This window comes from Acomys russatus, chromosome 8 (assembly GCF_903995435.1).
Source record: "Acomys russatus chromosome 8, mAcoRus1.1, whole genome shotgun sequence".
Taxonomy (NCBI): domain Eukaryota; kingdom Metazoa; phylum Chordata; class Mammalia; order Rodentia; family Muridae; genus Acomys; species Acomys russatus.
The window spans coordinates 35,560,367-36,713,799 of NC_067144.1; the positions used below are offsets into that span (position 1 = coordinate 35,560,367).

General features: G+C 35.6%; 3 non-coding genes and 2 pseudogenes across 3 annotated transcripts; 4 read left to right on the forward strand and 1 right to left on the reverse strand.

The window, feature by feature from the left end:
• The first annotated feature begins 46,321 nt into the window (after window positions 1–46,321).
• Window positions 46,322–47,108, forward strand: LOC127192977 (high mobility group protein B1-like; annotated as a pseudogene).
• A 9,689-nt stretch (window positions 47,109–56,797) lies between these two features.
• LOC127193514 (U6 spliceosomal RNA) lies at window positions 56,798–56,904 on the forward strand. Its single transcript, XR_007831155.1, has one exon. It is a non-coding gene; the product is annotated as a U6 spliceosomal RNA (small nuclear RNA).
• A 556,873-nt stretch (window positions 56,905–613,777) lies between these two features.
• On the forward strand, window positions 613,778–615,066 carry LOC127192979 (ubiquinone biosynthesis protein COQ9, mitochondrial-like; annotated as a pseudogene).
• Window positions 615,067–678,540: 63,474 nt separating this feature from the next.
• On the reverse strand, window positions 678,541–678,650 carry LOC127193520 (U6 spliceosomal RNA). The gene has a single exon (XR_007831160.1). It is a non-coding gene; the product is annotated as a U6 spliceosomal RNA (small nuclear RNA).
• A 95,173-nt stretch (window positions 678,651–773,823) lies between these two features.
• LOC127193486 (small nucleolar RNA SNORA17) lies at window positions 773,824–773,952 on the forward strand. Its single transcript, XR_007831134.1, has one exon. It is a non-coding gene; the product is annotated as a small nucleolar RNA SNORA17 (small nucleolar RNA).
• The last annotated feature ends 379,481 nt before the right edge of the window (window positions 773,953–1,153,433 follow it).

The following is a 1,153,433-nucleotide window of genomic DNA, read 5'->3' on the forward strand; positions in this document are numbered from 1 at the left end:
CAACTCACAACCTGCTTTGAATATTTTACTTAAGGTACTTTAAAATACTTATAAATATTGAAATAAATATTTTGTAGATAATAAAAGTAAATTTATAAATATTAGAGGCTGGAGAGCTGTTTCAATGATTAAGAGGACTCAATGCTCTTCCAGACGTTATGGGTTCAGTTCCCAGTACCTATATGGCAGTTCATAACCATCCGTAACCTCCACTCCAGGTTATCTGATGGCATCTTCCTACCTCCTAAGGCACCAGTCACACTCATGATGCACATACTTATGTGTTGACAAAACAGTCATACAAATAAAACACAATACATCTAACTTTTGAAATAGAAATGTATACAAACCAAGAATCATTAGTCCAAAATGTTAAGTCATTCACTAGTGAGATGGCTTAGCAGATAAAGTCATTTATCGGCATGATAACCCTCACAATGGAAGGAAAGAAGCAACCTTGGAAATTAATCTGTGTTTTCCATGCTTACAGCATGCGCATGGGCACAGCCCTCGCCACCACTGCCCCTCTCTCTTTCACACACACACACACACACACACACACACACACACACACACACACACACACACACACAAATAAACAAGAAATAAAATTTAAAAATAAAAGTATTAAGCCTTTACCATAAATTTGGCCCCTTGCTGTGACTAGGCATATAACAAGCAGTGCGATCTCAAACAGACTCCCATTTATGCTGAAATGACAAAGAGAGTCGTTAATGATTATCATTTGTCCACAAGGATCTGAACTGACCCCATATGAAGAATTCTAAAAGAAATCAAAATGTGGATTTTCATAAGATGTGAGGCACAGTGCTCATTTAGAGTCACTTAGGGTACATACTGCGAGATAGAAGACAATTTTCTCTGCATTGATACAAATGCATTTTTATAATAGAAGGTACCAAGACAGTTGTAAATGAAAGTTTTCCTGGCTCAATGGGAGAAAATTAAAACTATGCTAAGTGGACCACTAAATTAAGCTTCTAAATATAAATATAGACTTGCTAAAAGGCCAAGTCACCCTCTACCCATTGAGCAAGCAAGACATCCAAGAGGGAAGCTGCACTTTAGAAGAGCAAGGAAGAGGCTGCATGCTGGCTTTGAGTACCAGTGACACACCTCATGACTCATGAAAAAGCTCAAGGAGGAATATGCAGAAAACTAAAACTCAATCAAAATCAGGCTGGAAAAAATTCTGGAATATAGACAAGTGATGATTTAGGACTGCAAGATAAAGGCATTTGGGTCATAATAAAAAAAAAAGTGAAAGGGGAGTGTTTGGGACAAAAATAAATTCCACATTTTGGAGGTTGGAGTTTCAAAAGTTGACATTTATTTATTAGGTAACTAAAATTTTTAATATGCTTCCTAGTCAGTAATTGTTCAAATTCACCTTGGCTTCCTATAAATATGTGTTTATTCCTTGACATTTTCATACCCATATATAATGTTTTAGCCATATTGCCTCCAACTCCTCTCTAAATCTCCAGTTACCTTCCCATGTCTTCCTCCTAAATTCATGCTCTCTCCCTTTCTGCCTCCCTCCCTTACTTTCTATGGGTATAGTCTATCCACTAACGGGTGCTCCATCTACCAGAAGCTGTACCAAAAGCTGACTTCCCCTCTCCTACCAGACATCAACAGCCAATATCTCCTCTGCTTCTACTGGTAAATTTTTGTGGCTATCCATGCTGAAATTTGATCTTGTGTACATCCTATGCAGGCAACATTATCTTCTGTGAATTCATGATTGCAATACCCAGTCATTTCGTTTCCAGAAGACATTGTTGTGAATGGAATCTCTTGTGTCTGTGGAACATCATCTGTCATTAAAAGTCCAATGGCTTGTTAGCTGAGTCAGAAAAAAGGATGTGGGTGTTCTGGAAAAGAGGGGAACTCTTGGAGATAGTAAGATGTGTCAAATTTCCCCGGGATTTTGAAGAAGATAGACATATTAAACTGAACAGAGATAACCAGCCTCATGGTAGAACTAAGAGTAGAATAAACAGGATATCAGTTTGTATTAAGCCAGAGAATATGTCTTCCTATATTGACTTAGGATTTTGCAAATAAATCTAACTCCCAGATTTGTTATTTTGAGAGCTGGGGTAGGGAGGAATACATGCATTTACAACCGTTTCAACCTATTTCTATTGAAACTTGGATTTTATAGTTTTGTAATACTCTGATGTGGTGTTTTCTGAGTGCTGTTGGTGAGGGTGCATTGATACAGATGACTCCTGGGTGGCTGATAACACCACAGACAGATTATCTCTGCATTTTGACCAGTGACTGTATTAACTGCTGTCTACTGTACAAATGGGTTCACTGATAAGTGCAGAAGGATGCAGTAACCTATAGATGTAGACAGTTGCACTCAGAAAATAATTTGGTACTACTTCCATTTACAAAATAAAAGCAGCAGTTTTGCTTCCTATGGACTTATGAACACTCCAGCCACAGGTACTTGGCCTTAGCTTGATCAAAAGCACAAACTATGAGTTTCTTTTTTTGGGGGTGGGCCTTAAATCCAACGAGAAATCAGCTACTTCCATAATATTCATATTTAATTTGAGGGCTGGATTTCTAAAATTCTGGCTCTTCTCATCTTTCATTTTGCTTCTCTTGTTTTTATGTTCTATAGTGTAAAAAGTAAAATGATAAATATTAATATCATAAGTACATTTTAGCATTATTATAAATTAGGTTTCCTTAACCAGTAAGCCAAAGGTCAGGTTTTTTGTGTTGTATGAGGAGTCAGTATTTTCCAGTCCTGTGGGATGATGTGATAACTAGTTACACGACATGTTCTTGTGTTCTGTGAGTAGCAACAACCAGTATCACATACAATACTATTATGCCTGCACAGTTGTGCTGTTCTAGGTAACAGCGGTCAATCACACATAGTTAGCCTCAATTTAAATGGACTATTAGTGTAAAATTAGTCTATATTTGACATTGTTATATAAAAATAAAATAAAAAGGTTACAAATGTCATTAATGATTGTTTACAATAAGTGTATTGAAGTGATGGTATTTCAAGTAAATATTGTTATAACATGTTTAAAAATTAATTCTAAAATTAATATATCTTTCCTCATTTTACTGTTTTATTATGTCTACTAGAACAACCCTAAAAATCCTAACTTTTGATGCCTTTTTTTAACATTTGTAATGTACATTATTATTCTCTCAGATTAAACTTCAACAACATTCAAAACAATTATAGAAAAAAGAGAATTATATCTTTAATCCTGAAGATATTATAAAAATTGACATGAAGAGAACATTAGATACAGTGGGTTTTTGGGCATATACTAAGATATATTCTAAGACCTTTTATGTTTTCTCATCACTATTTCTTGTTTTATTGTATTATTTTTTCAGTTCTTACTTTTCTGTTGCTCTGATAAAACACATAATCAAATATAAGTTGGAGATGAAAAGGTCCTTGTTCATCATTTAGGGAAACCAAGGCAGAACCTCAAGCACTGTAGGAGCCTGGAGGCCAAAACTGAAGCAGAATCACAGAGAAGTGTTTTTAGATGCTTTGCTCAGCATTCCAAGGACCATGTAGCCAGAGGTGGCACTGACCACATGGACCTGGGTCTTCCCACATCACTCATTAGCTGTGAAAATACCCCACAGATTTGCCTTAAAGGCAATCGGATGGGAGTATTTTCACAAGTGCTAACATCACTGAAAATAATCTAATCATCACAATTGTAAAATAATAATTATATGTATTTTTTAGTTTCAAAATGACATTTCCATGTTGCATACATTGCGTGCTGATCACATCCCAGTGATTAGCATATCCATCAACATCACCCCCTACCACTTCTTTGTGAAAAGAACATTAAAAAGCATCTCGGTTTGCTCTTTTGGAATACAGGATACATCACTACTAACTATACACATTATATTTGTTGGCTATAACTTATGCAAGCAAGATGCTCAGTGCACTCAGATAAGTTTATGTATCTCAGTGTCTTAACAGGAAATTATCATATTTTGAGTCTTATCTATGCAGAATCAGAACTTCACGGAATTTAATTCTGATTGGTCAGAAAGCTATGAATTGATAGCTCAAGTGGATTTCGTACATTGGTGTACTAGTGTTAGCATCATCAAATCTGAAAGTCAAGGTCATCCATTTCTTCCATTATTTGGTAATTTGTTTGGTATTAGAAAAATAAACATAATTTCAGGATTCGCATGACCATGTTATTTGTACGTGGCTGTGTTATGCTGTGTGAGTTAAATATTGCCTGGAGAAGGATGCTAATTATTCTGCAGCAGCGTTTGACAGAGAGCTCATGTGTGCACTGTAAAATACACAAGCACCTAGAAATTTACATGTCCAGATGTTTAATATGTAGGGTCTATTGGATTGTTCTCTGTTGTGACTACTAGTGAGATATGGAGAGGGAGACAGAAGCTATGCTCCAAGGAAGCTGTTTACCAACCTGGTAATTCTGCAGTTCCCAGAAGGCAAATTGTGGTGTGAGAAAATCATGAAATAAAACTTGTTTGTCTTCTAAACGAGAACATGAAATTTTAGGCAGGTGGGTATTTGTGTGTCTCTTAAACTTTAAAGGCTAATATTTGAAATCACTTGCTACTATCTTATGGCAGTTCTCAGCTTATTGAAATCAATTCAGCAAAACATTTCTAGTTCCACAATGATGTACCTGCTCCAAGGTTAGCATGTCATGATACCCTTCTTGAAATGAAGTTGATCATTGATTTAGGACAAATTATTTAAGAACTCTTGAACATTAAAGCATACCACTTTCAGTAAAGGAGGATATCTGATTTTGAAATTGGGGTTTCTTGTATTTGATATAAATAGAACACTGCATTCTACTAATGGTTACAGCATACTGTTTCAGAGTTAAATAGACTGTGGACTACGTACGTTAAGAGATTTCCAGTTTGTGATAAGGTTTCTTAGATTTAACCCCATCATATGTCATGGAATATTTATATCTCAATCCAGAGCAAGGGCAGTGATAGGCATACAAACATGCACGTGGTGCATGCTCACACACACACACAGAGAGAGAGAGAGAGAGAGAGAGAGAGAGAGAGAGAGAGAGAGAGAGAGAGAAAATGAATCTGTAAGAACAGAAGGCAGTGTGTCTGCAGAGGGGCAAAAAGCCATGCATTGGGCTTCATAGATGTAGCAACCATGAAATTAAACATTGAAAGTTTATCACATATAAACCTTGAGGTTAGAAGGGGACAACCTGGATCCAGTCTCATGTCTTCTTGTTTTCAAAGTGGGGATTTAACTGATGGAACCATTTTCCCCAGTTCCTATTTAGGTATTTCCAATGACTTGAGGAAGAATTTTTTTAAATGACTCCATGTATAATTGCAATATTACAGTTCCATGATACAGAGCTTGTACCTATTACCTGGAAAGCAAAAGTAACCAGTCAGATAATTTCAACAAAATATGTATATGTAAATTATTTTGAAAATTACAATTCAGTAGCCAAAGATGGATTTTCAGAGCACCTGCATCGTTTGGTCAGTATGTATTCACTACTTATAAATTAAAAAAAAACTTAACATTTACCATATAAAGCAACAAATATTCTGGAGTATGTCACCCAGATTAGGTTTGGTGTGTTATGTGGAGTCTGGTAAAAGTGTCAATTTGAGATCATAAGTAAAAACCACTTGACAGATCGTTGTAGCTGTATGGGCATAGCTTCTGATAATGTTTGTAACAAAAAATGTCTGAAATGAGAAATTTTGAATTTGCAAGAGAGCAAGAAGAGTTATGTGATAGGGTTTAGAGGAGAAAGGGGAAAGAAAAATGTTGCAATTATATTATAATCTCAAAAAATAATATAATAAAAATACTAGCATCACCTAAGACTTTGCAAGTAATCATTGTTTCTTAGACCAACTTTTTCCATCTAGATCAAATCCTCATTCCAAACTACCTGTGCCTATTTTCTCCATCTTGATTGGTTTTCTGCTGCTTTCTCATAACACAATAAGAGGCCTCCACCTCTACAAGAAAATGCAGCAATTTAGAAAGTGGTTCATTTGATCTTGCTAATAGTAGGAATCTGAGGCATCAGTTGTGCGTTCTCGGCAGATTCTAAGTGGTCCAGTTGCTTCTTAAGTTGGTTGCATCGTTGGAACACAGTATGGGTATTGGTCTTCTTGCTTTCATGATTCATTTTGCCTAATGGACTATCAAGTGCTTGGATAAATCCATCAGAAAATCATACCATGACTCTTATATTTTTCTGAAATGCTTTTAAACCAATTTGGTAAATTACATCCACAATGTAGCTTTTCTGGCATGTCATACAAAAAAAAGCCAATTTTTTTTTTTTTGATAAATTGTCTGCCATTTTGTTTAAAGGCTTTTATGATCTGTTTAGATGTATTCTTTTGAAGGAGTATATCATTAGTATCTATCTTAAATGTTTATCAAATGTTTTAAAATATATACAAATTTAATAATGATTTGAACTAAGAAAAGATAAACATTACTTTTTTTCACAAAATAATCTGTCACCAGATTTTTATACAGTTATGTATGGAAAAAGGAAATAGATTATCAGTGTTCAAAAGCTTTTATGCGTTCTATAAAAAATGGTGCTGAAGAAATGGCTCCGTGGTTATAAGTACTTGTTATTGCAGAGATTCTGGGTTCAGCTCTCAACATGCACATGTGCTACTCACAGCTGACTATAATACCAGTTCTAGGAGTTCCAGATCTGTCAACTTTTCTGACCTTCTCTACCTCTGACAAGTATATAGTACACATGTATATATTTAGGCAAACAGGCATTTACATAATATAAAAGCTAAATATATCTTTAAAACATTTTTGATCTGCCTTTGTATGATTCTATGAAATACAAATATGTAATATATATTATATAAATAATTTAAATATCAAAATATATCCATTTCAGAGACTCCTTAGCTGTTTATTCTCCTGAAAATATCTATGAAAATTATTAATCTTGTAGGAAATTACCTTAAAAAGAACACTACACTATTTGTAGAGTGGTGCATAATTCTAATTAAACTGGGATATGTTCAGAGGTAAGAAATTTGGAGAATATGGAAAAAAGATGTAATACAGTTACAAAGGTCTGTGACAAAGTTATAAAATATTCTAATATGAGATAGAATGGATTTAACACCTGGATTTGATGAATGACCTGAGTTCTTCTATTAAATTCTGTAGTGAGGAATTAAGAGAAGCTCAGAGAGCAGTAACTGACAAGCCGCTGTATGGCCTGAGTGTGTCTGTGGGGTTTCTTGCTCCAACAATGGGGAGAGGGCAAAAACTGGTAAACTTCATGGCTTTGTGAGAACTGTGCCAGGTTTTGTGATTGGCATTATTAAACCCATGGTATTATTTATAAAAACATTTTTCACTATAAGAAAATTAAAATGCACATTTTGCCTTTGTCCTCATTATTTTTTGTAAGCACATGAGATTTAACCACATTTTTTTGTTTGAACAACGATAAGTACTGCATTAGTAATTGTTAGAGCTAAAGGGATACATTTCTGAAGTTTTTGGCTATCATATTTTCCAATAGAAAGACAAAATGTTGCCTTCTAAAGTTCCCAGTTAATAGAAACCCAAAGATCCAATGAAACTTAACTTATAATGGCTCACTGCATAGCTACTACAATTATGATCCAAAGTTCATGTTGGGATAAAGAGTAGAGTACACCATAGAATTAGTTTAAAATGAATTCAATTCACAGCAACTACAATCACCTACATAAGAACTGATTAATATCTAGTTACTCACAATTTCATCATGAGTGTGTTAGAATCTCCAAAGGCTCTACTTTGCAGGAGGAGCTATTGTTAATGCATAGCGCTGAGAAAGATATGGTCATTCATTTTTGAGGACACAATCCTTGTCATCTTGTTCGTGCCCAAGTGGACATCCTCAAACCAATGCCCATATGATCATTCAAACTAAGAGTGTAATGGAAGCCTACAGGACGCTACCAGACAGCTGCTGAAGCCAGGCGCTATGTGGCATGGTCGGTACTTCTGAAAGTATGGTACAAGAGGCCACAGCATAAAACTGTGAAAGTGAAACCTAAACTGCAATAAAGACCTCATTATGTCAGAGATACTAACACAAGAGGAAATGCTGAATGCAAGAAGAGGAGCCAGCCTAAGAGAAAGACTGCATGTGCTACAGGAGGCCGACTTCAGGAAAGAAATTGCTCCACCATTTGTAGCCCAGATAGTTCCATCACATTTCCCAGAACTGGACACTGGACTTTAGGCCAATGCTGAATTTTTAAAAACTATGGAACTATCTCTTAGTTTCATTTCTGGAAGAAACTTGGAATAGCTAGTCATGCTATAGCCACAGAAGCAGAGAGAAGTTAATTAATGTGTGCATGTTTCCTAGTGCTCAGCTAGCTTTTTCCACTTCTGTTCAGTCCAGGCCCCAAACACAGGGAATGCTGCTATCTCAATGTCTGAGTCCTCCAACGTAAATTAATGTAATCAAGACAATGTCCACAGAAATGCCTACAGGGAAACCTAATCTAGACAATCCTTTATTGAGACTGTCTTCCTAGGTAGGTGAATCTAGAGAGTGTCAAGTTGGTAATTAAAATTATGCATCATATGCTGAATCCATAGTGCATTATGATATCCATAAGCCTGTGGGGACAAAGCAAGGAGTTTTCAGGCCTAAGCAAGACATGTTTTAATTTCAGACTGAAAACAGGTTGTGTTGTATGGTGTCAACCGAATGTGTTCTAAGAGTGCCGAGGATTCTCAGTGTCTATGAGCGAAGTTGTAGGCAGAATATTTGTTCCTATTGGTCTCTCCATGGCCAAAGAAACTCATATCTGTCTGAAACCTCTGCATATTAATATTCAACCAATACCTTCAGAATGGCATCCCAAAATTCTTTAATATTGTTTTAAATTGTGGATCTTTTTTATCCAATGGCTATGTACTATAAACTCTAAATATCTCGACCCTTCCACACTGTCAGTTATGTATTTGCAGCTCAATGCACTATGAGAATGTAATCTGGAAACTACTTATTAGAGTAATCTGTGTAATGTAGTGAATGAATTGTGTGTTTATTATCTACTGTGTATTTCAAGCTATGATGTTATTTTCCAAAGTGTAAAATAACTACTTTCTAGTTTTCATCACAATTTCAGGTACCATTTTTTAAATTGTTTACTAAAAGATGGTATTAGATGGCACTTTTGAAGTTCTCTTCCTTTGTGACTCCCTAAAATTCTAAAATAGGATTTGTATGCAAGGAGAAATAATAATAGTTTCCAGATAATGAATCATACCTAATTTACTAAATATTCAAATGTAAATCTATTAAGAAGTTAAAATATTTAGAAGTTGTTTGTGTTGTTACTTTATTTAAATAGAATGAAATAAGGACAATTTTTCTTATTATTTCACCTTTATGTTAAATTAATTACCTTCAAATATAATATATTTTTATTTTTGATCAGTCTCATATATTTCCTTAGTTCATCAAATATCTAAAATATTTGAGAGCTCTAAACAAAATATTACATTATGAAAGTAGCTTAAAAACATTTTAAATGCACAAACAGTACATGCAATTCTCACAAATCACATGTGCATTTTGTCCCATCAAATATTTAACTATTTAAGCAACATGTACGAACTTCATTAAGTTGTTCCTATTCTGCAGGTGACATAATCACAAATCTGAATACCACTGTTAAATATTTAATTCAAGTTCAAATTGTATATTACTTAATATGATTATTATTGTTCATTACAAATCACTGTTGTACTGTTTTAGTTTCCTGGGTATAATTTAGTTTCCTTATTTAAAAATATTTTGGGGCTTAACAACTTAATTAGCCAACTCTGTAAAAATGTTAAGTGCCTCAAGTATATTGAGTCTCTCAGGCAATGGTTTGTGACCATCAAACTTAACCATCTCCATGAAATGACACAGCTTATTCAAGACTTGAGACAATGCTTAGACTGAAAAAATAGGGACAATTCACACCTGTCTTGTGACGTCTGAGATGAATTGACCTGCTAAACAATCTTTTCCCATAGACACTAGCATCTCATCTCATTTGCATATCTTTCTATTGTGTTTGTTTAAGCCATTATCAAAAAGTGATCATCTTTTGACCAATTCTGGTTAGCAAAGTTTCTTTATATCACCTCAGAATCTGTTTACTTATGCATAAGGTAAAAACTTTATATTTATTTAATAACATCATATCATAGATCCCTAGAAATTTATTTTATTTTCCAATCTCTGAAAGTAATGCTCTAAAGTTATGCTAATGAAACTTGTACAGGGCTATAAACTGTTCTAACTTTTCCTTCTAATGTGACATTTTTGATTTATACTCTTCCCTTTATTTTGAAAGCATTTACTTGTCATTAGTATTTTGGGAATTTCATTTTTCTTTCGCTATTATTCCTTTAGGCTTACTGACAGTTATTCTGAAATCATACCCATGAATTTATTTGGGAAGGTAGGATAAATTTTCTGGGCTTAGTGTCCTTACCTCACTCAAATAACTATATGTCTCTTCATACATTCATTACTTTAAAAAAAATCTCTTCAACATTTACTCTTTAGTTTTCAGGATACTGATGAAAATAGAAACAGTTCTTTTATAGTTTCCATATTTTTAGAACGTATTAACACTACATACTTTTCATCAGAGAGTAAATCTCACTCCTTCTCCCCAAGAATGTGGTGCATGGCACCCTCATGCTCAAGCATTGCTTTCTATTATACAGTTACTACACAATTGTAAGGAGCTATCAAAAAATTAACAAAAACTTCTTCCAACTTGTAGGAAAGCATGTAAAATAATTCAACCAACATCAGAGAGTGAAATCATATTAATTGTAATTAAATCTTTATCATACATGAGTTATTCTGTTGCAGTTAAAGTGAACAGTTTGCTCAGGGATACACATGTGATTTGTACAGCAACTATCACAACAAATCGTTATTGTGTTTGAAAATCTCCAACTCCCACATTTTTTCTTTTTCTTTTTCACATATATATGAATATATATAATATATATGAATATATAATATATATATTATGACTGCAATTTCCCGTCTCTATCCCCCTCCATACTTCCACTCTCCTCCAGACCCACTCTTCCTGTATTTCATTTCAGAAAAGAGGTCTCCCAGGATTTTAACTGAATATTGCCTAACACGATGCAATAAGACTAGGTACAAACACTCATGTCAAAGCTAGACATGCATCACAGTAGGAAGAAAGGCATCCCTAGAGCAGGCAAAGGAGCCTAAGACATCACCAACCCACTGTTTGGAGGCCCAGAATCACCAAAGCTAAACAACAATAGCTTCATGATTGCTGCGCCAGTCTCTGCGAACCCTTATGATCCCTGGCAATTGATTCTGTGAGCCACAACTGCCACATTTTTAAGTGGAATAGCCGATTATTGTCTTGTTCTAAGGAGTGTATTTTTCTAACTCTGGTAGCATGCATAACACATAACTTTAGTCTCTCATAATACTTGCATTTAAATATTAATTTTTAAGTATCAGTTGAATCATCAATGCACAATTAGAACAACCTAGTGTCAAAGGTACACAGTTGGGTAAGATAAGTTAAGAAACACATTGCAATGTAAAGATTTGGTTAGTTACCTCTCTACAGTTAGAAAAAGACCTCATGTTACTCATACAGAATTTTAGCTGTCTGACTGCAGTGACATGGCAATATTAACTGCTCATGGAAAACAATTTCTTTTGTATGAAGAAACATAATTTATCTTGCATAAATAAAGTTGGCAGGGATGGTTTTAATAATTTTCATGGTGAGCATTTTAATGTTAGAATGTTCATTCACAGATAGTTAACGTTTGAATCTATAAGAATTCTTTGATCATGGTTATATACACAACACTAAGTTATTTTGCTTGTCACTGAGAACAAAAATATAAACAATAACAGAATGAAACACCCCAAAACTTAAAGTATTTATTTATAGTGAGTTAAGAGGGATGGAATAGATTAGTATGCATAATATTACCCAAATTAGTTTTAAAATAAATGTTTATTTTTTACTAAACAGAAACAAGATTATTAGTCATATAGTGTAAGTATAATAATATTTAACACATTGAAAATGTTATGGCATAAAACAAATCTTAATAAATTATGCTTATGTATGCTATGAGAATTGCAAATGACTTTTTGAAAATATACTGAAAATTTACATATGCAAATAATACATTTGAGATACTCAGTGTGTTGCACCCTGTAATGAAATGTTTCTTAATTCTGATATTGTTCCACGGTATATCTTGTAGCAAGACACAGCACTGCCTCACTGTATTTTTGAAGATTCATGCTAGACTTTGTGAGCCTCCACTCATTCCTCAGTGCATTGCATATATGGTTAACAAAATTAAATGTGAAATTCAGACAGACTTAATTTTGAGTGTTTAGCTACCAAATTTAAGTACTTAATTTCCTTGCATGTGTTAGGGTGTAACAGTGTGTGTGTGTGTGTGTGTGTGTGTGTGTGTGTGTGTGTGTGTGTGTATTACATTTATCACATATTAAACATATTTCATAACTCCATGTTTCATGATACATACTTCAACACAACCCACTGAAGCTAAGTCATTGCACAAATGCACATTTTTTTTGTAGAGAAGGAAAATGTTATATTCATTTTACAGAAGGAATCCACCTTGTTTTTATAGTTATGGTCTGTTCTGTTTTGACATAAGTCTGACTATGTAGATTAGACTGGCTGGCCAGAGAGCTCTCAAAGTTTACCTGCCTCTCATAAATTTGTGTCCATGCATATTTCCAGTTTCTTTACATGTATTCTAGTAAATTAACTTATGTTCTTAATTGCTGGTATAGAAATCCTTCCATTGAGTAAAAGAGTTTTCCAAACCCTTAACTAAATGAATAGCAGTCACCGAATTATACTCCAGTTTAAAAATTAGTGCTTCTTCTAAGAGGGTTATGGAGAATTTTCTTCATATCACACTTTTGTATTAACTTTTATAAATAATGAACTATAAGTTAATAAACTCTGATCTATTTATATTTTAACTCTAAAAGTTGGCTTCCACTATTGCCTGAATTCAAATTTTTAATATGCTGTCTCATTATCAAGTCACTGATATTTGTTTTGAGATAGCTTACAAGGTAGAAACAGACATATATTCAAGAGAAATCCTTTAATAAGGAACAAACTATTTCAAGAGTCTGACTGCTCAGAAATCCTAATTTAGTTCGATATTTTTAAAGATGCATTACTTTTCATGTGTATGTCTGTTTGGTCTGCTTGTTTGTTAAAGTACCAAGTGCATGCTTGGGGGCTCTGCAGACCATAAAATGATGTCCAACCCCCTGGAGGCAGAGGTGGTGAATGTTGTGAGTCAATATGTGGAAACCCAACCCCATTCCTCTACAAGTCTAGAAAGTGCTCATAATCATTGAGCCATGGCCCTAGCCCTGGTTACATAGTTTTAATTTCTGTATATTTTTGATAAATGTGTTTGAAGATACAATTATATGAAGAAACCTTAGACATTTTAAGCATTGTATACGGACTATATTGATGCTACCTCTCCTAATAAACAATCTTGCCCATTTTAGTTGCTTGAAATGACACAAATCTAGCTCGTATTCTCTTCTGATGCAGATTGCTTTTATATTAAACATTTGAAAATAGTTTTCATTTGTTCAATAACCTATGCCAAAAATGTGCTACATAAACATTTTCAAATAGCCAGGCACTGTTTACATCTGGCAAAGATAACTCACTCATGAGAACACATTTAAACTGACATTACAAGGTCTCATATTATTGGGGTTAGAATTAATAATGTTCCCTGCGTATGGTAATTGGAAGAAGTCTGCTGCTTTCTAGTCTGTTCACCTTTTTTGTTAAGTGTTCTGTTGACTCCACCATGACTCCCAGGTGAACTTTAGGGGTTCACTGAGAAGTTTATTCATTTTGGCAGGTTAAAATAGCTGACTCCACGCATAGCTGAGCTTTAAGCTAGATTCTATTTCTTACAAAGCTATCAGCATTTTCTCCACAACTGGCTCTTCTCCACCTTTATAAATAACAAAAGTCAAACAAGACTTAAAGAAGTCACCAGAAAAAAATTTCAATTCTGGGAAAATGGATGGATAAGAGAACTTTTTCAGTAGAAAAATTTGATCATTTTTTCATTGTAATTATGTGATTGAAAGGGATTTTTTAAATTTTAATTTTTAGTTCCAAAGAGGATGATGTTGAAAACATAAAATTAAATTAAATTTAACTGTTGATAAACTTTTTTCTCTAATGGCATCAAAGAAACAAGACTAAATCCATTTCCAAATCTCACATTCATAAGGGGTGTTGGGTGAGTCAATGGTGCCTCTGACACATTGATAGATATTGATTTGCATTCAGAATTTCAGATGCACCAAGATAGGAAAGATGTTTTCTTTGAGGTTGCCCAATACAAACGTTACATTTATATAATACCTGATTGTTCCATGGTTCTTCCTGCTGTTGGTAATTTATTATAAATATATGTGTATAATAATATAAATGTATATGTAGAAAAGAAAAATTAAAAAATTGAACGGGAAAAACAAAAAATTTTTGTTTGACCATTCTCATTCCTGATATGTAATTATCAAAAAAGTTAAGCACAGCTCAAATTTAAAAGCTTATCTTCATATTTTTCTTGTGAGACTCTTTTGAATAAACTCAGTAAGCATGAACTATTCTCCTGAAAAAATTATTTGAAATAATCTAGTTTTGTCACATTCTGTCTAATCCTCTATTTATCCGTATATTCTCAGGAATCATTTATCATCTTGTGACTTGAAGGCGACTATGAAGATATGAAAAATATTTGGATAAATCAGTTAATAAATTCGTAAGATTTACTATAAGTCACAGTAGTTAGTTTTCTTATGTGTGGACATTTTGAACTACAGGGAACATATTACCAACCTAAATCTCTGATTGCACTTTCTATCTTCTAGTATAAAATTCAGAATTACAGGATCACTTATGTGTGAAGCATTATAAAAGAATATTGCCATGGAAATGAAATGGAGCTGATCATAGCATTGCTTTTAAATGCTGTACCATTCTTACTTCACATCAATCAATTGCAATCATTAATCAAGTTGAAAGCAATGGTTTGGGTGAACACTTAATATTGATTCTAGCTTAAATTTCAGTGCAATTATAACTTAATGGTAAGCAGTATGTGTAATATTTAAATATAATCTAGTTTAAAGTGTCAATTATGTTCCAGCAAGGAAAAAGGACAAGTCCTGTGACCTGGATGGAAATTAAAAGGAAATCATGTCTGAAATGGAAAGAAGCCAACGAGTCAAAAGTGCAAACGGAAATGGATGACTATTGACACGTGCAACGAGGATGCTGCTGCTAACATACCTTGTGTCAAAAGGATGGAAAAACAAAAGCGATTTGACGTTTCAAAATAATGTTGATTTCTAGTTTTAAAAAGTTTGAAAGTTTCTCTGTTTTTAAATTTTCAGATTTTTTTTTTCATAATTAGAAAATCCAAACTCAGCCTGGCTTGGTGGCACACACCTTCATACCAGCACTTAACAAGGTAGAAGCAGGCTGATCTCTGAGAGTTTGAAGCCATCCTCGTCTACAAAGTGAGTCCAGGACATCCAAGGCTACATAGAGAAACCCTGTCTCAAAAAAAAAAAAAAAAAAAAAAAAAAAAAAGGAAAGAAAGAGTGAGAGAGGGGGAGAGAGACAGAGACAGAGACAGAGAAAGAGAGAGAGAGAGAGAGATGGAGGGAGGGGGTAGAGAGATGAAGCAGATTCTAACTCTTATTTGTTGCAAAATTTGGTATTTTAAAAAGAATATCAAATCCAGTAGGTTATTTCCTGCCCAACATATATGTTCTAAAGTTTCCTCAGTCAAATAGCAATTATCTTTGAATAAGTGTCTTAATTCCTCTTAATGTAAATGACCCTACCAGATATTCATTTTAACCCAATAATTCATAGAGCAGTAGAAACTGCTTATTAGCAAATTGTCACTCTATTAGTCATTGTTCAAATGCTGTCAAGAGACACTATGACCGAGGCAACTCTTATAGAAGAAAATATTTAATTGAGACTTGCTTACAATTTCACAGGTTTAGTTCCATGTTAAAGAGAATGGTGGCACTCAGGCAGGTAGACAGCGTTGAAAAAGTAGCTGAGATTTCTACAGGTGGCAGAAAAAACAATAGCCACAAGCTTGTGCTTTTGAAACCTCAAGCTCACACTCAGAGACACACTTTGTCCAACAAGGCCATACCCTCTAGCCCTTCTCAGTTAGTGCATATGCACAATGACTAATCACTCAAATATCAGAATCTATTGGGGTCATTCTTAGTCAAAGCACCACAGCCACTTATCAATATACATGCTTTAGTTAATGTGACAGCATGAGATTCAAGGAGAGGAGGACCCTTCTTTCTAACATCACTTCACAGACCTGTATGAACACAGTTAATCTTTCATTTCAGAACACTGAGATTTTGTAAACACCTAGACCTTATGATGGCTGAGATTCTAAAACTGAGCCTCTCTGAACTACAGATCTGTATCCCATGGGAATTTAGTTCTAATGCCACAGCAAGTGTGGTGGTTATTTTTTACATGGTATCATGTCTTATAGAAGAGGTAGAAGAAATGGATGTCAAGGCTTTAAACATGAGCTGTTAAGGACACATTAAACACTTTAGCAGGATCAGTGAACATTTTCATCATATATTATATTCCAAGATCATTTCTATCCAACTATCCCTAGGCATAGGTTTGGAAGTTTCTTAACTGAGTATAATAGAATCTTCTGTAATTCTGGACCTAGAAGGCTTCAGCTTCCAGCCTACATCTGCTAACCTAGAATTAGAAAGTTTTCAGCCACTTAGACTTACTGATGAATGAGCCCATTCTTTCTAGTTATTTTCAACTCTGCCTGGCTTGTTTTGGCTCAAAACTCTTCTCAAAGCTGACTGATTCAAACTGGCTTCCCTTGGCTTCTGACTGAATTGTTATGCGTGGAAAAAAACTGCACCTGAACTCAACAAACTCAACTGCATTGTCTGCACAGACTGAACAGAGCTCCTTGGTTTTGCTTTGTTTTTGAAGGACAGCAAATTCTCCCTTGGGAGAGAGTCTGTGTAACTCAGACTAATTTTATAACTTGTGATTCTCACGCATAAGCCTCATGAGGAATTTGGAGCAGGTACTACAATTACCATATGTAACCCAAATAATTTTAACAAGCCTTTCAAATGATTTTTACATTGGTCAAAATTTGGAATATAATCCAAATGAGAGACTAGAAAGTGATAACATGATAAAAGGCATCAAAAAAGAAAAATAAATAAATAAAAAGGAAAATGTTCTCATGTGGGAAAAAACATGAGCAGCTGGAAACGTAGTTGTAGATACATGAGCTACTAAAGCTATTAACACATGATGCACACATGGGTGCACACATGCATAAATGAATGTATCCATATAGACGTATACATATGTCCTCAAGCCCTAAATGAAATTAAGCTGCCTAAAAATGAAATGATAATAGCAAATTAGCAAAACAAATGTTTAAGGATAGACCTTCTTCAGTTAAACAAAATTAAGGTTTTTATGAGAAAAGTAAACAAAATGGGCATGATTTATGTGTTTATATCATCACTTCAGACAAAGAGACATGTACAGGTAGAAATAATATGTGGAAGGGAAAAATAGCATGAAGAACTTAATTTCCTCCTTTAAAAGCCCTAGGGAATATGTTTCCTCCAAGGTTGTCAAATACAATTAGCCAAAACACCATGAATGTAACATTCATATAATCCCTAATTGTCTCATGGTTCTTCCTGCTGTATGTAATTTTTACTTATGTGTAATAGCACAAATGTGCATGCCAAAAATAAAATCTTTAGAATAAAAGAGAAGAATTTAATACATGCTATACAAAATCTTTACATCAACCAGTTTAAAAATATATCTAGTACTTTTCAAGGAACTGAATGCAATATATACTTTGTGTGTGTGTGTGCGTGTATGTGTGTGTGTGTTTGTGTGTGTGTGTGTGTGTGTGTGTGCGTGTCTGCCTTTCTGTCTGTGTGTGTCTGTGCACACATGCATTTATGGAGACCAGAGCTCAAAATCAGGTGTCTTTCACTATAGCACCCCTGTATTATTTTAAGAAAGAACTGCTCTCTCATTTAACTGGAGCTCTCCTCCTTGGGTAGACTCCATCACCAGTGGGCCAGTCATTCTCCTGACTCACATTCCCTAGTACTTGCATTACAGATGTGCAGTGTCACATCTTAGTCTTGTAAATTGTGTGCTATGGATATAAAATTATGTACTTGTGGTTTGGTCACAAATGCTCAAGTAGCTGAGTCACTGTCCCAACCATAGAAAGATATAGCCTTTTGATAAGGAATAAAACAAAATAATTCAGGAGTTGTAATAAAATATATGAAGAATAAGGGTACATTGTTCAATATAAATAATGAGAAGGGTATAAAATAATACTGTAACCACATTCACATAAAAATGTTTAATGTGAAGATGAAATGGTCAGTTTTCTGGGAAGCATACTTTTTTTGAAGACAAATTGTTTAATGACATCATCAGTTTTGCCCGAATATAAAATTTCTTCTTCCAATATCAGTGATTGTTAGTTTGAAATGTATTCCAGCATCCTCAACTTTTCATGGTCTGTCGAGGATGAATTTATTTTTCTTCCATTTTTTTAATTAATTTATTCTTGTTACATCTCAATGGTTATCCCATCCCTTGCATCCTCCCATTCCTCCCTCCCTCCCATTTTCCCCTTATTCTCCTCCCCTATGACTGTTCCTGTATATGCTCATAGGGTATCAAGTCTCTTTTTGGTAACCTGCTGTCCTTCCTCTGAGTGCCTCCAGGTCTCCCCCTCCAGGGGACATGGTCAAATGTGAGGCACCAGAGTATGTGAGAAAGTCATATCCAGGATGAATTTAATTCTCTACCTTTTTTTTTTTTTTTTTTTACAAAGACTAATGCTGTAGAAGAAGGAACTAATTTCATAGAAGACCACAATGAGTTTACTAAACTCTAGAAAAATTTCCAATTGTAAACCATCCTGTTTTGAAAATATTAGTCCATTACTACCTTGAAATCACTTTGCCATTCTGACAATGTCCACCTACATGTAGGTCTATTTCTGGAATCATTTATTGTATTATTTGAGTATTCACTGGATGTTATCCCTTCCCCTCATTTCCTATAAAGTTTCCATTTCATTAGGGCTATGTGTGATCATGGTTCCACAGTGGGTAAAAAGCTACCAGTTCCTAGAAAAAGAAGGCAAAGCAGAAGCATAAACTCTAACAGCAGGACACACATGGCAGACTCTCAGGAGCAAGTGGTCTCTGTAGGCCCTTCTCGAGCTTAGCAATGATTTTTGCATTCTTCCATCTATCTTTTCTTTTTGTTTTGAGACAGTCTCGCTATACATATTTGGTTGTCCTGAAAAGGTTTTAGAAAAGAGTATACTTTAACTCAGAGTTCTGCACATCTTTGCCTTCTGAATTCTGGGAATAAAGGCCACTATCACCACATACAGTTTTATTTTTATAATTAATTTAATTTAATTTTCTACCAGTGCCTTTATTTGTAGTATAATATCATTGAAATTCAGTATGGTGCCTGCACTGAACTGGAATTCGTTAGAACCTTATCTTAATATTGCAATTGTTGGTATTGAATGGCTGCACCAATCAGAGTGGCTCAACATCTTGCTTAGATTCTCCTTCAGTCTCTTTCAGTTACAACAGTAGTCCATGGAGGTTAGGCAAGTGGTTGCAGATATTCCTGATGAGCCTTGTCTCTTGGATGTGGGTCTCTAGGATTTATCAGAGATGATATTGTGGCAATGGAACCCCAAACATGATGGATGCTAGGAAAATCTCTAAAAGAAGAGATTAACAAGATTGGTTTGTGGGGTCCTTTTCGGGTCATAACAATTTTCACGTCATCCAAGGTACAATGTCTTTTATGTATTCAAGTAGGGGGTGCTATCACTGAGAATTTTTATATCATAAAGAGATACTTGTTGCCAAGTGCATATCCTGATGCATATAAATTGTAGAAATGGATACATTCTATCCTCTACAGAGTCACGTAATATGATTTGAAGACAGAAACTCACAGAGAGCTAGGGTTAGGAAGGTCCCCAAAGCAAATCAACCTGGCAGTAGGCAATGGTCCTGGTAAAATAATTTTGTTAAATCTAAAATGACATGGCTAGTTCGTTTAAAAATAAGGAACGATCCATTGTAGTAACTGTTACAATTTTTAATGATAAATGCCATTACTATGTACCTGTTGCAGGTGAGTGGCACCCAGAGTAGGAGATAGAGACCAACAAACATAAACTGGATGTTGTGGGGAAAGGCAAATTCAAGTACTGTGGAATACTGAAGATGGAGAGTCCCTAAGTAGGTCCATCTTAAGTGCTGTTGAAGCAGAATATAGTTTTGTAGTATGTCTGGAAGTGCTACTCAAGATTATTTCTCCCAACACAGGGTTTCTCTGTAGAGCTTTGGCTGTCCTGAGGTTAGTCTCAAACTCACAGAAATTTACTTGACTCTGCCTTCTCAAGTGCTAGGATTAAAAGCATATGCCACCATGCCTGGATAACATTATTTTTTTCAGAGTACATTTTTTTCTACGTTTCCTGTGTGGTAGGAGACATGATAATTAATTATTTTTCATTTAAAAATTTGAGAGAGTGATAATGTTGGCCCCAGGAAATATGTATTTTAATAATTTTGTTTGTAAATCCTTGAAATAGCTATTTATATGAAGCTTTTTTAACTATTAAGCCTGTTTATATTTATTTTCCTTATGTATTATGCTCTCTTTTCTCTTCATTTGAAGACTACATGATCTTATCATATCTAATAATTCATAACAAAGTAAGCATTAAAGTGTAAGACATATGGAGCATCATAAAAATTAATTCTTTTTATTTTTAGTGTTATTTTGCCAGCATACAGTGTGTTTACAAAAGTAGAATTTCTTAAAATTATCACATTTTATTTTTTTATCCTAACTATATAACCTTCTTCCCAATATCCCATGGAAAAAAAGTGTTCTTTACATGTAATGCTCAGCATTTTATGTAGGATGGAATTATAGTTATTTCTATAACAGTAGGGATGAATGTATCTTTGAAATTTTCTAGAACTGAAAGGCAAGGAATGTGTGTTAATTATATAAGCCTTTTAGGAGATATTCCGTTTTGACTGTATATTTTTCCATTCTGTCAAGATCAACCTAAAAAAGTTTAGAGAGTAGGTCATTACGTTCTGGGTGTATTTTGTTCACTAAACCGATACACATAACCTGGAGATTAGACTATATCTTGAAGCCAGCAGATAGTGAGAAAATTTCATGTCACTCAGGAAATTTGGAAGCTAGATGGCTTCCCAAGATAAAAGATTAAAAAAAATACCTAGTACTGTAACGTGGCTCTGTTGGATGTCCCCGGTTAAGCTCAAAAACAGCAAAACAAAAAGTCATGAAAACTGGATTGGAATTTGTAGGGAAGTGAATATTAAGAGAGTATGAGGCAAAGTAGAAAAAGTAGTCATGAGTACACTATAAACATATATATATATATATATATATATATATATATAATGTATGAATATTGATATGAAAGAATATTTCATAAAATAGCCAAAAATACTTCATCAAAAGGAAAGAATGAGAAACAAGCAACGGATACCAGCCCAGCTTTGTTCATTACTACTCTACTCTCCGCTCAATACCTAGAAAACAGGAAGAACCTACATGTTCTTCAACTAATGAACATGTGGTGTAGGTACACAAGAGACTTCATTTAGTTGTAAAGATAAGTCAAGTCATAAAATGTTTAGGTAAAGAGATAGACCTAGCCCAGAAAAATATTATACTAAGTGAGGTGGTGTAGATCCAGATAGACAAAAGCCTCTAGCTCTATTATTTGTGGTTCCAAGCTCAAAACCTTCTTATGTAGACAGATAACTTGGAATAAACACAGAAATAAAAAAAAGGAACCACAGAGGAGGAACTCTTGAGAGGGGAGTAGAAGAACACAGACAGTTCATATAAAGGGAGGAATGGAAAATAGGTGGTTTTGGGAAAGGAGATGGAGGAAAGTTAAAAAAGAAGTAGAAGAGAAATGGATTCTAAAGATATTTTAAAATACCGTAGGAAAACACTATTTTGCTACATAATTTTACATAATAATACAAAATTTCAATATTATATTCAATATATTATGTATAAATATATATGAGAAAGAGAGAAATATTAGGTTTAATTAAAGATATTCTTCTTGGAATAATGCCTACTGGCCTATAATCACGCCCCTCACAGGTACTAGTCATGGAAAAGGTCACTTTATTTTGTTGGTGAAGCTAGTCCAATATACTCAGCGAGCATGTAGACTACTGTTGTCATTGTGTTTGGTTTCTTCCCAGAATATATGACCCTATTTCTGAAACACCACAAGCTTTTACCACAGGGCTTGGAACAATGACTTGGGAAGACTTACAGGCTTCTTTTCTGAGAACTAGTAACCATCATGTCATGTTTTGAATAGGAACAGCCTCCATAGAGTCATGTGTTTGAATGCTTGGCCCAGAGATAGTGGCACTGTTAGGAAGTGTGGCCATGTTGGAGGAAGTGTGTCTCTGTGGTGACAACTTTCAGGTCTCACATGCTCAAACCAGGCCTAGTGTGGCAGTCTCTGTTTGCTGCCTTCAGATCAAGGTATAGAACTCTAGGCTCCTTCTCTAGAAGCTTGCTTAACTGCATGCCACTACACTTCCTGACAGGACGGTAATAAACTCAACCTTTGAAACTGTAAGCCAGCCCCAATTAAATGATTTTTCATTTTGTTTCATTTTTATTTTGTTTTGTTTTGTATAAGATTACTGTGGACATAGTGCCCCTTCTCACCAGTAAAATCCTAACTAAGGCAGAAATTGGTACCAAGGACTGGGTACTGCTGTGATCAGCCTGGCCATGCTTTTGTTTGATGGAATATGGACTTTGGATCAGAAAAGCAATTGAAGGCTTTAAGAGAGCCTTAATGAGTATGAAGGAGACTAGTTCTGAGGGTGATTTGAGCAGAGAGGTTCTGGCTCAAGAGGTTTTAAAGAAGAATATTGGTCTAGAGACTATTCTTGGGATATTTTGGTGAAGAGTGTAGCTGTTAAGAATAAAGTAAAGAGTTTTATATTAATTGTGTGGTCAGAGAAAATTTCAAAACAGTATAATACTGAGTTTATCTTGTGGTAATTAGTGTGAAATTTTATGCGTCTCTATAATGAAAAGGGGCAAGATGAGCATGGAAAAAAGCAAAATGTATAATTTAAGCAGAAAAGGGACACCAGGAAGTGGAATAGACCTAAATCTTGTGTTCAAGGAGATTAAACAGATTAAGAAATGGAAGAAAGGAATTAGGGACCTCAGGACAAGACCCTGCCCAGCTAAGCTTCCATCTTGTGAAAGAGAATTAAAGAACAGCTTAGGTCCAGGTGTGATGGTGCACACCTTTGATCCCAGCACTCAAGAAAGCAAAGGCAGACAAATTTCTAATTTCAAGGTCAGCCTGGTTACAGAGTGAGTTTCAGGAAATCCAAGTTTAGGCAGTGAAGGAAACCATTGAAAACACGAAGCTGGTAAAGATGTAATTGAAGGACCAGCCATGTTCCAGCCCCAGCAAGAACCAGAACTAGAAGCTTGGCCACATGGTTCTCAGTTTAGAGTCAAGAGAGAAGAAATCATTGTCCCTCTGCAACTAAGGAAAACTGCTGAAGCCAGGTATGTGGCATGGCTTTATTTTGTGGACGCCCAGAGAGGCCATCTATGTAGGAGAAGCCTGGATTGCCTTGGAGAACCCAAAATGTTGGAGGTTCTAGAACTATGGGATAACTGTTGAGGAGAGCTGCTAACAGAAAGTAGAACCCACGCAAGATAAAGAAGTGTGTTATGATCGACAAAGCTGGGAGGAGTAGGAGATTTGAATAGTGATTTGGCACCAGATATGGACATTCAGAGTTTGGAATTTGCCCGGCTGGTTTTTGGTCTTGCTTTCGTCCAGTATGCTCTTACCTTGTTCCCTTTTCTACCTTTTGTGATCATAATGTGTATCCTGTGCCACTGTATGTTAGAAGTATGTCATCTGCTTCCCCCTGGTAGGGCTGCCTTGCAAGTCCACAGGGGAAGAAATGTGCTAAGCCTGATACATCTTGATGTGCTGTGGTGAGTTCATGGGGGAGGCAGCCTTTATCTGAGGAGTAGGAGAGTGGAGATGGGGGAAAAGTGTGCGAGAGAGGGACTGAAAGGTGAGGATGGATGCCCTACAGTCGGGATGTAAATTGAATAAATAAATAAAAATAAATAAAATGAAAAAGAAGTATGTGATATGCTTTTTAATTTTGGTTTTACAGAGGATTACAGCTAAAAGACTTGATGAGTCTCAGAAGAGATGTTGAATTTTGGACTTTTAAACAGGGAACTTTCAAAATTGGACTGAATGCATTTCTGAATTACACTATGGTTACTAGCTTATTGGGCTCAGGGAGTGGAATGTGGTGGCTTGAATAGGAATGGCCCACCTAGACCCATGTATTTGACTGCTTGGCACATAGGGAGTGGCACTATTAGGAAGTGTGGAGTTGTTGGAGGAGGTGTGTCACTGTGGGAGCAGGCCTTCAGATCTCACATGCTCAAGCTACCCTATTTTGGCAGTCTCTTTGTTTAGCACCATGTCTGCCTGCACGCCACCATAAGCTTACCTCCAAACCATTAGGCATGTTCACTGAACAATTTTCTCTCCTGCTACCTATATAACTTTTGGGGAGGGCCATGTGACCTATTCAACATCCTGAGTTTCCTAAGTCTTGTAAGTTTTATTACATTCCTAAATCTTATGGACGTCCCTGCTGCCCCAGAAAAGTGTGTCCAATTAGATGGAAATATCTACGTATTGGGACATGGTTTACTATTACCCAAATTCATGTTGAAATGTCATTCTCAATATAACAATCAAAAAGAGTGCTGGGACTTTTAAGAGATCACTAGGTCTCTCCAGGAAGTGATTCATGTTTTTCAGATACTGAAGTGGCCGATACAGTTGAATGAGTCTTGACAGACTAGATTTAATCACCTTGATATGTTCTTATGGAGGAAGCTAGCACATGTTCTTAGTTTAATTACTTTGCTTGCACTTTTCCACACAAATGTTACATGTATAATTGGAATGCACATCATCATCATCATCATCATCATCATTATCAGTAGTACCACACAACAAAGAGTAAAGAGAAATATATGCAGATCCAATGTGAAATACAATTCAGTGCTCAGGTAACTGTCTCTAAGCCTATCCAGGTACAGGAATTCAACTGTTACTGTCTGAACAAAAGGAATCGGAGGTACTACTGATGAATTATAATGAGGATGTTTTTATTTTAACATTAACTCTCCTTAAAAACAAGATCAAATAACATCGTTCTAAGAAAGAAGACAATGGCTCATTTACATCCCATTTACCAGAGGCTGCCTACAAACTTGGGTAGAGAAATCCAGTGGGGGATGTACTAGAACCATAGTGCTTGGTTTTTCCTTTCTTTAATATTTTTTCCACTCAATTGATATTTTGCACATTAGTGCCTCTGCAGCTTAATAGATTAGATGTGAAGTTGATCTGATTCTACAATAATCATATTAAAAATAAATTATTTTTAGTTAAAATTTTTTCTTACCTGTGGTTAACATGACTTCTAAATTGTCTACTGTGTTGATTGACTTTGGCCTTTGGTATCAAATCTTACTAGGAGTAGAAAAATCTCACTGACTTTGAATAAATCTGAGTTAGATAGGGGGAAAAAAGACAATGCTCAAATATACAAAGGAAGTGCTTCAACAAGAACAAAAAGATCAGGCAAATTTAGCCTTGATGTTTGAATCATCCCAATTCAATCACATCAGAATAGTTATGTACAATTCAGTTTATGAATTTTAGACATGAAAAACCTCTAACTGCGAATATAATATTATGTTCTGGATTCTTTGCTAATCTAAATCATTTTTCTCATGTGACACAATAGCCCATGTTCACAAATTTGCTCTTGACTCAAGAAGAAAGAAAAACATAACTCCTAGAACAGCATGTGTTCTTTCACATCCTGATAGCCAGTTATCAGATAAGGAAACGTGGTGGCTGTGGCTCACTGAGGGTATTAAAACTATGTGACAGCACTTTTTAATACAAAGGATCCCTGAAGCCAAGCAAATTAGGATTGGCAGTTATCAGCATCAGCTCACAGTGGGGTAGATCTGCTGAAATGCTCTAGGTGGTCTTTATTCACTTCCTAGGAGGCAGTTTGTTTGACTAAGGGCAGAGAAACAGCCCTTTAAGGATTTTGAAATTACACAGCAGATAACAAAATATGAGAAAACTTGGATAAAGCAAAGCACTGTGAATTGAGGCTGGAGGTAAGATAACAAGACAAAAGTTTGGAAACAAACAAACAAACAGAGAACTAACATGGCCATTCGAAGACAACACCTGCAATTAAATTTATTCTTGCTTCTCTCTTGTTTAAATCTGAAGTGTATACTCTGTTTATTATATTTGTTCTCTTGGAGCTCCAGTATTCACTTGAACCTGCTTCCCTTTCCTAAGCCCAATCTAGTCACAGGGATATTACAAATGTGGAACCAGAAACTGATGATCCTTAAGATCACATGTACTGTCTATTAAAGTCCATGTGTAAGCCTGAAGCCTTCGCCGAGATGACTAGAGAGGGACTATTATCTGGCAGCTGTCTCTTGTGCATCTGGACCCATTACATGGATCTCAATAAATGCAGGAGAATAAAGCTACTTCCCAATTAATTTCAACCCATGATTTCCTTATCTGGGTAGGAAGAAGAAAGAATGACTGAACATTTTTTTTTTTAATCAAAATGGACAGTTTGCTTAAACATAAGAAAATAGTATTTTAGCCCATTCTATGAACAAAAAAAATCCACAGATGTATAAACATACAACAAATAAGGAAAGAATATTTGGTAGAAACATAACATACTACCAAGCATTGATCGAAAAGAAAAGCAGTGGTTAATTCATAGCATATTTTATTTCTTGTATACCTTAGGATTTAAATTATTACTAGCCAACATGGATTAACACCATGATCATCTTGACATGAATTAAAAATCCATTTTTTTCTTTTTGTTTTTAAGTATATATTTTGGCTTTTTAAAATGTGCTCATTTTACATCCCGATTGTAGCCCCACCCTCATTGCCTCCTAACCTCAGCATCCTCTTCATCCCCATTGCTCCCAGTCCTCAGAAAGGGGGAGCACTCCTCCCCTAACATCTCCCAGTCCTCAGAAAGGGGGAGCACTCCTCCCCTAACATCTCCCAGTCCTCAGAAAGGGGGAGCACTCCTCCCCTAACATCTCCCAGTCCTCAGAAAGGGGGAGCACTCCTCCCCTAACATCTCCCAGTCCTCAGAAAGGGGGAGCACTCCTCCCCTAACATCTCCCAGTCCTCAGAAAGGGGGAGCACTCCTCCCCTAACATCTCCCAGTCCTCAGAAAGGGGGAGCACTCCTCCCCTAACATCAGACCTCAGCCTGTCAAGTCTCATCTGATTTCCATGTATCCTGTTCTTCTGTAGCCTGGCAAGGCTGCCCTGACACAAAGAAGTGATCAAAACTTGGGGGCCAGAGTCCATGACAGAAGTAGTCCTTCCTCCCCATATTATGGGACCCACAAGGAGACTGTGCTGCCTGTCTACTACATCTGAGGGTCGAGGTTCACAGCATGCATGGTCCTTGGTTGGTGCATTATTCTCTGAAGCACTCCACTCTTCCACCCAGATTTTCTACTCCATTGGTCTCCATGTGGAGCTCCTGACCCCTCCAGTCCCTCTTCTCCCAAATTATTCCATAAGACTCCCTGTGTTCCACCACAACTTTGGCTGTGTATCTGCTTGGACCTTCTGCTGCGTGGAGTATTTCGGTGGATCTCTCTGGTAGGCTCCCTTCCTGTTCTTTCTCTTCAACTGTTTCCTGTGTTTATTCTATTTGCCCTTCAAAATGAGAATTAAGCATTCTCCCTAAAGTCCTCCTTGTTATTTATTTTCCTTACATCTGTGTATTGTAGTGTGGTTATGGTGTATTTTTTGGCTAATATCCACTTGTATGTGGATATATACTGTATGTGTCTATCTGGGTCTGGGTTACCTCTCTCAGGATGACCATTTCTAGTTCTATCCATTTGCTTGCAAATTTCAAGATTTCCTTGTTTTGAAGGTTGAGTACTATCAATTGTGTAAATGTACCACAGTGTCTTTATCCATTCTTCTGTTGAGGGACATCAAGATTGTTTCTAGATTCTTGCTATTATGAATAAAGCTGCTATGAACATAATTGAGCAAATGTCCTGGTTGTATGGTGGAATATCTTTCAAGTATATGCCAAGGAGTTGTATGGCTGAGTCTTGAGTTAGAACTATTCCCAAGTATCTGAGAAAGATCCACATTTGTTTCCAAATTGTTTGTGCAAATTCGTAATCCCACCAGCAATGGAGAACTGTCTCCCTTCTCCACGTCCTCACCAGCATGTGCTATTCACTTCAGTTTTTGATCTTAGCCATTCTAATAGGTGTAAGATGGAATCTCAAAATTGTTTGGATTTGCCTTTCCCCAATTACGAGGGACATTGAGCATGTCTTTAAGTGTTTCTCAGCTATTTCATATTCCTTTGATGAGAACTCTTTATTTAGTTTTGTATCCCATTTTTAAATTTGATATTTGTTTTGGTGGTGTTTAATTTCCTGAGTTTTTTTTTATATATTTTGGATATTAGCCCTCTGTTAGTAGTAGGGTTGGTTAATATGTTTTCCCACTCTTTTGGTGTCATTTTGCTCTGTTGATAGTTTCCTTTGCCCTACAGTAGTTTTTCGGTTTCATGAGATGACATTTATTAATTGTTGATTTTAGAGCCTGAGTTGTTGGTGTTCTGTTTCGGAAGTTGTCTCTTGTGTCAATGAGCTCAAGGCTCTTTCACAAGTTTTCTTCTAACAGACTTACTGTATCTGGTTCTATGTTAAGATCTTAAATCCACTTGGACTTTAGTTTTGTGTAGAATGATAAGGGTCTATTTGCATTTTTCTAAACATAGACATGCAGTTAGACCAGCAACATTTTTTGAAGATGTTATCTTTTTTCCATTGTATGGTTTTGTCTATTTTGTCAAAAATAATGTGTTCTTTTGAGTGTGGGTTTATTTCTGGATTTTTAAAATTCCATCATTCATCCACCTGTCTATTTCTATGCATGTACAATGAAGCTTTTATTACTGTATCTCTATAGTACAGTTTGAGAACAGGGATGCATATTGTATAGGATAGTCTTAGATCTTTGAGCTTTTTGTTTTTTTTTTAAGACATTGATTTTTCTTTCAAGGTCTTTAAAGAATTGTTTTGGTAGACTGCTATCCTTCCTCTGAGTGCCACCAGGTCTCCCCATCCAGGGGAAGTGGTCAAATATGGGGTACCAGAGTTCCTGTGAAAGTCAGACCCCACTTTCCACTCAAATGTGGAGAATTTTCTGTCCATTGGCTAGATCTGGGTAGGGGTTCGAAGTTTACTTGATATTCTATGAGCATATACAGGGGGAGGAAGTCCCCCTCAGTCGCAGTCATAGGGGAGGGGAGTAAGGGGAAAATGGGAGGAAGGGAGGAATGGGAGGATACAAGGGATAGGATAACCATTGAGATGTAATATGAATAAATAAATAAAGTATTAAGAAAAAGAAATAGGAAACAAAATACATATTATCATTGCAGATCTGAGGGAAAGATTTTTAAAAGTATTTCTCTAGTCTTTGGCTGATACATCACATCTTGTTATTTAAATCAAAAGTCATTGTATGTATTATTAAATTCTCAAAGCATAAAATAAAAAGAATTGTGTTTGTATTTTATGGGAACTGTGTTGAATATATAGACTGCTTTTGGTAAGATTGCCATGTTTACTATGTTAATCCTATAGATCTATGAACAGTGGAGATCTTTCTATCTTCTGATATCTTCTTAATTGTTTTCTTCAGAGACTTGAAGCTTTGTTCATACAAGTCTTTTTCTTGCTTGATTAGAGCTACACAAAAATACCTGTTTTTGTTCCTATTATGAAGACTGTTGTTTCTTTAATTTCTTTCTCAGCTTGTTTGTCTTTTGTATAAAGGAGAGCTACTGATTTTTTAGTTGATTTTGTATCCAGCCAGTTTACTGGTGGTGTTCTTCAGGTTTTGGAGTTCCTTGGTAGAATTTTGGAGTCTCTTATATAAACACTTATATCTCATCAAAGGAAAAATGCACCAAGATGATGTGTCAATCCTGAACATCTATGTCCCAAATGCAGGCCCCCCATACTCCTAAAAGAAACATTACTAAAGCTTAAATTACACATCATATTCCACACACTAATAGTGGGAGTCTTCAACACCCCACTCTCACCAATAGACAGATCATCAAGACAGAAACTAAATGGAGAAAGAATGAATCTAATAGACTTCATGAATCAAATGGACCTAATAGATATCTATAGAATATTTTATCCAAACACAAAACGATATACCTTTTACTCAGTACCTCATGCAACATTCTCCAAAGTTGACCATATACTTGGTCACAAAGCAATTTTCAACAGATACAAGTAGATAAAAATAATCCTTTGAATCTTATCAGACCACCATGGATAAAAGCTGGAAATCACAACAGAAACAACAGAAAGCCTACAAATTCATGGAAACTGAACAACTCATTACTCAATGACGCCTAGGTCAGGGATGAAACAAACAAACAAAAACAAAAAACAAAACCTTCCTTGGATTAAATGAAAATGAAGGCTTAACATTCCCACCCTTTTGGGACAGGACGAAAGCAGTTCTTAATGTTCTTAGTTATCTAATGCTTGTGATATTTTCTTAGCAATACTGGAAACATTAATTGTACTGCTTTTTAACCACAGGTGGGAAGAGAAGAGCTGTGTGTAATAAGAAGAGATAACAGACAAAGCAAAGCAAAGAGGAAGGTAGTATAGAACCTGAGTTTCCAAGTGATGAAGCAACACACTGAATTCATTAACTATAGTAAAGTGATCAAAAACCAAGCTCCTAATCTATAATACATGAAGAAGGTATGAATTGCAGAGGAATTTTAATTCAGAACATGGCTGCTCTGACAACAATCACATCCAAAGACCTTCTAACTCTGTGTGATCTGTCTGGAATACAAACACACCTTTAATCCCAGCAGAGAGGAGCAAAAAGCTTTGAGTTCAAGGCCAACCTTGAATAGGGCAAGTTACAGGTAAAGATAAACTTAGGTCCAGGCATGGTGGTACATGCCTTTAATCCTACCACTCAGGAGACATAGGCATGCAGGTCTCTGAATTCTGGTGAATGCTGTTCAGGCAGTTCAGTTGAGTCAGTGAGTTGAGAGGCAGTGTGGTGGTGTTGAGTTTGTGGCAGTTCAGATAGTGGAATTCAGAAGCAATTTTATCAGGAATGTTTTACAGATAGAGGATGAAGAGAGAACAAGCTAGATGGAGGTGAAAACAGAATGAGCCAGAGAATAAGAAGTAGGCAGAAGATTGGAAGAGATTGCCAGAGTTAGTTTGAGGCCAAGCAGAGTAACTCCTTCAGAAGACACTGAGAGGTCATATTGAATCAGTCAGTTTTGAGAGAAATTTGAGCCAGAACAGCTGAGTTCAACCAGGCATCCAGAGATCAGAAGCACAAAAATATGTGAGATTATTCAATAGTAAGTCTCAGATGCTGAAAACATTCTAGATCTAAATTAGATTGTACAGAGGCTAGAAGCTTCCAGGACTAGGCCTAGGTTAGTACATAGATGCACTAAGCGTCAGAGCAGAATGAAAGTTACTTTTACACATGTGTTTTGTGGTGTTATTTTACCCATGCTATATTTTATCAACTTATTTTGTGGAAGAGAGAATAATAACATTTAAAATGTTTAGACTATTTTAGAATTGTTAGATGCAATACACAAACATCACTGTAGAAATCATTACAGTTGAGCTAGTTACCTTTTTTTTTCATTCAAAAAGAGTAGCCTTCTATATTTCTAAACCAACACAACGTGTTATTTCTGAACACATAAAATTGTCTAGTAACAACCATAGCATAAGTAGTGAACATAATGTCATAGTTATCAATAACCATTGTAGTTTTGCTCAACTGTAATGTTTTCTGTTTAGTGTGTATGTCTATTGGAAGGTTAAAGATGTTATGTAGGCTTAATTTTTATTTGACTCTATTTATCCCTTGCTTCTAACATAGTATTTAATTATGGACTATTTCTGATGTTTATTGAGTAAAGTATTGATGTAATATTAAATGACCATAGCAGGGAGTGTGTTGATTGTTACTTGTAATCCTAATATGTGTGGGGCAAATGCAGGAAAAACAGGAACTCCACATCATCCTTGGGTACATAACTAATTGGAGGCTAGCTAGGGATCTGTGAACACTTTGTAAAATATACTAACTAAAAGAGATCTTTCTTGAAGTATTAATTGAGAATAATGTACAATGGTTATAGCTTGACTGAATAGAAATATAAGTGAGTAAGCTGAATGAAAAAATGAGGACATGACTGCCCCAAAGTGTGGTTGAGGAGATTTATTGTAGATATGGAGGAGAGCACAACCAGAGACATCTAGAAGAATTAAACACTGAGCTAGGCTAACAGACTTAAATGGACCATGACAGGAGAGAATGGGAAGAGCATGTGAAAGAGGAAGAGAATAAAGGAGGGAGGAGTCCAAGAGATGAGCCAGAAGACAATAGTTAAAGAGAGAGGAAGAAAACCAAGAAACCAAGAGGGTAAGTGAGCGCATAGCCAAAATGGCTAGGCCATTTAGGAGTCAAAGAAGATGAGAGGAGGAAAGGAAAGCTCAGGGTCTAGAGAGGTTTACAGTAGGGGGTGGGCATTTCAGCCAAGAAGACTCCATAGTAGGAACTAGAGATGCTGAGAGCTTTGTGGGCCATTTGTCCAGAGTTTCTTTGAGACCTAACATAAAGGAAGGTTAAAACATGACTCATCTTGTAATATTTTTCCAAGAAATACTCTATTTATTATAAAATGGATAGAAGAATTGAGAAATCTCAATACACTGCATATATGCAAGAATATAAAAAGAATCCTCTTGATATATTTTTCTTCCTATAACATTTCCAAAATTCAAGTTGTTCTCTCAAGCATCTGCTAATATCTACGTGCTTAATCCCTGTGACTTCTATCTCCAGACAATGACTATGACATAGTATAAAGTAACTCTTTCATCTTATTGCCTTACTGGTTATATATAATATACAAAGCTCCTTGTCATTTTAATCCCTTTGTAAAATTATTGATGAGGGAGTAAAAATAGCATAATCACAGGATATAACTACTTCAAAATCTTCTAAGATTCTCCTTGTTTTAATTTCTGGACCATACTCTAAATTGCTCAGTGTGAAAGCCATGCTAATCATAGTCATTAAGGCTGATTAAATGTCTGCTGTATATTATATTCAATTGACACTTTAAATCTATTTTGTCAATTAGTTTGAAAAGAATCTGTATTTATAGATGAGAAGTTATGTTTCCAAAAGAATAATACATTTATGATGGATATTCACCTCATGTGTAAAAAAGATAATTCTGTGATTTTCTCAAAACTTTGGTTTTTTTCCAATTTAAAATTAAAGGTGGAATTGTTCACTTATAATCCCAATTGACAATGTGTTATTTATAAGGTAATTTAGAATAGCCAATCAATTATCATAATTTCTTCCACACATTTACTTACTTACTCTTATCTTTTTAAAATATATTTTACTAATTTATTAATATTACATCTCAATTGTTGTCCCATCCCTTGCTTTCTGCCATTCTTCCCTCCCTTCTGCTTTTCCCCTTATTCCCCCTCCCCTATGACTGTGAAAGAGGGGGACCTTGTCCCCCTATATATGCTCATAGGGTATCAAGTCTCTTCTTGGTAGCCTGCTATCCTTCCTCTGAGTGCCACCAGGCCTCTTAATCCAGGGGATGTGGTCAAATATGGGGCACCAGAATTCCTGTGAAAGTCAGACCCCTCTCTCCACTCAATTGTGGAGAATGTCCTGTCCATTGGCTATATGTGGGTCGGGGTTTGAAGTTTACTGTATATCTTGTCCTTGGCTGGTGCTATAGTTTGAGCAAGACTCCTGGGCTTAGATATGCCCATCATAATGTTCTTCTTATAAGTTTTTAGGACCCTCTGGATCCTTCTATTTCCCCATTCTCCCATGCTTCTCTCACCTAGAGTCCCAATAGGATGTCCTCCCCTCTGCCCCACTTTCTTGGTAAATGAACACTTACCCATGAGTATATACCATTTGACTCTTTCTGCTTCTGGGATAACTCACTCATTATGAACATTTGCTCAACCACGTTTATAGCAGCCTTGTTCATAATAACTTCCTCTTATCTAATCCCATGAAAAGTTAAGAAAATAATTACCTGAAGAATGAATGAACACCTGTGCCCCCTAGTGGCCAAATAATAGTACCCATTTTCCAGTGAGCTACAACATTTCCAGAATTTTTTTCTACCTATCTGCCATGCCATCATTGAGAGATAGATAAGGAAAGGAAACAATGTCTTTATTTTAGACTGGTGTGAGAGAGCATTTATTCATGAAATGCTTTCACATTTGAGTATTTAGTAGGCATTTCCTTTTTTTGCTAGGAAAAATGTCAGCTGTAGAAAGAAATGCAAGTTTGGGCAAAGAATCTATTTAAAATCACAAAAGTTGGCAGATGGAACCAGAATGGTTAAAGACAAAGAGAAATATCTGAATAAATCAGGATTTTATTCATTATTTCTCCTGTAAATACATGGTTTTATTAAAAGTTCGCTATGTGACAAGGCCCCTGTCTGATACTACTGACTCAAAGGCAAAAGGGGGTTCCTTAGATACTTGGACTCTTGTGGGAAAAGGACTTTGTGTTAAGGGCTGTGAGGTATTCTGAAGTGGAAGGGAACTGTGGGAATTAGCTTTCATATTTTCCTAAATCTTTCAAGGAAGATGATGTAGAGTATTTAAGCTCTGTTTTTTTTTAAGATAAAATTTCTGAATAAAATCTTGCCAGAAGCTAAGGCATCAGCTGGGTGATGTTTAAACAGTCTCAGTATTGCTGAAGGAGAGACTGCTATGCTTGTAATGGATGTGAACAAAGAAAAATCTAAATGATACCTGATTATTGGGTGGTTACACACAATATACACCATGTAATAAGTATCTAAATATATTTATATGTAATACCTTACTGTAATAAATAGGAGATACCTGAACACTGAAATCTTAATACTTTTTTATTTTAGAAGAATATTCTATCAAAAATATGCCTATTTCAGTGTCACTTTAGAAAGGACTAATTTTTTAAAAATCCTCTTAAAAGATAGATGGAAAAAATTAAAGCCATTGGTTCAAGTAGTAGAACAAATCATCTGTATGTCATGATAAGGGACTAAGGACCATAAAATGTGATGAATTGTACTTCTTGTGTGAGGTTTGATAGAAACTATATTCACCATAAACCGTACCAGCAGTGTACCATTGCACAATCCCTTCATTAGGGCAAGGATGCTCACCAAATATCGCTGTCTATGGTAGGAGCTATCAGCTCAGTGGGCTCTGCTGTCTCTGCGCTCATGCTAAGAATTTATCTCAGTTCAAGACAGCCTGACATGGATTTTAGAGCTTAGAGCTCAGACTATGTCTTTAGGACTATTTGTCCTTCCCATATTGTCTAGTGCTAGACCTATATTTCTCTTACTTTGCTTCTAGTTCACTTACCTCTTGACCTGTCTCCCAATGTCTTGAAACTATTTCCTGAAAAAGAAAAAAAAAATCATTTGAAAAAACAGCCACAGCTTTTGTTTTTTCGGAAAGTGACCTAAGACGGCAGAGGTGACTCAGATTTCTATCCTGGCTGCCCTGCCTTCTTCTCTAGCTCCCCCTTTGCCAGGCGGGGTGGAGGACAGAAGACGATGAGCTATAGGAAGAAGCACTTATCTTTAGCACAGGACACCAGGACCTGTAGAAACTGTTTTATTTAGCTTTGACCCTGTTCTTAAATTGATTTTATTTGAAGCTCTGGTTTGCATTTGATTCTGAAATAAGCATCAGCCAGCTCTGCTTATGTGGCAAAAAGAGCCTTTATATACACATCCCAGGCTCTTGCTTACCGTGTGCCTTACACTGATTAACATTTCCATCAGATATACTTTGATCTTTTCTTCAATTAAGTGATTGACATATTTTAATTAGCATACAGAGTAACAGGTTTTATTGTGACATAGGTATATACACTGTGGTGGTTTGAATGAGAATTATCCCCAATGTCTAATACATATGAATGTTTGGCTCCCTGTTGGTGGAATTTTAGGAGGGAGGAGATGTGCCACTAGGAGTGGACTTTGAGGATTCAAAAGCACATGCCAGGCTCAGTCTCTCTGTCTCTCTCTCTCTCTCTTTCTGTGTGTTTCTGCATCTGTTTGTCTGTGTCTGTCTCTCTGTCTCTCTGCCTCTGTGTCTGTGTCTCTCTGTGTCTGTCTCTGTCTCTCTCTTTCTCTGTCTCCCTCCCTCCCTCTCTCTCTCTCTCTCTCTCCCTCCCTCCCTCCCTCCCTCTCTCTCTCTCTCTCTCTCTCCCTCTCTCTCTCTCAGATCAGCCTGTAAGTCCTCTTCAACTGTTCCAGCACTAAGCCTATCTGACAGCCACTGTGTTTCCCTCCGTGATGGTTATGAACTAACCCTTTGACACTGTAGGCGCACACTCAATTAAATGCTCTTTTCTATAAATTGCATTGGTCACAGTGTCTATTCACAGCAATAGAACAGGAACTAAGACACAATGCTTTACTTTGATCTCCTTCTCTATCCCTCTTAGTAATCTCCACTTGTTGGACCCTTTTGTGAAACCTCAATTGTCCCCCTTTCATTTTCATGCCATGTGTCTTGTATTAACCTTCTTGAATGCCTTCCTTAAAATTGCCTTTTCCCTCTGACCTGTCACTTCATAGTTCTAGGACGTAAATCAAATTCAATTCCATGTAAATGCACATATGTAAAAATTAGGAGCCAGGATCTGCATAAAAAATAGAAAACTCATGTTTTTTTGTTTTGTTTTGTTTGTTTGTTTGTTTTTAGCCTTGGGTTTTATTTGAGTCTGTCTTACTTCCCTTAAATTATACATTTAACTGCAAATCTCCTTATTTCAACTTTTCTTGATCATCTAAGAAGTTAGCTGTGTATTCATATTTTCATTATCCACTCATATTTTCATGGACAGCTAGGCTGATTTCATTCATTTGCTATTGTGAATTGAGGAGCAACAAGAAATGGGGAGCAAATATCTCTGTGGTATCATGTATAGCCTTTGAGTATATATATTCAAAAGTAATTGGATTATATGGTAATTCTGTTCTTAGTTTCCTGAGAATCCCCCGAAGTAATGACTTCTGTGGCTATAGCCTTTTATATGTTTACCAGCAGTGAATATTTGTCTCTCTTTTCCACATTCTTGCTAGCTTTTGTTATCATGTTTTCTTGAAGACTGCTTCCTCACTGGGTGACAGGAAAAATGAAAATAATTTTAATTTTGATTTCTGTAATGTCTGGGGCTGTTGATCTGTTTCAGAAAGTATACTTATTTTAAAAATGCTTTATTTATTTCATTTGCATATTTATTGATAAAATATTTTTGCTTCTTGTATTTTTTTCTGGCATTCTTATATAGTTTAGACATCAATACCTTGTCTGAACCACAGTTATTTTTGTAGTTTGCTCTTCTATGAATGGGTGTTTAAGTTTCCTAAAATCACCATTGCCAATGTTGGGGCTTATTTCCTTTGCTGCTGGGGTCTGATTCAGAAAATTCTTCCCTAGGCTTACGATTTTAATTGCTTTCTCGTGCAGTTTCAGCATTTCAGAATTTAAATTAAGAACCTCAATCCAATTTGAATTGATTTTTGGAAAGCATGAAAGATATAGATCTGGTTTAATTCTTATGAAAATATATATTCAGGTTTACCATTACATTTTCTTAAATGGGCTGTCTTTCATTCAGTATATTTTTTGACACTTTGACAAAAAAAATGAGTGTCCCTGTTGTATAGGATTAACTCTTGTTACTCTACATATTTGTTTTTATTCCACTTGCATGTTTTCTCTGTCATTATGGCTCTGTAGTGCAATTTGAAGCATGTTATACTATATCCAGCATTGTGCTTTTATCTTTTGCTTTGGCTATTAATGATTTTTTATTATTTAATTATATAAATATGTAATTTAGATATTTGTCTCGTATTGTAAAGCTCCTCATTGTAAATTTGATGGCTTTTATATGTAAAATACTGATTACTTTTGGCACTGTGTCTGCTTTCACAATAATAATTGTGCCATCCCTGGGATATAAAAGATCTTTCAAACATTTTGTGTCTTTTTCATTTTCTTTATATTTTTCATGTATTAACATTTCCATTGAAGAATTTTTTTTTACCTCTTGGGCTAGGTTCACTCCTAGGCATATTTTTAATTTATAGTAAATTAATGATATTCCCCAATGATATGTGGTTTTCATTGGGGTCTGTTGTAACAACTGACTTTTCATCTCATCTCTCTTTACTTTGTTTAGTTTGGGTAGTAGAGTTGTCAATCTCATGGACTTTGTACCAACTTCTGAATCTGAATTATTTTCTTACCATCTACTGCATCTTAACTTAGCTTCTTGTTTTTCTAAGCAATTTTTTCATTTTTTATTCTTTCTAATAGATAATTTATTTATATTACATCAATTGTAATCCCCCTCACTCTTATCTTCGTCCTTTCTAAACTTTAAGGTAAACTATGTCTATAATATTGGCTCCTCGAGCTCTGTCTCAAATTCTAACAAAACCATATGCTGACACAAATTGATCCTTCTATAATTCTGTCCTGACTCAGAACCGCCACAAATAGGGTGTGAACTGAGCCATCTGATACTCTTCACTTAGACAGTGCTTTCTCACCAGCACATTCATTCAACCCCCATGAATGAAGTCATTCTTCTTTCCTAGAAATTGTGTTGCTAGTGGTGAATTATAGATGATGCAGAACGAATAGAACTTTGTGCCCATTTCAAATTGATGGAATTTGATAAAATGACCAGGAAAACATAAGAACGGAAGTGCAGCAAGCTCCCAGCACCTAAGAGGTTAGTGAGGAATATAATGTGATGTGTGCTTTGCTTTAGTCATTGATTTCAATTTGAATATTGGTACCACCCCCAGTAAGTGCAGTGGGTACAATTATCATCTAAGTTCTTTTGGATATATGATGTAATGACTCACTAAGGATAGTGAAGTTTTCATTTAATTTAAGAGTGAAGAAGACATTTGGAATAGCATCTGGAATTGAATAAATATTTAATAATAACCACTGATAATGCCTATTGTTTACCCATCTCATTGGACTATATCACCTGATCATAAATAATTGTCGATGGAAGCTATATTTTCTGTTATGAAAATAATTTCTCAGAAGAATTTACACTAAAATGCAGAAAACATAAATTCTATTCCATGTTTCTAATTCTATTATAAACAAATATTTATATAATATTCTAAGATATGTGGCCTTTTTTAACTTATAAATCACTGGAATAAAGGGTTGACAAGATCAGCTTTACCTGAAAAATGAAATAAAAAAAAACCAAAATGAAAAACTAGTCATTTTTACTCTGACTGCTTATAAGAAGACAGAATAATAAATAGTGAGTTCCACACTTGGATTTGAAATAATAACAAATGTAGAGGATATTGGATAATCTCTCATATTTTCAGTAGAGGAAAGTATAAAGGACTGAGTTGATTTGGTAAACCTTGTGTGTTAGGCTAAAGAGGAAATATTTACAATTTTCTGGTTGAATGATGGAATGTAGTGTTGATTTAATAAAGACGATGAGACCAGATTTAGGGAAATAACTTACCTTCTGAAGTTCAACTAAGAGATTAAAAGAAGTAGGGGGAAATTGAGTATACATTTCAGGCCACAGACTTTTATTTGGATGAATCTAGATTATGTGGAAAGATAATATTGAAGCTGATCTTTATATCTCAATTATAGTTTCTCATATTGTAGGCAGAAGTAGGATTTCATGCTTCAAACAACTACTACTAAAATTGAAGCAAGAAGCAGTGAGATTGCTATGAAAACATTATATATATCCAAACACAGCAAGAAAAATTAAGTTTTTCATCTGAAACTGTTATCTTGTGATAGAACATCTCAATTCAGGAACATGATGAGCTATATAGGGTGATAAGCAGTCTTGATAGGATAAATCAGTGACTCCAGTGGAAAACTTTGGCATGAAGACTCTCCAATTTTTTTTCTTAAGTCTTAACAGCCCCATCCATTTGCCTGAAATTTTAAAGATTTCCTTGTTTTTAATAGCTGAGTAGTATTCCCTAGTATAGAAATGATCATCATAAGTTAGATAACGCAGACCAAGAAAGGCACACATGGTCTTACTCATAATTGCATATTAGGCCTATATGGATGTCTTCTGAGAGTCTTCACTCAATGGGTGGATCGAGACAGATGCTGGGACTTGCTATTGGACTCCAGGTAAGAGTGGTATGGAAGAATGGGGAGATAGCAGGACACAGAGGGTCCAGGAACCCCACAAGAAGAACATCTAGACTAGCAGATCTGGACCCAGGGAGTCCTGCACAAACTGCTATACCAACCAAGGACAATGCATGCAGTAAACCTAGATCCCCCACAACCATTCACGTTTAGCCAATGGACAACTCATTCTCCATGGTGTGTGGAGAGCTGGAACTGCCTCTGACATGAACTCTGGTGCCCCCTATTTTACAACTTCTCCTTGGTGGAGAGGCCTTGTGGCACTCAGAGGAAGGAGAAGCAGGCTATCTGGAGGAGATCGTGATCATATGGTTGGGGGGGTGGCCCCCTTTTGTCACAGGTCTAGGGAAAGGGAATATGGTGAAAAAGTGAGGAAGGGGAAACAGGAAGATATAAGTGAGGGGTAACAATTGGGGTGTAATTTGATTAAATTATTAAAAAAGAAAACAACAACAAATAGACAAAACACACTGATTTTTGAGTTTTGTGTTTCTTGTTTCACTGATCTAACTGAAATAATATCATTTTCTAAGTATGATAAGATGGGAAGCTAAAGAGACTTGATTTTTTTAAAGTGATTTGTTTTGTCTTGTGTAGATGGATGTATTTCACTTAGCACTTTACCCAGTCATATTCTTTCATTTGAGACTTATTAAACTTAGGAAGTAGACTGTAGTATCTTAACCATAATGTTTATTTATATAAAAAGTAAATTACTATTTTATAAACAGATTATTGAAACTTTTCTATTTACTGATGGCCTTCTCTTTTACACTTTTCTAATTACACAGCTTTTAAATGAGAAAAAATATATAGAAATACCAAACCAAACCACATGATACCATATAATAAATCACAATTTTGAATGCATGGGAACTTATTTGTAAATATATTCATAGTGCTTATGAATTGTTTGTTGATGTCTTGATCTGTAAATGAGATTCTATATTTTCATAGTAAGTATATTACACTAACCAAAATGTCTGAAGAAGTTTTATTTTCTATTTGTAATGACCGAATAAATGCAATTTGTTTTACAAAAAAAGAAAGACTTAACAGTCTATGAACACCAGGTCACTTCTATTCAACCTTCCCTATCATTATTCTTCATGTAGCCTCAAATTTATACTGAAGACCGGTGATTCTGAGTCTTCTCTATTTTTTCCTTTCATTTCCCCAATGCAGATTTTATGAGCGCTGTCACTATGTCCTGTTTCTCAATGGGAAAGTCTCTGCAGTAACACAGTGCCATGGAATAGAATAGCAGTCTTTTTAGGGGACCTAGTGTCACTACATGTCCTCTCCTATCACCTATTTTCCATTCTAAATTTTTCCAGCTATCATTTCTAGATCTAGTTGAGTCTTGGTGACCGAAGCTATCATACAAGAAAAAATGGGACATCTTAGTTTGCACACATTTCTCCTTTTGGAGTTGTTGCACTTGTCTAGTTACAATTGCAATGGAACAAAAGAGTCATAAGAGGAAGTGTCCAGGTGTACCATGTGGAATATCTAAATAGCCTTCTCTCTTTCTGGTACATAAAGGCATCCCTGTTTTATGATGCTTGTCATCAGATACCAATAACTATATAGGAAATGATGATTTTAATACAAAGTATATAGTTTGTAATTTACTGACACTATATTTCTTTTAGTAAAATATTGCTTCTTTAGAGAAATCTGAAACCTATATTTCTGTAGAAAAAAATGTAGGCAAGATATGATTCATAAAGGATCCTCCTACATTCCAGATACTTAGAATTGGGCAATAATTTCATAGCTAAAATAAGAATTCTTAAACAAGCAAGTAGTTGGAATGCCAACAAGAACAAAGTGACAAGATATGATTAAGATTATCAAGTGCGCATCTTGTCTGCTCAAGATTTAGTCTGTTCTGTTTGCTTCCTTGTCATTGTCCTCTAATATGAGCTAGCATTTAGAAAGAGCCAAAGAGAGCTACAATTTAGTGAGAAAGGATAACTCAATACACTATGCCTTTGGTGAGTCACATGTTCCCTCCTTACCTGAGGAATTCAAGTGTAACTTCCCAAGTGTCCTATGTAAGAAAAAAAATGTTGATGTCAGTGTTACATGAGAAATCTCCCCACTCTACACTCAATTTTGCTGTGCACTTAAAACTTCTTTAAAAATAAATTCTATTAAAAGATCTTTCCTGGTTTCTACTTGCATGTGCTTGCCAACAAGATGACTCTATCATTCTACCTTTCTTTAGGTTCACAGATCTCATGCAAATCTGTAGAAAAACCCACAGGTTAGGCTTCAAATGCTTTGTGGTATTTATATCTAAACTAGTGAGACTCACCCACTCAACAACGTTAGGCGGAGTTATCACTTTCTTCTGCAATGAGATGATAGCCCACCCACTAGCATCTGGGGTTATTACTGTAGTGATTTTTCTTCATCTGGGGACTATTTTTTCTATGCTGTCTACATTTAATGCCCTCCTATATGTAATCTTCTTTGGAGTGATTCAAGTCCGAGCCTGATGTCAACTCATTTCTTATTCCTTACTCTCCTATTGAGTATTTATATTGATACTCCTATTTCTGCTGCTTCTCGGGAACAGATGGCTCACACAGCTTTATCTGCAAAGCAGACATCTTCTCTGAGTGGCAGACCTAAATGCCCACTAGATTTCTTCACTGAAATGACTCAAGCCATACTTACACCAACAATTTGAAAAGATTAATGGTGTTTCAGCCTTCGGATCTACTCATGTACAAAACTGCAAGTATCAAATAATACACTTTCATCTGTCAACATGTTTTCATAAATACAGGAATCATGTGGGCACCCTTGAATTTCTCTTATTTTTCCAATTGTTATCAAAACCAAAATAACATTTCCAAACATTTTTTCTTAAAAATTCCTTCAATGTTTTAGGCAAGCAAGATGGCTCAACTGTTTAAAAGTGTTTGCCTCAAATATCTGAAACTCACATGTTGGAAGGAGAAAATCAATTTCTACAAAATGTCCTCTGACTGCCATTGTACATGGGTGCCATATATATATATATATATATATATATATATATATATATATATATATATATATAATTTTAATTATGAAAATTTATATAATATTTTTATTAATGTTCAACCCTCTAATTAATATTTTGCTCCAGGATATAGCATGTGGATTCTGTACTACTGCAATAGTTTTCTAATTGGTATTCTTCATTTACTCTTTTATTTTGTTCTGAATAAACTTATTTTTGAAGCTGGAATGACATATTAAAATTGCAAATCTTGGTTTTGAATAGATGGCTCAGAAGTTAAGAGAACTAAGTGGGTGGTATCCCAGAAACCTGGATTGGATTTCCAGTATCCATATGATGGCTCACAATTGTGTGTAACTCAAGTTAAGTGATCTGATTCCTTCCATAGATGTTGTATACAAGCATAATTGCAGGTAAAATGCCTATACTCATAACATAAAATAAATCTTTTAAAGAAACAATGCAAATTTGGTACAATCACATCCTTAATCTTGATCAATACTCATGAGATAAAAGTAAATTATTGACTAATGTTTAGTAAGCTGTGGCTGGTCTTATCTTAAAAAGCACAACTCATCAACCTATGTGGTCTTCTTTGCTCACTCTTCATAAGAGTTGTCTATCCATCTGACTTTATGCTCCATTATTTGTAAGTACAGAAGTACATTTTGTTCTATTCTCAGATTACATTTGTTATTCTTATTGTTTCCATTTAATTGCCCAGTCTGTAGGAACTTCCCAGACTTATCAGATGCCATCCATTTGCCTCATAACAATGTCAACTTCACATATTTTCACAGTGTTTTGCTTTACAGCAAGTTTTGTGACACCAAGGACAATTCAAACTTTTCTCTTGTTTGAGTTACTAGTACTTAGTACTCAACACTCAGTACATACCTATGAATAAGCAGGTAATATTTTATTGGTATTCATACTAATCATTTCTCTGTATAAGAAACATTTTACTAAAAGACTTCTAAGTTACTATGTTGGAAAGATGTTTTTAAATCATTGTTTTCAAGAAATAATTTATCTAACATGAAACAACGTTTTATCTGGTAGCTTATAGGCTCTGGAATGTGTTTATCTTTAGAATTCAAGAATATTCAGTGTGAGTTAAATGCTTTAACTACTAAATTAACTGATTGTAGTATTTGATTATGAATGTTGTTTGTCACTTTGGTCATTTAGCTTTGTGTCTGATCTTAGCCTGTGTATCAGGTTGATTAGGGATGGTTTGCTGATACTTAGTATTTAAAAAATATGCAATGGTACTGATTTAGCAGACTGTTAAAAAGAATTCTCAGCAAATCCTCTTTCACCAACAGTATCCAGTGTAAAGTTACATTACCAGCCAATTTGAATTGTCAATAAAGAATTCAGAAGCAGTTGCTTTTATATCAGGAGAATCCTATAGAATACAGAATTATAGACAGGTAAGGAGTGAGAAAAGGTCATCAAGTAAAAAAGCATTCCAGATACAGATGCCTATCTTATCCCACGGGTATAGCTTATATTGCCTTGTAAGAGCTATAGTGATGCCTCAACCTTGCATGTAGCCTAAGTATAGAGAACCTGGGATTTGCTAGCCCACGCTCTCTGATGGAGACAGATGCACCAGCAGTATGTTTATTTAATATATCTGAATTGGGGGGGGGGTAAGACTAGTCTGTAGAGCTGAATGAAAAGCTGGGATTATGTAGAGATGAACAAGAAGGCAAGCTAGTCAATTTCAGGCCTGGGTGTGGGTGTTGTCTCTGCAGGGGAGCTATTTTAAGCTGTAAATGTCATGGAAAAAAAAGGTATCTTTAACATGTTCTGTATCTGCTGCCAATATCTGCACATGGACAACAGAACTTTGTCACTAACGGTCATGGAATGTTTCTAGAATGGTGATTTAAGAGATTTTTGATGATAGCCGATTCCTGCACATTATTTTTTAGTGTTCATTTTTTTCTAATAGATTTTTTATTTTATTGTTTGATGTTTGTAGTAAATCATGCACTGTGGAATATTCATCATATCTACTTTTTCATTTTATTGTGCTACAATTATTTTATCATGTATCACACATCTCAATTAAAAACTCAGATGACAGCTTTCCTGCTTACCGTTTCCTACCAGGAGGAACAGCTTGGCCTAAAGATGGGTAATGATTGAGTTTATGTCTAAAATCACATGAATTGAAAGAATTTGCTTGAGTTAGCTATATGGTGGAACTCTAAACCATATTTTCTTGTTTATATTTCATAAATATTTTATTATTCAGCTGAAATAATAGTAGAAGATTGCCCAATAAAATAATGCATTGTGAACCATCGGAATATATTGATCTCCATAGAGACAACGCCAGGGCAAGAGCGAGCTAAGCAGTCACCGGGTGACTCTGATCCTTGGAGACGAAAATCAACTAAGCATGGGCAAAGGAGATCCGAAGAAGTTGAGAGGCAATATGTCTTCATATGCATTCTTTGCACAAACCTGCCTGGTGGAGCACAAGCAGAAGTACCAGGATGCTTCTGTCAGCTTCTCAGAGTTCTCCAAGAAGTGCTCAGAGAGGTGGAAGATCATGTCTGCTAAAGAAAAGGGGAAATTTGAAGACATGTCAAAAGCTGACAAGGCTCATTATGAAAGAAAAATGAAAACCTACATCCCCCCAAAAGGGTAGACCAAAAAGAAATTAAAGGACCCCAATGCATTCAAGAGGTCTCCTTCGACCTTCTTGATCTGTTCTGAGTATCACCCCCAAATCAAGGAAGAACACCCCAGCTTATACATTGGTGATGTTGCAAATAAACCAGGAGAGATGTGGAACAACACTGCTGCAGATGACAAGCAGCCCTGAGAGAAGAAGGTCGCAAAGCTGAACAAGTACGAAAAGGATACTGTTACCTACAGAGCTAGGGAAAAGCCCGATGCAGTGAAAAAGGGGTGGTCAAGGCTAAAGGAGCAAGAAAAAGAAGGAAGAGAGAGATGATGAGGATGGAGAGGATAGGAAGAGAAGGAAGAAGAGGTAGACGAAGATGAGGAAAAAAGATAATAAATAAGTTGGTTCTAGCGCTGTTTTTTTCCTTGTCTCTAAAGCATTTACCCCCTGTACATGTGAGCAAGGAAAAGAAGAGGAAGATGATGAAGATGAAGACCATGAGGAAGAGAAGGAAGAAGAGAAAGATGAAGATGGGGAAGAAGAAGAAGGCAAATAAGTTGGTTCTAGCACTGTTTTTTTCCTTGTCTGTAAAGCATTTAACCCCCTGTACACAGCTGACTCCTTTTAAAGAAAAAAATTGAAATGTAAGGCTGTCTCTCTTTTGTTTTTGAGTTGTACAATGTCTTTTTTCTTTCTTTCTTTCTTTCTTTCTTTCTTTCTTTTCTTTCTTTCTTTCTTTCTTTCTTTCTTCTTCTTCTTTTCTTTCTTTCTTTCTTTCTTTCTTTCTTTCTTTCGTTAATACACTACCAAAAATGTCTTTAGGTAGACTTATCTTGGTGCTGTTTTCAATGGCCACTGTTCTTGCCTGGTACAGTATGGGGGCTATAAATTGGCAGGGATATTTAAAGCAGGTTCTTGTTGGTGCACAGCTGAAATTAGTTGTATATGAAAGTGATAGAGTTTTTTGCTTGTTTGTTTTTTGTTTTGTTTTGTTTTCCATCTTCAGTTTTCTGTGATGCAGCTTATAGGAAGATAATTTTTGTTCTGTTAACTGAATGCCACTCTGTAATTGGAAAAAACGGCTGTTTTGTTGACATTCTGAATGTTTCTAAGTAAACACAATTTTTTATTAATAAATTTAAAAAATGTATTGAATAAAGTTTTAATGAATTAGAGACAATAGGCAGTCCCTGAGTCTGTCAGTAGACAGAAGACGTGAGAGAAAAGTGTGTTAAGAGATCTGAAGTGTATTTTGTGAAAAGACAGAGCAGGCTTAGACTGGATGTTTTAAAACTCAAGACAGAACTTTAAGCTAGTTCTCTGTCATCTGACATCTGAACATAGAGGGATTAGGCAGGAAGATGAAGACTCCGTGTGTGTTTGTCTTGAGTGTCCTGTTTATAGTGATATTTGGGGAATGGGCTGTAAGTTGTCTGGCTCATACATAGCAGATGCATGATCAGACACAAGAATGTCACCAGGAATCATCCCTGTGTGGACCGTCTCCCCAGAATCATTAAGGACCCAAACAACCGACAACAGATGAGTCGATGCACACTACACCATGTCAAAGATGAATCAAAGACGAATGTAAGTGCTACAAAGAAACATATTCATATACCCAACAATATGCAGAAATCTTATATTATATTCCCATTTGCTTTATTTTGACACTTTCAAATGTGGGAGCCTACTACTATTATTCTTCTAAATGAACATAGTAAAAAGCTGACTGCTGATCACCTAGTGCTACACCACAGATCAGCACATTGCTCAACTCTAATCACAGGAGGTTCTTGCAGTAGATAGTAATTTATACAGATTTTCACAACTAGACAATGTTCAGACAGTAAGAGACCTTGGACCACTCAGCTCTAAATGGGATGCTGTTATCACATTCCTCCACTCAAGGCTCAGCAATCTGTCTCTGTGGAATGGGAGGTAAAAATGATTCTAAAAGCCAAGGTTGATGAACAACTCCAAGGAAACACATTTTTTACGTGCTGATGCTCATAGGTACTCAGAGAGAATCTGAGAACATGCATAAACCTACATAGTGTAAAGACAGAAAAAAAAATCCTAACCTGGATAAAAGGAATGGAGCAAAAAGCCCCACCCCTAGTGCAGAGCCTTTATGTAATTCATAAGGGCTATGGGAGCAAAAAATACCGCATTCAATAAAGTGACTCTGGTTGTATCAAATGTAATCCATAGCAAGCCTCATGCACAATAGTAGCCACTCAACACAAATTGGATTCCATGTTTTTTTCTGTGCTTCTCTAATATTTATTTATTTATGAGAAAGAGCATGAAGTTGTGTTGGGAGGGAGGGTGGAGGATCTGGGAGGAGCTGAGTGAGAAGGAAGAATATGATCAAAATAAATTTAAAGAAGAAAAGCAAAATATGTAGATATAGTCTTTCATCATATTTTGTAGGAGCTTTGTACACAGGCAGCAAACAGTATCTTCTTGATACAAGAGAAGTGTGCCTACGAAGGGTTTAGATTGTGGAACTCTGGGATTTTGTTTCATTTAAAGGAAATATTGAGTTTGCTCTCAAGGAAAAATGACTGAATTAGTCTGATTTCTAAGATGGTCATTAAGAGAATAAGTATTAAAATGAAGACAACAATTTATTAAATGAAACAACAATTTATTAACCTATATTTATACCAGCAGACTTTGTTGTTCTTTTTCCATTACTTCTATTCTCAGTAAAAAACAAGTCTTGTCGCTAGAAAATATGTACACACATCTCAGAATCCATGGGGCAGTAAGAATTCTTGAATGAGTTAAACAGGCTTTTTGTTTTACCAGGAATAGTTTATCTCATTTTCTTTCTATTTAATTTAGGTGAATTGTATACTTTTGTGCACATGCATGCATGAGTAAGTTTGCATGCCCTGATGAATGAGGCAATCATAAAATTGTCCCCCATTTATTGTTGGTTGACATCACAGAGAAATATGCTAAGCTGCTGAAAAATGCATTCCAGGTAGAAACTTGTGTAGAAGAAGTTTAGGCTGACACAGTTGGAAATGTTTAAACACTCAGCACAATAAAGGCCACAATGGAAAAATATGAAAGACATTCTACATTAGTGGCAATGTGAGGCCCTGCTGAAATTAGCAAGCTGGCAGCATATGTCACAATAAAAGCACATTTCTGGAAACCGTGGAAAGAAAGCCAGTCGCCACTCATGGAAAATTATTTTTGTAATTGTGTATCCGTAACTCAAGGAAGAAACTGATGGAAACAGTTGTTCTTCTATTGTTGCCATCCATTTAGTTTTCAAATAGCAGTCATAGGTGAGCATTATGTTTAAGACTGGCTTGAATTGGGGTAGATTTTGCTGTAAAAAGGGGGAAAATGTAACACAAAAGCCCCTTTCAGTAATTTTGGTTCTGTGTCTCTGACTTAGATGGCAGATGATAAATGTTTGATTTGTTTTCACAGATAGTGGCCTAAAAAGCAAATCAAAGAACAGCTTCCTAGTATAAGAAAAGAGAGAAAGAAAACATGATCCTTTCTTGTACTTTTTCCAGGTAAGCAAGGATATTTCTGAAAAGCAATGAAATAACAAAGATGTCATCCCAGGCATTGTAGACACCTTAGCTTGAAAGTAGGAGAGCACATTTTTGCAAAAATTTACTTGAAAGTTATTCTTATCATACAAAAGTCTATAGATGTCTACTCAGATCTAATGGATCTAATATATGTTTACTCTATTAATACACATCAAATATCAATGAAAGGTCACCAGGCAGCACACGTTGCTTTGAAGTTTGTGTTAATAAGTAAATATAGAACACATGATCCATGTGAAAAATATCTGTGTATCCTGTAAGAATAACTTCATATTCAGCTTCAAAATGGAACCACTTCATAATGTTGGAAACAAAAAAGTCAGTAGGAATGAATTCGTCAGTATATCCTACTAGAGTCACATAGGGATTTCAGTTCAGTAGATCCTACACTTGTAGCTAACTAGGTTGTACTATACATAGGAGTCTGAAACAGAAGGATTCTTATAACTTGTAGTCCAGCTAACAATACACAGTAAAATCTACTAAAAGCCTGAGCTACAGAATGAGATCCCGCTTCAGAAAATAATTTGTCTGGTTAGCACTTAATATAGATTAAATAATGAAATAATATCTAAATTATTAAAAACTGGATTATTTTTCTCTTTTTTTTTGTGCTTTTCTCTTTTTCTTTTTTTTTCTTTTTTTTTTTATTAATTTATTCTTGTTACATCTCAATGTTTATCCCATCCCTTGTATCCTCCCATTCCTCCCCCCCCCCATTTTCCCATTATTCCCCTCCCCTATGACTGTTCCTGAGGGGGATTACGTCCCCCTATATATTCTCATAGGGTATCAAGTCTCTTCTTGGCTACTTGCTGTCCTTCCTCTGAGTGCCACCAGGTCTCCCCCTCCAGGGGACATGGTCAAATGTGAGGCACCAGAGTACGTGAGAAAGTCGTATCACACTCTCCACTCAACTGTGGAGAATATTCTGACCATTGGCTAGATCTGGGAAGGGGTTTAAAGTTTACCTCCTGTATTGTCCTTGGCTGGTGCCTTAGTTTAGATTTGACATTCTATGCTGTATATTGCCATAAATTTGTGTCTTACACCCTCAAGTGGTTCTTGGACATGACTCCCCATTATTAGCATCACCTTGGAGTTTAGGAATCATTCATTTTTGGGCTTGAAACACGTGGTTTGGGGTGCATTGTGGATTGAAGAATTATAAAACCTGAAGTAAATGTCATGTTGGCAAGTGCTTCTCAGGAACAATAGTTCACAGGGCACGGTCTGTACCAGTCCTTGTGCCACAACTAAAGCATAAAAGCCCTGAAGATAAAGCATGTGCTCTGTGCTGTAGTTAAATTCATTAACTGAACTTGAAAGATGTAAATATTTGGAAATCATTATGAGGAGTTGGAGATTTAATTTGCAGCTTAGTGAGTTGCCAAGTGATATTGACCATAAGAGTCCCTGTAAGGACACCACTCTCAATGACACTTCCACCCAACCGCTTCCTAATGCATCTGCTCACCATGCTGGGGTGATTCTTCAGAGAAACATGCAATGAATGCCCAGCATAGTCATTCAAGACAGTCAATATTTGATCTTGAGGTTCAATCATTTTCAGATTCATTGGTGGGAAAGGATTTAGAGTAGAAATCCACTTTCTAGTTTTCCTGTTTATTTCCGACTAGCACATATGCTTGACTTGGAGTATGAAAGGCCTTAACTTCTATTCCCTTAAAGACAAAACTAAGCAACCAAGTGTTGGGAGTGCAGAAAATGCTCCTGCCTCAGAGTCAGCTTTTGTGCTTGGCTTGAGGGGAGCTTTCAACATTTGCCAGATATGCTGACCACCTGTGAAATATTTGAGCAGTTTGCTGATCCAGCTGCAGTTTCTTGGTGTTGCGAATTCCTGCTCTCCTGTGGGGTGACGGAGGGTGTTTGGCTGCATGTCAGGACTAGGTGAGCCAAGTCACAAAAGGAGTTTACTCAGGTTTGGTCAGCACAAATAACTTGTTTGTCCCTAAAGTTTCTTTAAAGCTCATGTTTCAGTATTTCTAATCAGAGCACGGAATACTATTTTACTCACATAACATATAAGATCAAATCAGATAACTGAGGGTCACAGATATTCATTAAATGACAATTTTCCATTTTATACTTTCCTATATTTGCCTTCTTTTGATATACATTATACAAAAAATTAGACCAGAATATCTCATGCAATTTATCCTTTGTCTATGGATTTTATTATGATATTATATGTAGAATAAGAGAAAATTCAAAGAAGGGTTCAGATAACAACTATATTAATGTTGATTTAGAGGAAAAGTTGTGATGGATCTTTGAGGAGTTGGTGAAGGGTTTATATGATCAAAATATGTTGTACAGGGTCACTCCAAATGTTGCACATCATTTAATTACATAGAAAGCATCTACAAAACAATATAAAAAGCTGGAAATTAAAATATTTTCTACATATATTATGAAATATATAATAAATGCTAACAATAATTAAAAAAATATGTTGTACAAAATTCTCAAAGAAATAATAAAAAAGAAAAGGACTCGTTTAATATTAACGTGGTTTAAAAATCAAAGAATAGATTTTGCTTGCATTTAATGTTTACAATTTTTTTGAATTCACTTCCATATCACTTTTTGACACTTTCTTTTAGTTTTGAGATTATAAAATTATTACATCATTTCTTCCTTCCTTTTCCTCCTTCTCATCCCTCTGTGGTTTCAAACTCAGTCTCTGTTTTTATTTTCATTAAATATCTTTACATTCATATATATGTGTGTGTGTATATATATATATATTACCTCCATCTGAATAATGCTATCTGTATGCATGTTTTCAGGGCTGACTGTTTGGTACTGGAGAATCAATCGTTGTTATTTCTTCTCTGGGGAAGACTATGTCTCCCCTCTCAGCATTTCCTAGTTGCCTAGAGTTCTTTGTTTCTAGCTGAGGACCCATACACTTTGCATACTATGCATGTAAAGAAAAAAATAAAATAAAGCTGATTAAAGAATTTTGAAAGGAGGGGTCCCGCTCAAACTAAGGTTCTGGCCAAGGACTATACAGGCGGTAAACTTTAAACCCCCACCCAGATCTAGCCAATGGACAGAACATTCTCCACAGTTGAGTGGAGAGTGGGGTCTGACTTTCACATGAACTCTGGTGCCTCATATTTGACCATGTCCCCTGGAGGGGGAGACCTGGTGGCACTCAGAGGCAGGATAGCAGGATACGAAGAAGAGACTTGATACCCTATGAGCATATACAGGGGGAGGTAATCCCCCTCAGGAACAGTCATAGGGGAGGGGAATAAGGGGAAAATGGGAGGGAGGGAAGAATGGGAGGATACAAAGGATGGGATAACCATTAAGATGTAACAAGAATAAATTAATAAAAAATTGAAAAAAGAGAAAAATCTCTAAAATATAAAAATAGTGCGAAGACCTGGGTAATGTATGCTAAGCAAAGTGACTTTCAGGCATGCAGTTATTGACTCAGGGACAAGTTCTGCCAGTTTTGAGGGCATGAAAGCAACTACTCAAGCTTCTGGAGTGAGTTACAGTTGAACAAGCCACATATTATCATTTTAATTGATGATTGGGACTTATTCTTTGCCAGTGGGAGATTATCAAGACTTTTAAGCAAGTAATTGTATCAAATAATGTTTGTTATTGAGTTTGAATACAATAAAACAACAACAACAAAAAAAAAAGAAAGAAAATGAAAGGTAAATGTTATTAAGAGGTAAAAGAGAATTTTTTCTGAGGAGTGTTTTTTTTTTTTTTTTTTTTTTATTATTATTACAAATCAAATTAGATGTAAGGGTTCAGTAGTTGAATTAAAAGGTGAAAGAGACTTTTAACTTTCAAGAAAGGCCAAACCAGGAAACATGTGGTTACCAAGATGCCTGGTGTGAGTGGGAGGTACATCCCAGAAGTGCCTGAAAAAAAAAGTGGGTTTAGGTAATAATAAACCTACTGAGAAATATTGAGCGCTTGTGACATACCAGGCCCTGGGCTTGACCACTCACTTTGATTGATTACAAACCCACTGGTTTCCTGAGTACATTCATTGTCTCATTCCTTATGTGTTTTTATAACTCCTCAAGAGCACATCTTTAACACATCCTTCCCCTTCTCATGGCAGTTTAAGAGTGAGAAAATGGAAGCAAGCCACAGTGGAATTCCACTTACTTTCACCATCATCTCTGCTTGGTTCCTTGAGCTATCCTGTTTTTATTCTGGTCCCATGTTAACTTTCTACTTGTACTTTAGATTGCCAGTTTTGGCTTTTTATTTTTTGTTTTGTTTGTAATTTACAAGGACTTGTTCTGGTAGTTATACAGTGTTTCAACTCAATAACTACTACTGTTTCTATCTACTACCATAGCCATCATAAAAAAAACAAAACAAAACAAAACAAAAAAACAAGAAAAATGTTTTCAAGTAAACAAAGAGACAAACATAAAACTAAACTACCATGAGCACGTACCTCCTTTTAGAGTATGTCTGCCCTCTATTCTATGAAAAGATAAAGAAAGTTCCTCCAACCTCTAAAATATCATTTGGTGTTAGATCTATGCTCACCATCAACCTTTTATTAGTACTACTTGGAACTCACCAGCTAGCAGTAATGACCTCTTGTTTGTGTAAACAGTAATCATGATCAGTGGTTTTATTTGCCCTTTCTGTAGCATTTAATAGCCAGCAGCAACGTTTGCCTCCAAGGATTTTGTTCTTTTACCTTTTATAACATCTTTATATGTTTTTCCTTCATGTGTCATTGGTTACAGCTCTCAGCTTTGAAGTCTCATCATTTTCCAAAACCTTAAGCTGCTCTAAGGCTTATTACTAGAATCCTTCATTTCTCAGTCTGTATACATGGAATTTTGTTTTATTCTAATAGATTCTAAATGTACGCATCAAATCCCTATCATATCTTAGAATCCATGTGCTGCCAAACATTTCAGTGCCATCATCATTTCTTTTAGCTATAATACAGGTGCCACAGAGTATTTCTACCTCTAAACTGACGTCAAGATTATCCCTACACAAGATTAGATGCATAAGAAATGTTTCTTATGTGTGTTGACACTTTATTTTTTCATTTCTAATATGTCATCTGCATCAGTAGAGCTTTTGCTCTCATTGTTGTATAGTAAAACTTTACAGAGGATTTGTGATAAATGTAAACCGTACTGCCTTGTGGTTAATAGAATTTTCTCTTTGATATTGCATTTTAAAAACGACTTCAGATGGACAATAAAAAATATTTGGCATTTTCTCAAAAGTTACATATATAGTTACTACAAAACAAAAGCAAGTCCACAGCTAGTTTGTATTCAAGAGAAATGAATACATATATGAATCAAAGATACATAGCTATGTTTGTAAAAACGTTACCCACAACAGAGAAAATAATTGAAATAACCTTAACATCCACCAATTTAAGACTTAAAAATTATATGTCCATATAGTAGACTACTGTTCCACAATAAAATGAATGATGCCTGTGAAACCATGATTAACCTTGAAATAAATCACAAAAGGCTGACATAAAACAATCACAAAACCTACATATCATATTGCATGGTTCAACACATACAAAATATTTAGATACCAATACCAAGCTGATCTGTAAAAATAATGGTATATTAGTGACCTGCCCAAGCATTTGGTGATGAAAACAGTTTGCGTTTTTGAGCTAATCCATTAGAAGACTATACAACACAAAAGCTAGTGTCCTCCAAAGTCCAGAAATTTTTGACTATTTGATACCAGAGTGGAAAATATCAAATTTAGCCTTATATGATGGTTTACATTAAAATGTAGGTTCAGTAAATATGTTTAAGGTTATCACCTTCAGAATATGTGTTTAATGTGACTATGAATATTATTAATTTCTTACTTAGACTTGCAGTCCCCCACAAGGAATCTTATTATGTAGGTGCAAATGTACCACTATCTGATGGAATTATCTGAGGTTTGAAATACGTCTCATCTCCAGTAGTTCTGAGTAAGATTTTCCAACATGTTCTAAATTTAGATGTAAGCATTATATAATTCTGATTTTTCAAAGGAGCAAACTATATACCATAAATTGAATAATTTGATATTATATATGTTAAATATTAACAATCATTTCATGAGGCTTTAAGTTTTGTTTTATGGTGAATATAATTCACACATGCAAAAGCTCTTTAAAATTGTTGATAATTATCAATAGTTTAATATTTTAAGATTTTAATAATTCTTGCTTTAACTCCACAAGAAGATCAACTGAGTCAACTAACCTAGGCACATTGGGGCTCACAGAGGCTGAGCCTGGCACTAATCTAAGCTCATCCATTGAGTGGACCTAGGCCCCCTACAGTTATAATGATGATGGACAGTTCTGTATTCATATGGGTCCATTAGCAACTGGAGCAGGGCCTGTTCCTGAGATGAACTCCATTGCCTGCTGTTGAATCAGTATGCCCAAACTGGGCAGCCTTATCTGGCCATGGTTCTCATGTGAAATGAAAGGCCATGGTGGGGATGGATGGAGGATGACTCCAGTCTCTGAGAAAGAGAGGGGTAAATGGGGTAGAGGGTAGGACTGAGGGTAGAGGAGGAGGCTGCAATGGATGTAAATTGGATAAATAAAAACAACAAATTCCTGCTTTAATATTAACAAGAAATTCCCATGCTCTCTTGGGCAGCACATATACTAAAATTGGAACAATACAGAGAAGATTAGCATGGCCCCTGTGCAAGGGTTACATACAAATTTATGAAGTGTTCCACATTTTTGGAATGCAAACTTGTACAACCATTTTGTAAATCTATCTGGTGCTTTCTCAGAAAACTGAGAATAAGGCTTCCTCAAGACCCAGATATTGTATTCCTTGGAATATACCCAGAAAATGCTCCACCCAGCAACAAGGACATATGCTCAACCATGTTCATAGTGGCCTTGTTCATAATAGCCAGAACCTAGAAACAGTCTAAATGTCCCTCGGTTGAAGAATGGATAAAGAAACTGTAGTAGATTTACACTATAGAATACTACTCAGCTATTTAAAACAAGGAAATCCGGAAATCTGTGGACAAATGGATGGAATTAGAAATGGTCATACTGAGTGATTTAATCCAGAAGTGGAAAGACACACATGGAATATACTCACTTATAATTGGACATTAGTCCAAAAGACATGTCCCATGGAAGTCTTTACTTACCAGGAGATTGGGATAAATGTGAGGACATCCTATTGGAACTCTAGGTGAGAGAAATGTAAGAGAATGCGGAAATAGAAAGATCCAGAGGGTCCTAGAAACCTACAAGAAGAACACTATGACAGTGGATCTGGGCCCAGAGGTTCTGCTCAAGCTGTGGCACCAACCAAGGACAATATGTGCAGTAAGCATCAAACTCCTACCCAGATCCAGCCAAAGGACAGGCCATTCACCATAGTTAAGGGCAAAGTGAGGACTGACTTCCCGCGAACTCTTGTGCCCCATATTTGAACATGTCCCCTTGATGAGGGGCCGGTGGCACTCAGAGAAAGGATAGCAGGCTAACAAGAAGAGACTTGATACCCTAGGATCATATACAGGTGGAGGAGGTCCCCTCAGTCACAGTCATAGGGGAGGGGAATAGGGTACAAGTGAGAGGGAGGGAGGAATGGCAGGAAAAAAGGGATAGGATAACAATTGAGTTGTAATCTGAATAAATTAATTAAATAAAAAATTTAAAAAACAAAAAATATTAAAAAATCAAATAATAAAAAAGAAATCCCTACTTTGTAATGTTCTTATTCTAATAGTCTATATGTACCATTAAATAGGAACTTTTAAAACTATGTAAGATTTATCTTTCTTCTATTTAGAAAGCTATCGGGAGATATTAGATACAAGTCTTAGATCCTTCGTCCTGACCTGTAGAGTCCTTTTTATGGTCAACCTTGTCTTTTTCCATTCTATTTCTAATTGTAGTGATGCCTTCAGATATTGACATGTTATTATGTCACATTCATGGCAAGTCTTATCTCACAATAAGACCTCAGGATTTTCTGTTTACTTTTTTAGGTCACTCAAAGATCTTTTTTTTTTTTTTTTCCTGTCAATCCCTTACTTTATTCAAGATACTACTCAAACATGTCTTACTTATTGATAATTCATTCAAAATTCACATTCATCTCTGTAGCATGTTTATCGCTTTCTCATTCTTCTCATATGTAGAATGGATAGTTAATTCCTAGGAAGCAATTATGCCTAACCAGCATTCTTCAACAAGTGACTGATGAAAACTTATGAATGAGTATTCCAATATATGTGTCTAATGGGGGCTTATTTTTTAATATGCTCTAAATTGAAAATCAGAAATATCTATAGGGTAAGGTCTGTTCTATGTAACAACTTACTTGACAATGCATGCTGTATTGTACATTTCCCATTTTGATCTCATTTTTCTATATTCTTAAGAATTGTACTACTTGAACTCATTTTCTCTCTCATTACTACTAGACTTGATATTCTGTTGTCTTATTTATTGTTTAGTTACCCAATTGTTTTCTCTTTCACCCATAATAACCTAAATGTTGGGACGATAAGGATCTTGTTTGGTTTTCTGTGTTGACAGGGAATAGAACAATACTGTGAATACCATTAGCAATCAATAAATATTCATTGAAAGTTATGCAAAGCAGGTCATATTGTTTTATTCCTGTATCACACATGATGAAACCAAGATTTTAAATATTAACTGAATTGTTCAGGGGTACACAGAGTGAGAAAAAACAAATTCCTATGAATTCTAAACTGACTGTCTCACATACTAGTATGTTTTTACAAAATTCAAATCTAAGACATGAAATCTAAGACACACTGCCAAATTACAACAAGCAGCAGTGACTCACACAGTAAGAATCTATGTCTCTCTGAATAAGCCAAGAGTTAAGAAAGGTAAAGCTTCAAAGTCTATACAAGCTGGTAAAGACTCTTGAATATCTGAGGTTCTCCTTTCTAAACCTTATTCATATATTTGGCTTAATGGTTTCTTACTGACATAGATAACTGCTGTGGTCAGTTGTGTCAGCAGTAAACTTCATAACTGACTTATTTCTTGGTTGTGCCAGCTAAGAAATTCACCCCTGCTGTTCCAGGCTGCCTCCTTGCTCTAAGTCTTCAGTTTTAGACTTCAAAATAAAGCCACCATTTCCTAGACCCAGCCATTCCTTCGTCCAACTCCTAGTAAACATGCTGGGTGCTTGTAACAAAGGAATATACAGCATGCATTTGGATATGTGGCCTTTTACATGCTAGGCTACCACAGAGTTTTTTCACCCATCTTTATGTTGAATTTAATTAGTTACTTAATTAATTACAAATATTTTATATGCATGGTAATGGCATGTTTGTGGGTGTCCTCAGAGACAAGAAAAAGTTATTTTGTTTCTTGGAAGATTGATCTCAGATGTTTGTGCCTGCACCCACCCTTCTCATTTTATTATACAAGTGGTAAGCTATCTAATTAATGATGACTTCTTTTTTACTTACCCTAGAGTTTCTTCTCTATACAGCTCTATCTATATTTCTCCTTTCCCTAATTTCTTATAAAATTGAATCATGTTAAATATGTCACATAGAATTACTACCACACTTTAATTTAAATTTTTTTCAAAATGAGGATTATCTGAATACCCTCATTTTCAATGGAGGTTGGTGATGCAGATTAATTTAATAACAACCAGCAATTAAAGCCTTTCCTTCATTTAGGTGATTATACATACATATATATATATATATATATATATATGTATAATTTTGTTTCTGTAATATGTATGTGTTGTGCATGCATGCATGTGTGTGTGTGTGGTGCTCACACTCACATGTGTGTGGGGGCACATGTATGAAGACCAAACCCACCTGATAAGCCCATGGGACTTTTGCAACTCCAAAAGAAAGTCATTGTCTCACATAGAATGTTGGTTATAAGTACCTGGCTGACTTCTGGAGAGATAATTGCATGCCTTGTTGCCTGACACACTCACAACAATATACAATAGACAGAAATCCCAAGTCACTTAACTGCTCAAAGGAGAGTATGAGCAAAGATAAGAACTTGAAAGTGAAAGTCAGAAAACTTGGCATGGTGCCACTGCCTTAGCATCATATTATACTCAATATAAGACTCAGGAATATCTTTTAGGATTCCTGACAGATGAACTTGCCTGAGGCTGCTATCCAGTTAAATTCTGAACACTTGTCTAAACCAGAGAATTTTTACAACATGGGGATACCAGAACAAGTAAATGTACCAAAAATATATTCATCAACTTTTCCCAGGGCTATTAGAATTCATTCCTCTACTGTTGATGTATTTGGGATAAGAGAATGAGCTACATAGTCTTTGGAGACGTCTCTATGGAAGCCTTGATGGCCTATTTGGTATTATAATATTAAAGGCAAAATTAAGAAGGCTTACTTACATAAATATATTTTTATTATCGCTTATTCTTAATACATCATGCATATCTTTTCCCATGCCTAATCTTGTTTATCTTTAGAGTACCATGGGAAGAAAACATCCCCACAAAAAAAAAAGCAGACCAGAAGAAAGAGCCTACTCACCAAGCGGGAATAGTTTCAGTGTGGGCTTTTAAGTGGTAGTCTGTTCTCATTCCACCTTTACTTATGGCTTTGGGGTGTGCCCATAACAGGAAAGGATTATCTCCCTGGCAGTTATGTGTGGAGAATAGATTCATTGTTTGTTGTTGTACTTTGCTTGAAGTACAGCAATGTACAAATCCAGTCCTTGCCAAATCTCCTTGAGAGAGTTAGGTGTATATTAGAAGTAAGTTGAGAGTGGGGAGGTGAGGGAAGAGGATGGAAGCTGATAGGTACGCTTGTGTGCTTGTGTTTGCTCCAAACCTGGCAACAGGTTTTGCAAGTTCCAACACTGGTAACGAGTTTGTTCTCAAAAGAAGTCTGGGGCTTGGTGTGGATAAAACCAACATTTAAAATTGAAAATCATAAAAGAATAAAAGAATCAAAACATTCTTAGTCCCTCTCGAGGAGGGATGACAAGCTTTGGTCTCTGACAGGTGTCGTCTCTGAGTAATCTGGACAGCAGCCAGAACCTCTTGTAAGAATACACCAGGAAGACCACACCTGCTGGGGAAAACAAAACAAAACAAAACAAAAAAAACAAAAAGAAATAAAAAACACTGCCCTCTAACACAAGTGAATCTTTGCAGTATACACTTCTATTTTTCCTATTTTGTACATTAGCCCGTTTTCTCTAAACACAAGGCAATACAAAGTTCATAAGCTAAAGTTTGAATGTGGCCCTGAAATTCCTATGTTGCCTCTGTATTCTCAATGCAGCAGTACTGAGAGGCAAGGTGTTATTGTTTTTTTTGTTTGTTTGTTTGTTTGTTTTTATTAATGCTTAGCTTTGGTCTTACAAATGTAATTATAGCAGGCATGGATTTGTGACAAATGTAACACTGCTTCCCTCCTCTATCTTTCCCTCTCTACTCTTCCTTTTCTCTTCATCTCCTTTCTTCCCATCCTCCTTTGCCTCCCTCTGTCTCTCTATCTCTTTCTCAATATCTTCCATTATGGGATACAGAACATCACACAGAATTTACTAGATGTAACTCATAGATCTTATGCTTTTTATTCTTCCAAACTACTAACCAAGTACATTGCCATCCAGTCTGTGGTAGTCTATAAGATCAGCATACAACTAAGACAACACAGTTCCATACACTCCTCCTAATGTAGACTCAGAACACACCAGATTTCATTTCAAACTTTATTCAGCTTACCCAAGGCAGAGGCATCTGACACACTTAATTGATGAGTGGAAACAAGGATTCTGGGGGATTTTTTTTTGGAACAAATTCTCACTAACCAGGGGAAAATATCAGAATAAGAAGATCCTCTAGGGAAGAGTTGCCTGAACGGGAAATATGTGTGGCAGGAGCTAGCAGGACAGGGAAGGCATTTGGACCAAGGGATTTCAGAGCAGGCTACCAACATGAATACTGGCTAGTACTTACTCAAAATCTGTTTGAATTATTATAAATTTGTTTATCTATGTACCAAAATATCCCCTATTGATTTTCAATTATGCCATTTGTTTGTTTGAATTTTATAAATAAAAATTCTTCCTTATAAGGTAAAGATTGTAAAAGAACACCATCAAAACATCAGTCACATAGTTAATACTGGCATGAGAACTCCAAATATTTCTCCAACCATGCAAAAGGCTGTTTTTAAAATCTTATTAAATAGTGTTTGTGCTTAAAACTGCAAGTATGGGTGTATCCTTTCCATTTTTGTTTCTCCCAGATATTATGAGGTTTCATCATGTGAATCCACACCACTGGTTCTTTTTACGTTAGCATACTTTGTGAACAATATAGCATAACTTTTGCAATAAATCTCAACTACTGGCAAAAAAATATTTCTTTAGTGCACAGATAAAAATCCTACACTAAAGAAAGAATTGCACTAGAGTGATGATTCTTGGCTACTTATTCTTCATATAATCTACATACAAAAATACATTATATGAAAAGATCTTCTCTTTCCTCCTTCCCTCTGTGTCCCATAAGGTAACCAATGTCCATACAGTGGAGGAGCAAGAGTTCAGAAAAAAATGCATGTGACCTGATGTGCCTCATAGAAGGATGATAAATTAACTTTCTTTCCCTGTTCCCCAATGGAATAAACAGATTGCAAAACATTACTCTGTACAAAATTCTTTGAAAAAGCAGCCACAGGCATTAGCACCAAGATTATCTATCTTCCATAATTAAATGCTTTTCTTTGTTTTTTTTCCCCTGGACTTTCACCATATGATTTGTTAGGTCCTAAGAGCATGTTTTATACATCACCCTGTATAGTAACTGCAAGAAAAAATATAGGCAATTGATTAGAAACTCATAGCTCGTGGAATTTTGTTATTTGCTGTTTAGCAGAAATAACTGGACAATGCAGTTTGCATGCATAACCTGAGTATAGCATTGGTCTATGACCTTTACCAGGTACCCATGGCATATTTACTCTGGGAAGAGCACCACTTCTACACTTTTTAGTCTTCAACTGTTGTGCTACCAGCATTAACACCCGTATACACTTCCACTGTATCTTAGCACAAAGTACCTACATAAAAATATTTAGACTAAATTGTCATGGGAATTCTGGGAGCTCTTTGCATGGGCAAGATATGTATCAGCTAGTGAAAAGGATGGGTGTAAGGGCTGAGGAGATGGACCAGCTGTTAAATTGATTAGTAGTTAAACATGTGGAATATATTTCAATTCTCCAGCATAAACATAAAAAAGCAGGCATGGTGGTACAGCCCTGCAATCCCAGTGCTGTAGAAGTAGATATACTAGAAACAGGTAGGAACCTAGTGAGTTAACCAGATTAGTAAAATTAGCCATCTCCTGGTCCATCAAGAGACTCAGTATCAGTTTCAGAATAAGAATAAGAATAGGAATAAGACAGAGAAAAACGGAGGAAGATCTGACATTGATCTTGGCCTTCCACAATGACATTTGTGTGACTAACGCCCTCCCCCCCACCCCACACACACTCATGTGGATATACACACACATAGGGGAGGAAGACAGAGAGAGACACACACAGAATGACTTGGATATGCTTTTTGTCATGAGCTACCATAAATACATTTATAATCATATATCTCTACATATAAACTGATACTATTTTCTAAGTAGGTACATAAGAGAGAATCAAATTTAATAGGATGAAGAAATATCTTCACACAGAGAGACAAATTTAAGCTAACTTAGAGAGCATTAAAAACTCTGTACTTCTAATAATGAAAATTCTCATATTTTTTTCAGTCAGCATCAAAGGAAAAAAAAAACACACAAAACATCTTCCTTGAACACTGTATGGGTTAGGCTATTTGGCTTGGTCAGTATATCTAGTCAGCAGTCTCTTTGTGATTTGCTGGATATTAGGTGCCTAACTCCACCTGCTGGATGAATGGAATCTCATTGTTTGGGCATAGGCAGGCAGGCTGGCATTATGGAGTAAACAAAGAAGCTAAGGCCTGGAGGTTCTGACTTAGACTCTAAGTTTTGCCCCTTTCCAGCTGTCATAATAACACTCCACCACTAAGATTTAATACCCTAGGGTGGAAACTTCAGGAAGCTGAAAAGACCAAATGAGGGATGAGCTACTGGACTTGGCTTACTCTATGTTTTACATTCCTTATGGAAGTCTAGGCCAAGAGCTCTATTTGCTAGAATATATTTTTTCTTAGGTTGATTCCTGACACAAATAATCAAAGGCTGTCCCCAGTGTTCCTCTGTCTCATACAGGTTCTATTATGCCATAATGCTTCAGACAATAACATAAATGTTTTGGTCTCCATTTTCTTACAGGTAAGAAGAGATAATACCCCTTAACTCAGAGCAGTCCAATGCAGTTAGCATGACCAAGTCCTCTTTTTTGATGATCAATAACAACTGTGCCTCTAGGTTAAGAAGAAACATCTCACATTTCATGGAAGAGACGATTAATGAATATCAGCAATATAAAAGCAGTTTTCTAACAACTCCAAGACATATTGAAAAGAACAGTTTCTGCAAGAGGAAAAAAATCATAAACAAGAAAAGCAAACTCAGTGAACTGTTTCAGTACTGTGGCATCACCAATCACAAACAATTTCAGTAACATTAGCACTTAGAGAGCATGCATGTGATGAGTTTCATCCGATTGCAGTTCTAGCCCTGAGGCTTCTACTGGTATTTTGCATCATCAGGCTTGGGTTCTCAGTTCTTTATGGTTTCTCAGGTGAACATTAAGTCCAGTGTTAGATAGAGCATCATGCACAGACATTAAGAGTACTACTTAAATGTCCTACACTTATCAGATGAGGAGCTGAAGTATGAGGGCACTACATATTAAAAGGAATCCGAAAGATTATTCGTCAAATATGGAAAAGAACTTGATCATACTGATTAGTCTTGTTTTATCAGAACCCAAGAATGAAAAGAGCAACTTATAGATCTCCTCTCTTCCTCCATCCTGGCCCATGTGTTCAGAAATATTCCATTAGCTGAGTCCTGTCAGTATTACAAACTCTCACACTATCTTCCTCATTCTAATGGTGCATCTATTATTCTGTTCATAATAATTTAACTTGCTTTACCTTACATCTAATTTATTCAACCTTACTGTAAGTGTAACATATAATTTTAATACTTTAATTTCATACAGGCCCATTTTTAGAGAGCAAACCAGTCTTTGGTGATTTATTTTGGATATACATATTCAATGTTTGTTTTCATCCTCTAATATGAAAACTCACAACTTTTGCCAGTTACAAACAAATGAAAAGCAAGGCATGTTTTTTGAAGAAGGAAATCTCTATTTCCAACTCCTACTTCAAACCCAAACATTCATAGATAACATATCTCTCTTTGTAAGTGTGGCAATAGTGTTGAGATTTTAAAAGCAAAATGAAACAAATAAAAGATTCTCAACTTAAATAAATAATTTCAAAATTTGACAGGATGCATTTTAATGAAAATTTCCTTTTGCTCTGCTTATGGTACCACAGGCTGATCTTTAGGTTTGAGTAAGAGAGAATATGATGGTTTCAAATTTCAGAATAACTTATAAACTAAGTCTAGCTAAATTAGTGAATGTTATATTCCAATATACACACATACATTAATGTCCTAATGTACAGATCATATATTTAAATAACTATTTATTACAACATTTTAATTTTAAAATATCATTTAAAATTTATAATGATAAAAGCTATTGAACATAGGATAGTGTAACATGAAGAACAATGAAATCCAACAAATTTATTTTAGCAATATTGATAATATAGTTAAACCATATCACATCTGGAATAGGTTTTCAATGTTTGCATTAGTGAAATCACTAATAGAATCTGACAGTTTTTCTGGCTTTACTTCTAAGCATTATTGCAACCCAGCTAAATATAATCCATTTGCACCCTGTTCACATTTGCAACATTTTATAAACCATGATTTGTGGAAGTCACCAAGAAAACAACTCATTATTCAGATCAGAGCGCATTTCACAATTCAATATAAATTAAAAACACATCAGGCCTTCACTTCTAGTATAAGAATTATCTAGGGTAATGGTTCTCAACTTTCCTAATGCTGCAACCCTTAATCCAGTCTCTCATGTTGTGGGGGGCTCCTAGTCATAAGATTATTTTGTGGCCATGTTGTAAATGTAAGTTTTCAGCTGGTATGAGTTGTAATGTAAATATCTGATATACAGGATATCTGGTACCTGACTGCAAAGTGGTCATGACCCATAGGTTGAGAACCACTGACCTCAGGTATTCTGTTTCATCTTTCAAATTATTATATTTATCTCAGCAAACAAATCAACAATGGTTGAATTAGCTAGACTTTCAAATTATCTGATGGATACCTAAAAGAACTTCAAATAGGAAAGATTTATTTTGGTTCATGATAAGCTAGCTTCATGAGCTTGAGTATGAGACAGTATAGGTCATCCAACAACGAGGATGTGGTAGCACACTGATGTTCAGTGTATGGCAACCAGGGAGCATACAAAAATATCAAGATAGGGCTAGGATGCAACATTCTTTGGTAACCATGCTTCTTTTTAACAAACGGCCCTACCTTCACATGGCTATTGATGACCAGTAGTCCATTAATATGATAATCTAGTGAACTAAGTCACTGGATTAGTCAGGTCCCTTATGATCTAATCATCTCCGGAACTACATCAGTGAGTTTCACTAATCTCTCAGGCATGACTCTCTCTAAATAAGTAGACAGTCAATATTAAATAGCACAATGTTTTCACAGTTAAGTGAATATAACTAGTACCTTCTTTCCTTTGTGTTTTCTATTTGCATATTTGTTTATTTTTATATTTATTGATTTATTATAGCATCATCGATCAATGATTCACATAATTGATGACAAATTTGACAATGGTGTAAAATGAAACACAAAAGAAAAATTAGCCATATCTGTTGGAAATACTGTATGTTCAATCCTAACTTTAATGGTGCATTCCCTTACTATTTACTTGTCTGTATTATGATAAATGAGATATTTACTTCTAATGAGATATACAAGAAAATCAGTACTTTTTGCTTTAAATTAAAAATAATGCAGTTATGAGAATGCAGTTAGATTATGTAGAGAGCAAGAGGTTACAAGGGAGTGTTTGAAAGAAGAAAATGGAAAGTGAAAAATAATTTAAAATGATTGTATTTCCAAAAGAATATTTTTAAATTAAAATAGTACTACACCAAATTTTCAACATCCTTTCCTCATTCTAGTCCCTTACATTCATTTTTCCTCAGTCTTAAATGACATATTTTTTTCTTTGATTATTACTGTCGCACACACACACACACCACAAATACAGAAATATAGTATAATAAGTGGTGTGTGTGTGCTGTGTGTGATGTGTATGTGTCTGGTATGTGTGTGATGTGGTATGTGTGTGTGTGTTTGTGTGTGTGTGCATGGTGTGTGTGCCTGTGTGCGTGGTGTGTGTGTGTGTCTGTAGTTTCAAGGCTAACCACTTTGTATTGGATAACCAGTGAAAGGGTTCATACCAAGGAGGGGTTAATTCTTCCTTAGCCAGCAGTTATTAGTTATCTATTTTATCTAGGAGTGGGACCCTGGGAAAAATTTCCCTATTGCATATTATTTTATCTACTGATACTGTTAGAGGTCTGGTGTTGCTTAATCAGCCGTTTTCTTAAGACATACTCTTTCCCAGTAGACTCTTTTGATATTCTGGCCCCTACAGTTGTTCTTGCTTGTCTTTGGTGATGGTTCCTGAGCCACAGATGCAGGAGATGGAATGTGGATGTATCCATTGAGGCTCTCTCCCCATGGCTTATTGATACCTGAGTTGTGTTCAAATGTTCTGCACTTGCCATAAAGAGAAACTTCATTGATGAGAGGTGGTGTCTACACTTGTCTGTTGATATAGGATACAATTTAGAATGTATTCACAGATTATATTAGTCTAGCAAAGTGGCACTAAAAGATTCTTTCCTAAGGCCCATGACTTCAACATTCCTTAGGAAGTTAGTTAGGTTCCCAGTTCTGAGCATGATTTCCCTACCTTGAGTGGACCTTGAGTCCAATTAGACAGCTGTTTTATACCACAGAATGCCACTTACTGCATCTTACCGATGTATTGCCACGCTAGTCATATTTATGGTTTATAGATGCAGCTAAGCAAGACTATTAATTGCTTCTCTCACTTGATGTTTGAATAGTGTCTTCTGCTACCATGGAAGCTATATCACAGGAAGAATGCTTTCAAGTTATATACATCTCTCATCCTGTGAGCCCAAAGTCTTAAAGTATGTCCTCAGCAATAGGAACTTACCTTCAGCCTCTCAAAGACAACCAAAATCAGCGGCAATATGATACATTGTGTTGGTGGTTTCTGTACAGTTACAATAAGGAAAACTATGTACTTTTACTAGTTGATGCCATTTTACAGGATAAAGAATTTTAAATATTCTTTTGTTGACTACATTTTGTACTCTCTCTCTACATGTAACGTTGAAAAATAATTACAAAAAGAATGGCATCCTTTTTCTATTGAAATGGCTCAAAAATAAAAAATAGAAAGGGAAACAATCCTTTGTACACTTGCATGTTTTCTTGAAAACTGTTTTTATGTTCATGAATTTTCATAGAAAAAAATCCCATAACAGAAAGAGACTAGTGACTCTTTAACTTTTACTAGTCATGATGGGTGTGTTATGTTCACTGATGACACTAAAGCTGCTTGCAGAGTCGCAGTAACTCCTCTCCATCTCTCCTGTAAACCCGCAACAAGGTTCAACAGTAAAATTTGATTTGAGTTTGAAGAAAAAATTGTTATATTTATATTAATATGCTAGGTAACCAGTGATAAATCAAAAGGCAGAAAGTAAGTTAAATAAGAGAGTAATTTATTCCTCTGGAAGGGTGACTGGGGGAGAGGCAAGTGGTATATAGACAGGTTAGTTCAGATAATTTTCTTTGTATTGTTGATAAACACATTCAGTGTCGGTAGTTTCCAAGCTCACTCCAAGGCAGTCTTTGACCTCTGCTAGTGGGTTGCCTTTCCTTTTCATGTTTGGAGCAGTTTCTCTATGTTAATGGAACACATTATCTGCACCTCTTCTCCTTGGGTTTTCTGATGTCAACATTCACTGTGATGTTAAGTTTCCCTCTCCTTTATCAGGCCAGGGTCACCTATCTGTGTTAAAATTCTTTCCTTTAAGGGTGAATGGCTCAATTTTAATCTTAATTCAAAGCAGAAGACAACATACTTGTTCTCGTCTTCTCCATCCTCAGTAGCTATGGACATTTTCGAGCCAATTGATGTGAGCTGCATATACCTTTCATGCCCCTAGTTGCCCACTTTTGATGAATTTTTCCTTATAAATCTCATCTCTCTCTTTGATGGCATTTTCTTTAATGTCACCCTTTTGTCTTTGCTAACCTTTGGTAATATTTCCCCCTCTTATCCTTCCTTCATATTCAACACTGGTCTTTTTTAGCTGACTTTTATAGTTATATCCATTGGACATATTTAATTGTAACTTGATCTATTGATTTCTAAGATAATTGTCATAATTTATGGTTATATATGTATATATATATATATATATGCTTCAATGAAATATCATGTAAGTTAAAATGTCTATGGTTACATCATCAATGTATTTGCTAAAGTAGAATTATATGAAACTAAGAAGCTGTCAAGCATCTGAAGGGTTGGAAATGTCTTATAATACCTAATATACAAAGTGAATGTTTAAATAAAGTTATTCAAATAGTGCTGAGAGATCAATATCAACAAAAAGTTGAAACCTAGTTAAAAAATTATTCCAACATCACTCAGAAAGGCCTCAAAGTGTTTTTGATGTTGTCTTGTCCACTTAAGCACCTAACATTTGAAATGTTGACATCATCCCAAAGAAGTAATCATTTAGAGTATGATTAATTATCAAGGGTAACAACACGTATGAGCCAATTTAATTTTCATCATATCCTTATACAGAGTGAAAGTCTGGCTTAATTCACATTTGCATTTTGGCCCTAGTTTATTCACTGATATTCATCTTTTTAAAAATAGACGTTATGTTTAAAGTAATTTTAGGCTTAAAAGAAACTTCAGCCCAAAATATAGAGATTTCTTATGTGCTTCCATCTCAAATGCTTACATTATTATTTCTACCATCATGTTCTGCTTCTTTACTAATGTATGTATCATAATCAATGTGTCATGCTGGAAAGTGCCAGAGACCTGGGATAGAGTGGCCCTAGGAAGTCTAAGTGAGGCACCTATCTGGGACTCCTAGCAGCAGGGTACAAGTGTTTTAAGGAACCAGAAGAGCTTGCAAGTACTAGTCTTAGGACCCCTGCACATATGTAGCAGATGCTCAGCTTGGCCTTCATGTGGGTACCAAAAAACTGGACCAGGGTGGGGGTCTCTGTCTGACTCTGATGCCTATCTTTGGACCCTGTTCTTCTAACTAGCTGCCTTGTCTTGCCTCAGTGATAAAAGATGCTCTTAGTCCTGCAGCTACTTAATATGCCAGGGTGGGTTAGTACTCACTGTGATCTTATCCATTCTCTGAGGAGAAGAAGAGGTGAGAATGGATAGAGTGGTGTGGGGGCAAACTGGGAGGATGTAAAGTGAGAAAACTATTTTATTTAATAATCATACATGCATATAACATGTTTCAATAATATTTTCTCTAAAATTTAAAATTACCCATGTTTTTGATTATCTAAATTTTAAACATCTTTTTTATCATTTTATTTAATTTAAAATACTTTAACTTATCCTGAAATTTCCTATTTAACCACATTATTTAAAAATACTTTATGAATTATTTATATATTTTAATATTTTTCTATTTTTCTTTGTTACGTTTTCTGTATTTTTATTTTTGTCTAAAAATAGACATATGATTTGTAATATTTAAAACACTTTATGGTCTTATGTCTTCATTCCACTGTATGAGTAGTACTCCGCTTGATGCTTACTACCACATTATTTATTTAGCTAAGCATTTTATTTTTAACCTCAAGTATAACCATATATTTTTCAGTGACTTTAAGATAAAATTTTATCCTTTCTTTGAGTTTTTTTCTGTCCAGCAATTTATGTCTATTACAGCTTGCTCATTATATAACGACTTTCAAAAAATAGCATTTAGGTTATCATACAAAGTAATGGGTTTTATCAAAACATCCGTGAACATACGTGTTATTATACTTTGTTCGCATCTTCTTTGAGTTTCTAAAAGCAAGGTAGTTTAAAACCACAGCTGTGAATTCCTCTACAGTAACTCTTATCTAGTCAGTTCATGGCATTTTATTGTTGTTAGACAATCACGGCTTCCTGAGAGTGTGAGATGCTTTTTGACATCATGCACCCATTTTTGTAATATTTACATTTCCCCAACATTTTTTTGATATATGCCATTCCAGAAATTCTATATAAGCAGCTTGTTTTTCTAATCTACTTCTGTATTTCAGCACTGGGTGGCAATCAAGTCCCAGCATGCTCTGTTTCTTTTGTGCTCCTGTGGCCACAGACGTAGTACAGTTACGTTGGGAGTTAGTTTGATACGTGAATAGATGTTGAATGCCCCCTTACAGGAAGATAGACAACAGAGTGCCCAAGCCTCTATCTTGCTTTTATTGCAATACTGCCATGCCTAGTTTACATTTAGGCTTGGTGGTTTCTCTGAGACTGCCTCGTGTTTTTAGACTTTCCTGAGCCATGGCCAGTCTACTAAGCAAGTCATCAAAAGCATTTTTTCCCTATGCTACCTTGTTTTGTTTTGATGTCAAGTAACTTTTGGCTTCTTCAGATTTATCTCTTGTTGTTTTTCTTGATTATTGTTTCTTTTATAATATCTACTGTACCCAAAACAACCCTTAGGTTATTCATTATAATGGCCTTAAGTCTCATCTTTCATGATTTACTTTTTCTTCCATACCTGAGCATAATTTTGATAAATGTTGTTTCTCTTCAATAAACTACTATTATGTTTTGGTTATCAGTTGATTCATTAAGATCTGAACAGTAGGTAGTAGGTGAAGTGCACTGTATTCCATCAGCCTCATGTAGTACAGAAATAAATGAGACGGTTACAGAAAGAGGAGACATTCTCACAAGCAAAGTTTGAAGTCTTGAAAAGTTATGTAATTTTTCAAGAAAATCTTATAGTAGTATATATAGTTTCTGTTTCATACAGTAAATCCCTTGAAAATATGCCTACTAACCAAACTTTGTTTCCTTTTGCCAAGAGTTTTTCTTGTCTCTCAGCCATAGAGTTCTAAGTAATAACTATTTCACTGGTTGTTTATATGAACCAAATTGTTGAAGATCCTACATGGATGAGATCTTTTGTTAATAATTTTTCTGTGCTGGGTTTATGCCACTTAATAAAATTCTGTCTGAATTTTGGTGAATTATTACAAATGACACCTTCTCTTTATGACTTAGTGTGCATATGTATTATATATAAAATAATCTCTATAAATAAAAGAAAGGAATGGAATATATATATATATATATGTATGTATATATGATCCAGAGTGAGAACACATGTTCCAGAAAAGAGAAGTTATGATTGACAAACTACAAATCTGTTAATATATACAAGTTATAAATTATTTAAATAACAAAATAGAAGGAAAGTAAATAAAATTAGATTATCAAAAGAAGACATATAAATAAGAGTTATATATAAAATATAAAATGGAACTTTAAAAATAGATATAATAGTATACTAAACATCACTGATTATCAGAAAAATACAAAATAAACTTTTTAAGTGCTATTAGCATACCAATAGGTAAGGTATTATGAAAAGATATGATAACCTGCCCTGCTGAAGATATAGAGAAAAGCAAGTCTTGCACAGCCGTAATGAGAATGTAAATTAGTAAAGCCACTGTGGAAAACAGAATTGAGGTACATGAAATCATTATAAGTAGAATCAACAAATAATGCACTGACCTTAGCCCTTGGTTACTCTATTTTGCCTTATTAAGTTTGGCCTATTTATGCTAATGTGCACAGAAATGGAATAAACTGAGAGAATTATCAGGAAAGTACATATATAAACAGGGAGAGGACTTAAGAAATCAATACATTTGTATGAACTAGTTTTTATACTATATACTCACAAAATAGAAACAATGCTGCTGAGGGAAAATTCCACAGGGAGTCATGACATTCCCTCCTCAGACAATGTTTACGTTTATTACTTTTCTTGAACTTCACATCCATAATTATTAATGTTTTTATTTGTAAGTTTCAAAATATCTTAGAAAAAGATGAAAATTGCCTAAACATAATACATTTGCCTATATATCACAAAAGTAAAAGTAGATTTCTAGCTCTTATCGTATTGGAAGAATAAATATTTAAAATAGAACAGACATGGTTGAGCAAATTTTCTTGTTGTGTGCTGGAGCATCTTCTAGGTATATTCCAAGGAGTGGAATAGCTGGGTCTTGAGGAAGCCCTATTCCCATTTTTCTGAGAAACCACCAGATAGATTCCAAAGTGGCTGTACTAGTTTGCATTTCCAACATCAATGAAGGAGTGTTCCTCTCTCTCCACATCCTTGCCAGCATGTGGTGTTGCTTGAATTTTTTATCTTAGCCATTCTGATGGGTGTAAGATGGAATCTGAGAGTTGTTTTGATTTGCATTTCCCTGATGACTAAGGAGGTTGAGATTTCTTTAAAGTGTTTCTCAGCCATTTGATATTCCTCTGTTAAGAATTCTGTGTTAAGTTCTAAGCCCCATTTCTCAATTGGGTTATTTGGTTTGGTGGTGTTTAATTTCTTGAGTTCCTTACATATTTTGGATATTAGACCTTTGTCAGATGTAGGGTTGGTGAATATCTTTTCCCAGTCTGTAGGCTGTTGCTTTGTTCTCGTGACAGTGTCTCCTGCCTTACAGAAGCTTCTCAGCCTCATGAGTCCCATTTATTAATGGTTGGCATTAAGGCATAGCAGCCATATTCATAATAGCCAGATCATGGAAACAGCCTAAGTGTCCCTCAGTAGAAGAATGGATAAAGAAACTGTGGTACATTTACACTACGGAATACTACTCAGCTATTAAAAACAAGCAATTCCCAAAATTTGTGGATAAATGGATTGAGCTAGAAATAATCATAATGAGTGAGTTAACCCAGAAGCAGAAAGACTCAAATGGTATATACTCACTTATATCTGCATACTAGCCCAAGGGGCATGTCCCATGAAAGTCTTCACTTACCAGGAAACTGGGGCAGACGGGAGGACATCCTACTGGGACTCTAGATGAGAGAAGCATGGGAGAATAGCAAAGTAGAAGGATCCAGAGAATCCTAGAAACCTACAAGTAGAACATTATGATAGGCAGATTTGGGCCCAGAGGTCCTGCTCAAACTATAGCACCAGCCAAGGACAATACAGGCCGTAAACTTTAAACCCCTACCCAGATCTAGCCAATGGTCACAGCAGTCTCCACAGTTGAGTGGAGAGTGGGGTATGACTTTCTCATGTACTCTGGTGCCTCACATTTGACCATGTCTCCTGGAGGGGGAGACCTGGTGGCTCTCAGAGAAAGGATAGCAGGTTACCAAGAAGAGACTTGATACCCTATGAGCATATACAGGGGGAGGAAGTCCCCCTCAGGAACAGTCATAGGGGAGGGGAGTAAGGGGAAAATGGGAGGGAAGGAGGAATGGGAGGATACAAGGGATGGGAAACCATTGAGATGTAACAAGAATAAATTAATAAAAAAATAAAATAAAATAAAATAGAGCAGGATGCTATTCTAGTCTTCTGCTAAATTAAGCTTAAAAATAAAAAAGAAACCCTAAAAGCAAGATTAAGAACTACTGCAATTTATATCTAGTCAAGGAACAACTCCTTGAGAGTTTTGTAACTGACTTAAAGTGACATCGTGAAACTCTCCTAGCAATGACATTAGGCTTCGTCAACTTAAACTCCCAGTTTCACTTTTATTCCAAGTCACACATAAGTTCTCTTTACTTATTACAGTACACAGGCATGTGTGGACATGTCAGGAAGAAAGCTACAGAAAGTTCTTTTATGGTTTCATTCACATGAAGGTTTTGAGTGTTTCTCTGGCATTAACTCAGAGTAAGTAAAGACACAATGGAGCCTGACTTTGTTTTGGTCACTGTGGGAACAACAGTTGCAGTACCACTTTGGCATTCTTACTTTTTTTTTTCTAATTTGTGCTAGAATTAAATTTTAATCCGTGTCTATTACAAAATAGCATGAATACTGAATATTTAGCCATCAAAAATAAAATATCAGTAGGAGTCAAGAAAGCTGTTTTTTCCAGTGATAGTAGAAATGATGATGATGATGATTATGTGTGTGTGTGTGTGTGTGTGTGTGTGTTTATGTCTGTGTTTATGTGTGTGTACATTTATATGCCAGCACATAGTAAACCAAATCACCTGTGATACTAACAACATATTTACACTTAAATAATTATTCCTTTAAAATTCAAAGTTAACTGATCAATTTTAATTCTATTTGGCAAGTTCAGTCATATAACCAACATTGGCTTGTTAGTAGGAATCAGACTCTAATTTTGCAACCTTGAATGGTAGTTAGAAAAGTCGACATATACCAGAGCCCCATATTTTTCTTATAAAGGTTGTGTGTAGGCCTTGTGTTTTCTTCAGTGTTGTCCTTTGTGTTAGTATGTATTTTTTCCCTCCCTTCAGAAATAAGTTTGCACAACCACAGATGCTCAGTTGGGAAATGTACTTGCCTTCAAGTGTAATGACCTGAGTTAGGTTGTTGGGATTCACATGTTGGAACCAGAAAATTGACTCCTTCAGGCTGTATTCTAACCCTCTTCCACATGTACATGCACAAACACATGTATAACACACAACACAAACATACAAAATAAAGGTAGAAGCCCAGATAAAAGCTATAATTTCAAACAGAAAATGAGATACTTACGTTTAATAAGGTAATAATTTACAAATATAAAAAGTATGTAGAAGAATAAAAGTATTAATAATGAATTAAGGATAGTTAAATACAATAATAAAACAAATATTTAAATCCATCACTAAATGCACCGGTGTAAATTATCAGTGAATTCACGTCACATTATTCTTTTATTAGAAAATACTATTTAAAACTTCTTGCTTATTACTGTTTTCCTCCTAAAAGCAGATTTAAATGTACACTTATCACTAATATTTTGGTTTACTTCTATTAACCACTTGAATTACAGATTCTATTATATTTAAATATCTTCTATATGCATAGCAGCTTAAGCTTTTAACTCATACATTTTCAGGGAAAATGGGTAAATGTACAACAATTTCTTAATATTCTGTATTCATAAATATTGTAATTTCCACTTTTACTTAATATTATTAATTAGGAATAATATTATTAGAAATAATTATATCCATGAAAATCCCCTTCCATGTTTCATTCAACTGGACATCTATTAATTTTGTCTTTAAATATGGCAAGTATTGTTCATATTATCAAATTCCTTCATGAAATGGCTACAGCCAAAGTCCTACTACCTATGTATAATGTTTCCTTCTCTTCAACATCAGTAATACTATTTGCATATTTATCTTTTTATATATGTATATTAATGACATTTCATTTGCCATAATTTATGTTTCCATGAATACTAATGATAAACATCAAATGCTTTTCAATGCTATTTGTGCCTTCATATTTATTTTATATAGAATACTATGTTTTCTGTTGTACATTAATTACCTAATTTAGGACATATCCTCCATAAACTAAAACGAATAATGCTTTTACATTTACATTTGGAGCCAAATTCTTCCAGCTTAATATTTTGAAAATAATAAGAAAATGTTCTTTCTTTGCTTCATGATATTATCTTTTAAATTCCATTCAGAATCAGTTACGTTGTAGTTTTATACATCTCAAGTAGAATGTTTACCCACTCATGTCTTGTTTTTTCTTTTTGACTTCGTATTTCTGAATCTAGGTCTTTCATTGGCTTTGGTACAGTATTAATTTACATAGAGATTTCTTCTTCCATTCAGTCTAATTTCCATATTACAATCTGATTACATGCATACTACATTCCTCAATCTATCACATATGCATACACAATTTTATTTTATTTTTTGTGGTTATTATCCCCTTATAGTAAATTTTGGGCAATGTTTTGAGTTTCAATGTACAAATCTCTATTAGTAAGTGGTTTTTAATCTTCCATTTTAACCCCGCATAGATATATTAAAACTTCAGTAAGTGTAAACATTTTAACAACTATGTGAGTATCTAATGCTTTCCTGCCTATTGTTTCCAGATGTTTCACTCTCTTAAGGAAGTAACAGTTTCTTGTGCCAATTAAATGTGAATTGTTTGTCTCTGTTAACACTTGGACACTTTTAAAATTTTTCTATTTCAAAATCCTTAAAATATTTATTTTCATAGCATATCTATGATACTTTACTACTGAAGGCAAATGATTCAAAGTAGTCATTTTACCTCTAGAAGAGAGTCATTTTGTTTCCCATTTCTCTGATTACTTTTCACTTTTCTCAAAAGGCTACTTGATTCTTATGGCTCTGATTAGTTTAAGTTAACTTCCCTTGGTGAATTTGAATATGATGGAATCCATGTGTATCGATTGTGTGTTTTTTCTAATGGTAACAGCAACAAGTTCTCACAGCATGAGGAAACAATTTCAAGAGATAGAACACATACAGGAATCTCATATTAGATATACTGCACATCAAATGCTTACATTACTATTCAGCACAAAATTACAGTTATGAAGTAGCAATTAAATAATTTTATTGTGGGGGGGGTGACTCTATCAAAGGGTCACAACACTAGGAAGGTTGGGACCACTGTGCTAAGCAAAGGCCACACATGGAACCTTAATGTGTTTCAGAAAAGTCAAGACAGGTCTTAGGGCTCCTGTGTGAAGGAGGATAGGAGGAACCAAGTAATCAGTCTGTGATTCCATTATTTCTAGCCTTTCATATCCGGGATAAGGAGAAAACTGAGACATTCGGCTTTCAAAGAACTGTGATATTTTTCTGTTGAACTAAAAAATCCATTCCCGATTACAGCATACTACTGCTTGTAGTTCCGAAATTCAGGTGCCCACATCATTTAGGACACTCTGGTCACACTGCTACTTTACACATACACAGTGCTTTCTGTCCTGTCACTTCATATGACTGCTGTAAGAGTTCCTTGTTCTAAGCCTGTGATTTGTGCCAGCCAGGATGAGATGGGGACATAAGGATCAGAGAATAGAAATTGCTTTCTTAAGTGATTAATACTTAGGATGCTCTCTACTTTTTCATCATAAAAATATTAGCCGTTTTGCATAGTCTTTGATTCTGGTCTTTCAAATTTCCTACTTAAGTACACTCTGTAGTCCTTAAATATTCAAGACTAACAAGAAAACATATGGCCCTCTTATCTTAAATAGCAAGGCAAAACTCAAATCTGGCATAAAACCTCACCTTGGCATTCACTGTAATTCACTGTTGTTTTTCCTGTCATCACAGACTTTTACCATCACACACAAACATATTTTCACATTACTTATACGACTCTGACTAAAGAAGATACTCAGCCTCAAAATATGTCCTCTAGCTAATAATTCATCTTTCTGTCTTATTTACTTACTTCCTCTTTGTTCTTTCATCATCTCTTGTTTTCTTTAAATCTTCCTCTCTGTCATCATAGAAACCGCAGTGTATCACACCTGTTTGCCTGCGTCTTCCTGCATTTGATAGATCTAGCCAATGGTCAGGACATTCTCCACAGTTGAGTGGAGAGTGGGATACGACTTTCTCACGTACTCTAGTGCCTCACATTTGACCATGTCCCCTGGAGGGGGAGACCGAGTGGCACTCAGAGGAAGGACAGCAAGTTGCCAAGAAGAGACTTGATACCCTATGAGCATACACAGGGGGAGGTAATTCCCCTCAGGAACAGTCATAGGGGAGGGGAATAATGGGAAAATGGGGGGGGGGGAGGGAAGAATGGGAGGATACAAGGGATGTAACAAGAATAAATTAATAAAAAATATTTTAAAAACCCCAGTGTATATCCAAGTGTTCAACATGCTTTTATTCTGCATTTTAAAAATTAAAGTACACTTCTTCTCTTAGTTAAATCAACAGGGAATGCTTCTGTGCACTATCAACACATTTCTGTCTACATGCTTGGTTTCATTCAAGTTCTTTTCCCTTGTGCTCTTTTATGTCACCTCAGAGCTGGAGATGAAACAAACTGGGAGTTAGTAACACATCACTTATCATCCAGTGCAACTCAGGACAAATGCTCTGGAAAATGACAAGGAGGGACTCCTTCCTAAATAGCATTATTCATTCTTCAGTGATTATTTGAATCCCATAGAATTGCTGATCCCTATGAGGACGACTGAGAACAGGCTGGGCCTTGATTTGCAAATGGCAGCACATACAGGGAGCCATTTACTCCAGTTTTAATATCTGCTTTTCTTTGATACATGGGTAATTGTTTTGGTTGATACTTAGACATGTTTTTTAATATGAGAAAAATAAATGTATGAGATAATGACCCTTGATAGGCCAATGTTTTTCATGCATGAAAAAGTACTTAAGAAAACTGTGACACATTAATAATTCTCAAATTTTTTCTCCTTTTTGGTGCAATATGATTTTAAGGCTATGTAAAAATAAGAATGGAAAGACATTCATGCAACATTTAATTTTTTACTTTGCAGAGTCATAAATTACTATTTTTGTACCCCATATATCCTAGATACTGTGAGCTGAGATAAGCATCATGCCATCTGGGTTAATATGAATCAGGATATCCCAAACTACTAAGTATGATGTACAATTTTCTTAGAGCAATATACATATTCATCATGAGGTCTAAAAAATGGCACACCATTAAAGTCTTTCTGTATCTTTAATTGAACAAGGATCACAAAGACTACTGCAAAGGGTTCAGTCTCCTCTTATTTCTAAAGACGCACTCTTTTTATATGAACTTCTTTTGTAAAGACAGAAATCATATTTTTATTTTACATATTGCTATTGATTAGCAGCATGTTTTTTACATTTAAGTAAATAAACCCTCTTAATCTCTTAATACTGGTTTAAGTATAGTATAAAGAGTAACCAGAAAAAAACTTACTATATATATATGTGTATATATATATATATGTATATATATATACATATATATACAAGATATATATATATATGTATCTTTGTGAACTTTCTGATACTATATATACAGTACATATAGTTTGATATATACATATATAAATGAGAATTTATTTGAATATTTGAGGTCTTTTGTTTGCTACTGATATAGTTATTACCTTTAAAAAAGTTTTTTTGGAAGATGCAGAAATTGATTTTCCAACAATATCTGTGAAAAACTTCCTAATATAAACCCACTATTGTTATTAAACCACATGTACTACCACTTTGTTCTTAAATTTGTTTTCTATGAATATCACAACAGGATATGAATGAATCTAGAAAAAACTTAGAAGTTAGAATTTGCCACAACTGACTTGCACTATGAAGGTTTTGTTTTAGTTATTTTGAGAAATTTCATCAATATCTGGTTTTATCTAAGATTTTTTGCATAGCAATAAAGCTAGATCTCAGGTAACTTTTAAATCTATAAAATTAACCCAAGTAGATGTTATGAAGCATTAGAAATTTTATTACAGTTCATAGAAGCGCTCATTTTCATGTATAAAGCTGTCTAAATCATTCTTGCCAAATCAGAGAAAAAGAAAATGTCTTTAAATATTAGTAATCTACAAATCATTATTTTGTATTTGACTTCCTTTAGTCAGATGAAACACTGTTGATATTCAACCACAATTTATAAGACAAATTTTAATAGTTTTGTAGGATATGGTATTGTTTAGACTATCAGTGTATTGGACTTTGGTAAGAGAGAAGGGCAAAGGAAGAAAGTGACCACATGAATGAAACCATCACATGCTAAATACCAGCCGTCCCGATCATCTTTCAAATACTGCTTTTTACTATTTCTAAATTCACAGATATTCTCTAAAATATTAAAATGTTGGTATTGTTTCTATTAAACAATGATCAGCGGTATATTTACCATTATTATTATAGACTTTATTTGTGCTTTGTTTTAACATAGTAATGACATCATGAACCATTGTGATATACACTGTTCAATTTTATAGTACATTACCTAAGAACAAAGCAAGGGGCTTAGGGGTTAAGAGCACTAGATGGTCTTCCAAAGACTTGGATAGGTTCAATTCCCAGCATTTACATGGCAGTTCATGACTATCTGTAACTCCAGTTCCAGGGGATCTGAGACGCTCACACAGACACATGCAGGCAAATCAGCAATAAACCTAAATATAAATAAAATATTAAAAATTATTTATGACTGGTATGTTTTTAAAAAGAAACGTGGCATGGGGTTTGTATGTATGCAGAGACATTGATTTTTCTCTGCTCCCATATGTTTAGTGTTTTCATATGTACTTTGGCTACTCCCTAATAGTTTTACTGTCTTTATGGATATCTGTGCTCCTGAAACAATACATTAACAGATTAGTTATCTCTAGGTAGGCAAGTAATAACTATCAATATATTTTTTAATGAAACATACTATTTACCTTAGGTCAATGTCTTAAAGATTAGTATTTATTGACTGAATTATAAAAAGTCTATTTGATTTATTTGATACAATCGACAATCTCTATTAAGATATTTGATTTGGAAAGGACATAGACTTTTCAGAATTTTTCTTTCTGTATTGGATGTTTTTCATTCCATTAAAAAAAAATATGGTTCACTTCATTTTTAGGATGATCACTAAATTAAGACAATATTAAGCTTTTCTGTTTGTTTACGATAGCCAAAACACTAAGAATGTGTTCCTGATTGTGTTTTTTTCTTGCTGTAGGTAGTTTACTGTATATATGTGTAATAATATAAATTTTTATGTAAATATTTAATGAATATTCAAGATCAAAAATAAAATAAAATAAGAATTCATTGAAGATTAAAAAAAGTGTTTTTCTTTCACATAGTTTTGTCTCGGTAAATGTCTTCATGAGTCATATTGCCACCTACTGGCAGCCTCCAGTATAGCTGCCATGTTTTTGACCACACTACAAAGGCTGAAAGACTTGGTTGGTACTTGCGACCTTTGGAAAAATGCTCCAGTTCTTTCTCTAACATGTGTATGGTATACGAGAACAAATTACATATATGTGTTCTTAGTCTTCTTCATTAGTAAAATGTAGCCTAAATCCTGTTATTTTATTTAATTCCATGGGAATAGCTCTTATATTTTCATGTTACTGCCTGGCCTTTTCATATCTGATGTCATAGCTGAAAATAATTGTGTTTATTGATAAACAAGAATGTTTTGTGCTTTTGTGTATTTAAAATGGAAATTATAAAAATTAATGGCATAACCATTAATAACATCTACTTTTAGACCTTTTTAGTTTTTAAAGATTATCTTAAATTCATAACATTGAAACACCTGCCTTGGGAAAAAAGTCAGAAGTAAAGACAAGGCTAGTTTTTCAGAAAACGGTAAGCCACTTAAGTCCAAAATGAAGAATTTTATGTGTACTCTTTGAATCCATAAAAATGTATATGGACTACTTTTAAAGTGGTAGCTGTCTAACTTACACCATTCTGTAAATGCCTGAACTTCATGACGTTGCAGAAGTTTGAAGTAAATTTAAACTTGCCCAGAGAAACAGGCTGAATTCAATCCTGATGTGATTTGGTGAGCTGGGGTGGTTGGGTAGGGGGCTCCACTTTTCTGAGGTATAGGGGAAGATTGAGGAGCAAAAGAGGGTGGGACTGGGAGGAGAGGAGAGAGGAGGATATGACCAGGATGTAAAGCGAATAAATAAATAAATAAATAATTTTTTTTAAAAAAGAAAACAATTTATGAGCCCGATGTGATGGCACAAGCCTATAATCCAAGCACTTGGAGAGGCAGGCAGGTTTCTCTGAGTTTGAAGCCAGCATGGTCTGCAAAGCAAATCCAGGACAGTCAAGACTACATAGAGAAATTGTGTCTCTGAAAACAAAAACAATGAAAACAAAGCAGAAAGCAAAATAACCCCATCAACAACAAAAAGCCAAGTTCATTGGAGTAAATCTTCAGAGAGGTGATTTTAAATTTCTTATTTCTGAGATCTTTAGAATAAAAGTAATGCGAAACGCAATGGCTCTATCATTTAATCATGTTTCACTCTGTTCTACTTTTGTAATAAATTTGAAAATATATATTTTCTCATTGGTATTTGATATGCCAAGGCAAAATCATCTTTGTTCTAACAGATTATTATTTTCCAGTTTCTCCTACAGTTAAATGATTCCTTTATCTGAAGTTAAATGACACCATCTAACAAAGTTTTAGGTTTCAACCTACTCAGTTTTAAAAATAGAATTTAATTTAATTAGCTAGGCATTTCTGCTTCTTGACATTTTTCTTTTGATTTGCCTCTGAGTCATGACACACTTATGACATCCAATGACTACCTGACTTCTCCAACTTAGTCTTTCCAGAAACTTCTTTTTTCCCACTTCTAGACTTCCTTAGAATTCTATGATGGCATTTCACCTTTTCCTCTTATCCATTTCTTAGGTGACTGTGTTAATTATAGTGAGTGTGAGAACTTCATACAAACTAGTGACTTCTTAGGTCTTTATCTGTAACTCTAAACCACACTCAAGGCCTCTCGCCTACTCAAGGTGGTTTTTACTTAGTGATCTCATAAGGTTCTCAAACTCTGACATGACTGATATGAGAACTCATCCCTGAGCCCTCATGTACCCATTGCCAATGAATCTCATTCCCAAAGGAACATCAACATCTACACATTTTCTTAGGCTAGATATGATCCAATCATCTCTACCTTCTGTAGTCATCGTATAAGTAATGAGATAAGTGGTTTAGTATGTATAGATCCGACTTAAATCTATCCCAAACTACCACATTCAAACTCAGCTCTTCTCTTTCCAGTATATTCTCTAATCAAAATTTAAGTTAGCTCATTACCATTCTGGTTATCATATTGTACTGAGATATTAAAATAAAAAGAAGAAAATATAGGTCCTTGCTTTGACCATCATGGCCTTCGATGAAATAACCATTATTGATGTTTCAACTTCACTTTCTACTATTTCCTTCCATGTCTTCAAAATCTATTATCTCTGATATTTCTTGTACATACACCAATCCAATAACATGCATAGTTAAGGCTCATGTGTGTGTTTGTCATTTTTGGACAATTTTTCTCAAAGTGTTTGTGAAATTTGTTTTTCTCATTATTCAAACTCATATTTAGTATTAAGGCCATGGAATATTTACTCAACCATTTCTAACACTGTTAATATGTGTGTGGTTGGCTCATTTCCATCATCTCAAATATGAATGTGTCTTGGCAGTGTATCCCTTAACACTCACTCTGAACATGTGTCTGGCCATACTAGATCCCCAATACATGTTATTTCAATGAATTAGTGAATACTTTCTAAATATAAACATATTTCACAAAAGGAGCTTAATAAAGAGTATGTTGCTCTGAATACATAAACAATTTCATAAAAGAGGATTATAACACTTTTTGGTAGATTTAGTATAATAAAGTTGGCACTGTAAGCAAGCAAATGGCATGTTTGTGTGTGTGTGTGTGTGTGTGTGTGTGTGTGTGTGTGTGTGTGTGTGTGCGCGCGCGCGCATGAGTGCACCTTCTAAACCATTGTATAGATGTAGCACTGTTCAATTATAAGGCCAAGGCCTATAGCTGAGGCAGGAAATAGGAGGTGGAACATCCAGGATGCAGAAAGGATTCTGGGACAGAGCCATGAACAGGAGATTCACTACTAAGAGGTGAGAACAGGATGCATGTGGTAAATAAGGCCAGGTAACCAGCCACTGGAAAAATATAAATTACTATAATTGGTTACTTTAACTTGCAAGCTAATCAGAAAAGAGCCTAGCTATATAACCTAGTTATTTGTATACTAGTTAACAAGTCCAAAACCTCCTCCTACAACAATAAATAAATACATGCTAAATATGTGAATGACAGTGTAGACATAATTGCCTTTTATTGAATTACATGTTTGCAGTTTATTTAGGAAAATTGAATTAACCAAAAGTTCATGGCCAATACTTTATAGAGATTATACTGTTATCCAACCTTTTCCTATACTTAGAGGTGACATTTATCTGAATTATCTTATCACTTCTTCAGGTTAAATTGTGATAATATACATCATTAGTAGACATAATTATATCTCTTTAACTTTGACCCCTAGTGATATATTATATGTCAAATTATTTTACTAAAATGAATTTTTAGAAATAACTGATGTGACTCTTTGTTGCACAGAGTAGCTAACATAACCCGGGGTAGAGACAATGTATTTATTAATGTCTTAAAACAAGGCATTTTTCTTTGTTGGACTAGAAAAGCAAAGCAAAGAAATGTGGGAAAAGTATTGCTCCTGGATTGAAAATAAGCAAGAGACCTGTTAGAAGGACTTGGGCAGACTGAAGTGTCTGGACACCTGTACCCAAGAAGCTCTTATTCTTTTTTAATTTTTTTAATATTTTATTAATTTATTCATATTACATTTCAATGGCTATCCCATCCCTTGTATCCTCCCATTCCTCCCTCCCTCCCATTTTCCCCTTACTCCCCTCCCCTATGACTGTGACTTAGAGGAACTTTCTCCCCCTGTATATGCTCATAGGGTATCTTATTCTTATAGCTACAGGAATAGCTGCCATCCACAACCTCACTGTGTTTGAAAGTATATATTTTGCAGGGCTCTTAGTAGATGAAGCCTATTTTTTTTTTCAAGTAAGAGACAGAAAGGGAGTGGTTATGAAGGACAAAAGAGGAGGAGGAACTAGGGGGAGTAGAGGAAGAAGAATCTATAATCAGGATATATTGTATGAGAAAGGACTATATTTTCTTTTTTTTTTTCCATGCTCATCATTCAGTGTTTTATTTTTATTTTTTTTTATTAATTTATTCTTGTTACATCTCAATGTTTATCCCATCCCTTGTATCCTCCCATTCCTCCCCCCCCCCATTTTCTCATTATTCCCCTCCCCTATGACTGTTCCTGAGGGGGATTACGTCCCCCTATATATTCTCATAGGGTATCAAGTCTCTTCTTGGCTACTTGCTGTCCTTCCTCTGAGTGCCACCAGGTCTCCCCCTCCAGGGGATCTGCATACTAGCCCAAGGGGCATGTCCCACAAAAGCCTTCACTTACCAGGAAACTGGGACAGAGGGGAAGGCATCCTATTGGGACTCTAAATGAGAGACGCATGGGAGAACAGCAAAATAAAAGGATCCAGAGGGTCCTAGAAATCTACAAGTAGAACAATATGATAGGCAGATTTGGGCCCAGGGGTCCCGCTCAAACTAAGGCACCAGCCAAGGACAATACAGGAGGTAAACTTTAAACCCCTTCCCAGATCTAGCCAATGGTCAGAATATTCTCCACAGTTGAGTGGAGAGTGTGATACGACTTTCTCAAGGACTATATTTTCAATAAAAAATAATTTAAAAAAGAAATGCATTTGGGGTGGAGAGATGACACAACTTTTCCGTGCATTTTCTTCCTTTTAAGAGAACCTGTATTCAGTTCCTAGAAATGACATGGTGTCATAATCATCTATAAGTTCATTTCCAGAACAAACATTCTGTTCTGACCCTCATGGGCATGAGACACACAGGTGATCCACATACATACCTACAAATGAGCACTCACACACATAAAATGATAATTATTAACTAAATGCATTTAAAAAATTTAGAAGTGAAATGTACCATCCCTGTTAACTTACACTGATGTTAAAATGGTGATTAAATTACATAATGTTGTAGATATTTTAAACATTCATAATCTTTCCTATTTTCATGCACCAAAGAAATAGGATATTTTCTCCTTCCAAAGAATACAAAGTCTGTGTTATTAATCATTTGACACTGAGATTACCTTGTAAAATGATTTGACAAATATAAGACATCCTTACATTCAGCAAAGTATGATTCAGAAGACAACCTCATATTCATAGCAGTAGGATAAGAAGGAATTCTCACATACACTGGAATATGGTGCAGCAGCAGTCCTCACATATATGTCAATATTCCTTGGGGATTATGCTTACCTGTAGAGTAGTGTGTAGTACTGGAAGCATCGTCAAACTCAAAGAAGTGTACGTGTTTCTCTGTGTGTGTATGAATATATGTATGTGTATATGTGTGTATGTATATATGTATGTATTATGTATATATGCATGTATGTATATGTATGTGTGCACATATGTGCATATATGTGCATGTGTGTATGAATGTATGTATGAATGGAGGCATGCTTCTATGTATGTATGAATATACATATGTATGTTTTATACAGCCATGAGTGTATGTATGTATTTGTGTATGTATGTATGTATGTATGTATGTATGTATGTATGTATTCATGTAGGACGACTTGCTGAAGAGATGCTAATTGATGAAGTACCAGAGAATGAGAGCAATGCTACACTGCTTCTTTATTTGCTTGAAGCCATTGAATCAGAGATGGGTTGGAAGATAGCATAATATTAGAAAATTAAAACAAGGCTATTCACTTAAAAGGAAAGTAGCTAAACCTTGTTCATGAGGTCCTGAGGAGTTGTAAAACTCAGCTATGAAAATAGTGTTTACAAATCCCCCTCAGGAACAGTCATAGGGGAGGAGAATAAGGGGAAAAGGGGAGGGAGGGAAGAATGGGAGGACACGAGGGATGGGATAACCATTGAGATGTAACAAGAATAAATTAATAATAAAAAATAAAAAAAAAAGAAAATAGTGTTTACAAATGTAAAAGAAAATTTTATACATGAGTAGAATCCATCTTGTGGTAGGCTAAAAGTAGAAGAAATGACTAGGTCTGACAGATGAAACAAGTTCAGGAAAGAAAACTACAGAGGCCTCTACCACTGGGAATCATGAATTAGAAATAAGAAAATTAATAAATTAATAAAATATATTGAAAAAATAAATAAGATCATTGAGAATTTATGCCAAAATCACTGGGTAAGTTGTAACAAGAGTTTAATTTATAGTATAAACTCAGTGCCTTGGTTATTCCCCAACAGACATGCGCTATCACCTCACAATGGGACAGAAGGAAAGGTAAGTTTTGACAGAATTTAATAGAAAGCTGTGTGGAATAAGTCCTTTACCGTAACTTCTATGGGCTTTCCAAGGTTATAGAAGACAGGTACAAGTTCTCAAACTTTGGGCCTAAGCCTTTGACCTTTGCATTCAAGAACAAGAACCATCTATGGGGCTTTTAGTATAACATGGTCAATGTAGTCTGAAGTTCTAAAAAGATGAGTAAAATGTTTCACAGATCATACATTCTGTTTTGTTTTGTTTTGGCTAATTAAAAATATTGTTATCCTGGGAGAAACTCTTTAGGATTTCAGAGTTCAAAAATACTTACTCACACAGTTCTTGATATATGACAGTTTACTTAGTACAAACGTTTCAATTTGTAGATGAGGACACATTTTTTGAAGGGTTTTCACACTAGTCATTGACGCCATTCCAAGTAGAATCTAGGGCACTTGAATTCTAGTTCTGTGCTTTTAACAGGACTTGCTTTTGATGAGTAGCTGGTGGTCCAAAATTTGAGGACACGTCATCAGGGACCTCTTAGTAGACTCTGGAGCTGCCTAGCTTCATTAAGCCTACATCTAAAGCTGTTGTTAAGGCACAAGTCCTCCTGTCATTCAACTCTCATCCCACTGCTGAAAGTTAATAGGATAGCTAACAATGGACTTTATTTTGTGTGTACATGCTTTTCTTTTCTCTAAGTCTCATTACCAAACTAAAATAGTGTGAATTTGAAAAATCTTACAAATTCCAGGCTAGAACATCAACTACTTAGCATTGCTTTGCTAAAGGCCATTATAACAAGACCTCTCACACAACTCCTTTAAATATGACAGAGAAAATTATAAGCCACAGAAGGAAAGAAAGGAGAATATACATATTTTCAAGAGTTGGCTTTTGTACAGCATTCCAGGAAGTATTTTCTATTTAGTCTTTGCTATATGAAAAGCTTAAAAAGGAGCTTTAGGAATGGAACCCTGGACATTCACTATGCATATTTTGACATCTTACTGGCCTGTGTTTTAATGACAGATCTGGTCATGGTAGTTTTAACAGTGCCACATTCCAAATCACTAACTTATTTTAAACTCTAGTGTGGGCATTTTCCATTTTCAATTGTTGAATATTAGAATTTTTTTTTTTTTCTGTAAGGGATTATTTGAAGGAGAAAGCTTTTTTTTTTTTTTTTTTTTTTTTTTTTTTTTTTTATAGACAAGGCAGTAAATTCTTTGTTAAGATGGTGTTCATGCAAAGCCTAGACTACTAGTCTACACTTACTTGTACTCACTGACTGCCAATACAGATCTGTGTTATACCTTTCTTTTGTCTACCTTGTTATGCCTTGCTATTGCAATGCAATGGAAATGGGGTGAAGGATGGCCTTGCTTGAGGCCATTTCCAGTTACAGAGTTCTGAAATTCATTCCTTTCAGAGAGCTAGATGTGGACAGTGACACACTTTCAGTAAGACTGATGCATATAGCCCTGACTGCAAAGACGTCTGCAGAGCTACGAAGAGAGAACTTTGGTATTTCACATTCCTGTAGCTTTGTGCTTTGTGTATGTTCTGAATTCGTTACCAAATATAGCTTTTCAAAATCAACTCAAAGAGCTACCAAGGGATAATTTAGGGAGGGGAGGGGAAAACAGGGGGAAACACAGTTGTTTAGAGTTAAAACAATACTTCATTTTCAAATAAAATGTCTGCTGAAAATTACAGATGGCAGAGAAAAATGATTATAGCTCTGTGATTGGGTGTCTATAGACACAGTGCTTTTGTGATGAGATAGGGCATCTGCAGGAAACCTAAATGAAGGAGAGAATGAGAGGTCCATATGATTTTCTACTTAAGGGTGTTCTGTGCATGACTGTGGGAGTGTTTGTATGTCTGCCTATCTGTCTCAGAGAGCATCACTCTAATTGCTTGTATAGCTTTTCTTATTGGCCTGTCTGGGCCCAATTTTACTAACAGCTTGCTCACCTTTAAACTCCTTTAATGCTTCTCCCTGCTTTGTAGCAACATAAATTTGGCTTCCTCATCAAGAAGCTCATTTAGCTGCAGCCTGATTGCAAGTAATTTGCCCTAAGTAGCTCCATCTTTTAATTGTTTGTGCCTTTTTTCCAATCTATAAACTGTAACTTCAGGCAGGCCATTTTGCCATACTATTTCCCACTAGAAAAGGACATCTAATAATCCCCACTGCCTGTAGCTCCTGGCGTCCTTCACCACATGGACAGAAGGAATAAGATTTGCATGTAGCTCTAATTGATTTACAAAAAAATAAATTCACAAAGTTTTGAGGTCTGGAAAGAGGTAAATCGAATATAATCCAATAAAAGTCAATGCTGTGACTTTGGTTATTTTAAGAGAAAGTGATAAGGAGAGGGTACATCAGTCCTTGTATGGCTGCTGTTGTTGATAGCGTGTTCTCATCAATAGCAAAGACTATAAGCAAAGGTGGGGTTTTTGTTTTGTTTTGTCTAATACTAGTTTAGAAATTCTTAAATTCTTACTTTATTCTTGGACTTACCCAGTCCTCTCTGAACTAAGAGCATGTTGTTTACTGAAGGCATAACCAATTATGTCATAGCAACAAAACATTTTTAAAAGTGAATTTGTTGATAATTGGTATAATACTTTTTTCAAATCATTTATTTTTTAAATCAATCTCTTCTACTGTGCTGTGATGGTGTGCTCTTACCTATGCCAGCAAGATGAGCAGGGCATGCATTAACACATCCCTCATGGATAAGCTATTTCCTTTTGGTGTGTATTTTGCATATTTGAAACTTAGCTGATAAAATGTTCGATAGCACTCTACTTAAATCATGAAGACATTGCTTTTGTTATTAGCTCTTTGTAAGTAATGTGTAATCATGTTATTTTCTTCTTGAAATGGCAACTTTTCTTCTCTCTTCCTTTAGAGTTGTGTGTATATACATATATATATATTCATATATATATTAAAGTTTCCTGTGGCAGGATTTTGAAAATAACACAATAAAAAGTCAGGGAGCACAGATATGTAGTAGCTTAAATTTGATTCCAAAGAATTAAGAGTGTGATTAATATTTTCACACAATAATACAATCTAATTATACCTAATGAATAATGACTCACCACTTCTGCTACATTCTTTATAAAAATAAATGTTGAAAGAGTAAAAAGCATCCATGGTATAAAAAAAATGATACCATTTCTGTATTTACACAGTTCAGGTTACCAAATCAGAATGATTTGAGTGCACACTTTTATATGTGGTATCTTAGTCATATCCACACCCTCCTTCCTCCTTCCGGCTGTTGGGTCTAACATATTTCCAATCTTCTATGCTCCTCCCAACTTCATGACACTTTATTTTTATAGCAGCCCCATTAGTCCAGTTGGTGTTGCCCTTGAGAATATGTGTGTGGCCCCATTCACTTTGGCATGGCCAATATGGCAATACATTCCTTCCCCAAATGGCAGAGAAAATCACTGGACCTTCCTCAGCATCTGTTAACTGCTATCAGCTTCTTATTTGGGGGCGGGATTGAGGGATCCCTCCACATGCCATGGAGGATATATATTTTCCTGGCTAACTTTTGTGAAGGTCCAAAATCGAAGTGAATTTATGTGTGACACAATAATGTTCTGTCCAGAGAACAGAATTTCCCAGCATTCTTTCTGACCCTCAGGCTTCAAATTCTTTCTGCTCTATCTTTTATAATACTCCTTGAGACTTGAGTGCAGAAGATTGATGAAGATGTTTAAAACTGAGAGCTGTCAGTCATTTGTTCTTATACTTTAAAGAAGTATGAGTCTCTGATTAACTATTACTCTCTGCAATAAGATTATTTTCTGACCCAGATTGTGAGTACCACCTATTTATGAATATACACAAATATTTGAACAAAATTTTAAATGCATGACCTGCTAAAAGTACAGTTAGCTGGGATCCTTAGCACGGCACAACTGAAGTTTGAAGGTGAAGAGAAAAGAAGGCCCGAAGAATTATTTGAGGCAATGTTAATAGTACTGATAGCATCGTTTAACTTTGAGTTGATATTTTTAGATTTCAGGAAGCCAATATCCAGCCCCACATCAGGTCTTATTGTTTCAGCTTAATTCTCCCATCCTTGTTTTTCCCATTATTTTCCTTTCTTTTCTCCCCAGTTTTAATATTTAATGTACAGTAAAATAGTTTTAGATATTAAAAATGATTTATCTGTGGCTTCATGTCTCTACCTCAATATAAAATTAAAATTATTTGTTCTTTGATACCTGTTGCTCACAAATGGCAAGTGTCTTTTTGATAACAGTAGAGTCCAAGTCTACCTTTCCTCTGTGCCATCATATTCCTAAAAGGATTCACATTTATTACAAAAGGAAACCCCAAAACACTAATCTTTAGTTATCAAATCTATAAATCAATAGCAATAAAACAGATTAAGTAGGCATTTCAATCAAGGAATAATGCAGCTAGATAATCCATTGAAGTTTTTCATTTAGAAAGACTGTTACTTAAAAATACAAGTTATTTAAGTGAAAAATGTCATTTTTAGAACAGAAATTGGCCTTTGAGCTCACATTTTTTTCTTTTTCCCATGTAGATGTTCTTTCTGATCAACAGAACTGCTTACATGCTTGTGAAATCAGTCCTGGGGAGAGATGAAGTCTTTTCCTATTTAGCCTTACAGCACAGTTATCTTTGGACAAATGTCAAATGTTTGAGGATATTGTCTGTCTATTCAAACAACCTAGACAACAGGTGGTGGGCATGGAAGATCTTGTTTCCTATCTATTCTGCCTGGGATCATAATATCAAGAATGCAATAATATTTTTCTCCAAGGCATGCATTTCCCTATTAGAATCCCTTTTCATTTTATTTGTCTTTTACTTCTGTAGATCAAGGTATGCACCAACAAAAATTTAAATCTGTACTTGGTTATTAGTCTCACTCTGCGCAACAACAAGGATTCCGTTTTGGAGATATTTGAGCAGGTCTCATGGTGAGCTATAAAGTTATTAATGTTGCTTGATATTTGCTTTGACAGCTGGTCTGTACCCTCTTCAATCATCTTCACTGCGGTCTCGGTTTCCTTATTCCTCCATTTCACTTTTGCCTCTTCTGTTTAGATGAGGTGATGCCTGACCGATTTCCTTTTCTCCCCATTCCTCTGCTTTCTCCCTGATGGTTTACAGGTTTACCTTCACTTCTTCATTTCAACATTTATTCAGTATAAATTGAAAACTTCTATATGCATGCCCTTGATTTAAAGAATGCGATATTAGAGATCAGCACTTCGCAATACCTATGTATGGATATCTGTATCTATATATCTATAAACATATAACTAGCCTACAGGAAATTGACCAGCAGAGGCTCATGACAATACGGGCCCGCTGTGAGATCTTAACACAGAGGCTAAGTGTGAATTTCAGAATCAAGGGTCTGAGTTTGGCAGCCGAACTGATACTATACATACTTTTAAATTCGTTGACACCTACTCTATCACTGTCCTCAAATCTCCTTTTCATTCATAATGCAGGAATAAAAATACACATTGCTTTTCAGGATTAACTGGAAAGCTTAAGTCATAACCAAGGTTTCGTAAATGACAGGGGTGAATAAAGTATAAGTAATAATAATTACTATAATAAAATATTAATAGTATTGCGAGGTTCTATTGAATTGAGATTTAGAAATTGGAGAGAAACAACTTAGCATTTTCATGGAAACTGTGCCTTGATACATTTGGCAGTAGTGTTCATCTGTAGATAAATTTGCACAGGGATATAATGTTAGGCATGGTCATGTATATACAGAGGATGTTGTAGTTTTGCCTAGGGAAACATGTATGTTTGTACTGAAAGAACCACAAGATAGGAGAATCATTCACCATGTTTCTGGTATGTAGCAAATTGGATAGACCAAGTACTTGAATGGACCTCAACCAATAATCTCATATAAAGTCTCTAGACCAACAGGATAACAAAATTTATTGTATTAGAAAAGCACTCAGAGGAAGGACAGCAGGTTACCAAGAAGAGACTTGATACCCTATGAGCATATACAGGGGGAGGTAATCCCCCTCAGGAATAGTCATAGGGGAGGGGAATAAGGGGAAAAGGGGAGAGAGCGAACAATGGGAGGATACAAGGGATGGGATAACCATTGAGATGTAACAAGAATAAATTAATAAAAAAAAAGTCGTATCACACTCTCCACTCAACTGTGGAGAATATTCTGACCATTGGCTAGATCTGGGAAGGGGTTTAAAGTTTACCTCCTGTATTGTCCTTGGCTGGTGCCTTAGTTTGAGCGGGACCCCTGGGCCCAAATCTGCCTATCATATTGTTCTACTTGTAGATTTCTAGGACCCTCTGGATCCTTTTATTTTGCTGTTCTCCCATGCGTCTCTCATTTAGAGTCCCAATAGGATGCCTTCCCCTCTGTCCCAGTTTCCTGGTAAGTGAAGGCTTTCGTGGGACATGCCCCTTGGGCTAGTATGCAGATATAAGTGAGTATATACCATTTGATTCTTTCTGCTTCTGGGTTAACTCACTCATTATGATCATTTCTAGCTCAATCCATTTATCCACATTTGTCCCCTGGAGGGGGAGACCTGGTGGCACTCAGAGGAAGGACAGCAAGTAGCCAAGAAGAGACTTGATACCCTATGAGAATATATAGGGGGACGTAATCCCCCTCAGGAACAGTCATAGGGGAGGGGAATAATGGGAAAATGGGGGGGGGGAGGAATGGGAGGATACAAGGGATGGGATAAACATTGAGATGTAACAAGAATAAATTAATAAAAAAAAATAAATAAATAATCATTAAAAAAAAAAAAGAAAGAAAGAAAAGTAACCCCCACAACTCCATCATCATTCCATTGAAAAGACAATTGAGACAGAAAGTGCCTGTCCCATTTCAAATTACCCAAGTAGTAGTGAGAGAAACAGGAAGGCAAACAGTTTAGTTTTCACCTGTCTGATCTTCAGTGAAAGTGATGCTTCAACCTGCTCACACTCTAGAATGTGCCATTGTCACCACATTTCCTAGGTCATCAAAAATTTTCTCCATCCTCAAACTTGTCCAACAATCTTTGCAGATTTCTTGTTTGTTTGTAAGAGTTAAAGCTAGATGCCAAGTTAAAGATTGTTCTTTGTTTTTTAAGCAGTAGAAGTTTGGTGCATAGAGAGCTACTAACCTAACTGCAGTTCAGAAAATAATTGAGAAAGGAAAAACTGGTTGGTGAAAGTAAATTTAAAAAAAAGTCTCTTCACATGTGTTAAAAGATAAAAATTACGCTTTAAATAACAGGAAATAATAGTGGAGCTGGCTGTATAGAGGTTTGAGATGCTTTTCCTCTTCATAGAGTTAACATAACATTCAATGCTCAGAACTGGGACACCTGGGATGTGGTGCCAGGACTCAACTCTTGTTTACTGTGATGATGACCTGGGCTTGAATCACCAAACTACAAAAAATACTGAAAAATAAATCACAAAAGAACTTTGGCATAATATAGCCATGATAGAGGAAAGAATTATTGCAGCTCAAAAGGAAAGAACTTGTAATTTTAACCAGCTGACTTATGAAAATCCAGGAAATAACCAAATTATTGGCAAGTGTTTTATAGAGGTCCACTGAAGCTCCAGAGTAGGTTAGAGTTGAAATTGGAAATTTGAGACCTTCCAGTAGAGCAATGATATTTGTCAGGAACAATGGTATATACTTCCTTCTAGGGGCTCTTTATTATTGCATTTTGATTTTATTCTAAAATTGATTATTTTTTCTTTAGACTATGTCATATTTCTAAGGAGATATAATGGCATGGCTGCACTTGATTTCTTGGCTAAAAAAAAAGGTTTAAAGATCAAATATTCATTTGAGTTGTAAATCCATTTTATTTATTCATAAATACCCCCAAATCAAGGGTTAATCTTTTAAAAAACAAAACAAATAATGAGGTCTGGAAGCAGGGCTTGAAGCAAGTTCACAACTGACCCATATAGTTGCCCTTCCCACTGGGAGTGTTTGTATGTCTTCAGCTTCTGAGGTGACACTTAAGCAAGAGTAGGACTATGGGATGGACTCTGATTTTGTGATTATGAAAAAAGAAACTGTCTCCAAGCCTCATAACCCACAGAGCAAGGGTTCCCACAGTTACCTATTACATTGATTTGCGCTTTCCATAAGACATGCAAATCACTAAGGGAGCATGGATTGTAGCCACCGCTATATTTCTTCTTGCACAATGTTTCTGGTAGAAGGAATAAATGTCTCAGCTGAAAACAGCATTTTGCCTCTGAGGGAACAGATGTGTTGCTGTGTGCACAGCTTCCAGGGGGTTCTGCCAGCCTGTGAGTCTTCTTATGGAAAATAACACTGGAGGCTCTTTAAACCTCTGCTTCCTAGGGGTTAGGCTTAGAGTTAGAACACCACTTGTAACAGGATTTTACTGTGCGGAGTTATATTTTAGGAACCGTAATTATCCCCGGAAACTTAATAGAATCGGTTAAAGTGAGCTGTGTTCAAACAGAATTAAGGGAGGGCTTTAGATCTAATTGAAATTTTGAGAGATAATTTTCAGGTATTGAAATGAATAATTACAAGCCAAATATATCACTGCACTCTTCATTATCATGGTGGCAGACGCATAAAGAAAAAATTTATGATATTATGGGCTTCAGAAACAGTTATGGGGAAATATTATTATTTCTTCAAAGAAAACTAACATGCAAGTATAACATTTTGAGAAACTTAAAGCCTCACTCCTATGTTTTCATTGATATTAGGCACTTACTTAAGAATTATGGGTTTTTGGTGTGTTATTTTAGTACTTTCTTTAAGTTGCCTAGCTGTAACATACTCAGGGACACACGCACACACACACACACACACACACACACACACACACACACACACACTATTTTTTTATGAGAAATTTCTTTGGACTGTTTGCAAGACACAACCAATTAATATTTACAAGAAACAAATATCAGCGAGGGCAGAGTCTTTAGATTGGTGGATCTCAGCTTTCTCAATGCTACAAGCCATTAACACAGTTACTCATGTTGTTTGCCCACACCATAAAGTTATTTTTCAGTTATATTTCACAAATGCAGCCATGGTACTCTTGTGAATTGTTATGGATGTAGCTGTGTTTTCCAATGGTCTTAGGTGACCTCTGAGAATCAACCCCAAGAGTCAATACCCAAGAATTAAGATGTTTAGTTCAAGCTGGACAAATAGCCAAACCACTCTGAATGAATCATTTATAGAATTCATAATTCTCATGATTGTCACATAGTTCTCCCTGCTGTATGTAGTTTGTTTTATACAAGTGTAATAAAATAAATGTATTGTTTTTTTTTTTAAGAAACATTGCTCTACCATATTGTTGTACACAAAGATCTCCACAACACAGAACCAGGCTAATCCTGAAAAGGTTATGCTTTATTGTTCTAACACGTTTGAGACATTGCAGTCCTTACTGAGATTATGCATTATCTTGCCCACTACTTTCCTAATTAATGCTCTTTGTGCTCAGTACTTAAGGAGCTGATGAATCTGCGCAGAAGCTGGCCTGCCCAGCATTCCTTTAACTTTGAGAAGCTGGCAGAGCTGAGCACACTAGTTGGCTGTTGCACTTTTTTGTTTTGTTTATGTTTGTGTGTTTTGTTTCAGAGCTAAAATATCCCTGGGCTCTCTATGTTGTTCAGTCTCCTTCATTCTTTTTCAGAAATCCCTCATTTTATGTGATAAGAATATAAGGTATGACCCCCATTGGCTCATTTGCTTTTCAGCTACTTGGAAACTAATGCTCCTATCCACTAGGGATGCACATTTAAGAACTACCCAGTGATTAATAGCAGTGTGGCTCTGGAGAGTATACAAGAACATAGAAACACCTTTTCTCATTGTTTTCTGTTTTTAATACATTCACCAAATTAACTAAGCTTTATGCTCTCTATTTATTCCCTGATAAAAATGCACAGGAAGCACTTTATACAACCTTAATCAATATACAATTTGTTAGAGCCTCTAGTAAAAAAAACACCTTCAATGTGAGCCAAGAATATAAAACCTGCTATTACAATCTCCCTGGTAGTCACTTCGAGCTAGATAGTTCATTTCTACATAATTAGAGCCCTATTCCTCTTATCAGTGTCCCTTCCCCTGCTCTTGTCCCACAAATGGCTGAATTGGAGAATGAGATGTTTATAAATTTGTCTGAGTCACCTTTCTTCCTGCCATCAAGACATCAAATACTAACAAAAACTTGTCCTACAAATCCTACAACGATGGACAAGACAAATCATAATTTGAGTGATGGATATCATTGGGAAGATGCAAAGAAATGACAAGGATAATACAATTCTTTGCAAGATAACTGAAAGAACTTTCTATAGAACTACAGAGAGAGATTAGTTCCTCTTTTATCATTACTATTGTGCTTAATTATCAACGGAAATACCTTTTGTTTTGTCCCATAGTGTCTGAGGTTTTAAGCCACCATGACAGGGAAGGTATGGAGTTACAGTAGATGAGGTAAACTGAGAAGGAAGCAGAAAAAGAATCTGTCGCTTTAATAGTCTTCAATGTGCTCCAAAGAAATATTGATTTATCTCTATCATTGTATTTTGAGATCTGTAGATAGAATTGTTCAAGGAAGACACTGTACATAAAAAAGAAATGAGAAATGCCCTTGTATGACATAAGCTTTTCACATAAGTTCATATGGGATTTAAAATGACCTCCAATTTAAACAGTTGTTATTAAACACAAGTGTTAGGAAGCGATTACTAAAAAATCATTCTAGTTACTAGATCCTCAGAAATACTGTGTATGATGCAAATGCACTCCCCAAGACGCTTGCTTCTGAACCAATATTTTCACTGTGCTATGCAGTATAACTTTCTTCCAGCAAAGGACAACCTACAAAACACTCAGTAACTTGGTCATGCACTGTTGTCCTTTCCATCACCCACATTCAAAACAGAATTTGTATAACATGTGTCTTAGTGAGTTCAAGTTAAGAATATATATTTCCAACAGTTAATCTCATTCATGGAATTGTTTCTTCATATTTCATCCAAATGTGTAAATTAATAGGATGCCTAAAACATAATGATAATGCTCTTGCTTATTGTTGAATATTGTATAATTATTAATATGTAAATAATTGTATAAAATAAAAATTAATAATTAATAAATATATATTCTCTTAGTTCCCCTCATGGGTCAATTTTTAGCCTGATGAAAATTCTAGATGTTTGTTGTTTCATTATGTGCATTTTTTTTCAGTTTTCGAGACAAGGTTTCTCTGTGTAGCCTTGTTCTTCTAGACTCACTTTGTAGAGCAGGTGGCCTTGAACTCACAGTAATCCTTCTGCCTCTTACTCCCAAGTGCTGGGATTAAGGCATGTGCCACCACCAACCGGCATTATGTGCAATTTTTAAAAGGCATTATTGTTTCTATCCAGCTAACAAATAAGGCTATTTTATATAATTTATGATGCCCAATGCTTAAAAGTTACAGTTATCATTTTTTATTAATATTCTTAAACATCAGATCAAGTCAGTGCAAATTCAAAAACATCAACTTTGTATGTACAAGAGAAGATAGCTTTTGTAAATAATAAACACATTTATTCTTCCCTGTATTTGAGCAAAAAGGACAGATTCAAGTCTTTTGGATAAAGAACATATTAATGTAAAAACTAAGAACACAAAATTTGACCTGTCAATTTACTTCTTACAAAATGTACCAAATAATTTGAGAAAAATCAAGTTGTAGGTTGTACAGAGGAGGGGTTGAGAGACAAAATGAAAAGTACAAATGATATAATTATGATTTTTAGATTTAAAAAATTAAAATAATAAAAATGTCTAGCAAATATTCCTGTTCAAAGTTTCTTATTTTCCCATGAAGTGAGACAAAATTAGAATTGCCTCCATTTGTATTTTTGCTGCAATATAGGAATGCCAGCTACATGTGAAAAACATAAATGAAAAAAAATCTATGAGAGTCTTCTATAGGCACTGATTATGCACAGCCCTTCCTGTATGTTAGTATATCTTAGTTACTTTTCTATTACTGTAATTAAACACCATGACCAAAAGCAAGTGTGGAGAAGAGAGCTTATAGAACCAGAACCATCAACCCAGGTGGGGCACAGCCCACAATGACCTTTGACCTAATTTTGAAAATGCCCTATAGCTAGAGTTTATGTCGGCATTTTCACATTTGAGGTTGCCTGTTTGGGGATGACTTTAGCTTGTGTCAAGCTGACATAAAACTGTCTAGATCAGGCTGCAAAGGCCACTTCATGTACTTCCAGGGCAGAGTTTACACTGATGGCTACACTTAGTAATTCTTTTGCTTTCTTTGCCGACTGTAATAATTTGATAAAAATGATTAGATTTCTCATGAGTTTTCTGGTAATGAATTAGTAATGTATGTTAATTGCAACATTACGACCTGAAGTTAAAACCTTCAGCTGACTTACATTTTACACCTGATAGGAATTCACTGAATATCCAACGTTTCTTTTTTTCTTTCTTTCTTTCTTTCTTTCTTTCTTTCTTTTTTTGTATAATTCTGTTATTTGTAAAGTAGTGTAGCCTAGTATTCCACCTTGTATAGAGTGAATAAAACTGGAGTACTGACGGAGATGTGACAAAGAATACATATGGCTATGTGTTTCCCAATCAATACAAATGCATATGAATTATATAATTATTACTTAAATATACTTTTTGAGTTTCTAAAACTGTAAAACTATATATTACTATGTGATAATGTAGTACAATCATTTCATTTCTTCATAATGGTGAATTGTAATTCCTTGTAGTTGACTGTAACAAAGATTTTTGTACTGCTATTAGGGAAAGATTACTTACAAAGTGATACATGATTGCATATTTCCCTGCTTACATATGCATATTTATGGAGACAACAGATGCCCACATTCAGAAGGGGGTATCTACAAAGTGATGCCTTGTTGATTTTATGACTTAGAAGTGACTGTGATATTCACAGAAAGTGAAATTTTATAACAATAAACAGATGACTAAGCTGTTCTTAGCTTTTAGCAGTGATCTTATGTGCCATTAAAGTTAGAAAGTCTTTAGGTTGTACTAAGTACAAGAAGCTGACTTCTTGTAACTATTCATTTTCTTATCTTAATCCATTTTATATACAATGCTGAAACTATAAGGATTTTTAAGGATACTATAAGTATGAAGTTTTGTGTATGTAAATTTATGATCCTGTGCCTTCGCCTGGGTCTTATACATATAAAATAAAAATAATATATTTTTTATTATACCTTATTATATGACTGATGTAGTTAAAGTTTATTTAAAGTTGTTAGAAAACAAATATATTTTGTAGAAAAATCCCATATTAGATACCTTTAAATTTGCTAACATTCATCATCTCAAAGCATAAAATAGATATAACAAGATTTTATCATAATTATCTAATACACAACCAAGATTTATATATGAATAAATTTTTTATGATTTCATAATGCCATTTGAAATTTATTTACCTTCACACAATATGCATATTCAGAAACACATATACACACACCTACAATATACACGTATAAATATGCACACACACACACACACACACACATGTATGTGCTCACCAGTGTTAACTCTAGTGCATTGTCAGTAGAGCTCTATAATCACAGGGTAAACTTTGCAAACATAACTTTCCTGAGACTTTGTCTCTTGTTTACTTGCTGACAGAGGGTTGCTGCTGCACCTTCATGATATGGTGAAGTGTTATTTAGATCCTGACCTCTGCCATTCCTCCATCTGCTTCTAAGATAGGGAAAGTTTGCTTCATAATCTCTGCTACTAGTAAATCGGTGTAAAATAGAAGGAAACCACAGTTTAGGCTGTGGTGTTGTAAAGGTCACTCCGATGAGCCCTTTTCTTCAGTAACTGCAAGATACCTACGGAAAGCCCGATAGGTCGTAGTGAAATGACTCATTTTGATAAACTGATAAGGTTGGCACAGTCAAGAGAAAAATGTAAATGAATAGGGATGATGAAAAAATAGCATCGCTGAAATCAACTATTACTAAAATGAACACATGACAATATAAAAAGTCTCTCAGTTTATTTGAGCTCGACATTATTATATTTATAATATGTTTGAAAGTTTCACATCAAAAAATCGGTGCTATTAGGCTTTTCTAAATAGAAAATAAATATTACCATGTTCAGAAAAAAATATAGAAATGGTAGATCTGGAGATATGTCTCAGTGATTATCAGCAATTATTGTTCTTTAAAATGACCCTAATGGGGTTCCCCATACTCAATGATAGTCGACAACCATCTTGAACTCCAGTTCCAGTTCTAACATCTGTGGCTACAGAACATGCACATAGTGTTCGTCCATACATGTAGGCCAAACACGTGCACATGAAACTAAGTAAATCTTAAAAATATTTAATACGTTTTGGGTTGTGAACCTAATTGTCAAATACAAATAACCAAAACACCAAGAATGTAGCACTTGTACAATTCCTGGTTGTGTCATGGTTGTTCTTGTTATAGGTAGTTTCTTGTAGCACTTGTACAATTCCTGATTGTGTCATGGTTCTTCTTGTTATAGGTAGTTTCTTGTAGCACTTGTACAATTCCTGATTGTGTCATGGTTGTTCTTGTTATAGGTAGTTTCTTGTAATATGTGTAGTAATGTAAATTTATATGTAAAAATTAAAAAACAGGTAAAAAAAACTTTTTAAAAAGAAATAGAAATACCATCAGTAAGGAACACATGTTGCCAGAGATGCCTGAGACCTTTACAATGAGGTAAGTAAAGCAAAATAAATTATACATAGATGCAGTGAGGTGCTCTGTTAGTGGACTAGAAAATGTAATATTGCTGAGATTTCAATTCTTGCCAAATTTATCTATTAATTTTATTCAGTTCAATGTGTCCTAATTTCCCCTCTATTGCTACAATAAAATGCCCAGATAAAAACAAAAGAAATATTTAACACTTAGGAATGATGAATGTATTATAAAAATATACTGTGCTTTATTAGTATTAAAGTTATTTCATGTCAATTAACATTCCTTTTATTTCACAAGACTAGCTATTAATACATATATTTAAAATTTTTCAAGTGCTATCTGATGTAAAATGAATGCAAAAGTAATTAATTTTTGAGTTTCCAGCTAAACAATATAGTTTTGAAATATGTTTCATTTAAAAATGTGTGTGTAGCATTACAATATGAACTCAGTGCCTGCATCAGTCAAAAGAAGGTGTCAGTTCACACAGAATACAAATAAAAAGCACCTCTGAACCATGCCATATCAGTGCTGGAACTGAAATCCAGGTCCTCTGCAGTAGTACAACTCACTTTTTCTTAATTACTGAGCCATCTTCTAGCTTCTGAATTTGTTTTTTGATGAGTCTTGGCGAAGACTAGTTACTGCTCTTCCAGACAACTAAAATTTATTGCCAATCACCCACAGTGGTAACCTACAACCTGTAACTGTAGCTGCAAGTCTGATGTACTCTTCTGGCCTCTGGGAGAACTTATACAAATATGCCGTATACATATAGGGACATGCAGATACACCAAAGGGTTAAAATAACCGTTAGGATTAATTATTAAGGTTTTATATTCTACTAAAATTAGGTATTTATTTTAATCACGTTGGATCACTTTTCACTGTTTTCTAGGTAAAGCATGGAGTACTACATACAGATGTATATACATACAGGCAGAAAAACTCATATAGGTGTGTTTGGATATATTTAAAGGCACTTTGAATATAAAGATATTGTGGAGTTCCCTTCTTTAAAAGAATAGAAAACGGACAGACAAATTAACGCAGAATGAATAAAGAAATTCATACTTTTTCCTTTGTCTTTTAACAAATGAAAATATTTTATCTTCATATTGAATTCTTAACTTAAAAAAACAATAACTGTGGGCCATTAAGAAACTAAAAGATACAATATTCTATATTTTGCTACTACTAGAAATGAGTATATATTTCAGACTAATCAGATAGTTGAGCCTACAAATTGAATCTGAGGACTGGGAAGATCCTCTTAGCTGCGGCAAAGCAGTGCTTCTTCTCACACCAGTTTCACAGGGGCAGCGACACTGTATTGACTGGCTGCTTCCAACAGGTGCATCCAACGTCCATGGAAGTGAAACTAGCAGAGCAGAGCTGCAACAATGCTTGCCAGGTGCATCCCCAGGAAGGTGTTCACAGAACAAATCTCCATGATCCAGGGATAGCTTCTGGATACACGGCCTCTACGAGGAGTTTTCTAGTCTAAGATATTAAGTGGTTTTCTTAGTCCCAGTTTAATAATAAAAAAAATTCCTCCTTGCGAATTAGTTTCTTACGTTTGGTTTCAAATAAAGAAACCACAGTGTCTCAAAAATCACTGCCAGAAGGTATCACAAGCCACACCTCGATATAGCGTGGATGGAACGCAAAAGGAAATTGATGGAAATAAGGAAGTAAGCAACCAGAGTATGCAGGACTGAGGCTGTAGACTTAGGGCGATATAGAAGGCATTAAAAGATACCATGTATTAGATACCTTCCAAAAATGTTGAACAAAATTAAAAAGTATAATTTTTTTTGTGTGTTGTCAATTCTATGTATGTTTTCTTTTCTTTTTTTTTTTAATTTATTCTTGTTACATCTCAATGTTTATCCCATCCCTTGTATCCTCCCATTCCTCCCCCCCCCCATTTTCCCATTATTCCCCTCCCCTATGACTGTTCCTGAGGGGGATTACCTCCCCCTGTATATTTTCATAGGGTATCAAGTCTTTTCTTGGCAACCTGCTGTCCTTCCTCTGAGTGCCACCAGGTCTCCCCCTCCAGGGGACATGGTCAAATGTGAGGCACCAGAGTACATGAGAAAGTCATATCACACTCTCCACTCAACTGTGGAGAATATTCTGACCATTGGCTAGATCTGGGAAGGGGTTTAAAGTTTACCTCCTGTATTGTCCTTGGCTGGTGCCTTAGTTTGAGCGGGACCCCTGGGCCCAAATCTGCCTATCATATTGTTCTACTTGTAGGTTTCTAGGACCCTCTGGATCCTTTTATTTTGCTATTCTCCCATGCGTCTCTCATTTGGAGTCCCAATAGGATGCCCTCCCCTCTGTCCCAGTTTCCTGGTAAGTGAAGGCTTTTGTGGGACATGCCCCTTGGGCTAGTATGCAGATATAAGTGAGTATATACCATTTGATTATTTCTGCTTCTGGGTTAACTCACTCATTATGATCATTTCTAGCTCAATCCATTTATACACAAATTTTGGGAATTCCTTGTTTTTAATAGCTGAGTAGTATTCCATAGTGTATATGTACCACAGTTTCTTTATCCACTCTTCTACTGAGGGACACTTAGGCTGTTTCCATGTTCTGGCTATTATGAATAAGGCTGCTATGAACATGGTTGAGCAAATTTTCTTGTTGTGTGCTGGAGCATCTTCTGGGTATATTCCAAGGAGTGGAATAGCTGCGTCTTAAGGAAGCCCTATTCCCATTTTTCTGAGATAGCACCAGATAGATTTCCAAAGTGGCTGTACTAGTTTGCATTCCCACCAGCAATGAAGGAGTGTTCCTCTCTCCCCACATCCTCACCAGCATGTGGTGTCACTTGAATTTTTGATCTTAGCCATTCTGATGGGTGTAAGATGGAATCTCAGAGTTGTTTTCGATTTGCATTTCCCTGATGACTAAGGAGGTTGAGCATTTCTTTAAGTGTTTCTCAGCCATTTGATACTCCTCTGTTGAGAATTCTCTGTTTAGTTCCAAGCCCCATTTCTCAATTGGGTTATTCGGTTTGGTGGTGTTTAATTTCTTGAGTTCTTTATATATTTTGGATATTAGACCTTTGTCAGATGTAGGGTTGGTGAAGATTTTTTCCCAGTCTGTAGGCTGTCGCTTTGTTCTCTTGACAGTGTCTCCTGCCTTACAGAAGCTTCTCAGCCTCCTGAGGTCCCATGGTTGACATTAAGGCCTGGGCCGTTGGTGTTCTGTTCAGGAAGTTGTCTCCTGTGCCAATATATTCCAGGCTCTTCCCCAATTTTTCCTCTAAGTGACTTATTGTCTCTGGTTTTATGTTGAGGTCTTTAATCCACTTGGATTTGAGTTTTGTGCAAGGTGACAAATATGGGTCCAGTTTCATTTTTTTACACATAGACCTCCAGTTAGACCAGCACCATTTGTGGAAGATGCTATCCTTTTTCCATTGAATGGATTTGGCTTCTTTGTCAAAAATCAAGTGACCATATGTGTGTGGATTCATATCTGGGTCTTCGATTCGATTCCACTGATCAACCAGCCTGTTGCTGTGCCAGTACCATGCTGTTTTAATTACTATTGCTTTATAGTACAGTTTGAGATCAGGTATGGAGATTCCTCCGGAGCACCTTTTATTGTACAAGATTGTTTTAGATATTCTGGGTTTTTTGTTTTTCCATATGAAGTTCAGAATTGAACTTTCAATGTCTTTAAAAAATTGTGTAGGTATTTTGATAGGGATTGCACTGAATCTGTAGATTACTTTTGGTAGGATGGCCATTTTTACTATGTTAATTCTCCCGATCCATGAGCAAGGAAGATCATTCCATTTTCTCAGGTCATCTTCAATCTCTTTCTTCAGAGTTTTGAAATTTTTTTCAAACAAGTCCTTCACTTGCTTAGTTAGGGTAACTCCTAGATATTTTATATTGCTTGTGGCTAATGTGAAGGATGTGGTTTTCCTAATTTCTTCCTCTGCAAGCTTGTCATTTGTGTATAGGAAGGCTACAGACATTTTTGAGTTAATTTTGTTTCCAGCCAAGTTGCTGAAGGTGTTTATCAGCTTTAGGAGTTCTCTGGTGGAATTTTGAGGGTCACTTATGTACACTATCATATCATCTGCAAGTAGGGATAATTTGACTTCCTCCTTTCCTATTTGGATACCTTTGATCTCCTTTTTTTGTCTTATTGCTCTTGCTAGAACTTCAAGTACTATATTGAAGAGATATGGAGAGAGTGGGCAGCCTTGCCTTGTTCCCGATTTTAGAGGAACTTCATTGAGTGTCTCAAAATTTACTTTGATTTTGGCTATTGGCTTGCTGTATATAACCTTTATTATGTTGAGGAAAGTGCCTTGTATCCCCAATCTCTCTAAAACTTTAAACATGAATTGGTGTTGAATTTTATCAAATGCTTTCCCTGCATCCAAGGAGATGATCATGTGGTTTTTTATTTTCAGTTTGTTTATATGGTGGATTACATTGATGGATTTCCGTATATTAAACCATCCCTGCATGCCTGGAATGAAGCCTACTTGGTCATGATGAATGATATCTTTGATGTGTTCCTGTATTCATTTTGCAAGTATTTTATTTAGTATTTTTGCATCTATGTTCATAAGAGAAATTGGTCTGAAATTCTCTTTCTTTGTTGAGTCTTTGTGAGGTTTAGGTATCAATGAGACTATGGCCTTATAGAATGAATTTGGTAATTTTCCATCCATTTCTATCTTTTGGAGTAGCTTGAAGAGTATCGGTATTAGCTCACCCTTGAAGGTCTGGTAGAATTCTGCACTGAAACCATCTGGCCCTGGGCTTTTTTTGGTTGGGAGACCATCGATGATTGCTTCTATTTCTGTAGGGGAAATGGGACTATTTAGCTTGTTTATCTGTTCTTCATTCAATTTTGGCAAGTGAAATTGATCAAGAAAATCGTCCATTTCCCTTAGATTTTCAAATTTTTTGGCGTATATGCCTTCAAAGTAGGATCTTATGATTCTTTGAATTTCTTCCGTGTCTGTTGTTATGTCTCCCTTTTCATTTCTGATTTTGTTGATTTCAATACTGTCTCTCTGCCTTTTAGTTAGTTTGGCTAACGGTCTGTCTATCTTGTTGATTTTCTCAAAGAACCAGCTTTTGGTTTTGTTGATTCTTTGGGCTGTTTTCTTAGTTTCTAATTTGTTAATTTCAGCCCTGAGTTTGATTATTTCCAGGCGTCTACTCCTCTTGGGTGTTTCTGCTTCTTTTTTTTCTAGGGCTTCCAGTTGTGTTGTTAAGATGCTTATGTGCGATGTTTCCAATTTCTTTTTAAAGGCACTTAGTGCTATGAATTTTCCTCTTAGCACTGCTTTCAGTGTATCCCACAAATTTGGGTATGTTGTTTCTTCATTTTCATTGAATGTCAGAAATTCCTTGATTTCTTTCTTTATTTCTTCTCTGACCCAGGCCAGGTGTCATTTAGCAGAGAGTTGTTTAGTTTCCACGTACGTGTAGGCTTTTTGTTATTTCTGTTGTTGTTGAATTGCAGCCTAAGGCATGGTGATCTGATAGGATACAAGGTATTATTTCAATCCTCTTGTATCTATTGAGGCCTGCTTTGTGACCTACGATATGATCAACTTTGGAGAAGGTTCCATGGGGTGCAGAGAAGAAGGTATATTCTTTCTTGTTTGGGTGAAAGGTTCTATAGATATCTGTTAGATCCATTTGACCCATGGCATTGGTTAATGATGTTATTTCTCGGCTTAGTTTCTGTTTCCATGACTTATCCTTCAGTGAGAGTGGGGTGTTGAAGTCTCCCACTATTATTGTGTGGGGGATCGATGTGTGGTTGAAGCTTTTTTAGGAGATCTTTTAGGAATGTGAGTGCCCTTGTATTGGGAGCATAGATGTTCGATACTAAAGTGGCTATGCCTGCTTGCTTCTTGTGACCATTTGTTTGGAATATTTTTTCCAACCTTTTACCCTGAGGCAATGTCTTTCATTATGGGTGAGATGTGTTTCTTGAATGCAGAAGAATCTTGGATCTTGTTTATGCACCCATTCAGTTAGTCTGTGTCTTTTTATTGGAGAATTGAGGCCATTGATGTTGAGAGATATTAATGACCAGTGACTGTTAAGAGTCTTAAAATTGATGTTGTTTCCAGTCGAGCGTTTGTGTAGTTGTGTTTTTGCCATGGGATAGTTATCTATTTCCTGGGTAGTTTTGGTTGTAGCTTGACCCTTTGGGATGGAGTTTTCCCTCTAGTAACTTCTGTAAAACTGGATTTGTGGATAGGTACTGTTTGAATTTGTTTTTGTCATGGAATATTTTGTTTTCTCCATCAACGGTTATTGATAATTTTGCTGGGTAAAGTAGTCTGGCCTGGCATCTGTGTTCTCTTAGGGTTTGCAGGATCTCTGTCCAGGCCCTTCTGGCTTTTATGGTCTCTGCTGAGAAGTCGAGTGTAATTCTGATAGGTTTACCATTAAATGTTATTTGGCCCTTTTCCCTTGCAGCTTTTAATATTTTTTCTTTGTTCTGCATGTTTTGTGTTTTGATTATTATGTGGCGGGCAGTTTTTCTTTTCTGGTCAATTCTATTTGGTGTTCTGTAGGCCTCTTGTAAGTTTATAGGCATCTCTTTCTTTAGGTTGGGGACATTTTCTTCTATGATTTTGTTGAGAATAGTTTCTGGGCCTTGGAGTCTGATATCTTCTCTTTCTTCAATGCCTATTATCCTCAAATTTCTTCTTTTCATGGTGTCCTTAATTTATTGGATGTTTTGTGTCAGGAGTTTTCCAGATTTGGCATTTTCTTTAATGGTTGATTCAAGATCTGTGATTGTATCTTCTAGACGTGAGATTCCTTCTTCCATCTCTTAGATTTTGTTAGAAAAGCTCACCTCTGTGTTGCTCGCCTTCTTCTCTGAGGTCTCACGTTCTCGTTTTTCTTCTGTCTGTGTGTTTATCATTGAATCCATTTTCATTTTCAGATCTTGAACTGATTTTTTGATTTCTTTTATCTGATTTTTTGTATATTCCTGAGTTTCTTCCATTGCCTCTTTATAGGTCTTCAGAGCTTGAACCGTTTTAGTTATTTCTTTCATCTGGTTGTTTGCATTTTCCTGCAATTTTTCCAGTTCCACTCTCTGTGCTTCTTTTATGTCTCTCACCTGTTTGTCTGCATCTTCTTGCATTTCATTACGAATTTTATTTGTTTCCTCCATTATCATCCTCATTACTAAGGATTTGAGGTCATTTTCTTGTATTTCCGTTGTATTTGAGTTCTCTGGGTTGTTTTCTTTGGGATAGCTGGAAACTGGAGACGCCATGTTGTTTTGGGATTTTTTGCGTATGCTTTTTCGCTGTCCTTTAGACATCTTGCTGTCTTTGTTTTTGTTGGGTAGCTTCCAGAGTTGGATGGAGGGAGTCTGATGATAGGTTCACTTGTTTTCTCATGATTTCCATAGGCTGGGAGCTCAAAGCTTCACTGGTGTGGATGTTAAGAGGTTAGCCCTATTGTTCTGGTCTCTCACAGCCAGTGATCTTCAGCCCCCCTGTGCTGTGGGTCCTGCAATTGTTCTTGGTCTCTGAATGAGCGTTGGGTCAGGCCAAGGTATCCATAGCTTTCTGTGTTCCCTGCCAAGTCCAGCCAGGAACACTGGGCCCGAACCACAGGCTGAACTCAGCTAGATTCTCAGGGCCTGAACCGTCTGCCGAGCTCAGCTAGGGATTCTGGGCCCAAAATGCACACAGGGTCCAGCCAGAATTTTTGGGATGGGACTACGCACCAAGCTCAGCTAGGGCCTTTTGGCCCAAAGTGCGTGCTGTGGTCAGTTATTGACTCAGGGCTCGAACTGTCCACCAATCTCAGCCAGGAACTCTGGAGTCAAACTGCACACTGTGTCCAACCAGAGTCTTAGAGCTGGTGGAACCGAGCGCTCTGTCCAGCCTGCGCCACAGCAGGAGAACTGCGGCTGCTCTGAGTTAGTGCCAGTGGTGAAACCAAGTGCTCCACCCAGACTGTGTCACTGCAGGGGAGCTGCTGCTGAGCTGAGGTGGCGCCTAGGGTGGAACTGAGCACTCAGCCAAGCCTGCGCCACAGCAGGAGAACTGCGGCTGCTCTGAGTTAGCGCCGGTGGTGGAGTCAAGTGCTCTGCCCAGACTGTGTCACTGCAGGGGAGCTGCCGCTGAGCTGAGGTGGTGTCTAGTATGGAACTGAGTGCTCCACTAAGCCTGCGCCACAACAGGGGAGCTGTGACCGAAGCTGACTTAGTGCCTCGGGCAGAATTGTTTGCTGGGCTGGGCCAGTACCCGGGACTCTGGGGCCAAACTGTCCGCCGAGTCCAGCCTGGGTCCGAAGGCTCCACGCAACCCAAATCCTGCCCCGAGTTCCCTCTCCCGTAGCAACTCCCACCAGCCACCACACCAATCACCTCCACCGGAAGGCTATGAGCTGCAAACCTCAGCCACCGCCGCTGGTGCTGCTGGTGCTGCTGCCTCTGCCGCTTCTGCTCCGATCAGAGAAAATCCACGCTCCTCCCATGTGCAGGGGCACGCAGGTCCTCTGCACCCTGGTCCCTCTGAACCGTGGAGCACTCCCGCTGCCGTAATGTTCGGACGTCGGTGTTCCTGGCTCAGAAATCTGTGCAATTCCCTGAATTGTTCACTGGAGCCTCCAAACGCGGTCCACACTGCTCGCTGCCATCTTGGATCCCCCCAAAAAGTTTAATTTATACATTAGTATACGAAACAAAACAGGAAATATTGTTATGTTTGAAACAGTCTCTTATGAATGCCCCAGCTTAATAATATTTAATCAACTCAAAACAACTTCTTTTGGCAGAGAGGGGGGATTCTTCACTTTATTCTATTCCTGATATTCTTTTTTATTTAATTAATTTATTCAGATTACAACTCAATTGTTATCCCATCACTTGTATCCTCCTGTTTCTTCCTCCCTCCCTCCTTCACCCTATTCCCCTCCCTTAGGTCTCTTTCTTATGATTGAGAAAAATTTAGATTCTATTGAAAAATGTATCTTATGTAAATATGAGAGGAAGCATCTATGTGAACATATCGTTTATAGCACTGGTTCACTCAACCTTCCTAATACTGTAAAATTTTAATATAGTTCCTCATGTTCTGGTCACTCCCAACTACAAAATTATTCTCGTTGCTGCTTCATAACTGTAAACTTGCTATTGTTGTGAATAATAATGTAAATCTTTTTTGGAGGTTTGTCAATGGGATACAGACCCAAAGGTGGAGAACTGATGGTCTATGGGGTTGTGTTGCAGAGCGCCACTGTGTGGCCAATATATAGACAGAGGACATACAGAAACTCAAACATATGACAGCAAAAGTAGGAGATGTGAAAAAGAAAGTGATGGGTCCTTCAGAATACGAGGCATCAAAATTGAAATATAACTGGTTAACACCTTAATATACCAGGTAAGTTTGAGGCAACGAATAGATAAATAACAACAACAAAACATGTTTGGCCAGGCATGGTGACTAACCCTAATTTCTCATCACCAGCAAGGCAGGAGGATACCTGTGACTTTAAATCACCCTGGCCTCCACATTTCAGGCCAGGCAGGGCCACAGAGAAAGACATTGTTCAAATCAAAATAAGAAGGATATCTCATAACATCTAGACAATCTTGATTTAGTCTAGAGGCATGAGCCATCTGGTATGTTTCCTCTGGTGTGCTATTAGGCAGACAAAGAAAAAGTTTTCACTACTTAGAGCTGAAAAGTAAACAACGTTATAATTTTAAAATTATGTCCCAAATTCTTCCCTATACACTTCATGAACCGAATTTAAAGAGGAAGTAGGAAAGGGGAGGACCTCTGAATAAAAGAGAGGACCTGACACTAATGGAGAGTAGATTCAGAATTCTGTGAGACTCAAAGAGTAAAAGCCAAGAGACTGCGTTATCAATCATTAAAAAAGAAATCTCAGATGGTCCCAGGTATGTGAATCTGGAGACTGTGATGCTCACTTATGAATCTGACACACATTAATGGACTTCTCTAACATCTGAAAAAGATAATTATGTAAGCTTTGTGGGTATATTTTATACTCCTCTAGTTCAATATGAGGAATAATAGTTTAACAAGTAGGAGATATGATTATCTATATAGAATATACTTTGTCCCCTGGATTATCTACACATATTTTCATCCTTCCACACAGCCACACATGTATACACATAACTAGAAATTAAAATTAAAATTATTGATATATTTAAAGCCAACAATGATCTTAATTTGGGAAAATATTTTTTCTGTCTATAGGAATCAATGACGAAGAGTACTTGATAGCACCCTAGTGATGGCAGTTTACAGCTACAGTTCCAGGACATCCAGTGGCTTCCATAGGAAGCAAATATTAATGTGATATACACACATGTGTACATCAAAATTCTCATAATTATAAAGTAAATCAACACATATTTCAAAAAAGAAAAATACTTTTCTGTCTGTGATCATTAGTAAAAGAGTATGGATTTCCATGTTCACATAATTTAATCATTTCACAAGAACAGTATTGCAATCAGAGATCGTGGACTATCACACAAAATCTTATAAATTAACAGTGCAACCTCCTTGCTTGCTGTATTATAGTACAATGAAGTCATAACTATAAAATTATCTACTGGCCCATTTACAAAAGTTAGACTAGGTAACTCTTGTCATTACTGATAGAAAACAAACAAACAAAACAAAACCATAAACAAGCAAGAATTTTCTATTGTAGACACAAAAACTAGAAAGCAAATGTAACACTATTTCAAGTAATTCAGCCAATTACAAGATAAAATTAACAATCAACACATCATTAAGTTATATGTTATATGTAATAATACCAGTACATTGTAATGCATCTAAAGGATTACACAAATGTAGATAAAAATTAAACTTAAGAATAAGATGCTTTTGATCACTTCACCCTAATGGGGCTGCCTTGCCCAGTCTCAGTGGATGAAGATGAGCTTAGTCCCCATGCGACTTGATGTTCAGGTTGTGTTGGTAAGGGAGCTCCCCTTTTCTGAGAAGAATAGGAAGGAAATAGGGGAAGAGGGTTGGAGAAAGGGACCAGGAGAGTGGACTTCAATTGGTATGTAAGATGAATATATAAATTTTATAAAGTAAGATGTGATATATTATATTGTGCATATATTAAGATTTATGAACATGGGGATTGGGGAGAGAGAGAGAGAGAGAGAGAGAGAGAGAGAGAGAGAGAGAGAGAGAGAGAGAGAATGCATGCAGGAGTATATAATATATCTAAAGATAATGTTAATATACTTTAGAAAGGGAAATGTAGAATTTAAGACATGATTATTGTGGGTTGAAAACTCATAAATGTAAAATTCAATATCATAAATATAACAACCCTAAGTTAAGCTAAACATTTTCACATTCAATAAAAATTATTGAGACTAAGATATAGTAGACTACTTACAGCTAATGATTACTATAGAATAATATAAGTAGTTCACCTTTAGTGAGATCGAAAGTGGAATCGGATACATCCAAGTCATTTTAGAAATTAAATATGTTAACAGCAGCAGGGAGGCAAGGCCAAGAGGATCTCTATTAGTTCAAGGCCAACCTGGTGAGTCCAGGACAGCCAAGCTACACAGAGATATTCTGTCTCAAAAATCCAAAAAAGAAAGAAAGAAAGTAAGAAAGAAGAAAAGAAATTGAATACGTCAAGTCAAGGAGAGATCATATATAAGTTCAGCTTTATAATAAACTTGATTCATTTGCCAGAAAATCATTTGCATCTACACCATTCCACTGTATAGTCATTTCCCCAGAAAATAACAACAAAATAAACAAACAAAAGAACAAAAACACAGGCTATTTTTAGGAAAGGAATACAAGCCAGATCCAATTAAATGGTAGAATTAACAGAACAGATACATACAGGGTAACCACGTAAAACAAAACTGTACTGAATTGAGCACTAAACACAAAATATGAAAATATTACTTTCTCAGCAGTGAAAGTATATTTTATAAACTTTAATAACAAAGTTCAGTAATTACCTAGGCATGTTTAAAGAAACTATACATTTTATTAGCAAAAAATAGCTATAATAATTGGAAATACACATAATAGTCTTATTACCCAGAGAGACACATTCTCACATGTACCATGCAGTCTCTAGTATACGCTTACCTACGATAAATATTAATGTGCAGTTAACCACCATACTGCAAGACAATCAGCAACAAATTGTAAAATGCAGAGCTATTAAAATAATACAGTTTAGTAAAAGTTATGTTTTCTTGAGCTACATTGTCAACAGTAACCATGGAAATTGAACTGCACATAAAGCAGGTTTACAAAATCAGCTATAGCATTTCTTTCATGTGAAAACAGTACTATTAAATAGCAGTGTGGAACTGGATACTGTATATACATGTAAATGATTCTAAATATCATTATTTTTAGAGCAGAATTCCATAACATCATGAAGGAAGATAAAGTGTCGGCCAATAGCAAACATATGTGAAGCAAGCAATGACGAATGGTTTGTGCCTCTTTCAGTTAACACAACATAGATCAAAGGCCAGTGGACTGTAGAACTGACTATAAAAGCCCGAAAATGACCTCATAGATTTTATCATACAGGAATTTGGTGTTTCCATTCAGTGGTAAAGGATAGCTTACTTAGAAATAAAGCAATACAGGCTATCCATTGGAAAGCTTGCAAAATTGGAGTGCCATTTAAACCATTTACAAAATCAGTTCCAGAAACATTACAACAAAACCCAAAGATCAGTGATGCATACTTTAAGGCATGAATGATAAAATACATAAACTTGAAAAATAAAATATATCAGACCATATAATCTGAAATACATTGGTAGAAAACCATATGCATATCAAGTCAATAAAATGATAGATTTTTTTAATGTACACATGATAAAATTAAGAAGTAAAGATGCAGTTTGTCGGACCAGAGAGATGGCTCAGTATTTAATAACATTTGCAGCTCTTCCAGAGGATATGGGTTTGATTCCCTCCATTCGCATGGAAGTCCTCAATCATCTGTAACTCCAGGTTCAGGGAGTCTGACTCCCTCTTCTGGCCCCTATAGCACTTGATACACATACAGTGTACAAACATATATTGAGGCAAATGTACTATGTAATATAAAATTATAACTTTTTTTTTACAAATATAGAAGTAAATCAGAAGAGTTTATGAATACTGACATGGAAAAATGGTCAAAATGATAAAAAATATTTTGCTAGTTAAATAAAGGGTATACAACTGAATTAATAAGTAAATCACTAATATGTATAAACTGGAAAAGTTTTAAAATACATAAAGTTACCAAGCAAGAGAAAATGTAGTATTATACATACTATGTGAAAACAAAAATTGTCCATCCTTTGTAAAAGGTGTTTTTGTTATATAAATTAACAAATTTAATGCTTATCTCTGTAGTGCATAGATCAATGCTGCATTCAGCATCTAACTACAGGATAGCTACCCTTTAAGAAATAATATCTCAGTTGGTAATATGTTCAAGATTCTGGCCTGTGATGATAATAATTTAGGCAAAACATAAAAATAAAGAAAATGCATACTGTAGAGTGAACCTTAAGTAAAATTAGACAGCTGTTTGTAGGCTTTGAACTTTTTCAAGCCTCCTTTATTTGGGGTACTTTAATGCTTACACCTCCCTTCCAACTCACCTACTCTAGATAGGAGAGAAAAGAGGTTAATAAGAGCAGAGGAGATAGACATTTTTTTAATACTCAGTTCCTAGGAGTGATTCCATTTGCATAGTCAGCAGGAGTCCAATAGAACAGTTAAACAGTAAACCAGAAATTCAGCAAAGGTGATTGTAACCACAGCCACTGGGACCCAGAACAGCAGCTGTAGCCCAGAGCCTCAAAGCCGTTGCTGGAGTGCTTCTCTCTAGGAGCATCTTGAAGTGGAGTGATAAACAGGCAAGACCAAAAAAAAAAGCCCTGCCTCTTTCTGGGGGGAATACACACACACACACACACACACACACACACACACACACACACACACACACACACACACGCATCTGTCCTCCCAGAATCTGTACGAGGATGTTTATCAGTTAGCAAAGACCATGCCCCTACAAGAGATGTCTCCTCTTCCAGTGGACAAATATCACTTGTTCTCTCACTAGTCTTGTTTTCAGTGGAAAAACACCACACACCCTCACACAAGTCTATTTCTCATCCCACACTTGGGATCAAAACAAAAACATGTTTATATCCACTACAGGTGTTATTCACCACTGACATATTAGAGCCACTTAATGAACCTTTAGCGATATCTCAGCAAGATAGACCTTGCTGAGGTGCATAGGTCCTTGCCTCTGTAAAAGACTACTCCTTGCTTCCCTCCCTAGGGAATTTACATAATGATTTCTGTTACTGCAGGAGATAAATTGCAGAAAGAGATCTTTCAGGGTAGATTTGGCTGAAGGGCTACATCAATAATTTCTATTGTGTTGGGAGTCACTTGGACTATTCTGGCCAACTATTCAAATGAAAGTTTCTCATGCTTGGTTCCTGGTGTTTGTTAATATATGGTTCTTGTGGGAAAACATTGTCAGCCCAAGGGGCATTACTTTTTCAACCAAAGACCATGCATAATCTGGTCCTAGACTCTTTTCCCAGATGCAGTAGATAGGTGGCCTCACAGTCTCCCTGTGGGTCCCCTAATATGCGGAGTAGGGACTATTTCTGACATAGACTCTGGCCCCATATGTTGATCATCTACACCTGGAAGGGCAGCCTTGCCAGGTCACAGAGGAAGAGGATACAGGCAGTCCAGATGAGATTTCTTAGACTGCAGTGAGGTATTAGGGGAGGAGGACTCCCCTTTCTGAGGACAAGGGAAGGGAGGGAGAGAGTATGAGGGAAATAGGGTGGGATCGGGAGGCTATGAGGGAGGAGGCTACAATTGAGATGAAAATTGAGTGGTGAGTGGGATATGACTTTCTCACGTACTCTGGTGACTCACATTTGACTATGTCCCCTGGAGGGGGGACCTGGTGGCACTCAGAGGCAGGATAGCAGGATAGGAAGAAGAGACTTGATACCCTATGAGCATATACAGGGAGAGGTAATCCCCCTCAGGAACAGTCATAGGGTAGGGGAATAAGGGGAAAATGGGAGGGAGGGGGAAAAAAAGAAAATTGAACAAATTTAAATTTTTAAATAAAAAATCAATTATCTTAATTATTACATTATAAGAGTATGAACAAATTAGGGGGAAAAAAACCTCAAACTCACATGATGAAGAACTTTTCCCTATCAATGAGGCTAGAGATGTCGGGAAGCTTGGTTGTGTTACTGAATGGCAGTACAGTCATAAGCCACGCATGATGGTGCAATACAAACAGCACCTACAGGTTTTAGTTGAAAGTACTTTATTTCAATAACTAAATTTTATATTCTGTATATAGTGTGTATGCTCTATTCAAAAGAAGGCTGTGTTTGTGTAGAAAATATGCTTATAAATACTAAGTATAGAGATAATCTCTGACATTGACAAAAAGTACAAAATTTGCAAGGTAATAGAAAAGTGTAGGAATGGGTATAAAGAGTTGGGTAGAAAGCAGTGAAGGGTGGTGCTCGGGACCTAAGTGGGAGTGGAAACTTCTATTTGGGAACATCATCTCACACTAAATAATTCTAAATGGTGTTAAAAATCAGAGATTTTAATTTAGAGGGCAGCAATGAAGAACACATTACATTCTCCACGGATAGTTAGCAATGTGTTCTATGGTGTCACAATGTTGGTTTTAGTTTCTTTTTAGGAATACATATTTATTCCTTTTATGTGTATGTGTATTCTGCCTTCATGCATGAACGTATGGACATCACATGAAAGCCTAGGACCTGCAGAAGTCAGAAGAGGGCATGGAATTTCATTGGAGCCATGGATACTTGTGAGCTACCATGTGAGTCCTGGGGATCAAATCTGGGTCTTGGGCAAGAAAAACAAGGAATCTCAATCACTGAGCCTCAAGCATTTATCCAGCCCTGGTTTTAGCTTATTGCAATGAGGAAACTACAGAACTCAGTACAATGTCTATGCCATGGTTTTTGCTGTTATGTTTTCTTAAAAAACATACATATATTGAAGATTTGATGGGCCTGCTTAGTTCTTTTATGTCACTGAGAGCCAAAATCATCTTTGGGTATGTTGGTTGCCTCCAATAGTTATTCATCACTTTTCCTGAAACTGTCTATCATCTTATTCGTGTATAGGTACAGTTGTTAGAATGTGTTAATTTAGCTGACACAAGTTTCTACTTACAAGTCAGTCATGCCATAAAAATAGCTGCTGAAACCTATTGTGAGATTTCTGTGCTTTGCACCTTGTTGACATATCCACCTATCTGTTTGGTAAATATACAATTTGTGGATTTTTATCTGTTCTGGGGCGATAAATGATTAATTCAACCATTCCCATGGTAAAAATTGCTATCTGAATCTGTGTGCCCAGGGTACCGGCACTCGCTGGGCTCAAAATAAACAATCTTTTATTCGCTTTGGAGTAAAAGCTGTATTTTACAGAGTCTTTGTTTCTACAATCTGATTAGTTAAGCTATAGAAACTTTCTTGAGCCTCACGGATGGTGTATGGGTTAACTTGACTGTCTTGGTATGTATAGTTGAAGGTGCTGTACGTGAAGTACTTGTGTTACCTTAAACGTTTTGGGATATTCTAACATGTATAATGATTCTTTGGGAATAGGATTGTGAATCATGAAAACAAGCTATATATCCTGACTTGGTTAACTTTATACTAAGGAAATGGAAGTATTTTATTTTATTCTGTACTGAAAAAAAAGATTCTTTTCTCATACAGTATATCCTTATTAGACTTTCTACTGTCTACAACTCCCAGGTCTTTCCTACCTCTTCTCCCCCTTAGGATCTAGTCCTTTTATGACTTGAATTTGAAAAGAAGAGACTTCTAAGAAATAATAGCCGAATGAGACATAAAAATAATGAAATCAGGTGAAAACATTCATATTGATGTTGGACAAGGCAACTAGGCCCAAGAGCAGGTAGAAGAGTCAGAGACCCACATGCTCTCATTGACAGCCGTTCCATAGAAACACTAAACTAATAGCTATAATATATATGCAGGAGACCTGGTTTAGACCCATTAAGGCTCTAAACTTGTTGCTTTGATCTTCAAACATGTTAAATCTAATGGTGAGTAAAGATACAAAATATTATAAAAAACTAAAACTATGCTGGAGGTCAATTAACTTCATGTACTTTTCAGTGATAGGAATAAAAAATAACAAATCTCTAAGATCTCACCATATTCTTTTTTTTTTTTCCTGATCAAGGTTCAACTTTATTTAAGTAATCATGGCTTATATACCAAAACAGCAGAAGCTCTTGTATGAACTCAATTCCTTCTAGCTCCCTAGGCAGGCTTAAAAGAATATGTCCCTCTGAGTAGTTCCCTGTCAAACCTTCCTTGTTCCTTTCAAAGGTAGACAAAGATCAAGACCTCAAGACAAAGAGGAGAGTGTGATATGACTTTCTCACATACTCTTGTGCCTCACATTTGACCATGTCCCCTGGAGGGGGAGACCTGGTGGCACTCAGAGGAAGGACAGCAGGTAGCCAAGAAGAGACTTGATACCCTATGAGAATATACAGGGGGAGGTAATCCCCCTCAGGAACAGTCATAGGGGACGGGAATAATGGGGAAATGGGGGGGGGGAGGGAGGAATGGGAGGATACAAGGGATGGGATAAACATTGAGATGTAACAAGAATAAATTAATTAAAAAAAAGAAGAGAAAAATGCATTGTACAACTAACTAATAAACTTTCTAATAAATTAAAAAAAAAAAAAAAAAGAGTTCAAAGATCAAGAACTCAAAGGTCACAGCATGCAGCTTAGGCTCAGCTTAGCATGTCTCCCAGGAGGAAATACTGAAGTGTCTGGTAATTTTTCAAATAAAAATTTTAGATTTGATTAATTTGGCTGGAAAGACCCATCCTAAATGTAGTAACAGCATACCATGTACTGCATGCTCAGGCTGAACAAAAAGAAGGGATCTAGGTGAGTATCAGGACTGTTGTAACTCTGCTTTCTGCTCTCTAACTACTGATGCAATCTGACAAGCAATGTGGGACTCCTGCCCCCATGACTTCCTAGTCATGATGGATCAAGCCCCCCAACCAAAAGCCAAAATAAAATTTCTGTCCTTGAGTTGCTAATGTCATATATTTTGTTACAGCAATGAATCAGGTAAATAATACGGTGTGTTGTGGTAATGATTTCACTAAAATTGTTCCTGGTGGTAATGGTGATGGCACATCTTGATCGGTGTGTCTCAACCACCTAGTGCTGCTCATCTCGCCATATTCAAAGTCTAGGCAAGATAATGAAACATAGGGAGGTCTAAAAGGGTTCATACGAAATGTTACAATGTTAGTCCATTAGTCCATTGGCAGGGAGAAGGAAAAAACTCCCTAGGAGCAGAATACTAAAATCAGCTGCTTCCACTACACACTCTCCACAGAACCCAAGGGTAATTTGTGACTCATTATTAAACTAAAATGCGCAGCACCTGCTAAAGATTTCTGATGGTACTGAGATGTACCATACATATGTATAAACCAGAACATACAAAAAGATGGGGGTGATATCTAAAAAGATTTTGGGGGAAAATAATATAAAATTTTCAAAAACTAAACAAAAACTTTAAAAAGAGACTACATCACCTAATGGTAAAAAAGTCCATAGACCAATGAATTTACAGAGCACACTGAAGACCTGAGGAGAGGGGGAGTTAGGAAATAATAGGTGATGGAAAGCACACACACTATCAGAAAAAAATTCCTAGCCAGGTATAGGTAGGGACACAAAAAGTCTATGTCCGTGAAGTACCACCTACATCCAACATCACATTTATATATCACTGCCAACCATCACCCACTGTAGGGAATGGAGGAAAGGTGGCATGCATTTGATGACCAGAAATGACCAGAATTTCAGGTGTGTTTATAATGATTTTCCTACCATCTAGACGCAAATGTGATCAGCCCTAAAGAGGGACTTTTAGTGGCAACAGTGGTCACTGGTGTACTATTTTATCTCATTTACCTCCACAGTTGCAGTGCTAAAAGTTCTACACGGCACTACAGCCAGCTCCATTCCGTCAGTGCAGATGATGAAGTCTGGCCTGTGGAATTATGATACAGTTTACTTTGCAAAAATATTGAGCACAATTTAAAAATAATGTCTAAAGCAGACAGAACCAAAACAATCAGAACAAAAAGTTATAATCTGAAGATGTTTAGTGTAAATTAACAGAATTATTAGTTAATATTTATGTAAAACAATATAGGTTATAGGTAACTACTGTTTGAAAACTTGAACATAATGATAGATACACAGCAGCTAAACAAAATACATTTATAATGTGAAAGTAATTAATATCAAGGTTTAGAAAAATTTAGACATTTTCAAAATGCCTTAAGTAATATACATTTTAACAAGGTGTACATACTTAAAGATTAAATTAGTATTATAAAGTTGAATCACTTCTCATGAAATATTCACAAAGAGTTTTTTAAATGTAAAAGGATCATTTCAGTTTAGCATTCAACTTTTGCAAAATCAGCAAGAAATAGATTGATTTCACATTGAAAATTTTTAGTGAGAATTAATCAAATTGATTCAATTCATTTAAAAAGGTTAGCATGTCCTTATATCAAAATTAGTTAAGGGAAGGGTATAAAAACAAAATTAAACCCATTCCTGCCTAAAACCATAAAAATCTTGAATAAAATATTAAAAAAATTGAATACATCATTGAGGAAAAATAATAAAACAATAAACAATAGAATATTACCTTTTGATTTATTTCTCAAGTATTTGTTTGATATGTATATTATATAACAAATTTGTGCTATGCGCTGTATAATGGAAACATGTATGTTTGACCTGTTGCTTAACAAAAAAGCATTCACATCTTTTACGATATAAAATTTATGTTTTCTAAATTCATAATAGTAAATTGTCATTTTAGATGATATGAAAATACCCTCAATGCTTAAATAAGTCCTCAAAACGAGCATTAAACAAAAAGTAATCATTTAAAATATTCTATAGACAAGTTATTTGGTTTAAATAGAAGTTAACTTTAATGATATAACAAAGCACACTTGAATTGAGAAGACTGAAAACATTTTCCGGTTCGTGGCCTATCATAGCTAGTTTTTCCCTTGGGTATGTACCTTGTTATCACTCATGCATCACTAGGGCATTTGTTAATGCCAAAACCAATGAAGACCATCCCCAATTTTGTAAAACATATTGCAGTAGTCCCAATTCACACAAACAGAAAATGTTTATGAAGTGCTATCTACAGGAAAAGATATACTTGAACATGCCAAAGTTTTTCATACATAGAGGAAGCCTTCATTTAAGGAAAACAATGTGCCATCATTGTCTGATACTCCTTAGGAGTATGGACTGAAATATATAAAAAATAAAGGTTCCATTTTTACCAAAGAAATGATTTTAAATACTTCCTTTGTATATTTTTTAAAGGTAGAAAACTTTGTATTGGTTAATGAACTCACACAGGAGTACAGTCACATTCATTTCTTTTAGTTTATAAAGAGGTATTACTTTTCTCATATTGTCAGAGTTTCAAAATAAGTCACACATACTTAAGTAACAGACATTTATTGAATGGATTTTGTGTGGTATTTTCTGTTGTTGACGCTATGAATATAGAAAATGAATAACAACTGAGAACTGGTTTTCATTGCCCTTAATTTTTAAATATTTAATATAAATGTGTTGACAACATAACATGATATAGACTGAGATATTAATTTGCACTTCAGTTAAGAGAGGCCAAAATGGCCACAATGCTAACAGGTAAAATAGAGTTTTCCCCCTTCAGTGGCTTAAATGTAAAATGTAACAGTGAACGTGACTTTTTGTATTAATATCTGTGTCACTTTTTTCACCAAAATAAGACCACTAATTTTAGCTACTGTCATCATAAAAAAAAAAACCTTTGACATACAATTATTGTTTGAAACCTGGCATATACAGGAGGAGGAGATTCCACTCAGTCACAGTCATAGGGGAGGTGAGTAGAGTGAAAGTGGGAGGGAGGGAGGAATGGGAGGATACAAGGGATGAGATAACAATTGAGATGTAATATAAATAAATTAATAAAATATATATAAAACATAAAGCTTATTACTTGGCTGTGAGTCTTCTCATCTTGCATCTGTTTTCATAAGCTGTTGGATGAAGTCTCTCAAAAGACACTTATGCTAGGCTCCTGTCTGCAAGCACAGCAGAGTAGCATTAATAGTGACAGGGGTTGCCTCTCTCCCATGAGGTCGGTCTAAAGTTGGCTCAATTATTGCTTTGCCATTCCCTCCATCTCTCTTACATCTTTATCCCTATACTTTGTGTAGTGGAGAAAAATTTTTAAGTGGAAGGCTCTATGGGTGAGTCGGTGTCCCCCTCTTTCCACTGGAAGTCCCACCTGGCTACAAAAAGTGGACTCCAAGTTCCATAGCCCATGCTGCTAGGTGTCTTACCTAGAATCACCCCATAGTGACAGGAGCCTCTTCTCTCTCAGAAATGACCCTCACCAATTTTAGTTCTCTCTTCTGGTCCTCTCCCCCGAATGCTGTTACCTTCTCTACCCCCGCTCCGACCCAGTTCCATCCTTCCATCTACTTCAAATGTCAATTTTATATTCCCCTTCTAAGTGAGATTCAAGAATCCTCCCTTGGGCCCCCATAGGCCAAGCTTGGTGAATTTTGTGGAAGAGTGGGAAGAAGGATTGATGGACCCAGGGGCCTCAAGATCTACAGAGCAAACTTACTGGTGCCCATGGGGCCTCATAGAGATTGAAACACCAACCAAAGAACATATATTGGCCGGACCTAGACTCCTTACACCTATGTAGTTGATATGCATGTTGGTTATCTTGTATATTCCCTAACAATGGAAGTAGAGGCTCTCAGTTTCCTGTCTTTGGACCCCTTTCTCCTAGCTGGGCTGTCTTATCTGACCTCAGTCAAAGGGGATGCACTTAGTCCTGCTGCTACTTTAGATGTCATGGTGGGTTGGTAGCTTTTGGTGATCTCCTCTTCTCTGAGAAGTAGGTGGGAATGGAATAGGAAGGTGCATGAGGGTGGGACTGGGAGAATAGAAAGGAGGATCAGTTTGTAAAGTGATTAAGGAAAAAATTAATTAACTAATTAAGAAACAAAGTATCTTAAGTCACATAATATTTTTCTTTAAGACAGCTATGTCGAAAAATTGAAAGATATACACAAATACATATGTGTGGGTAAATAAACTTACAAATACACACACATATATATCATATATATGTATATATAACATATTACATGTGTATATGACAGGTAATATAATAATGAAAGGTTATAGTGTTTCTATTCATAACCTTTGAGTCTGTGAGATTGTCAAGTGAGTAAAGTAGAAGCACCTTTCTAAGACCAGTGATGTTTTTAGTAGCATCCTTTCCAATAACATACAATAAAAGTTATTATATATGCAATGGTGGAATAAATCTCCAGCATTGGATATCCCGGATGTAGTGACATGCAACTTCTAAATGAATAATGAAGCCAATCATGACTGTCATAATTCTTATAGTCACTAAATTACATGCATATTATTTTATATAATGACACTCATGTCATGGGAAAACATTTTAAATTCGCACTGTCATATGACCACAAAGACAAAATCATAACATAAATATTGGAATAAATTAAGTTTAATAAAATGTGACTTATTAATAAGACTTATTAATTAAGATTTCCTGATCAAGGGAGAGGCTGAGAAACAGTATCAGTAAGAAGTGTTTATGCCAGTTGATAGAAGAATAAGTCTACTCCTTGTTCTGTGTACAATTGTCACATAACGCCATGGAATGCCACTTCACACATAGCAGCAGAGGCAGCAACCAGCTGTTCAGAATTGCTCTAACTTTGGAGTAAAGCAACAAAGTTATTATTATAGTCTACCTAGTGTCAGAGAATTTTTAAAAGCATATTATTCCCTAAATCAAGTATGGTCCAATGGCAGATGAAAGTACTATATATGTGGCATGTTTTTAATAGTATGTTCTAATGACACAGTTCCAGAGACACCTAATGCATCATGCAGTATCAGAGATTAGTATTGTTAGAGATAAGTATATGAGAAGGAACTAAAAAGTCCAAAGCTAATGATTTCTTGCCCCATCACGAGCTTAAGCTTACAACTTCATAAATGTTGAGGAGACTTTATAGGTGTAGCTTCTGACTTTAGTAGAAAATAAAGTCTCACAGCAAACTCCTTGATATTCTGGGTCTTACATGAGCAGAACAAGGAAAACAACAAAGTGGACTAGGAAAAGCACACAAGGCCTCAAAATTATAAAAACAACAACAAAACTAAAACTATAGGAAACTAAGCAATGCTAAGCAGAGAGATTTTCATCTTCCACAGGGATAATCACAGCAATTGGTTGTCCAATACGAAATGATCAGACCTGCAAACACCTATACAAGTAACATAATGTAGACTAAGCAGGTTGTATTTAGGAATATTTTTGAATATATATGTATATAAGTGTATATAGTATATGGACACAATAGAAATGAATAAAAAAAAAGGCATGAACCTAAAAGAAAGCAAGGAGGCATATATGAGAGGGTTTGGAGGGAGGAAAAAGAAGGGAGAAATTATGTAATTATATCTCCAAAAAGCTTTTACAAATATATTTCTGAAGTAAAGATTTATATATGTATGAGAAATCTCATCTATTTTATCATAATAACAAGTTATTAATTTTAATAGAATGGAAATAAATTTCAGTGAAATTTCAATGCTTTAGGATATTCCTAAAATCATATTTTTGTTTTTGCTATTTAAATTCATGAACTGACTCAATATTGAAATCAGTAAGCTTTAGTGAATTAGGAATAAATCGCAATATGAAAAACCTTTAGTATTTACCTTTAGGAATCACTTGTGAATTTGAAGAAAATGTTAATAAAGTCTGTCTGGTGACAGGTGTCTTTACAGTATAAGTCTCCTAACTGTACTTTCCCTTTCTCATTGAAAGAAAAAGGGAATTCATGATGGATCCGAGTAACCAAAGTGATTTTCTAAAGTCTGTGCGTGAAAATCTACAGTCCTTTCCTATCTAAAGGAAATTCAATATCCCACTCAAGAAAAATTAACTTTAATTATATACACATCTAATAAGCTTGATTATTGGCATTACGTTCCCAGAACAGATATAAGCATTATAAGGAAACTGTAAATAGCAAGCTCAAAATGAAGCACATAGCTGGTTGAAGCTGTTTAACACTTATCTCTGTTCTATTCACAAGCACCTTTCATATGAAATTCTATGGTGTGGAACTTCTTTACACAAATCTTAGTAAGTTCAATTATTTCCATTCTCTATGTGGATATGAAGAGCAAACTATAATAAAACAGTTCGTATGAAACAGCAGTGTGATAGGCATGTAATTTACATTTGTATCTCAATTACCTCAAATAATATGTCTGTATTTAAGACACGTAAATAGTACTAACTCCAAAACATTACACAATATGTACACTACTAGGATATTTCTCTTATAATTTCTTTCTTTTTGCCAATGTTTTTGAAAGTAATTCATTGAGACATTGAATGCTCTAGATTTTAAGGTTTTCACTATTTCCCTATCATGTTGCTTTTATTATGCTTACTTTCATCCATTTGGTCATTTTATTTAAGCTAACTCTCCACTTGTTAATTCTTCAATCATTTATTTAATATATCTTTATTAAGGACTTAATATCTGCTTTAGTGTAAGTTCAGTTTGGGGAAAACATAAAAAAATGAAATGGGAGTAAAGGTGCCTTTGTGGTTTTTAGTTACTAGTGCTTAGTACAGCTGAAGTAAGAAGAAATTACGAAGAGGCAGGAGAGGGAAGTGGCTGATGAGGTGCTAGCAATGGAGCTGTACACTTTCAACTCGTGCTAACATAAGTGGAGTGAGAAATCAATTAAAGGCATCTGCCTGGGAACAACAGTGAGTGAAAACAACTAAAAAATAGAAAAAAAATAGAACCAATAATGAATCCGTGTGTAAGAAAGTGTCATTTTGGATGGTTGATGATTTAGATATGAGATTAGGGACAGAGGGAAGACCTGGGGATTCCCCATGTGTAAAGTTCAGAGGTGCAATAGATAGACTTCCAATCTAGAAGCAAGAGGAAACCCATAAGACAGCTTTGATAGTTCTGAGTCTGGATTGGTTGGGGTGCAATATCTTAACCTGAATCTCTAGTTCAGGGGGCTAGTTTAAAACATAGAATTCAGTGCTGTACTGTCATTTTTCAGTAGTGGCTTAAGTCACGAGTAGACATTATTAGGTCAAGAGGAGAGAAAAGCCAAAAAGGCAAAATGGCTGCCTGTGTAAAGACTTTTGTTGCCAAGGATGAAGGTCTTAGTTTCAGCCTTGAGACTGAGTATAAGGAGAAAGCAACATTAGTAAGTTGCCTCCTACTTCTAAAAATATACATGTACATATACCATGGCCTGTTCCTCACTCTCCACAACAAGAAAATTGACAAGTAAACAAACAGATAATTTAATAAAATCAAAACAGAAGAAAAGTACATTTAAAGCAACATTTATTAGCTTTAAATGATTTACTTTTGTGCCAATGCAAAACTGGCTATGTTCATTAGGCCATACGTGTACACAACTGCTTTTCAGATATGGAAAAGGTAGGCTTCTGGGAGAATACAGGGGTGAATTTAGTGAGACTCCTAGTAGTCATGGAGATTCAAGAGGCCATCTCTTAGTCAGATAGGACTTCTAGTAAAGAGAAAGTAATATCAACACACCAAAAAAAAAAAAAAAAAAACAAAACAAAACAAAAAAAAACAAAAACTGACCCAAAATCTACCCTACCTACAAGAAATGCAGGGATAAAGAGAGCCTAGATTGAGGAATTTTCCAACCAACGACCCGCCCAACCTGAGACCCATCCCATGTGAGAGAGACAACTCCTGACAACTATAAAGGATACACCGCTATGCTTGCAGACTGTAGCCTAGTATAGCTGTCCTCTGAGAGGTTCCACCAAGCAGCAGATTGAAACAAATGCTGTGATTCACAACCAAACACTAGGCAGAGCATGGGAAGACTTGTGGAAGAGTCCAGGGAAGGATAGAAGGACGAGGAGGGAAAAAAATTCCACAAAACGACCAACAGAATCAAATAACCTGGGCTCAGTGGGACTTATGGAGACTGAATCACCAACAAAGGACCACACATGGACTGTGCCCAGGCATGAACACATTGGTAGCCTATGTGTGGCAGCTTTAGTCTTGATGTGGTTCCCCAACAAGGGGAGCAGGGACTGTCTCTCACATGGATTCTGTTGACTGCTTTTGGTCATGATCCCCTTGCAATGCTGCACTGTATGGCCTCAGTGGAAGAGGATGTGCCCAATCCTGATGAGGAGGTAGGGGGTCTATGATTGGGATGTAAAGTGAACAAACTAAAATAAATTGAAAACAAAAGAATCATCTCACAGTTAATATCTCCTACACTATTCTTTACTCATTATACCATAAGTTTCTCTTTCTAAAGAAAAGCAACTGGATTGTTGATTTTTTACGATGTTACATTATATCTTTAAGAATTTTAGATTTTTTAAATTCTTAAGTATTATGTATCTTATAGTTTTTGTTTCTCTTATGCTTGGCCCACACAGACACCTGAGAACATTATCAGATGTTTAACTGAAGTTAAAGACTGTTGTACACTTCTATGTGGTTGCTGGTGACAAAACTCAGGTATTCTTAACTACTGAGTCATTTATCTAGCTCCAAGCCTTTTAGATTTTAAACTTAAAAAAGACTATCTGCTTCCTGTAGCTGAGACATGCTTTATGAAAATGATAAGATCAATTACATAACTTTTATTGGAATCTTGTTCTGTTAGATCTAATTAGGCATATTATTTTTTCTTTTATCTATAAAGATCTCAGTGAAGCAGATGGATTTCTAATTATCTGTTTTATAGATGAAGAAAGAAGGACCACAGCTTCTTCGTTTTTCAACTTCCTTTCTTCTTCTTTTTTATTTATATATGTATTTCTATGATGATGTTTTCGAGACAATACCACTACTGAGCAATGGATACTACATTCAAATACCTCCAGACTTTTGGCCACATATTCATAATTATGGGTTTGTGTAACATTTGCTCACCTCTGATATGTAGGACTAAGAGGTTTACATAAGAAATATACTAATATATTTTTCATAAGGGAAATAATCCAACATTTATTCAATGTGTTTTCAATATAGCTTAAGCAGTCATTGACAATAAAACATCTTCTTGTTACTGAGATTTGCAACATTTTTTATGTACATGCTTATGCTTCTCAGCTGCATGAATAATTTTCCAGTAGCCCAAACCCTTCCCTTTGCTAATGAAAACCAGCAAAGCTAAAGCACCCTGCGTGCTCAGCAGTGACAGTTTCAGCAAGCAATTAATCTCCAACAGTTCACCTACCATGTATGAACTTCAGAGCTGAATTCAGCACCTCATATGACTCTATGTCCTAATTCTCGCTGGAGGAGAAAGCCTATAAGCTAAAAACAGAACATTGGAAGAACAGTAGGAAATAGATGATGCAGATAAAAACCAGGATTGTTTCTTTTTCCAGTGTAGCTTTATCAAGAAAAAAATGTTTTACATTGAAACTTCTTGATTGGTTAGTTTTATGGCCCGCCTCACTCTCACCCTCTGCTGAATAGGGTTAATAGTATTTATGTTTTGTAGAAGAACATTATAGAATTTAATTAAAGTTTATAAAATGCAAAGGAAGCCTTTTTCATAATTGCCTTGCCGTTCACCTTTGTCACTTAACTTTCCTCAGGGGTCCAAGCTCTTATCAGTTGTAGTATAGAAGAGAAGCTGGCACAGGATGTACAGCAGCAGTGGAAAGAGGTTTATGCATTCCTCGATAATTAAAAATATGGGCTGAAGACACATACTGAAAATGGGTAGTTTTTCATGAGCCACATCTCTGAGGAAAATGCTGTCTCTCTCACAGCAGTCCTCAGTTTCCAATAACTCCTTGACTGGGGTGGTGGATTTCCTGATCCTCTTCTCCACCAGTGCTGGGGATTTTGTTGTCTTGACTATGTGCTCGGATTTTGTGTGCAGCCACAGTGACCGGGACCATGCTGCAGCTGTGCTGTTTTGTACTAAATATGCTGTCTTGTTTTAGTCATTCTGTACCTGAGGCCCTCACAAATGTTCCACTACGTTTTTCTATGATGATCCTTGAGTTTGGAGGAGAGAGTGCTTCATACACATCCCATTTAAAACTGAGCACACCACTGTCTCTTATGTGCTACATTTTGACCCTTGTAGGTCTCTGCGTTGATCCACATTTACTGAAAGATGAAGGCTCCCAATGAGGATTGAGAAAAGCACTAATATATAGTTGTAATCCATTTACCAGATTATTGCTCAGGGGTCATTCTTAGGCACTATAGCCTAGCTTGTCACAGGTTCTTGCCTTTCTGAGTTTGGATTACCTCAGTCAGAATTATTATTTTTAGCTCCATATATTAACAGCAGTTCATAATTCTATTTTTAACAGCTGAATTTTAACAGCACTGTATTATGTATCATATTTTTCATTATCCATACATTAGCTGGTGAGCATTCAGACTCTTTACATTCCTAGGCTATTGTGGATAGAGAAGCAATGGAGATGTAACAGTGTGCATTATTTTTTTACTAGGATGCAGAGGGCTTTGAGACTATTCTTATTAATTACATATAGCAGATCCCCTTTTTTTCTAACATCTCAATGTTTATCCCATCCCTTGTATCCTCCCATTCTCCCCCCCCCCATTTTCCCATTATTCCCGTCCTCTATGACTGTTCCTGAGGGGGATTACCTCCCCCTGTATATGCTCATAGGGTATCAAGTCTCTTCTTGGCAACCTGCTGTCCTTCCTCTGAGTGCCACCTTTTTAACTTATTGGGGAACTCTCACACTGATATACACAGAGGCCAATGCATTTCCATAAGCAAGGAATGAGGTTTCTCCTGACCCCACACTTATTCCAGAATTTTCCTCCTTTTTGTTTAAATCTCAGCCATTTTGACTGAGGCTAAGATGAACTATGAAAGTAGATTTAACTTACATTATATGCTTGCTAAGGATCCTGAACATTTTTACAATTGTTTCTCAGTAATTTGTAGTCCTTCTTTTAGAACTCTGAGTTTAGTTCCATAACCCAGTTTTTAATTGGGTTGTTTATTTTCTTGGTGTTTGCAGTTATTTGTATATTCTAGATACTAAGCCTCTGTCAGATATACATAGCTTACCCTGTCTTGGCAGAGGTTGGCCATTGGCTTTGCCTACATTCAAGCTTGCCCATTATTAGGCAGAATTCTGTTTGTGGCAGATATAAAAACATTTTCCCCACTGTCTTGTTTGCCTTTTTTGAAGCTATCTCCATAAGGATATTCTTTGATGCTCATCATCTTTTTTGAGGTACACTAGGTGTTGCCAGGAGTTAGCCTGTGTCAACGAATCTTTAAAATATTAAAAGCATCTTTAGATGCCATATTCAGTAGGCTTTTGAAGGTCTTAACTAACTGTTTACCCTATCGATCTATAGGATCACATCTATCTGCTAAACCTAGAATGCATATTCTTGCGATAAAAATAGACTAGTAATTTACATGCATCTTTTTAAACTTACAAGTAATACCACAAGAAAAGGCGGTGCCATGTCTTGTAAAGCAGAGGTGAAAAGCAAAGCAAAACAAAACAAAACTTTATGACAGAGATATTACTGAATTGTAACTTCTATATTCCTATTTCCTGATATTTTATCCATGCCTCAAGAGGTAGGAAAATTTGGAGGAGAACAAAAAGAGAGAGAGCACTAAATATACAAATATTTTACAATAAGAAAAATGACCAGTAAGTACTTACATGTTTCTTTAATTTGAAAGTTAAGTAGTTATGCAAATAAATAAACTACAAATATAAGTTTGTGTAGTTCTAAAATGGAACTCCTGGGAGTTTAATTTCACTCAAAGGTACTTGAAGTATATTTATATAACTAAGTATTACAAGAAATGATCCATGTAGGAGTAAAAATATTTAAGCATTTGTAGTATGTAAAAAAAATAGACATATGAAGGTACATATGAAAAAGAACATCAAACTTATAAATGTATTTTCCTGCAGTGAAAAGAAGTTTATTTATTTTTTTTTTTATTTTTATTTTTTTTGTTTTTTGTTTTTTGGTTTTTTTTTATTAATTTATTCTTGTTACATCTCAATGTTTATCCCATCCCTTGTATCCTACCATTCCTGCCCCCCCCCTATTTTCCCATTCTTCCCCTCCCCTATGACTGTTCTTGAGGGGGATTACGTCCCCCTATATATTCTCATAGGGTATCAAGTCTCTTCTTGGCTACTTGCTGTCCTTCCTCTGAGTGCCACCAGGTCTCCCCCTCCAGGGGACATGGTCAAATGTGAGGCACCAGAGTACGTGAGAAAGTCATATCACACTCTCCACTCAACTGTGGAGAATATTCTGACCATTGGCTAGATCTGGGAAGGGGTTTAAAGTTTACCTCCTGTATTGTCCTTGGCTGGTGCCTTAGTTTGAGTGGGACCCCTGGGCCCAAATCTGCCTATCATATTGTTCTACTTGTAGATTTCTAGGACCCTCTGGATCCTTTTATTTTGCTGTTCTCCCATGCGTCTCTCATTTAGAGTCCCAATAGGATGCCTTCCCCTCTGTCCCAGTTTCCTGGTAAGTGAAGGCTTTCGTGGGACATGCCCCTTGGGCTAGTATGCAGATATAAGTGAGTATATACCATTTGATTCTTTCTGCTTCTGGGTTAACTCACTCATTATGATCATTTCTAGCTCAATCCATTTATCCAAAAATTTCGGGAATTCTTTGTTTTTAATAGCTGAGTAGTATTATTTGTTTTCAAAACAATAAGAAAAATCTAAAAGAAGATATTCTCACTCTAAGGGAAAATGTGTCAAGAGCATGTCAGTCAAGAGCATGTCGTTGTCTAAAATGACATACCAGGGAGGTAGCTGACTTCATGCTACACAGTATGCTGCTATAAGTACTTCAGATTAATGGTGAGGGAGTATTGGAACAAAATCCCAAGTATTAAAATTGAAAACAAATCTATTAGTTAATATTCCCTTTTCAATACTGTTTACTACATAAAATTATTAATACATAGAAATACCATAATGCAAACACAGCTGTGTCCACATTTCTGGAATAATACATTACTTTTGTAATCCTAATAGTAATTTATTTAAAAGAATACGGGGCATAGAAATATTTTTTAAGTTATATAAACACACTCACTTCAATTACATTTCTGGAAATGCATCCTATATTATTTTTAACATATATGATAGCTTTGTTCCAAATAATAAAGATTTGTAAACCCTTAATATTTCTAAAATTACTAGATGCTTTAAATTATTCATCTAAATATTTGATTAATGTTTGAGAGTTAAAGTAACAGAAGAAAAATCTTAATGCTACATAAAGATATAAGTGTGTAGAAATAAGATGTATTTGTAAAACTGAATTATTTATTAATTCATTGACTAATAATATGGATAATATTGTGCATAATATCCATATCATATTTATAATAGTATTAGTAACATAAACTAATATCATTACACATGCATGATTTCTGCCAAGAGTCAGAGAGCACCATCACCAACTTATTTTGCTTCCATCCTTGGTTTCTTGAGAAAGACAAATTTATGAATGTGTGTCTTAAAGGCATTGTTTCCATCAACTATTTTAGAATAGAGTTGAAAGATTTAAATCACTAAATAAGAATTCTTTATAAAGAAAATCAATATTGTTAACATGTAAATTTAGTCTACAAATATATTATTAATTTTCAAACTGATATTTACAACAATAGGGCCTTGCTCTTTTTCCACTGGTTTGGAACACAGGACTACCTTAATTTGTTGCATATAGATTGATTTACTATATCAATGTTTGCTAAAGCATGAAGAATAAACATGGAAGCCCTGTCTGTAAACAAATATCAGACTGTCTTCCAAAATATTTACTGTCACCAACCCAATGATTTTGTTGTTGTTGTTGAAAATATTTATATTAAGTATATTAACGATTTATTCTGATTGGATATGAAAACAATTATTGTTCTCAAAATGACTCCAAAGTGGGGATGAATATGCATAATTTATGTCTTTGAGGAAAATATTCCCTTTTCAATATGTAGGGGTTTATCTTACAATTCAATCACATTGTTAATTGAATGATACAAATGACATATAAAATTACCCCTATCATTTTTAGTAATGAACTACTTTTGTAGGTTTGTTTTTATATAAGTCAAACATAAGCTAAACATGTGTTTTGAGCTCATCACAAACCCACTTAATTATGTGTAAAAGACTATGCCATGTTTCATAAATTCTTGGTTAAGTTATTGGACACATTTCTCTATAAATATTCACAGCTTACAGAGACATGTGAAAACCCAAATAGTATTAGTATGTCACATATATACATACATTCATATGTTTATGCTAACATAAATAACTTATAACTGCATATACACAAAACGGCACATAGAGACCATTGATCTATGGTCTTATACAAAGAGTTTGGTTCAGATGCACCCAGTTATTGATTTTTGCCTATTTTACTTAGACAAGAAAGAAATGGGAAGTGATTCAATTTCCTATTATCTCATTCAGAAGTAAGGAATTACTGTCAGAATGAAGAAAAAGAAAAGCATATCCTGTGTGAATACAAAATATGCTGTCTTGTGAAAGGAGATGAAGAATAGGGACTTTTCAGAAGAATTGGGAGGATCAGAAAAGGGTAAAACATCTTGACGAGGCCAGGTAATGGAATGGCTAGGAAATACGAGGAGTCAGACAGGTGCCAAGAGATGAGCCTTATCACAGGAAATAGAGTCTGCGAGCACATTCTTCACTCTTCCTAAGACAGGTACATTCTTCCCCGTCACAGGAGAGGGGTTTGTAAAAGGAATAAAGACACATCCATTTTACTCTAGAATTTTTACAAAGTCTGACTTTTCTTCTCTGTTAGGTTTTTAAATAGAATGGCCAGAAAAAAAGGCTGACAAGTCTGAAGAGCAGTGTAAAAAGAGACTTAAACTATTTGACATAAATTTTTTTTTTTGCTTCAGCAGAGTTCCTCTTTTACTTTTGTTATTCCTAGGCAACCATCCGGTAGCTGAGAACTTCATTGCTTTAATCTCTTTACTAGTAGGACATTTACAAAATTGTACTTTTTTTGTGGTATTCCTTTCTCTTGTTACAGGTGGTAAAAATGACACCTATTTATTAGTGGTAAATAAAATGTTTTTGTCAAACTTTTCCTCAGCCAAGGAGAAAGTTGTTAAATAGCCTTTTGATGATCAGAGTTAATATGCTCTCCTTTTAGTTGGATACACGTGGTCAGAGAGCAGAAGGAGAAAGATATTTCACTTCCTCTTTTATTTGGTTTTTGATTTGCAGTCATCTGACACACATTGAAGCTTGTGTCAGAAGTGCCATTGAAAGGAAGAATATTAAAATATGAATAAAGGTCATTTCTGTAACTGAGGCTAGAGCCAATATTCACATATCTACAAAAACTTGGAGGGAAGCTCCGGTATGATTGCATCTATACATGAAGTTTCTATAGTTATATAAAAGAAGCAGAAATTATAGGGCTGGGCTGCTTAATATTGAATAAATAAATAAGGCTACTAATCTTAAATGAAATAACTTGAATCATTTTATCCCACACAGTATTTATGCATATTTATGCATCTCATGATGTTTTGTGAAAATAAAGATTGTAAAGTATCTTTTTCAAATAATTATTTTGTTCATAAAAAAACCACACAACAATAACTAATACAGGTCTTAGTAATTCCCAACAAAACATGCAGCCAATTGTGACTTGACTACTTCTACAACAACAAAAGTTTTAATCCTACAGTGAGAATGTAAGTTACATTCTAGAGTCTTTCAACTTTATTATCATTCCAGTGCAGTCTAACCTGTGATTTGCATCATCATTCTTTCATATGAAGACACAAAAGTTAGCACTGAAAAGAACTATAATCAAGTAGTTTCATTTCTACTTGAAATGAAAAATCTTTACCTGCTGCCAAACTGTAAAATATCAGAAAAATAATCTACTACAAAATCATATTTTTGAAGCTAACATCTAATTTGGTAATAGAGCCAGATCGACTGAATTCCAGCTAGGACACACTACCTGTTGCAAAAGATTGTGGCAGTTTTAAGTTCCAATTTTACCAAGGACTTGGAGAAATAAAGTGTGAATCATAAAACAGAGTGGGTAATATTTATTCTGAAATGTTAACAAAATTCCAAAACTCAAATACGGACACATTTAAATTCCTCAGAAGGTGCAGAGAAAAATGAAAACATTGAAGCACACTGGATCACTTTTCTTATCTATGCCCATTAGAAACTGGGCATATTCATAACCTCTAGCTCTAGTGAGAGGCCACTAGTCATATGCCAGTGGTTGGATTTAGGTATAATATCCGGAAATCATATCATGCAGTCATTACACTGGATTTTGCTTGATTTCAAGGTAATGAGTGGCTGACACTGCATGAGAGGCAAAAACTTTACTTATAAACTTCTGTGGTGGTACATTTTTTTGAAAGACACGCATGGTATATACTCACCCATAATCGAACATTAACCACATAATAAAGGATAACTACACTACAAAACAGAGTCAGAAAGATCAACCAAGGACCATGTTTGATGTGGACCTAGACCCAGTGCTTGGATATAGTAGCACAGTCTTTTTGTGGATCCCAAGTCTAGAGGGGAGGGACTACTTCAGACATGCACTCTGGCCACCGAACTTAGATCATTTCCCCCTGGCAAGACAGCCATGCCAGGGTACAGAGTAAGATGATACAGCTAATACAGATGAGACTTGATAGGCTGAGGTCAGATATTAGCGGAAGAGGGATCCCCTCTCTGAGTACTAAGGGAGGGAAGGGGGATAAGGAGGGAATAAGGGAGGGGGCCTACAGTCAGGATGTGAAGAATTTAAACTGCAGAACAAGCAGGTAACTTATATTGCTAATCCCACCATATGGGACTAGCTCTGAGACTGCCTGAAACATGAATGTCTAGGCAGAGACAATGCTTCTTGTTGGCTACAGAACCCTTATGAATTACTATTAGATACCATTCTTCATATGGCATGAATGAAGATTTATAGATATCTTTTTTTCCTGCTCAAAGAGCAGAAATCCAGCCTTAATTTTTTCATGTATTATGCACACATTTTATACACTTATAATTCTAAATATACTACTCAGCTATTAAAAAAACAAGGAATTCCCAAAATTTGTGGATAAATGGATTGAGCTAGAAATGATCATAATGAGTGAGTTAACCCAGAAGCAAAAAGACTTAAATGGTATATACTCACTTATATCTGCATAATAGCCCAAGGGAAATGTCCCATGAAAGCTTTCACTTACCAGGAAACTGGGACAGAGGGGAGGACATCCTATTGGGACTCAAAATATCTTTTGATCACCTATGGCCTAAATTTTTCCCAGACCTTGAAGCCAAATTAATAACTGTGTCTTAAGATCACTTAAAACTATGTAATATTAACTTGTTTTCTATTTTGAACTCAGAATTATTAAGTTTAATCTTCCCAAAAGAGAACAGTGCAACTAACCTTCCTATGCCTTGGCTTTCAGATGCATTCAGGTTTTACAATTTAAGGAAAATGCAAAGCTTTAATCTTAAATCAGATACCCTTCCATTCCCCTAACTCAGAATGATGGTGTGTGTGTGTGTGTGTGTGTGTGTGTGTGTGTGTGTGTGTGTGTGTGTGTGTGTGTGTGTTTTGGTCATTATTTACTGAGGGCAGATAACAAGTTGAAGAGAACCATAAACAAGATAAATATCCCATATCCCATATATGTTGGAAACAACAAACGCTGATAGCATTTGCTTCCGGTTTTGAGTGTTATTCCGGGTCAGTTGAAGTCAGTAAAGTAACTTTCTCCCTTGTAAATCTCTGGTAGAGATTTCTATGAAGAATCCTTCATTTCTTCCCAATGCCAGGCTTTTCTGTTCTGTTCACTAAATAACATTAGGACAAAGACAGAGAAGAAGTAGAAAATTTAAATTTGCACATGTTCCTTCTCAAGCTACTTTTAATCTGTCATCTATGCAGACCCCATTCTTTGCCAGTAGAAAGCTGTATGTATCTTCATTGAGAGAGGGACAGAATGCTCTTCAGCTATTCTCAGAGTGCTAATGAGCAATCATAACTTTCACAGTCATAGCAATCATAAATTTAACTCCCACCCATGCCTTTTCTTTCATTGGCAGACCAAAAATGATCTGTCTCTTTGAACTTGCAGGAAAGCTACATTAATAACAAGTGTTCTAGAGCAACAGACATCAGATATATATTGGGTCTGTGGAGAGGCAATATGCTCATTGAGACCAGACTACTCTCAATGAGAAGACTTACATAACACTGAGAAGGTGCAAAAGCATTTTATCTCACTATCTACTGATAACAGGTGCACAACTCTGAGAGATGAAGTGAACATCATCTCCCTCAATTCCTCTGAAAACCTAAGAATGAGCTGAAAGGCCTGTAATCTATTAGACATTTGCAGACAGCTTAGTAAAATGATTCCTGTATTTTTGAGATGTGTACAGTTTAGGTTTATATGAAATAAGAACTTAAGAAAATTACAGTCATATAATACTGAAAAGGTTGCAGACATAGAAAACTCTTATGGTAACAATAACAGCAACAAAAAGGACTCCTACCAGGAAGTGTTAACATCACACCAAAGGATGCATATAAAAGGAGAAAGTCCAATTTCTTAACATAAATGGTATTATCTAAGATAATTATTTCTTTATTTACAATGTAAATTGTAGTAAATAACTGTGTGAAAGCACATGATAATTATTTGTTGTCAAAGGAAAAAGTAGGTGAGTGAAATTTATATACTTTAAAATGTCTATAATCAATATGGTAAAGAACCAGGAGAAACCTAACTGTATGAACTGATACTTATTAAAACAATGACAAACTATATGCAAGTGAAGCATTGATAAAAGAAAATTATAATTTGGATAGGTTTATTTCTATAGCTTACATTTCATGGAAAAGTGATCTTAGATAGAAATCTTATATAGTGATCTTATAGAGAAATCACTAAGAAATAACTCAAAGCAACAGAAAAATGTAAAAGAGGCAAAAATTGAATCTGTAGATTGCTTTTGGTAAGATGGTCATTTTTACTATGTTAATTCTCCTGATCCATGAGCAATCTCTTTCTTCAGAGTTTTGAAATTTTTTTCAAATAAGTCCTTCACTTGCTTGGTTAGAGTAACTCCTAAATATTTTAATTGCTTGTGGCTAATGTGAAGAGTGTGGTTTTCCTAATTTCTTCCACTTTAGAAATCTATCTGGTGCTATCTCAGAAAACTGGGAATAGGGCTTCCTCAAGACCCAGCTATTCCACTGCTTGGAATATACCCAGAATATGCTCCAGCACACAACAAGGAAATTTGCTCAACCATTTTCATAGCAGCCTTATTCATAATAGCCAGATCCTGGAAACAGCCTAAGTGTCACTCAATAGAAGAATGGATAAAGAAACTGTGGTACATTCACACTATGGAATACTACTCAGCTATTAAAAACAAGGGATTTCTGGAATTTGTGGATAAATGGATTGAGCTAGAAATGATCATAATGAGTGAGTTAACCTAGAAGCAGAAAGACTCAAATGGTATATACTCACTTATATCTGTGTACTAGCCCAAGGGGCATGTCCCATGAAAGTCTTCACTTACCAGGAAACTGGGACAGAGGGGAGGACATCCTATTGGGATTCTAGATGAGAGAAGCATGGGAGAATGGCAAAGTAGAAGGATCCAGAGGGTCCTAGAAACCTACAAGAAGAACATTATGATAGGCATATTTGGGCCCAGGGGTTCCACTCAACCTATGGCACCAGCCAAGGACAATACAGGCCATAAACTTCAAACCCCTACCCAGATCTAGGCAATGGACAGGACATTCTCCACAGTTGAGTGGAGAGTGGGGTATGACTTTCACATGTACTCTGGTGCCTCATATTTGACCATGTCCCCTGGATGGGGAGACCTGGTGGCACTCAGAGGAAGGATAGCAGGCTACCAAGAAGAGACTTGATACCCTATGAGCATATAAAAGGGGGGGGGAAGTCCCCCTCAGGAACAATCATAGGGGAGGGGAGTAAGGGGAAAATAGGAAGGAGGGTAGAATTGGAGGATACAAGGGATCGGATAACAATTGAGATGTAATATGAATAAATTAATAAAATAAAAATTAAAAAAGGCAAACATCTATAATATGGTTGATGTATCTATCATCACTATTCTTTAAAAGCCGATTTAGCCGTTAAGTATTATTTTCATGTATATGTGTGTGTTTCCTGCGTTATATCATTCTACCATTGCCTACGTGCTACCTGTGTAGGCCAGAGTTGTCAAATCCCATGGAATTGGAGTTTCTGTCAGTTATAAACCACCATGTGGATACAGAGAATTGACTCCAATTTCTTGGAAAAGTAAACAGTACTCATTACTTGTAAGCTATCCATTCAACCCCTTTGACTGATATACTTGAGATAGAAATTATAGAAAGAATTTCTTAAACATGTAATTATCCAGTTTTACTTGAAGATTGCAAAATAAGACCTCATTTCAAAGAATTTCTGAGTGTGAATGTAAGAAAAAAAAATCTATTAAACACAATATAAAAGTCAAAGCCCTGGTGCTTTGCCAAAGTGGAAAGCAATATACTAGAACAACTCATCACAATAAAGAAAAATAAATATTTCCAAGAATAGAATATAATTTCTAACAAAGGCTTTAATTGCCAATGGAAATACTAGGGTCAGAAATAGAAAAACAAAGAATAGTTTATAAATTTTCACCATAAAATATATTTGAAATTATAATTAAAGAAAATATTATAACTTATTTTTACCTTCTTCGAGTAAACTAAATATCTATGGATACAACTTATGAAAAAGGGATTGAATTGGGAGTGCAATATGAATTTATAAAGTAAATAAAGATCAAGAACGCTGGTAAAATTTGAATGGAAAGTTAATTTTCTGTATCTCCAACTTCTTAAAAAGAAACTAATTGCCTAAATAGGAATAGTAAAATACATATTTTAGATAAAGTACATTTGTTTCTACATTTAGCAATATAAAACAATAAATGAGAAAGATATAATAATTGTAAAGTTATAAACCTTTGTCATTAGGATGCTTATACTTAAGATAGAATAAGCAACAGATCTTCTAAATAAGTAACTCTAAATGAAATAAGGTGTGCTTCTAGCCAGTGAGTAATGTAGATAGATCACAAACACACAATGTATTTGTTTATTTTGAATCCCAAACAAAAGGGAAAACATGCAAATCATGGATGTTAAACTTAGCTCTGTCAATAATTCCATAAAAATTGTTTGTATAGAATTGTAATTAAAAGCAGAATTTGTAAGACTTGAGTCACATGCTCAGCATAATAATGCCGATAGCCAATCCTCTTTAAATGAGAGGCGATTAAAGATACCACCTCACATTAAGGAAGATCCTCTTTGTAGGAAATGTAGACCATCCCAGCAGAACACAACTGGACACAATACAGAGATGAAGGGACCATGGGAAGTTCTGTCCCATTGAACACATCTACATCACAGCTTTGAAATCTGTGGCTTATGGAATATCCGCAAAGAGCAGGCAGAAAGACTGTAAAACCGGTAGACGAAAAAATATCCTGTGAAAATAGCTTCTTCTAGAAACAACTGCATAAAAACGACCAATAAAATGGCAATCTTAACAGATATGCCAACACTAAAGTGAAAGAAAAAAACAAAACAAAACAACAACAACAACAACAAATCTTAAGGTCCCACTCACAGGAAACAAATTGTAGCCATGAGATGACTGTTGAGAGAAGAATTAGCTTCTCCCAGGAAAGATTTCCACAGTATATGCATATAATCTTAAGTAGATAAAATAAAAACTGTACATAATCGATATCCACTGGTTGATTAGAGATGGTAAAAGTAAATTAAGGAACTGATTTCAACTTATAGTCTTTCATTATGTTTGGATTTCTACTGAGTGGGTATAAGAGGAGTTATTTGGTCATTAGGCTAGAGGGTTCTTATATTTGCTGACCTTTAGTGAAATAATAGGCAGATGGATATGGATTCTGATAACTAATAAATTCCAAATATGAATTCTTGAGCTTTAATTATTAATTGCATTCAATATAATAAAGTAGCGTTTTCTGATAATTACAGCAGTAGGTGATGAAGTAAGCCAGAGAAAATATGAACTGTGAATACATTATTTATGAAATTCTCAACATAAAGCTGATATATAAGAATAGAAAAAAGGAAAAGAAACCAGCAGAGATAATCCTAGAAGAAAGCTGGAGTAAAAATGAACCAGGTATATGCAAATAACTAAGGTGATTAGAGTGAGGATTAAAACCACATGGTATCATTTCCTGGAAATATGATTGATTGTATCAAATGTTGCTGTAAATTCATCATAAATGAGACAAAAAATAATGCTAAAGTGATAGAAATGAATATTGTAGAGAGAAAGAATCAAGTTAGAGTCTGGCCAGCATTTCTGCTGCCTGCAGGGGATACAGCCAGCAGAGCTTCATAATCTTCCCTGTGAAGGAAGCCTGCCAGCCACCAGGTCATCCAGGCCTGTCTGTCCCCTGGAAGACCGAGGTTAGATCCCAGCCAGACTCTCTCCCATCTGAATGGGGACACAGACAGCAGAGCTCCATAACCTTCCTTCTGGTTCATCCTTCAGGATCATCTAGATTTGTGGGTCTCCATGAACAGCCAGGTTATAGCCCATCCAGGCTGTGTCCTGCCTGCCTGGGACACAGCTAGCAGAGGAACATCCAGGCCTTCAGGTGCTCAGGAATACCCATTCAGTAGAAGTCAACACCCTGCTAATCCCTGAACTCCACTATTAGGTTCAAGGCTCTGCCTCCTTCCCTGAGGAATCCTGTCAGCATCAGGAACATCCAAACAATACTAGGAACAATGAGGTGGCTAAATTGTCACCATAAAGACATAACAAGAACTAGAGAGATATGGCATACACAGAACCCAACTATCTGACCACAGAAAGCCCTGGATGCCTTTACACAGCTGAAGCAAAAGAAGATGACCTTAAAGCCAACCTTATAAAGACGATAGAGGCATTGAAAGAGGATATGAATAAGTCCCTTAGAGAAACACAGGAAAATTCAATCAAACAGGTGAAGGAAATGAATAAATCCCTTAATGGAAGATAGGAAAAAACAATTATGGAAGTGAAGGAAATGAATAAAACTGTCCACGACATGAAAATGGAAATAGAACAATAAAGAAAACACAAAGTGAGGAACTCCTGGAAATGGAAAACCTAGGAAAAAGAACAGGAGCTACAGACACAAGCATCACCAACAGGATATCAGAGATTGAAGAGGGATTCTATGGGGTAGAAGATACAATTGAAGAAATTAATATGTCAGTCAAAGAAAACATTAACCTAAAACGTTCCTGATATAAAACATCCATGAAACCTGAGACACTATGAAAGGATCAAACATAAGAGTAATAGGAAATAGAAGAAGGAGAAGAAAACTACCCCAACCTAAAGAAAAAGATGCCTATATACATATAAGAAGCTTATAGAACTCCAAATAGATAGGACCAAAAAAGAAAAGCCTTCCACCACATAATAATCAAACACATAATGTACAGAACAAAGAAATAATATTAATATCTGCAAGAGATGTTCAAGTCACAGACCTATCAGAATGACACCTGACTTATCAATAGAGACGCTAAAAGCCAGAAAGACCTAGGCAAATATCTAACAAGCACTAAGACACCATAAATTTCAGCCCTGACTATTATACCGAGCCAAACATCTAACCACCAGAGATGGGAAAAGCAAGCTCTTAGATAAAAAAATTTAAACACTATCTATCCACAAATCTAGCCTAACAGAAGACACTCTAAGGAAAACTCCAATCCGGGAAGGCTACACACAGGAAATAAATAACCTCACATTAGAAAAAAAAAAATAAAAAAGGAAAACACACACACACAAACACACACACACATCACATAAACTCTACCACCACCAACATCAAAATAACAAGAATGAACAGTCATTAGTAATTAATATCCTTCAACATCAATGGACCTAATTCCCCAGTAAAAAGACAACGGCTAACAGAATGGATGAGAAAACAAGATCCGTGATTCTGCTGCACACACGCACACACAAAACACAATTTAGCAACAACGATAGACATTGTTTCATTGTAAATAACTGGAAGAAGGTTTTCAAGAAAATGGACCCAAGAAGCAAGCTTGAGTAGTCATTCTAATATCTGAATAAATAGGCATTCAATCAATATTAATCAAAAGAAATGGGGAAGGACACTTTATACTCATCAAATGAAAACCTAACCAAGTTGAAATTTCAATTCTGAATATCTATGCCCCAAATGCAAGAGCACTCACATTTGTAAAAGAAACATTACTAAACCTTAAATCATACATTGAAACCCACACATTAAGAGTGGGAGACTTTAATACCCCACTCTCATCAATAAACAGATCATTGAAACAGAAACTAAACAGAGAAATGGTGAGATAACAGAAGTCATGAAGCATTGGCATAATATATGTATATATATATATATACATATATATATATATATGTATATAAAATTTCACCCAAACACAAAACAATATACACTCTTCTTGGCATCTCACAGAATCTTCTCCAAAACTGACCATATAGTCAGTCATAAAGGAAGCCTCAGCTAATACAAAATAATTGAAATAAGCCCTTATAAAAGCAAGGAATACTTTTTTTTCTTTTTTTAACTTTTTTGAAAATTTTTATTTTATTAATGTATTCATATTACATCTCAATGGTTATATCATCCCCTGTATCCTCCCATTCCTCCCTCTCTCCCATTTTCCCCTTACTCCCCTCCGCTATGACTGTGACTGAGGGGGACCTCCTCCCCCTGTATATGCTCATAGGGTATCAAGTCTCTTCTTGGTAGCCTGCTATCCTTCCTCTGAGTGCTACCAGGTCTCCCCATCCAGAGGACGTGGTCAAATATGAGGCACCAGAGTACCTGTTATGGCATCAGCCAAGGACAATACAGGCAGTAAACTTCCAACCCCTACCCAGATCTAGCCAATGGACAGGACATTCTCCACAGTTGAGTGGAGAGTTGCGTCTGACTTTTTTTTTTTTTTAATTTATTCTTGTTACATCTCAATGTTTATCCCATCCCTTGTATCCTCCCATTCCTCCCCCCCATTTTCCCATTATTCCCCTCCCCTATGACTGTTCCTGAGGGGGATTACCTCCCCCTATATATTCTCATTGGGTATCACTTTCACAGGCAATCTGGTTCATCTGTATTTCAAAGCAACAGAAATAAGAGAAAATTTACAAACTCATAGAAACTAAACAACTCTCTTCTCAGTGACCAATGGGTTAGAGAAGAAATAAAGAAAGAAATTAAAGACTTTCTAGAGTTCAGTGAAAATTAAGGCACAACATACTCAAACTTTGGAAAAAATGAAAGCAGTGCTAAGGAAATATTTTCATAAATAAATTGGAGTGTTCCCATACCAGCAATTTAAAAGCACACCTAAAACGTCTATAACATGAAGCCACAATTATGCTGATAACTAAACCACATAAAGACTCAAGAAAAAAAATAATTTTAGAACATAGATGAAAAATACTAAGTATTTACAAACTGAATCCAAGTACACATCAAATACATCACTTGCCATGATCAAATAAGCTTTACCTCAGGGAAGCAGGAATGTTTCAACATTTGAAAATCCATCAAAAAATAATCTGATTATCTCATTAGATGCAGAAAAATCCTTTGACAAAAATCCAACACTGCTTATGATAAAAGTCTTGGAAAGATCAGGTATACAAGGCACATACCCAAACGTAATAAAGGCAATATACACCAAGCCAATAGCCAACATCAAGCTACATAGAGAGAAACACAAAGCAGTTCCACTAAAATCAGGGAAATGTCTGTCTATTCTCTTCAATACATTCAATAGACTTCCTGAAGTTCTAACTAGCACAACAGGACAACTAAAGCTGATCAAGAGGATATAATTTAAGAGTTTAGGGAAATAACACCTTTCACAGTAGCAACAAATAATATAACACATCTTGGTGTAAATATAGCCAAGCAATTGTAACACTTGTATGACAAAAACTATAAGTCTTTGAAGGAATAAATTAAAGACAATATCAGCATATGCAAATAAATTAAAGACAATATCAGCATATGTAAATAAATTAAAGACAATATCAGCATATGCAAACATTTTCCATACTCATGTATCAGTAGAAGTACAATGAAAATGGCACTCTTACCAAAGGCAATCAACAAATTCAATACAACTTCCATCAAAATACCAACACCATTCTTTATAGGGTTTGAAAGAACAATTCTCAATTTTGTATTGAAAAAAAAAAACCCAGAACAACTAAAACAATCTTACACAGTTAAAGAACTTCTAGAGGTATCACCACACCTGATTTCAATGCATACTACACAGCTATAGTAATACAAATGGCATGTTATTGGCATAGAAACAGATTGCTTGATCAATGGATTTGAATTAAAGACTCAGAAATAAACCTACACATCCATGATCACATGATTTTTGACAAACAAGGGAAAACCATAAATTGGAAAAACAAAAGAAACCATCTTCAACAAATGGTGCTGCTCTAACTGAATGTCTGCATGTAGAAGAATGCAAATAGATCCATATTTATCACCCTGCATAAAACTAAAATCCAAGTGGATCAAACACCTCAAAATAAAACCAGAAACTTTAAAATCTATTAGAAAAGAAGTGGAGAAGAGCCTTGAAGTTGTTGTGATAGGAGACAACTTCCTGAAATGAACACCAACAGCTCATGCTCTAAGACCAACAATTAATAAATGGGACCTCAAGGATTCAAATAGTTTCTCTAAGGCAGAGGACACTGTAAACAGAATAAAATGGCAACCTACAGACTGGGAAAAGATCTTCAAGAACTCAAGAAATTAAACACCAGAGAACTAAATAGTGAAACTTAAAAGTGGGATACAGAGCTAACCAGAGAATTTTAAACCAAGGAATTTTGAGTGACCAAGAAACACTTAAGAACATTATGATAGGCAGATTTGGGCCCAGGGGTCCCGCTCAAACTAAGACACCAGCCAAAGACAATACAGGCGGTCAACTTTAAACCCCTACCCAGATCTAGCCAATGGTCAGAACAGTCTCCACACTTGAGTGGAGAGTGGGATATGACTTTCTCACATACTCTGGTGCCTCACATTTGACCATGGCCCCTGGAGGGGGAGACCTGGTGGCACTCAGAGGAAGAACAGCAGGTTACCAAGAAGAAACTTGATACCCTATGAGCATATACAGGCGGAGGTAATCCCCTTCAGGAATAGCCATAGGGGAGGGGAATAAGGGGAAAAGGGGAGGGAGGGAAGAATGGGAGGACACAAGGGATGGGATAACCACTGAGCTGTAACAAGAATAAATTAATAATAAAAAATTTAAAAAAGAGAAATATTCAGCATCATTAGATATCAGGGAAATGCAAACCAAAATGACTCTGAGATTTCATCTTACACCTGTCAGAATGCCTAAGATAAAAAACTCAAGAGACAGCAAATGTTGGTGAGCAGGTGGAGAAAGGGGAACTTTCCCCATTTGCTGGTCAGAGTGCAACGTTTGTACAACCACTTTGGAAATCAATCTGTCACTTTGTAAAAAAAAAAATTAAAACAACTCTACATTAAGACCAAGTTATACATCTCCTGGGCATATACTCGTAAGATGTTACACTATGCAACAAGGACATATGTTCAACTAGGTTCATTGCAGATATATTCATAATAGCCAGAAACTGAAAACAACCCAGATGTCTCTCAACATAATAATAGATAAAGAAAATCTGGTACATTAACATGGTGGAATACTACTCAACTATTAAAAACAAGGAAATCATTAAATTGGCAGGCTGGTGGATAGAACTAAAAAAAGATCATCCTGAGTGAGGATGACACCAGAAAGACACACATGGTATCTACTTACTTGTAAGCGGCTTTTAGCCACATAGTATAAGATAATCACACTACAATTCACAGACCCAAAGAAGCAATGTAAAAAAGGAGGGTCCAGGGGAGGATGGTTAAATCTCTGTCAGAAGGGCTAATAGAATAGACAGTGGAAATGGTTGAAGAGAGGCAACAGGATAGGAGAAGAGTTTGGAGAAAAATGAGAGTGAGGATCAGATGAGGTGAGAACAGGTGTAGGAGGCCACATAGCTATGTGTGTGTAGGCATCTCTGAGACACATGGATACCTAGGACAGGATACGTCCTGAGAATATATGACAGTGACTGTAGCTGAGACAACCAGTAGCTGAGGTCACGGAGAATTAAAGAGGCTACCTTCTAGCCAGACAGGACTCTTAGTGGAGGAATGGGAACAGCAATCCACCCACAACAAGATGTGCAGGGATAAAGATAGAGCACAGATTGAGGGAACATCCCATCAATGCCTGGCCCAACCTGAGACCCACCTCATGGGAGACAGGCAACCGTATTAAAGACAGTTTGCTATGCTTGCAGAAGTGAGCCTAGTATAGCTATCTTCTGAGAGGCCCTACTACCCAGCAACAGATCAAAACAAATGCTGACAGCCAAAAACCAGGATAAGTGCAAGGAGCCTTTTGGGAGAGTGGTGTGAAGGACAGAAGGAGCTTGAGTGAACAGTAGCTCCACAAAAAAGACCAAGAGAACCAACTGACCTGGGCTCAAGGCTGCTTGTGGAGACTGAAAAAACAACCAAGGACCATGCATGGACTGGACCTTAGCCCCCTGCACATATGTATCTGATGACAGTTTTGTCTTTGTGTGGATCACCTAATAAGGGGAGTTGGGGCTCTCTCTGACATGCACTCTGTTGCCTCTTTTTTTTTTTTTAATCACTTTCCTCTGAATATTGTAGTTTACCATTCAAATGTATTCCATACTCTAAGAGGTGTTGATTGGGAGCCCTCAGGTGGTAGAAATTTTCATAGATAGCTGACACAATCATATACTCTTTCTATGGTGGATCTAAACACAGTGGCTGGCCAGTGGGAGTATGTTTCCCTATACTTTTCTGCAAAATTGAAGACTATTTAGGTTCAAGAAACTTCACTGTTATTAGATTCAAAGTACATTTTCTTTCACTCCAAATCTAATTTTTTCCTTCACTGGCAAAAATTCCTGAATAAAATTTCAATAGGACAGTTTTACCCAAATGTCTGGTTCCAGAAAAACAAATGTGCAATTGTTGCTAATGATAATGACAAGGAAAGCAGACATCATGCTGGTATTTTGAAGCTGACTCATGAGTTGTATAGATGGTAAGAGCTTTTTACCTGGTGATTGTTGAGCATAGATAGACGATTACGACCTTACAGTTGTTATGTTTTCCACCCATGGAGAACTTGGATGGAAAAAACCTGCAGAACATAAAGTGGTAAGTGTGTCATTTCCATTCAAAAACTTAATAATAATAGATTGATGATTTTTTTTAATTGGGTGCCTTTTCCTTAGAGTACTCTCATGAACTTAGTGGAAAAATATTATGAAAGATTAAGGGTAATTAATAAATTATTAAAAACTAGATGTGAAAGCTAGCAAGCCTTCCTTGAAACTCATAAATATCATGTCTCCTGTAGGTAGGGGGCAGGGAGAGATGAAGATCGAGTTCGTGTTGAGCTTCTGCACGGCAGAGCTTCAAAGAATGCTTCAATCCCAGTGGGGACAGTTTCTCCTGGTCAAGGTCAGAAGTCTTACTGGGAAGGAATGTAACTCAAGTCTCTGAGAGGAAACATCTGTGTTCTTCTATGAAACTCTATTAAAGCCTTACATTCCTTTGAATTTGCAAGTTTGTAATAGAAGTTGTGTGCTGACCTTGGCTCTTAGAAATAACAAACAAATTCCTTCTCTACAGGATGTAGTAGAAGCCACTTTCTTGTGCAGGAGCTGTGAGCTTGACAATTTTCCAGAGCAGGTCAGTATTTCACCTTTACTCTTAAATAATATTGAGTGTTAAATGTCTACACAAAGAATCCTGACAACTCCTTTACCAGCTAAGAGAATTTAGGGATGATAAATTATGGTTTTTACCAATAGGTTACAAGAGAAGTAGGGAAAATGGATACAGAATTGAAGATATTAAGTTTAAAAGAGCAGAAATTCTATCAATGTGGAGAAAATTCATTCCTGATACTAATCTTAAAAATACAAAATAAGGTCCAAAAAATAAATCATGCAGCTTCTAAACACCTCCTGTACCCTTGCTGACCAAGACTACCACGTGGATTCAGGTGAGTGGTATGTGACCATAGTCTAACAAGCTCTTTATTTTCTATTCATAACAGTGCTATCTCTTGAGCATTAAATGACCCCTCAAAGACCTTTATTCCAAATGACATGGTGCCTAAAGTGGTACTATTGAAAATTATAAGATGTGGGTCTAAGGGAGAAGATCTTTTTATCTCTGCAAGAATGTCCTTGAGGGAACTGATGATTATCTTCCCGGCTCCTTTTAATTTTAATGTTTTGGTTGAACATGGCTTTTTTTTTAGTTTTGTTTTGCTTTGTTGTTGTTGTTGTTTTTGCCATTATGTACCCTTGCAGTGGTTGATGCTTCACTACAGACTCCAAAGCACTACAGTCAGTCAATCATGAAATAGAAATTTTAAAATCATGAGTCAAAACTATGTTTATGTAATTCTCTTATTGTATTATTTCTATTATATATATTTCTTATTATATTATTTCTATTATAGTTAACTGTTGATGACATACATAATCAGGGAAGGTAAGAAATAAAACCATCTAAATAAAAAAGAAAGATAATTTTCTATCTTCATATAAGTGATATTTATAGAGAAAATACTAGTCTCAGAATTGAAGAGATGACACAATGAGGAAGAATTCTTGTTCTGACAGAGGTTCTGTGTTCTGTTTCCAGCACCCACATTAGGTGGCTCATCACTGCCTGTGACTGAATTCTAGGTGATGACTAATGCTCATATTCCAGCTCCCTGGTCACCTTCAAGTATGTGATGTACATACAAACATGCAGAGATATACCAAACTCATTCACATATAATAAATAAATATTTAATACAAGATTATATTAAATTTAAAAGTAAAAATAAAAGAACACATGAAAGTCTTTACCAAAAAAAGTTGGTCTTCAGTGAAAAACCTGAAATTCAGGGAAAAATTTTGATAGAGATGTTTATACCTTGTAATTTCTACAGAGTCCATATTTCAGTCTTGTACCACATATTTGTGAATCAGTCTGCTGTTCCCTCATATCCACTATGTATCTTTCAAGGCCAAGTAACTACTAATGGCCTTAAAGCCTAGAGAAAAATCAAGGTCATCCTTTGTTACCAAGGCTTCCATGGCTACTGATGCTGCTGAAGGCTCAACTTTCTTACAGGTTCCAGGGGCTGATTTTCATACCCAAGGAATAGAAACACTGTGGCTATGATATGAGACACATTGTCTTGTGACCTAAATTCATCCCAGGTTGCTATGATTAATAAGCTACTTTATAAACAGAATCACATCTATAATATTATGTGGTTGTATGGCTGCTTTTATGTAATACTAATAAATGTGTGGGGCTGGAAAGATGTCTCAGAGGTTAAGATCACTTATTCTTCCTGCAGAGGACCTGCTTTCAATCACTGACACCTATATGGATGACAACCATCTATAATGCCGGTTTCATGGCATTCAATGCGCTCTTTGATCTCTGGAGTCATGAAGTATACTTGTAGTGCACAAACATGTATACACTCTAAACAGTCTCATACATAAAATATAATAAATACATCTGAAAATATAAATAATAAATTTGAGTGTTTGTAGACAAGCCATAATATAAAACTAAACAAATTTGTTATTTGGCCCCTTACAGAGAGATTTGTCATCTTCTAACTTTTGGAGAACAATTATCTTCTTTAGAAACTCACAAAACTGTATTTTCTCATTATAATAGTAATTTTTCTGACAGAAGTAACATATATTTTGGTAATGTTTATATCTTGTGCCTCAAAACATCATCTTTGATGCTTATGTTCTACAGATTTGAAACTTTGAATTGTTTTGGCCAAAGGGACAAAATTAACAAACAAGAAGAGATAGTCGAGGCCACATACACATTATTTTTATATCCCACCACTCTACTGAGTTTATGAATTTTAATTTTGATAAAGAGTTTGGGATTTTTTTAAAGACACGAATAGTCTGTCATCAAAAATGGTGGCAATAATGATTCTTCCTTTTGATTTGTACTTTTATTCTTGTCAGGCTTATATACTCTGCCTAGAACTTCTACAGCTTTGTTATGTAAAAAACAGTAACAACTACCATGCTATTTTTGTTCAGACTCATGAGTATGGTATTATCTATAGGTTTTTGTATACATGGCCTTTTATTGTTGGAATTGTGTTCCTTTCTATAATGTAATCTGAAGGCCCTGGAAAACAAGCTCCAGGATGTTAAACTCCATGGCATGACTGGCTGATTTGAAGTTTGTGATTGTAGAAGCAATGATGTTTCAAATCTAGTGGTGATTATCATTGGTTATCTTAGGATAGTCTGTAGCTTCTCAGTGCCCATCTTTTATGTGTGACATAGCATCGATTCTTCTCAGATTACCAGCTTCCACCAACACCAAGACTATGAATGCCATTGGCTAGTGTCTGCAAGCTACAGCAGAGTTTATCTTGCGTTGCTGTACCTCAATAACCCCATGATGAATGCAATTGTTATGTCTTTGTTTTGTTTTATATCTTTAGATACACCTTGGAATGGTGTGGCCTCTCTCTTGTGACAAACTGAATCCATGTTTCTAAACAAGAGCTTATTGACATTAGTCTAAGAATGAATTCTGTATTATTTCTTATATAGTTGAAGTTATATTTGCTTTAACAATATACTTTTTTAAGAGTTGTTTTGATAATAGGAAAACTAAATGTTGACACATAAGTTGTTGTTTAGCCCATTTTACTTTTGTCATAAAATTTTAAGTTTATTGGTAGTGTATAACATGATGTTTGAGAAGGGACAAATCTCATTCAAGCCATAGCACACTAATTTGCACAAATTATATTAGTATCAACTTACTTAATGTAGAATCATATAAAATAATTCTCATATTTCTGAAACATCAATATTCATTGTCTTTAAAGTTAATATTAGTTTCCATATTACATATTAACATACCACAAATTTAGTTTCCTAACACACATCATGAACCATAGTACAGTATGGCTGACCTAGGAATTTATTATGATGTAGTTGAGACTTCTTTGAAACTGTAATAAAGACAATGAATGGGACTGGTTATTGTTACAGGAACCTTGACTGACAGTATCTTTTCTTCCAAACTGCCTGGGGTTGTTGACTGCATTTGTTTTCTCCATACATGAGACTGTGGGCCATGACTTCATGCTACTGGCAGGTATAGGCAATCACAGTTTCATGAAATAGTCTGCATTTTATGGCATCTGAATCTCTTCATAATTTCATTCAAAACATGATGTTTTTCAAAGGCATAAAGGAAATCAGTCTTTTAAACAAAATCTTACATATATGACAATACAATAAGGGCTCACCCCATGCCCCAACCTCAAGAAATCTGTGTTGATTAGAAGTTTCCAGTTGTTACTCAAAATAAAGGATTGAAGACCATATACATGTGTGACTACTAGAAGGAAAAAACTGTATAACATATTTGACTGTGTTTTCTTTCCCCCAAGCACTTTCATGTGTATGGATTTTTTGCCAATATGTATGTTCCTGTACCTAGTACCCATGGCTAATGTCAATGGACCCAGAAGAGGCCTTCATATGCTCAGGGATGCAGTTAATAGGCATTTGTGAGTCACTATGTGAATCCAGGCCCCTTGGAAGAGCAGACAGTAAGTGTTCTTAATCACTGAACCAAATCTCTAGCCCCCAACTCTGAAATTAATTCTTGTCTCCTAATCTTCTATACATGCCAATAAGTCAAATGTTATGTCTTAAATAGTTATTATTACTTAATTTGTGTACAGAGAACATGAAAAGTATGGGGATGGCCTGTGTATGTATTCCTTGTTTTAGGAATTCAGAGGAAAATTTTTCCAAAGCAGGTTCTTTTTTTTTAATTTTTTTACATTGTTCCATCATGATTAATGTTGTTTCTTCAGTTCTGCATAATTTATGCAGTATGTGGCCCATGAAATCCTCTTGCCTCTACTTTTTCTCCAGATAAGAGGTTTGGAACTCCATCAAGGATGCACCAGTTCCATTTTTTGTGTGTTCCAGAGTTGAGCACAATTGTTCACTTTTGCATGGAAAACTATTTAACCTGCTTATTTGCCTCTCCACCCCTACTATGCCTTCTGTGGAAACCAGGATATTTTCTCTCAGATTGCATTGTGTCAGGTGAAGCACATCCATTCCATGCTGACAGCAAACAGAAGATACCAGCTTTTCATACCATGGCGTAGAGCAGCAGATGAGTGAGACTGTTCTCAGCCTCAGAGTGTCAATGACTGTTTATACTTTACTCAGTGGAAAAACATTTCTTGGTAGGAGACACTTAATTACTCTTTAATAAATTATATCAGGAAATTAAATTCTTGAAATTTTGTAGCATGGGCAGTTATTGTTCTCTCCCCATGCAAATTTGAATGTACAGAGGACAGGATAATAAGCCTGCAAAAAGGTATCTTAATTAGGTAATTAGCTGGTTGGTGGTGCACAGGCCTTTAATCTGAGCAGACAGGAAGGCAGAGATGGGGAGGTCTCTGAGTTCGAGGCTAGCCTGGTCTACATAGTGAGTTCTAGGACAGTTAAGGCTACACAGAGAAATGCGTTCTAAACAAACAAACAAACAAACAAACAACAACAAGGAAAACAAAGAAAAAATATAGAGTTATGTAATATTATTACCCCTCCAAGTGCAGACAGTTCTGCATGTTCTGGAGGATACCCCAGTTGCCTCTGTTATGCAGGCTCCTCAGTGTCACATCCTCTCCCTCCCCTTCAGGACCTTTCCACATTAGTTGCCCCTGCTTTAGACTCAGTAATAACCCTCTGTCTGCTATTCCAATATCTGAACTGAACCCCAATTTCTCTCCAGGTGAGCTTGTGCAGTTTTTCACCCATGAGTGCACTTCTTCCCTTTCTGCCTGCACAGCAGGCAATGGATCTTAGAAATGGGCTGAAAACTCCTCTCTGTCACACTCCAAAAGCACATCTATCGCTCCAGTGCCACCCACCTACTGGCCTGGTGCTCATCCCATGATCTGCTGCACTCTCTGCTTTCTGAGGATTTATGACCCATGAAGTCATCACAGGCTCCTTAGCCAGCCCTCAGCTTGTGGTATTGCATCAAACTGCCTTTGTAATCCTGCCAAGTGAAGGGACTGCATCTTCTCCCCAGGGAAGTCACATCTTTCTTGCTATTGATTTATTTTTTTAAAAACTTACCCTGTTTGGGTCTGAAAGCCATTACCGATTCTCATTGCATTTTTATCCCTATCTTTGTTTATGATGTTTTCTTTACCAATCACGCCTCCTTACTTTACCATTTTCTTATATGTATCTGAGTATTATATTGTTATTCAACTATCCTTTTTCAATAATTGATCAATTTACTTCCCAATCAGAACTTTCCCTTGACCCTTTCCTCTCAGTGCTATCCTCTCACCTCACCTCCCTCCAGCTCTTCCTCCTTCCTTTCTTGTCAGAGAAGGGAAAACCTTCCATGCATATCAACCCACCTTGGCATATCAAGTAGGACTGGGCACATCTTCTTCTGTTAAGGCTAGACAATGTAAACCGTGTTAAGGGAAATGGATCCAAAGGCAAACAATATATTCAAAGACAGCCACTGCTCCTGATGTTAGAGGTTCCACATGAGGACCAAGCTGCATGAAGTGAGGTTGGAGGTGGGGAGGGGCTGGATATCCCATGGATAATCTCTGGTTGGTTGTTCAGTCTCTGTTTATTCAGGTTATTTGATTTTGTCAGTATTCTTGTGGTGTCTTTGACCTCTCTGGCTCTTTCAGTCCTTTCTCCATCTTCCATATGGTTTCCCAAATGCTGCCTAATGTTTGGCTCTGGGTTCCTGCATCTGTTTTTATCAACTGCTGGGTGAAGCAATCAGATGACAGTTATGTTAGCCTCCTGTCTGCAATTATATCAGAACATTAATAGTGCCAGTGATAGGCTTTCTCTCATAGAATGTGACTCAAATTGGGCCAGTCCTGGGTTGGCTGGTTCAAGGGATTTGTGTGTGGGTTGATGTCCCCCTCGCTCCATATCCCCCACGGCAAATAGTCTCTGGTACTGTCACTCCCATAGACTCCCTGGAGTGTCCCAGTCCTGGAGATAACCCCCCCCCCAATTTCCATTCTCTCTCCCAGGCCTCCTCTCATTCTGCTACACCTGATCCCCCACCCTCTCCTACAAAGTTCCCTCCTTTCATCTACTTCAGATGTCCATTTTATTTCCCATGCTGGGTAAGATTCAAGCATTCTCCTCAGAGTCTCCCTTGTTGCTTATCTTCTTTGAGTTTGTAGATTGTGCCATGGTTACCTTGTACTTTGGGGCTATTATCCACTTTTAAGTAAGTACATATATGCATGTCCTTCTGGATCTGGGTTACCTCATTCAGGAAGATATTTTCTAGTTCCATATATTTCCTTGCACATTTAATGATGTCCTTGCTTTTAATAGCTGAGTAGTATTCCATTGTGTAAATGTAGCACATTTTTATTGTCTATAATTCTGCTGAGGAACATTTAGGTTGTTTCTATTTTCTGGCTATTATGAATGAAGTGGCTATAAAGATAGTTGAGCAAGTTTCCTTGTGGTATGGTAGAGCATCTTTCTGGTGTATGCCAGGAATAATATAGCTGGGTCTTGGGGTAGAACTGTTGTCAATTTCCTAAGAAAATATCAGATTGATTTCTAAAGTGGTTGTACAAGTTTGCACTCCCACTAGCAATGAAGGGGTGCTTCCTTTGCTCCTCACCAGCATGTTCTGTCACTTGAGCCTTTTATGTTAGTCATTCTTAAGGATATACAATGGTATCTGAGTCATTTTGTTTTGCATTGCCTTGCTACACAAGTGTCTTAATGAGGTCCAAATCTATATTTGTGTGTGTGTGTGTGTGTGTGTGTGTGTGTGTGTGTGTGTGTGTGTGTGTTTTGTTTGGCAATAGAACAAGATAATAAAAGATGGTGAGCTTTAAGGGTACTCTCCAATATTTCCTATGTCCCTCATAGTTTTCTAATTAGATTCTTATAATCATACTATCACACCAAGTCCTGCAAGTGATGGTTGGTTTGCCGTCATATCATGGTTGTTTAATTTTATGTGTGCTACATATATAAATAACACACATATGGGAATATTTACAGAACTAGGCTGAAATTTAGAGCAGTTCTAATGGGATATCATACAAGGAATATGGATGAACAGAGATATACAGTGAACTCCTAATATTTCCAGATCTATTACCAAAAAGGAACTTTAAAACCAGAAGCCTACTTCTGGAAATACTCTCATATGTGTGTTATTCATGTAAGGAGCACATTAAATGAAACAAACATTTTATGATGGCAAAGCATCACTTGTAGGCACATCAGGGCCTTCACCTCAAAGTTCTCAGTGTCTATAACATCAAAAAATATAATTATTTTCTTTTTTAAAAAATCTAGCATCTTACAATTTTCTTTTACAATAACAGAAAATAAAATAAGAGAAAGAATCAAGGCACTTGCACCTGTTATATTTACTTAATTTAAATAATGTACTATTGTTTTCATTCCATTTCATAAATCATGACTGCACATTATTACCCTGATAATGTATACCAGTAGGTCAAGATAATGGATATTTCCTCTAGGCATTATGGCTCATATTTAAAATACAATGAGACACTGAATTTTCTAGTGACTTGTTAAGATTGAAAGAGGAATGGTATAATCATTGTTTTAAAAAGTCACTGAAACTAACGTAAGTCAATCATAACATCTACTTATGATTTGAATATGAAAATTACTTTATGTTTGATCTTTAAAATACAGCATTATTGTTGTGGCTCATATGCATCCACATTGGGGAGAACTATGAATTTCTTCTTTTTCCTGGTATCTTGCATAATACTGTCTGGTATTATGGATGCTAGACCACAGAAAGGAGACTTAAATCTTGGTAGAATCATGAGCCCTATGATCTACATACCCAGTGTCTTTCCTGAAATGAGTGCACATTCAACTTCTGAGGTGCAACTAAGGTGAACAGCACTATCCAACATTGTTTTGAGAATCACTTAGACTGCCATGGTGAACCATTAGAAAGGAGATTTCTTTTGCCTGCTTTAGGGTTTTGGTTGGTGCAGTTTTTATGAGGAACATAGACAACTTTAACGGAAAAATGTATGTATGTGTGTGTGTTGTATAGAAATTTAGATAAATATAAAATAGTAATTATTGCTTAAGTCCTTATAATAATAATAAAAAGAAAACAATCTGTTATTTCACTTCATGCCTTATTTCTTCAGTAGTGACCTATCATTACTCTCTCCAGATAAGTGTAACTTCTTAACTTCTCATGAAAACATTTTTTTTTCCTTTTTGTAACAAATGAAGAACATCACAGATAGCCACAATGTTTCACATGCTCAGACCAACTGATACTGAGTGCCTAACCATAATTGTACCAACTACAACACAACCTTTACATCTTAGTTTTGGAGAAAATTAAGGAACAGAGAGTAGAAAGATGGCAAGAAGCAGACGACCAGGACATTTGCATTTGGTGTATTATTTAACATATGACAGGATAAGTTCCACTCATGAAATCTCAACAATATGGTCATTTAAGTAAGCTGTGAATCAGGACACCAGGTGCCATGCCAACATGATTGAAAGAAGTCTCAAAATGTTTCAAATCAATATTCCCCAGAAGTGAGCCCCTACTTGGTTATCCAATACCTGCTACTCAGCCTTAAAAAACCAGTAAATATTAGCAACAGTATGTTTATTTGTCAAGATATGTATGTATATATATGTATGTGTGCCCATGCATATGTACGTGTGTGAGTATATCTGTGTGCTACAATAATTTTTAAAAAGAGAGAAAAAAAGAAAACTAATTTAAATAAAACAGCACCAGAGGATCTGTATACTGATTGATTTTTATATTATTTTAGTTGAGAAATGACAGCTGCATAGATAAAGTTAATAAAGATATTTTAGGAGTATTTTGCTTTCTTGGGAAAGATTATACATTACACTATTTGTGAAACTTATTGCTGGCCACTTTCTTTTGACAGTTAAGAGGAGAACTGTCACAATTAAGAGAAAACATGAATGTATGTGCAGTAATTTAAAATTACAATATCAGTAATTTTAGACATTTGAGCAATGCTAGCTTTTAAGTTAAAATTTATGTTGAAACTTTACTAACTAATCAACTTTATATTAGGTAGATCAAAGTTTACAAAACAAAGACTGATGTACCTGAGAATGAGCTCTTCTGCGTGGCACCAGATCTTGGGGGCCAGTAATTAGCATTAGAATACATAGCACCAGATGAACCTCCAACAGAAAAGGTTGACTAAATGTATGGAGAGTTGAATACATACTCCAATCATTGTTTAGAAATCAACTTCTATGTATTTGGTGATTTGGAAAGGCAAAGTTAGGGAGAACACCACATTGATTGTTAATTTTTCTTGCTCAATAAATTCCTTTTCTACATTAGGAATTTATTTTCCACATTAATCTTATCAATAATCCAATGCATAATGTTATTGTTCTGCAGGCTGCTGGAGGTAGGAGTTCCTCAGCAGTAAATATCTTCCTGCCTCTCTAGAGTGAAAACTAACCTGCTGTAATTGCACAGCAATGATGATAAGTTTCTGAACTGTCTTCACATTTTTAGAAAACCCAGAGTTAATAAAACAGGATAGACCATTCAGTCATTTACCCATCTTTTAGCACCAAGGAAAAAAAAAACAGGTCAAATCTTAAACATTAGTGCAGTTACATAGGCAACATTAGCTTTTCAGAAATCCATATTGAGTGCTGTCAGAGATCATAGCACAAGCCCTGTGGTATCTGAGGGCCAAGGGAGAACATCTGGGTTTCAGCTTTGCCAATGCACTAATCATCTGTGCAAGTGCCCAAAATCCATAATTTGTGAATCCAGTCTGGATTGAAGCAATGAATGTAGGTTAATTATGGAAGTATGTTTTAGATATCTGGGGTGGAAGTTGATTTAAGTGTTGCCTGATATAGAACGCTATTTGAGATTTGTTGCTTTCTATTAATGTTTTAAAATTTTGGAATGGTGACACTCTTGATCACTGAGTCTTATTTAAAGAGCCTTTAAAAAATGGTCCAGCATATTCAAACTCTTATTTTCCAAAGGTCCTTGGAACCTCTTTCCTGGAAAGACAATGTCTCTTGGGGCTTGCGTCACCTGATAACAAAGCTTTGTTATCTCCCATGAACAGACCTCTAGTTCTTTTGTCATAGTGTCGGCTTAAGTCTTCTTCCAAGGCAACTCTCTTCCAAGCTTATAATTTTTACAGTATGAAATTCATCCTTGGGTATTCTGATAAAAGACTCCCTATATCTGATATATGCTTATTATCATTTTGTTTTGTTTTTTGGCTAATACAGAAATTTAGAAGCATTCCTGTATACTATATGTACTTCCAGGGTAGACCTTTTTCCAATAATGAGATATCTTTCCTGGTACTTTTATTTTCCTGTTTAAAGATTAATTGTAATTTTAACAGCATAGAAAAGAGTGGTTCAACTCTTTCCACTTGTAAACAGTGGATTTTTAAAAATCAAAATCAGATATTTTTAGGTGTATATTTGTAAATATTTTTTCCACACAATATGTTCATTGATTCTTTCGGAATTTCACATGATGCATCCTGATCATACTCACTTCCCAGTTCTTCCATATCTCCTTCCCCCATCCTTTTGAACTCCCTCTTCAAAAACCCCCATAAAATTTAAAAATAAAAAATAAAAACGGTTAAAGTCCAATTTGTGTTATTTATATAATCATTAGAGCGTGGTAAAACTCTCAATATGCTGTCCATTAAGTAGATCTAAATACTTTCCTTCCCAACTTTTTTCCAGAAGACATCAATTGTGGTGAGCTACACTTGAGTATCCTTATCATGCTATTTCAGAGCTCTCTTCAGCGCTTTCCTCTTTAGGCTGTTTCTCTTTTTCAAGGCAGCTACTTGAAGTGGTGGTATGGGCAATCATAGAAAACTTATCTGCCTCTCTTTATCATCTGTGCCTCTGTAGTCATCAATAGTAGTTTCCTTACCTTTTAAAGTCAGCGGGAGCATGGTTCATCAGCTTCTTTATCATTTCTGGTGATAGCACAGGCTATGAACATGGCCTCCAGCTGCTGTAGGACCACAGACCCAGACAAGGCCCTTAGAGACAGTCAGGACCACAAACATCAACATGGCCTCAGGTGGCAGTACAGGTCACTCTCATCAATATGTCCTCCTGCATAAGCACTGTGTGTAAACATTATGGCCACAAACGTCATCACAGATCCCAGCTGCTATAGGCTCAAGAAAATCAGATATGGTTTTACAACTCCGTCTCTACGTTTTCTTTGTCTTGGACAATTTCCTATCACATTCTTTATGATAAACTTTGCTTTTTCAAAATATCAAAATGATATATGAAGAAAATTCATTTAGCAAAACTGTGTGCTAAATATTTATTTATTGACATTGCTTTTCTGAGGTAGCATTTGCTGTGTAGCACAGACTGGTATAAAACTCATGACCATCTACCCTTTATGTCTGTAGTGTCGATGACAGGCATGTACTACCACACATGGCTTACTCTGTAAACAGCCCTGAAATAAATCAGTGATTCAGCTGGGAGTAAATATCTAACACTGATGGATAAGAAGATATTGTAATATAAAGGCATCTGCACAAAATTGGCTCTGTAAATAATAATTTGTGGAGAGTGGCAAGGAGATTTCTATTAGGGTACAAATCCTCTTAGAAGCATTATTTACTACTGAACGATCACAGAAAATGGGGCATCATTGTCTTTAGCTGTGTACCATTTATGAACCCATGAAGTTCCAGTGCATAGTTTTAAACCTATGGTCACACAGGTAGTCTCAGTACAATTTAGTGATTTACATAACAAAAATAAAATCATAAATGTCATTTTACATATACACATAAATTTTGATTTACACATATGTGTTCACATGATAAACTTTTTACAGAGCTACAGAATTCATATTATGAGCTACACTAGTACAGAAATAAAAACATAGAAAAATAGAAAGAAATTAAATTCTACAAATAAATTACCAAGTATAAAGTCATACACATGTTTTAAGGATATATTCACTCAATATGTTTAAGTAGGTGAAATAGTCTTTTTAACAAATAGATCTTAAAATATTAGGTATTTTCACACAAAATACTCAATTTGAAACCTATATCATACCCTATAAAATGAAGATTAAATATAAAAGAGGGAAAATTATGAACTAAATGCCTAAACTATAAAATGTCAGAAATAATTACAGTAATACAAAATATTAAAGTTTCTTTTATTTGACAATAAAGCCTCAGTAATAGAAAAGCTAAGAAAAATATTTAATAACCTGTTTCTTTCATTTCTTTATTCTTCAGAGGGATATTATATAGATACTTGGCATTGCACTATATGTCTATATTCCAAAATGTCATTACTTTGACTATTGAAGGCAGGAGGAAAAAAATTGTTAATAGCTTGGACTACTTAGTTGAAAGTTACTGTCCAAAAAATAAATAAATAATAAATAGAATTATTAAAAATAAATAATAACCCAGATCATGAGGTAAAGTTTTATAGACCCTTATCTGGAGCTATATGACTGCTAGATGTATCTAGACTATATAAATTCTAATATCTAAGGAATTGAGGAAAGAACTCAGGTCTAAATAGACACTTTTCCTAAAAAGGATATCTATGAAGCCATTGAGCACATGAAAACAAACAAACAAACAAACAAAAATCAGACAAAAACTGAACACTGTCAGTCATCAGGAAAATGTAAGTCAAAACAACAACAAAAGACTAAGTCTCGCACTAAGTGGCTGATTACATTACTTCCATGCACAGGTCTCTAGAATTGATCATAAATAACACACATGCACAATGAAAGATTACAAAACAAAAGTAATATTGAAAAATTTTGGAGACTTAAATCTCCCATACACATCTGTGAATCAAAATGGTGCAACTTCTTTGGAAACTAGTTTGAGACACTTTCAAGTGATTCAATATAGAATTACTATATGATTCAGCAATTCCAGTATATAATAATAAAACATATTGTTTGCAGTAGGGTACAGTTTTTTTCTCTCATCCCCAACTCCCATGAAAATGAATCATGAGACTTAAAATAATTATTTATAAACATTTAGGCCACACAGCTAGACTCTTCTCTGATTAGCTTATAAATTAGAAACCTACTTACTCTAATATACCTTCTGCCTCATGACTCAAGTATCATGTGTCTAACCTCCTCATATCTTGCCAAAGTGAATCTCCCATGCCTTACTCTATCCCAGAATCCTTTGGGCCTGCTAGATGTCCAACCTTTCTATTTCCTGCCTCAGCCATAGGCCGTTAGACCTACATATAGACAAAGGAGATTTCTTCTACAATGCTTATGCAAAACTTGTTCATAATAGGGAAAATGAAAAGATAATTCATATTTCAATCTACTATTGAGTAGATAAGAGAGACACATCATGGGATATTATCAGAGGAAAAATGTGGAGGGAGAGAGAGGCAAGGAGCTTTAGAGATAGCTCAGTGGGTTTAAGTGTTGACTAGGAAAGTGTGAGTACTTGAGTTAAGAAGCCTATGATTTTAAGGAACTCATAATTATGTTTTTGTAAGTACTGCTTTTTGTTGCCAGATGTAGTTGTTGTCTCAGAGGCTTACTAATGAATAACGGGCCCTTTTCTTGGTCTTTCTGAACTCTGGCTGGCTTGTTCAGTTTTTCTGGCTCAAACTCCTGCCTATGTTTATTGATTCAATCTGGCTTCTCTTCTCTCCACTTCGCACATTGGAGTGATGTGCTTGGAAAACTGACCCTGAACTCCACAAACTGAACTGCATTACAGTGAACTTCACTGTACCCACTCCCACCTGACTGCAATACTCAAGTGCTCTGACTAAACTGGGTCAACTTTCCCCTTTTCTCTATTGCTGTCTTAAGTCACCCTTCTTTCCTGTCTATTCATGAGAATTGGGCATAGCCTATCTCTGATTCATTTTTAAATCTTTCTCTGATTCATCACATTTTCTGCCCCTCAATTAGATATCACTTTCAAATATGGCTGCCTTTTCTACCAACAAACCACACCTACATTGTTTGGGATAAAAGGTGTGTACTCAGGGTATGTCTGTATTCCAGCCAGAGGTATTAATGGTTTGTGGCCTGACTGTATGCCAGCTGGATCACACAGACCAAGAAGGTATTTGGATGTGATCAGAGAAGCCACGGTGCTGGATTAATTTTTTTCTACATAATTTTAATGGCAGTCCTGAGATGAAGGGGTCAAGTAGTTTCCAGTAGCTTGTTAGCCAATCAATCAAAAACAAAAAATACAGATTGAGTGAACAAAGGTGCTTTAAAAATATAAATGAGAATTAAAAATATATCAACCTCTATCTTTATGAGCACTCAATGAAGACAGGCTCAAAACAATGAAATAAATTTCATGTTTTCTTTTTACCTAAAATTGAACTGCCTGTAATCTTCACAGAAGGAGTTAATGAAGGAATAAACTTGTGGAAATCACAAAATTAGTGAATGAACCCTATAAGACTCCAGCTTAAACTTCATACTGATGTCCACTGTAGGCTTTGAACTTTTTCAAACCTACTTTATTTGTGCTTCTTAAATGCTATACCTCCCTTGTAACTCTTCTATCCTAGATCTGAGGGAAAAGAGGTTATTGGGGGCAGGAAAAGTAGACCTTTTAGACTCAGGTCTTTAGAGTGGTTCTACTCTTCATTGTCAGGATTCCAGCTGACCTATTAAACAGAACACCAGCAATTCAGCACAAGTGACTGTAGCCTCAGCAGCCAGAACCCAGAGCAGCAGCTGGAACACAGAAACATTCTATGGAATGTTTCTCTCTAGGACCATCTTGAAGAGGAGCAATGAACAGCCAATAGACAGGAAGAGATGCAAAAACAAAAAGCCAAACCTTTCATTTGGAGGTCATATGTCTCTCCACCCAGAGTCTGTATTAGGACGTCTATCAGCTGGCAAAGGCGAAGCACCCACAAGAGGCAGTTCCTCTTCTAGGAGACAAGCACCATGTGTACTCTCACAAGTCTGTTTCCAGTAGACAAACCCTGCATGCCCTCACACAATCTGTATCACATCTGACACTTGGGATCAAAACAAAAGCGGGTTTACATCTACTCTGGTCTACAGTCTTGATACTTAATATAAACCTTGTCTTCTTAAGTGTTTGCTCTTAAATTAGCTGTCCAAATTTATACTTAAGATTTTGACTAGCCTCATTTGCCCATAAAGCACAATATCAGTGAAGCTCACTGACATTGAAATTTAGTGCATTTATTGCCTACATATGGTTTCTAAGTCGTTTAACTTACAAACCAATCAGAGAAAGTGAATCCATCAACTTGAGAAGGAGATATGGGAGTGGTTGGAGGAAGAAAGGAAAGGGGGAGAGTGAAGTAGTCAGATGTTAGTATAAATAGAAGTAGGCCAAGTGAAGACGTTATTTAAAAAAGAAATTTCAGTCCAGGATTTGGAGGCCAGTCTGGGCAATGCAGTCAGGTGATATCTCAAAAAATAAAGAGCAAACGTATCTATGTAAATCTACAAATAGTGCAGATGTTTTTAAATATTCAGTGTGATAGATTTTACTAATAGTATGCACATCCACACATTATTATATAGGAAAATACACAAAACCTATTCATTAGGTGTTATTTCCTAGCTCTCTCACAATCCATTGGTAAAAAACTCTTTAGAATTGTAGCCACTGATTATATGTAACATGCATTCTATCGTGTAAGAATGTCTACTTTCTGTATACTACTTATCCATGTTGTTGGGAGTTCAGAGGTTGATTTCACACATATATAAAGGTATTAAAAGAATCTGAGATGTAATTAGCATAGTCTTTCCTCATGTATGGCTGGAGAGATTGCTCTCCTGGAAAACAGGAATGGGAATCCCATAGAACACCTTTCCAGTTCTTCTTCAGAGGAGCAAATGAGACTATCAGAGTGTTGTAGTGCCTGAACATGGAAATCAAAAGAAAAAGCTGAAGAGAAGATAGCAATGGTTAAAAATACTACTGAAAAAAATCTTGGTGACCAGGGATTCATGACAAAGAGTCATTTAAACTCTAATTTGCTCATTGTGTCTGAAGAATGCTAGCAGACCTGGAACTATCCTAGAAGATATGACTACTTAATGAATTTTCAAGAGACTGTTTACTTAGTAGATTTTCTTTCTCATTAGAGGAATTTTATGAGCTTAGAGACTAGATCACTCAGAGGAATATTTGCTTATAAATGATTATACAAATTCAAATATATACAAGCTTCATTCCATCTTCACACAGGGAAGCATGAGAGTCAGCGAATGAACCTGTCACATTTATAATAATGGCATAAGTCATGTGAAATGAATAATTTTACACAGATATAATTTTATTTTTAAAATAATACATGCTATCTTATGACAGCCATGACAATCTAAATGGCTCTTATTGCCTAATAATTCTGAAAGTGGAAAATAAGTCTGCTCAGAGATATACACACATCACATAGTTATGAAATAAAAAATCATATTCACTTACTTCATGAATTAAACTAAAACATATAGTCATTTTTTTTTAGTTTGTTTCATCTGGTTTTAAAGTGTAAAAGTTCTAGATTTGTATATGACATTCAAAGGAATTTAAAATAGTGGTTGGAGAGAAGGCTCAACAATTAATAATTTTTTTTGATCTTGCAGAGGACAGCAGTTTGGTTCAAAGCATCCACATGTTGACTCACAAAGTTCCATAACTCCAATTTCATCATATGTGATGGATACTTATGACCTTTTTAAATACTAGCCAGACATGTAGTGTATAGACATAGATGCAGATCAAGCCCTCATATATGAAAAATAAACTAATTAAGATTACATTATATACGTATGTATATAATTAACAAAGGAATAATGAAAGAAAATGCTGTACTGGAGATTGAGTTAAGTATAGGGGAGAATTCTGATTTAATGCTGTCGTTGTTGTCGTCTTTAAATAATATATTTAGTAGGCAATGTACATGGGATTAGTGAAGTTCAGATGTGAAATGATCGCTTATGACTTACACATTGCATTCTGTAAAGGAAGTCATATGTTACCGTGAATAAATTTGGACTTTTAAAAGAAGAATTGTGTCAGATGTAGACAGCTTTATTAAGCATGGAGTAATGTTCCACAATGCATTTTAGAAAGACATTTTTTAAAATGTAGTCAGTAGTAGGCTCTTTTCTAAAATCTTAAGTAATAATTTTGGAAGATATAATGGTTCACTGATATATATATATATGTAATCTAAAAAGCTTTCAGACTGGAGGAAGAATAAAACAATTCCTCATTCATGTTGTTTAGTAACAACAAGAATCGATGACATGTACAGATAGCTTATTATCACTGAATGGAACTTCATCTCTGCTTGTCTATATATACCAACAAAAGCCATTATATAAAGAAGGATTTGATTATGTGATATATATATATATATATATATATATATATATATATATATATATATATATTATAGGAAACTATTTCAAAGAGGTCTAAGAATAAACTCTTCTAAGCAAGATTCTTTTATTTAGAGAAAGCTTGAATATGTATCACATTTTAGAAATGCCTATAAAATTGTAAATGGGTGCATGTTTTGTTCATTTATACACTAACAAGTGGTGTGCATTATTTTTGATTGGTAGCAAATAAATTCCCCAAGGTATTACAGACATTACATTTCAGTCACCCCTATAATGGTGAATTTATGCACATAAATGAAAATACACAGTTTTTATGGAAAACTAAATATTAAATATGTTTTATAAATATGTTATTCCCAGTGTTCAAAGGAAATCCTCCTTCCAGAATTAACATTCTCTCTTTCTCCCTCCCTCCCTCCCTCCCTCCCTCTGTCTCTGTCTTTGTTCCAATTTTTCCTATCTATCCATCTCTCTCTCTCTCTCTCTCTCTCTCTCTCTCTCTCTCTCTCTCTCTGTCACCAATGAAGTATATGTTTTCTTTGTTTTGTCTATGTTGACTCTTAAAGTAAACACCTGCTAGTCTGCATCCTATATATTATTTTATAATTCATAGCCACTATGTTTGTTTTCTTATGATGCCCCATGACTGATTTTTCTAGATCCTAATAAATTAACCTGGGATGCAAATATTCAGTGTGCTTTGCTTGTCTTTTAAATGTTTTAAACATTGTCTCCCAAATACTTCAATGAAAAACATAAAGCCTAACCATGGTCCGTCTTGCCTGTGCCATGACATTCTCTGATGCTCTTGGCACTTCTTGCTCTTCTTTATTACCTGGACCAGATGTTTATAGCTCCGTGTTTTCCTGGTGCATCTTGTCTTTGGAAATGTAGTTATCCAAATATTTCTTGCTCCCGTCTATAGTTTTTTTTTTGCTAAATATTTTATTCTCCTTATACTATCTACACAGAAGATTTTAATTGAACGAATTTTCTGCAAAAATACAGCTCTCATTCACATATCTTGAATGAAATGTTAATTCAATGTTTTTCTACTGCATGAAGAGGTACATGTATCCACATCCTTTGAATTTTGGGTAGAGATTGTCAGTTATTTGAAAGCATATCCATTGTCTGTTTGCATATTCTGAATGATTAGAACATTAGCTAGAGTACAGTACACATTCAGTGACCAATTGTGGAGTTATATTCCATACAGCATAAGTCTAATAGAATTTCTGTACCGTACCTTTTCTTAATAAGTTTTGCAAATTCATTTCTTTTTCTTTGTTCATGTTCCTATACATCTATCTCCTAAATACTAGTATCTTGACTATCAAACTCCTAAGTGACTTCTAAAATATACCCAATGGAAGAAGAATAAGAAAAACTTCAAAAAAGGAACATTAACATTTTTTCACTTCTTACTTGCTAGCTTAAGCTACTTATGAAAATGAAAATTTGAGAAAATAAGTGCAAAAACTAATTGATTTGAAAGAATTATTCTGTTGAGTTTGTTTAAATCTAGAATGTGAAAGAGCTAAATGCATTTTCATAATCTGATTTAAAAACCATGCATGCTATTTTAATGCAAAACTTAGTGACTTAATGGATCTTTTACCTTTAGTTTGAAAAATTGATGATAAATTTGGTTAATGCAAAGATATGAATACGGAAAAAAGAGTCCAAAGTTATCTCTATGGGAGTGCATATGAATAAATTTGCTCCTCAGGAATATATCCCACATAATATTTCATCTCTACCATGAGAATATGTTGCAAGGACCCATGTGACTGAAAGGCAGAAATGTCAGCTATGAAACTGTACACAATGCAAGTCACTGATGGGTATACGCAGAGGCATGCTTCTGTCTTGGAATAAAAGCAGTAAATCCTAATGACTTGAGTTAACGGAAGTGACATTCAGTAAATCATGGCTTTATACATGCTGGTTAAACTAATATCAAAGTTTCGGATACTGATGAGACCAAGGTCCATTGGGGAGTTTGACATTTCATTCTAATGGCTTTAGTAAAGTGGTATATTATGAAATAATTTGAGGAGGATGCACCCATGACAATTGTACCTCAAGATGGATCAGTCATGTGAAACCTAATACTGATATCCAACTCTTCTCATGACATCCATTATTTCATGTGCTGGTCTTCTTTCATTATGTGTCCTGGCCCTGTAAAAGTTTAGTGTGCAGAAGGTAAAGATAATTTATCTGATGTGAAAGTTTGATACACACCAACAGTAAAGATGCATGGATGAAATGAAAGAGAATCATGCAAACACATAACAATAATTGTCTTATCCACATTATAGCAATAGTAGTCAAACAAACAATTTAACACATCTCACAAAGATTGTTTACGATTAACAAGTGCAGCCATTTATATCTTCATGTATCATGTGACAAGTATACACGTTGCAGTTTATCTTGAAGGCACTGTCACTGGAGACAAAGATGAAGAACCTTTAAATATTTATGATCTCATAAATAGAAATAATTTTTAAATGGACTCAGAAGTGGACTCATGGACAGAGTGTTTGAGTCAAAGAGGGAAAATGAAAACCAAAACATGTTGTAGATATTAGCATCCTACAAGCAGAGGGATAAAATAAAAATGGCATCTTAAACATATACACTTAAAAAGAAGATAAACTGAGCACCACTGGATGTAGTTTTTCAGAGACTTTGTTCCTCATAAATGGTGGCTGAAGAAAAGACAACTTTTTCTCCTCTTAGTGTAGAGTGAGTCCTTAGCTGGTAAAGTGTTCTATTTATGCCAACTAAAAGAGAAAATATTTAGCATTAAAAGTGTTTTGATCAGATTTGTAATCAGCTAAGAGCTTCTGTGGGTGACCTAGAACTCAAGATTCATCTGAAAAATAGGCATAGCTAAAACGTAAATTGATACCAATTTTATTTCTTACTTTGAGGCAGTTTAAAGTTCCTGTCATTAGCTTATCAACATTTCAAACTTGTTACAAGAATCCCAATAGGCCATTGCTGTTTGAGGATGGGCCAGTGGTATTTTATTTTAAAAATAGTAATGAAAAGTCAGTCCTTGAAATGAGATTTTTTTTTAAAAAAAAACCTGGAGATTTCCCATTATTACTATTGAGATTTGTCTCCTTTTTAATTTTTAAAATATTCTATCTACTGGGAAATTACTGCCCACTAACCATACCATTTATCACAGATGCAGCTGACACATTCACAGCAGGGTCCTTTTTTAAATTTTTTATTATTAATTTATTCTTGTTACATCTCAATGGTTATCCCATCCCTTGTGTCCTCCCATTCTTCCCTCCCTCCCCCTTTCCCCTTATTCTCCTCCCCTATGACTGTTCCTGAGGGAGATTTCCTCCCCCTGTATATGCTCATAGGGTATCAAGTCTCTTTTTGGTAACCTGCTGTCCTTCCTCTGAGTGCCACCAGGTCTCCCCCTCCAGGGGACATGGTCAAATGCGAGGCACCAGAGTACGTGAGAAAGTCATATCCCACTCTCCACTCAACTGTGGAGACTGTTCTGACCATTGGCTAGATTTGGGTAGGGGTTTAAAGTTTTTCTCCTGTATTGTCCTTGGCTGGTGCCTTAGTTTGAGCGGGACCCCTGGGCCCAAATCTGCCTATCATAATGTTCTACTTGTAGGTTTCTAGGACCCTCTGGATCCTTCTAATTTGCCATTCTCCCATGCTGTTCTCATTTAAAAACATGTATAGAAAGAAGTTTACAGAGGAACTATTACCCCTTGTATTGATTTTTTGACCTCTATCAATTCAATAATTTAAAGGGAAAAGAGATTCTATGGAACTATTATTTGTGGTATCAAACATATATTGTCATGAACATTAATATTCTTATGAGTATTTAATGTTATGGTGCCAAGAAATTTATATGTATATATATATTGATCATCATGGAAGACTCAGTATTCAGTGCTAGTATTGAGGTCACCTTGGTATCTGGAATTTTTCTATGTTGGACATACATTATGACAGCAAATCCCCATATTGGGTTGTAGGAATTAAACTTCTTTGTGTTTTGAATGAGAAATGTTGCCTAAATTTTGAAAAAATGAGCATAGTTGTGTGAATAATATCATAACATTTCTAATAGTTCTACAACAGTTAAAAATAACTTCCTCAGGTCCCTTTGTAGACAACTTTGTATTGATTCTATATTGAATACAGAAAAGTTGATTCACTTCTGAGAATCATATGCTCAAAATGTATTGGAAGAAGTTTCAAGAATTCCCAAAAGATTATAAAATACATCTCTGAAATTGATCAAGAAGAAATATGAGAACAGGAGCTAAATGATATCTGAGAAAAGACAGATAACGAACTGTTAAGAAAGTGTTACTGGCAGAGCATGGACCTCAGAGGAAGGGATGAATGATTTATTCTGCACAGGGGAATATGGTGAAACAGTGTAATGGAGAGGAGATAGTGGATAATTGATGTATACACTCATTTAGAATGGATCTTCAGCGTTAAGAATTTTTAAAGATAAAATAATACTCTCTGTATATTCCTCTTCATTAATGTCAGATTGGGTATTTAGATAGAAATTTTCATTTGAGATAGTGAAAGAATGGTGAATGATTCCAGTATCTACATCTAGAACATTAGCCAATGCAATGGTAGTTTGTTTAACAGACAAGGAGTCTGAGATACCTCTGAAGAATTTGACAGCTTCCTTTAGTTTTAAAAGAAAAATCAAGAACTACAGTCTGATGTCCAAAGAATCATAGATAAATTTTACTGAAACACTCTTTCTTAAATTAAAAACAATTAAATGTGTATAGTAGGTATAAGAATGGCATTGGCTATACCATTGATAATTAAAAAATAGTTCAGATAATGATTTATTTATTCTCCAATTATCAAAGTGCTGATATTCTTTTATTTACTATTTCAAGTGACATCATATTTCACAGTTAAGACAAACATACATTGTTTCTGGCATGACAGGTTTAATGATTATGGTATGACCATTCTTTTTTGTTTGTTTGTTTGATATTTTGAGACAGGGTCTCTCCATGTAGCCTTTTCTGTCTTTGCTGTCCTGGACTTCCTGTAGAACAGGCTGACCTCAAAGTTACAGTGATTCACCTGCCTTAGCCTATCAAGGCTGGCATTACAGGTGTGCGCCACCACACCCCGCAGTATGACCATTCCTTTATGATAACACTTGTCACAGGTGGCACAAAGGAAAAGATGACAGGGTGAACATTGTCCAAGTGATATATTTCTTTCACAGTAAAAGAAATTTTAGTTTGAGAAATCTATTGCTTGTTTTAAATGTTAAATCTATTATTTGTTCCAGGAAAAAGCATTGCAACACTTCCAAATGATTGACTTCTCCAAAGGTAACTTTATGAAAGGACCTGGAGGAAAGATGGCCTGAAAATTCACTCAGTAGTATCACTATGAAAGTATGAAGATGTGTGTCATGAAATATGTTCGAATCAGCAAAATATCCTTGGTAGTCTACATGAAGAAAGAAATGAGTGAGGTAAAAATTTACACTAAAAATTTTCTATTCAAAACTCTTGAAAAAAAACTTGTTTCTAGTTTATAAATACTTACTGCTATCCAAGAAAATTGTGGTGAATTGTGAATGTAGCTTTGATTGAATTAACAATAAAAACTGATATTATTTTTCTGTTATTAATATATTATAATTAATTCTTTGAGAATTTTACACAATGATTTTTTTCATTTATGCTGATTTTATGGTATTGCTGTAGTCTCATCCAGAGTCCATTCTTAGTTCATTTATTTCTTAGCTGTGTATTTTTATTCTCAATGTATGTTCAAGTGTGTGTGTGTGTGTATGCCTAAACATTTTACCATATTATTTTCTTGTTTCCAAGACATGAGAAGCTGACTTAAAATATATGTTCTGATAAAAACTAATCTGAAGAGGAAGAAGTTGTTGTTGGTATGAATAAACAAGTAAGAAAAATAAAGATGCATGTACAGGGCTATAATTTAGAAAGATGGGAAATAACCTACTAGACAAGAGAAGAAGGTTGCTAATTACACAGAACACATGCATATGATGGAATGTTATGCAATCATGATAGTTGAGTCAGAGGCAAAAGATGAGAAAAAGTCTTGCTGTGATCTAGCTCTTTCTCAGTGTTCACAGTCTGGCAGCCAAGTTAGACTCTGTTATTTTGCATTCTTCTCCGTATCCCTTTTTCCATAACTTCACAATGATTTTTGATCAAATTAACTCCTCTTCCTTTTTACCAAGTCATATAATAAGCATATATCTGAATTTCACTTTAATATGATAGTTTTAATTGCAGATTACATTTTTATTTCAAAATTTTATTCTAATGAATAATAAATTAAGGTGTTGTTTAGTCTTTGAAATAAATTAATAGTAAATATATATGTACATATAGGTATATATAATATATATGTCATTAACTGCTAGTTATTGGAAGGCAGTTATTGAATATTTCTATAAACTTAATATGTCTAAAAGCAGAGATAATATTTTAGAAATTTTAGTAAAGAATAATAGCTAGCTTTCATAATAGGCCAAACTCTATGATAAGTTTCTGTGTCAGTGCTTCACTGAGATTAATTCTTCCTTTAACATTTCCCTATACATTGTAAACAAATTTCTAGATATCTTTGCAAATTACTCCCACTTAGTACTTAATTCAGTAATAGATTGTATTTGGAAGATGATCTCACACAGGAATAGTGGATCTGAAAGCTTAATATTATCTAATGACCTCTTAGTAGTTATACTTCATAGCACAATGCATTTCTTGAGTGTTTATGGTGGTACTGCTATAAATAATGCCAACTGCATAAAAGTACAACATACATAAGTACACAGGAGTGCATACTGCCTGATTTATAGAATAAAAAGATGGGTTGCTGGTTTATGCATTTCCTACTTTGTATTTTGTATTGTTATTTCAGACTATACTCCTATATATGAATAGCTTTACTGCAAAACAGTATTGTAAGACATTTTTGGATTTACTGATTATACAAAGGCAACATCCAAATACTGACCTTTATCACTGAAGTTTTTAATAAACCTACTTTATGGTGCTTGGACTATGTGGATGATGCCTAGCATTGTATTCTTATAATGTGTGCTGTTACCAAACAGTGCATGGTTGTAATTATAGACTTATTAGAATAAGATAACTCTTATTACAGTTTTTCTAATGAAAATCTTTGCTATGAATTGAAGATATAATTCATTAGCCATGCAATGTGATATATCCAGTGTTCTGGCAGTTATAACATGGAATTGTCTGAGAGAATTATCCTGTGTCATTTGGCAGCTCCACATCATGCTAGCTAGCTCATCTACTTGGTTGTACTTCTGTTTGTTCCATGCAAGTATCATATTTTGGTCTCTCCTTAAGGTCTATTCAGATAAAACGCAATTACCCTACTTTCTATGCTTTCCAGTTTACTATACCTTCTGTATAACATCTAAACTTTTCTCTCCTACAGGGTCTTATCCTACTACTACATCTACAAATATATTTTCTTCTGCCAAATTTAGTTTTTTTATAAATGTTGAGAAAAATGAAGTTTGTATTAGATGTTTTATTTTAAATTTGTGCCTTTCTTTTCTTCTTCTTCTCCTCCTCCTCCTCCTTTTTCTTCATGTATCAAGTTCCTAAAAGTTCATGAATCTTCTTTGAGTAGGAATCACTCTTTTATGTTGTTTTATACTACTCTTGCTTGGTTAAGCAATTTTTAGGAACTTTTACTAACCATTTTCCCATAACAAGATTCCATTTCATGGTTTAATAGAATAAGTCAATGCTACTTCTATAAATAGATTTGGTCCAGTAGAAGATTAAAAGTAAATGAATAAAATGATATAATATTAATTGATCAAAATACAATGTGGATAGGAGCTCCAACATTTATCATATTGATATTATGTATTCATGGAAATTCATACACAAAATTTTTAAGTTATACAAAAGAAGCCCAGTAATTTAGGAGGGAATAAGTGGGGAATGGAAGAATTGCAGAAATAAAAGTGGATCAAGGAAAATGACATAATACAAATTTAATCATTATTTGTTTTTACTGAAAAAGTATGAATTTCAATTTTTTTATTTTTTTTATTAATTAATTCTTGTTACATCTCAATGTTTATCCCATCCCTTGTATCCTCCCATTCCTCCCCCCCCCCATTTTCCCATTATTCCCCTCCCCTATGACTGTTCCTGAGGGGGATTACCTCCCATGAATTTCAATTTAATATTAACTTCTTTATTTAACTTTATTTATGTCTTCATTCTTTACAGATCCTGTAGGAAGAGCCATACATGTTTCTAGTAATTAAATAAAATATTTTTTCAACAAAGAAAATAATTTCATCAAGTATAAGCTACATAAATTGATTAATATTTTATCTTCTGGTCTTTAAGTTTTTTTTTTAATAATGAAAGTAGTCCAACATGTTATTTTGCCTCTTCAGTTGGTGTTTTCTAAAAGTGCCTAGGGGAACTATTCCTTAATGACTTCTGAACAATGCAGATTGATGCTTTATTTATTGTTTATCACAGGTATTTGCCTGTATACCATACCTCAATTGCCTAATCTTTTCTTTGACTTTATTTATAACTTTCTAACAGAAATTTGAGAGCTATATATAATATATATTCTACATATAGGCTCAAAAACACATATATTTCAGCCTAACATTGCAGGTGGGGTGTGATAGAACAGCACTGCATGGCTGGGGAGCAGGACACTGATCATATTCATCTTTACACAAAACTTGATGTGAGATGGAAAGAGGGGAGAAGGAGAAAGAAGAGAATAAAGAGAAACAGACAGAGAGAGAGAGAGAGACAAAGTGAGAGACAGGGAGAGAGACAAACACACAGAGAGAGACAGAGAGAGAGACAGAGACAGAGACAGAGAGGGACACAGAGAGAGAGACAGATGGTCCTGTAAAACCTCAAAGGCAAGTGATGTCCTCAAGCACGGTTCTACATCTTAAGACTTCCGTAAGGATTTGAGTATTTATATAATGGCACCATGGGAGATATTTAGAACACTTATCCATCATGGACATCAGAAATTTGTTAAGAGCAGAGAGAACCGAAGCTGCAAGTGCCTTATTTCACAAGCATTTTTAGTACTGCTTTAAAAGAGTAGAACATCAAAACTATGCTGATTGCTCATTTTAGCTATGGAGTAGAATCTCAAGGGGTCACCCTACTATTTAAACACAGAAGACCCATTTGTACCTATCTTCAGAGAAGGAACAATATTGTGTTTCAGGCTTTTAAGTTCAGTTTTGGACGTTTACCAACACAGGTAGTCAGAGTACGAGGCCAAGTGTCTCCAATTCAAATAGCTACACCCAAGCAAAGGTGGCATAAGACCTCTGCTCTCTATGCGTAAAGAGCACCAGGATCCTATAATGGTCCATATAGCTCAACTGAAAGGAGAGAAAAGAACTACAAAGTGTCATTTGCCTTAAAAATTAGTTTTTTTAAGTTGTTTATTTATAAAATAGACTTGTTTGTGTTTAAGCTGAAAATGGTCATAAGGGAATAGCTATAATTATTTAGAGATTTGAATAAATTAATAAGTGATGGGGTTTTTTTGGTTTTTTAAAAATTTTTTTATTAATTCATTCTTGTTACATCTCAATGGTTATCCCATCCCTTGTATCCCCCCATTCTTCCCTCTCTCCCATTTTCCCCTTATTCCCCTCCCCTATGACTGTTCTTGAGGGGGATTTCCTCCCCCTGTATATGCTCATAGGGGATGGTTTTATATTTTAATCTTTGTGCTGGTAATGGAAATACCTCCAATCATAGGATTATTGAAGTAGAAAATTAAGTTTAATATTAGGTTGTCTACAATAGCTCATATGTTATATTCTCTCTCTCCCTCTTCTCTGTCTCACTCTCTCTCTCTCTCTCTCTCTCTCTCTCTCTCTCTCTCTCTCTCTCTCTCTCTCTCTCTCTCTCTCTCTCTCTCCTCCCTCTCTCTCTTGCACACACACACATACACACAATCTGAATAATCTGGTTGCTATTAAAATGATCATTAAAATAAACATAAAAGAAAGATTACAAATTGTAGCTCTATTTCCTACAAAGATATAGATGTAATGTTTAAAATTTAGTATTGTCTAAAATAAAACTTTTTTTTTTTTTTTTTTTTTTTTGGTTTTTTGAGACAGGCTTTCTCTGTGTAGCCTTGGCCATCCTGGACTCACTTTGTAGACCAGGCTGGCCTCGAACCCACAGTGATCCGCCTGCCTCTGCCTCCCGAGTGCTGTGATTAAAGGCATGAGCCACCACGCCTGGCTCAATAAAACTTATTTTGTATTGATATACAAAATTTCATACCAGTGAGTTAAAAATAACATTGTGAGTGACAATTAAGGCATTGAGTTGAGTTGATTCACTAATCTTCTTTTTTGTTCTATCATATATATATCTCCCTTGTCTTTCTTTTCAACCCCTACCTCCAAACCTAAGAATGTAAGATAAAGGAAAAAGGAGACATCCCTGAACCCAACCTTGTTTTCTCTCTAAATAAGTCCAATAATAACTTGTAACCAACTCCCATTGAAAATAACCCTCTATAGCCCAAGAAAGCAACCAAAATGAACCTAACCCTGCTTAAAGGAAATGGGCCATCATTCTCATAAGGTTTCTTCTGCCTAATTTGAAACAAATAATACGTTTGTATGGGCTCAAATAAAATTGGGGAAATGGTAAAACAAGCTAATTATAGCATTTGTGGTCCATTTTCTAAATGTTGAGAGGTTCCAGGCTTAATTAGATTCCTGTGTGTGTCAGTCTGAAATGCTGGACCTATTTGAATTGGAAGCTTTCTTCGACGGTGTCCTGGGAGCTATCTTATTCTGATGAGGAACAGCAAACAAGCCACTGAACAAAATGTCCTTTTTTTGCCACAGACAGAAGACTGCCTAAAAAAGGGCAAACTTGGAAGCAGGCAGAGTCATCGGCCAAACTCTGCCAAGACAGGGTAAAGCAAGTCTTCAATAGTTCTTGCCTAACAAATATGGCTATCATATATATTGGGCCAGAAGGCTGAAGATGATGCTCCAATGAAGACGATGCTCCAATGTAATAGAGTTTGGGTGACTATTCAGATAGCAAACTGTTTCTGTCATCATCTCATTTGGGAAGCTGCTAACCTGCACCCCTGTATACTCAGATAATTAATTTTATTACTTCTCAACAAGTCTCTGATGGGGTTCAAGACCAGATAGTTTAGTCTTGTGATTAAGCGTAGTTGCTTAGGTGTTAAGATGTTTTTAGCTCTAGATAGATGCTTTAAGTTGATAATGATGAGATATGATAGCTATTCTTTTACATTCAGAGTTTTAGACACACCAAGATACGAAAGATGTTTTCTTCAAGGCTACCAAATACAAATAGTCAAAACACTAAGAATGTACCATTTATATAATTCATAATCGTTTCATGGTTCTTCTTGCTGTATGTAGCTTATTATATATATGTGCAATAATATAAATGTATATGTAAAAAAATTTTAAAATTAATAATAAAAAGTAAATAAGTAAAATTAGTATTTTCTTTCATGACATATGTCAAAGGAATATGACATCATAGATATATCAACAATCTAATGTTCATTGTGGTATTATTCATAATAAAATGTAGGTTCAAAATATAAAACAAAAATGAATAGATAAAGGCAATGGAGCACACACCAACAGTCAATAGTCCCTTACTTTTCAGTTTGTCATTTTGGACAATTATGAAATTGGAGGACATATAATAAGGAAAATAACGCAGCTTCAGAAAGAGAAGAAGCTCACTTCTATGTGAGATATTCTTGTCAGTATGGGAGGACAAACTTTGTACATAGTGGCTACCAAATGTACCTTTTAGAAGAACAAATAAAATGTAATTTAAATAAGCTTTTGTGAAGGATATGAGATGTTAGTATGCTTTGAGTAAAAACTGAGATGGTCAAAATGCATTGCAATATAAAATTTTATATTTTCCAAAGATGTGGAGTAGATTGTGAGTGTTCTAAATACAATAATTAAGTTTATGAGGTAAAAATGAAACAAAGTGTTCCAAAGAGCAGCATATGAAATACCCAGCCAGAACTAAACCTGAAGAGGAAGGGTTTCTAGACCCTGTCTTCCAGAGGGAAGTGAGGAATTATACCTATTGAGCAACATGAGCTCTTATGTCTTGGATCATGGGGTCTTGACCCTTAATCCCTCCATATGCTCCTTCCCACTCTCTTTCAAATTTATTTTTTCACAAATTATTAGAGCTTTCATATATGTATTTATACACACACATATGTATATGCATACACATTTCTAAATAAAACTTGATGTGCTGTGGGACCATGATGGATAAGGTTGAAGTCTGACTTCTCTGGATAGGCATTTTTGTACATGGTCTATGTTGGTAAATTCCCTTTTCTCAGCAGGGTTCTCACTCTAACTGATCTGGTAACCTCAGATTTGGCAAAGATTGTCACACAACCCTCAAGGAAGATTTCAGGCCTGACCGTTTCCTGATAAGGAACTTTTTCAACAAGCACAAGGATTTCCTGGAAATACTACACCCTATGCTGAAGAAATTCTAGCTTTCAGGAAATGATCCTTAGTTGTACCTAGAAGTCATCCTCACACATAGGATAAGTTCACCTTTTTGTGATAGGACCCCATGTTACTGTATACATGTACTGTACCATTGTATGTAGATGCAGTATCCTGGTACTCTTAGCCCTAAAAAATCGGACACATTCACCCTCAAAACCCCTCCCCACTCCCCAATGTTTATAAATAAATGCTGTCTGGCTTGCTCAGGGAAGTGCTCTTTCTTACTCACCGTTCCTCCACCATGGCTGTCTGAAATTTCATCTATTGGCAAGGTGGGAGGAGACTGCTGCTGGACTCCCCATGGTCAGCCAGCAATGGCATAACTGCCTTTGCAGCTGCCTTACCACTGTTCTTACCTTGGTGCTGACACCTGGTGAGACTGGGTACCTGCCTGAGTGCCCAGGCAACAGGCCTCACTCTAAAGCTCTCTAGCCACCCCTGAGCAAGAAATAGACTCTTGGGACCATTGATCCCAAGACCCATCCTTTCTCATCCAGAGGCAAATAATACCTGGACCAGCCCACAGGATGCTGGACCCAGGACACCCACCACCTGACTCTGAAGGACTATGTGTTACTTGGATGCATGTTTTCAGAAAGCTTATTTTGGATAATTATTGTTGCAGCTTTCTTACATTACAGAATATATTAAGATTTTGGTTTTTTGTCTTAGTTATTGAACATTCAGAAATTATCTTTTTGCTTGAATTAACTTGCATCATTTTGTCTCCTTCTAGGACTGTATTTGCATGAATATTGTAGCATATAAACCAGTAGACACAAGGCTCTACAGCTCTGCATTTTGATAAGTAGTAGTTTCCTATCTTGCAAAGAAAAGCTTTCATGATGAAGGTTGAGAAATACACTTATCTATAGATGTGAGGACACACATTCAGAGTGTAATGAGATATTTTGCAGGTTTATTGGTGGTGGGAGCTGATGGAAACAGATGCAAAGACCTAAGGCCAAACATTGGTGGAGCACAGAGAGTCTTGTGGTAGAGTGGGAGTAAAGATATAAAGACTCAGAGCAGAAAGAAGCTCCACAAGAAGACCAACAGAGCCAACTAACTGGTGCCCAATGGGGCCTGTGAATACTGAAGCTCCAATCAAAGACCATGAATGTGCCAGACCTAGGCCCTCTCTACAGATGTAATCGGTGGACAGCTTGGCCCTCATATGGATTCCCTAGTAAAGAGAATAGGGAAGACTCTGACATTGACTCTGTTGCCTGGTTTTGGATCACTTTCCCCTGGTGGTGCTACCTCATCATGCCACAGGGAGAAAGGATGAGCTCAGTCTTGATGCAACTTGATATCCTGTGGGGGGGTTAGGTGGGTCTCCCATTCTCTGAGGAGTAGGGGAGGGAGGATAACGAAACAAGGAAGGAGGGTGGGACCAGGAGGAGAAAAGGGAGGGGCTACTACTGGAATGTAAAGTGAATAATTAATAAATCAAAAAATGGTTAAAACAACAGATATATGAAAATGTGGAGAATGTCAGTGGTTGTGGGGACTGACACCCTTAAATTGCATTTTTCAGGAGAAATTTTTGGTGAATGTGTTCCATGGATCGTGGCAGAATCCTGAAAGATATCTATAACACAAAAGATTATACAGGATAGCTAAATGGCTCGGAAAGAGATTTGGCTACTCTTGCTGAGGACACAGGTTCTGTTCCCAACACAAACATGGTGGCACAATAGAATCTGTATCTTCAGTTTCTGGTGTTCCTTTACTCTCTTCTGATCTCCATGGGTTTCTGTACACATCCTGTGCACAAAACCTTTATAGGTATACACACACACACACACACACACACACACACACACACACACGCACGCACGCATGCACACAAATACATGATACAAAGATAAACGATAGATAGATATATAGATAAATAGATAGACAGATAGATACAAAAATATGCCCATAGTTGAGAAAGACCCAGATTTAGAATAATTTATACATTGTTAAAAAGGTACTGATATTTTAATATTGAGTTATCATAAATTTCTAGGAATCCTTCTATCCCCTTGATCACACACACACACACACACACACACACACACACACACACACACACACACATGCACAGAGAGAGAGAGAAGAGAGGAGCGACGAGAGAGAGAGAGAGAGAGAGAGAGAGAGAGAGAGAGAGAGAGAGAGAAGGATTTTGACATCGTCTTAAAATTTAAAATTTATAAATTGCTATTTTGGCCTAATACTAATTTAACTGTCTTCCAGAACAAATAGAAAGAGTAGGACAAATATCACTTAATCCAAGTTTCATTATTAGTACTCTATAGCTTCTTCTGTAATAAAAAAAAAAGTACTTTTTCAAATGACAACAGGAAGAAATGACATGAAAAAGAAGTTCTTGTTAATTATGAGCGGTTGTACATCCCTATTGGAGTTATCTCACAAGGTATTACATCTTAAAAGAAGAAAAAGACATCTAAAAATTCATATTGAAGAATATAGACAAGAAATGTGTGGGCTATTAAGGATAATCAAAACAAAAATAAACACAAATCTAAAATGAATGAATACAGTAGCAAATACAGAATTTGGGGGACAAAAGTCATAGAAAATGGTACAAAAATAAAGAAAGTATCAGTAAAATAATATAAAGAAATACAAATAAACACATCAGAGGATCTGAGAGTTATAGGAACACATAGAAATAGGAATTCTAATAAAATTGCAATTCTATCAGGGAAAAGACTCCTCTATAGCAAAATTCCCAAGATGGTTGTAAGATATCAACTTAAGATCTTCTTGAACTCAGAATATATATATATATATATATATATATATATATATATATATATATATGTGTGTGTGTGTGTGTGTGTGTGTGTGTGTGTGTGTGTGTAAAAGTACTAAAATTTACTGTGGAAATAATATACTGAAATCCATGAAAGAAGGCACATTTGGCTGCTCCATTTGTAAGACACGTTGGAAACCAGAAGTCCAAGCAATTAAGATTTAAACTGTTGAAAAAATAGGGCTGGCATGAAGTATTTTCTTTAAACCTGAATGTGAAAAATGTTTTTTATCTTCAATAAGAGTAAGTTGAGAAATAATAGTCAATTTATTGATGATTTGCCTTACATTGAGTGGGATAGCCTCAGGTGAAAACAGGATTAGTAGGAAGAAAAAGTCAATGATAGCCATAAAATGTCTGTAAATTATAAAATGTATGTTTAAAATGGTTTAAGATGATGTAGATAATTTGGGGTTAATAATAACACAATATAGTAAGATTTTTATGTTTACAATTACTATAAGTGAGTATTAGGGATAAGTAGAATTAATCAGTCTTTGTATTATTAAAAATCATGGGTTTATTAGTTTTGCAGGCAATTAGGTGTTGCTACAAAATTATTCCAGAGGTAGAGCTGAAAAGTGCAAGGACAAGGAAGCTAAGCAATTTATTTGTTTAAAGTACAGGCAAGAAAGGGAGAAGAGAGCTGTTAAGACAAATCGAAAAGAAACTCTGCACCTGCTCAGATTTCACTTAAATTTATTTAGCAGATAATGAGTAGCATAAAGGTGAGGACTCTTGATGCTCTTTTTATATTTTCAGACTTAAGATTGTAAAAGACTCCTATGTAGTATATTTTGAAATATAAGGCTCTGTTTGCAATGGACTTGAGCATCCTAGAATCTAAGCCTGGTGTGTTAGTCAACACTTCTGCCATAGTTGTACACCGCAGGTAACATATCTTTCAGTGGAAACGCATAAGCTCACTAAACCTAATATCTCACTGTTAAAGTGGATAGTGGCATGTTTGAAGACGCTTGAAGACAGGCAAAATTATTCTAAATTATATAAACTTTTGGACCAGTCAACTTTTGTGTTTGCATTTCATTCTTAGTGTTATTTTGTGATTCATATGAATGTGACTATATAGTAAAGTGACTTCAAAATTTAAAACACACAAAGTTGGCTGACTGCTAGACTTAGTGAATACATTATGGAAAATATAAAAACTGAAGGCATTCTGGTGTGTTTTTCTAGTACAAAACCCAATTTTCTCCTGAGATGTATGAGGGCTCGTGTTGGAGACATAAAAAAAAAAATGCTTCCAAAGTTATGTATTGAATTCTGTTCTCCTCACCACAGTAGAGAGGCTTTCTAGTGAGAAAATGGGAAGTTAATAACCTCAGTTTCAATACATCCTGTGTGTCTGCAATTCTGTGTTCCTTTAGCCATCTTTATTTCTAAACAAGAAGAAAATTGACTCTTTGGGGAAAAAAGCAAGTGCATGTTAGACAGGTTGTAAGCATCACCAGAGACTCGTCTCACTGGTCTATTTGTACTATTTTCTTAGAATAAGTAATTGAAATCTTCACTGCGTACACTTAGGAACTCTTTGGCTTTAATATTTTTTCTTTTAAATTAGTATTCTATTTCTTACATGTAGTCCTTGTCTGGGGACTTACCTTTGGGTGCTACTTATGTTAAGTGACTAGATGTATTTGAAATACTTGTTGGCTTACACATTTTTACTTGGCATTACTCTATTCTTTGAATTGAGGACATAGTACACATACTTTTTAAAAATTATGTTTCCTTTCCAAGTAAATTAATTTTTTCAAAAAAAAAATATCTTTGAAGGAATGCTCCCATAGCTACCTCTATACCTGCACACAACTTGCTCAGGTATAGAATGTATCAGGCACGGGTACCAGACTTTTGAAATCCATGAGATCTCCGGCAAGTCCCAGCTGCTGAGCTTGAATTCACTATTTCTTGCCTCCTGCTATAACAGCAGAAACATGAGAAACTACAGGTGATAATCTATAAAATCTCCAACACAGCAATTTGTTAAACATTCAGAATTCACCTATGTAGTAGCTACAAAAACAAAACAAAACAAAAAACAACAACAAAAAAACCCAGCATCATTCCTGACCTGTAACACACTAAGGCTGATGAACAGAATTAACTCAAAATATAGTAAAAAATGCATAACATCAGGTAGTAAAGTAAAAAATCCTCGGAGAATATCTTCGTGCATGAGATAAGAGCATATTGCTAATATGGTAATATGGTGAGATGTTATGTTTTATGCTGATCTTGTTCATTTATATTGCTTGAATTACTTATCAAAAGATGTAATGCATGAAATAATATCCACTCTTCACAAACATTTGTAAGTTATAAAAACCTCAGCATTTAGTGCTATTATTTCCATTTTGAAGTAGCCATAGAGAAAAAGCATAAGCCACACCCCTGGACATTTTCAACAGGAATTTCATGTATTAGGATAAAATAAAGTGAGGTTTTGATTAAATTAAAAAAGGCTAGGTATACATCTATTGAAGAACATCTACAGTATTAACAATATTATTATCGGATAATAGAATACAACTCAGTGTATACTGTCATAGAATAGGCACCAACATATAACAACAGAAACAAAAACAGAAAGAAAAAAGAATGAAGGAAGGAGGGAAAGAAAGAAAAGGAAATAAAAAAGAAGGAAGAAAAAAAAAAAAAAGCAAAAACTAGCAACAGTTTCATCCACTAAAAATTTGAAGGAATAGTGCTATAAAAGATCTGGTAACAAAAGATCCATGAATCTACAGCACTGCTTAGGCAGCACTTTACTCTTGAAGCCGTGTCCTAGGCAAAGGGCTACATGGTGTTTCTGCATGCATACGGTTTATGAGTTTCTCTTTTTCGTTTAACTTTTTATTAATTATACATTTTTATTTTTTACATATACATTTATATTGTTATACATGTATATAATAAACTACCTATAGCAAAAAGAACCATGACACAATCAGGAATTACATAAATGTTACATTCTTGCTGGGCGTGGTTGCACATGCCTTTAATCCCCGTACTCGGGAGGCAGAGGCAGGCAAATGGCTGTGAGTTCGAGGCCAGCCTGGTCTACAAAGCAAGTCCAGGACAACCAAGGCTACACAGAGAGACCCTGTCTTGAAAAACAAAAAAATATATAAATAAAAAATAAAATAAATATTACATTCTTAGTGTTTTGGCTATTTGTATTTGACAGCCTTGTAGAACACATCTTTCCTATCTTTGCGTGTCTAAAATTCTGAATATAAATCAATCTCCATCACATCTTGTCAAGGTTTATAAGTTTCTTCAAGGCGCGTGCACTGCTTCTCCTGGTATTCATATAAGAGACTGAGTTATCAAGAAATATTTTACTTCATAAAATAAGCTTGTGTCAGTGGCTGCTTTCTTGTTGTCCTGGCAAAGTTTTTGTCAGCTTGACACAACTTAGAGTTATCTGTAAAAGCAACCTCAATTAAGAAAAGGCTGCTATTAGACAGCCTGTAGGCAAGTCTGTAGGCCCCTTTCTTCCAGTGCCCCTCCCACCCACCCTGCAGAGGAAGAGTTTATTTTGAGAGACTGATATTCAATTTAATTTGGAATACACCGTCTTGGTTAATGATGTATGTGGAAGGGCAAAGCTCCCTGGGGCCACTCATCACTGGATTCATGGTGTGGCCACTGTTTCAGTTCCTGTCTCCATGGATCTGTCTTGAGTTCCGACTTTTTTGAATGATCGATTATAATCTGAGAGGTTAAATAAACCATTTTTTCCCTAAGATGCTTCTGGATATGGTGTTTCATTCCACCAATAGAAATATTAAACACTTATGATACAGTTTAAAGAAATCCGACTGTTTTAATGAGGGCTTGAACTGGCTGGGAAGAAATTGGAAAGGTATTTTGAAGAACTCAATTCAAACAACCAGTCATGAAAATATTAATAAAAGAATGAAAAAAAAAAGAATGTGAAGCCTAGTAGTCACATTATTGAATAATTATTCTCTCAAATGATTTTAATCCAGAGGGAAATCTTTTCCATAGCGTATAGCATGTCTAATGAATAATCATAATAAATAGTTGAGAAGTTTAGAGTGAAATTCAGAGAATGAACCCTGGACCTTTGCAGGCTTTTGGTCATAGAAAGAGGAAATCATCTGGAACATGTGCAAGGGGGAAGCACAAAACCCTGTTGTAAGAATGAACTGTCTGTGGCCTGGGGCTGAGTTTGAGATTCTGAATAGTGTCAGGACCTTTTAAATGTCAAACTTGAAAAGAGTTCTGGGCTCCTTCTGTCTGTCCTATAACAGCTATTGTAGCTGGAGTGCAGTAAATGAACAGCTCTTTCTTAAACACAAATCTCCTGAATTCTTCCATATGATTAGAGATGGCAATCTCCAACTTAAAAAAAAAAAAAAGTAAGAACTGGTGGTCAAGGGAGGTTAGAAAGTATGAGACCACTGGAAGTTTGGCCTTCTGTGAGTCTCATAATGGAAATACAAGATGGTCAAAAATCTTCCCAAACAACTATAATTAAAACATTCAAAAGCATCCACATAATCGTCCTGGCACAATAACCTTTGGACCTAGAAAATGGAGGCCTAGTAAGAGACAGTCCTTATGAATGCAGTGTGCAGTACACATTCCTATGTAAAATCAGAATACTAATACTTTTCAAGTTCTTTTATATGTTCCAACATTTCTCTAGGAATCAGAAACTCTTTATTTTTTGTTTAACTTTTGTGAGAGAGTGTGTCCTCGGAACATTGTCTTCATTGTGAAAAAGCAATGTCTAATAGAATAGAATAAGATGTCAGTATAAACATGAAAAAATAATTTATGCAATTCAATTTTAATATAAAAAGTGAGTTAAATTGAATATAACTTTAAAAGAGACATTTTTAAAATAGAATAAGCAAGAAGTGATACTCAGCTAAGAGTTTAATCTCTCAGTTCAGCAGCACTGAGTTCTGTCAGTAGCACATGGATACCTCCATGCCCAGTAACTATAAACTTAAACTATAAACTATAAAATTATTGAAATGGACACATTGAATTAGTATAATATTGTCTTGACTTATGACTCATCATTTGGTATGGAGAGTTGTTCTTTATCTTTGAAGTTTTCCTTAAAAGACATCACTTATGTGTTTTAGACATTCTGAAAAGTTTAATATTCTCTTGGTCTCTGTGTATGTCTGCCCCTCTATCATTTATCTATCTATCTATCTATCTATCTATCTATCTATCTATCTATAAATCTATCTGTTTCTTTTAAACAAGTAACAGCTTTTGAATTATTACAAGGAGCAGCAGAGGCTGGGTAGAAACAAGATCATTGCTGTCTCAATTCTCTATATCAAAATCAGTCATTTATCTTATCTTTCATAATAACTGTAATTTTGTGTGCATGTGCATTGTATGTGTGCTTAAAGTCCTCCTTATCTGTCTCTGAAGAGGCCATAATTCTATTAAATCTTTACAGTTCACTATATCATTCCCTACCAAGAACAATTTACTTTTATTATAGTCTACTCACATAGGTAAGTAGCTGCATATGTGAAGATGGAATCTAATACCATTCAAAATTTACTTCTATGTGTCATTTCTTGCTGTTGCCCTGCATAGCACAAAAGAAGAACCACAAATTCCAGCAAGGGATCTCAATGCAAACATCTTTCTAACTGATGGCTGGATCCTTCAACCTAATCTGTGACCATCTTCCCTCACCTGGTTGGATTGAGTTGACTTTTCTTGGGATGTTTTCAAGGCCTCTAACATGTTTTTAATTTCCTGTCATTCATCCATGCACTGTTCTTTTTGCTGACTTTTTTTTTTTTTTTTTTTTTTTTTGCAGGTTTCAGTATAGGAAGGAAACTAGCTCACAATACTATGTAATATTTGCTTTTAATTTTCAGACTCCTTCAAGACCATGTGGTTTTTACATGAAGTGTGTGTTCTGAGGGAGGAGGATAGTGGAATGACATTAATGGCTGGGGAAAGACTTTACACTGTTTGCATCCTTGCCCTATATGCAATCCCTTCTTTCGTCTTTTCTGCTTGTATGGAATGTGATCAGCTAGCTTCCTGTTGCTACTTAGGCATGCTATGCTTTCCTTTTCATGGGTTCTAGCAGTCTGGAACTATAAGTCAATATAAAAACTCTTTCTTTTGTAAATTGCTATGAGTGATGGTATTTTACCAGCCAAGGAGAAAAGCAAGCACTATACAGACTTAACTTGAAGCTTCCCGATTCTTGTTTTTATTTGAGTGAGTAAATAACATGACTGATAGGCTAATAGACAAATGCAGATAAGTTCTGGATGCCCTCTAGAAGAAGGCATTGAATATAAAGAAAGAAATGAATACAAAGCAGCTTAGAATCATTCAAATTAACCAGAAGGGATCCTTTACTCACACCGTATATTGTCTACTGCTGTAAATGACAAGTGTAGTTACATTTGTCTCTGAAACTGTTCTTTGTGAAAAAAGTGTTCTCACAGATGGAGGATGGGATGTGTGGTCCATGAAGCTGTGGAGAGGAGATAGTTCTGAAATGTGTCGCTAACTTAACATTCCATTTCAAAATAAGCAAAGTAGCATAATAAAGAAAGTATTTACCTCTAAAAACAAAACCAGTGTTTTCTTACAGATATCTACGTCAAAACACAGTGAATGTTTTTGTGTGGTTTTCTGACATTTTCCCCACTCATACATCTGTTATTGTGATCTATGGTTAGATTCCAGGAAATAGTCCTGTAATACTGTGGATTATTTCATTTCATTTTCAATAAGTTTGACAATTCCTGATGCATCATGTTGTCAATTTGTTGAGTTTTCATCCTGTGAAACCGAGAGAGATGTTTACCCTGGTGGGGGAGTTTGAGGATGATTAATTCTCAAGGAAGATTGTGAGGAATAGTGCCAAACCAAGTACAATGCATTATTAATTTGCTACATCACAATTTCCTTGATGTTCCTATCAGTGATGCACTCTTTATGCAGCCATAACTGATTCCGACTTCATTTAGAAGAAGAAAATAAAACCAACAAGAGAGAGAAAGAGAATTTATAATGCAACCAAGAGAAATTGCTACTGTGAGCTCTCACAATGTTGCATTTTCCATGGTCTGGTACCTTTTAATCTTTAGTCATAGATGGGGAAATAATGAGCACAAACTACAACTACTGTACAGAAAGCAATGCGGGTGAGGGTACTCGGAGTGATGAAGGTTCAGAAAAGAGAACAGACAGAACCCTTAGGCAAGGCCAAAGGACTCGGTGTGCTGGCTCAGAAAATGACTTTTATTTTCAGACAAATTATTTGGATTTTTTGTTTTTTGTTCCACGGCTTTAATTCTGGTGTTGTCTTTAAAACCAGCTCTAGCGATTGCATTTCATTTTACTGCTTACAAAAGATCTGACAGCATGACAATGTGTACACACATATGAGAATAGGAGAAAAACAGGTATGTGGAACAGCTATTTTCTTTTGTTTTCATAATAACTATGCTGGACTTTTTCAAGTTAAGTTTTGGTATTTGGTGTTTTATTTTCTTTTAACTGGGATTGAGGCCTGTAGGCATAGTCAATCTGGGAAACTATCAGAGAATAATGACACACTACTTAATCCTTCCCAACTAGACTGTTCCGGAACCTAGGCTAACATCTAATTAAATTATCTCAGAGCTATGCCAACTCTGAACCAAGCTTTAACAGAATTTCCAGTTCTTTTCATTTTCTTACATCTGTGAACTAGCAAGTAGCATTCATGCTTACTCTAAGGAAGTGGTACTCAACCTTACAAATGCTACAACACTTTAATACACTTCCTCATATTGTGGTGATCCCCAACCATGAAATAATTTTCATTGCTACTTCATAACTGGAATTTTTCTATGGTTACTAATTGTAATGGAAATACCTAATATGCAGGTGATCCGATATACAATCAGATGTCAAAGGGTCAGGTGACCTGTAAAGGGCTTGAGATCCATACCTTGAGAACCACTTCTCTAGGCCTTGCAAAGAATAAATGAAGAATCTTAACAATATATCATTTTAGCTAGGTTATTTTTATTTTGATTCCTTTTAAATGATTGTTCAGAAATCAGAGAAATAACAGCACACTAGTAAATAACTAGCTCTCTAGCTGACCAACAGTATCTATCTGCACACTGTAGTATGTAGACTGTGCTGCAGTCACTCACATGCTAGTAAGCAGATGACATACTTATTATGTTGATAAAAGAAGATTTTGGTATGTTTCAAATAATTTTCTTATATAATCACTTAAATTAAAATGTCAGTGATCCAACTTGATAAGTTGTATTTTTAGTGCAATCACTAGTTTTCATAAGCAGAATTGAGAGTTAAAGAAGTTATAATAGATTTTTATATTTTTTTTACTTTTTTGCAATAGAATTTTTTGCACTACAAATTCAGTTTATCCATAAAACTATAAGTACAATTGATTTTCTTTATAATAACAGAAGCTTAAAGTTTAATGGTCTGCATACTTATAGAGAAGAGATATAACAATGTGGTTTAGAGTCACAGAAAGTTTTTGACGTATCATTTTAAGTTTTAAACATTATACTTCATACAGTTTATTAATTTTATAAAAACCTTTGAATCATATAAACAATACATACTCAAAAATCATTGTCCCAATGACTGATAAAGGATTATGAATAATTTGAAAAAGGAACATCCGTCACATGTAGCAAACTTGATAAAAGCAGAAGTTGTTTGCTAGAAGGGCTATGAATGGTTCAGAAACAGAGCAAATAACTTGAAACACTCCAAAGTTTAGCAGCTACCTCTGTGCTTTTGAAACAGCATTTACAAACCTTACTAGAAAAATCCTCTCTTGAAAATACCCTTTAGGGAATCCTTTGTATATATTAATATTGCTTCAGAAATATCTGTAGAATCAGTTTTGAAAAAATAATGTTTTAGGATATTCTCCACCATTGGGTGGAGAGTGAGATCTGACTCTCACACGAACTCTGGTGCCCCTTTTCTGACCACGTCCCCTGGATGGGGAGACCTGGTGGCCCTCAGAGGGAGGATAGCAAGTTACCAAGAAGAGACTCGATATTCTGAGAGCATATATAGGGGGAGGAGGTCTCCCTCAATCACAGACATAGGGGAAGGGGGAAGGAGAGAAATGGGAGGGAGGGAAGAATGGGAGGAAACAGAGGAAGGGCGAACAATCGAGATGTAATATGAATAAATTAATAAAATTTAAAAAAATTTAAAAAAGAAAGGGGGATATAGAAATGTAGAGAAAAGATATATATGTGTGTGTGTGTGTGTGTGTGTGTGTGTGTGTGTGTGTATTTCTACTCTAATATGACATATTATACTCATCCAATACAACTATAATTCAAGGTTTATTTCCAATACCTTGAAAGCAGTGCTACAACCTATTTAGAATAATTCAGTAATACAAGCTAATTGTTAGTTGAACAAATAATGGTCATGTCAAATACTAGCCTAATTTCATCACAAGAATATACATCCTAGGTCTAACAGATAGATATGATTCTATAGATACATAAGGTAAAATAGTCAAAGAAAGTCTTCAAAAGCCTCAGAAACCTAGAGAATATGGCATTTTAAAATGTTTTTATTATTCTAAAGACAAGACAACACCCAGACTACCTCAAAGAAGATGACGAGCAACAAAGAATCTCCTTATGGAGATGGCTTCAAGTGTGGCAAACAAGCCACTAGGCAAAACAACCTCATTTCTGCCACAGAATTTTGCCTAAAATTGGGCAGGCTTGGATGCAGGCAGAGTCAATGGACAAATTCTGCCAAGACAGAATAAGCAAGTCCACAATAATTCCTGTCTCGCAAGTATGTCTCTCAGGTATGTTGGGCTAAGACAATGCTCCAAAGTTATACAGAGTTTTGGGTGACAGTTCAAGCAGTAAACTGTCTATGTAATTTTTCATTTCGGAAACTGCTAACCTGCACTTTGCTTTAACTCAGGTAATTAAGTTTCATTCCTTCTCAAGTCTCTGATGGGGTTGAAGACCAGATAGTTTAGTCTGACAATTAAGCTTAGTTGGTTAGGGGTTAAGATTTTTTAGGTCTATATAGATGTTTTAAGTTAATAGAGATGAGATATGATAGATATTGATTTACATTCAGAATTTTGGACTCACCAAGATAGGAAAGATGTTTGCCAAACACAAATAGCCAAGTCACTATAAATGTAACATTTATATAATTCCTGATTGTTTTGTGGTTCTTCCTGCTGTATGTAGCTTATTTCGTTTATGTGTAATAATATAAATGTATATGTTAAAAAAAGAAACATAATAAAAATAGAGAAAGCAGGCTCAGAAAACCAGGGAAAGCAAGCCAGTAAGCAGCACCTCTCCATGGCCTCTGCATCAGCTCCTGCTTCCAGGTTTGTTTCCTGTTTGAGTTCCTGTTATGATTTCTCTTGGTGGTGAACAGCAATGTGAAAGTGTAGGGCGAACAAACCCTTTCCTTCCCAACTTGAAAAAAAAAAAAAAAAGAAAGAAAAAATAATGTTCTACTGACCAAGTGATACTACAAGAACTGATAGGACTTACAGAGGAATTCGCAGAAGAGTGGATTAGAGGGGCCCTGCAGGTGTCATGCAGGGACTAGAACCAAGATAAAAGATAATAATAATATCTACTGCAGATGACTTCCTCAACCTGAATGAGACTCCAGGCACTCTAATGACAAATGGTTCACTGTCAGCAATATATAGCATAGTACCATTTGGAAAAAGGTTTCCAGGTAACATTCAGTCCAATAAATCCAATTCCAGGTGCAAAATAAAGCTTTTGGTGTGAATAATTAGAAACTCTTTTATAAAGTATGTGTGACCATGAGGAGGAGTTCTATAGCTTTGAATCTAGTTTGGTCTCTGCTGAATAGCACAGAGGTTAGCACGCCATAAAGTACTTGTGACATCTTCCTTAAGGATGGGTAAAGATCTAGCAGATCATGGGTGAGGTCTACCTCTGCAGATAGAAAAGAATTATCATCCATTCTCAGCTTTCAGGATGGAATGTGGGTGTTTGATTTTGTCTCCTCTATTGAAGAGACATTTGTAAGTGATTAACATTCCTAATTCTCCTAGTCTTTCTTTGTGAGTACAAAGAGCTCAATACCCCCAAGTGGAAACAAGAATCTAAAAACTAGACTTTTTTTTTTAAATCTGTGATCAGATTCACATCTGATATCTTGTCTGTTAATTTAACATTATAATTAATTTAAAAAAAGAAGTGCAAGTAGACTGTGGTCATTTTTAGCTATCTGAATGGATTATAAGCATAATAAACATTAAATAAATATTGAAACTACATTGCATTTAATATTTAATGTAAATTGTATAAATTTATAATTTACTCGTGCTATTGAAATTTATTTGGTTCTTACTAAATGAACAGAGAACTTTTAGTTACAAGAAAGAGTGTTGGTTAAAAGAAACAAGATGGGTGAAAAATATATTGTTATCACTCTCTACAAGAGCTCATTCTCCAAGGTAGGATATAGCAATTAGTGTTCTTTCTAACTGAAATAAAAATGTCAGTAAAGGAGAAGTAGTTTTGCATTTTAAGTCTTAAAAATAATACTATTAGAATTTCAGATTTGGTTTATTTGATTCTAAAGCCAGTGATGCATTATACTTTATTGATTACTAAGACAATTAAGGCCTTATACTGAAGAAACTTATATTCTACTGGAAATATAATTAAAAACACATGAAATGTGAAGGATTTCAGCACCAATGTTATATATGATATATAAAAGGGTACACAGAATGTACTAGACCATGGATGTTATGTTATAGAGGAGTTATAAAATGAGCATGGGGGAGAAGGGAAAGGGAGAAGGGGTACCCCAGAGAGAGAAAAAAAAAGGGAGGGAGGGAGAGAGAGAGAGAGAGAGAGAGAGAGAGAGAGAGAGAGAGAGAGAGAGAAAGAGGGTGGTAGAGGAGGTAGAGAGATAAGAAGTAGGGAGACCACCAGGAGGGTCTGTCCTTTTATATGACCTTGAGCAGGGCCATATCCCCATGTCAGGTAAACAATGACGTCATGTGTAGGCAGACTGAAGCAGTATTCTAACATTGACTGTACTGAACAAGCTGGAGATAAAGAGGGATAGCAGTGAAGTTGCAAAGGTAGAAATAATCATCCTCCTCCTACTTCATAAAGAGATGTTTTGAAAAATGAGGAATAAGAACAAGTATAATTTTTGCAGTAGGGATTATTTCACCAAATAGGGAATCATTTACAATGATAGGGAAAGTGTAAGTGTTTTGGAAGTCAGTTTGTATTATTTAAATTTTTAAAGAATAATTAAAATTTGTCAGTTGACACATTACAATTTCAAGTCAACTAAAATTATGACATAAACTATAAGAATTATGTAGGACAAAAAGACAGATAACTTATTGAGAAAATTGTTTAAAACAAACAAACAGAAGTACATTTTAAAAGAGCACATGAACTATTTATACTATATGCAGTATAGTAGTGAAATTAACTAGCATGAAATATGAGAACTGGGATAGCAAATATCCTTTGTAGAGTATTGGGATCTATTTATTTAGAAATTAGATTTACTTATTTATTGTATGTGTATGAAGCAAATATAAGGAAATAATCAATGTGTATTATGTGAAACTTCCTAATAATCAATAAAAATACTACTTGTAAATATAAATAAATTATGTGTTCTTTGTTCTCTTAACAGAAAGATCCTTAGCTTGTGCTGAACTTATTTTTCTCCTGTAAGATGAACATATATTCATCACAGTTTTTCAATTCTAAATCAGTGGCTTTATTTTGATTACAAGGCTCTCTATCTCTCTTTCTGTCTCTTTCTGTCTCTCTGTCTCTCTCTCTGTCTCTATCTCTATGTCTCTCTTCTGTCTCTCTCTCTCTATTCTCTCTCTCTCTCTCTCTCTCTCTCTCTCTCTCTCTCTCTCTCTCTCTCTCTCTCTCTCTCTCTCTCTCTCCACATACATATACAATTTATATAGAAGGAGCCGAAGGGAAAATATATAATTTAAGCTTATGGGTTAAGAGTCCCCTAGATTGGGACATACTGATATTGCTTAGACAGCATGCCATAGGATGAAGTTTAGTTTTTATTACTAGTATAATGATTAGTTAACCAAAGCTAGACAGAGTATCTGAGTAATCTCTCCCTAATCAGGTGTATCCTAAGCCCTTCTTGAAAAATAAATGGAAATATTCAAGAAATTAACCATGTAGTGATCATATAGTCATGTGTTTTGTGACACCATTCTTAGCAAGACATTCTTTAGAGGCTATGGTGAAGAGTTACCTACAGGAACAGCAATGACACACAGGCAATTGTATTGTAGAATGCCCACTTCGGCATGAGTGAAGCTCATGAAATTTGCTGATCTAGAGCTCAGTGAAAACTAGGAGGTAGAGCTATAGGTACAAGGATATCTTCCATGCAGATTAGTAGTTATACGACTCTTAACCACTCAGATGTTTTTTCTGTCTCTTCCATGTAGCCTGGATGGTTTGAAAACATCTCTTGGTTGCTGGCTGTCCTTAACATTTATTTTTTTTTTTTTTTTTTTTTTTATTAATTTATTCTTGTTACATCTCAATGTTTATCCCATCCCTTGTATCCTCCCATTCCTCCCCCCCCCCCATTTTCCCATTATTCCCCTCCCCTATGACTGTTCCTGAGGGGGATTACGTCCCCCTATATATTCTCATAGGGTATCAAGTCTCTTCTTGGCTACTTGCTGTCCTTCCTCTGAGTGCCACCAGGTCTCCCCCTCCAGGGGACATGTCAAATGTGAGGCACCAGAGTATGTGAGAAAGTCGATCACACTCTCCACTCAACTGTGGAGAATATTCTGACCATTGGCTAGATCTGGGAAGGGGTTTAAAGTTTACCTCCTGTATAGAACATGGAAACAGCCTAAGTGTCCCTCAGTAGAAGAGTGGATAAGAAGAACCTGTGGTACATATACACTATGGAATACTACTCAGCTATTAAAAACAAGGAATTCCCGAAATTTGTGGATAAATGGATTGAGCTAGAAATGATCATAATGAGTGAGTTAGTCCTTAACATTTATATACGTTCTGGGAGGTAGGGGTGGTGGTCCAGGTATTTGGTCAATTCAAGGAATGCATGGGGTTTTTGAATTGTTTGTTTCCTGGCTTCTTTTTTATCTTTTAATTGGCTCTCTGAGATTTTGTACAAAATGTTTTTGGACATATTCATACCTTCATCTTCTACTTTCAGATATATGCAGCACTCTTCCTCCATTACCTGCTGTACTTTGTTGCTTCTTTCTCTTCTCTCTTCTCTTTCTCTGCATCTCTCTCTCTCTACATCTCTCTCTCTGTCTCTCTCTGTCTCTCTCTGTCTCTGTCTCTCTCTCTCTCTCTCTCTCTCTCTCTCAAATTAGGTCCAATTGTTGTGCCATTATAATCTTGGATATGTTACCTTCCTTAGGAAAGTGGTTGACTTACAAGGAGGTGTACGCTTAACCAAAGCTGAAACTCTTTATACCAGCAGCAACCAATAGCCAATAGTTCATTGACTATGAACGGGGCAGTGTGTGCACCTTCTTGCTCTGTATTTAGATTTGGTCTTCACTGAATTAGAACAGGTCTTGACCATGCTGTATATCAGTTATATATGTTGTAGATTGGAAGTACATTTCCTTGTAGTCATCCTCCACCTCTGGCTCACATGCTCTTCTTCCTCCTCACCAATTATTCCTACTCCTAGGGAGGAGCAAGTGTAATGTCCTGTCCCATTTATGGCTGAACAATCTTATTTATTTTACCTCATAAGATTTAACATGGCTCCATTTAAAGCATACAGAATTAAATAATTTTTTAAAATAATTTATTCAAATTACATCCCAATTGTTATCCCCTCACTTGTATCTTACCTTTCCTCCCTCCCTCTTTCACCCTATTCCCGTCATCTAGACCTGTGACACAAGAGCACCTCCACACCCACACCATAGGAAGGAGTGTATCAACTTAGAAGGAAATGTGAATGGCTTCTTCAGAGTCAAGAGTTTTGACAGCAGTCGAATCCTATACTACAAGACAAAAAAATAGGTATATTGTCCATTTTAATCTTGCTGACTCAAGGGGAATAATGGAAAAATCTATATATCTTTAATTAAAAATACAAATCCTGATAGGCTGTGGTCAGATGGTGTGGGAGGAGGACCCCACCTGTCTGGGGTCTAGGGGAGGAGAATAGATTGGAGGTAGGGAAAAAGGTGGCAACAGGAAGATAAGAGCTAGGGAATTACAATCTGGATGTAGTGTGAATAAATTATAATAAAAAAGAAAAAGTTAAAAGAAAAAAGAAACAAAAAAGACTTACCAAATAATCACCCGAGGATAAATAATTATTTTAGTAAATAATCTGGGTTAAAGATATAACTCTTAGTGGAACTAATAACAATGAACATGATGATAAAAGAGCTTAAATACCACATACAAGTTAAAATAATTTTACTCAAATACTACTGGATTAAAAATTATAAAATTTAAGAGGACCATTGCAATAGGTTTAACCCATTGCTCTAAAGACCACTTACATTTATTCATGATAATCTTCTACAAATATATGTGTTATATTTGGAAATTAGCTAATCATACTATAAAAACATTGAAAACTAAGTAACACAAAAATTATATGACAATACGGCACTTATTATTATATGGAGAATTTTATTATATGATCATTGGGAGAGAAGGAAAGAGGGAAAGGGGTACCCAGAAAAAGGGAGGGTGAGAGAGAGGAGGGGTGAGGAGAGAAAGGGAGAGAGGGTGAGAGAGAGAGACAGAGACAGAAAGACAGAGGTGAGAGAGAGAGCCAAAATGACCCTTAGTAAACAACTTTTTTAAAAATCCCATAATATATTGCAGTATTTTTTCAGAAAATGTTATCAAAGTATGTCTTATGGGAGCATGATGAAAAATATCTCAGAGTTCCAAGACGGCAGCACCTATCATGGACTGTCTCTGATCTACAGCACAGAGACCAGAGACCAGACTGAGACCACAAACTGAAAGAACTAGAGAACACTAGGCAAGTGTGGTCCCATACAGTGCAGACCACAGGTGGGCCTGGTCTTGGGTCAAACAACAGCTCACAGAGGCCCTGAACCCACTCTCCAGACTTTAGAACGGAACCCACCTGCTGACTGCAGCTGGCCTCTATAGCCCAGGTGCAATGTGGGCTACGGTGGAACACTGGAGCTCCTGACCTGGGCAAGTCTCAGGAAAATAGGTGAATCTGTCCTTGGATGCCTCTACCCTCCCAACACCAGTCCATGGAGAGGTCCCAAGACCACAGGGAAGCCCAGGCAAAGGTGAACACAGTACCCAACAATAGCATGTGTGGTCTAGGCAGGTCTGGGCTGGGGCCAGGCAGCCAGCCTCAGTGGACAGAGCCTGTGATATTGGGCTGATAGAACCCAGCCAGGTCAGTCCCCATGGCCTGGCATGGACTCCCCCACTCGTGGGAGAAGCTGTACTGCCCTGAGGGTCTGCAAGAGGGTCTGAATTGCAGTTACAGCTCAGTGGGACTGAACTACCAAAGGTGCACACTCTAGAACGGTCTTCTATCTACACTGTACCTGACTGGATCCTGACTGCGGGCCACACCAATAATGGTCTGGACAATTGGGCAGCTAAAGCCCAGCCAGGACAGTCCCCATGGCCCTGTGGGAACTCCCATGCTTGTGGGAGAAGCTAGAATGCCCTGAGGGGTCTGAAAAGGGGTCTGAATTGCTGCCACAACTCAGTGGGACTGAACCACCAAAGGTGCTCAATCAAGCCTGGTCCACTATCTAGACTATTCCAGGCAGGAACCTGACTGCGGGCCATAGAGGTCGGGGCCTGGACAATTGGGCAATTAAAACCTGGCCTGGCCAGACCCCCTAGCCCAGCAGGGTCTCACACATGCTTGGGAGATGCTGGACAGCTCCAAAGGGTCAGGATAGACAATTAAATAGTAGCCCCCAGCACAGCTGGTCAGAATCCCCTCAGTAACATAAATGGAATCAGGCAGAAGCCTACCACTGCTGACCTAGCCAGGAGCTTAAGGTGTAGAGCAAAGTCTCCTGGAGCAAAAACCAGGTCACCTGCTAATTCCATGGAAGAGCTCCCTGATCTCCACAGGCAAGGACCAACTAACCACTATCAACCACAAGTGAAAGACACCAGAAGCTACCACCCAACATCAGATATAGCAAAATGACTGGGAGTAGGGCTTCCTCAAGACTCAGCTATTCCACTCCTTGGAATATAGCCAGAAAAAGCTCCACCACACAACAAGGGCTTATGCTCAACCAGGTTCATAGCATCCTTACTCATAATAGCCAGAAACTGAAAACAGCCTAAATGTCCCTCAACTGGAGAATGGATTAAAAAAATGTGGTACATTTATACTATGGAACACTACTCAGCTATTAAAAACAAGGAAATCCTGAAATTTGTTTACAAATGGATTCAACTAGAAATGATCATACTGAGTGAGTTAACCCAGAAGCAGAAAGACTCAAATGGTATATACTCACTTATAATTGGGCACTAGCCCAGAAGGCATGTCCCATGAAAGTCTTCACTTACCAGAAGATTGGGATAGATGTGAGGACATCCTACTGGGATTCTGGGTAAGAAAAATATAGGAGATGGGAAAACAGAATGACCCAGAGTGTCCTAGAAACCTACAAGAAGAACATTGTGATGGGTAGATCTGGGCTCGGGGAGGTCTGCTCAAACTATTGCACTAACCAAGGACAATACAAGTAGTAAACATCGAACCCCTACTCTGATCTACCCATAGATGGGATATTCTCCACAGTTATGCGGAGAGTGGAGATTAACTCTGGCATGAACTCTGGTACCCCATATTTGGCCACCTCCTCTTGGTGGGGAAGCCTTATGGCACTCAATGAAAGAACAAGCAGGCTACCAAGATGAGACTTGAAAGCCTATGCCCATATAGTGGGGGAGGAGGTCCTCTTCATTCTTAGACCAAGGAGAGAGGAATAGGGTGAAAGAAGGAAGGAGAGAGGAATGGGGGGATACAAGTGATGGGATAGCAATTGAGTTGTAATCAGAATAAATTAATTAAATAATAAAAAAAGAAAAGAAAAAAAGAGTGAGCACTGTCGGGGATGATGGTCTTGGTCTCCTTTTAAATGCCTATGTACAAGCTTTACAGAAAGACTGAAAAGGACTTTAAAATAAAATTGTATAAATCAAAAAAAAAATCTCAGTTTATGTTATTTGCCTGATTACATTGAAAAATCTGAAAGAAGCAAATTGGGTTTTTTGCATCATTATGAGGAAGATGAATTAAAGTTCATATAAACGTAGAGTAAATATTTTGAATAAAATAATATTTATGTAAAAACTATATGACATAACATATATGTAATTATAATCATTTTATTTAACATTGTAAATTATCTATCATTTTCTATTTTCTAGCTTGGAAGTCAAACAAACCTAGTTAAAGCCTAGACAGTAAAAGGCTATGACAAAGAATAAATTTGAGTGACACATGTATATATCCTGAGTCATATTGCATGGATACATTTCTAGCCTCCCATTATAATAGGAGCCATAGCTATTAAATCTGACCAAGTGGTTGAATTCACGTCAAAGGAAAAGTAAATTTAGATGTATCTGTTAGATAGCAAAAAGTAAACATGTCTTTTACAGATTCTCCTGTATTAAACATAAAAAGGTACCTTAAGTTTGTTCAGTGCCAAACAGTCATGCCAAAAAACATGCATATAGGTAACATTATAAGCCCTATTAGGATATATTTAGGAATATATGTGCATCCAATAATGAATAGCAAAAAAAGAGGCCATTAATTTGAAAATAAGTGTGGAGGGATACATGAGAGGGCTTGGAGAAAGGAAATGGAAATTATAAATATTATAATTAATTTATAATATTGAATAATACTGTAGGGACAATTGTCTAAAACAATGTTTTATTACATTATGAAGTCTATACACTGAAAATATGCACCAAACATGAGGGTTATGTCATCTTTATTCTTAAGCGCTTGCATATTTAGCCAGCAATATCTGACTATTGTGAGGACCCTGGCTGAGACCTCATCACACTGTGACTCCTGCACTCAGTGTCTGGATAATATTGCTAGTGAGGTAAATATTCAGATGAGGCTTTGGAGTAAAAATACTTCACTTTTCTCTCCATGAGACTTGTGGATTCACAGCATAGATGTGAGAGCATCCTAAGAAAAGCAGACCTAGCTTGTAAGGCCATATAAGGTACCACATCCTTAACCAAAAGCATTCCCAAATTTGAGGAGTAAAAGGACTTATATTCACCTCTTGATTGGAAGTAGGCCAACATCATATTTTGAGAAGATTTTGAGATGAGAAAATTAAATTATCAGGACCTTGCTGGAAAATATTGTTTGCCATGCTTTCCTATTCCCAGATGAATTCTTATAAAACTGGAAAGATCTGTCATGACTTACATTTATTGTTGACATGGATTGCCTTATTGATTGTTTACTGAATTGAGTCATTGCTAAGTTTTGAGTTTAGTGTTTTGTTTTGTTTTCGTTGGCAAAGTTTGGCCTAACTGAATTACACTAAATCCTAAAAAGAATGTTCAAAGAAGAGGAAGCAAAACACAAATTGAGATATCATTCAGGTGTTAATTAAAGTCTAATGTCCAGTCCAGGTATGCTAAAAAACAAAACCAAAAACAAACAAACAAACAAGCAAAAAACTAAATTGGCATATTGTAGGGACTGATGCAGGAGGCTTACTTTGAGATGATTATTTTTAAGTAAAGACATTTAATAAGTGACAGAATTATGCTCAACAACACTAGACTAGAGGGAACATAGGATTAGGGAGCTTTTGTAAGAGGTTCCTATATCTTTCATTGAGGCCGGAGTGAACAGAAGATTACTCTCAGAAAGTGAATAAAAGGTAATAATAGAATCCTTAAATAATGCAACTTGAGAGTCAAACCAAGAACTAAAATCTGCTGTGAGTGAGGAGACCCCATTAGAGGGAAGATGAGACTGGATTTTTTCTAAACACTATCGTTTCAGCTGTGGTGAGAAAAGACAATCTGAGGAGTAGGGAAGCACTGTTTCATTATAACACCCCTCTCCTGTAAGAGCCCTTGTTGTAATGACTCATCACTTGGAGAGTAATATTTAAAGTGGGAATAATAAGATGTGGTATCGTATGTATTATTTTCTTTGTATTTGCCTTTTATACTATTTTTAATTTCAGTGAAATATGCATGACATAAGTTGCTCTCTCAGGCACTTGCAGAGCTTTACTCAGTGAAGTTTTCTACATTCACATTGTGGGGCGTGTGATCCATGTAACTTTGTATCCTCTAAAATTGAAGACCTGTGCAGAGTAAACAACAGTGGAGATACATTTGAGTGTAGTGCTATCATAATTTTCAAGAACAGATGTATATAGAGGTTGAAGAAGAAAAGAGTGAGGAAAAGATACAAATGTTCTACATGACTAATACAGGTGATATAAGCTAAACAAACAGACAAACAATGTACTTGTTTGTGTAGTAAATGCTCTCCAGCAGATCATTTCCTTACTGTGAACTTCTGATTTGGGAATTTCTATTGCCTAACAAGGTAGACTTTAAATGATAAGTGTGTGTGTGTGTGTGTGTGTGTGTGTGTGTGTGTGTGTGTGTGTGTGTGTGTGCATGTTTATCATGATCTTAGCGAAGTTATCTAAATGAAGTTATACACTGAACTGCCATGAGAGTGGACACTACTATAAAGCATGCCTTTGGTGAAGCTTAGCAACAGACATGAGTAATGAACAGCAACCACAAAAGCAAAAGAACACAGCGCTGAGTGATTTTATTATTCAGAGCTAAGGGAGAAAACTGTCCAGCTGAATGTGCTGTATGTCCAAAGATTTACAAAAGGGGTGAATAAAGTTGTAAAGAAATAATAATCACTGTGCATTGTATGCATGTGTAAAATCATCAAAGAACAGAACTAATAAAAACAAGAAACAAGAGGTTAATCAATATTGTTTAAAGCTATGGATTGGACAAGTAAATTGTTGTTGAAAACAACCATGGGAGTAGGTGTACAAAGACAGTTATCACATTGAAAGAAAGTAGTCATAATGTATTGGTAGAATCAAAACCCTAACTAAATTTAGCTATGTAATTAAAAGGAAAACTTGGAAACACTAAGTGTCAAGAATTTAAGGGATTTTTGTTTTCAGAAGAAGGAGAAAAAGTTAAATAGACTGACATTTATATCGGTAGTACATTGGGTCTCAGATATGCACAAGATAATATGGGAGTTCAGAGCAATTTGAAAAGAGGGCATTAAAATATGTTATATATGAGAATACTCTGGACTTAAGAAGGGCAGCAAAGAGAGTGGTGTTTGTATTATTTAGTGTCTATTGGTGATTCTGTGCAAAGTTTTAAAAAGAGTTATTTAGTCTGTGATGAATTATGCATTTCTAAATTTGCTGACCTTTTCTCTGATGACAATAACTGTCAGTAATTTGCTACATGGCAGTACTTTAAGAAAATAAACACAATCTGTCCCTTCAGGGTAAGGGTGACATTTTAACAATAAATGAAAAAGTGGCTACTTCTTGAAATGTGTTTCTGCTGGATAATTCCTCTCCAAGGATAGAGAATTTAGCCATTCCCAAATAGACATGACACACATGGAGAGAAACTGCTAATAGTGAAAAGCATACTGTGAGAAAATAATTTGATAAAACATATTGCAAAACAATAACTACAAAATATGCCCTGGATGTGAGGCAGGAGCTCAGTCCTTGCAATCTTGCTTCCCAGAAAGCTTAAGCCACAGACTACCCACCTCAACCCATATAGTCCCCATTAAAACACCTTGGATGCTTCTAAATCTGGAATTCTTTTGGTGAAAGGATATCACATAATGAACGAGAGGGAATGGCTTCTTCAAGTGACCAACAGACACCGGGCACTTTAGAAGCAGGTCCCAGAGGCCTCCGAGCAGGAACTGTCCCTGCTATGGACTATGGACAATGGACTAACTTCCATTGTACTAAAAGGTATCATGCAAGCTTCCAAAGGAGGGAGGCAGTCAAATATCCTACCCCACTTTTAATCACATCAATGATCAACATGGGCAGATAACCCTAACGGTCAGTAGTGATATGCATACATGGATGGTAACCAACAGCTTTTTAATTAGACACAAGATACCCTCAATAAGGGTGAAACCACACCTGGAACTAGAAACCTAGCCAACTACTCAGTGATAATGAAGTCAGAGACACTGGAAGACAATCTACAACCACTACTCTATTAAACCAGCACCATCTCTACATACATTATATTTTCCTTTTCCCTGCAGATATACAGTCATCCCTTCATCTAAAAAAATTCTCTTCATAACAGAGACCACCACATAAAAATCATAACCATTCAAAGTACAGAATACTGAACAGAGATGCAAAGAATACCTTTACAAAATAACTCCAGCACCTGAGGCTCAAAGAATGCTGTTGAAGAAGATACAGAATGAGTGTAGGAACCAGAAGATCAGGGATTTAGCTATGTGGCTGTCTTCTAGTAATAGCAGAAGTCTCACCGTCATGACTGCCTAAATGAGTATTGAACAAGAATGAAACCAGTAGACAAATAAAAGTGGAGTAGAAAAAGCTCTCAGGCCTCAACCCTGCACAAATAACTATAGACAACAGACAGAGAGACACTCTTCCTTGGGGAAAGCATACCAATTGGTTATCTAAAACCTAATGGTCAGTTCTGAAAACACAAATGCAAGTAACATAATATAGACTGAGAAGGTCATAAGTAGGAATATGTATATGTTTATATACATATATGTACATGCACACACACAAATGCACACACATGCATGTAATAACTGTGAAAAAGTACAAGAGATTGAACTAGAGTAAAGAGGGTTTGAAAGGAAGAAAAGAAAAAGAGAGTGTTGAAATTATATTATAATCTGCAAAACGTGATAATAATAAATAAAATAACTAAAAAATGAAGATCTTTCCTAAATGAGAGTACAGAAAATTAAAAGTTAAGCATTTATGATTCCATTTGTATATGGTAAGTACAGAAACATCCATTTCTTTTATTTCAAAGCTGTAGTATTACAGCCGTTTTATGCAACTGTGAACAAACAAAAAGATGTAGTCTGCTTAATGAACATGCTCTGTCATAAGAGCTGCATTAAGTGTTATTTGAAACAAGACTTAACAAGCATCCCATGTCTATTTTATAGTGTCTGAGAGCTGTAGATAGGAATAATTGTGATGAAGATGAACTCTGAGTAATGGGGGCCTTCAAACCAGAGCTCTCACTCAGAACTGACCCTAGGATTCAACACCATCCCGTATTTTCTTCCCCAAACTGTGTACAGCATAGGCATGAATCTTAGAGGCCACTCCTCCTCTTCAACAACCACTTTCAGTGGCCAATGGAGAGTAAGCATTCTAACAACCAGGCAATCAAGGTTTGACTCACAGAGTTGAGTTGTGTTTAGAACTATCCTCAGCAGGATTACTTGACTCAGAATCGAATGCCAGGGGACTGAGAAGCCAGAGAAGCATCATGCTGATGGTATTGTGATTATGTTTATATCCTTTTGTTGGGGAGAGGCATCATAATGCCTCTGTGTGTTTGTGGAATCAATAGCGAGCCTGTTTCTGTACTTGTACTTGGGAGACTTCACATTTGGGGATGGAAATCCAGTTCTCTTAGCCTTGCCTAGAAAGAAGCTGGAAACCAGCTGGAAAGCCTCAGATGGTAGAATAGTAGTATGCAGAATCTGATGGGAAGGAAGGTATTAGGACAGAGGAATGAATACAGTTCAGAAACTAAGGCACATATTTTATAGTGCAGCTCATGTTCAACAGCCTTAGAGTTCTTTCAGGAGAGAAACTAACAAACATGCCTCACTATAGCTCATTTATGTTCTCATTTTGGAAGTTGCTAACCTGCACTTCCAGTCTACTCAGATAATTAATTTTATTCCTTCTCAAATCACTGATGGGGTTGAAGACCAGATAGTTCACTTTTACAAAATTGTAAAAGCTTAGTTGTTTAGGGGTTAAATGTTTTTATGTCTAGATAGATGTTAGAAGTTGATAAAAATGATATATGATAGATATTGATTTGCATTCATAATTTTACGTGCACCAAGATAGAAAAGATGTTTTCTTCAAGGTTGCCAAATACAAATAGCCAAAACATTATGAATGTAACATTTATGCAATTCCTGATTGTTTTGTGGTTCTTCTTTTTGTAGATAGTTTATTATATATGTGTGTTATAATATAAATGTATATGTAAAAATAAAAATATAAAAAATAAAAAAATAAAGTTGCAAACTTAAGTTGTAGAGTCAACATGCATTGATATATTTAATATGCTATACGTAAAATAAGAATGTAGAATACCAGCTGAAAAAGACTGAAAGTAAGAGTAATAAAAGAAAGATGTGGTCCTGTTGGGAATAGCTGCTCTAATTCCCTCCTTTCCAGGCATTGCAGTAGTAATGTTAAAAACTGTCTCTCTTACCAGCATCTCAGCCTACTAATTAGCAACATAATTCGGCCCTGATGTTCATTGCCCCGTAATGACTTTCCTACATTAACTCTCAATATAGGCAAGCAAGCATGAGGTATGGAAACATGCCAGGCATTTTCAAAGGTTTTTGGACATTACCTAGAAGTGTACTGCTATTGATGAATTTTAAAAAAGGAAATTAAATAGGAGGAAAGATCTCCACTCTACAGGTAGTGAATTATACACTGAGGCAAAAGAGGTAATAAGAGAGTGAGTGATTTTGTTTACAGACATGACTTGTTGACTAGCATGCAATTACAAGACCTGCTTTCAGTTTGTTCTTTGCAAAAGTAATTGTGGTGTGTCACACAAGGATTGCTCTAATAAATGGCTGCTCTCACACTGCAGAAGAATGACAGCACACTGCAATGTCATGAGTGCTATATGTGGTCACCATTAGCTACAGCATTTCTTATGACACACTAGACTGAGAACAACTGCTCATTCGGCATAAGTGGCACTAAAGGTAAATGGAGTGGCAGCTTGTAGTATCACAGGTCCCACTGAGCTAATTAATTAGTCTGCAGTAGCAGTGTCTTGGCTGAATCCAATGGAGCTAGAAAGATAGAAAACATGTCTTGAAGAGAGCCACAGTAGACAACAATCAGTATATAACTCATGAACAAAAGGTAATTTGAACATCCTTTAAGAGTAACCATAGACGACCCACTCCACACTTAGAACTATTTTGCCAAGTCTTTAGGTTTGTTTTGAAGCCAATTGCATAATTTATTTTTCAAATCTTCACATAGTGTTAGCTAGATTAATGAAATCCCAATGATCTCTAATGCAAACATAGGGACACTTTGAAATCACCAGGAAAAAATTTAAAACTGCAGATGGCTGGTTCTAAGCTTTAGGATCCTGACTTAATTGCTGTGGAATAAAGTCTGCCCGTGGGAACTTTTGAAAGCTCCCAAGGTATTTACATTGTGCAGCCATGTCTGAGAATAACTACTGTGTTTTGTTCTACCCTCTAACCAAAGGAAAGGCATCTAGCTCTGTTTATGTCTTAAAGTCCCTTGGGAAGATTCAAAAAGAAATCAGATTTTGATCAAAGTCAGGCCTTACTAATAGAAGTGTTCAACATTATAATTAACTTGTTTAAAAGGCACACACCAAGTTGCTGATCTGTATTAAGAATTCCACTTAGCAAGAAGAATTGAAAAACAGGATACGTAAAAATATTTAAAGTTGTCTGGGCATTATGTTACTATCTTCCTCATAGATTAAATATTATTGTACACTGAACTGTGCCTTTTTCCTTATATTATTCTCTTATAATGATTCACATGATAGTGAAAGCTCTTAGAGAAACTACGCTCTATAATGTTTTCTCTTTGACAAATTAAAAACCACAGAATAGAGCGATGGTGGCTAGCACACACAGGATAAGATTAGAGAGCTGTACTTCAGGTACCTATGAGTTGTCAAATTTCCAGTAAAATTCCTCTAGCCCACTCACATAAACACAGTGGGTCACAAGCTGAAAAAGACAAGAAAGCAGACGGGGTAAATATTTGAGAAAGAGATAGTGCTTATGTATGGGAATGGAAAGGCTTCAGAGGGAAGGCAATGGCGGAAAACAAGTTCCCAAAACACTGTATGTGCGTGTGAAATAGGCAAAACGTAAGTATTTTGAAAGAAGAAGTTTAACCATTCCATCAGCTAGTTCTGCAACTGTGGGAAATTTATTTGACTTCAAATTAAGAATTGAGAAAATAACATTTTCAAAAATTGCCACACATTATTATGGTTGATATCAAAAAATAAAGTAAAATAGGAGAAATGTAAATGTTTTAGACATCTTGTGTTTTCAAATTTGTGTTTATGATTAGCATGGAAAAAGTAATAAATTTCATACTAAATACCTTTTGTTCACTGTCTGCAGTAATGTCTCAAACAGGTAAAATTATCTATATTGTTTAATTTTGACACTTGTTTTTCATAACATGGGACAATTATCATGATTTATATGAATCTAATTTGATTATATATTAAATGTATTTTATTGATATAATCTAATTTTATTCAGGAAATTTAAATTTATATTTAAATTATATTGAACTTATTATAATTTAATAATCTGTAATTATATTTAAATGAAGTAGTTTTACATGCAGAGTACGGATATGTAAGCTAATAAAGCACCATTTAAATTATTCAGAGGCTACAGTGTATACATTTGCAACCAATATGTAGCTATATGGATGTAAGTCCCCCCACACATTATGTGTCTCTCATGTACCCAATTTTGAAATATGAAATCTCTGAATTTGGTATGAACTAAAGACCTGGAGTTGAAGATAAAATAGCTCTGTCAGAGATGAAATTATACAAAATATTTTGAAAAATAAGAAAAAATTCAGTAGATGGGAAAAGAATTTGAGGCACAACAAAAACATAACCAAAAGAAACAATGGAGTAGAAATGTAGTTTCTCATATGACCTCTCAGTTATTTGGATTTATCTGAAAAATATTCAGGTGAGTTCAATTGAACTCTACTGCCGCTTCATTGTCGTACAAGGTTTATCCTCTTCAAAAATGCATCACCCAAAAATTTACTCTAATTTAATATATTATTTGAATTTTTAAATTCTTGCTTTGAATCTTTAAAGTCTTCATTGTATGTTGGATGTGGCACATGTTGATAATTTGACCTCATGAACAGTTTTACTCATCTGGCAGAGCTTACTACAAACTTTAGGGTATGGAATGGTGGTGGTAGACACAGGTATGTGTGGGTTACACACTAGGCCTTATTTGCAAAAACAAAAGGGTTAGGAGAGTATTCCAGGGTGAATGGCAGAGTCTGAAATATACCTTGGGAAGGAAATGTGTCAGATTATTAACTCCATAAGGTAATAGTGGCTGGTTTTCTAGTATATAATTCAATGAGTTTGTATCTCTTCTCCTTTTTTTTTTTTTTTTTCAGAATTTTGAAAGGTGAGTGAGTGTAGTGGATATAAACATGTTTTTATTTTGATCCCAAATGTGGGATGAGGAACAGACTTCTGAGAGATCAGGGGATGTTTATTCACTAGAAGATGAACTACTTCAAAAGGGAGCTTGGTTTTTGCAAGCTGAAGCACATCTTAGTACAGACTCATATATATATATATATATATATATATATATATATATATATGCCCAAAACAGGAGAAAGGGCTTTTTGCATCTTTGTATTGTTTGGCCATTCATCACTCTACTTCTAGATGCTCCTAGAGAGACAGCTCCAGAGAACACTTTGGGGCTCCAGGTTCCAGCTGCTGTTCCAGGTTCCAGCAGCCACTTTGGTTCAATTGCTGATCTGCTGAAACCCCGCCAACTATTTACACCAGGGGAATTGCTCCCAGGAACCAAGTTCAAAAACGTCTACTCCCTTTCCCATTAGCCCCTTTTCTCTGCTATCTAGGGTAGGTGGGTTGGAAGGGAGGAATGAGCATTAAAGAAACTCAAATAAGATAGGTTTGGAAAATGTTGAAGCCTACTGGTGGCACCCAACGTGCTTTGGGCATAATGGGTAACAACTTCTAATTGTGTAGGAATATACAGGTCTTTATGATATAGACATGCTGTTTCAGGTGTCAGCAAAATCACAGCTGCTATTGCAAAGTACTTTCCTGCTATATATTGAGAGGGAATTTTCTATTTCTTCTTTCTTTTTTTTTCTTTTTACTGTATTACATTTTTTAAGATTGGAAGAAAGACTGAAGAGATACAAAAAACTGAAGGGAAAAGAAATTCTATTTTTCTGGAAGAGATTGAAAAGTTGTTTGTACAAGTAGAGAATTTGCTGGTAGAAGTTGAGGCATTTGGAAAACCAAAAGTGCCATTGGTAAAGGGAAAACATCTGATAACTGAGAGCCAGTGTTTCCCACAATTGTTGCTGCACCCTGCTCTATGTGCCAGGTGTTCAGAGCAACACCATGCAGAAGGGGGTGGAGAAAAATGGGCAGCTGGAGAGCCTGTAAAGATTCTAAAGGAACAGGAAAGCAGACAGACCAAAAGGGCTTTGGAGACAAGTGCTCCAATAGAGGAATTCTCTAGAGCTGCAAAGACACCATCAGCTTTTCCAGTCTTTGTGCAACATATCCCTGCTAATGATGGTGGTGAGGCTTATGATGAGATGGCATAGAGTCCAGTAGGTGTGCTAAATTTACAGCATTTAAAGAGGCTATAGTATCTTTTGTTAAATGTTAAGTGACTTGGCTACGCAGCATAGACTTAGTCCCTAAGATTGGAAGGAATTGGTGTCAGCTGTGTTAGAAGCTGCTCAACAGTTATAGTGGTTATCATGGTGGTGAAATGAAGCCACTAGAATAGAACAACAAAATATAACAAGGGGGATAAATGTTATGAAGATCAATTGCTTGGGGAAGGGTGTTATGATGCCTTAAGAGAACAAACCGTATCTGAAGATGAACAACTTCATTTTGCAGTCTTAAGAGCTTGTAACATGGTTGAGGAGCTCAGTATAAACAACCACTTCATTTGCTAAGCATTTCAAGGCCCTGGAGAGGCCTTCTCAGAATTCTTACAGAGATTGGGTTCAGCTCTAGATAGAGCCATACCAGACCCTGAGACCAGACAGGGATTGAAACTGATCATGGCATATGAGAATGCAAACACTGAATATAAGAGAGCAATTAGACCATTGAAAATATGAGGGGCCCCAATAGGTGAATGGATTAGAGAGACAGTTAATATTACCTCTTAGGAGCACAAAAACAATATCATAGGACATGCTATAGCTGGAAGTCTCAGATATCAAAATACCCAGTGCTTTAATTGTGGCAAAGTGGGCCATTTACAAGGAAACTGTAAGGTTAAGAGTTCCAAACCTCAAAATTACAGGTGCACTCAATCCAGAGTAAATGGTACTCATAGAAGGCTACAAGGAGCTTCCATCTGTGATGGTGATGATATGCCAAGACTTCAATAGTATCGTAGCCGCTGTGGGAAGAGAAAATATTGGTCTAGGGATTGTCAATCTAAGAAAAATGTATGAATTAATCTCTTGCCATTGGGAAATGCAAGCAGGGGCCTGTTAATTGGAGGCCCCACAGCAAACAAAATGAGTCATCTTTCTTTGGTCAGGAAGGAGGTAACAAACTTGCAGGAAAACGAAGACTAGGTATCAGTGATTTAATGCATGCTACTGAAGGCAGCTCAGCTTTGGGTCTGGCCTCAGATAAATCTCTTACACTATCACCACAGGTTTAATGTTACAAAATAACCACTGGTGGTCAAGGTCCTTTACTTCAGGGACAGTTGTAATTATCTTGTGGAAAAAGTGGATTAACTTCCCAAGGTCTTATTGGCATCCTGGTATTATAGATGGTGATTGCAAGAAAGAAATTAAAATAATGGCATATGTAAAGAAGGAGATGCAAATTAATGTAGGGGATGGAATTGCTAACCTGTTACTGTTTCCTTACATCAAGGGCAAAGCCACTCCAGTAGAAAAAACAGGTGCATTTGAAGTATTGGAGTATTGGAAGATGTGTGTTCTGGAAAACAATGGTTAATGATCAGAGAAATAAATTAATGGTACAAATGAATGGTGTTGAAATAGAAAGTTTGGTCAATACAGGAACAGATATCATGGCCCTTTCTCAATAGTATTGGAAGCAAGATTGGCCACTTCAGAATGTTTATACACAACTTACAGAAATTGGTAAATTATCTCAAATAAGACAAAGTAAATGGTGGATTAAGTGTGTGGGACCAGAATGGCAAATAGGGAAGCTAAGACCCGATGTGGCTGACATATCCATAAATTTATGGAGAAGAGATCTTTTACAACAACGGGGTACTCAAATTAATATTCCTGCAATCACAGAGACAGACAATGAAGAAATTAGGAGTGAAATGGTAGCTCATTCTGGGGAAGGTATTGACATGTGTAATCAAGAATAGTCACAAGCTCTGCCCATTCCTCAGTCACAGAACTTCACAGGTATTGAGTTTCCAAATTTATAAAAAGGGCTACTGCTAATATACCAACAGCCTTGTCCCTAAAATGGATATCAAGCAGACCTGTGTTGTGAGAGCAGTGGCCCATAATGAAAGAAAGATCGCAGACGCTTCAACAACTGGTACAAGAGCAGCTGGAAGTTCTCCGTAAAGAAAAGTCTACCAGCCCATGGAATTCTCCCATGTTTGTTGGAAAAAAGAAATCAGAAAAATGTAGGATGGTAACAGATTTAAGAGCAGTGAATAGAGTAATTCAACCAATGGGTCCTTTATAGCCTGGAATTTCTTTACCTTCCTTGTTACCTGGGTGATGGCTTATAATAGTAATTGACCTAAAAGATTGCTTTTTCACAATATCTTTGTATGAGCTGGATAGGGAAAGGTTTATTTTTCTCAGTACCTACTCTGAATAGTAGTGGTCCAATGAAGAGACACCATTGAAAGGTACTTCCACAGGGAATGTTGAATAGTCCAACTTTATGTCAATACTTTGTGAGACAACAATTAGAAATAATATACTCAGTTTTATCAATCTATCATTTACCGTTACATGGATGATATTTTGTTGGCTGATTCTGATGCAGATACTTTAGAAAAATTGTTTAAGGAAACATAAAGAATTCTGCCATGCTATGGGTTACAGATTGCTCCAGAAAAAAACAAATAGGACATTCAACTACCTATTAGGCTATAAAATAACTAAACAAAAAAATTGACCACAGAAGGTACAGATCCATAGAGACAAGTTGCAAAATTTTAATGATTTTTAAAAATTGATTAGAGATATTTAACTGGCTGAGGCCTACAATTGGATTAGCTACTTATAAGTTAAATAACTTGTTTCAGAAATTACAAGAGGGTTCATATTTAAACCATCCAAGGTGTCTAACAGAGTTAATTCTGGTAGAACAAAGACTACAAGATACACTTGTGGATAGAATTGATCCTAAGCCTGACTGTATTTTGGTTATTTTGCCTTAAACTCATTCTCCTACTGGGCTCATAATGCAAAGGAAAGATAAAATTATGGAATGTATTTTCTTAGCACATGAACAAAGTGAAAAATGGAAGATATACATAGAAAAAATTCTAAATTAATTATAAAACAGAATAAGACTGTGTCAACTATCAGGAACAGATCCGGTGGAAATTTTAGTGCCTCTATGCTAAGATTATGTCATCATGGGTAATCAATGAAAATTGGTAAAAAGCCTGTAGTTACATCTTGGGATAAATTAATAAAAAATACCCAAAAAGCAAATGTGAATAGTTTATAAAAAGAACTAATTGTATCCTTCCTCATATTGTAAAGAGAACACCAATTCCAAAGGCACCAGCCTTCTATACTAATGCATACAGGATGGGAATGGCAGGTTATAAGTCAGGTAAAATAACTAAAGTGATCAAAAGCCCATATACCTCAGTATAAAAATCTGAATTGCATGCAATCTTTATTGTACTGTTAGATTTTCCTGAATCTCTTAATTATAATTACTGACTCACAATATGCAGAATGAATTATTTTTCATATAGAAACTGCTGAATTTACACCTGATAACTCAGAGTTAACTTTGCTATGTATGGAATTGAGATAAGCCTTCAAAAGTAGAAACTATCCCTCTATATTACTCATATTCGGTCTCACAGGGGATTACCAGGTCTATTGGCACAGGGAAATGAGAAAATTTCACCAATTATTAATAGGAAATGTGTTAGAAGCCTCAAAATTTCATGAAAAGCATCATATTAACAGTAACGCATTAAAGATCCTGACTGTGATCCATCCCCCTCCAGTGCTTCTCTGCTACTTTACACCACGAGTTCAATCCACTCGGTCCTTGTGTCTCCCCATGTGTTTTTCTCCTTCAGTCATAGCATCCGTTCCCTGATCCCTTTTTCTAGAACTCTTTCATCTCCTGCACACCAATCATGTTGTTCTAATTTTGATTTCTATTCCTATGATAAAACTGTGCTGGGGCAAAGCATTTATTTCATCTTACAACTCCACACTACAGTCCATCCCTGAGGAAAGTCCATGTAGAAACTGAAACTGGGAACTTTAAGCAGAGGCCATGGAATAGTGCTGTTGACTAGTTTGCTATGTATGGCTTACCCGGCTTGATTTAGTATGTCTGCCAAGATTATCTGCCAAGGGGTGGGAAAGTGAGCTGTACCCCCTCACATCCATCATCAATCAAGAAAATGCCTACAGACCTGCCTACAGGCAAATCTTGGAGACAGTTTCTCAGTTAAGTTTCTTCTTTGAATATTCCCTAGTTCATAACAAACATCACGTCTCAGCACAGGTCTTCTACTCTCTTTATTTATATGGACACTCTAATCTATGCACTATTCTCAAACCTAAAGGTTCAGAGCAATGATGCTGAAAAAAAAAAAAAAAAAGAGTATATGGCATTGCGTTAGGGGCTTTGGATTATTTCACTCTGCATATTTTCTAGTTCCACCCATTTACCTACAAATTTTATGATTTAATTTTTCTTTGAAGCTCAATTGATTCTCACTGTTTATATGTACTATATTTTCATATCCATTCATGTGTTGATGGACAGCTAGATTGCTATACAGATCCTAGACATGCATCCAAAGTATTTTATATCCTAGTACGGATATATTTGCTCATCTATGTTAATTGTTACTCTCATTTTCACTGTTTGTGTGATCACTGTTAAGTTATCATATATAACAGTAGCAACTGAATCCCAATGTCATGAGCAATGATGTGTGAAACTATGGTGAGTTGTCCAAGGGCTGTAACAAATGCCCATCAGTGTTCAGCTTTTGTGCTTCCGGAGTTAAAATCCTTCGCATCTGGCCCTTTTGCCTGTGCTCCAACCTCATACTCTGTATAAGCAGATCCAGATGCCTTTTTGCATTTCTGAGTTCATTAGCATTGAGATTTACTTTGAATATACTACTATTTGTTAAATTTTATTAGCATATATGTAAACTTAAATATAAAGTGTAATTTTATAAGTTCTCCAATTTATTTTAAGCTACTTTTTGTTTGTTTAATGTGAAACTTCTCATTTCTAGATGACTAAACTGTAGTTATTCTACAGATAAATTCAGTCTTGACCTTCCAATAGTGAAGACAGAGAAAAATATCAGTTACATAGTCCACATAATACTTCAGAAGCAATATTTTAATATAAGTACAAAAGGCATCACAGAAAAGGCACAGGGATAATAGGACTTTGAAGATAAGAAGAAATGTATAAAGGGCATCAAGGTACAAAGGGCAGCCATAAAGAGAACAAAGGAAAGTGGATTATGAAAGCAGTGATGTGGAGAATTTTAGAAAGGAGAAAGTGGTCATAAACAATAACTCTCAGAATGTTTAAGTACATAAGCTGTTAAGAGAAATCAGAGTTTAGTGGCAGGTGTAGTTTTCTTTTCTCTAAAAAAAATATAAATAGTTGGGAATATGAATTACGATTCAAAGTTTATAAAAGATGTAGCATATCCAGAGTAGTTTGGAAAGAATCCTGATATTTAAAATGACAAATAATAAAAGATAGTGTGCTATAATGGAAACAGATATCAGAAATCCTCTTCTGGTCATTTATTTGTAATATTAGGTACATTAATGTCCACTTAACCACTTAATTAAAACAAATAATTTGAATATTAACAAATTAGAAATAATTATTAATACACAATTCAAACTTTGTCTTCAATGTATACCAATGACACACATTTCAAAGATAATGTTGGATAATACATGTTTTCAGCAATTAGCATACAACTGTAAATTTTATGTACATATATTTTGAGTATATAGTTTTATATACAGTTACCAAGTGGTGTGTGTCTGTGTGTGTGTGTGTGTGTGTGTGTGTGTGTGTGTAACTGGAACATGGTATGGCCAATGGAAAGATAAATAAACCAACAGAAAGTAAGACAACAGATACACTGAAGAGGAAATTAATAGCATGGAAGAGAAGAATAAGTATGGAAAATATGAGGAACAAAGTTAGATGTTAAAATTTGCAGAGATTAATTAACAGTTTTGTAGAACAAATCCATTTTCTGTTGATGTCATGTTAAATAAAGATTAGAAAATATGGATTATGTATGATATTAAAACAAAGGAAAATTCAGGAGACATATTAATAAGTTTTTACATGAGAAAATTAAAAAGAATAATCACAATTCTAACACTTTAAGGAGAGGAGAGAAATTGTGTGGATGTGAGTACTGACAAAATTGCTTTTAATGAATTAAGGAAGCAATAATGAGAGCAAGGGATTTCTGAATTTCTGATTTTTTTAATACAATATATTCTGTTTACAGCTTTCCCTGCCCCGACTCCTGCCAGTTCTTCTCGACCTCATTTTTTATCTTGATTCGCACCTTTTATATTTTCCATTAGAAAACAAAGTCATCTAATGAGTAATAATAAAATAAGATTTTTTTTATTAATTTATTCTTGTTACATCTCAATGTTTATCCCATCCCTTGTATCCTCCCATTCCTCCCCCCCCCCCATTTTCCCATTATTCCCCTCCCCTATGACTGTTCCTGAGGGGGATTACGTCCCCCTATATATTCTCATAGGGTATCAAGTCTCTTCTTGGCTACTTGCTGTCCTTCCTCTGAGTGCCACCAGGTCTCCCAAAATAAGATATTTTTAAATGGATCAGATAGGACAAAACGGACAAATGGAAGAAAAGGAAGCAAAGAAAAAGCACAGGAAACACACACACACACATGGCGCGCACGCGCGCGTGAGCTCCAAGGAAACACAAACCTAAAACTCATAATATATAACCAAAGGACCCATGTGTTTAAAAATAAAATGTCGTGAGTCAACATTATGAGACAACGAATCTCCAAAGATCCTTTTGAATTCCTTTTGTGTTGGTCATATACTGCTGGACATGAGACCTATTCTTTAGAATGGCTTGTTTCCTTAGTAAAACTTCCTTGGAGAAAACTAATGTCACATTAGCAAATAACAATTATCTATTGGTGATAGCTTTTGGATCAGGAATGGGGGGGGGGGGCATGTGTTTACCTCTCGTTTCAGTTCCAGTACCCCATCTAGTACAGACCCCTCCAGTCCCTCTTCATGCTATCACATTCTCTGTGAATTTATACATACTTGGGATTGTTGTGTTTAGAAAGCCTGGTTTCCTTTGTGTACATTTCCTCTGGCTCTTACATTCTTTCTATCTCCTCTTTGGCAGGGCTCCCTGATCCCTGCAAAGATGGATTTAATGGGGGCGTCATAGTTAGGGCAGAATGCTCCAAGGTCTGTACCTCTGCCTATTTTCTGGCATTGAGTCACTGTATTTGCTCTCATCTGAGTCAGGATAAACCTTACTTTTATAATGGTTGGGCAAGGCACTGATCTATGAATATAACACAATGTCACTGGGAATCTTTATTGATACATTCCTTTAGCAGAACATTACTCTTTAATTTTCCCCTAGATCCCTGCCATATATAATCTCATACTCTTTGCCTCCCAAGAAGCATTGGTTCTGGGTTCCACTTCGTGGAGTGGACCTTAAATATAATCAGACATTGTGAATTACTATCAAAGGGTTTTTTTTTAATTTTTATTAATTTATTCTTGCTACATCTCAATGATTATCCCATCCCTTGTATCCTCTATCTTCCCATGCTTCCCTCCCTCCCATTTTCCCCTTATTCCCCTCCCCTATGACTGTTCCTGATATGGATTTCCTCCCCCTGTATATGCTCATAGGGTATCAAGTCTCTACTTGGTAACCTGTTATCTTTCCTCTGAGTGCCACCAGGTCTCCCCCTCCAGGAGACATGGTCAAATATGAGGCACCAGAGTTCGTGTGAAAGTCATATCCCTCTCTCCACTCAACTGTGGAGAATGTTCTGTCTATTGGTTAGATCTGGGTAGGGGTTTAAAGTTTGCCGCCTGTATTGTCCTTGGCTGGTTCCTTAGTTTGAATGGGAACCCTGGGCCCAAATCTGCCTATCATAATGTTCTACTTGTAGGTTTCTAGGACACTCTGGATCCTTCTACTTTGCCATTCTCCCATGCTTCTCTCATCTAGAGTCCCAATAGGATGTCCTCTCCTCTGTCCCAGTTTCCTGGTAAGTGAAGGCTTTCGTGGAACATGCCTCTTGGGCTAGTATGCAAATATAAGTGAGTATATACCATTTGAGTCTTTCTGCTTCTGGGTTAACTTACTCATTATGATCATTTCTAGCTCAATCCATTTGTCCACAAATTTCGGGAATTCCTTGTTTTTAATAGCTGACTAGTATTCCATAGTGTATATGTACCACAGTTTCTTTATCCATTGTTCTACTGAGGGACACTTAGGCTGTTTTATGTTCTGGCTATTATGAATGAGGCTGCTATGAACATGGTTGAGCAAATTTTCTTGTTGTGTGCTGGAGCATCTTCTGGGTATATTCCAAGGAGTGGAATAGCTGCGTCTTGAGGAAGCCCTATTCTCATTTTTCTGAGATAGCACCAGATAGATTTCCAAAGTGGCTGTGCTAGTTTGCATTCCCAACAGCAATGAAAGAGTGTTCCTCTCTCTCCACTTCCTCACCATCATGTGGTATCGCTTGAATTTTTGATCTCAGCCATTCTGATGGGTGTAAGATGGAATCTCAGAGTTGTTTTGATTTGCATTTCCCTGATGACTAAGGAGGTTGAGCATTTCTTTAAGTGTTTCTCAGCCATTTCATATTCCTCTGTTGAGAATTCTCTGTTTAGTTCCAAGTCCCATTTCTCAATTGGGTTATTTGGTATGATGGTGTTTAATTTCTTGAGTTCTTTATATATTTTGGATATTAGACCTTTGTCATATGTAGGGTTGGTGAAGACATTTCCCAGTCTGTAGGCTGTCGCTTTGTTCTCTTGACAGTGTCTCCGGCCTTACAGAAGCTTCTCAGCCTCATGTGGTCCCATTTATTAATTGTTGACGTTAAAGCATGGGCTGCTGGTCTTCTGTTCAGGAAGTTGTCTCCTGTGCCAATATGTTCCAAGCTCTTCCCCACCTTTTCTTCTAACTGACACATAAACCTCCACTTGGACCAGCAACATTGTTGAAGATGCTATCCTTTTTCCATTGAATAGATTTGGCTTCTTTGTCAAAAATCAAGTGACCATATGTGTGTGGATTCATATCTGGGTCTTTGATTCAATTCCACTGACCAACCAGCCTGTTGCTGTGCCAGTACCATCCTGTTTTAATTACTATTGCTTCATAGTACAGTTTGAGATCAGGTATGGAGAACCCTACAGAGGATCTTTTATATTACAAGATTTTTTTTAACTACTCTGGGTTTTTTGTTTTTCCATATGAAGTTCAGAATTGAACTTTCAATGTCTTTAAAAAGTTGTGTAGGTATTTTGATAGGGATTGCATTGAATCTGTAGATTGTTTTTGGTAGGATGGCCATTTTTACTATGTTAATTCTCCTGATCCATGAGCAAAGAAGATCATTCCATCTTCTCAGGTCATCTTCAATCTCTTTCTTCAGAGTTTTGAAATATTTTTCAAACAAGTCCTTCGCTTGCTTAGTTAGAGTAACTACTAAATATTTTATATTGCTTGTGGCTAATGTGAAGGGTGTGGTTTTCCTAATTTCTTCCTCTGCAAGCTTGTCATTTGTGTATAGGAAAGCTACAGACTTTTTTGAGTTAATTTTGTATCCAGCCAATTTGCTGAAGGTGTTTATCAGCTTTAGGAGTTCTCTGGTGGAATTTTGAGGGTCACTTATGTACACTATCATATCATCTGCAAATAAGGATAATTTGACTTCCTCCTTTCCCATTTGGATGCCCTTGATCTCCTTTTGTTGTCTTATTGCTCTGGCTAGAACTTCGAGTACTATATTGAAGAGATATGGAGAGAGTGGGCAGCCTTGCCTTGTTCCCGATTTTAGAGGAATTTCCTTGAGTATCTCACCATTTACTTTGATTTTGGGTATTGGCTTGCTGTATATAGCCCTTATTATGTTGAGGAAAGTGCCTTGTATCCCCGATCTCTCTAAAACTTTAAACATGAATGGGTGTTGGATTTTATCAAATGCTTTCTCTGCATCTAAGGAGATGATCATGTGGTTTTTTTATTTTCAGTTTGTTTATATGGTGGATTACATTGATGGATTTCCCTATGTTAAATCATCCCTGCATGCCTGGAATGAAGCCTACTTGGTCACGATGAATGATATCTTTGATATGTTCTTGTATTCGTTTTGCAAGTATTTTATTTAGTATTTTTGCATCGATGTTCATAAGAGAAATTGGTCTGAAATTCTCTTTCTTTGTTTAGTCTTTGTGAGGTTTAGGTATCAATGGGACTATGGCCTCATAGAATGAATTTGGTAATGTTCCATCCATTTCTATCTTTTGGAGTAGCTTGAAGAGTATCGGTATTAGCTCGCCTTTGAAGGTCTGGTAGAATTCTGCACTGAAACCCTCTGGCCCTGGGCTTTTTTTGATTGGGAGACTATCAACGATTGCTTCTATTTCTGTAGGGGAAATGGGACTATTTAGCTTGTTTATCTGTTCTTCACTCAACTTTGGCAAGTGAAATTGATCATGAAAATCATCCATTTCCCTTAGATTTTCAAATTTTGTGGCGTATATGCCTTCAAAGTAGGATCTTATGATTCTTTGTATTTCTTCCGTGTCTGTTGTTATGTCTCCCTTTTCATTTCTGATTTTGTTGATTTCAATACTGTCTCTCTGCCTTTTAGTTAGTTTGGCTAATGGTCTGTCTATCTTGTTGATTTTCTCAAAGAACCAGCTCTTGGTTTTGTTGATTCTTTGGACTGTTTTCTTAATTTCTAATTTGTTAGTTTCAGCCCTGATTTTGATTATTTCCAGAGGTCTATTCCTTTTGGGTGTTTCTGCTTCTTTTTTTTCTAGGGCTTCCAGTTGTGTCGTTAAGACGCTTATGTTCGATGTTTCCAATTTCTTTTTAAAGGCACTTAGTGCTATGGATTTTCCTTTTAGCACTGCTTTTCTCTGTCTTTTAGCTAACTTGGACATTGATTTACCAATATTACCTATTTTTCAAAGAACCTACTCTGGTACCTTGATTCTTTTGTGTTATGGTGAAATGGTCTGTAAATATCTGTTAGGTTCATATGGTTATTGATATCTGTGAACTCTACCATGTCTCTCTTAATTTGTTGTTGTTGTTATTGTTATGTTTTTTTGTTGTTATTGCTTGCTTTTGTTTGGTTGCTAGGTTTGTTGTTGTTTTGGTCTAGACAACATATCTATTGACAAGAGTTGGGTATTGAAGACACTGACTATTACTTTGTGAAGGTCAATTGTAATTAAGGTTGTAGTATGGTTCTTTTAGGAACTTGGGTGCTCTTGTGTTTCATACACAGTCCCTAAGAACTATAATATCCTCATGGTGGATTTTTCCTTGGATATGTATGTAGTCATATTTCTCATCCCTCTGTTAATTAATTTTGGTTTGAAATTTATACTGCCAGAAATTAAAATGAAGACACCATCTTATTTCTTGTCCATTTGCTTGGAATATCTTCTTCCATCCATTTACCCTAATATGATATCTATCCTTGATATTGATGTTTATTCCACTGGAAGCAACAGAAGGATGATTCTGTTTTCATACTCTGATACTCTGTGTCTTTTTGTTAGGCAGTTGACACCATTGATTTTTGAGTTATCAAAGAGCAGTGTTTATTGATTCCTGTTATTCTTTTCCTTCTTTCTTTTGATTTGCTGGTGTAATGTTATTTATTACTTGTGCTTTCTTGGATGAGGCTGATGTCTTCAGGCTGAAGATTTTCGTTTAAGGATTTATGTGTGCCTGCATTTGTAGATAAACTGCTTCAACTTGGTTGTGTCATGTAATGTCTTTCTTTTTCCCTTTATTGTGGATTTAAAGGATTTTAGCATATAGTATCTTTGGTTGACTTCTGTGCTCTCTTAAAGTTTGTAGAACATCTTCCCACTGGTTTTAGAAAGCCCCTTCTGACTTTTAGAGTCCCCATTAACAAATGGGGTGTTGTTCTAAGTTGTCCATCTTCAAATGGCATTATATCTTTTCCTCCTACATCTTTTAATATCCTTTCATTGTCTTTAAATTTAGTGTTTTGATTAGTATGCACCAGGTGAAATTTTTCTTATCCAGTCTATTAGTATTCTGAATGCTTCTTGTATTTTGATTGGCATCTTCTTCTTTAGACTAGGGAAAGTTCTTCTATGATTCTGTTGAAAATATTTTCTGTACCTTTGACCTGGGCTGCTTCTCTCTCCATTACAATTCTCTGTAGATTTGTTTTTTTCTAGCTTCCCAGACCTTATGAGTATATAGACTTAATATTTTATTTGACTGTGGTATCCATTTCATATATCTTTTTTCATTTCATATGTCTTATCTTCAATGCCTGATCTTCTCTCTTCTATCAGTTGTATTGTCTTGATAAGGTTTGCCTCTGTAGTTCTTATTCAAGGTCCTAATTTTTTTCTTTTCAGTTTTCCCAATAATTTTTTCTTGATTGGTTTTATTTTCACTTTCCTATTTTTGAAATATTATCCTTATTTAATTGTTTGTGCTTACATAGATGTCTTTAATGAAGTTATTAATTTCCTCGTAAAGAGCCTTTAACATATTCATAAGTGTTATCTCTCAGTCCTTGTCTTGTTCTTCAGCTATGCTGCATTTTACAATGCCTACTGCTATAGGGTTGCTGGGCTTACATTGTCCTGATATTATTATGGTGTCATGATAGCATCTAGGTGTCTGGGTTTGGGATGATAATCCTCCACGTGCTGATACCTGGTCTTGACTTTGTAAGGTGATTGTTTTGTTCCTTGGGTTCTATTGCCCTTTCTGTTTCTTAGAAGAGTGTGATAAATAGAGCTTGATTGTCAAGTAATGCTTCTGGGACCCTGTCATGTGTTGATATGGTGGATTCTGGAGAAAATGTGGGTTTTTTTGTCTTTCTAGTTTTGGAAGGTAAAATTTAGAGTTAGCTTAGAGTGTTTACAAAGGGAGAAAAGAAGGAGGTGCCAACCAAGATGAATATTGTTGAAAATATGAGGGAAAAGAGGCCACAATGATGGTCTGGTATAGAGCAGAGTGTGGGATCAGGGATTGGATTTGGAGTAGAGGAAAGAAGCATTCACATCAAGTAGATGTGATCAGAAAATAAATTTCACCTAGCACATAGTGATCAAAACACTAAACTTAAAGACAATGAAAGGATATTAAAAGATGTAGGGGAAAAGGATCAAATACCTGATCATCTGATCTAGCTGGTTTCCATAAAAAACAGATTTTTGAACACAGATTTATCTGGTGAGTATTTTTTGATGCTTTCTCTCTGTTATTTATTTTCTTAAGAGTTAAAAATATGTTGGACAATAAGACATAAGTTGATCATCTAAAATTGTTTTAATTAAAATTGCTTAGGTGGTAAGATATATCTACTTATCAAGTTATATTTATATTTATTATTGAAAATATAATAAGCAGTACAAGAGAGAACACAATTCAAACATAATTTTGCTTTTACCCTTGGTGCATCCCTGGAGAAAGTGAATTTATGAAGGTTAATATGGTTCTTTCATGATTCATTTTCCAACATAAGCTGTACTTTGGTCAGAGGTTCAGGTCAGATATCAGTAATAATAAGAACTTTATGAATGGAAAGAGCACGGAGAATTGTTAACTCAGTGTTACATGTATTTAGTGACAAAATGTGGCTCTCTTGAGCCTTAAAGTCAGTCCTCATCTCATTTTTCTCTTTCTCTGCCTTTTACCATTTCAGAGGATGCTTTTTTAAAAAAGACTCCTATTATTTAAGTGGTTATTACTGATAAAGAGTGCTGTTTCTAACTGGATGAGGGCCAGCGAGTAATGGCAGTGAGGAACAATAGACCTCAGGGTATTTTACACTTGACTTTTTTGTTTCTTTCTTTGTTTGTTTTTTCTATTGCTCTGTATAGTTCCCAAACCTTCCTTTTCTTCATCTATTAGTCATGACCTTGCAGTTAATATTTAAGAAAAATATTATTTCAACTGTTTTACTAAGTCACTTGGGTACAAAAGACTATTATATTTTAGATACTTACTTTTGGAATTTTCATTTTAGTGTTTCCTCATTCAGATGTGTGTGGACAAAAGGGAATCCATGTGAAAATGTTAGGTTCCTTTTCCATTCTACCTTCTTATTTTTCACGTAAGGAATCTTTCTTACTCCATCAAGGGAGACAATAGAAAGCAGGTGAATGTGCACTTTTTAACACTTGTGTCCTTGGATTCCTTGGAGATGTCATTCTTTATCAACCAATCTATGTGTATGCTTGGTAGCTTTTTTTTTTAACTTGGCACACTGCATTAATCCAAATGCTTCTACATTGTAGAAGCATTTGAGTTCACACCACTGCAAGTATTTATATCTAATCTCCTAGATAGGCAGATTCTAGATTGTGATTGGGGGAGAAGAATTGAGGAAAACTGGTGGGAACTCAGTTGTAGTTTTGGGAGAAGGTGGATAAACTGGGTCTCTCTAGATCTATTGTGTATTGCTGCTGTGATACTGGGGACCCAGAAGGTGTTTTGAATAATTTTCACTTAATTTCATGTGTTTTTGTTTACAATGATCATTTGTATTCATTTATAACAAATTTAAGGACTAAAATGGTATGTCAATCACATTTCAAATTTTAATTATTTGCTTATCAATGGCGTTGATTGCTATCATATTCCTTATTAGATCAATTTGTTTTGGTTATTTCTTCATTTCTTAACATTTCTCTTATTAAAGTGTTCAACATTTTATTTAGATTAACTTTGTCAGTAATTCCTTACTTTTACTTCTGGTGATTTCTACAAAATAATATTCTAATCATAAAAATCTCAAAACTCTATTATATTTTTTTCATATTCTACACAGTGAAAAGTTTTCAGAAATACAATTTTTAAATAAAAACTATGGTTATTTAATTCTTTAAGACTTTATATTTATCTATGAATGTTTTTGACTTATCAATTGTGATTTATATGAGTAGATCTTATTCATGTCAGCTACTAGTAAATTTTTTATTTCTAATAAGTAATATATGCCTCTACAATACATTTGTCTATATCGTAAACTCACCTAACTAATCTTGATTTTGTATTCTAATCTTGTACTTGTAATCCATATGATATAATCAAGTGAGCTATAAGGAGAGCTTAGCATTTTGGAACGCTCTTGCTGTTCTAGAGGACTTAAGTCACCAGCTCTTGTATCTGGCAATTCACGAAAACTTAATTTATAAGCCCAGTACCAAAGGAATCCAGTGCTTCTGACCTCTGTGGAATTTGGCACTCATTTACACACACACACACACACACACACACACACACACACACACGCGCGCGCACACAATTTTAAGAACTTAGATAAAAACAGAATTTTAAGAATCTTTCCAAATTGTTTAATTTGTATTTACTTTTGAGATAAAAATTTGCTTCTTGCATTGATTATAATTTGTTCAGTTTATGGGGATACATATATTGAGGAGATGCATATGAATGTCACAATGTAATGAGCACAGTGGTTTTCTATGCCCCCCCCCAATCCAAGAAATAAATTAATTTTGAGGCTTTCATGAGGTCTAAGAATAATGAATTCCCATGTGGAGTACAAAGTAACTGTGGCTTTACCTCATGAGTGGAGACTTGGGTGGAAGCATAGGAAGACAGACAGGGATATAAGACATTTGGACAGGCTAAAAAGACAACTGAAATCTACCACGTGACAAACTAATTTGTCAAACATAATTCAACTGCATGACCTAGTGTCCAAATTTTATTTTAAGCTGCAGAGAGAGTTAGCATCAGAGAACAAAAAAAAAAAAAAAAAAAAAAAAAAAAAAAAAAGCAAAAATGAAAAAACAAGAGCAACCCCACCACCACCACCACCACCACCACCAACAACAACAACAATGAGCCAGGCACTTACCATACCATAAAAAGAGCAATTAAAATGTGTGTGTCTGGGGGTGAAATTGCCTTGAATGATTCATGTAATACATTAAAGAATATAAATGTATAGTGTTAACTTATTTTCTAATTAAACATTCACATTTCTGTTTTAAATTCCAGGATCTCAGGAGTTGCTTCTACCTCTAGGCTGTCACAGGTTCCCAGAATTCATTCAAATGATAATTGTAATTTTTATCTTAGGTCTCTGAAACATTTACTACATTTAAATAATATCTGAACTAATTAGTAATCTTTGTCAAAGTATGACAGATAAAACATGTTGTAAACATCTACGTAGCTCACTCCAATCTGTTTAAATAAAATGTTTCATTTTCTCATTGAGTCTGGGTAAAATGGGGAGGGTTATAAGAACCAGATGCTGGACATGGAGACGTGGACACTGGGGTGTGTGTATGTTTACCCATGATTCCTAAGAACATCTCAGTTGTCCAGAGCATGTTTTTGCGTCTACAAGAAGTTATGACCCTGTGGCAGCTTCTTGCTCTGAATTTGAGACTACATTTCTGACTAGTAACACATAGTCATACACATTCCAAGAGGTACAATTGTTTGTTTTTTCATCTTGTCAGCTTAGATTTTCTTGGTCAACTTGAAAGAGCCTAAATGTGTCTTGAAGCTATAAAACAATTGAAACTCCTAACCTGTGATTGAACTCCACAGAATAGACAGGAAAACATATAGTTGACAATGTGCTAGTGGCAGAAGTAGAACACAGAGTAAATGAAGGGAGGTCACTGAGTATTCAGCCTGCAAGAACAAAAATTACCACCCTTTAAAACCCAGGTAATGCTGTACGATGCATACTTCTGCTAAGAAAAAAAAAACAAACAAACAAATGCTTTTTTCCTTTATCCAGGTTCTTTCATGATCCCTGCATAAAATGAAAGACATTTATCATGAATTAAATAACTAGTAAAGAAGTATAGTATCGCTTCGCAATTTTCTTCCAGAAAACTTGTCCTTAAGGCCCCTTCATACCCTTTGTATATAAAACAAAGACCTAATGTTTCTTGAGACCTTACCATAAGCTGGTAAGTCCTCATAATATCTTACACTGGGAAATGCATTAGCTTTCAATTGCTCTTGATACAAATTGCTGTGAGTCTTGTGGTTTGCAAATTTATTGTCTTATGGTTCTTTAGTTCAGAAGTACAAAATTTGTCTTATAAGGTAAAATTAAGATGTTGGCAGGATTAAATTTCTTCTTGAATCTCTCACAGGACCAAAGGGTTTCTTGTTAGAAGCCACCCACCTCCTTCATACCTGGTTTTCTCCAGTTCAAAAGTCAAGAAGGGACTTAGATTTCTCTATATTACATTTCTAGTGTCATATGTTCTTTTTTTGTTTTTTTGAGACAGGGTTTCCCTGTGTAGTCTTGGCTGTCCTGGACTCACTTTGTAGACCAGGCTGGCCTCGAACTCACAGTGATCTGCCTGCCTCTGCCTCCCAAGTGCTGGAATTAAATGCATGTGCTACCACGCCCATCGATATGTTCTTTTCTAACTGTAATTCCTGTTTTTTCTTTTTACATGAAAGGAATGCTGTGAGTCCATTGTCCTCCTCCCCACAACAAATAATTCAAGAAAATTCCCTCTTTTTAGCATCTGTAGACTTGATTTACTATAAATTGAGACTTAAAAAAAAAAAAAAAAGAATGAAAAACAGTAAGGGCAAATGACTTATCATGGAAGTGCTGTGTGGAAAACAAACTTTGTTTAGGAAATGAGAAGAGATAAATGAATCTGATATAATCAAAGTAATAACAAGAAAATTCATTTTCTCTACACAGAAATATATTTTTCATTAATTATCAAGGTCTGAAATGGTGTTTAAAAGAGATTTGTCACATCATTGTCCACAAATTCTTTATTGCAAAAGGATTAGAGGTAACATTTTCCAAATTCATGGGGAATGTACCTTTATGTGATTAAAATGAACAATGTGTTCACATTAAAAACTGTGATTGCTAGAGTTTCAAAGGTAATGAAGTTTTAAAATGGAGTCAGAGGATCTAATTAAAGGAGACATGGTTATAGCTAATCTACAGGAACTACTTTGATCTCATTCATCTCTGGCTGTGACTTATATTGACAATTGATCTCAAAAGTAAGGGTAGCACTGTAGAAGTATCTAGATGTACCGTAGAATGTTCTGTGTTAGTCTCTTCAATAATTAACAGATATATCATTGCTTCCTGCAAAGCGTATCTGTTGGATTCCTCTTTATCTCCAGTGGGGTATTAAAGATGAAGTATTGAAGGGTGTCCATGTGCCCCATAAGATATCCTGACATTATCACAAGAAGTGAGAAGAGAATGAAAAAAATAAAACTTTAGGTCATCTATGACTATTAAGTTTAGTACTTTTAGTACTATTTTAGTACTAACTTAGTACTAAATTAGATTTAGTACTTTGCTTTTTATCGTGACACATGTTTAGTATATTTTCATAAGAGTAAAACGATGTAATGGTGAAAATGGGAATAGGGCTTCCTCAAGACCCAGCTATTCCACTCCTTGGAATATACCCAGAAGATGCTCCAGCACACAACAAGAAAATCTGCTCAACCATGTTCATAGCAGCCTTATTCATAATAGCCAGAACATGGAAACAGCCTAAGTGTCCCTCAGTAGAAGAGTGGATAAAGAAACTGTGGTACATATACACTATGGAATACTACTTAGCTATTAAAAACAAGGAATTCCCGAAATTTGTGGATAAATGGATTGAGCTAGAAATGATCATAATGAGTGAGTTAACCCAGAAGCAGAAAGAATCAAATGGTATATACTCACTTATATCTGCATACTAGCCCAAGGGACATGTCCCATGAAAGCCTTCACTTACCAGGAAACTGGGACAGAGGAGAGGACATCCTATTGGGACTCCAATCTTTTTTTTTTTTCAGGATTTCCTTGTGTTTAATAGCTGAGTAGTATTCCATAGTGTAAATGTATTGCAGTTTCTTTATTCATTCTTCTACTGAGGGGAATTTAGGCTGTTTCCAGGTTCTGGCTATTATGAATAAGACTGCTATGAACATGGTTGAGCATAATTCCTTGTTGTGTGCTGGAGCATCTTCTGGGTATATTCTAAGGAGTGGAATAGCTGGGTCTTGAGGAAGCCCTATTGTCAGTTTTCTGAGATAGCACCAGATAGATTTCCAAAGTGATTGTACAAGTTTGCATTCCCACCAGCAATGAAGGAGTGTTCCCCTTTCTCCACATCTTCGCCAGCATGTGGTGCCACTTGAGTTTTTTATTTTAGCCATTCTGATGTGTATAAGATGGAATCTCAGAGTTGTTTTGATTTGCATTTCTCTGATGATTAAAGATGTTGAGCATTTCTTTAGTGTTTCTCTGCCATTCAAAATTCCTCTGTTGAGAATTCTCTGTTTAGTTCTGAGCCCCATTGTTTAATTGTGTCATTGGGATCGCCTCTAACCAATCTTTTTAATATTCTAAATTATAACATTGGATTAGTACCTCGAATTTAGAATTTCGTATAAAATACTTCATTAATCAAACAACTGTATAGCATGCATATATTTTTTTCAAATAGGACCATCATTTTAGAAATAGCTTCATTTATGAAACTTGACAAATGAATACATCATAACAAACATTTCCTCTTTTATTGAACTAAATGGGAACACACAAAAAGAAGACAGAAAGTTCTCTTAATATGATGATAACTTAAATGGAAAATAACTTACATATTATTTAATGGTTAAATGCATTCATGATAATTCCTAGGGAAAAACGTAGTCATATTAAAGACTGTGCACATCAGGTAAAATAATAAGAAAAATTATTTTGCTTTAATTTTTGATTAAATGTCATATAAAATGTATAAACTAAGTTTCCAGTGGAGAGCATAGTTTAACCATTTTAAGCTGGAGGATAAATAAGACACAATACCTAAGAAACGATTAGTAAGAATTTCAAAGGATATTTTTAGTGCATGTAGCACTGCTTTAAGAATTATACTTAAAACCAGGTCATTTGTAAAGAACAGAGGTATTGATTAGGTGAATATATCAATATAGCAGAGCTAGATCTTGAATGCATATCCTGTAATACTTGACTGTCCCTGACCTCTGTCTGACTGTTTCTTCAAGTTGCAGGGAAAGGTGAGGAGAGCTCAAAGTAATTTAGAGAGGCAGAAGGAAGTACAGCATTCTCTCTTTGGAAACAATTGAGAAAAATGAGAAAAATAGTTGGAATTCCTACTGCAGACAGATGCCCAGTGCTGAGCAGTGTCCTCACACTGAAAATGTCAAAGTTGCTCACTAGGCTTGGAGTCAAGCTGCTGTGGCTTTCACAGTATGAAATATCTGGAGATTTTTCAAGAAAAGCGTCATGTGTACTACCTATCCAACTGGGAATTAACAAAGACCAACATACCATGGGGAAACTCTATTTAGGACAAAGCAAAACTGCATACCACTGAGCTTTGAATAAAAGCGAGTGTAATGAGTCCTGCCAACCCCTCAAACATGGGGCATTAGGAACCCTGTAGGAAGCAAACATTAAAACAAAATTGGAACCCTGACTTTGTGAAGTCCAATCTGTGTCCTTCTTCACTGACTTTTGCCACTTTTACTTTTGTTAGATTAAGAATATAGCTTGCTAATTAATTTCTATATGCTGCATTGAAAGGAAAATAATTGAAATATTAGTGTATAAAACTGGTTGAAAAGTGTATCTTGAGACAATTTGAGAAATATATATGCTGCTGAATGTATTTGCCATAATACGTACAAACAATCATCCACAGGTAAACACAGCACTAAGGAAACTTTTTCTTTTTTACTTAATTCAGAGGCTAGAATCTCAGCTTCAGGTGTTAAATATTTTGAAAAAGGTATTTGTTTTCTCAACAGAATAATGTTTCCTCTTTACCTATTTCTTTAAAAAATTAATGACTTTACAGTGTCTTTTTAAATTTTAGTGTTAATATATGTACCATACCACCATCTCTCTGTGAATTAGTGATGATGCAGAGGATGATTCTTTTCACTGTACAGTTCAATACAGTTTCATACTTTAAGATATTGGAGAGATTTATAACCAAGGTCCTAGAAATATTAATAGAAGGCAAGCACTGAAATTTAAATTCTCAAATTTTCACTTTAGAACCTTTGGATTTGGTGGAAAACTTACTATTTTTACCATGACTCATGTGGAAACAAGACCTGTGGTGAACTGAATAATCAGGGGAATGCATGGATAAATACCCCTCCATGTGCTCTCTCATAAAAGATATATGTAATAACCATTATGTGATAGTATGTCAGTCAACGCTGGGGGCATCAAGTGTTATAGCCAAGTTAATTGTTAAGGATCAAGAGTCAGACTGTGTAAAATTGCACATTGACCCAGCCATTTAGCCATTCTGTACCTTTAGGTACCTTAATCTGTATATATGTTACTGGGCATGTTTAAAATGCAAAATGCTTCTCATTTAAGATAGTTTTCAGGGTGTATTTCAATTTTAAAATAAAAACTTTTACCATGGACAAATGTTGAATTCATACTCTTTTACAATTATTTCCTACCATACTGCCATTGAACATACTTCCTCAGGAATGGAATACTATTAAGCTATTCAAAACAAGAAAATCAATCATGCAACCTGTAGGAAAATGGATGCAACTAGAAAAGATTATCCTGATGGTGGTGACCCAAGCCCAGAAAGCACCACATGGTAATTACTCACTTGTAAGCATATATTAGCCATGGAGTAGATGATCACTATACTACAACCCACAGAAGCAAAGAAGCTAAGTAACAAGGAGGGCCCAAAGAAGATTGCTTCAATCTAATTCAGAAAGGAACATAAAATAGATAGAGGAAGTAGATGCAGAGAGGGGACTGGGCAAGACATGGTGTGGGGACAGAAAGAAGGTGAGGTGCAGAAGTAGGAAGATTTGTGGGCAGGAGAAAAAAAAGTCTCGGAGAAAGAATGGAAACACAGGGGCCCCATCTCTGAGAAAAACTGGGGACCTTCAACAGGGTAGGATCCTGGGAGGAAATGGCATTGACTCTAGTTGAGACTCCTCGCAATGGGAACATGGAGACTGAAGTGGCCGCTTTCTAGCCAGACAGGCGTCCTAGTGAAGGAAGGGGGGGGGGGCACCAACTCACCCACAAAACATTCAACCCAAAATTTACCCTCCCTATAAGAAGTGCAAAGATGAAGATGGAGCAGAGATTGAGGGATTGCCCAACCAGTGACTGGCCCAACCTGAGACCTACTCCAAAGTAAAGAGCTAACCCTTGTCACTAGTAATGATACTCTGCTAAGTTTGCAGGTAGAATTCTAGCATTACTGTTCTCTAAGAGGCTCTACCCAGAAATGGATTGAAACAGATACTGAGATCACAACCAAACATGTGGAGGAGCTCAGGCAGCCTTGTGGAAGTATAGGGGGAAGGATAGAAAGACCATGAGGGGACAAAAACTGCACAAGAAGACCAACAGAATAAACTGACCTAAGCCCATGGGGACTCACAGAGACTGAAGCACCAACCAAAGAGCACGCATGGTCTGGACCTAGGACCTTTACATGTGGTAGCTGATGGGCAGGTTGATCTTCATGGCACTCCTTTATGAAGCCTGGTGGGGGCCTTTTCCTGACATGGACTCTGTTGCCTGCTATTGGAACTCTTTCTCCTAGCAGAGCTTCCTTGCCTGGCCTCAGTGGAAGAAGATTCACTCAGTCTTGATGAGACTTGATGTGTGTGGGTGGCTTGATTAGGAGGTGGGGAGGGCTTCCTTTTCTCAGGAAAAGGGGAGGGGGAAAGGAGGAAGAGGGAGATGAGGTAGGACTAGGAGAAAAGGAAGGAGAGGAAAGAAAGACACTAATGCTTGCATGAATATTTTCAAATGGAATTTGCTTTAAATTTAGTTTAACACAAGAGTACACTTTCCTTTTATATACAATTTAGAAAATATAATAAAAATGTGTCACAAGGTTTCTATAGTGTTATTGATATGTGGAAAAGGTTGGCTGATGTTTTAGTACTCATGGTCTTTGTTTAGATACTTGCCCTATTTCTCCAGTATGCACTTGAAGTTGAAACTCAACAGAAAAAATTGCTAGAGCTTATTAGTCAGTATTTTCTAAGCAACTCAAAGAAACAATGATTTCTTAGTCATAAGTGTTCAGGTAAATGCAAATTTTTCAAAAGCAATTTGGGCAAGCTATCAAGATAAAACAGAAGTGATATTTTAATACTAACGTCAGTAGAAATTTCCTTTCACCTAATTATCAGGGAAAAGTAATACAGCTAAAATGACACAACAATGGAAATAATTATATCTCAAGTTTCTGTAACAGAAACTATCTGTAAGTTACACAAAAAATCTCTAAATGCTAGTATCATATAACTGAGGCATTTGGTTTGACTCCCAGAAGAAATCACTACAGCTCATTGATTATAAATAAGAGGTGATACTCACCTCATAAGACATCTAATAAGAGGTCTAAATCTCTAGATGTCACTCATAAATTCTGGAAGACAGAGCCAAGCTAATTAAAGATAATATAGCACAGTGTTCATAACTCTTGAAAGACTTTGTAAGTAAAATAGCTAAAATATATTTTTTTCTAATCTCATTGTGTTGTTTCATGCTGCTCAGAGATCTGGCTCTCACAGCAGCTGTAGCCAGGTCAGCCTTGATGAGTGGAAGTCCATTTTATGGAGTCCATGGATAACCTACATCTCAGCCATAATGGCTCCTTCCTCATGGAGCTGTAGGGAAATGACAGCTAGAGAAAGAGGCTGATAATCAAGCTGTCCCTATCTACTTTATTATTGAACACCTCATCTGCTGAACTCACCTTTGGATGAGCACTTACACCAGACACCAGAATTTTTACATGATTTGTTCATTTGGAGAGAGCTAGCCACAAATTTCTCCAAATGAGTTTTCTCACAAATTTTCTTTCTTTATTTTCTTTCCAAGTCCCTGACCATTCAGCCAAAATACTGGCTATAGTCCACAAACAAGTAAACAATAGTACATCTGGTCATTTCTCCTTTCAAACAAAATGTATTACTCTGAGTACTACCAGAAGATCTACCCACTGTGATGATTACCTTTCACACGTTTCTTTCAGTGTTTCCGGGAATAGAATTGAATGCTGCAGTTGTCAAATTCTGCTACTGTATTATGCAGAACCATTAGCAAACCAGGCTCTCATCTTCTTTTCTGCAGTCAATTATTCATAGAACACACCCAATGAGTCCATAGGTGCATGCTTAGGAATAGAAAAATCTATAGCAGTAGCAGAACTCATAGACATTTTCATGTAACTTCTTTGTGTACTCAAGACTTGCTTGGGTTTGATGGAATATATATCAGAACCATTCAATTGTGCATTGTTGCTATGCATGTCCTAATTTATGGCATGGTGGGTCATATAATACCTAGGTCATGACGGGCAACTCAAGTTACGTGGTAACTTGGTGTCTATTGACAAATGTTCAGCTTCCACTAACTTGCAATAGCAAGCTAAGAGCTGTCTCCCCCAAAATATTTGTCTACAGGTCATGGTACAGTTTTGGATTTTGTCCAAACTCTCAAGGATGTGTGCTATGATTTCCGTAAACAGACTTGCCAAAGGCCCCAAGCAATATTCCTATCTGTCCCTGATATCTCAGGTGCTACACAGTGTGCTGGATGGTGTGGTCAGCCTATACAGGCATGTGGCTCTTTAAGGAGATATCTCCTGTATTAGCCTCTACACCAAGTCAGCAGTTTTTCAAGTCACTTGATATATGGGCTTGAGAAACACAACTAAATGAGGAATACGCTACTTCCATAGTTATTGCATGCCTATACCACTGGAAAAAATTCACACATGTTAAAGGACTTTGAAAATTTCATTAGATTTAGTTCCTATCCTTTGATGTGCATGTATGTTACCACCAAGTCCAATGTGATTACATCAAGTAGTCCAACCAGCATAATATAGTAATTGTAGAAGTATGTGATATTTTATAGAAAAGATAGATGACCAAGATTACTTTGAACTAAGTTATGGTACAGAGGCTAGAGCAACAGTTCTTAGTCTTTTTAATGCTGTGACCCTTTAATACAGCTCCTCATGTTGTGATGACCCCAAATGAAAAGTTATTTTCATTGCTACTTCATTAATATAATTTTGCTACTTTTATGGATTGTAATGTAAATATCTGTGTTTTATGATAGTATTAAGTGACCCTTGTGAAAGCATCATTTGACCCCAAGGTTGCTGCAACCCACAGGTTGAGAACAACTGGAGTAGAGACAAGACTCAGAAATTAAGAGGTAATGACAGGTGTTGGAGGTTGGTCTAATGCATTTAGATGCTAATTACTGCTTGAAGTCTTTGTGGCCCACTTTGTAGTACCTTGCCTATGAGTCTAACCTCTTTGAACAATAAAAGGCCACCACACCCAGGCAGGGCAAATGGCGTAGGCATGGCTAAGGTTCCTGGGCTTTGGGAAACAGAAGGAATCTTAGGAGGAGAAGAGACCGGAGGAGAGGAGAAGGCTACGTCATGAGTTAGGTGGAGGAAAAGCACATGGCCAGTGTGGATGGAGATTTGGCCCAGATGATGATATTTAGCAAGTATTTCGCATTATGGATCAGAGTTAGCTTGATAGAAATTATTAGAGGTGCCATGGGATTGGGGCAGGGATACCTGACCCACTATGTGAAGCAGTTTAGGGGATTAATATCTGTCCTGCTCTAGGTTAACTAAGACTATTTTAAAATAAAACCGGTGTCTGTGTGTTGGTTGGTTGCTAGCAGGTTAGAAAATATTGCCATAATATTAATTATAGGCCTAAAAATAAATGTTATTAGACCCTACCATTAAATTAACTACAACAGGCAGGTCTTCCAGAGGACCCAATGAACCTGAGGACTCTTGGCCCTCAGATTCAGAAAGGTCGGTCTCTTGTGAGAAAGTATTCTCTTCACTCAATGCAGAAGATGCCTCACCATGCCTCATCTTCTGTAATACTACCCTGTCCACTGTGTCTGAAGGAAAATGTCATACCACATCTATCTAAATTGCAGTGAACTTCCATTGTAAGGGATGCCAGTGGAGACAGTACTGATGTTCCTCAGTTCTCACCAGGTATTGTCTTTGGACCTACATCAAAACTTAAAGCTAAGCAGGCTACCAGATGGAAGATAAAGAAGTAGAGTCTGTGGGAAGACACACCACCACACCACACAACAGAGCCTTATGAATTTGCTAAATCACTCAAGCAGAAGTCTGGAGAATATGTATGAGAGTGGAATTTGAGGTCAAGGAGTAATTGTGAATTGGCCATAATACTGGAGTAGGCTGAGTGTATGGTAATGGAGTGGAGACTCTAGGTTTAAAATGGTTAAAAAGATGCCAAAAGTTGGTTTAATGGATTGGGTGAAACATTGGAAAGAGATGGCCTGATGAAAAGGAGTTGGAGATGCCTGAAGTCCCTGGGCTTAGTATTGATGGAGAGATCTTAAAGATTACGGAAATTATAAGGTTAGATTAGAGTGGGGAAGCTATTTAGAACCTGATCATTTACGAGAGAAAAACCAGGAAGACATGCCTTTCACTAGCACTATAAGACACAAAATGTGAGTGTGATACTGGCAGTTTTGAAGTGTTTTGTCAATGCTCTTCTCTTAGTGCCAGATGTTAGGGCTGGAGATGCCAGTGCACATTTAGGTGAATTAAATGTGAAGAGCTTAATTTGGCCCTGGAGTAGGAGCACCAATGGCAGAAGTGAATCACTGAAAGCAAGACATAGTTATTGTTATTGGCAGCACAAGAAAAGTGATTTTTTTTATAGCATGATTCATATGGCTAATCAACTATGATGTTGTCAGGGATGAAATGTATAAGGAGCCTATTAACAATTTGTTACATCTGTAGGAGAAGAAAATACTCTCAAGCAAGGGAAAGAAAGGCCACATTGGATCTTAATAATAAATTTCAGCTCTTCATGGGAGAGAAATATGAAAGAGTCAGGAATGTTCAATCATTGATGTTAACATACGTCTAAAAAAGAGTATTTGGTAGAGATGCTTCGCAATGAAGTGAGTGATAGAGAAGGGGGTATTTTTTTTTTTGAAAATCTAATAGTATTTACTTGGTAAACTTCACTTACACCATAGAAATCAGGCTTCATAAATGCCTGGCATGTGCAAAATTACAGTGAGATTCAGAGATTACTTTCACACATTAAATATGCTAAGCAGCTAATGTTTAAACCAAGATTTATTTTAATTGTCTCTGGCTATCCCAACCTAACCATGTTGTTTGGGTCAAACTCTCTGGAATCTGATAGTAAGATGACATATTGTCGGCTTACAGCTTTATGCTACAAATTGCATAAGACTGTAGTGACTTATATTTCCATGGTAAAAGTGAGTACATAAAAGAGCAGAAATGCTTATGTCCTGAAAGAAAATAAACAACAATCTAAAAAATAAATAAATGTAGTAGGAATTACGTAAAATGTAGAGTCCCAGTGGGCCCCTGCACTCACTCTCTACATGGAACTGCTGGTTTGGGAGATCTGAAGATGAAGACAGAAGACCTCAAGAACAAAGGGAAAACCTGGTCACATGTATAGGCTCTTTTGGAATAAAGTAGAAGCCTATAATCTCATGGTATTCCAGTAAAAGTACTACACTAATCACTAAAACAGAGACAACTGGAGTATGACTCTGAAACAATTTCTACCATTCATGAAAAAAAAATCCTGGATATCAGTTACTGAATGATTTGTTGGGACATATTATACAGTCCCTGCTTATCAAACCAACAATTGGCCTGAGGTTTGGATCAAGGCTGTAAAATGTGTTCCTTTCTGCTTTCTAATTAATTTCTTGCCTGAGCTTCCCTGTATGAGAAGGTGGACTCTACCTTGTAAAATGAAATAAATCCACTTTCTCTCATTTGCTTTCTGTCATCATGTTTACCACACAGGAGAAAATCACACCAAAACCTGTACTACATCCCTAGAACTTCCTTCCTTCTCTTCCATTTGGTTCTACATGGTATTACATTTATAATCAGGGACTAGAGAATTCTATATGCACTTTAAAAATTTTATTTTTAAATTTTATTTTTAAAGTAGTTTATAAAGCAAGAAGTAGGCTTGTTACTTTTTCACTCATATGTCCTCATATTTTTCTTTTTTGCAGTATGCTACTTTTAAAATTAATTTTATTAATTATTTATATTACATTGCAATTGTTATCCCCTTACTTTTATCTTCCTGTTCCTCCCACCCTGCCTCTTTCACCCTTTTCCCCTCCCATAGGTCTGTGACATAAGGGGATCTTTTTCCCCACCATAAAATCACATCCTATTAAGTTCAAATATGGGGCACCAAAGTTCATGTCAGAGTCAGTACCTACTCATCTGCAACTGTGGAGAATGTTTCTGTCCATTGGCTAGGTCTGAATAGGGGTTCAATGTTTACTGCATGTATTGTCCTTGGTTGGTGCAGTAGGTTGAGCAGACGCTCTGGGTTCAGACCCACACATCATGATGTTTTTCTTGTGGGTTTATAGGACCCTTGGGAACCCTCTATTTCCCCATACTCCCATATTTCCCTCACTTAGAGTCTCAATAAGAAGACCTTCATCTATCCTGAATTCCTGGTAAGTGAAGACTTTCATTGGACATCCCTTTTGGGCTAATTTCCAATTATAAGTGAGTATATACCATGTGAGTCTTTCTGGGTCTGAGTTTACTCACTCAGGATGATCACTTCTAGTTCCATCCATTTACCCATAAATTTCAGCATTTACTTGTTTTTAATAGCTGAGTAGTATTCCATGGTGTAAATGTACCACAGTTTCTTTATCCATTCTTTGACTGAAGGATATTTACGTTGTTTCCAGGTTCTGGCTAGCCAGAACAAGAAGACAACAAAAGGAGATCAAGGGGATACAAATGGAAAAAGAAGAAGTAAAAAATATCCCTAATGTACACTATAAGATTGTGTACATAACTGACCACCAAAATTCTACCAAAGAACTCCTACAGCTGATAAACACCTTCAGAAAACTGGCTGGATACAAAATTAACTAAAAAAAAGTCGATAGCCTTCCTGTACACAAACGACAAATGTGCAGAGAAAGAAATTAGGGAAACTACACCCTTCATGATAGCCAGAAGCAATATAAGGCATCTAGGAATAACTCTAACCAAACAAGTGAAAGTTGTGTTTGAAAAAAATCTTCAAGTCTCAGAAGAAAGAGATTGAAGAGGACATCAGAAGATGGAAAGATCTCCCTTGTTCACGAATCAGGAGAATTAACATAGTAAAAAACTGCCATCTTACCAAAGGCAATTTACAGATTCAATGCAATCCCTATGAAAATATCGATACAATTTTTAAAGACATTAAAAGATCAATTCTCAATTTCATATGGAAAAACAAAAAAACCCAGAATAGCTAAAGAATTTGTACAATAAAGAGTCCTCTGGAGGAATCTTCATTCCTGAGCTCAAGCTATAGTATAGAGCAACATATATTAAGACAACATGGTGCTGGCTCAGCAACAGGCTAGTTGACCAATGAGACCAAATTGAAGGCTGAGAGGTAAATCCACACACATTTGGACACTTGATTTTTTGACAAAGAAGTGAAATCTATTCAATGGAAAAAAGATAGCATCTTCAACAAATGGTGCTGTCTAACTGGATGTCTATATATAGAAAAATGCAATTAGACCCATATTTGCCACCATGCACAAAACTCAAGTCCAAGTGCATTTAAGACTTCAACATAAAACCAGAAACACTCAATCTGTTATAAGAAAAATAGGGAAGAGCCTGGAATGCACTGGCACAGGAGACATCTTCCTGAACAAAACCCCAACAGCCCAGGCCTTAAGGTAAACAATTAATAAATAGGACCTCATGAGACTGAGAAGCTTCTGTAAGGCAGAAGATAATGTCAACAGAACAAAGCGACAGCTTACAGACTGGGAAATGATCTTCACCAACCATACTTCTGGCAAAAGTCTAATAGCCAAAATATATAAAGAGCTCAAGAAATTAAACAACACCAAACCAAATAACCCAATTACAAAATAAGGCTCAGAATTAAACAGAATTCTCAACAGAGGATATCGAATGGCTGAGAAACACTAAAGAAATGCTCAATGTCCTTAGTCATCAGAGAAATGAAAATCAAAATGACTCTAAGATTCTGTCTTACACCCATCAGAATGGCTAAGGTCAAAAACTCAAATGACAGTACATGCTGGTGAGCATGTGGAGAAAGGGCAACATTCCTTCATTCCTGATGGGAGTACAAACTTGTACAATCACTTTGGAAATCAGTCTGGTGCTTTCTGAGAAACTGGGAATAGGGCTACCTCAAGACCCAGCTATTAAACTCCTTAGAATAGACCCAGAAGACAGTCCACCATACAACAAGGCCATATGCTCAACCATGTTCATAGCAACCTTACTCATAGTAGTCTCGTATTTTTTTTTCCTCATCTCCTTGCTCCATATCCCTCTTAAACTCATCTCTCTATAATAATCCTTCTTGCAAGCTTCAACTCTAGAATGGTAAAACATTATTTTGTTTCCTTTGGTATATTAACCTCACACTGAGTATTCTTGAATATATATTGTTTCACTGTACTGTATCACTTTCTATTACATTAAAAACATTTATTAGCTTGGTGTGATGGTGCATGACTATAATCTCACCACTCAGGGAGGAAGAGGCAGGTGCGTCACTGTGAGCTCGAGGCCGGCTTGGTCTACAAAGCAAGTCTAGGACACCCAAGGATACACAGAGAAACCCTGGCCCCCAAATACTTATTATAAAAGAATAAGAAACTTAATCTAGAAAAAAACATAAAGTCTGTTTTTTGTTGTGTAATGACCCTTGTTTTTAGATGGATGTGCATATATAACTTAACACTTCCTAGACTACCGCTTACTTAGCAGTTGATTTGCTTCTTTTTACCTCTGATCCTTTTCTAAACTCATAGGAGATAAAATATAAAATAATATACATGGTTTATCAATAATTTTAGGAAAATGAACATATCCTCCATAACCTCTCTAATATAAGCTTAACAAATTGCTTCCTATAGTGTAAAGTCATACTTTTTAAAGAACGCAACTTTAATTTCTATCTTCAGTCTCTTCCATCTTTTTAGCAGGATGAATAAATTACTTTCAGCTCTACATGATTAGCATCAGGCATTAATGTTCAATTCCATAGATTATACAGATGATATTAGTGAGAAATAGTTACAAAGATCATTATAACTTCAGGAATTCTGTGAATACATACCTAGGTTATGTGGATGCATTGTAAATTTAAGGCACAATTAGAAATGAGATGGTATATACAAAAGTCAGTGATGTATTACAGGTATCGGAAAAGAAAACAAACTGAAATGTTACATGAAAGAAGAAATCTGTCTTAAAGCAAAGAATAAAGCCATACTCTGAATAGTAATGAAGTAATTTTTATATTCTACTAAACAGAATTTAAGTATCCTATGCCTACTTCTTCAATGTTTACAAATTTTGGGATGTTTTAATATTGTTATTATTAAACACACACACACACACACACACACACACACACACACACACACACACACACACACACACGAAACAAACCTGTGAAGTATACTTCATAGAAATGTTAAACTTAGACAAGATAAACTGGATTACTAGGTGAAAATATGCTCAAAAGGGCAAGAAAATGATACAATTATCAATTGCACGGACCATGAACAAATACATTAACTTATGTTCAAGTGGTACCAAGTTGTTGAGCAGAAGAGGAGTAAACACAAGGTACACACATAGAGTCAGGAGAAGAGATATCAGCAGATATGCAAAAGCTCTTAACATTAAAACTGGAGGAATCCATGAATCAGGGAGTTTGCTGTGAGACTGTGTCTTTTATTAATATCAGAAGGGACACCCATAAATTCTCACCAACATGGCTGTCCAAACATGAACTGAATGGGAACCCTGGGCATCTATGGAAAGCTGGGAGCAGGAGAAGTAGTCCTGCGCTGGGAGGAGCATGCCAACTAGTTCTTCAATACTAAAGTGTTGGCCTTGAAAACATAGATCCATGTAATGTTATGCATACTGAACAGGGTCTATTTAGTTATATATACACATATATATGTGTATATGTGTATATGTATAAACATGTATATATAAGTATATGTGTATATATGTATATAATAACAGTCAATAAACATAGAGAACATAGATTTGAAGGAGAATGTGAAGACATATAGCAAGGTCTGAGTGGAAGAAAGGGGAGGGATCCATCTTGTAATATATTATAATTCTCAAAATTAAAATAAAAGATTGAGAGAATTTAAAGTTCAAACCACAGCCAATCTCCACTGTCTTCCCTTATTTCTCTCTTGTTTTTATGATGAGATTGAACTTATCTAAATTACTTTTTGTCAGTAAACAACTACATTAATCTACTTATGAAAAATGTTATTTGAAATCTAAACATTTGTTGTTATTTGCATAATTTGCCTTTAAAAGTTCTGAGTCTTTCAGACTTTGGAAAGATTTTCATATTTCTTAATATTTTTATTTTTTTATATTATATAAGTGGTAAGTAATAATTTTTATTATTTCAATATTGGGAAACTGTCAAAGAAATTATGGAGTCAGTCTGGTTTTCATTCTCACAACTATGTGTGAAGGACTAAATACTTTTGGTTGCATTATTTTCAAATGTAGGAAAATCAAAGCCATAAGCAAGTTGTTTATAAAATGAAATAATTAATATTCAGAGCTAAGAATGTCCTAAGACAAAAGGGCAAATGAGATGCGAGAAAAAATCAATTAGGAAAATCTGAATTTTTAAGTTTTTCTCTGATACTACAAATTATACCTCTTATACATTTTCTTCTTTCTCAGCTATCAATATACATTTTCCTTTTTAAAGTAAAATACACATTCTGTAAAAAGGAATACACTAAGATCAAAGTTTTAGATGCTTGTCATCACAAAGCCATTCATAACTGGCCTGTTTATAGTCATAAGAAGCCGTGAAAATCAATTTTTAATAGAGGACTTCAAATTTTATCCTGGAGACACATATATTCAGAATATAAAGCATATAAATTTTGCCCTGGAGGTTCTTGTTAAGACATCGTATGCACTTTCCATGGATATTATCTTTCTATGATCCTCCAGCCTAATTATTTTGTTATTGTTTTAAGGCACATTTAAAATGCAACAAATAGACATTTACAGAAACACAGTTTCTGGTGTGACAACAAAGCCAATTTCCAAGTAACCACAAGTGGACACCACATGGAGTGAAAAATGACTATTTGTAAGGAGCCTCTGCCAGATTTGTCCAGGAAGGCACCCATCCTGTTGGGGTCCTTCATCTGTTCTAGGGGTCGCATTCAGCTTTATCCTAAGGAAATAAAATACCTTCATCTGGAAAGCTGCAGGAGTAATCAAAAAACAAATTTAAGAAAGGGAGAAGTGATTATACAGAGTCACTGTGATAGAAATATTTTTATTTACTTAATAATTTATTTTCTATTGAATATGGATTCTTTTCTCATGAAATACATCCTAACCATGGTTTCCTTTCCCTCTGCTACTGCTGGCTCTGTCTCCCATCTCCCCTCTCCTGCAGATTCACTACCCCTCAGAAAAAGATAATTAAACACTATTAATTGTTTACTTAATATCAATAAAGACCAATGCTAAAAAAGATTATTTTAAATGTGAGTTACTCCTGTTCCCCTGTGATATAAGGGATAAATAATGTTCTGGAACATTTTGATAAATCTAATCTTTCTAACATAACTTGTACTACAGTTGACAAGGTGCTGTAAATGCTGTCTCCCATCCCTTCCACTCTGTGAAAAAAAGTACAGCTCTCCTTCAGGTAGTCAAGCCGACATTGGTGGCAACATCATATATTTTTGTGTGTGTCCTTATCGTGTATTGACATTTCTCTACTTAAGCTATTTGATCCCTATACTAAATTAAGCAATAAGCACAAAGGACCACCAGAAAAATAATTACGAGGCTGAACAAAAACCATATATGTACAAAACGAATATAGAAAGATAGCAGTTATTGACAAAAGATTATCTTTTTATAAATGACTTAACCATTTGAAATATCTGGTTAATTCTTTCCACATGATGTCAAAGACACATTTTGTTTATCAATAGCTGTGACTACACATATGCATGAGTATGTGGGTGTATGTGCCGTGGTCCAAAGAGGTTGTCAGATCTCTTCCGAGTGCTGAGATCTCAACTCTGGTCTTTATAATTTCACAGCAAAGCCATCCTTCTAGAGTTTGTTATTTTTGTTGTACATGTTGACCTTGTACAGAATCATAGGACAAACATGCCACAATCTGTCCTTTACATATTAGCCTACAATATACATTATTGTTTAACATTCAAACTTCCCCAGCTTACAAAAATGACTTATCATTCTGAGCTGTTTTCTTTCTAGATATATGAATAGTCTAGTTTCCGGTCATTCACAAATATTGTGTACGTGAGAGGAAACTGAAGAAAATCATTGGATTTAGTGAGACTGTAGATATAGGGTATAAGCTGAACTTGAATAATGGCTCTAGTCATTCTATCACCACAGGTTTGCTTCATAAAGACAAATAAATGTAGCTAATGTCTAATTATCATATTTCCTTAACAAATAAAATTAACAAGACTTAACTTCTCATTTGAATAGAAATGTACAATGTTTTATAATATATTTGCCTAAAAATTAATTTATTATTGAGTAAAGTAAATGGAGTAGATAATAAGAATGGGTGACAGGCAAAGAGTCAAGATGAAGAGAAAGGTGGAATAGGAAGTGAGGCTATGTTTGGGTCAAATCATACAGCAGAAGCACTCAATACTTTAAACATGAAATTTAGTATTGATGGTTTCCTTATCCCCACATATAACTGAATCTCTCACTTCTCATCCAAGAAACTTGCTTTCCATCAAACAGAGACCATTAATGAAGGCCTAATGTGGTTAGGGCACAACTAATTATGGGACTAGTCCCCATGAGTTACCAGTTCTGAATGCTACATATACAGCACAACCCTTTAAGGTTAGGCTGACAGTGTATTTCAGAACAGAGTTCAGAAGATTGTAAGAGCCAGGGGACCAGGACTGGGCTTTTACTGTGAAACATTTTATTCTACATATGATATGGTAGCTGCAACTAGTAATCTCAAAAACATGGTCAACTATATAAAACCTAAAGAAATACTCCACCAATTGGTGTGTAGAACCAGAACAGATGAGGAAATAATGTGGGGGCTTCAATCCTAGAAATAAGGCTAAAAGCAAGAAACTGATGGTTTCTGGGTAGCTATGGTGAAATCTATATTCTCCAGGAATGAGCCACCGACCCATCTGAAAGGTTGGTCCCCAGGGATCAGCAGTCACTTCTAAATACATATGAGCAACATTAAATAATCTCACATATAATATATACTATATATGGTATGTTATATATTATAATTATTGGCATGTATGCCAATTATCTCAATTATAATTAAAGAAATAGAAGACATAAATGTTAAGTCTTAAAATGTGAATAACTGTTAAATGGGACAAAGACTTTAAGGGATACAGAAATAGAGAATATTCCACAGAGATATTATGATTCAGCTCATCTAACAAAGATACATTCAGTCCCCATGAAAACATTTGCCAGATAAGATTACTCAATTGTTACTGAATGGGACATTTTGATCCAACATTAAATGCCATCCCTGGCATGTCAGAAAATAGAAAATAAAGGCTTTAAATGCTCAGATAGTTTTTGTCCTTAGTTAGAAATAATTCATACTGTATTTTACTGTAGTTTTAGAACTAATTAAATGTGTAAGATATATGTGTAAATATTATAGACATTAATATTTTTATATAGACTACTCATTTATATAATTTTCTTGCATATTTTCTTCTTTACCATCAACTCTTTTCAGTTCTATTAGTAAACATTTTCTTATTGAAATATTCTTGAAGGTCTTGGTATTTAAAATCAGTATTCCTGATTTAATTTTCTACATACTACTTGTAAATACTATTAACATTTAACTACCCTTCCAGCAACTTGTCTAAACCGTCATTTCATTTTAGTTAATAGCAATGATAGCTCATGGTGGTTCTAAAGTCTTGATTTCCATGCAGATTGATTAAGTTAATTTTAACAGGGTTGAGGAAACCATCTTCACACTGGTTTTGTAGATAAGTTTCTATCTGGCTTCTGATCTTACAAAATATTCACATTGCTCTTCCTTCATACAACTTTCAAACTTGGATGATTTTAGTTTGCTTTGTCATGGAGATAAAATTTTTCTTAGTTGAGTGACTTAAGGGTTCCATACCCAACCATTGTGGTAACACCCTACTCTTGGGGCATTATTTTGTTTAGGTCATTAAACAGTAAAACCAACAAACCATTTCAGATATGTTTATCATAGCACAGTAAGGAACAATGGAAATTTTATAGAGATTTTAGTGAAAATTTTATTCTACATCTTCTGGGAAAGGACTGTAGACTCATGATATTTAAGATTATAAGTTACATATGTCTATAGAGCAATAAACAACAGTCATAAAAAGGTTTCCTAAAAGAACTTATCCAGATAATATTTATTGAAGGCTTTAAATAGAATTTAAGACAATGCAAAATTTAAGATCTTAGTTTAGGTGTCTTTGAAGACCATGTGCCTGAGTGACCATCTGATACTGAAAGATCCATAAAAAAATCTGAAAAGGAATTAGAAGTATTTTCAACAGCTAGTCTTAAAAGAAAGCAAGGAAGTCACAGAGACAGAAATGTTTATGCTCTGTTATGTTTGTAAATATTTGAGATTCATATGTGGTTATCCCTTAGTTTCATGATCTTTCATTTTCTGGTTTTTAGAGACAGACTTTCTCTGGGTGGCCTTGGCCGTCCTTGCTTTTTAGACCAGGCTGTCCTTGAACTCACAGATTTCTGTTTGCCTCTGACCCAGGAGTGCTGGGAGGAAAGGTGTGCGCCGTCATGCCAGCTTAGTTTCATGTTCTTAAACGTGTATGTCTAGTTTCTCCAGCTGAAATTCCACAACATAATTTAGTGATTATTGAGACATATAACTTTATATTTAATTTCAGAAAAAGACAGAAAATGGCATATACAAGAACATTAATAAAAAACGAATAGGTCTATTAGATAACTAATGCCAAATGCAAACACAGAGGAAAAAACAACAAAAAACAAAACCACTTACTGAGAAATAAAACCTCTGTGATAGAGAAGGGTTACCTACAGGCTGGTAATGAAGGTAGAAATTGGATAACTTCACTGATTTGTATTTTGAAAATCATCAGAGAAATATTTGCTCAGGCTACATTCTGCTGCTCATTTTAATTACTCATTCTCTCATATAAGTTAATATGCCAAGGTCAGCTGCCATTAAGGCATCCTTCATTTGGAGATGTCAAAAGGATAAGAGGTTACACAGAGCTACATGGGATTCTAGAGACTTGTTTTGAAGTTATTATGCTATTATGTATAGCTGTATCCTATAGGCAAAGAAAGTAGCTTGGCCTGGCCTTAGCTGAAGAGAAAGGGAAGGACACTTTGCCTCTGTGATGGTCATATGAATCTTACTGTTAGAACTCTGTCTTCTTCGGTAGCCAGGGTCAACATTATTATAGAAAGTTCAATTACATAAAACACTGTCATTTAAAATGCAAAATTAATCTCAAGCCATATAAGTAATGTATAGTATAATAAAAGTAGCAATTTGTAAATATAGATTTTAAATGGTATGAGTACTAAGTATGGATCTGTGAAGAACACAATTCATGGCTTTTCAAAAAAGAGTAATAATACATTTGATCTAATCTGTGGGAAGTTCTTAGTATGAATATTTCACACTGTGTTCTCTGACAATCAGTTGATCCAACTTTGTTTTGGATTTTGAGTTTTCAAGGCTAGAAGCCATGATCACTTAGGTGATTGCTTTGGGTATGTTGCCAGCCACCTCCTGAAAAGAGGAAAAAGCATCAGAAGTAGCTTTCTTACCCTGAATCAAAGAGCAAAGAATATGGAAAAGAGAAAACTTTTGGTGTCCCAGTGAGAAAATGACGGATCCTAATACTCGGTCATCTACTCATTTGGGAAGCTGCTAACCTGCACTCCCTGCATATTCAGGTAATTAATTTTATTTCTTCTCAAGTCTCTGATGGCGATGAAGACCAGATAATTTAGTTTTACAATTAAGCTTAGTTGTTCAGGGGTTAAGATGCTTTTAAGTCTAGATAGATGTTTTAAGTTGATAATAATGAGATATGATAGATATTGATTTACATTCAGAATTTTAGGCTCACCAAGATAGGAGAGATGTTTTCATCAAGGTTGCCAAATACAAAGAGCCAAAACACTATGAATGTAACATATATATAATTCCTGATTATTTCGTAGTTCTTCTTGCTATAGGTAGTTTATTATATATATATATATATATATATATATATATATATATATATATGTGTGTGTGTGTGTGTGTGTGTGTGTGTGTAATAATATAAATGTATACATAAATATATTAAAATTTTGTACAAAAAAAATAAAACAGTAAAAAGTATTGGGGTCCTACAAGTTCCTTCATGGGAAAGCTCCAAAGTCCAAAGGATACACCACTGTGCTCAACCTCTCAAAAGTGACACTATTTCCCAATAAAACTCCCTGTAAACAAAACTATCCTTGAAAGGCCCAGGGGAAATATTGCATTTATAAAATATAACAGAAGGAATCATTATAAAAATAAGTACTTTTTTCACAAAGGAAACTGTTTCAGTGTCTCTGAAAATTGAATTTCACGCATATGTCATAAATCTTCTTTATAAATTTGGAGACTCAGATGGTCACTGATAGTCTAGCGTGGCACTAGGGTGACTGAAGTTATATGTTGTAGGTACAGATATTACAGTCATAGTACTTCATTTAAATTATCTTTAGTTTTTATGTAAGTACCCAGAAAGATTTCAAGGTAAAATACTGTCGCTGTAAACACACTTGCTTATTTACAACATTTTTACTCTGTTGGTAGTAGGAAAACAAATTTCTATTATGAGTTAGAAGTTCATTATTTTCCTTACTACCTGGTTTGTATTATTTTATTCTGAGTTTCCAAATGCTTTTATCTTGACAGCAGAACATTTTAACTGCTCTTACTCAGTCGTGATTATGGTGAAAGTTCATTTATTCTTAAACAGTGGATCCCATTTATTTGCTGTATGTATGGCTGCCTTCACAATTATACCTTTATTAAACCCACTGTAAGACATTTAAACTTCTTGGTAGCCTGCTATCCTTCCTCTAGAAGATACTTGATACCCTATGAGCATATAAAGGGGGAGGAAGTCCCCCTCAGTCACAGTCATAGGGGAGGGGAGTAAGGGGAAAATGGGAGGGAGGGAGAAATGGGGTGGTACAAGGGATGAGAAAACCATTGAGATGTAACAAGGATAAATTAATAAAAATTAAAAAAAGAAAAAAAGACATTTAAACTTTAATTTAAAACTTTCCTTAAAAGGCATTCATTTTCACTTCTGGAAAAGTCAGATATAATATCAATATGTAACAATAGCAGACTGACATGGGCTCCTACTTCACACTTAGGAAGTAAAGGCATGAGGATTGTGATTTGTGACTTGAAGATTTGTGGTCTAAGATCAACCCCACCTCAACAAAAATAGAATTAAACTAAAATTAAAATTATAATGTCTAAAAATTTTTAATTATGTATTTTTTGAATATATAATATAATGTCAGATAATAGGGTTTTTATTTGAAATATATAATACTAAATTATAATTTTATCTCTACCAGTTATGGCACAATTTATATTTATGTTTACAACAATATTTGCATGTACTTCAAATTAAAACATTCTGACCAATTATTTGAAAAGTATAATCTTTGTCCTCCTATGACAGATATGTCTGAATCCTCCTTATTTTTCTTAGTGTGCTGTTTCTTCAGTGTCTGTATTGTAGGGCACAGGGAGTAATGTGATGTTCAATACTGTGTGAATATAGACTTCTTACTTTTTTTGCTTAAGGACATTCTGATAACATATTGTTGGAAATCACCTCCTATAGAAAGACTGCAAACTTCAATGGTGCTGCTAGCTCCTGGAGCACCAAATTTCTGCATTATCTATCAGTCCAGAAAAATATTTTCTTTCTCTCAACTAAACTAAGAACACTTAGATTGCTATGTAGAATATATCTCTGAACAAACTTGTACTTCTTTTTAATAAGACAAGGTAAACCACTCATATGGGGCTAGTTCTACCCTAGGTCTATGGTCTATCAGGTCTTTTGTTCCTGGACATCCAATCAGGATCACATGTGGGTAGTTTCCCACTGGTGGCATGAGACACAAGTTAAACCAGATATTGGTTTGCCTCTCTGTGTCACCACTGCCCCAGAACATCTTGGAGGCAGGGCAGATTGTAGGATGAAGGTTTTGTGACTAAGGTAGTGTTCAGGTTTACCTTTCCATTTCCCACAGAAAACCTTCCTGAACCAAGGAGGTAAGAACATAGGAGTGAAGCTTTTATGCAGGTACCAGCTTGACCTCTCTAAGTTCGATGAACTCTGTGAACATAGTCATTGGCAATAGGCCCACTTTCAATGTTTAGCATCAGCTTCAGTTGTTTGGGTTTCCTAATGGAATCCCTTAGCCAACAACTCAATTGAATGCAAGCCTGGATCACTACTGGAAGCCTTGCCTGTGTACAAGAGACAGTCAGTTCAGATTCTGTGTCTTCTATTACTAGGCATCCTCAATAGTGTAACCTCATAGATTCCAGGAAATTTTTACTGTATTAAATAAGTACTACACACTATCTTCGATGTTGGTGTTTCAAATATTTTTTCACAAGAATAACACTATAAATGTGTCACTCATGACTATTACATATGACTAGATTATTTTTAATAATGAAACAAACTTTAATAAATATGATTATGTCAGTTAAATGCTAAATTTATATATTAAGCTATAGGAAGAAAGTGAACACGAGGAGTGGGGCATGTGTTGCAAGGAGTGGTCGGAGAGGAAACTGTGATTGGGATGCATTGTATGAGAGAAGACTATATATTCAAGTTTTATAAAGATGTAAAGAAAACATCTTAATTAAACAATTATCTGTGTGTTGATCTATCAGATTAAATATTGACTAATTGATTTTTAGAAAGCATTTTATTTTTAACTAACAGAACCTTTCACACTGCCTTCACTGGTGGATGTACTAAGTTTTTTTTTTCTTTCCAAAAATAGATAGTTTTCTGTCACATACCATTGATTACTTATATGCAAGGGTACTGACATTAATTCTACCTCTTTATCGTCATATCCATCACAAGGAATTGGTTAATGTTTCTAAGATGTTCATTTGTTACATTATAGTCACCCCATTACACACTAGCAGCAATACCATTAAATTTATTACTGACACTTCAGGCAATGGGCTATAGATGGTTTGACCCATAAAAGGGTACATTCAGCAATGAAGAATAGTGTGGTTGCAAGAAATTGAAGGACATAAAGTGTATGGTCTCATGAACTATATCATGGGTTTTCTTTTCATTTTACCTTCTATTTCTTCTCATCATATCTGGTAAAACAGACACTACAGTGAGGCCTCCCTTCTCTGAGAAGAAGGTGAGGGAACAGTAGGAGAAGAGAGTCAGACGGTGGGACAGGGAGGAGTGGAGGAGTAGCTGTGATCAAAATGTAAAGTGAATAAATAAAGATAAAAAAGGGGGTGCAAAAATAGTTTGGAAGCTCAGGGATAAAAATGCCCATGCCTAAATATAATAAATCAACATACAGCCAGCCAATAGCAAATATATTAAAAGGAAAGAAACTCAAAGGAATTACACTGAAATAAGTGACAAAATAAGGCTGTCCATGCTCTCCATATCTATCCAATATAGTACTTGAAGTCATAGCCAGAGTTATAAGACAGCTAAAGGAGATCAAGGTTATACAACTTGGAAAGGGAGAAGTCAATTTATTTCTATTCATAGGTGGTGTGATTGTATACATAAGTGACCTCCAAAATTCTACCAAGGAACTCCTACAGCTGACAAACACCTTGAGCAAAGAAGATTGGTACAAAATTAACTAAAAATAATCAGGAGCCCTGTATACAAATGATAAATAATCTGAGAAAGACATAAGCAAAACAGCACCTTTCACAATAGACACAAATAAAACAAAATTTCTTCATGTAACTCTAACCAAACAAGAGGAAACCCAATATGTCAATAACTTCAAGCCTTTATAGAAAGAAATTAAACAATATAGCAGAAGATGCAAAGATCTCCCATGCTATAGAACAGTAGTGTTAACATAGTAACACTATCTAATAATTAAACACAATTCCCATAAAAAATTTCAACACAATTCTTTATAGATCTTTAAAAAATAATACTCTTCTTTATATGGAAAATCAAAAAATCCTGGATACCTAAAAGAATCCTGTATAATAAAAGAACTTCTGGTGGTATTACCATTCCTGATTTCAAGCTGTACTATAAGACAATAGTAATAAAAGTTGCTGATCAATGAAATTGAACCAAGGACACAGAAATAAACCCACAAACTTATGGGAACTTGATTCTTAACAGAGAAGCCAAAACCATACAATGGAAAAAAGATAACATATTCAACAAAAGTTGTTGGTCTAACTTTATGTCTGCATGTAGAAGAGTGGTAATAGATCCCTATTTAACACCTGAACAAAATTCAAGTCCAATAGAGAATCAAGTAACTCAACATGAAACCAAGTATACCAAATATAAAAGAAAAATTGGGAAATAGCTCTGAACACTTTGGAACAGGAGACAACTTCCTGAACAGAACGACAGTCGAGGCACTAAGATCAGCAATTAATAAGTGAGACACCATAAAACTGAAAGGCTTCTGTAAAGTAAAGTATACTGTCAATATGACATAATGGTAAGGACAGAATGAAAAAGATCTTCACCAACCCTACATCCAACAGAGAGCTAATACCTAAAATATGCTAAGTACTCAAGAAATTAGATATCCACAAACCAAATACCCTAATAAAAATGTGATACAGATTTAAACAGAATTATCAACAGAGGAATCTATCTCTATTGCCCAAGAAAAACTTATTGAAACATTCAATGTCCATAGTCATGTGAGACCTACAATTCAAAATGACTATGAGATTCTATTTTACATGCATCATGATGATTAATATAAAAAAAAAAAACTCAAGTGACACAACATCTTGCCAAAGTTATAAAGCCAGGGGAACACTCCTCCATTGCTGGTGGTAGTGAAAACTTGTAAAACCACTTTGGAAATCAATCTGTCAGTTTCTGAGTAAATTGGGAATAGATCTACCTTAAGATCCAGCTATGCCACTACTGGGAATATATCAAAAAGATTCTCTGCCATACCACAAGGATGTTTGTGCAACTATGTTCATAGCAGCTTTACTCATAATAGCCCAAAACTGGAAATAACCTATAGGTCCCTCAACTGAAGAATGGATAAAGAAAAGGTAGTACAGTACAGTTACACAATGAAATACTACCCATCTATTATCATGAAATTTGTGGGAAAATGGAAGGAACTAGAAAATATCAACCTGAGTGTGGTAACCCAGACCCAGAAAAAGACACATAGTATGTACTTACTTAAAAGTGGGTATTAGCCATCATGTACAGGACAACCATGATGCAGGCTATAGACCCAAGAAGCTAAGTAACAAGGCAGGACCAAAGAAGAATGTTTGAATTTTACTCAGAGGGGGAAATTAAGTAGATATTGGAAGTAGATAGATAGAGGAATAGGAGTGGCCTAAGTGGTGGGGAAATGAACAGGAGGGGTCAGTTGTGGGGGAGATTGACGTAATAGAGAATTTATTTGGGTGCCGGTGTAGCGCTTAGATGAGCCAGAAACCGAGGACAAGGGGAAATCCCAAGAATCTATGAGCATGTCCATTGCTAAGACTCCTAGCAAATAGGGGATATGGAACCTGAAATCGTCACCTCCTGTAACCAGGCAAGACTTCCAGTGGAGGGATCAGGACTTCAATCCATGCACAAAAGCTTTGACTCAAAATGTGTCATGCATACAAGATGGACAGGAATAAAGATGAAGCAAAAATTGAGGGAATGACTAACCAATGACTGACCCAAGTTGAGACTCATCCTATGACAGAGAGCCAACTTTTGACACTATTAATCATATTCTGCTACACTTGAAGACAGGAGCTTAGCATAACTGAACTCTGAGAAGCTTTACCCAGCACCTGATGGAAACAAATGCAGAGACCCACAGACAAACTTTATGGGGGTCTCAGGAAATCTTGTGGAGAGGAGGATGAAAGATTGAAGGAGCCAGACAGGTCAAGATTACCATAAGAAAACCTACAGAATCAACTTACCTGGGCCCATAGGTGCTCACAGAAACTGAACCACCAAGCAAGGAGCATGTATGGGACAGACCTACGCCTCTATGGTTACCTTAACAACTTGAGCAGGGGGCATCTCTGACTCTGTTGTCTGCCTTTGAATGCTTTTGACCTAACTGGGCTGCCTTGTCTAACCTCAATAGGAGAAGATGGGCCTAGCACTAAAGCATCTTGATATGCCAAGACATCCTGATTTCCATCTGAGGCCTCTCCTTAGCTGAGGAGAAAGAGTGGAGGGGGGATAATGGGAAGGAAAGTAATAGGAAGGAGCTGAGAGGAGAGGAGAGTGGAGAAGCTGTGATCAGGATGTGAAGTAAGCTAATTAATTAATTAATAAAATGTCTACTTGGCTTGAACATTGTGATTTACACCAAAGTCAATTATAATAATAAAAACTCAGATTTTATATAAATGCTGCAAGTTTTAGGGAATTTAAAAGTAAGTCAGTAATAATATTTTCACTTAAGTAATACATATGTAGAGTTATATAATACATGTAAGTTTATATTCAATATATAGCCTATATATATTGATGATAATTTTAAAATATGTGACTGTAAATAGGAAAGAAATATGAGCACCATACTTTCTTCTAAATTAAATCTTCAGCAAAATGCTTACAAAAGTATTCTTCATAACATATGCACATAAACATATGCATTTTTAAGGGTTTTAACTCCCCAGTATTTTGAATAGTAACTGCCGCATTTCCCTTTGGCTACTATGTCTTATTTTGCACATGACTAACTAGAGTTAGTATGGCACTCTGGAGCTATTGAATAATATTTCTTATTCTTTTGAAACTTACCTTGAAGAACGGGCTTCTGTGTTTCAAGAAATGTAGCTTCTGCTTCAGAAGTTCAAGCTTGTGTTAAATAGATGTTCTTCTCTTTAGAAAATATTGGGATATGGCTAATTCCTATAGAGGAAGAATAAATTTCCTGGAAGATAATATTAACTATGAGCTTCATAAATTGTACTACATTATTATTGGCTCAGTCTATAATGTTCAACTTGCATCTCTAAAGATCAGAAATCTAAATGGGTCTGCATGAACTGATATCTCCCTGTTGACTGACTGCATTGTTCTAAGATATTTTATGAAAGAATTTCTTCCATTGTTTCACCAGCTTCAGGAATCTGATATTATTAGATTAATGGTGTTTTTCCACTATAATTTTGCTCTTAATATACATTTACATGTTTGTGAATAGTGTGCATGGGAGAATTAGGAAGCAATATTTTGAGTGACCACTATTGAGCTTTCTATATGTCGGTAAAGAGTTCAAATGGTTGAGAACGATAGAGGTAAGTTTCTTGAGAGAACTGAATAAAATAATGCTTAAAAGTATTACATATTGATAAAATATTTCTTTAATATAACAAAAATAAAGAATGAATTCACATTTAAACATACTGCAAATATATCATTACATTTTGTATATTGACTATAGTCAGGCAAGGAAGATACAATATTTTGAAAAAAATGGGTAAATGTTAAAGACGGTTAGCTTAAGGGAAAAGTAAATTCCCAAGGCACTGTAGTATCTAAAAAGGACAGGAGACAAATGTAAAATTAGTAGAATTAATAAATGGAAATTTACTTAGAACGTGGAAAGCATTTTTAAATATTTATAAAATATCATCATGCACATCAGTGACACTTAAATTCTTTAGCATAAATGACTGGAAGAAGAACAAAATGGACACATGGAGGGTATAGAGGTGACTCAGCAGTTAAGAATACATGTTGCTCTGCAGAGGATCCAGGTTATATTTGTACTCTGTACTCAAAATCAACTGTAACTCAGCTGCAGAGAACCTGTCCTCATCTGCCTTCCATAGCACCTGCACATACACACACACTGTTTTAAAATGAAAATACGTATGGGGCACCAGAGTTCGTGTCAGAGTAAGTTCCCACTCTCCACTCAACTGTGGAGAATGTCCTATCCATTGGCTAGATCTGAGTAGAGGTTTGATGTTTACTGCATGTATTGTCCATATGGTTGGTGCAGTAGTTTGAGCAGAACCCCTGGGCTCAGATCTGCCCGTCCTGATGTTCTTGTAGGTTTCTTGGACCCTCTGGATCCTTCTATTTTTACTTGGTGGGGTGGCCTGATGGCATTCTGAGAAAGGATAAACAGGCTACCAAGATGAGACTTGATAGCCTACAATCGTGTAGTGGGGAGGAGGTCCCCCTGGGTCACAGACATAGGGGAGGGGAATAGGGTGATAGCAGGAGAGAGAGAGGAATGGGAGTATACAAGGGATAGGATAACAACTGAGATGAAATCTGAATAAAGTAATTAAATAAGTTAAAAAAAATAAAATACAAATACAAATATTTTGTGACTTTAAAGCTGAGTCTAGGTTTTGGGCTAACTGTCAGTGTAAAAAGGAAAAGAGTAGAAACCTTGTGAATCAATTACTCAGGTATGCATGAATTCCGAATAACTATTGATTATCTAATGAGGGATCAATAAATAGGGTGTAATAAGGAGTAGTGCCAGTAAACAAGTGCCATACTTTTCTTCTACAAGAAAGGTTTGGACAAAGAAATTCACAGAATAGAAAGCTTAATTGAATGACTCCATATAATCACATATTAACTTTCAGTATTTCCTGAATTTTCCTGAATTTAAGGTAATAGAGTTATTACAGAACTAGGCATTAGAACTTCTCATGTGTAAATTGGTTTTTTTGACATCTGTTATTCATCACCAATGGTGGAGGTAAGAGAAAAATGACATGATTTCTATGGTGCAATCGTGTTTTGTTTTGTTTTTTTTTCATAATAGCCAGAACCTGGTGCAATTGTTTTTAATCTAAACTATTTTGAATGTGAAAAGTCTAAGGCTTCCTAAGGTGGCTCAGTGATTAAAGGTGCTTGCCACATGCAGCCTGGTGGTCTCTTTCTGTTGCTGCTGCCCATGCATAGGTGTGAGAAGAGATAAATACTCTAAAAAAGATTTCCTCTGGCCTCCACCAGCAAGCAATAGCACATAATTGCCACAGATCATGTGATTTTACATACAAAAATAATATAATTAAATGAAAAATTAACATAAAATAGTTATTAATCTTATTGCTTATTGCTTATTGCTTAATTTAGAGTAGATAGGAGATATAGACTCAAAGAAGAAAACACTAGCCGAACCAACTAACTAACCAATAAATATGTAATTCATAGGATTAAAATAATAAGAGTAGCTTGCATTTATTAATGGAATGTATTTGTATGAATGGCCATACATGTCTATGTGTGTATATATGTGTAGAAGTTGACTACGGCTTTATTTCTTTCTTGCTTCCCACTATATTATTGAGAGCAGGTCTCCATCTCCCCTGTGCTTGGATTACAGAGGCATGCTACCAAATTTAGTTTTTACATGTGTACTGGATCTCCAAACTCAGACCTTTATATACTAAAGCTGACCCAGAGCAAGTATTTTCAATGGTGAATTAATATGGACTTAACATATGTAAATTAATGACACAATTGTAAAATTTAAAACAAATGGTAAACAACATTTATATGGTATAAAAGTAAATATATTTTATTTAATGGGACTAAAATAACAACTCTGTCAATAGTTAGGGTTGGTGAAGAAAAAAACACCACAGTAACATTTTTAAGTCTGAATTCATTTGGCTATCTCTTTATAACTGACATTTAAATATTACATTACTTAAGGTATCCATTTGAAAACTAGAATGTTTAGTGTAATCCTAGGACATAAGTCTCCATGTCTTCTATATGGACAGCTCAGAAGTTTATCACCTCAGGACAGCTGAGAGTGAGAGAATGGGAAATGCAGAATGGGCCGTTCTCTTTATGACCCAACTTCTTCATTAGGCTTCACCATCTCTCATTTCTCTGTCCTAAAAATACCACAGTTTCAGAATCAAGAGTTCAATATAACTACTTTTGAGAGAAATTTCAGCAGGGAAGTACTCTTGTAGGTCATACTGGAACGCCAAACTCTTTCTATTTGTAATTTTATTTTTTAATCTGTGCTATGTGGTCACTGGATATCTTCCACTGTTAACTCTATTCCGTGATGTGCTTTCTCATCCCCAGCTCAAAACAATGGGGAAAAGTAACCATTGACTTAAACTATTAAAAATGTGAGCCAAAATTCTTTATGATCTCATCATCAGCTATTTGTTGTACTGATAGAAAGTTGACTGACACAACACTTCATTTTTTCCAACATTTAAGGCATGTTTACAATAAGGTTAGTGCAAGAAATACTTCTAAATGCAACAGTAAACTTCCATCTAAAATTTTAGCTCATATTTAAACAGTGATAAATTTAAAGAGTTTTTCAAATAACAGATTGCAGAAAGATGAGGAAAGTGTTTGCATTTCAAAGCTTTTAGATTTGTAAACAGAGGTTGTTCAAGGTAATGATATTTTGGCAAATAAGTAGTGGTGAGAACTATTAAAAACAAACAGGGATTTTGCACGCATAAATCAACCACAAAAAGACATAATTTCTTGTTTTTTGTGTACTTAGTAAATTAAGTATAAGCAGCAATCTGACAAATATGCATTCACTTAAGGAATTTGAATGTTTCATTATTTCAGTGGGGTTTAGTGATCTTAATAACATCTGCATAAAATTTAAACAAAGCTATTGAATATTCTGACTATAATTAATGACAGTAACTATCAATATGAAAAAGAAAGGGCAACAGCTCTTCAAAAAACTCTGCAATTTGACTTTTTAAAGACTTGTATCTATAGCAGTGGCTCTTAAATTTCCTAACACTGAGGTCCTTTAATACAGTTCTTCATGTTGTGGTAAACCCCAATCATAACATTATTTCGTAGCTTCATAGCTACTTCTTAATAAAATATAATGTAAATATCTGATGAGCAGGGTATGTGATATGAAACTCCTCTGAAAGAGTCACATGATACAGGTTGAGAAACACTGTAGATTCTTGAGGGATAGATCAAGAGTAAAAATAACAGTCTTCTTGCAAAGAACCCAAGCTCTGATCCCATGACCCATTTTATACTGCTTACAACTATTTAAGACTCTAACTCCAACGTATCTAACATCTGGATTTCATAGGCAGCTTCACTCATCCACATACATACAAACACACACACGTACACACACACACACACACACACACACACACACACACACACACACACGAAACAACATATTTTCGAAAAGAAAATTATTTTTAATCTTTAGAAAAAATTTTCAGATTAGTGTAGAGTGATATTAAGATGCAAAAACTCAGGTAGCTAAAGTATTTTGCTTTTGTTCCTGATTTTAAGCTTCAAAATTGAGAATGATAAAAATTAATAAAGCTTATTATTAATAGAGCTAATTATATATAGAACTATATATAATTAATAATATATAGAAAAATTAAACCAAATATTTTATCATGTCTTTTAATTTTGAAGGTTAATATAGCACTCTCCATTTCCTTTTCTTCCCTCTAAACCTTCTCATATGTCTCTCTTTGCTTTCTTTCTAAGTTATGGCCTCTATCTTCAATACTTGCTTTGACATACATGTATGTATGTATGTATTATTTGTTACATGTATATATTTTTTCAAAGCTGAACACTTAGAAATATATAATTAATTTAAATTTTTTAATAATTTATATAATGTACATGAATAAAATAAACTACATAAAGAAGGAAGAACCATGATACAATCAGAAGTTATAGAAATGTTACATTCATAGTAATTTGACTATTTGTGTTTGTCAAACTTGAAGTAAACATCTTTCCTATCTTGTCGGGTCTAAATTTATGAATGAAAATCACTATCTATCATATCTCATCTCTACTAACTTAAAACATCTATCTTCATGTAAAAACATCTTAGCCCCTAACCAACTAATCTTGCTTGTAAGACTAAGCCATCTGGTCTTCAACCCCATCGGAGACTTGAGACGGGATAAAACTTAAAGACCTGAGTGAACCAGAAGCACAAGTTAGCGGCTTCCAATATGAAAAAAATGATTCAGCCAGTTTACAGCCCGAGCAGTCACCCTACACTCTCTGTTACATTGGAGCATCATCTTCGGCCTTCTGGCCCATTTCCTAATTGCCTACAGTTCTTTGTGTAGGGTTGAGGCCTGTGGGCTTTCTCCCATGCCCTCAAGAATGCATGTTGTTGGTTGTTCATTTCATGTTTAGGTGGTCATATTATAGAGACCTTATGAGTGCAGTTTCTGACATGAAAAGGAGACATTGTCTCTTAGAAAACTTCCTGATCTTCTGGCTTTCCTCCTGCTTCTGTCCATTGTCCACAGGGTTCCTGAAGCACCAAGTGCTGGAACTGCTTTATGAATGTATCCATTTGGACTGGCCTTGCAACTCTGGTCTTTAATCTGTTACATTTTTTCTGTACTGTTTTCTCTGTGTTACAAAGAGAAGCTCGGTAGGTGAGGGGAGTGGTGAATCTCCACTTCTCTGTGAGTACCCAGAGATATATTTAGAAATCATTTAGGCATTGTACTGGCTTAGTAAAGTGATGGTTCTAAATGCACCAAGATGTATGACCTCACTAACCCTGGGTAGTTGGCTAGGTTTACAGTACCAGGCAGAGTTTCACTCTTGCCAAATGGGTGTGAATGGTTAAATATTAGTTGATTACCACCAACATTTGAGTGCTACTCCTGTACCTTTAGGGTTATTGTGCTATTGTGGTTCATAGGTTTCATAACTGGGGATGACTGCTGGTCATTTCTCTCCTTTGGAAGCTTGCATGGTGTCTTTTGACATCAGAAAAGGATCTTCAGTTCATACCTGTTATTACCTAAAATTTTAAAGAGCACTCTTATAGATGAAACATTAAACTAGTTAATAATTTAAGTAAAATATAAGAGGTTTGAGAGAGAGAGAATCCAATAGTTAACAGTATCTACTGTTCTTGAGAGAACCTAAATTGTTTTCCCAGTACAAATATCAGGAGGCACAAAATTACTTGTAGCTCCAGGTAACATGATATTCAACATTCTGGTTACCATGGATGCCTTCATTCACAAGGTACACTAGCAAACAAGTGTGAACACACACACATACAGAGAGAGAGAGAGAAAGAGAGAGAGAGAGAGAGAGAGAGAGAGAGAGAGAGAGAGAGAGAGAAGTTTAGAGTATAAATAATAATTAAAATCTTATTTTATCTTCAAAAATAATACAAAGATTATCTAAATAAAAATATTAACATAATTCTTGTCAAATAAATGATTAGTAAAATCGAAGAAGCCAAAATTCCCTTAATGGAAACATTTAATATTATTATTGAGAATATTATATATGGATTTAGAAAACTGAATTTAGAAATCATTTAATACAAATACATATTATCAGGAACACCCTGTTTGTGTTTTCTCTTCATTTTAATAAAATCAATATGTGAGTAGTTTGCAGGCAGGATTACTTGGTTTGTGAATGACATAGATTTTTCAAGGTATGAACTTCAAATGCATTTGGTAAGTGTTATCCAAATAAAGTAGAGTGCAGTGGTAAGAAAGTTGGGCAGATGAGTATTTGTGATGTGTTATACTGCACATATAACAGAGTGGAAAAGACCAAAGGCATTTATTTTATTCTGAACTCATTATTTTAATGGATATTTTGGTTTTTGTTTACTTTGTAATGTTAAGGAAATACTCAATTGTGCCTAGAAAAGAAAATAGAACCATGTAATGTCAAAGGCTGAATAATTCCATATCAGCCAAATTAAAGTTTATTTTAGATGGAATGAAACCAGTTTGCAGAGAAATAAGTAAAGCTAATGTAGACCAATAGAAAATTTTAAATGTATATTATTTCCTGCTTAGTCATATCTCTCCATTTTCAATTTTCTCCTGGCAGTGAGAGAAAGCAAAGCAAACCAGGGATATACAGTTGACTCTAATTTTCCCAACATTTTTTAAGAAACATATACACTTTCTTGCCATGAGATAATTGATTAATGCATATATTTTATTGTGCATTTAGGATCAATATGTGTAATGAGGAAAGGCTATGAGAAAAAAGAGAGCCGTGTAACATTAGGCACAACAATGCAGCCTTGTACTCTGTTGAATTCATTTAAATCTCTTTACAGAAGAGCTCTCTATGTGAGAAAACAGAGAGTTTGATCAAAATGGCTTCTACATTTCTCTGTTGCCCACCAGAACTTGTTCATAATCTTTCGGGTGTAGACAATTCATGCCTTGGTTGCAAGATGTAGACAAATTAATCTGGACCTGAGCTGGGGTCTCCCTCCATGCTAGTCAGGGAGTTTTATAGAGTTGGAAGGTGCCTCTCTCGGCTGCTGGGAGAGAAATGGGCATGATTGGGCCCTTGCAGCAAGAGACCCCAGATCTATAATAACAGCTTGGTAGGAAAGATGTGTTCACTAGTGAAATACTGCACTGTGGTTATAGGAATACACGTCTCTAACTAGATGTTAGGTGTGTTGTATAGGAGGAATGTAATAGCCAGGGCTGTCAATCTGGTCAAATGCCTGTGGCTGACCAAGCCTTTGGGTGTTGGGGGCAACCTACTACTGCTATTTTGCCAAACTGATACAGTATCAAGATGTCCAACAAAGATGCATATGTATGACCAGGGAAAGGGTTACTACCCTCAGCCCTAAGAAAAGAAGTATTGTTCTGAAATAAATTGTGGTAACAGCCAAGATGCACAAGACTGGGCCTGTCAGTACCTAATCATCCAATGGAGATCAGCTTATAATCTCCCTGCTGATGTATTGAATTCTGATGAATTCTAGTGGTGGCTGTTCCACAGTGTTCAGTTGTGTGCACCAGAATCAAATGGATAGTCTCAAATCCTTGTTAACCCAGGTGGCACTGCTTAAAAACTAATAGGTCACAAATAAAAAGACATGAATGAAGCTGCTAGGAATATAGTTGAGCAAGTGTCTTTGTTGTATAGTGGAACATCTTTTGGGTAAATGCCCAGGAGCGGTATAGCTGGGTCTTGAGGTAGTTCTATTCCCAATTTTCTGAGAAAGTGCCTGATTGATTTCCAAAGATGTTGTACAAGCTTGCACGCCCACAGCAATGGAGAAGTGTTCCCCTTTCTCCACACCCTCTCCAGCACATGCTGTCACTTGGGTATTTGATCTAAGCCATTCTGACATGTGTAAGACGGAATCTCAGAGTTGTTCTGATTTGCACTTCCCTGATGACTAAGTGTTTCTCAGCCATTGAATATTCCTCTGTTGAGAAATTTCTATTTAGTTCTTGACCCCATTTCTAATTGGACTATCTGGTTTGTTTGTGTTTAATTTAATATGAGGAGCAGGAGCTCTCCCTGACATGGACTTGTTGCCCACTCATTGATCACTTCCCCCTGGCCAAGGTGGCCTTGCCAGACCACAAAGAAAGAGGATGCAGGCAGTCCAGATGATATTTAATAGGCTGGGGTCACATGATAGGGGAGGAGGGCTCCATATTTCTGAGGACTAAAGGTGGTGGGGAGGGAGAGGGTGAAGTGAGGGTGGGACTGGAAGGAGACAAGAAAGAGGCTACAATCAGGATGTAAAGTGAATAAATTTAAAGAAAATAAAGACAAAGAGAAAAAGAAAGGAGAAATGCACATTAATGAAGAACAGGAAGTTAAGGGGGATATGGAGTACTAGCATGGGTATTAGTGGCAATAATAAAGAGGATTTTACACACACATGCACACAGACAGACACACAGGCATGCACGCACACATACATGTACAGAATTTCAAGAGGAAATTCATGAAAAAATTCAACAAAATTTCATGTCAGCTCTAGGTTTTCATATAAAAATTATACTACATACATTTTTTGAATTATTTTTTTCAGGAGTACATTTTGGCTGTTACCCAGTTTGGTCTTATACTTGCAATCCTCCTGCCTCAGTCTTCTTTGTGTTTAAACTACAGCTATGAGCTCCAGTGTTGTACCCATTATGCTTTAAAAAAACAAATGATCCTGTGATGTTATTACAATATAGTTATCAAGAAATTCAAGGGCATTTACATGATATGTATTATCAGAAAATTCAAGTTAAATTTTACTCATTATGATTCATTCACTTAATTTATCATCCACATCCAAATTTGAAGAATTATCAACATAATTTTGTTTAGACTTGCTTATAATTTTTATCATGTATAAGGTTGCAAAGTTAGTTTTCTGCTACGATAATAAAATACTATGCCATAGACAACTCATAGAAAACAACATTTATTTTGGCTCAAGGTAGCTTATTGAAGCAAGAGTTTATTTTGGCTTCAGATCCCAAAGGTAAGAGTCCATCATGGCGGATAGTATGGCAGTCATGGAGCCAGACGCTTAGGGAATCACATCTTTTCTCACAAGTACAAAACAGAAAGCGAGGACACTGGATGTAGGTCTGGTTATTTACTCTCAAAGCTCTCCCTCAGTGATACTTTCATCGAGCAATGCTGCAACTTATAAAACAGCACAAAATACTCAAGTATGTAAGTCATTTGGGGGACATTTTTCATTCAAATCAGCATAATAATCTAACATATCAAAGCATATTTATTTCATCCTAGTGCAGTTTTTAGCTTCCATTAGCTTGAAGGATATCTGTCTTTGTCTTGTAATATGGAATATTTATGTGTGTAGTGGGTAATTTTAGCCTCTCCTTCTTGGCATTTTGTTACTTTTTTCAGGCATAATTTCCCACCCTCTTTCCATATATTAGAAAACATAAAATAATCCTGATTTGTTGTAGTAGGGCTAAGGTCTTCTGTTATCCTTTGGTGTTATGTCCAGTTTTGTATAGTAAAACACACCTAATTTTCCCTCTGTGTTAAAAAAATACATTAGGGCAAGTTTTATTACTCCAATGGCCATAAACTATTGAGTCGTTTCCCATTTTAAGGAATTTTTAGCTGCTTATATTGTCAACTCAAATTTTCATATTTCTTCAAAGTATTTTATCATGAATTTTGATACACTAAGTTTGAACTCTCCTTGATTCATGAAAGCTCACAAACTAATATTTTTTTGTCATTTCAATTTATGCAGAAAATGCTGTCAAGAATCTCTGTGCTTTTTGTCAAGAAGATATTTTTAGGCTTAACTCATGTTGTGAGAATTAGCTTTTGAATTCAATAAATTTCCCAGGAGTGTGGCATCTTTTGTTACGTAATATTGTTTAAATGGCACATCCCGGTCTCATTTTGTCAAGACTGTCTCTATGGACACGAGAAGAGTTTATTTATCAGCGCTAAATTATCAATATAAAATATGGAAATGCTTCCTGTTTTCTCAGTATTCCATATATGTAACCTTTTTCTTCAAGACTTGGATTTAGCATTCCTGGTAGTCTCATCTGCTCTTGTTGGCTAAAGCTTGCCTGGCACTTAATATTTATTTTCTGACAATTTCTGTTGATATTAAGAAGATATGATTCATGTTTTCTAAAAAATATAATGTTTTCTATGCTATAAAATAAAATAAATGCAGATCATGAAAATATTCTCAGGTATTTATTCAAAGAGTTTGAAGGTGCCATGCTTTATTTTAGATATGATATCAAAGTTGATTTCTACAATATATGTGATATTGATATAAAAGTTAATTTTTGTACACTATAAGATATTTTTATCATCTTCTTGGTGCCACAGAACATTCCTAAAATCAAATGTGAGGTGTCTTTTATACAAAGGAAATATCTAATACTTTGTAGATACAATTAAGTTTTATGCCAATAGCCCCTAGGTAGGTTGGATCCTACAATTTACAGTTTTAGTCCTTCAAGACTGCTTGCATTCTCATCATCAGTGTTGGCTATTATATTCCAAGGGTATAGGCAATCTTTCTGACTTGACTACAATTCTAATTCTCACACAATCATCTTCTCCAATTGGACAATTTGGTATTGTGTGTAAGAAAGCCCAGGGAGATATGTTTGATATACTGAATTGTTATACAGGATGCCATACTAAATAAAAAATGAACACTGTATCAATGCACACAGATACTTGTGAAGGTCTTTAGCACAGGGCTTTCAATCCAGTAGAAATGGAGACGTACTGTTCTTCCAGCATGTGGTTTAATTCACCAGCTGAATGCTTCTAGTGGCCACTAGGTTAGAAATACTGATTTATTAAATTCCCATGGTATAATGTTAAACAAAAAATCTAGAGGATCCTCCTCTGGGGAGAGAATTGGGGATGGAATCTTGAATTAGGATCTGAAGCTACCCTGAAAGCTGTCAGGAGTAAAGTGTACAGTGTAGAGGCAGTGAATGAATTGAGGTCCCATTGTTATTTGGAAAACTGGAAAATCACTCTTTTCCAGAGGATTTGCCACAAACTCTACATGGTCTTCGGTTTGATCACCATCAGGAATCATATGTTCTAAAGTAACCATGTCGTCCGCACCACAATCTAGAACTTTAACCAAATTCATCAATTCAAGTACTGAATTCAACTCAGATATTTACAAGTGACCCATTAAAAATGAGCCTGTGACCTTAAAAGAGAGTTGTCAAAAGTAGAAAAAAATATTCATCATCCCTATCAAATAAGAAAACTCAAACAAAAATAAATTAGATATTTCATCTTATGCAAGTCAGAATCGCAATTGTCAACAGATCAATTGATTAAAAAAAAAAATCCCAATGTGTACACTGGAACCTTCATTCACTGTTTGATGGGATTGCCATCTGGTCCAGCCACTCTGTAAATCAGTGTGGAGAATCATCAACAGCCTTAAATATAGTGTTCTTTGACATATGACCAAAGAACTCCATGCAATAATGCTCATCGATGTGCATTGGTGCAGTATTTACAATAGCTAGGGAATAGACATAACATAAATATCCTTGAAATGATGACTGGGTAATGAAAAGTGAAATCATGAAATTTTCAGATAAATTAAAGGAACTAGAAAATATCTTATTGAGTGAGGGAACAAAAATCCATAAATGCAAGCCGCAAATACTGTCTTATTGGAGGGTCCTAGCTTCTAATGTTCAGTTGTTGTGTACTTCTTCTGAAACAACTGTAGAAACCAAAACAGCATTCATGGATCATCACTGGTGCATGAGGGTGTGAGAATAATACAGACAGGACTAGCATGGCACAGTGACCTAATTGGAAAATTTTTAAAAGGGAGGGCTCTAATTAGAGATGAGGAGGGAGTTAAGTGCATAAAAAGAAGAAAGGATCGTAAAATGAGTAAAGATTTCAGAATAAAGCATAAGATCATGTAATTAAATATCTTAAAAATTAATTTATAAATACATTAGTTTCGAGGTAAATAAATATAAATAATTCAAATAAAAGTTTCTCAACTAAAAAAAAAAAAAAAGAAATTTTGAATTACTCATCAAAGCCTTGTCTTTCAATTAATTACATGTAATCTTTAAAATATCCCTGAGCTCAACAAGTATCACCTAATGAGAACATCATAAAAGTATCATATGTTGTAGAATTGACTACTATTGATTAATTTAACATCCAGTCCTGCCCATTTTGTGGACCGTGGAAGTAGAGTTAAAAGTTCCAAGCTCTAACTACATGGATAGTGTTAGCATACTTGCCTCCAACATTCTTAGCAACCTATGCCATCCTCACAGCCAGCCACCCAGATTTTGGCACCAGTTATGATTAAAAATGTGATTGCTTGCAAGAGAGAGAGAGAGAGAGAGAGAGAGAGAGAGAGAGAGAGAGAGAGAGAGAGAGAGAGAGAGAGAGAGAGAGAGAGAGAGAGAGAGAGGAAGAGAAGGAGGAAGAGAGAGAGAGAGAGAGAAAGCCACACACCTGGTGACAGGCTGTGATGATGTCAGTAGTTGCTTAGCAACCTGGAGGCAAATATGGTAAAAAATAGTTACTCTGGCAACCAGTTCCTATCGTCAAAGTACCAGGGCCTCATGTGAAATTACCTGATGTTGATAAATACACTATGATTAAAATGAATTTATTTATTATATATATTATGTATTATGAATTATAATCCTCTTATCCTAAAACTCACTACATTAAAATGATTTAAAGACCTTTGTATCAGTTGTTAGGAACAAAAACAAAACAAATAATTATTATTTAATTATAATATTATTTATATAATCTTTATAAGCATTTTTAAATTTATTAACATTAATTTTTATGATGCTTTTAAATTTAACAATTTATTATTCTTAATCGTGAATTAATTTTCTGTTGATTTTCTTGCACATCATACAAAAATGAATGATTACAGAGAATAGACCTGCTCATGGATTTGGATTGTCACAATGAATGTTCAGTGATTAAAGCATTTCAATACAATGTTGATGTATTAAGGGCTATAGAGTTATTAAAATTTCTATGTCCTTCACTAACTTGATTTTATTTATCCATTTCAACTCATATTTATATGTGCATTTTAAGGACTAATGGAAATTAATATATTTCAAAAAGTTTTTGGAATTTATGGCATCTTTGCTTTGAATATATGTATTATTTTGGTAAGAAATCCTTTATTGACAATACCATACAGTTTGGATTTAGACCCACCATATATTTCTGTATGCTACATATTACATACACTGTATATAACAAAAATTTCTTAAAAATAGCACTTAGAGTTTCTAATAGTTACTTCAAAGTTCCTGTCATGCAACATGAAAACCTGCTGTCTCCCTGGTATTATTTCTCATTACTATTTTTTACGTATTTGAAGTCTAAGATTTCTACATTTCTGCTTTCACTTATTTTTATTTGTATTGTAGATTTTGTAAGTTTGTGATGTTTTAGAAAGTTTTGTTTTGCAGGATACATTTAATTTGCCCCTATCTCAGATTCATCTTACATATCATTCGATGTAGTTAAGATCTCTTACAGGCATGTCCCAAGGCTCATCAAGCTGAGAATCTGGGCTCTATAAAACTGACTAGTCACAGCAAGCAGAACAGTTATCATTTGTCCCCCTGATCTTCTGAAGTCTTGAAGGGTTTTGTGGTTTTGAGCTTACTTAGGAAGATTTGAAATTTGAATAGAACTACTGTTTATGAGGCATGGAATTGTAACATCCAACTGATATTTTTAAATCATGTACAGATAATAATACCAACCTATTTGTAAGTCCTATATGGCCCAGCCCTATTTTACGTCTTTCAGTCTGGCTGAGACCCAGGAATCACTAATTGCTCTTTTTTAAAAAATTTTTTAATTAATTTATTCTTGTTCCATCTCAATGGTTATCCCATCCCTTGTATCCCCCCATTCTTCCCTCCCTCCTATTTTCCCATCATTCCCCTCCCCTATGACTGTTCCTGAGGGTGATTACCTCCCCCTGTATATGCTCATAGGGTATTAAATCTCTTCTTGGTAACCTGTTGTCCTTCCTCTGAGTGCCACCAGGTCTTCCCCTCCAGGGTACATGGTCAAATTGAAGCACCAGAGTACGTGAGAAAGTCATATCCCACTCTCCAACGACTATGGAGAATGTTCTGTGTTGGGAGCCGAGAGACCCTGGCTGAGCTGAGAGACCCTGGTTGCGTTGAACTCCAGCTGACCCTTTCCAGCCAGCCTATACAGAAAGAACTTATCAAACATTTTGCCTGGCAACAGACAAACTGCAAACATCGTGCTTGGCCCCAGGAGAGGGAACTTGGCTCTGAGAAAAGAAACACTCAGTGTACCGTAGCTTTGTAGCCTTTCTCAGAAGTCACGGTACATGAACATCTGACGTGCTGTGGTCTCTGGGAGAGGACCGCGGGGCCACCTGTCTCCTCCCCCCGCCCCACACATTGTCCCAGGGGTTCCTACCCCAGAAGATTCTGTACTTTCCCACTGCTCTCCCTCCTTCCCCCGCCCTTCCTGAAGCACACTTTAAAAATCATACACCTGCTTTCAGTAAATGCCTCTTGATAAGACATCCTTTCTGGAGTCGTGTCTTCTCTCGCCCATTCTTCATTCACAGGCCACGACCCCCTTCGAGAACCCGAATAACTAAACCCACGGGACGGGGACAGTGGCGCTCAACGTGGGGCTTGTGGGATAGGGGTACTCTTGGTATGTTTAGGAAAAATTAAGGCTTGTTTACTGAGAAATTGAATAAGTTTGTCAGAGGGGAGATGGTTATCAATCTTTCCCTGGAAGGAAAAGCAATTGACGGCCCAATCATCGGATATTTGTAGTAGCCATTGGATTTGGGCGGGGCTATAGGGTTGGCTGACTATGTCTGGGTCTTTTCCAAATATTTTAAGGGCACTCTCTCTTCCCAACCTGAGTATTCTGGCCACTAGGAGGGGATATGGGGAAAGAACTTTTGAAGGGGTAGCGGGTAAATGTAACCAGTATAACGGTTTATTTTGCCATAGCAAACCTGTGGGCGAAAAAGTGGTGGGGAGGATCAGCAGCCAGAGAGGGGAAGAGGGGGAGTAATATGAAATGGTCTGATTTGAAATAGCAGCCTCAACAACCTGTAAGGATTTTATAGCCTCAGGGGTCAGTTGTCGAGGGGAAGAGGGGTCAGGATCACCCTGAAGAATAGAAAAAAGGGGCTTAAGATCTCCAGTGGTGAGTTTTAAATAGGGGCGCAACCAATTAATGTCCCCCAGGAGCGTTTGGAAATCGTTTAGCATGTGTAAAGAATCTCTTCTAAGTTCCATCTTTTGAGTGATAATCTTATGAGAATGTAATTCATATCCTAAAAACAAATAAGGGGGCTGAAGCTGAACCTTTTCTGGCGCAATATGGAGCCCAAGCTCTTGGAGTCTGGCTACTAAGGAGGACACAACTCGCAGGAGCTCTTCACCATTCGTTCCCACCAAAAGGATGTCATCCATGTAGTGGATAAGGTAGAGATCAGGATGTTCAAGGTGAAAGGGATTTGTGGCCTGGGCCACATACTTTTGGCAAAGAGTAGGGCTATTAGCCATGCCTTGGGGGAGTACTTTCCACTGGAAGTGAGGGGAGGGTCCTATACAATTAACCTTGGGTAGGCTAAAGCCAAAGCATTTGCAATCTTCCGGGTGTAAAGGGATGCAAAAGAAGCAGTCCTTAAGGTCAATAACAATTTTCGAAAATCCCTTGGGAATGGCGACAGGGAAGGGGAGTCCTGGCTGAAGGGCTCCCATGGGAATCATAGTTTTATTTATTTCTCTAAGGTCTTGTAGTAGACGCCATTTACCCCCTTTTTTTCTGGATGACAAAAATGGGGGTGTTCCAAGGAGACGTAGAGGGCTCAAGATGGCCTGCGGACAGCTGTTCCTGCACTAACTGCATTGCCGTGGTGAGTTTTTTGGTGGGGAGGGGCCATTGGTCGATCCACACAGGGGAGTCATTTCTCCAAGTAATCTTATCAGCCTGGAGTGCAGGGGGAGCAATGGCCCTTATAAAAAAGAAGTGCAGTAGCCCAATCCTGTTCGATCTAGTTTGGGAGTGGTCTGGACAGGGGTTGGGCATCCCTGACTATTTTTGCCCAAGCCCTGACTGGGGAGGAATCCCTGATCTAGCATTTGTTGTGTCACAGTAGGAGAGGGGCTGAAAAGGTAAACTCCCATCTGGGTTAATATATCTCACCCCCAAAGGTTAACAGGCAGGCCAGGGACGATGATTGGCTGAACACAGCCTGTATTGCCATCAGGATCCTCCCATGTCAGAATCTGGGAGCTTTGGAGGGTGTTGGTGGATACGCCTATACCCTGGAGGTGGGTTAGGGAGGGCTGGCATGGCCAGGAGGAAGGCCAGGAGGCCTGAGATAAAACAGTGGAATCTGTGGAGATGACTTGAACGCCCGAGTCAGGATTTAATATTGTGTAGGCGGAGGCATAGAGGCCCACCCCTGCGCTTCCGGGGGAGGCACGGCAAATGTTTGAGGCATTTGGGGCAGGGGCTGAGGGGGAGGCAACAGTGGGGTGGATTGGGGCTGGCTGACCCCCGAGGCCGGCAAAAATTGGACAGTCTGGGGAGCCCGTTGTGGCAGCTGAGGCTTTAACATGATGGCAGAGAAATTAAAGAGTGAGGGGAGAGGAGGGCCCAGGGATGGGCCCCAGCTGGAGAGCGCGGGAGCGTGTGGCAGATGGGGTGGGTGCAGGATCTTTGCTCACAGCCTCAGCTTCTCCGGAGGATGGGGGAGGAGCAGGATTAGATTGAGAGCGAGTGACAGGGAAAGTAAGGCAGGGAACTGAAGTCTGTGAAAGATGAGAAGTTTAAAAGCGAAAGCTTTTTTTGAAGGCGAGCGATTTCAACAGCATCTGCGAGCTGGGAGTGAAGATGGGCTTTTAGGTTACAAAGGCAAGAAAAATATCAGCAGGAAGGAGATTGATTATAGGGGAGGACAGGAGGCTGCAGTTTATGGGGTGAAGCTGTAGGAGGTGGCCACTCTTCAGAATGATCTCCAGCAGCTTTTTCTTCAAGGGCTGTGGCGTCGTCAGGGTTAAGGGAATCTCCAGGATTAACAAAAAGGACAGCAGGGGGTGCAGAAGACTTTGTAGTGGATGGAGAGGCAGTCTTGGAATTTTTACTGTTAAGAGGGATAACAGGCGCGCAGAAAGAGGAATAGCCGCATTCCATAGAGTAGGCAGGATCTTCATAACCAGGGAGAGGCAGTGAGGGGAGGTGGAAGGGTCGTTATAGGTGGACGGGAGAGAAGGATAGCGAGGGGCCGTAGAAGAAGGAGGCGGCGGCTGGGGAGGTTCCGGAGATGGGTCGGCATGGGAGTCCTGAGGGATATCTATGAAGGTGAAAGGAGAAGAGGCAGGAGCAGAGGTGCGAGAGGAGGAGTGAGAAGGCAAGAGGGAAGACTTGAGACAGTACTCCGCAACAGAAGGAGTTGTTTGTGTCCAGTCTCCGAATCGGAGGCTTGAATTATGTCACGGATGAGCCCCCAGTATGAAAAAATGTTGTGTCCTAGGGCCTCATTCCCATCCCTAGTTATGAGGACATTTAAATCACGACTGACTCGCTGCCATTTGTGTGAATCTATGGTCGGCCCATCAATAATGAACCAGTGACATTTCTCATCGACAAAAATGAAAAATTCAACCAAATGTTTCTTTTTAACCCTTATGCCTCTCTCTCTGAGGGCGTCTTTGAGGCCCTTGATGAATTCCGCCTCTTTAGACAAAGTTTTACCCATTCTGAGAAATTGGACAGATGACTCACCCAATAGTTGAAGTGGCCAGGCGAGCGGCAACAACCATGAAGTCACAGGGGCGATTGCGATCTTAATCTGTCCGTGGGGCGACCCGTATTTCAACAACCAAGTCTGGGCGCCAATGTCCCCGTCCTGCGGGTTTAGTTATTCGGGTTCTCGAAGGGGGTCGCGGCCTGTGAATGAAGAATGGGCAAGAGAAGACACGACTCTAGAAAGGATATCTTATCAATCATTTACTGAAAGCAGGTGTATGATTTTTAAAGTGTGCTTCAGGAAGGGCGGGGGAAGGAGGGAGAGCAGTGGGAAAGTACAGAATCTTCTGGGGTAGGAACCCCTGGGACAATGTGTGGGGCGGGGGGAGGAGACAGGTGGCCCCACGGTCCTCTCCCAGAGACCACAGCACGTCAGATGTTCATGTACCGTGACTTCTGAGAAAGGCTACAAAGCCACGGTACACTGAGTGTTCCTTTTCTCAGAGCCAAGTTCCCTCTCCTGGGGCCAAGCACGATGTTTGAGGTTTGTCTGTTGCCAGGCAAAATGTTTGATAAGTTCTTTCTGTATAGGCTGGCTGGAAAGGGTCAGCTGGAGTTCAACGCAACCAGGGTCTCTCAGCTCAGCCAGGGTCTCTCAGCCCACGCATGAGTCTAAGGCTCCCGAACAGCCCATAAGAGGAAAAGACTATGTCGGATGCCGCAATGATTTAGAACGAATACTGCTTCATAAGGCTTTAAGAAGACAAGGGTACTGGGGACTAAATGGAGGCCTATATGTTTGCCCTGGCACTTCTCATCGTCCCCGGATCAATAATTACAAGTGCGGAGGCTCTAATGATTTCTTTTGTGCCTCCTGGGGATGTGAGACATCGGGAACCACTTATTGGAAGCCATCTTCCCCCTGGGATTATATCTCTGTCACTAGTTCTTGGATACACCCTGAAGTTAATAATTACTATATGCCTGATGACTTAAAAAACCTTTGCAATAGCGCTCGTTCCCCCACCCTCGGTTGGTGCAATTCCCTATCCATCTCCTTCACCGCCCCAGGTATACGTCAAATTTGAACTGACAGAGGCTTTGAGTGGGGCCTACGCCTTTATAAAGTAGGTTATGACATGGGATTAACCTTTAAAATCAGGCTCTTAAAGGAAGTCCCCAATAAAAATGCTGCCTCTGCAGGCCCTAATAATATACTTCATGAGCCTGTAGCAGCCGCCCCTAAGCCTCCTGCTCCTAAGCTACAGCCAACCCCTCATCCTTCTGCCACCCTCCACTCTTCTTTCCCTACCGTGTTCCAACCCACCATCCCTGTTGGTCCCCCTAGTACTGCAGAACTCATTATTGATCTCGTTAATGCCTCTATCCAGACCCTTAAAAGTGCTAACTCCTCCACTTACCCAGAATGTTGGATATGTTTCTCCCCCACCCCCCCTTACTATGAGGGCATCGTGCTCTTTTCCACCCCCTCCTTTACCAATGAGACACCTCCCGCCCTTTCCACATCCGAACCTGACAACTCCATTACAGTTCAATCTATTTCTGGTTTCGGCACTTGCCTTCTGGGCCCAAATATGCTTCCCCCCAGAGACCTATTGGAAGTTTGCAATCAGACTCTTGTATTAAATACCACCTTCCAATTCACCTTGGCCCCTAATGGTACTTATTTTGCCTGCTCTTCAGGCCTGGCCTCTTTTCTCTTTACCCCTTTATTTATCCACAAACGTGATTGGTGTGTGATGGTCCTCTTATTCCCTCGCTTCTCTGTCCACAACCCTGAAGATTTCCTGAACTTTATAGATAAGGGCGTCTCCATCCACCCCGATCTATGAGAGAGCCCATTATGACCCTCACCATAGCCACTATTTTGGGCCTTGGTGCAGTGGGGGCAGGTACAGGAATTGCCTCCCTGGTGACCTCCAAACAAGGTCTTGCTGAACTCCAGACAATTATTGATAGAGATATTTCTAATATGAGAGATGGGATTCAGGAGGTAAAGGACTCCCTTGATTCCCTTGCAGAGGTAGTTCTTCAAAACCGCAGAGGCCTTGACCTCCTTTTTCTCAAGGAGGGGGGCTCTGTGCTGCTCTTAAAGAGGAATGTTGCTTCTATGTCAGTAAAACAGGCTTAGCACAAAAGAGCCTTGACAAAGTTTCCAAGGCCCTGGAGGAATGTCGGCGAGCCAAAGAGAAACAAGAATCCTGGTATCAAAATTGGTTTTCCTCCTCCCCCTGGCTCTCTACCCTCTTGCCCAGCCTCCTGGGCCCCTTTGTGGGGATCCTCCTCCTCCTTTCTTTTGGGCCTTGGGCCTTCCATCGTTTAACCACTTTTGTTAAAAACCAGGTTGACTCTGCTACCAAGAATATACAGGTCCATTACCACCGCCTCTCCTCAGAAGATCCTAAAAATAATGCCCCCAAAACAGAGACTTCAAGGGTCCAACAGCCTTCACAGCAGCCCTATGGACAACCCCTACATTTCCAGGCATTACGCGATGCCAAATGGAGGGCTCGACTCTGCCCCAGGCATTTCTGGTAACCTCATCAAGCCCCTTCCCATCATCCTCAGTTCTTACCTCACAGCCTTTTTGCCTTAGAGGTCAGATCATTCCCCCAGGCCTGGCAGGCTGCCTGTAAGTCCTACATAACTAACTTGCAGTGAGTCTCTCTCTCTTCTCTCTGCGTGGCCTTTGCACTCGACTGGCCCTGGTTGCCATTGCACATCGTAAGGCACCCTATATCTGCGTGCACCCAGTGGCCATTGCACCCCGCAGGGAAGCTTGCCCATTGCATGCGGGATGGCACTGAGTGGCACCTTTAAGATGGTCCTCGATCGGTTGGCTCTGAGACATGCTCCAGCCTTGATCGGACCATTTCCTTTTCCTAAGCTCACTGCCCATACAACACCCTATGGAGAACTGCGAAGTACTGCGCCCACATGCGGCACCAGTTTTCGCCTTCCGCCACCCCGACGGCGAGCGCTCTCGGGAATGTGTGAGACCTTCCTTGGCATGTGGTGTGCTGGGCCCTTATTAAATAGGGAAGGGGGAGATGTTGGGAGCTGTGAGACCCTGGCTGAGCTGAGAGACCCTGGTTGCATTGAACTCCAGCTGACCCTGTGTTGGTTTTTAAAGTTTCTTCCCCACTGGGATAGATTATTTTGGTATTCATATTCTGATTTGTTGGGCCTTTGTACACTATTTTGTAGAAGACAATAAATATAGCTTTTGAGTGAAATATGCCTAGATTCACAATTAGATTAAGGTATAGTAAATCCAGTATCAGCTATCCTCATAGTTATTCTCATAAAGGTAAACCATTTTGTTAATTATTAACTGAATATGTTAGATTTATAAAATGAAATAATATAAAAATATAAATGTACAGCTAGGTAGTGGTGGTGCACTCTTTTAATCCTAGCACCTGGGAGGCAGATGCAGGGAGATATCTGTAAATTGAAGGCCAGCCTGGTCTACAGAGCAAGTTCTAGGATAGCCAGGTTGCATAGAGAAACTCTGTCTTTAAAAATCAAGAAAAAAAAAGAGCAAAAAAAAAAAAAAAATCCCAAACAAAGAAGCAAATCAAAATGATGTAAAGATGTTATGACTCCCATAGATTTTTGACGGCATGAATATTTTAATTTACATTCTACAGATGCACACTTTCATCTTACCCTTCTTTACAGGGGTCCAAAGATCTAGGAATTAGAATATATGTTTGGTTAGTTCATGGTACACTATTCATTGTTCAATGCACACCTGGTCCTATTTTTAAAATATTTCTATAAAATATTATATATATTTATATTTATATTAATATACGTGTGTCCAATAAACTAGCTACAATAAGATGACTCATAAAACAATTAAGAATTATATATACATGTGGTTGTGTGTGTGTGTGTGTGTGTGTGTGTGTGTGTGTGTGTGTGTGTGTGTAACATTCATAGTGTTTTGTATATTTCTGTTCGGCTGCCTTGAAGAAAACATGTTTCCTATTTTGCTTGGTCTAAAATTCTGAATGTAAATCAATATCAATCATATCTCATCATTATCAACTTAAACCACCTATCAAGACCTAAAAACATCTTGACCCCTAAAAAATTAGCTTAATTGTAAAATGAAACTATCTGGTTTTCAACAGCACCAGAGACTTGAGAAGGAATAAAGTTAATTACCTGAGTATACAGGGAGTACAGGTTAGTAGCTTCCAAAATGAGAAGACGGTTGAGACAGTTTGTTGCCCAAATAGTCACCCAAAATTCTCTATAATGTTGGAGCATCATCTTTAGCCTTCTGACTCAATATCTCTGACAGACATATTTGGGAGACAGGAACTACTGAGGATATGCTTACCCTGTCGTGGCAGTTTGACCATTGACTCTGCTTGCATCCAAGCTTGTCCATCTTTAAGCAGAATTCTGTCTGTGTTAGAAATGAGGACATTTTGCCCAGTGGCTTGTTTTGCCACATTTGAAGCCATCTTCATAAGGAGGTTCTTTGATGCTCATCGTCTTTGTGGTAGGCTGGGTGTTGCCAGGAGTTAAACCATCTTATTGTAAGTGTCTCTTTAATTTTATTCTCTAAATAGATGTTTTAAATTCTATTTATCAAATAGTCATGAATGTGCACGTGAATGTAAATGTGCCTTCTACCAAGGAAATAACTACAGTGGTTAAGAGGACGACAGTGAGTGCTGCAAAGTAGAAATAAGGACCAACTGCTGAGTAAGTTGTTCTGAAGTATAGCCAGATTTGTCCATTCCAGGGGTGGGTGGGCATGCACCTTCATGAAGCACATGATCTCTGCCTTAGTTATTAACAAAACTATATGCCCTCTACTTATTATCATAAATGTTGATAACCTATAAAACTGTACATCATTTAATGTTCAGTAAATAAAATGTTTAGGCAATAGTTTGACAAGTCGCTTAATGTCAAAAGTAGTGACTTGCAGCTTAGGTGATATGATTTGCTTTCTGCAGGCAAAGGCTGAGGAATGACAGATATTAAGTGAAATCACACAGATTTTGTAATCAAACTCAAGCAAGAAAATCCACATTTCTGTGAAAATTATTTTGTGATCTGACTTGGTACATCAAGTGCTTTTCTTGCTTAGTGAAAAATGCTGTATTGAGTTTTAGCAAATAATTTTAATTAACCATCATATTATAGACATAACAAAATGGAATTCTTTATGTTTTAGCTAAAAACTGACTAACCATATGTAATAATTAAATTAAATTAAATAGGAAATATCCAAGTTGCTCACACAAAATATATTAAAATGTCATCTGAATTCAGTTCAAAATATTAAATAATTAAATGACTGAAATTGCACTATTAAATATTTATGGTTTTATAATGTTTTATATTGAGACAAGAGACAACTCTAAGTAATGGCTAAGTATTATTGAAAAGCTATTCGTGCCACCCAAGTTGTAAAACATATTACAGTCAATAAAAATGTTTCTCTAATTCATGCTTTTAATATTTAAAATAGATTCAGGAAGTACACAAGTAAGTAGTACAGAACGATTTGGACATTAGTGTTTATATCAATAGCCAGTTTTCAAATGCATAAATGAATAAAACATTGAAAAATTCCAACTTTCACTTTGAGTTAGGAAAACTTCATTGGCCATTATTATACAGATAAAGCAGAAGCCATATCACTGGCTGAGAGGTTGGGACCCATCACATTTACAAGCAGTTGCTCCTCTTAATGTGTAGCAGTTTTTGGAATATAATTTATATATATAAGGAGTCATCCCTTACACAATCAATTTGAAGACTATATTATAAATACAAACTCAAAGTAAATAAGAATCATCTGCATTAGTTCAGGTTAAACCAAAATGTTTTCTCATGGGAGAAAATAGTAAATACAATAACTGAAAAGAGTTGAAAATCAAGGGAAAATATTGTGCTCTAAAAGTATTATGTAAGTATTCCTGTACATAGAAATATCACTAGCTTTCTACATAGGTTTAAAATATAATTAAATGTATACACAGATTACATAAAATAATAAAACTTCATTTGGAAGCAAAAAGGCTACTGTTAAATTTCTTAGAAGATTGTATATTAGGTGAAAAAGCACAAAATTTCTTTATACCAAGAATCTTCTAGTAGACAAGCACTGTTTATCCAGTTAAAACTTTCACATTACATAAAAATGATTTTAAAGATAGTTTGAAACATTTCCCAAAATCATTAGGTGAATATTGAATTTTTTAATTAGAGCTCAAAACTCTTACTAGTAAATCAACTGTATCTTTGTAAATTATGATATTTCCATCAATGTCTTAGTTACGGTTTCTATTATTATGAGAAAGTACTATGACCAGAAGGAAGATAGGGATGGGTTTATTTCAGATTCTATGTCTTGGTCATGATCTTTCATGAAAGTAGTAAGAAAAGAAACCAGGAGACAGAAGTTGATGCGAAAAGCCCTAGGGGGTGCCTCTTACTGGCTTGATGTCTATAGCTTGATCAGCCTGTGTGCTTTCTTACACCATTCAGAACCATCTGCCCCAAAATTGTAATGCACACCATGCCCTGGGCCCTTTCACTTGAATTATCAATTAAGAAAATGCTTCACAGACTTGCCTGTAGGCCACATTGTAGGGGTATTTTCTCAATTGAGGTTCCCTCTTGCAAAGTATGTCTAGCTTGTATTAAGTTGACATTAAACCAGCCAGCCCAAATGACCCACTTGTCAATTTGGCACAAAAACACACCATTTTCCCACTAGAACTTTTCATTTCCTCTTTATCAAAAAGATAGTGTATTAATATCATAAAACAAAACATGGCAACTTTTGAGAGGTCTGCAGCTTTTTAAAAATTCAAATACTGTAGAAGTTCCATTTCTTTAAATATCCAGAATCTGCTTTATGGATAATATGGAGCCTGAACCAGCCGTCTTCTATAACCAGGGTACACTACCAGTTGTAGGACTGAACATCAACCCAAACACATTAAAATTCTTAGCATCTATGCCCCAAACACAAGAAAAACAAGATTTTTTAAACAACAACGTCAATAAAAGCATTACTACAGTTAAATCACATATATACCCTCACCCACTAATCTTGGAAGACTTCAAATCCCAGGAACTTTCTGGGTAGGATAAGTAAAGTACAGTTTTGGTGTGACTGGGGGCTGGCTGATGGGAATGAGAGCAAAAGGGATGCTGGGGAGGTGGGGTAAATGGAGTGTGTGCAGGGAGAGATAACTGGAATTGGGGGATATTTGGTGGATGGGGTGGAAACCTAGCAAACTGGAAACTTCCTGGAATCTATGAAGGTCATCCTACTAATGACTCTTAGCACTTGGGAGCACAGAATCTCAACTGGCCATCACTTGTAGCCAGACAAGCATTCCAGTGGTGGGACTGGGTTGCCTTCAATTGCATTGTTGACTAAAGGGATCCCAAACAAAACAGGCTGATGCTAAAACAAGGGCTGCTTTTATCAAACTGAGAGTGGAGTCCCATTGTTGGGGATGACACCCATACAACTCTTTCAACACAGAGAACTTGAGCATGTACTTACTTGGATCAATCATCTTTATGTGCTAGTCTCTTTGGTGCAGGAAAATACTCTGCAAGATATGAAAAGAAAAGCTGTTGACATATAATTTGTTTTTCCTGTGTATTATGCTAGGTAAATGGTGGCACAGAACTTGTGGGAGTAGCCAACCAATGTCTGTTTTACTTAAAGCCCATTTCTGGAGAAGGAATCCAAACTCAGGAAGGAATCCATCCACTTGCTGGATAACCAAGAGCCAGAAACTACGTTGTCCAGAGACCTAGAGTACAATCAAACAGTCAAGAAAAACAAAGCAAAACAAACCAAACCAAAACAAAACAAAAAATTAAAAACCAAAACAAAACAAGAAGTCTCATCATGATACTAGGAGTCATCAGTAAGATAACCTAAATAGATTCCAGGAATTTTCTAGTTTGCTAGACATCCACCCTACCCCCACAAAATGTCCCCCAATTCCAGTTATTTCTCCCAGCATGTTCTCTATCGAGCCCACCTCCCCAGGATCTCTTTTGCTACCATCTCCATCTGCCCCCTCCCACCTCTAAAATCTATTTTCTTTCCCATACCCAGTATGTACTACTTTCCTACAATAGTTAGTTAGAGCAGAGTGAAATATTGGTAATAATAATGGGTCATTTCCTCTTAATATTATACTTTTGTGTGTATATTATTTCTTTCTTGTGATTTTATTTTATATTCTCTTTTATTTACTGTTCCTTATATTAATTTATGTTTCTTTATAAGCCTGAAATAAGTCACAGTGGTAAACAATTTAAAATATCATTAACTCTTCATATAAGTAACCAATTAGAATCAAGTGGTATGTAAAACTAAGTATAGAGCTGAAAACAGCTGCAAGTAAAACTTTCAATGAAAACCATGCTCTCCCCTCTTGCTGAGTCTTTATTGAGTTTCATTGTCTCCATAGCTGAAGACAGCATTGACTTGTAAAGGTCATATTCACCCTAATCTAAGGCAGTGAAACACAATTTCATGTCAGCCACACCTACATGTGACTTGTTCATGTAACCTCTCCAGAACCCAGGTTGCAGGAGTGGCTGGCAAGTCTTAAGGCTCTACACTCTTTTTTTTCTCTAAAATGTATGAGAAATTGAGGGGATAACATTCATGATGTAATCTGAATAAATTGTAATAAATTAAAATTTTAAAAATAAACAAAATTTGATTTTGCCATGCCATAACTTTTTATATTTAAAGTATACATTTTAACTAGCCTTAACTTTTTAAAGGCTTATTTTATTATTTTTGTGAACTATTATATCCATACTTAAAACAAACCTTTTCAAATAGAAATCTGTTGGATAGATGCCATATTTTGTTGTTGTTTTCTTTTCATGAAGTTTAAATTATTTTCTATTAATAAGTTATGAATCTCCTTGCAGCTCCCTATCTCCCATTCTATTCTATTTTATGTAGTATTTGAACAATCCTCTTATTAACATTTGTATATTTTTAGATTTTTATTAATAAAATAATTTATCCATCCCTACAAGAGTTTTTATTAATATATGCTTTGAGATCATCTTTCATATATTTTCATAACACAAGTATTTTATGAACAGAGCTTTCATTTTTAAAACTCATTATTTATATTGAAAGGCTCATTGTCAATGTAGAATTCTAGCTTTCTGTGTGTGTTCATTTTCCCTCACATATATCCGTGCTTAAATCTCCAACTGTCAAAAACTATGGATATCACATGCCTGGCCATTGAAGAGACTGTGAGCATACAGGAGCTTTTCAAAACCTCTGAAATTCCACAAGGAAATGCTGACAACCCTGCTTTTTCTTGGTGCTCCCCAGGATTCAGGGACACCACTGCTGTGAGAAAACAGAAATCTTAGAGCTTGAGTTTCAATAACAGTCCCTTGATTTCACCAGTACAAAAATACCCATCACCTCCAAAGACAATCACCACATATGGATTTCATTGAGTGTGTGAATCAGCACATTTAAGGTCAGCATATTAATACAAAAATGACTGGATCTAATTAAATGTTTGCATTCATAAGAAACTGAATTTTTAAAAGGTATTTTACTCCATCTAAGAAGAGATAAAATAAAATTACTTTACCTTAAAATTACTGTTTAATTAGATATTCTCCCTTTGCTTTCTTGTGGTCCGTGAGAAGAACATTTGGCTTGATGCTAAGAATAATGAAATGATATGGACTGTATATTTGTTCACCTTTTTATTAAAGGAGAGTAGTATTCAAAATCATTACTATACTTTGTTTTATTACTTTTTAAAAATATTATTAATCTTCTCTGTCAAATCATTCCTGTTTTTACTACCCAGTTTAAAAAGTCCAATCCAGTCAGGCAGAATCCCATCAATTATACAGGACTTGATAAAGAGTGATTACCAAATCTGCTCCCCTGACTCCTTATAACCAGTTTTCCAAACATAAATATGAACATGTGTGAACACACATTTACACTTGTGTGTGACCAAGAAATATAGAAACAAATAAATGTACAGCAGAGGAGATATGCTCTCTGCAAATTTAAGATACCTGAATTTTTATCTCACATTTCTAACACCTTGAATTTGAAGACATGGTTTGCCCTATGAAACTGCTCTCCTCCATGCCACTGTCACATTTCTACCTGAGCATTCTTTAAGATCCCGGTTCCAATCTTGCCTTTGTTTATGAGAATAAGTATATATTTATCATTTATACTGCCTCAGTTGATGTATTATATAATAGCAAACTATATTAAAGTCTGCCCTGCTCACCATGTGAGTCTTGGCTCTTGAAACAATTTATGAGACATTGTGGGATAGAAAAAGGTGTCATGGTCTTTTCACATCATGCCCTTGAAATATGCATATGCTCATTTTAAACATATATGGTTTCTTTGTTATGTCTGTTGGGGCTAGTGGCAGGCTGCTTTGTAGCATTAAAAATTTTAAATGATATAAATCGGTATAAGTAAATGTAAAATCTATCATTTTTCCAGCTCTTAAAAAAATAGACTATCTATGTGATTGTGGCACAGATGATGAGATTCTAATATTTTTTCCATATTAGCCCGGTACTGTTTATTTGGATTGCTAGGGATTAGACATTGCACTAATTATATTCTTATTTCCTACTTTGTACTTTTTGTGGCATTGAAATCTAATTGTTCTGTGGTTGTAGATTTCTATCAGCTCCATGTGCATAGTGGACACTCATCATGTTAGACCCCAGATCAATCTCTTTGTATAGTTTCAATTTTATTTATGTGATTTCAGTACTGGTAATATTACACTAGAACTCCACTTGGCTTCTAAATTTCATACTATCATGAGATAAGTGAGCTAATCTCAAATATTTTTTTAAAGGTTACCTTTGAGTTTAAACATTTTGTGTGTGTATACACACACACACACACACACACACACACACACTGCTGTCTCTGAGTGAAATAAGGAAATAAAAGGTGGTAATTGGTAGACACCATAAAAAAATAAAAAGAGTGAATAAAGAGGGTTAGGAAAGAGGTCATTAGAGTTTTGCCTAATATTTGAAGATAAGAAAAGTGAGAGTAAAAGGTGAAAGATTTATACCATCAGAAGAGAAACCAGAGGTGCTTTCTCAGAAAAATGGGAATAGGGCTTCCTCAAGACCCAGATATCCCACTCCTTGGAATATACCCAGAAAATGCCCTACCACATAACAAGGACATATGCTCAACCATGTTCATAGCTGCCTTACTCATAATAGCCAGAACATGGAAACAGCCTAAGTGTCCCTCAGTAGAAGAATGGACTAAGAAACTGTGGTACATTTATATTATGGAATACTACTCAGCTATTAACAAGGAATTCCTGAAATTTGTGGACAAATGGATTGATCTAGAAATTATCATAATGAATGAGTTCACCCAGAAGCAAAAAGAGACAAACGGTATATACTCACTTATATCAAAACACTAGTCCAAGGGATACGTACCATAAAAAACTTTACTTACCAAGAAAGTGGGTCAGAGGGGAGGACATCCTATTGAGACTTTAGGCGAGGGTAGCATGGAAGAATGAGGAAATAGTAGGATCCACAGGGTCCTGGAAACCTACAAGAAGAACTTTATGACAGGCAGATCTGGGTCCTGGGGTCCTCCTCAAACTAAGGCACCAGCCAAGGAGAATATAGGCAGTAAGCTTCGAACCCCTACCAAGACCTAGCCGATGAACATGATATTCTCCACCGTTGAGTGGAGAGTGAGATCTGACTCTCACACGAACTCTGGTGCCCCTTTTCTGACCATGTCTCCTGGATGGGGTGGCCTGGCGGCACTCAGAGGAAGGATAGCAAGTTACCAAGAAGAGACTCAATATTCTAAGAGCATATATAGGGGGAGGAGGTCTCCCTCAATCACAGACATAGGGGAGGGGAGAAGGGGGGAAGTGGATGGGAGGGAAGAATGGGAGGAGACAGGGGAAGGGCTAACAATTGAGATGTAATATGAATAAATTAATAAAAAATAAAAATAAAAAAAGAATAGTGAGAGTAACTGCCACAATTTCTTCTTTAAAACACCAAAAAATAAAAAGGTTACGTATTTGTGTCTAACATGTGTCTTTTCATCATTTCTTTCAGAGATACTACCATGTACTTATTTATACATAAAAGTTGCATATCATTTAGACATTTACATTATTTAAAATAACATGAAAGTGCAACTAAAAAGATAGCTTCAATGTATTCACAGTACTGACTCACAGCAATGGTTGCAGTGTGGCATATCCATTTATTCCCAAATGCCAGCATTTGGGAGGCCTGTGGTACATATATAAATAAAGATATCATTAAATCATATATCAACAATTTCCCCCATTGTATAATATAATATCTCAATCTCTATACAATATAATACCACTTACAATTCCAGATAGAAAATATAGCATAACACAAAATCTAGAATTGTTAAACTTCACAAAATTTTAGACTTCAAGGTACTGCCAACATTGACTGACATTTTCACAAAGGTAAGATAATGAAAATTCTGAAATGAAAATGAGTGTGAAAATGGAGCTATAGACATACTTTGAGAAGTTACTTCTTGCTCTTTTAAGATTTACTGTTATTACAGCTTTCTGTGTGGGATTCACAATAGGTGCAAGAAAGTAATCATTTATAGAAAAGGGAAGAATTTCTCATGAACCTCCTCCAGGCTATTCTTTTGTAGTTACTTGGTTAATGATAAATTTCCAAAAGATCAGCATCATTATAAACATAGGATTGTCTATAAAGACTGAACAAACACTCAATACAAGGACTCGCTTAGTATTAAATATTACATATAGATGCTTACCAGGAAGGCTAGTGTTAGGATTTCTTCAAAAAACAAAACAAAACAAAACAAAAACAAAAACAAACAAAAACAAAAAACTAATCCAACTACTTTTCTGCTCATCCATGGGAGCTGAAAAATGTTCTAATCTTGTCAGAACTTATTTACTTTCTTTCTTTCTTTCTTTCTTTCTTTCTTTCTTTCTTTCTTTCTTTTAGTTTTATATTGTTCACTTTACATCCCGATTGTAGGCCCTCCCTTGTCACCTCCCTGCCCCACTTTCCTTACTTCATACTCTCACTCTCCCTGCTACCCTAGTCCTCAGAAAGGGGAGCCCTCCTCCTCTATCATCTTACCTGAGCCTGTTAGGTCTCATCTGGACTGCCTGTATCACCTTCCTCTGTGGCCTAGCAAGGCAACTCACCAAGGGGGAAGTGACCAACTAATGGCTACCAGAGTCCATCTCAGAAGTAGCCCCTATTCTTCATATTATGGAACCCATAAGGAAACCGTGCTGCCTACCTACTACATCTGAGCAGACGGTCCAGGTCCTCACCATGTGTGGTCTCTGGATAGTGCATCAGTCTCCGCAGCATCATCCTTCTGCCGAGATTGGTTGTCTCCATTGAGCTCCAGGTCCTTTTATGTCCCAATGGTTCCATAAGTCAGAACTTGCTTTCTTACAAAATGTATTAGAATCATGTACTATTGATTGGTGACTGTAGATCATTGTTTACTGTGTGCTCCTTGTTCACCCTACTTTCATTATTTATGCTATGCATATTCTATAACAGATCATAGGTAATTATATATTTCATAATACAATGGTCATTATGATTATAAACTTTAAATAGCTTCAGCAACAGAGAATGAATATAGACAATGATACTTTTTGTTTTGTGTTAATATCAGATCTTATATATGGACTTATAAATTAATGTAAATGGATGGATACAAACACATAATTATATGGAATTGTTTGGCTGTCAATTATATTTTAACTTCAAACGAGATGAACACCTGAATTAAACAGGGTAGGCACTTTTAAAATAGTGTGAATATATGAAAAATACTTTCACCCTGTGAAGCAGTATTTCATTGTCATTCTGTTCTGAAATGCTCTCTCTGTCTGATGCTTCTGTTTTTGTTCTATAATTTGAACCAGACAATGATCACTTTATGATAGAGATAACATCTATGTAGACCTTGTCCTTTTCAGTTTGTTTTATCTATGTTCATAATTTTGAATTAAAATATTTTTGTTAACATAATGCTCACAGAAACTCCATGTACATGTACAGCATTGTTAAGAAAAAAATTGATGTAATGGTTTTATTAGTTAATTTAGTTTTCTTGAAAAATCCCTTCCTCATTTTTGCTCTGTATTCACAAACATATTTTAGATAATACATTTTTCAGGAACTTATGATGAATTTTGAAAAATTACTATAGGTTAAAGCTCCCAAACATTAAATGTTTCTTAAATATTTTTCTTATATGTATATCTTCATTCAAAATTTCAACTAAATTGAGATTATATGTGTGCATCCATACATAAATATATGCATAATTAAGTGTATTAATAACCTACCTCACAGTGTGACACCTTTTAAAAACTGAACTACTTTGCTGCATAGGAAAAATATTAGAAATTTATACCAAATCTATAGTTTTGTATAATCTAATATGATATTCTGTAGCAACAGTTATGAACATAGTATTGTTTTCAGTTAAACACTACATTCTGTTTTCATAGATCTATATACCTTACTGTTGGTTCTGGATGGTATTTTAAAAATATTTGGTTTTCACTTTAATTCGAAACTTTTTTGTTAGTTCATAAAAAAATTTTGTGTTTATTATGATACATAACTTCTGATTTGCTTCATTTTCTGGTTACAAGTTTAATGACTTTTGCGTTATGTGTGTCTACTTATAATGGCCCAAAGAATATGCAATCTCAAAAACTAATCTCAACAGATATATTCTGGAGCCTTAAACATAAGAAACATGACTCTTAATCTTGTTGCTGACTTTAGCTGCATACAATAAACAAAGACAAACATGAATTATGCAAAATATTAGCCTAGAACTTTTTACTTTATTCAACTTCGAGAAATGAGGATGGAGATATACAGGTTGAAGAGAGAGAGAGAGAGAGAGAGAGAGAGAGAGAGAGAGAGAGAGAGAGAGAGAGAGAGAGAGAATCTATCAACTAGCGAGTGATGAAACCAATATAACCGAAAAGAGAAAAAAGTAAAATTAAATTTCCCTATAGAATTTGAAAATAAACTGAAATTAAACTATTCATGACAAAAAAAAAAGCTCATAAGAAAAATCTTATTTGAAACACAAGAACCAACGATATCCTTTTTTTTAAATAGGCAATTGTCTTTACTTAGTTGATATAGAGTAGAATTATTCCTTTATATTTGTGTTCAAATGGCATAAGAATAAACTAATTACAATGCTTAATAGGATGTCTTCATTTTTCATCGTAGTGTATATGTCTTCTGAAAATCATATTTAATGTCTTTGTGTGGATGATAAATTATCTAACTTTTACCAGAAAGCAGATGTAATCATCTATTCAAAAACTGAAAGAAACATAAAATTTGCAAGAGGACCAGGCAATTTTCTGGTGTCTTTGATAAATAAGAGAAGTTATTTACATGTAAAGGTATACTTCATGTGGTAATAAATTTTGAATATTTTTGGTGGTTTGTTTTTCTATGTCATAATTGTGTTTTTATGGTAAACCAACCATTTTGTTAAGTTATTTATAAGGCCTTAATTTTTTAAAATGTCTTTCTTTTAAAATCTTCAAAAGCCATTTTCTCAATGGGATGATATTTTATATTCTGATCCACAAATATAATTATTCTTGTCTTGGAAATTGAATGTCCCTTGCCAATAATATTTCAGGAGAGTGCAGACATTACCACTTTCAAAACAACAGTGCTTGGCCTGCGTAGACTATTACCATCTGCCTTAGAATGCAACTAGAACCTGGGCAAAACTGTTAGAGATACTAAAAGTCATATTAATATACGTGGATGAAAGAGTAAGAATACAAGTTTGCTGTTTAATTATCAGACAGACTAGAATGTTCCAACTGGAGGAGAGGAACAGGTGTATGAGTTGCTGTTACACATGGCGCACCTGTGTCTTTTGGTCTTTGATTGCATCTAAATATTCTTGCAATACTGACAAGTATATTTTTAACTAATGTCAGTATAGTTGTATATTCTAATTTATATCACAAAACCATGGCAAATAGTTTAATTTATTCCTATCTCTTTTAACTAGTGACAGCGAATGAAACTTATATTTTCATATATTACTATTTATGGATTGTACTCACAGTATGATTAAAGTTTCAGTAATTTTGTCACTATTAACTACTGTCTCACCACGTAACATTTTATTGAATCCATCAAGATATCTTCCTATTTTTCTTACATTTGAAGGTAGAAAAATGTAGTATTTATTATATTATTATTATTTGGTGAAGAGTTTAATGTTCCAGTACCATATATCCAGTGATTTAAAAAAAAAAAGTTTTCGATAGATAGATGACAGATAGATAGATAGATAGATAGATGATAGAAAAATATAAAGGAATTATAATCCAGCAATATTCTGTTCTGAAAAGAGATCACATCTAATGACATTATAGGTATATACAATCTGGCTGGAATCCAGACACACACTTAGTACATACAGTAAATCCCAAAAAATGAAAGTAAGATTAATTTACAGCAAGAAGCAGACACATGTGAAGGTGACATGTGATTGAGGGTAGAGAAAGTGATGAGTCAAAGAAAGATTTGACAGAGTGAGTTAGACACAGGATATGCCCAAAGCTCATGAGACTGGGAACAGGAAGGAGTGTTGAGTTCAGTACAGTTCTGTTGAATGCAGTTGACTTCCGTTGGGTTCCTGCAGTTCTATTTACTTCCAATCAGTTCATTGAGTCAATTCAGCTGTTTTTGTAATTCAGAGGCAGTTTTTTGCAGGCAGAACAATTTAGACAGAAGGAAAGAGAAGCAATAACAGCTAGTGAGAATTCAAAAAGAACTAGACAGGTTAAGCTTATTCAGCAGTAAGTCTCAGTGGTGGAAACACTCTAGGCCTAGGGAAGCAGAAACTGGTTAGATGCTGAAGCCTTCAAGGTCCATGCTTGCAGATGACTAGATTGTAAGCATACTAGAAGCTTCCAGGACTAAGTCTAGGGATAGTTTGATAGACGTGCTCTGGGTTCAGGCTTAGCCATGTATTTATCAGATGCGGCTACGGTTCTCACCTCTTACCTTCCTCTGGGGAAATAAAAACAATATTTACAGGCAGATATTAGAGCAATTAAAACCTATTGCTGATATTGTATAGGACCCAATTTTGATTTCCAGCTACCATATGAAGCAGTTTACAATTGCCTGTAAATCATACTCTAAAGGATTTGACCCCTTTTACTGGCCTTCACAGACACTTGTCCCCACTTGTTCATTCATGAATTCAGGCACATGCGCATATTTTTAAATTATCTTTATTGTGAACATGCACAGGCCTGCATGCCCTAGTGCATATGTGGAGGTCTTAGGACAACTCATTCATTTTGTTCTCTCCTCTCACTATTATGTAGGTTTCAAACCTTGAACTCAAAAGAAAAATATTGACTTCAAATAGATACAAGAACTTTTAACCATTGAGTCATTTTGCTGGCACACCAAAATGTAGATCTTTTATACATTTATTTATAAAATGCTTGACATGTCATTTAAAAGTACCACTTTCTCTTGTAGACAATTTTAGAAGTGAAAGAGAAAGTTTATTTCTGCCCACTGAAAGTTTTCTGTAATAAGATAACAATAATAGATAAAATAGGAGAAAAGCTAAACCTAAATATTAATAGAATACAACAACATATTATAGCACAAAATTATTCAGAAACATTTGCACTCTCAAATCAGTAAATGTAGAGGATACAGAGTCCAGGTAATTTTGAGAGATAATGAATTATTTCTGTGAAACTTTCTTAACAGAGGCCTGGGGCAAAGACATTGTTTCCCACAACCTAAGCCATGGCTTGCAGACAGCTCTCATGGAGACGGATGTGTGCACAGTTTGAGGAAGTATTTGCTAACACAGAAACAATTTATTCTTCTTCAGGTTGATTCACAGAGACTTGAAGGATGAACCCAAGGTAATTACCTTCATGGTTGGGCCTCCCAGAATTAAAACAGACAAGAAATACGGAAGGACAGTGTCATCTACTTCTGTTCCCTAATTATCTTTCTCTTTAAATAATTCACACACCTAGGGGCCATATATTTCAGTGACAGTTCTTGAGCTTGTTCACAATAAAAAGGTAACCCTCCCCCTTTTTTTTTTTTACAGTGCTAAACTTTTGCCATATTGGAAAATAATTTGATACTCACTAGTCACAAAACCAGTCTGTTTTAAACTGGATAAAATATGTTCTTATCTTAATTAAAAACCTGATTTCTTCTCAATGTCTACTGCCCGGGTGTATATCTTGGTATGGGTAGCAAATCATATCTTACTTACTGATCTTATGATGTTTAGGGTTTGATTGTACAAGATCATCAATTTTATTTCATTGCCTAAAATGTGTTATAATGGGATCAGAGCATGTATCCATGGTGTTGTTGAATTACGTAATGATCTGCAGATGCAACTGATTTCTGATCTTCTCAGCTTCAGAGAATGCTTCTGACAGTATCGGCCTCATGCCCCACAAGTCCACATACTCAGATATAAGCTGTTCACAGAGATGCTAGGTCATTTATGTCAGCGATTTTAGATTCAGAAGGCTGTCATGGCCATAAGTAACTCAGGAGAGTGGTTGGTTATTAATTGACATGAATGCACCTACCATACTGGAAGCCATTTTGATGTCTTTGTGGACAGAGAAATCTAATTTAGGATTTGGAGGTAAATGAGTCATTGCCATTTTATTTTCCAATTCATCATCTTAAAGAGATTTGGAGTTATATTTAAAATGATATTTTGTAACTAAATGAAGCACGGCATAAACTGTCATATCCTAATATAATAAGATGTGATGTGAAATCGTTTGAAACAGTCACTTTGTTTTAAGTTTGGTAGCTGCTATTGATTCACATGGATTTTTATCCTGAATAAATTTTGGTAAAAGTAGCAATACTATCAGCATGAAAATTCCCCTGAAGTCTTCATATGCGGACTGATACTTTTTTCTTATATTTCTTACACCTCTATTAGTCAATTAAATGAATCTAAAGACTCCCTGTTGAAGAAGTATGTCATATACATTCCCTTTTTACTTAACTTCTTCTATTGTGCAGAGTCACATTTTCATTTTTTGACTGAAACCTCAATATTTCTGACAATAACTCAACAAACAGAGTAGTGGTGATAATATCCAACATAAAAGGAAATAGTGAGACTCTGAATATTTCACTGGAATTAGGAAGAAGTGACCAAAGCACACATGCTATACTTACAATAACTCAAAATTATATTGACATCTTTTGAGGAAAAGTAGGACAACAATGCAACTTGATCCTGTCTAAAATTTTCAGAAAGAATCTTCCTGTATACAGTGCATGTGAAAACTCTTATCTAGGCTACTGCTCAGCATATTTCTATGAATGCCACCTGACTATTCATTTGAATTTGTGTTTCCTAAAAGGAATGAAGGTATGGAAACATCCTGAAAGGACAGGAATTACCTTTAGAGATTATGTTTTATCTGATTTTAGTTTTTGTTTGCTTTTGATTGTTGGTTTTTATGTACTTGCTATCAAGAAGAAAGACATCAGATTGCCCTTTGTGTGTGATATATTAATATTACTCAGCTATTAAAAACAAGGAATTCCCAAAATTTGTGGATAAATGGATTGAGCTAGAAATGATCATAATGAGTGAGTTAACCCAGAAGAGAAAGAGTCAAATGGTATATACTCACTTATATCTACACACTAGCCCAAGGGGCATGTCCCATGAAAGTCTTCAGTTACCAGGAAAGTGGGACAGAAAGGAGGACATCCTATTGGGACTCTAGGTGAGAGAAATATGGGAGAATGGCATAATAGAAGGATCCAGAGGGTCCTAGAAACCTACAAGAAGAAAATTATGATGGGCAGATTTGGGTCCAGGGGTCCTCCCCAAACTATGGCACCAGCCAAGGATAATACGTGCAGTAAACTTCAAATCCCTAGCCAGATCTAGCCAATGGTCAGAACATTTTCCATAGTCGAGTGGAGGGTGGGATATGACTTTCTCACGTACTCTGGTGCCTCACATTTGACCATGTCCCCTGGAGGGGGAGACCTGGTGGCACTCAGAGGAAGGACAGCAGGTTACCAAGAAGAGATTTGATACCCTATGAGCATATACAGGGGGAGGAAATCCCCCTCAGGAACAGTCATAGGGGAGGGGAATAATGGGAAAATGGGAGGGAGGGAAGAATGGGAGGATACAAGGGATGGGGTAACCATTGAGATGTAACAAGAATAAATTAATAAAAACAAAAAACAAAAAAAAAAAATGAAAGCAGTTCTCTCTCTCTGTGAATATGCTTGAAATGTGAAGTATTTTACAATTGTCTGACCCTCATATGAAATCAGTTGCCTTCTGTAGTTTTCAAAAGAGGAAGACCTGATGTCTATTCCCAAAACCTTGGGTGACATGGCCTTTGGCCTTTCTTCTTATGTTCATTAAGTTTCAAAGGTCTAGTATGTTCAAATTACAAATGATATTTTTCCTCTGTGTTTTGGTTCCTGTATGTTTTGGATTTTGATATGCACAGACACACACACACATAAACACACACACACACACACACACACACACACACTACTATCATAATCACCATCACAGACTTTCATCTATATATATATATATAGTTTGTAATCTAATAAAATAATATATTACAGACATGAATTGAATACTCTCTCCTTAATAAATAAACCAGTTAGAAAACTAATCCAGCCAGATTTTATGGATAAACTATCTAATGTTTCTTCAGGAAATTCTAAGTAATCAGAGCTTACTTAGGAACAGGAACTCTGGTGTCCATGAGTTGATCTCTGCCCTTTGGTGCTGCAGCCTTGAAGGCACACAGAGGAAGAGGAAGCAGGCTATCCTGGTAAGACCTGATAGGCTGTGGTCAGATGGTGGGGGAGGAGCCCCCTGCCATCCCCCCATCAGAGGTCTAGGGAAGGAGGGTAGGAATGGGAAGATAGGACTGTGTGATATTCACAGTGCAGTATGAATAAATTATAACCAATAATAAATTAATTTTTTAAATAAAATAAAATAGTAAAAAAAAAGAAACATCTTTGATGGGAGTAGGTGCAATTTTCATCTGTTCATATAAGAATAATTATTTAGACTATAGTTAGAAATTGTTATTGGTTAAGAAAATGTCAGGAGATTGTCTTTCTTTCACATCCTTGCAGTCATTGGATATTGGTTAAATTTACAGTACCAGGCATAATTCCCTTCCAGTTGATAGGTTTTTCCATTCAATATGACCGTTGTGGTTACCCACAATGAGCTAGCTAGTTTTATGTCAGTTCCTGACTTCGGGTTCCTGCCCTGTTTGAGTTCTTGTCCTGACTTTCTTCATTGATGAACCGTGAGATGGTAGTATAAGTCAAATAACTTCATTCACCCCTAGTTGCTTTGCTTTCATCTTAGCAATAGCAGCCCTACCTGACACACCCACTATGAAAATGCCACTATTGCATTTTCAAGATATGTTCCTGACCCAATAATGGTTGTGTTCAGAGGTCTTACTGCTGAATAGAACTACCCAATGCTCTTCTCTCTTGGCAGCTTGAAAAACACCTCCTAATAATCAGAGAATACGAGTCCTCAGGAAAGAGAGTTGCCCATCAGTTGCAGCTTGACCCCTAGGAGTCCTGTGTCTGAGGTAAGCCATGTCTTTAGGAATGAGGCCTTACATTCAGATTCTCAAACGTGATCAACAGCAAGAAAGTCCTAACTACAACTCTGAGACCTAAGGCTAAGGTAGAATCATGGAACACGTGGAAAAAAATATTCAAGCCTGATGAAGACATCTTCTGTGAGATAATGACTTCTCTATATGACAGAGAAGCTGCACCTATGAACATCCAATAGTAAGGACACCTGAATAAGATCATCTAGTTGATATGACAATCATAGACAGGGGAAATTCCACCTAGTCCCATTCCTAGATGGAGTACTACAGTTAAGAAATAAATGCTTGGATAAGGAATATGAATTCTCCAGAGATAAATACCCAGGCAGGTTCTTCAGTTCCAAGAGGTCACTTTGGGACAGTCATAAATAAGAGCAAAGCTAAATAGATTTAGTAAGTTATAAACATGTATGCAATTATACACATCTGCACATACACTTAATAATAATATTAAGTAAGAAGAGTTCATAAATTTGGGAAGGAATAAGGGAACACAAATGAGTTGGAAAGGAAGAAAGATGGGTAAAAACAATGTAAATGCAATACTCTTCTTTTGAATTCTCAACAAATTCAAAAATAAACTGAAAACGTGTTTAAAAATTATGGTCAGATGACATATTAAAGTTTTGGTATACATATTTGAACCAAATTGTTAGAGTTGGTTTTCAGTATGTTACACTACTGTATTAGAAGGAAAAACTCATTTTAAGATGACATCAAAGAGTTCTGATTTGGGCCTCTCATTAGGACCCTATAAAAAAGTATCTTCTTTTTCTAAAATACTAACACCACGAGGAAGGCACATTCAATGACTGATTCATGAAACATATTCATTAGTTTGACTGTTCTGTCTCAGTACAACTCCTTTCTGCTTTTATGTTGGCACCTTTACTTCATTGAAGATGTTGTCTTTCAGACTGCTATGCATTGAACTACAGTAACACAGACTTCCTTTTATGGCACATATCCTGTGTCATAATTGGTGACAGAAGTCTTCTGAAGAGAAATGCTCTGAAACAATACTTTGGAGCAGAAATACCTCCTAGTTACTTGACATATAGCAATGTAACTTTTAGAACTGTAAAGTTGATAAGTTCATATAGCTTACTAGCAATAGTGGGAAAATATATAAATAATCCCAAAATGTGGGTAAAAAGTTATAATGGCTAAAGAATTAGTTGATAGATACTAGGTATGATGGATGCTTTAATGAAAAAAATGGCAGAAAGCAACCATCTATTAAAAAGGATGTGAAAAACCCAGTGGGAATTCCTTGGTGACATAAAAGGAAATTATCAATTGGCAAACTAGACATTAGTGAAGTTGAGATTTTAAATAAATGATTTCATCTTAAAAGTAGCAAGATATTGTACTCATATAAATCAATTATAAAACAAGGTTTATTTCCAATACTTTTAAAGTGTTATTGCAGGCTGTTTAGAATAAATAAGTTATACAAGTTTAATATTAGCTGATCAGATCATGGCCATGTCAATTGCTGGTCTACTTTTATCAGAAGAATATACATCTTAGGTGTAAAAGATATGATTCTAAAGAAAGATAAGGTAGGATAGTTAGATAAGGTCTTCAAAAACCTCAGAGACATGCAGAATATGGCAATTAAAATGTTTTTATTACCTTAAAGATTCACAGACAATAAGACAGGTTAACTCCTGGCAACACCCTGTCTACCCCAAAGAGAATGATGAGCAACCAAGAACCTCCTTAGGGAGATAACTTCAAATGTGTCAAACAAGCCACTGGGGAAAATGTCCTTATTTCTACCACAGACAGAATTCTGACTAAGAGAGGGCAAGCTTGGATGCAGGCAGTCAATGGCCAAACTCTGCCAAGACAGGATAAGCAAGTCCTCAATAGTTCCTGCCTCACAAATCTGTCTGTAGGATATATTGGCCGGAAGGCTGAAGAAGATGCTCCAACATAATAGAGAGATTTGGGTGACTATTCAGGTAGATACTATCTCTGTCATCTTTTCACTTAGAAAGCTACTAACTTGCACTCCGTATATACTCAGGTAAGCAAGTTTATTCCTTCTCAAGTTTCTGATGGAGTGGAAGACTAGGTATATTGGTTTTACAATGAAGCTTAGTTGTTTAGAGGTTAAGATATTTTTATATCTAGATAGATGTTTTAAGTTGGTAATAACAAGATGTGAAGGAGATAGATTTTAATTCAGAATTTTAGATGCACCAAAATAGGAAATATGTTTTGCTCAAGGCTGTCAAATACAAATAGCTAAAACACTAAGAATCTAACATTTATATAATTCCTGATTCTGACATGGCTCTTCTTGCTACAGGTACTTTATTGTGTATATGTGTAATAATATAAATATATATGTAAAAAATGAAAAAATGTTTTAAAAATTAGCAAATCCAGTGCTGATTTATGGCTTATTCCAAGAGGCCAGTGGGAGCTGAAATACTGTGTACCTTAATAACATTGAGAATTTTGGCACACCATTTTCCTTAATCTTCTAAACTTGAAGTAGACCAATCTTAACTTTAGTTACCTCAATTTATTTGATTTTTATAGAAAAAATGACTATCAGTAACAAAACATCGTGTATTCTCCCACTCAGGGTTTCTCATATCAAAAGTAGGAAGAAAAGGAGAAGTTGTCATTCTCCCTGATCATCTGACCTTGCTCACTAGAATGCAATAAAAGTTCTATTACCTACTGAGAATACTTTAGTTTCTACAAAGAAGATTATTATTATTCTCTTAATACTACCCAAAGCTTAATGATGCATCAAAATATGGAAAATTATTGACTGAGAAGTGCATTTGCCTCACACCATTGAAGAATATAGTGCTAGATTACAGAGGAATTTTAATACAGAAGATGGCCTCTTTGGCAAGAGATCATATCCGAAGACCTTCTAGGTGTTTGGGAAACAAACACACATCTAATCCAAGAAACAGAGACAAGTCAATCTTAGTTCAAAGCCAGCCTGGTATAGAACAAGTTCCAAGTAACAAAATGCTTAGGTTCAGGTGATACACGCTGTTCATCCCAAACAATGAAGGTAAAGTTAGTTTGTAGAAGGAACCACCCAAGCTGGAAAGTGATGTCTAATTGTGTAGCAGAAAATGTGATGCATCAGTGAATATTAAACAGAATAGGCTATGTCCAACTCTCCTGAGAAGAGAGAGTAATGAGTAGCTACTTGAGGGGTAATACAAAGAGGAGAAACGAGGCAGTATTACTGGGAGAGTTTTATAGAGAGAGGTTGTGTGAGAAAACAAGCTGGACACAAGCTTGTGAGGACAGAATGAGCCAGAGAATGAGAAGCCAAAGATAGAGCAGATCACTGGACTTAATTTGAGGACAAACAGAGCAATTTAGGGGCCAAGAGAGAAGCCAGATTCAATAAGTCAGCTGGGAAAGAAGTTAGAGCCACAGTTAGGCTGAGTTGAACCAGCCTAAATCTCAGAAAGAGCAAGAAAGGGTGACTTATTAAGCAGTAAGTCTCAGAGGCTGAAAATGTTCTAAGCCTAGCTTCGATTGTATAGAAGCTAGAAGCTTCCAGGACTAAGCCTATGTTAGCAGAGAGAGAGGCAGCAAGCCTCCTGGACAACAATTAAAATAGACAAAAGTTCCTGGTAAAGTAGGTAAACATCTAAAGTATCCAGCTAACCTAGCAGAGATTCAGTAAGAAGGACACAGGAACCTAAAATAAATACTTGAGTACTTCCTAGAGAAATAGGTTACATCTCTGGTTTCATCAACATTTTGGAGAAATCTGTTTTTCCCCACTAATAGAGTTATTGCAAATTTCAGCAAAATTACAAATAAATTAAAACCCAAGAGTAGTTTTAGCCAGCTAATAATAAGCTGATACTGCAATGGTGATTTATACTTGAACTGGAGTCACTGCTCATATTTTTGTCCCCAGAACTAATTTATACTTCTCAGAGGGAGGACTTCCTAAAGTTGTCCTCTGACTTCTACATGTACATAATAAAATGTGTGTGCTCATGTGCGTGCAACTATACTGACAAAAAACACACACAACATACACACAAAAATAGATGAATACATATAAAGTCAAAATTTAATGTAGATTACATTTAAGCAAATTGGATCTAATATCTGCTAAAGACTTAATGACGAATTTTTAACAATATACAATATTTGTTTTCAAGATAAAGTTATTAATTCACACACACATTCACACACATACTCTCTCACACACACTCTCATGCATACTCACACACACAGACACACACAAAAACACACACACAAACTCACACCCACATACATTCACATACACACACACACACACACACACACACACACACACACACACACACACACACCATTTGTCCTGCAGTAAACAGAATCCTTATGTTTTACTAAATAATTGTCCTGGATGTCAGTGCTGTTCTTATTGTACACTGTCTGAAGTTTTTCTGAAATCAACTTACACAATATATTATCACGCCAGTTTTGCTTTCAATGCCCTGCACTGATTCAAACTTTTTTCCCTCTTGTTCCTTCTAATGATTTGATTGTGCACCATGTAGAGGTGAGGCTGTAATACTTCTTATCATCATTCCTAAACATGATCAACATTTGAAAATTGTAGTTATTTTGTGATATTGAAAGTTTTGTAAATAATTATGACCATAAAATATAAAATTATGCCAAATCCCACACAGCAAAGTTTTTTTTTAAGACTTGAAAAACATGCTGATCTAAATTTCTTCTCAAAACATCTTTACTCAGCATGCTACTTTTGAGTGGGAAACATTACTTTTGAGTGGGAAAAGCAAGGAAGGCTGTAAAAGAGCTTGGAAGAAGACTAAGAACATATAAATATTTTTCTCACATTTTCTCAACAATGTTTGGAGAAGGTAATACTTACGTGAGAACATCGCCATCACTTCAGGGAAGCTGGATAAAGGTTTGTCTGTAACAAGCAGATGGAGAAGTCTAAAGAGCAATCAGTAACTTGTGTTAAAGTTAAGTTAAAAATGAAACAAGTAGGAGATACAGATAATAAATGTAAAGACCCAACAGCCATAGCAACAAAAAGAGAAAGAAGAAGGAAAGAAAAAAAGATGAAAGAAAAAAAGAAAGAAGGAGGGGAAGGAAGATAACTTTTTAGAAAACTGTACATTTTTATGTGTTATTAAAAAATAGTCAGGTGATTGGTATACAGTAACTTTAAAGTACTCTAGAGGTAGCCATGTGGAAAGGATCCTTTCTGCTTGTTTCACAGTCAGTCATATCATTTCATAGTTCTTAAGGGGCCAAAAATACTTTTTTCAAGATAAATAGCTTTCAAGATAAATTATATTCTAGCAAAAACTTATTTTTCAAAACAATATACAATTTCCATTTGATCTTAAAATGTTAATGTGAAAATTCTTGAGGGTTCATGAAGAATTATGTAGGTTACATTGTCTAGAGGTTTGGTTCAGTTGGCTGGTATGCTATAAGCTGTAAGTTGGAATGACTGGCCAACACAACTGAAAACCTCCCTCAAGAAAAAATTAATCATGAGTTTTACTTAAAATTACTTGTCTCTTCATTTATAAAAAGCATATAACCATACCTACTTATCGATTATTGAGCCAAAAGTATTATTTTAGAAATATATTCAAATTATTCTTGGAGAAATGAATTTTTCCATTCATTTATAGTTAGTAATATGTGATTCTTTGTAAATCTAAAATGAATGGAATTTACAGGTGTTTATCATTTTAATTTGCAAAATTATGAACATAAATACAATATACCTTATTAAGAACAAACGTAGTTGTACCATGACCACATCAGATCCTAGAAACTAGACAGGGTCATGCCTGGTTAATACTTGGATGGGACTTAGGTAAGCCAATGCTAATATATGACTTATATATGCTAATATATATCTCATATATCAGAAATGAGATTTAAATATTTATTTGTATTTCATTTACATTTCTATGAATTAACTTAAAATAGCTTTCACTAGAAGTACATATCAAAGTAAAAAAAGAGAAGAAATACCAAAAATAGGTTGCAGGTTTATCTCAGTTTAGCTTTACCTGTAGCAATATCTTACCTATATTAATTAAGCTTGAGGTAGGTTTTGGGTTTTAGTGCAAACATCTGAGGAACCCATTTAACCAAAAAAGACATGACATCTAGGTTCTCCTAGGATTCTTCAGCCCTACCTGTATAGGGCATAGCTGGCATACCCCTGACCTCAACCCTGAACTTTCTAGTCCAGGAGATGGGATTTCTAATTTAACTTGTACATTCTCTCTCTCTCTCTCTCTCTCTCTCTCTCTCTCTCTCTCTCTCTCTCTCTCTCTCTCTCTCTCTCTTTCTCTCTCTCTCTCTCTTCTCTCTCTCTCTCTCTCTCTCTCTCTCTCTCTCTCTCTCTCTCTCACACACACACACACACAGACACTTTCTGCATCATCTCTCCTCTCTCTACTGTGAACTTTCTTTCTCTGCCCCCTTTCCACCCCCTGCTTTCTGGCCTGGTCCTTCAGACAGGTGAATTCCAAGATAGGTACCCCCAATAAATCTGCATTTATAAACCTTAATCAGTCTTGAACCGAGTCATTTCACCAGCAGAGTAGTCACACAGGTGAATAGAGCTAAGTTCAATTGATCAGGTTTCTTCATATATTAATAAATATGCATTCACTGCTCAGATTTCAAATTTAATGTGAAATGATAACAACCTTGATTTTCTTGAGAAACTCTTTAAATACCAATTGATGGTAAATGAATATCAATAATTAAGTACAGAAAATATGCTTGTAAATTTGAATATTAAATGAGCCAAATGAAAAATCAGTTATTTCACAGTATATAAAGTGTTTCAGAGAACATTTATATCATCTGTATTTTTACATTTTTATTTATGATCTATTGTGAATTTGCATACTTTTGTATGTATGTGTGTGTCTGTATGTCTATATATCCTGTGTGTCTGTGTTCACCATGTGTTCCTTTGGATATATGCTGTGTTGCACATGAGGTGAAAGAACATTGGTTGAGTTCTTTCTCTCCTGCTTTTATTTTTATGTGGATTCTGCAGATTTAATTCAGGTTGGGAGACTTACTTGCCACGCACTGTTACCCTCTGAGTCATCTTTCAGGCTCATGATTTCCTGATTTTAATATAAGTCTCACCGTTATAAACAGCCACCAAGCTGTTGCCAAGAGCTTTAGAAACTCATTTTTGGTCACTGTTTCTGTCAAAACAGACTATTGACTGAGGAAGGAAGCAGAATTCTTTATTGGAAATAAAAAAAAATTTATTTCACCAAAACTATGAAAAATTAACTAACAGTCAAATGAGGGTGAGAAATTTTCACTCTCGAAGAGGATGATTGATGGAGTTTTAGTAATATAACTAGAAAAACATAGTGATAAATAGATTACACAAGTCATACTTATCATTTTATTAATCTTATTTCATCATCCCAAATTTTTTCTCAAATTTGTCATTTTTAATTTTTTTTCAATTAGAAGGATTTTTTTCAAAGAATCAAAACAAAACATCATACTGAAACAACATTCAAAGTCAAACAAAATGATCCAAGTTTGACTATCTCAGTGCAGAAAGAAGCACCTCAAAAGGCAGTAGTTAGGAAAGTAAATTACATGTTTCATCATTTTCAATCTAAACTTAGTAACAATGAATGGATATGTATCTTCTATAAATTTGATACTAAATTGCAGTTTCCTTTTTTTGCAATTGATTCACTTTACATCCCTATTGTAGGCCCCTCCCTAGTTTCCCTGTGATTCCACCCTTCCTTCATCGTTTTCCCTCCCTTCTCCCTGAGTCCTCAGAAAGGGGGAGCCCTCCTCCACCATCATCTGTCCCCAGCCTATCAAGTATCATCTCATCTGGCCTGACTGCATCCTCACACTCTGTGACCTGGGAAGGCAGCTCCATCGGGGGAAGTGATTAACAAGTGGGTGACGGTATCCATTTCAGGAGTAGCACCTACTCGCCATATTATGAGATCCACAAGGAGACTTACTACAGGGGGTCTAGGTCCTCACCAGGCATGGTGCTTTATTAGTGTATCGGTCTCTGCAGCTCCCCCACCCCACCCAGGGCCCAGATTGTTGCCTACTTCATCTCCTTATGGAGCTACTGTACCCTCCAGACTCCCCCAACTCTTCCATAAGACTCCCTGCACTCTACCCCAAAGTTTGGCTGTAAGTTTCTGCATCTGCTTTGATCACCCACTAGGCATGATCTTTCCAAGGACTTCTGAAAGGCAAACAAGCCTGTAACAGAACAATTTGCTTTTATCTTCTGGCTCCTTCTTATTATCTGGTTTCAACTGCCTCTGCTGACCTGCACTGCACTGCATGAACTCAGGAACAATCTCAACCCAACTGCACTGCACTTACTGCACTGCCTCCCAACTGAATGACTAAACTGATGTTTGGGATTAAAGGTGTGAACAAAGAATATGCCCATATTTCAGCCAGAGGAAGTGTGGCATTTCTATGTTACAGACAGATCCCACAAACCTAGAAGGTCTTTGGATGTGATCAGAGAAACCATGTTGCGGAATATGCTTGTCCTCTTTAGAGATGCATGTCTCTAAAAGTCAGGGCAGCCTCTGTTAGTGCAGCTATGAGTAAATTTATACTAAAGACCTTAATCCAATGCTTCCACTGTTTTTATGCTCATGTTCTTTTCCCTGGATGATGTGATATATCCAAATCCTAGAGATGGAAAATTGTTTATTTCTGTTTCATCTGATCTTTATGTCTTTGGGGGTTTGGGGGAGGATTCTTGTGTCTGTTCTTTGTTCAGAAATAGCCACATACTGACCAGTTGAATACCAGACTCAGATTCATGGAAGTTTAGTGAACAAACACTGACCTGTCAGGGACACAATCTGGGCTTGCTCAAAGCCAGACTGTGATGCCAGTCCATTTCCAATGCAAGGTTTTGTTTTTGTTTTTTGTTTTTGTGTGTGTGTGTGTGTGTGTGTGTGTGTTTTATTGTTGTTTTGACAGAGAGTTTCCCTGTATAGCCCTGCGTGTTCTGGAACTCACTCTGTATATTAGGCGGGCCTTGAACTCAAGATCTACTTGCCTATGCCTCTAGAGTGCTGGGACTAAAGGCGTGTGCCAACAAAGCTAGGCCCTAAGGCAGGTAACTAGGTGGGAAGCACACTTGGTGGGGATAGGGGTGGAAGTTAACATTACATCATTTTGACTAGCTAAACATAATCAAATTTGTTCGGAGAACAAATTTAGGTAGTGAGACCAAGCATTTCAAGCTGATTGTAAAGGATATTTTAGTGTATAACACCAAAGAAAAAATATAAACCACAGTGATTACGATCTGAATCATATTTTCCATGCTCTCACCTTGGAAAACAATTTATCCCTAAAATTCTAGGGTCGGTTGAGATGCCTAACAACATGAGTGAGTGGAAGAGCCACAACTTTAGGTACTTGCTTTTTTGCTGCAGTAAACACTTGGCAAAAGCAACTTAATGGAGAAAGAGTTTATTTTGGCTCACAGGTCAAGGATATCCTCCAGCATGGTGAAGAAGGCATGTTGTCAGGAGGCACCTGCCAGTGTTGCTGCCACAATCATGAAGCAAAGAAACTTATGTTTTGATGAATACTGGTGCTCAGCAAAGTCTCCTCTTGTTTGTTTAAAAATTTTTAAGATTATTACATAATTATATAAATTCCTTCTCCCTTTCCTTACTTCGACACTCCCATGTACCTCTAGCTACTTTCTGTCTTTCAAATTTATGTACAGTTTTCCTTTAATTGTTGATAAAATTTTACCTTCTTCAGTTCAGAACTACAGCCCAAGAAATGCTGCTGCTAATAATTAGAGTGTTTCTTCCCATCTCTGTAAATCTAATCAGGAAAGTCCTTGACAGAATTATTTCTGTGGTGATTTTAATCTCATCAGGTTGCCATGAGTAGCCACCACAGGATGAGTTTAATAATCTATAAAAAATGATGATAAGCATTGGATTTTACATTGTTGTCCTTGTTGATTTTAGTGAACACAGAAATGAATTGTCAAGGATGACAGGTTTGCTATGACTGTCCTTGCCAACAGATAAACGATTAACAGAATTAGATGGAGAATGATTGAGGATGAGAAACTACCAGAAACTACAAGACACTTCGTAGTTTACTAAAAAGGAATACCAGTGTAATCACACTTCTACTAACTGGATTTCCCAAATAAGCTGAAGAACAGCATTCAAAGTAAATGTAAACATTTAAGTATCAAAACTTTGAAAACTGGAAGAAATTTAAGATTATAAGAGTGCAAGCATTAGAGAATAAAACTGGAAATTGGATAACATCATAATTGGAGATATTTGTATGGCATACAGAGGAGTCTGTAAGTAATTTAGTTAGAAATGCAGGGGCTTCAAATATTATTACAGGAAGAGGCCATAAAAGAATTAGAGATTGGCAACTGAATTCTGGCATCACTCAGCTTCATTATAGTGCAGCAATCTCTGGAAATTCATAGCCAAATCCCATACATAACTTAATTAGGCATAAACTGGGTAGAAGGATTTAAAGGAAGAGTTAGATTCAAGGGAAAAAATGTTAAAAGAGGAATACATGTAATGAAATAAAATGATAAAAAAAATGACTAAGAAAAATACTAAGTAGAATACAGAATGCATTAGCTCTAGGATGTAGTAGTAGACACCAAACTGTATCCACGCCCAAAGTATAATGAATAATTAATAAAACAAATATGTAATTTATATAAACAACAATTTCAAGCTTAGTGCTTATTTATGGCTTGACTCCCTTAGATTTGCTTATTTATTTGTTTGTCTTATTACCATATTACTTACTGATGAACTAAAAGAGAGTGATTATCTCTATGACTTTTGAATATTTCTCTTTATACCTCATGCAATTTCTATCTTATGATTGACTGTTGCTCTTAGGATAATTCATGCATGAATATTCACAACATCTTTATCTTTATCTTATGAATTAAAAATCTCTTGCCATTATCAAGTGCCTACATTTGTTTCATTTGTTGTCTTTGCTTCCCTTTGGTTAAATTTTTATTTTGCTGGTATGAAATTTGCTTTTTCTTTAATATTATAATTTTAACATTCATATTGGAATTATTCATGAAACTAGAGTTGCAATTTGTTTATTGCATGGCATGAAAATAATTTTCTGCATACACTAAGACATCTTACATTTAAACTGTTTTATATTTGACTTTAATTTTGTCATAATGTCTGTTTTATCTTTGATAGTTTCACAAAAGCCTGTCTTTGCTATTGTTATATGTGTTATTCAGATATTTAGAATATTATCCATTTTATAGTGGTGATTATTCATGTATTTTAAGGCGCTCTTAATTCTACATTTTATTAATTCTGTATGAATGTTACTGCATGAATTAGAATACTTCATCTCTTTTCCTCTTTTCCTTTCCTCCAACAGTATTAACTCATCCTTTTGCAGAAAACTATCTTAATAACGCTCATATTTATACTACTTCTCTCATTCCTATGTAGCATTCTATTTCAATATTCAGTTAATACAATACAATCAGTTAAAATGACTTGCCTCCCACTGTCATTTCACTGGACCAGATATTTGAGTCATGTCTCTGTATATATCCTATGAGAAAATAACAGAGGGGAAGGCATCCTATTGGGACTCTAAATGAGAGACGCATGGGAGAATAGCAAAATAAAAGGATACAGAGGGTCCTAGAAATCTACAAGTAGAACAATATGATAGGCAGATTTGGGCCCAGGGGTCCCGCTCAAACTAAGGCACCAGTCAAGGACAATACAGGAGGTAAACTTTAAACCCCTTCCCAGATCTAGCCAATGGTCAGAACATTCTCCACAGTTGAGTGGAGAGTGTGATATGACTTTCTCACGTACTATGATGCCTCACATTTGACCATGTCCCCTGGAGGGGGAGACCTGGTGGCACTCAGAGGAAGGACAGCAGGTAGCCAAGAAGAGACTTGATACCCTATGAGAATATATAGGGGGAGGAAATCCCCCTCAGGAACAGTCATAGGGGAGGGGAATAATGGGAAAATGTGGCGGGGGAAGAATGGGAGGATACAAGGGATGGGATAAACATTGAGATGTAACAAGAATAAATTAATTAAAAAAAAAAAAAAAGAAAAAACAAAAAACAAAAACAAAGAAAGCTCACTTTTACAAAATGTCAATCATCTTACTTTGATCACCTTAGAAAAGTCCAGGTCACCTTCCTTTCATTTTTAATAATGATCATATATGTTCCTTGGCCATGGTACATCCTGTTAGAATATACATTTGTCTTTATTTCTCAAACATATTTACTTTAAGAGAGACATCAACAATAGTTTGATTCATAAAGATTCTTATGGCATGTTAATTTTTTTGCAAGGCATGCCTAACCATTTTATTATCTTATTTTTTTATTATAATTTATTCAGATTATATCCTGATTGTTATCTCCTCCCTTCTATATTCCTGTATATAGTATTCCATTATGTAAATGTACTACAGTTTCTGTATCCATTCTTCAGTTAAGGACGTCTAGGTTGTTTCCAGATTCCTTCTATTATGAGTAAGGCTGATATGAATGTACTTGAACAAAGTTCCTTGTATGGTGGAGCATCTTAGAGGTATATGCCCAGGAGTGGTATAGCTAGGCCTTGTAGTATCCCTATTCCCAATTTTCTGAGAAAGGGTCAGATTGAATTCCAAAGTGGTTGTACAATTTTGCACTCTCATGAGCAATGAAGGAATGTTCCTTTTTCTCCACGTCCTTGCCTGTAAGTGTTGTCTTCCATTCTAGTAGGTGTAAGATGGAATCTCAGAGCCCTTCTTGTTTATATTTCCCTTATAACTGAGGACATTGAGCTTTTCTTTAGGTGTTTCTTAGCCATTTGATATTTCTCTGTTGAGAATTTTGTTTAGTTGTATACCACATTTTTATTTTTATTTTTTTTATTTTTTATTTTTTATTTTTTTTATTAATTTATTTTATTACATCTCAATGGTTATCCCATCCCTTGTATCCTCCCATTCTTCCCTCCCTCCCATTTTCCCAATAGCATTCTCTCTCTATTGACAATCTTTTTCATAGAGAACTTCTCTTTTTTTTTTTTACACTGATAAATTTTTTTTATTAATTTATTCTTGTTATATCTCAATGGTTATCCCATCCCTTATATCCTCCCATTCTTCCCTCCCCCCCAATTTTCCCCTTATTCCCCTCCACTATGACTGTTCCTGAGGGGGATTACCTCCCCCTGTATATGCTCATTGGGTATCAAGTCTCTTCTTGGCAACCTGCTGTCCTTCCTCTGAGTGCCACCAGGTCTCCCCCTCCAGGGGACATGGTCAAATGTGAGGCACCAGAGTATGTGAGAAAGTCATATCCCACTCTCCACTCAACTGTGAAAAATGTTCTGACCGTTGGCTAGATCTGGATAGGGGCTTAAAGTTTACCACCTGTATTGTCCTTGGCTGGTGCCTTAGTTTGAGCGGTACCCCTGGGCCCAAATCTGCCTATCATAATGTTCTACTTGTAGGTCCCAATAGGATGTCCTCCCCTCTGTCCCAGTTTCCTGGTAAGTGAAGGCTTTCCTTATATCTGCATACTAGCCCAAGGGGCGTGTCCCATAGAGAACTTCTTAAAGCTGACTGTACAAGCTTCTACAAGATAGTATGCCCTTTGAATCTTACAGAAAAGTGTTTTATGTTAAGACTTTCATCACTTCCCCCTAAGTTTTAAAGAATGTTGACTCTTGTATGTTACTTTTACCTCTTTATCTAGTGTATGAAAGCTCATGTGGTGCACGTAGAACAGTCATAGTTGTTTTAAGGCTTTATCTAATACATTATTCATACATAAAATCTTCACTGTTATTTTCTGTCCATCAAGCAGTGAAATAAAGCAAGTGGGAAGGTTTATCAGTGACATTATTGAGATTTATATGGCTAAGTAGTTCTCTAGTTAATAAGATGACACAGAACGGCTGCCAGATGACATCAAATTGAAATAATGCAGTGTGCCCATCATATTTTCCAAATGCTTCCTTAGTCCAGCAAAGGAATTAAATATTATTAAGGGAATCTGTATCAGATAAGCTGAGACCAGGAACCAGACATTCTGATATCAGCATCCCTGTTTTTCCAGTGGTTTGGACCTTTACCTGCAGCCCATGTGAAGAGCAACAACGACGGAAAACAAAACACAAGAAAAAAGTCAATCAAAACACAGAACAAGGAACTGGCATTAGTGATAAGTGAACAGGAATTTCTTTATAACTATCAAGTTAGTTAAAGTCACTTATTTACAGTTAACTCACAACAAAGACTTACTTCATTATGCTCTTGTTCGTGCTTAACAATGATTAAGATTGCATTATTTTATAAAAAGTATGGAGTAAAGCTGAGGTTACCAAGCTAGTTCTTGTATCAGCTGCAATAGTGGCTCTATATAATCTAAAGATCTTCAGGACTTTGAGGAGAAATTAATTTTGGATCATGTTGACCCAGGTGAAAAATAAAACAATACAATGATGCTATAACTTTAACAATTTAAAAATTGTTCAGATAAACTTTATATAGCTTGTATTTGAGGAACAAGAAGTCTGATGAACTTTTTTTTTTCTTTTGAAATCAGTACTCAAACAGCATGGAATAAAAACAAGAATAATGGAAACATTTTAAATGCCATATTCTGCATTTCTCTGAAGTTTTTGAAGACCTTATCTAACTATCCTACCTTATCTTTTTATAGAATCATATCTATCTGCCATACCTAAGATGTATATTCTTGTGATAAAAGTAGATCAGCAACTGACATGACCATGATCTGATAAGCTAATAATCAACTTGTATAAATTATTTATCCTAAACAGTCTGCAATAGCATTTTCAAAGTATTGGAAGTAAATCTTATATTGTAATTGTTTTATATGGGTAGAGTACCTCATATTAGCAAAGAAATATGTATATATATATGTATATATATATATATACATATATATATACATATATATATATATATATATATATATATGTATATTGTTTGTGTGTGAAAATTAAACTTAGATTTGAATTCTATACCACTCTATCTAGAACTTATTTTTCATCTATATACACAATTCTATATCAGTAAATTATGGAGATGGCTTCAAATGTGGCAAACAAGCCACTGGGGAAAATGTCCTTGTTTCTACCACAGACAGAATTCTGCCTAGAAAGGGCAAGCTTGGATGCAGGCAGTGTCAATGGACAAACTCTGCCAAGACAGCATAAGCAAGTCCTCAATAGCTCTTGCCTCACATATATGTGTGTCAGATACATTGAGCCAGAAGGCTGAAGAAGATGCTGCAACATAATAGAGTGTTTTGGGTGACTATTCAGGTAGAAAACTGTCTCTGTCATCTTCTCATTTGGAAAGCTACTAACCTGTACTCCCGGCATACTCACGTAATTAAGCTTATTCCTTCTCAAGTCTCTGATTGCTGGGGTCCATGCAAAAGGAAAAGCAAAACAGCTCTAGAACTCATGAAATGCAGCCCACTGCTTAGCAAACCCATGATGAGTGTGTCTTGGTGAGACATAACCCAGAGAACTGTGTGTTCTGAGGACTTCATGCTGTTATGGAGCATAGCTCTGCTTGTTATCTTTGTAGTCCTTATAATCCCCCTTAATACGTGAATTGTCTGTGTACTATAAAGGGGGCTTCCAGGCCCTTACTGGGCTGTACCATTAGCATATGCAATAACAATGCATGATCTCTTTCAGGCATTCATGCTAAAGCAGATTGATTCAACCACTCTCTCTGAAAACAACCTACAGATGTAGTTTGCTAACAATGATTACCACCCTTAGAAAGAATTTGGAAAAATAGATTGTTCAACTAGGTTAGGTAAGATGTTTTTGCTAGTGACTCTGATGTTGAAAGTTTTAGGGAAGAATAGATTGTTTAGAAAAGTAAGGTAAAGACATTTTTGCTGTTGGCCATGATGCAGGAAATCTTAGGGGACAATTGAAGTTAAGGAAAAGTACACTCTTATTAGTAAAGCTAGAGACTTTTTGAGATTGGCAAAGCAAGAACAATGGCCCATAGCAGCATTGGCTGAGGTGACGCTTTCAAGCTGGGCTGGTGACCGAGATGAGGATTGATTTCCTTATTCTATTTTTCTGCACTAAGCTTCCTGATATGACTTAATAAAACATATTAATGAGTAGATGAGCACCTTTAGGACTTATAATACGCATGGCTGATTATTTTTACATCAAAGTTTAGATTTGTAATTCCTTTAAGATCTTCATTAGATTACTACTTTAGATAATAGATTGCAGCCTGCTAGTAAAGAAAAGCTAGCTGGGAAATTCCATTGTTTGCTTATACTCTCTTAATATGTAACAAGTTGCTTATGTACAAATGTATGTGGGCTCTCAGAAATAACCCTGTTATTCGTGTTTTTTCCTTACCCATAATGCATAAAACACTTGGTCATGTGACGGTATTGTGGAACACGAATTTCTTATGTATATCCATTGTAATCATCTATCTATAGAGAAATAGAATGTAAGCAGATTGTGATTTTTGTGCTGCTTGAGCGGTTTTGTTGGGGTATACACACTGTGAGAATAAGGAGAAGAAGAAGAAGAAGGAAAAGAAGAAGGATAGGAAGAAGGAATTAAGATAAGGATAAGAAAAAGGATGAGAACATGGAGAAGAATAAGGATAAGGATGAAAATAAGAAGATAATAATAAAAAGAAGAAACAGCTGTTGAAAACTACCAGCTGGAGTCTGTCTTACTTCATCGTCTAGTGTAATTGTGTGTGTGTGTGTGTGTGTGTGTGTGTGTGTGTGTGTGTGTGTGTGTGTGTGTGTGTGTGTGTACGCGCGCGCGCGCGCGTAGGCACAATTACTTTCTCTCCTTCTTTCCCTTTCGTTTTTAGATGCTTGCCACCATCAGTGGAATACCCTGCTAGGAGCCATCAGCTCTAGCCCCAGCTTGCCACCATCAGTGGAAGCTATTGCTGGTAACTGTCAGTTCCGGTTTAGAAGGTTGCCCTCAGAGAAAATCTACAGGGTCAACAGTCAGCCAGCCACAGGATTCACGTCCCACCTCAGGTTCCCCTAGTTGATGTTGAAGCTGGAACTTCCATGTCTGATGGAGCTGAAGACCAGGTAGCTTAGTTTTACAATGAATCTTAGTTGTTTAGGGATTAAAGTATTTTTAGGTCTAGATATTTTAAGTTGATAATGAGATGTGATGGAGATTGATTTACATTCTGAATTTTAGACGCTCCTTCCATTGTTTCCTCCTGGTCCCTCCCTCCCTCCCTTTTCCCACCCTCCGTCTTTTTTCCTACCTCCCTTCTTTCTCTAGTCCTCAGAAAGGGAGAGCCATCTTCTCCAATCATGACATCAGTCTATCAAGTCTCTTCAGGACTTCCTGCATCCTCTTCCTCTGTGGGCTGACCTGGGGAAAGTTATCATTCAGTGGGCAACAAAGTCCATGTCAGCGGCAGCCCCCAGTCCCTATTTTATGGGCCTCACATGGAGATTGTACTGCCTATCAACTACGTCTGAGCAGAGGATCTAATTTCTCAAGTTCTTTGTATATATTGGATATTAGCCCTTTCTCTGATGTAGGTTTGTTGAAGATCTTTTCCCAGTCTGCGGACTCTTGTTTTGTTCTCTTGACAGTATCCTTAGCCTTATAGAAGCTTTTCAGTTTCATGAGATCCCATTTATTAAATGTTGATTTTTAGAGCCTGGGCTGTTGGTGTTCTGTTAAGGAAGTTGTCTCCTGTGCCAATGATTTCAAGGCTTTTCCCCATTTTTTTTCTTCTAACAGATTTAGTGTGTCTGTTTTTAAGTAAAAGTTTTTATTACACTTGTACTTGAGTTTTGTTCAGGGTGAAAAATATTCATCTATTTGCATTTTTCTACATGTAGACATCCAGCTAGACTAGCACCATTTGTTGAAGATGCTATCTTTTCCCCGTTGTATTGTTTTGGCTTCTTTGTCGAAGATCAAGCATTTGTATGTATATTTATTTCTGGATCTTTGATTTGATTCCATTGATCCAGCAGTCGATTTCTATGCCAACACCAAGCAGTTTTTATTACTGTTGCTCTATAATACAGTTTGAGATGAGAGATGAAGATACCTCTAGAAGATCTTTTATTCAGGATTTTTTTTTTTTTTTTTTTTTTTTACTTTTTCTAGATGAAGTTGAGAAATGTTATGTGTCGGCCTTCTGATAGGAATTGCTTTGAATCTATAGGTTGTTTGTGGTAAGATATTTATTTGCTATGTTAATATTACCTATCCATGAGCATGAGAGGTCTTTCCATCTCCTTTTATCTTCTCCAATGTATTTCTTCAAAGACTGGATTTTTTTCAACAAGTCTTTCAATTCCTTGGTTAGGTTAAGGTTGACCAAGATTTTCTTCTTTCTTTCTTTCTTTCTTTTCTTTTCTTTTCTTTTTTCTTTTTTTTTCCTCTATTTTAAAGTGTGTTATTTCCCTAATTTCTTTTTCTGTCTGTTTGTCTTATGCATACACGAGTTGCATTTTTTGAGTTGACATTGTATCCAGCCAGTTTGGTGAAGGTGTTTATCAGCTGTAGGAGTTTGGGGTCAGTGATGTATACTATCATATTATCTGTGAATAGTTATACTTTGACTTTTTCCTTTACAATTTGTATCCCCTTGATCTCCTTTAGTTGCCTTATTGCTCTACCTAGGAGTTGGAGTGCTATAATGAAGAGATACAGTTAGAGAAGAAAGCCTTATCTTGTCCCTGATTTTAGTGGAATTTATTTAAGTTTCTAAACATTTAGTTTGATGTTGGCTATAGGCTTGCCATATACTGCCTTTACTATATTTATGTATGTTTCTTGTATCCCTGATCTCTCTAAGTCTTTTAAAATGAAGGGGTGTTGAATTTTGTCAAATACTTTTTCAGCATCTAAGAAGATGATAATGTGGGTTTTTTTGTTTAGTTTGCTTATATGATGGGATTTTGTTACATTTAACCACCTTGGATGCCTAGGATGAAGCCTACTTGGTCACAGTGGATGATATTTTTGATATGTTCTTGTGTTTGGTTTGTGACTACTTTATTGAGTAATTTTGCACCAAAGTTCATAAGAGTAATAGGTCTTAAATGCTCTTTCTTTGTTGGGTCTTTGTGTGGTTTAGGTATCGAGGTGACTATGGATTCATGGGATGAGTTTGGTAATGTTCCTTCTCTTTCTATTCTCTGGAAAGTTTGAGAAGTACTGGTATTAGCTCTTCTTTTTAGATTTGGTAGAATTCTGCTATGAATCCATCTGACCCTGACCTTTTTTGTTGTTGTTCTTGTTGTTGTTGTTGTAAGACTTTGATGACTATTTCTATTTTTTTAGGTCATATAGAACTATTTTTTTCCGCTCTTGATAAACTTGGTACGTAGAATTTATCAAGAAAATTGTCCATATCATTTACATTTCCAAATTTTGTGCCATATAAGTTTTTGAAGTAAGACCTATTGATTATTTTGATTTCCTTGTTATCTACCATTATGTCTTCCTGTTTCTCTCTGATTTTGTTGATTTAAATACCCTCCCTTTGTCTTTTAGTAAGTTTGGCTAACAGTTTCTCTGTCTTTTTGGCTTTCTCAAAGAACCAGATCTTGGTTTTGATGATTCTTTGAATTGTTTTCTTTGTTTCTAATTATTGATTTCAGCCCTGAGTTTGATTTCCAGCCATCTTCTACTCTTTGATGTGTCTGCTTCTTTCCTTCTTCCTTTCTCTGGAGCTTTCAGGTGTTCCAATAAGTTGTGTGCCAAGATGTCTCCAATTTCTTTATGAAGGGACTTAGTGCTATGAATGTTTCTCTTGGCACTGCTTTTCATCGTGTCCCATAGGTTTGGATATGTTGTGCCTTACTTTTCATTAAATTCTAGGAAGGCTTTAATTTCTTTCTTTATTTTATCCCTGACCCAGTTTTCATTGAGTAGTGCATCATTCAGTTTCCATGTGTCTATAGACTTTTTCTTGTTGAAGTACAGCTTTAGTCCATGGTTGTATGATAAGTACAAGGTATTATTTCAATTTTCTTGTATCTGTTGAGGTTTGCTTTGTGACTGAGTATATGGTCAATTTTGGAGATTTCATGAGGTTCTGAGAAGAGGGTATACTCTTTTATGTGTAGATGAAAAATTCTGTGGATATGTTAGCCATTTGATTCACGACATCTACTAGTTTCATTATTTCTCTGTTCAGTTTCTGTCCTGATGATCTGTCCGTTGGTGAGAATGGGTATTGAATCTTTGACTACTAATGTGTGGAGTTTGATGTGTGATTCTTTTACGAATGTGGGTCCCCTTGCATTGGGGGCATAGGTGTTCAGAATTGAGACTTCGCCTTGATCAAATTTTCCTTTGGTGAGTATAAAGTGTCCTTCCTCTTCTTTTTGATTAATTTTAGTTGAAATTCTATTTTATTAGATATTAGAATGGCTACCCCAGCCTGCTGCTTGTGTATGTTTGCTTAGAAAATCTTTTTCCATCTATTTACTCTTAGATAATAACTACCTTTGTGGCTGGGGTGTGTTTTTTATATGCAACAGAAATATGGATTCTGTTTATGCACGTATTCTGTTAGTAATGTCTTCTTATTAGAAAGGTGAGACCATTGATATTGAGAAATATTAATGACCAGTGACTGTTGAAACCTTTTATTTTGGTATTGGTTGTGGAGCTGTATTTGTATTCTTGACTGCTTTTGGTTTTGATGTAGAAAAGTTATTAATATTCTGTGTATTGGGGGGGGGGGTTATCCTCCTCAGGAAGGAGTTTTTCTTTTAGTATCTTCTGTATATTTTTTGCTTGTTCTGGTTTGCTCTGTGTGTGTGTGTGTGTGTTTGTATTTTCATAACATAAGGACAGATAGGGGCACTATAATTTTAGCTTTGGTAATAACTTGTAGAAATTGTTTAATGTACAAGCAGCACTTTATCTTTCTGAAATAGTTCATAAAGCAGATCAACAGAGTACATTGACACATAGCAAAAGTTATTTTACCTTAGGAACAAAGTTATCTGATTAATAGCCATGTTAACTACATTAACATTTTCATATGAAAATAATAACTTTTTTCAATGTTTACCTTAAGCCAAATGTATGTAGGGTTTCACAAATTTTAAAGTTAGCATTTTTCAATCCACACAATTTTTAAAAGTGGAATTTTTTCAATATAACTTACTGTAATATTCACCTGAACTCAGTTTAACAAAGAGAATGTTCCTTTAGTGAAAGTGTATGGATGTGTTCCTTGACATTAAGCTAAACAATTTTTTTAACAAAGAATTTTTCTTTCCTAATAACAATAATTGAAGCAGACAAAGGTACAGTTTTCAATAAAGGCACAAAAAAACCCATCTTATTTACCATGTTATCACTGATACTTATTTTCTTTGTTATTCTTTTTAATATTTTATTAATTTATTCATATTACATCTAAATTGTTAGCCCATCCTTTGTATCCTCCCATTCTTCCCTTCCTCCCACTTTCCCCCTACTCCCCTCCCATATGTCTGTGGCTGAGGGAGACCTCCTCCTCCTGTGTATGCTCGTAGGCTATCAAGTCTCTTCTTGGTGACCTGCTATCCTTCCTCTGAGTGCCACCAGGCCTCCCCCTCAAGGGATGTGGTCAAAAATGGGGCACCAGAGTTCACATGAAAGTCAGAGCCCACTCTCTACCCAACGGTGGAGAATGTCCTGACCATCGGCTAGATCTGGGTGAGGGTTCAAAATTTACTGCCTACATTGTCCTTGGCTGGTGCCATAGTTTGAGCAGAACCCCTGGACAGAGATCCGCACATCATAATGTGCCTCTTGTAGGTTTCTAGGATCCTCTGGATCCTTCTATTTCCCCATTCACCCATGCTTCTCTCACCTAGAGTCTCAAGCTTATACTTATTTTAAAACATGGATTTGTGCACATATAGAAGGCCATAAAAATGTGTCATCTATATTTTTATAGAAAAGACAGGATATATAGTTGCACATTCACCAAGTTAATCTTAGTCTTTCCATTACAAAAAAATTGCATTTGAATATAATAACATAATGTTCTTTGTCATATTTATTAATTCAGGATAGCTTAATGTTCTAAGATCCAGTAGAAGACTGCTACAGAGCTTAAAATGGGTTGAGACAAATCCAATTTGAATCTCTCATTCCCACAGCTGATTCATGTCCTTCTGTGCTACTGTTTTGGTTGTTAGTGCTTTGTGTTTCTAGAAGACAAAATGTTCCAATTGCTGCCTGGTAAATAAAAGCGATATTGATTTTAATGAGAGACGAATTGTTCAGACTCCATGCAAGGACCAGAAATGAATACTATGATAGGTTTTGGAAAGTGACAGTCTCAGTCTGATCCTGCTTTCCTCTTCCATTCACAATGGTGTCATTCACAGGATCTCTTAGGAACAAAGAGAGCTACTAAATTTTAATGAAGGATTCAAAAAGTAACATTTTAAGTTAATTTACATCATGCCCACCAATATTAAATAATGTAATAGTCCTCCTTTAAAAATTGAAACTGTTCAAGGAAATATAAATATTCAAAACATGAAATCCATTAGAAAAATATTTATAAAACATATTTTATAAACATAATTTTATACATGAGGAACAAAGAGAAAAGAAATTCAGACGCATCATTATCCCAAGCTGAAGAGCATCTCGAAAAAGTTTCCCCCTCTCAGTACCCTTTGTGCTACTGAAAACTGCACTTTCAATTTTAAAAAAGTGGTTAGAAAGAAAGAATAAAAACAACGAGTTTCTACCAGCAGAAACTCCTGCTCTGCTTTCCCCATTGTTGCTCTCTGAAAAGGACTGATGGGTAAAATTGCTTATGAGATGGACTGCTTTGTTTCTTTTTCAGTCATTTAACCAGCAGGAAGTAGATAATGTGCTGTTTCACATTAGGGTATTTTAGCTGTAAAAATATTTTACAATCATGACTAAACAAATGACTTCAAGATACAGTTACAATCTCATTCACAAAGAACATGGCTGAACACCAGAATAGGCTCAGAACAAACTTAGAGAGACATGGTTTTGAAAGAAGAACTAGCCTAAAGAAGGAATTATTTTGCACTGGGAAAGCGTCTCAATAGGAAGGACACTTGCCTCATGACCTGATATAGACCCCAGGAAATCAGTAGTGAGAGGAGAGAACCAGTACCCATTAGTTTAAGTAAGTAAATGCCATTATGTTTTTGGCTTTTGGAGATTTTCGCTTAAAGTTTCTTTGAGTTTTAAAATAACAATCTTGAAAAGAGGTTTAAATTTCATTTAAACTCTAGTAAGGCCTCAGCTATCGGATGACTATTTTTATAGCATTCATATGTATACTGTCAGTTTTATATTCCATCAAGACTCACTGTATACGGCCAATTATCATCCAATAAGACAGTTAATATTGGATTTACTGTGACCATAGCCTTTGATTTCTGACAATGGTGTAAGAAACATTTCATTTCTATAAAAAGTGATACAACAAAAGTGAGAAAATCTTTGCTAGCTATTCATCTGATAGAAAATAAACAAAGAACTAAAAATCAACAAAGAAAAAATGAAAGATGGAGGAAATTAACAATACAATTGCAGAATGGGCTACAGAAGAGAACTAAAAGTTGTCAAAAGAAAAAAAAATTCAACTGGATAATCTACACTGTAAAAATTCCTCAACATTCTTAGCAATCAAGGAATGCAGACTAAAAATACTTTAATCTTCAAAACTATTTTGTCTTTTTTAAAATATATTTTATTAAATTATTCATATTACATCTCAGTTGTTATCCCATTCCTTTTATCCCCCCATTGCTCCCTCTCTCCCATTTTTCCCTTACTCCCTTTCCCTATGATGTGACTGAGGGAGACCTCTTCCCCCGAACATACTCATAGGGTATCAAGTCTCTTCTTGGTAGCCTGCTATCCTTCCTCCGAGTGCCACTAGGCCTCCCCATCCACGGGACGTCGCCAAATATGGGGCTACTTTAAAACTTACTTAACCAAGTCAGAATTACAATTACAAATGAGAAAACAAATAATGGCCTTCATGCGATATAATGGAATTCCTTACACTGTTGGTGGGAGTATAAATTAACATAAGAAGCTACTTTAAAGATTAATGTGAAGAGTTCTCAAAATGCTAAAAAAAAAAAAAAATCCTACCATTTGAGACATATCAGGTTTTGGTATACACCAAAGATCATGATACCCAACAATAGACACATTTGAACATCCCTTTTTCTGTTGCTTTATTCAGTATCTAGGAAGTAAAATTTACCTAAATGCCCATCATCTGATGAATGGACAATGAAATTGTGGCTTATGTACACAACAGAGCACTATTCAGCCATAAAGAAAATTTGACACTGTGAAATTTGCAAGTAAGTGGATGGAACTATAATGAACTAGAGTGAGCTATTTCAGACCCTGAAAGAATAACATGGTATATTTTCTCTAATGTTTGAATCATAGCTCCAAATCTTTTATTTTGGGAGATTGATAGAAAAAAAGTGGAAAACCTGAGGTTTTTTTTTTGTTGTAGTTGTTGTTTTGTTTTGTTTTGTTTTTTACATTAAAAAAGGTTTTATGTATTTATCATGTATCCAGTGCTTTGCCTGCATGTACACCTGCAGGCCAGAAGAGGGCATCAGATCACATTATAGATGGTTGTGAGCCACCATGTGGTTGCTGGGAATTGAACTCACCACCTGTGGAAGAGTAGCCAGTGCTCTTAACCTCTGAGCCATCTCTTCAGTCTCCCAAAAGCTACATTTTTAAAAGTTGTTGCCATCACAGGATCTTTTTTTTTTTAATTAATCATCTTTATTTTTCTTGCATTGCTATTTATTTTAATTCCTTTTTTCCATTTTATTATTTTATTCATATTACATCTCGATTGTTAGCCCTTCCCCTGTTTCCTCCCATTCCTCCCTCCCTCCCACTTCCCCCCTTCTCCCCTCCCCTATGTCTGTGATTGAGGGAGACCTCCTCCCCCTATATATGCTCTTAGAATATCGAGTCTCTTCTTGGTAACTTGCTATCCTTCCTCTGAGTGCTGCCAGGCCTCCCCATCCAGGGGACGTGGTCAAAAAAGGGGCACCAGAGTTCGTGTGAGAGTCAGATCTCACTCTCCACTCAACGGTGGAGAATATCATGATCGTCGGCTAGGTCTTGGTAGGGGTTCGAAGTTTAATGCCTATATTCTCCTTGGCTGGTGCCTTAGTTTGAGGAGGACCCCAGGACCCAGATCTGCCTGTCATAAAGTTCTTCTTGTAGGTTTTCAGGACCTTGTGGGTCCTACTACTTCCTTATTCTTCCATGTTAGTCTCGCCTAAAGTCTCAATAGGATGTCCTCTCCTCTGACCCACCTTCTTAGTAAGTAAAGTTTTTCATGGTACATATCCCTTGGACTAGTGTTTTGATATAAATGAGTATATACCATTTGTCTCTTTTTGCTTCTGGGTGAACTCACTCATTATGATAATTTCTAGATCAATCCATTTGTCCACAAATTTCTGGAATTCCTTGTTTTTAATAGCTGAGTATTAGTCCATCATGTAAATGTGCCACAGTTTCTTAGTCTAAAACATAGTAATGTAAGTTTTAAAAATGAGTTTGAACAGAATTAATTACAAGGGTAAGCAATACCACTCCAAGAATAGGTGGGTTCTTAAGTAAAAATTGCTATGCAAGGCACAGGGCACCTCTCTATATGTCTTTGTATTGACACAACCTGTTGCCGTTGCCTTTTTAAAGAATCTGACGTAACTACATGTTCATATCCTAATGCTGAAAACTTCTGTCTGTTTGACCAAATAACATAGGTAAATTAATCTCAAATGGATTGGAACACTTCTGCCATCTGTCTTGACTTCAAAAAGTGTTATTTGGGCTACTAAGGGAGAAATACAGACATGTTCATACTCAGTCCTGGATTCTATGTGCTACAACATTAATATGTCAGGCAAAGTACACCCATGAGTGCAGCATTTGCCTATTATTTAGAAACAAACACTTTTTAAATTGAATATGAGTCCTGCTCTATAGGAAAGAATTCATGTCTGATACTGTAACCCTAGTGAAAAACCCAGGTCAGTGGAGGATATAAGCTCCAGGGTACAACTTGGTATTACCATTTTAGTAAATTAATCCTATATCAAATTGCCTCATAAATACTTATGTTTATGCCCATAGGTCTTGCCTGCTCTCAATCTTGGTTTGAATAGCCCTTTGTAGTTGACTTCAGTCAGTGGAGAGATGATTAACTGGTCAGATTGCTAAGGGTTAAGGGACTAAGTCCTGAGATCTGAATGGGACATCTGTACCCTCCTACCACCAGGGCTCAGAAACCATTTTCACAGAGAGTTGAGAAGAATGTAAGGGCCGCAGTTATGGAGGAGTGCTGTGAAGTGCTGTCTTCTGAATGTGACAGGGCCATCATTCTTATGAACTCACAGCCACCCTGGTTAACCTACAGTAGATCTACAATGGATCAAGCCAGCCAAAATTTTGACACAAATGAAAGAATTGTTCTCCAGAGCACAGAAAGCCCTTATTGCCCCTTATTTGCGCTTAATACTTGCTGGAGTTAAAAGAGAAAAATTCTTACCTGGTTGATGTTCTATTCTTCAGTGGATGGTCCTATATTTGTACACATATGTACAGTACTAAGTGTACTTATAGTGTGCAAAAAAAAGTGAGGTTGGGAGCTGACATGCTAGGGAATCAATGATATGGGTTAGAAGAGAAATTGGTGAGTAGAATAAACTTCATATTTCATTGAATATATTTATGAAACACTTTAAAATGTACTATTTTTTAAAGATTTAATAACTTTATTTTAATGTGTGTGAGTTTTTGTAGTTATTGGGTTTTTTTGTTTTGTATGTTTGATTGCATATGTGTCTGAGTGGGGCCAGCGAGCCTTGCAATTGGAGGAGCCATCCGGGTGCAATAATGAGGTCAATGCATGTCCACACACAATGTGTGTAGCTTTCCAGTAAAAATTATGGTGATTTTTATTGTAATCATATTTATGTAAAGTAATAAAATATACATTAATAGCAATTAGATACAATATATTTGATTAACTCCTGAGAACTAGTTGCTCTAGCAATGGCTCCAGCATGTCAGAAGCTACTTGTTTTAGTTGCAATTTTAAATGTCACTCATAGATTGGAGGTAAAAGGCCCACAGAATCAGTAAACTAACATTCTAAACTATGCGGAATGCTATGGCAGAATAACATAGAATATAATGTTTAACAGCATATATTTATTACATACACGTGTGGAAGCTGAGAAATCTAAAAAAAAAAAAAAAAAAAAAAAAAAAAAAAAAAAAAAAAAAAAAAAGATACCCTCAGACTCCCTGGTCCAAAGAGAGTAGTTCCTTCCTGTTTCCCTGTTTCTCATAAGGTAAACAAGTAAGACTTTGGAGCTTCTTTCATAGGAGTATTACTTTAATTCATGAAGTCTCTACATTCAATACACAACCATCTCATAAGTGATCTCCCCCCATCACTGTTAGTGGTAGGATTTCAGCACAGAAATTGTGTATACAAATGGCAGTACAGCCTGTAGCACATTCCCTTCATTATGCTTACTGTAGATAATCTCATTTCATGAATATCTCATGTGACTAATAATATTTCTAGAAGTGAAAAAATTGCTTAATTTATTATGTAATCTGAATCTGCTGATCATTTTTTAGACTGACAATTGGCAAAGAGAGTAATATTACCTTTGTTCCAGTCTAGTGTATTTAATACATAGAAGTTAATGAACATTATTCTTACATTTCTCTACTTCATTCCATAAACTGAGGTCAGCTTTTCAAGCAGTACTGGAGTATTCAGTAGTAAGTAATTGAATGAATAACAATGAGTAATGGAGTATGTAGAAATAATCCCTCACAAAACATACATGTTCTCAGAATATACATATACCAAATAAACTTCAAGTTTCTTATTGGTTCTTATGGTAATTAAGAAACAAAGGTTAACATTAAGTCTCTTAAGAAAGGTCAGAATATTCTTGAGTATTTCTTTTCTTTCTTTTTTTCATTAAAATTGTTATTGTTATTGTTATTATTATTATCATTATTTTGCAGAACTTTGAATCACTGCTGGATTTATTAACTAGTTTTGGTGGATCACTAGTGAATTCACATTCTAGCCTGCCTTTTGGTTTCTGATATGATAACAATGTCCATTAAATTAAATGTTGTATTTTTATATTTGGAACCCAAATCATGTACAAATCCCATTATATTATGTTATTGCAATAAATGCATAGGTTCAGATTTCCCTGTGGCACTACAGCAATCATAAATATTGTGCCTTCTCACTAACTGAAGCTGTTTTTTGTCCACGGTTGAAGTATTGAACAAAGAACCTGCAAGATCAATCATTTATCAGCCTTCTCTGGCCTACTGTATTTTATTCATCAGCTAGAACATGCTGAGATTCACTGAGGCTATATATATGGAGTTTACTTAAGCCTCTACAATCTGTTACTAGTTTCAATGAAACATTCACTTTTAAGGATTATATAGAGCAATTTATTTAAAACAAAGGTTATAGAACTTGATGAGTTGAAGTTATACTGTTAACCCTCCACATATCTATGTAATGTTGTATTAGGTACTAATGAGATCAGTGGCAAAGAAAGTCTATTTTTCAATGGTAAGATGTATAAATCAAGACTCTCTCAGTAGAGACGCCTTTCTAGTTCATGGCATTAAAGAAAACAATACTTGTCTTGACATATCTATTACAATAACACATTTCGATAATGGAGATGTGACTACCTCATATAAAGACCATTAAAAAATTCACATTTAAATCCAAACCTTCACTTTAATGGCATCAACCAGATGACCTCAACAGCTTCTCAATACAATCTTAGTCACCATTATGGGTTCATCAACAGGGCCCGAAAGAGATAGCTCAGCAGGTAAATATGCTTACTGTCTAAACTAATGGCATTAATTCAATCCCTTGACCTACATGGAAGAAAGAGAAAACCAACTCCTGTGGCTGATACACTGTCCTCCATATGTATGACAAGAACAAAGAGAGAGTACTTGTGTGCAGCACATACACATACACAAACACACACAGAGACACAGACACACCATAATATAAACATATACCCACAGAAACAAATTAATTATATAAATAAATAAAATGTAGTTGAAAAAAGAACATGTTCTGAAAACAGTGAGTTGCATTTCTCTTTCATATGCCTAAAGAGGATCATTTCTTCTCCTGCTTAAACTAACTTCCCTCACATGTGCATATAGCTTTGGACTCAAGAGGAAGTTTAGACCATAGAATGTTTTACACTCTTTAACTTTTTGCTTGACTTTTCTGCATATCTATCACTGAAAAATAGTCAGGTAGAAGGATGTGCAATCATGTTTTACTCCTTCTTTTAAATCCTCCAAACTGACATATGGTAGATTTCTTGTTAAGAAACGAATTGGAGATGCCATGGATACAACAGACTTTTGATAGTTCATTATATTTATTTATTTATTTATTATTGAAAATAAAATCATTCATATTATATCTAGTTGCTATTCCATCCCGTGTATCCTCCCATTGCTCCCTCCCTCCCGCTTTCACCCCATTCCCCTTCCCTATGACTGTGACTGAGGGGGACCTCCTCCATCTGAATATGATGCTGGAGTATCAAGTCTCTTCTTGGTAGTCTGCTATCCTTCCTCTGAGTGTCATCAGGCCTCCCCATCAAGGGGTCATGGCCAAATATGGGGCACACCAAAGTTTGTGTGAAAGTCAGTCCCCAGTCTCCACTTAACTGTGAAGAATGTCCTGTCCCTTGGCTGGATCTGGATAGGGCTTTGATGCTGACTCAATGTATTGTCCTTGGTTCATGCCACAGTTTGAGCAGAACCCCTGGGCCCAGATCCACCCATCATAGTGTTCTTCTTGTAGATTTCTAGGACCCTCTGGATCCTTCTATTTCCCCATCTCCTATATTTCTCTCACCTAGAGTCCCAATAGGATGTTCTCACATCTATCTCACTTTCCTGATAAGTGAAGACTAACTGCATGGTACTGGCACAGCAATAGGCTGGTGGATCAATGGAGTCAAATCAAAGACCCAGATAGTTCATTATTTTAACATTTTATTTTAACTTTTTAACTTATTATTTTTACTTATCTAAAAGCATTTAACCTACTAGTGTTCTTGACTTCTTCTTGTATATCTTTTTATGGTCATATTTACTAGTTAAACATGGAGACTGGTTAAAATACAATTGGCTATGTAGCTCCACCAGGCATGGAACTCAGTCTTCATGTCTCAGCCTTTGAAGATTGGGAATTATACCTGCCTTGTGCCTGAGCTCATTCGCTGCTTCTTCTGACATAGGCACCCATGCATAGGTACAAAGGATTGGACAGTATGTTATAGTAAATATATTTTACATTGTCAATGCATTGTATTAACTGGCTGATCCTTCACAAATAATATGTGCACATGAATGAATAATAAACATCTGTCTATTATAATTCAATAAAAAACTATTAGTACCCTCCCAACATAAACATGGTCTTCTATTCCACAACAATGAAATCAACATTTATCCAAGTTTTATAATTTCTACATTTAGAAATATTATTTAGGTATTTGATGACACAAGAGCATAGAAAATAAAACTTTCTTTTTAACATGTAACTCTGATTTTGGTGTACATACACATACGTACGTACATACATACATACATACATACATACATACATACATACATACACACACACATACTTGTATTTGCATATGCTGTGGTGCTCAGAATTAAACCTAGGGACTCACACATACTAGGCAAGCACCTCACCATTGGTCTACATGCCCAGCTCACAGACTATATTTTGATTGATTAGTAGTAGAGTTTGTTTATATTCTCATGAAATAATTTTTATCCATGTGTGATAAGTTTCAGGTTATTGATCAGAGAGATCTTAAACCAACCAGAATCTATATCAAGGTCTGGAGCAGCATTTTCTTTTCCCTTCATCTAACTGTGATAATAATAATTTTGAACTTAATCGGCTTCTTACCATTTTATAATCAGTTACATGGCCAATAAACTAACTTCTTGGGAGTTGGAGCTACTAGCATGACCATGTTTAATAAGCCACTGTTACTTTTATAAAGTGAATGCAGAACAGGTGAAATCTGTATGCTAAGTGATTAGGAAATGATCCCATATTAACTATCTCTCATCTAGGTTACCCTTTTAGTCCTTTATCTTTACAAATCACATCTTTCTATGGTCTAGAAAAATTACACTCTTTGCAAAACTACCATGATTATGATCCATTTCTACTTACAATATTTGTGATGGAAAACTGCATTGTTATTCCACAATCCAATTCTGGAAGTCTTCAATCCCATTGTATGGTGACTCTGCTAATTTCTAATATGGGTTACAGAGAGATGACGTTGGAACCCATGTATTAGTGGTTAAGGACTTAGTTCTATCGAGATCTTTGATACTTATGAACAACTAAATATGAATCAAGTCTTTCCATGACATCTTCCTAAGGTCAGACAATTTGTTTTATTGCCTGGAAATGCAGGGAAACATTTGAGTTATATTTATTCTTTCATAAGTAAAAGCTATACAAATTACAGAGCCATACAACCAGATGTTATGCAATGAGCAAGGTCTAGAAAGGTCTATGGTAAAGAGCTTCTGCCACATTGAATTCTAGCTACCCTTCCATCATTCAGATGTGTTTAATGACTTAGAAGCCATCCAAGCTCATTCATGTATGATTTTATTAGAGGTTAGGTTATAGGCTGTTTGAATAAATCATTTAGGGCCTCTGAATAGTTCAATTTCCGGTTTCTCTCACAATCTTGCAACTAAAGAATGAAGCTGAGATTTCCAACTACTTAATCACATGATTGCTTGATCTGGCAAAAAGTCTTTATTCTAACGCTATCTGGAAACTTCACCTACCAACCCAGGTATAGGTGAGAGTGTTTATGGATAAATACAGAAGGTGCAGCTTATCATTTTGATTGTGCTTGGAGTTATAAGGGTTTCTGAACCTCTGTGCCAAGATCTAAGAATAAATATTGAATACATATTCTCTGTTATATAATATTATTATTCTCCCCCTTGATGAGGAGTCCTGGTGGCACTCAGAGGAAGGAGAACAGGCTACCAAAAGAGCCTTGATACCATAAGAGCATACACAGGGGGAGGAGGTCCCCCTCAGTCACAGTCTTAGGAGAAGGGAGTAAGGGGGAAAATGGGAGGGAGGGAGGAATGGGAGGATACAAGGGATGGGATAACAATTGAGATATAACATCAATAAATTAACAAAATATATAAAAAACAAAAAAGATGCATTTTAGTTAAATGCAAATGATTTGTTTATATAAATTAATTTGCTTATATACATCCAGGCATCAGAGTATTACAACCAATGTGATAAGCATCAAATATAAGTTATCAGCAATAGATGCTATGTGAGTAAATGAAAAGTGAAGGCTTTCATTTCTTTTAAAAATCAAAGCTAAGTCATTTTTATGTTGAAAGCAAAAGGATTTAAACACATGACTTAGTGTTAAAAATAATTCCTGCTCTAGTAGATGAAGAACCTGTGTTTAGTTCTGAATTTGGAAAGGAAAAGTACTGTCCAGCTCCTAAAAAGCAACAATAAGAAGAACCTGTTTAATTATTATTTTGTCAACTTTTACTTATTATCTCTGAGTTTTTATATTTCACATTATTATATGCAATATAGTATTATTATATGCCATGAATTTGTGAATTTACAGGGATTGAATTCCTAAATTTGGGGATTTAAAAAAGGCTCACACACACAATGGTAACTGGAAATTTCTATTTCATCCCATGGTTGCAAAATATTACAACACAGACAATAAAGCTGCTAATGATCATTTTTTGATCCTTAATCTAAAGGCTTAATACTATAATGTATGAAATGCCACTGTTGGGGAACAGTAATTTTAAGTTATTTCCTGTATTTACTTGATCTTATGCATCACTTTGGATCACACAGACATAAGTGATTCTCTTGAGACTCCTGTAGAATATTCTACCTCGTCACTGGGTCAAGAGAGGATTAAATGAGAGGTGTTAACTACTCCTTCACCTAGAACAGAATTTCCATTCCAACTTATAGAAGACTATTTTAAACATTTTTTATTTTTACATATATTTATATCATTACACATATATACAATAAACTACCTATAGCAAGAAAAACCATGACACAATCAGGAACAATATAAATGTTACATTTTTAGTGTTTTGGCTATTTGTATTTGACAGCCTTGAAGAAAACATCTTTCCTATCTTGGTGCATCTAAAATTCTGAATGAAAATCTATCTCCTTCACATCTTGTTATTATCAACTTAAAACATCTATAAAGATCTAAAGATGTGTTAACCCCTAAACAACTAAGAGAGGTCCTCAATAGTTCCTGCATCACAAATATGTCTGTCAGATATATCGGGCCAAAAGGCTGAAAAAGATGCTCCAACATAATAGAGAGTTTTGACTGACTATTCAGGTAGAAGCTGTGTCTGTCATCTTCTCATTTGAAAAGCTATTAACCTGCACTCCAGGCATACTCAGGTAATCAAGTTTATTCCTTCTCTACTCCCTGATGGCATTGAAGACCAGTTAGCTTCGTTTTACAAGAAGACTTGTTTTTAAACACAAAGGAAGGAGAATTATTTCAGGAAACTTCAAATCTGATCAAGCCACTGGCTAGTTCCTTCTACAATATTTTTATTTCCATGAAAAAAGTAATATCTATGTACAAAGTATGATTCTCAAATTCTTTCTCTTAAATATAGCTAACAGAAGTCCATCTGAATGATGGAAGGGTAGCTAGAATTCAATGTGGCAGAAGCTCTTTACCATAGACCTTTCTAGACCTTGCTCATTGCATAACATCTGGTTGTATGTCTCTGTAATTTGTATAGCTTTTACTTATGAAAGAATAAATATAACTCAAATGTTTCCCTGCATTTCCAGGCAATAAAACAAATTGTCTGACCTTAGGAGGATGTCATGGAAAGACTTGATTCATATTTAGTTGTTCATAAGTATCACTGGGTGCAAACAATCATGAAAGATGTGTTTCTACAATTCAAGAATTTCTTTACTTAGAGATGGGCATCCAGAAGAATTCTCCAATACAATGTAAAAGGTGAATGTTATTCATCTTGCCCTTCAGGAATACGGAGCATTTAAGTATACTAAACTTTCAAATAAATGTTTCTGTTCTAAATTTCCCCATTGAGTGTCAGAGTGGCATACTATAACTTGAGTGGGTTATGAGAAAGTTCAGATGGATGCAGCCTTCCTAGGGCAGTGGGTCAGGCGATAATCACTGTTAAGCACTGTCAAATGTTATTAAGTACTGTTAAATGCTATTAGGATTGTTAGTTTCCCATTGAGCTTTTACAAAACCTTTAATGAACATAATTTTAAGGCTTTCTTTGATTAAGTGTCAAGAGTGGGCTCTTTGATAAGCCCTTCTCTTAGGCCCACAGCCTGGAGCAGGAAACTGTCAGCCAAGCAGCCCCTTTATAGGCAACTAGTTGAACCCTCTTACAGGCAGTCCTGCTGCTGTGAACACTTTTCAATCACATTGAGGACACTTTAGCAGCTATAGGAACCCTTACAATCACAACCAAAGATCTGCTTCAGTTATAAAACCTCCAGCTAGTCTGTAATGACCGGAAAAGCAAGCACTGAAGTAAAATAAGTATCTAAATGACCCTGTGTCTATTTTCATCATTTGCAGAAAGGACTCTCCTGCCTTTCTTTAATGGAAGGAGTGACTGAAGCCAACTACAACACTTCATTTGCAGAAGAGCATTTTTTTGTTTTGTTTTTAAGATTCATTTGTGTATTTATTATATATACAATGTTCGACCTGCCTGTACACCTGAGGGCAAGAAGAGGGCACCAGATCTCATTATAGATGCTTGTGAGCCACCGTGTGGTTGCTGGGTTTGGCGTTGTTACTGTTGGCTTTACTGAGAGGCCTGTGATGGAGGTATAGGTTAAAATCACCACATGTGCACACTGTATCACTGTTATATCTCTCTTTGGCTATATAACTAAGCCATATATCTCAGGTCAGCAGAGAATAATTCTTTTCCACTGAGCTTGTGGCACAATACTTCAATCAGTATAAAGTTTCTCTCAAGTGGACTGGCCTTGTTTGCTTTGGGCCTTATTTTTAAAAGAGCAGGCTGAGCAATACAAATGAAAAGGAGATGCAAGAAGCAGCAGAGTTTTGGCAGTGATGAAGACAGCAGCCTCAGTTGTACTCCTGGTGGCAGCAGAACAGTGGGGTTGCAGCAATGTAGGTCTTATAAGGACAGCTGAAGACTCCCAAAGTGTCCAAAAGCTAAAGCACCAGGGGTAGGAGTAGGGGTGTCAACAACAATCTACAACATAACTAGAGTGGAGTAGGCAGAATAGATCCACAAGGTATAGAAATGTAGAAGGCTACGACTAGCCAGAGATGAGAAACGGAGGGCCTTGTTCACTGGAAAAGTTCAGTCAGCTTTTAGGTCTTCACATCCAAGGGCCCTGGCATGCTAGTTCTGAATGCTGCAACCATCTTTGTCATGGGAAGCAAGGCTCGAACCCTCACCATCTACTCAGAAACTGTCGGCTCTGGACACCTAATGCTACCTGAAGCCAAGGATTCTAATAGCCGGCACGATATAGAGTCAGGAGTGGCTAAACTCAGTTAAAAGCACCATCAGACTCATTATCTGGACCCATAAACTTATGGCTTCTAAGACTCTGTAGGGTCACAGCACTAGAGACCTGCAACTGAAGCCTCTGGATTAGCCAATCCGACGCATGACCATTCAAAGCCCAGGAGTCTATGGCAGCTGTCCCAGAATTGCTGCTCTTCTCAAATCCATTGTATCTAATTCTGAAAAACAAAGCATTCCCCAATTAGTAGACACTAGATATTTCATCAGATAGCTATAGGTATAATTTTGAAAGGAACTACTCTTTTTGTGAAACAAATTCTTACTTTCAGTTCCTTTTGTTAATAGATCAACTTAAAATTTTACTATGAACTGCTTGGCATAGTGGCACATGCCTTTAATCACAGTACTCATGAGGCAGAGGCAGGCCAATCTCTGTTAGTTTGAGATCTGCCTGGTCCACATAGTAACTCTCAGGACAGCCAGATAAATGTAGTGAGACCCTGCCTTGAAATAAACAAAAACAATTTAGGATAAACAGAGACAGTGAAATGGCACAGTCAGTAAATATGCTTCCCATGAAGATGTGACCATCTGAGTTTGATTGAATGGAACCTAGATAAAGATGGAAGGATGAAATGACTCCACAGAATTATCCTTGTTTTCCACTCATATGGTAGAATTTGTGCCTCTCTCTCTCTCTCTCTCTCTCTCTCTCTCTCTCTCTCTCTCTCTCTCTCTCTCTCACACACACACACACACACACACACACACACAACACACACACACACATGCACGCACACACACACTGGCATACAAACACACACACACACACACACACACACACACACACCAGACTCCCATGTAATAGGTAAATATAAGTGAGTTTAGTTCTATTATAAAGATCTGGTAATTTTAGTTATAGAAATCAAACTTTAATTTTTTAATGAAAAAAAAAAACAATTGCAAAAGAAGAATTTTGAATACCTGCTCTAGTTGGCTGTGAAATATGGCATAATTAGGCAGTTTAGTGTAAACCTAGACTAAATAATCAGCTCCATATCAGTTAATGCTGGACAGAGTCCAAGCTTGGGACCAGTTCAGAAAATGAACTACGAAGAACCTGAGCAAAGCTTTATTCAAAGAAAACACCTCTCTCAACAGATTCACCCTTGAAGGGCTTTTGAATTTACAGTTTTTGACAATAATAAATGAATGCTTTTTTAGACGTTTTTGTTTTCATATAATGTTTTCTTTCTCTAATATGTATAGCAAAAATAGGGTAGCTTGGCCAAATGCTCTGTAAAGCAGGTAACATAACTGATACGGTAATACGAAATTCTATTTCAATATACTAAATAAGAAATAAAGTATCTTTTTCTACTCATGTGCAGAAAATCTTTCACATATTTTAAGAATTTGTGGTGCAAACTGGAGATTTGTGGTGAAACCAGGTTTTATTAAACACAACCTTGGTTTATAAAATGTGATGTCAGGCTATTAGGAGAGCATTTTCCTCACAATGTTTACTACTATTTTGTGATATCTGATATTCACCAAGTAATTCAGATGTAAATCTGTTATAATGAAAATGTGTCTAGGATAATGATAAAGAAAAGCACCATTTCTTCTTCAATTCTGCTGAGAATGTGTTGGTACAGGTGTTAACTGTATAAAACACAACTTGAAAAGAAATAGATTTAACAGTGAGATACGCTTGTGGTCCAGAGCTTTTGAAGGACTAATTTGTCTTTTGTATGCAACTCAGGCTAAAGTGATGTCCCTGGTAGTTGTGTAACTATAGGCTGTTAATCCATAAAATCATGTGATTAAAACATTTGGCTAAATATTAGTGTATAAAATTTAATTGTGTAATGTAAAACAGAAAATAATAAAGTCAGAAAATTAGTAGACTTCATGTATTCTTTTCAACCATTAATTTAAAAAATGCTATGGATCATGTATTATGTAGTAAAACATTATTTAAGGAAGAGTATAAATATTTTCTTAATATTATGTGCATCATTTTGTGTTATTTCTCTACTTTTTATATTAACACTTTAGGCCACAAGAACTATTGATACTTTATTACAGAAATGAAATGTCTATTTTAGTACCATATTTTTAAACATAAAGTTTAATTTGGTTGATATATAGGAGAAATGCTTTCTGCTTTGCTTTTCATTTATTTATTAATTTTCTTTATTTTATTCCCTATTGCTCTTTCTTGGATTGGAGAAATTGTGGTTTTAAAACATCCCATAATTAATTATTGTGAACATTTCCAGTGACAACTTTTTAGTCATTTACTATACTTTGTGAATAATTTTTTAGAGTGTTAGGGAAATTAAGTGAATGTCTTAAGATCATGTTAAGTACATGTTAAAGCTGACTTCACAAACTTTAGTATTTACCCTCCGATAATTTTATAACTAGCCATTTCAACTCATTTTGACAGCACTGTAAGTTTAAATTGCTTTCTACACCTGAAGCTCAAATATTCACACAAATAAAAACTTTTATAATTAAACAATTCTGTGAAATTCTTTTAGAATTACCAAGGAACTGGCAAATTATTGTGTTTAATAACTGGTAATATTTTCATGTCCTCACCCTCCTTAAGATGTTGAATGAAGGGAAGGAATGTGTTTCAGGGTAAAAACTGAGAAAAATAACATGAAGTGTGGCCTCACCTAACCCCAAGGCACCGATTTCCAGACGTGAGTTATCTTCCATGGGTCAGCAGGAGGCAGCAGTATCCTTTTCTCTGGGTAAGGTCAGGTATATGAGTAATGAGGATTTTAATAAAAATTAGAACCAGCCCGAAGAATTAGAACTGAAGAAGTCTTAGATATAAAGTTATGTAATCAATTTTACATCTGTGATCAGGAAGGTTACATACTGCTATTAATGGGAGAATAGAATCACAACAATCAGAAGACAGGGCTGGCCTCATCTGGTACACAGTGTGTCAGTAGCATCCCTGCTGCAGGGTATCAGAAATCACAGACCTCTGCTCCTCAGCAGCTCCCACACAATGTCATGTGTGTGCTAACATAGGCAATAGTCTATGCCAAACAACTCCATCTGGTATACTCTGAAATTTTGCAACAAATTTCCATGAACAGGGATTTTTTAATAGTCATCTTAATTACTTTTCCATTACATATATCTATGCATCTTCTATAGAAAGATTGCGTCAATGTGTGGAAAAGCAGAACATGCCATCTATAATTAAAAGGATCAAAAATTGATAGATACAGAAACAGAGGACTCAGATACTTACATTAGTGCTTAAATAATGGTTATAAAATATACATTATAGCATCAAATGTGCTGATGCTTCCCATGACGTGGACTAGTGTCATGCCCTTTAGTGCTCAAACCCTCAGCAGGAACTAATTTTTTTCTCTCTAATTCAATTTCCATTAATTGCTCCACAGAAAGAGGCAAGATGAAGTCAAGATGGAAATTTTAGGAAAAAAAAAAAAGATACCTTCCAATGTGTTATACTGAAGGAGAGAAGGAAATGTACCTGGGCAAACAGATAAAACTCTGGACCTAAGTTTTCATGTCTGAAGATATTGCTTTACATATATCCACCTTTGTATAGAGGTAAAGCAAATAATCCATAAATTCTGGAAGAACAATATGCCCATAGGTTGAATATGTCTGTCCTTTTCAGTTCCTTTCAGCATCCAGTAGGATCATTAGAGTAACTCCTAACCTGGTCAAACCCTGTTAAGACCTCTGCCAAATAGAAACCCTGATTTCCTTCCCAAACCATGTTTTCTATGTTACTCAACAAATGCAGAACAAAGCTTCTTGTTAAGCACAGGCACAACACACAGACACAGATCAGAAACACCAAACAACAGCAAGTCAGTAAATCTCAAAGTACAATAAATAGACTACATAGATGGAACAAAGTAAAGAATCCAAATTTGGGTTCTATTCTGGTAAAAGGACCCCAAAAGGAAGTTGCATTTTTTTTCTGTAATGCAACATGGACAGATTCTTTTGTTGTTAGTCATGGTGGTGGATATTTTTTGGATTTTGTTTTTGTTTGCTTGTTTTGTTTTGTTTTGTTTTTACTCTGAGGTTTTCAAGAAATGAAAAAAGACTCAGAATCAAGAACATTTATGTCTCTCATGCTTCAGAGAAGATGATATTCAGAGTGACAAAGCAAGGAAAGCGGCAATGCCAGGATCCCCGGGAATGAAGATCTCAAGGCAAAGCACCCTCTGTAGCAGCAGATTTAGGGACTGCTTCTCTGTCTTGCCTTACATCTTGGACCTGCCAACATGGTTTGGAGGGAATGACCATGGGATGATTTCAAAGCAGCTTCAAAACAGATTCTGCTCACAAACTTAGAAGTGACATATTTTATTTAAACTTAGTTTAATATAGATATACTCTCTGTTATTAAAATACTTATGTCACATTAAAAATAAATAGAAGAAGAAATTCAAAATCAGTAAAAAAAAGAACATCATTTAAGTCTCAATGAAGCTTTCTAAGTGAAACAAAGTCTAAAGAGAAATACAGATATGAATCGTAATTATTTGAGGTCTATATAATATGAGTCATAGTTATTGAATACTTACTGGAATGGCTTTGGTCATCATCACTCACAAAATTATATTGATCTTTTTTAAAATTAATGATCTATCACTAGTGAAATATCTTCATGATTTTTGATCAACTTGTATAGTAAATTGATCAATCACTGATATGGCTACTTCATCAATATGCATATAAGTTCCACTTCAAAACAAAGCACAACCTACAGTAACACCCTCATACCAATAAAATATAGGAATAGATACATTCCATTTCATCTAATCACTTTATTAAAATTTCTACATCTAACATTTATATGAAAAGTCTAATAATAAAATAAGCACCTTTTGGTTTTAAAAAAAAAATGCTTCCTATAGTTAAAAAATTATTTTAAGGTCATTTATTATTGAAAACTCTTAGAAAGCCAAACTAAACATACCATTTTGGGTGTGGGCAATAGCTTATTTTACAGATTACAGTTTATCCTGGAGAGAACCAAGAGCAGGAACTCAAGCAATTAGGAACATTAGTATGGCAGGAACGTGAAGCAGGAACCACAGAACTCTGTTTACTGGTTTGCTCTCCAGCCCTGGTTCAGCCTTTCTTATACAGTCCATGCAAATGTGTCCAGGGATAAACTAGTGTCTTACCCACAGTAGGCTAGGCCATACTACATCAATTGCCGTTCAATAACAAGCCCCCAAAGCATATTTTCAAGGTAATCTGAAGGTAGCAGTGTTTAAATTAATATTCCCTCTTTTAGGAATGTCAAGCTGATAACCAAGATTAGCAATTATAAATATATTTAAAAAAAAAACAAGATTTAATAATAATTTTTGGCCTCTAAAGTAAAACTAACTATATTTCAAGTGCTATTCAGTTTATCTATAATTAGCATTGGTGTTAATTGTTGTTATAGAAATCAAAAAATTGATAGCATGTTTATGTGACCTAAACCTGTTTTTACATTTGTTTAGAACAATATGTTTCATATTATGGTTTTTGAAATGTTTCATTAGTTTTTATTAGCTTGTCAAAATTTCATACAATATGTTTTACCCATGTTTACATCTTCCTTCAAATCTTTTCCTAAAGGACACATTCCACTAGCGATAATAATTTGATAATTTAAACATAGTCACATTACAAAATCAGTAAGAAATTTAGAAAGTAAGGAGTTTGTTCTATCTGAAACCACACACACACACACACACACACACACACACACACACACACACACACACACCATATGTATACTAGAAACAGTAATTATGTAATTAATTACAATATGTCCTTCCATTAAAAGTCACATTAAAAGAACACAAGTGGGATGAAATAGTGATACAATAATGACAGAGATTATGATTAATATTTTAACATCCACAATAACAGAAATGTAAAGAGGTCAGTGACCTATTCTACTTAAAGCAGGCCAATAATGTGAATTTAACTGAAAGTAACTCATTATAATTTCTTGGGCTTATTTCAGCATCAAGAAATATGATCAGCAATTTTGAATTAACCCACCATACACATCATTCACATTCTTGGCCTCCTTCTGTTCCAATCTTACCTAGATTCAGTGACAAGTAATAAATGAACAAAACACCTCATAATGAACAATCTGTGCGAGGTCTGTCACTAACAAGCCTGCTCATGCTCAAAGTCTAATGTGTCCCAATTATTCCTGGAGTTCGCTTCAACATTTGCTCTTGATATGCTGTTAATGTGGTGTAAAGAGCAGAGCAGACATAAAGTATTTTGCTCCTTCACTGCTAGCACAATTCTTAAAGCATTGTATCGTACGGGACCAAATATTTGTTGCTTTCTATGGAAAAGAGTTTAGTGTCTGCGACGGGAGACTAACTAACACTCTTTAAATTGTTTTTTTTTTTTTTAATCTTTACATTTTAAAGATAAAGATATAAAATCAGGCTTTGAGGACCTAGTGAGTAGTTCAAGCAATTTGATCAGATGAATCAGATAGATCCTTAAATGATCTCTGTACCTTCAGGGAATCTCCCAAAACAAGTGCAGGTAACCTACTGTTCTTGGAATTCACAAATATTAGTATTTTTATAGCATGTTGCTCTCATTTTTATCATGTCTGCTTATGATAAAGCAATGTTTAAAGAAATGATCATCTGTTGTGGCTGCTGTTAAGGAACTAAAATCTGGGAGAGTGGTTTCAAAAGAGACAGGCATCAAAATATTCTGCCTGTAATGTCTATTGCACTAGAAAAGGACATTAAAGTAAAATAAGATTAGAAGGTAATTTTTTACATATCACTAAAAAAATATAACAAAATGATTTATGTTGTGGTTAATTTAGCAGTAGGGCCTAATGTTTATTATTAGCCCTATAGTTGTTATTATGGCAGTATTTCAAACCCACTAGTAATCAATGAAACACAGACACCTGTTATGTTTTTAAAATAGCCTTAGTTAACCTGGTACAGGGCAGATATTAATCCCCTAAACTACTTCCCTTATTGGGGCAGGTATCCCATACCCCACAACAATCCCGTGCCATCTGCTTCTAATGAGTTCTATTGAACTACCTCCACCCTTAATCCCAAAGACTTGCTAATTATCATCATGTGGGCCAAATCTCCATCCACGCCAGCCATGAGCTTCTTCCTGCACTTAATGCATGATGCTGCCTTCCTTCTTCCTCTTTTTTCCACTGGTCTCCCCTTTTCCTGTCTCTTACCTACAAAACCCATGAACCTTAGCCATGCCTACCCCATTTGCCCTGTCTAGGTGTGTTGGCTTTTTATTGACCAAATAGTAATACAGTTTTATGCCAGGTCACATAGCAATCTTAGGGCACAGAGAAAGCAAGCAGTAGTCAGCATCAAAATACATCAGAACAACCTCCAACAGATTTAGGTTTTACAATAAATGATTCATATTTCACATGGTATATATTTCACGAGTAATCATTTTATATGAGAAGCACTGACATTGGGTAGCAAATATCTGAAATGCTTGAAATGAGGAAGATTTGTGATTTTTAGATTTTCCCTGTGTTTTATACTATTATTCTATGTGTCATAAGGTATTGAGGATGAAGCCTATGATTCAAGAAGAAAAGGTCATATTTGCATGCATGTGATCTGAAGTCATAGTCACACAATATTGTTAGTATTTGCTTTTTAAGTGCAATTCATCATATAAGGTTAATGTAGTATTTCTCATAATAAGCATCCATTTGATGCTGAAAATTTTTTCTTCTTTTGGAGAATTTTCAGAATTCAGATTTTTCGATTGCAACATTATTAAGTGAATTGATTTACAAAGAAAAGTGTGTATAAAACATGCTGATTGAATGATATACATTGTATATACTCACTTAAAGTTGGATACTAGCCTAACAAAGATGTCCCCTGAAAGCCTTCATTTAGAAGGAGATTAGGATAAATGCTGTGACTTCCTTGTGGGACTCTAGGTGAGAAAGGTATGGGAGAATGAGGAAATGGAAGGACTCAGAGGGTCCTGGAACCCTAAAAAAGATCATCAAGGTTGGTGGATCTGGACCCAGGTGGTCTGCTCAAACTACTGTACCAAGGACAATGCATGCAGTAAACCTAGAACCCCTATTCAGATCTAGCCAATGGACAATGCATTCTCCGCAGTTGTGAGAACAGTGGGGACTGACTCTGACATGAACTCTGGTGTCCTCTATTTGACCACTTCCAACTTGGTAGGGAGGCCTGGAGGCACTCAGAGGAAGGGTAAGCAGGGTACCAGGATGAGACCTGATAGGCTGTGATCATATGGTAGGGGAGGAGGTCCCCTTCTGTCACAGGCCTAGTGGAAAGAAAAGGGGGAAAGAGGGATGGAGGGGGAAATGGGAAAATACAAGTGAAGGGATAACAGTTGAGATGCAATCTGAATAAATTACTTAAAAGAAAAAGAAAAAACATGCCTGATTTCTCACGTTATAAACATTTTACATTACTAGGGTGTAATTGTTTAAATTAATAGACTAATTATTATATAGTTTTGTAAAATAGTTACAACTAAGTAATAATTATTATTATTAATAGTATATTATTATTATTATTATTATATTTGTTATTATTTAGTTTACATCCCGAGCATCATAAACTCTTCCTCCTCCCCTCCAGGCCCCACCCTCTTCTCCCTCTCCCCTCTCCCTTTGTCCTCAGAAAATGTGAGCTCCACCCCCGCCCCCAAATCCACCCTGGCATAACCCTTTGCATCATAACTAAGCATATCCTCTTTCACTGACACCAGACAAGACCTCCTCGCTAAAAGCACGTGATAGAGTCCATGTTAAATACAGTTCCTGCTACTTGCTAGTTGACCTACATTAAGACCAAGGGTCTCATCATTAAGTTGTAGGCCTAGGTTCAGTCCATACTTCTTTGGTTGGTGTTTCAGTCTCTGTAAGCCCTCATGGACCGAGGTTAGTTGACTCTGTTGCTTTTCTTGTGGAGTTATTGTCCCCTACTTGTCTTTCTATCCTTCCCCCTACTTATACACAAGGCTCTCCAAGTTCTGCCTAATGGTTGGCTGAGGGTCTTAGTCTGCTGCTGTGTGGGGCCTTTCAGAGGATTGAGACGGGGTGTGGGGAAGGGAACAAGGGTGGGGATCAGATGACTGGAGAGCAGTGATGAGGGTGAGAGATGAGAGATGTGGGAAAAATAAGGGAAACTGAGGGAGACATCTTTAAGAAAAGATGGAGACCTGCGACAGGATAGGTCCCTGGGGGGATATGAGAGTGACTCTAGCTGAGACTCCTAGCAGTAGGGGCCATGGAGACTGAAGTGGAACCTCATAGTCAGGTTTCTGGGAAGGAGAGGACCCCCAATCCACTCACAAGAACTCCTACCCCAAAATTACCTTACCTACAAGAAATGCAGGGATAAAGTTGGAGCAGAGACTGAGGGAACAGCCAACAAATGACTTCCCGAACCCGGGACCCACCCTATAGGAGAGAGCCAACCTTGACACTATTAATAATACTCTGCTATGCTTGCAGATAGGAGCCTAACTATATTTAATTTTTTAATAAAAAGTATCCACAATTTTCTGATTCAGCATTTTGAGGCACAAATTACATTTAGTTATCCTCATTTCTTTAGGCTATTTTTGGCTGTGATAGTTTCTCCTATTTCTCTTATTTTAATGTCCTTGAGAGTTTTGAGAAGGACTAATGGGCTTTTCTTGATTGTACCCTAACTGGGTTTTGTGTTGGTGTTATCTCATTCTTATACTAGAATTGCATGTTTGTCAGGAAAAGAAGGGATGTGAAGGAAGGAAAGGGACAGACAGAGAGGATGGCTCTAAATTAGTAGGGGAGAGGTAAGTCAATACAGAAAAAGGTAAGTAGAAATGAGGAGAGAAGACACAGGGTATTTGGGGAAGCTATAGGGAACCATATCATTTTGCACTCACCCAAAGTTAGATATAATACGTATAAGTGTATGTATATACATTCATATGTACTTCAAATAAAATGGAGCCACTTTGGATGGCAATGCTTCCTAGAACCTTAAGGTATCTAACAAAACCCAGTGCCAGTGAGGAAAAATCTTTCAGGTTGTTAACAAGGGTGACCAAGAGACCTCTGAAGCAATATAGGCTGTAGGTTGAAGATGAGCCTGAGGACATAACACACATAGACACAGGACTCAGAGGCACTGAGCTGTAAATCCTCATACCTGAGGACTAACTTTCATAGTACTGGAAAGTATAATGTAAATTTCAAAGAGAGGAAACCAATCAATAATTAGTCCTACCTAGTTGCGGTGCTTGTAAACCATAAAGCATAACCAAATATCACTGGAAGTGCAATAATGACCCTTATATCTTTGTGGTAACTAATAGATAATTGACCTCAAGGTCTATTAAATAGAAGGGCAGTCATACATGGTACTGTAAACATAGCCAATCACTTGTGATAAATGATGTCATAGATCTCAGGTGAAAACTTACTGTGACAGTTTCCTAAGCCACTGTAAATTCTAACTGCGTTGAAAATACCTATTCTTATACATACCAGTAAGTGTAAATATCACTCCTTATCAAAGAAGTAGAGACCGTTAGAGAAAGACACAACTAGTCAAAACAGAGAGCAACTAACCGTGAGGACCCTTATTAGAGTTCTCTAAGAGTACAAACCTTATACAATGTAGGTATGTCTATGTATGGAAGATATTATAATGGCTTGCAGCCTATGAAGGGAGTAGTCTAAAATAACTCTAATCTTAAACAAAAGCCAATGTGCCAGTAGCTCTTTAGTCCAAAATATTGGGTGTCTCAGCAGTCCTAGTCTGTTCCTAGGGTCTTGGAGGATTCCATGAGAGCTGCTGATAGCCAGTCTATATTTTACTGATGAAGTAGATTCTAATACCAGTGAATAAATAAATAACCCAGAATCAGGGCAGATGAACCTGCCAGTGAGAGTAAAGGCAAATAGAAAAAAAAAAAAAAAAAAAAAACACTAATAGCCTCCTTTTCTGTGTTGTTTTATGTGTACTGTCACACACAAAAATGTATGGCCCAGATTTTAGGTAGGTCTTCCACCTCAAATAATGCAGTCTAGAAAATCTCTCACAGGTGTGCCCAGTTGCTTAGGTTTAGTTCATTATAGATAGCCACTGCAAATGTTCAAGCAAAACTGATACATCGTAGCACAATTTATGAAGCCAAGGCACAGGGAACATCAGAGAAGAGGGAGAGGAAATATTATAAACACCAGAAGACAATTAAATCTGGTGAACAAGTTTATCTTCTAGATACAAGAGAGAAGCAGAACCTATGAATTCTAGTTACTACCACTAACTATTTAAACACGACCTGAGCAATGCCAGCACCAGTTGGCATACCAGCATGAGTAATTCTCATCCCTAGATAAAGAACTATAGGCAGTCAGAAACAGCTGAGAAAAGACCCATTTGCTTTCCTAAGATATGAGCCCCCTAATTATCCAATTCCACTCGGTCAGCCATAAAATAAACTGTATTCTTATTATTTGGTTTTACTAGTAAGGAAACATAACAGCTAGCTTCTCTTGGGGCTTCATGTTTTATTCTACAGGAAATGTTTTTCATAAAGAAGAATTTTATAATTTTAATAAAATAATTTTTTCTTTCTATGATCTTTAGTTTGTCATTTATTAAAACTAATGAACAATCTCAGTATCAATTAAATTTTCCCTCTAAGTTATTTTTGAAAAACTTTGTAGCTCTGTTTTACATTTAACCTATTATTAATATTTGAATTAATTTGTATAATCTGTGGAAGTTTCTTGAAAAAAGTGTATGAAATTATTCAACATATCTTGCTATTTGCTGGAATGTTAAAAAATTAAGACCTCTTATTCTTTAATTATTATTGCTACACATATAAAAGTTAATAAATATATAAAGACAACCAGTTAAGTCAGTTTAGTGTTGCTTAATGTTTAGAACATTTACAGTATCAAATATGATTTTAAATCATATTGTCAAAATATTTTCTATGAGGTTCACATTTATTCCTAAGTTCACAGTGTTCAGTACTGAAACACATTGCTAATTTCATACAATATTTTTATTTTCCTTTCAGTGTCAAATTTTCTTTATTGAAATTATTTTTCATACAGTATGTTTTAGTCACAGTTCTCTTTCTCTCTCAGTTTTCACAGACCTCTCACCTCTTTAGGCATCCATTTTCACACTTTATCTCTTTAGGAACTAAACAAGCCAGAGAGAGAGAGAGAGAGAGAGAGAGAGAGAGAGAGAACAAAACAATACAAACAGATGGGAAAGAAGCACAAGAAACACAAACATACACCACAGAAACACAAACTAGGAAACCATAATAGTTAAGCAAAAACAAGTAAGATAAGAACTTCCCAAACAAACCATTTGTACAGTGATCTCAACCTACCTAATGCTGCAACCCTTAATATAGGTCTTCATGTTGTGATGACCCCCAATCAAAAAATTATTTTTAGTGACACTTCATAACTGTAAATTTGCTTTTGTTATAAATCATAATGTAAAGATTTGGGATGATATAGGTTTGTCAAAGGTATCCTTACCTATTAGGAAGTAAGACATCTTCAAAAACAGCATGGAGTTAGTTTTATTTTGGCCATCTGCTGCTTCATTGGAAAAAACTAACATTTCTTGTGAAATTGGTTATCACTAGAGATGGCTGCTGGGAATGAGTTGTGGCTTATGTCCATGTCTTCTCTCAGTGCTACAACCCTGTCTGGCTTGAACCCAAGCAGCCCCTGTTGATGCTGCCCAGTCTCTGTGTGTTCATATGGATGGTAGTCCTTTTTTGTTTAGAAGAGAGTTTCCTTGGTGTTTTCCATTCCACAGACTTTTACAGTCTTTCTGTCTCCTCTTTTGCATGAGCCTTCTCCTCTTTCTGAGCCATTAATGGAAGGCTATGATGAAGATGTCTCATTTGGACTTAGTGATCTGAGGTCTCTCACTCTCTGCCCATTGTCATGTAGTGGGCCCCTTAATCAATTCCTACATACAGAGGAATGAAGATCTAATCATGGTTGCTCAAGACACTGACTATGGATATTGCAGAATCTCATTATGAGCCATTTTACCATTCAGTTTCCTTAGTAGAACTTTTCCTCTAGGTCTCTGGCCTGTTTAGTTAGTCTGAGGTTCTTGGCCACATGAGTATTGTTAGACATTCAATCTCTTGGCTTTTATGCTTCATTAGGCTCTATTTCACCATGTGTATAGTTATTTATTAAAACTTTTAAAAAATAAATTATAATTAAAAGTTGAAATAGTACTCAAGCACATATGACATTTAAGGGTAACATGACAAGGTAGGGAGATATTTTGAAGAAACAAAATTTGCATTCCTCCAAAGAACATAAGTCATAAGAGCTCTACTGCTTGCCTGTGGTAGACTACTACATTCCTTGAGCCTGTTCCATATTCTTAGTGCAGATGAAGATGACCTTCAATGCCTGCCTGATAAAAAGAGAGATTGTTACTGGTAAGACAGAGTGATGTGCATGGAGATGCAATATGCATTCTTTTAGGACAACCATATGCTGGTTCTATGTAGGACTATAGTACCTAGAAGAATCCTAATAATTTAGCATACTCATTTTTTCTCAGAATTTATATATAAAAAAGAATTGCTTAAACCATGTTTCCTTCATAGTTTGCAACAGTAATTTATCGTGTATGTCTCAGGGCTTTATGTTTTCCATTAATTCTACTTGGTGCAAGGCGACCTCTTTGTTAGTTTAAATCAAGCTGTTCCTTTCTTTGAACAATTATTTCCTATTTTGGGATGTATTCTTATGTTCCATTAATTACGTTATTTTGTTCAGAAGTAACAATTAGCCAGAAAATATTGCTTTTACAGAATCTATTCTTTATCGGCTTCAGGGTCAGTTTGACCGCATTTAACTCAACTATTTAGTAACGGAGCCACCTTGGTCAAGTCCCTTAACCCTTCTCAACATCCAGTGTACAGCTCTATTGCCAGACTTGTGGAATTGCAGTAAAGAAAACAGTAGTGAAATTTTCATTAGAAGTATGTTTGAATGTCTGTTATAACAACACACACATTTTAATCAGCTTCCAAAAATGATAGTTAATATATTTTAGTTTTCTGTACAGTACATGCTCTTCCTTGCTTGAGAATATGTCCCTACATATTCTGTCATAATATCCCTGTCTCATCTATTTCTGTGTTGTTTCATTTTATTAAGGTCATCTAAATGTCTCTTTTACTAACAGATTTTGAAGATCAACTTGCTGAATGAGAGCCTCCATTTATTGTTTATTCTGTCATGCCTTAAGTTTCTTATTTCATAATACTTAACTTCCAACAGCTTTATTACTCAAATGAAGTTCAATGTGGTTTTAAAAGAAATGAAGTTTTATGAATAAAATAACTTTTATATTTTTTTATTTTTGTTTTCCTTACTAGTCTACTCTTACTTTTTCTTTCTCAAAACCAGTATCCCCATGAGCTAAAGCTCGTTAAAAACAAAGTTGTCAGTTAATAAATATGTAAATTAATCATTATAATTTTCAGTTAATTTTAAAACATCTTAAATTTACTCTCATAACAGAATGGCATGACAGAAACTTTCAGAGTCTCAACACTGGTCAAGTATATCATGTTAAAGCCTTTTTTGAATAGTAGCATGCAAAATTATAACCACATTATAATATATAAATATATACATATTCAATATACATCTATTTTTAATAACCCATTCATTCGTGTATCCCTGAAATCATCTACCTATCCACATAGTCTCCTAATCCTGAGGCTCTAAATTAAGAAAACACATTCCCAATTCATTAACAACGAGAATTCTGTATCTCCACTCTTATTTTCTCTAAGAGTTTCCCAAATCTATCATAACAAGGATGCAATGCAATTATCTTCTCTTAAACTTCACTTAAGAATCGTGGCAAGTTCACAGCTTGTATGTCTGCTGATGGTGTAAAATACCACCAAAATCAAAAACAAGCACAAAGCAATTGACAGCAACAGTTCAGGATTTCAGGTTTGAAATAGTTTTAGGAGAACGGAGACTATTCTAATTGTTGTGTATAAACCAAATCACCCTCTGTATTCTGCCATCTATCCCCCTTTGTCATTATCCTTTGTGTTTGAGTTGTGTATGCACAGATTTTAAAATGCTGGTTACTTGTCCCCAGGATTCTATTTGGAATTCCAAAGGAGAGTCTAGAAACATTTAGAAGGTGAAAGAAGAATGTAGTTTAGGAAGTTTCCCTGATCTTTTTCCATTTGATCACCTTTGCTCAGAGGCTTGTGTCTTTATGAGTGATCCTACACAGACTATCTTCAGACTTTAAGAAGCATACTATCTTCAGAGTGCAGATGACACTTTAATTCCAGTTCTCTTAGTGATTGTTTGAGGCCCTTTACCTGCTTATACTCAATTTGTTGCTCACAACTTCAGATGGCAAAGCTTGGCGTCTAACCTGACACCAAGGAAGTGAGTGCCTGTTGTATACCAGCCTCGCCATAGCAGATCCATCCCTCTTGCCTGGCAGATTCTACTGTGTTTGAGCCATGTTTTAACCAAGTCATAGCTGAGAATGTGCATCACAGAACTTGCTGTAAGTTATCTTCTCCTCAGCCAGAGTAGCTCATTGCAGGCCAGCTCCCTGCCATTTCGTACACATTTTGCCATATCTGTGCTGATAGACAGAACATGACTCTATCCATACAGTGTCAGAGTTGCTCTATGTCCAACAATTGATTCAGCTGGCTGGGGGTGCAAGGGGAGTGGCTAGTAGAATAGCTCTTGAGTGGGTGTACACTTTCAACCGTAGCCTATCTAAGAAGGCAGAGGGGACACTTTATTCACTTACAAGATCTTTACCGTTTGTCCACAAATTTCGGAAATTCCTTGTTTTTAATAGCTGAGTAGTATTCCATAGTGTATATGTACCACAGTTTCTTTATCCATTCTTCTACTGAGGGACACTTAGGCTGTTTCCATGTTCTAGCTATAATGAATAAGGCAGCTATGAACATGGTTGAGCATATGTCCCTATTGTGTGATAGTGCATCTTCTGGGTATATTCCAAGGAGTGGAATAGCTGGGTCTTGAGGAAGCCCTATTCCCATTTTTCTGAGAAAGCGCCAGATAGATTTCCAAAGTGGTTGTACTAGTTTGCATTCCCACCAGCAATGAAGGAGTGTTCCTCTTTCTCCACATCCTCGCCAGCATGTTGTGTCAGTTGAGTTATTGATCTTAGCCATTCTGATGGGTGTAAGATGGAATCTCAGTGTCGTTTTGATTTGCATTCCTCTGATGACTAATGAGGTCGCGCATTTCTTTAAGTGTTTCTCAGCCATTTGATATTCCTCTGTTGAGAATTCTCTGTTTAGTTCTGAGCCCCATTTCTCTATTGGGTTATTTGGTTTGGTGGTGTTTAATTTCTTGAGTTTTTTATATATTTTGGATATTAGACCTTTGTCAGATGAAGGGTTGGTGAAGATCTTTTCTCAGTCTGAACTAGAAATTATCATAATGAGTGAGTTCACCCAGAAGCAAAAAGAGTTAAATGGTATATACTCACTTATATCGAGACACTAGTCCAAGGGGTACGTCCCCATGGAAAACTTTACCTACCAGGAAAGTGGGTCAGAGGGGAGGACATCCTACTGAGACTTTAGGTGTGATGAGCCTGGGAGAATGAGGAAATAGAAGGATCCAGAGGGTCCTGGAAAACTACAGGCGGGTCTGGGCCCTGGGGTCCTCCTCAAACTATGACACCAGTCAAGGAAAATACAGGCAGTAAACTTCGAACCCCTACCCAGACTAGCCGATGGACAGGACATTCTCCACTGTTAAGTGGAGAAGGAGATCTGACTTTCACACAAACTCTGGTCCCCCATATTTGACCATGTCCCTTGGATGGAGACGCCTGGTGGCACTCAGAGGAAGGATAATAGGTCATCAAGAAGAGACTCGATACCTTATGAGCATATACAGGGGGAGGAGGTCTCCCTCAGTTACAGATATAGGGGAGGGGAATGGGGAGGAAGCAGGAGGGAGGGAGGAATGGGAGAATACAAGGGATGGGCTAACAACTAAGATGTAATTTGAATAAATTAATAATAAAGAAAGGATTAAAAAAAAGATTTTTACCGACTTTCCCTACCGGATTAGGCATTTCTGTGTTCCACTCCTGAGTCAGTACTTTGCAAAAGGTGGTCCACACTCCTCGATTTCCACCCATTTTTTACACTATCCTAGTAAAAATTCTGAATAAATTATTTTATAATAGAGGAAATTTAAACTACCACTGCTATGTTTGACTTTGGTTATATTCTAAATAAACATTGTTTATTTGTACAATTTCCTTAATCATTTCTGTCCCCCCCCCCCCGCCTGCCACTGCCCTCTTTCTTAATTAGAACTTTCTCATTATAATGTGGTTTCACTTTTGGTTAGAATCCTACACAGTTCCTTATGACTCATTAGAAACGCCAATATGTAAGGGGAAATCCCTGTTACCTATATATATCACTGCTATGATTCCCATATATTTTTGTGCCCCTATTTTGTCTGGTCCATAGAGATAAAGTGTCTCTCAGAATATGTATCTTTAGGTTTTCTATGTTAGAAAGTCAGAATTCCCTTGACCTCCATACACTGCATAAAATATTTTATGATGCTTGGGTTATTTGAAACAACTGTGGGGAAAGCAGTCAGATTAAATATAAGATACCCACACATTTTTTCATTTATTGCTGCTGTTATAGGATAATTTTGTTTTTCTGCAGTATATGTGCTTCTGATAGAATGATGAAGAGATGCCAATAAAATGCATTCACCACTAAGCTTTATCCTGTCAACCTCTTTGACCCCTGATCTTAGAGATCTTAATTTTTCTTATAATGATAAAATATGTGCTAGAATTCAAAGACCTTCTTCACCATGATCCTGGGAATAAATTCTACCCAGCAATATATTTTTGCTCTTCTGTAATTGCAATGATTGATAGATTCTTTTTCTGTTTTCAATCCTCATTTAAGGTACTCAACATTTTGTGACTGTGATTCTGATCTATATTTTTTTCCATTCTATGTTTATGTAAGTTGTTTAGCTTGTTTCAACTAAAAACTAAGGGATCAGGCAGAAGCAGAAAATGATTCTAGGCAAACACACAAAAACATCTATATGATCTCTAAATGGCAATTTATATGTGACGCTGCCCGTACACTTTAGAAATATAATGATTGCCTTCAATAACAAGGAGTCATAGAATTTTTAAAAAATGAAAATAATTGATTAGTTTACTTTCTGTATAATCAAATAGTAACTTATTATATAATAATATATTTTCTTGTGGATTTTTGTTCATAAAGTTATAAAACACTTTACAAGCATAGAATGTGTGACTGTAAATAGGAAATAACTTCATCTTCAACTTTACTTCCTTATAATTGTAAATGCATCATTTCCTTATACAATAATAAAGTTTCACAGCGTAGTGATTATGGTGTAAGGACCAAATTAATGCCATGTTCTGTATATTCTGTAACTAATTCCATGGTCCCTATTTTCTGTGAGAACTTGTCTTAGAGGTGACCCTTACTTCTCTCTGCATTCTAGAGTGACCAGGTACTGCTACTGCTGTAAACTGCACCTGCCAGCAGTCTCCAGGAACTCCACCAGATACAATCAGCATCCAATGTTCCTCTGAGATAAAAAACTTCCCCTTGAGATCCAGCCTCCACCCAACCTGCCTAAAGGTTGACATTCCTGTGACCCACAACTTTCCCGTTTATCTTTTTTCCCTTTATAAACCCATTACCCTTGAAGCTCCGGTGCCACTCTCCCAACCTGTTGCATCAGGAAGGACTGTGGTCCAAGCTCAAGCCATAATACAGGACCCTGTGTATGTTGGATCTGTATCGAGTCCTGGTGGTCTTTCTGAGGGGTCTTGTGATCTGGGTGATCTGAGTATTACAATGGTAGTCAAAGTAACAGAAAATTGTGGTTTCATAAATCTGTAGGCTAAATTGTAGTGAGGTAAGACAAGGGAGAGGATAACTGAACAATGTCTAATATATGTGCAGCATTTACATAAAACCATGCAGTTTGTCACATAAGTGAGTGTGGCATGTACATAATTACTCCATGCACCCACAGGACCATTGTTATTCTACATTTCACAAGTGAGACTTGATTTCATTCTCTTGTTCTGTTTCTCACTAGTCCCATCCATCATCCTCCTCTTCCGTGTCCTCCATCACCAGGCTCATCTGGAGATAAAATTATTTTTGTTCCATGTGTGCTGCTTGGAAGAAAGCATCATTCACCTTGGGAACTTATGGATTTTTCCCCCTTTAGGAGTTGAATTTAATGTGTTTGTATACATTACTAACAAGTGTTACAAAAACTCATTTGCTGCTCAAGGAAAGACCATATATTTCACAGTTAGAAATTGGAGGTAAATGAAGGACTATATTTCTTTAGAACAAATGAGCATTTAACCTAGTAATTTCCATTTATACTGATGGCCTTAAATTTTGTAACAGCCCCAATGGCTCTATCATACGATTAGTGTCAATGTTCAGACAAGAGATTTTACACACACACACACACACACACACACACACACACACACACACACACACACCAAAACAAAAAACATAAATCTTTCAAAGTGGTCATTCAGATACTTTACACAAAACTATAAATTGGCATTGATAATATTGTGTGCCTGGATATAGCTTACATCCATGGGTCTTTATCATTCAGGAACAGAAACCAAATACGCTACAGACATGGCAAGCACTGTACAAGTTACCCCATTCTCAAGAAGAAACAAAGAATCTGGAAAGCCTAGCAGCCTTCATGAGATGTGTGAGCAGAGCTAGGCTACAGACAAGAGTTTTTCTGACTCAACTATATGCTTGCCATAGGCAGCGCTGTAACTAAAGAGCTTTGTAAGTTCCACTGAGCAAACGAAATGCTAATTACCATTCACAGCCATGCTATGTGTTTCTATACCTGTGACATTTTCAAAGACAGTCATACATCATTTTGTTATAAAATCATTAGAGCATTTTTTTTTTACCTTAAATGCTTAACTTAATGTGTCATCTACATAACATCTATATTCAATATAATGCCCAAATTTCATTCCAGTTCATTCCATTATTCGTACAAAACATACTTTTTGGCAATTTAAATACACGAAGTTTTCATAATGACTTGTTTTACTTGCTATTGTTTAGTACATATCCACACGATACGAAAGACTCTCCTCTAGGTCTTTGATTTTACGGTCCTTATGTTGATGCGTTTTGGTGTGCTTAATTCCAAGTTGGTATGGATTAGGTAGTTTCTGGAAATTTACATATCAGTTTATATGACCTTGTTTTTGCAGCCATTATTTCTATGGGCACTGTCTTATCTAGTGTGGATTTTTTTGTTTAAAATCTTAAAAATTTCATTATATGTCCCCTTAGTATATGAGTTTTTTTGTAAACATCTTTTCTTTTACTGATTAATTTATTCATGGAGACCTAAAAATCATGTCTAAATTTAATTTCTCATAGCAGTGGTAGATTTGGAGTCATTGTAAGGGATAATTTGATACTCAAACATTCCCTCCTTAACCAAATGATTTTTTGTTGACTGTAAACTCAAGCTAAAACACAGAATCTTTAAAAAAAAATACTAGGGTAGAGGAGCTATCTCAGCAGTTAAGAATGTATACTCTTAGAGAATAGCAGGGTACAAATCAACCACCTACATCAGGGCCTTACACATGCTTTAGGTGTACGTAGCTCACACACAAAGAACAACCCGCAACTAAGAAATAATGAGACTAGGAAAATGGTTTTCCCCAGGGAAGAGCAGAGTGGTTGGTTATCCAGTATCAGATGGTCAGCCCTGAAAACATGAATTTTACCAGTAACATTATACAGACTGACTGAGCAGGTTGTACTTATACATAGGGGATCATATAAATGTATGTGTTTACATGCATAGTATATTTTATATTGACATATGAATATATTTACATGCATACATATATGTGATATGTTTATACATACATATATGTATTAACAACTAAGGAAAAAGGGCCATAAATTTGAAAATGAGTAAGAAGAGACATATGAGAGGGTTGGAGGAAAGAAATAAACTCAAAAGAAATAATTGTAAATGTCTATTAAAAATAGGTGATGTTCTTAATGATTCCCATCCTTAAATGAGTGCTTCAGTGGAGATAGTAAAGAATAAGGTGGTATTGAACAAAACTCTCAAATATAGTTGGAACCAGAGGAAATCTTCTCATTGATGCCAGTAGTTTTAGTTGATTATACTAATTTCAAATTAATTTGACATGTGAATCTGGTAAGTTTTTCACTAATTTTGCAAGTGAAAACTCTGAGTTAAATCTAGGCTCACATCAACAGTTGCAACTCTGAGATGAGGAAATACCAGTTCAACTGAGTCAGATCACTTCCTCTTGTGAAGAGGCACATGAAGCATCCTGTTGCAGATGGGAGATCAGGAGGTGGCATCTGGGCCTGAGTTGTTAAGTGGATCCTCAGGGTAGGTACCTCAATAACAATGGCTCCCAAACTCCGATTAAGAGGAGAGCTTTAAAAGGGGACAAAATGGAGGTCACTAGCAATTGCAAAAAGAATAGCTTGGCTATTTTTGTGAGAAATACAGTTTTTCCATTTAAGCTGATCGATGCAGACAATTCTGTGAGTTACGTGAATGGCAGTGTTTCTAGAGAAGTGACAAGTGCTTTGAAATCTTCATCACTTCTGCCATACTGAGAGCCCAACCTCTGTTTTTTTCTGGGGTCCATTCATCTAACACAAGGTCAGTATATCTGAGTGTTCTGTGGATGAGGAGTTCAGGTCGCTAGGTTGGTACATGCTATGGCATATAAGTACAGAAACTGTTCTGTCTATGTATCAGATGTCAGTAATGTTTTGTTGTTGTTATTCCTAGTGTATTAAGTAGGATAAAAATATCACTAAACATTTAGACTTCTTACGTCTCTCATATTCCACAGTTTACTCTAGGAAAACACTTTAAATTCACAAAACATAATGAGGTACATATTAAGAGTGTATAATAAACTATGACTGAAATATCATTACCTCATACCTCAAAATGAGTTAAATAAAATAAAATTAAATATAGGAAAATAAAATGTATTTGCTTCTCTTTGTACTATTGATTGTTTTTTCTTCTTCATTCTTGATCACCAAAAGAAGACTTAATTGTTAGATTCCTATTCCGGTTCAAAAATGTGTCTCTGTGTGCAAAGCTACATCCACTTAAGTGTTCTGTTTATTTGGGTAGTAAAATGAAATTGTTAGGAGAATCTGAACTGATTTGGTCATTATTTTATATCATATGTGTACAAAGTTACAAGGATTATATGTTTAAAGAACTGTGAAAGAGGAAAACTCTAAATATTTTTATGTATCCAGTTAAATACACCTCTTATTTTCCTTCATTTATAAAATGGAGGTGATACTTATTTGCATTCTCTGTGTTAATATCTTTAATAGTATAATTTTTCTGCAGTAACAAAATAAGGTGTTTTTACTGCATCATTTATTCACTTATTTGTTAATGGTTTATCAGAATAGGGAGAGTCTCAAATTCTACACCGGGTGGCCTTATATTTCAGGAAACCTTTCTGTTTCATTTTGCTGAGTTAGTAGGAATGAATAATAATGTAAGACTCTGATCTGGTTTTTTTCTTGTACTTAAAAGGGGACTTCTGTCTTTCCTTAGGCCATGGCCATATGCACACACGATGTCTTTGGTCATGAAAGGCCGTTCATGGGCCTATCTATGGTTCTATCTCCTGGCGGGTAAGGCGCAGTCAGTCCTTATGTGGAGACACCACGGGGCAAGCCGAACATGAGTGTACCTCCCTGACAAGACAAGTGTACACAAAGGAAAAGAGAAGAGGACCTAGAGGGCTCACCTCATGAGAGGACAAAGAACAGAAAACGTAAAGGGGCTAACTCACCCGTGAAACTGCCAACGGGGACACTCAACTGTGCTGCGGGAGAAAGAAGGGTCTGGGAGATGGGTTAGTGACATTCCATACAGTGATGAAAAAATAAAGTCTACCCAATGCAAATCCAATGCCCATGCCCACACAGGTAAGGAGACCTCGTTGGGTGCCAAATGCTGCTGGAACCCATGCCCAGGCCTCTTGGGGCAGAGGTGACCTGGCGAGGAGTCAAGGACACAGACTCGGAGTAATGTATGAGGCAGAAACAGAGTTATTTATTGCAGAATAGGTCATGCCTTATTCCCTCCTCCCAGTGTCCCATTTGCTCCCAAACTGTGAGCAGCTGCTGTGCTCCTCCTTCTCGATTCCCATAATAACATTAGAGTCTCTGGCATGTCTGGGCACGTCCAGGTAGGTCTCAGGCCAACGCTACATGAAGGCCCCCTTCTGCGCATGCGGGTTGTCAGGAATGCCTTGATCCTCCTGAAAGAAGGTCTTATTCATCCTACAGTTTTTTTTTTTTTTTTAATATGCTAAGAATTGACCTAACAAACATCACAGGGAATATTCATTTACATGTTTTTAAATGAAACCACTTATATTTGAACAGTATAATAGAAAAAGTCAAAATAGCTTTAAAAGAAAATGGTGAGCAAGTAAATCTAAAAAAAGAAATCAATATTTACTATAATAAGTAGAAAGGACAAAATAAATATAATTTTTTATCTGAATTTTAATTTTAACAGAAATTCTGATTTTTGTGTTTTTTTTTTTGTTTTTGTTTTTGTTTTTGTTTTTTTAGTATTTCTAGTAATACCAAGTCTAGGGTATCAAGGTCGCAGAATGAGGCCGGCCTCAACAGTGTAGTGGGGATCAGGCACCAATGAACTGTCAGTGAGTAGCTTATTTTTCAAAATTGCCTTGAGTTAATCTTCAATTGAGAAACATTCTGTTGTGATCCTATAACATATACATCTACTGGGTTCATATTGGTTTATGGAAATATTTTTTAAATTGACACAATCCTCATTACCCATTTAGCCTCAATCTTTCTTTATCTTCTGTCATTAGTACATTCATAGTATTACTTGTCTCTCTATAACAACTCATACTTACCAAAGTAAATCAAGGAACAAACTAAGACCATGTTCTGTATGTTCTGCAACTAATGCCGTGGTCTGTATGTTCTGTGAGAACTTGTCCTGTAGGTGACCCTTACTTTTTCCTGCTTTCAGGGAATGACCAGGTAGGTATTGCCTAAACTGCACTTACCAGCTCTCTCCAGAAACTCTACCCAGGTGAATAGATATATTCAGCACTCAATGTTCATCTGAGATTAAAAAAACTTCCCCTCTGATTCAGGCTCCACTAACCCTCCAAATGTCAACATTCCTGTGACCCAAAACCCTGACTTACAGTTTTTCCCTTTATAAACCCATTACCCTTGAAGCTCAGCACTGTTCTCCTATCCTATAGTGTCAGGAAGGATTGTGGTCTAAGCTTGAGCCTGTATTAAAGGACCCTGTGTGTATTGCATCAGTAGTGAGTACTGGTGGTCTTTTTGGGGGTCTCAAGACATGGGTACAAGATATTTCTTTATAGTAAATTCTGAGTTACTAAGGAACTAATCTATTTGAGCATTATTGAAATGTTTTGTATTTTTGTAGAGGTGGGATATAAGTTTTCATAATTTGTTATAAAGTGAAACACATAGTAGGATTTACTTGTTAAATATTTTTGTCATTTATTATATTTTGGGAAGAAGGTGTTTCTTTATACTGGTTTCCAGATGTTACATTTTCTGAATTGTAAACCTTAATAACTTTATTAATATCATATGAGGTTCAAATTATTATGTAAGATTTTTCTTTGAAAACTTTACAAAATTTATTTTCTTGATTGTATTATTCAGAAATCAAAGTGGATGTGTATTATATCATTATATTTATTAATTTATTAATCAAGTATTACATTAATTAATTAGTAATTAATATAAATTAATATCTATAAATAAAATATTTATAATTCTTTGTAAGTCAATTCAGGAGCTCTGCTTAACACTGCCAATACAGCAGTAAAAGAAATAGATATTACATTGGAGAAGATATGTTTTTTAAATGGCTATCAGCTTATGAATAATAGTGAATAAACTAAGTGGGTAAATATATTTTGCTTTAGATGTCATTCTACTAGAACAAAACATGAACCAGATATGAAAAATAGGAATATGAGGATGAATTACTGTTCCATTTTTATACTGCAATGGAAAAACTCACTTAGAAGTTGACCTAACAAAGATTAAAACAGTAGCCAAGTGTTTGCCTATAGCCAAGAGCCATCAGAGCATCTGTGAGGAACCACCTTTCAGAAAGAAATTGATTCTCATTGTGTGAGCATGTCTTGCTGCCCATGTCCAAAAGAGTTCAGCAATTCTGAAATGGAAAAAGCTGAGGAAGAGTAATAGAAGAATCTAGAAGAAAGCAAGACATGAAGCTGGCCAAAGAAGACAGTAGTGGATATTGAGATCACAATGGCAGATGAGATCTGTGCTAATGTACAGAGAGAAATCACTAGGTATATTGGGAACTACCTAAATTTTGTTAGATGACTCTGGAAAGATAGTAATGATTTGATAATAGAACATATATCTTTTTGTCTAGTAACCACTAAAATAAATGGCCTTCATTTTTCTTAGTTAACAGTTTTTCTTGAAAATATATGTATGGGAATTTTCTCAAAAGAGAAGAAAAACCTGGGAACTTCAATGATTCAGTTAGGTAAACTGAAAGTTTGAGGAATCCACACAGAGAAAGAAATAGGACAAATGAGCAAGAGTGGAGAGGATATCAAAATACTCACCCAAGGTGTGTCAGATTTCTCTTTGGTATGAATAAGAGATTGTGAACAGAAACAGAACTGGATGTCATGTCTCACACCTTTAATCCCAGCACTCAGGAGGCAGATCAATGTGAGTTTGAGGCCAGCATGGTCTATAAAGCGAGTCCAGGACAGCGAAGGAAACACTGAGAAACCCTGTTTCCAAAAAACAAAACAAAACAAAACAAAAACAAAAACAAAGGGAAAGACAGAAAGAATGAAAGAAAACAGAAACAGGAGAACAGTCATATTTGAGAAATAGGAAACAAGAGACACAATCATATTTGTATAGACTGAATCAAGACACATGATTCTTGTGTATCTATTAGTGTGTAGGGATATAGACTGTTGCCAGTTTTGATTTCAGCTGTAGGGATGATGATGGAAAAATGGCTGGAGGCCCCAGGTTATAATTTGCCTCTCCCAGGAAAGGAAATCATGCCCTATAGTGAACACCTCTATGGTAGAGTCGTGATTACTATTTAAATACTTGCTCAAGAAAAGAAATTCCATGATTGTCTGTATTGTTTCTCTTTCACTTTGACTTTCTTTGTTCAACAGTGGGAAATTTCAAGTTATTTAAAACCTAACTTATCTTAGTATATTTATTCTGGAATCATCTAGCAAAGGAATCCTGCACTATTTTCAACAGAAGAAGGTAAATGTGAGAAATATTTCTCAGGATATACATCTGTGTTTGCATGTGTCTATATATAGGTACAGACCAATTACATTTGTGGGGATATGTAGACATAGATATATAGATGGTTTAAGTTTATTAAATTGTAAAATTATGTCATATAATTATATGACTGGTGTACAGACAGATAGTTTGATGATAGGTAAAAAAAACAATTATAGGTCATTTAGAAGAAACTTATGCCAGGAAGTCATAAGTATTTTTCTTTTTATAGAAATCATCAGAAACTACTTATTGCATCTTTGGTAAAATCTAAGTTTTCATACTCAGACACAAAAATACCAAACACAAAATATGGAGGTTTAAGTGGTACTGTCCATTTTCTTAAATATGTTACACAAGAACATTATGTTATTTCCTCTTGTTTTTAATACATTCATCCTAAAAAGCAGAAAAACTAGTTTGATACTTAATTAAGAGCAGTAGCATTAAACATTTGATGCAGGAATTATGCAATTTGCATAATATAGACTCTCTAAGTTGTTTGCAGAAGCATTTATTACACAGAGCTTCTGTAATAGCAAAATAGAACGTACTGCACTGAAAACATTGATCCAGTCTGGTCTGAGGAATGCCAAAGAGTGTAAAGAGCTGAGTGCTGTAGAAGACTTAGAAAGTCTATTGCATGGTTTGAAAGACACTTGAGCTTCATGAATGTCAGCAGGGACATGATTACTAGAGCTCGCCGACAGAGTCTTAATCATGTTTTTACCCATAACTTGCTGGGAACTACAATTTTTCATAACTTTTATGCTTCAAAGGTATTAAACAAAAGCAATTTTAGTGGCCTTTAAAGAAGCTAGAATTTCAGCACTGTGCTTTAAACAAAGAAAAATTGTAGCAAGATTGCTACATGTCTTATTTCATAGGCATCTGTAACCCTTGGCAATAGAGTATTATCAGATTTCCAGAAGTATTCTAGTAGAACATATGAAAACATGACTGGCATATGTCTTTTGTAAAGCTAAACAATAAATATATAGGTTCTGAATGAACTCAATGTTTGTAACAGCAAAAGTCATGAATTTTGTTTCACTTGAAATTTTAAGTTTCTACCTCTGGCCTGATGAAACTAATTTTCATTCAGTGTATGATTTAACAATATTTAGTTTATATTTATTTTATTTTAAAATACCTCTCTCTCTCTCTCTCTCTCTCTCTCTCTCTCGTCTCCTCCTCGCTCTCTCTCTTCTCTCTCTCTCCCTCTCCTCTCCTCTCCTCTCTCTCTCCTCTCTCTCCATCTTCTCTCTCTTCTCTCGCTGTCTCTCTCTCTCTCTCTCTCTCTCTCTCTCTCTCTCTCTCTCTCTCTCTCTCTCTCTCTCTCTCTCTCTCTCTCTGTGTGTGTGTGTGTGTAAGAGAATATGGATGTGTGAGTCCAGGTACTTCTGAGGCTAAACAAGGGCAAAAAGTTCCCTGAAAGTAGAGTTACAGGCATTGTGGGGGCTCATGAACCCCCTTTTCAATCCATACTAAAATTGGCTCATTTGATCAGTCATAGATCTTTTACAGGGAACCACAATTTCTAAGTTCCTTAGTACAGTTGTTTATTCATACCTAGAAGACAATGTTTTCTTCCAGTCTTCCTTAACCTCGGCCTTTTAACAATCTTTTCATCCTTTTTTCCAGTATGGACCTTACTGTTTTGGTAAGAGGCATGATATGTATATGCTTCCTTAGTAGCTGACAATTCCACAGTCACTTGTCTATAAATTTCAACTAACTATGGGTTTCTCTTTCTTAATCATAGTCCGTTACATGAAGACAATTCTCTATTAAGGTTTGAGACCTACAATAAATAATGGAGGTAGTATTTAGAGAGCTGCACACCACACTGAACTATATCATCAGTATATATGCTTACTTTTACACATACATCATTACATATATACATATATATGTATATATACACAAAGATATGTACAAAAATATATATATACACAAACACACAAACACACAAGCACACACACACACACACAAACCCAGAAAATTTAAAACTACTAAAAATTTTAAATTTAAAATATTAAGAGAAACAAAAATGCAATTACAGAGGCCAGGCTCATTGGCACTTGCCTGTAATCCTAGCAGTGAGAGAGGTAGAGGCAGGTGGATCTCTGTGAATTTGAGCATCCTGGTGTACAGAGTGAATCCAGCATAGCCAAAGCTATACTGAAAAACCAACCCTGCAACCCTGTCTTAAAATACAGAAAGGGGAGGGAGAGAGAGAGAGAGAGAGAGAGAGAGAGAGAGGAGAGAGAGAGAGAGAGAGAGAGAGAGAGAGAGAGAGAGAGAGAGAGAGAGAATGCAATAATGATTAAAGGCTCTGGTAACTGAAGAGTGAAAGTTAAGATCAATCCAGTGATATGAGTAACCTTTTCATTTTGGTATATACAGGAAGAAGTTTTAGTATATTCTTTCCAAGAACTATAGGTTATAAACTAGATAAAACTGCTTAGTGAACAACTCCCCCGATTGCAATATTTGCTGAACTGTGAAACTGCACAAAGGAGGCTAACAAATTAATCAAATATCTATCAGTATCATAGCATTTCTATTTTCAGTAAATTATGCTGGATACCCAGATTACAAAGCTTATATGAAGGGGGCAATGAGATGGCTCAGCAGTTCAGAGGACAAAAGACACAGATGCGATTCCTAGCATGGTGGATCACAACCATTCATATCTCCAGTCCCGGGGTATCTGACACCGACTTCTGATCTACACAGGCAGCAGGCAAGCATGTAGAAAAAAAAAAACACATGAAAAACTGTATCCTGGGGTCTGAAAGATGGCTCAGCATTTAAAGATATTTTCTGTCAAGTTTAACAGCCTGAGTATAAACTCTGAAACTTATACTATTTTAACTGACCTCTGATTTCCACAGATATACCTTACAGAGAGAGAGAGAGAGGGAGAGAGGGCGTGGAGAGGAGGGAGGCAGGGAGAGGGAGAGAGAGAAGAGGGAGAGAGAAGGGGTAAGAGATATTAGGGAAGAGAGAAAGATTGATATTTCCACATTCACACAAATGCAAACAAACAATAAATAATATTGAAATATATTTTTCTAAAAAGTTATGTGTTTAACATAACACCTATAATTCAAGCATGTAGAGGTAGAAATGGGGCATCCAGAATGCAAGATCATCTTTAAATGCAGAGTTAGTTTGAGGATATTTTGTACATTATGACTGTCCCAAAAAAGGAGGAGAGGGAATACAAAGCTCATATTTGCTTAAGACATGTCCAGGCACTCTCCCTATTATAAGGTCATCTGCTTTCAAATGTTATGTTAAGTGGACTACTCTTCATAATTTGGATGATCTTCATCCAATAAGTTGAAAGGATAAGGGTAAAGACTTATGCTTTCCAAAAGCAAACCAAATCTGCCTCAATAATGTAATGTAGAGGTTGCACAGAATCTGCCTCCTGGTGCTACCTGATGATCACAGTGTCCGTAATACAGCATCAACTTACGCAGAGACCTCTAGCAGGTCAATCTGTTCACATTTAAGAGTCACTTCCAAAAAAAAAAAAAAAATAACACAGCAGAAGACTCATACTAGTTTCAGATTTAGATAACTTGTTTAATTTATTTTGATGATGAACCTCAAATAATACACAGCCAAAAAACTTAGTAGTTATTTTTAATGTAAAATAATGTCCTCAGTAAAACATTTCCAAAACCATTACAAGAAAAGGAAAATAAAAGAAAATTTACACATTTTAATCTACTTTAGAAACTCTATCTATTCTTAAAAGATAATTTTCTGAGAGGATGACTCTCCAAATACATATAGATTCCTTGGTGATTCTGACAGCACTGCACATGTGAAATAATGTCCAATATATAATCCTCTTCCCCACTTCTCCTGAGAAATATATATATATATATATATACATATATATATATATATATATATATATATATATATAAAAGAATAATGAATCTAAGAACAGAGTGATCTATTTTCAGTATCTCCTTTGTTTTAAAAGCAGAATCAAATCTTTTATGTAAAAGAAAAGCATTAATTCTTACCCCTTTGGGTGAAATCAAGTGTAAAGAAGAAAGGCATAATTTTTTCATGGAAAATTGTGCACAAAAACTTGATTAAAGGATAGGAACAGATACAAAATATAACCTATGAAAACTATGTTTTTTTTATCACTGGAATTCAATGTTACTTTAATGTGTGAAAATCAATCATCTTAATACTTGCACTATTCTGTATTTATTAGGCAAATAAGGGCAAAGAAATCATGTTATCACTCTAATAGAAAAGTGGAATAATCTAACATATTTTGAAGTAGACAAATTTATAATATGAATGTAAGCTTTCTAGACTGTGATGTATATATTCAATCAAACAGTACATTAGATGACATTATAGGAGTCTTGAAACAAGCAAACTGTCAGAGCTATTACCTTTTTTTTTTTTTTTTTTTTTTTTTTTTTTTTTTTGAGGGGGGGGGGCATACCAAGCAAGTAATGTGAAATCTTTCAGTTAGAAAACAAAGATAGATGAAATCAGTAAGTAAAATCACAAGAAGGGTTAGATAGCTATTGAAGATAGGTGATACAAGACTTTAGAATAACTTGAAGCAGACATCAGAGACAGGTGGAAAAATGAAGACCTCAATTTATATCTGACACTAGCCAAAATTTGCTAATGCACTGCAGCAGGAGACAGTGTCTACAGACAGAACCTTGTTGGAAAACCCTGGTGCTAAAGTTGCAGTCCATTATGACAGGAAAGCCCTGAGCTTGACACAGAATGGAGCATTCCTTTTTCTCAGTGGGGCTTCCTCTTCTCTGCTTAACAAGTACCTGGGATTCCTGGAATACCTTCCATGTTAATGAAGCATTCAAGCCCCCAACCAAGATCTATACCCATGCTGGATATCCCTGCCCTCTCCCACAATTCTATATAACTCTTGTTCACTTCAAATAAAATTGAACTACCTCTCTGAAGCTGGTCCTAGGAAGTATTGTCATACCACTTTCTGCTCATGGATCATCCGAATCTACTTCTGTGGACCAGTATCAGTCCACAACCCCAGGAGGATCTCAAAACCTCAGTGAAGCTGACATTGTAAACTCAATCGCATAATATCTGGAGAAGATAGTCCATATTTTCCCAGTATTACATTCATTAAATTATTATATGTACTACAAAGGAGAGTGCAAATACGGTTATTTACTATAAAGAGCTATGCAATGAATGTCCCACCCTTGGGCAATCCACAAAGGTCAGCATATCCTGAGAGGGATGGAGGAGCCAGACCACAGGAAAGCTGCATGTTAGAACATGGTACCTCACTTAAGCTAAGTACACCCTAACAGCTTTTTATACAACAGAGTCATGAGTTAATGATGTACCACTGTTTAAGCCTGAAAGAGTAATGATAATAAACCATTTAAGGGTAAACTGTAAATATTAATCTACTTTGAAAATCTCCATAAAAGTATAAACCATAGAGACATTTTAAAAGAGGCTAATATAGTTTATTGAAACATTCAGATCTTCTTTATTTTGTTCAGGAGAAAAAGTATATTACCCCTGATGTGTATTATTGTGCTGGAGTACCTAGATAGAAGAATAAAATAAGAAAATATGAGTTATCTTCAAGGAAGCAAACATGTCATCATATTAAATATATACACAAAACATTCAAAAGATTCAACAGAGAAGACACTATTACAAAATATAATTTATCTTCTGAAATTATTCAACCTGCAAGATTACACTACTTTATATATACCAGAAAAATATTATTAGTGTAAATGTTTTTAAAATGTATACATTTACTGGAAAACTAAAAATTCATTTTATACTGAATAGTAAATATTTCTACATTATTTGGAAAAGCTAAAAGTCAAATAAAATCAATAGAATATGTGACAATCATGCCAATGAAATATTTTAATATATATTTTACTAATTTATTCATATTACATCTCAATTGTTATCACATCCCTTGTATCCTCCCATTCCTCCCTCCCTCCCACTTTCCCCCTACTCTCCTCCCTTATGACTGTGACTGAGGGAGACCTCCTCCCCCTGTTTATGCTCATAGGGTATCAAGTCTCTTCTTGGTAGCCTGCTCTCCTTCCTCTGAGTGCCAACAGACGTCCTCTTCCAGGGGACGTAGTCAAATATGGGGCAACAGAGTCCATGTCAAAGTCAGTTGCCACTCTCCACTCAGCTGTGGAGAATGTCCTGTTACATTATGGAATACTACTCAGCTATTAAAAACAAGGAATTCCTGAAATTTGTGGACAAATGAATTGAACTAGAAATGATCATAATGAGTGAGTTAGCCCAGAAGCAGAAAGAGTCAAATGGTATATACTCACTTATATCTGGACACTAGCCCAAAGGGCATGTCCCATGAAAGTCTTCACGTTCCAGGAAAGTGGGACAGAGGGGAGGACATCCTATTGGGACTCTAGGTGAGAAAAGAATGGGAGAATGGGGAAATAGAAGGATCCAGATGGTCCTAGAAACCTACAAGAAGAACATTATTATGGGCAGATCTTGGCTTAGGGGTTCTGCTCAAACTATGGCACCAGCCAAGGAAAATACATGCAATAAACTTTGAACCCCTACCCAGAAATCTTAATACTCTAAAGCTGCCACTTCCACCCAGGCTGGCCTAGCAAAACAATGTAATTGTAATAGCAATGATCTTATTTAGGGTTTCAAGAAACAAGTTTAACTAAAACAGTTTACTCCAAAATGTAAGTTTATTAGTAATGAGCCAATCATGGAAAAGAATGGCAATGCAGATGAACTTTCATTATAAATGCCAATATTGGCCAGAATCTAAATGTACATGATCATTGTAAATAGGAGGGAAAACATAAAAATTGGTTAAAATGCTTTGGGGTAAAAAAAGAAAAACTCAAACATGTATGACCACTTGGTTCATGTAAAAATGACAATTCCGTGCTACAGGGAAAGTTGATATTTTCAGAAAATTACCATAGAGTAAATTGAATGTCCATGTATACTATGAGTAAATATATTTTGAATTACTTCGTAGAACAAATGGTAGATTATAAAATAATAAAAATTAAGACATGAATAACATGGTAAATTTTACTAGATCTTGAAATTCCCAAAGACCACCAGGAGTCTGAAGTCTTATGCAAGAGCCCCAAACTAACAGTGGGCTGATTTTTATTGTGGTTACAGCAAGGATGGGAGTTTCCAGTTTTGCAGTTACAGGATTGGGTGGCATTTAGCAAACTTATGTTGGTGATAGGGGATTGATTGAGCGTGACCTTAAAATGCTTAAGCAATCTATCTATAACATCTGGGGACCATAGGTGCTTTTCAACAATTCCCTGATTGGCTCAGTCCTAGGGTGGTTCTTTTCCTGGAACAGTTTGTGTTTTTTTCCAGCAACAGAAGTAAACTTGTGGACTGGCTCAAGATGGTGTCTGCTGACAAAATGGAATCACATTAGCTAGGGCTCTTCAGAGGTAACAGATTCTGACAAAACAATGACAGAATTTCCATCACATATTGTCAAAAGATAGTTGTAATGCCTATGCTTTACAAGAATTGATATCTGGAATAGATGAACCCTTCTGTGATAAATGAAAAGAAATATAATTAAGATACAGCTGGTGGAATGATTTCAATCTATATATTCTTGACAAAGGATGAATTGGCTAGTAATAAATGTATTCAAACCACTGCTTATTGTTAAAATCCAACTCTAAAGCATAAAAATCAACATGGCATGCACAAAAACATAAAATAAAACATAGGGAATGGAAATAATTACAAAGTATATTGAGAGTCTGTAATATCATATACTACTTATTTGAAATTTCCATGAATTTATTTGGGAAATCATCTACTGGTGCTAAAATAGACAAAGACTATAGTTTGGCAATTCAACTTTTTATTTTAAGGAAAACTTATATTACCTAGAGAAAAATACAAGTACAATAACTACAAATTTTATTATAGTCCAAATTAAATATATACAGTTAAATTTTGCAATAGACAATGTGCTATGACCAATGTACAAACTAAATTAAATAAACAGTCCTTATGGGAGGTTGACTTTAACAATATTATGAAGTTTTACCAGACATATAAATTATAGGAAATAAACATCTACAACTAACTCATACTATAAAATTTCATGGTTATATACAGCTGGGATATTCATAAATACTCCTATTTATAAAAAATTTAGTATTTCTTTTTTGATAGTATTCAATAAATTGTATTCTTATAACAGACATACCTGGCCAAAACTATGGTTTCTTATGAATAATGGTTATTAGTATGGAGAGAGATGGTTTATAAGTTAAGGGGACTACACTTGCTTAAGCTTATCTTATGAGTTATGTTTAGTCTGTGTAAATAAGTAAATTTATGATTTATGATTTTGCATTCATTTTAGCAATGCCATATCCAGTTTTACTACTGGAATTCTAGTTATATGCATTTTTAAAAGAGTTTGTTTAATGAAGTTTAGAAAAGATAATAACTTCAGATGTGGAAAATAGCAAGAAAGAATAGAAATTGCTACAGGAAGTAGTTAACAAGATTTGAAGCGATGCTTAGCTTGCACAGTTGTGGAATATAAAATGAGAAGACAGAAGTAAAATCAGGCATGATGGAAGTACAGATCTTGTTGGATGTATGTGTTATATAAGCATCAATTATTGAATACTCATCAATTTTCTACTTAACTTTTCACACATACTTTATATATGTTATGTTAAAAACAAAACTACAAACAAATATTGAGATTAGGTAATATGTTTCCTCCTATCCTAATACCCAACAGAAGCAATGTGAAAGAAATTTCTTTATTTACATCAGTCCCTCATGACGGGGAATTCACAACAACAGAGTTTGAGGGCAGCTGGCCACAGGGTCCACAGCAAAGCTGAAAGCCAACAACACCGGGCTAAGCTTACTTTCTTTTTTTTTAATTTTTTTTATTAATCTATTCTTGTTACATCTCAATGGTCATCCCATCCCTGTATCCTCCCATTCTTCCCTCCCTCCCGTTTGCCCCGTACTTTCTTTTTAATAGGACAAATGGCATTAAGATACTAACCAAACCTCAGGCCAGGGGAGGAGTTCACCCACAATTACATAATAAAGACAATCTCCGAGGAGTATACAGACAGACCTGTTTTCAAGATGACTCTAGATCAACTTAACAATTGACATTAACAATCATAACTTCTTTCACCAGTCTTGTTAGTCTTGCCATTACATTATATGTGGAGAAAAAAATGAAAGAATCTTCTCATGATTTTCAGGGCAGGTCCCCCAGTTTGTGAATGAATTAAGAAACTTGAAAGTAATCTGTGGTACTTTGCAGAATTATTATTACGTGGAAGAAAGACAGGGAAAATAGAGAAACATTACAGAGGGGGAGAGAGTGACACACCCACACCCACACACACACACACACACACAGAGAGAGAGAGAGAGAGAGAGAGAGAGAGGAGAATTTGAAGGAACATGGTGATAAAACGATAGATGTAAAAATACAAGTAATAAGCATATTTAAAATCTCAGTACTCCTTATCATTCTCCAGTATGTAGACCCCAAGATAACTGCACATTCACCAGAAAGAACATTTCTAGGACTCAGATATAACAGTAAAATTTGAATTCCATACTTCAAAGAACTGGTATTCATCAGTGAAAATGTAACATCCTATACTGTGCCTGGAAGAAACAAGACAGTCATAGACTATAGGCAATTTTTATTTTATTGAAAGTACATTCTTCTGTCACACTACACATCCTGGCTATAGTTTCCAATCCCTCCCAGCTTCCCCCCCACACACACACAACGTCCCCTCTAACCCAATCCACTCTTCTTATATTTTCCTTCAAAAGGGAGCAGGCCTCCAGAAGAGGACAGCCAAGTAGGGAAAAGCAAAACACAATAAGAGAAGGCAGAAGTCCTCATATTGAAGCTGGGCAGTTACCTAATAGAAGCAAAGGAGTCCTAAGAGCAGGCAAAAGAGTCAAAGAGTCAGAGACATACCCATTCTTACTGTCAGCAGCCCACAAATGCACCAAGCTAACAGCCATAACATCTACAGAGGACCTGCTGAAGACATATCCAGGCTCCCTGCTTGTGGTTTCGGTCTCCGTGAGTCCATATGAGCCCTGCTCAGTTGATTTGTGGGCCATGTTGTCCTTGTGTTCTCTATCCTCTATGACTCCGAGAGTCTTTTATTGCCCTCTTCCCCTGGGGTTTCTGATATCGAAGGGGAGGGACCCACTGGAGATGTCCAATTTATTCTCTCTCTCTCTCTCTCTCTCTCTCTCTCTCTCTCTCTCTCTCTCTCTCTCTCTCTCTCTCTCTCTCTCTCTCTCTCCCTCTCTCTGTGTGTGTGTGTGTCCCTACCTCTCTCTATATCTCTCTCTAATGTCTGGCTGTGTGACTTTGCATGCACCTCCATCTGCTACAGGAGGGAGCCTCCCTGATGACACCTGGACATGGCACTGATGTGCAAGTATCAGTGTAAGTGGATGTGCCTAGTCCTGCAGTCCAGATGGGACTGGATATGTCAGGGTGGGCTGGTTAATGGGAGAGCTCTCCTTTTCTGAGGAGAAAGTGAGGCGGAAAGAAGAAAGAAGGCAGGTGAGTGGGACCAGGAGAAGAGGAGGTAGGGGGCTGCTATACGAGGTAAAGTGAATAAATGTTTTAAAATTTTTTTAAAGAAATCTTTTGTTTTCTTGTTGTGTTTGATTCTATCCTAGGTATCTGGGATATCCAGTGTCTGGATCCTGGCCATCAAAGCCTATAGTTTATGGCTTTCTCTTATGTCATGGGCCTTAAGTTAAACCAAACATTGCTTGGATACTCCCATACATTCTGTATTATCATTGAATACAGCACATCTTACAGGCAAGACAGATTGTAGCCCCAAGGTTTTATGGCTGAATTGGTATCCGTGTTTCTCTATCTGTAGCCAGATGAGTACCTTCTCATTAAAGGCTAGGTTTACATGCAAAAATATTACATCCATATTAATGATCATTAAAATATTTCAAAACTGAGGAGACATACTAGCAATATGTCAACAAGTGTGTCTCACAGTGTCTTCTGGGTAAATTCGCACATTAAATTCAGAAAACTGATGTGTTTAATACACTAAGTAACTGGAAATTTATAACCTGAAAATAGAGAGAATAACAATAACAAAATATAGATGAATATTATTGATGAGAATAGAAAGCTATTAAAATTTATGAATACTTGATTTTTAAAATGAATATTCACATAATCTGAACTATTTCGGTACTAAAATGATTAATAGCTGGAATATAAAATGATGAATAAAACCAAGCAATCAATAGTAGAGAAGGAACACAAAACACTACCTTAACCATGTGATTGGAATTCACACTTTTCCTGGGAGTAAAACATATAACGTTGTGACATACCTTCCTACAGTGATTAACTTGTACTAATCCATGAGAACATGTGTCTTCACTAATGGCTCAGCAAGGAAAGGAACCTGCCACCAAACTTGATCATCTGAATGTGCTCTCAGGACCTATAAGCTGGAAAGAGAAAATGGAATTCTATTCTGTAAATTGTCCTCGGACCTTCACAGGCATGCATGTGTGAGTCAACCATCATACACATGTATGCACACATACATTACTAATATATTGCAGCTAAGGCATTTTAAAGAACTTGAGAAAATACAGAGGAGCATTACAAACAGGCCACCATACTCTTAAATTGAAGTGGACATTACTGAGATAATTGCTAAGACTACATATGGGAGTCAGAACACCTGATCAATGTTAATTTTGTCTTGATAATTAAAATTTGGATTTTACATTAACAAGTAACTAGCTCTTATATTTAAAGCAATACATTTGTATTACTTACAATTAAGTGCCATGTGTTTAGTATATTTCAAATTGTAAATCTTCCCACCTCTGAGAATTTCCTTCAGCAATCTTAAGTATCAAACACAAATCTTACAAATCTGCTAGACTCAGAACTCCTTCTGATTGGGTTTTGTCTACTTGGCACAGACCTCCACATATCTGAAAGGAGTGGAGCACACCTGAGGAAAGGTCTCCCTAAGTCTGGCCAATAAGCAAGACTTTGTACCATGTTCTTCATCAGAGATAGATGTGGGTGCCCCGCCTGGGCAGATGGATCTGGGGTATATATAACAAGGCTGAGTAAGCCATGAGGAGCAAGCCAGGAAGAATTCTATGGCTATGCTTCAGTTTCTGCCTCCAGGTTCCTACCTTGAGTTCCTCCTGCCTTGACCTTCCTTCCTTAGAAGCCAAAGCTGAAATAAACCCTTTCTTCCCCAAGTTCCTTTTTGTCCTGGTGTTTTATCACAGAAGTGAAATGCTAAATAAGAAACTAATTTTCCTGTTTGCCAGAATTTTTGTTAAATTAGATCTATAAATCTTTCCACATTAATTTGTTGAGCATGTACCCTGACTTCAGATCTTTAGATTGATATAAGTATAAACAAATTTATGCTTGAACTACTCTGGAAAAAGCAAAGTGCTCTGAGTATATGCTTATGTGTCTATATCCATGTATTTGGTTTATTATTTGTGCTAGAGAAAGTCACCAGACTACTTTTTTGGATACCCTCTGAGGTTGATAACAGTATATGGCCATTTAGGAAAGACCCCATATGGTTAAGAGAAAACAATTACTTTTACTGCCTGCCAGTTATGTAAGTTAAATTTCATGTACTAATTTTTTTTTTCCTCAGGAGAAGGTGATGGATGGGCTCTTTGGTAAATTAAGAAGGATCAAGGAATGCCACTTTGTAAAGCATTGCCCTGCTGTTTCTTCTCAAGCTCTAGTGCTCATATTTGTAATCAGATTCAAGTATGCAATTGGACAGAGCTTTGTCTGGATGCATAGCCCTACTTTACATCAAGAGGTTTTCTTATGATGGATCATGTACTGTCAGCAAGGCATCTGGTGGCATATGGAAATAGGGTAAAAAAAATTAAAACAGCCACATAAGTTACAAATCAATGACTAAACTGCTTTATTTTTTATTGGCATAATAAGAACATTGAACTCATTGCGACAAAATAAAGATGATGGGTGATTTCTTTTTCTTTTACCTGCTGAGAAACGGTAATGTGATTAGTGGGGAGGGCAATATCAGCTCTCACACGTATTCCTCTGTGTAGTCATGTCTATTGCTATAGAAATTATGGCATTTTTAAATGTATGTTTAATTTATACATTCATTTTATATCCCGATTACAACAGACTCTTCCCTTTTTCTCCTTTTCCCACCCTCCCCCTCTCTTCTCCCTGTTCCCCCTCCCCTTGACCTAAGAAAAGGGGAGTCCACACCCAACCCCCAGACATTGAGCATATAAATTTGCATCATCCTCTGAGGTCTGGCAAGGTAGGCCCGTGATGGGGAAGTGATCAAAAGCAGGCTAAAACAAGCAACTTTAATATTCGTTTTAAATCTATCATCTATCTATCTATCTATCTATCTACCTATCATCTATATATCTTCTATTTATCTTGTCTGAATTTTATTATCACTAATAAATAATGAAAATAGAATGTTGCAACACTTTAGAGTTCCCTTTAAATCTTATATTACAACCTCTCTTCAAAAAGTTCTTAATTAGATCTTTTTAAATTCAGAGTTGTGTTTAAAATTTATGGTGATTACACATGCTGCTCAATAGTCAACTGATTCTTTTTTTAATTAATAACTTAACTGTCTTTATGTATTTTATTTTTATTATAACTTATTCACATTACATTTCCATTTAATCTCCTTGCTCTTTTTTTTAAATTTTTTTATTATTAATTTATTCTTGTTACTTCTCAATGGTTATCCCATCTCTTGTGTCCTCCCATTCTTCCCTCCCTCCCCTTTTCCCCTTATTCCCCTCCCCTATGACTGTTCCTGAGGGGGATTTCCTCCCCCTGTATATGCTCATAGGGCATCAAGTCTCTTCTCGGTAACCTGCTGTCCTTCCTCTGAGTGCCACCAGGTATCCCCCTCCAGGGGACATGGTCAAATGTGAGGCACCAGAGTACATGCAAAAGTCATATCCCACTCTCCACTCAAGTGTGGAGACTGTTCTGACCATTGGCTAGATCTGGGTAGGGGTTTAAAGTTTACCGCCTATATTGTCCTTGGCTGATGCCTTAGTTTGAGCGGGACCCCTGGGTCCAAATCTGCCTATCATAATGTTCTCCTTGTAAGTTTCTAGGACCCTCTGGATCCTTCTACTTTGCCATTCTCCCATGCTTCTCTCATCTAGAGTCCCAATAGGATGTCCTCTCCTCTGTCCCAGTTTCCTGGTAAGTGAAGGCTTTGGTGGGACATAGCAGCCTTATTCATAATAGCCAGATCATGGAAACAGCCTAAGTGTCCCTCAGTAGAAGAATGGATTAAGAAACTGTGGTACATATACACTATGGAATACTACTCAGCTATTAAAAACAAGGAATTCCCAAAATTTGTGGATAAATGGATTGAGCTAGAAATTATCATAATGAGTGAGTTAACCCAGAAGCAGAAAGACTTAAATGGTATATACTCACTTATATCTCCTTGCTCTTATATCCCTAGGTTGAGCCTTAAGGTCAGAGTCAATGGCATGTGACACCTTAAGGTAGATTTCATTCATTACGATTACAGCAGGACACTTTTCTTGGAAACTATATGTTCAATTCAATAAGCTTTCGAGGTATTTGCCAGAAATTTTAATTCTTTTTATTCCTACGTTCTTTTCCTTTTGGCATCAATATATTTGAGAAGTGACAAACAACAAATAAATGTTTAAAAACATTTTTTTTTGCTTTTGTTTGTTTAATCAAAGACCAACAAGCAGTTAAATGTGTATGAACACTGCTTACCAAGATTAGCAGCACCCCTAGATAGCTCAAGACAAGCTGCAAGTGATTTGCTCTACCTGAGCATGCACACACAAGTCACAAAATAATAGAAAGAGATGTTTCTAAATTGTTTAAAGAAGACACTTGCGTTTCTCTCCCACACTTCCATCCTGTCTAAGTTGGCTGTTCCAGGTTCTCTCACTTGCCTCCTGTTTGTTTCTGGAGCAGGATAGTAGGAGCTGCCTCTAGAATGGTGGTTCTCAACCTGTGGGTTGTGACCCTCTGGGTGAGGGTGGGCCTGTCTAAAGGATGCTTTCACGGGGGATGAATATAAGATAACCTGTGTATCAAATATTTACATTACAATTTATAACAGTAGTAAAATTAAAGCTATGAAGTAGCAATGAAAATAACTTTATTTTTGGAGCCATGACAATGATCTCAGCATTAGGAAGGTTGCAAAACACAGCTCCAGAATGAGGGGTCCCTGGTACGAAATTATCCGAAGTATCCCAGCTATGGAATGATCAGAAAGCACCATTTCTCTTTCTTTTCAGCAAGACTAAGATTCTTGGGGCAGTTATTGTAAATTAACTGCTGTTGTGTTAATATGTTTTCCATAAACATAAAGTGAGTGCAAATTGGCGCCATTCACATTTTCTCTAGGTGAATTATGGCATATTGTAGCTTCGTCTAGCTAAGCTTTCTACATTTAAAACAATAATATTGTTACCTGAGGATTATTATCTATAGAATTATTTTAGTTGTTTTTAATTTTCAGAGATAATGTTTTTAAAGATCTGATTCTGTGTGTGGTTCTTGTGAACTTAGGTTAGAGGTCGTGATATTTAAAAAAAGGTAGTAAAAACAATGTGTTATTCACAAAGAATAATACCAGGAAGATAATAAAATCCTTAAGTTCATCTTCAAGAAAAAATGATTTTAAATTCATAAACTTTTTTTTTACAATTTTACAAAATGTCAAATATATGAGGATGAAAATAACCTCAACAACATAATTCTTTGGTCTCATGCCTTTAATATCTGTTACTGAAAATGTTATGTTTAGAATTAAAATGTATATGTTCCCTGTAGTTGGGATTTCGGTAACAGAGAGCACACTAAATGACACAGAAGCATGGAAAATGGAGAAAACTTGAAAGTAACATTATCCGTGCTTTAATAATATTTCAAATGTGTATAAATTTTTTCATTTAGTTATCCAAAATAATACTTGACCTTTACATGAAATGCTGTGCACTGTTCAATGAGCATGCCTTTTCTTTTCAGCTTTTATTGTCATAGCCAAATACCAACTCTATTCTTCATTTAAACCTTACTCTACATACATATTAGTAATTCTCAAATTTTAGTTAAAAATTTCACATATAATATTTTTTTTTGTTTTCTGGTTTTGTGTTAGTAGTTAGTAAAATGTGTAAATCAACTTCATATTAATACAGTATTATAATTATTAATATCTATTCCCCAAATCACTATGCGCATTTATTAATGAAAGTTACTTATATTATTGATTATTGTGTTAGGAATCCTTATTTAGTTTTACCAAACTTAGGTTTCTCTCTCTCTCTTTCTCTCTCTCTCTCTCTCTCTCTCTCTCTCTCTCTCTGTGTGTGTGTGTGTGTATGTGTATGTGTGTGTATGTGTGTGTGCCGTGTGTGTGAGTGTTTGTCTGTGTGTGTATGTGTGGATGCATGTGTGCAGATACTCTTGGAAGCCAGGAGAGTCTGTCAGGTTCCCTGGTGCTACAGTTGCAGACAGTTGTGTGGTAACTAGTGTAGAGTTCTGGGAACCAAATCCAACCTCTACAATGACAGCAAGTGCTACTCACTGACCTATTATCTCTACAGTCAAGGGTTAAAAATCTTTATATCTATGAAAATGGTTGAGCATATGTCCCTGTTATGTGGTAGGGCATTTTCTGGGTATATTCCAAGGAGTAGGATGGCTGGGTCTTGAGGAAGCCCTATTCCCATTTTTCTGAGAAAGTGCCAGATAGCTTTCCAAAGTGGTTGTACTAGTTTGCATTCCCACCAGCAATGAAGGAGTGTTCCTCTCTCTCCACATCCTCGCCAACATGTGGTGTCATTTGAGTTTTTGATCTTAGCCATTCTGATGGATGTAAGATGGAAACTCAGTGTCGTTTTGATTTGCATTTTTCTGATGACTAACGAGGACAAGCATTTCTTTAAGGGTTTCTCGGCCATTTGATATTCCTCTGTTGAGAATTCTCTGTTACGTTCCAAGCCCCATTTCGCAATTGGGTTATTTGGTTTGGTAGTGTTTAATTTCTTGAGTTCTTTATATATTTTGGATATTAGACATTTATCAGATGAAGGGTTGGTGAAGATCTTTTCCCATTCTGTAGGCTGTCGCTTTGTTCTCTTGACAGTGTCTCCTGCTTCACAGAAGCTTCTCAGTCTCATGAGGTCCCATTTATTAATTGTTGACATTAAGGCCTGGGCTGTTGGTGTACTGTTCAGGAAGTTGTTTCCTGTGCCTATGTGTCCCAGGCTCTTCCCCACTTTTTCCTCTAACTGAATTAATGTCTCTGGTTTTAAGTTGAGGTCTTTAATCCACTTGGACTTGAGTTTTGTGCATGGTGACAAATAAGGGTCTAATTGCATTTTTCTACATGTAGACATCCAGTTAGACCAGCACCATTTGTTGAAGATGCTATCCTTTTTCCATTGAATAGATTTGGCTTCTTTGTCAAAAATCAAGTGAGCAAATGTGTGTGGATTCATCTCTGGGTCTTCGATTTGATTCCATTGATCCACCAGTCTATTGCTTTGCCAGTACCATGCTGCTTTAATTACTGTTGCTCTGTAGTACAGCTTGAGATCAGGTATGGAGATTTCTCCGGAGAGTCTTTTGTTGTATAGGATTTTTTTTTTTTTTTTTTTTTTTTGCTATTCTGGGTTTTTTATTTCTCCATATGATTTTGAGAATTAATCTTTCAATATCTTCAAAGTATTTTGTAGGTATTTTGATAGGGATTGCGTTGAATCTGTAAATTGCTTTTGGTAAGATGGCCATTTTTACTATGTTGATTCTCCCGATCCACGAACAAGGTAAATCCCTCCATCTTCTCATGTCATCTTCAACCTCTTTCTTCAGAGGTTTGAAGTTTTTTTCGAATAAGTCCTTCACTTGTTTGGTTAGAGTTACTCCTAGATATTTTATATTGTTTGTAGCTATCGTGAAGGGAGTAGTTTTTCTAATTTCTTCCTCTGCCTGTTTGTCATTTGTATACAGGAAAGCTACTGACTTATAGCCAGAACATGGAAACAGCCTAAGTGTCCCTCAGTAGAAGAATGGACTAAGAAACTGTGGTATATTTACACGATGGAATACTACTCAGCTATTAAAAACAAGGAATTCCCGAAATTTGTGGACAAATGGATTGATCTAGAAATTATCATAATGAGTGAGTTCACCCAGAAGCAAAAAGAGACAAACGGTATATACTCACTTATATCAAAACACTAGTCCAAGGGATACGTACCATGAAAATCTTTAGGGGGAGACCTGATGGCACTCAGAGGAAGGACAGCAGGTAGCCAAGAAGAGACTTGATACCCTATGAGAATATACAGGGGGAGGTAATCCCCCTCAGGAACAGTCATAGGGGAGGGAAATAATGGGAAAATGGCGGAGGGGGGAGGGAGGGAGGAATGGGAGGAACAAGGGATGGGATAAACATTGAGATGTAACAAGAATAAATTAATAATAAAAAAAATTCAAACAGAAAAAAAAAAAAAGAAAAGAAAATCTTTACTTACCAAGAAAGTGGGTCAGAGGAGAGGACATCCAATTGAGACTTTAGGCAAGAGTAGCATGGAAGAAAGAGGAAATAGTAGGACCCACAGGGTCCTGGAAACCTACAAGAAGAACTTTATGACAGGCAGATCTGGATCCTGGGGTCCAGGAGAATATAGGCAGTAAGCTTCGAACCCCTACCAAGACCTAGCCGACGAACATGACACTCTCCACCGTTGAGTAGAGAGTGAGATCTGACTCTCACAGGAACTCTGGTGCCCCTTTTCTGATCATGTCCCCCGGATGGGGAGACCTGGTGGCACTCAGAGGAAGGATAGCTAGTTACCAAGAAGAGACTTGATATTCTGAGAGCATATATAGGGGGAGGAGGTCTCCCTCAGTTACAGACATAGGGGAGGGGAGAAGGGGAGAAATGGGAGGGAGGGAAGAATGGGAGGAAACAGGGGAAGGGCTAACAATCGAGATGTAATATGAATAAATTAACTTAAAAAATCTTTATATCACAAGTATGTCCCAAAGCAAAGTGATTATAATAGAATATCTCAAGTAAAATATGAAACAAGAAATAATACAAGTTTTCCTGAACACCATAATCTAGAAACAGTAGACTTTTCATCTATGTGTCTGACACTAGTTTAGAAAGTTTCAAATGACAACAGTCATCGATCCTCCTGGCCTGGCCTGTCTTACTCACAAGCCATTGCTGCATATTTACCTCAAAGAAGACTTGAACTAATGCTAGAACTGAAGACTTTTAAAAAGGCAAGGGTCACCACCCAAGGGCACAGTTTACACCACTTGCCAGCTGTACAGAAAGTTTAGAGAGTTCTATCAGCGAGTTGCAACATTTCAGTTTTACTACATAAAAAACAAAATATTAGTAGAAGACTACATTTTTAAGTGAAAAAGTGATGCAAAAATAATAGGTGTGTTGAAAATATAGGGCCTTTACCTTCTATTCAAAAATTTTTCTCCGAATGAGATCTAACCAATATTGTAAAATAAGGGAACAGATTTATTCTTTTTCTTTTCTTTTTTTTTTTCTTTCTTTTCTTTATTTTTTTTTTTTTTGAGAGTTGGGCACTCCGATGGGTTAAAAAAAAGACAAGCTCCTAATAGTGATTTTCCTTCCATTATAAGAAGCAGCTTTTCCAATTTTACTGGAATAAATAAAATATGCTGAAAAATATGACAACATTTATATTTAAGGTATTTAAAGCGTTTCTACCATTCAGGATGACTCTGTATAGCTGGAAAAAAAACTCTAATAGTAAAATAAACCAGTCTTAAGAAATATCAGAAACTTGGCTCGTAATTCTACCCATGGAGGTAGGTTTCTCATACCTCCATGTATGGCTCCATAAACATGCATGTCAGCAGCAGGAACTGGTTTTGTGAATTACAATATATAAGAAATAAATACTAAGATACTTAAAATGGTGTAATATTAAGAATAGAAATTTAGTAAAAAGAAACATAACAAAGTAATAAAGTATACAATGAAATGAAGTGTGTAATGTAGACCCAGAAATATATAGCCTTGAGTAATTGAACAGAATCTGAATAAAAAGATGATAAAAGCAAATTTAGAATGTTTTACTAGAACGTCACACACAAAAAAACTCAAGAATTATTATTGGAATCATGAAAACATTGCCCTACTTTTCTTTGTAATGAAAGTGGGCAGTAATTTATAAATATGTACTTTAGTTTCAATATTAGGGAATACTTTGTAGTCGTTTGAGTGAGGGTGTGCCCAGTAGGCTGAGATTTTGTTTGTTTTTGTTTTGTTTTGTTTTTCAAGACAGGGTTTCTCTGTGTAACCTTGGCTGTCATGGACTCACTTTGTACCTTTGCCTTACATCTAGCTTCCTGTCTCTGCTTAAGGCTTGCATTTGAAGATTTGGGCACTTAGCTTCCTGTTCCGGCCATCATGCCTGCTTTTTGTTGGTGAGTGCATTCTATGCCATGATGCACTCTTGTTTCTCTGGACCCTTAAGCCCAACTAAACCCCCCTTTGTATAAACTTCCTTGTTCATGGTATTTTATCACAGTAACAGAAAGTAAGTAACACAGCCCTTTATAGTGGTGCTGCTCCTCAAGAAACACAGTCTTAGAGGAAATGGCAATGGCTTAGAATGCTTCTAATAGCAAGGAAGTGATGTACAGACACGTGAGTGACTGAACCACATTCATTTTGAAGACTAACAAGTAAACATCAACACCTCACTGACCCTACCTGTTTGAGCGATGTTTCATTATACTTTGATGAAGGAAAGCTTCCCTACTCAGAGTCAATTTTTCAGAACTAATTGTCTTTTCAGCTCCCTGTTACATACCTTTGAGACACTTGTCATTCAGTGTGTGCTGCGTGGTGAACACATTGGATCTTATTGCATTTATTTCACTTTTCATTTAGAGGGTTGTTGTATTTGGTGCTTTGAAGTTTCTTCACACCCTCACATTGAGTTATTTAAGAATTGCCTTGCTGCCTACATTGGTTTACTTTTTTTAGTTGTGACAGGACAACTGGAGCATAAGTGAACTAAAATGCACAGAAATCTGTTTGCTCACAGATATGCAGACAGATGTGTGGTAATAATCTCCTTGCTGCCCATCAAGTGACAGAAAGCCAGAGAAGAAGAGAGAGCCACCAAAGTAAAAGATAAAATTTTATGAGATCAGTCCCACCAGCCCTATTTACCTCCAAATAAATGTCATAAAAACAGTCCAATGAGAATTCACTCAACACATTTAAGAGGGAGCATAAATTCAAAAGGTAGAACTCTTCCAACGATTTTGGCATCACACATAGTGCTTATTTTGTCTAATAGTATGCTCAGCTTGAAACATGGTTACTGTTTTTATACTTATCTTTTAGAATTCTACACTACAACTTTAGAAGCACTAATCCCATGTATATTCAAATAGTGGTACATTTTTAGAAAAAAAAAACCTCTTATGTTCTAGGAGATTAAAGCTTTTGCTGGACTTCACAGTGGAGTTAATATATATCTTGAGGGCATTTACGACTTCACCTGACCTGATATGCCCACTGTGTGCTCAGCATGTTTGCTTACCCTGATTTTAAGGGAAATTTTTAATAGTAACCTTACTTGCCCTGGATTTATCAAGCAATTATCTTTTATACCCCAAGCTAAAACATAGTTTAATCTTAAATAATGTACTTTTCCTTGCCCAGACACAGAGCACTCTCTTTGTGAGTGCATGTGTGAGAGTGTTATAGTTATTTATCATTTGCCGAAAACACCGAAGAGGTCAAAAGCAACCTTCTTTCTCAAATTTCTTGTACATCGTGGAAATAGCATACAGATATTTCTTGCTAGCATATGTTTGAAGTTCTGAGTTCCTTGAGATCACTTAGTGTCAGTTTGAGGAGATAACTTGATTCCTTGTAAAATTCTGAAGACTTTTTCTGTAAAGTATCACTCATTGTTTCCCAATATGATGTTCTATGGACGTTTAATAAATACACAAAAAAGTTATTTGTTAAAGACAAGACACAGGCAATAGGGACAAATCAGACACATAATAGGCAGACTCCAGATGAGTCAGAAATTACACATTACAAACAGAAGTCAAAGAGAGAGAAGTGAAGAGGTCACACTTGGACTCACTCTCAGTCAAATTAATCCCAAGGAAAGTTCTGACCTTTCTTCCTTTAGTGTGACTCTGACAACTTTGATGTCTCTTAGGCTAACTTTAATGTGTTTAACCAAAGAACCTTCCTTACTCCAGGTTCTCCAAAAAAAAGAGACATTTCCAAATGATACCAACACTAACTGAGATTACAAACCTGAGTGACACATTGACAGTTGTATCACTCAGTTCTACTAAAATATGGTGACTCCTGACTTTTGACATCTTCACTGTATCAACCTTTTAAAGGTAACTAAGTATAGAATCATAGGTTGAAACATGCATATGAGAAGTGAGTTTTGCATTATATTTGAAATTATGTTGAATCCTGTCACTGAAGTGTGCGCATGGAAGGGCAGTCAGATTTTATTTGAACTGTGGATATATGTGAAGATAAATGATTGATTTTTTAATTATTTAAAATCATCGAGCCTCTATTTCCGATTGATGCATTTCCTGCCACTAATAAATATGACCACAGCAATTGAATAGGACTTCTGTTAGAGCTTCCGTCATCATTAAACATTCTTGGGTGGGAAAACGGAGTTTTAGTGATTTAGGTTATCACAATTTAGCTTTTTGTAAAATTAGTAGCTGATTCTTCCAGAAATTGAGTCAATTGTAAGAAAAAGGTTGAGAAATAAAGTTGAAGTCAGTAAATTATGGTTTGCTGAAAGATTTTCATTAGTGGCAATCAGATGAATCAGTCAAAAGATAATAGTTCCATATTCTCTATACATATGTTCTCTCTATATATGGTTTTAGTCCAACTGAGAAAATTTCTCCTAACAGCAGACTAATACCAGGAGTTTTGTCAGCACCCAATACCTAGATTCATTTTTTTTGGAGATTCATTTTTACAATGAAACGTACTTTATTTATATCACTTGTAAGCTATACCATATTTGACTTCTTTGGTGTCTCTTGATAGAAATGACTATCAAATATACAGAAAAGTTTTATTGATGACAAAACATCAAACATTTTGATTTAGTGCATTTTTCTTTAAGACAAAAAATGGTTCGGAAACTACCACATACACCTACATTATTAGCATTGGAGAGTCAAACGTGGGTGACATGTTTCTTTCTTTTTTTTTTTTTCTTCATATTTTTTTTATTAATTTATTCTTGTTACATCTCCATGTTTCTTTATACTGCGGCATTTTTGTTTTTTGTTTTTGTGTTATTCAAGACAGAGTTTTTATGTGTAGCCTTGGCTTTCTTGGACTCACTTTGTAGACCAGGCTAGCCTCAAAATCACGGAGATTCAGTTACCCCTGTCTCCCTAAGTACTGGAGATTTAGGTGTGTGTCACTGTACCCAGCTTACTTGAGCATGTATACGTTACAGTGTCAAAGATCACCACTTCTCATACTGGTACTGAGTAGTCTTCCACCTTCCTTCTGGTTAAAGACTCAACAGTTTTTAGTAAAGTTAATTAGATCCAATTATTATTCACCAGACTTAATTTGACGTTGGATGTCTAGAATGCAGCCAAAAGAATAGTGAATTAGCTTCCATAAACAAGTGAAATCAACCAATGCTTGGATTCCTTTTCCTTACAAAACTAACACAGTTGAAGAAGTGGAATGCACCAACTAAAAGAAAATAACCGAAGCGAGAGAAATAATCTAATTCAAACTTTGTAAATAATATATCATTCTTATCAATGATATCATTTATTATTCTACCAATTTACCCATTTTTAAAAACATTTCTGTTTTGTCTGTGAAAGTTTTTGACAGTGAAAGAAAAATCTTTAGTTTTTATTTCTAAATGTCTTAGCTTCAGTTACGTTACTTGTGATGAAAAGACTGATAAACAAGCTCATTGACTGAATTTCACCTAATTGTCTTTTATTTTAAATGCTGGGTGTGAGACACCTGTGTGTAACTTATAATATATAGAGTCCATTAATTCAAACAGGTTTCTGGAGTTCTGCAATACTGAGATACATTCACATTTCCTAATCACAGAGAATAGTGCTTTTGGGTAGACTGAGGACTTGGATACAGCTTCCAGCAGAAAGCCTGGGCAAGCCGGGATACTTACAATGATATCAGGCCTTAGTCCAAGATTTTGAAGGGATGTATTTATGGACCTGTGAATCACATGCAACCTTTACCATTTATTGAAAAATTTATATTCATTGGTAGATTGTAAAACAAGAGTTCTAAAGCGCAAACCCTGTCAAGTGCTCCTGAGAAATGTAGGAGAGTGAAAAATTAGAGGAGAGAAAAGAAATGAAGTTCAACTTTTCCATAGTCAGTGTTGAACTGGAGATAGAATAATAGAAAGAGCTTTAATATACATATGTTGCAAAGATTTCTGAGAAAAAACGTCAAGGCATGTGCTCTAAAAGCAAATAAATTGTAATACTTCTTAAATCTTGTATTTTATTCTTCTTGCAAGTTAGCCAACTATCCAACACCTTACCAATGAGTGAGCTTTTACCCTGCTCCTCATAAAGGTATTTAATTAGTGGGTTCAGTAACAGCAGTAGGCCAGACATGCAAAGGCAGTAGGGAGATGGCTGGAACTTTTCACTCTCACCTGACCGGATTCTCTCAGTTTCATTTTTTCACCCTCAATGCCTTTACAAACTTAGGGGCTGATAACACTGCAGCACATTGAGACCTTCGCTGATCTTATATAAGTTAGAATGATTTAAATTCATTGGATAAATTTTCAAAGAAAGAAAGAAAATAAAGAACAGAGCAACTAGAAATGACTATTTGCATCAGAACCATTTCTTAGACAGGGATGGCCACCCATTATAAACTTCGTATCTCAGGACTGAAATGGAAACATATGTTTGAAATAAAAATGGGGATTGTCTTAAAACCATTCATTACTTAATTACCTACCACCAGAAAACACAGCATAGAACTAAATGGAACAATATCCGTTATGAATTATTAACTGCATAATAAAGGAGAGGTAGTGATATTTGTGCCAAAAGGCTGGGCTGATATAAATGATCTAACTCTTGACGTTTAACTTTACTGTTCTGTTTATTGATAAGAAAAAACAAAAGAAAGTAATGAGAATATGAGATTGACCTTTAGCCATGATACAATTTTAAAAATTTAGAAAGAGGATTTGTTTTTTCTTTCTTTTTTAGAAAATGAGTTAATATCATATAAAAATTAAAACAGCCTCATAATCTGATTAACATACCTGTTCATCTTCATGCGACAACAGATTTATTTCTGTCTTCCCATCAGATAGCTGGAAACTTTCAGCAATCTATTTTGGCTCTGAGTCACTTTTGGGAAAAACTGAACAGCAGTTCCCTTGGTCTGGTCAGCTCAGCAGGCCAGTGCAGATGGGCCTCCATCACCTCCTGTCATTGTGCCCATTAGTGCTGTCAGCCTTCAGATCCAATTACATGACTGCTGCCTGGCAAAACCCCGTAGACCTTCCTATGGGTAGTGTCTCATTTGTACACTGTGTTCGACATCGTTTTGCCTCCTGGAGCTGGAGGTGGCACCCTGGTTAATCTGTTATAGCAGAAAAATATGATCCACACAAATGCTTGTAGCTGGTTGGGACTACTACCAGAATGTTTAACACTTGAATCAATCTTTCTATTAACATAAACACATGAAAATAATATAAATCAAGCAACATGTGCTTGGCAACTGAGTCCTCGGTGCTTTGGGATTCTGTTTCTTATTTATAATGAGCAGTATTGTATATTAGCTCTATAATAAACTTTCAAGGCTTAACTGATTGTAGCACATTATCCTATTACTGACAAAGGAGTCAGTATTTTATATAAGAAAAAATTTAGCTTATTTATTATGGATGTTAAGATGATAATTAGTTAGTATGATGGTTTAATAAAGTGATAGTTGTAGGTTCCATTCAAGTCTGTGACTTCATGAATCCTGGATAGTTGACTATGTTTCCTATAGCAGGTATGAATTACCTCTTGCTCTCTGACCTTAACTCCAGTTAGATATTTAATGGTTACTTCCAAGGTATGTATTAAAGTACTGCACCCCAAACTCTCTATAATGTTGGAGCATCATCTTTAGCCTTTGGACCCAATATATCTGACAGACATTTTGTGAGGCAAGAATTATTGAGAACTTGCTTACCTTCTCTGGTATAAAATTCAAATTTAAGATTATTATTCACACATATTATATATATTTCTATTCTAATATGAGGTATTGTACCCACACAACACAATTATAGTACAAGGTTTACTTCCAACACACTGAAAATTGTATTACAGGCTATTAGGATAATTAAGTAATACAAGGTAATTGTTAGTTGATCAAGTCCTGATCATGTCAATTATTAGTATATTTTTATTACAACAATACACATCCTAAGTTTAATAGATAGATATTATTCTATAGATATATGAGGTAAAATAGTTAGATAGGACCTTCAAAAGCCTCAGAGACCTACAGAATATGGAATTTAAAGATATTTTTATTATTTTAAAGATTCTTTGACAACAAGACAGGTTATCTCCTGGCAATATCTAGCCTACCTCAAAGAAGATGGTAAGCATCAAAGAATTCCCTATGGAGATGGCCAAACATATTAATTTTTGGTTTCAGATATCTGGCTAAGATTTAGGGTTATTTTTTCTAAATGTATATGCCCATTAATTCTAAAAACAGCTTTATATATTTAGTATGGCTGCCTAATGACAGAATATTTACAGCTTTACTAAGTCAGTTAAACAACTGTAACTTCTTAATGTTTATGACTAAAAGATAAGCCATGGTATCAAAAGATACTGAGGGCATTTATGTAACAGAGATTATATTCCAATCATTTTTGGCCTTAATTTTCACCCACAGTGATGATAAAGTGGGGTACATAGTACATCAGACAGTAATGGTACTTTTTTCATTAAATATGTCCTACAAAAACACAAAGTTTATTGTATCATTCCACTTGATTCTGTTCTCTGCTTTGTTGCTGAATTTGTTTACATTTTTATAAGTCTTCTGGTACAGAATATCTGTAGAGTATCACATTGTCTGCAAAGAGGGATGGTTTGACTTTTTAGTTTCCTATTACTATTCCTATAAGTATTCCTTTAATTTTCTTTACTTGATGTAATATTCTAGCTAATACTTCAAGCACAAGAATAAAAAGTTTTAGCGTTAGTGGACATACCTTTCTAGGTGATGATATCAGATATTGCTTCAAGTTTTTCTCTGTTTAAAATGATGTTGGCCGTGTTCTTGTTCATACATAGCTTGCCTAATATTGATACATGTTCCCTCTAGTTCTATTCTCTGTAGTAGTATTCTAACATTGGCATGCTTGAGTTTTGTCTAGGACATCTTTTTTTCTAAATCTAATAAAATGTTCATGTATTTTTATGTCTCTAAGTCCATTTATTTTATTTATTATATTTATTGATTTTTTTCTTGATTTAACTTGGTCATGGAAAGTCATCTTTTTTAATCTATGTTTAGTCTATGCTTGCAAATATTTTATTTAGCATTTTGAAACCATATTCACCAGGAAAGTTTGCCTGTATATTTTGCTTTTTTCATTTTAGAGGGTGTGTCTTTTATTAGTTTTTATATAACAGTGATATATTTTTTTTCATGGCAGAAGTTTGGGAGTCTTCCTTCTGGTTCTATTTTTTTCTGAATAATTAAGGATTTGCTATTGATCTTCTTGAAAAGTTCCCTAGAATTCTTTTGTAGGTCTGTCTGGCCATGGACTTTTTTAGTTACAATGATTTCTATTGCTATTGCAGTCCACTTATTTGATTTGGGAAAGTGTAAGGGGTTGACATCTTTTTTACTTATTTTTAGTAGTTTTACTGAATCTATGAATTTGTCCAATTTTCTTTTATTTTTCAAGTTACTGTTGTTGAGGTTTCTATATATTCCCTCATAAGAGTTGGAATGTATTTTCTGTTGAGCAATAAATGAAAAGTAAGATCTCATAAAACTGAAAAGCTTCTGCAAAGCTAACGAAACAGTTAGTTAATTGTAGAGGAAGCCCACAGAATGGGAAAAAAATATTTGCCAGTTATACAACTGGTATAATTAGTGTTTAAAGTATATGCAGGCGTTTATAAGAAAGACCCAGTAAGAAATAGGTTTCATTCAGGGACAGAGAGTTTTCAAAAAAGAAAAACAAAGCCAAAAAGAAAAAAAATCTCCAAAAATGTTCATATTCATTACCAATTAGATAAATATAAACCAAAACACTTTTGAGATTTCGTCTTTCTCCATTTAGGATAACAACAACAACAAGAACAAAAAAGACCAAACAAGCAAATAAAAAACACTGCAACAAATGCCTGGCTTTGGTGGGGGTGGGAAAAGAGAAACATCAATTGCTCTTTGTGCAACAGAAAACTTTACAAGCCACTCTGGAACAGTGTCGGCAAGGCTCAAAATGCTCAAAGTAAATCTCATGTGGCCCAGCTTTTGTTGTAACTTCTTGGCATACACCCAAGTATCTTGACATCCTAACCACATTAATCATTTTCCTACTTACAGAAGCTTCATATCCGCATGGTGTTCAAGTACTATGTTGTGAGCAATCAGCTCTTGCCTTCTGTAATGCTAAGAACTCTTGCATACCTCACCCTTGGAACAATATAATGAGCTGCTTCTCTGAAACTTACTCTCAGAAGTTCTCTCTGTGATACCTGTGGCTATCACAAGACTGGTTGTCACTCCTGCTCTCTTTGTCCTCATGGGCAGGATCCTTGAGAAAATATAGAAACACAAGACATATATATTATTTTAATTTTAAACTTTTATAAGTAGGAAAGTGATTAATATGGCTAGGATGTCAATAGTAATAGGGGTGCAAACCCCTTGCAATGGGATGCTTATGCAGGAGGTTTTCTTTTCCTTACACACACAAAAAGGAAGGGGGTAACACTTAAATTAAGCCAGGCTTAGCTGCAGGTACAAGCAGTAAAGAAACATGGCGGTCAGTAGTGGGATATTTAACAAGGCCTTGATAGACCTCAATCATCATTCTTTTTTTTTTTTTTTCTTTCTTTTTATTAACTTATTCTTGTTACATCTCAATGTTTATCCCATCCCTTGTATCCTCCCATTCCTCCCCCCCCCCATTTTCCCATTATTCCCCTCCCCTATGACTGTTCCTGAGGGGGATTACCTCCCCCTATATATTCTCATAGGGTATCAAGTCTCTTCTTGGCTACCTGCTGTCCTTCCTCTGAGTGCCACCAGGTCTCCCCCTCCAGGGGACATGGTCAAATGTGAGGCACCATAGTACATGAGAAAGTCATATCACACTCTCCACTCAACTGTGGAGAATGTTCTGACCATTGGCTAGATCTGGGAAGGGGTTTAAAGTTTACCTCCTGTGTTGTCCTTGGCTGGTGCCTTAGTTTGAGCGGGACCCCTGGGCCCAAATCTGCCTATCATATTGTTCTACTTGTAGATTTCTAGGACCCTCTGTATCCTTTTATTTTGCTATTCTCCCATGCGTCTCTCATTTAGAGTCCCAATAGGATGCCCTCCCCTCTGTCCCAGTTTCCTGGTAAGTGAAGGCTTTCGTGGGACATGCCCCTTGGGCTAGTATGCAGATATAAGTGAGTATATACCATTTGATTCTTTCTGCTTCTGGGTTAACTCACTCATTATGATCATACCCAGAAAGAGTCAGCATCATTGTTTACTAGGGAGATACATTCCTCCTCCTGGCTATCAAAATGGTCTTTTATAAAGCCGAGTTCCAACCTGCAGGAGGAGTAGCAGCACCTCCCATAAGTATCAACATCCTTCTTAAATATCAAGCTAAGGTGCTATGCACACCAGGAAGGGCAGAGGTAGAGGCACTTTTCTTTAATCATGTGACCCCTGGTAGGTTGCCACACACCAGGGCAGATCCTGTTCCCAAAAATAACTGGACAATACTAACTGGACTTAATGAGAAAAGAAGAAAAAAAAGAAGTAATCTCAAAGTTCGGTGGGAAGGGATGGGGCGGTGGACAGAGTGGTAATGGGAGGAATTGAAGAAGGGGTGAACATGTTAAAGTTTATAAAAAAGAAATAAAGTTGCCTTTCAAAAATAAAAAAAAATCAACATCCTTAAGATAAGGTGGTTCTGTTTTTTTCTGTACACGGCTGGCATTTGGGTATATTGCAATCATTATGGGCTTTTGGCAACCTTCTAGTGAACAATCTCATGTTCCTGATTCTTCTTTGATAAGTTTCTTTGACATCAAACCACCAGAGCATAGGACTGAGGGGTGGGAGTGGCTGAGGCATTAGTGTTAAGCAGGGTAAAAACAGTCATTAGAGTGACAGACAAAGAGGCTTTGGGGAAACAGCCAAGCCAAGCTATGTCAGTGAGGGTATGAATGTCCTCCCAGGTAATCTGGTTGTATGTTCTTGGGTGTCTGAGCACCTTCCTTTTTTTTTCTTTTCCTTGATTTCCAGGTGTAGCATTTTTTAACATAAAAGGTCTTGTCAGACATTGTGAGCTAGTACCCAAACAAGGGGAGGTTGGTTTTGTGGAAGGACACAAGCAAATCTTCTCCCAACTTTTAAGAGGGAGCTGGGTTCCCTCCAGTACCAATCCAATGGGTCCTTCCATCTGACCAAGCTGGGTGGTGTATGTGATGGCTGACTCCAGTTGCAAACAATGAGAGGTTCATCCTGGGCACCACAGACCTTTAACCCTGAAAGTTAGTAGTTCCAGATTTAATTGAATGTTTGCTGGTAGAGGAGACTGTGTTTGTGTAATTAATGTTTTTTAAGTGTCTGACGCGTTCTTTCCATGGTGGCTTGGCCCTAAGGATTTTGAGGCATGCCAGTGTGGTGGATACTTTTCTAAGTTATGCAAAAATTTTGGAATTGGTGGCTTTTGAAAGCCGGTACATTATCTGTTTTGATTTGGAGAGGGAGCCCTATAATAGAGAAATTGGAGGCCATGTGTTTAATATATTTTGAGTTTTCATTTGTCTGTGCTATAGACTGTGTGAACGGGAGTAGGTATGAATGAGAGCAAAGGCAACCTTTTGCTCAGGGTAGTTGATCCTGTGGGTTTCCTTCTGGGGTACTTGATCTTCTGGAGTCCTTACCTTTCTGGCTCCTATGAACCTTCCTCACCCTCGTGGGTATTATTCCTGAAGTACCACCTAATGTTTGGCTGTGTGTCTCTGCATTTTTTTCTGGGTGAACCCTCTCTAATAATGATTATGTTGGGCTTCTGTCTATGAGTATAGCAGAATACTATGAGGAATCATTTCATTGACTTTTTCTTTTGTCAGTTGTGTTTGCTTCTATTCTAGGTCTCTGGGCTGTCTAGCCTTGGGCTCTTAGCCCTCTTTGCAGTGTTGGGGGGTGGGGGTTCCTGTCATAGCATGAGTCTCAAGATAGGTCAGTCATTGATTGCCCTCTCTCAAAATTTTTGCATCATCTTCACCCCAGCACAACATGCAGGCAGAACAAATTATAGATCAAAGGTTTTGTGCCTGGATCAATGTCCCAGTCCCTTCTTTGAATGTCTTGCCTGGTTACTGGAGATGGCCAGTTCAAGCCCCAGATCCCCCATTACTAGGACTGGAGATTTGAGTAAGAACTAAAGGTTAAGCTCACAACCAAAAATATAAGAGAAATGGTCTTTAACAGCGAAGAGCCACACCAGTTTATAATTAAACACCAAATGATCAACCCTGAAGACAGGAAAATCAAAGACAATTTATCAGACTATAAAAGAAAAATAATAGGGAAGGCAATATTTAATTTTACCATTCTCCAGGTTGAGGGAGAAAAGAAAGAGAGAAATGACACTTGAGACCAAATTCAATAAACAAGGCAGGCAAAAAGCCATGTGGTAAAATGGTGATTGGCCATGGCAAAAATGGGTAAAGCCAACAATATCAAGCATTTCCAGGCTTTGACAGCGTCTGAAAGGAAAACACATAAAGGAGGAAAATGAAAAATTATAATCTTCTGAGTAAGGGAATAATTATACCTCCCATGCATTCAATATGCCTCTAGGTAAATCAGCTTTCCTAACAGTGAGAACTACAAGCCAAGTGATTTATATGCCCAAGTGGATTAACTCTTTGTTATTTTTCTCACTTTTCTTTTTTGCAGGTTCTTTGCAAATTTCTTACAATGTATTTTCATTATATTGACTTCTTTACGCATTTGTCTTTCTCAAATTTCTTACATTTTCATCTTTTTCAGTCCTTTTCCAATTCACCCCAGATGCAATATCACTTCGCTACCTCCACAGCTTTGTGCCATCATTTTTTTTTTTGTAATTATTTTTAAGCAACCAGGCACAGTGTATGGTGCCCATAGATGTTGGATATGTATCCCTCTACTGGAATTACCTTTAGATAAAACACATTCTTTCTCTCGCCCAGAAGCTATCAGTTACCAATATCTTCTTGGCTGAGTGTGGAAATTTGTATCCAACCACCACATTTACAATTTGATCATGTCTTAATATAGGAGACAACAGTATATAACATTCTAACATTTGGAATAAATCAGAATCATGTATCACCACACAGGCCCAAAGGTTACTTAAACCAAGAGAAAAAAAGTGAGAAAACTGATTATTTACTTCTCTGTTGATGCCAGGGATGTGGAAATTGAGTTCCAAAGTTAAGAATTCATCCTGAGTGACCTGTAAGGTCACTAAAACACTACCCTCTCAAAAATATGATAACATGAAATTATATCATAGAATGGGTGATACTGGGAAATACATACAGCTGGACCTAGGTCCTCTACATAGATTTAACCAGTAGGTAGCTCAGGCTTCATGTTGGTCCACTGGTAAGGGAAGCCGGGGCTCTCTCTGACATGTGCTTTGTTGCCTGATTTTTTTTTAATCACTTCTCCATGATGTAACTGCTTTGTGAGGCCACAGAAGAAGAAAAGTCACTCAGTCCTGATGCAACTTGATAAGCAAGGGTCAGTGTATAGGGAGGCTTGCCTTTTCTGAGAATTAGGGATGGGGGATGGGGGAGAAAGGGTGGGACTGGGAAGCGAGGAGGGAAGGGCTACCACCTGAATATAACATGAATAAATAAAAAATAAGATCACTAAAATGTCATTTGTTCCTATCTTACTTTTTATTTTTTTAATTAATTAATATTCACTTTTTTATATTCCAATTGTAGCCTGTTCCCTCTTCCTCTTCTAGTCTCACCCTCCCTATCTTCCCCCTGTCTCTCTTCCTTCCCTCCTCAGAAAAGGGGAGCCCCTCAACCCACTGTAGCACATCAAGTCACATCAGGACTGAGTGCATCCTTCTCCCCCGTGGCCTGATGAGGCAGAACCTGAGGAAAGTTATCAAAACCAGGCAACAGGGACAGCCCCTTCTTCACTTATTAGAGGACAAGAAGACTGAACTGCCCATCAGGTACATCTATGTAGGGGACCTAAGTTCAGCGTATGCATAGTCTTTAGTTTATACTTGTCTCATGAGACTTGCATTCATATACAGACATATTTTGAATTCCATATAATAGCAATTTTATTTAAAAATTATTAGTGATATGAAATCTCAGATAATGCTGCAAGACAATTTCTATTGGGTTGCCACTTACCACTGATGCCTATTTTTTCTTTAGAAATTTGAGAATTTTAAGAAAATAAGTGGATAGAGAAATAGATGCAAATAATATAACTATTATTTGATATCCCAGAACTATCTCGTTCCCAAAATCATTGACTACATTATGCATGATATCTGTCTTTCTCAGTGATGCACTCTTTGCCCTAAAGTATACTGACTTACATTCAGATTTTTTCTCTTGCATGGGAAGAAAATCTCTGTGTCGTCTGTTTTTCAACAAAGGAGTTATGTATTGGGAATTTTCCATACTAGATATAAGGATTTGTTTTAGGGCTGGGAATTTTAAAACAAATAAGAGAAAAAGTCTTGAAAATTTTCAGATACAGATATAATTCAAAGTATTCACAGAATTTCAATGCACAAGGTTTGAAATACAATAAACAGTAATGTTTTTAAAATATTTGAGAGTCTTTGAGAATCTGATGACAATTACAAACAAATTTACTGCAGCATTTCTGTTTACAAGGAAGTCAAAGAGACAGTGATTATTATTCCTTTACATTTTCATAAACATTATGATGTAAACATTGTTTAGAAGAAAAAGTCAGGCACAAGACACAGAAGTAAAATGGACACGAGCTTAAACCATGAATACTAAAGCCTTCCTTTGTTTCTCTTAATGCCAACTCTCCAGGTGAAAACTATTTTCTGTTTCCGTATTTTCATGACTATAATTAATAAATAGTCTGCTTGCATAAAAACATATTAACCTATTATTTCTTTTCTCTCACCAACACAGAATTGGCAAAGAAATGTGTGACTTGTTTCAATAATTACCTAGGAATGACATAGAGGTTATTTGATATTAGTACCTCTAGTTGCTTCACAACTGCATTGTCTACTCACTATGTCACTGAATATTGATGAGTGGGTTCGATGTTTTCATTGTTGTAGAAAATATCTAGAATAAATTGTTTTGGATAGCAATAGATTTGAGCTATCTCATTATTTCAGTAGCTTTCTACTTATCAGGGTAAGGAGGGATAAGTACACAGAACACCCCACATCATGGCAGCCTGGATGCTTACACTCTCTGCTAGTATTTCTCACATCTTTTTATATAATATCCATCCTAGATTATAAGATCTGTAGCACCCACATTCAGATCAAGGCCTCCTTCTATAGTTAGCCATCTGGAAACTTCTAACTAGACACTCTCAAAAGTGAAGACATCGGTTTCCTAACTATTTCCCAATATGATCACATGGAAACTGAAGGTTAAGTTCACAATGGGCACATGAATGTTTGCCCTATACTTGGAATTGCAAAAAATTATGCAGTGAACATTCTGGTTTTGACTTGAGGGCTAGTTATTTCCTCTAGGGTATTTCTACTACAAAGTTGAGTACATAATAAATTCAATAGCTATTGCCAAATTGCCCCTAAAAGTGTATTACCATTTTTCAACAGTGTAAGAGAATATAAGTTCTTCATTAAAATATTTTATTGAGTGTGTTTATTTGTCAGATTGGTATGGAAAAAATGTAATTTTCTGTAGCTAGAGTATTTAAGATTCTGTAAAGTATAAACAGAACGCCTGTTCATAAGTGTATAATTCCCCAAATTTTAGAAATGTTCATCTTTTTATTGATTTATTTATGGAGATTTTAGACCATTATTTCAGAATAATAATTTGGTAAAACAGAATTTGGATTATCTTAGAGATATTTCACATGCTTTTACCAGGAGCATGAACAGTTGCAGAATAACCCTCATACACTTATGGGCCATAGTTTATTCTTTGTAATATTTTACTGGAATGTTAGGGTTGGACCTTATGATTTGGCAGTCCTAACCATCCAGGATCTCTCACCCATAGCTAAGAAGTCTATGAAAGAAAAAAAAATAATAGTGAAAATCAGTAAAACCATATTTATTGAAAGAAGACATAATGGGGAATTAGACAAAGAAATTCAATGACTTGCCCACAGCCTATTTTGAGTGTTCTGGGATAAGGAGTAAGTTTAAGTACTGGGCCAGTGCTATGAACAGGTAGAGTTAACTTTCATAGTCAAGGTAACTCCCACCTCCAATTAACTATCATGGTTTCATCTCCTCTTCTATAAGATTCTGACAAGCTAAAAATTTCATTCCTGGGGACAAGCTCCTCCTCTGGCTGGCATAGGCTTTCAACTTCTCTTACATAAGATTATAGCATTCCAATTTCCTGGACTTCATTGTTTCAACAGCCTGTTAACCAAAGTAAAGGGACAGAATGTCCTTTTAGAATGTCCTCTTCTCTGTTGGTATGTTTTCATAATTTCATATTCATGTGTGTTTGAATTGCTGCATGAAAAATAGAACAATTCTTGCCTGCTTTTGTTTAAATTTTATTGGTTGTAAAATTGCTTGGATCTTATTTCCCATTACTTAGAATAGTATAAATTAATAATGCTGCAGTAAAATTGCTAAGCTTGAAGAAATAAAACAAGTTTCTTATATAAAATATTTGTCTGAGAATCCCAAACCTCCTGGTGGTTAGGAAGAAAATGGTCTTAGAGTAGGAATTTTATGTGTATGATTTTGGAGCTGATACAAAATTTGTGCCATCAATCATATTTTATGTTTCCAGGTAACTTCTTTAATATTGTATTTTTATTTACTGCATGCATAATTAAACCAAATTTAATCACAATTTCAGAATGACTATTGGAATCCATGGATTGATAGGATAAGTCTTAGGTGGGCCTAAAATTGGAACAGACAGACCCACTTATATTTTTCTTTCTTTTTTCAAACTGTATTGTGTAAGGAAACTTGTGTGATGCTATAGCATCATGACAGTTTGTATGAAATTTGGTTAGCGAGATCAGATTTATAATTATAATGAAATATTCCTAGACAAAATAAAAACAGAAATTGTCAGGTAGCAATACAATTTAAATAGGCCAGGAAATACAAAGCTTGGAGTCTTAGGACCACTCATCACAGGACACAAGCATTGGGACAGATTTCCAACAGGAAAATTGGCAGCATCTATTCTTTCTTTTCCTAAATGCATTGCTGTAGTAATGACATCCATATCTCTTTAGTTAAAAGATCATTTTTAATTCATTATCCTAGCTACAGTTTTACCTTTCAATGTAGACCTGACAATGTCATTGAAGCTTGTTTGTAGAGCTCAGAAAAATTGAGGTTTGAGCAAAACTATTGATTATGACCCTCCCTCCATGCACATAGCTTTAGAAACTGGGACTCCTTGGGTGGCATTCTAAGCTATAGGTGTTTGGGTTATCACCTTGCTTCTCTTATCAGAAATCAACACTCTCTTTTAATAGCAGCTGTGCAGGTTTACAGAGCCTCTCACCATTTGCAAAAGTAGCCTGTCTTTCCTGTTCTGGACTTTCTGTACTGTAAATCTGGAAGAACCATGTCATTTAATAGGGTTTGTATCTACAATGCAGCAGTTTTTATGTCAAACTGTATTAAGAAGATTTAACAAATGTATATGGGCCTTTTGCCTGCATTTATATGTAAACAAGTACTTGACTGGTGCCTGTACAAGTCAGAAAAGTGTCTAGGATTCTATCAAACTGAATTTAACAGAGGGTTGGAAACCAACTTTTGGGCATTCCTTCTAGGAACTTGGGTTTTCTAGAAGAACAGAAAGTGTGTTTAAACACTTACCTATTTCTGAAGCTCATTTCTTAAGGGGGTAACCCACATCCAAAAAGACAAATATGTTATGCATTTAGTTATATGTGGATGTTAGCTGTTAAGTTTTTTGACAAGTAAGATACAATTTGTATAACCAAAGGGATGGGGTGTAGAGTAAAAGACTAGGAGGAATATTTAGATCCCTCTAAGGAAGAAAAATAGCATGGATAGTTATGAATACATGGAGATGGGAGGAAAGGAGAGGTAAGAGGCCAACAGGAAGGAAATGCATAGTTGGACAGGCAAAACTATGCTCCATTTGAGGTGTCATATAGAAACCTAATATATTATAAGCTTCCTAAAATATATACATATATAATGTCAATGTAAATGAAATTGTCAAACAGCAGGTGAGACATGGCCTCTACTGAACATTAGTTATCACCAAAAGAAGCTTCCTGGGAAGAATGTGCTAAACCTAATCCAGTTGTTGGCCAAAGTAGACGCATGGGAACCACCAACCAAGCCAGGTTATTTATTGTCAAGGCTGCTTTTGGCTCTCTACACACTAACAGTAAGGTTCTGTTAGTTTGTAAGTGTTTGCAGTGTTGTACGGCAACACCTACACAACTCATTAAACATAGAACAGTGGAGATAATTAGTATCTACTTTGAACTTTTCCCCCTATGTACTAGTGTTCCCATACTGCAAAGTACTCTGCATGCTACCAAGAGAGAAAGATAAACTCTTCAATCTGCAATCATAGCCTCCCTGTAATTTGCACTGCTGTGGTAGCAGCACAAAGCTTGCAGGACAAACCAACCAAAAGCAGATTGAATTTAAGGCCTACTGGATGAGGAGGCATCCTTCCTTAATCAAGAACATGAGGTCAGATAGGCTAGGGACCTAAGGGAAGATGAAACTCTACCGTGCTGATAAAGGAATGTAGCCCTCCAATGACTTATGACGTTCTGCTGTACTTATAGATCAACGCCTTTCTCAGCCGTCACCAGAGAAGCTTTCTCCTTCAACAAATGGGAATGAAAAAAACAAAAAACAAAAAATACCCCCAAAACAACAACAACAACAACAACAAAAACAACAGCAAAAACCACAGCCAAACATTGTAGAGAGACAGAGAGACCTTGTACCATATGGATTCATCTTAAACATTTCATTTAAGCTACTTGCAAAACAGTATGCTATACATTTCAAAGCTCAAAAGTAGAGTTTAAGTACTTGAGCCTTGTCATTGTGACCTGAATCAAGTCAACAACAAATATTTTCTGATTGTGTTTTTATCTACAATGGCATATTAAACATTATTAGTATAGAACAGGAACCACATAAATATTGTTAAATTGAGTGTTTCAGTGAAATTATGATTTGGGCCTGAAGCATACAGAGTATTAATGTAATTACCCACTTATAAACGTCAAGGTAATCTTGACCATTATTTGTTAAGGTTTTTTTTTCTTGCCTGTTTTTCTTTAAAATTATGTTTTGGCAAGTACGTTCACAGCAGTTGGTATCTCAAGAATGAAAACAAAGGCATCTATACACAGCAGGTCAGAGAACAGTATAGGATGACCCTAAATACTGACAATCATAGAGAAGTAGGTACATTTTTTTCTTACATAATGTTCTAAGTGACAAGTAACCTGTTGTTTTCCTTCACGGGGAACTGAGTAAATACAGGAAATAAACACAGATCAGACACTTGACATTGTTGATACAAGAGATAAAAATTTAAAATAAATAATTTTTTAAAAAAATGAAACAAGGAAAGAAGGAAATAAAAAGAAACAAAGAGCTCTCACTATAAAAAGATTATGATGCTTTATTATAAAATCTGTTTTGTGTGAACATGGCCCAAGGACTCGGGATTAGGTTATCTCCTGTCCCAAATTCCGGTATCGAGGCAGTGTCATAAAGTTTTGTAGTTTTACAGAACAAAGGAAGTCATACATCAAGACAAGTTTAAAATATATTGGTTGGCACATGACAGAAGTGAATGGAACAAGAACAATGTTTTTTCTTATACTCAGATGCTATGTGATGACATTTGTAGGTTTTGGCTGGTGAAAGGTGGTGGTCTATTAGATTAAAAGATTGCAAAGGCTTTTTTTTTTTTTTTTTATCTGCTTCAAGATATTTTTTCAGGTGGCTTAATGCTAGCTGGGCTTATGCAATTTGCCCCTGGTTCTGCAACATTCCAACCTCTCTTTGTCACTGGAGTTCTGATGAGTCAATCTATTTCTGCAGACACAGCTTCATCCCAGTAGTCCCTCTTGACAGTTCTTGAAAAAAATACAGAATAAAGAACTTGAGTGATGGCTCAATGTTCAGAGTGTATTGCTTTCTAGAAGACTAAAGTTCAAACTCAATATCCCTACCGCCAGGGTGCCCAATACCTCTGAGTATGGTGGGAACCCAAGCTATATAATACAGTCTCCACACATATAATTAAATATAGTAAAAACCAGTCTTTCTTCATTGAAGGAGAATGCTAGGAATGTGGCTCACTTGCTACAGTACCTCTGAAGCATTCAAGAACCTTGGGCTTTTAGTTACAAGTCAGTAATTCTAGTACTATGGAGAGGATGGTCAGAAAATTAGAGGTTCAAAGACATCCTTAGTGACAGAGGGAATTTGCTTTTAACAAGGGCTGCATGAATCAGTCTGAAAATAAACAAACAAATGCATAAGTGACTTCCTTTCATTAATTCTTTTATCATACGGTAGAGTCCTACCACAGTCTTCCCTTCCAGCCTCTCCTCCCAACACTCCTCCCCCAAGCTCCTCTCTCCTAGATCCTTGTTCCTTTATTTCTCTTCAGAAAAGATCAGGTTTCCTAGTGATATCATCCGAATTTTGCATAACAAGATGCAAACAAAGACTAGGAGTAAATCCTCCAATAAAACTGGGATGGAGGCATCCCAGTAGGAGGAAAAGAGTCTCGAAGCCAGTCAAAAGAGTAAGCAACACACCCACCCCTACTCCTATTATTATGGATCCAACAAATACCCCAAATAAATCAATTTTACAAGGTGAAATATATACAAATTTGTTTCTGTGATGTAGCTCCAAGATACAGGCTTAGACGATTTAGAGAAAATTTCTCAGAGTATAGTTTACTCAATAGCAATGAAAATGTAATTTAAGAAAATCATAGTCTGACTTTTCACCTCTTCTAACAGTTGTACATTTAGAAGCATGTGGAAAACATGCTTAGGTGGGTTTTAGAATATAAAAGGAATTCAACTGGTAGGAATTTAATGTTATCATGGAACTTTTCCATGTTACCCAATCAGAAACAGGTACTTGAGCAGCTTGCTTTACACTGACTTTCTTCACACTAAGTTCCTCAAGCTTGTACTATAGGGATGAATTTTGGATGATTCTGCCACAGGGGATGCTCCTATGAATTACGCGGTGCTTAGCGGCATCTGCTCTCTGTCAGATCTATTATCACTCCTGCATTGTGATAACCAAAAAATCCAGACTCAAAATAGTGACAAATGTCCAGGGGAAAAACTGGGCAGTTATGATCACCCCAGTGAGAAATGCTAGTTTATGTTTATTCATCGTCTTTGAATATTTTGTTTGTCATTTAAAAATATTACTCCATTGGAACACTCTAGTTTATTAGCTATTTAATTTCCATATCCTGACTTTTTAACTATTCATTTTCTGTAACAGTCTCATACTTGCTATTCTCAAATTCTCTTACCTAAGTTGGTCTAGAGAGCATAGGGGGCAATACCTCCACTTAATATTCTAACCACACACCCAGAATTTTATTTCACAATTAACTAAACTTAAATATTATGTGATTTTGGGGTGTGATTACAAAGAGTAGATTCATCACAGCTCAGGTTCTTGTTTCTCTTCATTTCCACTGCAAATAATGAAATAACCTTTTTTTGCTAGTTAATACCTCCTCAAAAGTCTTAGAAAATCTTCACACATCACATTTTGAGATTATCAGTTAAAACGATGTGATAAACTAAATGACCTGAAAATGCAAGTTTCTCTCTAAACGACATTCTATGTTTTCAGCAGATTCACAGAGAAGTAGAAAGAGGATTCAAAGTGGAAATAGTCCTCACCACCTCCCAAGATATTTGTGTTTGATTTGAAGCAAATAATTGCACTAACTGAAACTTACAATTAAGAAATATAACCAGAATAGCCAATAGGCAAGTTTGACAGACATATTGACATATTCAATAATTTTCACATCTGTTCTTAAACAAATAAACTAAATATAATTTGGTAAGTCATTTATTTTTCTAGTTTTTATTACTTGATTTTATTCTGTAGTACTCATTTCTGCTATATATTAACTTGTCTTTTGCTCTCTCTGTCTCTCTCTCTCTCTCTCTCTCTCTCTCTCTCTCTCTCTCTCTCTCAGTGGTGTGCACAGCAGGTCATCTCAGGCTGACCACTTAAAATGCTATCAGATCTCCCAGCAAATAGGTACTTTCTGAATGGGGCATTGACATTTCCCTCTTTAAGCATCACTTCCTTAGGGAAGACTCTATCACCATGGTCACTAACAGGCCTCCAGGTATTACTACGGAGTGACACCATCTATATCCAGATCTCATAAAAATGGAAATTTTCATAATTTTCAGTTGACCTTTAGAAACAGAATCAATGTCTTTTTCTTTATTTTTACCCTATTTTAAGCCTTTCATTCTGTAAGGTGTTTCCATCTAAGCATAAAAAGCCAAATAATGATTTCTAGTAGCATAAAAAATTGGCCACCCAGCCCCATGGATCTGGCTAGGGTTTTCTCTTTGATTGTTATTATTTGCCTCTTAAATTTGTCCTACTGTCTACAAACATAATATTATAAGATGGTCCACTGACCATTTTTACTTATTTATTTATTTATTTTTTGTTGTTCTCCATTTTGTATGTAACAGTTTTCTTCCTTGGTGTAAATCATTTTCAATAGCATAACTTTATTTATGAGTTGGCCAATTATCAGACAAACCTTACAGACTAAACAATGTAATACTTTTAGCAAAATGCTGATAAAAATTACACACACACACACACACACACACACACACATACACACACACACAACCTTGTCTATGACTGTCAGACTAGTGAAACAGTAATTCCCAGAAATTTTTTTTCAGTAATATCATGCTAACAGAATTTCTGTTGACAACCATAGAAAATCTTGTCTCCAGGTAAGGGATTTGAAAAAGTTCTGACAACTCATCTGACCACTTTGGAGAATGGATGATGCAGTGTGAGTGATAGCCTGGTGTACACGGTGGCTAAGCTTGCTTAGCGATGACCCTCTTGCCTTCTCTGTATTTATACTTCTCATTCATGGCAGGAGGAGGAATACAGGCTTGTGAGATTATCATTGAAGTGGGGGTTGTCATTCTTTGTTTCTGATCACACTTGTGAAACATCTTTTCTCCATTTCAGTTTATAGACTCTCCACAAATTGAGGAACAGATGACCCAGCTTCAGGGTTCGGGCTTCTAAAACCCAGACTGTAATCTATAACTTTAGTAACAGGAGACAGGGCATAAAGGCGCAGATTTTGAGGTCAGATACTTGAGTGTTTCTCCAGCCTTATGACTTAATTAATATTTGCTTGCACTCGAGCACAGTAACTTGGCTATAAGCTTGATTCCTTACAGGCTGAAGCCATCTACCACATACCTTTAAACTCTTGTAAAATTTCACAAGATAGACAAGCAAATCTTATGAGATGTAAGTTCAAATTTTATTTGTTATATATTCATTATTTTGTGAATATACAAGCAAGCGTGCTTTATTGGAAGAATCTTTTTTTTCCTCTTTTTTTTTTATTAATTTATTCTTGTTACATCTCAATGTTTATCCCATCCCGTGTATCCTCCCATTCTTCCCTCCCTCCCATTTTCCCATTATTCCCCTCTCCTATAACTGTTCCTGAGGGGGATTACCTTCCCCTGGATATGCTCATAGGGTATCAAGTCTCTTCTTGGTAACCTGCTGTCCTTCCTCTGAGTGCCACCAGGTCTCCCCCTCCAGGGGACATGGTCAAATGTGAGGCACCAGAGTATGTGAGAAAGTCATATCCCACTCTCCACTCAACTGTGGAGAATGTTCTGACCATTTGCTAGATCTGGGTAGGGGCTTAAAGTTTACCTCCTGTATTGTCCTTGGCTGGTGCCTTAGTTTGAGCGGGACCCCTGGGCCCAAATCTGCCTATCATAATGTTCTACTTGTAGTTTTCTAGGACCCTCTGGATCCTTCTACTTTGCTATTCTCCCATGTTTCTCTCATCTAGAGTTCCAATAGGATGTCCTCCCCTCTGTCCCAGTTTCTAATTTACTATGACCAAATGCTAGACTTTAAAAGAAATTAACCTGATACCCCAGGTTTTCTCAGGAAACTGATATTTTTTTTATTTCCTTTAAATGTGATACTAACATGATACAACGTTGAAGGAAAACTTACATAGAAAATTTATGAGCTGAATTCCTTCAGTGTAGATTAAACAAACTGAGCATAAACTTCAACAATTATCTCGTATCTCGTTGATTCCACTTTCATGAATACAATTTTCTAACTTACTTTGCTTTATACTGAAATGTGGAAGCCATTATGGAAGTTCTCATAATTTTGGTACTTTTGAGTATCTACAATGTATATTTTTAAACTGCTGCTCTTTTGCTATCTGTCTCCACTCCCACTTATGCAAAGTTGTTTCTTGGTTCTGTTAAGTTTCGGCCATTACAATTTTAGTACGCTCAAGCTCTGATATTCTCCAACAATATTCTTGTAAATCACTTATAATTCTGGCATTTTTCTCTTTCCATTTGATTATTGGATGAAATTTGAATTTATCAAGTAGCCAAGAGAAAAGTAAATTAGTGTCTAACTTCTTTTTTAACATTTACACTTTAGTGCAGATAAGTATATAGATTCAATTAAATAGAGTTCTACCATACACATCACTAATGTATTTCCCAAGAATTGATTTGTGTACAAATTAATGTGCCAGACCTAGACACTGAAGAAGTAAGTTTCCTCTGAATAATAGGAATTATAGGTCACAGTAAGAAGCATCAGCTTATGAATTGATGAAATATTTTTTCAGAAGTTTATAGTATTATTTCAATTATAAAACAATAATGGTATATACTTATTAACAGCTTCAGGGTATATTTTTTAAAAAATTAAAATTATTATTTGGCATTAGAAAATAGAGTTACGTTCTATTTTTCTTTTCCTTTTTATCGTGTGTGTGTGTGTGTGTGTACGTGTGTGTTTATGTGTACATATGTACACATGTGTACATATGATTTTCTTACAGAAGGAATAATCATGCAAAAACTGAAACAGAAGCTAATATATGCTATGTAATAATCTGTTAGATTTAATTTTCACTCTTTTTCCTAAAAGTGCAGAACAAATTTTGTATGCAGAATTATGTTATAAATCCTCACCATACTCCTCCAAGGCAGAGACTCATTATTTTTCACATTTGACAAGTGAAGGTTAAACTGAGGTTTTCAGTGACTCTCCTGAGAAAAATGCATTAATACTGAGGAAGTCTACCAGCTCTCTTTCTTTTTGAGAAATCTTCACTCTCTTTTTTATCAAAGTATGCAACTTAAGTGACATGATTGCTCACTTAACACATACATAATGTGCTCTACCACTAACTGTGATCCAGCAGAATTACAGTGCATGGAATAGTCAAAGCATAAAAGAACAGAACAAATCTATAAATACACAAGTGATACAACACTGGTCTTCATAATAGGCCTAAAGTAGCCAACCCAATTGTTCAATGCTTCTTAATCTATACGAGACAGGACAGTGGGTTTAGATACTCCTGATTGATAGAAATTAAAAACATATGGCCCTTTGATTGCTTTGAACTGTCCTCTTGATTGTAGAAACTTTCTTCAACAATCTGGGAAATCCAGAAGTAAATATGGAAGTCAAACCTAGATTGGGATATCTCTAGATATAACCAAGCTTCAGGGGAAAAAAAAGAACAACCAAAATAGTTTTGTGACATCACATACCGTTTTTGAGGTGATGCATGTAGACTGTAACTCAGCATATGATTATAACAATGAAGATCGTGGCCTAACAGAAACACACCATCATTAAATTGTACAACCTAGAGATGCCATACACTTGCCAGTGAAATGTCCACCTACTCAGGAATCCCTTCTCTTTCCTTTTATAATAAATATGACCCTAGAAATAGAAAAAAGGAAACTCTTGAGCCCTAGATTGTTAGAATCTTCACTCCATTGTGGGAATATATGCTTGTTTAATAAAAAAAAAAAAAAACACTATTTCACTACTGCTTGTGTGGGTCTCATTCAATTCTTTGTTGTAAACACAGTAACATGGGCTTTTCATCACTGAAGAACCCCCAAGATCATCCCCTCAGGTGAACCCTCTCACCAGAAAATTAATTATCAATATGTACAAAGGTAAGAATTATTTAAAATAACTATTTTGAAACATAAAAATATCAAGTGGATACTTCTCTGTAGTTTTGTATATTAAAAATCTTAGTATGCAGATATAAGTGAGTATATACCATTTGATTCTTTCTGCTTTTGGGTTAACTCACTCATTGTGATCATTTCTAGCTCAATTCATTTATCCACAAATTTTGGGAATTCCTTGTTTTTAATAGCTGAGTAGTATTCCATAGTGTATATGTACCACAGTTTCTTTATCCATTCTTCTACGGATGGACAATTAGGCTGTTTCCATGTTCTGGCTATACTGAATAAGGCTGCTATGAACATGGTTGAGCAAATTTTCTTGTTTTGTGCTGGAGGATCTTCTGGGTATATTCCAAGGAGTGGAATAGCTGGGTCTTGAGGAAGCCCTATTCCCATTTTTCTGAGATAGCACCAGATAGATTTCCAAAGTGGCTGTACTAGTTTGCATTCCCACCAGCAATGAAGGAGTGTTCCTCTCTCCCCACACCCTTGCCAGCATGTGGTGTCACTTGAATTTTTGATCTTAGCCATTCTGATGGGTGTAAGATGGAATCTCAGAGTTGTTTTGATTATCATTTCCCTGATGACTACGGAGATTGAGCATTTCTTTAAGTATTTCTCAGCCATTTGATATTCCTCTGTTGAGAATTCTCTGTATAGTTCCAAGCCCCATTTCTCAATTGGGTTATTTGGTTTGGTGGTGTATATACTCACCTATATCTGCATACTAGCCCAAGGGCATGTCCCACGAAAGCCTTCACTTACCAGGAAACTGGGACAGAGGGGAAGACATCCTATTAGGACTCTAAATGAGAGAAGCATGGGAGAATAGCAAAGTAGAAGGATCCAGAGGGTCCTAGAAAACTACAAGTAGAACATTATGATAGGCAGATTTGGGCCCAGGGGTCCCGCTCAAACTAAGGCACCAGCCAAGGACAATACAGGAGGTAAACTTTAAGCCCCTACCCAGATCTAGCCAATGGTCAGAATAGTCTCCACAGTTGAGTGGAGAGTAAGATATGACTTTCTCACGTACTGTGGTGCCTCACATTTGACCATGTCTCCTGGAGGGGGAGACCTGGTGGCACTCAGAGGAAGGACAGCAGGTTACCAAGAAGAGACTTGATACCCTATGAGCATATCCAGGGGAAGGTAATCCCCCTCAGGAACAGTCATAGGGGAGGAGAATAATGGGAAAATGGGGGGAGGTGGGAGAGGGAAGAATGGGAGGATACAAGAGATGGGATAAACATTGAGATGTAACAAGAATAAATTAATCAAAAAAATTAAAAAAAAAAACTTAGAATGATAAGCCAGTGGACAACAAGTCAGTGGTTGCTTAGGATGAAATATGAGAAAGGAGCAATGCAATAGGGTCCTCAGGAAAATCCTTTGACTGAGCAAGTTTCCTGCCAGTGGATTGCAGTGGTATTTATATGACTCTTTCAAGGTAGAAAATCATTTAAATCTGATAAGTTTATTGTAGTGTATATGTCAATACAGAAATGAAATTGTGTACATATTATGCTTGCAATGTGTTTAGTAACCAGTGTTGGAGAGATTTCATTTGTTGTAGAGTCATATTATCTGTTTTTAATCCTTTGCCATTTTCGTCACCTGACCAGATATTTCTAGATTCATTAGTTTGATAATCAGGTCTTATACATGTCTATCCTCTGTTCTGCATCTTGTCTTTTCTTTTTTATTCATTGTGTCTTTTTATCTTATTGCTCATGGTGTAATATTTCTTTTTTTTCTCATGGTTTCTGGGGTTAGTGTTGTAGGAAGTTGACACAAGCTAGCATCATATGGGAAGAAGAAATGTTAACTGAGAAAAATCATTAAATTGGACTATGGGACCTTAACTTGATTAACATTTGATATGTGACTGCACAGGCCACTGTGAGCATTGTCACCCTTCAACAAATGGTGCTGGATGATAAAAGAATGGTTGCTGTCCATGAGCCTGGGAGCAAGCCAAGCCACTGCTTTCCCCCATTGCCTAGTTCAGTTACTGTATCCAGGTTCATGTCTTGAGTTCCTTCCCTAACTTTCCTCAATGATAGACTGTGACCTGAAAGTATATGCAGATGATACCCTCTCTTTCTTCAGCTGCTTATGGTCAGAGTATTTTCATTCACCAGCAGAAAGCAACCAAAAGCATGATCTACAATGTGTGTGTGTGTGTGTGTGTGTGTGTATGTGTGTGTGTTTGTGTGTGTGTGTGTGTGTGTGTGTGTGTGTGTGTGTGTGTGTGTATCTATGGGTATATGTATGTGTGCCCAGAGGCAAAAGCCCAACCTTGATGTTACTCTTTAAAAAGTGTGTGTACCATTTGTTTTAGTTCAGTTTTAGAGACAAGATTTCTTTATTTATTTAAGCATTTTTATTTTTTACCTATACATTTATCTTTTTACACATATATACAATAAACTACAGCAAAAAGAACCATTACATAATCAGGAATTATATAAATGTTACATTCTTAGTGTTTTGGCTATTTGTATTTGATAATCTTAAAGAAAACAGATTTCTTGTCTTGATGCGTCTAAAATTCTGAAAGTAAATCAGTCTCCGTCATCTTGTCATTATCAACTTAAAACATCTGTCTGTACCTAAAAACATCTTAACCCCTAAACAGCTAAGCTTCATTGTACACTAAGCTCCCTGGTCTTCAGCCACATCAGAGACTTGAGAAGGAAGAAACTTGATTACCTGATTATGCTGGGAGTGCAGGTTAGTAGCTTTTCTATTGCAGGCTGATAAGGATAAATAAGTCATACAAGTTAATTGTTAGTTGATCAAATCATGGTTATGTCAATTACTAGTCTAATTTTATCACAAGAATAAACATCTTAGGTGCATCAGATAGATATGATTCTATAAAAAGATAAGGTGAAATAATTAGATAAGGTCTTCAAAAACCTCAGAGATGTACAGAATATGGCATTTTAAAATGCTTTTATTATTTTAAAGATTCACTGACTATGAGACCGGCTAACTCCTAGCAACACCCTGTCTACCTCAAAGAGGAGGATAAGCATCAAAGAACATTCATATGGAGTTGGCCTCAAATGTGGCAAACTAGCCACTGGATAAAATGTCCTCATTTCTACCACAGACTGAATGCTGCTTAAAAACATGCAAGGGAATGCAGGCAGAGTCAATGACCAAACTCTTCCAAGACAGGGTAAGCAAATCCTCAAAGGTTCCTGCCTCACAAATATGTCTAACAGATATATTGAGCCCAAAGGATGAAGAAGTTGCTCCAACATTATAGAGAGTTTTGGGTAACTATTCAGGAGATGAGATCTCTTAATGGCTTGGAGATCACTAAGCAGGCTCTGACTACACATCACTGAGATTAAAAGCATGGGCTACATCATCTGGCTTATTTTACTAGTTGTTTTGTGGGCCGTAACTGAAGTCTTCATCTACTGAGTCTTGAATGGGATGTTTTTATATTTCAATGTATCCCAGGGGTTCAGAATCACATTTTAAAAAGAATATTAAAAAAAAAAAAAAAAAAAAAAAAAAAAAAAAAAAAAAAAAAAAAAAAAAAAAAAACGGGGCAATAAAACGGCATGCACTTCCAAGGTTGAAAACTTGAGGGAAAACCTCAGGACCCTCACAGTAGAAGGAAATAATGAACCTTGACTTCTGCACATATGCTGTGGCATGTAACCTTCTTATCAACAAAATGTAATAAAAACTTTAAATAAAGCAAAACATGGATGTGCCTTTGCTTCTATGTATATATTTACTATAAACAAGCTTTTACCAACTTTTATTGAGAAAATATTGCCAGATTTATCAAGGTGCAGTTGAAAACCACCCTTTAAAAATACACGATTCAGCCAGTCTTGCAGCACATCTCAAAGATCAAAAGGAAGAAATAAGGATAGAGGCTGCCACACGGCTTCTAGGGCAGCAAAGGCCACTTTGGATGTGATATAAATATTCTATACTGTGTTTTGTGGTAGGTACATTCCTAGGCCTAGGAGAACATGGAAGAATATGGTTCTATGAAGATTCACAATGAACACAGGCTGATGGTAATAGAAGGTCACACTCAGAAGACTGACATCACACCCATTGCTTAGGACAACATCCAAACAGCTCACTGATGGCAGAGAGCTTGAGCTCTGTCACTCTGTCCTACCATCTTTGGTACCGGAAGATTTGCTGCAAGCTATGGATGCATTTAACTTCTCTAAATGATTGTGAAAGCTTCCATTCTCTTCTGCTATTCTTATTATTTACATGTCTTTGAACAGGCACCCACTCAAATCACTTGTCTTCTCTGTACTATTTTATAATTCATTATTTCTCCAACATATTAAATACACACACATAACATAATACATAACATATAACATACATATTCTGCTTTTAGTTTTTTTCTGAATGCAAAATTTATTTGCTTAAGAAACAAGTCTTTACACACACACACACACACACACACACACATGCTTATTATATGTTTTAAATTGTGTTGAAAAAATTTGGCAACTTGAAGGCAGCCTCAGCATTATTTCAAGAACATGAAAAATGGAGAAGTTGATAATAATACCACATTTAAAGAATTCTCTCTTATGTTAACCTAGGGAAGCTATAAAAGGTATACAATATTCTAAATACAAAGTCTACAACAAGAATTTGTGAGGAAAGCACTATGAATAGTCTAGAAATAATCAATGGAGATGTCAACAAAACTCAAAACTGATAATGGCTTTGTCCAATAACCAATGTTAACAATAGAAGCCAATAAAAGTAGCCAGTTTAGGAGATGGAGACAGGATTGGATTAACATTGTAGTTTCATGGGATTGTGTAATGCAATGGGTTTTAATGGCTTTTGAAGAAACGTCCCACCAGCACAGTTAATGCCAGTATAAATTTGTATCAAGAAACTCAAGTACCTTCTCAGTTTGTTGCATGATGCTTGGTTACTGAAAGTCTGTTATTGAATGTGGAATCTTGGTTAAACCAGTCTGTAGTTATCCTTTTCGCATATCCAAGCCTCTTTTTTTTTTCTCCCTGAATTACCTTGTTTAAATTGTAATTGGATACAAATTATTCAAGGCTCTGAAGGGGAAGGATTTTAGAGACTCTTAGTATTTTGGTCCTCATACTCATTGTCCTTGTACCTTTTAATTTAGATTTATTACTTTCTTTAGCCTCTGTTCTCTGCACCAAAGTTCATTCACATGGTTTACCTGTGATTTCTTTTTAAAATTTTTTTTTAAATTTTGTGATTTTTCTCACAAAATTTTTGGATGAGACAGAAATATGGAGTAAGGGGACAAATGAGGGTTTATTTCATTGGAAGCTGATGCAGAATTATAATAATAACTTCTGTTGAATGTTTTAGACATTCTGACAACCAACACATTTTGCCACAATGTCTTTATATGATGCGCTAGGTCCATAGGATCAACAGATTTTCTAAGGGTTCTTTAAATGTTCTTTGGAAACTTGCTCAAGAGTTCCACTTGGATTCAGTTCCATGTTAGAAGAAGCTTAAGGAATCAACTCTAAATGTTAATGTCATGTCGAAAAGCTGAGTATTTAGCTACCTTTATAAGTCTTTCACCATTCTCACCCTCCTGAACTTATAATGTTAATTCAATTACACGTTATAACTGATAAACCATAAATTGTATTAGTAGCATAGCTCATTAGATTTATATTGATGGTAGGTTTTTAATATTGTTTAAAACTTATTCATGAATTACTTCTCCAAGAGGTTAATGTATTCTCCTTCTTTCCCAGAGGCTTGTTTATTTTACTTAGTAAAGAATATAAAGCATAGAAAATTGTCTTGGTCAAAAAACTCAATTTGTCTAAATAAATATGAGAGAAAATAGTGAATGGTAGATCTGAGTAAAACTTGTATGAGTCCCACAGCTCTCATTCTTTTTCCTTGTCCTGGTGACCGGTGTGTCCAAGATGGGATCATTACTTTTGTTTAAAATAGCTAAGACTAAATTATTTGAAATAATTTATATTGAAATACTTATATCTGCATACTAGCCCAAGGGGCATGTCCCACGAAAGCCTTCACTTACCAGGAAACTGGGACAGAAGGGAGGGCATCCTATTGGGACTCTAAATGAGAGACGCATGGGAGAATAGCAAAATAAAAGGATACAGAGGGTCCTAGAAACCTACAAGTAGAACAATATGATAGGCAGATTTGGGCCCAGGGGTCCCGCTCAAACTAAGGCACCAGCCAAGGACAATACAGGAGGCAAACTTTAAACCCCTTCCCAGATCTAGCCAATGATCAGAATATTCTCCACAGTTGAGTGGAGCGTGTGATATGACTTTCTCACATACTCTGGTGCCTCACATTTGACCACGTCTTCTGGAGGGGGAGACCTGGTGGCACTCAGAGGAAGGACAGCAGGTTGCCAAGAAGAGACTTGATACCCTATGAGAATATACAGGGGGAGGTAATCCCCCTCAGGAACAGTCATAGGGGAGGGGAATAATGGGAAAATGGGGGGGGGGAAGGAATGGGAGGATACAAGGGATGGGATAAACATTGAGATGTAACAAGAATAAATTAATAAAAAGAAAGAAAAAAAAAAGAAATAACTAATAACATACTGAGAAGGCAAGTCATATGCAGGACTCACAGTAAGCTAGCAGTAGGAAATGTAGATAAGAAATAATATATTGGCTGCTCTGTGTCCCTGATGTTTTGGGTCTGTTTTAAGACCTTAAATAGAAGATTCTATCACCAAAAACAGACTTTTTTAAACAAGATGATTCCCAATTCCATCATTAAAGAGGCAAATCTTAACCTTCATATCTGGTTATTACAACAATCTCAGTGCTATTCTAGATATTATGATTCAGTTGGCTATAGTAATTTATTTTGTGGTTATATACTAATATATGTGGTTATACTAAATATTATACTAAAATTACTATTATATACTATTTATAGTATATACTATTACTACTATATATAAATTTACTATTAAAATTACTACGGCATTACTAATACTATATACTATTATATATACTATTATATATTATATATACTATTATAAAATTATATATAGTATTATAAAATTACTATTATACTAAATATTCAGAAAACAACTCCAAATTCTGAATTTCTTTTACTGGTTGCATGTAAACCTAGCATGAATGGCCTAGTCTTGAGAAAATAAAACTATATTTTGTAAATAATGTAAGTCTATTTGTTGTTTTCATCCAATCCTTTCATGCTGTATGTACTGGTAGTACCTATCTGCTTGTCCAACATGAAACAGGGATCATTCTGTCAGAATGTATACATCATGAGGAATAAGGAAGAGAAGGAGGATGGGGGTTGGTATACCTACTACCCACACTCAGTAAGGTCATATAATACCCTAATATCATGTTCACATACCTAAGAAGACCCACCATGTCCTTTCCACCCCAGTTTCTATACCCTATCACACATCTTCTCCTTTTCTACATAATTCATACATTACTACATTCATCATTCTTGGCTATATTTGTGCCTTCTGCTTACTCTAGTTTGCCACTGAAAATATAGAAAATATAATAATACAAACTTGTTGTTTAAGTTTCATTCATTCTCAAGTCTCTGATGGGGTTGAAGACCACATAGTTTAGGCTTACAATTAACCTTGGCTGTTTAGGGGTTAAGATTTTTTTTTGAGTCTAGATAGATATTTTACCTTGACAGAGATATGACAGATATTGATTCTCATTCAGAATTTTAGAATCACCAAGATAGGAAAGATGCGTTCTACAATGTTGCAAAATACAATTAGCCAAAGCACTATGAATGTAGCATTCAGATAATCCCTGATTGTTTCGTGGTTCTTCTTGCTGTATGTAAAATTTTTCTTTGTGTGTAAATGTATATGCCAATAAAATAAAATAAAATATTTAGAAAATTAATGCAAAGTTGTATATGATTTTATATTGTTTTCTTATGTCAGTGGGTTCAAACATTGTCTTATGAAATGATAATACAAAATTTCTAATTTGTAAGTGATACTAGTTACTTTTTTAGTATTTAAAGGTTACTAGGAAAATGGAAGGCAATAGCTAGTGAACACTGGAACTTAGCTTGAAGGCTGTTGAAATATGCATCATTCCTAAGGACATTTTATCCACTCTCATTATCTTCTAATATGCCTTTAATACATTTTATTTTTTTACACTATATGGTAAAATGTGTGACACCCTAGAAATAAAATAAATGATTAAGTAAAATTATCTTTTTATGGTATAGTTGTTTGAATGATAATATCCCCCGCTTGGCTCAGATATTTGAATACTTGATACTCAGTTAATGGAACGGTTTGAGGAGATTTGGGAGATTGGTGTCACTTGAGAAAGTATGTCTCTGGGTATGCTTTGAAATTACCAGGTCGTATTTCATTCCCTGTGTACTTTGTTTCATGTTTACAGTTCTAGACAGGAGCCCTTAGCTTCTTGCTCCTCCTGCAGTGACTCTGTTTCCTCCATTCTGTGTCAAACTATCTGCAACCATATGACCTTTGATACTTGCTTTTAATCTCTATTTTAGTTGGGGTATTGAAGCCTCTACCTCCCTTCCACCAACACCTTAACTCTGGGTAAAAGAAAAAGGTTAGTGGAGAGAGAGGGCACAGACCCTTTTTATTCTCCCAGCTGCTTAGGGTCAATTGAGTTCTTTGTGGGCAATACCAATCTCCATCAAGAACCAAGTAGGCGTGTTCTCCTCTGAGCCACTGCATTGATGTTTCTCTCTGTGTGTCTGCAAGATACCTTCTCCGGTCTCTCCAAACTGTTACATGTCACAACTCACCACCTCACAGCACCTTCTCGCCCTGAGCTCTCCTATTTATTTTCCTCAGAGTCATAGACTCGTCCCTTTCCATACCCATGAGGCAGGCCGTTAGCAGCTAGCAAAGACCATGCCACACACAAGACAATCAATTATCAGCTATGGATAAACTAAAGCCCAAAGTAAAGTCCCACACTTGGGATTAAAACAAAAACATATTTACATAACTTGAATTTGCAAAGAAATCAAAACTTCCATTACATATGCACAATGGAATTCTTTATTCTACAAATCACCTTGGCCATGATGTTTTATCACAGAATGGCAAAGTATCTAATACATACAGGAAAAAAGCAGTGTTTGTTAATATAGGAACCCACACTAATCTACAGGTTCAATTATGTTTCCCTTAATGCCGCCCTTAATGGTAAGGATAAAGAAATTTCCATGAGCTCTGGTACCCCATATTTGACCATCTCCCCTTGGTGGGGAGGTCCGGTGGCATTCAAAGAAAGAATAAGCAGGTTACCAAGATGAGACTTGATAGCCTATGACAATATAGTGGGGGAGAAGGTCCCCCTTGGTCATAGACATAGGGGAGGGGAATAGGGTGAAATCGGGAGAGAGGGAGGAATGGGAGGATACAAGTGATGGGATAACAATTTACTTGTAATCTGAATAAATTAATAATATTAAACGTACTCTGGTGCCTCACATTTGACCATGTCCCCTGGAGGGGGAGACCTGGTGGCACTCAGAGGAAGGACAGCTGGTAGCCAAGAAGAGACTTGATACCCTATGAGCATATACAGGGGGAGGTAATCCCCCTCAGGAACAGTCATAGGGGAGGGGAATAATGGGAAAATGGGGGGGGGGGAGGAATGGGAGGATACAAAGGATGGGATAAACATTGAGATGTAACAAGAATAAATTAATAAAAAAAATTAAAATTAAAAAAAAAAAAGAAATTTCCAACCCCCCAATAATAGGTTAAGAGAACTCTGGAAGCATAATGATTGAGAAAGGATAACCACAGTGTAGAAATTGGAGTGAAAACTAAAGAAAGAGATAGATATTAGCAATTCTATGGATAATAGAGAAATGAAAGTCAATAGTTACACTGGAATTATACTAGAGGGATGCTCAAAAAAACTTTAGAGACATTCTTTTGTTTCTTTTTTATCTTCTATAATTTCTTCAATACATTTTATTTTATGTTCTATTCCTAGATATAAGTTGACAGCATTTGAGTCTGGTGGATCAAACTCAGGTTATAAGGCTTAGAAAGAACCACCTATACTCAAAGCAATCAATTTCCACTTCTTAGTGCCCTATGGTTGCCAACACAATTTCCATGTCCCAACTATCTGCCCAAAGCCAAGCTTGTAAACATCATTCCATTAATGGTAAACTTTGAATAAAAATGTACTCTAGAGTCATAGATATTTATTTCAACACACAACACAGTTAATTCTCCTTTTTCTTGTTGTGATATCTCACTATTTAAAACCTAGCTGACCTCAAAGCAACTGTTCTCCTAGCTCACACTCCTGAGAATGTGATTGTTCACCTTTACATCAGGCTTCTTCATCATTTTAAAAAATCTTTCTATTAGCATTGATATGAAAGATCAATAAAGAAGACATTATAGAACTTCACATAAAAGATTCATTTGAGTCATTGTCACATAATGATATATTGGCGCAATTACATGAAAACACAAATATATATGTTGTGATAAAAGATATGTGTATGCATGTGGGGTATGTGTGTGTGTGTGTGTGTGTGTGTGTGTGTGTGTGTGTACATGGTGTGCATGTTATATTTCTATTTATGAATAAAACTTGGACAATGTTTTCAACTGATAGGATGCAAACTTCACTAAATTTTCATATTAAGTATAAATACTTAATAAATTCACCAATATTTACTAATTTATAATACTCACTGTGCTGATTAATATTTCTATTTCAAGAAAATTCATTGAACCACTTCTTATTCTGTAGCTTTGGTTAAGGGTATTTTAGTAGCCATGTAGATATATTTGGGTATAGCTTTGCTGATCTCAAATTGATGTGCCAATACTAGAGAATACATTATTAATTAAAGAATTCTTGAATTTCCTTAATCAGTAGTGATCGGTACTGCAAATGGGTGGTAATCCCAAGCCAGATAACAGCTAAATTTTCCTTTTTAAGTCATATAAATTAAATGAATATATACACAACAAATTCTAAACTAGACTAGGGCAGTTAAGACACTAGAATACATGGCTGTGAGATGGCTTAGCATGTAACATATCTTGCGTTGTATATAAGCCTGGTAAACTAAATGTTGGTCCTAGAACCTATAGAAAATTGTGAGGAGGCAGCTAAATCCATAAAGATATCCTATAACAGCAATACATGTACATGTGACCATTGTACATATGATCTTCATTCACATTCATACACATTATACTCACAAACATAATATAGTAAATGCACAAATTAAACACTTTCACTAGTATGTACATATATTGCACACTATAGTAGATAAGTAATAAACATGTCTCCCTTCCAAATAACAGGACCGAGGAACAATGGAAACAGAATGCCGTCAGAGTGTTTTTATACTAGGACTCAATTTGAGAAAACCCAGGGGATTTTGCAGGCTACACAAGATGTATCTGTGGAGATAGAAAAACAACATGATTATCCTCTCTAAACTTGAATTTGCTCATCTGTGGAATGGGAACATTGACATCTAGCGGCATGAAAAGATTATAGTACAATGGGAAGTGATCAGAAAAATGGCAAGCACATGGCAGGGACCAGGAAAGGAAAAAACAAAATAACAAAATAAATAAATAAATACACAAATAAAGAAATACATAAATAAATCTCCTTAGATAAAAAGAACTTGTTACACATAACTTGTGACCTAAGTTTCATGCCCAAATTCCATGGTAGAGGGAAGGGGTCAATTCCCAACAGGTATTCTCTGATCTCACATGTGTGCATGGCATCTATGACCAAATTAATTAATAAATTAATCAATTCTCCTCCATACAAACCAATAATAAATAAATGTATACTAAGAAAAGTATTGAGATGTGAATGAACTTTTTCTATAAGTAATGTAGACTAACTCTATTAGCATAATTCTGTTATGTTGCCCCTAAAGCCAAATGCCAAAATCTTTACCCATGATATGATATTAGGGAGTGGAAGCACTGAATATAGTTAGGCTATGTGGTTAAAGCATCAGAATGTAAGCAGCCCCATTACAGGAAGGCACACAGTATATTGCTCATTACCCTCTTCCTGCTAGATAAGGATAAAACAGAAGGCAGTTATCTGTGATCCATAACGCTTGCACTGACCAGACAATCCACCTATAACCTTCCTCTTCTAGGACTCTTACTTTCCAGGTCTCTGAAAAATGCATGCTTTCCATTTAAGTCACCTAGTCCATAGAAATTGTTTGCAACAACTCCAATTAATGGACAAGGACAAGCTTGAGAATGAGGACAGTTATGGGTGGTGATAAAGAAAGTAAGAAAATGAATCTAAGTTGCTTGTGGGAGGTCTGACCCATAACTTACATTCCTCTCAGGTCATCAGAATGCCAAAGTAAGGCCATTGCTAAAATATGAACAAGTAAGGAGGAAGGGGGTGTATCAAAATTTGGCTACGCTCCCCAGAGATCTTAATGCAAAACCCATTTGTTACCACCATCCTAGACTCTCTCTTAGTGTCACATCTGCCATTGTAATTTAGTGGAATGCACACAGTGGTTGAAATATGTACTTTAAATCCCATGAGTGAGAAATATTTCAAGAGTAACATATTAAGTAGTAGGTAATCCTCTATCAATAGATACTGCAGCAGATTGCTTCATCCTGTAAGCACTTTGATAGTTTCCCAGTTAAATAAATTGAATTAAATCTGTCCTTTGGAGTTGTATCAATAACCTCATTGTTTCTGTCTTGATTTATTTTGGTTTCAAAAATATGGAAAGAAACCAAGAGATAAATAAAATGTGTCAGTATAAGGTGCTATAAAACTGTTATGCCACTTGTTTGAAAGGAGCCCACACATTAAAAAGATATTATTTCAAATATACAGGAGTAAATCTTTAGAAATGGAATGCATGCACAAATATGAAGAGATAGAACATGTATGTGTGTATTTATTACGCATGTATGTATGTGTATATACTTCAAAGTATTATGTGTTTATATAAATTATTTAATTTGTATTCTATTTTATTATTTCATCAAATAGTTTGAGTCCAAATTCTTCAATTATAAATTTTTGCATTGTCAACTATGCCACTAAAATATAAAATATCAGTATCATTCTAAAAACTTTTACATGAAAAATGAACTCAGGGTTTAGTTTTATAAACAGCATTTTTATTTTATTTTAGTTCTCCCTTTTCAAAATCCAAGATGACTAACTTCTCTGTGATTTGTGATTTTTGTACTTGCCTAAGAAGTACAAGAGAGATTATGCTATTTGGCTAAATAAAGCTTTATTGATTTTTAAACATATAAAAAGCTGGTGAATTATGAGGAATTCCATCCATATTTCATCATGAAGTAAGCATTGATTATGCAAAGCTGCAATATTTAAAAGTGAATAGGGTCTAGAAGCTACAAATGATATTTTTAATGAACTAGGCTTTGTGGCTTTGGCTCATGGGTCTTAAGGAAATGAACTCCAAACATACACAGATAAAAATACAAAACCAAGATATAAACCACAGGTAATTATAGTCAATTATCTAAGCGCGTTTCTATTCTTTGATCTTTGGATGCCTTTGTAAGGGAGAAAATGGAAAAGTACAGATGATCATTGTGTGACTATGACTTAAATAAGACCCATGTCACATCTTCGAGGCTTTGCAAGTTTATGAGATTAGAGAGAAAAAAAAATGTTTTTGAGGTAATGGTGGATGCTCTGTGGTAACAGAATATTGAATTGTTTGATGCTCTGATCTTTTTACAGCATTGTTCTTGATGATTCAGTTTTTTTTCTCAAGCGCTAATTAATTATCACTGATGAAGAAAAAACATGCTCACCTTTATACTTTAAATAATTTATTTTTTATTATTTCATATATATGGCTATAATATATATATGGGTACATATGAAATAGCATCCATATGGAAGTCAAAGTCCACCTTTTCCATCTTTCCACTTATGTATTCCAGAGATCAGACTTAGATTGGAAGCTCATCTGTCCTTTGGCCATGGAGGCTAACCAGGAGCTTTATATTTTCAAAGTGTAAGTCATGCTTAAGGACTGATGTTTGATCCGTCTCTAATTGGGATGTGTCCTTCAAATCTCTTCCCTTAACAATCAAGAAATGCAGACCAGGTGGAAAGAATGTAAGAGTCAGAGGGGATGGAGGACACCAGTATAACAAGGCTCTTTAAATAAATTGAGTGAGGGTAATATGAACTCAGAGGCTGAAGCAGCAAGCACAGTGCCTGCACAGCCTGCACCTGATCCTCTGCAGCTTCATCTCAGTGTTTTCATGTGGTGATTGGCTAGGTGAATGAGTGGTCTCTAATTCTTGTACCTTCTCTTGGAATCTTTTCTCAGTTAATTTGCATTGTCCAACTTCAATAAGATAGTTACTGTTTTATAACTTATTATATTTTACTTTGATAAAAATAAAATAAAATAGAAAATACTATTTTTTTGTATCGATGAGGAAAATAAAATTATTATTTTTACTAGGGTTGTCTTTCCCACATGTTTTATAAGCATTTTCTTTTTGGCGTTTTCCTTTCTCTTTTACCATGAATTTTAATCTTCATACTTCTTCACATTTCACTTGGACAATTTTTTATAATTGTCATTAAAGAATACAGACTTTTAGGATTCATGTTATATTTTGTATAGATTATAACATGTAAAACTATCATCATTTTCCCATCTTTTTGTTCATTGGCCGACTGCTCCTTCTGTTCCACATGGTCTTGGATGGGCTCTTACAATGACTGAAAAGCATAAAGTCTTTCCATTCACAGAGTATTCATGTAGTTACTAGCTACCAACTCAAATACCACCAAGCTAGCAGGCTTTCATTGATTTCTTTGTATGTCTTTCAAATTAGTTACACTTGCTTAATTTTAGCAAGAACTCTAACAAATGATACAAGAGAAATAAGTCTCATGGTCACCACTTGATCGCATTATTCTTGCCGGTTTCTTGGTGGCTAAAAGTGATCATATAAGAAGCCACAAGTTCATGTGGCAGTGTGACGACCAGTTAATATGTGGTTCACTGGGTAACAGAAATTAGTAATATGTTAAAGCTCCAAATATAGAGGTAAAATATTTTATCAAAGACATAAGGTCTCTTTAATATGAGTAAAATAAACAGATAAGTAAATGACTTAGAAAGCTCATATAATGATCTGAAAGAGGACACTTTGAGTAAAAGTCACTTGAAGATGAGTGATATTTTGAGAAAAAGTATCACAGATGTCATAGACTAAACTTCTTCCAAAAAAGAAAATGGGCTTTAAATTTTAATTCTTGACTTATAATTAAGAAATTGATACAATATATGCAATGCTTTTTTATATTTTTTCCATTTTATTGTTTTATTCATATTACATCTCGATTGTTAGCCCTTCCCCTGTTTCCTCCCATTCTTCCCTCTCTCCCACTTTCCCCCTTCTCCCCTCCCCTATGTCTGTGATCGAGGGAGACCTCCTCTCCCTATATATGCTCTTAGAATGTCGAGTCTCTTCTTGGTAACTTGCTATCCTTCCTCTGAGTGCTGCCAGGCCTCTCCATCCAGGGGACATGGTCAGAAAAGGGGCACCAGAGTTCGTGTGAGAGTCAGATCTCACTCTCCACTCAACGGTGGAGAATATTATGATCGTCGGCTAAGTCTTGGTAGGGGTTCGAAGTTTAATGCCTATATTCTCCTTGGCTGGTGCCTTAGTTTGAGGAGGACCCCAGGACCCAGATCTGCCTGTCATAAAGTTCTTCTTGTAGGTTTCCAGGACCCTGTGGGTCCTACTATTTCCCTATTCTTCCATGCTACTCTCGCCTAAAGTCTCAATAGGATGTCTTCTCCTCTGACCCACTTTCTTGGTAAGTAAAGTTTTTCATGGTACATATCCCTTGGACTAGTGTTTTGATATAAGTGAGTATATAGCATTTGTCTCTTTTTGCTTCTGGGTGAACTCACTCATTATAATAATTTCTAGATCAATCCATTTGGCCACAAATTTTGGGAATTCCTTGTTTTTAATAGCAGAGTAGTATTCTATCGTGTAAATGTACCACAGGCTTGGAACTAAACAGAGAATTCTCAGCAGAGGAATATCAAATGGCCAAGAAACACTTAAAGAAATGCTCGTCCTCGTTAGTCATCAGAGAAATGCAAATCAAAACGACACTGAGATTCCATCTTACACCCATCAGAATGGCTAAGATCAAAAACTCAAATGACACCACATGTTGGCAAGGATGTGGAGAGAGAGGAACACTCCTTCATTGCTGGTGGGAATGCAAACTAGTACAGCCACTTTGGAAAGCTATCTGGCGCCTTCTCAGAAAAAAATGGGAATAGGGCTTCCTCAAGACCCAGCTATCCCACTCCTTGGAATATACCCAGAAAATGCCCTATCACACAACAGGGACATATGCTCAACCATGTTCATAGCTGCTTTATACATAATAGCCAGAACATGGAAACAGCCTAAGTGTCCCTCAGTAGAAGAATGGACTAAGAAACTGTGGCAATGCTTTTTATATCCTCAGTAGAGTACACTATCATTAACAGCTATTACTTAATTTGGTTAACATTCATTGTTTTTAATTTTTTGTACTTATGTGATTGAAAAATCGGCAAGCTTTTAACTCACTACACAATGAAGATGTCAGAGAATAACTTAGATTAGTTGGTTTTCTTCTTCTGACCTGTGGACAATGGAAATTAAGTATGATTGGGTCCTATGCTTCTAACAATATGCCTTTAACTAACTCATCTGACCATTTCAACTTACAGAGATATTTTCCTATATTAAGTATCTATTACCTAGTTCTAATTAAATAGCATGAAGACTCAGGGGACAGTATGTACTCTAAGGTAACCTTACTCAAGTGACACATTTGCTGGCAAGGATGTGGAGAAATAACACTTCTCCACTGCTGGTGAGAGTGAAAACTTGTACAACAACTTTGGATATCAATCTGGCAGCTTTCTCAGAAAATTAGGAATAGTGTTACCTCAAGAACCCAGCTATACCACTCGTGAACATATACCTGAAAGATGCTTCACCACACAGTAAGGACATTTGCTCAGCTCTGTTCATAGCAGCCTTATTAATAATAGCCAGAATCTGGAAATAACTTGGATTTCCCTCCACCGAAGAAAGGATGAAGAAACTCTGGGACATTTATACAATGGTATACTATTCATCTATCCAAAACAAGGACATTTTTAAATTTGCAAGTAAATCAATGGAACTAGAAATGATCATCCTGAGTGAGTTATCCCAGACCCAGAAAGACATACATGATATATATTCACTTCTAAGTGGATGATTAGCCCAACAAAAGTCCCCTGAGAGACACCACCCAGCAAGGGATTGGGACAGATAATGGGACTGCAGGACTCTGAGCAAAGTGCTGAATGTTGTATGGAAAAGTTGGGGGATAGAAGGTCCTGGAGTGCTCAGGAGCTCCACAAGGAGACTATCAAGCCAGGTGGATCTGGACCCAGCTGTGCCTCCACAAACTGATTCACTAATGAAGGACGTTGCAAGCAGAGAACCTAGAGCCTCTGTTCAGATGTAGTCAATAGACAGCTCATTCTCCATGTGTGTCGGGGAGGGAAGCGGGGACTGCTTTTGGCATGAATTCTGGTGTGCACAATTTGATCACTGCTCCTTGGTTGGGCAGCCTTGCACGCACACAGAGGATTGGGATGATGAGTCCTGATAGACTGGTGTCATATGGTTGTGGAAGGAGGGCCTCCTGTGAGAGATCTAGGGGAAAGGAAGAGGGTGGAAGAGGGAGGGAGGGTGAGAGCAAGATGATAAGTTCAAGGCAATAACAACAGAGATAAAATGTGAACAGATAATAATAAACAAACCCTAAAAAGGAATAAATTCTATGTATTAGTAAAAATCCATATTCTCACCACTGTTCCACATTGTGAGATTGAAGAGAGAGAATTTTACTTCCTAAGTAAAAAACCATTTGAAATCTCTATAAACTGAATTAAATTCTGAGAATACACTTACAAGTGATGATGAAACGCACCCTCATTCTTTATCCTACTTCAGCAGAAACTTGTTTGACCTGCAAAGTTAGGTTTCATTTCTAATTCAGGAATTTTCCATCATTTTGACAAAATATGTGATGGGAAAACATTTAAGAAAGAAGGTGCTTATTTTCCCTCATGATTCCAGGGGTTTCAGTCCAATTTTGGGAAGTTTCATTGTTTCAAGGTTTGTGGTAAAATACAAGAGTATGGTGGAGAAAGCTTGGTAGAAGAAAGCAGTAGAAGTGTGAGTGAAAGTGTAAAGGTATATCCACAAGAACTTGCTTCTACTGACCTACATATTCCAACCAGACCCCAATCCATGAGGTTTGTAACACTTCCCTTTATCTTTTTGTTCAGACCTAAGCCTCATTTCATTGCATAGTACCAGCCATGTGTTCTTGCTCACTTGAACCTTGCAGCAGCAGTTCTGATAGACAAGCTGAGAGATGCATTTGCGTGGTGTTGCTAAACCTAGTCAAATGGATGGTGAAGAGTAACATCACACTCATAACACATATTGGCCTGAAATACTACAGGTCTAAGAGTAAATAAGATAATTTAAGTTCTAAATAATTTCTACTAGATGAGAAACTTCACACCCACTTTTCTCCTGTTTCCAGATCTTATTTGTATTTGTGTTATTGTTTATATTTCAAATCCAGTTATGCTAGATATAGTAGGTTCTGGAATAATGGAATTTTTAAGAACTTGCAAAAACTATGTCAGACTACAATAAAGTGAGGTAAAGTAAAAAGGAAAAGAGCAAAGTAACCCAGAGGAACAGAATTATCAAGACTCTACTCAACTGAGCTTCAGTTACAGATGGTACTTACAGGTCAACCACACATTTTATTTCAAATGATAAGATCTATACCTCTTATGCGTTTGGAGTGTTTATGAGAAATAAGAAGTAAAACAACTCTAAATGAATCTTGAAGCACCTGATCTCAGCTAACCTTAAAAATAGTAGTCAATCCTCCAAAGAAATTACACTCATGGGGAGTTGATACCTATGTTTTTTAGACTTTTAGAAACTTTAATAAGGACACATTTCACAGAAGAGGAAACCTAAACTTTGAACTGAAATCTGTACAAGGGAAAATGATCCAAGTTCATAGCATAGATTATTTTATTGGACAAACTCTTGAATCACTCAACCAATGGATAGAAATTCTATTAGTGAAACATGGACCTAGCAACTCAAAAAAGATAAAAAAGAACAAGAGTTTTATAATTATGTTAGAAGAAAAAGTAATTCCAACAATTAGTTCACTGAAAAAATATACCCCATGCTGGTGGTTATTTCCTGAGGAAATCTGAAAACTTAATTCTGATTTTTGAATCCCTTCTTTCACTATTCTCCTATATACTAGAAATAGAGACAAGTAAAAATAATTTATGCAAGAGAGAAATGTTGACCTTTGACATTTCCTGAGTTTGTTTTTTGCTGGTTATTAATGAAACCTAATATGATATAATTTATTGCAGATACTGCTATCTGCTGTCTAGTTAAAGTAATGACAATATTTCAAGTATCCAATCCTATTTTGGCACTTATTTGTTTTTAGATAGTTTTTCTTTTTAAATGTTTTCTTGTGGGGCATGGTGGTGTACAACTGTAAGACCAGCACTCGGGGAGGCAGAGTCAGGCAGATCTCTGTGAGTTCAGTGCCAGCCCTCTCTACAGAACACATCCAGGACAGCAAGGCTACAGAGAGAAACCTTGTCTCAAAAAAACCAAAACAAGTTTTTTCATTGTAGCAAATCTGATATAAGCAAATGTGTTAGATATATAATATTAACCAACCTTAAAGTAAGTACCCCTAAATATGCTCAGATAAACTTTGTTTGGGTGTAATAGTTATGAGTTGCAATTTCTGTAAAATTTGCTAGAAAATACTACAGACACATATAAAAATAACAAAGAAAGAAGTTGCCACATTAATAAACATAAGTGTAGTTTATTTACTGTGAAAAACACCTGGGAATAATGAAAGAGTAGATCCAGAAGGGAAGTAAGTCAAAGCTTTGAAAAAGATGTTTACTTTCTAATATGTACTGAGTGAGCCTTCAAGGTATCAGTGGGGTGTCCCTGCATTTTCAAAGTCCTTATACGATGAGATCATTATTCTGTGTCTACAAGTTAGATGTTTATTCCTGAAATAAAATGAAGCCTTCGAAATCTTGATAGTTTCAAAAAAAAAAAAAAAAAAAAAAAAAAGAATAAGAAGAAGGAACAGATACTTTTAAAGTTTCAAATATACTTGAAATACATTAGAAAATTGAAAATGAAAAAGAGGCATCGGTTCTCTTTCGACTTTGAATGGTTTTGACCCAATTAAACATCTTCTCTAAGAGAGTAGCTCTAATGTGCAGCACGGACAACTCTCCTGAAATGCATCTGGCACTTACAGCAAAGCTGAGCTGTGGAGAGGCACGTGTAAGCCAATACTGTGCATCTCAAGGCGTCTATTGCAAACTGGCCCAGCTCTGTGTGAGCTGATGAAAATATTGCTGCCTATTGTCTAGTTTCTGTTAAAAAAAAAAAAAAGGAGAATTGATTACACAACAATCTTGCCTTTTCAAGTGTCCTGACAATACAGGATGGGCTTTGAGTCAATTCCAAGTGGTTGAAAGCTATGCATTTTCTTGAGGAAACTACAGTGGATTCTTAGCAATACTTGTTTTTATAACAGAGTGAGCTAGGCTATTACAATTTTACAAAAACAAATATATAATGGTGACACAGTTTGCTGTATTCTGCCTCAAATGTCTGACACTGAATTTTCTTGAAAATAATATTGTGAGAAATTTATCAGATAATCCTGAAATTGTATGCTTCTATTTTGTGACTTAAATATCAGAAACTTTCATAAAGAATATATTATTTTAAATATTCAGGTTTTGTACATACTATTCAGAAATACATAGAGAGAGAAATTGGATGGTATTTTCTGGTGTTTAAAACTACATATTGGAAATTTAAAAACAAGGGTTTCATCATATGCAATTTTTGATTGGAATGGGAATATTCTTTGCTAGCTTAAAGTATAAAAGTGGTGTGGATTTTTTATAAAAGAGCCCAAACGGAAAGGGTCTTACACTATCGACTTGTTACTGATATTTAATCTTGATATCTGAACAATCAACTGCTTGGATACGCTTATGCATATTCATCCTTGTTAGGATTCTGCCACAGTCCTCCTACCTGTGATGTCACTGCTTACCTGCCATGGGGGCATGGCACTGCCCAGGGCCATATAAAAGAACAGACCCTCCACGTGGCTCTCTCTCTACCCCTCTATCACTCACTCTCTCTCTCTCTCTCTATCTCTTTTTACTTCTCTCTATTTCTCTCTCTGTCACTCTACGACTCTGCTTCTCTACCGCTACCTCTCTCTCCCTCTCTTATATCTCTTTTTGGGGTACCCCTCCCCCCTTTCCCCCCATGTTCATCTGATAAACTCTGTATAACATAACATCTGCTGCCTGCCTCCTTGTATTCTATCATTCGCCTCTTATTTTTAATTTTCATATATAACAATCTTGATATGCAAATAAATTCAATTGAATCCTAAATTTACTTCTGTCAAGGTAGAAGCAATGTTTTTTCTATATAGTAAAAGTGTTAGAAATCACAGTCCCCACTCCAATTCAATGAATCTCTCTTCCAAATGATAACCAAAAAGCAAGTGTAATGGAAGAAATGTCCTGAGGTCTACAATATAGCACAGTGGTACTGTACGGTACTCATCACTCATAGATAAGGGCTTGCTTTCAATAGTCAATAACAAGAACATCTTTGCAGTAGAGATTTATAGTTGATTCCTATTGAAAGGTTTTTTTGTTTTTTTTTTTTTGGTTTTTTTTTTTTTTTTTTTTGGTTTTTCGAGACAGGGTTTCTCTGTGTAGCCTTGGCCGTCCTGGACTCACTTTGTAGACCAGGCTGGCCTTGAACTCACAGCGATCCGCCGCCTCTGCCTCCTGAGTGCTGGGATTAAAGACGTGCACCACCATGCCCGGCTCCTATTGAAAGTTTTATCAGCAAATGAATATGAATTGAGATACAAAGCCTAATATATGTTATATGTAATACTTCAAAGAATGTAGATGGAAATTTTTATTTTCTTTCTTCTATTTACCAATTTGATGTTTTTGTCATTTGAATAATGTGATATCTCAATATAAAACAAGTATCAACAAATGTCAGGTGAGTAGACACATCTATTTTCTGTGTCACATTTACTGCACTGTTATATTTTGTTTTATTATACAACTTATAGGTAATATGAGGAAGGTTTCATTAAACAGGGATCATAGTTTTTTCATACCTCCACCTGAAGCTAATTTGCTGTTTACTGAAAATGATAATATCCTTAGGCTTGGAATGCCAAAACTCTCACTATTCTGTAGTAATTTCAGTATTACTTAAATACTCAAAATCCTTAATTTACCACTATATAATTTACAAAACATAAAATAAATATAGCTCTCCAGCCAGTGCCTAGGTCTGTTTTCTAGCAATATTTCCCAGTTAAATGTAATGCTTGGTTTTGATGTTGATAAGTAATATGTGAGGTGAACAGAGTCCATATTTGTACCACAAATAAGGAAAATCTCTCTCTCTCTCTCTCTCTCTCTCTCTCTCTCTCTCTTTCTCTCTCTCTCTCTCTCTCTCTCTCTCTCTCTCTCTCTCTCTCTCACACACACACACACACACACACACACATTGCAAAAGAGAACACAATTGAAGCAGTACCAATCGTAAACTAAAAGAATTTTAGCCACATAAAATTATTGATTTTTACCTCAATACATAAAACAAATATTTACATGCCTTTATTCATACAGATACATGATTGAATAAATAGTCAAATGATGGTATATAGGCAAAGATGTACAAAGGAAATAAAAATAATTTTAGTAGATATTTCTCTTGCAAAAGTAGACCACACCTTTCCCTTTGTCCATGTGGTCTCTATCCTTCAAAAACAAATGATATGGATATAATGTGGGGGAAATGTGTAAAAGATCCATATAGTGGTAGGAGTTCGGGAATGCGTTAGTAAGTGCGACTCTTGGTATATACATGAAAATTTGATCAGACAGTCAGTGGGGTAAGAGCACCACCCTTTCAGAGGCCTAGGAGAAGACAATAGGGCAGAAAAGGTAGGGAGGGTGGGGATGGGCAGATAGGGGGAAGGGAATAACAATCAGCATGCAATGTGAATAAATTATAACAAATAAGATATACACAAAAAGAAAAATTGTTTCTTTCAGTAAGCTCATATGTCAGAGGACCATCACCTTGGTGAAAGCATCGGGAAGGAGAAGCAATTCTATATAATGTCAGTGGAAGACGAACTAGTACCTGCCTGACTTAACATTTTTCAAAACTACCAAGTGTAGTATAAATGAGGACTGTTTCAAAAATCTAGAAAACCTAGGAAAATACAAATTCAATGCCATGTGTTCTATATGAATCCCTGGACAAGAGAAAAAACTTTGTAAAAAAGCGAAGAGACAATAGGAAAAGGATAAATTTTGGTTAATACTGTTTAGAAAGTGCTTAATTACTTGTAAAATATGCAGCTTTTTGCTATAAAATTTACAAAGAGGGATTCATAGTCTTTTGGTCCTATTCTCTTGTCTTTTCATAAATAAGAATCTATTTTAGATAAGCCTATATGACTTTTGGTCTATGATGCTTTCGTTAAGGCTTACACTCCATCCTGAGTACTCTCTCCTTGCTTGCTTTAGGGCCCCCTCCCTACAAGCCCCTTTTCCATATCAAAGTGGTTTTGCTTTGCTTTGCTTTGTGTGAGTTTAATGTGGGCCATATGTGTGAATGCAGGTTTGGAACACTTCGTGGTAGCCTACTGGACCCACTACTATTTACCCAATCTGTGGTGGTAACTCCCTATTTCAAAGACACTATCAACAGCCACTTGCTCTTCCTCCAACCATGAATATTTATGAATGAACTCATTATTGATGTATGCAATGGATACACTGTGTCTCAATGTGAAATTTTGTAGCCCTTCTTTCCAGGTATTACATTTTTCCACATAGTTCCCTAAGCCTTAAGTGGAAGGCTATTCATTGTTTAATACTCAAATCTTGCTTATTCTTAGTACTTGGAACAGTAGTGTGTCTCTTCATCCACAACTTTTCAAGAAAAATTTCTCTGAAGAAGGCTAAAACTAACTCTTGTCCTTGAGTAAATGTAAATAATCAAAACACAGCATGATAGCATAGCAATTATAATATTAGTGAGTTACTCCTCGGAGCCTGTTACTTCTTGAAACAAAGCTTCTGCTGGATTTCACAGAACCAATAATGGATTCTCGCCAGTGGAAGTGCCTCTTTTGCTATCAGAGAGCAATTTAATCCTTTTATAATAATGGTCCCTCTATTGCACAACTGAGCCTATCTTGCCAATAAGTTGGCATTCTGATTTTGTATAGTTTGCTGCTAGGTCAGATAATCAGTGCCTTTCTTCCCATGAAGCCTCCATCACATCTTTTAGAACCTTCTAATTAGCAGAGAGGAACCTGCCCTCTTAGCACCAGCTTGGCTTCTCTGTATCTAGCAATGAAGGTATGCTACTTACATTTTCAATAGTGAATCTCTAAAAATGTACAAATGGGAATTGTGTAAGATGTGGCTTGCTTATTAAAGTGAATTCCAAGAATGTGGTTAGCTTGAGTTAAAGAGAAAGATAGATAACTTCATAGTGGCTTGAAGAAATAAGTGTATATCAAATTACTAACTTAGTTGAAAGGCATAACATGCGTTTCAAAGTCATAAAACAGAAGTTTGAGGTTAATGATACAATCCATTTGCATCTTTACCAATTACCGACAGAACAACATTACTATCATGCATACTAGTTTTTTCAGATTAAATTATTTTCTTGTAGACTTGTGAAATATCATGATCTATTGAAAATATCAGGGAAATCCAATGGACATTAAACTGATTCACATAATGCCTTGGAACTGGGAAGTTATCTTTTTGCCCATTTTCATATTTGGACATTGTTTGCATACCAATTTTCTTTATGTGAATGCATATACAAATTGATCTCATATAGACAATTTGTTGCCTATAGGATTTTATGTAGTCAATTTATTTTTGAAAATCAAAAATGATTTCTATATTTTATTATTCTCTGAGAACTAACTCATTGGGTTTTTTTTTTTTTACAAAATTTTATAAAGATATCATCCCATCCTTCCCACAAATACACTGAAAACTTATTTTTAAAAAATTCCATAAAAACAAACAAGAGCATGATTCATACGCTATCTTCCTTTAATTTTCACACTGAAACAAATGGTAATATATTGAGTGTAAATAGAGTTCTCATTAAAATCTGTTGAGCATGAAGCAGGCCACTGTTACTCATTTGAGCAGGAGTATGATTAGTAGATACGTTTGTGTTGAAGGGTTACATGTATAATTTTGTGAAAACAGAAACCTATATGCAAAACATTTCAGAGTTACATAATCATAATATTTGAAAAGCCCTGTGTGGTCCACCAAACTAAGCAAGCCACTGGAGAAAACAAAACACGGAGATGTATTACATTTTAGAAACATTTGAAAGATTCTGCCTGAGAGCCAGCAAGATTTAAGTGTAAATATAGCCCAGAGTTTCATTGTTCAGAGGTTCTTAAACTCCAAATGTCTTCTGTAAGAAAATTGTTAAGCTGGCTCTTTCTTGGCAAACATGTATTGTCCAGGCAAGTCTATGTGTGCTTTTAATTGAGTCTGTAGGTGACAAGGTGCAGGTGTAATAGAGTGCCTAATTTGTACTTTTGGCATGAAGTCCTGGTGGCTAATTATGCATTTAGTTGCCATGGGTTCAATTTGGTTCCAGTGCATTCTTTATGTCTGTTTATTAATTGTAGGATCAAAGCTTCACTGTGACTGAAAGGTCAGCATGTGTGTGTATATATATATACATACATACATATATATATATATATATATATATATATATATATATATATATATATATATCTCCACTGTGGAGACAATTTTTAGATTACAAAATTTTGCAAATTTGTCAGCATGGAGAAGAAAACGCAATTTAAAAGATAAGAGGATTAAAGCGACCTCATAGAATAAAATATTTCTGTGGCTGACTGGTATATGATTTTCTTTTATTTCTGTAGTTCACTTTACATTATTTATTATTTGGGAAAAGAAGTGAATTCGAACTATGTCAGTGTCACCACTTAATTCTTTAAATCTTGGTATTCTAATCAAAATAATAACTGAGATTAATAGCAGTTTAAAAGCAAGACAAATTTTATAACTACAGCAAATAGTAAACATAATGACTATTATTATGGTAAAAATAAATATATAGATTGTTTCTAATCTCTTTGTCAAGGTAATTACCAATTTACGGGGGGAAGTTATTCAGCTTCCCTTGGTATGTTGCTTGTGTTGGATCTGTTTTTTATACAAGAGACTATTTTATTGATTGAGTGGTTAGCAAATATGCAAACATACAGTCATCATTCAAAAGCGTATCCTTTTTACTTGCTCAAGTTTCTTGGGAAACAATCACTTCCAAAAATTCCCCTGGCTCTTTTAGTGGAAAAAGCATATAAAACTGTCATTGGCAGAGACATTTTAAAAAGGAAATCAATTTTGGGAACTGGAAGGTCAATGTTAGAATGGGATAATTGTTCATGTCTATGCAGTATACTGTTGCTTTGTCATCTTTAATTTCCTTTGTTTAAATTGTGCCTTCCCTATAAATAATTCAAGGAAAAATCATGTGATTCTATAATCGGCAAACCAGTTCATTGTTGCCTCAAAGTATGCATGCACGATTCACAATAAATGCCAATCAATACCAAGAAACTATCAGCTACTTCATTCTGATGACAGTACAGAATAGTAGTTTTTGGCTCTATGAGTATTAAATCTGGAATCTCCAGACTTTGAGATTGACTATTTATATACAACCAATGGTATCAGTTGAAGTTTGGGGAGACAGGCTAAGCAAATCTAGAGGAAATATTTTATGGAAGAAGGAGAAAAATAATGCTGTAAACCTGATTGTTCCTCTTGTTCCTTTACCATGGAGGTGGCATTCTTCTGTGCCCTCCTGGTCCTACCCTGATCTGCAAGTAATGCAGGACTACCTCTGTAAATAGTAAGAGTGCAAAGTACCTGTTCAAATTCGAAAACATATTTTATCCCTGGAAGCGGGAGGCAGGATTAGGTTTTCTTTAACTGATTACATGTGTTCAAAACATCTTCTGCAAAGTAAGCAATGGCACCCTGCCTGTTCCAACACCACCCTCTTTCTTCTAAGATTTCATTTTAAAGACTGTGCACACACAAATTTTCTAGAGTGGTAAAAACAATCTATTCACAAATGATTTCTATAGTTTAATAGAAAAAACTAGAGATCTATCCCCAAAGTTATGATATCTTCAACAGATATTTCAGGTTTCTTCAGTTTTACTTTGGCATTTGGAAGTTAATCCTCTAAGATCCCTTCCTTGAAGTTGTTTTTCTGAACTTCTCCTGAACTTCTGAAGCTACAACTAAAATATTGAGTCTGGAACCAGACCACCGCATAGGTATGTTGGGCATTTTATGAAATAACACATTAGACACATGTGTTGAAGCTAAAAAATCATTCTTTAAATTTGAGGTATAAAATCTTAGAGGCTGAATTTCAAAGCTAGAGTTAATTATAAGTTGGTAGATGAGTGAAAAAATAGGAGCTTTAGAAACTGTTGTTAGTATGAATTTCTTGTTCTCTAGTTGATTTTTCCCATCCAGTTAGTATGTACTCTCCAACTTCACAGCTTTCTGTATCCCCAGACACCATGGCGTCTTCAACAGGAAAGAAAAGGACTGTGTTCAGATGTGATTTCTGTTTGCTGCCTTTTAGTTAACAGGTTATATTTTGGAGGTGGAAGCACAGGTGCTGGGGGTGTATGTCCATGGCAGAGGGTATCCTTACCATTTGTAAGACCCTCTGTTTGATTCTAGACATATAAAATAAAACAGCAAAAGCAAAGAAAGGAAAGCACTTTATAAATTAAGCTGCAGAGTCACATACCCAATATGTGGATGTCTACTTTTCATATTCTGTTGTCATATTCCACATTTTAAGTCATGTAATGTGTGCAAGTCCTGATTTCCTTTCTTGAGAAGCCATGCTGCAAAATCTACCTGGGAATTTTTCAAGATCATAAAGCATAAAATAGATAGAAATTTATCAAGAATGCTTTGAATAGTTTTGTTCATAAAAGGAGTCTTACACCCATGGTGGTTCAAATGGAGGTGTCTTTAATAATTTAAAGAGTAATTGGAGAAAGTTGAATTATCAATAATAACAAAAACCAAGAACAATGCTCTTAATTTTACTCTTTTAAAGCTGGTATTTTTAAACATAAAATATCTTTTGTTCAGATGTCTGAAGCACAAATTTTTTAATATAACGCATAAAATGCTAGACACTAAGAGAAGCTAACAGATATGCAAATGTATTAACATAAAATGACACAGGCTTTTAGAATACAACACCAGTCTAAGACACAGAAACAAAAGATCTCTTTAACATTATGAATATGTTAATAGTAAACATTAGATAATTTATACATAAAGGGTATCAAAATTGTAAGTGAACCAAAATATGAAAATTGCCTACGTGTATAATACACCATGAGAAGAACTAGGAATATATGGATCTCTTTTCCCTTGCTATAATCATTATTTCCAATATCAAAACCTAAAGCATATCACACTTTTGTTTTCAGTTTTTAAACTTCAATCAGAATGTGCAGTCATAGTTTGGCAATATTGTGTGAGTACAATAAATTGAACATGTCATCACCTAATGATAAAAATGGATTAAAATGCTATTTGAAAACTGTATTAAAAATAACAATGGATGTAATTATTACTTCTTTACGATACAAAACTTTGTTTTTGTGTCTCCATAAGATGTCACATTAACATTTCCCTTTGGATTTGATATGTAAAGAGTTAGAATATAATGACTCAGAAAAGAAAATTTTCATTTCTTTAATTACCACATTTTAAGGTATTTATATTTCTCTAAGGATTTAGCGTTTAATTAGAGAAAACCATAATGATTATAGCAAATGGGGATTAAATGATATTTAATGAGAAAATCCATAATGAAGGTTTGTAGAGGATCAGATTTTATTTGCAATGATTTCAATCTGATCTCAGATGTGACAAAATAATTACATGATGCTTGCTTCTTGGAATTTTCATTTCACATAATCTAACTGATGATCTAATTTATAGCCCAATTAGTCAATTTTTCAAATGCCATAAGGTGAGGCATGCTAGGAGAATCCTTTTTATGTACCCATCTGTCATACACTCCGTGTTTTTTTTTTTTTCTACTTGACATTTAAATTTTTGTTGTGAATGTGTCTGGCAAGACACAAATGTTCTCTAAGATACCTAACCTAACAGGTTCAATGTCTCTTCTGCAAACCAGGAATTATAAGCTTAAATTGAAGTGTGATAGCATTGCAAGGCAGAATCTAGTTGCAAATGTCGATCGCATTATACAAAGGGTGCTTTGTTGTATGATTAGCCATTTGGTCTGACTTGGCCCTTCTTTCAATTGATCAGCATACACAAAAGCTGAATCCAAACGCTACGTTTGTAACCTAGACTTCACAATCTCTAAGATTGTGAACAAATACAATTTTAATTACTACAAGGTGTCCAGCACTTTTGCTATAGCAGCATAAAGGAGAATAAGGTGGCTTCACAATATTCTGACACCATCAGAGCAACAGAGATTTTCATATGTCTGAAGAATATATAAAAAGAAAGAATAACTCCAATATGTAGGCCAGGCCGAGACACTAACTAAATACGTGTGAACATACAAGATACTGAGTGACATAGAAATATATGTCCATAATTGTCTTCTTTATTTTTAAAGGTTGTTTATAATAAATGTTGTGAATGTTGTTTGCTTTGTGTAAGACATTGTTTCAGGAAAAAAAGTTGAGTGGTTGAATTTCAAAATTAATTATCTTCTTTATCTAATATATTTTTCTTGTTGCTATGTTTTATTATACAAAGGATACAATTTTGAAATCCAGCATGATCAAATGAGCTTGCTACTTATCTCGGCACATATGTACAGCTTTCTTCTCAGCATGCTCGCAGAAGTGGAATTTCTGGACCCTAGGAATACATGTGTTTAACCTTAGTAGATGCTACCCACGAGTTTTCCAGAAAGTTCATACTATAAATTCCACACCATGAGATGATTCTTCACTTATTTTGCTGACACTTTACATTCTTAGTAATGCCAATTTTGCTTCTTTCAAATATGCATGTTTTCATGATATTATCAGTTGATTTTATTTTCTAAAGACTAATGAGATCAAATATTTTTTCATGTTTGTTGCCAGTTTGGATATTCTCTATTGAGAAGTGTCCACTTAAATCTTTTATCTAATTTCCCACTCTGTCTCCCTTTATAATAACACCTCGTTACAGAAGTTACCAATTAAATGTATTGTATGTGACTTCTCCCATTTTGTATCTGTTTATTTATTTATTTACAGTTCAGTTTTGTTACATAGTAATCCCTCATTTTAATACCCTATGAGTATATACAGGGAGAGGAAGTTCCCTTCAGTCACAGTCACATAGGGGAAGGGAGTAGGGGGAAAGTGGGAGGGAGGAAGGAATGAGAGGATACCAGGGATCAGATAACAATTGAGATGTAATATGACTAAATTAATAAAATATTTAAAAAGTTAAAAAAAAGATACTCTATGTTCCAGATCACTTTGGCTATATGTATGGAAGAAATAAAATCATTCTTAACTCCTACATCATACCACAAGCAAAAATCAATCCTATTGACCTATATATCCAACTGTGGAGGGGAAATATTTAAAGTTCCAGAAGAGATAATGGAACATATATGCTTATGAGAACACTGATTTTTCAAACAAGTGCTTAAACCACTACTCATAAATGAAAAGTAACAATGAACTCAAATATACTTTTTAAATCTAATTTAAAGTTCTGGAAAAGGCATTTGGTGAAGAACCCACAAAACCAAAGGAAATACAATATAATAGTGCACTAAATTCCCTCAAACTCATATGCATTGGAATTATAAAAAAATTATAAAATCAACTGCTGTTTTAAAGAAAGTGTTCCAATCCCTCTTTGGCATGAAAACATGAAGAATCATAACAATCAGTATGAAATTATTCTTGTTTTAAAGATAAGACCCTGAGTTTGGGGTATAGATGATCAGAATTGAGATGTCATAATGGTGTAATTTTCTTTTGATGTGTATGAAGTGTCCTTCGCTATCTCTTTCGATTAATTTTAGTTGAAAGTCTATTTATTTAGATACTAGAATGGCTACTCCAGCTTGTTTCATGCATCCATTTGCTTGGAAGACCTTTTTATAACCCATTGCTCTGAGACAATGTCTAACTTTATTGCTGAGCTGCATTTCTTGTATACAGCAGAATCATGTGTCCTGTATTTACATCCATTCTGTTAGCCTGTGTCTATTGATTGTGGAGCTGGGGCCACAGATGTTGAGAAATATTACTGACCAGTGGTGGTTAATTCCTGTTATTTTGATGTTGGTGGTGGTAGAGTGTATGCAGTTTATGTGTGCTTCCCTTCTTTTGGTTTGGCTGGTATGGGGTTATTTCTTCCTTCTTTATTCCTGGTTGTAGTTAGCCTTGTTGTGTTAGAGTCTTCCTTCTAGTATCGTCTTTTGTAGGGCTGGATTTATGGATAGCTAGTTTAAATTTGGTGTGTGTGTGTGTGTGTGTGTGTGTGTGTGTGTGTGTGTGTGTGTATGTGTAATATCTTGTTCCCTTCCTTTATAGTGATTAAGATTTTGCTGGGAATAGTTGTCAAGGCTGATATCTGTCATTTCTTAGTGTCTGTAAGATATTTTCTGGATAGAAGTCAAGTGTAATTCTGATAGGTCTGCCTATATATGTGACTTGGCCTTTTTCCCTTGCAGCTTTAAATAGTTTTTCTTTGTTCTGTACATTTAGTGTTTAATAATCATGTGTCAGTAGAATTTTATTTTCTGGTCCAATCTATTTGGTGTTTTTTAAACTTCTTATGTTTATAAGTATCTCTTTCTTTACGTTGGGGAAGTTTTCTTCTATGACTTTGTTGAAAATGTTTTCTCGAACTTTGTTCTGGGGGTCTTCTATTATTCTTAGGTTTGGTCTATATTTCATGAAATATTTGATGGAGTTGTATCTGGCATGTAGAAAGAATATTAAATAATATTGTAGGAGAAAACACTTGAAAAACATCTTGGTAGAAGGGAGAAAATGGCTCTAAAACCTTCTTCAGTGGGATAGCATTTGCTTAGATAATTAAACTACCCACCTATGCTTTGACAAGTAGTAGCACTAATTAAATTCAGTGGACTTATATGCAAAAGGAAGACATAAATAAAAGGAAGCTGATATTACTAGAAGTGTTTTAGCAAAAGAGGGTGGGAGGGAGGGAGAGCAGGAAGTTATGAAGCAAAAACTACTAATTTTTGTCATAATAAAAATAAAAAACTAACATATTTTTTAATTTGCAACACTATTAGAAAAGGAGCCTGTGTTGGGCTAAATGGATATCTGAAATAAATTGCTCATATTGAAGACTAATTAGAAGCCAAGTGCTTTGGGAGCAGACTATATTAGTCCATGAAGGCCAAGCTCATACATTTTACCTTTTCCAGGGTTAGGGACCATGGAATGTGAGGCCTATGAGAACTTGTTATGCAAAATGTCTAGGAGAGTATTGATTACTTCTCTGAGACAACTAAGACGTATGGGAGAAGGTAGAGATTTAAGGATGACGTGTGCAGAGAACAGATGGTGGCATTACTCTTGTGCTGCTGACAAAATGGCTGAGTCCTTCAAAAGTGGAACCTAAAGAGACACTTACATTGAGGTAAATATTAAATATTTGCTTTTCCTTAGTATTTTAATTTTTTTTCATGTATATGATCAAGAATGAAGTATCAATCAGTGTCAGATGTTCGTTGGGTCACCTAAACTTTACTATTTACAAATACTGAAACGAAAGCAGATACTGCATCTTCCAACAATGCTATTTATAAGAATTTCAAAACTATATTCTGATTGTAATCTTCCCCTCCCCCAATTCATTGAATTCCTCTCCCCTTCTTTTTTCACCAAACTGTAAGGTGTTTCTGAACAAATAAAAACCCTATACGACAGCAGCTATCCCAGAAAACAAGAAAAAAACACCCAAAAGAAATTAGTAAGCTGGTCACAATGTCACATGCCTACAATCCCAGCACTCAGAGAGGCAGAGGCAGGGGGATCTCTGTGAGTTCAAGGCCAGCCTGATTTACAAAGCTGATCCAGGACATCCAAGGATACAGAAAGAAACCCTGTCTTGAAATTTTAAAAAAGAAAGAAATTAACAAATGAGCAAAACCCAAAAAAGCACTAACAAAAAGTTGTGGAGTCCATTAGAAGCTGGTCAACTACTCCTTAGCATGAGGCCTGCCCTGAAACAGTGAACAGACCCAGTGTCATTCCATTGAAGAAAACGTTTTTTTCTCCCAGTAGGTGTAAGTGAGATTTCCCACATGATCCTCTCATTATGGCCTCCACTCGTTAATCTGTAGCTATCTAATATATTTATTTTACTTCTCTTTCCTTATAAGATCTATATGTTCTTACTCTCTACTGGCTAGCTGTGATATTATTGGTTGTAGCTTAGTTATTATTGGCTTCAAAGCTAATATCTACATATAACTGAATACATATTTGTTATTCTGAGTCTGGGATATCTCACCAGGGATATTTTTTTTTATTACCATTTACTTACCTGCAAATTTCATGATGTCATTTTTAAACAACTGAGTAATACTCAATTGTGTAAATGTTCCACTTTTTTTTCTTTTAAATCTGTTTTCTGTCAGTGGACATCTAGGTTGTTTCAAATTTCTAACAACTATAAATACAGACAGCCAAAACACTATGAAAGTAACATGAATATGATCACTGATTGTTCTGTGGTTCTTCTTGCTGTATAATATTATTTTATATGTGTGTAATAATATGAATGTCATTGTAAAAAAGAAGTAAATAATAAAAAAGAAAAATAAATAAATAAATATAACCTCAATTAACATGGTAAAGAAATTGTCCCTGTGGTAGGGCAGTGAATCCTTTGGAGATATACATTATACACAATTTCAATAGATTAATATCCTATATAATTTTAGGTTTTTATGTTGTGATTCCATCTGATTTAGTAAATATGTGGACGTATAGGGCATTTTTAGAGAGAAACCCATCATTATTTTATCATCATCTATCTAAAAGTTGATCCAGACCCATAGAGCTGTAATTTCACAATCAAACATATTTTCCATAAACTAACTTCCTTATATGTAAGAATTGTTTGATACTGGGAGAAGTATAGAATTAAATATCAACAGTTGATACTGAGTTTGACTATCCCTTCTGGATTTTTAAATGATAGATATCCAGGTCCCTATTTGGATACCCATCTATAGCGTTCTCTGTTCTCAATTTTTTTCCACTTTCTCCTTTAAACGTTATTTAGTTCAATGCAGTATGTACTCCCTCGGAGAAATGAACACTATTACAAGGTCAGTTGTAAAAAAGCATGCCTGCTGTTTATTCATCAGCGTAAGGAGTGTAAAACGACCAGAACTTATATTACTCAAGAATGCTCATCAGAATGTGAAGGAGAAAGACAAAGCTGAGTTAGTCACTAATAATCCTCACCCTCTCAGAGCAGGAGATGGAAGCCTCTTTACCTTTCCTTATTCTGTACTATAGGAAATATGTTATCCATCACCTCCTCAGTTTGAGGAATGCCACAATTTTCATGGCTCAGCAGATTTCCGTCTCTCTGTGTTTCACATAATCTTGTATTGCTGTTAGCAGTCTCCTCCACTTTCTCACTGTTAGAGCCCTTACCTAGAACCTGGTCTTTAACAAACAAATTGTAATATATTGTCATAGTATACAATAGCTTAATTAGGGAGTAATGTGAAACAAAAAATCACCACCAAGTAGAACTAATTAAATTTATGTTTCTGAAAAAAGGACAAATGTGAAAACTGCTCTTGATGGCTTTTGAGATTCCTTCTACAAAATCATGATTTTGTGAATGAAACTGAATCTCCAGATTTCTACTTTTGCTGCGTTTAGGTTAGCTTTTACTTCACTCATGTCGCTTTTTCTTCAAACTAAATGTGATTATGCTGTTAGTCCACTGTTTATAAACTCTTTACCCCAAGGCATATAACCCACGAATCACAGGTTACAGTGCATGCCATGGTGAGAAACCGTCTGCTCAGATGATCACTTATTATAATGGTTATAAAAGTCTGCATTCATTATGCATAAAATGCTGAATAATTTAGGTGGGTTTTAGATAAACTCCTAAATATACAGCAACTAAAACTCTGATTTGTGAAATAAAAAGAAAAGTATGATTATATACACTACTTAATTAAAATGAGCGTCAAAGCCAGGCTCTGAGTGATTTTCTAGGATCCCTTAAACCACTGAGTTTTTTCTAATAGGACAATTTTTTTCCTATTCCTAAGAGGAACACTCTATAAGGTAAAAGGAAAAAGTATCTTTTAAAACATTATATTTCTTTTTTATATATATATTTATTTTTTTAATTTTTTATTATTAATTTATTCTTGTTACATCTCAATGGTTATCCCATCCCTTGTGTCCTCCTATTCTTCCCTCCCTCCCCTTTTCCCCTCCCCTAAGACTGTTCCTGAGGGGGATTACCTCCCCCTGTATATGCTCATATGGTATCTTTATATTTCTTACAAGTAATCACTATAGATAATAAAATAATGTCTTGCAACTTCTTCATCTTGCTTACTGTTATTTTTCCCTCCTGCCTCCTTCTGTTTTTATCATCACCTCATTTTCTAATCAAAACCTGTCTTTGCCCTCGGTTTCTTATTTCACTTTCAAACCACATTTACCCTGTTATTCTTCTTTCTATTGATGCTCCTTCCATGATTCCTTTTTGCTGTATTGTTCCTGAGGTTACTCTAGTTCTATACTCAGATCTAAAGATTTGCAACCTTGAACCAAAGGTGAGAAAGGTGAGACTCTTTCTGGATCTTGGTTACAAAACTCAATGTGATCTTATCTATTTTCATCCACTTAACTGCAAGTTTCATTACTTCATTATTTTCTTTGAGATGAATAGTATTCCATCAAGCATATGTGCAATATTTTCATTGTTCTTTCATCAGTTGAAAAAAATTTCAGTTGTTTCTATTTCACAGCTTTAGTGGATAGTGTGTTCAAGGGTAAGCCCAATAAAATCACCATGGATTATGATGTTATGTCCTTTGGAAATATGGCCAAGAGTGCTACAGCTGGGACATATGGTAGATTTACAATTATTTTTTGAGGATTCTCAAAACAGATTTCCCAAATGGCTGGGCAGTTTTCATTCTCATGCAGCAATGAATAAGGGTGTTTCCCCACATCCTAACTATAATTTCATGCAAGTTATTTTGTCAATCTTTGCGATTCTGTCTGGGTAAAATAAAACTGCAATGTTGTTTTTATCTGAATTTTCCTAATCACTAGTAACAGTGAACACATCCAATTGGTTAATCAATAGATCACATATATACAGGCAACAATATTTGGACTGAGAAAGTTTATTTATTTATGGATGGATATATAGATATAGATACAGATATAGGTATGGCTATAATGTGTAAATGCATATATTTAAAAACAATTACAGAAAAAGAGGAAAATACTTGAGAGAAAACAAGGTGGGTACAATGAAGTGGATGGAGGAGGAAAAGGAAGTGGGAAAATGTGATCATGTTATCATTTCAAGAAAATTTTAAATACTTTTCAAATAAATATAATCACTTTGCAATTCAACCACAGCATTTGGCATGCCTTATTTAAATTTGATGTGGAATTATCTGGAAAAGAACAAAAATCTAATCAACTACAAAAGAAACCCAGCCCTACAGAAAACATAAGAATGAAAACTCCACCCCAACAATGTTAACTACACCCAAGAACACACAGGATACAAATAGCTTCATAACAGCAAAACCAAAAGAAAGCAAGCACACAAACACACTATCTCCACCAATATCATAGTAAAAGGAACTAATAATCATTGCACACTAATATCTCTCAACATCAATGAACTCAACTCTCAAATAAAAAGACACAGGCTGACAGAAATGATGCATAAACAGAACAGATGCATTCTGCTGCATACAAGAAGCACATATAAGCAACAGAGATTAAAATTAACTGAGAGCAAATGTCTGGAAAATTTTTGACCTAGCACATGAAAGCAATAATCAAGGTGGAGTAGCGATCCTAATATCTAATAAAACAGAATTTCAACAAAAATTATTCAAAAGACATGGGGAAGGACACTTCACTCTCATCAAAGGAAAAATCCAGGAAAAAGACATCTCAATCCTGACCATCTATACCCCAAATACAAGGGTAACAACATTTCTAAAAGAAATGTTATTAAAGCTTAAATCACCTATCAATCCCCATACATTAATAGTGGGATACTTTCAGGAGCTGAATCTCATCAAGAGACAGATCATCCAGACAGAAATTATATAGATACCAGACAGAAATTAGAATCCATCTTACACCTGTCAGAATGGCTAATCTCAAATTCTCAACTGACAGAATATGTTGTCAAGAGTGTGGATGGAACTCGAAATGTTCATCCAGAGTGAGGTAACCTAGACCCAGAAAGACACACATTATGTACTCACTTATAAGCAAATTTTAGCCATTTAGAACAGGATAAACGCACTGTATACAAAGACTAAAAGAAGATAAATAACAAGGAGGAACCAATGAAGGATACTTAAATTTCACTCAAAAGGGGAAATAGAGTAGACAGGTGTTGTGGTTGAAGAGAAGGAACAAGGTAGGAGAGGAAATACAGAAAGAAATGAGGGTGAAGATTAGACCTGTGGTGAGTAGGGGCAGAAGGACAGATGGACTACTCTAGTAGGGGCATAACAGTGTCAAGTTGGAGACCTAAGTCAGGATAGGCTTCTGGGGGAATTTGAGCGGGACCCTAGCTGATACTAGTCGCAGGAACCATGGACACTGAAGAAGACATCCTCTAACCAGACAAGTCTCCTAGTAAAGGGGTGGAGAACAGCAACCTACCCCCCAAACCTTCAATCCCAAAATTCAACCAGCTTATAACATGCACAAGGTAAAGATAAACCAGATAGTTAAGAGATTGAAGGAATGTCCAAACAATGCTTGGCCCAATGCAATACCAGCACAATGGATGAAAAGCAACTCCTGACACTATTCAGGAACTCTGCTATGCTTTCAGACAGGACACGAGCAGAGTTGTCCTCTGAGATGCTCCAGCTAGCAGCATTTCAAAACAGATGCTGAGGATCATAGCCAAACATTGATTGTAGAGTAGGGGTCTTGTATAAATGTGGGAGGAGGGATAAAAATAACATAGAGGTGACAAGAGCTCGATAAGGAAACCAAAAGAGCTAGCTAACCAAGGCCCAGAGAGGCACGTGGGGACTGAAACACCAATGACCATGTATGAACTAGATCTAGCTCTGCTACCCACAAAGATGAATCCTATGAGTAGCTCAGACTTCATGTGGATCCTCTAGTAAAGGGAGCGTGGGTTATCTCTGACATAGAATCTATTGCCTGTTTGTTCCCCTTCCCCTTGCAGGACTCCTTTGCCACCGCAGGGGGAAAAGAATGTCCTCAGCTCTGATGGGACTTGATGAACTGGGATGAGTGGGAAGGGGAGACCTCTCCATTTCTGAGGAATACAGGAGGGAGGTTGGGCATGAATGAGGAATGGTGTGACTGAAAGAGGAGAGAGGGTGCTATGACCTTGATGTAAAATGAATAAATAAATAAATAAGAAAAAGGTAACTCATAAATTATAATAAAATAATGATTCCTTATTCATAAAACACCCTGATTTAAAGGATGCTTTATATTTTTTTGCATGAGGAAATGAAGATGAGTGATGCCTAATGAATTCTGACAGGAAAATGTTAAAATGGAAGCTGTGTAGAAGGTAACAACATAAGCCTGAAAAGTTGTTTATGATGAGAAAAACATCAGAGTGAACTGTCCAGGTCTAGAATGATCTCTTCAACTGTAATGTAATTATTTTGATAGTCCTGTCTTTAATTGAGTCAACTATAGCTCTATGGTGCTTAGGAGTACCTAGCAAATATCTGCTGTCTTCGTTTGACAAGATAATATGATTAAAAGAAGATAAACGTAATGGCCAGAAGCAAGTTTGCCTGGAGGTTATGGAAAAGAAGAACAGCTTCCGAACCTTCATGTGTATCATCAACTTGTTTTGATCCTATTTGGGCCAGACATGGCAGGAGATATTTTTACTCGATTGAAAATGTTGAAATTCACTGAAACTTGCATTTCCATATCCCACATGAGGAATTATTTTTTCCTCTGTCTCCATCGCACCCTTTCATTTCTGCTATCTGATTCTTCTCTGGCTTCCTAGGAACAAAACTCTAAAATGCAAGTTCTCCTTTCCACCATTGTTCACCACATAGACTCCCAAGTATAAAACCACTGGGTCCAATTAGCACTTCTTCTGTGTTCTCATTGGCCTAAGAAAATAACTATTCCTCAATATTATTGTATAGATACATGCCTATTACATAGACCTTTTAAAATATTTTCTATTTCATTATTGCCTTAGTTTTGATGTTTGCATGTGTTTCTCACTGAACATTGTCATATTCTCTTGCTATTTCTGGCTTGCAATGCATGAATCATGTGTGATCATCTCATTGCATGGCTCGGAAAGAAATCATAGCATGTAGGGATGTTCAGGGAGTCAATTTATTGCATACAAATAAATTCAGTCTATGTTGATTTCTGGTGTAAGTCCATTGAAAAATGTCAAAAGAAAGTTTCAATGTGTTTTTTCCTCTCTTGCCCATTTTTAGCTTTGTTTGCTTTCCAGAACTCTGCTATCTGCCACTGAACTTTAATTTATAATAATAAAACATCTCTTTAAAACTCACCTTTCTTTCATCTATGGCATCATTTTTTTTTTAATTTTTAAGAGAAGGACCTCAAAACACTAATTCCTGGGTTATGCACATCTGAAATGAGGAAATAATCACTGTCCACAAGACACCCCAAATTGCCTTCATTCAGACAGCTTTAAGACTGATGTTATAGTTTCACTTCTTAGTAAAACTCTCTTTGAACTTCTGCAAGAAGCCTGGAGAGAGCTCAGTTGTTAGAAACATTGGCTGTTCTGACAGACAATCCTAGTTCAATTCCTTGCGCCCACATTGCAAAACTATACCATTCATAACTGCAGTTATAGGAAGTCTAAGATGTTATGAATCAAAGAAAATAGATTTCTACATAACTTTTTGTCAAGCACAAAAGATTGTACTTTCCTGGCTGGAGAGATGGCTCAGTGGTTAAGAGCACTGTCTGCTCTTTCAGAGGTCCTGAGTTCAATTCCCAGCAACCACATAGTAGCTCACAAGCATCTCTAATGCGATCTTGTGGGCAGTCACACATGCAGCCAGAACATTGTATACATAATAAAATACATACATACATACATACATACATACATACATACATACATACATACATAAAAATGTTGTACTTTTTTCCCAGCACCTCACAGAACCTTCTCCAAAATTGACCATATAGTAGGTCACAAAAAAAGCATCAACAGATACAAGAAGATTGAAATAATACCTTATATCCTATCAGACTTCAATAACCATGGAAATAACAAAACCCTTACACACACATGTACACATACATTATCTCTCTACTTAATGGCAATTGAGTCACAGAAGAAATTAAGAAATGAATTAGGGACTTCCTAAAATTTAGTGAAATTGAAGGTACAACATAATCAAAATTATGAGACACATTAAACTCGGTGCTGAGAGAAAAGTTCATAGTACTCAGTGTCTTCATAAAGAGACTGTATACATCTCATACAAGTAACTTAATAATACATCTGGAGTCCCTTGGCAAAGAAAAAAAAAGCAGGAAAAAGAAAGAAGCAGAAACATTGAAGAGGAGTAGATGGCTCAAAAGAGTCATATACAGGGCTGAAATAAATAAAATAGAAACAAAGAGAACAATTAAAAAATCAATGAAACCAAGACTTAGTTCTTTGGGAAAAGCAACAAGGTAGACAAACTCATAGCCAAACTTACTAAAAGACAGAGAGAAATTATCCAAATCAACAATATCAGAAATGAAAAAGGAGACATAACAGCAGAATATGAAGAAATCCAAAGAATCATCAAGTCTTATATCAAAAGCCTATATACCACAGAAGTGGAAAATATAAATAAAACAGATGTTTTCTTGATAAACTACGTTTGCCAAAGTTCAATGAAGATCAGGAAAACAAATTAACTAGTCCTATATCTCCTGAGGAAATAGAAGCAGTCAACAAAACTCTCCCAACTGACACAAAAGTGACCACTTTTCCAGCCAGAATAAAAGTTTTCAAGACTAATGATCATTTGTGTGTATGGCAGGTGGGTCTCTGTTACTCCTAGTTCTGAAGAAAAATTTCTTCTTCCTGGGAATTTAGATGTTCTTAGATCTTCTTCCTAAGAACTTACTTGAATATAGGAAAACAGAACTATTAGACAATGCATAGAAGGGTGTCAATAGGGATCTATTAATAAGTTTATAGATTGAGGATATTCTTTTAATGCCAATCAAAAGTAGAAAGAGGGCTAGTAGGGGAGGAGAAGGACTGGTGGAAATAGACAGGAAACATGAGAGACTAATTTCAGGGCAAATATGAGCAAAGTATATGACACATGTGTATGAAAATGTCATAGACCATAATGAAACATCATTTTATAGTCATTAGAATTTTTTAGTGTAGAATTAAGGGGACTGTTGAGTAAATATCCGCAAACACATTTATATGCATGATGTGTTGAGTTATCAATCTACCTTTTATTTTTCAAACTATTGTAATATTTGAAGATGGCACTGGTCTTGATGAAAATTGATTACCATAGGGAGTTCAAGTGCAACACAATGTATTTATTCCACTAAAAGTCTGGAAATTGAAAAAAAAAACCTCTCCCAACAACAACAACAACGACAAAAAAAAAAAAAAAAAACCAACAACAACAAAAAAAAACCAAGATCAGATGGTTTCAGCATAGAATTCTACCAGACTTTCAAAGAAGAGCTAATACTGATATTCTTCACCCTATTTCACAAAATATAAATGGAAGGAACACTACCAAATTCATTCTATGAGTCCACAGTCACCCTGATACGTAAACCTCACAAAGACCCAAGAAAGAAAGAGAATTTCAGAACAATTTCTTTTATTGAAATGTATGCAAAAATATTCAATAAAACACTCACAAATCAAATAAAAGAACCCATCAAAAATACCGTTCAACATGACCAAGAAGTCTCCATCACAGGCATGCAGGTAAGGTTCAACATAAGGAAATCAATCAGGGTAATTCATCATATAAGTAAAATGAAAGAAAGAAAAAAAAAAAAACCACAAGATGCCACAAAAGCATTTGACAAAATCCAACATCCCTTCATGTTTAAAGTTTTGGAGGGATTAGGGGTACAGGTGCATACCAAAACATAATAAAGGTTAAATACAGCAAGCTGGTAGCCAACATGAAACTAAATGGGGTGAAACTCAAATTCCACTAAAATCAGGGATTAGACAAGGCAACCTCTCTCTCCATAGCTCTTCAATATCGTACTTGAAGTTCTAGCTAGAGCAATAAGACAACAACAGAGATGAAGGGGATGAAGTTCTAGCTAGAGCAATAAGACAACGACAGAGATGAAGGGGATGAAGTTCTAGCTAGAGCAATAAGACAACGACAGAGATGAAGGGGATTGACGTTTATTTGCAGGTGATATATGTGCATGATTGACCCCCACATTTTACCAGAGAACACCCACAGCTGAAAAAACACCTCCATCACTGGCTGGATACAAGGTTAATTTAAAAAAATTTAGTAGCCCTCCTACATACCAACAACAAATGGCCTGAGAAAGAAGTTAAGGGAACTTACACTCTTCACAATAGCCCCAAATAATATAAAGTATCTTGGTGTAACTCTAACCAAGCAAGTGAAAGACTTGTACGAAAAAAAACTTCAAGTCTCTAAGGAAAGAAATTGAAGAAGATATCAGAAGATGTTAAGATCTCCCAAGTTCATGAATCAGAAGAATCAATATAGTAAAAATGTCCATAATACCAAAAGCTATCTATAGATTCAATACAATCCCTACCAAAGTAACTATGCAATTCTTTACAGACCTAGAAATATCAATTCAAAACTTCTTATAAACACACACACACATGCAAAAAAAAAAAAACTGAATAGCTATAACTATCCTGTACAATAAAAGGTCTTCAGGAGGAATCACCATCCCTGAATTCAAGCTATACGATAGAGCAACAGTAATAAAAATGGCATGGTAGTGGCAAAGAAATAAGCAGTTTGATCCTTGGAATCAAATTGAAGACCCAGAAATAAGTCCACACATCTATGGACACTGGGTTTTTGACAAAGAAGCCAAATTTGTACAATGGAAAAAAGCTAACATCTTCAACAAATGGTGCTGGTCTACCTGGTGTCTACATGCAGAAAAATGCAAATAGATTTTGTCACCCTGTAGAAAACTAAAGTCCAGCTGGAATAAAGACCTCAACATAAAACCAGACACAATAAATCTATTAGAAGAGAAATTGGGGAGGAGCTTAGAACTCACTGCCACTGAGGACAACTTCTTGAACAGAACAGCAATAGCTCAGGCTCTAAGATCAACAATTAATAAATGGAATCTCACAAAACTGAAAAGCTCTGTAAGGCAATGGACACTGCCAACAGAACAAAACAACAGCCTATAGACTGGAAAAGATCATCAACCCTACATCTGACAGAGGCTAATATCCAAAATATATAAAGAACAGGAAATTAAACACCACCAAACCAAATAACCCTAATAAAAAAGAGTGTAAAAACTAAACAGAGAATTCGCAACAGAGGCATATAGAATGGCTGAGGACCACTTAAAGAAATGCTCAGTGTCCTCAGTCATCAGGGAAATGCAAACCAAAAGGATTCTGATATTCCATCTTACACCCATCAGAATGACTTAGATAAAAAAAATCAAGTGACAGCACACACTGGCCAGGATGCAGACACAAGGGAAAACGCCTCCATTTCTAGTGGGAGTGTAAAATTATACACCCACTTTGGAAATTAATCTGGTGCTTTCTTAGAAAGCTGGGAATAGTGGGAATAGTGATAAATCAAGACTCAGATATACCACTTCTGGAAATATACCTGAAAGATGTTCCACCGTACAACAAGGACATTGCTCAACAATGTTCATAGCAGCCCTATTCATAATAGCCAGAATCTGGAAACAACCTAGATGTCCCTCAACTGAAAAATGGATACAGAAACTGTGGTACATTTACATAACAGAATATTACTTAGCTATTAAAAACAAGGAAATCTTGCAATTTGTAGGCAAGTGGATGAACCAGAAATGATCATACTGAATGAGGTAACCCAGATCCAGAGACACGTATGATATATACTCACTTATAAGTGGATATTAGCCCAACATAGATGTGCTCTGAAATACTCTACCCAGTGGGGAATTGTGACAGCTCTTGCTGCTGGACTCCAGGTAAAGCACTCAGTGTGGAATGGGAGAATAGGGGAGGGGTGATGGAAGGACCCAGAGGTTTTAGGAACCCTACAAGCAGACAATCAAAGCTGGTGGATCAGAACTCAGAGGGCCTGCAAAATTTTTTGCACCAACCAAGGACATAGCATGCAGTAAACCTAGACCCTAATTAGATCTAGTCACTGAATATCTCTTTCTCTTTGGTTGTGAGGAGAGCACAGACTACCTCTGACATCAACTCTGGTGCCCCAGATTTGATGACTTCTCCTTGATGTGGAGGCCTGGTGGCACCCAGAGGAAGGAGAAGCAGTTTATCCAGGTGAGACCTGATAGGCTATGATCATATGGTGAGGGGGGAGGTCCTCTTCTCTAAGAGGTCTAGGGGAGGGATATAGGTTATTAGAGGGAGGGAAGGTAGAAATGGGAAGATATATGGATGGGATAACATTCAGGTTGTAATCTGAATAAATTATAATAAATTAAAATCAAAATGAAAAAAATTGATCAGTGTTTTGCTTATCTAAGCATGAAAATAAAAATTTGACTGAATTGTCCAGAATGTATTAATATTAAAATATAATTGAGAAAGCAATTCATTAATTTTCAAAGCATCTATATTATATATAATAATATATATAAATAACTAATATGTGTCAAACTCTGATGTAAGAAAAAGCCAAATTGTTCTCATAAGCTTTGTACTTTTACAATTCAAAATGTCTGGTAATTTTTTGGTAGAAGAAATGTACACAGAGTGTGTGTGCACAGAGAGAACTGAAATTGCCATCTTAGTCACCTTCAGGATGTTTTTATTCAGGAAAACATCATTTTCCAGCATGACTACTCTTTCTAAGAATGCACAACTTTTCCTTTCTGATAAAGTAGACAATTGAATTTTCCTACTCATAACATGGCCATCAGTTTTTCTAGAAATTATTTCTATACATTAGTTTTACAGGAAAGGCCTGAGTAAATATAATAAAGAAAACAGAATTAATAGAAAGAAATGTAATCATTCACCAAATTGAGGTTTTCTTTAATATTCGTGTTTTCCAGTACACTATGTCAAAGTTTAAAGTTCAAGTTAAAGGTGTGTAGCCATTTAAGGAACTGTTTCTGATTCAGAATTTATTGTAATTATGAGATCATAATAATATCTACATTATTCTTTCTTCTTTAATTATATTAAAACCTTGTACATATAAATCATACAAATGTTAAATATATGTACATATCCTGTATGTAGTTTGAAAACTAAATACTACAAGCCATTTTGTAGAGAAATTGACTAATGATATTAATATTTTAGTTCCTTCTGCTAATGTAAGTTCTTGATATGATGAATAAAGGATCAAAAAAACCCATTAGTATATATCATTTCAAAGGTAAACAATCATTTACCTTAATAAATCATGTTCTCAATTACAATTTATGACACAAAGACTAATAAAGGCTTCATCAATATGTATGTAATTGCAAGTTTGTTTTCTGAAAATGCCACTATTATAACAAAATAATAAAGAAAAATTTTCATATCTCAAGTTCAGGTGATTGGCAGTTCAATACCATAGTGTTTACATGTTGGTTACTCATGGGCTCTTTTTCCTCTCATCTATAGATGGCCACCTATTTGTCTTCACATGTTTTTTCACATGTGCCCAAACTCATGCATTTCTGTCTACCTGTATCTCCTTTTACCAAAGAGCAACAGTCAGACTGGGATAGTATGTACACGAACAAACATGTTTTAACTTGACTACCACCAGATATTGCTTTAATAAAATATCCATTTAAAAACATTATTTTCAAGCATAGTTATATTCTTAGATATGACATAGGGCTTCAACATTTATCATTAATAGGTAAGGAACATTATGGCCTGCAGTGGTAAAGAAATCACAATAACTCCCTATAAAGCAAAGCATTCTATGTCAGGACACCAGGATGTACAAGAATTTTCAAATCAATTTATGGTCAATACTCAAAAATTAGCTATTTGTATACATCTCACACAGCCCATAGTGAGCATATTTTTAAGCTGCCAAAATCCTAATTTCCATATATTATTACATAAAAGAAATTAATAGCATATAATACACCAAAGCTATATTTTCCTTTGAAAGAGATTAATTTTATTAGATTGATAAATATAAGTAAAAATTATATACATAGATGTATATGTACATATACTACATTTTATGCAGTCAACATACATGTTTATATATGAACTATATGAAAAGAGTTACATTTTATAGCTGATCATATTTCCCCTTTACTATTTAAAAATATTTGAATGTAATGACTAATTATTAAATTTAGAATGCATTACCCTTGGATTATATTCTTTCAGAGTATTCCTAAAAGAAACCTACTATTTCATGATTTTCTAAGAGAGTGTAGCTATATAAACTAAACTTCATAACCTATTTAGAAATTTTACTATAAACTTGTAATAAGAGTGGGCAAGGTCATTCAGAGAGCAAAGGTCCTTGCCACAAAGCCTGATGATTTGAGTTTGTTCGTTGGGACTTAAACGGTAGAAATACAGAACAGATCCAGACCTGCACACTGTCCTCTGAATTCCATATGAGGACAATTGCCTCTGAATACATGAGAACACACACACACACACAAATACATACACTTGTATACATAGGCACTCAAAATAAATAAATTGTAAGGAACGTATTTAAAACAAGAACCTGCAGCAAAACCATTTAAAGAAGCTCACCGGTGTTATCAGATATGCATGTCAAAGATGAATGCTGACAGGAAGCAACATAATATCGATTAAAACATGCTACAACCAGGAATTGCACACATTAACTACATTTTTAACTGAGGTCAATGTCCCTTGTATACTAAAATCATACCAAATTTCAGAGTATAAAATGAGGCTGTCATAAAGTAAGGAATTATGGGATAAATATTTTATCTCTAGTACAATAATAAAGGCGACATTGATTCATTGTCCATATCTGTGAGCAAGGATACTGTTTTGAATTGATTGTGTTCTCTGCCATCATCACTATATGTTTCTGCCACTTACTTTAAATAATTCCAAACAAATAATGATTGTATATTTTTTTAAATTGATGCTAGAGTATGTAAGCAGTGGTGTTCACTTGCAAAAAAAAAAAAAAAAAAAAAGCAGATCTTTTTAAATCATTACAAGAGGAAATATTTAATGAGGCTTTCTTGAGTCACCAGAAGCATGAAGTATATCTGAAGTTTACACTTTTAAGACTGTAAATAGTGATCATTAAAAATAATGCACCACAAGACATTCCAGTAGAAACATGAAGCTGAGGAAAAGAGTTCTAGAAGAGACACCACAGCTTAGCCTGATCATGGTGGATTGAAGCACTGTTGCTGAATTCATTGCCAATGTAACCCTGACAGTAGATCACGCCTAAATTACAATAGTGAATTATGTATGTTGGTTACTCATCTATGTGACTGGAATCTAGATGGAAAGTTTACCCATGGCTTCCTATTTGGCATCCCAGTCAAATAAACATCTTGGCAAAAGAAGGATTTTCTATATTTCCCTTAGGATAATTCCTCAAATACCCAGAAAGTACTACATCATGACACAGGTCCCAAAAGTGTGACAAATGCCAATTACATTGAGGCAACGTTGTCAGTGTACTTAATTTACTCCTTTCAAATTAAACTTTAGTGTAATAAAGGGGGGGGGGAGGAAAGGATAAATATCTATTACCCTTGAGCTGTCTGAAGCAGAAAGGGAAAGAAGAGTTCAAACTCCTACATAAACAGCACGGAGGAAGCCCACCTTCAAAAGGAAAAAAAATCCATGTGTGTGTGTGTGTGTGTGTGTGTGTGAGAGAGAGAGAGAGAGAGAGAGAGAGAGAGAGAGAGAGAGAGAGAGAGAGAGAGAGAGAGAGAGAGAGGAGATTACCTTGTATTCTGTAGAGTATGTTTGTTTTTCAATATTCAGCTTTCTCCCCTGTTTGAATAATCGGTTTCATTAAAGATAAGAGTTCCTTATTACTTTACATATAAAAATCAGAATGTACAATTGTTCTTGTTCTAAATTTCTCCCATCTGTAGTAGCTCCCTTTAGGCATACTGAGGTCTACTGTAATAGAAAGAGACATGGAAGACAGAGAAAGTTCAAGAAGATAAATAGTATGAGCTAACGGAAAATAGAAACCCAAAGCTTATATGTCTCCATCTCTTTTACTGTGTAAGTCATTACCAGCTTCTCTAGGTATGGACAACTGATCCAAGCAAAAAGATACAGGAGTTTATGATTATTTGTATGTACATATTAGTTTAAACATTAAGTGGTAGAAAAAACATAAAAGCTGTAGAAATTGATGGGGAACCATGTGATGCTTTGATATAGGTAATATTGTGTAAGGTTTATTTAAGACAGTGTGAACATATCCATCTCTTCAAACATTTATCACTTCCAAGTTCTGAAAACATTCAAAATCCCATATTTTAGCTTCCAAAACATACGGTGTGCTATAATTATAGGTTTATATTTTTAGGGAGTAATTTAGCTGGTAAGAACAAGACCTCAGATGTTTTCAGTGGTGTATTTATATGTAACAATTATCTTTCTACTTTATTTTCTGCTTCATTGGATATAGTTGTTGATGTTACTTTTCAATATAATGAATTCACTTGCTGAAGTTTCAGTTCAAAGCACAACTTTATTTAAAAATCTAGGCTTTATTAAAATGTCATTGCAGAATAGACAAGTGTATTAATTCCAATCAAAGTCAAAGTAGATCAACCTTCTTAGTCTCAAAATGTCTATGTCAACATGACATGCTCCCTGGTGTATGAGTTAAGATAAAAACTTCAGATAGTAGTCTGTATCAGATGTGTATCAATGTTTAATTATCATCCAAGACAATTTTATTTAAACTTCTAAGATAGTTTTCTTTTGAGGTCTAGTACAAGCTCTAGTATTGTGTTAAATATTAACACAAAAATGCTTTACCTTCTCAGTATACCCACTCAACAGAGAAGCATCTGCCTGCACTTGCAGATATGGCTGTCCATCCATGTCCTTAATAAAGCCCCCTTCTTAGTCACCCAATACCAGGTTATATACCACAAATAAGTTAAGACCCTCTGGCAGATTATATTTTCTGTGGACATGTTAATAACCATCCTTCTTCAGGTACAAAGCCATTCTATACTCCTTTACTGTGGAAAAATTTAGATATTAGACCCATAAAGGTAATTGTGTGATAATTTTTCTACATACATAATCTAATGGTACGATTCAGTGTTGATTGTTTGAACATGTGATCATTTGGTAGTTTACAACTCATCAGAAAGTGTGTCCTGAGAAAACAAAATCTCCCTGCCAGCAGCTCTTGATTATCTGTAGCTGTTCATCTATGGTTGGCCACAATGAGCTTTCTTTTCTTAAAAATATGTATAAGTTTGATAGTTCGGCTGCACTAAGTTTTAAACCATAAGATAAAAGACATATGGCATTTAATGGAGATGAAAAATGAAGCCAAGTTCCACCCGAGTTAGAAATTTCTAAATATTCTTCAATTTCCTAATTTCTATGTATATTGTTGCTCACTGAACATAGTCCTTGCTGTTTCTATAATCTCTGACATAGTTCATATATGTATGAGCACTCTCCATTTTATACTTACTACCAATCTCTCTTTGCATTATGCTGTCTCCCAAGATTTTAACTTCTAAAGTTTCAGCTATAGATATACAGAATGACAACACCAATGAGCTCACTTTATAAAAAGCCACCAGATTTTTTCAAGTACAATACCTCAATTCAAGGTAGCTTGATTACCAAATAGACACCTATATATGTACTAGTATAATCAAGTATAAATTGACATAAATTATAAACTATTCATGAAAAGTTATCTTAATCAAAGACTTATTACTTATTTTGCAAAGTGAAAAAAAAGAGGTTTTCCTCTAGAGCCTGGTGTTATATACCCATTCAGGAGAAGTTGTGAAGCCCTGGTCTTTTGAAGACATCATAGCATTTCAATGGAAGCACAAAACTCAATGCTTGAGTATTTAAATTGATTTTACTGGTTAAATTTCTTCCAGTTAAGCTAGTTTCATATTTTAGTAATTGAAATGTTTGTATCTGGCATCATAAATTTCTTGCCTTAAAGTTGAGTAAAAGTTTTCTCTCTCTCTTTTTCTTACTTTAGAAATATAACTTATTTTAGTTTTTCGACGTGTGACTGAAATTTTGCAATACAACTAACTTAAAGTAACAATATTAAACAATATTAACTTTATTAGTTTCACTAGTCCAAGTGATAATTCTCACCGAAGTTTGCTGACAAAGGATATAAAACACTGATGCGGGAGACCCTGCTAAGATGCTAGTTGTTTGTGGAAGTGAGGGCTTCATCACTCACACCTTGGTATAGCCTTCTGAAATGATTCACTTGTGATAAAATGTTTTGTCGCTGAAAAGCAGGAAAAGATGTTGATGTATTAGAGGCTGCTTTAGGGACAATGTTACCCACGGAATCATGGTTGATGACCAGAATTAAGACTGCATACTTTCCAATATCTAGGAGAATGTCAATTCAACTTGATTGCACCTCACATTCTTTAATTTACTTTACATGGTGATATTTAGTAACAAGATATTTTCCTACTATAAAAAACATATGTAATATATGGAAGATAATCAATTGTAATAATTGGAGGTATAACTGGATATGGAGGTAAAAAAAAAAGAATCAGCAGCTAAAACAATAGAAAGTTAAGAAATCAATGCTTGTACCTGCACTGGTTGTTAACCAAATGAGGAACACAAAGTTTTGGACAGGAGTTGTATTTTTCAAACCAATTTATTAAATACCGTATATTATAGCATTACACATGAAGAAAAGCATACACACTGTGACAATGAGGTAAGCCAATGAGTAATGACACTTACTGTCAAATATGAAGGCATGAATTCATCTTTGGAACACGTGTAGTGGAAGGAAGGTATGCAACCCCTTCATCTGTCACTAAAATCTCTGCGCGTGGCTGGGCACACATATGTACTCAGGAAATATAAAAATAAACATAAACATAAAATATGGAATAACACTTTTCTTGTCTGAGAATACGGGAGTCCTGCTTTATCAAAATTACAAGTTCCTCAATACAGATCACCAATGAAAAGGGCAGAGTGAGAAAAATGTGAAGTGTCCTTTGAATGTTGGGATGATGGATGTATAATATTTCTGACTATAAAAATGATGAATATTCTTGGATATACTCTCAAAAAGCCTCAAACACAAATGTGTTTATTTTATCTCTTCCTTCTTTTCTTCCTTCCTTTATTCCTTTTGCCTTTCCTTCTTCTGTTCTTTCTTTCCTATGTTTTTATTTTCTATCTTTATTTCTAGTGAAAATAAGGGTCTCAATATATAGGCCAGGCACTCATGGATATCATTGTACAGACTAAGCTAGCCTCAAATTTGTGACAATCCTCCTTTTAGACACATGGTGACCCTGTCTTATTCCATACAAGATAGTGCTTATTATAATAAATTTTCGTTATTAAAAACTATCTTTTTCAACTTATTCTGAGATTAGCACATGTGGCGCTATCCTAGCAAACTGTACCACAGTGTATCAATGAAATAGAAGTAAGCGTTGCATATATCACCAATGTTCAAGAAGCACAATATACCTGGAATCATCTTTATGTTCAGCACATGAGCTTACAGACGAAATACTTGGGATATGAGTCAGACAGGGGTTAGTGTTGACTGTAAATATTTAATATCTTAATCGTATAAAATATGTGACACCACTGAAATTTCAACGATAGTGAAAAATCAAAGGGCATATAAATACACATACTAATTATCTATTCATAATGAGAAAATTCTTAACAATTTAATGTTGAAGATCTAAATTCAAGTTTCTGTATTGTGCTGGGATGTTCATATGCTATTACACTTTATACATATAAATAGGCTTTGGATGGATGTTATAATACCTATTGTCCTAGGTAGTTTTTGCTCAGCGTGATACAAGCAAGTGTCATCTGGCAAGAGGTGCTTCTTTTGAAAAAAGAAAAACACTTCCATCAGATTGCTTGTAGTCAGATCTTTAGGGCATTTTCTTAATTAATGGAGCTTGTGGGAGGGTCTAGCCTACTTAGTCATTGCCAATCTTAGACGGTCCTGGATTGTAAGGAGAGCAGTCAGGCTTAACACACTATGTGGAACAAAAGCAGTGTTACTCTCTGCCTTTTGCTTCAGTTACTTCTTCCAGGTCTATGTTTAGAGATCCCGCCTAGCTTCTCTTCATGAAGAGAACTGTGAGCTCCAACATGAAATAAGCCCCTTAATCCCCGAATTACTTTGGGTTATGCTGTTTATCACAGCAATAAAAACCCAACCTGTGAACCTATTTACTGTATGATTATTATTTAGTTAAAATATTTAGGCTTGTTTATTAGAAAAAGTCAAGAAAGCAAATGTGAAAAATTTCACTGCTATAAAACTGCATATAAAGATGGGCATGGTGGCACACACCTTTAATCCCAGCACTTGGGAGGAAGAGACAGGATGATCACTGTGAGTTCGAGGCCAGCCTGATCTACAAAGTGAGTCCAGGACAGCCAAGGCTATTTTGAAACCTGTCTCAATAAAACAAACAAACAAAAAAAAAAACCCAAAAAAGCTAAAATGTTTATATTCCACAATATTCTAATATGTTTACTTAAGAATAGCATTGTATAAATAAGATAATACCACATTATATACGTGCACATATTACCACAATAGCCATTATTTTCAACAAAAAGAAATTTACAAACCAAAAACTATGTTTAAGGTTCTGACTACAAATCTATGCATGTTGTATTTCTGTTTCTATTTTTAAACTCAAAATTAGCAGACTCAAATATATGATGAAACTTTTTTTAAAATATTGCTTTAATGGCTATGTAGTACTTTACTTCATTATTAGCCTATTATTACTGCAGTATTTTAAATATTAATATTACAATTTCATTATCATACAGATCATGCATAGAACATTTACCTAGGTGAAAAACTCTGTTCTGAGACACATTACTATTTTTTAAATAAATCTCCTTAATTAGTATTAATGTTAAAATTAGAATGAAATTTTAAATAATTTTGGCGTATATTGACATAATACTCTTTAAAGCATTTATGCTAATTTATACTTACAAAGTAGTGAATGGCATTTTAAATGACTAGTGAGTTTTCTTCCTCTGCTGTCTCCAGAGTAATAATGTTGTGGCTCATTAATTAAACATTCGTGCATTTAAGAATTCAGCCTGCACACTCTACAAGAGTTTTAAGTGCTTGAAAGTTATATCTTTTCTTTTCTTCATGCATTTTCTACTTAGAAAATCACTAAGAATGCTGTTTTTTTTTTTAATTTGGAGCAATATTATTCAGTTAATACTGTAAAAATAAATGAAAAATGAGAACATGATTAAGAAAAGCATCTTAAAATTAAAATTTAAAAACACCTCAAAGGCCATATATAAGTCAGTCATACTGGTATGTGACTCAGGTAGTATTTATGGAAGAGTTCAAAGACCTGCAAGTAGTAAGGACCTGGCTCAAATCACAGCACCATGAACTAAGAAATAAAGCTCAGAATTGAAGAAGATTAAAATAACCATAAAAAATGATGAATGATGAAAAATCATTAATGTAATAATTAATATATGCTAGGCTCCTAGAAAAACGAATTTAGGACCCAACTAGAGCCAGTTGTATAGCAGTTGTTGTAACAATTTTGCACATTGCTGTGTTTTAAAACAGTATTGTGTCTAAACTGTTTCCTGTAAAGATCCAAACAACTCACAATGTCTTTCTAAGAAGAAAGTAAGCTAGACAAAAAGAGACATAAAAGGAAGTTCAGAGTATATAAGAAGAAATTTATAAACTGAACATTTTTCCTCTTCCTCAAATGCTTAGTGTTATTCTAACATAGTTTAATATTACTTGTGGATAGATTTGTTGTCCCTTAGAGTGTGAAATAGTCCCAAAAGTATTTTCTGTAAATCAGAAACAGATTAGTGACAATAATTCCTTTAGTGTTCTGTATAATGTTCTGTTGGCAGCTCTTGTCTTTAAGAACTTCCTTCAGGGCCCAACTGAGGTACAGTCAGCATAGGGGCAGAGGTCAGGTGCATGCTGTCCTCCAAAACTTATACCCTGCATACCTGAAGTGAATTTCAGAGTGCTTGGAACATCCAGGCTTGCCTGGCCCTAGGAATATTCAGGATAGACACCCTCTCCCAGCAACAGGAGTCTCCTCCTTGACAGATCCATCTGCAGCAAAGCCAGCAGATGTGATCTGCATGCTGTCCTACAAGCTTGTGTTTCCAGGGAGACCTAGAGGGCTCCAGGAACATCCAGCTCCATTGTCTGGCCACCACTCATACCAGGCATACTGCACTAGAAACATAAGGCCAAGGATTCCTACCAAAGGCCTCTTGTATCAGGAACATTCAGGTTAGGCCCACCTTCTTGATACCTGCTACATCAGGAACATCCAGTAGAGCTCTTTTATATAAGCAGTAAAGGGTCTGAGAAAAAATTAGGAAGACAACACCATTCAAAATAACCACTGATAATATGAAATATATTTGTGTAACTCTTACCAACAAGTAAAAACTTGTTTGACAAGAAGTTCAAATTGTTGAAGAAAGAAATTGAAGAAATTATCAGAAGATGGAAAGATCTCCCCTGCTTATGGATCAGCAGGAATAATATAGTAAAAATGGTCATCTTGCCAAAAGCAATCTATGGATTCATTGCAATTCCCATAAAAATATTAACACAATTCTTTACAGACCTTGAAAGAGCAATTCTTACCTTCTTATGGGAAAATGAAAAACCCAAGACAGCAAAAAGAATCCTGTACAACAAAAGAACTTCTGGAGATATTACTACCTATGATTTCAAGCTGTATTTCAGATCAATAATAGTAAAATATGCAGGGTATTGGTAGAAATAATGACAAGTTGAACAGGAAGATACAAATGATTGGTTAATCTGATGTAATCTGGGGATAACCAGAATGGAATGTGAATAAATTATAATAAAATATTAAAACATTAAAAAATAAGTGAAAGGTTGGTCATTGCAATTGAATAGAGGACCCAGAAATAAACCCATACACGAATGGACACTTGAGTTTTGACAAAAAAGCCAGAACTATGCAGTGAAAAACTAGAAAGCATCTTCAACCAAAGGTGCTGATCTAACTGGATGTTGCATGTAGATTAATGCAAATAAATCTATATGTATTACCCTGCTGAAAACTCAAGTCTAAGTGGATCAAATACCTGAACATAAATCCTGATACACTAAATGTAATAGAAAAGAAAGTGGGGAAGAGTCTTGAACTCATTAGTACAGAATACAACTTTCTGAACAGAACGCCAACAGCTCAGGTACTAATATCAACAATTAATAAATTGGACCTCACAAACTGAAAAGCTCCTGCAAAGCAAAGAACATTGTCCATAGGAAAAAACTACATCCTATGGAATGGGAAAAGGTCTTTACCAACCCAATGTCCGACAGAGGAATAATAATCAAAATATATAAAGAACTGAAGAAATTAAACACCATACATATCTTTCACTTGCTTGTCTTTAGTTATACCAAGATACTTTATAGTATTTGTGGATATTGTGAAATTTCTTTCTCAGCACCTTTGTCATTTGTATACAGGAGGGCTACCGATTTCTTTGAATTAATCTTGTATCTGGCCACTTTGTTGAAGGTGTATATCAGCTGTAGAAGTTCTGGTAGAATTTTTGGGGGTCAGTCATATACACTAACATCTCATCTGTGATTAGCAATACTTTGATTTTCTCCTTTCTGATGTGAATCCCCTGATCTCCTTATTGCTCAAGCTAGAACTTCAAGTACTATATTAAAGAGACATAGAGAGAGTGGGCAACCTGTTCTAGTCCCTGATTTTAGTAGAATTTCTTTGAGATTCTCTCCATTTAATTTGATGTTGGCTATCAGTTTGATGATTATAGCCTTTATCATGTTTAAGTATGTGTTTTGTATCCCTGATCTCCCCAAGACTTTAAATATGAATAGTTGTTGGATTTGTCAAATGCTTTTCATCATCTAAGGAGATGTTCATATGCTTTTTCTCTCAGTTTGTTTATATGGTGGATTACATTGATTGATTTCAGAATATTGTACCATACTCACATGCCTGGGATGAAGCACACTTGGTCACACACACACAAAAAAAGAAAAAAGCAGAATAGCTAATACTATCCTGTGCAATAAAAGATCTTCCAGAGGAATATTCATCCATGTTCTCAAGTTGTCCTATAGAGCGAGAGAAATAAAAAAGGCATGGAATTAGCATAGAAATAGGCTGGTTGATAAATGGAATCAAATTGAAGACCCAGAAATAAACCCACACACCTATGAGCACTTGGTTTTTGACAAAGAAATGAAAAACTATATAATAGAAAATAGAAAGCATTTTCAACAAATGGTGATAGTCTACCTGGATGTCTACATGTAAAAAAAAGCAAATAGATATATATTTATCACTCTGCCCAAAACTAAATTTCAATTGGATTAAAAACCTCAACATAAAATCAGACTCACTGAATCTGCTAAAAGAGAAAGTAGGGAAGAGCTTAGATCTCATAGACACAAGAGACAACTTCCAAATCAGGTGGTGTGGATTTGCTGGAGGAAGTAAGACACTGGGGTCCAGCTTTGAGGTTTCAAAAGATTTCCTCCATTTTGAGCTAATACTCTTTGTTCCCTGTTTGTGGATGAACTCCAAATTAACTCTTTTTCTTTAGGAGGAGGAGGAAGAGAAGGAGGAGGAGAAAAGAAATAATCCCCAGCACACAAAATAACCCAACTAAAAAGGGTGTATAGAGTGAAACAGAATTCTCAACAAAGAATTTCCAATGCCAGAAAAGCACTTAAAGAAATGTTCAAAATAAATAGTCCTCAAGGAAATTCAGATAAAAAAGACTCTGAGATTCCATCTTAAACCCATGAGAATGCCTAAGATCAAAATATCAAATGAAAGTGAAAGCTTGTGAGTATGAGGAGCAAGGGAATACTGCTTCATTGCTGGTGGGATGCAAACTTGTACAATATTTTGGAAATCATTCTTGTGCTTTTTCAGAAAATTCAGAATAGATCTACCTCAAGACCTAGCTATACCACTCCTGGGCATATACCCAAAAGATTCTCCACTTGCTCAACTATATTCTTAGTGCTTTATTTGTAATAGCCTGAAACTAGAAACAACAGAGGAAAGGATAAAAAAGCAAACAAACAAACAAAAAAAACTGTGGTACATTTACATAACGGAATACTACTTGGCTATTAAAAACAAGGTCATTATGCAATTTTCAGGAAAATTGGTGGTACTAGAAATGTCATCCTGAGCAAGGTAAGCCAGACTCAGAAAAACATGCATGATATATATTCACTTATAAATGGATATTAGCCATAAAATACAGGATAACCATGCCACAAACCACAGATCCAAAGAAGCCAAAAAGGGGCCATAGGAGGATGTTTGAATCTCATACAAAAGGACAAATAAAATAGTCATTAGAAGTAGGTGGAAAGAGGGAACTGGCTGGGAAGAGGTGGTATTGAGGGTAGTCAGGGTGGTGATTAGGTGCGGGGAGAGTGGATTTGACGGTGGGTTAGGAGAAGGAAGACCAGGAGGGAGAAAGGTAATCATTGAGTGGGCATCTGTGGGACAGTGGAGACTCCCTGGAGTCTATAGGGGTGATTCTAGATGAGACTCCCAGCTTAAGGGGTTATGGATCCTGGTGTTGCCACTTCCTGTAATAAGGTGGGACTTCCAGTAGAGGGAGGGGGACGCAAACCTACTCATGAAACCTTTGACCCAAATTAGTCTCTCCTACAAGAAGTGTTGGGATACAGATGGAGCAGAGATTGAGGAAATGGCAAACCAGTGACTGGCCCAACTTGAGACCCACCCTTTTGGAGAGAGGCAACTCCTAACCTTATTAATGATACTCTGCTATGTTTGCAGACAGAAGCCTAGGAGATGCTTCTGAGAGGCTTCATCTAGCAGCTGATGGAAACAGATACAGAGAGCCACAAACAAACAATTGCTTGAGTTCAGGGAGGTTCTATGGAAGAGTAGAAGGAAGGATAGAGGGAGCCAGGAGTCAAGGGCACCACAAGAAGGCCTACAGAACAAAGTAACATGGGTCCATGGTGGCCTACTGAGACAGAAACCCTAACAATGTGAGTAGAAGTTATCACTGACTCTGTTGCCTAATTTAGATCCCTTAAGGTATCAGGAGAGGTTGGTAATCCTTGAGGGCCTATGCTTCTCTGATAAGAAGGAGAAGGGGGAATGAGAGTAAGACTGGGAGGAAGGAGGGATGAGGCTGGAATTAGGCTGTAAAGTGAATGATGGATGAATGAATGAATGTAAATAAATAAATAAATAAACAAATAATAAATTGAAGAAAGAAGATGCTCCAAATTATACTAACATTAAAAAAAATAGTTAACCCTTTTCCTGTTTTTTTTTTTTTTTTTCATGTTATCTCCATGATTGCAGTTTTGGTTTGTTCGTTTTTGTTTTTGAATTTTTGTTTCGTTTTGTTTTGTTTTGTTTTGTTTTTGAGACAGTCTTTCTTTGGATATCCTAACTTGAGTTGTAGACCAACCCCTTCTTGAACTCACAGAGATCTGCCTGCCTCTGCTTCTCTGATAATTTAAGATTACAGGAGTGTGACACTGTGCCCAGCTTTCAGATCACTTTTATTCAGTATTTCTTCTTGTGGAAAAAGATTCGATCATATTATCTGACATCTTCCTATTTTCACTCAGGTATTATGCATTTAAACATAAAAATAATTATTATTAATTTATTATCATTATTCTCTGTCTGTATTTCCATCTGACTCTCCCTGAATTCTCATTCTGTAGTGCTATTAGATTTTGGAGGCCTTTATACTGTCTTTTTTCATGTTCCCTTTATTAACATACTTGGGTTTACATATCTGCTGTTATATCTAAATTTGGTTTGTTTGTATTACTGATATTTCTTTTGTCAATATAATTGTAATGTTCAAGTGGGACTTGGATATGGCAGCATTGTTCAGTTAAGAAAGTAGCTCCTCACGCTACAAGCTCAGGGTCCTTTCTCCTGCTTGCTGTTGTGTGTCATACCCGGAATAGGATGTTAACCAGGAAAGCCACTGACTCCTAACCTTCTGTAGTTGTCAGACCAGCCAACAAACAATAGTGGATTGTTTGAACTGAAGAACTTGTAGGATAAATAACAAAGGCTAATATCATATATACTCAGATAGAATTTATAATGTTAGGATTTAAGAAAATAATGATGAGTGCAGATGATGATTTATTACTAGAAAATTGAGGTAGATAAATAGGTCAGAGAAGAAAATTAGGATCATGTTATGGTAGGTACACAAATTTTAGAGACATTTATAGCTAAGGACGCTTTAATTAAAAGTAAAATGAGGAAGCGCTAACCCACAGCATGTTCACTTAAGCTCCTGTGTATCCAGAACCAGGGAATCTGATGTCTCTGGCTTCTGAGAGCATCCTTGCGTTTTGCACTAATTCACTAATTTAATTACACGGACTAATTCATTAAAAAGTAAGTATTTAAAAATAAAGAATACTCACAGAGATCAGCCTGCCTCTGCCTTCCTGAATGCTAGAATTACGGACATGTGCCACTGTGCTCAACTTACACTAATATTTTAATGTTAAATCAGCCTAGTGTACTTGGAATAATCTCACTGTACTTGTTTGTATAATTCTTTTTATACTTTGATGAATTCTATTTACTAATATTGTGTTAACACTTTCATGAAAGATGCTAGATTATATTTTTAAGATAATAAATGGTGAAATTTTTATCACATTTTTTTATTTTCCAGCATTTTGTGGTGAAAATTTTGGTATTTACATTATTATATATGTTTGTGTTTTAACATTTTAAAAGAGGCTTCTCAGAAAAATGTGCTTAGAAATGAATAGGAAGATGAGAGACTGATTTAACAAAATAAATTTATAAGAAGCCACAGGAGTCTGAAAATAATTGGTTTAAGAATAAAAATAGTAGGACCCACAGGGTCCTGGAAACCTACAAGAAGAACTTTATGACAAGCAGATCTGGATCCTGGGGTCCTCCTCAAACTAAGGCACCAGCCAAGAAGAATATAGGCAGTAAGCTTCGAACCCCTACCAAGACCTAGCCGACAAACAGGATATTTTCCACCATTGAGTGGAGAGTGAGATCTGACGCTCACATGAACTCTGTTGTCCCTTTTCTGACCATGTCCCCTGGATGGGGAGACCTGGTGGCATTCAGAGGAAGGATAGCAAGTTACCAAGAAGAGACTTGATATTCTAAGAGCATATATAGGGGGAGGAGGTCTCCCTCAGTCACAGACATAGGAGAGGGGAGAAGGAGAGAAAAGGGAGGGAGGGAAGAATGGGAGGAAACAGGGGAAGGGCTAACAATCGAGATGTAATATAAATTAATTAAATTTAAAAAAAATACATTGAGCATGAAGCAAGAGAATACTGAATACATTTTTTTATTCTATAATGAAAACTTGTGTGAAACTCTGATATATTCAATTTTTCACTGAATTTTTCTCTTCTATATTCATTCTGCAGAAATACACAACAGAGATCCATATTCAGAACTACTGATATTAGTGTCACAATTTAAAAAGTATTACAAAATTATATTCTTTTAAGAGGAAACACTTATTAACAATAAGAATATGTGCTACACTGACATTATTCTCCAGCTATCCGATTAAAATAAAGGAATTTTATAATAAGACAGTGTATAGAATAAAAGATGGCCAATAACTTGCAATGGAAACTGTCAAGAAATGAAATATTTCCCTACAATTAAGTCACTGTAATACTTTTGAGTTGTTGGATATTTTCTGATAGAAAAGAGCACGGAGGTCAGCGTCTCCTTGTCTTTTATAGAACATTCAGTTACACTATTATGAATTGAATTGAAAAATTATGGTCATAACTACATGACCAACGCTGACTATCTCAGTTCTGAACAAGATGATGATGATCATGATGGTTAATATGAGATTATTAATCATAAAGCTATCTCTGGAACTGTCATAAGCATTTTGTCTAGCCATTTACAATAACTGCCTGTAGCATAATGCGAAAAGCTACACTTGTGGATCTGTGTCAGCTTCACAAAAACTAAATTCTCAATTTTAGGAACAGGGACTTCAATCCTAATCTATCAGAAGTCTTACTGAACACACAACAGAACTATGTAAAACATTTATCCAAGTCAGCACATCAATGAACACCACACAAACATAAGGAAAAGTATAGGTTATTTTGTTAAGAACTTCAGTTGACTTATTATTTGGAAAAATAACAATTGATTATGTTTAAAGGTTTCTCATCCTTAATACTTTATTCTCATTGTTCATTTTCACTACACCAAAATTGTGTACATTATGAAAAAAATATAAGTATGTGAAATTAAGACTAGATTAGATGTTCATTGCTATTCAATTCTTTTTTTCTGATTTTCTTCCTTTTTTATTAATTTATTCATATTACATCTCAGTGGTTATCCCATCCCTTGTATCCTCCCATTCCTCCCTCCCTCCCATTTTCCCCTTACTCCCCTCCCCTATGACTGTGACTGAGGGGGATTTCCTCCCCCTGTATATGCTCATAGGGTATCAAGTCTCTTCTTGGTAGCCTGCTAGCCTTCCTCTGAGTGCCACCAGGTCTCTCCATCCAGGGGTCAATTCTGAACTTAACATCTGTAACATTCGTTAATGCTTTAAAATAAATAATAAGAGCTGGGTGCAGAGCAGTGGCAGAGTGCTTGCTCACATTGTGGCATTAGCCAATAAATAAATTAAACAAATAACAAAATCCATCCTCACATGTAGCACACAGAGACCATTACAGGAATCTGCAAAATGTAAAAATATAAAATAAAGTAAAAATTAGAAAGAACAACTAACTCTGGCCTAACAAACACAGTTCTATATCTACACTAGAATCCCTGCAACTAAGACTCCAAAACCATCACAGAAGATAGGATGGGAAGACTGTCACAAGATAGTATCTTATATATGTGTTGGAAGCTGCACCCTGAAGTCTCAAAAACACAGGAATAATTAGAACATCACTTTCTACATCAAGGTGTATAGGGAAAGCCTTACAAGTCAGTACCCTTAGTTAAAGAACTATAGCAAATTAATGACTGCTGAGGAAGGAAAAAAAAATGTTGTACATTTTAGAGGTAGTGATGTCAGAGAAGTTGAGGAGGTGAGGATAATAAATAGAGTATTCGTGTGTGAAAATTTGAAAAGGTTTGTGATTAAACTAAAATTAACTGTATATGAACAAGTATTTGTAATCTGTTTATTTCAAGTGTTACTGGGTTTTTCTGTGTTGCACTGTTCTTAAAGATTCTTAATGATAATTCTATCATGATGCCAGTACTATTTTCTCTGAGCCATTTAATAGTGGAAGGTACACTTGTATGTTTACTAACCTTAAATGTCAGTTGTACAACCACTTAAACACGCTTGCAGTAGAAATATTTATGTAGAGAGGGAGACATTCAGTCTTCACATTTGTTGTGGTTATTGCTTTGTTGTTTTTTGGTTTTATCAATATTTTATATTTTTAATGAAAATTCGTGAGTTTTCCCAAAAAAAACTATATATATTAAATTTTTTCCAAAGAGATAAACAGACTAAAATCTTAGTAAATCCTAGAAAATAACTCAGAAATATCTCTCTTTTTACTTATACATTTCCTGTACATTTCAATAGTGTGTTGGGGGTGAAGACTTTATTATTTGAAAACATAATCCACATAAATACACTTCCACCTAATCTATATTCCCTAGGAATTAAGAAAGTGCCCACTTTCAACTTTAAGGACATAACTGTTACATTTTAACCACTGTTTTACCTTTTAAATGATAAATGAAATTATTTTTCTTTTTTCCTCTATCACTTTTTAAATTTATTTATGATAATTTATTCAGATTACATCCTGATAGCTATCCCCTCACTTGTATCTTCCTGTCCCCACCCTCCCTCCTTATGCTCTGACTACTATGATTAACAATGAAGGATATGCATTGTTTTGTTTTGCTGAGTTTTGTCCTTATTTGGTTTTCTTTCCTTCCAAAGTTTAAAATAAAATATAATTCTTTATTCATAGTGCATAAAAGGAAAAACAAAATAAACCCAGTCTTTGAGATTCAAAAGCTTTGCTCTTCCTAAGAGCTAAGGAGGAAGGCCACATTCCTAAAGCTACATCTAATTTCTAAGTTCTAGGAGTCAGGTTATACAAATACCACAGGAAAGAATATTTTTATTAAAATATCATTTCAAACCAAATGTTTTTAGAAAACTTTCTTTGAAGAGGCATGTTTTGATGCATTTTTTCTACCTTGAGTGGAAATAGATCATTCACATGCAAAGTAAACAAGCATGCTTGAATTTATTTTCTAGGCAATATGTTTCATCTTGTTATTTGCAAAAATTATTCATGATAAACATTTGACATGTCTGTAATATAACTATTATTTTGTGGATAAATATTTTTGTAAATAAGCCTTTAGCTTTTCAAAAGACTAAATTATTTCCTTAAAGATTTTGTATACTAGTAAGTCCAACTTAGCCCATTGTGAGCGGTTATATTTTCTTTATGTTGGCATGTCTTCACAGCATGGAAAAAATATAGGGAAAACTTTTGCCAACTAACATGCTGCCATCCATCCATAAATAACAGATCTTGGGATATTATCCCCATAACAATCTTAGAAGTCTCTTGGTGCTTGAAGAGAAGGAAAAATGAGCCCTTTGCTTTCTGAAATTCTTTCCTCTACCCATAATGTCTAAGCATCCTTCAAATGGATGATTTTAAGAGAGGCTGGGGACTTTCCTGAGAGCTAGGTGGTACCTATAAAAGCAAAACTGTTTCTTAACTGCCCATGTTTGAATGTCTTGTTTTTTTTTAAAGTGTGGTATGGAGACAAGTGTCATTAAATCACAGTATTCTTGTTGCAAATGAAGACCTCAGTTTGCAGCATTAGTCAAAGTGGATTGGTAAGATTGAGATCAAACACTGCTTTCCTTTTGTACTTAGGTAATTTTACTTAATGTAGGAGCTTTCAATTGTATCCAATTTTAAATGACAAGATCTCATCCATTCTTATGACTAAATAATATGTTTATATGCCACATATTCTTGAATAAGTTCATTTTTCAAAGGTGATATTAGCTGAATCTACATCTTAACTCTTCTAAAAAGAAGACAACTATGATTCAAAATGAATACTAGTTATATATTTCAAGGTAGCTAGGGAGGAAGAGTTAAAGGATCCACATACATACAAATCATAATGTGTGAGCATATGAAACTGTAATTACTATGATTGTTAATTATACTTTCTATATATGTATTGACATATAGTTTCTTATAAACAAGTAAATATTCATGACATGACATTTTAAGTACACTAGAATCTGCATTTTAATAAGGCTCCATTGCATTTTGAGATGTAAGAGTTTAAATTTGGTTTCTTATATTTTATTATTTGATATAAAGATGCCTTATAAAGTAGTTGTATGGGTAAGTAGTGTTTAGATATTTTTATTGAATTGCTACAATGGCCAAAGCAACTTAAGAGAGGTCTGATTTCTCTGTAGGTTGAGGTTATGCTCCATCAAAGAATAAAATAATTCAAGTCATAACAGCAAGATCTTGAGTCAGAGAGAAACATTACATACAGAGTAAGGTATCAGTTATATCTGCTGACCAATTCCTTTTCTAATATTGTTCTGTACAACAACATGGATCATAAAATGATGCTACCCACATTTACACTTGGTCTCCTTATATCAGTTAACCAAATTAAAAAACACTCTCAGAATCAATCCCAGAGGTATGTTTGCATGATGATTCTAAGTCTTATCTATCTGCTAATCAAATTTTAGCCATTGCAGTCATGCACCATGTCAATCCACACTAAGCCTATCAAATTTATCTATCTATCTATCTATCTATCTATCTATCTATCTATCTATCTATCTATCTTAGTTTTTTTGAGATAGGATTTCTTTGTGTATCCTTGCCTGTCCTGGACTCACTTTGTTGAGTAGGCTGGCCTTGAACTCACAGTGATCTGCCTGCCTCTGCCTCCTGAGTGCTGAGATTAAATCTGTACCACCATGACTGGATAAGCCTATCAATTTTAATTCATACCTTTTAATTTTTTTACCCCATAAGGTCATTATCATCTAGTAATACAAAATATATTCAGTACAACTTCAAATGTCCTTATAGTTTGTAACAGTTCCAACACTTCAAATATCCAAGTCCATGTCTCTTCTGAAACTTAACATAATTTCATTTTCTTAACTATAATATTTTATTATATAAAAAAGAGCTACAAACTTCCAATATACAAGAATAAATATCTCTATGGCAAAGGGGAAAGGTGGTTAGAGAAAAAATGTTTGAAGCGAAGCAGGAGCATAAACAAGCTGAGAAAACTCTCAATACTCTAGTTCCATGCCAGATATCAAAGTATCCTGTGAGAATCACTTAGAACTTTCAAAACATTAGTCTTGCAATTCTTTTGCCAAGAGCATACGTAATCTTCCTTTTATGAAAGTTCCACTCAAAAGTTAAAGCTTATTCTTTTTTATGATGATATCTTATATTCCGGAATATTTTAAAGACTTCATTTCAATTTAGATGTCACCTTTATAGAATAACCCAATTTCTTTTATTAGTAGTAGTATTATTCATTTTTTACATATACATCTATATTATTACACCTACATAAAACAAACTACATACAGAAAAAGAACAACAGAACATTCAGGAACTACATTCATAGTGTTTTGGCTTTCTGTATTTGGCAACATTGAAGAAAACATTTTCCTACCTCAGTGAGTCTAAAATTCTGAATGTAACTCAATATCTATCATATCTCATCTGTATCAACTTAAAACATCTTTCTAGACCTAAAGATATCTCAATCCTCAAACAACTAGGCTCAATTGTGGCACTCAACTATGTGGTCTTCTACCCCATCAGAGATGTGAGAAGGAGTAAATTTATTTACCTGAGTAAACAGGAAGTACAGGATAGCAACTTCCTAATTTAATAATAAGAGAAAAAATGACAGGGACAGTTTGCTGCCAGAACAGTCATCCATAGCTCTCTAAAACACTGGAGCATCCTCTTTAGACTTCTGGTCCAGTATATCTGACAGATGTATCTGTGAGGCAGGAACCACTGACGACTTACCCTGTCTTGGCAGAGTTTGGCCTTTGACTCTGTGTGCATTCAAGCTTGCCCTTTTTTGTATTTCCCTGATGACTAGGTATATTGAGCATTTTTTTAGTGTTTCTCAGCCATTCGATATTCCTCTGTTGAGAAGTTTCTGTTTAGTTCTGTATCCCATTTTTATGTGGAATATTTGTTTTGGTGGTGCTTAATTTCTTGAGTTTTTTATATATTTAGATATTAGCCCTATGTTGGATATAAGTTTGGTAAAGATTTTTTCCTGATCTGTAGGCTGTTGCTTTGTTATGTTGACAGTGTCTTTTGCCTTACAGAAGCTTTCCAGCTTCATGAGGTCCTATTTATTGTTGATTTTAGAACCTGAGATGTTGGTGTTCTGTTCAGGAAGTTGTCTCCTGTGCCAATGAGTTCTAGGCTCTTTCCTACTTTTTCTTCTAACAGATTTAGTGTGTCTGGTTTTATGTTGAGGTTCTTAATCCCCTTAGACTTTAGTTTTCTAGAGGGTGATAAATATGGATCTATTTGCATTTTTTAGAAGTAGACATCCAGTTACACCAGCACCATTTGTTGATAATTCTGTCTTTTTTTAATTGTATGATTTTGGGTTCTTTGTCAAAAGTCAAATGACTATAGGTATGTGGATTTATTCCGGGTCTTCAATTCAATTCCATTGGTCAACTATCCTGTTTCTGTGCTACTGCCATGCTGTTTTTATTACTGTTGCTGTATACAACTTGAGATCAGAGATGGAGATTCCTCCAGAAGGTCTTTTATTATACAGGATTGTTTCAGCTACTCTGGATTCTTTGTTTTTCCATATGAAATTGAGAATTGATCTTTCCAGTTCCGTAAAATATTGTGTGCATATTTTCATAGGGACTGTATTGAATCTATAGATTGACTTTGGTCGGATGGACATTTTTACAATGTTGATTCTCCCAATACATGAGCATGGAAGACAATTCTATTTCTGATATTTTCTTCAGTTTCCTTTGGCAAGACTTGAAGTGTTTTCGTACAAGTCTTTCACTTTATTGGTTAGAGTTACACCAAGATACTTTATATTATTTGTAGCTATTGTGAAGGGTGTGGTTTCCCTGATTTCTTTCTCAACCCCTTTGTCATTAGTATACAGGAGGACTACTGATTTTTTTGAGTTTGATTTGGATCCAGCCACTTTGCAGAAGTTGTTTATTAGCTGTAGGAGTTCCTTGGTAGAATTTTGGGAATCATAGATGTATACTACTGTATCATCTATGAATAGAGAAACTTTAACTTCTTCCTTTCCTAATTGTATCCCCTTAATCTCCTTTAGCTGTCTTATTGCTCTAGATAGGACTTCAAGTACTATATAAGAGAAATGGAGAGAGTGGACAGCCTTGTTGGTTCCTTGATTCCAGTAGAATTGATTTAAGTTTCTCTCCATTTAGTTTGATGTTGGCTGTAGGTTTGCTGAATATTGCCTATATTGTATTTATGTGTGCGCCTTTTATCTCCTATTCCTCTAAGGTTCAAAACATGAAAGGATGTTGAATTTTGTTAAATGCTTTTTCAGCATCTAAAGTGATGATCATGTGGATTTTTTCCTTCAGTTTATTTTCATGGTTGATTACATTGATGAATTTCCATATAGTGAACCACCCCTGTATGTCTAGGATGAAGCTACTTGGTCATGATGGCTGAGATTTTTGATGTGACCTTGGATTCAGTTTGCCAGAATTTTATTGAGTATTTTTGCATCTATGTTAATAAGGGAAATTGGTCTGAAATTGTCTTTCTTTGTTGGGTCTTTGTGTGGCTTAGTTATTAAGGTGACTGTAGCTTCACAGAATGAGTTTGTTAGTGATCCTGTTTTGCCCAAATTTTGGGAGCCTCCCCAAACAGATCACCCAAGAGCTGAGTCCAAATCCAATTTCAAGGAAATATGTATTGCAGGTTCGAACCCCAGTCACACCTCCAATACACTGACACAACAAATGCAAGGAAGTGGCCCCAAGTCTCAATGAAGGGGGGGTTTAAAATAGGTTTTAGATGAAGAAATGGGGTTTAAAGTATATGATTGGATTAAATTGGGGCAGAAAAGCTGCAAGCAGGGAGTTATAAGCCTTGGTATTTCGTGGTATGGTATGAGGAGTAAGGGTAAGTTGACTTATAGAAAAGATTGGTTGAAGAAGTTATAAGAGCATTAGGAATTTTGGCCTGGCTTCTCCTAGTTGGTTGTTGCTATGTGCCAGACCACATGTTGGTCAACTTGACCAGCAAAGAGTATATTTGGACTTTCTCAAGGTGACCTGATTGTGTTGCCAGGGAATATTTTTCTGTTTAGACTAGTTTGTGATTTTCCTGGAATCTGGGTTCAGCCCTTGAGCAGGTTTAACACAAAAATGGAGTTTCTTTTTCAAAATGTAGTTTCTCTGGTCCTTACAGTCATTCTGTTTCTATTTTCTGGAATAGTATGAGGAATATTGGTATTAGTTCTATTTTTTTTTTTAATCTGCTGTGGCTTGTTTTGTGATCAATTATATGGTCAATTTTGGAGAAGAGTTCTATGCAGTGCAGAGAAAAAGATATATTCTTTTCTGTTTGGCTGAAAAGTTCTGTGGATTTCTGTTAGGCTCATTTGGTTCATGACCTCTGTTAGGTTGATTATTTCTCAATTTAGTTTCTGCCTTGAAGATCTGTCCATTGGTGAGAGTGGGGTGTTGAGGTCCCCCAGCATTACTGTGTTGGGATCGATGTGTGATTTAAATTTTAAAATTATTTCTTTTATGAATGCAGGTGCTCTTTATTTGGGTATAGATATTCAGGATAGTAATGTATTCTTGGTGGATTTTTCCTTTGATGAGAATGAAATAAACTTCTCCATCTTTCTTGATGAATTTTAAATGAATGTCTACTTTACCAGATAATAGAATGGCTACTCCAAGCTCTTTCTTGCGTCCATTTTCATGGAAAATCTTCTGGCTTCAATAGTCTCTGTTGAGAAGTCAGGTGTAATTCTGATGGGTCTGCCTTTACTAAAGGCAAGGTGATCATAGTTATCACAATGGGCACCATAGACAAAACATTGTCCATAATGTTTGGCTCCTCATGGGCAGTATAGGCAAAGTGAGATTGTGGTGGCGTGACTTGTACGGACCTTAGGTACTGCCCAATGAATCCTGTTGTTTCCATGAATGGAATAGGTAACCAACATGGTGCATTTGTATTTGACTTGTATAAACTATGGAACTATTCTCAAATGAAAGAAAAGCTACCCTAGATCATGAAAAAAGAGAAGTTTGACTTGTGAAACAATTTCCAGACTTAAGCCAGTCTGTAGATGCAAACTCCCCTAGAAGGAAAGAAAAAAATACCTTGATAGCATACCTATTTTCCCTGGCAGAGACATTCACAACAGCTTCCATGTGTCCTTTTTATCAAAAATAGTCCTTATTCCACATGTAGGGAAACCAATGTAGGATTTTCCAACTTCTGCAAATACCTATCCCAGTTGTATATTCGGGAACTGGGGAGAAAACTAAAGAACGGACCTGGGTCCCCTGCTGTAAATCATTTTACTATTGAGGTATTTTACTGTTGGCCTTTCTCCAGTCTTTTCTTGGAGGAATGTAAAGCCTTTTACAAGTGTGACTGTATACTGGGAGAAAGGAAGCAATCAGACTTTCTGAAGTCTTTTAGATACATGGTCCAAATTGACACTGATTCTGAAAGATGCCATAAATCACGTTGGCCCTATATTTAGAGTAGAGGCTTGTGGATGTCAAGTTACTACTGGAGTTTGGATGAAAATATGACTCACAGCAGGTCCAATGGGTCACTGAATCCATCCATTGTTCTTTTCCCCAAGTTCCATAATATACCATGTGGATAGGTATACTTAGAAGATGAAAATGTCCTACATTGGACCCCAAACTGTGGAATAAGGGTTATAACTGGCGTACATCTCTACCAGGGAAAATAGTGAATCAAAGACAATATTGCATCCTTGGAGAAATTACAGAAGCTACGGCCACCATCAAGGAATTGAAAGATATTGGGGTGGCTGTTACCACATCTTGCTTTAACTCTTCATTGTCCAGTGCAGATAAGAGATGTGTCATGAAAAAATAAAAGTTTATTATCAAAAGCTAAATCTAATTATGACTCCAACTGCAGCTGATAGCAGGTGTGTTGCCCTTACTTGACCTGATCAATATATCTCCCAGTACATATGTGGCAATTGATCTAGCAAATGCCTTCTCATTAGTACTTACCTACAAGGATTATCAGAAGTAATTTGTTCTCAGCAGGGATAGCAATGTATCTTTAAAGTCTTACCTCAAGGATAAAGTAACTCATCAGTGCTGTGCCATAACTTAGTTCGGAGGGATCTTGTTTGTTTCTTCCACAAAATAACACATTTGTCTAGTATATTGATTATATTATGCCTATTGAGTTGGGTGAACAGGAGATAGCACACATTTTGAACTTGCTGTTAACACATATGGGCATCAAAGGATGAGATATAAATCCAACCACAATTCAAGGACCTTCCACCTCAGTTCATTTTTAGATATTCATGGTGTGGGACACACATAGATATTCTTTCTGAGGAACTGAATGTTGTTTCACCTGTCCTCAGCCATCACCAAGAAAGAAGCACAATATTTAGTGGGCCTATTTGGATTCCAGAAACACCATTGTCCTAATTTGGGTGTTTTATTCATGTATATATACCAAGTGATTCAGAAATCTGCTAGCATGGAGTAGGTCAAAGAACAGGAAAAGGCCATTCAATAAGTCCAAATTGCTGTAGAAGCTGTTCTACCGTTTGCTCCATGTGTTACATCAAACCCATTGGTAATTGAGGTATTAATGGCAGATAGGGATGCTAGTTTGAGCCTTTGGTAGGCCATTATAGGTGACTCGCATAACAGACTTTGAGAAGTTCATGCATAATCTGCAGACAACTATTCTCCTTTGAAAGACAGCTCATTGCCTGTTATTGCACTTTAGTGGATACAGAATATTTAACAATGAGTCACCAAGTTACCAAGTGGTTTAAGATGTACCTCATTAATTAAGTATTATCTAACCCACCAAGCTGTCTATGTCTACTGTGTATGTGATACACAGTAGAAATCAATATTAAATGGAAATGAGATGTAGTATATGGTCCAGCCCAAGAAGGTCCTGAAACCACAAGCAAGTTACATGAAGACTTTTCACAAATGCCTACAGGGTTTCCTCACACTACATTGTCTTCTGCTTGCAACTATGCTCCTATAGCCTTAGAGCTCTGATTGACTGAAGAAGAAAAGTCTAGGGAGTAGTTCACTGATGGTTCTCCATACTATACAGAAGGAGACAGCTGCATCATTACAACCCATTCTGGGACAACTACAAAAGACACCAGTGAAGTGAGATCCTCACAGTGAGCAGAACTTTTGGCAATACACATGATCATACATTTTTGAAGGGGAAGAGTAGTAGCCAGCTCTGTAATTTTCCATTGATTCACCAAGCCAGTGAACAGGGTAGATCAGCCGGGACTTGGAAATTAAATCTGATTTCATAGCCTCAAAGTTTCTGTTAAAATATGTAATAACAGTTGGTCTTTGATAGTGATTGTTGTTTTGTTTTCTTTTGTTTTGTTTTTACCAATGTAATAATTTAAACATTATTCACTGGAGATTCAAAAAGTATTTTATTACTTAACCATGTATTGAAGGAGACTTAGACTTACAAATGACCCTTGGAAAGGTGTGTGTATACTCATTTATTTTACTATATTTTTAAAATTACTACTATGCCATATAAAATGAATTTTTATTACACACATAGGATTTGTGCATACCTTCTTCTGTATCCTTCATGTGCATATTAATGAACACATCAGACTCTATCTAAGTAGAGCCATTGCTTCTCTAGAGAAAGGCAATGGGAATAATTTGATGTAATAACGAAAGGCAAGTGTTATATATGTACTAGTGTTGCCATCCACATTGATATATGCATGTGCTTACACATGTATACATTTGTATGCATACATAATAATCTGACATGAACTCTGGTGTACCATATTTGATCACTTCCTCTTGGTGGGGAGGCATGTGACACTCAGAGAAAGAATAAGCAGGCTACGAAGATGAGACTCTGTAGGCTGTCATCATACGGTGGGGGAGTAGGTCCCCTTCTGTCTCAGACCTAGAGGAGAGGAATAGAGTGAAAGAGGAAGGGAGGGAGGAATGGGAGGATGCAAGTTAGGGGATAACAATTGAGTTGTAATCTGAATAATTAAAAATAAAAAGTAATTAGTTGCCATTTTAATGATTTTCTTTTTTTATTTCCAGATGCAACTTTTTCCTTCTCTTTTTTTTTTTTTCAAAAGTTTAATTATATGTTTTAACATACGTGTCATGGTGTTTATATTACTAGGATCTTTCTCAGCTAACTAAAACAATATGTGTAAATCCTTATTATCCTTAAAACTGGAATTATTTCAAATATCTTCCCACTCCCACAGACCTTCTTCTGCCTCCTGGAGAAACAAAGGTCACATCTGGTAGACTTTTTGTTATGGTGTCAGAGCTCTCTGAAGTTCTGGTCATTGTACTATTGGGAGTATATTTGACATTTTTGCTGTTGTTTATTTTATTTTATGCATTTTATATCTGATGTTCCCTTTGGTAATTACTATTATACTATCCTTCATTTTGTTGGCCGTGTGTTCTGTCTTATATGTTCTTTAATTATGATTTATGCATATTTTATTTTTAATACAAAACTCTGATATATATCCATATATACACACATATACACAACATACACACTGTGAATAAAATTTCTATTTTTGCTCTATGTTCATATCATTCATTTGATGTATGTGATCAGTAATATTTCCTGAACCTTAGCTGAAAATATTTGTTTGGTAAGTTTCATACCTATGTGAGATCTACCACCATAACCTGATTTCATTTCAGTTTAAAGTCTCTTTGACACATGATATGAATGATAATTTTGTGTTTGAAACAAAATGAATGTAATTTTAGCCTCATATGGTTGGGCAGTATGATTGTGATTTGGGTATGACTGTGGTATTTTTGCCTGCTGCACATTATTTATAAAGAAGTTCTCATATCAAAGGCATGAAATTGTCGTTCTTATTTCTTAGACATTGGCTAAGGAGAGCAATTTATGACTAGTACATTCCTTAATGTTCTATATTGGAATTTTGAAGGGATTAGCTATTTTATTTCAAATGCAGGATACATTGTTATATCATATTTTATGTATCTTGCTCTTCAGATAATCAGGTTTCCTTTAGATTTTTAATTTTTTCATAGGTTTTTTGTTATATGATGTCCTTTTTCTTGTATACTTAGAAGACACAATAAGGTGAAATGCATATGTTATTAATTATGTATACTCTGAGACTCACTATAGAGTCGTTTACAGTAATCAATTTACAAAATTTACCTAAATGTCCCTCAAAATCCAAACTTAAGAAAAGAGTAAATAAAGAGTCTTTGTCTGAAACTATGAGCAAGTTGGAATTCTGTTGCTCAAATTACCAAACTTACTGTGATATATGTAGGCCAGATTATATATTCTATTGTACACTGCTGTAATAACTGTCAAATACAGTAGTGAACTTAAGCTGTCTCCCTGAAATATTCAGTATAAGATGAAACAGGCATTGGCTAGGGCAATCTACATTTTGTATGTATATCAAAATATGTCACATAACATGAACATATACCATATTATATGCATATTAACAAAATAAATTTAAGAGTAAAACTAAATTGATAAAATTAAAAGTCTTGAAAAATATTAAGGAACACTTTCACTTAAGAGTTTACACATTTACTCAAAATGGTAGTCTCTTGGTCTTGATTACAGGAAACAGAATTGTTTACTCTGGTCACAGAAACTGATATTAACTTAATATGAAAACAGGTATAAAAAAAAAAAGAAGAGACAATCATTGATTTGGTAACTATGATATGTATAAAAAGAGCAAAAACAAACAAAATAGAGCACTTCTAATGCCATAATATTCTAGGCAAAGTAAAAAAGCAAGTTCAGAACTGGTCTTCAGTTTTTACTGCGTCATAGTGCTTTTATATCTTGTTTTTCTATTAGGACACAAGATGACAAAAAAGCAGTTTGCCCACTGGTCATCCTCCTTAACGGGTCATCTCTGTACTGAAGCCCACTGTTTACTAGAGTTTATTTTTAGACAGTATGATCATTATGGGCTAAATCAACTTTTGTGGTACCAACAAAATTGTGTATTTTGGTCATCGATATTTTCAATGGTCATATGTTTATTCTGTGAAAGTGTGTGGGTCACAAAAACCTTAATTAGCCATTTACATAGCTAAGTTAATCAATGCAAATATGTGTTTATCTATCAAGGGGAACTGTCAAGAGCAAACTTTGAACAGGATATTGTTGACAATTGATCTTGCTTGTTCATGTCATCCAACACTTCTAACAAAATTGATCAAAATTGACAATAATGATTATATAGCACTACTTTCTGTGTAAGATGTTTTCAAATATAGACTACAACAGATGCTAGTTGTAAAAGATGAATAATAATTGGCTTTAATGGCATTCAACAAGATGATTCTTATACTGGTAATTGTGATTTATTTCTACATATATCTTTATGGAAAATTTATTTACATAGAAGTTCACTTTTCTTGGCAATGCAATAGTAGACTTTTACAAATAAAGTTTTTGTTAAATACAACTGAATTATCTGTTCCCTAAGATGAATCACCAGGATGTCTGTAGTTCCATCTTAATTTCTGTACCACAAAGTATCTGAAATCTGGTTCTTTTCCAGATATAGTGCTACTATTGCACTGTTATATATGATTGTCAAACCATTTATTATTTTATTGAAAGAATGTATATCTGAGGACTATTGATAATTCTGCCCTTCAGATGCCTGCTTAGCACCTTTCTGTACTATAAGAACTAGGTATAACCTCCAGTTCATCATCAGCTTATTTTTTCTAAGCCATGTGAACAAAGCATATCATGTCTTCGAAGTGAAATGTTAACACTCAAGTTCTGAGAGGGAGCCAAAATCAATGGGGTATTATTTTGTGGGTCTGTTAGTTTCCCTGAATAACAATTCAAATGGAGCCATTCCATACATTACAACCTACAATATGCTTTCTGTTTGACAGTTTATGGCTTCTGGGAAGAACATCATCTCCTCCAATCCCATTCCCATGTGGAGTAACTTTAATTAAATATGTTTTATTTATGTACTTTAAAAAAGCTCATAATATGGTAGGTTCTTGGGAATATCAAAGTTATGTGACTAGACTTAAGGCATATTTAATAGGCTGGAACTCACTACTGGTATTATAATATTGCTAAGAACACATGAAAAAATTGTAGAGACTTTGGAATATCCATCCTCCAATAAGACACCAATAACATAGCTGTGCACACAATCTTCAGAGTACATATAAGAAGAGGAGACAAAGAACCCAAGGACTTGGGAAAATCCTGCAAATTTGTGTCTTCTGAATATATCTTGAATGGTACACTCATGGACACTCAACAGAAAGGATTTGCTCTAGGTAACCTGTCAACTATCTATCATGATTCCACCCTACTGAAGAAGCTAGTGGTGGTCCAGAACTGCTTAGAGAGTGTAAATTAGCTTTCCTCAGGAACCAGCCCCTGATAGGTTGCCCAGCTGTGTGTGTGTGTGTGTGTGTGTGTGTGTGTGTGTGTGTGTGTATGTGTGTGTGTGTGTGTGTGTGTGTGTGTGTGTGTGTGTGTGTATCAGTAAAGATGACATGAATTTGAAAAGGGGGACTGGATGGAAATATAAGGAGTTGGAGAAGTAATGGAGAGGGAGATGTGATCAAAATACATTGAATCCATATGAAAAATTGTCAAAAACATGCCTCAAAAGGTTAAAAATATAAAGCCTTAAAAATAAATTACGATATCTCAACCACATTCATGTCTAAATAAGGTCACCCCAAAGTGAGAACACCTGTAGCAGTTTCCTCATGCCTCTGAAGAGATGAAGTTGGATTCTCAAACAAGGAGATGCATTAGGCATAGAGCAGCAGCTCCATGAATAAAAGAAAAATGTCTATTAAGTAGGAACTGCAAGACCAGCAATAGATTGATATCTAGGCATCTTCTATGTTTACTAAATTTCATCTCACCATATGGCATTAAGAGATATAGTAAAAAGATAAAAAGAAAAAGTATACACATCTCTCAGTTTAAAATAGAGGAAAAAATCATCTGTTCTTTAAAAGTCCTTTGAAGGCTTACATGGCACATATTTTGTTCAAACACTCCATTAGAGTGATCCTGAGTACAATTTCCTCTCTCATCACTATTGTGTGATATTATTGCTACAGAGACATAAACAAACATGTACTCACTCACCCAACAATAGTGAACATAAAAGAGACCTAAGTACAAATACCACCAAAGTCTAATTTGCTGGGCCAGTATGTTTTATTGTAGTTATTTACAGGAATATTGATGTGGGGTTAGTTACAAGAACAGAAATGATTCAGTGACATCTACAAGGCCAAAATCCAATCCTAGCATGGGTAACAGCGCAGCAAAACTGGAAAGCTGGATGCTCTACCAACTCAGAGGTAGCTGAACAGGCTGAGAAATTTCTTTTAGGCCATTCAGCCCCTCTTAGTCTCCCAGGCATCTTAGCTTGCCTGAGCAGTTCTTACAGAATGGGTATACTTGTAAAAAGAAAAGTCTAGTGAATATTCTGAGTTTTAGGGAGTTTCTGAGACCTTTGAGTGATGTGCTTTCTGAGCATAATGATTTTTCCTGCAGGATATAATATTTCACCTTCACTATAGAACATCTTAGGTCTTATTAATCTTAGGAGGAATTGCAACACAGTAATCAGCCCTGGACTTATTCTGGAATATCTGTTGTAAGAATGCGTATATCTGGCCTTTCTAAGGTTAGCTATCATAATCACCTGCAGGTAAACAGTAATAAATTGATGTTGACCAGGGGGTGAAGAGTTCATGATAATCTCTTGACAGATAATTTTTAAATATGAATTTTTTTCTTTTTTTATTAATTTATTCCTGTTACATCTCAATGTTTATCCCATCCCCTGTATCCTCCCATCCCCCCCCCCATTTTCCCATTATTCCCCTCCCCTATGACTGTTCCTGAGGGGGATTACCTCCCCCTATATATTCTCATAGGGTATCAAGTCTCTTCTTGGCTACCTGCTGTCCTTCCTCTGAGTGCCACCAGGTCTCCCCCTCCAGGGGACATGGTCAAATGTGAGGCACCATAGTATGTGAGAAAGTCATATCACACTCTCCACTCAACTGTGGAGAATATTCTGACCATTGGCTAGATCTGGGAAGGGGTTTAAAGTTTACCTCCTGTATTGTCCTTGGCTGGTGCCTTAGTTTGAGCGGGACCCCTGGGCCCAAATCTGCCTATCATATTGTTCTACTTGTAGATTTCTAGGGCCCTCTGTATCCTTTTATTTTGCTATTCTCCCATGCGTCTCTCATTTAGAGTCCCAATAGGATGCCTTCCCCTCTGTCCCAGTTTCCTGGTAAGTGAAGGCTTTCGTGGGACATGCCCCTTGGGCTAGTATGCAGATATAAGTGAGTATATACCATTTGATTCTTTCTGCTTCTGGGTTAACTCACTCATTATGATCATTTCTAGCTCATTCCATTTATCCACAAATTTCGGGAATTCCTTATTTTTAATAGCTGAGTAGTATTCCATAGTGTATATGTACCACAGTTTCTTTATCCACTCTTCTACTGAGGGACACTATTTTTATTATAAAGAATTATTAGTCCTCAAAAAAAGTCCACCAAGCTTCTTTAGTAAAATTTAGAATTGAAAAAGTATCTGTAGCCAACTTGGTACATGGTACACTCAAGCTGGTAGTTTAGTATTTTCCACTAAGAAATCAGAGGGGAGAACATCCTAATGAGACTTTAGGTGAGAGAAGCCTGGGAGAATGAGGAAATAGAAGGATCCTGAGGGTCCTGGAAAACTACAAAAGGAACTGTATGACAGGCAGATCTGGGCCCTGGGGTCCTCCTCAAACTATATGGCACTGGCCAAGGAAAATATAGGCAGTAAACTTCGAACCTCTACCCAGACCTAGTCGATGGACAGGACATTCTCCACCCTTGAGTGGTAAGTGAAGTCTGACTTTCATACAAACTCTGGGGCCCCATTTCTGACCACGTCCCCTTGATGGGGAGGCCTGGTGGCACTCAGAGGAAGGATAACAGGTCACCAAGAAAAGACTTGATACCCTATGAGCATATACAAGGGGAGAAGGTCCCCTTCAGTCATAGACATAGGGGAGGGGAGTAGGAGGGAAGCGGGAGTGAGGGAAGAATGGGAGGATACAAGGGATGGGCTAACAATTAAGATGTAATATGAATAAATTAATAAAAATGAAAAAAAAAAGAAATCTGGTATGGTAGCTAGTATTTCACCTTAAATAAAGTAAATTGTGTAGTTGGTTGTAAATATGAATGAAAAATAGACTGTTATCTACTTTTTTCTCCAGTAAGATATTATAACTTAAAGCAAGGAGACTTAGTTTCTATTCATATTTTAGTGTTATTCTACTGTGTAATTGATTTTTTATTCACTTAAAGTCATTTGTCTGAAAATGATGGGTATAATGTATCAAAATTTGGACAGTTTTTATTTTTAATTTTTTTGTTTTGTTTTGCACTGTTTTATTTTCTTAGTGTCAAAGGAAATCCTTGGAAGCATGATGCTTCCAAGACAGTGAAATTATGAAGGGAAGAAAGCAAAATGATCACATGAGTTCAAAGAGCCAGAGGGCAAAAGTACCCCAACTAAAACTTCTGATGTGCTGAATTACTTGGGATTCTTCACACAAATCTTACTCTTTTTTAAAATGTAGTCAGTTTCCTATATTGAGAATGTTCTCTGCTTCTCAACCATTCCACTTTGGCTGTATCTAACATTGATCCATTCTTCACATTGATGCTTTATTCTCAGTTTGGAATACATTTGTATATTTCCACAGCACTGGAGCCTAACTCCATTGGAGCAATCTCTCCCAGCTTTGTTGGAAATGGTCATTCATTTCACTTTTACACGAAACACTGCTGTGCCCCTTCTAGTTCATCTCCAAGATCTAATCCAGAATGCTTTCTTGGACTGACATAGTGGAAAGCAAATCTGTTCTTTCAGAAACAAATTTGCTAGTCTATTGACCTGGGGTTTTTCTCCTTCATCCGTGACAATTAGAAACTTTGCTTTTTCTGTGGTCTTCCACAATTCATGTAGGTTCCTTTCATGTTTTTAAAATATTTGCTTTCATATCCTTTGCTTGTCTGATCTAGTTTCTCTATTTAATCTTCAAGCTCAGATATATATTCTGTAATCTACTAGATCATTCTATTTGTAACGTTCTCCCCTAAGTTGTCTTATTTTGTTATTGAAAATTTCAAATTAATCTTTATTTTGGCTTAAGTTCTCAAGCATTTCTATGCCTTTGCTAAACTAAGTTTTCAAATGCTGAATTGTCTTAGTCTTTTCATTCATTGATGTGTTAGTGACAGACACTGATATGGTGGCTAAAAAAGGCCACAACTGGATGATCTATGAGCTTAGATGGAAAAACAATACTGTTTTTCTGCTAAATCAAGAGCAATAAAATGACTTCTAAACACATCATTCTTTACCAATATTTCAATGTATCACTACCTTTTCATAATAGTTAAAAACTAAAACAGAGTTGTACAAGTGGAAAATGTGTGGAAACAGAGAGAGAGACTTGGGAACACTGAGTCCTAAATAGGATATCTTCATCAAACCCTCTAAGTGATCAGTGATCTATGTGGTGGAGGAAGTAGAAAGATTGTTAAGAGCCAGAGGATATGAGCAACTCTAAGGAGACTATGTCTTCTAGACACAATGATACATGTGCACATATTACCTAATAGACTGTGAAAGTGCACAAAGGACCTACATAGGTTCAAGACATATTGGATCCTAGCACTGGAAGGAGAAGTGGGCATGGACTTCTACCCCTTGTCTAGGCACTATCTGCAATTGGCAATGACTTGCAAGAGAAGCATTAGTATTCTCCAGTTGAGTCTTACTGGTACTAGTAACAACACTTAGCATAGGCCCAATGCCAATATTTAACCAATACAAGCAAGCTCAAGGCCATTGTGGTGATTTTTTTTTCTCAAATTGTCTTGTTTGGGCATTTTTTTCCTTATTGGTCTTTTGCCTGTATATTCTGATTTCAAAGTTTGCTGTTTAGTGGGTAGCCCTGTGAGAGACTTTTCTCCTTAATTAAATAATTGAAGTGGGAAGACCTATTTGACCTTGGATCTTCTAAGGTGGGAAGCACTGTCTTTAATCTGAACCACCCCTTCTAATGGCAGCCTACAGAAATGATGTGGAAGAAGGAAGCTTGCTCTCTTTCCCTGCTTGCTCTCACTTCTTCTGGCGAGTCTATTCCCTCACTGACATTAGAATGTACTTCTATGAGATTCCAGCGTATGCTGAAAAACCAGCCTTGTGGATTATACAACTGTTGGTTACTTGGATTTCCATTATAGATAGCCACTGCTGTAAGACCCTCTAATGAATTATAATCAGCAATTTCCTTTCTGTTCCTACAGAGAACACTGATTAATACAGATACTCAGCAATATTTTGGATCCAAGAGAGTGGATGGTTCCAATCAAACAAAGAACCATGTGGATGAGACAAATGGTTCCACTTGGACTATTGTGTAATGTTTGCTACCTGATCTATGCCTGGGGCTATGTGAAGAGTGTGGGTTGTCTTGAATCTTGGGCACACACTCCAGACTAAGGTTCTACCAGGCAGTGCAATTGAGGCTAGGCCTAAGGGCTAGAGATGGAGCAGGAAGATAATTTTCTTGACATTCAAAAGGCTGAGCAGACACACAAGTCTGCATTACAATCTAGGCCTAGAAGCTAAATATAGAGATTTTGAGTCGGTACCATGGAACTCATCAGAGTGGACTAATGCCCTGAACTTAGGACCTGGACTAAGCCAGGATGGTGCAGGCTAGTGTCCAGAAGCCTATGGGCCTGCACATACTAGGGCTTAGCCTGAAGGTGAGAAATAATACAAAAGGATCTTCCTTGTTTCAGACTGTGTGCAGTATGTGCAACCCAAGGCTAGGTATGGCAACTGTTTAGAGAGCTCTTTTAGGTTAATTCACCAGATTAGACCAAGAGGCCCAATGTTAAATGTGGACTAGGTCTTATGGTTGGATATTGTGTAGGCAGTGCAAAGTGAGGCTGGCTATTGCAGAGCAACTTAGGCTAAGGATGAAGGCTTTGAATAACACAGCAGCAATCACAGCCTGGACCAGGCATGGAGTGTGCTACCCAGGTTACTCCTGAACATTAGTTCTGTCTGATCATTTTAAAGACAGTGTCTTAGTATGATTCCTCATTGGCTTCTAACTCATAATCCTTCTGTCTCATCTTTTTAAGTGCTGTGATGAAAAGCCTGGAGCATCATAAAAGGCAGGAGGACTTACTTGGAAGCAATGAAAGGTTTCTAAGATGTATGAAGTATGTTAGCTGCATAGACATACATAATTATTAAAATTCACCAAATTTATAAACTGTGAAGAATATGATTCAACATAAAAGCCACTAAATATTTCTTACTTGCACTCAGTTTGACTATCAGGTCCAAAATTTGACTCAACATTTTATATTGGTTGCTATTAAGCAACTGATACTCAGAAACAAACTTCTAATTAATTCAATAAGCTCCATGAAGAAACCATTCGGAGAATCTGCATCACAATCCACAAGTGATCATTCAACTTCCTGAAGTAAAAGTAGTTTAAAGTCAGCAACATTTTCTACTAATTTCTCTTAGTATGCACCCAGTCCACTCAAAACTTGTTACTCCACTGCAGGTCAATCAGGGCTGACTCAATGTCATCATTTATAATGCTGTTACTGTCTGCCTTGGGCTTTCAACTGTTGTTTCTTGGTAGAATCACAAAATTAACTTTTAAAGCATATGACAGAATAGGAAGATTGTGTCTTGTGGCTAAAATCCCTGAACTGTGGCATTAGAAGTTGGGTCAAGAGAGCGAAAGCCTCCATGGATGGCTCACCTCCCACCCACCACCTCCCACCTCCCACACTTTCTTGATTTTGTCTTCTGCTGGTTTGACCACAACTGTTTTTCAGATGTAAACAGGTGCCTCTATGCTTGGATTTGTACGAATATTAGATTTTCTTACAAATAGCCTCAGTACACACAGTAGGTTTTCAGTGACAGATTGTCAACATGACAAGCAGATGAACACGCATTTTGCATATCAATTCTCTCATTGATTTGCATCCAGAAGCATCACTGTCTCACAGGAGTTATTCCAGCTCAACAGCAGCTTTGCAAGCACCAGTTGCTTGTTCAACCTAATTAGCATTACTTACAAAGGAAATGTAGAGAGGCCCAGCGCAAGTATAAAGAAAGCATTAATCAACTTGAGTGCAAAGCTTAAGGAGCAGATAGTAACAAAATCTACTTCCTCACTCCTTTAATTATTCTGGCAGCTACAAACAGAACAAAATGATGAGAAAGAATGGAACTGCTCAAGAGAGCACTGCTGTGATCCTGTCCCAGAGAAGTCATTCTTCCTCCAATTCCATCCAAGTTTTTGGCACCTCCACTTTCCCTTGTTCCTGCAACTCCATATTCATCTAAATTTATAGTTCTAAATCTTTGAGAAGTGAACTCAATAACTCTAGAGGGGAACATGCCTGCATACTAACATTTAAGAGCCTGGCTTATTTCAATTAAATGAAAATAAAACCGTATTCAGTGTTTTTCAGGGCGAGAAAGCAACACAATGGAGACAAAACAATGTAATAACTCACCTTAAGGCTTTAACATTTTATCTTGTATTCTTCCAAGTATTAACTTTCTTCATATTCCTTGTAAAGCATACTTTCAGAGAGGGATCAATGCATCATTTCTCTATACATACAATATGAAAACTAGCCAAGCGTTTTAGTCAAGGTGTCCATTAATGAGAAAACCAATAGATTTTCTAAGCAGTTCAAATGGGAATGTAATTCCAGACATTTGCATTCTCTCCAGGACAAAATCATTTGACGCCTGTGAACAAGGGTTATTTGCATCGTTGTAACACAAATGTTTCTCCAGGTTGACTTGTATTTCAGTCACTGTTCAACTCCTAACCAAGGACAAATTTCCACAACCCCATTGACCCAAATAACCTCTAGAGGATCTACTAAACAACGGGAATGATTTATCCCATTTCCAAGTAATGGGCAATTTTCTTTATGTTAAAAATAATGGAATTAGCAAACTGAACAATAACTTAGCAAATTGCACTTGAATTACTTTGAGTATGAAAATAATTTGTACATCCGTGTGGTGACAGAGACTGTCTTTATAGAGGGGATTAGCCATGGAGTGCATTGTAAGCTGCTAAACTCATAACAGGAGCAAGAACTTAGGGTTGATTATGCATAGGAACTAAATCAGGAACTTGGATTTTATTTATACTTTCACTTATCTGCTAAACCCAAAGACTTTCCACTCAAACTCAAAGATTCCTTCTTTAAACTCAATGAACCCACTCCTCCAAAGTGTATGTATGAAAGGAAATCCATTTGTTACTAGGTGGATGTTTTGTCTCCACCTTCTCTCATCTTTCGCTGCTGCAATATTAAAACCTGATTATAAGTAATAATTTCCCAGAAACTACCTATACCATACCAACACTCCATCCAGGTTCATCTTCCTTACATATCAGCATTTTATAATGTAAATCCAAACAAAAAAAAACCAAAACCAAAATTACATATTTTCCTCTGACTTGACTTTGAAAAATTTGCTTTCCAGAGGATATATTTTTTTAAGTAAAACAATTTTCCTCTCTGTTGTTGCTTTGAAACTACCATTTATCACCAGCAGTGACTGCAGAAATGGTGTAGAAAACAATGGGAAAGGGGCTACAGTAATGTCTTATTTACATTTATTGTTTTCCATTTTTCATTTTCATGTGCCTGAATCCTGAATGTTCTGGTAGCAAAGAAAAGCTGTCTTTCCTATTTGGCAAAGTGAACTCATTGAACAATGCCATATACATTGCATGCTTCTGTTCTTGCAGTTGCACTAAAACATATAAACATAAATCTCTGAATTCTCCGGAGATTGCTCTTTCAATATTTTACACGCTGCTTGGCTTCCCAGTGAGCATTTGGGTTTTACAGTTCTTTGTGTTTGCAAATTAAGACATTTTTAGAATTGCAAATATACTTAATGGCCTCTCTTTTTAATGGCTTAGAGAATGTCTTCCTTTAACAACAAACTGTATAAAAATGCTAATTATATTACAATGTCAAAGTTTGAAATGTGATAGTCCTAGTGTGTACCACTGCTTCCTCCCAGCCACGGATTAAAACTAAAGCATGAAGTCCATTAAATAGTATGTATATTAACTATTAGCTATAAAATTTTTGAAAATATAAGAATTAAATCCCAGAATAGGTATTGAAAATTATTATTATTTGATCAGCACTCATTTCATTTTTTCTCTCATCAGTCTAACATCAACCACCATCTTACCATGTCATCATATTCCAGGAACATATTTTCATGGACTTTTATCCAAAGAGGAACCTTTCTTAGGGCATATCAGTGCAAATGGCTACTCAGCCCTCAAAGGGACTAAGATAGTTTATACATTTAGGCTCTTCAAATACAGTCCTAGACACATAGGTAAGTAGGTTATAGAAAAACAGGAGAATCTCTCTGCTGTTGGTTTTGGATGTTTTTAGGATGTCTTTTTTGTTTTTTGGCTTGGTGAAAGATTCATTCTAAAGGTTTCACCAGAGAGTCACAAACATGCTAATGCACACACAAGGTGGAACATACACAGCTATTAAGAGGACAAAAAGTATACAAGATGATTTGGTTCTTGCTTTTCAGTAGTCTAGTTCTCACAATCACAGAGTACTAAGAAACCAATTGGCTTTATAGGATATTTCACACATATGTTTTCTATGAACATTAGTGGAAAGGTATTGTATTCTTCTGTGACACTTTCTACACCTTCAAACAAGTGAAACTATTAGATGACAGTTCACAAGAATATAGATCTTAATCACTATACTATGGATGAAAGTTATCTCTAATTGATGCACACATCACTTATTATTGTATCATGACATCTGACTCACATTAATTTATATTTGTTTTTTTAATTGCTTTTATTCAGTTCTTGCTATATAAATAGTATTTAAGTTTAATCATCATAGATGTGCTTGTGTCACTGAAAAAAATAGTGCATGTATTACTCATTATGTTTTGCTATGCCCACAATAGAAGATGATAATGAGTATTTAAATCTGCTAAAACATACTTAAAATGTTATTGCATTGTATATATATATATTCTGTAAGTAAAAACAACTGTTCACAAAAATGATAAAACACTCCAGCTGTGAAATCTATTGATTGTAAAAATCTATAGTACACTTTTATTCTTCCATATCAAAATAACTTAAATTATTAATGACTAAAACTAAGCACAAAGGGGTAATAAAAATAAGGTGCTATATTATACTATTTGAATTTTACTCAGCTATGAAGAAAATTAAAGTTAAGATATTCAGAGGAATGTATATGGATATGGACATTTTAGTGATGGGAAGGGCTTAATTGGCTTCCAAAAAGACAAATACAGAATATTCCCTCTCAGGTGTAAGTCTAAGAGGAATGTTTTTGCTTCATGGTTCTTCTCATGTAGGTAGCTTATTGTATATATGTGTAACAGTATAAAAGTATATGTAAAAATAAAAAATATTTAATAAAAATAAAAGACAAAAAAGAATGTTATTTTTGACTATGCATATATATAGGTGGGAGCGATGTGGATAAGGTTCAAGAAATAACATCTGAGCACAGAAGGCAAAAGCTCTAAAGGAGTGAGATCGATAGGACAAAATAGAAGTGAGTATACTATGGGACACAGAGCATATTAACAATGAAAGTAGCAGGAAGATGGCTGGGAGTGAGAAAGAAGCAACTAAAATGATATACATAGGAAAATCCTGTGGGGAAGCAGACACTTTTATTTCAAAGGATAAAAATAACAGTACTTTCTAGTGGTGGAAATTAGTGGAATTGTGTATAATTAGTCAAATAAAAGAGAAACTAAGTGAAGAAACCATACCTAAAATAACTTTCTATATCTCAGTTATAAAGAATGATAGCATCAAGGTCAGTGTGTACAACAGACGCTGTATTAAGAAACTACTGAGTATTTAAAGTTATGTGACCATCTGCCTTCGCTTGATATGGATTAAGCAGAATAGGTGGCAGCTAAGGGACATAGAAAGTAACGATGAAAGAGATGCTTGAGGAGAATATATTCTGGGTCACTTGTTTGATGAACTTTATAAATTAAAGTAGTGATGTTTTTCATAAGCTTTAATTTTCTTTCTTTAGAAGTTCATGTGCATTAAGATGTTGCAATTGAAAAATAAACATTTCCCCATAGTGCCACATGAATTTTGAATGGAAAAAAATTAGACAGAAATTGTCTTTCCTAATAATGAACTTCTGAGAATAAAACTTTGTCTTTTATATGTTATCTGAGAGTTTAAATTGTCTTACAGCTTGGATGTAAAATACAGCCAAAACACACTAGTGTTGCTGGCTGTGTCTATAACATGACACCACTGAAAGGTGGTGGGGGAAGTGAGGGCCCCCGATAGTCACTGGGAGAGTAGTCGTCATGAGGCTTATGGGTCCTTGGACTTTTCTATCCCAAACATGAAATGAATAGTTTGCATTCATTCTCTGCTCCTGCTGTGATTTGTTGCCTTTTTATAGACTATAGGCAAAAGGGCCGACCAACAACAGACTGGCTGCTTCAAAATCAGGAGTCAAGTACACTTGTTGTTGCTGCTGCTGCTGCTGCTGCTGTGGTTGTTGTTTGCTGGAATCAGACAAGAGTTTGTTTTTCATTTTTTCTAAAAATCTGTATACAAATGAAGAAACTAACAGCTGACCTTCACTGACTATTATCTGGTATTCTTGAATCATCTCTTTGCACCACTGAGCACCTCTTTTGTGATTCTCTACCAAAGTTAAGAGATACATGCATATAAATCAGCAATACTATGGTTAAAATAATGAAGTATGTGGACAAATACTACAGTAATTCTGTGTTGGTAGAGTCTCTTAGACAGCTAAGGAACTGAAGTCATGTGGACACCAAGCAATATGTTTCATAAAATTATAACTTATATAGACAAGGTTTTCTTAAATCTACATAATACTTTTCCAGCAGTCAGTGGAGGAGTAGGTCATGATCATGCTTTAGAGTGAATGCTCCCCTTGCTTGTTCTTATCCTCTATCAGCAGCAACTTGGAATAAAGCCGTGCACAGCAGCCCTTACACGCATATACTCCAATGCCATAGTAATTGTTTGTAATCTGTGTACCTCTGGAACTTACAGTCATACAATGTACCACATCTTTGTTTTCTATATATGTATCCAGGCTTTATATTTATTGTGAAAATTAACCAAGCAATTGCTTCAAAAACACATAAAACAGTGCCCAGTCTTTAATAGACACTTTATAAATGTTCTCTGTCATATTTGTGACATCGGCAGCTTTCCGTCGTCCTTACTTTATCACTTTACACATTTGTATACATACAGTTTACTTAGTACTTTCAAAGATAAAGTGTTAAGTTAGACTTGTCATACCACAGCCACTTTCATAGCCAAGACTATGATCCAAGCCATTTTCTCTTATATTAATCTTTAAAAATGATTTATATTTTTCTAATTTTTATGGCAAGCTATAATAATTCCTTAATATGACAATTGAACAATACCCAATGAATTGTCACGTAATTTGTAATAAAATCCCAGTATTTGAGCCTTGTAATAACCTTTGGGGCAGAATGGTTGTAGGCAGAGAAAAGAACAAGACATGAAAGGACCTATGCTTGGGTATTCATATGTCCAGTATTATTAGTCCCAAATCAACCTAGAAGAAACTTTCAGAGAACAACGCCCCATTCCCTTTAAGGTAGATTTTTGGTTGCTTTCTTGGTCTAAATGATGTTATTATCATTGGGAGTTGGTTACAAATTATTATTGGTCTTCTTTAGAGAGAAAACAAGGTTAGACACAGTGATGTCCCTATTTCCTTTATCTTGCATTCTTAGGTTTAGAGATGGTGGTTGAAAAGAAAGAAGGGGGAATATAGAAATATATAGAGAAGATAGAATAAAAAATTGATTAGTGAATCTACTTGTCAACTTAATATCTCAACTGTTACTCACAAGGTTATTTTTAATTCACTGGCAGAGAATTTTTTTACAGATGAAAAATAAGTTTAATTGTAGATAGAATAGTATAGAATTCAAATGTAAGATTATTTTTAACAGACTATATATATATTCTAATATGAGATATTGTACCCATATAAATCAATTATAATACAAGGTTTACATCCAATACTTTGAAAGTGTTATTGTGGGCTGTTTAGGAGAAATAAGTTATATAAGTTAATTGTTAGTTCATCAAATTATGGTCATGTCAGTTACTAATTTAATTTTATCACAAGAATATACATCTTAGTTGTGGCAGATAGATATGATTTTATAGAAAGATAAGGTAAAATAGATAAGTTCTGCAAAAATTTGAGACATGCAAAATATGGCATTTAAAACTGTTTTTATTATTTTAAAGATTCATTGACAATGAGACAGGATAACTCCTGGCCACACCCAGCCTACCTCAAAGAGGATTATGAGCATCAAAGAAACTCCTTATGGGGAAGCCTTTAAATGTGGCAAACAAGCCACTGGGGAAAATGTCCTGGTTTCTAACACAGACAGAATTCTGCCTAAAAAAGGGCAAGCTTGGATGTGACCAAACTCTGTCAAGACAGGGTAAACATGTCCACAATAGTTCTTACCTCACAAATATGTCTGTAAGATATTTTGAGCCAGAAGATGTTCCAACGTTATAGGGAGTTTTGGGTGACTATTCAAGTAGCAAACTGTCTCTGTCTTCTCATTTGGAAAGCTACTAACCTGCTCTCCTGGCATACTCAGGTAATCAAGTTTACTCCTTCTCAAGTCTCTGATGAAGTTGACACCCAGGTCGCTTAGTTGTTTAAGGGTTAAGATGTTTTTAGGTCTAGATAGGTATTTTAAGTTTATAATGACAAGATGTGATGGAGATTGATTTACATTCAGCATTTTAGACTCACCAAGATAAGAAAGATGTTTTCTTCATGACTGTCAAATGCAAATAGCCAAACACTAAGAATGTAACATTAGTATAATTCCTGATTGTGTCATGGTTGTTTTTGCTGTAGATAGTTTTATATATATATGCATAATAATATAAATGTATATGTAAAAATTTAATTAAAAGAACCTATTTTTGAAACATGGTTTCTGTTAAAACACATTCTGAAAAATGCCATAGTGGATTGAATAGTGACCATCATAGCAGATGAGACACTAGTAGATGAAATAATGAGAATTTGGTACAGTGTTTTAGATATAAGAACAACAGGACATAGTCCCTAAGAGGAAGGCCTATAAATCTTACAGAATCAAAAATTTTAAATCTCCTATGGAGGAAGACAATGTAAACAAATCAATCAGGCATTGGGAGAAAATATTTATTTAAAAAATATCACTGATTAAAGACAATGTTCCAAAATACACATAGATGTTTAAAATTGTGAAAACAACCAAGATTACAATAACTTACAATAGGGGAAAAGACCATAAAAGATGTCTTACCATAAGCAGAAAAAAAAAAAAGCCATATAAACAGAAGAAGAAAAATGCAAAGTAAGGCATGCATACTGAAACAGAAGAGGAAACCACTACACATCTCTCACAGTGGTTGAAATTCAGTAAACTGAAAACACAAATTTCTTGAGAGCCCCTTAAGAATAAGAAAAGTTTCATTTTTTGTTTTAAAAACACACCCATGACACAAACCTGTGGAAGACCGTGAGCCAGTTTATTACAAAGCTATAAATTTTCTTACCACACAGTCTAGAGAGCTCTGTCAAGTCCTCATGATTATATTCAAGTTCATTGCCATTTTTCAGAAGGCTACATTGTTTACCAGATTTTCTCATCCTTACGTGTACTAGAGATATAATTACTAAGAGGTAAATTAAGAGATATCTGTGGCGAGGGAGATGGCTCAGCAAATGCAGGTGCTACCAAGCCTGAAGACCTGAGTTTAATCCCTGTGGTCCACAGTGTCAGTCAAGTGATAAAAGATGGCAAGGGAGTAAACAGTATCAAAATGTAATATGTACATGCATTAAAAGGTCACATTGAAACTCATTATGTATTATTAATATATAATAATAATAAAACTGTTTAATATATTTAACTTTTTAAATGAAAACACTAGAAAGCACACAAAAGTATCCCCATTCCTCCAAATGGATACTTTGTTGTTCTTCATTTTCTTATACTGAAGGGCTGAGGCACTAATTAATTTGCAATGCTGCTAATTTTTAGCATAGTTTTTATACAAGAAGTTAATCTAAATTCTCTGATTGATTTATTAAATTTCTCACAGATTGGTGGTAATTTTTCAAGGATTTCAAAGTGATGTTGCCTGAACTGGTAAATGAAGACAAATATTTTCTTTTTTCTTTTCTCTCTCTTATTTTAACTGTATCAAAGGCAGAGCCTTAACCTCATTTTCAGTCTCTAGGCTACAAGCTTTAAATGAAATCTAAAGAACAGACAGGTATACAGAGGGGGGATGGAGGGAGAATACGTACAAATATATATATTTAAAGTCCTATCAAACCTAATGTGAATGTGATAAATATGAGTCTAATTGCATTTTTCTACATGTAGACATCCAGCTAGACCAGCACCATTTTTTGAAAATGCTATCTTTTTTTCCATATAATAGATTTGGCTTCTTTGTCAAAAATCAAGTGACCATATGTGTCTGGATTCATTCTGGGTCTTTGATTCTAGTCCATTGATCAACCAGCCTATTGCTGTGCCAGTACCATACTGTTTTAATTACTGTTGTTCTATAGTAGAGCTTAAGATAAGGTATGGAGATTGATCCAGAGGATCTTTTTTTGTTTTACCTATTTTCCATGTAATTTTGGTTGTAGCTTGTCCCTTTGGTGTTGAGTTTTCCTTCTAGTAACTTCTGTAAGGCTGGATTTGTGGGTAGGTACTGTTTGAATTTGTTTTTGTCACAGAATATCTTGTTTCCTGCATCAATGGTTATTGATAGTTTCACTGAGTATAGAAGTCTGACCTGGTATCTCTAGTGTCTTAGGGTTTGTAAGACCTCTGTCCAGGCCTGTCTAGCTTTTACTCTGCTGAGTAGGTGTAATTCTGACAGGTGTGCCATTATATGTTACATGGCCATTTTCCCTTGCCATTTTTAACATTTTTTTTTTTGTTCTGTATAGTTTGTGTTTTTATTATCATGTGACAAGAAGATTTTTTTTCTGATCTATTCTATTTGGTGTTCTCCAGGCCTCTTGTTTGTTTTCATCACCTTCTTTATTTTTTTTGAAACTTTTAAAATTTTATTATAACAATCATCATATAATTTACATCAATTACAAAATAGGTGATTCCCTCCCTAACTTCAAAGGGACTGAAAAATTTTTAAATTAATTTATTCTTGTTACATCTCAATGGTTATCCCATCCCTTGTATCCTCCCATTCTTCCCTCCCTCCCATTTTCCCCTTTCTCTTCTCCCCTATGACTGCGACTGAGGGGGACTTCCTCCCCCTTAATATGCTCATAGGGTATCAAGTCTCTTCTTTGTAGCCTGCTATCCTTCCTTTGAGTGCCACCAGGTCTCCCCCTCCAGGGGGCATGGTCAAATATGAGGCACCAGATATGTGTGAAAGTCATATCCCACTCTCCACTCAACTGCAGAGAATGTCCTGTCCATTGGCTAGATCTGGGTAGAGGTTTGAAGTTTACGGCCTATATTTTCCTTGGCTGGTGCCATAGTTTGAGTGGGACTCCTGGGCCCAAATCTGCCTATCATAATGTTCTTCTTATAGGTTTCTGGGACCCTCTGGATCCATCTACTTCTTTAAATTAGTGAAATTTTCTTCTGTGATTTTGTTGAAAGTATTTTCTTGGCCTTGGAGTCAGGTGTATTCTCTTTCCTCAATGCCTATTAGTCTCAGGTTTTGTCTTTTCATGGTGTCCTAGATTTATTGGGTGTTTTGTGCCAGGAATTTTTCATATTTAACATTTTCTTTGATGATTACTTCAAGATCTATGATTGTATCTTCTAGTCCCAAGATTTGTTCCTCCATCTCTTGGATTCAGTTGGAGAAGCACACCTTTGTGTTGCTTGCTTTCTTCTCTAAGTTTTCTAATTCCTGGTTTGTTCTTTCTGTGCCTTTATCATTGTTTCTATTTTCATCTTCAGATCTTAATCTCTTTTACTTATTTCCCTCATCTGATTGTTTGTATTTTTCTGAATTTCTTCCAGTTCCTCTCTATAGGCCTCTTTTATGCCTTCCATCTGTTTGGCTGGATCTTCCTTCATTTCCTTATGGTTTTATTCATTTCCTCCATTATCATCTTCATTACTAAGGATCTGAGGTCAGTTTATTGTATCTCAATTGTCTTTGAGTTCTCAAGGTTGCTTTCTTTGGGATTGCTGGGATCTGGATATGCCGCATTGTTTTAGTTTTTGTTGTTTATGTTTTTAAACTGGCCTTTAGTCATTTTGCTGTGGCTGATGTTGGGAGGTGGCGTCTGGTGTCCCTCACTGATCATTGAAAGTAGATTGTTAGTGAGTGATTATAGGTCAAGGGCCTTTGCCTGTGGAGATCAAGGAACTCTTCCTTGGGACAGGTATGTGACCTGATTTCTCCTGCTGGAGACTTTGTTCCACACCACTGGGTCAACATAGGTAGGTGCTTCTGCTCTGCAGTTACAGGATCAGTTTGAGGCAGTGTATAGAGAGCTGGTTATCCTTTCTTTGGTTGGGATTTGAATACCCTGCCCTCAGGCCTTGGGGCTTTGGGTTGTAGGCTCAGATCACCTTAGAGTGCCTGAACCCTGGCTGGCTTCTACTAGTTGTCCAGGTTTCTGCCTGATCCAACCTGGAAGTGGGGCCTAGGTTCAGCCTGGCAAGGAGATAGCAGATACTGCCTTCTGATTGTTGTTAGTTGGCTAGATTTCTGCCCTATCCCTTCAGGCCTGCCCAGCCTCTCCCTAGAGCTTTGGAAGCCCTGCATACTGGCAGGCCCCAGTCCAGATTCTGGGAATTGGGCTCCCATCATCAATGGGCTTCTGGATGACCTGAGGCCAGACCCACCTGTCGTACACACTGTGTAGACTACTCTCACCCAGTGCTCTCCAGCTCCAGAGGTCTGTGGCTCCCAGTAGGATCCCCAGTCTCTTCCCTGCAGATCAGACTCTGCAGGTCGCTGTCTTGGAAACTCTCAGCTACTATTTCTTATGAGTAACTAAAGAGATGAGGAAATGAGAACATTTTTGAGTAATGATAGAAAAGAATCAGCTATGGATTCTCTATGCTCTGACAATGAAGAAAAATAATACTTTTTGTGGAAGAAACACAAAAAATCTGAAAAATCTTATAAAAGTTTGGTAATAGGATAATATAATTCAGTACTGTAAACAGTCATATCATCAAAAATAATGCAAAATCAATACTGTTTCTGTATTTTATTGAACAGTTGCAATGGAGACAGAGGAATATAAGATTGTATTTATGTAAAATGTAATACATTTATCACTGAATGATTATATGCAGGTAATTAAAAATAAAAAATCAATATGAATCATAAAAAAGTTTCATATAACAAAACAATACATGAAAATGAGGAAAGAAAAATAAATACAAGTAAAATTTCATATTTTAACTGCTATCACTTAGCATATCACTTGAATATGAATTAATGAAACTATAAATGAATTAATAGAATTAATGAAAATAATATGATATATTATTTTTTTACATTTATATTATTACACATAAATAAAATAAACTACATACAGCAGGAAAAACCATGATACAATCAGGAATTTTATAAATGTTACAGTCATAGTTATTTGGCTATTTGTATTTAGCAAACTTGAGGTAAACATCTTTCCTATCTTGTTGGGTCTAAATTTCTGAATGAAAGTCAATATCTTTAAAAAATCAATATCTATCATATCTCATCTCTTAAAATATCTATCTTGATCAAAAAACATCTTAACCCCCAACCAACTAAACTTAATTGTAAGACTAGACTATCTGGTCTTCAACCCCATCAGAGTCTTAGAAGTAATAAAACTTAATTATCTGAGTGGACTGGAAGTGCAGGTTAGCAGCTTCCAAAATAAAGAAATCACTGAGCCAGTCGATGGCCTGAACAGTAACGTGAGAGTCTCTACAACATTGGAGCATCATCTTCAGCCTTCTAGCCCAACATATCTGACAGACATCTATGTGAAGCAGGAACTATTGAAGACTTGTTTACACTGTCTTGACAGAGTTCAGGTGTTGACTTTGCCTGCATCCAAGCCTGCCCATTTTTAGGCACAATTCTGTCTGTGGCTGAAATGAGGACCTATTGCCTTTTGGTTGGTTTGCCACATTTGAAGCCAGTTCCATAAGAAGGTTATTTGATGCTCATCATCTTCTTTGAGGTAGGCTGGGTACTGCCAGGAGTTAACTTCTCCTATTGTCAAAGAATCTTTAGAATAATAAAAACGTCCTTAAATGCAATATTCTGTGGGTCTTTGAGGCGTTTGAAGATATTTAACTACTTTACCTTTATATCTATAGAATCATATCTATCTGTTAGACCCCTGATATATACTCTTGTGATATAACTAGACTAGTATTTGACATGACCATGATTTGTCCAATTAACAATTTGCTTGTATTACTTAATCATTCTAAATAGGCTGCAACACTACTTTCAAGGTATTGAAGGTAAATCTTGTGTTATAATTAAGTTGGATGGGTATAATACATCGTATTACAGCAGAAATTATATATATATATATATATATATATATATATATATATATATATATATATAGTGTGTGTGTGTGTGAAGAATAATCTTAGACTTGAATTTTATATGACTGTATCAGAATTACACTTATTTTGCATCATTGTACAAAATTCTATACCAATGAATTAAAAATAACCTTATTTGTGAGTAACAGTTAAGGCCCTGATTCAGCCCCAGGTGCCTCAGTTGCTATTACCCATCAGAACAGGACATCTTCCAGGACAGCATTGTAGAAAGCGTCTAATGCCAACTGGTCCAGCATTTCAGACTGTCACATACAGGACTCCTATTAAGCCTGCATTAGAAAATGGACCACAAATGCTATCCCTGGCTTTCCCCAAGTTTGGGGAGAGGGTCTTCAAAGTATTATTTTCCCTAAATCAGCCTGAAGAAACCTTAAGAGAATGACATCCCATTTCCTCTAAGGGGTCTTAGGTAGGTTTCTGTTTGCTCTCTTGGTCTACAGATGCTTATTCTCATTGGGAGTTGCTTATAAATTATTATTAGTCTTATACAGGGAGAAAAGTAGGTTGTATTCAGGGACAGCTCTGTTTTCCTTTATCTTTCTTTCATAGGTGAGGAGATAGGAGCTAAAAAGAAAGAAAGTGGAATATAGAAATATAGAAGGGAGATAAAACAAAAGCTAGATTATTGAGTTTACTCCTCAACTCAAGGTCTTAATTGTTACTCATAAATATGATACATGATTATCATCTGGATAGTTTAATGGACACAGCAACATGGCTCCCGGCAAGGAATCACATTCAAAGACCTAGGTCTGTTTGATTCAGTTGGAATACAGACAAATCCTTAGTATACACCTTTAATCCCTCTGGCTGGAATTCTGTACACAACTTTAACTTAAAAAATTAATGTCTAATTAAGGGACAGACAAAACGAAAAAAAAGGTAAATTTGAGAGAATGAATCAGATAGAATATTCCAAACTCTCAGAAAAATAGACAGGAAAAGGAAGCTATTTAAGACCAGTGCTGAGAGAGAATAAGAGATATGGGAAGGATTGTAAACTTTGTCACAGGTTAAAGCAGGTTTAGCGGGCTTTGTCCTTGGACACACCACAGATACTCCCTGAGATTAACCTTGAGATAGACTGGATGGAGCCATCCTAGGCCTGGAATTAAGGAAGGGGACTCCATCTTAACTATTGTGTTTCTAATCAACCCTTAATGGGAGAGGGAGACCGCCCCTTGCACATGAGAGACAGGCAGGCGGAGAGGAGAGAAGAGCAGCAGGTTCAGACCAGGCTTGAGCACACGTGGACCTGAAAAAGGATCAGTGACCAGGCCAGACCAGTGCGCAGGCCAGAGACACCTAGGGACCCGTCCCATGGAATGGATACCGGAAGGTTCACTCTTTTTTCCCTTTAACCTTTTTTCTCTCTTGTGTAAGTTAGTTGGGTTGTATAATAAAGTTTAATTGTTAAAAAACAGAGCCAACAAAGAGACTTTGTGGAGACAATACAGTGTAGTTCAACAGTACAGTATGGTTAGGTGCAGTTCAGTTGACTGCAATAGAGTTCTTGAGGGTCAATTTCTGGAGTTCAAAGTCAGTTTTTTTAAGCTGAGCGATTCAGTGAAAAACAGAGCGAAGCCAATTGGAGTCTGTCAGCTTAAAGAGGACTTTTGAGCCACAGGAGCTGAGTTGAACCAGTCAGTCAGTGTTCAGAAAGTACTAAAAAGGGTGAGCCTATTCAACAGTAAGTCTCAAGAGGCTGAAAACATCTAAGCCATGTTACCAGAAAGAGGCTAGAAGCTGAGCCTTCAAGGTCTGGCCTTGCAGAAGATTTGATTGTATGGAGGTTGGAAGCTTGCAGGCTCTGAGCTCAACCCAAGCCATGTATTTTAAAGCTTGTTTCTGTTCTCATCTTGTTTGAGGAAATAAAAATAATGTTTACAAAATACTTGTACTAGATTACGATAATTAATATCAAATAAATGACTATTGTAAGCACAAAGAAATAGCATTACAAACTTATAGAAGTAGCTAAAACACATGGAAAACATCAAAGTCTAAAGCGGATATGGGAGACTTGGCCAATTTACATATTGATGGGGAAATGTCAAAATGTACACCTGTTTTAGAAACATGTTGGCAATTTTTTAAAAAACCTGATACATTGCTGACAAATTTGCATTGTTAGTCTAATCACAAAACTTAAAATCTGTAAAAATATGTATACTCTCTATAGAGTAAATTGTCAAAAAATAATAGCATATTCATATCATAAGATTTTGCAATAACAAATCAAAACAGTGTTGATATACATTCAAATACTTGCATATATCTCCAGGGGACTGTGCTGCATTGAGAAAATGAAATCTCATAAGTTATATGATGTCATCCTATTCCTGTTATATTTTTGAAGTAACAACTCAATAAAAATTAGAATAGACTCACGATATTCACTGGTAATCTAGCTGGCAAATGCAAGAATTATGTAACTTAGAAGATAAAATGAGAAAATACTTTAAGAGAAAATCCTTGCGTTTCTTCAATGAAGTTGCAATGAAACATAACATTTATATTGAAACAAAGGACCTTAACTTCTTCATAAGCTCTGCACATCTTACATTTCACAACCAAAAAGTGAAAAAGATAGAGGTGGTAAGAGCCCACTCAATACACATCCTCAATCTTCCGGCTGTCCTTGCACTTCTGACTGTATAAATGCAGACTGAATCTTGCATATGCTATCAGATCTAACCCATCATTCACACTATAATCACTGGCCTGTTAATATTCATAGCTGCATTTGCAGGGTTGTTATGCTGAAGCAGAATCGAAAAAATTTTTACACATTTCCTGGTTGAAAATGTTATCCTAAACATCTACAGCCTGCCTTGATGGTTAGCATCTCGTCTCTCACCTAGAAATAAGTGCATAGCTGCTCTCGGATGTGTCAATAGAAGATGTTCAACACACTGCAGAAGCTCTGTACAATATTATCTAGGACTAAAATACCAGTAGCAGTGTGCTAACCTGTTGGCAAGAGCTTGATTACTCTTGTCCTTTTATTCATCTTCAAGGTCATGTAGCTCTGAAGCTATGTACAACATTTAATTTCTTAAAACAGACACCAACGTACATTATAAAATAAGAGTTAAAATCAAACATCTATTTCATCTGTTTCTTGTATAGGTTATTCAATGAATTGTATATGGACATTTATATCTACTGTGTGGCTGATTATGGAACTGACTATTCAAGCATAATTCTCCTACTCATATATTGTACATCATAAAGTTTAATTAAAAGTGCATCTGCTTCACTATGTAGTAAATGATGCATGCAAGTTATTCCACAGTACATACATATTTCATGTATTCATTATGCATTTCATAATTTAAAGTATGATTGTACATATAATTAAATTAAAAAGTTATGTGATTTTCAAACTCGATAAGCACAGATGGAAATAATAAACACAAACTTTTTTAATGGAATAAAAAATGTGAATTGTATTAAATAACTGATATTTAAAGTTCATTCTTTTTATAAATTGCTTTTTTATTTAAAACAATTTGTTCCTGAAAGAATATCTATATTATATAAGTAATGTAAATATTCTAAAGTAGAACAAGAATGATATTTAATATGTAATCCTTATTCATTGACAACACAACTCAAAGCCATCTATTATTAGAATTAGGTATTTTTTTGTTTGACATTAATAATTTTAGTTGTGTCTTTTTCTAGGCCTCTTATTTTGAAGGGTTCCACATATGTCTAGAAATTATTACAAAATTCTACCCTAGCTTTATCTTTTTAATCAATCTAAGATTTGGGAATTTCATACTAATGTGAAGTGAACTTAAATTTTTATCATCAATCTCCTAAAATACCACCCTGGTAATATTCCTTTTATACATCAGCTTTGATTTGGCAATAACTCATTATCTTTCATCATATAATTTTTCAATAAAATGCAAATAAATAATACTAATTTTAAAACATTTCACTTTTTAAAGCCAGCTTCATTTTTATTTTTAAATATATTTTATTTCTGAGATAATAATATATCTTTTCTCCTTTCCTTTTCATCCTGCAAGCCCTCCCATGTATCCCCCTTTGCTCTCTTTCAAATTTGAGGCATCCTTTTCAATGATTATTGTTTCATACATACTTGCATATGCATATACATATATATTCTTTTTATTATGTGTTTTACATATACATTTGTATTATTACACACACACACAATAAACTACCTACAGCAAGAGAAACCATGACAAAATCAGGAATTATATATATATGTTACGTTCTTAGTGCTCTGGCTATTTGTATTTGGCAGCTTTGAAGAAAACATCTTTCTTTCCTTGGTGCATCTAAAATTCTGAGTGAAAATCAACATCTATCATATCTCATATTTCTTAACTGAAAACATCTATCTTGACCTAAAGACATCTTAACCCCTAAACAAATAAGCTTAATTGTAAAACTAAACTATCTGGTATTCAACTTCATTAGAGACTTGAGAAGAAATTAAATGGATTAACTGAGAATACCAGGAGTGCAGGTTATCAGTTTCCCAAATGACAAGATGACAGAGACATTATGCTGTCTGAACAGTCACCCACAACTCTCTATAACATTGGGGCACCATCTTCAGTCTTATAGCTCAATATATCTGACAGATGTATTTGGGAGGCAGAAATTATTGAGGACTTACTTACCCTGTCTTGACAAAATTTGGATGCAGACTCTACCTACATCCAAGCTTGCCCTTTTTTTTTTTTTTTTTTTTTTTTTTTTGATGGAAATAATTTACTTATCATGTGCTATTCTCAATTCTGAATGCCTGTAACATCTCTTTAAATTCTTGCTTAAATGTTGTATTTCATACAAATTGGATAAACAGACTCTTCATAAAGGAAAACTTCTGTCCCTAATATTTTAACAAATGTGAAAAATAGTTCAAATTTCATAGAATTTGCATAGACTACTTTCTATGAAATAAATATCCAACAGGTTTTTTTCCTTCTCTCACCTAAATCACTTGAATAGAGCCATGAGATGCCATATATGGTATGGTGGAAAATATTCTGTCTGTGGTAGAAACAAGGGCATTTTGCTCACTGACTGCTTTGCCACATTTGAAGCCATCTCCATAAGGATGTTCTTTGATGCTCATCATCCTCTTTGAGGTAGGCTGGGTGGTGCCATGAGTTAAGCTGTTTTCTGGATTTGACTTCTTTGTCAAAGATCAAGTGTTCATATATGTGTGGGTTTATTTCTGGCTCTTTGATTCTATTCCATTGATCATCCAGTCTATTTCTATGACAGTAATGTGCTGTTTCTCTATAGTACAGCTTGAGATCCGGGATGGAGAATCCTCTAGAAGACCTTTTATTGTACAGAATTGTTTTAGGTATTCTGGGACTTCATGAAACTGAAACGCTTCTGTAAGGTTAGGACATTGTCAGCAGAACAAAACAACAATCTACAGAGTGGGAAAAGATCTCCACCAATCTGTATCTAACTATCCAAAATAGATAAAGAACTCAAGAAAATAAACACCAGTAAACCAAATTGTCCAATTAAAAAATGGGGCACAGAGTTAACCAGAATTACCAACAGTGGAATGCCAAATGGCTGAGAAACACTGAAAGAAATGTTCAACATCCTTAGTTATCAGGAAAATGCAAATCAAAACAACACTGAAATTTCACCTTACACCTACCAGAAGGGTTATGATCAAAAATTCATGTGACAGCACACGCTGTACAGGATGTGGAGAAAGAGTAACACTTCTCCATTGTTGTTGGGAGTGCAAACTTGTACAACCACTTTAGGAATCAATATGTCAGTTTCTAAGAAAATTGGGAATAGTGCTATCTCAAGACCCGGCTATACCACTTCTGGATATATACATGAAATATATCATCATTCGACTAGGACATTAGCTCAACTATGTTCATAGCAGCTTTTATTCATAATAGCCAGAATCTGGAAACAACCTAGGTGTCCCTCAAGGGAAGAATGGATAAAGAAACTGTGGAACATTTACATTATGGAATACTACTCAGCTAATGGGTGGAACTAGAAATGATCATCCCGAGTGAGGTAACTCAAATCCAGAAAGACATGCATGGTATATATTCACTTATAAATGGATATTAGCTCAACATAGATGTCTTCTGAGAGACTCCACCCAGATAGGGAACTGGGCAGCTGCTGAGAATAGCAGTCAGACTCTGTAAAGAGTGCTGAAAGTGGTGTGGAAGAGTAAGAGGAATGGAAGGACCAAGAGGGTTCAGGAGCACCACAAGGAGTTCATTGGCGAGTAAATCTGGACCAAAATGGGCTTGTACAATCTGTTGTACCAACCAAAGGACAGTGCTTGCAGTGAACCTAGAACCCCTGTCAGATACAGCCAATGGAAAACTCATTCTCCATGTGGTGGTGGTGTGGGGGGTGGAGCTAGGGCTGCTCTGACATGAGCTATACTGATCCAGATTTGATCACTTCCCTATGTGGGTCGGGAGTAGCCTTTTGGACACACAGAGGAAGGGGATGAATGCTATCTGGGTGAGACTTGACAGGCTGTGGCCATATGGTTGGATAGGCAGAACCTTTCTGTCAGAGGTCTAGGCAGGTAGAGGGAGGGAGGAAATGAGAAGACACAATCGAAGGGAGAACAATCAAGATGTAATCTGAACAAAATATAATAGATGAAAAAACAGTTTATTTTATTTTTTGATTGTATGTATACTTGGTGGAAGTGTATGTGCACTTAAGTGCAAGTGTTTGAAAGAGGCAAAATGCATAAAAGTCACTGGAGCTGGAGTTACAACAGTTTTGAGATATCTGGTGTGGGTACTGTGAACTAACTCAGGTCCTCTGGTAGTGCTGGATGTGTTCTTAACCACTGAGATATCATTCAATACTGTACATTTATGTTTTCTTTTTGTTTTTGTTTTCTGTTTGTCTGTTTAAATAGGACAAAAAATAACAAATACTTTTTGTACCTTAAAATTAAAGATTATTTTTATAAATGTGTTGAAAACCAGGACACTTAACAGAATTGTTTGGTTATCAATAGACAGATATTACAACTTCCACTTTATTATTATTTCAAACTTGTTTCTATAATAGTAAAAGTAAGTATTTTGTTGAAAAGTACCATGCTATATTGTTTTTTAAATGTGTGCATGATATATGTTTGTATGCATACACATGGGTGTAAATCTGTTTGCATGTTCATATGCAGGTGGAGGAACAAGATCAGCATTATTTCTCTATCTTGGTCACTCTCAACCCCTTATTTTTGAGACAAAATCTCTCACTGAACATGCACCTAGCATTGTGTGGTAGGTTGCCTGCTCAGAGGGCTCCTGGGAACATACTTGGTAACTTCTACTTTTGCTAAAGTTACAGTTGCACATAGTTTTTACATTGGCAGATACAGAAACATGATTGAAATAATGTAAAGAAAAGCTCAATAAGTGATAATGTAGCATATTGATTTATTGTGGATAAATAAAATATAAGATACTAGTTGTTCCAAAGCTAATCTGTAATTTAAGATTGTAGAAAACTAAGAAATTTGTGGATTTATTTATAGAAAACCTCTTGGAGAAATGTGTGAAGGCCATCCTAATTATAAATTATAATTTTATTATATTGCATTAAATTTAAGAGTGTGGTAAAGTATTCCAAACAACAAAAACAACAACAAAACCAAAAAACTAAAACTAAAACAACAAACCAGCATTCTGGCAAATACTCAGGAGTGAGCTATATTCATACAAGAAGACTGTGCAAATATTATCATGACAAAATCACCTTAAATATTAACTCAAGAGAAAGAAAATTATTCCTGCAATGTATACATATTGCAAAAATATTCAAGGCATCTCTATTTGTAGTAGCAAAAAGTGAAAAAACAAGCCTTAAAGGTATAATGGAAAATGAATGAAAAAATTCCTAGAAGCAATAGAATTGGATACTATTTAACATTATAAATGTTAGGAACTTATAGCAAGCAAACCATGTATGAACCTGAAGATACACTAGGATAAATACATAAAATGATGCCAGCCATTAACAACACATTGTGTTCTTGCATAGAACTCCGTTCAGTTCCTAACGTTTACATGGCAGATGACAACTATTTTTGCAGTCCAGAAGGCATGACAGCCTCCTTTGTCCTCTGCAGACACTGTACAGGCATGGTCCATAGACACATACAGGTACAACATGCATACAAATAAAATAAAAATTAATAAATATTGTAAAAGCCTGGACATAGATGCTCAGTGTGCTGAGCTGGAATGTCCAAGGCACTAGGTTCAAGATTCAGCAAAAACACAAAATAAATTAATTAATAACACAGACAGAATAATTGATGATGTAAAATTCAATTTATCATTATTTTATAGAATAAGTCACATTAAAAATAAAACAAGTATACGTTTAATTAAAACAGAGGTGGTGGTGGACATTAATATAATTCTGAAGTAATCGATACAGTGATCTGAGTGATCAGAAAAGGTAATTATAACTACATTATTGTAATTAAGATGTGTTATCTTGATTATGTCATGGTTCCTGGTGAAGTCAGGTGTGGAGTCCTAACTCAGTGGGTAAAGCATTTGTCATACAGGGTATAGATTAGAGTTTGCCATCCAGCAACATCTAATACTGTTGATCAGAAGACAGAAGCAAGGAATCTTTGAGGCATGCCAGTTTGCTAGATTCCCTGATTCACTGAGCTCTTATTTCAAGTGAGATACATGCCCATAATATAAAAGTGTAGAGAAGGATTGAAGAAGACACTCTATGTCACCCACTGACCTCTCCATGTGCACATACTTACAAAAGCCACACATAAAAACATGCATACATATATGCCCAAACATACGACATATTCATCCAAATATAATGGTTACACATACAATGTGAATATTATGTAGAATTTATTGTGTGTAAAAAAAACGCTATATGCAAGATAAAATAAAAATATATATGCACATGCCACTCACTGACAGAACATATATACAAGTGGAAATGAATCAGCATAGAATCAATTTTGATTAATGGGCTATGAAGTTTTTTTTTAAGGAGAAAATATTTTTGAAAGCAAAAATAAACTGCAACCACTACCCTCATACAAATAGACTGTAGTTTGAGGGTGGTAAATGAGAGCATTCTCATCTGACATAAAATCAGAGTTCATAAAAAATACCAACATTTTAATCCATGAAAAAATAATAGTTTTCATAAAGAACAGAAAGGATAATTACTGTATGTCCATCATAGTTTTAATAGGGGTTCTATGTTGGGATTAAAAATATTCAGGATTTAAAAGAAACTTCAAAAGTGTCTTTGGAACACAAATTTACTGTCGTGCTTATGATTTTTCTACAGATATTGCTATCTGTACAAGATGTACAAAATTAAGCCAAAGTCTCATCATGCACTGTGGTTAAGGACCCCACCTTTTCTTGAGAAAAATATGGAATTGATGGCAGCTAGGAGAGTAAAATCAGCTTTCCTTAAGACAGTGGTCACTGGTATGCTACCAGTGATGCACTGGATGGCCCATTCCATGTCTTAATGAGAGGCACAAATTGGACTCATTGTATTAAAAGAAAAAAAGAAGAACACATGAAAACTGGAATCAGTTGGAGGAGGAGAAATAGGGGTAGGTATTTTGTGCATGTGTAAAATAGCCAAAGAATAAATTTTAGAATTTAAAAATAAAGCTCAAAATCTACAGAAGGCCAGAACCTATAAGGATTATTTGAGCTGCAATTGTTTTGTAAGGCTTATAGTTTCATTTTCCCCTTTACTTTGTTGAGTTGAAATACTGCACAAAAATGCATGTGCTGATTCATAAAAGCGAGCTCATTAGATTGTATTTTCCTCATTATTTTAAGAAGTGTGACACACATTTCATACCAATGCCAATTACCTTGCCAAGAGGAAGGCCCAAATAAGATAGACCAGTGTAAACTTTCCTAAGAGTAGTTAAGGCCACACATTTGAAATCTCTCACTCTAACTGAAGTCAACATTCATAGAACATGCCATAAATAAAATATTATTGAAATCAAAACTGTAGAGATTATCACAGAGCTAGAAATACAACAAAATGTCTGTAATTTTCAAGTCAAAATTTATTTTTGTCATTTAGTGGGGTTAAACAATGACTAGAACCATGAATAAAATAAGCTTAACAAAGTGCTAGTAACAGGACAAGATCCAACCTTCTTCTTTTAAGGGAATGATTTTGGAATGGTGCTGGGATATTCCAACTAGGTCTAATAGCTATTGGTTCCATGGCCAATTTTATATTTATGATAAAGTATCATAAGATACTTTAAGATATGCTTAAAATTCTACTTCCTTTTACTATTATTCATAACATGATTAAGTGTTTGCTACTTTAGTCCTTTTTTCTCTCTCTCCAGTGGTAGAGCAGTTGCAGACTAGAAGAGCACATTTTTTTTTTATGAAAGAAAGGAGTCAAAAATAATTCTAAATGTTCATCTTCTCACATGGAGAGACCCCTATCTTTTTTAAGCCAATGTATTTTGTTATTTTCTTCTTACAACAACTTGCCAAATACTTTTCAAAATTCCCTAATATATCATAGTAATACTGGGTATTTTTTTTAGCAGTATCTTACAATCATACAGGCATATTCTTCAAATTGTATGTCCTTATCGCTTATACTGTACAGAAAAGGGAATAGAGACAAGGTAAGTGGCCCAAGTGAGCAAAGACGTAGAAGAATTTTAATTCAGGCCTCTGACACCTAAAACTTTTATTCTTCCCATTGTATCACAAATGTCAAAAGGAGCAAAGTTAAGCTCATCGGGGCAAAAAGGACACAGTCTTGGAGATAAGACACCTCAGCTTTGGCTGACTCTTTCTCATCACTGCACTTCAACTATTTAACAAATGTTGAAGATATGCTTATTGAGAAGATATTAAGATAAATTTTGAACTGAAAAATTTGTTTTAAATCTCTTTAAGTTACAAAGGAAGGAAAATATGTCAATTTCTTTCTGTGTTATGCAAGAAAACTGAGAGCTTTGCAGGAATTTCTTATGGTAGTATTAAAAACTAATACTAAAATATTTATTATAAAATAACTAAATTTTGTGGAATTTAAATAAAAACAAAAATAAGCTCTAGGGTTTGCTGTTATGGCTTTTTGTCTTATAAAGTTTGTTGGTAATTTGTAATCACTAACTGCCAAGTCAGTCAGTTAGGCAGTCGTCAAATGTCTCAGAAATACATGCCATCCAGGTAGCCTGTAATGACAGGGTTGATGGTGGGATGGCAGAAAGTCCCTATAATCACAGACAGCTAATATGACCACTGACAAATCTAAGTTTAATGACTACAAACAAGAGAAAACATTCAGCCAGTTGCTCCACAAATGTGTGCCCTGCTAGCAATGTGATTTTGGGGCCTATCCAAGAGCCTCTGTGCAGATGATTTCTATGAATCCGGAGGAGAAGGTGCAGAAAAGGGTACCATGTTGTTGACAAAGTTGTCATTTATTTATTGACAAAATAATATAGCAGTGATCAAACAGGTAGTGTGAGCCATCAGTGAACAATTCCTATAAGGACACATCTAGAAATGAAAAAGGAGACAATGCCCACAAGACCTGTATATCAGTTTCCCATGAACCCAAATGACACAGTGAAGTACAAGTTCTTAAAATATACTTAACTCATTTTGTTTTGTTTTGATTTTTCTGGGAAGTGTCAAAGGAATCAGGGAAGAAACTAAACTGAATACTGACATGGAGAGATGAAATTTTAGATTAAGTTATGGAAATCAGGCTTAATTATTTTGTTAAAATATTGCTTCAAGAAAAAAGAATTCTATAATGTGGCACTATTATATTTGCTTTAAAATAATAAAATTCACTACTCAGTTAGTTGTCTTTACCAAAATTTACATTGTCAATTTTTCATGGAAATTTTTTTTTCTCTACCTAAACCCAGAGCTATTTATTGCTAGAGATTTTGTACATAAAAAATACTCAATATGACCCTACAGAAATAGCAAAGTGGTTAGAAGCACTTAATACTCCTGTAGGAAAACTAAATTTTGTTCCCAACACCAACATGGCACCTCACAAATTTCTTTTACCTCTAGTTTCAGAAGACATGGTACCTCTTCTGGTATCTTTGGACAGTTACCTAAACATGGTGCATATTCTCTCACAGATTAAGGGTTGGAGAGGTGGATCAGTGCATAAAGTACTTACCAGGTTAATTCAAAGAACAGAGTTGGTATCACTGGGAACTACATGACAGCCTGGCAGCTGTGATATCTCCCTGTAATGTCAGCATTCTGGAATCAGAGACAGAGTATGCTGTTAAGCATACCATCTGGAAATAATGAACCCCGTGCTCAACAAGAGATCCTGGATTAGTAAAGTGACAACTGATGGAGAAAAACACTTGATGTCAGGTTTGGGCTTCCATTCACACTTTCACTCAAAAACACTGATAGAAGCATATATACACACATGAACACACAAAAACACTGAATGTAGATATGATACCTATTTGAAGAGTAAGAGAATCATGTTTCGCTGTTATTATTTTATATTATGTTCATGAAAACTCTTTAACTAAGATTGACTTAGTCTATGTTGTTTTCTATCACATTGTTGCATTATAACTCCCACTTAAGTGATGCAATACAATCAAGCCATTTTATTTAGTTGTATTTCCTAAGTAAGCAAACTTAGAATGGGAAGCTAATGACAAGCCCATATATGAGCAAAAGGAATCTTCCCTTGCATATAGAGGATAGAAACATTAAAGGAGGCTAGCTTCCTTTGTTTGCAGGTATACTATCTGATCTGATACTTTTCAGCTATATTTAAGATATGTATATTTTAAAATAGATGCATTTATATAACCACAAAAGTAGAGCAAATGAGACTCTGAAGCTCAATCTTATCCAAAATTATCGTTAAACATTAATTCTTGGAGAATTTCCTATTACATTTTTATCAATTCATCCAGCACTCTACCTCTCATACCTACTCCTCACCTCCCTAGTCCTTCAAATTTGTCTTTCCCACACCAATAGCCCATAACAATCAATCTGTGATGTACACACACTCCTGCATGTAGTACTATCCACTGCAGCATGGAACTGCAGAAAAATAACTTCCCCTTCTTTAGAAACCAGCAACAGCATAGGCCACTCAAGAGTGGGAGGTCCTAAGGTCTTCTCCACCCTCTGATAGTGTTGACTCCCTTGAACTCATCCAGACAGTAATAGTTGCTATGAGTTTTTGAGAACATCGGCCTCATATATACAGAAGACACTAATTTGTTCTGATCTTCCCAAGCCCTCACCTCTAAAGTGTTCCCACTATCTCTTTCTCCTTGGTACCTGAGTGGTTTTAAGATGGTAGGAGTATACAGATATCCCATTTGTAACTACGTACTCCACTGACACTTCATCTCTATACTTAGACCTGTTATGAGTTTCTATATTAACCACTATCCATTGCATAGCTAATCTCTGAAGAGATCTGAAATTTTCACTAATCTTTGGTTATAGAGTTACAATTTTAGAGGACAGCAGTAGTAGACACATACCTGGGAATTGTGAGATCCTCAACAACTTGTTTTTGGGCATGTTACAATGCCAGCCATGTGTGTTTCATACTGTTGGGTGGGCCATAAATCCAGTCAGAAGGCATTTGGTTTCCACACTTTATACTTTTATGAACAAGAAACAGGTCATTTTAGAAATATATTTGTTGTTTTTGTTTGTTTGTTTTTTGAGACAAGGCTGTCCTAGACTCACTTTGGAGATCAGGCTGGCCTCAAACTCACAGAGATCTGCCTGCTTCTTCTCCCAGAGTGCTGTGATTAAATACATGTGCCACCAGCATGGAAACTTTCATGTAGCTAGTAAAGCAGAGCATTTATCGTTCACTAGACTTCAGGGTTTTGTTTAAGCCATGTCTTACTTATATCCTTCACAAGATATAAAGTACCCAAGTTTGGGATTAAACATCTGGCAACCTGATATAATTCCTGGGAATTACTACACTCTTAGTGAACACTAATAAATGACCCCCAACTACTGAATTGTATGAAGTAATTCAGTTCAATGTGACATTGACTGTATGATTATAAAGTGATTATTGATAGAAGTAATAGTAAAGACTGCATAGAAAATATGGGGAGTGTGAGTGAACAAATCTGAGATGCCATCTAAATAATACATCGTAGTAAGTTTACTTGGATAAGTAACATGCTATTTTAACATCATTGGAAAAATTCTAAGTGGGAATCTAAATTAGTTGCTAGATCAGACAGTTGAGACTCATTGGCATAGAGGATACCTTAGAGGTTCTGCTTCAGAGTACTGAGACTGCTTCTAAGAATTTTAATGTGCCCCCTGTTTCCTGATTGTACCAACACACACTAGGAGATGCTTCCTACTTAGATGGCTCTGCAGCACAGAAACTAGAGGAACAAAGGTACAGATTTATGTGGCAAAGAAATAGCCTCTTTTTTAATCTCCACCCTATCCTTATATACAAATATTCAAATTTATCATTTCCTCTTACCTAGATTCCTGTTCACTTTTATTTTGTATCTATGAACAAAATTCAATATAATGCTAATTTATCCCATTAACTACAAGAACTGCAGAAATCACATGTGCCTATACCAATACATTTACCACTAGTCAAATACTAAAAATTCGTTGAGTGGAATATAAGGCAATCTACTGATATGTGACAAACCATTGTTTTACAGACAACTGGCAACACAGTTTTTTAATACTGAGGCATATTTAGAGTAGCTAAATATTCATGGATCAATCATGAACTAGAACAGGTAAGCCTGGAGATGGGATTTCTTATGGTTGGTAGACAATGACTATATATTCATAATGCAAGTTAGAGTAAGTAGTATAAAACAAAAATATGATGTTGAGTTGTTTCATATTTTAAAGAGGTAGTCAAATTATTAATGTGACATTTCAAAACCAGAAATAATTTTCATAATAGTAAAGTTCAGAAACAAATATTCAGAGAATATTGACAACAACTAGGACATAGAAAGATTGTACAGCATGTAGATTTGACCTCAGTGATTTTTATGGGACAAATAAAACTGTGTCTTCTAAGTCAGGGGAACATCATCATCTCCATTTTTATAGGCCTACCTTCAGATCCCATTTTTTTTAGTGTTGTCTTCATGAATACTCAAATATGGTGATAGCGAGCAGCCAGTTGATATTATTGAGACAAGGTATTGTATTTTAGTATAACCTTTGTAGTCTAACAGTTATTTAACAAACAAAAAAAAATTGGATCAGATTTCTCATCACGGGATTCAGATATCTGGGCATTTTTCTAATACGTTATAGGAATTGTATATTTCCAATTTATTCAGTCAAAGATGAATTATGGATACCCATCTTCAACTGGAAGATATCCACATGAGAACTATAAACTCTTAATTTAAGAGGATATATTTCTCTTCCCTGGTATTTATAGATATTATGATATCATAATGCTGGGAATCATAATATTTATATGTTTTTTATAATGACATCACTTACAGGAAGACAATTATACGATTGAAATACAGTCATTAAAAAGCAGACAATCAAGAGATCTTTCATATGCACAATCTGTTATATGGGAAAGAAATTTTTCCTAAATCATTATGAAATGTGTTAATTATTCTAATAAAAGAAAACAGAGAAATGAGTATAATCAATACCCAATAAATAAGAAGCATTGAGGAGGAATAATGACCTATATGTGTGATCATTCTATGCTTATTTGAGAAAATAATCCTCCTTCTGTCAGTAAATACGAGAGTATATGTTATAGTTTCATGGGCATTTTGATATCAATAATATCAGGTTTGAAACTGCTTTATTCTGTTGCCTGTAAATTTCTATAATTTGAAAAAAATGTTTGTGCTTTCATGCATTGCATAAACTATGTGCCATGTTTTGAATGATTTGCTTATTCAAATGACAAATATAGTTTTGAACTACAGAAATCAATATCTGAATAACCTGTTTGTGTAAGAAAACACACCTTCATAAAATCACCATTAATATTTATACCAAAGAACATAAATGTAAAGATGTTATCAGGGGTTTTCATTGCCAAGTATGAGTCCATATAACTGAGATCACCTTAAGTCCAATCATATAATTGTTAGTTATCCCCAAGATATAGTTGCCACTGTGACATCATTGGCCATATCTTGCCAGGCTGTTCATACTGATCGTTCATAAGCTTTACAACTGCATATGTGGAACTATTGATTGTTTTCATCTCTTGGCATCTTGCATATTTGTTAGAGAACCATAAGAACGGATCTTCAGTGCGGAATCTTCTATATCAGCTCCAATTTGATTTTAAGTCTTCCTGTCTAAGTATGTGGTATGCTCACCAAGAGGATGTTATTGATTTCTGGGAAACAACCAAGGACAGTGGCAGTAGCTCCTATTGCTCTTGGAAAGTCACTTTAAAAAACTTTTATTGATCCTTTGTGAATTTCACACCATCCACCCCAATCCCACTCATCTCCACATCCTTTTGTATTTGTCCTCTGACCTTGCAAACTCCTCACCCAAGAAAACTATAAAAAGATAGAATAAAAAAAAAATAAATCTTGTGATGGAAGCTGTAGTGTGTCATAATGTGTCCCACAGTATACCCTTTTGTCCACACATCTTTCCTTTAAATGTTCATTGCACTAAGTCATCGGTCCAGTTCAAGGCCTCTGGCTTCTGCTGCACTATCAATACTGGATCCTCACCTGGACTCCTTTCAGATGTCCTGTTGTTGCCTTCTGTCATGGAGACCCTGTAGCTTTGGATATGCAGGAATGATCTTTCACCAGATAATAGATAGGGTAGATATTGAGGTGGGCCATTTCAAATAACTGTATCGGCCTAAGAGGTAGCTGAGTTGGTCAACCTGCCAGCTCTCCTCTGCCTACACCACCAGGACAAGTTCTCCAGCATGCCCTGCTAGCTCACCCAATACTTCAGCTGGCAAAAGGCAGCATTACCTGGGGGAGTCACTTTAGGTTACATATGTTACTATAAGTTCAATAACAGAAAGATTGATTACAACTTGAAAAGCTAAAGTATTAAAACAGTTGTTCTTCAATTATCCTTATTGTGATAGAGACCCATACATGTCTCACATAACATTTCAAAGTTTTACCACGATGCAGTAACAGTGCTATCAGCTTATTTCTTCTACCTCAATGGGCAAAGCACACTGTGCCAGCAACAAATCTGTCTGACTTTAAAATTATCTTTAATAATTGTGCATGCTCAAATGACAAGATGTCTGATATTTTGGTAACGATATCAAACAAATATTTTTAAATATATTAACTTGTGTGTGTTGTGACTTCAAGATAACTACACCAACTGTTGCATTCCCCTTACTCTCTTCCCTCCATTGTGAGGTTCATTTTAAATTTTGTTAAGAGCAATAACTGAAGGTTGAAAGAAATTGTTAGTCTAACTTGTCTCCTGAGACAAAGGAGGTGACCTAATAAGCACATTTTTTTCTTCATTTCCACCTCCCTCTCTCTTCCTTTGCTTTTACTTCCCCTCTCCAAATACTATTTTTCTTTCATTTTCCTTTTTTTAATTTACATAAAAGTTTGAAAATAAGATATAGATATAATCAATAAATCATTCCTTTGAGAACAGATGTTATACCGGGTTTTTTTTTTATATATGCTGGGGATGTAGAACATCTAACCTACAGTATATGTGTAAAGGCATATATCTGTATTCAATGATGACTAAAACTATTACTATTAATACCTTGAGAACAACTTAGCATCTTTATAGATGATAAACAGCTAGGTAAATAAGGTAATTGATAGATACACCTATATATCTATTCATAGACATTCAATGTATCAATGTATTTAAGAAAATTGATTGTCAATGTGTCAATGTATTTAAGAAAATTTGTTATTGTCATGTAACTTGTAAAGAGGTTCTACTGAAAAATATAAAACTGTCTAAATTAAATTAAGGATATTAAGAGGGTATAAAGTGTCCTGTAGCTATGGAAATTAAGACATTACGGAGGGAGACATCAGACTCATAAAAGTCAGGAAATAAACCAAACCAAACAAGCTCTGGGAACTCCTAAAAGTCATGAACCACATATGGTTCTCCACCTTCCTAGGCTGCAGCCCTTTAATACAGTTCTTCATGCTGTGGTGGCCCACAACCACAAAATCATTCCATTGCTACTTTATATCTATAATTTTGCTACTCTTATGAATTTTATATAATTATCTGATATGCAGAATATCCAATCCCCAAAAAGTTTGTGACGGACAGGCTGAAAACCACAGCCACAGAAGGTTATAAAAACAATAAATATATCTAAGAGGAGGATATGCTTCCATAGAACTGTCTACATATAATACAGAAACAGACTTTTATAATATATGCAGTCTTCTGGAGAGTATAGCTATATTCAGGTTGTGCATGGTCTTGTAAGGAGCACTCACCAGAATTCCTGCCATTAATTTCAATAAACTCATTAGTTCCCTAAGCTAGATTTGAACAGAGTTGTTTCTTTTGTTTGTCTTCTGTTTCTTAACCTATGGGAAATAGACCCAAATATTTGAGATGATAAAACGAGAGCGAGTTGGGCAGTGGGCAGAAAAGACGAAGGACCCAGACACAAGGAAGAAGGTGAGCAAAAAGAGGCTGAAAGGCGAAGAGGAGTGTAAGGAGAGGAGAAAGGACAGGAGGCAAAATTTAAGAAAAAATAGAAGGGAAGGAATAGGAAAACGGTGAAAAGAAGGAGGGATCTGTCAATAAATGACAATTTAATTCAACCTGTTTACTAATTATTTCCATAACCAAGTTGCGTGGAAATGCCCTGCCGCCTTTTGTGTTAGATTTAGATATTAATTTAATACTGAGCAGGGAGTATTCATAGAAAATTACTTCAGTTGTTCATTGTCAATATTAACTTGAGGAAGAAATATGTTCTTACAAAGTTGCAGGTTTTCTTGAACAGGCGCTGGTGGGAAATGCTTACCAACCTCTCTACTTCAAGCTGCAACTTTGATGGATTGAGATTGCATGGCTCTTATGTGTGGTGTCTCAAGACCCAACCTGGATTGAGGTCACGCAGGTCTTTGTGCATGGACTGAGTATTCGCATGTTCAACTGCCCTGCGGCTTCCAGGAAACACTGGTTCCCTGCAGTCATCCACCACCTCCGACTCTGAATCTTTCCATTTCCTCTTTCACAACAATGTGCCCCAAGCTTTGAGAAGAGAGAATAGACATCCATTTTTATTTCCATATCTGATTACATTTACTTTCTTGTCTGACACCTACATCCCTAGGAAAGAAATATTTCATAACAAAACTTATTATGTCTCATACAAAGTGAGTTGGGGAAAGAGTCAGCTCATGGTGAACAAGTGTGTAGTTGTAAATTAGACTCAACTCTCATAAGACTTGAATGGTTACAAATGCCTCAAATTCTTATTTATAGAGTATAAGATGTGTTTTTACATAAAAAGCTATCTCATTTAAAATGTTTCATAAATGTAAATGACCTTAGAGCTCTATATGTTACAATACATTGAAATGATGCAAATTACTTACAGATTAGATTCTATTGAAAATATTCAGTACATGAGCAATCTATCAAAATATAGTTGTTGTTGTTTTATTTTTCTATAGAGGTTAAAACCTAATTATCTACATGAAGTCATCTGACATCACGTTGAATTGGAAAAAGAATCTCATACAGTGAAATCTTCACTTACCAAAAGTTCGCAGTATATAGCAGAATGCTGAAGAGCAGGAGTAAATATTATGTGTTTCATGGTGCATAAGACTAACAGACATGTTTTCATGTAGAAGAGGCCTCCAGTTATGAAAAATATGTTATACAACACTACAGATGGCACAAGAAAGACTTATTTTTGCTTCATTGCTCTGTATTATAAATTATGAATGGAATGAAGCAGCAAAATCATAAATCATTAATTGTTAGCTACATGACCAGAAGATTGCTGATAATCACAGCTGGCTTTAGAAATTGAATGCAGGAGAATATTGAAGAAAGATTTATCATTTAAAGAAAGCCAAGATTTACTTCACTTGCAGTGAAAGTGAAGTTCAGTAATTATGATTCAAATTATACATAATTTAACAGGGTTGAATTTTAATGACTGCTGATATTACATTCATCATTCTCATTGAAAATACTTCATTATTCAATTATTAAACATATTGCATGTGAAATGCAAAATCATCCTATGTGAACTATTAGTATTACGCAATAGTACTTTTGTAGGTTTATTTATGGTGGGTCACGCAATCATGTATTATTTTATGAAAAGATGGCAATAGAAAAATTTTACCTCTTATATTTATGGTTGTGAGCCTAGCCTTTAACAGCTGAGCTGCCAAAATTTGTGGACAAATGGATGGAACTAGAAATGATCATACTGAGTGAGTTAACCCAGAAACAGAATGACTCACATGGCATATACTCACTTATAGTTGGGCACTAGCCCCAAATGCATGTACCATTAAAGTCCTCACTTACCAGGATATTGGGACAGATGTGAAGACATCCTACTAGGACTCTAGGCAAGACAAATATAGGAGATAGGGAAATAGAAAGAACCAAAGGCTCTAGAAACCTACAAGAAGAACATTGTGACAGATGGAACAGGGCCCAGGGGGTCTACTCAAACTATTGCACTAACCAAGGACAATACAAGAAGTAAACATTAAAGCCCTTCTCTGATCTAGCCAATGGACAGGACATTCTCCTCAGTTGTGTGGAGTGGGGACTGACTCTGACATGAACTCTGGCGCTCTATATTTGACCACCTCCTCTTGTTGGGGAGGCCTGGTGGCACTCAGAGGAAGAATAAGCAGGCTACCCAGATGAGACTTGATAGCCTATGACCTTATAGTGGGGGAGGAAGTCCCCCTGGGTCATACACCTATGGTAGGGGAATAGGGTGAAAGCAGGAGGGAAGGAAGAATGGGAGTATACAAGTGATGGGATAACAATTGAGTTTTAATCTGAAAAAATTAATAAAATAATAAATAAATAAAAATTTAAAAAAGAAAGAAGATTTTTAACATAAATAAACATACTCACTCTAGAATATAGGTATATTTCTTGCTAACCTAAAACTTGGTGGTACTTTGATTTAATTATACTCTTTGTTTTTATTTTTTCTACTGATTTATACATTTATGCATGTACAACATGGACCTCCTACATGGAGTAGCAAATATTATCTATTTTGGGGGATATTTTATTTTATTTTTATGTTTTTTTAAAAATTTTTATTAATTTATTCTTGTTACATCTCAATGTTTATCCCATCCCTTGTATCCTCCCATTCCTCCCCCCCCCCATTTTCCCATTATTCCCCTCCCCTATGACTGTTCCTGAGGGGGATTACCTCCCCCTGTATATTCTCATAGGGTATCAAGTCTCTTCTTGGCTAACAGCTGTCCTTCCTCTGAGTGCCACCAGGTCTCCCCCTCCAGGGGACATGGTCAAATGTGAGGCACCAGAGTACGTGAGAAAGTCATATCACACTCTCCACTCAACTGTGGAGAATATTCTGACCATTGGCTAGATCTGGGAAGGGGTTTAAAGTTTGGGGGATATTTTAGAAGTGTATATTTCATAATGATGACACAGTGATGAACATTACCTTTAATTTATATATAGAAAACAAGAATTTCTTATGAGCTTTTCTGTGATCAAGACAGAATAACATTCCTAAAACATATCCAAGTTCATAATTTTAATTACCTTGTGGCTATGCCACTTTATGTGGCATAAAAATATTCTGAATAAGAATTAAGGACACTGAGCTGAGAAGCCTACACTTACGGGGTCAATGCACTGACAGAATCCCTGTATAAGAGACCGCATTAGAAATTTAAAAAGAAGCAAAGCTTGAAGTGTGATAATATCTAAAAAGAGGCCACAAGTCCAAGGGTGTACTTAGCGTTGGAATGCTTAAATAGGGCAAGAATGTCTTTATTCACCATCTATAACGAACACAGGCCAATTAACACATTTGTGCTAAATTCATAAAAATATATTTATGTCTATTTTATAACTATGGTAGATATTGCCTAGACATGCAGTCTATGATTATTTCTTTTGAATTTCAACATAAACATTAATGGAGATATGCTTAAAGATAAACAAAAAACAGCAAAGTTTCAAATGCCTAGAGAATTCAACAGACTATGAAATATAGAAAAAAAAAAAGAACATGCAGTTTAACTTTTCTGTTTTTGCAATGTCTATTAGGGAAGATGCATGCTTAAGAGGATTTTAGAACAACTTCTTTCTTTCTAAACAGCTAATTATCCCTGCATGGTACAGGGTAAATAACAGTTCTACAAACACAACCTTACTTTAGTCTTTTGGGGAGTAGAACATAGAACAGGCAGTACTGAAAAGTTACTATGATGCCTGCTGACTGACTTGACTTTATTTTTAAAAATATGTACAAAGTTCAGTCTGATATCATTTAATTTGAGGTTCTATTTGTTTCATTCTTTTAAAATCAATCTTTATGTTAATGTTTAAAAGGCCACATTTTAAGAACTCCTTTCTCATTTATTTTGTATTTGCCTCAGATCATCATAATGGAAGATATATAATAGAAGAATTTAAAAATAGATTGTAAGATTCTTTAATGCTTTGAATAACATAGATAATTTACACAAGACAGCAGAATGATCTCAAGTAAAGGAAAGTAATTCATTACATAATAGTCTACAGTAAAAATAATGACTGAGGTTATGTTCTGACTGATGCTTTGTAGTCATAGGCATTAGGTATGTGGCTGTCCTTTCCATTCTGGAAGGATAGATCTGTGGCTCTTATGGATATAGAAGTGGGAAACATGTGAATGAAGAACGGGAGTTGCTTCATGTTTATTGTACACAACCAGGGCTTTAATTTTCAATACAAATTCTCTGTGTTAATGATACATAAAAGACACATGGTTATACATAAGGAAAGAGTGTAAATGTACTAAATAAAAGCAAAACTTCAGTCATCTCCCTTTTTATTGGTGAAAATTCTCTTTCTACTGATATTTTATACTCTTTATAATGTAATTGAAATGATTTATCATAAGAAGCCTTTCACAAAGTTTATAAATTCAAGCTTTGGTGTGTGACTAATCTGAAAATTGTCTCAGGTTTTATTTTTCTTTCTTGATACTTTATGTCAGGATTCAATAAAGACTTTAAAAAGTCTGAAAGAAAATATAAAAGTGATTTTAATAACATTATTTATGTATACTCAAGAAGATAAAAACTTTCCAAGGAGATATTAAAAAGAAATCAGGGAATAATGACAGGAAGTTATAAGTATGTTATAATTTCAAATCAGGATCCAGGTCAATTAAATTATTATTAAAATTAATAATAGAATTATGAAAATACTTATAAATATATTGCAAGTAAATGTATGAGAGAATATAAAAAGATAGACATTAGGGGTTAAGAACATTTAAAATAATCTTTTAATTCAATTTTAAAATGAACTTCATATTTATCATGGTTGTTTAATGTACTCCTATTACCCTAACCTTCACTAGATTAAGTCATTCTTACAAATTAAGACCTATCTATTAAACCTGCACTAAACACTTGTTTTTATTTTGATGTGCATTTGCAATTCTTGTAAGACATTGACAACATTTTAATGTGTTCATAAGTGGAAACTGAATGTGTTGTTTTTAAATTTTGCTACTAATAGTCCACATTAAGATTTTTAAAATGTTATTACCTTTTTAAAATTTTAATTTATTCACTTTACATCCCAATTATGGCCCACTCCCTCGTCTCCTGTCAGTTCCACCCTTCTACCTCTTCCCTCGTATCCCATTTAACTTAGTCTTCGGGAAGGGGGAGACATCCTCTCCTACCATCTGACTTCATCCTATCAAGCTTGCATCCTCTTCCTCTGTGGGCAGTCATCACCAACCCGCCAGGGGGAAGTAATCAATGAATGAGCAACAGGGTCCACATCAAGGCAGTCCCTGCTCTCCATATTTTGGGGCTCACAAAGAGACTGTGCTGCCTATTGAACACATATGAGAAAAGGGTCTCGTCCTCTCTGTGCATGGCCATTGGTTGGTGCATCACTCTCTGTTTGTCCCCCTGTGTAAAGATTTGTTGGCTTTGTTGATTTCCTTATGGGGCTCCTGTCCCCTTCAAGTCCTTCCATATCCAATTCTTTCCTAAGTCACCCTGCTTTCTGCCCCAAAGTTCATCTATGTGTCTCAGCATCTGTTTGAATCTCCTGCTGGTTGGAGTCTTTCAGAGGACCTCTGTGGTAGGCGCCTGTCCTACTCCCTCTTCATGTACTCCCAGTGTCTACTCTAGTTGCCCTTCTGAATAAGCACTGTGCATCCTCCCTAGCATCATCCTCTTTATTTTGCTACTTTAGGTCTGTGGATTGTAGGATGGTTATCCTGTATTATATGGCTAATATTTATTTATAAGTGAGTATATACTATGCGTGCTTTTCTAGGCCTGGGTTACTTCACTCAGGACGGTTGTTTCAAATTCCATCCATTTGCCTGCAAATTTCAAGATTTCCTTGTTTCTAATATCTGAGTAATATTCTGTTGTGTAGATGTACCACAATTTCTTTATCCATTCTTTGGTTGCGGGATATCTAGGCTGTCTCCAGCTTCTGGCGATTATGAATAAGGCTGCTATGAACATAGTTGAGTAAATGTCCCTCTTGTCTGTTGGAGCTTCTTTAAGGTCTACACCAAGCTATAGCTTGGTCTTGAGGTAGCACTATTTCCAATGTTTCTGAGACAGTGACAGATAGGTTGATTTCCAAAGTGGATGCACAAGTTTGCATTTATCTTAGCCATTCTGACAGGTGTAAAATGGAATCTCAGAGTCGTTTTGATTTGCATTTGATTTGCTTTGAGCATTTTTAGGTGTTTCTTGTCCATGTGATATTCCTTTGTTGAGAATTCTATTTAGCTCTGCATCCCATTTTAAAAATTGGTTTATTTTGTTTGCCGATGCTTAATTTCTTCAGTTCTTTATATATTTTGGATATTAGCCCTCTGTCAGATGTAGAGTTGGTGAAGATCTTTTCTTGGGCTTTGAGATGTCTTCTGTTTGTTTTTTGTTTTTGTTTTTTAGTGTATCCTTGACTTACAGAAGCTTTTCAGCTTCATGAGGTCCTATTTATTGATTGTTGCTGTTAGTGTTCTGTTCAGGAAGTTGTCTCATGTGCCAATGATGTTGAGACTTTCCCCCACATTTTCTTTTAACAGATTTAGTGTGTCTGATTTTATGTTGAGATTTTTAATCAACTTGGGCTTTAGTTTTGGGTAGGATGATAAATATGGATATGTTTTTATTTTTCTACATATAGATTTGCACTATTTGTTGAAAATGCTGTCTTTTTTACATTGTATGATTTTGTCTCCTTTTTTGAAGATCAAGTCTCTGAAGGTATGTGGGTTTATTTCTGAGTCTTAGTTCAATTCCATTGATCCACCAGTCGGTTTCTTTGCCAGTACAAATCAATTTTTATTACTGTTGCTCTATAGTACAGTTTAAGATCAGGGATAGAGATATATCCAGAAGAAATTTTATTGTACAGGATTGTATTAGCTATTCCTTTTTGTTTGTTTGTTTGTTTTGTTTTGTTTTTCCATATGAAGTTGAGAATTGTTCTCTTAAGGTCTGTAGGAACTGTGTTGATATTTTGATGGCAATGGCACTGAATATATAGATTGATTTTGGTAAGATGGGGAAGGACTTGATATTTCTTTCATACGTCTTTCAGTTGATTGGTTAGTTTTACACCAAGATATTTTTTAGGTTTTTTTGTTTTGTTTTGTTTTGCGTGTGTGTGTGTGTGTGTGTGTGTGTGTGTGCACGCGCATGCACGCGCACGTGCCTGCGCACGCCTATGGCTATTGTAAAGGGTGTTGTTTCCCTAAATTCTTTCTCAGCTAGCTTGTCTTTTGTATACAGTATTATTTTTCAGTTGATTTTGTTTCCATCCACTTTGCTGAAGGTGTTTATCAATTATAGGAGTTCCTTGGTATACTATCATATCATCCTAGAATATTTATACTTTGAGTTCTTCCTGTCCAGTTTGTATCCACTTGGTCTCCTTAAGTTGTCTTACTGCTCTAGCTAGGACTTCAAGTCCTATACAGAAGAGACACAGAGAAAATTGACAGTCTTGCCTTGTCCCTGATTTCAGTGGAATCAATTTAAGTTTCTCTCTACTTAGTATGAGGTTGGCTACAGCATTGCTGTATATTGCTTTTACTATGTTTAGGTATACCAGATCTCTGCAAGAATTTTTAACATAAATGAGTGTTGGATTTTGTTAAATGGCTTTATATCATTATGGAGATTATCATGTGGTTCTCTTCTTATTTCAGTTTGCTTATATGGTGGATTACATTAATGGAAATCCATAAATTAAACCATACCTACATGCTGAGAATGAAACCTACTTGGTCATGGTGGATGATATTTTTGATGTGTTCTTAGATTTGGTTTGAGAGTATTGTTGCATCCATGTTCATAAGGAAAATTGGTCTGAGATTCTCTCTCTTTGCAGGGTATTTGTGTGATTTTGGTATGAAGGTGACTGTGGCTTCATAGAATGAGTTTGGTAATGATCCTTCTGTTTCTATTTTGTGGAATAGTTTGAGGAGTATTGGTACTAGATTTTCTTTCAAAATCTGGTAGAATTATGCTCTGAAACCATCTGTCTGTAGGCTCTTTTTTATTAGGAGACTTTTGATGACTGCTTCTCTTTCCTTAGGGATGGGACTATTTAATTTGTTTGCCTGATCTTGACTCATCTTTATTAACTGAACTTATGAAGAAAATTGCTCATATAATTTAGCTTTTCAAATTTTGTGGCTCTTTGACTTTTGAAGTAAGACTTAATGATTCTTTGGATTTCTTTGATATCTGTAGTTATGTCTTCCTTTTTTTTTTTTTTTTTTTTGATTTTGTAGATTTAGATACTCTCCCTTGGTATTTTAGTTAGTTTGGCTAGTGGTTTGTCTATGTCATTGATCTTTTTCAAAGAACAAGTTATTGGTTTTGTTAATTCTTTGAATTGCTTTATTTATTTCCAATATATTGGTTTCAGCCTTGAGTTTGATGACATCCAGCCATCTATTCTTTTATGGTATGTGTGCTTCTGTTTTCTATGGCCTGAAGGTCTTCGGTTAAATTGCTTGTATGAAGTATCTACAATTTCTTTATGAAGGCACTGAGTGCAGTAAAATTTTCTCTTAGCACTTCTTTCATTGTGTCCCATAAGTTTGGTTATGTTGAGCTTTCATTTTCATTGAATTCTATGAAATCTTTAATTTTTTTATTTCATCCTTGAGTCAATTGTTATTGAGAAGAGAAATTTTCAATTTCCATGTGTATGTAATACTTTTGTTATTTTTATTTTTGTTGAAATTCAGCTTTAATCCATGGGGGCCTCAAAAGATACAAGGGAGTATTTCAATTCCCTGTATCTATTAATGTTTTCTTTGTGACTATGTGGTTAATTTTGTTAAAGTTTCTATGAAATGCTGTGTAGAAAGTGTATTCTTTCGTGTTTAGGTGAAACGTGTAGATGTCTGTTAGGTCCATTTGACTCATGACATCTATTAGTTTCATTTTTTTTCTCTGTTTAGTTGCTGTCTTGATGATTTTTCCGTTGGTGAGAGTCAGGTGTTAAATCGCCCACTATTAATGTATGGGGTTTCATGTGGTGATTTAAGCTTTAGTACATTTTTTTTTTTTTTTTTTTTTTTTTTTTTTTTTTTTTTTTTACAAATGTGCCCTTGTATTTGGGCATAGACAGAACTGAAAAGTCATTATGGTGGAATTTTCATTTTATGAATATGAAGTATCCTTCCTGATATTTTTTGATTAATTTCATTTGAAAGTCTATTATATTAGATGGTAGAATGGCCATTCCAGCTTGCTTGTCTGGTTCATTTGCTTGGAAACTTTCTTCCACACCTTTACACTCAGGTACTGACTATCTTTGTGGCTGAGGTGTATTTTTTGTATGCAAGAGAATGATGAGTCCTATTTATACATCCATTCTGTTAGCCTTTATCTTTTTATTGGAGAGTGAGACCATTGATGCTGAGAGATATTAATGACGAGTTACTGTTAGAATCTTTTCTTTTCATGTTGCTTGTAGAAATGTGTTTGTATGCTTGTCTGCTTTTGGTTTTGCTGTAGTGAAGTTATTTACATCCTGTGTTTTTGGGGGCGTGTAATTAACCTCCTCATGTGGGAGTCTACCTTCTTGTACTTTTCTGTAGTGCTGGGTTTGAACATAGATATTGTTTTCTTAAATTTGGTTCTGTTGTGGAATATCTTGTTTTCTCCATGTATGGTGATTGAAAGGTTTGCTGAATATAGCACTCTGGACTGACATCTGTGGTATCTTAGGGTTAGCAACATGTCTGCCCAGATCATTCTTGCTTTTATAGTCTCTGCTGGGAAGTAAGTATGATTCTGATAGGTTTGCAATTATTTGTTACTTGGCCTCTTTTCCTTGCAACTTTTAATATTTTTTCTTTGTTATGTACATTTAATGTTTTGATTATTATGTGGCAGGAGGATTTTCTGTTTTGGTTAATCTATTTGGTGTTCTGCAGGTCTCTGATATGCCTTTAGGTATGTTTTTCTTTAGATTGGAGAGATTTTATTCTATGAGTTTGTTGATAATGTATTTTTGGCTTTGAACCAGGAATCTTCTCTTTTTTCAAGTTCTATTATTCTTAGGTTTTGTCTTTTCATAGTATCCTTGATTTCTTGGATGTTTTGTGTCAGGAATACTTTAGCTTTAACCTTTTCTTTGACGGATGCATCAATTTCTTCCATTGTGGCTTCTGCACCTGAGAGTCTTTCCTCTATCTCTTGTACTCTATTGGTGATGTTTACCTCTGTAGTTCCTGGGGATTCCCCCTCTCCCCAAAGTTCTCCCTCTCCAGGATTTCTCAATTTGTGCTTTCTTTGTGTTTCAATTTCTATCTTCTGGTATTGAATTGTGTTATAGATTTTCTTCATCTGTTTATTTTTATTTCCTCTATTTTCTTATATGATTTATTCAATTCTCTCACCTGTGTGTATTGTCCTGAAATTGTAACAGTGATCTATACATTTCCTGTCTAAAGACCTCAAACTCTTTGCTTTTGTCTTCTTCTGTTTCTTTAAGAAATTTCTTCATTTATTCCATTATCACTGTCATACGTGTAGAATAATGGCATTTTCTTGTGTTTCATTTGTGTTGGAGGATCCAGTGCTGCTTGCCGTAGGCTAACTGGGTTCTGAAGTTGCTAAATTGTTCTGGTTTTTGTTTTTATTGTTTTTTTTGTTTTGTTTTGTTTTGTTTTTACAATTGGCAGGTGGTTTTTAGGGATCTGCTGTATGATCCCAGGGGCCAGATGAGCTACTCTGGAATCCTGAGAACCTCTTCTCAGGGAGGAAAGTTTAATAGTTGGCTCCCTTGCTCTTGGCTTTCTTGTTCCAAGGTTAATATGATCCCACTGCCTAGCCAGTATTGTCAGCTGAGGTGCTCTGACACTCACTATGCTCACTCAGTTGCATAGCGCACTGTTGCATCTCCTGCTTGAGTACCAGAATGTATCCAAGAATTCATTGGAAGACCTGAGGCTGAGGTGCCCTGAGAATCTCTGACACCTGACAGTGAGTGTGGACACCTGAAGTAGTAGCAGCACATCCTGGTTCCAGAAGACCACTTCAAGGAAGGGCTTGTGGTTGGGGCAGCAAGCTGCAATATCTGGAAAGTCTCTATTCAGTGACAGTGGCACTCATGGTTGGAGCTGCACTGACCTGGTATCAGAAGGCCTAAAGCTGAGGGGAGTCTGGGAGATTTTCTGAGCTTAAGCTGAGAGATTGGGGTTGGACCTGTGAGTTTCCCACACTGTGGGCTCTTGTCTCACTTGGGAAAGATAGTCATTTGGGATTTGGGGGTTCAGCATAGGCCTGTCAGTTGCTCTGCTCTTATAGCTGCCCTGCTGTTCAGTTATGGCACATACTCAGCACCACCAATTTGGATCCCTCCACAGTCAGACTTTCACGGGCAAACTTTGATTATTTGAAATATAAACATTCTACCATATTAATATGCATACTTAATTTCATGCTAATTATGGAAGTATTTGTATCTAAAGCTTAACTATACATGAAAATGTTATTTTACCTATATTTGTTTGAGTGATCATATTTTAATATGTTCTGACATTTGACAAACAATTATAATGAAAATAATTCTATAAAATTATATTTTTACTAAAATTAAAATCAAGGCCAAATTTCTCTCAAATCATCATGCATAACTTTTTAGTATGTATCTGTCCTGTTAGACACTAGAAAATGGCTCATTATTTTAAGTTACATTTTATTGATTAGCAATAAGGTCAAAAGTATGTCAAATGGACATTTTCTTTCTTAGAATATTTTCTTCTTATTTTCTTTTTAGAAGACATTTATGTATTCTGAGATTGTCATTTTTTTCTGTTTCATGTAGTAAAAATGAAATGGGAAATGTTGTCATTAGATTATGTTTATACAGATTCTTAATTTTTTAGTTCAAATGCTGTCTAAAATGCATTTAATTTTTAACTTAGTCGAATACATCAAGTGTTTTTAATAATGTTTAGCAAATGCTCTTCTTTTGTTTTCATATTTTTTCTTTGCAATATGTGATTATTTTCTTTAATATAGTCAATATCTAAATGCTAAGACATAATAACTATATTTGTGAATTACAGTTGAACTTATTCACATCTACATTCAACAATATATCTCTTTCCTAATGACTATTCTGATTATATTACCACATCTGAGTAGTGTCTGTGCTTACTTATTGAACATGTCAAAATCTGTGCATCTGACCATGTTATTAAACTTTCTTTGCAGACATTAATTTATTTCTAATTTATGAAAGTGTTTGGTCTGTGTATAAATACTTGCACTATATATAATAAGTGCTAAGGGCAGAAGAGTTCCTTGATCCCCCTAGAACTGAGGAAGTCAACAGTTGTGAGTTGCAGTGTGAACACTGAGAATGAAACATGGAAGAGTAGCCAGTGGTTTTAACCACCAAGGAATATCTACAGTATCAACCATGTTCCTTTTATCCAGATGGGTTGCTAAGCACTGTTACAGATAGCAGTGGCAATCTGCTTGTCTTGTTTTTCGTTCAGATATGCTTCAAAACTCATCAGAAATTAAAGTCTTAAAATTCATGACAGATATTGATGATTATAACAAAGGATTCACTGAATTTTACCAGTGAATTTAAGGTTTTTACATCTTACATTTTCACTGCACATATCTCTAAGTAATCACAAAGTGATACTGCCTTACCATTGCACATGATGGAGATCTGAAACTGAGAAGTGTTCTCACGCTGAAGTATCTGGGGAAAACTGTCCCCTCCAGGTTTGGGTGTCTGTCTACTGTTCATCTCCAAGCCTCAGCATCGCTGGTTCTGAGCTCAGTAACCTGAAGCTTTGCTAGATGAGCACTGTGAACTCATCCTTGTATCTATCATTGTAGCCTTTGTAATAGAATTTCTGCCTTCTTCCTGATTTACTCTTATGAGGTCCAGGATAGCCAGGACCACAAGGGAAAACCTGTTTTGAAGAAACAAAAACAAACAAAACAAAACAAACAAAGAAAAGAAGACATAACTTATTAGATTTAATGTCCATCCTGGACTAATATGAACTTAGTTCATCACCTCATTATTGTCCATCTTTCATTACATATTCATGTTCTAAGATTCAAGATGAATATGAATTTTGGAAGATATGCTTTAGCCCCTTTACTTCATCATTATATGCACATGAACCTCATACTTCTCTATTGCCTCTATTGTTTAGGTTTTCATAAGGTTTGGATAAATTTATCTGAGTTGGTTGTAGCTCTTGAAAAGAATGAATGACATTTATTTTTCAATTGTAATATAAATTTCATATTTTAATAGTTGTTTTTACACTCATATTGTTTTTGATCTATCTGAATCACATTTACAATGTATTTTATTAAGTGGTTAAATTCCACTTTCAAGATGATTAACATCATTACTAGCATAAAATGTATTATATTTGTTGGTTTCTGGGATTAATTCCAATATTATATACTTACATAACATGTTTTGTTCAGAATCCTTTGGTTAAACATGCCTAAACAATTATTATTTTTGCAAATACACAACTTTTAAATGTGCTAAGCTGTGCCAGCTGCATCATACATTTTTTATGTTTTACTTTAAGAATTACAAACCTATTTTATCATATAGCTTAAACCCATTCTAAACTTTTTTTTTAATCCAAATGCAAATGATGCTAAAAACTTTCACTCTTACTATACATTTTAGTTGCTTTTTATGATTATGTCATTTCTGTTTCATATCTGGCCTTCATTTCATGGCCTGCAGGTTAGTGATCTTTCATGTGTGAACTGGTAATCCTATCATCACTTGTGGTTCTCCTATGATTCATTGTTTTCTTAAGCATTCTGTTTTCTTATGTTAATGTGACTATGTTATCTTTTCCTTGCTTAATTTTTGCTTGAGCCATTATTTGTTTAGTTTCCTATTTACAACTTTGCTGGCTTCTGTGGTACATATGGCTTGGATGATTTTCCCTAAACACACCAGTATTCAACTTCTAATCTATACCTCCTGCTTTAACTTTTTCCTCCCACAAATTCTAAGCACATGTGATTTTCTACCAACCTTATAATTTTAAAAACTTTCTTATTCCTATGTTAGGAGTACATTCTTATGACAACATACAAGCTTTCCTTTTGTAGACTAGCCAATCCATTTGAGGTTGAGATTTTGGGGCTGCCGTAATGGCTCAGCAGTTAGCATTGGTTGCTCTTCCAGCATACCTAAGTTCACTCCCATTTCCCACATGATGGCTTTCAGGTTCCATCAAGTGATATGATGCTCCCCTCTCCCCTCCAAGGATACTGTATGCACAAGGTATAAAAACGCAACACCCAAACATAAAATAATAACAAATAAATGCTTTAAAAGATATTCCTGTTTTGATGTTGTCATGAATAGCACCTGGACAAACACGTCAATGGATACGAGAGTTACTGTGAAACTATGAGGACCTTATTTCAGATGCCAGAACCAATATGAGAAGCCGGGAATGGTGACAAGCTCTTCTGTGGTCCTGTGCTATAGGGAACATAGACAGGTGTGCAGACACTGGCACGTGCTAGCTGCCAACCTCATCTCAGGTTCAGTGTGAGACCTCTGTGAAATGAATAAGGCAGAGTCTGAAAGAGTCTTATACCTGCTGTCCTTTTCTGGCCTCTGTAGTAATGTGGACAAGCATGTGTATATGACATGTATGTGTATATGCCACATTTACAAACCATAAAAATTCCTGACACACAGAGACACTATAAATATATGTTATCACTACCAAATTACAGTGGAGAGGACTTTACGTTGATTATATTCTACATATGTTTTAAATCTTTGTTTCAGAGAAATTTTGCTGTGTGTGAATCAAAAAATTATTAGATTATGTCACATGAAATTGTTTTCATTTACTCTTACTGATGTAAATAGAAAAATAAAAAGACAGAAAGAAAAAGGAATGACATTCTACGGTCTAATCTAGTAAATCCATTGCTTTACAATCATTAGCTTGATAGTCTTTTTAAATATAATTCTCAACACTTCTTTGAATGGCAGAGAATTTTGACTAAAATATGTTGGTTTGTGTTTGGCCATTATCTTAGTACATGTGATGAATGTGCATGAATGTCAATGGATTCTAAGACAGCAGTATAGAAAACCAAATCAAACTCATAGAAGAGGGGCTGGGGTAGAATTCAGTTTTCCTGGGTCTTTACATAGCATGCTTAAAATCCTGAAGTAAATCACCAGCTACATAAAACTTGGAGTTCTGGCTCATATCTGTAATCCTAGCACCCACTGGAGGATGAAAACTTTAAAGTCATCTTCAGCCACATGAGTACCTGAGCCCTGGATGCAATACATGAGATCCTGTTTCACAAAATATTAAGTAAGTTATCATAGTTCTTTCTGATTTTATCAGTGGAAAGACAGAACTGGAATGAGCAGAACTGTTACTCTGTGTGGCTTTGGAAAAGATAAATTTCAATTAAAGATATGTTAGCATAGAACGATGGTTAAGGATATGTTTTAAAATAAATCTAAGAAAATATAACCTGCATAGGTTTATTGAGTAAAAAAAGTATATATATATATATATACATATATAATGAGTTGAGATATATATATATATATATATATATATATATATATATCCTTATATATGTGTTTTGGTCTGGTTCAGTGTAAGTTCTGTATGAGGAGTTGTGAAACAAGCGAACACTGTCATGGAATAGAAATGAATAGAAAAACATGACTGAAGATATAAAATGTTTTCTTCCTGAGATGCTGTAGTGATGGTTCTGCCAATCCTGAGAGAGCAACCAGTTTTTATTCTACTTTGGGTTTACCAGTTGATAAAAGAAGCAAAAGTTCATCCAAGCAAATGGAATATGAGCATGTAGCAAGTTTGTGGATGTCATAAATTTATTTCTAAACCCTTTTCAATGAGGTTTTAAAATAATTTGGAGAAATAAACAGAGTCAATTCTGGATTTGATGCAGCCATGAATCATTTGTAATGATATTATTTTAAATTATATATGGTTGAAATGCAACTAAAAGACTCTGAAAAGAGATTTTGACATTGGCAGACTCAGTATATGTGTCTCCAAATAGAATTGTTTTACATACTGTGTTTATCATGCACGTGTCTCTTTGTATCTTGTAGTATGGATATAGAACTCTTTACCTCCAATGTTAGGTATTACTGGTCTAGAGGAGTTAGCTACCTCTGGAAGACATTATTAATGTTTTAATTACACTGGAAGGTAAGATTCCTGTCCACACATACTTTGATTCCTCGGGCCTATGCATCAGGGAATAAAAGTGTTGGCTGATTTATCAGTTTCCTTTCTGATGTTGTTAGATACCATAGCTAACAGCAAGTTATAGAAGAAGCCGTCTATTTTGGCTTTTATTTCGAGAGAGATAGAGTAGAACATGGTAAATAAGGCTACACGCATGGTAGCAGGATTGTCGTCCAGAAGATATGAGGTGACTTAACTGTGCCTAAGCTAGGACTGCTTGATAAAGAGAAACAAGCAAACAATTTTGGAATAAGAATGAACCATGTACATATTAATAATATAATATCTTTTATATTGTATATTATGTAAGAATAAAGTTGGAAATTGTAACCATTATGTAATACTACCTAGAATTACATAATGGTTACAATTTCCAACTTTATTCTTACACCATAGAAATGATCTAAACCCGCCTACTTTCTATTACTTATATAAAAATACTTAAAATTTTCTAATATTCACCCAAAAGATTAGCATCTTAACTTATGTCTTCTATCAATGACAGGATTTCTGAAGAGAGATTTCTGCTGTTTCATATGCCTCCCTGAAAATTACTCTGTTCTTTTATTACCTTTTGTTTTTTCACAACATTTTTATGCTTTGGAAATGACTTTCATTTTATTGGCTACTGTTCAACCCTTCTGAGAACAGCATATCATCATTTTAAAATCACTTTTCTATTATTTCATAGCAATATACATTTTTTGATATTAAATTCAAATTCTTACTGCTTAATATTTACTGTTCATCAATCTTACTTGGCATTAGATAGATTAAATACTAAGAACCTTCAAAATATTTGTTTCTTGAACTTCTTGTCTTTCAGTGTTTCTAAAATTGTATACAGTATAAAATTATATATGAATAATGTATATACTTTGTGAAATTATCATCACTATTCTAAATTTTAATTGAGATTATATATTCAGGTGTTATAATACTTCAGATAAGTTTATTTTATAAGAGCAGTATGCCAGTGTTGATGGAATCTCATTGCTCAAAAATCATCAATATACTAAATGCTTTATGCCTTACCTATAATTTTAATTACCATATCATCTATTAACTACTTAGGTGCAGCTACTCAGTTAAAGTAAAACATGACCTCAATACCAGAACAATTACAGCATTTCTAATAACCCTGAAATTTAATGTGGTTTTAATGTATTTTCAGGGAACTAAAAGCAGAAACCATAAATCTACCAAAAGCCAAGCTCACTTATCCTTTGATGTTCATCATTTTGTATTGTCTCACTTAGGGCACAAGAATGATGCAAGAATCCTTAGAAATATGTTGCTTATAGGTTCATATAGTCTCCCTGTTCACCTCCCATAGCTTTCTCTTTCTTCTGATATAATGTAAAAGATAAAAGTATTCTTCAGGCTTGAGCATAGATACTTGGCTTTCAAGCTAATGACACTGTTCTAGAAGGCTGTGGAACCTTGAGGAAGTGAGTTCAGCTGCTTGAAGTAGGGCAGTTGGAGCATGTCTGAGAAAGAAGATTGAATGCTTGCTCCATTTCCCCCTGTGTGATCTCTTGATCTGTGTAAGCTTCCACCAGGCCAGAGCCTGTTGGCCACGATCCCTTTGGTATGAAACTGCAAGGTAAAGTGGAAGCATCTCCTAAGTTACTTCATGTCATATTTGGATGCAGTGATAAGTTAAATAATTAAACATCTCTTGTCCACTTCATCTCCTTTTACCAGAAAGAAGCTCTTGAAGATGATTTGTGATAATCCCTGATGTTATTCACTCTGGTAGGTCAGACTGCTGAGGTTATGTTACAGGCCAACCCACCCAAGAACTGCTGGAGCAGATGCAAACAAAGATAGAACCATGCACTTTAAGATAATATACAAAGGGTTCGATAAGCAGAGAAAACAACAAATGCTAAAAATTAAGCAAAAAAGCAGAATTTACAGAGTATCAGAGGAAAAACCATTGAAACTATTTCATTATTATTATTTGTCAATAAATTTACTTGAGCCAGTTTCTTCCAAATTAACTCATAATGAGCCCTTCACTAGAGAGGAGGGGCTGGCTTACACAAACCTCTGTAGATGTAATGCAAAATCCACTTTTAACTTTCTCTCTCTGTGAAACCCACTAGTTTATATAAAACTTCATTTGGAATGACAAGAAGACATGAAAACTCCTGAAGTAAGTGAGAGTGTTTTATGCATGAGAACATCTCTACTGGACTATTTTTTTCCTATACTGTAATGAAAAAGAGTTAGAAATTATTTAATTTTAAATCTTTGAATATCTTTTATATCTTTTAAATTAGCTGAATTTAAAGTATATAAATAGAATAAATTAACAAATAATAAATCTAAAACTTTTCTAAATTAAAAGAAAGCGGTAAATAGTGAAAGCTGTAAATATCAATCGATTATATATATTTTATTTTTCATGAACATCTGTGGGATGAAAACCCCGCAAAAGGTTGTCGATAGGCTTGCCATATGAATCACGTCAGTTCAGTCCCTGGAACCAATAATGAAAAGAGAAAACTCACTCTTAAATGTTTTCTTCTGACTTCCTCACATATTCTTTGTCATACATGTGTCTGCATAACTATAAAAATGAATAAGCATAATATTTCCAAGTTGTTGATATCATTCTTGCACCTAGCCTCACATTTTTGTCTGATAATTAAATTGTTTTTCAGTGTCAAGGAATCATTTCTAATGAAAAAGTTTATTTCCCTCAAAGTAGTTTATGACACAAAATAAAGTAATGTAAGCATGTATTTTATTCACATGAATATGTTCTGTGTACCTATATATGTGCATTTATTTTTATCTATTAGAGAGACATCAACTCAACTATTTATTAGCTATCATATTCTTTCTCTTATGTAAGGAATGCATCATTTGCACATAAATGACTCAAATAAGTCTTACTAATAAGGACAGGGTTACTTAATTTATGAGATAAATCAGTATAATATGCAATCACTATTCCTTTGATTTATTATAAGTAATCAGAGGTACATTATTCTTTATTACATATATTTTCTATCATTATTTCAGCTAATTTAAATTATATCGTAACATCTATCTTAAGCATAAAATATCCTTATTTACAACAGACAGACAACCCATGATTCTGTGACTCAAATCCTGTCAATCGTCCCTTCCATTTTTATTGTTTTCAGGAAATCATGGCAGGAAATTTAGCTCACTGAGGGTGGTGGTTGTTAGCATTTCACTTGCTAAATATATTCCTATATGGCTCAGGTAACACATTGTCTTGCTTTCTTAACTCTATCTGTGAAAACACGAGTCAGTTAAACATGTAAAGATCATTAAAGGTTGTGAAGTTTAATGCTATGTACATTTCTGGTTTTGAATCCTGTAGTTATTCATCTTTCTGACAGACATCCTGGAGGCCCAGGTTGCGGGTACCACTGTTAGGTGTCCTGCTGTTTTGTTGCATTCTCCAGGACTCTGAAGGAGCTGTTGCTGAACTGCCTGTTTCCATGACTGATGATGTGTTTTCAGAAGTCCCGTTGTCCTTCTCACTCTTCCTACGTACAGTTTACTAGTTCCCTATTGTAGGAGTCTATCCAGAAATTTGATTTCCAGTTAATTCTTCCTCAAATATTTTTCATTTTCTCTCTGCACCTTACAAATAATTCTTGTACTTTCTATTCCAAATATCTACAAATCTATAAAAATTATCTTTACATATATACCTAGCTCCTTCCCAATCTCACATAGAAAAGCATTCTTCCACATTAAAAGTTAGAAATTTTACAAGCTATTCACCTAACTGAATCGTCAATCACCTATTTATGATACTCGTGTCTGTGTGTGTGTGTGTGTGTGTGTGTGTGTGTGTTACAGTTTGCATTTGTTGGTTGGTTGAGCCAAGGTTTCACTCACACTTTTTATTTGATCATGTTCTGGAACTTACTATGCATCACATGCTGCCTTTCAATGTGTGGCAGTTTTCCTGCCTCAGCTTCCAGACTGATAGAACTAGAGGTGTGAGCCACTGTTCTGGCCTATTTGCTTTTTATTTCCAAATAGGTACTGTGGACATCAACCCTTTTAAAGTTCAATCTGAAGAGTACAGTCAATGCTTTTTAGTTTTTTATACTATAGAGGTTAGTTTTGTTACAGATTTTCTTTCTTTTTCTTAGGAGTATAATATTATTCTCTCTTGAGAGAAATGTTAAATATTGAATGTTTAACATTTTTAAACTTTTTAATGCCATGATTACTTATACATGTGCATTGGTTGACGTATACTTTATCTGCTCTTATTCTATTGCACTCTGATAATTTTGCCATGTAAGTTTTTACTTTAGTAGGTCTCAAATAAAGTCTGGTTAATGAAATCACATATTTGTTATAAGCAGAAGCCATAAAACGTATCTTCTTGACTCCAAAACTATGATCTTTCTTTTATTTCTTGTATACTGTAAACATAGAAAGTTGCATCTGACTGTGGTGGTGCTCACCTATAATCCCAGTGCTAGGGAGGCAGATGCAGGCAAATCTCTATGACTTTGCAGCCAGCCTGATCTATAAAGCCAGTCCAGGACTCTGGGGCAATATAGAGATACCCTGTCTCAAAAACAAAAAACAAAAAACAAAAAAAAAGTAAAGAGAAAAAAGAAAGAAAGTAAACCAAACCAAACAAAATGTAGAGAATTAAAAAAAATGTAATTTCTTCTTTCAGATGAGGATATTAGATTAACTTAACTTCATTTATCTAAAATCACATTATTATTGAGGCAACAGGAAATATGATAGCTTATTTATTCAGCTTCTCTCTCTAATTGCACTGGTTTTAAGTAAGACTGTGATAGACTGGTACAAGACTCTTAATACCATGTAAAAGAGCTCAAATGGGTATTAAGCGGACCTTACTGTCTGACCCTGATTCCAGTATAATTCATGTTCCAGTAGCATGTAAAAATGTTCCCGAGACCCAAAAGAAAAGCATTCCTCAGATTTCTTGATATGTGATAATTCCAAAATCATCAATTTGGAACCTTATGTTGTTATTATAAAAATAATATTTGAAAAAACAAAATTAAAACAGGAAATATTTATTTTGGCTGACATTTTCAGGAGTATCTATTTAAGGCTAACTTGTTCTATAACTTTAGGGCTGAGGAGAGGTACAAAATCATGATGAGAAGCTCATTGCCAGTGGTAACAAGCAGACAGAAAACTGCAAGAAATAAGAAAGGGTCAGAGAAGAAGAAAAAAAAATACGTATCATTTGTCATGGTTTGATTTCAGTTGCTGTGATAAAACACTGACACAAAATAACTTGAGGAAGAAAGGGTTTATTTGGTTTATTGCTGATAATCTATCACAGAGGGATAACAAATCAATAAATCCAAGACTGGTACTTTGAGGCAAATACTGAAGCAGAATACTGCTTAGTTGCTTGATTTTCGTGACTAGCTCAGATTATTTCATTAAGCATCCAAGCAACATATCCATAGTGGTGGTAAACCTGCAGTGGGGCTGGGACAACATGCTCATACCTATCACATGGATTTCTCACCCTCTGAGAACAACTGTTTATTTAGTATGTAGTATGTTTCTGGTTGGGCTTATAAAAAAAATCTCTGACCAAAAGTAAATTGAAGAAGAAATAGTTTATTTGCATTATGGGTTGCAATCCATTATCGTGTGATGCCAATATTATCTTGGAGACAGAAACTTTTTACTGGCTTGCTCTCACTGACTCACTGTTGCTGGGACCCATGCCTAAGACCCTTGGTAACAGGGGTTAGATGGCACAAGTAAAGCACACAGACTCTGGGAGTCCAGCATGAGGCTGAAGCAGACCCGTTAATTGCTGAAATTGGACAAGCCTTTATAACTTCCTCCCAGTGTCCCATTGCCTCCCAAACTGAGAGCTGCTGCTGTGGCCCCTCCTGCTTGGTTCCCATCTTGATGGTGATGTCACCAGACTCTGGGTAACCAATCTCTTGGCATACATTGACATATCCAAATAAGTCTTGGGCCCATTCTACATGAAGGCCCCTTTCTGCACATTTGTGTTGGGAGGAGGGCCTTGTTACTACTCAAAGCAGGTCTCCTTACTCCTACAACTCAGCTTGCTTTTTTCTGCTTTCTTTCCTTTCTAACTTCTTTCTTTCTTTCTTTCTTTCCTTCTTTCTTTCATTTATTTATTCATTTACTTACTTTACACCCTCAACTCCCAGTCCCACTCTCCCATCCACTCCCCCAGCCCCTATTTCTCAGTAAAAGGTGCCCCCTTTTCCATCCTCCCCAGCTATCAAGTCATCTCAGGACTGAGCATGTCCTCTTTCTCTGTGTTCTGGCAAGGCAGTCCCTCCAGTGAGAAATAAGCAGAGTCACGGGGAGCCTTCCCCATTCCACCCCACCTGCTCCCCTTACTAGAGGGCTTACATGAAGCCTGGCCTGCCCATTGGCTACAGCCTTGCAGAAGACCTAGGTACAACTGTGGTTGGTGCTTTAGTCTCAGCGGGCCTCTCTGGACCCTCGTTAGTTGGCTCTGTTGGTCTTCTTGTGAAGCTCCTGTCACCCCCCAGGTACCCCATCCCCACCCTTCATCCCCTTGTCCACAAGGCTCTCTTTGCATATGCATTGACAAATGTTTGGCTTGGAGTCTCAGCATGTGTTTAGAGTCACTGCTGTGTGGAGCCTCTCAGAGCACAACTCAGCTAGGCTTTTGACTGCAAGCATAGCAAGTAACAGGGTACCTTTAAGAGGAGCAGGGGTTTGTTCGCTCCCATGAGGTTGGTCTTGGGTTGGGCCAGACATTAGTTGCACATTCCCTCAATCTTTGCTCTGTCTGCTCTACCCTTATGCCCACACATCTTGTAGGCAGGGTAAATTTGAACTTGTTTTTTAAACAGCACAGGGCCACACCTCTAGTATTGGTTCTGATAACAGTTGGTTGGGTCCTCTCATATCAAAGATTAATAAGGAAAACACCCTCCAGACACATCCACAGGCCAATCTGATGAAGAAAAGTCTATAGTTTGTGTTTCTTCCTGGGTAAATTTTGTTTGGTTCAAATTGACAAAATCTAAACAGGACATTCTTCACAGGCAGCCCATAAATGATTTGCTTCTTCCAATGGTAATCCACCTTCTAGTAACCTTCTTCTTTCGAACTAATCAACGGACTTAGCTCACGAGTCTTTGTATGAGATACATATTTAAATCACCATACTTGATCTTGTCTCCTGTAAGAGTTCACCTCTCCTTTTAAGACCAACACAAAGTTCCATCAACTTCTAAATATAAAGAAATCTTACTAGTTTCATGTTTACTTTGTAAAAATATGAACCATTCTATGTGTTCACTACTTAAGTTTCAGTCATTAATGCTTTAAACATTTTCTAAAATCATAATTGGTAAATATTGTTAGTTAAGAACACATACACACAGAGTGTATATAAAGAAGGAAATAAATACATAACCATATGACTATATGTCTAAACTTTGTTTTGAGCAAATGATTTACTATCCAGAAAGGTTTAGGTTTTCCTATTTTATTTTCTCTTTTCCTAATCCAAAAACGACCATTAAAAATAAAATCTTGCTTTATAATTCTGATATAATTCCATAAATCATTGCAGCATACTGTAATAAACCATAAGATGCTTTAATGCAACACTTAGTCATGGACTCCTCCAACTTCGTGCTTGCTCATCTAAATTTATGAAAACTAGAAAGTTCTTGGACAAATCTGCACCTTGGTGAATCCCTAAATATTTATTAATTTTCATGTTATTCATATTTACATTACAAATTACAATTCAGTGAATTTTCAAGTAGTAATGTTTTTTAATTTTTTGTTAAATTTCATTATTCAATCTCCAAATCCTATTCAATAATATTATCACACACATATATAAAAATAGTATTGACGACAAATACATTTTAAACATATGATAAAATTATTTACTTTAATAAAAGTCTCTTATATGATCATTCTGTTAAGATAAACTTTATTTAGAAGTGCTACATTGTATGAAGCAAGATTATGAAGATGTCATCTCTTGTGAAACAGCTATAATACTTTAGCACTTAAAATGTCATGAATATTTCATGGCATAATCAATATGGCCACATTTCCTAATAAGAAGCAACAGAGAAAAAAATCTCCAACAAGGGATGTCCCATTCCCAGCTGCAAAACATTTCCTTTTTATTTAATAACATGAAAAATATTATTATAGAAAATAATTGCAATCATTTCATTCTTAATTACTAAATTCATTTTTCCTGTGGGAGTTACTTCAAAGTCTACTCATACATAAAATTTCAATCTACAATAGGAATAAAATTTAAATAATTACAGATGTTATATTCATTAGTCATTCTCGATGAGATGTTTCAGAAGGGGAGTGCTCATTATGGGATCAAAATTATGCAGGAACAGCAGTTTCTGACAAAATATCTAATATGTGTCATGTAAACAATTAACATTAACAATATGACAAAATATTATCATTCCTCCTTTGATACAAATGATGGCTGGAATTTTAAAAATATAAATATCTTAAGGCTTTGTTGATGTGTTCCAGTGGAAATAATTTTGTTCCTAGCTGGATTGGAATTCACTGCTTGCCTGACGAACTAGTCAGATTCTCACTTTTCAAACTAATAATTTTCCTGGTAACCCATTTAAACAAAAAGATGCCTAATTGAAAAATCTGATGCACTGGCAAGTAGAATTTTATGGGAGGCATGTTTTTAGGTTTGTTTCTTTTTTTTTTTTTTTTTTTTATTAATTTATTCTTGTTACATCTCAATGTTTATCCCATCCCTTGTATCCTCCCATTCCTCCCCCCCCCCATTTTCCCATTATTCCCCTCCCCTATGACTGTTCTTGAGGGGGATTACGTCCCCCTATATATTCTCATAGGGTATCAAGTCTCTTCTTGGCTACTTGCTGTCCTTCCTCTGAGTGCCACCAGGTCTCCCCCTCCAGGGGACATGGTCAAATGTGAGGCACCAGAGTACGTGAGAAAGTCGTATCACACTCTCCACTCAACTGTGGAGAATATTCTGACCATTGGCTAGATCTGGGAAGGGGTTTCAAGTTTACCTCCTGTATTGTCCTTGGCTGGTGCCTTAGTTTGAGCGGGACCCCTGGGCCCAAATCTGCCTATCATATTGTTCTATTTGTAGATTTCTAGGACCATCTGGATCCTTTTATTTTGCTGTTCTCCCATGCGTCTCTCATTTAGAGTCCCAATAGGATGCCTTCCCCTCTGTCCCAGTTTCCTGGTAAGTGAAGGCTTTCGTGGGACATGCCCCTTGGGCTAGTATGCAGATATAAGTGAGTATATACCATTTGATTCTTTCTGCTTCTGGGTTAACTCACTCATTATGATCATTTCTAGCTCAATCCATTTATCCACAAATTTCGGGAATTCCTTGTTTTTAATAGCTGAGTAGTATCCCATAGTGTATATGTACCACAGTTTCTTTATCCACTCTTCTACTGAGGGACACTTAGGCTGTTTTCTCATGTTCTGGCTATTATGAATAAGGCTGCTATGAACATGGTTGAGCAAATTTTCTTGTTGTGTGCTGGAGCATCCTCTGGGTATATTCCAAGGAGTGGAAGAGCTGGGTCTTGAGGAAGCCCTATTCCCATTTTTCTGAGATAGCACCAGATAGATTTCTAAAGTGGCTGTACTAGTTTGCATTCCCACCAGCAATGAAGGAGTGTTCCTCTCTCCCCACATCCTCGCCAGCATGTGGTGTCGCTTGAATTTTTGATCTTAGCCATTCTGATGGTGTAAGATGGAATCTCAGAGTTGTTTTGATTTGCATTTCCCTGATGACTAAGGAGGTTGAGCATTTCTTTAAGTGTTTCTCAGCCATTTGATACTCCTCTGTTGAGAATTCTCTGTTATTTCAAAGCCCCATTTCTCAATTGGGTTATTCGGTTTGGTGGTGTTTAATTTCTTGAGTTCTTTATATATTTTGGATATTAGACCTTTGTCAGATGTAGGGTTGGTGAAGATTTTTTCCCAGTCTGTAGGCTGTCGCTTTGTTCTCTTGACAGTGTCTCCTGCCTTACAGAAGCTTCTCAGCCTCATGAGGTCCCATTTATTAATGGTTGACATTAAGGCCTGGGCCGTTGGTGTTCTGTTCAGGAAGTTGTCTCCTGTGCCAATATGTTCCAGGTTCTTTCCCACTTTTTCTTCTAAGTGGCTTAGTGTCTCTGGTTTTATGTTGAGGTCTTTAATCCACTTGGATTTGAGTTTTGTGCAAGGTGACAAATATGGGTCCAGTTTCATTTTTTTACACATAGACCTCCAGTTAGACCAGCACCATTTGTTGAAGATGCTATCCTTTTTCCATTGAATGGATTTGGCTTCTTTGTCAAAAATCAAGTGACCATATGTGTGTGGATTCATATCTGGGTCTTCGATTCGATTCCACTGATCAACCAGCCTGTTGCTGTGCCAGTACCATGCTGTTTTAAGTACTATTGCTTTATAGTACAGTTTGAGATCAGGTATGGAGATTCCTCCGGAGCATCTTTTATTGTACAAGATTGTTTTAGCTATTCTGGGTTTTTTGTTTTTCCATATGAAGTTCAGAATTGAACTTTCAATGTCTTTAAAAATTGTGTAGTTATTTTGATAGGGATTGCATTGAATCTGTAGATTATTTTTGGTAGGATGGCCATTTTTACTATGTTAATTCTCCCGATCCATGAGCAAGGAAGATCACGCCATCTTCTCAGGTCATCTTCAATCTCTTTCTTCAGAGTTTTGAAATTTTTTTCATACAAGTCCTTCACTTGCTTAGTTAGGGTAACTCCTAGATATTTTATATTGCTTGTGGCTAATGTGAACGGTGTGGTTTTCCTAATTCTTCCTCTGCAAGCTTGTCATTTGGGTATAGGAAGGCTACAGACTTTTTGAGTTAATTTTGTATCCCGCCAATTTGCTGAAGGTGTTATCAGCTTTAGGAGTCTCTGGTGGAGTTTTGAGGGTCACTTATGTACACTATCATATCATCTGCAAAGAGGGATAATTGACTTCCTCCTTTCCCATTTGGATACCCGTGATCTCCTTTGTTGTCTTATTGCTCTGGCTAGAACTTCGAGTACTATATTGAAGAGATATGGAGAGAGTGGGCAGCCTTGCCTTGTTCCCGATTTTAGAGGAATTTCCTTGAGTATCTCACCATTTACTTTGATTTTGGCTATTGGCTTGCTGTATATAGCCTTTATTATGTTGAGGAAAGTGCCTTGTATCCCCGATCTCTCTAAAACTTTAAACATGAATGGGTGTTGATTTTATCAAATGCTTTCTCTGCATCTAAGGAGATGATCATGTGGTTTTTTATTTTCAGTTTGTTTATATGGTGGATTACATTGATGGATTTCCGTATATTAAACCATCCCTGCATGCCTGGAATGAAGCCTACTTGGTCATGAGGAATGATATCTTTGATGTGCTCCTGTATTCGTTTTGCAAGTATTTTATTTAGTATTTTTGCATCTATGTTCATAACAGAAATTGGTCTGAAATTCTCTTTCTTTGTTGAGTCTTTGTGAGGTTTAGGTATCAACGAGACTATGGCCTCATAGAATGAATTTGGTAATTTTCCATCCATTTCTATCTTTTGGAGTAGCTTGAAGAGTATCGGTATTAGCTCGCCCTTAAAGGTCTGGTAGAATTCTGCACTGAAACCATCTGGCCCTGGGCTTTTTTTGGTTGGGAGACCATCGATGATTGCTTCTATTTCTGTAGGGAAATGGGACTATTTAACTTGTTTATCTGTTCTTCATTCAACTTTGGCAAGTGAACTTGATCAAGAAAATCGTCCATTTCCTTAGATTTTCAAATTTTGTGGCGTATATGCCTTCAAAGTAGGATCTTATGATTCTTTGAATTTCTTCAGTGTCTGTTGTTATGTCTCCCTTTTCATTTCTGATTTTGTTGATTTCAATACTGTCTCTCTGCCTTTTAGTTAGTTTTGGCTAATGGTCTGTCTATCTTGTTGATTTTCTCAAAGAACCAGCTTTTGGTTTTGTTGATTCTTTGGACTGTTTTCTTAGTTTCTAATTTGTTAATTTCAGCCCTGAGTTGATTATTTCCAGGCGTCTACTCCTCTTGGGTGTTTCTGCTTCTTTTTTTTCTAGGGCTTCCAGTTGTGTTGTTAAGATGCTTATGTGCGATGTTTCCAATTTCTTTTTAAAGGCACTTAGTGCTATGAATTTTCCTCTTAGCACTGCTTTCAATGTATCCCACAAATTTGGGTATGTTGTTTCTTCATTTTCATTGAATTTCAGAAACTCCTTGATTTCTTTCTTTATCTCTTCCCTGACCCAGGTGTCATTTAGCAGAGAGCTGTTTAGTTTCCACAAACGTGTAGGCTTTTTGTTATTTCTGTTGTTGTTGAATTGCAGCCTAAGAGCATGGTGATCTGATAGGATACAAGGTATTATTCAGTCCTCTTGTATCTGTTTTGAGGCTTGCTTTGTGACCTACGATGTGATCAATTTTGGAGAAGGTTCCATGGGGTGCAGAGAAGAAGGTGTATTCTTTCTTGTTGGGTGAAAGGTTCTATAGATATCTGTTAGATCCATTTGACCCATGGCATTGGTTAATGATGTTATTTCTCGTTGCTTAGTTTCTGTTTCAATGACTTTATCCTTCAGTGAGAGTGGGGTGTTGAAGTCTCCCCTATTATTGTGTGGGGATCGATGTGTGGTTTTAAGCTTTTTTAGGAGATCTTTTACATAGGTGGGTGCCCTTGTATTGGGAGCATAGATGTTCAGAATTGTGATGTCATCTTGGTGTGACTTTACCTTTGATGAGTATGAAGTGTCCTTCCTCATCCCTTTTGATTAATTTTGTTGAAAGGTCTATTTTGTTCGATACTAAAATGGCTACACCTGCTTGCTTCTTGTGACCATTTGCTTGGAATATTTTTTTCCAACCTTTTACCCTGAGGTAATGCCTTTCATTATGGGTGAGATGTGTTTCTTGGATGCAGAAGAATGTTGGGTCTTGTTTATGTACCCATTCAGTTAGTCTGTGTCTTTTTATTGGAGAATTGAGGCCATTGATGTTGAGAGATATTAATGACCAGTGACTGTTAAGAGTCTTAATTTTGATGTTGTTTCCAGTCGAGCGTTTATGTAGTTGTGTTTTTGCCATGGGATAGTTATCTATTTCCTGGGTAGTTTTGGTTGTAGCTTGACCCTTTGGGATGGAGTTTTCCTTCTAGTACCTTCTGTAAAGCTGGGTTTGTGGATAGGTACTGTTTGAATTTGTTTTTGTCATGGAATATTTTGTTTTCTCCATCAATGGTTATTGATAATTTTGCTGGGTAAGTAGTCTGGCCTGGCATCTGTGTTCTCTTAGGGTTTGCAGGATCTCTGTCCAGGCCCTTCTGGCTTTTATGGTCTCTGCTGAGAAGTCGGGTGTAATTCTGATAGGTTTACCATTAAATGTTATTTGGCCCTTTTCCCTTGCAGCTTTTAATATTTTTTCTTTGTTCTGCATGTTTTGTGTTTTGATTATTATGTGGCGGGCAGTTTTTCTTTTCTGGTCAATTCTATTTGGTGTTCTGTAGGCCTCTTGTATGTTTATAGGCATCTCTTTCTTTAGATTGGGGAAATTTTCTTCTATGATTTTGTTGAGAATAGTTTCTGGGCCCTGGAGTCTGATGTCTTCTCTTTCTTCAATGCCTATTATCCGCAAATTTCTTCTTTTCATGGTGTCCTTAATTTTTTGGATGTTTTGTGTCAGGAGTTTTCCAGATTTGGCATTTTCTTTAATGGTTGATTCAATATCTGTGATTGTATCTTCTAGCCCTGAGATTCGTTCTTCCATCTCTTGGATTCTGTTAGAAAAGCTCACCTCTGTGTTGCTCGCCTTCTTCTCTGAGGTCTCACGTTCTCGTTTTTCTTCTGTCTGTGTGTTTATCATTGAATCCATTTTCATTTTCAGATCTTGAACTGATTTTTTGATTTCTTTCATCTGATTTTTTGTATATTCCTGAGTTTCTTCCATTGCCTCTTTATAGGTCTCAGAGCTTGAACTGTTTTACTTATTTCTTCATCTGGTTGTTTGCATTTTCCTGCAATTTTTCCAGTTCCACTCTATGTGCTTCTTTTATGTCTCTCACCTGTTGTCTGCGTCTTCCTGCATTTGATTACGAATTTTATTTGTTTCCTCCATTATCATCCTCATTACTAGGATTGAGGTCATTTTCTTGTATTTCCGTTGTATTTGAGTTCTCTGGGTGGTTTTCTTTGGGATAGCTGGAAACTGAGGACGCCATGTTGTTTTGGGGTTTTTTGCGTATGCTTTTTCGCTGTCCTTTAGACATCTTGCCGTCTTTGTTTTTGTTGGGTAGCTTCCAGAGTTGAATGGAGGGTGTCTGACGATAGATTCACTTGTTTTCTTACGATTTCCCTAGGCTGCGAGCTCAAAGCTTCACTGGTGTGGATGTTAGGAGGTTAGCCCTGTTGTTCTGGTCTCTCACAGCCAGTGATCCTCAGTCCCCCTCTGCTGTGGATCCTGCAATTGTTCTGGGTCTCTGAATGAGCGTTGGGTCAGGCCAAGGTATCCACAGCCTTCTGTGTTCCCTGCCAAGTCAAGCCAGGAGCACTGGGACCGAACCACGGGCAGAACTCAGCTAGATTCTCAGGGCCTGAACGTCTGCCAAGCTCAGCTAGGGATTTTGGGCCCAAAATGCACACAGGGTCCAGCCAGAATTTTTGGGCTAGGACTACGCACCAAGCTCCACTAGGGCCTTTTGGCCCAAAGTGCGTGCTGTGGTCAGTTATTGACTCAGGGCCCGAACTGACCACCAATCTCAGCCAGGAATTCTGGATTCAAACTGCACACTGTGTCCAACCAGAGTCTTAGAGCTGGTGGAACCGAGAGCTCTGACCAGCCTGTGCCACTCAAACTGCACACTGTGTCCAACCAGAGTCTTAGAGCTGGTGGAACCGAGAGCTCTGACCAGCCTGTGCCACTCAAACTGCACACTGTGTCCAACCAGAGTCTTAGAGCTGGTGGAACCGAGAGCTCTGACCAGCCTGTGCCACAGCAGGAGAACTGCGGCTGCTCTGAGTTAGCGCCAGTGGTGGAACAAGTGCTCCGCCCGGACTGTGTCACCGCAGGGGAACTGCCGCTGAGCTGAGGTGGTGCCTAGGATGGAACCGAGCACGTCACCAAGCCTGCGCCACAGCAGGAGAACTGCAGCTGCTCTGAGTTAGCGCCTGTGGTGAAACCAAGTGCTCCGCCCAGACTGTGTCACCGCAGGGGAGCTGCCGCTGAGCTGAGGTGGTGCCTAGTGTGGAGCAGCGTGCTCAACTAAGCCTGCGCCACAGCAGGGGAGCTATGGCCACGCTGAGTTAGTGCCTCAGGCAGAACTGTTTGCTGGGTCGGGCCAATACCCGGGACTCTGAGGCTGAACTGTCCGCCGAGTCCAGTCTGGGTCCAAAGGCTCCACGCGACCCAAATCCTGCCCCGAGTCCCCTCTCCCGCAGCAATTCCCACCAGCCACCACACCAATCGCCTCCACCGGAAGGCTATGAGCTGCAAACCTCAGCCGCCGCTGCTGGTGCCGCTGGTGCTGCTGCCTCTGCCGCTGCCGCTCCGATCAGAGAAAAACCACACTCCTCCCGTGTGCAGGGGCACGCAGGTCCTCCGCACCCTGGTCCCTCCAAACCGTGGAGCACTCCTGCTGCTGTGATGTTCGGACCTCGGTGTTCCTGGCTCAGAAATCTGTGCAATTCCCTGAATTGTTCACTGGAGCCTCCAAACGCGGTCCACACTGCTCGCCGCCATCTTGGATCTCTAGGTTTGTTTCTTTATGTTGTTTGTATTTCTTTATAATATATCTTGAAACATATAAATTTCATGCCATTGGAAATCTTAATTTCAGCTTTGTTATCATTATATATCTTTCGTAAAAGTCTTCTCAAACAAAAAAAATCAATATTTTTCTTATAAATAGTATATTTAATATTGAAGTTATTCTGGGAGAGGCATGTAAAATAAATTAACATATACATATTATTCACCTTTTCTATAAATATCATCAAAACATCAAATAAATTATTATATATATTGAGAATAACTGCTGCAAATATCTCCATTGAAAAATTTTAAATTTTATTTAAAGTTTATACAAAACTTTGTATTGGTTTCCTTACAAGTATGTTTGACATATTTCTTTCGGCGGGGTAAGGAGCTTCCACCCTGACATATTTTTATCCTGTTAAAATATTTTAATCTCTTTTATTTTCTTTGCCTTAATATCAGTATTATGGTGATAAATTAAATTTAAAACACATGTTACATGACATTAATCTCAAGTATTAACTGAATATCAGAGGAAAGTTCCTTAGATAATTTCTGAAAAGATTTGCTCTCAAATGTCTCATGAAATGTATCTGATATCTTTTTACAACCTAACTCAATGCAATTATTAATCAAAATTGATGCAATGGACCTGGAAAGTCATACTTAATCTAAACGTGGGTACTGTAGTACATGCCTGTACTAACTGAACTCTCTGGGACAATGAGCTAGAAGGGTGTGATGCTAAGGCCACCCTGAACTACATAACAAGACTTTCCAATTGACCAACCTCATCTTAATTTGTACTATATGCCACCATTAAACATCAGCTTCAAAACTCACTAGGATAATATAAACCAAGGGAAAGTTATTTCATTTTAATTTTGGCATTATAAAATAATTAAAATATTTCTCCTTCTCTTCCCATAAACTCTTCTATATATCCTTCCTCATTCTTATTCAAATTCAAGGTGTTTTTTCACTAATTCTTATAACATGCATATATGTATATGAATATATATATTTATTTATACACACATACACATATAGATTTTTTCCCAAATATACTCATACAGTTCACATAATATTTGCTGTACCTTTTACAAGACTGAGTATTTGGCATGGCACAACCAATTGGTATGCTTTTCCTGTAGAAAATTACAGGAGCAAGCAGATCTGGAAGTTTGCTTGGAGATTTAGTCCCCTACTAATATCAGAGAATATTCTCTTAAAGCCTCGCAAGCATGATGGCCCAAATATGATATGGAGATGGGGGACACCAATGGGACATTTTGAGCTTTCTAACAAACATTATAATTAATCATTTTGTCTATACATAGTAGGAAATAATTAAAATAAACAATAAATATTTATCCTTATTTCTTTAAAATAAACATTGAGTTAGTGTATTATTCGTGAATGTGAATTTTAAATTGTTTGAGTTGAACCTATTATGGTAAGCCCCGTCTACTTAAGTCACAGTTTTTTCTAATGTATATTATATACTTCAATATGATCTTCATATTCCTATAGAAGTTATAAATATTTCTTTATAATGGTAAATACATATAAGAAATATTAAATGATCCATGAATGAAAGAAAAATGTTGCCTCAAGACGATAGAAAGCTGTTTTAAAGATAGTTAATCTTTGATACGGTAATACTAATATTTTCTCTTTAATGTTTCAAAATTCCTGATAAGCAGCAAACTAAGGAGAACAAGGCTTATTTTGACTCATGGTTGAGGGAATAGTCTCAATTATGGGCTTCAATGGTAACATGAACAGTTCCGTCTGGGTAGACGAGGAAGTAAAAAGAGGGGAATGTTAATACAGACTTTCTCATTTTTTCATTATTTTATACTCTGAGACACCAGCCCATCTCATCATTCTCTCCCCATTCAAGGTAAATATTACCCTCCCATTAATCACATCAGAAAATTCTTTCAGAGAAACACCCAAATATTCACCGCATTAATCTCTAAGGTACTCCTTATTCTTACCCAGTTCAGAACATCTTTCACATGTCCACACATGGTATTTTTTTATCCATTACATATGCATATTTTGTTGTTGCCTCTTCTATAACTGATATAACATATGTAATGTAAACTAAAGGAATAAGGATGAAAAATTTATGGTTTGAATAATAAAAATACATTTTTGAAAAAAAGCACTTTGGTATTGCCTGATCTTAGTATTGTTGTATAAATGTAAAATGGTTTTGTCACCATGCTCAAAAGCGCTACCCGCCTCGTGAGCACTGGAAGAAAGTAAACAACACTTAAGGCTGGGTTTATAGTTAGAACCACAAAAGTTATCACTGTATTTCATATTCGCTCTCCACTGGTCTTCAGATCAAAAATCTTTATGAATCTGACATGGAACTACAATCGAGGAATATTTCTCAAAAGCAAATGTAGCAATATCAGGAAACCACTGCTTAAGAGTGACTTCAGCTCTTGATTATTGCTAGTATGTGTGCTTGTTTTGTTATACTGGCTTATTTTAATAGATGTTTCAGTATAAAATATTGCTACATCATACTGAATACAAAATGCTTGATAGAACCATTTCATTTTGAGTTTTCTTGTGTAATACAGGAGTTGATTTGAGTCATAATTTTCTGGTTTTTCATAGCTTATTGAAAGCACTAAACAGGGACAACACACAACTCTGAAATGTTTTCATACATGATACAATCTCTGATCTGTTTAATTTCCTTTCAAATTTGTCTCTTTGCAAATAATCTTTTTCTCTGCCTTGGCACGGATTAGCCAGTTGTGGTTTTCAGCTATTAAACTGTATCAATGTCTGACTTCAAAAATCTTCCCTCATCCTCTTTGAGAATCACTGGGAATATTCTGTAAGTCTTTGGTTCTAGTCTATTTATCTGGCCTTTGCCATTGTTCTTATTTATGTTTAATAATATTTCTCTTTGTTCCTTTGCCTCCATATATTTCTATAATCTCCTACCACCAAAGAATATCTATTAGTAGTAATGTGTTTTCTTAAATTGTATATTATCATAAAGAGACATTTTATAAAAGAATACTCTATTATTTCCACATAAATAGAAGTTTCTGGTCATATACAATCACTTTGTCAAGATTGATAACAGAAAAGTAATCCTGCAATTAATTTTAACTGTACAACTGAAATCAGTCATAATTTTTAAATGATAAAAATAAGAAAAAGAATGCTACTTACTCTTTTGGAAAATGAAGACTTTTTTAGTCAAATGTGCAGATGTTTGTTTTCATTTTGATTCTAATTTCAATATGTCAACTCAAAATTAATAAAACAATAGAATTCTATATACAAAGAAGAAATTTAAGACAGAGTGTCGTAATTAATATTACTTGCCAACGTAGCAGGGCCTAGAATCATCTGGGAATAAGTCATCTGGCATGTCTATGACGGAGTTCCTATATTGGGTCATCTATGATGAGATGACTCATTTTAAATAAAAGATACTGGGTTCTAACAATGAAAAAATAAACTATTATGAAAATATGTAAACTTTCAATCTAAATACAACACGTTAGACACACATGAAGGAACAGTTTTTTAAGCTCAAAAATACTGAAGAGTTTCATCCATAGCACAAAGATAGTTCCTGAAATACATATATATTTGTATATTTGTATGTATGGGTTAGTCCTAATGCATAGTGAATATGTAGAGAAGAGAATATATTTTTCTTATCCCATAGAATGAACTTAGAGTGTCAATCTTGACAGTTATCACCCTTCCTTACCACACAATTTATCAACACTGCTTAAATTTTGAATTACAGTATATGATTGCTGTATCAAGATAGTGCAACATTGTGTGTGTAAAAGCAAATTCCAGTATCTATTGTGTCACTCAGACATTAGATTCACTTATTCAAACTTGTATTATTACATAAGGTACATCCATTAACATTCAAGTTTCTAATGTGCTCCTCTGCTTTTTGCCCTTGTCAAAAATATCTGAGATAAACCAACATAATTAGAAAAAGGTTCTACTCTGCATTCCGTTTTAGAAACGTCAGTCCATAGTCAGCTGGCTGTAAGGCTTTAGCACTTTTGGTAAAGACGCAGACCATCTTCTATCTCTTGTAGGGTTCATGTCCTACTCTTCTAGGATGAAGAAGACAACATCAAGAAGTGCAAACATGGAGTAATTTTTAATTGAGGAATTAATAGCATTAAATAGTATAGAACAACTTATAGCAGATTGCCACTTAGGATTTAATTGAGTCAGGTTTTAACTCTGAGTAGCAACTGAGTGGCTGTATGGAACAGAAAGGGAGCTGGCATTTGGTACTGTTGTAAAATCTCTAAGGGCATCTCAGAATGGCAACCCAGATCTTTCCTGTGTAGTGCAGAGCTATAGAACAGGAACAGCAGGTATAGCAGTCACCTGCCGTGAGGAGGTCTGAGAGTCTGCAACACAATGTCTTTTGAGCATCTGGCCTCTAAGCCAGGAGCCACAGTTTTCTAAAGAGTCTACAAGCGTTGAAAAGCTGCTCTGAAAAGATGAGTATTAGGAGTTGGAAGCTACTTCAAAATAGAATTTCTCGTGCAGCCCATTTAAGTGTGCAGTTTTTGGAGGCCGAAGGAGAAGTTAATCTTCCTGCCTACAGTCATTGGTCAACTCTGGATAGTGGATCCAGTGAATTCTCTGACTGACACACTAGCTTCAGATTCATGGAGTCACAAGCTTTCTGTTCCTGGCCAATTTGCCTCCTATGAGTGAGCCTCCTAGAAGACAGTCTCAAAATTCTTCAGACTTCTTCATCCAGAAACAATACAAAACTGAGCTTCCTGATAGGGCCAATCCTGAAGTCTTTTGTTTCATGTAGTTCATATATATGGCATTGCTAGCTGGACCTAAGGGCTAATTGTAGAAAAACAAAACCAAACAAAGCAAAAACAAAAACAAAAAAGAAAAAAACAGTTAAAACTGCCCAGAAGAGGAAAGGATGACAGAGACTGAAAAAAAAAAAAAAAAATGCCCGACGACCATGACCAGGCTTGCTGTCCAAGAAGGTTTCTCTGCTCCTCAGTGCTTTGACAACCTAAGCCAACTGTCAGAAAGCATCACACTGAAAGAATACCTAGCCTCAATAATAAGACAGCACCTTATCTAAGGAAGTTGATAGTATAAGAAGTTGCTCATCTCAGATTCTGGGGGGAGATGTATCATGGAGATAATTAGATATATTACCTCCAAAGGCCCTGGCAACAAACAAGAGAAATGGCCTTTAGGAAACATTCAATATCCAATCTATAATATTAAGTGAATGTCATTTTACATACCAGGTGCATCCACTGAAGTTCAATAAGTAAATTAGAATTGTCATGCTCCACCTTCTGATAGTCCTGTCCAAACCAACAATGTTCCATGGTGTTGCTTTTAGCATTATAAACCAGTTTTTCTAGGTTTTACATTCTATGAAAATAATACCATGAAGCATATGATTATTGCCTGCTATATTGTGTTCCACTGAAGAGAATAATGTGAATATTTTCTTTAGGAACCCACAATGTATAAGGATCAAATTTTCATTCTATTTCTTATGTAGATTTAAGTTGTTTACACTTTGGAGGTATATTACTATAATAAGCATTTCTGTTCAGGACTTTTTATAAGCATATTATTTTATGAATATGAATAATATAAGAATGTTATAGGATCTATACCCTGTTCACTCAAATACATACGTTGAATGTCTAACTTCCATTATTCAAGTTGTGTGCCATACTTTATTATTTAGAGTTTCTATTAAGTCATGAAAGTTAATGTAAGGAAATAGAGATGGACCACAGAACAGTATGATTACCTTTATAATAAGACATGAGCCCCTTCAGAGAAAGGCTATTGACTAATGCCACGACATGAAGATATGTCCATTTATACAGCAGGATCATAAGCCTAGAGCAGATCATCCTTCATGATACATAGAAAAAATTCATTGTAATGATATCTGTATCTTCAATTTCTAACTTCTAGAACTATAAAGAAATATATCTGCTGTTCAAATTATTGAGGCTGCAGTGTATTTTTTATACTTTTATTTTATTAAACATGTTTAAAACAAAAACATACAGTAGGGAGAGCCATGTGACAGTCATGAGAATAATGAGTTCTATACATGTTACCTTCATAGTGACTTGGCCATCTGCATTAGTCTCATTTGAAGTAAGCGTCTTTCCTGTCTTGTTGGGTCTAAATTTCCAAATGAGATTCAATATCTATCCTATCTCAACTCTAGTAGCTTAACTTCTTTAGCTTAATCTAAGATGATCTTGTCTCCTAATCACCTAAGCTTGGTTGTAAAACTATACTATCTTGTCTTCAGTGTCCCTGGGAGACTTGAGAAGGAAATAAACTTAAATTCCTGAGTGCAGTGTTTTTTTTAATGCAGCCAAACCTAGGAAGTAAATTGTGATGTATATGTCAGACAAGAACTGCTGAGCAAGATGTGCGAATATGTTTAACTTTAACAACAAGGTTTTCTAAAGCGGTTTTGCAATTTCCATGCTCCTAGCAATGCATGTGGCTTCTGCTAGCTCTCAGATTTCTCTGTCTTCCCTTCATTAATCCTTATTGGTAAGAAAAAGTGGAATCTTATTTCTGCAGTCATCATTCTGGTCAACAAGACTGTTGCATATAATATTAATATGTTTATCAGACATCTGAATATCTTTGTAATTCCTAAATCTCTCTGTTAGTATGTATTTACTTACTTATCTTATATTTAAAGAACATTGGCTCTACCTTCATCTTTCTTTGACTGAGCTACAATTTCCTTAAATCTAGGATTGCTATTGGGTGACATAGCCTATCTTTTAAAAAGTCTCTCATGTAGAAAAAGAAAGAACGTCTTGGATATATCATCTAGTTAATCACTTTGGATTTCGCCAAATCTTTGACATCATTTATTCACTGTATTATGTATTTTTATCTAAACCAGAGACTTTCTGTTAGTCTTATCTGTGGTGTAGACTAAATTCCAATGTCCATAACACTGCAGCCTCACATTTTACTCCTATTGTACTACTCAGTTTTCCTGGGGAAAATGTGTTATTCCCCAGCGTGCAGGCAGCTAAGCCTTTATTTGAAGGATAGCTGCAGATCTCCAACAGTTAAGTAAGATTTACAGGGTTCTTTTTATCTCACTACATTCAGGCTTTTGAAACAGTTAATGAGATTATGACTAGGAACTAAGTCAACTAAATAGCTTCAAAACTGAAGATGGCTGTGCTATAAAACAAGTAATCCTCTTTGGGAGTTATTGTTTTAACTCTTTGGATATAATCAAATTGTCTTTGATGTTTTCGATGAGCATAAATTATTTTTTTAAGTGAAGCCAAGCCTGGTGGTAAAGGCTTGTAATCCCAGCTAATCAGGAAGCCCAGACAAGAGGATCGTTTAAGGTTATTCTGTGTTTCTGATCCAGTTCAAAGCCATTGGGACAATACTGAGACCTTGTTTCATGGTAAAAAGTAAAAGAATATGTGAGTAAGTATCTAATGGCTGAACAATTGCCTTGTTCATATAAAACTTGGAGTTCCATCCTTTATATGAACAAATAAATAAGCATAAAATACAGCATTTCTAGCTTGTCTGCTATTCAGTGTTTTATTTAAAAAATCACACCTGCATTACATTAAGCCATTATTCTTAGTCACTTTGAATGTGTAAGTGAAGTCTTACTGTCTCTTCCTCTGAAAATTAGAACAAACTCTAAGCAAATCATCCTATAAGCAACAGGAGGAAAATTTCAAATATATGCTTGAATATTTTATGTGCATTGTAGGCTTTGAACTTTTAAAAAGCCTACTATATTTGGGGTTCTTTAATGCCTATACCTCCCTTCCACCCAACTACCATAGATAGGAGAGAAAAGAGATTAATGGGAACAAAAGTAGACCTGTACAAACTGTTTCTTAGACAGAGTCTACTCCTCCTCTCAGGCTCCTAGACGACCCGTTACACAGCACACCAGAACAGCTGGAACCTGGAACCTTGAAATGTACTCTGGAGCATTTCTCTCTAGGAACTTCTTGAAGTGATTAACAGCTAAGCGATATGAAGAGATAAAAAAAAAAAATCCAAAACCCAAGCCTCTGATTTTAAGATCATATTTATCTCCTCTCAGAGTCTGAATCAGGATGTGTGTCAGCTGGCAAAGACCATGCTTCCACATGAGACAGTTCCTCATCTACGGAACAAATACCACATGCCCTCTAACACTTTTGTTTGCAGGGGCAAACACTGCATACCCTCATACAAATTTGTTTCACTTCCCACACTTGGAATAAAACAAAAAACATTTGCATCCACTACAATGTATATGTATGGCCATAGCACAAGATATCACCATTTTGAATGCAGATTCAGACTATGTTATATCAAGGCATTTTATACTGTTTTATGATGTCTGAATCAAAGGTCACATGATTAGCTGAGAATTAAGTAGTTCATCAATTTAACTTTATCATTTGTTGTAAAGCATATTCTGATTACTGTAATGAATATCATACCAATATTACATATGTAATTAAAATGTTTTATAAAATAGTATTCCATCTAAGAAAAGGTTCAGAAAAGGAAGGAAAATGTGTGCTTATCTTCACTGTCTGAATGTTAATTTCAAAAAAGAAATGGAATTTATGAACACTTCAGAAGGAGAAAACATAAACAGTATTCTATGTGCATGTTTGCAACTAGATTGCTTCATGATCTCTTAGCTATTTCTATGTGTTGGGTGCATGCATGCAAACTGTATTTCATACCAATAAATAGCATATCACGAATTATTTTAAAATGTTGCAAATGTTCTCCCCATATCTAATATATATAGGTTGGAGAGCATAGACTAACCATTCATCTTCTTTACCTGCTAATAAGTTAGCTATCCAGAGCCTATAGTAGGACAGTTTCTCTTTAGAGAAATCAAGGAATTTGAAAATGGAAGTAAAACTGTTTTATTCTTAGCTAACCTCCTATTGTTCATTTCAGGTTTTACAAGACAACATGGAGTGATATGGGATGTTCTGCTTTGAACTTTTGAGTATTATAGCAGTAAATGCTATGATTTATAATGAACACATTAAAACATTTTATCTTAACTTTATCTGTTATAATGATCATGCCATAGATTTCAGTAGAAACAGTAATAATTAATAATGAAAAAGAAGTAATAGAGCTGGGTGTGGTGGCTCATGCCTTTAATCCCAGCACTCAGGGAGGGAAGCTGAAGCAGACAGATCTCTGGGACTTTGAGGCTAGTCCTGTCTACAAAGCAAGTCCGGGACAACCAAGGCTTCACAGAGAAAGCCTGTCTCAAAAAAAAAAAAAAAAAAAAAAAAAAAAAAAAAAAAAAAAAAAAAAAAGTAGATTTGACAGTGAGCCTGAGTAGCTTAGGTTCTTCAGGAAATCTAGTCTCTCTTATATCCCAAGTGTCTACTTTTGCCTTTATGCTACTCCTTCCTGTGTTATTATTAAACCAAGGAGTTTCTCCATGACAGATTTGTAGATGAAAAACACATGAGATATTATATTAATATTTTTTTCTTAGAAACCTATGGCAACATACATTTGTTAAATCATAGCTATGAGAAAGTGCAAACCAATTGTCACTACAGCAAAATCAGATGTTGTCCGGCATGCTGCTCTCCAGAAAGGCTCAGGAAGAATGGGTTACATTGCTTGCCTAGGGTACCAGAGCCTTCATGCAGTTGGACTTATGGTCCTTTCTCAACTTCCATGTTTGCAAAAAATAGAACAGTATATTATCTTCAAAATTTCTCTCTGGTTTAGGTATCTGATTTCTCTTTCTTCCAGAATCATGAATACATTAGACTCATCTAGAATATCTAATTCATTCTTCCTCTCCCAAGGTTGTCTAATAATTACATATGTGAACTTAACTCTCCACTATAAGGGCTGAACAGAAAATTTGTTATTCTAAAACTGCCAACTCACGTTTTGATGATATCCACAAGTAAAAATTTTGGGATGAAATTAAATCCTAATCTAGTAGTCTACCATAAGACACTAGTAGTTGAAAATTGTCTCAGAAGATGTAATTTCTCATATCATTTTTGCTTTGTGAGACATGAGAATATGCTTTTCCAAAGTATTGAACAGGTAGGCAAATTGCCTAGCATTGACCTTACATCGTTTCACCTATATACCTTCTGTGAGCTAGCATGGAATCAGTACCTGACCAGACTCCAAATGTTCTAGTGCTCTACTCTTGTACATCCTTGTCTACACAACCATGAAAATTAAATATTTGGTATTTAAGATACTTAGTCTAAGTATAATCACATATCTACCAAGTCCCAAAGCACATTGTGAGAAATGTGCTGGTAGACAGTTTTGTTGTGCAAACATGATAGGGTATACTGGCATATCAAAGATGGATAAAGTCACACTAGACCATTTAATCCTAGGGTCCTATCATCATTATTATATACACCAGTTTTCATTGACTGAAACCTGCTAGATGGTGGTATATCTTGTGTTGACTACCACCCAAGGGATGGGGAACTAGGCATATTTCTTTTGTTAACCTTTAGTGATCCATCTTGACTGCTAAGAAAATGGTTCTCTGAGCAGGAAACCCTGGCCTATATAGAAGGGAGAAAGAAAGTTGAACAGTAGCATATATTTATACATTACTTTCTGTATTTGATTGTAGATGCAAAGTGACTATCCTTTTCAAGCTATTCATACCTTGTCATGATGGACTACTCCCTTGGCTCCTCTTCTCTCTCTCTCTGTCTCTCTGTCTCTGTTTCTCTCTCTCTGTCTCTCCCTCTCTCTCTCTCTCTCTCACACACACACACATTCATACACAATACATATGAATGTTTGTATGTATGTATACATATATACAGGACTGAATATATATAAACATATATATATGACATTTATTTTATTATAATTATATATGTGTGTTTGAATGTTTGCTTAATGGTAAGTGTACATGAGTACATGTCCTCAGAAATGTCTGACGCCTGAAATGTGACCTGGAATTGGAATTACTTGTGTTTATGAGCAGTTCAACAGAGATGTTAGGAATAAAACTCAGATCCTCTGCAAGAGTTGTTAACCACTAAAACATTTCTCCAGCCCCGGTGCAGTAAACCCTTTAATGGAACTGAAATAACCATCCCCCAACCTTCAGTTGCTTTTGTTAGAATATTTTATACCAACAACAGGAGAAGAAACTAAGACAGGTGATAGATGATACCCTTCACTCTAGCAACCTAAACTGAAAGATACATCACATAATATAGTAACACTTTGGGATTAGTATGGGAATAGTTTTAAGAGTCATTATTTTGTCTAACACGGGGCACCACTCAATCTTGAGTGAAAATTAGAAGAAAACTATGACAAGAACATAGACATTTTAGAGATAGTACTTTAGCACATTAGGCAGAATTTCAAGGAAATATCTTTAATAAGCATTATCTCTGACCGTTGAAAGGACCACATTTATAGTTACATAAAATATGTAGGTATTCTTTTTCTTCTTTGGTTTTGAAAATTGTGTGAATGTAGACACAGCCAATAAATTGATGAGATGAAGAGTTATGGAGTTAGATTATTTAACTTTTGTTCAAAGTAGAATGTTTGTGTTTAAAATAAGCGAGAAATTATTACTCTGTTCAAAGGATTATACTAATAACTGCAATAAAGTAGCCATTTGACATAAAATATGTGGATGCTTTTGAACTAAGGAAAAGGGATTCTCCACCCACCATTAATTAGTTAATTAACTTAACCACTTTAGAGCCCAATCACATTTCCCTCCCTCCTCTCCTTCCAGTTCTACCCTTACAGCCCCACATTCCCTTCTCAGAGAATGAGAGACCCTTATGGGTACCAACATATCCTGGTACAAGTCACAGCGGAACTAAGTACATCCTTTCCCACTGAGGCAAGACCAGGAAGTCCAGCGAGGGGAAAGGGATCCTAGGTCCAGCTATGCTTGCTCTTTGGTTGGTGCTTCAGTCTCTCTAACTCCCCACAGCCCAGGTTAGTCTACTCTGTAGGTCTTCCTGTGGTATTCTTGACCCCTCTGGATGCTTTAATCCTGGCTCCCGTTCTTTCAAGAAGAGCAGAGGTCATACACAGAGCCTTGGAAGGCCATAGGCACAACAGAGATCAAATACTCCGGGAACCACTTCACAACATAGTTCAACTTTAATCATGGAAAAGAAAGGCTATATAGCCTTTGGGGAGTGATGGGTGGCTTCCAGGATAGACATTCATAATTGTTGGAACCAGCGTCATTTTTTTTTTAAATCTATAACAATAAAATTGAATTTAGTAATTAAGGGTCAGAAAATATGGTTTATGTATCTTGTTATTTACAGTCAGGAAATAGCACTTCAGAATTGATTTAACATTTTTTCCAAATTATTTATTTCACAGAAAGTATGCATCACTAATATGCCATTTCTCAGAAATTTAGAGAAAATGTGTACTACATGTTAAGAAATGCAAATGCTGCTTGCTGAAATAATTTTGGAAATATGTATAGATTTAAAAAATAAATCCAAAAATTATTATAAGAATTGTCTATACAGATATATGGCGAAACAGAAGTGCTTATTTATTTATTTTTTTAGTTTGTTTTTGTTTTTTTGCCACCAGGCACTTTAAGGATGCTTGTTTCACATTTGGCAGCACACTCCTATCATATGAATTGGGACAGAGTACCTAATTATCCTATAGGCACAGGGAGAGCAGAGCTAGTAGGAAGCTGTGTCAAGGGTCATATATCAAGTGTGGTTAGAAGCATCTATGTCTAAAGACACTCTCCAGATGGAGTCAGGCAGAGAGCTTGAGGCCCAGCTGGGGAGAGGGAGTCCTGCACCTAATGCCAATCTCAAAGTGGCTATCTGGCCCTTGAGGACTGCAACCTCAAACAGCAGGGTCCTTCCAGCCATGTAGAGTAGACCTTAATCCAGACAAGTGGCAATCCAGAGGGTCAGTAATTGTGTTAAAAATAAAATTATGTATATTTTTGATCACTGACTCATATTATCAAATATGTAATATGCAATAGTTGCTTTTTATATTAAATAATACATAGGTTTGAATATACACAAAGAAAAAAAAATCGGTGGTATACCAAATATTGGTGATATACCAAATTAAGTGTTGCACATAAAAGCAGAACTTCTGGAGGCTTGGAATTCCGAAGCTGAAGCTGGCTGATAAGTTTTAAAAAGCTTGCAAATGATACTGACTTGGTTAGCATGGAGACCTTTGAGTAGGAAGAATGACAAGGGTAAAATGGAGTTGCTATTCTTTCTGATCTGGGTAAAGCTTTTAGTCACAAAACCATGAAGCGCAAATCTTCACAGTGGATAAATGAATAAGCAGCTTACATTTTATTAGTAATTTCCCATTATTCACAATTATTTACTGATGATTCAGAAAGTTTATTTATAAGACAAATTTAAATGTATTAATTCCTTTTGGAAACCGTTTATGTAAATGTTTGTGAAATCAACATATATTATAATCCTGTCAGGAAATCATGACTCTAAGTAGGTTTACTGTATGGAAACAATGATGAGCTAATGCTCATGTTAATTGAGCACAATGGCCTGTATAATGTAGTGCTGACAAGAGTTAACAATGCCAACATAGAAGGGCAAAGCAATAAATTGTCTCTAGCAATCTCGGCTCCATCTTCACGTAAATTTTGATACTGCATTGAGCTTATTAATCTTGCAAATTTTGTACCAACTCTGTCATAGTGTTTTATTCTACTCTTCTCATATTTTTAAGTAAATATGTTCTGTTTCTGAGACTGACAAGCATTACCTTGTAATATGGTATCGTTCATTTTACTTGCATTATGTCAGACAGAAATTACTTTCCCAACAGGATCTTTTTGTCAGGTTCTTTTTGAATAATGGTACCTCTGAGAGATGACTTTTACAGATTTCATCTTAGAATTCTAGACTAGCTTCTGATACGCTATGTAAATGAATATTATCTTGAACTTCTCCCACTTCCTCCCACTCTAAACTGCTGAAGTTCCTTTCCTGTGCCACTGTGAGGGCTTTGTGTAGTTCTATGGTTTAAGCACAGGAGTTTGGAGATGCTATTTAGATCTTATGCCAAGTGAGCAAAGTCTTTGGCCTTTGCTTCTTTAATTTTTAAAATTCAATGAAAACACAATGGTAACTATTTCTTGGCCCTTGAGTAAGAATAAGAATACAAGGAACTTACAATTACACTACTCTAGTGGGTGTTATTCTAATGCATAATACAGAGTGATGGGCATTTGCTACTTTACAAAGATAAATGTAAGTCCTATTTCCATATATGTAGCAATGAATTAACTGCTTCAAAATTTGCCTCAACATGTTAATCAAATTTAAATCAAAACTCATATCTATCTCTATCTCTATCTCTACATATCAAAAAAGTAATTGGTTCAAAAATATTCATTAAAGTACTGGATGGTAGAAAAATAAGTGATTTTTTTTTCCTGCCATCTCAATTTAAGGAAATGTCACACAGGAATAAATATCCAAGCAGCAATATCATCTAGGTGCAATCATATTTGTGAAATATTAAGAGTATCAAAATGACAGATATTTTAAAAAACCAAAATCATTGGATCTACTAAAACTGGGCAGAATTTAATTGAGTAAAGAATGTGGTAAAGATCTGGCTTTGCAAATCTGTGTTTTTTTATGAGAGATTACCACAGAGTGGATAAATGGTAACTGATAGAACATTGATTTTTCACCCTTCTAACGAAAATCAAAATGTCAATTATTTTACATCGGAGGAGATCTACTCTCTACATCCAATGTATATCATTATTTTTCTCTATTTAGAGGGTAAATGTTGAGCTGTCACACAGTGGCTAGAAACTTCCTGAGGTATTTCATAAGGAAGTCACTCAATTACAAGGATAAAGGCCTCCTGACACAGTTTTGAAAAGAACCACCCTCTATTACTATAATACTGGTTTCAACACAACACAAATTTTACACAAAATTTGTGGAAGATACATTCAAACTTTGTGTGTGTGTGTTTGTGTGTGTATGGGTATCTTCAACCGAGCAATGAGTGGTATGTAGTGAAATCACAACAGCATTCCAACTTATGAATTTGTATTGACATACTGTAAATACTGTACTTTGATCTAGGTACTAGGCATGTTTTCATTAATAAGGACAGATCTTCCCATAATCACTGTAAACTATGATTTTAATATACTGTTGTAAAAGAAACATTGTTCTAAACCATGAGCAAAATATAGTTTAGGTAGTAAATACCATTGTACTAAAAGGAGAAATAATTTAATATTTAAATATCATTGCATAAAATACGGCTAAATACATACATTTTCTGTGATAAAACAGAATTAATTTGATAGTGAATAATGTAATTCATTACAGTAACATGTGACTGTCTTTGTTTTTGTGTTATATTTTTAGTTTGGTTTGCTTTTTTTTTTTTATATATATAGCTTCCTTGTATAATGAAAGGCAAGGTTTACATTTGATGATAAGCATTTTTCAAATAAATAACCATCCATACCAACTTTTTTCTTTTTCTAAAATCTACCCGGAATAACTTTAACTCTAAAAAATTGTAACAACGTTAAAACTTCATAGAGTCCCCTTTGGCTTTCTTCTCTGCAATTCCCTCAGGCACAGAGCTGATGGGTGGTCTTGGAAAAAGAAAAGACTGTTGCTGATTCAGCCCTTTCGCTCACTCTACACACATTCTGCACTCCCGGGATACCACAGCTCTCCTAGTCCACATAACATCTTCTACCTAGAGGTAAGTCCATGTCTGTTCAGGCCCATCTATTCTCCTGGTCTCCTGATAACTAAGAAAAGAGTCCAGATTTCACATCCTGGCTTGCGATGGTCTGAATACAAATGCCCTCCCTCCCCCACACTCATGTGTCTGCATGCTTGTCCCACAGAGGAAGTGGTCTTATTAGGGAGTGTGACTTATTGAAGTAGGTATGGCCTTGTTGGAGAGAGTGTGTCACTGTGTAGGCAGGCTTTTAGGTTTCCTGTTCTCAAGCTATGTTATGTGACCTGCTGCCAGAGGATCAAGATGTAGAACTCTCCGCTCATCCTCCAGCCTTATGTTGGTCCTGATGCTGCCATGCTTCCCACCCTGATGATGATACACTTAACCTCTGAAACTCTCCAACTTTCAAGATATTTTAACAATTATCTTGGTGACGTGTTCTAGAAAATACACTATGAAAACATCCAGAATAAACTTTCCATGTAATGGAGCCAGTCAGGTGTGAAGAAGCACTCCTAAAATTTGCTGTACAATCCTCAAAATCCATCTGAGACTTTAATCAACATTGTTTAATAAAACTGGCTCATATATGTACTAATTTATAACTTTCTTGATGGTATTAAGTGCTAGCACACCAATTCGAATGCAAAGCAGTACTGAATATTGCATATCTTCAATACATTGTGAAATGAGATTTTGAAATGTTAAACCCAGCTGAGTTTTGAGTATTCAGAAGAATAAATTCGGATGATTCAATTTGTTGGAGGCTTTGTCTCAGCAATGGCTTACACATTGGGAAAATTTTTGGAATTTCAGGGAAATTTCTTAATTTCAGCTTATCTAAGAAAACTGATAGATTAAATATAGCACATATTTCTTCCAATATCATTATTTATATGCACAAATTTTATATATCAACACTTTTAGCCATACTTTAAAGCTGGCTTTAACATGTGTTTTATATGTGTAGGAAAGACAGGCAGTCATTTGTTACTTTTTGTGATTAAATGTATCTGTAGAGATAAATGTACATCTTGAGTTAACTACTAGGATTTATTTAATCTTATGTTGGAGACTAATTGTTTTGTTTTGTACATTTAAACCTGAAAGATACTCTATTTTGTTCATTACAATTAAATTAACAATGGCTTCCTTTACAAGGATTTCTGACATTATCAGCTTTGATAAATTCTCTTTTGAAATGAAGAAAGAATGATTTTTTGAAAATATTTATTCATTCAAATTGACAAACTAATTAGGTAATTATGGATACTGCATATCTTTCTTTGAGTTTGCTAAGTGAAAGTTTGCTATGCCATGTACCTTGGACAAAGCATAGCTTCATGACTTGGCACATAAGAAGACAACACACGGTATGATTAAGATGATGGCTTTTTAAGAAATTAAGAGCCCTAACAGACCATATGCCAATACAATAAATATTTATGGAGAACTCATTATGTGCAGAATATTAGCATAAGTGCTGTAGAAATCACAGTGATAAGCCACTCACTGACTATACACCAGTAAAAGGAAAAGGAAGAACATTACTTCAGCTGATTACCTAATAAAAACATTGGCATTCTGATAGATGCTCTACATCAGTGTTTCATATTTTGTTTATACACAAACACATGTTTGTAGGATAAACATTCTCAGAGCTACTTACAGGTTAATATTTTGAGGAAAATATGCTTCAATCTAATTGTGATAGGTACAGTTCTCCAGAAGTAATGCTGTCCTTTAGATATTGTCTTTATCAAGGGAACACTTAAGAGTAGGGCACATTTATTCTGATCATTTCTAGTCCCATTCATTTGTCCACAAAATTTGGGATTTCCTTGTTTTTAATAACTGAGTAGTATTCCATAGCATATATGCACCACAGTTCCTTTATATATTCTTCAACTTAGGAACTTTTAGGCTCTTTCTAGGTTTTGACTAGCTTTATTATGAATAAGGCTGCTAAGAACATCGATGAGCATATGTCCTTGTTGTGTGGTGGAGCATTTTCTTGACTAGAAATGATCATAATGAGTGAGTTAACTCAGAAGCAGAAAGACTCACATGGTATATGCTCACTTATAATTGGGCACTCACCCAAAAGGCATGTCCCACAAAAGTCTTCACTTACCAGATTAAGGTAGATGTGAGGACATCCTACCAAGACTCTAGGTAAGAGAAATATAGGAGATGGGGAAATAGAAAGACCCAGAGTGTCTAGAAACTTACAAGAAGAGCATTGTGATGGGTGGATTGGGACCAATGGGGGTCTGCTCAAACTATTTTACTAACCAAGGACAATACAAGTAGTAAACATCAAACCACTGCTCTGATCTACCCAATGGACAGGACATCCTCCACAGTTATGGGGAGAGCGGTGAGTGACTCTGACATGAACTCTGATGCCCCATATTTAACTATCTCACCTTGGTGGGGAGGCTTGGTGGCACCAAAGAAAGAATAAGCAGGCTACCAAGATGGGACTTGATAGCCTATGACCATATAGTGGGCGAGGGGGTCCTTCTTGGTCTTAGACCAGGAGAGAGGAAGGAATGGGAGGGTACAAGTGATGGGATAACAATTTAGTTGTAATCCAAATAAATTTATTAGATTTTAAGAAAAAGAAAATAAAAGACAACAGTAGAGCACACACACTTGTTATCCCAGCATTCGAGAGGCGTAACCAGGAGGATTAGGAGTTTAAGGACAGAATTTGCTACATCGAGTTTGAGAAAAGTGTGACTAAATGAGACCTTATCTCAGAAAATGAAAAGAAAATCACACAAACATAAATAAAGTGTTGAGTGGCTCTTTGGAGGCATAGCTGAGTGAAAGAATGTCCCTCATACACAAGGTTCTGGATTTAATTTACTAAAAGAGAAGAAGTTGAACTGAGTACTCTTCTAATAAGTGCTAAGAGATAGGCTGAAACGTAAATTGCTGTCTTGAAGGAAAAGCAAATTAGTAATGAAAAGAAAAATGATTTTGTCTTTTAAAGATAATTTGTAGGTAACCTAATTTAAAAACATTTTTAAAAAATCAAAATAGAGGAAATGTTCTAGGTGACCACATCTTTGGTTTAAGCTGCAGTTCTAGGCAACAAGATGAGACTCTCCCAGCACACCACACACCAAAATCAAAATAACAATAGTAATAATGATGATGATGAAATTAAATTAAAATTGAGTCTCTCTTGCTGAAAATTCCAGTCATCAAACTAAAATTGAGTAATCAAACCAGGAAATCAAAAGAGAAAGGTAATAAATTTTACCAGAAAGACCAGGTTCAAACACATAATAACACAATCTTATTAAATTTTTTTTTTTTTTACCTAAAAAGTAACTCAATAGAGTCCTGTGTACAATTACAGCTATTTTTAATAGTTCTCTTTTCTGACCTTTGTTACAATGAAACTTTTAAATAAATAATAACTAGTTCATTATTATTTGCTTTTCTTTAGTTCTGCCCTTAATACCATCTCTGCTTCTTGGGACACCTCTACCTCTCACCATGCTTTGTGTTGCTAATTTTTATGATGGCAAACAAAACCATTCAAGATCTTTAAATATGTTATTTATTCCTTTGAGATTTTAGGAACCAGTTTGATTTGATTGACAGTAAGATCCCCAATATTTAAATGGAATCAAGAATCAACATTTAATTCTGCCTAATGATTTCAAAACCAATTTCTTGGCATATGCAGTACAAGGAATTTTCAAGCTGAACTGAGCTATGAAACACAAATGTGATTCCAGATGTTCTATCTCACGGTTGTGTGAAATTATCTGAAACAAGAAGTGACTGCAACTGAGAATTGTTGGAAGCCTATCAAAATCATCTACTAAGGGATAAAGATGGCTGAACTTTCATGGAAGGCTAGAAACAAAGAGACAAGGGAACAAAGTACCAGCTAATATGTCGCATTCCTTAGTTCCATTGGTTTTAAACCTCATAAGCTACATGCCAGCTGGACTGTCAAACATACATGCTTATGTGTGAGGGAAATTTAAAGTAATAATATCCCTTACAGTCTCTATTGCTCTTAAATTCAATTACTCAGAGTTTAACTTTCATTTCTCCAGCTCTATATAAAATACTGGACTGAAACATATATTTGGGTTCTGATGAACTTTTCTGTTTTGTTTTGTTTTACAGTGTTCACTTAAGAGGGAGAACACAAACCAACAAGTTCAGCAGAAGATAAGGGAATGAGTTTTAGACTTTGTTCTCTCTTCCCACCACTGTTTTATTTTCTAGAATTAAAGTCAGATTGCTAGTCTTGGTGGCTAGCATCATTACCTTCTGAGGCATTTTACTAGTCCTCTTTGCTATGAGACAGATTATCACTATATTGTTCTGACTGGCCTGTAACTCACTCTGCAGCCTAGGCTGGCACTACGTTTGTATTGAACTTGCTTCTGCCTCATAAATGCAGAATTATAGGTTTGCAAGTTTATGCATCTTTTATTGCAAACGAAAACTGAGTATTTCAAATATGTGCAGTAACCCAAACACCGTTTTCTCCCTGATGTTAATAAAGTTCAAGTCTTTCAAATATAATATGATGAGCACAGAAAATAGTGTAGCAACTAATCATAGGCTTATGCCTGTTATTTTATACTTATCATTTACTTAGTTGGATTTATTAACACAAAGAGTTTCTGCTATCATTGTCAAAATTTCTATAGTGAACCTCATTAAATTTCCATGAAAAGTTACACTTTGTCTTAAATATGATAAGGAGTTATCATGAACTTATCACAGACATATAAGCTAATACCAACCTCAATTTGACAAATTATACACTACATTACTCAGAAATGAGAATAATACCAACAGAATGCTTTATTCATCAAAAAACTGTTTTATTAAAAATGTATCTTATCTCTGACTTCATTAATGGAAATACATATGTACTTAAAAATTGTAGTTACATTGATCCTTTCATTAAATTTGTTCTTTTAAAATTACAAGATTTTACAGGTGTTAATTGGGGACACAAGGGAAGTTGAAAGGGAGAGATGGAGGTATGGGATTGATTCAAATACAGTATACTTGTGCATAAAATTCTCACATAAATAAAAATATTTTTAATGAAGTACTTATGATTCAGCTACAAAAGAGATAGTAATGTGATTCAATGATATCCCATGAAGAGTTTTAGATAATTAAAATACTTGGAAATGTTTTATTACGTATATTTTATGTCATTTTGAGATACTTTTTATGCCCTCATTCAGCTTTAATTTTTTAATCTGTTACTGAACCTCTACTGGTGGGTATAGTAGCCAGAGATAAAGAACAGAAGATGTGTTGAGTTGTAGGACAATATTTATTTATAGTTATATATATTTTTCAGTACTTTCATATAGGATATGTTAGAAATTCCACATCTTATGAAAGAAGAGTTTATAAAAACTACTATCCAAACAGAAAACTATATCATTATCTTTTGAAATTTTAAACAACTTGGATATTCCTTACCTTAGACTGTTTAGGCTACTAGCATTTCTTAAATTGAATAAACTTAAGGCCATGAAATACCTATAGTAGTGGAGTTGTTAAATCTATAACTGGTATTGATAACAGTTACTTGTGGTCAGGCTACTTTCCCTATTAGCAGGACCTTCCATCTGTGTCCTTTTTATTGCAAAAGGGTCCAGGCTGTTGCCAGAAGCCTCTTCTTAAAAGCTATCCCACTAACAAGATTTCTATCCTCAGCACCTATGTTCCTTGCAAGGCCTTACATTATGTTTTTTTCTTGGTGTTTTATATAGAGAAGTTCTATTTTAAATACTAAAATTATCTTGGACATAGACAACTAAGGGAAAAAAACAGCAGTACTTGATATTCTATGGCAATATTTGGTAAAGTATTCTACTAAAATATTTTGGTGTAATACTATATTTTAAGTAGTTAGAGAACTTGAATTTTCAGAATGGAGACATTTACCAAGAGGAAAGAGGAGCATAATGCTGGTAAGGTCTAGAAAGCATAAGGCTAGTTTACTGTTATTTTTTCTGTTTTTAAATATTATTTTAGCATTTAATCTGTGCCAAGACCAGGTCTCATTATTATACAAGAAAGAAGAGAGCACATAGTTTGGCCTACAAAAAAAATCTACTCTTTATTTAGTGAGATAAACTGCATCCATCTGGGTGAATAGTTTTCAACACAAGAATGTAAGATGATACATAAATTTAGACCACAGCAATATTGAAGTGTAAAATTGCTCCCCTTAATTATATGGTTCAAAGGTAGAGAACTCAGATGATCTCAAATAAATTTAATTGATGTCATCCCAATAAAAGTTCAATATTATTATTAAATTTAAGTTTATTGATATTTGTACTAATTAATAATTATTATAAATAGATAACAAAGTAGTATCAATTACTAATTTATTACTGTTAAGATTACTATTAAATAAAAGAAGATGAACTTTATTAAAACTTATTTGTGTGGGTCTGCAGTCCCGGTTGGTCTATAATAACTATTTATATTTATTGTGCTTTGTAGACTATGCTTATCAAATGTTTTTGTTCATTTCTAGACAAAATATCTAGAATAACTTTAATGAAAGAATTGATAAAGATATTTTTACAAATAATTAAATTTTATTAGTGTATTCTACTCAATGAAGCCTATTGGTCAACTCTTAATCTACTGTTAGCTTTGGTTATGATTTGTTGTGATAAAATCATACAAAGATGAGCCAAACTGTGAATAAGATTTAGGAGATTATGATGGATTTTAGAGAAATCAGAGCACAAAAACAGAATATTCAGAACTCATGTCTAAATGAACACTGCTGGCCTACAATAAAGTATTATTCATATCAGATATACTGTTTTAGTTTCAATAGATTAAAAAATGTATATCCTAGCAGGCTACCAAGAAGAGACTTGATACCCTCTGAGCATATACAGGAGGAGGAAGTCCCCCTCAGTCACAGTCATAGGGGAGGGGAGTAAGGGAAAATGGGAGGGAGGGAGGAATGAAAGGATACAAGGAGGGAATAACCATTGAGATGTAATACAAATAAATTAATAAAAAAAATTTTAAAATGCATATCCTTACATATAGAAAGGAGAGTCTGAATGCTTTGAATATTTCATTCAAATAAACTCTTTGGACTACCAAATACTGTATTTTTCTATCAATATTTATTAATATCAATTTCCCTATCATAAAAAATTTATATGTAATTAAATAACAAAAACAACCACTGTTTTTATAAAGTGAAATATATTCTCCCTAAATTATGATATTCATGGTCAAGTAATTAGAAGACATATAATGAGAAAAGTTAATTTATAATTAGTGAATATATCAAATTTTTAAATTAATTTTTTAGAATGACTTCATCTCTAGGGTATTAACAAAATAATGTATATTTTTATATTAAATTTAAGGAATCTAAATGTATGTGAACATGGTCAAGCTTTACAGATTCATTTTTATCATATCAGCCAGAACAGTATTCCTTGCTGTGTAATTGCCAAGGATTAAGACTTGAGAGAAGAAACAATTTGTCCTTTCTCTTGCTTGACTCTTATCCTTCCCCCTCTCCCTTCTCATCAGAATTTAATCTCTCTATCTCCAGGCATTATATAGTGATTGTATCCTCTATACAATATGTCAAATGAAATCAGAATTCTCAAGAGACAATAGGCCCACTAATGGTTTGGAATTAAGCAAAGCAAAGAGGAAGTAATTACAAAGGTGTTTATAATATCCCACCATGTTCTTTGCTATGTGCTAAACTAATTGCTTGTACACAGTACATGGGTCACGGGTGTTCTTGGAAATTTGAGATTATATATGTGGTTGCAAACATATCTGCAGTATAAGCTTTGACACGTAGATCTCTCAATATAGTCCATTCAGAAATTTCTGTACTAAAAAATACATTCAGTTTACTATTCCAACAGCTAATCTTCAAGTTTTACAAATTCTGGAAAACATAACCTGTAACTGAAGTAATATTTACATTTGAAACATCTGCTATGAAGATTGTGATATTTAAAAAGACAATATGTGGTAGGTTTAAGATAATTCCCAGTGTGGTACTAGAGTGAGTGTGGTCTTCACTATTATAATTATGTCGTCCAAATGCTTTGCTTTTCATTTAAGATGTCTGGACAAAATAGTTCTTCACCAAGGTAGTCAATCTCTATCTGGACAGATTGAAATAAGTCTGTCATCCTGGAATAATGCCCTGGCAGAAGCTAGAGACCTAGAGATTACTTCTGCTCAATGTTTGAGGACTTTACATACCTAACAGTGGTCTATGAGGAATGTGGGGTCTTAAATATAATTCTGTAGTGTTTTAAGTGTGTTCAAACTTTCTTCCTATCACATTACCTTTTCAAATGCATCAAAAATTTTTGCGATCCCAGGTTTGTTGTTGAAATACAGTTACTGCCACTTGCATCTGTTCTTACAACACAGGATCACGTCAGTCCCTTTATCCAAAATGCTCAAATATGGAGCTGTAACTTGAACGCTGTGCCTTGGTGTTGACTTTGCAGCAATTTGAATGATTTTCAACAACGGTTCTTAAGAAACCCTAGGGGGGCATGATGGTAGCACAGCAGTAGCTTATTTGACTGATATACATGATGTGTCTTGACCTCTTTCATCATACACACAGAAACATGTCTCATTTTAGGGTACAGTTTGCTATCGGTATTTCTTCCAAGGCTTTGCGAACAAATGAGCGAACAGATAGAAAAAATAATTTACAATTATACAACACTAGATTGTCTTTGTAAAATTCTTCAATTCATTAAAACCTTAATTTCTTCTTTGAGAAACGGAGACAATAAAATATATTTTGTGGCTAAAGTTGATAGCAGTGCAAATGTGTATGAAAACATATTCAGTATTTGTACTGAGGTGTATATGATTCAAACACACAAACACACACACACACACACGTCAGTAGAGCACCTGTCTAACATGCATACGCATGGTGGTACTCACCTCACACACACACACACACACACACACACACACGTCAGTAGAGCCCCTGTCTAACATGCATACGCATGGTGGTACTCACCTGTAATCCCAGAACTGAAGAGATGGCTGTAGGATGACGATCAGAGGGGCAAGGTTGCCCTTCCATATAAAAGTGAGCTTAAGACCATCCTGGGCTGAATGTGAATCTGTGTGAAAATAAAGAAAAATAAACCCACAAAACAAAGAATACCTATTAGATAATAAGTATTCCAAAGTTACTCTGTACTTTTTTTTCCTTGAGTTATTCTACTCCAACGAAACTTTGTATGTTAAACAACAGAAGGTCAAATTGGGCCGATGTGCTAATAAAAGAAGTCTTAATCACTTTTAAATGAGATTACAAGAACACTGATATTGCATTTCTTGTCTCGTGGATTCAGGGGTCTTTTGACAGAAGCTACTTCTGAATGAATATATTGGTGGCTTTTTCCTCTCAACCTTGATTCACAGTGTAGAGAAGACAATCCCAGTGGCATTTTAAAAGCCCTGTAGGTGTTGAGAATCATTTAAGATGATCGTACAGCTCTTGTGCCCGAGTTTTAAAATGTCAGCCCACATATTCCTCATCAGTATATATTCAAGACCACTTGCTGCCCTTTAAAAAAAAAAAGGCAAGAGCTTGAAATATCGGCAAGCCTCAGGATCATATCCAACAGGAGAACACTTCATGGGTAAACACTGGACCTTATCTGGCTCTTTCCTTCTCTTGACATTGTATAGACCTTCAGGCTCACACATCCTTGCTCAGAAAAACAGGCAAGGCTCTGCCAATATTAAGGATGCTTTGCCCTTTCTCTGTTCTGTGCTTCACCTTCAGTTCATACTGTAAGAGTTTACTAGAAACTTCTCTTGCAGCTTTTAAAGCACATGGCTTTATTCTCCGAAATGTGATTAAATTCTCAATTATTGCCATATAGAATACTTTTTATCTGTTGTTTATATGGAGAAGCTCTATTTTAAATAATAAAAACATATTTGAAAGTAGACCAGAAAAAGAAGGTATACGGCTTCCTGTTACCTGTTGTAATATTTGATCAAAAAATACTTCTAAAATGTGATATTGTTCTAATTTTCAGAATAAAAACAAAAACTAAGAGGGAACAGTGCGATTGTGCCTGTAAATTCTGAGACCTGTTTGACTCTAGTTGCTGTTGCTTTGTCTGTTTGCAGATATTATTTTAGCATTTAATCTGTGCCACCTCCAAGACTCTGTGCCGTGAGAGAAACATGGACCAAGGTGTTTGGCGTAGAGAACCTTATCTTTTAAAAAGTGGACGCCAACAACTGAGCAAAGAAAACCAGTTTAGGAAGACCCAACTGTAGCACATTCGGCTCCTATTTAAAATGTAAGTATTTTTCTCATTTTAAAATACTCTTGTCTGTTTATTTTTCTATGTGTGCACATGTGTCTCTGTTCATGCAGTTGCAAATGCTGAGTAGAAGAGTTGGCTCTCCTTGGAGCTGAAGTAGTCAGTGGTACCGGTGGCAATGGGCTACCTGACCTGGGCGTGAAACCCAGGTCCTCTGAAGGAGCTTGTAACCAAGCATTCCTCTGAAGGTCTCAATTCTGCTTTTTTTTTTTTTTTTTTTTTTAATCCTTGTGTCTATAGTATTGGATTGAATAAGATAAAGGAAGGAACAACAATGGCAGCAACAACAACAACAACAACAAAACAGCAAAATCAAACACTGGAAATGACAGAGCTGATCTAAGTGGGTGTGGCTATAATTCTTTTGTTTTAAAATTAATGTTTTTAAATGTATTTTTAAAATAGCCTAATAGTTATGTATTACCACCTGTGTGTTTGTAAGTATATCTAGTTATATCTAAGTTAAATGTATATGTATATGCTTATATATAATGTTGTTCTTCTACCTAAAGTCTATTTTCATATATAAAGTTAACTATACATATATGCACTTAATTTACAGCATACACACATTACTTGTCTAATATGGATAAGATATCTAGATTCATTTACTCATTTGGAATATGAATTACTTGTGTGGAGACAGTGCTGAGATGAAGAGACTGTGCAAAGTCTAGTGCAGATAACAAGAGCCATAGGTTATCCTGAACCAAGGCTTAAGTACAGGATTCCTGTAGCCACTCTTATCACATGCCCTTCTGAATCTTCTATGTGACCCTAACAACTTCTTTCTTCTCAGTGCTATGATGGATAATTTGTTCAATAGAAAGAAAAAGACCATAACAACATAATTCTAAGGAAAACAGTGGTCCATTCTGAGAACGAGTGGAGAATTATGCCATTTACTCTCCTGGTATTAATATCTTAGAAGAAATGTTATTTACATTTTCACATTCTGTCCTGTGACTCCATTGTGTACAAACAGGGCTGGGCAGTGCTCTGAAAGTGTATGGAACTTTTGTACAGACCTCTCTTTTTCTTACATGTTGCTTCATGGTAACTGATTCATCACTCTAGAAGGTTTAGAGAGCAGATGACTTGGTGGTATATAGTCAGTGAAGTTGATAGAAAACCCATCACTTGAATAAAATGAAAGAAGCCCTTGAAATATAGATTGCTGGGTGAGCTCATTGAGTGTAGTTATGCTCACTACAAGAAAAGAATGACAAAAACCTTGAGTTGTAGCATCAGTGTGTGCTTTTACATAGAGCTGATGTTAAGCTAAACATTTGGACAAGTATGAAACTTTTCTATGCTAGACTTTAGTGTGTCTAAGTACTCTTACAGGTCACATTCAGTGAGGCAATAAGTTCAATACAGCAATGTCTTCACTAACTTATATCTTTACATCCAACATAGACAAGGCTGAGAGTGAGTCTGGAGAATTCAGACATGACAGACTTCCAGAGAAGTATATCTGACTTTTGTGAGGTTTGGGGGAGAAGGTTAAAAATTAAGATATTTATTTGAACTTAAAGTTTTGAGTACACATGGATAAATGACATATAGATAGATAAAATAAAAGTGGCTATTTCTGAACAAGTAGTCTAGGCTTATTACATGTATTGTCCTTGGTTGGTACAACTGTTTGTGCAGGACCCCTGGGACACAATCAGCCACCCTTGATGGGCTCCTTGTGGGGATCCTGAACCCTCTGGGTTCTTCCATGCCCCACTTTATCCATAGCTCTATCCTCCCTCTAACCAGAGTACAGCAACAAGACACAGAATTTGTCCCAATCCTCTGCTGGGTGAAGTCTCTCAGAGGATAATATCTATGTTGGGATAATATCCACTTATAAGTGAATTCTTTCTGGGTCTGGGTTACCTCACTCAGGTCTTTTCTAGTTTCATAATTTGCCAACAAATTTTAAGATTTCCTTATTTTTAATAGCTGAATAGTATACCATTGTGTAAATGTATCACAGTTTCTTTATCCATTCTTTGTTTGAGGGACATCTAAGTTGTTTCCAGAGTCCGGCTATTACAAACAAAACTGCTATGAACATAGTTGAGCAAATGTCCTCATTGTGTGGTGCAGCATCTTTTGGGTGTATTGCCAAGAGTGGTATAGCTGCATCTTGAGCTAGTTATATTCCCATTCTCCGGAGAAAGTACCCGATTGATTTTCAAATTACTGTACAAGTTTACACTCCACCAGGAGTGGAGGAGTGCTCCCCTTTCTCCACATCCTTGCCAACATGTGGTGCCACTTTAATTTTTGATCTTACCTCTTCTGGTAGGTGAAAGATGGGATCTCAGAGTCATTTTGATTTGCATTTCCTGGATAAATAATGACGTTGAGCATTTCTTTTGGTGTTTCTTGGGCATTCTATGTTTCTCTTACGAATTGGCTGTTCAGATCTATCTGACTCTATAGATACATCTTCAAAAACTTCAGAGATGTGCAGAATATGGCATTTAAAAATGTTTTTATTACTTTAAAGTTTCATTGACAATGAGACAATTAACTCCTGGCAACACCCAGCCTACCTCAAAGAAGATGATGAACATCAAAGAACCTCCATATGGAGATGGCTTCAAATGTGGCAAAGTAGTCATTGGGCAAAAGGTCCTCATTTCTACCACTGACAGAATTCTGCCTTAAAAAAGGGCAAGCTTGGATGCAGGCAGAGTTGATGGCCAAACTCTGCCAAGACAGGGTAAGCAAGTCCTCAATAGCTCCTGACTCACAAACATGTCTGTCGGCTATATTGGGCCAGAAGGCTGAAAAGATGCTCCAACATTATAGAGAGTTTTTGGTGACTATTCAAGTAGCAAACTGTTTCTGCCATCTTTTCATTTGGAAAGCTACTAACCTACCCTCCTGGCATACTCAGATAATCAAGTATACTCCTTCTCAAGTCTCTGATTAAGTTGAAGACCAGGTAGCTTAGTTTTGCAATGAAATTTAATTGTTTAGGGCTTAAGATGTTTTTAGGTCTTGATAGGTGTTCTAAGTTGATAAAGACAATATGTGATGGAGAATGATTTACGTTCAGAAATTTAGATGCACCAAGATAGGAAGGATGTCTTCTTCAAGATTGTCAAAGACAAATAGCCAAAACACTAAGAATGTAACATTTATATAATTTCTGATTGTGTCATGGTTCCTCTTGTCATAGGTAGTCTATTGTATATATGTGTAATAATATAACTGAATATGTACAAAAATAAAATAATTAAAAATAAAAGAATGGGCTGTTTAGCATGGTGCCTGATTTTTTAATTGGATAATTGTTTGCTGGAATAATTTTCTTGAGTTCTTTGCATATTTTGTGTATTAACCTTTGTCGGGGGGGGGGGTGGTGAAGAACTTCTCCAAGTATGTAGGCTGTTGTTTTGCTTGGTTCACAGTATCCTTTACCTTACAGAAGTTTTTCAGTATCATGAGGTCCCATTTATTAATTGTTGATCTTACAGCCTGAGATGGTGTTCTATTCAGGAAGTTGTCTCCTATTCCAATGAGTTCAAGGCTCCTCCCCACATTTTCTTCTAACAGATTTAATGTGTCTAGTTTTATGTTGAGGTCTTTAACCCACTTGTACTTTAAGCCTTGTGCAGGGATCTATGTTCATTTTTCTACATGCAGACATCCAGTTAGACCAGCACTATTTATTGAACTGTTATCTTTACCCCTTCTATGACTGCTTTGTCAAAAATCAAGTGTCCGTAGGTGGATTTATTTCTGGATCTTCAATTCAGTTCCATTTATCAACCACCACATTTCTATGCCAGTACCATGCTGTTTTTATTACTGTTGTTCTATGGTACAGCTTGAGATCATTAATTTTCTCTGGAAGATCTTTTATTGTACAGGATTATTTTAGCTATTCTGGGGTTTCTGTTTTTCCATATGAAGTTGAGAATTGCTTTCTCAAGGTCTGTAAAGAATTGTGTATGTATTCTTGATACGGATTGCATTGAATCTGTAGATTGCTTTTGATAGGATGTCTATTTTTACTGTGATCCTCCCAATCCACAAGCATGGGAGATCATTCCATCTGCTGATATCTTCTTCAATTCTTTACCCAGAGACTTGAAATGTAATTTGAAAATAGGTGGGCATAGCTCTCCTCTCTTACCAAGCTGTCCTATGTAACACTGCTCATACAATCCCATTAGCTTCTCTCAGTTTCCATTTATATCACATTTTAAAACGCCTTTATATAATCTCACAACAGTTCTAGGAAGTTGGCTGTCCACACATTTATAAAACCAGGTGATTCTAACATGCATCTGTGCTTTGTGTAAGCCAGCCATAGAACCATATTTTACCATTGTTACCTTTGTCATTTGGCTTATAGTTATAGAATTATTTTTTGGGGGAGTAAAAGCACATGATGTTATCATCTTTATAAGTAAATCAGCTGAGAACAAAACCATGTGGCTCTTCCTCTACCTATCATCTCCCAGTTCAAAATGCTCACCTCTCTCATTCGACAGAATCCTCTTTGATCTGCAAATAGGCTCAGCATTCTGCAGTCTCAGAGATCACTAACATATCGATATCTTCATTTAATTCCTGAGGTGAAATTTTAAGTTCAGATATATATATTCAATATAATATAATACCCCCAATAATATTTTTTGAGGGTAGGGTGATGGCCCAATCCCCTGAGCCACTAAATTTTCTGTCCTAAAACTTCCAATTGTTAACTCTTTTTGGCATCTAGCTTGTGAGGTTTTTAAGTAAACAGTAATGCATTCATCAAAGAAATGCATATTATTGACAATGTTCCTTCAAGTAGCACTATGTATTTATTTGTTGCCATTGCTAGGAAGAATGCAGTAGTGTTGGAGTTTATGAAATGTTTTGATTGATGGAAATTGAATTTAATACTATAGTAATATCATTTATTTTGGTTGTGTTTTAGTTTTATTATGTTTACCGCCTACCTGTTCTTGACTGCTATTTTGGTTTTTTTTTTATAATATGCTATAACTGCCCCAAGCATCTGTACAATTTCTTTATAGATACTGAATATCCTGGTTGAAACATTTAAAGATTTCTCCTCTCAAAACAGATATGCTCTACTCATATTTCAAATTTCCCTTCAGTGTGCTACTTTTATATGATATGCATCCAGCCACATACTTTCAAATTATAGTAACATTATCTCTGTGACCTTGACTTCTCAATTGAGAGCATGATTATTTTAACTTGGCTTGCTCATTTTTTGTTTGGTTACATTTATTGGATGCTGAAGTGGTGGAAATCTCTGTATTTACTTGAAAAAAGCTGTTCCCTTTCATGACTTAAATATGTATTTAGGATGTTACTTCAAATAATGTTTCCTAGGGCTATGATGCACAATCTAATATATTTTTGAAAAGCTTATTTAAAAATCACACCATTGTTTCTAATTTATTGGATGCTTCTGGCTATATAAAACCTTTGGATGTTTGCTTCTTGTGAAAATGAATACAGTTGCTCTAAAAAATCTCTGAACTGGTTCAGGGACTAGTCAGAATTTTTATTCAATTTTAAAAGTAGAAAATTTTGTTATATGCAGAGAGACAGAATTATACTTTGAAATTCTGTTTACAGTAGAAAACATTATTTTTATTTAGATTACACATTAATCAATTAAATAAAAATAGTATTTTGAATAAATTTATCAAATCATCTGAGCAGATAGAATAACTCTTTCTTTAAAATAGGAACTGGGTATTTTTTAAGTATTGTGTGGTTTAATTCAAGTAACATTCAGATGGGGAATTTAGTGTTCATTTTAGATTATAAGAAAGACTCTCTGGAGGGCTTAGCTGTGAAAGGAGAATCAATATACTGTTCCATCCACAAAGGGCTCAAGGATCATCATAAAAGCGAGGGCAGAGAAATTGTAAGAACCAGAAGTAGTTGAGAAGTTGTAGCTACGGAAAAACAATTTGCTGGTCAGACCATTGCACACATGATCTCTCTGTAACTATTGAGTTATGCACAAAACCTATGCAAGATCAGGCCAGGCAAAATGCCAGCAAGGACAGTAGAAGACCTCATGTAGTCCCATTCCAACCCCGGAAGCTATTGGCAATTAGGGGCTGCTCAGCCAGAGAGTCATTTTCATCAGTGAATCCGCTCCTAAAAGAAGACCTACACAGTTCTTTAAGTGTTTCTCAGCCATTTGATATTCGTCTGTTGAGAGCTCTCTGTTTAGTTCTGAGTCCCATTTCTCAACTGGGTTATTTGGTTTGGTGGTGTTTAATTTCTTGAATTCTTTATGTATTTTGGATATTAGACTTTTGTCAGATGTGGGGTTGGTGAAGATCATTTCCCAGTCTGTAGGCTGTCGCTTTGTTCTGTTGACAGTGTCTCTTGCCTTACAGAAGCTCCTCAGAATCATGAGGTCCCATTTATTAGTTGTTGACCTTAAGGCCTGGGCTGTTGGTGTTCTGTTCAGGAGGTTGTCTCCTGTGCCAAAGTGTTCCAGGCTTTTCTTCACTTTTTCTTTGAACTGTAACCCCTACCCATATCTAGATAATAGACAAGACATTCTGCACAGTTGAGTGGAGAGTGGGGTCTGACTTTCATGTGAACTCTGGTGCCCCATATTTGACCTGTGTGGCACTCAGAGGAAGGATAGCCAACTACCAAAAAGAGACTTGTTACCCTATGAGCATATACAAGGGGAGGAGATTCCCCCTCAGTCACAGTCATAGGGGAGGAGAGTAAGGGGAAAATGGGAGGGAGGGAGGAATGGGAGGATACGAGGGATGGGATAACAATTGAGATGTAATATGAATATTATTAATATTATTAACTATTAATTAATAAAATAGATTTAAAAAAGAAGACCTATGCTCCAGGAGAAGATATCCCATGCATATACAGTTGGTATTAACTGGACTCAACAGTAGAAACAAATACGTAAAAAACACCCAACACATATAGTTGAGATAAAAAAATGATTGTGTGAAGATAGGAAAGAAGTTGGAGGGGAGAGGGATAGGGTTCTGAGTTTAACAAAAACACATTATATGCCAGTATGAAATTCTCTATTTTGAAAAAGGTGGTAAAAGATTCATTGGATTGTTAGGCATGTTTTCTGTGTTATTTAGTTCAACTTTCTTCTTAACTGATCATTAGAATATAGTGAACAGTAACAATTACTAGATGTAGGTTTTTAAAATTTCTCTACTTGTTAAGTTAAATTTTAAACTCAAATTTAACACTCACAATGTTTTCTAGGTCACTTGATGATAGTTGTATGTATTTACAAAGAAAAAGTTTGTGTCACAGAAAGAAGTCTGAGGTTTAGAAGATCAATCTCTGCCTTCCTCAGTCAATTCTAAGCAATGTCCATTAGAAGGCACATTTAGTGTAATGTTTTCTATATGTGTATTTTGCTGTTGATTTCCTGTGAGCCTTTCTCCATGAAAAGTACTAGGAGCTCACAAGTTCTTTCTACATTAAAGATACTTGTACTGAGCACTGGGGAGAAGTCATGGGCAATACAGAAGTATCTCAGGTATGGCCTCAGGTGCAGATGCTTATGAGTTTAATGTTAATTTATCAGTAACATAATATTGTGGTATCTTAAATAAAAATCATGCATAAAGTAAACTTACATATATATGCAAAACAGATTGTATTGTCTGATGTGATAGTTGACAATCCAGTTTTGATTATGTATTCTAAGCAACTTCATGGTGATAATGAGATATGACTTAAAAGGGTTTAATATTCTAAACAGCATTGACTTAATAAGACCAATAATAACTTATAACCAACTCTAGATAAAAGTAAACATCTATAGGCCAAGAAAATGGGCAAGCTTGGATGCAAGAAGACTCGATGACCAAACTCTGCAAAGACAGGTTAGGCAAGTGCTCAATAGTTCCTATTTCACAAATATGTATGTCAGATATATTGGGCCAGAAGGCTGAAGCATTTTGGGTAACTGTTCAGGCATCAAACTGTCTCTGTCATGTTCTCATTTTGGAAGCTGCTATCCTGCAGTTCCTGTCTACTCAGATAATTAATTTTATACCTTCTCTTGTCTCTGATGCAGTTGAAGACCAGGTAGCTTAGTTTTATAATTAAGCTTAGTTGTTTAGGGTTAAGATATTTGTAGGTCTAGATAGATGTTTTAAGTTGATAAAGATGAGATATAATAGATATTGATTTATGTTCAGAATTTTAGATGCACCAAGATAGGAAATATGTTTTCTTCAAGATTGCCAAATAAAAGAGCCAAAGCACTATGAATGGAACCTTTCTATAATTCCTGATTGTTTCATGGCTCTTCTCACTGTAGGCAGTTTATTGTATATATGTGTAATAATATAAATGTATATGCACGAAAAAACTAATAAAAGAAAATAACTATAAAATCATTAAAAAATATCATTGACTTACACTTGCATTAATCTGCTTGCTGTTCTCTACATAGTTCATTTGTGGGAGCTTACTCACTTGAATACATCTGACATATTTGAAACAGATAGTTTCTTCTACTTTTGGAGAGGATAAGTGAGAGGTTTCCATTCATTTTGTATTTCTTACCTCTGACTTGATTTGTCTTGATTTTAAGCATTCAGACACAAGCATATTACAGATATGAAATGGAGAATGTCCTCCTTATAAAATGCCAAAGTTATAAAAATCATATGTAGCTTCTTTCCCATGGAAGAAGGAGTTTAATAACTTGGGGTATACATTAATAACACTTTAGGTGAGAAATAGACCTGATCTTGTTTAGCTTCAGATCACAATTTGAACAATTTTATGCAAGAAACAGGATGATGGTTTATTTGATTAATTTTCATATGGTTTAGTTGCAAGAAGGCAAAAGGTCTTGTGATGTCCCTGGTCAATACCAATGCAATGTTTCCTTGTCCCTTGTCACCCTGTATACATCTTGTATAACAAAAACTTCATGCCATCAGGCTCTCACACCTCATTAAAGAGCCTCCCTTTAGATACATAGATGGAAACCGCTATGCAAAGTTACAAATGTTAAAAATGATGAGAATAACTAGGCCCATCAGATGAATTTATAACATAAATCCGACACTGAAGGCTCAGGTATTATATTGGATGAGGAAACGTAATGATTCTAAGAGTCAGAAAACGATACTATCTACTTTAACATAATATCTTCTATATATGACAGTAGAAGTGTACCTGTAAATGCTTAAAAATATAGTTACCTAAACAGTGCCTAAGCATGACTGGACCAATTATCTACCAACATGATTTGGGGAAATCTCATACAACCACACTGCAAGATGCACAGCTGTAACCATTAAATAGCTATTAAGAGATTCCTTTCCAGAGACAAGCCCTATGCAACCTTAAAAGTCAGATTATGCAATCTTAAGCAGTCTCTCATAAACATATATACATACAAGCAATTTGAAGGGAATCAATAATTTGTACTTATAAAGTTTTAATACAGAAGTAACATACATAGATGAAGTTAGAGAGACAAAAACTACCTACAGACAGACAGATAGTAGACTGGCAGATATGTAGCAATAGTAATTAAATAACAAGGGACCATAAATCTTACAAGACATCCCATGAAGTGTTGAGAGGAGCTGTCAGGAAAGAAAAAGATGGGGGTGATAAAAAATATAGTACCCAAATACGAGATTTAAAAATTACAAGTCCAGTGAGCTTATTTACATAATATAAATTTTGCATCCACTATTTTTTGCTTCATTTATAAATGAATGAGTAACACAGTAAAGAATGATATGAGATGTCCATTACACACTATTTCATGAGTTTGTTGGCATCATTTACCTTAAAATATGACTTAGGATGATTTAATCATATGAAATTGAAACTATTTAAATCAAAGCAGAAATTAGCATAATCACTTACTCTATATATGCCTACTAAACATCTACACTGCTAGTGCGGGTGGGTTTTATTTTGAAGCTATTACTGGCCAGACATAGTTTTTGAACCTGGAGAATGTTTGATCATTCATGTGGGGAGGAAACAAGCTGTGAATATTCACTCCCCATTTCTCTGATACTTCTACACAGGTAACATTTATCCAGCTTCCAAAGATGCTTTTCCTAACCAAAGCAATATTAAATGACAGATTTATGCAGGTGAGTTTTTAAAATGTTGAAAGTATGCTAATAGATTTTGACATATAGGGAATTACAAAATTATTGGTTCATTCTAATAAGAGGAAGCATTTGGCATATTTGGAACAAAATTTGTTGCCTCTATTAGCTACCTGACTGGTGAAAGCATAGAGCTAATGATATATTCTAATTAAATTCTCTCTATTTAACATCATCCAGTTCTATTTTACTCATTCCATTCATGGATGCAGATACTTTTCAAACTGTGACTTTTCATGTGTATAGAAAGTTTCTTGTAAGACAACTTAAGTCAAAGATTGATAATAGAATCCAACAATAAATAAGCCCTCACACATTAGGCACTTCTTTAAAGGTTTAATCTAAATGAATGTAATAACGTTTAAAATAATCCAATGAGATAGATTATAGGTCTTACTATGGCTCTATATATGAGGTGGAGAGCAATTGAGAAAGAGGCTTGATGTTGACCTCTGTCTTTGCATGCTCAAAAATGCGTTGATGCTTCTGTGCATCTATACATGCAAACAAATACGTAATTCTATAAAGTCTTCTCCTGTGCAAGAGGATTAACATCTCACCAACGGAGTGATATGTTCTTATAATAGATATTTGAAAATGTGTTTGAAATTCTTAAGAGTACACATTAAATTTGTACTCTGCACTTTGCAAATGCCAGTCTTTGCTCAAATGTTCCAAGTTTCTGTGAAGAGAATGCAATCTTGCATTAGTCTGGGCCCAAGGTAAAAATAGTCGTGGGATGTTTGACCCCACTGAGACTTTATCTCTACAAACTGATAAATGTCTTAGTGTTGACTCAGAGGAAGGAAGTATTAGCCCAAGACAAAAGAAAAGGGCTAGTGATACCAGCCGGGGTATTGTATTGCAAAAAAACGACCACTGATTTGGAGAAGGAAGCAGGGGAGAGAGAGGAGAAGATTGGGGAACTGGAAAGGGAGATTGGTGGTTCCGGCCCACAGAGCCCAGAGTTTCAGGATTGGATGAGGCGGTCTTCGTGGATATTTCCAAGTTCGGCCCACAGACATTGAGGCTCCTTCTGTCAGGTTGATGATCTGCTAGACTCTTGAGAATTATGCCATGGCAATTGCTCCCATGGAACTGGTAACCAGAAGATTTCATTCTTGTTCCTCTGTCATATATAGAAGATACTATCTTAAAGTAGATAGTATCGTTTTCTGGCTCTTACAATCATTATGCTTCCTCATCCAATATAATACCTGAGCCTTCAGTGTCGGGTTTATGCTATAAATTTATCTGATGGGCCTAAGAATACAATGTCAGTTATTTTTTAACATTTGTAACTTTGCATAGTGGTCTCCATCTATGTATCTAAAGGGAGGCTCTTGGATGAGGGGTGAGAGTTAACAGTTATCTATGTATAAAAAGATAAGAACTAGGATACCTTTAGATAATATGCTTATTTAGTTATGTGTCAGGAATAGGTGTGCCACTAGGGTCCTTGGTCTACCAGCCTTGGCTTGTTGTGTGGGATTACATATCAGAAATTAATTCCCTACTAAAAATGGCCCTAAAGTCAAACTAGACAACTAGATAATCTATCTAGGATAAAATTGCCAATATTGCACCTTCAGGGATATCATATCTTGACTTGTGGTCATTGTAGGTCAAAGTTATGCCAGTGCAGGAGGACTCTTGATTGATCTTCTTCCCTGGCACCTCGTATACCTCCTTTCAGTACTATAAGATCTAGTGCCGAGGGAGGTTTCCAGGTCTGATGTAGATCAATTCTTCCAAGTCCTTTGTCTAAAGTGTGTGATCTCCTCTGCAAGAATGCCTTGTCTTCAAGTTCTGGGTAGGTAGTAGAGGTAATGGCAATATTCTGTTTTGTTTTGGAAATCTCTTTGACTCCATTGATGAAATACTCCAAAGGAGTTTTCCCATCCATAATGTACAGCTTTTAGGGATAAAGACATCATACAAACTGATATGACTTTATTTAGTTGTGTGTGTGTGTGTGTGTGTGTGTGTGTGTGTGTGTGTGTGTGTGTTGTGTGTGTGTGTGTGTGTGTATGAAATTTTAAATAAATTCCTTATGGATTTTCAAATGTCCTTAGTTTTATTTACTTGTCCTTCATCTCTTTCCCATTTTAGTATGCTCCTTCTCCTTCTCACTTAGTCTCTCCTGTTTTGCTTCTATTATTCTACTCTATAGCACTCATCTCCTATAATTTCTTTTCAAGAGCAATGGGTTAAACTCATTATATTGGGCAATTTGGAAGAGCAGGAATCAATAAAAATAGTATTTTTAAAAATTTAAAGTCAAGAAGAAGGTAAATGATGGTAGAAGTAATATAATTATATTTCAATTCAACTAAAATACATAATACTTTTAGAATGTACTTACTTGACATAAGTACCTTACCACTAGTGACATCTCCACTGTGATACGCATCTTCCCAAATATTCAGCTATTTTTGTTTGGTTCTTTAGTATCATTTGCATCTTTACTTCCCTTTCATTATCTCAAACACAACTAGAGAATTATGGTAGATCATCGGTATGACTGTGCTCTACAGTACTCTACCTCCCTCTCATTCTCTTCTATTTATTATTGTATTAGTGATGACCCCAATCTATGACTGGTCACCTGGGATGAAGGCTGGGGTAAAATTATCATTATTAGATATGTTTATTCTTCATATTTCTTCCATTTTTCTCGGAGGTAAAGAAAATATTTGTATAGACACACAATTTCTAAAGTTAGTAACTTCCTAATATTTAATACACAATATAATAACAATATACATGTTAACTTTTATGTCTCTCATATTATTTATGTCAGATCCAATTAATTAGTCCACACTAGCATAAGTCATGTATTACATAATGAAAGAATTTTACCCCTTCCTCAATTCTCTGACTTTTTTATATGTGAGCATATAATCTGTATTAACTAAATAAATCAGAAAATTAAAAGGGGTCATGGAGAGTGTGAGAAGGATCTTTAAGGATGGAAATAGTAGGACTCAAGTGCTCTCAAGAGGAATGGAAGCAAAGGATGTCAAACTTTAACGGGCTGTTACAGAGAAGAGGAGCTGGCAGAATAAATATCACTAAGATGTTCAAGAATGCCAAAAATGTGTATTATTTCATGTATTTAAAACTTTTATACAATATACATGTCCAAATACATGTATATATGTGTAATATATTGTTATATGTATTATATACATAAATATGTCATTTTCAGGAAGAATACTTCCACAAAGACCATAGATTATATAATAAAATCCCATGAACCAGGAGTCATTACATATCCTTCAGAGTATAGCTCATCAGGAAGTCCAACAAATTCTTTAAATGAGAAGGCTTTCGTTACCTTCCAGAAACTGAAGCTAAGACATTATTGCTAAAGACACATTTGGAGGAATTATAGTGAGGCTGATATGGGATCTTCCTTGGGACTATATCTCATGGTATTGAAAAGAGCTATACAACCTGAAAAGGAAAAAAACCAGTCAATAGTTCTCCTGAGATGCAGTGATTTTGGACTACTATGACCACAATTCAAGATATCCCTTATGGTGCAATAGTGGCACTTATATCCCTAGGTAAGCAATTGCTGTCTAATTTGACTTAAAGCCCATTGATAATAGGTAACTAATTCCTAGTACATAAACCTAGAAAACTATGCAGGACTTGTAGGATTATTCACTAGAGGAACACCTATTTCTGATACTTGTCAAAATGAATATAATTTCTTACTGCATTTTAATTATTTTGTTACTATTGTCACAGACAGATATAGCTTGACATCCCATCAATGAATTTCTTTTTACAACTTACGCAGAATACCATAAAAAGTTGCAGCTAGTCAAAATTCAGAGAGCAGTGAAGACTGAGTTATTAACTCCAAATCATACATACATGATTTAGCCTCTACAGTTAACAATCGGGAGAACCTCATGAAAAAAAAAAAAAAAAAAAAAAAAAAAAGCCTAGATTTTAAGAGCCAGAAGATCATGAAATATGTTGTAAGTTTGTGTCTTATAGCCATAGTAGGGAAGCTACTTATGAATTCTAAACAATATCACTCCTTATAAAAGTAATAAACAATAATAACACCAGCTGCCATGCACATATCCCATCACATATGGGTGGGATAATTTCACAAGTAAACCACACTGCGTGTAGACTTATAGGCAAGTCTTGGCTGCTTAGTGAGGAATCACAATTATTCTCCAAAAACAATCCCCTTCATAGGCTATGCAAAGCCAAGTGATTGGCTCTAAACACATATACATAACAGCAATACCAAAAGAACACAAAAGGCTGGGTTTATGTGCTCATTCATATACACACACACATAGATGTGTGTGTGTACAATAATAAAAAAATAAGCTAACTTAAATTAATTTGAGATGGAGTATTGGAGGGGTAGGTAGAACATGTGGGAGAAATGAGATGAATGTAATACATAAGAAATTCTCAAAAATTAATAAATTAACATATAAAAATTTAATGACTATTTAATAGACCCATTAGGCCCTCGTAAAGAATAATGAGAGACAATAACCCATAATAAGTTGTACTGAATACTTCATTTAAAATTGGAACATATGGGTTGGAGAGATGGTTTAGGATTAGGAATACTGGCTGCTCTTCCAGGGCACATAGATTCCATTCCCATCACTAATTCTAGGAGATAGGGTGACATCTTTTTCTAATCTGACATCTACAAGTAATGGACATGCATGCGGTGCACATACATTTATTCTGAACAAAAGCCCATGCACACTAAGATTGAAATACTAACAAAATGTATAGGTATGTTAATATTTCTATGGCTGATTAAAATAAGTTTGAAGGAGTTTTGCTTTGAATGGTAAATTATAAGTTTCTTCACTGTCGGTTAGTATGGAGACACAAAAACTATTATAAGGAAATGATTATATATACTGAAACAATGTAAAAATGTGTTAGAGTACTCTCTTTATTATAATGAAACTAAATCTTGAGGAAAATGATTTTATAAAGAAAGATATATGCTGAAGCAGTACACTTGGAAACTAAATCCCAAAGCTAATGGTTAGGTCTCTGTTGGCTACAAGAACATGTATGTTTTATGTGATGGTCTCAATCTCTCTATCTCTGTCTCTCTGTTTCTCTCCCTTTCTCCTTCTCTTTGTCTCTTTTTATATATACCTATTTAGCAGCAAGTTATATCTGCACTAATGATATAGATTAATATTTTAAAAAATGGCTAAAGAAAAAGAAACTCAAAATAATAAAACTCAAAAAAAACCCTCAAAATAATAAAAACCATGTAAATTATAACATATTAGCACAATTACCTGTTGCAATATGTTTGCGTTTTAGTAAGTTTTCAGGAATTAAGTTTAAAGAATAAATATCTGAAGAAATTTTTTTAATTACAACACATAATTCTGTTTCTGTATTTGTTTCTTGGTATTTAAAATTGTGATGTAAGAGGGAACAAAATGGATTGAAGACTGTTTTAAGAGCTACTTTAATTCTTTCCTAAACATATAATTTTGAAAACATAAAAATCTTATTTTCCATAATTATGCTTAGTACAGAAAAGAAAACAAAAAATAAAAGAAATTGTGTTTCTTGAAATGGAGGGGTTACATTTGTAAAGTGGTTTTCTTTTTACTCTCTAAATCATGAGATGCAAGCTGTGCCATAAACATTAACTACAGAATTCTTATTTGTAGACAAATAAAGAATAGGAAGCATTGCTAAATCCATGTACTGATTACACAAATGTGAATTGGCCACACAGAGTCTTACATGTCTTCGTGTGAACTGGAACATGCTAGCTAGTATTATGTGACAAACATGAAATGAGGTGAGGATAACACTCCAGCATACTCCTCATGTCATTAGTGACAGGGAAGCGTTAGAGTGACACCGTTTGTCTGGGCTTCTACTCAACATTGATTAAACTGAGGCTAATAATATATAAATAATTATTTTGAATACACCGTGCAAGTTTTCACATCTTGTAAATTTTTTCATTTTACATTTTTAGACTCTTTTAAGATTCATGGGTAACAGTTTAACCAATTATTTAAATTCATTTTCGATAGCATCTCTGTTGAATTTTTCTTGTACAACTTACATACAAAATGACCTGGCAACATTTTTAAACCTCTCTCCTTCTAAGATTTAAAGTGATAAGAACTTTTGGTAATAATTTTCTTAACAAAACACAAAGAACCTGTTTTATACAAAACAGTGTTACTCTTAACATATATAACTTTATGTTATCTTCTATTGGAACTGAGTGTTTGACCAAACAATACTTTCCCAGGACATGTAATATCTTTTAAATTAACTAATTATGGCAGATTAATATCTGCATACATCTACATCTCTTCATGTGCTGCACTGACGTTAGTATTGTCCATATTTTGGAGATAAGAAAATGTAATCATAAGACGATTTGTAAGTCTTCTAGGCCAAAAGCGAGGATGCATAGCCATAAACTGTGCTGAAGAGAGTTGTGAGTTTACCTTGACACCAGCAACAATGCATTAAGGACTATGGTTAAGGTACAAGTTCTTTTTACATGGAGCTCTATATAATGTATGGTAACAAATAATGACTTTTTCATCCTGTACTTTAATAAATTGCCAAGACTGATGAGCTTTAACCTACTTAATTATAAGTGCCTCATCTCTTCTCCAAATGACCTTTCCTTTCTCATTACTTTTATCCATATCTATCTTCTATTACTTCTTTCGATGTTATTTATGTTTTCTATCTTCCGTTAAATAAGACAGTGGGAAGATCGTTAAATAAGACAGTGGGAAGATGAAGAGTAGTTAAATGAAGTGTGGGCAACATCCTACCCATTCTAGAAAGTGTAGGGATGGATTGTTAAGAATTTCTAATGAAATAAGGAAAGTTAACAATTTTTGTTTACCAAGCTTTCAAAATATTGGCTCTGAAAGAAATTATTCATGCTAAAATTTCGCACAATAATTGTAGCTAGATAAAATTATTAGTCTAATATATGATAATATATGCCAAGCATAACATAAAAATAAAAAATGGAATTTGCAAAACATTTTTCAAATTTTAAAGAATATTTATGATAAAGAGATGAACATTTGAAATTTAGAATACTTCGATAAGGTGTTAGATACAATTTATCGTATAAATTTCCTCATATAAAACTGAAGGATATATTTACTGTGGATTTTGAAACTAGGTATAAAATATATTTGACATAATAATTTCTAAATGCATATAAAAGATTTAGGCGTTGATTATATTGATATGAATAATTCAAATATAAATTTTATCTAAGTGGATTTGTAACATACATTAGTTAACTTTATAATAAATGTTAACTTTAAGTTTAATTGAATAATTATATTTGTATGTTATTTTTGTTAGAACGATTAGGCTTCTAAAATGAATTTGTACATGGCTGAAAAGGATAAGCAATCAAGTGCTGTGAAAGGTATTTTGGACAAAGTTAGCCACTAGGAGGCTTCTGCCATTTTACGAAAAGTGTTATGCGACATGATGATGTAAAAATAAAGCTGAGAAGTAGCGATTTCTCAGTATCCTGTTTTCTCTTTCAGTGTCAATGTGAAACCACAGCTGTTCACTTCGTGTACTCATGATAATTGATATAATTATAGGAAATATTTTTAAAAATTTTTAATTTATTACAATTTATTCAGATTACATCCCAATTGTTATTCCCTCCCTTGTATCTTGCCATTTCCACCTTCCCTCCCTCTTCTGGCCTATTCCCCTCCCCTAGACCTCTGACAGAAGGGGACCTCCTCCTCCACAATATAACCACAACCTATCAGGTCTTATTCAAATATCCTGCTTACCTTTCCTCTGATGCCTACCTGACCTCCTCTCCAAGGGGAGGTGGTCAAATTGGGGACATCAAAATTCATGTCAGAGGCAGTGCCCGCTCTCCCCACAACCACAGAGAATGGCTGTCCATTTGCTCTTTCTGAACAAGGGGTCTATGTTTACTGCATGCCTTGTCCTTGGTTGGTGCAACAGTGTACAGGTGCCCCTGTATCCTGATCCACCTGCCTTGATGGTCTTCTTATGGGACTCCTGAACCTACAGTCATATGACAATACTAGGTGATAAATATGTCATGTCAGTTTAATGACAAAATGGTTATACTTAGCTAAGTTTATAAATCAAAATATATTACCCGCAGTGTTTACTCATAATATGGTCATGAAAAAGATATTTAAAGAACCACATAAACTCCATTTTGACTACTTAATTAACATATTATTTTACGTATCTACTTATATGTAAAATATAAAAATATTTTTAAAGGATATATGTAATAAAAAGAAATTTTTTAATGTTGTGAAATATATTAAGATATTTAAAATGTTCATTATTAATGGCTTCTGTGAAAAGAAAAATGTTTAAGAATTAATGATATTACATAAAAAGCATAGAAAGGAGAAAACAATTCAATTTAGATTTTCCTTCTTTGAAGTGAACGCATTATTCTGTTTATAAGCCTTCAAATTTCTTATCAAAATATATTAACTATTTCAAATTAAGACTCATAAATCATTTTGATAGAATTATTTATTTTTAAACCTCCTTACACTGATAGAAAACATCTTATCTTCTTATATTCAATCATAAATGAAAACATTAGTTTTGAAAAAAAATATATATTACCAATAATTTAGCCCTTCAATATTGCCTGTAATTATTTTCTATATTTGCAAAAATGATTTGTTTCAACAACTTTCACCTTTTTCTATTCTTGATATTTTATCAGTCTCACAGCTCAAGTTTGAAAGCATATCATTAAAAAACATTAGGTAGTTTTAAATTATTATTATTTTCCAAATATTTATCACCTATTCTTAATATTTTGAATATCTAAACTCCTAAATGATTAAAAATGAAAACCGACAAAGTGCATTTTAGGAATTTCCTTACTAAAAGTAATTAAAAGCTAATCTAAGCACTGTTATTCTATCAAAATTAGCATTAGAGAATAGCTTGACACATTTAAGAAAAGCATCACTCTTTACAGATTTACTACATTATATGGGTGCTGTGTATGTTTAGGCCTCAAATAACTATTGGCAAACAGAATTCTTATTCTCTTGGTGCTCCTCTGGCAAATAATAAGAAAGGGAATTAAATCATAAATTTTTTAATTTTAGATACTTATTACCTGTGCACTCAGTGAATAAAGAAATCACACGCACACACACACACACACGCACACACACACACACGCACACACACACGCACACACACACACGCACGCACACACACACACGCACACACGCATGCACACACACACACACACACACACACGCACACACGCACGCATACAAACACATGGATACTAGCCGCCCACAGAAACACCAGTTCTGCCATTGATATGCCTGAATAGCACTGTGCTAACTAGAAGAAGACAGACAGAGAAAAATAACGACTGCATGCCCTTATTCATATATCAAAATCAAAAAAACTTAAATCCATAGAAGGAAATTGAAGGTCATGACAAGAGGTGGATATGTTTATAGATTGCTCAAAGAGTTGAAAGTTGTATTTCTAACTGAGTAAATTCTATAGACCTAATAGACTCTTTTATGAGTATCCTTATTGTTTTTCGCACTTGACTTTCGGCAAAAGGCCAGATTTTTAGCTAATCTTATCACATACCAACATGCACAAACATGAGGTAATAATGTGCAATTGATGCTACCATATTCAACCTAGCTTTTGAAAATTCTGGCTTAAAATAATCACATAGTAAAATCTTTAATATTTAATACTGTATAGTCAACTCCATAAACTCTGCAATCACATAGTACAAAACTTCTGCGTACAACTCTGAATGGTTTAGTTTAACTAAGTTAGCCTCTGGCCATGTCTAATCAAGGGACTATCTTGATGAGAATGGCAGGAAACACCCACCCTAATGGAGGGTAGTGCCATTCTCTGAGCTTGATTGCATAATTGCATTAAAAAGAAAGAGTGAAAAAGAGCTTCACTCCCCTATCTCTGACCACAGATGTCACATGACTTGCCTTACCTATGCACCACAATGCATTGCATCCTGCAATTGTAAGCCAAACCACACTCTTCTTGCCCCAAGTTATTTTGTCAAGTGCTGTTTGTCACAGCTACAAGAGATGTAACTAATAAAAGCATCCCAGTGTACACATTGAAAGAGCATTGGTTATACTGTTCAGTTTTATATCGATACATGGGAAAGGGAGGGGGGTGGAAGACAGGGAAGGAGGAATGGAGGGATGAAAAAGTGAAGGGACACAGACATAGTTGACTTACTTTCCTTTTCAGAATGTAACTTGTCAATGTGGTAGTAGTGTCTTCCACACGTACTCTGGTGCCTCATATTTGACCATGTCCCCTGGAGGGGGAGACCTGGTGGCACCCAGAGGAAGGACAGCAGGTTACCAAGAAGAGACTTGATACCCTATGAACATATACAGGGGGAGGAAATCCCCCTCAGGCACAGTCATAGGGGAGGGGAATAAGTGGAAAGTGGGAGGGAGGGAAGAATGGGAGGATACAAGGGATGGGATAACCATTGAGATGTAACAAGAATCAATTAATAAATTTTAAAAAATGTTAAAAAAAAAAAAAGAAAGTGTCTGTACCACCATTGTCCAGCTCTATTTAAAGGGTGGGCCATGGAGAGTTTGACCCTGCTCCAGTGAGTACATAGATCCCACAAATGGACTTGTTTGCCCACTTTTTAATTATTTTTTTTTGTGGGGTGAGGTCACAAGGGTGGAGGGTGAATGTGGAAAGACTGGAAAAGGAGTGTAATTGGGAGGCATGATTCCTAATTGACATAAAGAAAACAAAAAATATTATGCTGAAAAGAAATTTTTAAAAAATTTAAAGGTGTAGCAATCACAACCTATTTAGTCCATTTTCCATGTGGTGGTGGCTAGTATCAGCAGTTTCTGAAATGCTACTGTCCTTGTATTCACACTGTCCTCACTTATGTATATTAAATAAAAGGAAAACATTATAGTGATTAATATAATGATATTGTTTACGTAACACATGAGGGCACTGATTACCATTGGACTGTTTCTCCTGGCTCTTTCTTTTTGTACATACCTTTAATTGCAGTGGGTACTAGTAGCTGCTGCCTGGTTAATGCTGACACTAAAGATGAGGAAGCACATTGTTAAGTGATGGGGTCCTACCTATGAACACACTACCTTTTACTGATGTCTCTCTTCCAATATATTAAATCATTTTTCAAATCTGGATGACATATCGGTAAAACAGAGAGAGAGAGAGAGAGAGAGAAAGAGTTTCTTGGAAGCCTATATTTTGTATACCATTTCCAATTTTCCGTACACTCTTTACAGGATTCCATAGAACAGTGAAGATAAATCACCTTAGACTTTTCACTTAATTTTTATAAGTGATCATACAATCTAGGTACTTGTAATATTTTGAAAATGAATTTAATCTTTTTATACTTCTTGTGTAGATGATGCCCTGCTCATATAGTCACTACAGACTTAAATGTCAGAACTGCTGTTTTTGTTTGGCTCCCAGGAACTGAACCATTCCACTTCTTTATTCTGTAATTTTAGCTGTTGTAATTATGTGTTCCTGCTGAGTAAAGGGCAGAGTAGAGCTTTCAATAGCTCAGGCTTTCATTGCCACAGTGCAGCCCTCTAGCTGAAGAAGCCATTTGCCTTTTGGTTTTATATTTATTGATTGCTTGACTGCTCATTTTCCTGAGAGTTCATAGTATATATGTGTTTACTAATAATTGTTTTTTATGTTTTGGCTATTGTTTCCATCACCATCAGATTAACTCAGAAACAAATCATGCATAACACAGTGTTATTAACTAAATGGAAAACACCTGCTTTATGATTGAGCATCGCAAAGACACACTGAAGCTGAATTACCTGATTTGTCTTTTTTGAGAAATTTGATCAGGAGAAACATTTGGTCTAGAAAACATTTAAGTTCTAGAAAAGTGTCCAGACTATTGCATGAAACTAAACAAAGGCCAGATACAAGAATTCTATCAACACGAAGTGTAAACGCAGAACAATGCTTCATCTAAGACAAGGCCACGATGAAGCTTAGAATCTTGGTTAACTGTGTAATTCTCTACAGGAAACTTATTCAGGTACATAAAATATTCGTCTTTGATAAAAATAACAGATTTAGTAATAAATTTTGAAGTGTAATTATTTGAAACAGGAGGAAAGTAGTTTATTGTAATATCTAGAGCTTAAATGAACTTTAATATATAACCTTGCTCTCACAAATTATCTTAAAAAGAATAAAAATCTCTCCTTCCTAGAAGTCATGCTCATTTTTTTTCTTATTCTCTTCACCAGAGCTCTGTTCTCTTTATCAGTTAAGTAAAAATTTTCTCAGATAATTTCACACATGTACACAATTCATAGTGAGCACTCTCCATTCAGTCAGCTCCCAGTCCATCTCCCTACAACCACAGCCCGTGCACCTTCCTTCCCACAAATCTGTGTCACATTCATCCCTGTGTGTGTTTGCCTGCCTGTGCATGTGCATTTGGTGTGTGTGTGTGTGTGTGTGTGTGTGTGTGTGTGTGTGTGTGTGTGTGTATGTGTGTGTGTTTAACCAGATCAGTATATATGACCATTCCCCTGGATTACATTTTATTTCGATGATTTCTTGATAGTATTACTGACCATGCATGCACCTAGTTAAATAAAGGAAATGTTTGGGGTATTTGACTCTTGGCAAAGATATCTATGTAGAAAAATATTCCTGTTGTTTAATTACTTCACTTTCAGGTATCATTAGATATTGGGATATGTGCTATGTACAAACTATAACTTATCCATTTGCATTACAGTAGACACATGAAAACAAAGCAATGTATTCTACTACTAACAGGCTTTGATGAAATAACTTTATATTCAGAATCATTTCTAAACCTTAAATTTTGTCTAGATTATAACCTTCAGATTTTATAATTGATTTTTATGTAGACAATTTTATCAATATAAAACCATCCATTTTTAAAAATAAAATAAAATATTTCAAAAGAATTATTTTATATTGAATAATATTTTGTTTTGATTATTTTAAAATAATAGTTATTTGAAAACACATTCTGTATGACTTTATTTCTTTTTATAATTTGAGTTGGAGCTTATTTAATACAAGTTGGAGATTAATCAGTGTCTATAAACATATAGTAATACTTCATTGAAAAACAAGTGTTGCACTAAGAGAAGAAAGAATGGAAGTAAGGCTTACAGAAGGGCAAGGAATCATTGTAACACTCTGTTGCTGGATTAATGATAAATAATAAACTAACAAAAGAATGAACCCATTGGTCTCGAAGGTGTCTGGAGGCCTGTAGATTACCATGATACCTTGAAGTCACTTGTCACCAGAAGAAATTAACAATTTTAAAGTTAAAATTTTCTAATTTATGTTTACTTACTATATCTTATCAAACCACAAATGCATATGGATATGTAATTTCATTAAAATTCTTTTAACACCTATTTAGACTATTAGGTGATAAAATGATGATATGGAAAGCTCCACTTTTAAAAATCACTTTACTGAAGTTAAATAAATATAGCCACTATTTCCTGTAGAGACTGTCCACGCACAGCCTTGCTCTCCTCCGTTCCTAGTTTGCCAGCACTGGTTTGAAGAGCATGGGTAGTAGAGCAGTATCTGTTTCCCTGAGATATATCAGCCTTGGATCTTTTTACTTTGTTGGTACTGTCCAACTTGTCTGGTTGTTAGACACAGCAATTCAGTTTGTAGTCTGTAAATCAATTGCTTCTCATAACTAACTATATCCCAACAGCTCCAATGCAGATTCTTTTCACTTATTATAATCTTTACAGATATAGTGATCATGAATGAAAGGAAGACAAGTGATTAAATTTTAGAAATTTATAAACAGTGTATAAAAGAAATGAATGTTAGATTTCAAGACACCTGCAGACCTCTGGAAAAGCCATTTTTTGTTATTTGCTATTTTCCAGAGAATGAGATATAGTGGAAAATTCAAAGGAGCAGGTGAAGGAGCTAGCCAGATGGCTTCCTGGTTTAGAGCACTAGCAGCTCTCTTGAGACTGAGATTGGATTCCCAGCACTCACATGGAGGCCCACAATGTTCTCTAACTCCAGTTTTGGGGGACCATATGCTTTCTTCTGCCTTCAATGGCATCACGCATGCAGATGATACATAGACATGCATGCAGTCAAAATAATCACACACGTGATAGAAGGAAATACTGCATTAAAAGGAAGCACTTACTTTCTGTCTGTGTCAGGAATCTCAGATTGCTTCACCTTAAATGGAAAGTTGCCTGCCTGCAGAATAGTATGATTTTCCTTCTTATCTTTCAATGGTGTCACTGTTTATCACACTAGGTATCACACTAAACCATGGGTATTAAACTTGGAAAAGTGGATTACTGCATGGGTGACTATATATTGAAAAGGAGACTCAATATTAGGCATTAACAAAAAAGAGTTTCTCTGGTGCTAAACAGTGGAAGCAAACCCCCTGTCCTGGCCTTGCATACTCCAAGAACCCAGAAACAGATAGAAGCAAAGACCAACTTGGTGAAAGATTTCTTTCTTATAGAAATTGTTTTCTTGCTTTTTCAAAGTACATTAAAGGAAGTACTCAAGCATTGTTTAAGAATAAAAGTTTTAGTCAAAAATATTTTCAAAGTGCTTTTGGCAAGTCTTAGCAACACTGAAATCAACTCAGTGCCAGCAGGTTTTACACATATTAACCTTTAGTTTAGCTGTGATCAAGTAAACAAACATGTCAGGGTATACAAGTGCTCGCGTGGCTTGACTCGTTGTTTCTGTTTTGTGTAGAAAAATAATGAAGAGAAAATCGCACTGTAGAAATGTTAATGATGAAAACCACCAGAGACTAAGGAAGTCATCTGGCAGACGCCACAGCTGAATGCTAATGAAAGTGCAGAAGGAGAAACACAAGATCAGGTTCATCTGACTGAATTAATGTTAACAGGGGCCTGCTAGAAGTAAATTATTTAAAAATCATATTATAGTTTATACTGACCAGTTTTTACAACCTCTCCCGTTTGCCATATGTAAATCTTTTAACATTCAATAAAATGGCCTTTTCTGTGGCAGTTTTAGTTTCTCTTCTGTATTTAGCTTTTAAATAAAAGAATTTGGATTATTTATATTGTACTGACATCTGGTGGACCTTGGCCTTGATACAACCAAAAACAAAATAAATAAAATAATACAATTCATGGAATCCACTATCAAGGCCAATTGAAGAAATCCATGGGAGGCTTCACATATCACACCAAATCAAACAAAAGTGAGAACATCATTTTAAATTCCATCAGCATCTTCTCACTTCATTTCAAGGAGAATCAGCTCTTAGCCACATAATGCAGGTATTTTAATACCTTTCACTTACAGAGTATTCCCCCACTATTGTGAAAACCCAACCTTGTGATGCTTAGGACATTATTACAAGTAGTCCTACAACCTTACTGATTCTCTCATACTGAGTAAATTTATGATAGACCCACTTCTGTTGTGGACAGAAAAAAGAAGAGAGTATCTATATCACACACACACACACACACACACACACACACATTCACTCATTCATTTTTGCCAAACCATACAGATGTTTTTTTCTTGTCAGACTACTAAAATTTTGAAATAGACTCAAATATTTGGAAATTGTAGATATCTCAAACATTTCTAAATGATTAGATTGTCCTTAATTCATTTCACTTTTTTTAATCACTGACTGAATTTAAGTAGCCCGAAAACTATACGAAAAATTTAATAAAAATAATTTTCTATTAATTTGATAAGATTTCAGAGATCTACATTTTATACCTATTAGAAACAAGTAGATGCCACATTAGGGAAGCATAATCTCAAAACATCTATATGTAAGAAAGCATCCTTTCTCCTGCCATGCTGATGCATTCCAGACCTTTTTTTCCATTATATGTAAATTGAAAGGAAAGAAGAACTGCACCTTCATATAGAAATGAATAATAAAATTATGAACATGATATAAGCTTTTATCAAAAGCATTAGTATTTCATTATAATTAGGCTAAAACCTCATTGTGAAAATAATGCATAAGAAACATGTCTGTGGTTTTCTTCCAGTCAGCCAATGTAGCTAATACCGTCATTGTTCACTGTAAGCCCTCAAATATTTGAAAGTTCTAACTATAGCACTAGCCAAGGACAATACGTGCAGTAAACTTTGAACCCCTACCCAGATCTAGCCAATGGACAGGACATTCTCCACAATTGAGTGGAGAATGGGGTCTGACTTTTACATGAACTCTGGAGCCCCATATTTGACCGTGGCCCCTGAATGGGGAGGCCTGGTGGCACTTAGAGGAAGGATAGCAGGCTACCAAGAAGAGATTTGATACCCTATGAGCATATACAGGGGGAGGAGGTCCTCCTCAGTCACAGTCATAGGGGAGGGGAGTAAGGGGAAAATGGGAGGGAGGAATGGGAAGATACAAGGGATGGGGTAACAATTGAGATGTAATATGAATAAATTAATAAAATATATTTTTGGTAGCCTGCTATCCTTCCTCTGAGTGCCACCAGGTCTCCCCCTCCAGGAAGAGACTTGATACCCTATGAGCATATGAAGGGGGAGGAAGTCCCCCTCAGGCACAGTCATAGGGGAGAGATTAGGGGAAAATGGGAGGGAAGGAGGAATGGGATGATACAAGGGATGGGATAACCATTGAGATGTAACAAGAATAAATTAATTAAATAAATAAAATATATTTTTTTAAAAAAAGAAAAAAATCCACTTGCTGTCATGTTACTTATCTTTAACCTCGGTGTTAACAGGACAGAGTCAGGAAGAGTTTTTACAACCCCTGCCCAGGCAACTCAGGCTACATAGCTAGACCAGATTCAGTAGGAGAAATTCTATCTTTACAATAAGGTAAATTACTACACAGGAAGGCACCCAAGGGCAACTTGTGGTTTCTACATGTGCATACATGTTCACACATGCATGTGCATACATGCACATAATATAACACACCCAACACCCCACAAACACACATAAACACATACATCAGAAACTGAAAGTTATTATGTATACATTTTTAAAAGTTTAAACTTTCTATATAATTTTGAAACCTATGTTATTATTTGGGGTTCTTATCTTATAAATTTATAAAAGTATACATTTCAGATGATGTCAATACAAAAAAGACAGCAGCACAGGTAAATTAAAGGAAAGACATTCCATTTAATTTAGTAAACTCCTTTATAATTAGTTAATTTATTTATTTATTCACTTTACATTCTGGTCATAGCCCCCTTCCCCCTCTCTTCCCAGTCCCACTCTACATCCCTCTTCCCCCTCCCGTATTGCTCAGAAAAGGAGAGCTCCCATCCCACCTACCCCAGCTCATCAAGTTGCACCAGGAATGACCATGTCCTCTACATCTGTGGCTAGATAATGCAGTCTCACCATGGGGAAGTGATCAAATCAGAGTCCATGTCAGAGATAGCCCTGCTCCCCTTACTAAAGGATCTACATGAAGCCTGAGCTGTATACCAGCTACATAATTCTTGCTTGGTGCTTCAGTCTCAGCAAACCCCTCAGGGCTCTGGTTAGTTGGCTCTTTTGGTCTTCTTGTGGAGCTTCTGTCACCTTCAGGTCCTTTTCTCTTCTTCCCAATTTTCCCCTTGACTCCCTGCACATTGCCCAATGTTTGGATGTGAGTCTCAGCATCTGTTTTAAAGTGCTGCTGGGTTCAGCCTCTTAGAGGACAGCTCCTATCTGCAAGCATAGCAGAGTACCCTTAATAGTGTCAGGGGTTGCCTCTCTTCAATGAGTTAGGTATCGGGCTGGGCCAGGCATTGCTTGGACAATCCCTTGATCTCTGCTCTATCTGTTCTATGTTTATCCCTGCACATCTTATAGGCAGAGTAATTATTGGGTCAACATTTTTATGGGTGAGTTGGTGTTCTCTTCCACCTACTAGGAGACTTGTCTAGTTAGAGGGTAACTTTTAAGGAATATTTATCCAATGAAACAATCTACTGACTGCAAAGTGTTATAAAAGTAGACATACTTGTGTTTCTATTAGGTCTATTTGGACTGCAGTGTAACAGTTCACATGCAAGTCGGACATAAAGTTTCCTGTTTAATTTCAATAATGGCAAAAGTACTCTTAAATTGAAATTTAATTGTGTTAATCAGATAATTGAACTCAGTTGATTTTTTTTTTTTAGTTATAATCTTTTCTATGTGATAGAATAAATTCTTTCTTAATAATAATGAATGATTTCAACACGATGTTATCTGAAATGGCTGTTTTGTCATTTTACTGTTTTCTGTTCAACACTTCTACATATAATTGTAGCACTTCTGTCCCTTTTCCTGGATACTCATCAACTTTTATGGAAAAATCTATTATCGTGCTACTTTTTGCCTTTTTATATTCAAAGTGAAATATTGATATCTAAACACAGTTACTAGTCTTAATAAAATACAATCTAGTAAATTCTTTCTGAAGGAGAGGAATAATTATTTAAAGTTTCATAAAGAGCAACAAAAACATAACCATTAAGACTACACGTACCAAGCATAAAGAAGAAATATAATCTGATGGTCTTTCAATAATAGTGGATCCTTGATGCATTTTCATTTATTTGACTGGTTATATTTGTAATACATATTGACCTTTGTCATTTTATTGCATTAGAACATATCCCTGTTGTTTGCTTCATTTTTGTTTGAGTCTGCATCTTCCTCTGTAGTCTACAGCAGTGTAATGTAGTCTCGACTTAAACTCAAGATCTTCTCTCTTCTACCTCCCAAGCTTTGAGATTGCCAGCCTGTCTGCCATACCTAACAAAACATCCACTTTACTTGCTTGCTACCATGCCAAAAAGGTATAAATAATATATCTTTAGCAAAGACTTAATATCAAAAGCTAATAAAATACTGAAACAAAGTGTTATTAGTTCATAGAATGACAAACTTAATTCTAATATTGGAAAACCAGAAATTCAGCTGACTGAGTTTCATAAGGCAGTAGATAAAGACTTAATGACTTTTAGAAAGCTATTGAAATGTCCTGAATACTTTGAGTACTATTTTATATCATTAATTCACTCAAATATTGATATTAAGAGTCAACTACTAACACTATAATAATGAATGCTTATAAAATAGGATCAATAAATGTACTGTGTAAAAATTAAAACTATGACAAGTATAATATTTATCACATAAGTGCAAGAATCTGGTCAAGAATGCAATATCTTGCAACATACACAGCATTGGACAGACTTATTAATTCCTTAGTAAGAAAAGTATGTTTCTCAAACTGATTTATTATGCATGTGAACTACTTAAGTACTATATCAAATTAATTCCTGAAATACTTACATCAGGTGAAAGGTGATGTCATTCAGGTGAATTATTCCATTTTGTTTTACTAGCAAAGAGAGTTTTATCTTCTTCTGACATTTAGCCATATGTATTTTATAAAAGAGTAAAAGATATAAAATAAGTACAAACTACAAATACAAAATAATAAGTATCTTGTGTTATTATATAGGTAATAAATCATAATAAAGCATCAGGATTGACATAATTTGACAATGGATACTCGTATACACAATTATCTGTGTGTGCAGTAAGCTTATAGAAAGCCTCAATTCATCTTAATGAAGGTGTTTTCTTCAGGTTATAATACAGGAATGCACCATGAGAAATCAGGGCAACTGTACATCCCATTTTCAAGCTTCACTGTTCTGTTTATAGGAATGATATTGGTCAATAATACTGGAAAGTGAAATGAATATGTTATTGAAATTAAATAATTTGCATTTATTTTAGGTCATTCAGTGAAAGATATTTGCTCTACAGTAAAGAGAAAACATACAATAAATATGGAGCATTACCTAATTATCAAGACCAAAAAATGGTATTTTAAAAACCCTACATTTAACTCTAGTTCAGTCTTGTATATCTTGGAAAGTTGTATAATCATTCTGAAATTCTCTTTTCTTATCTAAATATAGAACACTGAAAGTATTTCCTGAAATTACTTTTAGGATTTCCTAATCATCATTTATCATAATTTCATTAGGTTTATATTACTACATAACAATTACACATATTTTGTATCTTAAAGCATCATGTATTTACTATTATGCACCCACTGCTGGGAGTTTCACAAAAATGAGTTAAAACGGAGGGCACATAACCTCATTTTAAGATTTAGTTGGAGAAAGATATACTTACACATTGATGATTTAGTGTACTTCTGGGTTGTTAGATAAAGATCCTTGTTTTGTTAGCATTTTATGACAGGAAGATGCCATCAGTTTCTTAAGATACTTAAGACTCCGCCCTCTTGAGCTTGTTACAGTTAGAATATAAAATGGCCCCTTGGCATTCAGGGGTTTTGTTCATTGTACTCAGCTACTTGGATACTCAGGTGAAGTTGTTACTGTGGTAAAAGAGGTCATGACTACCTATGGAAATAGTGCCAGGCCTTCTCATTGTCCACAGAGTACAGATTTTGAACTAGTATGCATACCAAGTTCAAGGACCATGAAGTGTAGAGATGAAAGTCGAGATTCCAATCCAATATCCTAAAGATCACTTAGTGTAAGATAAGGTAAAGGCCATCCCTGAGATATCGCAATGAAGAAACCAAATTCATGGTGACACTTCCAGGATGTTAGAGGTGCTAGCTACATATTTTATTTGCTGAAAAAAATTAAGACATAGCCACTGAAGAAATCTACATGAATGTTAGGAAGATTTTAAGAACTTAAATTTATAAACTTAATCTTCCCAAGTTCCAGAATATGATTAGAAGAAAGAAACGTTTCCAAAAGTCTAGCTTTGTAATATTTGCCCTAAGAAGGCTCTGTTTCAATACATTTTCATAAATATGTATACTTTTATTGTTAAAAACAAGGGGTGAAACATTTTCATATTATCACATACAAGTGCAACAGGTTAACATTGTGATCAGACAGGTCAATATTGAAATTTGTGCTCTATCACTCATTAAAGGTGATATCTCAGAATACTTGCTAAAGTTTTATTCTCATCTATAAAAAATTTATTATTATTATTATTATTATTATTATTATTATTATTATTATTATTTAGACATATAAGGATTGCAAAGTATTAAGCACCAAAAATTTATTTATTGTGTTCTTACAAGTAGTTTCTTTGTTATTTACTGTAATACCTTTATAATACTACTACACGCACATAGTTGTGAGGATATGGAATAAGAGGAACACTGCAACACTCATATGCTCCTAGTAGGAGTGCAAACACTTTCAGCCACTATGGGAATCAATGCTGAGATTCCTCAGGAAAATGGGAATCAATACCTCAAATTACCGCTATATCATTTTGGGCATGTCCCCAAGAAATGCTTCATTGTACCACAAAGATACTTGCTCAACCATATTAATTGCAACTGTATTCATAATAGCCAAAAATTGGAAACAACCCAGATGTTCTTCAACAGAAAAAAAATAAAGAAAATGTGGTATATTTGCACAATGGAATATTACTCCGTTAAAAAATGACTACATTAAATATGCAGGAAGTGTGTAGAGATAAAAAAAATCAACCTGTGTGAAGTATTTTAGACCCAGAAAGACAAATATTTATGTATTCATTTATATGTGGATAATAGCTGTGAGGTCAATGATAACTAAGCTATAATTCAAAGAACCTACAGTGTATAGCGATAAAGTAAGGAACAAGAGGAAACAAAATTCATCAGGGGAGAGAAATAGAATAGATAGTTATGGATGGATATGGAGGCTGTAATGAGAGGGTCAAGAGAAGAGGAGGAGAGAGGAAAGAGTTGTAGGAGGAAATACAGGGAGAGGCAACTTAAGTAAGAAACATTTAAAGAATAGTATGGAAACTTAACACAGTGTAAACTTCCTAATTATATATACATATGTGTATATATACATATATATACATATATATATATATATATATATATATATATATATTGAAGGTGATCTAAATTAAATTGACAAATAATGGGGAGACATAATTGACAACTGGCCATTTGATGTCACCAAACATTGATCCCAGTACAGGGACTGAGTTCTCTATCTCTCTCTAGTTGAATTATTGGCCAAGGGGCTTCACAGAGACCCGAAACAACCCAGGTTGTTTCAAAGAAGTTAAGTTGCTTTCTACACCTGCAGCACGAACCTCGTTGATAAAGACAATAAATACACAACACCTTGAAGATAAAGATATTGACATGGTGCCTACATAGAACGTTAATCCACACCTTCCAGTGGTTTTGGAACAAGAAGCTTCTCTGCACACTCTCAATAAAGAAACAAAACACCTATCCAGCCATAAACATCTTATCTAGAGTGGTGTCCTTCCTACAACTTGGAAGATGGCGGTGGCAGTAGCAGCATCTGGCGTCCTCGGCCGGGTGGGCTGGAGGCTCCTGCCGCTGCGGTGCCAGCCGGTGCCCCGCTGCCAATAACTTCTGATGCCACGTGCCTTCCACAATTCTGTGGGGTTCAGGTCTTCAGAAGAGCAGAAGCAGCAGCCTCCCCACTCTTTTTCTCAGCAGCACCCTGAGACACAGGGCCCAGAGACACCTAGCTCAGAGTTTCCTCGTCCACCCCCCAGGTACACAGACCAGAGTGGAGAGGAGGAAGAGGACTGTGAGAGTGAGGAACAGCTACAGCATCGCATCTTGACCTCAGCCCTAGAGTTTGTGCCTGATTGCTGAAGGAGCCAGTCTCTGGGCCTCTCCAGCGCAGCTGCCAGCATGTTTGGGAGCGACAGCAGTGAGCTGATTCTGCACTTTGTGACCCAGTGCAATGCTCGCCTCACTCATGTGCTGGAAGAGCAGAAGCTAGTGCAACTGGGCCAGACAGAGAAGAGGAAGACAGACCACTTCCTGAGGGGCGCAGTGGAAACCAGACTGAGAATGCTGATCCCCTACATTGAGCACTGGCCCCGGGCCCTAAGCATCCTATTGCTCCCTCACAACATCCCGCCCAGCCTGAGCTTGCTCACCAGTATGGTGGGTGACATGTGGCATTACGCTGGGGACTAGTCCACTGACTTTAACTGGTACACCTGCCGTGCAGTGCTGGGTGGCATCTACAATACAACTGAGCTAATCATGATGCAGGACTCTTCCCCAGACTTTGACGATACTTGGCGTTTCCTGGAAAACCGGATTAATGATGCAATGAACATGGGCCACACAGTAAGCAAGTAAAGTTTACTGGAGAGGCACTGGTGCAAGGACTGATGGCTGTAGCAGTCGCGCTCAAGAACCTGACAGGTCTAAACCAGCGCCGGTGAGAGAAAGGGGAGCCTCTGTGCCTGGAAGGAGCAGCAATAGATATGAAGAGCTTTAACAAGATGCACCATCCATTGGACAGGATGTTAATGAGAACACACTGAAGAACTTGAGTCCCTATGACAGCCACAAGGCTGGAAATCACAGTGCACTTGCTACTGTTCTGACCTGGGATTGGGCCACTTCTTCAGTTCCTAAAACCAGACCTGGCCTCCTGATGCCTTTCTGCATTGCAGCTGTGTGATTGAAAAAGAGACTTATATCCGAGCTTTGAAACCACAGAAACTTGAATCACTCTGCATGATCTCACAGGCATCTTGATCATGTCTTGACCTTAGAACTGCTCTCTGGGAGTTGACCACGGTGACACTATTCTCAGCACTCAGGAGACTGCTATAGCAGGATCGAGAGTTCAAAGCCAGGCTTGTCTATGTAGAGAAATACAAGCCGGATTGAACTTCATAGTGTGATGCTGTCAAACAAAATCCCAGAGAAATATTCTTAGGGGCTCACAAGCGAGGTCTGAAGCCAAGACACAGTGACAGCTTCTCTGCAGCACAGGGCAGGCAGTGTGCTCACAAAGGTATTTGCCACTGGCCATTGCTCCCTTGGATCTCCTCAGAAAGCTGCTTCCCATAGGAGGTGCCTTCTGGATAGTCATGCTGAGCCTCACCAGAGCCCAGGCCTGGCATCATAGACACCAGCAAGCAGGGTCATTAGTGTATTTAGAATCTGTACAAATAATAAATATGTTTGAAACAATTAAAATATATATATATATATGCTAGAACAATGGTGGTACAAGCTTGTAGGAGTAACCAACCAACAGTTAATTTAACTTAAGGCCCACACCAAGAGTTGAAACCCATAACTCAAACTATTTGAATGACCAGGAAGCTGAGAGTAGATATCTCAGGAACCAAGGAAAATAAACAAATAATACTAGTCTAGATAAAGAAAAAATGAAGTGATAAAATGACTCCTAATGGTGTTCTGCTATAATCATAGATCAGTGAGTGCCTTATTAAACTATCATCAGAGAGGCTTCCTCCTACAGCATATGGGAACTAATAAAGAGACCCACAACCAAACATCATGCAGAGAATCAGAGACTTTGAACATGGAGCCTTAAATTAGGTGTCTCAATCAAATCCCTAAAATCCTAACTATGTTTTCTCTCAGAGCTCAGGGAACCCTGCAGAAGAGGAAGCTGAAAGACTATAAGAGTATAAGAGGACAGGAAGGAAACAAGGCATTTAAATCAACATGAGAAAAGCTCATTATGAGCTCAGAGACTGAAGCAGCATGTACTGGGTCTACATGGATCTCTATGGGGCCCTCCGCACACATATAGTTTATTGTTTTTATGAGATGCCTGAGTACCCAATGAGATGGTCTCTGACTTTTTAACCTTCTCTTGGGCTTCTTCCTTCTGTTGTTTGTCTTTTCCTATTTTGGTAGAATAACATTTATTTTATCTTATCAAATTTGTTTTGGTTGTGTTTTAAAAACTGAGTCAAGAAATGAGAACTTAGCCACCACAGTAGAGGTTACCAAGTGATCTGTCACTTACTCCTGCCAGAAAAGGGAGAAACAGTTTCTATCAAAGAATGACACTGGTGAGAGTATATCAACCAATCCAGGACAGGTCTCGAGTTCAGAAGAAGTTGACCAACGTATAGTGGATTCTGTGGGATTATTTTGGTTTTGAATTTCAGGGTTATTTCTGTTTACTTGTTGTTGTTGTTATTTTTGTTTGTTTGTTTGTTTGTTTTGTGTGTGTTCTCTTATGTTTTGTTACTGTTTGCATTTTTAATTTTTTTTCTTTTTCTGGTGCCATTTACTTTGTTTTCTTATTTTTAAGGTTTTTTTTTCCCCTGTAGTTTCTAGTTTGTTTTTGTGAAAGAACTTAAAGTTAGCGGAGAACAAGAAGGACTTAGGGGAGGGGAAGAATGTATATTATTTTAAAAATCATTTTAGATAATAAAATGTAACAATGCCATTAATCAAATAGAAAATAAGATATCAGGAATTGAAGAAAAAGTACTAGGCCAAATAAGAAGGAATATGAAAAATTAAAAACAAAGCCAGAAAATAACATGTAAGAATTGTGGGACACCTTGAAAAATGCAAACCCTTGGATTATAGACATCAGTAAGAGAAAAGATTCCCAGATCAGTATCATAGACTTTGTTGTCAACAAGGTCATAGACAAAAACATACACATGATAAGTAATGACACATCTTGCATATACAGGAAAAACTAAGAAAAAAAAAAAAAAAAAAAAAGAAAGAAACACTTGGACCATCAAATAGACAAAATTAGAATAGCAAATCATTATAGCATTCCATAGTTAAAATCCGAACCATACAGAACAACAACTTGTTTTAACAGCAACAAGAGAAAAATACAAGTCATGTATAAAGAAAAACCTATCATAATAACAGCTGATTTCTCAGTGGTAACTGTGAAAGCCAGAGGAGTGAGGGACAACATGTACAAAATCATAAAGGCTATAATGGACAACCTAGAATAATTAAATTCTACAAAACTGCTTGTTATATTGAACCAGAAGAAAAATGATCACATGCACACAAATACACACACACACACACACACACACACACAGAGAGAGAGAGAGAGAGAGAGAGAGAGAGAGAGAGAGAGAGAGATGACACAGACACACAGACACAGATACACAGACACACACCATAAAAATTATTTTCAACAAAGTAAAAATTAAAATAAAAAATATATGTCTGTGTAAAAAAACGAGCATAGCAGATAGCCTTTGAGAAAAGATGCAAACCATGATTATTAAGACGCGAAGCACAACTAAGAATATAAACAATACCAAATATTAACAAAAATGTCTGTCACAAGCACACACACACCAACATACACATCTCAATCATAATATTAATGCCCTCAATCCCACAATTAAAATATATAAGCTGGATGAATGGGTTAAGAAACAAATCCACCTGTCAGTTGTTTATAAGGAACACATGTTCATTTTAATAATATATAGTTCCTTAGAGTAAAGAGATAGAGAATAGTATTCTCATCAAATGGGACCAGGAAGCAAGCAGGCAGCACTATCCTAATTGCTAGCTAAATAGAATTCAAACTAAAACTAATTAGAAGAGATAAAGAAGGATACCTCATACTTTTCAAAGAGCAGTTAACAAAGAAAAATTTACTATATTTAACACATATGCACAAAACCTTAGTGCACCCAATTTTAGTAAAATTTACTAGTGGATTCAAAAAGACAGATTAATATTAATTCATTATAGTAGATAATTTCAATATCTCGCTTTCTACAGCAGGCAAATCATCTGGAAAAATAAGCAGAGAAATACTGGAATTATTTGGCTTTATACATCAAATGTGCTTAATAGGTATCTACAGAATATACCACCCAAACACTAAAGAGTACCCCTTCTACTCAGAACACACAGAAGTTTTTCTGAAATAGGCTACATCCTGGTACAGACACACACACACATACACACACACACACACACACACGTACACTCACATGCACACGCACACACACACACACACACACACACACACACACACACAAAATCCTTTACAAAATCCGAGACTGAAATCACTCTTTGTATTCTATTTGACCATACTATTATAAAACATAAGGTTGCCAGCAAATAAATTTCTAGCAAATACACAAACAAATGAAGATTAAATCATTCATTATTTAATAATTTATGGGTCAAAAAATAAATAAAAATGGAAATTAAAACTTTCCTGCAACTAAGTTAAAATGAAGCATACCACTATAAAACCTCTGGAACACATTGAAAGCTATGTTTTGAGGGAAAATTTTACTCTAAGTATCTACATTATAAATCAAAAAGGCTTCATTATCTAAGAATTAAGACCAAAAATTGTCAAGTGGCACTTCATAAAATTAAAAAGCTTTTTCTTCATGTGAAGAATCAATCAACCATGAGAAGAAGATGACAACTGAATGGGAATGGAAGAAAATATTTGCTATTTAAACATCTGAAGGAGGAATAATATCCAGAATATATAAAGATCTCAAAAATAAAAACAAACAAACAAAAACAAAATAGTGAAAGCTAAAGACTGTTCTAAGATGGCCTGGGCTTTGAACAGAGAATTTTCAAAAGAAGAAAAAATCGCTATGAAATATCTCAAAAATACTTATTTCTAAAAATTAGGAAAATAAAAATTAAAACACCTTGGAGCTTTTATTTTATCACAATTAGATCAACAAAACAAAATACAGAAAAAACCAGAAGGAGATGCAGAAAAACAGAACCTTCATTTACTCTTTGTGTAATTGAATATTTGTGTCACCCATTATAGAAAGCAGTATAGAAAATTCCCAGAAAAACAACAAGTACATCTTGCCATGACACAGTTTACCATTTCTTGCATATCCTCAAAGGACTTGACATCCTACTCAAAAGAAGCTTGTTCAACTATGTTCATTGCTGCTCTATTCATAATAGCCAGGAAATGGAAACAACATAAATGACCTTCAATCAATGCATAGAAATGGAAAATGTGGTCCACATACACTATGTAATACTAGGTAGTTGTAAAGAAAAGAAAAATAACACATACCCAGAAGAACAAAATTTTACTTGTTCTCTCTCACTGGATATTTCTCATTCCAAATCTTCAGATATAAGTACATATTCTGCATTAAGTTCAGAAAGTAGAATAGTAACAAAAGATGATTTCTACTGTTGGAAGTTTGGAGACCAACAGAGAAAATAAAAGAATATAAGTGATCTGATCAGAAAACGGAAAAAGAAGGGAGCTATTAGTTAAGAGGAGATAGTTAAATACAGAAGAAGGAGAGAGGAGGATAAAATTATGGTAATAAACCTGAAAAGCCATAAGGAACCATACAATTAACTATATACCTTAAAAAACTATCATACACGTATCTTTTTATAAATATTTATGTTTGGCTAAAATAACATTTCTTGTTTGGGCTGACAATGTTTCATAAAACAAAAGGCCATATGACAAAATCTGAAAACCATGCAAGAAAACTCTCTCAGAATCATTGGTGAGGCGTGTCAAAACACTCCCAAAGGGGTGGGAGAGATGGCTCAGTGGTTACGAGCTCTGTCTGTTCTTCCATATATAGTTCAATAATCAGCACCCACATAGCAGCTCACAATAGTCTGTTACTCCATCCATTTCAGGAAGATCAGATTTCCTCACACAGACATATATACAGTCAAAATACCAATGCACGTTACAAAAGAAAAAAAAACCTCCCAAATCCTAAAGGGAAATTGCATTCCTGTTGGTTTATTCCAGAGGTGGAAGGCAATACTTACTGTACTTAGAAGGCAGGGACTATTGATCCTGAGCTTGAACTGACTTAAATGCCTACTCCCAGAGGTTTAGGTCCAGTGGTACCTTAAGTTGTAACATGGAAGCTTTCAAAGGAGTGAAGCAACCAAAAGCCCTACCTAGATATGATTTGCATGAACCAGAATAATGACCACATGGACAACTCATCCTAAGGGCATATGCATGCCTTGGTGGTAACCAACAGCTCTCTAATGGTAGATAGTATGAGCTGCATGGACAAGAAGATAAACAGGCTTGAAATTGGGAAATTATCCAGCTGCCATGGCTTAATAAAGCCATGGATCTTGGACATGAACCTATAGTTACCACTTAAGTGAAAAGGCATAGTAACAAAATTCAATATATATGTCAAAATACCTATTATGATGGTTATTCTTAGTTCTCAGCATGGCTATATCTGGAACTAGCTAAAACCAAAAATGTCCTTTTACATTGAATATGGTTTTTTGTTTTTGTTTTTGTTGTTATTTTTTGTTTTGGTTTGGTTTGGGTTTTTTTGTTTGTTTTGTTTTGTTGTTTTGGTTTTTCAAGACAGGGTTTCTCTGTGTAGACTTAACTGTCCGGGCCTCACTTTCTAGACCAGACTGGCCTTGAATTCACAGTGATCCACCTGCCTCTCCCTCCCGAGTGTTGGGATTAAAGGCATGTGCCACCACGCATGGCTATGGTTCTTTTTAAAAATACATTTTATTAAATTATTCATATTACATCTCAATTGTTATCCCATCCCTTGTATCCTCCCATTCCTCCCTCCCTTCCATTTTGCCCTTACTCCCCTCCCCTATGTCTGTGACTGAGGGGATCCACTCATGCCTGTATATGTTCATAAGTTATGAAATCTCTTCTTGGTAGCCTGCTATGCTTCCTCTGAGTGGCACCACTCCTTCTCATCCAGGGGACGTGGTCAAATATGGGACACTAGAGCTCATGTGAAAGTCAGACCCCACTCTCCACTCAACTGTGGAGAATGTCCTGTCCATCGGCTAGATCTGGGTAGGGGTTTGAAGTTTACTGCACATATTGTCCTTGGCTGGTGCCATAGTTTGAGCAGGACCCTTGGGCCCAGATCTGCCCTTCATATTGTTCTACTTGTATGTTTCTAGGAACCTCTGGATACTTCTATTTCCCCATTCTCCCTTGCTTCCCTCTCCCAGAGTCCCAGTAGGAAGTACCCCTTCTGTCCCACTTCTCTGGTAAGTGAAGACTTTCATGGGACAAGCCCCTTGGGCTAGTGTCCAGATATAAGTGAGTATATACCATTGGACTCTTTCTGCTTCTGGGGAACTCACTCATTATGATCATTTCTAGTTCAATCCATTTGTCCACAAATTTCGGAAATTCCTTGTTTTTAATAGCTGAGTAGTATTCCATGGTGTATATGTACCACATATACACTTTATCTGTTCTTCTACTGAGGGACACTTAAGCTGTTTCCATGTTCTGACTATTATGAATAAGACTGCTATAAATATGGTTGAGCAAATGTTCTTCTTGTGTGCTGGAGCATCTTCTGGGTATATTCCAAGGATTGGAATAGCAAGGTCTTGAGGAAGCCCTATTCCCAGTTTTTCTGAGATAGTGCTAGATAGAGTTCCCAAGTGGTTGTCCAAGTTTGCATTCCCATTAGAGATGAAGGAGTGTTCCTCTCTCTCCACATCCTCGCCAGCATGTGGTGTCACTTGAGTTTGTGTTCTTAGCCATTCTGATGAGTGTAAGATGGAATCTCAAAGTTGTTTTGATTTGCATTTCCCTGATGACTAGGCAGGTTGAGTATTTCTTTAAGTGTTTCTCAGTCATTCGATATTTCTCTGTTGAGAATTTCTGTTTGGTTTTGAGCCCCATTTCTCAATTGGGATATTTGGTTTGGTGATGTTTAATTTCTTGTGTTCTTTATATATTTTGTATATTAGACCTTTGACAGATGTGGGGTTGGTGAAGATCTTTTCCCAGTCTGTAGGTGGTCACTTTTTTCTGTTGACAGTATCTCCTGCCTTACAGAAGTTTCTCAGCCTCTTGAGGTCCCATTTATTAATTGTTGACCTTAAGGCCTGGGCTGTTGGTGTTCTGTTCAGGAAGTGCTCTCCTGTGCCAATGTATTCCACGCTCTTCCCCCACTTTTTATTTTAACCCGGTTAGTGTCTCTGGTTTTATGTTGAGGCCTTTGATCTACTTGGACTTGGGTTTTGTTCATGGGGACAAATATGAGTTTAACTGCATATACGGAGTTACTCTAACCAAGCAAGTGAAGGACTTGTTTGAAAAATAATTCAAAACTTTGAAGAAAGAGATTGAAGATGACATGAGAAGATGAAATGATCATCTTTGCTCATGGATTGGGACAATTAACATAGTAAATATGGCCATCTTACCAAAAGCAATTTACAGATTCAGTGCAATCCCTATCAAAATACCTATACAATTTTTTAAAAGAAATTGAAAGCTCAATTCTGAACTTCATATGGATAAACAAAAAGCCAGAATAGCTAAAATAGTTTTGTAGAATAAAAGATCCTCTAGAGGAATCTCCATACCTGATCTCAAGCTGTACTATAAAGCAATAATAATTAAAACAGAATGGTACTGGCACAGCAATAGGCCCAGAAGTGAATCCACACACTTATCATCACTCGATTTTTGACAAAGAAGGCAAATCTATTCAATAGAAAAAGGATAGCATCTTCAACAGATGGTGCTTGTCTAACTGGATGTCTATGTGTAACAGCTATGGGTTTTAAAACCTAGTAAACCTTTGCTTTTTGAAAATAAAAAACTTTATTTTCATTGTTGAATTTCATTTTTATATCAACACATGAACAAATTTTGTGCTGAATTTAATTGAAAAGTAGGTGAAGTATAAATATGCCCTGGTGAAAGTACCTGAATAATTTGGCCTAGACGTATCAATGATTAAAACTGTCAACCTTAATATTACATTAGTATAGTCTTTAAATTGAACTCTTTATGAAACTTAGTCTTGACACTATGTGAATTGGCAAGGTCAGGAGCAAGTGGTTCCTTGGAATTTAAATGAATCTACTTGTGTGAGGCTGCACAACGATTTTCCACCGTATCACCAGACTGTCTCAACCTGCTAGCCACCTAAGCAATGACACTAAGACTTTTTATTAATTATGAATGCTTAGGTCTTACAGCTTAGGCTTCTTCCCAACTAGCTCATACAACTTAAGTTAACCCACTTATACTAATCCCCTTTCCAACATGTGGCTTGTTACCTCTCTCTTGCATAATCAGTCCCACGCACCTGTTTCTCCATCAAAGTATAGCTGGCATTCTCCTACATCTGTTTACTTTCCCAGCATTCATCTCTGCCTGGAACTCTCACCTATCCTTCCTGTTTGCTATAGGCCATTCAACTCTTTATAAATCCAATCAGAAAGTGATAGAGAGAGTGTATACAAAATTTGATGGGACCATAAGAATGACAATACCAAGTCTGGCCTGTATTCAGATCTCTGCTGGTATATAAATCAGCATTTGAATAATACAAAGACACCCTTTACACAGTGCACAAAAAGATCACCCTAACACCAGTATGTTGTGTTTTTACTTTATCTCCAAATTGACACATACTGAGCTGAAGTCCAACAGCTTCAATGGATTAAGCAGTGTTTATTTCTACATCTTTTGATTGTAGGATGCATGTGGGAAGAAGAGAGCCATGCACAAACTCAGAAATGGTCCCTCCTATAGTTGATTTGAGACTCTTCCTTAGAAGGACTAGGTGCAATTTTCACCACAGCTTCTTGCACTTCAAGTGTAATTCTGTCATCGAATTTTACTCTTCAGATATTAAGATCAGAAAAACAAGTTGATAAGAGGTATCATAGCTTGTTGAGCTCAATTAAGAAACACATATTTTGATCATATGCAACTAAAAAGATTTCAAAGAGAAAACTGTATCTGTGGCAAATAAATGTTACCAGGCCATTTTCCCACAGACATAATAGCCATAGTTAGCATAAGATTTGATTCAGCTCAGCTTACTTGAGTTACTTCTTTAAAAACAAAATTTCAAATATACTAAAAGGGCTGGTAAATGTATTTCCTAATGCCTGTTGAAGACAAAGACTATAATAATGATGCTCTTTTGGACCATTAGAGACAGATAGTAGATATTTGTTTTTAAAAAATGAACTTTATTTCATTAAAGGTTCAACCCCAGCTTTTTTATTAGCCTGACTTCTACTAGTCCCTAATGCTATGAAATAGCAGCACACTCTCCCATCATTTGATTACTTCCATTAGTGCACTCGTCACTATGGAGAATAAAAGGAAGTAAAAGCCAGGGTCCCTGACCTAGAGTCGCTCATTGTATTACTGGTGAGCCAAGACATTCAATCACTTATTTCTTGAAAAAAATTATTCTCTATACCCTGTTCACCTTACAAAAAAAACATTTCCTATTTTCTTATATTACTCAGTGGGCAGTGTAGAGTATGTTTGCATTGTGCTGTTCCTGAACTCTCAAAGTCAATTCCTAAATGTCTCAGTCAGTACAAAATAACATGTACTTTAAGTTAACATAGGCTGGTAATATTTTAAGGCTTTCTAATTGGAGAACACTCAAGTATTGTATAATATGAATAGCACTCTAGAGCTGTGCATTTTTTTTTTTTTTTGAAGAGAAAGAAAAGACAGGATTTCAGATAGCCTATGCCTTATCATTTTATGAATGAGAAAAGTAAAGTTCAAAGGCAATACACACTGCTGCAACTCTCCCACCAAAGCAACTGATTTCCTTTAGTGCCTTTAATGGCTTACTAGAATGTCTCAACCGTTAATTCACATTTTTTTTTTTTACCAGATTTAGGAAAAAAGATTGATTTTCAAATTATCACATTTCATTTCAATATTAAAAATTCGTCTCAGTGCCTGTGTGTATGCTCAGTCAGTAAAGTTACTGTGGAGAAATAGGAAGAAATGCATTCCGCTGCCAGGAATCCATGTAAATTCTAGTGAAGTGGCATCTGACTGTAGATGTGTTACTGATCGTGGTGTTGAGACAGTTGGTCCCGTCAGTTGATCCTAGCCTAAACAATTAGATTAAAGATATCCTGAGAATCTCTGTGTCACAAAGCAAAGTTTAGTCATTAACGAAGACACGAGGCTTTGGCTTCTGACCTTCACATGTAACTGCTCAAATGTGCCCAAATACTGAAAATTTGTGCAAATACACCATACATACCTCTCTCTGTCTCTTTCTCTCTGTGTCTCTCTCCATCTCTCTCTCTCTCTCTCTCTCTCTCTCTCTCTCTCTCTCTCTCTCTCTCTCTCTCTCTCTCTCTCTCTGACACACACACACACACACACACACACACACACACACACACATAAACATACACACACCCTTCAGAATTAATTAGGATTAACTACAATATAAAGTTTTCTACAATTTTGTTTAACTTTGTTCCAGTTAAAATACAGAAAACAGAAGCTTATAGCACTGTTTTCTGGAAGAATCCTAATGGGTCAGATAAATCATAAAGCACAAGCATATGCAGGGTCTGAGCCTCCTTCACCTTATTGCTTTAGCACCATGTAAATAATTGCATTGTTGACTAGGAGAACCAGGCCTCATCTATCAATAGACAACATCTCTATACCAGGCACTGTGCAGGTATGTGTGAGTTGCTCAGTAAAGAGAGCATCATAGCAAGTTTTCAAAAGAATTGTTTTGGTTGTGCTCCTTTCTGAGATCATCAGTATAACATGTGAGATGTCTCTTAAGTACAGAATTCAGGAGAAAAAATACTTCACATATTCTCTTGGTAAGGATACATAAGATAACCCACCACATTTTGGAGTAAATCCATGGCGGCTTATCATTATTTAAAATCTGCATCAAGAAGATTGCATGGATTTACAGAAAGAATGACAATTGGTTAAGAAGGATTAAGCTGATATCATTCGCAATCTGATTTCTTTACTTAGCCCACATTACCAGCATTGGCAAGCTTTCTGGTATGATGAAGTTGGCTCAGGCTTCAGGGTGAAGCATCAGGAAATATGCACTCATTAACTGACTAAAAATAGAGTGAAATGTTATTTACTATGATGATTTAAACACTTCTCAGAACAAGAATGATGTAAAAAAGATTTTGCATCTTCCCATTTCTTACCTTTATTTCTTCATCTCTTCAGTCATGCTGCGAATATTGAGTTCTCTGGAAATCAACCTTATGTGAATTTTAAAGAAACTATGACCAGCTTTCAGTAGTGAAAACCAATAATATGTACATCTCAACTTGTCTTCCCCAGTTGAAGCTAGTAGAATATCAAATGTTCTGCTTTGTTTCATGGCGTGAGCATCTGTTATTAATTATCTGAAAAATTAAATAATTATATATAATTAGTTTAAATATATAATTAATTCATATATACCAAAGTGCCAATTTCCCTCAGCCTGAAACAAGTAAATGTTGTTGACTGCAGTTAATATACGTAAAATGCTATGCATATATCATTTAGCCCTCATATAAGATTACAAAGCAAAGTCTAAAGCAAACTTATTATATGTCAAGAAACCTGGATTCTTAGGTTGTTGTATTTATGATTTAACATATTTTTGATAATCAAGTGTACATTTGAGAATACTCAGGAAAAGCAAAAATAGTGAGGACATGTCAACATGATAAGCTGTCAAAATGCTTGGTCTAGAGTTTATAGAAAAGTAAAGAGATGTTCATAGTGTCTCACAGTATAGTGTGGTCTGATACAGTAGATTTAATTCTATCTGCAGGCTACAAAGAATGAATACAAACTTTAAAACATGGTCATATTTTCAATAGTAAACTCCACTTTCCATGTTGTGATGCTATTAGATCTAACTGACAAGAATCAAAGAAGTTAAAAGTTGAAAGTGATTAGAACTTAGTGAGAATATGCTATGTCTTCAAAATCTCTAGACGAGGACAATTTTCTCACCAACACAGAGGAAAGCTGCTGTGTCTACCTCAGTTACTTCTTTGTATCTTTGCTTGAAATTCTACTTTTATCTCTTTTGGTCTCTAAGCAGGATGGTCTAGCATTTATTATGTAGTGAAGAATGACTTCTAGTGGTGGCAATCCTACTGCCTCCGTCTGCCTTCTGCTAGTACTTTAGGTGTTTCACTATAGATTTCTACTTTATTATTACACATTTATCTCATTATCTAAAAAGAGTATGATACCAAGTTGGAAAGTTGATAACTTTTCAAGTTTCCTTTACCTATTGACTCACTTCTTTACTTCTATGCCTGCATTTGGTTTCTGTTGGCTGAGATGACTTTCATTTGTGACACTAGTTTTAGTATTTTGCAATTGTTGGTACACTTTAAGAAATTAATGTGCTTATACTATTTCCAAGGTAAATTTTCTTCAGCATTTCCCACTGATTACGCATACTTTTTACCTTTAGACCTTGGCTTAATTCATGATGAAAACATCTTCTGCAGCACACTTTCCAGGAATTTATAATTCAAAAAAGTAATGCCATTTGGCACAATGTATAACAGTGAGCTTTTATTAATACATTTATCCTTCATTTGTTTCTGAATGTCTGTCACATTCCAATGTATTTGACAAGGTAACTTGCCCTTCTAACCTCATTATATTTCCTTTTACCTAAAATTGACTTTGAGACCACTCAATTAATCAGCTGGAAATGCTAAGTCAAAACAGTCATAGCATCAAGGGAATCATGACTTAATTTTCTCCAAAGCAAAATAAATAGGGAAGGATTTGCTGACTGACTCCATAGTGCTCATTGTGCAAGCAACATTTACATTCTTGTTACTGGATAATGTTTTTCTTAATGTGAACAAAGCTACTGTGCTACAATATCCAAGGCTCAACTAGAGTGAGCAAAATAGAAGAAAGAAGTGGAAGACATTTAACAGAAAACCCTAGAAACTGTATACATTTTGATATCTTTCTTCCTTAGGCTTAAACTTAGCAACCAAGCTATTTCTGTGTATGAGGAATTCTGGGAAAAGTTACTTTTAAATAAAAAGTAATATATGTATGTGATGTTAAAAAGAAGTCTCATGTGAATAGTTTCCTTTTTCTATTGAGTAATGATTATAAGCTTTCCATTGATTCTCAACAATATCCTTTAAACATTTCCCAAATGATCTTGTAAATTAATTTTTATAAGCCACATATGGTTATTTATTACCAAGAATTTATTTCTCTGTACAGAATTGAGGTGGAATTATTTTTAACTTTTAAAATACTTTTATGGGTTTTTTGAGATTGTAATATACTTACAATAATTTCCATTTTATTTTCTCTGTCCAAACCATTCCCTCTTATACTCTCCAATTTCTTACAAATACATAGTCTCTTCTTTCATTAATTGTTATGAAATGCACACATGTATATACATATATATTCCAAATATAACCTGCTCAGTCTGTATATGTTACTTTTCTGCATATTTTCATGGCTTATTATTATTTAGTAATGGACTACCAGTTGGTGTGTTTGCCCCTGGAGGAGACTGACTTCTTCCAGTCTAAGAATGTCTTAGGTCCTTCTGTTCTTTCTTTACAGCTGAGGTGTCAGCAGCTTTTGCCCATTTATTTTGACATGTGTGTTGATAACATTCTTGATCAGCTCATGTTTAAGTGGCCATGTTAGGGAACTTTGTAGGTATAATTCTAATATTAATATTAATAGGAGATGGGATGGAGGAAGAGCAAGGAGGAGAATCACCATGGATAGAATAGAGCCACGTGGCCCAGAGAAGGGACTCTGAGGTTTCGCGTGGAAACAGATAACCAAAGTGAAGAACAAGGCAAGTATTTTGGAATCATGGATCAGAGGTAGCTCAAGCAGAGATTATCAGAAGCAAAAGGAAAGGGATGGAGATTGGGAGGTACTGAGGAGAGCTTAGGAGGTAACATCTGCCTTGCCCCAGGTAATGACTCCTTTTAAAATATATCAAGTGTCTGTTTTTCATTGATTCCTGGCAGGTTAGAAAACATCACCATAATAATAATTAGCCTAATAATAAACGTTCATTAGGCCCTACTTTTAAATTAACCTTAATGAATCAAACCTGCACACCAGCCATGGAAAGGCTGCCAGTGGAAGTGACACCAGTAATGAGTGCAAGCCATGGTCATAGGAGCATCATTATTCTGTGTGGACAGATATACAACTGGACTTTTTGCTACTTTGTGGGTTCCTTTTTCTCTCTTCCACCTTTCCCTACCCTTATTAACTCCTACCACTAGGTAGGAGAGAAACTAGGATAGAGAGGAAAGAGGACAAAGTTATATTTAGACTACTTCCTGCTGTTTAGGGGCATTTAGTTCGCTGGGGCATGTTTGATCTTCACTGTCAGGATATCTACTTTATTCTCCTTTCTTAGCACATAACTACTTGACAAACAGCAGCCAAACACCAACTGATCCCCAACAGCCACCTCTCCTCTTAGGTTCCTAGAACTTATTATCCTCTGAAAAGTTCCCAGAATTCCAAATGTCACACACTCACACAAATCATCTGTAGCTAGCAAAACCACTCCCCTGCCAGAGAGGTAGGCAAGTTATAGACAGAAGTGGCAAAGCAGGCCTGAATCCCCACACTTGATATTAAACATATACCTGTAACATTTCTGTGAGCTTTTAAAAAAAAAATCAAATTACAAATTTCTCACTATACATATATTTTCAGGTTGTTTTGTTTCTTAACCTATTCTTTTGTTAAAGCCTAAAAACATTGCAACAAAGCCAGGTGTGGTGGCACATGCCTTTAATCCCATCACTGGAGAGACAGAGGGAAACAGATCACTATAGGTTGAGGCCAGCCTGGTCTACAAAGAAAGTCCAGGACAGCCAAGGCTGTTACATGGGAAAAACTGCCTCTAAAATTAAAAAAGGAAAACAAAACAACAACAACAAAACATTGAAGAAATATACCATAAAGGAGCATATGACCACAGCAGATGTCACAGAAGAGTAAATGCTGCAACAATGATTGCAGACATTAGCAAATATTGAACAGGGCATATACTCATCTGAAATGTAGTTCAAGTTGTGTCTTATAATATGAGACATATTTTGAGACTGATAAACTTATTAAGAAATGTAAATAATACTCATGCCTGCTGACACTTCCTCCATGATTCAATAATTTAGGAAAACATCAATAATCAGAGCAGATCCTGTTTAGGTAGCTCACTGTAGATTATGCACAGTACTGTTAAGCACAGGAGATCATTTTCACAGTGTACAACCTGGCCTAGTAAACTTGACATTAGACGCCATTTATTTTATCTGATCTTAATTCTCATGCTGACATTTTTCTAAGCTCTATTTAATTACATAATATATTTTGATCCTTGAATCAAACACAGCTGTGTAGGGCTCTTGTTTATGCTTTACAGCCTCGGAATATTTTTAACCTGAATAGACTGCACCCAGTGATGCAGTCTGCGTTCCCAGCATCCCCTTCTGCGGAACGGGATGTAGATAAAGAACAGTGAGCTTGATGTTTAAGTTCCATCAATCAAGGAATATACATTGAAAATGATGGAAGGACAGAATCTACTCCCAAAAAATTGCCCACTATTTTGACAAATGAACCTGCACTCAAGAACAAAAAATAAAAATAAATCAATAAATTAAATTTTGTAAAAGTAGAATTCACTATGTTATATGTTCTTTACCTGTGGGTTATGACTGCTTTGGCAGTAAAGTTGAAAGACTTTTTCATGGGGGACAGATATAAGATATCCTGTATATCAGATATTTACATTGCAACTAATATCAGTAGAAAAATTAAAGTTATGAAGTAGCATCAAAAATAATTTTATGGTTGTGGGCTACTACAATATGGGGAACTGTGTTAAACAGTTAAAGTATTAGAAAGTCTGAGAACTGCTGATATAGACACACACACATATATGACATATATGATATAGACATATAGATACATATTGTATTTGTTGTTAGTGTATAGGTAATTAGTTATTATTGTTATTGTATAGGTAATTAGTATGTAATAATATATCAGTTATTCTCTATGAGTGGTTGTGGGTGGGTAGGTGGGTGGGTATGTGCTTGTGTGTGTGAGTATCAGTGTGCATGCATTGATGTGTACAGAGGCCAAAAGCAGGCAATGGATCCCGTGGAGCTGCACGTAAGAATAGTGTGAAGGATCAAACATGGTATCTGGGAGGTAGACTTTGGTCCTCAGAAAGAGCAGCAAACACTTAATTGCTGAGCCATAGCTACAGCACGGGCACATATCATAATGTCTATCAAATTATTTGTTGATGGCCATTTCAGTTGCCTTTAATGTTAACCATTGGTAATATCACGCTGTACACAGTAGTGAAAAAAGATCCAGTTACCTGAAAACCAGGACCAGACATAAATTTAGTGGATATTTGACAATGACACATTTAAATTTTGAAGACCTTCCACTATTTGAGACTATTGCTTGTTTACATCCCTGTCAGCGGTGGGCACAGGCTCTGATTTCTTTGTATTTTCACAAACACCAAGGAATTTCAGTTTGTGGAGTGCTTTCTCCGTGAATTTTCAGGCTTGCATTTCTTGGGTTAAGGGATGTTTGATAACCAATGAAGCAATGTAATTAGCAGCTTCTGTGTCTGAGGAAGATGATGAAGCCATGAAACATCATAGGAGCTGATAGAATTCTGTAGGAGGTAGGAGCAGACATAACTTAGGAGGTACGGCATGGTCTTGTGATCAGGTTCGGTCTCAGGGCCTTCCATTTGGTTTCAGCCACTCTCCGATTTGTCATATTAGATGGTATGCAGAAGGAGAATCAAAAGTTGAAAAATGAGGATTTCAGGATAGGCTAGCATAACTAAAATATTAAGAAGGAGCAATAAAACTGAATAGCAGTTACTGCATCAAATAATCAGCACTAGAATTGTTTACAGAGAATTTCACAGGAGGTCAAAACTCTCCAGTTTCATTTTCAGGTAAGTTTCAAATATAAAAATATGGCCTTACATATGTGTGTATATTTGGTCAATTTGGGAAAGAAAACATTATTCTTAGAGTTAGAGGGCATATGTGATGCATGTTTTTTAATGTATAAAAATAAAGATTTTTAATATGGTCAAATTTTAATGAAAAAGTGTTTCACTCTAAAGAGTATTAGTTCATAAAGACATTGTAGAAAAATATATGTAATTTTGAAAATATATTTTTTGGGAATAGGATAATATAAACAGATTTCTTTTAAAAACCAAATTTTAGTATTGTTAGGATTGTTTACCTAGGAATACTGTAACAGGATACAGCTTGGTTAGACTCACCCCTTATCAAAACGCATTCATCTACACCTACTCTATACAACTTGGGGAAGTGATTGTTAAGTCAAGGTGTTGAAAAGACCAATCCCACTGTATTCCATGGATTGTTAAGACAAGGTGTTGAAAAGTCCACTTCCACTGTGTTCCATGGAATGTGAAGTCAAGGTGTTGAAAAGTCCACTTCCACTGTGTTCCATGGAATGTGAAGTCAAGGTGTTGAAAAGTCCACTTCCACTGTGTTCCATGGAATGTGAAGTCAAGGTGTTGAAAAGTCCACTTCCACTGTGTTCCATGGAATGTGAAGTCAAGGTGTTGAAAAGACCACTCCCACTGTGTTCCATGGACTGTTAAGTCAAGGTGTTGAAATGACCACTCTCACTGTGTTCCATGGAATGTTAAGTTAAGGTGTTGAAAAGTCCACTCCCACTGTATTCCATGGAATGTTAAGTCAAGGTGTCAAAAAGACCACTCCCACTGTGTTCCATGGAATGTTAAGTAAAGGTGTTGAATAGTCCACTCCCACTATATTCCATGGTATGTTGAGTCAAGGTGTTGAAAAGTCCACTCCCACTGTGTTCCATGGAATGTGAAGTCAAGGTGTTGAAAAGTCCACTCCCACTGTGTTCCATGGAATGTTAAGTCAAGGTGTTGAAAAGTCCACTTCCACTGTGTTCCATGGAATGTGAAGTCAAGGTGTTGAAAAGTCCACTTCCACTGTGTTCCATGGAATGTGAAGTCAAGGTGTTGAAAAGACCACTCCCACTGTGTTCCATGGACTGTTAAGTCAAGGTGTTGAAATGACCAGTCTCACTGTGTTCCATGGAATGTTAAGGTGTTGAAAAGTCCACTCCCACTGTATTCCATGGAATGTTAAGTCAAGGTGTTCAAAAGTCCACTCCCACTGTGTTCCATGAAATGTTAAGTCAAGGTGTTGAAAAGTCCACTCCCACTGTGTTCCATGGAATGTTAAGTCAAGGTGTTGAAAAGACCACTCCCACTGTGTTCCATGGAATATGAAGTCAAGGTGTTAAAAAGCCCACTCCCACTGTATTCCATGGAATGTTAAGTCAAGGTGTTGAAAAGACCACTTCCACTGTGTTCCATGGAATGTTAAGTCAAGGTGTTGAAAAGTCCACTCCCACTGTATTCCATGGAATGTTAAGTCAAGGTGTTGAAAAGTCCACTCCCATTGTGTTCCATGGAATGTTAAGTTAAGGTATTGAAAAGGCCACTCCCACTGTGTTCCATGAAATATGAAGTCAAGGTGTTGAAAAGTCCACTCCCACTGTGTTCCATGGAATGTTAAGTCAAGGTGTTGAAAAGACCACTCCCACTGTGTTCCATGGAATATGAAGTCAAGGTGTTAAAAAGCCCACTCCCACTGTATTCCATGGAATGTTAAGTCAAGGTGTTGAAAAGACCACTTCCACTGTGTTCCATGGAATGTTAAGTCAAGGTGTTGAAAAGTCCACTCCCACTGTGTTCCATGGAATGTTAAGTCAAGGTGTTGAAAAGTCCACTCCCACTGTGTTCCATGGAATGTTTAGTCAAGGTGTTGAAAAGTCCACTCCCATTGTATTCCATGGAATGTTTAGTCAAGGTGTTGAAAAGTCCACTCCCACTGTGTTCCATGGAATGTTAAGTCAAGGTGTTGAAAAGACCACTCCCACTGTGTTCCATGGAATGATAAGTCAAGGTGTTGAAAAGACCACTCCCACTGTGTTCCATGGAATGTTAAGTCAAGGTGTTGAAAAGTCCACTCCCACTGTATTCCATGGAATGTTAAGTCAAGGTGTTCAAAAGTCCACTCCCACTGTGTTCCATGAAATGTTAAGTCAAGGTGTTGAAAAGTCCACTCCCACTGTGTTCCATGGAATGTTAAGTCAAGGTGTTGAAAAGACCACTCCCACTGTTTTCCATGGAATGATAAGTCAAGGTGTTGAAAAGACCACTCCCACTGTGTTCCATGGGGGATAATTTTTCTTGCTCCTTTTGCCTTTCTGTGGCAAGGGATTGGACTGCAGAAATCGATTATCCACTTCCAACTGCAAGTGTTTTGCCTTTAAGAAGTCCGTTGTTTTTTCCTATAATACCTTATTGGTGTTTATACAAAATTTAAGATATACTGTAAATAGAATTTGATTTCTTTCAGTATTTTTAATTATATTTGCAGAGGCTTTGTAAGGGTAGGATCAATTCAGTCATATAAAGTAGATGTTCTTTTCTGCAAGGAAGAAAAATAGAAGGGACTATTTTATTCACTGGACTCTTGTAAAATCTTCTAAACATCTATGAGCTACAAAGTTTTTTTCAGTCATGTGAGCCACACAGAGAGTCACTGTGATTATTCACTACATTGTCATTATAAGAGTAGAACAGGAATACATGAAATTAATAAAGTAAATAAGACATGAAATGGAGTTGCAAATATGATAAAAGTACAAAGAATAAAATTGGTAAAGCGCAATGCATGACAGTTACAGTTTTATTCTTACTTCTTTTTGTTTCTTACATGAAACTATAGCTTGGTGGAAAAGAGATAAAATTGAAAAATACTACTCTGTCAATGAAAATTTTGAATTATAGATTGAACAAATAGGGTAAGAAGCATCACTAGAATGTATATAAGAGTCTTTAATTTTATTTATGTAGTAAACAACTGTAATTTTAAAATTCAGGACACTGTTAATGACTTCAGCATCCAGAATCATCAAAATGAAAAAGAAGTTATGATTTAACTTATAAACAATATTTGTTTAAATCATTATTAAATTCCAATGCTCTGAACTTTTTATCATTATATAATGAAAGAAATGTTAAAATGTATTTTCCAGAGCTAGCCAAATAGCTCAGTTGGCAAAATGTTTACGTTCATGCTTAAGGAGCTGGGTTCAATCAGCAAATCCCATGACACTCTAATACACTATACTGATTTTCCTTGTTTCTTTTGATATCTCTTTCCATTTATTTATTAATTTAATCTCTTTAGAGCTTCATCCAAGCTCCTTCTCTCTTCTCCTTCCAGGTTTACCTTGATGCCTCCTCCCTCCATTCCCTCCTCTTGTTTTTCATAGAGAATGGGAGTCTCCTGAGAGGTATAAACCCACCCAAGCAACTCAAGGCACAGCAAGACTAAGCAAGTCTTTCCTTCTGGGGCCTTATAAGGTAGCCCAGCTAGGGGTAAGGGATCCAGTGTCAAGCAAAATAGTCAGTCATCCCTTGATCTAGTTGTTAGGGGAACCACATGATGACCATGCTGAACATCTTCTGTGCAGGGCGTCTAGGTTCAGTCCATGGAGGCCCTTTGGTTGGTGATTCAGTCTCTGTGAGACCCCATGGGCTAGGTTAGTTGACTCTGTAGGTCTTCTTGTGGTGTGCTTGACCCTTCCAGCTCCCTATATCCTTGCTCCCACTCATCCACAGAAATTTTTTAGCTTTGCCTATTATTTGGCTTATTGGTCTCTGCATCTGTTTCCATCAGCCACTGAATGAAGCTTCTCAGAAGACAGTTACGCTAGGCTCCTGTCTGTAATCAAAGCCAAATAACATTAATAGTGACAAGAGTTGGACCTCTTCCATAGGGTGGGGGTCAAGGTGGGTTAGTCATTGGTTTGCTACTCCCTCAATCTCTGCTCCATATTTAACCCTACACTTCTTGTAGCCAAGATAAGTTTTGTATTTAAGGTTTTATGGGTGGGTTGGTGTAATCTAAAGAAAGGGATGACTATAAATGTACAAGAAACTTACAGCACACCAAACAGTTTGGACCAAAAACAATAATCTTGCCATACAATAATCAAAACACTAAGCAGGATGTACTAGCACATGCCTGTAATCTGAGCACTTGGGGTAGCAAAAGCAGACAGATATCTGTGAATTTGAGACCAGCCTGACCTACAAAACTAGTCCAGCACAGCCAAGGCTACAAAGAAAAAGCTTGTCTTGAAAAACAAACAACAACAACAAAATCAAAACCTGAAATGTACAGAACAAAAAAAGACTATTAAAAGCCACAAGGCATAAGGGCCAAGTAACATATAAAAGTAGACTTATTAGAAATAGTCCACAGTTCTAAACAGAGACTTAAAATCTAGAAGGAACTGGGCAGATATCTTGCAGATCCTAAGAGACCACAAAAGCAAGCCCAGACTACTGTACCCAACAAAAGTTTCAATTACCATAGATGGAGAAATCACGGTATTCCCGTACACTGCACTTGTAATGCCACTGCTGGAGAGGAAGAAGTCAGGTAGATTACAAGAACTTGCTTGTCAGTCATTTTAACCTCCTTAGTGGGTTACAGGCCAAGTGATATATAGTGTCTCAAAATCAACTTGATGGCTCTCAAGGAACAACAACTGATGCCATGCATATCTATGTCAGTGTACAGTGACTTAATTCAAGGCAGAACGCTTTGTATCTCTTGGTAGAGGTAATTCTGGTTTAATACTAAAAGTGTAGACAGTTTAGTTCTTCAAAAGATGAATATATAATGTGTGCAATTAAATTTAGAAACAGTATTATATTGCTGGTAATTTGACTTAAATACAGTATAAATCCATTCTCTAGAAATCATTATGTGTGTCACATCTGGTCCCTATTTCTGCTTAGATACTGTGACACTGCAATGTCTGTGCTTTTCACCCTGGTCTCTGAATATCCTGGGGAATATAGAAACTGACATTGTCAAATGTCACACATCTTCATGGGTTTTTGTTTCAGTATAGCCTAGCACATTGGATACATTTTACATTCTCAACATTTTTCTGCTACCAGTTCCTTGCTTCTATAATTATGTCTAGCCCTAAAGCAAGTCAGTATCAGATGCTGACAGATATAACAGTTTCCTATCTCTCTGAAAACCCATGCCATTTATTATACCTCTAAACTAAACCTTCAGAAGTTTAAAGAAAGAAAGAAAATGTGATTCTCCAAGATAATCACAATTATACATAATAAAGTGTTTTTAATTATAAATGCTTTGTCAAAAAAAGCACAATAAAATGTTATGTACTAAACAGTGTGGAATAATGATTTTCCGTGAATCTCTAATTCATATTCAAAATCAAACTGAACTCTTTGAACTGGCTTATTAGTTGGTTACATAAACACATCATCTGCTATTTCCCGTGTTTTTCCTATAGAGCTATTTAATGGTCCAGACTTTGGGGAGATGGATCAGCAATTAAGGATAGTTGTTGCTTTTCTAGATGATATTAAGTTCCCAGATGGCTCAACATACAGATGAGAAGAGAGAGAATCAAAAATAAATCTTTATTAAAAAGTAATTGCTGAGTTTAGTCAGAATAATTAATTACAGATTATTTCAAAAAAGTTTTAAATGAAAAATTTAAACCTATGAGATAAAATGACATATCTGTTTTTGGTATTTTATGTCTTTAGTTCGACAAAGAAAAAGAACTAGGCATATAGGTAAATACACACACACACACACACATACACACACACACACACACAAACACACACACACATATAAAACCCAATGTACAAAAAGCAAAAAGAAGGAAAAAATTAAGCAGTCTAATGGCATATTTGAGAATTGAATACTCTTTATTCTTATCTTGTATCTGGAAGTTCATAAATTAATATTATATTCACTTGAAATGTCCAAACATGGCATAGTTTTCAAGCTATGGGATGCATTTACGTTCTCATTCTGAGAGACCAGGCAATTGAAGTAGATACTCTTATAATATAAAGCTTTTACATGCCTCCCAGTTAAATTTCAGGCTGTCAGCCAGCTTTTTACATTTTCCCATTACTCTTGGCTGCTCACATGCTATTTCCTTCTGCGTTTTATTATGCTTCAGGAACTATGAACTCTATCAAGGTTGAACTGTGTGGTTGTCTCCTCATCTAACTTACTAGTTGAATTGGAAAGGATGTAATTGTAATTTGCACACAAGTTTTATGACTGTGACATTGTGGCCAGGGTTGGATTTACATTAATGATCTCCTTAGTTTTGATCTATGTTTCTTTGATGCTTTCTCAATTGATGCCAAAATCAAACAGGGCACACAGAGAGGCAGACACCACTGAAGAACTTAATACAAGCCATTAACTCTTCTGTACACTTATACTCTATGCCATAGGGAATGTGCATTAAGATTAATGGGAACCTCAACTAACAGTTCTATGAATCGGACATAGTCGCTGAACAAAACCTCCAGCCCATTGTGTATGCTACTTACCCAAACAAATTTAAGGTGACATATTCTTGTAAGGCCTGGATATGTCAGCCTCAAGCAAAAAGTTCATCTTTAAAGGAAGATCTTTTATAAAAACAAACAAACAAACAAAAAAAAACAGAGGAGAAGTGGGTAGAAGTGGTTGTTGGTGAAGAGCAGGAAGAAGGGAAAAAGGAGAGGAAGAGAAGACAATAGGAAGAGCAGGATTCAACCCTTAATGTCATATGGATGTATAGCATTATTTATTCCCGAGGAGATAACCTTAGTCTAATAGTACATTGACCTATATACTTTGTGATAGTGTGATTTTATAAAGATATATTTTAGGGTAGGACTAATTCAAATTCAAACAAATTAACATAAAGCTATGAAGTATTTTTTAAAATAATGAACTGAGAATTAACAGAATATTGACCTAGACATACAATTTCTTGGTAATCACTATAGAAATATTTTTGTATATCACTGTGATGCATGCACATACATATTTCCAGATTCACGTTTTTTATAGATTATTTTATATTATTTAATTACTTTATTCAGATTACAACTCAATTTTTATCACATCACTTGTATCGTCCCGTTCCTCCCTTCCTCCCATTTTCACTCTATTCCCCTCTTCTAAGTTCATGACCAAGGGGGATCTCCTCCCCCAATTTATGGTCAAGTTTCATCTTAGTAGCCTGCTTAATCTTTCTCTGAGTGCCACCAGGCCTCCCCACAAGTGGGACGTGGTCAAATATGGGGCACCAGATTTCATGTCAGAGTCAGTGCCCACTCTCCACATAGCTGTGGAGAATGTCCTGTCCATTGGCTAGATCAGAGTAGGAGTTTGATGTTTACTTCATGTATTGTCCTTGGTTAGTGCAATAGTCTGAGCAGAGGCCCTTGGTTCCAGATCCACCCATCACAATGTACTTCCTATAGGTTTCTAGAACCCTCTGAATCCTTCTATTCACCCATTCTACTATATTTCTCTTGCCTAGAGTCCCAGTAGGATGTCCTCACATCTATCCCAAAACCTTGGTAAGTGGAGTCTTTCAGGAGATATGGTTTTTTTGGCTAGTGCCCACTTATGAGTGAGTATATACCATGTGAGTCTTTCTGCTTCTGGGTTAACTCACTCATTATGATCATTTCTATTCCCATCCATTTGTCCACAAATTTCTGGCTTTCCTTGTTTTTAATAGCTGAGTTGTACTCCATGGTGAAAATGTACTCCAGTTTCTTTATCTATTCTTCAAATGAGGGACATGTAGGCTGTTTCCAGGTTCTGGCTATTATGAATAGGGATGCTATGAACATGGTAGAGCATATGTCCTTGTTGTGTGGTAGACCATTTTCTGGGTATATTTCAAGAAGTGGAGTAGCTAGGACTTGAGGAAGTCCTATTTCCAGTTTTCTGGGAAAGTGGCAGATAGATTTCCAAAGTAATGTACAAGTTTGCATTCCTACCAGCAATAAAGGAGTGTCCTGTTTTCTATATCATTGCCAGCATGTGTTGTCACTTGAATTTTTGATCATAGACACTCTAATAGGTATAAGATGAAATCTCAGAGTTGTTTTGATTTGCATTTCTCTGATGACTACAGACACTGAGCATTTTTTAAGTGGGTCTCAGCCAATCAATATTCCTCTGTTGAAAATTTTCTATTTAGTTCTAATCCCAATTCCTAATTGGGTCATTTGGTTTGGTGGTGTATAATTTCTTGAGTTCTTTATATATTTTGAATATTAGACCTTTGTCCAATGTAGGGTAAAGATCTTTTTCTAGTTCGTAGACTGTCACTTTGATCTGTTGACAGTGTCTCCTACCATATAGAAGCTTCTTAGCCTCATGTAGTCCCATTTGTTAATTGTTGACCTTAAGGCCTGGGCAGTTGGTGTTATGTTCAGGAAGTTGTTTCCTGTGCCAATGTGTTCCAGGTTCTTCCTCACTTTTTCTTCTAACAGATTTAGTGTCTCCAGTTTTATGTTGAGGGCTTTAATCCACTTGGACTTGAGTTTTGTGCATGGTGACAAATATGAGTATAATTGTATTTTTCTACATGTAGACACCCACTTAGACCTGCACCATTTGTTGAAGATGCTATCCTTTTTCTATTGAATAGATTTGGCTTTTTTTTTTTTTTTTTTTTGTAAAAAGTCAAGTGCCCATACATCTGGATTCATTTCTGGGGCTTCAATTCGATTCCATTGATCAACCAGTCTATTGCTGTGCCAGTACCATGCTGTTTTTTATTACTGTTGCTCTATACTACAGTTTGAGATCTGGAATGGAGATTCCTCTGGGGGATCTTTTATTTTATAAGATTGTTTTAGCTATTCTGTTTTTTCCATACGAATTGACCTTTCATTATCTTTTAAAATTGTGTAGGTATTTTCATAGGGATAACATTGAATCTGTAAATTGCTTTTGGTAAGATGGCCATTTTTAAGATACTGATTCTCCTGATCCATGAACAAAGGAGATCCTTCCGTCTTCTGATGTCATCTTCAATTTTTTTTCCAGAGATTTGAAGTTTTTGTCAAACAGTCTTTCACTTGCTTGGTTAGAGTAACTCATAGATATTTTATATTGCTTGTAGCAAACATGAAGAGTGCAGTTTTCTTAATTTCTTCCTCTGTATCATTGTCATTTGTATTTATGAAGGCTACTGACTTTTTTTAGTTAATTTTGTATCCAGCCAATTTGCTGAAGGTGTTATCAGCTGTAGTGGTTTCTTCGTGGAATTGTGGGTAGTCAGTTATGTACACTATCTTATCATCTGCAAATAGGGATAATTTGACTTCCTCTTTTGCTGATATCCTTTTGTTGTCTTATTACTTTGGCTAGAAATTCAATAACAATTGAAGAGGTATGAAGAAAGTGGGCAGCCTTTCCTGGTCTCTGATTTTAGAGGAATTTCCTTGAGTTCTCTCCATTTAATTTGATGTTGGTTATTGGCTTGGTGTATATAGCCTTTATTATGTTTAAGTATGTGCCTTGTATCCCCGATCTCTCCAAAACGTTAAAGATCAATGGATGTTGGATTTTGTCAAATGCTTTTTCTGCATCTAAGGAGATGATCATGTGTTTTTTTCTTTCAGTATATTTAAATGGTAGATTACATTGATGGATTTCCATATATTAAATCATCCTTGCATGCCTGGAATGATGCTTAACTGTTCATGGTGAATGATATCTTTCATATGTTCTTCTATTCATTTTGCGAGTATTTTATTGAGTATTTTTGCATCAATCTTCATAAGAGAAATTGGTCTGAAATTCTCTTTTTTGCTGGATCTTTATGGCATTTAGGTATCAGTGTGGATTATGGCCTTATAGAATGAATTTAGTAATGTTCCATCCATTTCTATCTTTTGGAGTAGCTTGAAGAGTATCGGTATTATCTCTTCTTTGAAGGTCTGGTAGAATTCTGCACTGAAACCATCTGGCCTTTTTTGGTTGGGAGACTATCAATGATTATTTCTTTTTCTATAGGAGAAATAGACAATTTAATTTGTTTATCTGATCTTGACTCAATTTTAGCAAGTGGAATTGATCAAGAAAATTGTCCAAATCTCTTAGATTTTCAAATTTTATGGCATATATGCCATTAAAGTATGATCTTATGATTCTTTGTATTTCTTCAGTGTCTATTGTTATGTCTTCCTTTTCATTTCTGATTTGTTGATTTGGATGGTGTCACTCTGCCTTTTAATTAGTTTGGCTAACAGTTTGTCTATCTTGTTGATTTTCTCGAAGAACCAGCTGCTGGTTATGTCGATTCTGTGAATTGTTCTCTTTGTTTCTAATTTATTGATTTCAGCCATGAGTTTCATTATTTCCAGATGTCTACTTCTCTTGGGTGTTTCTGCTTCTTTCTTTTCTAGGGCTTCCAGCTGTGTCATTAAGTTGCTTATGTGGGATGTTTCCAATTTCTCTATAAAGGCACTTAGAGCTATGAATTTTCCTCTTAGCACCACTTTCAATGCGTCCCACAAATTTGGATATGTTGTTGCTTCATATCTGGAAGTCTTTTTTTTTTTTTCCTTATTTCTTCCTTGACTCAAGTGTCATTAAGTAGAAAGTTGTTTAATTTCCATGTGTGTGAAGACTTTTATGTTATTTCTATTGTTGTTGAAGTCAAGCCTTAGGCCATGGTGATCTGATAGGATACAAGGTATTATTTCAACCTTCATGTATCTGTTGAGGCTTGCTTTGTGACCTACTATGTGATCAGTTTTGGAGAAGGTCCCATGTAGTTTTGAGAAGAAGGTATAATCCTTTATGTTCGGTGAAAGGTTCTGTAAATATCTGTTAGATCCATCTGATTCATTACTTTGGTTAATGATGTTATTTCTCAGCTTAGTTTCTGTTTCAATGACCTATCCTTCAGTGAAAGTAGAGTATTGAAGTCTCTCACTATTAATGTGTGTGGATCGATGTGTGGTTTAAGCTTTGTTAATAGTTCTTCTGCAAATGTGGGTGACCTTGTACTTGAAGCATAGGTGTTCAGAATTGTGATGTCATCTAGGTTGATTTTACTCTTGATAAGTATGAAGTGTCCTTCCTCATCCCTTATGAATAAGTTTGGTTGAAAGTCTATTTTATTGGATATTAAAATTTCTACACCAGCCTTCTTCTTGTGTCCTTTTGCTTGGGATTTTTTCCAGCCTTTTACCCAGAGGTAATGTCTGTCCTTGTGGGTAAGATGTGTTTCTTTAATGCAGAAGACTGTTGGGTCGTGTTTATGCATCCACTCAGTCTGTGCTTTTTTATTGGATAATTGAGACCATTGATGTAGAGAGATATTAATGACCAGTGACTATTAAGTTTCTTCATTTTTGATGTTTGTTACAGTCAAGAGTTTTTGTGGTTGTGTGTGGGTTTTTTTTTTTATGGTGTAGTTATCTATTTACTGTGTAATTTTGGTTGTAGCTTGTCTCTTTGGAGTGGAGTTTTCTTTCTAGTAACTTCTGTAAACCTGGATTTGTGGATAGGTACTGTTTGAATTTGTTTTTGTCATGGGGTAATTTGTTTCCTCCATTCATGATTAATGATAGTTTCACTGGGTATAGTAGTCTGGGCTGGCAACTGTGATCTTTTATGGTTTGCAGGACCTCTGTCCTGGCTCTTCTGGCTTTTATGGTATCTGCTGAGAAGTCAGCTGTAATTCTGATAGGGTAGCCATTGTATATTTCTCTGCTTTTTTCTCTTTCTGCTTTTAATATTTTTTTCTTTTTCTATATATTTTGTGGATTCATTATTATGTAGCGGGAAGATTTTCTTTTCTATTCTATTCTATTTGGTGTTCTGTAGGCCTCTTGTATGTTTATATGCATCTCCTTCAGATTGGGGAATTTTTCTTTTATGATTTGGTTGAACATGTTTTCTGGGCCTTGGAGTCAGGCATCTTCTCTTTCTTCAATGCCTATTATTCTGAGCTTTCATCTTTTCATGGTGTCCTTGATTTCTTTAATGTTTTGTTTCAGGAATTTTTCAGATTGAGCATTTTCTTTGTCAGTTGTTTCGAGTTCTACGATTGTATCTTCAAGTCCCAAGATTCGGTCCTCCATTTCTTGGATTCTGTTAGAGAAGGCCACCCCTCTGTTGCTTGCTTTCTTCTCTAAGACCTCTCAATCCGTTTTTTTTCTGTCCGTTCCTTTCTCATAGAATCTATTTTCATCTTCACATCTTGAATTATTTTGTTGATTTTCTTCATCTGGTTGTATTTTCCTGAAATTCTTCCAGTGCCTCTCTATATGTTTCTTTTATGTACTCAACATATTTGGTTGCATCCTCCTGCATTTGTTTACAGAGTTTATTCATTTCTTCCATTATCATCTTCCTTACTAAGGACATCAGGTCATTACTTGTATTTTGATTGTGTTTGTGTTCTCAGGGTTGCTCTCTTTGGGATAGCTGGGATCGGCTGCTGGTTTTGTTGTTTACGTTCTTACGCTGACTTTTAGTCATTTTGCAGCCTCTGATACTGAGAGGTAGCTTCTGGTGTCCTTCACCAGGCTTTGAGAGTGGATAGTTGGTGACTGATTATAGGTTGCACGCCCTTGCCAGGTTTCTACTCCTGGAGACTTTATTCTACACCTTAGGCTCTGAATTGGGTCAGCAGAGGTAGCTTCTGTCTAGTGCTTTTCACTCTACTGCTGTCATTCAGACCACCTGTATTGGGACCCAGATCGGGGGGCACACGCTATGGCTAGGCAAGTTGTTCCTAGCTGCCTGTGTTTCCCCGCAGTGCTACACTCAGTTCCCTGCCCAGATATGACCCACTGATTTGTAGCCATCTTTCACACCAGAGTATAGACACCTCAGTGAAGTCCAGACTCTCCCAAGAGCATGGGAGATTCTGCCAGGCCATGGGAACTGTCCAAGCTGTGTTCTAACTTCCCAGGTCTCTGCGCTTGGTTTGCTGTAGCTGGCCCCAATTTGGACCCGTTCCAAATACCGGCTACATGCGCTCTGGCTGGGCTAGGTGGACCCATCCGCCTGTGCTTCCACGTGGCTCCGGGGCCCTCTGAAACCTGGTGTGGGGAGAGTGGAGTGGGGCAAGGGCAGATTCACCTGTTTCCCACACACTCCCCTAGGCCAGGGGCTCAGGTGTACCACAGTCCCACACACCAAATTTGGGATTTATAGACCAAGTGCAGGTTGCAGGTGAGTTCTGTTCCAGTGTCTAGAGAGTGGGTCCAGGTCCCCCTGTGGGCTGTTGCTTGACCTGAGGACAGGCCCTCCAGTGGTCTGTACTGTGCCAGACTCCACTCACCTAGAGTTCTCTAGTTCTAGCGGTCTGTGGCTCCATTCAGGTCCCTGGTGTCCCCATGCAGTAGATCGGACGCAATGCATGATAGGCGCCACCATCTTGGAGTCTCTCAGATTCACTGTTTACAATATCACAAATCTAGTATATAGAAGAAGCCTAAATGCCCATCAACAGATAAAGGCATTAAGAAAATATAGTGTACGTGCACAAGGGAATTTTTATATTTGTAGAAAAATGGAACTAGGGAGCATGATGTTAATAAAAAATAACACTCATACATAAAAATGTTAAGCATCTTTTCCCATATGCGGAATACAGCTTTATACACATTGAATAATACATTTTATTCAGTAATATAATATATGACAGGAAGTAAAAGGTAGACTCTGTGAGGGTAGACAGGGTCTTAAAAGAAGATGGTGGAGAATACAAAATACAGTAATGAGAGAAGGAGAAAGGTAACATATTTTTCATAACCAATAATATTATTGATTATGTAATTAAGCAAAATGTTGTTTGCACTACTACATATGAAAAAGTTTTTATTAGCATACTTTACTATAAATATAAAACCATCAATTTAAAATTACAATATTAATATCATGACTGAGACAAGAGAAATCATTGTCCTTATTCTACTTTCTAGAATTATTTCATAGAAACAGGTCCACAGGTTAAAAATAAAGAATGTGCTGTGGGAAAACACTCTTAAACTATTTTAAGTATATTCTTTTAAATATTATACTAAACATTGCCTAAAGTGATCGGTCTTCCTGAAATTATGAATGTATCCTGGTAAAAAAAATGGACAGTATAACACTGGAAACTGCTTTATACCAATTCAGGAGTATCGAAATCATCAATGTCAGAGTAATAGTATATGGGCAACAGTTGAAAGAGATGAGGCAAGTTAAAATACTCTATATGACAGTGTGATTTATTTTCACTATGGGTCTCATTCTCTGGATCTTTGCATGTCTCATAACCATAATTATATCTCTAAGTTCTGCAGCTTACCTGCTTGCTTGCTTACCTAACTCTGTGCTGGGTCACTCCTATTCTGCTACCCACATCGCTACCTAACCAACTCTTCTGCCTTTCTTGTTAGAAGAAAGAATAAAAAATTGATCAAAGTGACGAATTACGACTTTTACTTCTCTGGTACAGAGTGCAGATTAAATCACATTTCTTAGGGCTATAGGACTCAAGGCCCCCACCATCTCCAGAATTCCCCAACCACTGAATTCATTCTCATTGGCTAATTTTCAGTCATCTCATGGAATCATTTGCTTATTTCTTCATTTTGTTAAGTTTTTCAAGAAAGGTGTCTTTTTGTAGCCTTAGATGTCATGGAACTAACACTGAAAGCCAGGCTGGCTTTGAACTCACAGAGATGTACCTGCCTCTGTCTCCTCAGATCTGGGATTAAAGGCATGCATCCCCACGTCCCAGGTTATATTTTGTTTTTCCATGAAACTTTAGCTATCTTTATCACATAATCTTTTTGATACTTCAAAATTGAGCATTAGCTTTGTCTTTCGGTTTCCTTGAAAGATAGCCAAACATTAGAAAAAAGGAAATTTTATAATCTTGGGAACACAAAGATATTTTACTTGGATTTTTGCACATCTCATGTGTTTGGACACATGAGATTCTGAGACAGAAAAACTAGGGATTCTGTGGCCTCAGGACTATGAGATTGTGAGAGTATACATCAAAGACCATAACTGTGATGAGTTTCTGAAAGACATGTCTACCTCAGAAGTCAGAAGCTCATTGGACAACTAATATCAGGAGCCTCGGGGACTGTGAGCCCACATGGAGCATTCCCTTTATCTAAGCTTGTCTTTATTCTCTGCTTCAGGACACATGTCTCCTGTAGAATTACTGGTAGAACATCATTGTCTTTGGATGCTACAATGTATTCCAATCCAATTCACAAAACCAGGTACATGAACAGCCTAGCCTAAGGGACGAGTGTGTATTTATAGTAAATAAGTACTTCCTCTTTTGTCTATCTAACATGTCAAAATATTCTGGCTTCACTATTTAAAAACTAAATTCATAGGAATAAAAATATAAATCAATATTTTTAGATTCTCAAATCTCTTGTGTGAAAATTATAACTTTTGAAAATTTGATAATAATGGACATAAGCTTTTTATATTCACTACTTCAGTAACTTGTACAGAAACAATGCAATATATTTTACATTTTCTATGTATATTTAGTTTGGTAAGGTAGCAGAAATACCCAGTTAATATATATTTCAAGGATTCATTCTTCATTGTTTTAAGTGATATACACATTCTCACTAATGAGGTTTAGGTGAATACATTATTGTGACAGTACAGGAAATATTGGCTTCTTTTTAGTGCCACAAGTGAGGAACTTATAACATTAAAAGAAAAAATTCTCATTGAGATACAGTATAGGAACACTATAACTGGGGCCATATTAAAAAACGCAGAAATATATCTATAATTCTGACCAAATTTCTTAATTTCAGTCCTCTGTAAGAGTCTATTTACCTGAAAATTAGGCATCATCACTAGAAATACATTGTATTGTTATGAGAAATGAAGTGCTACTATTTATGCAAATCACTCAGAATGTGTGCCAAAGTGCTCATGCATATTGAGAAAAATATAAGACAAACATACAGAAAAACATAATCCTTGTTTTGTAAATGATTTCTTTTTTTTAACACATTTTTATTGAAAAATAAAATAATTCATATTACATCTCATTTTCTATCCCATCCCATGCATCCTCCCATTCCTCCCTCCCTCACACTTTCACCCCAATCCCCCTTCCCTATGACTGTGACCGAGGGGGACCTCCTCCTCCTGAATATGGTGCTAGAGTATCAACTCTCTTCTTGGTAGTCCGCTATCCTTCCTCCGAGTGCCATTGGGCCTCCCCAACAAAGGGACATGGCCAAATATGGAGCACCAGAGATCCTGTGAAAGTCAGTCCTCAGTCTCCACTTAACTGTGGAGAATGTTCTGTTCCTTGGCTAGATCTGGGTAGGGGTTTGATGATGACTGCACATTTTGTCCTTGGTTGGTGCCTTTGATCAAGCAGAACCCCTGGGCTCAGATCCACCCATCATAATGCTCCTCTTGTAGGTTTCTGGGACCCTCTGGATCCACCTACTTCCCTATCCCCTATATTTTTCTCACCTAGAGTCTCAATAGGATGTTCTCACCTCTATCCCACTTTCCTGGTAGGTGCAGACTTTCATGGGACCTGCCCCTTGGTCTAGTGTAAATGATTTCTTAAGTGCTCCGCCTGTGTTGGCGTCTAGTCCTCTAACTCGTTCTCTCCATTGGACGGAGGTATCTAAATACCGATCTGATCTAGTCTCTCCTCTCACTGTTGCCCTTCTTTTGACATCTCTGCTTATTAGAAAAGATAAACATTTTCCTCTGTTTTTTGTTGACTTCTGTTAATAAATTTCAACCCAATTTTAATACTCACTAACCAAAGTAATTTTACAAAACATAAATGTATTAATTCTTTTTTATTTATTCTCTTATTATTTATTTATTTATTTATTTTTCTCTCCAAAAGGATTGTTTTTGAACAAGAGAATGAGCGCTTGGGTTTTGTGAACCAAAACTGGTACGATGATGTATCAACTAATTGAATGATCTAAAAAATTTCCATTTATTTTGTACGTCATATTTCATTAAATACAGATATAGAAATTTTTGATTATTGCCCCTCAAGTCAAATAAATAATATTAAAATATTCTTTTTTAACACATTTTTATTGAAAAATTAAATAATTCATATTACATCTAATTTTCTATCCCATCCCATGCATCCTCCCATTCCTCCCTCCCTCCCACTTTCACCCCAATCCCTCTTCCCTATGACTGTGACTGAGGGGGACCTCTTCCCCCTGAATATGGTGCTAGGATATCAAGTATCTTCTTGGTAGTCTCCTATCCTTCTCAGCTATTAAAAAAAAGGAATTCCCGAAATTTGTGGACAAATGGATTGAACTAGAATGATCAAGGGGCAGGTCCCATGAAAGTCTGCACATACCAGGAAAGTGGGATAGAGGTGAGAACATCCTATTGAGACTCTAGGTGAGAGAAATATAGGGGATAGGGAAGTAGGTGGACCCAGAGGGTCCTAGAAACCTACAAGAGGAAAATATTCTTATTATAATCTATTGAATGAAATCAGCGTATTTCTGTTAGATCTTACAAATTTGCCCATTTATAAAAATTGTTGGTAGCCTCAAATAGTTGTTTTTGTAAAAAAAAAAAAATTACTACCGTAACTGAAATTAAATAAAAGCTTGATGTTTAATATCATTTTAAGCACTGGCTTTTCATTTTTGAAAATTAGTTCTAATGTGGCAGATGCTGACCTTACTACCATAATAAAATTATTTGTCAAGGTATGTATGAATGTTTGACAGTGACAAGAAAGGCTACTTTGAGTATTCATCTTTAAAGGAAAGAAAAATTCGAATCCAGCTCAAGGATAGTTCAGCTCAGCTAACCTGAAGCAAGGATTATAATCTTTGATCTCTTTATTGTGTTAGAGAAAGCCACCACCAAATTCAGTTGATACCATGAATTCTGAAGCCTCAGTTTCTTCAGAATAATGTAGCAGTCCTGGTCATTGATAGGATTAATATATACGTTTGCCTGTAGTGGAAAACTGAGTTTGCTGAGAAGACGCCATATTGTGTAGATGCTATATGAATTTAGCTCTTCTGTTGGTAGGACTAGTTAGTTCCTACAGGTGTTTGAGTAGTAATCAGGACACTTACATTTGACAAAAATGTCAGCAGTATATCCATGTCTGTTCGTTCCAGGAATAAAATATTAAATATTAAAAAAAAACTAATTTATTGGTGTATTCAATATAATTAGTGTTCTTATAAAAATCTTAAAAATATCAGATAATATTATAAAATAATGCAACTTATATATGAAAAAACATGAAAAGAGAGGATTAATTATCAGTGATTTCTTGCATTCATGGGCTAGAAATATAGAATATATATATATATATTGTTTTTTAATTGAAATTATTTTCATACATTGACTATTCTCTGTCTGTGCTTCATTATAATGACATAAAATAAACTCTGATTGTTCTTATATGGGAGACTTAAAACTTCTTATTAACACAAATCAGGGGTATAGTGCACTAGTTATGTTCAACACACTATATATATGTGTGTGTATACATTTATACATATATATTATATACACACATATATATCCATACACAGATATATATATACATATATATATACATATATATATGATAGAGGGGCCACCACTAGATGAGATGCTATTGGATATTTTTGGCTATTGATAGTTGTTAGAATTACAAGTCAATGTTTTTAAATAATGTGTTCGCCGTAAGATGGTCTTGCTCCCATATATGGTCATATACCTATGAACACACAATTAAAACTTTTAAATTTTTCTTTTTTCTTTATATTGGAAATTTTATATTACTTACATTTCTACATTCCCTTTCCTCCCTTCAAACCCTCCATATATATCTCTCTCCCTTCTTTAAACTCACTGCCTCTTTTAAATCAAATGATATTAAATGCTGCCAATTTTACTCTGTTGGTTGTTGTACTTTCTGCAGGTGACAACTTTTAGTGACATATTGCCTAAGTGTTCATCTTAGGTAACATGCATTGTGCTATGAAGTAATGAAAAACATGTAAATACTTGAAACACTAGAAACCTTGATTTGAAACTAACAAGAATGTTATTATTAATCATTACATTAGTTTGTTTTGATAATAAAATTATGGAAGGGACAGTTACATACAGGTTGATATCAAGGCAGCCTTAGTGACAAGATGAATAATAACTTTCTCTCACAAGCATTACATTTTGATCCTGGAAACCTGACAAGGAGAAGTGAGAAGATAAAAAGAGTGATAACTGACACAAGAGAAATAACAACACATACACAGAAAACCTTGGCTTAGGTGGGCCCTGCACTCTGATAGAGTGGCAACAACTAATACATCAACTACCTGTAACCTCATCATTTTTATTATGTATAAAACAGGCATCTGAGGAGAGTTGGTCTCTGTAGGAGGCACCTGTGTGCAAACAGTCTCTGTAACCATGCAGAGCAAGACCCCTGCAATTGCTAGGTTTTCACACACTGGTCAATTGTTTGTAAACACTTGATTTGAACCTGAGGAAGTTTGCCAGTTCCCTCTGAGCTTGAGCCTTGGTGGAGGCTTTGGCAATTTCCTACATGCCTTAATTCCTGGTCCTTAGCATGATCAATTCAATTTAAAGAATAGAAATTCACTCAGGACTTATTATATAAGATTGAATACAAAACTTTCCTCATAGGTAATAATTGTAGAAAGAATATGTCTTTTGCCGCTTGACAAATCAATGTTTTATTACTGTCATTTTTAAATTACTTTAACTTTTCCTCTAAAATTGATATCTCAGGACAATTTCCAAATTTGACCATTAACTAAATCTACATTAGGAGATGCATCCCTCTTTCCTTGATAAGAAGGAGATGTTCAGATCAGCTTGTGTCCAGTTATGATACAAATATTTATAATCTGCATTGATGTAAGATCTTCAATCTTCATAACCAGATGTAAGGGTAAACATGTATTTCCTGGAAGTCACTTTGATGCCGATTTTTAATGAGTAACGTAACACATATTGAATGAATTACGTCATTGCTGACAGGTGGTACCAGATCTGAAGTAAAACAGTTCTCCCATATTCCACAATGAGGGATTTGTGGTTACATCATATGCATGTACCTCTTGATACCACTTGACCACAAATACCTCAGCAACCACACATCATCTTCAATATAGTTTATAGATGACATTGGAGAATGAGTGCCTCCTAACAGAGCCTCTTCTGTAAAGCAACAAAACATACCAGGATTCATTAGCTCACATTTTAGGAAAGCAAATCGATTGTGTGGGGAAGCAAAAACCGAAGTTAAGAAACTACAGTCACAGTGCATTAGAATCATTGTATGCACCATCAGGACCTCTCAGCTTAGACATGTCTATGTAGTAGTTGTGTTTGTTTTGTTTTATATATAAGGATCTTTACATTGAATAATGACAATTTTAAAAGGTCATCAGGGTAGATTTTTCTTACTGAAAAACCTGATGGAAATATTTGGTTCTCAGAGAACCTTAAGGCTAGATTCTTAATAAGTACTTGGAGATTGGTACATCTTAGCACTTCAATCTGATGGATATAATCACCTTCTTAACAAAACTCGAGAAAACTAGAATTCCATTTGCAACAAAGTGAATTAATTATCTAAAAGAAAAATTTTGCTGAGTTTCTAAGGAAGAATCATAAATGTCAGTTTTAGCTAATTGAATGATTTTTTAAAACTTCATTAGCTTCTATACTTCCGTGATATTTCCTCACTTATCAAATGAATTAAAGAATCAATATTAATTCATTGGAAAATGTATTATCAATTAAATTCCAAAAGAGAGAGTTTGGAAAGAAATGAGGGTGGAGAACAGACATGGGAAGAGTAGGCAGGAGAACAGAGGGCTTATAGAGGGAAGAGAAACCGAGGGCAGGGGCATCTCTGTGAGAAACAGGAGACCAACAGAAGGGTAGGGTCCTGGGAGAATATTGGGGTGACTTTTGCTAAGACTCTTTGTAGCAGGGATGGGTCATGGAGACTGAAGAAGTCACATTCTAACTAGACAGAACTCCTAGTGGAGGGAGGGGCAAACCAACCCACCCACAAAAATTTGGACCCAAAATTTAACCTGCCTACAAGATGGACACGGAAGAATGATAGAGTAGAGATCGAGGGAATGTCCAACCAATGCCTGGACCAAACTGAAACCTACCCAATGGGAGAGAGCCAACTCCTGATACTATTAACTACACCCTACTATGACTGAAGTCCTGCCTGCACAGCTGTCCTTTTAGAGGTTCCACCCGGCAGCAGTTGGAAACAGATGCTAAGACTCACAACCAAACATTGAGCACAGCTCAGAGAGTCTTGTGGAAGAGAGTGGGGAAGACTAGAAGGATCCAGAGGACACAGAAGCTCCACAATACAACCAAAAGCCAACTAACCTAGGCCCAGAGGGACTTACGGAGATTGATGAACTTATCATGCACCACTCATGGACTTTACCTTGGCCCTTCCACATATGTAGCCAATGAGTAGCATAGCCATCATGTAGTCTCTCTTATGTGAGGAAGGGGGCTGTCATGACATGGTCTCTCTTGCCTGCTTTTCAATTGCTTCCTCTTAGTTTGGCTGCCTCCTAAGGCCACAGGAGAAGAAGATTCACTCAGTTCTGATGTGACTTATTGTGGTGGTATGGGTTGACGTGGGCTGGGGAGAACTCCCATTATCTGAGGAGTAGGGGTGGGGGAATAAAGGGAACAGAGTGGGAGCATGGGACTGGGAAGTGAGGAGGTAAGACCTATGATCTGGATGTATAGGGAATAAATAAATATTCTAAAATATTTTTATCATGTTACATGACTCTTTAGTTTACATATTTGAGGGTAGTACTAAATATGTTAAATATAGATTTACAATCATCAAAGTCTTATTTTAAGATTATTATTGACCCAATACTATAAATAAAAGTCTCATAGTGTATATGTGATAACCATAAAAATATGAAAAATGAATTGCTAAGTATAGTTGTCATGTTATCTACCAATGACAAGAAAGACTATAAATGCATGTTTATAGCAACAATTTTAAAGTTTATGCCAAATTTTTCTATAACTAATCTACTTATTGGAACACATTATTGAAAATTTATTAGTCATTTTGTCTGTTTATATACTTGAAAAAAATGTAGCCGTAATTTAATATATTTAGTATAGCATTTGTATTATAAATATTTTTGATTAAAAACAAATGTTTAATCTTTTATCATTGAAACATACAGTAAATATATTAATGATTCTATCTGATAATACTTCTCATTTGTAATCATCCAATTTCTGGCATAACATGCTTGTTATGTTGTATTACAATGCTGGTAAATTATAGAACCTTTTATGGTATTTCGATTTGAGAATAACCAACACTTTTAAGAAGCTATCAGTGTCCACAAAAAATGTCTATTTGACAAGGAAAAAGAGAAAAGAAAAGCATCTACACTGTAGGTATGTTGGACATCAAGAGAAGACGTGCAGAATATTGCAAGAAGGTCTAGTAAACCTTCTATTGAGTGGCATGACTGAGACCAAGAGTACTCATCTGCCATTGTTCTAAGACATTTGTAGGCAGTTTTTTAAACTGTGTAGGGAACAGAAAATGCACAGGGGAAATTAAATTCAGTGAAATTAATGGTTGTTACTGTGTAATAGAGAAGAGATGTATATGAGGAATGGCTGAAAGTAATGGAATGTTGTAAAAATTTTGTAACAATGAGTCCAATACACAACTGTTGTCATGTGTGATGTCAACTTGTCTAATATTAGAATAAATGAGTGCATTTATTTTAATAAAAAATTGAGTGCTAGTATTAGAAGTTGAGCAATGTATAATTCTAGTTTAATTACCTCTGTTAGAGTTATACTTGAATTGTCTTGAAGGATCAATATTTGACGTTCATAGCATATTCTGAAATCTGTATTTTTTTTAGGGTTCTGAATAGGCAGTGTGTAAATCCCACTGCTATGGTTTATCAAGTCAATTTGTCCATGTTTCATGCTCTTCTTTTTTTAATAATTAATGAATTTTGCATTTGTAAAATTTACATTTTCTTAGCCATTTACATTATTGAGACATATCCTGGAGCTCTGAAAATAGTTGGTGGAAACATTACCCCTAATGAGCCTCATTTACTTTTCATAAATGGATGGCTATTTCATTAGCTTGGACTCAGTGGCTGGTTGCCTTGGCTTGAGGTTCTGCATTTTTACATATATATTTCTATTATTACACATATATACAATAAAATATCTATAGCAAGAAGGACCATGACACAATCAGGACTATATAAATATTACATTCGTGGTATTTCTGGCTATTTGTATTTGACAGCATTGAAGAAAATATCTTCCCTGTCTTGGTGCATCTAAATATCTGATTGTAAATCAATCTCCATCACATCTTGTCATCATCAACTTAAATCATCTATCTGGACCTAAAAACAACTTAACCCCTAACAACTAAGCTTCATTGTAAAACTAAGCTAGCTAGTCTTCAACTCCATCAGAGACTTCAGTAGGAATAAATTTGATTACCTGAGTATGCCAGGAGTTAAGGTTAGTAGCCATCTGGATCAGACCTGAGAGGAATCATTCCTCCCAGCACTATGGATACTGACATCCTGTATCCTCCTAGTCCAGACCTGGATGATTCTGTTGCTGTTACCTATCAGATTTGGACAGCTTCCTGGACAACATTGTAGAAAACTTCTGATCCAATTTGGACCACCAATTCAATCTCCTACTAAGCCTGGAATCTCTCAACATTTAGAAACTGAACCACAAATGCAATCACTAGATTGTTTAACCATTCTCTCCAATTTTGGGGGCCCATTCCAAGGTATTATTCACCCCAATTCAGCCCAAAGAAACCTTAAGAGAACAATGCCCTGTTCCCTCTAAGTTGGGGGTGGGTTGTATAGGTTGCTGTTTGCTCGCTCGATCTACAAATGCTTATTCTCATTGCGAGGTGGTCTTAAGTCATTATTGATCTTATACAGAGAAAAAATTAGGAGAAAAGCAGGAATGTCTCTCTTTGCCTTTATCTTGCATATGCAGGCAAGAAGATATGAACTGAAAAGGAAGAAAGGGAGATTTAGGAACATAGATAGAGGACAGAACAAAAACTAGATGATTGAACCTACTCCTTAACTCAAGGCCTTAATTGTTACTTATAATGAAGGCTATGTCTACGTCATTGCTATAGAATTTAGTATATTAATACAAATCATGAGAATGTCAAATACTTGGCAGATTTTAACACACGAATACATATCCTAAGTCTAACAGATAGATATAACTCTATTGATATATGTGGTAAGATAGTTGAATAAGGTCATCAAAAGCCTCAGAGACACACAGAATATGGCATTTAAAGTTGTTCTTACAATCCTAAATTTCTTCAACAAGACAAGACAAGGTAATTCCTGATTGCTTTTTATTGGATAATCAATAAGGGAACTTACATCATGATGAAGCTAATTTTCTTTCTCCCAGTATCCACTAGTTGCTTATCATTCTTTGTCTATGAGTAGGGTTCTGCCAAATTGTTCCTCTTCCCCATTATCAGGGGTCATGTTGATGGTGGTGCTTACAGTCTTATGTAATGACAAGAAAAACAAATAAATAAGATCCATTTGAAAGATTTCCAACGGAAACTGACAAAGATTAAGAAATAAGTGGGAAACCAAATGTGCCATTCTGAAAGCTGTGAGTGGAGACTACCCACTGGATAAAAATTCTAAACTCCAACAAATGCTGTATCATTTTAGAGAGAATTTCTTAGGTTAAAAATGTTGGAGAAAAAGAACTGTGTCCAAATTTAGAGTGGCTGAGTAGGTGCTGGCTCATAGGTAGAGCATGTGGCTTACCTGTCCAGGTACCGGGATATGTGTGTGTGAGTGTGTGAGTGTGTGTGTGTGTGAGTGTGTGTGTGTGTGAGTGTGTGTGTGTGTGTGTGTGTGTGTGTGTGTGTTATATAAGGACAAAACTGTCTTCAACACTATACTAAAGTTCTTATTAGGAATAAACATGACATAGTAAGAAGAGTTTGACTATTAAAGATCATTAATATTATGGGGTTGAAAAACAAATTTTTGGAATTGAAAAAGTGAGGTAAAAAGGGAGACAGACACTGTAGAGAATCGAATATCCATAAGATAATCAGAGCTACTGTAAAGTGGATTGAGAACTTTGGGCTCACTTTAGTGGATGGACATTTAAAATCGTTACTGAAGTATAGTGCCATGTAAATTAGATCACCAAAACTTGTAAATTTTAATATTCTATACACATTCTACATAAATATTTATCTGCTCATTAGTCCCTAATTCCATCACACATGGATTTTGACGACTTTCTTTCTCATCATTTCAGTACCACAGGCCAATCATCTTTCACGTGCATCACTACTTTCCCAGAAGAAGAGTTGCAAGCTTCCTTTCTCTCTGAGAGATTGCTTCTGTTATGGCTCTGCCTAACTGGTGCTGAGCCAATGCAGAAGGAAATGGCTGTGTGTATTGTTCTCACTTTGTGAGCCAAATGGAAAATAGCTGTGCTTTAAAACACCTGCTTTGAGATTTCTCTAGTTACAGGAAATAGTCAAACATAATACAGATGAGCAATGAGAATGAATTGAACCCTGAAACAGTAGTAGAATGATGTGCAACTGCAAAGCAGAATTAAAACAAGCAGAAAACTTGCAAGGATATTGGAGGAACAGGTACATTGAGTATTAAATAAAACACTTCCAAGACTTCTGCAGGTGCCTGCTATACAGTACACATCTGTTACTTGGAGTGTGACTTTATTTTTCCTTTCCTCAGACAACTGCTTCTAAATCAACATATCCATGCAAAATTCCTATGATGTAATTTATGAATTTTCAACGAAAATTAGAAGTAGAGTGAAATGCTAGGAAAAAGAATATATGCCTATTAATTTCTTTTCTTTTTCTTTTTTTGTTTTGTTTTGTTTTTGTTTTGTTTTTCGAGACAGGGTTTCTCTATGTAGCCTTGGCTGTCCTGGACTCGCTTTGTAGACCAGACTGGCCTCGAACTCACAGCGATCCACCTGCCTCTGCCTCCCGAGTGCTGTGATTAAAGGTGTGTGCCACCAAGCCCGGCTGATGCCTATTAATTTCAAAGAAGCAAATGTGAACATCAAATATCTGTTAAATGTTGGAATACTTTATGATTATTACAAATTGAAAATATATGTACATACTTTTCTAATGTTTAAACTGAGAGTACAGTTAAATTTTGTTTGTATTTAAACTTGTAATAATATTTCTCATTCAAATGAAATAAAAAGATCTGTGATTATTTTTGTGTTTTAATGAAATTTTTAAAATGTAATTATTTTTTTGAGAATCCCAAGCCTAACTACTGCTTTGTATCTTTTCTACTTCATCAGCTCCTCATCTAACTCTTCTGAATACTACCTCATTCTCTCTCAACTTTATGACCTTTTTTTCCTTAATCATTATGTTTTATGTGAGTTATATATAATACACATACATACAATATATCATAGAAATATATTTTATATTGTAATGCATATTATATGTGATATATGCATAAATTATATGTATATATGTAATACATGATATATAGGTATATGTATATATGTATATATGCTATAATATATGATACCTATAGAGATGATGACAAGTAGATCCTGGGATCTCATTAGTCAAGAGACTCAAATGGGATCTTCCAATTCATTGAGAGACCTTATCTCAAGAAAATAAGACATAGCACAATAAAGAAAGATACAACACAGACACAGACATATAGACACAGATACAAAGAAACAGACACACAGCCAAAGAGATACATGCTCATACATACACACACAAAATCTGGCATCCAGAGATCAAATATACATACGTGTCTCACAAACACAAGATATATACTACCTATGTGATTTATACATTAATATGCATTAAGTCATTAGAAGAACATACTTTTCTTCTGCAGAAATCTTGGTTTGGTTGAAGATGTCATCTGACCGGAAGTGATGAGTTTATCTCTCTCTGCTTTGCCTCACTAATGCTGAATTCTATATGAAGAAAGGCTCCTGGTTTTTAGGCTCTGGGATCACTGTGGGAGAGGGGACAGGAAGGTTCTAAGAGCTTGAGTAAGGTGAAGTTTGCTGTGAGATTTGTTTTCTAGAAATGCCAGAATGTACATCAATAAAATGTCTACAATGTGACTGCACAAACATGAACTGAACAAGCACAACCCCAAGACATGCTATTACAAGCAAGGGAAAGCCCCTCAGGCCTCAACCCTAGTCAAGGAACTAAAGACAACTAATGCATGCCTAGAGTGTGAGAAACAGTATTCCATAAGGTAGGGCCCACCAACTGGTTCAACATATACATACTAGTAACACTATAGAGCTTGAGTGGAGTGTATTAATGTCATTAGAAATATATACACATGTACACACACACATGGCCATTGCATTTGTGCATATAACTATACTTAAAGAAAAGGGGCCATGAGTTTGAAAAAGCTGAATGAGTACATGAAAGGATTTGGAGGGAGAAAAAGGAAGGGAAAATGATATAATAATATTATAGTATCAAAACTACTATTTTAAAAATATTTTTTTGGTATATTTTTATTGCTAATTTACATTTTAAGTAAGATGTAATTACATCAGTTCCAATTCTTTCTTTTTTTTACCAATATCTCTTTTTTTTCTTTCTTTTTTTTTTTATTAATTTATTAATCTCAATGGTTATCCCATCCCTTGTATCCTCCCATTCCTCCCCCCACCCCATTTTCCCATTATTCCCCTCCCCTATGACTGTTCCTGAGGGGGATTACCTCCCCCTATATATTCTCATAGGGTATCAAGTCTCTTCTTGGCTACCTGCTGTCCTTCCTCTGAGTGCCACCAGGTCTCCCCCTCCAGGGGACATAAAAATTTCCCATAAGACATAGACCTCCACACTAGTCTTACTTACTGCATAATGAAATTGCTGCCCCAAAGTCTAATTCATTTGGTTCCAAATCTTACTGTCCTTCTCATAATCTTAGTTCTATGCTCAGTCCAAAAAGGAAGAAACTTCAGAAGAAGCTCACCATCTGTGCACCTTTAAGTGATTCTATACACACGGAGAGTAAACAACAATGACACACATAATGAGGAAACAATTGCCCTATGAACATAGACTTTGACAAAAATCATACATAGAATGAAACATGTCAGTGATGCTCCTTTATGGCTGTGAAAGTTGCAATATTTATTTATTATCTTATTTTAATTCCTCACCTTGAATTAGCTCATGATGCTGATGTGATCTGACAGCTTCTTCTCTGTAACAAGATGTTTTATGCTCTCAAATTAAGTGAAGAGTTTTAGCATGGTGGTTCTTCGTACAGGAGACAAATCTTGTTGGCACATAGTACAGAACACAAATCTTGTTTGTTTGTTTCATTTTAATTCTATATTAAACTGTCATGACAAAAGAAAGAATACTTCATTGTCATTCAAATCTTTGTTGATAGTAATTAATAGGAGAACCAGGGGAAAGGAAAGCTTACAGAATGCCTCATTTCCCAAGGCTCTGACTTGCGGCAAGAGATTTTCTTTTATATTTTCTGTGCTGCACTTACTCTCAGCAATCAAAATCACCATATACCAAGTCAGATACTGTGCCTAGACAGGTCATAGCCCTGGAGGAGAAGAATCTAATATAATTATTAGCATGAATATATATGGAATGAGACTAAATCCTAATGACTTATTGCTATACCCGTGGACCTATTCATCTCAGCTTTCATCTGAGAAGCTTCTATTTGCCCTAGATTGTGACTGATGTAGAACCACACTGACAAAAATATAAAGAAATAGAGATTTTTTTTTCAACCATTAATGAAACAAATATATCACACTGCCCCCTATCAAAGCTCAGGAATCACTGAGGAGGAGGGGACAAAAGAATTTAAGAGCCTGAGGTGCTGGATGACTAAATGCAAATGCTGCCTGTTAGAGACAAAAAATGACTTTCACATAAGGTCCCACAGTGGTTGTGACAGTACTCACAACACTCCTTCATGAATGAGCCAGAACAAATCCTAGTATGCCGCTAGAGATTAGGGACAAAATGTATTAATCTAAACCTTAGCCATGTTTCTACAGGCAATCATGAACTTCTGAGAAGGTAAGTCAACCAGAGTGGAAGACCACATACCCTAGAATGTTTGGACCACACAATAGATCCCGGTTGGCTTTGAAAAATGGACACAATGCTGTATGTGTAAGAAAGCGTGAATGTATCTGGGAAGACTTGGGAGGTAGAGGGAAAACATTATCAAAACACTATAAAAATACTAAAAAACTAAATTCAGCTATATATTAAATATGAAAAGGTGAAAGTAGTATATGGAAGATTTGGATGTAGTAGAAGAAAGAAGAAATGCTTTAATTTAACCACACAAAAAATAAATAAATAAATAAACATCAAAGATATATAACATTAAAAAATTTGGGCTAATGTGCAAAAATAGAGGTGTGGTATTCATTCTGATCAAACAATGGCAAATACAAAATGGTCATCTTAGTGATTCCAAAGCATTTTTCAAAGTCTTATACTCTCCTATGTTGGAAAAGTGTCAAAGTAATAAGTACAGAAAAAAATTTCCTAGTTATAGTGAACAGTATTTGTAAAATTTATTTGATTGATATCATAATTATAAATATTTGAAAGTATTTGACTCCAAGATCAATTCAAGATATAACACAGACTGTTTCCACAATCAAGTGTCAATAATGAGAATAAGACAAGAAAAATAAATAATAGTATTCATATCAGAACAAAAGAAAGGGGGAAATACAATCCATTAGTCACGTCCTGAGTAGAAATTTTATATCAATTGTCATGTCTTATTAGGTATAATTACAGTAGAATGGACTTTAGACATCACTGATGATTGAATGGATAAAGGATTGTATTATCACATTAGTGCTTATGATTATTGTCTCTCCACAGTTTGAACATGAAACTTGTACAATAAACAAATTTTCTTATTTTATGGCATCTTTAAACACATAGTTTTTTCTTTAGTATTTTGAGGTGACATAATTAATTATATTCACATAAGATAATGACAAGTGAAATTCTAAATTAAAACTCATCATTTATATTAAATCTTTCAATATGAAACTTCAGCTATTTCAGGAATGGAAAATCTTTCTATATTCTAAATATTCTCACTTATAAACACCATTAAGGTGTAAATCACAGTAAATGTTAAAAGGTAAAGTACATTTTAAAATCTGGCTGGAATTTCATCTTATTTCTCCAATTTACTTAGATGCTACTTCAATGTGTTATAGCCACATATTTTATAAAAACTTAAATTTCACTTTAAAAAATAAAAAGATTGCAAGGAAAAACAGATAATAATGGAAACATCTGCTTTAAAATAGCAGAATGTGGTTCTTGAGTCAAAATCATTTCTATAAAGAATCTTTCTTTAGTCTCTTTTTAAGATTTATATATATATATATATACACACACATATTTCTTCTCTAACATGAAGTATTGTACCCATATTAATCAAGTAGAATACAAGGTTTACCTCCAATACTTTGAAAGTAGGCTGTTTAGGATAGGTAAGTTAGACAAGTTAATTATCAATTGATCAAATCATGATCGTCAAGTACTAGTCTATTTATTTCACAAGAATATACATCCTAGGTATAACAGATAGGTATGAATCTATGGGGAGATAAGGTAAAATAGATAAGCTCTTCAAAAGCTCAGAAGCCTACAGAATGTGCCATTTAAAAATGTTTTTATTGTTTTAAGTATCCTTTGACAATAAGACAGGCAGCACCTATCCTACCTAAAAAATGTTGATGAACATCAAAGAACCTCTTTGTGGAGATAGCTTCAAACGTGGCAATTCAGCCACTAGACAAAATGTCCTCAGTTTGACTGTTGAACCCTGGCCCAAAATGTTGGACCCTGGGAGTCCAATTCGGTAAGGGGGTTGCCGCGAGAAACCACTCAAGTCACACCAGCTGAGAGGCATAGGTAAAATTTGTTACTGACACAACAGAAGTCCCAATTGTTGATGTGTCAGGGTCTCTCAGCCCTCGGGAGTCAAAGGACCCCGAGTAGCTGTTACAGACTGCTTATAAAGGCTAAAACTGCAAGCCAGGGGGAGGACCTGACCTTTAAACTGATTGGTTGGGCTGCTGTATCTGAGGTATGTGAGCAGGATGATTGGCTCAGGCCGGGTTAACTGGGGGGAGGGGGGGGACAGAGAGCAGGCCATGTGGGGGCTTTCCAAATGGGGTGTTTTTCCTAAGGCTGCAGGTGGTGTTTTGTTTTGCTGGTTTCTTGGAACTAGGGCAGGGGTCAAATGGCCCCAAGCTTGGCCTTGTTTTTCAGGCTTTTCATGACCACTGACAGAATTCTGTCAAAATTTAGGCAAGCTTGGATGCAAATAGAGTCGACAGCCAAACTCTGCAAAGACATGGTAAGCAAGTCCTCAATAGTTCTTGCCTCACAAATATGTCTGTCAGAGATATTGGGCCAGAAGGCTGAAGATGATGCTCCAACATCTTAGAGAGTTATGGGTGACTGTTGAGGCAGCAAACTGTCTCTACCATTTTTTTTCAATATGGAAGCTGCTAACCTGCACTTCTGGTTGACTCAGGTAATTAATTTAATTCCTTCTCAAGTCTCTGATGGGGTTGAAAACCAAATAGTTTAGTTTCACAATTAAGCTTAGTTGTTAAGGAAATAAGATGTTTTTAGGTCTAGATAGATGTTTTAAGTTGATAGTGATGAGATTTGATAGATATTGATTTACATTCAGAATTTTAGACCCACCAAGATTGGAAAATGTTTTCTTCAAAGTTGCCAAATACAAATAGCCAAAACCTTATGAACATAACATTAATATAATTCCTGGTTGTTTATTTTATATGTGTAATAATATAAATATATATGTAAAAAATAAAAATAGTATGAAAATATTTTGTTTTTTTTTTTTTATTTTAGTGTGTGGGTGTCTCTGTGTGTATGTGTGTGTGTGGGGGGCAGTTTGATTGAATATCCTCCATAGTCATGGAATGGGAATTTGAATATTTATTTTCTAGTTGGTTGTGCTGTTTTGGGAAACAGGAAGAGTGAATGTGTTACAGAAAGTCTATCACTGTGAGGTGGGGTTTAAGATTTCAGAACCATGTAGTATCCCCTGCTGGCCTTCTCTGCTTCCTGTTATTCCTGTTTATGCATCTAGATTTGAGCCCTGAGCACAAACCTACCTTCTAACTCCACCTACCATGTCAGCTTATTGTTGTCACACAGTCCTCATCATTGTGGACACTAGATCTCTGGAATTGTAAGCCCAAACAAACCCTTCCTTCTCTCTCTCTCTCTCTCTCTCTCTCTCTCTCTCTCTCTCTCTCTCTCTCTCTCTCTCTCTCTCTCTCTCTCTCAATGTGCCTGTGTGTCTCTCTCTGTATGTCCCTGTCTCTCTCTCTCTCTCTGTAGTGTGTGTGTGTGTCTGTCTGTCTGTCTGTCTGTCTCTATTTATTTTATCATGTTGTGTTATCAAACCAATACAAAAATAGACAGCAGTGCCTATAACCATGTGGGTGCATGCACATGTAAACATACATATATATGAGTGTTTTCAGGAGACAGAAGAAGGTATTCAATCCTCTGGAGCTAGAGTTACAAATACATGTTAACAATCTGACATGGGTGATAAAAAAAAAAACTTTGTTTCTCTTTAAGTGCAGTTAGTTTTATGTAGCTAACTTATGAGCCACCATTCCATGCCCTGTGTTAGTATGTAACTTAGAAATTCAAAGTTCTTATTAGAATGGTGTATTTAAAGGCTTGTACCATTTTCAGAGTTTTGTGTTCTAAAACATTATCTACCAGGTTATCAAACATGGACACTTTTATGGATCAGAAAATATTTTTAAATATTCTGTTTTGTTAATGGTGCATTTTTTAAATATTGAAGAATTTGTCTTATAGAAATTCTCTATCAAACTCAAGGAATTAAATAGTTTCTAATTATACTCTTTGAATTGCACTAAATTACACTGAGATAAGGTGGAGCAGTCTAATTTGCTATTTACCTAAGAAGCTGTTTAACCTTTATTAAATGTTGGTGATTAGTGATTATGCACAGCAAGAGATAATAGTAAGAATTTAAAAACATAAATGGAAGATTCTTCATAATATAATTTTTAAATGTTACTTTTGCATCATTATTAAAAGTAAATAATTAGACTCAATTCTTACAATTCTTCACTGTCAGTTTAGATGATCATATTAGTCTTTCAGTTCTTGCTAATAGTTTTATATCACACATTTTATAAATTTTTAACATGCAGAGAATTCTATTCTTTAGTTTGTGAAGTATATTCCATGATTTAGATGTATTATTGTGATAGTCACTATTATTGTTTTAGTGTAATTTTAATAACAATAATTATATGTTTATCAGAATTCCAGGATACATAAAAGTAAGAGACTACCGAAGTTTCTAACAGTGATCTTAAGTACCTTCTGAGTAACAGTTGTGATACTGGGAGAAGTTAAAAATATAAGTTTTGTTGATAACTAGATAAAATCCTGAGGACATTTCTAATTCTTCTTTTCAGAATAATTTTGAATGAAAAGCTCAAGTACAGACAAGTCGAGGGGCTCAAGTCAGTTTCATCACAGAAAACAATGTTGCCTGTAGCTGTTGGAATATAGAAGAAATGAACAAACAAGCTCCAAACAATTTTTGATATGAATTTGAAACAATTCCCATGAGGTTCTTGGGTACAAAAGACAAATAAGACTTCTGGGAATCTGATTATAAAAATGGTTAGAATTTATGTGTCAAAATACTGGGCAGATTAATAGAATATTCTATTATAAAAATAGAGAGCCTCAATTTAAGTCAGTTTTAAACCCAGTGTAGTACTGGGACACCAGTCTAGCCACAAACCCTTCATCCAACAAGGTGTCATGCCTGCAAGATGTGCAGGAACAAAGGTAGCTCAGAGCTTGTGGCAACTGACAACCAATGACAGCATTAACCTTAGACACATACCATGAGACTGAGCTCATGCTCAACACTTCTGGCTGGCCTAGAACTGGAACCTGGATGGCCCCAAAACTTAAGGTAAATCCAAAACCTACTGGCAAAAAGTCAGTGAAATGACACCTAATAATATTCTGCTATAATCATAGATCAGTACTTAGGCCAATCATCATCACAGAGGCTTTCTCTGGCAGGTGAAAGGAGCAGATTCAGAAACACCCTGACAAACACTAGGAGGAATAGGGAACCTCATGGAAGAGAGTTAGGAAGGACTGTAGGAGCAGGGGTGCTGAGGGCACCAGGCAAACATGGCCCACACAATCAGCAAAGCAGGGCTCATACAGACTCACAGAGACTGAAGTGCTAATCATGGAGCCTGCATGGGTCAGCTCTAGGCCCTCTTCTTATATGTTGTGGTTATTTAGCTTGGAGTTTTTGTGGTAATCCTAACAGTTAGAGTGAGAGTATCTGACTCTTTTGCCTGCGATTAGGACCCTTTGTCTCCTGCTGGGTTGCCTCTTTCATTGTTCAATGAACATATATGGCTTATTGGAATAAAGAGAATAAGAGTTTCTTAAAACCAAAAGGAGTTAAGAGTAAGAACATTGAGATTCTTAAGAATAGGAGACAATCATGAGAATAATGAGTTCTATACATGTTACATTCATAGTGAATTGGCCATCTGTGTTCTTCCCGTTTGAAGTAAGTGTCTTTCCTGTCTTGTTGGGTCTAAATTTCTGAATGAGATTCAATATCTATCTTATTTCAACTCTAATAGCTTAACTTCTTTATCTTGATCTAAAACGATCTTGTCCCCTAACCAACTAAACCAGGTTGTAAAACTATATTATCTTGTCTTCAATGCCCCTCAGGGATTTGAGAAGGAATTGTTTTATACATGTGTAATAAAATAAAAGTATTTAAAAAAGAATAGGAGACAAGGAAATTAGATGTAATAACATAATATATATAAGGCTAGCAGACATTGAATAATGTAGTTTTAACAGTCTTTGATTGGGAGAGCTTTACTGGGCGAATATGAATATCTTCTAAATTGTTATGTTTCCTCAAAAATGTTTTTTTTTTCAGGAAATTCCAAAAATGTATGTTACCTCAGGCTGTGTATGATTAACAAGTTGTTTATAATTTATATTGGGTTTTAGCAATATCTCCTGAAAATAAAATGAAAATACCTAGAGCTCTTCCTTCATTGCACCACCTACAAATTCATAGGTTTGGAAGCATTCAAAACATAGTTTCACCTTGGAGAGACTAGAGACTAGATTTCATTACCAGGTAGAATTGAACAAATAACCAAAGAAAACACAGCTTATCATCATCATTTTCAACTATGTAAGTTCTGATTTGGAATGGATAATCTACCTTCACATTGCTAAAGCTTTTTTGACTTCCTCATATTTAAAGTATTATGGAGCAGCTTTTAAATTTCTCTACAAGTACAATAATTAGTTGGTGTAATTCCATTCAAATAACACTTAGGAATACGGATCTGAAATTCCCCATAGAAAGTAGAATTGAGGGCACTATTCTCACTTCTAATATGGGGATTATGTGACATGTCTCTCACAAAAAAAGAGCTTATGAGAACTTCTCCAACCTGCAAAAAGTAGATCTTCCCTTGACTAATAAGCAACATTATGATTCTAAAGAAAAGTTAAAATCAGCTTGATGCTAAGTTATAATTTTAGATGCGTTGATATGACAGAAAAGATGGTTTTGTATATCCTGAGAAAACGTGTATGAGTGCTTGTGTGAGGGGAACAAGAATTGGAAAAACGTGCAATATTGAGGTAGTAGAATTAGGTTAGAATCTAAGACCATCAGATCAACTCAAGATATTAGAGGTGGACTTCTCAGGTACTGAGGTAGTGTAGGTGCTGAAGCTATTTTTGGAAGGATTTCAGAGGTAAATAATGTAAAGTGTCAGATTACGACCCTTGGTTTTTAGTCTCACAGTCCTGTCGGTGAGGAAAATATGCCTAGATATTCGAGAATCATATCAAAAAGTCCCAAGTGTAAATCTATCACAGTGTTATTAAACATCAATTTTCTTTTCACAGGGTCCCATTAGAGCCAACTCGACCTAGATATAAACATCAAGAAATTGGTTTAGAAGACATACTCTAAGGATGCTTTTTATTTATTCTGGCATTTATTAACTGCTTATAATTTATTTATTAACAAAGAGTCTTTCTTACTCTTCCATAAGTCCTTTATTCTTTTAGTAGGGTCTTACTGTAGTTGGTTCTTCATGAAAGCTTCAGTGAAAGATGAAAGGTTAAACTCCGTGTTGTTTGGTTTGAAAGATATGTGTGAAAATATTTCTTTTTCAAGGACAGACTGCAGAAATAATATTTTAAAGACTAAATGTCACATTTAATATTTGCTGGACTTTCTTCTGTTTACAACACAAACTTCACACTTGGAAGGCAGAGGCAGTCACATCTCTGTGAATTCAAGTCTAGCGTGGCCTACAAAGAGAGTACCATGGAGCTAGTACTACACAGGAGACCTTGTCTTGGTAAAGCAAAGATAGATAGGTAGATAGATAGATAGATAGATAGATAGATAGATAGATAGATGATAGATGATATTTAAGTACAGTGCTTCATTATTTTGTCATACGTTATATATCATATGATGTACTATTATATCTGATAAATTAAAACTACATAACAGATATTGTAAGCATTCACAATTTTAGATTTAAATGTAATACAGTACAAATTAACTTATGAAATATGCTCCAGCAACCTCTTCCATCCGAGAATGCATCCCACAGATTTCCATTCTTTCTCCCACTCTTACTAACTGCTCTCCCTCTATCTTCCATCCCATTACCTTCCCCAACCCCTCTCCCAAAATGTTCCCTTCCTCCATCTACTTTAGATGTCTATTTTATTTCCCTTTCTGAGTGAGTTTCAATTATCCTTCCTTGGAGTCCCATTGTTGTGTAGCTTCTTTGAGTCTGTGGATTGTAGCATGCCCAGCCTGTGCTTTATGGTTACTATCACCTATAACTGAGTACAAACTATGTGTGTCTTTCTGGGTCTGGGTTTCTTCACCCAGGATGATTGTTTCTAGTTCTATGCATTTGGCTGCAAATTTCATGATATCGTCAGTTTTTGATAGCCAAATAGTATTCCTTTGTGTAAATATACCACATTTTCTTTATCCATTCTTTGTTTGAGGGACATCTCACTGACTTTTCCTTAGTACTTCAACAGTAATGTATAGTCTGTCATCTGCCACCAACAGTCCATCTACTTATTTTTGAATTTTAAATAAATGGAATCATATATGGTATGTTTTAATTTTTTAAAATCTTTTAACAGCCTGAAAATAGCCTCCCACCTCCCTCCCCTCCCCCTACTTCCTCCTCTACTGCTTTTTAGCCAAGATGGGGCTCCTAAGAGGGTTCCAACCCAACTGGCACCTCAAGTCTCAGCAGGACTAAGCACATCCTCTTCCTCAGGGGCCTGACAAGGCAGCCTAGCTAGGTGACAGGGAGCCTATCTGTGTCACATAATACATTTTTTGTCATTCATTTGTTGGAATGTCTTCAGATTTTGGCAATAGATATTAAACAATATAAAAATTATCATATACTTCTTTGATCAATAAATGTCTCTTTCTTGAATATATCCATATTAATTAAATTACTGACTGATAGGCAAAAGATGTATAATTTGACATTTTGATAGAAAACATAAGTGATAATAGTTAGATAACAGTCAGAAGTATATATTAAAAACTTTAATAGTATTAGTATTATATGTCAGACAGTAAGACAGTTTTTCTTCTTAGTCAACATACAAAAAATTATTTCATTATCAGTTGAGGATTTATGTATTATTATTGACAAAATTTTATTAAAAATAAAATAATAAAAATTATTTTTCTATATGATATGCTGATAATAGTTTCCCCTTCCCCAACTGCTCCCGAATACCCACACCTCCCCAGCCAGTGAAACCCACACATATTCTTTCTCTCTCTCACTAGGAAAAAACAGTCATTTAAAAAAGAATAATAAAAACACACCATGGGATGACCAAATAAACCAACATTAAGATGAGAGAGAGAGAGAGAGAGAGAGAGAGAGAGAGAGAGAGAGAGAGAGAGGAATACAGGCAGAAATGCAACACTTTTGAATGCACAGGAGTTCCATAGCACAAAATCAGGAACTATAATATATAAGCAAATGACCTGTACAGTTAAAAAAATGCCCTTACAATGATTCAGTATTAAAACAAACAAATAAACAAATAAGCAAAACAAAAAACAAACAAACAAAACACTCACAAAATACCAATGAGCTTGTTTTGTGTTAGCTATGTAGTTCTGGGGATGGGGCCTGCCCTAAAGTGTGACTTATATAACCTGGGAGGCTCTATTAAAAGAAGAAAACAAGTTTTATTTTGGGAGAGTTATCAATTGGAGATGGCTTTTGAATTAGAAATGGGGACTGTGTCCACTTCCCCTCTCAGCACAAGGTCTCAGTCTTGCAGTTCCTGCGATGCTGGGACAGTCCCTATGATTTAGTATTCATGCTAGCCCTAGTTTGTCCTAGAAGGCCTTATTTCCTTTATGTCTTCCACTCTTACTGGCTCTTACATCAAATCCATCTCTTCAGAGCTATGAAATCTTTTCAGAAGAGGGAATATGTTTTTGATTCCACAAATGACATTCATTTCTGCAGTGGGCACACACTTGCTGGTCTGTCACTACCTACCACAACTGAGAGTCAGATCCCACAGGACAAAAATTCCATCACAAAAGATGATGAGCTTGACAATAATATATATAGTAATGCTGGCCAGCTGTGAGTGAAGGGTTTCTACTGCACCCTTGCTATGGAGCATTTTTGTCTGAGATTGAAACATTCCATTCTGCATTGAAGCTCATTAAGACCAGAAGTAAACAAGCCAAAATACCTTGAAGAAGTCTCTGAACCTGATCAAATTCACTGCGTTCCGCCCTACTCATGAGTATGTACACAGTAAAGACTGCTGAGCATCACTCTCATCAAGACAAGTTACAGAGAATATGATCCTACAGTCCCGGCGACCTGGAAGAATCAGAGACAAGCCAAAGAAGCAAAAAGAAGGAAAACAGCAGCTAAGCTACCTGGAAGTGTCTCAGATCAATTCACCCACCTGGAAAGGCCCCTCCATTCTTTGGGACTGTTTGCATGCTGTGTAAGATACACCAGGTCTCCAGATTTTGTGAGCTGTCACTCAGGAAGAAGTAGAATTTGGTCTTTTAATCATTTCTTCTTCTCTAAAAATTGCTCGCCCCTATTCCTGTATGTAAACATCAATAAAACTCACAGGTTGACCAACTTGGACTTTGGTAGGACCTGACTTGGTTTATCTTGGGCTCATACATGTGAGTAGACATGTATGTGTTGTATCTTCCCAGAACAAATCAGTCATACAGCAATTCTTCTTGGTCTAATTTGGTAAAACGACAGTTTTATACAAAAAATATCAGAGGTGTTATGCATGGACAAGCATATAAAAGGACACGTAAACAGGCTCTGTGGATGGGCAGCTTCAATGCTATTACTACGTCTCTAAGTCTACACACCCCAAGACATTCAGCAACATAGAAGCTCCATCAACTCACATGCTTACTACATTTTATGGTGTAAGGGTTTGTTGGCATATCTGATGTCATCCTTGGATGGTAGTTGTCAACTTGGAGCCTCTATTCTACTCCAATTTTCAAGGCAGGAAATAAGACTGCCAGTCTCAAAACTGTAACCACAGAGTAATTTCTCAGGGTTCTACAGCATCTCAACAAGTTGTTTCATGGGAATTCAGAACACTTGGAAGGCTTTTGCCATTTTAAGGGATTTATGGAGTCTGTCATCACAACATCACTGAATATTTCATATATGGCATATTTATCAATTCAGGGGGCTCTTCATATGACAAAGTAATGGTATCCTACTTACATGTAAATTTTACTGAAAACTAAAATTCTGCACACCTGCTATGGTGTTGACTTGGTGATGGGTGCAGGAGTTCTATAATAAACCTAAGGTCAAATACTGAAGCCAGATGGATGAGTCACAGTTCTTGTGAAATTTAAAGTATTTTTTAGAAATAAAACAAAATGAGCACAATCAACATTAAAGTTAGGGAAGAAAACGCAAGTTAAAGAACCAGGGTTTGTATCTGAAGAGACTGAGTAATAGTGGATATTGCAGCAGATGGGACAGACATTTATACAAAGTAACCAACTCTCCTTAGTCAAAATCCTAAAGCAACCCTGTGATAGAAAAGACCTCCTAGGAGCCAGGGCCTTTCCCACAACGTGTTAGAGTAATTATATTTCACTAGGTACATAAAATTCAATTAAAAAATTAACCAGCAAAGATGGTAAGAAATCTATAGCACAGAAGTTATTTTTAATTAAAATAGGGTTACTTCAAAGAAATTTCAATTTCAATTGTATAGCAACCTATATGAAAACAGTAATGGCTATTGATATGCATTGTAGAAAAAATGTTTTTCTTCCTCCCTCTCTTCTTCCTTCCTCTCTGTTTATTAGGATTTAAAAAATATTCAGATAATAAAATTGTAGTTATGTGTCTAGATAAGATGTAAGTTGAGCTTTCTGCTACAATTAGAAATTTTATGTTTTTGGCAAAAAGCCCAGAAGTGACATGCAAGAGTGATTTACAGGACAATAAATGGCATAATAGATGTGGCTTTGAAGTAGATGTAGAGTTTTTAAATAGTTAGGATATGATGTAACTGATACTGCAAATTCCTAAAATATAAAAAATAAATATAGAAAATAATTTCATTTCTTAGAAAGTTATATGATTTTTAACGTCTGTGTTACAGAGAAGTCCTTTAAAGGGTTCCATACCCCAAGCCAGAAATGTAAAAAGCATATATTGATTTTCACTAATTTTTCATTCCTCCTCTATGAAAATGTCACTTTACATGTTAGCTACTTATTCTTTCCCCAAAAGTCTTGTTTTTGGTTTTCAGTCAGAATAAAGAAAATTAAAACCTTCATATGCACCACCTACTCCTTTTTCTAAAGATACTGTGATAGTAAAGTTTCATACATACAGAAACGTTGACTTACTTTTGTAGAAGTCTTTCCTATACTCATTGCTTCATGTTTTATGCATCTTTCCCTTTGCCTTTCACCATCTCCTTATAACTTTTTCTATTTATAAGTAACCAATACCCTAGAGCTTCTTAATTACCTAAATTATAAATACCACATAGCACCTTTCAATCAATTGTAAGCTACATCAACTAGTTCAATCTCAATTTTTCTGGAAGTAGAGAGAACGTACTAAAAGTTTGTGTCCAGGAGGCAACAACATGATAAAATGTCGTACATGCACAAACTATAAATCAAGTTGACAAATGGACAGTAATTCGTGATATTACTACATAACATGTTTACTTTATGTATTGTTGACTTCTTGTGTCATCTTGATCATCTCGATTAGTTAGTTTCTTGTCCCCATTTTATGGGTGCATTCAAAGATGCTCCAGCTGTTTCTACAGAAACTTTAAAACCATGTTTCAAATCTCAAGCTCTGAGTTCGTCCATTAAACGCTTATACCATTATTTTTCTATGTTTGCTTAAATCAAGCCTGTTAAGTGTGATGCTTATTTGCCACTTGCTCTTTGTCCAACACCATGACTACATTTTTCCTCCGAGTCTTATCATCTGCTTCATGTCCTGATGAAAATGTGTGCAGGGCTTACTAAAAAGTGTTCATCATTCTTATAAAAATTTACTTTAAAATTTTATTTTTGTTGTCAGGTGTGTATGTTGGGTCACATTCTATGGTGTCTGTGTGGAAGTCAGAATATGAGCTCTATTCGTTAATTAAGTTGTCACCTTCTACTTTGTAGTTATGGGGATAGAACCCAAGCCATCAGGTTTTGTAAAAAGCACTTTTACCCACTGATCTATCTCAGGTGTCCAAGTAGAGCTAACCTTCTAAACATTCTACAAAAAGGGTTTCAATAATGAGAATACTGCTTAGAATTATCTACTATGTTTCAAAAACCACATTTTCCCAACAGAACAAACTGCTTTGTAGATGCAGTAGTTAGGCTGTCATACATGTACAGTTCAAGCCAAGCATATTTAAGAGTGCAAGCAAAATTTCAAGAGCCAGTATTTTCATCATTGTGACACAGACTGCCAATGTTACTGAAAATCTCACATCAGGGTCCAGATGATCCTCTTCCATGAACAAATCAAGTGTCCAATCATTCCGTCAAGAGTTAACGAAGCTGTTAGCAGTCTACCTTTGCCTGCTGGGAAGGCAAGCTACAGCCTGCCTTTCTAAAGCATCACCTGGAAACTTTGAAGGGAAGATTTCAGGCTGCCTTCCAAAGCCAAAAGACACTGCTACTAAATTTTATCAGGATACAAATTTAGTGAAAAAATGAAAAAGTGTCTTAATATTTGCAGGAATCTCTCTGAGGTGTTTTAAAGACTGGAATTACCAGGTGAGAGACGGGTATCGTGGATAGAGAGCATATGTGTGTTCACATGTAAAGGACAGGCCAAATTGTTTCTAAAAAGTATCTTCACCAGGCAAATTATATTTAATACCAAGCTTTAAATTTCTGTAGCTCTATGAGATTACAACAAAATATGCATAGACATATATACCTATTCATATAGACATCTGAGTGTTTCTATGTTTTAATAATATAATACATAAAATAAATTATTAAATCATAAACATTGTTCACAATAATATTTCATATGTAATTTTCATAACGTGAAAGTAGCAAACTAATTAATTAGGAACACAGACTAGAGATAAGGTAACAGATAAGCTGATAAACTACTTCCAACATAACCTTGAAGACCTAACTTAGATCTCCAGCTTCAGAACCAACACGATAACTAAATTTAGTAGGCCACACACATATAATTTCAGCACAGGGAAACAGGCGTGTCCTTAGAGCATTCTGGTTGGCCGGTCTGGTTGAATCAGTGACTACCAGTACGTAGCTCACACACACACACACACACACACACACACACACACACACACACACACACTGGTCAATCCCTGATGAAGAACACTTGAATTTTTCTCTGGCCTATATATGCATGTGGAAGCTTGAGAGCACACAAACACACATACAAACACACACACACACACACACACACACACACACACACACAGAGATAAATACCAGCCAGTTTACTTAAAATTTCTCGCCATATCCGGCTATGGTAATGAGTGTGACATGAGTTATTTTTTGTACCTTCTTTACTCATCATTTAAAGCAGCCACACATAACTCGGTTTCCTTATAAGTTTTGTGTGTTAAGTTACAAAACATCTGAGCCTGTTTATGGCCTATAGTGTACACTGTGTAACAAGTAATAGTATATAGGATTTAATTAACCTCATTGATGATAAACGGAAAGAAAGAAAAAGGAAGTTGTGGAGAAATAAGTTAAAATATTTAAATTTCCATAAATGCATCTAGCAACAAAGTCTATGAAATAAATTGGTTCATTGGTTGTTGCTTCAACTGCCAATTTGACTTGGTTCAATTATTTGTGTTGCAGTACAATAGAAATAGTAACCAAAATACATTTACAGTGTTCTCTTTGCTCGCTGACTTTATCTGATTTGTAAGGTCAAATTTAGAAGGGAGTTTATTTACCAATAAATGAGATTTTCAAATGTCAAAGGCTGGGTTGTTTTTTTTTTTTTTTTTTTTTCTTTATTTGTATTTGTTTTTGATAAAAGGAATATTTTTATCCAGATTTTTAAAGTTATTATTTTTTATAGTTTTAAAAATACTAAATATAAAAAATTTAACAAAACAACTGAGTTTCATACACACACACACACAGACATATATATATGTATGTATTTGTCCTGATTTGGGCATGTGAGCGTGGGTGCTGTGGAGGTCAGTAGAAGGTGTCAAATCTCCTATATCTATAGTAACTAGTAGTTGTGAGCATCCAGCTATGGGCACTGAGGACTGAACTTGGGTTCTCTGAAAAGTAGAGGATGTTAGCTTATATTAAAAATAACAGGGGCTGGAGAGATGGCTCAGAGGTTAAGAGCACTGACTGCTCTTCCAAAGGTCATGAGTTCAATTCCCAGCAAACATATGGTGGCTCACAACCATCTCTTCTGGCCTGCAGGCAGAATGCTGTATACATAATAAATAAAGAAATCTTTTTTAAAAATCACATAAAATACCTTTTTATAGTAGTAAGTTGCTGCATAAAGCAGTCAAGATTCCTGGAAGTTATGTAGGAAGCGTCATGAACACAGAATTTCGGAGTCACCTATTTTTTAATGACGTAGCTGCCTTAGGTGATCTACACTCCTGTAACTCCTCATTCTCACTCCTGTGAATAATTTTATGGAAATTTTATCTTGTATTTTATCATTAAAACTTAATTTTTATTTTTTAAATGAATTCCCCCCTTTTTAAAAAAAGATTTATTTAATTATAATGTATACAGTGCTCTGCCTGCATGGACACCTGCACTCCAGAAGAGGACAAGCATCATATTACATTACAGATTGTGAGCCACCATGCAGTTGCTAGGAATTGAACTCGGGACATCTGGAAGAGCAGACAATTCTGTTAATCTCTGAAAATCTGTCCAGCCCTAAAACTTAAATTTTATTTTATATTTTATACAACATATCAAAATATCTTAAAATAACAATACAAACAGGCTTAGGATGAATTTAAAAGTATAAGGGTGAATTGAAATTTTAAAAAGTGTTTTTTAAACATTATTTATTTATTACTTATTTATACAGTATTCTGCCCACATGTGTGTCAGAGGAGGGCACCAGATCTCATTGTAGATGGTTGTGAGCCACCATGTGATTGCTGGGAATTGAACTCAGGGCCTTTGGAAGAGCAGACAGTGCTCTTAACCTCTGAACCATCTCTCACATACTCTGGTGCCTCACATTTGACCATGTCCCCTGGAGGGGAGACCTGGTGGCACTCAGAGGAAGGACAGCAGGTTACCGAGAAGAGACTTGATACCCTATGAGCATATACAGGGGGAGGTAATCCCCCTCAGGAACAGTCATAGGGGAGGGGAATAAGGGGAAAATGGGAGGGAGGGAAGAATGGGAGGACACAAGGGATGGGATAACCGTTGAGATGTAACAAGAATAAATTAATAATAAAAAATATAAAAAAGTGTTTTTTAAAATATTTCTCCTGAATAATATAATGACTAAAATATACAAATACAATTAAACATTTCTCAATTTTTTTGGAGGACAAAAAGAATTAAATAAAAAATGTAACAGTAAAATTTAGATTATTTAAAATTTTTCTACCTAAAATTACTTTGATATATCCCGAGAATCTGTAACATTTCACTGCCTACAAAATAAAAAAAAAATAATTGTTATGCTTTCATATTATTTACATATTTATTTGTTTTACATCTTGAAAAATATTAAGCCCTTTATTCTTTATTTGTTGCTGAGGTGTGTTTCTTATATGCAGAAGAACAATGGATCCTATTTACTTATTTACTTATTTATTTATTTACTTTGCATCCCTTCTGTTAGCCTGGGTGTTTATTAAGGAATTGTGTCCATTGACATTGACATATTTTAAAGACCATTGATTGTTTTTGTTTTGTTTTGTTTTGTTTTTGCTGTGTGTGTGCATGTGTGTGTGTGTGTGTGTGTGTGTGTGTGTGTGTGTGTGTGTGTGTTTCCCTTAATTTTTCTGGTGTGGAACTATTTGTTTCTTTTTTTAATTTTAATTTTATTAACTTATTCAGATTACAATTAAATTGTTATCCCATCACTTGTATCCTCCCATTATTCCCTCCCTCCTGCTTTTACCCTATTACCCTCCCCTAGGTCTATGACTGAGGGGGACCTCCTTCCTCACTATATGGTCATAGGGTATTAAGCCTCATCTTGGTAGCCTGCTTATTCTTTCTTTGAGTGCCACTATGCCTCCTCACCAAGGAGAGGTGGTCAAATATGGAGCACCAGAGTTCATGTTGTTTCCTTCTTTGTGTGGTGTGGTTAACTTCCGTAAGTTTTCTTACTAGAATCTTCTATAAGGCTGGGTTTGTGGATAGATATTCTTTAAATTTGGATTTGTCATGGAAAATATTGTTTTCTCCCACTATGGTGATTGAAAGTTTTGCTGGGTATAGAAGTCTGGACTGGCATCTGTGCTCTCTTACAGACTTCAAAGCATCTGCCCAGGTCCTCTGGCTTTTACAGTCTGTTGAGAAGCTGGGTGTAATTCAGGTACATCTCTCCTTATTTATATTTGGCCTTTTTCCACAGGGGCTCGTAATATTTTTTCATTGTTCTGAAACAATACTGAATGCTTCACAATTTTATGCATCATCATCCTTGTGCATGGGCCATGATGATTTTTTCTGTATTGTTTCAATTTTAGTATACATGCTGCTGAAGAGAGTACCTACAAATAACTTTAATAAACATACTGCTACACTAAGATAGACTTGAGGTAAACTGTTTCCTTGACATATTGTTAATGATGTATCAGGGTGAACATATATTTGATTATGTATCTCTGAGAAAGACACACAACAGTAGCATACTTAGAAGTCAATTAGGCAAATCCACTTAAGATGAGAATAGCCAAGCATCCTCCATTGAGTTTTCCTTGTGACTTAGCTTCTTTAGGTCTATGAATTGTAGCATTGTTTGCCTGTATCTTATGGCTAATATCCATGGACCTTGCCCATCTCTGATGAGGAAAGGAGAGACTGGAGGAAGGGGTCTGAGAGGGCCTGAAGGTTCCTCCAATGGGGTCTCCATCTCTGTCCCAAGTTAGCAGGCAGGTTGGGTGCAGGTGAACAGAGTTCCAAGCCAATGCCTGATTGCTAGGCCTCTCCTTAAGGCTCTTCAGGCTTCAGACAATGGGTGTTGAAGCCTGTGCCCAGCTGATTTCTGGTAGGTTCACTATCTGTATCCCAGTTCATTCACGTAGGAGAGGAGCAGGCTGAGAGAGCTCCAATTTGAAACTGCTTGGGTGTCCCTCAGGCCTTCTGGGTATGGTGGAAAATGTCAGTTGTGGCCAGCACCTGACTCACCTCTGCTAACCAGACCCTGATATCTGTGACTCAAATGGGTCGTGCCAGAGAGGAACAGGTGGAGAGAGATCTGAGCCCAAAGCTACTTGGATGTCCCAAAGTACTCCACACTTTCTTTGTCTGTGTCCCAGATGGGACAGGCCAGAGAGAAGTGGGTGGAGCAAACTTTTTACAAGCTAGGCATTGTGAAAATTGGACCCTAATCCTAGCATTAATGATAAAACCACCTAAAGAATCTCATTTTTACTATAGCTTGTCTGTAAGTATCCCTAATTTGGCAATGATTAAATAATGCTGCTCTCCTTTCTTTGGGGGAGGTACATTTCATGATTTGTCTTCATTCTGTCAATCCTATTTAGAAATAAATAGACAAAATAAAACACAGTGCTGACATTGAACCATTGTCCCTTGCTTTTAATTTATCTTCATTATCTTACTCCCACTACACTAAGTATGAAAAAATAAAGATCATTTATGTTAGTGAAAACCAACTATGTATTGTCAGGAGAGATAGAAAAGAAACTCTTCTGAAGAAAATTTAACCTACTTTAGAGGAAATGAGCACATATTATTGACATGAAGACTAATGATTTCTTAATAAAAAGCATACAAACTGAAATCACTTTCAGGTAAATGGTAAATACATTTATTTATGTAGTCAAATAATACAAGAAAAATGAGTACTTCAAGGAAAGTGATAAATACTCATATCTCAGTTAGAATTAGATTCTATAGTGTTGTTGTGTTCGCCCCTTATGGAATTCACTCCATGCCAATCAGACATATTTTCCTCCAGTTTCTACAAGAATTCTTCCTTGTGAAATTCGGATCCTTGAGTCCAGAGAATTTTGAAAACTTTGAGGAAGTCCTCTTGGAAGATGAACTCCAGTTCTTATGTCTCCCATGTACTGCTTCTAATCTTGTTTTCACAGTTTTTTTTTTTTTTTTTTTTTTGCTTTTAGATACTTTTTTGGTCTCTCTTTTTTTTTTTTTTTTTATTAATTTATTCTTGTTACATCTCAATGTTTATCCCATCCCTTGAATCCTCCCATTCCTCCCCCCCCCCCTTTTCCCATTATTCCCCTCCCCTATGACTGTTCCTGAGGGGAATTACCTCCCCCTATATATTCTCATAGGGTATCAAGTCTCTTCTTGGCTACTTGCTGTCCTTCCTCTGAGTGCCACCAGGTCTCCCCCTCCAGGGGACATGGTCAAATGTGAGGCACCAGAGTACGTGAGAAAGTCGTATCACACTCTCCACTCAACTGTGGAGAATATTCTGACCATTGGCTAGATCTGGGAAGGGGTTTAAAGTTTACCTCCTGTATTGTCCTTGGCTGGTGCCTTAGTTTGAGCGGGACCCCTGGGCCCAAATCTGCCTATCATATTGTTCTACTTGTAGATTTCTAGGACCCTCTGGATCCTTTTATTTTGCTGTTCTCCCATGCAACTGAATCAACATGAATCTTGCAATGTTTGAAAACACTAATGATTTTCTTTTCACCAATAAGATATATATCTTTATAAATCTTGAATTCTTTTTTGTTCCATCATACACCCTCCTTCTTATCAGGGCATTCACTTTACTCAACTGTAATTTTTTATGCATACCATACATATGAAGAGTGGATGATGTCAACAAATTCTGAGCTTTGGCATGATAATGATGGATATTCTATTTCTTTAGGAATAGAAGATTCAAATTTTGAATTCTCCTGGCCAAAATATTAATTTATTGGTGGAAACCTCAAATTCAAAGAATGAGGACTGCTCAAACTCAAGATTTTAATCTTAGTCAATATGGCATTTAAATTGTTCTCTGTGGGTTATTTTGTGTGTGTGTGTGTGTGTGTGTGTGTGTGTGTGTGTGTGTGTTGTGTATTGTGTTTGCCTATCCATAACACTTAAGGAGACAGGAAGAAAACTGACAGGAGTCAACTCTCTCTGCTTTCACCATGAAGATTCTAGACATTGAACTGAGATCACTGGGGTCAACAGCAAACATTTTACCTAATGGGTCAACTTTCAGCTTCTTTAATACATAATAACACCCTGAGAGTGTTAAGGGGTAAGTTATGGTAAACAATATTTCACACAGGAATTCATGTATTAACACTTCCCTCTTTGAACACAGAATAAGTTGAATTACTAACTCATGTAAAAGAGGGAAATGCAACTTGATTTGTATGAGGAAATAATGTAGATCATCATTGTCGTCAGGCTTTAGAAAACAATAAGTAGCTTGAATGTTACTAATGGTTTGGAATTTTTGTACAAATCTTGTCATATTTTCAAACAAGATAATGAACAAAATACTTCCTTTAATTTCTATTAATGTTCTACTCAGCCTGTAGATATATCTTCTTGCAAAGAGTGTCTCATCATGGTACAAATAAGTAGGTAATACTGACATCTTAAAATTCAATCTGGATTAGTAATTCCAGGAGAGCTATTTTGGGATTCAGTTATTATAATGGACTTGTGAAAATATCATTGCATCATTACAGGGAAAAATCCTATTTTTTGGTAACTACGTTTTAAATAGCTTTGTAAGATGACTTATTAAATAGAAATTAGTGTTATCTTTGTTAGATTTGTTGTCAAAGATACTTCATTTTTTCTTAGTGGCAATGATTAGAGAATATTTTGGATTTAAATTTGAAACTGTAATTGAATTTAAACTGTTCATTATGAGTCATGTGATTTAAAGAAATGATTCATCACATCAAAGAGCCAAGAAGAAACTCTGTGTTAATGTAGAATCTCCCAAAACATAAAAATCCTCACTACTTTTGAAGAAGTCCAGATGTATCTTAATTCTCTATATTTGCTTGCTCTCCAGAGAGATACATATATTATGGAAGCTTGTGGGTTTTTATATTCATTCCCTGAATATATTTTCATGCATAAAGGTTTTAGTGTATTTCCAATGGTTCAGTTTGATTTTGTTGTTCACATGATTGAGCAATCAGACCATTTGCTTTGAGAGTTTAAATGTTTTTCTTGGCAAATAACTTCCTCTTATGGGTTGTGGTTTTTTTCATTGCTTGTAATAGTGATCTCCAGAAATGATGCATTCAAAATGAAGCTGTGTAAATTAAATAAATAATGTACATGCACACATAGAGACACACACAGATACACACACACACACACACTCACACACACACTTTTTTCTTTCTAAAAATTAAGTTTAAGTATCTTAGGAGAATGTTACTTAAATATCAAAACACCTTAAAACGTGAATACAAATACAAGAATACACCACTTTTTTGTATTGAGAATGAAGAGTTAGAATACTCTATTCACTTACATTCATTCTTTATACTTTTGATTTATCTAGGGAGACAGAAAAAAATCTACCCACTATACATAAAGAACTAACATGGTCCAAATTCAAATTGAGTGAGCAAATGTGTCTACTGAGGTTACTTAATAGAGTATGGCTGCAACAACTGCAGATGCATCCTTGCAAAGCTTAGCCTATCATGAGGGCTACACCACAGCTCTCACTGCATGGCATACCAGCAGGTTAACAGGTTGAAGACTCTTCACAGGCACCTCAACTGTCCTCAGGCTTATGATGCAATTTTTTACTGCTTCAAAATATTTGTCTATATGATTTTTATTAATTTTTATGCTAATAAAATATAATAACACAATCTCTTCCTTTCCTCTCCTTCCTTTAATCTTTCCCTTGTGCTATCACTTCAAACACTCTGATTCTCCAGACTCTCCATCGAATTCTCCTGACAATTATTTTGTTACATATATAAATGCATTAATATATAAATAAAATCTGCCAAATACATCTAGTGGGTCCTTTGAAAGCTGTCTGCCAGCATCAGGTTCATCTGATATTTTTTATTTGTTTATATTATTGTGTTCACTCAACAGCTCATGAGACTCAATACCAGAGAAAGCATGGGCAGTACAGAACTGAAACAAAAGGAAGCTAAATGAAAGTAAAAAGACAGCATGGCTCCTTGCCTCTTTCTATTCTAAAACAGTACAAATAATAAAATAAAACCAGTATTAGTTAAATTAATTACAATGGGTTTTTTATGCAATGCAGTAAAACAGAGCCCCTAGCAATAGACAAGACATCACACAATTGCTGAAGAGTCAAAATAAAAGTGAGGAGGCATGGAGGGTAAGAAAACTCTGGTTAAAATATTGGATGAGAGAAGACTCTAATTTCAAATTAAAACAGCATTGCCATTTTAGTATTTTATGTAAATGCACGTTGGAAGAAATATGTACATGTATAGAACAGAAATACTCAACAAACAACAATAACATAAAAAGATAATGTTCAAAATGAGCATGCATCAAACACTAAAAAGAAGACTTTTTCAGTGAAAAAAATTTGTTATTAAAAATAAATATTTATGGACACTGGGAAATATTGCCTTAATTAGAAACTATGTCCATGACTGGTTATTTTATATACATTTATTTTATTACACATGCATAAAACAAACTATGTACAGTAGGGAGAACCATGTGACAATCATGAGTCTGTAAATGTTACATTCATAGTGATTTGGGTATTTGTATCTGCCAAACATGAAGCAAACATCTTTCTTGTCTTGTTGAGTCTAAATTTCTGAATGAAATTCAATATCTATCCTCTCTCATCTCTACTAACTTAACTCCTTTATCTTGATCTAAAAAGAACTTATCCCCTAACCAAATAAATTTGATTGTAGAACTAAACTATCTGATATTCAACGCCCCTCAGAGACTTGAGAAGGAATAAGACTTAAATTCCTGAGTGAACCAGCAGGGCAGGTTAGCAGCTTCCAAAATGAACAAAATGGTTGAGACGGTTTGCTGCCTTAACAGTCACCCAACATTCTCTATAACATTGGAGCCTCATCTTTGGCCTTCTGGTAGAATATCTCTGCCTGACTTTTCACAAGGCAGGAACTATAGAGGGCCTCCTTACCCCATTGCGGCTGAGTTTGGCCAACGACCATGCCTGCATCTAAGCTGCCCATTTTTAGGCAGAATTCTGTTTGTGGCTGGAATGAGGACATTTCGCCCAGTAGCTTGTTTGCCACATTTGAAGCCATCTCCATAGGGAGGTTCTTTAGCGTTCATCATCTTCTTTGAGGTTGACTGGGTGTTGTCAGGAGTTAACTTGCATGACTGGGTATTTTATTTGGCTTTATAAACCATAAAATATGACTGTTGTAAGATGTAATCATTCAATTGTCAACAACTATCTTACTATATGGGCTTCTATATGCAGAGCTCCTGTATACTTTGCTACAATCAGTTTTCACATCATATGGCATAACTTTTACAAGTGTTGATTCTTCCAATAGAAATTTCTAATATTTATAAATAGGCAACTTTAAATACTTTGTTAGTGTGTCTACATGTGAAATAAGATGATGTCACTGACTCTATTATAAAGTAAAAAAAAAAACATACCAAATAACAAACAACATGCCACATGTAGTTAAAGAACATGGTTGCTAGTTATAGCATTTAATATAGTTTACTTTCAATTTAAAACAAGTGCTAGAAGTGTCTGCATCCGCAGTCCTGTGTTCATCAAATTCTCCGGTAGTTATTAATTACACTCATCTACTAAGTAATCTTTTCCCCACACTCACTCATGGAGCGTCCTCAAAATGGAACATTAAAATTCATTCCTGTCCACAAAATGCCACATTCTCTCCTGTTCTTTAGAAGAACCACATACATTATATGTAGGAAATTTTAATCATTTCTAGAAAACCTTCCATGGCCAATCTAATCTAGATACGTTTCTTCAGCATCAAATTTCCTATCAATCAAGTTTCCATCATTGTAATGAACTATGTTCTTCTAGGTTACACGTCCTTATTCTTCTGAACATTTTCCTGTAGATAAATTTTAAAGTGTTTCCTTTATTAAATTTTAGATTATAAGTCCAAGGGTAAGATTTTGGGTACTAAAACTCTATTTTATAAACTACCATCCTTCCAAAAGATGAGTAACTTTCTGTTCAAAATTTACAAATCCTGATAGACTTCCATCCTTGCAAAATATATATATATGTGTGTGTGTGTGTGTGTGTGTGTGTGTGCGTGTGTGTGTGTGTATGTGTACATATATATACACACATATGTATCTTTCAGATATATATATTTCGAAGATGGAAATATACATATGGAGAGAGAGAGAGAGAGAGAGAGAGAGAGAGAGAGAGAAGACCCCTTTCCCTTCACTATTTACATATTATCTCAGAGACAAAATTAAGATGAAAGTAGTGATACCTCAATTCAGGAACAGGAGGACATTTTACTTTTTACTTCTTCTATATCGGGTGTACAGTTACATCCTTAGTAACCTCCCTTGCCTCACTTCAGAGTATTTCTCTGCTGAACTGAAAATATATTAAGCCTGTCTAATCTTCATATTTAAGATATAAAGCATTATACTTTCAGGATGGTTAAAATTTTCTTCCAACATACTTACATTTCAACATAAAATAAAGATACTCTTTGACTAGGCAAACTAAAAAAAATTAGTAGAAATGTCAGCTAATAAAACTAACAAACCATTATAATGTAAAATGATTGCTTGCATTTTAAGAAAATTGTTTGCATTAGTTTCTACTAATATTTGAGAAAGAAATTTGATTCAGTAAGAAATGAATGTCAAGAAAATGGTAACATCACGCAAGAATAATTATCATAATGGGAGACAAGTAATCCTATGGGCCGACATATTACAAGATTAAAATGCAAACAATTTTAATAAACAGCAGAGTAAACATGAAGGTGGTTCCAGTTTGCATTCCACTACTACTTCTGGTGTAGTATTTAGGTATAGAACATTGTATATATTATACTATATATTATCTCACTTTTTTATACTTTTTATTTTCAGTATTCTTTTTCAGAGTCTCATTATGTAGCTCAAGCTGGCCGTGGGCTTGTGATCCTCCAGCTTCAGCTGCTTTTGTGCTATAGTTATGGGTGTATGCTACAAGCCAATAAATAAATAATTAAAAATTAAGGTTATTTTAAATGTTTTTTTAAATTTATTTCAGACTTTCTTTTTCCTAATATGTTTATTTCTGTCTTTGAGAATTGAAGAAGAGGATGTAAAAAACCGTGTTAATTGTACAGTGAACTAGAATATTTTTGAGTCCAGTACTCTCATCATTACAGAATATTCATGGTCAAAAAGAAAAAATTAAAATATTAATTATCTAAATTCATTTCTCATTTATTGTAGACTCAAATTGCAGTATTTACTACACTAGCATTGCAAATTTATCTAAATTAACATGATAACATGTCAGTATTAGACTGAATAGTAGACTACCAGAATATGTATCCACTATTTTCTTGTTCACTAAAACTTAATGAAGCTTTTTAAATTAACTTGTCCATTATTAACTAATTGTAGAACTTTCATATGGAAAGAATATATGGCTTGATAAAATTATTTTGGCCATTTTTTTACTCAATGGTTTGTATAAATGTAATCACATATATGTTTGGGAGCCATTTACAGATCTGTAGTGAACTAAGACATATTATCTTCAGAAGTATGGAAGACATAGGTGGGTCTACTATGCCCTATGATCTAAAACTATTCTTTCAGACCTTTAGATTTTGAATAGTTAGATTTCTTTATCTCTGTTATGAATAAAGAATACTGAATATAGCTTTTTCTTCCACATAGCTTTTCTTCACTTTGAGCACTGTGCTTAGTTCAGCCCTTTGCTTTTAAAGAAAAGAAAGAATGAACCTTGCAAAGAAGAAATGGTAGCTACATAAGTCAGCTGGCTGAGTATGAAAAGAGTGAAGAAAAGGCAAAAGTAGTTATCAGGCAAAATATAACTAGCAGGCTAAGTCATACTGTGATATTCAGTGTGTGGGAAACCTGGGTTAGACTCATAATGAAAACACGTTGTAGCAGCTGACAGCCCATGTAGGTATTGACAATGCAGTTTGGATAAAGCATGATTTTAAGGGAGCTGTTTGAATGGAGGCTACAGGTGTGTAGTAATAATATGTAATTGTCCCATTTATTGATGAGGCAATGGAATCCCAGAAAGCTTGACAAGCACACTAATCTGAATTGTCATTCCCCATATGAGAAGCCCCAAAGGGAAAAGAATAAGCAATAAACAAAATGTGTGAGTTCTCTAAGAGCAATGACAAATTTAAGCTGCTTTTAAGCTACAAATATGAGTATTCCTACAGAAAAATTAATGACTGTTTAATATCATCACTACTTCTTTCACCAATTCCAGATAATAAAGCACCACACAAGTCCACATGTGTATGTACTGTATATTACTGATCTATAGACATTTTACATATATATAATGCAAATTAATGTATTATATTATTTATATATTATGTATATGTATATCAGATTTAAACAATATCCAGAGTAAAATCTGTCCAGGCATAGACAGTGCATGCTTTTTACCCCCCCAACTCACATACACACATATGCTTGCATACATACACATATATATGAAATTAAATAATCCATATATCTGTTTATATATTTCCATATGCATGCTTTACAAAGCCTAGTAAAACAACTCAGCCTTTTGTAATAAGTTTTCTTCAGTTCTTACATGCACGGAATCTTGGTTCAATCTTATTTGTGTGGTGACAGGGAAAAGAAAAAAGATCATTGCTAATCCCTTCTAATCTTTTTTAAGATTTGAAATTTGGGAACATTTTAGTTATTAAAATTTGTCACTCAAACTTTATATATAGCTAAGTTAACATTTACATAATCTTCTATGTCTGAGATATTTAGATGTTAAAACTCATTAAAAATATAAAGCAGTGTTTCAGTTATCTCTGTAAATGAAAGTTGAAACAAGGGTACTGCTGATTTGAAAGGCTCTTCCAACTTTAATCATCAGAAAAGTTTATATCTAACGTGTGATATAATAATGGTTAGATATTTAGAAAGTGAGTTGGAAATGAGAGTTCTACCCCATGCATGCTTATGACCCCTAACCCTATGGGTTAGATATTGCAAGAGAGGAAAAATATTTGAGAAATTTATGTCAGGGACCCTGATTCTTACAGACACTACTGGTCTCCAAAGCCTTCCTTTGAAATTTGTGTGAAGCTTCCCCAATCCAGTAACATTTGAATTCTGTTTACATTAAAAATCAGCATTTCATAGACAGTAGCAAGTTTCACTAACAGCTTGAGCCGTACACGAGCAGTTATCTGAGACCCATGGAATCTGCATTGACCTCTGAATATGAGGATGCCTAAATATTTGGGGAAAATATTTCCTTGGACAATGTGTGCCAGCCAACAACCTCAGAGCTCACTTCACAAAGAAAGCTCTTTAAAATGGGTTACAATCTGTCATTACAGGAATCTGGCCATTATCACTGACATCATTAAGGCAATGTCCCTACAGCTTCATGGACCTAGTCCCTTCAGATATCACCCCTTCTGTAGAGCCAATTTTTCCTAGGTCTTTGTCTGAAGCCCCTTTTCTCTGTTTTCACTATAAACTTGCAGAAAGTGTCTACTGATCACTGCGTAGGCCAAGTTAATTCTATTCTGAAGAATTATTCAACTGCTTTAATCTATTTATCCACAAGGTATCAGGACACAGAGAGAGTGTGTATGCAAGTCCTTTGCCAGCCTCTTTCCACATCCTAAGAAAGCCAGCATTCTCCTCTCATTTTTCATGAGTTCTGTTTTCCATTCACAGTTCTCTTTGCATAATGGTCTACTGCACCATTTCTATGCCAGAGAATATGGACTTGCTTGTAACCTTCTGTTTTTTCCCTTTCTCACACTGTCAAATACATTCAAATGTCATATTCTTCCTAGTTTCTGAGCCTTCAGAAGAACGTGGCTCTGTCTTACAAAGATCCACTCGTCGGTGTCACTTATCTCTGTTCTACTTTCTTATTTGTGACGAAATATCTAAAAGGATATCTGAAAAGAGGGGAGTTACATTTGCCTCATGTTTTCAGAGGTATCAGCCCATGCCATTCAAATAATGGCAGATGACATGCAACAAGAAAGAAAGAGGATATTCAAGACACAAGATATTTCCACAACAGACATGCCCTCTGGTGACAAAGTTTATCCAAATCCTAAGTTCTCCAAAAGTTTTCAAACATGTACCATTGGCTGTGGACCTCAAGGATCCTGGCTGTCTGGACAGTTAAGAGATTCTCAGTGTGAGCAAGAAAGAGGATATTAAAGCCAAAGGCGCTGTTTGAAATCTCCCTCCTAAAGTTTGGGTCTTGATTCTTGGACTCATTAATAAGAGTTCTTTGTATAATCAAGACTGTTTATAGGTTGGAAGATATTTTATTTACTGTCCCATTTTCTAAGTTGAGTTTTTGTTTTTTAGAATATTCTTCCACATATTCTGATTTTTAGACACTAGGGGGATAGTAAAATATCATATTAAAAGATTAGTCTTTTCATAGAAGAATCATCCTAACTTCCCAGAATGTTGATGCTACCTTAGTCTCACTAAGTATGGTGTAACATGCAGTGCTCGTGACACTGGGAGACTTTGTTTCTAAGGTGATGAGTTAATCAGAGTGTCATGACTCACATTTCAGAAAGCTGTCCAGGAAAATCAGTACCTCTTCCAGGACAGCCTTTGGGTACATTGATTTTCATAATATTCAAAGTATAGTGAGACAGTCTTGCAAAAGGAAACTAATAACAAAATAAAATTAATTGGCTGGCATTAAGTCAGTGTGAAAAATATTGCTGTGTGAATATATGAAATCATATACATATTATTTTGAATGATCATTGACTTCTTATGTAGTCACATATTAGAAAATGAAAAGAAAACTTTTACAAACATACCAAAAGGAAAACAGAAGTCTCAATCACACAGTAGCACATTTATTCATGGACAGAAGGATTGCTTTGTTGGCTGAGAACCTGGGACAGCTAGGTCATGAATCTCAGAGAAAAAAATATGACTGTTGTGCTAACAGTATCTAAAACATCCTAATAACATGCTGCTGTACTTAAGGATCAGTGCCTCGCTCAGCCAACATCAGAGAAACTTCATCTTGTAGGAGACAGGAACACATACAGGGACCTTACAGCACTCAGTCTTAAACAGGATGTCTCTTATCAAAGCTCTCCCCTCAGGACTCAGTGACTCCTGAGGCATGGGAGGAGGAAGATTGCCAGAGCCAGTGAGGATGGATGACAGCAAGGAAAACAAGGCCCTCTAAAGATAACATTGAGGAAGTAACACTTACCATTCAGTGGTCTACTGCTCAGATAGCACATTTTACAACCACCCTTTTTTCATCTTTCATTGTGGTTAATTAGTAGGAAAATCTTCATTGACATAGTATCAATTCATTATTAAAAACTGTTGCTATTGTTGATATTTTCCATTAAGTTGATCTGTATGTAGGTTGGACTCTTATCCACTTGAAGCTATCTCACGCCCATCTTTATATGTCAGCAGGGCTGCTGATGTCTAGCGTCCCTTACTCATTACATAATTTTTCTTGTGTAGTCCCATTGTTTCCATGGTAAAGGAGAACCTTAAATATGCATATTAATGTGGTTCTTTGATCCTATGAAAAAACATTATTCTGAGTTTCAATTCAATCTACTGAAGAACTTAGTAGTAGATACAAAAAGTACAAACTAGCTATCACTGGAGAAATTAAGTGAATATTATTAACTATAAAAACCAGCATAACAAACCACCTCAGAAAAATTCCAAATATATCTCTACATTATCCAATTCTACCTACCTAAAACTACGAATGACTTTTTTCTTTGCTTAGTTGTAGAACTTAAGCCATGATAAGTGCACAGAAAATGCTAAATGCTAAGATAAACAGCAATCTCTCTTCTAATCTATTTTCTAAGTGATATGCAAAATCACATGCTAAATGTTCCTCAAATGATGATGTACTTTCAATACTGAATTTTGTAGGATTTCTACTTATCACAGAAAATTCAAATTTTAATATTTGGTTTATAATGACTTCTTGGAAGCTAGTGGTTCATCAACATCCATTGGCTAAATATTTGACAAGGCTTAATCACCTGCATTTCTCCACTAAAGGTATTTAAGTCTTTGAACTTGAAATCATCACATAAATTCACCTACGCAAATTGTGTATAAAGCACACAGAAAACACATTAGCACTTAGTTTACATGATTTGATTTGAGCAAAATACACTCTGAAGGGTAACTGTTGTACTGGTACAAATATCAGAGAAAACATGGCCCAGGATTAATGAAAATGAACAAATCATATAATGAATTATAATGATGAGACAGTCAAATTTAACTCTTATTCAAAACTAGTGAATTAAACCTATGTCATACAAGTGGGCAATAGATGTTGAATCTTAGTATTAGAAATTTTCAAGAATTAATATGTAATAGAGTACCACTTTCTAGGTACTACTTGGTTGTTCTTGTATTATTTTATGCTGTGTTGTAATGCATTTTCTCAAGATGTATTACATCTAAAATATTATAATTTAAATGAGTGATAAGGCAAAATAGAAGCAAGTTCCAAACCACACACTTTTCTTATTCTAATTAGCCATCGATAGTGGCTAATTAGCACCATAAACCAATTGGGTATAAATAATATTCATAAAGTTTAATTCTTAAGTTTTCTAAGTTGAGGAACCCCATGGTCAAGCCACTGTCAGATATGGTTTCTGAGTAGGGCCTTCACTCTTATGCTTGCTACACTCAGGTTGTGTCTTCAATACAGATGAAAAACAAGGTACCTCTTGGAAACATGAGCCTCTTCCAGTTGGACACTACTTACCTTTACCACTTCCTTTACAACTCATCTTCCAGAAGACTATAATTCTGTTTACATACTCCTGGATGTTAGGCTTTTCACATCTGTTCTAAGGATTAACAATGTTTGTGCTTTTTGTATGTTGTAGCCCTGCCATACTAGGGCACCAGGAAGAGATTGCTTAGAATTTAAAGAAGACATAGAGGCATAGAATGATGCTGGAATTACTGAAACTCTTTGCAGATATGACCTTGAGGGAAGTAAACCTAGGAAGATAGGAAATTTGCTGTGGATTTAGTAACAACCTGCTAGTACAGGAAATTCAATTTTCTCATGGCATCCCATTTAAACTGCACTGGGAACCTCAAGGTCGCAGAAGTTTCATGTTTTACATAATCAAAGCAGGGACATCGTGCGCATGGCTAATCTGTCCTTTTGATGGTCTCTACAGCATTTGTTTTGCTCCAGTTCTCAGTATCAGCAACAGTCCAAAAAGCTCTTATCAAGAGATTATTGTGTACATTTGCTTTTGTGGTACCCTTGTCTGGTCAAGAGTCTTGAAAATGGAAAGGTGCACTTCAGGACATGGTAGTAAATGTCCTCATTTTCTCAATGACCATGCACTTTAGTAAGATTCCTCTGTGCATTTTTGTTATGTAACTAGATATAATTGTTGAACATTTACTAGTATCATTTGAAATGAGAGGCATAACTCACAATCAGAATTTCAGTTATCATAAAAAAGTAATTGAATATGGAAAACTCCTTGCAGTTTGTTCTTTAATAAGACTTTTGGAGGTGATAGAGGGATGGCTCAGTAGTTATCAGCATTTCTTGCTCTTTAGGGAAAACCAAATTCATTCCCAACCATCTAAATCAAATTCTCATGGCCACCTATAACTCAACTTCTAGAAAATCACCCTATTGATTGTTCTATGACACTGCACTCCCATGGTGTGTTTACACACACTGAGTAAAAACTGAAAGAGGGTTTGTACCCAATGGACCCCACAATTTATATTTGTATGAATGAATTATACTAAAATCTATGACCACATAAAGTATAAAAGTATTATATTTGGATACCAATCCAGAATCCTCCTCATAATCACATTATGTGTAATAAAATGTCACTTACATAGATAATACCCATATTAATTCCACACTATGAATAAGTTTAATATATATATCCATATATATAACACAAACACACATATACACAATTACATACATTGCTGCATCTCTACTACTCCCCTCTTCAGAAAGACATGCTCCAGAGAGACAGTGAGAAGGTGCAGTTTCCAATCTACTGAAGCAAAGTTGATTTGTGTTTAATGTTTGATATGTATGTGTGTGTGTATGTGGGTGAATATGTGTATGAATATTGCCAATGCATTCTAATATTAACAACACAATTTTATTATTCTGTTACTTTGTGATTAGAGAAAAAAATGCACCAATATTTTACCATAAGCATAAACATAAAGCTTAGAAAACAACAAAAAGTCTTAGTTCAGTCCTAATCAGCTGCAGATAAATAAGTTATCAGTAATCATGGTATGTCTGACATAAGTTATGAGAATTATTTTTCTTACCACATGCAGAGGGATTTGTGATATGTTATTTAGCTGGATTATGCAGTCATTTCCCTGTAGACAAACATACCCAAACTCTATGCCCTATACCAAAAATACAAATAATTTATATACACATTATCTTTCAGTAAAACTTGGGGTTGGTGGAGAAAGCATAACCCTACACTATTCAAATCTCTTTTAAGTTGTAGACAAGTTTGCCTCAGAATGCTGCAAAACTGATTCCATTTGCCTAATTTGTCCCTAAGCTTTTTTCCTAAGAAAGACTAGTTTTCGGTAGAGGGCCTTGTGGAAAAATACAGTTGTGACCATGTCTAATGTTCCTACTACCACCAGCTTCATATTAACAGACAGCTTTGTTACTGGGATCCACAGGCCAGTCTATTTACCTACCATCTTAATCTCTTAATTTTGCAGGTTGCTTTGTGATATATGTTGTATAATATGCTGTGGTAGAAGTAAGTAATTGTGACAGTTTTCAGAGCCCTGGGGACAAAGCCTTCACACTGTCTTTTTCCTTCTTCTTGGAATGCCTCCCTAAGAAGGTCATGTAAGGGAGACACCATGCCCAGTAGTCAATGGCCAACATAAGTTGAATGATGTTTTTAGTTCATTTGTTTCATAAGATTTTGTTTAAGCACTTTTATCATCCTGGTCTTTTGCTTAGATATTGTAGTTTCTGATTTTGTATCATTATGATTTTGTGTGTGTACTTAAGTGTATTTCTCTGCCTCTGTATGTTTCTGTGTCCTCCTGCTTTTCCTTTTCCTTTTTTTTGCTTGTCTGTTTCATTTTGTTCTGTTTATTTTGATTTGGCCATTTTTTGTTTGTTTGTTTTCCAAATAAAGATGGAAGATGTGGAGTTGAATTCGATATGATTCTTGAGGGAATCTGGTAGGAGATGAGGGACAGGAATCAATGATCAAAAGAGAATACATGAAAGAATATTTTTAATAAAACAAAAGAAGTCCATGTGATGACAGCAAGCATCTTGGCGTGATTCTCTAAGTCGCTTTAATGACTAGGCTATTCCAATAGATACCTACCACCAAAGACAGAGTGCGCCTGTGACACTGTCGTGGAGTGTCCAGTCCAGTGGAAGCTTTAACTAAGTGTGAATTTCCATGTGAAATAAAGATCAGCTAAGGTAAAAACAGCAATGCAACAACTCATGTCAAGCCAAAAAGCCTGAGAAGTAATTAGTGACAGTAGCTTTACAGCTAAATACTGACTGAATTGTTACATGGTAGAAAGAGGTCGTAGAGAAAATGCCACCTAAAGTTGAGATGGCTAGTGATAACTCATATACATTTTCAAAGCTTAAAACCTATGCGAAATATGGAAACAGGAAAAAGACAAAGGAAACTGTGGCTGAGTAGTTAAAGAGGCCTGTGAGGAATCATCAACTAGAGTTAAGAAAAGAGAAAATGAATAACTCAGTGCTGGAAGGGATGTGAAACTCTTGCAGGTAGGACATTGGAATCTGGGGACAGTGCCGTCTCACTCTGCCTGTAAAGATTTTCATGGAGAATATAGGCAGAACCTTTTTTCATGTGTTTATTTGTCTGGCTAAACTAAGTGTGATAAATACAGGAAAGTTGAGAGAAGCTGAAGAAAGAATAAGCCACTCAGTTTGTAAGCAGAATTTATAGTAAATACAGAAAGTACATTTTTATAGTAAAATAAATCAATGTTCAATATGTAGGTGTTTCCAGCAAAGTATTTTTTGAGATAAAATTTGAGTTTTAAGTTGAGCATTTAACTACACACTCTAAGGAAATGTATTTAGTTCTAAGAGATAGTATGAAAGACTCCTTTTCTGTTCTCACAATGTCAGGTAAACCACAGTTGTATATAGTGAATCCATCCATAGATGGACACTACTAACTGCTATGCAATAATAAAGATTATATTTGTAGTTATGTGAAATAATATTTGGGTGTGGACTAAAAATATCACACATTGGAGATATATTATATTCAGATAAAAGATAGACTATTAGATTGTTAAAGAGTCAAATATTCACTCTCTTTTAGTACACACCCTCCTCTTTGCAATGTTCCTTTAAAAAAATTAATTTATTTGGATTACATCTCCATTGTTATCCCCTCACTTGTATCCTCCCATTCCTCCCCTTCCCTCTTTCACCCTGTTTCCCTCCACTAGGTCTGTGACAGAAGAGGATTTCCTTCTCTACCATATGGTCACAACGTATCCTTTCTTTCCATCACACAACAAGGACATAAGTCAACCATGTTCATAACAGTCTTATTCATAATAGCCAGAAACTGGAAACTACCTAACGCCCCTCTGTCAAAGAATGGATAAAGAAACTATGGTATACTTACACTATAAAATACTACTCAGCTTTTAAAAACAAGGAGATCCTGAAATTTGTGGGCAAATGGATGGAACTAGAAATCATCATCCTGAATAAGTTAACCCAGACCTAGAAAGAAATGCATGGTATATACTCACTTGTAGTTGGACACTACCCCAAAAGGGATGTCCTATGTAGTGCTCCTTATATACAGGGTTGCAAGATGGTTTTCCAACCCCCTGGACTCTACACAGGCTTGTGACTTCCTTGTATCAATAGAGTCTATAAATTGAACCTCAACAAATACTAATAGCATAATTCACTAGTAAGGTGTGTACAAGCTTACCATGAAGAAGAAAAGAAATCACAAAGGAGCATAAAAATAATTGCAAAAATGCTCAAAGCAACAAACAATTAATATATGTTTAATACAGGAATAGTCCAGACTGGCAGATGAGTTTAGATGGGAGATGGGAGAAGTGAAAGTGCCCTAACTTCAAACCTTCTCCATTTCAAGATGCTACTAAAAGATTTCAGTTGAACACCTACACTGCTGGAATGTTTACTTTTGAGTCATAAATTGGGAACAGTGTGCACATTGGAGTTCTTAAGTACTATTTATGAAAAATTGTACAGAACCACTGCACATATCCCAGAATATATAGCAAAATAGCGAGTACAATCAGGGAGAGAATTATACAGTGCCTAGAAATGGAAAATAACAAGACTTGATAATTTGTTGAATATTAGTTGGACAATACTTGCTGTGTTCAATTTATGGAGATTATTTGATTCCATTGGCTCTCTAGATTTCAAAGCAAAAGGATTAGAAGTCTTCTAAAGTGCCTAGCTAAGAAAACTGGAAACTGCCTAAGTGGCTGAAAACACACTTTTGCTTGATTTGTTTGAAATTGTTTCCTTTCTTGACACTGGTATAATTCTCAGCACTGCTAGTTCCATCTTGTCTATTGATATTTGCTTTCTACAGCATTATATAATGCTAAAACATCATACAGAACTGGCTCTTCTCCGATCTGGAAGGTAAGTTATATTATGCCACTTATTGGAGACAAAATAGATGTCCCTATTGAGGTACACGTGTTTGCTCATTAGTGTAACTGGACCACAGGAAAAGAGCTTGTATACAGCTTGTGCTGTACACTTAAACCTAATGCTGCCTCATCCCTGGTTTTACCTTTTCTTACAGTGTGAGAAAAATTATAAATCAATGGTGTTGAGACTCCAAGACATGACATAATCCTGCAACAACTGACAATTGTGTTTTGGGTACCAGAGACCTTGGATGAACCCAACCACCACCACCTCTCCCATTCCCTCGTATTTTTTGTTTTTTGTTTGTGTTTTTGTTTTTGCTTTGTTTTGTTCCCCTCAACTGTGTGCATGTGTGTGTGTGTGTGTGTGTGTGTGTGTGTGTGTGCATGCATGTGATGGGTGTGCACATGCTTGTGTATGTAGTATATATAAAAGTCCTTCGCTTGCTAAAACCATGGCAAAATGATCTCTCTTAAATGTATGCTTTTGAGTTTAACTAACCTGCAATTTATGGAGAGTGGAAAACCATGTTCTTCAGATAGACAACAGGGAAACAGAAACCATAAAAGCATAAGAATGATGTGTGTTCTCTATGTCAATAGCTGTATACTTTCGCTGTAGTGCATTTGAAGCTCCTAAAAAGGAATCATACTAGCAATGACTATCACCAACTCTACAGTGATTTCTGCTATGAAAGTCAAAGTTAACTAAGATTCTAAATTTAGTGTTACTTTTCACATATTTATGAAGTCAAATTTATCTAGAGTGTAGTAAAATCATGAAGGTAACAAATTTTATTTCTAAGCTTTTGTCATATTTTTACACTCTCAGACATCTGATACTCATGTGCTTTTTGGTAATTTACCTTTAGTAATGGGTCACACTGAGGTACACATTATTATGTTTAAAGATAACTGAGCAGAAGAAATTTTTCAGTTCCATTAGAGATTTGCATACTCCAATTCATTGGACAAACACAGATCATTCTGATTTGCAATTGACATTTTAATGAATTCAACTAGTTTGTTTACATATTTTTCTATGGCTGAGTCCATGCCTTTCTGAATGAGCTTAATAATTATAACTAAGGTTGTCTGCCTCAAAACGTAAAATATCCATTATTTGTCCTAAGAGGGATGATTTGCAGATATTTCTTTTAAGATTCAACTAAGTTGATTTTTAAAAAAGGAATTCAATGAGAAAATAAAAAGGGTGTTTACAGAACACAGCTATAGTGGTGAGATTCAAAGACAGAGAAAGAAGAAAGGATGAGTTGGTATATGTACTTGGAAGAAGGAAAATAATTATCACTGTTCTGTGGCAAATGTGCATACACAATTATTCACACTGGGTAGGTGTTTGGGGAGTTTAAGTAATGAAAAACACTATAATTGTTCCTACCGATTCTGTTGTTTCCCAATCAACTCATCTCACGACTCCTGCAAGTTACTAATTTCATTAAGTTTGTTTCTTTTTTTTTTCATTAATTTATTTACTTATTCACTTTACATCTGGGTCGTAGGCCCCTACCTCCTCTTCTATCAGTCCCACTCTCACTTTCCCATCCCCCAGCCCTATTTACCAGAAAAGTGAAGTGCCCCTAACCACCCATCATCACCCGCTCATCAACTCACCTCAGGATTGAATTTGTCCTCTTTCCCTGTGTCCTGGCAAGGTAGTCAAGTCATGGAGAGATGGTCGAAAAGCAGACAACAGAGTCTATGTCTAAGACAGCCCCACATTCTTTACTAGTGCACCCACATGAAGCCTGAGATACCCATCAGCTACATCTATGTAGAGGACTTAGGTCTAGTCCATGCATGGTCCTTGGTTGGTGCATCAGACTCCACAGGCCCCTCTGAGCCCTGGTGAGCTGTCTTTATTGTTCTTCTTGTGAAGATCTTGTTGCTTCTATGGCCTTCTAGCCTTCTTCCCAGTTTTCCATTAGACTCCCTATGCTTTGCCCAAAGTTTGGCTGTGAGTTTCAATATATGTTTTGAACTGCTACAGGTGGAGCCTCTTAGAGGACAACTCTGGTAGGCTCTTGACTAAAAGCATATTGGAGTATCCTCAATAGTGTCAGGGCTTGCCCCCCTTCCATAGGGTAGGTGTTGGGTTGGGCCAGACTTATTAATACATTTTTATAGTCTCTTAAGTACAAGGACTTGTACTAAGAGTAATAACTACTCTTAGACAATGTTGCGCTTACTTTTACTGGGGAGATAGACACAATACTCTCAACCCGGAATGGACCCATTGACAGACCAAGGAAATTACTCCTTTCAAGTATAGCTAGGTGAAGCAATGCCTTTGCTCATGGTACTTTACATGGTTGTGAGGTATTGATTACCTATAGAACCATGAGCAACTTACAGGTGTCAAATATCAATAAAAAAAGCCTTCTCATGGCCAGAAAGTGTTAACTGATTATATATTTTCTAGAAGATGAACATTCTGATTCTTGGCCTGTCATCTTCTTTTGAACTGACTACACTGTCACCTGGACCTTTACTCAGCCATGAGAGTTGATATGAATGGTTAGAATCTGCTGAATGTCCAGTGTGTATAATCACAGGTTCTGTGAATTTAAGATAGTAGCAAACATGCTATGTTAAGTTGTCAGAACTTTGCAGCATATATAAATATTATTATAGACCTAGTTTTCATACAAGCTTTTAATTTTTAAAATAAGGCCAGATTATGTCTCATGGTACATAACACTCAACAGTATAGTCATGTATCTTTATTTTGTCCCCTATTTCAGAATAGAAAACCTATGAAGATAAAGTTATGATCAAACATGTCTTTAATTTTAATATCTGTTGTAGTGTTTGGTACCTATTATCTAGTACTTGATTTTCAGTATAACTGTTAATTATTTAATGAGTAATGTGAAGATGAATAAATGAGACACTGCAAACATATGATAGTCTTACATCTGTACAGTTGTAAATGAAAAAGACTTATATCAGAAAAACCTATAAAACTAATTTTTATTAACATCAACTCATTCTTGCATTTGCAACTCTCAGTTGGAAATTGTAATCCATAACCATCCAAAGGACAAAATTTACAAAAGTCATAATGGATAGACACTTTAAACTGATCAAGTTGTTGTCTCCATTTAAGTGCTGATTTGAGATCAGAAAAGAGGAATTTCTTAAGTATATCATCCCTTATTTCTTCTGTGACCCATGTGTCATTAAGTAGAAAGTTGTTTAGTCTCCACATGTTAGTATGCTTTTTGTTATTTCTGTTGTTGTTGAAGTCCAGCCTTAGACCATGGTGATTTGATAAGATACAAGGTATTATTTCAATCTTCTTGTATCTGTTGAGGTTTGCTTCATGACCAACTATGTGATAAATTTTAGAGAACGTTCCATGGGGTGCTGAGAAAAAAGTATAATTCTTTGCGTTTGGGTGGAAAGTTCTGTAGATATCTGTTAGATTCATTTGGTACATGACATTGGTTAATGAGGTTATTTCCTGGCTTACTTTTTGAATCAAAGACCTATCCTTGAGTGAAAGTGGGATGTTGAAGTCTCCCACTATTAATGTGTGGGTATCAATGAGTGGGGCAAGCTTTGTTAATAACTCTTTTGCAAATGTGGATGCCCTTGAACTCGGAGCATAGATGTTCAAAATCGTAATGTCTTCTTGGTTGACTTTACCTTTGACAAGCACCAAGTGTCCAATCTCATCTCTTTTGATTAATTTTGGTTGAAAGTCTATTTTATTAGATATTAGAATGGCTATCCCAGCTTGTTTCTTGTGACCATTTGCTTGGAATATTTTTCCCTAACCTTTTACTCTGAGGCAATGTCTGTCCTTGGTGGTTGAGGTGTGTTTCTTGAATGCAGAAGATTGTTGGGTCATGTTTATGCATCCACTTCGTTAGTCTGTGTCTTTTTATTGGAGAATTGAGACCATTGATGTTGAGAGATATTAATGCCCAGTGATTGCTAAGTCCTTTCAATTTTGGTATTTGTAACAGTCGAGATTTTGTGAGGTTGTGATTTCCTATGTAGTTTTGGTTGTAGTTTGACCAGTTGGGGTGGAGTTTGCCTTCTAGTAACTTCTGTAAAGCCGGATTTGTGGCTAGGTACTGTTTGAATTTGTTTTTGTCATGGAATATCTTGTCTTCTCCGTCAATGGTTATTGATAATTTTGCTGGATATAGTAGTCTTGCCTGGTATCTGTGTTCTCTTAAGGTTTGCAGAACCTCTATGATAGTGTATATAAGTGACCCCCAAAACTCCACCAGAGAACTCCTACAGCTGATAAACACCTTCAGCAAATTGGCAGGATACAAAATAAACTCAAAAAAGTCAGTAGCTTTCCTATATACAAATGACAAACAGGCAGAGGAAGAAATTAGGAAAACTACTCCCTTCACGATAGTCACAAACAATATAAAATATCTAGGAGTAACTCTAACCAAGTAAGTGAAGGACTTATTCGAAAAAAACTTTAAACCACTGCAGAAAGAGATTGAAGACGACATCAGAAGATGGAAGGATTTACCTTGTTCGTGGATCGGGAGAATCAACAGTAAAAATGGCCATCTTACCAAAAGCAATTTACAGATTCAATGTAATCCCTATCAAAATACCTACAAAATATTTTGAAGATATTGAAAGATCAATTCTCAAATTCATATGGAGAAATAAAAAACCCAGAATAGCAAAAAACAATCCTATACAATAAAAGATCCTCCGGAGGAATCTCCATACCTGATCTCAAGCTGTACTACACAGCAACAGTGATTAAAACAGCATGGTACTTGCAAAGCATTAGGCTGGTGAATCAATGGAATCGAATTGAAGACACAGAGATGAATCCACACACATTTGCTCACTTGATTTTTGACAAAGAAGCCAAATCTATTCAATGGAGAAATGATAGCATCTTCAACAAATGGTGCTGGTCTAACTGGATGTCTACATGTAGAAAAATGCAATAGACCCTTATTTGCCACCATGCACAAAACTCAAGTCCAAGTGGATTAAAGACCTCAACTTAAAACCAGAGACATTAATTCAGTTAGAGGAAAAAGTGGGGAGGAGCCTGGGACACATAGGCACAGGAAACAACTTCCTGAACAGTAGTACTCCAACAGCCCAGGCCTTAATGTCAACAATTAATAAATGGGACCTCATGAGGCAGAGAAGCTTCTGTAAGGCAGAAGACACTGTCAAGAGAACAAAGCGACAGCCTACAGACTGGGAAAAGATCTTCACCAACCCTTCATCTGACAAAGGTTTAATATCCAAAATATATAAAGAACTCAAGAAATTAAACACCACAAAACCAAACAACCCAGTTGCGAAATGGGGCTTGGAACGTAACAGAATTCGCAACAGAGGAATATCAAATGGCCGAGAAACACTTAAAGAAATGCTCGTCCTCATTAGTCATCAGAGAAATGCAAATCAAAATGACACTGAGATTCCATCTTACACCCATCAGAATGGCTAAGATCAAAAACTCAAATGACACCACATGTTGGCGAGGATGTGGAGAGAGAGGAACACTCCTTCATTGCTGGTGGGAATGCAAACTAGTACAACCACTTTGGAAAGCTATCTGGTGCTTTCTCAGAAAAAATGGGAATAGGGCTTCCTCAAGACCCAGCCATCCCACTCCTTGGAATATACCCAGAAAATGCCCTACCACACAACAAGGACATATACTCAACCATGTTCATAGCTGCTTTATACATAATAGCCAGAACATGGAAACAGCCTAAGTGTCCCTCAGTAGAAGAATGGAATAAGAAACTGTGGTACATTTATACTATGGAATACTACTCAGCTATTACAAAAAGGAATTCCCAAAATTTGTGGACAAATGGATTGATCTAGAAATTATCATAATGAGTGAGTTCACCCAGAAGCAAAAAGAGACAAATGGTATATACTTACTTATATCAAAACACTAGTCCAAGGGATACGTACCTTGAAAAACTTTACTTACCAAGAAAGTGGGTCAGAGAAGAGGACACCCTATTGAGACTTTAGGGGAGAGTAGCATGGAAGAATGGGGAAATAGTAGGATCCACAGGGTCCTGGAAACCTACAAGAAGAACTTTATGACAGGCAGATCTGGGTCCTGGGGTCCTCCTCAAACTAAGGCACCAGCCAAAGAGAATATAGGCAGTAAGCTTCGAACCCCTACCAAGACCTAGCCGACGATCATGATATTCTCCACCGTTGAGTGGAGAGTGAGATCTGACTCTCACACGAACTCTGGTGCCCCTTCTCTGACCACGTGCCCTGGATGGGGAGGCTTGGCGGCACTCAGAGGAAGGATAGCAAGTTACCAAGAAGAGACTCGATATTCTAAGAGCATATATAGCGGGAAGATGTCTCCCTCAATCACAGACATAGGGGAGGGGAGAAGGGGGGAAGTGGGAGGAAGGGAGGAATGGGAGGAAACAGGGGAAGGACTAATATGAATAAATTAATAAAAAATGTCAAAAAATAGATTAACCAAATCACAGTACATGATTACAGTAGGCATTAGCTTGTGCATACAAAAAAAACAATTGAGATGTAATATGAATAAATTAATAAAGTATATTTTTTAAAAAGTATATCATCAAGCCTAAAAGCATTCAAATTTTTCTATGTGCCAGTGTCATTTTAAACTGTTATGAATAAAATAATACATAAGAGAATCATAAGTATATAACAGTGAGTTTTAGTGGATCGGCATTTATTTGCCTCAAAGTACAACGCTTTAAAGATATTAGTTTAATACTATATATACTCTTGGATTCTCTCAAATGTTATCCCTAATCCCCATTCCTTTCTTTTTATTGAGTCTGTTACTCCATCCCATCTTTCACTCTAACTCTTTGTCTTGTTTGTGATACTGTAAATAAAACCATACATTATATATACTATGTAAATATGTAAACATTGAAAAAGAGAAATATACCTTATCCCAAATACTTACTGTCTTGGTGAAACACTTTGAAAGGTTACTTTTATGGCAAATTATGTGATTTTTATTTTTGGATATTATTTTAACATGTTGACTAACTATATGGGAGTTCCATGCAATGTATTTTGAACATATTCACCCCCACTGTCAACTCCTTGCATATGCTCTTCACCCTATCATTCTTTCCTACCCATTTGAGGATTTTATTTTAATCTTTTTATTGTTTTTATTTCATCAATATTTCTAATTGTTGCTGCCTATTGGCAGGTGGCCTTGTGGGCACCCAGAGGAAAGGGAAGCAGGATATCCTGATGAGACGTGATAGACAGTGATAGACAGTGATTAGATGGTGTTGGAGGATGCCCCCTACCCTGTCTAGGGGAGTTCTAGGGGAGGAGAAGAGGGCAGAAGAGGGAGGAAGAAGGAGGAAGCGTAAGAAGGGAAGATAATAGATTATAAAAAATAAAAATTTTTTTAAAAAAGAAAGAAAACTGGTGCTTTCTCTTTCACCTTACACATACCAGATGTAAATAAATGCCTCAGTTAGTAATGGGATTTAGGACATTGTCTAGCATTAGCTGTCTTAGGCTCATGCATGCTGTCACAATCACTGTGCATAACTGTATAGCTGCATTTGTGTTTCTGCAAAACAGAGCTTCATTAACGTATCAATTATTCCTGGCTTTTACAATCGTGCCACTCCTACCCTTCTCCACTAAGATCAGTGAGGCTTGGGGTATGGGTGGATGTGGTATGCATGTCCAATGTAGGTGTGAGCATTACATATTATCTTATTTTTTATATACTGATCGGTTTCTAAGGGATCTTCTCGAATGATTGCCATCTACTACAAACAAATTAAATACTTCTCTGATGATGTGAGAGAAATTCTGCACTGTTTATAAAGTAGTCAATAGAAAAATTGTATGCTGTTTATAAAGCAGTAAATAGAAATTGTTTTAATATTATTTCTATTTAGCATAATGATAGTATGGGCTCTTCCCTAGGGCTGTGGAACGACTATCCACAGGTTCTTAGATCTGTTAACAGTTGCTTCTAGGAGTTTTGTCCCATGGAACGTGTCTTAGATACATTCAGAATGTGCTTGGTTACTCCGACAACATCTGTGCCACTATACAACAAGTGGGTATATCTTAGGCCAGTGGTTGCTGTTCACACCTAGGTGCAATAGGTGACTGGTGTTTTCCCTAACACCTCCCAGCACAGTGACAATTTGACAATAGGAATGAAGATTCTAATTGAATATTACCTTGACTTCTACATGTTCTATAATTTAAATTTATGGGGCATTCTGCAATAGAATCATTATTCCAAAACTTGGACAATAACTGAGAGATTTGATAGTCTAAGTTTTGTTTTATTTTGTTTTTGTTTCTGTTGTTGCTCTTTTCATTTTCTGGGATGTTAGTTTTGAATTTTAATTATGACATTTTGGTTAAAAAAAAAAACACAGAGTTTAGAAATCAAGGGAGGGGTGATGGAATATGCTGGTATAAAGATTAAAGAATTCATTAAACGGGGAATGTGAGGACAGGATAAAGGATTGACTATTGAGCTGAATAATTAACACTAAAACAGTATAGAAAAATTGGCATGGAAGCTTCATAAACATATACATACAGATATTCACGTATAATAAGAAATATAATGGAGTTATAATGCAATGGAAAGATAATACCTCTACTATACTCTTATACTAGCAAATAAAACCAGGAGTGGGTATTTACAAGTTGTTTTTCAGTGTGTCATAAAGACCCTCAAAACATACAACCAAAGGGTACTTTCACCATTCTTTTTCATATAACAAGTAAGTGGATTGCAAAATTTACTAGAAATGGTCTAAGAATTAAAAATGATTTAGCATTTGGTTCCGACTTAGATTTTTTTTTAAATTTGTGCTTTAAATCCAAGTGTAAAACTTTGAATTGTAAACATTTTACAAAATTTATATATGCTGGTTTAAAACAGTTTTGCAAAATAGTTCTGAAATACTGTCAAAACTAATTAAATTTCTAGCTAACTTACACTTTGGCTTCACAATCACAATCATAGGACATATTCTGGAGTTTTAAATTTTAAGTTTAAAACTTATTTATTTTTTGCAAATCAAATCCTAAACTGTTAAATATCATATTATAATATATACTCTAAAATAATTTTTATGAATTATAAGACATATTATGTAGACAAATAATCACTAGAGGTTAGTATTTGAATAGAAGTTTATACATGTTATCCATAGTTCATGACATCTGCATAAGGACCTCATATTGATTGGATTTTGTTATTTAATAAATATAACTGCTGAGTTTCATACATAATAGGTAGATTAATCTGCTTTAACAGCAAGAAAGAATGAATGTGCTTAATGCTACAATATCCATTTTATACACTTACTATATATTAATTATATATCATTAATAATATAATTTTATATAAAATATTAAAATGATGTGAGTAGGAAAAGATATTTCTACAATATGTGTTTTTTCAATGATGGATAACTGAAGGCAAAGACAAGCTCATAAATAATACATATGGAGACCTGGTTATCAACAACTACATGTAACAGAAAATAATTCACCTTGGAGAAAAAGGTTATATCCTTTCTTATTTACACAACTAAGAAAAGTTTTCTATCTGAAATATAAATATTATATGTTTATTTATTTAGAGAGTATAAGAAAAATGCACTTTAGGACAGATATTCTGCAAGGGCTGATGTTGCACACACATTTAAATGTGTATACTATTATTTTACTCCAAGTCCTGTGGATCTTGTAGGAGATATACAAACTGTTCATAGTGAATTTAGGAAGGAAACTATTTACCCACCTGAAAGTAATGCCAGTGTATTTTTTATGTTTTAAAGAAACAGTATATACAGTGAAGAGTACAGGTGGGAAGACATTATAGGTTTTTATTTAAAATATCTATTTATTAAGTACCTACCCAGACCTTCTTAGACTCATGTATCTTTTGACAAACCATGCATACTAGCTTAGTATTAATTCCAGCATACAGAACTATTGAAAACATATTGTTGTTTTTTACTAGGGACATAGTCTCCAACTATGAGACATCCCTTTAAAGCTATTTCATGAGCAAATAGGTAAATTTTGCTTCTTTGGTATGGGTTCATATGGCTCTCTGTTCCTTTTTTCATTTTTATTTTTATTTTTTTGAGACTCCACCCAGAGTGTCACTCAAACATAGCCTCAAAAGGTGATTTCTTCAGCAGAACGAATCAGTGCTTCATGATATCAGGTAAAAAGAAATTAAGGGGTGTACGTCTCCATTCAATGTCCTTCTTTTTATTATTACTGTTTCTTACTCCTTCTCCAAATGGTTGTACCCTTGAAAGAGCTATAGCATGTGTGTTTTTTTCAGGCTCTGTGCAAGAGGATATAGGCTAATGTAAGTCTGAAACCATTTTGCAAATGAAAAGTTGTCACGCCCCCTCCAGTGGAGTCTGTGTGACAAATGATACTGCGCAACCCAAGGAGACGAGCCACACCCAGGAGAGCCTGCTGGAATGGGTCTGATGTTCCTGCCAGGAGGAACTGATTGCAGCCTTATTGTTTTGTAGCATTCTGCCTTTGTTTTTAGGTTTTTACTTTCTTCTTTTTTTTGTTTCTTATCAGAACTTTTCAAATGTAACTGTGTTGCTAGGAGATGCTCTAACTTGGGACTGCAGCCAAGGACCATTCAAGTTCCATTTGACTTGTTAATAAAAAGATGGCTAAGAACTATTCAACAGTTAATAGTTTATATTATCACACAAATAAAGTGTTTAAGAAAGCTACAGATAGTGATGGAAGAGCTAAGAAAAAGCTGCCTTGACTCAGAGATGTTTGGTATAATGAGAGAACATTGACCATTGATAAAGTGGGCACATGAGTACTGATACCAACTCAGTGACTTAACAATGATGATTCAGTATTGATGTCAACATTATTACTCTGCGCCCTGTATTTTGAATTGTAGGAAAAAAAAATATAACTATGAAAATGCCCCTCATTTCAAAAATGTGTATAGAAACCTAGCTTGCTTGTCTGAAAAATATACTCAGACTCAAACTACCTCTGGGTATGTCTCTGTCACTTGCCTGTCTTTGTCCACTGACGACGGTTCGAGAACTTTCATTCCCGAGGACCTATTTCCAACTGAGACAGTCCTTGGCAAAAAGTTAGGTGTTTTAGAGTCTCTGTAGCATATTTGTATTGGACCAACCTTTACTAACATTCCCTATTTAAATGTTACTGAAAAAGTAACATCCATATTTTTAAACTCACTCACATGTTATATTCATTTTGGTCTTTCTTCTTCCACCAGAAATTAAAATTTGTTTATGTAGTGATTTCTGTCTGATTAATTCACTGCTCTATCACTAATGACAATGGTTATATTCATTCTACTGTCTGTATATGAGTTTACTATGATCTGCTAGGACAGAGTAAGTATTCTTTTACTGTAAACTTGGTGCCTAAATACATGATGTAACCAATAAAGAAGTAAACACAAATAGTGCTTATCATAGGAATCTTTGCTAGCAGAAAAAAGTAATAGGCTGAATCTTTAAAACTGGCTATTCTAGAGCTGATTACTAAAAACTATTTATATACTTTATTATTTTCAATCTCCAAAAGGAGATACTTCTTACTTACGTTTGGTTAATTTTTCAATTGGAATACAAATATAAAAGCTGTTCAAACATTCGAACTTTGAAAGAGTTTATAAAGATTTTTTTTGTGTTGTTCAGCTGCAGACTCATATGCTGGTAGCAATAATAGGACATGTGAAAAATAAATTAGTTTAACTGAATACTCCCCCGAGAGTTTCTAAAATGGCAATTCTCTGTTTACAGGTCAAAATATTAAATAAAGTATTTTGTCCATATTTTTCATGTTAGAATGTCTGAAAGCAAAGATATCACTTGGATTTCACAACATAAGCTAATTTAAGGGTTCTTTATTCAGAGCAAACTGCTTTGGAATTGATGTATGATTAATTTTTTTGTTTCTGTTCTTTATCTGCACAGTCTTTATTAAGCAAAAATGATTAAAAATGACTTTTCTTTTTAAATTTATACTTCTGCAATATGTTATATACTGATCATAGTTCCCCTTTCCACTTCTCCTTTGAGTTCCTCCTCCCTCTTTCTCGCTCCCCCAGATTCATACCTCCTCCTTTCCCTCAGCAAAATCAACCAAATATGAGATATCAAGTTACAGTAAGACTAGCCACACTCATCCTATTAAGGCTGGATGAGACAATCCAGTGGGTGAAAAAGGGTCCCAAGAGAAGGCAAAAGAGTCACAAATAGCCCACACTTGTGGGTTTAAGTATCCCACAAGAAGAGCAAGTTACACAATATAACATATTTGAAGAGAGTCTGAATCTTTCTTTAGTTATTCTTTTATTGTTTTCTTGTGTTGTATTAGTTTTTATTTTCATTTCTTCTTTGAAAAATTCATGCATATGTACAATTTTTATAGACCATATCCAAATCCCACTATACACCCTAGACCCTGCTTCCAAGAAACTCCTATTACAGCATGCTCCAAATATCTGTCTTTCTTATTTAGTAAAACTTATTAGATCTAAATAATATACATCAGCATGGAAGACTCCCAGAAGATTCTGTATCTCTGTCTTTCTATGCATTTATGTCTCTCTGTCTCTGTTTTTCTCTCTCTGTCTTTCTCTTTCTTTCTTTTTTTGTCTACTCTTCCTCCTCTCAATGCCATCACCTACTCCCTCTCCTTCTCTCCCTCTATCTTGGTCTTCTCACCCTTTGCCATGAGATGTTGTAAGAAGGTCTTTGATATATATGGGATTTTATTGTCATCGCTTTTATTGTGTTAATAAAGTATGTGATTAAAAACTCAGCCTCTGTTTCTCTTCAGTAAAGTGCAGACTTCCCATGGATATCAATCAAACATGACATATAAAGTTGAAGTCACACTATGCACCTTCCCTTGACTTAAGTCTGAATAAAGCAACCCAGTAGGTGTAGGTCGGATTCATTCAGGATCCCTAATAGTTGATCAGTATCTGTGACATGCTATGGACCCATATTAGGTGATTCTGTGGGTTTTCTTGTGGTGTTCTTGACACCTCTGTCTCCTCCAATCATTCTCCATCTCACAGGTTTTCCTAAGCTCCAACTAGTCTTTGACTATGTGTCTCTTCATGTTTCTATCAGTTGTTAGATGGAGCCTTTCTGATGAAGATTGGGCTAAGCACCAATCTACAAGTAGGCAGATTTCTCTGACTTTTCCCCCTGTTTTCTTAGGTTTTTGGGTTATTCATCTTCTTGGGTCTGGCCCTCCAAGTTGTGTCAAGAGTGGACTTCAAAAGCCTTAATTCTTAGTCTGCATTTTTTATTTTTCTCAGGGTTTCAATTGTTTCAGTTCATAGGGTCTTTATGCCATTGATTTTGGTCCTGTGGTAAGGAAGTATATACAACTGGGAGCACGGTAGATGATACTGTTCATGTCATGGCTTCTTGGGAGCAAAGGGAGACATGAAGAAGTAAGACCTGGATCCTAAGATCTTCCATAGCATTGTAGCCTCACTGATATAACCTTCTTCATTTAGGTCCAATCTCCGATTACATAATCTAGCACACAGGATATGGACTAAGCTGTAAATATGTGAGTATGGTAGGGACATTGAGAATCTAAATTCCACAAGATACCATTGAAATAATATATATTTCGATTGTATGTTTTCTGTCACAATAAAAGAATAAAGAATTATAGCATGAATATGTAATAATCAAGAATATAAGTAAAAGTAATTATAACTTATTTGTTTCTAAAAGTCAGAGAGACAACAGAGTTTTAATGACCCAGATTTCTTCTACCAATTTAGAATTTATACTCTCAGCAAATAACAATGGCTCCAGTGAGTAGTTCTGAGGGTGCTGAGAGTATGAAAGCATTAAATAAGCATTCTTTGAAAATTTTTTGTATTTAACTAAGTTGATAAAACTTCATATCCCAATACCTTCATATTATTTATAATTCCCACTGAACATTAAAATTTAAGTGATCTGAGGGTAGGACATTCAGCAAATGTGAAAGAGTATATCTTAGCTACTTTGCCTTCCCTTAACCACAGCTACTCAAATCTTCAGACAGTACAACCTCTTATCGTGCAACCCATTGTCCTCTCCAATACAAAGTGGAAAACTGGGTACTTGATAAAGATCAAGAGTCCAAGTCTAATTTTCTTCATCTCTCCATTTGCTACATGATTTTTGAAACAATACTCAAAGATGACTCTATAATTCACAAATTTCTCATTTATAAGAAGATTATACTGTGACTAATACTCATTGTCTCGCATAGCTTTTTTCCCATTTGTGTAATTTCTTCATCAGTTGTTTTCTATCTTATTTATTTCTGGTTTCTAGATAAGCAAATCATTAAAATATTTAGTGAGGTTTTAAAGCCATGCTTAAAGTTATACAAACCTCATCATCTTGAAATATTGAGATTAGCAGGAAATGTTAAAAATATGAAAATGAATGGCTTGGTAGTACAAATTATCTATTAGTAGTAAAATAAATCACTGACCTCTTAGTAGTCACCATTTTAATGATAACAAACAAATAATATATTATAGGTACAATTGTATATACATGGAATTACAACTATAAATACAAATACAGTGTGTTTATACAATACTCAAAGCTATATAACATAAAAAAACAAGCCCATTGAGATGATAATACATTTTTAGTATTCAAGTGGTAGGCAAGAAAATAAATATATGTGAAAACTTATAAGATCATAATTCTGAAATTTCTCTGGAACATAATTGCAATGGTTGACTGGGAAAATCCCAATTTAATCCTGTTTACTTGAATTAAGATTGCTAGGCATTGTCTCTGAGTGTATGTTAAGTTTACATATTAATTCCTACAGTCAAGCTATGTATAACTGACATTCTGTAGGTTAAGGTGAAAACCACTGTGCAGTGCCATGATGATATGCTTTCAGATTGCAAAGAAACTATATTACAACATTCAAGAATCTCAAGAAACATGATGTGGTGAAAAGGGTCGGCCCTAAAATGCCCTGAAAAACTCTTCTATGTAGGACAATGCTGATGCACTGAAGCACCCAAAGCAGCTGTGACTACCAACATTAAGGCCTACGTAGAAACAGCCATCAATATTCCACCATGAGAGGGAAAGAGTGTTGACCTCCTTAGGTAAATAACACCTCTGAACCATGTGTGTGTACCTCCATAGTTAAATGTAACATGCCACAAATTAGAAAGGAAAATACAGACAAAATAGGCAGGTGACTCAATGGAAATTACTCAACAAGACAGGAAGAGGAGAAGAAAAGAGAATATGACCAAAGTACAATTTATATAGATTAAAACAAAATAGTGAAAAATGATCTAAGATCAAACTAGATCTACACTTGAGGAACTGGTGGAGCTTTAACATATTGTTTACATTGCTTAGGAATAATATTCACTTCTGAAATTCCTGATAAGATTGTGTATTTGCGTGAACACGACATGCTGTCCCTCTCTTTGGCTAATCTGAAACATGTTCATTTCATTAGTAAGAAACAATTAAATGATTTTATCTTTTTCTTATGAGAAGCCATTACTGAAGTCAAATTAAAACAGTTTCCTTGATAAGTACCTTATTTCTAAAACTTCAAGTACTTTTAATTAAAGTGAAAAATCAGTATGTTCTATATCATCTTGGAGAATAGCTGAAATGCTACTGACTGCCAGATACTTTTAAGGGAAGTTTCATATTGTAATCATAGGAAATTATTACATAACTATTACCACCACTTTTCAGAAATATTTCAAATAAGAAACATGTTGTCATTAAATTTTTCTTATGTTATGTCCCATTAATCTATTCATTGCACTTTTTAACACTGAGCACTTGTTAAACGACCTCTATTCAACAGAGTAAGTCTACATTACTACTTATGTATAAATATTTTTCTTCATATTTCTTAGATATATTTTTGACCTTACATTCTTTGTTACCAAACATATTTTTTAATACAGTCAAATAAATTGTATAATTGTTACAGTGATTGTATACTTCTTAAGCTTATTATGGTTTTTCAATGACTTTCAAATCAATTATAAGACCTGTGAGTCCTAGCATATTAAGGTTCTCTGACCTTTTAGCTTTTTTGTTTGTTTATTTGTATTTTTGTGGTGGTGGTGGTGGTGAAATATTCAGACAACTAAGTTATGAGAAAAGAAATTTTTATAGCTCAAAATTCCACACTACAGTCGAGAATGGTAGTGACATTAGCTCCGAGAGTATGGGGAACACAGGTACATTACATCCAAGGTCAACAAACAGAGACTGGCAGGTATGTAGAGACTAATCAGTCCCAATCTTCCTATATGCAGTCTATGGTCTCAGTCTGGGAATGGTATTGTCCTTCGTAGGAAGGTCTTCCCACAGTAAGTCATAACATCAAGGTAGTCCTCCACAGGAGTGCCCAGAGGCCCCAGTGATTTTAGAATTTGTCAAGTTGAAAATTAACACTAGTCCACTTGTCACTGTAGTCTTAGTCATATTTCATATCATTTTAATCATGACACTTTTATTTCCTATTACTATCTTCAGCTGGCTTCTAAAATTTGCTTTACTGTTTTATATTTTTCCATTTTCATAATATTTTTATGAATAGTATACAAGCAGCTTATATATTCAGGAAATGCATTCTAAAGAACATATCAAAGAAAACTGTTAGAATTCTAGAGGGACATTATACAATTGTATTAATCAGGGTTCTCTAGAGTCACAGAATTTATGGAATAAATCCCTCTGTCTCTGTGTCTGTCTGTTTCTCTCAAATATATATTTGACATATATATGACATGTTATATATATGATATTTTAATATATGTATAAATACATATGTATATATCTATATGTCATATTTTGGAATGCTTTAAAAGCTCCAGTCCAGCTAATCCAACAGTGTCTAGCTGTAAATGGAACATCCAAGAATCTAGTAGTTTTCATTCCCACATGGATGGTTATCTTAGATTGTCTTCTGCATACTTTGGAATCTAGAATAAGTATGTTTCAATGCTGATAAAAAAAAAATGAATATACTAGTAAAGCACGGGTAAGCAGGCAAAGAGCAAAAACTTCCTTCCTCTATGCCCTTATATAGACTTCAAGTAAAAGGTATGGCCCATATTAAAGATTTGTTTTAAAGGCCTGTGTCTTCCACCTTAAAATCTGGGTCAAAGACATATACCTTATGGCTTTAAGATTTGGGTCAAAGATGTGTGACTTCCTACCTCAAAGTGGATTCACTGATTTCAAAACAAGCAGAAATCTCTTGCAGGTGTGCCCATCCTTTTTTGAGTTATCGTTCATTTCAGATAGTCAAGTTCACAAGCAAGAAGTTGTCCTATCACAGTTGTTAGCATGTATCACTACTAAATGATAGGAATAGCCATCACAATCTGAACAAACAACTAGGTAAATTTGGAACACATAGCAGTGCTTCCATAAAACAGCTCAGGCTCAGTGTCAGATATGCAATCCTAAAGAAAGATAGCTAAATCATAATGCCTACAGAGAGAACATGACAGAAAAAGATAGGTTGAAACTAAGAAGGGAGGAGAAGACAGCAATAAAGAAATTACTTAGAGATGCTCTTAAAAGCTTATGACCCCACAGTCAGAACAGGGTGGCAACAGCAATAAAATAAGCCCGAGCACCAATCCCCTAAAGCATATATTTCACTATCAGAAAGCTGGAGGAAGAATAATATTCTTCAGCCACCAATTCCAAGTGAATATGATGCTTTACTTGTACTTGAGAAAGTTCAAATATGGGAGAAGAACTGAGAAAACCTATGAACCTATGGTTGCCATATATAAAGCTAGTTGTATGAAGAGGTGTTACCAAAAAGGAGAGCATGGTAGACATATCTGCATGTATGGAAAAGGAAAACCTAATAGGGCAATAAAACTGGTAAGGGATAATAGAAAGTTGGTAAGAAGAATGCTGTGTTTCCAACTGATGTCATTTCTCTATGTACCTTTTAGCAAGTGTTGTTCTTGAATATATCAACTTATGAATCTAACACATATTTCAGCTTATTTAATTTAAAATCATTTTCTCCCTTTCAAAATGCCCTCTACCATAAACCCAATACTATGTAAAAGACATTAAATTTTTGTCTTCTTTGTTCCCTCACACAGTGTGACTTCTTTGTCTACCTACTCTTATAAGGTCTCAACACAATCTGTATTTCTCTCATTACTGATTTTTTACCATGCAATCCAGTATACTGTTATTATATTGTACTTACTGATCTCTGAACTTTAATGCTGATCATCATGAATATTTTTGTATTCCAACAGCCAAAAATGATTCTCAAAAAGTGTAAATCATATCATGGCACTCTTTTAAGTTATGAATATATTATGTTAGATATATATTTAATTATACATATATATATTCAAATATGTGTATATATTTCTTGAAATAGCTACATATTTCAGTAACCGGTAAGATCCTTTTTTTGGAAACAATTATCCATTGGTCGCTGTGACTTCTTCTAACACAAAATAAATATGTTTTGGGAAAAGATAACAAAGGTGGTTGATGGTTGCAATGGTTATTTCAGAGACAACTTCAGTGAATCCAGGATAACAGATATAGTTTAAGTATTATAATTGGTATCTCTGGAAAGGTGTTTCATCCATGAAATTATTTCTGAATCGATAAACTTAGAAAAGTTGACTAATTCCTATACCCAGAATCAGCCTTATCCAGACCATTGGACATGTAGTTTGAGCACAATGACAGTAAAAGCAAGCATGTGCTCTCTGCCTGACTGATGATGAGGTTCCTTGAACTCTGTTCTCAAGACTTTTCTTCCAGCCTTGGACTCAGGCATAACAACAGAATGGGATTTTCTCGGGTTTTAATATTATAAGTCTTCATAACTGCTACAATCACTTGAGCCTGTTCCTCATAAACAAGAAGAAAGGCACAAAGATGCTGGCAATAGAAATCTGTTTGGAGAAGTATGTGTCACAATTTAAATCTATTTTTAAATATTTATTTAGTCATTGATTGATGACTCATTGATTAAATATATATGCATTATTTTTTTGCCTGTAATTATATAAACCACTTGTGTATAGCACCTGCGAAGGCCAGAAGAGACTGTCAAATATGTTAGAACTAGAGATATAAATGGTTTTGAGCCATCATGTAGTTCCTGGAAACAGAACTTAGGTCCTCCTTAAATGAAGCAATGCTCTCATTTGATGAGCTATCACTCCTGCCCCCATTATTTGCATACTAAATGAACATAAATATCCATAAGTTTGAGTAGCTGTTTCCCGGGTACTGGCAGTTTTAGAAGGTTGTGAGGCTGGACACCTGGATTGGAGCCACTGGGATTAGTCCTTTGGTAACACTATCCCAGGCCTGTGTAATGGTTGCATTTCTTTGCTGTTAATAAAACTCCATGACAAAGCAATTTATAGTTGAAAGTGTTTATTTTAGCAGACTCTTACATAATGTTGAGAGTCAAACTCAGCAGGCAAGCAGAGCAGTACAGGAAATCAAGACATCACATCTTCAACCACACACAGGGAGCTGAGTGAGTGAACTGGAGAGAGCGGAAGCAAGGTAATGAACTCTCAAAACAACTCCTTAAGGTTACCAAGAAGAGACTCGATACCCCATGAGCATATACAGGGGGAGGTAATCCCCCTCAGGAACAGTCATAGGGGAGGGGAATAATGGGAAAATGGGAGGGAGGGAAGATTGGAAGGATACAAGGGATGGGATAACCATTGAGATGTAACAAGAATAAATTAATTTTAAAAAAATAAATAAAAATTAAAAATTAAAAAAAAACTCCTTAGAGATCTGCTGTTTTCAGTTAAGCTCCAGGATTTACAGTTTCCATAATATCCACAAACAGTACCACTATAGGCTGGTGAAGTATTCAAATACCATTAAAATGGCCAGGCAATTGAAATAAACTACAAAAGTGAGGAAAGTATATTATGTCCATTTGCATGCGGGTCTTAACTCAGCCACATTCCCTAACAGTCCTTCAAAATGCTGCTTATCTACAGAAATTGTTACATTGACTCAGTCCTCTTACGGACTCTATGACCACATCACCTCCTTCATTGTTCTAGAATTCACAGCCAAATCTGAGGACCTTTGCAACAGCTGTCTCTTCTGTCTCAGGAAGGTCCTTATTTAGGTATATACAGTCCACTTTGAATGAATTTACAAGGTGACCAAAGAAACACTCAGAATACAGGTAATTTGAAGACCGGATGATGATTAATTTCATTAACATTGAAACATTCTCTTCTATTTGACTTGATATATTTTTTCCTTGGCAAGGATCAGATTTTTAAGCCAAAACTACTCTTCTTGATAAAATTTACCCTAGGTCATGAAAAAAAAATTCATATCAAGATAAAAGAAAGAAATACAGATTAAAGTAAAGTAAGGAGAGAAATGCTGGCCAATTATAAAAATAATGTGTTTGTAAAACGTGTTTTTATAGCTCAGAATGTATTATTGAATTGAAATTGATATTCCAAAACAGAAGTTAATAATACAATCTTGTTAATTAATATAGCACAAAATTGTAAAAGCAACATTGTTTAATTAGTTTTAAAAGAGATTTCCTTAAATAGATATATTTTCTTGACATCATTTGATTATTTTTTGTTTGTACCCAATGAAGATCTTTTAAAATTAACGTTGTAGACCTTAAGACCTGAAACATCTACTCTTCTTTTGAATGTGACGAGTTCTTTTTGACAACATATCAATGAGCTGACAGCTACTTTGAGGGAGATATTTTTAAACTGGAGAGTGCTTATTAGATGTCTGCATATTAACCAACATTAAAGCAACAGAAAAAAATTCTTTCATGCTCCTCTGTTCTGTAAGAAATAATGAAAAGTACTACAATTAGACCCAAAATGCCAATTAATATGAAGAAAAGAGAACCCCATCTGATTTTTCAGAGAAAAGCCTCAAAAGCAGAATCTATTATCGGAAAACTCTTTGGAATAGAATCCATGAAAGAGAGAATTGTGGTGAATAATAATCAGGGAGGGAAAATTAAGGCAATCAGAATTTTTGAGAGACACATAGGAAAAGTTGGCAAAGCCAATTTATAGAGAAATGCAGTCCAATGCTCAATATTTGGAAAGCCTTTTAACTTTCTTTACCTTTTCTTCATCATTGATGAATAATCATCCATGGAGTTGCTGAAAGTTCAAGGAGGTGGACAATTGAAAGGTTTTATTAAGGCTACATCTGTACCCATTTAGCAAAACTTTTGGCAATAATATAATGATAAAATTCTTTCTGAGATGGTTACCATATCTGAAATGTTTCAAATCTTTTGATGCAATCTATTATACATATTTTTTATTTGTTTTTAGTTTGGTTGTACTGTGCAAATGGAAAGCACAAACTATGGTGCATTTTCAAACTGATATTAGTTTTTTTTTAAGTAGCTGTCATCACATGATCTGTTACAATTAACATTGTCATAGACATTTGCCACCATGTTTTAAAGGAACAGCATGTTGCCAACTTTTGGCATGAGATAGGAGGTGTGTTTTGGGATTGGCAGCATTTTCAGGGAGTTCTCAACAACTAAATGATATCTTGATCTTGCTCAAGGATAATTTTTTGCCTATAACTGAATATGACAAGAAGAATAATGGGAGGACTGAAAACCTTTTTAATAAAGTGACACACAACAAAGTTTTACATTTCAAATATAGAATCTCTTTCACAATGATGCCAATTTGTTCTTCGTAACACAGAAATACGCATAGTAATTAGTGTAGCTATGACCATTAAAACTGAACTTATTTTAACATCATATAATTTTAATATGTCAAAAAATATTATTGTTTCTCTGGCTTCTGTCCAACCATTTAAAACACAAGACACAATCTTATCACATGCTGCATGTAAAAAGTGACAGACAGACCAAAGCCTGGAGACAGGATTCAGACCTCTTTTATCTCAGTCTACTGTGGAATAAACCTATCGGCAGTTCCCTGTCAGACAGCTTCATAATTTACTTGAAAAACTTGCTAAGCCTATACATTTGATTTCTTCATCTATAAACACGTTATAGATGTTGGTTGCTACATAACACCTTACAATCAAAATTCAGTTATAGAATCTGCTTCTCTATGACCCAGCATAGAGTACACAGGAATTCATATCTTTAGAAATTTTCTCCCATGAAGATAATATGAAATTATCTTCTTCATGACTACCAATGATCAAGGAATATAAGGACAGTGAAAACAAATTCTCTCTTACCCACCTGCAGAAAATCAATGTGTGTAAAGGACTAAGAGATCATAAAAATACATATCACAGAAATGGGAAATTTGTCATCAGTAACTTCTTGCCTTGATTTTATGTATTAACTAACATTCACTTGCATCAGTATACTTATACTTATCAATTTTGTGGGACTGAAAGTGTCGGCTCGCCTTAACTGTTAAACTGCCCTTCATTGTATACTTGATCTTCCAATCACATTTTATCATTTGAAGCAACACCAGTAACTTTCATCTATCTAATTAATTTTTTTTCTATATGAAACTTCGTAACCTTTCCATTATGCACATTTATGCTGTTAGGTCCTTGTGCCTTCCTGTTCGTCTCCACCAATCCACTTTTGGTGTCATACTGAAGTAAGGCTAGTTCTTTCTACACCATGTCTATTTCATCTGCTGTGATATTCATTCCAGGTTAGTAATTACTCTTGGCTCATTGCCATTTTAAAAGTATATTATATGCTTTAATTATGTGTAAAGTAAGGACAGGACTTTTATCTTTGCTCTTTTCCTCATATTTGATCTTGAGTATGGTGAATTGCTTGTTGACTGTATAGGCGTGCCAGGAAGAAAGTATAGCTCTCAGAGCACACATTTCTTGCTTACATATTACTTGACTTTTGAGCTCTGGATATAGCAGTAGCTTTTTTAGTATCTATAAATTAGACAGATATCTCAATGTGCAGACAAATAATATGTTCCTTCTCAAACTTTCTAATTAAATTTAACCTAATAAAGAACAGAATGTTATTCATTATATTTCTACTAGTACTTTTTCTTTGTTGTCTTAAATCATGTACATAAATAGTGCCTAGCTACTTTAGTTACCACCAGAAATCTACACTACAAAATGTTCATGCATTCTTTGCTCTGTGATATCTTTTGAGTAAGTCTGTTTTCAATCTTTCTGCTGTCTCTAGTAGATGATTCCTCATTCTTCAATCAGACTTAGTATATAATATAAAACATACCATTAGTGCCAGAATAACAAAGGTCTCAGCGTTATTTTCCTTCTTGATTAATGTAAAAAATACTTTAACAGGCTAAAAAATATTACATAGAAAAATTTTGGCCAACAAAATGAGGTTGGAATCCATTTTCACTGTCAATTAGATACTTCCCTGTCTCTTCAGCAGCTCTTGCTCCCTGTAGCCTTGTGGGAGCAGATGAAGGGTACTCTTGAGTTCTGGAGCATATAAACTTTAAGATATTCTTTTCAAATTTTGCCTACATACAATCTAATTACAAACAATGCCGAATTCATAACAGTTTCAGAGTTGAAAAGTTTGAGAACTTTCTCATATTATGAATAGCTAGGATTTCATTAGCGCTTATTTTACCTGATTAAAGTCGTATACCTACTTAGCGTAGAAATTATCAAAATTTACTTTAAAAAGCAAAGAAGATAAAGATTGCAGAAATTCATCATATAATTCATTCTTTTTGTGCTTATAAATGTACAATAAGGATGTATATTTATATTTAAGTAAATAAACACATAAGACATAGAAATCACTCAGAGCATTCACTTCTTAGGTTAACATCTGGCCCACTATGAGAAATAGCAAATAACTCACCTGTGTGTTCATCTTGTATCGATGCTGAATTTCACTGGCAATTATTTTTATAAAAGACCTTATTTGAGTGTCAGAAATCCATTATTGTAATGTTTTTCAAGTTTTTGTGTCTATATAATTTATTAACATTTATTTTCAATCTATTTGTCCAACACAGCAAGCCCATAGTCTCTGTGGTGCAAGGAGAATGTGTTTATCTCTCTTCTTATGTCCTTGGTTAGCACTAGAAGATTTTCATAGCTGCATATTCTCAAAAAAATAACATTCTAAAAAGAAAATACACTATCAAAACATATGCGTACACATGCACATGAGGAGGGTATTCTGTTTGCGCAAAGAAATATATGACTGGGCTTAACGATTATTTTTAGTAATTTCTTCTTTGGAACCCACTAAATGTCATTTGCATCTATATGCTAATTTTAAGTAATTTGTGATATCTTTGAATCCTATGTTTGGTTTGCCCAAATGCTCGGATTTCTCTTTAATGTTTTTAAATGCCTGTTTGGCATGTGTCCATATGTAGAGCTTGAGTTTTGTGAAAATATTCATCTACAGTTACATATTCTTGTTTGAATTTTCTAAAACATAAAAATATATGCCTTTCTTCCCCAGTACTAAAACATTTTTATTTCCTGCAATTTATTGCATTTTACTCACATTTATGTTTTTAAATTAAAACTATTAACTTAATTGATATCTTATTTTGTTTGTCTTTCTATAATAATAGAAATTATTATAACTCCTTTAGAGTTAATTGTGCCAAATTCCCTATCCTTACTTACATAAGTTGTGACTGTCACTATTATTCCCAAAAAAATATTTGACATTCTCATCTCAGGTTTTATTCAGAATTGTTTATTTTTCCAGAATACGTATGGTTACTTATAATATATTATGTTTATTTATTGATTGATTATCATGGATTTTTCAAAAGGACTGCGATGAAACAATGCCTGAATTGTAAAAATGTTGCAGTCCTAGTCATTCAACACCAGTGTCCAACAATTTTCTCAAAATACAATATTAAAATGAAAATCCATTTTAATGTTTGATACACAGAATGCCTCGATTCAATTTAACAGCTTTGTAGAACAATAGCAACTAAGCATTTTTAGCTTATACATTCAAAGATTTCTGGTTTTCCTCTTTCAGTCCCATCCCTGGAGAAAGCTGTGGACAAAAGCAAGGTCCCATTGTTGTCGTGTGAATTTGCCTCGCAGGGTTCACTCATCTTACATTAGGGGAGTTTAATAAATCAAGCATGATTGTGGTATGTTAGTCTTATAATTAGTACTTTCTAACTCTATTCACCAGAGCCAACCACCCAGTGTTAATACTCACATCTGATCTACAAGGCAAGAGATTTGCATGTGGTAAATGCCAACACTTTCTAAAAAGCTGTTAATCACGAAGGGGGATAAAGCCTTTAGGCATTTATTGTTCAAAGTGCAAGAGAAAGGTATTTGTATGGCTGTAATTTTCAATTCCAAAGAATTTCTTCAGAGCTTAACATAGATTAATGTCCAAATGCCATTAAGTGTTTCTATACCATTCTGTTAAAAGAGGGGAAGTCGTTATTATACAAACTGATGAAAGTTTTCTGCTGAAAACCCAGATCAGGTAACACTCTAAGGTACAAAGAGGCAATCAGTGGTTTAAAACTACTGTTTTGTTATAAAATAAAAGAGAACTCTTCTACCTGGCCACCAAGGGAAAATGTGGCTGACAGTAGGACAGCAGCACCCTCTGCCTCTAGGTACCTCAGAAATAATGGTCATCATGAAAGGCTTTAATGTTTGTGAGGAGGATAAAGGCCAGTTTAGCAAGCAGAACAAGCCATCCTTGTTATAATAGCGGCAACAGAGAGAAACAGAGAACTCATCAGTAGCCTAGTTTTTACTCATGAATAAAAGCAAAGAATCAAACAGGCTGAACTAAAGCAGCAGTAGCAATTGTTAGCTTATCACTTTGTAAAACTACAGTGATAAAAGATGGCAGCAGGAATACTCTGAAATTGGAGAGGGAAATGAACTCTTTCTGAACAATAAGTAACAGTAAGTGGAATCTTGACCTGAAAATGGAATCTGATTAATTTTCAATTTCCCGGTTTCCAGACTTCAGATTGCTTTCAGTTGTTTTATTCTGACTTCAATTTTCTTTTCCTTTTTTTTTTTTTTTTTTTTTTATTCCTTTAGTCTGCTTTGTCATTCCCTTAATTTCTTCCATACTTTATTCCCAATTTATACTCACCCAAATGCATAAGTACTCCTCAAGTTCTGAAACCCAGTGTTAAAGATCAGATATTGTACGTATGGCTTTGAGTCTGGCTGATTGGTACTGGATAAGCATTGGTGTGCACTTCCCTAGCGAAGGCCATCTCTTCCACTCAGCCTTTCTCAGTAGCTTGTGTAGTATGGAGGTCTCATGGCCTCTCTTCCTCCAGTTTCATCCTTGTTCAGTTCATGATTGGGCAGTCATGTTGGTAAGATTTCGTGGGTATAGCTTCTGATCTTACTAGGAGACACAATCTCAGAGCCAACACTTTGATTCTCGGCCTCTTGCATCCTTTCTATCCCTGTCCTCTTGCCCCACGTTCTCTGAGCATTAAGTAAAGGAGTGTTTTGTAACTTATCCATTGATAAGACTTCACTGCTCTGCAAATTGATTGGTTGTATTATGTTATAGTAGTCTTCTTGTGTGGCGAAGGGAAGTTTTCTTGATGTTACTGAACACAAACTTTGCTTGTGGATATAGAGACACATGTTTAAGTTATTGTTAGGGATTATAAAATAGCCCTATATGCATGCAATAACTATTAGTGAAGTAAGTGGCTATAGCTTGGAAGGCAAGTGGGTGAGATGTAGGCAGAGTTTGAAGGGAAGAAAGGGTAAGGAAAATGTGATGGTTCTATTCTGATATCAAAATAAGATTTCCAGAAAGTATTTAATTACCTTGGTAAATATTGTTCTGCGTGTAAAGATCAAGGTTTTTTTTTTAAATGAGTTCCAACCCCAAATGAATGGTACACAGTTTGAGAACAAGTTGGACAAACACATACACAAAATAATTTTGGGATGAATTTCCAAACCATATTAGCAAAAACATTAATCAGATGTACTAATTTTTAAATATAGGTATCTCTTGTTTAATATGATTTTGATAAAAAATATTTAATGGTAGTTTCCATACACAAAACAAACTCCTTGTTATTGTGGGAGACTTTTGTCTTATATTCCTTTGTTTAAATATTTTTGTCTTGCTTATCTTTTGCTTGTAAATTATAATATCCAATGTGTATGTGTGTGTGCGTGTGCGTGTGTGTGTGTGTGTGTGTGTGTGTGTGTGTGTGTGTGTTGTATTTTCTTATTGTAGACCAATCTGGCCTTGAACTCATACACCAAGCAAATCTAAATCAAACAGTAATACTTATATGCTTGAAGGAATTGGAGATCTACAGTTATTCACGGCAGTATCAGACATTTGCTTAGGAAACTTGGTTAAATTATAGAACAGATGGCATCCAACATTCCAAATATGTTTCTAAACATTTAACATAGAGCGTTATACAGTTGCTTTCAAAGTTATTTATTAAATATAGTTCAGTACTATAAAATACACACTCAAAATGTAAGTTTGAAGAAGAAAAATAGAAGTAATTACTTCTTTAAAATGTATGTAAAAAGTAACAAAAATATATAGCATTTTCTTGCCTAAGTAGTAAGTATATGTAAATATTTCCAAGAGAAAAAATGATTTTGATTCATATTTATAGTAAAAGTTATGGTCTTCCTAACCTGGTCATCAACTGTGAGTTCTTTCTCAGGAAGCTGGGCATAGAATCTGGTTCCAGAGTTTTCTTCAACATAGATGGGGAGTTTTCCTATGCTTTCTTGAGGCTGAGGAAGGCTCTATCCTGAAAACAGATCATGAGAAGGCCTCCTAGGCAGGAAGGAGCTTCCAGTAGAATGCCCTAGCCTGGGAGAACCAGGGTGGCCCTGCATTTAACTGGAATGAGCTGTCAGATAACCAGTTGTGCTTGGTCAAAAACAAACAAACAAAAAAAAGTAAATAAACAAACAAAAAAATAGTCCAGAGTCTGAAGAGCTAGGTTTTAATTAACTAAAGTTCTAACCAACTTAAAGATAAAAGAGAGACAAAAAGACAGGAGCTGGAAAAAAAAGAGTGCTCATGGAGAGTGTCCAACCCCTCCTGTCAAGACCCCTGTTTTTTTTTAATTTTATTTTATTAATTTATTCATATTACATCTCAATGGTTATCCCCTCCCTTGTATCCTCCCATTCCTCCCTCCCTCCCATTTTCCCCTTACTCTCCTCCCCTATGACATTGACTGAGGGGGACCTCCTCCCACTTTATATGCTCAGAGGGTATCAAGTCTCTTCTTGGTAACCTGCTATCCTTCTGAGTGTCACCAGGTTTCCCCATTCAGGGGACGTGGTCAAATATGAGGCACCAGAGTACATATGAAAGTCAGACCCCACTCTCCACTCAACTGTGGAGAATGTCCTATCCATTGGCTAGATATGGGTAAGGGTTTAAAGTTTACAGCCTGTATTGTCCTTGGCTGGTGCCATAGTTTGAGCGGGACCCCTCAGCCCAAATCTGCCTATCATAAAGTTCTTCTTGTAGGTTTCTAGGATCCTCTGGATCCTTCAACTTTGCCATTCTCCCATGCTCCCTCATCTAGAGTCCCAATATGATGTCCCATGAAAGTCTTCACTAACCAGGAAACTGGGACCCCTGGGTTTTAAAGCAAGGGTATGTAAATTGCAGGAGGTATACCCAGGACACCTCCTGTACCTTCCCTCAGGGATAGATCCAGACAAGCTTACCTGAGCTCCACCTACATGACAGGGCAAGCATGTGCTCCACCTATAGACCAAGGCCCACACTACTTTCAATCATATTTAAAGTGAGAGTTATGGTCTTGCTAACCTGATCATCTACTGGCTTTTCCCTATGTTGTGGTACCCTTAATGGTATACACAGATTCAATTTTTTCCAAGGCACCTGCCTTTATAGTAAATGACTATTTTTCAAAGAGAAATATTATTTTATTCCCATAATATATTTAATTTACCCCTTTTGGATTCTCCAAAAAGCCATAGAGATCATAGTGGATAAAAAATGGACATTACATGCAAATATTTATTCCTCTACTATCTACATCTTCTTGAAACCATAAAACCATGAGGAATAGTATAATGTTTTAGTAGGGAATAAACCCATGTGTTCATGAAACCAAGAAAGGGATTACATATCAGATGCTGAAGATATCCTCTAATATCAGAACACAGGTACTAAATAAAGGAAAGGGTTAAGACAACTTTACCACAGAGGGTAATTTGGCTGTTATTTTTCCAGATATTTTAAAAATATGTAGAAGAAACTCAACAAAAATTTTATTTAGAGGAGGTCAAAATTTGAAGAAAATCTTCTGGGTATATTCCAAGGAGTGGAATAGCTGGGTCTTGAGGAAGCCCTATTCCCATTTTTCTGAGATAGCACCAGAGAGATTTCCAAAGTGACTGTACTAGTTTGCATTCCCACCAGCAATGAAGGAGTGTTCCTCTCTCCCCACGTCCTCGCAGCATGTGGTGTCGCCTGAATTTTTGATCTTAGCCATTCTCATGGGTGTAAGATGGAATCTCAGAGTTGTTTTGATTTGCCATGAAGAGACTTGATACCCTATGAGCATATACAGGGGGAGGTAATACCTCTCAGGAACAGTCATAGGGGAGGGGAAGAATGGGAGGATACAAGGGATGGGATAAACATTGAGATGTAACATGAATAAATTAATAAAAAAAAGAAAACATAAAAAAAATTTTGAAGAAAAAAAAGACAAGGGTTTTTCCCTCATGAATCTTGCAGATCATCTGATATCATAAGAGGAAATATGAGAAGAGAATAACCCAAGTGCTGCCAAACTCTGCACTTTATATAAAAATCGCCAAGGTGCACTACAGCTAGTTCAGTCACCAATAGTCATCTAGGACTGTTGAGTGCATGCCTAGCCAACTTGGACAATGAAACTCAAAATAGGAGTAAATAATAGCATGTGTACATATGTAAAATTTTATCATATCTAGAAGGTACAATCTCACAGCAGAAAGTTCAGTTCACTGGCTCAAAATTTCTTCCCTTTTTCTAAAAAAAATCTTACATGAGTCTTGAGCATGGGAGTCACTGGTATAGATATAACAGTCAGGGCAAGGAACCCCATGAGCAATCCCTCCTGGCCTTCCATTTATCAACATGTCTACTTTTACGCTAATACCCTGTGGTTCTTATTACTATAGTTCTATAACATAGTTTGAAGTGAGATATGATGATACTTCTGGCAGTTCTTTCATTTTTGAAGACTATTTTAGCTACGTTGAGGTTTTCATTTTTCCACATGAAGCTGGTATTTGCATTTCAATATATATACAGAATTGTGTTAGAATTCTCATGGGGATTGCATTGAATCAATTCTTCAGAAAACTAGAAATAGATCTACCTCAAAATGTAACTCTATCACTCTTGGGCATATATCCAAAAGTTGCTCCATCCAGCACAAGAAAACATGTTCAACTATGTTCATAGTAGTTTTATTAGTACTGTACAGCAATGGGAAACATCATAGATATCTCTCAACCAAAGAATGGATAAAGAAAATGTGGCATGTTTATAAAATTGAGTACAACTCAGCTGTTAGAAAAAATAACATCATGAAATTTGCAAAAAATAATTGATGTGATTAGAAATTAATCATCTTGTTCAAGGCAACCATGGCCCAGAACGACAAACATGATATGTACTCATTCATGAGTGGATATTAGCTGATAATAAAGGATAATTACAGTACAATCCATGGATTCAGAGAAATTAAGTAAAGAGGGGACCTATTATTCTAGCTGAGAATAGGGAATAAAGAGATTTTTGTGCTTGGACTGGGGGTGGGGGTGGATGAGAAAAGATGGGATAAAGTGTGGAAGGGAGGGAGGGATGAAAGTGAAAGTAAGAGGAGAGGTGTAGTAGGTAGGCATTTGCAGTAAAATATGAAAACCTAGTGCAATGGAAACTTCCTGGAATCATGAGATAGACCCTAGCAAGGACTTCTAGTACTGGAGAATATGAATCCTCCAGCAGCCATCTTCTGTAACCTGGGTAGGGTCTCAATGATAGGACTTGGAAACCATCCCAGACACGAAGTTTATGACCTATAACCTGTCTTGTTGGCAAGATGTGCTGGGGCAATGGTGGCTCAGAACTTGTGGAAATGGCCAACCAATGACTAGTCTAGCCTAAGGCCTATGCCATGAAGGGGAGCTCATGTCTGACACTGCCTAGATGACCAAGATTCAGAAGGTGGATTGATCAGAGACCTAGGGTAGGACCAAACACAACTGACAAACAAACAAGAAACAAAATTCAATGAAGTAATTTTTAATGCTATTCTGCTAAATTAATAAGATTAGTGTCTAGTTCAACGGTCATCAAAGAGGATCTTCCAGAACCTCATGGAAGGAGATACAGAGACCCACAGCCAATCATTAGGTGGAGCTTGGAAACCTTACAGAAGAGGAGTTGGAAGAATTCTAGGAGCCAGAGGAGTTGGATACACAAGAACATCGTCTACAGAATCAACTAACTAGGGCTCATAGGGACAGCATGGGTCTCCACCATGCCCTCTACATTCGTGCTGTGGTTCTTAGCTTGGGTGGGGGATGTTGTTCTTTGTTGTTGTTGCTTTCTTTTTCTGGACTCCTACCTATGGGAGTAGGGAGGGGATGATTCCAACTCTTTCACCTGCTCTTGGGACCATTTTCTACTACTAACTTGCTTGGTCGAAGCTTGATATGACGGTTTGTGCCTAGTTTTATTGAATCTGGTTATGCCATGCTTGGTTGATATCACTGGGAGGCCTGATGTTTTCTGAAGAGAAATGCAGAAACAGTGAATCTAGTGAAGAGGGGAGGTAGGTAGGAGGGGCCTAGGAGAATGGGAAAGAGGATAGACTGTGAGCAGGATATAGTCTATGAGAGAAGGATTAACTAATTAATTAATTAATTCTTTTTCTGAGCACGTTTCTCAGTTTTATATAGAAGACATATCTTGTAGAAGATAGTCTGGTCTTCTGATTCTTACAATTTTTCCAGTTCTTTCTCCAAGGTGTTTTTTGAACCTTCGGAATCACAACTCTATTGTAGACAAATCCATCAAATTTTGATGGCCACTCACTGTTAGCTTTTTTTCTGCATTTTTACCAGCTGTGGTTGTGGGTTTCTGGAATGATTTCTGCCTGCTGCAAAACAAAAGTAGTTTTTGTTTTTTTGTTTTTTCCTGATTAGAGGTAAGAGCTACATTTCTCTATGGGTATAAGGATAAGAATTTAGGATGCATTAAGGAATTATACAGGATTAGGAAAATGGTCTAGCAGTTTTACCAAAGGCCTATGATCTCATGAGCCACAGGTAATTGACATGGTGTTGATTGTATGAATTGTTCATACTGAGTGGGTCAACAGTCCAATTACATGGCTGTTAATTAACTCAATGTTATAAATACTGCTACTGTACCTTTAGGGTTTTTTTTTTTTTTTTTTTTTTTTTTTTTTTGCTTGTTTTTTGTTTTTTATATTTTGAGTTTGTTTGTTTGTTTGTTTGTTTTTTGCCATACTGACGAATATTTTATGTCTTGGACAATTGAACTGGCAAAAAAACAAAACAAAACAAAACAAAAAAACCCACAAAAAACAAAAAACACCACCAACAAAAACAACAAACAAATCCGAAAAACAAAAAACAAACAAAACAATATAAGTCTTTGGGGCTTATCATGATTCCACAGTAAATGCCCTTGGACAGTTGTGTGCTTTTGTGTTAAATAGCTACTATAAATTGAAGCTGCTCTGACGAAGGTGGAGAGATGAGGGTAAATATATCTGGCAGATCTGTATCTAGGGGCCTGCATAAACTGTTGTACCCACCAAGAACAATGCATGCAGTAAACCTAGACCTCCCTATTCAGGTCTAGCCAATGGATAGCTCATTCTCCACAGTAGTGTGGAGAGTGGAGATTGACTCGGACATGAACTTTGGTGCCCCTTATTTGACCACTTCCCCCATGGTGAGGAGGCCTGGTAGCACTCAGAGGAAGGGGAAGCAGGCTATTCCACTGAGACCTGATAGGCTATCATCATACGGTGGGGGAGGAGGTCCCTTTATGTCACAGGTCCACATCAGGGGAACAGGGCAGATGAGGGAAGGTGAATGCAAACATAAAGATACAAGTGAGGGGATAACAGTTGGGATATAATCTAAATAACTTATTTTAAAATATATATATATGGAAATAGGAATATGTCTTTAGGAGTTAGTTTAATGCTAGGCCAAATTAGTTGAATATTAGTATTAGATGTCTCCTAAGACCTTTCCAAACCCTGGTTCTAGCCAAGCAATGGTGCCAAGTACTATTTTATCCTTTCAGGCAGGGCTTGAAACCATTCAGAAAGCTGTTGGTTACTACTGTGATGATCATTTTTTTTTTTTTTTTTAGTTTTTTAAAATATATTTTAATTTTTCTTTTTTTTATTAATTTATTCTTGTTACATCTCAATGTTTATCCCATCCCTTGTATCCTCCCATTCCCCCCCCCCCCCATTTTCACATTATTCCCCTCCCCTATGACTGTTCCTGAGGGGGATTACCTCCCCCTATATATTCTCATAAGGTATCAAGGTGTCTTGATAAGGTATCTTGGCTACCTGCTGTCCTTCCTCTGAGTGCCACCAGGTCTTCCCCTCCCGGGGATATGGTCAAATGTGAGGCACCATAGTACGTGAGAAAGTCATATCACACTCTCCACTCAACTGTGGAGAATATTCTGACCATTGGCTAGATCTGGGAAGGGGTTTAAAATTTACCTCCTGTATTGTCCTTGGCTGGTGCCTTAGTTTGAGCGGGACCCCTGGGCCCAAATCTGCCTATAATAATGACATGCCAGTTATTATGGCAGCTTGCAAGGTTCACAGCAGTGTAATGCACTTTAACTACTTTCTTCTCTGGTAGCAACATCTAGCCAGGAGCAAATAACTTACCATGTCTGGACCAGCTTGAGATATCCTTGTTCTGTTACTCATACATGTGTTCTTTTCAAAGATATGATCTTGGGGTCAAGTTCTGAATAGTAATTAAGAGCATTGGCAATGGCTTACAGTTAGAGCATTGTTTGTGGCTTAACTTGCTAACGTCTCCAAAGAAATGAACAATTGCTAACACTTTTTTTCTAAAATGTTAGTCACTCCTGTATAGTAGATGCCTGGTAAACTTGCTACTGGGTAACTTTATTTAAATGTCATTAACATATGTATATATATACATATCTTAGAAATTCTCTACAAAAGTCATAGTATCGATATCACCTTTTAAAATGTCTCTAGTGTTAGTAACACCTTCACATACTTAAAAATAAATAAGGCAGAATGTGGGTAGAAAATGAAGTGGTTCTGTAGATCTAGAAAAAACTAGAGAAGTAAGGTGAATACAATCAAAACTCATTGTGGGCAATTCTCAAAGAGTAAATAAAAAAAGGAGATAAAATTTCAGGAATCATATATACACATGATTATAACATATTTCTAAAATTATTATTTGTATAAATAAAAGAAGAGAAATGATAAGATACAAGGTATTATTTCAATCTTCTTGTATCTGTTGAGGCTTGCTTAGTGACCTACTATGTGATCAATTTTAGAGAACGTTCCATGGGGTGCTGAAAAGAAAGTATAATCCTTTGTGTTTGGGTGAAAAGTTCTGTAGATGTCTGTTAGATCCATTTGATTCATGACATTGGTTAATGACATTATTCCCCAGCTTAGTTTTTGATTAAAAGACTTATCCTTCAGTAAAAATGGGGTGTTGAAATCTCCCACTATTAATGTGCGCGGATGGATGAATGGTTTAAGCTTTGTTAATAGCTCTTTTACAAATGTGGGTGCCCTTGTATTAGGAGCATATGTGTTCAAAATCATGATGTCTTCTTGGTTGACTTTACCTTTGATGAGTATGAAGTGTCCTTCCTCATCCCTTTTGAGTAATTTTGGTTTAAAGTCTATTTTATTAGATATTAGAATGGCTACCACAGCTTGCTTCTTGTGACCAAGGGGTATGTCCCATGAAACACTTTACTTACCAAGAAAGTGGGTCAGAGAGGAGGACATCCTATTGGGACTTCAGGTGACAGAAGTATGGGAGAATGGGGAATTAAAAGGATCCAGAGGGTCCGGGAAGCATACAAGAAGAACATTATGATGGGCTGATCTGTGTCCTGGGGTCCTACTCAAACTATGGCACTGGCCAAGGAAAGTATAGGCAATAAACTTCGAACCCCTACCCAGACCTAGCTGATGGACAGGACATTCTCCACCGTTGAGTGGTGAGGGAGGTCTGACTTTCATAAAAACTCTGGTGCCCCATTTCTGACCACGTCCCCTTGATGGGGAGGCCTGGTGGCACTCAGAGGAAGGATAACAGGTCACCAAGAAAAGACTTAATACCCTATGAGCATATACAGGGGGAGGAGGTCCCCCTCAGTCACAGACATATGGGAGGGGAGTAGGGGGGGAGCGGGAGGGAGGGAGGAATGGAAGGATACAAGGGATGGGCTAACAACTGAGATGTAATATGAATAAATTAATAGAAAAAGAAAGAAAATGATACACAATGAATTAATAAGGGGTTGGTTGGTAGACATGGTGATCTATTAAACATGATCATGTCTCTTATTACTAAAATGGTAAAAATATTAAAAGCAAATAAAATTCTGCCTACTTTTGTTCATCTTTGAATGATATAACATCTCCCTTCTCTTGAAGAACAGCACTGTTACATATAGGATTGTAAGTTTATTTACTTGCTTCTTGGTCTCTAACGTCTTACAAGAATCAATCTCTGAATTTTATGACCCTTTGATATTATTTCATTCATTCCGAATTGCAGAAACTTAATGCTCATGAACCAACCCTTCCTCCCATCTTCATTTATTACATTTCATCTCATCTTTTTTCCTTCCTTCCTTCCTTCCTTCCTTCCTTCCTTCCTTTCTTTCTTTCTTTCTGTTTCTTTTCCCTTTTTTGCTTGTTTTTTTGTTTGTTTGGTTTTTTTCAAGACAGGGTTTCTCTCTGTAGCCTTGGCGGTCCTGGACTCACTTTGTAGACCAGGCTGGCCTCGAACTCACAGCAATCCACCTGCCTCTGCCTCTGGAATGCTGGGATTAAAGGCGTGCGCCACCAAGCCTGGCCCTCCTCTTGCCTTTTCCATGAAGTCTTACTATTCATAACCATCGTAAGCTAAGAGTGTTCAGAGGATATTAATTATTTTTTTCAGTGCTGAGACAAGAAGCAAGTTGAGTGAAGACATGTTCAATCTGGCTTACAGGTAAAGGGAATACATTCTATCATAGATGGTAAGGTGCAGAACAGGAGTATCAAACTGGCTGGCCACACTGCACCCACAGTCAGAAAGCAGGAAGTCGACAGAAAGGGGAGCCAAAATGTGAAACTTTCTGACTCATCCCCAATGGCCCATGTTATCCAAGTGCCCACTTCCTAATGCTTCCAGCAGCATTAGGGACTAAGTGTTCAAACATACTAGCCTATAGGATACATTTCCCACTTAAATTACATATTGAATGTAATACAATACAAATTGAATACAAATTATTCATGTTGGCTAAATAATCTAAAAATGCATCTAAATGCATCTAGCACAATTAAATTACAAATATACATGATGTGAAGTAAAACTAAATTTATTACAGAGAAGATGCAACTAGATAATTCTTAGCCATGGTCATTATAACCTATCCACCCATTTCAAACCCAACATCCACATGAGTTCTACTGTTCTCTCTGGCGCACACCTTTAATCACAACATGTGAGAGGCAAAGGCAGCTGATTCTGAGTCCAAGGTCAGCCAGTCTACAAAGAGAATCCAGAAACCAAGGCTATACAGAGAAACCCTGAAACTCTGTCTCCTAAAACAAAAGAAAGAAAGAAAGAAAGAAAGAAAGAAAGAAAAGCAATTCTCTTATAGTATTCTTTTCTGCTGTGTATTTTCCCATCTGCTGTGTTGCAAATCTATATAAACTGATGAAAAATTTCCCTTACTTTGTCTCAACATTCACATTTCACCCGCAAAATTCATTTTAATGCTCTTCATGTTAGCATCGCATTCTAATGTTCCTTTACATATTAATCATGTGCCTAAAATTCAGAGGACTACATGCAAATATCTACCATCTTTTTTCTAGCACTCACAATTTGACTTTAATTATATATATATCATATCCCAGGACAGATTGCTAGCATAGTTAATTCATTCTCCACTTATGTGACAGTGTTCAAACTTCACATGTTCAACTTTTCCATGCCCCACTGTGAAAAAATGTCCTTTATTCAGAAAGAAATCAAGTTGACATATAAGGAGCTCTTTAAGTTGTTAACAAGAGATCTGTCACTAGACTTCACCTGTTTGGTTATTTAAAATCGTTATTTGGCACTGTAAACACATGGATGGCAAAAACTGACTCAATTTTTTTCTTATAAACTTTACTTGTGAGGTAAATAAAATCTAGTTCTTATTATAGTGGCATGTACGACCTGATTTAAGCTGGACAGTGGACTTGTAATTGTTTCTAGGAGAGTGACATTTAAATTTGTCCCTAAAGAATTAAATAAAAACAACCAGGTGGACAGTGGGAGGAAAAGCATACTCATAAAAGTGAAACAGTGGGTAGAAAATGTCTGAACTGCTTTTTCCAGAATAGGAAAGGGTTTTGTCACATTGCATGAGTATTTAAAATACCAGTGTTATTGGAGTGGAAAAAAAAAAAGAAAAGAAAAGAGAAAAAAGAGGGAGAGTTGCATTTGGTGCTATGAACATTATTCTGGGTGAAAATTGGAGTTAAAAAGGCAGACTAATATGTGGCCACAAGCAATGGATTGTAACCAATTTGTCCCATGAGGAAGTGGCATGTTTGATGTCTGTTATGATTTCTTGTGGTCCTGGGTCTGGCTCTTGAAACCCCAGAGTTATCATCACACTTTTTAGCAACTCTCCATAGTCCTTCAGGAGAGCAGTGTGTAGGCACGTACTGCAGCAGTGTGTGCACTCCTACACGGAACCACACTTACTTAGTTCTGCCTATTGTTTTAGTCTTGCATTGTGGAATTTAGAAGCCTTAATAAACAGAACATGAAAAAAATCTCCTGTATTGCAGTTAACATTTCTTTTTGAATGAGAAATTCCAGCCTTTTCAATAGTATTTGGCAGGTTTTCCGTGAAGTCATTTCTCTCTTCTCTTCCTTCTTTTCTCTTTTTTCTTCTCTTCTTTAATGCTCTCTTCTCTTCTCTCTCATCTTTTTATTCGTCAAAACACTTTATCATGACAAAGCCGAAACTGTGCTCATGGAGGTTAGAGAGTGAAACAGGAAGAGACTGTGAAATCATTCAGCAGCTTGTAGAACAGGGTGCAGATGGGTCTGCTCACAACAAGAAGCCATTTGGAAAGCCTGCATTTAGCAATCCATTACCCTCTTTCAATTTTGGTTACAATATGAGTTTTCTTTCAGAGGAACTTTTTCTGTTATTCAAGAATACATTTGAGTTCTTAAATGTCAAAATTATAAGTACTAAGGCATTAATAATATGCAGTATATTATACTGAATTTCATTACCTAAATCACTGGATATTGTAAATGGTAAGAAAATAAAACCATGGGCACATTGTTCATGAAGGTGGATAGTATGTCATGAAGAAATACCACAGGCATTTAGATGAAGGAGGCTTCTCTATTAATGCCCTTACTGTCATGTTACTAATCCCCTAGCTGCTACAGTCAGTTAACATGGAAGGACTTCTGTCTTTGAATTTATACATAGAGAAATATCAGCTTTTCTGAAAAAAAAAATCAGCTACTATTTACTGCACACACTAATGAGAAAAATTAAAATAAACCATTTTGCTTTCTTTTACTCCCTAAGTTTCCCCTAAATTCCCTTCGTACATATGTGCTTTCTGTCTCCATCTTTTTCTTCCCTTTTTAATTTATATTTTGACTGTTCCCTAACTTGGTTTTATTCAATCCCTCTTTAACCTATATTCATAAGTTTCTAACTAGTGAAAAATTAGCCTTTCTCCCTCTCTTGAAAATTTTAGTAAAATTCATATTGTAAGACTTTTAAATCACTTCATATTCTAGACAGCATTTTGGTAGAACTTCAGCATCCAGCAGCCTTTTCTGGAGTTTTCAGTTCATGTCTTGTAAATATTCTGCACAAGATGATACATGTCAGACTACAGTTAGCAAAATTGTACATCTTGCCGTAGCCACAGAGATCAGAAATTTTAATCCACATTTATATTTTTGATTGCTGTTTTTAATTATGCCTGTTTCAAAGCTTTTTACTAGATGAATAACTAAATATTAATTGTCTGAAATGCTTTGCCAAACAGACTATGAATATATGACTTAGGTGTGTTGGTGGGCCGATTGAGTACCATGGCCTCATAGTCAGATTTAAGACTCAGAAACACATCAAGTTAAACATATTTTGCCCAAAAAAAATTGTCTCTGAAATCTTTTCAATGTTAGGGAACCAATATAGTTCAAGAATAAGCAGATATTTACTATTCTGATTTGGTTCTTATTAAATTCCTGAAAAAAATAATTAAACTGGAACCAATGGACAGATTAAAATTAATATTTTCTCTGAATTCCTTAAAACATGAATTCTAATAAGTATAATAAGCAAAATGTGAATTGCAGTATATACAGCTTTTTTTCACATTGTCTCCAAAGCAACCAGCAGTTACAAAGATTTCATAATGCATAAAACTAAAATGAAACAATTTCTTCTTTCTTTATGAAACAAATCTGCAACAGTCACACATAGCCAAGGATACGCATTGGCTCCTTCCCTCTGCACTAGGTCTACAAATCTGCCCCCCCCTTTTTTTTTTCAAAAGAAGAACACACTAATTCAAGCAGTCAGAACCCAGTGTATAAATTGGGGTAGGTTTAACAGTGAACAATGAAATACATTTCCTATGGAAGGAACAAGGACGTTGCCATTTCTCTCAGCAATGTTCTGATTTTGGCTTCTACTATCAAGGTCTTTTTCTCTGGAACATCAATATCCATAAGGCTGGTTGAGTAACAAGCTTAGTGTCTTTGTTTCAAAGTCAATTGTACAAACTATAAAATAAGCCTTCACATTATGATCCCTTGGAAGAATTAAAAGACAAGTGTTGTTATATTTAAAGAAAATCACAAACATTTGATTTTTACCAATGAAGACTCAAAAGCCATATGATGGGGTGAAACCACACTAGCTCAGAGAGGCAAAGAAAGCACCCAGATGACCTTTCTATTCAGCATAAATCCCAGAAGGAAAAAGCCTTTCTACTCAGCCCATGTCCCAGAAGGTAAAACGTCAAAAACCCCTTCTTCTGCACTCTGTCTTTATATGTTTCTCTCAACTCCCCTCTTTTCTTGTTAGTCCATGTCAGCTGGTAGGTTGCTGTACCTCTTGACTTTTATTTTATCCTATCTAAAGAATGTTCTTGTATTAACAGTGTGCTGTTAGGCTGAGCCACACCGTAGTACTTGTTTACAGTAAAGAAAAAGCTCTTGGGTGAAAGATGAGTGTTAGCGCTGAGCAACATCAAACAAGAAACAGTTTTTTGTTTGTTTTTTTTTTTTTTTTACAGTCCACAAATTTTGAGTTCTCAAGAGGATCAAATATTCTGCACTCCCTCAACTCGGGAAGCAGCAAAGTTCTTGCTGTAGTAAGTATCAAATGATATTTCCTTATATTTTGGCTGATGTCTAATGTCTAACATCAAGAGGGTCTAGAAACATTTGAAGATATTAATCATACTGTTAACCCATATAAGAAAATGATATCAGCATGAGCTGAATATGGCACCAGCCAATCTAGTGAGGATACACAGAATAAAAAATAATAATCGTGGCCATCAGGAATAAGTAATTGCTATCTGCTTTCTATGTACAGCCAGTATCCAGATAATATGAAAATTGGTGCCCATTTTAATCATAACTATCAACTTTGTATGTATCAGGAGACATTTAGGATGGCTAGGAATCAAAGACGATGACAGAAAATTATGTGCTTGCCTGAACGGTATGCTTATAACTATCATTATCAAGATTAACTGCACATGATTTTGATAAACTTTTTACTTATAAAGTATGAGTATATATCTACTATTACATAGCTGAATAAAATGAGCTACACTATATTTTTCCAAAAGAGTTTATAAAGCTTTTGTTTTTCATGTGTGTGTATATGGATAGTTATTATTGAGATGTCATTATTAATGTGATTATCGTCGTCCTGGGACATATTTGAAACTGTGCTAAGGAGACAAGTTGGATTTTTTCCCTGTTTTAATGTCCTTTATTTTTAAAGTTCCATATCAACACTTTCAAGGGCTGGAATTTTCCAGTAGAAGGAAAAGTTGATATGATTTTATTCACTATATTACTTACAAAGTGCCAAAAGGCTTTCAAGTCATAATAATAATAATATCATGAAACAAAACAGGCTATAAAATACGATATTATTGCTATAAGAAATACCCAAATAATTTCACCTACTGAAACATCAAAAAGTCCTAAACTTAGTGCAAAAAAACAAAACAAAACAAAACAAACAAACAAAAAAAACCACACAATGTTGATGTCTCTGAAAAATGAAACATTGGGCAATATATTTTAGGCATTAATATTTAAATAATACATTTCAGTATTTAAGGATCAAAGTGACAAGTACAGAGTGTAGATGATTTCCTTCAAAGGCATGACAACATTTTACCTATAATATTTCTACAGTCTACTCTTACTGTATATAAAATTATTTTTTGTTATTTTAAAAAAGATTATAAATATCTGAGGTTAGATATATCACAACATTTGGCTATACTACACTTGAGAATATATAAAAAGATATATGTTACTATAGAGATACTTGTTCATCCATGTTCATTTCTGTTACATTCATAATAGACAGAATTTTGGAACAGCTTAGTTGCCTGTCATCTGAAGATGGATATTCAAAAGACTGTACATTTACACAAGGAAATATTATTTAATTAGTATGAAGAATAAATTTATGAAAATTTCAGGTAAATATATGGAGCTACAATCATCCTAAGTGAGATAACCCAAATGAGGAAAGATAGATGTACAGGAATTGTTGGTCAATGAAAAATCAAAATGTGTTCTTACATGTTTTTTATTTTGGTTTGATATTTATTGACATAGTGGGTGTTTTTTTTGTTTTGTTTTTTATTGTTATTTTAAATGATTATTGAGTGAGAACTGGATGAGAAGAAAAAAGAACAGAACATAAGTTGTGTGGGTAGAGAAGTGGAGGAGATTTGGGAGGAGCTAGTAGAGGGGAAAGAATATATTGTGTATTAAGATGCTTTCAAGTAGCATAACATAGTGAATGATATATCCTGTGTTGATTTTTGGTTGTGTTCTCAGTGGCTTACTATGTTCCTCAAATCAGCCTTGTGCAATTACACCCTTACTTTTCTCTCTGTGCATTATTCTTTATATATATATATATATATATATATATATATATATATATATATATATATATATATATATATATATATAAACAAATAAAGAGAGACAAGGAAAGAGAAATGGAATTTATTAAATGGCTTAAGAGTTGTCATCCAGTTAGCAAATTATGACTGCCTGACATAGAAAGTCAAAGACCCCAGTAGTTGTTCTGTCTATAAGTCTGGATGCCTAACTTTGTTTTAAATATGGCAGAATCCTGAAGAAGTTGGCTCTATTTCCAGTGAAGGAGACCTGCCAGCAAGGAGGAGAGTAAGCAGGGAAAGAGCAAGCTTCCATCTTCCATGCCCTTTATATAGGCTGCCAGAAGAAGATGCTTCACAGGCAGAAGATGGTTCTTCCCACTATAAATGGTGTTTTTTATTTCTTCAGATGAGGGGCTGAGATGAGAGCCATTCCTATCCTTTCTAGCTCTTTCTTAACCTTGCTGTCTGGTTCAACCAGCTGTTCAACTTAACTGTTTTGGCCCAAACTCCTCTCCAAACTGACTGATGCAAACTGGCTTCTCTTGACTTATGAGTGAATTGCCCTGCCTGAAACAAATTCTGGAAACATGTTTTAATAATCTAGATCTTTCTCATTCTCTGTCTCATTCTGTCCTCACGTATGCCTATCTTTTTGTCTCTGCAACCTCGCTCTGACTCCGTAAAGCTGTCCTGGTTAAAAACAAAAACCTAAAAACCAAAATGAAAAAATTTGTTCTCCCCTTCACTGCCTTTATGTAGCCATTCTTTTCTGACCGGTTCTCTTGAGAATTGGACATAACTTATGTCTGACTCATTCTATCAAATGTTCACTGATTTGTCACTTTGCATGACCCTCAGAGACATCACTTTCAAACATAGCTGCTTCCTTCTATAGGTTAACCTTACCTCCATTGATTGTGATTAAAGGCGTGTACTAAGGGTTTGTCTGCATACCAGCTGGATCACATAGACCTAGAAGGTCTTTGAAAATGATACTTGCTGGAGCAGCCTTGTGGCTGGATTAAAATTCCTATATATCTTCCCATTTTCACCTTAAGCCAAAGATTGTACCCTGTTTAATTATTACAACAGAAACAATCATTCATGCCACAAATTTAATAGTCTGAATGTCCCTTATGAAGATCAGATGATGTGATGATCCTTGATAACTGCTGTCCTGATCATTTCTAAGTCAGCATCAAGTTTTGAGTCTGTCAGTATGATGAATGATCTGTCCTTCTTTTGCCGATTTGTCGAGCTGACCCGATGTAGGGGGTGTCATTGTTCTGCTTCCTCAGTGTTGTCTCTCTGCATCTCTTCCTTCAGTTGTGACTTTCATGTGAAAGCTTCTCTTATTTACATCAGATTTTATCAATTTTTATGGAACACATAGCCTTTTATCACCTGTTAAATATAGGCAAAACCTCCTTCCCAACATAACACATTCCCTGATTTCCATTCATCTTTAATGTATACAGGTTGACTGATTCTGTAGTTTTTCTTTTTGTTGTTGATGTTTTTGTGTTGTTGTTGTTGTTGTAATTTTAAAATCCACTGTCTTTCAGGCCTTGCTATTTCTGACTCACTATTATTTAAATATTTTGAAGTTAATAAACAATATTAATTATATTTCTGTGAGTTCTTATTCCCACTTTCTGTCTATCCATGTCCAATTAGGTTTATATAAATACACACATATGAAGATCTATCAGTTATTACCTTAAACCAGACATTTTGGCACCAGCATCCCTTGCCAAGCTCCACAACAGCAAGCCTGGCTTATTACCCATTTAAACACAGAAACATTCAAGCTATATTATATGTCAGTTAATATAAATGTCTGCTCATTGAGGGTGAAGGAATAGTAATATGATTCCCCACTTTTGTAGTATTTATTTTCCCCAAAGGTATTTCCTTTTTAAATTTAAGTTTATTTATTTATTCACTTTACATTCTAATAGTAGCCCCTTCCTCATCTCCTCCAAGTCTCACAATCCTGCCTTCTTCTGAACCCTATCCTTCTCCCCTACACCTCAGAAAAGGAGGGCAACTACCTCACTTACAAATCCAAGGACGTCCCAGCACACAGAGTACTGAGGGCATCCTCTTCCATGGTGGCAGGGCAAGCAGCCCCATCAAAAGAAAGTGATAAAAAATGGTGCAACCAAGTCTTTGGCGCTCACAGAGACTGAATCCCTAACTAAAGAGCATGCATGGACTGGACCCAGGCCTCCTACATATGTGTAGGATGAGCCGATTGGTCTTCATGAGGGTTTCTTAGCCATTAGAGAAGGGGATACCTGACATGGACTCTGTTCCTGCTTTGGATCACTTTCCTCTAGATGGGATGCCTTGTCTGGCCTCAGTGGAAGAGGATATGCTTAATCCTGATGGGACTTAATGTGCTGGAAATGGTTGGTTATGGGGGCGGGGCCTCCTTTTCTGAAGAAAAGGGGAGGGGAGAAAGGAGGAAGAGGGTGGGAGTGTGGTACCAGGAGGAGAGGAGGGATGGGGCTGCAATTTGGATGTAAAGTGAATAAATAAATGAATAAATAAGAAAAATTGTTATTGTAACAAAAAACATTCCAGCTATGAAAAATAATCTTTCTCATAAAAAAAGAACTATATCTTCAATGTTCACCTTCTTACAATGCTCACAATATAGACCTTATTGTTCATTTCATAATATTTTCTATTGTAAGTTATATACCTGGTTGTTAATTCCACTTACTAACACTTTCATGGTACTAAATGGTTGGTTTTAGTTCCCTTTCAATACACACACACACGTAAAGAGGAATGTAAACAAAAGGAGTTTTTTTTAATTAAGACAATTTAAAAATTGTTGTATAGTAATTTGTTATGAGTATGCTTCACAGGTAGCTCTAAGTTCCTTGGAAGTCATTTGAAGCTGCAGTGAAGTAGTTCTAAATAACAGGATGTGAGTTGCAGTAGGCTAAGTAAGGCAGAGTGATAGAAAAGAGTTGGAGTACTAGAAAAGTTAATTGAAAATCCCTAGACCAGGAAAAGTGCTATAAATTATGGGAACTACTTAGTCTCAAGTTCAGATTTGGATGTGATCTAATAGATAGCTTTCTGAAATGACCATGCCAGCCTTATAAAAAGTCCTTAGTACTTACAGAAATAACTATGTAGTACTTATTTTAAAGTTGATACTCACTGTAAATCACTCCAGCAAACATGGACATCAATATGGAGGTTTCTCCCAAAATTCAAAATAGATGTAGTATATGATCGGTCAGTACCATTGCTGTATATCTAATGTACTCTAAGTCAACATATCACTAACTGACCAGAAAATCTATCTCTATTGCTGCTCTGGTCACAAAGAGCGAGTTATGCAATCAGCCACTGAACAGTGAATGGTTTAAAAAGTGTTATATACACAAGCAATATTATTCAGTTATTAATAATATTAACATTTTTTTCTTGCTTAGGAAGTAGGTACATTTGATAGTAATCATAGTAAACTATATAAGCAAGACACATAACATGACACCACATGCTATCTCTCATTTGTATATAGATACACAGAATTCAAAGTTATGTTATATATATTTTTATGCATGTGTGGTATGAAAATAAAAAGGAAAATTAGGAAAGTAGAAGCCTAGCAGGTTGTAACATGAGAGCCTGTAGGGACTGAGGATAAAATAGTCATGAGCAGTGCCAAATTTATAATCTAAACTAATCTAATAATGTAATTAATATATTTTAAATTATCTTCATAAAATAAATAAAATAGTATGAATATATACCACTAGACATATAATGCAAATAACTCCAGTTTTATAGAAACAATAGCTAAAACATAATCTTTAGTGTGAAATTACCTATTTAGTGGTGGAGTTGTCACTCCGTCAATAATTTGACTAGCAAGTGCACTGCTTTAGGTTTGGTTTTTAGGAAAATACAACTTGCAAATGACAGCAAATACCTGCCTTTCCAGCATTTAGGGAGATAGAAGCATAAAGATCGTAAGTTTAAGGATACACTAAGTTATATGGTGAGTTTGGGGTAAGCCTTGGATATAGAAGATCATGTCTTTAAATAATGAACAAATTAGTTATAAATAAAATTGCATACATGAAAATGCTACTCCTTTTTTTGTATTATAACAGAGTTGCAATACCATGTATGAAGCTGAGAATTCATCTTGAATTGGACTGTAATGAAAACGGTGCATTTGAAAATGTGTTTCCTAATTAAAATAAAATGAAGCAGTCATATGGGATTTATCTGTATAAATCATAATTTTGAAAACTAAGTTTTCTGCTCATCTAAAGAAGGAAGTCAAGGCATATAGAATGTGTTCATCTTGAGAGAGAATATGATCGAGCAGAAAGAGGCTGCAGGAATTTTACAATGGCATCCACACTCATGAGAACAAAAGTAGCATTATACCAAGTATAAAACTGAAAAGAAACAAACCAAAAAGAAACAGGAAGACATATATTGCACAGAAAAGACTCATAGGTGTCTCAAGAAAAGCAGGAATCATGTAGTATGGGTGCCACTGGTGCCTCCAGCAGGAATTGATCAATTATTTTATGTTTACAAAATTTTGATTTGATTGTTGTTTAAGAAAAAAAGTTTTGATGTGAGTTTGTGTTTGGCTTAATAAAGAGTAGAAAGTGTTGACACAACAATAGTAAGAATAGAAAGTATTCCAAAAGAATGAGTCTCCACTGATGCTCATAGCAATTTTATAAGAAGATCGTCTTGTTCGTTTTATTCTGTTTTGCTTATTTTTCTGATAGGAAAGACCTGCGCTCCCTTAGACTATTAGGAGAATAAACCTATTGATTAAAAATAATTGGAGGGAAGATATAGGTGAGCAGAAAAATTAAGTAAAGTAAATCAATACCATAGTAATTTTTCTTAATTATAATTCTTAAAAATTAGATGAAAATCATGAAAGAATCACATTCATTTTTTTTTCAAGGAATAAGGCACAGAGAGAAAATATGCTAGGAGCTCAGACTGAATAAAATTGACCAGTTACATGGATGAACATGTAAACAAGTTTGCAATTGAATTGCAATGACGTTGAGTCTGATCCCAGAATCTAAGGCTGAGAACTGACTCCCAAAAGCTAACTTCTCGCTTCCTTGCTAGCAAGAAGGGACATTCGGGTGGATGCATGCAAGTAGATCAGCAACCACATACACATACACACACGCATACGCACATGCAGACACACACGCGCATGCACACACACACACACACACACACACACGGCAAAGATTTAATTTTCCCTATAATTTAGTACCCAACCATTCAAATCATTGACATTTTAAGCCTTTATCCATATGAGAGTTTCAAATTAGTTTTGTCAGAGTGAATCTGCAAGTTATATTTTGCCTAGGTGGGAAGATATGTATTTTTAATATGTCTCACACTGTCATGTGCTTAGAACCCTCTGATCTGTGTTTTCATTAGTGATATACTAATCTATTAAAATATTTGTTGCCATATACATATAGAAACAGGCAGAAAGCAAAAGGTTGTATATTGTTTAAATTTTTATTAAATACCATGGAGAAAAGGCTGCTTATATTAAATATATAATTACAAACAAATTGCTACAATGTTCCCAATGTATTATCCAAACCCAAAGTCAGACCTTACATATCTCATTTTCAAATGAGACCTGGTGTGTTATAAACTCAAGCTTCATTGCATATAATCAAGTGATAATTCTGTGGTCTGTTGACTGGAGGGAGAAAGATGAGAAAGGAACCATCTGTATTCAGCACTGAAGTGTGATGTGAAGTAGGAAGTTCTGCTTATGCTTAAATTTGGTTTGAATACATTCTCCAACTTTAATATGTTACTTAGAAAGTTAGTCTTTGACATCAAATTGGGAGGTGAGTAAATATAAAAACAATGTCTAATGAGAGGGTTGCAAAGAGCTTGTTATGGGAATATGTCACTATGTTGTTAAATTGCCCATTATTATCAGAATGCTTTTATTCCTGCTATTTCATGCTCTCCAAATTATTTCTCACTGTGTCCCCTGCATGAGATGATGTAGCAATAAGCCTCTACCAGAAGCTGAGCAAACTACAGTACAACAGTCCATGTCCTCACCTTCAGAACCGTGATAGGTAAGAGTGCAATTTATATTCATTTGCACTGAATTAAACAGTTAATTTTCCTGCTTCTGTGGAAAAATAGTCTGACAATAGCAACTCCATAGAGTAGGCTAGGTTAGGTCATAGTTCAAAGGGCAATGCTCCTGGTTTGAACATCAGAAGAAGAGCAGGGGCTTGAAGGAGCTGGCCACATTACATGTGTGGCCACGCAAAGAGAGCACTAGAGCAAGAGATGGTATTCACTTCCTGTGATGCGTTTATATGAAAGCAGCCTCATTACACAGGTCTTCCTGGAATAGGATATGTCCACAGGTATATTCTGAAGCCTGCCTCCCAGGTAATTGGATCATATCAAGCTGACCATTGAAGTTCATCATTATATATACACATATGTGTATACGTGTACATGAGGTACACACACATGTGTTGATATATATGGAAAGAGAGAAAAGTGATAGAGGTAGGATGTGGCATTCATTTCTGAAAACAGATGTAGACTAACCAAATATGGGTTTCTCAAAAGGGTTATTTGAATTATAATAACTATAATATAAAGGATTCAGAGAAAACAGAAAGAAATATCAGTACTGGTATAATCCATAAATAAAAATACATCTGGTAAGGGTTCAGAAGGAAAAAAAGCTATGTCAAATACATACTTTCATAAATATTACCTAAGTAGTCCAAGTTGGTAATAGATATAGTTGAGGCTATTTTACTGAATGTTAATGAGAAATGAATAACTACTACAGGTTGGGATGTAGAGTTCTGTGTACTGTGTTGTACAACTACAAAATGCTAAAGAGGGTTTTGTCCACTACCTAAGGTTTTGGAAAAGGTAGATTTGAAGAAAATTCTGAGCAAAGTACAGAAGGATCTTGAGGTTACCTTAGAGTGATTTTAAACCAGCAATATGGCTGCTCTGGCAAGGGATCACATGGAAAGACCTTCCACTTCTATATGATCCATCTGGAGTGCAGACAGATTAGGGATTACACTAAGGTCAGTCTGAAAGACAGTCACCCCCATATTACACAATTTTAACCTCAAAGAATGAAGTTAAGGTTAGTTTATAGAAGGAAGCAGCCCTGTTTGACATTGGTGTCTAATCAAGGGGCAGACAAAGGGATTAGAGAAACATTTGGCAGAGTGAGTCAGAGATAGGATATACCCAACTCTCATGAGAACAGGACAGGAAAGAAAGGCTACTTAACAACAGCTCAGTGAGAGAGACTAGTTCTTTTTACTGAAAGGTTCTTGTTTGTTTTCTTGCTTGTTTGTTTTTTCTGGAACAGTTTTTACAAAGACAGGTTGCAGAGAGAAGAAAATGAACCAGAGAATGAGAATGGAGAATGAGTCAGAAGATTAGGACAAATTGCCAGAATTTGTTTGAGGCCAGGCAGAGCAGTTCAATCAGAAGCCAAAAGAAGCTAGTTTGAATCAGTCAGCTTGAAGAGGAGTTTGGACCAAAACACTTGAGTTGAACCAGCCAGCCAGAGTTCAGAAAGAGTCTGAAAGGCTTGGCAATGGCTCTCATCTAATACCCTCATCTGATGAGATAAAAACAACATTTTTATAGGTTATATTTAAGTATTCAAGTACTATCAAAACGGAAAGAAAATTTGTAAAGGCAGATGTTATAATTAAAGGGAATGAAGAAAAAGTAATATTTTGGAAAACAGACAGGCCATGAGAAGAGCAATGTCAATAGTATTTACCTATCTATATGCAGCACACAGGGATAAAGCATATCATGTTTTTCCTTGGTAAAAATACTGAACTTAAAATCAAAGCAGTCTAGAGATGAATTAAAAATTTAAAAAGTAATAACTAAATTTTCTAATAAAATGACTACTACAAAATATTCATTTTCATTAATAGAAAATAAAAGTTAAATGTTTGGGCCCATGATTACAGAAGGCAATATTATAACATATATATTTCATATATGAAGAGAATATAATTAGCAAAATTGACAATTAATTAAAAGTTGGTGGGAGACAATTTGTAAGTGCTATGCTAATTATTTTTCATTTCAGGGATCCATTTATTTCTAATTTTGAAATATGTCATTTAAAAATAACACAATTTATTTACTTAATCATTGCTATGTATTTTTACTCAAAATGCTATTTTAATAACACTTAAATTGCTATAATTACACTTTTATTCCTTTTCCTATTAAGTACAGCAAGGTTTTCTTTTCTGTTTACTTGGTTATCTATGAGATTGTGTTTTTAATTACAACATTTTCCTCTTCCATTTCCTAACTCCTATTCCTTCTATATAACCATCCTTGCTCTTTTTCAAACACATGGCCTATTTTTTCATCAAATGTTGTTGCATACATATATGTATATACATATCTCATACATAGCCATTCGAGTGCATATAATTTATTTGTAAGTATGTATTCAAGTCAGACTCTATAACACTGGGTAATCAACTACTGTGCTCTTCCATGGGAGGACCACCTCTCCTACTCCCAGCTTTATACAGTTGTCTGCAGTGTTTTGTTGTTGTTGTTGTTGTTGGTATTGGTGGTGTTGGTGGTGGTGGTGGTAATGGTTTTTCTTTTAAACATAGAATTGACTCATTGTGAGTTTTCCCCATCCAATTTGTTATGTTCATTGGTGTCTTTGTTCAGCTCACATTTGGGAAGTCATGTTGGTGAGACTTAATAGGTGTGGCTTCTGATATCACTTGAAGACACAGTCTCACAGCAAACTTCCTCACCCTCTGGCTTTTACAGTCTTTCTGTCTCCTCTTCCAATGCTCCCTGGGTCTTAGGTGTGGGAGTTTTTTGTATATGTATCCATTAGGCCTGGGCATCACAACTCTAAATATTTATTGGTTGTTATTTTCTATAAGAGTTTCCATCTGAAAAGGAAATTGTTTCATTTCATTAAAAGGGTTATTAGCTTGCGGAAATCTTAGCTCTGTAGGCTGAGTCCGAAGATCAAGACTACAAAAACAAAAAGAAACAAAAAAGCTTCTTTCATCAAATATTGTATTAATACAGACTGAGCAATAAATGGTTTGTTCCCACAGCACAATGAGATTTCCTATTTAAGAATCTCTTGACTTTTCAGAGAGTACACAAAATCTACAAGTAATAGCTAGACTTCACCTCATGAAACAGAGGTGTGGACTACATTAATGTCTGATTGTTTCTAATATTTCTGAGATATGTGAAAAGTGTCACAAGACTTTGTCTTTTGTGTTAAACTTTGATGATGTTTTATTTTTTACTTTGGCTGGAGTGTTGGCCATAATATAGATATGAATTATAGTAATGCTTCCCCGAGAATATAGTATGTCTCTAGACTAGTCTGTAATTGTTTAGTAGAGGTACAGTTACAGAACTAACTTCTAATATATTCTATTTGGAACAGAAATTGAATTTTTACTATAGGAAAAAATAACAGTGCCTGATCAAAGGAAAGTGGTAATGTATTTTGCTTTATTCTTTGAAAAAGAATAAGTTTTTTCTATGTTTTATTATAGTATAATTTTTGCTATTCTCAAAGACTAGAGTGAAAAGAAAATAACATTGTTTTCTTTGAGATAGTTATTGTTATCTGCAGGTTGACATTTCTTTTAAAACTTTTTTGTTAATTTTTTGTTTTCTTATTAAGTTTTAAGACATTTAAAGTAACATGAAATTCTGGTATAATTTTTAGAGCACATATACATATCTCTTCTTCCTGTCTCACTATTCATCTATTTCAAGATATGGAAATGATACAGAGATAGATGAATTATTGATTTGACTGACTTTTAAATTATTTGTTGGTTTCTTTCCTCTTTAAATTCATTAAAACCAGTAAAGTTCTTATTTACAAACAACATGAAGTGATTGTTTTATTGGAAGGAAATAAAAAATATTATCTTGTTCAAGTTGGTTACATCTTCATCATCCATTCTGATTACAATATTTGGTTTAATTGGAATTATACAGATATGTTCAAGTCTCTCTCCCTCTCTTCCTTTCTCTCTCTCTCTCTCTCTCTCTCTCTCTCTCTCTCTCTCTCTTTCTCTCTCTCTCCCTGTAGGAAATAACTACTATGCTACATCTGAAACTTGATATGGATATGATAGCAAAGACTGAAATAATTGCTATTCATTATAATTAGTATAGCAGCATTTAGTTTTTTCTAAATATGAGAATCTGATTTTTCTTTCTAAATAATTTCCTGCAAAGAAAATAAACACATATTTGAACACATAGCAGTTAATTGTAATGAATGAAAAGGATACTCATTGTAATAAAAACGACATTAAATATCTATATTACTGGTTACTTTATCTAAATCTGACACAATCATTGATATTTCTTTATTCAAAGCTGTGTTGATAAAAAATACTTACTGTTCATGTCTTTCCATTCTCAGTAATCTTGTGGCTTGAAATTAAATAAACAGCACAATTTTATTTTGTTTGACAAAAATAGAAAATTTATTAAATAAACTTATCTTACTAAATTGTATCTACACAACTATTAAAATATGATCTATATGTATTTATATTTCATATACTATATATTGATTTATATATAAATCATTACTCAGTACTAAATCTTATATATGTTTACATTTCAGTATATATTTATTAATAAACATATTAACATTTACTACAATATTTGACGATATTTAATAATATATTAGCAACCATTTCTTTGTTTCTGATTTATGTTTGATTTGAGTGAATTTACATACTACATATTTAATACCATGAGATTGCTATAGTAAGTATCACTATTCATATTTTGACTGAATATTACTGTTTCTCATTTTACTCTGCGCATTACTGAACAGGACTTCAAAGAAGAGCATAAGCTGAAAGGTGACTTAGAAAACACTGCCATCTGAAAATGAAAGGCTGCATGACTATAATACTAGCGTGCAGTGGAGCAGCAAGGAGAAGTTCAGTCTCTACCAATGTACATGCAGTCACAGATGAACAACTGTCCATCAGAATTTATGCTCTAAACAGGATGTAGCACTCTACTTCTCCTCTCTGATGTTATTTTATCCAGTAGTCACAGGCAGGAATGACACAGAGCCATCTCTCTCTGGCATGTTAGTAACTAGTAACCTGTTCTGTCTCATCGTTTGACAACTTCATAAAGTGAAATTACTAAACTATTTCTTTATAATAGGAGCATGGAATGAAAAACTAGGGACGCTCATGATATTAAGTGCGTCTCTGAAGATGAAGATGAAAAATATTAAAATTTAATGTTAGCTCTTAATGCCCTTTGCCCTTTTCTTACTTTATTATGCAAAGTAAATAGTAAAACAGGTATCAATTGAATATAATCAAATGTTCACATCACAAAACCAAAATATTCAGTAAGAAATATATGCTCCAACATTTTAGAGAGTTTGGGGTGACTGTTCAGGCAGCAAACGGTCTCTGTCATCTTCTCACAAGTAGCAGCTGACCCAGGTAGTTATTTTTATTCCTTCTCAAGTCTCTGATGTGCTTGAAGACAATACAGTTTAGTTTTACAATTGAGCTTAGTAGTTTAGGGTTTAAGCTGTTTTTAGGTCTAGATAGTTGTTTTAATTTGATAAAAATGAGATATGCTAGATAATGTTTTACATTCAGAACTTTAGACTCACCAAGATAGGAAAGATGTTTTCTTCAAGGTTGCCAAATAAAATAGCCAAAACACTAGGAATGTACATATATATTTCCTGTGTTTCATGGTTCTTCTTAATGTATGCAGTTCTTGTATATATGTATAATAATAAAAATGTATATGTAAAAATGTTTAATAAAAATTAAAACATTAAAATTAAATGTATAGATTATAAAAATATTTTATGCAGACCATCTAGCAGATATAAATTTTGTCTTTATTAAGCTACATGGAAAATAAATTTAATTTAATATGATTTTATTTAGGCAGCCAGACCATTGGCTGTTCTAGGCCAGACTGGTCTACAAGTGAGGCCAGAACAGCCAAGGCTATACAGAGAAACCCTGTCTTGAAAAAAATTTTTCCAAAAGAACAAGTTAAGGCTGCAGATATGGATTAGTTGGGAAAGTGCCATGAAATCCATGGTCTGTATTTATATTCTGTAAGCCAGCAGTTCTCAATCTATGGCTCACAATCTGTCGGGCAAACCTCTATCTCCAAAAACATTTCCATTAGAGGTCATAACAGTAGCAAAATCAACTTACAAAGTAGTAATAAAAGTAACCTTATGGTTGCGGGTCACCACAACATGAGGAACTGTATTGAAGGATGGCAGCATTAGGAAGACTGAGAAGACATAAGAGATGCACACAGTAGCAGAAGCCTTCGTGGTCAACAGGAAAGCGTGGGGGTGGGGAGGGTAAGAAGCTCTAGGGACGGATTAACCTGGTTTATGCAGAGTACAGGAGCAGCAGCACTGTGATGCTGACTGTGGATGAAGGAATCTTGATGGGGTAAGAGAAAAAAGAAGCTATGGTGCTGAACAACACAGGTGCCTTCTGACCTATAAGAATGTGAAAGAAGGCTGAAGATGTCTTCTGCAGTTACCCTCTGATGGAAGACAGGATTACCGGTGAGTGTCAGCAGTTACTCAGGCTAAACACAAATCCTGCAGAATCATTACTTGTAAATTGCAAATATTTTACACCAGTGGAGTAACTATTATGTAATTATTACCTATATGACCTTAAGAAAGAATTTTCAAGATTTTATCACAACAAATACTTTAGATAAAGGGGCACTATCCTTTTCCTGGATTTTTTGAGACAGCTTCTCATGTGCCCCAAGTTGAACAAAATCTCCTTAACACTTCTCCATCTACTGCTCATGTCCTAGGAATATAGGCCAGTGAAGCAATTCCAGCTTTCCTACTTTACTTCAATTTAAATAATAGCTTGTAGATGTCAATTAGCAATTTATTTGTTTCATATAATTTCTGTTACATTTATATATTTGTTTGGTGTGTGTGTGTGTGTGTGTGTGTGTGTGTGTGTGTGTGTGTGTGTGCGCGCGCACTCCTATTTGCATTTGAGCACATGTGCCTTGGTGGAAAGCCAAGGACAAAATATTGGAGTCAGGGTTCTCCTTCCACTACATATATATCGGTTTAAATTCAGCTCTCCAGACTTAGAGACATCAGACATCAGACACTGAGCCATATTGTTAGTGCCCTATGCTTCAATTACATAGTGGAATATGTGGAAGGAGATGTCAATTTTCTTTCTTTCTTTCTTTCTTTTTTATTTTATTTTATTAATTTATTCATATTACATCTCAATGGTTATCCCCTCCCTTGTATCCTCCCATCTCTTCCTCCCTCCCATTTTCCCCTTACTCCCCTCCCTTATGACTGTGACTGAGGGGGATTTCCTCCTCCTGTATATGCTCATAGGGTATCAAGTCTCTTCTTGGTAACCTGCTGTCCTTCCTCTGAGTGCCACCAGGTCTCCCCCTCTTGGGGTCATGGTCAAATATGAGGTACCTTCAAAAGTACTTTCTAGTGAATATCTTGCTTCTATATCTAAGAATCATGAGTGTGAGGCAGAATGATAGAGTCTGGGGACTGCTAAGTACTTCACATATGGTCTTAATTAATTACAGTTCATATTAGCATAAGTTTGTTGCTTAGATGTGAGTTCACACAGTAATTACCAGGCATCCGCAAATGTTCATCAATATCACTTTTATCTTGAGGTTAGTCAACTCTACTTACAGCCTGTTGAATAAGAAAGATTTCATGTTTTGTCTTGTTATTCTAGGCAGATAACTATGCCTGGTGAGGGCTTGGGATCTAGAAGGAAGCCTTTTACTGATATTATCCTATACAGGTGTAATTTTAAACTGTGTTCCAAATACATAATATGAAACTAATAGATGTGTATAGCACTCAGACCTCATGAAAGGACGACCATTTTGCAGCAGATAGAGAAGTCTTCAAAAATCCATAACTAGTCAAAATGCAGTTACTTACTGTGGATCGCCAGTGCCCAATTGTGTAAAACTTTCTTCCCATTGCTTTGGCAAGAGGTTAAAATTCATTTGAAGTGGTTCTTCTTGCTGTATGTAGTTTGCTTTATTTATGTGTTATAGTATAAATGTATATGTATAAAAAGAAACATAATAAAGAAGAAAAAGAAAAGATGAAAAACATGAAATGTTCTTAGAACATTCCAGCCATGATGAATATGATTTTCTTTCTTTGCAAAAGTAGTCATAAAATTATGAAATATTTTCACTTGATATTTTATAAAACTAAAGGAAATTACATGTATTTAGCATCTTGTCCACTGAAAGCACATTTTCCTACTGATTTATAATTAACTGATTTCATACCTAATTTTGTGTACTGATCATGTCTTGAAGTAATGTTCTTATTCTTTTCATCATTACTCACTATTTACTAAAGTCAAATAAAGTATTATTAATTAAATAAAATCATACTACAAATTGTATAACATATTATATACTACATAAAATAAAATAATTATAATATATACTTTTGGACATGGGGCAAAATTTAAAGGTACCATTTTTCTTTAAATATTCCTGATTTATTGGGATTATGAAGAGAATTCAGGGCCTGAAAATTAGAGTTATAATTTCAAGTGTTCTGGGAAATCACAAAACATGTCTGCTCTTCTGTACAGCTAGATAATAGATGAGTTAATTTGAAATTATCTTAAACTTTAATATATTTTATATTTCATTTTCTACTACTAAATTGAAGGAAAAAGAATGAAATGTTACCTTCTGGGTTCTTCCACACATATTAATAAGTATATATCTTTATTTTAAAATGCCCATCTCTCACCCATCTACATGATTCTGTTCATGCAATAAGCACATTTTCAGTATTTTCTAGTTCTCTTTTAATGTCATAGATTCTAGTGACAAGAAACATGTAAGAAATATGTGTTTTAAGGTACTTGGGGTCAATTAGCATAGTTCACTACCTTTCTATAACAGACCATTTTCTACAATTAAGAAATAAAACTTGTACCATGTTCAGAGGACTGAGGAAGATCTTAGCAAATCTACAGGGGTGTTTTATAGCTATGTGGTGAGGAATGCAGTACAGTTGTCTGGATCATATACCCTAGCCCTAGGTCCCATGTGAATTTTCTTGTAGGGACAGTGTATATTCACCCAGCTGAGTTCCCATCATGAAAACATCTCAATCCTGAAATTTTTATTGACGTAATAATCAAAGATAAGTTTTTAATAAATTTTCCTTTTATATGTATGCTCATATTTCAAAATTATTGTGGCAAATTTAATAACAAATAAGGAAAAAAGACTGATATGTATTTGTCAGTATTCTGTTTCTAAATATTTCCTTTTAAATACTTGGAAGTTTTAGTAACCTACTTCTTTATGAGGAGAGTTCAAGTAATTTAAAGAAAATGTACAGGTTATGGTGTCAAAGATTAGACTAGTGTCTTCCATTAACTATAAATTTTGTCATTAATAATATAATTTAAAAATCTTTTTTACTCCAATTTAGGTTTTGAAAGTAAGCATCCTAGTGTGTATCAACTTTAATAAAGATAATTGAATTTCTTTAACTATCTATATACTGGATCCAGTTAGGTCTCAGCTGGTTTTCCAACAATGTTATGTTATCACGGAGTCTGTAAGGTCATTCGGTGTTCTTCAATGCAAGTGAATGTACTATAAGTACACCCACAACTCAATGGAAAAATAAAATTACCAGAGGTCTTTGAGTGCAAGAATATCATTCTTCTTGTGACCTATGTCAGTAAGCCTCTATTTATTTTCAAAGAGCACACTGAGTACTGATGCAGAGGAACACCTAAATACTGAAGCAATAGTGTTCACAGAAATGACAATTTCATAAGAACATTATATTCTCACGAATGTCAACTCGACAAATTCAAGTCTAGTATAAAATTCAAAGTATTGGAAATTGTTTTGTACCGCTAAGTATTCAATGTTTCACAAGAAAAGTGGTATACTTATTCCAAAGAATATATATTTTTGCACATATACACAGAACTCTGAGAATGTTGTGAATCTGCAGTCTATAGTTAAACCTTGTCATTTATCTTTCAACTCCGAGAGTGGTTTGTTTTTTCTCAGCGAAGAGGATTATCTCCAATTCTCAGCATTTTTAGGGGGCCTGTTGTTCTTAGAGTATTTAAGGACTCATGGGCTACCTACATCCAGCTTATTATGTCTATTTCTGTCCTTGTTCATCTCTGGGTTAGGCAGTTGTGTTAATGAGACTCAGGTTGTGTTGCTTATGACATTCCTAGGAGACAAAAGTCTCACAGCAAACTTCTGTTTCTCTGATACTGAAAGACCTTACACTTTTTCCTTGCAATGATCCCTGAGCCTTAAGTAGGGCAATTGTTTTGTAGATGTACTATTAGGATTGTTTTCCCCGGATCTACATTTTTTATTGGTTGTAGTTTCCTTTGAATAGACAACATAAGTTATATTAGTGCACTTTAAACTCATTTTTGCAGGCTAGGCAGAATATGAACTGAATTTTCTTCTATCTCAGCTTCCTATGTGGCTGAGAATTTAACTTGTGCAACCAGATGTTGTCTATAGTTTTTTATGTAAGCATTCCTAAATGGAACAAATGATATTGTATCTCATTCAACCATAATTCACTTAAGAAGAAATAACAATCATTTTATAAAGCAAGATAGAAATTAGACCTAAATAGCCATGGGGATGTTAAAAAAAAGGGGGGGGGACCCTTTGGCAGAGTAAATACAACCCTAAAAACTGTTTTAAGAACACAGTGAATTTTGCTTTACATTTCACAAGTTTATTGTCCAGACAAATTCTTCATGGTAACCATAATATAAAATAAGTAAAATTCCAACATTCATTAAGCCATTCTTTTTTCTATAATCAACAAAGAATGGGGAAATAGAAGGATCCAGAAGGTCCTTGAAACCTATAAGAAGAACATTATGACTGGTGGATCCAGGCCCAGGGCTGTATGCTCAAACTACTGTACCAACCAAGGACAATACAAGCAAAAACATTGAACCACTACTCTGATCTAGCAAATGGACAGGACATTCTTCACAATTGTGTGGAGAGCAGGGACTGTCTCTGAAATGAACTCTGGTGCCTCATATTTGACTACTTCCCCTTGGTGGGAAGGTTTGGTGGCATTCAGAGAAAGAATAAGCAGGCTGCCAAGATGAGACTTGATAGCCTATGACCATATAGTAGGAGAGGAGGTCACCCTCAGTCATAGACTTAGGGGAGGGGAATAGAGAGAAATTGGGAGGGAGGGAGGAATGAGAGGATACAAGTTATGGGATAACAATTGAGTTGTAATCTGAATAAATTAATAAAAAATAAAAAAGATCGGTAAGTATCTTTATTGTGGAAACTTCATTAAAATTCCAGGCACTACCTCTTGTGTATTTCTGTATTTAGTGTTAAAATTACTAAGAGATTGGGAGGGGGCTACAATTGCTATGTAAAGAATTCAAACACCAGAACAAGCAGGTAATTTATATTGTTAATCCTACTACATGGGAATAGACAGGCTCAGAAATCAGTGTCTATGCATAGTCAAGGCTTCTGGTTGGTCACAGAATCCTTGCGACTTATTATTAGAGGCCATTCTTCATTTGGCATGAAGGAAGATTTGCAGATGTCTTACTTCTGCTCATACAATGAGCAGAGAACCAGCCTTAATTGTTCTGTGCACCCTACAATCAATACATTTATAATTTAGAACTGTATAATGCTTGTGAGAAATTATGTGTTTTCAGAACGAAAGAACTGGAGGCTGATGCTGAATCAGACCTGACAGGATTCATTTCTTTCACCATGCTGGCTGCTGACATTCTGCACCTTCATGTTCCAGCCCCTGGCACTTCAATTGCTATTACTCATTGTTAACAGGACAGCTTTCAATCCCAATTGGTCCAGAATTCCAGAATTCACATTATCACACACAGGACTCCTATTAAGCCTGGAATTTCTTAACATTTACAAACTGGACCACAAATGCTATCCTAGCTTGTTTAACCATCTTCCCCGATTATATTTGTGCCCCTACACAGGTATTATTCGCCCAAATCAGCCAGAAGAAACCTTGAGAGAATGACACTTATTTCCCTTAAGTGGGGTTGGGTAGGTTTTTGTTCACTCTCTTGTGCTACAGATGCTTATTTTCACTGGGACTTGATTATAAATTATTACTGGTCTTGTTTAGAGAGAAAATGAGGTTGATTCTTCTCCTTTATCTTTCTTTCATAGGTATGGAGATAGGGCTTGAAAAGAAAGAAAGAGGAGCTGAGCATGGTGATACATGCCTTTAATGCCAGCACTAGAGAGGCAGAGGAAGACAGATTAATGTGAGTATGAGGCCAGCCTGGTCAACAAAGTGAGTCCAGGACAGCCAAGGCTACACAGAGAAACCCTGTCTTAAAAAAAAAAGAAAAGAAATAAGGGGAGATATAGAAGTATATAGGGATGCTAGAACAAAGTAGTAGATTATTGAATCTACTTCTCACTTTAAAGTCGTAACTGTTAATCCCAAAAAGGCTATTTTTAATTATTTGGTATAAAATTTTGTATATTAATGCAAAATAAGTTTAACTTTGATATATTGATATATTATTTAAACTTAGGATTATTTTTCACACACAATATACATATATCTACTCTAATATGAGGTATTATCCCCATACCACTTAATTATAATAAAAAGGCTTACTTCCAATACCTTGAAAGTGGTATTGCAGGTTGTTTAGGATAATTAAGTAATGCAACCTAATGGTTTGTTGATCAAACCATGGCAATGTCAATTACTAGTCTATTTTTATCATCAGAAAAAAATATATATCCTAGGTTTAAGAGATAGATAAGGTAAAATATATATGGTCTTCAAAACCCTCAGAGACATACACAATAAGGCACTTTTTTAAAAATTATTAACTTTTTACATATCCATTTATATTATTACATATATATACATAAGCTACCTACAGCAAGAAAAGATATGCCACAATCAGGAAATATACAAATGTTACACTCTTAGTGTTTTGGCTATTTGTATTAGACAGCAATGAAGAAAATGTCTTTTCTACCTCGGTTAGTGTAAAATTCTGAACGTAAATCAATATCTATCATATCTCATCATTATCAACTTAAAAACATCTTAACCCCTACACAACTAAGCTTAATTGTAAAGCTAAACTCTCTGGTCTTCAACCCCATCAGAGACTTGAGAAGGAATAAAGTTGATCACCTGAGTATACAGGGAGTGCAGGTTAGTAGCTTTCCTAATGAGAAGGTGACAGAGACAGTTTACTACCTGAAGAGTCACCTAAAATTCTCTGTAACATGGGAGCATCAATGTTTTTCCTTTTTAGGCAAACTTTTGTATGTGGTAGAAATGAAGACATTTTGCCCAGTGGCTTGTTTGACATGTTTGAAGCAATCGCCAAAAGAAGATTCTTGAATTCTTATTTTAAAGATTCACTGACAATGAGACAGGCTATGTTTTTATTATTTTAAAAATTCTTTGACAACAAGACAGGTTAACTCCTGGAAACACACATACATCAAAGAAGATGATGAGCATCAAAGAACCTCTTTATGGAGATGGATTTTAATGTGGCAAACCAGTCACTTGGTAAATTATCCTCATTTCTGCCACAGACAGAATTCTGGCTAAAAATGGGCAAATTTGGATGCAGGCAGAGTTGACGGCTAAACTCAACCAAGACGGGGTAAACAAGTCCTCAATACTTTCTACTTCACAAATATGTCTCTCAGATATATTGAGCTAGAAGACTGAAGATGATACTACAGTGTTTATTCTTATAGTTAGACTTAGTTGTTTAGGGCTTAAGATGTTTTTTGGTCTAGACAGATGTTTAAATTGATAGGAATGAGATATGATAGATATTAATTTTCATTCATAATTTTAGACTCACCAAGATAGGGAAGATGTTTTCTTCAAGTTTGCCATATACAAATAGCCAAATTACTATGAATGTAGTATTTATATATTCCTGATTGTTTGTGGTTCTTCTTGGTGTCTATAACTTATTTTATTTATGTGTAATAAAATAAATATATATGTAAATTTTATTAAGAGATAAAATCAGAAAGAGGTGTTGAAAGACCACCTAGAAACTCAAATTTTCTCTGTACATTGTTTATGTGTTTCTCTTTTACTGTTTTGTGCTATTTACATATATTTACCCCTGAACTTTTACAATTATTCATGATGCCAGTAGCTTCCTAGTTTTAGAAGGACATTCATTCTTAAAAGCCTTTTATATCATCTTCATTATTTTCTGAAACTTTCCTTGCCTCATAGATGAACACTGTGTCTTATCTTAACCATGATTATAGTTGTACATCTGCTAACTCTGTTAAGTGTTAGATACCCACTCTGCACATGGATAGAGCTGCATATACACACTAAGATCTGCACACCCCTGTGGAAATAATGATGCAATCAATGTTCCCTGTTAAATGACAGTCAAAATCAAAATTCATCAAATGTTTCATATTTTTTACTTTTATAATGTCTTTGGCAAATATTTTATTTCTAATAAATGCCAAGTATGTATTTACTGAAAATATGTAATGTCATATTCATAAGTGATATATGTGTCACCACAGTCTTCCCCACATCCTTCTATTCGTAAAGAAAGGGTATTTTTAAAATACTGATTAAAAATCAGCTCAGAAAAGAATGAATCTTATAAGTATACAGGAACAATGAAAATTTGGGGAAACAGAACAATTATTATGTAAGTATTAATAATAACCTTAACCTGACACTATGTCCACTAAAAAGGAACAGACTGAGTGGAGAAATAAGGCAACTCATTTGTTCACTGTCTGCATCAGTCACCTCACAATTCTAAATCAAAAACACAGGGAATTATATTTAAAGCAAACACAATGCAAAAGCACAAAAGGTTTAGACAGAATCATTTTTACAAAGCAGACTTCAAGCAAAACCAGGAAGGATAAAGAGGTCTACTTCATATTACATACTAGATAAAAGGGATATTCATCAAAAGATACAAGAAATTTCAATGTAAGCACTCCATACACTTGTATAACAAATAATCATGAGTGACTTCATATCAGAGTATCAATGATATAGCAAACCGTTAATAGACTCCAGATGTATGCTATGTCATAAAACAAATGGATGTAATAGAAATCTGCAGACAACCCATTGTATTAATTAAGGAATACATATTCTTTTCAGTAACTCATCAAAATCCTTCAAAAATAATTCAGAGGACAAAAGGCAAATTTGAACACACAAAAATCAAATTATTTTAGTATTCTATCAGATCATAATAGACTAAATCACAAGAAATACTTGAAAAACTATGTACATCCATGGAGGTTGAGCACTACAACTTGGAAAGGCCACTGGTCAGTGAAAAAAAATAGCTTGAAAACTAAGATCTTCCTGTAGTCGAAAGAAAATTTATCATACTTTTTGGATAACATCATGGAGGCTCTAAAAATGATGTAGGCACTGTAAGTGACTACATTAAAAAGAGAATTTGAGCCAAGAGTAGTGGCACACACCTATAATCCCAGCACTCGGGAGGCAGAGGCAGGTGGATCACTGTGAGTTCGAGGTCAGCTTGGTCTACAAAGTAGGTCCTAGACAGCAAAGACTACACAGAGAAACCCTATCTTGAAAATCAAAAAAAAAAAAAAAAAAAAAAAAAAAAAAAAAAAAAAAAAAGAATTTGGAGGTCTTGAGGTTGACATGATGCCTCAACTATTAAGAACATTTGCTGCTCTTGAAGAGGACCATATTCATTTACCAGCACCTGTGTGGGAGCTTACAATCACCTGTAACTCAATTCCCTGGATTTATGGCCCATTCTTGTTTTCAGTTACACTGTACACCTATGACTTGTGGTCACCCACCATTCATTCTTGTCAGGATAAACAACCACAGGTGTATAAAATGTAAACAAGTAATAAAATAAAATATTTTAAAAATGCAGTATCTTTGCTCAGTGGCTGGTTGCCACATTAAGAGCCATTTCCATAAGGAGGTACATTGAAGCTCATCATCTACTTTGATATAGACTGATTATTGCCAGGAGTTAACATAACCTGTCTTATCATCAAAGAATCTTTAAATGCCAGATTCTGTAGGTCTCTGAGGTTTTTGAATACCTTATTTGAATACTTTATTATCGACAGAATCACATCTGTTAAACCTAAGATATATATTCTTGTGATAAAAATAGACTAGTAATTGATATTACTATGATTTGATCAACTAAGAATTAACTTGTATTACTTAACTATCCTAAACTGCCTATAATAACACTTTCAAACTATTGTAACTAACCCTTGTATTATAATTAAGTGGTATGAGTAAAAAACTCAAATTAGAATAGAAATATCTATCACAGACAGATTTCTGCCTAAAAAATGGGAAAGCTTGAATGCTGGCAGAGTTAATGGCCAATCTCTGTCTAATCAGTGTAAGCAAGTCCTCAATAGTTCCTGCTTGACAAATATGTCTGTCTTTCTGCTTCTGGGTTAACTCACTCATTATGATCATTTCTAGTTCAATTCATTTGTCCACAAATTTCAGGAATTCCTTGTTTTTAATAGCTGAGTAGTATTACATAGTGTAAATGTACCACAGTTTCTTTATGCAATCTTCTACTGAGGGACAATTAGGCTGTTTCCATGTTCTGGCTATTATGAATAGGCCACTAAGAACATGGTTAAGTGTATGTTCCTATTGTGTGGTGGAGCATCTTCTGAGTATATTCCAAGAAGTGGAATAGCTGGGTCTTAAAGAAGCCCTATTCCCAGTTTTCTGAGAAAGCACCAGATAAATTTTCTAAAGTGGCTGTACTAGTTTGCATTCCCACCAGCAATGAAGAAGTGTTCCTCATTCTCCACATCCTCGCCAGCATGTGGTGTCACTTGAATTTTTGATCTTAGCCATTCTGATGGGTGTAAGATGGAATCTCAGAGTTGTTTTGATTTGCATTTCCCTGATGACTAAGGAGGTTGAGCATTTCTCTACGTGTTTCTCAGTCATTCGATATTACTCTGTTTACCAGAACAGTGGTCTTCAAAAATAAAAATTTAATTTTCTAAATCATATTAACCTGACACCAAAGTCACATAAGCATACAGTATAATGGAAAACAAGAAGCCAATTTTCAAGAACTTACAAGCAAAAAAAAAAAAAAAAAAAAAAATCATGAAAGCACTTACCAACAACTAATGATATATAACTAGGATCTAGTAGCTGTTTTCTGTGGTGACATCTTTTTCTTCTTCCTTGTGGTATTTGAGATCATCACAGACATTTTTATTCCAACAAGTGCTACACAACTGATGTGAGTCATTAGCCTGTACCTTCCCATGATTCTGAATTAATTTGAAATATTTGAATACCAATATACTTAATTTATACCATTATACCCTCCCTTTACTACAGTATTATTATTTATAGTTCACTTACATATAAATAAAGTGTGCATATGTATGTGTGTGTATGTCTATGTATGTAGAGACAGAGAGAGAGAGAGTGAGAGAGAGAGAGAGAGCACTAAAGTCTGACACATGTACTGAGGAATATCTTACCATTAAAAATACATAGAGTAAAGATAAAGTAAGTTTCCACATAGATGAGTGCATGCAGAGCCTTCCCTATGGTCTTAAAACCAAATATCTAGATATGCATCTTTGAAAATATATCAGGTTTTTCAAAATATTTCAAAGCTGAAGAAAGGTTGTCAGAAACCACTGTATAATAGAAGAGTAGAAAAAAGAATGCTAATGAAAAATAATGTTTAGCTTTATAAAACTGGCTTTAATGTAATTTTTTACCAAAATAATCTTTATATAATTAGCAAACTCCTCCTAATCTCCTCCATCTGATTTATAAAAGAAATCTATGGAATTTTTTTATCTTGTAAAGACGATGTAATTATCCCCAATTTCCATCCTAAACTGACTTCTCAAATGAATCTCAAAGAGAATCTTTAAATGTTTTCCATTGCAAAAATCATGAAAGCAAAAAAGCAATTTCAGAACTCTCATTATGAGCATTTTTTATTTTTAACCTCTCTCTCTTTTTCTTTATGTAGGGTAAATAGACTTCAGCTGAAAGACCCCCTAGGAATTCATAAATGGCTTCAGAGAAGGTTTAGTTATTAAACTTCTATTTCAAAACTTAGCATAAAATTATTTTTGTTGTTGAATAGAGTAATTCAAAGACATTTCTTATTTCAAAACATACAAATACACTAAGGTCTCTTTTATCTTAGGCAGGTCATTTTTTAATCAAATGATTTTTGTATTAAGAATATTATTAATTATTTATGTTACTGTAAATCATATGTCTCATTAAAGTATCTTAAATTATTGAAATATTACATTATTTAAATCCAAAATGTACAATAGGAATCATTCTAGTTTTTTTTTTTTTTTAAAAACAGAAAACCAGAAAATTAAAATGAAACAGTTTTTGAAAGTGCTTATGATTAAAAGGAACATTTGTGATGGACACTAGAGAATGTTAAGGAAAATCAGCTAACAACTTTGCTGAAAAAAATGAGGGGCATGCCCTTTATAATGCAGAGCAACTTGGGATATTGGTTCAGTTCTAGAATCCCAGCAATCCAGTTTCTATTTCACAAAGTCCACACCAAACTCTCGCAAGACAGGGTAAGCAAGTCCCCAATAGTTCCTGCCTCACAAATATATCTGTCAGATATATTGGGCCAGAAGCCTGCAGATGATGACACCATTATAGAGAGTTTTTGAGTGACTGTTCAGGCAGCAAACTGTCTCTGTCATTTTTTTTTTTCATTTTGTAAGCTGCTAAACTGCACTTTGGTTTACTCAGGTAATTAAATTTTATGTCTTCTCAAGTCTCTGATGAGGTTGAAGACAAGATAGTTTAGTTGTACAATTAAGCTTAGTTGTTTAGAGGTTAAGAAGCTTTTAGGTCAAGGTAGATGTTTTAAGTTGATAGAGATGAAATATCATACATACTGATTTTAATTCAAAATTTAGACTCAGCAAGACAGGAAAGACGTTTTCTTCAAGGTTGCCAAATACAAATAGCCAAAATACTATGATTGTAACATATATACAATTCCTGATTGTTTCATGGTTCCTCTTGTTGTATGTATTTTATTTTATTTATGTGTAATAATATAAATGTATATGTAAAAAATAAATATAATAAAATGTTTTCATTGAATGAAGTCTATATGTTTTTATGTAAAACTCAGTGAAGAGACAGAAGAGAAAGACGGGGTAAAGGAGAAAGAGAGAAAAGCAGACAATGTGCATTAAAAATATAGAAATATCTAAACAAATGCAAATGATATTGCAAGTATGTAGTTGTCTCCCACTTCTCATATACTTCTGTTCAACTTTCTTATAATAAAAAGAAGGAACAATGTTAAAAGAGATCTAGGGGAGGTGAATAGGGCAGAAGAGGGAAGGAGAGATGGTAGAAAGGGGAAGAAATGAATAAGGGGATACTAAACCCTCTAGGTCCTTCCAGAGGATTGAGGAGCCACACAAGGAGGCTGTCAAGGTTGGTTGGCATATCTGGACCGACGAGGACCTGCACCAACTGTTGTATCAACCAAGGACAAGGCATACAGTAACCTAGACCTCCATTCAGATCTAGCCAATGGACAGCTCACTCTCCAAAGTTGTGAGGAGAGTGGGGACTGCCTCTGACATGAACTCTAGTGCCTCCAGTTTGATAACTTCCCCTTGGTGGTGAAGCCTAGTGGAACACAGAAGAAGAGGAAGCAGGTTATCCTGATGAGACCTGACAAGCTGTGGTCATATGGTAGGGAAGGAGGTCCTTTCTGTCTGAGGTCTAGGGGAGGGGAATAGGTAAAAAGAGGAAGGGATGGTAGGAACAGGAATATCCAAGTGAGGGGATAGCAATTGGGGTGTAACCTGTACAAATTATAATAAATAAAATATACATTAACATTTAAATAACAGAACATCTTTACAATTTAGTTAATTAAAGTTTTGCATGACTTGGAGCTATTGAAATGAATAACCAATGCAGGGAAAGTGCTTATTCAAGGCTGGAAGAGCTATGAATACTCATTATAAATGTTCCTGGATAGAGCAAGATATACTCCTAAATGAGACAATTCATCAAGGCATGCTTGCATCTTCAGATTCTCTCTGGGCTCTGTGTTTAACATGGGGTCTCTGATGCTCAGGTATCAGGCCAAAGCCTCTTAGAGGGAGGGCTTTATGATCATTTCAGAAAGTCTGAGTTAGAGAATTTTCAGTTGGCCAGTTACTACAGAGGATCAGAGTGGCAGAGGTAGCAAGTCTCCCATGGAAGGTGAAAGAGGCAAAGATGGTGGTCTATTGTTGAAGGTAAGCGCTGAAGGTGACAGTCTCCTGAGGAAGGTGAAAGCGGAACGTGGCAGTCACCTATAGAAGGTGAGAGAGGAAGAGATGGCAGTCTCCCATTGACCGTGAAATGTGAAGATGGCAGTCTGCTATGGAAGGTGAGAGGGGAAGGTGAGTGACGATGCAGTGAAGAGGGTGCTATGGAAGGTGAGAGAGGTGAAAGTGGTATTCCTAATACACGAGCCTGGGCTATTTGCTATTCCATAACTGAAAGCACTTATAAACATTATCATTTCTTTAGAATTATCACTTTAACCTAGAATTTTCTCATGTCATTACAATTATATAAAATACAATTTTAATTAAAATATATCTTTAAAAGATATTAATTTACATGATCATTTTAAATAGTATATCATGCAGTTTGATATTTATTGTTGCTTTTGATTTATTTGAGCACATTTTGAATTTTATATGTTAATCATCTATAATTATTCAGTAAACTGTTCTAATTATTTAATGTTTTGAATAAAAATTCCTAAAATACAATCTGGAAATACAGATTAATTTCAAATCATCAGAAATATATTAGAATCTAAAATGAATTACTTTAGTAAAGTAAATTAATAAAAGTCCAAATTTTGCTTATAAATAGTATATTGGAATATTAATTATATAATATAATTATCAGAAGAGTAGTGAGAAAAATCATTTTAGTACAAATTGTTTGGAAGTTTAATTTTAGAAAAAAAATAAAGGTTTGATGTATATTATGTTTTTGTCTGATTTCTAAATCAGAGGATAGAGGATGGCTGCAGCTTACATTAACTGGTAAGATCTAGAAAACAGAATTTAGATATAATGTACAAGGCTTCGTTCAGTTATTCAATTATATATTAATTTAGCTACTGCTGTGAAGAGATTTTATAGACTGAAATAACATATATAATGAGAAGAAGGACATATCCTAAAATTTACCCCTATACTACCCCCAAAGATGCTGGCCTGCCCATTGTGAGAACCTGCCATGTGGAGCAAGGACTTAACCAAAAGAGCATAGGTTGTTTCTTCTTGTTTCTTACTGGTTATTCTTTTTTTAAAAAAACTTTTTAGAACACTGCCTGATATAATGCTTATTTTTTGTTATTATTTGCATAGTCGTGCAGTGCTGGGATAACTGTAAACATACATCTCACTTCTAGAAGCTAATACTTCAGATCAAGTCTCTTCTTTGTATAATCTCCATAACTATCTTGTAGAAGCCAAGACCTAGAACCTTCATCTGGCTCTATTCTTCTTCCAAATTTCAGGCATCCTTTTCCACTCTGTCCATGGTTTCAGCCTTGCTCTATGTATTCTTTGCAATGTTGTAATTTTTCTTTGTATGAGTGTCTCTTCACAACTCTTCAATTTTTAACTTACATGTGGCTTTCCTAAAACTCTTTGCAATAAAGCCATATTACAAATGTGCTCATGGAATTTTGTACATTCCTTCACAACTATCATTTATTTTTGTGTCTACTTATTCAAATAATGATCAGTTAGATTTATATGCTCCTCAACTCTACTAAATGCAGTTTGGTAACCTATTTTTTTTTTCCTTGTTTTAAGCCTGTTTTCTGACTTTCAGTAAAATAAATATTTCTGTGTAGATAGCAATGTAGGAATCATTGGAAGGGATTACATGGAGAATAAAAGTGGGCACAACTTTTTTTTTTTTTTTTATAATTTTTTTTTTTATTAATTTATTCTTGTTACATCTCAATGTTTATCCCATCCCTTGTATCCTCCCATTCCTCCCCCCCCCCCCCCATTTTCCCATTATTCCCCTCCCCTATGACTGTTCCTGAGGGGGATTTCCTCCCCCTGTATATGCTCATAGGGTATCAAGTCTCTTCTTGGTAACCTGCTATCCTTCCTCTGAGTGCCACCAGGTCTCCCCCTCCAGGGGACATGGTCAAATATGAGGCCCCAGAGTATGTGTGAAAGTAGCAACTTCATTTTCTAAGTACTAATGAACACAAAGCTAAAGACTTGATTAAAGACTTCTTTTACATTTGGTAGAGAGTATCTTATTTATGATTACTTGATTAGATTTGGTGACCCAGAAAGTGAAAGATAAAAATGGATACAAAAAAAAATTCCCGAAATTTGTGGATAAATGGATTGAGCTAGAAATGATCATAATGAGTGAGTTAACCCAGAAGCAGAAAGAATCAAATGGTATATACTCACTTATATCTGCATACTAGCCCAAGGGGCATGTCCCACGAAAGCCTTCACTTACCAGGAAACTGGGACAGAGGGGAGGGCATCCTATTGGGACTCTAAATGAGAGACACATGGGAGAATAGCAAAATAAAAGGATACAGAGGGTCCAGAAATCTACAAGTAGAACAATATGATAGGCAGATTTGGGCCCAGGGGTCCCGCTCAAACTAAGGCACCAGCCAAGGACAATACAGGAGGTAAACTTTAAACCCCTTCCCAGATCTAGCCAATGGTCAGAATAGTCTCCATAGTTTAGTGGAGAGTGTGATACGACTTTCTCACGTACTCTGGTGCCTCACATTTGACCATGTCCCCTGGAGGGGGAGACCTGGTGGCACTCAGAGGAAGGACAGCAGGTAGCCAAGAAGAGACTTGATACCCTATGAGAATATATAGGGGGAGGTAATCCCCCTCAGGAACAGTCATAGGGGAGGGGAATAATGGGAAAATGGGGGGGGGGCGAGGAATGGGAGGATACAAGGGATGGGATAAACATTGAGATGTAACAAGAATAAATTAATAAAAAAAAAAAAAGAAAAAAATAAATTAAAATGCATACCTGTATAATACTGCAGGATCCTGCTGCTGGGTGCAAATCCACAGATCTTTTCAAGTATCTTCTGAAATGAAAGTGAGGGAATTATTGGGTCTGGATTGAGGGTTCGTTCAATGATCAAGACACTTACTGCTTTTGCAGAGGACCCAGTTCAGTTCTTATACCTACATTACACCCCACCACTATCCATAACTCCAGTCCGTGAGGAGCTGAATCTTCTCCTGAAAACAAATGGGGTCTGGGCATTATGAATACACCTGTATGCAAACAAAACACTCATAGATGTAAAATTTTCTTAAAAAGCTATAAAAAGTAAGCACTCCACCTTCTGGATGTGTACCCCTTATTGGTGAAAAGGGTATTTGGGTGTATCAATTCCAAAGGACATCCATATTGCATTTCATATACATCAAAACTATATGTTTTAATCACCCCCAACAATGACAAAGATTCCTCAGAAGAAAATAAGAGGCATGATGAATCTGACAAGCCAAAGACACTACCATAATCTGCATATGTAACTCTTCTTCAAATTTGTGTGACACTACTCCTAAAACAATACCCAGAATTAAAAAGAGTTCAAAAGGCAATGAAGTTCACAACTTACACACTTTTTTGATGGAACATCTGATCGTTGGAGAATAAATATGCACTTATAATCATATAACCTACTTACTGATTATAAGGCTTCAGATAGATATTTCTGTTCAATGTCTGGATATCATTAATACTTAAGTGAATTCAATTTGGCATCTAACAATTTTCTAATTAAATATTGCCTACTTGAGATAAAATAATATTATTGTGAGATACCTTTAATTGTATATAATACTACATGATGAATATGTGTATATGTGTGTGTTGTACCAATAATATTGTTTGACTAAAGGTATAAATTCAAATCTTCTATTGCAACTAAATTTACTCCAAAATTTTGTTTGCCCTTTTGTTATTGATACTTGTATCTCCAGATTTACAGAAGACTACTAAAGAAAGCATAACTTATGTAAAAAGACAATGTATGGTTTTTTTTTTTTCTTGTCACTGGTTACAATCTAATCACATAGTACATTGCTCAGTAAAGACCCTGGATCCCCGCCTGCTCTTTCCAGAACAACTACAATAGTCAACATCTTTTTCCCTTTTTTTGTAATTTCTATTTTAGCATAGTAGATCAGTAGACTATATAGTACAAAAATACTCAGATGGTCTGGATCTTTGCTCATATGATAACAATTTACTCAGTTCTCACATTGTACTTTGAGGTTGCTGCAATTTGAGAAAGACATCATGCTTTTCTGAGAGTCAACTGTCTTAGTGTGAAAGCTGGGGTTTGGTTGGCCCTTTCCTATAATAATTGTTGTAAAGTACAACTGCTAAGTTTTTGGGAACCATATTTTCTTTGAAACATCTTACTCTTCTCACACGAGCTTCATTGAACTAGACTGACCCCCTGGATTATTTTTGTTGCTTTAATACAGGGACACATTCATATATGTTTCCCTAACTTGATATTCTTACTTTGTAGGAGCCACCATGTCATGACATTTACCTTTACATTATTATATTCAGGCAGTAGAGAAATAAATAATCAAAATACCAAAACCAAGCTAAACAGAAAAACAAAAACTTTAATCCTTGTGATATAGACATAAGCAACTATAAAATAGGCAAGATGAATACAATTACATTAACAAAACATAATTAAGTTTATAAAACAAGGAATAAAGGGAATAGAATTTTATAATAATTCACCATCTTGTGAAGAGATAATAGTGTATGAATATATATATATAATAATTAACAAAATAAAGATATGTAGTAAACATATTAAATCATGGAAGTAATGAAAGAGGAAAGAAAATTAAGATTCTGTAAGTAGGTGCCTGTGAATTTTGCATTATGTAAGTTGTTTTAAATATTATATGCATAAATATTGATAATGAGTAACTAATATCTTGAGTTTTCATATGATAATAGTAGTCGTATAATCACTATCTAATCTGGGTATATAGCACAAACATTCTGTATCGTCTGTCTCACCTGCATGTTCCAGCGTCAGGCTTCCATTGACTCTTATCTTTAGAGCTCTGTGATCACAGCAAGTCAATATTCCTTGTCCAACACCAAGTTCCTTCACCATATCTAATCCTCTTATTATCCATTTCCTTCTCTCTTTTCCCTTTCATGATAGCTACTCAAATTTGACATTTAAGTGAAATGAAAACATATGGCATATGGTTTCTATTAATTACATGTTTATATACTGTTGTGTACAATAGATTTTGAACCCTATATTATATCATATTTTATTCCTACAAATGGACACAATTATTTAACCAGATCTACTAGTGTATTAATCTTTAGATATTTTCAGACTTAGGGTATTGTTAACCTGAGGCAGTGAATAAGCAAATCCTTATATATGTATTATGTTGAACACACACACACACACACACACACAGAGAGAGAGAGAGAGAGAGAGAGAGAGAGAGAGAGAGAGAGAGAGAGAGAGAGACTGAATTTTTTTCAATTATTTTAGCTTTCTACATAAGAATAATGTTTTTGCATAACTCAAGTAGACATGCTGGTTTTGCAGTCTGTCCGTTGTAATTTGTAATACTGGAACTGTGTGGGCGTTCCCACTGCTTATTTTGTTAACATGTATGTTTGGTTAGTCAATAAATATATTTCTCTCTTCAAACAATTGTGGAAATAAAATCTGCATATAAGAGAAATGAAGTTTGGTGTTTTGTTATAACTCAAGAATCATTTGATGCTGGCAAAAACATTAACAGTAATGTGAGAAAGTCCTTCAGGAACTATAGGAAGTTCAGCAATGTCCACACATATCCACCCTGAGCCTTCAGAACAGAACCTCATTTGGAAGGAGAGACTTTCCAGACAGTAATTATTATTAAGTAGCTATTGCATTATTTAACTATATTGTTATTAAACAGCTATTACTCTCAGGCAGTAGAGGAATAATTTATCGAAAATCCAAAAAACAACCAACCAAACTAACAACTGAACAAATAACTCCAATCCTTGAAATATAAACTTAAGGGATTATGAAATAAAATGCACTTATAATTACCTCTATGATAAATAAATAAGTTCATAAAACAAGGAATAGAGGGAATAGAGTCCTGTAGCAAATGCACCGTTTATGTGAGAGATAATAGTGTATGAATGTATCTGAACAAAAAGAATACACATATATAGTAAAAACACTTAATGATAATGTAGTTAACATTAACCCAGAGTAGATTAGCCTTGATATAAATATTAGGACTATTCTCTTTACAAAAAGGAAGATGAATATAGAGATGGGTCCAGATAATGAAATATTGTGTCTTCAAAGGAAGGAACACAAAAGACTGTTCTCCATAATCTGATACTACAGGAAAGGAATGGAGTATCTTCTTTCTCACTAACTCTGGGAATATTTGACAGCCCCAATCCTGGACCTCAAGTTCTAGATTTCAGAACTGTTAGGAAAAGCAATTCATATTACTTTAAATCACTTGTTTGTAATAATTTGTTCTAGTACCATATGAAACTATTGAATCACCTCACCACCCTTTTCAAATTTAGTGCTGTGCAGATTTGTTATATCCAGCCCTGGTGGCTACATCTGTACATAACATCAGCAGCTAAGACTCAAAAGAAGTGACAGTAATGCCCTAGGATCCAGAGAATGAAAATAAATTCTTTGAGATGTTCTATAAATGACAGGAAAGCTACACCTATTAACCTCTACAAGACACCTGCCTAAGGAAGACTTAAAGAAAGTTTCCACCAACAAAAACTAACGTGAAAGGTGGAAATCTCACTAGTCCCTATCCCCAAAGAAAGAGTTACGTAAACTAAAGATTTATCTAATATCACGTGGTCAGCCTTGAAATGATACACGTATGAGTAACACTAAAACTGAATTAGTAGTTTGCACTTACATATTTACACAATTATATATTTATGTGTGTGTGCATTTAAAACAATAAAAATGAAGAAGCCATGAATTTGAGAGGAAAACAAGAAAAGAATCAATAGGAGGAGTTGGAAAGTGTAAAGGAACGAATAGATATTATGTACTATGTACTTATATTTTAATTAAAAATAAATAAGAACATAATTATACAGTTCTTATTATTTCTTTAATTTTACTACTGAAATTTCTATGACCTCTACTTATAAAATATGTGCAACAAAACTTCTTATATTTAATTGCTATATTGAGTTCCATTACATGGCTGTGAAGCAGTTGTTTATAATTTTGCAATAGGAACTCTTACTTTAAATTGTTTTTAATTTTGGTTACAAATAATTTTTATAACCATTTTGATTCCTGCCACGCACTCTAACCTTTATGACATATCATCAGGTTATAAGTAGTATGCCCATCTAACTATGTATTCCAGTTCCAAACCTATCCACACTCTGCTGTCTGGCTGTGGGAATGAAATAAAACAGTAACCTCCTCTCCACTGTCTAATAACCCTTCGTTAACAGACTCCTAGAGAGGACACTGAGCAGACACTTCAAGACACAACCAGAAATACGTCTAGGATGAATGCTGAACTCAATGTTTGGCTTGCTGTGTTTCCTTTCCACATTAGAGTAAGACATGCTTCCTAATTATGGATGGTTTGGTTGACACAATAAGGTCTTGCTCAGCTTTTGCCATCACGGTCGGTTTAGAATGTAGCCTTATCCTTTATCCTGTTCTCTTAGTCACTCTTGACAATATCTAGTGTTATATATCACAATTATATTTTAATTACTTTGATTTTATATCATGCACACATATACATACATTATTAACTACTTTGATTTGAAGTACAGAGAAAATGTCCTTTGATTTTAATTGCACTGAAAACAGATCATTTTCCCTACCCCTAGGGGAGCTAGGGGTGTGGCTGCTGTGTCACATGTTCACTGGTAAACAGCAGAGGAGAAAGCTATGTCTATGCTCAGTGTTTTGACCTGTGAACATCTTAATGATTCGTAGGCTACTATTGCCTGAAGAAAAAAATGCTTGCTTGAGATGACCACCAATCTTGTGTCAGGCAGGCGGAATGGGTTCCTAGGATGGGAGCAAGCTGGAGACTAGAAGATCTTCAATGGGACCATAGGCCCCAGGCCGATGTGAGACTGAGACAGATAAGCCTTGCATGGGTCACCTAAGGCAGGCTGGGTAAGGAGCTAACCCAAGACATCCACCAGATCTGTGCCAAGCTTCGTGGACAGATATAGCCTGAGGATGACTACCAGTCCTAGAGGGGGAACACACCATGCCTGAGATAACCCCTGCTCTGTGCCATAAGGCCTAAGCAAGGCATAGCACTCCTGAGACCACTCCTGAGATGACTCAGATACTCAGAGACCCTAGACACCACTAAGAGGATCAAGCAAGTGGTAAAGGAAGAGAACTTGGAACAGAAAGATGTGGCACAATGGAGGAGTTGGACCCAGAGTCTCAAGGTCAGTGAGCACAGTAGGATGTGAGTAGCCAATGATGCTATTTCGGAGTATGGGAGGATCCTGGTCTGTTCTGCCACCTTGGGCCATGTCTGTGTCCATTGGCTTGCAGCAGGAAGGGTCTGTTCCATGCAAAGGCCAGGCCGATGCCGCTGGTCGGGGCTGCTGCCAGAGACATGTTGTTGTCTGGCCCTGAGTCCTGTCTGTGGGAAGGTGGCGTGGAGAGACAAACTTCTCCCCTCCCTCATCTCTCACCATCTATGGAAGTTAGGAGTGCTGTCTAGTAGTCATGAAAGTGGGAGAACTCTCCTTGTCCTTCACTACCTGCAACAATGGGAGAATGGCCCTGCACCTCACCTGGACAGCAAGGTGGAGCTGACGCTGGTTGCAGGGGTTACCAGTGAACTGGCCCCAAGTGCATGAGAGTGGGAAAGCTGGCAGGCTGAGCAACTCAGCTATAGCACAGGGCCAGATCCAGAGATTTGAATTGGCACAATGCAACATCTACCCCATCAATGAACTGATGGTATGAATGAAGGGGCTTGGCCTACAGATCCAAAACTAAGAGATCTCCGTGACAGAGGGAATCAACAGAATATCCAAGAGGAATCCCAGTGAGGTTTCAGTACTGATAGAGTAGCAGAAGCCAGTGGCCTTGTAACAGACCAATAATCACTGCAATGAAAATTTGTTAGAGAAGTATGGACCAAAGGCTTTACTGTGGGAAACTGTGTGACACACTATAGATTCCACAATGAGATATTTTCCCCCTCTATTGGGGGATATGGTTGCAAGGGTAGAGAATGGTATGAGGGGAGAGGGAGACAAGTGGGATTGGGTGCATGATGTGTAATATACAAATTATCAATAAAAATTTAAAGCAAACAAAATGATTAAATATCAAGATACCAAAAAAGGAAATAAAATACCTCAATTTTTAGAACAACCTATATCTTGAATGGTTTGAACGATTCATTTACAGTTTCTACTATGTGCTTTCTATATATTTTTATTTTCTATATATTTATTTATATATATTTTCTATGTATAATATTGATTTTAAGACATCATTTTTGATTATTTTTCTAAGTTAATAGTCTCAAGTGGACTCAAACTTAGGCTCTCTTCCATTGCTATCAACTTTATTCACTGCACCCTTTCCACTGTTTAGTCAGATTTACCTTGGTTAAGCTGATACTTCCTAGTCTCTGGCTGATTTAGAATCTTTGATGTATTTATTTTACTCTTGTTTTTGTTTGTGTGTTGATTTTTTTTTTCAGTATTATCATGATGGGCCTGGGAACATGCTGTTTTCTTTCTGCATGGCTTGCATTCTTGAAGTTTATACTCTGTGCTGAATCTACTGTTTTGTGTTTCTCATCTGTATTTGAAAATTCTGACGCACTGTGTCTGCATAGGCTTAAAATGTAGGTTTACTGCTCCCTTTATCTTGGTCACTTATAAAAGGCATCATAAACCTTTAAACAAATTTCTTAGAAATTTGATTATTGTAAAATATTTTTCCTGTTGTCTTCTATCCTAGCTATGGCCTCAGACCAAACTTAAAATTTCAAAATTATTTCCTACACATGTCTATTCTACCACTTAATCCTATTTAGGTGCTACAATAGCCCATCATGTTACTAGTAATCTCATAGTCTTTAGTATTTAAAAATGTTTATTATTTTGTTCTTCTAAGCATTTTTATCTTTAAATATTTGCCCAACATTTTCATGTATAAATCAGTATTAAGGTTTTTGATATGGCTTTTGTTTCTTCATGATTTGTTTTAATTGTGTTTACTGTTTTGTTTGGCATAGTTCTCTTAAGAGAATATTGGACTTTGTCAAGCAAAATTGAAACATTTTTAGATGCTAGATATACTTACTTTACTACACAAAGCTTTGTCTTTGCCTGTGTTATATAACTCTGGTAGAGGTAGCTGTGGTCCTCAGCTGTCTTGGTGACTTTTCCACTGCTTTGACAAGACCAAATAACTAAGGAAATATACAGAAGCTTAAAATCCCTGAGGCTGAGTCTGTGACTGACAAGACAGCATTTAACTACATTGCACTGACAACCTAATGAAATTAGTCCAGAACTTTGTAATTCATCCTTAGGCAGATTCTTTGGGTAAGGGGAAAAACCCACCCACAATCTTTACCAAAATATCACAAGAATTATCTGCACCTCAATTGCTAATACTCTCTGAAAAACGCTTCCACTGAGCCCTCATTGCTTGCAGAACTACAGACTTCCAAACTCTCAGAAGCCAATTAAGCCTGCTTTCAGCAGTCAACTGCTTTCCTTATCCAAAGCCACAGTCTTCCTCTTTCCTCAAACAATGAAAACCCAGCATAGGTAGATCTGTCATAGAAATATACCACTCCCTAGTATGGTTGGTTATCCTAAAATGATAATCTTGGCTCAGTTTAAACAGCTCTGTAGAAGGATTTGATGGTTATATAAAGCCTTTATTCCTTGAGAAATTGTGACATGGACTCCTGTCCTCCAAACCGAGTCATTGCTCTTTCCCCTGGCTCTCCATTGCCATTGCATATCATAGCCCACATTGGCTCCTAGCTCCTTTAGCCGCTATTCACCTGTACTTGTTATTTGTCTCAGAGCCCACGCCAGCATTCTGGCTCTTCTCACCTCTCCTATGACTCGCCCACTATTCTGGCTCCCAGACTGTTGAAGGTCAGAAGCTTTCCTCATCCCAATCCCACTCTATTTAAAATGACAAAGTCCCACCTCTTGCCACAATACTTTCATTATTCTCTCCTATTCTAATTCTTTCTCTCCAATGCTTTTCTTTGCTACTTACAAATTCTATGTTCCTAAGAGACAGTGCTCTCCCTCTCCAGTCTGATTCTTTTCCTCTCTGACCTGGATTCTCCCAGATGCCTCTGAATAGTCTCTTTATCTTATCCACAATAAAAACTTTCCCTTAATAATAATTTTGGTGATTTATTTACTTAAAGGTATCAAGTGCATCTTAGTTACTGTCTATCTCTTTGATATCACACCATGACCAAAGTAACAGTTCATTTTGTGCTTACTGTTTCAGAGGGAGATTCCATTGCAGCCATGGCAAGGATCATGGTAAAAAGTAGGCAGGCATTGCACCAGAACTGTCTTTTAGAGCTCTGATCTGATCAACAAGGAAGAAACAGAGAAAGAGATCTGTCTGAATGGGATGAGCTTTTTGAGACTTTCAGTGACACATGTCCCACAATGAGAGAACAACTCCTTGTATTTTCCGAACAGTTCCACCATATGTTCATCAATAGTTTAAATTCATGAGCCTTTGGGGTCATTGTAATTCAAACCACCACATCAGTAATTTTAAACAAATAAGTGATCACATCTCTTAGTTTCTAATCCTCTGAAAGTCAGTGTCTTAGCTACTTTTCATTTGCTGTGATAAGACACCACATATAAGGCAATGAACATAAGAGTTTATTTAAGGCTTACAGCTTGAGAAGGTTAGAATCCATGCTTGATATTGTCGGGAACATGGATGTCAGCAGGAACCTATGTGTCTGGAGCACTGTCTGACAGTTAACATTTAGATATTCACATAGAAGGTTGGAGATAATTGGCATCAGGACCATTTTGAAGCTCTGCCAATGAGAACCGATCCTTGTATATGATAGTTATTTTAAAATGAGTTATATATTTTCTTCTTATCAGAGAGATGGTTAAAAGTATACATCACTTTATGTTGGCTTTAAAATCTACCTAGCTCTTATGTAGTTAAAATATTTTTCTTTTAATAATGAAAGTAGGTATTGTTAAAACTAAGTAAAAGATAAGGATGGAGAGATGGTCCAGTGGTTAAGAGCCCCGTTGTTCTTCCAGAGGACCAGGTTCAATTCCGAGCACTTCCACTGAGGCCCACACATAGTTGTAACTGCAGTCTTAGGTGATCTGACTCTCTCCTCTGGCTTCCAGAGGTATAGTATAAATGGACACATTATCCATACAGAAAAAATACAAATATACATAAAATATAAAACAAAGAAAAAGAAAACAATAGGTTAAATTAAAGGAGAGGACACAGGATTACACATTTATACTTAGTAAGAAAATTTGTCAATTTCTAAGTCTTCATTTACTCATTGAAAAATAATCTGCTGTAGTTTATTGGACTCAATTTGTTTGTATTTATATTGCAATGACTATTTATTATTTGCTTTTAACTGGGTTTTGCAAGACAACTTGGGAAGGATGTCCATATTGCAGTGGTATTAAATAATCCCCAGATAATTCACTCTTACTTTGAAATAAGAACTAGTATTCTCTCTTGCAAAGCCAAAAGTCTAAAATTTTCTTTACAATAGGTAACCACATGAAGGTTGTAAATACATATGGAAAGTCTAGATCTTATTCAGTGGGATTTTTATTGAATTTTACTATTTTATTTAAAACTACCAGACAATATAGGGTGCACAGCATAGGAAATACAGCTACCATTTTTAAACCCTCCATAAAAAAATGATAAGTAACTGAGGAATGCTGGGTATGGGGAAAAAGTCTTTTCCAAGGAAGAGCACATCAATTGATTATCCAATACCAAACAGTCACCTCTGACAATATACATAAATGTAACATCATATAGAATGATGCTTTTAGAACTGTATATGAATATACATATGCATATTTATATGCAATAACAATTACTGAAAAACATGAATTTGAAAGAGAGACTTCAGAGGGAGGAAAGGAAAGGGGGAATGTTTTAAATAATTTCAAAATCTAAAACTAATTAAACAAAAACACTACTCACTTTAGGGAAACAAAGTAAATCAATCTGGCACTGTCTTAGAAAATGGAAAGAGCTCTACTTCAAAACTCAGCTATACCACTACTGGGCATATACCCTAAAGATGTTCCACCATGTAACAAGGACATCTGCTCAACTATGTTCACTGTAGCTTAGTCATAATAGCCAGAATCTGAAAACAACCTAGATGTCCCTCAACCCAAGAATGGATAAAGAAACTATCATCCATTTGCACAATGGAATACTTCGCAGCTATTAAAAACAAGGAAATCTTGAAATTTACAGGCAATAGGACTCACAGAAGGACTCTGAGTGAAATGCTGTTGTTGTGAGTTGTATGGAAGAGTTGAGAGATGGAAGGAGGAGGTCAAATGGGGGTTGTCAGGAGGTCAACAAAGGACTATCAAGGCTGGCAGATCTGGACACAGTGGACCATGCACGAAATGATGCCCCAACCAAGCACAATGCAAGAAGAGAGCCTAAACCCCTGTTCAGATGTAGCCAATGGACACCCATTCTCCATATTGGGAAGGGTCGGGGTGTGGGGAAAGCAGGAGATGGCCCCTGACAGGAACTCTGGTGCAGGCAATTTGATCACTGCCCCATTTGCAGAGAGGCCTTGTGGGAACACAGAGGAAAGTGATAGAAGCTATACAAATGAGAGCTGATAAGCTATTGGCAGATGGTGGGGGAGGACGACCCACATGTCAGAGGTCTAGGGGAGGGGAATAGAGCAGAAAATGGAGGGAGGGTGGGAACAGAAAGATAAGAGTTAGAGGGCTACTCTTAGCCCTCTATATTATAGTAAAAAAGAAAGTAAGAAAAAGTATAAAGATAACCAATATGCAAAATTCTGTAATATTGGAAGATTATATTTTAAGAAACATATTTTTACCATTATCTACATAAAAATCATAGTCAGATTCCAGAGCAAGCTTTATCTACAGGAGTAACTTTGTCAACAAAACAGACTCCACACTTTAGGTATGTTTGGTATGTGTGTGTGTGTGTGTGTGTGTGTGTGTGTGTGTGTGTGTGTTGCTATGTTTGGTTGTTTTCAGTTTCTTTCCTTTTTTTCTTTTTATTATTTTTCTTGTCTAACATATACACTTATATTATTACACATATCTACAATAATCTACCTACAGCAAGAAGAACAATGAAACAATCAGGATTTATATAAATGTGACATCTCCCCTGCAGTTTCATTTTTTATGCTTTCTATTTTTTAGAGAAAGAAAGAACACAAAGTTGTTGGGATCTCAAAGGAGTTATAGATGGCCAAATACAATCAAAATATGTTATATATAATTTTTAAAAATTAAAATCATTTAAAAAGTTTTAGCCAAAATAAGTTTTTAATAATCATGTAATTCAATTAATATATTAGGAAAAATAACAGAGACAAAATAGATAATAGCAATTTCAGTGGAGCTACAAATTAAAATGCAATGAGACACACAAAGACAAATACATAACCTAGATATACATGTAGCTTAGCTTCCAGTCAATAAGACAAAATCGAAAGACATATTTGTAAATATCTGATGTCTATGGCAGAAATTATTTAAAAAGTTAACTAACACTGACACAAAATCTTACAATTTCATTAATATTCTCTTTAAAGAATCTATTAAAACTTAGGTATTAATTATTCAGAGAATTTGTGTACGGATTATATACTTGAAATTTTTTGTAATTATTTTACTTTTCTGAGATTCAAGAAGAATATTAGCTGTTCAAGAGTTTTATTTTTGCATGTATAATTTTATAGGTATTGAATATATCTTAAAATTCTTTTTAGTTTATTCCAGCAAAAAATTACAATGTGAAAAGAGAATAGGTACTGGACAGGGAGAGGCTAAGATTAATTTGTGAAACAAATTAGATGACGGTAGAAGACTGGAAACTCTACATGCAGCAAAGAAGACACAAATCAGCATCCTACATCCTACACACATATACACAAATCTCTCTCTCTCTCTCTCTCTCTCTCTCTCTCTCTCTCTCTCTCTCTCTCTCTCTCTCTCTCTCACACACACACACACACACACACACACCCCACACACACACACACACACACACACACACACACACACACACACACACACCACAAACCAGAGATAAAATGGGTGCCCTCTGTGACCTAGAAAATATGAGCATCATGACCCAATGCTTTAGAGACTAGGCCTTTCCAGCTCAGGAGAACACTTCCATTCTCTGGAGTGTGCTTGCTTTGGTAGATTGTCTATTTTTCTACTACCTTACTGCATGTCCCAATTCAATTCTTTGTCCCAGGATAAAAAGAACATGTACACCTCAGTGGGTACACAATTACCCATCCCTAGAACCTAGACCCTTTCTGATAACACATGAATGGAAATCAAAATAAACTTGGCCATTTTTGACACTTGTTAAAGTTATATGATAAACATCAATGTTAATTGTTCTGTTCTGTGACGAGGTTTTATGAGGAAACTGCATCTATCTGGAAGATTCTGTTGACTGCTTAGCTGAGGTAACATCATGGATGTTACTAGAATGTCATATTGTAGCTTGAAAGTGGTAATTATCTGGGGATATACTAAGTCTATTAGTAACATTTGCTTTAAATTTGGTAGCCTGACTAACATGTCATTATTATGTAAGCATTTAGAACTGTATTACTAAACTTAGTCCCTTCGAGCTTCAGTCAAGCCAAGTTATGAGTCTTGTAGGATAGCATCTGACACATGCAGTAGATGCCCACTTGACTCCACATAGAAACACTTAGAGCACATACTTCTCAGATCATCTTTCAAGGATAAACTGAAAAGACCCACTCTTTAAATGAGTTATTGAGAAATCTGACTGGATCCAAGTGATTCCACTTGTTATCAGTGCTGTTGATGCTGGTTCTCAGCACCTACCATCTTCCAGGAATAAAAGACTCCACATATTTTGGCTTTATAATGTGGTAGACTCAATACTGACAACTCTATAGAAACCTTCCATGCCTAGAAAGGATTTCTGAACTCAAAGATTTGTGAACTAAGAACCCACTTGATCTCTACCTCTTTACTGTGCAGAGTGCCATTGTTGTACTTACAAGGTCTCTATTATTAAAGACAATGTTCACCCCCCCTTGCTATAGATTATTCTGTGATGTGCCCAGACATAGGAATGATAAATACAGGGATTTGTTTTTACTACTTTTGGATTGTGGATTTAAAAGTTCAAGAAACTCTTTGTGCATTAGGTCATGTCATTCAGGGTAATGAATCAATGTTCATCATTCAGGTTTACTTGCCCTCAGCTCAAAACTACTTCTTTCTAATTTTCTGTGATTGACTTATTATGATGCATTAAGAGGAAGTTTTTCATAAAAGTTCAATGAAAATGAATAATATACATGGATTAGTGAAAATGCCTTCATAGAGGGACAAGAGACATGTTTTAAGTGTTTATTTTCCCAGGGCATAGAATAACTCATATCAAATGCTACTTATTTCATAAATACTGGGAGAAGCATAATAAATATAGTATATGAAATCAAAGCCTTGTTGTTCTACTAAATAGTTTTCACTTATTCCTGGTATAAATACATTGTAATAATATGGACAAACCACTTTTCCATAGTACATCTGTGAAAACATAAGAAGAGTTTATACCAATAAGGACTTGCTACTGCAGAGCTATTTCTTCAGATAGGTGTTTGCCTGAAACTTCAATGAGGTTATGTAAGTTGAAATAAATGCAAAACGAACTCTGGAATGGCACTCCACTAGGGATCCATTAAGCAAATTTCATACAGCCCTTTGGTTATTCTTTTGTTTAGAACTATGAGACAAACAAAGAATCAAGCAGTAAAGAGGCCATATGCTGTTTGTTTCCACAGCTCTTGTGCGTAAACCAATTTTCAATCTCTGATATAATAACCTAAAAAGTGTAGAAATCTAGTGATTTCAATGCATGTTAACAATCAGTAAAATCTAAGTATCTGTAGAACTAACTAGCATAGGTGTTAAAAAAAATCACTATCACAGCAGAGTACATGTGAAAGTCAGAACCCACTCTCCACTCAACTGTGGAGAATGTCCTGTCCATTGGCTAGATCTGGGTAGGGGTTTGAAGTTTACAGCCTGTATTGTTATTGGCTGGTGCCATAGTTTCAGTTGAACATTGAAAACTGGATTGTAAATATGTAAGGACATTCAGTGTGTAGATAGTAGTGAATATAGATAGCAAATGTAAATTTCATGAACAATTCCTCATGAATATTATGGTTATATGGATAGATAAGTATAGGCAAGGATACTATTCTAAACTCAAACAATGATTAAGAACTAATGGATTAAGAATTTTTTATTATTTTTTTATTAATTTATTCATATTACATCTCAATGGTTATCCCATCCCTTGTATCCTCCCATTCCTCCTTCCCTCCCATTTCCCCCTTACTCCCCTCCCCTATGACAGTGACTGAGAGGGACTTCCTCCTCCTGTATATGCTCATAGGGTATCAAGTCTCTTCTTGGTAGCCTGCTATCCTTCCTCTGAGTGCCACCAGGCCTCCCCATCCAGGGGATGTGGTCAAGTATGGGGCACCAGAGTATGTGTGAAAGTCAGTCCCCACTCTCCACTCAACGATGGAGAATGTCCTGTCCATTGGCTAGATCTGGGTAGGGGTTCAAAGTTTACGCCTGTATTGTCCTTGGCTGGTGCCATAGTTTCAGCGGGACCCCTGGGCCCAAATCTACCTATCATAATGTTCTTCTTGTAGGTTTCTTGGAACCTCTGGATCCTTCTACTTTGCCATTCTCCCATGCTTCTCTCATCTAGAGTCCCAATAGGATGTCCTCGCCTCTGTCCCACTTTCCTGGTAAGTGAAAGCTTTCACGGGACTAATGGGAACTAATGAATTAAGAATTTAATTTACATTAGCTACATAATACTTTAAATAAACTCAGGTAGCATGTTAAATGGATGACAAAATGCATTATATTTTAAAGGTTAATTTAAAGCAAATACTTAAAGATTTTAAATAAGCCAGGGTTCATGTTGCTGTCTATAGTCCCTGCTACCATGAGGGACAATGTTGAGGTCTATGGTCTTTGCTGCCACTTTAAACCATATGGAAGTCTATGATCAGTGCTTACATTGGGTGTTATGGGCAAGAAAATGTCTTCCATGGTATCGATCGATGGCTGTAGACTCATAACTGAGAATGAGAGACATTGAAAACTTCCATGACAAACTCTCTACCCTATCCTCAAACAAAACAATAACGGAGAACAAAATCCAGTCTGGAAGCCATTGAAGATAATCCTTTAGTCCTGTGATAAAATGTTGTAATACTGAAGTTTAGCTCTTCAGTTAACGGCATATGTTGATGGCAGAATTGTGAGAAAGGGTTATCATAAAGGGTTTGGCCTTTGAGAGTTTGACCATGCTCCAAAGAACACATAAGCAGCACAAGTTGAGTTTGGTGTGTTTGTTTTTTTTTTTTTTGAGGGGAGCAGAATGAATGAGAAGTGAGTGTGATCAGGTATGTTGTATGATATTCTCAATTAAAATTTCATGTAGAGACTAAGTTATAGAATAAAATGGTGTATAATATATTAGTTATAGCACAGTAAGATATGCTTTAAATGCATCCCTATTAAAAATGAGAAGTATAATGGCTTGAGAGTATTTATTGCTTCCTTATACTAATGAAGAATCAATCATAGATGACAATCTGATGACAATGACAAAAAATAAAAAATAAAGATATGAATAAAGTATAAAGAGAATGAGATGTGCAAATTGACAGCCCCAGAGTAACTTGGGGTGCAGCAAAGATTTCTTTACATTACAAACTTCTTTGTGGACAATGCCCTTCCAGTGAGAGGAAAAGAGTGAATAAAAAGGGAGAGTTATGGGATGTCCATTGCCTATTAGGTAAGATCCCTGCCTTTGTTGCTCATCTCTGCTCAGAACCTTTTCTTTCCTAGAGACTTTGCTTTTGCTTCCTTGGTTGTTCTAATTAAACTCTTGAGTACTCAGTCTTCTAGTGTGTCCTGGATGAATTCTTCTGTTTTGAAAGGCACAGGAGAGGCAAGTCTGTGATTGGGATCTACTTGAGAGGACAATAAAACCCTTCCCATTCCTATCATACCTTGAATCTCAGGTGAATCCTTAACTTGGACATTTTAAGCAGTCTATAGATATTTATATTCTTTGAGAATTTAATATGTTACATTTTGATAATTTACATTCCTTCCCCAAACTCCTCTTGGATCTATCCTTCACTTCATATACATTCTCATCTTTTCTCCCACATTTTTTCCTTAAACTCCTCCAGTTCTAATTAGTGTATGGCCATTTCCTAAAGCTTTTTCAATCTATCAGTAGCCATAGTCTGAAATAAAACTAATGCTTCTTTTCACAGAAGATGAACAGAAAGAAAAAAGCAAAAACAAAAATGAAAACCCAAACAAGCAGCAAACCAAACAAACAAAATCCAAATGAATCAAAACAAAGAACAACAACAACCAACAAGCACATATACACATTTTGGAATTGGTAGAATTAATATTGCATAGAGATAACCATCTGACTAAAAGCAGTCTGTATTCTACGCAATACAAATTAAAGTACCAAGACAAATCTTGACAGAAATTGAAAAACGAACCTTACGTTCCATATAGGAGCAGAGAAGAATGAGCGTATTCATAAAAATCCTGAACTGGATCCTTCTACTTTGCTATTCTCCCATGGATCCAGAGGGTCCTAGAAACCTACAAGTAGAACATTATGATAGGCAGATTTGGGCCCAGGGGTCCCGCTCAAACTAAGGCACCAGCCAAGGACAATACAGGTGGTAAACTTTAAGTCCCTACCCAGATCTAGCCAATGGGCAGAATAGTCTCCACAGTTGAGTGGAGAGTGGGATATGACTTTCTCACGTACTCTGGTGCCTCACATTTGACCATGTCCCCTGGAGAGGGAGACCTGGTGGCACTCAGAGGAAGGACAGCAGGTTACCAAGAAGAGACTTGATACCCTATGAGCATATATAGGGGGAGGTAATCCCCCTCAGGAACAGTCATAGGGGAGGGGAATAAGGGGAAAACGGGAGGGAGGGAAGAATGGGAGGATACAAGGGATGGAATAGCCATTGAGATGTAACAAGAATAAATTAATAAAAAAAAAAAAAAAAGAAAAAATTCTGTACTGTATGTCTACACTCCAGAGCTCTCCCCTTCCCAGATTTCCTGCTCTATTGCAGAGTCATATACTGGCTTTAAAATAGATACACAGAACAACAGACTATAACTGAGGACACGCATGTAAAGCTCAATAGCCACTGGATTTTTTGACAAAGGTAATGATACACTTAGGGCAAATGCCATCATCTTAAAAATTCTGTTGATAAAAATTTATTTTGTCTGTTAATGTGCTAATGGTTGATGATTAAGGGCATTTAAATTAACTGTTTTATCTTTGTGAAAGAAGATCCACACCTGAAGTAAAATTATTGAAGTAAATATGATTTCTATATTTAAAATTTTTGTTCTACTTTTTAAAATTAATTAAATTATTTATTATGTATATAGTGCTCTGGCTTCATAAACACCTGCCAGCCAGGAGAGGGCACCAGATCTCATTATAGATGGTATGAGCCACCATGTGGTTGCTAGGAATTGAACTTAGGACCTTTGGAAGAACAGACAGTGGTCTTAATCTCTGAGTCATCTATCCAGACCCATATTTTTTATTCTTTACTAATATATTATATGCCAGATGTTTCCCCTCCATTATTTCCTCCTGCCCGCCCCAACTTCTCATTCCTCCATGTCTGTTTCTTCTCCATCTCTCTTCAGAAAAGGGCAGCCTTCTTAGGGATAACAACCAAACATATCATTTCAGGTTGTAACAGAATTAGGCACCTCTCCTCATATTAATACTGGATAATATACCCCAGTAGTAGTGAAATTCCCCAAAGCATGCAAAACCATGAGAGACCATCCCTACTCACACTTTCAGGGCCCTACAAGAATACTAAACTACACATTACTGCATATGCAGAGGTTATAGGTCATACTAATTCAGGCTCCCTGGTTGTAGATTCAGTCTCTGTGAGCCCTTATGAGCTCAGGATAGTTGATTATATGGGTTTGTGGTGGCCTTAACCCATTTGACTCACATAATCCTGCCTCCTCTTCCACAGGGTTCCCTGAACCCTGTCTAATGTTTGGCTGTGGGCCTGTGTCTCTTTCTATCACTTGCTGGATTAAACCTTTCTGATGACATTAAAGTACAGATCTTAAATTTTTAATCTTATTGTAAGTTATCACAAGAAATAAACAGGTATTAGCATTTGTTATAGTAATTGATAGTCATTCTATTTTTATTTACAGTTGCTCCAATTGCCAATATGTTTTAAAGAGCTAATTCTTATTTTTTAAGATGAATGCAAATATTGGAGGTGGGTATGTGCCTTTAGAGGCCAGAAACGTGTGTCCAACACTCTGCACTTAGAGTTACAGACTTCTGCAAATTACCCAACCAGGACTCTGGAGACAAAAAATCCCAGTACTTTATATGAGCACAGCATGCTCTACAATGTTTAGTTGTCCCTTTAACTTCCATCACTGTATTTTAATGAGGTAAAAATTCTACATATCTTCATCTGTTGGGTTCAGGTGATCTGTAGTTCTTTTTTTAGGTACAAACCCTGACCCAGATAGGAACTCATGACTACAGAAACTGGAGACATGACATGAGAACAATGAGGAATGTTCTCCTGGAAATACAGAACACAAGGAGAGAGAAGTTCTGCAGGCAGACTCAGACAAGGGGGGTCAGAGACTTCTCATGTTATTCTTACACAACTATCATTCATAGATAGATAACCATATTTTGACAGCAGTAGAACAAAATAAAGTATTTTTTTCCTTAGGTGAACCAGATCTATTTGGCACTCATTGTCCCTTTGTCCAGGTCTCATATTGTCTACTACTGTGCTGGCCGTGCCGTTGGCATGCTGCTATTGAGTGAGGACAAGTACAGTACCAAATAGATGAGAGGGAATAGAAAAGTGTAATGGACAAAGCTGGATGAAACCATGTAATTGTCTACCAAAAATATGAGTCTAAAAAATTGAGGTTATTTTTCCTTGCATTTGTTAGGTAAAAAGTCACATGACATTTATACATGTGAAACCATGTATGTAAATATAATATTAAAATTATTATGAGTTCTGTGAAGGCAAGTGTTATTATTTTGTTAAACTTCCATTAACTTCCACTTCCATTAACTGCCAAAGAATTATAAGAAAACTATGACACATTAAGAACAAGTAGTTCTGTACTGTCAAAGATATAAAAAAAATTAAAATTATGCTGCTTGAAACTGAAATTTACTTTAAAAAACATTGTAATCATTTCCTATACCAAAACCAAAAGAAAAATGAAAGAATTAAACAAAAGAGACATGTAGGAAAATTGTATTATTGAATAAGGATAACACAATATTGAGTCAAAAAAATTTAAAATCCCCTGTATCCAGAAAAGAAAAATTAAGAATGCTGACATTTTAAGAAAGAATCCCCATAGTGTTGGAGGGTGTCTTGTAAAATATTCTCCTTATGATCCTTAAATACAATGCCTTTATCACACAGAATTTAGGAGTGATTGATGCTTTCCTAGTGTTTTATTGATTTTAGCTATCCTAGTGCCCATTAAAATTATGGTGCATCTTGAATGTTGTTTCCACTAAGTAGTCCTGCATCCTGCAGATGAAATGGGCAACAAGCCCATATTTGCAGCCTCAAAAATGTAACCATGGGCAATAACAAAATTTGATCTTCTGTGTTGTCACATTTAAGTCTATATAAATTGCTTAATGTATAACTCATAAATTCATAGAATGAATCATGCAAGCAGTGAAATATTAGAATCATTATCCACATGGAATACTAATTCATTAAAAATATAAATGTGTACACATGTATAAAGAAATAAAAAGTTTCATTATTATTTCTTTAATGTTACCTGGAGCAAATATGGCCATAATAATAAATTAAAGGACTTCATCAATTGCACTTATTACAGGAGTAGATATTCTCAGGTAAATAAAACAATTCAGCAGAAATAGTCAAGTGATACACAGCTGAAAATTCTTTCTAGTAATAAGCATAATCTAATTAAGTATTTGATGCCTCATTTAAAATTTATGAAAACTGATAAAAAGCACAAGAACTAGTAAACATTTTTCTGTTATCAAACAAAACATATTATTCAATGAATATATCTGAAAAATCCTACTTCACTGTTGTCTCAGATACAGAAAAACAAAACAAAACTTTTGGTCTAGGCCTTTACTCTGCTAAGCAAGACTAAATTAGTTATGTAGTTTTTATTTCCTCAGATGAGAAGATGAGATGATAGCTGTTCCCAAGCATTTCTAGCTCTGTGTGAACTCTTGCTGGATGGTTCAACCCAGTTATTCTCCCCTAAACTTCTCTCCAAGCTGTCAGATTCAAATTGGCTTCTATTGCCTTCTGACTTAACTGTTCTGCCTGACGTCAAACTATTTCTAGCAATATGTTTTAAGCTTCTGGCTCCGTCTATTTCTCTGGCTCATTCTGTCTTCATCTGTATCCAGCTTGTTCTCTCTGCTACCCGGCTTCTGTAAAAAGTGCCCTGATAATCAACACTCAATAAAAACAAAAACAAACAATGAAAAAACAGAACAAACTTTTCTCTTTCTCTCTGAGTTTCTCTTAAGTAACCTTTCTTTCCTGTACTGTTCTTGTGAAAGTTGGTCATATTCTATCTCTGACTCATTCTGTTAAATCTTTCTGTGATTCAACATTTTGTCTGGCCCTCAATTAGATGTCACTTCAAACATTGAAGCTTCATTAATAAACTAACCTGACCTTCACTGTTTGGGATTAACGGTGTGTACTATAACTCAGAGTGTGTCTTCTTTCCAGCAGGATTACATAGACCGAGAATGTCTTTGTATGTAATATCTTGCTAAAGCAGCCATGTTTCTGGATTAAAATCCCTTACTAATAATATTTTACTTTATACTGAGAGCTAAAGAGATAGAGCTGTTTTAATTGAAGTGATTAGTTCAAACAGTATATTGAATTATTCAGTGAATTTCTTACCATACAAAACTATCCACCAGTAGGCATAGGTTATAACATCTCTTCTCCTCTTGTGTATCCAAAATCTTCTTTCATCTTCAGAATCTGTAATAAATATTTTTCTAGTAAAACAACTCCCTACAACAGTCAAATTAACAGTCTTTTTTCCCCAAAAAATTTCCTTGGAAGGATATGAGGAGAATATAAAACGACATTCGATTCTCCACACCCAGAACACTAGCTACTTTGAACTTAAATCTTTTGTACCTTAAACTGCATTACTTTGTTGACCAAAAACTTACAATATTTTCAGGTTTAGTCCTAATGACTCTGATTGTTCTGACTTTCTATTTATGCTAACTACAGTGATCTCTTTGTGTTTTGAAGATTCTTGAAACCTAGAACAATAACCTTTATCTGTTACAAGGAACAGTGCCTAGTGCAATGGCTGGCAAATGGAAAACTTACTGTGTGAAATATGCCCATTAATCACTAGCATGACTTAAGTAGACATCACAGTTCCATTATGTGGGACATTTTTTTATAGAATACTGTACTGTGTCACCTAGTTCAGTATGGCTTGAACATTTGTTGTTGTTGTTTTTCAAAATACAAACACTTGGTTAAAAAAAAACAAGATATTATAAACTTCCTATTAAAAATATTGTAAGACATACTATCTCTCATTATTCTGGAGTGAAATGAACAGAAGGAAGCCTAGGGGATGATATGGCAAGTAACGGTGAGGATGAGGCAGTAAGCCCAGAGAGGTGAAATGCTAAAAGTTTTGCAAATGGGAAATGAGGTCCTGGGGAATGACAGAGGTGGTCAGAAAAGCAGTCTGTGGGTACTGCTCAAGGTTTAGCAATGAAGCCCACAGTAAAACATACCATACTGAAATGGAAAAGCTTATTTTCTTGGCAGATTGAAGTATATATAGTGTCAGATGCCATATACGGATGTTTTCCAAAGCTAAATTTGCTGTTTCCATGTTCTGGCTATTATGCATAAGGCAGCTATGAACATGGTTGAGTGTATGTCCTAGTTGTGTGCTGGAGCATCTTCTGGGTATATTCCAAGGAGTGAAATAGATGGGTATTGATGTAGTCTTATTCTCAGTTTTCTGAGATAGCGCCAGATAGATTTCCAAAGTTGTTGTACTAGTTTGTATACCCACCAGCAGGGAAGGGGTGTTCCTCTTTCTCCACATCCTTGTCAGCATGTGGTGGCACTTGAATATTTGATCTTAGCCATTCTGATGGGTGTAAGATGGAATCTCAGTGTCGTCTTGGTTTGCATTTCTCTGATGACTAAAGATGTTGAGCATTTGTTTAAGTGTTTCTCAGCCATTCAATATTCCTTTGTTAAGACTAAGGCACCAGCCAAGGACAATACAGAAGGTAAACTTTAAACCCCTACCCAGATCTAGCCAATGGTCAGAACATTCTCCACAGTTGAGTGGAGAGTGGGATATGACTTTCTCACGTACTCTGGTGCCTCATTTGACCATGTCCCCTGGAGGGGGAGACCTGGTGGCACTCAGAGGAAGGACAGCAGGTTACCAAGAAGAGACTTGATATCCTATCAGCATATACAGGGGGAGGTAATCCCCCTCAGGAACAGTCATAGGGGAGGGGAGTAATGGAAAAATGGGAGGGAGGGAAGAATGGGAGGATACAAGGGATGGGATAAACATTGAGATGTAACAAGAATAAATTAATAATAAAATAAAAAAGAAACAACTAAAAAAAAAAAAAGAATTCTCTGTTTGTGAGATTGAGATTTTGCGATGGTGTCGTTATCTACCCATATATGTCATCGTGTATAAAACTAAAGTCCAAGTGGATTAAAGACCTCAACATAAAACCAGAGACATTAAATCAGTTAGAGGAAAAGTGGGGAAGAGCCTGGAACACATTGACACTGGAGACAACTTTCTGAACAGAACACCAACAGCCCAGGCCTTAAGGTCAACAATTAATAAATGGGACCTAACTGTGGAAAAGACTGTAAGCTTTGTCACAGGTAAAAGCAGTCTTGGCAGGCTTTACCCTTGGACACCCCATGGATACCTTGTGATAGACTGAATGGAGCCATCCTGGGCCTGGAATTCAGGAAGCTGACCTGGGGAATCTACCTGGACTATTGTTTTTCTAATTGACCCTCAATGGGAGAAGGAGACCGCCCTTCCCATGTGACACAGGGAGGGCAGAGAGGAGAGAGCAGCAGCAGGGGCAGACAGGGTTTGAGCGCAGGTGGATCAGCAAACAGGCTGGACCAGCATGCAGGCCAGAGACACCTAAGGACCCATCCTGTGGAATGGATACCGGAAGGTTGACTCTTTTTTCTCTCTTGTGTAAGCTAGTTGGGTTGTATAATAAAGTTTAATTATTAAGAAGCCTAATGAGGCTGAGAGGCTTCTGTAAGGCAGGAGACACTGTCAACAGAACGAAGAAACAGCCTACCGAGCAGGAAAAGATCTTCACCAACCCTTCATCTGACAAAGGTCTAATATCCAAAATATATAAAGAACTCAAAAAATTAAACAGCACCAAACCAAGTAACCCAATTGAGAAGTGGGACTCAGAGCTAAACAGATAATTCTCAACAGAGGAATATCAAATGGCTGAGAAACACTTAAAGAAATGCTCAGTGTCCTTAGTCATCAGAGAAATGCAAATCAAAGCTACACTGAGATTCCATCTTACACCCATTAGAATAGCTAAGATCAAAAATTCAAGTGACACCACATGCTGGCAAGGATGTGGAAAAAGAGGAACACTCCTTCATTGCTGGTGGGAATGCAAACTAGTACAACCACTTTGGAAAGCTATCTGGTACTTTCTCAGAAAAATAGGAATAGGGCTTCCTCAAGACCCAGCTATCCCACTCCTTGGAATATACCCAGAAAATGCTCCAACACACAACAGGGACATAGGCTCAACCATGTTCATAGCTGCCTTATTCATAATAGCCAGAACATGGAAACAGCCTAAGTGTACCTCAGTAAAAGAATGGATAAAGAAATTGTGGTACATTTACACTATGGAATACTACTCAGCTATTAAAAAACAAGGAATTCCTGAAATTTGTGGACAAATAGATTGAACTAGGAATGATCACAATGAGTGAGTTCACCCAGAAGCAAAAAGAGTCAAATGGTGTATACTCACATATATCGAGACACTAGCCCAAGGGGCATGTCCCATGAAAGTCTTCACTTACCAGGAAAGTGGGTCAGAGGGGAGGACATCCTATTGGGACTTTAGGTGAGAGAAGCATGGGAGAATGGGGAAATAGAAGGATCCAGAGGGTCCTAGAAACCTACAAGAATAACATTATTATGTGATTAATAATTCTTTCAAAAACACTAATATAACTCATCCATTGTAAATACACTTTCTAGTTAAACTATTAGCTTGTGGCTTTGATGTAACTAGGCAGAACTATTTCTCTTGGACTGTGAAAAGAAATTAAAAACGAAGGTAAATATAATAAAGCTGTTATGAGGTAAACTTTTATTTTAAGAGAAAATTTTTCATAATGTGAATATAAATATAAACTATCCAATTACATATCATTTACTTTTCTCTATTAATTAAAGCAAACAAATAAATTAATATTTGACTAAATAAACAGGAAAATTTAATATGTAGTATTTCTCTTATAATTTTACTATAATGAAATCATTTTCTCAATTTATATTCAATTCTTTCTTTATTCAATTTTGACTAGTTCCAGATGCTCACCTAACAATCATTATATAATGGCAATTTCTTAGTTTATATATACAAATGTAATTTCAAATTTTGTATTACATAATAAAATAAATGGCAGGAGGTGTTCATTTTAACCTACATTCACATGTGTTTTTAATTCTTTAAAATTTATGTTAGAATAAAATTAAGTAAAATTTATGTCTCCTTTAGTTTCTAAACAATTAATTTCATTATCTTTCAAACACAAAGTGACGGTGACATTTCTAATTGAGAAGCTGTTCAGGAATTAACAGTTTGGGTTCCATTAGAAAAATTTCACTTGTGTTTTTGAGTGGGAACAGATTTCTAATGCATTATTTATGCAACCAACTGTAACCACTCCTTCTGTGTTCTTTCCAAATTTTTCATCATTGTGCATAGGTCTCATTTTTCAAAATACATATTATATTTCCCAATAAATCAAGCAAGCCCTGTGGGAACATATTACACTCTTTCATGTAGAAAGTATACAGGGAAACAATATTTAAAACTTACCAAGTGTGACTGATAAACTCTCTTGCCTGCTATAAATTGTAATTAGCTGTTAACCACCAGTTTCTGAAGCATGCTTTGGTTTACACAGACACAGGAGATTATTCAGAACCGTGCCATTTATTATTAGAAACTCTACTCTCCTTCACTAGTCTGTAAAAAAGGTTGAAGATTTAAGAAGTAAATAAAAATGCTTGGAATTAGATACATTGCATGGTAAAATCCCATGTGGAAAAGCAAAAACTTTAATTTGAAACATTTTAATTTTTCTTCAAAATTTAAAAGTACACTAACCCAAGTCCTTTTCTTTTCTTTTCTTTTTTTTTTTTTTTCCTTTTTTTTTTTTTTTTTTTTTTTTGAGTTTCAATATTCAGCTTAATTTATGACACATCACAGACATCTGTAGAAATCATTATTCATTTTAACTGTAGTGGTCATATATGTTCATGGCTTCTAAACCTGTGGGTCCTGGGAAAGTGGGGACAATACATGAGGTAGACTGAAGTCTCATTCAACACTCAACTTCATTCAGACAGTTCCACATTATACTCGAGAGTTAAAGGATATGCAGCTTGTCTGTCACACCCAAGTCCTTTTCTTTGATATGGCTGGCGCACAGTTGTTTTGTCACTTTATAGAGTTAGACAATTCATCCTCTTGTGACACAGACATAGCTTTGAGGCCTCTCTAGCCAGCCCCAATTCACTATTGCATGCTGAGATGGGATGGGTCCATACTGTGTGGTTCTGATTCTAATATGGCCCCTTTAGGGCTTTAGTTTCACACTAACTGCTGATGAAGGAGAATGAGAGAGAATCTGTGGCTAGCCACTTTACAGAGGAGAACTCTTTGTAAGAATTGTGTTCAGGTGAAATAGATGCCTAATCAAGACAGAATATTAGTGTGGTATATCACAGAGCTCCAATATCTAAAGCGACAATGACTAGACTTGTTTTATCAGACATGAGTGAATAATGTTTACCTTAGCTGTTCCATTGTGAATAAAACATTATAGTGTGATTAAATTTTCCTAAAGCAACATTTGCTTCCTACAATTGTTTATGTGCCTACATTTGGTTCTGGTAAAACCACTGTATTTACAATAAAAAGTTTTATCTTACCATAAGAAAGTAGTTATCAAGAAAAGTTCGTTTTTTTTTAATAAGACCAATAATGGAGATTAGTGAGAACATCACTTTCCTATTTGGTATAATTCTGTAGCTCTAATGTTCAGCCAAGGTAAAAGACAAAGGATGTCATCATTCCCTTGGGGAGAGAGAAAATTGAATAGACCAAAATATTTCTGTGTTTAAGATAAATTTTCTATAATATTTATTTATTTATAACTCATTTACCATTTCCACTGGTTCACTGTCTAATTTGACTTAAAACTCTCCAGTCAATAATTGCCTTTATATTTTAAATTTTAGTTAGAAAAAAAAGTATTATAGGGGCTGGAGAGATGGGTAAGTGGTTTAATCATTCATTGCTCTTTAAGACGACTGGAGTTCCATTCCTAGCCAAGACTTGGAGGTCCAAGACCATCTACAACTTCAGTTTCAAGGAATCACATGCCCTATTCTCACCTCCATGAGCACTATGCATACATGGGATACACATAATGCACGCAAGCAAAGCACACGTACGCATAAAGTAAAAAAGGTCTAAAAAAATTAACAAAGTACAGTAAATGAAAAACCTAGTTATAATTACATCAAAATGTCTAACTATAGTTTGCTATTCCAACCTACAAACTCATCCAGAGACCTACACTTTACAGTTTGAATTCATTTAGAAATTAGAGAAGCAATTATTAAAGGACTTCACTCTCTTGAACCTTAAATAGTGTAATGGTTTTCTGGATTCAGTCTGGTGCTGTCGGTAATGCTGTGCAACCATGTGCCAACTACGACAGAACAAAGCTGACAGATCACGTAATCCATTATCGTCCCCCTCTCTTCGTCAATTTTCATGATACTACAATTAAGCTTCAAAGAATTAGAGGCTGAAGTGGACTCCAGGACTTGATGTGTTTTCCCTGTTACCAACAAGGTAAGTTAATGAGGCTCACTCAAATGTGCACTTGCTTTCTAGTGAGTGGCACTGTGTGGGGATCTGAGTAGCCCTAAGAACATGAACCTTGCTGAAGGAAAGTGCCCCTGAAAATAGTCTTGAGGGTTTTAGCCTGGCTCTGCTTCTTTTCATAGAAACGTTCTCCTTCTGCCATGGATTCTTTCATGACTTCTTGGCATTGCGCAGCTCAAACTGTATACATATTAAACCTCTAGGGCCTTACGCTGTTTTCTGTGGAGTATTTGGTCACGCTGGCAAACAAAACAAAACAAAAACAAAAAACAAACAAAAACAAACAAACAAACATAAGTAAGACACTATGTATGAGGCGGATTGCAAAACTTCAAAGATCCAAGGGCCTTGATCATTTTGCTCCTGTTCTTTAGCCACGTGAAGACGTCTCACCATTTCCACTGAGGAACACACAATTTCCAAATAAGCAAGTTAAAAACTTAAAAGCAAATTACAGCCTACAGTGTACTAAATGGGTGAACAAACAAGTTTAAAGCATTACATTGAGTACATATTTCTGTGATCTTTTCCTTTGTTCTCCATATTTCAATGTGTAGCCATATTAGAGTTGTTTCTGTATAACTATGAGAATGATGATAGAGTGTAAATTTAGAATATCAATGATCGAATTACTGTTTATGCAACATGAAATTTCTTTTTTAAAGAATTTAAAGAGTTTTAAATGATAAAATACATAAATTTTATAATTTTACTCTTTTATTAGTAGGTAAAAATTAAAAAAAGAGCTGATGATTGTAAATCAGAAATAATATAAGGTAAAATAGTTACAGAATGTTTCCAAAAGCCTCAGAGACCTACAATATGACATTTTAAGATGTTTTATTATTTTAAAGATTCTCTGAGAACAAGACAGCTTAAATCCTGGCAACACCCAACCTACCTCAAAGAAGATGATGGCATCTAAGAACCTCCTTATGGCAACCAGCCACTGGGCAAAATCTCCTCACTCCCATTATAGACAGAATTCTGCCAAAAGAAGAGAAAGCTTGGATGTAGGCACTCAATGGCCAAACTCTGTCAAGACAAGGTAAGAAAGTTCTCTATAGTTCATGCCTCACTAATATGTCTGTCAGATATATTGGGCCAGAAGGCTGAAGACAATGCTCCAATGTTATAGAGAGTTTTCGGTAACTGTTTAGGCAGCAAACTGTCTCTGTCAGTTTTTCATTTTGGAATCTGCTAACTTATACTTCTGGTTCACTCAGGTAATTAAGTTTTATTCCTTCTCAAGGCTCTGATGGTGTTGAAGACCAGATAGTTTAGTTTTACAATTAAGCTTTGTTTTTTAGGGGTTAAGATGTTTTTAGGTCTAGATAGATGTGTTAAGTTGATAGAGATGAGATATGATAGATATTGATTTACATTCAGAATTTTAGACACATCGAGATAGGAAATATGTTTTCTTCAAGCTTGCCATATACAAATAGACAAAACATTATGAATGTAACATTTATATAATTCCTGATTATTTCATGGTTCTTCTTGCTATATATATTTTATTTTATTTTATTTATGTGAAATAATATAAATATATATATATAAAGAAATTCAATAAAAATTTCAAAAAAAGAATTTTAAAATTGTTTTATAGCTATAATTTTAGTTCATGAAGACTTTATGAGTCTGGTGTCTAAAATCTATTTAGAGACTGATAATCAAAAAGACAATATTGACACTATTTTTACCTTTAAATTCTTTAAAGTCTAAAGGTTCTCTTTCTCGGTCCCTCTGTCTCTGTGTCTCTGTCTCTCTGTGTGTACTGGTATGTGTGTGTGTGTGTGTGTGTGTGTGTTCATGCTAGAATCTGACAGTGAATGTGTGAGGATCAACAGACAACCTCTAATATTAAGATATGAACAAAAAAAATAGAACACACTGCCAGTATTAATTTGATGTCAGGCTGAGAAATTCAGTCAACATTAGATTCCTAATGTTCAGCTTATTGTCACTTTGCAATTCAAAGTTTACAAAGTTAGAGCTTACATCCCTATCTAGACAGCAGCAGATATTTGTGTTTCCATGAGTTTGCTCAGCTGGTCAATGGACTGGACACTCCTAGCCTGTTATATGAATTCAATCTGAAGGACTCACTCATATGTAGAAAGAGAGAACAGATTCTAACAAGTTGTCCCTGTCCTTCATGCAAGGGTCATGGCACCTATGCCATCTCCTCACAAAAATACAAAAGAAATTGATTAATTTAACGTTTAAATCATGTAATAGCTTTTGCCCTCCCTTAAGTACCTGGGTTAGGTTAAGGCTAGAATGCACCAAAGATTTTCCTGATTGGGATCTTGTTTCCAATTCTTTTTTTTTTTAAATAATTTATTCAGATAACATCTAGATTGTTATCTCCTAACTTGCATCTTCCGGTTCACTCCCTCCTTCCCTCTTCCTCCCTATTCCCCTCCCCTAGACCTGTGACAGAAGAGGCTTCCTCCCCCACCATATGATCACAGCCTATCAGGTCTCATCCCAATAGCCTGCTTCCCTTCCTATGAGTGCCACCAGGCCTCCCCACCAAGTGGAAGTGGTCAAATAGGGGCCACCAGAGTTCATGCCCAAGTCAGTCGCTGCTCTCCACACAACTGTGGGGAATGTGCTGTCCATTGACTAGATCTGAATGGGGGTCTAAGATTAAGGCATGCAATGTCCTTGGTTGATACTGCAGTTTGTGCAGCACTGCCTTGGTCCAGCTCCACCAGCCTTGATTGTCTTTTTGTAGGTTTCCTGGACCCTCTGGGTTCATCTATCTCCCCATTTTTCCATCATTCTCACCTGGAGTCCCAATAGTGAGCCCCAACCTCTGTCCCTATCTCCTGTGAGGGAAACAATCAGAGGACATCCATGTTGGGTTAGTGTCTAATTATAAATGATTATATACCATGTGTGTCTTTCCAGGTCTGGGTTAACTCACTCAGGATGAGTTGGATGTTTCCAATTCTGTGTTTAAAAGACGTCTTTTAAAAATTATGTTTAGAATGAAATCGGACCATGTCAATTAAGATAATCCTATTAACAAAGTGGACTCATAGGTCCTTGACTCTACCTGCTATTGTAGTATGATTATTTACGGGTAAGCACAACTGATCGAGCTCTTCTTTGCATATTGATCAATGGAGAATGTAAATATAGACAATATTTTTACAAGTGCAACTTGATACATCTGATATGGTATTTGAAATTACAATAATAATGATTATGCTGGTATTGTATAAGTTTGTTACAAAACTGTACTTGGACAAAGCAATAGCTAGAATGAACTGATATAAGTAAACCAGTCACATAAGGTCTGAACATTTCATGACTTTTTTATGGTCAATAAAAGTTTATATACATAATTTAAAATATTCTTGTGTTATAGATATAATGAAAACTTTGGAAACATAGCTGTTTTAAAATATTTAACAAATGAAATCATGAAATATTCAAGGAAGTGGATGTAACTATAAAAAAAAAAAACCAAAAAGCCAAAAAAAAAAAAGCCATCCTGAATGAATATGCTAGAATTAGAAAGTGAAATATGGTATGTATTTTTATGTTGATATCAAAAAGTCAATGATAATTAAGCTATACTCAATAAAACCACACAGGTTAGATATAGAGAAAGGGGAACATAGATCTCATTAGAAAAGAGAAATGCATAGTTATGGATGGATGGGTGGGTTGATTAGGAGCATCAAGTGGGTAACAGAAGGGAAGAGAAGAATGAGGAAGGGAATGTGTTGAGACAACTAAAATGAAAGGGCATTTGAGGGGTCATATGAAACATAATGCATTAGAAGCTTCCTAAAATACATGCACACATGAAGGCAATATAAATGATACCACCAAATAATTTCCATAGTTGGCCATCTCTTGTTACCAAATGAAGCTTCCAGTACTGGAATTTGGTTACATCGAATTCACTTGTTGGAAAAAGTGGTCCTGTGGGAATTCCCGAAACATCCCCAGCTATTAACAAAGCTATAGGTTCCTCTTCAAAGAATGAGAACAAGGTTCTCTACTGGAGAACACTACGTGTAAATTGAACACAAAGAAGGCAAGCTGGTCCTGCATGGAACCTTCAACCCTCTGTTTGAGCTTCATTGGCACTCTGCACAATGAAAAGAGAAGCATAAATACCAACCCAGCAACAAACCCTGTCATCTACAATGATGTCCTGCCTGCATGATAGCAATGGAGGCACAAAGCTTGTGGGAGTAACCAACCAATGTCTGATTTTTCAGTCAACTCAGATAAGTGACATAAGGCCCATTCACAGAGATGGTACCCACCCCCAACATTGTTTGGTAAACAAAGAACCTAGACTAAATAGCTCAGGGACCAGAGGAAACACTGAATATCATTGCTCTAGAAAGGTAGAAAGTAAACAAATAAAAAGTAGAGATAAAATGACTCCTAATGACATTCTGTTCAATCACAGATCAGAACTCTGATCAGCCATCTTCAGAAAAGCATCACCCTGCAGCATATAGGGATAAAGACACAGAAACCCACAGGCAGACATTATGAAGAGAATGAGAAACCATGCATTATTTAGCTTTAAATAGAAGATATTCAAATTCCTCTCCTTGGGACTCAGGGAAATTCAATGAAAAGGAGCCCAAAGGGCATGGAGGACCCAAAGGAAAAATAGCTCTCTAAATCAACATGAGCATTCCTCATATGACCTCTAAGAGACAGAAGCAGCATTCACAGGACTTGAAAGTGTCTGCACAAAGTCCTCTGCCTATACACATTTAGCTTCCAGTTTAGTAGTTTTATGGGCTTACTGAGTATAGAAGCAGGTGTGTTTTAATTTTTTGAACCTTGTCTGTCTAATAATGGCAAAATCTTGTTTAGTAAGCTATAAAGTAACTCAACTTCCTAAAATATTAAGTTACTCACGAATTAAAAGTTGACCCTTAAATTCCACAAATGAAATTAATTTCTTACACAAAATAGACCATAACATTTATTGTCATTCTTGTATCACAATAAAATAAGTCACAATGAGTGTACTGTGTTAGCAAGGCTCTCTAATGGAACACCTCCAAGAGAATACTTACGCTTTTTTAAAGATTTATTTATTTTATTGTATATTCAGTGTTCTGCCTGCATATGATACCCACAGGCCAGAAGAGGGCACCAGATCTCATTGTAGGTGGTTGTGAACCATCATGTGGTTGCTGGGAATTGAACTCAGGACCTTTTGAATGCTCTTAACGTCCAAGCCATCTCTCCAGCCCAGAATACCTACATTTTATATATACAAATTTGTTAAATTGGATGGGCAGCTGCTGTTCTCATGTCATTTGGTGCCTGAACATTCCCAATTTGAGGTTTTCAGGCTAAAGGTTCACTGGGGATTTGCTGGTATTGAGTCCACATTGGAACTGAAAGATCTCAAATCTGATGTCAACATGGAAGTAAAGGAAGACAGGTAGTTGTTTGTTTTGTTTGTTTTTTATCCTTAAACTTTCTATATCTGGATGCCTTTTTGGGAGGTGCAGTCCAAGTAAAGGAGGAATCTTAAAAGCCCCTTGATGCATACATAAAGATGAGTCTTCTAAGGTAAACTCAGTGATTCTCAAGCTTTTTAAGTTGATAATCATTGCTATTCCTCGCATGCACTGACTGATTGGGTAGATTCATTTCCTGTCTTGCTTTAATTCATGATCTAACACTTTTTTGCATATTGTGTCCATTGTTTTTTAATTACTAACATTGGAATATGTCTTAAAGACACACAGTGATGGATGTATAAAAAGATTGTTTATATGATATCAAATCATGAGACAGCAGAATAGAACAACAAATGTAACATGACATAAAGCAATAATTTAGTGTGTGAGTTAGTACTAATAATAGTTAATATCATAGTGTTATTTTGTGGTAAATACAAGCTTAATAAAAATGTGTCATCTCTTTCACGTGACTATTTTGTGAGTTATAATATTCCTCATTTTCTTTAGAAAAATATTACAAATGGAAAAAGTTTGTTTATGATTCCAATATTATATACACAATATCTATACTGAAACCAGGATATTAACCAGACTTTGAATTTAAACAACTAAGGCCATACTGAATTATCTTTTAGAGAAAAAAATATGCTTGAATTAATTAGTGATTTAGTCTTTTACCCTGTTCTTTCCATCTTCAATAAGTTAGTATCTTAATATATCAACAGGTTTTTTTGTAACCTGTTCTCTCTGTCTTCAGTAAGTTGAGATCTTACTGTATCAACTTAATGTATTTGTGATCTATCACAAATGTAACCATATCAAACAAAATGAATGTCAACCAGTTCACTGGTTCAACTTTTTAAAACTTGAGGATATTTCTACAAGAGGATGGAATGTTACTAGATATTTTAATGAACACTTTTTCAATTATTTTTATAATGTCAATTAGTCAAGTTAAAACACTAAGTTTAAATAAGAAGACAAAGGAAATATAAGAAATCGGGCACATTGAAATATATTCGTTTTGAGAAATAATTTACAAAGTTGAAAATATAATTACTGTCTAATTGAAGTACATTTTTCTCTTATGGTCATTTAATTTTCATTTATTAATTTCAATGCTCATTATACTCTGATTAAACCCTCTTTCTAAAGAAAATAAGATATGAAGTGCCTTGAATTGTGTGATTATTATTTCTTATTTAGGAAATGTAGCTGTGATATCTAAGAATGTTTTGTATATACTTTCTCTTCAGTTTCTAATTTAAGTTGATTGTTTTGGAAGGAAAAACACATAAGGAAGAAAATTCAGTTACAAGTCAGTTACTACATAATGAAAGACTATTAAAAGTGAATTCCAAATCCTATATCTTAATAAAATTATACCCAGGCTTTGTGAATCATGAAAAATATTACTATACATATTTATGACTAATATGTAATACATTCTTATCTTTACTTGATTCTGATAGTTACCATCATTATTTTATCATTATTTTATTTTAGTAAAATTAATTCATTAAATGTTGGAAAAAATGTAAATTTTTCGAGCCAATAGGAAGTTTTAGATTAAAATCTTACTCATTACTGTGTTCCATGCAGTCAGCACATATTAAGTGGCTTTTGTTTTTGAACTTCCTACTTCAGTTGATGAAGGGAGCTTTTGGGCTTTGTTATCCTGTTACCAGTTGACAGCTAAGACACTGTGATGGGGTTAACTTTATTATAGAAAAGTAATAGTAATTATATGAAGGCATGGGAATATATATGCTCAGAAAATGATATATGCTAAAATATGTAGGATTTGTTACAGGTATTAATAATAAGCAATAACAAAATAATTAAAGTTTTTGCAAAAGCATGTTAAAAATTTATAGGCATACCCTATTGACTGATAAAAGATTTGGGAGAAAGCCTAAGTAAAACTATTAAAACAGATTCAGAGAAGAAATGTTAGAAGATAGTGAAAGATTTGGAAACCAAAACCCATTTAATATTATTTTTAAGGATTTTATTTATTGTTAATTATGAGTATATGTTGGACAGCTTGTGCATATGAGTGCAGCTCTGTTCAGGGCAAAGGTGTCAATCCTCTGGAAGTGGAGTTACAGGTGGCTGTGAGCTTAGAGATGATTTGAGTTCTGGGAAACAACCTTGCATCTTCAAAAAGAGCAAGTTTTGGTTTTATTATTAAAGTTTAGAGACTTTGCTCTATTTATTAGTTGACTTTAATTGTGCCTGGAAGTCAGATTCACAGTGATATCTCGATGGTTGTCTATGCTTGGACTTGAGTATAGCTCTAGTTCTTACCACTTTCCCTATTTTGATCTTTTCTCTGGTCCTACTTCCCTTAGGCCACTTCTCTTTTCCTAATATTTCCTCTTCCAATACTAAGTCATCTTTGTTTCTGTTACTATCCACCTATGAAGAAAAATGTACTTGAGTTTTTCAACAATGCAGTTTTGTCTTCTGGTGGATGCTCTGAGCATGTTCCTTTGGTTGTCTGGACACCTACACTCCCTGAAGCACAGTCTGCACTAGAGAATGTGAACCCTGTGCCTTGCAGGGTTATGTTTGTGGAACACAATGAAGGAAAAATACTCAGGAGAGTGTGAACTTGAGATGTTGTATTGCCTGAAAGCCATGGGGCTATAAGAGGAAAGCTGGGAAACGATTCTAGCCTGGATCTGAGCTTCAGTATTTCCTCATGATCTACAAAGATTTGAAAAAGCCTTGCTCTACTTTCCCAATTGTTCCACTATCTGAGGAACCATCAAAAGCCACTGAATAGTGCAAAAATAGAGATTTTGAGACTGGAATAATTAAGAGGTCTCTTGGGCTAAGAGAAAAAAATCTCAGAAGTGAAATGTGTGTGTTTGGCAGAGGAACGGAGCCTAGGAAACAGCCCTCATGTAGGATGGCTTACAACTGCTAGTTCCCGGGAATCCTAGGCTAAGCTGTAGGCACATGTGTATGCCCATACAATATACACATAATTTAGAATAAAATGGAACTTTAAAAAATATCTTTATTTAGCCTATAGGTAAAATGCTGAGAATGTAGGAATATCTGCATGTATTGGGTTATATATTAAAATTCCTGAATTGATTCATGTTTCAAATTTATTCATGATTTATGGGTACTTTCTTATATATTAGCTATTTTATTATTGATTATTATTGATTATTTCTAAGTCACTATCAAATTAGATTTATATTTCAGCTTAGGAAAGTATTAAGGTTTTGTAAGATATAGAGTAATAAATCTGACCATAAATAAAACAATATTACTATCATAATCACACATACTTGCAGAAACCTCTAAATGTGCTTTCAACTTACAAATACTTAGTTATTAAATTATATTTTATATATATATATTTCTCATTATTTTTCTATTCAATAATTACTAGTTTATATGAACTTTTTAAAAAGAATACTAAATTATAACTTATGTAAGTTGATTACTTTGTCCAAATCTCCATATTGTAAGCATTACTAAAATAATCTTTATCATTTAAATTTAGAACCTTTATATCATAATTTCCCTAAGAAAGTGATACACAATGTTCTAGCTGCTATGGAGATGGTTCAGTGGCTGTACGGTTGTTACAGTCCCACAATGAATTGAATCCCAATTCTCAGTGCCTTCTTAAAGCTAGATGTGGCAGTACAGCCACGTATTCCAAGGACTGAGAGTTAGAAACAAGTAATTCCCTGAAGCTTTCTGGTCAGTCCAGTAGGGTGAGTTCCATATTTGCTCAGCAGTTCTGTCTCAAAAAGTTAATATAAAAATTACTGGGCTAATGTCTCAGAGGTTAAGAGTACTTGGTATTCTTCCAGACATCCCATGTTTTATCCTCAAAGCCTGTATCGTGGTTCAAAAAACCACTTCCCCTTGATGGGGAGGCCTGGTGGCACTCAGAGAAAGGATAAGCAGGCTGCCAAGATGAGATCTGATAGGGAGTGACCATATGGTGGGGGAGGATGTCCCCTTCTGTCACAGACATAGGGGAGAGAAATAGTGTGAAATAGGGAGGGGGAGGAATGGGAGGATACAAATGAAGGGCTAACAATTGAGATGTAACCTGAATACATTAATAAAAAAATTAAAAAATATATATTCTTTAACTCCAGTTCCAGAGCGCCAAAGCCTTTGCTGGATTTTTGGGTTTTTTTTTGGGTAGCATACATGGAGAGGATGCATAAGTAAATACCTTTATGCATAAAATTAAAATAAGCTTCGGAATAAGCCAGAGTTGGTCTCTGGTATCTATGCCTGTATGCATGAGAATGTGTATTTTCACACACTATACCAACACACACACACACACACACACACGCACACACACACACACTCTAGTGGCAATGATTAGGACAAGGAGGAAGAAGACTGCAATAATAAAAACAATGTAATGAATTCAAGTGCTAGAATACTTAAGAATTTCAAACTACAAAATACAACCAACTTGTAAATAAAAAACATATTGAAAACAAAAAAAATATTATTTGCTCACTATATTAGTGAAATTTACTTTCTGATTTGCCTAGTGTGAATGAATATACTATTCCTTAAATTTTTGAAAATATAAAAAAGAATATTTAATGTCATTTAAACATCTCTGTACTTTTATTTTATCACACTACCCTATTACTATTTCATAGTACTTATAAACTTAAAGAAATTTAAAACTCTAAAATATAGATCCAGATAAAAAATTTGTTGCATATGTAATGTGTAATACTGAAATGTAATGAATGTAATACTGTAATCCTCTTTTTTTTTTTTTTTGCAAGTCTTGAAATGGTCTTTGACATATATTTTTTTGCAAGTCTTGCAGGTCTTTGACATATATTAAATATTAGTACCTTTTTATCACATGAATGGATAATTACTCATATTTTCATTATAGACATATCAATATTTATACTTTGTTCTACATTGGCACTTTTAGGCCATTCAGGGAAGGAAAGATGCCAGTTTGCTAGTGAATAAGATTATAGAGAATATTCGCCGTGTTTCGATCTTAACTGTATTTTTAATATTGCTTAGTTATTAAAATGAATTAAAGCCAATATATACTCAGATGTTTGGTGCATAAGTAATTTTTATTTACCTTTGTAGTATGGAAGATAATGCATTAAATGCCACTTCAAACTATGTGTTATTATATCAATCTCTGTCCTGAACATTTATGTGTTTGATTTTAAGGATATTTCGCTTTTTGGTTACATGTGAACATTATTTCTAAATTTTTGGTATAAATCTGTTTTCTTGTTTTCTATTGTGATGCTTACTTTGTTTATTTTTACACAATTCAAATTAAAATAATGCTGTGATAAATTAAGTCATGTGTACAAGCAATTTATGTTTATGCTCTATTGTGTCCAATTAAGTGTGTAATAGCATATCTGTAAAGAGATGCACATGTTTATCTGAATTGTACATTGTTTTCAAGAAATGCTAATGGTTATCTGAGCTGCTTGAAAGACCATGCTGAAAGACACTACATTCAGAGTTGCCATAAACCTTCACTTTGTCAATACTGCATTATCTGCAAAGCACAGTAAAGTGACATGCAATAAAAGAAAACATGCTCATAGAGTGTCAAGTCACTTCTTGGTAAACTGCTATGAGCATATACAGGTGGAGGAAATCCCCCTCAGGAACAGTCATAGGGGAGGGGAATAAGGGGAAAATGGGAGGGAGGGAAGAATGGGAGGATACAAGGGATGGGATAACCATTGAGATGTAACAAGAGTAAATTAATAAAAAATCAAAAAAAAAAAAAAAAAAAAAGAAAACATGCAGGGCTAGCAATTTTATCTATCTGTTTGTGCATATCATTTACCTACTTGTCCTTCCTGTGTCAGAGTCAAAGCTGTAGTATGAGGGAGTTCAGGACTGTTTTCATATCCATTGTTTTCCCTGCTCTTTTTATCAGATAGGTGGGAATGTGGAGAGATGTTGATTGAGTAAGTACCCATCTGTAAGCCCCCGCATTACCTGGCTTCCATCAGGTTTGGGTAATATCTGATACTGGACGGAGACTGAGAGATAAATGAAAAGAACAGTTTCAACGTATCTATGCATCAGTGTCTTGTTTTGAAGTCAAATTTCCATAATGTTGTGTCACTTCTGTTTCTAACTGGGCCCCTGCATTGAATGTGGCCTCAGTCCTCTATTATTTCTGCAATATCAGACCTAGAGATGGCATTAACTCATGCTGTTTATGGCATTTCAGGATGTACTGTAGAATGGTAACGCAAGTGTAGAGTGTATTATTTCATTTGTGAGATCACTCTTACTCTATATAATAAGTCGCTGAAATGTATCAAAGATATAACATGAATCCCTATATGAGTCTTGATAGACAAGACATTTCAAAATCAACTCAAGAAACACATACAAGAAAAGGCTTTCTGTACAGAACTCCAAAGCTCAGGACATAAAAACAGGGACTGTCCATTTTTCTACTTAGTATAAACCAAAAATTAAGTGGAATTCATATGTATACAATGGAAACGTATCCATGATCCAGTATAAAAATATCTAAGTCAAAATTTATGTTTATAGATCTTATGCATAATATTCTACTTCCTATAAGTTTATACTTTACCTGTTATAGTTTGCATAAATAATATCTAAATTCTGTGTGACTCATATCTCATTAAAATAGAACTAAGCTAAATTTATAGTTATTACAAAGCTTCCTTTAAACTCACATTATATTTATAATATGAATTCCAGTTGATAAACTTTTTAATTCCTGTAGAGAATTCTATTTGAACATAAAAGTATCAGTTTTTTCTTTTTTCTTTTATAAGCAGTGTGTCAGTAAGCACTGTCATATTCATCTGTATGAGCATATGTTCATAAGAGTCTCTAGGGCATATATCTAGTAATGGAAAACTCATAACTAGAGTTTATTGTCTTCAGGGTTCAATGACATTGCTGAAGGATTGCCAGGGTAATTATATATGCTGACATGGAAGATTGTACAGATTCCCTTTTCCATTAAATAAACAATTTACTATTAAAAGATTTTGATGTTAAACTAATTTATAAATTACAAATCATGTTGTAATAACAGTTTAATTTTCATTGTGCCTGAAAATAAGTCATTCTTCCACTGTTGCTGGAAATTGGTTCATGACAGTAATAATCTTGTATCACTGGAGGCAAAGTATTGCAGAGGTCAAAGGAGAAATTTTTTATTTGGGATCAGTCTATCAGATCAGTTCCCAGTTCCTGGTTATCTTCTGTTGTCAGCTCCACATAATGCAAAGTGCTCTTAGAAGTGGGGAGAAAGTTGAGGAATTTCTGCAGTCAGTTTAGTCTGAGTGATGTATATGATGATTGATGATGGAGCAGGGAGGCCCGCCCACTGATTGCAGGGCATCCCTAGGTGGTAAACTCTGGGTTGTCTAAGAAAGGAACTTGAATATAAACCAATACACAAAAGAGCAAGTAGTGTATCTTCTGCTTAAGATCCTGCCCTGACTTCCTTCTGCAAAGAAATTTGATGTTTCACCAACTAAATAACACAAATACAGCAACTGGTATAAACCAAAATGGTATAAGCCAAATAAACCCTTTTCAACAGAAGGTGTTTATGGTCAGTGACTTAACACACAAACAGAAAAGCAAACCAGCACAGTATGTGCTCATACTATGGAAGACAATAAGAAAACAGTAAGAAAAAGACCCATTAGATGTAATATACATGCTCAGAGACATATCAAAGCCTTCTGGTCTCAAGCTGAAAAAATATGCAAGTAAGGTTCTTCCTCCCTAATGACTTTGCCCTAACATGCTTGACTACAGAGACCTTCTAATGAGATTGACTAACCTCCACCTCTGTGTTATGAAATACATGTGCCAACTTTCTGGCTTGTTTTTTGTTAGTCCAACATCATCAGAGTAACCACAGCCCACACGATCCAAGCTGTTAGGCATGTGTGTCTTACTCCACCCAGACTGAAATGTTAAGGACTGAGATGTGATTGACTTAGAAATAAGGTAAGTGAGTTGCTAAAGTGTTAGCCAGCCCTCTATGTGTTTTTAGTTATCTGTAAAGTTGTATATATATGGAAGAAAAAAGAGAAAATTATTATGTGTGCAAATAGCACTCACAACCCCCACTCTATGAAGAAGAACAGTCACATTTTTAGACCCAGGACTTTAATCTATATTAATTATAAATAGCAATCCTGAGACTCTGTAAGACACAATACCTTTCACTTCTCTAACTACATCTAAGCATAGGTGGAAAGAAAAACGGTTGTATTCTTTAAAGTAATAACTTTTCCTGCAAAAGAATATATATCTAGATACCACACAAAAGATACCTCTACTGAAATAGAAATTGTTTTATCTTGCCTTCTGACAAATCCAATGAATATCATCTGGTTAGTTGTCAAAGAAGTAGTCAATGTTAATGTGTATATGAATAAACTCCTAGGCAATAAACCTTGTGGATATGTTCCTAGCGAAAACAGCTGATGAATTTCTCTGTAACTTTTAACTCATATGTCCAATTGCCTGCCTGGGTATATTTCATTTCATAAGATAAGAAGGAATTTCCCAATTTTCAACCATATCACCTGGTAAAAGAGATTAAATTTCAAGTTCATCCTTCAAACACTTCTGTGGTAAAAATGAACCACAAGAAGAGTAGTTTCATCCAGCCTTTGGCTACTTGTTCTTTAAGTAATGCAATCGGCAAAGAAAAATGTTGTATTTTATTTTTGAATGGAAAAAAGTGAAATTGGCTTTTTAGAAATACTAAAGTAATGCTTGAAATGGATTGTGTATTTCATCAGGATTAATCAAGCCTTTCTAATGTGCATGGCCCAATCAAAGTTCCTCCTTGGTCTAAATAATTTTAATTAAGCAATTCTACCTTCTGTGGCGGTCATTACCAGGGGATAATTGACTGAATCAGTAATGAAGCATTCGGCGGATGCTAAACAAACAGCAAGGTTAATTATCTGGCAGAGATGTTTGTTACAGAAGGGCAGTGCTAGCTTTCCAGGTTCCCAATCCCCCTCAGCACCTCTTAGTAAGCCATAATAATCCTCATTCAAACACGGTGTTCAACTGCAGTTGCAGCACACCACGTGGGGTCAGATCAAGTGATTTAAATATAATAACAGTGGAGCACGCTTTTAAACTAGCCAATTTCTTCTGGGAAGCCTTTTTGCTTATTTAATTCCTCCTTCTGTGTACATTTTGGAACATGTTTCTCCCCCGATTCTGCAGCTTGATACCTGCAGAATGACATCAAAGATATATTCTGGGTAGACTTACAGCCCGGAAGTTTTGTATGTTACAATGTGTAGTTATATCACTTTCCTGAAATGTTAGTATTATCTCTGCTGTTGTTTTTCTATTGGTTCCCAACCATCTGATAACAGGATTTGCTATGAACTACTGATGAGCCTCAGGTTTTTAAGGATGTGTGTTTACACTTTACAGAAGGTGCATTTTTCATATAATTGCACTCAGTTGACCTCATTCTTTGACATAATAGTAAGTTTATAATTTTTTTTATGAACTAAAGTGATTTTGACATCAAATCAAAGTAAATTTCAAATGGAACAAATGAAATATTTGAAAATATACTTTGGAACTCTGATGATTGGCTCTTCTACCCACTGTGATATCAGAAGTCTTAATTTTCTTTTTATTTGCTAAGATTACCAACATAATGTTTGAAATCATCTTCCTGGCTCCCTGAATTCTTGTGCTTTTAAATTTTCTGTTTATAGAATTTTGATATCATAATCATATTTCTTTAATCTGAATACATTAAATGTAACAGTGAGGTGAATACATTTTGCTAAGAGGTTTTCAAAATATTTTAGGTTTTTATTCTTATTATTTTGAATATAAAAGTCAGATTAATATTGATCTTTATGCAGATCAACAGAAAAATGCTTAGTAATACATTATTGTACATTTTGAGGGGAACGCTATTTTGCCTTTAGTTATTCTTCTAAGAATAAAACAATTTATTTTGTGGTGTCTAATGCATATTAAGAGAGATGTGTTAATTATCTACCAATGTTATTGTTACTGTTTTATGTGTAACACAAGGGTAGCACACAGTACACTATCTACAGCTGATTTATAAATTTCACAAAGTTTAATCCTGTGAAGTAACAATTGTGAATCTTATCCTTGTACCTGTGGTCTAAGTAACATTGTTAATATGCTATATTTCTGTTTATAAGGACATAAGTAACTGTGCAGAAATCAATTGTCAATACAACTATAGAGTTGGTGGAATGCTTTTGGTAAAATATAATCAACAAGACAAAGTGTATTTTTATTTAAGGGAGATGAATGCTGAGTTACTTCAAAATATAATGAAATCTAAAATCAAATGGGAATGTGGTACATCCAAAGTGGAAAGAGATGAGTGAAGAAAAATTATCCTTAGGCCTGCAATAAGGAAAATACATTTAAACTTAAATTTGTAATCTCTGTAAGAACATTCTTTTGTAGGAGAATATAGTTTTGTGGTTTTTATATATTAATACTGTCACGGGCTCATCTTTACATTCCTGAAACATAATCCTGATATTTTAAATATAACACACACACATACACACACACACACACTACATGCATACATACACACTTACATAAACATTAATTTGTAATGACTCCATTTTTCCCTAGAATAGAATATAGGCATCTGCCAGAAAATTATCATTGGCTAAATCTCCCTAAAAAAGAACACTCATAAGGATACCTGTGAACAAACACACATAACGGCTTTGTCAAAATCTGTTGTAAAGTTTTAGTAAAAAGTAATGTGCTCTATTGTAGTTGTAAGCAGAAAATTAAACGTGCTGTCATTCAGAAATCCAAGATGCAGTCATAGTAGAACTGACAGTGTATTCGGGTGTACATCGTCTTCCTCTATTATGTACATTATTATGCTTCTGCTCTTAAGTGAATTCAGGAATCAGTTTTCAGGTTTGATTCCAACATTTTGAAAGATTTCCTCAAAGAAATTACATTAAAAAAATACATAGGTCCAAGTAATGCTCATTCGCTTAGCATGATGAGTGCAGAGACTTCAAATTCAAAACTACATTGCGCCTCTTACTGCCTATCTGAGAAAGCATATCTCCCTCCTTACATCCTCAACAGATCTCAAAGTGGGAAGGATTTCAGACTGCCATCTATGATTATTTCCCAGTTGTACAAAAAGGCCTTATTTTCTCATGTTTTATACTATTTACAATACATGAACTGTAATTATCATTCAATTATAAATGCATATAATTAGAAATTAGCATTTTTCTAAATTAAAGTTGCTGTAATTCTTAGAATCCCTGTGGTGTAATCTTGACCTGTCATTATAAATAGTTGCCATGGTTATGGATAGCATGCTTTTGGAAAACACATTTAAACGCAATAGTTTTACTTCAAAGGCATGTTTGTATTTTAGGGCTTTCATTTTCACATTTCAATCATTCTTTATTACCAAACACCTAGGATGTGTCAGTAGCTGTTAATAAAGAAATGTTCAAGATATCTATTCTAAAAGCTATTGTTATGTAGTGAGGAAAGCAGAAAGTGAAGACAAAGTTCCAGGATGGCCACTCCCCCTCCTGTTACTGGAGAGGCTCACTTGGCCCAAGGCTGGAAGAAGCAACTTGTAATCAGAAGTGTTAAGAGTAGTCGAGACACCATGAATTCAATGGCACTGTCTTGTTAAAACTAAGTGCAAGAGAGAGAGAGGCTGAGGAAAAGAGAGACAGAAGGTGGAGAGCATATCATTACTAGTCCAGTAAATGATTTCATGGAATTCTAACCTCTTTTTGAAGGACACTTGTGCTTATTTTATTCTTCCAATCTAGCAATATCCTTGTTGCTTTAGTGTAGTTCTGGGCTGTATTAGGATATGGGCTCTTTCAGTATTGTAATCCACTCAGATTTCACATATCTCACTGGCTGCTGGGATGGAATCTGTGTTACTGACACAGCTATGCCCAATATGCAATATTAGAAAGAGGGCCATTCTAAACAAGCTAGCTTCCTAATGAATAAATAAAATACTGAAGTCTTCATTGTACTGGAGTTGGCACTATACACAAATGGCTACTTAACACTTTAATGTGCTTGTTTTGATCTGACATAATCTGGTATTTGAGACAGTAAAAAAAAAAAAAAAAAAAAAAAAAAGAATTTAGTATATATTGTGAACCCTTTCAGTATCATTTCACATTTTAAAAATGTTCCAGATAATTAGGCAAATGAATTACTCAAGTTTGCATTGTCTATTAATTTGTACATATTGCCTTTAGGAATTTTAAATTTTCATTGTGATTGTAAAGTAATTTCAGAGTTGTTTTAACTCATATGATTAGATAAAGTAGATTTAACAACTTTCCTTGACTTTCCTTGAAAATGTCAACTGGTTTTTCAAAGGGGTCATAACAACTTTTCTCACAACCAGTGCTTAAGAGTTTCAATTTTACTTTCTCTTTCATACAGTTATTAATTGGTCAATCTGATGAATTCCATTATTTTCTTCTGTGTCTTTGCCACTTCTCTCAGGATTTTCTGTACATTTTCACAACTGTTAAATTACATACTATTGGTTGGAAAGAACATTCTATTAATACTCTACAGATAGTGACTAGTGAATATTTACTAATTCTGTACATAATTCTCACTTTGAAAAACATATGCTCATATTTTGTTACAAATAAATGATAATTCACCAGATATTTTACAGTATGAAGTTATTCAGATTGCATGGAAATAAAAGTAATTAAGATTTATTTCCATATTTTTAGCTTTCTATAAATATATACTCAATATGTACTATAATTTATGCTTTACATATATAATGTTTTTAATCTTTTTTATGTAATGAGTTTAGCTATGTGTTTTAAATTTTAAATATTTTAGATTTATATAAGGCCATAATGTATATGCCATATTACAACAATATGTTTAAAACAGTACTGATAATATTGTTTATGAATACAAATGTAAGGACTAGGCTCCTCTCCAGTGAAAAGTTTTGGAGGAAAAGTTTGATTGGACAGCAATGTTCTATTTCATCCATCCCAAGCATTGGTGAAATGGAGCCCAAGTTTGGTGGAGAGTTGACTTGTAGGAGGTCCTTGCTGCAAAATGATCAATCTCTTGAGGAGCAAGACATCATCCCAGGTATATTTCCAATAAGAATAAATGCTTTCAACGTAAGGCTGTCAGCAGATTATCCTCACGTCTGTTATGAGTCATGCGATTGAAAGTTACCTAGTGATCACCCCTCAGGTTTTTATAATCACAGCTTGAGTGCACTCTCCAACTGAGCAGGGTCTATAAGGGAAGAATTCATCACAAATCATTTGAGCAGAAAAACTTCCTCCCATTCAGCCTTTTGCCTCACAAGACACCCTTTTCGATGCGAGATGACAGAGTATACACATATGTGAAAAAAACAGTTTTGTTGTTGTTACATGTATACTTGTTAAGGATGCCAGCGCTGTGTAAACAAACAAGATGGAATGCAGGGTTGCTACTGTGGGCCATTGCCTATGAAATGATTTCAAAAATAAACTAGAATGTTGGTGCTTCTGCAAACCAGTCATAAGAAGCAAGAGGGTTTTACAGTTTAGTGAGTAACATGCAGATTATATGTACATTTTTGCCCGTATCTACTCCAGCTTGAGCAATAGATATATAAACATTAAGACTCAGTTGTGTGTGTTATTAATTTTCACTTCTAAATTTTTGAGTTATGCTATGCAAAAAGTGTCAAGATATCTGAAATTACAGATTCCATATTCTTACCTGAAATGTGAAAACTAAAAGCGTTGCTTGAAATATTGCCTCTTCAATATTGTCTATAAATCATTCCGCACTGGTTTATGGGATGCAAATTAAACAGTAAAAATGAAGAGGCACTCTAAATCAAGTAATCAATATCTATAATAATGACTCCTGTGTGTTTCTTCAGAATTTTCTTAAACAGGAAGATAGGTAATAAGAAAGAAAATCAAAATATTCTTAAATAAGTTTTTGATATAATTTATAGAAATAGTGTTTCTTCCATTCCTTGTCTTCTTTGAGCATAGGTAACCCTTTCATCACCAGCAATAAATGTGTACCACTATTGTCATTTATCTGCTTCAAATGTGTATCTCATCCGCTTTGTGTGATGTGAGAGGATGGGGTTAAATGCTGTAATGGAAAGAGAAAGGATGGGTACAACAATGGCAGGCGTATCTGAGGAAATTCATATAGTCCCTGATCTGCTTTTCAAAACCAATTTTAGATTTCTGCATATTCTTTTATTTGACTTACATATATATTTTAGTATGTTTGCTTCTAATCATGGGAAGAACAAATATCTTTTCATAAAGCTGAATCTGGTTATGAGTTCTAAAGGGACAATATTACAAAGTTTGCAAAAGTTTTTCTCTCAGCAGAAAGAGAATATCAACACAAAACTTGACAAAGACATTCTACAGCAAAGAAGATTTAAGGAATAAAAGAGATATTGAAATCAAGTTAGGAATGAAGTAATATTACTCTCCAATGTGGGAGGGAGGAAAGAATGTGGCTTCATTTACTTATGGGACATTTCTTTTCATACATCACACAGGACTATGAAAATTACTTTAAAATCTTAGATAATGTTGTTTAGCCAGTAAATAATTTCCCAGGATGATATTCAGTGGATAGAAGTTTGAGGGTTGACCTAATGCTTCAAAGCTGCTTTTTTAAAACAGAGAAAAACATTTATTTTTGTCTTTTAAACATTTTCCTACTGAGAGAGAAATGTGATTTGATAGTGTCACACAGATGAAGCTTTGAGAAGAAGAGATTAAGAAAGGAGCATGTGAAATCCTTTGAAGAGACTGTGAAGAAACTGTGATCTAGAATTCATTTTCCACTTACATTTGAATTCACCCACGTTGGTATTTTCTAGATTGTTCTACAACATGTAGTAAGATATTCCTAAAGTGATTTGTTCCCATTTAATTGTAGTCTTTTAATAATTAATTTTGCATTCATATCCCAAAGTTTAACTCCTTAAACCTCGTAGGCAAGGAGGACATAGGAAAATATGGAAGCCCGTTATCTACAGGGAAGCCCAATGACTATATACAAGCTACCATGCAGAAGGCTGTAGATTACTCTCAGGAACTGTAGGATGCTCTGTCCTAGGATGTCAGAGGCAAAACAATCTGCAACATTTTATCTTTCCAGGACTCAAAAGTGCACAGTTTTCATAGTATTTAGGAAAGAACACTCACGGATGTTCTACTTTTTTTTTATATTTCTGTGATAAAAAAAAACACCATCACAAAGGTAACTTACAGATGGAAGAGTTTATTTGGTGGTTACAGAAAGGTATGAATTTTTTTTCACGGTGGAAAAAGCTTGGTAGCAAACAACAGATATGGTGGCTCTCACAGAAGATGCGGGGCTCACATCTTGAACCACTGACAAACAGCAGAGAAAGACAATGATGATGTTATTTTTGTTGTCTCAAGACCTTCTCCAAGTGACATTTCTCCTTCAGCGTTATATTCCCACCAATCCCTGTAGTGATTATTTTTTATTTCAGTTACTACAGTCTTTAGCATTTCATTTAGCTTCCTTTTATCTTCCATCTCCTTGATAATATTCTCATTTTGTTCATCATCATTTGTCTAACTTTACTTATGTCTAACTCTAATGATTTTTAAAGACATTAAGGTATATGCTTAAAATTGTGCCCTAATAGATTTAGCAACAATCTTTTTGAGGAAATATGAAAAATTATGTTTGGGGGAATATAATGATTAAAAGCTATTCCACTTGCAATGCAACCAATAGTTTATATTGTAAGGAAAATGTGAAGTGCATAAAATATATGCATAAATTTTAGAGAAACATTGTTAATTAAATATGAAACCTAAAATATGTAAATTTTCTATACAAAAATAGATTTACTCAACTTTTTGTAATCATTTTAAATAACATAAATTTTCAAAAATCAAACATGATGAGTAGACACATATAGCTAAAAACTAAAGGACAAAAACAAGCACCAAAGACTCAAAACAACTAGAGAAGAACCTGAAGAAAAGTAAATGTTGCCAATAATTAGGATACATATACAGAGTAACAAGCACAGCACAATATTCCTGACTCTGAAGAGTGAGACACATTTATTTTCAGTGCTTTATAATGTTTTCTATATGTGTGCAGAGAGAAATCCCTAACAAAAAGCCCAACTTACTGAGATGGAATAAAATCTAGAGGAATGGTTATTAACAGGTAAAGAAATCATGGTTAGAGAATGAGATAGAGTGGTTATAGAAAAATATCCTCCATAATTTAATTAATAAAGAAATCAGAAGGGGAAAATATTTATATTTCTGTAATAAAGTGAGGGTGATGCTAGTCCTGGACAAGTTGGCCTGGCATTTCATAAGAAACTAAGTTGAGTGAGCCATAAAGAGCAAGCCAATAAGCAGGATTTCTACATAGCTTCTACTTTGATATCTAATTTGAGGTTCCTTCCTTCATTCCTTGCCCGGTCTGAGTTTGTGCCCAGACTTCCATCAGTGATGGACTTTTAAACTAGAAATGGAAGATGAAATAAACCCTAATATTTCTTGTTCATTTTGTGACCCATATCAACCTCTAGTAAAAAAAAGTGGCACAACAATCTTGTCCACAGGCCAATTAGAAAGGGGTTTCTCTTAAGACTCAAATTACTGTAGCCTATTTGAAGTTGACATAAAAACTTTTGTCTTGTCTGCAAGTTACACTAGTACAATAGTGGCACAAGCTTGTGGAAGTAACCAATCACTATCCGATTTGATTTCAGGCCCACTCAATATGATGGAAAACATACTTAGCACTTCTAGGTGACCAAGAACTTGAGATAAAATAGTTCAGGGAACTAGGGGGAAAGCAAATAATACTGTTCTACTAAGGAACATTCGGCTATATTCACAGATCAGCTCCTTCTTCAGCCATCATCACAGAAGCTTCCTCCTGCCGCAGATGGAGACAAATACAGAAGTTCAGACTGAGCGATCTTGAAACACTAAACTCTAAATTGAATGTCTGCATCAAATGTCTTCACTCAGAGCTCAGGTAAATCTTCAAGAGAGAAAGTAGAAGACCCTAAAAGTCAGTGGGGGAGGGGGTGGGATGAAGAAAATGTTAAGGAAAGGAAACAAAGCATTCCAAAAATACCAGCGCCCACACACACACTCACACACACACAGAGTCTGAGATGACATGGCACAAAGCCTAGAGGGATTTGTACTAGATTGGGTCCTGGAGATGAAAGAATTGGATACATGCCCTCATCCCTAAGCAAGAATCTTTCTCCAGATGATAGTCACATACAAATAAAAATTGAGTTTTCTCCAAGAAGTCTCAGTAAGGGAAGGACTATTTTATTTTATTTTTATTTTTATTTTTTATTAATTTATTCAGATTACAACTCAATTGTTCTCCCATCACTCATATCCTTCCATTCCTCCTACCCTCTCACCCCCACCCTATTACCCTCCCTTAGGTCCGTGTCCAAGGGGGATCTCCTCCCCCACTTTATGGTTGCAGGCTAACAGGTCTTGTCTTGGCAGTCTGGCAATTCTTTCTCTGGGTGCCACAAAGGCCACCCTCCAAGGAGAGGTCGTCTTAACAGTAGGCCACATATGGAGTAGTAGACAGCCAACAGGAAATGGTTTCAAAAACTTCTTTGGAGGTCCATTGTTTCATAATGATGTGTCAGTGCTTTTATTTATTTTCATCTTCTTTATCTTTTTTGCTTACTCTACTTGTTTTTGTGTATATCTTATGGCCTACAGATTTTTATTACTTATTTTTTATTGTGAATAAATGTGTCTCTGCATCAATATCTAATTATTCTCTCTTTTATTTTGGATCTTTTTCTTCTTTTGTTTGACTTGCTTTACTCCAATTTGTTGATTTTTTTATTCACCTTACTATAATGTAGTTTTTATATTATTACTATTTCCCTCTGCCACACAGCAACTTGCTACCAAAAAATATAAAGTGGCAAAATCACTTGAGACAGGACATGAAATCAAATGCATTGTTAACCACCACTGATGCTGAAATTATCTAAGAAATTTCATGCATTTGGAAATAGAATCCAGAGTGAAAGAAATGGAGGAAGAGTGGATTTGAGGGAGAGAGGAATGGCAGGGATGGGACTGGGAAGAATGGGGGAGTGGGGAAGAGTGGAGGGAGGAGAAACTGTGGTGAAACAAAAATGTAATGAAAACAAAAAATAATTTAAACATCATTATGTGGAAATAAATAAATGAACAAGCTAACAAATAATACAGATCAGGCTATTCCTCTACATCTTTTAAAACACTTATTCCCAAGCATTTACATGTGGAAATACATTTTATTTTATACCAACCAAAAAGATAAGGAAATTGAAAACTATGATGCTGAAAGTTATCAAAAGTAACATGATTGAAGCATTAGGCTCTGGTATCAACCTTCCCCATTTACATTCCTCTCACTATCTATTTGTGTGATCTAATTATGTAATTCTTTACTGACAATAACGCAGATTTTAAGCATCACACTAAGTTGTTTTTTTTTTTTTTTTTTTTACATTTCAAAAAACAATGTATGTACACAGGCTTGTGCTAAATACTGAAAACTTACTATGAATGCATGTTAATGTGAGACTGTTAGGAAAATTGGTTTTATAAAATAGAGTCAGTGGTTTGAGTCTACCTCACTAAACTCTTGACCAGCATTGATTTTATTTACATGAATGTTTTCCTATTCAAGTGAATTTACTTTTTAATTATGATAATTTGACAGATATATAAAATAGAAAACTGAACATAATTATGGGGTAGTATGCCTTGTTTGACACCTTACATGTTTTATAACGTTAAATATAGTTTCGTAATTACTAAATATATATTACTCCTTAATTTAGGACTCCTTTAAGTTGCTTCTTCTGGCTGTTTCTAGTTTGCATCTGTAATTTTTACCCAGAGCCACTCTGCTCGGAGACAGCAGCTCTTTTTCCTGCTGACCAGCTACAGTGCAGTGCCTTCCCCACATCACTCAGTGCTCTCCCGGCATTTGCGTGAAAGCTCTTACTTCTCATATAAAGGAACTTGTTTAAATACCAGAGACTGTCAGGTTAGAGTGAACTCCATGAGAATGAATTTCTATTGTAATAATTATTGATCGTCATCTTAGCGTTCAGAACAGAAATAAGCACCTGATAAAATAATATAAAATAAATTCAAATCCTTAAATTCACTTCTCTATACTACCTATGCAAATGACCAGAATTTGCTGACAAAGTAGGCTTCTGATGACAATTATGTTGACATTGGTTTTTCAAAAAACATGTATCAATCTCCAAAAATTAATAACAGCCATTCTTATTTTGATTTCTTCTCTTACTTGCCTGCCAGAAGTCAAATGTTTTGTATCAAAGATTTCATTTAAAGTGAGCTGTAGAAATTGTCATCATAATTTTAGAAAAAAAAAGCATCAAAAATCTATTTGAGCAAATATTGTAAGGAGTTGTGCAGATGGATTTGAGCGTGAATCAGGTCTGGTTGTTGTTCTATCTTAGCAATTTCAAGCTTCAAGCACAAACAAGGTGACCAAATATTTGATATTAGTGAGAAAAGATCACGATCTTATAGTCAACATTTGGCTATGAGGAATATTCCTCTACTAAGATGCCCTAACAGTTTGGTGTAATACGCCTATTTCTATTTAAAAATGAAAGGAGGGAGCTGAAAATCAAAGGTTATTCAGAAACAGTACTATAGCTTTAACAAATGATTCAAAATAATTTGAAACGGACATTCTCTGACACATCTTTCCATAAGTATGCATATTTCACATTTAACAATTTAGGCATATTCCAACAATGTTATTGTTCACAGAGAAAATATCAGTGACACTCTTTGAGAAAATTATAAACTACTTTATAAATCTTTTTTGTTTTGCTTTGTTTGTTTGTCTGTTTGTTTTGAGACAGGGTTTCTCTTTGTAACCTTGGCTAGCCTGGACTTACTTTATAGACCAGGTTGGGCTTGAACTCACAGAGATCTGCCTGCCTCTGCCTCTGTGTATGCTGGGATTGACAGGCTTACCTCAGTGACATCTGCTGCTCACAGTGGCCCTGTGCATGTATGACACCCCTTTCCTTGAACTGCAATAAGTAGCTTGATACATTAACATCAAACTAATTTACTAGTCAAGTACATAGGCTACAAAGGATGCAAACAGAAGTCTCTGTAGTAATAATAGACACTATTACAGTATATAAGAGCTTTTAATATGTAGCATTTGGGTTTTAATATTCTTACTACTAACCCTCAAACTAATGTGCGCCTCTAGTAAGATTAATATATTTTAAAGCAGGCCGAATTCACTGTTCCCAGGAAAGTATTACTATGTAATACAAAACAATACAATAATCAACAATATGCTTTCAGTAATACTAATGTGAACTGAGATTAAAACCACAATTAATATTCATGAAGTAAACAAGCTGTTGCAAAATTTTTAATTCATAGTCATTGGTAGTTTTCTTTAAAATATATCTACTTTCACTTAAAGTTCATGGTTATAAATACTAGTAATTTTGCAAAAACATGTGCATATATGAAGATATATTACACTAAGAAAAATATGTAATTTTCTGTGTAGTTACACTATCGTACCTATGTTCATCTTTTCCTATAAAAGAATTATTTATTAAATAGATTCCATGTATTTCCATTTTGAATGCTTTATTTTTAAGAAAATATAACAGCACCCTCCAGCCAGGGTGCAAAACAGTAGAGGAGAGCAGTAAGAAAAGAGCAAGGTATAGATTCTCCTCAGCCTACGGAACAGCATTGCTTACAGTTCTAGCATTAGCCTTGAGAAATATCACCTCACACAAAGCTTATTTTCTTTTTTAAATTTTTTATTAAATATTTCTACATATGGACTTATACTATTATACTTATATACAATAAATTGCCTACAGCCAAAATAACCATGAAACAATCAGGAATTATATATATTATGTTCATAATGTTTTGGCTATTTGTCTTTGTCAACCTTAAAGAAACCCCGCCTCCGCCCCCTTTTTTTTAAGAGAACCACACTTCCAATTTTACTCCAGAAAGAAAATAATAATTATTTATTTTCATATTCACAAATGTAGCCCAAGTTTTTTTCGGTGTCCTTGATACTAAAGAAGACAGCACACTTTTTATTTATTTACATGATATTGCAGGTATTAAGAGAGCATAGAATACAAGTGTGGATTACTGTGTGATTTTAATTTCCTATTTTGCTGAGTCTAAAATTCTGATTATAAATCAATATCTATCATATCTCATCATTATCAACTTAAAACATCTATCTAGACCTAAAAATATCTTAACCCCTAAATACCTAATCTTAATTGTAAAACTAAACTATCTGGTCTTCAACCACATTAGAGACTTGAGAAGAAATAAAATTGATAACCTGAGTATTTAGGGATTGTCATTTATCACAAACCACAAAGCTTATTATCTAATGAAAAGGTAAATATCTATAGAATTTCATGGATACTTGATGAAAATAGAAAAAAAATGGGTATATAGCCAAGCTATCCCATAATGTCGAAACATCATTAATTAGAACCAAAGTTTGTGACCATTTCTAAAAGGGATACTAAGTGCAAATTGTCAACCTTACATCTAATGGAGATTTAAAAAAAAATACATACATTTGTTTTTCTAATATAGAGAACAATCCAAAGAGCATAAGAGAAAATTAAATTTGGGTTGTCTTTTGAATGTTTTCCTGTTTAACAGAATCCAAGCAGTGTGGCTCAAGATACAGAATTTTATCCCTTCGAAAGTTTGGAGACTAGTTTAAACTGAAGGTGTTTGGGATGGGTTTTTCCTGGTTTTCCTCAGAAAGATTTTGTTCTGTGACACCATCTTGCCTTTTTGGTTTACTGAAAATGGTTGTTGTATATTTTCGTCATTTCATTCACTTCTTTCATTTTCACATAATGGTCTTACCTCATCTCATGTTACAGTCCCTCTGTGCATGTCTATCTGTGGGTACAGATTTGTCACTTCTGCATTTTAAAAAGCAGCAGCAGTCATAGTTGCTGAAGTTCATTCCTAGGGACCTCATTTCAATTTAATTACTTCTGAGAATATTCAGCTTCTAAGAAAAGTCATGCTGTGAAGTACTGCAGGTCAGGATTTCAGCATATGGTGTAAGGAGCATTACAGGTCAGCTCATAATACCTGCCTGTGCTTTATTACTATTCATTTTATGATTCTAGTCCTCCCTGGTAAAGCTCCACTGGTTTGTGTTCTGACAATAATAAGTTAGCATAGGGAATGAAAGAGCTTTCTGGGAATAAAATAAACAAAAAGAAAAAAGCGGGCAGGAAGAGAAGAGCTTAGTTTGTTATCTTATCAGAAAAACAGACTACTACACAAATTAGAACACAGGGATTTCTAAGGTGATGAGAACAGCTTCTGATGAAGGAAAGAGTGATGACTGATTCCATCCAAGGCAGAGAGTCATAAGTTCTAGTGGATTTTACTCCCAGCTTCCCGGAAACTGGGAAAGAGTCTGAGACCTACAGCAGAAGACAGACTCAGTTGGGGGAAGATGTATGGTGGAGACTGATGATGAGTAGGACAAGGCCAAGGCAAAGGAACTCATTCCAAGGCAAAATGGATCACAGATGTGTTGTTAGATGGTGACTAAAATGCTGTAGGTCTGAAAGCAGGAATGCCTGCTATGAAAAAACAGCTTGTAGCCAAATGCTAGGTATGTTGAATGGGGAAGAGAACATACTAGAAAATGCCTTTTTTTTTTGTCATCTTGTTGAACCTCACACTATAATTTGTATTTTTGTATTTGTTATTTCTGTATGTCAGTTGCGGAGATGTTAATGAGGGGTAAAGTCGGCTACATGAAGTCCTACAAATGTGCACCATGTCTAGCATCTCATACTTATTTCTTAGGTCCAACATAGATGCTGCTTGGCTTCTAGGGTTATTTACTGCCTGTTTGATATATGCAAAACTCTAGCTGAACTTTCTTTAAAAATTTTTTTTATTATGTTTCTTTTTTTAACATATACATTTATATTATTACACATGAGTAAAATAAACTACATACAGCAGGAAGAGCCACAAGACAATCAGGAATTATTTAAATATTACATTCATAGTGATTTGGCTACTTGTATTTTTTCATATTTAAAACTACCCCAGAAGTTTGAGCTCCACAACTATAAGGAGATCATATTGCTTTTAAATTGTCTAATCACTATAGTGGAACCTAGGAATACGTAAGAAATGTCTTATAGAAATGAGTGAATTCATCTTGGTTAGGACATACTATCACATAGTTTTAATTTCCTTAAAAAAAATCTACTCATGACTATGAAGGAAATAATGAAAATATGTTGAATTAAATTCAAAATAAAGATTTGCTTCAAAGATACACATTAGGTAAATAATGACACTTAATGGAAGAGAAACTACAAATGTATATAGCACAGATTTGTGAACAAATATAGATAAGTATATTGAAAAGTTTGAATTCCCATAATTATGCAAGCATTAATGAATTTTAGGGTAGATTTTCATCATATCAGTGTTGGAATAACCAATGTCTATGCATGATGATTTGAGAGAACACATGTGAATGCTTACTGATGTTTGGGAAATAATATTTATGATTATATTATGCAATAGTTTCATAATTTAATACCTTGAATATTCAATTATTTTAAAATATGCAAAACAACCAAGAATATAAACTCTTCTTAACACAGTGAATAAATTCAGATGACAATTAATGTCCTTATTAACGGTTGTACTGTAATTTCCGTTAGTAGGCAGTGTGTGCCCCATTATTCTGTGATACCTCATCAATACTTGCATCTGTGTATCCATCATATTGTGCATATGAAACCAGCCCTGTTTTCAGATTCTTTTTAGATGCCCATGCTAGCAGGAGTATTCTAAAATAAATATGATTCCTTACAGCTGTTCAGATGCAATCATAGGTCTAAAAGAGCTGTCCTGAGGCCCCTTATACTCATGAATTGCTATATATGATTTTGTTTCAGTGACTGAATGTATGAATCTGGATGAACACATCATTAAAAGATTTTAAAGTGATTGGAGACACCTTTGAGATAAAAGAAATGTTAGAAATATAACTATGATTATTTTCCCTTTGAAGAAGAAAAATATTGTGATTTTTGTACTGCATTTCTTTTTTCATTCTTTCTTGGAAAATGTTTGTCATATTGATACATTTTCAGCCACTACCAATGAAGAAAATGCTTGCATCTTCCCCTTCACAAACTGTGGGTGGGGAGAGCCATCCAATTGAATTAAGAACACATCAGTGAGCTTCAGACAGATGATCTAACCTGAAAGCTGAAGCGATATCTTTTATTATATGGCCAGTGACTGACACAGAATATGTTCAGAACAATTCATAAACTGCAAATAGTGCAAGGCTGAAATTTTTTATTACAATGAAGATCATAATTTTTATACTAGGGAAGCATAAACACCTTGCTCATTAGGCAACATTACATATGCTAAATTGAATAATACAGTTATGTGCTAAGAATAATAGAATTTCTAACATAATGGATTTTTGTATTCTTTCTTCTGAACTGAAAGGAATTTCATGTGAAAGACACTTTATTTTTGATAGAATAGACTTGTTATCATTAAGAAATCAAGACACTGTTTTAACTAAAAGTGCTACTAAAATTATGAACTTCTAAAAATTATGAAAATATTGACAGTAACATGGCTCCATACTAACTTTTAATGTGAATAATGACAATTGTTTAGGGAATATATCTCACTTTATTTCTAAACATTCACCAGAAAAGTTCATAAATTTGCTGACGCTCTTCAGAATTAGTCCACACTCACCCAAGACTAAGACCAAAAGCCACACAAGACTTGGTCTCCTCCAGAGATATTTGCTTCATTCATTCCATTGACAGCATGAAATAGAGCCTGGTATCCTGAAAGGAAAACAGAGTTTTAGATGACTTAAGAATCTTCATACTAAATTAGATTTTAATTATCTTAGTCTAAAAACAAATCTCTTACTCGATAAAATTTTGAAGCAAATAGAATGATGCATCTGTGCCAAGTCAGAGTTGGCACAATCGTGCTTATCTTTTCCATGGTTACTAAGGTTTACCAGGAGAAATTTTTACCATGAGAGAATTTAATATGGACTCTTCTTTCAACATCAAGGTTATGATTAAATAATAAGACACAGAGACTTATTTTCATGTATCATCTTGGCTTATCCCAATTCTGTCAAAATTTGAACCTTCAAAGTTGTCACTTATCACAGAACCAACCAACTATGAGTCTGAAGACTTCTCTAAGGGTTAAGGATGCAGCTACATGGATATCAATCTAATAATTTGTCCAAGAAATACTCTAGGTCCTGACAGCAGTATAGAAAAAATTAAAAAATTTCTTAGTTTCCATAATTTCTGGATAATTAAACTTTATCTTTGAATCAAATATGTTTCAGGGTCAAGATTTCTACACATGTGTATCCTACAGATTCTTCTAAGAATAAAGATATAGATATGGATATAGATATACAGATATATATTCTACAATTATCCATAAAATGGCTTTAGTAATTCAGCTTTTCCAAACTATGTCAGAACCTAGAGCACACACATCTGTCCTGTACACAACATGCGTTAAAAGAGTCTTAATCATATTTTGAATGATTAAAATTTCATATCCTTCCTCTCTCTCTCTTTCTCTCTCTCTCTCTCTCTCTCTCTCTATATATATATATATATATATATATATATATATATATATATATATATATATATATATATTATGCCTCTCTCTCTCTCTTGCAATCTCTCTGTTGACATTGTTTTGGCTCAGATGAACTCTTTTTTTACTCAGGTAGACCTGCTATATGACAGTTTAATTAAAAAATAAAGAGCATATGATACGACTTTCGCATGTACTCTGGTGCCTTACATTTGACCATGTCCCCTGGAGGGGGAGACCTGGTGGCACTCAGAGGAAGGACAGCAGGTTACCAAGAAGTGACTTGATACCCTATGAGCATATACAGGGGGAGGTAATCCCTCTCAAGAACAGTCATAGGGGAGGGGAATAATGGGAAAATGGGAGGGAGGGAAGAATGGGAGGATACAAGCGATGGGATAACCATTGAGATGTAACAAGAATAAATTAATAAAAATAAATAAATAAAGAGCAATCAACAGCTTAAAAATTCTTGTTATACGTTAGTCCAGACTCCTTTTCATTCCAATCTCTTTTTGAAGGCACTTAGTGCTATGAACTTTCCTTTTAGCACTGTTTTTATTGTGTGCCATAACGTTGTGCTGTTTTGCCTTCATTTTTATCACATTTTAGGAAGTCTCTAGTTTCTTTCTTTATTTCTTCTCTCGACCAGTTATGATTGAGTAAAGAATTGTTGAGTTTCAATGTGTGTGGAGAGTTTTTATTATTCTGTGTTTGTTGAGGTCCAGTGTTAGTCCATGGTGGTCTGATTTGATACAAGGTATAATATCAATCTTCTTGTGTCTGCTGAGCTTGCTCTGTGACCTGATATATGGTCAATTTTGGAGAAAGTTCCCTGAGCTTCTGAGAAGAAGGCATAATCTTTTGTGTTTGGGTGAAATGTTCTGTATATATATATCAGTTAAGTGAATTTGATTCATAACATCTGTTAGTGTCATTATTTCTCAGTTTAGATTCATTAACCTATCCTTTGATGAGAATGGAGTGTGGAAATCAGAATCATGATGCCATCTTGCTTGAGTTTTCCTTTTAACGATGAAGTGTCCTTCCTCATCTCCTTGATTGATTCTGGTTGAAAGCCTATTTTATTAGATATTTAGAATGGCAGTACAGCTTTCTTCTTGTGTCCAATTGCTTGGAAGACCTTCTTCCAGCCCTTTACTCTCAGGTAATATATATCTTTGTGGCTCAGGTATGTCTCTGTGTATGCAACAGAATGTTGGTTCCTGTTCTCTCAGAGCTCTAGGGGAGGGGAATAGAGTAGAAGAGAGAGGGGGGAGTGGTAAAGGGAAGATACAATCGAGAGGATCATAATATGAATGTAACCTGAATAGATAATGAAAAATTAAAATTTAAAAATAAAAAATAGTTTTATCATACATTATGTTTCTCCTCCTCTATTCCTCACTGTTCTCCCCCATCTCTTTCTTCATCCACTCCCTTTCTACCTCTCATTAGAAAGCAATATGTTTCTAAGATATAACAACATGTAACTAAATAAAATATAGTAAGATAAATAAAATCTATCACATCAGCGTCAAGACAAAGTAACAGAAGAAAATATGCCCAAGAGAAGGCACATGGATCAGGGATGCACTTGTTCACATACTCAGGAGTTTCATAAAAGTACTAAACTGAAAGCTATAATTTTTCAGTCCCATCTAAGCCTTGTAATTGGTGCTGTAGGCTCTGTGAGTTCGTATGAGTTTTTCTCAGTTGATTGAGAAGGCCTCGTTCAACCGTTGTCCTCCAACAGTTCTTGCCTTGGCTCTCTCCCAGAATCCTTTGCTGCAGGTTTCCATGAATTTCAAAGAAGGAATTAAAACTGTCTATTCCAAAGTCTCTGTCTCTCCTATCCTCCCTCCCTCTCCCCATCCCTACCTCATTTCCTCCCTTCATTCCTCCCTGCCCCCAATGACTCTTTTTCATGTTTGGCTATAGCAGAATATCTGTAGGAATTTTTCATTTTCATTTGTGTTTTAGACTACTAGTATTTAGTTTTACTGTAGGTCTCTGGGTTAACGAGTCTCTGGATCATGGTCACCAAGCAGTTATGTGTATGGATTCAATCATGTGGAGATGGGCTTTAGTCAAATCAGATATTGGTTGACTAGTTCAACAAACTTTATGCAACCATTGTCCTAGCATATTTTTCAGGGAAGAGAGATTATAGATCAAAATTTTGTAGTTGATTTGGTGCCTACTTTTCTCTTTTGGTAGCCTGCAGAATACCTTTCTATACCAAAGACAATAGAACATAGGTTTAGAGGTTCTATGTAGGCACAAGATCAACCCGTCCATGTTCAATGGGTTGCGTGGGTGTTGTCTTCTGCAATGTGACCTTGCTATTAGTTTGTGGAGAACAACCTTTTATCTTGGAAACAACCTGGGTTATTTTGAGGTTCTTATAAGAACCTTTTGCTCAACAACTCAATTGGATGTAACTTAAATCTGGTACTGCAAACCTCTTTGTTCAGTTAGAACTCAAATTTTTTTTTTCATTTTTGGAGAACTCATAGGGATCCCCTTAGTATATTTTGGTTCTTTATATTGTCCTGTGTTTCCATACCACCCTCCAAATACATCTCAATTCTAGTTCTCTGTCCCTAAATCATTTTCCCTCAATACCATTTTCCTAACCCTTTTTACCTGATTGTCCTTTTGCCATCATCCCCATTGGAATATAATGGCCTCCAATTTAGAATTTTTATACATACTTAAATTTTCCAATAAAATTAAGTAAAAAAAGATAGTGTATTGAATCTACTCCTCATCTAAAGGCCCTAATTGTTACTCACAAACTAGGTTATTTTTAACTGAATGGAATTGAATTTTGTAGATTGATGCAAATCATGCTCAAGTCAAAAATTAGTCTAATTTTATCACAAGAATATATATTCTAGGTCTAATAGATAGATGTGATTCTATAGATATATGAGGTAAAATAGCTAAATGAGGTCTTCAAAAACTTCTGAGACCTAAAGAATATGGCATTTAAAGATGTTTTTTATTATTCTAAAGATTCTTTGACAACAAGACAAGTTAACTCCTTGCAACACACAGCCTGCCTCAGGGAAGAATATGAGCATCAAAGAACCTCCTTATGAAGCTGGCTTGAAATGTGCCAAACAAGACACTGGGCAAAATGTTCTCGTTTCTGCTACAGACAGGATTCTGTCTAAAAATGGGCAAGTTTAGATGCCATCAGAGTCAATGGCCGAACTTGGCCAAGATAGTGTAAGCAAGTTCTTAATAATTCCTGCCTTGCAAATATGTCTGTCAGATATATTGGGCCAGAAGACAATGCTCTAAAGTTATAGAGAGTGTTGGGTGACTCTTCAGGCAGTAAACTGTCTCAGTCATTTTTTCTTTTTTGAAGCTTCTATCGTGCACTCCGGGTTCACTCAAGTATTTAAGTTTTATCCCTTCTCAAGTCTCTGATGGGTTTGAAGACCAGATAGTTTAGTTTTTCAATTAATCTTAGTAGGTGAGGGTTAAGTTGTTTTATATCAAGATAGATGTTTTAAGTTAATAGAGATGAGATATGATAGATATTAATCTCCTTTCAGAAATTTAGACCCAACAAGTTAGGAAAGATGATTATTTCAAGTTTGTCAAATACAAATAGCCAAATCACTATGAATGTAACATCTGTATAATTCCTGATGGTCTTTTGGTTCTTCCTGCTGTATGTAGTTTATTTTACCCATGTGTAATAATAGAAATGTATATGTTAAAAAGAAACATAAGAATATAATAAGAAAAAATTAAAGTAAAACACATGAAGTGTGGAGTTCCTGAAGAATAATATCTTGCATAAAAATTACTGAGTTGATTCTTAATAACTTAGTAAACCACAGTGAAATATCATGATAAAATTTTTATATCACAAGTGAGTATAATAGATCAAAATGTTTATTTCTAAAACCAAGAAGACTGTGACTATATTGGCCCTTCAAATTTTATGTAACATTCACATGTGGCTATTCTATATTCCTTCCTTCCACAAATAAGAGATTTGCCTATCTTTGCCTCTCACATGCTAGGTTTAAAGAAATGAGCCATACACTTTGTTCTTAAGTGCCTCTCCAGACTACTGTCCTCTACTTTCCTAATGCCACACTTGTCCTCTGCCTTCCCCTTACTCAACCTCTTCACACACAAATCCATCCCACTTCTATTTTCCTGTACAAATATTCCTTTAACTTCTTTCTATTTTCCTATAACATATATTCCTTTAATTTCTAACACCTGCATTTCAGGTTTATTAATCTCACTTTTTTCTAAATGTGCACAGTGAATGACATTTATAGTTGGATAAAATAAAGAAGGATAGTCAAGATTACTCAGCAGATAAGAATGCTTCCACCAAGCATTTGATCATGGAAACCCACATGGTGGAAGTAGAGAACTAACATTCAGGAATTTTTCTCTGATGTCCATACATGTGTACACACATATACCCATAAGGACACATGCACACACACACACACACACACACACACACACACACACACACACACACACACACACATTCTGCACGTGTGTATGTGCAGAATAAATGTATAACATTAACGAATGCCTTAGCTTTTGTTTAGTTTTCTTGCTACTTGAAGGAATATGGGCTTAATTTTTGAGGAATATAACTTTAAACTGATTGTTTTATTCAGATTAACAGTACTGAATCCTCTCAACTAAGTCCTCCATGTGCTCTCTGTTTTAGGAAGCATGTAATTTTACAAATCTCAAGCTGTCAAATGAGGCTAATTTGAGAGTTAATACACATTGTCACTAGGAGTACCACCAAATCCTTATGACAAAAGACTCGCTATCCCTCTGACAACTCAGAAGCATGCAAGCTCTGTTTTGACATCGAAAGTTACATTCATTAAATTCTCATCAATTTAAGTCAGTAATCTTGGTATAGTTCCTTCAGACTCTCTGAATAGTTGATATCACGGATCCTTAATCTCTCTATCTTTCAAACTAGCCTCTTCTCGCCTCACTTACCTTTCTCTTTCATCTTGCATAGTTATTAATCATTGCTGACTTTTATGCCTTACTGTACTGAATATTGAATATCACTTGTCACGCTGTTTTAAATAAATTCATTTGAAGGCATTACTAGAGGAACCTGAGGGTAGCATACAAAAATAAGGAGACCACAGAGCTGAAGAGAGAGGATCATGGAAAAAGTTTGGAAGGAAAAGGAAAGAGAAGAAAAAGAAAAAGAAGATAGTAGAAAAGATAATTTTCAAAAGACATAGATGCAAAAGAAAGAATAGGAAAGAGACAGAAATATGTCCTTCATGTGCTAAAGGACAATTTATTCTCTTGTTAATTATATTTGAATGATTCACCTCCCAAAATTGATATAAGAAAAAGTTTTGAATTTTTTTCTGATGTTGTCAATAACGTACTTTCACAAAATAACCCATTTATAGCTCCTTCTTGTGGGAGTTAAACATACAGGAAATAGAACTATTTGAGATAAATTATGTAAATATTAGAATATTAAGTAATTAACATGCAGAATCATTTCAGGTTACTAAGGTAATTTAGATTGCAGAAAGAAGAAGATGCCAGTGGGAATAACTGAACACAGGCCAAGTTTTAATTAAGTGGTACTCGCAGGGGCATGGAAAATCTACCACATCATGCAAAGGCATCACACTGAGATACATTTGTCCACACCTACTGGACTGCCCATCCCATTACATCACATTTAATAATTTAGGTTCACTGGAGCACAGACAGTGCATGATTTCATAGGAATAGCACCCCCCAAAAGAGTTGTTTTTTTTTTCTCTCCTTACACCAAGTTTTGATAAAGGAGAATAAATTGCAATAAAATTATTGCACATAAACATGCTGTAAAAATGTTGACTCCCTCACTAAATTTTCTACATTCACCTAAAAGCTAGAGAACAATGAGCATTTTAAAGAAATATTATTTTATTTCTATCTTTTTAAACACATTTCTTATTTTCTACTTCTTTCAAAAATCTCACCATATTGGAACAATATTTTGTCTCCTAAAATGGCATATATGTACATATATTCTAGTACAAAAATACATTTGTTTGCTTTTTCAAACAAACAAAAAAAAACAATGAAAACTAACTTTTAAAAAATATGGATATAGATCCTTCTATTTGCCTGTAGATTTTATGATTCCATTATTTTTTTAACAACTAGAATATGTACTCACTTATAAATGGATCTTAGCTGTAATGTTAAGGAAACCAGACTATAATCCATACTCTACAGATCTATAGAAGCTATGTTTCAAGGAGGGCCTTAGTGGGACACACAAATCTCACTGAGAAGGGGAAATAAAACAGACATCTCAGGTAGACTGTGGAGCCTCTACTTGTAGGGCTGGGTATAAGACCGTGAGGAATCAAGTAGGGAAAGAATGGAGGGAGCGAGTACTTGGAGAAGCAACAAGATGCAGGCCCCTCTCTGGGACAAGCTAGAGACTTCGTGCAATGAATATTCCCAGGAAGAATCTATAAGGATGACTCTAGGTAAGGCTTCTAGCAATGTGGGTTAAGGAACCTTAACTGGCCCTCTCATTTAACCAGGTAAGTCTTCCAGTGGAGGAACTGTGGCACCAAAGTACCCATAAAGCCTTTGGTCTTCAATTTGTGGAAGTGGCCACCCAGTGATTTGTCCAGCTTGAGATCTATACCCTGAGTAGGAACTTACCACTGACACTGAGACTGGATAGCCCAGAGACTTAGGATAAAACATGATTCTTTTTTATTTTAATTTTATTAATTTATTCATATTACAACTGAATTGTTATCCCAGTGCTTATATCCTCCTATTTCTCCCTCCCTCACACTTTCAACCTTTTCCCCTCCCCTAGGTCTAAGACCAAGGAGGACCTCCTCCACACTTGATAGCCTAGAACCTGATTCTTAATGATATTCTGCTATACTCATAATTTGGTGCCTAGCCCAATTGTCATCAGAGAAGCTTCACCTAGCAACTGATGGAAACAGATGTAGAGACCCAACCACTAATCTGAGCTCAGGGAATCCGGTGAAAAAGGAGGATTAAGGATTATAGGAGCCAAAAGGGTCAAAGACACTACAAGCAAACCCACATAAATCAACCAACTTCAGCTCATAAGGGCTCACATCGACTGAACCTCAAACCTGCGTGGAACTTACCTAGGGTTTATGCACATATGCTACAGTTGTGTAGGTTGGTCTTCTTTTGGGTCTCCTAAGAGTATGGGCAGGTGTGGTGTCTGACTCTTTTGCCTGCATTTGGGACCCTTTCCTTCAGCTAGGTTGCTAATCTAGCTTCCGTGCAACAGAAGATGCCTAGGCTTACTCTTATTTAATATGTCATGGTTGGTTGATATTCTTAGAAGGCCTTTCCTTTTCTGAATAGAAATGAAGGAAGAGTGGATGGGGTGGGGTTCTAAGAGAGGTTGGAGTGGGCCTACAAGGAGAGGAGAGAGAAGAATCTGTGCTTGGGATGTGAACAAAAAAGAAACAAATAGGATTTTTTAGTAAAAATATGGATATAGAAGAGTTAAAAGAAGGTAACTAAATCTGTACACATAGAAATCAAATGTCTCAAGAAAATACTTATATTCTATATCTGAGTGCCCATTAAATATGACTAGAATTAGTGAAGTAATTCTTTATCCAAGTAAGAAAATGAAAATTAAAAAAAAAAAAAAAAGATTTAAACTTTGTACGTTAGCTTGAAGATGAAACTCATAGAAGAATTGTGATTTACATGCATAAACATTTTAAAATAAACCCCGAAGCAACCATTGCACAAATATCCTACCAGCGTGTGTATTTAAGCAGTTGGTGCCAGGTTGCTACTGAGGCTTAAGAACCTTCAGGGTAAGGAGTACTGTCAGAGAAAACTACAATCAGGTTGTGAGAGTTTATAGTCCCTTCACTCTTACAGCACACGGTTCTCTGCTTCTTGTTCATAGCTACAAATTTGATCTTCCGAACTTGGATTTCTGTTGCCACACCTCCCCTATCATTGTGGTTTATTGATCCTTAAATTGCATAAATCTCCCATCCATATGTTAGCTTGGTCATGGTATTGTATCTAATATAGTATAGTTTCTTTCTTTGCCTTCTTGGACAAATTGATACTGTTATGTCAAAACTGTGGCATGATTGTATGCTATATGGGGCAGCTAATTATTTTCTTGTACTTAGTATTAAAATATCACTTGCCAGTGCAGTAGTGCATGTGTAATAGTAAGCTAAGCGAAAAAAAAATGTAAACTTATATTTCACTAGAAAAAACTTCTACTCACATTTAAATGTGCATTTGTTTTTGTGAGATATTTGTGTCACCCAAAAATTTGTGTGCTAAAATATAATATCCAGTGTGATGGAATTTATAGATAGGATGTTTAGAAAGTAATGAAGTCATCACCAAGTGAATTTACACTCTGAGAAACCAGCTTTCTCCCACAATAGGAAACAATGAGCTATTTTTATGAACAAGGTATTTTCTAGGAAGCAGAAAATAAGACTTGACAAAACATCAAACCTGTGGTGTATTAATGTTGGGGTTATAATCTCCTATAAGTGTAAAAAAAATAAATGTGTGGAGTCGTTATCAACCTTACTATTGATATTTTGACAATTAGCAGCCAAAATAGACTAAATCAATGTTACGTTGTTATTGTCTCCACTTTACACATCTGTATGCCTGTGCATGCTCAGTATATATGTCCTCAAGAAACATTATAGGGAACATATTTAATGAGGCTATTCTGAAACATTCTATAATTTAAAAAATATTTTCCTATTGCTTAAGGTATTATTGTTGGTTTTCAAAACCGTGTTGATCTGATGTTAGTTATCTTTGAGTTTCTTCCATTCCCTATTCTCCAAGAATCTCAAGAAAATTTAACAGCATATTAACTGGCTCCATATAGCACTGAGCTGAGACTTTTCTTCTCTGATATCCACATGTCCTCTTTCTGCATACTCAGGTAATCAGGTTTATTCCTACTCAAGTATCTGGTGGAGTTGAAGGCCAGGTAGCTTAATTTTAAAATGAAACTTAGTTGTTCAGGGGTTAAGATGTCACCCATAAATTTGTGTGCTGAAATCTAATATCCAATTTGATGGAGTTTATAGATAGGATATAGACAGTAATGAAGTCAACACAAAATGTTTAGGGCTTAGATAGGTGTCTTAAGTTGATAATGACAGATGTGATAGAGATTGATTTACATTCAGAATTTTAGACACACAAAGATAGGAAAGATGTCTTCTTCATGGCTGTCAAATACAAATAGCCCAAACACTAAGAATGTAACATTTACATAATTCCTGATTGTGTCATGGTTCTTCTTGCTGTTCGTAATCTACACTATATATGTGTAGTAATATGAATGTATATGAAAAAAATTAAAAAAGAAACAGTTTCACACAGCTGCATCAGCCAGTCAGTCATGTACTCATTTATCTTCCTTTACATTTACATCTGTCCAATCTCAAAATACCTCATTTCCCCCCATAAACTGTTTTTATTTATGCTTTATGGTGTCCATTTGTAGAAAACCGCAACTAGTCCTTTTCCTCTGTCATTGCTTCAATGTCCTCTTCTTTCTCTGGTCCAATGTCATCTGCTTTCCAATTTCAGTTTATCTTACATCTTGATGACTCTATCTGTTCATGTTGTAGAAATATAGCCAAATTTGTGACATTCTGTAGCATTTAATAATGTACAGACACCCCTTTGTTTCTGTTTCAAAACAGCTTGAGTTTGGCCATAAAAGTGGCTGAGTGATCATTTCTAGCTCAATCCATTTATCCACAAATTTCGGGAATTCCTTGTTTTTAATAGCTGAGTAGTATTCCATAGTGTATATGTACCACAGTTTCTTTATCCATTCTTCTACTGAGGGACACTTAGGCTGTTTCCATGTTCTGGCTATTATGAATATGGCTGCTATGAACATGGTTGAGCAAATTTTCTTGTTGTGTGCTGGATCATAATGAGTGAGTTAACCCAGAAGCAGAAAGAATCAAATGGTATATACTCACTTATATCTGCATACTAGCCCAAGGGGCATGTCCCACGAAAGCCTTCACTTACCAGGAAACTGGGACAGAGGGGAAGGCATCCTATTGGGACTCTAAATGAGAGACGCATGGGAAAACAGCAAAATAAAAGGATCCAGAGGGTCCTAGAAATCTACAAGTAGAACAATATGATAGGCAGATTTGGGCCCAGGGGTCCCGCTCAAACTAAGGCACCAGCCAAGGACAATACAGGAGGTAAACTTTAAACCCCTTCCCAGATCTAGCCAATGGTCAGAATATTCTCCACAGTTGAGTGGAGAGTGTGATACGACTTTCTCACGTACTCTGGTGCCTCACATTTGACCATGTCCCCTGGAGGGGGAGACCTGGTGGCACTCAGAGGAAGGACAGCAAGTAGCCAAGAAGAGACTTGATACCCTATGAGAATATATAAGGGGACATAATCCCCCTCAGGAACAGTCATAGGGGAGGGGAATAATGGGAAAATGGGGGGGGGAGGAATGGGAGGATACAAGGGATGGGATAAACATTGAGATGTAACAAGAATAAATTAATAAAAAAAAAGAAAAAAAAAGTGGCTGAGTGAGAAAATGTTGACCTCTCTAAACATAGAAACATTTCTGACAAAGCTTGATTTTTCAGTCCACTCTTTCCTTATCTTTAGTTCAGGGTTCTTTTCCATACTCTGTTGCCAGTCACCTCAATGAAGGATCACTCAGCACCAGTGACTCACTTGGAAAGTCAAGGCTTCATATGTGAATCAAGATGCCAACAAAGAAGAATGTGTAATTAATTTTTCAAGGCTGAGTTTTTCCAATGATAAAGAACTAACAGTTCTGATGCCTCAGAGACTGGTAGCTGACATCCAGCAGCCATGAAAATGACCCACTGGTGTGTAGAAGGATAGGGTAAGAATGAATTGAAATTGGAGCATCTAATTTCTCTCTCTGGACTTGGTTTGCCTCTAGACATCTGGTCATGTGAGCTGATAAACACTTTTATGATTTGGTCCATCTAAACATAATTTTTTTCTTGCTGTAGAGGAAAGTTCTATCATGGACTCCCTTACTCATATTTGCATATAAATTCTCTAATGTATTTTCATCACTGTCTTTTTTTCTTTTAAGAGTTCACATCTCTTATGGTGTCTCTTCCTCTAATTCAATATGCCCCAGTCAAGAGTTTTGATTTGCTCTTTTAAATCTTCTGAGGGAGAATTCCTTTCTTCTCTAAACTCCCGCAATACTACCAAACTATTAAGGTACATTTTGCTGATCCTGGTCCTGTGTGTGTGTTTTTTTTTTTTTTTTTTTTCATATAAGTTATCCATCTGAATAACTTTATTTTTTCTATAAAAGTTGAAAATGTTGTTTTCAATGTAACTGGCCAACAACTCATTTGCCTTGAGCACATTTATAATTCAGGTACTTTGGTATTTACAACTGTCACAAAATATTAAGATGGATTATCTGTCTACCCACCCATCTACGATCTGTGTATAGTCATCTATTTACCTATCATCTATATATAACATTGAAATTTTACCATATGTGTATTCTATTTTAATTAAAATAATCTCCTTATACTCTTCCTTTGTTTTAAAGATATTCAGATTTGTCCATCCTTTTGTATTCCTCCACTAAAAAAAATTTTCCATGGCTTTCAAGGTCCCTTTTTATAATAACAAGTAGCAGAATGAAAATGACAGCAGTTAAGCTGCTGTTGAGCAACCACATGCATGGCCATTTTGTATGGAGTTTCAGGATTTCAGTTGTTTAATTACAAATATTTTAGACAAGTATAATTCTGTAATTTTCAAAAACAAAACATTCATTTTATTACATTTTGAGACTCAGATATATCAATATTATATTACTTTATTTTCATCCTATCATCTTCCTTTTCCTACTCCCTCTATGTCCACCCTGATGTAGTTTTAAATTCATAATCTCCTTATTTAATTATGACTGTTAAACACACACACATATATATGGACATATATATCACCATATAACACACAGACACACATAATTGTTGGATATGATTAATATTTAATATTGATTTATTAGTTTAATAAATCAGTGGCTACTCTTTAACCAACTTTATACCCAAATAACTACAAAGAGATACTAGGATCTATTTAATTAGCCTAGAGCACAATGTTGTACAATAAATACTCCATCCTAAACATCTAAGGTAGTATAGTTTTCTCCCATTCAGATTTCCAGCAGTATCCTTGCTTTTTACACATATCCTAGCCTGGTGCGTTCCTCCTGGTGTTCCCTGGGGCTCTCTACTTTGTGCATCCCTCCTGTCCTTTCTGCTCTTTCTCCCCCCCCCCCAACTTCAGCATGTCCCACACTATCCTCTGTATTGTTCAACACTGGCTAGTTTGCTTTTATTGGCAAATCATATAATGTTTACACAAACTTGAGACAGGAGATTCTTAGGATAAACATCACAATGCAATTCCTAGACTAAAACCAGATATTGGGTAGAGAAATCAACATTTGAATGAACAATGGTAAGCTGTAAACAGTCCACAAGGGCATTATGCTGACACACAAATAATTCCAATAAATAAATAGACACCCATATACAAAATTTGGTGAATACACTCTATGTAGTTTACATGCACATGTATTTAGGTCTGACCAACTGTATTTGGAAAACCTATCCAGTTCTTATCCCTGAAGAAGACTGATCCTCCGTCTCTTGGAAGTCATTAATTGCCAGTAGCTCTTCATATATAGTAGGAAAATTATGAAAACTTTCCAATCCACATTGTCTATTGGCATGTCAACTGGTGTTGTTTTTATGCAGATCCTGCTTAGGCTACCATGTGGTTATGGTATTGTGGCCTTCTGGTTCTTATGATTTTTTAAAAATGTTTTTTATTAATTTATTCTTGTTACATTTCAATGGTTATCCCATCCCTTGTATCCTCCCATTTTTCCCTCCCTCCCATTTTCCCCTTATTCCCCTCCCCTATGACTGTTCCTGAGGGGGATATCCTCCCCCTCTATATGCTCATAGGGTATCCAGTCTCTTCTTGGCAACCTGCTGTCCTTCCTCTGAGTGCCACCAGGTCTCCCCCTGCAGGGGACATGGTCAAATGTGAGGTTCTTATAATTTTATTGCTTCCTGATCCAAAATGGCCCCAGAACCTTGGGCAGCCAAGCTGTATCGTAGATGTATCAATTGAGGTTGTGCTCCCTGTGGTCAGTTTTTCTCTGTATTTTTATATGTTGTGGATTTTTGTGATGGTTTCTGTATGGTTCCAAGAGACACTTATGTGATGGGCAGGTGAAAACTATGGTTACTGTGGATATAATAATTGGTATGTATGATAGAGTGGAGGATTAATCTCATTTAGCAACTCACCAGCAATAGGTTACTCTCTAAGTTCTATGAGCTGAACAGCCTAAAATTACAGCTCAAGTTTGAGTAGCAAGTATTAATGACCTCCTATTAAGAAAGTCTTAAATCAAATTAGGCGTTTGTTTTTTTATCTTCAAGGTTTAAGTGCCAGGATTGCACCCTTGAGTGTATTGCTCATTGCTGTAAACTGCTGTTGTTTGTAAGCTTTACAGCTAGATAAGATTTTTCATTAGTTGGTAGTTTGGATAACACCTTGGAATACTATGGGAGCTGGTCATTTGGCTTCATTGAATGCTCACCATGAAGAACTAGTCTTTAAAATAAGTATCTGAAAGCCATGGAATGAGTTAGACAACTAGTAGAGGTTACTGTACAAACAAGAAGAACAATTCCAAGAAAGAATAGAATGCGATTATGACTCCTGAGTTTAAAATGAGAAATACAGCATTGTGAATTCTTTATACAAAGAGATAAGGATAGAAGTATATAGGAAGAAAGAATGGGAAGATTTGACATGAATTTCATTGCATTATTTCCAAATATCATCATCACCTGTGCAGAAACAGGAGAGAATTTTCTATGTATATATCCCAGAAAAAAAAAATAATTTCATTGATTGGGAACCATAATATTTGTTAACTCTGTGAACTAAGAAAAGCTTGTTATATTTTCTAAGTTGTGAAGAATTAAACTTATTTCCCTGAGGACAGCTTTGCAAATAAATAAATTAACACAAAAGACATACAAATATGGCTATTCCAGTGTTCTCAAAAGAGCACTGTACACACACAAACACACACACACACACACACACACACACACACACAAACACACACACTTTTTTTTCTGTGTGTCAGACCAAATTAACTATTTCTACTTATTCCTACTATCCTGACTTCTGAACAGTGTGTTTGGATATTTTTATGGTACTATTATGCAAGAAAAAGCCTGATTCAAGAAGCAAAAATATATACTTCACTAGAGTAAATTGTTAATCTTTGCAGTAACAGCTGTTTATACAGGGAAATTTGTGGAAGAGTTATTTTATGTGTAATAAAATGTGTTAAAGTATAAAAGAATAAAAGAAAAGTAAAAAAGATTGTTGAGAAAGAGGAAAATTGAATTTATATTCCATAATATATACTTAATTTATTATATATAAGTTATTATATATAGCATATATTTATTAAATATAACATATATAACTCATAACACTAGCATAAAATTGGCCTATATCTTAACATGACTCATAAATGTTCTAGGACTAAATATTGATAATCCCAGGACTTGTTTTTCCACAATAAAGATTACATATCTTAAAATTTATTGTTTTGTAATATGATTGCTCATCAAACTCTCTTCTGTTGTTCCAACAAACACTGGGGTTTAATGTACACTTATAACTCTATAACTATATGAGTCAGTTCTAAGCACCCCTTAGATATCAAACTGCAGAAATCATGAAGTGCCTAGTGGCATCATTCTTACTTACAAGTACACATATACTCCCATAGACTTTAAATTATTTCTAGATTATTATACTATCTAAATGATATAAATCTGACATAGTTATTTTACCATGCTGTTTAGGAAAATGGCTAGAAAACCTTGAATGAAGTAGTTTGAATTTGTGCATATCGGTACTCCAAGTATTTAGAACCAAATACTAATATAGTGGGAAAATTAATGGACACCCAGTAGTGTTGCTTTTCTAATTCCCAATAAATATTACATGTTTCTTTATCTAGCAAAAGAAATTTACATATATGTGTGGATAAAGTGTAGATATTATTCATGATGCTCAAAATGATACAAAGCTTTTCCCAGTCATGGTCATTGTGAGACTGACGAATTAAATGGAGTTTGGGTAATTATTATGCTCAACCGAGGATTCAAGAACTATGTTCTTTACTTTGGTATTGAGAATGGGTACAATTTTTCTAAGATTTTTTTACTGAATCTTGTGAGACTATTCTTGAAAATATGACCTCTGAAAACAGTGAAATTTATTTATTTTCATTTTAGCCATTAAATTTGTGATATTCTACTATATAATTATTTGTTGTTCTTAACACTCTCCCTCACAAACATAATCTGATGAATAACTCTCAATAGCACATCCAGGTGTTAATCACTAAGTTGATATATTCTTTGCTATAACTATTTTAGTACATTTATTAAACTACTAATTTCAATCACATTAATGTAGAACTTAGAATGTTATAAAAGTCTGGTTCTGAGGATTTGTGAAGATTATTCCAAATTTATGTTAGAGAAATGAATTATTTTTATTGACTCAATTTCTGCTCTGCTCATACTGATAATAAAATCTAATTTGAATTAAACTGACTTATATAAGTTAATGTAGCTATACAATTAAATCAACCAGAGTTTAAGAAAATATTGTTATGATCTAATAAAAACAATGCTGATAAAATTTAAACTGAATAATTATTATCTAAGGAGGTGAAACACATCATATTATAAAAATTTGAAAATTGTCTGTTGTCTTAGCCAAGAAAATAAGCAGTTTAAAAACAGACTGATTGGTTTCTGTATAGTTGTTGACGTAGAGACAAAAGCCCAATAATTCTTTTTAAGACAGCTCAATTCCAAATAAAAATGAATTTATTTACATGTGGATGTAGTTTTCCCCCCAAAACTACTATACCTAGAGACTGACATCCTAAGATGAGTGTTCAGTTGTGCCTCTCCTGTTTATTAGGCTCTTCCAACATAATTAACGATTCATTTTCAATAAATGAGCAGAACGTACAGTTGTTATAATTTACTAATGACTGGAAGATTGTTTTCTTCCAGGAGCCCCAATAGGAAAGTAAATGCTTTTATTCACCAGAACTATGTGGTAGGATACCATGGCTGAAGCCACCACACACACTGGATGCAGGATGTGATAAAGAAATTATAGCTAAGCTGGCAGCTTCCACTATGTAGGTGGCTTCTACAGAGCCTGAAGTTGCTCTCCAGGTAGCTATGGTTGAGGAGTTACCAGCAGTCTTACGTGCAAAGGACATTGAATGCTATAATAAGCTTCCAGCAAGTGGTTCTCCATGGTGTAACAGTACAATAAACGATATATGAATAACAAGTGGTTTATGATTAGTTATGAGGCTCACTCCACCAGGGGTCAAGTTACTAGTCTTATTAAATAGATGTGTTATCAAGCTGCCCACAATTATGCATGTTTATAGTGCTAGACTAGAGAGGCCTGTAGCCTTGGTAAGAGGAAGTTTTATTTTTAGCAAAGGCCATTAATGCAAAGAATCACAGCTGGTTAAATTGCTGAGAATTAGAGAGTGTTCAGTGTTTTCAAATGGATCTCCATATCATGCCTTCCAATTTTAAGAGGCATTGAGGAAGAGAGGGCAGAAAAAGTATAAGAATTGAATGGGCAGTAGGGCAGTCATGGAATGTATTTGGGTCATGACCTCACAGCAACTGAGGTGGCCTGCACAAAATTTTCACAAGGCTGAGCCTATCTACATTCCATCATGAAGCGTATGGGACATATGTGACCTCACTCATACCTGACTGAGGACCTATTGGCAATTGACAGCTGAAGTGGAGTTATTTTTTTTAATACTGTAGCCATTTCTGTTGCAGCAGTGGATAGCTAGCCCACAATGGAGGTCTTGGCTACCAAAAAAAAAAAAAAAAAAAAAAAAAAAAAAGAAAGAAACCCAAAAACCCAAAGACAAAGCAAACAAACAACAATAGCAAATCCACAATAGTCTTAGTAGCAATAATAAGGGTCCAAAGTGTCAGTGAGCTTGGAGAGGAATCAGAGAAATTTGTCTGGGGAAAACATGCTCAGAATAGATTATACACATTTTAAATTGTTAAAGAAGAAATTAATTATTTAAAATACATTTTCTTTCATAATTAAAAAAATATTATGTAGGGGTGTTCAGCATGCATGTATGTGTGTATGCCACATGTGGCTGCTTATGAGTTGTTTAAAATTTAGCAAACCAAAACCATAAGGTTAAAACAGGAAATGAAGATATATGATTTCTAATCAGATATCATATATCCTTACAGAGTTAATTAAGATTCCATATAAAAAATTGAAAGAAAATTGGGACCGATTCAAATGACCATTTGCAGTATGAGTCTCTCTCCTCTCAGTAGAAGCAGTGTTGTCCCCTTTTCACTATGGCATTCTTTTTTATAATAAATGTCTTTATATATATATGTACACACACACACACACACACACATATTCATTCATTAACTTTATGTCCTGGTAGTAGTCCCATCCCACTCCACTTCCCCACCCCACCTTCTTTCAGCCTCACCCCCTCACCTCTCCCCTATTCCGTAGAAAAGGGGAGGTCGCTTTCATATGCACTCAGCTCATCAAATGCTATCTGGACTGAGCCACTTCCCCTTGTGCCCTGAGAAGGCACCAGGGGGAAGGATTCAAAAAGCTGGCAAGGGAGTCCATGTTAGAGAGAGTGCCTGAGCTGCCCACTGGCAACATCTTTGTAGGCAGCCTAAGTCTAGTCCATGCAAGGGCCTTAGTTGGTGCTTCAGTCTCTGGGTACTGGTTAGTTGGCTCTGTTGGTTTTGTTGTGAAGACCTGTCACCTCCAGGTTCTTTTCTACTTCCCCACCACTTTTCTAGGAGACTCTGTATGCTTTGCCCAGTGTGTGGCTGTGAGTCTCAGCATCTGTTTCAAGGCACTTCTGGGAAGAGCCTCTAAGAGAACAACTCTGCTAGGCTCCTGTCTGTAAGCATAGCAGTGTCATTAATAGTGTCAGGGCTGGGTCTTGGGTTAGGCCAGGCATTGGTCAGACATTCCCTCAGTCTCTGCTCTATCTCTGAATATCTTGTAGGCAGGGTGAGTTTTGAGTCAAAATTTTTGTGGGTGGATTGGTGTTCTCCTCCCTCTACTGGGAGACTTACCTAGTTAGAGGGTGTCCTCATCTATCTCTATGGCCCCTGCTACTAGGAGTCACTGTTAGAGTACCTCTCATATCCCACAGGAACCTACCTTGATTTAGGTCTCCAGGTTTTCACAGAGATGCACCAGCCCAGTTTTTCTTTTTTCTACAGGCCTTTTGTCCACCTGTCCCTGCTCTCCCCAGGTCTGATATTCACCTTCATATCTCACTGTGTTTCTTCTCCCACCTTGTTCCCTCTATTCAACTACTACCTCTGTCAACTACTACTCTATCTCTGAGTGAGATTTAAGCATCCTCCCTTGAATCCTCCTTGTTACTTATCTTCTTTGGGTCTGTGTACTGCAGTGTGTTCATCATGTACTGTATGGCTAAAATACACTTATTAGTGAGTACATACCCTGAGTGTCTTTCTGGGTCTTGTTTAGCTCTCTCAGAATGTTCTTTCCCAGTTCCATAGATTTTTCCAGCAAATTTACTGATTTTTTTGTGACTGAGTAGTATTCCATTGTAGAGAGTTATCACAATTTCTTTAACCATTTTTCAGTTGAGGCACATCTAGGTTATTTCCAGATTCTGGTTATTATGAATAAAAGTGTTGTGAACATAGTTGAGAAAGTGTCCTGTCAGCAGAGTAACTTTTGGGTATATACCCGGGAGTGGTACTTATCTTGAGGTAGAGCTATTTCCAATTTTCTAAGAAAGTGCCAGATTGATTTCCAAACTGGTTGTACAAGTTTGCACTCCCACCAGCAATGGAGGACTGTTCCCCTTTCTCCACATCTTCCCTACCACGTGCTATCACTGGACGTTTGATCATAGCCGTTCCGACAGGTGTAAGATGAAATCTCAGAGTCATTTTGATTTGCATTTACCTGATGACTAAGGACAGTGAGCATTTATTTAAGTACCTCTCAGTCATTAGAGATTCCTCTTGGAGAATTCTCTTTTGAGTGCTGTGCCTTATTTTTTAATTGGGTTATTCTGTTTGATGGTGTTTAATGTATTAGTTCTTTATATATTTTGGATATTAGGCCTTTGTCAGATGTAGGATTGATAAAGATCTTTTCCCAATCTGTAGGCTATCATTTCATTCTATTGACAAAGTCCATGGCTGTGATTAATAAAAAACAAGAAGCCAGAACCACTAAGGTGAGACAGTTGCTTTGTGGTGATAATCAATCCCCACAATAATGTAATTATTGGGCCTAAAGAATTACTGGGCCCAAGACTCTTCCCTGCTTTTACTTCTATTAGATTTAGTGCATCTAGTTTTATGATGAGGTCTTTAATTCAGTTATACTTTAGTTTTGTGCAGGGTGATAAACATGGATCTATTTGCACTTTTCTACATGTAGACATTAGTTAGACCAGCCCTATTTGTTAAAGATGCTATGTTTTCCCATTGTATGGTTTTGGCTTCTTTGTCAAAAATCAAGTGTCCATAGGTGTGGAGATTTATTTCTAGAATCAATTCCATTGATCAACCAGCCTATTCTTTGCCAGTACCATGCCATTTTAATACTGTTGTTCTGTAGTTTGAGATTAGGGATAGAGATTTTTCTGGAAGACCTTTTATTGTACAGGATTGTTTTATCTATTCTGGGTTTTTAAAAATATTTTTCCACATGAAATTGAGAATTGCTTTTTCGAGGTCTGTATAGGTACATTGATAGGGATTGCAATCAATCTGTAGATTGCTTCTGTAAGGTGGTCATTTTTACTATGTTGATTCGCCTGATTCATGAACATGGGAGATCTTTCCATCTTCTGATATCTTCTTAAATTTACCTCATCAGAGACATTAAGTTTCTTTTTTCATACAGGTTTTTCACTTGCTTCATTGAGTTACACTTACATACTTTATATTATTTGTGTCCCTAATTTTAGTGTAATTGCATTTGGTTTCTTTCCATTTAATTTGGTGTTGTGTATTGACTTCCTGTATATAGATGGCCTTTACTACGTTTAGATATGGGCCTTTTATCTCCCCAAGACTTTTATCAAGAAGGTGTGTTTATTTTGTCAAAGGCTTTTTCAGCATCCAGTGAGATAATCATGTGATTTTTTTTCTTTCAGATTGTTTATTTGGTAGATTACATTGATGAATTTTCAATTGTTAAAGCATTACTGAGATGCAAACTCTATGATCATGGTAGAGGATATATTTGTCATGTTCATGAATTTGGTTTGCAAGTATTTTATTGAATGTTTTGCATTAATGTCCATGTGTAAAAATTGGTCTGAAATTATCTTTCTTTGTTAAGTCTTTGTTTTGTTTAGGTATCAGGTGACTATAGCATCATAGAAGAAGTTTGCTAATGTTCCTTATGTTTCTATTTTGTGGAATAGTTTGAGGAGTATTGGAATTAACTCTTCTTTAAATGTCTGGTAGACTTCTGTGTGAAAACTGGCTGGTCCTGGGCCTTTTTGGTTCGGAAACTTTTGATGACTTCTATTTCCTTAGGAGTTAGAATACTGTTTAAACTGTTTACCTGATCTTAATTTAAATTTGGAAAGTAAAATCAATCAAGAAAATCATACATTTCTTTTAGATTATCCAATCTTGTGGAATACATGTTTTTGAAGTAAAAAATAATGATATTTTTGGACTTCTACGGTGTCTGTTATTATAATGCAATAGTATTTCATGTTGTCACTCTCCTTTTAATTTCCTACAACTTACTGCCCACAGTTTCACAGTACAACCTCCTTCTAAAAATTTGAGAGCATTGTTTTCATCAAAATCATGTCACCTCCTTTCCCAACTTACCTCAAATATTCCTTTCCTGATATTTACTTTGCTTTTACTCCCATTAGTGAATTCTGTGATTGGGTCATATGCTCTTTAAAAAAAAGTAAGCTGTAATCAAATCATATTAAGAGTTCAGGAATTTTGTAGTAGGGTATGTAGCTTCTTGACAATAGATAAATTAGAAGTCTGTAAAAAATCTAGTAGATTTTTTAAAGAGAAAAAACATGCATTAAAATAATTACAATGGAAAGAAACTCAATGGAGAAAAATAAAACTTGATTATACAAGGGAAAATCTTATATAAACTTATTAAATATTAGAAAGGCTATATTAATTTTCTAAGCTAGTATAGTTTGCTGAAATTTCAATGTAAACTTCGATCATATAGCAAAGAATATAATATATAAATAAATTTTTCAGGTCAAAGACTTCATATCCTTTAAACAAGTAAATAACTTCTTTTCTCTTAATGTGCTTGATTTTTAAGATACTAAAATTATCTTTCAAATTCATTGTATTCAGATGTAAAATGCTTCTTAAAATTAAATTCATTAAAAATTTTTTTCTGTTAGAACATTTTCCAGAGAGAAAAATGTATCAATAAAGTGAATCTTGAGTGTAAGTATGGATTAAATCATAATTAAAAAATAGGTCACTGATAGGATTGTGGAGAAAATGCTCCTTGTGGAAGCAGATTTTTCTTCAAACTTTGGTTCAGTTTGATGTTTAGTATTCTATTGCCCCTTTCTATAGTGTAACTATTTTTAAGAACCTCTTCTGATTCTAATCAGATAGAAACCATGATTAGAAAATTAGCCAAATTAGAGAATTTACAGTGGTAGGTATGTTGCATTGACTGTTGTTAAATTTAGGAAGCATTAAGACAATAAATTTCATATTAAATATATGCCATTAAAAATATATTAAACATAAACAAAAAAAAAAAAAAAAAAAAAAAAAAAAAAAAAAAACAAAAAAAAAAAAAAAAAAATATATTAAACAAAAAGAGGCCATGGATACAGAAGATTGGAATAGCAGGTTCCATAGGATGTGTTATAGGGAGGAAAAGGAAGGAAGATGACTAATGTATTTATATAAAATTTCAAAGGATAAAAAATTAGTTATTATAGAGATTCAGAGTATTTATATGAATTATACACTGTAATCACACAGTGATAGTAAATAATATTAACAAGTTGAAACTTTATTATTATTTTTAGATCCATAATTAGCTTGTTTTACTTTAAAAAATACTCTTCATACACTGTGGACACAGTTATTTGTTCTTTTTCTCTCTGTTTTTAACTAATTTTTTTTGCATATACATTTATATTATTACACACATATAGCAAGAATAACCATGACACAATTAGGGAATTATATAAATGTTATACTCAGTGTTTTGGCTATTTGTATTTGACAGCCTTGAAGTAAACATCTTTTCTATCTTGATGCATTTAAAAGCCTGAATGTAAATCAATCTCCATCACATCTTGTCGTTATCAACTTACAACATCTGTCTAGACCTAAAAACACCTTAACCCCTAAACAACTAAGTTTCATTATAAAACTAAGCTACCTGGTCTTCAGCCCCATCAGAGATTTGGAAAGGAATAAACTTGATTACCAGAGTATACTGGGAGTGTAAGACATTATTTACATAAAAAAAAACTACTTACACTTTTTATCCCTGTATGAAAATGTATAGGAAATAACATAATAGATTTTGTGGATCTCAAACTTGCTTGGGAGAAAAAAAAAATCAGTTATTTCTACAATATGTTCTCATTTATCTTACTCTTCTTGACTTCAGGGTATGTTCTGTCAACCACTCCTCTTTTTTCGCTATCACAACAGCTTTGGTTGTGCACACTGAGTATTTCTTCCCAAATTGACAGTGCCTTCACTTTACAACGGCAGTGCATATTAGACATGCCATTTCTTAGAGTATCGTGCCACAAAAGAACATGCAAAATTTGGCTAGCACTGAATCTTATACATTCATTACCCGTCAGAGTTTCTAACACACAAACCGAAGAGAAGGAATAAAATATGAGAACATAAGGTTTAGTACCAAATACAACACTTGCGAGAGCTGACTTGACAGGTTAGTGTTAGCTGCAAAGAAGCATCCATATGGTAGCAATTTTATTTATGAATAAGCGTTGATTCAGTACTATATAATTAAGTATATCACCTTTACATTTTGTGTGTAACATATGTCACTGAATACACATCCTAATAACTGTTTCCTTTAGTGTCTCACATATCCTAATATTTCAAGGCAATAATCTCACTTGCATGACTGATGGTGAGAAAAATACACATTTCATACCTAAGAATTATAAGGAAAAGAGGTATTGAGTTTAACTCTTTGTTAGTCACTTTATACATCTATATAAAGGAGGTTTTTCATTGCAGCTTTTAAAGGCATAAAATTATACCAGCTGTCTGTGGTACACATGAAAGAAAATGTACATACCGGGAGAAGAAGAAGAAAAACAAACAGGATGGAATCAACACTTCAGTGACACAGTGATAATGATTATTAGCACAGTGAGATGGTACCAGCCATCAAACCATCTGCTCCACAAAGGTAACATAGCAAAGATGTCAAACAGAAGAAAATACTTAGGAATTAATACACTGCTCAGTTTTGTCAGAAGCCTTTTTAGTTCATATAATCTTTCATCAAATAAGATGAAATATTGATAAATCAATCTATTGTGTAAGTGTGAAGTGGAGGTGTTCAAGGTCCCCAAAACTCCCATTTGACAAAAGCATACATTATTGTTTATGTGTGCATGGATGCTAAAATAATTGCTTTTCATAGTCCTACAACTCTAAGTCAAAGATCAAAGAATATGCCTCAAAGTATATACACATGCAAAGTCTATGCTTGTGTGCAAGGTCTGTGCATGCCAGAAGAGCAGGAGGAGATTAAAGAGGACCTAACTTGGTCTCTTCGTTAGCATCAATTCACTGTGGATGTCACACCATTTGTGGGACTCTTAATGGCTTTAACTTTCAATGCTGTTACAATGGAAATAATTAAATTGTGGTCAGCACCCAAGAAGTAGTTTATCATCTACTTCCAATATGCTCTAAGGAATCCTATCATCCTTTATACAATTATCTAGTTCTCTAGCCAATCATTCAAACTGACTAGAATGCAATAGACTCTTTCCTAATTTAAGGACAGAACTGATGTGGTAAAGAACTATATTTCTCTTTTCTTCATAGTCTTTTTCCTCTCCAAACTTCACCTGGATACATCCCTGCTTATTTACTTAATGTCATGTTCTCTCTCTCTCTCTCTCTCTCTCTCTCTCTCTCTCTCTCTCTCTCTCTCTCTCTCTCTCTCTCTCTCTCACACACACACACACACACACACACACACTGAATCACTTTTATGTTGGCTAACTACTTTTGTGCATGAAGCCTGCTTTTGAAAGTGGGGTTGATATACCCAATGTCAACCAGATAAAACAAATTTTCTTTCTCCCAGCAGGTGTCATTGCAAATAGCTACTTGGTTAAGCCCGGCCCTTGTCAGAGAAACTTTTTCTTATTTCAGATGGTAATTAACAGAGACCCACAACTGAACAATACTCACGGAGTGATGGCCCTTGAAGCATTTAGTCCTGTAAGGGATGTCTTTATAATACTGTTTCCCTCAATTTCAGAGATCTCTGCAGAAGAGGATATGGAAACAAGAGCCAAAAACAATTTCTAGAAACAAAAGCACAGATGAACATATGAATGGATACATATTACAACAGTATGGACAAGACACGCTCTAACTTAAGCCAGACAAAATCCCAGCCAGTAGAAGGGGAAGTAAACACATTGAACTTGCCTTGAATGCCATTTTCCTTGATTTACCTATGGTCTATTGCTTGGCGGTGTGAAATCATTTTTCTATCTCTGCTGTTTTACTAACCAACTTTAATTAATCTTTTTTTTTCTTTTAGAGCGTTATGGCTTCATAGACAGTCGCAGTATTAGAAGAGAGTCCCCAAGGTACTTTTATATTGTTTCTTCAGGTATTTATACCTTTGTATATTGAGATATGAAAGTAGAAGAAATTGGCATTAGGGCATAACTATGCACGTTTCTATGCCAAATGGCAACAGTGGGGATTCATGTGATTGACACTGCAATCGAGGTATGAACTATTCTATCACCAAAAAGTTATTGTTCCTATTGGTTTGTAAACACACTCATTATCTTGTTCTCCATCACCACATTATCTTCTTATTTGCTAATATTACCTATATGTTTTCTAATGTTACAGTTTTGTCACTCAAAAATATCACACAAATAAAAGTCTATGGGATGTGACATTTGTTAGTTGTTTAGCAAAAATAATGTGTTGAACATTAGTGACCCTCAAAGTTTACATTTATTGGAGCAATCTAAAGGCAATTGGAAGTTAGACATAGGAAAGTAATTATGCTAAGAACAAGTCATGGTTTTGAGGTTATCATCAAAGGACTACCCTTCTAATGAGAAGATAATTCAGAGAACTTGCCTTGTGTCTCTCTAATCATCCACAAACTTATGAAGTCTGTGTGGGGAAACAGAAAAAATGTAGCAGGCAAGCAATCAGAAAGACAGCTCAAAACTCCTCTCGAAGTTGACTGACTCACAGTGGCTTCTCTCAGATTCTGACTGAATTTTTCTGCTCGAGATGAAAATAATATTGGCAACATCTTCTAATCTTCTCTGTCTCTGTCTCTGTCTCTGTCTCTGTGTCTCTGTCTCTGTCTCTCTCTCTCTCTCTCTCTCTCTCTCTCTCTCTCTCTCTCTCTCTCTCTCTCTCTCTCTCTCTGCAATGTATCTCTGCACAACATTCCTGGTAAAAAGCCTCTGAACTCTAAAATCTGAACTGCCACTGAATGCCTACACTGTACTTCCTGTACAGGACTTAACTCTACTATAATGTCTTCTCTACTACACTCTCTACTATTTGCTACCTTCTTTTATTGTCTGCTCTCCTCTCTTTACTGTACCCTACTCTATTGTCTTGCCTTTCATTCTCTGCTCTCTCAAGGGAACTGTGCTGCCCTTAAGTAGTTTCTCTACCTGTCTGTTCCCATGAGAGTTGGGTGTGTCCTATCTCTGACTCATTTTGTCTAATCTTTCTCTGATTTGTGACTCTGTCTCTCAATTAGACATTGCTTTCAAACATGGGTGTTTCCCTCTACAACCTAACTTTACCTGTATTGTTTGGGGTTAAATGTGTATACTAAGGGTTGTCTGTATTCCAGCTAGAGGGATTAAAATGCTGGATTAAATTCCTCTACACATTTTATTGTAACTTTTTAATTCTTTCTGAATAAAACATACTATTAAAATTGTAGAATCATTCACATATAAAATAGACCAAAAAAGGTACTTCATGAATTTATCTTTGGTCAATATATGGCCGAGACTGTAAGATATACAATGCTAGTCACTATGTAGTCCAAAGCCAAAAAACATTTACTTGCTATGAAATGGTGAATCTTTGATTAGTAGATACCAAAAAAGTAAAGGTGAAAGTAAAAATACAGTATGTCAAAAAAAAAAAAAAATCACTGAGACATAACCTCAGTAAAGTTAGAACATAAGAAAACAATCTGAACAATTGATTTACAAAGAGACTGAGATTCAACAGCTGCCCTTTTAAGATAAGATGTTTCTGGGAACTAACTCAGAGTGTATGATTTAGTGGAAGAAGAGTAGGAAGTTTCATTTTTAACAACCTCCCAGGAGTGGCTGTCATGATAGTCCAGAAAGCAAATTTTCAGGATTACTTGGAGGAACAGCCAAAACAGATTTCCAGAGAGTACAAATTTACCAAGATTTTTGAGTTGAGTAAAAGTTCATAGTTCCTGACTGTTTCATGGTTCTTCTTGCTATTGGGAGTTATTGTATATATGTGTAATATAAATGTCTATGTAAAAAAATTTAAAAATCTGATTAAAAATGTTCATTACAACTGGATGCAGTGTGTAGCTGTCAAATATATTCTAAAAAATGTTGTTGATAAATAAGAACAGTAATTATTTTACGTAGAGTAATTATTCTTGTTTTAATTTTTAGTGTAGGAACCATGGTAGAGAGAATGCTTTCAGAAGTTGCAGAAACAGAATATGTCAATATATGATGTTTGAATGAAAAGGACTACAGTCAAGGCTCATCAACATCTTTAGGAGTATTTGAAGATAATAAGTTCATTCCCAGAATTTTAGCACTAAAAGAGTTATAGGGTTTTAAATCTAAGTAAGTTTTCATAGCAACTATTTAGGAATCTATATTTAAAACTGTTAGTAATTTAGTCATATTTATTTTTGTGACTGGTATTTTACTTGCATTAATGTCTGTATGAGGGACTCAGAAACCAATGAAATGGAGTTACATACATTTGAGAGCTGTCATATGGGTGCTGGTAATTTAACTCTGGTCTTCTTGAAGAGCAGGCAATGTTCTTAACTGTTGGCTAACTGTAGACCAGCCAGAGTAGCCTAAGTGAAAAAAAAAAAAACCTGAAACTTTGAAGGTAGAGTCCATGGCACATAGTTAAGTCAATTTCTTTTCCTTTTCTTGAAATACTTAGCTTTAAAAAATGTTTTATTGTACATTATCTGAAATAAAATCATGCAGGATATATAAGTAAAGTCTGTTATCAGATCCCTTATAATTTACTCTTACAAAAAGTTTGAAAATAACATGTTCTTTTAATTATCTGACTCAGAATTAATATACGACTGAAGTACTAATCGGTATGAAGGAGTTATTTTATTTTACTGTTATAAACCTTAGTTTGTCCCGTTGAAAATTGTAAGGCTACACATACAATTTTATGCAGTTAATTTTGTTCCCCTAATATACTCTAAATTATAGTCAACTAACATTATATTTTAATTTATTACATAAAAAACAACAGTATGCTCTTATTGATCTGTTTTATTCAAATTATGTGTTGGAGATCAAACACAGGGTCTTGTGTATAGAAACCCTATATAGCTATACCCATAACAAAATATGTTCATTTTATTTTTTTTTTAATTATTTTGGTTATATGTGCATGGTTGTGGAGAGGGAATATTTGGAAGGCAAAGGAAAGCACTGTAGCACCTGAAGATGTAATATTGGTGAGACACCTGATGTGGATGCTGGGAACCAAACTTGGATCATCTGGAAGGGAAGCAAGTGCTCCCAAGAGCTAGACCATCTCTCCATCTAATGCATTCTCTTTACCTCCCCCTGTATATGCTCATAGGGTATCAAGTCTCTTCTTGATTACCTGCTATCCTTCCTCTGAGTGCCACCAGGTCTCCCCCTCCAGGGGACATGGGTCAAATATGAGGCACCAGAGTTCTTGAGAAAGTCATACCCTACTCTCCACTCAACTGTGGAGAATGTTCTGACTGTTGGCTAGATCTGGGTTTAAAGTTTACAATGCATTCTCTCCTAAAGACACCACCATTTATTAGCTTTATAAACCTCAAAACTCAGTAGATTATGAAGCAAGAGTTAGGAGCTTTTGAAAACAGAACCTGCTTCAAACTATGTATTGAGTAGATATTTGTAACAGTAGGAATGTGCTCCATTACCTTTCATCACGACCATTTTATGGTTCATAAAGGAGTTCTCCTCTTGGAAATGTATACTGTACATACAAAAAAATAGTATAGTGGACTCAGCTGTAGAGTGCATGTATACAAATTTGCAAAGCAAAACATAAGGTGAAAGAGGGAAGTAAGGGGGAATGAGAAGATACAACAATTGGGATGTAATCCGAATAAACTATTTAAATAAAAAATAAAAATGCAAGAATGTAGCTACTATCTTATATCTAGATGCAAGAATGTAGTTGTCATCCTATATCAATAGTGTGACTAAATACTGTCGACTGCAGCAGTTTCTGGATTACCTTTGTTTACCTGCTTTGTTTTAAGGATATGTACATTCATTTGTATCTACTGGACTTTCCCCAGTGTTGCCCTTACACTTTGTCAGGTCATTCATCACTCTTTCAAGATTGCACAAATGATCTTGGTTTTCTGGAGTGGTTAACAAAGTGAATAACAGTCGTAAACACAATGTCAGCTATGAGCTCAATCTGTTCTTCATCTTTATCAATTCATTATTGGATGAATCTGCAACTAAACTAAAATTTTAAGTTTTGCGTGAGTGATGTTAACCAATATGACAAGCTCAACCTTGCAGCAATAATAAAACTTTACTATCTTGTGAGAGTCAAGAAAACAATGTAAGTAGATATACAGACATATGTAGTGAAAATATTTGTGTTTGACAAATTCAATTCATAAGATGAGTATATGCATATATTGCATATATGTGGTTCTCAGGTAAATATTATAAATATAGTTTATGAATGTGTTCAAACATTGTTGTGTTTAACCTAAGTCTTGTTTTCTTCCTGTGAACATGAAAGGGGATGTTATGTATTTTGCATTTTCAGGTAATAGAGTAATAAACAGAGTAACAATTACTTTAAAGATCTGTTATGGAATATGTATATATTTTAACAGCACCTCAAATTAAGTGACTCAAGTATAGGCTATTCAAAATTACTTCTAAAGTTTAAAACAAATTTTGACCTAAAATGTAAGTTATAATTTGTCGAGGTCCTGACCTATGATGAGGGAAGGGCTCTAACAAGGGCAGATGTGAGAGCCATGAAGGAAAAAAGGAGGAATGAGTCAGGCATGGGGATCAGGACGAGTTTTTGCAGCCTGGGTGATTGGCAGTCAGAGTGCTTCTTTATTTATACAGAACTCAGTAGGCAGGGACAAATGTATGTTGCTCCAAAACATAGATTATATCATTTTTGTGCCCAAATACGTGCTTTAACTTCTGCTTGGTTATAAGTTTAGTCATTATTGATACACCAAGAAAGAACCAAACTATTTTTTATAATCATGTTTTTATCAATTCCCAACCCCATTTTTAACATCTTGTAGTGTTAAGGGCATATTTGGCCAAAGCATGACCACCTCTTCTAAGGCTAGTAGTTTTTGTGGTTTCAAGGTCATTAGACAAGGGCCAAGGCAGCCTGGCAGATTGTTATGTCCAAAATAGTGTATTATCAATTTTTAATAGTCAGAGAGCAAATTGTCATTAGGTCTAAGAAAAATCTTCAAGTCAAAGTTGCTGCAGTTATTATTCAATTTCTGCCATAAAACAACATTTCTATTTTATATATTTGTAGAATATATTTATGTATCTAATCTTGGTATTCTTTGTTCATTGGTCAGAGGACACCACAGTAGCCCTGTATGACCTAATTTTTCTAGGAAAGGGGGGTGTTAATATTTTATTCTTTTATCATTTATCCATACCATTCTTCATTCATCATTATAGAAAGAGGGTTTTAATTTGATCTGATGCCAAATTCTCTAGCCTATTGCCAAATAAACTTTACATTTAAAAGTTTACTTTCTTTGGATTACCTTGGTTCTGAGTAATGACCATTCATGGGCAGATGTGCCAAAGAGTATTTTTGTATCAGAGTCTCAGAAGAAGGTCTCTGGAATAATTATTTGAGTCACAGCTTCCAAGGCATTAGGAAGACCTTAAAATAGGGACCAGACAAGGCTATCTCCCTAAAAGCAGGAAGGTCAGGACATTCCCAGGGAAGCTTAGAAGCAATGTTTCTGGAAGAGGGCACAAATGATTCATAAGAATTATTTCATCACTCAAATATCTCCAAGTTGCACAAATAATAAAAGCCTCCCAAGTATGTGAAATATAGAGATCAAGGACAAAATATAGGGGACTGTGCCACAGTAATTGCACCACTCAGCTCAGCCTTGTTGGAGCTTTCTCACACAACCCTCCTCTCTTTATGACATTCATTCTTTCCATTAGCTATGTCTGTGAAGAATTAATAGCTTTCACTTGGTTAAAGGAATTCAACCCTTGGGAGGGTGTTTTGTTGGCTTTCTTTATTTATTTATTCCTTCCTTCCTTTCTTTCTTTCTTTTTCCTTTAAATATATTCAATGAATCAGATTCTAAATCAAACTTGGCAATAACCGAATAATTTGGATTTATCCAATATGACCCAAAAGATGCTAAAATGTTCTTGAGACAGCGAAGTATTCTTAGACTGACACATAAAGCCTAGGGAAATGTTTCAGCACAATGCAATTTTGTCTTATTTAGTTGTGTTTTTTTTCTTTCCTAGAGGACGCAGGGTGAAAAATATTTAGTCAGGTGACTTACAGTGGGAAATACATGAACTTTTTATGACTTTGGAGGTAGAGTAGCTATTATATGGGTAATTATTTATCTAACTCTCACTAACAAAAACAGCAGGGGAGATAAAATATGAATGTTTTCATATAACCATGAGGACAAAATGAGATTAGAATATCAGTGAGTTTATTCTGCCTTTGTATTGTGTGTGTAAGAATCCAGACATTGTTTTTAGGCCCTAATGACCCCCCAACTGTAGACTCCTGAAGCCACTCTCATATTTCTAACACTGCGAAGCTTCTTCTAATTCCATTTTCCCCTCCAGTACAGATTTGGACAGCTGGCTGACAGCTCAAGAGAACCTCCTACTCTAATTAAACACAAGATGATTCTCTCCAATAGTGCATGTTGCTGTGTTTAATATCAGCAAGTGACATTCATAATGACCTTTTATATTCAGTAACAAACAGTATTTCAGGGAGATTTGGAGGTACCTAGAATAACAAGTAAAATGCCACCCACATCATAATCCAGTGATGATAAAAAAAGAGCTAATATTTGGCATGTCAGTTTTGTCACAATAGCCAAATTCTAAATCTGTATTTAGAAGGTTATAAAACCAATTTTAAATTAAGTATCAGTAGGAATCCTTCTTAAAGTATTTATTTTCTCTTATTATGTACTAGCACATACTATTGTATGCTGTAGTTTGTTTTAATCAATACAGGTTCCAAGCCTTTTTGTGTGTGTGTAACTAAGCAAGTCAATATCTCCCTTTTAGCCAGCTACCAAAAGGGACTGTATCAACATTCTAATAATTCTAAAGTAATACGCATTGATTCTATTATATGTTTCCAAATAACATGGTTCAGGCACAGTGGCCACTGCTCAGTCCTTATATTATTTGACCTAACAAATAGAGTCTCTGGTAATCATTTTGTCTTAAAACACATTGTTCCTTTGTTTCCAAAAACTGTATCTCCATGGACCTCCTACATTTCTGGCCCTTCTTTCAGTCTCATTGACTGGTGTATCCAGACCTCTACAACTTGATTTTTTTATGTCTTATTCCTAGAACCTCCTCTCTATATAAATTCATCCAGTCTTAGGTTTTTATATACCAATTACTTGTTTATTCTTACCTTGGGTCATACCTTGATTTTAGAATCAAGAAATTTATTGTGTAGTTTGTATTTTCTATTGGATACACATTAAAATCACATATTTCACAGTAATTAAACAGCTCTTTTTATAGTTCTCCAAAATAAGTCTTTAAAAAGAGCTTTCTCATTCATATTTCCCTACTGAAAACATAGGCTTACTCTTCTAGAACTCTTAAACTTTTAATATAAGATGAAGTCAATCACTTTCCATTATGTCATTGTTGCCCAGGTTAAATCCATCAGCAAAGCCTCTTTAAGTTTCTCTTCAAAGTGAAAACTAGAATTCATTTTTCTCTTTTACAGCCCATACTCACCACTTTCTACATTATTCTGTCCTATAGAAAAGCTGAAAGTCCCAGAAAAGCACACAAGGTCTATTTGCCCTTTCTTTTCTCTGACTGTGTCTCCTTGTGGTTGGTGTTCCTCTTACTCATTCTTCTCTCAGACACCTTCACTGTTGTTGTTGTTGTTGCCTTTTGTTTGGGTAGTTGCTTGTTCTGTCATTTTTATTATTTTTCTATCACTTATCAGAAGATACTCTTGTATACACTTTGCTGTTTTTTTATTTTTTACAGATATATTTATATTATTACACATAAATACAATAAACTACCTAGAGCAAGAAGAACTATGAAACAATCAAGAATTATATAAACGTTACATTGTTAGTGTTTTGGCTATTTGTATTTGACAGCTTTGAAGAAAACATCTTTCCTATCTTGGTGAGTCTAAAATTCTGAGCGTAAATTAATCTCCATCACTTCTTGCTATTATCAACTTAAAACAACTATCTAGACCTAAATACATCTTAACCCCTAAACAACTAAGCTTCATTGAAAAACTAAGCTATCTGGTCTTCAACCCCATCAGAGATTTGAAAAGGAATAAACTTGATTACCTGAGTATGCTATGGAGATAGCTTTATTAGGCAAATTTAAGGACTGTTTAGATTTTATGATCTACTTTGATACAACACTTGCAACAGAACAAATGCTAGAGAAGAAATGTTAGTTCTTTCAGAGAGATGAGAATAGGCTTCAAGAGGACAGATCAGAGATAACTACTCCCAACTAGCTTAGTGATTCAGTGAGTATACTATATGTTGCTTTCTCTGAAAACAACTTTTGCCTTCAGAAACTGAACTTTTGATAGACCTTGCATCTGAATTAATAATATTCCTTTTGGTCACTTATAATTATGTGTTCAATCTGTCTCCCTTCTATGTGTTCAGCCTTGTTATATCTAACAGAATTTGAAGAAAACCATATAACTAATGTTACTATGAGTTGTATGGCACAGGTAATAAGGTTATAGAATATAAGCTAAACATATAATTTTAAACATATAATATATGCTATTCTATTCCCAGAACATAGAGACATAGAGTGTGTGTGTGTGGTAATATTTTGCTGAACACATTCAACAGGTTGAAAGCAAACAGAGAAACAAACAAATAGCCATCATAAATACAACAATATGTAGATACAATTTGTTAATATTTGTTCTTGGCTTTGAGTGATATTCTTGGTCAGTAAAAGGTGCCTCACATTTGACCATGTCCCCTGGAGGGGAAGACCTGGTGGCACTCAGAGGAAGGACAGCAGGTTACCAAGAAGAGACTTGATACCCTATGAGCATATACAGGGGGAGGTAATCCCCCTCAGGAACAGTCATAGGGGAGGGGAATAATGGGAAAATGGGGGGGGGAGGGAAGAATGGGAGGATACAAGGGATGGGAAAACCATTGAGATGTAACAAGAATAAATTAATAAAAAAAATAAAAATTAAAAAAAAAGAAAATATAAAAGTAAAAAAAAATAATTTTTCCCTTGAAGAACTTAATTTTTCCTGTAGAAAGGAGTTCTTCATTTCTTTTGTATACATTGTTTCTGTACCATTAATTACTAAGCAAAGTATTTATTGGGGCAGACTGACAACAAGGGGAGATTCAGGGATTGTAAACTTGAGGTCAACCTTTGTCTAAACTACGTCAAGAAAAGTAGTGTAATGCAGTATCCATGTGATTGTGGTTAGTTAGAGAAACATTAGATGGTGTTGATTATCAGGCCAAGAATGACTCAAGGGCAGCTGTATCTCAGAAAGCCCTCTCAAGCTTGCTTAACAACTAATGAAAGCATTAACTTAGAGTCTCTTGTATGAGGTCCACACAGCTCAGATAGCTGAAAAGTCTCTTTCCTTTTGCCATTGTTGCTGCCTTTCTAACTTTGGGGAGGGTTCGTGCAAATTTTATGTTTGTAATGATCTGAACCTTGGAAGTTTTATTTACTCCAGAATCTCATTGGTTTTCCTCCTCAGTCTAGGAGGGAATATTTGAATTTGGAGGAAATGAATACACAGCATTATACCCCTTCTTAGTTTATGGTATTATTTTTGTCCCTGCACTTTAGTGGAAATTAAATAAATGTTGGGTATTTCTTCAGTCAATTCGTGAATATTCAACTACTATGCCACACCAAGTCATGTATTCTCAGTCGCTTGGCTGGCTTGAGTCTCAGTAATACATAGTGCTCATTATAAAAATGTTTTCCTTCATGATAACACCAATGACTTTGGGAAATAAACAAAAATGTTTAGACGGCAAATTGAAAGATACACCATAATCCTTTAACAAACTAATAATAATCGTCTCAGCACTGGGACCTGCTGTATCACTGGCACAGCTCTTTGCTGTTGCTTACAATGTCAATCACTGATTCCCTCCTCATGAAGCTGGACTTGAATCCCATCAGAACCCAAATGGCTGCTCTGACAGTTAGCGCTGATTGTCAACCTGAAAGGATCTGGAATATTCAAGAATGATGCCTCTGAGAAGGGTAAGACCATGCCAAACAAACTGAAAGATGAAGCCCTTCACCAAAGTTGGCAGTAATTTCTAGTGGTGACTCTGATATAACCATAAATATGATCAAGGAAAAAACTTTTCCTTTTTTCCCTTCTTGCTTTTGCCTCTTGTTGGAAAGTACAGCAGGCAATCTAGTCCTGCTGCTGCTGCTACTGATCTTACTCATGCTGCTGTTGATAATTATAATGATGGTGATGATGATGATGATGATGATGATGGTGCTGGTATCATCACTGACCATCATCAGACTGCAGATTTCTTTTGTTTTTGCCTTCAAATATAGACTGAAGAAAATTACCTCTCCTGAAGTTCTCCAAGTCCTTTAATGCCAGCTATTATGGACTAGGCAGCTACTAAGTTCTCAGCTTTTCCTTTGTGCAGTGTAGAGATAATTATTTTTTGAATACCCAGATTGCTAATAAGCCTGGAAACAATTAGGAAATTCAAATAATTATTTGTATCTCTCAGTCTATCAAAATATTGAAACTATTGTATGCAAAAAATGGGGCCTGCCGGATAATGGGTAAATGATGGGTGGACATTGGCTAGGTCTTATCCTTTGCACTCTATTTAAATTTTAATCTCACTTCAGAAATCTAAAGACAAACTTGGCAGATTTTCAGAAAGACTTTGGCTTTCTTCTAAATTTGGCCAAGTTGATGAATCTCAGGTTTCCTAATTTCTTCTTATATTTTAACCTTCCAATTGGCAGATTGAGGATAGGTGACTGGATCTTACCGGAACACAGGTTGTAACACCTAAATTTAGAAAGAAGACCATATCATGTAAGCTAATCTAATAAATAACCCTTTTAATATACATTCATTCTATCACCCCACCATTGTCCTTTTCCTACTCCTTCCAACCATCAAGCACCTTCTCATGTGTCTGTTCCCAGCAAAACATCACATCTTTCAGAAAAACATCATGTGATTTCTCACCAGACTACTTTTCAACAAAGACCATATGACACAACTGAGTCTTCTAATAAACCAGAAACTTCCACGTCAGCTGTTAGGGACTATTCTTGCTATGTTTGTATTGTGTCCACATGCACATGGAATCTTGGAAGAAACTCTGAAGCCTATGCAAAAATGATTTTTCCCTATATTCTGGCCAATGTATGTGATGCCTTCATGATACCAGTGATATACAACTAACAGAGTGGGAATAGTTTGTTAACTGTGGAGCCTCCAAGGGCTTACTTGACCAACAACAACTTAGAGAAAGACACTGTTTAGATCTAACTTTTCACTCAACAATCATATGACTCCTAACTGTCCACTCATGCAGAAGGTGCCTTTTAACTATTGTTTTCACTCCAGTAACTTCTACAAATTTTTAAGAAACTCACTGGTTATATAACCTCTATGAATAAAACATATTATATAGAGTAGGAAGGATCTCAGTAGGCCCACCTCTGTCTTTTCTAAGCAAGAGAAATTTGTTCTTCAGCAACTGAGGAGATACTGCCAAAGAAATGTTATCCAGGTGCAGTACAGCACAAAACAACCTGGTCATTGTAACCAATTTCAGTGATTGTTTAATTTTGAAAGTATTTTTGAGACAGTGACATATATGGGGACACTACTCCAGCTACCCATCCATAATTTACAGTAATTGTATAAGCCATCCCTTTTCATCATATTGTGCTGCAGATTCAGTCAACTGAATGAACATTTCCTTTCCTCCCAAGATCTTGGTAGTGTCCATTTGTAAGCCTTGACCAGTCTCTGGTCTATGGGCATCAGAGCTCCTGTTCTGTGCATGTTTCTGGAGCTTCCTCTGTCCCTGGACCAGCACCGTGGCTTTTGCCTTTCCATTGGCCACCTGATGCTGTTTAAAGGAGCCCAAATAAGGCAAGCATCTTCACTGCTAGTCTACTTTCATTCAGAGGAAAAAATACATATAACTTATTGTAGATCTTTTCCTTCCCACAGTGAGAACAAAATAACAGATTTTCATCTGTACTGTTTCATTGCCACGTGTGTTTTTTAAGTTCTGCTATAGGTACATGAGTAATTACCTATTAACCCCAGAATTGCACCAACACATAACAAATAAATGATTCTACCCCATCTAGCTTAGGGAATTCGTGAGTTAATTGTAGCTACTTTAAAGAGCATGAACTGGAGGGTGCTTTTGCCTACAGAAGTATGACAATCTCCATGGCTGCAAAACTCATCTTAGCAGAATGATACAGCACAAAGCGACAGCCAGAAAGCTTCCTGCAAAACCGAACGGCACCTAAGCCAGGTGGGTAGTCTCCTATCCCAGAAACTGTTTACTGCTTTTTACAACCTTGCAAATCTTCTAGCTGTCTGAGTTTCCTGAGTTTTATAAATTTCATTTATTTTCTGTGACATGCCTCCCCCCCTCCCCCGCTCCCGACCTTTCTCCTTTAGAATGGAATGTTTCAGTTAGGCAGAAATGGTTACAAAACACAAAGTCCCCAGCAAGCATGAACAGCTTTTGAGAAATAAATTATGGGTTAGAAAAATACTTTGAAAATAATTTGTCTTTTAAATTTTTCAAGTAAGTATAATTTTACAGTTCATATTTAAAGGCGAGCAAAAGATTTAGGAAAAATTCATTTTGACAAGGAGTACACACAATGTAGAGGAAAAGTGATACACTACAGTACAAAGGTGGCACCAAATTAAACCACTAGAATAATTTGTTTTATTTTTCTCTTATGCCACTATTTTATGGAACAGGCAGAAAAATATGAGTGCTTTACTCTTTCCCTAGGTGACTTTTTTTATGCTTTCTAAAAAACATTGACTATTAAACAACTGCCCATTCTATGAGAGGTGTGTTGAGAAGCGGCCTTCAGTTGTCAAGGAAAAAGTCATCAGCTATGTCCATGAATGCCTGATAGGTAAATACCATGCTTTTTTTTTTCATTTGCTCATCAGCTATGTCCATGAATGCCGGATAGGTAAATACCATGCTTTTATTTTTTTCATTTGCTCACAAGTGATGCCAATCCAAAAGGGTAAGTTCCTGTTACTCATTCTTAGCTGATCATTGTAAAAACTACTTAGAAAAATGCATTCAATAAAATGAATTCATACAATCTTCAATGTAGAAATCAATCTAATAATTTTGTAAGTTAACTGAAATATCAAGACAGTTCTCTGGGAGTGTAAAGAATAAACTAGACAGCTGGAGCAGAGAAAGAGGTATAAGACATATTTTTTTTTTAAACTAGGTAAGCTCCCAATGTCTACTCTTTTGATGAATCACTGATGGTACCTGTCCTACTTTATCAGTGTATTTGAATTAAATCAAAGTACTTTTGGAACTCATTTGTGTTAAAAAGAAAGAATTGCAACAAATATAGCATACTCCCACTGTCTCTAGAATTAACAGTCATACTGGCAGACCTGTGGTTAACAGTGCTTCTTTTGTATTCTTCTCTCACTCCCTGGTGTTTGTGAAATGATTATGTCTTATTCTAAAATGAATCTATGCCTGCTCTATACTGCTTAGAATAAAACAACACTGTAAGTGGTATTGTGTCACATACAAAGTCTGGCATCAGTATTCACTTTTTTTCATGTTTCAAGAGATGCACACTGTACTACAAAACAGATTAATTTGTTCTGCATTCACACTTCCATTATACATGTAAGCAAATGTAAATTTAAGAATATCACCTTTTCTACCTGCTAAGTATAATTTAAGCATGCTACGCAGTTGAGTCTATCAAAGTGTTGCCACCTACCACTGTATGATAAGAAACAAGGAACAAATCTGGACCCTATGTGGTTGTAAGAGATACAAGAAATGGAAGCTATCAGAATTTGACTTGATATAATTTACCAGCTCCTAACACTGGAAATAACATTATAAATATTTTCAATGTATAAGAGAAAGGTCTTGCTTTTATTTGTCCCCTCTTGATAGTGATCTAATTTGGAGTTTGAAAACCAACAGAAAATAATCATTTGTAGTGTCTTTCTCATTGGTAAAATGTCAAATGCCTGTTCTTTATGAGTAAAGATTTTCTTCCCCTACTTTTATTCTAAAAGCCTGTTCTTCCTACTTACCTCAAATTTCTCATAAGTAGAAGTCATCAGACATTACTATGTTCATCAAGGTCGTAAAGGAGGCAGACCTCAACATAGAAGTAGGCATAAAAAACCTTGTTAATTTTTTACAACGTATTAGGAAAAAAAGAAGAAGGGGGCATCTGATTCAAACAGTTGTGAATGAGAAAACGTATGAAACCGTGCATGGAGAAGCTGCTATATGGAGGCTGAAAACCATAAACATGGGCAAAAGAAATCATCAAAGTTTCCTTTTGTTTCCCAGGAACAGACCCACATTTGTACCCTTGCCATGCTGACCTCTTGCTTCTGAGCAGCTGGGAAGTGTATCCTCTGTGTGAGAGCACTGGTGGATTTCATGGCACAGGTGTTGGGGCAGTCAATCAATTAGAAGTCTGATCACTAGAAAGCTAAGAGATGCATTTCCTGTGTCATATGCCAGCACCACAAATTACATGGAAGCCAAAATAATCATCTTACTATACCAGACAACATTGCACAGCAGCTAAATAGCTAGCTAGCTAGAGTAAGGTATACTAGATAGAGAAGTTTTATGATATATTATTGATAGCTAGATAGATGATTGATAAATGCATGGATAAGTAACAGGTAGACCAAAAGATAAATAGATGGATGATTGATAGAAGGATGGATAGAAAATATTGATCTAGTCACTATATATCTAGATAATAGATAGATAGATAGATAGATAGATAGATAGATAGATAGATAGATAGATTGATAGATAGAGGTAGAGATTAGGGATAGTAGATACATACACACATATAAATATATACATTCTTGCATACATACATAATAAATAGGTATCTGGGAATACATAGCTGATAGATGTATAGATAATAGACATGTGGAACATAGATACACAGGTGACAGGTGCCTAAGTGCTGTACAGACACACACAGACAATTATGCTTTCAAAAGAATATCTCTCACCTAGAGAAGCAAGGGAGAATGGGGAAATAGAAGGATCTAGACGGTCCTTGAAACAGACAAGAACATTATGATGGAAGGATCTGGGCCCAGGGGTCTTGCTCAAACTATGGCACCAGCCAAGGACAATATATGCAGTAACTTTGAACCCCTACCCAGATCTAGCCAATGGACAGGATATTCTCCACAGTGGAGTGGAGAGTGGGGTCTGACTTTCACACGTACTCTGGTGTCCCGTACCTGACCACGTCCCCTGGATGGGGAGGCCTGGTGGCACTCAGAGGAAGGATAGCAGGCTACCAAGAAGAGACTTGATACCCTATGAGCACAGAGAGGAGGTCCCCCTCAGTCACAGTCATGGGGGAAGGGAGTAAGGGGGAAATGAGAGAATACAGGGGATGGGATAACAATTCAGATGTAATATGAATAAATTAATAAAATATATAAAACAATCTAAAAATACAGAATATCTCATCAAGAAGAATTTCCAGGGAGCTTTTTGTCACTAATTGACTAAACAACTGTTTAAATATGTTTAAAACTAATTATTTTGCGTGAACAATATTCTTTTCACTAGTCTAGGATACCCCAATCACTTAAGACATGTTTCTTTTTAATTAAACTATATAATGAAAAGCTCTACGACTTAAACTTCCCATAGAAACTTGAAATCCAGCCTACCGTTCAGTATCCTGGGCTCTCTTTTCACCCAGCACATTATCCAATGCTTTCCAACTTTGATCTGTCACCTATTGCTGTGTTTTAATATCAATGTCATACTGTTTCAATTTCCAAAATATATCAAGTTTCCACCCTATAAAATAAACTTCCCTAGATTTTGTACATAAGTTTTGCAGAAAAGTGTTAAATTTTTAATAAATAAACTGACCAAAAATTCTTTCATACCTCTAGTTATTTATATAAAATCATTCAAATGTTAATGGTGACAGATACGTGATATAATGTTATTAAGAATAAACAAGTTATAAGGTATATATTTTTCCAATAAACCTTTCTTTCTGGAATATGGCTATGGCTATGATATGTCATTTTATTTTCTTATTTTCCCTATTTTATCACAGAAAATGTATTGGAAGGCTGAAGGTCACAAGAACAATACTCACCTGGTGGGAAATACCAGGTGCCTAGACAGTCACACAGGGAAAACAGAGCTTACTTCCTAAGGTGTGCCTAAAATCTGATTAAAAATAATAATAAACATATACATAAACATTAACATATACATAAAATTTAAAAATTCATGGTTATTATTAATTAAATCTCTTTATAGTCTCAATGGCTAGGCTTATTTGTCAGGACAAAATCCTCTTCCATAATTTCTTCCCAAAGGAGAAAGAATAGTCATTGAATATTAGGAATATTGTCATTCGGTACAGCTCAACAGTTGACTTCTAGCCTTTCCCTGGGTCTTTTTAATCTGTACCACATCTCTACTTGCCAAGAGCAGAGAATAAATTTTGTTTCTTTTTTGTCACTTTTGTTTATATTTTTTCACAACAAATAATTTCTTTCTCCTTTTATTGAGGTGTGGAGGTTTGGATCAAGGACCTTGTATATACACAGCAGGAACTCAAGCACAGAGCAAAACTCCCACACAGTTGCATACTATTTCTAATTTTCCATTTATTCTTATATATTTGACAATGTTTTTTGTTAACATTCTATCCCTCTTAATCTTATTTGATAAATGAAAAAAAGGAAAATAGTGCTGTAGAAGGCAATAGATACCTAAAATTAATGCTATATCTTCTCTTAAATAATGTTTTTGACATAAAAGGTATTTTAAAGCTCTCACTATGTCTGTCTTTTTGTCTGTCTGTTTCTTTTCTTTCAGTCTCTCTGTCTCTTCCAGTCTCTGTCTCTGATGTTATGGTGTGTGTGTGTGTGTGTGTGTGTGTGTAATAGAGGGGGAGAGAGAAAGAGGCATACACATATATACATGTATATACATATATGTGTGTGTGCATATATGCATATATATGCATACACATGGTCAGACAACAACCTTGGGTACTCTTCCTTAATGCTGAGGCAAGTTTTCCACTAGCTTGGAAATCACCAAATAGGCTAAGCTACCTAGACCGTAAATCCTAGGAACCTGTTTGTCTGTCTTGCCAGTAAAAGGATTTCTCACATGGGCATTTGGGGATCAAACAAATTGCAAGACAAGCAGTTTACTGACTGAGTTATCCTCCAATTCTAAGTTCTTAACACCATTTCTGATGTGATAAGTCCTAGATGAATCAGCATTTTCATAATTGTTTATATTCCAAATTAAAGAATGTTTTATCTAGCTTGGTCAATGACATCAAGAATGATGACATTCTTTTAGAAATTCAACATGTTTCCTGAATGGTCATCTCTTTTGGTCTCTACCTGTGTAAAAAATTTTATTAGTGGTCTGACCACACTAGAAAGAGAATATATTACAATGTGCAAGACAGAAGTTTACAACCAATTTTCCCAAGTGATATGATTAAAAGGAGAATATAAATTTCAGTTGTGGCTTAAAGTCAAACAAACCAATATTAGAATATAGTGCAGAAAACAAAGAAAATGTTTACATCTTTATACTTGGCAACTTCTAGACAGATTAGAAAATTATAGACTCACCATAATATGGAGTCTTACTGTCTACTTTTTAAAAATTCATCTTGCATCCCTACTCTTCTCCTCTCACTTGTATCTTACAGTCCCCACCCTCTCTCTCTCTTTTCTGCCCTATTCCTATCCCTGAGACCTTTGACAGAGTAGCTCTCCTCCCCCACTGTTTGACCTAAGCCTATCAGGTCTCATCTGGAGGTAGCCCTGCATTCCTCTTTCTCTGTGTGTTTGCAGTGTTTCCGGACCAAAGGGAAGTGATCAAATCTTGGGTACCAGAGTTCATGTCAGTGGCAGTCCCTGATCCCCCTGCAACCATGGAGAACGAGCTGTCCACCGCTGACTAGATCTGAGCAGGGGCTCTAGATCCCTGCATTCATTGTCCTTGGATGGTGCATCAGTCTGTACATGGCCCTCTGAGTGCAGATCCGAGGGCCTTGATGGTCTCCTTGTGGGGCTCCTGAACCTTCTGATTCCTTCCATGCCCAGACTCTTCCATATCACTCTCCGCACTGTGATGCCTGATGTAATGCCCAAAGCAAACCGGAAAGACAATGTTGGGTTTGAACATGTTCTACTTGGGAGAGTAGTGCTATGGGTTGATATGTATCTATTTATTTAGCATTCACATTTAGAAGGTTGATGGTGTAAAATAACAGAGCTCCTGTTAAAAAAAAAAAAAAAAAAAAGGAGTCTAGAATCACAAATTTGTTTAATCCCTGCTTAAATTATATCACAGCACTCCCATTTTTTTCCTTGTGATGTACGGGAAGCCAATTTGAAAACTATGAACAGCAATAGTAAATAAAGTAAAATAAAATTATAGATGAGGCAGAGTCCTAGGGGCATTTCAAACTTGACCCATAAACTCTGAAAGTTATTGTGAGGAACACTCCTCTGACTTCCCGTGTTTTAAAAGAAAGAACTGTTTCTAAAGGACACTGAGCATGCGCCCTGTCCTGCTAAAGGCCCATGATCCCGTCGTCACTCTATATGCAGAAGAATGAGAGTGGCGAGCAACAGGCCAGGCTGCGCTACCTACCAGGTCTCCGTTTTAGAAAACAAACACCATGAAAAATGTAAGAGCAAGTTGAGAAAATTTAAAGAAGAAGAGTTTTTAAATGTGATTACTATTTGTTTGGGATGTGCTAAATACCTGTACAGAACAGCTCATTCTCTAAAGTAAATATCACACCAACATTTTATAGATGAGAGACCAGGCATTCAAGTTCATGCAACTTTTCTAGGTCACAATTCTAAGTGATAGAAAACAGATGATAAAATACATTTATGAGATGATATAAAATAAAATATATTAAAACAAAAAGAATTTAAAAGTATAAACAAACTAATAAGCAATAATCCCATCCTGATTCTAATGTTTTGTACAGTTAAACAACCTTAGCTATCTGGATGGTAACTGAAATTGAGTCCCAAACAAAAAATTTCTCTCTTAGCAAAAATTATCCACGCAAAAGAAAAACTATAAGCAGATGGTTATATAATTCTACAAAAGCAATTATCTCTTTTACTGAGCTAACGTGTATTCAAAAGGGCAAAGAAACACAGGCAAAAAAAAAAAAAAAAAAAAAAAAAAAAAAGATTAAAGCAAATTCTAAAACAATAGCAAGAAGTGAAAGTCTTCGACCTGAACTTGAGGTTAGAAAAATAAATGGTAAAGTAAGACACAAAAGAATTCAATGAAGCATAGATATTTATTACGAAAGCATTGCTTCTGTGTTTTCCTATGTCCTCTGAAAATACTATCTGTGTACAGACATTAAGTAAGGAAATGTGTTTGTTAAAATAGTAAGCCATATTCATTATAAACCCAGGAAAACATGCAATGCTTCCATGAAAGTAATCCTCTCTTAATAACAGAATTAAAAAAATTGTGCTGTGCACACACCATCCCACATTTGTCTTTGCAATAGAAGACCCTGTTAGCAGGAAATGTGCATGGTAGAAAAGGAGACACTTTTAGAAGGAGGTGCAGTACGCAAACACATGTAGTAAATATGAACAGGAGGAGATTAAAGAGACAGTGCAGCACGGTAGTAGGACATTTGGAATAATAACTAGAGGTTGGTCTCATTCAGGACTTGCATATTACATGCTTTCTATTTAAGCCCTATTTTAAAAAGAACTTAGGCTTAGAAAGATCACCTTTTCCTACCTAGTATTTTCTTCCCACATGCTTAAGTGTTAATCGCTTCACTCCATAAAGTCTTTTGTAGATGAAGCAGGCAGTCATATCTATCCTTTCAGTGAGCATCTCCTTGTCAAGCACACTGATGCAGTAAATCTCTCAGAACACAAATTTGTCAGTTGCCACCGACACAGCCTGCGAGCTCTGTACTCACTGATTCTGAAAAGAATACAACGAACTTCAGGAAAAGTTAAATGTGGAAGTTACCGATGTGGGAATGCATTCGAAAGAATCAGGTCAGAGAGGCAAAAACTCAATTATAAATCCCAAAATTGAGATGGCAAAAATCTCAACTGACCCAAATTTCTTGGCTCCTACCGGTAGCTGCATTTTCTCTTTGAAATGAGTTGAAACTGGAGAAATGCTGGCAGTCTAACACCTGCTCCCTCCTTTCCCCTTGGGTGGCTGAAGTAATTACCAACCCCTTACCTGCACCAGCTTAGGGTCTGTGAAATGATGGTCATGTAGAGTCAATCATTTCTGTGTTCCAGGGTGCCAAATGATCATCGACTAGTCAGAGTATTGCACTGCTGGCGAGCAAACATATAACCTGTTCCATTCTTCTGTCTGGGCATGCCTATATTTTTGCTGCTCAATTTGCATTTGTTTTCTATAGCTAAATTCCAATAGGAGGAATTATAGCCTCTCTGAACTATACTTTCTGTGAGTCAGTTTTTAAACCTAGTTTTATAAGTGGTTACCTTTTAGAAATGTCTTCGATTAGACCTCAGTGAAGACCCAAATTTTCCACAGAAGAGGCACACGCAGCAGACACCACAGGCTCCCTTTATAAGCAGAGCTTACTGCCAACTCTGTGGAACGTTTATCAGATTAACCATGGCAGACATTAATTTATAGTTTAGACCTCAGCCATAAATCTGTCCTACCTGGGTAAAATCATGAGCAAGAGGAGCAGCCAAATGGTAACATCACTGTTTATCACTGTGAGCAAAATTTCAAAATGGAAAATTATTAAATTTTATTTTTTGCTAATATACTTAATAAATATGGGAAAAGTGTCTAATTCTTTTTCTGTTCTCCCACCTAGCAATTTCCAATTCACTAGTAAATTTTTTAAAAAATATCATTATTTCATATAAGGCGATATGTGGTTGCTCATGCCAAGAACAGAAGCAAACAAAAGCAAAACAAAGCTAGAGAAGAGACAAACTGACTTCAAGAGATCAGTCTGCAACTTTGTAGAAATAAGAAAATAAGGTAAGTGTTAGCCATTAAAGGGTATAAAATATATTGTGTTCAAATCATACTTTCTAAAAGTGTATCTGTAAAAGATATAGAAATTTCATCTAACTATAGAAATTGCATTAGGTATGGTCAAGAGAAATGAAGGCCTCTTTCTTTCTTTCTTTTTCTTTCTTTCTTTTTTCTTTCTTTTTTTTTTAAACTATTTCTCTGTATGGCCTTGGTAGTCTGGGAACTTACTCTGTATTTCAGTCTAGCCTGGAACTCAGACATCTGTAGACCTCCACCTTTCAAGTGCTGGGATTAAAAGCATGTGTCACCACTGCCTGGTGGGAGCTGCAGGTAGATATTTGAGAAAGGGGCAATTGTGCACACCTTAACAAAAGAAGCACTTGATGGGACATCAAGCATTTATGAGTTTTCAGTTTACAAATAAAACTTCATTAAATAAGTTGTGTTTTAAAGAACCTACCGAACATTTGTTAATTTATAAATAAGGTTTCTCCAGATAAGTAATTTAATGTCATATTTATTCCTGACGAGTGCCAAATTTAAGATGTGAAGTTAGCTATCTGTTTATTGCCAAGTATTCAACCCAGTATCAACCAACCAAGAAATTAGCCATGAACCTACATATTTAACCTACTAAGTAGTCTAAATCATGACTGTAGCAGTAGTTGAAGACAATTAACACACTGGATGAAAATCGAATAGCAAAGAACTAGGCTTTTAAACATATAAGCATTAAACCAGTTACTGGATTTTTATATAACTACTTTCCTTTTTAAATGTATAAGTATAAAATATTTATTTGGAAATATTTTTAACTATGCTGTTCTGCTACTTGGGAGAAAAAGATTGCTAAAGTCTGAGATTAGTATAACAGCCTAAAGAATCGTTTCTTAATTCATAGAATATGAAACACAAAATTGATTTACTAGACATTCTGTAAAGAATAATTGATTACTGCATTTGTAATATATGGATTCATTACTGGCAGAATGCTCTCAAATATAAGTATCTAAATAAAATCTAAAATATTGGATTATATTTAGTTAGCATATGGATGTAGCTCAGTTTGATCACAACAATAAATAAATAAAATTGAGAAGCATGGGAGAATGGCCAAGTAGAAGGATCCAGAGGGTCCTAGACACCTACAAAAAGAACATTATGATAGGTAGATTTGGGCCCAGGGGTCCCGCTCAAACTATGGCACCAGCCAAGAAAAATACAGCCAGTAAACATCAACCCCCTACCCAGATCTAGCCAATGGAGAGGACATTCTTCACAGTTGAGTGGAGAGTGGGATCTGACTTTCACATGAACTCTGGTGCCCCATATTTGACCACGTGCCCTGGATGGTGAGACCTGGTGGCATTCAGAGGAAGGATAGCAGGCTACCAAGAAGAGACTTGATACCCTATGATCATATACAGGGGGAGGAAGTCCCCCTCAGTCACAGTCATAGGGGAGGGAAGTAAGGGGAAAATGGGAGGGATGGAGGGAGGAACGGGAAGATACAAGGGATGGGATAACCATTGAGATGTAATATGAATAAATTAATAAAATATATATAAAAAATAAAATAGGATATAGGCACATTCAAATTGTGATTAAGTAAATTATTTTGATTCTATAAGTGTATTCCCTATACCCTAGCATTTTTCCCTGTCTGCATCAAGAGACCAAAGCATCATTTTAACATTGTTCCTTACACCAAGTATATGGAGTCATAAAGTTTTTAGGTAAGTTTAATATGTATATTGCTAGAATTGTTATTCAATTTTAAAAATTACTTTTTAAGGTTTTTTTACACTTTTACTTATTTACTTTGTGCCCATGCATGTGAATGTGCGTGCATGCATGTGAGTGTATTCTTTCTTACTGGTCTGTGATATATAAACAGTGGAAAGTTGGTAAGATGATATTTTATTTGGCAAGTATGTACAAGTAAATTCCAATTAGGAATAGTGTCTGTACCAAAGGAAGGCTTCTCTGCCCATTCTAATCCCCATCCAGGTGTGTAGTAACATAATTGGATATGAATTAGTCTAATTACCCAGGCATGGTGGCACATGCCTGTAATCTCAGAACTCTGGGAGGCAGACAAGGTAGATCTCTGTAAGTTCAAGGCCTGCCTGGTCTACTAAATGAGTCCAGGACTGCCAAGGCTACACAGATAAACCTTGTATCAACCCCCCCCTAAAAAAAAGGAAGAAAATAAAACAGAAAGAAGGAAAAGAATTAGTCTAATTAATAAATGCATTTTTACCAAAAGGCTGATTAAGAATAGTAATTGTTTTACATAAAATAAGCCTCTGCCTGTTATTAAGAAAGCTGGCAGTAATAAAGTGTCATAGTCGGGGCTGTCTCTGACATGAACTCTGTAGCCTACTTTTGTATCTCATTCTCCAAGCTAGGCCTGCCTTGTTGGGATTCTTTGAAAAATGATGTGCTCAGTCCTGATGTGACATGATGTGCCACAGGTGGGTTTGGGATGCCCCCCCTTTTCTGAGAAAAAAAGGAGGAAAGGAGGAAAAGGGGAGGAGAGCAAGACCCAGAGGAGAGGAGGGGGAGGGCTGTCATAAAGACATAAAGTGAACAAACAAATAAAAAACAGAAGAAGAACCCACTCTTCCCCAAAGAGCATCATAGCACAAATTACCACACAGAACATTCTGACAATAAAATGCCCTTTCTTTAAGAGGCACTAATTTTGTAGAAGGTTCTTAGGGAAATTAAAACAAGACCTAACAGACAGGCTTTGACAACATGAAGTAAACCAATCAAACCAATTTGGCAATCCGATATTTATGAGGCTCTTTATTAAGATTTACATTGGAAAATAGAGGCCTATAAATACTGTGAAGTAACCAGTGCAACCTCAACTATAAGCGCTGCCACCAGGGTATGAATGCTATTAATTTCTGGCTTGTTCTTTCAAATGATAATATTAGTGTGATACTTCACTTTTCATTCTATTTAGAAAATATCATGAAAATATTTATCTTCATTTATGTCAAACAAAACATGTAGCCAAGTAAAAGACATGTATGATGAAATTATGAACTTTAGGCTTTGTTCCTCTTGTTACAGTTTTGGAAAGTGAGGATGACTTGAAGAAGGCTTGATGCATTTCCTCTAGAGGCTGTATCAGGTTTTAGAGGATGAATCACTTAATGTGAACTGGTTCCTGCGTGCTTTCAGACAAGTTTTTTGCTTTGGTTTCTTGATTTCACTCTCCTTATGGTTTTCCTCACATAAACGCACATCCACATCCCGCACCCACACAGGGGCACATATGCACATACAAATGCAAGATATTCAAGAAAATGTAGGTATATTCAAATATTATTGAATTGACTCTTTTAGTCATTAGGTTTTAGTGGATCAGTATGCACTCCTCTTCCACTTCTATTGGACACTGTTAAAATTATTTTTATATTTTCAATTTTTATAATATGAAATATGTAACTCAAATACTGAGCAATAATGTAAACTATAAACTCTGAGTGATAAGTTGTCAATGGTATCATACTGATTATTACAAGTGCATCATTTCTATATGATATGCCAGCTGTGAATTGAAGATGCTGATACAGATGACACATATCAAAACATCAATGGTCTCAATTCTCAAAAAAAAAAAAAAAAAAAAAAGGCACAGACTAACTGAATGGATGAATAAACAAGACCCAACATTCTTCTGCATTCAAGAAATGCATCTCAGCCAAAAGGATAGACATTACCTCAGCATAAAAGGCTGGAAAAAGGTATTCCAAGCAAGCAGACACAAGAAACAAGCTGGTGTAATCATTTTAATATCTAATAAAATAGACTTCAAACCAAAATTAATCAAAAGAGATGAAGAAGGTCACTTCATACTCATCAAAGGTAAAGTCAACTAAGAGGACATCACAATTCTAAATATTTATGCTTACAATACAAGGGCACCCATATTTGTAAAAGAACTATTAACAATGCTTAAACCACACATTGATCCCCACATATTAGTAGTGAGAGACTTCAACCCACTTTCACCAAAGGATAGGTCAGCAAAACCAAAACTGAACTGAGAAATAAGAACACTGACCAACATCATAAATCAAATGGATCTACCAGATATTTCCAGAATTCTTCACACAAACACAAAGAATTGTACCTTCTTCTCAGCACCCCATGGAACCTTCTCCAAAATTGATCACATAATAGGTCACAAAGCAAGCCTCAATAGATTAATACTTTGGACCCTATCAGATCACCATGGTCTAAAGCTGGATTTTAACAACAACAGAAATATAAAAAAAGCTTACACACACTTTGAAACTAAACAACTCTCTACTTAATGACACCTAGGTCAGGGAAAAAAATGAAGAAAGAAAATAAGGACTTCCAGAAATTCAACGAAAATGAAAGAACAACATACCCAAATCTGTGGTACACATTGAAAGTGGGGCTAAGAGGAAAATTCATAGCACTAAGTACATTTATAAAGAAATTGGGAAAAAAATAAATTGGACACATACCATATAAGCAACTTAACAACACAGCTGGAAGTCCTAGAAAACAAGAAGCAGAAAACCCAAGAGAGGTAGATGTCACAAAATAATCAAACTCAGGGCTGAAATCAATGAATTAGAAACAAAGGGAACAATTCACAGAATCGACAAAACCAGGAACTGGTTCTTTGAGAAAATCAACAAGGTAGACAAACTGCTAGCCAAACTAATTAAAAGGCAGAGAGACACTATTCAAATTAACAAAATCAGAAATGAAAAGGGAGACATAACAACAGACACTGAAGAAATATAAAGAATCATATGATGCTACTTTAAAGGCATATATGCCACAAGATTTGAAAATCTAAGGGAAATGGAAATTTTTCTTTATCGATTCCACTTGCCATAATTGAATCAAGATCAGATAAAGAAATTAAATAGTCCTATTTCTCCTACAGAAATAGAAGCAGTCGTTAATAGAATCCAAACAAACAAACAAACAAACAAAAAAAGCCCTGAGCCAGATGGTTTCAGCATAGAATTCTACCAGACCTTCAAAGAAGAGCTAATCCCGATACTCTTCAATCTACTCCAAAAGATGGAAATGGATGAAGATTACCAAATCATTCTATGAGGCCATAATCCACACTGGTACCTAACGCCACAAAGACCCAACAAAAAAAGAGAATTTCAGACCTATTTCTATTATGAACATTGATGCAAAAATACTCAATAAAATACTCGCAACATGAATATAAGAACATATCAAAGATATTATTCACCATGACAAGGTAGGAATCATTCCAGGCATTCAGGGATGATTTAATATATGGAAATCCTCTGATGTAATCCACCGTTTAAACATACTGAAAGAAAAAAACCACATGATCATCTCCTTAGATGCAGAAAAAGCATTTGACAAAACCCTACAGCCATACAGCAAGCCAATAGCCCACATTAAATTAAATGGAGAAGTACGGAAGGAAATTCCTCTAAAATCAGGGACCAGGCAAGGATGTCTACTCTCTCCATACCTCTTCAATATAGTTATTGAATTTCTAGCCAGAGCATTAGACGACAAAAGGAGATCAAGGAGATTCAAATGGGAAAATAGGAAGTCAAACTATTCCTATTTGCAGATGATATGAAAGTGTATATAAGTGACCCCCAATATTCCACCAGAGAACTCCTACAGCTGATAAAAACCTTCAACAAAACGGTTGGATACAAAATTAACTAAAAAAAAAAATCAGTAGCCTTCCTATATACAAATAACAATAATGCAGAGGAAGAAATTAGGAAAATTACACCCTTTGCAATAGCAACATGCAATATAAACTATTTAGGAGTAACCCTAACCAAGCAAGTAAAGGACTTGTTGGAAAAAACTTCAAATCTCCGAAGAAAGTGATTGATGATAACATCAGAAGATGAAAAGATCTCCCTTGTTTGTGGACTGAAACAATTAACATAATAAAAATGACCATCTTACCAAAGACAATTTACAGATTCAATGCAATACCTATCAAAATACCAACACAATTTTTTAAACACATTGAAAGATCAATTCTCAACTTCATATAGAAAAAAAAAAAAAAAAACCCAGATACCGAAAACAGTCCTTTACAATAAAAGATCCTGCAGAGAACTCTCCATACCTGATCTCAAGCTATACTAAAGAGCAACATTAATTAAGACAGGATGGTACTGGCACAGCAATAGGCTTGTTGATTAATGGAATTGAATTGAAGACCCAGAAATGAATCCATACACATATGGGCACTTCATTTTTGAAAAAGAAGCCAAATATATTCAATGGAAAAAAGATAACATCTTCAACAAATGGTGCTGGCCTAACTGGATGTCTCCATGAAGAAAAATGCAATTAGATGCATATTTATCACCATGTACAAAACTCAAGTAAAAAAGTATTAAAGACCTCAACACAAAACCAGAGACACTAAATCGGTTAGAAGAAAAGGATCCAGAGGGTCCTAGAAATCTACAAGTAGAACAATATGATAGGCAGATTTGGGCCCAGGGGTCCCGCTCAAACTAAGGCACCAGCCAAGGACAATACAGGAGGTAAACTTTAAACCCCTTCCCAGATCTAGCCAATGGTCAGAATATTCTCCACAGTTGAGTGGAGAGTGTGCTATGACTTTCTCACGTACTATGGTGCCTCACATTTGACCATGTCCCCTGGAGGGGGAGACCTGGTGGCACTCAGAGGAAGGACAGCAGTTAGCCAAGAAGAGACTTGATACCCTATGAGAATATACAGGGGGAGGTAATCCCCCTTAGGAACAGTCATAGGGGAGGAGAATAATGGGAAAATGGGAGGGGGGGAGGAAAGGGAGGATACAAGGGATGGGATAAACATTGAGATGTAACAAGAATAAATTAATAAAAAAAAAAAAAAGAAAGAAAGAAAAAGTGGGGAAGAGCCTGAAACACATTGGCACAGGAGACAATTTCCTGAACAGAACATTAATAGCCCAGGCCTAAAGGTCAACAATTAATAAATGAGACCTTATGAGACTGAGAAGCTTCTGTAAGGCAGAAGATACTGTCAACAGAACAAAACGACAGCCTACAGACTGGGAAAAGATATTTACCAACCCTACATCTGACAAAGGACCAATATCCAAAATATATAAAGAATTCAAGAAATTAAACACCACAAAGCCAAGTAACCCAACTAAGAAATTGGGCTCAGAACTAACAGAATTCTCAACAGAGGAATATCAAATGGCTGGGAAATACTTAAAGAAATACTCAACATCTTTAATCATCAGAGAAATGCAAAAAAAAAAAAAAAAAAAAAAGGTTCATTCCATCTTACACCCATCAGAATGGCTAAGATAAAAAATTCAAGTGACACCACATGGTGCCGAGGATGTGGAGATAGAGGAACACTCCTTTATTGCTGGTGGGAATGCAAACTTGTACAACTACTTTGGAAATCTATCTGGTGCTTTCTCAGAAAACTAGGAATAGCTATTCCTCAAGACCCAGCTATTTCAGTCCTTGGAGTATACCCAGAAGATGCTCCTCAACACAACAAGTACATATATTTAACCATATTCATAGCAGCCTTATTCATAATAGTCAGAACCTGGAAACAGCCTCAATGTCCCTCTGGTACATTTACACCATGTAATAGTACTCAGGCATTAAAAACAAGGAATTCTCGAAATTTGTTGACAAATGGATGGAAGTAGAAATGATCTTACTGAGAGAGTTAACTCAGAATATATATGATATATACTCACTTATAATTGGACACTAGCCCAAAAGGCATGTCCCGTGGAAGTCTTCACTCACCAGAAGATTGAAATAGATGTGAGGATATCCTACTGGGTGTCTAGGTAAAAGAAATATAGGTAATGGGGAAGTAGAAGGATACAAATGGTCCTACAAACCTACAAGAAGAACATCATGATGGGTGGATCTGGGCCCAGGGGGTTCTATTCAAACTACTCACCACCCAAGGACAGTACAAGCAGTAAACATCAAACCCCTACTATGATCTAGCCAATGAACAGGACATTCTCCATTTTTGTGTGGAGAGTGGAGACTGACCCTGACATGAAATCTGATGTCACATATTTGACCACTTCTCCTTGGTGGAGAGCCCTGGTGGCACTCAAAGAAAGGATAAGCAGGTTACTAAAATGAGACTTTGTAGCCTATGACCATATATTGGAGCAAGAGGTCCCCCTCGGACATATGCCTAGGGGAAGGGAATAGGGTGAAAGTAGGAGGGAGGGAGGAATGGGAGGATACAAGTGATGGGACAACAATTGAGATATAATCTGAATAAATTAATTGAAAAAGAACAAAGTAAAAAAAAATGACTAAAAGAGCTTTGCCCATGAGAAAAAATAATCTTCACATGTAAATATGTTGAAAAATGTCTTTTAGTAAATGTATTATTATTTATTAATGATAATAGATTTTCAAGAATACTTTTTCTCGTAGAACCACATCTTTGTTAAACTACCTAGGCATTAACTGAACTATGCAAGGGGCTCTCTTTCCAGTAGTGGCTCTAAGTAAAATATAGCTGAATCAAGTTATAAAGTTTTACATGAAAGTATCTACCCTGATTTAAGTTTTAGAAAGAATTTCTGGAACAATATCAAAACTCCTCCAGATGATTGCTACTGAGCTTCATAAATGTCATAAATAAATTTATCTACAATTAGGTCAAATTCTTGCTGTCATCTCAATCTTAGTCTAAGAATAAATAGAAACTTCTGACAGATAAATGTAAAATGAACTAACTTTCAAAACTATCAAGATGGTTAATATCATGTTCTATTCACATAATTATGAAGACTATGATTCATATTGGTCCTTTGCAAATATTTCAAGCAAAGTGATGTTCTGTCAAAAATCTCAACACTTAAGAATAGTCAGCTCTTTTTTAAAAAAAAATTTTTTTTATAAATCGCCTTAGTTTACTTAGGGCATGGCAGATATTAATCCCATAAACTATTTCCCAAAATGGGGCAAGTATGGGATGCCTGCCCCAATCCCATGGCATATGTTTCCAGTGATTTCTATCAAGCTAGCACCCATCCATAATCCCAAATACTTGCTAATTTTCTTCATATGGGCCAAATCTCCATCCATACCAGCCATTTGCTTCTTTTCCATCTAACCCTTTTTCTCCACTTTTCTCCTCTGGTCTCTCTTCTTCCCAAGACTCTCTCTGTCTCTCCATGCCTGGGAACCTTAACCATACCTCTCTCTCATCAGCTCTTTTTAAAGTTGGGAACAGACTAAGATTTTATGGACTGTTTATCCATCCCTTAGTCTCCTGCCCATCCATGACAAGATAGTTAAATTGTCTACTCATAATGACGAAATTCAGTTTAAGTACTCGACAACATAAATATACAAGATAAAATTATAGCTGTGAACGTTCTCCCATAAAGAAACATAATGCTTTATGGTCTCCTTCTTTTCTAAATTGATTGTGATAGCATTGTGGGAAAGGACCCCAGCACTGAATTTCAAATACAATCATGTGTAAGCAAGAACAACAGCTATAGCCTATATGTGGCCTACACCATCCAACTAACTGAAGGAGATTCATCATGCCTCGTATTCGGATTTTTGTTAAGCACTTAAGCAAAAGTAATCAACAGTTTTATTCATTAAACTAAAGCTATTCAACAATGCTCACTATTTCCAATCACTAATTTTAAGACCTTTACCATTTTTAAGGTGGGAGTAAAAGAGAAATTGGAGATACAGTCATCCTTAGATGAAATAATAGAGTTACGTATCTATTTGTATGTATGAGTGTGAACAAAACTTGGTTACTGGTAAACTTCCTATGTCTTCTGAGCCAGAATAAGAAAATTTTCCCATTTTAAAACCAATTACAGCAAAGAGAAATGTCATTTATTTAAATAATTATTCATTCTTTTGCTATTTACCCTTGCTAGATCACCAGGTTTGGGTCTTTTACTTTGAAATGTCATGATTTTATGAGTAAAAGAAAGGTGTTTGGGGGGCAATATGAATATTCAATCAGAAGCAGACAAAGTAATGCCAACCTAGAATTGCAGATCAGATAGTATTCTTGCCTCCCAAAACAATGCAAGTAGTAGTAGTTAAATTAGTATTAAAAGTACTAGAAGATCAATATTCAGAAGCTTTGATATTTCTCAGCTGTGTTCAAATAAAGCTGAATTAGATATACAACATCTTAACCTAAATTCTCTTTTTGTAGCAGAAACTGTACATTTTCATAATCCCGTGTGTCAATATCGACATATACTTCATTTTTGCTTTAAAATATCTCAATATGAGTCTTTAAATGACATTGAAATTCCAATAAATAATAATAATTTTCAAAATATACTAGAAGTCTAAACACATTAAATTTTAGTAGATCTTACACTTTAACACCATTAATAATATTTGAATAATTAAATATTAACAATATTTCAAATTATTTATTTAGTTTTCCAAATAAGGAAATTGTGTGAGTTGGAGGAAAAGAGGAATTTTATTTGTTTGGTTTTTATTTGTTTTTTTTTTCCCCATGGAAATTAAGAGGTTTTTACGGAGTTCTCTCATCTGTTTTCTCTTGTTCTAAATCTTCAGTTGTACATATATAACAAGAGTAAATGTAGACACCCCAAAGATCTAAAGGGTACATGTTAAGAATCTATTTTGTATTTACCTTTAATTATGTTCAATAAATACAAGTGTACACACACACACACACACACACACACACACAAGCATGCACATACACGTACACACACACCAGCTTCAATGGAGTTATTATATTATTCTGTTTGGGTTACAATGTCTCCCACAAGATCTATAGACCAACAAAAATCTGATTAACAGGTATTTATAAATCACCATTCAATAATTGGGAAGTGTAGGCCAAATATAGGCTATAGATGTTGCTCTTTGCTTTTACCTAGAGTTTAAAGGTAAATCGCTATTGCTAAAGAAACCATATACTTCAGCCACAGGACTCAGAATATTCTAGCTGGGTCTAGATCCCTTCCTGAAGTGTAATTCCCAAAGCACTTTCTGACACTGTAGAAGCTGCCATGGGAGGAAAGAAATTAATTGTCTTACCCATCTGTGATACCTAAAAACTAAAACAATGACCAGCATGGGAAGATAGCTCTAAAAGCACAATAGTAACATGTATATATTGGTGGTTAAAATCGTCTAAGAAATCTATGTTAAGACCCACTCAATAAGAAGTAAATCATCCCTGACACTGAAAACCTACCCAGCAACACAGAGCTAACTGACTCAAGGATCTCAGAAAGGAATCTGCTTCTGCCACTTCTCAAGATCTAAATCTTATCCTTATACCCATAGATAAGTTCAGTTAGCATTCCTCAACAAAGAAACTTCTCTGTAGCAAATGGAAACTAACACAGAGAGCCACAACTGAACACAATGCAACAAAATGTGCAAAGACCAGTCACATTGTCTACATCGGCAGCACAGTTCCTACTCTTATGGCCCAGGGAATATCATGTAAATTGAATGTGTGGGAGTTATGATACAGAATACCAGAAATCCATATTGCTGTGAAACTGTTTCTTCCAGAAATGACAGTATTAAAAGAAAAACTGAACAATGACAATACCCGCACACAAACTTATTATTTGGCAAATCGTATAGCCTCACAACCCTTAGACAAAGAGCTGCAAGTAATCAATGACTCCTGAGAGGGAGAATTCTCTCATGGTTCACTAATTAGTTATCAAATAAAAAAAATAAACAGCCCTGAAACCATATACTCACAAGCATTAAAATATATTCAGCAATTTGTATTTATATTTATACATCTGCGAGATAGTATGTGTGTTTGTGTGTCTGTGTGAGTTTGTATGTATGATCACAATAACAAAAAAAAATTATATCCCTTTGAGAATGGGGTCCTGGGAGGAATTATAAAGATGGACATGGGAAAGGTTGTAGGGAAGAAAGAGAAGATAGGAAGTGATTTTTTTTATTAATATTCTTAAAAAGAATAACCTGGTGGTTCAGATGATTTCAATTAGAAAGCATATAAATTCAAAAATTTTAAACTAATATGTAATATTGTGTTGTATATATTTTATTATGATGCATTATATTATATTATGTATATACATAATGAAATAAGTTCTTATGAGATAACATGGAGTAGAATCTCATTGAATGATAAGAGAAATTATATAAAGGCAGTTATTTTGGGGCAGATGATTTCAGAAGGAAGAGAGGAATAAAGAATAATGTGTGATATTTGAAAAAAATAAATCGAACATCAGCATGCATTAATGAGGCAGTGTTCACAGGACTTTGAATCCCACTGTTGCCTTCTGACAAGCAAACAAAATATCTGACTGCAGGATGTGAAAAGGGTAATTTAATGATGGTAACTGTCTTCTATTCTTCATGGTTCTGTTTTCTGTCTGTCAGACACAGAGAAAAGATCTTATCATACAACTGTTGTGTATAAAGCAAAGAAAGCACTGAGTGTCTTAAGTCCTGAGTGAATATGTGCTGTTGACATGAGTTGTTAATGTCAAAGACCCACAAAGCTTCAGACTCATGGAGAAAAATGGCAAAACCTCCCAGAAGTGAGGCTTAGAGGAAAGTGGAAAAGCCTTCACTTATAGTACAAGTGTAAATGTAGACAGTATGTGCAGAAATTACCCACCAAAGCTTTCTAACCTTGGATATTTATGGCCTGAAGCCTACTCCCCTCCAGAGATCACTGCTACCAAGTTTAGTTAAACTTGTCCTCTTGATCTAGACAGATACCATAAGGGTCTTTTCTTCTTTATCTGCAAGCAACAGCCCCATCTCTGTATTCAGCTGTCTGAAGTATACACATAGAAGTTCTTGGATGCTACAGCTACAATGTATCAAATAAGGAAGCCTACAGCATCCAAGAGCTCATTTCTGTCTGTGTATCTTCCTGTGTTTGTGATTGCTTTATTTCATTGCCACCCCAGTTAGTGTACTCCCTTGAGCCATGATTGATAAAGCTGAACAGAAACGCCCCCACATATACCTAGGATCAGAACTTCAGTAAGTTATGGAGAGCGTGGGTTGAAGTTTCAAGCTGCAGCTAAACTCAATAGTAGTCAAGAAGATACGTTGTGGGTCACCATTAGAGTTGCTCAATGGAGGAAAAAGATCTTTATTGTTTTTAAAATTAGAGAAAATTGTTTATATATATATAATTTCATGCATTGAAGAGATATTATTATTCCCAATTAAAAAAGAAATAAACCTGTCTAGACTAATAATACAACCCAAGTTGTAGACATTGATCCCTGTAGATGTTTATCTGACTCTTGTTAAAATATATTACCTCCTTTTGAACCAATTACATCTTCATCTAGAGTAGCTCCTATCATCAGTTGCAAGTCTCATATACATGTCACACAAATCTGGAATAGTTACTTATGAGGTTCATCTTTTGTATCAGTTCCCTCTCCCTGTAACTGGGATCATGCTCTGGTTTGCGTGCAGTACTAGGGACATGGCATGTCTTACACTGATTAGAGCTCTATCTGAACCTCAATGCATTTATTTCTTACCCTCATACATGAAGTTCTAACTAGAATGTGACACAACAGACTTCTTTTCCATATGTCTTAACAGTCTGGATAACTCTTTAGAAATCTATGAAAACTTTTCTGATCCCAGTTAGACAACTGATTAACGTCATATTCTCATTCCTGTGGATTTCTAAAAGCTTACCTGGTATATTTCGTATCTTCTTGTTCTATACACAGACTTAAGTCATTTACTTTTACTAGTAATTTGGGAACTATTTCTGCTTTCTTTTCCCTCTGTGTAATTGTAAAATTTGATATTCCCTGTGGATCTGTTCAAAGCTATCTGCTTTCATAAAAACATGCTCTTTTGAAAGGAGGCAGTTTATTGATTTTGTTGATTTCTACATCTAATTACACTCCCACAGTACCATTAAAATTAAAACCAATTAATGAACTAAGTGCTTCTACCTTCTTGTGTTCTTTTTGTCTTTCACCACCAGAAATTATATATAAACCAAAATCATAATTTACAGCTATGCTCCTATCCACTTTTATAGTTGCTACAATAGCTTCATGGTACCATACAGTCTGACAAGATTGTTTTCAAATATTTGAGGAAAACAAATATTTGAGGAAGAAGAGAACATTAGATCCCTGGCACAAAGTTACAGGTGTTTTTGAGCATCCATGTGGATTCTGGGAATGAACTTGAGTCTGAAAGAGCAGGCAGTGCTATTAACAACTGAGCCATATTTCCAGCCTTACAGGAAACAATTTGGAGAATAGAACTTTCTTTCACCGTGGAACTAAAATACAAGAAAATTGTCTCATAAAGATTGAAGCTTACAGATTTCCAAGATGTATTTGAGATTTTTATGCAAAAAGTTATATTTTTAATCTAAAATTTAATCTCTCTAATTTTATATTATGGTTTTGTTGCTTATATACATATTTTTACAATTTTATATTTGCATCTTCTTCATTACATATACCATTTTCAGCTAATAGTAGAACAAAATAAGTTTAACATTTTGTGTTTTTCATGTTAGCACAAGAATAGAATAAACATATAGAACTGCTTTGAATTAAAATTTTATTATATTTATTTTATATTATTAAATTATAATTACATATATTCCTTTTCTTCTCCTCACTTCTTTCATCTCATACCTTCTTCACTCCAGAATTCAGAGGCTCCTCTCTTTCAACCATTTTTGTTTCATGTTGATATAAACAAATAACTGTAATATAGAACATAGTGAATCTGTTCAGTGTTTTCTGTATGTATTTATTTCTAGGGAGGAACACTCAGTATTTATTGGATAACTCATGAGGAGATTTATCCCTGAGAAAGACTATTCCTCCCTTTTTAAGCACATGTTTATTATCCATAGCACTTTATCTACAGGTGGAGCCCTGAAATTTTCTCTGTTTACATTGTGTGTCAACTGGTATTGGAATTGTACAGCTCTTGTTTAGGCAGACATGTTGTTGAGACTTCATGATTGTAACTTCCCTGTTATAGCTAGAATGTACAAACTAACCGCAGACTTCCTGGTCATCTGGATCTTAGAATATTTCTACCTCCTTTCCATGTAACAACACCTGATACATAGGAGTTATGTAGTATATGTATAAATTAGGGCTAGGTACTCAGGCTCAGTTGTTCTCTGAACTTTGACTAGTTATGTCTTTCAGCAATGGTTCCTGCTTTGGGGGGAAAAAGAAAAAAAGAAGAGGAGGAAGAGGAGGAGGAGGAACAGAAAAAAGAAGGAGAATGAGAAGCTGCTTCTTTGAGGAGGGAGTGCTAGGGGTAAAGTTGTGCCAGTTTCCAAGTACCCAGCCTAACATTGAAAGTCATGAGAGATGTTAAGTAGGACACTTTACAAGGTACTCTACAGAGCCCTGGGCTGCCAGCACATTTTCAGTGTAATGTGTTGCATTATTATAGCCCATCATGCCTACAAAATACCTACCTATTTGTATACAGGACTTTATTATGTATATGTATACAACAATTTATTATAAAATCATAATTATATTAGACAACTCTTCACAACTGTATGCTAATATGTTTCCTGGCAGTGCTTAACATAGGCTAGTCCTAGTTAATCTGTTCAGCTTTCCAGGTGTATTGGTTTTTGCTGTTTGGTTTTATTTTGATTGATAAGGACTTATCAGGACATTGCCACAACAGAAGCTGTATCAATGGATAGCAATGTAAAATTTGTACACATTTATGGAGTGCAATATTAATGAGATACATTCTCATTTTGGATGATTAAATCAAATATAAAAGGCACAAAGTTCTAGTGCCCACAGAGAAGCACTAGAGAAAACAGGAGTGTTAAACATGCAAAGTTGTCTCTTCAAAGTAAGATATGCATGACCTGTCTCTTCCCAGGAGACTGGGAATGGATGTGGTTAATACCCTGCTACATTTTCCACCATCTGTATGGCTGGGTCTCCTCCAGACTTTTAAAAACAGGACTGGAGGTGATTAATAAGATAAGTAAACTCTGGTCTAACTGTATGACTTATTATACACCAGATCCTCCCCAAGGACCTTAAGATACTGCATGTAAATTTATCTATACCACCCATTTTTATTAATAGGTGACATATATTTTTAAAAGAGATTCAATGTAATTATGCCTTACTGTGCACACAGGATTGTTTTGCACCATGAAAAAAATTTCCCAAATTATAGTGTACTTAAAATGCCTAAAATAAACCACCCAGTGTCATACACTAGACTTTTGAACTAACATAGGCTACTAAGCCATGCCAAACTAGACTTCCTTCTTGCCTCAGGCAGTTCAACAGTTTGTGGGCCACGGTGTTTGCAGAGACCCCAACAAAGTATTATTTTCATCACCTCACAATGTTACATTTTTTAGATGGAATGTTTAAAATAGTTTATTATAGAAAACTCATGTATCAATTATTTTAAATTCATTTACATTGTTTTATGACATATATTACCAATTTATTCATCCTATCTAGCTGAATCAATATACCTTTTCACTGGCACATCCACATTTCTTTCATCCTCACATGCTAGAAACTGACATTCTAAGTTATAGTGCTTTCAGTTTGGTATTTACATTTTCTCATGTAACTAAAATAATACAATATGGTCTGTCTTTGTCTGGCCTAATCAACTTACCATACTCACCTCTAGATTCAATCAGGAATAAGACTCAACACTATTTCATTTTATTTTATTTTATTTTATTTATCTCCCTTTTCATTCTTGTTTTAATGAATGCAAGTGTTGAGTTCATATGTCAGCTATTGTGAATACTGCTTGCTTGCATTTTGAAGGACAGATGTGTCTTTAACATATTGATTTCATCCCCTTTGGATACACACACACACATATACACTTGGTGGATTCATATGGTGGCTCTATTCTTAATATTATTGAAGTCTCCATACTGTTTCCCATAGTGGTACTACTTACCACTCAAAATTGTGCTCCCTTTCTTCAAAATCCTCTTCAACAATATGATTCTTTTAGAGAATCACAGTAAGAATGACTTCTTCCAACTCGTCTGGAAGTCTCCCTGCACTTGATACAATGTTTGGTTGTGAGTCTCAGCATCTCTTTCAATCTGTTGGGTGGCCAAGCATTGTGCAAAGCATAGGGAAAATTGTAGAAGAGTGGGAGGAAGTATAAAATGGAGGGAGGGACAGGAGCTCCACTGCCTAGCCAGGCCACAGAGGAAGAGGATGTGCTCAGTCCTGAAGCGATTTGATGCACTCTTGTTGGTTGGGGGGCAGTCCCCCTCTTCTGAGGAGTAGGGGTAAAGGTATAGGAAGAAGAGGGAAGAAGGGTGGGACTGGAGGAGAGGAGAGAAAGGCTATCAACTGGATGTAAAGTGATATATGTATGTATATATGAACTCAAAGGAACAACTTGCATTTGATTTGCCATTAATTGATAGTCAGTGATTTTGAGTTTTATTTCATATAACTTTTGGACATTGTCACTTTTTAAAGTTTATTTTATTAATTTATTCATATTACATCTCAATGGTTATCCCCTCCCTTGTATCCTCCCATTCCTCCCTCCCTCCCATTTTCCCCTTACTCCCCTCCCCTATAAGAAGAGCATGGGAGAATGGCAAAGTTGAAGGATCCAGAGGATCCTAAAAACCTAAAAGAAGAACTTTATGATAGGCAGATTTGGTCCCAGGGGTCCCGCTCAAACTATGGCACCAGCCAAGGACATTGTCACTTTTATAAGTCATTTATATTTTGTTTTCAACTTGAGAAAATTTTCCATTCAAATCCTTTGTCAACTTTTCGGTTCTAATTCCTCTTCCCTTGCTGTTATTTGAGTTGACTTACTTCAATTGTTTGAAATATTTTCACCTTCAAAGCACATGCCCTGCGAGTGTTTTCTGTCATTATATATGTTGTCCCTATGATTACTGTTTCTTTTTCTGATCAATGATATTACTATATTCTAAAAGTACTACATGTATTTGAGTGTATGCACTTGTGTGTGTTTTGGTGTGCACAGGTGTACACACACACACACACACACACACACACACACACATACACTCACACTGAGGCACATGCTTGTACCATAATACATATGAGGAGGTAAGAGGACAATGTGCAGAAGGAAATTCTCTCTTTCTTCTGTGGGCCCTCAGATTGAACTCAGGTAGTCAATATTGGTGACAAGTTAGTTTGGCAACAGAGAATCTAGCTTATAATAATCTTCTGTATGTTATAATCCCAGATGTTTTGCTTTGTAGTTCTTGCCTTGGTATGCATAGCTTATAAATCCATGAATGTTTCAGGGACAAACTTGAGAGTTGAATTTCTTCCCACTTGTTTTGGAAGCATGTCGCCCCTGTTTTTTCACTATTTTTAAAGCATCAAATGATAGCATTAATCCTTTTTAAATCAAGAGAGTTTCTATATTCTGTATTATAGTGTTTGTATTTTTTTTGTATGAGCTTTATATAAATGGCTAGTTTTCTAGGGGACTAAAAAAGCATAACATCTGTGGGCTGCTTTCTACATACTTAATAGCAATATTTATTAGCATACGACCACTGAGGACCAATTAATCTTCAATCTAAATTCAGACATCATTTCCTCATTTAGAGTTAGTTCTTCCACTTATTTAAGTATTTATTTATTTATTTGATCAGTTTACATCCCTATATGTATCTATCCTCCTCCCTCTTCTCCCAGTTCAACCCGCAAACATCCTCCCATTCTCCGTTCTCCTTCCTCCAAGAGAATGGGAGTTAATCTATAGAAATCCACCCTGGCATCTCCACTCATTGTAGGACAAAGCATATCCTCTTCCTCTGAAGATTGACAAGGCAGCCCAGCCCAGGAAAGTGACCCAGCAGATTCAGAGACAGCCCCTTCTTCCACGGGAGAGGGCAGACATTGTCACTATTAGTGACTATGCTTTCAGATAGGCGTCTAGCATAACTGTCTTCTGAGAGTTTTTGTCAGGCAGCTGATAGAGACAGATGCAGAGACCCAAGGCAAGGAAATGAGCAGAGCTCAGGGAATACTGTGGAAGAGTGGGGGGAAGGGGGTCACCACAGAGGAGGCCTGGGGAGTTAAGGACATCACAAAAAGACCTACAGAGTAATCTAACCTCGGCCCTCAGGAGTTCACAGAGACTGAACCATCATCCAAAGAACTTGCATGGACAGAGCTTTTGTAGAAGACCAGGACACAGCTCCAAGCATCCAGATCTAAGCTTATAACCTATTGGAATAAAGCTCTGAGGGATCTGATACCTTCTTCTGGTCTCCACAGGAACTTCGTGCGCATGGTGCAATACATGCACTCAGACATGCATATATACATATAGTGTAAACAAGTCCTCATAAATAAATGTAAATAACATGTTTTTATTTTGAATGGCACTATAGGAGTTAATTCATACTTACTGTGATTATTTATAGCTATGACTTAAGTACACTATTTCTTATCTACTATAGATTTATATTATTTATTCTTTACTCCACTTTTCCGTTTCTCTGTGTTGCGGAGTAACTGAATGATATTTATGACTTTATTATACTTCATTTGTTCAGTTATAAAGTATGCTTTCTAGTACTTTTGTATCGAAAATTTCCATGAGCATCCTATACTCTTCAACACCACCCTGCCTTTTCACTATCAGGGATCAGTTTATAATGCTGTATTTATACATTTCTTCCATTAGCATTTGTAATTGGTATTTATTTTAATTCTGCATATATTATAAATCTCAACACATGTTCACTGTCTTTATTTAGAAATTAGTTTCTTTAAAGTACTAATTATTGCTATGTAGTTAAAAGTGTATATTTAAGCCCAATTACATTAGCTCTAGTGATCTTCAATATTATACATTATTATTTTATAGTCTAGAGATCAAAGTTACTGCTGGGACTTTGACTTTTAAACATTTCTTGTAAGTAATCCTTCCAAACCTTATTTGTCTAAAAATTATTTGATATTCTTTCACATTTGAAAACTCTTGTTCCTGTATAGTCAATATTTCTTTATATTGCTGTGATAAAACACACTGACCAAAAACAGCTTAGAGAAAGAAATGGTTAATTTGGGTTACACCTCAAGGTTACAGATTTTCATTGAGGGAATCGAAGGCAGGAATGAAGCCTGGACTTAGAAAGAGAAATGATGGGGAAAGGCTGTGTGCTGGCTAGCTCTCAGTCTCGTGGTTACTTAGCTTCTGTGTATATCCCAGATAACCTTCCCAAGGCATGCTGCTGCCCACAAAGGCCTGGACCCTCCTATAAAGTTACTAATCAGTATAAGCCCTCACTGATATACCCATAGACCAATCCAAGAACACTATGCTCTCAGTGGTCATTTAAAAAGCGTCAAGCTGACTACTACAGCTAACTAGGACACAGGGTCAAGGATTTTAGATGGTCTTTATCTATTTTTCTGAATGTTTTATCATTATACAGCTCTTCTGTCTTGTACCAATGAGACATTTGCTGTCTCTGGTGATTTTCTATTCATGTGCTGAGTGGTTTTGTTCTCTGGTTTCCTTTGAGAAATCTTTCCATAGAATTTAAAAGATTAAATAGGTTTCAAACAGAATGACTATGAGATATGATATATTGGTGCTATATTAATCATGGCTTCTCTCTTCTCCCTCTCTATGCATGTATATAATGTACATGTGGGGCATTGTGAGTGTGATGTGTGTATGTATGTGTGTGTGGTACGTGTGTATGGATTGATGGGCCACTTCTACCAGATTGTAGTTTATAAAATGTAAGGCTCTTCTGCTATTATTTCTGAAGATGTTTATGTCCTTAAACTTTTATATAAGAAAAAATTAAATATAAATTAAGCAATAAACTTCCCTTTTAATGAATAATGCTATTACTTCTGTTTTTTCTTAACTCTTTCTTGAATTATTATCATAAATTTGTTCAAAAGGGTGTTGATATTTACTTGTATATATAAAATGTTTTGTTCATCTTGCTATGTGTGAATATCTGTGTATATATTTGTGTGTGCATGCATGTGATATGTGCATGCATATGGTGAGTGTGTGTTTGTGTGTGTTTGTGTGTGTGTGTGTGTGTGTGTGTGTGTGTGTGTGTGTGTGTGTGTGTGTACCTGTTACCTTAATGATTGTGATAGGCTTAATGGATAACATTTGAAATCTCTGCCCTCAGGTAACTGAGAGTGGATTCCTAAGAGTTTGAAGGCAACATTGGCTACCTGGTGAGACAGTTGTTTTTTAAATGAATAGCCAAAAGTGACTATTTTCTATTTTAATTTTAATTTTTAACATTTAATTCTTAAATAATATATTCAGAAAGGGAAGTCCTCCTCCCAATCTTCTGACCTCAACCTATCAAGTCTCTTCTGGATGCCTGTAATCCTCTTCCTCTGTGGCCTGGCAAGGCAGCCCTTTCTGAGGACGAGGGGAGGGATGTAGAGGGTCTGAGGCAAGGAGGAATGGAAGGAGGGTCAGGAGCGGGCTACAATGGGGACGTAAAGTGAACAAATAAAAAACAACAAAAGTTTCAGACTTCTCCATGGTGTCATGGATTGAAAGTTTAGTTGCAATATTTGCTTAACAGTATTTACCTTAGTGATATTTGTCACCATCGTATTCCTGTGTCCCCTTAGTCTTGAGTAGTGTTGTCTTCTGCTTCTTTATCTCCTTATAGGAAAGTGACATGCAGTAAATTTTGGCTTGTGGATAATGATCATTTAGTACATCACTAGATAGTTAAGGTTCTTTCATGGAACTTTAAGTTACACCGAAAGGATTTTATCATTTTGAGTCTTACTTTTATCGTTTCTTTTTAAATATGAGAGCATTATTCAGTATAGTTAATAACAGAAAACCAAGAACATCTAGTTCCAAAGATCCCAAGAACTATATAGATTGTACTTTGGCTGAAGATAATAAAAAACATTCTTGACATTGTGTGCTCAGGTTTCTGATACCTCTTATTTTCTTTTTCCTACCTTATGTAGTAAACTTAGGTGATACTCAGGCAAATACTCCTTATGAGCTTTGTGTCCAGCACCATGCAGCTTCCTGGACTCAGGCATTCTAGTATCATCATTCTCATTCCTTAATGTAGCAACTATGAGGCTCTGAAATTCCTGACCTTTAAAAAATCACCTTTAGCGCTAGACACAATGCTTTGGGGGGAAACATAAACATGCATTTTCTTGTTTACTTTAACTCCAAAATTACTTTCTTTAGTTCCCAAAGGACCAATGCACTAGAAGTATTTTACACATGTTGCACATTTTATAATTTAGGACAGAAGAGTAAATATGGCTCTTCACTTGGGTCAAGAGGACGTGGTTAACCATGGAAACTTTTTCATTGGTCCCATCATGATATATGTTTGAAAGAGTCTTGGAATGTTACTTGCCTGCAGTAGTCTATGAACTGCCGTTCTCCTTACTGTTGCTTCGGTGGCAATTACTCTTTTTGAGTTTTCTAACATACATCTTTAAGGATAAACATTAATAGTCATCTACATAACTCAAAAATTTTACTGAAAACCGATGCTTAGAAGGAGAGTACAGTTTTAAAAATCATTTTAATATTAAAGCCAAGGATATTTTTTAGAGTTCAGACTTATTTTTGAAGTGTTTAAAAAACAAAGATAAATTTACTTATTGCACATGAACACACTTTATCCCCTAATTTATGTGGCACTACAGCACTATAATAAGGCCTCTCATAGAACATAGAGTTACCTATCATGTATCAGGAAAAAAGTCCCCATGACACTATTAAAATAAAAAATGGTTCTGTTGCTGTTCAACTGTGTGCTGCCTCATTAGCAATATTAGCACTCTGACTTGTTAATACATTTGATGTAGAAAGCCTATTGATAATTTATAAATTCAAATTTTATAGTTTTGTTTATTAATGATAATTTTATGTCCTCTGAGAAATATCTGTTAACAGCCCTATACTTATATTTTTATTGTGTCTAGAGATGGAAAATGGAGGCATACTGTGAATTAATAAAAAATTTCCAAGTAAATAAACAGTATTTACTAGAAACCAGAATTTTATGTCTTTATGTCTACTTTCTTCTGTGTGTTATCTTTTATCCAATAAAAAAACAGCTGCAGAACACACATCATCCATGTATTCCCATTTCTAATGACTAAAACAGAAGATTTTAAATTTTCCTTCAAACTAAAGATAATTATTATAAATATGTATGGGACTTAATTTTATTTTTTATTGTCTTTTGACAATGTTTTTCTTCTTCCCTCAACTTCTCCCAGACACTCCACACTTTGCTTTCTCTCCCCCCATCTCAAATTAATTAAATAAAGCTCAAAACAATGATTGAAAACTGAAACAAATGATAGAAAAAAATTCCAATATATCAAGATGAAGTAAAAGTCCATGGAGTTTATTTGGTGTTGGACAACTACTGCCTTACCTAGAGATTATTGATATATTTATAGACATTTCATTTTTTACTTCAATTAATTTACTCAGATTACAACTCAATTTTTATCCCATCACTTGTATCCTCCCGTTCCTCTCTCCCTCCCACCTTCACCCCACTTCCCTCCCCTAGGTCTATGACCGAAGGAGACCTCCTCCCCCATAGGCCATCAAGTCTCATCTTGGTAGCCTGCTTATTCCTTCTTTGAGTGCCACCAAGGGGAGGTCATCAACTCTGACATGAACTCTAGTACCCCATATTTGTAGACATTTCATTTTTTTTTTCATTTGTCACAAAGTGATCAATTCAAAAAGCTTGAGAAGAGGTGGGCCCAGTGCTCACTTACCTCAGTGCCTGGATACTATTTTTTTTGAACCTCTGTAGGTGTTAAACACGCTGCTAGACTTTGTGAGTTCATATGCATATTAGTCTTGTTAAATATAGAAGACATTCTTTTCTTCAAATCATCTGTCATCTTTTCTTTTCAAAATGATTCTGTTTCCTCTTCCACATAATCCATGGGCTTTGAGGGGTAGGATTTGAAAAAACATCCTATTTAAGACAGAGTATTCTAAACTCTTTGCATTTTATCTAATTGTGGATCTATGTGTTAGTTCCCACCTACTGAAAGAAGAAGCTTCTCTGAGGAAAACTGAGTGGAACACTAGTATGTGTATAACCATATGTCATTAGGAATGACTTGATTGCTGTGTTCCTTTAGCAGAACAGTAGCATCAGTTTTTTTTTTTTTTTTTTTTTTTTTTTTTTTTTTCCTAGACCCATGTCCTATGTAGTCTCAGTGTCATGGCCTCATTAGGAGTGTCAGGTATTTATTCCATCTCATAGAGTGGGCCTGAAATTCATCAAAAAGTGGTTGATTAGATTACTGTTATAATATTTGTGCCTCTATGCCACACAACAGATTACTGTTGATGTTGGATTTTCGGATTGATGTTACGGAGGATTACCTTCCACTTCTAATACCATATGGAGTATCTTCTAGCAGTTTAAATGGGTGAAACTACTACTTTGGCACCAGTTGATACCTGCATGATGCATAACATAAGTTATTGTTGTCTCTATCAATAGGGCATTGTTATCAGGTTGTATAGAGCAACCAATAACCTTGTCAATAGGCTATGGTGTACAAGGAGCATCCTTTGGACCACTTTACCCAATTACTCAACAAGATATAACTAATTCCTGATACTAAAGGTTTCACTTGGTGTCATAGAAGACCTAGTTGGACACTTTCTCACCTATTGGTGGCACCATTTAGATTCAATTTATGTCCATATACTTTGGAAGACTTCTACAGTAGTAAGTTTCTATGTGATTTTTTTAAGGCCTTTCATGATAGTTTTAGCCACCTGTGTCTTCCCCTTCCCCTTTTATCACATCCCTCTCCCTAATAAATGACAGCATATGATGATAAGAATGTGGCAAAAGAAGAACACTTGTATAGCGACTAAGAAAATCATTGCGGAAGTTTGTCGGAGGACATGCAGGAGTTTCAGAAAAACAGCTTTAGAATGCTCATGGAACTTTACCCACTAGCTTACAAAACTACAATGGGTGTGCCCCAGGAGGCACAGCTGCAAGGAATACGTGTTCTGAGGACTTTATGCTCTTACTGAGCGTCACTCTGCTTGTTGCCCTTTTGTTCTCCACATCCCTCATAATATATGTGTTGTATGTAAACTCTAAGGGGGCTTCCAGCCCCTCAGTAGGCAGTATCACAGGCTCTCTCTTTCAGGCATTGCTGATGGAGCAGATTAATAATTCAACTAACACCCTTGAAAAAAACTTAGAGACATAGATTGTTAGCAATAACTATTACCCTTAGAAAGAATTTGGGAAAACATTATTGTTTTTTTTGTTTGTTTGTTTGTTTTTTTTTTTTTTTTGTGATTCTGATGTAGAAAATATTAGGGAATCATTTGAAGTTCAGAAAAGTACACTCTTAGTAACTGAGTTACTGACTTTTATGGTTTGCAAGTAAGCACAGTACCCCAATTAGCACTAGCTGATGTGACTCCCTCACAGAAGCTAGGGTTTACGAAGATAAATTTCCTATACTCATTTTTGCCCTCAGCTTCCTGATATGATTTAATAAAAATGATTAACAAGAAGATGCACACCTTGAAGATTTAAAGTAGAAATAGCTGATTGTTTTTTATAAAAAAAAGTTTAGATTTGTGATTATTTTTAAATTTTTATAAAATTACCTTAAGATATTTATTTCTTTATTTGTACCCCCAAATTGCAGTCTGCTAGTAAGGAAAAGCTGGTAGAGAAATTACCTTGCTTGTTCATACTTTGTTAATCTATAACAAGCTCCTTAGCCACAGATGTATATGGGTTCTTGTAAATAATGTTTTTCATAATCGTTTCTCACTCATAATATATGAAACATTTGATCATGTGAGGGAATTGGGGAACATGTGTTTCTATATATACCCATTTGAATCATTCATCTAAAAAAATAGAATGTAACCACGCTGTGATATTTGTACTTGAAAAACTTTTTTGCTGGGAATATAGGCTGTGGGAGAAAGAATAAACTTGATTTGGAGCTTTGCTCCATTCACTCAAGGTGTGAGTGTACATGTATATATGTATGTATGTATGCATGTATGTATGTTTATATACATGTATGTAGGTAGGCATTCATTATGCATGTGTGTGTGTATGTGTGTGTGAAGTTAGAGAAGCTGGTTAGAACCTGGCGCATCTCCTGGAGTCTGTCTTACTTCATCATCCAATTCAAGTATATGTGTATGTGTGTGTATGGTCTTTTTTTCTCTTTCGTTCCTTTTCTAGAAACTAGCTACAAACAGTAACAGACCCTGGCTAGAGCCATCAGCTCTGGTCCTCAGCCAGTAACAATCAGCTCTGGTCCCTGTTTGCCACTATCAGTGGATGCCCCTGTCAGTAACAATCAGTTCAGACATGGGAGAGGTGAGCCTTTTACCCTCTATAAAAGTCAGCTGAGTGATCAGTCAGCCTCCTATCTACGCCCCGCCTCAGTTTGCCCAGTCGTGTTGAGGCTGGTCCTCCACAGAAGTTTGTCTGGAAGATAGGAATTGATCAACTTCAATATCCAGCCATACGACTCTCGAGCATATATCCAAAGAATGTTTAATCCTTTTAAAGAGACACTTGCACAACTATGTGCCCTTCACTGTTTTATTAATAGCCAGAAATTGGAAACAACATTGAAGTCCTTCAACATAAGAATGAATAAAAACCATTTGGTGCATTTACACAGTGCACTATTTTACTCAGGTTTTAGAAAGATAATAAAACTATAATTTCTTAAGTAAGTGGATGGAACTGGAAAAAAAATCATACTGAGTGATCTAATCCAGGCCCAGAAATGCAAGTACAGTATATCTTCACTTATATATGGATATCACTTACTAAATCAATGATAACCAAGCTAAAATCCATAGAAGCACAGATATTGGGTAGAGAGTAAGGGACTGGGGAGGTGCAGAAAATTCTCCACAGGAAGGGAAAATATAAATATAGTTAATAGTGGCCCATTTTGAGATGGCAGAAATGGGGTTAAGATGTTTAAGGTCAGGATAGATGTTTTAAGTTGATAATGACAAGATATAATAAATATTGATTTACATTAGGAATTTTAGAAACCCCAAGATAGGAAAGATGTTTTCTTCAAGGATGTCAAATACAAATAGCCAAAACATTAAGAAGGTAACATTTATATAATTCCTGATTGTACTATTTCCACAACCTGCATAGCATCTCACAATCATCTGTTTCTCCAGTACCAGAGAATCTAATGGCTTCTCTTGTGATCCATAGGCACAGCATGCATATAGTACACACAGAGATGCAAGCCAAACCTTCATATGTATAAGGTAAAAATAAATTTAACTTTAAAGAATTCAAAGTTCTTTAATTCTTTAGAAAAATACCAATATACATTTTAAGGTAAACTTGGGGGGGAAAAGGTGCTAGATACAAAATTATGTAGTTGAAATATTTTTACATAACTTATTAAGTATAAGTTGAAAATATAGAGGTTGTATTTCTTTAGAAATGGACAATGGCAGAACAAATATTGTGACCTCCAAAAATACGTACATGCAGAGAAATCTTTTTAATTGAGATCACGTTTCGTCAAATATTGTAGAAAATATAATTAGATTAATCTCTTCATACAACTTGAATAAATGAGGCCAAATAGAGCATCATTTTGAACCTGAATCAATTTAGGGACAATACAGAATGATCATTTTGTCATTAACTTTATTTTTTAGCTTTTCTAAAACAGAGCTATATTTTGGGTCACCTCTCAGTGGATCTCAGCTGTAAGTAGCATCTCTCCTGATAGGATTCCCAAGATAGAGTAATATAATATGAAGAACGAATGCAAAGTAATGCAAAAGAGTTTGGCAAATCTATTATGAAACATAAAATTGAAATGATATTTCTCATTTAAATTACAAACCTTCAGAGTCTGCATGATTTATCAGAGCATAATGGTATTGCTCAAAAGCACTTATGGAATTTCTCTGTGGAAACTGCTCATGAGATTCTATGATGATATTTATCAGGAGATTGTTTTTTAAGACTTCCAAATATTTAAAACATGTTTTTGGTTGTTCTTTTAATTTGTATATTATTTAAATTAAAGGAACAGACATTGATTTAATATCATATTGGTTTGTTAAAGTCTTGCAGTAAGCACATTTTATACTGCTGAAATAAGTGTCATAATGGTAATAAATAAATAAATAAACAAAAGATGTAGAGTGCAAGCTGAGATAAATTTAAAAATGAACGAACACTTTATTTTTTATTGTTTGCAATATATTTTTGAATTTTTAATTGTGTTTCTTTTTTAAAATATGCATTTATATTATTACACATAAATAAAATAAACTACATACAGAAGGATGAACCATGTGACAATCAGGAATTATATAAATGTTACATTCATAGTGATTTGACTATTTGTATTTAGCAAACTTGAAGTAAATATCTTTCATATTTTATTGGGTCTAAATTTCTGAATTAAAATCAATATCTATCATATCTCATCTCTATTAACTTAAAACATCTATCTTGATCTAAGAACATCTTAACTCCTAACCAAACTAGCTTAATTGTAAGAGTAAACTGACTGGTCTTCAAACCCATCAGAGACTCGAGAAGGAATAAAACTAAAATACCTGGGAGAACTGAAAGTGTGGGTTAGCAGCTTCCAAAATGAAAAAAATGACTGAGACAATTTGCTGCCTGAACAGACACTCAACCATCTCTATAATGTTGGAGTATCATCTTCAGCCTTCTGACCCAATATATCTGACAGACATGTTTGTGAGGCAGGAACTATTGAGGACTTGCTTACACTGTCTTGGCAGGCCTGCATCTAAGTTTGCTCATTTTAGGTAGAAATTTGTCTGTGGCAGAAATGAGGGCATTTTGCCCAGTGGTTTGCCACATTTGAAGCCAATTCCATAAGGAGATTCTTTGATGCTCATCATCTTTTTTGAGGCAGGCTGGGTTTGCCAGTAGCTAACTTATCTTGTTTTCAAAGAATCTTTAGAATAACAAAAACATCTTTAAATGTTATATTTTGTAGGTCTCTGAGGCTATTGAAGACATTATTTAACTATTTTACTTTGCGTATGTATAGAATCATATCTGTCTGTTAGACCTAGCATATATATTCTTGTGATAAAATTAGACTAGTATTTGAGATGACCACGATTCACATCAACATACAAAATTCTATACCAATGAATTAAAAATAGCTTTATTTGTGAGAAACAATTAAGGCCTTGAGTTGAGGAGTAGATTCAATAATCTACCTTTTGGTCTATCCTCCCTCTATATTTCTATATCCCCTTTCTTTCTTTTCAGCTCCTATCTCCTTACCTACAAAAGAAAGAGAAAGGAATAGAGAGCCGTCCCTAGGTCCAACCTAGTTTTCTCTCTGTATAAAACTAACTCCCGATGAAAATAAGCATCTATAGGCGAACAGAGAAAACAGAAACCTACCCAACCCCTCTTAGGGGAAATGGGATGTCCTTCTCTTAAGGTTTCTTCAGGCTGATTTAGTGTGAATAATACCTTTAAAAGGGTTCACCTGTAAATTGGGGGAAATGGTTAAGTAAGCCAGGGATAGTATTTGTGGTCCATTTTCTAAATGTTGAGAAATTCCAACTTAATAGGAGTCCTGTGTGGGACAGTCTGAAATGCTGGACCAATTGGTATCAGAAGCTTTCTACAATGCTGTCCTTGGAGCTGTCCTGTTCTGATGGGTAACAGCAACTGATGTGCCTGGGCTGGAACATAGAGGATGCAGGATGTCAGAGTCCAGCATGCTGAGAGGAATGAATCCTGTCAGGTCTGATCCAACATTAGTGCCTAGGTCTTTGTTCTCAAAACATAATTTCTCACAAATATTATACAGTTCTAACATTATAATTGTATGAGGTGTGTGTTATGCACAGAGCAATAAAGGCTGGTTCTTTGCTTGTTGTAGGAACAGAAGTAAGACATCTGCAAATCTACCTTCATGCCATTCTAATTATAAGTCACAAAGAATTTGTGACCAACAGGAAGCCCTGTCTATGCATAGACATTCGTATCTCAGCCAGTCTCAGTGCTATCCCCATATAGTGGGATTAGCAATATAAGTTACCTGCTTGTTCTGCAGCTTGAATTCTTTACATCCCAATTGCTGCCCCTCCCTAATCACCTCCCAATCCCATCCCCTCCCTCATCCCCTTTCCCTCCCTCCCCTAGTCCTTAGAAAGGGGAGCCCTCCTTCCCTAACATATGATATCAGCTGATCCAGTGTCCTCTGTATTACCTGTATCCTCTTCCTCTGTGGCCTGCCAAGGCCACTCTGTCATGGGGAAGTCAACAACATTAGGAGGCCAGCACACATGTCAGAAGTAGACCCTACTCCCCATATTGTGGGACCGACAAGGAGACTGTGCTGCCTATCTACTACATCTGAGCAGGAGGTCTAGGTCCACATCCCACACAGACTTTGGTTGACACATCAGTCTCTGTATTGTAATATGGTTAAATTGAATTAAGTGGAAAACATCTCCTTATGAGTGAGAATATGCCATGGGTGTCTTTCTGGGTCTGAGTTACCTCACTCAGGATGATTGTCTCTAGTTCCATCCATTTGCCAGCAAATTTCAAGGTTTCTTTCTTTTTGATAACTGAACAGTATTCCATTGTGTAAATAAACCATAATTTCTTTATCCATTCTTTTTTTATTTTATTGAAAAATAAAATTATTCATATTACAATTCAATTGCTATCTTATCTCATCCATCCTCCCATTCCTCCATCCCTCCCGCTTTCTTCCCATTCCCCTTCCATATGACTGTGACTTATGGGGACCTCCTCCCCTTGAATATGATGCTAGGGTATCAAGGTTCTTCTTGATAGTCTGCTAACCTTCCACCGAGGGCCATCGAGCCTCTCCATCAAGGGGACATGGCCAAATAAGGGGCACCAGAGTTCGTGTGAAAGTCAGTCCTCAGTCTCCACTTAACTTTGTAGAATATTCTGTCCCTTGCCTAGGTCTGGGTAGGAATTTGAATATGACTGCACATATTGTCCTTGGTTGGTGCCATAGATCGAGCAGAACCCCTGGGCCCAGATCTGCCCATCATAGTGTTCTTCTTGTAGGTTTCTAGGACCCTCTGGATCCATATATTTCCCTATCTCCTATATTTCTCCCACCTAGGGTGTCCTCACCACTATCCCATTTTCCTGGTAAGTAAAGACTTTCATGAAACACACCCCTTGGCCTAGTGTCCAGATATAAAAGGGTATATCCTATTTGAGTCTCTCTGCTTCTGGCTTAGCTCACTCATTATGATCATTTCTAGTTCAATCCACTTGTCCACAAATTTCAGGAATTCCTTGTTTTTAATAGCTGAGTAGTATTCCATAATGTAAATGTACCACAGTTTCTTTATCCATTCTTCTACTGAGGTACACTTAGGCTGTTTCCATGTTCTGGCTATTATGAAAAAGGCTGCTATGAACATGAGAATTCTCAACAGAGGAATATCAAATGGCTGAGAAATACTTTAAAAAATGCTCAACGTCTTTGGTCATCAGAGAAATGCAAATCAAAACAACTCTGAGATTCCATCTTACTCCCATCAGAATGGCCAAGATAAAAAATTCAAGCGACACCACATGCTGGTGAGGATGTGGAGAAAGAGGAATACTCTTTCATTGCTGGTGGGAATGCAGTTTAGTGCAGCCACTTTGGAAAGCTATCTGGAGCTATCTCAGGAAAATGGGAATAGGACTTCCTCAAGACCCAACTATTCCACTCCTTGGAATATACCCAGACGATGCTCCAACATACAACAGCGACATATGCTCCTTATCCATTCTTCATGGGAGAAATATCTAGGTTGTTTCCAGATTCTGGCTATTATGAACAAGGCTGCTATGGACATAGTTGAGCAAATGTCCTTGTTGTATGGTGGACCCTCTTTACGGTATATGCCCAGGAGTGGTATGGCTGTGTCTTAAGGTTGACTTATTCCAAATTTCCTGAGATAGCACCAGATTGATTTCCAAAGTGGTTGTACATGTTTGCACTCCCACCAGCAATGGAGGCGTTTTCCCATTTCTCTGCATTCTTGTCATCACACACCATCACGTCAATTTTTGATCTTAGCGATTCAGATAGGTGTAAGATAGAATCTCAGAGCCCTTTTTTATTTGCATTTCCGTCATGACTTGGGATGTTAAGGATTTCTTTTAAGTGTTTCTCGGCCATTTGATATTCCTCTATTGAGAACTCTCTGTTTAGTTCTGTACTCCATTTTTTAATTGGGATATTTGGTTTGGTGGTGTTTAATTTCTTGAGTTCTTTATATATTTTGGATATTAGCCCTTTGTCAGATGTAGGGTTGGTGAAAGTCTTTTCCCAGTCTGTAGTATGTCATTTTGTTCTGTTGATTGTTTCATTTGCCTTACAAAAGCTTTTTAGTTTCATAAGGTCCCATTTATTAACTGTTGATATTAGAGCCTGGGATGTTGGTATTCTGTTCAGGAAGGTGTCTCCTGTGCCAATGAGTTCAAGGTTCTTCCCCACTTTTTCTTCTAACAGATTTAGTATTATCTGGTTTTATGTTGAGATATTTAATGCAGGACTTTAGTTTTGTGCACGGTGATAAATATGGGTCGATTTGCATTTTTCTAAATGTAGCCATCCAGTTAGACAAGCACTATTTGTTGAAGATGCTATTTTTCCATTGTATAGATTTAGCTACTTTGTTAAAAATCAAATGCCCACAGATTTGTTGGTTTATTTCTGGGTCTTTTATAGATTTCACTGGTCAACCAGCCTATTTCCATGGCAGTATCATGCTGTTTTTATTTCTGTTGAGCTATAGTCCAGCTTGAGATTCTGGATGGAGATTGCTCCAGAAGATCTTTTATTGTACAGGATTGTTTTAGCTATTCTGTGTTTTTGTTTGTTTGTTTTGTTTTGTTTTTCCATATGAAGTTGATAATTTCTCTTTCAAGGTCTGTAAATAATTGTTTTGGAATTTTGATGGAAATTGCACTGAATCTCTAAATTGCCTTTGGTAGGATGGACATTTTTACTATGTTGATTCTCCCAATCCATGAACATAGGAGGTCTTTCCATCTTCTGATATCTTCCTCTATTTATTTCTTTAGAGACTTGAAGTTTTTTTTTTTTTTTTTTTTTCATATAAGTCTTTCACTTCTTTGGTTAGAGTTACACCAAGATACTTTATACCATTTGTGGCTATCATGAAGGGTGTAGTTTCTCTGTTTTCTCAGCCCATTTGTCATTTGTATAGAGTATGGCTATTGATTGTTTTGAGTCTGAAAGGTTCCATCCAGGGCTGACACAATCACTGTCATGCCCAAATTGGCCATTAGCTCATAGACGTCCACAATGTCAGGGAAAAACTGCCTTTCATTGATGCCAATGACAGCCTCACGCAGGGCCTCCTGGGTCATATCACGGAGCAGGCAGGCCGACGGTGCATCCATGGTGTTCTGATCATACGTAGAGAAACAGCTACTATAGCGCATCTTTGGCATACTTGATGACCAGGCACTTGTTCTGGGCAATCTCGAAGCCCCGGATTCATCTCACCAGCTCAGTGCTTTATCTGGAGAACATGGGCCCGAGGATCGCCCGGATCTATCCCCAGGTCTTGCCTCTTTTTCTTTATTTACTATAGTTGCATTATACACACACACACACACAAAAAAAAAAAAACCCACATAAACATACAATAAATATGATTCCTTTACTCCATTTTTATTGTTTGTGTCTATGTAATTTTATATCATTCTGGCTCTCCATTCCCCAGCTAGCTACCACTACCTGTAGATTCTGAGAGGGAAATGTAGGGGGATGGCTGAGGGTGTTGAGGAGGGAGAGAAACAGGTCCTTGAGGTAGGGGCTTTCAGGATGAGTGATTATCATTGGTAGTGGCCAGGGTACTGAAGATGTCTCATTTGCATAAGGAGGAAGTCTAGGTGCTATTGCACGTTACCTTATAAGGGTAGAGGAAATTAAACCTGACTACAGAATTATGTGTCCTCTGGTGGGCAAGGGTGAGGGCACAGGACTACATGTGCCAGGACAAGAAGGGAGTGATTTTATTCCTTCACATCTCAGGACTAGATTTTTGGTGTCTGGACATGCCTCAACCCTACTCTTGCTACCCTGATCAGCTTTCCTGATTCCATGCTTTCCTGGCCCCACAGTTTCAGAGCTGACCATTAATAAGAGGGCTCATCCTCTGGAAACCGTAATTCTCCTTCTTGCAGTAGTCACTAGTTGCCTGTAGTTCTTTGTCTAAGAAGGGAACCTGTGCAATATTAGCCCATCCATATTAGCATGTCTATTGATATTGCCATTGTTCACATCCTCTCTATCTAATTGGATTTAAGGACCACTCAACTGGAAAAGCATTCTTGGTACTAGAAACTGCAAGCCTTCCACTAGAAACCTAGCCAACATCCTGGGAATGGTAAGGTCATATATTTTTAAACACTAATTAGTTAATCAATTAATTCACTTTACATCCTGATCATAGGACCAAAGCCCTGTTCCCTTCTCCTGGTTCCTTCCACCCTCCCTTTTTCCCCATACCCCTCCCATAGTCCTCAGAAAATGGGGACCCCCACCATCCCACCTTATCAAGTTACATCATAACTGAGCACATCCACTTCCCCTGTGGCCTGGCAAGGCAACCCTGCCAGGTGAAAGTTGTCAAAATGTAGGCAGTGGAGTTCATATTGGAGACAGCCGCTGCTCCCCTTACTAAAGCACCACATATAGCTTGAGCTCAGCTGTGTAGAGGGCCTAGGTCCATTCTATGCATGGTCCTTGGTTGGTGCTTCAGGCTCGGTAAGCCATTCTGAGCCATGGTTAATCGGCTCTGTTGGTCTTCTTGTGGAGCTTCTGTCACCTCCATATCCTTCTAACCTTGTTCCCACTTTTTTTAGAATATACCCTATGCTTTGCCCAGTGTTTGCCTGTGAGTCTCAACATCTCACAACCACTCATAAGACACCTATGATAGGCTCCTGTCAGGTAATAGCTGACTCTCTCCCATGGGGTTGGTTTGAGTGAGGTAACTCAGACACAGAAAAACACAAGTGGTGTGTACTCAGAAGCAGATTTTAGCCATATAGTACAGGATAAGCATACTACAATTCACAGACCCAAAGAAGATAAGTAACAATGAGGACCTAAGTGAGAATACTTTAATCTCACTAAGAAAGAAAAATAGGATAGATAGTGGAAGTAGATGAAGAGAGGAAACAAGGTAGGAGAGGGAGTGCAGAGAGAAGTGAGGGTGGAGGCCAAACCTGGAAGGATCGGTGATGGGAGGACAGAAGACCCAGAGATAGAACAGAAACCATAGGTGGGGGTATCTCTGTGACAATCTGGAGACCTAAGACAGGATAGACTTCTGAGAGGATATTGGGGTTACTCTAGCTGAGACTCCTAATTGCTGGTGTCATGGAGACTGAAAAGCACACTCTAACTGGATAGGACTCCTACTGGAGGGAGGGTGATGCCAACCCAGCCACAAAAATGTCAACCTAAAGTTTACTCTGCCTACAAGATATGCAGGGAAAAAGATAGAGCAGAGAGTGAGGGATATCCAACCAATGCCTGGCCCAACCTGAGAAGTCACAGAACTTGGAAGAGAATCTGCTCTGTCACTTTGCTAGAGCAGCATAATTCTATATTCTATCCTTATGACAAACATAGGTGTAGCTATCAGCCCTCATCAAAGGAACTTTTCTTTACAGGAATGATAAATCATAACAGAAAAACACAACTGGACATAATGTAGAGATAATCAGAATATGGCTATCCCAGCTCCAGTGGTTACATTTGCATCACACAGCTCATCCAACTGTGGCTCAGGGAACATCACAAAAGAGAGCATGAAAACCTTGTGAGAGCCAGCATATTAGGAAGTAAATCAATCTCTTCTAGGGAACTCTTATTAAATCCTTCAAAAAGAGTCTTCTTCAAGACAGTCTATTATGCCACATCACTAAATTGTGAATCTACTCAACTTAATGCCTCAGTTGTCACTCACAAGGTTATTTTTAATCACTAATATAAAATGTTGTATATAGATGTAAAATAAGTTTAATTTTTGATACAGTGGTATAGAATTCAAATGTAAGATTATTCTTCATACATACTAGATATATATTTGTACTCTAATATGAGCTATTATACCCATATAATTCAATTATAATACAAGGTTTAGTTATAATACTTTGAAAGTGCTGTTGGAGGATATTTAGGATTAGTAAGTTATGTAAGTTAATTGCTAGGCAATCAAGTCATGGTAATGTCAATTACTTGTCTACTTTTGCCACAAGGTTATTTAATGTTTTCAAATGATAAGCATAATGTGCTGGCTGATTAATATATCTACGATTGTTATACATGATACTCTAGGTAAAATTTGATAAAAGTAAAAATAATTGTGCCTGATGATAACTCATAGATATTCCATAATAACATTATTGATAAATTGATGTAAGAACTGCAAATGATCAAATATCAAATAGATTAGGGATTTCTAGTTCATTTCTCAACTTCCACTAGAATTAGCTAAAATTGTGTAAGTGAACTTTTGTTTAAAAATTGTACATCAAATCAAAATTAATTAATTTCAGATAGTGAACATCCATGGGAAGTGACTGTAGAGTATAAAATTGTGATTTGTTTTATAAATTAGCTACCTTTCATGCCACACAAACAGATGCCATTAAAAACAGCCTATTTTAAAAGAGTATGTTTGGGTTTAAGACTGACACTCGGTAGAGGACTTGCCAGTACATCTAAGGTTCAATTCCATGCACTAAATAAGTGAGTTGTGATGTGGTTACACATGTAATCTTAGAACTTCAGAGATGGACAGAGAAGGATTAAAAGTTCTAGGTCACTATCTCTGCAGTGGAAGCGTTAGACCACCCAGTGCTATATGAAATCCTATCTTTAAAAAACAATAATTTTTGGAAAAATGGGAATTTTTTAGTTCAACTTTTTCACAAATTTGTGCTGAGCAAATGAAGGAGATTTTGTACATTGATAAAATAGTTTTCTCCAGAGTAATGTCAATAAGTTAGAAATAACCATTTTCCCAGTTAAGGTATAAGTAAGTTTCAGTGTTGTCCTTTCAGGCTGAGGTGGAATTTTCCTGTCCCAATTCTGGTTGCATCTTTCATCCAAGGCCAGTGAGCCACTGCTCATCATATTGCTTCTCTACTTCCTTGCTTACTGTGTGAATGTAAACTTATCTAAAAATATTCTGAATCTTTCTACACATAAAAAGAAAAAACAAAATATCATGCTCCTCTGAGTCTCTCTCTCTTTTTAATTATAATTTTTAAGAGTACATACTTGAGGTTTTAGAGTGGCAACCACATTGTGGAATTTTCCTAGAAAATGCTGGGTACTTATCCTTCTGGTCCTTCTTTATAATCTCTAAATATATTTGAGACTAATTTTATCAAGAAGAATGCAGGCCTCATGCATTTTTAAATACATCCCGGTGTTAGCCTGGTCCGGATGAAAAACACATGCATCAGAAGAATAATATTGTTCTGAAATGCTTTTAATTTATCCACAATATAACAGCCTTCTTCTAACTGAAGAATAATAAGACAGATAATAATAAAAGCATCCCTTTGTTTTACTTATGTGTCGGGTCCCAGCGCCCGGGAAAAATCAAATCAGGGTTCACCTGAAAGAGGGAGTGGGGATTGAAAGTGGGATACAGAGACGCGAGAAATAACGAATCAAGTCAGGAAATCGGATCAAGTCTGATCAAGATTCACTTTATTGCCAATTAGCAGGAACATATATAGGGCAAGGTCAATAGGATCTATTCTTATCTCACTCACCCTAGCCCCCGGGGAAGAATGCAATAGCCTAAATTGCTCCCCGTAGAACTTCCTAGTTCTCTGAGTAAGAACTTGTAAGAACTTGTAAGAACTTCCTAGTTCTCTGAGTAAGAACTTGTAAGAACTTGTAAGAACTTCCGAGTTCTCTGAGTAAGAACTTGTAAGAACTTGTAAGAACTTCCTAGATCCTCTGGGTGGTTCCAAGTTAAGAATTCTCTACTTCTTTCAAAGGTAAATAGTCCAAGGATAGCCTAGAACACAAGACCTTGTGGTGAGGCAAAGGTCAGCAACTCGAAGGTCACAGCATACAGCCTAAGCACAAGATTTCTGACGTGGCAGAATTTGGCACAGGTCCCCACACTTATGAACATAATGTTACTGTTAAGTATAATTGTTTTCTATTTCCTTTTTCATTATTTGTTTCTTTACTTTTATATTTATCTATTTTTTACATGTGTACATATCCTTGTGCATATGTTGTATGTGTGCCTTTCCATTCATGTGGTTGTATATCTCTGTGTGTGTGTGTGTGTGTGTGTGTGTTCCTGTATGTATCTGTGCCTCTCTCTCTCTCTCTCTCTCTCTCTCTCTCTCTCTCTCTCTCTCTCTCTCTCTCTCTCTCTCTCTGTGTGTGTGTGTGTGTGTGTGTGTGTGTGTGCGTGTGTGTGTGTGTGTAGCCTAAAGGTAGACACTGGGTGTTATCATTGACTTTATTTTGAGATAAATTCTTTCAATGAATCTGGAGTTAACTGACTTATCTAGAAATGCTGCCTAAAAATCTTCAGCAATATTTTATCTCTATACTCTCTCTCTAATATTAGAGACACTCACTATCTCAGCTGTTTTTTAATTGATGTGAAAAATACATGATGACAGAGGCAACTAATTTAATGAGGGATTGCTCACATTTCTGAGAGTGGAGAGTGAGACCATGATCATCATGGTTACGAGTGTGGTCCATGCAAGCAGGCATAGGTAAACAATCCAAACCACAATGAGCCAGAGTGAATGAATGGGGTGGGGGAGAAAGGAAGGGAAGGGGGAAATGAGGAATGGAAGGAGGAAGGGAGGGAGGGAGGGAGACTGAGCCTGGCATTTTGAAACCTCAAATTCTACCACCAGTGACATAAGTCTTCTAACAAGACAACACCTCCTGACCCTTCCTAAACAATCCACCAATTGGGAACTGTTTACTCAAATATCTGAGACTATGGGGCCGTTCACATTCTTCCAGCACACATGGTCTCTGCCTGAACCTGGAGTTTGTTCATTTGTCTACACTGGCAGGTCAATGAGCTTTAGCAGTCATTGATCTGTGTTCACCTATCTGGGTCTACAGGCACTTAGCATGTCTGGCTTTGTAATGTGAGCATTGGGAGTACAAGCTTACGTTCTCATGTATGGGCTACAGGAAATTTACCAAGAGGGCCATCTTCTAACCTCATACAATTCTTTGTTTTCTATTGCATTTCATTTATTTATTTTTCTTGGTTGTGCTGGATGCAAACTTAAGTGCCTACTATAGCCTAAGTAAACATCTCCTTTAGCCCCTGACACTCCATTTTAACACATAGTGATCGCCTAGTTAATTACACTCAATTAGTTATTTATGCATATGCTAGTGTTAAGCCTCTTTACCTCCACAATACAAAGTCAAGTACAACAAAAGACAAATGATTTTATATTCATTCCCTTTAAATAAGCTTTTTTTGGTTTATATGGCATTTAAGGATGTGTTTATTATTTTAAAGATTCTTTGACAATAAGACAGGTTAACACCTGGCAACACCCAGCCTACCTCAAAGAAGGTGATAAGCATCAATGAACCTCCTCACAGTGATGCCTTGAAATGTGTCAACCCAGCCACTGGGCAAAATGTCCTCATTTCTGGCACAGACAGAATTCTGCCTAAAAAGGGGCAATCTTGAAAAAAAAAAAAAAACATATTACTTAGACATAAAAAGGAAACCAAACAAAATGAAATGTTTTTTCATGGTATTTAATTCTTCAAAGAAATTGAATTTTAATTTTTCCTATGTCTTGCTGTATTAACTCACTTTCACCTTAGATGTATATACTGATGACTTAGTTATAATTCCTTCATCATACTGTATGCATTACTATTGATTACAGGCAATAAATTCTTTCTTTCTTTTATAGATGTATAATACCTGAATAATTCCAAAGAGCAAAATAAAGATTGTAAAATACCTGAAATTGAAAAAAAAAAAAATGGGGCAAACTTGGAAGCACACAGAGTCCACAGCCAAACTCTGCCAAGACAGCGTAAGCAAGTCCTCAATATGTCCTGCCTCACAAATATGTCTGTCAGCTAAATTGGGCCTGAAGGCTGAAGATGATGCTCAGCCTTTGGGTGACTGTTCAGGCAGCAAACTGTCTCTGTCATGTTTTCATTTTGGAAGATGCTAACTTGCACTTCTGGTCTTCTCAGATAAATAATTTTATTCCTTCTCAAGTCTCTGAAGGGGTTGAAGACTAGATAGTTTAGTTTTAAAATTAAGCTTAGTTGTTTAGGGGTTAATATGTTTTCAGGTCTAGATAAATGTTTTAAGTTGATAAAGACAAGGTATGATAGATACTGATTTACATTCAGGAAAGATGTGTTTTTCAAGGTTGCCAAACACAAATATCTAAAACACTGTGAATGTAACATTTATATAATCCCTGATTTTTAGTAGTTCTTTGTGCAGAAGGTAGTTTATTGTGTATATATGTAATAATATAAATACATATGCAAAAATTTAAACAATAAAAAAGAAGAAAAAAACCCCCCAAAATTAAACCATTCTGAACCACATTTTCTACCCTGCATCCCAAGGTTTAATTTGCTTCCTTTACAATGAAAAATTAATTTATTTTATCTCTAATTTTCCTGTCTAATTTGAACAAGTAACATTCAAAAAATCCATGTTCAAAATCTCAACTGAGTGCTATGGTAAAATCATTCTATTAATAAGATTCTGTGTGTGTGTGTGTGTGTGTGTGTGTGTGTGTATGAGAGAGAGAGACAGAGAGAGAGAGAGACAGACAGAGAGAGAAAGAGAGAGAGAGAAAAAAAAGAAAGAAGGGGGAAATGGGAAGGTTGGGGAGAAGGAGGATGGGGAGGGAGGAGGAGGGGGGAGGGAAGGGGGCAGGGAGAGGGGAGGAAGACAGAGACACACAGAGAGAAGCAGAAAGCTGCTAGAGTGAAATATACCCAGACATCTGTGTGAGTGTGAGAGAGATGGTAATATGTATGTGTGATGTAGGCACACACATGTGGCTGTTTGTCTCTGTACCTCTTTATGCAGAAGACAGATGAGAATTCCGGCTGTCCTGATTTATCATTATTTTCCTTATTCCCTTGAAACTGGTCTTTTATTGAACATGATGCTATTTTGGCAGCAGTGATCCCTCTATTTCTGGCCCCTGCCCCCAGCCCAGTTGGATTCAGGTGTGCAGACATGCCCAACCATGGTTTACATGAGTTCCATGGTCCAAACTCTGGTCTTCATATTTAAGATGCAAGTGCTCTTATGCGCTCATCAATGTCTCTTTCCCAAATTACTTATTTACATGAGATAATAGCAAGAAAGACACAGGATAAACATGCATATTGTAAAAGGTATAAATAGAGAAGTCAGTGGTAATAATTAATCCCTAAAAAACATTAGACCTTAAATCTTGATGCCAAATATCCTGTGAATTCTGCGGTGAGGCATGGACCTCTAGAGTCTTGGGAAGTATTGTTTCGAGGGTTTTGTGTAATTGTTATATCAGGATGACTTTTTATACTCCCTGAAGCTTTCCTGGCCAGCATGAAAAACTGCTGTTTGTTTAACTATTCTTAGCTCTCAGTTGGAAATCCTCTTCTACAGCTAGCTCCATTGGGAAACTTTCTATTAGAGACTTCTTCCAGGCTGAAATTCTCTTCCTGACTCCATAGATTTGTATATCTGCAAACCAATACCCCATGATTATTATAAATGTCTCCTGCTAGAACAAGCAGTTTCTGGGCAAATTCGAGCCATAGCTGGGTTAGAAACAAAAAAGGGAGAAGAGGCTGCAGGCGAGAATGAACAGCATCTGAAGTGAATAGACACATTCTTCTCGGGCACCTTCTCTGAGAGAGTGTTGCTTTGTATGGCCTCTGTGCCTGTGACTGGAGCTCTCACGAGCATTGTTCATCATTCTTAAATCATATTCTGGGCTGTTCCTGCTCCATTCCCTTCAATCTCTTCTAATTACTTTCCTTTGCCATATTTTAAGCTTCTTAAAACATGTACGTATAAAGGAATTCTTCCACTCCTAATTTACCTAAAAAAGACTACTATGATAAGATGAGAGGAACTATAGGCCAATAAAAATATAATAAAGAAGTGGATACCTGGGAAATATTGATAACTAGATAACAAAAGTTTGGCTACAATAGCTTATAAGTTGTTGATAATAAACAGATAAAGTTGTGGGGAAAACTTACACTATACAGAAGGTACCTGGTTTACTAGTACAGATTAGCTAATGAAAGCAATATAAACTATTAGTTTACTTGTCACTAGTCTATGCTACTGTGCTTAATAAAACTATGACTGTGAGCCGTGCAACCCTCTCCTAGGTCAAACAGGTGGAAGAACATGCATTCAACACGTTCTCAAATAGGCAATCTGTAAATTATCTGGCTCACAATGTCAAATGCTCACACTTCAGCATCAAGCATGGAGAGGACAATCAAACAGACACATGAAACAGAGAAAATAATGAAGGGAGGATATAAGTAAGTTTGTTAGATTTTTTTAATCTTACAGAGGTAAAATCATAAAACGGTTATGAGATTATTTTCATTTGTACTTTTATATGTTTAAATATTATAAACAGGCAGATGAGTAATGTGGAAGTATTATAAACTGCCATGGAGTAATCTGTGCTCTTCAAGCTAGTATCAGAAGAATTGCCTTCAAGCAGACTGGGTGAGGATATTGGGCTCCATCGTCCAAAATGTCTGCATGAATATGATGCCTATTTGATTGACTTCTTACCTTGTCAGTCTTTATCAAGGTGTCACTGAACTGTTTTCTCCTGGATTATTTCTACATTTCCAAAAGGTCCAAAAAGAGTTAAAGTATATACTTGTTTTCATTAAAACTAAGATTACTAAATTGGGAGACTAGAAAAATTCCTTGAGTTATAAACATTTCTCTACCAAGGGTACACCTGTGCATCTACACAGCTCTTATCCTTCAGGGATGAGAGACCACAAGAGTAAATGTGGTCTTCTTAATGAATTTACCACTAATGTGAATGCTAATCTATTTCTCCCTGGAGAATATTTCTACTGTAGGTATTATCAGTGAAAAAGGACTTTAATTCAGACATGTCTAATTACACGATAGGTTAATTCTATTAACTACAAAGTCTCTGAGGGACTTTAACATTTTTGACTATTAAATAAGTTTAAGTGGTCTAGCAAAATTGCTAATGATTGCCTTTCATTGCAAAGCAGAAACTATTTGATAAATCTGCTTTTCCTTCTGGAACACTGGGACAAAGACTTTGTTTGAGGGCAATCATAATTTATTGCAATTACATTTAATGCATGGTGAGGATGCTAATGTTATAGATAGTCTGAGCTGTTCACAATGATTGCTTCTTTGGCTATTATCATTCTTTAGGGGAGGCACAAAGAGCCTACTATTAGTAATAAAACAAATAATGGTAAAAATAAACGGGGTTCCTTATTCATAACTGCGAGTAAGGCTTATTTGCAGTGTTGATGGTGTGAGAACAGTTTCTTTTTTTTTTCTCCAAGGCAGCTTTTATAATAGACAAATACTAGACTTTCTATACTTAGCGTGTGATTATTTGAATGTAGTTATTTTTCTTTTGTTAAAGCGTAGGCATTGGTCTAGACACATTGAGGCAATTAGAATGGTTAAGAGTCATTGAAGCAACTCATTTTTTAACCATGCCTGAACATCTTTAGTCTCTTGTTTATGAGCGGGAAAGTATTAAACAGCCTTCTTAGCCTCTCCTCATATTAGAGAAATTTCCCAGAACCTTTTTCCTTGTTATATGTCAATTAGTACTGATTCAGAAATTCAGGACAGGGCAAAAACATATGGTAAAATATGAGTTATATAGTATTTCATCTTTAAAAAATTACATTTTTACAGTTAGAGTTAAAGCATGGTAGCTAATAATTTCAGCACATAACAGACTGAGGCAAGAAGTGAATAACTGTAAGGCCTACTTGGGTTATCGGCTAAGCATAATTTTCTAAGAGAATTTGGAAAGAATGAGAAAAAGAAATCAAGAAAGACTCACATTTATAGCTATGATATTCATACACAGATATGTGACAATGATGTTTCCTTTTTCCTGGAGCTTAAATATTCACGAATGGCTTTAATTCATTAAAGTATAACGAATGGATAATGTATTACAGTCTAATGGAAGAGAGTAACTATTACTCAATGTAAATATTTACCTGACAGTGCTGTTAGAGAAATAGATTGGCCATATACATGTGTGCACACATACACACACACACACAGCCAACAGCAACAACAACAAACACTTTCATAAAAAATTATGACTTTGGGCTTTAGGCAGAATGAAAAGATTATAGAAACTTAATAAACTGTAAGTAGAACATGATGTACAATATCTAAATGCTGGGGTTCAAGTGAATAACAGGAGAAAAAGAGAGAATTATATACTATGTTAAGTGGACATTTGTAAAAGGGACAGAAAAGACTCCATTACTGCAGTTCGTGATAGGCCTGCTTTATTTAAAGGAGAAATGCACACTAACAAATAAAAAGTAATAATAGAAGAGAAAGAAATAAAGTACAAGAATTAGAGAAAATGGAGTTGCTATAAGCCTTTAAAAATTTAATTTAGAAGTGTGACCTATTCAGTAAACAAATTTCCCTACGAAGTTATAATAAGAAGAATTTGGTTAATATAGCAGTTGTGAGAACTGTGTGAGAATTAGGATCATAGTTTTTGTGTCTTCTTTTTTTCATTTTCTTTCAGTGTTCATAAAAATGAGTGTCTTCTCAAAGATAGTAGAATTACTGTAATGGATGAAAGAATGTATGTTGGTTGTGGCATTATGCCAAGTTGTAAAAAGAAAGCAAGTGTTTTCCTTAGGATGTTTAATTCTATCACAAGAGCTTAAGCAGTTATCAGGAAACAATGAGAGATTAAGGAGCAGTGGAATGCAAATATTTTATTAATATATGTGGTACAGAGTTTATAAATAGAAAGCATTGGGATAAACATTGAGATGTAATAACAATAAATTAATAAAAAATTTTTTTTAATTAAAAAAAATTAAAGTTTGTCAAGTTGAGGATAAAAATAAATAAATAAATAAATAGAAAGCATAGGAACAAGAGAAGTACATTATAAAATATGTAAAATGTATTCTTTTAATGTTGTAATTTAAGGTTATACTTTTAAGGTTGTATGTGAGGTCATTCATGTAACTTATTTACAACCACCAGTAATCATCAAATATGAAATTTTTTTCTTCATGATGTATTATGTTTTGCACATATTTATATCTTCTATCCTATTAGAGCCCCATATCTTCAGTATTCATCTATTCTAAGTATTCTAAATAGCTTAACATTCAGTGTGCTTGTCCTCTTTATGTTATTATTTAGACCAGAGTAATAGCAATTCATTATCATTTGGATTTTTAAAATTTAACTTCAAATTTTGTTAGTAAAAGAATACACATGCATGTTGTCAAAGTTCCCATCAGTTTTCAATATTTTTAAAATAATTAATTTTCCATTAAATTATAAACTTTCCACTGAATGGGGGTGTAAATAAAAATGTCACCTACATGTTCACATTTTTGAATACTTGGTCTCTAAGTAGTAGCAATGATTGGGAAGGTTATGGGACCTTTAAAAGGTGGAGCCTTGAAAGAGAAAATCCATCACTGGAGATAGACTTTGAAAGTTTATAGCTTCATTCTACTTCTCTCTTTCTGTCTCTATGTATCTCTCTCATCCTGTCTTTGTCTCTCTGTCTCTTTCCCTGTCTTTGCTTCCTATGTGTGTATGAAATGTAATCATGCAGCCACATAGTATCATGTCTTCCCTAGCATTGATAGATTCTCCTGCCCAGTTTGGAACCATAAATCAAAATAGTTAGTTGCTCCTCAGGCAGAATCTTTTAGCACAATGGAAAAGTAACTGATACATAAAGTAGGAGTGTGGATTTGTTGTTGTTGAGAACAATTTGACAGTGTTGTGTTTGTAGCACGTGGAAGACTGTGGTCTTTTGAACTAGAAAAAAAGCCTCTTTATTTCTATACGGAGATCTTAATGATCTGTCCTAGTAGCATACTGGATGATACTAGTAAAACAGACTGTGGAAGTCAACTCATGAGGTTTCTGAGAGGAGCTAGTATTCTATTAGTAACAGGGCTAGAAGTTGTGCATGTGTTATACAAAACAACAACAGAAAAATTCGATACACTCTACCCATGTCCTGAGAACATTCCAAAGGTAAATTTAAAAGTAATTGAATACTAAATACTTTGGCATAAAAACTTTAAAGTATCATAAAATGTAGTCTGCATCATGGCTGTTATTAGCTACTCTATTACACTGTACAACAAAACAAGAATGACAGGGGGGAAAAATGAAAATTTGCAGTTTGGAGAGGAAAAGAACTCTAGAAAGCTTAGTGCTGCATCCACATCTTTGTTTAAGCAGAATTTATTCCAATTATTTAGACAACAGTCCCTGCTTTACCTTTTCTAACCTTGTTGTTCCATTAAAAGTCCATAGCATCATCAACCTTCATTCTCCCAGGACAATGAGAAATGTTACAACTTAAAGAATTTGGAATGAAAAACCACCAAGTTTGAAGTATTTAATCAGGCTTAGAATTATTTCTACATATTTTACTAAAGATTTTTATTACATATTAAAAAAGAAATTAATGTCATTTAAGAGAAGTCTAAACCCTGCACTCAAACAACAGAAAAGGTTCGCTGAGTGCAAGATATAACACAATGAAGCTTCCAACATATGAATGAAAAAAGCCTAAGGGGCTGATTGAGTCTATAGAAAACAACTATTCTAATATACAGAAGATGCTGCATCTTGGCCTTTGTGGGGTCAGCAAGGTCCTTTAAATCTGACAAATGAACTTTTCAATTTTATCCATGTAGTACAAGTTTTAGAGACAATTGTATAATACCTACAGGGCTAAGAGTTTCTCTTTCATGGTTTTAGAAAGCTGTGGAGGCCATAGAGACTACAGTAGGATTAGAGTCACAGCAAGGAGACTCTGAGAGGCTGTTGTGTAATGCTGTTTGAAGCCCTGGTTGTAGTGTTGGATATGCCAGAATTATGAGACATCAAACAAGGCAAGGTACATACAGAGAGTGGAACCAGCCAGGGTGAGTTACATGCCATAGGCAGCAAAGCTGAAGTCATTTTATGTTCTCTGAAACTGAAATCCTATATAGCGTTCTTGGAGTTTTGATGTTTTGTAATTGTCCTGTTTGATATGGTCTTGCTTTGGTCCAACATTTTCTCATTATATACCTATTCTTCACTAGTGGAATGGCAGTATACATTTCAAGCCATTATATTTAGAAAATGCATGATGTATTTTTTAAATTTTAAATGTGACTTTGTAAATTTAAAATAGAAATATTTAATGTGACTTTGAGTCACATTTAAGAAACTGCATTGAAGATACAAGTGAGAGAATAACAATCCATATATAATTTGAATAAATTATTCAAATAAAAATTTTAAAAAGTTAACAGGGCAGAGAGAGAGAGAGAGAGAGAGAGAGAGAGAGAGAGAGAGAGAGAGAGAGAGAGAGAGAGAGAGAGCGAGAGAGAGAGGCGCGGAGAGAGGAGAGAGAGAGAGAGAGAGAGAGAGAGAGAGAGAGAGAGAGAGAGAGAGAGAGAGAGAGAGAGAGACTGCACTGATATTCCAGCCAGGAAACAAGTAGGCTAACTGTAGAACTTCACCTCTCTTTCCTCTCCACCATATCAGTTTCATAATCTCAGCCCCGGATCTATAGCAGGCAACTTGCTAAGGACACTCTTCTCCAACCCATTTGTTTCAGTCACAGAGACCTTCTGCCTTAATATCCTCCCCTCCCCTTATTGCTTTATCTCAGTCCCTGATTCCAATAGGCACTTCATGGGAACCAGAAGGGCTTCTATATCCTAGTGTAAGCAGGCCTTCATGGTTGTTATTGTGTTTTTTACACAAGCATCTAGGAGTCTGGATTTGGGAAGATTCTATGTGCTAATTTTTGGTCTTGTCTTTGTTCTGTGTGGTGTTTGCTCAAGTTTCTGTTGCCCTCTGCAATTTGTAGGAGGGGTGATAGCTGTATTTTGCCCATAGGATCATCTCATTTCATTACATGCAGAAAACACATTTGACAAATCTGACATCTTTTCATAAAAAATTATTGGAAAGCTTAGGGATACAAGTGGCATAACTAAGCCCAATAAAAGTAGTTTACAGAAAGTCTATAGCCAATATCAACTTAAATGGGGAAAATTTTTTTAATTACATTAAAATAGGAAACAAGACAAGATTTTTCACCTTCTCTATACCTAGCTAGTAAAGTAATTGAAATCTTCGCCATAAGAATAGGACCTCTGAAGGAGATCAGGGGAAACAAATTGGAAAGAAAGAAGTCAAAGTATCTTTACTTACAGATGATATTGAGTACATAAGTGACACTAAAATTCTGACAGAAATCTCCAATAACTAATTAAAATTTCTGCAATGTAGTTGGATAAAAAATTAACTGACAAAAATAAATGTTGAAAATGAAATTAAGAAAACAACACATTTCACAATAACATGAAATGATATAAATTATATCGGGATAGCTGTAACCCACCAAGTAAAACACATTTTGATAAAAGAGTTATTAAGACATTGAAGTAAGAATTTAAAGAAGATTCCAGAATATGGAAAGGTCTCCCATGTACATGGACTGGTAGGATAAATATAGCAAAATTGAGCATCTTACCCAAAGCAATCCATGGATCCAATGTAATTCTCATCAAAATTCCAATATAATTTTTTACAAATCTTGAAAAGACAGTTCTTAGATTCATATGGAAACACCACACACACACACACACACACACACACACAAACACACACACACACACACACATTCTAAAACCACCATCATCATTAACAACAAAACAAATAAACAATAAAAACGAACATCTAAAACAATCCTGAATAATTAAAAAAAAACTATTGAATGTTAGATTTCAAATTGGACTTAGCAATAAAAATTGCATGGTATTGGGACAAAAATCAGGCACTTTAATCAATATAATTGAATTGAAGTGCAAAACATAAACTCATGTGACTATGGACATATGTATTTGATAAAAATGCTGGAAGTTTGCTCTGTAAAATGACAATACCTTCAACAAATGGTGCTAGTTAAACAGTATAGTTGCATATAGAAGAATGTGAAATAAACCCATACTTTTCAAGTTGCACAAAACTCAACTCCAAAGTTATCAAAGAGCTCAGAATGAATCCAAACCCACTGAACTTGAGATAAGAGAAAGTAGAGAATAGTCTTGAGTACATTGGCGTAGGAAATGATTTTCTGAAAAGAATACCATCAGCACTGGCATGAAGGTCAGCTATTAATGAGAGAAATCTCATGAAATTGATTACAAAGGACACAGTCATCTTGACAAAGGAGTAGCCTACAGAATGAGGAATGATTTATATTACATCCAATAGAGGACTAATATAAAAAGTATATAAAGAACTCAAACTGCACACTGTGTCCAACCAGAGTCTTAGAGCCTGGACTGTGCCAAAAGCTCAGCTAAGGTCTCTGAGCCTAATCTGTCTGCCAAGCACAGTTAGGGACTCTGGCCCCAAACTGCATGCCAAGCTCCACCCGAGTCTCCGGGGCAGAATTGTGCACCGAGCTCAGCCAGGGACTCTGGACTCACACTGCACTCTTAGTTCAGCCCAAGACTCCGGGCCTAAACTGTGTGGATAGTCTAGCCAGAGTCTTAGGGCCGCCGAGCCTGTGCGCACAGCTCGAAAGCCTTCACTTACCAAGAAACTGCGAGAGAGGGGGACATCCTATTGGGACTCTAGATGAGAGAAGCATGGGAGAATAGCAAAGTAGAAGGATCAAGAGAGTCCTAGAAACCTACAAGAAGCACATTATGATAGGCAGATTTGGGCCCAGGGGTCCCACTCAAACTAAGGCACCAGTCAAGGACAATACAGGAGGTAAACTTTAAACCCCTACCCAGATCTAGCCAATGGGCAGAACATTCTCCACAGTTGAGTGGAGAGTGGGATATGACTTTTTCACGTACTCTGGTGCCTCACATTTCACCATGTCCCCCGGAGGGGGAGACCTGGTGGCACTCAGAGGAAGGACAGCAGGTTACCAAGAAGAGACTTGATACCCTATGAGCATATACAGGGGGACGAAACCCTCCTCAGGAACAGTCATAGGGGAGGGGAATAATGAGAAAATGGGAGGGAGGGAAGAATGGGTGGATACAAGGGACGGGACAACCATTGAGATGTACCAAGAATAAATTAATAAAAAAAAAATAAGTAGAAAAAACCTCAAAAAACTAGACTTTAAGAGAACAACTAGCCCTATTAAAAATGGCGTATAGATCTAATTGAATAGTGCTAAATTAAAAAAAGTAACTCTAATACCTGAAAAACAGTTGAAATGATCAACATTTAGTCATCAGTCAAATGTAAATCGAAACTACGAAGAGATTTCATCTTACACCCCTTATACTGACTAAAAATCAGTCAAACAAGTGACAGCTGGTGTTGAAGAGCTTGTGCAAGGAGAATACTCATCCATTGTTGTTGGGGGTGCAAACTTTTAAAGCCAATATGGAAATGAGAATGGTAGTTCCTCAGGAAGGTAATCAATCTATCACAAAGTCCAGCTATTCCCCTCTTGGAAATATGGCCACAGAGCCATAGAGACACTTTCTTACCACATTGGTTTCTGGTCTAGTATTAATAGGCAGAAATTGGAAACAACCTAGATGTCCATAGCAGTAAAATGCATAAAGAAAATATTTCTTATCCTGGGATCTTTTCCTTCCATTTGTTTTGTCCTGTTCCAATGTATTAGTTTTATTTTATATTATTGTATTTTTAATTATTATCCCTTATGCTTGTTTATTTTCAAATGAGAGTCACAAAGGGGATTTATTCAGATAGGAGGAGAGGTGGGTGGGAACTGGAAAGAACAGAAGGAGGAAAAACTGTAATCAGATATATTATGCAAGGAAAGAAAGTATTTCAATAAAATTAAGGAAAGGAAAATAAACAAAATCAAAGATTCACTGGAGCCTGAGAAGACACACTGAGTTGGAGATTTTTGAATAGTGTTCAGACTATAAAGGTCTATGGAAGTCAGACCAAAGCATTTCTTGTTATTATATATACATAAGCCTATGTAGGCTGGGGAAAAGAAAGAGGTGGCTTGATGAGAGATGTGACTCATGTGCTTGCACACTTGTTCCTCAGATGGAGATGAAGGTTTCAGAGGTTATGAAACATTTCAGAGGTGGCAGCCTTTCTAGAGAAGGACATCTTGAGGGATATGCTTGGAGGGTGTATCCATTCACTCCACTTTTGGTTTCCATTTGATGCTTCATATACAGGGATGAAAATGTGATGAGCTAGCATCCTGTCCTGCCATCTGTGGCCCCTTATTCCCCATCAATACTATTGACTTGTAAGTCAAAATGAGCCCTTTTACCGTCTAGTTGTTCTTCTTAGAATATTTTGTCCTACGAACAGGCAAATAAGTGCCATAAATAATCACAGAGACTCCTGTATCTTCTTATTGATAGGTAATTAGGAGAAAGAACTGGTTGACTAATTCTTAATTCATTGTTCACAATTATGAATACATGGATGGGTCTCCAAATGTTTCTGCCAGTAATAGAAGACTTGTGGATTATGTAATATCATTTGCATAATACTATTACTAAAACTGTGGTGATGTCAGTATTTGCCTCAGATGAGGCTTCAGGTAGGAAGAAAATGCCAAAGGTTCCCTGCTTATGTTGCAATATTACTGGCATCATTTAGAAGATATGTAGGAAAAGGGAATAAAGATATGTCATTCAAAGTGCTTAGGGAAAACTAAACCTGGGTATATATGCATACAGAGAGGTGTGTGAAGGCATGCAGATGTCAAGACATGCTTTGTAAACTGCTGTACTTACAATAAAGGAGTAGACCTTTGTTTTCCCTAGACTAATCACCTCTGACACACGAATTCTAATCTGCCTTCTAATTTACGTTCCAAGCTCCAAATAATTTTCTGCACCTTTTACTTTGTATAGATTGTATAGCAGCATATTGAAAACAGTATTATAAAAAATTCATAACCAGTCAATCAATATATCATCCATCTATGTATCTATCATTTCTAGTGTACCTATTTATCTAGATACATACACCTACATACTAATCATCTAATCTCAATGTTTATACCATGATATTTTTTTCTATTTAGCAAAGAAATTTAAGGTACAAAGAATTTTAGAGAAGTAGAGTTAAATAGAATAATTATATCTCTCATTTTGTACTAATATTAATTTTGATATGGAGAACTAAAAATCCTTCAAAGAAATTATATTGTAACAGCAATCAGAAAAAAAAAATAATGGAATTCTGAAAGGTAGAAAGACAGAAAAAAACAACTGTTCTGACACATAAACTGTTAGAAATGGGCAGGAAAGAATGTAGGACAAATCCTAAACAAACATCGTGTATCTTAAGAATAAGTTGAATCCAGAGATTTCACAAAATTTACATCTTGACCTATAACAAGTAACTTCAGACTTTCAGAAGTTTCTAATCCTTCTTCAATTTTTGGCTTTCCATTTCAATTGGTGGCATCACTCTGATTTGCATAAACCACGTAAGTTCTTTTCTTTCCTTACTTCCGTATTCATCTCATTCTATGTCCAACATTTAGTGAATCGTCTTGTGAGGCTCAAAGTGGAGAAGTTGTAACCATAGGATCAAGTGCCAATGTGGTGGAAAAGAAGTGAAAAAGTTCTGTGTCTAATAGTAACATCCAGATTTGGACCAGATACCATATCATAAAGGCAATATTTATCATGGGCAGTAGAATTTTGGGACATTCCATGATGGCTGACATAAGTGAATCCCTATAGCATTCCAAATAATGGTGCTAAGAAACTTTTCTCCAAATTTTAATCAAAATCTCATGTTTTACTCTCTTTGTTAAAAACTTAAGCTGTAACTAACGTGCAGAACCCATGCTTCAGATTAATCTATTTCTCAAGATAACCTTTTCATTTCCAATAGCATTTTCTTCTAACACATAGTGTATACTTCTAATCTTTAAACCCAACCAGTGTGTTCAAGTAGCTACTGAGTGTCATAAACATGTTGGACATCTTTACATTAGAACTGAAGCCTTTAATCTCTCTTCAAGCTCATTATATTATTAATTTAGAGAATGATATAAATAGGAATTAAACTCAGCCATCTTTTTAAAATCTCTTACCACTGAGAATGTGGCGTACATTTTTATTTAGCTTGGCCTGGTTAACACTTGGTAGTAACAAATTTACTTTATTCACTTACCCTTAATACATAATTTTGAGGTCACTAAATATGAACACTTTTGTTTCTTTCAAGTATTGGCATACATAAAGGAAAAAGATTTTTCCTAACTTTCTCAAAATCTCAAATGTTAAGGCTGAGATTCAAACTTATGAGGTCTGGTTCCAGGCTCTCTTTTCTCATTTAGTGTATCCCCCTGGCTTTCCTGTAAGGAGTAGTGGGTAGCACTTGCTTACTGTCATTATGTGACAGTCCGTAAACTATGTGCCAGACAAATTCTTTGCTGTATAACTTAACATCCACCCTATAGATTTAAGTTACTGTTAACACATAGCAGTACAATTTTAACAGCAGTCCTACTTAGAAGTAGCAATTACACAGATAGAAGTTGGAATTTACATTCCAGATGCAATATTCCCAACAATCAGTGGTACTGGCACTTAAGAAGCTGTAAAATTAAAAAAAAATAAAATAAAATTTCCTCTGCTTTTGATCAGAGAATAACGACTTTGTAAAATATGAAAACCGATGTCTATATGTCAGGAAATTTTCTATCGCTTAAGTGTTTTATTACATGGGAAGAAAATCTGAATTAAACTTTGGCTCTTCTCATTCTATTCTCTAATGTTGTCTAATACCGAATTATTTATAACTTTGCACATTCTCAGCTTTATTCGGAATTATGTGAGCTTCCTCTTGATAGATCTAAATTAAATAAGTTAAACAGGTGTAGCTCTATATTTTTTTTCTTTTCAACATTATTTTCATTCTAAAGTGTCAAAGATCATTTCTAAGGGATTTGGCTGTTATTGAGTGAAACATTCCTCTGAATTAGAGGGCATCAACGAAGGCTTTTAAGTGGTTCCCTCAATTTATTCTTTTAAAATGCTATAACTCCTTCCAAAATCCAAACCATGAAAAATAAATTATAGTGTGTGCATCACCTTGGAAGTACATTTTATTTGAGTAGTACTCATTCATTTTAGATAACATATGCCATCTTCTTTTTAAAATGCTTTCAAGCACACTTGAAAAGATTACAAAAATATAAGTAATCACCATTTTTTCTCTCTGTTTCATTTTGTTACTTATAATCAATAAATACACATATTCACTTTTTGCTACATACCAATGTTTTAACAATAAGTACTATTATTTTGTTACTTCAAATATACATGCTTTATTGGGAGAATGGAAAACTAAAGGCATGTTTTCAATTTTTTTCTTACTGTCCACTAAGAAATTTTATTGAATCAATAATTATCTTAGTATTTACAGGAATGTAATTTATTGGTGTTAAATTACAGACAAGTATTAAAAAACAAGTATGAGGGAGATCCAAGATGGCGGTGAGTAGCGTGGACTATTTTTAGAAGCTCCAGTAAATGACTCAGGGAATTGTACTCAATTCTTAACCAGGAACACCAAGCTCTCCACTCCCACTATGGTGGGAGTACTCCACAGTTTGAAAGGACCAAGATACAGAAAACCTGTGCACCCCTGAACACGGGAGGAGTGTGGATGTTCTCGGACCAGAGTGGCAGCGGTGGCTGAGGTTTGCAGCTGGGAACCCTCCAGCAGTGGCAATTAGTGTGGTGACTAGTGGGAATTGCTGTGGGAGAGGGGACTCAGTGCAAGATTTGGGCCCCATGACCCAAGCTCAACTCAGCACTCAGCTTCTGCCCTGAAACCCAAACTGGACTTGGTGTGCAGTTCTTCCCCTGAGACCATAGCTAAGCTTGGCATGTGGTTTGGGCCCAGAGTTCCTAGCTGAGCTTGGAGGGCAGTTTGGGCCCAGAGTACCTAGCTGAGCTTGATGCACGGTCCCAGCCCTGAGGATCTGGCTCGACTAGGTGCGTGGTTTGGGCCCTGAGACCCTGGCTGAATTTGGTGGCCAATTTGGGCCAGGAGAACCTAGCTGAACTCGGTGATTGATTTGGGCCCAGAGTCCCTAGCTGAACTAGGCTGGGAATTTGGGCCCAGAGACTCTAGCTGAGCTTGGTGAGTGGTTCAGGCCCAGAGACTCTAGCTGAACTCGGTGAGCTCAGTGTGTAGTTTGTGCCTGAGACTCAGCACTAACTGGAGTAAGTGCTTGGATTAGTCCCCTAGACCCACTTGGGTCCATAGATGTGAACTGGACTCAGAGTTCATGTGGTTTGGGCCCCATGACACTAACCTGGACTCTGTGAGCAGTCTGGGTCCCGAAAGGCTACCAGGAACCACAGACCGATGGATCATCAAAGCTCTGGGACTAAGGAAATCTCAGGAAGACAGGGAATTAAGTGACCATCAGACCCCCTCCACCTGACTTGCTTCAGTCCCATGTGGGCACTTTGGCCTGACCCAGTGCACATTCTGAGACCCAGGACAATTTCAGGACCCACAGTACAGAGGAGCTGGGGATCACTGTCTGTGAGAAACCCAAACTACAGGGTTGGGCTCCTGCCATCGAGACCAGTGAAGCATCACAGCTTCCAGCCTAGGGAAATCATGAGAAAATGGGTGAATCTATCCTCAGACTCCCTCCACCCAATGCCAGAAGCTCCCTCCAAAAAACAGATGGCAAGATGACTAAAGGATAGCATAAAATAATATGCAAAAGAAAACAAAAAACAACAAAACAAAACAAAAACCCAAAACAATATGGCATCTCCAGATCCCAGCTATCCCAAAGAAAACAACCCAGAGAACTCAAACACAGTTGAAAAATAACATCATATCCTTAGTAATGAGGATGATAATGAAGGAAATAAATTAAATTCGTAATCAAATGCAGGAAGACTCAGCCAAACAGGTGAAGACATAAAAGAGACCTATAGAGAGGCACTTTCCCTGATCTAGCCAATGGTCAGAATATTCTCCACAGTTGAGTGGAGAGTGTGATATGACTTTCTCACGTACTATGGTGCCTCACATTTGACCATGTCCCCTGGAGGGGGAGACCTGGTGGCACTCAGAGGAAGGACAGCAGGTAGCCAAGAAGAGACTTGATACCCTATGAGAATATATAGGGGGAAGTAATCCCCCTCAGGAACAGTCATAGGGGAGGGGAATAATGGGAAAATGGGGGGGGGGAATGGGAGGATACAAGGGATGGGATAAACATTGAGATGTAACAAGAATAAATTAATAAAAAAAAAATTTCAGGAAAATACAAACAACCAGATGAAGGAAATCAATAAAACTGTTCAAGCTCTGAAGGACTATAAAGAAGCCATAGAAGAAACTCAGGAATATACAAACAATCTGATGAAAGAAATCAATAAAAGAGTTCAAGATCTGAAGATGAAAATGGATTCAATGATAAACACACAGAAGAAAAACGGGAACGTGAGAGCTCAGAGTGGAAGGCAAGCAACATAGAGGCAAGCCTGTCTAACAGACTCCAAGAGATGGAGGAACAAATCTCAGATCTAGAAGATACAATCATAGATCTTGAAGAAACCATTAAAGAAAATACTAAATCTGGAAAAATCGTGTCACAAAACATCTAAGAAATCAAGGACACCATGGAAAGAAGATATCTGAGGATAATAGGCATTGAGGAAAGAGAAAAGACACCAGACTCTAAGGTCCAGAATATATTTTCAACAAAAATCAGAGAAGAAAACTTCCCCAAACTAAAGAAAGAGATGCCTATAAACATACAAGAGGCCTACAAAACAACAAATAGAATAGACCAGAAAAGAAAAACTTCCAATCACATAATAATCAAAACACAAAATATACAGAAGAAAATATATTAAAAGCTGCAAGGGAAAAAGGCCAAATAACATTCAATGACAAATTTTTCAGAATTACATCCAACTTGGCAGAGACCATGAAAGCCAGAAGGGCCTGGACAGAGATCCTGCAAACTCTAAGAGACCACAGATGCCAAGCCAGACTACTTTACCCAGCAAAACTATCAATAACCATTGACAGAGAAAAAAAAATATCCCATGACAAAAACAAATTCAAACAGTACCTATCCACAAATCCAGCTTTACAGAAGTTACTAGAAGGAAAACTCCACCCCAAAGTGACAAACTACAACAAATCTACATAGGAAATAGATAAATACACCATCACAAAAACACAACTACACAAATGCTCTACTGGAACCAACATCAAATTAAGACTCTTAACAGTCACTGGTCATTAATATCTCTCAACATCAATGGTCTCAATTCTACAATAAAAAGACATAGATTAACTGAATGGATGCATAAACAATATCCAACATTCTTCTGCATTCAAGAAACACATCTCACCCATAAAGATAGACATTACCTCAGGGTAAAAGACTGGAAAAAATATTACAAGCAAATGGTCACAAGAAGCAAGCAGGCATAGCCATTTTAATATCTAACAAAATAGGCTTTCAACCAAAATTAATCAAAAGAGATGAGAAAGGACACTTCATACTCATCAAAGGTAAAGTCAACCAAAATGACATCACAATTATGAACATCTATGTTCCCAAAACAAGGGCACCCACATTTGTAAAAGATCTTCTAATGAAGCTTAAACCATACATCGATCCCCACACAATAATAGTAGGAGACTTTAACACCCCACTCTTACTGAAGGATAGGTCATTGAATCAGAAACTAAGCCGAGAAATAACATTATTAACCAATGTCATGAATAAAATGGATCTAACAGATATCTACAGAACCTTTCACCCAAACAGAAAAGGAACCTTCTCCAAAATTGATCACATAACAGGATACAAAGCAAGCCTCAACAGATACAAGAGGTTTGAAATAATACCTTGTATTATATCAGATCACCATGGTCTTAGGCTGCAATTCAACAACAACAGAAATAACAAAAAGGCTACACATACATGGAAACTAAACAATTCTCTACTTAATGACACCTCGGTCAGGGAAGACATAAAGAAAGAAATTAAAGATTTCCCAAAATTCAATGAAAATGAAGGAACAACATACCCAAATTTGTGGGATACATTGAAAGCAGTGCTAAGGGGAAACTTCATAGCACAACAGCCAAGGCCTTAAGGTCGAATATTAATAAATGGGACCCCACAAGGCTGTTAAGCTTCTGTAAAGCAGGCAACACTGTCAACAGAACAAAGCCACAGCCTACAGACTGGAAAAAGATCTTCACCAACTCCACATCTGACAAAGGTCTAATATCCAAAATATATAAAGAACTCAAGAAATTAAACACCACCAAACCAAATGACCCATTTGAGAAATGGGGCTCAGAACTAAACAGAGAATTCTCAACAGAAGAATATTGAATGGCTGAGAAACACTTAAAGAAATGCTCAATGTCCTTAGTCATCAGGGAAATGCAAGTCAAAACAATTCTGAGATTTCATCTTACACCCATCAGAATGGCTATGATCAAAAATTCAAGTGATACCCCATCCTGGCGAGGATGTGGAGAGAGAGGAACATTCCTTCATTGCTGGTGGGAATGCAAATCAGTACAGCCACTTTGGAAATCTATCTGGAGCTATCTCAGAAAACTGGGAATAGGGCTTCCTCAAAGCCCACTCCTTGGAATATACCCAGAAGATGCTCCAGCACACAACAAGAACATTTGCTCAACCATGTTCATAGCAGCCTTATTCATGATAGCCAGATCATGGAAACAGCCTAAGTGTCCCTCAGTAGAAGAATGGATAAAGAAACAGTGATACATTTATACTATGAAATACTACTCAGCTGTTAAAAACAAGGAATTCCAGAAATTTGTGAACAAATGGATTGAACTAGAAATGATCATAATGAGTGAGTTAACCCAGAAGCAGAAAGAATCAAATGGTATATACCCACTTATATCTGGACACTAGCGCAAAGGGCAATTCCCATGAAAGTCTTCACTCACCAGGAACGTGGGACAGGGTGAGGACATCCTATTGGGACTCTAGGTGAGAGAAGCATGGGATTTTGGGAAAATAGAAGGATCCATAGGGTCCTAGAAACCTACAAGGGAACATTATCATGGGCAGATCTGGGCCCAGGGGTCCTGCTCAAACTATGGTACCAGCCAAGGACAACACGTGCACTAAGTTTTGAACCTCTACCCAGATCTAGCCAATGGACAGGACATTCTCCACAGTTGAGTGGAGAGTGGGGTCTGACTTTCACATGAACTGTGGTGCCCCATATTTGACCATATCCCCTGGATGCGGAGGCCTGGTGGCACTCGGAGGAAGGATAACAGGCTACCAAGAAGAGACTTGATAACCTTTGAGAGTATACAGGGGGAGGAGGTCCCCCCCAGTCACAGACATAGGGGAATGGAGAAAGGCAAAAATGGGAGGAGAGTAGAATGGGAGGATAGAAGGGATGGGATAACAATTTAGATGTAATATGAATAAATTAATAAAATATATTCTTAAAAGTATGAAATTTCCTTCCAGAACCATACCAAAGTATCATGTCTTCTAAGATAACTTCACTGGATTTTAAAAACATATAAAAACTGAGTTCATAATGGGAATAAAAATACTTGGTCACATTCACAATTTAATGAGGAAGTAGCGTGAATTTTGATTTGAAGAGATTATTCATTTTATTTTGGAAAGGATGCCTAGGAGGAACAGAAATGAAGGTGCTAATGTTCCACATCCAAATGATTACATAGATATTTGGCTAGTTGTTTCTGACACAGCGAAAACTCTAGTGACACATTCTGAGCAGCTACCTTACTGTTGAATTTATGGTGCTGTTGATGGAGAATATTCACAAACAATCCTGTGAAAAGTGTCCAGATCTCTTTACTTGCAGAAGAAAGTGGACTTATAGACACTATTCTTTTCTAGGTAATCCTATTAATTTCTTACCTTTGAAAGAGCATCTATTCCTATTTTCATGAGGTGCTCTCTCTCTCTCTCTCTCTCTCTCTCTCTCTCTCTCTCTCTCTCCTCTCGCTCTCCCTCTCCTCTCTCTCTCTCTCTCTCTCTCTCTCTCTCTCTCTCTCTCTCTCTCTGTGTGATTAGTTAAATAAAGTAATGTAAGGATTAATTTACAAACTCTCCACTAGGTCAGAGAATCTTCTTTTGTGTCCTTTCTAGAAATACTGCAGCCAGATTCTGAGCTCCAGTCTTACAGGGAATTAGTAGTCAGCCTTGAGACCATATCTATACAAACAAGAAAAATGGAGGCAAGTAGGTTCAATATTTTGTACATGCATATACATAGCTACCCTCCTGCGCCTTCTATCTCTCCCAATTCCCTTTCTTTTTGTTGAGAAATTTTCATCCATTAACATGACTTTTCTGATAATACATACCATCCAAACATCTTGGTCTATGTGATTCAGCTGCAATACAGACACACCTTTAGCATGTAATTTTAATCCAAAAAAATGATGTCCAATGGAGGAGCAGGCACAGTGATGAATCAGAGAAATATTTGACAGAATGAGTGAGAGATGGCAGGCTCCCAATTCCCACTAGAACATACAAGAAGACAGGCTACTTAAAATCAGTGTAGGGAGAGAGGGAGTGTTGAGTTTGGCGGAGCTTACTTGATTGTAGTTCAGTTCAGTTGGATTGAAGAAGTTCCTTTAACTTAGTGCAGTCCTTGTAGTTCAGTTAATGGAGTTATGAGGCAGTTTTTCCAAGCAGAGCAATTCAGCCAGAAGCCAGGAGAAACTAATTAGAATCAGTCAGCTTGGAGAGGAGTTTGAGTCATCCAGTTAGCCAGAATTTAGAAAGAACTATAAAGGGATACTTCATTCAGCAAGGAGTTGCAGAGGTTAAAAACATTCTAGGCCTATTTTAGCAGATGGAGGCTGGAAATTGAAACCTTCAATGTCTTGGCTTACAGAAGAGTAGAGATTTCTAGGCATAGGACTAGGGATAGTTAGGAAGAAGAGCTCTGTACTCAGCCCAAGCCATGTATTCCCAAAGCTTGTATATGGTTCTCATCTCCTCAACTCATTAGAGAAAATTAAAAACAAATCTACATCTCCCTTTCTCTCAATCTTTCATTTTGTTTTTCTTTCTCTCTCCTACTCACCCTTTCTGTACATCACTCATTGCTCTTTCACTGTCTGTGTGTATAAAGAAAAAGAGGCTGTCAACTTGAGATGAGAGTGTATTGGGCAGGATCAAGAAAGGATTATCTGGGAAATGCTGGATAGAGACAAGAAAAGAGGAAGTGGTGCAACAGTATTTCAATTAAAACATTTAAAAAATAAAATAAAGAAAAAAGAATCATTCAACCTATTTTTGACACTTTTTTGCATTATAATTTTTTATTAATTCATTCATATTACATCTCATTTTGACACTTAGATAGTTCCTCTTATCCTGAGTACTTACTGAACATAAACTAATGTATTAAGTGAAAGGACTTATGGGTTAAGGAACATTTATAAACAACTGACTGACATTGGCAAACAAAACAAAACAAAACAAAACAAAAATCTGTCTTTATTTATGTCACTAATGAGCTTATGAGACACTTTTTAATACTAACAGCATTATATAAGACATGAAGACCATAGGAATGGAAATAAATCATGCTGTATTAATAATCCATTCATCATCTAAAACTATGTCTGAAGTAACCTGTCCCATTACCAATTTCCCCTCACCCAAAAACTTAAATCATTAGATAAGAGATATAGGAAGCTCAATGGAAAAACAGAGTGGATTGATTTTTGTTTTTTACACATAAATACAATACACTACATACAACAACAAGAAATACAAGGCAATCACAAATTATATAAATATTACATTCATAGTGATTTGGATATTTGTATTTGGCAAACTTGAAGTAAACATCTTTTCTAGCTTGGTGAGTCTAAGATTCTGAATGTAAATAAATATCTATCATATCTCATCTCTACCAACTTGAAACATCCATCTAGGCCTAAAAATAACTTACTCCCTAAACAACTGAGGCTAATTGTAAAACTAGACTGTCTGCACTTCTGCTTTAATCAGAGTGGATTGTTTTTAGAGGGGTGATGGGGAAGAAGAAAAACAAGATCAAAATGTATTTTAATAATTCCTTTGTGCCTTAATAAGATTTTTATTCTCAATATTTTTCAGAATACACACAATAAACACATATAACATAGGAATGTTATCAAGGTTGTTAAGTTCAGAACATAAGTTAGGTAAGCCCTAATAACCTACAAGAATAGTAGCAATAAATGTCCATTAAGGGAAAACAGGAAGAGAAAAAAACCTTGCCTGTCGGCGAGACTTAACAGTCCAATTAGATGGGGTTAATCACCTAGCCAAGAGACCAGCCTTAGGAAAGCTGGCTCACCTTCAGTCACCTTAAAGAGACAGGAAAGTAAGTCAGATAGTCTTTACTTTTACCAGGATACTATTCCTTCCCAGAAATCTCTCCCACTAGCTAGTTCAGCACCTCATAGGCTGCGTTGTCAGTTTGCTTTTCTGAATCACTAAAATAAAAGCACACCATCCCCCTTTCTTCTTTCTATTTCTTTGTGACTATATTTTTTCTTAACAGCTTGGGTTTCCCCAACATTTTGTGTTTCTTTCTTCTTTCTCCAAAGACTTCACCTCTATCATGTGGCTGCCTGTCTGATTCCCATGCTACATTTCCTAGCATGGCTGTTTCTTTTCTTCCTCTCCTTCTTTCTCCTACTGGCAGCTTCTGAGGTTTTCAGCCTCCCTAACAGGAGGCTTTTTCATTTAAAGACTAATAAAATTGTCCCTGAGCTTCCATTTGAGTTAATTCTTAAATTCTTCTATTAAGGAGACGAAGATCCCAGAAAAAGAACCCTGAATTCCCATCTCTCAATAAGCTTAGTCCCTTGTCTTCAGTTGGCTAAATAAAGAGTCAAAGTATAATGAAAAGCAGAGAAAAAGAAGTTTATTTAATGTCACCATATCAGTAAGATGAATAAACGAACAGACTCAGTAAATTCCAGTATTAGTTCTCTAGGTACAAAATGATGGAAGTCATTTAGGAAAAGGGATGCACTAGATACTTTACACAATATGGGCTGGGTAGCCCAACTATGGCAGGGCATACTAGAGAGACCCAAAACCCAGTGGCCTCTCAGATCATTGCACTTAATGTGTCTACAGTCCCAATCTGGTACTGAAGGACTGAATGATTCATGAAGATCCATTGGTATTTATTTCATACTGGATAGCTGAGGAATCTGGTTCTGTTGTCTGAAGGAGGATGACAACAGCAGTAGAAGCAGGGTGAACACACTCATCTCCCCTTCTTGAATAGCTCACAAGCACAGAATATACCTCTGAGAGAGGGGTCACACACTCTGGAAGAACGCTTTCCTCTCTGCTGTGTGAGAGACCTTCACACACCAATCCAGATAATGGTCTCCTAGTTAACAGCAGATATACTTCAATTTTTAACCAAATGAACGATACAATTACCTATCACAACTCCAGATACTCAAAAATATTTTATGTTGTACTTAATTTCCAAATGAAGATAGCAACAAAGACATAAGTCTGCCTATTAAAACTAGCCAATACAACCAAAATATACTGTTCTTGAACTAGCATAAAAGGAAAGTTTTTAAAATAATTCTTTGTCTTTTAATACCCATAACTTTAGCATAATATAGATTTTACAGTGTATATTAGTTCAATAAATGTTATACTACATGGTAAAGATTTAGAAGAAAGAATTCATGAATAACTGCTTATTTTACATGAGTATACATGAAACATATTTTTAACAAAATAGGACAAAAGCACCCATAGAGATTACACTTAATTTTAAAACTGTGTACATGGACCTAACTGATATTAAAACTACATTCTTCAATTACTGTTTTCATATTATGCCTACCTCAACAGAAGGATTAGTTCTTTAACTCCAGGGTTAACCTATACATTCACTTCTGGTAGATTATTGATATTTCTTTTTGACGTTAACCACATGTTATGGTGATGCCAAAAGATACCATAAACAGTACCCTGAGCTCCAGACATTTTTCTTCCATTGTGAAAAAGCATTCCAACTTCCCTATGGTAGTTTCCATCAATGATGCCTACTAACAATGAAATTCATTTATTTGCCTGACTAATGATGTTAGGAACCCAAAATAGCCAGATGGAAATCAACGCTTCCAGTTGATTAGAATGTGTGTTGTGGCTACTGGAAAACAGACCGCCTTCCCTGGAAATGATTCTAATCCAGTATAGCATCTTATTGAGGGAATAGGAAACAAAGATTCTGCTTAAAGATCACTAAGGGTTATTGTGAATTGTACCATTTAATTTCCACACTCTTTATTTCTAGACTTATACATCCTAAACACAACGGAAGCAACATCGTGCTTTGATTCTGACTCAGAGCATATGCAGCCTTTGAATACAGACAGAGTCAGCCTTAACAATAGAATAACCTAGAGTAGATTGTGAAGTAGCCACATTGCATATGAGGTGCCTATTCTTAATAAACCAGTAACTATAATAGTTGTAAAAGGAAACATGCACAGATCATGTGGACTTCTCATATAGTTTCAGCCCTCAATGTCTCAACAACAACAAAAACAAAAACCACCAGAGTAGATTTTATCTCTATTTCCATTAAGTTCTTACAATAAACACCCCAAAAGACCACTGGGCATGGAAATACTACCACATTCGATATTGAAGAACTCATCAGAGTTCATTTCCCTCTTTCCCCTAATAAATCCACATTTACTCTGTTTACGCTTGATCCATTATTCCTTATTCTATATAGGCATGAGTCAAGAAACAAGGAAACCACGTGTTTCAAGTGCTTTTAAAGACCATGACTAGCTGGCATTATAGCTTCTGAGAAAGAAAGAAGGCTCTGAGGTTCTGAGAGGATGCACACCAGGCTTCCAAAGCCATCATGATCTAGTTAAACCTGTAGCTGCCTTGAACAGAGCACACACAGTTCTATTAAATCAGATACTTCAGCAGGATAGGAAACATAGACTAGCAAATTCCATTACAACGGGGAGTGCTGAAGCATTTTTGGGCTATGAAGTAAGATTCACAGACAGAAGAAATGCTCTATGGGACACAATGACCATCGGTAATATAAGTCCATGAATCAGAGTTCTGGCAGAAGCTTCTCCTTCATGGAAGTCAAGACCATACCAAGAATAAATATTGATTTAAATAAGGATTAAGCATTGCCCTTAACACAGTGGTAGTTATTCACTATAGTAAACCTTCAAACAGGCCAATGGCTGGTGACCCTGGAGAGCAGTGCCATGTTGGACACTCAGTGAAGATGTCAGCACCTGGCAGATTTGGCAACCAATAACTGCAGTAACAAGGTCATGCTTCCCGAGTGAAATCCTTGTTTTTGAGCTCATGCCTTCTCTGACGCCCTTGGTGACTTTGTGCATGGCTGTTGGGCAATGTAGGGATGGTAGAGAAAGTGGCTGATGAAAACTCATAAAATGGATTGTTCTATTTGCTTGACTGTCAAATTTACCCTCTGCTGGCATCACCTTTTTAGTGAATATTTACAGGAGAAACAACTATCTTCACATCCTTTGCTAATTTGGAGAGCTCCATTTACAAGAATGACTTTTTCTTCTACTTTCCCTACTGACATTTTCCAAATTTCCAACTGTCCATCCCAACTATTGGGTATAGTGTGTGTGTGTGTGTGTGTGTGTGTGTGTGTGTGTGTGTCTGTGTGTGTGTGTGTGTGTGTTCATAGCTTAAGTTTTTTCTTCATTTTCTAGGCCCTGAAATGAAGGCAAGTATAAAAATAAGGTAAGAAATATGCACAGCTAAGCATTCCTGATCACATGTCTGATCTAGCCTATCACTGACCCATGGCTCTCTCAAGTTCAATTTCTCTTAAAAGGTGTTCTAACAAGATGACATAACTTCCTGAAAAATTCATGCTGACACAGTGCATTGGATTTTTTCATCTCTCATCATGAGATTCCAGAGTAAATTTTAATTTTTGAAGTCCACTATTTTTAACAGGATGAGAACCAAAGGGAGGAACACAAATTCATCTCCTTAGAATCACTTTGCTTCCTCCAGGATGGTTCCGATAATGCAATCCATTTTATTTAATATTTTTAAAAGAAACATGAAACTTCCAGCATCATTGTGTAATATTCAATAAGTTATTAGGAAGTGTGAGATTTTTCATGAGAAAACCTTATATGCATACATAAAACTTGCCCAGCGCTTAAGTGTCTTCTTGAAAAATTATGTGATTATAGCTTTAAAAGATACTCGCAATTTCCTAAGCTTTCAAGATGAAAGTGTGCACTTACCATTGCCGAACAAGAAAAGGATGGGGTGGGGCAAATATTAATAATATCTAAGCATGTCCTTAAGTTACCCTCTAAACAACCCTGCCAGAAATAAGCATTTGGCAAAAAAAATTTAAAATTTAGACTTTTTTTCCAGGCAGTATGTGCAAGCTTTAATTGATCAATGTAATTGCTTCACTAATTTGTAATAAATAAAAGAGTAAAACTCAATGGACACATAGCACGTGTTCACCATGGGAGAAACCTTTATTAAAAATTAATATATGAAAGAACCTTTAGAAATAGCAATCTTATTTTGGAAACATAATGCAGTCATCAATATCAAACACTTTTTAACTATTTGTGAACAATACGTGGTCTGCAGTTGAATGCAGAACAAGTCAACAGAGTAACCAAATAGAAAAGCCATTCATTAAAGCATTTGCTTATAGTTGAAGTAAGATTACAACTAAGAAGTTATCAAGGAGTCACAGGCACCTGGCTTAGAATTCAAAGTCTGAATGAGCTATAGTGTTCAATTTCTTCATTACTCAAACGATAAAATGAACATTAAAAATTCAAGTAATGGCAGTCACATGGTAATTTTGCAGTAGAAGTTAGAATATAGTTACATCAAGAGATGTTGCTACCCCTGCAGACTGGATAATATTGAAGAAATGGGTGTCTGTCAAGTCCCATCCTATATACAGAAGTACTTTAGTATCAAACATAGCAGCGTTCTGTGTCGTCTTTTAACCTTAAGTTTTAAAGGAGACATTAAAAGATAACGTCAGCACAGAATTCTCTTATGTTTTCAGAAGAATGATGATGCTTTGTTGGTATTGAATTACCTGTTTGGCTATGGCTTGCTTAGCCTCTGTAGAATGTATTTCTGTTATCTACAAATCAGACATTCTTGACTAATTTGTGCAGCTCAGTTTTGTCAATATTTTGAGAACAATGTTTTTTAAATAATTGCCAAAATAATATCTTTAAATATCTAAAATAAATTTGTGTGATTACCAAGGAAGCAAGTGGTGCAATTACTAATGCAAGTGACATTGTAATTTTATCAAAGTAGTACATGTTTCTTCTTATTAGTGTTCTGTGATAGATAAACAACAGCTGCAACATGCGGACAAAGATTGAGCATGTGCCATGTTCTGTGTTCAATCCACACCAGAAGAAAAAAAAAAACTCAAAGGTTTTAAATACTAGTGGTTCTGAAAAACTGTAAAGTGTGTGAAAATATCCATGTTTGATAGAGTTGCAGACACAGCTGTGTTAGGGACTGTAACACAAGGCCCAGAGGCGCAGTATCATGCCTAACAACTAAGGACTTGTTCCTAAGGACCTGCACTTGGGTTAAATAGGATTCTTGCCAGGGACAAAGAAAAAAAAATCTAACATGAAGCAACTTGAAGCAGAATTGTCACTTAGGAAGATATTTAACATAGATGTCAGCCTGGGACTAATACTCCTTTTTAGAGAAATAAAATAGCACCTACAAGATTAGGTGTGGGCTTTTAGGAATCTTGATAGAGCCATGTGGTTTTGATGGCTTCTGAACTATCAAAGATTTGGTAAACATACCTTTGTTTTGGTGAAAGAGATGCAAGCGTAGCTCCTGCTGTACATGGATAGGATTATGACTGATAAGATCCAAGTTTATGGAAGTTTTGGAAGAAGTTAAGGTAACTATACTGTAAACAAAATTTAATCATTACTTATAAAATTTAGGCAAATAGATGAGAAAGGAATAAGTCTATTTTGAACCACAAGTTAATGTGGTTCATTATTACTTTAATTCTGTTGTTTGAAAGCTTCTTTCTAGAAAAAAAATATTGTCTGTAGGGATCCTTTCCGGGAAATGCTGGTAAATTTGTTGGAATTCCTCACTGTTAGGTATCAATAACCACGTTAGCTATCAGTAACTGAGCTAATTCCCTTTCCCATGTCCCCCTAATTTTCCTTGTGTATTTATCCTTCCTCAAATCAATTATTATTTTTACCTTTATCTATAATTGAAAGCAATAATTTTCATTAGTAATTGCAAAATGGTATATTCATATATTTCAGTCCAAAAATCATATGCTAGCCCCAATCTAACCTCATCCATCTCAAAGGTCTTTATTGTTTCAAAACTTCAATTTTCTCTTTCCTTGTGCATTACAGAACTCTGTCTCTTCCATCCTTCCTTGAGGAGTCAAGTCGCCTGACTCATGAGATTCCTTCTCCAATTCAGTTTCTAGACAATCACTGACTATAGCATCTTTAAACAATTGATTTGTTTCACAGCACCATAGCAATTGGCTGCCAGCCTTCTTAATAATGCAGGTTGTGGAAAACACATTTGTGCCTTTATACAAATAGCAGCTTTGACAATTCCAACTTGAAATACAACTACATGATAATGGCAGCAGGCACTAACATGCTGAGCTTTAAGGGGCTACGGTGCTTTGTCATAACTGCCTAAATACCTCATTTGAGACTCAGTAGAAAGCTTTGCATGTTGATCTTTTAAGGTCTCTATTTCCTAACTAGGTCAAAGAGGGCTAAGGCAAGTATATAACACAAACCTCCACACCAGGCACATGGATTGCAAAGTACCACTCGATCTTCTCAGAAACTTAGACTATTATATGTAAGTGAAAATGATCCCATTGGATGAGCTATTTGCCATCACTTTTTCAATCCCTCTGTTATAGATTTTTTGATGTTAAATATTGTAGCTTAATATTGGCTCCTTTTAATTGTGTAGCTTATTCACCGAGAACTTGAATGGCACCATAGAATATAAATAAAATTATCCTGACAAACAAAACTGTAGGTGGTGTTTAAATTTGTTTTTCTTGTCTCTACATGAAACCATAAGAGTATTTAATTTATTTTTTCTCTTTTGTTCACTTTCCTTTTCCCCTTTGACACATAATCCAGAAAACACCTGCAATTAACTCATGTTGTTCAAGAAATGTAGCCTCATTTCATCTATTATATCATTTTAAGGTAACAGATATTACCTGTTATATTCTTCAGATATGAATGGAAGACTTTAGCCAGATTTAGTTTTCAAGAATTTTCTATCTTCTTTACAGAGAAAGGTTCTTTCAGGAAATATATATCATGTAACTCTGTTAACAATGTCATTTTAAAATTATATACACCAGGTTGTCTCAACAGTAACCATAGAAACAATTACAATCCAGCAACACTTTTACAATTTGTACTGCCTCCTCTGTGCCTGTGCAGAGGGACATAGATACATAGATTAAAAATAGAAAGTGCCACTCAAAACTCTCATCTCCACTTAGGAAAACTTAGTGGAAATAACTACCCCTGTGTCTATTATTCATTTGATCATTATGTAGATTTTGAGTATTTCTCAGCCATTCTTGCATTTTACGGATGATACAAATGGGTTTTTAACCAACAGCCCAGGCCTTAATGTCAACAACTAATAAATGGGACCTCATGAGGCTGAGAAGCTTCTGTAAGGCAGGAGACACGGTCAAAAGAACAAAGCGACCGCCTACAGACTGGGAAATAATCTTCACCAACCCTGCATCTGACAAAGGTCTAATATCCAAACTTTATAAAGAACTCAAGAAATTAAACGCCACCAAACCAAATAACCCAATTGAGAAATGGGGCTCAGAATTAAACAGAGAATTCTCAACAGAGGAATATCAAATGGCTGAGAAACACTTAAAGAAATGCTCAACATCTCTAGTCATCAGAGAAATGCAAATCAAAACAACTCTGAGATTCCATCTTACACCCATCAGAATGGCTAAAATCAAACATTCACGTGACAACACATGCTGGCGAGGATGTGGAGAGAGAGGAACACTCCTTCATTGCTGGTGGGAATGCAAACTAGTACAGCCACTTTGGAAATATATCTGGTGCTACCTTAGAAAACTGGGAATAGGGCTTCCTCAAGACCCAGCTATTGCTCTCCTTGGAATATACCCAGAAGATGATCCAGCACACAACAAGAAAATTTGCTCAACCATGTTCATAGCAGCCTTATTCATAATTGCTAGAACATGGAAACAGCCTAAGTATCCATCAGTAGAAGAATGGATAAAGAAACTGTGGTACATATACACTATGGAATACTACTCAGCTATTAAAAACAAGGAATTCCCAAAATCTGTGGACAAATGGATTGAACTAGAAATGATCATAATGAGTGAGCTAACCCAGAAGCAGAAAGACTCAAATGGTATATACTCACTTATAACTGGACACTAGCCCAAGGGGCAGGTCCCATCAAAATCTGCACCTACCAGGAAAGTGGGATAGAGGTGAGAACATCCTATTGAGACTCTAGGTGAGAAAAATATAGGGGATAGGGAAGTAAGTGGATCCAGAGGGTCCTAGAAACCTACAAGAGGAACATTATGATGGGTGGATCTGAGCCCAGGGGTTCTGCTTGATCAAAGGCACCAACCAAGGGCAAAACATGCAACCATCATCAAATCCCTACCCAGATCTAACCAAGGGACAGAACATTCTCCACAGTTAAGTGGAGACTGAGGACTGACTTTCACAGGATCTCTGGTGCCCCATATTTGGCCATGTCCCTTTGTTGGGGAGGCCCAATGGCACTCAGAGGAAGGATAGCAGACGACCAAGAAGAGACTTGATACCCTAGCACCATATTCAGGGGGAGGAGGTCCCCCTTGGTCACAGTCATAGGGAAGGGGGATTGGGGTGAAAGTGGGAGGGAGGGAGGAATGGGAGGATGTATGGGATGGGATAGAAAATGAGATGTAATATGAATTATTTTATCTTTCAATAAAAATGTGTTTAAAAAAAAACAAATGGGTTTTTAGTGACTAAATGATTTGTCTGGATCTGTGGAGCTGTCAAACAGTGCAATCAAGACATAAACTACCAATTCTTAGAATCACGACTCTCTGCTCCATAGCAAAATGAATCTTATAGAGGCAGAATCATGGTTCACCATGTAAGAGTTTAGGAATTTTGGTATTAGTAACTCAAGAAAAAGTACCTTGAGCAAACACATTCTTACAGTATACTAACTGATTTTGGATAAAATGCACTATCTGAAGAATTTTTATTCTATATTTGTTTTTAAAATCTTCATATATGTATCATGCCATTTACACTTTCTTCTATTTTAAAAGAAATGTGCTAACCATTTTCACAATAAAGACTTGTATCCAGGAAAAGGAACAGTAGAGCATGAAAGTGAATAGTTTGATTGAGCTGTGTGTGTTTTTCTAAGACCACAGCTTCACAAAACCCAGTATAAGAAGAAGCTGGTGACAAGTAGAAGAGAGTTGGGTTTGGTAGTTTCAACATGGTGCTAACAACTTACATACCACAGTTTTCACAAACTGGAACACACATATGAGGTAGCCAAACATCTTAATATGTTATGAAAGAGGAGAAGTTATTAAGTGTTCAGTGTTGGAGGTTGAAATACCAAAATTAGTCAGCTGCAGCTGTTTGAGCTGAGAGGCAAGATCAACCCAGAAATGTGCCAATGGGATCATGATAAGGAAAAACATTCCTTTATAATAAGAACTTGCTCCTAGGAGACTGACAGCACCCACAAAAAGTTAACTATTGTATGCCTGGTCCACCCTATCAAAGCTTCCACACAAATCTCATAGCAGAGGAACTATGAGGGGGACATACAGAAATTATATTCATACCATTTTGCTAAGGTAAAAAAAGAAAAGAATTCATTGCATTGAAAATGACACAGCTGCTTACTTGAGATAATTCAATGCAACCAATTTAAAAATCAATTTGTATATTTTAGCTCCAGAATATTTCTACTCACTTTAGCTTAATACATTTCCTTTTAGACTTACTGACAAACTTAATGTTCCAGAGAAAAACTGTTATGAAAGGAGTATGAAAAGGCAAACCATATCAAGGTATGTGAAACTGATATTGTAGTTCATATATCATAATGTTAGGAAATAACTAAATTATAATTCTATCATTATTTTGTCACATTTAATGAGTGTGTGGGAAGCTTAGGGCAGCACAGTTGATACAACAACCAGATATGTCTATGGCTTATAAGAAAAGGGATAGAAAAATGCAATAATTTTTCTTAGACTTAGACTGGATTATGAGTAGAGACCATGATCTAGTTACTGAGCAAAACTTTAATAATTAACCCAATATTTGATACTTACCAGGCTCTATGTTGATGCCATATACACACAAGAACAACTGAGATCAGACACGAGTCTCTGAAGTCATATCGGCTTAACCATATTTGCAAAGCACAGTGAGAAGTTATTATATAGGCTATCAACTTGAAATGATTTGACATCAGGCTAAAGTTTCTATTTCCCAAAGATTCATGATGTGTTCACTTTCAAGATAGACAGAAATAAGAAGTAATAGGTTCACCTGTATTTGAAAGTGTTTATTGGCTGCACTGTGCCTGGAATGACTATAGTTGCAAGAGCTTTTCTATTGACTTCGTTGTTACCTCTTTTGCTACCTCCCCAACAACTGTACAACAAGACTTATAGATTAAAAACAAAAGTGTAAATAATAAGAAATATATACTTAAACAAAATATAGATGCATGGATACATATATACGTAGATGGATGAATGATGAAAAGAATTTTTTCAGCAGAATTGGCATGTACTCTTATTGAGGCTAAGAATCGCCATATCATATAGGAAACCATATGATAACTAGAGACATAGTGTGACTGAGTCTAGGTCTCGAGGTCTACAGACCAGGAGAGCTTATGAGGCAGCTTCCAGTAAAGAATACAAGAACTGAGAACCCAAACCAATGTCTTATGACTAAATGCACTAGAGTCCACGGGTCAGAGATTCTGAAATTCTGAAATCCAAGGACAAGAGGACGTCCCAGCTTCCAGGAGAGAGAGAGAGGAAAAGAAAAAAGAAAAAAAAAATTTTTTTGGCAGAGACTTTTAATTTCTGTTTGAGCTCCCAGCTGACCCATTGAATCAGTGGACTAAACCACCAGTACAGACACACCCAAAAATTGCTTTAAAGTCCCAAAATGAAGTGAAGGCAGCTCTGGAAATTGACCATCATAGATAACTGTAGAGATATACCTCAGTAATGCTTCTTATACTCCCTTCCCGGCTCTGTTAGACTTTATTTTTTTCTTTTTTTATTTATTAATTTATTCATATTACATCTAGATTGTTAGCCCTTCCCTTGTTTCCTCCCATTCTTCCCTCCCTCCCACTTCCCCCCTTCTACCCTCCTCTATGTCTGTGATTGAGGGAGACCTCCTCCCTCTATATATGCTTTTACAATATCGAGTCTCTTCTTGGTAACTTGCTATCCTTCCTCTGAGTGTCGCCAGGCCTCCCCATCCAGGGGACGTGGTCAGAAAAGGGGCACCAGAGTTCGTGTGAGAGTAAGATCTCACTCTCCACTCAACGGTGGAGAATATCATGTTCGTCGGCTAGGTCTTGGTAGGGCTTCGAAGTTTACTGTCTATATTCTCCTTGGCTGGTGCCTTAGTTTGAGGAGGACCCCAGGACCCAGATCTGTCTGTCATAAAGTTCTGCTTGTAGGTTTCCAGGACCCTGTGGGTCCTACTATTTCCCCATTCTTCCATGCTACTCTCGTGTAAAGTCTCTATAAGCTGTCCTCTCCTCTGACCCACTTTCTTGGTATATAAAGTTTTTCATGGGACATATCCCTTGGACTAGTGTTTTGATATAAGTGAGTATATACCGTTTGTCTCTTTTTGCTTCTGGGTGAACTCACTCATTATGATAATTTCTAGATCAACCCATTTGTCCACAAATTTCGGGAATTCCTTGTTTTTAATTGCTGATTAGTATTCCATAGTGTAAATGTACCACAGTTTCTTAGTCCATTCTTCTACTGAGGGACACTTAGGCTGTTTCCATGTTCTGGCTACAAACTCTCCTGGGGATCACCTTTCCCAGAAGATGAGAGAAAAATCAAATGAAGTTGGATTGCTATTGGTAGATGGGACAGACTATACTCCCACTTCAAAATTTAAGAAATCCTTGCCGCAGATGACTTAGGTGACCTACGTGTATGCTTTCACTTTATCATGAATTCACATTGACATTACTCCAAATAACTGTATTTGTCACTCTGTCTCAGTTACTTAAAATTTCATCAAAATATAACTATAAACACTTTTTAATAGCTTGGCAAAAAAAAAAAAAAGAAATAGCTGCTTCTCACATCTGTACTGTCTAATTTGGTTCTTCATGGAACATATCTACTAATGATGAGCCATCTTTTTGTTTGCATAGTTTACTTGGATTTTGGTTTCAAAGGTAGAAATTGTAAGTGAAAATTTTAGTAATAGTACTCAACTTGATGGCTGCAGACAAACCTGAGATAAAGGAGTATTTATAACAGCAATGATAAAGAACATACAATTATATGGCATGTCAGATTTTGTTGCTTATACATTTTTGTTATATTAGGGCAAAGGTTATGAAACAAGCAGGATACCAATGTACAAAACAAATTTAATTTTGTAAGACATATAATTCTGCTGCTGAGAAATACATTTCATTTAATTTTTATCATGCTGTACTACCCAACTTCTCTTTGTTTGCATAATTTATATTCCTTGTAAACAAAATCTGCATCTATTATTTTTAAAATGATTTTTCAAATATGCTATTTCCTTTTAAAGTAAAAACAATTCAATTAAATTTAATTCTTAATTATTCTAAGAACCCCTGCATTTTTCCACTTAATAGTAATTGCAAATAGTTGCTCATCTTAAAGCAAAATCATCAGAGCACTCAGGATTGTATTAATCACAAGAATGAAATTACAATTTGCAAAAGAATTCAGAGAAATTAATGTTCCCCACATGCCTTTAAAAAGTCTAACACAAACCTTTCCTTAAATGAAAGTAGATACCTTGAAGGTGATTCTAACAATTTTGTGAATGTACAGAATACATACATTACTTTTTTATACCTATAGAAACAAATATGTATTTCTGAAGTTCTATATATAATCTACAATGTTTATACATAGGTCCACTATCCTGACTTAAATTCTAGAGGTGTTATCTGCTTAAAATAATTTCCAAAATTATTATGTAAAATATGGAGAAACTCAAGTAATTTTACTCACAATCCACAGACCCAATGAAGCTAAGTTGTAAGGAAGACCCAAGGGAGGATGCTTGAATCCCACTCTGAAAGGGCAATAAAATAGGCATTGGTGGTGGATGGAGGAAGGGTTCTAAGTAGGAGTGGGGTGGAGAGGGGAGCAGTGGTGAGGATTAGGAGCAGAGAGAGCATGGAGGAGAGGGCCAGGTGAGAGAATTGAAATTCATGGTTGGCAACTCTGGGACTTGCCAGATACCTGGAGGGAGGTCCAAGGCAGTCTGTGAGGGGGTCACCCTACCTGAGACTCATAGCAGTGAGTGATATAGAGACCACCTCTTGTAATTAAGCAGGACTTTGAATAGAGAGAAAGGGACACCAATCCACCCATAAAATCTTCGACCCAAAATTTTCTGCCTACAAGATGTGAAGGGACAAAGATGGAACAAAGAATGAGGGAATGGCACCCCAAATATTGGCCCTACTTAAAACCATTATAAAGGAGGGAACCAATCCCTTACACTATTAATGCTACTCTGCTGTGCTTGTAGACACGAGTCTAGCATTACTTCTCTGAGAGGCTTCATCCAGCAGCAGATAAAAACAAATGCAAAGATCCACAGGCAAACGTTAGACAGAGGTCACGGAGTCCTATGGAATACTTGGAGGAATGAGTGATGAAGCCAGAGGGATCAAGGACTCCACAAGAAGACCTACAGCGTCAACTAACCTGGGCCCATGGGGACTACAGGTACTGAAGCACCAACAAAAGAGCATATGTGGATTGGTCCTAGGACCCCTGCACTTATGTAGCAGGTGTGCAGCTTGGTCTTCATATGAATCCCTCCAATAACTGGAGTAGGACCATCTCTGACTCCTTTTTTCTTAATTTTTTTTATTTTTACATATACATTTATATTATTACACATATATACAATAAACTACCTACAGCAAAATGAACCATGACACAATCAGGAATTACATAAATGATACATTCTTGATGTTTGGCTATTTGTATTTGGCAGCCTTGAAGAAAACATCTATCCTATCTTGGTGTGTCTAAAATTCTGAATGTAAATCAATATCTATCATGTATTCCTTTGGACCCAGTTCTCCTAACCAGGCTTCCTTGTCTGGCCTCAGTAGGAGAGAATGCTCTAGTTATGTAGCGAATTAATATGCCTGGGCAGTATGCTTCCTCCTCTGATGAGGAGAGGGAAGAATGTACAGGGATGGTTGTGTGAGAGGGGTGACAGAAGGAGAGGAGGGAGGCTGCAAAAAGATGTAAAGTGAAGAAAGAATAAGCAAGATACCAAGATGAGAATTGATAGCCTATGACCATATAGTGGGGGAGGAGGTCTCTTTCGGTCATAGACCTAGGGGAGAGGAATAGGGTGAAAGCAGGAGGGAGGGAGGGATGGGAGGATACAAGTTATGGGATAACAATTGAGTTGTTACATGAACAAATTAATAAAATTAAAAATTAAAAAATTATATTAAAAGTTTTAAAAATCATATATCTTATTTTTAATGGACTTTTATAAGTAGTTCATTATAAAATTATTTATGTACAGTTTAAAGTAAAACAACAATTTATCAAGAGGGTACTGGAGTCTAAGATTGGTCACTAGTAATTTTCCATTATTGAATTCAAATTATGCTTTGTCTAAATTACAAATTACAAATGCATATTTATTTTTGAGACCATCAGAATGAACACCTCTTTATATTAAATTCTAAATTTTGTACTTTAGAATTTTATTGATGTTTAGGCTTATTGATAAGAAATCATAACGATGAGATTATTTGTAGTGATAGTCATATAATAATCTAGAGACAAAAATGAGATTCCATGCAGAATAAATAATTTCAGAAGTAATTAGAGCTCAATATTTTTTAGACATGAAGCTACCTATATTTTGTCATGTCTTTATAGTCTGCTACATATTTCTTGAACAGTGACCAAACTCTTCAAACTCCTCAGGTAGCAATGATGCTGGACATCTTAATACCCCTTACCTCCTACATTTTTTTTTTTTTTTTTACTTTAAGACTACATTAGGTAATATGAATTTCTTCAACTCTAAATCATGTTTGTTTCACTAACACTAATAGATTCAGATTTACATTTCCATTAGATTATATGAAGTCTACTGCACATAGATAGCAAATTTTAATGAAGGTTTATAACCTAGTACTGAGACAGAACTGAGGTCCTGGATATCAATACATATCAAAGAGAATATCAAAAGAGACTATAAAGACTCAACAACAACCTTAACCACATTTTCTATGGGTTTTCTATACAGTAAGTGAAGCCACAGCATCAGTAGTCGCACTTTAGGTTGGTGTCTCATTGTGATTTCTATTACTGAAATAAGACACCACTAACTAAAACAATTTAAAAAGGAAAGGGTGTATTTCACCTTCCAATTCCACATCACAGTCTATCCTCAAAGTAAGCCAAGACTAAAACTCATGTTAGCTAAAGAAGCTAAGGGGCAGTGATGCGTAATAGTTTGCTCTGGTCATTTGATCAGCATGCTTCTCTTTATAACACCATGGACCACCAGCCAAAAGGTAGCACCCTACAAACTGATCTGGGCCCTCCTGCATTGCTCACCAATCAAGTGGATGCAGCACTGTATGCCTCCCTACATAGTACTCTGTTCTAGGTTTTTATTGAGATTCTCATCCAAATTGATTCAGCTTGTATGGAGTTGACTTAAAAGTAGTCAGTACAGTTGGGATTTTTGTAGAGTACAGCAAGAGAAAGTTTAAGGGCATGTGGGTGGAGTGCATCTGATGAGGCACATAAACAGAATGGGTGAGCTGGATTATATTCTGAACTGTACAAACCAACACATTCAGATTTAGAATCTAGGGACACAGGAGTCTAAGAGGGTGGGCTCTATGAAATGATATTCTCTCAAACAGAAGATAAAGTATTATTTTCTACATAACTAAGGGACATTATTCATCAGAATTAACTAATTGTTTTTAATGGTAAGAAATGAGTTCAAGAAAATGTTAGCACATTACAAGTAAATTGCACTTTGAATGATTCTCTTTTGTAAAACTGAAACAAAATAACTGTTGAGTTTTGGGAGCTAACATCTCTTTAGGTGAAGAAGGAAAGTGTCTAAGATTAATTTCAAACTTTAGCAAAAAAGAATGAAAATGGTGTTACATTTTACAGATATTGGAAAATATCACTAATGTGAGGTTAGTCAGCTCTCTTGGCTTTCTATCTTTGTGTTTCAGTCTTGAAACATCTGCCATTGATTCATTTATTACAACTACTTTTTTTATCCTTTCTTTTGTCATTTTTCCTATATTTCATTAACTCCTATTTTCTATCTCCCTGTATTTATCTAGATATTTTTGTTTTCTAAACTATAACTAATAGTTCACTAGCCAAATAAAAATGAAAATATGTGATATATCTAATATTATAGGATACATGGTATGTTACTTACAGGATAAGCCAGTATGGAACTATTAATTTTAAATTGTTCTATTATATTAATCACATGAACAAACATCAATGAATAAGACAATTTATGAATTAATAAAATAAATTTGTGGGGAGTCATAGGAACTTGATGAGTTAAATGGGTATTGTTTTATTTGTACAGGTGAAACACTTCTCACTGTGAAAGGCATAAAAATATCTATCTGGCTCAGAATAATATACATATCTATGTTTTAAGGCTAAGTAAAAGTATTTTCGATTCTAGCAGGATTTCTTTCAGAAGTGAGTGAGAACAAAAAAGGCTAAAGGGACTTGTGTTAGAACAAGTGAATAGATGGAAAAGTTTACCCCAAGAACCAATTTACAACAAAGCCAATTTCCAAGTACAGCAAGCAATGCAAAAGGTAGCTACTTACTTAAAGGTTAGGGATGTCTCCCATCTATTGGAATGGCTTGTTTTTCCATCAGTTAGCATCTCTCTGAGATTCAATTTTATTTAGAAAGTATCCTTTTTCAGGTTGTGAGGATGGGTTTGAGCATCTTCTGTGACCCATATTTGACCACCTCCTCTTAGTGAGGAGGCCTGATGGCACTCAAAGAAAGAATAAGTAGGTTACCAAGATGAGACTTGATAGTCTATTACCATATAGTGGGAGAGGAGGTCCCTGGTCAGTCAGTGACCTAGGAGAGGGAAATAGGGTGAAAGTAGGAGGAAGGGAGGACCAGGAGGATACAAGTAATGAGATAATAACTGAGTTGTATCTGAATAAATTAATAAAATAAATTTAAAAAAGAAAGCATCACAATTAAACAGAACTGAAACAAAAGAAGGTAGGTATGTGGGGTTAATTTCATAAATAAATATATAAATTAATGCAATAAAAAGAGAACAGAGAAAGAGTGCAAGGTAACCACATAAATGAAAATGTTCTTGTGGCTCCATGATTGTTATAATAAAAGTCTCAAGATCTCACAAGCTGGCCAGAAAACCATTGTTCCCAATGATCTTACATGTCATCCCAGGATTTGTACTTGAAAGAATCTGTTCAAACTTAATAAAATAATTAATGAACAGACAATAAGAAAACCTTCTGAAGCCAAATAATAATCAACCCACTGACCTAGGGAAATGGCAACAGTGTGGTTTGGTCTGTCCCAGGTCAGCACCAAAGCACTTTAATTTACTTATAGGTAAGGGCCCTAGGTTCAGTCCATGAGTGGTCTTTGGTTGGTGCTTCAGTCTCCATATGCCCCCACATCCTGCCATCCCATTGGTCATCTTGTGGATTTCTTGTCCCCTCGGGTTCCTTCGTTCCTTCAACCCTTTCCCCCACTTTACCAAGAGGCTTCCCTTGCTCCTGGGAAAAGAACTACAGAAGAAGACCAACAGAGTCAACTAACCTGAGCCCTGGGGGTGGGAGACATATGGATAATGAAACACCAACCAAGGGCCATTCATGGACTGGACCTAGCCCCCTACCCATATGTAGCCAATGGGCAGTTTACTCGTCATGTGGGTCCCCTAATAACGGAAATAGGAGCTGTCTGTGATGTGAAGTCTGTTACCTGGCTGGCCTCAGTAGAAGTAGATGAGCTCAGTCATGATGCAGTTTGATGTGCTGGGGTGGGTGGGGGGTGGCTCCCTTTTCTGAGTAGTAGGGGACAGGGAATAGGAGAAAGAGAGAGAGAAGGTGGCACCAGGAGGAGAGGAGAGAGGGGGGTATGATTGGGATGCAAAGTTGAATTAAAAATTCAGTTTTTAATTTAGCACTATCACCAAATCCTTTTCTCTAAAGAGTAATCTAATAAGACTACATTGTGATTAAGATCTTTTGATAAAAAGCTTTTTTTAAATGACTTTTCTCAATAACAAGACATATTCAGTTGATCTATTAACACAACTAGAGAATATTCAAGGGCTTACAACAAACATGGATCAAGAGTGTTGATTTGTCGCTCTGCTTTTGGTCACCCTTGATTTTTGTTTCTTTCTGCTGTGATTTGGGCCACATCTTTTAATCGCCTGGTGGTATTTTTTCTTCTCCAGGAAGATATTGGTACTTTTTAACTGGATTGTTAGGAAAATGAATGGTGTAATGCCTTTGTAATGAGGAATTTGTAAGCACTACATGAGCCCAGCTATTATTAATACTGAAATATGAGTTATTAAGTGCTTAGTAACTATTCTTTATAACCTATAACTGTTTTCATATTGTTCTCATTTTTTTGAATTTTTAATTAATTTATTCATATTACCTCTCAATAATTATCCCATCCCTTGTATCCTCTCATTCCTCCTTCCCTCCCATTTTCCCCTTACTCCCCTCCCCTATGACTGTTGAAACAGAAACTAAGCCGAGAAATAACATCATTAACCAATGCCATGAATCAAATGGATCTAACACATATCTATAGAACCTTTTACCCAAACAAGAAGGAATATACCTTCTTCTCTGTACCCCATGGGACCTTTCCAAAATTTATCACATCGTAGGTCACAAAGCAAGCCTCAACAGATACAAGAGGATTGAAATAATCCCTTGTATCCTATCAGATCACCATGGTCTTAGGCTGCAATTCAACAACAACAGAAATAACAAAAAGCCTACACGTATGTAGAAACTAAGCAACTCTCTGCTAAATGACACCTGGGTCAGGGAAGAAATAAAGAAAGATATTGTTCTCATTTTAATGGAGAAACCGAGCTTGGCAATTTTTTATGAATTTCTCAAGACTACGGAGCATAATAAAACTCAAAGGGTTTCATAATATTCTGAAAATGTTTTATCTTTCCAGTATTTTTTTTTTTGAAATCTGGTACTTTAAGCAAACCCTTTTGTACAAAGAGTTACTCAGACCTAAAGAGGATATGAAAGAGGAGGAGGAGTGGTATACATTCTGTAAGATACAGTGTATTTCAAAATAGGTCTCTGTTTTCAAATAACAATACTCTCTGTACTAGTAAACCAGGTACCTTCTTTATAGTGTAAGTTTTCCCCCACAACTTTATCTAATTATTATCAATAACTTATAAGCATATTGCAGCCAAACTTTTGTTATCTAGTTATAAATATTTCCCACTTCTTTATTATGTTTTTCTTGGCCTATAGTTCCTCCTCTCATCTTATCATAGTAGTCATGATGAAACGGTGTGGTGACATTTACTAATTAGAAAGCATATAAGGCACTATGAATATGATTGCAGGAAAGTGCATAAGGAGTTTCAAAACAAGCACAGCACAGACAAGTTCAAAGTGCGCTCTGCATTGATCAAGATATTCCATGGTAGGAGGGAAAAAGCAACATATTGCGTTCATACACACTTAAGCATGAAAATGCCACAGCCTATTCACAGGCAGCAGGTGTTAAATTATACGAGTGTGTATTGTTCATATGTTATTTATGCCTTTCAAGTTTGTTTGACATTAAAGAAACAATGTGCCTGGAATTCACAAGCAACACTGGAAGCAGTTTCTTGATTTTTAAAACTGTATGTACAGCCTGGAATTTACATCCACTACATGTATGGGCTCTCTCTCTCTCTCTCTCTCTCTCTCTCTCTCTCTCTCTCTCTCTCTCTCTCTCTCTCTCTCTCTCGTTCTATCTCTCTGTCTCTCTCTCTGTGTCTCTCTCTGTCTGTGTCTCACTCTGTCTGTCTCTGTCTCTCTGTCTGTCTCTGTCTGTCTCTCTGTCTCTGTCTCTGTCTCTCTCTCTCTCTCTGTCTCTCTCTCTCTCTCTGTCTCTCTCTCTCTCTCTCTCTCTCTCTATCTCCTGTCAGAAAGATGTCATTGTAAATTCATCATATATCCTTTAACAGCAAAACACTCTGTAAAAAGAAAAATATTAGCAGGATGGAATTTGTATTTTTGCTTGAATAGTATAAATTCTGTGATTCCTGTGGTATCAAGTAGGAAGATTATATTGATTTGCTTTGAAATGGAATAACCACATTTATAACAGCAATTATTGAAAGATGAAAATGAATAAATCTAATCTTCTCCATTTTAGGACTTGTCATTTTAGTGTGATAACTCATAATGAGGTTTCCTTTCTATACTTAAAAGTAAAGGTTTGGTTAGTGAACATAGTTTTGATATTTAAGAGATAAAGTGTATATCTGCATACACATATTTTGAAATTTAATTGATCATATTTATAAAATTTTTATCCTCCATACATGTTTCAGTATTTTTCATCCAATTTGCTATAAATTAGATAAGTTGTTTCAGAAATAAAGGATGGAAGAATTAATGAGTTAATTCTTAGGAGCAAAACATAAAGAAAATAAGCCAGAAAAAAATGTGGAGCTGTGTTATGAAGATGTGGGATGCCATCTAAGTGTCTGTAATCATGTATAGTTTATATTCATATGATTGTTACTGATATAGAAAACTCAATAATTTAATTAAGGTAATTCTGCCATCATTAACTACAGTTTTGTAAGTTTCCCAGTTTAGGGCCAACATTCAATGCTATAACCTAATATTGTCATCATATTTCTACTAATTTCACTATCATAGCTTAAAACAATGCTGTAATTTCACTGAGAATACAAGTTCTTTTAATTTAGTGAATTACATTTAAATAATTCTTCCAGACAATGATGTCGTAAAGAATAAAAATATATTTAATTGATACTATATTCAAACATTTCATATTTAGTAAATAGTGTTCTGGTTACTTTATAATTTGCAAGAAGTACTGAGTAATTCCAAACCTTTGTAATTTGGAAGAGAATATTATAGCTGAGAGACAGCACACTTGGACATATGAAAGAAACATGAACATTTTATCAAAATGGAGTACCTCTTTCACCTTTAATAGAAAAATTATAGAGCCACCAAGATGTAAAAATTAAAGTGTCTGTAGATGGGCATGCATGTATATGCACATGCTTGTGTGTGAAGTTACATGTGCAAATACATGATTATGGAGTCCAGAGGACACAGGGTGTCTGCTCTATGTCTCTGTCTTGTTTAGAAAGACAGGATTACTCAATGAACCTATAAAAAGGATGTTTTTGGAGTAGTCTGTCTAGTCAGTAGACCCCAGTTCTTCTCTATTGCTCTTCTCCCTCACCAACTAGTGCTGGTTATAATTGAGTGTGCAAACTCAGCCTTCAATGCTTGTGTAGCAGGAAATCATGTTTCTGGTCTACTAGGAATATCACAACCTTTAAGGGGGTCAAATCAGCCTTGTACAGAAAGGTAGGCAAGGACGCCTACCAAGCTTTCTGTTCATCTCGTTATTTCCAGCTATGTTAAGAATTATTGTTTCAAAAATCTGTTACACTATCTCTCATCTTTGTCTCTAAAAATATTCTTCACCTATAATCTCTTTGATATGTCTACAATTTTCTATGGCACTGATATTTCCTTTGCAAAGGCTTATTCTTCCCAAGAAATTATCATTATCCTCTTGAATAATGATAGTGTGTGTTTCTTAAAGTATGATTGGGTTTTAGGTTGACAAATAAATACTAAAGAAAATTTGGTTTAAATGAATATATTAATCTGTAGATATTTGCATGACACGTGTGTGTGTGTATTTTTATGACTTTTTCTTTATTTCTTTTTTTCTTTGTTTGTTTTGAGACAGAGTTTCTCTGTGTAGCCCTGGCTATCCTGGACTCACTATGTATATACCAGGCTGGCCTCAAACTCACAATGATCCACCTGCCTCTGCCTCCCGAGTGCTGGGATTAAAGGCATGTGCCACCGTGCCTGGCTATGACTTTTTCTTTTGAAGATTGCATAATTCACAGCTTTCCAGTCAGAGAGGAGCACATGAAAAGATATATATTGGAAAATGTAACCAGTAGATCATTAAGAATGAGAAATTGCAGAGGAGATTTCCTCTAGTCTATAGAACCAGTGAAGAAAGTTGTCTTCTTCACTTCTTCACTAGGATCTGGAAACCTAAGAACAAGAAGAGTCCACAGTGAAGTTGCCAACTTGAGTCTAAAATCCCAGAAGTCTTCTATTATTCGCAGGTACAAGTCCTGGTATCTAAATTTAAAAACCAAGTCTAAGAAGAGGGCTGGGAGGAAATAATCAATAAAATAGTGACACATTACTTCCTTCTTTTTTTTGACCATTTAGAACTCTCTAGCTCATATAATAGTTTCCAGTACCTTTGAGAACTAAAAGGTCTTTCCCAATCAGACACAGAATCTGTAGACTAGAAAAATTATCAACAACAAACAACCTAGATTTTATGAATTTTAAAACCTTTGCACACTGGATAGGGAGGCCTGGTGGCACTCAGAGGAAGGATAGCAGGCTACCCAGAAGAGACTTGATACCCTATGAGCATATACAGGGGGAGGAGGTCCCCCTCAGTCACAGACATAGGGAAGGGGGTAAGGGCAAAATGGGAGGGAGGGAGGAATGAGAGGATCCAAGGGATGGGATAACCGTTGATATGTAATATGAATAAATTAATAAAATATATTTTAAAAAACGTTTGTATAGAAAAGAAAATAAGGATACTGCCTACATATTAGAATAAAAAAACACTCTAGCAATACATGTGGTGGGAGATCAATATGTATAATATATGAAGACCCAAATACTAGTAATAAATCAATCTAATAAAAACCAAACTATTAAATTCACAGATAGTCCTCAAAAAAGGAAATCAAGTTGCCAGTTAAATGGAAAAATGTAAAACCTCAATACATCAGAGAAAGGCCAATAAAAATTATATTAGAGTTTTATTTTGTGCTAGTCAGATTATCTGAAAACATGTATCAACAAATGCTGGAATGGATGCAGAAATAACCCTTAGGGAAAATGTGAACTTTTCTCAAAGACCTAAAAACAGATATTCCATTTGACCCAAGGACAGCATTCAAAAGTCTTTACTTAAACAATGACATGTCAATATTATTAAACACATTGTCACATCAGTGTTATTGATGTACCATTAACAATAGATATTTGCAAACTAACCTAGGTATCAAAAACAATAACAATAATCTAATGGAGACAATGAATTATTTGAGTATTATGAAATGAAACAGCAAAGTTATATCCTTTCCTGAAAACTGATGCAGCTTGAGATAATCATAATAGGTAAATTACCAGTGAATAAAAGATTTTTTTACTTTTGTGGTTCTTAAATATTATACAGGTGCATAAAAGCACATGAAAACATACGACATGAGAGTAGCGACAAACTTTCTAGGGAACAAGCATGACTCAGAGGGGCAGATGACAAAAAGAAGAGTGAGAGGTAATAGAGGATATGCTTAATGTCCATGACATATTTTATAAATTAAAAAATAAAACTAAAAATTGTAAAACATTTGCTCCACATGTGGGAATCAAATCTGAGACACCACATAATCAAAGCAAAATTGCTGAACAATAGTAGTTTATGTTTAAAACCACAAAAGCAGCAAACAATACTGATGGTTTAAAATAAAAGAGTTTTACCTAGGATGTATATTCTTTTGATAAAAATAGACTAGTAATTGATATGATAATGATTTGATCCAGTAACAATTAACTTATATTACTTAATTATCCCAAACAGCCTGCAATATACTTTCAAAGTATTGGAAGTAAACCTTGTATTATAATTGAATTGTATGTGTGCAATACCTCACATTAGAGTAGAAATATATAATGTGTGTGAAAGTAATTTTAAATTTGAATTCTATACCAGTGAATCAAAATTAAACTTACTTTGTATCAATATATAAAATTCTATACAAATGAATTAAAAATAATCTTACTTTTGAGTAAGAATTAAGGCAGTAATAGATATGATTCTATAGATACATAAGGTAAATAGTTAGATAGGGTCTTAAAAAGCCTCAGAGACCCACAGAATGTGGTGTTTAAAGGTTTTTTAAATTAATTTAAAGATTGTCTGACAAGACAGGTTAATTCCTTGCTACAGCTAGCTTACCTCAAAGAGGATGATGAGCATCAAAGAACTTTCTTCTGGAGATGGCTCCAAAGTTGGCAACCAGCCATTTGACAGAAAGTCCTAGTTTTGGCCACAGACAGAATTCTGCCTAAAAAAGGGGGCAAGCTTGAATGCAGACAGAGTCAACATCCAAACTCTGACAGGACAGAGTAAGCAAGCCCTCAATTGTTCCTGCTTTACAAATATGTCTGTCAGATATACTGGGCCAGTAGGCTGAAGATGAAGCTCCAACGTTATAGAGAGTTGTGGGTGACTGTTCAGTCCGCAAACTGTCTCTGTCATTTCTTCATTTTAAAAGTTGCTCATCTGCACTTCTGGTTTACTCTTGTAATTAAATTGTATTCCTTTTCAAGTCTCTGATGAGGTTGAAGACCAGATAGTTTAGTCTTACAATTAAGCTTAGTTGTTTAGTTGTTAAGATGTTTTTAGGTCTAGATATATGATTTAAATTGATAGAGATGAGATATGATAGAGGTTGACTTTCATTCAGAACTTTAGACTCACCAAGATAGGAGAGATGTTTTCTTCATAGTTGCCAAATACAAATGGCCAGAACACTATGAATGAAACATTTATATAATTCCTGATTGTTTCATGGTTCTTCTTGTTATATGTAGTTTATTGTTTTGTGTGTAATAATATGAATGTATATATATATAATAAATATAATAAAAAATTTAAAATATAGTTATCTGAAAGACCCAATGAGTGCTATAATTTGAAATAATTATAAAAGGAAAAAATGAAAACTATACCAATGTGCTTTAAACGTTGATTTTTAAACTGAAAGGTTATTAAATTCCAGACTTCAAATCCTACTCAAGCTATGAAGTCAATTAAGCCTTTGACTTATTAAATTCAGAATTAGAAAGTCTCATTGGCTAGAAAGTTTATATTAGAAAAGTTATTTAAAATAAAGCCCCAAAACCAGTGAAATATATATACATCTAAGTCCTAGATTTTTTTTTTGACAGAGAATATTACAGACAATGTTCATCAACAAATAAGTGAAAACTACAGGCTAGGGAGACTGAATTATTAGAGATTTTTTTCAGATAATGTGAGAAAATATTGCCAATGTAACTGTAAATCTGATAAAATTAATTTAGCATTTATTGTCAAATCAAAATATTTCAGTGAATATTGAAACAGCAATATTTAGAATAGAATAACTTAATTAATATAAATATTTCAACACGACAGAAAAAGAACTAGATTGGAGTCTTGTTCTTCTGAAACAATGATAAGCTTAGACACAATTTTATCTGTGAGAAATTTTGAAGGAAGATAGAGTTGAAAGAGTATGCAACATTACATCAAGGTCAAAGTTATTTCAAGGGATCTTGTTACTGCCTATAAGGTGATACTATATATACATATATACATATACATCATATTCACAGATATATAAAAAATATATCCATTTATGAAGAACTATGGATAGGATGTACATATACCAGTGTAAATATAGTGTTGGATAATCAGACAAAGCTTAATATAATAAATGATAAAAATACAGGGAAACCATTAAATGCGTCCAGTGGCAGAACAAAATACATACAATTTTTAATAACTAGAAATGTCTCTGAGAATGCCACTGGTTATTTTAATGCCTAAAGTTCAATAAGATTCAAAACTCTTCAGATAGATATTTTTTGTAAATTAACTATATTTGAATATTTTTTATTTCATTATTTTTAAAAAGTGGATCATGTGTCTTTTAGTATATATTCTCAGATAAATATTTTTTGGATAATTTAGCTATATATACTAAAAGAAACAAGTTAACTTTTTTATATGATAAAAAATATTATCGTAGTGCCAAAGAAATGTGATATTTGTTCTACCTACCATTAAAGAAAGCCTGGAAATTTGAAATTTTTATAGAAGTCACTGTCATCAGAAACAAAATGTACCATGCATCATTATTATACAATATATTCAAATGTGTCTAAGTTATATTGATACAGACATCTACCACACTTAAATAACTTGGGAATACCTATGTTTAAACTACTGGAGAATCCTAGGCACGTAGATATCTCTCCAAAGCCAATATCCGTTATTTTCTTGTAAGAAGGAGGAAAAACAGTTTCCAGAATTATCCAAGTCACAGTTGTTTATTCCCTGACATACTAAGCAGTGAGGCAAATCCATTTTGCTTCTGCAACTAACAATGCTTCCCATAAGAGCTATCCTCTAGCCAGTAAGAAAATCCCAGGATTAGGCATGCGAACCTCATTCTAGTTGTCTGTTAGTGTGAGTCTACCAACTCTTCAAACAATATGGGCTGTTACTGTTGCCTTGGTAACCTCTCAGCTGTTGAAGGTAAGACCATATCTATTACTGAAGAAGATATAACACACTTTTAGAAAGAAGGCTTAAACACTCAAGCTGGATCTAAGGAAAAGCAACTTTCCTTCCATCTAGCTTTCATTAAAAAAAAAAAAAAAAAGAGAGACAGGGCAGCAACTAGTAGTCTTAGTTAGGTGTGTTTGCTCTTAGCCTCAACAAAGACTAGCATAGGAAGAGACTTCTAAATGTGGAATAGTACAAATCTCATCTTGGCAGGAACTAATGGTTTCTAATTTAACTTAAGATTCACTCAATTAGAGAAAAATAACTGGTATTAGAAATCTATTCAATACCATAGAGTTTAGAAGATAACCTACTAACTCCACTTTACTAAGATGAAAATAATTCCTAACTTTATTCTAAAGCTTTTTATTGTACTCATAGAGAAGTTTGCCTTAACTGACTAAAGAGTAAGGGAAAATGGTCTTTGGCAGAGATAAGCCACCTAATTGCTTATCCATACAGAGCAGCCAGACTGGAAATCATATACACAGAAGAAATATGAGGCAGATGTATATCTGAGTGAACAACACACACACACACACATTCACGCACACACACACACACATATAGAAACTCTGAATTATTTAGAGAAATTAAAGATGAATTTAAAAAATAGAGACAATATATTCAGAAGTTGGAGTCTCAACCTAGAGACGTTTCTACTTTAGCTAATGTAATATATATTTTAATGTTTTCAATGAATATCTATAACTTTTAAAATAAAGTTTTTATTTAATGTTTGAGTTTTTCGTATAGTGTATTTGGATCATACTCTTCCTTTCATATACCAAGTCCAATATCATTCCTCTCCTCATTACATAACTCTTTTCATGTTCTCTCTCCATTTAAAAAACTTCTAATTTGAAAAAGATTTTGACAATGGTTTGCAAAGTATTTCTGGAAATAATCCCTGGAAGACCCAAAATTTATTTTTTATAAAAATAGGAAAAAAAAAAACAATTGCCAAATTCATTTTACTCCAGAACAACTTCCAGCTATTACAAGAAATATAAAGCTATGTATTCAAGTTTGTAGTATTACAAAGGGATAGAAATATAAACTAATAATACCAAATAGATTATAAAATGCATTAAAAATTTCATGTTAATCAAGATTAGAAAGCAAGTCAGTGAGGAAGAAAATTGCTCTATGAATAATAGGATATACATTAAAATTGTAAATTTTTAGTTTGAAATAGACCACATATTTGGACAAAAACTAAAATATGCCATCTGCCAATTCAAACATATAAAACAATACTTAACAGAAGAAATGTATTATTTTTTAAATCTCAAGCAAACCAAATTTTCAAAATTTAGTTGCAGAACAAACATAAAATCCAAAGGAACAGAGATAGATGTGTACATTATCCAACATCTATTTATCACCTATATAGATGCATAGATATAAATAACTAGTTATCAAGAAAGTAAATAGATAGATAGAAGATAGATAAATGATAGCTAGATGAGTAGATAGATAGGTACATAGCTAGAAACGTATGTAGATAAATGATAGATACATAGATATTTATCACAGTTTACTTTTAACTGTCAAAATATTTACAAATAAACGAGAAAAGACAAAAAGCCTTCGATCATAGCCCAGCAGTAGAGTGTTTTCTTTTCCAGAGTGACAGGACACTAATTTAATCCGAGCAATGTCAGAAGAAGAAGAAAGGAGGAAGAGGAGGAGGAGGAAGAGGAAGAAGGAGAAGGAGGAGAGAAAGAAAGAAAGAGAGAGAACATACCTATGATTACATGTATTGCCCATGCATAACAAGAAAGACCTGTTATATTCTTGACTGTTATATGTACTTAAAATTTACAATGAACTTAGTATTTTTAATCCTATAAATACTGTTCATATTAGACAGTGAATATATTTGATGAGTAAAATTTATTATATTATATTCCTTTTCTCTGAAAGAGGGGACCAATGGAGTAGTACTGTGTCAAGCAAGCCTTTCATTTTAAAGCAAAGTAGAAAATTCAAGTAGCAGAAAAAAATATATATATATACAGAATCAATCATTTAATACATATATTTAAAAATACAAAATTAAATAACATCATTGGGGAATTTACTCACATATAATTCAACACTAAAAAAAAAAGCAAGTGAATGATGAATTTAAAATAAGATTCAGTTCAGTGTCACCACTTGAGAATGAGACTGAGAGGCAATATTTTAAAATAGTCCAAGACCATTCAACATAAAATCATTTCTGCTTTCAAATTATTCTTTGAATAGTAGATATAATACATTTCATAAAACTATTGTAAAATATATTGGATTGCATTGGAATAGCATTATTTTCACTGTAAAAATAACTTCTTTATGTAGTTTGTAATTATATAAAAATTGCATACTGATTGTGAGAGAATTGTGAGAGTAGGAATTAGAGAGTAAATGCCAACTGAAATTCTAACACCTTGGGAAAGCAGCCAGATGCATTGAGGTCTGTGCTTGAATGCTCTTACTCACACATAACCACATGTTCTTTTCAAATAACACAGCCATTTCAATTTTGCTTGGCCTGGCGGACACATAGGCAGGTCCATGTCCTTGGTAATGCAGCCTCCGATCTGCTCTTTCATTTTACAAGTCTTAGAAAAGTCTCTGGTTCTAATAACTGTAACATTGCACAAATACATATTTAATGCATATCTTCTATAGACACCCATAAGTTTTCTGTTTAAAAAAAAAAAAAAAAACAAAAGCAAATATGCATACTGGCTTGAAGGCTTAACTGTGGGTTCTCTGAAAGCAATGGCAGCTTGGAATTTTAACACAGGAGCCATGCCACTGAAAACTCTCTGCCCCTGGATACAGAAACAGAAACTCATGATCAACGTGAGATTACCTTTACTGCCTAGAGTCAAAAATGATGAGAAAGAAATGGAGGAGCAAGGAACAAAGGAAAACTTCAGTGGAATGAAGAGAAGGAAGAAAGGCCCTGAATGTTCTTCATCCAGGAGGGTGTGTGTGTGTGTGTGTGTGTGTGTGTGTGTGTGTGTGTGTGTGTGATCGCATGCTGTTTTGATCTTTTATTTAGTGTCGTGAGCATACACTCTGTCAATATTATTATCAATATATTAAATTGGATATTTTAATTGTTTGTCCTAGTGATATAGTTTTTCTTTAACTCAAAGTCATAAGGAAAAGTCTTTATTACTATTATATGCTATTTAAATGTGAAATAAAATGAGGTAGTAATGATCTGAGGGTATGTTTGTTAATGTGCCCCATTTCATTTATGTTTTGAACTGACATTTTACTAATTCTCATGTTCTGATTATTCAGCCTTCATAATATAGGCAAATTTATTCACAACATTCATTTATATATTATTTTAAATATGTGCTGGATCTGATTCCTTCATTGGTGTCATTCATAACTGTGTTTTTTTCTTTACATGACTGAGGTGCTGGATGGGTGCTTAGTTCTTCTGTATGGAGATGAGTACTCATATTGATTGGGTTTGGGGCATACTTCTGATTACCCTTAGAAGATATGGATGAAGTTGGTCCTTGGAATTTGCACACTGTTTGACTATTAAAAAGAGAGCATAGAAGGAGCACATAAGCTTCTTACACTGGACTGAAGACTAGAGCCTTTATTTCTGTTCCCACATCATCGGTGGCATCTATAGCTTTATATAGTTCCAGTGGCCAGTGACAAAGCAGAGAGGGCTGTCAATACATTTAACTGCATCATACTTTATAAGACAATGGTAACTTATAAAATGGAGTATAAATTTTGGATGTAACTGTCGAAGAATCGGTCCTGAGTCTGTCTTCCACATTCCTGTGGACTGTCTTCTTCCTCCATCGAAATCTCAGCCATACCCACAGCAGAATACCAGGAGTTCTTTCTCACTGTATTAAGTTCAACACGCACATTCTCTGTATGTGTCACCTCCTTTATCAGTGTTACAGATTTATTCTGTGTCTGTAACTCCATCAAACAAATCTTCCGTCTACCTACACACAAGTGTATTATGGGAATTTTGTTATATAAAGTGGCAAACGGTTAGTTGTGATCCAGAGTGAAAACAGAATTCTGTAAGGAGGACTGTGGAAGGGACGTGTCTTTAGTAGTCATTGTTAGGTTTTCTTCGCTCATTGTCCTCCTCATTCGAAGACTACATTCTTTGGAAGTGTCATAGTTGTCTTCTGCGTTTTTCTCTTAGATGGGTTTGGGTAATGTCTAGATTTTGTGGCCTACGTTCAGATGTTTGGATGGCAAAGTACCTTTATAAATTAAGAAAAATAATGAGAGAATTCAAATTATTTTTATGTCAGGGTTCTCAGGGTTCATTGACTCTTTTTTTTTTTTTTTTTTTTTTTTTTTTTGCAAGTTTGTTCTTAGCCCTGCAGGGGATATCAAATTTTCTTCAATTCGATAAAATTTTCTGTGCCTTAACACAATTTAAATTACTTCCTTGACATAAGTTACAAAGCTGCTTTGATTTTTTGATGCTGTGTTCGCCTCACAGTACTTATTCTAGAGTCCCGTATGTGTCTTGCCACAGAGTTCTATTATTATTATTAATTGTCACAGTACTTCCTTCTATATTCACTGGTAGGCAGCCCAAGTTTTGTGATCAGGGCAAGGTGAAGGAGTAAGATATGCAGAGTTCTCAATTTTATTCACGGAGGTCAGCTTGTTTCCTGAAAGAAAATTCCTAAGGTTGAGAATTCCTAAAAGGAGCTTATGCATATGGTAGCAAGAACAGAAAGGGAATATTTTATGAATGAAAACCTTAACTTGTCTATACTCAGAGACACTCTTTTCTTTTGGATCTGAGGACCCATTTCAGCTTAGTAACTCTTTCTCTTTTTACATTCTGCAAAAACTTTCTTAGATATGTTTGTTGCTGTTCCATTTACAAAAGGGAAAACAACTGTGCCGTTTTCACAGGGAAAAGGGCCAAAAACATCTAAATCACTATTTTTTTAACATGGTTCATCATACCCAATTATGCCTATAAAGCACTCTGTCCTACTGATATTTAAATGGATTCCTGCTTAAATCCTTTTCTTTCCATACTCTGCTGGAAAGTAAAATACTCAAATTTCAGTTTCATTCACTACAATTGCAAAATTACATCCAGAAAACATAAATTTAAAGTTGAGTGGGTAAAACTTAGTTGAAATTTTACCAGTATAATGAAAAATAAATAAATGTTTATAGAACAGTTAGGTGTATGTGGTAAGCATATCTCTAAGTAGCACAAGAGCAGCTTTGTGAACATTCAGAGTGTACCATATTAGTCATTTTATAATTATGATCTGTTTAATATGACCACTATCCTATATACTACTTTCTTTGTTGTGCTTTTTTAATTATATGTGTTTAATTCATTGAATCTCTTTGGTCTAATTTGCTCAAGGCAACTGCTGCTGAATATTTAATAACATGCATTTTAATCTAATGTGTGTCTTCTCTCCTTTCTAAATGAATTGTTCTCAGGCTTGAGAAACTTAAAATGTCAGTGGCATAGTTTGTTTATTGCACATAAAATGAAGCAATGTTTGACAAATATTTGGCAAATTTATTTCATGCTATATCGTCATTTTAAGTGTTAGCTGCTTCATAAGTCAGAAGGCCACAAAATTTGCATAGAATAAAAGTATGCACATTGCATAAGTATTATCTCCGTAATAAAATGTTCCAATAAATTCAATTTTGTAAACAATACTTCATGTCCACTTTCTAGTCAAATAGAATGAGATCTCAGCTTTACATCTGAAAGCACTCAACTTAAACTAAGTTACAAGTGACGCTTGTTATACAGAGTCCTTATGGGAAGTTCGCAGGTCTAAATATCCCAGAAAGATCAGTTTCCCTGGCAAGACAGTCCAATAACATAGAAGTTTTGAAACAAGAACAACAACAAGAACACAAAGAAAAACCAATTATCAAATCCTTTATGGAGAGCATGTTATCTAGGATCATGTAACAAACACAGATGAAATTATGTGTAAGAGTCCATGATCATTTATTTTTATAATTTCCAGTTTCCTTTATTTTTAAATATAATACTTGATTTTTTTCTAATTTCATGTGATAATTGTAGTGGGAGAAAACAGAAAGGACAGAAAAAGAGATTAGATAGCTCAGCACAAATATATGAAGAATTTTCTGTGTAGTAAATTGATTTGAGACTCTTCCTAAACATGCTTATTATTGCTGTGGTTTTAGTGCTAATAGTTTTTCTGAAGAAAAGCTTCACATTTCAGGTATCTGTGAAGGTAGATAAGAAGTACATAAAATTACTAATTTGTTGGATTCTATGGTAGGAACATTAGTCACCAGGAAAAGGAAAGTAGCAAGCATTAAAAAGTAGATGAAAAGTATTCAAGACAAGAGTCAATTTTATGTACATCAATTTTCCTTTAAAAGCTTGAATAAGCAAATGAATAAAACTGGATACAGAGAAATATTAGCATTTCATGAATTTGTAACAGCAGTTATTTGGAAATTGAAAAGAAGTTTGGAGCAGGAACTGAGACTTTGTTTTATTCACACAAAGAATAAAGGATAGTGCCATAGGAGCCCTGAAAGCTCAAGAGTGAGAATAACCAATAAAATAAGTGTATTCCAGTATATCATTTAATTTCTATTTTCTTCTTATATGAATACAGAAAAAATACATTTCTTACACATACGTACACAGGTATGATTTGGTTAGTCCACAATCCATGGCTATGACATAACTACTTAATATAAGCAATGTAATCAAGGGGAAGACTTATTTGGCTCATGGTTTCAGAGGTGTCTGGTCATACTTGGCTGATGCTACTTGACCAGTTCTACAGGGATAGACATCTATTAGGGAGGAAGACTTGGCAGACAAGACATGTTCATCTCATAGCAGCTAGGCAGAAAAAAAAAAAAAAAAAAAGACTGTAGGAAAATGTTTGACTGAAAGCACAATATTAATTCTTCCTCTTTTTCCTTCTGTCAATATCCATAGTCATATTTAAGCATTCCTCTCAGCCCTGTTAACATTAATTCAAATTATATCTGCTCATGAGATTCTATTCCCACTGGTTGGTATCATTTTGCAGACATGACATCTTATAAGACAGCTTCCAGTAAGTTCCTGAGGAGTCCTGTATTCTTAAAAAAATGATATTAAAAATTGATGAAATCATTTCCTTTGCCTGCATATTCCATGATTACATTTTAATTTTCAAGAACTGTCTACATTAAGCACTGGCCCTTCCATGTCTTTCATTCTGCCCATCAGGGAAAAAGAAGATGCCTATGGCCTTTCTTCATGCTGCATGGTTTGACTGTATAGTTGTTCATACGAATGAAGATTTAGTGACCAATTTTTCTTCTCTGTGAGTTTAAAGACTGGGAAGTTGGTATTAGTCACATTGTTGGCTCTTGGCCCTCACAGCTGACCCCACTGAAATTTCTGTATACACAGTCTGAGCTTCTCCTGACAGTCACTTATTGAGTGCTACAACATATACTTTACAAAGAGAATTTTGTGTACTAAAATGCAACCCTACTAGGGAAATGACACAGGAGTCCATAAATGATCTCTGATAGACTGCATCCTTATTCCATCACATTTGCTGTTATTACCCCTATCTATTCAGTGTAATAAACTTTATCTATGATTATAAGAGGTTTTCTGACCAGTATGTCCTTATAATGAATGACTTGAGTATGACAGTAATATTATGGATTCTTGAAATATACTTGGTCTAAAACAGAAATAGTTTTAACAAGTTATCTCTATAGAAAAATACATATTTTATCAAGCCTAATTCATGGTAATTCAGGAAATGAGTACAATTTATTACTGCTGAAGCAATTTCAAGGGATTAATTGTTTTGTTTACAAAACATTGCTTTAAAATATTAGTGAAGAAATACAATGATATAGAAATAAATAAGGAACCAAAGCAGAGCATCCTCATATGGCTCATATTCACTCATAATGACATTTAAAAGAGCCTCATATTGTTCTTTTTAAAATAGCAATTACAAACATAATCCACCAAAATATTGCTATAAGAAAATATTTTATAAGTTACAATGTAGATGACATGCGTAATATGATGAAATACAAAATTTAAAATTCTGGTAATCTTACCTAAACAGTCTATTTAAGAAAAGTGCATTTTAGTCTATCTCTATATTAAAAGAACATAGCATTTGTTTTATATAACAGTGTTTCTTTTCCTGTTTTCACACCATTTCTACTATAATATTTCACTTTCTTACATACACATTTAATCACTTAGACATCCATTCGTCCACTAATACAGTATGTTTTGTAGTCTCTATTAGTAGTTTTATATCAAGAAAAAAATGTCTTGGCAATACAATGACAGAAAATTTTTCATAAAGAACTTTTCTGATAGGATGCCAAATTATTACTCCCAACATCTCTATAAATTTAAAACCAAAAAGTAAAACTGATGAGAGGGAAATTATTTAATATATCAAAGATGTACTAATAAGTTCAATACAGAAGGCTGGATTGAGAAAAATAGTAGATTGTATGAGATGACAAAATTTTTGTGAATTGCCTAGTCAAGAAAGGAGAGCGGGGTTTAAGTATTGACTGAATATTTGAAATGTTAGTACACACTGAGAACATTGGTAAGTGTAAAATAGCTGTAGATTTGAAAACTTAGTACAAACGGAAGATATAAATTATGTAGCAGTGAACTGAAGAATAACAAGCCCTGTAAGATTGACAGTCACTTCCAACAAGGGGAACTGGTGAGCTGTGCAATAATTCATTCCGTACAGTAGGCTGGAGAGAAGAGAAGGTTGTTATAGTAGCTAAAATATCAATGGGCATTGTAGTCATTAAAGAGACACCTAAACATGGCACTAGACTTGGGTGCACTCAGTGAGGGAGAGCTATTTTGTGTAAGTTTGCCGCCATGTGAATGAGGGCAGTCCTGATTACTTTCAGAGATTCTAGGGTAAGCCACATGCATTCAATTAATCTTTGTGTAATTCCCTTTGTGCAAGTGAATTAGCAGGAACTGTTTCCTTTTTGCCTTCTCATCGTGATGTTTCCTTTGTAAACATGATGTGCCTCCTCCCTGCAAAAGAGAGAAAAGCTGTTTTCCTAGAAATCTTGATCACAAATTATCTGCTGACATTTTAAAGGAAATATAGAATTAAGAGCCATGAAGTAGGAAATTACCAAGAATCTAGAAGACTTTCTAATGTATACTGATCAAAATTTAAAGAATTTTGGAATATTAAGGACATGTGAATAAAATGTCAGAAAAAAATAGCTAGCTGTTCTCCTTGAAACATACCTAAGATTACATACCTTATTACAAACAGACTTGAATACCCATGTCTGTTGCTGTTCAATTCACAGCAACTAAGACATGGAATCATCTTATATGTTCATTTATAAATAATTAAATTTGTGGTATATTCACAGAATTGTGTTTTATTCAGCCATAAAAAAAATAAAACTATGAAATCAGCATGAAAATATATGGAACTAGAATATGTATTATGTGAGGCAGTTAAGGCTTTTTTGGAAAAGCAAATAATGCATATTCTCTCTGATATGCATGTATTTTATGAATGTGTATATGGGTATATCTTGTTCATACTATATATGCATATATGTAGGTATAGCATATCTACTTTCAATATGTGTGTGAGTGTGGGTCACAGTTGGGAATTCAGGGTGAATCTACAACAGAAAAATGAGGTTTTAAGGAAGGGAAATAGGGAAGGCAGCATAAGATACGTAATGTGAAAGGAAGGCATTTGAGCAGAAGATTCTTTGTAGTGAGGGGAGCAATGGCATACAGGGAATGATTGGGAGGGGAAGATCACCAAAGCTGGTGCTCTAATTTCATCTCTCTATTAAAACATGCTGATCAAAAATCAACATAGTAGAGAAAAATATTTATGCTTACATATTATAATCTATAATTAGGGCATATCAGGACAGGAACACCAAAAGAAACTTAAAACAGAAACTGTAGAGAATTGATGCTTGCTCTCTCACCCATATTCACTAATGTTTAGTTTTCCTACATATCCTGGAACAAGTCTCCCTGGGAATGGTGGTACCGACTGTGGGCTGGACCATCCTTCATCAATTAAAAATGTCAATCCCCCAACCATTTTCATATACCAATCTGAAATTTATAATTCTTCAATTAATATTCTAATTAATACCGTAAGTATTTGGGAAAATGTCATTAGGAAATCTGCTACTTTGTATGTTGGTTAAAAATATTTTTTTAAAAAAGAATTGTTAGTTGAATATAAAATTATTTTAACCAATTTATAGTCTTAAATCAGTTAAGACCAAAAGAACATATCTTTGCTAAGACAAAAAAAATCATATATATATATAATCTATGAGAGTACAATTGAATATGACCATGGAGATTTATAAAGCAATAACTAAATTTAAAACAAAAAAGTTTTAGAAGAGCAAAGTCATCTCATTTTTTAAAGTAAAATGGAGTGACCAAATACCAGTGTTTTAATGTTTCAGATATGTATCCAATTCTCCTGTGCACTTAAAACATGAATTGTCTGCCTACACATTATACAGTCTATACTGTCTGCCTACACATTATATAGTCTATACTGTTGAAGAAGTATGGCTGTATTCAGGTTCTCTCACCTGAGACATTCAACTAAAGATGTCACTAGGTATAGAAGGTTGGCACTCAAATGGAGAACATATAACACTTAAGCATGTTTTGATTACATCTTCCAATGCTTACTTTCATGTCCATGACATGTTTTAAACCTTGCCCCATAAAGTCTGGAACTGATTGTTTTCAGTTCCTTGTAATAAACTTGTGCCCTGGGTTTGAATTCCTGTTGTATAGACAGGGAGCCAAACAGAGTGTTTCACATTAGAATTTTCTGAAAGTGCCTTTGATTGCAAAATTCTTCTCACTATATTCTATAATTATTATTTAATCATTAATTCAATACTATAACAAACACCTCCTCAAACCTCAAAGGGCTTTTTTACATAATTAGTGCCTAGAAGGATTAATTTCCTCACTATTAACATTCAAGTTGCTTGTGAAAACCATTGCAGGTACTTCGACAACATTATATAACAGTTAAGAAAATTAGAGTGGTTTAATGCCTGAAGAAAAGAAAATTTCAGAACCTAAGATTAAATCTACTATAATACAAAGAAGTTGTTACTTTTGGAGAAAACAAGTTAGAAAATCTTTAGCACATTGATGGTTTTCCAAAGTTCAATCCTTCAACTTAGCTTGGGTTGTTTGTTGTTTTGTTTTAAAACAGATTAATAATGGATTCAAATAGGTTCAAACAAAGAACAAAGTGGGCCATATTTCAACATAAAAATAATTATGCCATTACTAGGAGCAAATTTGTGTAATTCTAAGCATGAGAGTGGATTGTTTTACATTTGGGCACCTGACATATTTTATCACACTAAAATATGGTTCAATAAAACAACTTTTGTGTTTGAGGGTTCTTTCTCTCCTCTCAGTAGAAGATACCAACCCAATACACACATGGGAAGGACTGATGAGTCATGCTTTCACTCTCACAAGATCCAGGTGACACTGACAAGGCAGCCTTTGAAGCAAGGCCTTTAGAGTTGCACACATAGCCCAACCCCTCCACTGACTGCTTCAGTCAGTCTAGAAGCTAATGAGAAAATGAAAGGATTCCCTACACCTATCTTCAACTGCCACTTCCCATCAATGGCAGTGCTCAAAAACTAACAATGTGCAAGCTAATGCATGCTTAGCCTCAAAAATTAGCTTACAGAAAATTTTGAGTTTTCTTCTTAAGTCATTGGAAAATTCTGAGTTAAAGTGATAGATTTTTCACAATTGAATGACTCTAGGTGACACTTTTTCTATATCAGAAAGTGTTGAATTTGCCCAGTCCACTGTTACCTTTATTTATATTATAACATATGCCCCTCCTAAGTCCTTTTCAAATTCATGCCTTGTTTTTAAATGAAAACACACATGATATATATATATATATATATATATATATATATATATATATAATCACCCAGATTGAAAACAACTATAACTAGTACAAAATGAATACAACATTATGCCATTAAATGAATGTGCAAAATAATGATCATTTTTCTATTTTTTATGAACTCTGTAGTATTGACTAGTAAGAGAAATGGTATTCATCATATTGGGGTTATAACTAGAAATTGATTGTTTTGTAATATGTTGTAATCAAGCAGAAATAACAAATAGTTTAGGGATTGTTTCATATTTGCTGAATGCAAACACTAAAAGAAAATTTGAGACTTCTGTCTCTTTCTAGCTGTTTTTCAGATGAGTTTCTTCTAATGATTGCTTTCACTACATAAGTGTTGTCTCACAAAATAGTTGAAATTAAAAGACATCAATGCAGATTTTATTTTGATTTGATTTGCATTTTCATCTTTTTTAAATTACTGGAAGAAAATAAACACAAATCTTAGCTTCATAAAGACATTGGCAACTTTTAACTTAGAACGCAGACATTTCAGATCTTTAGGGTAAAATTATAACTAGCAAATTAAGTAAAAAGTAGACATGATCCCTAGTGCACAAATAGCTCCAAATGTCATGCCAGATCGTCAAGAATATCTCCATTAAATTCTTGACAGAAGTAACGGCCCTGTGTGCAAGAAAATTACATGAAATGCTAAAAAACCTAACCAATAGGACAAATGATATTTTACAAAATTGAAAGACTAAGCTTCCAACATTTTGAAATATTCCCCTGAGTTGAAAAGCAAAGCAAACTCCCTCATGCTTAATATATTGAGTTTTTCAAGACAAGAACCAAACAATTCTGTATGGGTTTCCGGTCTTTCTGCAATACTACTATACACAAAGGCACTTTTGTTGTGTATTTCATTTACAAGGATGATTATACTACAAATGATTTTGGAAAAGCAAAAAAGTGCTTACATGCAAGAAGCAAAAAATCCATGCTTGCTTGCTTGCAAACCAGTAAAATGATTGATGGTAACAAAACGCAGGAATGCTCAGATGTGATATGAATCCACTATGTGGGCAGGATCTACGTGGAGCAGCCTGCATTCCTACTTCAGAACCTGAAGAACAAGGGAAACTGATGAAAGTCAGGTGATTGTCTTTGCTGCTCCATGGCAATTAAAGCCCTTTCTCTGAATGGCACCCACTGTCTCCTGCCGTCTTCAACATAGTAGTTGATAGTGTTCAACTGAGTGAGATCTAAGATTCGTCAAGTCCTTGTGAAGGCTGAGGCCCTCAAGTTTCCATTTTCATGTCAAAAATAGATTGAGTTTTTCAGTTTTTACACCTACCAGATTATGAATAAAACTTGATTTTGATCTTATAACAGTCACCGGCATATAGCTATAGTATTATTATTTAATTATTTGATCTTTTTTCTATTAATATATTTGTAGAGTGACCTAGGTACCTTCTCTCCTAATTAACCCCCTTAATTAAAAATTGCAAATATTAATCCCATAGAAAGCCCCTCACATTAGGCATCTCTGATTTTTTTTTAACTTCTGATCCCTTTATATATTTTAAAATTGCTTTAAGAATATGTTTAACATATTGTTCTACTTGTAGATTTCTAGGACCCTCTGGATCCTTTTATTTTGCTATTCTCCCATGCTTCTATCATTTAGAGTCCCAATAGGATGCCTTCCCCTCTGTCCCAGTTTCCTGGTAAGTGAAGGCTTTCGTGGGACATGCCCCTTGGGCTAGTATGCAGATATAAGTGAGTATATACCATTTGATTCTTTCTGCTTCTGGGTTAACTCACTCATTATGATCATTTCTAGCTCAATCCACTTATCCACAGATTTCTGGAATTCCTTGTTTTTAATAGCCAAGTAGTATTCCATAGTGCATATGTACCACAGTTTCTTTATCCACTCTTCTACTGAGGGACACTTAGTTGAGTGGAGAGTGTGATATGACTTTCTCACATACTATGGTGCCTCACATTTGACCATGTCCCCTGGAGGGGGAGACCTGGTGGCACTCAGAGGAAGGACAGCAGGTAGCCAAGAAGAGACTTGATACCCTATGAGAATATATAGGGGGAGGTAATCCCCCTCAGGAACAGTCATAGGGGAGGGGAATAATGGGAAAATGGGGGGGGGAGGGAGGAATGGGAGGATACAAGGGATGGGATAAACATTGAGATGTAGCAAGAATAAATTAATAAAAATAAATAAATAAAATAAAAAAAAGAACTAAAAAAAAAAAAGAATATGTTTAACAAAAGTAAAAAGATTAGGTACACATCTATATAAGCCAAGGTATTTTGGACATAATTAATATACTGGATCACAGACATGAAAATATCTTTCTTCAACTATATATTATGTATGATTTTTAAGTTTCAAAGTGTGGTCTATGCTTGTTAAGTACTTAAAATTGGGTATCTTAAAATACCTATAAAATCTTTATAGCATCACTGGAAATCTTTCTGTAATGACAGCTGACTTTATATTTTACAGATCTGCAGAGTATGCTTTTTTAAATTTTTGTTCTTGTCTTTCAATTAATAATAATCTGAGAGATTCAGTCAACCACAGTTTCTATAATTCTATCAATATAACAATCAAAGACAACATCCATGTGGAAAGGTCTCTGAAAATGAATGGCCTGTGAGGCTGAAAATAATTCTGGGATTCTCTTCATTATTTGCATACATTTCATTCGTTATTTATTTAATTTTTCTCTATTCTGGCTCATTCTTCTGTAATACCATGTTAATTGTGGCAGAGTTCCCAGATAGCTTAGTTATTTATTAGTGAAGGGCAGTGTAAAGTCTTGTTGGTAGCTGTTATATTTATCTTTGCTGTTTAAGCTCTAAGGAAAGTAGAATGTGTGGCATAAGAATTCAAAGGTTATTCAGGTTTTCAGATCATGTTAATTAAGAGAAGTATTACCAATTTTCCTTCATAACATGAAAAGGTAGCTGATAATATATCATATTGGACAGAAAACCCAGACTTTCTATTCAATATCCCAAATATAAAGATGAGAAAGCACTTGCCCTTTACCTCAAGGTTTATGGAAAAAAAGTTAGGTATTAGAAGAAAAGATCTTAAATCTATCAAAAGACAAAATTCCAGATCATTTTAAGATCAACTTTTCTTTATTTTCAGTTCTAGAACCTGACACCATTTTATTGAATAAAATCATCATTTCCTAAATATTTATTTATTATTTGTATGTGTATAAACTTCAGGCTATCATAATAAATGTCCATAATACCTTGGCTTATACAGATGTTTTCCAAATTTTTGTATTTTAGCTAAACTTATTTACCAAAGTGTGCTTTTTGCAATACATGAAGAAATCAAAAGCAAAGCAAGAAACAATCAAATCAGGTTCATTTCACTAGTTTCTTACATTTTTGAATCAAATATACTTAGAATCTTTCTTCTCTTACAGTAGCTTTCAAGAGTTTAACTAGCATCACACATGGACAACAGAAATGTGGCTTTGGATTCGAAGGTTGTCCATGTTTTATCTCTTGTATGAATAAACCACACTGATCAAGAAGTTTTCACAGGTTAGAATACTAGTTAGAATACTGTCCGTGTTCCATAAGGCTAAAGACCAATCTTTGATTTTAGAAAATACTGATAATAATCTGTGGCAGTGAAAAAAAGTTTTTCTGATTCTTATTACATTTGTGCTATATGGATTGATACTCTAGACATTCCATTGACATGAATCTGAATATGGGAGGTTTCCAGGCTCCTGTGTCCCAGCACACACACACACACATACACACACACACACACACACACACACACCACACACACAAACAATTTCACCAGGAATATGTGGTTAGAAACAGAAAAAAAGAAAATTATCCCTGAGAATAGGAGCAAGCTACACACAACAAGCTATAGAGAAAGAAAATGTTACTTACTCCAAAATTGTTGGGCCACAAGGCTCATGACACTTTATGGGTCATTTCCGTTGCACTGCGTTCTTCCACATTTGTATACTGTGAACTAATCTTGAGAATGAGCAGGTTATTTTATATAGTCTAGCTGGGAAAGTATTCTTCATATCTTACTGAAAATTGGTATATGTAATTATTAACTTTATTGTAGATTTCTTCAATACCCCACTTTAATCCCACACCTACTCCTTGAGAGTTACATATCCAAAAAAAGAAATGTTTTGGGAAAAGTAGAGAGGTGATAATCTAATCATTTTCTGCTAACAATTTCCATGCTTAAGAGTGGTGTAGATCATGCCTGAGGGACTCCAAGATTCTCTACTTTGTCAGGTAGAGAAGGAACAGTACATTTTCTGTAGTAGGAGTTAGATAAATATGTATGTTTCACAGAAAATTTAGCTTTAAATTGTAAAATGTTATGGAAAATACTGATTTCCTGTGATTAAAAATACAGTCAAAAAACCAGGTAGAGTTGTACAGGTCTTTAATCCCAGTACTCGGCGAGGTGGAAGCAGGCTGGTCACTGTGAGTTTGCCAGCCTGGTCTGCAAAATGAGCCTAGGACAGCCAAAACTACCCAGAGAAGCTCTTCTGAAAACAAATAAACAAACAAATAAATAAACAAGCAAAAGAAACAACAATAAGAAAATACAGTCCAAGCAAGAATAACATGTTTACACTGATGGTCCAGAAAGAGAAGAATATGCTTAGTCCAGGAAACCCATCGCTTTGTAGCCTGTTTTGATTTTTGTCCATTTAAAAAATGAAATGTGTAACATTACTCATAACAGTATGTGTTTAGAGACGACAGCTTTGGATTAGATACCCTTCCAAGGGCATTGTACCTGGAGAACCTGATTCTCCCTCTCTCAGCACATGTCAATTTTCTGTAGTTTTTATCTAGGCCTGGGAGATTTCCAGCAACCAACTCGGTTTAGGTCTTGTTGCCATGATCATGTTTTTGCAAGTCTTTGATGTGGCTTCCATGTCATACATAGAGGACATTCTCACAGCAGTTGTGCTTGTCGTCTGCTTTACAATCTGTCTGCATCATCTTCCATTATGTTCTCTGAGCCTTAGGTGTAGATGTTGTGTTGTAGATGTTCCAATTGATATTGATCACTAATGGTCAATTGTTCTCTTCATTTTGACCAGATGTGGATTTCTGGTTCAGTCCCTATCTGATGCTTCAAGTGTGTGTGTGTGTGTGTGTGTGTGTGTGTGTGTGTGTGTGTGTGTGTGTGTGTGTGTGTGTGTGTAATTATAATTGTACTGAATATATTGTATACATGCACACATATATAACAATAATAAAGAACAAGTCATGAATTTGGATTTCAGAGGGAATAGGAGGGACACTGAAGTAGTTAAAAGGGTGAGATAGGAATGGAAATAAAAACTTGTGTTTTACTACACACACACACACACACACATGCATGCACACATTCATTTTCAGATATGTATGAAAAGAAGTACAAAAAGAGAACACAAAATAAATTTCAGTGAACAGTGAAAAATGAATGAAAAAAATCTTGTAGTCATAAATTTTATTACTCTGATATTTCAAGGGATCATAGGGACAGAATGATTTTTGTTCCAGTATGTCTTAATATAAAACAGCATACAAACAATGATATGGTGACAATCATAAGCTGGTATGATAACATTATGTTACAAGTTTGAAAGGTTTATTTTACTCTGTGTTTATAGGGAAGATGGTTAACCCTTGGGGAATCTGCAAAGCTGAGCATTATTTATCTGTCTTTCTGTTTTACTGGGTCTCTAAAGCAGCAATACCCTGTACTATTTATCTTTTTATTAAGATCTTATTAGCTCAGTATTGAAATTAAAGTGTCAAAAAATGAAGACTGTAGAGCCTGAGGTTTCTATATTATTGAAAATTCTAAGCTAACATGAATATTTGGGTTAAGATTTGCAATGTCATTTTGTAGTAAAAAAGAAGAAAAAGAGATCTGTATGCATGGCATGACAAAGACATTTTTAATCTATCTGAGAAGGCAGCTGAAAAGTACATATATATATATTTAATATGATGGCAGAGATATTGGGTTCTTGTAAATTCCTAAGTGGCAAAAGACAATGAAGGTATTAAGCAAATTTAGATAAGACCAACTAGTTAATCTAGTTGCCCAGTGATATTCTGTATAGATTTTCTTTGAAGGGATGAGAGCCTAAGGTTCATAGAGGAATACGGCCTATAATTATACCAGAAGTTCAAGGAGTTCCCCCAAGGGTAGTACTGTAGACACAAGAGCAGATGATGGCAGGAACCTTAATGTTTATCATATCTAGTAGGTCCAGGTTGCCTTTTTCTGTAACATGCTGTAAATGGAAGAATGTGGAGGTAGGTAGCAGCTCTGTAGAGTGGGAAAATACACTTCATCAGGGCCCTATCTCCTACTCTTTTCTGGTTTGAAGGTAAGGCTTGGGCAGACTGAGGTCAACTGAGACAGCAGAGGTGTCATCCTTGATTCTTATGAAACAAAGCTTGCTTTTCAAAAAAATTTTCCTAATCTTTATTATGAACAAATATGCCAATAAATAAAAACATCACACACCAAAATTAACCATACCTCAAATGTGTATAACTCAATGAAATTCTACAAGAGTTATAATGGGCATTCAGAATAGAATCTGTTAACATTGCAATAAAATTTGCACTTTCATTAACAGAAATACTTGTATCCTTATCCACAACCAAAACAAAAAAATGTCAAAAAAGGAAATTAAAACTACAAAACAATTAGTTTTCATAACTCATTTGTGCAGTCTTTCCTCACTCCACTATATTTAATCTTTTTCACTGTTCTCTATTGTTCATGTGCCTACATTAATATTTTCGTACATATATATGTACACTATTATCTAGATTAAACATATGAGATTGAGCATGTATTTCTTTCTTTTGTTTGTTTTTTGCAAATTTTTGTTAAAATTTTTTTACATATACATTTATATTATTACACATAACTAAAATAGACTACTTACAGCAAAAAGAATCAAGAAACAAGCAGGAATTATATTAATGTTACATTCTTAGTATTTTGGCTATTTGTATTTAGCAATCTTGAAGAAAACATCTTTCCTATCTTAATGAGTCTAAGGTTCTGAATGAAAATAAATAACTATCATATCATATCTATCAACTTAAAACATCTATCTAGAGCTAAAAACATCTTAACACCTAAACAACTAAGCTTCATTGTAAGACTAAACTCTCTGGTCTTTAACCCCATAAGAGACTTGAAAAGGAATACAATTTAATTACAAGAGTAAACCAGAAGTTCAGCTTAGCAACTTCCAAAATGAAAAAAAAATGACAAGAGTTTATTGCCTGAACAGTCACCCAAAACTCTCTATAATGTTGGAGCATCATCTTCAGCTTTCTGGCCCAGTATATCTGACAGACATACTTGTGAGGCAGGAACTATTGAGGACTTGCTTACCCTGTCTTGGCAGAGTTTGGCCATCAACTCTGCCTGCATCCAAGATTACCCATTTTTAGGCAGAATTCTATCTGGGGCAAAAATGAGGACATTTTGCCCAATGGATGGTTTGCCAAACTTGAAGTCATCTCCATAAGGATGTTCTTTGATGTTCATCATCTTCTCTGAGGTAGGCTGGGTGTTGCCAAGAGTTAATCCGTTTTGTTGTCAAATAAGCTTTAAAATAATAAAAACATCTTTAAATGTCATATTCTGTAGATCTCTGAGGCTTTTGAAAACCTACCTTATATATCTATCGAATCATATCTATCTATTAAACCTAGGATGTACATTCTTGTGATAAAAATAGACTAGTAATTTACATGACCATGATTTGATCAACTAACAATTAGGTTGTATTACTTAATTATCCTAAATAGGCTACAGCACCACTTTCAAGGTACTAGACGTAAACTTTGTATTATAATTGAGTTGTATGGGTATAATACCTCATACTAGTGTGTGTGTGTGTGTGTGTGTGTGTGTGTGTGTGTGTGTGTGTAAAGAATAATCTTAAATTTGAGATCTATACCAATGTTGAGGAGTAGATTCAACAATTTACTTTTTGTTCTGTTATCTATATATATATATATGTCCCCTTCTTTCTTTTTGATCCCTATTTCCAAAAGTATGAAAGTTAAAGGAAAAGAGAGACATCCCTGAGTCCACCCATGTTTTCTCTCTGAATAAGACCAATAATACTTATAACCAACTCCAAAAAAATAAGCATCTGTAACCCAAGAGAGCAAACAAAAACCTACCCAACCCCTTTAAGGAAAATGGGGTATCATTGGGCACTCAGAGGAAGGACAGCAGGTAGCCAAGAAGAGACTTGATACCCTATGAGAATATACAGGGGGAAGTAATTTCCCTCAGGAACAGTCATAGGGGAGGGGAATAATGGGAAAATGGGGTGGGGGGAGGAATGGGAGGATACAAGGGATGGGATAAACATTGAGATGTAACAAGAATAAATTAAAAAAAAGAAAAAAAAGTTTTTATTTTTCTACATATAAATTTATATATTGTACATATATACAATAGATTAGTATGGCAAGTGGAACCATGAAACAATTTTAAATTCTTACAATAGATATATTTTCATTCTGAAGCTGCACTGTAGCATGTAATCCAAGGGACATTAAATGAAGCACCAGCGCCTCATCCATTCTCAAAGGAACTGAACAGATTAGAGCAACCTCCTTCCTGATTCTCAACAAACAAACAAACATACAAACATACATACATACATACACCAACCAACCAAACAAACAAACAAAAAACTTCTCGGCTATTTTTAGGCATAGCATTAGAGAGGCCAGAAACACTGGCTTGTTCACAAGTTAGTCTTTGCTCACTCTTTCCACAACCAGGATTTTCTCAGTTCTCTAAATTGCCTTTACCATGCTCTCATGGTGCCACAGGCACCTCTTAAACATTTCCACTTGTCACAATAGATTAATATTATTAGAGTAAGACCCCTTTTAAGAATTATGCTCACTACAAAGCTAAGCATCCTTATAAGTCTTACTGTGTAGGCACGTCAATTGTCATGTTACTGTTTATTAAAGGCTTTATACCTTCTGTACTAATTTTCAATAAAAAGCCTTGTCATATACCATGTTCCCAAATGAGGAAAATTTTCCTTCTTTGTTTGTATGACTGATGGCTTTTTTTAAAGTTCCACTCACGTTAAAAGTGACGACAGGAAATGACTTCTGTACCCCTCTTTTGCATCTAATCCTCAAGAGAAAGTGTTTCTTTGAGAATATCCTCTACACCTTTGGGAAGAGTCAAGAACTGTTAGTATCTAACAAAATAGTAGTACAAAGGGCATCCTGGAATAAAGGTATGGACTTACCTAGAAGCCAGCAAGTATTGCAGTGCTGTGAGAAGTCACTGCATTCAAAGCAAGTGGACAACATCTGAGTCTGACGTTCTTTATCATTTTACTTTATTTAATTGTTTTTAATTTTTATATATTTTAAAATGTAAAAAATAATTATATATTTTTCTCCTCTTCCCTCCCTTAAACTTTGTTTTATGAGTTTTACCTCATTGTTTCAAACTCCTGGAATAATGACTCGTGAGACTCAAAATATGGTTGCACATGCCTAGGCCAGATAGCTAGGCTCTTCTCTGGCTACTCATAACTTAAAATAACCCTTTTTTACTAATCTCTATTCTGTCACATGGCTGGTTGCCTGTGCTCAGGTACCATGAATCTGTCTTCCTCCTATCATCATGGGTAAATCTCCCATGCCTGGCTCTATGCCAGAATCCTTTCAGTCTATTTACCCTTTCTTATAGGCCACAGTGTTTTGTTAGTTTGTTTTTTGTTTGGTTTGTTTGGTTTTTGCTTTGCTTTGTTTTGTTGTTTTGGACAAGTGATGCTTCCTTACAGACACAAGAGACTCCTTGTACAGAACTTCTATGTACTCTCTTTAATCAATTTGAAATTCTTGGCATCTTTTTTTTTTTTTTAAATATACGATTTCAGGGCTGGGCTTGATACTAGATAACCAATTAAGGTGTTCATGTCTGCTGGCTTATTTCTTCCGCTCTTAGTAGCCTTCCTTTCTTGTAATTATTTATGTTAGGTTCAGCCACATGTGTCTCCCTACTTCCATATTAGCATATCTATTGTTATGTACTTGTTCAGGTCTTGTATAGGCAATCATAATTTTTTTTCAAAGCAAGGATGGGGGATTGGAAGTACATGAATGGTGACAACATTGACAAATTTTGGGATACAGTGGTGCTCTGTGGCTCAGAGCCATTAAAACACATAGCAATCACTTAATTATTTGCATCTTGGCTTGACTGGTAGCTGTGAGAAAAGAATCCACTAAGAATCAAGGTGTACTTCTCCAACAGGGATATCTATGTAACTCTGCCCCAGTACTGAGCCCTGTGGTTTAAGTCTCTTATGTTTAACCATCTCAAATTACTATGATTCTCAGCCATATTGCTGGACAGTGTGGTTCTCTTACCTGGTATATATTCAATTGACTTTTCATAGGTCAGGAGAGATGGTAAAGGCATAAGATGAACTTGAGCACAATAAGCCATGAAAGGAAGAGTAAAAGAGACATACAGAAGAAAGGATGCCAATTAGGAGCATTCCACAAGATTACTTGCCCATTAAAAATAAAAGTGATTAGAACAAGAGACAAAAAATGATCAAGCAAGACAGAGATATCAGTGTACCAGTTCTGAGAATGTCCTCACTAGAGCCCATAAATGTTAGAAGAGTTCTGGTTTTCTGTTTTAACTCCACAGGTCTGCCTGGAGACTATATTTGGCCATGTAACTGAAACTGAAAAGGCTACACATTATGCTTCAGTAACTTGACTGACAAATTCATATCCAGCTCCATATCTCACCCTAGATTCTACCCTAAGTGAGAAGAAAAAGAAGAAGGAGGAGGAAAAGGAGGAGGAGGAAGAAGACAAAGAGGAGGAGGAGGAAGAGGAGGAGGAAGAGAAAAAAAGAGGAGGAGAAAGAGGAAGAGAAAGAGGAGGAGGTGGAAGAGGAGGAGGAGGAGGGGGAGGAAGAAGAAGAAGAAGAGAATAGAGCGAAGAATAAGAATAGAAAGAAGAAGAAGAAGAAGAAGAAGAAGAAGAAGACAATGATATCTTGATGGTACCCCTTTTTCTGGGACTCCTCCTGCTCTCTCCTCTGTACCTCCCTCTAAAAATCCCATCAGTGAACTTAAACTTTTCTCTAAAACAGCCTTTGAGGTGAGTTTTTTTTTTTTGAATTTTAATACAAAAACCCAGGAAAGGCATTGGCTTGAAGAGACTTTTTTGGCTATGTCATCCAGGACCATAGCTCCTCAAGTTTAGTTCATGGAGAGCCCATAAAGCCTCATTGTTAACAAAGATGTCACAGTATTTTCATATCAAATGGTAAATATAAAAAAAGAAAGGAGTAATTAAGTACCATAGTATGTACTTCTTGCCTAGCAGTGCCTGTGTTTACAGTTGTAATTCTGAGACCTAGGGCACACAGGTCTCAGAAGTTTCTTGTGTCTCAAAACAATACCTTGAAGCAGGTGCAAGTGGAAAGGAATAGAAATATAGAACCATAGGACTAAACTAGAAATAGAGATTATTTATTAAAAGAAGGAAAGCAGTCCTAAGCATAGAGTTGGCTTAGTGAGCAGAAATACAGCCTCTCCTTCTAAAGGACCACATCCTGAAGATAATGTCCCTTCCTGGGTCATTTAAAATGCCTTGTCTTTTCCCACTTCTGTGAGGTATTTTCAAGCGGTCTCTGGTTATTGTGTGTTTTCCTTGTGAGGAAACATTTTCTATTTTTCTCTGACAACTGGCTTCTTTAACATGTTAGCATAGATTTCGCCAATCCCCTCTCTCTGGCCACGTACACATTTGTAAATGAGGAAAATTAACTAGTCTTTTAAGTCTATTTCTTTCATTTTTGTCTTACCTATATATTTGGTACAATAAATTAAGTTTATAACTATATTACAATTTTACTTAATTTTATACATATAATCATGGCACAAATGATTAACCCATTATTTTAATAATGCAATAAGAGATTATCATAGATGAACACTCAAGTTTTCTGAGTAGTCCTGCTCACAATTAATTTCAAACATAGATAAAAGCATGAAATTATATGGGATAAGTTTAGAATCAAGAAAAAAATTACCTGCATTAAATTTGTGGACAAATGGATTGAACTAGAAATGATCCTAATGAGTGAGTTAACCCAGAAGCAGAAAGAGTCAAATGGTATATAGTCACTTATATCTGCACACTAGCCCAAGGGGCATGTCCCATGAAAGTCTTCACTTACCAGGAAACTGGGACAGAGGGGAGGACATCCTATTGGGACTCTAGATGAGAGAAGCATGGGAGAATGGCAACGTAGAAGGATCCAGAGGAACCTAGAAACCTACAAGAATAATATTATGATAGGCGGATTTGGGCCCAGGGGTCCCGCTCAAACTCTGGCACCAGCCAAGGACAATACAGGCTGTAAACTTCAAACCCCTACCCAGATCTAGCCAATGGACAGGGCATTCTCCACAGTTGAGTGGAGAGTGGGGACTGACTTTCACACATACTCTGGTGCCTCATTTTTGACCACGTCCCCTGGATGGGGAGACCTGGTGGCACTCAGAGGAAGGATAGCAGGCTACCAAGAAGAGATGTGATACCCTATGAGCCTATAGAGGGGGAGGAGGTCCCCCTCAGTCACAGTCATTAGGGAAGGGGATTAAGGGGAAAATGGGAGGATACAAGGGATGGGATAAGCATTGAGATGTAATATGAATAAATTAATAAAATAAAAAAATAAATTTACACAGTTCGTTTGATATATATTATCTGTTTTCTATATTTTATATGACAAGGAGTAGTGATTAAATTGTATCTTCAAAAGAGAGAAAGTACCAAACTCAAAGCCTGTAGAATCAAAATAAACTTAACCAAAGCCATAATTTTAAATATGGCTGGAGTAGAACATTTTTTCAGAAGGATCCAATCAATGAAAACTATAACAAAATTACGTTTTCTTGTACTTTTCTTGTGCAGCATATACAATACCACCTTCATATGTCCTTGTCACAAGCAAAGTTCTTCCAGTCTTGTTCTAGCCTGCAAGAAAGAATTTATCTTTTGACATAAATGAGGCAGAAAAGTGTCTGAGTAAAACTTGGACACTCAAATGATCCCCCTTGTTACTGCTCAGATTTTGACATGGTTTTTCAAGTCTATCATATGATTTCTTTCATATTCCTCAAAGTCTAGCTGTCCCTGATATCTCTTTCCCTTCAATATTTTAAGAAATTCTATGAGGCCATACTAAATGCCATTAGAGATATGGACCCATTTTACTGGAACACATAATTATTTTAACAATTAATGCCTCATGCAGCAATGAGTTTTCAATCTGTCTATGTTTGTGGAATGTTAATATATATATATAAAGTAGATAACAAAACCAGATACCGTATTTGTTGTCTTTGTAGCCATATTAAAGCCAAAACAGAGAATTTTTACACTGCACATGCCTTATTCTCTGCACTATTGCAACTAATTATTTGAGTGGTCTCTCTTTCTCCATCTACCATCACATTCAATCTAGAGACAAGGAAGGTAATGTTGCTGAAGAGTACAATTAGAAGTTGAAAAAATGTGAGGGGAGGACAACATAATTTCGTGTGTTGAGACGTTTAATGCCCAATGTTATTACAGGGGTTAGATCTACAGACCCTACAAGAAAAGGGAAAAAAAAACTGATTCATAAGTGCTGACCTTTGACTTGCACACGAAAGTCTCGGCATGTGCACCACGGACTGTACAGGCCCTTTTCCCACACCAAAACAAAGAGAGAAATGGGAATTTGAGTTTTATTTTTTCCTTTAAACCTGTGCTCATTTGCATTTCTCTAACTTTCTTTGGGGTTTTCTCTGACCATTATTTGGGCAGTTGTGATTGTGTTGACTCCTTATACTATTCTATGATACATTGATTTGTTTTCAGGGCTCCTATGCTTCCTGAATACTCCCTACTCGGAATGTGTTGTATAATAACGTTGTACTAATCACAAGCCAGGCTTCAGAGGACCTATCAACAGGTCCTTTGTCGTATGCCTTTGGTGTGCATTGAGTCATGTATACAAATTAGGTTCTGTGAAGCACCTTGAGTTTTCCACATGTCCCTAAGGCATGCCTACTAACTAAAGTGTAATAAATAGTGACCCTGAGTTAATTGTATAAAACATGAAATCTATTTATATTTTGCAAGTGTATGCAGCTGCTTGAAGCTTGAATTAAAAACTTAAAAATAGCTTATGTAGAAAAGAAACAGAAATGTAAATGACTGAGCCTTGCATTTATTATCCAATTTTACTTGGTAAACATTATATATAAAAATGTACATGAACATATATAAAACATTTTGTATACCTTAAGTGTACATTATCATAATTAATAATTCCTGATATATAATTGTAATCATTTGCATTATACTGTAGTCCTGAAATGGAAATTGAAGCCTTACTAGCCAAGGCCTTTACCATTGGGCTGCATTGCCAGCCCATGTCAGCACTTTACTGTGATTATTAAAGAAAACCTTGAGGACGCATACTGGTGTCTTGAATGAAATATCTCCAAAAAGTTCTGGGTACTTGAATAGTTAGTCTGCAGTTCTTTGCCTTTTGGGAAGATTAAGAGGTGTGGCCTTGCTGGAGGAATTATAACTCCAGGGGGCCTGCTTAGAGGTTTCAAAAAACTCGTTCTAGCCCAAGTGCTTACTGTTTGTGGTTCTAGAGATCAGTTCTCAGCTGCTGACCAGGCCCTACTGCCTGATTCCCCTGTTTTGCTATCATGAGATATTAAGCCTGCTGTAGAATTACAGGCTTTTCCTTGCTCTACGTATATGGGTTATTATCTCAAAATAAACTCTTTGTTAAATAAGCTATTTTGCTCACTATATTTTATCATGGCAAGAGAAATGAAACCAACCAATATGTATACATCTCTTTTGTTTTATTGATGGATTGATTTTTATTAATTAAATTATTTATTAGATAATTTCAGACATATATGTAGTATACACTGACCACTCTTACTGGGCTTAGCTCCTCTTCTACTACCTAAGGTTACTTACTTCACAAACTTGCCCATACTCATGTGTATTCATTTTGGTTTCTAACCCACTTAGTTTAATTAGGGTCATTTGTGTGACCATGGGTGTGAGGTCTGATGGACCCAACTGGAGTTACATAATTAAAAACAGTGATTCTTCCTCCCTGTGAAGTTATCCAAGCCAACGGTTTAGCTTTCAGGTAGGGTTCAGTGAACCCCTCCTCATCCCTGAGCCAAATGTTAGTATTAGGGCTGGTCAAGAGTGGGGTCACTGCAGATGACCACATGTCTTGTGAGCTAATTACTGCAAATATTGTAGCACATTTACAAGATAACCTTTTCCAGTCCTTTCTGCTTTCTGTCTCTTTCATGTTTCTTACCTCTTCTAAAAGATTGACAAAGATGGAAAAGTTAAATGACTTATGTAAAGTGCACAGATTACCACATGGCTGAGTTAGCCTTTAAAACCTGGCCACACAAGCTTTACACTCCAACTTTCACTAATTCATTGAGCCTTAGAGGTGCCTTACAGATGTATCAGGTGTGATGGGTACTGACTGTGAACCAACAGTTGCATTTGTGGCAAATGGCAGCTTCGTTGAAGAGGGGTGTCAGCTGTGTTTTTCTGTGAACTCAAGAACAATTGTTTACTTGGAAAAACATTGATGTAGGAATATGAGGGTAGTACATTATCTTCTCAGTCCTATGGTATTTTCTTTCATAGGTAGTTGGTTAGGTTTTCAGTACCAGACATTCATTCTCTGCCATTGAATGAGCCTTAATTTCAATGGCAGATGTTGGTTCCTTCCAAGATAAAAACAGTCATTGTTCTACAACTATGGGTATCTTGCCATCCAGTCATTGTTGGGTTACATAAGCTTTATAGCTGTATAAGCCTCTGCAGAACCTTATAAAGCATCTTCCCGTAACGCAAGAGCCAGTCCCCAGGGAGAAGGCTTCCAGAGACCCAAGACCCCTCCTATTAGAAAGTGGCCCCAAAACATGACAGGAAAAAGGCACTCATGAACTCTCAATTATATGGATGGCTGAATATGATCAATATAACAACAGTAAGCCAACATAAATAGAAAATATGTCACACAGTCCCATCCTTAGAAAAAAGAGCTACATATTTTCAATGGTTTCTAGGGGAAATAAGGAGAAGCAGTTTCCTCTAGGAATGAGTTTCACATAGCTTGCTCTGCACCATGTAGTCAACCTTAACACATGTACATACAAAAAGTTTAATGGACTAAATAGGGTAATGTGTGAACATAGGTATATATACATCTATATGCTTATGAATATACACATAATAATAATACATAAAAAATAAGTGGTACAGTACAGAAAATGGAGATAAATTAGGAGGAAAAGGAAAGGTGGAAGTAATATAGATGCCTGAAAGAAAATTTCAAAAAATAATTATATAAGAAACCCAGACTTGATACCCTATGATCATATATAGGGGGAGGAAGTCTCCCTCAGTCACAGTCATAGGGGAGGGGAGTAAGGGGAAAATGGGAGGGAGGGAGGGAGGAATGGGAGGATACAAGGGATGGGATAATCATTGAGATGTAATATGAATACCCAGGTCTTTTGCTTAAAGAATCCATATTCTTGTCCAATTTAATATATTAGGTTCCTAAATTGGTTCTGACATAAATATGACCAGAGCTTTTATTTAAATTAATATATAATGCTACATAAAATGTTGAAATATAAAAATAATTACTTTACATTTAAAAATACTAAAATAGAAAGAAAAAGAGGTCATTGATACCATAGAAACAGTTTCTAATGCTTGCAACAATATACTCCTATTTTATTTTAAAGTAAATAATTGAAATTGTGCAAAAATAGACTTTAATCTTAATAAAAGACCTTATAACACCTCTTTCCCTGTCAATTTAAAATATAAGAATTAAAATGTGATTGTTATGTAGACCTTGAAGCCCACCTAAATTTAAAACTCTACTATGCTACACAAAACCTGAACAGAATTACACAAACCATTGGGATTCCCTATTCCAATTGTAATGTTGTGAAAAATCAAAATGGATTGTGAAATGTGCTTCATGAGTTCTTATGAGGATTTTATGTATTGGTTGGTGTTCATGAGGTGTCTAGGTAAATATCTGTGACACATAAGTTACACCTTTAAAATACCAAGGCATAGCCACTATATCTAATGCCTGCATATAGCTATTATTCATAACAAGCATTTCACTGCACTGTTTCTTGAAGTAAATGTTTTCCATTATTCTTTAAATAAAAAATGCTCTGAAATAAGAATTTCTGTAAATCATACCACCTATTACCTTTTTAGTATTTTTATAGATATTCAACAGTATTATATGATCAATTCAAATATCTATCAAAACTTAGAGATACCTGATACATTTTGACAGAATCTCCCTCCCTCATAAAGAGACAATAAAGACATGAAACTTCACACAGATTTCATAAAAATAGCATGCCCTCATGAGTAATAGAAATATATTTTAATGAGTCACATTTAATTGTTTTGTTACATGTAAAATGAACAATATATGGCTACAATCAAATATGTATTGTAATCTCTTTCTGTGGCCACCGCGGTACCAAGTCAAGGGCGAGGGACTGCAGATTTAACTCACACACACATACACACACAATTAACACAGCGGGTCCTTAATGCTAAGAGAGGAGGAGCAGCAATGTCAACAACCTTTATTCAGGGTTCAAAGAGCCTTCTTATAGGCAGCGTAACAGGAATGCCACTCACAGGTGAAATCCCTCAAAGGGTGATTGCACACAGGAGAAAAACTCTCAAGGAGGGGAGGGGTGCGTTCTCAGAGCAGTAAACACAACTAGCTAACCAACATAAACACAGACACGGAAGCTGCTAGAAACAGGACATGAAACAGCAAGAAAGGCAGGCAGCCCAGTCGGGCCTGGCTCCTCCATCTTTCCTCAGGATTTATAGAGTGAGTGCCTACTTCAAGATCTTAGAATTTAGTCATTTTGCAAAACAAGCCCCTTTCTAATATATTTAAGTTGTGATGAAATCAAGCCACAGTAATGTGAGTTCCTAATTCAGTCAGACTTGCATTATAACATATTAGAGCCATTTGGTCCAGGACACGCTCACCAGAAGAATACCACATGAAGAATGAAGGCAAGAGTGGGTGTATTAGCAGAAGATGCATGTTATGGAGACATCAAAAGCTAAGGGAGACAAAGAGGAAGGACATCCACTTCACAGCTCCATAACACACATCTTCTGCGTGGCTTCCAGAACTGAGACAGTGAGCTCCTGCTGGATTCAATCCTCCATCTTTTGGCGCTTTGTAGTGGATACATGTTGGTCTTTATTCACTTAAAAACAGCATTTACATTCTTTGTTTTTGCAAATTATTGTGGCTATTCACTTAGGTAAAAATATGTGCTTACCCCTCTTATATGTAGACTCCACCAAAAGCTAGAAATATTTTCAGACTATTCCAGTTCAATTGCATAGTTCCCCAGTACAGTCTGAGAAAGCTGCTTTAACCCCATACTTATAAAGTATGTTATTATCTGGGCACACCATATGACCCCTTTGTTTTTCCCATTTCCATATTTGTGATACAATTTTAACCAATTATCATATTTTAGGTTTATTATCATTTTAAAATCATAATTGGGTCCCAAGATGATTATATATCTAATGTCAAGTGTTTATGTGTTCGTGAAAGCTAGCCTTTTCTCCAGAGAAGCTATCAGTATTAGAAGTGGGCCAGAAATTATGTTATTTCATTCATATGTTAAATTAATCTCATGTTCCTATTACAGTTGGACAGAAGTGACAACTACACATGTATTTTAAATTAAATTATAATAGAGTTTTGAGAGAAATAAATGGCAGTGGTTGAAAATTAGAACATCTATTTACACTTTAGTCATGCACAGAAATTTAAACTAGTTACAAACTATGCAATTTTCTGTTAACAGTCAGTTCTTTCTTTCACATATCTCTCAGCTCTGTGCGTGTTACAAAATTTTGCATCAAGGTTCTATTTAGAAACTTTTTTGGGAATTGTTTTTATTCTTCTACTGACATTTACTATTTCATTTTATTTACAGAAAATTAATAATCTTGTTATAATAGTTCCACTCCATTGCCAACATTTCTTCTCAGAGTAAGCTATTATATTTGTTTCTAACTCTATGTTCTTTGACTTAAAGAAATTGTTCATGATAAGAGCAAGTATCTACTACTAACCATAGGTTTCATAAGATAATTTTAACTGGATAAATAATGTTTTATAATTTTGATATCATCAGATTACAATTTCCAAGTTGTATCTATTCTTATCTGTACACAAAGTAATGCTTATTGAATGTACTATATCAAATAAATTTATTTGCATTATCATATGCTCTGTAAAAATTCATTTACATTCCAGTTTTGAGAGACAAGTTCTTCTTTGTGCAATTACATGGAAACCTCACGTTTCCATTAGAGTTTAACTTTTCTGCTACCTTGAAAAGCAAGAAAGCCTTCTTCTGCTATAATCATCATATAAACTTTTAGAAAGTAGAAGTAATGATCAACTTCTTTGCATCCCTAGCACAATATTTAGTTTGTACTAGGAATGCAACAACTATTAAATTAAAATTCAGCCTTGATAATATCTTATAATCAAAGCTTCTTCTTTCACAGTGTTTTTACTTCAAGAAAAGTTTGTCACTAAGTTGAACAAGTTGTTACTTATAAATTAATGTGTTTTTACTTTATCACAGTCCAATTTTTTGTAATTGGATTTTGGAAATAACAAATACAAGCAAGCAGAAAATAATGTTATTTTTAATATTGTTTTTCATGCCTCTGTGGGCAAAACAATAAGAATGACTCACTGTTTTCAATAATGTTTTCATTATAAAAAATAACAACTTTATTGGGATTGATAATGACCTATAACAATGTTACTGAATGAGATTTATTATAGTTCATTGCTACATTTCTCTAAAAACAGTTGCATTAATTTTCAAAGTAAAAGCTCAATTTTTTTAAGAGAAAATGCTTTCATGTATATTCTTTCTAACTTTTACACAAGGTTTAATGGCAGAGCAATCGTTAGATTAAACATATTAGAAATGTCAAATAAAATAAAAATAAAAAAAGTTTAGTATTCTTACTTGAGTGAAAATAAGTGATTATATAATTTATTTTTTTATTTAATATTTTTATTATGTTTCTTTTCAACATATCCATTTATATTATTAAACGTGGGTAAAATAACTACATACAGCAGGAAGAACCATGAAACAATCATTTCTTTTAAAAGGTTGACAAGCCTGAAAAATCTTCAGCCAAATTACCAAAAGAACAAGAGTAAATTCCAATCAATAAAATTAGAGATGAAATGGAAAACATTATACCAGAAACAGAGGACATTCATAAAGTCATACTTTAAAAATCTGTATTTCTCCAAACTGGAAAATATATCTGAAAATAAAAAACCACATGATTATATAATTTATTAAGCAATATGGCCTACATGCTATATTGTCAAAACATATAAAACAAAATCAGAGCAATATGATGGGAAATGTCACAAACTTGCTCACTAAAGTTAAAAAATGTAATATTAATCAATAAATAAACAAGAACAGCAATAACACACACAGAATGGAAGAATCATCATAGTATAGAAAATGTATTCTGTGAGGCACAATAGAGCATTGTAGCTAACGAATAATGTGCATTCCTTTTTGTCTGTCTCAAAGCACTTCCTAAAATTGTTAGTGTAGTAAATCACAATGAAAAGCACAAACAAATAAACAAACAAATAACAACAAAAATCAGCAAAAATCTCTTAACCACTCAATATCACAAAGATAACATTCTTTGACCCAGAAGCAATAGCCATAAATACCATTCAGAATCTTTTCTTTAAGAAATGCATTTTTAATCTGAAAATAATTAACTTCTAGTGAAAATCACAACTGAGTTAAATAAGTGAATACCATCTCTTCTATTGTCCCCCTATGAATCACCACGTGCGGTATGTATGTAGTACTTATCTGTGTCTCAATGGCCAGAATGTGGATTGATAAAAATCCCAAAGGGAGAGAGAATGAAGGAAGAAAAAGATGACATCTCTTTAAAGAAAAGGAGCAGGCCCATACTATATTTTTGTGAGCTCTGGATCATTCTCTTGTGCAGTGATCATTAATTCATTTTAGAGCTCAAAGGCCTGTGATCATGGAGCCTTAATTTACCCAGGCATTCAGCCAGTATTGATTTGCAGTTCTTATCTCTAGTGATGGCATGGGGGCAGAAAGAGGGCAAATGCTTCTTCTTTTTATCTTAACAAGATTACATTAAAATTAAACAGAATATGGCTTTCTAACAGACACTTTAATAAATTACTGTAATCTACTATTTCTCTGAATGTTTCCATTCTGCTAATAATCCTACCCTAAGCTATTATGTCACGGTCACTGAAATTTTCAACTCCAGGTAAATCTCTGTGTCTCAGGAAGCTCTGTGTCAGCAGGCAGCCACGGTACTATTCTAAATGGATTATAAAGGTTAAACATGGGTTTGTCTTTTTCTCCTTTCAGAGGAGAGAATAAGATATTGAGTAGAAACACTTACGACCCTCTTTAATTAATCTCTTTTCCCTCTGTCACAGTGTCTTGCAAAGATTTTCCAGTTTCTTATACAAGCTCTAAGGAAATGAGGTAGCTGCCACGGTGTGTACATGGTAGGCAGCCTCTGGCTTGGAAGAGTTCTTCTTAGTCTTGTGCCTATAGACAAAAAAGTTTGTGTTATCAGTGAAAAAAGTTTGTGTGTGATAAAGGTTTAAAGCATGTTGAAGTTCAAAAGTTGTATCCTATGGCTCATTCCATTCTAAACTGTCAATACTATCAAGTAAAGTTTACTGGTTTGTGTGTGCATATGTGTCTGTGTGTGGTATTGAGGATCGAACTTTAGGCACTGGCCATGTTAATGAGCATTCTACCACTGAGCTACACGTACAGAATTTTCTTGAATTTATGATTTGAGAGAGGCTTGCTAAGTGCTCAGTGTGTGCTTGGATGGATTCAGTAAGGTCATTAAGGCTGTGAGCTTCAAAAAACAGTCATTGGGATTAAACTTGGTATCAGAAGGACCAACTCTAGTTTTAACAAGTAGAAAAACAGACTCCAGCTGGGGCCGGCAGGTACCTCTTTCTCCTCTCCTTCAAATCCAATTCCCCAGTCTATTTCTCAGAGCTGTAATAGACAAGTTGATGGCTCCTATATGGCCACATCTCCATTGGATCACACAGATATTCCTCTCCAACCTTCTGTCTCCATGATTCATTGTTTTGTCCCAGTTCTCAAAACCAACAGGCACTTCCTGCTATTACCTCCTCTCCTGCCAGATTCTTCAGGCCACTCCAGGCAGCAAAGCAGGTAGCCACTTGGTGTATTCACATTTCTTCATTTCTCTAAGTCCAGTCCTTCTGTCTCACACCCAACTCTGCAGACTATCTTCTGTGTCTCCTTCTACTGCAGACCACACAGATCTGCTCCAACCTGCTCCTCTTAGTCTGTTATCCCAACCCAACTCCCCCAGCCACTCTGTGGGAACCTGCTGGACAAGCTTGCCAGAGAAGCAAGTATGCAAACAAAGCAGCTGGGCAAGCTTCAGATCTTCACAGCTCCCCCACTCCTCCAAATTTATTTCACAACCCCCACCCCCGGAATTCATCTCCAGCTCTGCAGCAGATTATGTGTTCCAAGCTCTCCTCATTCTCTGCCCCCATTTCCAAGGTACTAGCAGATCCTGGTGGAACATCCTGCTCTCCTCCCTCTCATGGATCCCCTTAACCCCTCTCCTAGCCCATCCACATTCCTAAGTGTCTGTTCCTAAATCCTGGAAATACATTTTACCCAAAAACCCCAGTCATCATAACTAACAAGGTCCCAGAAGAATTCTCTACCAAGTAACACATAGCCACCAAATCATCATAAGAACCAGAGAGGGCAAAACAATTACACAGCAAGGACAAGACCAGATCTCAGCAGTAGAGTCATAATTGTTCCAAACCCAGATGCTTAGACACCAGCATAGAAACACAATCAATAGCAGCCAGGAACAGTTTGAACAAAAGCCCAGCTAACCTACCATACCAGGCCCTGAGAACTGTGACATAGCTGAAGCACAAAAATGTCCTTGAAATAGTGTTTATAAATATAATAGCGGTCCTTAAAAATGAAGAAATCCCATTTAAAAGTTTATGAAACCACAAACAAACAATAGAAAAAAAAAACAAATAAAGTATTAAGACTTGAAAGTGAAACTAGAATCCATTAGAACACCTCAAAATGAGGGAAATCATGAAATGAAAAATTTAGGAACTTGAGCAGAAACTTCAGCGGCAAGCATTACCAACAGAATGTAAGAGATACAAGGGAGAATCTCAGGCCATTAAAGGCATGATAAAAGTAGATATCTTGGTCCAACAAACAAACAAAACAAACAAACAAACAAAAACCTGGCACAAAATATTCAGGATATCTTGGAAATTCCCCCAAATATAAGAATAATAGAAACAGAGACAGGAGGATGAGAAAAACTAGGCAAAAGACACAGAAAAACTACTTCTTGTGCCTTTTCTTGGGCTTTTTATATTGTTTGTTTTGTCTTACTGTAATGTGTTTATGTTGTTGTTTTGTTTGATTTACTTGTAATTTATTTATTTGTTTGTTTTGTTCTGCTATGAGATCCCTAGAAGCCTGTTTGTTTTCTAATGGGACACAGAAAATAAGTTGTCTTGACTAGTTTTATTTCATTTGACAAAAGCTAGAGTCATCAGAGAAGAGAGAGCCTCTATTCAGGAAAATGACTCCATAAGACCCAGCTTAATGCATTTTTAAAAAATGAGTGATCAATAGGGAAGGGCCCAGGCCATTGAGGGTGGTGTCATCCCCGGCTGGGGTCCTGGGTTTTATAAGAAAGCAGGCTGCTGACAAGCCATGAGGAGCAAGCCAGTGATCAGAACCAGTCAATGGCCTCTGGATTAGCTCCTACTTCTGGCCCCATGTGAGTTCCTGTCTTGATTTCCTTCAGTAATGGGTCAGGAATTGTAATATAAGCCAAATAAACCCTTTCCTTCTTGACTTTCTTTTGGTCATGGTGTTTCTTCAAAACAATACTAAAATGCTAGCCCAAATTAAGGCAGGGGCAGATCTGGATTGAAGGTAAGAAGGGGAAAGATTGAAAAGAAAAGAGGGAGGGAAAACCCATATTATCATATATTATTTAAAGCAAAAAGTCTATTTTCTAAAAGAAAAAAAAGATACAAAAAGAAATGGGAAAAAATTTGAAGTCCAGAATTATATAATATGCACACATTTTGTGTGTCAGTGCATGTGTATATGTCATGTGTGTTAAATCAATAACGGTGTCAGATGGTGGTATAGCTATGGAAATATAAATTGATATCCTGGAAGAAGGACTCCACATACATGACATGTCCCCTTATGTGACAAACATGTAAGTGGTACAACATGCAGTACATGTTTTGTACTCTAGCTGTTTGTTTGTACTTCACTTTGTTTTTCCTTCATTCAAACTTATTTTCTTATTTTTAATTGTGCTTATTTAAAGGACACATTTTAATAAAATCAACACATGTATAAAATATGACTAATCAGATTAGGAAAGTTACAATTCTCAACTTTTAAAACATCTTGCTCTTGATTTTGTGGTATAAGGATTAAAACCCAGGGCTCAAGAATGCTAGGTAAGTACTGTGCTGCTCAGCACCGTCCTCCCATAATCCATATCATTTGTTGGTATTGGGGAAATTTGGACTCATTTCTAGTAATTTTTACACAACATATTACTAACTGTTGCATGTTGTGATAACCCTGCTTTGTTATAATGCCCATTTCTCTACACATTGATATTTAACTTTACATTGATACCTATTATTCAAATCCTTGTACCCATACTTAACCCTCAAAAGCTTCTAATGACCTCTCCTGTATGGTATTACATGAAATCAACTGTTAGCATATATGGGTGAGGCCATATATTGTTTTTATTCTGTATATTTTAACTTTTAGAACTCTCATTTGATTTGTGTGTTCTTGTTATAATCTGTAGTAATAGCCCACCATAAAATATCATTTTTGTTCAGATGTCTAATTTCTGATAGTTGGAAAATGTGTCAGGTACATATAATTTCCCAAATTTTATTTTACATGTACTTTTTTACTCAATAATATCTACTTAATCTGGTTATCTGAAATTAATTTTTCACAATGACAGTTATTTAATCTGCCTTATAACCTTGAAATGACAGCATTTTGAAGCCTTGGTGACTTTCTCTATTTAATTATTTCATATATTTTGTCAAAATATGTGACATAAATTCTATTAAATGGAAGCCTACAAGGTTTCTGATGCTGTTATTAGGGAGTGCTCTGTCATGTGGGAAGTACTGCTTAATATAGAGTGTCTCTGTACCTTTGTGATGATATTAAGTCATTTAAGTAATGTGGATGAGTGTGTGTGTGTGTGTGTGTGTGTGCACATGTGTGAGTGTGTGTATCTCTGTGTCTATCTCTCTGTATGTTTGCATGTGTATGTGTGTCTCTACATGTGTCTGTGAGTGTATTTCTGTGTGTGTATATTTCCCTATCTATGTTTGTGTGAGTGACTGAGTGTTTGTGAATGCATGTCTGTGAGTGATAGTGTTTGTGTGTAGTGAGGTGTGTTTCCATAACAGCTCTTAAAGAAACCAGAGGACAACTCTAAGGAGTCACATCTTTTCTTCCCTCTTATAGGATCAAGCGATTGAACTGGGATGGACAGATTTGTGGAGCTGTTTTCCTGTCCTATGTTGTTTTTTAAAATTAAGAAGTTGATAATTATTTTGGTACATATAAATATAAGAATATGTTTCATTGAGGTAAGAGGCACAGATTTTGTTGGATTCTATGTTACCTTACCAAATTCTTCCAGTTTCTACAAAGAGTTATAGGAGTGTGTTTTCACTAAAAATCATGTCAACTGTGTATACAATACCACATGAAATTATAATTTTAACTAAAATATATTAATTCTTCATTTTTATATTTTTGTTTATTTACTCTGAGTACAGCTGTATCAGGCATATAGCATAGCCCTCAGGTGGAGGTAAAAGGACAAGTTTTCAGGAGTTGCTTCATTCCCTGCATCATGTGGCATCAAAAGACCAAACCCATCATCAGGATTATCATTAAGTTACTTTACCTGTTGAGCTATCCAATGAGCCCTCCTGTATCATTGTTTAAATAAAGCATATCATTAAGGATGGCTTACTGCTGTACTTCAGTTTTATATAGAAAAACACAATTAGTCGCTTTACTCCCTTTTACAATGATGATATGATGCTTAATCTTTAAAACTACTTGGAAATAACTTTATGCAGTATAATTTCACCATACTGATATCTCGTATGTGTTCTTATAATCTAAGATATCTCTTATTGCCTCTCTGAGAAAACCATAACCTGAAAGTGGTTAGCTGTCAACATGAAATTGTATTGAGCCGTGTTCCATACCTGTCTTCTTGTAGCTTTGTTAGCTTTTTACCATTTTTCAAAGCATCTTTTCAATGTTTCCTTTAGAAGGTGATTTCGAAAAATGTTTCTGAATTTAGAGTGTGAATTCTTATCTTTCACTTTTCTGTTCTTTCAAGTCGCTGGCAGTATGTTAGAAATACCACCAAAAAGGCTTTATTTGAAATGTCTGACACTTCCACTTTAGGGACCAAGGTTAAGACAGAGAGGTACTCAGGCCTGCTCATCAGACAATAAGACAAGCAGGACAGGAGCTGCGTGGTACACTGATGAGAATGCTGTCTAAATCTTTATTTACAATGTGCTCTTCTGTTTCACAACACCCGAATAACTTGCACCACTATATGCCTATGTTGTTTGGTGCATCCTTTAATTGCTCATCATTATTAAAACAAACATAGTTACAGATATATGGCCAAAAAGGAAACACCCTTCTCAACCAGAGTTTGTAGATATTACCTTGTATTTCTTTATTTCTCAAGTATCTACAAATTATCACTCTAATTCTGAATTTTTTAAGTCTCTTAAACAGTTCCATGCTCCAAGCAGAACTGCTGGATCCCTCAAGGAAAGAAAAATATGGAACAAAACATTCCTGCTTTAATTAGTGTTATTTGTTTTGCCTTGCCAGAGGAGGAATACTTTGCTTTTGAAGCAACATGCTATTGCAAACAGAGGGACAATCATTCCTAACAGTAAATACTGCTTTGTCCACAGGAACAACATAGAAGAAAACGTAGAAAAGTAAATTATTGCAGTTCTGAAAAACAGAGACCCTTCATTAAAAGAAGGAAAATAAGCACTCCATGAAGGCGGAAATGCAAACTACATGATCAAGTTTAATTTGGAGGACCCTAAGAAGTTAAACATCCAGCTATTTGGATATTATTCTCTCTCATTCTTTTATTTCTCCTGTTCAGCCTAAATTCTGAGAGCACACAGCTAGAAAGAAAACAGAAATCAGTGACTGTAGAGTTAATATTCAACAGATTTGGAGGTTACCCAGTTATTCAACTGTCCTTTCAATGGCAATTGAGGAAAGAAAGACTTTGAAACAATTCTAATGAATGAAAACTCAGGCAGAATTTCTGCTTTATGAGCAAGAGTCTTCATCAAGACAAAAGTCACTAAGTCAAGTATTTATAATTGGATAGATTCCTTATTTATTGTTTCATTATTAGCTCACATTTATCTTTCTATAACTAAATGTTGTTTGCTTCATATTTAAGCTACCCTAGACTTTGTATCTGTTCCTACAATCAGAGTTTTTTAAATGTCTCTTTAGACCTATTTATTCTATCTTTCTTGATCAATAATATTATTGCTCAATAAAAATCTTACTTAATTATATTTTTTCTCTTCCTTCTAAGAACAATATTTCAATTTAAGCATTTAAATTGTTAATACTTATATTTTAACAGATTGTACTAGAAAACAAGATTTTCTTTTGTTGTGTGACAGTATTTCCCATCATGGGGAGACTTGTACCAATATCTACTTACTGCAGGTAGGTAACTAACGACGTAGAAAGGACATAGACCACCAAAGACCAACTTGGTGAAACAATTAGTTTTATCATCATTGCTTACAGGAATATTGAATAAAAGTTTCTTACCCCACATCAGCTACATCCTACAAGTCAGCACAGATGACAGGTCACAAAAGCTAGAAACATAGAAGATACATCAACAACCTTCAGGCACCTTAGAAAGCTGGAATGTGTCCTATCTATGGGTCAGTTTGTTTGTGTGGGCTTCTTCCAGGCAACTTTCAGCTAATCTTTGTTTTCTCCAAGCAGCTGAGCTTCTTTGAGAATCTTTGCATTTTGACTTCTCTGAGAGTGACTCTAAGCAATCTTTACTGTTTAGGTACTTTCATCAATGGTGTCTGACTTATGAATATATTCAGTTTCAGGAACTTCCTGAAACTACGTTAAGTTGTTTCCTTTTGTTCTTAATGAGCTTTACTAAGGCGTAAGGTGTTTTAATCTCCAAAGCAGGGATACCCAACACTTTCAAATACATGTATGTCTGCACCATAATAAAACATTCTTAAAGTTTATTTGTATAGGGCAGAAAAATATACAAAATGTAATGAAGTATTATTTTATAATACATTAACATTTTATTTCAATTGAATTTTAAAGTGTTAAAACAATTTTTTTCATATAATCCGATATCTTTAAATATACTTGTATTAAGTGATTATAAGAAGGGACAAAATCACAGAAAAATAAAATGGAAACACAACCTTCCCTTTCAAAAACAAAAGCCAGTGAGAAGTGTAACAAAGGATAACCTCAGTGACTGCATCTGCTCTGCAGTGTAAAATTGCACTGCTCTCATCTCTTTCTCTGATACCCAGTGTAGAAGTGCTTCTACATACATTGCCAAATCTGGTAGTATAGACAGCTCTTAGGATCAGAGTGACACATGTCCTTTTCCTGAGAGATTTGAATCATTGGTCCATGAAGAACTTGAGTGTCCACCATCTGCTATGGGAAAAAGCACACATAAGATGTTCAGTCTGTCAGCTTATACCTAAAAACATCATTCTCTTCCCGCCAATGCAACAGCAGTCCTACTTCATCCAGAAATGCATAGTCAGTTAAAACACAGAGTTCATTCTGTCCAATATCACACCCCACTTGTATTTCTCAAAGAATGTTTTGCAACCCATTAAACTAGTCATTGCCAAGTGATAAAGTATGTGGTAGCAAGAGTGGAACTCAGTCCCCATGAGTTAATGGCTGCTTAGCTTTACATCTACCATGGCACCCTTGTTCTCTTTGATATAAGAAGGAGTTCATGTGAGTGGTCAAGGTCAGCTTACAAGGTGATGTTTCCAGAAGCATTGGATTCTAGAAAAGTAAATATACTCTATGTGCTAATTATTTTCAAGTGGATTGATTACTCTTTCTGGATTGAAAGGTGCTCACTACAGTTATTTTATCAACACAATTAGTTACTGTTTTTAATCAGTCTTAAAATATCATACATTTGGCAGAAGCTGAGGTTAGGTCAATATTGGTCAGTGCAAACATATTTATTAGTCTACCTAAACCCTTTCTGTCGTAATGGCTACTAATTCTTGCATTTGAGTGGTTGATAGGTGGGGAGGCTCAAATAAATTTCATGTAGGGTTTCTACTGCATGTTTTAATGCTCCTTTTCTGATTAATCATTTTTCTTAACATAAAATTGCCTTCTGATACAGGGACATTCATATTTTATGCTTATTCTCTCATATCTGTCTCCATGGTCCAATGCAGGTACCTCCTTATTATTTGAATTACTCATTCATAACCATGAAACCATGTATTGAAATCTAGCAGTAACAATAATGAATATATATATATATATATATATATATACACATACATATATTCTAATTATATCTCAGGACATTGAAAATTGTTGATATAAATGTTTTGTGAATGTTTTAAGTATGTCCTTTTTTCCTTGTGCTTTTTTTTTTAAATACACAGCATACTTTGCATACTCTGCTGTTGAACAGAGCTTATCTCTGCTTTTGGTAACATGGCTTGGTATTCCCCATGCCGCATAAATGAGACGTAAATAAAGACACACAGTTTACATTGATGGATGATCATGAAGGAATTGGGGGGAAAGGATTGTCATAGTATTTAATTACAATGCCTGCCTTCTTCAGATTATATCTTAAAATGCATTTCAAGAAGACCCAGTTTTATGCTTATGGATTTGATATAAAACCTAATTATTGATAGGAATTTTGATTGTTTGGTTACTCAAAATTAACATAAACATTCTGCATTTTCTAGGGCCCAGTAGTATATCTAGTTCTTCAGACTTTATGGCTTATCCTGAAGCAGTGGCATGGCCTTCCTCCATTAACCAGCACTCCTGTACTGATACCATTCTAGTATTATGGTCTACCTTTTTTTCTAATCAATGACTGAATGGATTAATAGATTTTGTTACTCACTAATTTGTTCTGAACATGAGTACTTTTCTTCTTTTCCTATTCTAAATAATGCTTCATAAAAAACGGCAGTGCAAATGTCTAGACTAAACACTTGTTTTAATTCTTTCATATAAAACAAGGAATGGGATTACTGTATTATAATTGAGTCCAATATTTCTATCCTTAAGAAATTGCCACTCTATATTGATACTGTTGAGATTATGCTCCATTCAAAATCTGCTGAGTTCCATCTGTAATATGGACAAGAATTGCTTTCAAACAGACATGAGCTAGTTCATTTTGACTTTGGTCTGCCCTTCACAAATGATGATAGATGTTGGGAAATTTTTCACATATTGCTGGAATTTGTATATACCCTTTGAAAATGCCTATTTGTTATAAATATGTCACACCTTTAAAAATTAACTATATTTTAAATAAAATAGAAAGACATTTTTTTCTCTTTGCCTTTTCTTCCTTTAGCCCATCCTAGGCTTCCTCCTATTCCTCACATGCTGCCATCTCAAATTGAAAATGTCCTTGTTTTTACTACACACAAAATTCTTCTTAAAATGTGCATGCTTGGATGCAGGCCAAGTCAACTACTGAGCTCTGCCAAGACAGGGTAAGCAAGTCCTTCATAGTTCAGCATTACAAATATGTCTGTCAGATATACTGGTCCAAAAGGCTAAAGATGATGCTCCAACATTATAGAGATTTTGTGTCTCTGTCATTTTTATTAGTTTTTGGAATCAGCTTGCTTGTACTTCCTGCTTCCTCATATAACATATTCATTCTCAAGTCTCTGATGGTGTTGAAAACCAAATAGTTATAGTTTTACAATTAGTCTTAGTTACTTAGTGGTTAAGAAGATATTGTAAAGACTTAAAATACAGGTGGACTTATACATACAAGATATGATAGAAAATAATTTGTGTACAAAACTTAGACTCACCAAGATTTGATAGGTATATTTTATTCAAGGTTGAAAAACACATGAAGATCACAACTTATATATGCAAGTCTTAGCTATTGATATTAATAAATATTTCATAATTGTTTTTACTGTATATGTTTTTGAGGGGTTGTTTTTCAAGACAGGGGTTCTTTGTGTAATAACTCTGTTTATTCTGGAACTCTCTTTGTAGACCAGAATGGCCTCCAACTCACAGAGATCTGCCTGCCTCTGTCTCCTAAATGCTGGGATTAAAGGTGTGTTCCACCACACCTGGCTGTTCTTTCTTTCTTTCTTTCTTTTTTTAACTTATTCAATTTACATCTCAAATGAAGCTGCCCCCCTAGTCTCCTCTGGATCCCAGACTTCCTCCCTCATCCTCCCTACGTGTCCTCCCTCGGTCTTCAGAAAGGGGGAGCCCTGCCTCTAATTACCTGACATCAGCCTATCAAGTCTCATCTGGACTGCCAGCATCCTCTTCCTCTGTGGTCTGGCAAGGCTGCCCCACCAGGAGAAAGTGATCAACTACTGGTCAATAGAGCCCATCTGAGAGGTAGCATCTACTCACCATATTATGGGACCCACAAAGAGACAGTGCTGCCTATCAACTACATCTGAGCAGGGAGTCTAGGGCCTCACCATGCACAGTTCCTTGTTAGAGCCTCAGTCTCTGCAGCAATCACCCCATTCAGATTTCGTGGCTGCATTGGTCTCCTTGTGGAATTGTTTTGATTGGAATTTCCCTGATGACTAAAGACATTGAACATTTCTTCTCAGCCATTTGATATTGCTTTGCTGAAAATTCTGTTTAGTTCTGTACCACATTTTAATTGGTTTATTTAGATTGGTGATGTTTAATTCTTGAGCTCTTTATGTTTTTTGCATATTAGACCTTTGTCATATGTAGGATTGGTTAAGATCTTTTCCCAGTCTGTAGGATGTCGTTTTGTTCTGTTGACAGTGTCCTTCACCTTGCAGAAGCTTTTCAGTTTCATGAGGTCCCATTTATTGATTATTGATCTTAAAGCCTGAGCTGTTGTCTTTCTATTCAGAAAGTTGTCTCCTCTGCCAATGAATTCAAGGCTCTTCCCTATTTTTTCTTCTACCAGATTTAGTGTGTCTGGTTTTATGTTGAGGTTTTTAATCCACTTGGATTTTAGTTTTGTGCAGTGTGACAAATAAAGATCTATTTGCATTTTTCTACATTTGGCATCCAGTTAGACCAGCACCATTTGTTGAAAATGTAATCCTTTTTCCATTTTATGGTTTTGGCTTCTTTGTCAAATATCAAGTGTCCATAGGTATGTGGGTTTATTTTTAGGTCTTCAATTCTATTTCATTTATCCATCTGTTTCTATGCCAGTACCATGCAGTTTTTATTACAACTGCTCTATAGTACAGATTGAGATCTAGTATAGAGATACCGCCAGAAGATCTTTTCTAATGTATTATAATTCATTCAACTTATATCCCCATTGTTATCTGCTTGCTTGTGTCTTCCCATTCCTATCTTCCCTTCTTCTTCTGGCCTATTCGGCCCCCCTAGACCTCTGAAAGGGGAGTTCTCTTTCCCCACCATCTAACCACAGGCGATTGGGTCTCATCTACATAGTGTGCATCGCATTCTAATGTATACCCACAGGGCTTCCCACTAAGGGTAAGTAATAAAACCTTCAGCTGTAATATGGAATCTCAGAATTGTTTTGATTTTCATTTCCCTGATGACTAAGGAGGTTGAGCATTTCTTTAAGTGTTTCTCAGCACTCCTTCATTGCTGGTGGGAATGCAAATTAGTACAGCCACTTTGGAAATCTATCTGGTACTATCTCAGAAAACTGGCAATAGGGCTTCCTCAAGACCCAGCTATTCCACTCCTTAGAATATACTCAGAAGATGCTTCAGCACACAACAAGAAAATTTGCTCAACCATGTTCATAGCAGCCTTATTCACAATAGCCAGATCATGGAAACAGCGTAACTGTCCATCAGTAGAAGAATGGATAAAGAAACTGTGGCACATATACATTATGGAATACTACTCAGCTTTAAAAAACAAGGAATTCCTGAAATTTGTGGACAAATGGATTGAGCTAGAAATGATCATAATGAGTGAGTTAACCCAGAAGCAGAAAGACTCAAATGGTATATACTCAGTTATATCTGCATATTAGCCCAGGGGGCATGTCCTACAAAAGCCTTCACTTACCAGGAAACTGGGACAGAGGGGAGAATATCCTATTGGGACTCTAGATAAGAGAAGCACAGGAGAATAGCAAAGTAGAAGGATCCAGAGGGTCCTAGAAACCTACGTGTAGAACATTATGATAGGCAGATTTGGGCCCACTCAAACTAAGGCACCAGCCAAGGACAATACAGGTGGTAAACTTTAAACCCCTACCCAGATCTAGCCAATGGACAGAACATTCTCCACAGTTGAGTGGAGAGTGGGGTCTGACTTTCACACAAACTCTGGTCCACAAATTTCGGGAATTTTTTTTTTGTATCCATTTTTATCTTTCACTTTCTGGGTCACCAAATCTAATCAAGTAATCATAAATAAGATACTCTCTACCAAATGTAAAAGAAGTATTTAATCAAGTCTTTAGCTTTGTGTTCATTAGCACTTAGAAAATGAAGTTGCTACTTTCACACATACTCTGGGGCCTCATATTTGACCATGTCCCCTGGATGGGGAGACCTGGTGGCACTCAGAGGAAGGATAGCAGGTTACCAAGAAGAGACTTGATACCCTATGAGCATATACAGGGGGATGAAATCCCCCTCAGGAACAGTCATAAGGAGGGGAATAAGGGGAAAATGGGAAGGAGGGAAGAATGGGAAGATACAAGGAATGGGATAACCATTGAGATGTAACAAGAATAAATTAATCAAATTAAAAAAAAAAACTTTGGCAACAGAGTTCATGTCAGAGGTAGTCTTTTCGCCCCTCCCCCAGCAAGAATCTTGGAAAATGAGTTGTCTATTCACTATATATGAACAGGGGGTCTAGGATTTGCTTATGCATTGTCCTTGGTTGGTGCACCAGTTTGTGCAGTTTGTGCAGGTTTTCCTTATAAAGTTGAGAATTATTCATTCCAAATCTACAAAGAACTGTGATGTCATTTTGATGGGAATTGCATTGAATCTGTGGATTGTTTTTGGTAAAATGGCCATTAATCCTACCAATCCTCCCAATCCTACCATGATGACAGATACTGATGAAATCTAAAGAATCATTTGGTCTTACTTCAAAAGCCTATATGTCAATAGAATTTGAAAATCTAAATGAAATGGACAATTTTCTGGATAGATACCACTTACCAAAATTGAATCAAGATCAGGTAACCAAATTAAGTAGTCCTATAGCTCCTCAGGAAATAGAAACAATTATCAAAAGTCTCCTAATAAAAAACAAATAGACAAGCAAACAAAAAGGCCCAGGTCCAGATGGATTCTTAGTGTCCTATGAGTAGTACCTCACATATACCAAAATGACACTTTGTAATCTTGCTTCCTAAAGTATCCTTCATTGGCTAAGTAGACTGCCTACATAAATAGGGAGGATAGTAGTTAGGTAAGCATGGCTGAAGTTCAGAAGCTTGGAAAAAGAGAAGGATCATGGAAAGTAGGAGACTAAGGAAGTGGAATCACCATGGGATAGGAAATGAACCATGTGATCCTGGAGGAGAAACTCTGAGGATCAGCCTGGAAAGAAGCAGCCCAAATGTTCATGTATTTATGGGGTATTGGATGGGAAGTAAGCCAGATAGGAATTATTAAAGCAATTGGGGCTTAAAGGTAACACGGTAGATAAGTGGGTCTGTGTCTTTAAATGATATAGTAGCAGGTTGATAATAACCACTGTAATAATTATAGGCTCTTAATAAAGTTAATAGCCTATTTATTTTCTGCAACATAAACTATCAATAGTTCTCCAATAAGAAGTGAGGATTGGGATGATACATTGCATTTAGTCTGAAATTTTGATTGAATTGATCAGATCTTGTGAGTTCATAAGTATGGTAGCCATGTCATGTACGTAAGATACTAATTAGAATCCACCCCCATATTCTGGATCTTAAACTTTTTTGCCTTCCTTTCTATGATGTTCCTTAAGGCTTCTTAGAGTGGCTGCTGTTCGAGATTTTATAGATGTCTCATATAAAGTTGACTATTCAATCCCATATTGTCAGCAATTTGACATGTTATGAACCTCTGAGAATAGCCCCAGTGCATGGGTATAATAAAGAATATTTGATGGCAAATTTTACATTTTGACCATTTAATGCAATATCAGTAATAGGCTCTACTCTGTACTATGAGGTCACCAGCCATGGGCTTTTGACTACTTTACAGATCCAAGAATGAAATCTCCCTCACCTGGAGCAAGCTTCAATTCCAAGCAGATACCAGTTAGTCACTTTTTTATAATCATACCATGGTCTCAACATGCTACTACCGCATGGCAGGTCAGTATTTCAGTAGAAGAGTCTAGAATTGAATATGGCCAGTAATATGTTTTTTCCTACACATACTAGCACTGTCAATGCTGACAATCACAAAGAAAAATTCTTAAGCACTATGCTTGATTTTTTTGTATGTCTTGGAGAAAAAAATATGAGCTGTCTTCAGCAATAGGATTTTATGTAGTTATAGAAGGTTTCTAAGGGTAAATTCAATGATCTGTGTTAATTTGGAGAATGCTGGGAACGCTCTGATTAATATGTTCTAGGGAAGTGTTCTATGCCTTTCATTGTCATTTTTGTTCTATATTCTTTGTAATCTGAAACAACATTGTCCATCAAGATAGGTTATTTTCATTCAGACATTCTTACTTTATAAGGTTAAATTCTGAAATTATCTTAGTAATCGATTTCCATAAGTTTTTTCAGGAACCTAGTTTTAGACACTACTCTCTTCTATAAGTTTATTCCATCCCTGCTTGGTCATCTAAACTACAACTACTATTATTTCCTTTGTATGCCTAAAAAGCAGCAAACACATAAGGCAAGAGGTGAGCTTCTGTTTGACATATAGCTAAAATATCAAAAGTGTCATTAAGAGAAAGAGTAATGAAAGCAACAGTACAGAAAGGTCAGATTACCTCTAAGATAAAGCCACCAGAGCAACACCAGAACGTTCAAAAGAAATATTTAGATCTGGAAGCACATAGAAAAATGTTATCTGGTTTTGAAATCTATTGTTACAGGAATAAAAGTAACTTTTACACTAGTGTTTTAAAAGCATGAGCCTGGGTGAGTTCCAAGATGGTGGCGCCTATCACGCACTGTACCTGATCTACTATACGGAAACCAGGGAACTGAATGGAGTCACAGACTGCTAGATCTATAGAACTCTAGGTGAGTGGGCCCCTGCACAGCACAGACCACCTGCAGGCCTGGTACCCAGTCACTCAACAGCCCACGGAGGTCCTGAACTCACTCTGCAGATGCTCAAACAGAACCCACCTGCGGGCTGCAGCAAGCCTATAAAGTCCAAATTCAATTGTGGGATGGTGATACACCAGAGCCCCTGGGCTGGAGAAGTCTCAGGGAAGCAGGTGAATCTGCCCTTGGACCTCTCCACCTGCCCCATGCCACTTTGCGGACAAGCATGGCCCCGGGCAAGCATGGAAGCATAGGCAGCTGGCTCCACCTAGCCCAGCTAGAGCTTGTGCAGCCCATGGGAAGAAAAGGCCCCAAATGGAGCCAGACACAGCAAACTAATCTGCAGACATGGGCAGTTAGAACACAGCTTAGACAGTTCTCACAGCCCCAGCAGGATCTCCCCTGATTTTGGGAGAGGCTGGACACCCCTGAGGTGTTTATACTATAGTCCAAAAGGCAGTCACAGCTCAGTGGGTCTGATCTGGGCTGGGTCTTAAATATAGAGCTGCAGGAAATACAGGCAGCTTGGAGCAACTTGTTCAAAGGAGTGCACGCTGCCCATGGTCTGAAAAGGTCCCCATATGTGGGCTGTGGCATACCAAGCCTGCAGTCTCCAGCAGATAGAACTTAGCTGGATCAGTTCCCCGAGCCCAGGCAGGATCTCCCATGCTCACTGGAGAGGCTGAACACCCCTGAGGGGTCTATACTCTGGTCTAAAAGGCAGCCACAGCTCAGTGGGTCTGATCTGGGCAGGGCCTTGAGTAGAGGGCTACAGGAAAAGCAGGCAACTTGGAGCAACTTGCCCAGTTGGAGAGCACTGCACGCTGTCTGCTTCCCCAACACAGCTGCTCTGAAACGCAGAAGTAACTTGAAAGGAACCAGGTAGAAGCTTACCTCTGCTGACCCAGTCTGGAGCCTAAGGTAGAGAGCAGAGTCTCCAGGAGTGGAAATCAGGTCATCTGCCTGTTCCTGGGAAGAACTCCCTGATCCAACTACCTACTCTCAAGTACCAGTGAAGGACACAAGAAGCTACCTCCCAACATTAGAGACAGCAAATTGACTAAAGGACAGTGTAAGAATGCAAACAACAAAAACAAAAACAGTTCGACATCTCCAGATCCCAGCTATCCCAAAGAAAGCAATCCTGAGAACCCAAACACAATTAAAATACAAGAAAGTGGCCTCAAGTCCTTAGTAAGGAAGATGATAATGGAAGAAATGAATAAAATCTGTAAACAAAAGCAGGAAGATGCAACCAAACAGGTTGGAAACATATGGAGAGGCATTGGAATAATTTCAGAAAAATACAAACAAATAGACGAAGGAAATCAATAAAACATTTGAAGATCTGAAAATGAAAAAGGAATCTATGATAAAGGAACACACAGAAGAAAAAACATGATCAAGAGGCCTTAGAGAAGAAAGCAAGCAACACAAAGGTGACCTATAACAGAATCCAAGAAATGGAGAAGCAAATCTCAGGACATGAAGATACAATCGTAGAACTTAAAACAACCAATAAAGAAAATGCCAAATCTTAGAAGTTAGTGACACAGAACATCCAAGAAATCAAGGACACCATGAAAAGATGAAACCTGAGAATAATAGGCATTGAGGAAAGAGAAGACGCCTGACTCAATGGCCCAGAAAACATCTTCAACAAAATCAAAGAAGAAAATGTCCCCAATCTAAAGAAGGAGATGCATATGAACATACAAGAGGTCTACAGAACACCAAATAGAATAGACAAAACAGTAAATCTTCCCACCAAATAATAATAATAAAATCACAAAATATACAGAAGAAAGAAAAATATTAAAAGCTGAAAGAGAAAAAGGCAGAGTAACATATAATTGCAAACCTATCAGAATTACACCTGAGTTCTCAGCAGAGACCATGAAAGCCAGAAAAGCCTGAACAGAGATCCTGCAAACCCTAAGAGAACACACATGCCAGGCCAGACTACTATATGCAGCGAAACTATCAATAAGGATTGATGGAGAAAACACAATATCCCATGACAGAAAAAAATTCAAACAGTATCTATCCACAAATCCAGCTTTACAGAAGTTACTAGAAGAAAAATTCCAGCCTAAAGGGACAAATTACAACCAAAACTATACAGGAACTAGAGAACTACACCATTGCAAAATCACTACCACACAAAATCTTGACTGTAACAAACATCAAATATGAAGAGACTTAGGGGTCACTGGTCATTAATATCTCTCAACATCAATGGTCTCAATTCCCCCAATAAAAATACCCAGACTAACAGAATGAATACATAAACAAGACCCAACATTCTTTTTCATTCAAGAAACACATCTCACCCACAAGGACAAACATTACAACAGGTTAAAAGGCTCAAAAAATATTCCAAAAAAAAAATGGTCGCCAAGTGCGGGGACTGCCTCTGACATGAACTCTGGTGCCCGCGGTTTGATCACCTTGGTGGGTAGCCTTGTGGGCACACAAAGGAAGGGGATGCAGGTAATCCTGATGAGACCTGATAGGCTGAGGGGTGAGGGCTCCCCCACCTCCCCTTCAGGGGAGGTGAATAAGGCAAGAGAGAGAGAGAGAGAGAGAGAGAGAGAGAGAGAGAGAGAGAGAGAGGGTGGGAACAAAAGATAAGAGTGAGGGGACAGCAATCTGGATGTAATCTGAATAAATTATAATAAACTAAAGTTTTTAAAGAAAAAAATGGTTACAAGAAGTAAGCTATGTAGCAATTTTAATATCTAATATATAGACTTTCAACAAAAATTAATCAAAAGGGACAAGGATACTCATCATGGGTAAATTCAACCAAGATGACATCATATTTCTGAATATCTATGCTCCAAATACAAGGGCACCCACATTTGTAAAAGAACTATTGACAAAGCTTAAACCATACATCGATTGCCACACATTAATAGTGGGAGACTTCAACACCCCATTTTCACTGAAGGATAGGTCAGTGAAACAGAAACTAAGGCAAGAAATAACAGTATTAACTAGCATCATGAAGCAAATGGATCTAACAGATATTTACAGAACTTTTCACCCAAACACAAAGGATTGTACCCTTCTTCTCAGCACCCCGTGGAACCTTCTCCAAAATTGATCACATAGTAGGTCACAAAGCAAGCCTCAACAGATACAAGAATATTGAAATAATACCTTGTATCCTATCAGATCACCATCGTCTAAGGCTGGACTTCAACAACAACAACAACAGAAATAACAAAGAGTCTACACACACATGGAAACTAAACCACACTCTACTTAATGACATCTGGGTAAGGGAAGAAATAAAGAAAGAAATAAAGGGCTTCCTGAAATTCAATGAAAATGAAGGAACAACATACTCAAATCTGTGGGACTCTTTGAAAGTGGTGTTCAGAAGAAAATTCATAGCACTAAGTGCCTTTATAAAGAAATTAGAAACATCTTACATAAGCAACTTAACAACACATTTGGAAGCTCTAGAAAAAAAAAGAAGCAGAAACACCTACCAAACCAAGTAACCCAATTAAGAAATTGGGTGCTTTCTTTGAAAACTGGGAATAGGGCTTCCTCAAGACCCAGCTATTCCTCTCCTCGGAATAAATCCAGAAAGTGCTCCATCACACAACAAAGACATATGCTCCACCATGTTTATAGCAGCCTTATTCATAATAGCCAGAACCTGGAAACAGACTAAATGTCCCTCAGTTGAAGAATGGATAAAGAAATTGTGTTACATTTACACTATGGAATACTACCCAGCTATAAAAAACAAGGAAATCCCGAAATCTATGGACAAATGAAAGGAACTAGAAACAATGATACTGAGTGAGTTAACACAGAAGCAGAAAGACTCACATGATATATACTCATGTATATGTGACTCGCGTTACCGTCTCGCCAGCAAGAACGACGCTGCACACACAGGATCCTTCTGCAGTAAAGCTTTAATGCGTCTTAAGAGGGAGAGCATAAGCTTACGACAAGTAAAATGGAGACCCCAAACAGCAGAAACCCATCCCTTATATAGGAAACTGTTCTCCGCTTAGGATGTGTCAGTCCCTGATTGGCTGTTACTCATCAGGCGATATGACGCCACGAGAGAGGCAGAGCACAACAAGTGGAAAGTTCCTTCGCACATGCGCAGATTACTTGTTTACCAGTTTGGGACACAGGATGTCAGTGCCATCTTGTAATGGCGAATGTGAGTGCGGCCTCTCACATCTCCCCCTTCTCTTTTAATTAAAGGCCTAACTAAAAGAATAGGTGAAAACTGGCGCCACATCGGGTTCGCAGCTCGCTACAGTTTGTTGTATGGGCAATGAGCTTAGGAAAAGGAAATGGTCCGATCAAGGCTGGAGCATGACTCTGGACCAACCGATCGAGGACCATTTTAGAGGTACCACTCAGTGCCGTCCCGCGTGCAATGGGCAATTTTCCCCGCGGGGTGCAGCGGCCACTGGGTGCACGTAGATATAGGGTGCCTTTTGACGTGCAATGGCAACTAGGCCCAGTCGAGTGCAAAGGCCACGCAGAGAGAAGAAAGAGAGAGAGAAAACTCATTGCCCTTATTTAGGACTTAAAGGCTGCCCGCCAAGCTGCCGTCTCCCCCTATTCCTTTATTTAGGAAGCAATAAGACACCCATTAAAGAGAGTGGAGACAGAGGTAAATAGCTCATATTGCTGCAGAGCCATTTTACTGCAATGCCTCACTGTGCAACTCTCCAGGGCTGCTGAAACTTACTCACTCCACCTCGTGCAATGAGCTGAGACTCTGAGGGTGCAGGAGCTGAGCAGCCAGCGACTTACTGCTTAAGCATGGATAGCCATATATCAGGGGAGGTCCCACTTTCTACTGCTGCAAGTGCTTGGGCAATAACCACCTTGTCTCTTTTTGTTTGAGCCCTGAGTTTACAGACCAACCATAGGGTCAACACTAACCCACAGCAGATCGCAGCTTCAAATAATCCAACCCCAACCCATTCCTTAAAGAAGGAGAAAGCCGAAGATATCCATGATGAAAGTCCCTCTGTAAGCGACAGATCCAGGCGTGTGGAATTAACTTGAATGATGGCAGTTCTTAATTCTCTTAATGTTTGCTCGAATTCTGTTGTCCAATTCGGCATCGGAAGTGGGAATGTTGACATGATCCCCTAGGGTTGTTGCTAGTTGTTCAAGCTGACTACCATGTGGTTCCTGGGAATTGAACTCACGACCTTTGGAACAGCAGTCAGTGCTCTTAACCTCTGAGCCATCTCTCCAGGCCCTTTGTTATTATCACTTGGGTCATCACCAGGCTGAGTATCAGCATCTTCTGGAACCGTCTGGATTTTTCTGGTAAGTCTTTCTGGTACCCAAAACGGATTGTCTTCATCCTGTGGAAAAATGCACACAGCTCCCCTGGATCTTATAAGAATAGGATCCGGTCCTTTCCATTTGTTACTCAGAACATCCTTCCATTTGACCATTTCTTTTGGCCTGCTGGGCGCTAAATAGTGTCTTTCTGCCGCAGTATGGCCTTTATCATCTAGATTTAAAAAATTTAGGGTAAAGGGTGCCATGGAAATGGCCACTCTTGGTACTGAGGGAAGAACGCTCTCTATTCCCCTTTTTTGCTTTATTAAATAAGATTTGAGTGTGCGGTGTGCACGTTCTACAATCCCTTGTCCTTGAGGGTTGTAGGGAAGGCCAGTCAGATGAGTCACATTCATCTGATGACAGAACTGTTGAAATTTTTGTGAGGTGTATGCAGGTCCATTATCAGTTTTGAGAATTTTAGGCATTCCCCAAGCACTCCACGCTTCAAGGCAATGCTGTACCACATGTGAGGCCTTTTCACCCGTAAGTGGTGTGGCAAATATAATGCCTGAGCATGTATCAATGGAAACATGTAGATACTGAAGTTTACCAAAGGAAGAGACATGCGTGACATCCATTTGCCAGATTTGTAAAGGTCTTATGCCCCGTGGGTTTATCCCTACATGGGGTGTAGGCAAAAATTCACAACAATTTTTACATTGAGTCACAATGTCTCTAGCTTCTTTTCTAGTTATAGCAAAGTGGCGGCGGAGAGTTTCAGTCGTCACATGAAAGTGCTGATGAAAATTTTTTGCTGCATCTGCCTGGGAGGACAGTGCAGTGGCTATAAGCCGAGTGGCCTTGAGTGGCCTTATCAGCCAAGTCATTGCCCCGGGACATTGGACCTGGTAGGCCCGAATATGCCCTGACATGTGTAATATATATGGGTGTTTTTCTATTTTGTAAGGCCAATTGTATTTGCTAAAAAATAGAGGCGACTTTACTAGAGGACTTAATGATTCCCTCGGCCTCCAATAAATTAACAGCATTAAACCACATAATAGGAATCTGATACAATATTAAAGGCTCGGGAAAGATCCTTAAAACCTCTAAAACTACCAAACATTCTACTATTTGAGGTGAGGTTTCTTGGTAATCTTTAGTCATTATCTTATCATTAACCACATAGGCACCAATTCCAGTTTTTGAACCATCTGTATATACTATTATTCCATCTGTAAGTGGGGACTTAACGGTCATTTGTGGAAACACCACAGCTTGATTTAATGCAAATTGTAAGATAGGATGTTTTGGGTAATGATTGTCAATTCGTCCTGAAAAGTAGGTAATCAAAACAGCCCAATCATTGGAAGTAGCCGCCAGGGTCAAAAACAGGAAAAAAATTGTGTAATTTTTTACGAATCTTTTCCGGCCAAAAGGAAAATCCAGACCGCAGTTCGTAGGGTGGAGGAGCGGTGGGTGTTACCCTACGAGAGGAGTTATGGGAGAGTTTTTTATTATTTCCTCGTTCGTCTGGGTAGTATCTCTCCTCCTCATATTTGGCTGCCTCCTCCTCTAACTCTGCTTCTTCCTCTGAATCAAGAGCCTCATTGTCAGAGGCATTGGGGCTAGAGCTTGCAGAGCTATCAATATTTAATGCCTCAAGTTCCCTTAATGGGTAAAGTCCTTGTGATGTCCCTTCTGGGGAATCAGGGGACTGCACTCCTTTTACAGGAGGGTTCTTAGCTTCTTTCCTTTTATGGGTATCCCTTTTCTTGCGCGCACCCAACCTCTCACTACGTTCGGTTTCTGACATGCTATCCTGAACTTCCTCTAGGGCGACCTGTCCTTCCTCTACTGCCCTCTTGCAATTGTTATCCTCTAGGCAATTTTTTACAAGTAAAAAAATAAAAAATATCACTCCTAGAATCGGCCTAAGAAATTCAGAAATATGCATACCTCTCCGAACTTACCTATCTCTGCAGTTCTGAATCCTCCTTGAAGTCAAGGGGTCTCCGAAGGTGCTGACGATGGTGTGGTCAATTTCCTGGGTTTCGGCACCAGATGTGACTTGCGTTACCGTCTTGCCAGCAAGAACGACGCTGCACACACAGGATCCTTCTGCAGTAAAGCTTTGATGCGTCTTAAGAGGGAGAGCATAAGCTTACAACAAGTAAAATGGAGACCCCAAACAGCAGAAACCCATCCCTTATATAGGAAACTGTTCTCCGCTTAGGATGTGTCAGTCCCTGATTGGCTGTTACTCATCAGGCGATATGACGCCACGGGAGAGGCAGAGCACAACAAGTGGAAAGTTCCTTCGCACATGCGCAGATTACTTGTTTACCAGTTTGGGACACAGGATGTCAGCGCCATCTTGTAATGGCGAATGTGAGTGCGGCCTCTCACATGTATAATTGGGCACTAGCCCAAAAGGCATGTCCCATGAAAGCCTTAACTTACAAGGAGAGTGGGACCAATGTGAGGGCATCCTAATGGGGCTCTAGGTAAGAAGAAAATAGGAGATGGGGAAATAGAAGGATCTAGAGGGTCTTAGAAACCTTCAAGGACATTGTAATGGGTGGATCAGGGCCCAAGGGTGTCTGCTCAAACTATTGCACTAATCAAGGCCAATACAAGTAGCCAATGGACAGGATATTCTCCACAGTTATATGGAGAGCAAGGACTAACTCTGACATGAACTCTAGTGCCACATATTTGATGACTTCCTCTTTGTGGGGAGCCCTGGTGGCACTCAAAGAAAGAATAAGCGGGCTACCAAGATGATTCTTGATACACTGTGACCATAAAGTGGGGGAAAAGATCCCTCCAGGTCATGCACCTAGGCGAAGGGTATAGGGTGGGGGACAGAGGGAGGGAAGAACTGGAAGAAACAAGAGATGGGATAACAATTGAGTTAGAATCTGAAAAATTAATAAAAAAGAAAGAAAAATGTTTTCCAAACTATGAAACTTCAAACCTGAAATATTATAGCCAGTAAAGATATCTATTAAATTGAAGCATAAATAAAAATGCTCAATAATAAAATAATGGACAATGGGGGTTTTATGACCTCTAATCCTTCTATATGAAGAAACTAGAAAGAACAATGCCTGATACCATAGAACTAAGTAAAGAAACGGTTCAGGAACACTTAGTCCAAAAAATGTGTAATAAATTCCACAAAAAAAATGAATACATAAACTACTGTAACAGAATAAGAAAAGTCTGAGCTCCAACTCTATTTTTACAAATACCTCGCCACATTTGCATGGATGCAGATCAGAGCTGTGTAACCTCGCTCGGAGACCAGGTGCTACTTGTTACTGCAGCAGAGCAGTAGCTAGAAATAAACACTGCATTTACTATTGGGTATTTTGTTTTGTTTTGCTTTATTTATTTATTTATTTCTGTTATGATTTATTGACTCAAATTTCCCGTGATGATGGAACCTGTACTTGAACATGAAATAAGTTCTTTTTTTTTTTTTTTTTTTACCTAAATTGTTTTGGTCAGTGCATTTTATGACAGCATCAGAGAGAGGGGAGGAAATTAGGAAAGGATAGTAGCATGTTGAAATCTTGAATATCTAAATGTTTTGCTGCAAAAGGATTCAACTAAAATAGAACAAATTGCAACAGTGAGCAGGCTTTTGTATTTGGAACCACATGATACAAGAGAAGGAACTCCCTGGTTATCAACTACCAAAAGTGTTTTTACATTGAGTTCCCCAGAATCTTGTCATATTGATACACAAAAATAACATGAATCTTTAGTTAAGCCTCTGTCATCTTTGTGTCTTGCCTCTTTCCACTGTTTATAATAACCATTGCTCTGCACCCAGCAAGACATTCAAACCAAATACAAATGTTTGTGAATGTCTGTTGTTCAGATCCCTCATCACATTAGACAGTGACATGAGCCAAACTCAGTAGACTGGGTCTTCAAACACTTTCCCAATTATTTTTATTTTTACCCAGAGATGGAAAGGGCAGTTAAAACAGATCATTACTCGGGTATGTCTGTTAATTTTAATGGATATGACTTTCTTTGCAACTCATTCTCCAACTGTGGTTGAATAATTTTCAAATGTCATTCATGTTTATTTCTGTCACTGAAGTCAATAATTTAGTAACCTTTTCTCATAAGTACTGTTGGGAAATAACTCCTCATCCTATATTTGAGTCTTCTCAACTTTCTATAGATCAAAAATGTTAGGTGAAACAAGTCTATTTTAAAAAACAAAAACATTCCTAAAGTCTTCAACTGAAATTCAACCTTCAGAAGTTCAGAAATATCTAACAACATATAAAAACAATATATAGAAACAAGGTGTTGTTTCACATCTACATTGGTATAATTCAGGTTTTGTACTTGGTGAAGCAATATGGAAATATTATTACATAAAGTGTATATTTTATTCATATTTCCCATTTTAACTGCAATTCTTTCTGTACTGTACTCTACTGTATTTATCATCTTATTTTTATTTGAAACAGACACAGATATGACTTCAAGGAATTGGATAAAGATCAGTCAAACTGCCTGACCAAATAAACTCTCTGGAAAGGAAATTTAGCCTTCAAACTGCCTGTAGGCTGTTTCATGTTCTTCAGATTTCTAGTATATAAACATTTCTGCCTTTGGAAATATATTCTAAATATTTATCATTGTACCTACAGGTATGTGCAAATCCTATCGCACATCAAAGAATATTTTTATTTCCGTAGCCACAGGATATCCAGATTCCACAACTAGTCATGATGCAGAGAGTAATTGACAATGGAGTGGCCAGTCCTATTTGTTATATCTACAATACAATCCTTATACCCAAGGCACAGAGGCAAACAAACATCATGCTAGAGGGAAACAGATTATTTTGTTTTTAATTATGTTATTATTATGAAATTATGTAGAATGTCTATTCCTCTTTCATATAGAAGATGGGCAAGTAGACAAATGGGAGGTTTTACATGCACAGGAATTTGGAATATTGTTACTGTCTCCCTTCACCTAAAGGTTTAGATGTGCTCTGCAATGTCTTCAAGTAAGTAATAAAGATTAAACAAAATGTCATAGCTACTTCATCATCTTGAGTTCCCCAAAGAGGGAGAGCTCAAATTGATATACATAAAGAGTTATACTATGAGGACTTGGTCTCCCTGGTTTTTTGTTTTTTTTTTTTTTTTTTTGACCCAAAACGACAAGAATTTATTAATATACAGTTCTGAGTATAAAATTGTTTTATCAAAGTATGTCAGAGTCATGCTTCCTCCATGGGCTGTAGAAGAGAATCATACCCCTTTTTTATTTTTTAATTTTAATATTATTAATTTATTCTGATAACAACTCTATTGTTATCCCATCACTTGTATCCTCCCATTCCCCCTTCCCTCCCACTTTCACCCTATTCCTCTCCCATAGTTCTATGACCGAGGGGAACCTCCTCCCCCACTATTAGGTCATAGGCTATCACATCTCATCTTGGTAGCCTGCTTATTCTTTCTTTGAGTACCACCAAGCCTCCCCACCAAGGGGAGGTGGTCAAATATGGGGCACCAGAATTCATGTCCAAGTCAGTACCCAGTCTCCACATAACTAGAGAATGTTCTGTCCGTTGGGTAGATCAGAGTAGGGGTTTGATGTTTACTATTGTATTGTCCTTGGTTAGTGCAATAGTCTGAGCACACCCCCCTGGGCCCCGATCCACCCATCGCGATGTTCTTCTTGTAGGCTTCTAGGACCCTCTGTGTGCTTCTCTTTCCCCATCTCCTATATTTCTCTTACAGATCTCCCTGTTTTTGAAGGCTGAAAAGCACCAAGATCTGTAGAATAAAGAGCCAAATGAGAGACCTGGGAAAGTAGATTTACTTTCAGGTTAAATCTGAGTCATGAAAATCAGAACAGATAGAATATCCCCAAATATAAAGAAAATCAAGTAATCTCATCAATCTGGAAGAGGTGGTGTGTCAACTTGATTTGTGTCTAATTCATATTAAAACACAAGTTATGTGGTAGTGAGGGGAAGGAATGAATTGTATATTTGATAAGATTTTAGCAAAGCTACATCTACAATGTAACCTCTATGCTTAAAGGTCAGAGACCATTGCAAATTTGGGGTACAAAGATTATGAAAAGCAAAGGATCAGGATGCCAGCTTCAAGACAGTGATGCCTAGGATTGGTGCAGGTGCTGCTTTGATGAAATCTCAACAATATGGTTGCCTAAGTAAGAATTGTATAGAGCAATACCTGCCAGCATGCCAATGTGTAGGTAATTGACACCTACCTCTAGATGAAGAGCTTCAGAGAGTTAGCAATAACAAGTGGAGAGAAAGAGAGAGAGAAAGAGAGAGGGAGAGAGAGAGAGAGAGAGAGAGAGAGAGAGAGAGAGAGAGAGAGAGAGTTCTCAATGGATTAATTTTTTGTTAGGTAATCCAATAAATGAACTCCGGAGACTGTCTATATTTCATCCATCCACCCATCCATGCATCTTTTATCTATCTATCTATCTACCTATCTATCTATCTATCTATCTATCTATCTATCTATCTATCATCTATCTATCTACCTATTTATCTATCTTCTTATATACCTATGATCTATCTATAACTAATCTATATATTCAACAGTCAGTATAGGTATATGTGTATATATAAAACAATAATAATTTTTGATCCTATATATTATGGTATGTGTAAGATGGAATCTCAGAGTTGTTTTGCTTTGCATTTCCTTGATAACTAAGGATGTTGAGCATTTTAAAAATGTTTCTTATCCATTAAATGTTCCTTTGTTTAGCTCTGCACCTCATTTTTAATTGGATAGTATGGTTTATAGATGTGTAATTTCTTGAGTTCTTTATATCGTTTGGATATTAGCCTTCTGTTGGAGGCAGGGTCAATGAAGACCCTTTCCTAACCTGTAGGATGTTCTTTTGTTCTGTTGAAAGTGACCTTCACTTTACAGGAGCTTTTCAGTTTCATGAGGTCCCCAGAAAGACACTTATGATATATATTCACTTATAAGTGGATATTAGCCCAACATAGATGTTTCTGAGAGACTCCACCCAGTTGAGGAACTAGAAAGATGCTGGACAGATGGACTCACAGAGGGACTCTGAGCAGAGAGCTGAGAGTGGTATGGAAGAGTGGGTGGATGGAAAGTCCCAGAGGGTTTAGGAGCACTACAAGGAGACCATGAATGCCTGCAGATCTGCACCCAGGGGATGCCTTCACAAATTCCTGCACCAACCAAGAAAAATCCATGCAATGAACCTAGACACCCTGTTCAGGTCTAGCCAATGGATAGCTCATTCTCCAAGGTTGTGAGGTGAGCAGGGATTGCCTCTTACATGAAATCTGATGTCCTGATTTGATCACTTGCCCTTGGTTGGGAGGTCCTGAGGCACACAGTGGAAGGGAAAGCAGGCTATCTGGATGAAACTTGATAGGATATGGTCATATGGTGGGAGAGGTGAACCCTGTATATCACAAGTCTAGGGTAGGGGAATAAGGCAAAAGAGGGAGGGAGGTTAGGAATGGGAATATATAAGTGAGTAGATAACAATCAGGATGCAACATGAATAAACTATAATAATTTTTAAAGGATAAAAAGTTTAAATTGTTTTAAACCATAAAAACCAATAATAATTATATAATAAAAGGTCTTGAATTTGAGAAAGAATGGGAGTGGTTGAGGGAGAAATTGGGAAAATATAAATCCTATATAAATGTTTTATAATGAATCACTGGAAGTAAAATTACTAGGTAAAATGTTAGTATGCATTGTAGATGCCCAGAAGTAGCCTACTGAAAAGGCTGCACAATTACTTTTCCAGTCAAAAGGTTTTTGTTTCAATATGTTTACTGGGTTTCATCTCACTCTTTAATAGTTAGAAATACATTACTAATAACAAATTCTGTTGCCTATGTAGCTTTTAGTTTTTCTTTCATTTCTGCCTTCCTTCATTTCTTCCTTGCTCCTTTTCTTCCTTGCTTCCTGTGCTCTTTCTGTTTTTCTTTCTTTGTGTGTTTTGTTGTGTGTGACTGTGTGGATTGCACATTCATGTAGCAGTCAGAGGAAAATGATGAGTGTCTTTTATCTATCTCTGTCTTCCTTTATTCAAACGGGATCTCTGAACTCAAAGCTCAGTATTTTTTTTTCTATCCTGCTGGCCAGCCACCTTCCAGAATCTGCCTCTGTAGTGCTGGGCTATAGAACTGCATGGTCAGGTTTGACTTTAATGTGGCTTGTAGAGAGTCAAAATGTTTTGATTTTATAGCCAATGGTCTTCTCCAATGAACCATCACCCTAGTTACTCAATTTCTTTATGAAGTAGAATATTTTTCCACTAGTCTGTAACATAGTAGTGTATCATTTCCTCTGAACCACCTTTCAAATTTTAGACACAGTCTGTGGATAAAAATTTCCTTTAAAATTATAAACAACATATATTAAGTCAAGTTGTTCTAAAGAAACGCATGGGATCTCTCCAGTTTCTTTATAAAGGCACTTAGTGCTATGAACTTCCCTCTTAACACTGCTTTCATTGTGTCCCATAAGTTTTTTATGTTGTGCCTCCAGTTCATTGAATTCCTGGAAGTTTTTTATTTCTCTTTTTGCTTCATCCCTTACCCAGATGTCATTGAGTAGGGAGCTGTTCAGCTTCCACGAGTTTGTAGGCTTTTGGTTGTTTCTTTTGTTGTTGAGTTCCAGCTTTAATCCATAGTGGTGTGATAAGATGCAAGAGATTATTTTGTTTTTCTTGTATCTGCTGAGGTTTGCTTTGTGACTAAGTATGTGGTCAATTTTGGAGAAGGTTCCATGAGATGCTGAAAAGAACATGTATTCTTTTATGTTTGGCTGCAGTGTTCTGTAGATATGTTAGGTCCATTTGTTTCATGATGTCTATTAGTTTTCTTGTTTCTCCATTTAGGTTTTGTCTTTATGTTCTGTTTATTGGGGAGGAAGGGGTGTTGAAGTCTACCACTATTAATGTTTAGGACTGGATGTATGGTTTAAGCTTTTTTATTTATGTATTTAGTATTTAGTATTTACAAGTGTGGGTGCTCCTTCTCTGACGCATAGATGTTCAGAATTGAGACATTATCTTCATGTATTTTTCCTTTGATGAGGATGCAGTGACCTTCCCCATCTTGTCTCTCTTCTGATTTCATTTTTCCTCTGTCTTAGGGTACCCTTTTAATAACTTAGAGGAAACTACCTACATGATACTACATTGAATAAAATATTTCATTACTGCATTTGATTTGGTATATCATTTGGTACACAGTTCTGTATCATTTATCCTTGTTATTAAGAGATTTTCCACATATAATGTCAAAGAAAAGCTCTTATCCACAATATTGGACTTGTATCTCACCTTTGATAAAGAGTTTCTGTTCCAACTTCAGATTTTCTATGAACCTCTGATTACTTTTTAAACACTGTATGTGAACAATGGAATATGCATTTTAAATGTTATGATAATTATCTAGTAATGTCTTCTGTGACTTTTTTAACTCACTATTTCCTTTCAGCATGTGACTATTGTAGAAGTTTGCCTATTAAAATTCAAATTAGATAGCAAGGTGTAAATTGTTTCATGATATTTTTTCTCCTTCTTCTGAAATTTCTTGTTTATAGTACTCATATGAACTCTTTTCTTGATGCTGAAGTTTCACATGGAAAAACTATGCAGATACAAGTGTGGGGGTTCATAGTTGAGAGGGAAATACATTTCCATCATGGTGCCTTTGAAATAGAAGCTGACTGGTTTCCATGTTAACTAGAGCATGAGAAGCTAATTAGAAAAAGCTCTAAATCTTGGGAATGTGAGCTACATAAGCTATTTTCCGAAGTTTTTAATATCATAAAAGAGAAGTTTGGGATAGAGGCAGTGTGGTAATCTCACTCCTGAGGCATGTAGATGTAGCCTGACTAAGTTGCTTATGAAAATGTGATTTTTTAGGGCTTTGGGCAATTTGATTTAAGGAAGGAAGCCAGGGAATTTTGATATAGCACTGGAGTGACAGGTTAATATTATTAGGAAAAGAGAGTAGAAATGTAGGCTTTTTCCATTTCGGTGTTTCGATTTTGTCAATAGGATTGGCACTGTAATTATCTCTGGATTAGTCACAGGCCTAGACACTTGTTAAAAGTGGATATAATGTAAACTGTAACTTGACAGGAAATTTGTTTTAAAAGATATGATGCAAGAAAAAGGGCAAAAAGTTCAAGCTGAGAAAAAAAGTTAAGCATTTTTAAAACTTAACTGCTGAAACAATATTATTTTTGAAAAGATGTTACTGATTGAGAGAGCTGTGGGAAGTCTGCTCACTGTCAGGGTGTGATAAGTGGAGAGCCGGGCAGCTCCTCACAGGAAAGATTGCACCAGTGTTAAGCTGTTAGCTTCAGCATCCCCAGTCCCTCTACCTCTAGGGATTTCACTTCACCTCCATGCATACCTAGACATGAACAGCTCAGAACATAAGAGAGGAAAGGGGGAAATTTACTCTTGCACCGAGCACTGGCGAAAAGGGTCCTGCATCACTGTTCATCCATCATCAATGCTTTACCGATGAGTCTCTGCATACCCTCCCTGTGAACTTGGGTAGGGCAGAGGCAGGGACCTGAGAGTTGCTGCCTGTGCTTTATTTCCATACTTTCCCATAACTTTCAAGATATATAAGGAAGTTTAGTGTGGCATGCAATCATTTTTAAGGTGAAGGACTTTGCAAAGTTAAAGTACAGAAAGGAATTAGCATCTTCCTTAAGGAATTCTTAATCTGTTGTAACCAAACCACTTAACAAAGGAGCATGAAAACGTTGGGGCACACGCACATAATTCTTCTGAGAGGGTAGCCAAATGGTTAGTGGGTGGCAAAGAACCTTTCAAGGACTTAACTACAGGGGTTATTATAACAATGATTTTCCTTACAAATTATGCATGAAAATAAAATGGTAAGCAGCAGGGGAATCTAAATAAATGAAGACGTGGAACAAGACATTAAAAAATAAAAGTAGTAGATAGAATTGGTCAGTATAGTAATTAGTCAGTATGTGATATAGATTTACATCATGGACCAAAATTATAGCAATATAATTTCTTTTTCTTTTTCTTTTATCAAATTATAGCTTTACAGACAATAGTTTTATCTAGTTGGTTTAGTAGCAGAAAAATCCAAAACTCATTGAAGTGACCAGGTAAATTCCTAATCATTCCAGCTTATCCTTTAATGCTTTCTATCTTACAGGTTAAAATAAACACTTATACTCCTTCATTTCAAATTTGTGATGATACAGTGACACCTTTGTCAGAGTCACAGAATATTGTAAGCCAGATATTATCTTCTATGCATTTCTTCCTATAGGATAAATTTAAATATATAAGCGTGTGCTTTGTAACTTTTCATTCAGAATAATCTATTATATCATGGCCAAAAAAATTAAACCCTGTCATTGCTTCACGTTGTGGAATTCCTGTTTTTGGTTAATATCTGCACCAGCGGGAATATATTTAATTATAGTCATCCAAATTAGGGAAAACTCATATTTATTGTTCACTCTTCTAGGTGACATTCAAGAGAGAAACGATCAGTGTGACCAAAATTTTTCCTCAGAAGGAAGACAAGGAAAATAATTGCCCTACAGTGGAATGTGCAATCAAAGACTGTGGGATGAATGGCTCCACAGGGAGGAGCCTGATTAACCAACTGTCCAAAGGCAGGGAAAGAAGAGGTTCCTTTGAATATGACTGCTGAGCTGGCCTAGCAAGCTTGATTCAGTCACAAAGAGATGGTGATGGTTCACCCCAAGGAGTAATATAGTCTATGAAACAGGGAAAACTTTTTTAAAAGGCACCCGTGAACTCTTTATAACCTCCAAATGGCATAGAGCCATGTGTTACAGACAAGAATGTGAACTGGACATTCAAGCACATCTAAAGGCCCTCCTGAGAGCACCAGGACAGTCTACTGTTTCCTTTCTTTGGAGAGTAGGTAGGTTATTGTTATCTTTTGAAAGTATGATATGCCATGTATCTTTTTCACTTTTCCTGGTGATGAACTCCACCAAGAAAACAGAAGGTGACACAGACACTAGCTCTGAGTGTTCTTGTATGGGGGTCTTAGTTGGATTACATTTTATGACAGTGCTAAGGAAGGTTAGATGAAATTTCATCTGTTTTAAGTTTTTTGCGGAGGGAGGGAGAGGCTCATATTTGAGACAGATTTTCTCTGTGTAATAGCATGATTTTCTTCTTGTAACTCACTTTGCAGACCAGGCTAGCCTTGAAATCACAGAGATCTGCCTGCCCCTGACACCCGAGTACTGGGATAAAGGTGTTTACCACTACAGTCATCCTATTCTAAGTTTTATGTCAGATACTCCTGAAAGAAATGAAAGTAATGTCAGAACAGTCACCTAAGCAGATTGCATGTGCTAAGAATCAAACTTTCTTTCCATTGTAAGGAAAAAAACTGGCGCTGGACTCTTGTGACAAAAAGCTGGGTACTACCATGGCTGTTAATTGTAGTTAAAGAAGGGATGGTTAAAACTCCTCCCTGGGTTCTGAAGTGCTATATTGAACTCAATTTCCATAGGATGAAATTGTTCCTAAGCTGTACACATTCTACAACAGCATAATAAATGCATTCACATACTGGACTTGGATGACTACAAGCTTCAGAGTCTAATTACCTGCAAATCCACTGGGAATCCCTGAGTCTATCTACGAGGATCAATTTTTTGTTCTTCATTTCCCTGCTTTTTCTTTTGTCATTTCTCCATTCTTCCTCATTCTCTTGCTTTCTTTTCTATATTATTTTTAATTAGTTTCCTTTTTCTTTCATTTATCTGCTTCTGTTTTCTTTTTTAGAACCAATTTCGATTCATATGATTTTAAAAAGAATGTCTGACAGGCATGAACTAAATACATATTACAAGTAAGTTTGTAATTCTTGCAACCCATGAGGTTGTAGCTCATACCTGCATTATTTTCTGTGAAGGTCTACCGTTCACTGGTAGAAAATTCCATTACATAAGCATACTGCCTACAATACTTGGTAAGGACCCAACACTGACCTTCCACCAGCCAGCCAGTTGGCAACTGAGTGAACCTCAAGCCAGATTCTGTAGACAGAATGAACTGATTGGAATTAGATGAGATACACTTTGTTTGGCTTTCAGTAAGAATTCACATGGATGAAATAAACTTATTTTATATTCATCTTAGTATATTTAAATATTGTAGTTTTCAATTCAAACAAACTTTATAAATAGGAAGAGGAAGTTCTAGTGTTGTTTTATTGATCCACACTTTACAGATTATGTAAACAGTTTCAGGATATAACATTTTGTTAAGTATTATGAAAACTGACAATGTTTATTAGCTACTTTAAATCCTGATAATAGAATTAGCCACAAACAAACAGAAATTATTCAGTATATCCATCAATCATATCATCAAAAGTTTGTGTAAGGTTCTTCCTGCAATCAAAGTGACTGGCACTGTGAAAGGAGTATACTCACCAAATAATCTGTGATCAATAGTGTATCTGAAGCTGTGGCTGATGCTTGAGTAAATAGCCTCAGTGCTTTGATTGATTACTCAGTTATGCTTGTAAACAGGCAAAGTGTGCTAGCATTTTCCCTGGAACAATGAGTGATGGAGGCTTTAGACCTAGATTAGGAAGCATTTCATTGTAACCATTGGCTTGGACCAAAGATGTGTAGAGTGATTGTCTACTTTCACAAAGCCCTTCTCTCACACCCATCACTGTGCATAACAGATATGGGGGCACATTCCTTTCCTCAGTTCTCTGATGCAGGTAGTTATGGGAAAACTAAAAGTTCAAGATCACACTCAGCTACTTAGTGTGTTCAAAAATCAGTCTGGGATATGTAAGACCCTGTCTCAAAAAACAAAGGAAAAAAAAAAAAAAAAACAACAACAACAACAACAAAAACCCAAAAAAACAAAGCAGAACTAAACGAATACACAACCAGTCCTGTCACCATGGTTATAGATGAAAGGCTGTATTTGGGGGAGTCCTCAACTGGTCTCTCACTAGTACTTAATCATAAAATTGATGGTAGACAGGTATGGATAGAATTTAATCAAGCTATTCTTATTGAGAAGAGGATATGAGGTTTCAAAACATGAGAATGCCTTCAGTAGTGGATGAATGGCAGTCATAGTTAAGCAGCCATGGTCAAACTGGTAGTGCTGATCATTATCTTAGTTCTTTTTCTGCAGAGTTACTCCACATGAAGCCACCCAGATAGGAAGAGACACAAATGACCATTTCTTTTATCAGGATTTTGAAACAATGAGCCTCAAAGAATTAAATTTCTCCTGAAATCTCCTGTTGGGTTACAGGTAAGGATAAAGCTCTGCTTCCAGTTAGAATAGGAGCTAGCATCCCACAATAGATTGGCCATGGTGATGATAATTCATACTAACATATTATGATTCTTGACTTTTGTTTACCTTTTGTGTAAAATTCTGCAATTTTAGGTGTGCAGAGATGACAAAAACTAGAGGAATTTCTCCTGTTTTCTTCTTAAGTAAGTTTATTCCATTTTATCAAGTTCTTTCCTAATTCTTTTAAGGAAGTAAGGATTTTTCGATGTGATATTTTTGTAACAGAAAGGCTGTCACTATTGTCATTGAATGTAGTTTCCATGGGTTGAGAGTTGAGATTCTGCTTGAAGAACATTATCAGCTATTGTCACAGGATGACTGCTTCCATTTAAAGGTGGGTCATCCTGAGGTGATCTGTCTGAAAGGCTTCCTTCCCTCTTACCAGTGACCAAGGTGACAGCAGGCTGAAAGCTATGATGACACTTTCATATACTTTTCAATGAGGAAACTACAAAACCACCAAATTCTATCTACCTTCATCTTAATAACCTCATTCTTGAAAATCGAGGAGATAAATAAGGGAAATTTAGGGAAAATCAACCTTGTCTGACCAGTTATGTACATTCTGTAAATCATTAACATGTTTATATAGAGGTGAATAGGAACCAGACTGAAATTTTCAGATAAAAGGAGACAGCTGCAGAGTGAAGGGAGAGAGATGCTAGTTTAATTTCCTCTAAGATGTCCATTAGGCTTTTCAATAAAAGTAGCTTGTCTTCATTGTTAAAGTTTTACATGGCAGTCTTGCACTTCTGACTCTAACATCAAGTACCTAGTTGTGACTTCTACTTCTTACTAACTAGCATAAATACAGGTTATCATACTCTCTGCTTGGTTTGGCTTAATTTCTAGAGCTGCTTTTAGAACTCAGAAAAGATTTTTACACATTTATAGAAAAGACATTGCAAATGCTGTAGTTGAAGAGCCTGATAGAAGAAATCTGTTCGGTTGCAAGTAGTAGAGGTTGTCGAATCCAAATTCACCATATGGGTCTACCACCATAAAGGCACCACTTTTCTATCTCCGATTCTACTCCCTGTAGGCTTCTTCAAAGGATTCATTGTGTAAGCATTATGAATTGCGTTACTGGCCATTGAATGTTGACCTAATATTAAGCAGCTTGCGGAAGTGGGTAGGTAGATTAAAAATCCTTTAGAGGACACTGTTGATTCTCCTGCAGCCCGCCTTCACTCTGAGGCTTTCTGTGAACTTCCAATTCTCATACATTTCATAACTATGCAAAAAACACATCACTTAATCCGTCTTAGTTGTGTAGGGACTGATTTATGTGGAAGCATATAAAGACAAAATTATATGCATAAGTGGGATATACACACACTTCTTTTAGGTAAGTTTTAATCTGCAATCTTAAAGTATATGCGATAGTGCTATATGGTACCTATGTAAAGTAAAGTGGCTGTGTCAGTGAAACAAATGAACATCCTATAACTAACATTCTCTTTCACCAAATGCAGATATATTTACTAAAGTGTAGTGAAATTCTTAAAGTAACAGATAAATATATATTTTTAAAAAGGTTGGAGATTACTTATAAAAATAAAATTAAATAAAATATGTATATCATATTTATTTATGTCTTATTAAAGCACAATACTGCTCAAATCTTAATCCCATATATTTTTATTTCTTCCCTCTGCTGTGCATATACTGTGTTGTAAATTCAATTCTCTGTTATTACTTTGCCATGTTGCATTTCTGTGATTATGCTAATTTTAATTGCCTTACAAGTTTAATTCATTCTTGTTAACCAAACCGGTGTCACATTACAACTTCATCTCTATTTTTCTCATATATCAACTTTATTTTGTCACCTAAAGAGTCTCAGATAACCTAATAAAATAGAAACTTATTAGAGGTCTTAGAGTTGAAATTTGAGAAGCCCATTTTCTACTAAAAGCTATAATGTGTTCTCATGAACTAGTGCTTTTCAGGTGTTTTCAGGATTAAAGTTACATAAATAATTTGTTAAGACTCAGATAACTTTATTTCTATGTTTGTGAGAAGAGAGATGAAATATTTTTAATCATAAACACTCTGAGAATTTCACATATGAATATTATATTTGCATGATTCCCAACTCTCCTTCTCCCCCTCCCAACCTTCTTGTACTTTCTTGATTCCCTTTCAAATTCGTAATCTCTTCTCCTTTAGCTTTTGTTGATACATATCAATAGCACTAAAGATATAGCCTGCTGAGTCCATTTAGTCTTGTGGATATGTACATGTAATAAGGGTTGATCACTCGGGATGTGATGAGCTATCCAAGAAACAGTTATCCTGAGGAAGACTGCATCTCCTTTTCTCAGGAGGCATTAATTGCCTTCTCTCCAGCAAGCAGTGAGATCATGTGATATTTTCATCTGCATTATGATGTCAACTGATTTTTTCAGTGTGTTGGTCATATTTAGAGCACAATACTGTTGAGATTTCATTTATGGACCTCCCCAGAAAATACAGAAGACACTATGCCACAAAAGATGTTCTGGTCCTCTAGCCCATATGATCATATTGCCCTCTCTTCGGTAATATTCACATATCCTTGGTTCTAAGGATTATGGTGTTGAAGTATCATTTGGGCTTAGCCATACTATAATCATTTGTTCTCGGCATTTTGGCCAGTTGTAGCTCTTTATAATGATTCCATTCTGCTGCAAAAGAAGAAACTTATTTGTTCAGTGGTATGAGCCACACTTATTCTGTAGCTATAAGGATACATATTTAAAATGGAGTTAGAAATTATTGATCTAGGAAAATTGCAGTAATATGTTTTCTTCAAAGATCTGTGATCTTATTGGCTACAGACAGCTATATTTACAGTTCTAGGCATGAACTCCCTCTTTGAGTGCATTGATGTCCAGTTAGACAGCTACTGGATATCCCTAGGATAAAAGTAACAGTACTGTACCCTTAAGATAGTCTTTTAACTTGTCAGCAGATTCAGAGTGGTCACCCTAGCATATTATGTAGTCTGATTCACAAGCTGGAGACACTACAGTCAACACTGATAATTTCAAAATGAGACAACAAATGAAAATACTAATATCTGTCTACAATTTCCAGACTCAACCCTCAAGTATGAAGGTTCCTGTAAACCAGTGAGCAAAAGTCAGTCAGAAACTCTTTTCTCTACCCATGAGACATGTATACCGTTAAGTGTGGGTATCCCATGATGTGTGAATTTTCTTAGAGGAAAGAAATAAAGTGCACAGTGGATCACACATTTTTGCAAGGAACCTCCATCCTTTCCACTTACTAAGATTATTCCCATGGATGAACAGGTCTGAAAATCCACTGGGATTCAGGTATGTTTCTACGATGCAATGAAGACACAAGTCACTTCTCTTGGAGCACCAAAAGGAACAGTGAAATCAATCTCTTCTCTCTTTCCTGTGTGTGTGTGTGTGTGTGTGTGTGTGTGTGTGTGTGTGTGTGTGTGTGTGTGTGTGAAAAACTAAGTTTATATTTAAGGGTAAAATATGACAATAAACATATATTAGCAAACTACAAATAATCAAAGAGCAAGCTTTTGAAGGAAGTACATTCATAAATTAGTATACTGATTGAGCGTTCACATTCCCAAGCAGATTTTAGTGATCTCCAAAGAAACTCATTCTCTCTCACTTCTATACAGGAGCTTGGCTCTGGCTCAAGGTGTAGTTAAAATGATCCTTTAGCTAGAAATTAGGGCACAGGCCTTTCATCCAAGCACTTGGGCAGAGGCAGTGTATTTTAGTGAGTTACAGGCTAGACTGGTCTACATAGTGAGATAGCAACTTCCCAGCCAGCCAGGACAACACAAAGAGCCCAACTCTGAAAATACAAAAAAAAAAAAAAAGGTGGCAGGAGAGATGATGCAGTAGCTATGATTACTTACTCATGTAGAGGATCGGGGTTCAGTCCTAGCACCCAAGAAACACATAATCTTCATGTTAGTTAGTTTCTCTGATGCCTCTTCTGTCCTATAAGTGCTCCTGAATATATGTGGAATACACACATACAATTGGTTGTAAAACCTACACACAAATAAGAGGAATATATATATATGATTTTGTTTTTTAAATTAATTATAATTTATTCACTTTACATTCTGAATTTTAGCTCATTTATATCTTTCCATTCCCATCTTCCCACCTTCTCCTGCTCTCTTCCTCTCCCTTAGACATCTGACAGAAAGGGACCTCTTCTCCCACTATGTGACCACAGCCTACTAGGTCTCATCTGGATATCCTGTGTCTCCTCCCTTTGTGTGCGCTTTTAAAGATAGTTCTTCAGTGAAAAATCTGCCATCTTATAATAACATTATTTCTTTACCATCACATCATCCCTCGTGACAGATTTGCAGTCTCACCTTGAGAAAACAGGCTTTCTACGGTACCAATCAATTTCCTAACAATTATTTTATTTAATTACCTCTGCCTACTCAACCATGCAACTAAGGAATCCATTTTATTACTTCTTCATATTAGTTTTAGTCATCTTTAATTCCTAACATGCTTAACTGTATTTATTAACTTTGTTACTTGTGAAATATATATGGTACCTAAATTTTTATATTTGTCCCAGTTCTGACATTTGCTAGTATATCCTGAAAGTTTTTCTTCTATAATTTATCCTAAAGTATTTTTATTGCTTTCATTGAATAATTGAGCTTTTTTTTAATCAAAAACTGTGAACAGTTTTAAATTTAGCTTAAATATTTTTGCTTATTCCTTTGTGTTCCTTTGTTTCCCAGGGTCCTCTGTAGCTTTGACTCACCTACAGCTCATTGTTCAGCTTGGGACAGGCTTGAAATCTTAATATTCACCTAATAATATTACCACTATTTCCAAAATGATGAGATTATTAGCTGTAAGATAATGCTCTTGGCCTATTCTATCTTTGAAATTGAAGTAATTGAAATAGGCATTTTATTCACATAATATTTTCTTAGTTAATTTTTAAATAATTAAGAACAGACTGACAGTACATGTGATTCAAGACATGAGCAGCATGTAGAGCATAAATTGATTATAGCATAAATTGATTTTATTTTGTTATTGAAATCTTTTAAGTATAGTATTATGAGATTATGGGAGATATATGTATATATACACATGTATATATAAATATATTTATAAAATATGTGTTTATATTGCTTATAGAGTATACTACAATTTTCACTTTTACATTACTTATAAGTAAAGTTTGTATCAATGAGACGGATTCAGAAAAATATCACTGTGGGATTTTATCATTTAAAAATATCTCTATAAATCATTTTACTTATTAATAAGATGAATTTAAGTTTAGTGCTATTTACTACCAAGTAAGCATATATCACACTCAGAAAAAAAGAGAGTAGACATGAGTTACAAGTAATACAAAATGAGATATATGTATGTTAGCAGATATTGATAACAAGAATAGTTCAGAGTGTGTCAAAGTGGTTAGGAAAGACTTCATAAAAAATTTAAAAATCTGATTAATAATAGGTAGAGGACTGGATAAACATCTTCTGATAGAAAAGAAATAGTCAATGGAGAAATAGGAAAAGACACTTCTTGGGCTACCTAAATATACTATGCCCAGAGAAGCTTGTCATGGGTACAGTATGGTAAAGTGAAAGCAAGCATTTGGAAAAGAAAGTGCCAAGATTTTACTATAAATTAATGGTTCTGAACTTTATCATGCTGGCACATGGGTATCATTAATTGTAGAAGAAAGAAAAATTGACATTGGTGAAGTTATTTTTAAAAATAATTTTAAAAAGGATCTGATAATAGTCCTTGGAAAATGACTATAGTAGTTCCTGCATGATATCTAGGCATTGAAGAAATGTAATAAAACTTAATTTAATAAATTAATGTTTAAAATAACAAATGAAAAACAGAAAAAATAAAATAACAAATAAGTGAATATAACAAAATGAAAAAAGCAACATTTACCAAGATGTATACGAAATAACCACATATGATCAACAGAATTGGAAACCAACAAAACGAAGGAATAAAAATATATTAATTCTGCTTAGCTGTAATATTTGCCAAAATACCTTTTACTGAAGACAATTAACTGACCTTTTTACAACAGTTAATATAAAATGAAAAAGTCTGGCTGAAAAATTTTTAAGTTAGAAATAACATATGTGAAAAAAAAAGAAATAAAGAATTTATGGCAGCGATTTGTCTGTTTCATTCACTGACTTATCTGACACTCTTAGCAATAAACTTATCCCAGTGGGCAATGGATATATAGTACATGAGTTGAAGTGATAAGTTAAATGTGACTGAAAAGTACAAGAAATGCTTGTTAATAATTACCCGTACTATGTTAAAAAAAAGTCAAACCCTAAAGTGACTTCTCAGATGTCCTGGTTCTTTTATAGCATTTGTTTTAATAACTACCAACAGGAATGAATATTACAGATAAACTTTACAAGTAATATAACTGATACTCCATGAAAAATACAAAGAAAATATTGACGTGATTCGACATTGTTGCTTCTTTGTTAAAAGTTTTTAACTAAAATTACCAATAATCCAGTTAAAAATGGGGTGCAGGGCTAAACAGAGAACTCCCAACAGAAGAACATCAAAAAGCAGATAAACCTTATGATCATTTCTAGCTCAATCCATTTATCCACAAATTTCGGGAATTCCTTGTTTTTAATAGCTGAGTAGTATTCCATAGTGTAAATGTACCACAGTTTCTTTATCCACTCTTCTGCTGAGGGACACTTAGGCTGTTTCCATGTTCTGGCTATTATGAATAAGGCTGCTATGAACATGGTTGAGCAAATTTTCTTGTTGTGTGCTGGAGCATCTTCTGGGTATATTCCAAGGAGTGGAATAGCTTGACACCCTATGAGCATATACAGGGGGAGGTAATCCCCCTCAGGAACAGTCATAGGGGAGGGGAATAATGGGAAAATGGGGGGGGGGAGGGAGGAATGGGAGGATACAAGGGATGGGATAAACATTGAGATGTAACAAGAATAAATTAATAAAAAAATTTATTTATTTAAAAAAAAAGCCGATAAACACTTAAAGAAATGGTCAATGTCACTAGTCATCAGAGAAATGCAAATCAAAAGGTATCAGAGATCCCAACTTACACCTAGCACATGCTTGCTAGAAGGTGGTAAAAGGGGAACACTCCATCATTTTTGGAGTGCAAACTAGTACAACTACTTTGGAAGTCAATCTGGCCCTTTTTCAGAAAATTGGTAATCGGCTACCTTAAGACCTAGCTCTTCCACTCCTTGGCATATACCTGAAAGATGCTCCACGGCAGAACAAGAAAGTTTGCTCAACTATGTTCATAGCAGCTTTATTCATAATAGCCAGAATCTGGAAACAACTTAGAAATCCATCAACTGAAAAAAGGATAAAGAAAATATCATATATTTACACTATGAAATACTACTAAGCTCTTAAAAACAAGGAAATCTTGAAATTTGCAGGCAAATGGATGGAACTAGAAAATATCATCCTGACTGAGATAACGCAGACACAGAAAGCTACACATGATATATGCACTGATAAGTGGATATTAGCATAACATGGATGTCCTCTGAGAATTTTCATTCAGCAGGGGGTCGGGACAGATGCTGGGACTCACTATTGGACTCCAGGTGAGAGTGGTTTGGAAGAATGGGTCCAGGAACCCCACAAGAAGACCATCAATGCTGTGGATCTGGACCCAGGGTGGCCTCCACAAACTGCTGTACCAACCAAGGACAGTGCATGCAGCAAACCTAGACCCCCTGTTCAGATTTAGACAATGGACATTTCATTCCCCATGGTTGTGTGGAGAGAGGCGACTGCCTCTGACATGAAATCTGGTGGCCCCTATTTGACCACTTCCTCTTGGTGGGGAGGCCTGGTGGCACTCAGAGGAAGGGGAAGCAGGCTACAAGAATGAGACCTGATAGGATGTGATCATATGGTGAGGGAGTAGGTCCCCCTTCTGTACAAATTAATTTGGTGGTTCTTCAGCAAACCAAAAATATCTGCATTTCCTGTTCACAGTTACTCTGCTCACAGTAACTAGGACATGAATATCGGCTAAACAATCATCAATGAATGAACACCTATGATGGGAATGTGATGCCTACCTACACTGAAATATTGTTCAATTCTACATTTTCTACTCTTAAGTAAGGAGGTTTCCTAGTGTATATTAATTAATTTTTACTATCATGGAAACTTCATATGATTGAATGTAGGTCTTCAGATGACATTTTCTTGCCAGTACTATTTTTCTATTTTTAGTAAAAAATCAATGATTTCATGAATATCAGATGGCCCATACTGTAGTTGGAACTATTTTGTATATAAATGTGGCTCAAACGTGACTAAAGATACTACCTTGGGACAGTTATTGTCTACTGAAAAATGTAACACTTGGAAAAGTGAGAGTTTTTATCTGTAAATAGAAATTGTAATGGGGTTATTAGGTTCAGTTCAACAGGCAATATTACATCCCATAGGAGTTTTACTTATATTCTTTTGGGAGAGGAATGCTATACTCTAAAGCATAGCACAGGAACTCTGATTGATCATGTTGAGAATTAAGTATCTATCCATATGAGCGAAATTTATTTTTCCAAAGCCTAGTTTCCAAAGCCTAGTATAATAAGGGGTATAATAACTGGCATATGGCATTCTTCGAATAAATGACTCTAGAAAAATAGTGCCAACTCATACCTAAACTTTCAATTTGCTTTGTTTTTCTAATATTCTCCTTTTTCATTGTTATAGTTTAAATCTCCTCTAAAACTTACAATGTTCTGAAGTTTTACTTTGCCAAATATATGTCTTTTTCTTCTTAATTGATAACTAACTTTTCTAATTATTTTCTTGAGAGAAACTTACAAAATCCAAAGAGAATTGAAGCAGCATGTGTGGAAAAACATCTGAAAAAAATTAAAGTTTCTGGACAGATGTTATAAGAGTCTTGTAGAAAAAGCTATCAGCATTACAATCCCAACTCTAATTTACTTTACATCAGGCATTTAAATTTATTATCTTTAGGCCATATGCTCCCAATGAAGCTGGGTTCTATATTCATGAATCAGTTCACAATGAACAGTTAAGTTCTGCTAATTCAGAAAGGTGAAGTTGAGTGAGCTTATTTAAATGGTAGAATATTTGTAACTACAAATTCTGCATACCATCAGAAGACTTCCAAAAAAAACCCTGCCATATGTTTAAAACCCATGATGAAAATGGTTTAAGAAAAACTGCAACTTTTCTACAGCTTTAGTTGAGAACATTTTAGCATTTCCATTAAAATTCTATTTTGAGAGCTATAAACTTGGACATGGAATTCATTGTAGGCTTAAATGTAGCATCTGAATTCAAAAGGAGCATTATGATACATAATATGCTAAAATAATTAAATGATTTCTCACATCTCATGAATGGCTAATATCTTAGCAGCATTGTTGGAACTGAATTAGTTCTTTAATGCAACAAATGAACTAATCCTTATTACTGACTTAGCTATTATAATTATGAGATATCACATATACCAGCCACAACACCAATGAACATTCACTATGTTAGCTAGAAAGAATATAAATAAATATAGATAGGAAAACCAAGAGCAGGAAAATAGCATTCCTTAGCCTTTCAAAGATCTTGTAAAATCAAAAGACATGTTACACACACTCTGGAACATAGCACACACAAGGAGACAGCATTTGTTAGCAGTGAACATCTAGAGACAAGGTTCTAAAATGTTTAGCACCTACTTAAATGATCAAGAACTTTAAGTTGGAAGAATCAGTGAAAGTTGTATAAAAATTATTCTTTCCATTTTAAGGCATTGTTCATCTCCACTTTCACCACAGTCAATCAAAATCAGTATAAATGATCAACAGCTCAGAAAGTTTCTAGAAACAGAGTCTGTTCCTGTCAAAAAGCATTGCTCCAAAGATGGTATTTCACGAGCAATCTTGCTAATTCTGGACTTAATATTAATTGAAGACATAATACAGATGAGTGAAAGGGCTTCTGTTTTCTGTCCAAAGTGTGTCAGAATCTGAGGATGACAGATAAGAACACCAGTTCCTGGTACATCCACCTTGTAAGGAAACACAATCCCCACATTTTCATCATACTCATTGTTGTTCTTTTTCACTTTTATGTTTATTTACTTTTTGTATGTTCATGTTTGCATGTGTAGTCATGTTCTTATACACATGGGTATAGGGAGATCACATGTCAGTGTTGAGTGTCTTCCTTTATTTTTATATTCATCTTATTTTTGACACAAGTTATCTTACTGAATTGGTAGCTCATTAACCATCTAGACCAGCAAGTTAAACAGATCCACCTGCTGGGCTTCCCAAGTGTTCTTACAACAGATGCTCACTCACTGTCTTCATGTAGTTCTAAATTCCTGGGATCTTCACACTTCTGCATCAGGCACTTTGTGAGCTAAGACAACTCTTTCACAACAATCTCCTTGGCTTTAAGAACTAGTATTAAGTAGATAGATAAAAAGCTGCAACCCTGTATTTATCACATAGTATGTTCAATAAAACCTAGTTGCAAACATCTTATATGATACAGGAACCAAATACCCTTGAGAAAAATCCAGTAACACCATCATTTGTCTATGATCTAGAAGAAGGTTGACTTGACTTTTATTAATTTATTTTTTGACTTGACATTCTTGACATGCCCAGTATAGCTACATAAGACCCGTTGGAATTGTGGGGATGATTATTAGGCAAAACAAATCATACATTACAATTATGGCCAACTTCCATGTTTCTGAATTATTTATATATTGCCAACTAGCTGGAATGTACTCAGAAGTATACAGCCATGACCTTTAGTCTTGGACTTATTTTTTGGTTTTATTGACTCACATTCTAGTGTTGGCCTCTTGGTTGTTTGTTTTAAATGTTGATTACCCTGATTTATTTCATCATGTTTACTACTTCCTTTACTCTATGTCGTTTTACAAAATAATCACTCAGGTCTCATTTTTAGGTCAAGTACCACTCTGGAAACTGTCTAGAAGTGAAGAAAAGTAGAAACATGATGTGCATTTGCTCTCAAACTCTTAATGGCTTTTTAGCATGATGATAATGAAAGATATTTCAAATAAAGGGGAATATGGATTGATATTCAAAATAAGATAGGAGGTGAAGTAAAACATATTTAAGTGTCAAAGAAAGCTTCATGTATGATGTCAGTAAGTGGGCTTTAAATAAAAAACCAAATCTCAGCATATGAATAAAGGGAGATAGAATATTTTAGCATGAGAACATTATACAAGCTATTGAAATAATAACGCTATTTGGCAAGAGTTCAAACTCATAGTATTAACCCACCCAGAAAGACAGGAAAGGAAGTGAGGGGACAGCTCTCTGATAACATATGGGACAATTACAAGATTTTAAGCATAGAACTTACATAATAACTTGTACATTGGAAGTGTTTTTCTGATAATGATAGGAGAGATAGGATTATCAGTGAGAACATTCAGGAATTATTCATAATATCAATAAGATAAACCAATGTGTTTACTCATTCCTTATATTGGGAAAGTTGAGCTGACCTGTTTTATATTATTATATAGGCTAAAATCAATAATGGTAGTATGTATCATATTACCTGCCAAAGATGACAACAGCATTGTCTTGAAATAAATCACAAAACAGCAAATATCACCCAATCCATAAGAACTCAGAATGAATTCATCTATGTTTTATTTCAAGTTCACTGTGCATTAGTCATATGCGTAAATACATAGAGGTAAATTTGAGCTGTCAGATGTTTATAATCATGATGGGAAGTTTAGAGAATAAAATTTTAAGTTATGAGTTATCTCTGTGTCCTCTGGAGCAGCTCTCATTCATTGCTGTGAGTCAACATCACATGAGTGCTTTGTTAAAATGAACACCAAAGCATGGAACTCTGGAACTGGGCCTACATGAGACATGTTGACAATGGTCCTGGGTAATATCAGTGTTCATGATAAGTTAATGAGTTTCTGACTTAGAATATTGAAAGGGATTCTTACATTCTACATTTACATAGCAGGTGCTGAGGATGATATTTAAAATCAACGCACGATATGATTAATTAGTATGCAGAAAAGTCCCAATGATAGATTTTATTCTTTGGAGTCCTTTTTATACTAATATGGGCGTTGCATGTTTGTTTGGTATTATCCTTTCCTTCATGCCATAGGAAAAGCAAGTACTAGTTTCCTAATTTATTATAAACTATATAAGCTCAAAACAAAACATGGGTAAGAGATTTCCTGTTTTGTTTCCTTTAAATCAAGTTCTCCTATGTTAAGCCTTCAAAGTACTCTATCATCTACACACCAAGAACATTTTGATATAGTTTAAACGCTGGATTCCTGGTTAAATGATTTTGTACATTAGTATATGTAAAAAATAAAAAATACAAATAAATAAAATAAATAAAAATAACAGACTGTTTTATATATATATATATATATATATATATATATATATGAATTTTAACAAAGATAATATATTCAATTAAAGTTCAGAGTAATTTGGACAATGAAATTTCATATGGAAAAATCCATATTTAGAAAAGCAAACTTTCCTTTGCTGGGAATAAACCATATTACAGAAGAAAAAAATGTATCTAGATGTTGATTTCGAAATTATTTTTTAAAGTGTCTGGGTAGTGAATCACAAATGCTTCTGCTATCGAACTTCCTGAGAACCTTCGTAATATCTATGGTATTAAGAAACACATCAAATCAAGATTGAGAAAGTATTTAAAACATTTGAAAGTTGTTGAACAGACCATTATGCAAATTAGATATTATACATACTTCATCTAATATTGTCTGGTCTAGAATTTTATAATAATAATAATAATAATAATAATAATAATAATAATAATAATAATAATAATAATAATAATAATAATAATAATAATATAATTTTCAACTGCCATTAAATCAAGCCTGAGGCATGCTTTTTATTTATTTTCTTTTTTGTTTGTTTGTTTAAGCTTGTCAGCATATCCTTTTAGTTAACCTTAAAATTTGCTTATTATTTTAAATGTTAATGTGTTTTAATATTTTCTACTTAAATAATCCCTGAAGCACTATGAAAATAGAGAAGTGTAAGAATTATAATCAATTTATTGAGGGGCATGTTGAATCAGTGATATACTACTGAAAAGAATTAAATATGATAATACTTTGAAAAAGTAGTTAAAGCAAAAACATATCTCTACTTGTATTTCAAGATGTCTATTATTCCCCAACATTGATATATGAATTTTATAAATATCTTCAACATACACATAAAAGCTGATTGTGAGAGAGTTAATAAAATCACCAGGCATCCCAGCCAGCCAGATAACATCCAGACTTCCTAGACTGTTAGTGAAATTTGTACTCCAGTACAAAACTTTCAAATCTCTCTTTGTGGTTTGTTGGCAACAAGATTCAAAAGGTATCATCTGTGATTCAATGTTTGGATTAAACAATATGTGACAGTTTGTGAAAAATGTGCCTTTTTGATAAATTCTTTTCCTTGCTTTGTACATCTGTGCTTATGTACAATAAAACTAGTTATCATGGTAACTGGAGAGTCTCTTGTGCTGTGGCACAGTTAAAATCTTCTTTGTTTGAGAAATACATTTTCTGTTTGAGTATGGAAGGAATATTACAGGTATTATGCTAAATGCATTTTTCAATGCTTTTAAAGTAGATTAGTTTTAACTAAACAGTATATTTGTTAGAATCAATGAAGAAATTATTCATTAAATAAATAAAACTTGTTTTAAATATGAATAGAAATAAGCCATTTGAGAATATAAGAGTCCTTCACGTCAACAATGATCTTTTAAAAAAACTTTGAAATTATACTAAACAAAAATATCAAGATATAACTAAAATTAAATAAAAAAACATTCCAGAAAATCAATGATAGGGCATGAAATTTCCAGGTTTTTCAGCATTCTATTGTTCAGGACCTTTTATGTGGTAATTTAAAATAAATTAAACATAAAAGAAACAATTATGGATTCATTTAGCCAAGTTACTCAGTCGTAGAACACATATGTCTATAGAAATTGCTTTGGAACAAGAACTCCTATCATTTTTTTGCTTTGCTTTGCTTTTTTTATATTTTAATTTATTATAACGCACTCAGATTACATCCTGGTTGTTATCCCCTCACTTGGATCTTCCTCTTCTCACCCTCCGTCCCTCTTCTGCCCTATTTCCTTCCTCTAGACCTTTGACAGAAGGAAATCTCTTCCCCTACCTTATAGCCATAACCTACTAGGTCTCACCCAGATAGCCTGCTTTGTCTTCTGCTGTGTGTCACCTGCTGGCCTCTCCACCAAGGGGAAGTGTTCAAATCAGGGGCACCAAGTTGCTGTCAGAGGCAGTCTGCATTCTCCCCACAAGCATGAAGAATAAGCTGTCCTTTGGCTAGATCTGAACAGGCTGTCTATACTTACTTACTTACTTACTTATTACATGCATTGTCCTAAGTTAGTGCAACAGTTTGTGCTCAGCCCTCTGAGTCCAGATCTGCTGACCTATATGGTCTCCTTGTGGGTCTCCTGAACCTTCTGGGCCCTTCCATGCTCCCATTCTTCCATACCACTCTCACCTGCAGTAAATCAGCAAATCTGAGCATCTGTTTTGATCGTCCTTCCCTGGATGGAGTCTAATATTCACTTAGAGGTGAGTATATACCATGCATGTCTTTCTGGGTCTGGGTACCTCACTCAGTATAATCATTTCTAGTTCCATCAGTTTACCTGAAAATTTCAAGATTTCATTATTTTCAGTAGCTGAGTAGTATTCCACAGTGTAAATGTACAACAGCTTCTTTATCCATTCTATGGTTAAGGGCCATCTAGGTTGTTTCCAGATTCTGGCTATATAATTATCAGATTGTTTTTATTTCTTTTTATTAAAATAATAATGCATGTGTTTATGTGTGTTCTTGTGTGTGTGTGTGTGTGTGTGTGTGTGTGTGTGTGTGTGTGCAGATGTGTATGGAGGCTAAAATAGAGAATTGGTTGCCCTGGAGATAGATTTACAAGAAGTTATACGTTGCTCAACTTGGGTGTTGAGACCAAAACTCTAACTACTGAGATATCTCTGAAGTCCCAGTATTGTCCTCTTAATCTTTCACTTTTAAGCTGTAAATAATGGGCAATTCCATTTCTTAAGGAAAAAAATACTATTAAAAGCACCTGTATCATTAAACATTTCTTGATGTATTTTTCCTTGTTAAATGGGAATTGTGAAAAATTAGAAATAATATGCCAGCTAAATTTTCAATGAATGACCTTACATAAGATTATTACTTCCATCTTCATCTTATTTTCTGGATATTTCATATTTTTATGATGGAATAATATTCCATTGTGTAATCTGAGGAAAGGTATAGCTCAAGCAGTGCTTCTTTTTTCAGGCTTGTCATATTTGATCTTATGTTTTTCTATACAAAATTTTACAGTATGAACCTCAGTCCATGTACATAGCTAGTCCCAATTTCTGACATCTTTTTCAGTTTATTTCTTTAATACCTTAAGTTTTCAGGTACAAATCTGTTACTTCCTTTTTTTTATTTATTCCAATATATATATTGAGGATCATGTGAACGGGCTTGTTTCTTTATTTCTTTATTGGTATGTTTGTCATTACTATATATGTATGAAGGCTATTGGTTTTGTATGACAATTTTGTGTCCTACTACTCTGATAAATATGGTTATTAGCTGAAGAAGTTTTCTGATGGGGTTTTATGTATGAAATCATATCATTTGTAAATATGGATATCCTTGCTTTTCTGAAAGGAAAATGATAAATGTTATCTCTCATATTTTCTTGTTAGCTTTGGAATTTTAGGTGTGTGTGTGTGTGTGTGTGTGTGTGTGTGTGTCTGTGTGTGTCTGTGTGTGTCTGTGTGTGTTTAAAAGAGAGTACCCAGCAGAGAAAGCAGGAAACTAATGAAGGATATGTGGAATATTAAGGAAAGGAGAATAGAATGCTGATGTTATGTATGAGAAAAATATTTAATAGATATGAAGGGTTAAAATGGGATAAGATGGACAGGGTGTTTAGAGATAATAATAGATGCATGGCATTACTAACACTAAATACCTTAGAAATAGCCAAGTGATAATGGACTACTGTAGAAAGTGTATACAAAACTATATACATGTGGATATATAAAATAAGTAAGAATGATATTACCCTGTAAAACTAAGGGACCACGCTTTTTGCAGACATCATAGGCTATCAAATAAACATACTAGAGGCAGGTATGGGTTATCTGTGTTTGAGAGGTTGGGCAGTAGAGTTTTGTAGATCTTCAACCCACCCCAAGTCGAAGCTTACTGCCATTACTGTTGGTTTCTGTAGGTAACACATTCTTGAATCATAGAGAGGGAAAAGTAAACTGTTATCAACCTTAACAGCTTTATCCATACCTGATACCTATTACAGTAGTGGAAATTCTTAAAGCTAATGGGGTATAAAAGTTTCATAGTTTTCCCCAGCTATGGGATCTGGGAAACACAATAAAAAGTAGTGCAATGGTGACAAGAAACTTGTCAGGCATAACCTGTTCCTTTCTGAAGAGATTGGAGATTCACTTTACAAGAAAACGCTTGTGCTTGGTGTTTAACTGGGCCAAATTCTTTCAGATGTCTATCACAGATCCCAAGATCAGACCTAATACTATCCTTGTGGTAAATAGTCATAGCAACATGCCTACTCTAAGTTCTTATCTAAGTATCTTCATATTGTACTGCATCGCGCTACTGTCACAAGATATGGTGCTTTTTGTAGAAATGGAAGGAATACAGAGGCCCACTACTGGTCAGTTCAGGAAATAAGAACATTTGATATGCTCAGCAGTAAACATGACATCTATAGCATACCCTCTACCCCCAAAGGCTAAGGTGTTGCTGCAGAAAATAAGGTGAAAGACTGTGATAATTAGACACAGTAGACTTCTGTAGGGAACATTACTGGCTGAACATCACAGCACTGTTTCACACTTGAACTTACAATGTTCGTGACAGCAGGAACAAAAACAAGCCAACTGGAATCCAAACATTAATGGAGGAAGGATTTAAGAAGTCAGATCCTAGCTGAGGTGATGCCAGTACTTGCTGACTGCTGAGTGATATGATTACATTTCTTCAGACGTGGTCTCTAAAAAGCAGCCCACTTTTCGGTAGATGGTCGTCCATCCATATACATACTACAGGCGCTAAGTTGATAAGTGGACTTTTAAAAAGTACAAATAACACCGGTGGAAGCAGGAATTGAACAGGAGTAGAGAGTAAGAATATCAAAAGGAAGAATGAGGGGTGATTTGATCACGATATGATATTGGCTTGCATAGAATTCTTAAACAATAAAAAATTAATTTGATTAAAATTATAATTAAAGCCCAACATTTGGACATTTTACACAAAATGAAGAGTCTTTCTTGCTTTCAAGAAATTTGTATTATATGAAAAGATGGCTTATATAGATTAATTAAAGCCTATATATTTTTAGACATGTTTTTCTTTTTTATTAAGATTTTATTTTATTCTTGGCATATACATTTATATTATTACACATGAGTAGAAACATTACATACAGCAAGAAGAACCACAAAACAATCAGGGATCAAATGAATGTTACATTCAAGGTGTTTTTGCTAATTGCATTTGGCAAGCTTGTAGAAAACGTATTTCCTCTCTTGGTGAGTCCAAAATTCTGAATGAGAATCAATATCTCTCATATCTCATCTTTGCCAACTCAAAACCTCTATCTAGACCTAAAAATATCTTAAGGCCTAAACAGCTTAGGTGTAAGCCTAAATATCTGTTCTTTAACCCTATCAGAGACTTAAGAAGGAGTGAAACTTAATTACTTGAATGAACCAAAGTTCAGGTTAGCAGCTTCAAACATGAGGAGGAAAAAAATGACAGAGAAAGTTTTCTGCCTGAATAGTCACCCAATATTCTCTATAATGTTGGAACATCATCTTCAGCCTTCTGGCCCAGTATAGCTGACAGACATATTTGTGAGACAGGAATTATTGAGGATTTGCTTTCCCTGTCTTGGCAGAATTTGACCATCACCTCTGCCTGCATCCAAGCTTGCAGAATCCTGTCTGTGGCAGAAATGAGGACATTTTCCCCAGTGGCTGTTTTTGCCACATGTGGAGCCATCTCCATAAGGAGGATCTTTAATGCTCTTCATTTTCTTAAGGTAGGCTGGGTGTTGCCAGGAGTTAACCTGTCTTGTTGCCAAAAAATCTTTAAGATAATAAAGCTTCTTAAATGCCATATTCTGTAGGTCTCTGAGGCTTTGAAGACCATATCTATTTTACTTTATCTGTCTATAGGATCATATCTCTCTGTTAAACCTAGAATGTATATTCTTGTGATTAAAAGTAGACTGGTAGTTGACATGCCCATAATTTTATCAATTAACAATTGGCTTTTACTACATAATTATCCTAATCAGCCTGCAATATCATGTTTTGTATTATAATTGAGTTGTAAAGGTTTACCTCATATTAGAGTAGAAATATCTATAATGTGTGCGGAGAATAGTCTTAAATTTGAATTCTATATCAATGTATACAAATTAAACTTATTTTGTATAAATATACAAATCTATACCAATGAATTAAAAATAACCTTTGTTGTTAGTAACAAATAAGGCCTTAGGTTGAGGAGTAGATTTAATAATCTACTTTTTATCCTACCATCCCCATATGTTTCTATATCCCCCCTTCTTTCTTTTCAACCCCTATCTCCATATCTACAAAAGAAAGATAAGAGAGACATCCTTGATTCCAGCCTTGTTTTCTCTCTGAATAAGACCAATCATAAATTATAAGCAACTCCCAATGAAAACAAGCATCTGAGGCCCAAGATAGCAAACATAAACCTACCCAACCCCCGCTTAGGGGAACTGGAGTGTTGTTCTGTTAGGGTTTCTTCCAGCTGATTTGGTGTGAATAATACCTTTGTAGGGGCCTGAATAATATTGGGGAACATGTTAATCAGGACAGGAATAGCATTTGTGGTCAAGTTTCCAAATGTTGAGAAATTTCAGACTTAATAGAAGTCCTGTGTCAGACAGACTAAAATACTGGACTGGATTGTATGGAAGCTTTCTTTGAAGCTGTCCTGTTCTGTTTAATAACAGCCACTGAAGCTCCTGGGGCTGGAACATGAAGGAAGCAGGGTGTCTTGGAGCCTAAAAACACTCAAAGCCTGGTTTAGCACACAGAGGCTGGAAGCAGAAGTCTTCAAATTCAAGGTTTGTAGAAGATTAGATGATAAGGAGGCTTGAAGCTTCCAGGACTAGTCTTAGAGATAATTGGATAGAAACATTATGGCCCAGTTTCCTGGTAAGTGAAGGCTTTCATGGGGAAGGCATCCTATTGGGACTCTAAATGAGAGACGCATGGGAGAATAGCAAAATAAAAGGATACAGATGGTCCTAGAAATCTACAAGTAGAACAATATGATAGGCAGATTTGGGCCCAGGGGTCCCGCTCAAACTAAGGCACCAGCCAAGGACAATACAGGAGGTAAACTTTAAACCCCTTCCCAGATCTAGCCAATGGTCAGAATATTCTCCACAGTTGAGTGGAGAGTGTGATACGACTTTCTCACGTACTCTGGTGCCTCACATTTGACCATGTCTCCTGGAGGGGGAGACCTGGTGGCACTCAGAGGAAGGACAGCAAGTAGCCAAGAAGAGACTTGATACCCTATGAGAATATACAGGGGGACGTAATCCCCCTCAGGAACAGTCATAGGGGAGGGGAATAATGGGAAAAAGGGGGGGGGGGAGGAATGGGAGGATACAAGGGATGGGATAAACATTGAGATGTAACAAGAATAAATTAAAAAAAAAAAGGAAAAAAAATACATGCATGAACATGTTATTCTAAAAGAATAAAGAGATGCTTGGGTGAACTGTATTTGGCTAAATTAAGTAATTAAGTTAAGCTATCATTGCATTTTTAGCAAAACCTCAACTGTTCAATTTTACCAATAAAGACTTGGGAGCCAGTTGCTAGGGTGAAAGCCTGCGAGCTCAGAGAGGCAAAGAAAGCACTCAGCTGACCTACCTCCTCACCCAACATTACAGAAGGAAAATCTCCTTCCCCACGCTGTCTCAAAAAAATCCTCAAACTGTGCGGGAGAGATGGCTCAGTGGTTAAAAGCACTGTGTACTCTTCCAGAGGTCCTGAGTTCAATTGCCAGCAACCACATGGTGGCCCACAACCACTATAATGAAATCTGATGCCCTCTTCTGTTGTGCAGGTACACAATACTATACGTAACAAATAAATAAATAAATCTTTTTTTTAAAAATCCTCAAAAAAAAAAAAAAAAAAAAAAGAAAGAAAGAAAGAAACATTATGGCCCCAGGTCAAGCCATTTGTTACTAAAGTTTGGGTATGACTCTCATCTCATTTGTTCTTATGAGGAGAATAAAAACTACATTTATAAAGTATTGTACTTACTGGTATTTTTCCTTACTTTTATATAATTATTTATGAATGTCAGGCATAAAAAATAAATTTGATCAAAAATTCATTTGTATTGTCTACATCTATCATTGAATCCTGCTCTGAGCAATCATCCCAGTTTGAGCTGGTTTTCATTTTCTCTTAGGTCACTATCCCCTTTATTCTCCAAAGCTTTTTTTCCCCTTTCCCCCATCTTCCCTAGGTCCACCTAGACCTGCCCCCATGCCCATAACCCCACAACATGTTTTTATTATCTCTCTTTAAAACAAAACAAATAAACAAAAAAAAAAAAAAACAACAACAACAAAATATACACAGAAATCATGCAAAAAACCATTACCCCAAAATCAGAAATGTATAAGCAAATGATAATTCAGATGAAAAAGAACTCTAAATTAAGCCAAATGAGACAAAGCATGTAGAAAAATTAGATCACTATTTTTTAAGTTTTTGAAAATTTGATTAAACATGTTCATACTTATTTTTTGTCCTCTATTAGACATTCAGGAACAATATCCATCCTAATAAATGTTTGTGTACTGATGCCATTCCTTTATATTTGTTTTGTATATTAAAAATAATTAATAAAATACCAAAGATAAATCTGAGATGTAATGCTGACACATAATTTTTGGGCAAGTTATTAAGACTCAAATCAGCACAAAAATATATCAACCACCTATTTTGCTTTTCTGCCCTCACTTTTGAAATGTACATATTTCTAGCTACTATGTCTGCATACCATGCCAGTCACCTCCCCAAATCTATTATCTTCTTTAGATTTGTCATGTTTTTCCTTATGAACACAGTACCATCATTGAAAGAACAATAATTGTATTAAACCCCTGAACTTCCACTTCCATGAGACTCATCAAGAAGAGTTGTTCAATTATGGGTGATTCTGTTGAATTTTATCTCTTGTTCTTCCTACACACGTCTACTCCAGTTATCTATCCAGCCTTGACCACTTTCTTTGTGAAGTCCTTAATAAATGTCCTATACTCCTTCCAGACTCACCCTCTTCTGCTTTAATCAAAGCCACCATCTGATCTTCCTAAGGCTATGGCAATTATCTGCTAATTGAACTCCTTCCCTTACGACTCTTGGTAATACAATACATTGCATAAAGGAGAGCATAATTAATCTTCTTAAAAAGGTACTCTTTCATGTGTAATAATTGAGAAAATATTCACTACAATTCTACAGACTAAAATTCTGTCTAAACTGTGTAAGAATTTCACAAGCTGGCTATTTCATCCTTTTTAAAATTTTGTTTGCTGAATGTTTAGAATGATCAAATCATAATCCCTATGGATTTCTTATGGGACAAACAATCTGATGGACTTGGTTTCTTCTTGTCTATATGGATGATAACTTTAAAAAACAAAATGGTGATAGCTAATGTTGGTTGGCAATGTAACATTCTGGGAAAGAGGAAGCCTCAATTAAGGAACCGCTTCCATTGTATTGGCCTGCAGGCTTTTGGTGGGGGATGGTTTTTGATTGCTGAAAAGTAGCTAAAATAGGGACTGGGAGCCAGTCAGTGAACAGCATTCCTCTAGGGCTTCTGCTACAAGCACCTGTCCTACTTTTCCTTCATGAGGACCTGGTACCTGTAAGCCAAATAGATCCGTTCATCTCCAAGACCTTTTTGGATGTTGTATTTTTACCAAAACAAAAATACAAACTGGAACACTTCACTCAGATTGTTTCCCTGGGTCTGCATCAACGATCAGGCAATGCACCACATTCCATCAACTTTCCCTCACTTAGCAAAGGCAATAAAATACTCTCATGACATCTCATATTAACAAATAAAAGCTCATACTGAAGCCTTTTGGTGAAGAGAAGACATACTAGCATTTACTAGAGTGCAAGTATTAGAGGTACACTGTGCTTTTTTTTTTTTTTTTCTTTTTGTGTTGTTTTTTTTTTTTTTTACCAAAACTCTTCTTTTGACTCAACCTTTATTTTTAATGTCTTTAATTAAAATAAGATTATAGTAGTGCTTCCTCCCATAGCTTCCCCCAGCCCCTTTTAAGCCTGAAAATTGAGAGAAGAAAGACCACATATACAATTGCCCAATTAGAGCAAGCTTACTAACTAGGAATATGTACCTTAGTCATTCCATTCTCGACATGTCCAGAGAATAGACCAAGATTTGGTTAACCAGGTGCTCATGAAGGCAAAAACCAAAAACTACCCTATTTCTCATCTTTGTTCAATGGGGTCAACCATACATGCTGATGTATTTCCTGAATATATACCACGTGCCTATGTGTGAGCAAGTTCATCCTGTGCAGATGAGACAACCAATCTTGCCTGCTGAAGTAAAAGCATGTGATTTTTTTTTTTTTTTTTTTTTTTTTAGCTTACATGAATAACAGTCTCCAGCATTCCAGAAAGTTACATGCCCTTGGGAAAGTTGGGCTCACAGGTTAACTTTAGCCTTTAAATGCCTTCCAGCTTCTTTCCATTAAACTCTTTCCACATCTTAGATTGATAGACTTTTTCTTTGATTATTAGTATTATACATATGTGTATGCATACAAATATGCATATACAACCCCTTGAGTCCTTTTCTGTTATTTGTGTGTTTTAGGTTTCAAACCATGGACAAATGGCTAACTGAGGTGCCCATTTAACATATCAAAGTAGACTTGGCCACCAGGATTCCCAGCATCTCTCAGTCCCTACCTGTTATAGTGTATGGCTGGCATATTTTACCTCCTACCTTAAATTTTCCAATCCAGTGTCTGTCTGGGTTTTCCTTCTCCAGCTGTCCTTCTCTACATAATTCAGCAATTTTGGTTATGTAACCTTTTGTCTACACTTTAAGCTCCTGGCTCTCCCCTCTCCCCTTCCCCTTTCTCATCATGTGGCCCAGGCCAAAGCCAATCCTATTTTTAGACCCTCTCAAATATCTCTGCCTCTGGCTATGCTCTCAGTCGTATGTCATATCTGCAGTAAATGTTCTTTTCCACCACACCTAATAACTGTCATATTCATTCTTTTTTATTTAGTGTGTATGTGGAAATTGTAGAGAAATAGATGAACCTAGAAAATATTGAATGAAGTAACCAAGATGCAGAAAGACAAACATCACATCTACTTTCTTATTTGGACAATAGGGAGACTTGAGGGGAACATATAAATAGGGAATAATATAAATAGGGAAACATAACAACAGCGAAGTGACTCTAACCAAGTAAAAGAAATGGACGTCAATATAGAAGAAAAAGGAAGGGCAAGAGACAAGTAATGCCAAGGTTGTTTGATAAAGGCTTAAAGAGGTGTGTTATTTTTGTTTACCTGAAAGTATACACAATACATATATCTATATACCGATATGCATATGTATCAATATAGATCTTAAAAACATTGAGTCACAAACTTAAGAAAAACCCCATATATATATAGCTCAATAAACTTCTTTTCAAACGAGGTCAGTGTAATCTAAATGATTCCTCACAGCATACAGATAATAGATGTGTTCATTGGCTGCCTCTTTTAAAAAAATTTTTTTTATTAATTTATTCTTGTTACCTCTCAGTGGTTATCTCATCCCTTGTATTCTCCCATTCTTCCCTCCCTGCCTCTTATAGATTGAAAGTGGAAATTTTTACAGAGGATACTACACACTTAGAACACAGGACACACATGATACTACTAGATGGCCTTAAAGACTTTTCTCTTTGGTGTAGCTTCTATGCTTCCTGAAAATATGCAAGCTGGCAAAGAATAGAGACAATCCAACAGTCTTATAAATCCATAACACCTATGAACTAGACAATACCTCCACAAAAAGATATACATAGAATTTAAACAAGTGGCATTCACATGTCAGCGGCAACTAGAAGCTGTGTAAATGGACTTCAGTCCTTTCAATAGAAGGGAAATAATATCTGCTACTGGAAACCAGGATAGCTTCTCAGGGTTAGTAAAGCCATACATATTAGAGAAAAAAATCTACTATTGCCACTATACTAAACCAGCACAGTTACTCACTACATTCCTTATAAACAAAGACAAGAATAGCTATCACTCCACATCAAAGAAGCCTTTATAGCAAATAGAGACCAACACAGAAGACCACAAAAGGGTACAATGAAAAGATCAACAGCTCATAGGGAACTGAGCCCAATGCATACACCTACATCACAGCTTCTATATTTCAAGTAAATGGTTGGAGCTAGAAACAAACATTCTGAATGAGGTAAGGATAAACTATGTGTGATATATTGCCACAGACAATAGGCAGTTAGTAAGGAACGAGGAAAGAGAAGGGAATTTTCAAAAGAAGAAGACATTGATACAATCTTATAACAGAAGGATTGAAGGGGTGGGAATTGGAGGCAGGATAAAGGAGGGAATGTGAGGATGATAAAAAGTTGAAAACTTGTAGAGCATATAAATTCTAATACTGTAGAATCTTCCTAAATATATGCATGTATAAAAGAAATTAAATGATGTTACCAATAATAGGATACACAAACCCCAAATTGATATGATAAACTATGAACTAAACATCTCATGAACAGCATTAGGTTGCAATCTTTGAGTCATTGGCCATAAAGGACCACTACTTTCCCAAACATTGGAGGCTATTGGTAATTCTATCAGTTACTATTTGATAAGGGGCTATTGTTGAAGACACTAGATACCAATGACATATAACAGAGAACAACATAGCTAGTGCTCAACTGGAATCTTCATCCCTGCTGTCTGGCATTCATGGTGCTGAAAGATCCATACAGCTACAGGAGGAAAAAAGTAATCATCAATCTCACCTGCTTTCACTACTGCGGGCAATAACAACTTGTGTGAAACATATGCTCACTCATGAAAAAGTTGCTGGAATTTTAATGTGGAAAGCCGGACTAGGAAAACAAAAAGCCTATGGATAAAAGAAACTGTGGGCTGGGTCATCTCTGTGACAGGCTGGAGACCTAAGTCAGCGTAGGCTCCCAGGGGGATATGAGAGGGACTCTAGCAGAGTCCTAGGAGCAGACTGAAGAGGATATCCTCTAACTAGACAATTGTCCTTGTAGAGGGAGGGGAAAACCAACTCACCCACAAAAAAACTGAGTCAAAGTTTATCCTGCCTACAAGATGTGCAGGAATAAAGATAGAGCAGATAGACCAGAGACTGAAGTAATGTCCAACCAAATTCTGGCCTATCCCAGGATCAACCTTATGGAAGAGACTGACAGTGTTAAAGATATTCTACTATGCTTGAGACAGGAGCCTAGCAGAGTTGACTTCTGAAAGGCTCCACGAGGCAGTGCCTCGGAACAGATGCTGAGATTCACATCAATATTTTGGGCAAAGTCAGGGGAAGGACAACAGGACCTGGAGGTGACAGGAGCTTTACAAGAAGACAAATTCAGCCAGGAACCAGGACCCAGAGGGCCTTCTGAGACTTAGGCACCAACCAAGGGCCTTGCATGGATTGTATGTAGGCTACATACAAAGATGCAGCCAATGTGTAGCTCAGGTTTTATATGAGTCCTCTATTGAGAGGAGTGGGGGCTCCTTCTGGCATGGACTCCCTTGCTTGATTTCTACTACCTCCCCCTGATGTGACTGCCTGCCAGGCCACAAGGGAAGAGGACCTGTTCAGTCCTGATTCAAGTTGATGAGCTGGGGTGGGTGGGTAGGGGTGTCTCCCCTTTTCTGAGGAATAGGGGAAGGGGTGTAGAGGGAAGATGGGACTCGAGGTTAAGGAAAGTTTAGGCTACGACTAGGATGTAAAATGAATAAAGAACAAAACAAACAAAAACAAGACCCTCAAAAAATTGGATTAAATGCTTATCCCTTCAGATGGAACTCATACTTGATAATCTTAATGAGGCTAAGATCATGAAACTAGATAAGTATGGCCCTTAGAGAAAAAGCCACTGATATTAGTGTGCTAAATGAACATAGCAGTTATATAACTCTTAATGATATATTGATATAATCATAGATCAATGTATTATTCACCCCACTGAAGAAGAATCATTTTCATTAGATTGTAATTAACACGGAGACTCAAATTGAGAAACATGTGGAGAGTGAGAGATTTTGTTGTGCTTAGTTCTTAATTGGATGTCTTTTTTTTTTTTTAAGCCAGTACCCTCAAGCCTGAGGAATATATGTGGAAAAACTAGAAAATGTTGAAAATATTAAGAGAGTCACAGGTAGTTAACGATTTTGAGGACCTAGTACCTACCTGACTGCAAATGACAGATGTGTGTATGAGCTCACAGAGAACGTGACAGCATGCAGGAGCTTTAGCCAGACAAATTTCAGAATAGGGGAGGGAAGAAAGCACAAAATCTCACTACTAGTCAGAAACAACATATTTGTGAGTGATAGTTCATAGGAAGGGTAATTATCAGTTTTCATCAATTGGGTGACAATAGGTATCTTGACCACACTTCAGGGAAGGTCTCATTCTAGGGCATGTTGTGTTTTCAGCAACACATATTTGACTCTATGTTTCATACAATGAAATATAATTGGTAAGGAGGAGAGTACAAGAGGAGATAGAAGACAGGAGAAAATCTGCTAATAATATAATGTATGGAAGTTTTTACACTGATACCATTGTGCATATCTGAAATAATTTCCTTAGAATAAACCCAAAATACAGAATCATTTGGTCAAAAGGAATGTACATTTTAGTATGTTGATCAAATGGTTTTAAAAATAGATAATGGATCACTGGAAATACAAAAATTTAAAAATACAAAGATATGTACATATATATGAGCATTTTTCCTTGTTATGAGCCTACAAGTTCCAACTCATCTATTTTCCTGTCTGTTTGTTCTTTGGTAACTATTTTCTAGCCCTTCCTGGTTGGAATAAAGTTTCTTTCTATGTTTACTCTAGCCCCCAAATAATGAGACAGAAACCTATTACATTTATTAATAAGCTTAATATCTCTATAGCTAGGGAGTTCTCATCTGTTCTGTCTAAACTAGCCTGGCTACATAGAACCCCTACTCTGATCTACCTAATGGACAGGACATTCTCCACAGTTATGTGGCGAGCAGGGACTAACTTTGACATGAGCTCTGGTGCTCCATATTTTACCATGTCCCCTTGGTGGGGAGACATGATGGCACTCAGAGAAAGAATAAGCAGGCTACCAAGATGGAACTTGATAGTTTATGACCATATAGTGGGGGAGGAGGTCCCCCTTGGTCATAGACCTAGGGCAGGAGAATAGGGGGTAAGCGGGATGGAAGGAGAAATGGGAGGATACAAGTGATACGATAACAATTGAGTTGTAATCTGAATTAATTAATACAATTAAAAATTAAAAACAATAAAAAATTAAACATAAAAAAAAGAACCCACCCCAATGAATAGCCTATGGCAGGCAGGAGAGTTAAAGTGTGACTTCTGTTCCGAGTCTGGGGGGGTCTCAGTTAGAGAGGCAGGAAGTGAGGTCACTGGCCATGAGACGTGGCCAGCAACAAGCTATGGAGGAGTAATAATGGGTACAAGAATGCACCAGTAGTGGCTAGGGCCAGACTAGAGGACAGGTAATGATGTGTGTGGGTGGGAATATATGGAATTCTTGAGGGATAAAATCAATTACCTTATGAGGTAAACCTAGTAAGTTTCTAAGAACAGTGGCAAAAGGCTCAAGATAAGTAAATCATTTCAAATATGTAATTGGACACTTTGTACAATTTTTACTGATGAATGACTACTTATTTAAATGGGATTTAATTATTTTATTTCAAAAACTCATTGTAGCAATATGTTCTTATAATGTCATCTAATTTCACTGTGGTAAATCAGAAAAAATAAAGTCACCATGAATTATATGGGGTCTATCAAACACCAGATTGGATAATTTAGGTAAGTAATGAATGTTTTTTTTTTCTCAAGAATGCTAGTATGTGGCTGGTATGATGCCACTAGGGTTGCTTGCATTTGCTCCCCAACATGAAGATCTGAGTTTAATTCCCAGAAACCACATGGCAGAAGGAGAGAGTTGGCTCCTATACATTGCATTTGGCTGTAGTATGGCACTACAGCCATGTATACAGCTCACATACTACATGAAAAATTACTTAACACAAAGTACTAAAATAAAGTGACAGTTTGACATGTCTGGTTTTACTTTAAAGTGCTAAAAGTCGAGATCAAAAGCTTAGGAGACAATAAACAAAGTGAGTTTCTAAAACACCTTGCAACCGTGTAGTTCTGTATTTCTACACATGTTCCAGTTTTCAGGAAGTTCCATGAGCATGTGACGAAAGTAATTTCCTTATCTCTTCATTTGTGCCTATAATGGCTTACGAATTTCAACTTCAACTGACAAATTGCTTTTTAAGGAGAAATGTTCTCAGTATTTCCAAGAACAAAACAGAATTATAAATTCCTGCTGTCATTCTATATGCACTTCTTGACAATTAAAATTTCCTTCATAATCATAATGAGGTAGAAGGAACAACTGAAACTGCATTTACTATTAGATACATATCTAGTGATCTCAGTAGCACCCGCAAAGTTAATGTCATGTGACCTGTGTAATTCTACAAGTTGCAGTTATATCCATTTTTTTTTTTTTTTTTTTTTTTTTTTTTTTTTTTGCAAGGGGGTCCGGGAGACCCAAGAATAAAGGAAGCTGATAACATAATTTATATTCTTTGTAACAGTGGTTCTCTAGTAATATGAATCTTTGTGTCAAATACTAAGAGGTACAGAGATGCGCATACTTAGTAGATGATTTAAAGATCTGCCACTGTACAAATGAAGGCAGTCATACATTGTATTAATGGGAAAATGTGACCAGAATACTTATCTTTGAAGAAAAAATGAGTGATTATGTATATGAAAGCTTCAGAGTTCAGATTACTAAGTGATATATGTATTTTAAAAAGATCAGACTACCAAGCAGCTATTCTTACAACTCTTACCTGAATAAATAAGCAGAGCAAATGCCATAGGAACAAAAACCTCCATTTGTGAAGCTAGTGCATCTAGTAAGTCTTAAATTAGTCAGGTTACCTCAGATAAAACTGCAGCTGTAAAAGTCTTCTGTTTTGACCAGTTCCAAGTACTTAGAGAATGAGATTTGCTGAATATAGTTTTGAAGAGTAAGCTTGAAAATTCGCACAAATGCTAATCAATAGGTATCTCTCCTCTCTTTTAAAAATTTTTTTATTAATTTATTCATATTACATCTCAATGGCTATCCCCTCCCTTGTATTCTCCCATTCCTCCCTCCCTCCCATTTCCCCTTATTCCCCTCCCCTATGACTGTCCTGAGGGGGATTTCCTCCCCCTGTATATGCTCATAGGGTATCAAGTCTCTTCTTGGTAACCTGCTATCCTTCCTCTGAGTGCCACCAGGTCTCCCCCTCCTGGGGACATGGTCAACTATGAGGCACCAGAGTTCATGTGAAAGTCATACCCCACTCTCCACTCAACTGTGAAGAATGTCGTCTCTTAATTCATAGTATTCAGAGTAAAAAAAATAGTTTTGGGACAAAAAAGTTAAGGGAAAAGTGGTGGGTTTTCTAAAGAAACTGATTTTTTAAAATAAACAATTCAATTATACAGTGACTTAACATTAGTGGTTTGCACATACATTGTGTATTTCAACATACATGAGTATTCTATTATCTATAATTAAAATGGTTTTACAGAAGATATTTCTATATTCTTCCAGAAATTAATTTAATTATCATCAAAACCAATATGGTCATTGCCAAGCGTCAATTTAACACATAGTAATCTAGTGATACCAGGAAATTACATGGCTATCATTTCAAAGATTTTGGGGGAGTATCACTTATAAAATATGACTGTAATGCATATATAACAACTGCACTTTAACACGTCCTGTCACCTAAGTTTACTTTCCATCTATTTTTAGAGAGAAGCTCACCTCTATTCCCAAGAGTGTCCACACTACTCTATAGTAGTTCACAGACTTGAGATTCATCTAAGGGTCTTGAGATGAGAAGTTTTTTTCTATGGGCCCCAAATGGCATTTAAGTCCTTAAAAGAAGGCAACAAAATAAGACTTCATGAGAGTGATGGCTTCAAGACAAAAAAAGTAGCCAAGGTCTAAGAATCAAGATTGGCATTTTCAAGCTGACAAAGGCAAGAAGATGAATTCTCTTCTCGACACTGAAAAAGGGATATTTTAGGAAATCTTTTGGTGTCTAGACTTGTCAGAAAACAAGCTTATTTTACCGTTTTTAACTTCATATGGTACATCACTATACAGAATATAAACAACCACAAAATAAAGCTAAAACATCAAGAAAACAACATGAAAATGTTAAACACAAATAAAATTCATCTTAAAAAATCTTCTTTCAAAAAATACATGATCATCTCCTTAGAGGCAGAAAAAGCATTTGACAAAGTCCAACAGCCATTCATGTTTAATGTTTTGGAGACATCGGGGATACAAGGCACATACCCAAACATAGTAAAGGCTATATACAGCAAGCTAATAGCCAACATCAAATTAAATGGAGAGATACTTAAGGAAATTCCTCTAAAATAGGGGACCAGACAAGGCTGCCCACTGTCCTCATACCTCTTCAAAATAGTTATTGAAGTTCTAGCCAGAGCAATATGACAACAAAAGGAGATCAAGGGGATCCAAATGAGAAAGGAGGAAGTCAAATATCCCTATTTGCAGATGATATGATAGTGTATATAAGTGACCCCAAAAATTCCACCAGAGAACTCCTACAGCTGATAAACACCTTTAGCAAATTGACTGGATACAAAATTAACTCAAAAAATCTATAGCTTTCCTGTATACAAACAGCAAATGTGCTGAGAAAGAAATTAGGGAAACTACACCCTCCACAATTGCCACAAGCAATATAAAGTATCTAGGAATAACTCTAACCAAGAAAGTAAAAGTTTTGTTTGAAAAAACTTCAAATATCAGAAGAAGGAGATAGAAGAAGACATCAGAAGATGGAAAGATCTCCCTTGTTCATGGATCAGGAGAATTAACATAGTAGATATTGCCATCTTACCAAAGGCAATTTACAAATTCAATGCAATCCCTATCAAAATACTTATACAAAATTTAAAGACATTGAAAGATCAATTCTCAATTGCACAAGGAAAAACAAAAATTCCAGAATATCTAAAACAATATTGTACAATATCATCCAGAGGAATCTTCATTCCTCATCTCAAGCTGTATTATACAGCAACAGTAATTAAAACAGAATGGTACTGGCATAGCAACAGGCTGGTTGACCAATGGAATCAAATTGAAGACCGAGAAATAAATCCACACACATTTGGACACTTGATCTTTGACAAAGAAGCCAAATCTATTCAATAGAAAAAGGATAGCATCTTCAACAAATGGTGCTGGTCCAACTGGATGTTTATATGTAGAAAAATGCAAGTAGACTCATATTTATCACCGAGCACAAAATGCAAATCCAAGTGGATTAAAACTTCATCATAAAACCAGAGAAACTAAAACTGTTATAAGAGAAAGTAAGGGAGAGCCTGGAATGCATTGGCATAGGAGACATCTTCCTGAACAAAACTAAAGCAACCTAGGCGTTAAAGCCAACAATTAATAAATGAGACCTCATGAGGCTGAAAAGTTTCTGTAAGGCAGAAGACACTGTCAATAGAACAAAGTGACAGTTTACAGACTGGGAAAAGATCTTCACCAACCCTACATCTGAAAAAGGTCTAATAAATAAAGAATTCAAGAAATTAAACACCACCACCCAAATAACCCAATTAAGAAATGGGGCTCAAAACCAAACAGGGAATTCTCAACAGACGAATATTGAATGGCTGAGAAACACTTAAAGAAATGTTCAATGTCCTTAGTCATCACAGCAAATCAAAACAAATCTGAGATTCCATCTTACACCCATCAGAATGGCTAAGATCAAAAGTTTAAGTGACATCACGTGCTGGAGAGGATATGGAGAGAGAGGAACACTCCTTCATTGCTAGTGAGAATGCAAACTTGTACAACCACTTTGGTAATCTACCTAGACCTTTCTCAGAAAGGTGGGAATATGCTCCAGCACACCACAAGGACATATGCTCAACCATGTTCATAACAGCCTTATTCAAAATAGACAGGACCTGGAAAGAGCGTAAATGTCACTCAGTTGAAGAATGCATAAAGGATAGCAGCATCCAAGAAGAGACTTGATACCTTATGAACATATACAGAGGGATTTGGTCCCTCTCAATCACAGACGTAGGAGAGGGGAGTAGGGGGAAAGCTGGAGGGAGGGAGGAATGGGAGGATACAAGGGATGGGCTAACAATTTAGATGTAATATGAATAAATTAACAAAATATATTTAAAAAGAAACTGTGGTATATTTACACTATGAAATATTACTCATCTATTAAAAACAAGGAATTCCTGAAATTTGTGGACAAATAGATGGAACTAGAAATGATCATACTGAGTGAGTTAACCCAGAAGCAGAAAGACTCACATAGTATATACTCACTTATAACTGGGCACTAGCCCAAAAGTCATGTCCCCTGGAAGTTTTCACTTACTAACAGATTGGGAAAAATATGAGGACATTCAATTGGGACTTTATGTAGGAGAAATATAGGAGAATGGAGAAATATAAGAATCCAGAGTGTCCTAGAAACCTACAAGAAGAACATCGTGATGGGTGGATCGGACCCTAGTGGGGTCTGCTCAAACTATTGCACTAATCAAATACAATACAAGTAGTAAACATAGAACCCCTACTCTGATCTAGTTAATGAAAAGGACATTCTCCACTGTTATGTGAAAAGCAGACACTGAGTCTTCCATGAACTCTGGTGCCCAATATTTGACCATCTCCCCTTTGTGGGGAGGCCTAGTGGCACTCAAAAAAAGAATAAGCAGGCTACCAAATGAGACTTGAAAGCCTATGACCATACATTGGCAAAGGAGGTCCCCTATGGTCATAGACTTAGTGGAGGGGAATAGAATGAAAGCGAGACGGAGGGAGGAATGGGAGAATACAAATGATGGGATAACAATTTAGATGTAATCTGAATAAATTATATAAACAAATAAAATTATATAAATAAATAAAAAATAAAAATAAAAATCTTTTTTCCTTTTCTAATTTCTAATTTAACATTACCTTTCTACAGGACTACACATTTAGGTCTTCAATTTTCTTTTTTTGTTTTCCAACTGGACACCAACTGTAAAAAAAATTTTTAAATAGAAATATAGAGTTGGTTCATTTATTTATTCAATAGACAGTAAGTTCAATGTGGATATTGCCTTTCCCTCACTCACTATATACATCAATAATAAAAGATAAGTAAATAATATTTCCTGTTGGGGACAATAGTCCACATGGCCATCTTGTCAGAGTCTGCACCTTTAAGTCTCTGTTTTTCCCAGAACTGCCCTTTCACCATAAACTAGCTGACCCTGTTGTGGGTCAGCAGTTAGACTAAACAAAGGTGGAGCCAGATACCCTGTATGGCAGGACATCATGGCCCTGCCTGAAATTCCCTGTGTTTTGAGAAAGGCCTGCAGTTGGGTTGCTATAGCAATGTGCTTCCCTGCCTTCTGACTTATAAAAGCTGTTGCCAGTCTAACAAAGTTTGAGGATTTGATTAATCAGACTTGCTCTCCTTCTTTGTGTCTTGCATTTTTCAACAAGTGACCTTCCTCCCGAGTTTTAGTCCAACCCCGCAGTTAGGGCGTTCTCTCTTTTGTCTCTTTATATCATTATTGTCTATGTTCCCTCTCTTGGAAGATTCCCTTCCCCATTCCCTCTACTAGCTACCTAACCTCCGTGTTTTTTCTAATTAAAATACACATACCTAAGATTTAAAGGGTACCTTGGCCCTCACTCAGGATGGTTGTTAGTACTTGTATCCATTCCCCGCAAACCTCATTATTTCATTTCTTTGTCATCAGCTTAATAACACTGCTTATGAATATATCACATTTTCATTATCCATCTTCAGTTGATGAATATCTAGACTATTTCCAAATTATAGCAATTGTGAAGAGAGCAGCACTAACAGTGGATGAGTAAGTATCTTTCTAGCTTGATGTCAAGTCTTTTGAAATATGACCACAAATGGTATAACATTTTAATTTTTTTGAGAAAATTCAACACTAATTTTCATAGTGGCCGCAGTACATGGCACTTCTTTTATCAGTAGAGAACCTACTCCCTCTCCCCAATTTTTCTGTCCCTTATGCTGTCATTTATTTTATTAATATTGATCATTGTTACTGGGGTAAGGTAAAATTTCAAAATAGCTTTAACTGGCATTTTTATGATGAATAAGAAGGTTAAACATTTTCAAATATTTTTCAGGTATTTGTCTTTTATCTTTGTAACTTTGTTCAGTTCTATGCCACATTTTTAATTAAGTTGTTTCCTTGAGATTTAGTGGCTTTAGTTCTTTTTTTAAATATATTTTATTAATTTATTCATATTACAGCTCAATTGTTATCCCATCCCTTGTATCCTCCCATTCCTCCCTCCCTCCCATTTTCCCCTTACTCCCCTCCCCCCATGACTGTGACTGAGGGGACCTCCTCCCCCTGTATATGCTCATAGGGTATCAAGTCTCTTTTTGGTAGTGCCTCCAGGCCTCCCCATCCAGGAAACATGGTCAGATATGGGGCACCAGAGTTCATGTGAAAGTTAGACCACACTCTCCATTCAATTGTGGAGAATGTCCTGTCATTGGCTAGCTCTGTGCAGGGGTTCGAAGTTTACTGCACTTGTTAATTGTTTATATATCCTTGTACTAGTACTTTGTCAAACTTATAATTGGTAAATATTTTCCAATTTCACAAATGATGGTATTTATTGCTTTACAGAAGCTTTTTAGCTTCCTTGGGTTTCACTTGTCAATTGCTGATCTTCTTAAAATTTTTTTGTTTTTATTAATTTATTCATATTACATCTCAATTGTTATCCTTTCAATTATATCCTCCTCTTCTTCCCGCCCTCCATCTTTTCCTTTATTTCCCTCCTCTAAGTCTGTGACAGAAGGGGACATCCTCCCCTACCATATGGTCATAGCCTATCAGGTTTCATCTTGGTGGCCTGCTTATCCTTTCTGAGTGCCACCAGACCCCCCACCAAGAGGAAGTGGTCAAATATGGGGCACTAGAGTTCATGTCATAGTCAGTCCATGCTCTCCACACAACTGTAGAGAATGTCCTGTCCATTGGCTAGATCCATGTAGAAGTTCAATATTTACTGCATGTATTATCTTTGGTAGGTGCAGTAGTTTAAGTAGATGCCCCTGGGTCCAGATCTGCCTATCATGATGTTCTTCTTGTAGGTTTCTAGAACCCTCTATTTTTTTCTATTTCCCCATTCTCCATACTTCTCTCATCTATGTCCCAATAGGATGTCCTTGCAACTCTCCCAATCTCCTGCTAAGGGAATAATTTCAGAGGACATCCCTTTTGGGCTAGTGTCCAATTATAAGTGAGTATATACTATGTGAGTCTTTCTGGGTCTTGGTTACTCCCTCAATATGATAATTTCTAGTTCCATCCACTTGTCTGTAAATTTCAGGATTTTCTTGTTTTTAATAGCTGAGTAGTATTCATATTGTAATTGCAGGTGACATCAGGATCCTGTTCACAAATACTTTTCTGTGGCTAAGATATCAAGTCTAATCTCTACTTCTCTTCTGTCATGTTTCTGATTTCATGTTGCAACACCTGATTCATCAGGGCAGAGTTTTGCACAGAGTGATACCTGTCCTATTTTTATCATTCTACATATCAGTTTAACTAGGACTATTTCTAGAAGATGCTGCATTCTCCTCACTGTGTAATTTTTGCTACTTTGTCGAATAGTAGATAGCAATAACGATGTAGAGGATTAAATATAGAGTGATATGGGAGGGCATTTAAAGGTGGGAATATGGGTAGGGACAGTTAACACTAAAAGACCTTTGAAGAGTCATTCCAAAACCTAGATACAGTGGTATAGAATTCAAATGTAAGATTATTCTTCACACACACTATATATATATGTATGTACTTCTTTGCATAATATATATGGATAATGCATAAATATATATGTATATATGTCTACTCTGACTTATTGTACCCATATAACTCAATTATAATACAAGGTTTACTTTTTAAAAACAAACTTCTCACTTCCAAGCTCAGGGATCTAAGCAGAAGAAGAAGCACAGGTTTGTAAGAGATAGAGGTGGTGGATGACTTCAAGAAAATGCATTTTCCAGATACCACAAGGGATATATCCATAAGGGCTCACAAGATCTGAATAAAGTTCAAACCAGAACAAAATGCCAGAAATGGGAAATAGAAGTTGATGCATACTCTCATCCCTACCTTAAAAAAATGTGTGCAACTAATATGTGCAGGGAAAGAGAAAATCAGTTTTCTTCAATGAGGTGACAGTGGTTATGTTAACCACACTCTAGGTCCCATGCTCGGGACTAGGGGTCAGTACAAAATTAACTCAGTCCTTTGTGTGGGTCTTTGTTCCTTTTTTTCCCCTTTCATCCTATATCTCAGTTTTTGAGAGGTGTGTGTGTGTGTGTGTGTGTGTGTGTGTGTGTGTGTGTGTGTGTGTTTTGAGAAAGAGAAAAAGAGAAAAGGAGAGAAAAAAGAAAGGTAAAATAAAGGAGATAAGGTGAGTTGATTTATAATTGTGGGAAATTTCAAAATATATTTAAAATTCAAGAATACTATCTTAGTTGGAACTTGAATTGTAATGGTAGTTTTTGAAGGCAAACTTTTATAGTTCCTAGAATTTTTATGTACCAATATTTCATCTACGTTTAAGTTTAAGTCATCTAGAGTTTTGTGTGTGGGTTATAGCACTCAATGTAAAGAAAACTCTATGTAAATACTTGTCATACTAAACTGCTTAGGGAATAATGGTACAAAAATATTTTAGATGTTTCTTACAAATGAATTTGCTGTCAATAATTTTAATTAATTACTAGTTGAATATTTGGCTGTGGAATAATTAGTATAAAGAGCCAATTGTAAAATCACTCTTTTCAAAACTTATAATTTGGCTTAAGTCCAAACTTATGACACTTTGTATACATTGGGTTAGACTGGCTGAAACCAAGGGATACTTATGTAAAAGTGATCAACATATAAAGAGTTGCAACAGGACTTAATGAAAGTAATCCTCTAGATGCAGGTCTAGCAGAAGATATTAACTTATGAATGAGTTATCAAAGATAATTTCCTAAAAAGAGTCGTTTATTTTCCTTTAGGACTGAGATTGTTATCCTGCTAACGATATGATGGGAGGCAATGCACTGATTGTGACAGAGAAGGAATTGGGAAGTGCAAAGTCACCTATGCTTTTTAAGATAGGATAAACAAAACACATGCCACAGAGACATTAAAGAAAATAGCATCTCAGGGTTCACAAGGAAAAGGGAATTTCATGTCATTAAAGAAACATATTCCAATAACTGGGCTGCAGAAGTTATACTGTCCTGTGTTATTGCTTATCTAGGCCATGAAGAAATAAAGTAATGCACAGAGGCAACCTTTTGATAGTCCTGGTTGTGAAAAAAGAAAACATGGTTTGAAACTTTGAAGGAAAGTTTATATCCACCTAAAGAGCAATCTAAGAATTTGGTTTGTTTGTAGACTTACAATTTAGACACAGAGAGGCAAAGAAATAAAACACTTTTATTAATTCTTACCAAATGTTCAGTCAGTAGAGTGTCAGAATTTGCATTTGTTTCCTGAGCCCTAACTCTCAGAGAGCAGGGTAAAGACACCCAGGTAAGAGGTGTCACATGCAGCAGATTACAATTACAAGAAAAGAATAAAGTGCTTAGGGAATCCATTAGAATGGTCTATAAGCTTGTCTGACCTTTGTCATGAAAGATGACAATATAATTATTATGTGGCAAAGAAATTTGCTCTTTTTTTCCCAAAAGGAGATGTTATCTCTCTTCTAAAGCTATTTGTGAAACAAACATCCTTGAAAAGGTAGTCCAGAACAAAGCTAGTCAATGCCTTGGCTTGCAAGATATACAAAAGTGTGAGAGATCCATGGAGAGTATTCTCCCTATAATTAAATTGGAAGGCAAAAAAATTAATACATGAAAAGTTTAGAATGATAGTGGAGAGACAGAAATCTCTTGTGAATACATTCTCTGATGGTCTAGGAAATATCAAAACAAAATATTGGATACAATAAACTGGACTTTACCTCGACAGAAAGAGTAAAGCAGTACTACAAGCAATGAGTAGAATTTAATCAATTTTATGTTAAAACGCAAAGAAAAAGTTGTGAAGAGCTTCCAGTATTTTCCCTTAAAGTAGAAATATAAATAATATTCTGATAATTGAAATTGAAGGGGAGAAAATTTCACTAGCATATATTATAGCCTAAATTATTACAATGGCCATAAAAAACAGAATTTACATTCATGCATACTATATAACCTCAGAAGCAAGAAACCATCTTGTTGGGTTTAGACAGGAGGATTCCTTACTTTTGTTATACATGGACTCGACCAGTAGTTTACAACTTGGAAATAAGATTTGGGTGATCAAATGTATTTAATGATTCATTGACCAAGAGGTAGACAAAGGGATATTTAAATGTGAAAAATCTATGATTCAACTTTATTTACAGAACAATATTTTACTGTTATGTTTCATATTTTTAGACTTATTCATCTTTAGGTTTGTGTAAAGGAGAGTAGGTAAGATTGGTGGAAGACAATCTGATCCACTCTCAACCTTGACACCGTGTTATGGCCACAATTATGAACACAACTCTATTTTATATTTTCCATAGTTTATTTTCTTTAGTTTCAGATTTCAACAGAGGGCAGGAATCTTAAGTCAATTATCTTTAAACCATGGGCAGGTTTCCAAAAGTAATATTTTCAACTATTATTGATGCATTCAATTTAGAGTCAAGGTTGGACAATTGCATTCTGCCCAGCAGAATTTTCTAGGTCAGCTTAATTTTCTTCTCTCTTTTTCTGTTTCTTTCCCCAGTGATCTATTGTTGATCTTCTAGTATCCATCTCCTTTGTATTGAAATTTTCATTGTCACCCATATTTTTGTCTATCTGATCAAATTTATAGAGAACAAAACTAACTACCAATTTCACATTTAGTAAATGCTAAAATTGGAGGAACAAATGTCATATCCACTCAAATAAAACACCTGATGGCAGTAACCTCTATCTTTGTTATGCTTGTTTCTTTGATTTATATACAGCTTGTACACTCAGTTTTGTTTCCTCGATTTTGGACAACCTGTCCATGTACTTACTGAACCAAGCATTATACTGTAAATAATGGCCACCCATGAAGCACGTGTACTGTCCAGTGTAGTGGACAGCATCTTTTTGCAGCTGAAGCAGAGACCAGATTTTTACAAGGTACTTTGGTGATACAGCACTAACCATGCTAAAGCTTTGGTGGAAGCTGTGAGCAGAACACAGTGAGAGCAGACACTGAATTGAAGGGGTAACTATCAGAAGTCTGCTCAATTGCTCTTTAATATATTAACCAGTAATTTTACACCAATGAGTTCAAGCTAAATGTTATCCCTACCTTAACACCTACTTACACTTATCAGCAAGAAATTCTAAATAATCCTTTTAGTGTTGCTCTAAATATTCCAACATAAAAACACACTTTGGTTTTGTGTTATTATCTTGTATGGGAATAAAAATGGCCAATCTTTCTAAATCAGAGTGGATAGTGAGGTGTCTAGCTGTTATAAAGGTAATTTTTCACATTGGGAGGCTCACAGGATGGTTGCTTGATGGATGTTATTCATACCTTAAGTTTATGATTGAGAACTACGTTTTTGAGTGCCATTTTCAGAAGGATTCAACTACTTCAGTGTTTCATAACTTACTAAATAGTTAGGAACATAGTTGCTTGTATTTCAATATTGAACCAATTTTTTCTCGTCTCCTATGGATTCTGGGCATCAAATTCAGGTCACCAGGTGTTGACTGCAAGCACCTTTACCTATTAATCTATCTTACTGGCTCAAGCTTTTTTAAATTGTGGGATTTTCCCACATATTTGCCTTTGGGACATAGGTGCCTTGTCTGGGTACCATTTTTTCCATTTTAGAAGGTCATTTATTCAGCAGCCACTTATAACTATCATCTATTTAAAAAGAAACAGAAAAGTAACCTTATTAGCAGAACATTAGGTGTACGTTGTTGTTACCCAACATTCTTTCTCTTCTTAAAGAGTAGTTTAGTTTCCTGAAATGCACACGAACCTAAACCTAATATGAAACAAGCTTTGGATAAAATGGCTATCCACCATCTTTCTCTACATCACCTATTTCTGTTCTAAAAATATTCTGGACTGTCCTTGGGGGGTAATAATGGGGAAATTTTAAAGCCTGACTGTGAATGACTTGTTTTTGTTTTTCCTACTTAAGGTTAAAATATATCATTGTCCTTTAATGAATACCTATTATTTATTAAATATATACAAAGACAACAAACGTTAACTGGCAAATACAAATAAGGAATGGTTGAAGAATATCAAACTAATACACATTCTGAAGGCTGCAGCATGCCATGCACTGAGGTGCCAGAAGTTGGTTCCTTTCACTCAGTTGTAACACATCTTCTGTGGTGTTTTACCAATAAAGCACATGACTGCCAGGCACCTCAGTGATCACTTGAATGCAGGGCTGCATTGACGGGTGTGAACTTCAGACAGACATGTCATTTTTCTTCCAATGAACATGCAGCTATTTAAGACTTAACAGGACTCTTTGTTGGTCATTTTAAGAATTTGGAAATTAGGAATCTGTCCTTAAGTGAGATAGTTTTGTCTCTTGGAAGGAATCAGAATGTGATCCAAAAATTTGAGTCTTTTCCTGAGGATATCATCCACAGGTTGGAGAAAAATCAATCAATCAATACAAAGTAATTTAGTAACTGAATACACTAGGCAAAATATCGAGTGTGATGGAATTTATTAGGTTATACACACACACACACACACACACACACACACACACACACTAATCATAATACTAGTACTATTTAAAATGTTATTGCTATTATAAATCTATATTGTCAAAAGAAAAATAAAAAATTTCCACTGGGTATATTGTCCACACTCAACAGCAAGTCCAATGTCTAGGAGGAGCTGGACAGCAGAAAACAGACACTGTTATTTTTTCCCCTTTTTGGGGGTACTTTTTATGTTATTTTGTAAAATTGCCTTGACTTTTTTTTTTGTCTTAATGGTGTTTTTTCATCATTTTTCTTTTTTTTTTTTAATTTTACTTCATCATTTTACAACCTGATGCCAGCCCACCTCCTGCTTATCCTCTGAGTTCCATCAACAGCCCCATCTTCACTTCCTTCTCTCCTTTTCAAGAAGGTGTGGCACTTAATGGGTACCGACCCACCCTGCCATGTTAAATTATAGCAGGACTATGTGCATCCTATCCCATTGAGGCAACACAAGGCAGCCAAGCTAGGGGAAAGAGGTCTTGGGGGAAAAAAGGGGAGTTTAGAAAGGAAAAATCATGATCAAAGTATGTTGACAACAGTGTCAAAAACAGCCTCTACTCTCATTATCAGGGGACACACTTAACAACCAAGCTTCACAACTGCTACCTATGTGTAGATGGTCTAAGCCCAACCCATATATGTTTTTGGTAGGTGGTTCAGTCTTTGTGAGACCCCATGGATCAAAGTTAGTTTACTCTGTAGGTCTTCTTGTGGTGTCCTTGATCCCTCCAACTCCCTCAGTTCCTCCCACTCTTCTGCAAAGCTCCCTGATTTTGCTCAGTTGTTTGACTGTGAGTCTCTGCATCTTTCTTCATCAGCTGCTGGATAATGCCTCTCAGAAGGCAGTTATGCTAGGCTTTTGTCTGCAAGCATAGCAGCATGTCATTAATAGTGTCAGAGATTGGCTCTCTCTAGATGGGCCGGTCATTGGTTTGTCATTCCCTCAACTTCTGCTCCATCTTTATCCCTAAACTTCTTGAAGGTGAGACAAATTTTTGGTTGAATGTTTTATGGGTGAGTTGGTGTTCCCTCTCCCCTACCTGGCCACACACAGGGGTTACTTAATGCTCCAAATCTCCTGCTACTAGAACGTTCTGCTAGCTTCATTGCCGTAGACTCCCAGAAGCATTCCCTTTCCCAGAGATGCCACCCCAACAATTTCCTTTCTCTCCTGTTCCCTGCTCTTCCAACTCCTGATCTACACCCCTTTAACTTCTCTACCCCCTTTCTGACTCAGTTCTCACCTTCCATCTACTTCAGATGTCTATTTTATTTCCTCCCATGGGCTCTTCTTGGCTTCTTTAGCTCTGTGGAATGTAGCATGGTTATCCTGTACTTTATGACTACTACCTCCTTGTAAGTGAGTACATACTATGTGTGTCTTTCTGGGTCCAGGTTACCTCAATCAACATAGCCTTTTAAGATTCCATCTATTTGCCTGAAAACTGGACAATTCCTTTGTTTTTAGTAGTTGAATATTACTCCATTGTGTAAATGTGGAAGAAGGGAAACACTCTTCTATTGCTGGTAGAAGTGCAAATTTGTACAGCCACTGTGGAAACCATCCAGGAGTTTTCACAAAAAAAAAAAAAAAAAAAAAAAAAAAAAAAAAAAAGCCGAATACATCTACCACAAGACAAAGCTATGCCACTCCTGACCATAGATGCCAGAGAAGCTCCGTGAGACCACAAGAACACTTCTCAGCTATGCTTATAGCAGCCTCATTCATAATAGCCATAAACTGGAAACAATGCAGACCTTCTTCAACTGAAGAACAGATTTAAAAAGTTGTAGATTAACATTATTTTTTGAGAGTAAGAGAGAAAGGGAACACACGAACAGGACTGGGATGTGGAATGGGATGGAAAAGCATGATCAAAATATATGGTATGGAAAATATTTTAAATAAACTTTCTTGTTACCATGTATCAAAAAGTCTTTTCCAATAACATATTTTTAAAATTAAAGAAAGTTTTACACTTTTTTCTAAATTTTTTATTATTAATTTATTCTTGATACATCTCAATGGTTATCCCATCCCTTGTGTCCTTCATTCTTCCCTCCCTCCCCTTTTCCCCTTATTCCCCACCCCTATGACTGTTCCTGAGGGGGGATTACCTCCCCCTGTATATGCTCATAGGGTATCAAGTCTCTTCTTGGTAACCTGCTGTCCTTCCTCTGTGCCACCAGGTCTCCCCCTCCAGGGGACATGGTCAAATGTGAGGCACCAGAGTACATGAGAAAGTCATATCCCACTCTCCACTCAACTGTGGAGAATGTCCTGTCCATTGGCTAGATCTGGGTAGGGGTTTAAAGTTTACGGCCTGTATTGTCCTTGGCTGGTGCCTTAGTTTGAGCGGGACCCCTGGGCCCAAATCTGCCTATCATAATGTTCTACTTGTAGGTTTCTAGGACTCTCTGGATCCTTCTACTTTGCTATTTTACACTTTTTAATGTAATTTTTCAATATAGTTAATTTCTATTAACATAAATACCCATTCCTGACATTTGAAAGATGTTTTCCACTCATAGTGTTCCTGTATTTATTGTGAGCCTGTCATATGCTTCCTCTACAGTGAGGCTTTAGGATTGCTGGTCTAAGTGTACTGAATTGAGTATTACCACAGAGAACCATGTATGAACAATTAATGGAAACAGCAGACATATCTACAAAAACATGACTTTACTATGAGGTAAGGAAAGATCTGGGAGAATTCCTCACAGAAAGCAGAGCAGTTATCTCTCCTCCCCAGAATGAGAAAATATCATCTCATAACATTTTATGTTTTTGATTAATTAAATTAAGCCATAAATATGTTCATAAAACTTATCTCTAAACTTTCTTTTGACAAGTTAATATCAACAATCTATATAAAAATAACTCTTAACATTTTCTTAAATATTTTATTAAGATCAACTTCCTGGGATTCTAGAGGAAAAGCATACATACAATAGCATCTTAATATCAAGAAAGAAACTAGTTATGATTTCTAGCCAAACTCTTCATGAGTTCTATTTTATTTTATTTTTTGTAACCATCTGTCTGTCCAGGTTCACCTCCTGACTCAGTAATTCTTTTTAGACATTAAGTTTTGTAACGCATTGGGCCACTAAGGTATGGACAATCACTTAGTTATTCATTAAGGTGTGGACAACCTAACAGTTATTTTATTCCCCAGAGAAAAATATTTCCTCCCCCAGCAACCAATGACTCCAGAAGTTCATTCAATAGAAGCATATCTTTCCTCTTCTTTTTTAAGATAATAAAATCATCACTGTTATTCCAAAAACACGTTAATCACTAATTATCATTGGAGTGAAATCAAATTCTCTTCCAAAGACATTCCAATATTTTCCCTTGATTCCTGGGAATGGTAAATGCATTATCTTAAAAGGTAAAAGTTACTTTTAGCACTAAAAATGTGATATTATCCAAGAAGGGTTAATCATAACCCATGTAAAGGAGTTAGAATGAAGGAAGACAAAAAATGCAAGTATTCAGCCCAACACTGCATGGAGCAAGCCAAGAAAATAAAGCAATCCTCAGATAGTTCAGAAAGAGCAATTTTGCAGACTTTTCAGAAGGAACTAACCTAGGCGATGTCTTTATACCACAGATAATGGTATCCTGAACTAAAAGACAACATTATGAATCAACTGAACAAGTGATAGGCTTCTGTTCAAAGCTATACACCTATGGTGATTTGTTACAATAACTAAAAACATAATATAACATTAAACAGTGCAATAAACATAATTTTCCATGAACCATAAAACCAAAGTGAGGCAACTTATTAGGAGTGCAGTCTGTCCGGCCAAGATATTTACATTTAAATCCCATTTCTATCATTTATTTTTTTACTGTACAAATCACTCATGTTTCTGTATGCTATGAATAGTAGTACCCGGGTTTGACTTTCACCGAGATTAAGGGAATTAAAAATTTAAAGTTATGTGACTACTATGTGAAACAGTGTAAACTTGATAAATTTTTCAGAGCACAAATTAATCACCTCAATATTTTCATTATTAAGGTTTTGATTTAATTTGTTCATTCAAGCTAAAAGCATTTCTTTGCATTACTCTATAGTGACTTTTATACTTTCTATAGAGAAGGTATCAAAATGTGTGTTAACGAAGGCTCTGCCCTCATTCAGGTGACTTGTATGAGGCAGATGGAGAGCATGTGCTCAAATTATTACAGAACAGAATGAAAAATTAAGGGCATAAGTATACTTTCTTGCAAACCCTATGAAAAGTCTAGTGCATGGCACACTACATATCTGCCATGGAATATGGAGGATTTCAATTATACTATAGTTCCAACCCTGTTATATGGTTAAATTTTATGAGTTCATAAGACTAATGTTTCAGGAAGTTATGTGACTCTTTTCTCAGATTGTAGCCCAAAATTCTTGCCACCAGCTGACATTATATTCAATTACCATGTAATTCTCCCACGACCACACAAATTGTTTGATATATGAGTCATTTCTCTTCACCTGCTTAATGAACCTAAAACCAAAATAAACAATAGCAAAAACAATAAAGCTATGCTTTCTAGCCAGTTGTAAGCATCTCTTCCATTAACAGAACTATCTTCCCTTTAGAATGGTAAAGTGACAGCGCAGACATGAAACAAGAAAATACTAACAATTTCTGAGGCCATGTAGCAATTTTCTTCTAAAATTAACCTGCACAATTCTATGATATATTGAGCAGGTACCATTTTCAAATGTCATCTATAAGAAGAACACTCAATGTCTATGACCCATGAGCAAAGAAACAAAAAAGTAAGCATTGTAATTCTCTCTCTCTCTCTCTCTCTCTCTCTCTCTCTCTCTCTCTCTCTCTCTCTCTCTCTCTCTCTCTCTCTCCTCGCTCCTCGCTCTCTCTCATCCATCGCTCTCCTCGCTCTCTCTCGCCTATCTCTCTCTCCTCTCCTCTCTCCTCCTCTCTCTCTCTCTCTCTCTCTCTCACACACACACACACACATTTGGCAATAAGGTTTTTGTTATTTTAAACTTAATTTGCACTTAGTATATATTTCAGTTTTTTTAATATTTCAGGTTTCCAATTATAGTAAGTTCGCATACATGTGACAGAACAGCCGTTACAAATTTGTTTATATAGATAAGATGATGCAGGTGTGTCATCCACTCTTAGGCTACCCTCCCCTCACCACTATGCTACAACTTAGGAAAATCAGATGACACATGAGCTAGAATAATCATAGGATTAATTATTCCGCTTTGAGTCAGTGTCAGAAAAAGTCTGATTTAAAGTCATATTTTTTAGAATGTAATTGAAGAGCAAGAATCAGAATAATAAAATAAGTCTAAATATTCAAACAATTACATAAAAAATAAAATGCTCAAGTTAATTTATACTGTGTCGTTGTCTATGAGAAATTCTAATAAAACATGCGTGCAGTTTAAATACTTGGTTTCTCCCTATAAACACTCAATATTGTTAATGACAGTGCATACTTATTAAATAGATAAAGTACTGTAACTGTATGCAGCAGTTTTCATGGCTATTTGAATTTACATTTCAGCTTATGTGAAATAATAATTCACTTAATACAAAAGAAAAGGAGATTTAATAAAATCTCTCTGAGAAATAAAAGGCTACATTTATTTATAAACCTAGTTTATGATCAGTTTATCAAGATCAAATAATTTATTGTATTTTAATCTTCACTGAACTTCTAGGCTTCAAAATTCCATGTGAGCCTACATTAAGTTAATTCATAACATATATGTGTTTTGGGGAACTTCAAGATGGTTTAGCAGATAAAGACATTTGACACTACAGCAGGTCCACTTGGAATGGAGAACTGGCACTTAACTTGTCCTCTCTCTTTCATATTGCACTGTGGCACACCTGTAAACACACACACACACACACACACACACATACACACATTCACACACATATACACATACACACACACACACAAATACACACACATACTATATACACAGAGTGAAAAGAAAGAAACAGTACATGCAAAATGCTTTAGTTTTTTAATCAAATCAATGAGAAAGCATCAAAACTGTGACCAAATGTGAAATATATTTTTAAAGAAAATTTGTGATTCAAAGATATATGTAGATTGATTATGATGGTATGCCCCACATTTAGATATGTTAATACGTATGTTGGGAATTCAGTATGGCAATTAAATTTTAAGCAGAGAGTTCATGTGGAACACATTACCTCTGAACAGTGATTCAAGAAAAATCCAAATAGACTATATTAAAACAGATGCCGTTTAGAAACAAATATCCCAATTTGACTAATATATATAAAGCAAATTGACTATGTAGACAGGAGTTCAGGTAACATGTACAATTTGATCGTAAGGGTAGGCTTGACAGTAAATTAGAATTTTTGTATGGTGGCAGCATATGTTTTTATAGAAGAAGAGATTGTACCCTGAGAGCCTTTACTACAGCAAAACATTTTGTGATGTTTCCATATATTTGGGGGAAACTTCATATTTTTGGCACTAATTGCACTTAGGTGAAAGAGTCTATACTTTGCCACAGACTGAACAATTTTTATTGTTATATGATTCAATACATTGCATGATAGACAAAAGACCTGGAAATAAGTTATATTCTGCTTTGAAAGATACACAGAATAAATACTTTGAATTTCATGTCAAACATGAATTATTGCAAATGTGAGAAGATAAAGTAAAACGTGCATTGGTGGGATGACTCAGTTTGTAAACTTCCTGCCACACAAGCATAAAGACCTGGGTTTCATCTCCAGTAATCACACATAAGCTAGGTGCCATGGCATACACCTGTAATCTCACTGTTAAGGATGTGGGGGTTGAAGGATTACTCTAGTTTGTGGGTTAGGCTGTTTGGCTTAATTTGTGAATCCTAGGTTAGTTATAAACATATCATAAAACATAAGGTGGATGACAATTTACATAGGTATCTAGTGTTGACCTGTGGTTCCCACGTGTATACATACACTTGCACAATCATACAGGAACATACATGAAGAAATTACTTAAAATTAATCCTAATGATAGATCATTTTAGCAAATAAATATGATCTTCTGAATGTATAAATTCTGCCGACAAAACTTGACTAAAATTGTTACTCCTACTCATCAACAATTTTATAAGCATTAAAATCTTTCTTCAAGGAGCAAAATTATATTAAACTTTCCATATGCTCATACGCTGAAACCTTTTTATTTTCATCTTCACTAAATGGCATCTGCTTCATCTTCATGTTAATTTTTCAAAATGAGGTTACTTAAAATTGATTTCACTTCTTGTGAAGTGCGTTTGCCAAAACAGTGGGAATGCATCCCAGGAGACCAGCAAATGCAGGAAGGTAACCACTTTACACATGGCATTTATGTACTTATCAGTTTATGTTAGGATATTTTATATACTTACCTGTAGTTCTCTGTGGTTTATATTCAGTAGCATATAGAAAAAGTTTAGACAATAAAAGTTATACATTTTATAAGCAGACTAATTATAGACTTAAATGAAAATAATTTTAATAAAGCTTACATAACATGTCATTTTTTTTCTGATTTATTATTAGTATGCCGTATATTGTCTTTTCCTATTTGATACTAAGAACAGTACAGTCTTAACTACAGATAATGGTATTGTGGTCATTTAGTTACCTCATTTTTCCCTCTTATTTCATGTCCTCCATACAACATGCCTCATACATATACATATACAAAGCATCTTACATGTTTGCAGGACATATCCTAAATTACAGTGTTTTGTGGTTTAAATTCTAATGCCACAATATCCTGAGTTGTGTCACTAAAGAGAAAAACTTTTTAAATTGTGTAAGAGAAGCAATAGCTTAAAATGCATTGTGTTATGTTATTAGTAATTATGGTACATTATCGCTTAATAATATAAATAATTTAAACTAAAATCTACATTTTATTAAGAGTTTGATGAAGAGAATCTGAGAAAGATATAATGCTATGTAAATTACATAACTTTAGATCTTTGTGCTTGCTGCTAACTTCCATCACTGTCAAAAACGCTTTTATTTCCAACAAAAGAACTAGAATCTAAATGACAAATATTATAATTTTCATGTCTATCTTGAAAAACATGATCTGCAAAATTTAAACTTTTTGCACTGTGGCTGTGGCTAAAGAGGAGAGCATTTGTGTAGCAAGGGCAAAGACTTGGGTTCAGTTCCCAAAATGACAAGAAAGATGAAGACACGTGTCAAGTCATAGCTGAGTGAAAGACACTAACATCTTTCTGAAGCCTAAACCAAAATAAGTAAGAGCAAAAGAGTAGTAATGTTCATTTTTTCCTTGGAGGAGTTTAATTTTAACAGTACACTTTTTATGTGACCCCCACATACACACACAACTTTCTTAGAGAAGTGTGGAAAACCCAGTACTATTTTACAAATTAAATGAAAAGTGTATCTAAAGGATTCACCGTTACATAGGATTCATTCTTTGTACAATATTTCTCTGGGGAAATACATGTGCTAATGATAAAATTCTTAGTCGGATTTTAAAATGAAAACCTAAGAGAACGAAGTTACTTATCACTCAGAGAAGAAAATGTGTTCAACAAATTTTTTGAAGTCCCTAACCTCCTCATTTAGGGAACAAGCCTTCCTAAAATATATATCCAGTTTATTGTTGATTTTTTTATTCCTTTTTTCAAGGACTAGCACATTGCCTGTTCAATTTTAGGTTGTGTGGGAACACCGAACAAAATAAAAGTAATATTTTTCCCTTATCAAACTGGTGAGCAAAATTGACGTGGCTGACCTAATAGGACCTTCTTGACTGAATTTATTGCTTTGAAAGTTAAATAGGCTGTGATCATTTGGTGGGGGAGGAGGTCCCCTTCTTCACAGACTTAGGATAGGGGAATAGGGTGAATGAAGGAGGGAGGAGGGAACAGGAAGCTACAAGTGAGGGCCTAACAATTAGGGTGTAATCTGAATAAATAACTTAAGTAAAAATAAAAGAAAGTTAAAACTTGTACCAGTTTGAACACCATAGGGCACAGAGAGCGGAAACAAAACTGTGAAGGTAAATTACAAGGCTGTGCTCTTATCTGAGTCAGAATTTGTCAAACAACTATATTTGATCTCTAAGGAGATATGCAATTCCACTCCAAAGCAAGTGAAATGGAAGAAGAGTCACAGAAAGAAAGTCAATTCTGTCATCAAAGGAAATACATGACAGTCGTTGGCCCTCTCCTGCAGGGTAGGTCTCAAGCTGGACCGGTCAATGGTTTGTCATTCTCTCAATTTCTGTTACAACTTTGCCCCTACACTTCTTGCAGACAAGACACATTTTGGGTTGAAGGTTTTATGTGTGAGTTGGTATCTCCTCCTCTGTCCCTCCTGTCTACAGGAGGTGCTGATGAGGGCTGACCACTGCCACCATTAATGATATCCTGCTATGCTTAAACACAGGATTCTAGCCTATCTGTCCTTTAAGAGAGGCTTCATCAGGCAGTTCACGTACACAGATACAGATGCACAGCCATACAATAGGCTGAGCTCTGATGTGATGTGGAAGAGGCAGAGGGGTAAAAGACACCACAAAATGACATACAGAGTAATCTAAGCAGGGCCCATACAGCGCGCGCGCGCGCGCGCGCGCGCGCGCGCGTGTGTGTGTGTGTGTGTGTGTGTAACAAATGTGCAGCTTAGTCATTATGTGGTCATGTGAGTCCCTTAACAATACGATTAGGGGCTGTCTGTGAATCTGCTATGTACCTCTGGGTGACTTTCTCTTATCTGGAATGCATTGTCACTTTCCAGTGGGAAAGGATGTGCTTACTCCTGCAGTGACTTGCGGTACAAGGATGGATTGAAACCAATTAGGGGCTTCCCCTTTTCTGAAAAGAAGGAGATGTGGAAAGGGAGGAGGGAGATATGAGGGTGAGACTGGGAGGAGAGGAGGGAGGGCCTGGGGATCAGGATGTAAAGTGATTAAATAAATAAATACGTAAATGGAGGAAGAAAAAATTAAAGTACATAAAAAAAAATGTAATAGCAATGACTATCTACCCTCTCTTAGTTCTTAAACTGTAAGGTACATATTACACAAGTAGCCTGAATCTGTGTTGTTTTAATAAGGGAAATAGTATGACACTGAACCTAGAACTGGGGCCTAACAAGGCCCTCTGTGTTTCTTTGTTAAGGACCTGGGTGAATTTGCTCACTTTTCTTTCTTGTATTCTTCAACATAAGCATAAAAGGCTGTGTGAGATGCCCATTATCATATTGTACCTTTGTTATTAAATTATTCAAATGAATGAAAATCATTGCTGGCTCATTTTGATTTGCGAAAATATGGAAGACGAACAAGAATTAGTGTAAGTAAATGAGCAACGTAATGAGTCCAGCTTTTACGGGACTACAATTAGCTGAATAAAACTTGAAAATTACCTGGATCCTCAACCTAGTGTTTTTGAGCACCTACTACTTTCTAGTAATGTCCTAGTAAGAAAGTTATTGAATCATGTGCCAGATTTTGTGTATCTCTCCTGGAAAGTACAGCTGAAAAAATAGCTATTCCAGGTAGCTGGAAAGCCAGATGACAGTTAGGAAATGCCAACTCCAAAACTGAAATGCTGAAAACAGACTTGTAGGAGTTCTTACACCTTTGCATTTAACTGATAGACTTTATTGTGATACTTCAACTCATCCTTATAATAACTTTAAGTAGAATCTACTAAAATATGTGATTTCCCAGAAAGGAGTCAATGAACTTTAAATTTTATTTGAGGTACTCAACTAAGAGGTAGTCGAAAGGGTGTTCAAGATCATCTGTCATGGCTCCAGCATCTTGTATTTTAAGCACTCTGCTAGTTTGGTATGTATAGATACCAGAAAGTGTAGCTTAAACAGGAAAAATTTAGCCAGTGTGTTACTCTATCAGTTAAAGAACATATTACCGTGTCAATACCAATGCCATTAATCACAATTTTGTTTATCTAGAAAAACCAACACTGTTATGCCTCATGCATACTCTTCAAGTTTTGCAGACTAAGATTTAATGGACAAGAGCTATAAATTTGCTATAAAGCACTAGAAACTTTGGCTTACTTCATAAAATAAAATAAAGATCATCAATCCACCACAAAATTATTAAGATCCTTTCCTAATATTGTTAGCTATCATGTCCTAGAGTAGGAAGCCATCTAGTTTTACAGCCAAGATCAAAAGTAATAATTCTGTAAGACACCGAAATTTAAAAAAGAAATGATAAACTTAAATCTAAACTTATTTTTTATTTCCTCCTAAGTAAAGACCTACGTATGCATTGACTTTTCACATAAAATAATAACAAAGACTTTTGTGCATTCTTGTCCTCTACTAGGATAATGAAGAGATAAGAATATTTAAAGATCTCTTTAAAAAGTAAAATATGAGACATTGTAGAAGTATATAACTTGACCTGCTCTACAAGTTCCCTGTGTAGAAACAGAATGATGTCTTTAATATAATGATTGGCCTTGAGCCATTGTATTGATGAACAACAGATGCTGAAGGCTTAAGTGAAAAGAAACTGGGTACATTTACTCTAGGGAATACTACTCAGCTATTAAAAACAAGGAATTCCTGAAATTTGTGGACAAATGGATGGAACTAGAAATGGTCATAATGAGTGAGTTAACCTAGAAGCAGAAAGAGTCAAATGGTATATACTCACTTATATCTGGACACTAGCCCAAGGGGCATGTCACAAGAAAGTCTTCACTTACCAGGAAAGTGGGACAGTGGGAAAGACATCCTCTTGGGACTCTAGATGAGAGAATCAAGAGAGAATGGAGAAATAGAAGGACCCAGAGGGTCCTAGAAACCTACAAATAGATCATTATGATAGGCCGATTTGGGCCCAGGTGTCCCGCTCAAACCATGGCACCAGCCAACGACTATACATGGAGTAAACTTTGAACTCCTATGCAGATCTACCCAATAGACAAAACATTCTTCTCAGTTGAGTGCAAAGTGGGGTCTGACTTTCACACAAACTCTAGTGCCCCATATTTGACAACGTCCCCTGGAGGCCTGGTGGTACTCAGAGGAAGGATAGCAGGCTACCAAGAAGAGACTTGATACCCTATGAGCATATACAGGGGGAGGAGGTCCCCCTCAGTCACAGTCATAGGGGAAGGGAGTAAGAGGAAAATGGAAGGGAGGAAGAAATGGGAGGATACAAGGGATGGGATAACAATTGAGATGTAATATGAATAAATTAATAAACTATATTAAAAAAGAAGATACTTTAAATATCATAATATAAAGCTGTCACAAACAGAAATAATAAAGTAATTTATTCATCTATGCTGGTCACTGTCAATTTAATCACTTCAAGTGCAATGCCTAATGTTTGAACAATGCTGACTGGTCAATTGCAATTTTGTTCAACAATTCAGAACTACACTATAAAATAAATGAATGTGAGCATATTCTTTCCCCTTATGCCTATTTCATGTACAATATTCAATGACTGCACTTTAAAAATATGAAATTAAATGAAGGCCCATACTCACAACTAATCCAATTTATAAACTTCCAATTTTAGACATCAACCATCCAAATTAATTAATTAATAGTGCCATTTTATGTATCTGTATAGAGTTATACTTAGACACAATATATAAGAATCTTCTAAATTTGTTAAATATATATGCAGTAGTACATGCCAGGAATGTGGAAAATGAATTTAAGATATCTTCTTCACTTATGGAGCTTATGATAACATTTCCTCTTAAAAATACTAAAGTAAGTGTGAATCAAGTTTTCTAAAATTATATTTTTAAGCTTATAAAGTTTATGGGCTTTTTTGGAAGCAGGATCTCGGTATGTCTCCCTACCTGGTCTGGAACTCTCTATATTGTTCAGGTTGGCCTTATACTCACAAACAATCCCTGCCTCTGACTCCTGACTACTAATATTAAAGGCATGTGTCTATGCTATCCCATATTGTTGGTTTCGAACTTATAAAGTATCCTTTATGCTTGTATATGTTCAAGGTGAATGTAAAGGAGCCCACCTGAAAACAGAATTGACAAATCTCTATCTTTTTCTGTCTCCCTGTCTCTGTCTCTCTATTTCTCTCTGTCTCTGTTGCTGTCTCTCTGTGTCTCTGTCTCTGTTTCTGTTGCGCTCTCTCTCTCTCTCTCTCTCTCTCTCTCTCTCTCTCTCTCTCTCTCTCTCTCTCTCTCTCTCTCTCTCTCTCTCTCTCTCCCTCTCTGACACACACACACACACACACACACACACACACACACACACACACACACACACACACACCATCTCTCAATGAGGTGTCTTACAGCGTAATGAGATAAATACTAACTGAACAGGGGAAATAATTATCCACAAAGACACAAATTTCTATCGGGGGCATATATAATAAGCCAATGTTCAAGAAGGAAGAAGTTAAATGAATTTTGGATTAATTTTAACAAGTTTTCATCTGCTGCAGAAGAAATTAACTTCTGAGAGCTAAAAGAGCACAACCTAACCCATGCCCACTTAAAATTTTTCTCCATAAACATAAGAAGAAATGGTCATGAGAGTCAAGATGAAAGAGCAGAGTGTCTCCTGAGACAAAGGACTTCTCTGTGGAATCTCAAAGTTTTCTAATCATAGGACATATTTCCTTTAGAAGTTTCAGCTTCAGTTCATATAATAGGGAAATTATGTTTAGAATAAGTATTAAATATAGTAGACAAAATTCTTTCATCCTTGAGAAAGGGTTTCATGTTTTCATGACCCTATTTATCAATAATTCCACTATGGATGCAGGGAATCACGTGGAGCACAAGGCGCACAATGTGAGAATGCAGGACACGTTGCTTGCTTAGTTTGAGGGGGAAAAAGAACAGAGAATTTCAAACTCCTCAATTCCTGTATTAGTTACCAAAATTCCATGAACATCAGCATCCCATCTCTTTAAAAACGGGCACCCTAGAGTAGACAAGTCATCTTTGACATAAAACTACAAAGAGTAGAGCTAAAGCCAAGAATAAGGTAAAGATTGACTAAAATCTTCTAATAAGCTCCCAATAAGCAAGATACATACTTCAAAAAATGAAGTCAGTGTTAATAGAAGAATAAACATTGGTAAATTTGCAACTCACTTTTGACTAGAATGACTAAAGTTCACATGCTAAATATTTTGAAGATATTTAAAGTTTCATACGCTAGATAATTAATGATACATACCTTAGTGCCTATAGACTTGGAAAATGTATCAGGCTGATTTTTAAAAATTATAAAAATATAAAAATTAAGAATCAAAAGAAGCCAAAAATGTATTATTAAGAAAAAAGAAATGCAGAGAGCTACACTCATATATGACTTAGATTTGAAACAATCAGGCACAGAATTAAAGATGATTAAAATAGCTTCAATTTAGTTTAATTAAGATGTTAAATTCTCCAGAGAAAGATAGTGATATATATAATATAGACAGAAGAAAATTATAAAAGAGAATTTATAAGTAAGATTACAATGGTGACATTAAAAAAGAAACTTAATGATGTCTTTGCTCATACTATAAAATGAAAGTGGTCACAGGACTAGAAACATAGTAAAATTTAACATCTGTATGGAATAACAAAACAAATAAACTGGTATATTTAAATCCATTTTGTGCAAAAAAAATCAAGAAACATTTTACTAATTTACCAAATATGGCATAACCTTGTTAACAAAACAGCAGGGAATTGCATAAACAGAGCTACATGGAACAGAATAAGGAGTGTTGTAGGAAAGCTACATATGCCATCAACAGACTTTAAGAAAAGATTCTAAGCATGTATACTGAAGAAAAGGACAGTCCTTTCAATGAATAAATCTAGGAATAAAAAATATTCAAAGGATATTTAAACCACTATTTTTACTGGTAGGGAACTTCGAACCCCTACCCAGATTTAGCCAATGGACAGGACATTCTTCACAGTCTTGTATGTGTTTTAAAAGACGCTACTGAAAGCATGTGGAATTTTTCTTTAAAAATTGCAAAACGAAACCACCACCAAAATCAGTGTTCCCAGCATAGAGTACACATCTGTTATAATTTCAGCCAGCATTTAAAATTGATATATTCATGCTCACTATTATGGTGGCATTATTTATAATAACCAAGAAATGCTCCTGCTTAAGCCTCTGTTGATTGACGGTTAAAAAAACATGGTATACATATAAATAACATACCTTCAGCATTAAATAAATGTATAGTTGTCATGTGTGGCATGGTTGACCAACTGTGTTAATTCTATTAATGTAATAAGCCATGTAGAGAGACAAGGGATTATATAATCCCTGACTCATGGAAGGGTAAGAAATGTGCTCATAGGCAAGGGAGGAGAACTGGTTACCAGAGGTTAAAGACCAGAGGGAGGGAGGGAGGAACTGTGACGAGAAGTTGACCACCATTCACTTATTTATAGTTACAGATGTCTATGGAGTCTCAGTGTATAACCCACAGAAAGGCTATAAGTTGTTGAAAGATTTTATTGGAATGAAAAGATAAATGTTTGAAGGCATAGATGTACTAATCCTGAATGTTATATAACATACACATGTATTAAGCCAACATATTCAAGAGATGTGAAATTTTTGTTGACCTGTGAAATACTTAATGATTATCCATGTATATTATAACTTTTCCTTGCATGTTGCATGGATTTATTGCATTGGAAATAATATCTTACTTTGTCCTGGCCCAGTTGGCCCCCTCTCTCTGTTTTTGGTTTCTTCTGAGATTGTCTGAGAAACTCTAAATAACATGTGCCACATCAGTTCTTTATTTTTTTTTTATTGCTATATTTTATTTTATTTATTTTTTCATCTTTTTTTATTAATTTATTCATATTACATCTCGATTGTTAGCCCTTTCCCTGTTTCCTCCCATTCTTCCCTCCCTCCCATTTCTCCCCTTCTCCCCTTCCCTATGTCCGAGACCGAGGGAGACCTCCTCCCCTTATATATACTCTCAGAATATCAAGTCTCTTCTTGGTAACAGGCTATCCTTCCTCTGAGTGCCACCAGGTCTCCCCATCTGGGGGACATGGTCAGAAAAGGGGCACCAGAGTTCATATGAGAGTCAGATCTCACTCTCCACTCAACAGTGGAGAGTGTCATGTTCGTCAGCTTCGAGCCACATCAGTTCTTAATGTGTGCCCCACCATAATATTGGTAAAAGACTCTCAACTTTTAGTCCTTCTGAAACATGAAACACTGTCTTTAACTTTCTATACAAAGTGTGCCCTTTTCTACAGTCAGCTAAATTTAGCATTTTCCCCATGTAAAAAGCCTGAGAAGTTCTCAAATTGTCATGTTTAGATTTTTTAAAGTTAGACATGTTCCTTAAAGGTGTATTTATCTTATTACATTTTTCTAATGAACAACTAGATGAAAACAAGTTAAATTCTTGATTGTTTGTTGATTTGTTTATTTAGTAATCAGTGGGTTAATGTCTTTTGGTTCAGAGAAAAACACAAACAACAGTATAATACATGCCTAAAAATTTAGTTTTTTTTAAAATTTTTTGTTATTAATTTATTCTTGTTACATCTCAATGGTTATCCCATCCCTTGTGTCCTCCCATTCTTCCCTCCCTCCCCTTTTCCCCTTATTCCCCTCCCAAATGACTGTTCCTGAGGGGGATTACCTCCCCCGGTATATGCTCATAGGGTATCAAGTCTCTTCTTGGTAACCTGCCTGCAGTCCTTCCTCTGAGTGCCACCAGGTCTCCCCCTCCAGGGGATATGATCAAATGTGAGGCACCAGAGTACATGAGAAAGTCATATCCCACTCTCCACTCAAGTGTGGAGACTGTTCTGACCATTGGCTAGATTTTAAAAACACCTAATGTAGTATGCTTATAATTGTAGCACTTGAGAGAAGGAAGCAGAAATATTACAAGTTTTAAGATCTCCTGGGCTACACAGAAAGATGTTGTATGGGAAAAAAACGAAAGGAAAGAAAAAGCAGAGAGAGAGAGAGAGAGAGAGAGAGAGAGAGCAGAAGAGGGAAAGGGAGGAAAGGAGCAAAGAAGTGAGGGAGGGAGAGAAAGAGAAACAAACTAAAAAATCTATCACAGGCATTCATACAATCATTAACATTCTGATTTATTTGTGAGCATCCAAAGCAATGCTATATTGTGAGCAACTAGCAGTGAAGGAAAAAAAATTGGGGGCCTTGGTAGTGAAACGAAGCCAAACCAATGAAAATACTCAAAAGAAAAGAATCTTTTTGTCTTGAATGCTTTAATGTAAAAGAGACATCTGACTTCTACTTTACATCTGCCTCCAGATGCAATTGCCCTGAAAATGTAAAGACATAGGGAATACAATGCTATGTGCACATACCTGAGTCCATTCAGCCTCTAAGAATTTCTGATCAAGGTCCGTTGCCTCCCGAGTGCTGAGAGACCCTGACACATAAACAATTGGGACTTCTGGTGTGTCAGTAATAAATTTTACCTATACCTCTCAAAAAAAAAAAAAAAAAAAAAAAAAAAAAAAAAGAATTTCTGATCAAAAGGAAAAAGAAATCACACTGTAGGCAATAGCCAGAAGAGTGTATCAGCAAAGCACGATGTCACTCATGGACATGACAACGTCATTCTGTCATATATTTAAATGGTGTCGCTGTCTGGTAGCCTTGTCTTCAGTGTTACATTAGGGCATTGGTAAAACAGGTCCTATAAACTGTAGGCATTGATGTGTTATGACTAAGCAGTGTCAATCCTTAGCTGGTTCTAAGTTGCCTTTGTGCTTTTAGTTTTGTTTCTCCTCCTCTAATTAGCTTTCCCTTCATGTTTTGTGGTCCTTTTAATTTGCATTGCACATCTTGACACATCCTGCTCTAGTTCATCAAAGTGTAAAAGACTTGATTTCTAATTAGTCATCTTTCATGTTTTCCATGTTTTTTACACTTTTTCCCAACATTCTTGAACAAGAACTCCAATTTTGTTGACAAGGATGTTGCCTAATAATGTGTTGTATTTTTTTCTACCAAAAAAAGTTATAATTGTTAAATCACTTCTGACATCACACAGCTTAAATAAACAGTTATGCAAAAGGAACATGTCAGACATAGTGGCACAGACTTTTAATCCCAGACTTTGGGAGGCAGGAGGAGATGGGCATACTGAGGCATCTCTGGGTGATTTCTAGGGAAGGCTGTGCAGCAAGTTTCAGGCCACTCAGTGCTTCATAGTGCAAATTCATGCCTGCGTGCATGCATGCATGCGTGCATGCGTGCAGGCGTTCGTGTGTGCGTGCGAGCATGCGTGTGTGTGTGTGTGTGTGTGTGTGTGTGTGTGTGTGTGTGTGTGAAACAGGGCATAGCCAAAGTCAAGCCCTGTGCTCTGAGCTAATTTTCTGTGGAAACAGCATTAGGCTTAGGGCAAGGGTCATTCTAACTATAGATGTTTATGACTAAAATTCGGAGAATGTGGTGAATCCCTAGAAGAGGAGTATTAAACTTGTTTTGAAGTTGATGAGTTTGAAGTTTGAAAATTGAGAAAGTTGTGGATGTGGGAAAGTTCGACTGAAGCATTGTTAAAAATCCTTTGCTGGTGACCTCAGTAATGTTCTGCACAACGTTCCTGGAGGGAGCACAAAATGCCTCAGCATGTCAGGATCTGTGACACTTTTCCATCCTCACACATTTTAGCCTCCTTCAACCAACTGGACAATCTTCATCCCAGCTCCTTTTCTTAACCACTTTCACACTTGTACTTCTGCCATTAAATATTTCCCCCATAATAAAAAAGGCAACAATATAATCAAGAAAAGATTGGACAAGAAAGAATAAGAAAAAATTCCTATTATCTTAAAGCTAAATAAGACCACAGAATATGAGCATTCAGTGCAAACATGAGGGTAAGGTTCACACAGACTGCAGACATAGTGCTTTCTAGTTCCACAGAGTAATGACGGCAACCTCATGGTGCGTGCTGGGTTTGTAAACACAAAACATACAGGTGAACTTGGGTGAAGAAGAGGCATTCAGAAAACGATTAGTTAGCACTATGTTATATTTTATAGCGTTATTGTTTTAAATGATACAATATTATCTACTAGCTCTATATTAAAAATCCTTTGTAAGCACAGTATGGTACTCTAGTCACAAATACTCGTACATGGTTCAAGGTAGAGATATTAAAACCAATTACTAAAGTTTCAGTGCCTGGTAAATCACAGGATGTCTGAACTGTCATAGAAAGTTCTACAATCCACCCTTGCATTGTGTCCTAAGTGTAGTAGTACCTGCCCCATAGTAATATTTGGGAACCTGAAAGTACTAATATATACTACAAATTCACATCTAGGAATAGTTCATTGCAAATATAAGAAAGTGTTACTTATTTTCTCATATCTGCAACTCATTCATCCCATAATTATCTGTCAATTCAAAGTACTATATAGGTGAAGACACAGGACTTAAGAGAAGAAAATGAAACGTAGGCAAGGCTCACACAAAAAATATACATTAATAACTTTTTCCCATAACATTGGGTACATGAACAATTTTAACTAAATTTCCTCACCCAATGTAGATATTGTACATATTTCACTATTTTCCAATAAATAAGCCATCAGTCACATATATTGTTAAATTAATTATCTGTATTTTCATTAAATGATCTGGAAAAAGTGTATTCAATGATGAGCAATGGAAAGGACATGGAAGAATGTTGTTCATGCATTGCAGTATGTATATTGAAATCACATATTCCAATGTTCCATGGTCACAGTGGCAAAAATTAGAAGTTGCCCAAAATGAAGAAAGCTGTCCCTAAGGCAGCTTATCCCATTTTTAAGATTGCTTTCTTTCAATGTCTCCTACATATGAAAGTCAGTTCCTTACCTCAGCCCATGCAGCCTATTAGAATATTTCTGTTTCCATAAAAAAATGTCACAACTCAGGCCTTCTCCTCATTGTCAAGAGGCTTCCATCTCCTTCTGCAAAATGTTTTTTCCTTTTTTCAATACATCTGTTTAAACAGACAGGATATGGATGGATCAACATTTATCATTTACAAAAGACTAAATTATGCTTTGTGCATGGTAAGCAATCAGTAGATATTAGAAGTTTGCATTTATATGATTAAAGAAAACCATGTATTCCACATTGTTATCCATGCAGCTTTTTGTTTTCCATAAGAATAATCCACCAGCACATGAAAACAATCTTCTATGATAGTACTTACTATTTTTATTAATAATTCTGCTGACATTTTCAGGGAACACTTCCTAAGCTGTGGGAACAAACCAGAATACTTGTGAACAAAGAGGATCCTTTGTTTTCCCCGGGAGAAGCAATCTTTTTTTTTCAGGTACCATTTATTAGTACCATATTAATTCAGGCCAGATAGAATTCCCTTTAGGCAAGATGTTATGAATAGTGGTAAGTAATAATTATTCTTTTGTGGAAATAATTTAAAATTGCTTCTAAAATTTTTAATTATTGATGAAGCTACAAACTGGATAGCATAATAAATTAAGATGGAAATGACATATTGATGACTACCAATGTTCTCCACTCTCCACTTTATAATTTTCTCCTCACCTGTTCCTTAAATCTTCATAAATTCCATACAAATTATTGACTGTTTAAAATTAATTCAATACTTTCAAGCATATCTGTGAAAATGTCCCCTTTTAGTGACCTCAATTTGTAATTTAAGTGTATTTATATAAGAATACATGGGGCAGTGATTTGTATTAAAACATCATAGTATACAACTTGTAGCTTTTATAAATAGAAACACAGCACTGATGTTTATTTGGCCAAGCAAATGCAAGATAAAAGGATGCAGTAATTGACACATTATGGGTGTGGGGCTTCCTGCCTTTTCTATGGTAACTGACAGGTGCAGGCTCCATCAGATGATCAGCTACAACAATATTGCTTCATAATACATACAATCTACCTGAGATCAAAGGGAAATAAAATTTAAAGCAGAATATAATGGAAGGAAAACAGTCGTCACTGCTCATTATTTTTCATTTCCTTTTTTTTTTTTTTTTCTTTAAATGACTGTTTTTACTGACTCGAACAATGTGGCAGTTGTCATCTGTGTCTGTCACAGGGCCTGGCAGGTGTATTGAGAGCAAGAATACCAGGATGGGATAACAAAGAGCTGAGATTTTAAAATTCAGAAATAAGAGTCTTAATGCTTTCACATATTCTCCCAAATGTTTATATTATGTGATATTTAGGAAACCAATAAGTGCCTCATATTTTTTCCTTTGTTATTACTTTTATAGTCTACAAAATGCATGTCTCTTAAACCCCGTGTTTACATAGCATAGCATAATTAGTATTCTGCAGGGAAGACAATGAAGCAGGTTCAAGAAATACCTTGACCATGAGCATGTGGGAAATATACAACCATGAGTCATTTGGAACAGTGCTAATTGCCTTCAAGAGAAAAGAACACAAAGACGATTCTTCGCTTTCTGTCCCTATGTGCATGTTATTACCTAAGCTTTATTAAAATTTTCTTCTCTCATCTCTCTCTCAGACACACACACACACACACACACACACACACGCACACCATACATACACACATAACATACACACACCATACATACACACATAACATACACACACCATATATATACACATACACACACCATACATACACACAAACCACACATATTCACACAGACCACACATACGCACACACATACCACACACATACCACATATATACACACACATACAACAACACACATATATACACACCACATGCATACATACACACCACACACAGATACACAGCCAGACACCACACACACACATACACATCACACATAAGTACACACACACACACACACACACACACACACACACTCTAGCCCCCAACTAACACACATACAAACTACTCAAATACCAACTGCAATTGCTAAAAGTGTCAATGATGATTGAAGTAGTTCTATATAAAATTTAAATAGTAATGTTTAGTTACCTACATTATAAACTAAATTTTTAATTAAAAAATAGAAAGTTATTGTTTCTCATTTGCTGCATGTATGTTCAGAGAATTCAACAAAACTAGATACTTTAGTATTATTTTTTAGTATAACTAGAGTTGGTAGATAAGCAAAAATATGCCTCTGTATCTTTTTGTTGATTTATTTTAGAAAAATAATGTTTTCAGTTGAAAATAAGTCTTGGAAATGCTTTTAATTAAGCTCTTCTCATATAATACATTATTATGTATTGAGTTTTAAGGTAAGAATTATTGGATTTATATTTAAAGTGTAAGAAAGGAGATTTGCATATTCCTGAAAGGAGAGTTGATAGGAAGGACAGAGGGAAGAGGATTACAGCTTCAAATATGTGATTAAGTGAAACATTTTCTGTAAATCCATTAGAGGCAAATAACATTACAATCATATTTAGATACTGATTTAATGTATGTAATATATTTGTGAAGAAATCACATGGTGGTGGTTTGAATGAGAATTACCTCCACGTGTTCTTAAATTTGAACACTTGGTCACCAGCAAGTAGCACTGTTAATGAAAGGATTAAGAAATGTGGCCATATTGGAGAAAGTGTGTCACTGGGGATGGACTTTGAGGCTTTGATAAACCCATTCCAAGCCCAGAGTCACTCTCTTCCTGCTGCCTGGGGATCTGGATATAGAACTCACAGCTACTTCTCAGGCACTGACTGTGTCCACTATGCTTCCTACTATAAAAGTCCTTGATTAAACCCCTAAAAATTTGAGCAAGGCCTCAAGTAAATGATTTCTATTGTAAAGGTTGCCACGGTCATGGTGTCTCTTTACATCAATAGAACATTTATAAAGGCACACATATTTAGGCCCACACTTGTATCTCCCTTTTGATCAAAATAGTTTGACAACATTTCTGTAGTTAGTTCCAGGTCACAAAATTCAAGTCAAGCAATCATGAGTCTTTTTTTTTTTTCCTTTGTAAATTACATTATCAGCATTACTAAGTGAGATTTACCAGCTGGAATTCAGTGACTCAAGTGATAATAACTGGAAATGGAATCTTTCTCCTCCCGACTCTGATATATTCCCCTCTACCATTGTTTCATTTTTCAGACAGCCCATTACAACATGAAGAACGTCTAAACTCTGATATTATACTCAAAATAGATGAGAGTGACAAGGATTTATTCTGTTGCCATAGTTTCTAATACTATTGCTTGAATTTAGGATTACTTGAACTCAAAAAAGGACTACATGGGATTAGATTAATAAACCACCAACTACACTGTGTTGGGCTTTACTATCAAATATGAATTTAATGGCAAACTATGGAGTTAAGGGCTCAAGTTAAGTGAAAATAATTAAATAACTGTATAATCAGAAGATAGGGAAAGGAGATTCCTGAAAGACAATAATATTGTCAGCAGTAAGTTAATATATTATATTCTTCAAAAATGATAGACTTCTTTTACACTATGTTTGGAAAGTGTTACATTAGAATATAAATGTTTATTTTTAATTGTCTAGATAGGATGACCTGAAATATTTTACACTAATTCAATTATCATATGTCTGGAAATGCAGCTATCAAAATTCTCCCATCATCTATATTATTATCTCAATAGTGTCTGTGCCCTAAGTTCACAGCTTCACTGCCTGGCAGTTTATGTTAGACAGAAAATTTTAAATTTTCATCTGTCCTGTAATTCTAAAGACTGAAGATATTTCATGGTGTTGCAATTTTAAAATGAGTAATTCCTAATTTAATTCAGCACACATAAAATGGTTTGCTAAGAATATTTTAGGCATTAGACACTGTAATGCATTCATTAAATCCTAATTTTGATAGTTCAAAGTCTCCTGTAGAAGAAAACAGAAATTTTAATATTCTAAAAAAATGTATTAAAAAGAGTAGTTAATAAGGTATATTTGTTGTATATGTGAGAGTCAGTGGTTTATTAATGAACATATATATATATATATATATATATATATATATATATATATATATATATATATATATATGTCTAGATGTAATAGTTACATGTGAAATAGTTTGGAGAAGCAGATAAAGTATTTGAAGAATAAAATGAATATAAATACAAATTGTAGCATTTAAATGGCAACACACAATATATTTAATTTCTATTTCAAATTTACAAATGCACAAAATGGTTTCCACTATAATTTCATATATAGAAGTTTTCTTATAGATTCACTCCTTTAAAATGAAATACTTATGTAATTTATTTTATATACATGTAATAATATAAATGTATATGTTAAAAATTTTTAAATTAAAAAATGAAATACTTATGACATTTGTCATTTATAATTACTTATAACAACTAAAGATTGAAACCAACCTAAAATACATAGAATGGGGTTGAAATACAATATAGTATGTTTTTATTTAAAAGTATGTTGAATTTTACTAGTAATTATACTAAAGTAAAGAATGTGTAGAACATATTTTTATACATTAAATGTTTATAAAAAATGTTTTGCTTTATACTATCTCTAAATTGTGTCCATTTATTCCCAATTCACTGCCAAATTTCTATGTTTCTATTAATTTTCTAATCTCTCATAGATTTTAAATATTGCCATGGAAATTTATCAAAGTAATTTATACTTCCATTCTCTTGACATGACAGTAATACTAGCTATAGCTATTTATATTCATTTGTTCAAATATTAACTCTTAAGCACTGCTGTGAGTCCATCCCATGCTTCTTGGTAATGGATTATGGTGGGATCCTCTTCTCTCTTCTTGTTCTCTAGTTCTGAGCTCAGAGTTAACAGGTATATGGAGAGGAAAGAGGCTACCAGAAAGTCACTTCATTGCTTTCTGGAGTTTTAATGATGAAATGCATACTTGTGGCGGGCTCATTCTCTTGTGGAACATTGTTATGACTTTAGAGAAAGAATCACTGCTAGTTTCAAAAACAGTAACCACATGTGCATATATACGTATCTATGCATCTGTAATTGGAGACCTCTCAATCCTGTGCATAATCGTCAATATGACTTACAAGACTCTTCAGATACTTTTTTTCACATGCATGCTCAATGGTTAATCAGTGTAGCAGTTCCCGAGGAAGACAGCAATCTATCTATCTCAAGATCATCCTGCTGTACCACTCTGGGACATATATCTGAAAGAAGTTTCATTTTACCACAAAGGCACGTGCTTAACTGTTTTCATTCCTGATTTTTGTTTGTTTGGTTGGTTGTTTGGTTGGTTGGTTGTGTTTGTTTTTCTAGACAGGCTATCTCTGTGTATCCTTTTGTGTACTGGAACTGTAGTCTAAGTCAGGCTGACCTTGAACTTAGAGATCTACCCGCTTCTGCCTTCTGAGTCCTGGGATTAAAGACATGTACCATTCCTACCAGGTCTTTGCTCTATTATTAATAGCCAGAAATTGCAAAACACCTAGACATCCCTCAACAGATGAATGGATTTGAAAAATGTGGTAAATTTACACAGTGAAAATTACTCATTCTTTACAAAAAAAAATCACAAAATTCATTGAAAATAAAAATAAAAATAATTATCCTAGGTGAGATAACCTAAATCCAGAAAGACAATTATGGTATGTATTTCCTTAACTGTGGATATTTGCTATTAAGTCAGTGATAACTAAGTTACAATCCATAGAAACACAGATGTGAACTACAAAGTAAGGAACCAAGAGAACAAAAAGGTCCCTCTAGGAATGGGAAATGAAATAAAAGTAGTCAACATAAATGCAGTAATAAGACAAGTCTCATAGGTGAATTTGCCTAACAGGAGGATCGACAGGCAAAGGCATCAGTGTGAATGAGTAAACCTGATGTTGTATATTGGTTTTTAACTGCTAATATACTGCAAAAGGATCAGTGACCCCTGAAGACACTGTACATTCCCTGAAACAATTTTCATTTCATATGATAAAGTACTCAAATTTGTTGAGTACTGGTTATTATAACATGACTAAAATTTTTCAATAATTAAACTTAAAAATAACAAAATAATATACGGTAAGTCTTAAAAATCAAACATATATTTTTGGTTTGGGAAAAATGAATAAATAACTCAGTATATAGGAATGAGATTAAATTATTTTATAATCCAGATTTTATACAATAAAAAGACAATGTTATTATTTTAATTTCTGAAAAATTAAATCCCATAATTTAACTAAAGTATAATATAGTATATACTTAAATTTTGATTATTGTCCTACAATTATGCATTAAAGGCAACTATCCTGTTTGTGAAATACCTATACTTATTTTGAAATTGTACTGAAATTGTAACGCTAATAGAATGTGAACACAGTGATCCCAGGCTAGTATTACTTTAAGTTTCAAAATCTAGTGTATAAGACAGCTAATAAGTACACTTGAGAGTAAGATTGCTAGATTATGAATGAACCTACACTCAGATGTTGGTAGAATGCTATGAGGCACATATCATAGCTGCCTTGTAAAGGTTAGTGGCATCATAGGCAATAGTAGGCATCTATTCAAAGATGCACACAGTAACAAAGCTGGAGAGTTGGTGGACTGAGAACAAGGAAGAAGGTTAAATAAAAGAGGGAGATAAATGCAAGTGCATAGAAGATGCTCCAGCACACAACAAGAACATTTGCTCAACCACGTTCATAGCAGCCTTATTTTTTTTTTTATTTTTTTTTTTTTTTTGGTTTTTTATTTTTTGGTTTTTCGAGACAGGGTTTCTCTGTGTAGCCTTGGCCATCATGGACTCGCTTTGTAGACCAGGCTGGCCTCGAACTCACAGCGATCCGCCTGCCTCTGCCTCCCGAGTGCTGGGATTAAAGGCGTGCGCCACCACGCCCGGCTTAGCAGCCTTATTTATAACAGCCAGGTCATGGAAATAGCTTAAGTGTCCCTTAGTAGAAGAATGGGTAAAGAAACTGTGGTACATTTACACTAAGGAATACTATGAGGCTATTAAAAACAAGGAATTCCTGAAAATTGTGGACAAATAGATTGAACTAGAAATTATCATAATGAGTGAGTTAACCCAGAAGCAGAAAGACTCAAAGGTATATACTCACTTATATCTGGACACTAGCCCAAGGGGCATGTCCCATGAAATTCTTCACTTACCAGGAAACTGGGACAGAGGGGAGGACATCCTATTGGGACTCTAGATGAGAGAAGCATGGGAGAATGGCAAATTGGAAGGATCCAGAGGGTCCTAGACACCTACAAGAAGAACATTATGATAGGCAGATTTGGGCCCAGGGGTCCTGCTCAAACTATGGCACCAGCCAAGGACAATACGTGCAGTAAACTTCAAACCCCAACCAGATCTGGCCAATGTCCAGGACATTCTCCACAGTTGAGTGGAGAGTGGGTTCCGACTTTCACAGGAATTCTGGTGCCTCATATTTGACCACGTCCCCTGGCTGGGGAGACCTGGTAGCACTCAGAAGAAGGATAGCAGGCTATCAAGAAGAAACTTGATACCCTATGAGCATATACAGGTTGGATGTCCCCCTCAGTCACAGTCATAGGGGAGGAGAGTAAGGGGAAATGGGAGGTAGGGAGGGAAGAATGGAAGGATACAAAGTATGGGATAACCATTGAGATGTAATATGAATAAATTAAAAAAGTATATAAAAAATAAGAACAGTAGTGTTAAGTGAGAAAACAAAGGGTAGATTTGAAAGCCCATCTTTAGAAAACCAAAATGAAAACAAATGAAACTCACTGCCTATTCAAAGAAACTTCTAAGGAAAACTGTGAATTTGCAGATGTGATTTCTAATTCCCTCTGTCAAACTACAGAGTTGAGGAACATTAAATGTCATTTGTAATTAGTACTCAGCACCTTCTTGTTTTTCATAGAGTTGTATTTATATAATTATTTTTTCTGAAGCATTTTCTTCTATTCCAGTAATAAGAGTTTGAAAGTGATATTACCTACATTTATAAATTAAAATAGAAAGTTGCAAGTATGTTTATCATCTTGCAGCCACTTATCAAAGGTGAATCTAAAAATCTCTCCTATCAAGTCTCTTTGTCCCACATAGTGGGCTTATGCCTGCTTTATACACTAACACCTAAGAAAAAAACCATAATTTTTTTACAAAACAAATGCAAAAATTGGCTTGTTATTTTCATTGAACTTAAAAGCCGAAAGAGACCCTAGAGAACAGTTAGTCTCTCTCCAAAATATTACTGTTCAGTGTAAAACCCAGCCATAGGGAGTACAGTTAGCTATCAGTATTAGTGACCAGACTCAGTTTTTAGGTTTATGCTCATTTTACAATGCCAAAGGATTTAATAATCAGAATTCTGATTAAAAAAAAAAAAAAAAAGAATCCTGGACACAAACCCAAGACATTTCATTAATGAATCTATCTGGAATAGTTTCAATTTGGAAGAAAATGAGTCACTATAAAATTATAGGCACATTTATTTTCTTTTCCTTTTTTTGTAGTTATTTTTATTTTTAATGGCTTCTCAGGGTTGTTTTATTTTGTATAAGCTGTTTTTTCATTTCTTATTATTATTAAACTTTTTACATATACATTTATGTTATTACAAATATATGCAATAAACAACCTACAACAAGATGAACCATGAAACAATCATGAATTATATAAGTGTTATAGTCTTAGTGTTTTGGCTACTGTATTTGATAACCTTGAAGAAAACATCTTTCCTATCGTGGTGAGTCTAAAATTCTGAATGTAAATCAATCTCCATCATATCTTGTCATTATCAACTTAAAGCATCTATCTAGACCTAAAAAGATCTTAACCCCTAAACAACTAAGCTTCATTGTAAAACTAAACTATCTGGTCTTCATTCACATCAGAGACTTGAGAGGGAATAAACTTGATTACCTGAGTATACATGGTTGTTAGCTTTCCAAATGAGAAGTTTGACAGAGACAATCTGCTGCCTGGGCAGTCTCCCAAAACTCTCTATAACTTTGTAGTATCATCTTTAGCCTTCAGGTCCAATAAATCTAACAGACATATTTGCAAGGCAGGAACTATTGAGGACTTGCTTACCCTGTTTGGTAGAGTTTGGCTGTCAACTCTGCCTACTTCCAAGCTTGCCCTTGTTTAGTTAAAATTCTGTCTATGGTAGAAACAAGGACATTTTGCCCAGTGAATGTTTTCCCACATTTGACGCCATCTCCATAAGGAAGTACTTTGATGTTCATCCTCCTCTTTGAGGTAGAGTGGGTGTTGCTAGGAGTTAACTTGTCTCATTGTCAATGGATCTTTAAAAAATAAAAATAGGTTTTTGAAAGGACAAAACTCCATTTGAAAAAAAATTCCATTTATGTTAAACCTAGCCAACATCTTAACCCTGGATCCAGAAAAAACAAAAACTAGTCTAAGCAGAAAAATATTACTTAGCAACACAACCAGCTCACCTTGGAAATGTCCAAATACACTCTGTGATGGTTAAGCTGACCACTAGGGAGTCTGGCACATAGCAACAACCACTTAGGAGAAGCCAGGCCATAGTTCCTAAGGCTCCCATGACTGCTTCAATCAATCTTTTCTATAGGACAACATGCCTCTACATGTGTTACCCAACCATGAAACACCAAGGCTTGTAACTCTTTTCTGCCAAAACGCCATCTGATCATATACAGTAAAACCCATTTCTTTGTCTAAAACCTATAAAAACCCTCTCAATTGAGATTCAAGGCCACTTCCCTGCATCCGCTGTGCCAGTGCATTGGAGAGGTGGCCCAGGTTTGAACTTGCAATAAAGACTTCCTTGCATTTGGACTCAGCTGTTGGGTGGTCTGTTCAGGGAGTCTCTCAAAATTTGGGCATAACATTTTAAATGCCACATTCTGTATGTCTTTTTGAAGACGTTATCTAATTATTTTGCGTTATCTTTCTACAAAATCAAATCAATCTGATACACCTGAGATGTATATTCTTGTGATAAAAATTGACTATTTATTGATATGACCATGATTTGATTAACTAACAATTAACTTGCATAATTTATTTATTCTAAACAGCCTGCAATAACACTTTCAAAGAATTGGAAGTAAATCTTGTGTTATAATTGAGTTATATGGGTACAATACCTCATATTAGAATATATATATATATATATATATATATATATATATATATATATATATATATATGCATCAAGAATAATCTTACATTTGAAATCTATACCACTGTATTTTCATCTATATACAAAATTCTATACCAATGAATTAAAAATAACCTTGTAAGTGACAATTGAGGCATTAAGTTGAGGACTAGATTCACTAATCTACTTTTTGTTCTATCTTCCCTATATATTTCTATATTCCCCCTTCCTTCTTTTCAACCCCTTATCTCCAAAACTAAGAATGGAAGATAAACAAAAAGAGAGACATCCCTGAATACAACCTTGCTTTCTTTCTAATAAGACAAATAAGAAAATAACCCTTTAGAGCCCATAAAAGCAAACAAAAATCTACCTGAACTTCCTTAAAGGAAAGGGGGTGTCATTCTCTTAAGGTTTCTTCTGGCTGATTTGGGATGAATAATACCTTTGTAGGGGCCTAAATAAAATTAGGGAAATTGTTGAACAAGAAAGGAATAATATTAGTGGTCCAGTTTCTAAACATTGAGAAATTCTAGGCTTAATTAGAGTCTTGTGTGGGACAGTCTGAAATTCTGGACCAATGGGGATCAGAAGCTTTCTTTGAAGGTGGGCTGGGAGCTGTCTTGTTCTGTAAGGAATAGCAATTGAAGCACTTTGTGCTGGAACATGAAGAATGCAGGATGTCAGTTTCCAGCATGCTGAGAGGAATGACTCCTGTCAGGTCTGATCCAATATCAGTGTCTGGTTCTTTTGTTATGAAAAAAATTTAATTTCTCACAAGCATTATAAATTATAAATGTTTATGGTATGTATGATGCACAGAACAAGTAAGGCTGTTTTTATGCTCTTTGTATGAGCAGGAAAAAAAAAAAGACATGTGTAAATCTTCTTTCATGACATATGAAGAATGGCAACTAATAATAATTCATAGGGATTCTGTAGCCAAAAAGAAGCATCATCTATGCCTAGACATTCATGCCTTAGCCAGTCTCAGAGCTATTCTCATATAGTGGGATTAGCAATATAAATTACCTGCTTATTCTGAAGTTTAAATTCTTCACATCCTGATTGTATCCTCCTCCCTCCCTTATTGTCTCTCCCTCCCTCCCCTAGTCCTCAGAAAGGGGAGCCTTCTTACCCTAACATCTGACCTCATCTTATCAAGTCTCATTCGTACTACCTGTGACCTCTTCCTCTGTAGCCTGGCAAGGCTGCCCTGCCAGGGGGAAGTAATCTAAGTTTGGTGTCCTGAGTGCATGTCCAAAGTAGTCACTACTCTCCACATCATGGGACCCACAAGGAGATTGTGATACAACATCTGAGCTGAGGGTCACAGTCCACTTCATACATGGGTCTTGGTTGATGTTTCAGTCTCTGTATTGTAGTGTAGTTATCCTGTATTATGTGGCTAATATCTGCCTTTGAATGAATATATACCATGTGTGTCTTCTGGGTCTGGGTCACCCCACTCAAGATGATCACTTCTAGTTCCATTCACTTGCCTGCAAACTTCAATATTTCCTTGTATACTAGCTGAATAGTATTCCATTGTGTAAATGTACCACAGTTTCTTTATCCATTCGTCAGTTGAGGAACATCTAGGCTGTTTCCAGATTCTGGCCATTACAAACAAGGCTGCTATGAACATAGTTGAGGAACTGTCCTGTCTTTTTTTCATGGCGGCACATCTTTCAGGTATATTCCCAGTAGAGGTATGGCTGAGTCTTGAAGTAGTATTATTCCCAATTTCCTGAGAAAGCTCCAGACTATTTTCCAAAGTGGTTGTACAAGTTTGGACTCCTACCAGCAGTGGAGTAGTGTTTCCCCTTTCTCCACATCCTCAATAGCCTGTTCTGCAACCCGAGTTTTTGATGTTAGCCATTCTTATAGGTGTAAGATGGAATCTCACAGTTTTTTTTTTTTTTTTTGCATTTCCCTGATAACTAGGAATGTTGAGCATATCTTTAAGTGTTTCTCAGCCATTCAATATTCCTCTATTGAGAATTCTCCGTTTAGTTCTCTACCCCATTTTTTAATTGGGTTATTTGGGTTGGTAGTTGGCACATTTGTTTTCAATAAGTAAGTTCATATTAAATTATTGTAAGTTACACCAAAGTCTAAATCCACAAATGGCTATTTTAACTCCTGTGATCATGCTATAGTAATTAATATTTTAAAATGCAAGCTGTGTATCTCATGGTACAATTTCTATGCATCAAAAAAATGCCTGAAGTAGTCACACCTACTGGAAAATTAAAGTGTCCACAATTGTCACTTCAAGAGTGTCTCCAGCTTCACTCAATCAAGAAAGCTTAATGCATTCCCTTCTTATTAATCAGAAGACAGATCAGAAGAAACTCTGTCACAGGACAGCTTTAAATTGTCTACAGAATGCAGAATCAGTTGAAATTCTGACAGGGAGAGAAGAGCTTGGCACAGAACTTGAAGCATGTTTCAAGGGCAGAGTGGCTTTTGGGCTATTAAACAGTGCATAGAGTGATGGGTGAACGCTATCTCTGTAAACACAAGAGCAAAGTGGTCTCACTTCCCTCTCATTCTCTTTCTTCACATCTGTCCCACATGCTGGCTCTCTCACTATCACCACAATCTTTGAATAGTTATCAGGAACTGCACTTAGCATACAGTTGAGGGAGCTGCCTCTCTAATAACTTCAATAACCTTCACAGTGTTAAGATGCCCACTGTTCAGATGGTTGGAAATCATAACATGAATGATGATAAGCAAATATATCCCCCCCAAAAAAGATAAACTCATGCAGTTTCTGTCTCAAAAATATAAGTTGAAAGTTTAACAGTTTCCCTGAGGGTATAATTCAGAATATATAAGGAAAGTAGGACAAATTTGGAGATTTGTACATGCTGGATCATCATACAAACACTGTTAAAAAAAAAACATGATCGGAAGATGTGTTAGACACAAATAACTAAGTTGCAGATTCATTGGTTGATTTGAGTCTAAGAATATCCACTGCTATAGTAAAGCCTCCTTTAATCCTTATGATTCAAATAACATCACAAAATAATTCTAAATATATTGCTCAGACTTAAAGAGACAAGACCTTTTTGTAACACCTTAGGAGAACCATAATGGAATGAAACAACCATGATGTATTATTCTTGGTGCATTTTTCTCCAAAGCAAAAGCAAGATAAAACACTAATATCCCCTATAGACAAGCCTTGACTCAGAAAGGCTGAGCACGAGTTACCTACAATGGCAATAATAAAACACAATTAAGTATGCAAAAGATTATTAGGAAAAGTTGGTGGTCCAGAAAACTCTGGACCACAGAGTTCTGACAAAACCTTGAGTGGAAAAAGAAGGAATCAGTGTACATGAATTTCAATAGAATCATTGAATCCAAGTTTCCTTCTGTCACTTGTTTCACTTAAATCAAGGGTGCACCAATTTTAAAACTGCTACTATATTCTAGCACTGTAGTTTAAGATATACTTGCTAGCTCTACACTGATTTCTTTTTAATCCTTAGAAAATAAATTGATTTTCTAAAGATTTATTACCAAAGACCAAATTATAATGTAAAAAAGCAATGAGATGTCATGAGATAGAAAAGAAAACCACATTTACCCCCATTATTTTCTTAAGCTTTGTATCTATTATATTTAAAATTTGCATAAATATTCTGCTACATATAAAATTAAAGCTGGAAGAAAGTGATAAATATCATTTCTTTGTCCCACCATATTAGTTATTCTATAGCTTCGGGAAAAACATTCAGTTATAATCTTCAAGCTTCTCCTCTTCTTTTTCATTCTCTTTTAAACATTAAAACACAAACAGGAGCAGGAATATACTCTGAACTCTTGTGGTAAAGCAAATCGTTGTCTAAAATTCTAAGAACAAGAAAAAAACATACTAATGCAGGATTTGCCTCGTTTATACTTCATTATACTTTCATTTTCAATAAGGCAGTCATTCATGAATATTTTTAAAACTTAGGAAAAGGATTTGTATTATCATAGTTTTTGAGTAAAAACATCACAGTTCTTTTTTTGGTAAAATACATAATCTACAAGAAAACATCTATAATTTTATCAAAGTACTTCATTTTTGTTAAACAGAATAAGTTATGTAGTCGATATCTTAATCAATATTATTTAATAACCAATAATGATATCTACTAAAATTATAATTTCAATATTATTAGCACAAAATGTTTATTTTTGGTTTCTAAGTCATGAGGTAGTTTTCTATGAAACCAATAACATAGTGTTCCTCCCTTTAATAGCAGCAGGGCAGACAGAGATTGTTGAGGGTGAGCATACACTAGAGCATATTCATTACCTTAAAAATCAGGATGACACGGCCCTGTGAGACAACAAAATATGTTCATTTGGAGAGTATCAGTGGTACTCAAGAGGTTTCACATAGGTTTCTTAAGTTCCCAAAGCTGCCTCAAAGATACTTAAAATCAATTAGATTCAACAACTTGAAGAGAAATATATATGTGTGTGTGTGTGTGTGTGTGTGTGTGTGTGCATATTTTTGTACACACATACACATGCAAACACACACACACACACACACACACACACACACACACACATCCTTTCCATTCCTATCATTTCACATAAAAGTTCTGGCCTTGAACAAATGTTTCATAAAAATACATTGATCAAGGTAATCATTAACAGTTTCTGCAGATATGTGAGGATTGATTTGGATAAGTATTGCTCAATATATCCTATTATTAAAATCTCACATGATGCTATCCAACTATGTACAATTGTATGTACCAAACAAAAATTAACTTATACCTAACCATTCAGTGATGTCCAGAAATACTTTAATCTAGCCTAAGTCTTTAGAGTTCTACACAAGTCCCCACATGTAATAATGTGTTCATTGATAATTTCTCAAATTTCTCTCTTTTATCGTCTTCATTGACTTTTTGGCCTTCTTCTCATAGTCAACTCAATAGATTGTGTGTGTGTGTGTGTGTGTGTGTGTGTGTGTGTGTGTGTGTGTGTGTGTGTAAACACTTTCCCTATTTTTTGCTTTATCTGAAATGAACTCCTCTTGTAAGCTGATTTTGGTCACCATTCAAGTCTCTGCTCAAATACTCACTAAACGCCGTCTCTCTGAATTGGCTTCTAAGGCCAGTTCATCCCAATACACTCTCTATTTCTACTGCTTACATTTCTTAACTACAGTGTCTTTGTCTTTCTTATAGCACTGACCACTAGGATGATGATACTATTCAACCTTTTCATCGTGGTTTTATTCCTCTGCTTAAAACAATGTGTTTTGCCATGAAAAGTATCAGCTCTGGCAAAAAGATTTGAAGTTGCCTGCAACTATAATTTAAAAAAGATAAACTTCATTGCATTTGGGAAGTAATTACTTACACATACAAGAAATATATCCCCATATTTTTGTGATAATTAAGTGGTATTAAAACATTGATCAGTGAAAAAAACTTTTGTGTCTACTACTGTTAACCCGGATTCTATAGTACTTCAGAAATTCATAGAGCAGGTTCTGATTTTCCAAACTAAAAAGACTCACTCTTCATTTTATCTTTTTCAAATATTGTAATTTAATGGCCTTTTTTTATTGGATAAAATAAATTACTAGCATTTACAACATGGAATGTAAGTAAATTATAATTATTCAAAGACTAGTGTTAACATTTGTGCTGATGTCCACAGTTACTCTGTAGGCTACAAATCACACTTTGGAGCATTAAAAAGCAAGGGTCAAAGATGCTCCCTTTGTAAGATCTCTTATTTTACTTATTTTTAATGTTTTAAAACTTTTTGAAAAATTTGTTCACTTTACATTCTGATTGTAGCCCCCATCCTCATCCTCTCCATGTCCCACACTCCCTCCCTCATACCCTCTCCCTCCATGACCTAGTCCTCAGAAAGTGGAAGCCCTGCTCCCCTAACATCTGATCTCAGCCTATCAAGTCTCAACTGGACTGCCTGTATCCTTTTTCTCTGTAGCTTGGCAAGGCTGCCCTGCTAGGGGGAAGTAATCTATGCAACAAGGCCCGAGTCCCTGTCAGAAGTCATCCATACTTCCCATATTATGGGAGCCACAAGGAGACAATGCTGCCTATCAACTACATCTGAGCAGAGGGTCTTGGTCTTCACCATGCCTGGCCCTTGGTTGGTGCACCAGTTTCGAAACACCCCCATCCTCCAGCTGAATTTGTTGGCTCTATTAGTCTCTTTGTGCAATCATGTCCTTTCCAGGTCCTTCTTTTCCCCAACTCTTCCATAAGACTCCCTGTACTCCATCCTAAAGGTTGGTTGTGAGTCTCTGCATCTGCTTGGATCCCCTGTTGGATGGAGTCTTTCAGAGGACCTCTCTGGCAGGCTTCTGTCTGGTTCCTTCTTTTCAACTGCTTCTGATGTCTGTTTTATGAGACTTAAGCATTCTCCCTAAGGATCTCTTTGTTATTTAGTTTCTGGGCATATACCCAAAAGTAGCTCCACCATACAACAAGGACATTGGCTTAACTATGTTCCTAGGAGGTTTATGCTCAATAGACAAAATCTGGAAACGACCTGTATGTCGTACGTTTACATAATGGAATACTACTCATCTGTTAACAACAAGGAAAGCTTGAAATTTGCAGGCAAAGTATGGAACTAGAAGTGATCATCTTAAGTGAGGTAACCCAGACCCAGAAAGACAAACATTGTATATCCTCACTTATTTTTTTAATTAATTTATCCACATTACAACTCAATTGTTATTCCATCACTTGTATTCTCCCATTCCTTCCTCCATCCCATTTTCACCCTATTCCCCTCCCCTAGGTCTATGACCGAGGGGTACCGCCTCCTCCACTTCATGGTCATAGGCTATCATGTCTCATCTTGGTAGCCTGCTTATTCTTTCTTTGAGTGCCACCAGAGCTCCCCACCAAGGAGAGGACATAAAATATGGGGCATCCTCTATTATGTGGCTAATATCCGCTTATAAGTATATCCTCACTTATAAGCGGATATTAGCCACATAATACAGGACAACCACACTCCAATAGCCAGACCTAAAGAATTCTTATTTTAAATTTGTTTGACTCTCCACCACCTTGTCATACCCTCACACTAACACAAAGCACACACACTAAAACATATTTGCCCCCTCCCCCAGGGTGTCACTGTCACTATGACGTTGAGATATTTGGAAGTACAAGCACACCATTCTGCTCCTAGGGCTGTGTCTCAAAGCTCAGCCTTCACCCATTTTCTGCGCGGCATTCTCAAGGAAACTCATTTCAAATGTGTTTGTTTGCGGTAAACTGGCTACTGACAATGTATACAAACAAATTACACTAGACCCATCTGAGCAGTTTTTGTATTTGTCTTCTTCATTTTTATGTCAATACCAAATTCTGGCTGTGTCTACCCTTCAAGCTTCATGCATTCAAAAACTGGTCAGCCTAAGGCATTGATCGTTAGAAAATGGAATTAAAAAAAAAAAAAAAAAAAAAAAAAAAAAAAGGAAGGACAGCTGGTAGCCAAGAAGAGACTTGATACCCTATGAGAATATACAGGGGGAGGTAATCCCCCTCAGGAACAGTCATAGGGGAGGGGAATAATGGGAAAATGGGGGGGGAGGAATGGGAGGATACAAGGGATGGGATAAACATTGAGATGTAACAAGAATAAATTAATTAAAAAAAAAAACCAGTGAGTTCGTCCTTGTTACTAAAGATGTGGGAGTATTTATGCAGCAAAACGGATGTGAGTTTTGATTATTTTAGAGGATAGGATCACCACCTAATATATTTATATAAACATTGTGCATAGGCAAAAGATACATTTGACATTCAGCTTCACTAGAGAGTAGGAGAATGGACAAATGAACTTTGTTTTATTTTATTTTTTGCTTTCTTTTCTTTCTTGCAGTTATCTTTAGAAATTCTTCATAGTTCACTTGCCAGTCTCAATCCATAGCTGCTTCTCTGATCATTTTATCAACTCTTCTATTCTACTCAGTTTCCATTTAAGTTCGTCAGGGTGTGACATAGTTCTGCTGCACTGATGTAACATTTCCATCCTTGTCAAATACTAAATGCTTTTCAGATTTCTTCATCTCTATCTGGACCTTTCATATTTCTAGCCATTTGAGTCAAGACATCTCAAATGTCAATCATGCCAACCCTATCATCATTCACTCCGTTGATTATATACTACAGTTCAGCCTCTTTTGGGCTCTGCCTGAATACCACATGACAGTCCCAACTTCTTTGTTGTGATAGTGGCAGCATCATCTTTATTAAACAGGGTGAAATATTTCTTGAATTCAGTGGTCTGTTCTTTAGTCAGCTGATAATCCATGGTGCTATCAAATGGAAGCAAGTGTAACTTTATTGAGTCAAGGACAGTGACTGCTAGGGCGTCACCACTGCTGTTGCAGGTACCTCATTGCTTGGTGTATATCTTGAGACTCAGTTACCACCAGACCATAATAACAAACAATTTCACAGTGCACAGAAGACTCCCAAGACCACTGCTACTTTACATTTTGTAAGTGGATCATTTTGCTACACAATTAATGGAAATGCATTCTTTCTGTTATTGGAAATGCAAATAATCAGTGGTCTTCCTGTATGATTGTTCTTCAGATGTCACCATTTTATTATGCCCATCTACAATTCTTATTTTCATACTTCTTGACATCATGGCTGTCCTTGAACATGTTATTGATCAATTTTTCCACTCAGGAAAAATTTTGTGTATTTCATACAAATATGGAAAATTACAACTTACATTTCAAAATGGTATTTCCTTCCTTCTAATGATAATCAGAGGTCTTTCCTGATATTATGTATGTTTTAGAACCTAAAAATTGCATATTGTTTGAGTAACCCAGAGTGTAAGTAGTTTTTCTTTAAATTTTCCCACTGAGTAACCCAATACAACCAAGCGTGTATTATTTCTGTCCTTGATTCCATGTGATCAAATATGGTCACAATTATAGGTTTTAGTATATTAGACTATTGTGCGTATTGTCCTGCAGACTGGCAGACACATGTAAACAGATAAGCCCTATTTTTCTATATGGTTTTATACTTTTAGCTAATATAGGTCTTATACAAAGAAGAGGCAATAGGTACAAAATAATTGTTATTGAAAAACTGAATAAATTCAAAGACTAAAAATATATGTTTAACAAATCGTTAATGCTAAGCTACTAACTTGTCTTTCCTTTAAGATGAAATTCAAAAATGCTGTCATTTTTACAGTGACAATGCTAAGATAGTATTGAAAAGAGTAGAAACTATGTTTCCTTCTGAGTAAAATCTTTTTTTTATTTCTTAATGTTTAATATGCTGTCATACTTAAACATATGGAAGTTATGTGGTAGTACTTGTCAGTAACATTCCTGAGAATTTCAAATGTTTTAGTTTCTCTAAATAAATGTACGGCATTCTTATCAGTGCCCATTAAATATCACAAGAACATTTTATAGCAAAGAAACACTGCTTACGCAATAGTGAAAATTTGAGTTGTGTGTAATTTTAGTAAGACCACCTTTGATTTCCTATGTTTTTAAGGGTCACTCTCATTTAATTATGAGAAAAACATGGAAACATGGGGATGCCATCAAGCTAACTGCATTTTCTGTATAACAAGTACGTCTGTCAGAAAATGTGACAATTGTGAGTCAATAATTCTTCTACTCTAATTTATATCTGAATTAGTAATATTAATTTCAATGAAAATGAAGATGTACTTCTCGGCTCAAAAATCATGAGGAAATTCTTCCATATATAGGTTCTTTTGTAAATGAATAGAAATAAAAATAACATCCTTAAAGAGTTCTATTTATGAAAAAAAAAATCCTGTAAAATAAATAAATATATCCCCAGACTAAAAAAACAAACAAACAAACAAACAAAAAACAAAACAAAAAGGATCAATCTACAAAACACCCCACCCTTAAGTCAATCAGAAAAATTTTACAGGCCTATTTCAAGATATAAACATCCTCTCAGTGGAAGAACTAGATTCTTTTCATACTATGTAACATTAACAGCAACACTAAATCACTGTGACTATAAAAAAATAAAAAGCATCTCTATTTTTCTTTTTAATCCCTGAAAACTAAGTGTAAATTTTACATATTAGTATGTAATGCCCTGAGAGTACTAGACTCAAAGGAATTTTGTAATTAATGTCTATATATTTTCAACAAATCCACTCGATATACCTACCAGAAAAAATATGAGAAGGAATAAGCTTGATTACCTGAGTAGGCTGGGAGTGCAGGTTAGTAGCTTTCCAAATGAGAACTCCTCAAGTCTTTGATGGAGTTGAAGACCAGTTAGCTTAATTTTACAATGAAGCTTAGTTGTTTAGGGGTTAAGATACTTTTGGGTCTAGATAGATGTTTTAAGTTGATAATGACAAGATATGATGGAGACTGATTTACATTCAGATTTTAGATGCACCAAGATAGGAAAGATTTTTTCTTCAAGGTTGTCAAATACAAATAGCCAAACCTTAAGAGTGTAACATTTATATAATTCCTGATTATGTCATGGTTCTTCTCACTACCAGTAGTTTATTGCATATATGTGGAATAAGATAAATGTATATGTAAAAAATATGAATAGGGAGTGATCTGAGAAAAGCACATGCTGGTGTCATAACCATGGAGGATATCAGCAGGTGCTTCTGGAAGTTGATGGTAAAGCTTAACTTGCTTCTTTGGATTATGCTCGTAGTAAGTTAAAGGGAAAAAAGTAATGTGTAAGTGCTAAGTTATTAAACCTTAAACTCATAAAAAGCCATCATTTCTGGTAGAGAAAAAAGAACAAAATTAATTTACTTCTGATACATGAGTAGAAATTACTTCTAAATCCATAACATAGGCACAATCTTTGTTCTTGAGGAAAGGTAAATTATTTCTATGTTTAGGCCAAGAATACATGCCAATTCTATGAGAACTGTGGTTGCTTCTTATGAGACAGAGAGTCACATCTCTCTCCATTTTCATAGGTAGAAAACAGAACTGGACTATGATGAAGAAATAGCATGAGGCTGCTAAGAAGTCAATGCCCATCTCTTAACATTTAAGTGTACAAGGATTAGTTGAAAACTATCTGATTCACAATAGCAATCATTGGTGACAATCTTGGCCCAGAGAAGGAGGTGACAGCTATCTTTCAGATGAAATTGCTGATTCCATTCCCATGTTGAAAATTTTTTATGGTGTGATGATGTTTGAGGTATGCAGATATTGGTGAGATGATCCCAGATCCTAAACCAGAGTAAATCAGAGAGGAAGGGAGATGCTGGACAACACTAAGGCATGTTCTTCTAAAGTCTCCATGAGATAAACTGAGAGAAAGTTGGTAATTTCTATGAGAAGCAGTGGGTGAATCCTGGATATCTGTAACTTTAAAACACACATTTCTTACTTTTAATTATGCTGACTGCATTTTCTGGGGGAGGAAGTATTTAAATGAATACAAGTGCTTGCAGAGGTCAGATATATCAAATATTTTAGAACAGGAGTTAGAGATGACTGTGAGCTGCCTGGCCTGGGTATTAGGAACTGAATTCTGGCTATCTGGATAAATAATAGACTCTTTTAAATTTTTTATTTTTGCATATCTATTTATATTATTACACATATATACAATAAACTATCTACAGCAAGAAGAACCAAAGAATACAATCTTGCTGCTCAGCCATTCCTGAATAGCCTATATGTTACTTAAAAGCAAGATAAAGTGCTGGAGAGATGGCTCAGATGTTAAGACCACTGACTGCTCTTCCAAAGATCATGAGTTCAATTCCCAGCAATCAAATGTTGGCTCACAAACATCTATAACAAGTTCTTTATCCATAATAAATAAATAAATAAATAAATAAATATTTTTTTAAAAAGCAAGGTAAAATAAGAAGTTTTATAAACCAGATGAGAAAGCCACAAGTCTGGTCCAGAGGGATTGGCTTGTCCTAGGACCTCTCCCTCTCTGAGGAAAAAAAAGTGTCATCAAAAGATGAGAGTGCTCATGGCTAAAACAGAGAGGCTTAGAAAATCTGCTCCTTAATTTAGGAAATGGACAGTTTAAAGGGCAGAAGCACAGAATGCCAGACAAAAGTGCACAGCCTCAAGACTACCAGAGGGGAGAGATGCCAGGGAAACCTCATTTCTCTGCTCCAAGCAATGACAGGAGCTGCTGTCTGGGTACCATTTTTAAAAGATCCTATTCAGTCAGCAGTTTGTCTGCCAGAGACTCTTTGTGAACCATACTCTTGGGAAATTCACAGAAAGCATTTGGGGACTACATCCTGAAACCTGGCCAGTAGAACATTGTTAACCCATGGAAAAGATATTTGAAAGCAAAATTCTTCTTATTCTGGGAGGTATAAAGTTCTCCAAAGACAGAATATTTCAAAAGGAACTTCTCCTTAGTGTATAAGCATCACAGTGAACATATAGAAAGACCATATAGATATGAGACCAGTATTCATATACAGACTCCTTAAGAATGTCCGAAGTTGGGATGAACATGCTCTAAAATTCCACTACCTACTTAGAATCGCATCTATATCCCTATGCTGCAAAAAATAGCCCAAAGACACCCATCCAAAGGAAACCCTGAACATTGGCTATCCACATGTGGAAAAATGATACTAGACCCTTACTTCTAAACTTTCATAAAAGTCAACTTTAATTTAATCAAGTACCTCAAGGTATAACTTGAAACGCTGAGTAACTAGAATTAACAAAGAAATCAAACAAACCCAAGCCATGAGTGAGATAATAGAAACCTACAAGTAGAACAATATGATAGGCAGATTTGGGCCCAGGGGTCCCGCTCAAACTAAGGCACCAGCCAAGGACAATACAGGAGGTAAACTTTAAAACCCCTTCCCAGATCTAGCCAATGGTCAGAATATTCTCCACAGTTGAGTGGAGAGTGTGATATGACTTTCTCATGTACTCTGGTGCCTCACATTTGACCATGTCCCCTGGAGGGGGAGACCTGGTGGCACTCAGAGGAAGGACAGCAGGTTGCCAAGAAGAGACTTGATACCCTATGAGCATATACAGGGGGAGGAAATCCCCCTCAGGAACAGTCATAGTGGAGGGGAAAAATGGGAAAATGGGAGGGAGGGAAGAATGGGAGGATACAAGGGATGGGATAAACATTGAGATGTAACAAGAATAAATTAATAAAAAAATAAAAATAAATGAAACAGCAGAGTTTAAAAGATGAGATACATGGGAACAACAAACATGTAAAAAAGTCACCCTAACTAACAGTCAGAGGAATGCAATTCAAAACCACAACTCAGAATGATAGTCACCAACTAACAGCAAATGCTGGTGAGAAAAAGAAAAGGGGGAAATCTTATATACTGATAGTGAGACTGTAAATCAGACCAGCAACCAGGAAAGTTAGTATGCACCTTTCTGGGAAAAAAAAGAAACTAAATTAAAAATATCTTGACTATATGACACAATTATAGCGCTTTTGGGTTTTTACCCCAAGGATTTAAATTCAACTTATCACAGAGATACTAGCACATCGATGTTTAATGCAGCACTGTTCACAACAGCTAAGTTATGGAACCAATATGAGTCCAAAAAAGAAAGAGCTGAATAAAAAAGTGTTATGTGTTATACATACATACACCCACAATACATACACATGTACATTCGTTCATATAAACATATGTACATATGTGTGTCTTAATGATTTTTCATGAAAGAATAAGAATAAAGTTATATTATTTGTAGGAAAATAGATGCTCAGTTGTAAGTAAACATCCTAATGAATAAGGCAGTCTCAGAAAAATAAAATTATGTATTTTCTATCATATGCAGTTCTGAAATTTAACACAGATACATAATATCATTTCTGAATATATGACATGAAGGTAAAAGTAAGATTTTAAGTAGAAAAGAGACTAACACAATGAGAGGAGGGTTAAAAGACAAAGCAATTTATGGGAAATATGTTCAACATACAACATATATTTATAAAAATTCTATACATGAATAAATTTTGAATAATAAGTACATATAATTAAAGTACAAGAGATAATGAAGCATATCAACAGGAAGAGACTAATGGGACAAAAGAGAAAAATGGTAACACTTATTTAATTGAAACATATGTATATATGAAAATGATACAATGAAATGAAATGGATTATTCTACATAATTAGCAAATACCGATACATTTTTAAATAAGGGAAGACAAGTAATACAAAAACTCAGTCTATAATCAAAGGTAGTGTTAATCACTTGGAGAGACAAGGTGTGTTACCAGTTATGAAAACTGAAGCTACCTTGCTCTTTGATTCAGCATTATAGCTGATCTAAAAATTCCTTCACAGACTAGGACCACCAGGAACCACGGATGACGAATGCTTGCTAGATGGGAACCATAATAGACCCAGTACAGTGAGAATTTGGGGATTTTAAAAAACAACTCAGTTATGTTTTATGAGTATGGTTTTGCTTTAATCCCAGGTTTGGTATATGGGGTGCCTTAAATTGTCCACATCTGGTAAGTATGATTATTCTTTTGCTCTAGAAGGGGAGTGATTTTTGCCAGTTGCAGATGATTTATGTTTTGAATTCTAGGAGATCTTAAGAGGGTATAAATTAGAGAGTGGAGGCTTCAGCTCCCCTGCTTCTGCCCCAGTGGCTGCTTCTGCAATTGGACACTTGGATTGTTAGATTTCTGGACTGCAGGACTGCAGGGTTGCAGGGTTGCAGGGTTGCAGGGTTGCAGGATCTCTGGATTGCTGATTGCTGGTATTCTGACTACAAATATGTGATTTACCCCAAAGAACTCAATGTCTCTATTTTGCAGAAAGGAGTCTAAGGAGACCTATGACCCCTGTCCTTTCTAACCTTCTTTCCTCACCTTCATAGTGTTGGGGAATTGGCAGAGAATGTGAAGGAGAAGGGTGATAGATATAGAAACTCAAATAAAGTCGCCAAAATGCCCAGTTACAATCCAGCTAGCTTTCTTATGCAGTTTAGGACTACTGGTCTAGAGATACCATCAGTCACAGTGAGCTGTGCTTTTCCACATTGTTGAAAGAAAGAACAAAAAAACAAAAACAAAAACAAAAACAAAAACAAAACAAAAAGTGTATCCTTGACAGAAAAGAACACAGGTTGGCTGATATTATCTAGACAACGCCTCAGCTGAGGTTTTCTTTCAAATGTACAAGGCTGCGTCCTGTTGGCAGATAAGTCTAACTTGGAGACATATAGAACCGTGATTCATTTTTCACTTTCTCTTCTCCATATAGTGTCTGTTACTCAGTTAAAACTGTGCCATATAAAATGGGCATGCGGGTGGGAGAGTGGGCCCTGCCCTGAGTACGCAGGGGGTGGGTCAGCTGGCTCTGCCCTGAGGACAAGGGAGTGGGAGCTGATCCAGGGCTCTGAGTGGACTTCACCCCAACATCTACCCCATGTATGACCAGCTGGAACACATGAAGGGGCTGCACCTGCAGATCCAAAGATTAAGAATCTCCTTGACACACAGCAGCAATGGGATATCTGACAACAGTCCCAGTGAGGATCCTGTAAGGATAGTTGGAAGTAGGCCTCCAACCAGACACTTGACTAGTAGCAATGAACATTTGAAAGTAAACATATGTGGACAAAAGGCTATACTGCGTGATACACTACAGCTTCTGTGACAAGACACTTTGTTTGTTTGCTTTATTTTAATGGGGGAAGGAGAGGGATTTTGGTGCATGATGTATAAGTCACAAACATTCAATAAAAGTATAAAAAAAATATGATCTCTCAGCTTCCTGCTCCCGCTATGCCTGCCACGTCCTGCCATGATTCCTCACCTTTATGCACCTTTATCCCTCGGGAACTGTAAACCCAAATAAACTCTCTTTTTTTTTTTTTCATAAAAAAAATCTCTTAACACCTAAACAACTAAGCTTCATTGTAAAACTAGGCCACCTGGTCTTCAACTACCTCAGAGACTTGAGAAGGAATAAACTTGATTACCTGAGTATCCTGGGAATGCAGGTTAGTAGCTTTCCAAGTGAAAGGACAACAGAGTCAGTTTGCTACGTAAATAGCATTTAATATCCTATTCTGACCTCCAAATATTTAAGTGAAAGTGCCACCCAAAACTCTGGATAATGTTGGAGCATCTTCTTCAGCCTTCTGGCCCAATATATCTGACAGACGTATTTGTGAATCGGGAATTATTGAGGACTTACCCTGTCTTGGCAGAGTTTGGCCATCGACTCTGCCTACTTCCAAGCTAGCACTTTTTTAGGCAGAATTCTGTGTGTGGTAAAAAGATATTCTCCTGAATTAACCAAAATTAAATATATACAATATTAAAAATATAAAAAATAAATAAATCTCAGATATAAGAAAGCAGAGAACTCCAAGAAGAAAAATAATGCAAGACCAATTTAAAAGAAATCTCTGATGTATTCAAATGAACACATACATATCCAGTTGCATATTTCTTCATTTTGTTGAGCAGATACAACATTTTAAACATTTGAACATATGAGTCAGAAAATTCTATTAATACTATTCCTCAAATAGCATGTCATCATTCAGTCTCCCTTTGTCAGATCTGGGTAATTGCCACTACATTAAATCCTTTCATCTTACATAAACTGTGGTAATCTGTGATTGGTAATTTTTGACATTAGTACTATAATTGACAACAACAAAACTCCTATCCACATAAAGTAGAAAAATATATCATTGTTGCTTATATTCTAACTGTATCACCTAACAGCATCTTTGCCCCTCCCTTTGGGCTTACCTTTTGTTCGAGACATAGCAGTATCTAATTTAGACCATTTAATATCCTATAGTGCCCTCCAAATGTTCAAGTGAAAGTGCCAATTTGTGATTCTTAGTTTAAATTGAAAATTGGATATAATTAATTTTGTTGATAAAAATGTATTAAAAATGATTACAGACTAACAGACAACCTTCTTGTCCAGTTATTCCTTAGATATGCTGCCACTTCCTTCTCCTCTGCTGTGCTTTATATTTTCTCCTCTCACTCTCTTCCTTTCTCCTCCTCCCTCCCTCCCCCCCCCCCCCTCTCTCCCTCTCGTGCCATATTTGTCTGTGTCAGGAGCGTTTTTGAACTAATAGGAGCCACCCTTGAAATCTGACTCTTCCTCAGCCGGAAGCCATCAACTGTCCATAGCACATTAACTAGCAATAGACTTCATGACTAGCTTTATCTTGTGCAGGCAACCACAATAACTATATTTTTCTTAACAGAAGAGTTCAATCCCACTCTGGATATATATCAGTTTTCGTTGTCTAGCTTGTGGTTGATGGGTATCTAGCATCATACTGTCTCCATGGTATTGTGAATATTACAGCAATAAACACAGATGTAGAAGTGTCTTTATGGTAATATATACAATTAATTAGATACATTCCTGGAAGTTGGAACTATAGATGAGGCAACGAACAGTTCTATTTTATTTTTGTTATTTTTTTAAAAGAAACTTCACATTGATTCCTAGTGATTGCAGTAGTTGAAAATCCTATTGGCAGAGGGCAGGAGTTTTTCTTTCTCTACAGTCTTTATAGCATTTCTTATCATTTGTTTTATTAAACACAGCCATATTGACTAGGATGAAATGGCATTGCCAAATAGCTTTGATTTGCATTTCTGTGATGGGTAATAATACTGAATATTTCAAAACTAATATATACACTGTTTGGCTCCTCTTTTGAGGATTGTTAGGTCATTTTAGGACAGTTTTGAAGGTTTTGTTGTTTAATTTTTGTAGTTTAAAAAAAGTATATCAGATATCAATCCCTTGTCTTAGACATAAATAGTAATGATTTTGTTCCATCATGTAAAACTATCTGGTCAACAATCCTTTTCTTTCTATTAGAAAGATATGTTTTAGCTGGGCACGATGGTACATGCCTTTAATCCCAATACTCAGGAGGCAGGTCCAGTGGGATATTTGTTGTTGTTGCTGTTGTTGTTGATCAAGTCCAGCCTGGTCTACAGAGTGAGCCACACAGAGAAATTTTGTCTTAAAAAAACAACAAAAAGAAAGATATATTTTATAATACTTTTGTGATTTGCACCCAATAGAACTTTTTTTCATGCCTCAATAATTTTCTCATTTTAATAAATATGTTTTTCAGTGTAAATTCCTTTCAGAAGGTTTGTAACCTAAAGAAATGTTCCATTCTGTTCTCTCTTTTCACCATTAAAGTATTTGTTCCTTAGATGACAGGAGTTTTTCACAATCTGTTTATAAAATATTTATTTCATTTTTAATTGTAAGAAACTTAAGAAATGATATGACCTTGGTATACTTTTTTTGTGTTTATTTTATTGAAGAACATTGACGTTTTTCTATTTTATGTTTATGAGTTTCATCTAATTTAGACTAATTTATGTCATTCTTTAATTACCTGTTCCCCACCATTCTCAATTATATGGACTCTAATTGTATGTAAATTATATCACTCCAAACTTTATCATTGTTTGTATTCGCATAGTTGTCATTTTCTCTTGTCCTATGAATTTCATTCAGTAAAGTTATATATTCTAGATTCAAGCTTGTTAATTCTTCTGGAATATCTAGTCTGACACAGTCTCCAACACTATACTTTAACAATACTTTATCATGTATGTATAAGGATTTGTCAACTTGTATGTCTGTGTACCATTTTCATGCCTAATGCCCACAGAGAATAGAGGATGAAATTGGACCCCCTGATACTGAATTTACAAATGGTTGTGTCCACCATTGGGATATTGAGAGTCAACGCCAGCCCTCCTTTGAAGCATCCAGTGCTCTGAGCTACTGATTGTACCTCTAGCTACTGTAAGTACTATACATTTCATCATAATTATTAATTCCAAGCATATCTATTTTTCATATATCAAAATAACTTTTGTGCTAATAAGTCCAACTGCAGTATCCCCAATAATTTTGTCTGCTAATTGCATCAACCCTAGCTCGTGTATATTTCTTTTGTTTGCTCCCTTATTGATTTGCTTAATAAACGCCAAGTGTGGTGATTTTTAGTTTTTGCTTGGTAGATATTTTATATCCCTTTATCTCAAGTTCAAATGCTGATGAAACTAGATTTCAAAAATATAGTTTGTGTCTCTCTGAGCCAACATTGAAGATTTGTTACATAGTAATTTCTTCCAAAGAGAAATTTAAACTATGTTTATTTTTCTCAGTTTTCTCTGAGTGGAAAGTTTCTTGCTTTTACTTGCAACAATCACTATTCACAAAGTCATGTAGGAGTGCTACTGTTAGTCCTGAGCATCTATTTCTTTAGGCTCAGTATGCTTTCTCACACCAATATTCAGTCAACACTTGATGGTAAATGTATAAACAACTCCTGTAGGTCCTTCACATTCTCTTGTAGCTGCTGTCTGCATGGTACTTTGCATTTCAAACTTAGGCCATCTTGTCTCTCTAGACACATGTCCACATTTTCAGTGATTTTTTTTTTTTTTTTTTTAGATTCTTAGTTATCTGCACTGTGGACTAAACACACCCTGACGGGCTAGAAGATACGAATAACTTTTACTTATAACCATTTTTACCTTTCAATTGATACAATGAGATATATATTTTTATTAAGTGTATTTATTTTCATTTACTTTACATCATGATTTTCACCCACTTCCCTCTCCTCCTCTGCTACTCCTCGGAAACAGGGAGCCATCCTCCCCTACCATTTGATCCCAGCCTATAAGGTCTCATCTGGGCTGCCTGTGTCCTCTTCCTCTGTGGCCTGGCAAGGTGGCCTTGCCAGGGGAAAGTGGTCAATGAGTGGGCACCAGAGTCCACGTCAGAGGCTGCCCTTACTCTCCATATTATTGAACCCACAAGGAGACTAGGCTGCCTATAGACTACATCTGAGCAGAAGATCTAGTTGCTCTTCAGGCATAGTCCTGGGTTGGTGCATGAGGCTATGCTGGCACTCCTGGGTCCCAATTTGTTGGCTCTCTTGGTCTTCTTGTGGAGCTCCTGTCCCATCCAGGTCCTTCTATTCTCCAACTCTTCCATAAGACCCCCTGCACTTTGCTCACAGTATGGCTCTGAGTCTCAGTATCTGCTTTGATATCCTGCTGGGTAGAGTATTTCAGAGAACCTCTATGGTAGGCTCTTGTCGTTTTCAGAAAATTGGGTGTAGAGGTTCCTCAAGAGTCAGCAATACCACTCCTGGGCATATATCCAAAAGATAATCCACTGTACAACAAGGACATCACTCAACTGTGTTCATAGCAGCTTTATTCATAATAGCCAGAATTATGAAACAAGATAGATGTCCTTCAACTGAAGAATGGATAAAGAAATTATGGTACATTTACACAACAGAATAGTACTGAAGTATTAAAAAACAAGGAAATATTGAAATTTGCATGCAGATTGATGGAACTAGAAAAGATCATCCTGAGTAAGGAAATCCAGACCCAGAAACCCACTTATAAGTGAATATTAGCTTTAATATACAGGATAACCATACTACAATCCACAGGCCTATAGAAGATAAATGGCAAGGAGGATCCAAGGGAGGATGGTTAATTCTCATTCAGAAGGGAAAGTAGAGCAGACACTGGTAGTTGTTGAAGAAAAGGAATAATTAGATATATTTAATATTGAATCACTATATAAAAGTAAGAATCTGATATCCACTTAAATTTCAAATGTATGGAAATGTATTTTGATAAAGTTTTACTGTGTTGGAGGTATCTTAATATTCCAATAATGTAAAAGCTTTACTCATAACCATACTTAAGATTTTTATCTGTGATGTTATTATATATAATCAATGCATAGTAATTAAGCATATCAATAAGACTTGCCTTGACATTTATGTGAAAAACACAAAGTTATTAAAGGTGCTTGTTTGTTAGTTCTTTGCTATACTTTCTTATATTTTTTCACAATTTGCATGTTATTTTTAAATGCCATTAAAATAATGTCAGCATTAGTTTGGAGACTGAACCTTGATGCTTATGTCTAAAGTACAGCATTTGGTAGGAATAATAAAACAAGAATCATCAAAACAACATCATGTTGTCATTGCTTAATAACTGATGGGACCATGACAGCATCGCAGACACGAGATAGCATGAATATTCATCCAGATCATACCGTGACATCAGAAAGAGGCTCCAAGGGCATGCCCTTTGCAATCTTTTGACTTCAGAGTAGACAGTCATTTCAAAACATTACCATGTTTTGATAAGAAGCTGATCTGCTTCTTCCTCCTTTTGAAATGACTATCAAGTTTTGGAATGAAATGTAGTCTTCAAATTTGAGCTTCAAACGCTGAACTTGTGCACAGAATACTAGTAAATAATCTGAGAAATACATAAGCAATAAGCCAGCTCTGAAGTTTTAATGCTGGAATGTTTTAAGGTCAACTGTGCTTTCATCAGCAGAACGTTTTTTCACTAGTGTATTGAAACCATTCTAACACTTTCTTTTAGATGAATAACAACACCCTTCATGAAAAAACAGAAAGGTTTGTCCCCTGCTCTATAAGTGCCTTAGTCCAGTTTATAAAGTTTATTGTGTCCAATTTGGCATATATTTTTAGAAGATTAGTACTTTCACCACATGTCAAAACAGAAAGTATCCAACTAAAATTATATTTTATCTTAGTCTTATTTCTTGTGACCACAAAGATGCATGCCTTTCTTAAGTAGGAAGAACAGTGGACCTCCTACCCCAAATAAATCTGTCTTATAATCTCTTTAGTTTGTGAATATATAAATCCAATGTTCAGACAGACTTATCTGATGTAATTAAGAACTCCTTCAATGGAAAATAAAGACCATTCTGGATTAAGAGTGTGAGCCCAAGGCTATCACAATTCCTCTTACAAAGGCGTGTGTAGTTTGGAAAGTCAGAGTTGGAGAAAAGAATTTAATGACAACAGTGGTTGAAGCAATGCTGTTGATAAAATAGGCAACAAGAGCAGAAATAAGAGTTTCCCATTGAAGTTTCCAATGGAAGAAAAATCGCAAACATAAAGGCAAGTCAGATATTATCTAGATTTAAAAATAAAGAGGAAGGATAGCAGGCTACCAAGAAGAGACTTGAAACCCTATGAGCATATACAGGGGGAGGTAATCCCCCTCAGTCACAGTCATAAGGGAGGGGAGTAAGGGGAAAATGGGAGGGAGGGAGGAATGGGAGGATACAAGGGAAGGGATAACCATTAAGATGTAATATGAATAAATTAATAAAATAAATTTTTTTAAAAAGATAAAAAAAAAATCCATAGTTTAATTTCTAAAACTACAGTAAGAGAAAAATGTTTTAAACTCTTCAATTGTGAAAAACATTATAAAGACAAAAGCAATCAAATAATTATTTAATGAGGCATCATATTTTATTCCAATTGCAGTTGTTTTACTAGTTTTTTATTAAAGACTACACTTAATTTAGGTCAGATTCTGAGACTTTCTAGCCTGGGAACGAATGGTGTGTAGTGGAGTCATTTGCCTTTGAACTAAGAGATTATGTATTACGTGAATATTCTTGGAATTACAGCAGACTAAGATCTTTTGCAGGTACAATTTCTGAGCCTATACATTAAAGTGAGAATTTCAAACAACTGATTTGCTTCCTTATTATTAAATAAAGGACATTAATGGTTATTGATTTCATAATATCAAGCTCTAGAAAATAGATGAAATTTTCTAAATATTTTCTCCAGATCATATTCATGAGAATTACTAGGTGTATAGGTGTGTGTATGTGTGTGTGTATATTTGTATGTATATATGGGTGCATGTATGAGTGTTTGTGTATGCCTATACGTATGGGTATGTATGTGTGGTATATGCTTGCAATTGTGTGTCCACGTTTGAATAAGTTTGTGTGTAGGTGTGCGCAGAATATGTCTGTCTGTGTATGTGTGTGCAAGTGTTTGTTTTAATGTACATATATGTGTGTACATGCATATGAACTTGTGTAGTACATATGTGTGCCTTTTTGTTTGTGTGTAAGTATGCATAGTGTGAGTGAATGTGTGCCTTTGTGTTTATATGCATAAGTATGTATATGTGTGAAATATATGTACCTTTTCTTGTGTATGTATGTGTGTATGTGTGTGTCTGTAAATTTTTAGTAAAACTCTGTAAGTAGTATAGCAAACTTTCTCATCTAACCATCATCAAATCGTGCCTAAACAACCTCTCTTTCTGGTTATTACATTACTTTGCCTCCTTAAATAAAATATTCCTGATGTGATTCATCAGAAAGGATTTATTAGACAGATATTTTCTTAGGAAAATGGGTTAGCAAGAAGGAATTATCAGCTCTCCAGCTCTGTCAAAACAAACAGTAGGCTTCACACTTAAATTCCTTTAAAGTTTTGAAGCTGTCTCTGATAATACTGTCATCACTTTGTATTTTTAGGTTTGCAAGTTCAGCTCTTAAAATGTTGCTTTGAGTTTCAAACCTTTTTTTTTTTTACATTGTTTACTCCATCTGTAATGTATATGTTTCCACTAAAATTAGTGTTGCTGACTTGTTAGTGTGATGCCAAGGTCCCCAAAAAACACATTTCAGCAAGTATGGATATTTAAATGATGAACACGAATATTTTTTAAAACCTACCGCTGAATTGCCCTTTTCATTTTATAATCAATTTAAAAAGAGGAGGTCATGTAATAAAAAGAAAAGTGTTTGACTTTGTATTTGATATTCTTAATAATTTACTCTTGGTTTCTGCTTTTGAATTCATATATAAAATATGTATATAAACATAAAATTTTTGTAATTGAATAATATTCTCCTTATAACCATCATGCTTCATAATCTTCAATAATTACTAATTTATTCCTTTATTCACATAAGAAATTTTGTGTGTATTAAAACTATGACATTTAAAAATACACTATACATTGTTTCTAAACACTACTTTGAGAAAGAAACATCTATGTATGCATCCAGAATTATATGCCTACATCATAAAATTATTTCATAGCTTTATTTTGTAATCCAACCCTCATTTCACATACATACATAGGCATTTATTTTAAAGACTTTCCTAAAAATATCTGCATGTGAAACCAGATATAATTATCAATATTTAAAATAAATCAAATGAGTGACAAAATTAATAACACAAGTGCACATGTACATTTAAGCGTCTGCTTTTTAGTACACATAGGGTGGTTAGCACAATTGGCCAAAGTACAAGGAATAAGAGACTGAAAAATGTTCAGCCTTAAATGTAACATTTCAACAGCATCTCTTACCTAACTCCTAAGGTGCTGAGATCTATGTGTAGGAAGGGTAAAATGTTATAAAAGACAAAGGTGGCGGAAGACTACAAATAAATAGTGCTTTCTGGACATGGCCGTGAAGCTTCACATATGAACTCACAGTGGCTGTGACAGCATGAACAAAATCTCTATGAGCCTAAGACAGCCTAAATTCAAGCACAGGGATGATAGGTGGCCATGAAATATTCCAGCACTCACTGCAGCTATTGCGAATTTATAGCTGCAAGAAGATAGTCAGTTTTCACCCACGATGTAGTCACTGAGAAGTCAAGCACTCGCCAATAGGAGATCATATACCCAAGAATAATTGGAAAGCACAACTTGGTCCTGCTGGGCTTTTAAAAAAGAACGCAACAGTGGGTAAGTAGGTAAAGGGTTGTGGAAATTTCATAATGTTGGGTGGAGAAGAGATGAATGTGATCAAAATACATAGAACAAAACTGAAAAATGAATGAAAGCTAAATTTAATTAATTATGAACAATTAAAAAACAAACAAATAAAATTCAGCATCAGATATTCAGAAGTCAATTCTATGGCCTCCAGGGATAAGAAGATAGTTTTACATCTTAGTCTAATCCAGAGATTTTGCACTATTTATTTTTGCCACCAAGAAGTGTCCATGCCACATTTCAGTAGCACTTAATAGTAACATTCGGACCTTTTTATTGTCGTGATATCTCCTATGGTGATCTCTCCTTGGAGGCAGCATCCTTTCACGTAGCTCAACTGGTCTAGAACCTCCATCCCCTATGATCCCATCTGGCTAATTTTGACTCACAGTCTCTCTGCCTTTACATCCAATCCTTATTTAACTTTCCTTGATGTTCAAATACCATGAAGCTTATTCATCTAAAATGGTAAATATTGTGCATGTTCTGATACATCAGTGAGCAGCTCTTCCCCTATAACCCATTTTTCTTTTTTATGGACCTACAGATTTCCTAAGACACACAGGATATGGTCTGACATTCTAAACTCATTGCAACTTGCCTTGTGTTATAGTGATATTGCGAAGACTATGTGTACACCAAACAGAGTCCTTTCTCTTATCCCGGGAGATAATGTTCCAAAACCCCCACTGATGCCTGAAACTATGCAAGTGTCTCATTCTGGTGCCATACAATCCCTTTGTGGTGAACTTGGTATGTGACAAGAACTTTTTATTTGTCTGTCAAAAATTATTTGACTGACTTCCTTTTTTTCTATCCTCTACCTGCTCCCTTCTTTCTTTCTCACCTCATCCTCCCCATCACTTACCTCTTTCTAAACTTATTTTACAAAATATAGTTTGAATGTTAAATATTATGAAAAATATGAACTATGTCTTTAATACAAATCAAATAATAATCTAATTCAAATATGAGCAAGCAATCAAAGAGCATGCCAGGCATTGAGTGCCTTAGATGACAATAACTTCTTGCAAACCACAGAGTACAAAAGTTATGGAGTAACAACAGAAATTGTAATCACATTTCCACTTATACAATATCAGTTGGCAAAATACTATGTTCTAGTAAATAAACAAATTAGCAAATGAATGAAATAGTACTGCTCACTTTTCTGTTATGTTAAGCAGCCCAGCAGTGAGCAGAAAGTGGCTGATGCAATGATGCTGCTTTCACAGTGGGCTTCTGTTTGTCTTAGGTAGTACTCCAGTCATGATTTGTATTCAAGTAAAGAAGACTTCAAGGAAGACACAAAGATGCTTGTTTTTATATTAAATTAAATCACATGAGGATGTTTTGGGGAAGCCTTATTAAATAAATTTTGACCATAAAATTGAATCAAAGCTTATATATCCTATGTTAAAAGAAGTCTTGGAAAAGACATTTTTGTCCCACTTTGTAATTCCCGTGACAGGTGAAATCCTTTTATTAAGTCTGAGGAGGAGACTGGAAGCCAGGATTTAGTAGTTGTCTCAGCTGTTTGTTGCCCCTCAGAAATTTCTAAGAAACTGTGTCATTTATAACAGTGAATTCTCCTGGTCCAGGCTCCTCTGTAATCCTCCTAAGCTTCCTGGGAATGCTCAGACACTTGCTGTTCAATGGGGATTTGACCCCACTCCAGAAGTTCACCGATGTGTGCAGAGCAGAGAAGCCGCACTAAAAACACGGCATGCATCATGAAACTGGAGGATTATTCTCAAGAGTTTCACTTGAGAATCAAATAGGGAAACCAATTATCTGCTTTGGGTTAAGGAACAAAGAACATTGTCTTTAATGGAAAGGAAATTGTGTAAGACCTTGGGAATAAGAATAGTTCTCTCATTTTCTTAACAGCGGCAAGGTTCAAGTAAAGTATTTCTGTGGGATCCCATGTCTAACTCACAAACCTTTACCTTTTCCATTGATCTTTACTACATGCTTCAAGACTGACATTCAGAATTTAGTATCATAAATAATTTTCAGTATTACATGTAGTCAATTCCCTTACTAAAACTGTCTCATAAATAATAGGACAGACAATGTTTCTATGGCAACAGAGTTTTCAAAACAGAGTTCTGATTATGATTGGGCTTACTAATAAGACCACCAGATTTTTAAAAAGGGGTCTCCAAATACTAACAGTATTCAGCTAATAAGATAAGTGTTGAGTATATGTATACATTAGGATTTTCCTAGAGCTTTGACTTGTGATGCCCAGAAACTATAAAGTTTGCAGGTGAATATTATCAAGGTACAAATTTAAATTAGTATTCACTTATTTTTTGTATCTGATTAGAACTGGAAAAGTGGGTTAGACATTTACTTTAAAAAGCAGTAACTCCTCAGCCCAGGAGCTCTGGTGTTCCACTGTCACACACACTGCATGAGTGCCTTAGGGCACTCAACAAAGAATAAGCAGGCTACCAAGATGAGACTTGATAGCCTATGACCATATAGTAGGGAAGGAGGTCACCCTCAGTCATAGACCTAGGGGAGGGGAATAGGGTAAAAGTGGGAGGAGGGAGGAACTGGAGCATACAAGTGATGGGATAATAATTGAGTGATAATCTGAATAAATTAATAAAAAAGGAAAATTTTTTAAAAGGCAAAATAAATAAAAAGCAGTAACTCACTGTGTCAGGTGACAGCTTTCGTCTGATTTTCAGGTCAAAATCTTTAAATACTACATCAGGACTAAGTTCCTTCAGTTAATGACAAAGACAACATGGCTTATATTTGGGGATGCACTATGGAATGAATTAGTGAATGCAAACACATCAATTATATTGTTACAATCTATGTATTTGCTATTTAACAGAAAATTCACCATATCCATGTTTTATTCAATGAGAAATATCCAGCTGCCCTCTTCTTGGTTTCCCTAGCAGTGAGTACAGAGAGTTGAGGAAAACCCTTTCTAGTCAGCCTCTACAACACTATTCTTTTCTCCTCTACAACCAGCATGTCAACTCAGCTGTTTATCCTTCCTCCAGCTACAAGGACAACCCTATACTGTCTGAATGGACACTGTGTGCAGAGGAAAAATAATCCTGTCTCAACCTTTGTGCCACAACCAATGTGCTTTAAAATATTAGGACAGGAAGGACAATGGTGACCGTAGTTGTTGGAGGTTGGCATATCTAAAGTAGCTGTGCAAGCATTAGGAAAGGTAAAGAAAGGATGTCACTTTGCTGAGAAAAACAACTTTAGAAATCTGACATTTTAAATCCTGAAGGATTCTTTCTGCTTCTGGGTTAACCCACTCATTATGATCATTTCTAGCTCAATCCATTTATCCACAAATTTTGGGAATTCCTTGTTTTTAATAGCTGAGTAGTATTCCATAGTGTATATGTACCACAGTTTCTTTATCCACTCTTCTACTGAGGGACACTTAGGCTGTTTCCATGTTCTGGCTATTATGAATGAGGCTGCTATGAACATGGTTGAGCAAAGTTTCTTGTTGTGTGCTGGAGCATCTTCTGGGTATATTCCGAGGAGTGGAATAGCTGGGTCTTGAGGAAGCCCTATTCCCATTTTTCTGAGATAGCAAAACCCAGAAGCAGAAAGAATCAAATGGTATATACTCACTTATATCTGCATACTAGCCCAAGGGGCATGTCCCACGAAAGCCGTCACTTACCAGGAAACTGGGACAGAGGGGAAGGCATCCTATTGGGACTCTAAATGAGAGATGCATGGGAGAATAGCAAAGTAAAAGGATACAGAGGGTCCCAGAAACCTACAAGTAGAACATTATGATAGGCAGATTTGGGCCCAGGGGTCCCACTCAAACTAAGGCACCAGCCAAGGACAATACAGGAGGTAAACTTTAAACCCCTTCCCAGATCTAGCCAATGGTCAGAATATTCTCCACAGTTGAGTGGAGAGTGTGATATGACTTTCTCACATACTATGGTGCCTCACATTTGACCATGTCCCCTGGAGGGGGAGACCTGGTGGCACTCAGAGGAAGGACAGCAAGTAGCCAAGAAGAGACTTGATACCCTATGAGAATATATAGGGGGACGTAATCCCCCTCAGGAACAGTCATACAGGAGGGGAATAATGGGAAAGGGGGGGGAATGGGAGGATACAAGGGATGGGATAAACATTGAGATGTAACAAGAATAAATTAATAAAAAAATTAAAAAAAAACTATAAAAAATAAAAACTAAATCCTGAAGGATAGAAGACTCAACACTAAAATTAAGACTTTTGTTTTTCTATATGAAGTTCATAATTGAACTTTCACTGTCTTTAAAAAATTGTGTAGGTATTTTGATAGGGATTGCATTGAATCTGTAGATTGCTTTTGGTAGAATTGAATCTGTATATTGGTTTTGGTAGAATAGCTAAAACAATCTTGTACTATACAAGTACTAAACAAAACTGTACTATAAAGCAATAGTAATTAAAACAGCATGGTACTGGCACAGCAACAGGCTAGTTGATCAGTAGACTCGAATCGAAGACCCAGATATGAATCCACACACATATGGTCACTTGATTTTTGACAGTGAAGCCAAATCCATTCAATGGAAAAAGGATAGCATATTCAACAAATGGTGCTGGTCTAACTGGATGGCTATGTGTAAAAAAAAAAAAGCAATTTGACCCATATTTGTCACCTTGCACAAAATTCAAATCCAAGTGAATTAAAGACCTCAACATGAAACCAGAGACACTAAGTCACTTAGAAGAAAAAGTGGGGAAGAGCCTGGAACATATTGGCACAGGAGACAACTTCCTGAACAGAACACCAACAGCCCAGGCCTTAATGTCAACAATTAATAAATGGGACCTCATGAGGCTAAGAAGTTTTCTGTAAGGGAGGAGACACTGTCAAGAGAACACAGCGACAGCCTAGGACTGTCTTCACCAACCCTACATCTGACAAAGGTCTAATATCCAAAATATATAAAGAACTCAAGAAATTAAACATCACAAAACCAAATAACCCAACTGAGAAATGGAGCTTGGAACGAAACAGAGAATTCTCAACAGAGGAATACCAAATGGCTGAGAAACACTTAAAGAAATGCTCAACCTCCTTAGTCATCAGGGAAATGCAAATCAAAACAACTCTGAGATTCCATCTTACACCCATCAGAATGGCTAAGATCAAAAACTCAAGCGACACCACATGCTGGCGAGGATGTGGGGAGAGAGGAACACTCCTTCATTGCTGGTGGGAATGCAAACTAGTACAGCCACTTTGGAAATCTATCTGGTGCCATCTCAGAAAATGGGGAATAAGGCTTCCTCAAGACCCAGCTATTCCACTCCTTGGAATATACCCAGAAGATGCTCCAGCACACAACAAGAAAATTTGCTCAACCATGTTCATAGCAGCCTTATTTATAATAGCCAGAACATGGAAAACAGCCTAAGTGTCATTCAGTAGAAGAATGGATAAAGAAACTGTGGTACATATACACTATGGAATACTACTCAGCTATTAAAAACAAGGAATTTCTGAAGTTTGTGGACAAATGGATTGAGCTAGAAATGATCATAATGAGTGAGTTAACCCAGAAGCAGAAAGACTCAAATGATATATACTCACTTATATCTGCATACTAGCCCAAGGGGCATGTCCCATGAAAGCCTTCATTTATCAGAAAACTGGGACAGAGGGGAGGACATCCTATTGGAACTCTAGATGAGAGAAGCATGGGAGAATAGCAAAGTAGAAGGATCTAGAGGGTCCTAGAAACTTACAAGTAGAACATTATAAAAGGCAGACTTGGGCCCAGGGGTCCCACTCAAACTAAGGCACCAGCCAAGGACAAGACAGGCGGTAAAATTTGAACCCCTACCCAGATCTAGCCAATGGACAGAACATTCTCCACAGTTAAGTGGAGAGGGGGTATGACTTTCACATGAACTTTGGTGCCTCATATTTGACCATGTCTCCTGGAGGGGGAGACCTGGTGGCACTCAGAGGAAGAACAGCAGGTTACCAAGAAGAGACTTGATATCCTATGAGCATATACAGGGGGAGGAAATCTCCCTCAGGAACAGTCATAGAGGAGGGGAATAAGGGAAAAATGGGAGGGAGGGAAGAATGGGAGGATAAAAGGGGTAGAATAACCATTGAGATATAACAAGAATAAATTAATAAAAAATTTTAAAAAATTAAAAACAATAAAATATTCAAAAAAAGACTTTTGTTATGGGATTATTGGTGTATATATATGAGTCATACACAGAAGTATGAAATGTGCTATTTGATTGAAATAAAGCTTTTGGAATAAGCTATTCAATATCTACTCTATTCACACTTCATTTTTAAAAATATATTATATTAATTTATTCATGTTACATCTCAATTGTTATCCCATCCCTTGTATCCTCCATTCCTCCCTCCCTCCCATTTTCCCCTTACTCCCCTTACCTATGACTGTGACTGAGGGGGACCTCCTCCCCCTGTATATGCTCATAGGGTATCAAGTCTCTTCTCGGTAACCTGCTATCCTTCCTCTGAGGGCCACCAGGCCTCCCCATGCAAAGGACGTGGTCAAGTATGGGGCACCAAAAGTAGTGTGAAAGTCAGACGCCACTCTCCACTTAATGGTAGTGAATGTCCTGTCCATTGGCTAGATCTGGGTAGGGGGTTCGAAGTTTACTGCACGTATTGTCCTTGGCTGGTGCCATAGTTTGAACAGAACCCTTGGGCCCAGATTTGCCCATCATAATGTTCTTCTTGTCGGTTTCTAGGACCCTCTGGATCCTTCTATTTCCCTGTTCTCCCATGCTTCTCTCATCTAGAGTCCCAATAGGATGTCCTCCCCTCTGTCTCACTTTCCTGGTAAGTGAGGACTTTCATGGGACATGCCCCTTGGCTAGTGTGGAGATATAAGTGAGTATATACCATTTGAGTCTTTCTGCTTCATGGTTAACTCACTCATTATGATCATTTCCAGTTCAGACCCAGCTATTCCACTCCTTGGAATATACCCAGAAGATACTCCAGCACAAAACAAGAACATTTGCTCAACCATGTTCATAGCAGCCTTATTCATAATAGCCAGAACCTGGAAACAGCCCAAGCGTCCCTCAGTAGAAGAATGAATAAAGAAACTGTGGTACATTTAAACTATGGAATACTACTCAGCTATTAAAAACAAGGAATTTTCTAAATTTGTGCACAATTAATTTTTTAAAGTTATAGTAAAACTAAGAGCTTCTACTACTGTGGCAAGGCAAAGTGCAGACAGGCAATGTAATCAAAAATAACTCGTGCTCCAGCTTTAAGAATCCCATGTAAAACCCAGCTGCACAGCTGTTACATCTGTGCACACTGCCTGGGTCTTTTCCATGCATACTCTCTGGTTGGCAGTTCAGTCTCTATAAGCCCATATGAGTCCAGGTTAGTTGATCTTCTGTGCGTTGTTTTGGTGTTGTATATTTCATTTTAGTGGTAAGGAGAAATATTGGACCAGTCATGCATGGTTAGATTACACATATGGTTGGAGGGGGCACATATAGGTCTTGTTTTCTTAACAAGACTCGGAAAGATAGCCTATTTGCAAATCTTTTAAGGATCATGATTTGCAAATAGATTGGACTCCGGGATGTCTCTCTTTGCTTTTATCTTTCATTCTTAGGTTTGGAGGTAGGGGTTGAAAAGAAAGAAGAGGCGATATAGAAATATATAGAGATGATAGGACAAAACGCAGATGAGTGAATCTACTCTTCAACTTACACCTTAATTGTTACTCACAAGGTTGTTTTTTAATTAATTGGTATAGAATTTTGCATATAGATGCAAAATAAATTTAATTTTAGATATATTGGTATAGAATTAAAATTTAAGATTATTCTTCACTATATATATATATATATTCTAATATGTAGTATTGTACCCCTACATCTCATTTATAATACAATTAGAGGTTTTCCTCTAATACTTTGAAAGTGGTATTGCAAGCTATAAGTTATACAAGTTAATTGTTAGTTAATCAAGTCATGGTCATGTCAATTACTAGTCTATTTTTATCACAAGAATATAAATCCTAAATATAACAGATAGCTATGATTCTATAGAAAGATAAGTAAAATAGTTTGATATGGTTTTGAAAAAACTCAGAGACATACAGAACATGGCATTTAAAGATGTTTTTATTATTTTAAAGATTCATTGGCAATGATACAGGTTAGCTCCTAGAAACACCCAGCCTACCTCAAAGAAGATGATAAACATCAAAGAAGTTCCTTATGGAGATACCTTCAAATGTGGCAAACAAGCCATTGGGAAAAATGTCCTTATTTCTACCACAGTCAGATTTTTGCCTAAAAATGGGCAAGCTTGGATGCAGGCAGTGTGGACATCCAACCTCTACCAAGATAGGGTAAGCATGTCTTCAATAGTTCCTGCCTCAGAAATATGTCAGTCAGTCAGATATATTTGTCCCAAAGGCTGAAGTTGATGTTCCCACATTATATAGAGTTTGGATGATTGTTCAGTCAGAAAATTGTTTCTGTCATCTTCTCATTTTGGAAGCTGCTAATCTGCACTTCCTGTTTTATCAGGTAATTAATTGTATTCCTTCTCAAGTCTGATGGGTTTGAAGACCAGATAGTTTAGTTTTACAATTAAGCTTAGTTGTTTAGGGGTTAAGATATATTTAGGTATAAATAGATGTTAAGTTGATAATGAGAAGATGTGATGGTGATTGATTTATATTCAGAGTTTTAGACACACCAAGATAGGAAAGATGTTTTTTTCAAGGTAATCGAATACAAATACCCAAAACACTATGAATGTAATATTTATATAATTCCTGATTGTTTTGTGGTTCTTCTTGCTATAGGGAGTTATTGTATTATTGTGCAATAATATAAATGTACATGTAAAAGAATAAAGATTTGCAAATAGTATGTAATTATTTCTCTTTCTTGTCTAGCAACACAAGGTCACAGGTTGTGAGAACATAGTTTGTCCATCCAATGGTAAATCTCCATATCTCTATATAGTATTTTAGCCTTTGAAGTACAGTATAAACCTTAAAATCTAGAAAATAACATTAAATATCACGGGAATAAAGCCACTTGATGCAGGGCTACACCAGCAACAACAATCATGATAGTGGAAATCTGGAAATCAAGTGCACATGCTATTTAAATTTTTTTCATTATTGCCAAGTGATGATAAAACTCTTTCCTTTGAAATGTAATGTCACTCACTCCCACTGGAGGTGGTGCAGGTGTGGCTGTTGTGTCTAGAGAGTCAGGAACCAGAGGCTGGATAGCCCAGAGATCAAGCTTTTAAATTGGTAGAGTTTGGCTGGTGGAGCATAGACCATGAGAGCCAAAATTCCAGCATATATGACGAATTGGCTCACCATGGCTCACACACTACTATGAAAAAATACCCATTAACATTTCAAGAGAGAGAAGGATAACTTATCCACAATTTTATTGTATCTTTTTGTTTTAAATTATTAATATAATTTATTTGCATTACATATGGATTATAATCCCCTCACTCTTATCTTCCTGTTCCCACCCTCCCCACCCCTCAGATATATTCCCCTCCCCTATATCTCTGATAGGTCCGTTCCTCCTCCCTCATTGTCTGTCTGACCTCAGACTATCAGGTCTCATCCAGAGAGTTTGCATCCTTCCCTCCTCTGATTCCCCACAGGATCTCTCAGCCAAAGAGGAGTGTTCAAATGCCAGGCACTAGAGATCTTGTCAGAGGCAGTCCTCCACTCCTCTCCTTTCCACTGTGGAAAATGAGCTGTCCATTGGCTACGTCCTAACAGGGGTCAAGGTCCCCTGCTTACACTGTCCTTGGTTGGTGTATCAGTCCTTGCAGGCCCCTGGTCCAAATCTATCAGCCTTGATAGTCTCTCATGGAGCTCCTGACACACCTCCTGACCTCTTTCCTTCCATCCGCTGTTTCTTTCATACAACTTGCAGCTCTTCCCCCGGAGCCCTGCTGCAAGTCCCAGTATCTGCCCCCATCACTTATTGGGTGGAGTCTCTCAGAGGACATCTATGTTGTTCTAATATCCAATTATAAGTGATGAGTATATACCATGGGTCTTGTTCTGGGTCTGGGTTACCTCACTCAGCATGATTGTTTCTGGCTCCAACCATTTGCCTGCAAATGTCAAGATTTCCTTGTTTTTGATAACTGAATAGTACTCCATTCTGTACATGTACCAGAGTTTCTTTATCCATTTGCGTGAGGGACATATAGGTTGTTTCCAGATTCTGGCTTTTATGAATAGAGGCACTATGAATGTAGTTGAGCAAATGTCCTTATTTTATGGTGGAGCCTCTCTGGGTATATGGCCAGGAGTGGGATAGCTGGGTCTTGATGTAGCGTTATTCCCAATTTTCTGAGAAGTGCCGGATTGATTTGCAAGGTGGTTGGAGATGATTGCACTCCCACCAGGACTGAAGAAGTGTTCACCTTTGTCCAGATCCTCACCAGCATTTGCTGTCACTTGAGTTTGAGGTTTTTTTTTTTTTTTTTTTTTTTTTTTTTTTATCTTAGCCATTCTGATGGGTACAAGATGGAAAATCAGAATTCTTTGAGTTTCATTTCCCTGATGACTAAGGGCATTGAGCATTTTAAAAAGTGTTTCTCAGCCATTCCATATTCTTCTCTTGAGAATTCTGTGTAGCACTGTACCTCTTTTTAAAATTTGGTTATTTGCTTTGGTGGTGTTTTAATTTCTTGAGTTTTTTAAAAATGTATTTTGGATAATAGCCCTTTTTAAGATATAGGGTTGGTGAGGATCTTTTTCCAGTTTATAGGCTGTCATTTTGTTCTGCTGACAGTATCATTCACCTTACGGAGATTTTTAGTTTCATAGGATCCCATTTATTAATTAATTATCTTAGAGCCTGAGCTGTTGGTGTTCTCTTCATGGCATTGTCTCCAGTCCTAATGAATTTGAGGTTCTTCTCCACTTTTTTTTCTAACAGACTTAGTGTGTCTGGTTTTATGTTAACATCTTTAATGCACTTGGACTTTAGTTTTTTGTGGGGTGATAAATATGGATCTTTTTGCATTTTTCTACATGTAGCCATCCAGTTAGACCAGCACCATTTATTGAAGATGCTATCTTTTTTTCTGTTGTATGGCTTTTTCTTCTTTCTTAAAAATGGAGTGCTCAAAAGTGTGTGGGTTTATTTCTGTGTCTTCAATTGGATTCCATTTATCAAACAGCCTATTTCTATGCCTTTGCACCTAAATACCACAGAAAAAGCTAGAACTGGAAACAACATTTGATGTATAACATCAGTTATTATCTGAAAATCATACATGATCGGAGAATAAGTTAGAAACAATCTGTGTCCAAATCACAATTCTAGTTACCTGGCTCTACCCGCCATTCTTCTCCTTTGCCCTTTTGTTGTAGGCAGGGAAATTCAACTCAATTAATCATGAAGAATGATACTTTGTGAGATTATCATCAACACACATGTATGCATACACATGTTTATACACACATCTTACTTCCAATAAATTAAGGATAGACACTCTAATTAAATTTTCTATTTTTTAATCTGTATATATTTCTGAATTAATATAGTACTTAAATAAATATTGATAATTTCTGAGAATGACATAATATCTACATGTAAAACTATGAAAGCATTCTCAAATTATATTTAATACTTATATTGACTTATCAAGAACAGCATGTATTGTAAAATTGGACATAAGTGAAGGAAACAAAGAAATATGTAAAAACCTTCACTCCAATAATGGTAGTAGAAATAATCATGGTATAATCTTCCCTTTATTTACTCTCAGTCTATGTTTTACACATAGCTTTAAACTTCTAAAGCTATAGTGCATTTATTACTCTTTTAGAAAAGTATATAAAATCTCATTGCAAATTTCAGGGGTATTGAGAGTGCTTGTGAGTTAATAAGATACAATAGTTAAATATTAAAAAAGAATCAACACTTTATAAAATAGGCTATAATTACTATTTGATATATGTAGTAATAGTATAAATAGGATTATGAAGAAGTGTATTTTATACTTAAGGACAAGGTATTATAGTACAGGATATATAGATCAAGAAGGCCCACATAATTACTTGCTTTTGTGTGATTTAATAAAGTCACAGACTGAACTATGCAAATTCTGGGTTTGTAGATGGAAGTTCATTTGACTATAATGTAACATTATTTACAAAGAACCGGAGCTTCAACTCATATCTGAAAAAACATGATTAGCCAATGTAGCCCAAGCAGAATGTGAAGGATAAGTATGAAAAAAAAAGAGCTAAAGCAACAACTGAGAGCCACTTCATCGTCCCCTGAGAAATCGTGATTTTAATAGGTCATTGTCCCAATTCCTGCTACATGTCTTTTTTTTAATGACTGGAACATGCTTGAAATAATTAAATAGCATTTTGAAGTATAACCATGTAAGGATGACTGCGAAGTTATAATATGCTGTACTAGTCATTGTTGAGTATAGATAGGAAATAAAACATTTTATCTTTTCATTTCTGAACGGTACATGCAAATGACTATCTACATGAGTCAGTTGTCATACTGTGAACTTGAGGAATAGCAGAAAGCCCTAGAGCTAGCTTATGCAGATAAGTTTTGGATAACTTGAAGCAATACGTCTACTAAAATCTTTGCCAAAAGATGAGAGAAGATGATTTCATGTTTTTACAAACAAGCAAAACAATGGACTGTAACCAGAAAACATGAACCTGAGTCACTGCATCCAACTTGGTTTTAAAATTCCACCTCATACAGAAATATGGATCAGTATGTGCATATTTAAATTTAAATTTTGTTAGTGTTTTATCCTTCACATACCATTCAAATAAGTGAAATACCTTCTATCATCTACAATTTCATTGTTAATATTTTAATTCGGTATATAATGAGGAAAAATACATAAATAATGCTAACAAGTAGAAAGATACCTCACTAAAGCATTTAACAATTTAAGATATTACAATGGCTCTTGAGCTTTATTAACATGTTTTAAAAACATATCATCCCTACCTTGGTCATTAATAAAAATGATAGAGAAATAAGATTGTAATTGGGATTCAGATTCAAGTCAGCATTAATTTTTCCTTGTATTCATTAAATGATTTTCACTCTTTGGAGAAGGGAACCAAATAAACTACATCACACCCTTTACATTTATTTTATATGCTAACTTGTGTGATCTAAAGCCAATGCAAAAAAATCATTCAGGATTATGAAAACATGGAAAAATGTAAATTCAGCCATGCTATGTTAGTGTTTTCTTCTACATTCTATGCTATTAAATTGCTTCATCTTTTTTCTGTTTGAGTTTATTCATTTATTCATTTGGTATAGTCAGAGAAGTACTGCATGGTTAAATACTTTCATTATGAGAAAAATACTATAGGAATACAAACTTTTAATGCTACAAATTATCGAACACATACTTGAATTCTTAATATTGATCTTCCCCTTTTGCATGTAATTCAGAAGTTGCAATTTCTTAGTCATTTGTGCACGCATTGTATTTTGAAATGAAAAGCTTGTAAGGCTGAGTAAGTGCAAAGCTGATGGACAAGCCATGTCTCCTACTGATGTCTTTCTCTCCCATGTTTCTATCCCTTCCTTGCTTCCTTACTTGTGGTTCAGTTTCTATTTTATTTGAAATTTTTTTTTCCATTTTTTTCTTTTTATTAATTTATTCTTGTTACACCTCAATGTTTATCCCATCCCTTGTATCCTCCCATTCCTCCCTCCTCCCACCCATTTTCTCATTATTCCCCTCCCCTATGACTGTGACTGAGGGGGATAACCTTCCCCTGTATATTCTCATAGGGTATCAAGTCTCTTCTTGGCAACCTGCTGTCCTTCCTCTGAGTGCCACCAGGTCTCCCCCTCCAGGGGGCATGGTCAAATGTGAGGCACCAGAGTATGTGAGAAAGTCATATCACACTCTCCACTCAACTGTGGAGAATATTCTGATCATTGGCTAGATCTGGGAAGGGGTTTAAAGATTGATCAGTGGAATCGAAGACCCAGAGATGAATTGAAAATATTTTTGAACTATTAATTTATGAAAAAATATGCCCAAATTACACATTGCATCCTTTATTGGTTATTTTCTCTTAAGTGTTTTATGGAATGAATAATGCAAGTTCATGATTATTACTTATTTTATCAGTGAATCACTTGTAAAAATGTAATAGAAGGAAAGCTTGAAAACAGCTGTATCCAACAGAGATAAAATATAATTTTTGACAGTAAGTGAAAAATGACTAGAAATTGCAATAACTAACTGTACTAATGCAGATATTTTCCCTAATAATAAGACAAAAAGGTACTTTAATGTTTTAAAACATATGACAAGAGACATGACTTATGATGAGATGAAAATCCCATAAAATATACCGATTAAAGAAGCATGTGGTTCCTTTGTAAGATTATCACTGGTTTGAAATATAATTTGAATTAACTAAAGACATTTTTATAGTTCACTATAAAGTCTAATGTCATAATTGGATTTTATGAGCCATTCTGAATACTAAGAGAGAAACACAGGCAAATGCGATTTTAGGTAGGTATTAAAAGAGATATTACTGTGGTGATTCAGGACATATTTTCTAGTAGCACAATTAATCGTAAGCAAAAAGCATATAGGAATTGTGGGAAACTTTCACTAATAATTCATGCTATTCTCAGGTAGTAAAGTATAAGTTATTAAAATATAAAGGCATGTATTTTTAATATGAAATTTGGGCCTCAAAATTTTTTGACTATAAAAGAGTCCCCATACAAAAAATTTTTTACAATTGTTTGTATTCTCTAGTCTTCTCATAGGTCTATATTCATTATCTATGTCTATTTCATAACTAGGTAAGCCTTTTCTATGAATGCTGCTTGTAAGTGTGTTTTACAGTAATCTCACTTATGTTGGAGACTACAGAAGAAAAATGAAGCAAATTATTTTGCTTGTATAAAAAAGCTTATATAACATAACCTTTCCTATGCAAAAATGTATTTTTGTTTTATGCATTATAGATAAAAACAATATCTTAGATTAATCTGCATAAAAGCTATATATTTATCTGAACTGTTATGCTCTCCATTTATAACCAACAGATATAAAATGATAAAATATGTACTTGTTAAGACTTCTATAAAATATAAGCGTAGCCTTGTAAGAACATAAAATTACTATAAAACACTTCATTTGTTTTTAACAAAATGGTGAGATATGTCATCATCCTTGTTTTATGTTTATGCACCTAACGTTAATTGTTCATTCATTCTGTCTAAAGCACTGGAATTGAAATTGGAATCAATGGCTGGAAAAATATAAATGTCACAATTTAACAAAGGGTTTTGTTTATTAAATATTTTATGGTAGAGTTTATTTAAAAGGCACCAGCACAGAAGAACAACGCATTAAAAAGTTCAATTTGGTCCTGATTATGATCAGGGAGTGAGTCTATTTGTTACTTTTTTTTTTTTAATGTAGTAAAATAGTATGACCTAAAGCAACTTAAGGAAAACAGTGAGTTTTGACTAAGAGTTCCTGAGGCCTGGAGTTTATAAAGAAGGGCACTGCACGGCAACAGGAATGGGAAATTGGGTGACTACATTTTCTGTACTGATAGGAAGCAACGTTCAGGAAATTGGGACAATTTTTCTGGAATAAAATGGATCAATGCAAAAATAATTTGTTATGTTGAAGAATGTGCTGATCATATAGATTATGTGTGAGTCAATGATAGAGCTTGGTAATCAAAAACACCTCTTTTTCTTCTTTTTTATTTTTCTTTTCCGAGACATGGTTTCTCTGTATAGCCTTGACTTTCCTGAACTGACTTTGTAAACCAGGCTGGCCTTCAACTCAGAGAAATCTGGTTGCCTCTGTATCCCTGAGTGTTGGAAAAAATATATCTTTTATTTCCTAAATTTCTCTTCAGATTCTAGAGAACTGAATATATTTGAGAGTATAAACCCACAGGTAACTTTGCAGAAGTCTTGGTGCAGTTAAGGTACAGATGTGTATCAGTGGTGCCTTTGTCAATATGTACTCACCATAATCAGATTACATAATGAGCATTACCTGTCGGTCAGTTGTTGAACAGATTTAAAAGTACTGACTTAAAGAACAGATGTAAAGTATTTCCTGATTAAGCAACAATGTTACAGGTGTTTTCTATTCTTTTAGAAGCTAGTGATCTATGTTCTATGTTACAGCTATCTTAGGTACAAATCAGAAAATTGCCTTTCAGGTTTATGCTGTCCACCTGCAAAAATACGCTAGAGTAATGGGGGCACAAAGCATGGGAGAGTAAGTCACCAATGACGGGTTAGACCTAAGGTGGTTCCGTGAGATAGAATCCATACCTGACACTGCTTGGGAGACCAAGAACCCGGTACTAGATAGCCCAGGGATTTAATGTAAAGCCAAAAACTATTAAGTTTTTTTGTTGTTGTTGTTATTTTGTCTTATCCAACTTCAATGTAAAAGGTTTTGTTGTATCTTATTACATTAATAATTTTTATATATTGGAAAACATGATTCAATAAATAAAAAACCTAGCCACTAAAATAAAGGGTTCCTGAACTGTCATTTTTACCTCCTGGGAGAAGAAAAATCAGTTTTATACAATAGATTGGCACTTAATATATCAACAACTCCAGGACAAGCCTCATGTTGAGGAGTAGTTGGCCAAATAACATAAAGTTACTTAGTGTCTGGCTTTGGAGGAAGAGCAGAAGTTGGCTAAGTTGAAGATAGAGAGGATCTGGCGCTATGTGGAGGAGCGGAAGAATATAATTCTATAGATGTATAAATTTAATTTTTGTTTTAATTAAAAATACAATTGAAAACTTAAAGATTAGGAAATATACGCAAATCCTCCTTTAGGGTACTTATTAGTTCATTAATATATACAATAGGACTTTTGAAAAATTGAAACAAATTCCTGAAATTTGATTATTTTATTTTTCTCTATGTAGCTGTGAGAAAGATCAGGCTAGAGAAAAGAAAGTGATCTAATGACCTCACCCACCTGCATATAATATGAGTTGGATGTTATTAAATAATATAAAATCCATTTCAGCTAAACTGCTATTAGCCAATCAAAATGGGTCTTTGCTTAAATTGTGAGTTCCCTAACTCAGTTTACTCACTTATGTGGATCTTCAGAGAATGTGGAGGTTGGCTGTATCTCCAAATAGAATGATTATAGCAAGTTTTAATGAATACCTGTTCATAAAAGTTAGAATACTACTATTGTTTTCCCAGTCTCAAAGTAGCATGAGATGCCAAAACATACCCTATGTAGAGGTTACAAAGAGAAAAGAAAAACTTTATTCCACTGGACCATAATCATGGAAACAAAATAAAAGAAACATTCCAGGCCTATTTCTTCGATTTCACCAATACCTGTATTCAATTACTTAATTAAAATGACCATAAAACTTAAATTAAAATAAGAGTAATTGATATATATTTCACTGCAAACTTAAAATCCATATGCAGATAAGATACCAAGTATACAATAGAAATAGTTCCTGGAATACTGCCCCATATACTATTCAAGGTTTAATATAGAATATAAAAAAATTTAAATATAGAATAATAAATCCCAATTAAATAACACTAGACAAGCTAGTGTTTTTTAAATACCAATCATAGGTCAGTTGAGTAAAAACGCCATTCTAATTTATTTTCTTGGTCTTTGAATCTATTTCCTGAGTATTGAAATGTGATGATATATCTAAATAAAAAATAATATCATTTCATTGGAAAAAGCATTTTTTTAAGGAAGCTGAGTGAAAAATTACAAAGATACAAAACAAGTGAGGCAGAAACTTCAGACCACCTGAATCTCATAAAGACATCTCACATGTCTGGCTCACAGTCTGCTCTTATGAGACTCTACAAAAAGCTGGGGTCCAGTCCAAAACCTACTTGAAACCAGGATTTGAAGTCAGAGAAGAAACATATTGGAAAGTTCCAATATCTATATCTTTTCTTTTTTTCATTTATTGGGAAGATTATCTACTTCTCTTTACCATGGGCTCACTTTTTGTACTGTTTTCTATTATTTTATGCTGGAACTATTGCATTTTAAAATAAATTAAGTAATAAACTAATTATATATTTTCCAAAATGAGAGCATGTACACTCATTTCCAGAACACACTTCTGTGTAAATAAGTTATCTTTGTATAATCTCTGTATAAATAATTCAGTATTTGTCATGGCTTTGATTAGAATCCATTTATGACATCTTCACATATTTTGGCAGAAGAGTTATGCATATATTTGGGTAAGTCTTGAATCTGAAGACTAGAAGTGCAAAATATTTCACAGCATAAATTTACTAACTTTTATGTAATATTTGATGGTAACTGGAATATAAAATTTGCTCTTCTCTCCTTGTATTTCTCAACTTTGGAGCATTTCTTTTCATTCTATTATCCTTCCCTCTGCCTTTGATGTTCAGAATGGTGGCTACTTGGGACTCTGTTTTCCTGGTATTTGTGGATTTCATGTAGATCCCTTTCTCATATATATATATATATATATATATATATATATATATATATATATATATATATTCAAAATCACAGCATTGCCTGCCAAAGAAGGTGTTATGTGATCCCTCATATCAGTCTCAGACCTACTAACAGTGAATTCTTTGCACGATTTGCTGGGTTTTTTTTCCATTATCATCTAACTGCCAGTTTTGCTCATCTTCCTGTCTCTAGCTGCTATCAGAAAAAAAAGAACACTCCAGCTGCTTCAACACATTGTATGCTTTATAGGTTCTGGAAATGTATATACTCATGTTTAATGTTATAGCTCTGAAGTTCTGTCCTCTCCCACATATCCATATATTTCTAAACAATCTGTGAAAAAACAGCTCTCAGGATAAAATTAAGTTAACAGGAATTAAATAGAAGTGGCTCTGATCTATGGCACTTGCAAGTATCCACCCCCACTGAGATTACTAATGCCTATATATTGAGACAAAAAATAAAACTCAAACATTTACTTTTTTCCCTGTTTGAATTCAGTAGTAAAGCCCTTCATATTACTCTGATAAGTAACAGGGAAAGGAAAATGCGTAAACATATCATGTGATAAAATATTGATCATATAAATATCCTGACTATATTTGTAGCTTTTGACTGATTATACTTTGCATCCATGTATATTATAATATATACATTATATACACATACATTACATAAAATATAACAATCCCCATATTAAAACTTCAGGTAAATAATAAAACGGTTTTTAATTAATTTCTGTGTGTATTTGCTCAATGAATATATAAAAATGTTATATAAGAAAACAAATAAATGTTTTCTCATTTCATTTTCATTGAAAACAAAACAACATGATTTAAAGCTGTTCTTGATGAGGCTATATTCAAGGAAAAATAATAATTTTAAAGATTAGTTTCTTGAGTCATTGTCAAGATCTAATACAATTTTGGATGAAACAGTTGGTCCAGCTATTTAACATGAAGATATTTAACTTCTATATTCCACTTACATTCATATAATTTCCATATCAAAATGATTATTTCTAGTCTCAGAGTGACCAACATTCATCAGGAAATTTTATCATTGGTTCACAAGTGATGGATCATAGTTATATATATAAATATACTAATGGTCTTTGGGGTCTTGTTTATAAGTATCATTGACTACATTATCAAGAGACTAAATATGTACATACACATAAACAATATTTGTAGGAATTATTCAAAATTATGTTAATTATTCAAATATATTCATATTTATAGAGATGTTACATCTCCAAATCAAATCCTTACAGACAAAAATATAAAGCTGAAAAAAAATGGATCTTTAAATTAACTGTATATTTATATTCTGTGTTGGAACTATTGAGAAAATAGGCAAATCAGTAGAGATCAACATGAAGATAATAGAGCTGCAGGTTGAGGGCTTGATGCATGAGAAGCAACTTAAGGTGGTCCACAGGGGCATGGAAGAATTTAGATTAGCAGAAAATAATTGAAATGTAATTCTGGCAACCATAAAACCTCAAAACAGTGAAGAAATGCTATTTGTACTAAATGGGAAGAGGACAAAAAGGTAAAATTCATCTGAATAGATGACTCTAGTTTCCAAAACCCTAGGGTTAAATGCTTATTTCATAGCCAATATCCTAAAACAGGAAATAACTGGCTCTTACTGCATTACTTAATCTTATTATTCCTAATGCTGCCACATAGTCAAACTGTTATAATTATCCAAGCAATTTTGTGGTACTATGAAAGATGCTGGACTGAAGTCCCTCTGCAAAGACCAATCTTACTTTCTGCTTTGTCCACCGCTCACAATGCAATTGTTAACTCACATTTTAGTCATCAAAGTCAATCCTCCCTTAACAATTAGCTACAAACTGAATTTATTTATAAAATGTAATAATTTCTTCTGCCATTTTTAATTCAACTCCTCACAAAACTTGTATACCTTCATTGATGGTGGATGTTACCAGTGTGTTTTAAATGTGTGATCTTAACAGAATTTGCAAATGATTGTTAAATTTGTTAAAGGAAATCATTGGTTTGATTTTATTTTTCATCCTTTTTCTTTCTGGAGCTTGAGAGAGAGATGGTTGCCTATTGCAATAGGCTTACTAACAGAAATACAAATGGGAATAGATTTAATTAAAAAAATAAGTAGTTTAAAAGATATAATAAAGTTGGTAAAGAGATCTTTGACATACAGTGAGAATAAAACCAAAATGGGTATCTTCAGAGTCTTTGAATAACTTTTCCATAAGTAACTTCAGCTATTGGCAGGGAAATAGCTGATTCCATTACATAATTAAAATAATAGCTAACCAGCTGGAATCTCTTTGCTATTCACATCCCTTTTCTCATAATGACCTTTTCAAAAGCCAATGCAAGCAACTGAGAATCCAGACAACAAAGCATTCTGACCCAATTATATGCCATTTGCAGCTGTTTCAATTTGGATTGTTCTAGCTCTACTAAATGAAACTTAAAAATATAACTGGCTTGAGAAATCAGACTACGTAATGATGCCATGTTCCCTATAGATAGGTGTCCTCTGAGTTATCTCATGAGTGTGATTTAACTTCCTAGTTCCGTTGGATTTGAAACCCTGGAGCCATTTCAGACAGCATTAAGTCTTCATACTTTCATTAACTTCCACAATGCTGATTAGATCTTTCAACCAGAAGCTGTTGACAGTCATTCTGTCTCACATATCTCATCAACGCAAGCTTACATGACCTGAATAGAACTAGTAATTTGCATGCCAAGTTGCCAAAATGCAGCTGTTACTATTTCTCTGACTGTACATAATTATTGAAAAGCAGAGGTTCTTCCAGTCAGACATAAGGAACAGCAGGGTAGAAAATGGCCACTTGCCCCACATGATTCATCAGCTTCAAGTCCTGCCTTAATTTCCTGTTCCTTTAATCCACTGTCACTGAAACATTCACTCGCAATAAAAATGTCTAATTTACTCTTAAACTTATTTATACCATTTGCTCCAAGTGCCGTATGTTCCTGCTTATTTCTTGTATTTATTATCCTTTTAACAAAACCGAACTCAGTCATTCACCAAGAACTAAAATATGCAGAAGGATTAAAAAGCTGTGCCACCTGCCCCACATTACCTGATGCTCCTGAGCTATGCCTCATCTACCCACTATAGTAAACGTAAATCTGACAAATAGGGAGAATTAGAAACTAACAATCTTTATAAGTTATTATTGGTTTTATTTAGAGAGAAAAGAAGATTGAACTCAGGGATGTCTCTCTTTTCCTTTATCTTCCATTGTTAGGTTTGGAGACTGGGGTTGAAAAGAAAGAAGGGGGAATATACAAATATATAGGGAAGCTAGAACAAAAAGTAGATAAGTGAATCTACTTCTCGATTTAATGCTTTAGTTGTCACACACAAGGTTATTTTTAATTCACTGGTACGGAATTTTGTGTACAGATGCAAAGTAACTTTAATTTTAGATACAGTGGTATAGAATTCAAATGTAAGACTATTCTTCACATACATTACATATATTTCTACTCTAACATGAGGTATTGTAGCCATCTAACTCGATTGTAATACAAGGTGTACTTCCAATACTTTAGAGTGCTATTGCAGGCTGTGTAGGATAATTATGCTACACAAGTTAATTGTCAGTTGATCAAATTATGGACATCGCAATTGCTAGTCTGTTTTTGTCACAAAGGAATGGTTTATAAAATTTCAACACCTATCTATAACTGACCATTTGGGGAAAATGCATAGCTCTGACTGTTCTCTCATTCCTAAATTTATAAAATGCATTTTCTGCTAAAGTATTAAAAAAAAATTTTAAAAATCTATAATTTCCATTTTGTGGTTTGAAAGGAGAAAAAAAAATTGGCCTTGTCTCATAGGTAGTGATCATCTCAATACAATCCCAAATAGTCATAGACAAATCAGGCAATATAGAAGATACTCTATCAAAAAAAAAAAAAAAAAAAACGCTAAAACTATCACCAAATTTTATTCTTTCATAAATAACACTTAAGCAATAAATAAGATATTTTCCCTAATATTAATTTTTTTTTATTTTTGTGAGCTATGTGGGAACATTGTAGTCATGGAACTTTTATTTTCTCTTTATATAACACTTGTATAACCTCATCTACTAAGAGTTACCACGCCTCACACTCTTATATCAGACAATAATCAGTATCCATAACTAAATGACAAGACTCTGGTAACACATGCTGATAGCAGCATGGGAAAGTAGGGCATTTTGATCAAGTAGATGGTCTGCACTGTTCTTCAGCAGATCCATAGAAGATCAAAATGTTTCGAAAATCTGACCAAATTAATGGTCCTCATTTTAGCTCACATGTGTATATTACTAGAAGTTATTTGGTTTATACACTAGGCTTACAGCATTTTAAGATTTGTGACAAGGCAGGAAAAAATAGGAATTAATTAATGATCATACCTTCCTCACCCTCCATGGTCAAATAAAAAAATGAGGGTTATTAAATATATTAAAAAGGTTTATCATTTATTCCTTTTCAGTTCTCCCATGAATAGTTAATGTACTTGATTAGTAAGAGTTAGTCATGTGGCAATAAAGACCCATATGTAAGAGTAATATCCATATAAATATATATAACCAGCACTCAGGGGCCGAAAGAGAAGTATGGTTTGTTCTAGATCACCCAGGGCTGTATAATAAGACATAGTCACCAATTATTAATGACAAAACTGAATCATCCGTGGGGTCATCTTACTTTCTTATCTATTTTTTGCCTCTTATTTTCACAACCCGTGAAAGCACGATGCACAAAGAGCATGTTTTTTTAAAAACAACAATTTAAAGAAAATCAGATTTCTAGTTTGAAAACAATTTAGGAACCAATATATAAGAATGCACTTGCTAGATTATTGCTTTTTGTGTATGATTTCTCATTTCCATTTGCATTCATCAATTCTGGCATTCTCAAAAGAGACACTGACAGATTTAAAAATGGAATTAAGGACAGATCCAACTTCAGCCCTTTGTGTCCTATGTCTGAAGTGCATGTGTCTTCAGCAATAGGAACTTACCTTCCACTTTTGTGAGCCAACCAACGGCAACGTCAGTGCATTATAATGCTTTGGGAGTGTCTTTCAGAACTCTGACCAACAACTCAAAAGGGCTTTCATTGCCTGGTGTATGTGTGTGTGTGTGTGTGTGTGTGTGTGTGTGTGTGTATGTGTGTGTATGTGTATGTTTTGGAGGCATTACCTAAGTAGTCCATGGCTCTTGGGGTGAGCACTTAAACTGCATATGTATAAATGTATTCATATGCACACAAATAATTGTATGTATTATATATTATTTTAGGTAGATAAAAGATTATGTGCTTCCTTCCTATTTTTCAGACACCTTATTCTTATTTTTTAATGTTTTTTTATTAATTTATTCTTGTTACATCTCAATGGTTATCTCATCCCTTGTATCCTCCCATTCTTCCCTCCCTCCCATTTTCCCCTTACTCCCCTCCCCTATGACTGTGCCTGAGGGGGACTTACTCTGGTGCCTCATATTTGACATTGTCCCCTGGAGGGGGAGATCTGGTGGCACTCAGAGGAAGGATAGCAGGCTACCAAGAAGAGACTTGATACCCTATGAGCAGACACCTTATTCCTATTCTAATCTCCTTCCTATTTCTGCTTTTCACCTCCCCATTCTCTAATTGAAGCTTCCCACTTACATTTTTCCTAAAAAAACAAAACAAAACAAAACAAAACAAAAAAACAAAAC